General features: G+C 37.8%; 3 protein-coding genes and 4 pseudogenes across 3 annotated transcripts; 3 read left to right on the forward strand and 4 right to left on the reverse strand.

Moving 5' to 3' along the window:
- Window positions 1-12,132: 12,132 nt before the first annotated feature.
- Window positions 12,133-20,095, reverse strand: LOC118836830 (annotated as a pseudogene).
- Window positions 20,096-68,030: 47,935 nt separating this feature from the next.
- On the forward strand, window positions 68,031-70,323 carry LOC118833458 (transcription factor SOX-17-like). Its single transcript, XM_036740814.1, has 2 exons — window positions 68,031-68,358; window positions 69,067-70,323. The coding sequence occupies exons 1-2, from the start codon at window positions 68,031-68,033 to the stop codon at window positions 69,966-69,968; spliced, it is 1,230 nt and encodes a 409-aa protein (XP_036596709.1). The 3' UTR covers window positions 69,969-70,323.
- Window positions 70,324-80,145: 9,822 nt separating this feature from the next.
- Window positions 80,146-92,176, forward strand: LOC118834080 (transcription factor SOX-17-like). Its single transcript, XM_036741525.1, has 2 exons — window positions 80,146-80,476; window positions 91,269-92,176. The coding sequence occupies exons 1-2, from the start codon at window positions 80,146-80,148 to the stop codon at window positions 92,156-92,158; spliced, it is 1,221 nt and encodes a 406-aa protein (XP_036597420.1). The 3' UTR covers window positions 92,159-92,176.
- Window positions 92,177-125,677: 33,501 nt separating this feature from the next.
- On the reverse strand, window positions 125,678-126,302 carry LOC118836841 (annotated as a pseudogene).
- Window positions 126,303-190,845: 64,543 nt separating this feature from the next.
- LOC118836852 lies at window positions 190,846-222,009 on the reverse strand (annotated as a pseudogene).
- A 47,514-nt stretch (window positions 222,010-269,523) lies between these two features.
- RP1 (RP1 axonemal microtubule associated) lies at window positions 269,524-898,996 on the forward strand. The gene is given in 58 exon segments (XM_036741155.1): window positions 269,524-270,171; window positions 271,320-271,491; window positions 305,866-306,029; window positions 308,836-308,922; window positions 317,275-317,407; window positions 320,931-321,082; window positions 323,184-323,262; window positions 327,521-327,596; window positions 328,225-328,301; window positions 328,411-328,442; window positions 328,642-328,771; window positions 355,768-355,877; window positions 358,075-358,251; window positions 362,402-362,614; window positions 370,592-370,769; window positions 387,105-387,236; window positions 406,579-406,781; window positions 409,947-410,033; window positions 441,718-441,850; window positions 443,210-443,361; window positions 451,595-451,749; window positions 476,187-476,245; window positions 477,698-477,742; window positions 495,140-495,303; window positions 575,920-576,139; window positions 609,760-609,914; window positions 612,263-612,341; window positions 616,761-616,842; window positions 623,561-623,616; window positions 656,729-656,898; window positions 674,382-674,601; window positions 682,407-682,561; window positions 690,743-690,956; window positions 698,403-698,593; window positions 700,863-701,073; window positions 715,740-715,894; window positions 727,822-727,900; window positions 737,459-737,590; window positions 741,043-741,224; window positions 741,760-741,846; window positions 745,953-746,085; window positions 749,146-749,297; window positions 766,755-767,007; window positions 793,216-793,457; window positions 810,890-811,016; window positions 819,169-819,317; window positions 855,462-855,575; window positions 855,577-855,658; window positions 857,374-857,424; window positions 858,715-858,890; window positions 859,283-859,505; window positions 863,728-863,885; window positions 864,011-864,080; window positions 865,030-865,108; window positions 872,161-872,452; window positions 876,115-876,193; window positions 890,744-890,819; window positions 898,942-898,996. Coding segments are annotated over 58 exon segments (8,451 nt in total). The 5' UTR covers window positions 269,524-269,529.
- On the reverse strand, window positions 457,193-457,560 carry LOC118833760 (annotated as a pseudogene).
- Window positions 898,997-929,729: the final 30,733 nt, after the last annotated feature.

Genomic DNA, 929,729 nt, shown 5'->3' on the forward strand with positions numbered 1-929,729 from the left:
TCCCTTCAGGAAATCGACCTCTTTTATCTCTTTTTTTATTAAATATTTTTTTAATTTAGTTTTCAGCATTGATTTTCACAAGAGTTTGAATTACAAATTTTCTCCCCATTTCTACCCTCCCCCCCACTCCAAGATGGCATATATTCTGGTTGCCCTGTTCCCCAGTCAGCCCTCCCTTCTGTCACCCCACTCCCCTCCCATCCCCTTTTCCCTTCCTTTCTTGTAGGGCAAGATAAATTTCTACGCCCCATTGCTTGTGTATCTTATTTTCTAGTTGCATGCAAAAACTTTTTTTTTTGTTTTTGAACATCTGTTTTTAAAACTTTGAGTTCTAAATTCCCTCCCATCTTCCCTTCCCACCCACCCTCCTCAACCTCTTTATCTTTAAGGAAATCTTTAATCTAGAAGGAAAGAAGGAAGAATGAATAAATAAGGTTTTTCTTGAGAACCCCCATTAGCCTGTGAACTCCTAGTGGTACTCCTTGAGAAGTCCCATTAGTCTGTGAACTCATGGTGGTTCTCATTGAGAACTCCCATTAGACTATGAACTCCTTGAGAACCCTAGCCCTTAGCACAGTACCTGGTATATAGTAGGTGTTTAATAAATGCTTTATTGACTTGACTTGGCTCAGAATGGCTCAGAAATTTTTAAAAACTATTGATGAATTGTTGTGTACTTATAAGTTGGTTGTTGCAGAAAATATTTATCAAAGATGAATTCACATTAAAAATTGTTATATCTACCCTAAGAATGTGATGATAGGATAGACATTATTTCTGGATATGCTTTATGCTTAGCTATTTGACTCTAGGAAAAAAATAACCTTTCTTGTATTTTGAAAATCAAAAGGATATGCACAAAGCTATGACTATCTTGTAAAGAAAATAGTAATAATTCTTTACTTTGGATATTCCTAACTTGTGGTATGCAAACCCCAGGAAATATGAGAACATTAAGCATTAGTCAGTCATCAAACAAGGATTTATTAAGTGCTGGCTATATGCCAGGCATTGTGCTACGTGCTGGGGAAATAAATGCACACAAAAATGAGATATAGTGCTTGCCTTCAAGAAGCTTACATTCTAATAGGGAAAGACAACTCGTAAAAGAAAGGTGAAAGGTACCTACAAAGGGTTATGATGTTGAAGTCAAGAGAATCAGAAGAATAACTGGGAGAGGAAAAGGATACTGGGAATATTTGTTAAATATGTTATCCTGGATTGGCTAGGTGGCGCAGTAGATAGAGCACTGGTCCTGGGGTTTCAGAGGACCTGACCTCAGACACTTGGCATTTACTAGCTGTGTGACTCTGGACAAGTCACTTAACCCCAATTGCCTTGTAAAATAAATACACTATCCTACTGAAATAAATTAATTTGTATTTTATTTCTTATGTGCATATGTGTGATAAATCCTAAAATTTTCCCTTTCATATTGAATAGGGAGTACCGGGAGGCCTAATAAAAGCCAAGGTATACAAGGACTTGAAAAAGTTCGGACCCCCTGCTCCACATTTCTCCACATTATGCTTTCAAAGTGCTCTTCATGTGCGTTACCAAGGTCTAGAACAGTTTTTCCTGACTGCTGTTGTCTGAGGGCTGGCACCAGTCTTTGCAAAATTTTTACCACTCCACAAAGCATTTATTACCAAATATCCTTGCTTCTTAAACCCCATAAATTTAAAAAACAAACAAACCTGATTCTTCCTTCACCTGCTGCTTCTCTCTACAACTGGTTCCTCCTTCATAACTTCCCTTTTTACTAATTCCTAAGACCTGGCCCGGGAATCACTGAAAATCACTGAGCTGAGACTGCAGAGGTTGGCAAGAAAGAATTTAGACACTTTATTGGGCCATGGTATAATTGGGGAAACACTAGTAAAATACATTTCATTGCATCTTCTCACATTTCAGAATTTAAAAAAGAAGTGGGCCAGTCTTGTGAGAACAAGAGAAAATGGTTGTACAGTTGGATCATTACCCTGGTAATCATGAAATATTACAAGATCTAAAGGCACAGCATGTTGGGAAGAACATCTGCAGGGGATTTGAAGAAAGATACAGTCAAGAATTATACTAGATGAGAAGGCAGCATGGTTGAGGGGAAAGAGTGTTGAACTTGAAGTGCTAAAATTGTAATCATGGGACCAGAATTTAAATTCCAACTCACCTACTTACTAGTTGTGTGACCTTAGGCAAATAACTTAAACCTCTCTGGGGCTCAGTTTCCTTAATGAAGGGATTTTACTAAATGACTAAGTTCTCTTCCAGCTCTAAATCTCAGATCCTAGCTACAATCAGGCTGTGATTGATTGGTATTGGCTGGAGTGGAAAGAATTCCCACACAAATAAGAACATGGATCCATTGATGTATCTTCAGTAATTATCACTAACCATCTTCCTGTTTTTTTTCAATTATTGATCTCTTAATCCTGCTTAGAAAACATGAAATTTTGGAAAATCTCTTCATTCACAAATTATTCATCAGCTCTGCCCACAATTACCACTGACCTAGAGATAGTACATGTGGTGGCAATCAGAATACTACAGAAAACTATGAAGTGATGTAGAGGGAAGTAAACAGAATCAGGAAAAGGATATAAATAATGAATACAACAATATAAAAATAAATTAAAATGTTATCTAATTACAACAAGTCATTATAATTAATAATGCAGCGAGGTGGTGCATTAGATAGTATGCTAGGTAGGCCTGTAGTCAAAAGCACACAAGTTCAAATACAATCTCAGACAGTCCTGGTTATGTGACCCTTGGCAAGTCACTTAACCTATTTGCTTCGGTTTCCTTGCCTATAAAATGGGTATAATAATAGCATCTGCCTCCAAGGATTATTATGAAGACCAAATGAGATAATGATTTTAAAACATTTACCACAGTACCTATAATATTAGTATATGTTGTTTGGTCGTGTCCAGTTCTTTGTGACCCTGTGGACCAAAACATGCCAATACTGCCCGTGGGATTTTCTTGGCAAATATAATGAGTGGTTTGCCATTTTCTTCTCTAGTGGATTAAAGCAAACAGAGGTTCAGTGACTTGCCCGGAGTCACATAGCTGGTTAGTATCTGAGGCTGGATTTGAATTCAGATCCTCCTGACTCCAGGCCCATCATTCTATCCACTGAGTCACCTAGCTGCCATTATAGCATTTCATTGTTCATTGATTTCAATAGTGTCCAACTCTTTGTGACCCCATTTGGGGTTTTCTTGGCAAAGATGTTAGAGTGGTTTGCCATTTCCTCAGCTCATTTTTACAGATGAGGAAATTAAGGTAAACAGGGTCAAGTGAGTTGCCTAGGGTCACATAGCTAGTAAGTGTCTGAGGCCAGATTTGAACTCGTGAAGATGAGTCTTTCCGATTCTGGGCCCAGTAGTGTATCCACTGGGCCATTTAACTGCTCCTTCTATAACATTAGTAAGTGCTATATAAATGTTTTTATTATCACTATTATCATCATCATTATTATTGACGGTGTCTGGCTCTGAAGAAGAAAAAACTCACTTCTCTCTTTTCTTTTAGAGGTGGGAAATTATGGGTGCAGAACACTGAATATACTGTCAGACTCACTTGATACATTGGTTAGTTTTGCTGAACTACTTTTTTTTCCTCTTTCTCCCCATGCCCCCTTCCCTTGGTTACAAAGGATTCCTCTCTGGGTAGGGGAGAGTAGAAGAAATACATTCAGAAATGAAGGGGATGTAAAAATAAGAAACTTTTTTTTGAGAGAGCACCATTCCCCTGCTTTGGGTTTCAGTTACAATTCTTTCTTGTCCAAGTCCTTTAGGCTTTGTTTGCTTTCTTTTAGGCCTAGAGTTAATTGCTCTCAGAATCTAGACTTTTGGGTCTGGGCTACTTTGAATGACTGACCTCAGCGCTTTAGGAAGGAAAAGGATTTCCATATCCATTTATATATCAGGTCCATGTTAGAAATACAAATACAACACTCTTTAGGTTTGTGTGTAAAAGAGAGTTTGTGTGTTGGAGAGTGCAGTGTGAGGGAGTTGATAAGTTTTGCTGCATGGCTAATCAGTTATTAAATTATAAACAAAATACAAAGCATGTGAATAGTGTGCTTTTTTAATTTAGAAATTTTATTTCTATCTTTTGTTTTTGTATCTCTTTCATTTCTAATATGTCCCTCTGTCCTCCACCAACCAGTGAACATCTTTGAAGCAAAGAATAAAAAAGAGAGACTTGAATTCTACTCTGTCCTCTACTCTTGAAACCCTTGTGCCCTTGACCTACTGACATTCATATCTTGCAAAAACCCAACCCTCTATGACTCCCACCATCCACCTTTTCCATTCTTACCCATCTATTGCTGAGCTGAGCTGGAGGAAATCACTGGACCATGCCCAGTGGGTCCAGTACAAATTTACATCATTTAATCTGAACTAGGTTCTCACTATAGCAAAACAAACCTTTTATTCCTCCATAAATGATCCTGTATCCTACTCCCCAAAGAGGCTTTTCCAAACCTCGCATAACCCCTCCTAGGATCATTTCAGTTGAAGACCTTATCCTTCAGTGAGAAAGTAAAAAGCCCTTTGCTAGTAAGCTCCCTTCTCTCCTTTTCTCTACATCTCAAAATCCCCAGATGTCATCCTCTATTCTCTCCTTCTTTACTCCACTTTTTGATGAAGACGTATGCCTTTTCCTAATCAAGGCTGACCCTTCTACATGTAACCTTAATTACATCCCCCTACAGCACTCTCCAGCAGAGTCCCTTCAATAATTTCCCCTGCTTCAATCTTCATTTCTTATTTACTACATGTTCCTTTCTTGCTACCTACAAATTTGCCCACCTTAAAAAAAACTCACTAGACCTTACTATTCCTATAAGCGATCATCTCTCGACTTCCTCTTTTGCTCTCCAACCTCCTTCAACAATGAATGAGGAAGATCTGAGTTCAAAACTATATGATCCTTGGCAAGTCACTTAACCCCATTTGCCCCAATTTCCTCATCTGCAAAATGAGCTGGAGAAGGAAATGGCAAAACCACCCTAGTAATCTCCTTGAAGAAAGCCCAAAATGGGTCACGAGGAATCAGACAGGACTGAACAACAACAAGAGAGAGCAAAGAGGGGACACCTATACTTTCTTAAAAACCTATAGGAGCCATATACAGGGTATGGCCTAGCCTCAGTCTGGATTGTGCCATGTCCCCAGTGGGGGAGTCATTCTCCCCTCCTGCTACTCACTAGTTGAGACTAGTGAAGAGAAGCTGACCTTTCAATCTGGTTGAGCCTGGAAAAGTAAATTTTGTTTTCTTCCAGAAGGACCTTGAGCCTAGGGAGAAAAACAGTATGAAACCATTTGATGGTCACCCTTTTCTCCCCATCCCCCAAGACAATATTTCAGGTTTCTTAGACAGTTTGTCTGTTAACATTATTCACTTGAAACAAAACCCTGGGTGTGTGCTTTTTAGAGCCTCAAGTAAATCAACAAGGTTATACATAGAACAATCTGATTTACTTACCAGCTGAGAGCTCTCCACAGATAGCGGTTATATAGATCTTCCAAATGAAGAGAGGAAGCTCTGTGCTTCCTTATTTTTTTTTTCTTAAATGCTGAGCTTACTAGTCAATACGAACTCTCTCTACTGATGGATTTTTGAAGTAAATATTGAGAAAGTCAAACTGACTTCAGTGAATTGATTTATATTACAGAGATGTTAGTGAGACCATAGTTTTAGCATTTAGTCAGTTCTTTTCAGAAATATTTAATCTAGCATATATATTCATCAATGTTAAATTTCTTTATCAATTCAATCTTAATTTTAGATGAAGATTATTTAAACATTCTGATAACCCAGGGTATTCAAAAGTCTCCTGTTTCAAGAATGCAAAGTATATCAATACAGTTACATAAAATATAAAAGCTTTTGTATGAATGAAATTAAAGCAGCTAGGAAAAGAAGGGAAAGCGTCAACTCACAAGAAATATCTCAATCAAATGTCACTGATAAGAGTCTGATATCCAAGATATGTAAGGGAGTAACAGTAATTTAAGACCATGGGCCAGCGGATAAGTGGACTAAGGAGATGAACAAAATGTTTTCTAAATAATGATTTCAAACCACTAATGACAATATGAAAACATGCTCCAAATCACCAATAAGAATAACAGAATATTAAAATTATTATATTCATCATATATGATATAATTAGGATGTAATATATGTATTAGTATATATAAATACATTATATATAATACAATTAAGATCAGAAGAAGAAGAAGGCAAATTGAAACTGATCTGGAGTTTTACCACATACCTAGAAAGTAGGCAAAGATGGCAGTCAGTATTAGAAAGGTTGTGGAAAGAGAAGCACACAGCAGCCATAGAACTGATTGTTAAATTTTCAGGGTGAGCATTTATATCTGAAAACTCAGCAAATGTTACAAATCAGGGTTTGATTTATTGTTTTTCTGATTTTCCAGTCTTGAGAAAATGAAGGAGAAAATGTTGATAATGCAGATTAAACTTGAAGGTGTGGGTCTGGATTGTTAAAACATTTATCATCACACCGTGGCACACTCATACACCATGGGCAATATGAATATATGAACAGGCATGACTGCTCTGTAAAACAATTTGGAATTACATTTAAAAAGTCACTATTCAAACCTTATAACCCAGTGATGATGCTAATTGACCCCAAGGAAGTCAAAGAGAAAGAAAGGTCTCATATATGTTAAAATATTCATAAATTCCTCTTTTTTTGTGGTAGAACAAAGTGATTGTGTCCATTGACTAGAGAAATGGCTTAACAGACAGTAATTTGAATGTAATTGAATATTATTGTGCAGAAAAAAAATAAGAACATGAGGAATTCAGAGAAACATGGGAACATTTGTATAAACAGATGCAGGATGAACTAAGCTCATCCAGGAGAAAAAAGTATATAATGTCTATACTAGTGCAAACGAAAAGAACACAAAAAGAAAGCTGAACTCTAAGTAATTTTTATGACTAATGTTGGTATTAGAGAACAGATAATGAAAGATAACTGTCTAGGATGAGTGTAGGGGTGCTATACATACAGAATTTTTGCTTACATTGCCTGATATAGTCATTATATTAGTTTTTTTTTCTTAACTTTTTTTCTTTTCCTTTTTACAATGGAAAATTCAGTGCTATGAATGGAACTATATCTGGAAATGAGTTGATACAAAAAAGAGACATCAACAACATTTATCTTTAAAAAGGAATGCAAGGAATGGATGAAAAAAAAGCAGGAACCTCACTTTGAATCTCGAAAAGCTGGTCCCATTTAGCTTGCCATGCTAGACAAATAAAGCATTTGTGTAATGCTCATTCTCATATTTCCTTAGCATTATTAATATTGGAATATGGAATGGAAATACAGAGTCATCATTTCCCACCTACCTAACAAAAACATGTTGCTTCATGTTTTCTTCTTCCGTTCAGAAATCACATATTCCAAATACTGTCCACCATATTTTGGACCAGTTTTCTGCCTGGCTGGAGACTCTCGTTTTACATTGTAGAAGCCACTGCAGTAGAATTCAAGATGCTTCATAATTGCTGGAGGCTTAGTGTCTGCTTCTCTCAGAAACTGAGACTATGAAGACTGAGAAGAGGAACAAGAGAGGAGAGAATGTCAGAATTATAATATGTTTATATTATTTATGATTTATCATTTTCAACTGTTTTCAAAAAACCCAGTAGCTGCTTTTCCTGGTCTTTTCTATCACCCACAAATGTCCATGATTTGGATTCAACCTCTCTTTGAAAGAAAATCATAAAGAATAAAAAGGGATGTTCTTTTTTATTAGTAGTAGTACTAGAACAACAACAACAACAACTACTACTACTACTACTACTACATAACATTTATATAGTGCTTATTACATGTCAGGTACAGTGCTAAGCACTTTCCAGTCATTACCTCATTTGATCCTCACAACAACCCTGGGAAGTAGGTGCTATGATTATTTCAATTTTACAGATGAGGAAACTGAGGCAAACTGAGGTTAAATTACTTGCCTAGCTCACACAACTAGCAAGTGTGTCTAAGGCCATATTTTAATTCAGGTCTTCCTAACTTCAGGCCTGATGTCCTATCCACTGCCCTGCTTAGTATTCTCAGGCAGTCTGCTTGTCAGAGAGACTGGAGAACACCCACATGGATGGTAAGTGATGCTAATGGGAATGTTCCCAAGGGAATCAATTCCCACTCAGTATATGTGTCTTTAGTTAGAATAGAAGGTTCAAAAGGCAAAGAATGAGGAAGACCTTTGTTCTATTGCGAACTGTATACTCAATTCCAGTCATATGAACTACTTGGAAAATGGATAGTTACTACGTTGGTTTTAGCCTAAGAATATTTCAGGGTAAAAATAACACAGAAAACTACATATCTTTTTTAAGTGGTAAGAACATATTTTTAAATGGGATGGAAAACTAAAAATGACAGACTAGAATTATTCCCATAAAATTAATTATTTTCCTGGTTAATGTCAAGTAGAAACAAATGTAAAAGAATTTGAAAGCTTTTATTTTCTTGATTTTATTCTACTTAAGCAATGTGGCATAGTGGATAAAGAGTTGATCTTGAAGCCAGAAAGACTAGGGTTCAAGTCCTTCCTCTGACATTTACTGACTCTGTGACCTTGGGCAAGTTACTTAACTTCTCAGTTCTCTAGGCCAGATGTGCCAAACTCATGGGCCACATGCAGCCCAGAACAATCCCTCATGATGCCTGAACTAAATTAAAATATAATTGGGAAATATTTAACATGATAAATGAAAGTATACTAAAGCATACATTATATTACATTTTAAAACTGAGATAATATGCTGTCAGCAGAGATCCTCATGTATGGTTTAGTGCCCCATTTCTATTTGAGTTTGACAACACTGCTCTAGGCAACTCTTTAAGCGTCTTAAATATCAGTAAAAATCCTAAACTGCTTTGTTTGGGGGAGTTTTCTCATCTGTGAGTTTCCAAGTCTAGTGAAATCTCAGGTTTAGTCCTTAATCCTGTCCTGTAAACTCTTAGTGTTTCCCTCCCAATCAACACCCCCCAAGGATTGTGAGTAGGGATTTTGGAATTCCAGTGAGTCAGTTACTAGTTACTCCTTTTTTTTCATATGGAGATCAAGGTCTGGAGCAGTTTAGGAAATGAGTAGTTACAAATGTGGGTCATGGAGGAAAGCACTGGGTTTGGAATTAGAGGGCCTGAACAATCAGCTTAGTAATATTGTCAAAAAAGAAAATTATTCTGGCAAGACATTCTTGATGAAGTCATGATGGCTCTGTGCAATCATTCCTTCCTTTTCTAGATATTCACTAACCATCTCTGTAATAATGCATCCTAGAATTTCCCTCAGAATCAAAGTGAAGCTTGCTGGCCTATATAGTTTGTTGAATCCATTCTCTTTCTCATTTTTTGAAAATTGGGATAATATTTACCCTTCTTCAATCCTATAGTACTTCTCTTCTTCATGAGTTTTTAAATATCTTTGATGGTGGCTCAGGAATCACTTCTGTCAATTCTTTCCTTACCCAATGATATAGTTCATCCAGGTCATGTGACTTGATTCCATCAAGGATACTTAAGTGGTCAATTACTATTTTCTTACTTATTTTGGGCATCTGCCCCTTATTACTTATTTTGGTTTTATCTTTTCCAGTTCAGATGTTATTTTCCTTAGTAGAGAAACAAAATTAAGAGCTGAAATATTCTGTATTCTCTCCATTGTCAGTTATCATCACATCCATCTGGGAAATGGTCCTAGCTCTTCTTTGATTCTTGTATTTTTTTCCAATATTTTTTAAAATCCTTTTTTATTGTGCTTAGCTTCCTTTGCTGGCTTCTGCTCATTCTGAACCTTAACATTTCTGACACTTATGTTACTGTGCCATGATTCTGTATTCACCCTGCTATTTGTCCTTGCTTTCTTCTTTATAGATCATTAAAAGACCCAAATTCTCTGTGTCCATGTCAATCTCTTTAGGCAATTTCTGCTTTTCTTCTTCTTCAGAATTCTTTTTGTGTCTTAAGAATTTCATTCTTCAAAGTTTCCTATCCTTCCTCAATTGATTCATCCTGAAGAATTTTCATCCATTTAATTCTACCTCTCTTTCCTCTCATCGCTTTCAAATCTATTCTCTCCAAATCTCAGGTATGTATCAGACTGTGCCCAGGTTTCACCTCTTTCTCTATTGTATACTCTAGGAAGTCGTGGTCTCTACCTTCCATGGTTTTCATCAATTCTGCCCCTGAAACCAGTTCCGACCATTTTGTGAGAGTCAGATCCATAATAGAATTCCCCTTTTGGTTCCTCTATCTTTAAAGGATAAATCTTTTATTAAGGGAAGAAGATATTAGATGCTCTGTTTTTAACAGAAAGCTCCAGCTGATGTTTGGATAACAAAAGTTTTCCGTTATTACTGCAAAACCATCTTTAATAGTTTCTCTTACGTTTAGTAGTATTTAGTATAGGGGTGATTACTCATACTGTTTCTTTTTCCTTATTCATTCTTATCTCAAGATCTAAGGCAATAAAGGGGATATGTTCTGATATTTCCTCATGTATTTCTAAAATTGAAACATTTTTTCATATATTAACGAGGTCTGAGACCCCCCCCCTCCAGTCAACTGGAGAAACTTCCTTTTCTAAAAGCTTTCACTCATATTTCTTTATGTAGCAATTTATATAATCAAAATTATTCATTTTGTCTTCTATCATGTTCTCTCTTTTATTTGATCTTCCCCTCTACATAGCTATCAAAGGTAATTTCTTCCTTGATCTTCTAATTTCTTTATGATGACAACCTATATGTCTTTTCAAATCATCTTCAAGCCTACAAGAACTATGTGTGGAATGTAAAATTGTTTCAAAAACCAACTTAGCATCTTGAAAACAAACCCTTTATTATCTGTAGGAAAGGTGCTGATATTTGGAGAAAAAGATAGATTTTCTATTGAAGCTATAAGAATACGACTGTCATAAAATCAAAATAGTCAAACGAATACATATTTTACCTTTAGTGTTCTAGAATAGATACTATTATAAAAACTCACCTGTTTTAGTACTGGTTGACACTGAGCAATCAGTATATATAGATAATATATTCCTCTTTTCCTGGAACATACTTCAAAAAAAGAAATATTACTCAATGCTTTCCTTATCAATTTTTCCCTGAAAGCTTGTTACGCAGACTGTTCCTAAAAGTCTTAGTGCAGTTTTAAGCTTCAGTAGCTTAATAATAATATGAGTTAAGCTTTAATAGCTTAAAACTGCACTAAGACTTTTGGAACACTCTATCATCTCCAGTTGTTGGAATCCCTCCTGATCCAGTTTAAATGCTACCTTGTTGATGATGCCTTTCATGATCTCACAGTAAGAAATGATCTTTCTTTATGTAAAACTCTCATAACATTTTGCATTTGCCTCCCTTGTGAACTTACCATATTCTATTTTGTATTATAGTTCTTTGTGTATCTTTTTTTCTCTACTAGAGGGTAAACTCCTTGAAGGCAGGGACAGAATTTCATTTATCTTTGTAGTCCAAGATGTATCTCTACAAAAAGTCCATATTTAATGTTTGTTGAGTTGAGTTGACAAAGTACCCACAGGAGTTTGTATTATTTAAGTTACAAATCTTCCTGGAATTTGTCTTGGTAAATGGAAAATTCAACTTACAGACTTCTTCAATTTTTGTCATTTTGCCATTAATTTTTTATTTGGTAAGCTAAAGCATTTAAAATATTTTTATTCTATTCCTTTGAAATTTTAGAAATTTCACATTATTGTTTGTCTTATCTACTATTATTAAATATGCCCAATGATATTAGTGGTCTTTCTTTCTTTTTTCTTTTTTTTTAAGACCAAAACCTTTTATATCAGGACGAACCACATAGTGGGGTGGGAAGAAGAGTGAAGGACTTGTGGGAAATAAATAGAAGGGGGGCCCAAGGCAGGCAGAATCCAGACACCACCTTTTGAAGGTGAACTTATGGCTAAGGGCCAGGAGGATTGAGGCACAGTTTATGAATGTGTGGGCTAGCAGAGACCTTTCACATCTCCAATCTTGGGAGCCATGTCCTCCTGATCCTCAATGCACCCTTGGGGCTTCTCAATCACTAAGAAAGAGGTTCTTCTAAGCCTTGTTCAATTGCTCCAGGAAGATAAAGGTGAAGACAGTGTTGGGGCCAAGCCAGGCATAGTAAGCGGTGAATCCCTTCCAGAGGCTGAAGAATCCTCCCCATCGAATGACCTTCACTAGCCCATCTGTAGTAGGAGTGCCGAGTTTATAATCTCAAAGAGGATCATAAACATGTCTGAAAGGTTCGGAACCGCCGGATATAAGAAACTCTCAAAGTAGAAGGCAGAAGAATCAAAACATTTATTTAGGCTCCACAGTAACCAACCCATGAACCAGCAACCCCATTTTGATATATTGATCAAAAGCTTCCAGGCCCAATAAGTACGCCTTGAAAGAGTAACCAGGAGGTTACAGAGAAGCATGATTGCGTAAAGCAAAATCATGCTTCCCCCTCTATGGTAATAAGATTACCCACTGGCCTGAAGTCTTTGTTCAGCTTCCTCCCGTAGGTCAGCTCTGCTACTGGCAGCTCCTGCCTCAGCTGTGTCTGTGGCTGTAACTGTAACTGACGATGTAACTGTCGCTGTAACTGTCGCTGGCTCCAACCGGAAAAGGAAAGAGAAGATCTTCAAGCTGTCCTCTCCCCTCTTATAGAGTTTTTGACATCATCAAGCTCCGCCTGAACGACCAGGGCCGATTGGTTCTTGACTTGGCCCCTCCCCCTAGCGTAGCCGTTAACACCTCCCCTCAGCCAGCCCCATGACTCATCACACAGGAAGTTGTCTGGTCCTGCCCCGGAAGAGCAAGCCCCAGCGTCCAGGGAAGCTCAATGAGGTAAGCTGAGTCATTCAAAGAAAACAAAGGCCATTCTGGTTACACTCCACCCCTTGTTATAGGATACATAATCTAATCAGCCATGTATCCTAGAACATACATTGTGATCCAATTACAAAGGAAACTAAAACATATCATTCATTATAAAGCAAAACATATCATTTGGTGACATTCCTAAATATTGGTTTACGATTCAAATGTGATCCACCCCTAGGTCCCAGCAAGATAATCTCTTCAATCAATCATCCCCAAAATAATTATTAATAATTCAAATGTCCACCCCTAAATCCTTGTATCCATTACATAGGATCAATAATATCATAACAATAAAACAACACAGCAAGGATAACACAAAATAAGTAAACAGAACACTATCATCATTTCCACCCCCCTTGAACGATTGGGGCTCAAAATCTTGGGGTGAGGGGTGAAGGTCTCATTTTCCATAGCTTCTTCATGCTGAAATTGGATGTAGAGATGGCCCTGCCCCCAAAAAGTCCCATTCCAGAGGTCATTTCTTTAACGAGCTGGCAGGAATTCCAAGAATGCTACATGCTTAGGCAGTCACCGGAAAGTGCAGGGTGCTTAAGCCTGAAGGAAACAAAACTAGCAACAAGGTTAGCCAAAACAAAGGACAAAAAGAATAGTCTGTGAATCTATTATTATAACCTATTCACGGTAAAATATATGGTTCAGGGGTACGATTTGGTAATTATTTTCCCCTGAATAGACAACTGTTACAGTGTTGTCCTTCCCATGGGCTATAACTTCTGCAGCCTTTGGAATATCATCTGGCTTCCGTTTTACCCATACCTTAGCTCCTGACTTTATTCTATCAATGGAGCAAGACCCTTTTGCCCCTCTAGTAGTTATTTTGGGAGGAGGGTTAGTTTTCACAAAGGGTATTTTTTCACAGGGGATAATAATGACTTGAACCATCCTATCATTTCTACAAAATTGTACAGGTTTTTTACCCATATTCTGGAGTGTCACAACAATTTCTTTTTGATAATTAGAATCTATCACTCCAGCCAATACATGTATTCCTTGAGCCGCTAATCCTGGTTTAGGTAATATCCGTCCAAGATGATTCTTGGGGATTCTCATACATACTCCAGTAGGGGTTTTTCTTATCTCTTTCCTATTTAACCTAAAATTCTCTATACAATGTAAATCATATCCTGCTGAACCAGGTGTTCCTGGACTTGGTAGTGGGACATCTTCCCTCACAGTCCAAAATTCAATGTTTTGGATCTCACATGTTTGCTGTTCTCTGATCTGCAGATTTGGGGTCATCATTCTGGCTAGAGGTGTACTCCCCCCTAAGGGTCTATTATTCAAATTACGTAAGGCAATAGACAAATTATCCTTCCAATGTCGATATGAATTATTTGAGCTTAATTTTCTCAGCTGTTCTTTCAACAATCCATTCATTCTTTCAATTAGCCCAGATGCTTGTGGGTAATATGGAATATGATATATCCATTCTATATTATTCAACACACAATATCTTTTCACTTCTTTGCCCTTGAAATGTGACCCATTGTCACTTTGAATCTGCATTGGGGTTCCATAATATAAACTTACAATATCTAGAGTTTTACAGGTGTTTTTCTGAGTTGCGTCTTTATAAGGACAAGCCACTAGTACACCGGAATAGGTGTCAACACACGTACATACATATTTACATCCTTTATCCTGGGGTAGTGGGCCAATATAATCTATCTGCCAAATTTGGGCTGGAACTTTTCCCCTTGCTATTTCTCCAGTAACTATCCTAGGAAGAGTTCGTTCTTTTTCTAATTGGCATATACAACACTCCTCTGTTATTTGTTTTAACAACGCATGAGAAATACTGATACCTCGATCCTGTGCCCATCGATGGGTGGCCTGGACCCCTAAATGGCCAGCAGTCTGGTGGACCCATCTTGCTAAGGCTGGGTCATCAGTTGGAGTCGGAGTAGGGACAATACATTCAGTAGCAATCTTTGCTAGTCGATCCGCATGTGCATTGTACTCACGTTCTGGTGTGGTCAGGGTTGCATGAGCATCAACATGAAAAACTGACAGATCTGTAACCAAAGACATGTCCCATATATTTTCCCATAACTCTTTACCCCAAACTTGTTTGCCATGAATCTCCCAATTCTGATTCCTCCATATAGGCATCCACGTAGCTAATCCATTAGCTACCGCCCACGAGTCAGTAAATATATGACACTGTCCTCCTTTCTCTGCTCTGATGGCCTGATGCACTGCCATCAGTTCAGCATATTGGCTACTTCCACCTATCCCAGAACTTTCCAGAGTTCTCCTTGTACAGGGGTTATAGGCTACTGCTTTCCAATGTCTCTTCTGTCCTAAATATTTTGCTGTCCCATCAGTAAACCAAGCATGTTTCTTCTGTTCTTCATTTAGTCCGTCATATCCATTATTCCATTTCACTAAGGATGGTACCATCTGTTGCTTAGATTCAAGGGGCTTTTCATTGCTCTCAGTATCAATGTTCGCCACAGATTCATGTAGAGCAGAAACTCCATTTTTGCCTGCTCTGGACCTATTCTGAATATACCACTTCCATTTGATTATGCTTGCCTCTTGTGCATGTCCAATTCTGTGAGAAGCTGGGGTACTCATTACCCAAGTCATAATTGGAATTCCAGGCCTTAATACCACTTCATGACCCAGAGTTAGTTGCTCAGTTTCTACTAAAGCCCAATATGCAGCTAACAGCTGCTTCTCAAAAGGTGTATATTGCACTCCAGATGAGGGCAGTTTCCTTGACCAAAAGCCTAAAGGTACACTTCGGCTTTGTTGTTTTTGCCACAGACTCCAATTTGCATAGTCATCTTGTACAGTCACTTGTAACTCCACTGGCCCATTTTGCATAGGCCATAAGTCTAGAGCTAATTGAATAGCAGCCTTTGGTTCCTCAAAAGCTCTACTTTGTTCAAGTCCCCAGTCAAATTCATATTTCTTTCTGGTGACTTTATACAAGGGTTTTAAAATCTGTCCCAAATGTGGGATGTGGTGTCTCCAATAACCAAACAGCCCTATGAACTTTTGGGCCTCTTTCTTATTGGTAGGGGTGGGAAAATCCTGGATTTTTTGTCGAGCTTGTGGGAGAATTTCTCGCAGTCCTCTATTCCACTGTATCCCCAAGAATTTTACAGTTTGAGCTGGCCCTTGAACCTTTGCGGGGTTGATTTCCCATCCTTTGCTTTTCATATGGTCAATTAATAATACTAAACTCTCCTCCACCTCCTTTATATTCTTTCCCTGTATCATGATGTCATCTATGTAATGTGTAAGCTGTACACCAGGTAACTTTAATTCATCCAAATGTTCAGCTACAATCCTGTGGCAAATAGTTGGGCTATGAATATATCCTTGCGGCAGGCGTGTAAATGTATACTGTCGGCCTTGCCAAGTAAAAGCAAACTGATTCCATTGCTTGGGGTCTATTGGGATTGTAAAGAAGGCATTGGCCAAATCAATAACTGCATACCAAGTCCCTTCACGTTTTTGTATTCTCTCTATTAAAGTAACCGTGTCTGGGACAGCAGCATACAAGGGAGGAGTCACTTTGTTCAGCTGTCTATAATCTACTGTCATCCTCCATGTTCCATCTGACTTTCGGACTGGCCAGACAGGGTTGTTCCATTGAGTAGTTGTAGGGACTAACACTCCTGCCTCAACACATTCTCTTATAGTGTTGGCAATTTCATCTTGCCCACCTGGCACACGATATGGCCTCAAAGTAATTATTTTAGAAGGTTCGGGCAAAGTGATTGGATCCATCTTGATTTTCCCCACTAAGACTGCATTAATGCCCATTTTCCTCACAGCAAATTGGTATTTCCCTTCGGGTAAATTTAAGGTCATACCCTTCAATATGTCTATTCCAATGATGTATTCGGGAATAGGCACAATAACCACACTATATTCTTTCTTGGGCAACTGTCCAATTTTCATCATTAATTTAACTTGCCTGGCTGATATTTCAGTCCCTCCTAGTCCTGTAATGGTAATAGGAGTTCCATGGCTGAACTTGTCTGGATTTCCATAAATAAGGGTGGCCTCGGCCCCAGTATCTATTAATGCCTCAGTTACCGTACTTGACCCATTTTTCCAATATATGGTCAAGTTAATGTGAGGTCTGCAATCCAGCCTGTGTATTTCCTTAATTTGGACTGGGGCTCGGCCTGTTCCCTAGTATTCCCTTTCATATGATTCACTTGGGTTTGAAGGTTCAACATCTGTAGTATTTGCAGGAGCAGTTCTTATTTCCCTATCTCTCCTGTTATCAAGGCCTTTATCTCTGTACATTCTATATAATTCATTGGTTGGAATTCCATCTATCATTTCAAAACCTACTCCTGCTCTCAATAAAGCAGTAAACATTTCTTTCCTTGTTACTCTCCTTTGGCGCCAAGTTTGCTGGTTATTCACCCTTCTCTCTCGAGGAGATCTATCCCCTCCCCAGTCACCTAAGTCATGTAACTGTAAAATCTTATTTATCACTGTTGTAAGACGGCTCCCTACTTCTCCAAGTAATAAATTCAAAATTAGTTGTTTATAAGCAGGGGGAGCTGTCCTAATTATTAAATTCCTATGAGGCAGTTCCATTGAATCATTGTAATATTTGTCTGCAGTTCCTATCATAATGGCAGTCTTCATTACCTCCTCCTTTAGTCTCATGATACAATCTCTAAGTGAATACCAGGGTCTGTGCTCAGTGGGCCACATAGAATCAGTAGCATATCTCTTATTGCATCCCACAGCGGCTAATGCCAACAGAGTAGTCCTGCTATCACCATCTCCTTGCTGATGATGTTCCCTAAAAGCTTGTTGAACTAGAGGATCATGGCTGATACCTATGAATCTCATGCAGTCTGTCCCATCTACTGATATTCCACCGGCCCCTTGATCACTGAGTCTTACCATCCAAGATATCAATGGTTCTCCTATTCTTTGGCTGAATCTACTCAAAATATCTGTGACCTCTTGCGGTGAGAAATCTTCCTGAATTTCCCTTGTAACTGAATCTTCACCTCGGGTTTCTGTCTTCCTCCTTTGTATGGGTCGAGCCCTTGTCTGATCATTTAACCATCTCCTATTCTCTGTGTGAGGCACATCCTGAACCCCAGTAGTGTTTTGTGCCTCAGCCCCTAACATTGTCTCATTCTCTCCCCACTCACTTCCTCTGCCACCATGGCTAGGACGAAGCAGGCAGTCAGGCTCTTTCTGGGCTGGGTTGAAATGCACTCTGGGCTTTTTTGGTCTCCTGTTGCTCTTAGCCGCATTAATAGAAAAGTTCTCATTTGAGTCAGTTTGGTCTCCTGCTATCTGAGATTCCCCTTCTTCCTGTGGGGTAGGAGTGCCCCCATGTCTTTCACTTAATCTCAATCTTTCATATACTAGCCGGTAGGCTGATAACACTATCCAGCTTTGCCTAGATAGTGATGCCCCTGACTGAATCCCAACTTCTCGTAAACACTTTTCTAAATCCCTAGGATCTCCTCTCCGTAGCCTTGGTTCCCAGTTTTCACAGGGCCCAGCTTTTTTAGCCAATTCTTTTGCTAGGGAGGAATAAAATGGATCCTCCCATCCTGGGATATTCATCTCTTCCTCTGGAATTGTTCTGCTTCTAAATAGAGATCTTATACCTAGCGATCCCATCCACTTCGTCGCCAAATGTAGTAGGAGTGCCGAGTTTATAATCTCAAAGAGGATCATAAACATGTCTGAAAGGTTCGGAACCGCCGGATATAAGAAACTCTCAAAGTAGAAGGCAGAAGAATCAAAACATTTATTTAGGCTCCACAGTAACCAACCCATGAACCAGCAACCCCATTTTGATATATTGATCAAAAGCTTCCAGGCCCAATAAGTACGCCTTGAAAGAGTAACCAGGAGGTTACAGAGAAGCATGATTGCGTAAAGCAAAATCATGCTTCCCCCTCTATGGTAATAAGATTACCCACTGGCCTGAAGTCTTTGTTCAGCTTCCTCCCGTAGGTCAGCTCTGCTACTGGCAGCTCCTGCCTCAGCTGTGTCTGTGGCTGTAACTGTAACTGACGATGTAACTGTCGCTGTAACTGTCGCTGTAACTGTCGCTGGCTCCAACCGGAAAAGGAAAGAGAAGATCTTCAAGCTGTCCTCTCCCCTCTTATAGAGTTTTTGACATCATCAAGCTCCGCCTGAACGACCAGGGCCGATTGGTTCTTGACTTGGCCCCTCCCCCTAGCGTAGCCGTTAACACCTCCCCTCAGCCAGCCCCATGACTCATCACACAGGAAGTTGTCTGGTCCTGCCCCGGAAGAGCAAGCCCCAGCGTCCAGGGAAGCTCAATGAGGTAAGCTGAGTCATTCAAAGAAAACAAAGGCCATTCTGGTTACATGGTTCCATCCATTCTTATACTCTGGATTTCCCTGGATCATATGAATATTCTGGATCCTGGTTTTAACAACATATACAGACATGAGACTGCTGTGGAGACCAGCTCACTAATCATACTGGCACAGAAATGACAGATGGTGTCTGAGAAATAATCTGAAGCCATGAGAAACTGTTTAGTCTGTGTAACAGGTAGCAAGCTGGGCAGCATTGACAATAGCTCTAGCCCCTTAGGGATACAACAACCTCCCCGGAAATCCTAGAATGCATTAAAAACATTCTTGTAGTCTCTGCATTCCTTCATGGCAACTGACCATCAGCTGCCATACGAATCTGGGCAACTTCAGTAGGTTTCCCATGAAGGCTCCTATGGTACCTGCTGTCATGGCAATCAGGGCCTTCAGCGAGAAGTTAGGGGGTCTACCTTAATCAGGTGCTCAAAGAGAACTGTATAAACACCAAAACGAGTTGTTGTGTAGGTGGCCTGATGCATGAGCCCAGCCCCAGCAGAGAGCCCAGTGTGGGTGCCTTGAACCCCCTCAGCCTTCAGGATACTGAAGAAAGCGTGGGAGCTAGTCTTCTATACACAGTTCTTGGCCCCTTCCCCACTCAGCTGCATTCGGTTCTTCACCAAGTCTTCAGGCTGCACAGAAAGGGTGGCCGTCATGCCAGCCAGGCCCTTGAACAAGAACTTGACAGATTTGAGGGACATGCTGTGCTCGCAGTCCCCAGGACTCCCTGCCACTGCAGCCCGGGCCATCTCTAAGTAATGCCCCACAAAGTCCAGGCCTCAAAGGAGAGCACCCCTAGAGGTGCCCGAGGTTATATTGCATAGGTGCAGTTGCTCACGCAAGCACACCTTGCTTGAGGAATTGAGGAAGTACAACCTCGCCCACCACCAGCCCCTCCATCACCTCAACTGGAAGCTGGGTGACCAGGACTAGGACTAACTAGTTAATTTTTTTTTAAATCAACAAACAACAAATACAATTAGATTTTGTATTGAGTTATGTGATGATGAAGATATAATCTATTGTAGAAAAAAAAATCATTTCCAAGGGCTCAACTGTTCTCTTTTCATATTTTCAACATGGATTCTTTCAGTACACGTTGAGATTATTTACATAAAATTTTGCAAAGTAAAGATATGAGGCAGTATTTATCAGCCTTTTCTCAAATGCCTTTCATTCGTAATTATACCAGCCAGGAACCCTGCCCCTCCCCCATAATCATTTGGCATATTCCTCCTTCTTAGACATCTTTTCCATCAAACCCTGGACACTTTCAAAATCTTGCCACCTTCAGCATAAATTTCTTCTGTGTGTACTTCTTCTAGTCTGAATGATCTCCTCAACTTAATTTTCTTAAGTACTTTTCCTCACCTAAGACTATGGAGGATGAGGTATCAGAATCAGAATGTGGTGATTTGTCAGAAAAATACAGATGCCAGAAAATAATGTAACCAGCTGGTGGCAGAAATCTTTAATAAAATGGAAACATGCTAAAATTTAATGTTCAACTTAAAATGTTCACCTTCAGTGGTTATTTCTTAATTTTTATCTAGCTATTATAGACCAGAGTTTCTTAGAAAATAATTTTTGACAAAAAAAATAAAAAGAAAATAATTTTTGAGATCCAAAAACAAATGGGATTTTTCTGCTTCAAGTCCACCAAAATGATATTTTGGAGATAGGGACATATAAGCATGGTTTAGACAGCTAAATAGAAAGACTGAGGATTCTAAGGAAAGATATTAAGAGAACAAGATCCTACCTGAAAGATGGTAGAAACATAGTTGGAAAAAAAGAAGAGAAGAGATAATGCTTTATAAATCAGAAAGAAGAGAAGATGAATGAATTAAATAAATAGGTACTTTGAAAATAATTACTTTCATAGTTATTGAACCAATTAAAAATAGCAATTTCAGGAGGATTCTGGGAAGATAATGGATTAGGTCAGAAAATTTTTGGCTCTCCAAATTTCCACAATAAAAAAAGGCAGAACATTAACTCGAAGTGAATGCATACCAGCAGAAATAAATAGGAGCCAGGGTAATGAAATTGTCCTCTGAAGACAACTTGAGGAGACACAAGTAAAGACTCGACCTCCATGGATGGAGGTTCAGCTAGAGTGAAGTGCAAACACCTCCAGGCCCACCCTGTGGAATCAACAAACAATAAGCCCTGACGGCAGCTGAGTTGGGAGGCAGTCTCAGCCTCAGAAGCTTTCCCCTAACAGTGTGGAGATCCAGCCACTGAGTAGGAGAAGATTGAAGGACCTTCCGCTGTCTACAGAGACCACAGACAGCTCTGCTAACCTGATATGGTCCCAGGGTGCAACTGTGGGGGAGAAGGAGTTAGCACATACCTAGTTGAGTGGGGTAATAGAGAAGCAGGGATCGTGCTGGCTGTGGGCATTTGTGGGACTGCAGAGCCCCTGGCTTCAGTTATAGGGCAGAGAGGACAGCTGCAGTTTAAAAGCCATCTGAGGGACCACAGGCAGCAAGAATATTTGAGAGACAGCAAGGCTGGGGGGCCCTAGCTATGGCTTAGAGGTGGAGAGGAATGCCTAAGGTTGGACTCTGGGGCCAAGCTGAGGCTTGGGGCCTTATTCCCTACACCTTGAGACTAGAACTTGATTATGAGAATAGCTGCTAAAAACAAAATAAAAATAAAAATGAGTAAGCAAAGGAGAAAGAACCCAAACATAGATAGATACTATGGGGATAGAGAAGATCTGTGTTCTTATTCAGAGGAAGATAGTGGAGCTAAAAAAGCCACTCCTTTTTCAATGAGATATCAAATGGTCCCCAGCCCAGAAAGAGTTTTGGAAGAACTTTAAAAAGGATTTTAAAAAGCAAATAAATGAGATTGAGGAAAAATTAGGAGAAAAAAAGGGCAATCCAAGAAAATCAAGAAAACTATGAAAAGAAAGTCAATCAACTGGAAATAGAGAATCAAAAACTTAAAGAAGAAAACAATTCCTTGAAAACTATAATTGGGCAAGGTGAAGCTAATGACATTATAAGACACCAAGAAATAATAAAACAAAATCAAAAGAATGTAAAAATAGAAGAGAATGTGAAGCATCTCATCAGAAAAACAACTGATCTAGAGAACAGATCAAGGACAGACAATTTTAAGAATAGTCAGACTACTTGAAAGATACGATTAAAAAAAAAGAATCTTGATACAATATTACAAGAAATTATCAAGGAAAACTGCCCTGAAGTTCTAGAGCAAGAAGGCAAAGTAGAAATAGAAAAAATCCACCAATTACCACCTGAAAGAGATTCCAGGAGGAAAATTTACAGGAATATCATATCCAAGTTTCAAAGTCCCCAGGTGAAGGACAAAATATTGCAAGCAACAAGAAAATAAAATTTAAATATCATGGAGCTACAATCAGACATTGAAGGACCTTAGGGCTTAGAAAACTATTTCATAGAGCAAAAGAGCTGGGGTAAATTACCCAAGGGTAATTTATCCAGCAAAGTTAAGTACAATCCTGAATGGAAAAAAACCCCACAACATTTAATGAACTGAAAGACTTTGAATTATTTGTGACAAAAACAGCAGAACTTCATTCAGTAACACAAAGGACAAAGCCCATATAGATGTAGTATGTATAATGCCATTCTGTAACCACACCCTATTTACCTATCCTATTTCTTTTGAAAAACGTATAGACACACATATATGCACATATATATATGCATAAATGTATACCTATGCACACCCCTATGTGTGTACATATGTGTATACACTCATTTTTTGTTACATAAAAATCCCTCTACCTATACTACATGTGTTATTCTCAAGACTCAGAAACTAACTTACTAAATTCTTTTAATGAGACAAATATGGGAAGGACAACATAGAGAAAGAGAAATAGAGATCAATTTTATCAAGAAATATTGATCCCCAAATTTGTAAATAAAACCATGCCAAAAAAAGTAACCCACTATATACACTAAAATTTTACTGTGATCAAGTTGGATTTATTACAGGGATACAACAACAGTTCAACTTTAAGAATTATTAAATTTTAAAAATCACAAATATTAATAATCACTCTAATGCAAAAAAAGAGAGGAAAAAGATATAGTCATGTAAAGACACAGTCCAATCATGAGTATTTTTCTCTATGAGCCCAAATCTGGCTTCTTGTGTTGAAACCTCTGGTTTTGTCTAAACTTTGTGCATCTGTGTGTAGACATTTGGGGCCTAAGGGTTTACTATTGGTTTCTTTCTAGGATTTTGTTTCTTGTGAACTTCTGGGTATTTCTGCAGCTATTCTTCATCCTATATGACACCTTTTCTCCATGGGATCCAGCTTTAGTATGCCTATGTAATTCCCCCTGCCCTCCCAAGTTTAAAATTGAAATTCAAAAGTACTTCATAACTACTTTCAAATGGTTTGCACTGAGATTAATTTTAAGATAGAACTGTGCTAAAAATGACGAAAATTTCCCTTACTTTTCCTCTCAATAATTCCATTCTACAGATGGCTACAACACATATTTTAGCCTAACAATATTAGAAGGCAAGGAGAGCAAAGTTAGTTAGTTACCTTTTAAAGAAGAACAGATTTTTAAAACCGGGTGAAAAACAGAATAACATCCTAGAATTGTTGTTGTCGTAAAATTAACTTTTTTTTGTCCAATTAATGGCAAGAAGACAAAAATGCAGAGGAATTTGAAAGTTTCTATTTTTCTTTCCTCTTGGTTTTATTCATACTTGACATTCCTTTTTTCTTCAGTAAAGGGAGCAAGCAGTTAGCACCCCTGCAATGTGTTTGGGCCTTATTGATAGAGATGCTCCAAAATCAACAGATATTTTCTGATGTCGGAAGTCTTTCAGGATTCCTTTTGATGCATTCCAGGGCTGGATAAAGACATGTTTGCCTAAACTGGCTTATCTCTTAAATAGGACTTTCTGGCTGGAACTGGCCCATGGCCCCTGTTGCCAGGTGTTACTCAAACAAGCATCTATCTATAATCATTCATGAGCTCTTTGAATCCAAGTTCCATGAAGAGCTCAGCGGATTATATACACTGTATGTAATCTATATCATAGAGAAACTGCAAAAGGGTGAACATAGATATATTTTCAAAAAGGGAGAAAATTATAACACAAGCTTGAGTTTTTCTAAATTTGTTTAAAGACTTTCGTTGTGACACAGGGAAAGAGTGACACATTTAGATTGAAAAAATGTTTTGAAGTAAATAGTAGGAGCAAGATCTTTTTTAAGAGCAAGAAAAGCACATACTTAAAACACCTCATGTTGTGAATAACTTGTCCTGCCAAATAGGAGGTGGGATAGGGTGTCCTTAAATGTAAATACGTAATTACAGATCAAAGAAATATATGTGTGTGTATGTGTATGTGAGCATGTATGTGTGTATATATGTATATATTTACATAGTAATTAATTCACTGTACAAAGAACTGTCTTGGTAAGCAACCTGTTGTTCAATTCTAGTTTACTAGTCAATCAGATAGTAAACACAGCAATACTCGAAGTATGCCATAAAAAGTAAAGCAGAGAATGTCTACACTGTCAGACTAAATTGAAAAGCTGAACATTGTTCGTGTTCACAGTAGACACCAAGTCTGGCTAGGTTAAACCCCAAGTTCTTTTTCCCTGTTTTGGAAGCTTTTTGAGCCAAGTACCCAGATAATTACAAAAACAATCTGTTTTAAAATTTTGGCTGTGCAGACACATTCAGAGGATTACAGTCATTGCCAACATCATCAGCAAGGTATATTGATTAAGTTTGTTCCTTTATTTAATGAATCTTTATTGAGAACTTCCTACATCAAGGCACTGTGCCAGGTTCACATGCCTAATTGTGTTTGGCACTGGGGTTATACAAAAGAAACTCCATAGATCTGGTCCTTGCCTTTAGGTACTTCTCATTTTAAGACATTGATGTGGTCGCATATATGTATGTCAGAAAGGCAGCAGGTACACTAAACGTCATTAAGGTCTTTGTATTCTGCACAGATACTTTGAAAGTGTGCATAACTTGTGGGTGTGGAATATAGGCAGTGAGGGAAGAGGAACATAATTATCTGGATCATTCAGACAAAGTATTACACTTTACCTGACAATAGTCAATTGATTAATTAATAGTTTAATTCATATATAGTCAAAACAGTATACCTTTTCCTGAAGCGTCTACATTACCAACTCTGCAGATAATCTTATGCACCTCATGCTTGTTCTTGTCTCAGTCAAAAATAGGATTCCTTTTTAGGTCTCCAAACTTTCTCTAAAACGTATTCACCATCTGTGGGTCCTAGGTTTCCCACATTTACTAGTTTGTATTAAAATGAGCAGAGAGAAAACAGCTTTGTCCCAAGACCAGAGTTCAGCTGTTTAGTTCTAAAGTGCTGTTCTCAATTACTCTTCCTGTCTAAACTCTGGACTCTGTCTGCCTGCATGGATATACTTGCTTCTGCTTGTTTTAATTTAAATTTATTTATTTAACATTTATTTAACATATTTGGTTTTCAGCATTGATTTTCACAACAGTTTGAATTACAAATTTTCTCCCCATTTCTACCCCCCCCCACTCCAAGATGGCTTATATTCTGGTTGCCCTGTTCCCCAGTCAGCCCTCCCCTCTATCACCCCCCTCCCCTCTCATCCCCTTTTCCCTTCCTTTCTTGTAGGGCAAGATAAATTTCTTCTGCTTGTTTTAGCTGATTTACCTGGCTTTGCCTCCTAATCTTTGCGTTATTTAGGCTTCCTATATCTCCTAGACTCCTTCTTGCTCAGAAAGACTCTTGGACCTATCCCTACCCATCTAGGCAGTTGAGTCAGTCAGTCAGTTAGCGTTTAGCTATTTAGAAGTAGCCCTTCAAAGTAGCTCCCCTCCCCCATCCTTACCAGTCCTGATCCTTACCTGTCTACTTACACCTTATACCCCACTCAAAGTATCTGAGATCCAGTGACACTGACCTCCTTGCTATTTCTTGAACATGACACTCCATCTCTGAGCCCAGATATTTTCACTGGCTGTCCCCCATGCATGAATGCTCTCCTCATCTCCTGGCTTCCTTCAAGTCCTCGTTAGAATCCTACCTTCTATAGGAAGTTTTTCCTGATTCCCTCTTAATTCTACTGCCTTCTCTCTGTTGATTCTTTCCAAGTTATGTTGAATAAAAGCTTGTTTGTACACATCATATCTACATTTATATGTTGTTTCCCCCACTAGATTGTGAGTTCCTTGATAGTTTGTGTGGTTGCTCAGTTGTTCTAGTTGTATCCAACTCTTTGTGACCCCATTTGGTGTTTTCTTGGCAAAAATGTTGGAATGGTTTTTCATTTCCTTCTCTAGTTCATTTCACAGATGAGGAAATTGAGATAAACAGGGTTAAGTGACTTGCCCAAGGTCACACAGCTAATAAGTGTCTGAAGTCTTATTTGAACTCAGGAAGATAGGTCTTCCTGACTCCAGGTCCAGTACTCTATCTATGACGCCACCTAGCTACCCCACTCCTTGAGAGTAGGGACTGTTTTTATCCTTCTTTGTATCCCCAATACTTAGCACAATGCCTGGCACATAACAGGTGCTGAATAAATGTTGCCTGACTGATTGAAAGCCATGATTATAGAAAAATATCTCTTACCTGACCACTTCTGATCCAGCAATGTACACAGAGATATCTAGCATTGATTAGATTAGACTTCTATTACTGATCAATTGTAGGAAAAAAAACCCACAGTAGCAAAATGTTGCTATAGAAGCAGTGGGGTAGCAATGTGAGGAAACAGATAAGAGCAGTGGGTCTGGAACAGGAGAACCTGGGCTTGAAATCTAGCTTTGCCCCTCAATATCTTACCCTAGGTAAGTCAGTTAAACTGTTTGAGCCTATTTCCTGGTCTGTAAAATAAGAGGGTTGTAATATATGGCCTCAGCAGTCTCTTTTAGTTCTAAATTTGTGGTTCCATTATTCCTCCAGCTCTACATACTACAAGATAGTATTAGATGGGTCTCCCTTTTTCTGTATGCTTTGTAAAGTATGAGGCTTGGGTACTGGTAACTGAGCCTGTATCTAGAACAGGGGTGGGAGGGTGGGGTAATTCACTCCACTGTGTTACAGTGAGGGAACCTACTAAATGAACCTCAGAGTGAGAATGCAGTCCTTACACTGGCAATATGAAAAATTATGGTGACTGAGCTAATTCTGCTTAAATGTTGAGGGCTTCTCTACCTCAGCTTCTTTTCTAGTATCGCCTCACGTCAAACCAGCATTTCATTATTTTTAACTCACAAACATGTGGTCCCCAAAGGCATCGAGAGCTGTTGGTTTCCTTCCCGTGCTCCCTACAGTTATGGGAAAGGAGCGCCCCATTCCCTTTCCCCACCCTGCTCCCTGCACACAGCACAAGGCGATATTCTTATCTACTGGAGTTCAGACAATGTCAGGCAAAGAGAAAAAACAATTCCTGGTGTTGTCTGTCCATCCTTTGATGGCCTGGCAGGCACAGAGGTTACTTCGAAGGGCAGGGAATTTGTCACATAGGGTAGAGCTGTGGCATTTTTTTGGCTGTGTTCATTAAGAACATATATATATATATATATATATATATATATATATATATATATATATATATATATATATATATATATATATATATATATATATATATATATATATATATTTCTTTCTACTCCCCGAATATTATTATCAGCCTTGATACAACACAACTTCTGTCATCTATAGTCTTTCCAAAAATAAGGAAAGGCTGTGATGGGCACACTGCGCAACTCTGAGGACTGAATTTCCTTATCTATAATCTTAATCAATTAAAATATACCCTACCTTCCTGTCTATTTCTAGAGCATGCTCCCCACCTCCCCAACCATGGTTTAAAGAGTCTACAAACAGGTATTTTTTTCCCCTGGTGAAATTTCTTTCCCTCTAGATAATTTTGTTTTAATGGAATGATTTTTAAAAGACCTTATGTATATTATTTTTAAATATGGCCAAAATATTTTAGGAACTCTAAATGGTCGGATCAATGGCTGAACCTGTCAAGCTGTAGTGTTATTGACTTTAAGGAAATGAGAATGATAAATGCACCTCCAGGTAGCCTCTCACTGACATTTTAACCCAGGGTTCAAAGCTTCTATTAAGGTATAACTCTCCCAGAGGGCTTTGATGCAGAGCTTCTCATTCATTCCTTGTTTGCTGTTGTTTAAACTATTTGCCTATGAGTGCTGGGCTGTTTTCTGCAGGGGTACGGAAGAATACAGCACAATAATTGAGACCTGATTCAGCTGTTTGGTTTGAAATATTCAGATGAAGGGAATCACCTGAGCTCTGCCAGGGAGGTCTCTGTAAATTCCAGGGGTAGTACAAAGTGCTGTGTTGTCCTATTGACAACAGAATATAAGGCAGGTTTCTGAACTTATTATACACTGTCTCTGTTGAGAACAGAAACTGCTCTAAATGAGTCAGTTTTCTCCAGAAAAGGAGTTTGAGGTAGGAATGGGGTCAGGGAGGAAGGAGGCAGTTGAAGGAGGAGAGAAATTCAAAGGTAAACAAAACAACACAATAAAGCTGCACTAAAACAGGATTACAAGCAAAAGGTTACTAGGCCACGGCTGATTTATTTCTAAATGCTTTCCTCTTCGTGCTTGAAAGAAAACAAGTACTACTTCTCAGTAAACTACAGCAGGATACAGAAACACAGTAACACCAGAGACTGCATTGAGTTCATTGAATTGAAGAGGAATATTCCTTTCAGTTTATTGCTTGAAAGTAGCCCTTAAAACTGCTCAGCAGTTACAATGTACTCGCCTTTATATCTGGAAATGATGGTGCTGCATTGAGTTGAATCCACATGTACGTATTTATTAAGGAGTTACTAGGTAAGACACTTAATGGCACCTGGCCAGGGGCTGGGGCAGATGTAAAGAAATAGGAAACAACTCCCGACTTCAGGGAATTTACAGCTGACATGTGGGGCCCATTTTCAATTCCATAAACGCTTAGCAAGAGCCTACTATGTGTGAGGCACAGTACTTAGTAATGGGGATGTAGACAATAATAATAGTTAGCATTTATATAGTGCTTTACATATGTTATGTTATTAGATTGCTATAACACATAGACTTTGTTCTCAATAGTTTGCAGTCTAATGGGGGAAGGTTGGGGTAGGGTAATTTGAGAAGAGAAACATGCACAGGATAATTATGGTGCAAGGGAAATTAAGTACAAAAGAGGTCCTGGCAAAGTGCTTTAAGAAATTATAGGAGAAAACTGAGGATAACTTTCAGCTTTTTTTTTTTTGGTAAATTTTTATTCATTTTAAACTTTGATACAAAATGAGAAAAAAAAGGAAAATTTCCATGTACACAGCAGAACACGAGAGGCTTCAATATAAAACAATAAATTTCCATTTAGAGAAAACCTATATAATAACTGCTACATTGTTTTCAAAGCTATCCAGCTTTTCTTTGCTTCTTGTAGGTTTTCTTTTGTTCTCTGCTGTTCACTTTTTACTTTATTTTTCCCTCCCCCACCCCCCAAAGAAGGCTGCAATTAAATGTGGTTATATGTACATATACATAGATATCTATAAACGTGTGTACATATATCTGTATACATGTTTACACATAAATATGTATACGTATACACGCATACACATACATGTAAGACTATACTATACATATTTCCACTTGTCGTTTCTTTGTCTGGGGCTGGATGGTATTTTCCTTCGTAGGTGCAAGTTTTTCCATGTTTTCCTAAGTCAACAAGCTTATCATTTCCTAATTTTCAGTTTTTGTTGACACAAAAGGACACCTAACATCCAAGACTATTCTTTTTTGGAGCAGACCTTTGATTTTATTGGTATATTCAACTCCCAACAAGATAATAGATAAGTGCCAAACCAATGTTACAGAAAAGCAATTCATTCGATATTAAGTACTTAGTGTTTTGTTGAAATTAAGCGAGATACAAAGTTTAGATGAGATGTCCCTGTTTGCATGGACCTTAAGTTCTACTAGGGGATAAGTCAAGATGGCAAACATTTATTATCGTTATCATTATTACCACTTTGCTACATTTTTTGAATATTTTATTCTTTCCAATTACATGTAAAAACAATTTTTAACATTCATTCTTTAAAATTTTGAGTTCCAAATTCTCTTCCTCCCTCCCTCTCCTTTCCCCTCTCTGAGGCTGTATGCAATTTGGTATAGGTTAAACGTGTGCACTCATGCAAAACATATCTCCATATTAGGTATTTTGTGAAAGAAAACACAGACCAAAAAAAAAAAAACTCCACAAAAAAAGTGAAAAATGGTATGCTTCGATCTGTATTCAGACTTCCTCAGTTCTTTCGCTGGAAGTGGATAGTATTTTTCAGCATGAGTCCTGTGGAATTGTCTTGGATCCTTGTATTGCTGAGAATAGCCAAGTCACTCACAGTTCATCATCATTCAATATTGCTGTTGTTGTGTACAATGTTCTCCTAGTTCTCACTGCACACTACATTAGTTCATGCAAATTATTGCTAGGTTTTTCTGAAATCTTCCTGCTTATCATTTCTTACAGCATAATACTATTCTGTATCTATCCACAATCATATGCCACAACTTGTTCAGTCATATGTCTAATGATGGGTATCCCCTCAATTTCCAATTCTTTGCCAACACAAAAAGACTGTACAAATAAGTTCTTTTCTGTGTTTAAAACAATCTCTTTGGGATACAGACCAGTAGTGGCATATGTGCTGAGCACTGGGGATACAGAGAAAGGCAAAACCAGTCCCTCATCGTGGAGCTCAAAAGGCTCAAACTCAAACAGCGATAATCACAATATTACATGATAAATGTGTTAGATAGTTGTTACAAATACAAAGTATTCTAATGAGGTCTGTGGGAGAGAGGTATTACCAAAGTGTGTGTGTGGAGGGGGCAGGGTGAGTAACAAGATGAGTCAAGGCTTTCTAGAAGTGGAATTAAATTAAACTTTGAAGGATGAGTTGGAATTCACCAGTAAAAAAGGAGGAGATTTTTTAAAAGATATTTTGTCTATCTATATTTATTTATTTATATTATTTTAGATATAAGGAACAGTGGAGAAAGATATGGGTGTGAGAAATGTGTATTTCCAAAAACATTTTTTAAAATGAACAGTGAGAAATTATAGGGCATGGGGCCAGAAAGTAGTCTAGTTTGGTTAAAGCATAAAGCATTATGAAAAGGAGTAATATTAGGTGAAGGAAAGAGGATCGTTCAAGATCAGATAGGAGAGGGAGTTTGAAATGTATCTGTCAGGATATAGGAAATCACTGAAAATTTATGAACAGAGAGGGAGGACCTAAATCAGATCTTTGTTTTGAAAGGGATCTTAAAGTCATCTAGTCCCTACCTAATTCAGGATTTTCTTATATATTGTCCCAAAAGGTGGTTATCTAGCTTCTCTGTGAACACTTAAATGCTTAAAATGCAAAAATTTCATAGACCAAACAAGGGAGAGCTCATCATGGGATAAAGTGGTCAGGGTAGGTATTATGGAAGAGGCAAGATTTGTACTAGGCCCCGAAGAAAGTGAAGTTAAACCCAGAGGGGAGTTATTTTACATAGATAGATAGATAGATAGATAGATAGATAGATAGATAGATAGATAGATAGATAGTTAGATGGATAGATGGATGTTATAGATAGATGAAAGACACATAGAAAATAGATTCACAGATGACAGCAGGAAAGGAATATGCTTTTCTATAAGTCCTAAAGTAAGCAGGCATTATGCTAAGTGCTTTCCAAATATTGTCTTGATAGATCAATCGATCAATCATTTATTAGATACTTAACATGTGCCATGCACTGTGCTAAGCTTTACTTTGGGTTTTAGGCAAAGAGAACTGGTATGAGAAAAATCAAAGAGGTGGATTTCAGGATATAGTAAGCCAGTCAAACTAGTGTGAAAGGTACTTATAGGGGAATAGTGGTCATAAAGTTGTAAAGCTATCTTTGGGCCTAAGTATAGATGTCTTTAAAAGTTAGCCTAATGAGCTTTTCCTTTAGCCTATTGACAATATTGAATATTGAGAATATTGAAACAGAATGATATAGTTAGTGTGAAATGTACTAGTCTCTAAAACGCATAGTTGTTTGGGATCTAAGAGATTATTTCATCTAACTTCTTAATTTTAAAATAAGGTAACACAGGCATAACCTGATTTGCCTCAGGTCACACAAGTGGTAAGTGGAAAAGCTAGGATTTGAATCCAGATCTTCTAAGTCTAGACCCAGTGGGTTTTTTTTCACTGTATGAAACATTATGAAGATTTTAGGCTACTATGTATTAATGTCTGATTTTTTGGGTTACTTTCTTCTTATATTCTGTCAGGCTATTAGCTGTCATTGCTATTATTTTTTTTTCTACCTCTGAAACAGAGGTGTCAAATTCATTGCCCTCAAAACTCCCCCAATCAGATTAAAATGTAATTGGGAAATGTTTAACAAAACAAATAAAAATACAATGCAACATAGATAATGTTAATTTGTGATTTTTCTAAGTCAACATGCAGCCTGCAGAGATCTGTTTCTATTTGAGTTTGACACCACTGCTCTAAAAGCCCCTTTCTCACTTCTAATTTGCTAAACCTTAGCCACCTCTTCCCATTTCTAATTTGCTACTTCAAATCTACAGTGGAGTTGAGAAAGACAGCCAAACCTATTAGAAAAATATATAAAAAAAGAAAAAAAATAGGCTCTGAGTAAAGACCAAAGGAGTTCATATATTAATAAATTTCAGTAAATGAGCATTGTGACATAGATATAAGCTTCTAGGAGGTCTTTTTGCTTGCTTCTTCATTGGCTGAAGATTACTTTTTCATTGTGGGTTTGGTTTAGCAGAATTTCAAGATAGAGGTGTAGTGGACAGATTGCTATAGGTCAGAGCAAACCTGAGTTTGAATCCCATTTCAGACATTTGCTAGCTACATGACCTTAGGTCTATCATGTAACCTTTGTGAGCCTCAGTTTCCTCATCTATAAAATGAGGGAGTTGGGCTCAATAATCACCAAGGTCCCTTCCAGCTTGAAATGTAGAATCCTAGGACCCTAAGGTGACTTCACTTGAGCCTTGAAGAAATGTAGGGATTAGAGGAGAATAATAAAGATGTGGGTCTGAGAAGAGTAGCAGATCTATATTGGAGGACTAGTGAGAGATAAGGTTAGACTGGTAGGGTGAGGCCAACTGATAAAGGACCTAGGATTCCAGACTAAGGACTTTGGACTTGGTCCAATAAGCAATAGGAAGCCATTATGGTTTCTTGCTTCAAAGGCAAAAAGATTCTTCTCTGATTTTCCTTTCAAATATGAAGAAAAAAGAAGGAAAAAAAGGAAAGAAGGAAAGGAGCATTTGTTAATTTCCTGCTATGTGCTATTATCATTTTATAGTTGAGGAAACTGAGGCAGACACAGATTAAGTGACTTGCCCATGGTTATTGTCAAGTCCTGAAGTAAATCAAAGAATGAGTTGAGAAATAAATCGTCTTTAATTGAGATAACAGGGTAGCAAACCTGCCACCCTGGGGGATGTCCAGTGGATTTCCCAACCAAAGAGACCCATGAAAAAGTTTTTATAGTTTTAGGAGGAGAGGGAGAGGAGACAGTATGAGGTAGCAAGGCCCGGTCATGAGACCCAGTGGCCTTTGGCAATCCCGGCAAGGAAAGCCACTTCATACTGGCTGTTTTGCCCTTTATGCCATGAATCCTAATGGAAGGGGGCAAGGAAACTAGAAGCTGAGATCCAGCTTGAGCTAGGCTCCCCACAGAGCAACATCCTTGGGTGGCTGGGTGGAAGTGGAACCTAGAATGTGGTTCAGCTTAACCTAATCAAAAGTACATATCTTAAGAGTAGGAATGTAAAGATATTACTGAAATTCAGACATTATAAGGATCATTTAAGAGAGTGGCAGTCCATGTTATATTTGGTATTACAATTTCTGTCATTATATTAACAATTTTGTCATTATGTAGCTAGGAGGTGTCAGAGGCTGGATTGGAAGTTAGATCTTCCAGTTCCAAGCCCAGAGCTCTACCTAGCAGCAGTAAATAGAGAAGGTATATCAACTTATCAATTCTGGGAATATGTTAACTTAGGGCTCCACATTTCTAAAGCATAGTATTTTCTTGTATAGTATAGTGGAAAGAGAGTTGAGTTTGTAGTCAAACAACCTGGGTTCAAATCTTTACTTACCTGTGTGATCTTGGGTAAGTCATTTAATCTCTCTGGGACTCAGTTTACTTATCTATAAAATTAAGTAGATCACTTCTAAGGTCCCTTCCAATTCCATGACTGATCCCATGATAAAAGATGACTACTCATATAAGAACAGACTAGAATACTCAAAGCTCATAAGTAATATTACTAGGCATTGGATGTTTCTTATCAGTTTAACCTACCTACCTATATACTCTTCCCTATCAAGTTCCTCACTATGGTTTGTTATGTTATCAAGAAGAATTATGCAAAGGTAAGAGCAGTAGTCTTCATATCAAATATCAAATAATTTCAATACATTCTTTCTAGGGATAAGCTGACTTTATAAAAGAGGAGCAAAAGGGTGTTTTGGCAACAACAGTGGCCCTGAAAATAGGAGAGCTGGGTTGGAATCCCAACTGACAAAATCAGAAAATCTCAGCGTTGGAAGGCACATAGAATCCTGTTGACTATATATCCTGATATTAGTGCCCTTTGCCTCCCAAATTACTTTGTATATATATTTTTATTGAATTTTCTATGCATGTTATTTTCCTTAATACAATGCAAGCTCCTTCACAACAGAATCTGTTTCATTTTTTCTTAGTTATCTCCAGTGTTTAGAATGTGCCAGCTTCAGGTAGGTGTGCAGTAAAATATTTATTGGTTGAATGAATGACTGTGAGCAACTAAAAGTCATGGAATCTCTCGGTGTCTCAGTCTCCTCATTTGTGAAGTGAAGAAAATAATATTTTCCCTACTTACCTCACAAGACTGTCATAAGGAAAATGTTTTGTTAACCTTAAAGTATTTTTTCCCAGTAGCCTTCTTGCCCTGGAAGATAGCTCTGGACTTTTGACCCCTTCCTCTGACAGATCATTCCTTTCCAGAATCTCTAGTTTAAGGAAGTCCCCAGTTTAGTCGTGTTTGCTCCTTGATTCCTATCCAGCCTCTCCTTTTGATTCTCTAGACTTGTTTTTCCAATACTCCTCCACCAAAGTACCATTCAGTTTCTTTTCCTCTTCTTTTTATAGGTTGTTTTCCCCCATTAGAATGCAAGCTCCTTGAAGTCAGGAGTTGTCTTTCTTTTTGCTTATATTCTGATTCTAGGTGCTTAGGACATTGCCTGGCACGTAATAAGAGCTTAATAAATGCCTGGTGACTGTTGCCTTTTATTGTTACTATTAATTTGAAAAATTGAAATGTAGTTGCTATGAAAATTTCACTTGATAGAAATTAAAACTGTTTCACCTCTCAGGTTAGGGTTTTCAAATTCCTTTAATGCCAGTAAAATAAAAATTGGGAAGAAATCACATCTGTTACATTGTCTAATACTACACCAAAATGATTTATCAGATCCATGTATTCCTGGAAAAATGTATCAGTATATGCATTTCTACAGCAGAATATTGGGACTAATGCTACCACTGGGAAAATAGGAAGTGGTTTCATTTCGGAGTTACAATAACTTGGAATATTTTCAGGATACATACAAATTCAGGAACATTTTTTAGTATATGGTTAAAAAGAGAGAGATGCATTTTTCAGGTCAAGAAAAAATTTCTTGGGGATTTTAGAAGTTAAGGATATTGGGAGTCCCCTGAGCCCATTCCGTGGATCTTCTGTGTCCTAATGTAAATGCTTTTTGTTAACTTAATTATAACATTAAGTCTATCCCATGACATATTACATCTTACTCAGGGAGACAATTGTGCTGGTAAGAGACCCCATGCTTCCTAATTACCTTGTGCTCTATGCCCTATACTGCACTGCCACTCCGATAAGAAGTTTCATTTTAGTGCTTATAGCCAAAGCAAGAATTACCAGAATCCTGACTAAATGTCCAGCGCCACCTATTGGTGGGCAATAATACTGAAAGTGATCTACCAGGAGTAACATACATATTCCCACTGAAACATTAAAGATTGGGAGAAATCAATTCCATTCAATAAACATTTATTAAGAGCCTACTATGTGCCAGACACTGTGCTAAGAGACTATCTAAAGATTATTTTTTTCTCAAGTTTAAATGAAAAAGTTATTTATATGCTATTTGCAATAACAAGGTTTGGAATTTACACAAAGTCTCTGTCCCCTCTAAGCTACTCAAAGGCATTTGAACAAAATCCCTACAAAGTCAAGCATGTGTTTATAGGATACCTTTACTAAGAGGAATCAAGAAATTCCTCTAGAGAGGCAGCAAGAAGAGGCTATAATGGTAATTGTGAAATGAAGACCTATTTTTGTGGCTATAAGATAAATATAATTTAAAAACACACTAAGCAGTATACTTTGACATTAGCAAACAGGGTACAACTTCTTTTCTATCTTTTTAAAGCTGGGAAAAGCAAACTGAAGTTGAATGATTTCCTGCATTATTATATAAAATGAGGTAATATATTTGAAAATGCTTTATAAATTGTTATATAATAAATATCCTCATTATTTGTGATAATATGGACACAAGAAGGACAATCTCCATTTGCTCACTAAAGCTTTTTCAGTTTAGAGATGCAGGCTGCATTACAAGTCACTGACAAAAAAAAATAGTTACATGATGAACAAGATGGAAAACAAATAAGATGCTGAAAGTAAATAGAATTATAGGCTCCTTGAATAAGCAGGAAATCATGCAATCCCCTTTCTTCTCTCTCCCCCCACCCCCATCCCCACCCATATCCCTTTCCTCCAGGAGACTCTTCATATGATCCTGTAGTTTAGAACCAGAAAGGACATTAATAGTCAATAACTCAAGTAGTCAAAAGGTATCAGAAGAACTGCAAACTATGAACAACCATGGGAAAGAAAGTTTCCCACTAATCCTAAGAAAAATGTACATCTAAATTACTTCACAAACAATAATTTAGCAAAGATGGCAAAGAATGGAATTAGAAAATATGGGAAGGGTTATAGAAGGATGATCACTCTAATGCCATGTTGGAGGAGCTGCGAAGTTATCTAATTATTCTAGAAAGCAATTTGGAATTATATAAAGTAAATGATTAAAATGTCCACACCCTTTATCCCAGAGATTCCACTGCAAGGGTGGTCAGTAACAAAAAAGCATGGCCCCATATACATTAAAATATTTATACCAGTTCTTTTTGTAGTAGTGAAGAATGGAAAATAAAGTAGATACTGTTGACTGTGAAATGGCTAAATAAGTTGTGATACATGAATGTGTTGATTATTACTGTACTGTAAGAAACAGTGAATGTGAAGAATACAGAGAAGCATGGGAAGACACGAAACTGTTGAAAAATGAAGTAACAGCACTGGGAAAATAACATGCACAATGACTACTACAATGTAAATAACAAAGCTGAATACTGTGAAATTATAATGACCAAACTTGATCTCAAAGAAGAAATATGAAAGGGTACTTATAGCTTCTTGGAAGAGGTAGGAAGTGATTGGTGTGGAACTACCATACTTTAAAAAAATATGTTGGTTAGTTTTGCTGAATTTTTCTTCTCCCTCACTTTTAGTCTTTGTTAGAAGGGTTAGGTCTCTTGGAGAGAGAGAAAGGAAGAGCTCACTAGGAAATGTAGGTTATGTAAAAAACAAATATCAATACAATTTATTTTAAAATAAATGTTAGTGGGGAGGGAAGAAGGGAGAGAATTTGGAGCTCAAAGTTCTAAAAACAAATGTAAGAAACTGTTTTACATGCAACTGGGAAATAAGATTTACAGGCAATGGGGTAGAGAAATTTATCTTGCCCTACAAGAAAGTAAGGGGAAAGTGGATGGAGGGGAGGAGTGGGGTGATAGAAGGGAAGGCAGACTGGGGAAAGGGGCAATCAGAGTACATGCCATCTTGGGGTGGGGAGGGAGAAGAGAGATGGGGAGAAAATTTGTAACTCAAAATCTTATGGAAATGAATGTTGAAAACTAAAAATAAATAAATTAATCTTAAAAATGAAATGTTAGCCTTTTAAAAAATACGTATTATGTAGTTTTGCCCCTTCATTTTGTAATGGAGAAAAATGTGATCCTAGTTGGTGGTATATAAATAAATATTTTGTTTTATTTTTGTCTAGATTTACATATAATTTTGTTAGTGTTAGTTTTGTTATATATAGTATATATATATATATATATAGTATAGTTTTGTTAGTGTTATACTCCCTCTGTATTGCAGAAATGCAACTGTTCTGTAACCCAAAAGCTTTAAAAAGATTCCTGAGCTTTTAGAAGTTTTCATGATTTGCCCAGAGTCACACAACTGATATGTGCTAGAGGTGAGTTTTGATAGAATGATTGCTCAGGCAAGCTTTCTATCCATTATCCATTTTGTCAATTACTTGTTGCCTTTAACTTATTTTCTTCCTACATTAGAGCTACTGTAAGGACCATTACATCATTCAATTTTGGGTTAAAAAAATGCTATCTTCTGGACAGGTCAAGGAGCAAGGGGTTTGGAACATTCCTTCAGTCATGACCATAGTTTCCTAGGTTTTTAGTCCGGAGCAGAAGCAAGTGCAAAACCAGCACCTGTCTCTAATTATCTACAATGTTAGTAAGATGTTAATAAATCATCTAAGAGACATCTGAGTTCAACATGACATCAAGATGAAGTGATTTGGCTGCTTCTCCCACACGCAAAATTACTTTTAAGTATCCTCCTTTACAACTGGAACAATGGATTGAAAATTATTTGAGGTCATTCAGACTAAAGATTAAATGAAGTGAAGTTAAGTGAAAATTCAGATGGAGAGGACCTTCAAAATGAAAAGTAACCCACTACTGAAGATATAAACCTTTTAAAATATGAATCCCAGTAAACCAGAGCTTCGTGTTCTGTTGTGGACTTAAATCCTTGACATACTTAACAAATGTACCAAATGATAATAGCTCTATCAAAAGAAACAATAGGGCTGAAAGAGTTGTTTAGATAAAGGATTCTTATGGAGTGTAGAAATAAATTAAAACCTACTTGATTGTTTGTGCCATCTAGATCTACCTCTTCCTAGACATCTAACCAATCCTGTTACCTCCTCCCCCATTCCCAACTACCCAAACTTGGTGATTATGGATCTATTAGAGGTGAAAAATAGCTAAGTATATTGTTGATTGTATATATAAATTACCTCTCTCTCCCTCTCACTCTTTCTCTCTCTCTCTCTCTCTCTCTCTCTCTCCCCCTTCTCCCCCCCTTCCCCTCCCTCTCTCTTTCTCCCTCTCTCCCTCACCCCCTCTCTCTCCTTCCCTCCCTTTCTCCTTTTCTCTCTCTCCTTTCTCTCCCTCCCCTTTCTCTCCTTCCCCTCTTTGACTTTCTCCCTGTCTCTCAATTTGTCAGACTCTTTGTCTATGTCTGTGTTTCTTTATCTCTCTGTCTCTGCATCTCTCTTTATCTCTCTCTGTCTCTCTCTCTCTTTTTCCCCTTCTCTTTTAAGTCTGACTCTGGCCAAGTTACTTAACCTCTTAATCAGTGTTCCCTTCCCCCAGAGCAGGTAAAGATCTGCATTGGCAGAGGGAGTTTCCTCATCAGGTGCTCCTTGCACCTATGAAATTAGGAATCAATGGTCTAGGCCCCACCCCCACACACTACACTTCCCTCCCCCACCCTGCACCAAGATCTTCTGTATTACTGCCATCATTTTTTTTTTACTGCATACCCTTTTAGAATACATTTCTGGTTTCTTCTACATTCATTTTACAATTTTTATATTAAGAGCACTTCCATTTCCATTCAGACTTTTGCCAGTTGTTTCTATATTACTTATACACAACCTTCAACAAGCCATATCTTTCCATGTACAGCATGATGAGATTCAAAGTTTCTCAGTGTACCACCTCTGTGTGCAGATAATCTTTTTTTTCTTTTTCTCCCCCTTTCTGGAGAATGGCCAGCAAGATTATTTATGTCTGTTAGTCCCCATCACACCTTAATAACACACAGGAGCAGTTTCCTTTTGTTTCCAATTTCAACAGTACAGTGGTTAAAAATTGGCTTCCATAAGAACTCTTTCTCCACCTCACTGTGCAATACCGTATACATGATTAACTAGTACAATACGTACAGTGAAGAAACCAGGTGAGAGATTTATTGATTCTGGCTGAAGTAAATTAAAAAGTAACCTTGAACACTTTGTGAAGTTCATAATGAGATTCACAAATCACCATTGGGGCCAATTGTGCTTGTCTTGAGCTGAGGTGATATGTATGGGATTGATGTAACTCCATGAAGTCATTTAAGCTGAAGAAATGAAACATGGGGTCTAGAGACTAGACCTGTCATTTCCTTGGCATACAGTACTACTCCCAGGTGAGGAAACTTCCTCTTCCAATGCAGTTTGGTACCTTTACTGCAACTTAGACTCTTAAAGGTTGTCCAGATCATTAAGTGACTAGCCCAGGCTCACCCAACCAAGTATGTGTGAGAGGTGGTACTTGAACGGAAATATTCTTGTCTGTAAGACATTTCTCTAGTCACTATGCTATGCTGCCTTTGAACAAAAATAACTCTTTTTAAAATGTGAAGAATAAATTTGATACCCCCAATAGATCATTTCTTAACATTTACGTCTTCATTCTAAATATCAAGTAATATTTTCGAATTATCTAGAAGAATGAGGTTACAAATTCAGGTGAACATACCCACATTCATGGCAAGTTCAAGGCAAAACTCTAAAGTGGACTGACTCAGAGTGAGTTTGGCATCCTTGCACTCAGTTGAAATGATGAAAGGAGTTCAAATCATGAAGGCCTTTGAAAAAAATTCTCTTCCTTGACTGTATCACAAATGAGGTTTAGGAGCTATAAACCGGAACATAGCAGCAATGAAGATGAGTAGAAGACGGGACCCAAGATTGGCAGACAAGAGATTAGAAGGCAATACCTGCTCCATCTTTCTCTGTGGTTTAAAATTCCCACCAACAAAGAGAGAGACAAGTTAGTTCACTTCCAAGTCGCCTGTCAAATAGATCATCCAGGATCTTAGCCACCTGGTGGGCATTAATAAGATGCATCACATACGGAGAAAAGTGTTATAAGTCTTTGGACAAATTTAGCTATGTGAACCTCTTTTGCTTTCTTTTAGAGGAATGGGACCATCATAAGTATTAACATGCACTAGCAATAAATAGCAATGGAAATTCTGTAATCAAATGTGGAAAGCTTTCTGTTATGATGCACCCAATTCTGTATTTTTTTAGTCTTTGTACAGGGTTTCCTTAAAGTCTTAGTAAAAGCTTACAACTTCACTAAGACTTTTGGGACATGCTGTATATTTTTGTGTTCTTAAATAAGACCAGCATTTTGTACTCAGAATATAAGATGACATGCCAGAAAATCAAAACAAAACATTCCTTTTAGAGTCAGAGGGACCAGGTTCAAATTCTGCTTTGGCTAGCTACTACTTGCATGATTTTGGGCAAGTTCACTTTGGGGGCTCAGTTTCACTGTATATAAAATAAGGATACTGTCCCTAGAAGATCTCTAAGGTGCCTTTCAGCTCTAACATATCTTTGCTATACCATGTGACTAAACTAAACTCAAAGAAACTCTGTCCTTCATTCTCTCTAGATGCCACTTCCTTCTTCTCACCTGCCACATTGCCCCCCTGGGCAACTTCTTCCTTCAGGCAAGTGCCCAAGGTTTCTTCTTTATGTGTCCATCTCCAGGACCATGATTTTTGGAAGGATCCCAGCCATTTTTCACATTATTCTTACCATAGTTCTTTCCAGACACTATCTCCTTCTGCTCATCTGTCACATTGCCTCCTCTTCCTCAGTGGGCAGCCTTCCTCTCTTTCTACTACTCCTCTATACACGTTGTCTTCCCTCATTATAATGTAAGCTCGTTGGGGGTAGCTTAATGTCTTGCTTACTTATATTTGTATGCTCAGCACTTGTCACAATTGCTGGCATTTAGTAAATGCTTGACAAACATCTAGTAACCTATGTTAGAAATTTTAATTAATAGACCAGGGCTTTATTAATTTTTTGTGCCCCCCATTTCCAAATAAACCCCTTCCCCCCTACTCAGGGGATCCATTTCTTACAACAAGTTTAAAAAGAAAAAAAGTGAATTTCAGCAAAACCAACTAGCATATCAACTAGTCTAAGCAGTATTCCATGCCTCTGTGAAGAGGAGAGAGATATATGTTCTTAACTCTTCCCCCAGATCAAGTTTAATAGACTGTATCTATAGAAGCTAGGTTAAACATAAAGTTTAGCATATATAAGCAATTCAAATAACATAGACAGCAATTCAGGTCATCTCAAATTCTCTTTTTCTTCAACAGAAGGTCTTTTTTCTGGCCTGAATTTACCAATTTACCAGAAACTTTAATGAAGTGATATCTTTCTGTGTTTTTTTGGGGGCAGAGGGGTGAGAAGGGGGTGGATGGGCAATAGCCTAATGACAAAGTCCCAAATCTCAAACATAAATGTAGTATTTTTCAAAATTAGGGACTGTATTAAGACAACTGAGTCTTCTTTCAGATACTAATTTGTTAGTCAGAATGCTTCTTTTTATGGATCTGCCATTAATCTAGTAAACAAACCCCATGTGAAGAAGACAAGTAGGCAAGAGTTGATGGAAGCTTTTATTGGTTGGACCAGTGAATCATCTACTTCCACTTATCAAGAAATCTGGTTCTAGATAATACTGAAACTCACTGATCCTGTCCATTTAAAAAAAAAAGACCCATAAGTTCCCTAAACTATGTGAAGTAATAGAATAAAAAAAGGCATAGTGTCCATGATAGGAATAATCCAAAAGGTAGAATGTTGATGTTAAAAATCAGTCATTTTAATTGAATTTCTTATATGGCTATAACAGGCATACCTATGTTACAGGTATTTCAAGTTGGAAAGAATATATTGTAACAACCTAAACCTATCATTTTTAACACTTTTTTTTTGCATTAAATGTTTCTCGGGTGGCAGTTCCTCAGAATATTCCTTTGGTTTGAGACATAAAGGAAAGAAAAAATTTTTCAAGGACCAACTGGCCAAAAACAGACAAACAGAAAAACTGGTCCCAAACCCAAAATACCCAACTTGATTTTTTTTCTGTAAATTGTTGGTGTAGTTGGAATGCTGTAAACATTTTCATAAATATCTGTCCTGCTATTTGCAACTTTATGTTCACCTAATATGTGAATAGTTCTTATGATCATCATTGTTATACATATCAGATATGATATTATAGAATCTTATATTTAATTTGTGAAAACCTCTAATTAGATGAGAACTGAATTAGGCCATACATACATATTTCATATCATTGCATCAATAATATAGTATTGGATACTTTTAAGTGTACAATGGAAAACTTTTTTTATATTTTTCCAATCCCTAGGATTTGAAAAAAATATATTACGAAGTTTCACACTGTCTTCATATTATGAAGAAATGTACTCTCTGAAATTTAAATACTTTATTATTGATGAAAAGGTTTTGCCTTGAAATTCACGGCCGCCTCCCAACAACACTTCCAAAGTTTAAATGATTTAAAAAGACTTGCAATGCCTATTCGATACCCATGTTTCCTTTATATTACTGTTTATGGGGCCAAAAATACCACTGAATGTCTATTTTATAGTCTTCTAGACTGAACAGGAAAAAGATGGTCAGAGTAGACACACTAATAAACTCTAATCCAATTGAAATTAGGATAAAGGTGCAAATGTTAAGGGGATTTCCTTCTAACCCCCTGCCAGTGCCTACGTGCCATTTATAAACTTGATTAACTCAAGTTAAACTTTATCTTATCTTTCTAAAAAGTCCATCAGGGCCCCACACCAGCCAGATCTGTGTTACATAATCTTGCTAACTGTGAACAAGAAGGAAAGAGTGAAAGCTGAAGCTGTCCTCTGAACCATTTTACCCATGCTAATTTAAAATTGATCATAGGGATGGGGGTGGAAGGAGAGCACTAAGTCATTTTATTTAAGACTTTTAAATAATCTATGTAATACTGTGGGGGTAGAGACTGCTTCAGAGGTGTTTTAGAGTTCAGCCTGAAAATAAGATAGAGCCCAGCAGGTAAAATTGTAAGTCCTGTTTACACTTGAATTTTAAGCGTCTAATTTTACAGATGTTAATTATTTTAAAATTATCTTATGTATAATCATGGATCTCCTAGAAACCCTTAAATGTGACAGACACCCTGATCACATCATAGACTGATTATTAAATACTCTCCCAGAAGAAAATCTACTTACTACGGTAGTGGAATCGGATATTGGGGGGAAGGGGAGAGGGCTCAAAAAAGTTGTCTTGGTCTTTCACTGCATTTCCTGATACCTTAAGGTTTTAGTGTCTGTAAAAATGTATTTCTAGAACATCTTTCCTGGTTGCCCCAAAAGTCTAGTTTTCCTTGTTACTTGGTTATCTTTGGGTTTCTTAATAAAAACCATTTGTATTCTCACATCAAATTCATGGGAGGGGACGGATGGCAACTTTTTATGAAACCTTGTATCCCTGCATTTGGAGCTATGGAAGGAGAAATATGTTTGAAAACAACAGTATAGGGAAATTCAGTTTCAAATGTGTACTCAATATTGGCTAATCAGGTTTTGATTGTCCATCTAGTGCTTATCATGGTAGTGCTCTGTATAGCAATGCATAAGTGCCTCATGGTTCTTGAGGCAGAAATGAAGGAGGTCCGTGAGATTAAGAATATGTGGATTTCATGCTATCCGGAGAAATGAAAGAAATAAAACTCAAAGAAGCTTTCTTCTAAAGTAGGAATTGATCTTCTGGAGATATATTTATTTTGCAAATAATGAGAATGAAGAACTAAAGGAGCCACTTCTGAATTTTCAGCTTGTAAACTGAGAGTTGGAACTAGAACTGCAGCAGTAAAAATATTCCTGGTAGTTTCCATGTATATCTCCCAATAATTTTGCCAATATAATTTCACCTTTTCAGTGTGTAAATGAATTAGCTAATGTAGTCTGGTTTAAAAATTTTTTAAATTTCCAAAATATTATTGCACAGATTTTTAAAAATAGTGTTTTTTTTTCCAATTACATGTAAAGACCATTTTTAACATTCATTTTTGAAAGATTTTGAGTTTCAAATTTTTCACCCACCCTCCTTCCCTCCCTGCCTTCTCTCCTGCCCAAGAAGGCAAGCAATCTGATTTGGGTTATACATGTGCAATCATGTTAAATATATTTCCACATTAGTCACATTGTGAAAGAAGAAACCAAAGGGGGAAAAACACACCCCCCCCCAAAAAGTGAAAATAATATTCTTCGATCTGTATTCAGATTGCATTAGTTCTTTCTCTAGATGTGTATAGCATTTTCTAACATGAGTCTTTTGGAATTGTCTTAGATCATTGTCTTGTTGAGAAGAACTAAGCCAATCATAGTTGACCATTGCACAGTGTTACTGTTACAGTTTCTCCCGGTTTTGCTCACTTTATGCAGCATCAGTTCATGAAAGTCTTTCCAGGTTTTTTTTTTGGTAAATCTGCTCATCTTTTCTTGTATCATAATAATATTCTATTACATCCATATACTACAACTTGTTTAGCCATTCCACAATTGATGGGCATCCCCTCAATTTCTAATTCTTTGCCACTGCAAAAAGAGCTGCTATAAATATTTTTGTAGGTCCTTTTCTCTTTCTTATGATCCCTTTGGGATACAGACTTAGTAGTGGTATTGCTGGATCAAAGGGTATGCACAGTTTGAGTGCCCTTTTGGCATAGTTCTGAATTGCTCTCCAGAATGGTTGGATCAGTTTACAACTCCACCCACAATGTATTAGTGTTCTAATTTTCTCACATCTCCAACATTCACCATTTTCCTTTTCTGTCATATTAGCCTGATAGGCATGAGGTGGTACCTCAGAGTAGTTTTAATTTGCATTTCTCTAATCAATAGTGATTCAGAGCATTTTTACATATGACTATAGATAGCTTTGATTTCCTGCCTGTTCATATCCTTTGACCAGTTATACACAGATTTTTTTTAAAGCATATTACAGTAAGCTTTAGGTAGTATAGATAAAGTGTTTGACTTGGTGTCACAAAGATTCAAATACTCCTTCAGACATGAGCTGTTCGACCCTGGATAAGTCACTTAATCTCTTTGCCTCAGTTTCCTCATCTGTAAAATGGGGACAATAATAACACCTACCTTGCAGCATTGTTGTCAGGATCAAATGAGATAACATATGTAAAGTGTTTTACAGAACTTAAAGCAACTTGTAAAGGCTGACTATGAGAAGTTCTTCTAGGCAAGACTCAGATCAAGCAGTCACCAGAAATAACTGATTTCCCTCAGGGCTGTAGAGGGGAAAAAGTGAGTAGATGAAGACAATTCCCTCATTTTTAGCATTCAATTTATCCATAGCTTAGTAAGGAACAGAACACAGACTGGTTGGTTTGAAGGTCCTTGGTGGGCACAACAGAAAATGTGTTTTTGCTGTACATTAGAACCCAAACATTTTTCCTGAAAGGAAGATGTTGGTGAGAACCCACTAATGTCTTTGTTGCTCTAAATTACTCAGAGACAGATATGAACAAAATCTCACAATATAAAAGTTCCTCAGAGAGACCTAGTCAAGAAGGAAAAGAGCTAAAACTAAGAGTTAAGAAAAGAATTGAAAAGAGCTTCATAGATGCAGAAAGTGTTCAGAGTCAGAAATGACTGGACATTGACATTGAAAGTGAATGGAGGGAACAAAAATGAAAGGAAGAATGAGAGAAAAAGAAAACTCCCTAAGACAAGTTATATAAAAGTTATGAAAATGTTATTTTCATTTTGATTTCTGTTTACTATTCATTACACCAAAACCCAATTCTCAGTTGTCCAGTCAAATATGAACATTAGATATTCAATGTACCTCTACTTGAAATTATTTCTAACAGTTATCTTCACAAAAGCCTGGAATATTTTAAAGGGAATTCATGTTAAAGTGAAACCTATTTGAATGAGGAAGCAAATCAATAAGGAAATTTCTCCACATCCACAGCTCTACTTTCCTTTAAAAATAGTGTCATTAATTACCTCAGTTTTCTTAATGAAGAAACATGGACTTCATACTGGAGAGAAACCAACTGATGAAATTTAGCCAATATTAGTAAAGCTTTCTGCCTGAGCAGAGGGCTTACTCAACTTTAGGAAATTCATATTGGAGAGAAAAAATATAAATGTAATGGATGTAGGAACCCTTTTACTAGAGGATACATCTTGCTTGATATCAGAGAATTTGCACTGGAGAAGAACTTTATGAAGGCAATGATTGAAGGGAAGGCTTATTTCCAGGGGAAACACATGATTCAACACACTAAGTTGCTCTCAGTGCCTGGAAGGCTCTCCTTCCCCTCCTCTACCTCTTAGAACCTTAGTGTCCTTCAAAGACCAGCTCAAGTGCTACCTACTACATGAAGCCCTTCCTGAACCCCCCACATGCTAATGCCCCCAAATTAGTTTATATTTGTTTTATGTATGTGTACATATATACACGCACATATATGTATATATTTCATATGCTCAGCGGATAGAACACTAGGCCTGGAGTCAGGAAGACATGAATTCAAATCCAGCTTCAGACACTTACTAGCTGTGTGACCTTGGGCAAATCACTTGACCTCTGTTTGCCTCAGTTTCCTCAACTGTAAAATGGGGGGAAGTTAAAGCACCTACTATTGTTGTCATGAGGATCAAATGAGATAATATTTATATAGTCCCTATAACAGTGCCTGGCACATAGTAGGTGCTATGTAAATGCTCTTGTTTTTGTTATTATTATTATGTGTATATTATTTTCTCTGATAGAATAAAAGAGCAGAGACTGTTTCACTTGTCTGTGTGTCTGCAATGTCCAATAATGGTAAGTAATATACAATTAAGAGATGTTTGTTGACTGAATTGTTGGGAGAAAGGAACTTTATGAATATAATGAATATAGAAAGCCCTTCAACCAATGCGCAGAACTTAGGGAATCTAGGATAATTCATGTGGTGAGAAGTCTTATGAAGGTGAAACCCTGTGAATTATTTCCTGATAATTAGTTATCCAAAAGCAGAACAGGCTGTGTTAGAGGGTAATAGATTCCCTTTCACAAGAGAGTTTCAAGTAAAAATTGGAAGACCATTTTTCCAGTATATTGCAGTGAAGATTCTTTTCAAGTAGGAGTAGGATCCATGGGAGTCTGAATTACTTCCTGAGTTTAAGTGTTATTCTATGAAAGCAATATGGCAGGTTTTTTTTTTGAGGCAATCTAGATTAAACGATTTGTCTACCCAGCTAGTGTCTGGGGCTGGATTTGAACTCAGGTCCTCGTCATTCCAGGACTGGTGCTCTATCTATTGTGCTATGTAGCTGCCCCAAGCAATATGATATTTTAAAAGTATATAGATTTGTTGACTTCTCAGAAGTGTGAGAGGCTGCAAGTTTCTTGGTTTAGCCAACTGTAATTGCCTATTACATTCCCTTTAACACTTTTAGTGCTGTTTCATTGCTCAGCCAGTAATCCTCAGTCTCCCTGAGCTGCCCAAGGGTTGGAAACATTGAGCAAATTACCAAAAGACAGAGTGACCTGGAAATTTTCATAATAAATAGGCATCCCTATGTTACCAAATGGAGCCACTTTTCTGTCTTTTCACTTAGGCATATTCAGTGACAAAAACTGGACTTGAATATAATTTGTCCCCGGGTGATAGAATTACCCTCAGAGGAATGGAGAAGTCAAGGAAGGGTAGATGTCTTTTGGTCAAAGGTGGTATTGTTCTGAATTGTTTCAAAATTCACTTTAACTTAAAGTAAAATCTGTCTTGTCATCAAGTGTAAAACAGCATTAGTAATGTAATCAAAAACATTTGAAATATCTTTGAGTACATTGCTTATATAAGTTGATAAAATTTTGAATAATCTGAAAAAAAGATGATGGTTTTCTTCTCTGGTACGCTATGCTTCCAGCAGTTACTTGTGTGATGTTGCTTGGTTAGGTTCCAAACAATTGGATGTCACCATTTTAGATCAACATGCTGAAATTTCTTTCTTGAAAGGGATTGGAGTTTTTATTGTTTTCATTTTTGTTTTGTTTTACTTAATAACAAAGGCTTATCATAGTTCCTTATGATGCTGGGCTTAAGGGTTAGAAAAAGGAGGAGGAGAAGGAGGAGAAATAAAAGAGGAGAAGAAAGAAGAGGAGGAGGAAGAAGAGAAGGAAAAGGAAGAGAGGAGGAGGAAAAGGAGAAGGGAAAACAGGAGGAGAAGGACAGACAGTCCAACCACATCTATGTAGTTCCATGGGTAACAGGATTAAAAGGAACTGATCAAAACAATTGTAAAATGGAGACAAAATGTCTACAGCTCATGAGTCTATGGTCTTGGAGTTTAAGTACAGGTAAATGGTATACAGAATAAAACATATTTTAGGTCTCTAGCAAGTAAAATACAATTTTACATTAGTAATAGCTTTGAACCCCTCCTACGGAGCAAAGGCTTCATCATGGTAATATTTTATCAATGAGACAAAGAAGTTTTAGTGCCAGAATCAATACATTATCTACTTTACCATCCCACATAGGAAACACCATAAGGACGGCTGTGTAATTTGGGGAGGGGAATAGGTCTCCAAGGGGTTCTGAACAACCATGTGCTAACTGGCTTTTAGTTAGAAGGCTATAAAATATAGTTAGTAATTCTTTTCCTCACCTAATTCTGCCTTAATTATTTTTGCATTATTTTAACAATGGATAGTATATTAAGTTTCGAATCAGAAAAATCTGAACTTAACTCTTGCCTCTGGTTTCAAGCAAGTCACTTAACTTCTGTTAGAATCTAGAGAAAGAACCAATAAATAGAAGTTTATATAGAATGATTTTACATACACATACACACATAATTTTGTGTCTAATGGTAGCCATCTCTAGGATGGGGGGGGAGAGAAAAAAATTACACAATAACTTTATTATATATTTGAAAGCAATAGCAAATTGTACATAATAGATTTGCAGTTTTGTGTGCAATCATCTTTATTATTATTATTATTATTATACTGTCTTATGGAAATGCTTGTTTTATTCCATAAATTAAAAATAAAATTACTGAAAAAAGAATGTTACCTGTTAGAATATAAGCTTTTCGAAAGAAGAGATTGCTTCATTCTTTGCCTTTGTATCCCCAGTGCCTAGCACAGTCTGGCTAGTAGGTGCTTATTACATAGTAGGTGCTTATTACATGCTTGCTGATGGGTTAATTGATGAACCTCAGATTTCTCCTGTCAACAGGAAATCACAGCTTCACAAAACATATGTGAAAAACTGGGTTTATTACAAGAGAAACGAACATTTATGTGAAACCCTATACTCTCTAGGATTTAGACTAGACTAGATTAGTTATTTTTAAAGTGTTTTCCAGAGGTCCCTGGGGATTATCCAGACCATTGCTTAGCAGTCTGTGAGGTCCAAACTATTTTCAAAAGAATACAAAGGTGTTTTAATTTTTAATATGGTAAATGTCAATACATATAATCCATATATACAAAAGCTCTTTGGAGAGTCCTAAATAATTTTTTAAGATACCTAAAGTTCCCTGCTAGCTCTAAATCTATCATCCTATGATCTAATAAAGCTTGAGTTACAATGCATCCTTAGTGAAGGAATTTCCAACACCCAGGATTCTCTATGAATACAGGAGTTCCATGAATTCATGATTTGGATTATGAATTATGGGAGTACTTTGCTGTTGATTGCTCCGGCAATCTTCTGCCGGGTGCACTACTGAGTGGAAAGCAACCAGGATTTCAAGGAGAGCATTAAGGTTAATAGCATCTTAGTTCCAAGGTCCCACTTCATTCTCTTCTACCTTGAAGTTTGGACAGCAGAGGAAACAGAGAATATGTTGGTATGTGTTTGGTATTGAGATGGTGGCCTAGGAATTCCTGTGTGAAAAAGGTCCATTCGGTATGACTGTGCCAAAAGTACACCTGAAAGAGTGAAACTGATCTTCATAAAGTTGTTTAACAGACACAAAACTGTGTGTAATAGCTAATGCAGCTTGACAGGTTAGGCAAAAAACTAGAATTCTGAAGCTTTGGCTTCTGGTCTCTTCATGCTTGCTGATAAAGTCATTGTTCAACACTTGTCTTTGTTTCATTTTTTTCATCAGTGAGATGGCAAAAATAATAATTATTTACTATTGAGATTGTGATTAATAATAACTCATAATAATCACCAATACTCCTGGTGGCAAACACTTGGCAATATAATGAATTCACATCCCTGGGGTACAGAAGCATTTAAAAAAAGCAGCACATGAAAAAACTACCATGAGACCAGTTTTCTCTCACTAGATCTTGTATTTTCCACTTCTTTAATCCCATCAATGTAAAAATGAGATTGAACCAATTCTAGAAGAGAAACTCAGTCCTAACTTCATCTCTATTTGCTGAAGTCTGACAGACCCTGAGGTTCTATGATTAACTGCTTAATCACCCAGGAGTCATATCCTACCACAAAATATTCATTTTGCATTGGTGGATGTCCACTTCCATATGAGATAGCTCTAGATTTTGCCTTGACATCTGATTTTTCTATATTTTTATTTACAACCTTAACAATAGTAGTATCTACAACAGCAAAGGTAAAAGGCCACTCTGTCCCCGAGGGAACACATAAATAATTTAATCCTTATTCCAACTAGGCAGGTCATTTTCTCTGTGGAGATAGTAAACTGGGTGAAGATAGCTGGGGTGGGGAGGGTTTGCCTGCCTTCAGATCTTGCAGGTTGTTTGCACTGGGTGTAGAGATCTTTCTTAGCTGAACTGCAGGTGGGTTGGCTAAGATGCCTTCTTTCCAGCTCCTGACTCCAGGTGATAGCTATTGTCTCATCCCTTCAGCAAACACCTTCAAAGAACATGCTGCAGATATGAAGTGGGTAGGAAGATTGGCTTTCTCCAAACAGAGAGACTATGTAGGGGGAGTAGGTGAAAATCATATTCTTAATCACAAGTAAACACAATTAACTGGCAACTGGATTAAGATACCTAATCAGTCAAAATTATTTGGAAGGTTCTTATGACCATTGATTACTCTGTGAGATAATGACTGTTAATAAAGTACATTCTCTTGGTGGGGTACCTAATTTCAGTGATCATTCTTCAAGAGAAATATCTATTTGATTTCACTATGATCACAGGAACCTCTGAGGAAGAGTTACTTAAATGGAAAGGGCAGAAATTAATTGCAATAAATGAACTGATTCAGATCCAGAGATTGTTTTACACACACACACACACACACACACACACACACACACACACACCTCTAGACTTTTCATTTTATAGGTGCAAGTAAGTCCCAGTGTGGAAATTGTATTAAACTAGAGGGATCCACCAATACAGATCACAATTCACCTGTAATGTCTAATTTCAGAGAATTTCCTGAGGCTATTTAACAAATGAGAGGTTAAATAACTTGTTCATTGGTCTCACAGCTAGTGTGTGTCTAAGATAGGATTTGAACATGGGTATTTCTTATTCCAAAGTCTAAATAAACCATTGGGCCTAAATTGGTGTCTCTAATTTTAGGCACATATGAAGCAATGCTAAGCATATGGCTTGTCTTCCTCCCCTTGAAGAGAATAATGAAAATTGGACTTGACTTGGGAGAGGGAAAATGATCATCTTTATGTTTTATTAACCAATGGCATAAGAGGAGATTGACACAGCTAGGAGAATGGTGAGTTGGCACTGTTCTGTATTGGGATGATGGCAGGCTTAAAGAACTTGGAGAACTTCTCTGCAAATTTGTAGAATAGTGAATAATCAATAATCTTGGCAATCTCATTCTAAACTTGTTCTTTCTTCTTCCTTTTAGTTTTAAGTAGGAGAGAGATCTTATTAACTCTGACCCTTATGTCCAACATTGTTTTAATACATGATGGAAGCCAGATAGGAGTTCTGTTCTCAGTGTAAGATGGACTGGGCAGAAGTACAAGGCATAGTACGGAGCAAGGAGCTCTGGGTCTGGGGTCAGAGGACCTGGATCATAATCTGCTTCTGGTGCTTGCAACCTCTCTTGGTCAAAATTTCCGTATTTGTAGAAATGAGAGATTTAGACTAGAGCAGGAGTTCTTTTTCTGTTTGGGAAAAATGTTTTATAGACAGTTTATAAGATAAAGTTCTCATATTTAAAATAAAAGGACTTTTTCCAAATTTTTTAGGATGTGAGTCATTTCTTTTTTTCATTTTTTATTAAGATTTTTTCATTTTTAGTTTACAACACTCAGTTACGTATGATTTTGAGTTCCAGATTTTCTTCCCCTGCCCCAAGACGGCATGGAATCCAATATATCTTCTGCATATAACTTCACATTGAACTTATTTACACAATAGTCAAGTTGTAAAGAAGAATTATGACCAATAGAATGAATCATGAGAAGAAACAAAACCAAAAAAACAAAAACAAAAACAAAAGAGAGAAAAAACAAAGAAAAAAAAGGAGAGCAAACAGTTTGCCTCAATCTGCATTCAGTCTCCATAGTTCTTTCTCTGAATGTAGATAGCTCTCTCCATCATGAGTCCTTTGGAGTTGTCTTTGAACCTTGTATTGCTGAGAAGAGGTCTATCAAGATTAGTCATCACAGATCCATATATCTGTGATGGTGTATAATCTTCTCCTAGTTTTGTAGAACAGGAGTTCTTAACCTGGTCTCTGAGAATCTAAAAATATTTTGATAACAATTTCTATATAATTGGTTTTTTTTGTAATCTTACATATTTTACATCTTACATATTTTATTTATGCACTTAAAAATGTTATTATGAGAAGAGGACCATAGACTTAACCATAGACCAGACTGCCAAATGGGCCCTTGCCACAAAAAAGTTAAGACTTTCTGAATTAGAAGGTCTCTCAAAGGTTTGTTTGTTTTGTTTTTCCCTAGCTCTAAATGTGTGATTGCTAGTAGTTTTAAACTCACAGGTAAACCGAATTGTGGTTAATTCATTCCAGAAAGCTGTATATCAGTAGAAAATGAAAGCAGGATAAAAACTTGTGTCAGGGAAGTCTGTGTGATTGTATGTATGTTTGTTGTGCATTATATGAGAAATCTTCCAGAAATGGAAAGTCTTTCATGAGAGCAATTTATCTGACCATTGTTTGTGCAACTTTGCCAATGGAAGACTGGAGAACAAGGAAGTTGATGGTGTTATCCAGCCCCAGAATTCATAAGTACTATCCAGTTTTCAGGAAAAGTATCATTTAGTAAAGGAAAATGCCAAAATAGTACTTTTTGTTGTCCTTTCTTTGGGATGCCAGTTACAAGATACAGCTTAGAAAGGTAAAACAGAAGCATATTTCTTTGGTTTACTAAATAAAGGTGAATAGATGGATCTGAATTCTTGGTAATAAGTGATTTCAAGAAATCTGATCTTCATTGCTCTGGATCAGAGCTAGTATCTTGACTAAAAGAATAAGCTCCACATAATTAACCAGTGGCCAATATCAGGGTAACCCTCCTATTTTCATTTCCTCTCAATTCTACTAATTAATCTATACTACTTGCAGTCTTCCATGAACTCAGTCACATCTATATTACTTGACACTCTTAAATGACTAATTAATCAATTAATTCATCATGCCTGTGGGAGCTAGATTGCTGTTACATAGTTTATAGAAGGAGGAAACTAAGGGTTGGACATCTTAGCCAATTTGCCCAATATTCCACAGATTTCAGTGAAGAAGCTAGAATTAAAATTTGGAGCCTTTGGCCTGCATATCATCAACTGAACTGGTCCAGGTGGTTGGGTGGTTTTTCTTCTTGTTAAATCACATGCATATAAGGCACAGACCTAGAAATAGATACTTGATCATCAGCCATCAGAAAACGGATCAATGTTGACTCGGTGAGACAAAAGTCATGACATGGAGTTATCATGCCCAACTCTGATCTTAAAGAGAAAGTATAAAGCTAATCTCTATTGTTCCCTAATACAGAAACCAGCATTCCCCACAAGTTCTCTGGAGCATCCATCAGCTAATTGTTGGATTCACATTTCAGGGCAGTTATGTTTTGAGATGGAGGCTAGGCTATTTTAAGCTCAGACTTGGGCAAATCTGATGAACACACTGGATGGACCTGAGACCTGTTGGAATTTTTGGCCAGTCTCTGGACCTTACTGGGTCTCAAAGGTTTAACCACCTTTTTAAGGTGAGAGGGTTCGACTTCAGGTTCCCCATCCCTGGACTAGACGATCTTTAAAGTACTTCTAGCTCTGGAGCCTCAAATATAGTATTAGATAGTGTTGTCCACAAGATGAGAAGACAGGATTCACTGGAAAAAGACCCTGATGTTGGGAAGGATTGAAGACAAAAGGAAAAAGGGACAGCAGAGGATGAGATGGATAGATAATATCATGGAAACAATGAACATGAGCTTGAACAAACTTCAGGAGATAGTGGAGAATAGAAGGTCCTGGTGTGCCATGGGGTCATGAAGAGTGGGACATAACTCAATGACTGTACAACAACAATGTTCTCTATATACTGTAGTCAATTCTTTTTAATGGGATGTGGGGTGGAAGGAAGGAAATACTCTAATGTTTTCCATAAGAAATATTCTTACTTCATTCATGCACTGGATCCTGGTAACAAGCCCTGATCACTATCACCACTCATAATTCAAAAACTGGGATAAAGATATGGAAAGGGGGAACAAAGAGATTAGGTAAAAGCATCATCCTATATTGGTTTGAGTTGAGGTACATTTAAAAATGTTAGAATGGAAGATGGCGGCTGGAAAGCAGGGACTTGCATGAGCTCCCCACCGCGCCCCTCCAAAAACCTATAAAAAATGGCTCTGAACAAATTCCAGAACTGCAGAACCCACAAAATAGCAGAGGGAAGCAGGGATCCAGCCCAGGACAGCCTGGATGGTTGCTGGATGAGGTCTATTGTGCATGGAGTGGAGGGGAGTGGAGCTCAGTGTGGTCGGCAACAGGACCAATCAGACAGGGAGCCGGGCAGAACAGGCCCTAGTGCCCTGAATCAGTGAGCTGTGTCAGTTACCAGACTTCTCAACCCACAAACAGCAAAGACAACAGAGAAGGTTAGTGGGAAAAGTTGCGGGGGACAGAGTTTGCAGTTTGGACACTGCCCCAGGGGCAGCAGGGCACATGCAGCTACAGAACTACAGCTGCAGTTACTTCCGGCCCCAGGCCCATGTGGTGGGAGGAATTAAGTGGCGGATCAGAGCAGGAGTGCAGAGCCTGCTTAAGATTTGCATCAGGTCCGGGTTGGTGGTTCTTGAGGAAGGAGGAGTGCTAGTGTAGCAGAGCTGGCTGTATAGAAATAGCTCTGAAATCAATGGTGCATCCCCTCAAGCTTGGAACAAAGTACTCTTTGCCCTACAAGCAGTCATACCCTGATGAAAAACACAAGGGTCAAGTAAGTTGGCTGGGAACATGGCCAGGCAGCGAAAACTCACTCAGATTCAGTCTCAGACTTTGGAATCTTTCCTTGGTGACAAAGAAGACCAAAACATACAGCCTGAAGAAGTCAACAAAGTCAAAGAGCCTACACCAAAAGCCTCCTAGAAAAACCTGAACTGGTCTCAGGCCATGGAAGAGCTCAAAAAGGATTTGAAAAAGCAAGTTAGAGAAGTAGAGGAGAAATCGGGACGAGAAATGAGAATGATGCAAGAAAACCATGAAAAACAAGTCAATGACTTGCTAAAGGAGACCCAAAAAATACTGAAAAAAATATTGAAGAAAACAACACTTTAAAAAATAGACTAACTCAAATGGCAAAAGAGCTCCAAAAAGCCAATGAGGAGAAGAATGCCTTGAAAGGTAGAATTAGTCAAATGGAAAAGGAGGTCCAAAAGACCACTGAAGAAAATACTACCTTAAAAATGAGATTGGAGCAAGTGGAAGCTAGTGACTTTATGAGAAATCAAGATATTATAAAACAGAACCAAAGGAATGAAAAAGTAGAAGACAATGTGAAATATCTCATTGGAAAAACCACTGACCTAGAAAATAGATCCAGGAGAGATAATTTAAAAATTATTGGACTACCTGAAAGCCATGATCAGAAAAAGAGCCTAGATATCATCTTTCAAGAAATTATCAAGGAGAACTGCCCTGATATTCTAGAGCCAGAGGGTAAAATAGATATTGAAAGAATCCACAGATTGCTTCCTCAAATAGATCCCAAAAAGAAAACTCCTAGGAACATTGTCGCCAAATTCCAGAGCTCCCAGGTCAAGGAGAAAATACTGCAAGCAGCCAGAAAGAAACAATGTGAGTATTGTGGTAAAACAATCAGGATAACACAGGATCTGGCAGCTTCCACATTAAGGGACTGAAGGGCTTGGAATACGATATTCCAGAGGTCAATGGAGCTAGGATTAAAACCAAGAATCACCTACCCAGCAAAACTGAGTATCATGCTCCAAGGCAAAATATGGATTTTCAATAAAATAGAGGACTTTCAAGCTTTCTCAGTGAAAAGACCAGAGCTGAATAGAAAATTTGACTTTCAAACCTAAGAATCAAGAGAAGCATAAAAAGGTAAACAAGAAAGAGAAATCATAAGGGACTTACTAAAGTTGAACTGTTTTGTTTACATTCCTACATGGAAAGATGATGTGTATAATTCATGAGACCTCAATATCATAGTAGCTGAAAGGAATATGTATATATATATATGTGTGTGTGTGTGTGTGTATACATATATATACATATGTGTGTGTCTATGAATGTATATATGTAGGTGTGTGTGTATATATATATATGTGTATATATATATATGTGTATATATATATATATATACACAGAGGGCACAGGGTGAGTTGAATATGAAGGGATGATATCTAAAAAAATAAAATCAAATTAAGGGATAAGAGAGGAATATATTGAGAGAGGGAGAAAGGGAGAGATAGAATGGGGTAAATTATCTCACATAAAAGTGGCAAGAAAAAGCAGTTCTTTAGGAAGGGAAGAGGGGGCAGGTGAGGAGGAATGAGTAAATCTTGCTCTCATCGGATTTGACCTGAGGAGGGAATACCATACACACTCAATTGGGTATCTTACCCCACAGGGAAGAAGGAGGAAGAAGATAAAAAAGGGGGGATGATAGAAGGGAGGGCAGACAGGGGGAGGAGGTAATCAAAAACAAACACTTTTGAAAAGGGACAGGGTCAAGGGAGAAAATTCAATAAAGGGGGATAGGTTAGGAAGGAGCAAAACATAGTTAATCTTTCACAACATGAGTATTGTGGACGGGTTTTACATAATGATATGCACGTGGCCTATGTTGTATTGCTTGCCTTTTTGGGGAGGGTGGGCGGGGAGGGAAGAGGGGAGAGAATTTGGAACTCAAAGTTTTAAAAACAGATGTTCAAAAACAACAACAAAAAAAAGTTTTTGCATGCAACCAGGAAATAAGATACACAGGCAATGGGGCATAGAAATTTATCTTGCCCTACAAGAGAAGAAGGGAAAGGGGGATGGGAAGGGAGTGGGGTGACAGATGGGAGGGCTGACTGGGGAATGGGGCAACCAGAATATACACCATCCTGGAGTGGGTGGGAGGGTAGAAATGAGGAGAAAATTTGTAATTCAAACTCTTGTGAAAATCAATGCTGAAAACTAAATATATTAAATAAATTAAATTTTAAAAAATGTTAGAATGTACTTCTGCTTAGGACATATGGTGGGATGACCCAATTAAGTAAACATCTTGTTAGTTTTCCTTTCTCTTCCAATGGCAGGCCTTGAGTAATAAGAATCGAAGTGATTAATTTTTTTAATGAACTCATTTCTATGATTTTCACCCATGAATCTGGCAATCTAGTTAGATGCCTTGCACATGATAGATAAATACATGTTTATTAAAAGAATGAATGTTTTTCTTCCTCACTAAGCCCTGACTTGCTAGATGACATTAAGAAAATTATTGTTATATATATTCCTCTAAATGTGATCTATGGCAATGACAAGAAAAAGAAATCGAGAGAATAAGCATGGGCAAAAGAATTATTCCTTTTTGTAGATGATGTGATGATTTGCTTAAAGAATTCTAAATAGTCAACTAAAATTATTTGAAACAATAATGTAAAGCTAAGTTGCAGGGGATAAAATAAATCATCAGTATTTCTGTATATTACTGACAAAAATCCATCAGGAGAAAGTAGAAAAAGAAATTCCATTAAAAATGATTATAGTATATATTAAAATCTTGGGAATCTACCAAAGAAGATATACACAGGAACTATATGATTACAGTATTAAAAAACTCTTTACAGAAATAGAAGCCTAAATAATTTTAGAAATACTAATTAATCACAATTAGGTTGATCCAATAAAATAAAAATGATAATACTACCTAAAGTAATTTACATATTGCATGATATTGTGTTCATGTTTCATTTTCAAAGAGAACCAATGACATCATGGGGTGATGTCTTGACTTGTCCATGAATTGGATTTAGGTGAGGCAGAGTTAAGAAAAGTCATCATCCTCATTTTCTCTTCCAGGGTCATTGAAGGCCACTGGCAGGACAAAAGTCAAGATGACTGGTAATGGACCAGAGCTGACTTCGATGTCTTGAATGTCTGTCTGATGAAGCTCTAATGGATCCAAAGCTCCTGCTTCAGCTATCTTCATGGCTATTGGAGCAAATTGTTCTCATCCACCCATTCTTCCAGGGGAAGTCTTCACATGCTTGGGGTAGACATTCCCCTAACTCACAGGGCCTCAAACCTCAGTTATGCTTAACCTGGTTAGCCTATCTGCTGAGACCATTTTACCAGGGTGAGGGTACTGCATATGCTGTAAATTCTTGGAGCCACAGGTGAGAGTTCCATGATTTATGCCATGATACATCAACTCTATGATATACCAACTAAATTACCAAAGGATTATTTTATAGAGACAGAAAAAATAATAACAAAATTGATCTGGAGGAACAAAATGTCAAGAATCTCAATGGAAATAATGAAAAAAAATGAGATAGAAGGAGGCTGAGCAGTAAGAGATCTCAAAATATACTACAAAGCAGTAATCATCAAAAATAATTTTGTAAAAAACAAAGGTTGGTCAGCAGAACAGATTAGGTACACAACATATAGAAGCAAACGAAACCAGTAGCCTAGTGTTTGATGATTCCAAAGACTCCAGCTACTAGGAAAAACTCATAATTTAACAAGATGTTCTGGGAAAATTAGAAAGTAGTATGGCAGAAATTGGGTTTAGCACAACATCTCACATATATGCAGTTAAACTCCAAATGGACATATAATCTGGATATTAAAAGTCACGTCAAAAATAAATTAGAGGAGCAAAGAAGAAATTGCTTTTAGGATCTGTGGATAGCAAAGAGTACACGACCAAACAAGAGATTTATAAAGCAGATCACAGAAAATTAAATGGATAACTTTCATTTCACAAAATCAAAAAGTTTTGCACAAATGAAATTAATGGAACTAAGATTTGAAGGGAAATAGTTGGCCAAAAAGAATCTTTCTGGCTAATTTCTCCAATAAAGGTCTCGTTTCCAAGATAATAAGCAATCGATCCAAATTTATAAGAATAAGAGCCATTCCTCAATTGCCAAGCAGTTAAAGAATGTAAAGAAGTAATTCTCAAAGGAAGAAATCCAAGCTGTTAATAGCCATGTGAAGAATATTCCAAATCACTGATAATTAGAAAAATGCAAATGAAAGCAACTCTAAGTTCCCATCTCACAATCACCAGGTCAACAAAGATAAAAAAGAAAAAAGAAAAGAAAAATATTAGAGAGGCTATAGGGAAACAGACACATTACTGTAAGGGGAACTGTGAATTGGTCTAGCCATTTTGGAAAGGTATTTGGAATTATGTCCCCAAAGTTACTAAATTGTGCATATCCTTTTATCCATAAATAATACTACTAGGTCTATACCTTGAGGATATCAAAGAAAGAGATAGACCAAGAAGTACATAAATATTTATAGGATCTCTTTTCTGTAGCATCACAGAAGTAGAAATTAAAAGTGTGTCCATCAGTTGGGGAATGGCTGAAAAAGGTATGGTGTATAAATGTAATAGAATATTATTGTACAGTAAGAAATGATGAAAGGGACTGTTTCAGAAAAACCTGGGAAGGTTTGCATGAGCTCATGCTGAACAAAGTAAGATGAATCAGAACAATTTATACAATAACGACATTGTAGAAAACAAACTTTGAAAGATTTAATTTTAATCAATTCAACGACCAACTATCATTCCAGTAGACTGTTGATATAGAATGCTACCCATGTCTTGACAGATGGACTAAATATGTAGGGTGGTACATGAATTTTTGGTAATGGACAATGTGGAAATGTTTCTGAATTTGCATATTTATTGTAAGGATTTCATGTTTATTTTGGGAGGAGGGATAAAATTAATGCTTGTTTGTTGAAAAATAATTAAGAAAATCATAGAATTACTCTGAGCCTCAATTTCCCAACTTTGCAAAATGAGGTTGATAGCATTTACCATCTATTTTTCTTCAAAGAAAACTTAGAATGGAAAAAAAAATTGAGACTCTTGGATGGTATAAGAAGGGCATTGAAAGGGTCATCTAATCAGTTTGCCCACCTCAAGGCTCACTGATGATAGTAGATGATATTTTTATAATACTTTGAGGTTTATGTGATATTTTCCTCTCAACAACCCTTTGACACGGGAACAGGTGGTTATCCCCATTTTAAACAAACTGTGAATCGTAGAGGTAACTCTACATGCCCACACAACAGGCTTTAGGAAGCACTGAACTAGGGCCTGCAACCTCAATCTATGACTCTGAATCTATTGGGTTTTTTTTTTTTTTACCACACTCTTTCCATTAAAAACCATACTGTCCCTAAAAACTATAAAGGAGATCTTTAAAAGATTCTTAAGGCAACTTTAATGATTAAGGTAATTCCTTTTGTCTTGGGGGGTGGGGGGAGTCCATATATATATACTTTTATGGATTTTAACTTTTCTTATTTTAAGAACAATTAAAAATTTGTCTTTATAGCTCTTTTGTTAACAAAAAAATTCTGATAAACCACCCAGGATTTTAATTTAATTACTGAAATTTATTTGCATAAAATATTGCTTAAAAAGAATAAGAGAATAGTAATATAGATTGAGAACTGGAATATACCTCAGGGTTGGAATCCATACATTTTACAGAGAGAGCCGAAGCTCAGACAAGTTAAATCCGAGTCTCACCCAACTAGTTGTGTAAGACAGGATTCAAACCCAGGTCAGCTTGACTGCGATCAAGTCCTCCCTACCTGCTCCCTTCCTACCTCCCTACCACTTAGAGCCTTCCCCCTCTCCCCCCACCCCGCCCCCGACGTCATCTCGCCCCCTTTATATTTGATCTTAGGAAAGTTCGGAACTTCTAATTGCGAGTGTTTTCTTGGGACTGCCTACATTCATAATGTTAAAACATAACGTGGTCATGGACGTTGCCTTGGCATTTCTGAGCCTTAACTTCCCTATTGTTGCCTCTTCTACCTCCAACCACAGGGACTCCGAGCAGAGCGAGTGCCTGCAACTACCTGGCAGAGAAATGTAAGGCCAAACTGCTGGAGCCCACAGTTGGAAGCAACAGGGGAAGGTAGATGGTGTATGCATCACAGAAAGGCACACTCTCCACTCCCACTCCACCTTTCTCAACATCCCCTGTTCCCCCCCTCCAAGGGAGCGAAGACCAAATAGCATTCCAGGAACCACTTGGTATGTATGTCTGTTGAGTGTGGCACTGTGATGGTCAGAATCAGTCCCAAAGCTGAAAAGTTTCTGAGGGGGGAAGCTGGCGGGAATAACGCATTTCCTGCTTCGCTAGTACAAGCTCCCAACAGAGCCAAGGGGGAGAACAGATGCAGACCTGTAGTCTCCCTCTGCAACTTCGGGCCAAACAACGGTTGGCAGAGAGAAAAATGGGGAGGACAAAACAGGGAATCGAGCAAAAGGAAGAGAAGGGAAAAGCCTTTGAGGCCTCTAGGTACTCGGAAGCTTAAGTGAAAAACTGGTAGAAAACCTGGGTACAGGGGATGGGGTGGATAATTCGAGAGTCAGAGATCCCGAGGATGCCATACTATTCGCAATAAAGGATGTCTCTTTCTGAGGAGTTTTCCGTTCCCCCCTCTCCCCTCTGCTCCTTGCCTAACCCCTCTTCTCCCACTCGATGCCCCCAGTCTCCACTACGCTTTAGTCTGCGGAGGGTTGGGTCTTGCACTTGGGAGTGTGCGTGTGAGGGGAGAGTGGGGTGGTTAGTGAAGGAGGGGCCCAGAGCAGGGAGAGGCGGGGCGAAAGGGGGCTGACACCTAGGCGCCACCACAACCTTGCAGCTCAATATTGCCCTGCCCTGGGCTGCACGTAGGTGCTACTGGCTCCTACCTGGAAGGTGGAGGGAGACCATTACCAAGGCTTGGAACAGCCAAAAAGAGCACCCGAGCTCAGTAAGCGCTCTCCTTCTCCTGTCCCCAAGAGATTGATCGGGCTTTGCTGAGAAAAAAAAAAATTCCACAATTTATAAACGCAAAGAACTTATTGTTTTACTTTTCCAAGAGGGCTATTGTTTATTCCCGCGCCTGGGCTTTTTATTGTGAGGCTTCTACGCAGCCTCTCCTACTAATCTTGAGCCAACCCTGCTCCCTCTGTGTTGGTTAGAGGGACCGAGCTGCTTCGCTGTACCCCCAAAAGTACGGCTGCAAAAAACACAAAACGCACCCAGGGTTCGCCGTGCTCTTTTTTTTTTTTTCAGTCCTTGGGGAAGGGTAAATTCGTGTTGGGTTTGTCTCGATAATTTTTTTTAAACCTCTGTTTGACATTTCTGCAAGAAGTTCCTCGATATTTAGCCGGGTCAGGTGTGCACAGGTCTTTCCTCTCAGCAACACTGATCGTTAACAAGGGCTATTTGTTGAGGTTATACCTCCACACCTCCTTGTCTTACAAACTAGTTATTTCCCACACTCTGCTGCGGACGGCATATGCTCCTCCAGCAGTAGCGTCTTCTAGGGACTCTAGGGACTTAACTGAGCGACGCGCAAAGCAACCCGTGACGAGGCGGAGGGTGCAAATGGAAAATGTCCGCTTTTATTTGGGTATGGTGTACACTGTCCGTACTTATGAAACTCCCTTCCTCACCAGAGAAACAAAACAAAACAAAAAATCCTTCAGTGTTGAGAAAAGCGGGTTTTCAGGAAGCCCTCCGGATGTTTGCGGCTTTTCATGTGGCATTTGTGGCTGGCTGTGATAACACTTGACCACTTCCAACACTACGGTTAGCAATGGGACTGAAATAGAAATGGTTCCTCGCAACAAACGACAGGGTTTGATAAGGTCCAAAAGAAACTGCGGTACAGTTATCAGAAAAGAATTAATGCCAAAGAGAGCAGGTTTTGTGCGCCAGGTCTAAACAGGCACCGGGAATTCCTTCCCAAAGATTTAATTAAATCAGTGCTGGCCTCTGGAAGGATGACAGTGTTATAGGAAGGAGGTGAAAGCTGAAGATCCCGATAAAGCTTTGGTACAGTAATTCCATTTGATTTCTCACTGAGTTAATTGGGGCAAAGATTTTGTATTGGGAGGCTAGTTGCAAGATTCTAATAGGTTTTGCTGCTTGTCAAGCTTGCTCTGGCTCTCTTTAAAAATTTCCTTTCTAGTCGGTTTTTTTTTTTGTTTCTAGGCTTGTTGGTTGAAGTAGAGCACCAGAGTGAAGAAAATTTCCAAATGTAAGTCAATGGATATAAGAAGCTCTTCTCTCACCTCGGGAACATTTACTTTTGATGCCTAGTTTTTTTTTAAAGGGTCACCAAAAGAGATTATTAAGGGAGCTAACTAAATGTATTACTCCTTTCTTGAATGCAGGATGATTTCCCTTTTCCCATATGTGTAATATGGATAATTCTCTTGAGTTCACCTGTCTCTCCTAGGGAGATTTTCCCAAAGTTAACTATCATTACCCAGATTACCAATCACCTCCTTAAATTAGAAGCAATGGTATGTCTAAATTTCTCCAACCTAAACAATCAGCATATTACTTTAGAACTGATGTTTCTAAAAGCTATAGTTAGAAGCTAGTGGTCCTAGTAAATTTTGGATGCCCTGCCTTTTCTATACTATCTGTATAGTCCTGAGAATGTTTTTAGGATTTGTTTCTCAGTTAACTTGGAAGAAAATTTAAAATTTCATTACAAAACCAAGCAACAAAAGCACCATTGTGAAATTTGTTTAGGAGACCATCTCTTTTCTAATTCACCTGGTTGAAATAATACTTCTGCAATTCTTTAAGCTAATGCCTCTACTTTCCAAGTTGGGTGTCTTAACCTTTTTAGTATTACGTTCCCCTTTGGCAATCTGCTGAAACCTTTGGATCCCTTCAGAAAATGCTTTTAAATGCATAAAATGGAATGCAAAGGATTACAAAAGAAACAAATTATACTGAAATAGTTATCGAAATAAAAAAATTCCGGTATCCCAGTTTAAGAACCCACATATTAAACTCTTTGCTGGTTCTCTTTTTCTGTCGCTTAGAACTTCTAAAATCAGATCTGAACTCTCATCCTGAATTGGGGAGAGGAAGTGTGGAGAGAAGGCTTCTGGGGAATAATTCAAGTGAGAATTAATGCTCTGAAGTGACATCTTCGCTACTGTTATCCACGCAATGGGAAATTGAGTGAGAGAATTATTCCTTCTAGGACTCGAATCTCTAAAGAAGCATGTTCTTTATCGAACAGAGTTGACACTACTGGAGCAAAAGCCCTCTCCACGGTATTTTGAAATGCGGTAGACATTTGAGAACAGTGAGTTTCTGAAATGGTCCTCTCTTGAATTGTAACATCACAAAGAACGGGATGACTTCAGCTTTTGGGCTGAACAGCATTCAGTGCTTTTTTTCATTTTCAGATGGCTTTTCACAAGCAAGCAAGAAAAACCCACTTTTCTTGAGATTAGTATTAAAGTTGTCTGAGCAACTGAAGGAAAAGGTTGGGGTTTGTGAGATAGACTCACCGGATTTTTAATTCAAACTGAGTTTAGACACAGTATGAAAACACACGTTGGCTTATCAGTATTCAGGAGTAGTTCCTGAAGATAGAATAAGAAATGTATTTTTTTCCAATCTGAAATTTCAGGCCTCGGTATCCTGGCTCTTTTTTTTTTTTTCCGTTAAGCCATTTACTTTAACAAAGGCATTCATATTTAAATACCGCCAAAAAAACAAAGGGTAGCAGACGTTGGCTGCAAGTGTGACTACTGAAAGCCACCGTGAGTGCTAAAGTTAGTTTGTAATAACTGTAGTCCAAACAAAGCTGTCCTTACCCAAATAAGGCTCTCTGATCTCCTGTTTACACCTGGACATTTCCAGATAAGCAATGGATTTAATAGCAGCTGGGAGTAAAATTTGAAAATATTCAAGTTTTGGCCCATAAAATTCACGTCTGACTCACATTTCAGCTTCTAAAGGTAAGGTTTGCCTTGTTTATTGGCAACGCGGGAGAAATAGCTTGACAAAACACTTTTCAGGACACAAACGTTTTCTTTTTCTTCTGTCAAAAGGGCATACAGTTCTTTAACAATCTTATGCAAACTTTGTGCGTTTCCTCCCTCCTGATTCTGAATATCCTAGGTACTAAATAAATGTGCATCCAATTCAATTGGAAGAGAAAGGTTGAAGTCTACAAAATATTAATTATGTTTTATTCTTTAGTAAAATGACATGAATCAACGAGGAAAACGTCGTAGGGAAACAGCAAAAACTTAAGTGGGAGGAAGGACTTTTATTTTGATTTTTTTTTTTAAATCAGAGACGTCATTGACTTCTGACTAAGCCCCTCTGAGAGACCTAAGCTATTCCCCCCGCGGGAATGAAGACATCTTGAAGTCGGTCAAATAGATCATTTTGTACTTTACTTAAAAGGAAAATACAAGTGCTTCTGTATTTTCACTAAAGAAGAACTGAGAAGGTTTGGTCCAAGAGTGCTGGCATTAAAAAAAAAAAAAAGGTTTCCAAGTAGGAACCTTTGAAAATATTACAGCTTGTGCAATCAATCCGACAACTACGAAATCTGAGGTCCCGATTTTCCGGTGCCTGGAAGTCTGGTTTCTTCCAGTTCACACCTGCTCAGGTAGAGCCTAAGCAGCTGCAGCGCTAGTTCTCGGCCCGGGAGGTGGCCCAGGGCCTAGACCGGGGAGGGGCGTCTGACACCTCGTGGGAGCGGCCCCGCCCCTGGAGCCCTATTGGTCGCGTGGGTATAGAAAGGGGAGCTGCCGCAGTGAGAGCGCTCGCAGTGGGTACTTGTCGGTTGGGGGCGCTTGTTCCTCTAGTGATTTGGACACGGGATTCGAGGCAGGGAATCAGAACAATCCACTTAGACCAATCGATTCCCCCGGGTCACTGCGCTCTCCTCCCACCCTCGACCCTCCACTGGGGGAACCATCGGGTCCCGGCTGAGGGCGTGGGGGCGGGGCGGGGTGCAGGGCGTGAGGTCTGGGCAGGAGAGCCATGAGCAGTCCGGATGCGGGGTACGCCAGTGACGACCAGAACCAGGCCAGGTGCGCGCTGCCCATGATGATGGCCGGGATGGGCCCCTGCCCTTGGGCAGAGTCTTTGAGCCCCCTGGGGGAGATGAAGGTCAAGAGCGAGTCCAGTGCGGGTACAGGGAGCGGGAGCAGCGCGACTGCTGCAGCTGCGGGGGCTGCATGCCGTGGCAAAGGGGAGTCCCGCATCCGGCGGCCCATGAACGCGTTCATGGTGTGGGCCAAGGATGAGCGCAAGAGGCTGGCACAGCAGAACCCGGACCTGCACAATGCAGAGCTGAGCAAGATGCTGGGTGAGTTGGCATTCCAGGGGAGCAGCAGGGGTCAGGAGGGGAGCCGTGGGCTCTCTACTGCATGCTTCGGTTATGGTGACCTCACTTCCCAAGTGGGGATCTTAAAGCCCAGAAAACAAAATTCTGTGTTTTGCAAGACTATGCTTCTTCCTTGCTTTGCTTTTCCCATGCATTCTCCACCCCTACATCGCCCCCGCACTTTTCGCCTACCCACTCTAAACTGATCTTCCCGGTCTTGCCCCCCCTTTTTGTCCCCCTAGTCTCTGCTACCCTGGTTATAGGACTTTTTCGCGGGAGGCTACCTTCGGGGCTAATCTGGCTAGAGTTTTTGCCCATTCTCCTGGACTGGAAGGAGAAACGCCCAATTCTAGGCACCCGCAGGCAGCCAGATAGGAGAATTAGATGAGGAAAAGGGAAAAAAAGTATTGGAGTTCCTAACAGAAAGGCAAAAGAGTATTTGGGAAGGGTGCAAGAGAGTGGATTAAGGAGGTTCTCAGAGATTGGAAATTTAGTAGTATTTTTAGAATAAGGTTAGTGCCCCCTTGCCAGAAGAGTTTCCCTTAATCAGAGGTAGTTCCAAGATGCCGCCATTCCCTCTTCTGCCATTTCTAGTAAGTGTTCATTGTAAGGGCAGAAAAGAGTGGGCACTGCCAGCCGGTGGAGAATGACCAAGTCTGTTCCCCCTTCCTCTTCCCCTTGTCCTTTCAGGGAAGTCCTGGAAGGCGTTATCTCTGGCTGAGAAGAGGCCGTTCGTGGAGGAGGCCGAGAGGCTGCGCGTGCAGCACATGCAGGACCACCCCAATTACAAATACCGGCCTCGGAGGAGGAAGCAGGTGAAGAGGCTGAAACGGGCAGAGAGTGGCTTCCTCCACAGTCTCCCTGAGCAGCCGGGCTCTGGGCTGGGACCAGAGGGCAGAGTGTGTGTGGACGGCCTGGGACTGCCGTTCCATGAGCAGGCCTACCACCCGGGCCAGGGAGTGCTACCTCCTCAGATGGGACACTACCGGGAGTGCCAGAGCCTGGGTCCTGCCCCTCAGTTTGACAGCTACAACCTGCCTACCCCTGAGGCTTCTCCCATGGATGGCATGGAGCCAGATGCAGCTTTCTTCACCTCCTCTCTCCAAGGGGACTGCCAGCCAGGACCCTACAGCTATCCTGTAGCCTCTGAGTACTCTGTGCATCCTGACTCTCATCCGGGTCCTGTGCACCACAGACACACGCAGGAACCCTTGGCCCACTCGTTGCAGGGTCTGATGGGCCCCTCCAACCCTCTACATATGTACTATGGTCCCATGGGCTCCCCCCAGGCTGGGGGCAGTGTCCGTGGTTTCCAGATGCAGCATCAGCCAGGATCTAGTCAGCCCTCTCCTCCTCCAGAGGCCCTGTCCTGCAGGGATGGCCTGGACACCAGCCAACCTGCTGAGCTCCTTGCAGATGTGGACCGCACAGAATTTGAACAATATCTGCATTTTGTGTGCAAACCAGAGTTGGGGCTAAACTACCAGGGACATGAATCTGGCCTCTCTCTACCTGATAGTCACGGGGCCATTTCCTCTGTCGTGTCTGATGCCAGTTCTGCAGTATATTACTGCAACTATCCAGATGGGTGACACATCTACCACTCTCCTCCAGCCTGTAGGCCAGCAGCATAAACAGTGTTACAGTGTTACACACTTCCTGCAGGAGCTAAGGAAATCCTTTCCCTCCCCCTGCCCCCCTTGTTTCTGTGTGTTTTTTAAATTGAGAGTTGTCTTGGCACCTAATTTATGGTAATTTATTTGACTCTAATCTTAGCAATTTCCTAAAGAGAATGTGGGGTTTGTGGGTTCATTCTGTCAGGGATTTGCTCTTAGTCTTCTCCCTAATTGTTATTGTCAAAATTGCCATTTGTAAGTTGGACTTTACCTTTTCTGTGTAATGTGGCCCAAAATACCAACCACATTATGAAAGTTCATGTTTAGTGAATTGGGGGGGCATTTTTTTATATGAATACTTAATAAAGTTTGAACTTTTCCAGTGTTTGGGTTCCCTGAAATTTGTTAATCATATTGCTAATTTAAACAGAATTGAAGGATTTTGTGTGGTTAAAGTGACATTTATTAAGAATGAGTACATATATATATATAATATATGCTGACTTCAGTAAGGATCTGTAAAATCTGGGGCATATCATCAAATCAGATTGTAATTTCCTCCATGTCAGTTTGAGATGCCATGACTGAAAAATTCATCTCATGGTCTGCTCCTTTTGTGGAGAGATACTTTCCATATTGAATAACTCTTGCCCTAGTAAAATATGCATAGGTGGTACTGGGTTTGTTTCCACCTTCAGCCCCAAAACAAAACTTTTTAAAGGTGAGAGAAGGGTTTCATCCTTAGTGAAGTGAGTTATATTTTGAGTGTTATAGATTCAATTTTAAATGCATTAAAAGTAGCTTTTTATATTGAAATTTAATAACTGCATTATCAAGAAGTCAACAGACATTTATTAAGCCCCTATTATGTATCAGGAGCTGAGTTAAGACCTTTTACAGTTGACAAGTTTTTTGTTTATTCATCAAAGTGAAAATCCAAGCAATTCTGTGTTCTCTTAGTGTCTGAAAACACGATCCTCCTGCTGTTTTCTGGAACTAAGTACATTCGGCTAATTTAAACCGTAACATTTTTTTAATTACTAGAAATAATTTTATTGATCCCAGTTAACATTAGCCAAGCATTCTTTAATTTTCCTAGTTCCCTATTTGAAAAAAAAGTTACATCATAGAAACTTGAACCTTTTAGTCCAAGCTTTTTAAAAATGTGTTGATCTATAAAATTTCATTTAGTTTTTAACATTCTGTTTCTTGAAATAGCAACAAAAAACCATGGGAGGCACAGTACTAGAGTTGAACTAAGGATTTCTGTGCTGTTAAGATAGGGACAATAATGGAGAAGAGTGATCTGGGATTGGAAAAAGCAAGTCTTTTTTGGGAAGGGTCTTGCAAAACTGACTCCTGAATTCTACCATTCTGTGTTCTTGACGTTTCTATATAATTGGAGGCACCTCAAATTTGATTTAAATGTTGGGAAAAGGTAGAAGAGAGGGAGCAGAAAAGAATAAAGGGGGAGGGATGGGTTTGTAAGAAAAAGATGAACTTGACACATTTCATGCAAATTTCTTACGAGTACGGCTACCTGTAGACATTTAGAAGAGTTAGCATCATAGGAAATCTTAAAAAGTTTTCACTTCACTGGCCTAAATCCTCAGGGATTCTCACTCTGGGGTCTATGAATCGATTTTTAAGTATTTTGATATATTTCAATATAATTGGTTTCCTTTATAATCTGGCATGTTTTCTTTTTTGCATTTAGAAATATTCTGAGAAGGGATCCATAGGTCTCACCAAACTGCCAAAGGGGTCTAACAAAAAACAAACAAACAAACAAACAACAACAAATAAAAAACAGAAACTGTTAAGAACCTCCTTCATAGGGTATTTCACTACCTTTCCTAAAATTATAAAGGCATGCTTGTGAAGATCATGCCCCATCCTCTTCCGGAGAAAAAAAATTAAAAGCTTAATTCCTAGTGTCAAAGAGGCATATAATAAGCAAAGCAAGAAGTCATTCCTTCCCAACTCATTCCCTCAATCCTTCATGTAGCCTGAGTCCACACATTTTTTTCTATGCTTACATAGTCAGGAAATACAGTATTTACTTTTAGCCTTACGTCATTTTGAAGGTAAGGAAAGTTATAGAGCTGCCAATCCTAAACATAGTTATATTATTGCATTTTGTTTAGTTTTAAATGTAGTTGGAATAGGGACCTCATTTACAGAGAATTTACATTTTATCATTCACAGAATGAACTGTGGTTGTAAATTCAGAAGACTGGGTGGGAACTGTTAGGTACCAGTAGAAAAGAAAAATACTGAGTTACAATTATAAGTTAATGTAAAATCAAAGGTTAAACATAACTTTTGTGATTGTGTGAGATCATTAAATGATTTCACACCCCATCCAAAAACTGAAATTACTCTTTGCATGTTACTTTTTCAGTAACATCTCCATGTCTGAATTGAATAAATATTTTTGATTAAATTGATTTGTATCTCTCATAGACATTTTAAACACAACATATTCAAAACTGAAATCATTTTCTTTCCCCTTTCAAGCTTCCCTGATACTATAGCTAGCACTACCATATTCCCAGTCACCCGGGCTCACACCTAGTTCCTCACTCTCTCACCTCTCCATATCCAATATATTGCCAAGTACTGTAGATTTTACTTTGACAACGTCTCTTGAATATGCTCCCTTTTTCTCAGAAGCTGTCATCACACCGTGTGGGCCCCTATTGCCTCATGCCAGGATCTTTGCTATTGTCTGTTGGTTGGTTTCCTGGTCTCAAAGTCTCTCCTCATTCCATTCCACTCTTTTTTCAAAGTGATTTTCCTGAAGCACAAGTCTGACCAGTCACTTCTCTATTCAGTCAACTCCAGTGGCTCCCTATTACCTCCAGAATAAAATATGAAATTCTCTGTTCATCTTTTAAAGCTCTTCATAACTTACCCTTCCTATCTTTCCAGCCTTCTTACACCTTCCTTCCTTCCTTCCACACGCTCTGTGATTCAGTGATGCTAGCTTCCTTGCTGTCCTGCACACTGAACACTCTTACTCTTTACTGCAGGCATCTTTATCAGTTCCCTCCCATGCCTATAATTCTTTTCTTGCTCATTTCATCTCTTGCCTTCCCTGACTTTCAAACAAATCCCTCCTAAAATCTCACCTTCTATAAGAAGCCTTTCCAGATCTCTCTTAATTCATTAGCTTCCTTCTGTTGATTCTCTCGAATTAGTCCTGTGCTTACATATTATTTGTACATAATTGTTTGCATGTTGTGTCTACTCTACCAGACTATGAGCTCCTTCAGAGCAGGGACTTTCAAACTTTAACTTTTCTTTATATCCCCAGCACCTAGTATGTACTAGGTGCTTAATAAATGCTTGTCGAATTAACTTCTTTTGAATTCGTTTGTTCCAGAGTCATTAAACTTAACCTTGATTAAAAAAAAACATGCTATTTTCCATCAGGAGAAATGTCCTCACTAAAAATTTTAGGAATGTATAGGAGAGGTTCAAGGACAAGTGTCATTAGCAAAAACTGGTATGGAGTGGGGGAGGGGACGACTAAAGTAAAAATGCAAAAAGTTGGTGAAGGAATTGTTGCTAGAATTACGAGGATAACATTTATTTAATTTTTATTTGAATCTTGAAGTCCTCTATAACAATAATCAAAACTTAAGAATCAACCATTGAGGTTAAAGTGTGCAAAAAAATGGACTAATTTTCCATTGAAACAAGAGATTGATTTTAGGGAGGAGAATTAGAAGTAAAAATGGTCGGTGGCAATGACAGAGACAGAAATAATATTTTGAGGGAATTCAGTTTAGCTAATCAAAATGCTAACTTGATAAGCTCTAAATTCCAAGACTGAATTAATTTTAAAAACTTTTATTCTTAGCAGTGATTTGGAGAGTAATTTTAGCATCCATGCAATTGCATTTAAAAATTCCCATATCCTACTCCTATAGTACCCACATTTCAAACTATGTTCTTCATTCCACCTCTTCCCAACCATCTCCTAGCACATAAATCCAAGAAAATAGGGGGAGGGGGAAAGACAATTTTTTTTTTAGTAAAACCAGTCAACACATAGAAAAAGTCACCCCTTCCTCTTTTCAACCTGTTAAAAGAAGGGGGAAGGTGCTTTCCAAGCAAATTAATTTCAACGAAAATTTATTCCCCATTGATGAAAAAATACTTTCAGCTACTTCTCCCAGAGTCCAGATTATTGAATAAAATGGACAACACTTCTCCTTGCTACAATTTCCCCTGCTCAAGGCAGGAGTAATAAAGAGTTCCAAAGAGAAAAAAGAGTTGATTGTTCAAACTCTTGAATTTCTTTCTAACTGTTAAAATCAGTCTGAGGCTGCTAAGTTGTGACTTGGATGGAGCTTGGGGCATGCTGTTCTCAATTTAATTTTATTAAAATGATAATACCTGTACTGGTTCCACTGAGGTGTTTAGATCATCTCTAGGTAAAGAAGTACAGGGTCCAATGGAGTGAATGGAACTCTGTTTGGAATCAGGCGACCTAGGTTTGAATTCAGGCTCAGTCACTTAGCTAGTTGTGTGACCTTGGGAAAGTTTCCTGACTCTCAGTTTCCACAAGTGCAAAGAAAATAATAATACTTTTATTACCTAACCTGGGTTGGGAAAGAGTTGAATAAGATAGTGAATGTGGAAGACCTTAGATACACTAAAACATTATGTAAATGCAACTTCTTATCTTAAAAGTCCCATGTGCTCATGAACTACTTAAGTGTAAATAAAAATATACCCACCCCTTACAAATCTCATGTCATGCATATGTTTTATATATATATGTATATATGTGTGTTTAAACTACCAAACTTATATGCATAACTATTTCAGCTTTAGCAGATAATTATTTTTTACATTTAATTTTATTTTTTCCTCAATTACATGTAAACAAATAATTTTTAACATTCATTTAAACAACAGTTGAGTTCCATATTCTCTTCCTCCCTCCCCTCCCAAGAGTATTCTTAAAAGTAAGGTTTCTTAATGGCTACTGTATGGTCAGTAGAAGTAAAGATTGGAAAAGCTCAAATTTTGTCCTGATTTCAGAAGTTGTGTGATCTTGGGGAAAATCATGTCGCTATGGGTCTGTTTCTTCTTCTGTAAGATGAGAAAGTTGGACAAAATTATCTTTAAGGTTCCTGCCAGATTTAAAAAAAAAGGGATTCAAATATACCATCTGAACAAACTGGCAAAAACAAAAATGAAAATTCTGCATTTTGAAATTGAGTCTTTAACTTACACTCTTATTTTTTAAAATATATTTTGTTATTTTACGAATAGCATTTTGAGGTTTTAAAAAAAGCTGTCTTTGGTTATTTTACCTGGAATCCTGAATTTAAAATTTCTTTGAAATCTTTTTTGGTAGTCAGTTCCCCTATTTTTCTCACCCCATATCAATTCAAGTTTCTACTTCCCTATTAGAAATGCACTATCCCCCCCCCCTTTCTGTCTGCTCTGTTGGTCTCTCTCCCCACTTTTCTTTTTTCCTATAGCCTTTTCTCTACTCAATACTTGAGGGTTCCATGCTGAGCGTAATGAAGAGTCAAAGCTCAGTGATGATCTGTTCTTGACTTTTGCTGTGTCAAAGATTTTTTCCCTCTGAATTAAAGAACTTCTGCCCCACAGCGGTCATCTAGTTTATCGCTGAGTTCTTCACTACTCACTCCCTTCCCTCATATCCTTTGCACTTTGAAATCCAGGAAAACAGACCAGCAACTCCCATCTTTATATTACTATGCAGTTTACAAAGATTTCCACCCTTACTTGCGCTAACCACATTCTCCTTACCTCTGGTAGCCAAAGCCTTGGGCATCCAACCCTCATTTTCTAGATAAATCAGTTCTAGGCATTAAAGCAGACTTTCACTTCATTGATTTAGATCTTAGACTGAAGGAGCAGTCAAACCCCAAAACAAGAAAGTAGGTTGTTTGCCAGTATTAGGATGCTATTAGTGTTTTTCTCTTTTCCTAAGGGTTCCAGAAACATATGCCTGTCATCTTTCTCTTTAAAACTCATTTTTTGACAATTAAGGGACAATCTTTGGGGAAAATGAGGATGAGCTTCCTCTCTGGGACTAGGATGTACTGGTGTCCTTCCTTTTCTCTGATGTTGTGGGAGGGAATGTGTATGATGGAAAGAACAGTAGGGTTGGAGTTAAAGGACTTGAATTCAAATCCCACCTATGGCAGCACACCACCTGTGTGACTTTGGACAAGTCATCTACCTCAGGGTCTCATTTTCCTCATTTGTAGAATGAGATGGTTGGACTAGAATCTAATCACTAGATGGCCTCTGGGGTCCCTTCCATCTAGAAATTGATGATCTTATGAATCCAGAGACTGCAGTTTATTCTCAGATTTTAAAGGACAGGGTTGAACAATATTAACTGAACATTCAGTGCTTTAAAGTTACAAAGTGCTTTACATGTTATCTTATCTCATTCAAAAGACTCAGATCCAGCTGTCTGTGTAACCTGTTGTTATTGTCCTTGGTCGGGGGGAGGTGGGGGGGGGGAGAGGAGGAGAAAAGTGGAAAGGAGGAAAAGGAAGAGAAGGGGGAAGAGTTAGGAAAGAGGAGAGGGAGGATACAAAGAGGGAGGAGGAAAACAGATGAAAGAAAGTGGACAGAGAACAGGGACATAGTCAGGTATGCATGTATATATTCCTTCTCAGACCTGTCCTGTTCTTCCATACTTTTCAATTTTTGTTCTTGCTGGCCTTTTTGCCTGGCAAGGGAGGACAGTAATCACCCTCTCTTGAAATCCTTCCTATTCTTCAAGGCTCAGCTCAAGACTATAAAACCCCAACAGCCTATAGAAGATGAGCTTAATTACATTCCAATAATATTTTTTTAATTACAGAAAAAGTCAGCATTTATCTATCTGTACAATGGTCTGCCTTTCATGTTTCATTAAACATAAAAAACAATAGTAACGACTTATCCCAAAACTATTTTTGTCAATTCCATCAAATATGAGAATAAAATTTCTCTTATGACTGTCTCCAGTCTCTTTACAACATGAAACGGTGGGGAACTCAGCGTCTCTCAACCTGTAATAGCAGGTTACCTTATTTTTGTGCCAAGGACAGCAGAAATGCTTCGTATTGTAAATTCCCCCCCCCCTTAAAATGTGCTTTTAATGAGAGCAGTTAAATCGGAGCAGTCATGATAGAAACGCCACCCCTGCCAACACTCTTTTCCTGCTCAGACTTTCTTCCTGTCTCTGTCACCATTTCCCAGTCTCTCAGGCCCTGTATCACAGCCCCCCTAAAATTTCTAAATAAAGTAAACTGAATCTGACTGAACTCCTCTAATGAACAGAGAACGACACAAGATGAAAGGCAGGATGGAGGGACCAAGGAAGAGAAGTCCAGGTACTGAAAGCTCCAGGAAATTCTGAGAATGAGCATGAAACCTTAAAAACATACATCCAGCGGGGATAAGTATTTTCTTCCCAGGGCTAGACTAGACGAAAGGGAATTCTGCTTATTAGGAGGAAAAACAACCTTGAACAGCCCAAGAACAACCTAGGCGTAGAGTATTCCTTGAAATGTTAAGGAAAGAATATCCTTTCTCCGACCTTTTCTATCTTGCTGATAGACTTGTTTCATTGATATAATAGTGAATCTGCATGTCTGGGAAAAGCTAAAACGAGATTAGCGGCGATGAAGTGGGGGAAGGGAAGGACAATGCATTTGTAGAATCTTTTGAAGGGTTAGGAGTGGGGATCTGAGGTGAAGGGCGTTGCTCACTACCGAAATGATTCTATGCATAAAAATAAAGGACTGAGTAATTGGGGGAGGGAGGAGAAGTAGAAGTAGTGGGGGACTTGCGGCAGGCTTTCAGTTTCCGTTCGGCCGACCTATCCCCCCACCCCCATCCCCCGCCTCCAAAATGATTTCCAGGGCTTAAAAGTCCCTGTTGACACAAACAAGAGAGGGGAGCAGGGGTCCTGCGCGAAGAAAAATGAAATAAAACCTGTAAAAAAAAAAAAGCACATGACCACCAAAATCGAGCCACCCAATTGCTCTCTGGCTACGTTTGGCTCTGGACAAACTTCGGGACTATATTCCTTTGTTATTCCTTCAGACCAAAGTCCAGGGAGACGTAACAGAGCTAGGGTTAAGTGAAGGGACGAACCCACTGGAAGACAGTACTTCATCCAGTTAGCCAGGTCCTGGGAGCCCTGGGTTAAACACAAGGATTCGAAAATAAGAAAGGCTTTGACTGACTATAATTATCAGAAAGTTTAAGATCTCAGTGCGGTGTTTCTTTTTCATTTGTTCTGATTAAATGTATTAGTATTACTAAGGTAATCAGAAAGAGAGCTCTGCGAAACAAACGTAGGAGTGATAAACCTTTAAATCTTCGATTAAAAATAGCGCGTTTATACAGCTTTCTCAGCCATCGCAGGATTTAGAAGGGGGGACTTTAAAGATCCTCTGGTAGTCTAATCCAGCACCCACATATTATAGATGAGGAAACAAATGACTAGAGAGGTTATTGTCCAACGTGGAGCACGTATGGCAAGTGAGTAGAAGAGCCAGGATTCGAATCCAACTTCTTGACGTCGAAGTTCCTGCTCTTTTCTTTAGTCTTCTGTACTAGCAGTAATAATAATGTATTAAAAGACCTGGAGAGAGGGGCGGGGCTGAGTTTAAAAGAGGGGTTGCAGCAGCCTAGAATTAGTAGGGTATAGGCAAAAGAAATCGGTACCCAGTTCAAAGCAGAACAGAGAGCCTTGTGGAAATCTGTAACAACACAGCATACTGCACACGCTACTGGGAAGTCCCGGACCCTTGGAGGTTTCTTTCTAAATTCCTAAAGGGAGGAAGGTAGTGGGGCACCGTCCGAACAGAGATGAGAAATGAGAAAATAAGAGAGAGCAGTGTTTTGCTTAAGTTGCAGTTTTAAGATCCCTATTAAGTTTTACATATGGTCAATTTTACATTCATCTTACGGTCCTTGTCACAATTCCTAAGCTTTTCATGTATCTATCATCTATTTATTCAACTTGGTAAGTTAACTTGATGTGAGGAATAGTATTTAGTGACTTTCAGAATTTTGAAATAAACATCTAATTTGTCTTTTTTAATACTAGCATTTGCGTACCACTTGAAAGTATGCAAAGCACCTTGTAAATATTATCTCACGAAACTCCTAGGAAATAGATATTATTATTATTCCCTACTTTACAGACAAAGAAACGGAGATGGACAGAAGTTAACTGACTTGCCCAGTGACTAAGTGTTAAGTGTCTAATTTGAACTCAGGTCTTCCTTACTCTAGAGTCTAGGTCAAGCACTCTATTCATGGAGCCACCCATGTTCTTGGAATTAATCAGAGTCCAGGTCTTTTGGGAAAGGGACTGATTATGGTACTTACCCTAACTGGTTTCAGGGCTCAGACCGCCATACCGCCAAGATTTAGGTGAGGGGGAAATTGAGGCAGAACCTGCTTTCTATCAGGATATGAGCCTCCTCGTGGGGTGATCATTTTTGTGTCATGGATTCTTGGCAGTCTTGTGAAAATTACGGACCTTTTCTCAGAAGAATGTTTTTACAAGCATAACATAAAACACACAGGTCTACAAAGAAAACCAATTATATTCAATGCAGTTATCAAAGTATCAAACAGAAAATCCATGCTTCCCCAGATTGCGCACGTCTGTTTTAGGTCAGTGGAGAGCCAGGTATGCATCAGAGGTGACCAGGAGCGCAATATGTCCTAATTGTTCAGAGAGCAACCAGGTCCAGGGAGGTCCAGTTCTTGGACTCCAAGTTTCCTCCAGTTCTCACCTGCTCAGGTAAAACCAGAGCAGCATCTCAGAAAGCTCCTGCTGGCCAGGGAGGGGCGTGTGACACCTCATGGGAATCGCCCCACCCCCGGAGTCCCATTGGTCGCTTGGGTGTAGAAAGAAGAGCGGCTTCGGGAAGAGTGGGGCAGTGTCAGTTTTGGGCGCTTCTTGTTGAGGTGGCTTGACTGGGTTCCGGTAGTCAGAGCATCCAGATAGATCCTCGATTCCCGCGGGCCACTGCGCTCTGCTCCCACCTTCCACTCTACCCTGGGGGAACCGTCGGGTTCCGGCTGAGGGTGTGGGGGTGGGGCGGGGTGCTAGGCGCAAGGTCTGGGCAGGAGAGCCATGAGCAGTCCGGATGCGGGGTACGCCAGTGACGACCAGAGCCAGGCCAGGTGCGCTCTGCCCATGATGATGACCGGGATGGGCCCCTGCCCTTGGGCAGAGTCTTTGAGCCCCCTGGGGGAAAAGAAGTTTGTCAAGAGCGAGTCCGGTGCGGGTGCAGGGAGCGGGAGCAGCGCGACTGCTGCAGCTGTGGGGGCTGCATGCCGTGGCAAAGGGGAGTCCCGCATCCGGCGGCCCATGAACGCGTTCATGGTGTGGGCCAAGGACGAGCGCAAGCGGCTGGCACAGCAGAACCCGGACCTGCACAACGCTGAACTGAGCAAGATGCTGGGTGAGTGGGGGCTCTTGGGCGTTTACGGCGGGAACCAGGAGACCTGGGAAAGGACTGGGGAAAGAAGACGCAGCGTCTCCGCCAAGGATCAAAAAAAGTGGCGGTAACTCTGAGAGTGCTTTTGACTTTAGTTCAGTGGCTTGTCCACCAGTCCCCATCCTTTTTGTACTGACAGTATCCAGCAGCACAACGATGACCACGGTCGGGGGGTGGGAGGGGGCGGTAAGGAAAATCTATCCCGACTGGACCACAGTCTCCCTTATGGGGTCCTTTCAGTGGAAAATCGAGTACGCATTTACGTAAATTACACCTTTTATAATCTTGGTTTCCCTGCTGCAAAATGTTCCCTGGGGGTAACTTTAGGTTTGATGGTAGCGTGGCATAGTGGACTTGAGAGCTGGTCTCAGAACCAGGAAGTTCTGGGTTCAGTTCCCACTGGCTTTGTGACCCAAGTCAAGTCACTTAACCTTTAAGCGTAAAAGTCAACAACTCTGCAACAGGGTAAATTGCCGAAAAGGTGCTTGCAGAAGTTCGTAGAGGGAAGTTTTCTCTAGTTGACTTTCCCTATACGAATATGATCACGGATCCAGTCTCTATCTCCAGGTTAGGAATAAAGAGGTGTTGGGGACCTAGGTGATTCTGCTGCGTTGTTCCAGCGGGTTGGGGAGTTTGATAAGAATTGCTTGAAAGTCAAGTCCAACTATAACAAAAGTAGTAGCAGGAAGATAAATCCAATCTCCAAATTTTCTTAGTTGAGAAGTTGAGAGATAAGAATATGCGGTATTGGGGATTAAAAAGTATTGGTCAGTGGTGATGATAGTAACATTACAATTTTCCATCTTGTTTACGAATCCGAACTGTTAGAGGCTGTTGTGTAGATACCGCGCGCGCGCGCGTCTGTGTGTGTCTGTGTGTGTAAGCAACCATGCAACGAGTTTTCTTTCTGCAGATCCAATCCACAACCATTCGGTATGGAAGCAACTGTGTTTAAAAGTGCTGCCTTATAGTGTGACCTTTATTTTATGGCTAACTTTTCGCAATCAGAGAAGCATCGATATAATGGGTATTGCAATAGTGAATTCTCCTGGGAAACGGGAGACTTGAGTTCAAGTTATGCCCATCGTTCACACCGGCCAAGTGACCATGGGCAGGTTACTTTACTTCTCAAATAGCCCAGGCCACTAAAGTAATGAATAATGGAGAAGGTGCTCATCTACTTTGGTAGAGGGAGTCAGTCCCCTCTCAGAATTCCCTAACCCAATGCAAACACAGGTTCAGTAATTAGCACTTTATGCCAGGTTTTTTTGTATGTTTATTTTATTTTATTTTATTTTTTTGCTAGAGAGTTGGGGATAATTTCTAAAGACCAGTAAAAGTATGTACTACTTTCTCACATTTTTTTTGGTTACCAAATAGCTTTAAAACTTTGTTTCTTGTTTCTCAGTGATTCTGAAATGAGGAAGATGGAGACTAGTATGTTGTGACAGCAATATTTTGTGATGGAAAAGCACTGGGCCAGGACCAGAAATGTTTAGGTTCTAGTTCAACCATAGCTACTAACTTAGCTGGTTCACCTTTGGAAAGTCAGGTACACCTCAGTTTCTTCAACTGTCAAATAAGGGGCTTAGATATAAAATGATCTCTAAGGTCTCTCCCAGGTCTGAAATTCTATGAATGCAATGACCATGCATTAGTTTAGTTAAAAACAACCTGAAATCTTTATTGCCTCATTCCTACAACTGCCTGAAGAGATTTTTATTTTTAAAAATACTATGAAAGGAAAACTGTACTTTCTGGTAAGGAAGCTGAGTGCGATACTCTGGTGTCAAACTTAAACCAAAATGGATCCCTGCTGGCTCCACTTTAATTTAGTAGACCACAAAAAACATTATTTATGTTGCATTGTATTTTTATTTCTTTTGTTAAATATTAATTACAACTTAGTCTGGTGCTCAGGAGTTGCCCTTGGGCCAGTGAGTTTGACACCTCTGTATAGCAGCTAGTTGGCTGGCCATTAGTGTCAGAAAAATCGGGGTTTCAAGTCTTCCTGTGATAACCAACCGTATATACGAATTTTGACAAATCAGGCAGTATGCATGTATTAAGCACTTATTATATGCTAACCTCTGGTGATAGAAAGACCAACAAAAATAATTTTTGCTCTCAGGGAACTCCTGTTTTAAAGGAGAGAAAAACAAGAAAATAACCAGGTACTTACAGAGAAGATGAAAGGTGATCTTAGCAGTAGGAGGAGCTAGAGCAAACCAGAAAAGGCCTCCTATAGATGGCCTTTAAACTGAGTGCTGAAGGAAGCTGGAGAAACTGAGGCATTGGTAAAGAAGGGTTGGGGAGACTATTCCAGGTATACAGGATAGGCGGCAGTGCCAAGGCACAGAGTGTTGGGAGGAAGATGGAGATAACTCATCAATATAGCCATATATATAGCATAGATATAGTCAATGTGTCTACCATTTCATGTTCTGCTCTATTTTGCATAAATTCACATGGCTTTACCTATATTTCTGTATATTATTTGTATTTATTAATCTTTTTTGCTATAAAGCATTCTCCAGTGATGAGGCATTTAGTTTGTTATAGCATTTTGCTACTGGGTAAAATAAAGTTACAAACCTATTTTACAAAATAGAAAATTTCTTTGGAAAAGAACTAACTTTCTGTACAATAAGCACTTTATTCCTATTTTTCAGATAAGGAAAATAGCTAAAGATCCAAAGGGGAAGGGATCAAAAAATCATGCTATTGTGTTCTCTATGAAAAGGATCTGGAGATACCTTTGAATGGAAAGAAGGATGTGTGAGAGTTATCTTCAACTCTTTGAAGGGTTTATGTGACATTAAATGTTTGGGCTGAGTTGAGAGGACTGAAGTCTAGCAGTAGCTATGTGGGAGTTGCAGAGTCAGGTTTTCATTTGCTAGAAGGGAAAACTTTACCATCAACTGGAGTTGACCCTTTATGCAGAGAGGTCAGGTTGATCTCTTGCCAGGGACTGCTGAGCAGGTCCTGCTTAGGTCTGACTTGGTCTAGATGAACTTTGAGGTCCCTTCCATCTCTGAGATTCTAAAATTTTAGAAGAAAAATCTGAACTAATTATAGAAACTGTTCAGTGTAGTGGAAAGATGATTGGCCTTGGAGTTGGAGGTTTTGGGATTGAATCTTGCTAGTTACTACTAGTTGTCACCTTGGGTGAGTCACTTCTACTTCCCTGGGCCTCAAGGAACGGGCTTCATCTGCCCAGTGAAAGGGTGGGACTGGATGATCTTTTAGGTGTCTTCAGACAAAACCAATTTGATGATGGATCCGAAGAATCCAAACTGTGGGACTTTAGGTATTAGAATAATAAAAGGAAAGCTGGCTTAAGATCTTGCAGTGTGAATTGGTTGAAGGTTTAATACGCTAATATTTGTCTAAGTAGGTGTGTGTGTGGGGGGATGTTTTCTGACTGAGAGGTGCATACAAAGGAAAGGCCTCTTGCTTGGACTTGAAATGCAGTGGGTGATAATCGGCCCTGCCCTGGGGTCTGGTAGAGCTGAATTCAAATTGACACTAGCTGTGTGCCCCTAAGCAATTCACTTAACTTTTTATGCCTCTTTTTCTTACCGTGTAAAAAGAGGGATTGGACTAGAGGGTCCCTAAGGCCCTTTCCAGTTTGAGCTCCCATTGGAGTAATTATGCAAGGCAATATTTGATAATAATTATCAAATAAATTATGTGACAAAGTGAGCAAATATGCTTTGGGAGTTGAGAGAAAGAGCTCCCTGTTATATTTCCAACAAAAGAAGGCCCTAGCCAGTCACTGACAAAAATATGAAACAGGCAAAGTTTGCCTTTGGTTCCTTAACCACGTTTCCTGTTAGTACCCTTTTACTCTTCCTGGAGCTCTTTCCCAGATCTCTTCTCTAGGGTACCCATCCTATGTCCATGAAGGACGACTGGACTCAGGATGTAGCTAATCCCTGCTAAAGTGTGAACTGTTACTGGAATTGAGGTGTGACATTTTTAGAGGGGATTGGAAGAAGATTTGAAATTAGAGTTGTGGGATGACAAGTTATGAATTTAACATATAGCATAGGACACCTTGCTCCAGGTATTTTGTGCCTGGAATGGAAAAATGGTGGGGGGAGTGGAGTGGAGAGGCTCAGGTACATGCTTTAGGAAAACCACTTTGGTTGCTGAATGTAGGGTGGTTTTGAATGGGAAGAAATTTGAGGCAAGGAGATCAGTTTTAGGAGGCTTTTGTTCCAAGCCACACTAGCTGAGTTCAAGGATGCTTGTAATGGTTAGAACCTTATTGTCGAATGCTTTAAACTTGTGAGAAACAAGATAGGCTTTTTAAAAGGCCATATTTATGTAGCACTTAAAGGTTATAAGATCCTTTCCTCAAAAAAATTCTCAGATTGGTAGTATATAATAAGTCAAAAAGCTAGTCAGTGTGCATTTATGTGCCTATGATATGCTGAGGACTGGGGATTCAAAGAAAAGCAAAAGACAAATCTCTGTTCTAGTCTGATGCCCTTCCCCCACCCCAGACTCTTCATCCTGAAATATCACTTCAGCCTGGGAATTCATACTTAGGAAGCACCCTCAGCCTCACTCTGACTGGATGGTTTCTCCCTGAACTAGGAGGGCACCTTGATCTGCCACCTCTTTATTTCTCTGGGAAATCTTTGTTCATGCCCCCTAGCCAGACACCCCTCCCCATCCTCCAACAACTTCCTTTTATATATTATCTTCCACCATTAGAATGTAAATTCTTGAAGGCCCGAAACTTTCTTTGTTTTTTCTTGTTTTTATTCTCCTAGCACTTAGCTCACAATGCCTGGCACGTAGTAAACTCTTATAATAAGCTTGTTGGCAGCCTTTTTTTCAAATGAGGAAAACGATGCTCACAGAAGTGAATTGGCTTGTAAGTGGTAGAGTTAGGATCTTTTAAATTGTTTTTGGTTTTGTGTTTTAAAATTTATTTTGTTTTTAATTTATGGGATAAAACAAGCATTTCCACAATACAGTAGAATTAAAAAATGGTTGCACGTGAAACTGAATCTCTATGTATAACTTGCTGTTCCATTTACATATATAATAAATATATAATATATATATAATATATATAATAAATATATAATAAATATTCAATTTATATACAATAAATTTATATACAATAAATTCTTTTTTTCTTTTTTTGTTTTTCTTCCCCCTCCCAGAGATGACTACCATTAGACACAAATAGGTGTGCCTCTGTGTGTGTGTGTGTAATTATATATATATATTATATATGCAGACAATTCTATACAAACTTCTATTCATCAGTTCTTTGGATGCAAATAGCATTTTTATTCATATGTACTTTGTAATTAATTTGGTATTTATAATAGTTAAAATGGTTTATTCACTCAAAGTAGTTCTTAAAACTATTGCTATTACTGTATACAATGTTCTCTTGGTTCTGCTCATTTTGATCTTCGTTATTTTGTGCAAGCCTTTCCACTTTTTTCTAAGATCATTGAGCTCATTATTTCTTATAGCACAGTTGTATTCCATCACAATCATATGCCACAGCTTGTTCAGCCATTCCCCAAGTCTTTTTGAATAGGTGGAATTGGATTTGAATAATTGGAGAGCTATTGATTGTTCATGGGTAGGCAGGGCCAATATAATGGAAATGACAATGTTACCTAAGCTGATTTATACATTCAACACCATCCCAATTAAATTACCAAAAATTATTTTACTAAATTAGAAAAAATAATAACAAAATTCATTTGGAAAAGCAAAGAGTCAGGAATAGCAAAGGGACTAATGAGGAAAAATGTGGAGAAAGAAGATTTACTAATGTCAGATCTTGGACTATATTGTAAGGCAGTGATTATCCAGACAGTCTGGACAAATGTATGTCTACTCCATTTCATTGATCCACTTGTCCACTTCCCAGAATGAAAGAATCTCAGAACACCAACCCCACAAAAGTAGTTGTATCACTCTATGTCACTTACAGGGTGTGGTATATTGGGGAAAGTTTCCATTGCACTAAAAATTCAGAAAATATGAGTTAAAAGTAATCCATTATGCTGTACATACTCTCAAAGGGGCTAAATACAAAGCAGACATACAATTTCTAGTAGCAAATAAATATAATGACCTTGTATTTGACAAGTGTAAAGGCGTGGGATAAGAATTCGTTATTTGATGAAAATTGTTGGGAAAACTGGAAGGCATTGTGGCAGAGGCTGGGTATGGACCATTGCCTTACACTATTTACCAAGATGATGCGGTCAAGATGAATATATGACCTAGATATAAAGAGAGATACCGCAGGAAAATTAGAAGAACATGGAACATATTACTTGTTTTTGTTTTTTGACCTTATTTTCAGATTTATGTCTCATTGGTCACATGTCACCTAGATCACTGCAATAATCTGCTAATTGCTCTCCCTGTCCTCCCTTAAGTCTCTCCATGTCAGTCTACCCTATTTGCTACCCATGGCTGACAAAGTGATTTTCCTTAGTTGAAGATCTGTGTTGCTCCGTATTCAATAATCACTTAAGTGACTCCCCATTTCTTCTAGGATAAAATAAAAACTTTTGGTTGAGCTTTTAATAATAGATAGCATTTACATAATGCTTCAAAGTTTGCAAACACCTTAAAAATGTTACCTCAGTTGATCCTCATGACAACCATGGGAGGTAGAGGCGTTAGCTTCATTGTATAGATAAGGAAACTGAGGCAGAAAGAGACTTAGTGTCTTGCCCATGGATGCACAGGTAGATAGTAATTGACCAACACAGGATTTGAACTCAGATCTCCCTGACTGGTCTAGCATTATAACTACTGTACTGCTTAGCTGCCTTCACACACACACAAAAGTCCCTTGTGACCTTTCGCTGGAAATATTTTCCCTTAGCTTTGGCCTGATTCAGTTTTTTCAAAAATGATGCTCCATTTTCTGTGTTCATGTTTTTTATATTGGCCATCTTGAATGCCTGAAGTGTACTCCCTTCTCATGGCTGCTTGGTAGAGACCCTTTCTTTCTTCAAGATACCGTCACAACTTAGCATATTCTGCCTTTCTTCATCTCTCAACTTGCCAGTACCTGCCTTCTCAAGCTCCCTGGTATCTAATTACTTTGTATTTATTGCTGTGTCTGACACATAATGGGTTATTAAGAAATGCTCATTGATTGATTCTGTATTTCTAGTCCTTCACCTCTCTTGCAAGAAATGAGAAGCACAATTCATTATTAGTGTTTTGGAGCCATGACTGGTTATTTAACAGAGCAGAATTTTTAAGGCTTTCAGAATCATTTTCCTTTACATTATTGTTATCTGTATATGTTCTCCTTATTCTGCTCACTTCACTCTGCCTCAGTTCATATAAGTCTTTCGAGACTTCTCGGGATCTGTATTTTTTTCATTTTGTCTTATTGTGTAAGAATATTCCATTACATTAACGTATTACATTGTTTAGCTACTTACCTGATTATGGGCACTCACTTCTTTCAAATTCTTTGTTACAACAAAAAATTCTGCTTTAAATATTTTTGTAGGTATGTGTCATTGCCCTCTGTATTCAGCCCCTTTGGGAGTATGTACAGCAGAACAGATTACTTTTAACTCAACGTTTTCTGAATTTTTAATGCAATGGAACCTTTCCCCAATATACCATACACTGTAAGTGATACAGAGTGATACAACTACTTTTGTGGGGTTGGTGTTCTGAGATTCTTTCATTCTGGGAATCATTTGGGTTATTGTGAGTTGTTTACAATGGTGAGAGCTACCACCTGTGAAGAAAAAGTACGGGAGGAAGACCATGAACATTAGGGATATGGTTTTTGGAATAGGGGAATATAGTCTCATCAGTTGGCTGCATAAAGTTAGCCAGAAAAATGTCAGTTTGAACTCAAAACTTGGGAAAGTCTTCTGCATAGAGGTGGGAGGTGCTTACATAAGCATAACAGCTATGGGAATGACAGAATAGCTTTGGTTCTACTATTTATCCCTTCTCCCCCACCCCCCATTCTTTACTGCATCTGTTTTTATGACAATCCTAATTGTATGGACTATAGGGCAGCTAGTTGGTGCAGTGGGTAGAATGCCAGGCCTGAAGTCAGGAAGACTCATTTTCTAAGTTCAAATCTGGCCCCAGACACTTATCAGTTATGTGACCCTGGATAAGTCACTTAACTTTGCCTCAGTTCCTCATCCGTAAAATGAACTGGAGAAGGAAATGGTAAACCACTACAGTATCCTTGCCAAGAAAACCCCAAATGGGGTCATGAAGAATTGTCATGTTTGTCCTTCATTCTTGAAGAAAACCATGACATCAGGGAAATGTTACCACGACTTCAATTGACTTTGATTTGAGTGAGGGAGGGCTGTGCAAGGTCACCAGCCTCACTTTCTCCTCCAGAGCCATCTGGGTCCAGTAGCCTGATATTCACCAGGATGACTAGAGATGGAACAGGATGCATCGGGAGACCCTGGCCCTTTCAGGCCAAGGTCTTTTCAGGTGCTCACTGTGAGTGAGGTAATGCCCATTCAGTTAATCAAGGGATGGCCCTTTTAATCAAAAACTAAAAAAAAAAAGAAATCAAACTGGGAAGGGAAGACCCTCAGGGTTCCTGGACTTGAAGAGTTAGACATGACTGAAACACTGTAACAACAGCAGCAAAACTGTATGGGTTGCCCAAACCCCAAGGTTCTGTCTTAATCCCGATTGATCCTCTTTTCTCTCCATGTTTTCTCACATGGTCATTTCATCATCTCTTAGGGGTTCAATTATTACTTTTACTCATATAATTCCCAGATCTATGTATCCATCCCTAGTTTCCTGACTCAGCATTTCACAGCAGCAACTATTAGATACTTCTACCTTGAAGGACTTGTTAGGCATCTCAAACTGAACATATCCAAAACAGAACTTGTCATCTTTCCTCTTACTCTTAACTTTTCTCAACTTCCTTGCTATTATCTTTCTAGTCATCCAGATTTGCATTTTCTGTGTCACACTTTTGATGTCTCTTTTACTCCCCCCTCCAAATAATCTAATCAGTTACCAAGTTTTATAATTTCTTTCTCTACAGCGGCTCTCAAACACAGATGATACACACCCAGCCACCATCCTAGTTCAGAACCTTATCACTCACCTCTTTCCATGACTGTTTGAAATAGCCTGCTAATTGGTCTGTCTCCCTCAAGTCTCTCTCCACTTTAGTCTCATTTTGAGTTTCCTAATGAATAGGTCAGCTCTTGTCAGCCCTCTACTTAGTAAACTCCAGTGGCTCCAAGCCTATTTACCTCTATCATCAATTATTCTATCATAAATTCTTTTGATATTTAGAGGTTTTTATAACCTTGCCTTTTCCATATATTTAAGCATTTTATTTCTCTCCATGCATTCTATGGTTTGGCCATAGCAACCGGGCGTACTTGCTCATCCTCCCATTTCTAGCTCTGTGCTCTTTTCCAAGCCTGGAATGCTCTCCTTCCTAACATTGCCTTTTGGCTTCCCTGATTTTAAGTCTCAGCTCATGTGACCCTTCCTGCTGGAGAAGCTCTTTCCCTGTTTCGCAACTACTAGTGCCCTTCTCTAAGACTACCTTTTGTCTTGTATGTGCTAATTTGTTGTTGTTTTTGTCCTTTGTTTTCGAAGAGGACCCATGGCATCAGGGAAATGATGACATGGCTTGCAGTTGACTTTGATTTGAATGAGGGAGGGCTTGTGAGGTCACCAGCCTCACTTTCTCCTCCAGAGCCATCTGGATCCAGTGATCAGATATTCATCAGGACTAGAGATGACTCATGATGCAATGGGAGACCCTGGCTGATTTATGTATATGTTGTCTACACCATTTTCATGTAACCTCCTAGAGGGCAGGGAGAGGTTTTGTGTCTTGTGTGTTGCCCTGGCCCCACCCCTGCTCCATCCCCCCAGAGTTTAACACATAGTAAGAGCTTAGCAAATACTTGTAGATTGATGTATTGAAAGCAAGACCTACTTTTTAGAAGCCTTGACTTTAGGATCCTGAGATGTGTTGCTAAGGTTGCTTCATAGCCAGATGGAGTCCTACTTTGTTCTAATTCCAAGGGAAAGGGGAGAAGGAAAAAAATGACTTTTGATAAGAATCTGCTATAAAATCCCTTGGGGCCATAATTTTATGAACAAAATATGGAAAGGGGGGTGATTATGTGCTTTGTTGGCTTTTGTGGTAGCTTCCAGAGGTGGGCCACCATGATCATGTTGAAGGGCATCTAAAGAAGGACTTGAAAGCCCCTCCTATGGAAGAGGCCTTGGACTTGGTTGTCCTTAAGAAAGCAGAGGTGGCAACAACATTTCAACTCCACAAACAACAGCTTGTGGAGAAAGCTGCTCTAGATCTGATTTAAGAAAAATGTCTTCACAATTAGAAGTGGAATGAAGCTCCCTCACTGAGACCTTCCTATAAAGGGAGAGTGACCCTTCGTAAGATGCTGTAGTAAGGGAGATTATTATTCTTGTTCTGGTGTGGGTTGGACTCGATGGCCTCTGAAGTCCTAGGAGCATACTGTTAAAGAGTCTGTGGGACCATTAGAGGTCATCTACTTCCAAATCTTCATTTTCCAGAGGAAGAGACAGCATTAGAGAGTATAAGTAACTTTTCCAAAGTTAAACAGATAGTAAGTGGCCATGCTATGATTTGAACCTAGGCTCACTGATGTTAGAACTAATGCTCTTTCTGCTGCATATTAGCTATCTTCAATTCTGAGATTTGTGACTTTGTCCATTACTTTGGCAGGGAAGTCTTGGAAGGCATTACCTCTGGCTGAGAAGAGGCCGTTCGTGGAGGAGGCTGAGAGGCTGCGCGTGCAGCACATGCAGGACCACCCCAATTACAAATACCGGCCTCGGAGGAGGAAGCAGGTGAAGAGGCTGAAACGGGCAGAGAGTGGCTTCCTCCACAGCCTCCGTGAGCAGCCGGGCTCTGGGCTGGGACCAGAGGGCAGAGTGTGTGTGGACGGCCTGGGACTGCCGTTCCATGAGCAGGCCTACCACCCGGGCCAGGGAGTGCTACCTCCTCAGATGGGACACTACCGGGAGTGCCAGAGCCTGGGTCCTGCCCCTCAGTTTGACAGCTACAACCTGCCTACCCCTGAGGCTTCTCCCATGGATGGCATGGAGCCAGATGCAGCTTTCTTCACCTCCTCTCTCCAAGGGGACTGCCAGCCAGGACCCTACAGCTATCCTGTAGCCTCTGAGTACTCTGTGCATCCTGACTCTCATCCGGGTCCTGTGCACCACAGACACACACAGGAACCCTTGGCCCACTCGTTGCAGGGTCTGATGGGCCCCTCCAACCCTCTGCATATGTACTATGGTCCCATGGGCACCCCCCAGGCTGGGGGCAGTGTCCGTGGTTTCCAGATGGAGCATCAGCCAGGATCTAGTCAGCCCTCTCCTCCTCCAGAGGCCCTGTCCTGCAGGGATGGCCTAATTGCTGGCCAATCTGCTGAGGTCCAAGAGGCTGGAATCCACACAGAATTTGACCAGTATCTTCACCACTTATGTAAAGCCGAGTTGGGGCTTGTCTCTTCAAGCCATGATGGTGACCATAATCCTTCAACTATCTCCTCTGTCATGTCAGATGCCAGTTCTGCAGTCTATTACCATAACTATCAAAACATATGAAGCTCTGTGTTCCTCACAGATTGAATCCAACAATATAAATGCTGTTGCAATATCTTTCCCAGTGAAGGCAAACTAAAGATGTACTTTGCCCCAATTTTTTTCAGTTATATGGACATTATTTTAGTTTTATTTATGTTTAGAGTTCATATTTCCTATGGGCATTTGCTGAAGAAAATAATGATAAACTTGTATAATCATTTTTTCCTTGTAAAAATTTTCCATTTCCAACTTACACTGTTTAATACCTTTGTGAATCTGAAAATAAAGCAGAATACTTTTTTTAAAGGAAAAACATTGTTTTCTCAGGAAAGTTTAAGGGAATTTAACCTGTTTAGCTTCAAAGGCTTTAGTAAAAAGTGTTCTCTACCTCTAAAGAATATCCCCAAAGGAAAGATAATTACTAAACTTCATGAAGGATTGTGTTGATCATTGTTATACGGAGCTGAATAATAAAGCTTTCCTATGCATGTGAGCTAGGAATCATTAAATTATTTTTATCTTTGGCTTTTATATTACCTGCACTTTTAAAGAGATCTCCCCTTACATTACAATGTAAAAGAGAATTTGTCAACATAATCAACCAAGGCTGACATTTTACACGCACATGTTTCACACCCACAATCCCCCTGCAGGATCTGCCTTCTCATAACTTTCATAAGTTTAATTTTGGTTTTATGTTTTTGTTCTGCCACTGATTTTGTCATAGCCACTGTACATATTGTTTTCCTGGTTTTGTCAGTTATGTTTTACTTTGCATCAATTCATCGAAGTCTTCTCATACATCTGATCTGTATTCTTTGTAGTCATGATTTGTTACCACACAATAATGTTCCCTTGTATTCATGTACCACCATTCCCTAGCTCATGGACATGTACTATTGTTTTTAGTTCTTTTCTATTACAAAAGGGTTCTATTGAAAGTAAATATGGAGCTACTTTTATCACTAGACCTCCTTGGGATATGTGATTTTTGGGATAAATTCTATCATATCTTAGTGCCCATTATAGGGAAACTCCCTCCCTAGAAATAAGGTATTGAACTCAGCTCCTTAGTCTCAGAGTAGAATATCTAGGCTGAATGAATCTATGACATGTGTTATCACTACTTAGAATCTCTTCTTTGGTATGCCCTTGGTCCAATCTAGCAGAACAGTAAATTAATAGCTATAACTGAGGGGGCTCACTGTGGGAAAAGGGTCCACCTTCTGTGTCACCACCAACAGCAACTGCTGACCAACTGACACTAATGAGTAGGTCAGATCAAGAACCTTAGAAGTGGCAATCATCCTGCCCTACCCTGCCCCCTCCCCAATTACTCGGGTTAGCAAATCAGTCATCATTCCAAGAAAAAAATCTGTGAAGGTGTGGCCTAGCTATTGGAGAGTAAGCAAAAGAAAGTTAACACCATCACCAAAGTCTTTAACATTGTTAAATTGTCAAAACATCAGCAACTGAGATTTTGTCAGGGGAAACAGAATACATCACATCAACCCAAAGTATCAAAGGACCTTTTAAGCTAAGTGAACCTCTGAGAACAGGATTGTGTTTTCTATTGGTATATTTAGCACTTGGATAGTGTTTTGAACATATATGAAAATGCTTAATAAGAACCTTTTCATTTATTCATTCGTGCGGGGTGGGCCAAGGACCCACACAAGACATCCAGGGAACATACATATGTGGGATCATCAGAGAAATACAATGGGGTCATAGTACTACTAGTCCTTGGAGTCTTTACTGGCCTTTTACCTTCCACACACACTATGGTAAATGGTACCAAAGGACTGTCTTGAGTATACCAAGGTTCTTCTCCAACAATGACTCCACCTCCATAATTCTCCAGTGAGGTGATGGCTATCACTAACTTAATTCATTATAGATATGACTTCCTTGTTGGGTTCCTCTGCATCCTCTCCCTCTCATCCTTCCTAACACAATCCCGTGACAAATATTAAGCCCACTATGTAGAAGGCAGCTAAGTAGTACATTGGATAGAGTTTTGGGCCTGAAGTCGGAAAAGACTTGAGTTCAAAATCTGCCCTCAGGCACTTATTCGCTCTGTGACCCTGGACAGATTTCAATTTCAGTCTGCCTCAGTTTCCTCAACAGTAAAATGGGGATAATAATAGCACCTATTTCCAGGGTTGTGAGGGTCAAATGAGAATGATGTTTATAAGGCACTTAGCAGTCATTAGCACGTAGTTAAGAGCTTAATAAATGCTGGTTTCCTCTTCCCTTCCTCTCTCCACTTCAAGGTTGTGTGAATTGCTGTATCTTCCCTAAGAGAGACTTATTATTTGTTGCTAAGAGGCACATAAAGAAGGGAGTATGCAAAGATCACTGCTCTCACAGAATTTATAATGTAGCTGTGAAGAAAAAACCCCAGTAAAACACCAGATATAACATGTCATGGGACAGCATGTGATTAATTGTTATGTTCACAGAAATTTAAGTACTGCAGTTCAGAGGAGGCAAACACCTCTGAATCGAAGTTGTGGGAATCCTGCCATGATTGGATATTAGTATCTTCCTTAGAATCACATCTAGAGCTGGAAGGAATCTCAGACTTAAGTTGTTCAGTTGTGTCCAACCCTTCACGACCTCATTTGGGGTTTTCTTTGTAAAGGTAGTGGAGGGGTTTGCAGTTTTCCTTTGCAGCTCATTTTACAGCTGAGGAAACTGAGGCAAACAGGGTTTAGGTGACTTGCCCAGGGTCACACAGCTAGTAAGTAAGTGTGTGAGGCCACATTTGAACTCTGGTCCTCCTGACTCCACGGACGCTGCTCTAACCACAAGCTGTTCCCTAGCTGCTCCCTCAGAGACATACAATCTCCTAACTTTACTAATTAGGAAATGGTCCATTTTCATTCCTGGAATCCTCTCTCCCACCTCTGACTCCAGGTTTTCAAGTGTCAGCTAAAACTACCTGTTGCAAGAAGCCTTTCTTGGTCTCCCTTAATGCTATCACCTTCTGAGACGATCTCCATTTTTTTATCCTGTATGTATTGTTTGTATATAGCTGTCTGGATGTTGTATTCCCCCGTTAAGTGTAAGCTTCTTGAAGGCAAGGACTATTTTTACCTTTATTTGTGTCCCTTCCCAACCCCGCCCCGCCCCCCCCTCCCAATGCCACAGTACTTGGCACCTAATAGACCTCTAATAAATATTTATTGACTTGACCCAGAGAGGTTAAGTGTTTTATTCAAGGTTGCACAGATAGAATTTGAATCTAGGTCCAATGACTTCAGAACCAATGGCCTTTTCACTGTGCCAGGCTGCTTGGCAATTTATTTTATTTAATTCATTCAAAACAATTCAGGAGTTGTAAAAACAAGCTAGTTTTGACAAACGGCTTACTGAAACCTAGGGAATCATTTTGTTGGGCTCAAAATAGCTTAAATTAAAATGCTTCAGTACAATAGAGAACATGGTCTGTGTTTAATGTATAGTTCAGTTCAAATGTCTTTTTTGTTATGTTATTATTTGAATAGTAAAAGTTTGTGCGTGAGTTTTTGTGCCACTTGGGTCACCTATGAATCATTTATTCTGAAAAAAAAAACTATAGTAGCTCTCTGGACTTCTAAATTAAGTGGCTTTTGTAGGGCGAATAAAGCTATTTTTCATGCTTCGATAAAGAGAAAATAATTGAAAGATCAATTAGCTTTTTTTGGCTTATACCTCACACTTTTCATTCATAGTGATCTTGCAGTGCATAAAAAACCCAAGGTTTTAATTTTAAAAACAAACTTCTGTCTAACATCTTTTACATGTGAAAATAATTTCTTGTACTCCCAAATGGATAGAATTTACATTTTTCCCTATTGGAATTCCATTTTACTCAATTTAGTTCTTCATTCTGATCAGTTATTATCTCGTAAAATTTTGGCCCTGTCATCGATAATGTTAGCTATCCCCCCCCAGGTTTGAGCCATTTGCAAATCTTATAGGCACACATGCAATTTAGGCAATTCTCAATGTCATTGGCAAAAATATGAAGGACATACAATGACAAAGTTGACGTTGAGTCATCAAACACTTTCCTTTGGGTAGTTCCATATCCATCTAATTGTGTTATATTTTCTTTGTAGAGAGTTGTTTTAAGTATGTTTTTTATTATTAATAGAGAAAATTATCCAGCTCACAAGTATATTATTTACTTTTAATAGAGACAATTATCTAGTCCACATTTCTCCGTGTTTTCCACAAGAATAGTATGAGGTATTTTCTGTCATTATTACGCTTTGGCAACTAGGTGGCGCACAGGGCCAGAAGTCAGGAACATGAGTTCAAAAGTGGCCTGGAGCACTTAACTAGTTGTGTGACCCTGGGGTAGTTACTTGTCTGTCTACTTCCCACCTCTCCCCCTCCCCCCCATCTGCAAAATTGAGTTAATCTTAGTGCTACTTCCCAGGGTTCTTATAAGGAAATAAATGAGTTAATATTTGTAAAGCACTTTGAAAACCTTAAGGAACTATATAAATGCTAGCTATCATCATCGTCATCATTATTTTTAATTATTAATCAAGTATTTTCTAAAATCTCAGTAAAATATAACTACAACATTCCCCTGATCTAACAGCTTAGCTACTGGTTAGTCTGGCCTGATCTGTGATTAATCAAACCATGCTGTCTCTTTGTGGTGCCTTTCCTATTTTCCATGACCTTTAAAAAAGGTCATGGACTGGCTCACCAATTACACCAGTCATTTCTTTAAGTACGGGAGATCAGGCATTTAGGTGCTGTGGTACTGTCTCTTTATTTAGTTTAGGCATCAGTTCCCTGCTAACCATTTTTGTTCTTTCATTTCCAGATCATTATCCTTGGCAAACATAATGAATAAATAGCAAAGCCTTCTGTGGTTCAGTGAGCTTTGTTCCATCCACCTAAGGAGTGGTGCCATCTGACCTTAACTTTCCTCCCCAAATTCAGGTCATTCTGAGCTCTAGCACTCCTAACACTATTTTATAGTACGCTTCGTTTCCACAGTCTGTACAAATCTTTGCAAAATCTAATTTCATTGTGAATTGACTGTGTATTCATATCAATTTCTTTGGACAAATCACATTTCATTCTCAGGAGTTTACCATTTTTCCTCAGCCAGCTTGCTTCCCTAGTAGATGTCCCCTGTCCTAGACATCCAGAACCCATTCAGGGCTCAGCAGAGCAAGTAACAAGAGGCTCCCTCCCAAACTTTCCTGGTAAGGGCCCTCCCCCCTTTTTTCTTCCTTTATTTTAGCTCAACTTCTACCCCCTTCCTGCCAGAATTCCTGCCCCACTCAGACCCTCGGGCTCACTTCTGTCTCCCTGGTCTCACTATCACTCACCCTGTGTTTCCCCTTACCTCTTCCCTGTAGAGTAGACATGGCAAGTCACCAACTATGATCCTGGTAAGATGGAACACCAATAGACATTACCATTTTACTGCTACTACATCTTAAGGTCTTTTGAGTACTTACTACTTTCCTGGTTTCTATTCTTTCAAACCCTGGGCAGTGCCATTTAACCTGTGTCCAGCCTAAGGACCTTCTGGTCTTGCTATCTGATCTGCCCACAGCATCTTTAGGATTTTAACTAGTCAATAAACACTTACTAAGCTCCTGATATGTCCAGGTACCATACTAAGTGCTGGGGATACAAAGAAAGATCAAAGACAATCCCTACTCAAGTTTATAGTTGAGACTATAGTTTATAGTCTGATGGGAGAGATAACAATGCAAACATCAATGTACAAACAATCTATATATACAGGATAGATTGGAAGTAATCAGAGAGAAGGCACTAGAATTAAGGGGGATTGGGAAAAGCTTCCTGTAGAAGGTGGGATTTTAGAGGGGATTTGAAAGAAGACAGGAGAGGAAAATGAAGGAGAGCATTTTAAAGCATGCAGGGCAGCCAATGAAAATGCCTGAAGTAGTGATTCTTCAAGGAACAGCAAGGAAGTCAGTGTCACTGAATCTCAGATACTTGGGTGAATTGATGAGGAGAGGGTAGGGTTTAGGAAGAGTGGAAAGAAAGATAGGTAGGGGGAGCCATGATATGAAAGACTTTGAATAATAATTATATATTTGATCCTTGAGGGGGTAAGGAGCCACTGGAGTTTACTGAGTGGGAGGGTGCCAAGGGTACACATTCACTTTAGGAAGATCACTTTGATAGGTGAGCAGAAAATGGACTGAATTGGGGAGAGATGTAACAGGGAGACCAAATCAGGAGGATATTGAAATATTCAGAGTATCAGATCATGGTCTGCACCACAGTGGTGGCAGTTGTCAGAAGAGAGATGGGGGTGGCCTACTCAAGGGGGTTATGAAGATGAAATCTACAGGATTTGGCAACAGGTTGGATAAGGAATTAGAGAGGGTGAAGTGTTCAGGATGACAACAAGATTGTATGCCTGGGTAACAGGCAGTATGATGGTATCTTCTGCAGTAGGGGTGTTGAGTTTTCCAGTAAGTGGCCTACAAAACTTCCTAGTGTTGCTCAACTCAGATTAAAATGCAACTGGTAAATATTTAACAAAATAAATAAAAATAAAATACCATGTAGATAATTTTAGTTTGTGGTTTTCTAAGTTGATATGCAGCTTTAGGGATCTGTATCTCTTTGAATTTGACACCACTGCTCTACAGTAATAGGGAATTTGAAAGAAGAGAGGTTTTGGGAAGAAAGGTAAGGGATTTAGTTTTTGACATGGTGACTTAAAGATGTTTAAAGAATATCCAGTTCAAGATGTCTAATAGGCAGTTGGAGATGTTAGACTGGAGGTCAACTCAGCAGAGAGGTTAGGGCTACAAAACTAGATCAGCATGGAGTGATAATTGAATCCAAGGGAGCTGATGAGATCAAATGAAATAGTATGGGGTCAGAGAGGAGAAGAGGGCCTAAGACAAAGCTCTGAGGGACAGCTGTGGCTATCAAGGTGATCTGGATAGAGATCCGTTGAATGATTGTTTCAACAATCTTGCTAGCAGCTACCATGGCTGTGTAAAACCAACAACAACCAGTACACAGAATGCTGCAAGCCCAGGTTCTTTTAATCTGCTTTACTAAGGAAAGCAACTTTAAGTGGTTAACAATCTTACTTTAATACAACATACAAATATTGTTCGCTCAGCTCAGGGGGAAAAGCCAGCACCCTGAGCTTCAGAGCAAATACAAACAGAGCAAATAAACATGAAGCAACAGACAGATTTCCGTCTGACAAAATCACAATATACAGTTACCAGAGAAGCATCAACATCAAAGCTGGGGGGCTAATAACAATGGCTGGCCTAGAGTCATGCACCACTCCTGCTGTGTGCTCAGAGCTCCAAATGAGAAAGCCAACCTCTGTGCTTATATATCCTGTTCCGGGCCATGCTACTCACCCACGCGACCTAAAATTGTCACAAAAATGTGACTTAAACCCATGTGGTCCAAAAGCCTCTGATGTCACAAACATGTCACTCAAATCCATGTAAACTAGGCTTTCCCTTGAGGCAAGGAGGTCATCAAAGACCCCTAATTTAATCAAGGAAAGAAAGGTCAAACTCTTCAAGGGCACTTGATTGAATAAGTGCTAAGAGCCCATCTTGATTCCCAATACAATGATACTGAGAAGGATTGGTCAGATTGATGGGAGAACCAGAAGAAAGTATTGTTCTGAAAACCTAGAGAGAAGAGAACATCAGAGGAGAAGGTAACCAACAATGACAAAGGCTTCAGAGATCAAGAAAGATGGGAATTGAAAAAAACCTTTAGATTTGGCAAGTAAGAGATTGATTTCCAGATTCTTCTGTCTGCCCTACAGATGAACCCTCCTATATATTTTCTCCCCAATTAAATATGAGTTCCCCCAGATCTTTCTATTTGTGTCCCTAGTTCTTTGCATAGTGCTTGGACACAGTAGGTGCTAAATAAATGCTTATTTTCCATTCATTCATAGACTTTGCACTTTGTAGGATCTACTTCATCTATCCTTTCTTTGACCCTTTTGAATCCTGCTTGCCCAATATCCAGGGTGAATGTTAGAGCTTCCTATCCTTATCTATCACAAATTCCAGAAGGGATTGATCACTTTCGTTTGAATGTTCCCATCTTTTCCACACCAGCGACTATTACCTTCTTACTAGTGAGAATCAGATCCAGAATGGCCTTTCCTTTTGCTGATTCCCCTACATTTTGAATGGTAAAATTATCATTAAAGCAAGTCAAGAAGTCATTGGCTGTTCTTCATTGGGTAGAAAAGCTCCAGCAGATTTCTGGATAATTGTGTCCTCCCATCTCTTCCCAGTCCCCAGTGCTACTATACCATGTTTCTGTGCCAGGCTTGTGGTCTGTTTTCTGCACTATTGATTTGTGACTAAATAAATTCTATTTTTCCTTTCACTGATCTTCACTAAAGTGTTCTTCACTATTATTTTACCTTCTGATCTCTTTAATTCCTTACATGAATATACCCTCTTTTTAAAATTAGATTTTATTTTTAATTAACAAAAATCTGTTTAATTTTCCATCTCCCCACACTAGGGAAAAGAACCCTTGTAGAAAATATGCAGCATATTTCTGTCGTAAGGGTTCCATATCCAAGACATATAGGGATGTGGTTTAAATAGGAACAAGAGCCATTTCCCAACTGATAAATGATTGAAAGATTTGAACGGGCAGTTTTCAAAGGAAGAAATCAAAGCTATCATCAGCTGCATGGAAAAAAATAACTTAGACAACTAGTAATTAGAGAAAATTACTAGCAATTTTGTGGCTCTTCCTTATACCTCACAGACTGGCAAGATGGCAAAAGAGGAAAATGACAAATGTTGGAGGGATTGGAGGAAAACAGGTGCACTATGTGCTCTATTGATCGAACTATGAATTGGTTCAGCCATTCTGGAAAGCAGTTTGGAACTGTGCCCCCAAAAGTCATTAAACTGTAGATAACTTTTAATCTCTCATATACCACTATTGCCCTGAAGTGATTAAAAAGAGGAAAAAGATGTGTGCAGATTACATTGACAGCTGCTTGGAAGATGGACTGGAGTGGGGAAAGATTGTGGCAGGGAGATCAACCAGTAGGGCTATTGCAAATAGTCTAGAAGAGAAGTGATAAGAGCCAGCACCAGGGTGGTGGCAACGTCAGAGGAGAGAACGTGCCCCTTTCAGAGATGTGAGACTGGAGGTTAGGGCTAGATAAGTAGATTTGAGAATAATTGCAATAGAGATGATAATTGAATACATGGGGGCTGATGGGATCACCAAATTAAATATTTTAGAGAAGAGAAAGGGACCCAGGACAGAGCACTGTGGTACATGCATTTTTATCATCCTGTCCTGGAAGAAAATCTAGGAAGATACTGAGATGGAACAGTTAGATAGGTAGGAGTAGAAATAGGAGAGAGTAGTGTCCCAAAGAACCTCGAGAAAAGAGTGTTAAGAAGAGAGAGTACCAAAAAGACTATTCCTTAAACTTTTATATTTACATACACACACACACACAATATACACTATATACAATATATGTTATATATACATTACAATATATAATATATTGTCCATGTTATATATTATAATACATTCTATATATATAATATAAAATCTGTGAAAGTCATACATATATACATACATACACATATTATTTACTTCAATAGAATGCATGGTCTTTGAAGGCAGGTTCTGTTCATTTTTGTCTCTGTATCCTCAGCACCTAACACAATTCTAGGCACATGATACATGATGATTGATTGATTGATTTAAAAAAACACACACACACATACACACAAACACTACCTGGCAGAGGATGAGGACATCTAGGTGGAAAAAATTCATTAATCAGCAAGCATTTATTAAACTCCTACTATGTACTAGGCACTATGTTAAGCTCTGGGGATACAAAGACAAACTTAAACTAGTCCTTGACCTCTGGTAGCTTACATTCTAACTTGGAATGGCATATAACAAAGCATGAAGGCAAGAGCAAGATAATCATGTGTTGGGATAACAAATCTATTAGTTTGGTTAGAATCAAGGGAGAGACTAAAACTCAGCACTTGGGGAAAATATCTAAGTGAGGGACACCTTTTTTAAAAAAAACACCCAACTTGACTACAATGGTTTAAGAAAATAACAATTCAAAGAAATCTGAATATATTTCCACTCTTTTTCTTATCGGACTAAAAATGCATTTCAGAGGGCATTACTTGGAGTCACCAAGGGAATAAAGTTATTGTTCATTCGGAGGGTGGCAGCTCCATTTACCCAGGGAGAATCTATTTAGGAACCTGCAATCTTGGGTTCTTTCCAAGGCATTGTAGAATTACTCCATGGTGTCTGATTTACTTTAAAGCTTCTTGTTATTGCCACTCAGAAACAAAATTTATCCTGCACACATCCTGTTTAAGGCAGAATTTTCTCCACTGTTTGGCAGAGATAAAAAATACTAAAATATGCATTTTACCATGAAAAGTTGCTTCTTAGTATGGGCTGAAAAGGTGAACTGGTATTTGGTGTTTTCTCAAATTAGGCCCATTATTGAGGGTACAAATCAAACCTTTATGTGATCATGACTTAAATGAATTGTCATGTATGTCTATTTTGTATATGATATGATTGAGATTTTTAGGCACACAAATTGAAGGAAAATTTGATGTTTCAGAATTCAGGCAAAACTTTGAAGTATCATATATACATATATTTAATGATATCAAAAAAGTTGGTAGTCTAAGCATATGCAGAGAATGGAGGATAACAGTTGAACAATATGAGTGCCATATTGGAATCCATGAAGGCTTCAAAGAACACAGAGAATGTCTTCAATCTGTTGGATGGATTATCTTTGGAGGAATGATGGAAGGACATGGGCAAGTATTACATAGAATAAAAAGCAGTGAGAGAGTTTTAATCTGCATTGGCGGAAGAAGAAGCCAAACCAATGAGATGACAAGTTCATTGAGGCACTGAAAGCTCCTATTTTTAAGCCGTAAATCTTGACCTGGGAGCCAGTCAACCAAAAATGGGAGATTATACACATACTTATTACCACAATGTTGATGTAAGTACCTGTGAAATATTTTTCTTAACCTTTGTTATTAGATAAAGCTTTTCTGAATTTTAGTAACCTTCAAAAAGCTTTCCAGTTAGCTCATTTAAGGTGTATTTAAATATCATAGGGGATAGAGTGCTGGACTTGGAGTCATGAAGACATAATTTCAAATCCCACCTGTGATGCTAACTACTTATGTGATCATAGGAAAGTCACAATCTCTCTCAGCTATAAAATGAGGATAAGAGTACTTGTGTTGCCTACCTCACAGGGTTATTGTGAGGCTTAAATGAGATTATGTATGTTAAACACTTTGTAAACTTTATAATTCTATGTAAATGTTGCTTATCATCATGTCTTCCCATGAAGCATAGGCATTAAACAATAACTGACATTTATATAGTGCTATGAGACTTTCAAAACAACTTACATATATTAAATCCAATGATTTGTTCTTTAAAAAACTCTCTGAAGCAGGTAGCATAGATCTTATTGTACCCATTTAATGGTTAGAGAAAATGAGGTTCAGAGAGGTTACATAATTTGCCCATGGTCACACAATCAGTGTCAGAGGGAGGATTCCAATGTAGGTTTCTCTAAACTACAAAGAGTCTTTTCCACTATATTAGGGTGCCTCTCCAGGTATATTCTGAAACATTTATTGAAACATGTCTAAACTATATTCCAATATTTTGATCATACATATCATTCCCAATGCACTCAACTGAATATGTGTTCCAAGATGCTCATTGGGTTTGGCATGGCACGAGATGTGACAATGGATATCCATTCCTAGACTCTGGAAGAGGGACCTTTATTCAAAAGAAATAGGATAGATGGAAAGTGGAGACAGCTAACATTTATATTTCATATATGTATATTATATATAGGGGATATATTATAATATAATATATAAATATGTATGTAGATATATATTTATATTTCTAGAGGAAATCTAGGAACCAGAAGTAGGGAAATGTGGTTAAAAATATTTGGTGAAGATTAATGGAGACTGAAATAGAAACATTATTGTCATCAGAATATGATCTATGGTTCAGCTTGGAAGAAAGGGGAGATAGATGAGAAGTTCTGGAAATAGATCACATGTCTGACACAGAGGCATAACATAGTAGTGATAGGTGACTCAAATTATTTGGACATCTGCTGGAGCTCTCTTTTTCTACCCAGAGCAAATGAATGAATAATTTCTTGATCTAACTGAATGAAAATGTCAAAAATTAAATAATCTGACAAGGGGAACTTCTGTTCTCGGTTTCATATCATCAATAAGGAGAAATTGTTTTCTGAGGGTAGAAATAATGAAGCCTTTGGTAGGAGGAGGGATGTGGAGGAAATGCTCACTCTAGTTTAGTTTGTGATAGAGGACAGGAAAGGTTGGCAAGTTCTGATATTGTGACCTGGGAGACCAAATTTCAAAGGGTGCAGAAGAAGGATAGGTGAGATCCCAAGGATTAAAATTCCACAGGAGGAATCTGGCTCTTAACTCAAATGTTTTTAATTACTTTTGGTAGCTGGCTTTCATCTATATCTACCATCTATGGATGGAAAATTGTAGGATGAAATTTGGAAGACAAAGTTGATTCTGTTGATAGAAAACTAATATTGCAACAAATATTTGTGAAATTCTCACCATGTGCCAAACACTGTGCTAAGCTCCAGAAATATAAATATGAAGAAACAAACAAACAAAAAGATAGGCCTTGCCCTCAAATGCTTTAAATTCTAATGGGGGAAGACAAGATATAAAAAGGGGGAGGGAGCAAGTAGCTACTTAGGGGTACAGTGGCAGCATAGCAGTCAAAAGTACAGCTAGTAGAGAAATGAAGCATGTCCATTCTGACCCCCAAATGGAGACCGGGAAAGGAACTCACCAGTGGAAGGAGGGCACTGGGAGGATGGAGAAATTATACAGAAGAGGGCAAAAAGGTAGCTACTTTATATAATAATAAAATCTTAATCTTTATATGGCACTTTAAAAGCTTCAAAATGCTTTGAATATATTATCTCATTTGACTTTCCCAACAACCCTGTGAACTAGGCACTATAGGCAACATAATTCCCATATTACAAATGAGGAAAACTAGGCTTGGAGAATTTAAATGACTTCTTCATGATCATACTTCTAATAAATATCAGCGGTAGGATTTGAATTCAGTTTTTCCAGACATTGAATCCAGCATTTCATCCACTATACCAACCTGTCTAATGAAATAGAAAAATGGGAGTAGTTTAAAAAGATCAATGTGGATACGTAGGAAACCTGTTGAGATTGAAAAATAGATATATACAGAAGATGAAAGAAAGGCCAGTGATGGAGGATGAAAATCAAGAGCTGCATGTTGTTGTCATGTCAGTAAATCAATAGCATTAAAGATCAGAGAAGACGAGATTGGCAAAGAAAGCTAAATACAACAACAAAAAAGCATTTATTTTTAAAAGAAAAGAGGATCAGCAAAGTGATAGGCATGTGGTTTGAGGTGGATGGGCTATGATGACCAGTGACAGAAGACAGAACTGCTCATCTCTTTTATTGATTCTGTTTAATGTGCTAAGGAGAATAATCTTTGAATTAGAAAGGAGAGAGAAAAACTAAGGGACTTGATACCTAAGATAAATGGAGAGAGAATTAGAGAGCACCTAGCTGCTCTTGACAAGCTAAGTCACTAGTACTAGATGAACTACATCCTTGGGGACAGAAAGAGCTAGAATATGTGATTTCTGATATACTGTCATTGATTTTCACAGATTATTGAGAAAGGGAAAGGTATTGTGTTTGGAAAAGCACGAATAAGGTTCAGATTTTTTTTTCAAGAGAAGATAATGGAGTCTGAAAACTACAGGCCAGTGTACTTGATTTCAATTCTTGGGAAATTTTTAGAATTTATTAATAGAAGTATGACTGGTGAATCTCTAGAAAAGGAAGTGGTTATCAAAAGCATGGCTTCCTAAAGAACAACTTGTGCCAGACTGATTCCCCTTTATTATAAGGTTACTACTAGTCTGAGAGATCACAAGAATGCTATATAGTTCACTTAGATTTTGGCAAAGCATTTGATAAACTACATGCTGTTGCAGATTTTGGAGATGGAGGCATATAGGCTAGGACATGTAGGATATGTAGGTGGATTTGCAACTGGTAGTGAATGACTAGATCCTAGGATCTGGTTCAATGTTCACTTGAAAGTCATAGCTCTAGAGCTGGAAGGGACCCCAGGAGCCAATTGGTTCGCATCTCCTCACTTCACATTTGAGGGAATGGAAAGCCAGGAAGTTAAGTAACTTGCCCCAAGGTTACACAGTTAGATATGTCAGAGGTGAGGTTTGAACCCAAGACCTGACAGTTATGTTTACTTATTTGAATGACTATCCTAAAGAAAAGAGATTAGACTTGCTCTCTTTGACCCCAGAAGGCAAAACTTGGAGCAAATGGCAAACAGGCAAATGTCAGTTTGAGATCAGGAAAATCTTTCTAACAATTAGAGCTATATAAAAGAGAATTGGGCTGCCATGAGAGGTGGTGGGGTTCCTTTTGTTAGAAATCTTCAAATAGAAGATGGCTGATCGCTTTTGTTGAAGACATTCTTTCACATGTCTGGAAAAGAGATGGTCCCTGAGGTTGCTTCCAACTCTGGGATTCTTTCCTTTTGTGATTCAGTGTGCCATATTTGAATGAATTTGCACCTACTGGGTTAAATTGTGATATAGGATTGCCTATCCACATCAGCTCTGTAGTTCATACAGCCCAATATTCTTTTTACCTTGAGAGACACATGGTGAGAAGACAGTTGCTTTTCCTGAAGTCAGCCTAACAGGGTAGGTATACCTGAGTTTCTCTTAGCATCCATTTTTAGTTTTGTCATTCATAATTTTTTCTCCACTGTTTCATGCCATCACCAAGTATTGGGACAATGACTCCCAAACTTCTTACCTGTTGTGAGTCATAGTACTTCAAGGTCTGGTTTGGAATGAGGCAACCATCCTTTACGAAGATGACTGGAGAGTAGGATTCTTGAAACATGGCAGTAAGGAGTTAGTTTCCTCATTGAAACTGTAGAGCTACCAAGAATGTAGTAATCCATTGTGGACCTTTGACCTCATCAGTATTGACTCTGGTTAACTAGCTCCACTTTACACTGCCATCTGAGCTTGAATCACTTGTCCTTTTGTCCTCTTGCTGCTTATGTCTTGCCCAACCCCTAGCCTTGATTACCCTACCATCTGCTTCTTAATTGCTAAATCTAAATCTAATGGTCTTTTTTCTGTCTTCCTTTACCTTGATCATATTATAGTACTTTCGTTAGACATCTATACCCTCTCTGGGTTTTCATGACACTTGTTTTCTCTTTCATCTGCTCCTACCTGTTTGTGTAGTGTCCTGTCTCAGTGTCCTTTGTAGGTTCACCATCCATGTCCTGTGCCCCAACTGTAGATGTAAACCAAGGCTCTATCCTGAACCTTTCTCTCTTTTGTTTCTATACTCTGTCTCTTGATGACCTCATCACACAGCTGGTATGTGTCTTCCTTGGAGAAAAGATAAAGTGCTAGAATTCAGGGGCCAGGTAACAAATGTGCTTTTAGAGAAGAGGGATACCTCTTCCTCTTAGAATGATGAGAAGGGTAAAGGGGACAGTTACAAGTTGACTCATGCATTAGGGGTGGAAATGAGGTTTATGTCTGATGTCCTTAATCATTCATATGATGGAGGAGACCAAGTGAGACTGAAGATAAAGGGCAGAAAAGAAAATGAAGAAGGCAGGGGTTTAGAGAAGGTCTCCTGAGGGAGTCAATGATGGAAAAATTAATAGATTTATGAGTAGCTTGATTATCACCTGTTAGGTAAGTATTTTTTTTAAAGTAACTCTGGGGTTCCAAGTACCCTGACAATGATTGTCTCAAATGAGCTTAAAAGTGGAACCAAAATTTATTTTTTAATGACCCCCTCTATAGGCTTATGGAGGAAAGAATGTTTCACTTAGAGAATTTTCATAGATAACCTACATAGATAACCCTTTCTTTAGGGGTAGTGTTGTAACAGATATTGAAAAGAACTTTGGGAGACAGGGATTTGAAACTCTTCTATTTCCTTGTCTGCTCAGTCAGAGACTGAAATATATGATTTTTTACTAATTTTTCTTTAATCATTTGTGTCAATGTCAAGGTTTTCTCTACCTGATAAACAAATTTTGGATAAACGGTGTGTTTGACAGCCTTTCTCCACCTACCTGCATGAGAACTGATAAGCCTAGTTTATTTCTAATTTATTATTTATTTATTTTTAACATTCATTTCTTAAAAAATTGTGAACTTAACTTTGAATTTTCTCCCTCTTTCTAACCCCCTTCCATTGTGAAGGCACGAAATGTGATATCAATTATACCTGTAAAATCATGCATAACGTATTTCCATATTAGCCATGTTGCAAAAAGCAAGAAAAATAAAGAAAATGAAAAAAAATACTTCAATATGCATTCAGACTTCATCTGTTCTTTCTCTAGAGATGGATAGCATTTTTCGTCATAAATCTTGGATCATGGTATTGCTGAGAATAGCTAAATCATTGATGGCTGATCATCATATGATATTGCTGTTACTGTATGTAATGTTCTTTTGGTTCTTGAGCCCAATTTTTGAGGCTGGTTTCTTTTGCGTCCTAGCTGTGGGAGAGAGAGAGATTCCAATCCTTCCTAGGACCATTTCTCCTATGGAAACTATAACAACCTGTGCAGTAAGAAAAACTTCAGTACTCTTTTGGGTAGAAAGGTGACCTTTAAGAAACCCTGCCACCCCTATGCTTCAATCCTGTTGCATCAGCACACAGAACAATGGTGTGAGGAGAGCCTGGCCTTTGCCATTCTTTTGGTTCTTGGGTTTCCCTGCATGTAGATCTATTCCAGGACTCTGATTTTTATAAAAATTGGAGCATATAATCACTGATGATATAATTTAACTTACATCAAATTACATTTTTAGAAATGTCCTTGAAAATGATTAGCTGAAAATGGGAGAGGCAATCATAGGCAGGCTTTCACAGAATCAAAGGCTCTAGAGCTAGAAAGGGCTTTAGTCCACCTAGTTTAGCTCTGTCATTTTTTCACATAAAGAAACTGAGGCCTAGAGAGAGGAAAGGACTTGCACAAAGTTACACAAGTAAGCAACAGGGCCAAAATTTGAACCCTGTGCCTAAAAATTCAATTCCCTAATAGCCAGTTGCTAGTTATTATTCAGGGCAATCTGATTTGGGTTCTTGGATCATATAACCGGAAGAGACCTTAGATATTGTCTTGTCTAGCACTTTTATTTTGCAGATGATGAAACTGAAGCCAAAGGAGGTCAAATGAGTTTCCCAGGGTTGTACAGGCATGGTACAGAGGAGAGAACACTGGTTCCAAAATAAGATGAACCTAGGTTCAAATCCTACATTTGATAACTACCTGTGTGATCTTGGCAGGTCAAAATTTCCCTGCACCTATTTAGTTTTTAATATTTTATTTCTTTTAATCAGCCAAAATCTACCTTAGCATCTTTCCCCACTCAAATTGAGAGCATAAGAAAAACAAAATCTATTGCAAACATGTTTGTTGTTGTTCAGCCATTTTTAGTCATGTCTGACTCTTCATGATCCCATTTGGAGTTTTCTTGGCAAATATACTGGAGTGGTTTGCCATTTCCTTCTCCAGCTCATTTTATAGATGAGGAAACCGAAGCATACAGGGTTACGTGACTTGCCCAGGGTCACACAACTTATAAGTGTCTGAGGCTGAATTTGAACTCAGGAAGCTAAGCCTTCCTGACTCCAGTTCTGGCTTTCACTGCCCTATAAACATGTAGTGTCAATCAAAGCGAATTTCTACACTGGTCATATTTTTTTTTAAATTGTCTCATTCTGCCCTGAATCCTTTTCTTCTTTATCCAGAGGTAAGAAATATGTTTCCTCATTAGTCCTCTGGAATCATGGTTTGTCACTACACTGATAATAGTTCAAGATAATGGTATTCCATCATATTTATAAACTGTGATTTATTCATCCATTCCCCAATTTATGAACATCTCCTCAGATTCCCATTCTTTGTCACATAAAAAGAGCTATAAACATTTTTGTATATCCTTAAAATTTGTTTTGCTCTTTAATTTCTTCTCTCCCCTTTTCATTCTCCCTCCCCCTTTTCCTCATATTTTTCTGTTCAGTAAAATATATTTCTGTGCCCAACCATGAATGCGTGTATATTTTTCCTTCATTTGACCAATTCAGATAAAAATGAAGTTCAAATGTCAACTGCTCCCCCCACTGTTTCTTCCTTGTTTATATAGATGTCTACTTATGCACCTTGATTATGTCAGTTAATTTCCCCCAAACCTTCTTTTCCCTTCCTTCCTCCCAGTGTATTCTTCTTCCTCTCTCTTTCCATTCTTTTCTTAAGATCATCATGATATAACAAAATCACTCCTAGGCCTTCTGTCTAATTACAATCCCTCTATGACCCCTCATGATGATAAAGTTCAGAGGGGACATAGGCATCATCCACTCATATTTGAATATAAACAGTTTATCTTTGTTTAGTCCTTTATCATTGCCCATTCATGTTTACATATTTATGTTTCTCTTAACTATTGTGTTTGAACTTCAAAGTTTCTATGTAGCTCTGGTCTTTTTATCAGGAATGCTTGGAAGTCCTTTATTTCATTAAAGGTCCATTTTCCATCCTGTAGTATTTGCTGAGTAAGTTGTTCTTGGTGTAAGACTCTATTCCTTGCCTTCTAGAATATTGCATTATGGATTTTTCACTCCATGATAGTGGTAGCTGCCAAAAATATGTGACCCCCACTGTGGATTCTCAGTATTTGAATTCTTTTTGGTTGTTTGCAGTATTTTTCTTGGACCTAGAAACTCTGAATTTTGGCTATGATGTTCCTGGGTATTTTTCATTTTGAGATTTCTTTTAGGAGGCAATCAGTGAATTATTTTTATTTCTACTTTGCCCTTTGGTTTTAAGCAATCTGGACAGTTTTCTTCCAAAATTTCTTGAAATTTGATATCTAGGATCCTTTTTTTTTTGTATCACATTAGTCCAATGAGTTTTAAATTTTTCTCCTTGATCTGTTGTCCAGGTCAGTTGTTTTTGCTATGAGATGCTTCACATTTTCTTATATTTTTTTCTGTCTTTTGACTTTATTTTAATATTTCTTATTGCCTCATAAAATTATTGGGTTCTATTTGTTTAGCATAATTTTTAGAAAGTTTATGCTTAGACAAAGTTTTATAGCTAGTGTTTTCCTTTCCAGTTCTTTCTTCCATAACTCTCATTTCTTTTCCAATTTTTTTCACAAGTGCTCTCATTTCATTTATTAAAAACCTTGTAAACGCATTTAAAATTTCTTGTTTCATCTCTTCCAGGAGTTCTAGGAGAATTTGTGCTCAAGCTGTATTTTCTTTAAGGCTTTACTTATAGATGTTTTCGAGTAGTTTTCTTCATGGTGGGATTCTTTTCTTTTTCTTCTCCTCTTCTTCCTTCCTTCCTCCCTCCCCCCTCCCTCCCTCCCTCTTTTCCTTCCTTCCTTCCTTCCTTTCTTCCTTCCTTCCTTCCTTCCTTCCTTCCTTCCTTCCTTCCTTCCTTCCTTCCTTCCTTCCTTCTTCCAGACTACTTCCTGGCTTCAGACTTTATATTAGGGTGGAGCTCTGTGGCACTTCTGGAGAAAATTTCTATATTGGTCCTGTTGCTGTTTTCTTGGGATATTGAGTGTAGTGTTATTCTGGGATCTCAGGGACAGCTCACTCTGAGGACCTGTGAGCTTTCAGTATTCCCAAAGTAGTCTGATATAGGGTAAAGTTTGCTTGCTGCCTATCCCACCTCCCCTCCCAATCTGAGTTCTGCAAGTTCCTCACCTTGGTTTGTGTCTGATCAAGAGTAGACTTCTGGCTATCTAGGTGGCACAGTGGATAGAGTGCTGTGGCCTGAAGTCAAGAAGACTCATCTTCCTGAGTTCAAATCTGTCCTCAGATACTAGCTATGCGACCCTAGGCAAGTCACTTTACCCTGTTTGCCTCAGTTCCTCATCTGTGAAAATGAGCTGGAAAAGGAAATGATAAACCACTCCAGTATCTTTGCCAAGAAAACCCCAAATGGGGTCATGAAGAGTTAGACATGACTGAAATGACTGAACAAGAGTAGAGTGATGCTGGACTCAGTCATTCTCAGCCAGCTGAAAGCTCTTTTTGTTCAGTGGCAGAATTGTGGGCTCCTCTTTGGTCTGAGATTTCTGCCTTGGTTATTCCTCTGCAGGTTGGCCTAGATGTTAGAAGTGAGACTCTACTCTTCTCCTCAGGTCTAAGCCATACCACTACTGTTGCTGCTGGCTTCTGAACTTCTCCATGCACAGTTCAAGATGTCGCTACTTCAGAACATCATTCTCGTATACAGGTCTTCTTAGCTGCCCTGGATCTGTAGATCAGAACTGGGTATTGATAACGAAGCTACCAGTTCAAACCTTTTCCCATCACAGTCACCCAGTATAGGCCTGTTGGTGCCCTGGTATATGTCTTGGACCTCCTCTTGGCCTGGCACACAACTTCTCTCTGGGCACTGGAGTGCTTGTTCACAGCATGCTCCTGGTTGGACCCTGTCCCCACATCTGTTTGCAGATCTCCCTGTCTGTCACCCTCTGACTCATCTGGGCTGGACAAATGATTCACTGTGACTTTTTCTGGATTTCCCCATCAGGATTCAGATTGGTGCATTTTCTAGATCTATTTGGAGGAGTTTGTGGAGGGAAGCTGACTATATTGGCTCTTACCACTGTGCCATTTTGGCTCTGCCTGTTTTCTCATTTGTACAATGAGGGAGTTGAACTGATGGCCTTTGGGATCCTTTCCAGATCTATGGGCCTAAGTGTCAAAGGGAATTCAAATTCAGGTTCTGTGACTTGAAGTTCAGTACATTGGTCACTATAGCACAGTTTTAATTTAACCATCAAAGAGGTATAGAAGTAGTAAGAGACAAAAAATTACTAAGAAGGCAGAAAAAGTTTCCTTATTGGTGAGAGACAGACAAGGTTAATGCTCTCTTTATATACTATATATCTGCCCCCACCTTTTTTTCCCTTAGGAGAGTGAGGAATAGACAAAAAATCAGAATGCTGGATCTCTGGACATTAAAACAAAGGAAGAGATCTCAAAATATTTGGGCATCCCCTTTTCCCTGGCATAGGGCTTCTTGAATAAATTCTGAGAGCCCTTTAGAGAATGAGAAAAGGTATGATCACTTTTGGGTAATAATAACTGAGAGCACGAATGACTGGTGATGGAAAGATCCCATATGATGTATCAGAACTGCATCAGTTAGAGATCATTTGGAAATAACGTATCAGCCACTGTGTAGAAACAAATTTTGTTATGGCAGCTAAGGAAGGCAATGGTGAGAACTCTCCAGCTGATGGGGTACTGAAGGATGGGGCTTATGTGCACACAGCCAGACTTAAAACCTCATATGTATCCATTTAACAGAGAACATACACAATTTTAGTTTTCTTTCTATTGCTCAAAACCCTGTTGATTACTCAGTATTGGATGAGTGCAGTGCCTGCAGCATCCTAGATCCTTTAGACTTAGCTGTTGTCCATATTTTGACTTGGCTTCTACTTTAAACACCACAGCTACCCTGGGCCCTTTCAGTCCTATGATCTGTACCCCTGCTACAGACTTTGGCTCCTGATTCAGATGCTAGTACCACCATTGTCCCTATCCCTGATCACTGATGTCCGCTAATTTGTTTCCTATCCCCAACCCACTGGGCACAAGATTATGATGGCAGAAATCTTTCACTTGCTTCCAATGTGGGAAGGCTTCCATCAAAACTATGGAACCCTTTTAGACATAGCACCTGCTGAATCCTATCTCTGTTCATATTAGGGGAAGGGTGGAAAGAGTAGAAGTTGCAGAGGGGAAGGACTACACAGGATTTAGTGGCTCCTTACTTAAACTAGAAAAAATGTGAATTTGTCTATAATCTGGTGAGTAAATGCCCCATTTGCCTTGTTAGCATAGACCTGAAGTAACAACAGTGGCTTGGCAGAATATGTTTTGTTCAGCCCAACAAAGCACCTCCTACAGATGCTGCACTATATGTGGGAGATGCACCTGCCTTTGAAGAGCTTGTGTTCTGTTGGAAGAATGTAGCATGCATATAACTAAGTACAGTGCAAAGGAAATTGAGGAGGGGAGAGAGAAGGCATGGTGTTGAGAGATGGATGTATAAGTTCATGGAACTTACACTATTGTTGGAAGACAGAATTCACAGAAAGGAACAGTATGAAGTGAGATCGGAAAGGTAGGTGGGAAAAAGATTGTGGAAGGCCTTAAATGTCAGGCTAGGGAGCTTATTGACCCAAGGGTGCCACTAAAGGTTTCAGAGCAGGAAACACATCGTGGTGCCTTATGTGTATTATTTTGGCAGCACTAATAGATTAGGAAGGCAAGAAAGCCAGGAAATTAATGAAGAAATTATGTTAAAGACAGAGAGAGGTAATGAAAACCTGAATAAGAGCAGTGGCTGAATGGAGAGAAATGGATGAGTGACAAAGATGAGTAGGTTGAATTGACAAGATTTGGCAACTGCTTGGCAATGAGGAAGTGAGGAAGAGTGAAAATTTAAAGATGATTATAAGGTTGTGATTCTGAATGAATGAGAGAATTGTAGTGTCCTCAACTGAAGCGAAAAACTCACAGATCTAGAACTGGAAGGCAACCTCCAAGGCTGGCTAGTTCAACCCTCTCATTCTAAAGATGGGGAACTGAGGCTCAAGGTGGTAAAGTCATTTGCTTAAGTTCGCAAAAGTAGTGAAGGTAAGAGGAGGAATTAAAATTGAGACACTCTCATTTCAAAGTCACTGCTCTTTCCTTGCATCATGCTCCCTTCTTAGAGAAATAGGGACCTTTGGAGAAGGGACTGGTTTAGGAAGAGAGACAAGAAGTCCAATTTGGGACCTCCTGAATTTGAGCTGTCTACAGGACATCTGGGAGGAGTTGTTGGACAGGTAGCTGATGATGCAGTACTGGAGTGACCACAGTATTTAATTCACACATTTTAAGCTTCAGATATAGGATTTAGAGCTAGAAAAACATTAGAGATCAGTTAGTCCAATCCCTTCAGTTGATTGAGACCCAGAGAAGTTCAAATAGATGTAAATAAAATGCTGTGATGATTTTGCTTTGTTTAACCTTCCACTTTCCCTTCTCTTTCCTTCTTTTGCCTTACTGACACCCTCTTATTTTCTTTAAAAATGACACTATATTTAAAAATGACACTAAATTACTCAATTTTTGAAATTTTCTTAAAATCACCAAATAAAAGGAAATGACCATTTTAAAGGCTAATTTAAAAATGACAGATAGCCTGAGTCCTATACTAGTATCCATGGGATGAAGGAAGACCCAGAGGAAAGCCTATAGCCCATTGGGTAGATCCTCTGTGAAGTAGTTATGGAAGCCCCTGGACAAGAATTGCACAAGATGGAAAGACTGTGACCTAAATGGATGGAAGGAGTATCTTTTTCAATACATTCAAATACAATTCTTCAATGAAGGATAAGAAGTATCATGAATCATGAAAATCATGCACTGAAGAATAAGTATAAAGTTGGGTAGTTTTCCTATCCTATAGCCATAATAAAAGCTATTGTGTTCTCATCCTTTATTATCTTTATTTCCTTAATTATCCAAATTATAAAGAAGGAAATGCTAAGCTTTGCCTATACCTAGTTTGAGGTGGGGAAACTGAGGCATTCACCAATGTGTCCTTAGAGTTGGAAGGGTCCTCAAAGGTCCTCTAGTCCAATCTTTTATCCATTCTAGCTGTCCCTTCTCCAATACCCTTGATGGATGGTCACTCACATCATTTCTAGTTCTAAGACTCTCTGCCCTTTACTTCTATCAATATGGAAGAGGATATGAACTATAGGTAGAGAAGGAGGATCCGGGCTTGAATCCTGGTTTTGCCATGGAATTATCTCTGTGATCTTAGGCAACTACTTCTCTTGACCTTGCTTAGTATAAACTAGGGGGTGAGCATTTGGACTAGATAAGGGGTTCTTAACTTGAGATCTGTGGAACTTTAAAAAATTTTATATAACTATATTTTAATCTAATGGGTTTCCTTTAAACTCTATGTATTTTATACATTTATAAGCATCATTCTGATAAGGGGCTCACGGACTTCACCAGACTACCAAAAGGACCTATCACGTAAAACTTAAAACCCCTTGGCCTAAATGATAAGGACAAAGATCCCTTTTAGCTCTGAGCTTACATTCCTACTTTTCAGGACAACCCATCACATTTTCGGACATTTCCAGCAATCAGAAAATGCTTGCTTCTTTTTTTTAACATGTAAAGACAATTTTTGGCATTAATTTTTTATAAAATTTTGAGTTCCAAATTTTCTCCCTCATTACCTCTCTCCTTACCCTCACTCCTCCTTAAGATGGTAAGCAATTTGATATAGGTCATATATACATACATACATATATATATATATATGTGTGTGTGTGTGTGTGTGTGTGTGTGTAAAACCTGTCTCCATATTAGTCATGTTGTGAAAGAAAAAAGTTTGCAAAACAGTAACAGGATAAAGAGCTCACTGACCTGAAATCAGGCTCCCTGTAACTTCCACTGTCCTCATTCTGGTTTCTGGAACCACAAAGAATAAGTCTAGTCCTTTTTCCTCATGGCAGGCCTTCAAATTTTGAAGATATCTATTGTGTCCACATAGCATGTCTGTAATAGGACTGGACTGGAGTCCAGGCTTCCTGTCTCACGCCAATGTACCAGTCTCTCCAGATGAGGTAGTGTGATGGAGACACCTGCCAAGGGGAAAAGTGGCAATAAAACTGAAAGTTCTGTGGCTGATGGATGATAGGAAACTGTGTCAGGCCTGCTTCTGCACGCCAAGGAGGAAACAGGTGAAAAGACAGGCAAGCTCTATGCCATCCCTCTGTGTTCCTGGTGGGAGCTGGATTCCTTTTAGGCACGAGCGCTTTCAAAATTCATCTAGTGTTTAACAGCTTTACTTTAATCATACTATTTGATCTATCAAGCATAATATAATCAAACAATATGGCAGGATATTGCTTTTAAAATGAGAATGTGTAAACAGAGAAGATATTCCTAATTTTGCTATCCTTTGTCTTTAGCAAATTAAGGACAAACTTACAGAGAATTTCTGAAAACGTATGGGCCTTCTAAATGAATTGTTCATGGAATCCACATTTACTCCATGCCAACTTACCAATGCTATCTTTCTCCCCTCTTGAGGAGAAATGTGATATTAGGGAAAGGGTAGTAGACCATGATTTTGGATTTGTCACTGATTAGTTCTGTGATCTAGCTTATCCAGGCCTTGACTTCTTCATTTTTTTTGTTGAACTGGGTGATCTAAACTCCTTTCTTGATCTCTGATTCTGTGATTATAGAGGGGAAGGGGGCTTGGGTGAGAGGAATGATATTTTGGCTATGAGGGGGTCATGACAGTAGTTATGATATTGGAATAGCAATCAATCAACAACCATTTATTAAGCTCCTAAAGTGTGCCAGGTACCATGGTAGGCTATAGTGATACAAAGACAAAGATGAAACATTTCTTGTCTTCAAAGAACTTGCATTCTGTTGAAGAACAGAAAGAAATATCCCCTGATATCTACATATATAAATAAGTTTACACAAAAATACCTAAAATAAATACAAGTAAAATTTTTAAGAGGAAGGGCATTATCTATAGCAAGCAGTCTCTATACTTTCTGCCTGCCAGGGGCCTCTCCAAATAGGAACATGCCATTGTTAAATTAAGAAAAAGACTTCTCTGATTCTCTCAGTTGTGAGTCCTTCCATATTTCTCAGATTATGTATTTATAGCTTTCATTTACTTTTCTGTTTAGATGTTAGATTTTAAGATATTAGAATATAAGCTCCTTGAAGGAAATGAAGGGCTTATTTTTATTTTAGCACGTGCCATGGTGTATAGTTGCTTTCTCACAGAGGTTGCTGCTACTGTTCGTCCTTCCTTCTCCAAGAGGACCTCCAAGAGGGAGGTGATGCTGTGACATGCAAGTGAATAGTAGCTGTTTAATAATAAATGCTTGTTGAGTTTGATTTATTTAAATCACTTCTTTCCTGTCCAAAGGAAGGTTACTTCTCTCCATTATTCTTGGAATATGCATTCTGGGCTAAGAAGACCTAGATGTCTTTGTAGTAAAATATAGAGAAGGAATTCTTCCAAGCATGTATTTCTTAGAAAATCTAACCAATGTCTAACAGATCCCAGAGTGAAAACATAGGTCCTTTTTGCTTATGTCTGATGCTCTTTTTTTCTAATAGTCTGGGCCATTAGGGCCTGTACTAATTTGCATGGCTGTTAAAGAAAGGCCACCTAAAGTTGAGAACAATGATGCACTAAAGGTTCATTCTACATTTCCTTGAGACTCAAACTTCTATTAACCCCAGTGGGAATTCTGAGTCTGGGATGAGAGAGGAAACTTGGGCCCTTATAGAGTGCAGAATTTCCTGTAAGGCTACCTGCTGTGCTTGGCCCAAGGCCTGCCTCGGGAAACTGTGCCAAGACCGGAGATGGCTGTGAAATCATAAGGCCCCAGGGATGTTTTCCCCTCCAGAAAAGCAGGGTGGGGAGCATAGCTGCAATTTTATTGGAATACTTGGAATAGACCACCAAACATGGCATTTGTGCCATTATGACCTCTTGGTTATAATCTTCTATGGACTTTGTTGCAACAAGTATTATAAAGAGTTAAACATTTGGGGGATTAAAAAAATATTATTTAAATCAGGGATTCTTAACCTGAGGTCTACAAAATGTTTAAAAAATGTTTTAATAATCGTATTTCAATAAAATTAGTTTCCTTTGTAATCCTATGTATTTTATTTAAGCATTTAAAAATATTATTCTGAGAATGGGTTCGTAGGCTTCACCAGCCTGACAAAGAGGTCCATGACACATAAAAGGATAAGAATGACAAGAACTTTGGGTTAGATAGTTCATAATAGAAAAATCGTAAAGGAGAACTTGACTCTTTTTTGTGTTTTCTAAATGTCTCACTTAAAAATAAAATTTTTGGATCCAGTTGAATTTTCTAAATAAAAATAAACCTTAAAATTTGACACATTTTAGTATTTTAAGAAATTTATTATTATATTTAATAATTTCTTCTCCCCCAAGTGCAGCAACATGATTTCCAAAGTTGGTAACAAATGTTACTATCTTCATTTTGAAGCTGAGCAGTCCATGAGGCAACTGTTACAAAAACGATTTTTTGGATTTTTTTTAAGGCTCTAAAACTTTCCTTCCATCTGATGGGTTTATGTATTTTCTGGAAAGGTGCCGACTTTGTTTTTAGGCCAAGTAATGAATAGCAATATTATGGTATCTCATATAAACAAAATGCTCTGCTGTTGTTTGGCTCTTCATATTTCCTAATTTAGAATTACCACAATATCCAGGAATTCTCATTTTCTGGTGCAGAATCAGAAATCTTTATGAGTTCTCATGATTCAGTTGAAAGTAAAAGGAAATGAGCTTCAGACGTTTTCCTTGAACACTCTGCTTGTGGGCAGGAAGTCCAACAGTGTCAACTAAAAACATGGGCATCGTCAGATCTGGGAGAAAAAACCCCAGAAAATAAAACCTGGGAGTCTAAGAGATTCTCTGTCTTCTCCTGTATGTTCTCCTTTTCTCCTCCCCACCCCCACCCCCGACTTTGGCATTCCTTACTCAGAAGTCAAATTGATGAGAAGAAAGCCAAGAAACAGGTGAAAACACAGCTAAAATGATGGAATTATAGTACCTAATTTACACAGAAAGTAAACCTCTTCCACAGAGCTATAAGGATCCTTTATTCAAATATAATTAACAATTATTGCTTTACTACTTTAAGCAGGTGACAGGACGGTCAAAAAGTGTGCTGGCTTAACAAATCAAGAGACTTGGCTTCTGGGTACATGCGGTTCTATCTCTGACTTCTTGTGTGACCTAACACAAATAATATCTGAATTCTTATCTCTAAAAAGGAAATCATTTTGGTATTCTGTAAAGGCAAAGTAAAATAATATGCTTGAAAACTCTGAATGCTTGGATTGAAAATTTTATAAAACTTAGACAGTATTATATAAGAGTTTCAGTGAGGGTAAATTCCTAGTGGAAAACCTATCCTGAAATCAATCTTTCAGTCTTCCCGAGATGCAGGGTGATGTTTCACTATAGCTGTGATTGCTTTCCTCTTCCACTTCAGTTCTGCTCTTGTACATCAGATAGCCTAGTGGTAAGCCCTGTGTTTTCAAAGGCTATCCAAATCCAAGCTTGGGCAGGCCTTGCCAAACTGGAAGGGCTTTATCAATGGACTTCCCATCTGTCATTGAAAGGCCACTCTTGCCCAACTCAGAGAGGCTAATCATTAGAAGATGGGCCACTGACTAATATATATTTTTCTGGACAGAGAAACTCATGGAACCATACCTAAGAAGACAGAATGGGTGTGTTCTGCATTGGTGGATAAAACTACCAATATTATTTTGAAGCTTTGTTCTTCATTTTTGAAAATGTCTATTCATTCATGGGCTGATATTGCCTTTCAAAGATTGTGTTGTACTCTCAATGATCCCAAGCTGCTCCTGTGATGTTAAAACCCATCTCTTTAGCATCAGCATTTTTCCAGTGATGTTATATGGTTGCAGATCATGGAACAAACATAAATCCTGAAGAATTAAATTGTGAGTGACTCAAAGAGCAATGAAGAAATACCTGGCAGCCATGGTGGGCATAATGATGCTACAGCATATTACTAATGATGATGCTAATGATGATTTGCAGACAAAATATGCCATAAAAGATAGCATTCAGAAAATGTGCCATTGGGAAAAGAGATGGGCTTTTTAGTGAAAGTGAAAGATAGCAGATGAACAGAGGAAGGTCTCTACTACTGTTTGTAGGCAATATGGAGTAGTGGATTGAGGCCTGGCCTTTATGACAGGGAGAGAGCTAGGTTCAAATCCAACCTCTGACACACCCTTGTTGTGGGATCCCATGGAAATCAATCACTGTGCTCCAAGCAAGACTAGAAGCTTCAGAAAAGGTGCTGTTCGGCATTGGCAGAGGAAGAAAAAGTTCCTCCACAGGGGCTCCTTTCACCAATGAAATAATAGGTCTATAAAAAAAAGAAAGAAAAGGAAAAGGAAATCTACCTACTTCCTAGGGTTGTTGGGAGACTCAAATGAGATGTGTAAAGTGCTTTGTAAACTTTAAAGTGCTGAAAAGTCAGCTATTATTTTTATTACTGTCTAATGGGTTATGAGAAAGTATGGCTAACAATTGCACTGAAAAAGAAGACTTGATTAGATTGCAATCTGAGGAATTAGAGGAGATATTCATGTAGGTAAAACTACAGATCAGTAGAGGTATTGAAAAAATTTCGGTCCTTAACTCAGAACACATTTATGGTTATCTACTACAAAGAGGACTCAGACCTAAAGTGACTATAAAGTAGGGAAAGAAATGATCTCTGCCCTGAACAAATTTAAAATCTTTATGAGGGGCAGTGTGATATAGTGGAGAGAGGGCTGTGTGACAATTGGCAAATTGTAACCTCTCAGTATCCTAGGCAAATCTCTAAGATATTAAGTCCCAGGCAATTTGTCCATCAATATTACTGGAGTAAGTTTCTGCAAAGAGTGTTCCTTGTGTCAAAAAATAACAATAGATTTGAACAAAAAGGTATGAATATTATTTACATTTTATCATTCTCCAAAGGAGCAGTGAATGTTAAGGATTTGATGTTCTACTTTATCATGTGTGAGTGAAATTAATCATGGCTTCTTAGTCAATATACAATCCTGATTTTAATTGTAACAGATTCCTCTAGATGTCATGATGCATTCCTTAGAAAGGAAGTTTAAAAGGACCTTTTTCTACTAGATTGCTGACCTTGACCTCCCAGGGCAAAAATTCCTGTTTTCCTATGTTTTTAAAGGAAACACGTTTCAGAAAAGCTCTCAATCCCTGTTATGGTGGGGTTTCTTCAAATCTGTTTGGAGAGACAACAATGGAATTCTGGGAAAGATTTGACATAAACCATTTTCATCGAATCTCTCATCAGAGAGAAGTGTTTGTTTATTTTGCTCGAGGGACTATATTCTATGTATGTGCTATTATTAGATTCCTTTGAACTAGGAAAGTCCTATCTCGTGGAGCTTATCGTCTAGTAAAACTTTAAGATTGTTTTCCTGACGCATATGCAAGAACGCATAAAAAGGAGAAACATCTTTCTGTTGAAAATTGATTTTAAAGACTTGCAGAGCAAGTTTTTAAATACACTGCACAAATAATCCAATTTGTTTATCTTACTGCCTTTCAAGTGTCTTTAGACAAAGGGACTGCAAAAGGAAATTTGACTGTTTTTGACGTCCAAGTAATTTACATTGCTCCTGGATCAAAGCAATAAAGAAAAGACAATGGTTACTCAGCTCCACTGTCTTGCCCCATTCTTCCTCTCATCCATCTCTAGTTGAAGCTAAATGTGTGAGAAGAAAGGGAAGGATCAAGCCAACCTGGCACACAGCTGGGAATGCCTATTTCCTGAATTTGATTGCTACAGTGGAATCAAGTGGGGAACGAAAGAATAAAAGGAAAGATTTTAAAGATGCTACATAAGTGAAAAACTAGAAAAAACACAGATTCTATTCTATTCCAAACTTGCTTATTTTAATATCATCCTACAAAATAAAACATTTATTCATACAGAAAAGAAGCTTAGGTTATGGAGTTTCAGTGGAATTCTTTATTCTTTCAATAATTTTGGGGGGGACCAGATGTCATTTCATTGGTATAGGGAACTAGTTAGAAAACATTTTCTACCAATGTAGATCACAACTGTTCTGCCACTGAGAGTCTTATGGAGATCTGGAGCACTTACTCAAGGTCATACAGTCAGTATTTGGTACAGATCAGACTCAAACCCAGGTCTTCCTAACTTTGGGTCTGACTTGCTATCCACTTCATCATGCTGCTTTTCCAGTTAACAAAGAATGAGAGATAATAACTCACATTTCAATAGTACTTTATGGATGCTGAGAACTTTACTGTGAACATATTATTTAATTTTTTCCTCCTAATAATCCAACAAGGTAGTTAATACTAGGTGGCACAGTGAATAGGGTGTAGGACTTGAAGCCAGGAAGACCTGTGTTCAAATTGTCCCTCAGACACTTAATAGCTATATATCTATGGGCGACTTATTTAACTTATAACAGCCTCAGTTTTCTCATCTATAAAATGGGGATAACAATAGCCCCTACCTCCCAGGGTTGTTGTGAGGATCAAAGGAGAAAATTTTTGTAAAGCACTTTGCACACCTTAAGGCACTATATAAATGTTATCATCATCATTGTCATCTCCTCCCCTTTCTCTCCCTCCTCTTTCTCCTTCTCCTCCATCTCCATCTCCTCCATCTCCTCCTCCTCCTCCTCCTTCTCCTCCTTCTTCTCCATCTCCTTTTCCTTCTCCTTCTCCTCCTCTACCTCCTTCTCCTCCTCCTATTCCCCCCGCTCCTTCATGTTCTATAGATGAAGAAGCTGAGGTTTAATAAGAGGCTTAATTGACTTGCCCAAGGGGCCACAATTTCCTCGCTTATAAAACAGGAATAATAATACTTGCACTATCCACCTCATAGGATAAAGGTGCCCATATATCAAGTGCAGAGCCTTGTACTAGTTGCTGTGAGTGATACAAAGGGTGACCTTTAGGTGCTTAGTCAGACAATGCCTCCTCACTTACACTTCTTAATCCCTTGTCTCCTTCAAAATTTGCTTACCTTATGATTTTCTTTACACCCAATTTACCTTGAATTTCTTTTTCTATCCTTTTTAATGTACATGTTGGCTTTCCTTCTATAACATCCCCTCCTTTATAGCAGGGATTGTTATGCCTTTGTATGCCCAGCACTGTGCCTGTACATAGTAAGTGCTGAATGTATTTGTGATTGGGTGATTATGGAAACAGTATAAACACACATATTGATACCTTTACTTATACCCTACATCAATATTGACCTTGATAATGGTATCTCTATCTTTCTGTCTCTCTATATGTAACCTGAAGCTCAAAGCCCGTTACTAGTCTCTCCTCATTGGTAGAATTTGCTTCTCTTCAGAGAATCCTGAAAAGGATTTATTTTCTTTGTTGTATAGAGTGGCTTCCCTGAAAGGAGAGAAAGACTCTAGGAAGAACACATATGGTCTGGAACTGCATGTCTTCACTCTCTTGAAGCCAGCAGCCAGAAGACTAAGTTCTCTATTCTTTCAAATTCTACAATTCCTCTCCACATTGGAGGAACATTGAGTAATCAATCTCCACCAAGGTAAAGAGTCTAATACAAATGGGTTTTGAGCTTCAGGTTACACATACACAGGGTGTATTCTTCATCTATAGGACAGGAAAGAGGAGGAGAAGGAGAAGGAGGAGAAGGAAAAGGAGGAGAAGAAGAAACAGGAGGAGGAGAAGGAAAAGGAGGAGAAGGAGGAGAGGAAGAGAAGGAAGAAGGAAGGAGAAGGAAGAGGAGGAGTAGGAAACAACCTTTGGGATATCTTATATGTAAATGAATATATATATATATATATGCATACACATATGCCTGTATTATATGTACACATTTCTAGGTTTATACACACATGTGTTTATACGTACATAACAGAGCAACAAGAGATGCCACAAAACAAACTGTGGTTGATTATGTTTTGAATAGATGAATAATGAGTACTCTGAGTTCAGAGGAAAGGAGACATCTTTGTAGACTGTAATAGTAAGGGTAGGATTAATGGGAGAAGGTTGGATAGGATTTATAAAGGTGGAGAGAAGGGAGGCTAGTTCAAGTAAAAGTGGACCAGAGATATCATAAGGTCTTTTCCAATGCCAATACTGCTTCTGATTTTTTGAATGACTTTAGATAAATGATTTAACTCCTCTAAATGAGAAGTGGAAAGTACAGGAGATCGAATCAGGAAGAACTTAGGTTAAAATATCACTGATGACTGTGTTTAATTCCTCTGAGACTCAATTTCCTCATCTCTAAAATGGGAATAGTAACATTTAGACTACTTATCTCACAGGGTTGGGAAGTTGAAATGAGATAAGATAATAAAGCCACTTTGAAAACCTTAAAGCACTATGTATATGCCATTTGTTAATATACTGATGAGAATATTAATTATTAATATGAAAATGTTTTGAGTTCCTAAGGAAAGTGATAAAATTATATTAGAATTGGCCAAATATATTTAGGGGACTTGGAGCTTTGGCACATATGAAGACCAAATAGTTGAAACTACTGAATCTGACTTTAGAAAATAAAAACAGAGGGGCTGGGGGAACACAAATATGGAACATTACACATAGGTCTAGATTTTTTTTTACTTATAAATGTTTATTAAATATTTAAGTTTACAAATTAATGTGCACCAAATAGCGGTATTGATGTGGTTGGAGAGTATGGCACCTTCTCCAAACAGCATGACGAAACCCTCCAGTGGTATGGTGGAATTTGTGACCCCTTCCAAGAGTCCGGCTCTTTTGGCCAGCTGAGGTAAACCCTTGCCTCTCTCTGTGCTTGTGCACTGGCTTGGTGATCCATTAAGTGTCAGGGTTTCGTCTGATAGCTTTATGGAATGGGTCAATAAGAATAACCTCAAAGAATTTGGAGGTTGAATCTTCACCCACCCAGTACGAGTTCAAGACTCTTAGGGCCCCACAGTGGAGGCCAGCATGTTCTTCTGCTACAGACTGAAAGCTCCTGCCAAACTTCAGCTGATTGACACAATGATGCACATGTTTCCGCCCTCGGGAACTGGACTCTTTCGGCCACCACGCCGAACTCAAAGACAGTAGACGACATAACCTTGCTTGGCCTTGTAGCCCAGAATTTCGGGCTTTGTCGGTTCTGGTGGGTGGGGGCGCAGGGTTCAGCTCGGACAGCTGGCAGTACTGCCAGTAGTACAAGCTCAGCAGGAGCTGCATGACAACCGACTGTCTTCCTCCACAGCTCCTGGATGTACTTGTAAGCCCCCATCCTGGCTTACTCCTAGCCTGCCTGATAGCTGCTGCCGACTGGAAAAGCAAATTTTTTTCAACATATTGATTGTTTAAGCAGGTAGGTGGTACAGTGATAGAGGGCTGGACCTGAAGTCAAGAAAACTTGAGTTCAAATACAGTCTTAGAGACTTATAAGCTCTGTGACTTTGTCCTCAGTCTACCCCAGTTTCCCCATCTATAAGATGAGGATAAAAATAGTACCTACCTTTAGGTTTGTTATGGAGATCAAATGAGGTATTTGTAAAGTGTCTGTCCTATTGTGGGTGCTTAATAAATATTTGTTTCTTTCCTTTCTCATTTTTTATCTTTTTATTTTGAAATTATTCTTTGTTATATAGAGTGGCTCCCTGAGAGAGGTGAGGGGAAACTTAGGTGACATAAACATAAAAGATATCAATAAAATTTACTTTTTTGGGGGGAGAGGCAATTGGGATTAAATGTCTTGCCCAGGGTCATAGAGCTAATAAGAGTCTGAGGCTGGATTTGAACTCAGGTACCCTTGACTCCAGGGCCAGTGCTCTATCCACTGAACTCCTGAGCTGCCCCAATAAAATTTACTTTTCGAACTATGTCAATAGACCAGAAGGAAGATGATGACTGGTAGTAGTGAGAATGGGAGAAAAGAGATTAATTAAAAAAATTTGTTCCATAGACATATAAAGTAAGAATGTTGAAGTCTCAGTTCCTGCATAATACAAAGTTCTAATGGGAGCCTAACAAAATCAAAGCCCTGCAACCAATTACAGAAGTTCAAAGATTACATAGACCATCTTAGAGTAAATACGACAGGGATAGAAGAAAGATGCCCAAATGATGACAAAGATAGTGTCCCAAGGATCTATGCTTGGTACTTGTTTCAACATGTTTATAGTGACTTGGAAGGAAAGCTTATCAACAAATACTTGTTATATAGATAGAGGGCACAGGGTGAGTTGAATATGAAGGGATGATATCTAAAAAAAATCAAATTAAGGGATGAGAGAGGAATATATTGAGAGAGGGAGAAAGGGAGTATAGAATGGGGTAAATTATCTCACGAAAAAGTGGCAAGAAAAAGCAGTTCATTGGAAGGGAAGATGGGGCAGGTGAGGGGGAATAAGTGAATCTTGTTCTCACTGGATTTGACTTGAGGAGGGAATACCATACACACTCAAGTGGTTATCTTACCCCACAGGAAAGAAGGAGGAAGGTGATAAAAAAGGGGGGACTATGGAAGGGAGGGCAGATAGGGGGAGGAGGTAATCGAAAGCAAACACTTTCAAAAAGGGACAGGGTCAAGGGAGAAAGTTGAATAAAGGGGGACTGGATAGGAGGGAGCAAAATATAGTTAGTCTTTCACAACATGAGTAATGTGGAAGGGTTTTACATAATGATACATGTGTGGCCTATGTTAAATTGCTTGCCTTTGTAGGGGGGTGGGTGGGGAGGGAAGAGGGGAGAGAATTTGGAACTTGAAGTTTTAAAAGCAGATGTTCAAAAAAAAAGTTGGTTTTGCATGCAACTGGGAAATAAGATATACAGGCAATGGGGCATAGAAATCTATCTTGCCCTACAAGAAAGTAAGGGAAAAGGGGATGGGGGGAGTGGGGTGACAGAAGGGAGGGCTGACTGGGGAATGGGGCAATCAGAATATATGCCATCTTGGAGTGGGAGGGGAAGGTAGAAATGGGGAAAAAATTTGTAATTCAAACTCTTGTGGAAATCAATGCTGAAAACTAAAAATATTAAATAAAAAAAGAAAAAAACCAAATACTTGTTGATTTTTTTTTCAAAAAAGAAAATCAAAATTATGAAATTGCTTAATACTATCCCTTCTACTTATATGACCCATCCCAAAGGGTTGTTTTGAAGAAAGTGCTTTGTAAATCTTAGAGTGCTATAAAAAGGGAAGGTCTTACTATTTCTGTTCAAAATAGTTTCCAAAATGCAAATCAAATTAGGTCACTCTTTTAAGAGCTAAGATAACTTAGAAATTGGTGTTGGGGATAGGAATGGGGAATATTCCTAACTGTTGGTGCTTCTATAGAAAATATAATTTTTCTTTTCTTCCCCCTTAAGCTCTTTGGACTTCAGAAAATTCTCTAGAACAATAAATTATAGACTAGGTTGCTGTTTACATGGGTAGAGGGAGTTCTCAAACAAGACTTTTACACTGCTGAAATTTCAGGCCCATGACCTATCGACTTATTGATGTGTTCTTGCCTAGGGACTTGAAATCCCATCAAATATGAACAAAAATGGTTTGTTATGTGACTGAAAAAATATTGGTACTTGTTCTCCATAGCTTGAAACAAATGTGTATAGAGATAGAGTGCTTTCTATGTGGGTCTCAATACATCTGTTTGGCAATATGCTCTAATAATATAACTGGCATTTATATAGTATTTCAGACTTCTGTAGCACATTGCCCCATCTCATTTGAGCCTCTCAACTCTGAGGTAGGTTTTACAAATATTTTAACCCCATTTTACTGAGTAAACAGAGGCCCAAACATGGTATAATTCCCATGGTCAAACCACAAGTAATTTCTCAAAGTTAAGATTTGAACTCAGATCTTCCTGACTCCAAAGCAGAAGTCCTATAGTCAGGAAGATGTCCTATAATGAAGATCCTGATGAATATAATTTGTCTCTTCTACCCGTGGAGGCCATCCTGGCTCTGGAAAATCTACAGGAATCTAACCTGGTCCCTCTTGGGTTACTCCTTTACCCCAGGTTCCAAGAGCTTTCAAGAAGTTGGTTTGTGTTTGAGTCTATTAAGGAGTTAATCCAAAGGTCTAGTTCAGCATATGCCAAATAAGGCTACCTTGATAGAAACATGAAGATCTGCCCTAGAAAAGTCTTAACTGCTTTAGCTCCATCTCAGTTTGCGAGGACCTCAAATTAGTTCTATTTTGGGGGGGCCATTTTATAGCAGAATAGGCCCCCCAGGATCCTAGAGATTACCTGGATGGAGGAGACTCAGAGGTACACTTTTCCTTGGCTTACCCATGCTTTTTGTTTCATGTCACTCATTGCTTCCTGAGCAACATAGTGGTGGGTGATTTGTACACTCAGTGGTAAAGTGATATTACTCAGTATTTTTACTCAGTACTTTACTTTTCATTTCTGGGCTTGCTAAAAGTCTAATTTTTATAATTATTTATAAATTATAATTATTAATTATAGCTGACATATTGCCCAGTGGTTCTCAAAAGGTATGCTTGGGCTCATTTGTGTTTTTTCTGCAAGGTATGTTGGGAATTATATGGGACTTAATTTTGCAATTGCTTGTGAGTACCCAGATAATTCTCTGTTTTCTATCAACAGCCTTGCTTGGTTTCAACTCCATGGACCATTGGAACATTGTACTTCATCCAGGCAAAGCTGATCACTTGAGATCTCCTTCACCATGCAACACTGCAACTCCTCAATTGCCTCTTCTTTCTGATGGAAGGCTGGAAGGTAGAACAATAAACTCCTCCCTAATGCTTCCTTTAAAAAAGAGGGCTCAGATCAGAATTTTTCAGATACCTCTTCGTTTTCCATCAGCAGTTCTGCTTGATTTTGATTCCATAGAACTGCAGGGTATTTCCTAGTGTCTTTCCCATTATCCCCCACCCTCACCCCACCCCCCAGCTTCCTTTTATGTGTTGTTCTCCCCTATTAGATTATAAGCTCCTTGAGGGCAGGGCTTCTCTTTTCCTTTTTTTTTAATAATAAGTTTATTTATTTTTAGTTTTCAACATTCATTTCTATAAGTTTTAAATTTTCTTTCCCTTCCTCTCCTCTCCCCCTCCCAAGATGGCATGCAATCTGATATAGGCTCTACATATACATTCCTATTAAACATATTTCACATTAGTCATGTTGTATGGAAGAATTAGAATGAATGGGAAGAACCATGAGAAAGAAAAAAATGAAACAAGAAAAAAGAAAATAGTTTGGTTTGATCTGCATTCAGGCTCCATATTTCTTTCTTTGAATGTGGATGGTATTTTCCATCATGAGTCTTTTGGAATTGTTTTCAGTCCTTGCATTGCTGAGAAGAGCTAAGTCTATCAAAGTCAGTCATGCACAATGTGGCTGTTACCGTGTACAATGTTACCCTGGTTCTGCCCACTTCACTCAGCATCAGTTCATATAAGTCTTTCCAGGTTTTTCTGAAGTCCACCTGCTCATCGTTTCTTATAGCACAATAGTAACCCATTACATTCATGTACCACAAATTTGTTCAAGGGCCTGTCTTTTTCTTATTTGTTTCCCCAGCACTTAACATAGCACCTGGTACTACTAGGCACTTAATGAATATTTATTGAATTGAATTGTACTTATACTTGTAATCACATTCTGGAGTCTCCTGACTCTCCAGCCAAAGAATAGTATTGTGTTATGAATGGAAAAACATTTGAGAAACACTGGATAGTTACCTACTTAGAGTTACCTGGTGGCAGCGGATAGAGCGTTGGGCATGGAGTCAGAAAAACATTAGTCCAAATCTGGCCTCAGACACTTAGTAGCTATACGACCTTGAGCAAGTCAGGTAACCTTTCTTTGCCTCAGTTTCCTCAATGAGGATAATAATAGCACCTGTGTCCCAGGTAGCTGTTGAGAGGATCAAAAAGGTGCTTAGCACAGTGCCTGGCACATAGTAGGCTTTATATAAATGCTTATTCACTTCACTTACCTACATTTACTTATTTGAACCTTACAACAACCCCATGTGAGGTAGGTGCTGTTTTTACCATCCCCATTTTACAGAGGAGGAAAGTAAGGGCAATAGAGGCTATGTTGCTTGCCCAAGGTCATGCAGCTGGTAAGTATATGAGGCAGGATATGAATCCAGACTTTTCAGTCTGCAACTCTGTGCCAAGTCGGCTGCCTCTCAAACTCTTCCACTTAAATCAGATTTATGGAAATATGTCATCTTAGAAGATGGTGCTCAGTACAGGGTTGATGATCCATAAGTGTTTACCTAGAATACCAAAAAAATATGTTCAGCTTGTGAATATAAATAAAGAAACAACCTTGGAACAAAGCAGATACTTTAGAAGAATTAAAAAAAAAAAACCCCAGCAGCTTTCTATGCATTGCTGGGGGGCAGATTTTGCTAGTTTATCCAGGTAATTGGACTGCCGGGAAAATTGATCCTTAAAGTACACACACTGATGAGAAATCCTTGCACCTTGGGGCAAAGAAGATCCCCTATAATTGGTGAGAACCTGGAAAGAAATAATATTGGCTGGCCCCCAGACCTTATCATTGTGTTTTCACAACTAACAGCTCCAAAATTGTTGACTCTAACCTTTCCTCATCATTTAAGCCACAAGGCTGGGTTTTTAGCTGTCAGTTTCTATAAGTACTTTGCAGTGGTTGGCAAATCCTCACACCAAACAAAACAGCTGATTCCCAAAAGCACAATGTGGGGTGGCCGGGAGTGGAAGGGTGAGGGGTGGGAGATGCTCAGCCCACCCTAATTGAAGTCACTTTTTACAGGATGTTTCCTCATGGGATGTTTATTTATAACAGTGAGGCAACCTCTCTCTAGGAAAACCAGATAATTGAAACATTTTCCAGGATTACGAAGGCAGGAGCACATTTAGGACAGTTAGCAAAAGAGTTATGTACATCTACTGTAGGAAACAGTGAAAATAATCCATAAAAGGTAGGCTGGGAAGGCAGATCAATTAGGAACAAAGGCAAAGTTTTTCTTTAACGAAATGAGATAGAATATCTCCACCTGACTTAGTTTTTATGTTTTAAACCCTGAGAAAGGACTTTTCTTGTGGCCTGTGGACTCTTCTCACTTTCTACACTAGAGAATTGCTGTATAGCCAAGATTTTCAAGAGCCTCACAAGTCTGCTGATTTCTCTGAAGTGACAATGCTAGCTCGGCAGTTTCAAGTGCACATTTTCTAGTCATTCCAAATCATTTGAAGACTTGTAAATGTGATAGGAAATTGCAATTGGTTTTGTTTTTTGAGGACAGCTCAGTTTTTAAAGTCTCTCAGATTTCTTTCAGTGAAATGATAATTTTGGATGAAACAACTTCACATGCACTGGACTGAAAGCCCCTAAAACATAGCCTCCCACTCAAAGTCAATTCTTTTCCTTTGACTGTAGGCGTGGTGTGCTCTATGATAAGCGACTGTCATGCAATAGAAAGAGTCTGGCCACACACCATCCTTGTTTATCCTTACCTAGTACCTAGTAGGCATCTTTAGTCTCTAATCCTAAACAAATCTTTATTTAGCCAACCCAAACCTGCTGAGCCCCTCTCTGCACATATATAAACTGAGAGACTAGTGGAGCCTGTGAGAGCTCAGGTACTGGTGGGGTCCAGAGGTAAAATCCTCAGGGAGATTACTCTTAGATGGCTTTGCTAATTAACGCAGGACCAGCAATCCAGCCAGAGGACTGTCATCCTGCACAAACTGGGAGTAACAGTAAGGCAAACAATACAACACATCTACTTCCTTAATTAGGGTGACATAGGGAAAACCTAAAGTACAGCCAATATTATTGTGTAATCTTTTAAAATTACCCGTTCATTTCCCAGTGTTGCCTTGTTAGCTGCTATTTCATTTAGGAGGCATAAGCTACCTTCCCCGGCCCCCAGGTGTAGCTGCTTTTAACATTAAAAAAAATGTTTGGAAGGAACCTCAAGAGTGGTTTAATCAAATAAATGGATTATCAACCCACCAAATGTTTCCATTTTTCCCCTTAACTTGGTGCTTTTGGGATCCATGAACAAGGTATTTATTCTTATAAAAATTAATTTTTCACCATTTGGGGTCTAATCAGAGAAGGAACATCTTTAGGGAGATGGAGTTTGTCTCCACCCCTAAGGGTTCCTTAGTACATGTCAATATATTGACTAGCTTATAAGGCTGGAAGACAATTAGTTTATGTGAGAATAAAGGGGGATGTTGTTATAGTCTATGTGGTATAAAGCAGCTGAATATCAGCAAAAGAATTAGCAAGAACATCCCAATAATGGAGGATCATCAGATAGCAGGGCAGTAGATAAAATTGCCCATAGTACTGTAAAAGCCGCCTGTATCACACAATATCAACGCATCTGTGGCAGGAAGCCCAAGTGGTAACAGAGAGGAGTTCCAGCTAAGATCTTGTAATAGGAATGTAGGTTGCTCTGGCTACATGTGTTGCTTATGCATGTACTCTTCCCCACATGTGTGTCCTCTGTATCTGGGTTCTCTAGCCACGCATGCTTTCTACATATATGCCCTAACTCTCATCCACATCCCTGATCATGCTTACTCCCTCTCCTGTTGGGTGTATGGGAATCTAGGGACCATGTGCAGAGGGGATGAATTTTCTTTTGTAATTTTATTTGCTTTGTGTTTATTTAATTCATTTAGTTTCCTTCTACTTACCTAGGACTTGGGGCTGGTGAGCCATGAGTTTGAGTAGACAAAGCCTGACTTGAAATGTACATTGAACCTGGGGTAGTTCTTAAGGAAGAGAGTACTGATACACACACACATACATACACATATATAATATATAACATATATATGCATATGTGTCATATATGTGTACACATATACAAATATGTATGTATATGTGCACATACATACATACAATACATACATACAGTACATACAATACAATACATACATACATAGTGTTAGGCACATACTAAGGGGCAGTAAGGTGGCACAGTAGATAGAGTGAAGACTCATCTTCCTGAGTTCAAATCTGGCTGTATGACCCTGGGCAAGTCACTTCACTGTTTGCCTCATTTCCTCATCTGTAAAATGAGCTGGAGAAGGAAATGGCAAACGGCTCTAGTATCTTTGCCAAGAAAACCCCAAATGGGATCATGGAGAGTCAGACATGATTGAGATAACTCAACAATTACTCCTTATCACTACGCACTGGTCCTTTGATTGGAGGGTGGAGCCGTGAACTCCCAAATCTCTAAAAGTCTTAGCACAACTTTAATTGTTTAAAACTGCACTAAGACTTTTGGGTCACCCTGCCTAGTGGCTGGATTCTCTATGGTGGATTTATGGAAAAACTTGGACAAGAATTTCACAGAATAAGAAGATCTGGAGAAGTTGTAATCTATGGTAGTAGAAGTACTCATGTAGATGAAATCAACAATTGATTAATGGCTTGAAGGATCTGGAATAGTGGGTTGCAAGGACATGTTTGGCTTTCAGGTAAGATGGGCTGTTTATTAATGTGAAGATGTTAACTTTAGAGGGTTAAAAATTACAACTTGGCATTTGTATAAAAAATATTAACATCTTTTGTTTTTACATAGCCTTTGTTTCTGATTACATTTGATCTCCTAATCTAGTGAGTCAACAAAGACTGAAAAAGAAAGAAAAAAAACATAGTTCAACAAAACCATCTAACACAGCAATCATCTCTGACAGTATATGAAATGTTCCACACCCATAGTCCACCGCCTCTGCAAATAGAGGAGGGAAGATCTGCATGACTTTTTAAAAAATGACATTTTCTTTTGATTCTAAATTCATTCATTGACTCGTTCATCAAACATTTATCGAGCATGTGTCCTTTATAAGACAATTTAGCTTAGTATGGAATAAAAAAGAATTCATTCATTCATTTGTTTCCAAAATCAGACATGTATCTATCTAAAAATAAACAAACAAACAAAAATATTTGCCAGGTTCTAACCTTCTCACACAGACCACCTGTCCATGCTTCCTCACCCTTTGACCTTTGTCTGCCCTGTAAATGACAGATTAGTGGGGAACATCCTTTATAGAAGGAAATAGGGTTCTATGAAATTTGCACCAGACTTTCCAATTTAGTATCATCGAAGTCAGGACATCCTAAAATAAAATTCATCTCAAAAATAGACACGTGAAGGGAAGATGCTGGGTTGAAAACAAACAATTAATCCTTATATGTCACTTGATTCTGTGAGAAAAACCTGAACAACAAGAAAAAATGGTTCTTGTTCAGGTGCAGTGATTTTGCAGATAAAAAAAAGCATAACAAAAATAGTGCAGTCAATGAGTCAAGTGTGATAAAAGATACCCCAGAGCAAAACAGGAAGCTGTGTTGTTGTTGTTTAATGGAAAGGGCATTAATTGCCCTCTCAGCCTGAGTCTTGCCTCCAAAGGGTCTTAACAAGACAAAATTTTCTATGCATTTTTCATATGATCAGAATCAAAATTTAACCTCTCCAAACAGTTATCCTCTGTGGTCAGATCAATTGCATACACACCATTCCAAAGAATATCGAAACATCAACATAGATAAGTTATTTCATAGCAGGAGTTCTTCACCTTCTTTGTGTCCTGGACCCCTCTGGCAATCTGGTGAAGCCTAGGGGCTCCTTCATAGAACAATGTTTTTAAATGCATAAAATAAATACATAGATTTACAAATGAAACTAATTATATTGAAATATAGTTATTGACACATATATTTTTTAAAAAGCAAATTCACAAACCCCAGGTTAAGAACCCCTGCTTTAGAATGATGTTTTGCATGGCTAAAACTTGTCATTTTATTCTAAAATGAAGAAACAGGAAATGGAAATAAATTTCCTATCTTGCATTCTAATAAATTTACCTCAAAGTGTGGTGTGTGTGTGTGTGTGTGTGTGTGTGTGTGTGTGTGTGTGTGGGTGTGGGTGTGTGGGTGTGGGTGTGTAGGGAAGTGAGGAAGTAAGTTTATTTTAGATGGAATTTTACTGAATCCTAAGCCAAGCTACCACTTTGTTGCTGGCTCCCCCCAACTCTAAATCACAGCAAACATCAGTCTGCAGTATTTACTCCCCACTGCCCTCCCCCAGTCTACAGTTAATTTGGATTGCTTATTAAGGGGGAATAGCTTCAAAGAAACAAACCACACACACACACACACACACACACACACACACACACAGCCAACTAGGTTTTGCAATTGGACCTGTGTAGTTTATCTTACCTTGAAAACTACTCAAACACAATGTGGTTAGTATGTTTTCAGTGACATACATTTTCTAGGAGATGCCAATTCTGGAGTGCTGAAGAAACTAGTTTGATCATGTCAATGAAATCATTCACTAAACTAAGAAAAACAAGACTGGAGTATCCACCTTGGCTAACTGCTTCCTTCCATCAGTTATCCAAAAGATCTGTGGTGTCATCAGTATATATTTTGCCACCACTAATGCTGATTGCCACTCCTCTGATCCCTTAGAAAATAGATTCATGAATATGGCCAGAAAAATTACCATTCAGTTGTCTCCTAGTCATGAGATGGTCTGAACTTAGGCAAATTGGTCTTCATACAAGGTTTGTGGATGGTGCTTTCATTTGAATCTTCTCCAGTTTGGGTAGGAGCTGCTAAAACTTATGTTCTGCTGAGAATGGACGGGAATTGGTCAAGACATTCTCAATTTTGATTCTTATTTGATGAAAATATATAATAAAATTATCATGTAAATTTCTTTTTTTCTTCCCTCCCCACCACCCTAGAGGTGGCTACCATTATACACAAATATGTTTATATATGTAAGATCATTCTATGCATACTTCTATTTATCAGTGCTTTCTCTGCATGAAGATGTCATCTTCCTTCATATGTCCTTTGTAGTTAGTTTGTATATTTATAAAAGCCGAAATGTCTTATTTGCTCAAAGATGTTCTTCAAACAGTACTGCTGTTACTGTATAAAATGTTATCTTGGTTCTCATCATTTTGCTCCTCATTGTTTTGTGTAAATCTGTTGATGTTTTTCTGAGATCATTATGTTCGTCATTTCTTACAGCACAGTAGTATTCCACCACAATCATATACCACAACTTGTTCAGCCATTCCTCAATTGACCAGCATCCCTGCAGTTTCCAGTTTTTGCCACTACAGAGAACTGTTATAAATATTTTAGAACATATTGGTTCTTTTCCCTAATCATCTTTGGAAATAAACCTAGTAGTGGTATTTCTAGACCGAAGGGTATAGGTAGTTTAATATCTCTTTGGGCATAATTCCAGATTGTTCTCCAAAGTGGTTGGATCAGTTCACAGTTCCACCAACAATGAATTAATGTCCCAATTTTTGCACATTCCCTCCAACATTTGTCACTTTCTCCTTCAATCATTTTAGCCAATCTGGTACGTAAAAATGATATCTCAATATTGTTTTAATTTGCATTTCTCTAATCAATGATGATTTAGAATATTTTTATATGACTATAAATTGGTTTGATTTCTTCATTGGAAAATTGCCTGTTCATATTCTTTGACCATTTATCAATTGGAAAATGACTCGTATCGTTATAGATTTAACAAAGTACTTTATATATTTGAGAGTTGAGACCTTTATCTGAGAAACTATCTATAAATTCCCCCTTTCCCCCCAATTTTCTGCTTTCCTTTTGATCTTAGCTACATTTGTTTTATTTGTACAAAAACTAAAGAGATAGAGAGCAGAGTGATGTGTAAAATGGATAATTTTGATTACATTGAATTAAAAAGTTTTTTACGTACCAGATTATATATATGGTGGAACTGTGAACTGATCCAACCACTTTGGAGAACAATCAATCACATATATAAGTTCATTATTGGGAAAACCTCATTATCCTACAAGATACCATCAGCCTTGGTACTTCACCTTATCACTACCCTCTGTTCTTCTGATTGGAGGGTGGAGCCATGAACTCCCAAACTCCATTTTAGGAGGGAGCTTAGTTCACACATTTCATTTCTCACCTGGCTAGACTACTCTGACTTCTTTGACTATCCCTGATCCTCCTTGGGTATCTTCTCCTCCCACATTTTCAGGCTTTTGTAGATTGTCTTCTCCTATTACATTCTAAGCTGCTTGAGGGCAGGGACTTTCTTCTTATGTTTTTTTTTTTTTCATATACCTACCTTAGCACAAAATAGGTGCCTTGTGACTGTTTATTGACCATGACTATTGACAAAGATGAGTTTTCACTTTCTTAACCCTTTCTGTGGTGTGAAATTTTCCTTGATGGAATTTAAATTGCAACTAGTTATTGGCTGGACAAGGAGAGTCCACGCAGATGGGAAACTTTTATTTTTTTATTTTTTTTAAAGGCCACACTCATTATTACATAGGTTTCCAATTATAGTTTTAGTAAACCTTCTTGTACTTTCTAGTCAATATGAAGGGAAATAAATTCTAGAGTTTACCACGTATGTGTCCATAAGAAATAAAATAGGTTAATTGAAATAAAGAAAACAATGTGTTATATGAAAACCTCTTTCACTAATAGCTATTCGCCAAATATTTCCTGTATCCCCTAGATAAGTTTCTCATACCTCCTCGGTGTATGTGTGCCATAGAGTGGGAATACCTGTCCTGGAGGAGTCAGTAGATGCATTTCTAAGAAGTGAGACTTGATTGCAGAGAAGAGAATCAGCTATGGATTTAAGAGAGATTTAACACTAGCAACTGGGAATGCAGCAGGCCCAGGCACCCAACATGAGCAACTTGCCCAACAAAGAGCAGTGTGAGAACACCACAAGAAGAATAGACATTAGGACCTTTGCTGTATCAGAGGCATGAGTTACCTGGCTATTTGTGCATGTCCTATGCATGTCCTACCAGTGTATTCTAAGTGTGTGCCCCTCTTCCCAGCATGTATTGGTGAGAGTGTTCCCCACATTGGGTAGGGGAATGTTTTGTAGCTACTGTTTTTATAGTGTCTTTTTAGTAAATGCTTTTGCTTTCAGCTAATTGTGTTCACTGATCGCTAAAATTAAAGATGTACTGGGCAGCTAGGTGGCACAGTGAATGGAGCACTGGCCCTGGAGACAGGAGGACCTGAGTTCAAATATGGCCTCAGGCACTTTGGACACACTAGCTGTGTGACCTTGGGCAAGTCACTTAACCCCAATTGCTCTGCCTTCTCCCCAACAAAAAAAAGTATGTTTGTTGTTATTGTTAAATAGTATTTTATTTTTTTCAATTCATATAAAGGCAGTTTTCAACATTCATTTTTTGAAAGATTTTCAGTTCCAAATTTTTCTCCTGCTCTCCCTCCTCTCCCTCCTCCCCAAGACAGCAAACAATCTGATATAGGTTATACATTGCAATAACGTAAAACATATTTCTACTTTAGTCATGTTGTGAAGGAATAGAACAAAAGAAAAAAAACCCAAAGTGAAAATAATATGCTTTTTGAACTGCATTCAGACTCCATAGTTTTTTCTCTGGATGTAGATAGCATTTTCCATCACGAATATTTTGGAATTGTCTTGGATCAATATGTTTCTGAGAAGAGCTAAGTCAATCATAGTTGATCCTTGCACAGTGTTACTGTTACACAGAGTACATTTGAACCCAGGATATTAGTTACCTTGCAGGGACCTCATCATCAACCTGTGAGTATTGAGTTGAAGCTGGGTAGCCCCAGGTTTGCGCCATAAACATTGCCATAACCTTTAAGAACATGGGGGCTTCTCCCTGCCTTGATGAATCACCAAAGGAGGATATTTATTAGCTAATTGCTAATTTTTCCACTTTTTGTAAGTTAGGCTTGGCACTTTTGGCTAGAGTAGTTAGGTGTGATCCTTTGGTAGCATTTGTACTGACTTCTGGGCCATTTCTTTTAAGGAAAAGGAGGAGGAGGAAGAGGGAGAGAGAGAGGAGGGGAGGAGACAGAGAGAGAGAGAGAGAGAGAGAGAGAGAGAGAGAGAGAGAGAGAGAGAGAGAGAGAGAAATTATAGAATCAGGGTGGAGATTTAGACATATTTTTTGGACTTGGCCATTGTGGGAATTTGTTTTGCTTGACTGTAAGTTTTTGTTGGGCAGCTGGGTGATACAGTGGATAGAGCTCTGAGACTGGAGTCAGGAAGATCTGAGTCCAAATTCATGCTCACATGCTCACTGGCTATGTGACCCAGGGCAAATCACTAAACCCTGTTGGCCTCAGTTTCCTAATCTGTAAAATGAACAGGAGAATTAAATGGCAAACCATTAGATTATTTTTGTAAAAAAAAAAAACTCCAAATGGGGTCACAAAGAGTTGGACACAACTGACATGAGTGAACAACAAATATTTGTTACAAGGGTTTTGTTTCTCTTTCTTTTTCAAAGTGGGGGAGAAAGTGAAAGGGAGAAAAAGTAGATTTTCATTAATTAAAAAAAAAGAATTTCAACTATAAAATTCCATATCATGCAAAGGAATAGCTTCACAGATAATCTTTTTTTTTTTTTTTCTTTTTGGCAGGGCAATTGGGGTTAAGTGACTTGCCCAAGGTCACACAGCTAGTACATGTGTCAAGTGTCTGAGGCCAGATTTGAACCCAGGTCCTCCTGACTCCAGGGCCGGTGCTCTACTGACTGCGCCACCTAGCTGCCCCCAACAGATAATCTTTTTTGGGGGAGGGGGAGGTTGAAGGGGTGGGGAACAAATAGGACTTTGTGATCCTCTATGTCACATTACCTTGGGACAACTATAGATAAATGGAAGATTCTAACTAAGATTTATTCTTTGATTTGCAATTTAGTATCACGGTCTTTGTAAGAGAAGATGGATTTGAGAGGAAATGCTACAAAAAGCCTTTCCTGTCTCTTCAACTGTTAGTGTTTTACCCCTCCCCCCATTAAAGGTTACCTTGTATGTGCTTTGTGTAAATTTTGCATGTACTTGGATATGTGCTATATATGTGCATGTTAGCTCCCTCATTAGAATGTAAGCTCTTGAGGGCAGGGGTTGTTTTCATCATTCTATCATCCCTTTCACCAAGCACAGTAGTACACAGTAGTCATTTAATAAATGCTGCTGGCTTGATAATAACGTGTTGTCTCCTGAAGAAGTGTGTGTGCGTGTGTGCATACATGCATGCGTGTGTGTGTGTGTGTGTGTGTGTGTGTGTGTGTGTGTGTGTGTAGAAGACCATCTACAAAAAGCTGCAGAAGGTTTATGTTTTGCATCAGTTAGAACCTCCAGTATAAGGGGAAGACCCAGGCCAGCCATGTCTTCATTCCCCTCCAGGCTGCCCAGCTGACTATCTCCAGAGGACTTTGTCTGCTATGTCATAGAAACAAATCTCTTCATTCAAGAAACTCACTTAACCCCTCAACTACTTCATAATGGAAATACCCTCAGATCTTGAGGCTTCTCCTTTTGATTGGCTGGTTTCTTTCAGAATCTTTCATTTAAGGAGGGAGCCTAGACCAAAGACATCTTCATTCCTCTCCAGCATGTACTAATAACTCTTCTCTACAAGACTTTCCCATCAAGCTCCTTCTCCCCCAACTTTTTATCTCCTTTTTACATGTTATCTTACCCTCATTAGAATGGAAGCTCTTTGAGGGAATGCCTTTCTATTTGTATTTATATTGCCACTGCTTAGCCTGGTGCTTGGCTTATAGTAAACACTTAATAAATGCTTGTTGACCAATCGATTGTCAGAGAAGGGAATAACTACTTGAGGAAATCAGAGATCTCTAAAAAAAAAAAAAGAGTATAGGAATGAATAAATATACGAATATACGTATATGTATGTATCTGTGTGTATATACATACACACATACATATATGTATATAGATACATATATACATATGTGTATATATATATGTTTCCTTCCTAAATACACACAGAGAGATTTTGAGGAGAAAGAGATAAAGAGAAAAGTAGAAAGAGAAGGCACAGTGGATAGATGATCAGATAGAAGACCAACCTTAGAATCATGAGTTTATCTTGGCATTCAGTGTGACGTGGTAGTCTGTACCTAGTTTCTTTCAGTTTTCCCAAAAGGTTTTTGTTTTTAAATTATTAAATATCTAGTTCTTGCCCTGATAGCCAGGATCTTTGAGTTTATCAAGCACTTGGCCATTGTGCTAATTTGCTTCTACATATGGTATACCTATTCTGTTCCACTGATCAATGTCTATTTCTTAACCAGTACCAAATTGTTTCGATGATTTTTTTTTACTATATAACTTAATACTGTGGTTTGAGATTTGCTACAGCTAGGCTCCCTTCTTCCCCACTTTTTTCATCAATTCCCTTGATATTCTTGAACTTTTATTCCTACGGATGAATGTTATTATTTTTTCTGACTCTAAAAGGTAAACCTTTGGTAGTTTGATTGGAATGGTACGGAATAAGTAAATTAATTTAGGTAGTATTGTCATTTTTATTATATTGGCTTGGTCTATCCACAAAAACATTCTTTACTTATTTATATCTGTTTTTATTTGTGCGAAGAGAGTTTTCTAGTTGTGTTTATATATTTCCTGTATATATTATTGCAAGTAGACTCCTAAATATTTTATTTTTTCTGTAGATATTTTAATGGAATTATTTCTCTTTTAATCTCCTTCTCCTAGATTTTGTTGGTAATATAGAAAAACCCTGATAATTGTGTCAGTTTACCTTTGACGAATGTATTGTTTCAATTAATTTTTTTAGTTAACTCTAGGGTTTTCTAAGTAAACCATCTTATCTGCACATAGCAATACTTTTGTTTCTTCTTTGCCTGTGCTTATTCCCTACATTTCTTTTTCTTGTATTATTGTTGTAGCTAGCATTTCTAGTACTATATTGAATACCAATAGGGACAGTGGACATCCTTGCTTTACTCTTGATCTTATTGGAAAGGTCTCCAGTTTATCCTCTTTATAGATAGCATTAGCTTTTGGTTTTAGATAAATATTACTTATCATATTAAAGAAAGATCTATTTATTTCTATGCTTTTAATTTTTTTTAAATAGTGATGGGTGTTGCATCTTGTCAGAAGCCTTTCTTTACATTGATCAATATAATCATATGATCTTTGTTGTTCTTGTTAATAATGTTGTTTAATAATATGTTTAATGATAATTATATTTATAAGTTTTTCTAATATTGAAATAGTCCTGCATTCTTTTTTTCTTATTTTGCTTTTTGGCAGGCAATTGGGGTTAAGTGACTTGCCCAAGGTCACACAGCTAGTACATGTGTCAAGTGTCTGAGGCCAGATTTGAACTCAGGTCCTCCTGACTGCAGGGACAGTGCTCTACTCACTGTACCACCTAGCTGCCCCAGTCCTGCATTCTTGATATAAGTCCAACCTGATCATAGTGTATAATCTTTGTGATATGCAGCTATAATCTCCTTTCTAAAATTTTATTTGAAAATTCTTGTCAATTTTTAATAGGGAAATTGATCTATAGTTTGCTTTATTTTTACTCTCTCTGGCTGAGATATCAACACCATATTTATATCATAGAAGGAATTTGGTAGGTGCCCTTTTTTCCTATTGTTTTGAACAGTTTATGTAATACTGGAATTAAATTTTTTTCTCCAAGTTTGAATTCACTTTTATTTTTTAAAATATTTGTTTTAATCAGTCAAGACCTACCTTCTCATCCTCCTCCTCCCCCTCCCACCTTCCATTGAGAACACGAGAAAAAAACTCATCGCAAACATGGAGAGTTAATCAAATCTCCACAATGGCCATGTAAAAAAAAAATTTCATCTTGCATTCTGAGTTGTTTCCCTCTATATCAGGATGTGGGTTGCAGGTTTCATCATTAATCCTCTGGAATCATTGCTAATCATTACACTGATAAGAGATCAGCCCAATAGTATTTTATCACATTTATATATTATAACTTGTTCATCCATTTCCCAATTCCTGGGCACTCCCTCAGATTTCCATTCATTGACATCTCAAAAAGAGCTACGAATATTTTTTGTACACCTTTAGTTTGTTTTGCTTGGGACTAATACCTGTCTTAATAAACTCTCCCTCTATTTCTTCCTCCCCCTTCTTCCAATTCCCTTCTTTTTCCCTATTGAGTAAAATGTGTTTCTGTATCTAGCTTGTGTGTGTGTGTGTGTGTGTGTTCATGTATTCTTTTTTTCTTTTCTTTTTTTTATTCTTTTTTTCTTTCACCAGTTCAGATGAGAATAAGGTTTAAGTGTTATCTGCTCCCCCCACCCCTTCCTCCTTGTTTGTATAGATTTCCACTTGTGCATCTCAATTACATGAGATAATTTTCTCCATCCTTCCTCTTCTTTTCCTCTCCCTGGTGTATTCCTCTTCCTCTTTCTTTTTATTTTTCTTTTAAGATCATGAAAACATAACAGAACCACTCCCACACCCTCTGACTAATTAGACTATCTCTGTGACCTCTAATGGTGACAGAGTTCTGAGGGAATACATTTATCACGTCCCTGAAGGAGGATGTAAACAGTTTATACTTAGTTCCTTATGATTGCTCACTCATATTTACCTTTTTTTTTGTTTCTCTCGACTCCTATGTTTGTATTTTAGATAGCTGTTGTCTACTAACATCCAGGACACTCTCATTCTTTCCTCAGTAAATTCAGTGCCTGACTAAATCTTTCTGTCTTCAACTTTTGCCTCCTTTCTGGGGAACTTAAACATACATATGGATACTCCCTGAAATACCGTAACTCCCCACCCCCTTAATTTATTTTACATTTCCTATTCCTCCAGCTCATCTCAGCCGCACACAAAGATGCTCATACACTTGATTTTGCTGTCATCCACAAATGTACCACTTCCATGTTCATGAACTCTGAAATTCCTTTATCTAACTACAATATGTCATCATTCCACCTCTTTCTCTATCTTTAAACCACTACACTCCTTCTTCCTCTTGCCTATAACCTCCAATCCCTCCACTCCTCATTCTTTCCCAGGCCATCAAACTTGCATTACTTACACTCTTGTTGTACTGACCCCTTGTTGAACCAGTTTAACTCCACACTGTCTTTTCCTCTCAATTTTCTTGTCTCCTTATGTTATTGTGAATCTTTCCCTGCCAAACCTCAACCTTCTATCGCTTATGCTATCTGCTACCTTAGTTCCTATTCACATGCTGCTAAAGGAAGCTGAAGAAAATAGTGTAATTATATTGACTGGGTATACTATACATTTATTTTACATAATCTCAATTGTGCCCCCCTGAAGGCAAGATAATCCTTTTATATCTCCATAATTAACTCAACATCCCAAGCACCACTTTTCCAAACCTTTTAATACCTCTTCAAATCTCTCATGGCTCTCCTCCACACCATTTTAGCTAATATTCTTGTCTTGTATTTCCCTGAAAAAATTGAGGCTATCCTACAAGAGCTCCTTCTCATATTCATCCAGAAACCTTCTGGTAAAATCTCCTCTTTCTTTTCTTTTTTAAAAATTATGAGGCCTCTTTTTCAATCGGAAGAATTCTCCCTTCTTAATTTTCCTCCCAATCTTCTCCCCACCCCCAGAACAAAAGAAAAACAAAATTCCATCACACACATGTGTAGTCAATTAACAAATGTCCACATCAACCATTTTCAAAAAAAGTATTTGCCTCATTCCACACTTTGAGTCCTTTACTTCTCTATCAGAAATTGGGTAGTATATTTCATTATTAATCTTCTGGAATCCTGGTTGGTCTTCATGATCTTCTTTCAAAGTTGTCTGTCTTTACTATATTGTTGTTGTTATATAAATTGTGCTCCTGGTTCTGTTCATCTCACTCTGCATCAGTCCATACAAGTATTCCTAGGTTTGTCTGAAACCATCTTCTTCATCATTTCTTACTTTTTAAATTTTTTTCATCATTTCATATAGCATAATAGCATTTTATAATATATCTCATAGTTTATTCATCCATTCTCCAATTTATGGATAACCCCTGAGATTCTTTGCCACTTCAAAAGAGTTATAAATATTTTTTACATCCTTGGAGTTTGTTTTGTTTAGGGCTAATCCCTCCCTTTACCTCTCTTCTGTCTAATTCTGTCTCCCTCTTCTCTGTTTTCTTTCCTATTTCCATATCGAGTGAAATATATTTTTGTACCCATCTCCATGTATATTGGGTATTCTTCCTTCCTTTAACCAGTTCAAATGAGAGTGAGGTTGGAGTGTCAGCTGCTTCCTCCAACCCCTCCTCCTTGTTTGTATAGATGTCTACTTGCCTATCCTGATTTATGTGAGATAATTTTCCTGAACCTTCTTTTCCTTCCCCTTCAGTATATCCTCTCCTTCTCCTTCCATTCTTCTCTTATCACTATAAAGATATAAGAGAACCACTCTGAGGTGCTTTGTCTAATTAAATACCCTTTATAATCCCTCACAATAATAAGGTTCAGAGAGGACACAGATTATCTGCTCATAATTGAATGTAAGCAGTTAATCCTTATTTAGTTCTTTATCATTTTTCATTCATGTTTATTTGTTGGTGTTTCTCTTTACTCCTTTGAGCTTAAAAGTTTTTACACAGCTGTTTTACTTTTTATCAAGATTGCTTGGAAGTCCTCTATTTCATTAAAAAGCAATTTTTTTTCTTCTGTAGTTACTCAGTTTTTCTGGGTAAGTTATATACTTTGCTTTCTGGAATATCATATTCCACCTCTGAGCTTCTTGATAGTGGTGGCTGCTGAATCATGCATAATCCTGACTGTGGCTCCTTGGGTTTTGAATTCCTTCTTTCTGGCTGCTTGCAGAATTTTTTCTTCTACCTGGAAGGATTGGATTTTAGGTATGATTTTCTTGGGAGTTTTCATTTTGGAATTTCAGGAGGTGACCTGTGGATTCTTTCTATTTCCACTTTTCCTGCTGGTTCTAGAAGATCTAAGCAATTTTCTTCTAAAATTTCTTAAAATGCCTAGGTTATTTTTTAAAAAAAAAAAGATATGTATGTATATATGTTTTATCAGTCCAATGATTCTTTAGTTTTTTTTTTTCTTTTCAGGTCAATTGCTGTTGCATGAGGTATCTTACAATTTCTTCTATCTTTTCAGTATTTTGACTTTATTTTGATACTTTTCACTCTTTCATGGTGTCATTGACTTCTATTTAGTCCATTCTAATTTTCAGGGAGTTTGTTGCTTGGGAAAAGTTTTATACCTGTTGTACCAAGCTAGTAATTCCTTTTCCATTTTTGTTCTTTAGCTCTCATTTCTTTTCCATTTCTTTTGAAGCATACTTATTTCCCTTCCAGGAATTCTAGTTTTAACTTGTACCCAAGTCGTATTTTTCTCTGAGACTTTGCTTGGAAATATTTTGGAGTAATTTTCTTCTTCTGGGTTTGTGTCTTGAGTGCTACCACAATAGCTTGTCATAGGGGGTTCTTTTGTTTGTTTGTTTGCTCATTCTTCCAGTCTACTTCCTGACTTCAGACCTGATATTAGGGTTGAATCCTGCACAATTCAGGAGGGAATGTCTGGCTTGGTCTTATTTCTGCTTTCTTAGGGGGTATTGTTTTCTTATTCCAAGATCTCAGGGACAATTCAGTCTGGGGACTTACAAGATTTTAGTACTCCTTAAGTGATCTTATTTAGGGCAAAGTCTGATTGTTGACCTCAATTCATCCCAGGTCTGAACTCTGCAAGTTCCTTGCCAGGATTTGGGTATAAGCAATAGTAAACTGCTGTTGAACTCAGCTCTTGTCAATTAGGGAAAACTTTGCTGGTTCAGAGTGACAGAATAGCAGTCTTCCCTTTGGTCTGGAATTCCTGCCCTGGTTATTTCTCTTCAGGTTTCAGATTGGACTAGAAGCTAGAACTGAGGTCCCATTCTGCTCATGGGATCTGAGCCATACTACTCCTATTTGAGTCTAAATATGGTCCTTTTTAGTACATTGCCTTATTCCTTTTACTGCTCCCAACTCTGGAATGTCACATCTGGGCACAAGTCCTCTTGTCAATCTGACCTGGATCTGTAACCCTGAACTGAGTAGGTGACAAAGCTATGAGTTGACCATCTATCCCCATCTCAGAACCTCGGTATATAAGTATCTGAGGGGGTGGATTGGTAAGAACCTGAAATCTCCTCTTGCCCCATGGCACAACCTTTTCCTGAGCACCAGAGCACTCAGTGGGTAGCATACTCCTGGCCAAACACCATTTCCAGTGTCCATATCTCTGTCTCTCTGTCTCTCTCCCCTCCCCTTCCCTCCCCTCCCCTCCCCTCCTCTCCTCTCCTCTCCTCTCCTCTCTCTCTCTCTCTGTCTCTCTATCTCTCTTCCCCCCCTCCCCTCTTGATCTGACTTGGAAAAGTGATTCACTGTGATTTTTTTCCCCTTGGATTTCCACATCAGAGTTTAATTTGATGCATTTTCTTGGTTTCTTGAGGAGTTCTGGGGGAAGCTAACTAATGCTTGCTACTACTTTGTCATCTTGACTTTACCTCTATTCTTTTAGGATTCTTTAAAATATGTTACCCAGACCCTTCCTTCCTTCCTTCCTTCCTTCCTTCCTTCCTTCCTTCCTTCCTTCCTTCCTTCTTTCCTTCCTTCCTTCTTTCCTTCTTTCCTTCCTTCCTTCCTTCTTTCCTTCTTTCCTTCCTTCCTTCTTTCCTTCTTTCCTTCCTTCCTTCATTCCTTCCTTCCTTCCTTCCTTCCTTCCTTCCTTCCTTCCTTCCTTCCTTTTTTCCTTCCTTCTTTCATTTCTTTTTTTTTTTGGTCAAAGCTTTCAGGTAGTCCAATGAATCTGAAATTATCTCTACTTGACTATTGTCCAGGATGCTTTTTTTCCTTTGAAGGTGTCTTGTATTTTATACCATATTTTCATGAACTTTGTGGCTTGGGCAAGGTTTTGTATATCTTTTCCCAAACCATTAGTTCATTTTCTAATTCTTTCTTCCACAGCTCTCATTTCTTTTCCATTTTCCCTCTAGCACTCTGATTTCCTTTATAAGTTTTAAAACTCCTGCTTTGTCTCTTTCAGGAATTCTAGTTGAACCTATGTTGACTTTGGACTTTTGTGAGAGCCAAGTTCTGTATTCTTCTGGAGGGGAAGTCTAGGTTCATTTTTCCAATGAACTCAAATGAGATAATATTTTAAAAGTACTTGGCATAGTGCCTGAGACATAGTAGGTGTTTAATAAATATTTATTCTATTTATTCCTTCTTATTCCATCCTTCTCTGCTGCTTTCTTTGAGGTACTGAGTATTGTGTTTTTTCCAGGATCTCAGGGATAGTTGAGGCTGGAGACCTCCAAGTTTTCAGTTTTTTCAAAGTGGTCTGATTTAGGGCAAAGTCTAATCACTGTCCCAATAGTTTGAATTCTGCAAATTCTTGATTTGAGCTTTGAGTTCCTTTTGATCTGGGGTTCTTGCCCTGCTTACTCTGTTGTAGGCTTCAGAGTGGGCTGGAGTCTTTTTTCCACTCCTGAGGTCCAAGTTACACAGCTGATGCTTGCCTCTGAACTTGCTTGCTTTTGTCTTGATACACAGTCTAGGACCTGAGATATCCTCTTACTTTGGAACGTTACCCCTAGATACTGGTCCTCTCTTCAGTACACCCTGGACTAGTGAGAGACATAGTGAGAGACAGCGACCAGTTAGCACCTGCTCTATAAAAAGTCTGACTTCATTCTGTGGATCTGGTACTTCTTTTTGCCCTGATGCTGCTGTTGTTATTATTCAATCATTTTCACTAGGGTCCAACTCTTTATGACCCCATCTGAGGTTTTCTTGCAGAGACACTACAGATGAGGAAAGAGAGGCCAATAGGGTTAAGTGACTTGCCCAGGATCACACAGCTAAGAAGTATCTGAGGACAGATTTGAGCTCAGGAAGATGAATCTTCCTGATTCCAGACCCCACACTCCATCCACTATGCCACCTCATAGTCTTTCCCTACTCTGTAATGCTCCATGTGGAGCATCCCTGGCCAGATTTTCCCCCTAAAGTCTGCAAACCTCTCTGTTTTTCTCTCTATGCTGACCCAGGCTGGAAAAATGACTCTGGGATTTTTTTCTTGAATTTCCAGATCAGGATTCCTTCTGGTGCATTTTCTAGATCCAATTGAAGGAGTTAAATATTTGTGTGTATGCTTGTGTATATATATATATGTGTGTGTGTGTGTGTGTTTGTGTGTGTGTATTTGTATGTGTTTATGTGTTTGCATGTGTGCTTATGGATATATATGTATATGTATGTGTGGATATGTATATGCATGTGTGTAAGTGTAGTTATGTGTATGCATGTTTATATGCATGTGTATATGCTTTTGTGTATGTATGTTCATACTGTGTATATGTGTATTTGTGTATATATATGTAGGTTGTATGTATATATGTGCACATGTGTATTTGTTTGTATATTATATATGTGTGTTTATGTGCATATTGTGTGTGTATATGTGTATTGTATTTGTGTGTGTATGTTTGTGTATATGTGCGTGCGTGTGTGTGTGTGTGTGTGTGTGTGTTGCGGGGAGCTCACTGTATTTCTTCCTGCTCTTCAGCCTCTTAGATCTGCCCTTCCTCCCTGAACTATGGATTGCATGGAGGGGAGTTATGTGTTGAGGGAGGACTGGCACCTCTGGTGTGAAGGCTGCCGAGCCCCTTTCAGGGATGCTTTCCACCTTTGGTATCCACCTGTTCCATCCAACTCTCGCCTGTGGCTCCAAGAAGCTGTAACTTGAGCAGTGGGCACACCCTGGTAGTGTTTCAGCAGATGGGCTGAACCAGGTTGAGGTTAACCAAGGGGTCTCAAACCCATTAGTGAGTTAGGGCGGTGTCTAATCCAAGTAGGTGAAGACTTCCCCTGGTGGAATGGGCGGATGAGAAGTTGAGTAGAGGAGTGAACTGGTCAGACCTGCCCTTTAGGTAAATCACTTTGGCCACTGTGGAGGATGGATTGGAGTGAGAGGATATTTGAAATAAGGAGACCAATTAGAAGGTGGCCATAGTCCATGTGAGAAGTGATGAGGGCCGGAACTTGGGTTGTGATTATATGCGGAGAAAGAAAAGAATAGATGTGAGAGACCTTGTAGAAATGGAAAAGACAAAGTCTGCCAGTTGATTGTTGTGCTGGGCGAATGAGAGACAGGAGTCACTGGTTTTGTCTGGGTTGTGAACCTTCACGATTGGAATGATGGTGGTTTCCTCTACAGAAACTGGGAAGTTCAGAAGTGGATGGGTTTGGAGGAAATGATAACGAGTTCTGTTTTTGGATGTGTTGGATTTTAGTTGTCTACACAACATTTAGTTTAAAATGCCAGATGGGTTATTAGTGATGCGGGACTAGAGCTCAAGAGATAACCCGTGGCTGGATCTACAGATCCAGGAGTCATCAGCATAGGGATGATAATTAAACTCAGAGGTCACTGAGAGAGTGAACACAGAGAAGAGAGAGGAGAGGAATGACAGAACCTTGGGGTTCGCTCACCATGGTGGGGCAATGTAGGTGGTACTCTGGAGGACACTGAGAGAGAAGTCAGCCCAGTAGGAGGAGGAACGGGAAAGAGGGTTATCACAAAAATCCAGAGAAGAGAACAGATCTAGAAGGAGAGAATGGCCAACAGTGTCAGTTGCTGCAGAAATGTCAAGAAGGTTGAAATCCTTGGACAACACAATTTAGGTCTGACAATTAAGAAATCGCTGGTATCTTAGGCAAGAGCAGTTTCAGGGAAGCAATGAGATTAGATTGCAGACTGCTGGAAATATTTTTGTTGTCTTTTTGAAGCACTCTTCTTGTTTACTCAAATTGCCGAGGGGGAAGCTATGCCCTCACTTAACTACCCTCTCTGCCATCTTCTCAGGATATATATGTAATTGAAGAAAGCTCTGCAGAGTAATACTAAATTTGGTTACTTACGTTGCAAACTTTACTTTTGATTTGAGAGGTTAAGTAAGGTACCCCCTTAACGGCTTTGAAAATGGAAATGTTGCAGGAAATGATATGACTTTTTCATGATGATGCCTATTTACTTAAATATTTAATTTTTAAAAGAAATGGTCACAGGATTATAGGCCTTTGAGTTAAAAATTGTCTGAGATTAGGACTTTTGGGATATTTATTATTCATTGTTCACTAACTCCCTAATTTGAGACTTGAACATGATTGTTAATTTAATGGCCAACATGCAAATTTGAAAAATATCATATCCCTATGTATTGCTTGTTTTTCATGTGCATAGGGTAATGTAGGCATAGGATTTTGTTTCTTCTTTATATTAGGTCCTAGAAAAAGTACCATGTAATGGTCTTAACACTTCAATGAGACTGACTATTTCTACTTTTTAACACTACTACCTGTCCCTTAATGATGATCACACACAATTTAACATTATGTTTACATATGTTGATATATGTGCATCTACATATATGTACACATGTATATGCACATATATATGTTGGAGATGGTCAGCTTATCAAGTTGGCCAAGATTTGAAATTCTGAAACAATTTTAGACTCACAAGTGAATCTTCCTTGTCTCTCGCAAGGATTATTTGGCAAATACTTGATCAACAAGTCGGAGAAGACTTTCTGGAGCTCAGCCGATGGCCTGAGCTCCCCTCAATGAGCATCCTGGTCTTTTGGTTGTTTTAGTGATTGTTTCCTTTTCATTTTAGGCCTGGTTATCTGACCTGTCCTTGCCTTAGAAAGATTACCTGCCTGAGTAAAATCCCATCTACTGCTGATGTTTTGAAAAGTACTCAAATCTGTATTGTCATCTGTTCTTCCATTGCTTCTAAAAGTCTATGCCCATTTTGGTTGTAATTAGTGGTAATTTCAGTAAGAATAAACAAAGGAATCAAAAAGATGGCTATGCATTCGTGTCAAACTGGGTTTAAGTCATCTATACTGGAACAGCAAAGAAAGAAATAGATTTCACTAATCTTCAATAAACAAATACCATATGCCATGACCAAGGCTCAAGGAAGAAGAAGTGGCATTGGTTTTAGGTAAAGTGACTGGAAGAATGGATGGCCTTTTGAGGAGTTATTCTATATGTTATCTATATTTTAAGAACCTGGATTCCACTGAAGCCCTACTCTGATACCTCATTACTGTGGGCAGGTGACTCTATTGCTATGTCTGCAGAGGATAAGTGCTGGTGGGCCCTAACAGGTCGGAAAGGCTTCACGTAGGGGCCTGGACTGTACATGGATTTAGGGACTTTATATCTGGCACTTGACGTTCAGCCTTGCTACATTAAGAGAGGCTTTTCTCCTTGGTGTGTGCTGGGTAATTAGTGTTTCAGTCACAGAACCCTTCAAAGACCATCTAATAATTATAGAGGAGTTATGATCCACCTCATTAGAAAGATTGGCCACATTAACAGGGAACCCTTAAAGTGGTAATATATTAAATACTTCTGGGGAAAAACCAGAGAGGGACAGAGGGAGAGAGAGAAAGAGAGAAAGAGAGAGAGAGAGAGAGAGAGAGACAGAGACAGAGACAGAGACAGAGAGACAGAGAGACAGAGACGGAGACAGACAGATAGACAGACACAGAGAGACAGAGAGAGACAGAGACAGAGAGAGACAGACACAGAGAGACAGAGAGAGACAGAGACAGAGACACAGAGAGAGAGACAGAGAGAGAGATGAGAGAGACAGACAGTGACAGAGAGAGACAGAGAGAGAGACAGAGACAGAGAGAGATGAGAGAGCAGGGGTAAATGTGGATAGGAATTCTCACTGAGAGTCAAGCAGACATATATAGGTAGGGTAAATGGCCAAATGTATGTAGATATGAGATAAGGGAATAGGAAGAGTCAATGATGGCAGTGAGTTTTTGGAAATGGGAAGCTGAGTGACTGGGAGTACCACTGACAGAAATATTGACATTAGAAGGAGAAGCAAGTTTTAGGGAAAGATAATAAGCTGGATTTTGGACATGAGTTTGAAGTGCTGGTGGGACACTGAAGGGAAGGTGCTGCCCTGGGCTCGGAAGAAAGGTCAGGACTGGGAATATAGATTTGGGAGTTATTTGTGTAGAGGTGATAGTTAAAGCCATGAGGGTCAATGAGACTGCCATGCAAGTGAGCAGAGAGAGAGCAGAGGGTCACAAACAATGAGAAAGTGCTCTGTTTAAGCTGAGAATGAAGAAAATCTGCTTAAGATTTGAAGGCTGTTGGATGAGTACACAGAATCAGGGAAAGAAAAGTACCATGGGAATAAGTCTTCTCAGGTGGCTGGTGGGCTTGCCTTTGCTGGTCTGGGCTTCTTCTACCCTATCCAATGCTGAAGGTATACTTTCTTCCCTTCAAGCTCCTCTTTTCCTTTCTTAAAATAAATTTTTATGGTTTTTTTATAATATAAATTTCCCTTCTATCCTCTTTTCAATTTAATAATGTGTTTTCTTCATCCCCCTCTCCATCCCGCCCCCTTCCTGATTACTTTGAAACAGTGTGATACAGTGGAAAGAACACAGAACTTGGAGTCAAGAGAAAACTGGATTCATATCCCAGCTCTGACATTGACCGGCTGAGGGACTATCATAAGTCACGTGACCTATCTGTGTCTCAGCTTCCTTATCCATAAAATGGCAAGTATAATATTGGCAGAAATACTCCCACAGGACTATTAGAAGGATCAAATTAAATTTATATATATGTATATATATATACATATATATACACACACACACACACACACATGCACACAGACACATATATACACATCTATCTATCTAGATACCTATCTTTCTATATAGATGTGTGTGTATGTGTGTGTGTATGTGTATTTAAATAGAGAAACAGCTAGGTGAAGTTCATAGGATCACTGGTATAAAGCTTAAAGGGACTTTACAGGCCATGTAGTCTAATCTCCTTGTTTCACAGATGATGAAACTGAAGCCCAGAGAACTGGTCGAGAGCCTTTACTTCTAGGCAGTGGCTAGAGCACCGGATCTGGAGTGAGGAAGATCCAAGTTCAATATGGCCCCAGACAGTTTTGTGTGACTCTGGGCAAGTCCCTCACCCGTTGCTTCGGTTTCCTCATCAGTAAAGTAGAGATAATAAGAGCCCCTATCTCTCAGGTTCATTGTGAGGATTAAATGAGATTACACATGTACAATGTCTTGTAAACATCAAAACATTATGTAAACATTAGGGAAAAATATGTGGAACTCAGGCATTCTTCTTTCACTTGACTTTTCACGTGTGGATTGTCAGGTCAAAGGAATGTATGATGCCACATAAATATTAGCTATTATTACTGTTTTAACATGAGGTCCCCAATGTTTCTGGAAGATATTCTTTATTATTATTTATTTTATTAATTAATAAACAATAATTAATTAAAAATTTATTATTTTTTATTATTTAAATAGAAGCTTATAGTCACACGCAAACACGCCGCCCCCCCCCCCTCCCTGCCAAGAGCTTTGGTGTACATTATTTCGTTGACTCCTTAAAACCAAGTTGGGAGTTCCTCAGGGTAGGTATTCCTATTTTTCCAGTTAAACAAATTGAAACTCCAACGGGTTAGATGACACCTAACTTCTGCATCTTTCTCCAAAGATTCCTGATTTTCTCTGACAAATTATTAGGAAATCCTGTATATTTCCTCTTGTTGTAGTGAATTATTTTCTTGATAGGAGGTAGAGATTAGGGTTTGATGAAATATATGGGAAGCATGAAAACTTTAAGGAGAAGCAAGTCTAAGGAAGGTAGGGGACCAGAACCCTCTTTTTCCTCCTTTCTCCTTTCCTTTGGGGATATTTTAAAGTGTGGTACCACAAAAAAATCACTAGATTTTAGAGTGAGTGGACCTGGGTTCAAATCCTGCCTCTGTCATTCAATAGCTATCTAAGAATTAGGGCCTCAGTTTTATCATCTGTAAAATAAGGGCATTGGACAACGTGACCTCTAAGTGTCTTCCAGCTCTAACTCTATAATCCAATAAACTTCATAAAAGACCAATTTGTAACACTTGCAGATCTATGGAAATCTCCTTTTTTTTTTTTTTGGAGGGGTGTAGGTAGGGCAATTGGGGTTAAGTGACTTGCCCAAGGTCTCACAGCTAGTAAGTGTGTCAAGTGTCTGAGGCTGGATTTGAACTCAGGTCCTCCTGACTCCAGGGCTGCTGCTCTACTCACTGCACCACTGAAATCTTCTTTTAAATTAAAGGAACATGTATGTATGAGAGAGTGATATGAATTTATGTGTTTGTAGATATATGTTCATGTTTGGGGAGTATATAAGCATTTTATGTAAAAATAATAAACAAAGAACATCTAGAGATCACTAAGTCCTTGGTGTGATTAGAGCTAAGTGTGAATAGGAGAAAAAGTTTTGATCTCTTTGGAGAGATAAGAGATAAGTTTGGGCTGAATGGGGTGGGGCTGGATAGAGCCGATTTGAAGTTCTACATTCCAGAGAGATTTACTAATAGCACACTCCATGGCATGTATAAGTTAGCCCCCTAAATAGCAGAGCCAGTAAGAAGGGGTATTACAATCTCTCTCTCTCTCTCTCTCTCTCTCTCTCATACACACACACACACACACACACACACACACACACACACCCACACACACCCCCACAGATCTAAGGAAGATAAGCCTTTGAGGCAAAGGTGAGCTTTATCAGGTAGGACCAGTCTTCTGAGGAGAGTTTGTATTTTATAGGCTTGGTGCTTCCCCTCATACCTCTTACAGGTGTGTCACCTGTTCTTGGGCATCCACCTCCTTTATCTTCCTTACACACTTTGACCAAAAAAAGTGTGGGAAGATTTTAGTCTGTGATCAACCCTACCACTACCATGACCATCCCACCCTTCCCTCCCTGTGCTAAGGCTTCTGAAAATGGCCAGCATCCAAAGACAACTTGACTTTAGTAAATTACTTTTCTTTTGCCAATGGAATAGTAGTTTGCCAGGAATGTAGTTGCTTCCTTCCCTTGCCACTCCACTCCAGTGTGCCATTTCCCAATAACTAAACTGTTACCTACCACTTTCTCTGTTCTGATCATCAGTTTCTTTATCCACAAAATGAGGAATCAAACTTGAACTGTCTCCTGGTACATCCAGAGAAGAGTGAGTGACCCCTAACATCTCTTACATTTCTAAAAACAAGTATCTTTGTGATTCTAGGTTCAATTCTCACAGACAGTTTGGGGTGGAGATGCTTTGATGTGGGAGTTTATATAAATGATAGCTGCCAAGGGTGGACCTCATTTTATAACACTGATGTCATGGTCTATTGGCAGATAACATGACCTCAGGAGATACCTTCCTGTCTAGTCCCTGGGATCTAAGAATGAAATGATATCTTTCCATGGTTTCAGCCTTTGTTAGTGCTCATTAAAAGTTTAAAGCCATTTTGTAGTGAATTGATTTCACACTGGCATTCCTTCACTCTTGTTAGGATTGTCATATTAGTGGTGACTGCATGGGACATTTAGAAGAGGATTTAGCAGTTGCTGGTACATTCCAACAGGGAGACCAGCCTAGTTCTTCTTCCATTGTAGCCCTGGGAGTAAACAGTTTTCTCATTTGCCTTTCTCTCTTTTTTCTCCTTTGTCCAGCCTTCCTCAACTCTTTCTTCTTTTGTATAACAACAGTAGCTGAATTTTCTACAATACTGAAAAGAAAGTATATACATACACTTTTATATATATGTATATGTAAAAGTATATATACATGTAAATATATATAAGTATGTGCATATTCTTATACTATATATACTAATATATAATTACATATACTTATATATTATATATATTTATATGATATATATGTATATATAAAAGTATATATATTTGAAAAGTATACTTTTAATGGAATTTCACGAAAATAACATTCTGTGTCAGATCATTTGTCTCAATGTCAGTTTTTCACACAATACGAACCTTTCTGTCTGACCTTTAGAGGTCTGACACTTTCTTATCATTCAGTAGAGAGGAGGGGTGTATGGGGTGTTCAGAGAAGACTTGCACCTCTGGTGTGAGGGCTTGCTGAGCCCTTTTAAGCACCACTCATCCAACTTTGGTGTCCACCTTCATTCCATTCTCACCTGGGGTTTCAAGAAGCCGTAGCATGTACAGCAGTCACATCCCAGTAAAACCGTCTTGGCAGATAGACTAAACAAGGTTGAGGGTAACTGAAAGGCCTCAGACCCATTGGTGAGTTAGGGGGATGTCTACCCCAAGCACGTGAAGACTTCTCCCAAACAGTTTGCTCCAATGGCCGTGGTGCTGTGGGACACCTAGAGTTCGGTCAGACATCGAAGATGCCAAGGCCATCCACTGCATCTCAGGTCATCCTGACTTTGGTCTTGCCGCTGGCTTTTGATGGAAGAGAGAGTGAGGTTGAAGATTTTGCAACTCTGCCTCACTTAAATCAATTCACAGGCAAGTCAAGAAGTCACCCTACGATGTAATCAATCCTCTTGGAAAAGAAAGGACAACCAACAAGGTGAGAGGATGAATGAAAAAACACTTATTAAGTATGTATTATGGGCAAAGCATTGTGCTAAGTGCCAGGGATAGACAGAAGAGCAAGAGGGTCACTGTTTTCAATGAGTTCACACTCTAATGGGGGGAAACACATGGAAGAAGTTTCATCTGCAAGTTAGCCACCTGGTGCTGACATTTTCTGGGTGTCCACTTCTTCCTTGCACATAGTCCACTGGCCTGCCTTTCCCATGGCGTGTGGTCCTTGTCTCCCTTCCTGCCAACCAAGAAAAGTCTATGGTGTGACCACTCTCATTCAGTCAATCAATTAGCATTTAGTAAGCACCTACTATGTTCTATGACCTAGGTATTGAGTATACAAATAATCATTGCCAACATTTACATTGTGCTTTAAAGTTTTATATATGTTATCTCTTTTAATCCTCAAAAACTTTGTGAAGTGGATGCTGTTATTATGCCTATTAACAGATGAGGAAACTGAGGCTGAGAGGGGTTAAGTGACTCGACCAGGGTCACACACCTAGTAAGTAAATGATGCAGGATTCAAATGCTTCAAGAAGTCCAGCAGTCTCTCTATCCACTGTGCCAGTTAACTGCCTCTACAATTAAATGAAGCAAACTCTACTCACAAGGAGGCAAGGGGAGAGACAAGTACTCTTGTACATATGCATACTGCATGCACAATAATATACATATAATACTGTATGTAGAATTAATATAAAGAGATTGACAGAGTAGTTCAGCACATAGAAATTAAAGAGGCAGGGAGAACATTAGCAGTTGAGGGACATCAGGAAAGGCTTTGGGTACAAGATGGTGCCTGACCTGCATCTTGAAGGAAATGAGGGATTCTCTTCTGAGGATGAGGTGAGGAGGTAGAGCATTTCAGGCATGGAGCATGATATGCCATTGGATATGGGGGATGAGGAAGAGTGAGGGGTCGAGAATAACTCCCATGTTATAAAGCTGGGAGACTGGAAGACTGATGGTAAGAAGTTTAGAAGCAGAGTGTGTTGGAAGGAAAGTGAAGAAAATGAGATCTATTTTTATACATGTCTCCGGAACATCCATTTTAAAAAGTCCAACAGTCAACTGGTGACACTACTAATTGGTGATCTCAGTTGTGGGGCCCAGGCCACTACCCCTAAAGGTGCCATTGATATTTCCCTGTCCTGGAACTTATCTTCACCCATTGCCTTCCCAGTCCACCTCCACTTCCTCCCAAAGTGACTCCTTCTGACCAATGTCAATTTTCCATTGCAATTCCTTAACTCACTTGACTTTTCCTTGGGTGTCAGAATTTCTAGTTTCATTTCTCTCACAATCAACATTACATGCTGTGGTTTACTGATGCCCACTTCTGAACAATGGGAGAATGAGGAAGAAAGAAATTTCCTTTCAAAGGAAGATTCTTAACCTGAAGTATGTGAAATTATCTTTTAAAATATTTTGATAATTATTTCAGTATGATTCATATGCATTTAAAAACATTATTCTGAGAAGAGGTTCATAGGCTGGCTACACCAGACTGCCAAAGGATTTAAAAATCTTTTATCTGTAAAGATCTTAAAATTCTAAGGAATGAGGGGAACACCCCATTAAATAACGAAGTAGCTTACATTTGGCTAAAAAACTTATATAGAATTTAAACCTGAAAGAAACCTTCAACATTGTCTAGTTCAACCCCTTTATTTCGAGAAGGAAGAAACTAAATCCTAGAACGGTAATATGACTTCCTTGAAATCTCACCCAAAGGTAGGAAGTAGGAGAGTCTAGATTAGAACCCGGGTTCTTTTACTACATATCTCGTGTTCTCCTACTTTCTACTATACTGCTTCTCAGCAGATTCTATACCTGCTTTGAATGAAAAAGATACATATATTTATTTACATCGCAGTCAGAGAAAAGAATAACTGCTTTGATGTTAATTTGGGGGCTTGGGTGGGTGGGTGGTGGGAAGGGATGAAGAATCATTGTATCAAATGAAAATATTCCCTCTATAGCACTCTAAAAACCATGCTTTTGGCATATAGGTGCATTTTCCGCCAGCAGGTGGAGCCCTTGAGGCAGGTTATTTCTTAGTCTTCATCCAAAATTACTCTCCTTTTAAGCCTTTTGAGAGGGCTGGCTTCTATTTTTTGTGTCCAGCACTGCAAAAACATAGATATGGATGACATTTATGTGATTGCTTTTTCGCTATGGTCTGTGCTTAACTCCTGGTTGTTAAACATTTTAAAAAAATCAATGCTTTAGATTACATTAAAAAGCCATGCTCATTAGATTTACAGAGGACACAAAACAAAGAGGGATGTGCAAGTGCATCAGGTGACAGAATCAGGACTCAAAAGCACCCCCCAGCAGCCTGGGATGCCGGGCTGACACCAAGAAGGTAAAACTGCCAGGGCCAAATGTCACACTTGCACTTAGTTTATAAAATCAGCTGCTAGAGGAAAAGGGAGACTTGACTTGATAGCAATTCTTGTGATAGAAAGCTCCCATCAGTCAAGTGATGAACCAGTCCAGTGGTGGAGGATTCTGAGATTCCTCAAATTAGGATGACCTGAGTTCAAATCCAGCCTCAGAGACTTACTAGCTGTGTGACCCTGGGCAAGTCATTTGACTTTGGTTTGCCTCAGTTCTTTCATCTGTAAAATGGTGATAATAATAGCACATCCCTCCCAGGGTTGTTGTGAGGATCAAATGAAAGGACAATTGGAAAGTGCCTCACATGGCATTTTATAAATCTTTTTCTCAGAATAAAGCTTTTAAATTCATAAAAGAAAATACATAGAATCACAAAGGAAACCAATTGTATTGAAATTCAGTCACCAAAATATAAACAAACTAGTCTGTGGACCATAGGTTAAGCATTCCTGCTTTATACTATCTCACCTGGTAATCTCATAAGCTCTCATGAGTTCGATTATCATCTCTAAGCAAATAATTCTCAGGTCTATCTATCCCACTTAGTCTTACTCCTGAACTCCAGTCCTCTGGGCATTACCTTTTGGACATCTTGAATTGCATGTGTCCTGGGCATTTCAAACTCAACATGTTCAAAATAGGCCTCATCATTATTCTTCCCAAACCTTTCCTTCTTCCAAACTTCTTTATTACTCTTGAGGGTACCACCATCTAACCCAGTCACTCAGGCTTGTGACCTTGTTTTATCCTCAGTTCTTCACTCTCATTCACTCCACACAAAGACGATCTGTTAACAAATATTGTCCTTCCTACCTTTGCACTATTTCTCACGTATATCCCCTTCTCTCTACCCACACAACCATCATTTTGGTTCAGGCATGTATCACCTCTCACTTGGACAATTACAACATCTTTTTTCCTGGTCTTCTTGCCTCAAGTCTCTTCCCCATCTAATCCATTGCCTACTCAGCTGCCAAAGTAGTTTTCCTAAAGTGTGGGTATAGGAAACCTGTCCATGCGATTCCCCTACAATTTTTTATTACTTCCAGTATCAATCAGTCAGTAAACAAGCATTTGTCGTGTTAGGCACTCTGCTAAGTACATCAAATATAAAATCCTCTGGCATGTAAAGTCCTTCACAATCTGGCTCCTTTTTTCCTTTCTAGTCTTACTCACACTTTATTTCCCGCTGTATTTTATGATCCAACTACATTGGCTTCCTTGCACACAACTTTCCATTTCCCATATCCATGCATTTCTTCCACTGTCCCCTGTACCTGGAATGCTCTTCTTTATCACCTCTACTGCTTAGTCTCCCTGACTTCCTTGGGGACTCAGCTTAGATCTTACTTTCAGCAGGAGACCTTTACTGGTCCTTCCAGCTTCTTCCCCTCTGAGATAACCTTCCATCTACTCTGTATATCCTGTATGTACCTATTTATTTACATATTGTCTCCACTACTAGAAGTGGACTCCTTGGAGTCAAGAACTATATTTGCCTATCTTCATACTCCGGGGCTTAGCGCTGTGCCTGGAACATAGTTGGATCTTAAAAAAAAATGCTTATTGATTGAAAGAGATCAGTAACCACAATATTGTTTTAAGAATAACTTTGAGCAAATAAACTCTTTTGTCTATTATAAATACCCAAATTTGGGGTGGCTAGGTGGTACAGTGAGTAGAGCACCGGTCCTGGAGTCAGGAGGACCTGAGTTCAAATCCAGCCTCAGACACTTGACACACTTACTAGCTGTGTGACCTTGGGCAAGTCACTTAACCCCAATTGCCCTGCCTTCCCCCTTCCAAAAAAAAAGACAAATACCCAAACTGACTATAAGGGACATGTGAAGGAAGATGCTACCTGCATCCAGAGAAAGAACTGATAAATGGAAGTATGTATAGAACAATTTTACAAAAATATACCCATTTGGGTCTAATGGTAGCCATCTCTGGGGTGGGGTAGGGTAGAGGGAAGGAAACAAAATTTACATGATAATTTTGTTGTATATTTGAAAGGAACAGCAAGTTGTGCATAGTAGATTTGCAGTTTCATATACAATCATCTTTTTATTGTATTATGTTATGAAAGTGCTTCTTTTATTCCATAAATTAAAATAAAATAAATAAAAAAGAAAGATCTGGGTTTTAGCTGACAGCAAATTCAGTATGAGTCAACTATGTGACACATGGCTGTCAAAAAAAGCCCAAATAAAACAACAATCTGCAACTGATTTAATATTAGATAGCACGTATGGAAATACAAAGTCTAGAACACAAGCAGTAGTAGTATCAACTGAGTTTTCTGCCGATCTGATCATACCCAGAGTATTGAGCTCAGTTCTGACTATCACATTTGAAGATGGTTATAGTGACAAACTGAGGAGCTTCCAGAAAAAGGATAGATTTGGGGAAGGCAGTGTGCACTGGAAAGAACCTAGTGTTGGCTGAGCTTCTTATTACATATGTCAATCTGAATTCAGGAACTAACAGCCAGTATAGAAAAACTGATGTCTTTAATCAGGGTAAACAAGTTGTATCTTGGGATGCCACACAGCAAGTGCTGGGGTACCCAAGGAGGGGGCTGGGAACAGGGATTATATAGGGTAGTGAGGCAGGGGGAATGGCCAGGCTGCAGATGGAAGAGGTTAGCCCGGGCTCAGGGTTTCACAAGGTAAGTTGTTTTGCATAATTAGCAAAAGCCCATTGAGAAACCTTGGGAATCTCTGGAGGGGAGAGTTTGGGACATTTACAAAGTTAGTCAGAGGCTGGAAGTGATAATGTCTGGTCAGTCTCTGGGAATTCATAGGTCTGGGAATGGGGACAAGGATCAGATTTAGTCAGATGAATTTGCTTATGTAAGTTAATTCACCTCTTTTGGCCTGTCTTTTTTTTCATCTGAAAAATGTGGAGAAAGGAGGTTAGATATATGTCATAACTAAGAACCTTTCCAGGGCTAATGATCCTAGGTTAGTGAGGGATCTAGAAACCATATCATATGAGGAACTGGGGATATTTAATTTGGTAAAAATAAAAACCTACCACAACAGGCATCATTAAATATTTCAAGAGTTATCCTTACGTTCTCTACCAGGGCTCCTTGTTGTGGGATCTATGAAATTTTTCTTAAAGTATTTATAATGGCATTTCAATATAATTGGTTTCCTTTATAATCTTATATATTTTGTTTCATGCATTTAAAAATTCTTCTGAGAAGGGGGTTCCTTAACATTTTTTGTTTTTTTCCTTTGTTTATTTAGATGAGGATTTAGATTCACTGTGTGTAACTCTAGAGGGTGGAAGTTATGAAAGTAGATTCTGAAACTATATACTACTTTTCTAGTGGTGAAGTCTGTCCAACAATGGAAAGAACGGCTTAATTTGCCAGTGAGCTACTTGTTACTAAAAGTGTTTGAGTGGGAAGCCTGATAAACTCAGTGTCAGGGATGCCAGAGAAAGGATCCCTGAAATACATCTCTAAAATCTCTTTTAAGCCCAACATTCTGTGAAAGTGCAGGTCTAACCATGTTACCGGCTCTCCCATCCCTAATCTCCATTCACTCTATAAACTCCAGTGGCTCCCTACATCCTCCAGGATCCAACATAAAATCCTCTGTTCTGCATTGAAAGCCCTTTATAACCTAGCCCCACCCCTACCTTTATAGTCTTCATACACCTAATCCTCCCCCGACCCCCAAATACTGTTTGCTCCAGTAATACTGGTCTCCTTGCTGTTGCCAGAACAAGATACTCTATCTTCTAACTCCGGGCATTTTCTTTGGCTGTCCCTAATGCTTAGAATGCCCCCTCTCCTCATCTCTGCTTCCTAGCTTCCCTGGAATCCTTTAAATTCCAGCTAAAATCTCACCTTCTATAGAAAACTTTTCCCAATGCCCCTTAATTCTAATACCTTCTGCCTGTTAATTATTTCTTATTTATACTGTGCATAATTCGTATATTTTTGTTTGCATGTTGTCTCCCCTCTTAGATTGTGAACACCTTGAGGGCAAAGATTATTTTTTGCCTTTCTTTTTATTTCCAGCTCTTAGTATGTTGTCTGGCACCTAGTAGGTGCTTAATAAATCCTTATTGACTGACTGATTAGGAGTTTGAAGTAAAAATGAACCTGAAAAATTTAAGAAAGCATATCTCATAGAACTTTAAAAACAATTAGTAGTGTTTGATTTCTAGGTTTGAACACTTCTGTATCCTTCATTGGTAATACATTTCATTTTAAGAATGCCTTTGAACTTATTTTCAAATCTTTGGTTACTAAAAGACAAATCCTACATAAGAATTATTCTCCTTCAACCCATTCCCTCCCCTTTCAGGCTGAACTGGCCCATCATCTGAGGGAGAGGCCCTGGAGGAGGAAACAGCCTTTGTGGTGGATGGGCTCCTCCCAAGTTCAGTGGAAAGCCTCCCTGGCTTGGCATCTGCCAGATTTTCTCCCTGCTTCAAAGGGATAGGGGAAGGCAGTGACTCTACCCAGCCCATGACTTTGTACAGAGAACATAGTCCCCTTCTCTGCTAATAGCCTGACTGGCCTGACCTTGAGCCTGTGGGAAAACCCCCAGTTCTTGATATTCTGAGCTGGAAGGAAGTTCTTGCCTGGCTAGTTTTCCTCCCTCCCTGCCTTAGAGGGGACTCCTGGGGCACTGATGTCATCGTGGGTGATAACTCTATTCTCAATCTTAGTCAGACAGGGAGGGGAGAGAAAGAGAGCCAGAGGGCTGGCCGTATCCTTTCCTCCTCAGGCAAGACTGGAGAGAAAGGAGTGGATAGAAGAAGGTGTTGGCCTGGGCAGATAGGTGTCAGGGTTAGGGCATATAGGGCATACAGATGTTACATCTAAGGGGGTATAGATGAACAGTGATTGAGGGAATATTATGAAAGAATCAGCAGGACTTGTTGTCAGAATAGATATGGGAAGCAAAGGGGTCAGAAGAGGCAAAAATGATTCCAAGATTAAATGCCTGGATGTGTTAAGAGGGAGATGGTAGCATCAAAGTGATGAAGGAAATAAGGATTATGAGATCACACATTGGGAAGGGGCCTTGAAAGAAGGTCAACTAGTACAATTGCTTCATTTTACATCTGAGGAAACTGATACCCAGACAGGTTAAGTGACTTTCCTAAAGTCTCATCAATAGTAAGCAGCAGTGGCAGGATCAGAACACAGATTCTTTGATTCCAGATCCAGCAATTATTCTACTGGCCCTAAAGAGAATTTATCTAGATCTGAGTTCCTGACTTTTCATATGTCCTGGTCCTCATGGGCAGTCTGATGAATGGGCCTCTTTTGGGAATAATGTTCTTAAGTGTGTAAAATAAAACACACAGAATTACAAAGAAAGTTAATAATATCAAAATATAGTTATCAAAATATTTTTAAAAAAAACAAATTTATGCCCCACCTGCATGTATTCATGAGTCTGTGAACCCCAGGCTAAGAACCCCTGATCTAGAACTTCAAGGAATGTCCAATATCATCAGAGAGGGCTGGAAGTAATCTTAGATATCATCTTATCCCAATTCCTCATTTTGTAAACAAAGGCAACAGTCACTTGTGGAGGCACAGAGATGATGTGTCTTGCTAACAACCCTCAGCTTGTAACTAGCAGCTCAGAAATGTTTTGCTATGCAGGACCAGTGAAATCATTAGGACAGATGAGAATGTGCTGATGTTAGTATTAATCTTGCTGCTGATTACTGTGTGCCACTCAGTGTCAAGTTCAGAGATTGGTAGCTAAATTTATTTACATTTGAGAGTCATTCTGGTGGCTCTTAAAGATGCTAAAACCCTGCCTTATGGATCTACATAATTTATTCTTATCTTTTGGTGTTTCAGAGTGAGCTAAACCTCTCAAACATAATTAACATATTTATTTTAGGTGGTTTACTTTTGTGGAATTAGAGAAACAGAAGTAGACAGATTTTTTTTTACTTTAAAAATGGCTATTCACCCTACCAAACCATTAAAATTTTATTTTTAAGTTAGAAAATGAGTGTATTCGAACTTGCTTTACGCAGCTGTCCTGTACCTGGAATGCACAACTTGGTCCCTCCTTCTCTCTTCCCACTACATCTCTGCTTATTGGAATCCTTCTCTTTCTAAACCCAGCTCAGACACCACCTTCAACAAGGCTGTTGTTGTGTTAAGGGATCCATCAACCCTCCCAGATTCCTTTCCAAGCCTCCTCAACCAAAAGTTATTTCCTTCCTCAGATCTCTCTTAGCAGTATGTTTGTATCTCTCCCATGTACTTATTTTGTTCAGTCGTGTCTGACTCTTCATGACCCCATTTAGGGTTCTCTTGAAAAGATACTGGAGTGGTTTGCCATTTCCTTCTCTAGCTCATTTTATAGATAAGGAAGCTGAGGCAAACAGGGTGAAGTGACTTGCCCAGGGTCACACAGTTAGTAAGTGTCTGAGGCCAGATTTGGACTCACAAAGATGAGTTTTCCTGATTCCCAGGCCAGCTATTGGTTAGAGCCACGTAGCTGCCCCTCTATACACTCAACTATAATATATATTAGAAATGACTGTTGCCAAGTAATTTAAATTCTTTAATTTTCACTTTCCTTATCTAAAAATGAGCATAGTAATACTGTACTGCCTGTCTCACAGTGTAGTTGTGAGGAAAATACCTGATAAATCTTAAAGTGCTAGATAAATGCAAATAATTATTATTAATGACTAACATTTATGTACACATTTTATTTTCCCTCCTAGATTACAAATTTCATAAATGAAGACCCAAGTATTACTTACTTGCCTTCATTTCTCCTAAGAATTAGCATAGTATCATACACAAGTAGGTCCTTGATAAACTTCATTTTATAGCATTCAGAAAGGGAAAGAATGGTTAATATATATTCTGTAAATAAATAAAATGAACTGGAAACTTTTGTGCAAGGAGGCACATTTGACCTCCAAGCTATCATGGATATTTGAGGGGATGTGACTCATGATTGGAATGCCTCTAGGAGGGGATGTCATATTCAAAAAAAACAGGATAAGTAAAAGGGGTGAGGCAGCGAGTATTGTACTTTAAGAAGAATACTCATGTGAGGAAATCCCGGAACCAGAGGGGGAAACATGGTGAGAACATTTGGAGGATCAGTGGAGGTAGAAACAGAAGTGATTTTATTACTCAATTATATAATAGACTATCTAGACTGAAAGAAAATGGATAAGAGGCTCAGGAAATATATCATAAGCCTGGCTTAAAGGTATTACACAGTAGCACTGGGAGACTTCCTTTATTAGGACTTTTGCTGAAATTTTCTCTGCACAAACCAGACTATTTCTTCATAAGTAAATTTCTGCCTATTTTTCTTACACAAATGTTCTTTTTCTACACTATTTACATACAGAAGGAATGGTACCTTCCCCTTGACAATGATAATTTTATTTTTAAAAGATAGAAAAACAAATTAGGAAAAATTCTGCACCAGATTCTCATTCATGTGGAACAACTAGTTTCTGGGGGTGGGAATGATGGGAACTCTAGGTAAAAGTGAGCATTCCTTCATAGAATTTGTGACAGAGAAGAGGAAAGCTCAGTAAGAATCTAACATGTACCCTAAATTTGGGGGAGAAATAGATTTCAATGGGCTCAGGGAAAGTATAGCTATGATCCCCAGCATTAAAGTGCAATTAAGAAAGTCAGCTCAAGAAGGATGGAAAACTCTCTTAATTCTTATGGTGTTTACAATCCATTTCACAGAGTGAAATTCTGAGGATGCAAAAAAAGAAACATTTCTGACAAGGAGAGAAAAAGGGGAGTTGTTTAATGTGCCCAATGTGGATAACTAGGGAAGTCACCAACTAACTTAGAAAAAAAAGACATATATGAAGATAGAAGCAACAGTATGCATTAGAGGATGATGATAAAGGCCTGCCAGAGATGTGTAAAAATACTTTCAAGAGTGTTAAAGCTCCAAGAAAGAGCTAGACTTGCAAGGAAAACTAAGGTCAATAGAAATGAGATTTAAAAATGACATGGGGAATAAGAGGAGGGTCAAAGAAAGGATAGGACCAAGGCTCAGGGGGGATAGGAGGATAGCTGGTAATGAATAGGAAACAGAGATGTTCAATTCTAATTTGGCTTCTGTTTTCCCTGGTAATGAGAATGATTGGAAAGGACAGGACAAAAATAGCTAGTGGGGAGCTGAACCAGGATAGGTAAGAGAGAACTTAGTTGATTTTGATGAGTTTAAGTTCCTTGGCACCGATTAACTACATCCTTGGGAACTGAAACAACCAGGAGATGTGATTGCTGAGCCATTGTGATGTGTAATATTTGTGATATTCAGTGATATTTGAAAGATTGTAGAGAACAGGAAAGATGATATGAAATTGGAGAAGGGCAAATGCCCTCAATTTCAAAATAGGGAGAACAGCAGCATCTGAAAATTATAGGCTGATGGTTTTGATTTTGACTCTTTCAAAAATTCTAGGACATAATATTAGAGAGCTGGCTAATAGATAGAAAAGGAAGAGCCAGCATAATTTCATTAAAAACAGGTCATTTCAGCTTAATATTGTTTATATTTTGAGACCAAAGGAAAAATGTCAATATTGTTTAACTGGATATTAGCTATTTGACAAAAATTCATACTATTCTTATAGAAATGACTGAGAGATATAGGCTAGACGTGGTATGTTTGGTTAGGTGGATTTAAAACTCTTGAATGTATAGACCCAAAGATTAGTCATATGTTTCAATATCAAATTGGAAAGAGCTCTCAAGTAGAACGACCCAGGGATCTATGACTGATCCTGTGATGTTTAAGATTTTTAATGATGACTTAGCCAAAAGAATATTTGAAAAACTACAATTTTCAGATGATACAAAACTGAGAGGGATGCACTCGATGGCAGTCAGTATCCAAAAAGAACTTGACAGGCTAGAACGTTGGCCCAAATGGAATAAGATGAAATTCAATGCAGATAAACTTTTAACTTATGTTAAAATACAAACTTTATAAGTATGAGATAGAGGAGTCATGATTAATTTGTTTGAAAAAGAATGAGGAGTTTTAGTGGACTGTAAGCACCATATGAATTAATTTGATAAAGCAGCCCAGAAAGTTTATGTAGTCTTAGCCTACATTGAGAAGCATACATTTCCAGGAATATCTATCCTCTGCCCTGATCAGTTCATGTCTGTAGCATTGTGTTCAGTTTTAAGTGCTATACATTAGGAAGGATGCTGATAAGTTGGGGTGCCCAGAGGATGGAAATTAGTATGGTGAAGGTACTTAAAATTTTATGTCATATGGGGATCAGTTCAAGCTACTGGGAATGTGTGTCCTGAAGAAAAGAAGACTTGGGGCAGGAGTGTCCATGTTGTTCAGCAGTGGCTGGTGACTCAGGATGAGGTTTTCTGAGTTGGCTTGGGCAGCACTGTTAGCAACATGGTAGGTACAGTTTCTTGGGAACATAGTGAGTCTGAACATAAGTAGTTTTGAAGATGAACAACTACAGGTCCAGCTCATCAGGCCCTGATTGATAAGTATGATAAACTTTTTGAAGAAGATAAACATATTGCAATTTTAACCCATGAAGCACCAAATGGGAAATTTGGGAAGACTTTACAAACTGATACAGAGTGAGGCAAGCAGAACCAAGAGAATAATTTACAAAGTGACAAAAACACTGCAAAGAAAAATAACTTTGAAAGTCTTAAGACTTCTTATCAATACGATGACTGATCACAGCTCCACAGGATTCATGATCATACATACTACCCACCTCCTGACAGGGAGGTCATAGTTCTCAAAGTATAGAACGAGACATTGATTTTTAGATTTAGCCAATGTTTAAATTTGTTTTTCTGGATTATACATATTTGTTGTCAGGTTTTTATTTTTCCTTTGTTTTTTTCCACATTTGTGTGGGAAGTTGAAAGGGAGGCAGAAGTTGAGTAGCAATAGTATTGTTTAAAAATAAAGTGAAGACAAGAAAGTCAGTAAATGTGTAACTACCTGGAAGTGATTAGAACTTTTATGCAAAAAGAAATGCAAAGAAGCAGGATTATCTTTGAAAGTAGCATTGCTTGATCCTAGAGGGAAAAAGTAGGATGAAAGGGTGGAGGCTTGGAGGGGGACAGATTCAGGCTTAAAGTTAGGACAATAATGAGGAAAAGGCTTAAAAAAATGCCTTGGAATTGTCTGGGTTTCCTCTCACTTGGGGGTTCTTTAAGTAGGATGAATGGCTACTCAGATGTTGGTAGATGGGACTCCTTTTCAGGTTGTTCTTTTTGTTGTTTGTCCTTGTTTCTGGAAGAGGACCATGACACCAGAGAGGTAATGCCATGACATGCAAGTGAATTGGATTTAAGTGAGGGAGGGTTGTGCAAAGTCACCAGCCTCACTTTCTCCTCCAGAGCCATCTGGGTCCGGTGGGAAGATATAGATCAGGACAACTTGAGATGGCTCTGGATGCCATGGGAGACCTTGGCCTTTTTAAGCTAAGGTCTTTAACAACCTCCTTTTGACTGAGACAACCCTCATTCAGTGATTAAAACTAGGTAAGAAATAAGGCAGAGAATGGCTTCTTTTATCTAGTAAAAAAAATCAATCTGGGAGGGGAAGACCCTCAGGGTTTCTGGCCAAAATAGAAACAATTGCTATTTATAGTCACTCTGAGCCAATCAGTGCCCAAATAATGACCCAGTGGGTCTTGGCCTGGGACCTATTGTCAGCCTATCAATGAGAGCCAGAGTGATTTGGGTTTAAGGCATGGTCCTTAAGAAAAAAAAATCTAGCCCCCAAACCCCAGGATATCTTTCAGGTTTTCAGAGATCAAAATTTGTATTCCTTTGGAAAGAGCACCTGCAGGTAAGACTATGGACAGAGAGAAAGAAAGAAGAAAGAAAGAAAGAAGAAAGACAGGAAGGAAGGAAGGAAGGAAGGAAGGAAGGAAGGAAGGAAGGAAGGAAGGAAGGAGGAAAAGGGAATGAAGGAAAGAAGGAAGGAAAGAAGGAAGGAAGGAAGGAAGGAAGGAAGGAAGGAAGGAAGGAAAGAAGGAAGGAAGGAAGAAAGATCTGTGTTGCCCAAGTGCCAGTTCCAGTTGGGTCCCCAGTGGGGCAGCTCTTACTGGCAGTGGAAAGAGCACAGGGCCTGGAGTCATAAAAATATGAAGTCAAATCTAGCCTCAGACACTTACTTAGCTGTGTGAACCTGGGCAAGTCACTTAACCTCTGTTTGCCTCAGTTTCCTTATCTATAAATTGGGGAAAATAACATCACCTACCTTGCAGGGTTGTTGTTGGGATTCAATGTGACAATAATTGTAAAGTAATTAGCAAGGTGATGGGCACATAATACGCACTATATAAATGTTATCTAATATTATCATCACTATTATTATTATTGAAAGTGGGAGGGGAGGGAAGTGTGTTGGGACATAGTGGAGGAAGAAGTCTGGGAGAAGATTTTGGAGAGGAATATAATTTTTTTTCGTTTGGCAGATTCCAACACCAAATGTAAAATTTCTGAAGTGAAGGAGGTAATGAGCATAGCTGTGCTGGTGCTGATGGTATCCTTCTCTTATTTCCTTAAACATCCCACTCCTTTCTCCTTCCCCTTTCTTTCAGCTGAGGACTTCTCTGCTTTTTTGAGAAAATTGAGGCCAGTTGAGGTGAACTTCTTCTTTTCATTGACATTATCCTCCATGCTACTCCTTTCCTTTGCTCTTCAGTAATGTGGCACCTTCTCCTTGTGAAGGTAAACTCTCCATGTCCCCTTCAGCCCACCTCTTTCTGTCTTCTCCAGAAGATTGCCCCTACTATCATACCTTGCCTCTCCAATTTTTAATCTCTCCCTACACACTGGTTCTTTTGCTACTGCCTTAACATATGTCTAAGTGTCTCCCATCCTTTAAAAACTTTCTTTAGATCCTACCTACAATCATGCTATTATCTTGTATGTCTCTTTTTCTCAGCCAAATTTCTAGAAAAATCTATTCACATTTGTTGACTCCATTTCCATTTTCCTTACTCCCCAACTTTTTGTATTTGGCTTCTTCTAACCTCAAATGAAATTGTTCTTGTCAAATTTACCAATCATTTCTTAGTAGAAAAATCTGATGATCTCTTCTCAGGTCTCACTCTTGACTTCTGAGTGTGTCATTACTGAACATCCTCTCCTCCTGGATATGCATTCTTCCCTGGGTGTTTGTGACACTATTCTCTCCTGGGTGTCTTGCCCACACTGCTCAGTCTCTGGTGATGACTCATTATACATCTAATGGCCCCTAACTCTGCAAGTTCTTGGTCACCCTTCTTGATGACCTTATACATTCTCATGTTATTTAATTATCATCTTTACACAAATACTCTCAGATCAAATTGGGCGAGTCACTTTACCTCTCAGTTTTCTAAGCAACTCTTAAGCTTCAGAGAAGATGCAGACCTGCATTATTAGTAGAGGCAATTTCCTTGCCTGGAAGTTGCATATACCGATGAAATCACAAGTCTGATCCCTATCCTTAACCCTGTGCTCATAGATTCCTACATTCAGCCCCAGTCCCTCCCCTGACCTACTTATTAGACATTTCAAAAAGGGGCATTTCAAATTAAACGTATCAGAAAAGAACTCATTATCATTTCCCCCAAACCTACTCCTCTCCCAAACTTCCCTTTTTCTGTAGAAGGTACCCCAAGTTGTCCAATTTCTCAGATTCCTAACCTTGACATTTTCCTCCAATTCTCTGTTCCTTACTTTTAATCAATTGCCACATCTTTCTACCTCTACCATGTCACATCCAACTAACTCTCTTTCCTCACATGGCCACCACCTTAGTTCAGGCCATACTTACCTCTTGACTAGATTATTGCTGTGTTCACCTTGCCTTCTCCTTCCCCATGCTAGCTTAACCTGCATATTGCTGTCAAAGTAATTTTCCTTCAGTACAGATATGACTGTATTACTCTCCTACTGAATAAATTCCACTGGCGCCTTATTACTTCTAGGATAAAATACAAATTCCTTTGTTATATTTTAATACCCTGCACAATCTGGCCACAGCCTATCTTCCAGCCACATTAGACATTTTTCTTCCTTCCATACGCTGTGATTCAGTCAAATTATGCCATACACGTGGTATTCCATCTCTCCTTTCCGGACCATTTTACTGACCATTCTCCATGCTTGGAATGCACTCCCTCTTCACCTTTGCCACATAGAATACATGTCTTCCTTCAAGATGTGGCTCAAACACCATGTAAGTAAAGCCTTTCCTGATCCCTTCAGCCGCTAGTGCCTTCTCTCCCCAACTATCTAGTACTTAACCTGTATTTATTTTCTTTATATTTGCTCTTTGTATTTATATTATATTAATTTATATTTATTTGGTACATACTTACATACATGCTTGTTGTCTCCCCTATTAGAATGTAAGCTTGTGAGAAGTGGTTGTTTATTTATTGTATTTGCATTCCTAGCACTCCAAGAGCAACTGGCACTAAGTAGGCACTTAATAAATGCTCAGCGATTGATTGATTGCTTGGAGGTTAAACACCTTCAGCAAAGCCTTCTCTGACACAGTGTAGGGGTGTTGGCTGAAGGACAATGAAGACAGCTTAGTGAAGGGACTTGAAGATTGTGACCCCAAGAGTTCTAGGACTATAGCAGCTGCATATATCCTTCCTTGATTTGATTCGTGAGGAGGAAGATTGTGAATTCAACAGACGGTTGGGCTTGCTTCCAGTGTTTTGAAGATAAAAGTGCTTAACAAATGCTTTTACTTTATTTCAATAAGACATTTATAGAATCCTTTGAGGTTTACAAACCACTTTGCATATATTCTCATTTGTTCCTTAGAACAGCCTCGTGAGGTAGATACTAGTTCTTTTTATTCCTGTTTCACAGATAAAGAAACTAAGACTCAGAGATTTGCTGGTCTCACAGCTAGTCGGGTGTGAGTTTTCTCCTGCCTCTATGTTCGGTGCTTTTTCCACTGTACCAAGCTGGATTGAGGCTATACTAAATGATAAAACTAATAGATATTTATAAAGCCATTTAAGTGTCAAAATGTACCTTAAAATCCTTTCTACATAATTTCATTTGATTTTTACAACTCTGTAGGATAAGTACTTTTTGTATTATTGCTACTGTGTCTTAGATGAGGGCAAAGAGGCTCAGAAATATTAGGTAACTTCCTGACCATTATATAACTAGTGGTGTGTATGGGGTGTCCAGAGAGGACTAGCACCTCTGATATAAGGGTTTGCTTATCCATCTTTCATGTCTACCTGTCACCCAACTCTCACCTGTGACTCCAAGAAGCAGTAGCATGAGCAGTGGTCACAACTTAGTAAAACTGTCTTAGCAGATGGGCTAAGCCAGGTTGAGGGGGATTGACAGGCCTTAAACCTGTAGGTGAGTTAGGGGGATGTCTACCCCAGGCATGGAGACATCCCCCAGTGGAATGGACAGATAAGAATAATATTTTTTCAACAGCCATGAAGGCAGCTGTAGCAGGACCTTGGTCAGACATCAAAAATGCCGAAAGTCATCTACTGCATCCTGGGCCATTGCCAACCATCTTGACCTTTGTCTTGGTATTGGATTTCAGTGATTCTGGAAGAGAGAGTGAGGCTGATAACTTTGTGCAATTCTGCCTCACCTAAATCCAATTCTTGTGCAAGTGAAAGTATCACCTCACGATGTCATTGGTCTTCTTCAAAAATGAAGGACAAATAACAACAATTTATCCAGTGTTAGAAGAAAGATCCAAAATGTTGTCTGGCTGACCCTCAAAAATTTCTGTTGAGCTAGGCATGTGGCAAACAAGAATATGCCACTTTTAGACCATTCAAAGCCAATTAAAATGATTTGAAAATAGCAGACCTGAGATCAAAATTCTGATACTCAGTAACTATATGACCACGGTCAAGTTACCCAATCTCCCTGTCCTTTCTTTACCTCATGTCTAAAATGGGATACATTACTTCTCAGGGTTATGAATAAAATGCTTTGTATGATTATTTTTATGTCACATTGACTAGTAATTCGAAGAATTTATTCTTTTATTTATTTGATCGAGTCGCCTAAACTCCCTGTGTTGATAAGCAAAATGGCCTTTGTTTTCTTTGAGTGATTCAGTGAGCTTTACTAGGTGCTAAGCCCCAGGCCCAAACCCCATTAGGTGTTAACCTAATCTATGTGGATGTGAACCTCCCAGGGTCCTAAGGGGAGGGGCCAACTCAAGAACCAATCACCAGAGCCTGAGCTCTGGTGATTCAGATGATGTTTGATGTCTGAAGCCCTATAAGAAGGGAGGACAGAGCCGTTTGTGTGGGGCTCTGGAGATGGTGTTGATGAGCAGGCTCTGGGCAGCTGTAGCTAAGGAGACCTCCAGCTTGTAAACCCGGAAGCTGGGACTTTGTTGAACTCTGGTAACTATATGTTGAGATTTGAATCAGACAAGGTCTGTCTGTTGATGTTTGTAATTTGTTTGCATTTTGTTTTGAAATTCAGGGTTCTGGCTTTTTCCCCTGAACTAACTGAATGATATTTGAATGTTGAATTAAGCTTGAAGTAAGTAAGCTTGTCAACCCCTTCACCTTGCTTTCCTTAATTAAGCAGATCAGAAGAACCTGTGCTGTTGGCAGCTTTCTGGGTGCTGGCTGTGGGTGAATCTTATACCCCCACAGAAGCTGCTAGCCAGATTGTTAAAACACTCCCTAAACATGTCTCCTCATCTGTAAAGTGAGCAGGTTGGTCTAACACAAAGGTTCTTTACTGGGGGGTCTGTGAACTTTTATATACGTATATATATACAGGCACATGTATATATGCATATATATGCATATATGTTTGCATATATGTGCATATATATATACATAAACTGTATTTCAGTAATTGTTTTTCTTTGTGATCCCATGCATTTTCTTTTATAATTTAAAACATGATTCTGAGAAAGGGGTCCAAGGGCTTCATCAGATGGTTAAGACCATCTATGTCACCACAAAGGTTAAGAACCTTGGTATAGGGAATCTAATGTTATTCCCAGGTGGGCAATTCTATTATTCTATAACTTGAGTTTAGCCTACGAAACACAATCACAAAGCTGTTAGGAAGTACTGATGATATAGTTGAAGTGTGAGAATTTCTCTTTGACGACTTAGAAAGGCCTAAACAGGCCATTGAACTAATTTCCCTTTGGGCTGGGAAGTATTTTATTTCATCCCCTCTAGTAGGGTTGGTGGCCCTGTGATTCTGCAAAGCTGAGTAAATGAAAGGTTTCTGAATATGGATAATATTGTTGTCCCAAAGTCCTTTATTTTGTGGACACAGGGTTGTAATGCAAAAATGACAATAGCTATATAAAATTATTAGAGAATATGTCGTAGGCCTCTAGGTGGAGCTGCTTAAAAACAGTTTCCTCTTCTAATCTTCTGACTGGTCCTAAGAGCCTCTGGGGAGTGTAAATTGAACACAACCCTTAATAGAAGGGCTCTACAGTTTTTTTTAAAAACACGTATAGGTCTAGTTGCTGGGTGATATTCACTAGATACAGAAAAAACATGAGGCTCAAAAATTTCAGCAAACATTGGTTTCAGAGTTCCATGTTGTTTACCGTGAGTTTGTGGTTTGAACATATCCAGCAGTGGAGTCAATGGCATCCAATGTTTCTCCCTTTTTGTTTTCACTGTAGCCATGACTGAGAAATATGGCTTATGTAACATGATTTTTGAAACTAAATAGTTACAAAATTGAAATAGAGAGAAAGGAGGATGAAGAGAAAAGACAGAGAGGGAGGGAGATGGGGAGAGAGGGAAAAAAAGAGAGATGGAGAGAAAGGAAAGAGAGAGACAGAGAGACAGAGACACAGAGGGAGAAAGAGAGATAGAGAGACACAGAGAGACACAGAGACACAGAGGGAGAAAGAGAGATACACAGAGAGATACAGAGACAGAGAGAAAAGAAGACAGCGAAGTAAGAAAAATATCCCAACTCTACCCCATCAGTGTAATCTTTGGAAGCTGTAGAAAGAATGAAGTGCTTCGAGTTAGTTACACACACACACACACACACACACACACACACACACACGCACGCACACACATATTTTTTTTTCCTTCATTGTCAGTGGATCTGGAATCAAGTTCCATTTCCAATGGTTACTAATTGTGTGACATTTGGCAAGTCACTTTCTGGGCTTCTACTTCCTCATCTATAAAATGGGAATAACAGTACTTATATAGACATACCTTGTTTTATTGCACTTTGCAAATATTGCATTTTTGACAAATTGAAGGTTTGTAGCAACCTTGAATTGAGCAAGTCTATTGGCGGCAATGTTTTAATAGCATGTGCTCACACTGTTTCTGTGTGTCACATTTTGGTAATTCTCTCAATATTTCAAACTTTTTCATTATCATTGTATATATATTTTATATATTATATACACATATATACACACATATATATTTATATGTATATATTGTATATAAATGTGTATGCATATTGCATGTGCATATACATTGTATATATATATATGGTGATCCATGATCAGTGATTTTTGACATTACTATTGGGGTTGTTGGGTAGCACCATGGACTGTGCCTATATAAGACAGTGAATTCAATCAATGAGTGTTGTGTGTGTTCTGACTGCTCGATCACCCCTCTATTCCCTGGTTTCTCTCCCTTTCCTCAGGCTCCCTGTTCCCTGAGACATAGCAATATTGAAATTAGGCCAATTTAATAACTCTACAATGGCTTCTAAGTGTTCAAGTGAAAAGAAGAGTCACAGGTCTCTCACTTTAAATCAAATACTAGAAATGATTAAGCTTAGTGAGGAAGGCAGGTCAAAAGTGGGGACAGGCTGAAACCTAGGCCTCTTGCAGTAAACAGCCAAGTTGTGAATGAAAAGGCAAAGTTCTTAAAGGAAATTAAAAGTGTATTTTTTAGCAATAAAGTATTTTTTAATTAAGGTATATATATTTTATAGACATAATGCTATTACACACACAGTATAGTGCAAACATAACTTTTATATGCACTGGGAAAACAAGAACTTCACGTGACTTGCTTTACTACTATATTTGCTTTATTGAGATGTTCGGAACCGAATCTGCAACATCTCCAAAGTATGCCTGTACTATCTACCAAATACAGTTTGTAGGGATATGTGAGGAAAGTGGTTTGCAAGCTATAGACTCTATACTAATGTAAGCTCTTGTTACTGTTACTATTGCTGGGTATTTTTTCTTTCAGGATATTTCTTGAAAGGAATAAAAATTATCCTTGGTTCAAAAGCTAATCAAAACAAATGGCCATATTTAAGATTTATTTACTTCACTCTTTCAAAAATTGGGATCAGCCAATTGACAGGTATTTTTTTTTCTGACCAAAATACTTCACGCAAAATCTCAATCTTTTTTCATAAACTTGTTCCCCGCCCCCCCGAAAAAAAATCCCAAGGGGAAAAAATATCCCAACAACTATTATTCAAATCATCTGAGAGCTGGCAGGGAACTTTGAGGTGAGTTAATCCAAATTGTATTTTAAAAGATACCCTTTTTCCACTTGTAGCTTTCCAGTGAGGAAGAACTAATTACCTTCATAGGTAGCCTATTCTGCCTTAGGATAACCATGATGCTTAGGAAACTTTTCCTTTAGTCAAGTTTACTTGAGGGTATTCACACCCCTCTTCCCAGTTCTGCCCTTTGGCTCCAAGCAGATCAAATTGAGAACATTTTTCACTAGATTGTCCTTCAAATACTTGAGGACAATTATCCTGTCAATTGAGTTTAAGAATTATTTATTAAGAACCCACCAATAGTGTAAGACACTGGGTTAGGGGTTGGAGAATCCAAAGATAAAATGCAATAGAACCCTTCTCCTCAAGTAATTTATATGGCAGCCAGGTAGCAGAGTGGAGAGAGCACAGGTCCTGGAGTCAGAAAGACATCAGTTCAAATCCAGCCTCAGACACTTATTGCCTGTGTGACTTGGATGAGTGACTTCTGTCTGCTATGAAATAAGGATGATAATAGCACTTACCTCCCAATGTTGTTGTGGGGATCAACTGCGACAATACTGGTAAAGCATTTTATAAATCTCAAAGAGCTAAATAAATGCTAACTATTGTTATAAACACACTAAATGAGTTGCCATACCCCTTCATTGGAACTCTTCAAACAGAGGCTAGGTGACCACTTATCCTGTGAATTGTATTAATAAATGAATGAAAAAGCATTGGTTAAGTGCTTACTTATCCTCCTGTGTGTGTCATATTGTGCCAAGTACTGGGGATTCAATGAGAGAAGTGAGATGATCTCTGCTCTCAAGAAATTCACATTCTAATGAGGGCATAGCTCAGGACAGATGGCAAGGCATCGTCTAGTAGATGCACAGCAGGCCAGAAGGCAATGTCTGTCTGTAGGTCTCTGACCTTTCCACAAGTCTGGGGAGTTTAACTGCTGGCCAGTTGTTAAATTGTACCGGACTAGATGGGAAGTGATTCAATATGACTGGAACTCTAAAAATGTGGATTGGAGCCAGATTTCTTTTTTTGGGGGGGGGAGGGAAGAGAAGGAAACAAGCATTTATTAAGCACCTACTATGTGCCAGGAACAGTACTAAGTGCTTTACAAATATTATCTCATTTAATACTCACAACAACACTACGATGTAGGTGCTATTATTACCCTCATTTTACAGATGAGGAAACTGAGGCAGGCTGAGGTTAAGTGATTGCTCCGCACTGCACAGGTAAGTGTCTGAGGCTGTATTTGAACTCAGGTATTCCTGACTCCCGGCTCAGGGCCCTATCTATCCACTGCCATCTGGCTACCTGTTTTCATGGGTCTTCAGAGTAAGGCTGAGAAGCTTGTATTTTTTCCTCTGCTTATTAGTGAGCTACTGTTTTTGAAAGACACTTAATGTATTTGGAAAATGACTTTAGCAGCTCCAGAATCAACTGGAGAGGGTAGAGATCAGAAACTGAGAGACCGGTTCAGAGGCTGCATAATACTATATGTGAGTGGTGGTGAAAGTTTGAACTAAATTAATAGCAGTCTGCATGGAGAGGAGGAGAAAAAATGGAAAAGAGCCCTGTTGGACACCCAACGTAACACTATCTAGTTCATTGACATTTTATTCTTGCCCTTCATCCTTGCTGAGACCAAGATCCTTAATTCTTTGCCACTCTTGGGGCTCCCTTTTGTTGCTAATTGTTGTGGCAAACTGCTTACTTCTCAATCATCCTTATTCACTATTCTGTTTTGGCGCTGCAGGATCCTTAGCAGGGCTTTGGTTATGTCTTGATTTCTCCTACTTTTTAGGGGACTTGCCTGTTCTTGGAGATGTCTCAGGCTAGTTGCCCAAACACTCAGGTGTTTGATCTGTAGTTAACGATTTCTTGCCAAAGCTCTAATGCAAATAGAAGCTCCCCTCTGTTGTTCACATGAAATAATCCAAATTCCACCCACTCCTGCTTCCTCCTTTGTCTTCACCCTCAGTGTTTAGCAAATTCCAGTCACCAGTTCCTTCTGGCTTGACTCTTTGCTGGAAAAATGTTGGTCTAGGACTTGGTGTGACCGAATTGCTGTTTATACTCAATTAAAAAAATGATTTATTTTTCAACAATTTCAATGTAGTTCTTTCCCTTCTTTTGCTGTTTAAAAAAAGTATGGAGTAGTCAGACAGCAAGAGTGAAAAAGAACCAATGGACAGCCTGAATGATTTCCTGTTACCAATAGAATATTTAAAAACCTAGAGAGAGCCTCCAGTGTATTGAATAGACTCTTTAACAAGGATTCTTGGAAAGACATGAATAAAGATTATTTGGATGAAAAGTTGCGGATGGGTTGAGATCTTTACTATTCATAGGATCATAGATTTAGAATTGGAAAAGATCTTTTAGGTCACCTAGTCCAACCCTTTCATTGAACGGAAGAGGAAATGGGACCAGAGAGGTTGTGATTTGTCTTGGGTCACACAGCTGATGTCTGAAATAGGAATTGAACCAAGGTCTTCCTCACCGTATATTGGTACTCTGTCTACTAATCCATACCGGCTTCTATCCTGTGGAAACTACTCACAGATCCATGTACCCATTTAAGAGAGATAGAGATATTAAAAAAGACAGGGAGAACTGTTGTGCTATGTTAATGTTTCTATTTCCTTTGGCTTCCTTTTAGTGGTTTTCTTTGTTGCTTTATGCTGTTGGTCCCTAGGATGGGGTTCTGTCCAGAGTGGTTCTGAAGCACTCAAAACTCTCTTATACAAAGGCCTGCCTGTGCCTTTACAGGTTTATTACTATTCCACATAATAGGAACAGTGGCTATATAACAGAAATCAGCTACCCAACTCTGTGGTGAGGAGGACTTTTCTAAGAGATTTCTTTTTCTTTAGCGTTTCCTATTGCTTTGACTCACTGAATGCAGAAAGCAATCTCTGCTGACCCATACTATGTGCTGTAATCTTGAAGAGTGTGTGATGAGCTAGATTTTGGAGCTAGAATGTGGCTCTCCTATGCCGTTTTATACACTCAGTAGTTAGATTGGTTGCTGGCAGAGATGTTCTCCTTGTTGAAGGACTGCTGGGTTAGTTAATGCAACCTAGCAACCAGAAGAACAACACTAGTGGCTTTGTGACTTGATCCTGGGAAGGAATTCCTTTGTAACTACATGGTTCCTCATACTTTGGGGCATTGAAATAGAGACTTAGAGCACTGTGCTTAAACAGCATGTTCCATCAATCCCACATTACTGTGTTGTGACATATCAATGAGCATATGATTTGGTTGTTTGTTTGATCAGTGAGATTTTTAAAAGTCAGAAATTGCACATAATGTAATAGTGCTTTGAAATCTTTCTAGGGAAGTACCCTCTTGTGTTCATTTGGCTCTCAAACAGTGTTTTGTGGACTTGAAGGGTACACTGACAGTTCTCCAGGGGGTTGTTGAAAGAAGGGGTGATGTAGAGTGTGATGACAACAGGACCTATGCCTTTGCTACATGAGGGGTTGGGATCAAGTTAGTTTGAAGGTACCCCTCAAAAAATTAAAGAAGGGATACAAAGACATGTATTTCCACTACTTCACAATGGTTTAAAAATTGGGTTTATTCTTCTGATAACCATTAGACAGGGTTAAACTGTTTTATCCTTTTTGTGGGTGAGGGGAATTTTGGCAATGCAGAAAAAGTCTCTTGGGTGGAGGGCAAGAAGAAAATTAAGAGAAAACTAAGGAGGTCACTCATAATTCGCTGAGTCTTTGTTCTTCACTTACTTTGATGTTTTACTTATTTACTGTGTGCCATGAAAGGGGCTAGGTGCTTGCAGTTGACTTGCCTGGGGTCCTTCTGGACATAAGCCCCATAGGAGTCAGCTTGCTTGTATTTGGACACTACCAGCTACACTCAGCTCTCTGATTAGCTGGAAGTACTCCACCCCCAGGCTGAATGTCTATGGACAATGAGAACTGAGCTGAACTCATTTGTCAATGATTAATATGCTTGATGTACCCTCCCCATCTCAAGGATTCTGAATCCCTAGCTGTCATTATTTAAACCCCACCCTCCATCTCCCACTTCTGGAGCCTTTGTTTCCATTCCCCTTAAGCCAAAGTATACAACATCCTAATCTAAAGGCACCCACCCTTTCCACTGTGTTCTCCACAATGCCTTCTCCACAAGTAGCAGATTTGCTTTCATCTTAAATCTTTTCCTTTCCCACTCCTTCCAGAATTTTATACTCTCTAAGTCTTGAATTCCTTCTGAACACCCAGCCTCCCTAGCTAACCTTTCCATCACTGCTTATACCTCGACTCATACCTCAATTCACTGGTTGTGGTGGGGGGAGTTTTAATATTCCTTGCTTTCCATTGCCAATGTCTACTCTTCCATTACCACCATTACTCAATAACCTCTCTTCCTTTGAGGTTCACATCATCCATATTTACCATCCATTCAAAATTCTGGTGACTGTTTGCAACCAATCTTCAGGCCTGTAGGTCACTCTCTTTCTGATCTTAATGAATTCAGTGACTGGCTCTGAGTCTTTCTTTTTTTCCCAACCCTCAAGTTAAGTTATCTCCATATGAATATTGATATCCCTCAAACACCCTAACCACCCAGTGCCTCAACACACCCATTTCCCATGGCCTATTCCTCCACCCCACCTCAGCTACACACAGAGATGGTCCTATCCTTGTTCTTGCCACCATCTACAAATACACCATTTCCATGTTCATAAGCTCTGAAATTCCTATATCTGATCACAATCTGTTTTTCTTTTCCCCTCTCCCTCTGCCTAGCAGCCCCCAAAGTGGTTTTTTATCCTTCCACCCTTCCCCCCAGTTTGAATCTACAATGACTTCTGAGTCCCTTGCCCCCTTATCCTTTGGAAGATCTTGCCTTGCCAAGCCTCAGCCCCATCACTCCTAACACCTGCTGCCTTTGCTAAGTGAAGCTGAAGAAAGTCATGAAACCCTATTGATTAGGTCCTCTAGAAATTTATGTGACAATCTCAACTGAGCCCTTATTATTACAAGCCAATCCTTTTATACTTCTATACTTCCACTCACTATCCCAGTTGCCATAGCTACTTTTCATCCCTCCCAAACTTCCCAAGGCTCCTTTTCCTCCCCTCAGTTGAGAACCTTGCTTCTTACTTCACTGGAAAAATTGGTGTTATTTCAGTTGAGCTACCTCTTCTCCCCTCCTCTTCATCTCATATTACTAAGATGCTTTCTACCATTTTCTCCTCTTTCACACTTTTCTCACGTGAAGAGGTGACCCTTCTTCTTGCCAAGATTAATACCTCAACATGTACGAGGAATCCCATCCCATTCCATTCCATTCCATTCTCATGTCTTCACTTTCTTCCTATCTAGTGGCTGCTTCCCTACTGCCTAAAAACATGCCATGACTTCCCCATCCTCTAAAAACCTTACTTGGATGGTCCATTCATCTCTGTGAGCTATTGTCTTATATCTATTCTCCTTTCTCTGGGTAAATGCCTTCAGGAGGCCATCTGCAACCAAGGTCTCTACTACCTTTCCTTTCACTCCCATCTTAACTCTCTACAGTCTTGCTTTTGATGTCATCACTCAAATGAAATGGCTCTCTCCAAAGTTACCAGTGATCTCTTAGTCACTGAGTTCAATGGCTTTTCCTTGCTCCCCATCCCTCTTGACCTTTCTGAAGCCTTTGGCACTATCTGTAACCTTTTTGTTCTTAATACTTTCTTCTCTCCTGGTTCTAAGCATCTGACCATTTCTTCTTAGACTCCTTTGCTGGAGCTTCATCCATCTAGGTTTTACTTATTAATCATAGCTGTGTCCCCCAAAGCTTTGTCCTAGTTCTTCTTCTCTTTTCCATTTATGCTCTTTGACTTGGTGATCTCATTAGCTTCCAAGGTTTAAACTACCATCTCTACACAGATGATTCTCAGATTTATTTATCCAGCCCTAACCTCTGTCTTGACCTCTAATCTCTCACCTCCAACTGGCTTTCAGATATATTGAACTGTATCATCTTGTAAATATATTAAATTCAACATGTACAAAACTGAATTCATTATTTTTTCCTGCTCAATTTCTCCCATATTCCACACTTCTCTTTTATTGTGGAGGGTGCCACGATCCTTCTAGTCACCCAGTCTCCCAATTGGGATGTCATCCTCAATTCTGAACACTCTCTCTCACCTCCCTCCTATATCTAATCAGTTGCAGAATCCTATCATTTCTACCTTTACAAAATCGTTCTCATATACCTTCTCTATTCTGATGCAGCCACTACCCTGTTGTAGGGCCTTATGACCTCCTGTCTTAACTATTCCAGTGGTCTGCTGGTTGGTTTCCCTGCCTCAAATCTCTCTCCCCCCAACTTCAGTCTGTCTTCTTCTCAGTTGTCAAATTGATCTTCCCAAAATGCAGGTTTGACCAGATTGCCCCTTATTCAATCAGCTCCAGTGACTCCCTATTTTTTTCAGGATCGAATATAAAATCCTGATTGGCTTTTAAAGCCCTCCATAATCTAGCCCTTTCCTACCTTACCCTCCCCTTCACCCCTCCATGCACTCTGCCATAATGGGACATTAGCTTCTTTGCTGTTCCTCAAACTAGACACTCCATCTCCTGGAACTTTTGCTTGCTGTTCCCCATGCCTGGAATTCTGTCTCTCCTCATCTCATCCTATCTCCTCTGGCTTCCTGCATGTTTCAGCTAAAATTCCACCTTCTATAAGAAGGCTTTATTAATCCCTCTTAATTATCCTGTTTTCTGTCTTTTGAATATCTCCAGTTTATTTTGTATATATCTGGTTTGTACATTTTTGTTTGCCTGTTGTCAATCCTATTAGACTCTTTGCTCCTTGAGAGAAGGGACTGGTTTTTGTTTTTTGTTTGTTTTTGTCTTTCTTTGTATCCCTAGTGTTTAGCACAATCACATAGTATGCATTTGATAAATACTTGTTGACTGATCTGCTGACTGGTAGATGCCCTCCAGATTTAGATTGCCTAAAAACCAAGCTGCTGGCCTTTAGAAAATGGCAAAGGACACATTTTAAGCCATTTTTCTTGGTTTTGCTTGGGGCTATATACCCCCATGAGAGAGAGTAATTTACAGTCAATATACAATGAAATACAGGATGAAAAAAACAGGCCCACTCTTGTCCTCAGATAGTCTAATACTAATTTTTAAACAGAGGGTTTTGTGCCTGTAATATAGAAAAAATATATAGAAAAATATGAATGCATCAAATGACTTGTTGAAATGATTAGTTTATGGGGTAAGTTGTTGAAAAACTCCCATTTTTCAAGGGGAAATTAAATGATATGAAGAACAGAAGAATCAGTCAACGAACAAACATTTAGTAAAAGCCTATCTATCATGTGCTTGGTGCCATGCTAAGCACTTCAGATATAAGGAAAAAATAAAACTGGTCCTTGCTGTTAGGGAACTTACATTTTCTCAGGAGGTACAACAAATTGAAATGGTGGAAGGAGGCAATAGTAGCCAGGGGCATTTTAAGAGGCTGCATATAAAATATGGTGTTTGAGCTGATCTTTGACAATATTTAGGAATTTTAAAAGGTTGGGGTGAGAAAGGCATATGTTGCAGGCATGAAAGACAGTTTGTACAGAGGCATGAAGATGGGAGATAGGATGTTGTATATGAGAAATGGCAAAAAAAAAAAGCCAGTTTGACTGAAGTAACAGTGTTTGTGAAGGGGAATAAAATATAATAAACATAGATAAGTAGGTTTGAGTTAGATTGTGAAAGGCTTCACATGCTAAGTAGAGGAGTGAGCATTTGCTCCTAGAGGTAATAAGGAGCCCCTGCAGTTTATTAGGGGGTGAGGGAAGAAGAGAATAAGCATTTATAGAGCACCTACTATATGTCAGGTACTGCGCTAAGCATTTTTTACATATAACCTCTCATTTGATCATCACTATAACCCTGAAAGGCAGGTGCTACTCTCATCATGCCCAGTTTACAGTTGAAGAGCCTGAGGCAAACAGAGGTTAAGTGACTTGCCTAGTGTAATACAGCTAGTCAATGTTTAAGGCTGGATTTCAACTCAGGTTTTCTGATTCCAGGTTCAGTGCTCTATGCACTGTACCATTAGCTGCCTTATTGAACAGCCAAGTAGCATGGTCACCTGCTTGTTTTATGAATATCACTTTGGCAGCTGTGTGGAGGATGGATTCCTCCTGCCATCCTCTATTCTCCATAAGGATGCATAACAGTACTGAAATCGATGACTAAGTCCATCCATCCATGCAGTCTCTTCTGGAGGAGTGCCAATATCTTCTATGAGTACCAGAAGGTAGAAGGAACACAAGAAGAAGTGTGAGATGAAGAGAAGTTTATTAACAATAGAATGGGATTCCAGAGGGCATAGTGGAAGAGGAAAGCAGAATCAGATTGGGACATAGGAGAGATCTGTCCTGATGGATGTTTAACAACTGGCCAGCCATGTGGAGGATTGGAGGGAATAGAGATGTGAAAGAGGAAAGGCCTGAGGTAGGGGTACCGATGAGGCTATCGCAGTGAAGGAGAGTAAGGTATCAAGAAGGGGTTAAACAGAAAGTTTGATGATCTCTTTGACAAAAACAAGAAAGTTTGGACTAGGGCTGGGGAAAGATAATGAGCTCAGGTTTGGATATATTGAGTTTAAGATGACTGTGGGGCATCCAGTTGGAAAATGTCAAATATATAGTTGTTGATTTGGAAGTAGAGAGCATGACAAAAGACTAAGGCTAGTAATATACAGATTTGGAAGTTATTTGCATAGAGATAATAACTGAATCCAGGGGAGCTGATAAGGTCACTGATGGAGTGCAGAGAAAGAGAATTGGAGTGTCTGGTGTTGTCTTCAACAGAGACTAGTAAAAATGAGGAGAGAAGGGGATAATACTGAGAGGATTTGAGATATTTAGAGGAGAAAATGATCTCCTCATGGGTAAATTATCTCTACTATTTTCAGTAATATATGAACTGAGGTCCTTTACTGACAAAAAGGGATGAATGGACTTGAGGAGAGAAGATAAGGTATGATAGAAATCAAAGTAGGGAAGAGTAAGATTGCCTTACTTTGTTGAAGGACCAGTTGATCTTAGATAAGAGTCAATTTTTAGCAGATCCGGGAAGTAGAGCCTTGTGACCCCCTTTACTACCAGATTAGCACCAAATTAATAGAAAAGTCAGGTAGTGGGAATGATTCAAGATTAGGATTTATCAGGATGTGAGTAACCCACAGTCCAAGGGGCAAGGGATTAGAGAGTTGAGTAGAATGTAAAGTGAGGGTCAAGACTGGGAAGGGTGGAGAGTGAAGCCAGAATAGGAGTGATAGCCTGTATGGTAGGAGAAATACCTATTAGTTTCTCTCAACAGTGGGCTGAGCCAGTAAAAGGTACTTAAACTGGCCTTGATTGGTTCAGAGGACTAAGGCTCAGGTTGTTGACATGGCTTCCTGGTCACTTGAATACAAAAAGCCATGAGGAACTCTTAAGTGGGCCCTGAAGTTTAAACAAGGGCCTTCATGTGTAATAGGTAAGTAAACCTCCTTTAATTAACTGTAATATCTTATTTTATTTCAGTATCAAGCATGAGGTACTGTCTTATTAGAGGCTTGGCAAGATTTGGGATACTAAAGTTTAGCACAAGGAAACATGGACCACATACACAAAGGAAAACTTTGTTGAGGAAACTTATAATAACAAGGGGTAGTTAGGGGTGATGGTCCCTGGCCACCAGCACTAGAATGGAGTATCTTCTGGGTCCTGGATATAGAGGAGGCTGAGCCTAGGGACTGGTGCTGATTCATGATAGGAGGGTTTTGGAGAACACTCTTCAGGACCTGGAGGCTAGTTGATATCCAAACTCTCTGTCAATGGTAAAGGGGCTTTTGTCAGTTATTGCTGGTCTTATTTTGACAGGGTAATTCAGAGGATTTGAGCTTCCCCAGGACTTCCTCATTTAGGAGGGTGGGGAGATTTCTGAAGTCCTTAGATGTACCAGACTGATCTGGTCAGTTCTGGCCCATTATACCCTGGGAGAATAGAGTTATCCCTTCCACATCATGACTTTCCCCATCCTGTTTTTGATATATTGAGGCTCAGCATAAGAAATTATATAGAAATTTTGGGGGAGCTTTGTGGAAGTCCCAGATGACACAGAGCCTATGACCAAATACTTAGCCCAAATTTTCCAATAAGATACTGTGAATATCCCATAAAAGAAAAAATTCAGACTTCTCTGGTATGAAGGGAGGGCTAAAAAATTTTACTAGGATTCTCCAGATTGCATGTGCTGTGCCCCTAGTCCCTGCAATGTGAAAGGGATAACTGTACTGAGGGGGGTACGGAGTGGAGGCCACAATGAGAATAAAGAATAACTTTTGGAGGAGTGAGGCTTACTGAGATATGGAATGATCAGAAAAAAAGATTTTGGAATTTTTTTTTTCAAATTTTTCACATTTATTGACTAGAAAATTAATTCCGTGTTCAATAGAGTTTTTTTGTTCCTATTTGGAATTTCTATCTGATGCAGTTTGCAGGAGATAGTAGTAGAGTATGGCAAGGAGACATGATGCTTGTTGAGAGGACTTGAGGACAAGATGCTGTAATGGCAAGCAAAATGGGACTTTTTGCTGTTTTTTCTTTTAGAGTGCTTCTCAGCACTAAGGCAATCAAGTGCCTTTGAGTCTTGCCTTTGTTTGAATCAAAAGTCTTTGATTGAATCAAGAGTCTTTGATGCTCTTCTTAAGTCACAAGAAAGCCTAAGTTACATGAATTTGAGTCACATGGTTGTGATGCCCTCTGACCCTGAAGAAGTATATATATATATATATATACACACATATATATGTATATATATGTATATATACACATATATATGTGTATATATATGTATGTATGTATGTATATGTATATATTCTGAGGTTAGCATATTGCTTTGGGGCTCACTCATTGGAAGAATGTTCATGTGATTTGGCCAGAACGAGACTCTGGGTAGCCGTTAAGGAGCCCCCGGCTTTGAAAACACAGATGTTGGTGCTTCTCTCTCTGGTAACTATGTATGTATTGCTATGGACAGACAGTTGGAGGCCCTGTTTGCTGATTTGTGTTATTTATTTGCTCTGTTTATATGGTTTCTGCTTGTAATTTCTGTTTGGGTTTTCTCTGAAGTTCAGGGTGCAGACTTTTCCCCCTGAATGAAGTGAATGATATATGTATGTTTAATTAAAGTGAGATTGTAAACACCTTTAAGTTGCTTTCCTTGAGAAAAGCAGATCAAAGAACCGGTGCTAGCAGCTCTCCTGTGTGCTGGTGTTGTTGGTCTTACACCTTCACAGTAGCTGCTAGCATCATTGTTGTTAGAGATGCCTGCTATTTAGAAAGTGAGTGTCATGGGATGGGTGATATCCCATTAGGTGAGGCAAAGGGAGGTTTAATATCACAGTGATAATACCATGTCAATTGCTAGAGACATTAGGAGTGGCAAAGGGAATTGGAGAGAGGAAAATATAGTGAGGATTAGAGAAGGTTAGTGTACACACGGCTTCTGGTCTACTTGGAAAACACTGTGACCACATCATAGCCCTGGGCAGGGGTGGGGGTGGGGGTGGGGTCACTCACTCCTGGGCATGCTTTTCACAATAGATGCAGGCCTCCACAAAGGCCCTTCTGCTTCAGGTTGGTCCCACAGTCACTGCACACATAGCACTCTGGGTGCTGATGCTTATCTCAGAGCTTCACAAATATACCAACAATTCCAGTGCCACATTTGTCATACATGGGCAGCTTCTGGGCATTTCCAATCAATGCAGCAACTTTGGTAACAGGTGCCTTTTACACTTCAGAATCCTGAAGGTTTAATGGGGTCCCCTTTCTCCTCAGACTCTAGAATTTCTTGCAAAACCAGGAACAAAGTAGATTGTTTAGGTGGCTCATTTAGCTCCCACTTCTCTTGTAGCATCTTGCAAACTTCTGAATCTTTAGCTATGCCAATGTTACTTGAAGGCTGGCTGTGTTTTAAGATTCCATTATTTTGCTCTACATTAGCCACTGTCTTCAATTCTAAGGCGTTATTGAAGTTGGATGTGTTTTCTGAAGAGTAGAGGTTGGCTGGGTTTTTGTATTGGGCAGTGATGATGTAAGGGGGAGTACTGGATGCTGGGCTGGCAGAGAAAGGCATGGCACTTCAGTTGTAAGTTCTTCCTATGTTCAAGACTTCTTGGGGTTCAGAAGCTAAATTCATTTTGTGTGGTTGGCATTTCCCTTCCTCTGTCATGAGAGGAGACCAGATTTTATGTTCACTCCTGCCAACTGTGAAGGTTGTGTCATCTATGCAGCTCTTGATTTTATTCTGGGCTTCCAAGTGAGTCATGTTGCTGGTATTTTCTCCATCAATGGCTAAGATAACATCTCCAATATATACATTAACCAATGCTGCTTTGCTGCCTGGAGTAACCTGGGAAATTGCAAGGGGCTGCTCAAAGTCCTTTCCTCCCAAGAGGCAGAAACTCCAGGGTCTGGTCCCCTGGATGACATTCTTCTCGTGTTCATATTTTCCAGCCCAAGTGAGGTGGCCAACAGGGAAAGGGCTTAGCCTGCTCTTGGAGCTAGTGGTGAGCTGACAAGAGCAAGTGAACTAGAGAGCAGAGCAGCGCATTACCCAGGTCAGCTTTGATTTTGGAATTCTTGTTTATAGAAATGAAGATGATGAAATCCAAGTGTGTGACCACGGTTCCTGGGGGTAGCTAGAGTGGAGCTGAGGAGATTGAAGCACTGGAAAGCCAGAGTATTTGAGGGAAATCAGAGGGTGTATTTGTAGTCCCCTAGTAAAGGACCAAGGATGGACAGAAAGCAATACTAAACTCCTTGAGAAAGGAAGCAGAATGACCTAAGGGCAGGACTGTGATAGTGAATAGAGCAGTAGCCTTGGAATGAGGAAGGACTCACTTCAGATCTGACTTTAGCCACTTAGCTGAAAGATCCTGGGCAAGTCAAGGTTAACTCTGCTTGTCTCTTTTTCCTCATCTGTAAGATAGGGGTAATAATAGTGCCTCCCTCCCAGGGTTGTTGTGAGGATCAAATGATGTCCCATTTGTAAAGAGCTTTGTAATCTTTAAAGAGTCTTATGAATGTTAGCTAGTATTATTACTATTATTGTTAAATTGTCTCCAAGATGGGTGATACTACTGTGAACATGAAAGGAGGAGTGATTGGTACATAATAGTGGTGAGAGACAGATTTTGGAAGTGATAATGGGGAGTAAGAAGCATGCCAACTTCCCTCCAGGACCAGGAAGCATGTAGTGGAGTGAGGGGAGAATGTAACTCATACTGAAATGGGTGACTTGGGCATGCAGTATCTTCTGGGGAAAGCCAAGTCTCTGGGAGTACTAAGAAGTGCGAGGAACAAGGAAAAAAGAGGTCTAAGATGAAGGGAAGTTTGTTAACAGGAGAATGAAATGCCAGAGGGCACTGCAGAAGAAGCAGACAGAACTGGATTGGGACATGCGTGAAGTAGGGCTGCAGTTGTCCTGATGAATATTTAATAGCAGGCTCTCCAAATTTTTAAAAAAACATATTCATGACACATTTTAAGTTTAACTGCATCATTAACACCTTCTCTATCACTTTTTTAAGTCTAGAAATTACAAAACAATAAATCAAGCCCTGACTTGTGGCATTTACCAATTTCTCAAGTGTAAACGTTTATACTAAAATTTTAATAATTGACTCTCAGGAGAGAGCTGGTAGAAGCTCAGTCTAGCACATCCCTTGTGAGGCTGAGGTAGATGGGGAGAAGAGAAAGAGAAAGTGGTGGCAAGGGAAAGGATGGTTTATGCATAGGTGGCTGGGGATTCTGTATCCCTGGGACAGGAAGAGGAAAGAACAAGTGTGCTGATCCTACTGTTTGACTGGGGCTCATATCCCCAAGAAGGCCTATTCTCAGGTGCCTCTAGAATAGGATTGGGGAAGGGAGGGAGAAATTTATGTACTATTCAACAAGTATTGATTTAGTGCCTACTATGTGTCAGATACCACATGAGAACACGAATGCAAATGATAGTCCTGCCCTCAAGGAGCTTAGATTCAAGGGGCAGGATGGGAGAGATGACTTCAGTAAATATAAAATGTGTCCAATGCAATTCTAGGGCATGGGGTGGAGAGCAGCAGACCTCTCTTGGGTCAGAGTGAAGGGAATTTCAGGACCTTGAGGAAAGATACAATTTGGATTTTTATCTTCTCTTTTACATCTAACACGGTACTCCTAGCTTCTGGTAGGTTCTGAATTGATGCTTGTTGACATGAATTACACTGAAAGGCAACCAAGGCCACGGAATAAAGAATGACCACATTCTTATTCAGTCTGTGAATTGTACTAAATGTTTGCTGTTGCCACAGGAAATCAGATTGGAATACAAACATTAGCTGCTCTCTTTTAACTAATGAAAATAGGGGATGGGATAAAAACTAAACCCAGAGTAAGTGCTTCAGGCTTTTAGTAAACAAAGGACCTCGGTTTTGCAAGGTTGTTCCTAGTACCTACTCTATTTCACTTTGGAGGTAACTAAGGAAAATCTGGTTACATCGGTGCAGGATACAGGTAAATACTGATTGAGAATGTGTGTTTCTCTCTCCTCCCTTGCTAATCTTCCTTCTCTCAAATCAGTGTTTAATTTGGGTTCAAAAATGGAAAAAAATGCTCTTTACATACATTTAGTTATCAAGTGTGCTTTATTTGGTGTGGCCCACCTTGGGAGAGATGTGGGCAGTGCCAGATAACCTGAACTTGGTTTTGGATATTAGTATATTAATTATGTTACTAGAAAATTAATATTATGGTATTATTATAAGTCATATAATAAAATGATATAATATACATTATTATATTACATATAATGCTATATTATATATTATAATTATATTAATAGAAAAAAACCAGAACTCTTCTCCCTATGAGAATTTTGCATAGATGAATCTTTATTATTTGCTTTAGGCAGGAGGTCGCATTAGATAACCTTTAAGTTTCCCTGCAGTTTTGCATTTTCTATTAAAGAGAGATGATTTAAAGTCATGGGTTGTCCAGCTGGGTCTGTTGCATGCTATCTGTGTGATTTTGAGCAGGTCTCTTAACCACTCTGGGCCTTAATTCCTCATCTTGAAAATGAAAGGGTTGGACTGGATGACATATTGTGACTAGATGACACGACTGATGATATGTCTTCCAGCGTGGAGATTAATGTATGCAAAACACTTTGGAAATCTCAAAGTGGTATTTAATAATAATAACTAGCATTTATGTGGGCTTTAAGCTTGGCAAAGCATTTTACATATGCCATCTCATTTGATCCTCATAATCCTGTAAAGTATGTGCTATCACTACTGTCATTTTACAGATGAGGAAGCTGAGGCTGAGAGGTTAATCGACTTGCACGGTGCCTGGGACAGTAAATTAAGTGCCTGGCACTTCAATGTTTATTGACTGACTGACTGATTGTGCAGGGGCACACCGCTAAGCATCGGCTGAGGCAGGACTTGAATTCAGGTATTTCTGACTCCGGGTCTAGTGCTCTATTATAGCACCCTGCTATCTCAAATGATAGCTTATCTATGGTTGTATAAAGTTTTGCTAAGTTATTTACTTATATTACATTACATTAAATTGTATTATATTATATTATATTGTCTTTATAGTATACAACATTTCATATTTAAATGATAATGATGAGGATAATGTATTTCCTATGTGTGGGGTCCTCGAAGGAGTTCAGGAAACACTCCAAAAAGCTTACTGGGAGTTCTTGATCTCCGATTTAGAAAGCTTAAAGACTTATGAATTGCAGTTCATTTGGATAGAGAGTAGTAGGGCACTAGAGAAAAGAGATCAATTAATTTACTCAATTTCCATTATTTACATCTTTTTCTTCCAGAATCAATCCTTGTTGCTTTCTTTCCTTGGTTCTAAGTAAGGCATTTTATTCTTTCTGGGGTTATTAAGCCAATTGCTTAGCACCATAGCAACACTCATTTAGTTTTTGTTGACATTTATTTTTGTGCCTTCTATTCACTTTATAGCATCACAGTTATATATAAGGGGGTGGGGTGGGGCAGGCAATGCTCTTTCAGGGCCAATGGCAAGAGGAGGAAATGAAGTTTTCCACTTGTCTGTACCAGGGGTGAGGAACCTTCGGCCTTGAGGCCACATGTGGCCTTCTAGGTCCTTGGGTGCCACCTTTTGACTGAGTCCAAATTTTACAGAACAAATCCTTTTATTAAGGGGATTTGTTCTGTGAAGTTTGGATTCAATCAAAGGGCTGAACTTGAGGACCTAGAGGGCCACATGTGCCCTCGAGGCTGCAGGTTCCCCACCCCTGTGTTAGGTGAATTATTTTACTCCTTTGCCTTCAGTTGTCTAATAATAATCATTTAATGTTTTAAGGTTTGCAAAATGCTTGACATTTATCTTACCTGCTTTTGTAAGGCCGGCACTTTTTCTTGCTGTATAGATGGGGAAATTCATCAGAGAATTTAAGTGATTTCTCCCTGGCTATGTAGCTAGTTTTAGATAAAGGATTCAAATTCAAGTCTGTCCTGGACTCTGGGTCTAGCGCTCTTTTCATTACATAATGCTGCCTTGTCTGTAAAACGATGAGGCTGAAACATGGTTTTGTTATCACTCTAAATCATAAGCTCCTGCCAGGTTGCTGGTAGTGATGTCTAAGGGCTTATTACAGACTCTCAAAGGGGTTTCTCCTTAAAGGGAAGTACTTCCCAAGAAGAATATAAGCTCCTACAGGGCAGTGATTTTTCTTTTTTGTTTCTGTATTGCTAATGCATTTTCCCTTGTGGTAGATTTTGGCCTTACACTGCCTCTGAGAACTGCTGGTAGAAGTACCCCAAGGGCGATGGACCATATAAGAATTTATCCTGGTAACAGCAGGTTAAACAAGCTTGTAAAATAGAGGTTGGGGTGGTGGAGCGGGGCAGGAAGAGTCAGATAAGCAAGGCCGTTAAGTAGATGAAGAGGAAAAGCAGTCAAAATAACAGGGTTAAAAAAAAAGAGAGAGAAAGGGGTTTTTCTTTTTTTTCCTTCATTTAAAAAAATTCTTTGTTTTACTGGGCTCTCTGGGAAAGGGTATAGGGAAAGGGTATAGGGAAATCTATGCAATGTAAAAATGAAAGATAGTGGTAAAAATCTATTTAAAAAGGAAAAATAGAGGAAGGGGGAGTCAGATAAACAAGATTAAAAATAGAGGAAGGTCTTTTACTTTTAAAAAAAAATTCTTAGTTAAAAGGGATGGTTTTTTAAGTGGGGAAGAATTGTTGTCTTTTCTACTGGAAGAGGATCAAAATGACATCACAATATCGATGTCCAACACTATGTGCAGTGTCTGATTGTGGCTGATCAGACCAGTACGAGCTCAGAAGGCTCTGCCACAGGTTGGGCACAAATAGTCTTTAAGAACATTTGGAGTGGAGATGTCTCTAAATTTGTGCATCTCATGTGTCTTTTGAGCTACTGAAATTCTACTTTGCTCATAGAGCACAGCCGCTTCTTTGATGTGGGCATGCCAGCTGGGTGGTCCTGTGCCAGTGGCTCTCCTGTGTCTCAGAATCGATCCCAAAATTTTCCAGAGAGACTTTGAGAGTGTCCTTGTATCTCTTCTTCAGACCTCCCTGTGAGTACTTGCCTTGCGTGAGTTCTACAGTGTTTTAGGCAATATAAAGACAAATGATATTATTAAAAGTCTATACAAGGCATCCCAAAAGTCTATTTAAACTATTAAAGCTTAAAACGACACTAAGACTTTTGGGACACCCTGTCTTAAAAAACATAGAAGGGGGAAAGAGGAAAAAAGTAGAAAAATATAAACTAGATACGTCTCAAGTCACTGTAGACTCTTGTTTTGATAAAAATTTATCTCAAACTTATTCATCTCAAACTAGTTGTTGTGATAGGGAAATAGGGCTGATTGTAGCTATGGGAGACGGAGAGAGGCCCAGGGAGTTCTGCCTGCTGACTGTGAGAATATCTAGGCATAATTTTGCACCGGGTGTCCTTGCCCTGTTGTTTGACAACTGTGTCTTTATAAGTTAAGTAAATGTAGTCTTTTGTAACCACTTTGCTTGTGTTAGGTTGGTCATTTGCAATCATCTTGATACCTGATACCAGCAGCTGTCCACTACAGTCACTTAACCCATCTTTTCTGTTAAATTCCCTATGGCCTTTATTCTACGTTATGAAATTGAAATTGGTGGTATAATCTTTTAACATGACTATGCCAAAAAAACAAGGTTTTTTTTTTGGCACAGTCTTAACTATATCTTTTGGTTTCATAATGTGTATCTGAGTCAAGGAAGTGACTTTTTAAATGATTTGTCATCTATACCATTTAGCTTTTGTTGATATTAGCTTTTTGGTGGTTTAAGATTACTTTATAGCAATAAAACACATGACCAACAACACCCTTAGAAACTTGCAAACAAATCTATGAGGGTTTTTTTTAAAAGCAATTTAACTGTTATTTCAGCAAATGGAAACGCCACAGAGGCTATTGTGTACGGTTTGAATCACAGCAAGTATCAGCTTTAAAAAAAAAAAACCAACAAAAAAAAGTGTCAACCTGAGCTTCACTAATGATGGATTGGGGAACGTGCCTTTGTATTCTACTGAACTGTCTTAGTCACAGAAGTTCTAAGTAACCATCAAACAGAAAAGATGTCAAATTAGATGTTAACACTTCTGAGGTTTAGGAGTTTAGCCTGACTCCCCTTATCATCCAAGTCTCTTGGGATCTTTTATAATTGGCCAATAGGAGGTTGTATATAGATTTAAAAGACAGTAACCTGAGCAGTAATCACATGGACTTTGGAAATTTCCATTTTAATATAAACATGCAAGTCTCATTAAAACAGCTTCTAGTCAATCCCAGCCATATTTTTACAAAGATGCAATTAAATTAGAAATAATGATTCTCTTAGACTGTGTTTTTATTTTTTGTGAGATTATACCTTGAAGATACCCTCCTCCCCCCAACACAAGGATATATGGAGGGAAAGAACATTTATAGAGAGATTAAGTGGAATCAAGAAGAGCTGAGTTCAAATCTTGCCTTAGATACCATCTTTGTGATCTTGAGGAAATCATTTAATCCCACTATGACTTAGTTTCCTAGTCTGTAAAATGGAGAAAGTAAAATTACACCCACTCCACAGCATTGTTGTCCGGATCAAGTGAGACAAAATGTAAAAGTGTGCTTCATCTCAAAGTGTCTGATTCATGCTAGTTATTATTATTAAATATATAATGAGAGGCAGTATCATATAATGGAAAGAATACTGGGGTTGCCATAAGAACTGATTGTTAGTCTTGTGCAATTCACTTTTCTCCAGTCTTCCTTCTCCTCATCTGTAAAATGGGGATAAAAATATTTATTCTACCTATCTCATGGGATTGCTGTGAGGAGAACATTTTGTAAACCTTAAGTGCTGTAAACACTTTTGTAAACCTATAAGTGTAAACTGATTATTATTATTAGGAAAAGGAGGAGAAGGAAGAGAAGGAGGAGGACATAGGAGAGGAAAAGGAAAGGAAGTCCATAAACTAAACACCTGAATACCCTTATCCTGATAATCCCGTCACATGGATTCACACTAGTTGAGTGGTCACACTCAAAGAGTAATTGTTAGTGGTTCAATATCAATGTGGTGGGAGGTCTTCAGTGTAGTGCCCCGGGATCTCTGCTCGGTCTTGTACTATTTAATATTTTTTTATTAATGACATATATGGTATGCTCATCAAATGTGGGGATGACACCAAGCTGGAAGGGATAGCTAACACCCTACATAACAGAGTCTGTATCCTAAAGAATCTTGACAGGCTAATGCTCCAGGCTGAATCTAATAGGATGAAATTCAGTAGAGATAATATAAAGTCTTACACTTGGGTAACAAAGATCAACTTCATAATTATAAGATGGGAAAGGGTATGGTTAGTTCTGAAAAAATAAAGTCTGAGGCTTTTTAGTGGACTGGGAGCTCAATATGAAATTAGGAGAGTATTGTGGCTGCCAAAAGAGCTGATGGGATGCATTAAAGACATAGCTTCCAGGAACAAGGAGGTCATAGGTACACTGTACTCTGCCCTCATCAGACCTAATGGGCATTGTATTTAGAGGATTGTATTTAGGTTTTGGCACCATGGTTTATGAAGAACACTGATAAGTGGGAATATGTCCAAAGTAGGGTAACTGGGAGGGTGAAAGTTCTTGAATCTAGGACACATGAAATAGGTATGGTTATCCCAGAGAAGAGGTGGATTAAGAGGGACATGATCAACATTTTCAAGTATTTGAAAGGCTGTCATGTGGAGAAGGGATTAGCATTATTCTGTCTTGTCCCAGAGGAGAGAACCAGCAGTAGTGGGTGGAAGTTATAAAAAGGCAAATTTGGGCTTCATGTCAGGAAAAAAACTACTTGCCTCAGTTTCCTTATTTGTAAAATAAATATAATAAAAGTACCTCCCTCCCAAGGTTTTTGTAAAGATAAAATAACATTTATAAAATACTTTGCAAACCTTAATGCCCTATATAAATGCTAGATATTGTCATTTTTATTAGAAAAATTTCCTATAATTAGAGCTATCAGAAAGTAAGATGGGATGCCTTGAGAGCTGGTGATTCGTTCTCTTTGGAGATGTTCAAGCAGAGACTGGACAGTTGTCTGTATCCTGTTACTACTGTTGTATAGTAGGGATTCTATTGCTAAATGGGTCAGTCTAGAGAGCTGCTGGATTCCCTTCCAACTTTCAAATCTTGTGATTCTATAAACAATAAGAAGGTCAATTTGGAGAGAGAAGTTTCAGCTGAGTGATGAGGTGTGACTCAACTGCAGTGTTGAAGAGTGAGGTAAAGGAGAGGAAGTTGAGGCAAGAAATGTAGACAGGGCTATTTATTTGTTTGCTCATTTATTTGTTGGAGTTTGGCTGAAAAAAAGAGGAGAGCTTTAGGGTAATAACTTGAGGATGGTAGGTAGGGAGTAAGGAGGTTTTTCAAGGAATCAAGATAGCACATAAACTTCAGGGAAGGGGCCAGAGTCCTTGAAAGTACTGTCAGAAGTGACTGGTGTGATATACTCTCTATGATCTTTGAGGCCTCCTGGCAAACTGGAGTGATGCTGTGGGCTTAGAAGAGGGAAAACCTACTCCTAATTTCCAATAGAAGATACCTTCCTTATTTTTCACATTTTTCTAGTCTTTTGACTTTATTTTAATATTTCTAGCTGTCTCTTGGAATCATTGAGTTGTCTATTTGCTCCATTATATTTTTCAGAAAGTTAAGAGTTCTAATTTCATTTTTTTGTCTCTTGCTGTCCCTATCTCTTCATTTCTTCCAGACAATTTTGGAATCTTTGTAATCAAGCCATTCTTTTTTTCTGAGGCTTTACTTAGTAGTCTTAGGGAGTTACTGTCTTCTGGGTTTAACCTCTTGGGCTTCTCTTTTTACCATTATCTTCTGGATTTATATAACTTTCATTTCTAAATATATTTCTTTCTCTTCCCCTATACAGTGATCTATCTCTTATAACAGCAACAGAAATAAATAAAAAAGGGAAAGAGAAAAAAAAATCCAACAAAATCAACCATATCTGACAATATATGCAATATTCCATACTCATAGTTCCCTATTTCTACAAAAAAGAGAGAGAGGTTCTCTCAACTGAGATCTTATCAACTCTTCTATGGAATAAAGCTTGGTAATTATAATTATACAATGCTTAGCTTCATTTTTGTTGTTTATACACTTTCAATTTACTAAACACTGAGCTCTGGCTATGAAGGGAATTAAAATCATGTTTTTCATACATAATACATACATACACATATATATATATATGTATATATATATATATATATATGTATAGCACCTACTATGTGTTAGGCACTGTACTAAGTGCTGAGGATAAAAAAAAAAGATAGTTCCTGCCCTCAAGAGGCTTACAATCTAATGGGGTGGACAACATCCAAACAACTATGTATAAATTATATACAGGATAAGTAGGAAATAATTAAGAGAGGTAAGGCACTAGAATTGAGAGGGGTTTGGAAAAGCTTATTGTAAAAGATGGGATTTTAGTTGAGACTTAGAGGATTGTTTGAAAGAAGTGGGGGTATTTAGCACAGAGAAGAAAAACTTGAAGGGATGAAGAGGCATGACATTTAGTCTTCAAATATTTGAAAGACTGTCATGAGAGGGACAGTTTTTATTGTTGTTCAGTTGTTTTTCGGTCAAATCTGACTCTTCTTGACCCCATTTAGGGTTTTCTTGGCAAAGATACTGAAGTGGTTTGTGATTTCCTCCTCCAGTGCATTTTACAGATGAGGAAACTGAGGCAAACAGGTGTAAGTGACTTGGCCAGAGTTACACAGCTAGTAAGTGTCTGAGCTCAGATTTGAACTCAGGAAGATGAGTTTTCATAACTCCAGGCCCTGTATTCTATCCACTGTACCACCTAGCTGCCTCAAGAGAGAGATTAGACTTGTTCTGTTTGGCCTCTCCCCTTTCATTACTCTCCAGATTATGCTTCTGACTCTCTGGACCACGCCTCAGCTGCCTTCTCACCCTGGACCTTTTCCCCTAGCCTGGGCTCATCTCATCTTGGAACATCCTGTTGTATTTCTGACCTCTCTCCCAACCCTCCTCAGCTACCTTCTCTCTTCCTTTTCTGCTCTCTTTTCTGTCCTCTTCTCCTATTAGAATGTAAACTCCTAGTAGGCAGCAATTGTTTTTCCTTTTGCATGCCTCAGTATCCCCAGCAGTTAGCACAGTTCCTGTCTACCTGCCCTACAGGACAAAATTAAGATTGATGACATTATGGGAAGGCAGAGTTTGGACCAACATAAGGGGGAAAAAACCCCTAACCAAACTTCTAAACAATTAGTGTTGTCCAAAAATGAAATGGGTTGTCTTGAAGAGGTGAGTTGCACTTCACTGGAGGTCTTCCATCAAAGCTTGGATTACTGCTAACTTGTTTCTAGTGTTGCAACTCATGAGTTGGTTATAGTTTGAAATAGCCTTGATGTATCTTCCAACGTTAAGATTCTTTGTCTATGAAAAAAGTATCCTTAATGACATAATAAGATGGAAAATAATTTCATCTTTCTTTGATACTTTGGGATCTCAGAGCTTTGTCATCAATATCACAGACAATTGATCACTTGGCAGTACTATATAGTCACTTTATTATGTGACCCATGCTAGGTAATGGGGGAGATAAAAAGAAACAAGATACTCCCTGCTAAGACATGCAGACAAATCCCCTGCTAAGACATGTAGACAAATCATTTACTCATTGTAAATGAGAACTCAAAAAAGCACGGTGGAGAGTTACAGACTGCTTTGTGTGTTAGACTGGGGAAAGACAATATAGGTTCTGACATGAGCCATCAGAGAAAGCTCCTTGGGTCCTCTCAATGTAGAAGGTGCATCAGCAGGGGGTGGTGAAGTGGATAGGTGACATGATCACCTGGGAAGTTGTTTTTCCAACAAATATTAGCTTATTTTCATTTGTATTTTTCACAAAAGTAGAAAGTAAAAAGCAGAAAGATACTTGGCTACTTGTGCTTTCTAGGCAATCAAGAATTTCCTTTTATGCTTATAAAACTTGAGCATTAACAGGATTCTGTCAGATGAATGAAACAGTATGATTACCATAATTACTATTCAAAGAGATAAAAATTTGTGAAGTCCCTGCTATATCTATAGCACTGCACGAGGGTGGGGGAGAGGAGCTACAAAGATTAATTAATCAATAAACATTTATTAAATGCCAACTATGTGCTAGATGCTGGGGCACTGTGTATTGGTCTTTAGTGAAAAAAATGAAATAATACCTGCTCTCAAGGAGTGTACAGTTTATTGAGGGAGGCAATATATATATATATATATATATATATATATATATATATATATACACACACACACACACACACATATACACACATATACATATATACATACGTACACACATATATAAAATTTTGAGGAGGAGCTTGGGAAGCATGAAAGGCCTTATGTAGTTGGTGACACAAGCTGGGATTTGAAGGAAATTAGGGATTCTAAACTTGGCCAACTAGGTGTTACAATGGATAGAGCACTGGCCCTGGAGTCAGTAAGACCTAAGTTCAAATCTAGCCTCAGACACTTACTAGCTATGTGATTCCAAGCAAATCACTTAACCCTGTTTGCCTCAGTTTCCTTATCTGTAAAATAAACTGGAGAAGAAAATGGCAAACCACTCCACTATCTTTGCCAAGTAAACTCCAAATGGGGTCATGAAGAGTCAGACACTACTGAAATGATTGAACAACAAAGGATTCTAAGAGATAGTGTTTTAGGATGGAGTACGTGCCTGGCACGGAGGATGGGTACTGCAAACACGTGAAGGTGGGAAATACAACATCATATAAGATCACGAAGATGATGTAGGATAGGAAGTAATATATAATATGGCTGGAAACATAGATGAGAGAAGGTTGTTATGAGGAAATTGTGGGTGAGAAAGAATGTAAGTATGCAAAGCATGATGAGTCAGGCAATTTGTTACAGGCATGCGGGTGGGTAGCTCCCCAGCCTGAGAGTCCTATGGACCCACAAGTGTCGGCTCGAGCATGTTGTGGGATATGAGTGCCCTGGTCAGGAGAGAGCGCAGGTGGCTCTGTCCTTACATCTGACTGTTGCTGCTTCATAGATTTGTAGGAACTGATTGCCTCAGAGGCAGTGAATCCATGGATCATCTGGAGTTCTACCCCCTCACCCCTCACCAACCACGAGAGCATTATGTTTAGGAAAGTTTGTTATACCTAGATTATATGAAATTTGCCTGTATACTAGGGAGATTTCCAAGCTGATAGTCTGATAATATTGTATATATATATAAACCTAAATGTGCAGTCCAAACCAGTTACTAGATACATAGGAACTTCTAGGTACCTTGGTGAATCAATCAGTGGTCAAACATCGGGTCACTTCTATCATCTAAAGATTAGCAACAGATCTATCCTCGTGGATTTAAATACAAGAAGAGATTTATCTGATCTTAGAAGTAATAGGCAATAAGTAAATTACTAAGTGATAAAGACACAGCCCTTACTCTCATGTTACCTCTGAACTAATTAATTAATTATTCAATTTATTTTTAGTTTTCAACAGTCACTTCCACAAGATTTTGAGTTTCAAATTTTCTCCCCATTTCTCCCCTTCCCCCACCCCATGATGGTATGCATTCTGATTACCGCTTCCCCCAATCTGCCCTCTCTTCTATCACTGCCCCCTCACCCCTTCTCTTATCCCCTTCCCTTCTATTTTCCTGTAGGGCAAGATAGATTTCTATATGCCATTGCCTTTATATCTTATTTCTCAGTTGTTGAACCAGTTATTTAAAGAATATAAGATGGTTTTGTCAGATGTTGACTAATTAATGACAAGGCTGTAATAGGTGATATGTAGCAAAGAAAATTACAGCTCTTTTAGTAGGATACTGTCTGGTTATATGAACTAGGCATTTGGGGCAAGCTGAAGAACATTATGGCAGCTAGATGGCTCAGTGTATAGAGTACTGGTTCTGGAGTCAGGAGGATCTGAATTCAAATGTTATCTCAGACACTTACTAGCTTTGTGACAGAGCAAATCACTCAATCTCTATTTGCCTTGGAGGCAGCTAGGGGCTCAGTGGATAAAATGCTGGGCCTAGAGTCAGGAAGACCTAAGTTCAAATGTGGCCTCAGATGCTCACCAGCTCTGTGACCCTGGGGAATTCATTTAACCTCTGCCTTAATCCACTGGAGAAGGAAATGGCAAACCACTTCAGTATCTTTGCCAAAAAAACCCCATACGGGGTCATAAAAAGTTGGACGCCACAACTGAAGAACAAGAACATCATTAAAATGTTATAAGAGTACTTAGTGTCCTAGAGATGTACTTGAAGAGTTCATAAATCTTAAATCATAAATTTAAAAAAATCTTGCTTTTTCTTAAGTATTGTAGATAGTATAGCTTTGGGTGGATGGATAAGTAAAATGTTTGCAGCATTTAATATTAGTATTTTAGCTTTTAGATAATGATAATATATAATATAGTTCACTGAATTTTATTCATGTATTCTACATTTACAAGCACCCTTTAAAATACTGTATTGTTCTTTGATGCTGTCATCTATTTAGTACTTACTGTCAATGTAGCTATTGTTATAATTTGTGGTAATTATTATAAAATAATGCGACCCTGTTGTAAAATTATGCATATAGCAGTATACTAGTTATCCTCAGGTTTTAAAAAGAAATATAGCTTATTAGAGAGATGGACATTCTCTTGATTCCACCTCCAAAACATCCTCTTCATTAATCTTCTCCTCTCCACTTGTATGGCTACTGCCTTAATTCAGGCCCCTGTCACCACTCACTTCTAATATTATAGCTTTCTAACTGGTATCATCATCCAGTGTCTACCTTCTATAATCTATCCTCTCTACACAGCTGCCAAAAATTAATTCCCAGTTCTGGCCATGGCCTTCCCACAGGAAAAAAAAACCAACTATTAGTTTTTAGTTTGCTCTGGGATTACCTACAAACTTCTCAAGGGCTTTAAGAATATGGCTCCAACTTACCTTTCCAGCCTTATTTCAAATGATCCCCATTCACACACTCTTTCAGTTCCCAGTATGAGCTATTGGGTTCAAAACATTCCTATGGCCAAACAAATAGAGTATACTTTGGGTTGATTATATAAATCAACTCTCCTTATGCTATAGAGATACGAAGAGGTTAGGCAACTCAAGAGGACCTTGTGCGGTCAGCACTGCTCTATGTGATTCCTCTGAATCCAGGACCCTCATAAGATCATCAGATCTTAGCTCTAGAGCTGGAAGGAATCCTAGAGATTATCTAGTTCAACCCTCTCATTTTAAGCATCCATGAGAAACATGTATAATGCTTTACAAACATTAAAGGACTATATAAATGCTGCTTCTTTTTCTTTCTCCTTTCTCTCTTCTTTCTATTCCTTCCTTATGTTTTTTTCCTTCTTCCTTTTCTTTCTTCTCTCTTCTTTCTTCACCCTTCTCTTCTCATTCTTCTCTCTTCTTCTTTCTTCTCCCTTCTCTCTTCTTCTTCTTCCTCCTCTTCCTCCTTCTCCCCATTATTGTTGCATAAATTGAGGCCTAAAGAGGTAAAGTGAGATACTAAAGGTCATGCAGGGAGTAAGTGGTAGAGCCAGAATTTGGACTCTGGTTCTGATTCCAAATTCAGCACCTCAAGCTTAGCATTCTTTCTACTCTACCACACTATCTCCCATCCTGGGGAAGTGGTGGCTGATGCTAGAAGTTTGCTCTACTCTGCTGATACTTCTCTTAGATCTAAAGATCTCACCCTTTCAATGGGAATCTGTGACTAAATAGGCCTCTAGACCAGGATCATTTTGGAGTGGGCTTACCTTGAGTTCAGCCTGGTGCAAGAGTGAGGACCCTTGAGTGGGTAAATCAGTTACTTCACACAATCGATAAATAAGCATTTATTAAGGACCTACTATGTGCTAGGTATGATGCTAAACACTGACAAAAGGCAAAAGATACTTCCTGCCCCCGAAAGCTCACAATCTAAGGAAGGAGAAACAAGAAAATATGTATAATGAAGCTATATACAGGATCAATAGGAAATTAATAATAGAAGGAAGGTCTACATTTAAGAGTGATTGGGAAAGGTTTCTTGTAGAAGGTGAGATTTTAGATGGGATTTGAAAGGAGCCAGGGGATGACCAGAGAAAATGCTCTGAGCCTAGAGATGGAGTAACTTTATGTATGGAATAACCAAGATGCCAGTGTCACTGGTTCAAAGATCACATGGAGGGGCCAGGTGTAAGGTGTAAGAAAGGTTAGGCAGGGCCAGGTTATGATCTTTAAACATCATCAGTGGATTTTCTATTTCATTTTTGAGGTGATACAGAATCACTGGAGTTTATTGAGTGTGACAGTGACATGGTGAGACTGGTGCTTTAGGAAAATCACTTTGCTGTCTGAATGGAAGATGGACTGCAATGGAGAGAGACTTGAGGCACGCAGACCAATCAGCAAGCTATTACAATAGTCTGGCTATGAGGTGATGAAGGCCTGCAACATGATACTGGCTGTGTCAGAGGTGAGGAGGATTATTCAAGGGATGTTGTAAAGTTGAAATCAACAGGCCTTGGCAACAAATTGGATGTAGGTTACTAGAGATAGTGAGGAGTCAAGACTGGCACTTAGGTTATAAGCCTGGAGGACTGGTAGGATGTTGGTGCCCTTGACAGTAATAGGGAAGCTTGGAAGGGGAGAGAATGTTGGAGGAAAGATATTGAGTTCCATTTTGGACATTCTGAGTTTAAGATTCCTGAAAGGCAGCTGGAGATGTGAAACTAGAGATTAGCAGAGAGGTTAGGGCTCGATAAGTGGATGTTAGAATCATTAGCATTGACATGATAATAAAATTTATGGGAGCTGATGAGATCACTAAGTAATAGAGAGAGGGCTCAGTGGGATACCCAAAATTAGTGGATGTGAGAATCCTGTGCAGCAGACTTGAGGCACAGTTAAATGGGTTAGGAGAAGAACCAGGAGAGAGTTGTGTCCCAAGAACCTAGAGAAAAGGGAGTTTCAAGGAGAAGAGGATGATCCACAATGCCAAAAGCTATAGAGTGATCAAGAAGAATGAGGATTGAGAAAAGGCCATTGGATTTGACAGCGAGATCATTGGTAACTTTGGAGGGAACAATTTTGGTTGAATGATGAGGTTCGAAGCCAGATTGTAGGGAGTCAAGGAGAAAGTGAGGAGAGAGAATATAGAGGCACCTATTATAAATGGCCTTCTTAATAAGTTTAGTCACAAAGGTCAGAAGAGATATAGGACAATAGTTAGCAGGGGTGGTAGGATAAAAAATTAATGGGGATGGATCGATCAAAAGAAGGTTTTTAAAGGATAGGGCAACATGAATGTGCTTATAGGCAGAAGGGAAGGAAGTAGTAGAAAGGGAGAAATTGAAGATAAGTGAGAGAATGGGGATGGCAGAGGGGGAATCTGTTGGAGATGGGATATAATGGGATTGTGAAGAGAAAAGCGTTTGCCTTGGCAAGGAGTGGGGCTATTCCTTCATGTGAGACAGGTGAAGGAATAGGTAATGGCAAAAGGCATTTAAATGATATGAGATGAGCCAGAGGGGAAAAGAGGGAGCTCTTAGTGAGTGATTTCAATTTTTTCATTAAAATATGAGGTAAAGTTTTTAGGTAAGTGGATGGTGATGATGGAGGGGAAAGGGAGCCATAGAACACTGCTGTGGAGAATGTGATAGTGACTTGATAAGGGAGGTATAGAAGGATGCCCAGCAGCAGTGAGGGCCCAGTTAAGATTAGGTAACATAAATTTATAGTGGAACCAGCAGTCAGAATAGTTGCATGATTTTTTTCTACCTTCATTCAGCAGCACTTATGTAGAGTGAAGGCAGTGAACTGTGAAAGTGATCCAGGTCTATGAGTTGGCAGGGAACAACCAGCAATATGATAAGGGGGCCAGGGACTCAAGGGAAAAGGATAGCATAGAATTGAATTGGTTTACCAGATGGCTAAGTTGGAGAAAGGAAAGAGTGGCTAGTGCAAGGAGAGAAATGAAGGGTTCAAGAATTGGAGGTCATGATATAGGTATGGATGAAGAGCAAAGTTTGATATGATGAGGCAGAAAGTGAGGTGGAAAACCAATAGATCGTGATTAGATAGGGGAATTTAAGAGTTTTTGAACATGGGGGTGGTGCATTTGTGAGTGATGGCAAGATCAAGGCAAGGGTATGACCATTTTTGTGTGCTGCTGAGGTAGAGTGGAGGAGTGGGTTGTGAGGAGTGAGTAGACTGAGGAACTATCAGGGTCTTTGAGGGAAGGTCAGTATGATTAGAAGACAACCTTGTGAGCTTCAGGTTCTGCGAACTAGAAGTTCCTATCCTCCCATCTTCTCCTCTCTGTTCTCGGATGAGTTGATGACAATGTCTGGGCAGTGTCTAGAGAGTCAAAGACAGAATGAATTCAGATTCAAGGCTCTACAAAGAGTTCAGCAGAAAAATGACACCACACCTAAGGGGAGTATTGAGGACTCCAGCAAAAGAATTTCTAGCAACCATGTGCCACCCTATTTATCATATGTGCACTAAACTTGGCCCTACTTCAACAAGGGAGAATGTTTTACACCAACTGTTCTTACAATACCACCTTAGCAAATAACCCCTTTCTCAGCAATAATTAATTAAAATCTGACTGACTAACTGATAATCAAGAAACCCACTGATAGGGGCTCAGAGCTATGGCACTAGTAATGGTACCACCAACTCCTCCAGGCTATCCATTGAATCCTGGGGGTAGGTATAGTAGTCATACTCTGGAAACTGGACTTGTCAGCATAAGTGGGAGTTGAATAGTAACCCTGGAGCATCTTTGTGTGTTGCTGAGGTGTTATATCCTAAAGAGCTGTTTCTTTACCCTGGGTTCAAGTACTGGGCATGTTCCTGGGTTTCACTGATACATACATGCCAGTGGAAGCTGTATTGGCTCTTAACCTGGAGAGAGCTCCACAACAGTCTAACCCATGAATATTTCCATAACCTGTGGCCTTAGAACAGATCACAGTTGCGTGATCCAGTGATCTCAGGCTCAGATGCCTTTTCCATAACAGACTGCAAAGGCTAAGATGAGGGACCTTATATGTCTGTAGAAATAGCACATCCAGCTGAACAATAACACAGAAATAGAATGGATTCATGAATGAAAGAATGATAAAGCATTTATCAAACACTCAGCATGTACCAGTCTGTGCTGAGCATATAAATGCAAGAAAGCAAGATAGTCCCTGCCCTCAAAGAATTTATATTCTAATGGGCAAAAGGAACCCATAAAGGGAGCTGGAAGGGGGAGAGGGAGATACTGGTAGGAGGGGGAACAAGAGGTTGAAAATAATGGATGAAATACAGGCAATGTGGTTTGGAAATGGTGGCTAGACACTGAATAAAGTAGCAGATGTAACTGAATGCTTGGGTGTAGAATCTTCCCATCACTGTTAATCAAAATGGTAAGTATATCTTAGAAGTATGCATGTTCTACTATCTCTTTTTCTGGTTCAGTTGGGCTCGAAAACATACATAATTGCCAGTTAAATAGTTGTACAAAAGTTCATTAGAGTAATTGGGTATCTTCTTAAGAGCTAGAAGAACATACTATGAAGAAGAGAGAAGGAAATGCTCCTGTTTTGTGATGTGACCTTTTATATATAAATGGTATAACCATTTGGTTCTGTCCTACCAGATTGGGGTCTGGCCTATATCTAGGTCCTTTTAGTCCTGTTTGATACCAGGTAAGGATTTGCTATACTCATTAACTTGACACTTGCTAATTAGGTCTGTGGTCAACCACGTGCAGGCTCTACCCCTTTCAGGGAAGGAAAAACAGTGGGAGATAAGTTAGGAAAACCCTCTTACCACCTTACTGGGACTTCTTCTCTGTTCTTTCCCACTGATCCTATTTAGCTACCTGAGACTGAATAAATAATCAGATGTACCCCTGGTCCTACTTGTGTAAATACAGTGTTAACTTTCTCCTTTTGTTTGATAGGCAGCTGATTTGTCAGAGTGAACACAGAGTCAAAAATCACTTCTGATGCTTGTGCTATCTTCTAATTCAGTGAATCTGCTGCAATAGAAGCATCTAATCTAGGATCAAATGGGATCACAGGCAAATAGTCAAAGTAACCACAGTTCCCAATAGATTCCACACTACACAGTGACCCACAAAGCTCTGTCTCTTCAAAGCCACTAGCTCTTTTCTTCTCTTCCTAAAGTCCTAGTCTTACATTTCACTAATACACTAATTACGGTACAATCATTCTAACACATTTTGAACCAAATGGTGGCCGTAAGATGGCACAGTGGATAGAGCACCAGGCCTGGAATCAAGAAGACTCAGATACTTACTAGCTCTATAACCCTGGGCGAGTCACTTATCCTCAGCCTGCCTCAGTTTCATCATCTGTAGAATGAGGACAACAGTACCTACTTCCAAGGGTGGTTGGGAGGATCAAATGATATAGTAATAATGAAAGACTTTAGCACAGTGCCTGGCACAAAGTAAGCACTATTTAAATGTTAGCTATCATCATTATTATTAATGTCAGCAGGATGAATTAACCATAGCAAAATTGAAAAATGGACCAGGTATTATCTACTGTGCCAAGAGAACCCCACACAGGGTCACAAAGAGTCAAGCATTGCTGAAATGACTGAATGAGCCCCACAATGGATCATCGGCTGTGCATTCAAGTTAGACTCAGAATCCGGATATGCTTTCTCAAGGCTTCTTCTTCAATAGGAGGATTCCAGCTTATCTTTTCCCCAAATCTGTACTAGAAGGACAGCATTTGTGAATTAAGCTTGAAAATTATTAGCCACCTCTCCTGCTTTGGTCTCATTTTGTAGTCATTTTCTCGTGACTTTAGACCATCACATGCACTGAGCAAGGTCTACTTTGGCTTCTATAATGTCAGTGGTGCTGGGAGTTCCAGATCAGCACCTCTGTAATTTACTAGAGTTCTGAGAGATTAAGAGAATGGCCCAGAATCACAGAGTCTGCAAGCAGGACTTGAACCTGGCTTTTCCTGACGTGAGGTCATCTTTTGTTCTACTACGCTACACCCCTGCTCCTGATACTATGGTAGGCAACGCACTTCACATACATTATCTCATTCAGTCCTTCCAACTACTCTGTTAGCTAGGCCCTACAAACTATAGGTGAGGAAACCTAGGCCCAAAAGCCTAAGGGATTTGCCTAGGGTCACATGACTGACCAGCATCAGAGGCAAAGCCTGAACTCAGGCCTTTATCCCTAAGTCTATACTCCCTCACACTTATATCACACTACCTCCTTAATTTTTGGTTTAATTTTGCTAGTATTTGTTCCATCACTGAACATCAAAGACAATAAGATTCCAAAGTTATATTGTCCTACAATTGAGTTTTTCTGCCCTTTACTAAATTTTTATGGCTGAAACTGTCATCTTATAGGCTGGAATTCCTTAGCTTATTTTTCTGAGGTTTGACTTTGCGGTTTTTTTAGCTTGGGTAAAAATAGACAGACAAAAACACTTCAACATAATGCTAAGATTCCAAATTCTCCAAGCCTGTTGGTTATCACAGGAACTGTATTTTCAAATCTTAGGCCTGTTTCATTTAAATTTTCCTTCACATGTGGGGTACAATGGATTCAATCTCAGGACTCTTCACTTTCCAATTTCCAATTTATAATTTAAACATTTGAATTCTGCATTGACTCCAAGATTGGCCAGAACAATGAAACCTTAAAACTTCCAGAACAGTAAGAGCAACCAGAGAGAAAGAGAGATGACTTTCTGCTTATGTGTCCAAATCATTTGAACTCTCTGCTCAATTTAACAATCCATGGTAGGTACTTCCATAAAAATCTGCCACAGAGAAAAAGTAAAAGTTTTTTTTTTTAACTGAGTTTTTAAACTGAAAGTTATACCAAAGCCTTCTCTCTTGTTATAATTTGAAACCAGTTACTTAGATTCATGTTCCAAAGAGGTCTTACATAATTCCTTAATTCCCTGCATGTATAAAAATTATTATGATTTATGAATTCAGGCTTTCCTGTATTAAACACATTTCCTGTATTAAAATACATTGAATTTTGGGAATAAATGATCTCTTTTTATTGCTTCTTCTCTTAGTGGCTGGACCAGAGAAAAAGAAAAAAAAATCTTGCTCAAATCTGACTCCAATCCCAATCAAAATGTGTGGCAAATTTTCTCACTGAAATGCTTACTTTCATTTTGCTCAGACTCTTGGTTTATTAAGGGTTATTTCTTTTCTCACAGAAGTGTACAGCCAAAAAGCCCCAACAGCAACAAATCAACAAACCTATATTTCAGTACTCAGACTCAACCAACCAAATGCAAATGACCCAGTTCTTTCATACCCATAGCAATTCATATAACTTTTCAGGATTTCTTTCCTCATCTTTCCGGGATACAGGGAATGGGAGACACAGGAGGGAAGGAAGCTCTTATTTGTACATTTTTCTTTCCCATTCCTCATGACCTTTCACATTCTTAGCACTGCTTTAAGAATCATTTGTACTATTTTGTTCCTCAAATAGCTAACGCTCCATTATTATTGTTACAGATAAAAGTAGTAGCCTGAACTGTTGTTGTTTTAAATTTAGCCTCTACTTGCATTTTTTTCCGAAGCTCTGAGAAAAGATTCCTAATCTCTGGAAGGAAGGGGCACGAGGTGGGATGGTATTACGATAATCTCATAACATAGTTGGTGGAGTGGAGAGGACAATCTTGATGAATGATGGATTATTCAACTACAGAGGCTGGCAGCATTCTATCTGAACACCAAAGTAGTTCTCCATCTGTTCTCCTCCTCTTCTTCATGATTTCCTTCTCTGTTCACTGATGACTGGGTGTTACAGGGCACTTTGATGGACTCCATAGACTCAGTGTTTTGCTTCAAAGAATCCCTCATTCCGAAACACATCTCATGCATTGCCTACTACAGGAAACTTTTCTTCATCCTCTGGAATGCTACGGCTGGCTTCTCTCTCAAACTATGGGCCCTCCAGGCTTAGAGTGAATGTCAATGGTAACTTTCTCTTTGGAACAGCAACCCTGAGGGTCTTCCCCTCCCAGATAGATTTTTTTTTTTCCTTTTTCTAATTAAAGGGGCCATCCTTTGACTCACTTCTTAAAGAGGCCTATTCACTTTCATGGGCATTGCCTCACTCTAAGTGAATACATGAAAAGGCCTTAGCCTAAAAGGGCCAGGGTCTCCCACTGTATCCTGGGCCATCTCCAGTCTTTCTGATGAATATCAAGCCACTGGATCCAGATGTCTCTGGAGGAGAACATGAGTCTGGTGACCTTGCACAGCCCTCCCTCACTCAAATCAAAGTCAACTGCAAGTCATGTCATCATTTCCCTGAGGCCATGGTCCTCTTCGAAAATGAAGGACAAACACAATAACAACTTGGTATTTAACTATCTTGTATTTATTTTTATTTATAAACTTAATTTTATTCTGTGGTTTGACATTTTCTTCTCCAGCTCATTTGATAGGTGAGGAAATTGAGGCAAACAGGGGTAAGTGACTTCCTCAGGGTCACACAGCTAGTAAGCATCTGAGACTGAATTTGAACTGAGGTCTTCCTAACTCCAGGCCACCTAGCTGCCTTTTTCTCCATATATAACATATATACACATGAACATATATACACATATGTGTAAGTATTGTATGGGACAGAATCTTTAAATAATAGGAGAGGCATCTTTAAGAGAAACAAAGTAAATTTATTATACAAACCTTGCAAGACTTGGGCACACCTCCATAAGGGAGGAGGCAAGGTAAAAGAGAACCTGCCTTAATTTATACTCTTAATGAAGAAGATTCCCACCCACCTCTATCCCTTCTCACCATTGGCTGGGGTGGGTGGGCTTACAATCTAGGCCCGAAAACTACACAGAGGACTAAGATTGATCCGGTTTGTTCAGGTTTTTCCCTATCAGAACTCAACTGCCAGGGTGGCGTCTGAAAGTCTAGAAGGAGAAATGGGATGGGGGAAGGAGAGACCCTTCCTGGAGCAGAGAACAAATAGCTCACAGGAAGTTCATTATCTTCTAACATCTGAGAGAGAGAGGGAAGGGCATGCCTTCCCAAAATCACAAGGCCAAATCCCAAAACCTCTCCACTAGACGTACCCTGTGAAGTCTTCACAATTATCCACCCCGTACAGTATGCACGCACACATATATGTATACGGATGTGTACATATATATACATATACAAGGATTGTTTTATTGTTGTCTTCAGATTTCTGTTGCTTTATTGCCCAGCTCATTGCCTGGCTCATAACAGGTATTTATGCTGGTACATTGACTGATTGAATTGAATTTAGATGCTAACACTTTGTTGTGTTTAGCTATATATTTTAAAAAATTTTGGGGTAGTTCATGTAATTATTCCATTTTAATAAAAATCAGCCAGTGGCACACATTTTCTTTCCCCATGAAAACAACATGACTGGGTGCTGGTTTTACATGTGAACAGAACAAAGAATGAGAAATACAGAACTATGAAATAATTATATCTCAGGTATAGGAAGGATCTCAAGTGTAACTAGGAAGACTACTTTTAGAAATAATTTGAAAGTGTTTAAAACCTGTTTCAAAGCCATGCCTTCCTGACAGACTGTGACTAAGGCTCTGGAAATAAACAGAAATACCTCGTAGAAAATAGAGCTAAAATGACTTCCCCCTTAGAAAATTACAGGTACCATTTTTGTTCTGTGTTTTTTTTCCTGTGCTTTTGGGCAAAAACTGTAATGTTCCTCCTTCCTCAAATAATATCAAATCATAGAAAATTTAAAACTGATATAAAATGATGCCATTTTTGATAAGAAGATATTCATTGTCTCTTCTGTTCAGTTGTTTTCAGTTGTGTCTTATTCCATTACCCCATTTGAGGTTTTCTTGGAAAAGATACTGGAGTTTTGCCGTTTCCTTCTCCAGGTCATTTTACACATCAGGGAAACTGAGACAAATGGGGTTAAGTGCCAGGGTCACACAGCTAGTATAACTTGCTAAATTTAAACTAAATTATATACTAAATTTAACTTTGGAATCTTATTATCTTTGATGTCAGTGAGGGAACAAATACTAGCACAGCTAGCAAGGGTTTGAGGTCAGATTTGAACTCAGGAAGAGGAGTCTTCCTGACTTCAAGCCTTGTACTCTATCCACCGCATGACCTAGTTGCTCCTCCCTCCCTCCCCCTCCCCCCCATCATCTCTTAAGTGAGATTTTTAGCTAAGGTTCAGATTTTTGAACAGAGGGATGATATGACCAAATCTCTCCCTATGATAAGTCTGGCAATGGTGTGGAAAAGGAATAGAGTTATGTTTCAGTAGTACAGGTGAATGGGGACATGAGTTTAAACTAGGGTGGTCCCATTGAGATTATCAAGGAGGAAACAGATGTAAGAGAGATTGTAAGCCTAGAAATGACAGGACTTGGCAACAGACTGGGTATGAGAGGTAAAGGATAAGAAACAATTAAAGATAACCCTTAGGCTTCAAACAAAGGAAACAAGGGTGAATGGTGGGGTTTCTGACAGAAATAGTGAAGTCAAAACGATGAGCAAGTTTTTTGGGGAACATAAGTTCAGTACATGTATATGTTATACCCTTGACAGGAAGGCTATGGGACATAGTAGAAAAAGCACCCTCTCTGGGGCCAAAGGGCTTGGGTTCAAATTCTGACTGTGTACCTTACCAACTGTGTGATCTTGGACAACTCATTTAACATCTTGGGTCTCAGTTTCCTTACCTATTAAATGACAGGGTTTGGACTCAGTGGCCAATGAGGTCTCTTCTGCCTCTAGATTTATGATTCTGTCCTATGATATCATGATCGTTGTCATTCAGTGTGGGGCCAGAGGGAGAGTGCACCATAGTTCCATAGTTCCCTGGTTGGGGAGGGAGCAAAGGTCACAGCTGAGGGTTTTTTCCTCAAAGAAGGGACAGAAATATTAAATGGGTGATATGATAAACAGAGCCAGAACTTGGTAGGGCAATGAATTTAAAGGGCACTGATATCACATATTCCAGAAATTTGTGCTCCTGGGACAAAGACCACCTGCCTTCAGTTGAAGGGATTGGGGATGGGTAGAGCAGGGGAGAGGCTCAACACACTCTGCCATCTGGTTATTTTCTATTTTAATTGATTATTATTGCTAACTATGTGCCTGACATTGTAGTTTCTACACTGCTGAGTAACTTCTACGTGCTGTTGGAATCCTCTTTAGGCAAAGCCCTGATTGTCAGGACCTAATTATGACTCTGGAGGAAGAATGGAGATAGTTGGGTAGAACCTAGCGATTGGATGGTAAGAGTGGGTTTGGGAGCAGGCTGCCTCTGGGGAGAGAGGGCAGAGGTCATGACTAGTAGGACCTGGTTTCTGACCTGGCCTGGTCTGATTTGGAGTCAGAAGATGTTTATTTGAAACCCAATTTTGCCACTTACTACCTTAGGAAAGGTAGTGTGTGACCTTAGGAAAATCGCTTAACCTCTCTGGGTCTCATTTTATTCATCTGTAAAATGAAAATTTCGACTAGATGACCTTTGGGGTGAGTTGTGCGGTATGCAAATTACTTGGGACAAACAGTGATTTTGATATAGTTTCATTTTGTGGCAGTAATAGTCATGCAAATGACCCTGACCAGATGAAACCAGATATCTTTCATTGCTCTCTTTTGTTATAGTTTTTGCTTTTATGGTTTTAAGAATGGATATTACTTCAAGGAAATGTGTAAAAGTGGTAGTTCTTAAAGAGAGCAACAGGAACTGTTAGAGATACTGCAGTGGCTATTGGTGTGGGGAAGTCAAGTATTTCAAGGATCCTTCAAGCCCACAATGAACCAGTATTAGTCTCACAAAAAGCACAAAGTTAAGTGTGTCTGGGAAAAAAAATAACTATAAAAAGAATTGACAAAATATTCTTGTAGAATAGCCTTATTAATCCTCAGGAAATAAGAAAAGATTTTCAGAGAGACTCGGCAGCTGGAGTTGCTATTATCAATTATTCTGCAGTGGGGCATAGACTTTTTGAAATGGGAAAAATGAAAAGACTGGAAAAAAGAAACAAGAAAAATTATAACTGGCATGATAAGGAAACATGCTAGGTGATCATGATAATGCTAGATGAACTTTTAGTTTTCTGACACAAGATTTATGAAGAGGGCAGCAAGGTATACTGAGAAGTTGACTGGCCTTGGGTTCAAGGAAGGCCTGGATCGAAAATCATGTACTACTGTAGCTATGTAACTATGGGCAAGTCACTTATCATTGTGCCCCAGGTAAGACTCTAGGACTATAGAGCTGTTAAGCTGAATAGGTTGCAGTAGCTTCCATGTTTCTTATACCAAAGAAATCACAAGTCTGGACCATCCTCTATATTCCCTCCTTCCAAACCCTCCTTTTCCCCCAAATAATACAAGATATAATCCTAGATTTAAATACCACTAAGATTCAGTAAAAGTGTTATTTATTCTAGGATTTAGTGTTGATTCATAAAAGAAAAAAAATCAAAACTTGAACAATTTTCCTTATCTGAGAACAAATATAATCTTTACTAATTATTCAACTAATGAATTCAACATGTATTTATAAAATTCTTACTGTGTGACATGTACTGTACCAAATGTTGGAGGTACAAAGACGCAATTGAATTAATCCCTGTCCTCAAAGGCCTTATGTTTTATTGGCTGAAACAACACACAGAAAGTAATTTAATTTAATTTATTTAATATATTTAGTTTTCAGCATTGATTTTCACAAGACTTTGAATTATAAATTTTCTCCCCATTTCTACCCACCCCCCCACTCCAAGATGGCATATATTCTGATTGCCCCATTCCCCAGTCAGCCCTCCCTTCTGTCACTTCACTCCCCTCCTATCCCCTTTTCCCTTCCTTTCTTGTAGGGCAAGATAAATTTCTACGCCCCATTGCCTGTGTATCTTATTTTCTAGTTGCATGCAAAAACTCTTTTTTTGTTTTTGAACATCTGTTTTTAAAACTTTGAGTTCCAAATTCTCTCCCCTCTTCCCTTCCCACCCACTCTCCCTAAGAAGTCAAGCAATTCAACCTAGGCCACATGCATATCATTATGTATAACCCTTCCACAATACTCATGTTGTGAAAGACTAACTATATTTTGCTCCTTCCTAACCTATCCCCCTTTATCCAGTTTTCTCCCTTGACCCTGTCCCTTTTCGAAAGTGTTTGTTTTTGATTACCTCCTCCCCCATTTGCCCTCCCTTCTGTCATCCCTCTTTTTTTATCTTCTTCCTCCTTTCCTGTGGGGTAAGATACCCAATTGAGTGTATATGTTATTCCCTCCTCAGGTCAAATCTGATAAGAGCAAGATTCACTCATTCCCCCTCACCTGCCTCCTCTTCCCTTCCTAGAGAACTGCTTTTTCTTGCCACTTTTATGCGAGATAATTTACCCCATTCTATCTCTCCCTTTCTCACTCTCTCAATATATTCCTCTCTCATCCCTTAATTTTATTTTATTTTATTTTTTATATATCATCCCTTCATATTCAACTCACCCTGTGCCCTCTGTCTATGTATGTATCAGAAAGTAATTTATATGTATCTACACATACATATATATATGTATCACACACATATATGTATATATAGATGTATATACACACATAGATATATACACACATACATATAGATTATACACACACACACACACATAGCTCCACATACACACACAAAGTAGACATAAAGTTATTTCTGGGTTAGGGAAGATACTAGCAATTGAGAGGATCAGGATAAACCATGTGTAGGACATAGTACTTGAGTTCAGTTTTGAGGGTAGCTGGTGATGTGAAGAGCCAGATGTGAAGAGAGCCTGCCCTCTCTGATTGGGAGACAGCCTCTGCCAGGACGTGGAGATGGAAGGTGGAATATTGTGTATGGAGAATGGAATGCAGAATGGGCTAAGGGCACAATTAGACACCAAACCTGGAGGGGCAGGCTGGAGCTTGACTGTGAAGTGTTTTAAAAGCCACACAGAGGAATTTGTATTTTGTCATAGAGGCAAAAGAGAGTCTCTGGGATGTCTTGCGTAGGGGAATGACATAGAGCTGTGCTTTTAGACTATCAATTTGGTAGTTACATGGAGAATGGACTGGAAAGGAAAGAGACTTTTGAAGCCTCCACAAATTGAAGGGTTTTTTTTTTATAAAATTGAACATGTCATGTAGCAATAATATAGAAATGTTTCACATATTATTTAAATGTGTTTTAAACTTGTACCTGGGTCTCCCTAAAATTCTTTCATTTCAGAAGTACTCCATTGAGCCCATAGAAAGTAGTGTTTTTTTCTGCTGAAAATCTTGAAAATATTTCTTAATTTGCACTCAATTAATTTTATTAAATTTTTTTACTCTTTTACTAAATGAATGCTAAAACAATTTTAGTAACTAGTTAACTAATTTAAGTTCTAGTAATTAGTTAACTAATTTAAGTTTTAGTAATTAGTTAACTGTTAACTAGTTAACTAATTAGCCATTAGTCAGCTCTGTTGTTACTAATATCTACACTCAGGTCTGAGGCATACAGTCAAGGAAATACAAAGCATTTATCTGGGGAACTCTGACTGTAGGATGGATGAATCCTTTGTATCCTCTTAAGTACTTTTGAGTCCTGGAAATGGAAGGTCCCTTGTGTTTCCCAGCATGTCTCTGTTCCTTCTTTAGAATACATTCACTTTTTGAAAAAGAATACATTCACTTTAGAATATATTTAGAATATATGGCATTAGATATTACTGGATCTTTTACTTTTCTGTCCTGACTATTGGGAATCACAAATCACAGCTTTCACTGGCCGATTTCTGTCCAGGATTTTCCCTTTGCTAGTTTGTGAAATTTCATTCTCCTTTACATGGGTTCACATGCTTTAATCAACACATACTAAAAGACAGTTTGACTCTGAGTTTGGCTCTTTCCTGCTCCATCATAAGAATTTATCAGAGGTGTTACTCTTCATTGTGGTGTGCCTATCTTTTAATAAAATTTGAAAATACTTCTTAGTTGTGTCTTTTTTGATCAGAGAAGGCAGTATAGTAAGTTGTCATTCAGAGTTTTTGACGCTCAGTGATGAGTTGCTTTGATAAAGTAAGCTTGAGAGCTTTCACTCTGCTCCGCTAAAAGAGCCAGTTCACTATGTACATCTCTCATTCAGTTGTTTTCAATCATGTCTGACTTTTCTGACCTCTTTTGGTGTTTTCTTGGCAAAGATACTGGAGTGGTTTGACATTTCCTTCTCTAGCTCATTTTACAGATGAGGAAACTGAGGCAAACAGGGCTAAGTGACTTGCCCAGGGTCACACAGCTAGTGTTTGAGAGTATGCTTTTCCTGCTTTTCCCCCAGAGCCCTAGGGTTCCAGTCATTGGAAGTCTTTCAGAATTTCTTAGGTAAAAAGTTGATGGTTGCTGACATGGTTGATTTATGTTTTCTCCATCAGTTCCAGATACTAGTGCATGGAAAAAAAAAAACCATACAGAAAGCCTCAGAAAATGCTCCTTGACTAGAAGAAAGAATGCAGGAACTCTAAACTGTTTCTGACTCCCATGAGCCAAGCAATTTGACATGCTTTGTTCCTAGTGGACAGTGGGCTGACAGTATAGTCATTGGATCTGACTTCAAATTCCACTCCTGACCCTTACTACCTGTGTGACCTTGCATAAATCATTTAACTTCCCTGGTCCTCTGTTTTCTCCCCTTTGAAATGAGTGGATTAGCTAGATGTCCTTTGTGATAGTCTTTATCTGAGGTCCCTTCCAACTCTGGATCTATGAACTTCTGTGGCCTGCTGTAGACATTAGGAACAGCACCCTTCCCCTCTCACTTGATATTTTCAATTTAAAAATGTGAGGATTTATGTGAAAATATATAGGTAATAATGCAGACTTCGTGAAGGATGTGTCATTATGGTGGCTGCTAAGGCTTAGCATTGGTGCCATCAGATGGCCTGTAAGGATAGCACTTACCTGTTGCTGAGCTACCATGACCCCTGTGGATATGGATACCAATATGCTTGTTGGAACCTGTGGTTGAATTGCAAAAATGTGACCAACATGTTCCCATTCCATACTCAAGGTCATTGCATCAGCCTTGGGGGCTTCTCCTTGTTGTTGCTACCTTTCCTGAGACAGTGTTGGGATATTGGGCAAAGAGAGGGGTGACTCAGAGCATTGATACCCCTTCCTAATTCTCCCAATATGCCAGTGTACCCCACCTGCTTCTCTGCATCTCTTCACTACCTGGTATTCAATATAAATTTTTATTGATGTCTACACCTTCTGTATCAAGGCACAAATTATTCATCTTACTTGGATCCATGAATAGGTTTTTTCATTCCCATTTTTGTTTTTGTAAGGCACATAGCCATTGAATTTAAGCCATCTTATAAGCCCTGTTGACCAGTTCTAAAATTGGTGTTACTTTATTGTAATTTTTCAGTAACCAATTTAATTAGCTTTCAGTACTTTGTGTAACTTTCTTTTTGTGTAGTGTGGAGAAGAATGTTTATCCAGAATTTCCATCCTATTTTCAATAATTTTCCTTTTGTATGAATAGGAAAGTGTTGAAAAGGAAAACCAGCTTTACAGTCTAGACTAATTAATAGTCCCTGTCCAGTTTTTCTATTTTAGACCTGCTAGATTCCTTTTTTAGGTAGAGATCATAAAAATATCATTAGGTCCAGTGGACATCCAAATATAACTAAAGTTTGTGTCTAGCCCAATATGATGTGGGAATTTATTTCTGGATTCATCTGAGCAGTTGCTGCTCTTTTATAATAAACATCACCTACTTAGCACTTCACGGTTTATGTAATTGAAGCAGAGCCCTTCAGATGAATTGAAAACATAGAATGCCCTTGGCCCTGTTGGTGAGAATGCAGTGACCACTGGTGAAGTCAGGAATAGTGGAGGGAAACCATGCAGTGCAGGGGAAGGAACACTCTGAGTGTTTTTTCATTCCCCAGAGGGAAGAAATAGCAGCAATAGGTAGAAATGAAAAAGATGGAGGCAGACAAAGACAGTGACAGAAAGAGTAAAGTGATTGATCAGTAAATATTTATTAAGTTTTTACCTATTTTGTGCCAGGCAGTGAGAGAGGTATAAAGAGATGTTTGGGTTTGATGTAAGAAAAAACAAACCTCCCTGACAAGCAGTCTAACACAGCATACTTGTATTATCTATTTTACAGAGTTTTTGTAGCTCATGAGCAAATGTATGTAAAAGTCTTTGTAAAGTGCTATATAAGTGTAAGTTATTTGCAATGGGAAAGCATTGCTGCAATATATGAGCCTTTACTGTCCAAAAGACAGTGTAGGAAGTTTCTGACCACCATGTCTTAGCCACATTGCTGTGCTGCTCTTTTTTCTTGATGCCACTTGTTCTACTGGTTCTTCCATCTCCATTCTCCAACTTGCCCCCATGTCCATCTTACTATCCCCAAAGGAACTTAATGACAGAATTTTGGAGTTGGAAAAGATCTCAGAGGTCATTTCATCTACCACTACTCCTCCCCCCGCCCCAATCCCCAATGCCTGATCAAGAATCCCATTTATAACATTCCCAAGAAGTCATCATCCAAATGCCTCTCAAAGACTTCCAGTATGGAGGAGTACACCACCTTCTGAGGGAGTCCATTGCCCTTTGGTGCAGCTGTGTCAGGAAGTTTTCCTTACATAGAACCTAAGTTTGCCTTTCTGCACCTTTCACTCATCACTCCAAGTTCTGTCTTCTAAGCAGCATAAGTCTAATTTTTCTTCCATGTGACATACCTTCAAATACAAGCTAGGCTATAACATAATATTATAAGCTATACTGTAGCTTAGCCTGGTCTATTATAGGCTTTCCCAGGCAATGTATGTCCAGTTCCTTCACCGACTCCTGGTATGGAATTGTATACAGAACCAGTCCCCTCTCCTAGCATCATTGTAAATTTAGAGCTGGTAGGAACCTGGGAGTTCATCCAGTGCAGTGGTGTCAAACTCAAATAGAGTTGGGGGCCACTAAGACATAAAAAGGGTCCCTATGGCTGCTTATTGACTTAGAAAACCACAAATTAGTATTATGTTTTATTGTATCTTAATTTTTGTTAAGTATTTCCCAATTACATTTTTCATCTGATTCAGGGTTAGGTAGGCTGCATGTCTGACTCCTCTAATCTAGTGTGACTTCCTCTCTTTACTGATGAGGAAACCGAGGCACAGAAAAGTTAAGTGACTTGCCTAAGGTCACATAGTACTAAATGGCAGAGCTGAGACACAAACTGTGCTTCACTGACTTTAAATTCAACATTCCACTACCTGATATTATTTCCTTTCATTAATATCTTTCCTACACACAGCTACCAAAGGGATTTTCCTAAAGTATAGGTCTGCCCGTGTCTCTACTCATCTCGTTAAATTTTAGTGATTCCCAATTACACCTAAAAACATATATAAACTCTTCTATTTGGCATTTAAATCCCTTTAGAGCCTGGTCCCAGTCTACCTCACCAGCTTTATTATGCAATATCCTTCTGAATGCACTCTACGATCTAGTCAAATTGGTTTTCTTACCATTGCTAAAAACACTGTACTGCATTTTTTCCCTGTTTTTCTGCCTTGGCTGTCACCCATTCCTAGAATCCAGCCTTTCTCCTCTGCCATTTAAAAGTTTCCTTCAAGACTCATCTCCTGTGTCCCTTCCTCCATGGGATCTTTCCTGAGCTTTTTTTTCCTCAACCCCAACCTGTTAGTGTTCTCCCCACAAAGTCACCTTGTATCTTTTGTGTGTATATGTGTGTGTGTGTGTGTGTGTGTGTGTGTGTGTGTATACGTGTTGTCTTGCTCAATAGAATATAAGCTCTTTGAGGGCACGGACTTTTTTATTTCTGACTTTGTATTCCCATGAGCTAGTATACAGTACCTGGCATATAGTGGATGCATAATTAATGTTTTTTGATTAATTCATTGATTCCTAAAATGTAGAGGTCAGAATAATGTCAAGATGCTACTAGAATGAACCCTGGTCTCAGGGTTGAGACTGTCTAATCAGCTTGTGGGAAATTAAAGTTAGAAAGGACCTTAGCAATCATTTATTCCTACCCCAACAATAGTTCTGTCCATTACATGTGGAGATGATGCTGTTTTTTCCAATAGTGGTAACATATCTGTATGGAGACACCTGTTTTCTCTTGCAAGGAAGAGCTGTGTAACCTGTAAAAATCCATATAAATGTTAGCTCTTCTTTTTCTTAATAATGCTAATAATGCTAAAAGCCATAAAAGCCATAGGAAACCACAGTGTAAATTAGGAGTGAGCGTATCTTAGCATGAGACAAATAAGTCTGCGTGCTAAGCACCGGGAAGAGAGCTCTCAGTAGGTGGTGGCGTTGGCTGCCTTAAGTCAGATTTGCTTGTGAAAAGAATAAGAATTAGGTGTCCCCTTCTTTAGGAAAGGGATTTTGTCCATTCATCTGTTCATCTAGGCAAAAAAAACCAGTGACTTTCCAGCAAATTAAGTTGATTTAAATCACTGTATCTTTTGAAATCAGAAATAATTCACAATTCTTGTAGTATAAATGAAGGTCCACCAAAACGCTAGAAGTTTCCCTCCTCCCCCCTCCCACCCCTCTTTCTCATCTGTTCTTTCCCTTCTCTTTTGCATTCTGTTGCCTTTCTCTCTCCACACATAAAAGTACAGAGGTAGAAAATCAAGATGGTGACAGCCTCCAGTCTGTGCCATATGAGGATGGGTTGAAGGAATAGTAGCTCAGTGGAGAGTGCTACATTTCATGTCAGAAAGACCTGGCTTTAAACTGAGGCTCTGTCACTTATTACCAATGTGACCTTGGATCAATTACTTAACTACAGTATTCTGATTCTAGGTCAACAGTTATAAAATGAGGGCATTGGACTGAATGGTCTCTAAGTTCCCTACCAGCTCTCAATCGACAATCTTATGAAGTGGGAATGTTTAGCCTAGAGATGAGAGAGGATTCATAGGGTACATTGTGATAATTATAAAGTTTCAAAAAGCTTCTTATATGAAAGAGGGATTCAACTTGTTCTCTTTGGCTCCATAAGGTAGGACCAGAAGCATGGGGTGGAAGATTTAAGGGGACAGATTTAGGCTTGATGTTAAGGAAAACTTCCAAAGTGAGAGCTGTTCAAAAGTGGAATGGGACTGCCTCAGGAGGTCAGGTGTTTCCCCTATGAGGAGGTCTTCAAGCAGAGGCCATATGACCGCTTTCTGTGTATTATAGAAGGGATTCTTTCTTTTTCAGGCAATGTATCTGAAGGCCTTTCCAGTTCTGGAATCCTGTGATTCCATGATAGATATGGCTATGTTCACTAATGACTGAAATCTTCCATTCATGAGGAATATGATTCATTGGTTGTTAATTATTTTCTTCTTGACACAAACACATTTGATCACTATCTACAATTGTTCATACCTGTAACACTTTTAGTATATGTAAGGTATTGTCCCAAATATGTATCAATGTCATTTTCTAATCTTTATTTTATCTCATATTGATTCAGAACATAATTTGTTTTTTTTTTTAACAGACTTCCTCTTCATATGTGCAATTTTATGTTTGCAGTGTGGGAGGAATAATTAGAGGTGTGATTGATTGTTTGCACCCTTAAAATAAACTCCCCAAATAACTCACTTGTATAAATGTTAATTAATATATTTAAGCCCCAAACCAAAGCTGTAGTTACTTATTTTTATAATTGGTCCTCTGTCAGTTTTTATAAAAGGCCCACCCTTTATAAACTTGGCATAAAAATCCTACTAATAATAGGGTCTTGCCTATAAATAGTGAATTGTAGACATCATCTCCTCCTTCTATTGTAAGACCCACTACAATACTCCATGTATCTTCATCCTTTATTTTTATTCTGCCATAAAACTATGGCCCTTGATTGTAGGGAGGATACACAATAGGCCAGATGTCTTAACCATGTTCGGATAAATCAGTCATCACCTTTTTTTTTTTTCACTTTTTGAATTGCATTACACATAGCCATTTAAATGAGGCATACTTAGCTTTCCGCTTCATCCTTCCAAAGCTAACAGAGCCAGGATCTAAAAGTATACTAACTATGTTGTCTCAGCCGTTTGGGCATCTAGCAGTAAGGATGCGGCTGTGGTTATTGTCAAGCAAGATGGAGGTCAAGCTGTCAGCGTTTTGTCTGCACATTGTTTAATATGGAGACCAAAAATAACAACCAAGGGAGGGAATGAGAGATAACTGACTAATGAACTTTGTCCCAGTCTTACATTTCAGAGCCATGTAGACTGATGATAGGAAACTAAGGAAACATAAGTCCCTGATACTATAATTTTATCTCAAGTTTAACGAACCTTACAGTCACATTTATATAGTGTGTGATGTGAGAATTTTATAAAGATTTATGAATGTAGACTAAAAGAGCCTCATTACACTACCTCCTTCCTCTGTGGATGTTACTCAGTAGTTATACAGCCCCCCTGGGGCATAGCCAGGCAGAGAACAGTTGAATTCTAACTTTGATTCTCCATTCAGAGGACTATCAATTTGCCATCCTCTTTGAAAACTGATGTTGTACAGCTTTCCAGGAATGAGGATTAGTGATTCTGGGGGCACACTAAGGATACCCTGCTGCCTCAGCCTTCCCCTGCCACCACGCCCCTGTCCCTCTTCAGCTTGGAAATGGATTCCTATGTGAGTTGGGGGGAGCAGCACTATCGCAGGATAACCGGAATTAGGGTAGGGCAGCGAGATGGTTAAGGGCATGCTGGAGTGAAGAAGTACATTGGGACTGAGGATCTCTTGGTCAGGTGCCAGGTTCTCCCTTTGCCCAACACTCTTCTGCTCTTGGTCACCATATAAATCTCACCAATGATCCTGTTGGTTTGAATTGTGGAATCTGACTTTTGATTTCTTGGAAGGAAACATTCTCTGACTTTGCCAAATTGGAGACCCAGATGGGCAAACTTAAAATTCCTCCCACATGGTAGTTATTTATTTTGTTTTTAATTGTTCTGATTAGGCTCCTAACTGCTATGGCCTAAAAGTTTTTCTCATTTACACATTTAATTTATCTCCTATTTCAAATGTGTTGCTTGTAAAATTCAGATTAAAAGTTCTAGATAACGATGATGTTGATAGCTAGCCTTTATATAACACTTTAAGGCTTGCAAAGTGCTTTACAGATATTATATCATTTCTCCCCTCATAATAACCATTAGAAGTAGGAGCTATTTTTATACTCATTTTACAGATGAGGAAACTGAGGAAGGCAGCACTTAAGAGACTTGTCCACATAAGACGCCCTTGGTCTCAGGACATATCTGAACTGAAGTATTCCAAGCCCCAGCTCTAAAACTCTCTGTACTCTGCCATCTAGCTGCCTGAAGATTGATAATAGTCCGTTTTCCTCATATTGAATCTCCTTTATACTGGAGAAGCCAGGAAATTCCCTAAACTATAAATTGCAAAGAAGGTTCCAGTCTTCAGTGGTAAAGAGAGTCCCTCAAATAGAATTTGACCTTCTTTGCAAAACCAGGAAGTGAGATGTCAACTATCATCCTAAATACTTCCCAGTAGTGCTTAAAATTTTAGAATACCACTTTAGCGGCTCCCTCTCTTATTCAAACCTGACCCCATCCTTCTTAATTTGTTAGATATTTATTACCAAATTGAGACAATACTAGTGATTCTTCAAAATTTAGGATAGTTATATATTTATGTATTTTATAAAATGCAGTACTAATTTATGTCTCTCAAAAGATCTATAAATACAAGAAAATAACATATCGGCTGAGCAGCTTAAAAGAGTGTGCTAAAAAGTCCCAGAAGTATAAATAGCAATTCAATGGTCTCTAAATTTCCTTCCTGCTTCAAATGTATGATCCTATGATCTATGATTACTATTGATTTGGTGATTATTGAAGAAACCATCTGAAAGTGCCTTATCATTTATTCCACCTTCATTGATTATCTAAATTTTTTGCCTTAGTTCCATACCCATGGCTTGGTTTTGTACTAAAAAATCTATAAAATAAGTAGAAACATAATGAAACTGCTAGACTATTTGATATCTTCATGCAAAGATTTTATCTATATAAAAGATGTCACCAACATAATAACATGAAGAACAACAGTGGCCACTGGATTGGAAAAGACCAGTTTATGTCCCTATGCTAAAGAAGAACAATACCAAAAAAGTTCAGATTACTGAACAATTGTGCTCATTTCACATGCCAGCATGATTATGCTTAAGATTCTGCAAGCTAGGCTCTGCAAGTTAGGTTCTGCAAGCTAGATTCTATAAGCTAGATTCTGCTTTGGCAGTATGTGAACCGAGAATTACCAGAAGAGCAGGCTGGTTTTTGAAGAGACAGAGGAACTAGAGACCAAATTGCCAGCATTGCTGGATTATGGAGAAAACAAGAGAGTTCTAGAAAAACAGTTACTTCTGCTGTGTGGATCACAAGAAAATGTGGCAAGTCCTTAAAGAGATGGGAATATCAAATCATCTTACTTGTCCCTTGAGAAACCTGTATGTGGGCCAAAAAGCAAAGGTTAAGACTTAACATGGAACAATGGATTGGTATAAGATCGGAAAAGGAATACCACAAGAATGTATATTGTCACCTTATTTATTTAACTTATATGCAGAGTACATCATGTGAAATGTCAGGCTGGACAAATCAAAAGTTATAGTTAAGGTTGCTAGGAGAAATACCAACAATCTCAGATATGTAGATGATACCACTCTGATGACAGAAAGTAAAGAGGAATTAAGAAACTTCTTGATGAAAGTGAAAGAGGAGAGTGTAAAAGCTGGCTTGAAGGTTAACATAAAAACAAAACAAAACAAAACAAAACCCCTAAGATCTTGGCATTTGGCCTCATCACTTAGTGGCAAATAGAGGGAGAAGAAATGGAAATATTGTCTTTCTTGTGTAGTTCTTCTGTGTATTCTTGTCATCTCTTTCTAATCTCTTCTACTTCTGTTAAATCAATGTTTGTCTTTATCATCCATTTTTGCATGAAATATTCCCTTGATATCTCTAATTTTCATGAAGAGATCTCTTGTCTTTCCCATTCTATCATTTCCTTCTATTTCTTTGCATTGCTCATTAAAAAAACAAAAACAACCTTCTTGTTTCTTCTTGCTATTCTCTGGAATTCTGCATTCAGTTGGGTATATCTTTCCCTTTTTCTTTTCCTTTCCTTCTTTCCTCAGCTATTTGTAAAGCCTCATCAGACAGTCATTTTGCTTTCTTGCACTTCTTTTTATTTGGAATGTTTTTTGTTGCTGCCTCCTGTACAATATCAGAACCTCTGTTCATAATTCTTCAGGCACTCTATCTACCAGATCTAATCCCTTAGATCTATTTATCACTTCCACTCCATATTTGTAAGGGATGTTATTTCGGTCATATCTATGAATGTCAATGGTAACTGTTTCTCTTTAGAACAGCAACCCTGAGGGTCTTCCCCTCCCAGTTTGATTTTTTTTTTTCTAATTATGCGGCCATCCCTTGACTCACTTCTTAAAGAGGCCTGTTCTCTGAATGGGCATTACATGAAAAGGACTGAGCCTACAAGGGCCAGGATCTCCCATTGTGTCCTGAGTCATCTCCAGTCATCCTGATGAATATCAGGTCACTGGATCCAGATGGCTCTGGAGGAGAAAATGAGGCTGATGACTTTGCACAGCCTTCCCTCACTCAGATCAGAACCAACTGCAAGTCATGTCATCATTTCCCTGATGTCATGGTCCTCTTCAAAAACAAAGGACAAACACAATATGGTCTGATGATTTTCCCTGCTTTCTTCAGTTTGAGTCTGAATTTTGTAATAAGCAGCTCATGATCTGAGCCACAGTCAGCTCCAGGTCGGAGCTTCTCCATCTTTGGGTGCAAAGTATATATATCAAAGTACATAACCAATTTGATTTCAGTAGTGACCATCTGGTAATGTCTCTATGTAGAATCACTTTTTGTGTCGTTGAAAAAGTGTTTGATATAACCAATGAGGTATCTTGACAAAACTCTATTAGTCTCTGTCCTGCTTTGTTTTGTACCCCAAGGCCAAACTTGCCTGTTATTCCAATTATCTTTCAATTTCCTATTTTAGCATTCCAATCCTCTGTGATGAATGTGATAACCTTTTTGGTGTTACTTCTAGAAGATGTAGGTTTTCATAGAACTGATTAACTTTGGCCTCTTTGGTATCAGTGGTTGGAACATAGACTTGTATTACTGTAACGTTGAACAGTTTGCCTTGCATTCGAATAGATCTCTTTCTGAAATTTTAGATATTATAGCATGTACTGTTTTTCTCACCCTTTTATTGACTATCAGGGCTATGCCATTCCTTCTAAAGGTTTCTTATCTAGTATATGTAGTGATCACCTGAATTAAATTCACTTGTAGCTATTTGTAGTTGTTCTCTACTCTTCCCCACTAGAATGTTTGTGCACAAGACAAACAGCATGAAATGTACTTTCAAAGCAACTTTTTAAGATAAATTCAGTTATTGGAGGATGTTAGGACTCAAAACTCTGTATCGCTATGGGCAGAAACCCTATAGAACACTACCATAATTCTGCTTTGGTGTCAACTGGATGCTGGACTATGGTTCGGTGGGAGAATGATGAAGTTGCTTTAATCAGGAGGAGGGTAGTTTCCTATTTCACCTAATTATTAGACAGAGACGCAGTTGTTTCTGTACTTTTTGAAGAATTTAAATGCTTCAAAGCCCAGATTGGGAAATGTGAGGAAAAACCCAGATTGGGAAATATGGGGAAAAGCCCAGATTGCCTCACCCTTGTAAAAATTCTGAGGTTTTATGACTTCCCTTATCCTTACCTAGCCAGTGGAAGATTGAAGTTGTAATAGTGCTATCCCTCTGGAGAAAATAATGGAAATTGATCAATAAACCTTTATTAAGAACCTACTGTGTGGCCCTAGGCCTACAAATGCAAAAGTGAGGCAGCCCCTGGTCTCAAGGAGTTTATAGTCTACTAGGGGAAGATATGAGTGCAGCTGAAGTCCAAATCACATTGGGTCCAATTTGTAAGAGCTTGCTGATTCTTCTCTCTAGAAGCAAGGGTACTTAACTTTTTTTTTTAGTAGTATAGTGAACCCTATGGACCTCTTCTCAGATGAATGCTTGTAAATGCATAAAACAAAATATATAAGATCACAAAAGAGACCAATTTATTTGAAATATAGTTATCAAAATGTTTTAAAAATTAGTTCATAGACTATAAAGTGTTTTGATTTCTTCATTGGAAAACTACCCTGTTCATATCCTTTGACCATTTATTGAAATACTTGTTTTATTCCATTAATTGAAATAAAAAAAATAAATGTAAAAAAAATGAGTTTATAGACCCCAAGTTAAGAATCCTCGAGTGTAGTCAGAAAACTTTCTTATAGTAGGAATGGTTGAAGGAACTAGGGACATTTGGTCTGAAATAGAGAAATCTAAGGTAATGGCATGATATCTACCTTGAAATATCCAATAATGTGGATGATGGTCTAAACTTGTTCTGTTCTTTGTTTCTCTAGGTCAGGTCTGAAAGTAGTCAGTAAACATTTACTAAGCCCCTTCTACATGCCATGCATTATGCTCAGTGCAGGTTACACAAAGAAAGGCAAAAGACAGTCCTTGTTCTCAAGGATCTCATAATCCAATGCGCAAATGGGTGGAAATTAGGATACCCTAGTAGACTGTAATGTCTTTGTGATCTGGTGACCGTTGTCTTTATGGTTAGTGTGGTACTTTGTGCATAGTAGGGCTTAATAAATGAATTTTGAATTGAATTGGAATCAACATAAAAAAGAACTTTCTAAAAATTGAATAGTTGCAAGAACAGTGGACTGGGTTTTCTTGAAAGGTAGTGAACTTCCTGTCACTGGAGATATACAAACATATAGCAGGTATAATTAATGAAACTATTAATAGTAATATTTATATAGTTCATTAAGGTTTACGAAATTTTTTTATTTGATGGTCATCTGCCAGGAACTTCCTCCCAAATCACTTCATTGCCTGAGAGGTTGACTAGATGCTTCTCAAGGGCATTTCTAATATTTAACTGTGATTTTAAGAGCTGTACAGGTGAATGTCTTAGAAGCCAGACTTGCTAACAGAATTGCTTCCTGATATAATGAAACCTTAAGGTAAAGAAGAGAAAGGGGCAGCTGATCAAAGGAATGACAAATATATTGTACTTCATGACAAATAGCATAAATAACAGCCCTAAATACTGGCAGGTGCATGTGCTTAGATTTAAGACTGGTGCTGGAGGAATTTCTTTCACCCCAAGGAAATACCAAGGCTGGAGGTGATGGAGAAATGGAAGGCACCAAGTCTTCTAGCACCACTGTTGGTTTGTTGGCTTAGAAAGATCCTCTCTAGGCACTACTTGTTTGTCCTGAGAAGAAAGAGAATGCATAAATCTGCCAGTTTCTTGCTGCTGATTAATGCTTATGTGTCATCTGTCAACTAAACAGCTTCATTATTGATAGCAGCCATGGCATGAGTGAGCTCTCTCTCTGTCTCTCTGTCTCTGTCTCTATCTGTCTGTCTGTGTCTCTCTCTCTCTGTGTCTGTCTCTCCCTTCACCCCTCAATCTCTCTGTCTCCCACCCCTCCTCTGTCTCTCCGTCTCTTGGTCGGTTTCTGTCTTTCTCTGTCTCTCCCTCCCCCCTCTCAATCTCTCTCTCTCTCTCTCTCTCTCTCTCTCTCTCTCTCTCTCTCTCTCTCTCTCGCCCTTCCTCTGCCTCTCTCCCTCCCCACTCTGTCTAATTCTGTCTCTCTCCTTCCCCCTCTCAATCTCCCCCCATCTCTCTGTCTCTGTCTTTCTGTCTCTGTTTCTCTCTCTGTCCCTGTCTCTCTCTGTGTCTCTGTCTCTCTCCCTCCCTTCTTTCAATCTCTCTCTCTCTCTCTCTCTCTCTCTCTCTCTCTCTCTCTCTCTCTCTCTCTCCCTCTCTCTCCCTCCCTCCCTTCCTCCCTCCCTCTCTCCTTTCCTTATGTTACTTAATGACAATTTAATTTACATTGAATCACTTCTTATGTGTTCGAGACATTTGTCAAAGATCCATCGCCCTTCAGAATAGCCCCTGACAGTTAATGAAAAATGATGTCACTGGGGTCAAAATGAAGAGATTCTAACCTCCCTGTTACCATTTTAAGTTGGGATCACAGTACACTCAATTATCTTTGTTACAGACATTCTTTTACAAATCTAGTCACAGCCAAAGTCTTATGAAAAATGCTAGAGGTCTAGAAGTGGAAACACAGGGAAGTGATTTATCTCATCAAGACAGGAGCTAATCTTTTTCCAGTTTGGGTCCGGAAATTCATGGGTTTCATTTCCTAGATAAGTCTCTGGCAGCATAGAACAGCTGGAATGAGGGGATATAGGAGTTTTCCATGAAGCTCACATTAGCAAGAACTCAGAAATCAATCTGATTATTGGTTAAAAATACCTGGCTTGATGAAATTCAGTTGATTGGGATTCATTTTCTATTTGGTGACAATGATGCCTCCCTTTCCAAAATTCAAATTGAGCTAAATATGGAAATCAAACTTTTTTTTTTTTTAACCAAGAAACTGCCAAGTGGGTGGGGTATAATTGTCTGACACTGCCTGGTATGGAAAGAATGTTAACTATTTAGTTGCAACCTCTATTTAATTGGGCGGGGGAGGGGGGATGCATGCTTTACCTTTTGATTAGCTGAACCGGAAATGCCAACAAATACTTTAGTGCTGCTCCGAGTTATCTGGCTGTAGTTGTGTTTATACAATTTAGGGGAGTTTTGTAAAACACTCTGCTGCTTAAATAAATGAACGAAAACAAAAACACAGTCCCTTATTTAACACTCATATTTGATTTGGAAGTAATCGGATGGCTTATCAATAGTTAACCTACCTAGTGCTAATAACTGGATAACGTCTTGGCATGGTTTTGGTTTGATTGTTATAGAAAACTCCAGATGAAAGACTAATGTAGATTACCTGGTAGTGATGAGAGGGTTGGTGTGTATCTGTAGAAAGTCCATGGAGGGGAAGATAGTGGGAGAAACTGATATAGAGGACAACTGACTCACCCCAGAATGGGAGCTGTGAATCTGGGAACACAAGTGAAACCTCCTGGTTTTCAGTTTGAAGCTCAGTCATGAACAGCCTATACTAAAAACATATTTCCATTTTTTGAAATGGAGCATTCATCATCTGTAAGAGTCTGGCTAGCTCCTGAGGTCCTTACCAGATGAAAAAATCTCATGATTTTTATGATTTCAAAGGAAAATTATCTTTATTTTCTTGGGTGTTCACAGGAGAGTTTCATATACTTGGCAGTGGGAGTGGCAATGTTTGTTATTTGGGGGAAGATTTTTTTTAATAACTATTTGGGTTTTTTTTTTAAAGGATGCCAGTCTTTTGCCTTGATTTGTGAATCTGAATTGTTTTGCATATAAAATGGTTTAAAATCATTAAACCACTTTGTGGACAAGTAGCCCACAATTATATCCAGTGCAGCATAGGGCACATAAACAAGTTACAGAATATGGGCTCTTACTTGCTACTGTTCTCCACTCTGTAGGAGAGTAAATCTAATATTTCCAAAGATGAATAGAGTTTCTTTCCAAATTAGCCATTCAAATGCCATTATTTAAAATTTCTAATCCTAGCATCGAATATTTATTCAATACCAGCTCTGATCTAAGGTTTGTTTCCTGTTTTATAGAGATTAATTGGGACATGAGCTGAAGAGTAGGCCCATTCTTGCCAATATAAACTGTGTCTATTAGGCAGAATCACTGTCCTAAATTATCTCCGTTTCAGTTTTTACCTGGATAGACACACAGCTGCAGTTTGTAGCTTATATAGCAAAGATATCCCATAATGTATGCTCAGTTGCTCTTTCTGGTTCTGGTCAACCAAGGTGGATGGAACTTTGGGGTCTGCTTCAGTTGTGTATGACTCAGGGAGAATGATGAAGAGTCCCAGAAGAGCCAATGATTTAGTGGATGTACATAAGAGGGAATCACACCCCCCTTCCCTTACACTAATGGTTATAAGAGGCAACTAGGTGGTCCAGTGGATAAGAGTGCTTGATCTGAAGTCAGGAAGACCTGGAGTTTGAATCTGAATTCAGGTTCTTACTAGCTGTGTGACCTTGGGCAAGTCACATAACGTCTGTCTTCCTTGGTTTACTCCACTGTGACATGGAGATTATAGCACCTATCTACCAATGACGTAATATTTGCAAAGTTCTTTGCAAGGACTAGAGTGCTATAAAAATGCTGGCTCTTATTTTCACTTTTATTCATAGATCAGAATCACAGAGTCTTTGCAGGGGAAGGGGCCTTAGATAATCATCTAGTCGAACACTTTACCTGATTTGGCCTTTTGCAGCATCTGTGGCAAGTCTGATTGAATATGCCAGGTGACAGACCATTTTTAGGGCCACTCTGATTATTAGGAAGTTATTCCTAATAGTGAGCCCAAACTTGCCTTTCTATCTCATCTCTCCTCCACTGGACTTGGTTCTCCTCTCTGGGGCTACCTAGGATGAATCCAGTCCAATTCCTATTTTAGCTGAGAGCATTTCAAATATTTGAGTGGCGGTATGGGAATGTGGAAAGAACACTGACTGAGTAGTTGGAGGAGCTCATTCCCATTCTGGTTCTGCTGCCTATGAACCTGTGTGACCTGTAGTAAGCCACTTATCCTCTTTGTCTCTCTGTTTCCTCAACTGTAAAATGAACGTGTTTGGTGAGATGCTTTTTATGGCCCCTTCCAGCTCTGAGTCTTAGGATTACTATGGATCCCTTCCTACCTTCATCTGTTCTTGTCTTCCTTGAATCACACTATCTAAGATGTAGTTTCCCGGCTCTTTATTGCCGTGGTTACACTGCTCTGGCCCAGTACTCCTTATTGACTTCATGAACTTGCGACAGCTCTAAGTAGAAGGAGGCCCTACATTCTATTTCAGGCCTGAAATAGTGAGCTCTAAGATGTTCCCAAGGAACCATGAAGCTACCTATGAGTCCAGAGATTGGTGTGGACCTGTATGGTTAGCAGCTTATTGTGACTATTTAAAATATTTTTATTTAAAAAAAGTTTCAAATCTTTTTCCTCCCACCAATGGAAATAAAACCTGTTATAAATTCCCACATTAGGTATGTTCAAATACACACACGCACACACACACACACACACACATCCTAATGATGTCCTGTCACATAGAGCATTCAATCAGACTTTGCAGGGATACTTCAAAAGAGAAATCAAGTAAAAGGTTAGACTAAGTGATGTCTAAGGCCCCTTTTCATGCAAGGATTCTATTATTTTGATCTCCCATTAATAATAACAATAATTATGATAATAGCTAGCATTTTATAACACATTATTTAATATCACTTAATATTTAAAAAGAACTTCACAAATATTATTTCATTTTATCCTCAAAACAATACTGGGAGGCAGGCGATTTTATACACACACACATGCATGCATACACACATGTACGTGTTTGTATGTACATATGTGCACACACATAAATACACATGTAATATATGATATACATATATAAAACATATACATATATGTATACGTAGGTATATATGCACATATATGCAGTGCATATATACATATATACACATACATATATTAGGAGGTAGGTGCTATATATATCATATATATATGACATATCAATAAAATAATAAATAAACAAGATATGACATCTAATTCATAATATATATATATATATATATATATATATATATATATATATATATATATATATATATATATATATATATATATATATATGTAGTGCCTACCTCCCAATATGTGTATTTCAACTGGCACATTGAGTCCAATACCTCTCTCTCTAAAAAATTTTTGAACTTGTCTTTTATGTAGTAGTTTTCAAAATCTTCAAGTTAACATAATTACAGCTAAATAACAACACTACAGATGTTCAAGTATATATTGGAATGAATAAATGATTCCAGGGTGTCAGTGGCAACTGAAAGAGCAGTATGTAGTTATGTGGAAACATTTCACATACATCATTCCAAACTATCTTTTCAACACTTTGTCTTCCTAGTTACCATTCCTTTTTTTTTTTCCATTTCATTATTCTTTATTGAATTTCATGTTTACTTTAAACAAGTATTTTCAGGTAACAACTGAAGATCAGTTATTATGGCACAAAATATTCCCAACTCTACTGATTTTGGACTGTGCTTCCAATCATCTAAGCCCCCAAACTATGCTGTTTTCTTTGACTCATACCCTTTCCTGTCTTCATATCTGGTCACTTACCAAGTCCTCTCAAGTTCTTCCTTAAAAAGGTCTCACTTAACTATCCATATCCATTGCTCCCATTGGAGCTCAAGCCATCTTGTCTATACTGCTTTTCAACTGACCTTTTAAAAAAATTCAATTTTATTTTCAGTTCTGAATTCTCTCCCTCCCATCTCTTTCTTCCCCACCCACTGAGAGAGCAAGGCAAGCAAAAAACTGTTACAAATATGTATAGTCAAGCAAAACATATTCCCTCTTTAGAGAAGAAGGAAAAGGAGGAAGAGGAGAAAAAGGAGAAAAGGGGGAGGAGGAGGAGAAGTAGAAGAAGGAGAAAGAGAAGAAGGAGGAGGAAGAAAAGGAGGAAGAGGAGAAGGAGAAGAATAAGGAGGAGAAGAAGAAGAAGGAGAAGGAGGAGGAGAAGCAGAAGAAGTAGGAGAAGGAGGAGAAGAAGGAGGAGGAGGAGGAGGAGGAGGAGAAGAAGAAGCAGCAGCTACAATTTGAACTTTGAGTCCACCAACTCTCAATCTGGAGTGGGTAGCATGTTTTATCTTCTGGAACTGTGGTTAGTTCCATCAACATAAACACAACTGTGGAATATCTATTTGCCTTCTTCTATTATAGTCAGAGGCAGCAAAGCATAGTGGAGAAAGTGTCATGTTCAGAATTGAGAAGACCTGGGTTCAAATTCTGCCTTTGCTATTTATTAGCTGTGTGACCTCAGATAAGTCACTCAATTTCTCTGAATCTCAGGCAAAATCGAAATACTAGACACTAAAACCTAGTTGTAGCAAACTGAAGATTTAGCCTGGTTCCTTACAAAGGTGTTGCCTGTCCCCCCTTACACCTGCATCATCTTGGTCTCCTCCAAGCTATGGATAGCAAGCTTGGACTCAGAGAGCCCATCCTGATGCTGATAGGAAATGTAATTGAAAACAGTTATGGGTTTTTCAATTAACTGCGGGGCAATGAAAACCTTTTGGTAGCAACTTCAAAACAATTTTCTGGCATGGAAATCTACTGGCAGTCCTAGGCATTTGGTTATTACCAAGACAAAGGAAGTAAGGATAATTAACACCTGCACAAAGCTAATGTTCTTTAGATCTTCTGTCTTGCTGCCGAGCAGGCCTGATCTATCTTTGCTTAGTGGCTATGGCTATAAGCCTTCTGTGAGCACTGTATGAGGTAGCTGAAAATCCCAGGGAAATAAAGATCCCCCAAACTGGTGAAGAAGTATAACTCAAAGGATTTGGAAAATGATAAAGAAAATTTAGGGTGAAGAGCTGGAAATGTTGCCAAACACTGAGAGCCATAAATCTTTGGTCATCTAAAATTAGACTGGACATACACTTGAGAATGAGCTATAGAGGTGGGAGAATTCACAAGGTGACCTAATGACTCTGTCCACTTCTAATTTCTGAATCTGTGGAAAGGTCTCTTTATCACACTTTCTTTTTAGTGTATTTATCATAATATTTATAGATTTTACTTAGAAGGACTAAAATCACTACCAAAATGTCATTTCATGTACTATTAAGGTCAGTCTGTTTTAAATCCAGCAAGAGGGTCCTGTGAATTTCTCTTGATATAAAGCAAAGCTTTCCCATCATGTTGTCTTGTGCGTGTTACTATTTTTGCATTTACATTTACAGTAGACCTAATCCACTTTTTGATAAGGAATTCTATATTCATTGGTAGGCCAACTCATCATGACTTTATGCTGTGAATATAACTGTAAATTATGAACCATCATTCAATTTGAGTTCTTCTCTGGGATAGAAAACCAGCCTAAAAGCAGAAGGAAAACTCTTTGTGTTTAAGAATATAAGAGAAAAATCCACAGAGACAAAGCCTGGAAAATGAATAGCACTTTTAAGGTAGCATGGTGTACTAGGCTCTAGGCATGAGCATGCTGTCAGCACAGGGCTAGTATATAGCCAAGGCAAGGCTGGAGGGTTGGAGAAGGAACAGGTTAACCCTGGAAAAGGATGTAGAAGTTGGTGGTCCAGGACAAGTCAGAAGTGTGAAGAAGGGAGTGCAGCTAAGAAGGAGCAGTTAGAATCAGATGGTCAGTTAGAACCAGAAACCCCAAGACTGAAAGAATCAGAGTGGTGTCAGAGGTGAGAAGAGGCATTATATCTGGAATCTAGGAGAACTGACTGGGTAGTCAGAATCATGGGACTGTACAGGAATTACTGAGGTAAAAGGGATCTTAGAGGGAAAGTAATCTAATGTGTACCTGGTCAAGAAACCCCTCTACAAGGTGCCAGATAAGCAGTTACCCAAATTTTACTGAAAGCCCTAAGGAGGAACCTACTTCTCAAGGCAGCCTATTCTACCTTTGCTCAGTTTTTTTTTTCAGAGCTTTTATCTCACATAGAGCCTCAATCTGCCTTTCTGCAACGTTCAATAGTTGCTCCTCCTTATGCCTTCTGGGACCAAGCAGCATATATTTAATCCTTCTATCACATGGTGGCTCTTCAAATACTTCATACATTTCTTAATCCTTCTTCAGGTTAAAAACCCCCAATTCCTCCACTAGGCTTTGATTCACCTGCCACTTACATTCTCCACCCCTACTGGAGGTGCTGCTAAACACTGATGGTGAGGCACAGTACTGTTGGCTTGGTCTACTACAAATTTATGCTATCTAACCCTCATTGCTACATAGCAATCCTTTTATTCTTCGTTCTTTGATTTCAGTTCAAACACCCTAAAGTAGCTCTTTTAAATCTTCTCTGCTTAAGTTCCCTAGACAAACTGCCTCCCTTCCCCATCAGTGTGCCTTGACTGTTACTTCACTTAGATCTTACTGAAGTAGCTCTTTTTCCTACTTCCATGTATCAAAACCTCTTTAGAGCATCCTGCATTCTCCTTTGCTCCAGTCTCTGATGCAGAGGTGACCCTTCTCCTTAGGAAGGACAAACCCTTTTCTTACAACTTTGATCTCATTCCCTCTGGCCCCCTCTGGGAGCTTGCTCCTTCAATCATTCCTGTTTTCCTTTTCAATGTTAATTTCTCTTTACCTGCTAGCTCTTTCTTTGCTGCCCATGAATGTGTCCAGGTCTTCCCCATCCATAAAAACAACAAAAAAATAATAACTGACCAAACAAGCCTTCACATGTTCCTGTCATCCCCTCAAGCTGTTTTCCTACATCTTTTCTCTCTTTCACAGCCAAGCACATCCAAGCTCATGGCCTCCACTTCTGTATCACTGACTTCTCAACTCTTTGCAGTCTGACTTCGAACCCCACCACTCATCTGAAACCCCTTTCTTTACAGTTGTTAATGATTTAATAGTTGGTAAATCCATGGCCTTTTTCTAGTCCTCATCCTCCTTGTTGTCTCTCAAGCATTTATCATTAGAGTGCTCCACTTGAAACTCCCTTCCATGCTGGGATTCATCTGTTAATACTTATTCTTTGGGTCCAGTCATGGAACCAGTTCCAAATCTACCTAACCGTTCTATTGTCTATCCCACATCTCTCCATCTCCAGCATGAGGCTATGTCAAAAGCTGTCAAAATCCAAGTTAAACTTTATCTATGATTTCCTTTTGAACTGTTAGTTTCATAACCATTTTCCAAAAAGGAAATGAGGTTAATCTTGGATGACCTGCTCTTGATGAAGCCATGCTGGCAATTTTTAATCATCACTTCCTTTTCTAGGAATCAGAAACCCAAGTGCTGACACTGGGCAATAGGGGGCTGGGCTTAGCCAAAGAATTTTGGGTTAACAAAAGTGAGAAATTGCTTAATATTTAACCAACAATTTGACTTATTTAGGCAATTAAAAAAAATAAATTCCCTCTTAGAGCAACTGGCATTCCCCACAGTGGCTGGTCTATGGCTGTCAGGTGGAGGTGAGGGCTGGGGTAGTGAGTGTGTTGAGATGAGAGCAGCTATGGACAAGAAGCATTTTTTGACCCAGAGGACCTGTATAAATACTTAGAACAGGAATATACTTCCCTTCTTCCCCTCCCTGCAACTCTTTAGCAGAGGTCCACATGTGTGGAACATTGAATATGTTTCCAGATTTTTAAAACTGATCAGGTTTGCTTGTTTTTTTTTCTCTTTTTTCTTTTAAAAATATTCTTTGTTATATGATATGACTCCTTGGGAAGGGGAGGGATAAAGGGAGAGATGGAGAAAATTAGGAAATGCAAAAACAAAAGATATCAACAAAATTCATTTTAAAATAGATGCTTAAAACAAGCCTTTCTTAGAGGTTTCTGAGAATGCCTAATTCCTTTGCACCCATCATCATACCTTGAAAATCCATTGCTTTAAGAAAATGCCTTTTTACTACTGAGGTTATTGCATTTATGTATCATTCCTCTATGAAAACAAGAGTAATACCCTAAGGATGGCTTTTTTAACATATTAAAAATTAATCTTACTTCATTTCATCCTTAGCTAGGATTTAATAGTTACAATGAAAACCACACAGTCCTTTTTTTTTGAAGTGTTAACCAAAGATTTTCTCATTTTTTTTCTAGAAGTCATCCTGTTCTTATTAAGACAAAAACCAAAAACCAAAACAAACATATGCTATATCTTAATTACCCTGTGACACCTCCATTCTCCAATCTAAGGTCTACATGTATATAGCTCTCTCAGTCCCTGTACTATGTTGATTTTCCATTTATACCAGAAGTTAGCTCTCTTTTCTTCTTTTCTGGCTCTTCTTCTTCCTCTTTCTTTATCTTACTTCTCTCATTTCTCACTAATGGGGCATGTTTCTCTAAGCTCTGTCCCCTTGAGGAGCTCACCCACATACTTATGTTCATATGTTGGTGACTTGGTGACTGCCAAATCATCTCTTATCCTTTTCAGTGAGCTGCGAGAGAGCTCCATTTGGGTATCCCCAAACTTGTTTGTTGATGTACAGCAAAGAACTTTGAGGGTTCTGTACCTGGAGTCCATGAACTTAAAAAAAATTGATAACTATTTTTCAATATGATTGGTTTCCTGTTATCCTGTATTTATTTTATGAATTTAAAAACATTATTCTGAGAAGAGGTCCATAAATTTCACTAGACTGCTAAAGGAGTCCAATGACAAAGAAAGGTCAAGAACCTGAATATAAGGAAAAGCTATTAAACTTGGAATTGAAGACCTGAGTATGAGTTTCTGCCTTATCATTCACTAGCCATATGTTACTGAGGAAGTCATTCACCTCTCAGAGCCTCAGACTAGTCTAAGAATTGTCAGTACAAATAACACTGAAAGACAATTAGACTTTGATTAATTGTAGTGAGTGATCTTGGCAAGGAGAATAGATGATGAAACCTATCTTTGTCTTTGTAGAGGTGGGGGACTATGGTTGTGGAATGGTGGATCTCTTGTCGCATGTGATGTTATGTAGATTGGCTTTGCTTATGTCTTATTCTTCGTCACAAGGGAGGCATGTATATATAGCTAGATTCAGATTAGTGTGAATCCTTTGAAGGTATATGGAACAGTGACTGAATATAAAAACAACCTGGGGTGATGAAACATAAGAAAATTGAAAAGTACATTCAATTCAACAAATACCATGTTTACTGTGTATAAGGTCCTATAGGCTAGATATTGCAGTATGCTAAGACATTGTATGGAAAATTCAGGATTGGTCATACCTGAGCATTAGTAACCAAAAATCATGCATGACAACTCTTTGTGCCTTAAATGAGAAATTTCTTCACGAGAGATGGGAGGAAAGCACAATTGCTCTTTATATATCCAAACATTTATCTCTGTTAAGGGGTGTGTCAAAAAGCCAGTCTAAAAGGATACCAGATCATTTCTTTTTTCTTTTCCCCTAAAGACTACAATACACCTATGTTAGGAATAACAGATTTGTTTTGAACATAGTGCATTTGTGTAACCAGCGAATCTAATTCCCCAAGCAAAAGTGCATCCCAGATTGCCTTACCCTAACACGACAATCTAATCATACTGAGCCTGTGTGTGACTGGCTTTGAGCCGTTTGCCACTCTAGTTCTGCTTCTTTATAAATTGGCATCTTTCAACTCTAAGTATTTCCCTGTGGCTGCATGCTAAGAAAAATACAAGGGGAGATGTATCCAATATCATTCTTTCCACTAGCTACTTCCAGCGATTTATCTGGAATCCCAAGAACTGCTTATCAGTTAAGATAGAAAATTGCAAACCTAGTGTCTACCTGTTTTCTTTGAGCAGAGACTTAGCTCTATTGTTCTGTCACAGTCCTTTTGAAAGATTGTTGTAGATTGACCTCCCTGGTAAGTTTAGCTGGAATATGTCTTTTGAGGACAGCTGCATTTTATTTTACTAATAGTGGAAGTAATGGTGCCTATTCTTTGATAGATTAAGAGATACTCCTTCTTTGGCATTGAAAGCTTCTTTCTGGGAGGGGTAATTTACCTCTAAAGGCTGTGTGCATATTTCTTCGAAGCCCAGTTTATGTCATGGTAAAGTTAGATAAAATGATTAATTCTTAATTTCTAGCCCTCCATTAAGAAGCCAATATTAGGAATAATAAATCCTAATTCAGGAAGGCTCACAGAACTTCTTTGAATCTTATATAGGATCACAAGGTTGCAAAGGACCTGAAGAAATCATGCTGTCTATACCTTACCTTCATCAGATTCATTTCTGAATTTCTAATTTGCTGAGGCTGTTTGTAGTTTCATTAGATTTGGTCTCTCAGTGGTCTCTGAGTTCTACTGTCCAATCTGTTTTGTACCTGCCTATCATAGTTATACTATGATTTTACTTGCTCTTCCTTTCCCACCTCTCTTTACCACCGTGAAAATTCTGATCTTATTGGTCAATATACCCTCTGGAATTTCTGGCCTTGTGGACCTAGTGACTATGGATAGTCATTCTGGATCAAACCCTCTGACCATCCAAGTCCCAAAGGGTGGGCCAAAGGAGAGGTCATGCTTATTTTTCTCAATGTTGATTTTAGATGTTAGACATAAACCACTTTCTGCCCATTTTTGGCTCTGTCATTCATAAAACTGTCCAAATACCTTTAGAATCTGTTTATATCTTTCGCTCTTACTATGTATTGGAGGCCCATATGTTTATTACTTGTGAGAAATGGCAGTTATTTGTCCTGTGCTAGGGTAGAAGGAACATTATTAGACTAGCTGCCAAGGGATGCCTGCTGGAAACTAATCCCAGCTCTGGCATTAACTATCTGGGTGACCTTTGGCAAGTCAGAACCTCCCTTGGATGAATTTTCCTTGTCTATGCAATGAGAAAGTTGTTATAGATGCTCTAAAGAAGGAGTTCTTAACTTAGGATCTATGAATCAAAAAGTACACACACACATATACATATACTGCATGCATATATATATATCTATATAAAACTATTTCAATGTAATTGGTTTCCTTTGTAACCCTATGCATTTTACTTCACACATTTATTTAAATTTTTTAAAGATTTATTCTGAACTTAAGAAATAAAAGACGTACTTCCATAACATAGTAAAATAGAAAAAAAGGTGATTGTACCTGAAAATACAAATGTATGATGTACATAGGTTACTATTCCTTTTAAATATATAATAAAATTGAAAATAATAAAGTTATCGTGTAAATTTCCTTTTTTTCCTTTTCCTTTCCCTCCCCCCTCCCCTAGAGATTGCTGCCATTAGACACAAATGTGTATATATGTAAAATCATTTTATATATGCTTCTATTTATTGGTTCTTTCTCTGGATGCAGATAGCATTTTTCTTCATATGTCCTTTGTAGTTAATTTGGGTATTTATAAATAGTCAAAATGACTTAGTCACTTAAAGTTGTTCTTAAAACAATATTGCTGTTTAAAGACATTCAGAGAAGGAGTCTATAGGCTTCATCAGTCTGCCAAAGGGGTCCATGATGCAGAGAAGGTTAAGAACCCCTGATTCAGAACATCCTTCTAGTTTTACACTTTTCCTACAACCTATGCCCTTCTAGTTTACTTTGGTCAATTTCAATCTACAAGTAAACAATATTTAGGATTTAGAGGAAGTGTGGTATGATGGAAAGAGCCCTGGCACAGAAATCAGATGAAGTTGTCAAACTTACAAATCATATAATCTCTCTGGGCCTCAATTTCCTCATTTGTAGAAGTGAGGATTTGTGTCAGTTATTTTGAAGGACTCTTCCAGAGCTAAAATGTTATGATTCTATGATGATTTGATCTGGGCTCAGCTCAATTTTCTCTCTCTGCATCTTTAAGCATAGGAATTTATGCCTGATGTTCAGTTGAAGCTTGTTGGACCTAAACCACGTAGATTCTACATTGTCTTGATTTTCTTGTCTGTAGTAATCATCTAGATGAGAACCAATTCCTATTACATTGTATAGAACATCTTGTAAAATTCTGAGAATTACTTGCCTAACAGAATAATTAATGCCCAGAATCCTTGTTTTTAGTGTGTCTTAACTTGCTTGAAATAATTGGAAATATTTTAAAATGTCACTTCAACAGAGGTAGTAACATCATCACGACAATTGGTCATGAGTCAAAATGTTTTTCAGGGATAGAACTTTCTGGAGATCACAAAACTGCCATTTAATTCACTAGTAGACAGTTGCACAAACCTGGCTGAACCAATTTTGCACAATTTGTGCATTCTAAAATTACTGGTTGATGAGCTGGAAGGAAAAGAACTTGTATTTTAGTTCACTTGCAGATTGAGCTCACTGCTGCCAAAAGGTTGATTTAGCATCTTATCTATATGTTGGTTTTTATGTGATGGTACCCTTTGCAGGCCAAAGTTCATCTCCTGGTTAGTGCCATGCTTACAGAGAAAATCCTCGATGGCATTTAGAGAATTTCACATCTTTTTCCTTTTCAAATTTTGGATATGTTTCTTTTTATGTGGATGTAAAATGGGTAGAGATGAATTAAGACAACTCAGAATTATATCTATCTTACTTAGAAGGTAACTTGAATATTATTAGAAGGATATACTTTATTCACAAGGTACAGAATAGGAAAAAGGGGAGGATAAAGCAGGATTATGTCTTAAGGACATATACTCATATAAAGAAATATCATTGGTAGGTACATTTAGGTGAAGACCAATGGAAACAGAAATAGAAATGATATGGTCTTCAGAGTATACTACACAGACCGTCTGATAGACAGAGGGAATAGGTGAGTTTAGTAAAACATATCATAAATCTGAAACATAAATATGGGATAGTAGTGAAAGATGATGGTGGTTATTCTGGTATCTGCTGGAGCTCTCCATTCCCAAATCAGAACAGCTAATTTCTTCATTTGTCTTTATGGTAATTTCATCCTTAAAAAGGCAGAGGAACCAGCAAGGCTAAAATTCTGTTCTGGATATTATTCTCATCAGAGGAAGAAACTTGTTGCTAAGGTGAAATGATGGGAACCTTCAGGGAAATGATAATTCCATCTTAGAATTCATGATATAGAAAGAGAAGAAATCAGGGAATAAATATACTCATATGCACCAAGGTTCTTTGAAGAGCAGCATTCCAAAGCTTCAGAGGATCGGTAGAATCACATTTTACAAAGAAAGTAAATATAGTGGAAAACTCTTAAGAATAAAATTTTGAAAACTGGAAGAGAAAATATTTCATTGAGGAGGAAAAGAGGAAATTGTTTAAAGTGACTGAAGTGTATACCCAGGGAACTTATTAAACAACTTAGATTTTTAAAAAAATATATACAGAATATAGAAAGAAGCTGGGACAAGTAGTAGAGGAAGAAAAAAAGGATAACATGGTCCAGTAAGAAGAGGGTCAGCAGTGCTAAAACTCAAAATGAGCTGAGGCTGATGTGCCAAGCTAACAACGATAAAAAAGAGGAGTTTTAAAAGTTGTATTAGGGACAAGAGGAGGTTCTGCTCTTGAGAGCTAACAGCACCATAACCATCAACAGTCAAAGTTGCTTAGTTTTTATTTTGCTTCTCTTTCTGTCTCTGCTTTTGTCTCTCTCTATGCCTGTCTGTCTCTGTTTCTGTCTCTGTCTTTCTCTCTCAACTCTTGAGTGGTTCAAAGCTTGGGAGGTTTGTTGCCATTTACACTGATATAAGAAAGGCAGCGTCAAAGACAATTACTTTATTCCCCCAACTTAGGTTTTGTACTTTCTCAGATTTATTTGTATTACATTATTCAGCAGATATTGGGGGCTGAGAGAAAGAACCTTTAGGCTCAATATGCTCTTTAGGGTTTGTTGGAATGTAGTTCTTCCTCCTCTCATCCTGCAATGTGTAAGGTGAACATGCAGATTGACAATTAGTTTGACTTACTAGACAGATTGACTAGATCAGCCATCCAAGGATGATGGCACCTTGAGCAAAGAAAGCCCCACTACCCAAATGCTAGTTATAGCTGTGCAGTAAACACCTGGACTGTCATATTGTTGTTGATAAGAATTATGGGAGTTAGGAACCATCCTTTTCCTTTGTCAGTTTTTATTCTTTTAGGCTTTTTTTCTTTCTTTTCTTTTTTTTTTATTTTTCCATTTTTCATAGCCCCAACTATTACAAAACAAAAAAAGAGCTATATTTTAAAATCAAGTCTTAATATTCTATATAATTAAAAGTGTGTATAATTAAGACAGCCAGCTGAAGAAAGTAAAATGGAAATTATTTCTATCAAATATTTATGAAACCTTTTACATGTATTACACAGGTGTATTACCAATCATCCAAGTCTTTCTCTCTCCCTTTGCTAGAGCTTACTTAACCCAGATTGCACAGTTTGTCAGGTTCAGGTAGCCATGGCTTCTACCATGTGGCTCCTACTTATTACTCTCTTTCAGGTTTCTAGAGGGTATCTCTGGTATGGGAGGATATATTCTTAAGACTCACCACTATAGTCCATGAGCCCCATCATTGTGTTTTCCATTTATATAAAATTAATCACCATGACATCATTAACTCTTGAGCATAAAACATTTACTAAATGAAAAGGCAAAATCAATAACAATTGCAATATTTATTTAATAGAAGGCAGACATAGGAACATTCAAAATTTTCACTCAGTAGGAGTTAAAAGCAAAAATGACCAAAGCATCACAATTTACCCATAAACCTGCATTAGACTCTCACAAATACTGTTTCAGTAGGAAAGTGGGCACATACTTATTGAAACCTAGCAGGTTACAGAAACCTGACTTTTCTCTGAGTGAGGAAACCCATGTGCCCGGGGAAACTCAGAAGTCTGGACTTGTGTCCTATTTCCTTCAAGGACAATTTGTATCATGAAGCTGCTTCTTTGCTAGAACTTTTTCGGTTCTCATGGCCTTCCTACTAGGCAAAGTCACCACTTTTCTGTTCTTCATTCAATGAAGCAGCAGCAAGCTCTTTTAACTATCAGCTACCCTTAACAGGGTGCTAGGAAAAAAATGCTCTTTAGCAAAAAAAAGAAAAAAATCAACATTGTACTTGTTTGGTGACAAGCAACTCTCTCTCTCTCTCTCTCTGTCTCTCTGTCTCTCTGTCTCTGTCTCTCTTTCTCTCTCAAAATTCTCTTAAGGTGATGAATTGCAAAGCTCCTCAGGTTGGGTTCCTAGGCAATTCAGAAAAGTGCAGCCAGTTCTTCATTTGCCAGGATTCCGCTTTTTCCAATTAGCTTCTAGCAAAGTAAAGCCTCTTCTCTAGTAAGCATAGCTGTGATGTTAATTAGGGTGGGACTTTTTTGTCTTCTCTTTTAGAATGCTAAGGTAATCAAGTACCTTTGATGAGTCTTGCCTTTCAAAAGTGACCACAAGCAAAGTGGACTTTTTGTGGAATTTTGTTTCTTTGATTGAATCAAGTGTCTTTGACTTGATTCAGAAACAGGAAAGCCTCGTTCACATAGATTTGAGTCCCATGGTTGTGATGCCCTCTGACCCTGAGGAGGGTATATAAGATCTGAGATCGGTGTTTTATTTTGGGGCTCTCACTCACTGGAAGAGTGTCATGTAATTTGACCAGACCAGACTCTGGGTAGCCATTAAGAGCCCCCAGCTTTGAAAACCCAGCTGTTGGGTGCTTCTCTTTTTAGTAACTATGTGTATGATATTTTGATCAGACAAAGCCTGTCTGTTGATCTGTTTGTAATTTCTGTTTGTATTTGCTTAGGGTGCTGGCTTCCCCCCCCCCCCCCCCGGGCTAAGTGAATGATATATGTATGTTTAATTAAAGTGAGATTGTAAACCCCTTAAGGTTGCTTTCCTTAGAAAAGCAGATCAAAGAATCTGTGGTAGCAGCCCTCCTGTGTGCTCTTGTTGTTGGTCTTTCACCTCCACAGCAACATTGTTGTTACAACAGTTCACAACAAAACACATGTTTTTCACTTATTAAACCATAAACAGTAGTAGAGGGCAACCATACATTCTTAAAACAAAGTACCCCTTCAATCAGCATGAAAATGTGGGCTAGGGCTCCTTAAATTTTTTCCACTTACGGCCCAGTTTCAGGACCCCTTTTCTCCTTTTGGCGGCATTGTTGATGTTTAGCGGCCAGAGGGCATGTACAGTGCAAAGTGCCCATGCTTTGTGTTCAGAACAAAGGCTGCAGTGCAGTTGTGATGCAATTCAGGACCACTGCCAGAAACACCTTGGATTCATTACAGGTTTGATTTTAACTAATTTCTGGTCCTCGTGTGTTCAGAAACCATTTACTATTGCCAAATACTTTTTTTGACTCCATATAGGGTCATGACTCACAGTTTAAGGAGCACTGCTTTAGTCCATCAGCAGGGCAATGCCTCTCTTCCCTTCTGCACAGAAGTTGCTAAAGAATCAGCTATCTCAGATGGAAGTCTTCTGTGTTTTCTGCCCCCTGCTTCTTGTGTGCTCAGCTTAATCCCCTGCTTCTTGTGATCTCTTTTTCCACCTACAACATCTTCTCTGGCTTCTTACATATTCTGATGCCTCAAATCAGAGTCACCTGATTGTTAGCGACTCATCTTTACCTCATGAGGTAAAACTTAAGACATCTACTTGTCAGTTATGACCCCCAGAGTTCTTATATAATCTCACCATAGCCGCATAGCCCCTAAACATAATAATATGGTCAGTTACAACCTTTGCAACTGTAAAACAGTCACCTTCAAGGCTGCTGATGGACCATAGTGCACTGTATCCATTGTTCTCTTGGCTAGTGCTGTAGCTTCAGGTCCTCTCAGTACATTCATCTGAGAATCAGCTCTGGATTTGGGCCTCAGAGCAGTCTGTATCCCTCTTTGACATTTTATCTGAGACTGCATTTCTTCACAATTGGATTTTTAACAGTTTTCCTTATACAAGTCTTCTTTTTCTGTTCTTTTCAGCAGCCGAAATACTCATATTTACCTCAAACTTATGCTTCAGTACTTCCAAAGATCCAAGATTGCATTGATGTGGGAAGGGGAAGGGGAAAGAAAGCATTTATATAACATCCAGCATGTGCCAGGTGCTGTGCTTGGCACTTTTTACAAATATTATCTCGTATGATCCTCATAACAACCCTGGAACATAGGTGCTATTATTATTCCTATATTACAGTTGAAGAAACTGAGGCAAGTAGAGATTAAATAACTTGCCTAGAGTCATGCAGCTAGTAAGTGTCTGAACCTGGATTTGAACTCAGGTCTTCCTGATTCCAAGCTCTATCCACTGTACCACCAGCTGCCACTGATACAGATTGAAATTCCTCCATGCCTTCATGGATAGTTTCATTAATTTCTATGGCCAAGTGACATTAGCTTGGCCAATAGATAACTTTCTGGAGATGAGTTCCTCTGATTTTAGCTAGTCTAATCCGACAGTGTTAGTGGATAAGGAAACCTTTGTGTACCAACGTATGGGAAGATTTAACATTTTGTTGCTACATTTTTAAATTTAGAAATTTAGTTTAATAAATCTTTACTTTTGGAAAGAAAACCTCCTGAATTAAGCAAATAAACAGTTCTTTGAGTATTAGGAGCATGAAAACTTGGTAAAAGTGAAAAAGTAGTTGGATTTCTTTTGCCATGGACCAAGGGGGTATGAGATAATAACTTATATGGTTTTCATTTAGCATTTGCAAATTTTCTTCTTTAGTATTCTATGATTTGTTGGACTACTTTGTCTTTGTTCTTCTTTCCCTGAACTTCCTGTTTCCTATGATGATTCCTCTTTCCCTTTCCCCAAATATGGACAGATGCCAGGATTCTCTCTTAAATTCCCTCTTCCCTCTATACAACACATTAACCAAAATGGACTACTTACATTTCTCTGAAAATGTTTTATTCTTTCCTGACTTTTTGTTTTTGATTATGCCGTCCCTTCGCCTCAAATGCCCTTACTCTCTATTTTCTTTCTTTCTTTTTTTTTTTTTGTATTTTCTTCATTTCAAGGTTCAGTTCAAACATCAGATCCTCACAGAATCACAAATTTGAAAGAGGCCTCAATAGCCAGCCAATGCAACCCAAGCCCAAAAATGAATCCCTTCTGTACTATTCCTGATACATGGTGATCCAACCTTTACTATTAGACTTCCAGTGTTTTAGAAAAACCTGGAAAGACTTACATGAACTGATGCAAAGTGAAGTGAGCAGAACCAGGAGAACAGTTTACACAATAGCAACAATATTGTTGTTAAAGATAATATAAAGATAATCAACTGAGAAAGACTTAATAACTAATCAATACAATACAATCCACTAGAACTCCAAAGAACTCATGCTGAAAAATACTATCCACCTCCAGATACAGAACTGATGGACTCATTGCAGACTGAAGCATATTTTTCCACTTTATTTTCTTCTTCCTCCCTGCCAAAAAAATGGCTAATACAGAAATGAGTGTTGCATGATGTCATATGTATAATGAGCACAATATATCTTATTTTCTCAATGGGAGGGGGAGATGATTTGTAATTGAAATTAAATCAATAAAATTAAATTAAAAAGAAAAAAAGAAGACCTCCAGTGATGGGAGCTCTTTCCTGAAGCATCTCAGTCTTTTGGCTGCTTCCATTCATGGCTTATAGTTCTGTCTCCTGGGGATAAGCAGTGGTATCCCTTTGTGTGCATGAAGATAGCTTTCATGTTATCCACCTTCCCTTCTCCAGTTCTTCTCTTGTTCAGGCTAAACATCCCCAGCTCTTGCAGCTAGTCCCCATGCACATGACCTGGAGGCCCTTCACCATATTGGTCGCTTGGTTGCCTTCCTCAGGATACTCTGCAGCTTATCAATGTCCTTCCTAAAATGTGGCACCCAGAACAGGATACAGTACTCTAGATATGATCTGGCCAGGGCTGAGAACAGAGGGACTATCGCCTCCTTATTTCTGAAAGCTATGCCTCCATGAATCATTTTCTCTTTGACCTAGACAGAAGTCTTCTTTTCCTGCTCTCAACTCCCATGTCATGTTGTTGTACCACTCTATGGTACTTGAACATAATATAAGGCCTTTTATATACATTTCTTATCTTTCCTTCAAGAATAGATTATAAAGTTTCTTGAAGTTAGAGACCAAGCCCTCATTTATATTTGGACCCCCCCCGCCCCATGTTAAGTTCTTAATAAGTATTTGTTGAATAGATAAATGAATAAATACATATCTCTAACCATGCACTTTATTTTAGATGCCAACTCTAAAAACTTATCTTTGGATACAAAGTGTACTGAGAGAATCATCATCTATATTTTATTTTAACTCTGATTATCTAATATAGAAACTACTAATATTGCTACCTCTCCCTCTTCCTCTGGTTATTTTGGTTTCTGTCTCCTTTTTTCTACTCTAGTTGATGTTGGTTATCACATTTTTCTTTTCAGAATTTTATGAACAAATGCTGGGAGGGAATAGCTTGATAAGAGTTCACAGAGGTCAGTGAAATAGTACATTAGCTAAATGCTTCAAAAAAAATCTTATCAGCAGCAGCATATTAAAAAAGCATATTTTTGGAATACTTTTCTTGGACAGGATATAAACAGATTTGGAACAGTTAGAAAGTTTAACTAAGACCCAGGTTTATACTGTGATAATTTCCTTTGTGATTTGATGGTAGTTCTCCAGTTTTATACCTTAGGGAACACTTATAATTCCTTTAAAAATATTAAATTCAGCAAGCATTTATTAAGCGTGTAACAATTGCAAGGTACTGTATTGGTAGGTCCTTATGGGGTCTTGAATTTAATGATGTGTGTATATAGTTATTATCTATTAATAGCTTAAAACTGTACTAAGACATGTGGAACAAGTGAAACATTCTCTATATATCACCTACTAAGTGAAAAGCTATTTTCTAGGTGCTGGGTTTGATATGGACATAAATGAGGCAGACTCTTTCCCCCAAGGAGCTTTTGACCCATTAGAGGAGATAGATAAGTATATAAAGAGAGATATAAACAAAACCACAGAAGGTTTAGGAAGAATTTGAAATATCTTCAGTTGGAGGTGTCTTCATGAAGGATCATCAGTGATGGGTAAGATAGATGGAGAAGAATGGGGAGGGCCATTCAAGTGGGACAAATGATCTGAGCAAAGGCAGAAGGAGGAGACTTTGATCTGAGGACTATCAACAGAACAGTCTGTTTATAATGATGGCTTTTCTCCTTCTTTCTTCTTTTCTCTCTTTCTTTTGCTTCCTTCCTTCTTTCCTTCTCTCTTTCCTTTCTCCCTCCTTTCTCTCTTTTTTTGCTTCCTTCCCTCCCTTCTTCCTTTTCCTTTCTTCCTTCTTTCCTTCCTCTCTCCCTTTTGCTTCCTTCCTTCCCTCCTTCCTTCCTTCCCTCTCTCCCTCCTTCCTTCCTTCCTTCCTTCCTTCCCTCCTTCCTTCCTTCTTTCCTTCCCTCCTTCCTTCCCTTCCTCCCTACTCTCTCCCTCCCTCCTCTCTCCCTCCCTCCCTTCCTCCCTCCCTTCCTTCTCTCCCTCTGTCTTCCCTCCCTTCCTTCTCTCCCTCCCTCCTCCTCCTCCTCCTCCCTTCCTCCCTCCTTCCTTCCCTCCTTCCTTCCTTCTCTCCCTCCCTCCATCCTTCCTTCCTTCCTTCCTTCCATCCCTCCTTCTTTGATTCAATAGGCAGTGCTCATTGAGACAAGGATGAGGATTTAACCTGTGATTTCATTGTGATAGGGAATTACTAGATAGGGAAACTCTACCACTCCAAATTTGCATTTCTCTCCAACTTATAGTCTTAGAGAGCTGACTAGCATACTAAAAGGTTAAATGACTTGTTCAGATCTACATAGTCAGTATGTTGTCAGAGATGGGACTTGAGCCTACATCTTAGCTTTGGGGCCAGCTCTACTACAGAAAGGCTCCCAGAAGTCAATTAGTCCAATCTCCTTTTTTAAAGATGGGGAAATTGAGACCCAGGGACTTTAAATCACTTGCTCAAGATCATCCAGATAGTAATTGTTGGAGGCAGGGTTTGAACCCATGTCTTCTGACCCTAGACTCAATTATCTTTGCCATTGTATCATGAATGCTAAGCCACTGAAATTTGGAGGTAGTGGAATGACATCTATTTTTACCATTATCATAGATAACTATGGCAGCACCATATGACTGAAATGGCTGAACAACAAATTATATAAATTCAGTTGGTGATATGGTAGCCACAGAGCAATTTAAATGCTTATCAATTGGTGTACAGCTGGGTACCTGAAACTCCTTTTCAATAGCATGGAACTTGTGCAGGAAAAAGCACTAACCCTGAATGGACATGTTGTCTTAATATTATTAGAAAAGGGGCATTTTCTGCCTTTTTCAGAGAATATAGGAGTAGGTGGAGAATTTCATTCTTCTTTTTATTTCTGAGAAGTTCCATGTGACATAAGACATATGGGAAGTGAAGTATTTATGGCATGACTTGAAGGTTTTTGGAGTTGGGCTGATAAGGACCTTAGAGACCAATCACTTTACATGTGAGGAAACAGGCCCAGAAAGAAAAAGTGACTTTTCCCAGGTGTAATATTCAGCGGTTATGGTTCAAAGTCTGATTTTCTGATGATTCTAATTCTGCTTTTCTGAATTAAAATTCAGTGGTTCTTCCACTATACTAAAACATTGAGGAATGTGGCAACATTTACTGTCCTTCCTCACTAACCATAATCTACTTTAAACTTGTTATTTCTTGCTTTGTCCATTCAGGCTTTACTCCTTGACTACTTTGAAGTCAACATGTGTGTATCCATCTAAGCCTGGAGATATGGTAGGTATATTTTGCTGACTCAGCTATTCAGCATCTATTTCAACAGTCTGGCTAGCAGCTGCTGTGGGGGTGTAAAACCAACAACAACCAGCTCACAGAATGCTGCAAGCCCAAGTTCTTTTGATCTGCTTTACTAAGGAAAGCAGTGTTAAGGGGTTAACAATCTTACTTTAATACAGCATACTAAAATCATTCACTTAGTTCAGGGGAAAAAGCCAGCACCCTGAACTTCAGAGCAAATACAAACAAATTACAAACAGACCAAATACAATTCATAGTTACCAAGAAAATCATCAACATCTGAGTTCAGCTGGGCCTTAGAGCGGCTGCCCAGAGTCCCAAGCCTCCAGGAGTGAGAGCCTTAAGCAAAAAGCTCTGTCTTCTCTTTTTATACAGTTTCAGATGTCATCAACTGTCATCTGAGCGACCAGAACTTAGGCTCCTTCAATTGGCTCTGGTGTTAGCACCTCCCTTCATTGGCCCACCTGGAGCCCCACCTTAGTTACCATTTCATACCCACATAGGCTTAGTACCTAATAGATAGGGGTTTAGGCCTGGGGCTTAGCACCTAATAAGACTCAATCAAAGACACTGAATTAATCAAAGGAAACAAAGACCCAACTCTTCAAGGATCCCCAATATAGCATCATGTCATAAATCTTAAGCCCTGGTATTTTTCAACAGACTATAGTAGGAAATATGGACTTTTAAAAAATGAAATCTACATTATGATTATTTTAGCTCTAGCTAGGCATTTTCATAATAAGTTTAGCAAAATTAAACATTCTATTTCATAATAGACAGCTAAATTGCCTAACTTATAAGTCATTTGCATAATGGAATGAAGTGGCAAGTTTATAGGGTATATGATTATAGCCACTTCACTAAAAAAAAAATCAAATTTTTTAAGCCCTCATCTAACAAAGTTAAGTAGAAAAGAAAGCGTAAATATGTGTATGCATTCAGACAAAAAAATTTTCCTTGGTTTTTTTTGGGTGGTTGTTGTATGATTTTCCATTTAATTAATAGTTAAGCACTTATGATGAAAAGCAGTATGGAATAGTGAGAAGAACATTAAATTTGTCATTAGAGCTCTTGAATTCACATCCTGGCTCTTGGGCAAGCTGCTTAATCTGGCTGAATTTCACTTTAACTATCTATAAAGTGTAGGTGCTGAACTAATCAAAGTATTCAACCTGGGGCCCATGAACATAGTTTTAAAAATATCTTTATGACTTTATTTCTTTTTTTAATTAAATTTTATTTTTTTAAGGAACAAAAAATTGATTTTTCTTTTCTACCCACTCTTGTCCCATTGGAGAAAGAAAAAGGAAACAAAGTCCTTGTGGCAAATATAGATAGTCAAGCGAAGCAAACATCTTCCGTGATGGTGTCTAAAAATATGTCTTTTGTTCTTCACTTTTAGTCTATCACCTCTTTGTCAGGGTGTGAATAGAATGCTTCATTATTGGTCCTCTGGCATCATGGATGGTCATTGCATTATTTAGAGTTTTTATGACTTTAGAAGCTATTTATTTTTGGATTGTTGCTGGTTTTGTATAAATTATTCTCCTGGTTCTGTTAATTTTTTTTCTTATCAGTTCATGCAAGTATTAAAAAAATTGTTTGATTTTAAAATATTGATGTTATAGCATAAGATTGTTCTTTTGGTTCTATTCACTTCACTCTACATCAATTCATTAAATTCTTTCCATGTCTCTTTGAAATCTTTTCCCTCATTTCTTATAGCACAATAATATTCTGTCACATTGATATACCATAATGTGTTCAGCCATTCCACAAGTGATGAGCATTGCCTTAGTTTCCCATTTATTTGCCTCCAGCAGCTTCTGGTAGATAGAACACTGGGCCTAGAGTCCAGAAAACCTGAATTCAAATCTTGTCTCAGATACTTATTAGCTCTGTTACCCTGGGCAAATCATTTAACCGTTACCTGCCTTAGTTTCCTTAACCATAAAATGCACCTAAATAATAGCACCTACCTCCAAGGGTTGTTGTGAAGATCAAATGAGACAATATTTGTAAAAAGTACTTTATGCCATGCCTGACTCCTAGTATTCCTTCCTTTTACCATAAATATTTTTTATACATATAGGACCTTTTCTTCATTCTTTGATCTCTTTGGGGTAGAGGCCTAGCCGTAGTATAGCTGGGTCAAAGGATAGGTTTTCTTTGTATTTCAATATAGTGGTTTTCCTTTGTAATCTTATGCATATTATTTTAAGCATTTAAAAGCAGTATTTAAAGAATAGGTCCATAGGCTTCATCAGATTGCCAAAGGGGTCCACAAAACAAAGGTCAAAATCTATTTCAACCTTATGACCTGCTTACCTTCGAATGTTAATCTCTAGGCAGAGTGGGCTCCCCCTCCTCTCCTCACCCTGGGAGATTCACCTATAGGTTTATTCTATCTATATCCATCTTGAAAATAGCCTCAATAAATACTTATCAATCCCCTCGTATGTGTAGAACACTTGCTAGGTGCTGAGGGAGAGCTAGAGATGAAATACAACCCAAAGCCTCCCTTTAATGAGCTCATAAACTAGGTGGATATGGCATTTTTAGAATCAAGGACCTTTAAGAGGTAGGGAGACCTTAGAACTCAATTAGTCTAATTTGCATATTTCCTAAATGAGAAAATTGAGGCCCAAAGAACTAGGAAGTAACAGAATTGGGACTTTTGACTACAAATCCAGGATTCTTTCCACTATACTTGTATATGTGCCTGCAGATATAAATAAAATAAATACAAATCAGGGTGGTAGAAGAGATGATTAGTCATAATAGAGACTGGAAAATAAATTCTTACTTCCCTTTCCCTGATGAAACCCTATGATATAACAAATGCCAACAATCTTGTTTTTGTTCATTCATTTCAGTCATGTCTGACTGTTCATCACCCCATCTGGGGTTTTCTTGGCAAAAACATTGAAATAGTTTGCCTTTTCTTTCTCCAGCTCATTTTAGAGATGAAGAAACTGAGACAAATAGGGTTAAATGACTTGCCCAGCATCATGTAACTAGTAAGTGTCTGAGGACAGGTTTGAACTCAGGAAGATGAATCTTCCTAACTCCGGACCTGGCACTCTAATCATTGTACCACCTAGCTGCCAACCATGAAAGTCTTTGTTTCACTAAAATATTTCTGAGTCATGTTCAATGATCTGTGTGTTTTAATCCATGTCTTATGCAACAAAATTTTCTTAAAGTATGTTGTAATGGAAAGACGATTGACTTGAGAATCAGAAGGTTTGTATTTTAATCAGTATAAAAGATGGGCAGGTGTAGACTAAATAATTTATTAGATTCAGAATCCATTGAATGACTGGACTGCTAAATAAATTCCTCTTTGCATGCCAGCCAATGAAGATTAAATTGTTCCTTAAAGAAATGGAAAAAAGGCTTTGTGGTGAAGGCTAAAAAAGTATTTATTGTATTAAAGTGGCAGTAGCAAATTCTGACCTACATACAGAGTTTGGAGTGAGGAAGGAAAGAAGGACCACTGAACACTTGGAGCTAAAAAATCAATCTGAAGCCCTTTCTGAAGAATAGGCTGCCCTTAGATGCCCTTAGAAAAGAAGGGAATAAGCATTTATTAAACACCTCCTGTGTGCCAAGCACTATCCTAAGCATATTACAAATATCTCATATGATCCTCACAGCCACTCTGACATGTAGGTACTGTTACCATTCCTATTTTAAAATTGAGAAAACTGAAATAGATAGAAGTCCATGACTTGATTTGATTAGATTTGAGAATCCTCAGCATAGAGATGATAATTAAATCCGTAGAAGCTCATGATATCACCAGGTGAAATAATATAAAAGGGCAAGAGTGGGACACTTGGAGTTAGTAGGTGTAACCTAGATGAGATTCCAGCAAAAGAGACTGAGAAGGAGTAATCAGGAAGAGGACCAGGAGACAGCGGTGTTCTCAAAAATGGAGTGACTGCTGTGTAGCATGCTACAAAGTCATATTGCTGTATTTCATCTCCATTTGGAAATTTTTATAGTTACAGGATATTATTATTTCTCAGTATATTAATAGAGTTATTAGACTTCATTGTTTATTCGTAGGGACAAGATTTCCATTGGAAGTCAATGGAAATAAAATCTCTCCAATATTTTTTTGGGGCTCTTTCACAGTATGATGAAGATACTCAGATCTTACAAGCTCAAGTGACCATAATCTGGTCATTTTTTGTAGAGCTTTGAATTAAAAAGTGATTTTCATCAGTAAAATAACTTTCTCTGATCATCACTATACCAGTTTTTATATTATCTTGTCCATGACAAGCATTTTTTCTTCATAGAAACAGCTAGCAACTATTTTTTTAAACTGCTCGCCTCCCCCCCCCCCCACTCCCCCACTGTTTTTCAACATTAAGAAGTCTAGGTCACATTGTAGAGGAACAGATTTCCTGTGTGTCATATTTTCTGAGCATTTATTCGCATGTTTTGCAGCTATAGTTTGTTAGTTCTTGGCATTAACTTTCATTTTTGATTACACTTTCCTTTACGTTTTGGTGTGATTGATCCTGTTTTCATTGTGAGCTAGAATGAGCCTTTAAATGCTTGACTTGCCTTCACCATCAGCTGCTGCAATATCTCTAACAGTCATTGACGTGTGCTCTTTAAGATGGACAACTTTTGCATGTTTCCTTGGAGCAGTAACCATTCTTTAAAATGACAGCATTAAAAGCATAATAAATGATAACAATGAAAAAAGTATGTATGATTAAAAAGTCCAGCATGCAGCTGACAGAGAACTAAAGGTAGGGAAGATAGTTAGGTGGCACAGGGGATATAGTGCTGGGCCTGGAGTCAAGCAGCCCTGAGTTAAAATTTGGCCTCAGACAATAACTGTGTGAACCTGAGCAAGTCACTTAACTTTTGTCTGCCTCAGTTTCCTCAACTATAGAATGAAAATCATAACTGAGCCTACCCCACAGTGTTGTTGTGAGAATCAAATGAGATCCTATTCATGAAATGCTTTGTACAGTGCTTGGCACATAGTAGGTGCTAAAAAACTATTACTCCCTTTCCCCCTCCCTCAGTTTAATTTCATCTGGTCAAGTTTAGCTGTTCTGAGTCAGTTTAGTATCAATAGAATCCTACACACATGACTATTGCTGATATAAATTAAAACATTTCACAGTTATTACTTGTTCCAAGTAATTCACAAAAAATTATATATATATGTGTATGTATATATGTATACGTATGTATATGTAAACTTAAATATATGTGTGTATATTTCTATAAATATATAAATCTCTCTATAAGTCTGTCTGTCTGTCTCTGTCTCTCTGTCTCCTCATCCAAAAAAATGCTAAGTTTGGATTAGATGAACTATAAGATCTCTTCTAGTTCTAAATTCCACTCTTCCCTGAATCTGAATAGTCTCCTGGATTTCATGGTGTCACAATTGTTCTGCCTCCTTTGTAGTATTTTATTACTTGATTTTCATGAGCCTCTGTGTTTTTCAAGAATCATTCTAGAATGTGGGCAGATGCTAGCCAGAACCAGTCAGGTAAGGAGTTGGCACTGGGAAAGGTAGGCAGAAATCCAGGCTGGAGAAAGGCTGAAGTTTCCAGATCCCAGAATTTCAGGAGGTCAGAAAAATTAAATTCAGCAAACATTTATTAACCACCTCTTTTTGCCAAGTTCAGTGTTGGTTGTTGGAGGTTCAGTGGCAATAAAAAATGAAGACCATTTGTATACCAGCTTAAGTTTTGTGATGTGCTTGATATATATATCAGCTCAATGGATGCTCACAACAGCCTGATGGAGTTTGAAGTATAGCAAGTCAGTCAACAAACATTTATTAATCATTTTCTATGTGTCTGCCCTGTGTTAAGCACTGGAGATAGAAAGGCAAAAACCATTCTTGCTATCAGCTTGTATTGTAATGGGGAAGAAAACATGTAAATAACTATATATATACACAGTGTAAATGGAAGGTAACCTCAAAGGTGGCATGGTGGATATAGTGCTAGGCCTTCAGTCAAACGGACCTGAGTTCAAATATGGCCTCAGACACTTACTATGTGACTGTGAACAAATCACTTAACTCTGTTTGCCTGGGTTTCCTCATCTGTAAAATGAGTTGGAGAAAGAAATGACAAACCATTTTAGTATTTTTGACAAGAAAACTTCAAATAGGGTCACAAAGAGTCAGACACAACTGAAAATGATTGAACACCGTCACGGGGATTCTCAGAGGCAGATGTAGAAAAGATTAATTCCAGGAATGGGGGACAGCCAGGGAAAAGGCAGAGTCAGGAGACAGAACATTGTCTTTGAGGCAGAGCTCAAAGGTCAGTGTCACTGGGTCATAGAGGGGAGTAGAGAGTAACAAGACTGGCAAGGTAGGAGGGGGCCAGGTCGTGCAGGTCTTTAAATGCCACAGGGTCTTATATTTTATCATAGAGGTAAAACGGAGCCTCTGACATTTATTTCAGGAACAATCACGTGATCACCATGGCACTTTAGGAAAATCACTTTGCCAGCTGAGTTAGACGATGGATTCCTGTGGAGAGAGATGAGACAGGGAGCCTGGTAAGAAGGCTATTGTACTAGTCTAGGCATGAGGTGATGAGACCTTAGGGACTAGGACAATGGCTATTTGAGTGGAGAGAAAGGGAGATATGTGAGGCATCTGCAAAGGTAAAAATGGTGAGATTTGGCCACTGATTGCGTATATGGGACAAGCGTAGGTGAGGGGTTGAGGATGATGCTAAAGGTGTGGGCTTGTATTATTGGGAAGATGATTGTGCCATTGACAATAATAGAGAAGTTGGGAAAAAAGGATGTGAATCAGACAGTTCAAGATGTCCAGAAAGGCAATTGGTGATACAAGACTAGAACTCAAACAGGCATGGGGAATCCAAATTTTACAAAACAAGTCCCAAAGGACTGATTAAGGATTTAGAAGGCCACATGTGGCCTTAAGGCTGCAGGCTTCCCATGCCTGGCTCAAAAGAAAGATTAGGGCTGATACATAGATCTGAGAATCATTTGGATAGAAACAACAATTGAATCTCTGGTAGCTGATGTGATCATCAACTGAAATAGCATAAAGGGAGAAGAGAAGAGGGCCCAGGACAGAGTATTGGTGGGCAACCATGGTTAGCAGGCATGTTCTAGATGAAAATACAACAAAAGAGACTGAGGAGTGGTCAGACAGGTAGGAGGAGAGCCAAGTGTCACAGTGTCACAGAAATATAGAGAGGAGAGAGTATCAGGGAGAAGAGAGTGATTGACAGTGTCAGGGGTTGCATCTAGGTCAAAATAGATGAAGACTGAGAAAAGACAAATATAACTTATTTTTCCTATTTTACTAATGGTGAAATTGTGGTTATAAGAGGTGTAGTGACTTTTGAAATCGGTCATCTAGCAAGTGTCTGAAGTGTGATTCCAACTCAGTTCTTTTTGACTCCAACTCTAACAAAGATGAAAATTGACTCAGTCCAAGCCATCAAGGGAGCCAGAATTTGGGGAGTCTGAATACAGGCCAGGCTGTTTGGCATTGTCTGCCAAGGGCAAGGTGAAAGTGTCAGTCTATTATGCCGGTTTTTGATAGTAACAGTGGCAGGTCAGAAGAAGCCATGAGTACATACAGTGAATCCACAGCATAAAGATCAAGGAGCCAAAAATAGCCAAAAATCAAGGAGATCTGTACAAGTAGCAAGGCATGCCTGCTATCTGGTTAGCTAGAATCAGGAGGGAGCAGAGGGTAGCTAGTTTTGAGTAGGGAGCCCATGTCTATATTAAGAGATACACAAAAAAGTCCTGATGCTGGGCAGATTTCAGGGCTCAAGGTTCAGTATGGGCATGAAGGAAGACATATAGAGCTTGTTCCAAATGGACAGCACAATAGGGTCTCTGTCCTGTTTTCTGTCCTAAGGTTATGCACCCTGCTTGGCTGCAGGTGAGGGATGCCTGTCCAGGGACATCATTCATGTTCATCTTGTGCAACATTGAATAGCCAAACTATTTACCTTGCGGCCAGAACGAGGAAGGCTTCCATTGGTGCTGATGATTATCATTTCAAGGGAGCTAACCCCTAGTGAATTAGTGATCCAAGAGCAAGCAAGCCTCAGAAGTCAAGGCAAGTAGTGGGTTAGGAATCCAGAAGGTAGAGACAATGGCACCAGAAACAGAACCAACCAAGAGAGATCCTCTATAAACATGGACTCTGTAAACTGACATTTTCTTATTGTCACCAGAAATGTGTCTCTGGAGAAAGTTAAGTGGTTAACTACTGACAGAGGTCTCTGTTGAAGGAAAACAATAGGATTTGCCCAACTTTTATTAGTATTCTTAATTTTAACTGGTCGTTTGTCACAAAATATGCATCTGAAGCAAAAATGTGCAGTTATGATTTATTTTCTTTTGTGACTTGGAGGATAATAAGTCAGAAGAAAACAGATACAGATTGATTTTTTTAAAAGCAGCAGAATAGGCAGAAGTTGGCAAAATGTGTAAGTTAAAGGAATCAGCTGTCACTGGGATTCTCTTCTCTGTACCCTTGAGGTGCTGTGCAAAACAGAGATGGGAAGCTTGCTCAAGTCCTGATTAGGAAAAGCATCTTCAAATCAGATTAGGTCACCGGTAGTCATTAGAGGGAACAGTTGCCATCTGTGGAGATGCTGTTTTGTAAAATCCTGAAACATATTCCAATCCCACTACGGTTAAACAAAGCAATGCAATCAGACTGTGTCTTCAGAAACACACTCTCTTTTGTCTGTCTTGGGGTGCCACTTATTTTCATCTTGTGCAGTACTAAATAACCAACCTCTTTACCTTGATGACCATTTGTATTAGTCATTAAACAGTATGAATACTAAGGGAGAAAGAAGCTTAGGTCATTCTCTTCTTTTTGTAATGAATATTCTGAACAAATATTATCTTGGGATTATTTATTCAAGGGATGAAGTGCCAACCATCTTTTTAATTTTTTAACATAAAGAATTTTTCAGTTTATTTTTATTTTATTTTTTTAACATAAAGAAATGGGAGTTTGGGGTTGCCAGGTCTGAGCAATGAGTGAGAAATGCTTGTATATTAGAGATGTGCTTTCTTGTGAAAATGACACGAAAGCAGAAAAATTATAAAAAAGAAATTCTAATTAGAAAGATACCTGAACTTCTGAACCTGCAACTCAGCGGATTTGGTTATGATTGTCATCCAACCAAAATAAGCACTGGCTGGTGATTAGCATCAGCTCAGATTAAGTTAATTGGCTTTAGCCAATCCCTAGGCAGAAACTCATTTGGAATAAACCTGAACGTGTTTCTTTCATTGCACAAAGTGAAGTAGTTACATGACCAGGGAAATTTATGTAAATTAACAACAAATTGAAAATTTTTTTAAAGAAAACTTAAGGGAGACTTCAATTCCTGGTGAGTACAGAAACATCTTTCATTTTTCTGAAGTAAGATTTTTTTTTTTTTAGCTAGTTTCACAGAGTTTTTCTTTTCGGTTCAATTTTACTATTGCTGTATTTTTATTGGACATAAAACTATTATCATGCTATGAAATAGTAATAGATTGTGTCTGGTACATAGGCACTGTTAACAATATGGCATCATTGAAGATACAAGGAATAATTTAAATACTCTAGTAATCTTTGTTAGTGTGTAACTTAGAAAAAAAATTAGGTAAATCTAGTTTAATCAAATGTAAATAAAGTTGAGCTGAAATAAGGTGTATAACATATTATCATACATGAAATACTTTTTTCAGTTTCTTTTATATTAAATGTTTGAAGTGTAATTAGGGGTAACAAGCTAGACTTTGCTATCTTCTTTCCAGTTTTAGACTTCCTATTTATAAGTTACTTTAATTTATACTACATAATAAAAATAATGAAATTTTTTATCTTAAGAAGCCTGTCGTTTGTCTGATCAAGTGAGTCACAGGGAGACAGAAAGAGCTTTGTGGTAGAGATACATGTTTGGCTTGCTGTAAGGTGTTTTGTTGACTCAATATTACCATTTTAATTATCACAGTGAATCAATGGATTTAAAAAAAATGCTCCATATAGTATTTTTAAAACTCCGTGGTCTAACTTTAGACAATGAAAGGACTAAAAGACAACTACAGGCATGGGAAGGTGGAATTGATTGTCCCCAAATGACTTTTTCTTGTTGTTGTTGATTTAGACTAATAGGGTACACTAAACTGTGATTTGGATTGCTTCTTTCTCAAGTTAGTTCCAAATATACATGTATGGATATGTGTATATATGTGTGTATACATATATGTGTGTGGATAGATAGAAATGTTGAAAAGGTAAAATCTACAGGCCTTGGTTATAGGGGGTGAGAGAGAGTTAGGAATCTAGGGTGATTCCTGTTATGAGCATGGGGAACTGGGAGAATGGTGTTGCCCTCTACAATAAAAGGGAAGATGTGGGAGTGGGAAAGGTTTGGGGGAAAGATATATCCATATGTACATATATGTATATATACTTGTACATACATATGTATATATGCACAATACACATGTGTATACATGCATGTATCTATATATACATATATCTCCTTATATACACAGAAATAAAATGAAATTATGTAAATGCGGGTACATAATAAATACACATATGTATATATGATTAGGCTAAGCAAATATGTGTATATATAGATATAGATATTATATGTGTGGCACATATATGTATAGATAGATGGATATACATCTATACATATCTATATTTATCTCTAAATTTTGAATGGCAAAGAATTAACTTCATCACTTAAAATAGGTAGAAATACACATTAATAAACACTGTATATGTTGTTCTATTCTCCTTTGCACATTCTCTTTTTTATTTTTGTCATTATTATTTTTTGATACTGGGTCTTCCTATCTTACCCAGATTGGAAGTGCAGCAGCCACTCATGGGCATGAAAGCTTTGACCTCTTCCATTTCTGATCTGGGCTACTTTCCCAGCTTGGTGACCCTTTGCTCCCAGGTGCTCACCACATTGGTGCCAGATTTACTGTGGGCATTAGCCTTACTTTGGATCAAAAGTGCAAATTGTCCACCAGCCTTGGCATCCTCTAGTAGCAGGGATTGCAAGGTATGCCAGCACACCTGTCCACATTCTACCTTTTGCCTAAATTGGACTCTGAACTGCTCCCTGTCTTTATCTCTGTGTATCTATTCAGGTCAAACCTCATCCCTGGAGCACACTCCCTTTAAATCCTTCTATTTTTTTTCAAGGCCCAGCTAAGGTGTTTTCTCCATGATTTGTGTCAATGTCGATATACCCTTCCCCAATTAGATAGCAAACTCCTTAAGGGCAGGGAGGATGTTGGCACCTAGCACACTGCCCTGAATGCAATAAGCATGTCACATCTGTTGAATAGAATTAATGTATTTTCTATAATGCTATTCTATCAGTTTATAGGATGAAAAGCATGTTGTAACTAAGAAAAATGGATGAATACAAGATAGGAGCAAGAGATGATTGATTGGTGATGGCTCTCTTGTCAGAAAAGAAAGCTGTACAGCAGATTAGAGACGTGGCCAGGGCACCCAATAGAGTACAAAGCAGAACTGACATTAGAATGTAATATTCTTGCTTTTTGGGTAGTCTGTATTTCCTCTAAATTTATAGGAGAATGTGTGACTAAAGGAGGACACATGCTGACCCATTGCCTTTGGAAGCATTTAGCTTGCCCTACATTAGAGCATAATAGCTTAATGCATTATTCTTACAGAGTCCTATTTATCCCAAGTGATTTACCAATGTTAACTCCTTAATCTCCACCATAGCTCAGCACCATACGGATAATAAGTGTTGTATCTTTTAGTTAGATTTCACAAACCTTCTCTATTGGCTAAAGGGACAGACTACGCAGTTATGTATTTAAATGTAATTTTAAACAAGAAGAGAAAAATGGCCCCCAAGCCATACCAATGTAGAAAAAGAACCCTTCGACATGGACACAGTGTAGGCATCTATTCAGATTGGAATCATCAGTAAAGGATGATATGAATCTAGAAGTATGATCAAAATGTGAATGGTTTATTATATTTTTATTATGAAACAGATAAAAGACTTCTCATCATTTCTATTTTATAAATGGAGGAGTAAGTACTGAGAGATTATGCAACCTGCCCAAGGTCAAATAAGGGTTTCTCATGACAGGGATGAGAAAGGATTGCAACTTTGCTGACTCAGCTCCTCTGCTGGATCCTCCAGCTTCCCACTGCTTCTGCTTTGTGCAGTTCTGCCTTTATTTTCTCAAGTACCATAATTGCTTTCATCCATTGGAAGAAAACATCTAATTTCTATTCTGATCTTTGAATACATTTTCCTAAAGAATACGTAGATAAGATTTGCAAATTACACTGGAGATATATGAAGGAATCTTAGATAACAGCTTGGATCTATTTAAGTGGGTGATTGGGGCCAGATTTATAGCAAGTTTTAAATTACAAATATACTTTTTTTTTCATCTTCAGAATGCTGATTACATTTATTCAGTTGGTTTAGTTTTTCTTTAGAACTTACCCTTATTTCCAAGCTGCGGGGAATGCTTACTGTTTCTTAAGACACCGGTAATTAAGGTGATTTAATACAACCAAAAAATGCAATAAAATAGCACAAAACAAAAAAAAAATACAACCCAGAGCCAAACAAATCCCTCCATAACAGCTCACTTTCCAGTTCAGAGACTATGGTTTTATCAATAGTGGAAATTTTCTGAAGGCTTCCCCAGTTCTGTGAAACTTGGACTTGAGAACAATTGATAGGAGGACCCTGTATGACTTTTAACTGTCATAGGACAGTGTAAGACATAGAGTACTGGACTTAAGATAAAATCCTGCCTCATTATCCCGGGTAGGTTACTTAGCCTCTCTGTGCCTCAGTTTCCTCATCTGTAAAATAGGGATAACAATAGGATCTACCTTGTAGAATTGTTGTGAGGATCAAACAAGGTAACAAATGAGCACTTGTACAAATACTGGCTTAGGCTATTATTATTACTACTACAGGATTTATTATTATTTGTTTGAATTTTTCCTTTTCTCCCTTGTCTCTAGATTCCAGTCAAAATGAGCGAAACTCCTTCCACTAACTTTTCAATGATTCATGCAGCTTCTTCTGAAGGCCAAGCTTCTTATCCTCGACACTTCAATGTCACTCAGCCAGTTGTGGCCAAAAGAATTAGTTTTTATAAGAGTGGAGACCCTCAGTTCAGTGGGATCCAGATGGTTGTCAACCCTCGCTCTTTCAAGACTTTTGATGCCTTGCTTGACAACTTGTCTAGGAAGGTCCCATTGCCCTTTGGAGTCAGGAATATCAGCACCCCACGGGGTATCCACAGCATCACCAATCTGGAGGACCTAGAGGATGGCAGGTCATACATCTGTTCCCACAGGAAGAAAATAAAACCCATCGACCTGGAGAAGGCTCGCCAGAAGCCCCTGCCCTGGCAGAGCAGTAGACCCGTCAGTGCCCGTCGCCGAGCTGCGCAGCTGGCCAGGGCAAAGGAGTTTGGCCTGGCTCATCGAGAGCTTCCTGTGGTGGTTCAGACACCCAGAAAGCTCTTAGTTTTTAAAAATGGTGATCCAAGGACTAGGCACGTTATAATTCTAAGTAGGAAGATCACCCAGAATTTTGAGGCCTTTCTGGAACACCTGACTGAGCTCATGCAATACCCAGTTGTGAAGTTGTATACCACAGATGGAAGAAAGGTAAGAAGGAACATCTGAGAGAAAGCCACCCCTACTTACTGGTACTGTCACCAACCACTGGAATGACATTTACTCTTTTGGTTTCAGTAATGCTTGGTCAATAAATCATTTAATAAATTACCAGGCATTCATCAAGCTCTTACTATATGTTAAGTACTGTGCTTGGCCATAGGGATGCAAAAAAGAAAAATCATTCCTGCTCTCAAAGAGAACACATTTAATCAGAGGAACCATGGTGACAATAATAAAACTATAATGGCTGCTGTTTTAAGATTTGTCCTGTAAGCAGGCATAATGAATGGAACTAGAAGTTATATTTAATTTGGGTGCTTGAGGTGGGGAAGGGAGGGTATCTTTGGCTTTCTTATGCCTCCACAAGTAAAAAATATGTATAGATATCCTCTTTGCTGATTTTAGTGTATAATTAGAGAAGTACTTTATATTGTAGCCAATCCATTCTCTACCTCAGAGTAAGGTGTAAGACTGGCAACATCTTCAATACTTGTTGGAGTTTGGGGTTAAGGAAGGCAGAGGACAGATGTTTCATCTCATATGTTGTTGTATCTTCTATACCAAAGACTCTTCAGGGAGAGTGGATATGCCATTTATTTCTTTCATATTTGCATAATGAGAAATTGCATGTGTAGTCCATAGAGGACCGGCCTTGGTGTCAGGAAGACCTGGGGTTCAAGTTCTTTCTCTGGAACATACTAGCTATTCAACATGGACACATCACCTCATCCTGGCCCAGACAATTCTTCAAGCTTAAAGCTATAGAAAAACTGATGGGTAATAAGAATTTCCATCGTAGGAGTTCTGTGTGCAGGTGAAATCATAAGTCCAGAGCGGGGAAAATCTGTTGAAAGCACCTATAACTTTCACCTACCACCCTAGCAGTTCAGTGAATTCTTGTTTATTTCCTGTAAGCCTAGGAAATTTATCAAGCCAATCGAGGCAGTACTAATAATACCAATAATACTAGCATATTCCATTTATAGAGTTCTTTAAGTTTACAAACTCCTTTACATACATGATCTCATCTGAGATTTAGGTTAGAATTGAAAATGACTGTGTGGAAAGAATAAAACCTTTATTATGTGTGGCATATTGTTGTATGTTGCTGATGTGACCATTTCTATTTCTTTGAGGTGCCGAGCCTACAGGCAGTTATACTGAGCTCTGGAGCTGTGGTGGCTTCAGGCAGAGAACCATTTAAACCAGGAAATTATGACCTTCTTAAGTACCTGCTTCCTGATCAATTACCAAGGACCTCCAAACGCATTTACCCAAAAGGACAGGCTAAACCGGAAGGCAGAAGAAGTAAGTCACTTAGAAAATAGAGCTTCTATGTTTATTCATTACGTTTTTGACAGCAAGAGAAGACACATGTTGAAATCGAGCAATTTCCTCATTGTAGGAAAGAAAACAAAAAATAAACGAAAACTGAAAGGTGTTTTTCTTTCTAATCTGGATTTGGTTATCTCATATATTGAAATGTTTTTCATCTCATTTTTTTATTACGAGAAAAGGTACCTGCCTGAAACAATGTCATACCCCCTCTTTTCTACAACCTGTGCCAAGCAGAATCAACCAACAGGTTGGGTGATGTCTTGCTTCAAGGGGAAGGAAAATGTTGTGTTTTCCACCTGGTTGAATTCTGCAGTGATATTACAGCTTAGCACAAAAATCATCTAGTAACATTCAGTTTGGCTCAGCAAATGAGCAGAATTGCCATAATTTTTCAGATTCTTTATTCCATTCTTTCCAACTTTTTGCAGTCATTCCTGAACCAATCCAAGACTTTTCAAACCACCTTTTATTAATTTAGAGAAAAGATTCGAAGTATCTAGAGAATCAAAAACCTTGGACTGCTGATTCTGAAGAAAATACTGTAAGCTGAGATGAGTGCTCTTTACAAATAGACATACATACATACACACATACATACACACATACATATATGATGGAGCCAGCTTGAACTGGTTCATAAGAGCCAGTTATTAAAGTTTCAATGTGATTCTTTAAACTTTAGAAATCTTCAAATGCTACAAATCATTGTTTTGGTGTTTGTCTAGATTTAAGAAAATGGTGGGGAAATGTTAATAATGAAGATTAATCTTAAAAGTATGTCTTGTTTACATTTTTCTTCCTGGAGAAAGAGTTGTTAAGCATTTTCCATCATGGTAATGGTTCTAGGGCATTCAGTGTTATTGGAGAAAGCTTTGCCACTTTCACCTTTTTATTTTCAACCTCTTTGACCTTTTGAATACTCTATGTTTTGATAGTGGTAGATAGTGAGTGCCTCACTCATTCTTAAAGAATTAATCTTTGATTTGGCAGCTGCAAAACTCTACTGTAGCACATATGCCAATTTTTGTTTATGGTCAGAATAATACAATTTGACAGAAACGTGTTTCCCGTAGTTTTAGTAAGTGTATCTCAATATTTTTACCTAAGGTAGAGGAAAAAAAAATCTCTGATAAAGTCATCTTTGAAAAAAGGAAGACTACCTTTGTTGTAAAATGTTTTATGAAAATAATTTATTAATGATGTAAGGATTATGGGACTACAGACAGAACTAGGATGGAGAAGTAATTTTATCCAACTTCTTCATTTTATAATGAGGTGAGGCCCAAGGTGTTAAATGATTCACACTAGGTCATTTGGATAATAGTGATGGAGCAAGGACTCAGACTCAGGTGCTCAGACCCAATACTTAGGCACAGGGCCTCACACCTGATAGGTGCTTAATAAGTTGCCTGTTGACTTATCTCCAAATCCAGTATTCTTTCCCCTCCACAAGTCTGTTTCTATTAATGATAGGAAAATGAGGTCATACATATGAAGCAGTGTTGGAGATCTTTGGAAGAAATGAAGTCCTTAAATCTATAGTATTATGTATCTTCACCTGGTCCTATAAAAATGATTGAAGTAATGATTGAATTGAACAAATTTAATTTAAAAATTTGCATTTACAAATCTAACGGAGGTATGTGGATTCAAAGAGAGCATTGCAATGTTTCACTTTTTGCCATTGAAATGGGGTAGTTGTGGGATGCGTTATTCTATGCAGTCTCTTTTTTTAAAAAAAATACTTTCAAAAGAAAGGAAATAAATCCTGACTCTCTTTTTCTTTCCACAACGCCACAGTTTATAGTAATTTCTGCCTATGCTTGCAATAAAAAGGGCCCGAGGCTGAATTCCTTCAAACTGAGAGATTCTGCTCAAATTAAGCCCAGGATATGGCTACCAGTACACCACTGCAATAGCACCCAAAGCATCTACTGCTACCCTCTAATGACGATAAAAAGACCACTGGATATTTGGAGATGATGACAATTGAAGAGTTATTTGCCAATTAAAACAATGATAGAACAAAATAAATGTGCCCTGGATCCCGGTTTTGCTCCTGGCTTTGCTGGAGATGTTTGTATTAAGATTAGTCCAAGGGTGTGCCTTTTGGTAGGGGATCACTGTATTTAAAGGATTCTATGCCGTTTGTTTTAAGGGATGGAAGGAGTTACTCTTAGAGCTGTTATTGAAATGAATATAAAAGTGATTGTTGAAGCAGGTACAAAAATAAGAAAAAATGCCAGAGGAATCCAAATGAGGCTTATTTACCTGATGGTGGTATACAAAACTTAAAATTAAATTTTAAAAATTGAGTTGATTGACTCAAAGGGGACAGATGCTAAGATGATGATAGTGATGATAATAGGAATAGCAACTGGTCTTCATGGGTACAGGAAATTCCCAGATGAGGAAGCTTTCTTATCAATGCAATTCAACACCATCTCTGCAATTCACCATTTTAGAGGTTAAGTGGCTTGCCCAAGGTCACATAGTTTGTATACTCTAGATGTGGGACTTGAACCCTGGTGTTCCTGGATTTGTGGCCAGCTATATATTCACTATGCCACATCATCTCGTGTGATAATAAAAACTGCAATTTAGGTAGCACCTTGAGGTTTGCAAAACATTTTATAGACATATTCTCTCATTCGATCCTCACAACAACCCTGTGAAGTAAGTGCCGTAGGTATCATCACCTATATGATTCTTGGCATGTCATTTAAACTCTCAGTGTTCTAGGTAACTCTTTACCACTAATGAAGATGAAATTAAAGTAATTATAAGGAGTCATTCTGCCAGATTATATGCCAATAAATTTAACAATTTGAGGGAAATGGAAGAATATTTACAAAAATATAAGCTGCCTAGATTACATTTGGTTGTATTCTGAACATTCTGAAGTCATTCACATTATTTGCTGATTTTTATAGTTACATTTTACAGAAATTCAGATTATTTTTTCTTCCAAAATGATTGTTACTTTGTGATGCATAACTCACTGTTGCCATATTTTTGTTGTTGCCTTTATTCATGACAAGAATTCTCCATGTGAGAAATATGTCTTTTACACAGTCAACTTAATTTAAAAAAGTTGAAAAATGAAGGAGAGAGAGAGACAGAGAGACAGAGAGAACACATAAATGGCAGAGTAATTGCTAACCTGCATTGGTAGAGGGAGTTTCCTCATTGGGAATTTTCTGTACTAATAAAATCACAGGTTTGGTCCAAACACCAGTAGCAACAATAACAACATTGTGTATTTTATATGTGAGGACTCAGAGGGTCCAGTGGATAGTGACTTATGGGGGAACAATTTCCAAATGTGGAAGCAGCACAATATGGAAGCCTTATCCAGGGTATACAAGTATACATGTATACAGTGTATACAAATACACAAGTATACAAAATAAGAGCCTGTCCTGGCTCTTATGGTACCTGTCTAAAATGAGCTGTGTTGACATCATGGAGAGGATAATTGGAAATTTGTGTTTTATCATTATCTAATTTTATTTGATTTATTTTATTATATTCTCTTGTACTAATTGGCTTGCTTTTCTATTTTTTCTTATCTTTCTCCTTTGCTGCCTTTCTCCATTTGGATCCTTTGTCTTCTTCATCTCTGTGCTCTGTTGTGATTTTGGGTGATATTTGCTCTTGAAATCTTGAAAGTGATTATGTGCAAGCCTTCAAGCCCAAGGTCTCAGATTTACTCTCTTTCTTCTGACAAAATTTATAGTAACGATTACAATTCAGACTGCTCTCTTGCTCCTGACAATTACTTGGGCTTAGAAAAAAATGATTCTCGGACTTGTGAGGACATATCAATAGTACCTTCTGAAGATGACATTGAGAAATCAATTCTTGTAAATCAAGATGGCACTATGACAGTTGAGATGAAAGTTCGATTCAAGATAAAAGAGGAAGAGAGTATAAAATGGACAACCACTGTCAGTAGAGTTGGTCTTCCTAATGATGACAAAAAGAGTGAGACATGTAGTTTTCCGGTCAGGACAGAAGATCAGTCACCTGCTATAGAAAATTCCAGCTGTACCATATCTACAGATGTCCCAGCCTTGGAAAAATGCAAAAATGAAGAGGACAGCTTAGCAAAAGAAACAAACCCTCAAGTGACAGGCAGAGAATGTGACATTTATAATGGTGCTGTTTGGGAGAATACTCCTATAAACACAGATGTCAATGAGATGCCTCAGAATCAAGTCAAGCATCGTTTTCATCGGCCCCCAACACCTGGTCCAAGGAGGGTGCGTCCCCCAACACCTGGTCCGAGAAGAGTACGGCAAAAGAAGTCTCGAGTAGAGAGCATTACCTTGGTATCTGAAACAGAAGTTGAAGAGAAGATGATTGGGCAATTTTCCTATAGTGAAGAAAGAGAAGATGGAGAAAGCAAATCTGAGTATCACATGTTCACACATTCTAGCAGTAAAATGTCATCAGTGACTAACAAACCCAAGCTTGCTGAGTTCAGTAGTGAGAATCTGCCAAAGTCTTCTCTAGAAAGCAAAACTGAAGACAGGCTGCTTTTGTCTAGCCCCCAAAGTGGTGGCCTCATAGAAATTACAAGTCAAAAAACTTTGGAGGTGACCCAAAATGATAGTCTGTCACAGATTGTTCAGGATAAATCAGTTATGGAGGGAGGCATAGTTTGTATGAAGAACTTTATACCTTATGATACAATAAATGACAGGATTAGACCTTTTCCAGCAGACATTACCCACTTTTGTGTTAGTGGGTCTGGAACTGAATTGTCCCATGGTGAAACTACTTCTGAGGTCCTCACTTCAATGGGTCCCCCTACCATAACCACCAACATTGATAGACTAGTGAGTGAGTTTGCTCAGTGTGGGTTAACAAGCACCCCTACCAGTGAAAGGCTGATTTTACCTTCTGAACAGAGAAAGAAAAAGGGGAAAAAGTCTAAATTGAAAGCGGTAAATTCAGAACAGAGTCAACACAACAGGGAGAATGCAACTAAAAGAAGCCTTGATAAGAGTGAGAAGGTGGACTTCAATGGTGAAAAAATCCAGGAAGCCATGTCCCAAAGCTCACACTGTACTGAAAGAACCGTGGTACTTCAGGTCGGAAGCAAGAAAGCAGCCAACAGGACAGTCTATGCAAATGGTGTGTCTTCTAAAAGTAACCTAAACCTCACGATTTCTAAGACACTTCCATCAACTCAATTCCCTGCTGCTAGACGACTTAAGGATAATGGACTTTTTCTGGGCAAAGCAAAACATAAAGCCATTAAAAAAATGAGCTTTCCAGGATCTACAAAAAAGGCAAATAGTCTGGAGGAAAAAGATTTTCCCCAGAATGACATTAAATATTTCAAAAATACTTTTGGTATTGAAGATGCACGTCACGTACTTAAAGTCAAGAACCAAATTCCCAAGCCTCTCTATGTCCGGAAGTCTGTGGCAGCAGGGTACACGATAGGAACTGAAAAGAAAAATATTTTTTCAAAAGTGAATAATTTAAACACATCGCTAAAAAATCAGAAAAAGCAAAAATTGGGTAAATTGAAGTCAGACACTGTTGAAAATAAACTGAAAAAAGTTGATTTTCTGGGTGATCTTGCTCATCATTCTGTTCAGAATTATATACAGACCTGGTTGCAAAATGTATTTCCACCTCCTACTTTACCATCTGAGCAATTAACCCCACTAAGTAAAAAGGAAGGGGACATTGGAAATTATACCGATAATTGTTTTCCTAACCTTATCCAAGCTGTTTCTGGGAAGGAAAGTGAAGCTATTATAGGAAACAAGACAAAGACAATGACAAATCCTCCCCTGGATGAATATAATTTTGATGAAGTGGCAAGTAAATCTCCCACTAACCAGGATGCTGATGAAAAACTTTCCAAAGAGGCCTATGAAAGACAGATTGGATCTCTGACTGATGCTTCTTTGGAAGAACAGGGCACACCATCAATTTTCCTTGAGTATGATACCAAGATCCAAGCAGCTAAAGGAAAGACTCAAGATTCCTCCACAAGTTCTGAGTTAGGGATTGATTCCCAGGAAAAAAAGCCAGATTTTAGAAGACGAAGTGTGGAGGCGGCAGTTCAAGTTAGCGCCGGAGACAGTAGTGTGATTATGACCAACATACCAAAGGACCTTCTGTCTGGCCTGTTGCTTCATCAGATGCAAGCATTTATCCTAAGCCTTCAGAAAAGTCAAAATGGAACTGTTAAAATACCATGCTCACTTTCAGATTTTTCTTCTCTTTCTTCTCCCTTATGTAGTTCATCCACTAACCTCGTTTTAGCCTGGCTAATGTTACTAAACCTAAAGGGAAGTTTGGATACCATCTGCCAAGATGATAACTTCAACATGACCTCTAAATCTGCAGAGATATTTACCTTATTGGAGTTTTTGAAGCATATTGCCATCGTAGAAAAAGCTGATGATTTGAAAACTGCTGTTTCACACTTAAAGGAGTCAGCCACGACTTGCTTAGGACTCATTGGGAAAGAACAAATCACCATGGATGTCTCTGCAAATTCATCTACGGATGACATTCAAAATGTTGCAAAACACAGTGTAAATGAAAAGGCCAAGGAAGCCCATGCTTTGTATGAAGCCAACTCTGTCAAGAGCTATGGTACTGAAGAAGACCCTGTCTCCCATAAGACCTGTACTCTCAGGAATACCTTTTCTCCCACTGAGGATTTTGCTTTGGATCAGATATGCTCTTTGGATGAGCCCTGTTTTCTGGAAGACTTTTCCCATAATGAAAGGGAGGAAGAAAGTGAGACTTGCACTTTGGCATTACCTTGCCCACCTGAAGAAGCCCGTGTTACGAGTAAGATTTGTGTTCCAAATGACATTTTAAAATCTGAGGAAAAAACTGACAACTTGGAAGGGACTGAAGAATTAGAAAGGTCAGATAGGTTACAAGAGGACCTCATTATGTCAGAGGAGCTAAATGACTTGAGTATTCATGAATTAGAGCCATTGCAAAATGAGAATGTGGGGAATTTAAGTAATTGCAGCCCTTTCCCAAATGAAGCAATAATGGAGCTCAGTGAACAGCAAGAAGAGATTCCTCTGGCAGAATTTCAAAATGGTTTGCTAAATGAATCTCAGGATAAAAATACAGATATGTCATTTGATAAGGAAGACTCAAGGACTTCTGAGGAACCAGGCTCAACAACTAACAGCATGACTTCAGGGGAAAGAAATATTTCAGAACTAGAATCCTTTGAAGAGACAGAAAATCAGGACAAGACTAACTTTAATGTACAGGAAAATGTAGGAGGGCAAGCTAACCTGGGAACAAGAGAGAAGACAAAACCAAATGAAAATCCAGAATTAACTGCTTTGTCTGATGGAGGCATTGTGGAAGAAAAAAAAAGGAATGATGGATCTTGTGAGAAGAGAATGACTAAACCACCATCTTTAGTTTTTTGTTATGATTCCAAGCAAAGTCCAGAAAAGGACACCCATGAAAGAGAAGCTAATGTGCAAGTAAAAATGAAAATGAACAATAAAAATTATTCGAATCCTTCTCTTGGATCTAGAAAATGTTTAAAAAGTCCAGTAACTTCTGACTGGTCAGACTATAGGCCAGATACTGAGAGTGAGCCTACCTATAAAACGTCCAGTGACCTGACAAATGAAAGTGGGGATGAAATAGTTCAGGAGAGAGAATATAATACTGGGTTTGTAAAAAGAACCATTGAAAGGCTTTATGGTAAAGAAGCTATTAAGCCTTGTCTCCTTGTTGGGTCTACAAATGACTCTCAAGCATTTCAAGCCAGCTCTTTAGAATCTTTCCATAGAACCGAGAGAGCAAGTCCTTACAATAATCAATGTCAGACATTTAATTCTCCTCAGCAAGTGTCACACCATTCACCCACATTTCAAAGCTCTTGGGAGGAAGAAATGCATGACAGTATTACCTATGCTGAAGACACTTCTTTCACACCATCTATTAATGGAGTGAAAGTCAACCACCATGGACAGGATGGCATAGAACGTTGTGTGGAACAATATAATCGTTCCAGGGCTGTTAGGGGTACAGATGAAGGTGTCCTCGTTGACAAAGGCAAGTGGCTCCTAAAAGAAAACCATTTACTGAGGTTATCTTCCCTTGAGAACACTGGTATGTATGGCAATGTGGAGACCACATCAGCCGATACCCTACTTGATAACAATAGTGATGAGATTCCATATTCACATTTTGGAAATTTGGACCAGGGGCCAGCCCTGGCTGACATATCTTCTTCAGAACTTGAAGAATTGGCTCAACCTCTTGAACCTAGGTGTAACTATTTTAATATGCCTCATGGTAGTGATTCAGACCCTTTTCATGATGATTCATTAAGGATTCAGAATAAAACTGTCAACACTGATAGTATACCAAATCTTCATGAAGATGCAGTGAAGGATAATCAGCGACCAGGCAAGGTATGCACATCTCTTGCCTGTGTATATACCATGCCTGGGAACAAGGTACATCCTGTGGGGCATCCTGTAACTGAAGGACCTGTTAAAAGCCAGCCATCACCTGCCAATAATAGGAATAGTGCAATTCTCCAAGAAGGTGATTCTTTGGATAAACTCTATGCTGTTTGTGGTCAGCATTGTCCGATACTAACTGCTGTTATCCAACCAGTAAATGAAAATGACCGAGGATTTGTATACCGGAAAGCATCTGACATTGAGAATTTATGGGGTTTCCATTTATGGACTTCGACACTCTCCCATTTACTCTGGTCAGATAACAGGTCTTTCAGAGATGAGAACAATAATATGAACATGAAAAAGACCCTTATGGATAACACTGGTAGTGATACGTTTGCTAGATTTTATTTTAATTCTACACTCGATTTGATTAAAAGAAGGGATTTTGGAATACTTAACTCCTCAGCCACAGAGGATGAAAACTATCTAAAGGAATGTGAAACATATTCAAGAAAAAGGTTTTATGTTTGTTTCCTGCAGACACAGTTGTTTGTGATGGGTAAAATGAATTCAAATGAACAAGGCTGCAGCAATCAGGGAAATGAAATCTCAATAGCAGTTGATGAGAATAACAACTTATTAAATAACAGATGCCAAAGCTCAAGAGCACAAGAACCAAATGGTTAGGAAGAATACCCACCGAACTTCCTTTTTGAGATATTTGGGAGGAAGCTGCCAATTGGCTTTTGTCCAAGGTGGTGAGACATCTTTCAGTGTTATCAAAAGAAAGATTTCTGAAAATTGGTTGGATGAAAATGCTTTCATTAGGGAAGAAGAAAAGGTGCTAAATTTAACTAACCTTGAAAGTAACAGTAAAAAAACAATCCAAATAATTCCATTGTTACCATAGCTCTCTCTTAACCTGGAACACCCCATCCCTTCCTGGCCATTCCAAGTTCTTCACTTTCTTCTAAGTCTATCTGAATGAGAAAACTTTTCCTGGACAAGCCCTCAAGGAAGACTAGTCTTTAATTGTTAATTCCCCCAGGACTCATGGAATCCACTTGTTTGTTACTTTCATTTGCGAATGTTACTTTGTTTTGTTTTTATGTCATTTCAGTGGTGAATGTTATCACCCCACCCCCACCCCTGTACCCCAACACCCATGCCCCCACCCCCCAGGCTTATAAGCACCTACAGAGACTGAATCTTTGCTCCTCATCCCTGAAACCTAGTAGAGAACTCTGAAGCACCCAATAAAAGCATTTTGAACTGAACCTTGAATCTTGCTTTATTAGGATGGTAAAGTGAACTTCCTAATCTGTCCTCACATCTCAAAACCTTATCCATGGTTCCTTCTACCTGAGGATGAGTTGGTTTTTCATTTTGTCAATGCCTTTGATTAATGACTTTAAATTTGCATTTTATTATACCCTCTTCCAACTCTTATGGTACATAACATTCTAAAACGCTTTCAGCTTATATATATATATATATATATATATACACACACACACACACATATATACACATATATGTTCATATATATGTATATATACATATGTATATGTATATATATCTATATAAAATTTTTTCATTCAGCAAAAATGTATCTTTTTTTCTTCCCATCCAAATTCTGCCCCCCCCACCCCCATGGAAGAAAAACAAAACTCTTGTTACAAACATATATAGTCAGGCAAAACAAATTTCTACATTGGCCATGACCAAATACATATATGTCTTATTCTATGGTCTAGGTCCTTTGCCTTTCTATCAGGAGGTGAACAGCATGTTTCATCATCAATCCTCTGGAATCCTGATTGGTCATTATGCTTATCAGAGTTTCCACTTCTTTTAAAGTTGTTTGTCTTTACAATATTGTTGTTATTGTATTAATTGTTCTCTGCTTCTGTTCACTTCACTCTGCATCAGTTCGTATAGCTCTTTCCAGGTTTCTCTGAAACTATCTCCTTCATTTAAAGCACAATAATAAATGATCACATTTATAAACACTTGTTCACCTGTCCCCCGTATTATGTGCACTTTCTTTGATTCCATTTTCTTTGCCACCTCAAAAAAGAGCTATAAATATTTTTGTACATTTTTAGAGTTTGTTTGCTTAGAACTAATCCCTTCCTCAATCTACCTTTTTAATTCCCCTCTCCCCTTCTCTGATTTTCTTCCTATTTTCTTGTTGAGTGAAGTGTATTTCTGTACCCAACTCTGTGTGTGTCTATTTGAGTATTCTTCCTTCCTTTAAGTAGTTCATATGAGAATAAGGTTCAGGTGTGAGCGGCTTTCTACCTACATCCTCCTCCTTGTTTATATAGATGTCTACTTGTACACTCTGGTTATGTGAGATAATTTTCCATAATTCTATAATTTTCAAATGTATTCCTCTTCCCTTCTCTTTCCATTCTTCTTTCAAGACGACCAAGTCATGACAGAACCACTCCCAGGCCTTATCTAATTAGACTCTCTCTTCTCCTCACACTTGAAAAGGAGCACTTTTTGCTTGTTTAGTCCCATATGGGCAGCTAGGTGGTATAGTACTGGGCTTGGAAGCAGTAAGACTCCTCTTCCTGAGTTAAAATCTGGCCTCAGACTCTTGCTATCTATGTGACCTTGGGCAAGTCACTTAACCCTGTTTGCCTCAGAATTGGAGAAAGAAATGGCAAACCACTCCAGTATCTTTGCCACAAAAACCCCAAATAGGGTCACAAAGAATCAGACACAACTGAACAACAACAAAGTCCCATATGATTTTTCATTTATTATTGCCTTTTGTGTTTCTCTCAACTCAGTGACCTTCAAAGTTTTCACACCTCTCTGGTCTTTTGATCAAGAATGTTTGCATGTCTTCAGTTTCATTAAAGGCTAATTTCCCCCCATAGGATTATGCTCAGTTTTGCTGGCTAAACTATTTTTAGCTGTAAGTCCATATCATTTCCCTTTTAGACTATTATATTCCAAGTTCTCTCCTTTACAATGGACTCTAGTAAATCATGTGGGATGCTGACTGTAGCTCCTCAGAACTTTAATTATTTCTTTCTTGTTTGCAGTAATTTTTCTTTGACTCAAAAGTTCTTGATTCTGGCTAAGACATTCCTGGAAATTTTTATTTTGAAGTTTCAGGAGGTAGCCGGTAGATTCTTTCTATTTCTATTTTGCCCTCTGATTCTAAGAAACAGTTTTCTTTAAACATTGCATGAAATAGGATGTGTAGGCTGTTTTTTTTTTTTAGTTGGAGAAAAATGGGGGAGGGTTCATGACTTTCAGGTACTGTAATGATGCTAATGTTTTTTCTCCTTGACATATTTTTCCAGGTCTCCTCCTCCTCTTTTTAATCTCTCCTCCTTTTTTTCTTTTCTCCCTTTCCTCTTCCCTTTCCTTCTCTCCCTCCTCCTCCTTATTAATTTTCTTTCCAATTCTTTCTTCTATAGCTCTCATTTCTTTTCCAATTTTTCTTCAAGCACTCTCATTTCATTTATGATAACATCTTAAAACTTTTTTAAAGCTCTCACTTCATCTCTTCTACATAATGTAGTTGAATTGTGCCTAGGCCGTGCTTTTCTTTGAGACATTGCTTGTAGATGTTTGAGAGTTTTACCTTTATTCTGGGTTTGCGTCTTGAATATCCCTGCTACCATAATAGTTTTTTTATCTTCCAGCCTACCTTTTAATTTTGGCCTGGATGGTTGGATTGGGCTCTGTGAATTTCTGGAGAGAAGGTCAGTGTGGTCCTGTTGCTGCTTTCTTGGGTATTGAGTGTTGTGTTATTTTAGGATCTCAAGGACAACTCAGAATGGGACCTGTAATCTTTCAGTGCTCTGGCGTAAAGTCTGATTGCTGCTCTCCTGATCTGTACTCTTCAACTTTCTGATCTGGGTGTGGGTCTGAGCAACAGTTTACTGCTGCTTCACTCAACCCCTAATAGCCAGATACAAGGTCCTTAGAGTGACAGGGCTCCCTTGCCCTGGTTAATTCCTCTGGAAGCTTAAAACTGAGCTAGATACTGGAACTGAAACTACACTTTGCTTCTGGGATATCAGTCACATTTCTTCTCTTGCTTCTGAACTTCCTCTTCGTGTGTGTTTGTGTGTGTGTGTGTGTGTGTGTGTGTGTGTGTGTGTGTGTTCACAGCCCAGCGCTCCTTGCTCCAGAACGCCCCCCCCCCCCACTTGGTGCAGGTCCCTTCCTCAGTCCATCTGTGACTCAGAGTTGGATAGTGAATGACAAAGCTTCTACTTATCTCCTGCTCCCATCATAGTGCCCTGGTATTCCTCTTAGCCTGGTGCATAGCTTCTCCCTGCCTGACTGAGTGCTTAGCAGGGAGCTAAGTGGTGCAGTGGATACAGGGTCAGGGCCAGGCCTGGAGTCAGGGAAACTCATCTTCCTGAGTTCAAATTCGGCCTCAGACATTTACTGGCTGTGTGACCCTGGGCAAGTCACTTAACCCCATTTGCCTCAGTTTCCTCATCTGTAAAATGAGCTGGAGAAGGAAATGGCAAACACTTCAGTATCTTTGCCATGATAACCCCAAACAGGGTCATGAAGTTTCAGACACAACTGAAAAATGACTGAGAACCATAGGCAGCATGCTCTTACCCATCTTTTCCCCAGACCTATATCCCTATAACCTGGACTGGAAAATGACTCACTGTGACTTTAAAAAAAAAATTACCCATTGGGATTTGGTCTGCTTTTTCTAGATCCATTTGGAAGAGCTTTAGGGTATGGGGGTGGGGTAGTTTCCTGTACTTCTTCCTTCTTCTTGCCCATCTTGGCTCTACTTTCTCTCCTCATCTAAAGGCCGTCTCTGTGTCTCTTTTCCTCTCTTCCTTTTTTTTTTCTCCCTTGGTTTATTCCCCCGTGTTTGTATACAAATATGATCAGGTCTTCTCTATTGTAAAAATTCACTTGCATTCTGTATCACATATACATACATGAAAAAGTACACTTTGTCTTGACCTGGATAACCCTTTCACATTATTATTCTCTGTCTTTTCTTCCTTTTTCCACATGACTTCTAGATAATCATCTATATTCTCTCCATTTCCTCACCACTCACTCTCCCCTCAGGCCCTTTTATCTGGTTTCTATCCCCACCCATCCACGGCAACTGCTGTCCCCTAGGTTACCAATGATCCTTTATTTGTGAAACAGTATTTTTTTCCCTCAATCTTAAGTCTCTTGGACCTTGTAGCCTGGTATTTAAGGGCTTCCAAAATCTAGTTTCAGCTTATTTTTAAAGTCTTATTTCTCGCTGTGCCCCTTCATACCCTCAACATTTTAGTCATTTTTTTCCTCTTGTTTTCCAAGCTCATCTTACATTTTCCTGCTTCTAGTCATTGGTTCAGGCTGTCCTCCATGTGTGAATTTCAAATCTCTGCCTTTTGAAATTTGTTTTTTTCTTCAGGCCTTGTTTGGGTATAATCTCCCCCCATGAACCCTTCCCCGATTTTCTTACTTCTCAACTAAAAGAAGTCTATTTCAAATTTCTTACAGACTTTTTTTATTCCTCGTATTACTTTTTATACTGTATCATACTTATATCTGTACAAATGTTATTCCCATATTCAATTTTAAGTTTGTCGAGGGTTAAGAATGTTTCATTTTTCATTTTCATATTTAAAGCAGCAAGCATTTATTAAGCACCTATTATATGCCAGGCACTATACCCATCACCATATTCCTAGCATCTAACACAATGCCTTATACATAGCAGATACTTTATAAATATGGACTATGGGAGTATATAAAGTTGAATGGTGCCTACAATTAAAAAAATTAAAGCTCTTAAGAACACCATCCAAGAATATTATTTTAATTATTGATTTATTGAAAGGAATCATTGTAAAGGTTCTCCCACAACCTTCCACTTTCTCTTATTGAACATGGTTAGCCTGATTCTCTCAGAACATGAGACTCATATTCCTGGAGGTCATTGCAGAGAATGGTGAGCATTGTTTTCTTCCGAACACAAAGGCAGAAAAATTGAATCCACTAAATTATTTCTCTGTGACCCTGCTTTTGAACCCTAGTTATTTAAAATATTACCAAAATGTTGAGCAATAGAGTCCTGGGGAAAAAATAAAAAAAACAGTGGAATGGAAAACTAGCCCCATTGGAAAAAAAATTAAGGAGATGGGGTTATTTAGCTTGAAAATAGGAAGGCTACCTTAATAACTGTCTTCAGATATAAAGGGTCAAGAGTAGCATTTTGACCAGGTTCCCATTCTATTTAGGATTTATTGAGTATAAGTGCATCAAGAGGCTGTGTAGAACAAAATGGAATCACCATGTTAGCTCCATAGCATCCCAGAGTCTGAAAGATTTGTGTAGCTTACGTAGCCAAACCCCTACTGCAATTCAGGGGTCCTTTCTATAAAATCCCTGACTGTTAGTTATCAAGCTCCTCCTTGGATACTTTTTAGTGATGGAAAGCTCCCAACCTTCCAAGGCTCATTCCATTTTGGAGCTGCACTGAATAAATGCAATACCTCAGCTGTGTGAAAACCCCTCGAATACTGGAGATTTATGGACTTCTCCCTTTCCCAAAACATTGCCTCAAGTTTAACTCCGGTTAAAATATCACAGGTCAAAGAATCATAAAATCAATTAAATGGCACAGTCTTGAAAACTTTTGCCATTTTGATGCACACTATTTTTGTCTTAACGTGTGACTACAACACAATATTTGATCTTCACTGTTCTGGACACTATTCTCCTATTGTTATATTCTAAGATGACATACTTCTTTTTGGTACCTAGGCAATATCATTGGCTCATATTTTAGTTATCTAAAGTTGCCAAGTATTTTTTACTTCAGTTGCTCTTAGGCCAGGTTTTGACCATCCTATATCCACTTAATTTTTTGGAGCTCATTGCAGGACTCTGTGTATGTGAGCATGTGCATTTTCTACCTCTGTTTGCAAGAGTTCAAGGCACTGGGAGAGTTTGCTGTGTTTCTTCCTGCTGCTTGACCAGGCCTCCACTTCTCATCCTCAGGCATTCTTTCTATATAACTCTCTGCCTCTCTCCCTTTTTTCCTTCCTTGATTCCTTTCCTTTCTATCTACAAATATGCTCAGGACTTCTCTATTATAAAAATTCACATGTGCATTTTACATCACATTCACAAACCTTCTCTTGACCTTGATACCCTTTCAACCTATCATTCTTTATTTTCTCTACCTTTTGCCACCTAACTTCCGGAAAATCCTCTACCTAGGAGAAATTTAACAAAATGATGTATAATTATATAGATATACAAGCTACGTGTTTGGATGGATGTATACCTGTATACATATGTTACACATGTAATTTATATTGAATGTATACGTACAAATATATTGAATACACACACATATTAATTATATACATAAAGAGGTTAACCCCTCTACCTGTCCAAGCAATCCCATTCTAACCTGTCTCCCCCAACAGTTTGCCCCCTCTGTCATCCTCCATTCTATCACTTATTTTCAGTCTCTGACTCTTGGCTTACTCTCTACTGCCTATAAACATGTCCATGTGTCCCCTGTCCTGAAAAAAAATCTCACCTAATCATTCCATTTCTCCTGTCGTCCTATATCTCTTGTGCCCTTTGTGGCTTAATTCCTCAAAAAGACTGTCTACGATAGATGCCTCCCTTTTTTCTCCTCCTCTTTTCCCCTTACAATCTGGCCTCTGACCTTATCATTTCGCTGAAACTGTTCCTCTAAAGTTACTACTGCTCTCTTAGTTGCCAAATCCATTGGCCTCTTTTCAGTCTCATTGTCTTTTACTTCATTGTAGCCTTTGACACTGCTGATCACTCCTCCTTGATGTTCCCTTCTCTCTAGTCTTTCAGGATGCTTCTCTCTCTTGGTTCTCCTCCTCCCTATCTGACTTCTCCTTCTCCACCTCTTTTTCTGGATCCTGTTCCAGTTCATACCCTCTAAATGTAGGTGTCTGTCAGTGTTCTCTCCTGGTCCTTCTTCTCCCTCTATTCTGTTTCACTTGGTGATATCATCAGTTCCCATGGATTTAATTGGCATCTCTATGCTATTGATTCCCATATCTACCTATCCTGCTCCAAATTCTTTTCTAATCTCCAATGTCGTACCTCTTTCTGCCTTTCAGATATCTTAAATTGGATGTCAAGTAGACACCTTAAGCTCAGTATGTCCAAAACTGAGCTCATCTTTCCCTCTAAATGTCCCCCTCACCCTACAGCCTTCTAGAGAGGGCAAGGCCATCCTCCCAGTCCCTCTGGCTTGACACCTAGTAGTCATCCTGGATTCTTCACTATATTCCCCTCCCAGCCCCCACCCCATTCCAATCTTTTGCCAAGGCCTGCTGATTTCACCTTTGCAACATCTCTAGAATATACTCCTTTCTCTTTTCTGACACTGCTACCACTCTAGTGCATGATCTCACACTTGGATTATTGCAATAGGCTACTGGTGGGTCTGCCTGCCTCAAGTCTCTCCCCACTCCAATCCATCCTCCATTCAACCACTAAAGTGTTTTTTTTTTCTGAAGTGCAGTTCTGACCTTGTCACTCTCCCACTTGCTTCCCTGTCTTGCCCCACCTCCCACCCCCATCCCCAATAAAAACTGGTAGCTCCCTGTTGTCTCTAAAATCAAATACAAAATGTTCTACTTGGCCCTTTATAACACATTCCCCTCCTTCCTTTCCAGTCTTCTTAGACCTTATTCTCTTACAGGTACTCTGATCCAGCGACACTGACCTCTTGGCTATTCCACAAACAAGACACTCTTATCTCTTAGGTTGAGGGCCCATGGGTGTGACCTCTTGACTGAGTCCAAGTTTTACAGAACAAATCTTTTTATTAAGGGGATTTGTTCTGTGAAGTTTGGATTCAGTCAAAGGGCTGCACTTGAGGACCTAGAGGGCCATATGTGGCTTTGAGGCTTCAGGTTCCCCACCCCTGGAACTTTAGGCATTTTCTTTGACTGTCACCCATGCTTAGAATACTCTCCCTCCTCAACTCCACCTACTGACCTCCCTGCTGTCCTTTAAGTCCCCTCTAAAATATCATCTTTTACTAGAAGCTTTCCCCAACCCTTATAAATTCTAGTGCACCCCGCCCCATTAATTATTTTCCATTTATCTTGTATAAAACTTGCTTTGTCTTTATTTGTTTGCAGGATGTCTCTCCCCCTTTAGATTGTAAGGTCCTTGAGGGCAGGGTTCTTCTTACCCCTCTTTTTGTATCCAGAGTGCTTGGCACAGTGCTTGACCTGTGGTTGTTGTTGTTTGGTAGTTCCAAGCATGTCTAACACTTCATGAGCCCATTTGGAGTTTTGTTGGCAAAGATACTGGAGTGCTTTTCTTATTTCCTTTTCCAGTGGATTAAGGCAAACTGAGGTTAAGTGACTTGCCCAGGGTCACACATCTAGTAAACGTCTAAGGTCAGGTTTGAGCTCAGGTCTTCCTGACTTGGGGCCCAGCTTTCTAACCACTGAAGCAACTAGCTTCCTCCTAGGCAAACAAAGGTTAAATGACTTGCCCAAAGTCATATAGAAAGTGTCTGAGGTGGGATTTGAACTCAGGTCTTCCTGACTACAGGCCCAGCACTTTATCCCCTGAGCCATCTAGCAGCCTCTAGTTCACACAGTAAATACTTAATAAATGTTTATTGACTGACTCCTTATACAACTACATTGTTTCAGTAATAAGAATACATTTTAATAGTTCCCAAAATATTTCTTTTACTATAAACCCACAATGTACAATAGACAATAAAAGTATTTTTTATTTCTGCTTTATAGGAAGGAAAATTGAGAATCTTAGATGAAGCACACAAGGTTAATAAGTGACAGGGCCAGGCTAGACCCCATATTTTCTAAGTCCAAGACAAACGCTCTTCCACACACCAAACTGACTTTTTAATATGCTTTTTCCTTTTAGTTCCTTCCATAGGGATCACTTGTGACTATATTGCTAGAATTTAATTTTTGAAACTCTTCTATCCATTTTGCTGTTTTCCTTTTTTGTCCATAGCATCATATTCAGATTTTTTTAAAAAAATCTGCTTTTCTAAGATCTAGACTATATATGTGACTCTGCTTTATCTTCCCTTCTCCTCTTAGATGACACTGTCACTTAATTTCAAGGATTCTTTTGCCTCACAGAACAAGTTAGGAACCTACCTGATTAAAACTTCTTGTTCATTTCTTCCTTGGTCAATGTAATCAGTTCCAGAATAGCGTTCCCACTCATTATTTCTTCTATCTTTTGAGAAATGAAGTTGTTAGAAAGACAAGTCATAAATTTATTAGATGTTTTGCCTTTATTAAAATAAAACATCTAGCAAACCGGATAACTAGCAAATGTCCACGTTACCAACCACCCCCACCAAAACAAACATACAACAAACCCACCGCCACCAAAAAACCAAAGGACTAGATCTTGCTAGTTTTGTGATCCAGCTTAGATCAGTACTACTTATATCCTCCATTTGTCTGGAATGTTTGTAATATATGATCATAATATGACTTCTGATCCTCACCTTTTATTTTCACTACTATTCTTCTGTCTTCAGGCTTGTGCATTCCTAATTAGGTATAGATGTCTTGTATTTCTTTCCTTGATCCATGTGCTTTCTCTTGTCCCTTTTCTTAAATTTACTTCTTTTGGAAAAAGCTTTTTAACTATTCATTGTTGCATTTCAGTGATAAGTTCTATTCCACCAAATCAATAAGTCGGTCAATAAATATTTAGTAAGCACCTTGTACATACTAGGTACGGTGCTATGCATTGGAGAACACAAAGAAAGGCAAAATAAAAACCAACCCAAGACAAAACAAAAAACCAGTCCGTGCTCTCAAGGAACCCACAGTCTAATGGGAGAGACAACATGCAAACAACTATGTACAATCAAATTATACGTGGGATAAATTTGAAATAATCAACAGGAGAAGGGTGTTAGAATTAAGAGAAATCAAGAATGGCTTCTTGTGGAAGCTAGCATTTTAGCTAAGACTTGAAGGAAACCAGAGGAGGCAGGAGGCAGAGATGAGGGAGAGTATTCTGAAAATCTATTGTTCAAGGAAGAGCAAGGAGGCCAATGACCCAGGATGGAAGAGCATGTGTAAGGTGTAAGGTAGAAGAAAACTGAAAAGCTAGGTAGGGTGGGGGGGAGCAGGTTGTGAAATGCTTTTAATGCTAAACACAGGATTGATATTTGATCCTGGAGGTGATAGGGAGTCGATGGAGTTTGATAGGGGCGTCGGGGCCGGGTGACCTAGTTAGACCTGCACTATAGGATGGATGGACCTGTGGACTAGATGCACCTGTGGACTGGATGGACTGGAATGGGGAAAGACTTGTGGCAGCAAGGAGACCAAACAGGAGGCTCAGGTAATGTTCTAGACATAAGGTGATTGTACTAAGGTGGAAGCAGCATCAGAGGAGAGAAGGGGGCATATGTGAGAGATGTTATGAAGGCAAAATCTACAGTCCTTGGCAAGTGATTGGATATGGGTGGGGCACTGGGAGTGAGAGAGAGTGAAGAGTCAAGGAGGACTCTTGGGTTGCAAGCCTCTGTGACTGGGAGGGTGGTGGTCCTTATGATAGTAATAAGGAAGTTAGGAAGAGGAGAGGGTTTGTGGGAAAAATAATGAGTTCAGTCCTAAACTCATTGTTTACCAGGAAGATAATGAAACATGAATAGGTTATAGAGAAAGGTTTAGAAAAGTTTTAGAATCTTTATCCACAGACATATTTAAAAACAAGATAGACAGTTATCCGTCTTGGATGACTTAGAAATCTTAGGCCAGTCTAGGCCACAATTAAAGTCACTTCAAACTCTCTGATTTCATTTCTGTACAAAGAAGTCCTATAAAAAATTGGCATCTGTACGTTTTTGTGGGAACTGTTCTCAATCCGATTGATTAATGCCCTTTGAGATGTCACTTTGAATATCAGTAGTGGCACTAAAATAAGTCAAATTTTGGCAGTCGCACCAGAACCAGATATAATTATAGCAAGAGCAACTTTGCTTTCAATTAAGCATAAAACAGAAAGACATACAAAATGGCTTAATTAGTCAGGAGCCTGCCTGATTGAACTATTTGTTGTCATTTATGTCACTTACTTAGGGCTAATCCTCTAAATGACATTTTTTCCCTATGTAATATCGAATGATATGCTATACTAATAACATTTAGATGCTAAAGGAGGTTGTTACATCATAGAATAGAATAAGATTTTTTTAAAAGAAGGGTACAAAATTTGATATAGAAGGAATGGAAAGTCCTCTTAAAAATTATTTTTAGATGAAGAGTTGGAGACTTAAAAACAAAAATGTGCATTTCCGACCCTAAAATGGGCAGAAAGAAGAGCTTTCATCTTTTCAACTGGCAAGAGCAGAGCTATAATTAACTATGTTTTTAATGGAGAAGAGGAAGTTGAAGCCTTTCATAGCCTGGCCTCTTTGTATGTTTCTAGTCTTACACCTTACTCCCCACCACAAATTCTGTGATTCAGTGACACTGGCCTCCACCTCCCAACCTTGTGCCTTTTCATTGACTATTCTTGGGGCCTGGAATTCTCTGCCTCACCTCTGCCTTGTGGCTTCTCTGGCTTCAGTCAGTCTCAGCTAAAGTCCCACCTTCTTCAAAAAGCCTTTCCCAGTCTTTCTTAATGTGAATGCCTTCCCTCTGAGATTATCTCCAATGAATCTCGCATATATCTTGTGTATATATGGTTGTTTGCATATTGCTCCCCCATTCCTGCACCCCTTCCACATTTTTAGACTGTGAACTCCTTTGGAGCAGGGATTGTTTTTGCTTTGTATCACCAGCATTTGGCACAGTGCCTAGCACATAGTAGGTGCTTAATAAATATTGGTGACTTGACTTGAAAAAAGAGTAAGTCCTAAACCGGATCATAATTTTGATGAAGGGGAAGAAATGTAAATAGCACTTAGTGGCCTTTAAAAGAATGTGGCACACTGCTTTTTTTTTTTTGGACACCTAATTGCATGAAACAAAAACTTTGATGGCATAGAAACATTTTTAAGAAACTGGCTGGGCTGACAATAATGAATTAGCAAAAAGTCATTGTATGAGGTATCACTTGTGAAAAAAAAATCAACATGCTGCTATAACATTGTATTCTGAAATATTTGCCGTGTCAGCTCATTCCACTAATGGTGCTCTGCCTGTCAGGGAATTTTTCTGGATATCAAAGCCTAAATTTACCTCTTTACAACTTCTAACCATTGCTCCTAGTTTGACCTTTTTGGGGTCAAATAAAATGACACCTGAGTTTGAATCCTGGGGGGAGTCACTTAATTGAGGCTCAGTTTCCTCATTGGTAAAATGAGGTTAATAATCACACCTGTCTCATGGCATTGCTGTGAGGATTGAATGATATATTATGCAAAACACTTTCTAAACTTTAATGTGCTATATAAATGTTAGCTATCATTTATCTTCCACGTGACAGTCCTTCAAACTCTTAAAGTCAGCTAGCTTATCTTCCCACCTTCCAGTCTTCTCTCCTCCAGTTCTTTCAACTAATCCTCACGTAGCATGGACTCAAGACCCCCTGCCATCTTGATTGCCTTCCTATGGATGGGTGCTCTCCAGTTTATCAAAGTCTATCTCAAGTTGATACACCACAAGTGGAGCAATGCTTTAGATATGGTCTTATCAGAGTGACAATTAACTGCTTATTCCTGGAGGTTTTGTAGAGCTTCTCAAACTGGGTTGAGCCATCTTCTACAATTCCACAGGGCAGTCTAATTAATTCTGGAAAGGAAAAGGTGATCTTGGTTAACAAGCACACATAGCTAACCCATCCACTTTCTTGCTCTAGGATAGTCCTTACCCTGGCTGCCTTAGCTAGGGCTGGGTGTGTGGGCCATAGTGACTGGTGTGTGGGAACTCTTTATCTTGTGGTTCTGTTTTAATCAAAGCTGCTGCCAGGTACAAAGGATATTGCAGAGATTGACATGGAGTGGCAATTTCACAGTTAAATATACCATATAAAAATAGATATTGACCTCCATAGGAATTTGCTTCCTGAAGGAAAGGAGGGATTATACATTATATCATTTGATGCTAGAAAAGCTCATGGGTGGCTTCAGGCCATGACATGAGCCATGTCTTTCTCGAGCTATCACTTTTCTCAGACCCTGTTAACTTTGATATAGTTTCTCCCTCTCAGAAAACCCTTCCTTTGGATCCAAGCAATTCTTCCAGGTGTAGAAATTTGGTTGGAGGTGAAGGGCTGAATTGAGGAGAGCTGAAAAAACTGGCAAGGGTAATAGTGCCAGAGACTACTACTACCACCACTTACCCTTAGATCTGGAGCTTGAAGGGATGTCAGATGACATGTCGTTCAAACCCCCATTTCATAAATGAGGAAATTGAGGTCCACAGGCATAATTAGTCAACTAATAAACAGTTATTAAATGCCAACTATGTGCCAGGTACTGTATTAGGTTCTGGGGATATAAAAAGGGGCAAAGACAGTCCCTTCCTTCAAGGAATTTACAATCTAATGGGGAGACAACATGCAAACAAATATATACAAAGCAAGCTATCTACTGGATAAATAGGAAATAATTAACAGAGAGAAAACAATGGAATTAAGAGGGGTTGGGAAAGGGTTCTTGTAAAAAAATGCTATTTTAGTTGGGACTTAAAGGAAGGCAAGGAAGTCAGTAGGCAGAGTTGAGAAGGGAGAGTATTTTAAATAGGCACGGGAGATAGCCAGAGAAAATGCCCAGAGCAGAGATAGAATGTATTGTTTATGGGATAGCCAGGAAGCCAATGTCACTAGATTGAAGAGTATGTGAACATTCTCGAAGGCACAGCAGAAGGATTGGGTGGTGTTTGGTCTAAGCTTTGGAGTGGACAGGTTGTTGCCCAAGGCTTCACTAGTAGAGCTAGGATTTTAATCCAAATCCTCTGATCTGGTGCTCTTTCTGCCAAGAACTCAGGTCTGACCTGAATTACTCACTCAAGTTAAGGCAATAAGCATTCATTAAGGACTCTTATTAAGTGCATATGTGCCAGGCTGTGTGCTAAGTGCTAGGGACCCAAAGAAAGGCAAAAGACAGTCCCTGTTCTCAAGGACCTTGCAGCCTAAGGGGAAGACAGCATGCAAACAATTATGTATAAACAAGTTATAGATGGGATAAACTAGAGTTAATGTCAGAGGGAAGGCACTAAGATTAAGAGGAGGGTTAGGAAAGTTTTTTTTTTTTTTGGTAGAAGGTGGGACTTTAGCTGGGATTTTAAAGAAGTCAGGAAAGATCTGCCTCATTGGCTTCTCTGCCTTCTTCTTTTGAGTAGAGACTACATTTACTTGGTGTAGGGAACGAGTTTTGGGTAAATGTTGGAGGGGTGCGAGTTTAATGAAATTAATATTGAACTTCAGTTCAGGAAATTTAGGTCCAAGTTCTGGCTCTGCCATTTACTACCACCTGGGCAAACCTAGGCAAATTATTTAAATTCTTTGGACCCCATTTTCTTCATCTGTAAAATGAGAGGATTGGGCCAGATGACCTAAGGCTTTTTCCCATTTCAAGATCTTCTATCTTTTTGAGAGAGCCTGGTAGCACCCAAGGTGTTTGGTCTCAGTCTTTGTCCTCATTTCACCCCGGTGGTGTGTGGTGTACATTCAAAGAGATCTCTTCTGCTTCTGGATCCTGGCCCATGATGATCCTGCACTTACATACAACAAGAGTCAGAACTGAAGAAGCAAGCCATAGTCACTGCTGTGATCAGATTCAGTCTAGCACTTGTCCGAATTGTTCTAAAATCTTTGTTCCAGCATCCTTTCCAAGCTGAAACTCCTCAGTGGAGTATTGGGCCATGAAACACTAGGATCTTTTTTTTTAAGACTGTTTTACTGCTTAAGGCTTTCTGTCAAAATCAAAAGCATTTTTTGTAGACTTTTCCCCAAAGAAGCTGCTTATCTTTAGGACCTAAATTTCTTGTCTCACTTTCATTTTATGGTGGAGGATGCCTGACTCTTTGAAAAAGTGCCTCTTTATCACTAGGGCCAGACAGAGTAGCATTTTACATGGATAATAGGGTTAATTGCTTCAATTTTCAAGACAAAAATCCTAACTACAATGTAATAAAGTTTTATAACCTTTCACAGCCACTTAATATTTAGTGCTATTAATGGGGCTAGTAAAAAGAGGGGATATACTTGTTTTTGCCTTTGGTGACAATTATATGAGTAGTAGCAATACTTTCATCCAAGTAGAAACTGTTATTTCCTCTTTTAAGTCAAAACTTTCTTTTTTTCCGAACAGGGCAAAAATACATATATGAACTACATAGCAAATGGTGTGTGAGTTTGATAGATTCTATCCAAATTGCTCCATTTAGTTCCTCCCAAAAGCAGCAATGTTCAATTTAGTTTGGATGAATTTTTGAATATTTCTGCTATTGATTGTTTTAATTTTTTAGCCCAAATATTTAAAGAATTAGGTTTTAATTATGATATGTTTAAGTGGTTAACTATGTAAATATAAATTTCTCCATATATGTTTCAGTTCAGTTCAGCAAATATTTAAGCACCTATTTGGACAGGCCCTGAAATCCTAGCCTACAAAGAGCAAATGATCTAGTAGGGGAGATAAGATGTTGAATAATAACACAAATAACTCTTACTAAGAGACTTCTGTGCACAAGAGAGGAGCAAACCAAGGCCTCTTTGGAATAAGAGAAGCAGCTGGTATAGTCCAAAGTGAGCTGTACTAGGAGTTGAAAAATCTGAGATAAGGGCTATTCTCTCCTTGGTCCGGGAAGTTTCTCAATGCTTCTCAATTATATTAGTGTTCTTGCCTGACTTATGACAATGGTGACTCATATTGACCTTGTGGTCTATTTAAACTCCTGATCCTTTTCAGAAAAAAACCAATTTTAACTTGGCAACTTTTCCACTATCTTATAAAATGGATTAGAAGAAAACTATAGTGAAAAATCTTATATTTCTTCCTATTGAACTTCATCTTCTTTTTTTTAAATTAAGATTTTTGATTTTTATTTTATAACACTCAGTTCCTCATGTTTTTGAGTTCCAGATTTTCTTCCCCTCCCTTCCCTCCCCGCTGCCCTCCAAGACGGCATGGAATCCAATATATCTTCTATGTATACCTTTGTATTAAACTTATTTACACAATTGTCAAGTTGTAAAGAAGAACTATGACCAATGGAATGAAGGAGAAAGAAGAAACAAAACCAAAAGAAAAGAGAAAAAAAAGAGCAAATAGTTTGCCTCAATTTATCTGGATGTAGATAGCTCTTTCCATCATGAATCCTTTGGAGCTGTCTTTGAACCTTGTATCGCTGAGAAGAGCCAAGCCTATCAAAGTTAGTCATCACAGAATCAATATATCTGTGGTTGTGTTCAATGTTCTCTTGGTTCTGCTCTGCTCACTAAGTATCATATTATATAGATCTTTCCAGGTTATTACGAAGACCGTATCTTCTCCATTTCTTAAAGCACAATAGTATTCTGTTACATTCATATACCACAACTTGTTTTGCTCTTCCCTAATTGATGGGCATCCCTTTGATTTCCAATTCTTTGCTACCACAAAAAGAGCTGCTACAAATATTTTTGTACATACGGGTCCCTTTCCCACTTGTGTGATCTCTTTGGGATACAGACCTAGAAGTGGTATTGCTGGGTCAAAGTGTATGCACGTTTCTATAGCCCTTTGGGCGTAGTTCCAAATTGCTCTCCAGAATGGCTGGATCAGTTCATCTTCTTAAATTTGGCCAGTAGTTTAGGGAAGGGAATAAGCATGTGCCTGCTGTATGCCAGGTATTATGCTAGGCTTTTTTACAAATTTTATTTCATTTCATCCTCACAACAATTGTGGGAGGTAGGTGAAATTAGATCTCCATTTTATAATTAAGGAAGTTAAGTGACTTACCAGGGTCACATAGCTAGTACTTGTCTGAGGCTGGATTTGAACTTAGGTCTTCCTGACTCTGGGCTCATCTCTTCGTGTACTCTGCCACCTATCTGCCTCTGGTCTAGCCTGTCAAGACTCATCTGAATAGTGATTGTCATTCTGTAGGTAGCTCTCTTTCTCAGTTTTGAGTCATTTGCAAATTTTATAAATATGCCATGTCTACCTTGATCTAAGTCATTGGCAAATTTTTTTTTAAAGTAGCATTTTATTTTTTCCAATTACACGTGAAGTCAATTTTTAACATTCATTTAAAAAATTTTTAAAAATATTTTTAATTTATGGAACAAAACAAGCATTTCCATAGCATAGTATAATAAAAAAGGTGATCGCCCATGAAACTGCAAATATATTATGCACAACTTGCTATTTCTTTTAAATATATAATAAAGTTATCATGTATTAACATTCATTTTTTATAAAATTTTGAGTTCCAAGTTTTTTCCATCCCTCTCTTTCCTCTCATCTTGTTATGATGGTAAGCAATTTGATATAGGTTATATACGGGCAACCATACAAAACCTATTTCTATATTAGTCATGTTGTGAAAGAAGAAACAGTTTTTAAAAGAAAAAAAACACGTAAAAAATAAAGCGAAAATAGTACGCTTCAATCTGCATTCCAGTTCCATCAGTTTTTTCTCTGGAAGTGGGAAGCATTTTCCATCATGAATCCTTTGGAATAGTCTTGTATCATTGGATTGCTGGGAAGAGCTAAGTCACTGGTGAAAATCTTAAACAGAGAATGGTCAAACTCGTACTGCCTCTCAGTAGAGCATTATGAATCTACTCATTTGATCAATTACGAACCCATCTAATTGCACTGTTATCTAGCTCCCATTTCTACCATCTACCAATAATTTAAATGAATAAGCATCAATAAAGTACCTAATATGTGCCAAGCACTGTGCTAGATGTTAGGGATACAAATATAGAAATGAGATAATACCTGTCCTCAAGACACTTACATTCTAATAGACTGATACAATACATATACTATATTATGGCTGAGGAAAGGGAGTTTCAATTTGGGGCATGCTTTATTAACCTAGAGTTCACAAGTCCCAAGGGGTCTGTGGATAGATTTTAGGGTATCCATGGGCTTGATTGAGAAAATTACATTTTTATTTCAATATTTTTTTGTAAGTCTTTGTAATCGTACGAATTTTATCTTATGCATTTAAAAGCATTATTCTGAGAAGAGTGTCATAGGCTTAACCAGATTGTCAAAAGGGTCAATGACTCCCTCCCCCTCCACCAAAAAAAAAAGAGTTTAAGAACTCTGAGTCTGTAAAGTCACTGAATTATAGGAGGAACCAGAGGATAATAGATTGTTTTACCCTTTCCTGTAGCTAGGGTAGTATTTTTGTTCTCAGAATGAAATCAATAGGTATATGGAGGTGGTGGTGGTGCTGATGTTGCTCAGTGGTAGGGCAGATGGCAAGATGTCAGTCCTCGCCTGACTGGTGGTTTCCTGACTGGTTTCCTGGTGGATGGCAGGACAGGATATGAAACATAGTCTGAATCTGGCTAAACATAGTGGATTAGCTGTGTCTTTACTCATCCACCAATGGGGACAGCTCAACTTGGGATGAAGCAGGAGTCAGTGGGTAGGCACGAAGTGTGCCTGCCACCATTAGTGCATCCAGAAATACAGGGGACACGATACAATCCCCGAACTGCACAGTTGGTGTCCCCCAAATCTAGAATGTTTTTCTTCACTTTCTGAAACCACTACCTCCTTTCAAGGCCTAGGTCCTGGACCACTTCCTTCAAGTTTTTCTGGATCCCCCCAGTCACCAAAGCTTCCCCCAAAGTTGTTTATAACATATCCTATACTTATCTGTGAATGTCTATTCTCACATGCTCTCACCCTGCAGCTGTTTGAGGGCCAGAATTGTCTCACTTTTGTGCTTCCTAAGTGCTTGCTGATTGATTAGGGAGATAAAGCAATTGGGCAAAGGTCACTGAGCTAGTACATGTCAGAACTCGAACTTGGATCCTTTGAACTACAAGTTCAGTCCTTTTTCTACTACATAATGCTTGTGACCTGAGAATGAGTTAAGAAATCTATTTACGTAGATTTTGCTTATGAGTTTTATAGTATGAGTTACCCGGCATAGACTTCTTTTTTTAATATAATATTTATTTTTTCACCAATTACATGTTAAAACAATTTTTTTCTACCATAGACTTCTAAATTGGCTTTCCTTGGAGAGTTTCAAGGATATCATTTGTCACATTTTACAAAAGGGTCCTGAGCCTGCACTGACTTAAAAGTCAAGTTTTACTCTTATAGGAATCACATAATCATACATAAAGTGATACAATTTTTGGCTTGGTTATCATTTAATTCAATGGTATCATTTTGTATGTGACCTAGAGAAGTTAAATAACTTGCTTGATGTCACACATCTAGTGTTTTTACTCATTTCCATGATTCTTGTTCAGACTGCCTGAAATGTTCCCCCCTCTACCCAATTTCCCTTTTTTTCTTGGCCATATTGTACCTCATGTTTCAAAGTTTGTCACCCTTCAAGGCCTAATTCAAGTTTTATCTTCTCCTTAAAGCCTTTCCTGACCATTTTAGCCTAGCAGTCTGTTATGGTACAGGAGAAAGAGCACTGTCTTTAGAGCCAGGGGAATTGGGTTCAGATCTCACCCCTAATACTTAATTACTTGTGTGACCTGGAGCAAATAACTTAATGTTCAAAGACCTCCTTTTCCTTCTCAGTGGAATAAGAGGAATAGACTACACGGCCTTTGAGGTCCCTTCTAGAACTAGGATCTGATGATCTATGATCCTAGGAATACCAGTAGTCCATGCCACATAACAGCTCTTATTTTTATTCTAGATCATAGTTTTAGGCAGTGTTAAGCTTGTTTCATCAAGAGGACTATAGCACTTGAGGTCAGGGACCTTCTTCCCCCAAGCTGGGCATATTCTAGGTGAGGAGTTCATTGGTTGATCTCTTAATTGAAAAAAGTATTTTGGGCTCCATCTTCATCTTGGAATCCACCTGCTCCACTGATCTCTCTTCATCCAGTGGTGAGAGTTGGACAGATTCCAAGTACAGAAATCCATGTTCAAGAGACATTTTTCATTGTTTTCATTTTTCTTTCCACTCCCATGCCTTCCATTCTCCTTCATCTTAGTTGCTGGAAATTGCAATTCTTTCCTTATTGATTTGGTTCTTGAACATTTAGCAAGTATTGATTCTCCTGCCACCACCCCACCCCCGAAACTCTTTGGCTTTATGTCTAATAGAAGAGAAGCTAGAATAGACTTCTTTCATTTCATTCTCATGAGCGCTCACGTGCCATTTATGATGAGGAAATGAGTTGGTATTTCTCAACTCTCTGGCTTGTGTTTTTGGGTTAGCTTCAGTAAAGTTTTAAACTATTAATAGCCTTTGCAAATTTAACCAGGATTTGGACAAAAGTAGCAAGTTTGTTTGTTTTAGTAAACAAGACACAAGGGAAATATAAGAAGGTTTAAAGCCAGAAGTGGATGTCTTGTTGGAATGGTCAAGGTGAATTGCAGGCCATACTTTCAGTGAAAAGAATTTGTGTCCTAATGGGTATGTGTGAGGTAGCGAAAGAATAAAGTGTGAAGACTTCACAGGGAATATATATATATATATATATATACATATATATGTATGTATGTATATCTAAAATGTTTGAGAATCAATATTTAGAGAAAAGGGAAATGGGATAAATTTGAGTCTGTGGGAATCTGATTATTTAGCCTTTAGGAATGTCTTTCTCCCCCTTCTTCTTTAGATTTATAGATGTCACCTCAGCTGTGAATGGAATACAAGATTGTGAAAGCTTCCCTATGAATAACTCATGCAAGGCAATATTCAAATAGAGATAGTACAAATTTAGTTAGGATGTGAACCTCACCAGGCCTAAGTTTTGTTTTCCTGTAAATCATATGATTTCGGGGAAACCAGATGATATTCCCCTCTCCCCTTGCCCTAGCCTACTTACAAATGGCCATCTTAGCATTGAAGTTTCCCTATAAGGTAATTCTGTAGTTTCTGTGCTTGTATTGGGTAAAAACTTATTCCTGGTTAGATTGTGAGGCCACTCCTCTCTGCAAATGGGGACGGGGGTCCAGCCTCTGGGGTGGGATTTCTTAGAATTGTTTGTACAACAGCATATATCTCCCTGCTTGCCTCCCCCCGCCCTTTGCCTCTCTTCACTGCTATCTCTGCCCTGGTAGTGAGAGATGCTCAATTCTCGAGACTTGATCAAATAAAGCTTCTGTTTTTTTCTGCCTTGAGAAACCAAGACATCTCTGTTTTTTTTTTTTTTTAACTTGAGCCAGTGGTCTTTTGACCCACACAGGTAGAACTAATGAACTAATGAAAGTCCAGATTTCTGAGTTTTATTTCTCATGCTTTTATTTTACATATACCTTTAATATTTGTTATCTCAGTTTCCTGTGGTCAATCTCAAAGAAACATGGTGAGCATTAATGAGAGAGTTGTAAAGTACCCTATGTTTCTCAGCAGAGATGTTATACAGCTTTCAAAATGTTCTGTACTATCCTTTAGTTTATATAACTTACTATCACTGTGATAAATGCTTCCCCCACAAGTTCAAGAGAATTGAGCCAGTGATTAAAATATTCAGAACTTAACTTTTAAATTCAGAAATTGTAAAAAACATATGGAATATATACGTAATAAGATATGAGAGAATCTCCGAATCTTGTCATCAAGATGAAGACAGCTTGAGAGAGGATGGGGGTTATCCATTTGTGATAAGGATGCTGTAGAATTCTAGCTGATAGAAGGACATCATGATCACTAAGATTCTATCATTATTCTTAAATAGCTTTGACTTTATTAGATGAGATACACCATGTGAACCAATAACTGTAATACAAGGAAGAATGTGAGAAATGCATGAATATTTAGAGGTGGAAAGGATCAATTCTGGAGAGGAGAATCAGAGAAGACTTAGAGGGAAGAGTTAGCATTTGAACTGCACAGCTAGGTGGTACAGTGGATAAAGCACTAGGTTTGGAATCAGGAAGATTCATCTTCCTCAGTTCAAATCTTTCCTCAGACCCTTACTTGCTGTCTGACCATGGGCAAGTTGCTTAACCCTGTTTGCCTCCATTCCCACATCTATGAAATGAACTGGAGAAGGCAATGGCAAAACAGTCCGGTATCTTTGCCAAGAAAACCCCAAATGGGATCACAGAGTCAGACATGATTGAAATAACTGAACAGCACAAAAGCATTTGAGCTGGGCCTTGGCAGATAGATAAGTAGGGCAAAGTGATAGCAAAGGTCCGGAAAGGAAAAAAAAAGAATTTGGAACTGGTTAGCAGACCAGTTTATATGGTATGTAGGGCCTATGAAGAGGTGTAGTGTGAGATGCAATGGGAAAAGTAGATTGGGGAGAGACCACCTGACAAAGGAGTTTATTAAAGTACTAGATTTAGAATAAGGAAGATTTGTTGTTGGGTCATTTTTCAGTTGTGTCTGACTCTTTGTGACCCTATCTGGGGTTTTCTTGGCACAGATACTGAAGTGCTTTGCCATTTCCTTCTCCTGTCATTTTATAGTTGAAGAACTGAGACAAACAGGGTAAGATGATTTGCCCAGGGTCACACAGCTACTAAGTGTCTGAGGCTGGATTTGAACTCATGAAGATGAGTCTTCCTGACTCCAGGACTGGCCCTCTATCCACTGTGCCACCTAGCTGTCCCAAGGAAGATTTGGCTTCCACTTAACCTCTCTACAACTCTATTTCCTCATATGTAAAATGAGGTGACTTCTATCTCTACATCAATGGATTTAGAGTTACCAAATCATAATTCAGTGGCTTAATTTGGTAGTTGAATAGTTTCACAATTGTTTAGTACCTGAATATTTTGAGGGTGAGAGTGATGTTCATCAAGAAGATGAATTTACCAGTGATGTATATGGGGAACAGACTAGAGGTAGAGAGAAAAATTGGGAGACAATTTCAATATTTCGGGCAAGAAGAAATAAAAGTCTGTAGTAGGATGGTGGCAGTGGGATTGGCAAGAAGCAGATGCACAAGGGAGGTAGCACCAGAAGATCTGACAGGCCTTGGTGACTAATTTAATATCATGTATGAGGCAGCTAGGTGTTATAGTAGATAGAGGGCTGGACTTGGAGTCAGGAAGACCTGAGTTTGAATCTTGCCTCAGGTAGGGACCCTGTGTAAGTCATTCAGTCTCTCACCTTATAGGATTGTTGTGGCGATCGAGTGAGAAAACATACATAAAACACCTGGCAAAACTTAAAGCACTATATAAACGTTAGCGATGATGGAAAGTCAAAGGTGACTCTAAGATTTTTAGTTTGCATGATTGTCAAAATGTTGGTGTCATTGATTTTAATAGCAACCACACTGGCATACCCACGGTGGCTGCTGGTGTGGGTTCTTTTATCTGCTTTACTAGGGAAGACAGCAATTTCAGGGGTCAACAATCTTTAATTAAACAGGAAAAGTGCAGAAAAGAGAAATAAAGAGCAGCAGACAGGGCTCTTCTGCCTGAATTGAAGCTTTACATCCACCACTGAATCGAGAGAGCCTTTACCTCTGAGAAGTCGGAGAGCTCTGAACATGTGGCCATTCAGTGTCTCCACCGGGGAATCACAGCATCTTTCTCATAAGCAAGCCCCCAAAGCAAAAGCTCACCTCTCAGAATATATACTCTTTAGGCTCAGTTCCTAATTAGAAATTAAAAAAGGTGTGTAATCCTTCCTACAAGCAAGCAAGCTTCTCTTAATGGGCTCCACAATGAGGCCTATTGATGGGAGGGGAAGATCTTATTCCTCATTAACCTTACATTGATTGAAGTAGGGAAATTGAGAAGAAAAGTAGCTGCGGGGTTTAAGATGATGGTACATGTGAGTTGCAGGCTGAAAATCTGGGTTGAGATGCCAAGTAGGTAGTAGGAAATTTAGATTTGGGGTTCAGGAGATAGTGTGGATCTGAAGCAATTAACATCGACATCACTTACATTGTGGCTATAGTTGAAAACAGGAGAGTATATGTGCCTATGTTTCTATACTTCATTGTGGAAGAGCTTATAAAGAGAAAAGAGAAGGCTGAGGACAGGACGCCTGTAATGATGGGGTAGAAAGAGAGAGAGAAGCCTGTGGAAGGAGATACAAGTAGGAGACTGTTATATTATGGAAGCCAAGAGGGAAGAACATATCAAGGAAGTGATTATTTGTAAAGGTCTTCAAAGAAGGAAGTTCTAGTCTCCCTCAGCATCTTGCTCTAGTGAACATATACCCCTCATTGTCAATGAGTTTTTATATCTAATCAAAATCCTTCCTTCTAAAATTTAAGCCCACTTTCAGAAGATATTATAACTGGCATTTATATAGCTTTTTAAAGTGTCTTGTTTGAGTTTTCTAGCAAACCTATGAGGTAGGACCTGGAGATACTATTATCACTGTTTTACAGATGAAACAACAACAACTGAGGCTCAGAGATATCTCTTACATGTGTCAGGGGGCCCGGATTTGGACCCATGTCTTTCTGGCTCCAAGTTTTCTACCCAGACAGATAGATGGTGCAGTAGATAGAGCCATGGGGCCCAAAGTCAGGAAGATCTAAGTTCAAATCCAACCTCTTATGCTTGCTAACTTTGTGACCCTGGGCAAGTCATATGCCTCTGTTTGCCTCAGTTTCCTCATCTTTGAAAAATGGGGATAGTAATAGCACCTACCTTCCAGAGTTGTTGTGAGAACCAAAAGAGATCACAATGGTAAAGTGCTTAGCTGAGTGTCTGACACACAGTAAGCACTATATAAAATGTTAGCTATTGTCGTCATCATCATCATCATCATCGTCATTGTCATCATCTTCATCTGATATAACACACCAGATTCCATTTCTATTTCTAAGATGCTGACTGGCCATTTTTATCTGATTTATATTTCTGCAGAGGGTAATTGGAAGATTTCAATAATTACCAGTGAGCTGCCATGTGCAGGAACCAGCTCGCAGGTCTATATTGTATTATATGGACACCACAGAAGCTCAGCACCTGTCTATCTTTATGGAACAGGTGGGACCGCGTTTCAAGAAGGCCGAGAAGATATCTTCACTGTAAGTAATAAACCAGGGTAAAGCGTGTCTGTGTGGGTGACACAGTGAGCAGGGACAGTGGAATGAATGGGACTGATCTGGTGTATCTCCTCAGATTCTCGTCCCAATTGCCCTCTAGGTGCTCAATCAAAAACAATCCATGGTGATATTTTCTCAGATAGATTACAAAAAAAGGTAAAAAGGCACAGTCTGGTAAGAGTCTAGAGATGGAAAGCGTGCCTGGTTGCTCATATTTACACTTTCTTTATGAGGGGCTGCCATGAAGGGCTGGTTAATATCCTTTTCAATGAGCTGTTGTGACTAGGTTAATCATAGTCAAGGTTAGTCAACAAGCATTATTTAAGGGTCTGCTCTGTTCTAGGCACTGTACTAAGTACTGCCGATAGAAAGACAAAAATCATGATTCCTGCTCTTGAGGAGCTTGTATTCTAATGGAGAAGACAACATACAAACATCCGTGGACAAAACAATTATTTATAGCAGGGCTGTTCAACTTCAGGTTTTTGTTGAAACAATAGATAATATATTTTAATTTGCCATTTAAGTGAGAGCTCTACAGTAGCTCAGTTTTGTTTACTAAAGCATTTATGTAAATTTCTATGCTTATAGGCAGGCTGCATAAATCACACTGAGGGTGCACTTTGGACAGCCCTGATTTATAGGATAAATTGGAGAATATCCCCAGCAAACTTCCAAGCAAAGGGTCATGGATCATGCATACTTGGAGATTAGAATCTTTGGGGGGACAGAGAGGAAGTAAATATGGAAACCTTGATATTCAGTTGTTTCAGTCTTGTCCAATGCGTCATGGTCCCATTTGGGGTTTTCTTGGCAAAGATGCTGGAGTGGTTTGCCTCTTCCTTCTCCATCAGAGAAACCTTAGATGTAATCCTATTCAACAAGTGCTGACTTTGAGCAAGGCACCGTGTTTGGTGGCAAGAAAACAAAACCAGTACATTCTGCTGTGGGTGGGAGTAGGGGTGGAGAGAGATAACCTGTACATAAAGAATTATATTAATGATTATTTGAAGGATTAGAGTACTTAATAATTAAGGGGCTCAGTATCAGTACAAGCCTTCTTTTGATTGTGATATCTAAGCTGAACCTCGAAGGAAGCCAGAGATTCTGAGAACAAATTGAAGGGGGAGTGCATTCCAGCATGGGACGCAGCTTGTGCAAAGCCGTGGAGGTTGGAGATGTAATGCCAGGTTCAAGGTTGAGCAAACAGGCTGGTTTAACTGGAATGAGGCAGGCATGGAAAGGAATAAAGTGAAACAGGCCTATAAGAGTATGCTAGAGTCAGAGTGAAGGGCTTTAAATGCCATTTTAAATACCTAGCCAAGTCAATGGATCAGGGACAGGGGTTGAAGAGGAGCAATCACAGATCAGAACAGAGCAGAGCCAGAGAAATAGATCACTAACCGTTATCAGTACTGGAAAACTGCTTTTGCTGTCCCCAGGGTCATCATCCTTCAGTCTAGGCTGGGGAGCCCTTTGAGGCTAAGAGCCAGGGCAAGGCACAAAGTGGCTGATCATGTGGGAAGGGGATTTCCCAGTGGGCCAGGGAAGAAGTTTAAGTCTCCTGGGCCAGGGAAGGATAAGTCCTCGGTCCTAGCATAATGATAAGGAATAGGCAAAATCAACACCATTCGAAAACACCAAGGCAGGGGCAAGAGTAAGGATAGCAGCAGGAAAGACTCATGAGTCAGTGATTCTGAGGTTAAAGCTAGGATCATCATCCAATGACTTGGAAGTCACAGCCGGTAGTAGCTAGAGTTGGAGTTAGTGTCCAGAACCAGCATCAGGATATCCACAGTCCAGAGTCAGATCGTAATTATAGCAACAAAATGCTCAAATGAAGTCTGAGCAAACTCCAGCTCTTCCTGAAGCTGCTACAGGAGGCTGCTTATTGTGAATGATTGGGCTTTAAAGGATTCTTAAGAACAACTCTGAGTGATGAAGTCATTCTGACTATTAGAAATATACAAATTAAAAATAAAAGACATATGAAGAAAGATGCTATCTACATCCAGAGAAAGAACTGATAAATAGATGTATAGAATTTTACATACCTACATATACATAGGTATATATGTGTGTGTACATATACGTGCATATATATATATATGTGTACATGCACACACACATCTATTTGTGTCTGATGGTAGCCATCTCTAGAACAGGGTGGGGGGAGGGAAGAATAAAAGATAGCCATATGATTCTTTTTATATGTTTAAAAGGAATAGGAAGTTGTACATAATAGATTTTTCAGTTTCATGTACAATCATCATTTTTATTATACTGCATTATAGAAATGCTTGTTTTATTCCATAAATTAAAAATAAAATAAAAATTTTAAAAAAGGATGCTCTACTGAGGGAACTGTGTCAGTCCTGGCGTCAGGGAGGAGAGGGCTTAGAGACCTTGGATCTGGCCACATTGGACCATATCTTCTCCTGCACTGGATCCTACTTGTCAAATACAACTAACTTTTTTTGTATTCAGCCAACCTACTTCCTTATACAGTCCTGGCAGAGGAGGCAGAGTCATTACAGAAGCATTCTGATCATTCTTCTTGGTTGAACCTATTGGCTATGACCTTTCCATATGACATCAAAACTAGTGGAGCTTATCTCTTTTCTGTGGTTGATTGTGCCAGTGGAAATTACTGTGCAAAAGGAGTTATAATGATCCTGCTACTCTACATGTTAGACGCAGCCTTAGAAGGTAAGGTAGCCGTGTGAACTGTTTTCCAATGATTTCTATGAATTGACCATCAAGTCTATTCTCTGGGATCCTCTGACAGCTAAAGACTGGAGATATCGGAGAGCTTCACAAGATACGCATCGGCCACAGTAATTCCGGTCTCTCTCCTGCCTGGCATTGTAAAGAGGTGAGGACATGCAAACAGTTTTTCATCCTGTGGTCATCTTGCTATGAGATAGCAAATGGCTTTTCTTTTCTTTTAGTGACTGGGAGAATACGTTGTCTCCGATTAGCCTTTTCTGTCATTATATCCCCATGACCATGGATTTAGCTCATTTAAAAAATTGCCCTGAAGAAGCTGTGCTACACATCCGTGATCATAACTAGGATTTGTAATAATTGTTGCTGTTTAGTGCTTCAGTTGTGTCTGATTCTTTGTGACCCTGTGGACCATACTGCCCATGGGGTTTTCTGGGCAAAGATATTGGAGTGGTTTGCCATTTCCTTCTCCGCTGGATTAAGGCAAACAGAGGTTAAGTGACTTGCCCAAGTTGCACAGCTAGCAAATGTCTAAGGCCAGATCTGAACTCAATCTGAACTGAGTCCAGTGCTCTATCCACTGAGCCACCTAGCTACTTTTTTATAATAAAAGCTAGCATTACAAAGCACTTTAAAGTTTTCAAAGCACTTTACCTGTATTATTTCATCTGCTCCTCACAACAACCCAATGATGGAGGGGCTATCATTATGCTCATTTTACAAAAGAAGAGACTGAGTTTGACAGAAGTGAAGTGACTGGTCCAGCATTACAGCTAAGTGGTAATTTGAGGTGGGATTTGAACTGCTTGATGCCAAACCTAGTTTTTTTTATCTACTGTGCCATCTGGCTGCCTCATTGACATTCATGCTATCTTGGGGAAATGAGTATCTCAGCATAATGATCTTGGGTTTTTGTTTGTTTTTGGTCAAGACCTGTGTAAGAGCAAGCACCCTTGACAGGATGGCCTGCTAGCACAGGTTCCTTTGATCTGCCTTTAAAGGAAAGGTAGCTTTTAAAGGGGTTAACAATCTTACTTTAATTACATTCACTAGTTCAGGGAAAAGGTCAGCACCCTGAACATGGAGAAAATACAAGCAGAGAAATTAGCACAAAGACCAACAGACAAATCTCCAGCCATATGAAGAAGGTAATATAACAACCTGCATACACCACTGGATTGAGGGAGCACTATTAGGTGCTCTTAACAAACGACTACTCAGAGTCTCATCCAGAGAATCAAAAGATCCTTCTCATATGTGAACCCCCAAAGCCAAATCTGACCTCAGAATATATATATTCACTTTTGGCTAATAGGCTCAGAGCCAGAAGGCATCACAACCCCCAAGACTCAGTGACTAATTAACTTAGTACTGAAAGGTGTGAAAGCCTTCCTGAAAGCAAGTCTCCCCTATGCAAGCTTCCCCTTTTAGCAAGTTCCTCTTTAGGCAAGTTCCTCCCCCATTGAGCTCTATGTGACTCAAGATGTATCACAACTGTCATTCAACACATGTGTTCTCATAGGCCTATTAATGGATAGGGAAAATCTTCCTTTTCCATTAACATCACAACCTGTGGCTTCATCTACAGGCAAAACACCCAGTAGAGGGATGCCTTCCAATGATGTAAATGGTAATTTGGCTCTAACTTTTAATCTTAGAGTTACCTAGTAGCACTGAGATATCAGGTGCATTGTCCCAGGGTCACACAACTACCATGTGCCCAAAATGTCAGAGTGCAAGTTCTAGAAAGCTCTAGCACAGCTTCAACAATAGACTATGGTTCTAACAATAGCCCATGAGTGTTTTCTGAGGACCAGTGCTAATAAATGCAAAGACACCCATCACCAGTAGGGTGACCACTTAGTGATGAATTCTTTGGCCATGGTGACACATGAAAGGAAAATATAAAATGCATCCCATCCTGTGTTTTCCCATTCTTCTTCTGCAGGAATGGTAGCACAGTGGGAGAATAGGGGCAGAGGATACTAATAATTATATCTATAAATACTAATTTAACTATTCCTACTTTAAATGAAAAATTCTCATGCAGTGAGTAAGTAGAGGAATTGGATCGTATCAACCTTGACATTCTTGTTATAAATGAAGCCAGATGACAAAAAGACAATCTAGCTAAATGGAAAAGTGGCTCACAGGTTCTCCTCAGAACTACAAAGAAAAGAATTGGTAGCATTGATTTTACCACACATTCAAAGGCAGCATAAATATAATGTCATGGTGCCCTTGGTAATGTTATATTGTACTTCTCATTACCAGTCATTCACAAAAGATCTCTGTAGTGGAAGATTATACACCAATGTCTATCATAGAAAATGATCAAATAGAGAAATTCTACAAATAACTTGATAAGAAAGACACTACAGATTAAGTCAATATTTACTTTGATAATCAGTGACTTAAATGCAAAGGTGGGCAAAGGAGAAAATGGCAAAATTATTAGAAAATATGGCTCAGCCTTTCCCCAATTGACAAATAGTCAAAGGATATAAACAGGTCATTTTTAGAGGAAAAAAATTCAAGCTATAAATAGCCATATGAAAAATTCACCAAATCACCAATAATCAGAGAAATTGCAAATTATGATTACTTTGAGGTTCTACCTCATACCCAATAGCTTAGCAAAGCTGACAAAAAAAGAAAATGACAAATGCTGTAGGGGATATGGAAAACAGGTACATTAGTATACTATTAGGGAACTGTGAATTGGTTCAATCATTTTGGAAAGTAGTTTGGAACCATGCTCAAAAGAACTATTAAACTATGCGTTCCCTTTGACTCAGTGACACTAGTTTTATACCCAAAGAGACCATAGAAAGAGGAAAATGATTCATATGTAAAAAACTATAATAGCTCTTTTTATGGTGGCAAAGAATTGGAAACTGAAGGAGTATCAATCAATTGGGAAATGACTGAATAAGACATCATATGTGAATGTGACAGAATACCATTGTGTTGTAAGAAATGATGAAGAGGATAGTTTCAGAGAAACTTGGGAAGAATTTTATGAACTGAGGAAAAGTAAAGTGAGTAGAACCAGTAGAGCAATTTATATGATAATAATAATATTAAGACAAACAACTTCAAATACTTAGGAACTCTGATCAACATAATGATGAACCACAATTCTAAAGAACTTGTGAGGGAACATGCTACCCATCTTCTAACAGAGAAGTGGTTCAGACTGAAGATTGAGACTTTTTTTGAACATGTCCAATGTAGAATTTGTTTTGTTTGACCACACATGTTTGTTAAAGTGCTTTGTTTTTTATTGCTCTTTTAATGGGGGGATGAGATGGGAGTGACAGAATGTAGACCTTGAAATAAAATAAAATAAAATAAAATTGAATTTAAAAAACTTTCACCACTACCATCACCAAAAGGAAATATGACTCAAAATTAAAAAACGGTAGAGGTCAAAGACTTGTAGACTTCACAAATGTCTCATACCTATATATCATAAATGCTTTCTTCAAGAGAGCTTGTAGGCTCTGGACGTGACAAATACCAATAAATATCGCACAACACACACATACACACATACAATAAATTCACCATGTCTGAATAACAGGAAATGAATAATTATCAGAGTAAGAGCTGTTTTTTAACCAGATGTCTGTGTACAGATATCAACATGATAGAGCAAACATAAAAACCAATAACAAAAAAAAATCAATAAATTAAGAATACAATTTAAAAGAATATGACTTAACAATTAAAAATGACTCTAACTTGACCTATTTAGATAAACTATTGATTTTTTTGAAAAATGAAAAATGGGTAAAATAGACAGTCTAGAATATAAAGTTGTATGTAACAAAAATGGAGGATTTGAATATGGTTGGTATGATTGTAGGTGATCTCCTTACCAAATCTTGAGGTGTGTTGGAGGAGGAAAAACCCTAAAACAAACAAGTTTATGGAAAGCTTGCCAATAGGCCCGATTAAGCCATATCATGAAGTGAGCATTTAAGATTTGAACTGGAAGGAAGATAACAAAGAGATGGAATGTGGAAAGGCTCTACCAACACATTTTTAACAAACTCTTTTCTCCATCAGTGACAGGGCAACCACCATATGTGGACAATAGCATCATAGTCCCCATTGTGCTTCATGAAGAATTAGAAGTGATACTAAAGAAAACCAGAAGAGCAACTAGGCCAGACCAAGTATGCACAGAGAAAATCCATGTTTAGAGCAAACCATTTTTAAGGACATTGGGGACTGATTTTTAAAATAGGTAGACGTGAGAGATACCAAATAATCTGAAAAAAAAGTCGTGAATGTTATTATTACTGGAAATGTGTAGCTGAAAAAATGTCAGTAAAGAATAATATGCCTATTTTCCCATTTCTACAAAATCTTTATGAGAATAATCTGCATATATATCATAAACATTATTGATACAGGTATGTGAAGGGGACAAGCGGATTGCATGGCTGATAGTGACAGACCACATCTTGATGGGAAGTTGGGCATATGGATACAGTGATAGACTTAGTGACAGGAATACCTATGTTTAAATCCTGCTTCTAACACTTAGTTACTCTGGGACCATGAGAAAGAGTTCTTTAGTCTCTTTAGATTCAGTTGCCCAATCTGTAAAAATGGAGATGATAGTGTAGAGTTTTCGTGAGGGTCTAATAAGATTATGCTAAATATTTTGTAAGCATTAAACCACTGTATTTTATCAGCTATTATTATTATCATTATTATTATAGTCTCACAATTGACAGAATGGTGGAAAGGATACAACCACCCACTGTGCTTATTGCTTGTCGACATTCAAAAAGTATTTGGTTTGGAAGAGCAAAATGTTGCCTTAAAAACTTTGCTCCAACAAAGTATCTCTCATGCTTAGGTCAAAATTGTACGGAATTCCTTGAAGGATGTTACAACAGAGATAAGTTTGCTTGACAATCCACTGATTATTAATATTGTGAGGAATTAAAAGGGGAAATGTATGTTCATCAAAGGTGTTTGCAACTGTCCTGGCCGTTGTCCAGTGCAAAGTCCTAATAAAGAGAAAAATTCCCTGGGGACAGTAAGGTCCTACAGATATTCTTTTTTTTTTTTTTTGCAAATGGCGTTGTCCTGATTGCACCAAACTCTGGAACACTGCATGCAGTGCCTCCTAAGTGAAATCTATGATCATTTAAAGCATTTTGAATTAATTATACATGAGAAAAAAAAACTAATGGATGAAAAATGACTTATCTAGATCCTGATATGCCATTGGATGAACAGATAACTAGGTACTAGCTGAACAGGTAGCACAGTGGATAGAGCACTGGGCCTAGGATTCAGGAAGGCCTGAATTCAAATCTGTCCTCACACTAGCAGTGTGACCCTGGGCAAGTCAATTTAACCTTGGTCTCAATTTCTTAACTGTAAAATGGGGATAGTAATAGCACCTGCTTCCTAGGGCTATTGTGAAGGTACAATGTGATAATATTTAGAAAGTAGTTTCCAGCTTTAAAGTGATATGTAATTGATGGCTGTTTGTTCTTCTTATCATTCTGAAAACATATATTGCTGGAGTTTTCTCTCTTCGACTTCCTTTTTGAGTTTAAGATTTTTAAGGTTTTAGGAGCACATTACTTTACTTCTGGCCAAGTGTCCATTATTCTCACGTCTTAAGATGTGGTCCAGAAATCCAAATACCATTCTTAGACTTCCTAAATCTCTTTTTTTTCCCTGAAGTCCCCAATTGTCACCAACATTGAGCATAACTGCCTATGCTCCCGAGGAATCAGTTTTCTTTCCAAAGAGGTCATAATCTCTAGCAGAGCCTTCTAGATTCATTTTACCAGAATTGTTTGTTCCCATATGAATCACTAGGAGTAGCCAGTCAGCGGCCAGCCTAATAAGTTTCAGGGTGCTCTCTTCTTTGTTCTGTATTGATAAAGATGTTTAAAAAACTCCAGTCCCTAATTAAACAGTAAGCTTTGCCTTGTGGAGGAAGCAGGTAACCTCAGGAACTAAATCAGTTATTTTAAGCTTAAGGGCGTTTTGTCCTAACTATGCAAAATCTTGCTAATAACAAAATGTGAAATAGTTTGAAGAAGTAAAGACAGAACCATCTTCTGTACATCCTGTTCTTCAAAGATGTTCTTGGCCTTGCTTGCAACCTATAAATTGTCTTAATTGATGACATTGTGTTTCCTTTGCCTGTAAGGTATAAAACCCTCAGTATGAAACTTTGTTTTTCAAGAGAAAGGTTTCTATAAATGTTAGATTCGTTCTTTGTCTCTGTGTCTCTCTTGCTTTAATTTCTCTTTGTTTCTGTTTCTGTCTCTTCTCCTCCTTCCCCTCCATTTCGCCATGACTCCTGGTCCGTTTTCCTTCTCCTTTCTCCTTCTCCCTTCCTTTTTGAGCAAAGATAGTGGACTGGTTTCCCATTTCCTTCCTGAGCTTATTTTACAGATGAGGAAATTGAGGCAAACAGGGTGAAGTGACTTGCTCAGTATCACATAGCTAGTAAGTGTCTGGGGCCTGATTTGAACTCATGAAGATGAGTCTTTTTGACTCCAGGCCTGGCCTATCTACTGTACCACCTAGCTGCCTCCATAGGTATTTTAGCTCCAAGTATTTCAGGGGTCCTATTTCTTCCCTTTTTTTTCCTGAGTCACATATTTCTGACCTCTAGCTTCCTGACACAATTTGGCATTCCCCTTTGCCTCTTCGGATCCTTTTTATTATGAATCCTGGCAAAGAGAATTCTTTTCATTATTTCAGTGGAAGACATTGGACCCTTTGACTTTCAGACTGTTCACAATTTAAAACCTGACTTATTTTTGTGATTCTCAATAAATGAAGATCGCCAATGCCACAGATGCTGCTGCCTTTTGACCCTGTTTTTACCTTTTATGTTGGGTGTATTATTTTCACATTTTGGGAGATAAATTATGTTGTAGAGTGAAAAAGAAACCTAAAATGCAAAGTAACCTGCTATGCAAATTCTTGGTAATTTGCCTGGCAAATGTATTTTTTCTGTGTGGTGTCACAGTATGTGAGAAAATTAATAAAAAATTCATAGGAGACAAGAACAGATTGTTTATTCCATTAGCAGAAAGAATATATAGCAGTTAATAAAATCATCATCTTGGACTAAAGTCTGAAGAAGCCTGAAGCAGGATGAGAAGCTTATCTAACTTTATGAAGAGAGAGGATAAAGCTATTAGAGCTCAAAATGAAGAATTACTTCCTGGGTTTTCACATCACATTGATACTTTTTATACTGTGTAAGGTTTAGAAATGCGATGTCGATTTAATACGTGAATATCTATCGTAATAATAACTTGTCTTTCTGCTCTCACAGTAGGACAAAGCAATTTTTTCCCAAAGTTATAATTAGTCTTCTCGCTAGCCCCATGAGATTGATAGGGGGCAGCTATTACTATATCCATTATGAAGATGGGGTGCTGAGACAGAGAGGTTAAGCAATTTGCCCAAGGTTACATAGTGTTTCAGAGCAAGAATTTATAACATTTTTAACTGAATATTCATTTTGCCTTTCTTTATTTGCTATTTTAGCAATGACTCTCCAGTTCGGTTGTCCCTGGTTTATATCTTCTTGTCTCAGAATCAACATCATTGTCATTATCCTCAACAGATATTTATTAAGCTCCTTTTATGGCTAATGTCTTAGGGGCAATACAAACATTACAACAGATGATTCCCATTCTTGTAGAGTTCATGACCTAGAAGGTGGATGTTATAATAGCTCATCTTCCTTGCTTCTCTGTCCTCTGGAAACCCCAAACTTGCCATTTGTCTTGACACTACAACCTGAAGACTTGTGAGCCTAGTTACCCTGCAGCTGTACCTTGCTGTGTGTATTCGCTCTCCCTCTTAGAATGGAAGCTCCTCAAGGTCAGGGACTGACTTGCTTTTAGACTGGCACCCCTAGAATTTAGGAGATGAAGTGTTTTGTGTGAGGAGCAATGGATTGTGGAGTACTTGGAGAAGAGTAAGGAGATTGTAAAGGTAGAGTATGGTACAGTGGAAATAACATTGATTCTCGAGTAGAGAAACTTTGTCCAAATCCTCCTTCTGATGCTTACTACCTTACGACCTTGGACAAAGGATTTAGTGACTCTAGATCTCAGTTTCTTCAGTTGTAAAATGAAAGTTAAGACTAGATGGATTCTAATGTTCTTTCCAGCTTTAGATGTATGAGTCTGTAAGACAGAGGTGAAGAGAGTATCTTCCATGTATGCAGGACTAGACAACATGCAATGCTTTAAATGTAAATTGGCATATTTTATTTAAGAAAGAGCCTGTCTGAGGCTAAAGGGATTGCCATTGTAGTTGGTGTGGATGTGCAAAAAGGGGATCATCACTCACTTCTTCAAATGGAGAAATCCCTGATGCATTAAATGTAATTAAAGATTTCCATGCATTTGGGGGAGGGACAATTTATCAAATGCTGTCATTTTATCACATTACATCTCCTCCAGGCATCATATTGTTGCCATTCCAGATAAAATTGCAGAACCTTTTCTCAGGGGAAAAGTTTTACATCCCTGTTTGCCGCTGGTTGGCTCAAGATCGAGAAGATGGGGAAATCTGTCGGGAATTGCCTGTTTTTCAAAAAGGCCAGCCAATCCTTCCAGGTAAGGCAAGATAAAACTTTAAACAGAGCTGACAGCACTGGCTGCCAAAGCCAAGTGGCTTCTTACTTGCTGTTGTCTAACAATTGCTATGTCTTCCAGCCTTTACAAACACTGAATCAAATTCTGCAATGTTTGATTCCTAGGGGGCAGCATTGTGTGAGGAAGATGAAGGGGAGCTCAAAGGCTTTAGTTTTTAGAGGCTATTGAAGAAGTTACGTGTTAAGTGAAAGTTTCTCTGATCAATACCACATGTAATACCACCCCTCAGAAAGAGGAAGGGAGAGAGAGAAAGAACGGAAAGGGAAAAGAGAGAGATAGACGGAGACAGAGACTAGTGATAAAAACAGAGATAGAGACATTGGCAGAGAGAAAGAGAGGGAGAGAGAGAGAGATAGACAGACACAGATACAGAGAGACAGAGAAAGAGAGAAAGACAGAGACAGACAGAAAAGATAGAAACAGAGACTAAAGACAGAAACAGAGACAGACACATTGACAGAGAAGGGGGGAGAGAGAGACAGACAGAGGGACACAGAGAGACACAGAGGGGAAATGAAAGACGCAGAGATAGAGGAAGAGAAACAGAGGGAGAGACAGTGAGAGGGTGAGGAAGACAGAGAAGGGAGAGGGAGAGGAGATGGGAGGGAGGAGACAGAGAGAGAGAGAGAGAGAGAGAGAGAGAGAGAGAGAGAGAGAGAGAGAGAGATAAACAGAAACAGAGATGGATGAGAGGAGAGACAGAGAAATTTTAGCTCATGAGCAATAGTTTATAGTATAATCTTTAATATCAATAAAGAATTGAAGATTCCAGGAGACAATGGCTTTTTAATAATAACTGGCATTTGCAAAGTGTTTTAAAGATTGCAAAGCACTCTACATACCTTAATCTCTTTTGAGCCTAATAATAGCCTTTTGAGGTAGGTATGTGGCTATCATTACCCCCATTTTCCAGAGAGGGAAGCTAAAGATAAGAAAGGAGAAATAACTTCCCTCTAATCACAACTGCTAGGAAGTGTTAGATGCAGAATTAAAACCCAAATCTTCCTGATTCCAAAGCCAATGCTTCCTCTCCCATGCCCTCTCTCATTCAGAGATGTAATTTGCCCCTCTGCATTGCTGTATACTGCTAAAGCTATGCTTCATCAATAATACACACATGAATTTATCATCCTATAAACCTCTGACACCATCAGCTTCTTCCTATTGCTTTCCACTTTAGAAAGGGAGAAAAAAAAGAGGAAATTGTGAAAGCAGAGCTTTGGCAGATGATGGTGATCATGATGACAATACAGATCTATTTCCTCTCCCCCATTCCAAGCATTGTACTATTGAAAATTGAACTTTCCAATCTTCTAAAGAAATATATAAAAGAGAACTATGAGTAGGGGGCCAAAAGGAGTATCGTAATGTCACTTAGCTTTACTTCAGACAAAAATATGCCCCTAATTGCTTCCATTCACTTTATTACCAGTAAGTGGGAAAGATGGCCAGGCAAGAAATTTGTTATATGGAGTTAGGAATCTTTTCTTACCCCCACTTCACTATATGGTTATAAGGCCAATTCAGTCCTTTTTCTTGCCCTTAGACATTCCCTAAGCCGCTGAAATTAAGATTCAATCGAAGAGTTTTGAACAACCCTGTTTGCTAGATTACTCTTTTCAATGCTTAAAGGCCTCAGCTAGGCAGAAATTATACTTGATTCTGTTTCCTAGGTCATTCTGTTTGCAGTAGAGATAGTATCTGCATATTCCCTTACCTTCCTTTAGAGTGAAATATAGGCTTTAAGTGTATATATTAAAAATAAATTCCCAATTTCCATATTCTTAATTATAGAAACTGTTTAATCCTTATCCCCATTGGATAGGTTTATTGCTGAATAACCACACCCAGCCCCTGGTATTTCTATGTTGCTTGGTGTTTCAATTCTATCCCTAAGGTGCTTAGTCACCCTTACCAAACTTGGCACCATACGTGTGTGTGTGTGTGTGTGTGTACATACACACATATACATAAATACATACACACATATGTGTCTGTGTACATATACATACATGTGATGTGGGTATGTGTATATATGTATGTATGTGTGTATATACATACACATACACACACACATATATAGATATAAAATTTTTTGTCAACTAGGCCAGAAAATATTAAACTGCACCTAACCCATGTTAGGTTGTTGTCTAACCTTCTTCTAGGTCATTATAGATGTTACATCCATCTTCACTAGAAATATGTCAATGAAATGGTAGCTCTGGGTATTGTGTTTTCAGTTTTTGTTTTAGATCAGTGTAGAAAGAAAGAAAGGGAACAAACATATTAAGCACTTACTAAGTGCTAAGCACTTTAGAGATATCTTGTTAGGTCTTCACAACCACCCTGGGAGGGAGGCATTATTATTATTCCCATTTTAAAATTGAGGAAACTGAGGCAAAGAGGTGTTAAATGACTTGCCCTCAGTCACACAACTAATAAATGTCTGAGGCCAGATTTGAACTTGGGTCTTTCTGACTCTAGGCACAGTGCTCTATCCACTGTGCAACTTAATTGTCTTGATGTATAAACCACAAGGGCAGAATTAAGTGAGATAGCTTTATCTTCTCCTTTGTTATGTTGTTTTCCTTTGCGTACATGAAAGAGAAAGAATGAGACAGTCATTATCATGTAAGGCAAAAGAAAGAAATACGATATTTACCTGCTCTCCTGGTGTTTGAAATGTGTGTCTCAGGATGGTTTACAATGAGTATGATTAGAGAAAGCTGTGAGCAAAGACATATATGTTTCTGTCTTTCTCATGTAGAGTGCCATTTTAATGAAGTAACCATCATCTATTACAATTTACGGGGTACAAGTTTGAATATGTTAAGGAAAATTCTGAAGCTAGTTTATTTTTCTTACCTACTTACTTTCTAAATTCCCATCCTGAAAGTAAAAGAATTGTCACTCTGACGATAGTCATAAGAGTGATTCACAATTACTATTTATGGCACGTTCAAGCAACACCATCTATTTGGAAAAAGAGGAAATGAAATCTTTAAGACACTGAGCTCTGTGGCAGGTTGTTCGTACTTCAGGGCAGACTAAGCATATTGGCAAGTCTGAAAAATGAAAGTAATGCCTCTTCTAATGGTTAATTCATGCTAGGCACTCTGGTACCTCTATGTAGCGCATGCTAGGAAGTACCTGGGATCTTAGATTTACGTAGATTTTTTTAAAAGAAAAATATTTTGCCTTGTAATTACTCCAAATGGAGCTTTATTGCTAAACTGTGATTCATTTACAGTGGATTTCAATTTTCATTTCCCATTGTGAAAACCCAGAGAAAATATCCATGCAATCAAAACAAGGTTTTACCTCGTTGCATTTTATGCTAGAAAACATTTCTTATGAAAATGCAAATTCTGCACTAGCACCCATTATAATTGATGGATGTGGGTGATTTTTTCCCCTATGTCCATATGATTCTCTCAAGTCAGCAGTGTTTGGGATGTAAAGCATAGTTTCCTTTTCTCATCAGTGACAGTGTATGAGGTGCGTGTGACAACAGGAGAACGTTGGAATGCTGGGACAGAATCCAGAGTCTACATTTCTATCTATGGAGAAAAAGGAGATACAGGCTCCAGGCAACTGTTTAGATCAAAAACCCCCAAGAAATTTTTGAAAGGACAAGTGAGTGAGCAAAATCCATTTCTCTGAATCTTTAAAAAAATATCCTACCTTTACATCACATGACTGGGGAGTAATTATTCACTGAATATTTGTTTTAACATTTATTGCTCACTGTGAATATATAATAATTATTACTAGGTAATGAATGCATGATGTGGATTTAATGCTATGGTTAATTACATATTGTATTTGCATTCATTTTATTAAGCAAAAAAAGATCTGTCATGAAGCATTTTGCTTATAGACCTCCTGGGTATTCTTCTACTGAGGTCCTGCTTTTTTCCTTAGGGTTTGAAGGGTGCTGTGGGTTCTTTAAAGGTATGGCAGTGAAGCATAGGCTCTGGAATTTTCTTTCTATGTGGAAAGGGTTTGCACACATGCCTGGAGAGGGGTGACACAGCATCTGAAGCTTAAGACAGCTAAGTTTGGGGAGGTTCCCCACCACTGGCTTGGCTACGACATGACCCTTTTTTTTGTCCCCAATAACTCATTGAATTTTCTATTTTTCATGTGTGGAGAAGCTAAGAGTTACATTGGTATAAGCAGAGGTGAAATCATAGATCTCTGAAATATTGAAGAGGAATACTTCACCCCATACACCAAGATAAGGTCCACAGAGATATATGACCTAAATATAAAAGATCCCATTATAAACAATTTAGAGAAAGAATAAAGAAATTACCTTTTGGATTTATAGCTAGGGAAGAGTTCATAACTAAACAATTGATAGGTTACCACAAGATAAAATAGACAATTTTGATTATATAAAAATAGTTTCTACACAAACAAATCATATGTAGTTAATATTGGAAAGGAAACAGGTAACTGGAAAAAATCTTTTTGGTATGTTTCTCTGATAAAAGTCTTTTTATTCTTATATCCAAGATATATAAGAAACTGTTTCAAATTTATAAGAACAAGAATCATTCTCAACTGATAATGGTCAAAGGATATGAATAGATAATTTTCGGAGGGATAAATACAAGCTGACAATAACCCTATGAAAAAATAATCTAAATTATGATTAATTATAGAAATACAAATTAAAGCAACTTTTATGCTTTCTGCCTTACACTCATCAGATTGGCATAGTTGACAAAGGGAGGAAAATGACAAATGCTGGAGGGACTGTGAGAAAACAGGCAAATGTACTGTTGGCCAAGCTGTGAATTGGTTCAAACATTCTGCTAAGTTATTTGAAATATACCCCCAAAGCTATTAAAAAGTACATACCCTTTGTGCCATCAATACCACTACTAGGTATATACCCTAAAGAGAGAATCTTATAGGTGTTTTGTTTTCATCTTAGTTTTCTCATCATCCAGTAATAGGGACGTGTATCTTCCCAGGATCTAAGCCAGGACAAAATTGTTATATTGATTTTCATATAAAAGTATCTTGAGACTTTTCACTTTTTCCTGTATTGGACATGTATAAACCACAACAAGGTAGGTATGTCTTTTTTTTTACTGAAACAACAATTCAGGACATGAAAGAATTAGATCTCTGTCACCAAAGCTCTGCCTTCTTTTGTGGCCAGAGTTATAAATTTACTTTTATGTAAATTAAATTTTATTTTTTTTTTAATTAACAAGCATTTACTTTCTCTCCTTTCTACCCTCCCCCACTTGGAAAAAATCCAAAACTCTTTTGACAAATATGCATAGTTAAGCAAAACATAGTTAAACAAAGCGAGTCCCCTGAAATTACTTTGGATTGTGGTTTAGGCTGTTCCAACAGCAATGTTTCTAAGGTAAGAACTACAGTGCTGAAATAAATATAAACTTCTAACCATTTGAAAAAATTATTATCATTATTGCAGTACACTTATTTATGTAATTATAATTATATATAATTACCACCTATATATGCCATTGCCATTTATGTATAGATAAAATGAGGAAAAATAAATATTTGAAAACTTACGGTTATACTCATAAAACTGTGTTGCTCTTTTGTTCTTCTATTTCTCACCTTGTGAGAATCAGGTCAATGAGTTCAATTTCGCCTTACCTGTTTTAGTATTATCTTACTTTGCAGTGTTGTTAGAAAGCTGGACATATCACCTAGATTTAATTGTGCTTTTATTGATTGGTTGCAGACTGACATCTTCTCCCTTGAAGCTGTGCATCTTGGGTATTTGTACAAGGTTGTCATAGCACATGATGGACTTGGCTCAGGTGAGACATTTCTGTATAGGTATATCAAGTGACCAGTTTGTACTGTATTTATGAGAAACACCATGTGTATTTATAAAATATTGATGCCCAGTAATGTGACTGAGATATTTTGTGTTTATAAAGAAAGTAATTTAGCTTCTTATTACCTATATCTAAATAACCTCTCCAAATGTTCGTTAGATTTTAGATAGACATATTTTTTTAAAAAAATCTTTTAACAAAAGAAAGAAAAATAAAATAGATGTTTCACACATAGCCAGATCGCATAAACTCCTGTGAAGTTGGCCTCAGAATACTGTAGTACTTTCCTTTATGAGAATTTCATCTGATAATTTCATGACTCCTTAAAGTGGTGCTATGATTTTAGTAGGAGTCTAACCAAAAATCTCTGGTAATTTTTTCCCACATAGGACATGATATGCTTGATTCTTATACTTATTCTTATTCTTATACATTTAATACTTAAACTCCAAAGTGCCTAAAGTGGGATTTCAGGGGAAAAAATTTTAAAAGCCCCATCTACTGAATCTTAATTGCTATTTGTAAAAGTATCCCTCTTCTGATGAGAGGTCTGGTATTGACTGATGCCATCTATAACATATGGATTCTATGTATAATAAGGGGGGAACAGCTTTACCTGAGTTCTGAAGTGATGAACCTGATTGACATAAGAAACCCAAGATTAAATTGTGAAATTCATTACTTTGGGTGATAGGCCTGTGATATTTGTCACTCCAAATAGGTTAGGGCATGTAAGACTGATCTCACAGAAGCTGTCGTTTCCTCCTGTGTTTCTGAAGGCAGTGTGGGATCTATAAAGGAGGAAAGAGCTCTAGGCTTAGAATCTGGAGAGAGCTGGGTAATGATGATACTGATTGATAGGAATACCTCACTTGAAGTTTTGCAAGATATTTTTTATATATTATCTGATTTGAATCCCACAACAATCCTCTGAGTTAGACTCTATAGATATTACTATATTTATTTCACAGTTAGAGAAGCAGTCTCAGAGGGTAAAAATGGCTTGTCCATAGAGTCATGGCTAGGAGGTATCAGTAAATGGAGCATTGAACTTGGAGCCATGAAAACTTGAGGTCAAATCCTGCCTCAGACACTTACTAGGTGTTGTTTGTAGATATTTCACTTTGCCTCTTTTTTCCTTATCTGTAAAGTGGGAATACATGCCTCCCAAGGTTGCTGTGAGGATTAAGTGAGATATGTATGAACCACTTTTCAATCTTTAAAGCATTATATAAATGCCAAATTTAATTAATAGTATTACCATTATTCATATTGACTGACTACTTATGCATTCATTCGTAGCCTTTGACCTTATATGAAAATGTTTTTTAGGGACCATGTTTACCTTTCATCTTTAGTAATCATCTTTCATTTTTAGTAATCATCTTTCAGTGTATTTTAGAGGCAAAAATATTGAAACTGTTATTTACTTTAAAGCCATACTTTAATCTATTTTCACTGATATATTTTGTTTTTATATCACTTATTTTTATTCCTGTTTCTTCCTTCTCTCTCCTGCCAGAGAGATACTTTTATAAAATGATTTTTTAAAATAAAAAAGAGAAAACATAGTAAATCAAATAAATCAATCAACATACAAAAAAATCTGTTATATTCAATGTTTCATACCCATGGACCCCTACCTCTATAAAAGAGTAGGGGGAATGTATCTCCTAATATCTCTTCTTTAGGGCCAAGCCTTTTCTCTATAATTTTGCAACATCCCGTTTTGATTGTTTTGTTTCCATAGTGTTGTAGCCATGGTGTAAGGTTTTTTTTTTCCTGGCTTTGCTTAACTTTACTTTTCAACAGTTCATATAAATATTTTTTATGCTTCTCTTTATTTTGTTTATTATTTCTTACAGCATGGCACTATTATATTACATACTTTACTGCAGTTTGTTTAGCCATTTCCAAATTTATGGGCATCTATTTTGCTTCTAGGTCTTTGTTACCACAAAGAGTGCTGCCATAATTTTTTTGGTAGATATAGAGCCATTCTTTTTGTCATTGAACTCCTTGGGCTATATATACCTACTTAGCACTGGGTTTAGATTTTATTAGCATAATTATAAATAGCTTTCTGGAACAGGTGTACCAAATCACAGCTCAATGCATTATCTATCACTCAATCAACAAACATTTATTAAACACTTACTATGTGCCAGGCATCATGCTAAGTTCAGGGGATGCAAGTTCCAAAAAGAAAGACCTTTCTCGCCCCGGAGGGGCTTACAATCTAAGCAGGGAAGACAACACACAAAAGGGACCTGAAAAGGGAGTGTATGTGTGTCCTGGGGAAGGTACCTGATGTGGAGGAATGGTGGAAAAGTCAGAGAAGTCCCAAAGGAGTGTAGCCAGATGAGAAGTGTGCATCAGTATATCTGTCAACATAGCTTCCCAACATTGATCATTTGCACCTTTTCTCATCTTTACTAATTTGCTGGATGTAACATAAAACCTCAGAGTCGTTTTGCAACATTTACATTTCTGTTATTATTGGTAATTTGGAACTATTTTTCATCTACTTAGCCTTTCCTGATACCCCTTAATGCTAGTGCCTTCCTTTCTGTGGATTATCTCCAATTTATGCTGTATATACCTTGTTTGTACATATTTATTTTCATATTTTCTTTACCATTAGACTGTGAGGGCATTAGTCCTTGAGGGCAGGACTATCTTTTGGCCTTTTCTGTATCCCCAGCCCTTAGCATAGTGCCTGGCACATCATAGATACTTAGCATATGCCTATTTTTTTTTACTGATATAGTTGTTAAGAGTTTTCAATTCTTCTTTTGAGAATTCTTTGTTTGTATCCAATGACCACTTATCCTTTGGCAATTTTATTTTTATATTTTTTAAAGATCACATTGAAGTTTCATCTTTCATAACTTTTTATATATATGTTTGAAGCAAGAATATTAAAACTGCTATTTATTCAGCAAGGTCATGTTTTTATAGGAATTTAGGGCCAGGATGTTGAATGAATTTTATGTTAGTATTTACTAGCCACTTTAGAATGTTTTCGACAGTCTTCCTTGATCCTTTTAGCAAGATGCAATCTCTCTCTCCCCGTCACTCCTTTGTGCACTTTGCACCTCTCTGTTTAAAGGACCTGTGATTTCATTGGTGAGGATACTTTATCAGTGCAGATTGCAGTCCTTTTATACCTTGGTTAATGGCCTTCAAAAGTGTCTGTGGGTTAAAAAAAAAGCATCTTATGTTCCCATTGGTGATCAATTCCTTCAAGCATTATTAGCCTGATTCTCTGATGGCTTAGTCCCTCTCTGGTCCTGTAATATGTACTTGGTATCATGCTATGATTTATACTTTGCTTATTTGAATGCATTCCTCATCTCCCCAATTAGATTGTCATCAGCTCAAGAGTAGAGATAGTTTCTTATCATCTCTGCATCAATGAGCACCTAGCTTAATGCTTTGCTTTACTGTGGATGCTTAATAAGTGTTTTTTGATTTTAAACAAATTCAACAGTTTTAAAAGTCCTATTAAAACATACATCACAAAAGAATCAGGCTAGAGATGCAAGAATTAAAAGTTTGATATACCTTGTTCATGTGCTGCTAAAAGTTTCTTTCTCATAAGCCTGACCTTTTTTTAACTTTTAATTTATTTATTTCTGTTACATTTAAAATTCCAAACTGTCTCCCTCCCTCCATCCTCACTCCACGCTAGGGAAGGCCACCATTTGATATACACACATATATCTATCTACGTATCTATGTATCTATCTATGTATATATGTAAAATATATATAATATATAAATATTATATATTGTATAAAATAAATAATAAATACACACATACATATATATATATATATGTAAACCAATACTCTACATACTTTTACTTATCAGTTCTTTTTCTGGTGGTGGATAACATCTTCCTTTAAGGCTCCTTTATAGTCGATTTGAGTATTTATAATGCTCAGAATAACTTAGTCATTCACAGTTGTTCCTTGAACAATATTGCTATTACTGTATACAGTGTTCTGTTGCTTCTGCTCATTTCACTACTATTTCATGCAAATCTTTCCATATTTTTCTGAAATCAATCAGCTTATCATTTTATAACTTTTCAACCTGTTTAAAATTTATTTAATAAGAATTTTACATTCACCCTGTATCTAAAACCAGATTAATTCTTCCTGAATATCAACGTGATCCATTAATCATTCATATTATCATTATATTTTCCTTTCTTTCAATTTTTATTTAGGAAATGGTTGGTTTCTTGATGATATCGTGATCAAAGACCCTACCACAGATCTTGAATATGCCTTCTTGTGTCACAGGTATCAGAGTATGTATGTATGCAATTCAACTCAGCGTGTGCCTTTATGATACATTCTCTGTTCATAATTTTTGTATATTTGAAAACTAGACACTTTCTATTGTCCCTGGTCCCTGGTAATTTATACCTGGATAATTTATTATTGTTTTTTAGCTTCTTTTCATGTAGAAATACATTTTAAATATGCTATATTTCTAGCCTATTTTAATTTAAATTCTCTCCTTTCTTGTTCCTTATGTCATAGTGCATTTGTACTATCACTGATCAGAGCTAGGACTGTAGTTATTGTGGCCAAGTAACAGAGGAAAGCACTGTGGTGCACATGACACTGACTTTACGACCTTGACCTCATTAGGGACCGTTAATTCATTGAACTAATCTGACCTTAATTCTGATAGTACAGATTTATTCTCCTGGCTGCTTGTGGACTTCTATGACAGATTCAGGTACAGGATCAGTTATTCCCCTCTTGGTCTCTGAATTCCTTCTCCCAACTCTTCCTTGTAACCACTAGAAATGGATTACTCTCACCAATCTCTTCTATCCATTATTTTAGACTTGGTTGGCTAAGTGTCAAAGATAGGTCATTTTGAGTACTTAACGTAATTGAGTTCTTCTTCTCTTTGTAGATGGCTGGATCATGGAGAGGATGATGGGAAAATTATTAGAGAACTGTACCCTAGTGATAATAGCACCTTCTTTGGGAGTAAGTGCTAGGCACCCAAATGTCTGGGGGAATGTGCTTTTACTACTGTGACTAGAGAAGCCATGATATTGCTAAAGTTAACAGCCCTTTCTTTCTTTTATCTCCACAGGGCAGAAGTTAGAACTTCAAAGAAAAGAGGCTGTAAGGACTTTGTTTTGAGTCTTAAATTACTGTATGCAATTTTCAAATAGTTATTTAATAAGTGGTAAAACAAAACAGCACATGAATTTTGTATGAAGCGTTTGTTTCTATGTGAAATTTCCCCTTTGTGCCTTCTCATACTAGTTTTAACATTTTTGTTTTGGTTGTTGTTATGTGTCTTATTTTTTTTTTTAATCAGTGGGCTGCTGAAAGCTGGAAGTTGAAGAAAGGAAACACTCTTCAGTTCTACAACCGGCTTAGTGGAGGCTTTGTCCGTCTCCATCCAGATGGCACCGTTGATGCTCTTGGAGAAAAGACAGACAAAAATGGTAAGCGTTTGGCCAAAGCATGTGGTGTTACAGTGAATGTGGGAGGCAGGTTTTGAGACTCAATTTTGGATTTCAACTTTTAAGTTCCAGGTAGTTTTGGACAAGAATTAGACCCACTCCCTCCCTTTTTTTAAGCAGTTCTATTTATTAAACATTTACTAGATCCTGAATTCTATCTATCTAGATATAGCTATATATACATACATATATGTATGTGTATAAAATCTATTCATATAAACATAAATGTATCCATATATCTATGTATCTCTTTCCATTTCTCCTCTCTTTCCATTATATATATATATGTGTGTGTGTATGTGTGTGTGTATGTGTATGTGTGTATGTTACACACAGACACAGACACACACATGTACATACACATACACACAATATAGCCTCCTACCTATATAAAGTTTTTAGTCTAGTAGGAAGATGACATGAACACCAGTAACTGTAATATGCAAAATTATGTGACAAATGTATTAGGAAGTTCCAAAACAAAAGTTCTCTGTGAGGTCTGAAGGAGAAGGTCATTACTGATTTGGTGAGGGGGAAATTATGCGACATTTAATGAAGAACTAACACTTGTATCACATTTTTAACAATGGGTGGAAATTCAACAGGTTAAGGTATGATCATTCCAGGCACAGATCAAAACATAAGCAAAAATATGGTGGCAGAAGAGCACAGTTGCATCTTTGTTGGGTAGATAGTAGTCTTTTTGCCTGGAGCATGGAGTATGTCAAAGACAGTAATATATTAGAAAAGTAGGTCATATCACAGAGGACTTTGAGCCTCCAGCAGAGGACTTTATATTCTACTTATTTGATGATAGGGGGCCACTAAAGATTTTTGAGTAGAGGATTGATGTGATTATGTTTCTAGCTAAGTAAGTTAAGTAAGATTATTTTAGCACTGGTATGAAGGGCAGATTAGAGGAAGGAGATTGTCTCCATTAACACACATGACCATCAGGTGCAGTATTTAAAGCTGTACAAACAGTGCCACCATGTAATGGAACAAGATGTGTTGAAGAAATTGGAAACTTGGCATTCCTTAACAAAAAGATAAAATATGAGTTCTGGGCATTGATTGTTTATAGGAAACAAAAATATAACTCTTGTAGTACTCTTTAATTTCAAACAATTGTGACTTTACAGACAAAAAAAACTGGGTCCTTTATGGTGGCTAATTATAGAGAAGTGTCTCTAAGAAATGATGTGGAAGGATGAGAATTGAAGAAAGGATCTCTTGATATCATCCCCGCACCAAATCTACTTGGGATCCTTGCTGTTCCGCATTGTTGATAGTCTCTAACCTCCAGATACATCCTTTAATGTCTGTAATTCCCCAAATCGGACATAATCAATTCGTCTTAAAGCCATGGAAATGAATTCCTTCTTCTTGCCTCAAGAAATATTATTACAATCTGTGGTTACTTGTTAATACCCTTCATTGCCCCAAATTGACTTCTTTCTAATATAATATTTTACCTGTTGCTGGACATAGCACACTTTAGAACACCCAGTTCTTGGGTCAACTCTTTTTAAGAATGCTACATATTTCCTACAACCATCTGATGCCTAATCTTTTCTCTGACTAAAACATCCCCTTTTCTAAATATTGCACGTGGTGCTTCTCTCTAACACACTCTCTTTCCTTCCTTTCCGGTCCTCTTGAATTTCAGTGGATTAAAGCTAGTAATAAATAATAGCTCATGTAAGTCAATAAGGATCTATGGGCAGAGCTTGCTAACTGCCAAGATGGGGGGCAGGGGGGAGTCTTGTCCTGAAGAGCTATCAATCATCTTGAATGTGCTAGCACTATGCAAACCACAACGGGCAGTCCAAAGCAGGTAGGTACCTAGGGGCAGTGAATAGAATTCCATGGCTTAGCTGGCATTCCTCTGGTAACAGCGGGTCTTTTGATAATTGCATGCAGTGTGGTTTCCTGATGTTCAGTGGCCCATAAATCCCCACTGTGAGATGGTTTTTTACATCTCTGGAATGTGTTATAATGGACAGCACTGACCTATGGACAACTTGCCAATGAAGGCTCTGAAGAATGTCTTTGTGGCATTGGATTTTTCAGTCCGTAAAACAGGCAGCAAGACTTTGATTCCCCACTCACATATCAGTTCTTCCAGCTAGTTATCCAGCTGGATGTAAGTCCCACCACTTGCATGACTCAGAGGGCTGGATTGCTCATTTCTGTAAGAACTATTGGACCATTTTGTGGTACCATGGGGTCTAAGAGTGGTTGCACAGCACAGGAATGTCTAGGAAATCCCAAAGGGAGCTTCATTTTATGATTATCAGCTATGAGATACTAAAAAGAAATAATAATCAAAGCAAAACAAGGAGAAGGACAACAACAAAAATCTTCCTTCCACCAGTTACTTCTTTGCCCTGTTGTCCATCCCTTAGGCTCCACGTCCAGCCTGAAGCAATAAGTAAAGCTATTTGATTTTTAACACTAAATCCTTGATGGATAGATTTATGGCTGAGTCAGTTTCATAGGGTTCCTGCTGAGATTTTTAACAGCTTTGCTGGCAAAATCCAGCTTCCTGTGGCAGCCTGCATCCATTGCACTTGTCTCCTGTGTGTGAAGAGGCTCATTAAAAAGCTGTTCATCCTATGGATTCAGATGTGTCACCTATAAATCTGGGATGCCTGGCTTCCTAAAAGGGTTAATCAGGCTATTTAATGTGGGATGCATCACACCCTAGGCAGCCACCAGTGTGGTGCTGTTTTCTTCCAAAACATCTGATGAGGTTGTCTGGATATCCATATACGTATGTGTATGTCTATCCTGTTTATGATTCTAATAGTTAATGTTTATGTGTCACTAAATTTTGTGCTTCTCTCTAATACACTCTCTTTATAAAGCAAAGTGCTTTATTGTACACGGTCTCATTTGAACCTTCCAATAACCCTGTGAGGTAGGTGCTATAATCATTATGCCCATTTTGCAGATGCATAAATTGAGGCTGAAAGCTACTAAGTAACCTGTCCATGTTCATATAACTAGTAATGGTCTGATGCAGAATTTGAAATCTGGCCTTTCTGACTCCAAATTTAGCCCTCTTAAAACCTATGTCACCTAACTGCCTATGAGGATTTGTGCAAAGTTAGCATGTTATAATAATATGAGTACTGACTTTGGAGTAGAAAAACCTGGATTTGAGGCCTGACTCTTCTACCTGTGTGACAATGATGAAATGCTTTATAATCATTCTAAGCCTCCTTTGCAAAATGTGGATAAGAGTAACTCACATTATCTCTCTCATGGTATAATTTTAAACAGATTTGTAAACTATGTTACTCTGGGAAAAGAATTTTGGATTCAGATGAATGACTTAATCACTGTCATTTAAGAGCTTTGTGATCTTGGTTAAGTCACTTATCCTTTCTAGGCCTCAGATGGCTTATCTGAAAAACAGAGGGTGATTTGGATCAGATGACCTCTGAGTTCTCTGCTAGCTCAAAACCTATGATCCTATTAAACATCCTATTAAAGTTCTATAAGCATTAGAGTATAGAAAGTATTATACTTGTATATTTATAAAGTAGTATTTAGAAAATGTTTTAAGTACATATTTACAAGTACTAAAAAGCGCCTTTGCATTGATAACCAGGAAAACTAGTTTCTGGGGCTCTGCAACTAGTCCTTTATTAAGTGCCTACTGTATACCAGACACTTTACTAAGAACTGGGGTTACAAAGAAATGCAAACAAGCAAACAAAAGAACCTTGCTCAATTTTTATTGCCTTGGGAAAATGAATTAGCTTCTTTGAATCTTAGTTTCCTCATTGGTTAAGTGAGGGATTTAGATGAGACATACTCTTATTTTTATTATTTTTAAGTCACTTCAGAGAGTATTGTAAGGAGGTGGAGAGGATGCGTTTAGGAGATGCAGATGGTGATGTGAATGGGGTACACCAATGGGAAACCTTGATTAGCAATGCTGATTACGCTAACTCTCTCAAATTAGTTCCAGGAGGTGGAAGACTTCCTCCCCACCTCTTTGTCTTTTCATGTACAAGTCAACTTTTAACTCTATTTCTCTCCAGCTGTTTATTTAATGGTTTGCTGAGCTAAGGCAATACTTTCCTGACTGTCAATAGTTCACAGATTAAGAAAGAACGAAACTCAAGCAAGAGAAATATTATGAAAGTAGATATAGGAGATAGCATGCTATCATGGAAAGAACAGTGACCTGGGAGTCAGGAGAACTGACTTCACATCTGGGACTCAACGTGAATAACTGGGTGCATAGTACAGGTAAATTGCCTTAGCTCTCTAAGCCTCAGCTTGTTTGTCTGTAAAATGGGCATAGGATATTTACATGACTTCAAACACAATCTTGTTTATGAGGGAAAAAAAAACCAGACCTCTGTAACCCTTAAAATACTCTATAAAGATGAGTTAGTAAGGAATACTGGATTAAATCACAACTACTTCCAGGGGCTCTGTCTTTGCCTATTTGTATGACTGTGGTCTGGTTAATTGGCCTAGGCAAACTTTAGTTTCATAATTCATTTGGTTTGAACTGGATAACTTCTGAAGTTCTCTTCAGCTTGATAGCACTATGTTTCCTGCTATAATTCCAGGATTTCCATCAGGTCCCATTCTCTCAAGCAGTTAATAGCTGTTTGGTCTTGGGTGGTTTTTAATCTTCATGGGGTTCCTGAGTAGTTGGGATCTGACATTTCCTTCTCTCTGCACAGCATGGACAACATCAATTTCTATTGCTGCATCATCTCTAATTGCTTTGTTTTCTTTATGCAGTTGAGAATTTTTGATTAGCTCCTGGTTTCTAAGTTACTTTGCTAGTGGACTTTGTCACTGGTTAAAATAATACAGATAAGGGGATGTTTGGATTATATTTAATTTTATCACCATCACTAGGGAAAGAATTGTAGAAAACAAGGCTTAAGCTTGAGAAATGAAAGAGATTAAAGGCTTTTCTACCCTGGAGACACTTGTGCCCTGGGGCTAGCTCTTTTGATTGGTGACTGCCTATTCTGGACCAACTACCATTTCAGGAAAAGTCCCAACCCTGCCTCACTTTATTCCCAACTCTCCTACAAACTCCTCCAAAGACTCAATTTACTGCCTTGGAGACACTTTTGCTCCAGCGTTCTACCTGTGCCTTTTCTTTTTTTTTAAAAAATGTTTCTTTATTTTATTTTTAATTTATGGAATAAAATATGTACTTCCATAGCAGAGTATAATTTAAAAAAAAGATGATTGCACATGAAACTGCAAGTCTACTATGTACATCTTGCTATTCCTTTTAAATATATAATAAAGTTTTCATCTAAGTTTCTTTTTTTTCCTTTTTTTCTCTTCCCTCCCCTTACCCTAGAGATGGCTACCATTAGACACAAATACATAATACATATGTGACATCATTCTATAGGTACTTCTATTTATCAGTTCTTTCTCTGGATGCAGATAGCATCTTTCTTCATCTGTCGTTTGTAGTTAACTTGAATATTTGTAATAGTCAAAATGACTTATTAGCTCAAAGTTACTGTTAAAACAATATTGCTATTACTGTATACAGTGTTTTCTTGGTTCTGCTTATTTTGCTCTTTGTTATTTCATGCAAATTTATCCATGTTTTTCTAAGATCAAGGAGCTCAATTCTTATAGCACAGTAGTATTCCATCACAATTGTATGCCACAACTTGTTCAGCCATTCCCCAATTGATGGGCATCCCTGTAATTTCCAGTTCTTTGCCATCACAAAGAGAGATGCTATAAATATTTCAGAACCTTTTCTATTCTACCTTGATAACCTCCCCTCCTCCAAGCTCTAGAACCAGGAAGAAGGATCAGATTAACTCTACCATTGTTGGAAAGAGTGTGTCTATTTCCCTGTATGTCCCTTATCCCCCTTTATGGGTGTTCTTCCCTAATAGAATCTAAACTATAGCTAGCTAGAGCATTTATTAAACACTTATTATTTGCTAGGCATTATGCTAAGTGTTGAGGATACAAATATAAATAAATGACAGTGCCTGCCCTGTGGGGGCTTAGATGCTAATGGGGCAAAATAGTATATAAAAAAGGGGATGAAAAAGGGTATGGGGTGAGCACTGGCATGGAGATGGAGTGGAGTGAGGTGGAGGCCTGGATATGGGCACCTGGAAAGGCCACCAATTAGAGCTCAGGGTGGTTCTGGGAGCGGAGTCCAAGATTCTAGCAGAGAATAATTAGAGATGATGCCCCAAGTAGAGAAGGTTTTCCATAGAGATGACCAGAAAGGGCAGGGACTGTCTTTGCTTTCTGTATTTGTATCCCTTGGGGCAGCAAGGTGGCACGGTATATAGAGTGCTTAGCCTGGAGTCAGGAAGACTCGACTCCCTGAGTTCAAATTTGGACACAACTAGCTGTGTGACCCTGGGCCAGTCACTTAACCCTGTTTGCCTTAGCTTCCTCCTCTGTAAAATGAGCTGGAGAGGGAAATGGCAGACTATTCTAGTGTCTTTGCCAAGAAAAACCCCGAATGGGGTAACAAAGATTCAGACATGACAGAAACAACTAAATAACATCAGATTTGTATCTCTAACACTTAACTCTTGGTACAAAATAAGTACATAATAATTCTTTGTACATAATAAACATTTAATAAATGTAGATACATTGGGCCTGAAGTCAGGAAAATCCAAGCTAAAATCCAGCCCCAGATCTTTCCTATCTGTGTTCCCCTAGGCAAGTCATTTAATTTTTTTGCCTTAGTTTCATAAATATAAAATTAGGATGATAATAGTGCCTAACCACAGGGTTATTGTGAGGGTCAAATGAGATAACTTTTTTTATGAGATAATATTTGAAAATAATTAGCAAAGTGCCTGGCACATAGGAAGCACTGTATAAATGCTTATTCCTTTTCCTGTTCTCTTCCTTTCCCTTTATTCATGCAGCCATGCTTACTGGTTTTCATACCTATACACTATAAATATTTTTCTTCCAGAATAGAGTCAGAAAGCTGGACTCTGGCAGACAAGAAACAATTGTTTACTGATATTGGTATACCAGAACCAAGTATTTTTTTAATTTAACATTTTATTTTTCCCCAGTTACATGTAAAAACATTTAATATTTATTTTTAAAATTTTGAGTTTCAAATTCTCTCCCTTCCTCCCCTCCTCCTTCCCCTTGAGAAGACAAGCAATTCAATAAAGGTTATACATGTGTAGTCATGCAAAACACATCCATAATATTCATGTTGTGAAAGAAAACAGAGACAAAAGAAAACTCAAGAAAAATAAAGTTAAAAAATATGCCTCAATCTGTATTCAGACGCCATCAGTTCTTTTTCTGGAGATGGATAGCACTTTTCATCATAAGTCCTTCAGCATTGTCTTAGATTGTCTTATTGCTAAGAATAGCTAAGCCATTCACAGCTGATCATCTTACAATGTTGCTGTTACTTTGTTCATAATACACTTCATTTTGCATCATCTCGTGCAAGTCTTTCCAGGTTTCTCTGAGAGTATCCTGCTTATCATTTCTTATTGTTCAATAGTATTCCACCACAATCACATATCACAACTTGTTCAGCTGTTCCCCAATTAATGGGCAATCCCTCAATTTCTAATTCTTTGCCCCTAGAAAAGAGCTGCTATAAATATTTTTGTACAAGTATTTGTGTGCAGTAAGACCATAAACTAATTAGACAAGAGGTCAGAATCAATATTACATCAGAAGAACTGGTACAGATGAGAATACATTGTGAACAGCTGCTAGAACTTAAACCCGAACTATTCAAATAAGCAATGAGAAATAGAAAAAAGGCAAAATATTGACCTTGATCATCACTATTTCCTGTAAAAGCTTAATCCATGCAAAATAGCCACCACAAGATGGAGAACCAAAAGCCACAGATACGCTTGATCTCTTTGCTAATTGGAGAGAGGTGGCAGCCAAGGACAACACCAGTTTACAGACTAACATTTTAAAAGATTTTTTAAAAAATCTGAACTAAAATATCAATGAAAAAGCTTTCCCACACATACAACGGAATACAAAATAAAGATGCTATGAATCTTTATTTCATATTGCTTTGCTTTTTTCTAAAAAAAATATTTTTTCCAATTACATGTAAAAACAATTTTTAACATTCTATTTTGAGTTCCAAATTTTCTCCCTCCTTCCCTCTCCTTGAGAAAGCATGCAATTTGATATAATTTATACATGTTAAGTCATGCAAACCATATTTTCATATTAGTCATGTTGTGGGAAAAAAAACGGACAAAACCCCCCAAGAAAAATAGAGAAAGTTACCAAAAATATGCTTTGATATACATTCAGACTCTATCAATTCTTTCTCTGAAGGTAGATAGCAGTTTTTAATTGTAAATCCTTCAAAATTGTCTTGTATCATTGTATTGCTGAGATTGTACAATATTGTTGTTACTGTGTACAATGTTCTCTTGGTTCTTGTCATTTTACTTTGTTTCAATTCATGTAAGTCTTTTCAGGTTTTCCTAAAAGCATCTTGTTTGTCATTTCTTAAAGCATAATGGTATTCTATCACAATCATATACCACAACTTGTTCAGCTATTCCCCAAAGGATGGGCATCCCCTCAATTTCCAATTCTTTGTCACCACAAAAAGAGCTGCCATAAATATTTTTGTGCGTATAGGTCCTTTTCCTTTTTTTTTTTAATTGTTATACAGACCTAGTAGTGGTGTTGCTGGGTCAAAGGATATGCATAGTTTTATAACCCTTTGGGTCTAGTTTCAAATTGCTCTACAGAATGGTTGGATCAGTTCACAACTCTACCGACAGTATTCATGTTCCAATTTTCCCACATCCCCTTTAACATTTGTCAGTTCCCTTTTCTATCATATTAGCCAATCTTGTAGGTATTAGGTGGTACCTCAGAGTTGTTTTAATTTATATTTCTCTAATTAATAGTGATTTAGAGTATTTTTTCAAATGACTATAGGTAACTTTGATTTCTTCATCTAAAATCTTCCTGTTCATATTCTTTGACCATTTATCAATTGGGAAATGACTTGTATTCTTATAAATTTGACTCAGTTCACTATATATTTGAGAAATGAGGCCTTTATCAGAGAAACTTACTGTAAAAATTGTTTCACAAAGAGAATTACTAATAGTGCATTTCCCTCCATCCTATTTTTCTCCTGTATATTCTTCTCTCTTTTTCCTTTTACTCTGTTTCTCCTCAAAAGTGTTTTGCTCCTGACCACCACCTCCCCCAATCCTCTGTCCCTTCTGTCAGCCTCCCCCCTTTTCTTTTCCTTTTCCCCTCTTACTTCTCTGCAGGGTAAGATAGATTTCCATAAGCAACTGAGTAATATACAATTCCCTCTTACAACCAATTCCAAGGAGAATAAGGTCCAAGCATTGTCTGCCACCCCTCCCCCATCTTCCCCTCCACTGCAAAAGCTCTTTTGTACCTCTTTAATGTGAGACAGTTTACACTTTTCTACACCTCCCTTCCCTCTTCTCCCAGTGCATCCTTCTTTCTTACCCCTGGGTAACATTTCTTTAGATGCCATTCCATCATAGTTAACTCACACCTGTGCCCTTTGGCTATGTATACTCCTTTTAACCATCATAATAATGATAAAGTTCTTAAGAGTTACAAGTATGATCTTCTCATTTAGGAATACAAATAGCTTAACTTTATTGAATCTTTTATGATATATCTTTCCTGTATACCTTTTTATGCTTCCCCTGAGTCATATTTAAAAGTCAAATTTTCTATCCAGCTCTGGTCTTTTCAACAGAAATGCTTAAAAGTCCTCTATTTCATTTTAACCCCTGAAGGATTATATTCAGTTTTGCTGGGTAGATGATTCTTGGTTGTAATTCTAGCTCCTTTGCCTTTTGGAATATCATATTTTAAGTCCTCCAATCCTTTAATGTAGAAGCTACTAACTCTTCTGTTATATTGACTCTGGCTCCATTTGAATTTTTTTTTTCTGGATGCTGGCAATATTTTCTCCTTGAGCTGGGAGCCCTGGAACTTGACAATAACATTCCTGAGATTTTTCATTTTGTGATCTCTTTCAGGAGGTGATTATTGGCAGATTCTTTCAATTTCTATTTTAACCTACAGTTTTAGGATATCAGGGAAGTTTTCTTGATAATTTCTTGTAATATTGTGTCTAAGTTTTTTTTTTATCATGGCTTTCAAATAGCACAATAATTCTTAAATTATTTCACCTCGATCTATTTTCCAGGTCAATTGTTTCTTCAATGAAATATTTCACATTTTCTTCTATTTTTTATTCTTTTAATTTTGTTTTATTCTTTCTTGATTTCTCATAAAGTCATTATTTTCCACTTGCTCAATTCTAATTTTTAAGGAACTATTTTCTTAAATGGGCTTTTGTACATCCTTTTTCATTTGGCCAATTCTGCTTTTTAAGGAATTCTCTTCAGTGGATTTTTGTGCCTCTTTTACCATTTGACCTATTCTGTTATTAAGGTGTTATTTTCTTCAGTATTTTTTGTGTCTCCTTTACTAAGCTGTTGACCTTTTTTGTGATTTTTTTGCCTCACTCTCACTTATTTTCCCAATTTTTCCTTTCTCTCTCTTATTTAATGTTAAAAATCCTTTTGGAGCTCATCCAAGAATTCTTTTGGGGGACCATGGAGGCTAATTCACATTTTTCTTTGAGGCTTTGAATATAGCTGTTTTGACTTTGTTGTCTTCTTCTGAATTCGTGTTTTGATCTTCCCTGTCATCGTAGTAACTTTCTATGGTCAGGTTCTTTTTTTTTGTTGCTGTTTGCTTATTTTCCCAGCCTATTTCTTGACTTTTAACTTTATGTTAAAGTTGGGCTTTACACCCAGGATAGAAGGGGATACTGTCTTAAGCTTCAGGTTTTTCATTCTGTTGTTCTCAAAGCTAATTGTAGGGGTCTGCAAGTTTTTAGTACTTCCAAGGTGGTGTGATTGAAGGAGAGGTTTGGTCACTCCTCTCCTGGCCTGTGCTGTGGTATTTAAGTCACCACATGTACTCTTTTCCACCCTAGAACTGTGACCAGAATTCATGCTTCTCTGCTTCTGTATTCTCTAGTGAGTTAGTGCTCCTCTTCACCCCATGGCTTCAACTGGAAGTTGAATATTGACAATGCCACAGAGTCCTGTACCCTGTATCAGAAAAGGGTCCCTTGTAATCTCCTTCTGACTTGTTGCATAAGCCTTTTGCCATCTGTGGTCTGAGAGCTCCAGAAGGCACCACTGCTGATTAAGTTTCCTTCAAGGCCTACTGCTGGCTTGCTGGGGTGACCTGAGCTGGACTGTGTTCCACTTATCAAACATCTGAGTAGTCAGGGGGCTCTGAACAAATGGCTTTTCATAAGTGAACCCCCAAAGCAAAATACCAATGTCAGAACATATGTATGTACACACACTTCTCAGAGCCAGAAGGCATCACAGCCCTTGTGACTCAATGCCTAATTAGCTTAGTACCAAAGGTGTGAAAGCCTTCCTACAAGCAAACCTCCCAGTAAGCAAGCTCCTCCTTAGGCAAGTTCCTCTCCCAATGGGCTCCATGGGACTCAGGATGTATCACAGCTGTGATTGAACACATGTGGTCACATAGGCCTATTAATGGACATGGAAGATCTTCCTATTCCATTAACATTACACTTTCTAAAAAGCAATTTGTAAGAAATTATTTGTGTGCTTCTCAAAACTGTTTTGCTTTCTGTTCCCTTCAGAACTTCTTCTAGTCTTTTCTTGGCATTTTTTGGGGGGAGAGGCTGTGTTTCCCTGTCTTGCCTGAATTGGAATTGAAGCAGTCACTCACTGGACAGATCTAGATCCTAGTGCTGATTGGTATGGAAGCTTTAATCTGTTCCAGTTTTCTGACTTGGGCCAATTTATCACTCCTGATAGGCACCGTGATAGCCTGCTACTGGGAGAACAATTAGGAGGTCCACCATATTAATTTTGGACTTAGTATTGATATCCAACCATCTTTAGTTTCATTGCAGCTCAGAACTCCAGAATTTAAGTAATCCACCGCTCTCAGCCTTCCTTAGTAGCAGGGATTACAGGTATGCCCCATGTCTCTTCCGGGCATGAAAAAAGTTTCTCTCTCTCTCTCTCTCTCTCTCTCTCTCTCTTGTCTCTCTGTCTCTCTCTTTCTGTCTCTGTCTCTTTCTCTCTCTTTTTGTCTGTCTTTCTGTCTGTCTCTCTTTCTCTCTCTCTGTTTCCCTCCTTCTTCCCCTCTCTCCCTCTCTCATTATTGCTGATCCACTTTTCCTTGTTAAAAATGAGAGAGAAATTAAAAAAATGTGTATTTTCAGCAAAATGAATCCACGCAGTAGTTATTTACAAAATTGTATGTATCTCTATGGACAATGTATCGATGAACTCTTTTAGAAGCTGAATAATTTGCTTCATCATAGATCCTCTAGGGGGACATAGTCATTTCTTTGTTCAGAGTTCTTAAATCTTTCAAAGTTGTTTTTCTTTATGTTGTTCTTGCATAAATTTTTCTGGTTCTGTTCAACTTGCTCTTTGTTAGTTCATGTTACCTATGGTCCTCTCAAACCTTCTCTTTTCCCATTTCTTATGGTGCAGTAATATTTCACATCATTGATATTGGCAGCTTCATGGCACAGTGGATAGAGTGATGGGCCTGGAATCAGCCTCTTTCTGAATTAAAAATCTGGCTTCAGATGCTGATCGGCTATGTGACCCTGAACAAGTCACTTAACCCTGTTTGCCTCAGTTTCATCATCCATAAAATGAGCTAGAGAAGGAAATGGCAAATCATTCCATTATCTTTGCCAAGAAGATCCCAAATAGAATCATCAAGAGTTGGATGCAGCTGAAAACAATTGAATGACAACACATTTATATTCCCCAATTTGTTCAGCCATTCCACAATTGTCAAAAAGTCAGCATAAAGCATCTGTCCTCCTTAGATTCTTGTTCTTTAAAAACAGCAGTAGCAGCAAAACATCCCCTCTTCAGCATTAGGGAATTTGTTTTGCTTATGATTATTTTTTTGTGGATATTAACCTCTCTCTTAATCTCATTGCCACCCACCCCATCATTCTTGCTTATTTCCCTGTTGAATCTGATGTATATCTATGCCAAACTGTGTGTTCAATTCTCCTTTGTCCATTTCAGATAGGAATGAAGTTCATTTGTTGTCCACCTCTCACTCCTTCCTCCATGTCTGCATACTTTTCTTCTCACATTCGGTACAAGTTATGATTAATGTCAAGTTCTACCTGCCTTATTCTTCCTTTATTCTTTTCTTTATTCCCTTCTCTTTCTCTTCTTCAAAAATCTCAGAACAAAACAAATCCACCCTCAAGACCTCTGTTTTTCTTCTAAAATTCCATCAATACCCTTTGAAGACATTAAAGTACTACAGGGATATTTGTTTCTTCTCTCTCTATTAGAATTCTAGCACTATATCATCCTACACCTCTTTCTGTTGACTAGATGAATTTGCTTTTCTTGGTTTCTCCGGACTCATCCATTTCCAGGTTGCTACTCAGGTCTGGAATTTTCATCATGAATGTTTGCAAGTTCTCTATTCCATTAAAAAGTCCATTTTTTTCCTCTATAGGATTATATTCAGTTTGACAGGATAAGTTTTTCTTGGTTATAAGCCTAGATCTTTTGCCTTTGGGAATATTTTATTACAAGATCTCTCATTTATAGTAGAATCTGCCATGTCTAGTGTGATCTTGTGATCCTTCATATCTGAACTCCTTCTTTCAGGATGTTTATACTACCTTTTTTTTTCTTTGACACAGAACTTATTGTTTGGGTTATGATATCTCTGGGACTTTTCTTTTGTGGTTGCTTTCAGGATGTTATCAAGAAATTCTTTTCATCTTTACTTTGCCCTCTAGTTCTTATGGATCTGGGCAGTTGTCATTTAAAATATTATGGTTTTTAGGGAGTCCAGTGATTCTCAAGCTATCTCTCCTTGACCCAGTCAGTTTTTTTTGATACTGGATTTCTTAAATCTTCTATTTTTTCACTCTTTTGATTTTGTTCTAATATTTCTTGCTATTTCATAGTCACTGATTGCAGTTTAGTCTTTCTAGTTTTCAGAGAGTCTCAGTGCTTCAGGAATACGTCATTTTTTCCTCCAAGCTTTTTATTCTCCTTTCAACTCTTTCTTTGAAACTTTAATTTTTTTCTTCATTTCTTCTAAATACTCATGTAGTTTTTATGGAAAAATTAAATTTTTTCCCCTTTGAGTCTTGGATTGTAGGTATTACAGAGTTACTCATTCCTTTTTTGGTTTCTCTAGATTTTTAATAATTTTTTATATTACTTGGTGTTTGATTTATTTATATCTCCAGCTTTAGTTCATATTTGTGGCTTTCTGCCAGAACTATGCTCCACCACCTTTGGGGTCGGTTTTTGGTTGGAGTGGTAGATCCTGTTTACCCTTGCTCTGGATCTTCTGGATCCCCTTCTAACTTTTGAGGTTTGGCCCTCCTAGATCATTACATTTCAACATGTTGAATATTTAGGTTCCTTGTTGGCAATGCAGGCCAGAATTAGACTTTTCAGAGTCCCTGGGCCTAGGCCAGGGGTGGCGAACCTGTGGCCTTGAAGACACGTGTGGCCTTCTAGGTCCTTGGACATGACCTTTTGACTGAGTTCAAGTTTAATAGAACAAACCCTTTTATTAAGGGGATTTGTTCTGTCATGTTTGGATTCAGTTAAAGGGCCCCACTTGAGGACCTAGAGGGCCACATGTGGTCTTGAGGTCACAGGTGGTTCCCTATCCCTGGCCTAGGCTATCCTTGTCTCAGCCCTGTGGAAGCATGTTGTTTACTGTCCAGTTCCACTTCCCAAGTCTTCCAAGGTCTTCACCCTGGGACCTTCTTAATGGAGCCCTCTTCTACTTCTTCCTCTAGATGTAGAGTCTTATAGGATTATGTGTGTCCCTGACCTATTTCTGGTTGCACTGGGAAGCTACTCCATGCTAAAGATGGATTTGTTGGTATCCTTTTCTTGTTGCTTATGGGCTTCTGGATAGTTTTTTTTTTTTTTGTGAAATTCTGTGGTTCCTAGGATTTATTGGTCATGATTCTGTCTAATAAGAACTTCAGTTTTTTGCTAGAATAGGAATATGGCAGCTTAGTGGTCTACTTCCTGTTCATGAAGTCATCTTGGCTAGAAGTCTTTATAAATTCATTTGTAAAAGGAAGCGGGGGATAGAAAATTAAGAACCATATTATATTGTAGAACAGTAAAAAATAGAGCAAGTGAAAAAAAGGCTGCAGAAAACTGCATGATTTAACTCAGCAACATGGAAGGGACCCCGGAAATGTCCTAGTATAATTCTACCGTGAAAAGAATCAGCACCATAATACATTTGACAAGCGGTCAATCATTCTCTGCTTCAGTGCTTCCAACAAGGGGGAAAGCCACTCTCAGGGCTGCCAATTTAACTTTTGGATAGCTCTGTTTGTTGGGAAGCTTCTTCTAGGTTTTAAACCTCAGTTGGCCTCTTTGAAATGGTTCTGCCCTCTAGGACAAAACAAAACAAGTCAAATTTCTTCTCTTCTCCGGGTTATACCTGTTAACTTTCTTCAACCAATCTGTATATGATGTGGAATTCAGGTTCTTCACCATTTTTTCTTAAACCATGGCTACCAGAACAAAACCAAATATCTGTTAGGGAAAATCAGTGGAGAACTATCACCTGCATATGCCTGGAAATTTGACTTCTCTTAGTGCAGTAGAAGATTCCATTAGTTAATGCATACTGAGCTTGCCTTCCACTGAAACTTCTAGATCTTTTTCAGAACAACTATCTAACCATACTTCATCCACCTGGTACTTGTAAAGGTTTTGTTAATTTGTTTTACTACTGAGTCTCAGGCTTTACACTTAGCCCTATAAATTTTGTCTTATTAGATTTAGCCCATTGCCCTACCTTATAAAGGTCTTTTTGGATCCTGACTTTATTTTATTGTCCAGTATGTTAGCTGTCCCTCTAAACTCTGCATCATCTGCAAATTTGGTGAACATGCCACCTAGGCCTTTATCCACGCCACTGATTAAAAAATGTTAAACAACACAGGGTCAGACACAGATTCTTAAAATACACTGAAGACCTCCCACCTCATTGTCACTGAACCATTAACTCTTAGAATCTGGTCATGCAATCAGTCTTGATTTCATTTAATTATATTTTCCCTTTTTCATATCTAGCTGTCTTTTCCATGAGAATAGTTTGAGGAATGTTATCAAAAGTTTTGCTAAAATTTAGATAAACTCTATCCACAGCATTTCCCTATTTGTCTAATCTAGAGATCTTGTTAGAAGAAGAAATGAGGTTAGTCTGGCAGGACTTATTTTTGAAAAGGTCAGTCAGTCAGTCAATAAGCATAAGCCATGATCTTCATAATCACTGCTTACCTTTTAGGATGTTCACCAATCATCTCTTTATGGTCCATTTGGGAATTTTTCCAGGATTTGAATTCAAGCTCACTAGGCTATAATTTTCATATATTTTTACTCTTCCTTTTTTTTTTTTTTGGAAAATTGGGATTATTTGTTCTCCTTTAGTTTTGTGTAACTCTCCATTTCTCTTTGATCATCCAAGCATCACTTGACAGGGGCTCAGCAATCATATCTGTCAGTTCTTTTAGTACCAGAGAATGATGATAATACTGAGAGAAAGACAACATGTAGATGGATGGTGGAACAAATATGTCCATGTTTCTCTAATAAGCTTTTTTTCTTTACCCAGTGACAGAGAACCATTATTTTTGCAACAGCATGATGTAGTGGAAAGAGGTACTCTATGTATTTGGTATCAGAGGACCTTAGTTCAATTCTAGATTCTCACACTCTACGTGACCGTGGTCTAGGAACATCCTCTCTGGTCTGTTTTATCATCTGTCAAATGAAGGACTTGAAGTATGTGCTTTTTGAGATCTTTTTTTGTGGTTGTTTTTCTAGCTTCTCATCTAATACGATTTAGGCTATTCACTGAAAGCTCCATGTCTCCCCTCTTCCCCATCTCATATCACTCAGACATCTTCTACCATGCTCTACTCATGTGAAGGGGTGGGCCTTCTCCTTGCCAGGGCAAACCCTTCTACATACACCTTTGGTCTTTCCTGGCTCCTGGGCTTTGTTTTCTTTTTCCTCTATAATGTCTTGCTTGGTGATCTCTTCACCTTCCATCAATATATTATCATCTTTGTTCAAATGATTCCCACTTTCTATATATCTAGCCCTAGTCTCTTTCCCGAGCTCCAGCCTCTCATCATGACACTTTTTGTATATTTTTGAATATTTGTATACTTTTGTATGTATTTGTATATTTAACTGAATATTTCATAAATATTTCAAATTCCACATGTACAAACCTAGAAATCAGCATATTTCCCTCAAAACTTTCTTGTCTTCTAAACTTCACTATTACTGTTGAGGGTACCATCTTCTCCCCAGTCACTGAGGCCCACAACTTCAGTGTCATCCCTGAATCTTCTCTCATATTTATCCCATGTACCCAATCTGTTGTTGTCTTATCCTTTCTACCTTTAAGACTTCTCTTGTTTACACCCCTTTTTCTCCATTCCCAGTTACCACCTTGGTTCAAGCTCTCACCACTTCATGCCTAGACTGTTTCAGTAGTCTTCTGGTCCAGTGGGCTCCTTCTTTCCACTATAATCCTTTCTTCTCTTCAGCTGGCAAAGGGATTTTCCAGAAGTGCAGTTCTCACCATGTTATGCCACCTCCCCTATGCCTTCCACTCAATAAATTTCAGTGACTCTTGTTACTTCTAGGGTAAACTATAAAATACTCTGTTCAACATTTCAGACTGTTTGACTTTTCCATTCTTCATACAATTTTGTAAATACCAAATAGTAAGTGTTTCTATTTTGTCCAGGAAACCTGAGGGTCTTCCCCTCCCAACTGGATTTTTTTTTCGAGTTTTGATTAAAGGGGCCATCCCTTGGAGACCAATTCATTGAATGGGCTTTTTCTCACTCAGAGTGAGAACCTGAAAAGACCTTAGCCTGAAAGGGCCAGGGTCTCCCAATGCATCCTGAGACATCTCCAGTCATCCTGATGAATATCTGGCCACCGGACCCAGATGGCTCTGGAGGGGAAAGTGAGGCTGGTGATCTTGCACAGACCTCCCTCACTCAAATTTCCCTGATATCATGGTCCTCTTCAAAAACAAAGGACAAACACAACCAACAACAACCTATTCCCCTTCACATAATATATGACCCACTAACACTGGCTACCTTGCTTTTCCTCATACATGACATTCTGTCCCCTAACACTATGACTTTTTACTGGTATCTCCTCCTTTCCCCAAGTCCATGCCCAGAATGCTTTTTCTCCTAGTCTCTGCATCCTGGCTTCCTTCAAAATTCAGTTCCCAGCTAGAAGCCTTACTTTCTTCTCTGCCCCATCCCTTCCATGCCTCACTCCCTCCTTCAGTGCCTTCCCCTAGATTATCTCCTTTTACCAGGTATACTTCTCGTATCTACATAGTTGTTCTTATGTTGTCTCCCCCACCCCACCCCATTTTAACATGATCTCCTTGAGTTCAAAGAATGTGCTTTGTGCTTTTGTTGCAGCTCCTGTGCTTAGTACAGTACCTGGCACAGAGTAGGAATGTAGTAGATTCTTGTTGACTCACTTTTGACTGACTAATCTATGATCCTCTGAATCGAAATTGCCAGTGTGCTTCAAGGCAAACTTGAAATACCACTTAAGAAGTTAAAGTGAGAAATGGCAACTAGAATAGAACAAATGCCCACCAAAGACATCTGTTCTGGAGGCAATTCAATCTTGAAAGCATTGCAGGGAGCAGCCATTTTTACAAGGTATCTCTAGGTGGGGAAAAGAAGGGGAATCAGTCACAGGTGATCTCATTACTCCCAAAAAGGTGATTTAGAACACTAATTAAGTACTGGCCCATAGGCCCACTTTCCTACACAGCTAAGGAAATCCATGTAAAACCTTTATGAGTGTGATCCACAGGTAAATTCAGAGTCTATGAAATTTAGAGGGGAACCAGGTAAACTTTTTCAAATGATTCACTAGAGCAGATTTCATCTTCACGTTCACATAATTGATAGGTTTAGAGAAAATTAAATACTGGTTTTTTTTTAAATTGCAACAAAAGTGTTTAATTAAAGAGAATAAAATATAGTCTTAAGCAGTGATGTGCTGGAGATAACCTGTTCCATCTTGAATCAATTGTTAGATTTTCAATGTAAGTATTTATACCTTGGAAATCAGCAAATGCTACAAATCAGGCCTTAATTTGTTTTGTTGATTTCTAGATTTAAGAGTGTGATGGAGAAAGATTAAACTTAAAGTGTGTCATGCATAAAGAATGTATATGTTGTCGCTGTTGATTTGCTTCAGTTATGTCTGACTTTTCACGACCCTATTTGGGGTTTTCTTGGCAAAGAGACTAGAGTGGTTTATCATTTCCTTCTCCAGCCCATTTAACAGATGAAGAACTGAGGCTGATGGGGGCAAAGTGATTTGCTCAGGGTCACATAGCTATTAAGTGTCTGAGAATGGAATTGAACTCATGAAGATGAGTCTTCCTGATTCCAAGTCCAGTACTCTATCCACTATGCCAGTACATATCTATATCTTTCTAGATAAAATACATATAAATGTGATATATGTTTAAATATATTTCTATATATAAATATTGATATTTACATATATTTATATTTATAAATAGAAATATATTTAAATAGAATATATAAAATTGCATTTTACATAACATATTTAAAATACTGATATATATCATTGATAATAATATATATCATATATTTGAAAGAGAGAGAGAGAGCGCCAGTTATTAAACATTTCTTAGCATACCTCTTGTATTAAGTAAGGGCTCTTCTCCAACAAGGTTCATAGGATCATAGATTGAGAGTTAGAAGGGGCATCGTAGACCATCTTGTTCATAGCTCCCCATTATCCCTTTCACTTTTCCCTTCCCCTCCCTCATACCTCATTTTACAGATGAGGAAACTGATCCACAGGGAGGTTAAGTGACTTGTCCAATGTAACACAGACAGTGACGTAGAATATAAACCTAGGTTTTCTGCATCTAGAGCCGATGCTTTTCCCGCTGGGCTGCCTCTCTAGGAGTCTCTTGTGCCTTTGGAAAGATCATACAGAATAAAAAGGATAAATACAACTACAGAAAAACCAACCTTTTTGGTCAACAACTATCTTATTAAGGTCAAGCACCCAATAGAGAAATGTATGCTCTTCAGAGGTGTTTGTTCCTTTCTGCTGTCATGGGTGCCTTGTACATGGGCTGCAAAAAAGGATTCTGCAAAGATGCTGAGGGATGTTCCTGTTTGTGAACAATGTTGAGCTAATTACATCAAGGCCCAGGACATTACAGGACCTCCTTGGTGAGGTCCATGATTACTTTAAAAGATTTAAAATATTTCTTTGGCATGTACTTGGTCTGTTCTGGCTGCTTTTTTTCTGATTTTGTCTGACATTTCACTTCAACTTCCTTATATAGTACATTGGCGCATGAGATTCATAGGATCCTAGATTTATAGGTGAAGAAGACCCTCAGAATTTTATAGTTCATGACTCTCCAGAATGCCAAACAGCCCATAAAGAAAAATACAGTTTTTTTTAAATAAAAGCCAATTGTTAAGACATTTAGTTGATTGGCTAGTCCACTTAGCACTGATTTTAGACAGTGCAGGTAGACATTGAGTTAGTTCCAGTTGAATAGGAGTAAGAGAGTTGATTAGACTGAATTTCAGCAATTGAGCAATGTGTTTAAGGATTCTGACTTGCTCCTGGGTGAAAAAAACCCCATATCTTTAGCATGAGTTTTCTCCCAATGGTGCTATATGTTTGTAAATCTCGTGATGCCACAACCTCCAAAGAACCAATGTTGTAGAGTGATATGAAAGGCAATGAAAAGCTACATGGTTGGGGGGGGGGGGACACACATTGGCTGCAGAATATTTCCTCTACTCAAGAAGTATCATGATTGGAGTTTATGATAAGTAATATGATTAGAGTTTGCAAAAAGTCACATGAGAGTAGAGTTTGTAGTAAGTATCATGATTGGAATTTCTAGTAAGTAGCATGAATAGAGTTTGTAGTAATGCACATGATTAGAGTTAGCAGTAAGTATCATGACTGGAGTTTTTAGTAAGTAACATGATTAGAGTCTCTTCACATTGACTAAATAATTAGATATTGATTTCAGATATATCATATTCCTTCACATCACAATTCAGAAAGAACAGACTGAAAGGATATTCCCTAGTGTGTTATGACTCTCCCAACACATTTTATTTACATCTACAAGTAGTTATAATGAAAGAAATTTGGCTCAGAGTTTGATATTTTTGACAGCCTTAAATCAGAATGATGTGGATCATTTATTGACTTTTAAATGAAGTAAGTTAGTCAATAAACACTTACTATGCTCTTATTATGTGCCAGGCACTTTGTTAAGCACTGGGAACACAAAAGAAGGCAGAAGGCAATTCCTACTCTCAAAGATCTCATAGTTTAATAGAAGAGACAAAATGCGAACAAGTATATGTATACAAGCTACATACTGGATAGATGGGAAATAATCAACAGAGAGAAGGCACTATAATTAAGGAGGTTCTGGAAAGGCTTCTTGTAGAATGTGTGATTTTAGCTTGGACTTGAAAGAAACTGGGGAAGCAAAGAGGTGGAGATGAGGAGGAAGAGCATTCCAGGCATGGGCAGTAGTGGGGTTCAGCCAGTGAAAATGTCTGGAAAATGTCTGTATCCAAAAACTGGTACAATTGTATTTTTTACTTTTACTGATTCAGATCATGATATTTAAGGACATCATTTTTTATATTTATGTGAATTCATTAGATCAAAATAGAATACAATATAAAATATGATAATTATTCTTAGCACATTTTTAGTAACTCTTCTCTGTTTTTCAAATATATCTTCCATCATTAATTCATTAGTCCACACAATTAGCAAATCATTCAGAACAATAGTCTTCTGAGAATTCTTGCCCTGATTTCACGGATGAGGGCATGGGGAAAGTGACACTAAATGATTTGCCCAACAAAAGAGTTCATGTCAGGATCAGAATGAGAAATCAAAACACCTGCTTCTTAGATTTTTGCTCATTCTACTCTGTCCCCCCCTCCCCAGGAGTATCATCAATGTGGTTTCATTTTTTTTATTTTTTTATTTTATTTTTGTTTTTTTTTGTTTTTTTTGTTTTTTTTCTTTTTTTTTCTTTTTTTTATGTGGTTTCATTTTATGAAGATCTTTAATTCTTAGCCATTAAGAACCATTTTATTAGAAAGATAAAAATAAATTAAAGTTTAATTAAGCAGCACCCTTACAGTGAGAAGCAGTGTTTAGTCAAGTCTTTCACCTTTGGAGAAAAGGGCTCATTTAATATAAATTGATTTATATACAATCGGAAATTCTCACCAGTTTTGGACTACCATTTAAAATTGTTTGTCCTGATATTTAAGGTTGTGCATATTCTGGCCAAGTAATCCCACATGTGTTTACCTTTGACTTTGCATACATGTATGCAGTAGAAGTCTTAGGCAATTATATGTTTAATTTTAAATAAAAATAAATGTTTGGGTGGGGCTTAAATTTTCAGACAATTATAACAGCTTTCCAGTTTGCTTTATGTAAGCAGGTACTGGCAACCTATTTGAAAAGGACCTGAAGTAGACTATTTGGTAATTGAGGGAAAGAAATTATTGATTTCTGGAGACCCTTACTGCTGAAGTCATTTGTAGAATTTTGGAAGACTTTTATAGTTGGAGGGCTGGTAGGTCTAAAAAATTACATTTCGTTGAATTGCTTGTATTAAAAAAAAGAAATGGTAGTCATTGCTCTTTGTTGCTAAGAAAAATGAATCTTGCACCAATTTGTCAGTTCTGAATAATGGCCAAATCTAGTTGGAAGGGAGCATTGGTGTGTAAAATTGAAACCAGTTGTTAATCCCCAAGTTATTTCAATTTGTGTTTGGAATATAGCATGTGTTGTTTATTTTATTTGTTTATGTTTTATTCTTAGTAAAATTCATTTGCATGCCTTGATACTGTCAGAGAAGTGGCTCAGGAACATACTGAGTCACAGTGGAATGTAACTTTTGAATTAAAAATTTTCTATGGATAGTCTAGATAATTTGTAATCCAGACCTGATGGTTACTTCAGCTAATGAATGTTTAATCTGAGAATTCAACAGCAACTGATAGTGTGAAAAACAAACTTGCAATACATATTTTTGAAAGAAAAAAGTTTTCATGAAAGTGAACTATTTATTTTTATTTATTTTTTTCAGTCTTCTTTATTTTCATATTTTATTATTTAATATTTTAGTTTTCAACATTGATTTCCACAAGATTTTTAGTTACAAATTTTCTCCTCATTTCTACCCTCCCCCCACTCCAAGATGGCATATATTCTGACTGCTCTGTTCTCCAGTCAGCCCTCCCTTCTGTCACCTTGCTCCCCCCGCCCCATTCCCTTTCCCCTTACTTTCTTGTAGGGCAGGATAGATTTCTATGCCCCATTCCCTATATATCTGATTTCCCAGTTGCATGCAAAACAACTTTTTTTTGAGCATCTGTTTTTAAAACTTTGAGTTCCAAATTCTCACCCCTCTTCCCTTCCCACCCACCCTCCCTAAGAAGGCAAGCAATTCAACATAGACCACACATGTATCATTATGTAAAACACTTCCACAATACTCATGTTGTGAAAGACTATATTTTCCTCCATCCTATCCTGTCCCCCTTTATTCAATTTTCTCCCTTGACCTTGTGCTTCTCAAAAATGTTTGCTTTAGATTACCTCCTCCCCCAATCTGCCCTCCCTTCTATCATCCCCCCTTTTTTATCCCCTTCCCCCTACTTTCTTGTGGAGTAAGATACCCAATTAAGTGTGTATGTTATTCCCTCCTCAAGTCAAATCTGATGAAAGCAAGATTCACTCATTTCCCCTCAACTGTTCCCTCTTCCCTTCCGACACAACTGCTTTTTCTTGCCACTTTTATGTGAGATAATTCACCCTGTTCTATCTCTACCTTTCTCCCTCTCAATATATTCCTCTCTCATCCCTTAATTTGATTTTTTTTAGATATCCCTTCATATTCAACTCATCCTGTGCCCTCTGTCTGTACATATGTATATTCTCTTCAACTACCCTCATACTGAGAAAGGTCTCATGAATTACACACATCATCTTTCAATATAAGAATGTAAACAAAACAGTTCAACTTTAGTAAGTCCCTTATGATTTCTCTTTTTTGTTTACCTTTTCATGCTCCTTTTGTTTCTTATATTTGAAAGTCAAATTTTCTATTCAGCTCTGGTCTTTTCATTGGGAAATCTTGAAAGTCCTCTATTTTATTGAAAATCCTTATTTTGTCTTGGAGCATTATGCTCAGTTTTGCTGGGTAGGTGATTCTTTGTTTTAATCCTAGCTCCTTTGACCCCCAGAACGTCATATTCCAAGCCCTTCAATCCCGCAGCTGCTAGATCTTGTGTTGTCCTGATTGTGTTTCCACAATACTCAAATTGTTTCTTTCTTGCAGTATTTTTCTCCTTGACCTGGGAACTCTGGAATTTGGTGACAATATTCCCATGAGTTTTCTTTTTGGGGTCATTTTCAAGAGGTGATGGGTGGATTCTTTCAATTTCCGTTTTACCCTCTGGTTCTAGAATATCAGGGCAGTTTTCCTTGATACTTTCTTGAAAGATGATGTCTAGGCTCTTTTTCTGATCATGGCTTTCAGGTAGTCCAACAAATTTTAAATCATCTCCCCTGGATCTATTTTCCAGGTCAGTGGTTTTTCCAATGACATATTTCACGTCGTCTTCCATTTTTTCATTCCTTTGGTTCTGTTTTATATTATCTTGATTTCTCATAAAGTCACTAGCTTCCACTTGCTCCAATCTAATTTTTAAGGTAGTTTTTTCTTCATTGGTCTTTTGGACCTCCTTTTCCATTTGGCTAATTCTGCCTTTCAAGGCATTCTTCTCCTCATTGGCTTTTTGGAGCTCTTTTGCCATTTGAGTTAGTCTATTTTTTAAGGTCTTATTTTCTTCAGTATTTTTTTGGGTCTCCTTTAGCAAGTTGTTGACTTGTTTTTCATGGTTTTCTTGCATAACTCTCATTTCTCTTCCCAATTTTTCCTCTACTTCTCTTACTTGCTTTTCCAAATCCTTTTTGAGCTCTTGCATGGCCTGAGACCAATTCATATTTTTCTTGGAGACTTTTGATGTAGGCTTTTTGACTTTGTTGACTTCTTCTGTCTGTATGTTTTGATCATCTTTGTCACCAAAAAATGATTCTATAGTCTGAGTCTGAGTCTGAGTCTGAGTCCTTTTTTTCGCTGCCTGTTCATGTTCCTAGCCAACTACTTGACCTTTGAGATTTTTGCCAGGGTATGACTGCTTGAAGAATAGAGAGTACTTTGTCCTAAGCTTTAGAGGCTGTGCTGCTGTTTTCAGAGCTACTTTTACTCCACTGTCACTGCAAGCCCTGCCACAGCAGTGTTCCTCTTTCCCCAAGAACTGCCAACCAGGACCACAATGCAGATCCAAGCAGGGCACAGCAAGAGAACCTGCCTCTGTGCCAGCAATGTGCTCCTTGCATTCTTGTTCTGATCTACCACTTGATTCCTCTCACTGTGTGAGCCAGGGACTCTGGAAGCAGCTGATGCTGGAGCTCTGGAAGCAGCTGCAGGAGCTTCCTGCTGCTGCTGCCTCCACCTCTGCCACCCCCAGGGCTGAGGCCAAAACCACTCTCACCCCTATCCAGCAGTTTTCCCACTAACCTGCTCTATGGTCTTTGGCATTTGTGGGTTGAGAAGTCTAGTAACTGCCACAGCTCAATGATTCATGTCCCTTAGGCCTGCTTTGCCTGACTTCCAGTCTGGTTGGTCCTGACACAGCCCACGCTGGGCTGCGCTCCGCTTCTGGCACCATGCGATACACTCTTCCCAGCCACTATCCAGGCTGTCCTGGGCTGGAGACCTGCTTCCTTCTGCTATTTTATGGGTTCTGCAGCTCCAGAATTTCTTCAGAGACATTTTTTAACAGGTGTTTGGAGGGATTTGGGGGAAGGCTTAAGCAAGTCCCTGCTTTCCAGCCACCATTTTGGCTTGGCCCCCCAAACTGTTTATTTTTAGATATAGCAAATATATGATTTTTTTTGCATGCCTCTATTTATTTGTTACAAGGATTGTGTTTTTCTTTAATTTAGAGGGGGGATTTGGTGGAAATGAGGCAGTTAGTGAGAATTCCCTCCCCCAAAAGGAAAAGAGCAGAAAATATCGATATTGAGACTTTTCTTTAAATATGTGGAAGATAACTGAAGGAAGTTCAGAAGAAAACAGGTAGCCAGGACAGTTTTGAAAATAATGTGTTGATACACACAATGACTACAACAATGTAGATGGAAAGATCTGCTACTACAAAAAATAAAAAAGTGAATGTTGCAAAATTCTAAAGAATGACTCCAAAGAAGAGATGTGAGAAGACATCCCAGCCCACTACTTTGCAGGAGGGGAAAACGGGGAATGGTGTATGTGGGTGTGGAACACTAAATATATTTTCAGACTTTTTTCAATGTATTTATTGGATTTGCTGTTTTTTTTTTACCTATTTTTTTTTTGCTTAAACAGATTTTATTTGGTATATGGAAAGGTTTTGGGAACAGGGAGAATGGGGAAAATTTTGTCTATGTGAAAATGAAAGATATCAATAAAATGTATTTAAAATGAAAATGCTGTTTCTATATAATCTTTTTATTTTTAAAAAGTGAGCTTTACATAATACAGATTTAGGTTTTCACATGTGAAACCTCTTTTCTATTCTCTTTAATATATGGGAATATTCTTTATCTTCTTGTATGCCTTAAATTCAGCCTAAAAAAATTAAAAGCACTTTATAAAGAAAAAAATATCAATATCTAAAATGTTTTTTAAAGGTCTCTTGGATGTTATTGTCAACAGAGGAAACATATGCATTTTCCAAAGTCATCAGACAAGAAATCTTTCTCTTGGCCTTGATAATGTCTCTGGAATGGCCACTGGAATGGTATGGTTTTTTTTTTATTGCCACAGGATACTAATACTTCTTATCTTTTAAAAACAAAGTAGAAATGACTGTTTTCATTAAATAATTTTGTTAAGCTTTCTGATTTAATTTTTTTGTTCATCTGTGTATTTCTCCCCTTTACAATTGTCATTTCTTTCTGGCTAAGTCAAAAGGTTTTAAATGGAAAATGATCAATTTATTTAACAAGTGTGATTTAAGGACAATTAATTGAAATATATTAAGATTAAAATGGATATAGATGTGGAAGGAAGCTCAGAAGCCCTTCAGTTTTACCCTCTTCATTTTACAGATTAGGAAACTGAGGACCAGGAAATTTAAATGACTTGCCCACAGTTACACAGGGAGTATCAGGGACAAGATTTGAACTCATGTCTTTTGACTTCAGAGACAATATAGAGGCCAGGTCGCCTTGTGGTTCCTGCATTCATCAGCACAGTTTGTATGGTCAGACTTTTGGGTAGTAAATTCCTTTTGCACAGCTCCCAGCTAGGAGCCATTAAGAACTGAACTTGTAGGTTTTTGCTCTCAGTTCCTGGGGAATATGGACCAAAGCAGGTTATTATCTGGGAAGTATGCAGTGGGTATCTTGATATTAATATGTTTTGCTTTCCTTTACTATTTTGATTAAGTACTTCATAAAGCAATTACAATGATAATGGCATGAAAGAATGAATATGAAATGGCTCAATAGTTGGGGGACAGTATGAGTCATGTTCATTTACTTTTTTCAGATTTATGAAAAATAAATTTATTACATAACACCTTGTTTTTTTTAACAATGTTCAATTTTTTCCTCAGAATACTTGCATCATTCATGTAAAATAGTTTGATACAGTACCTTGTATGTTATAGGTTTTTTTTTTCCTCGTAAATTCTGAGGCTCTCCTACTCCTTTCTCCTTTGCTGAAGTAAGGGTACCCTAAGTAACGTGCAAACAAGTTTTAAGAAAGAAAATTAAATGAAGAAAATTTTAATTCCACTACAGCAAGTCAGCTCTGAAAATCAGGACAAAATATCTGAATGGATGCCGCACCTTTTTAAAGGAAGCTATCACCTCATGCTTTTTCATCTCAAAGCGTGCTCACAATTAGCAGCACCAACAGAAAAAATAAAACACTGTCTATGACAATCTTTTTAATTTGTTTGCTAAACCAAACAGGTTTGTATCTATGACAACACACTTATTTACTATAGAATAGCAGCTTTAATACCAGCCAAGTCATCGATTTAAAAAACCAAAAAACAAATTCATAAGTTGGAAATTAATCTTTGGGAGTTCTGAGATCTGCTGGAAAAATTGTGTGGCTTTATGTACTTTGTAAAAAGATGTACTAATTTTATTGGTTGAAAACACTGATTATGTGGAAAAATGAATCAACCCATTGAAAAGACTAAAAAGAAATTATACGCAAATAATCTCAATCTGAATCTTGATTATTTTGTTGGTTTTTGTTGTTGTTAACATGCTTCAAGTACCAGTTAAAGGATTTTGCATACTACTGGTTACATCAAGAGAATTTACCACATACAACAAGGAATGCCTGCCCCTAGCACATTTCACAGCTTCAGCTACTACAGACTGTCACTGAAAAAATGCATTGGTCATTCTGAACCATGTCAAGTAAACTATGGAATTAGCATATCCACAACACAAGCTGTGCTAGCACTTCCTTTTCAAGTCTAACTCCAGCACAGGTAACATTTGTGAGCCATTACTCCAATCTGTGAAAAGTGGTAGAACTTGGCTATTGGACATTTTGAAGGTGTGGTTGAATAGTACATTCACACAGCCCATACCAGGTTCCAGGCAGAGGGCTGCATGGTTAGTCCTGCAGCCTTAGCAACAGCGCATTGACATTATTCAGATGCAGCTCAGCTTCTGATGTGAGTGCTGTGGGGGCTGCCGGGAGGTAGTTGAATATCCCATGCTGTCCTGTGCCATGCTGTACTTGCCCTGCATGCACGCATCTCAGATGTGCGGAAGAATGGTATGTTTGAAGACGGTGCCATGTCATGGACAACACCAACAATTATATTACTATTGGACAACAAAAGTGTAAAAAAAACCAAACAAACCCTTTATGGGCTTAGATTCAGGTTGTATGCTACAGATCACCACATAGATTTTAGTCCATTAATTTATTTCATTTTACTAATTTAAGGTTTTCTATCCTAGGCCAGTGGTGGAGCTTCATGTGAGCTAAGAGTGATCTATCTGCCCAATCGTTGCACCATTCTGGAATCAGTCATGGTCCCTGGTCACACAGTTGCTTTCAATAGTCAAGGCAAAGTAGCTGATGAATCAACGGACAGCTATGCAGGGCTCTCCAAAGAATTTGTGATATATGCTAAGGTAAGATGGAGGAAAGTGATCTGAAGAAATGGTAACAATGGTTTACCTTCCTAAATTTAAAGAAAACCTTCATTAATTAAAATCATTTTGTAGAAGTCAGAAAGTTTCCCACTAGGTGGCGCTCATGTCTCCTGCCATAATATTTTGCATAAACTTCTAGGATTTAGGGATATGTGCTACCCAATGTATGTGTTCCCAGGAAATTCTGCTCTTTTTCATCCATTGGCTGAAGACAACAGAGCTAAGAGGTTAGCACATAATTGAATTGTGATCAGAGTAATGCCCCCTCTAATAGAAGCTAAAAATTAGAATTACGACTAAAGGAATTAAAACGGGATATTATGGGGAGATGGGAGAATCTAAATTTGAAAGCTTATCAGATTTGTAGGTTCCATGTTTTTCATCGAATCAGAATCTTTAAAGTTTTTCATGTTGTATAAACTTGGTGAGTAACAAATTTAAGGTTCATTCTAAGTCTTTTTGAACTTAAGTATAAAAATATCATAAAAAAAGTTTAAGACCTGTATATTTGTCAAGACAAAACTACCCTGAAAATTGACAAGTGTTTCAATATATGGCTATGAAATATTATTGCAGTGCATTAGAATGTTGTTTTAGGGGTGTGGATGTGGTGACTGTAGTGGAAAGGCTTGGATTTAGATTCAGGAAACTTCGATTCTAGTTCTACTACTAACTAGTTTCAGTAACTAATTATTTTCAGGAACATGGTTCAATGGCAAACGCGTAGAACTCTGGGACACAGGGTATGGATTTGAAGCCTGACTCTGTCATATATTGCCCATGTGACCTTGGGCAACTCACTTCATGTCTTTCAGCCTCAGTTTCTTTATTTGTAAAAATGAGGTTTCACTGAATGACCTATAAAGTTTCAGTTCTTAGCACAATGCTTCCAGCACTTAGTTCAGTTCTTGGCACATAATATGGGCTTGATAATTTCTAGTTGATTAACTGACTGAAATCCCTATAAGTCATTTAACCACCCTGAACCTTGTTTCTTTGTGCGTAGAATGAGAGGACTAAACTTAATGATCTCCAAGGTCTCATTCAACTCTAAAATTCCATGATTCTTTGGCTTGGTAGTGGATAAATCAGTACAAATAGTTATAGGCAGCAGAGCATTTGTTTTGGAACCAAATTTGCCTTCTTTCCCTCAAAAACCACTAAAAATCTCAAAAAAGTTTCTTTGCTTTGTGTGGTGGGAATTTTCTAGATTTCCAGTTGACTGTCAGGTAAGTATGATGTTTCTGGGAGTTTTCATTTTGGAATCTCTTTCAGGTTGTGATCAGTGTATTCTTTCAATTTCTATTTTGCCCTTTGGTTCTCTATCAGGGCAGTTTTCCTTGATAATTTCTTCTAAGATGCTGTCCAGGCATCTCTTTTTTTAAAATTGTGGCTTTCAGGTAGTTCAATAATTTTAAAATTATCTCTCTTGTATCTATTTTCCAGGTCAGTTGTTTTTCCAATGAGAAATTTCACATTTCCTTCTTTTTATATTTTTTTGGACCATGTTTTATTGTAACTTGATGTCTCATGAAGTCTTTAGCTTCCACTTGCCAAATTCTAATTTTTAAGGCATTATTTTCTTTAGTGAGCTTTTGTACCTCCTTTCCCATTTGACTAATTCTATTTTTTTAAGTTGTTTTCTTTGGTGAATTTTTGTATAACTTTTTTCATTTTTTTTCATTTTTGGGGTTTCTTTTACCTTTTTCATGATTCTTTTTAATTTCTTTTCCCAATTTTTCATCTACTTCTCTAATTTGCTTTTGAAAATCCTTTGTTTTAAGCTCTTCCAGGAGCTCTTTTTGGGCCTGAGACCAAATTATATTTTTCTTTGAGGCTTCACATATAGCCATTTTGATACTGTTGTCTTCTGTTTGTGCCTTTATCCACCCTGTCACCATATTAACTTTCTATGGTCAAGTTCTTTTTCTTTTCTTTTCTTTTCTTTTCTTTTCTTTTCTTTTCTTTTCTTTTCTTTTCTTTTCTTTTCTTTTCTTTTCTTTTCTTTTCTTTTCTTTTCTTTCTTCTTTTCTTTCTCTTTCTTTCTTTTGTTTTTTTTTTTTTTTGCTCATGTTTTCTGCCTATTTTGCAGCTTGGTGTTTTTAATCTCAGAGTTGGACTCTGCCCCTATACCGTCCCCCATTTCTTACACTGGGGCTCAGGGCCTTACTGCTGGCTTTCACTGGGCCTCAGGGCCTAGCTACTGACTTGCACTGGGGTGGGGAGGGCTCTCTGCTGGTTTGTACTGAAGGGGGGTGTGAAGCCTCCCTGTTGACCTCCCCAGTGTGTGGGGTTTTGCTGCCGGCCTTCCCCGGGGACAGGGTGTCACTGCTGGGTAGCTATGGAGGCAGGTCCTCTCTGCTGAATGGCCTTGGAGGAAGCTCTCACTGCTATCCAGCCCTGGGGGTGGGGTCTTGCTGCTGACTGACCCTGGGAGCAGGGCCTCCCTACTGGTCTGCAAGGGGAGTGAAGCTTTGCCTGTGCTGGGGGTGGGACCTCCATGGTGATTGCCCTGGGGCTCAGGACCTCTATGCAGGCCCCCTATTGTGCAGCCTGTCCTGCTGCTCTCCAACCTCAATCTCCTCCCACCACAGTGAGACAGATTTTTCTTTTCTTTTTTTTTTTTTTTTTTGGAGGGGGGAAGGCAGAGCAATTAGGGTTAAGTGACTTGCCCAAGGTCACACAGCTAGTAAGTATGTCAAGTATCTGAGGCCAAATTCAAACTCAGGTCCTCCTGACTCCAGGGCCAATAAGCTCCACTCACTCTGCCACCTAGCTGCCCCCAGATTTCTCTTACCGTGCTGGTAAGCTACTTCCCTGATTTTAAATCACCTTTGAGGCAGCTTTCAAGTTCTTTGGAGGGGAATTTGGCAGGGCTCCAGGGAGTTCCTTCCTCACTCTGCCATCTTGGCACCATATGTCTGCTGTAATTCCTCAATGAAGAGAACAACATATTGATTAAAGACAATTGATTTTGGAACTGAGAGCTGAAGCTCATTTTCCTAAAGTTCAAATGCTAGAAGCTTTCATCCTCTCCTCTGGCTCAATGACAGCATCATATGGCTGTTGCGTATCAGTTATTCTCATTCTGGGTAGGTATGCATGTTGGTAAAAGGAATCCTGTGAAGTTCTTGACTGGTGCTAAAATTTATTAGACATGGTTGAATAAAAAGGGCTACTCTTGCTCTGATTGGACATATACAGTTTGTGGTTTCAGAACAAATTTTTTTGCTCCTGTGTCCACCATTGTCTCCTGGTCAGATAATGAAATTGTAGATTTAGATCTGGGTAAGACCTTAGAGATCTAGTCTAGCACCCTCATTTTTCCCCCTAAAGATATTTTATTTTTGTAATAACCATTGATTAACTTATTTTCCTCCATTTTTTGGTTTCAGTGATGGATTTTTTATATTACTTCTTTCCAAATACAGCCTTTTCTCCTCCCCTACCATGAGCTTTTTTTTTTTTAGTACCAAAGATTCAAAAAGGAAAAAAAAAAACAATTTAGCAAAATGAAAATTCTCACCATGTCTGACAACATATGCAACATTCCACATCTATAATCTCCCAAGTCTGCCTAACCTTGGCCATTATAATTATGTGGCATCCAATTTTGTTTTGTTATTCTTTCTCTTTCTATTGTTGTAGTCTTTGTGTTGATTTTTTTTTCTCCTGGTTCTGCTTACTTTACTTTGCATCAGCTCGTATAAGTCTTCCCATGTTTTTCTGAATATTTCATAAGCTCCTCAGTTTACTCCTCATTTTAGAGGTGAAAACTGAGGTCCAGAGAGGTTAATGATTTGCACAAAGTCACACAGGAAGTTTGGGCAGCTAGGTGGCGCAGTGAGTAGAGCACTGGCCCTGGAGTCAGGAGGACCTGAGTTCAAATCTGGTCTCAGACACTCAGACTTACTAGCTGTGTGACCTTGGGCAAGTCACTTAACTCCAATTGCCCTGCCTTCCCCCCTCCAAAAAAAAAAGATTTAACCACTCTTGTTGGCTATATCATTCTACTCTTCCTAAGATGCTCAGATCAGGAATATTTGCCAGAGAATAGGTAATCCTAGACAATAAAAGGAAGAACGAGGCTGTTACTTAATACTTAAACCTTCTATCAATTTCTTTAAAGGGTGTGTTCCACAACAGTGCAGTAGTTCTGCTCACCACCAGCTTATGCCAGGCACTGACCCTCCGGTCGGATGGGAGCTGCACTGGTGCAGGAAATCAGTCTGAAGAATCCCACTGGAAAGTGCATAAAATCAGCTCTGGGGTTTGCATGTTTGAAAGTGTGAAAAATCCAAGAATGTTTCTCAGGATCAAGAATGGCCAATGTGATGGAAGAGTAAGCATCTGCTCTCATTTTTTTCTCAGCAAATGTTAAAGTAATTTGCCAATAATAGAAATGAAGATGGTGTTTTAGGGTCTTTTATTTCTTTCTTTCTAAAGTCATGAGTATTCTGGAGGATGGCATGCAAATTTTATATATAAATGATGTTTTCTGACTTAATAGCTATTTATAGGATTGTCAGTAATTATGATTGGCTTTAAAAATATGTATAGTAAGTAGCCATTTATTTGACAGCAGGGCCATGTTTGGTGACAAAGATATTGCCTTATTTGAAGGCTATCCTTGTCACCAAATAGGCCCCTGAATACATTTGAAATGCTACCATTAGATTTTTTCCCTTTGAGTTTCAATAACTTTTGTTTTGTTTTGTTTGCAAATGTCCACAAAAACACTACTCCTATGTCTTATTGTGGTGTGTGGTAACCCTCTTTTTGTTCTTGCAAAATATATCTCATGGGCAAAAACTTCTGTATTGTTCTGCCATGTTGGGAAAAAACTTTGAGTATGATACTGGTGATAGACTGTATTTGTTGAGGACCTCCTTAGCTAAAGAGAAAGATATATAACCTTTAGGTTGGGCACTAGGGGATGATTCAGTATTTCATGAGTTGCCGTGGAGAGCGAAAAATGCAAAATGATACTTTTTCCTACGTGGCCTTCTTCCATGTCCATAGTAAGAGCCCACTAATTAGTTAGTCTAGGGAAGAGGATAGTTTCATTCACACTTTTAAGATCCATATTGATAATTAATGTATTAAAATGTAAATGTCTCTGGGAGGAATGAACACTATAAACTTTCATTGTATTATGTTCTATAAAATTACATTTAATCTATGATCCCACTGAGGTAGGTATTTCCCCCAAGGTGCAGACTGTAACCCATCCATGCCTTCTCATTCTGTGTGACTCTTATCCATGTCCTCCAGTAAGTACTCCATGAGGAGGAGCTCCCAATATATTGGGTTTTTTTTTTCAAGATTCTTGGCATTTCATGAGTACAAGTAGAACACTTGGACTATCCATCAATTATCTCTTGTTCTCACTATGTGACTAGCCAACCTCCTTCTCTGGCCAGACGATATCTTTATGTTGCTTCTTCTGCATAATTCTTCATTGGCAACACATTAAATCTGCTCTCATCAAATATGTGCCTCTCCATTGCCCTTTGGGCTTTATCTATAACTTTAATTATTTGGATATTGTAGTATTTCATAACTCACACCTATCACTGGAAGAAAATTGATGTTATAAAGTAATGGGCATTTTGTTTCAGGGAGAAGCTCAACTTCATTAAAAATACTATGTAATTTCCCAAATACAATCCAGATCACTTTCCTTCTGTTCAGTCTTGGTCTAGTTCACTTTCCAAGTTGATGAATATCTGTCCAAGATATCACTCATTTGGTCTTTACAATAACCCTTTGAAGTCAGTTTAGGCAGCTAGTAAGTGATTGAGGTATATTTCAACCCTGGTCTCTACTGACTCCAAGTCTGGTGCTTTTTCCTGTATCATGCTATGTGTCTCTATCATCATATTCAAAGAGGATTATGAAAGGGTAGATGAGGCACAGTATAGTCACCGAGGCAGAATCAGTGGCCTGGCCAGGGAAAAAGGATACTGAAATGTGAAGTGGGAGAATACCAAAGACAAGTCCTATAGAAATTCCTGGAGGTCAATATATGCTAGAGTTTGAGAAAACAAGTAATTCTGAGTGTTATAAATACCCAAATTAACAACAAAGGACATATGAAGAAAGATCCTATCTGTATCCAGAGAAAGAACTGATAAATAGAAGCACATATAGAATAATGTTACCCACCCACCCACATACAGGCACATACACACATATATGCATACACATATCTATTTGTGTCTAATGGTAGCTATCTCTAGGGTGGATGGGAGAGGGATGAAGAAAAAAAGGAATATATATATATATATATATGATAACTTTATTATAAAAGAAATATCAAATTGTCATAATAGATTTGCAGTTTCATTTGCAATCTTGTTTAGACATTTTTAAAAATTATACTATGTTATAGAAATGCTTTTTTCATTCTATAAATTAAAAATAAAATAAATTTGAAAAAATTTTGGCTAGGGTTTATCCTGCCTATATATATCCTCTACCAGAATCCTAGCTGTATTCATAAAAGTGGGAAACAGCATCTCTCTAGTGATGAGCCTTGAATGTCATTATTATTATGTGGGACTAATACCACTACATACTAATTCCTGATTTACCACATCTGTTTAAACAAACTTACATCTTTTCTGTCCTGGACCATCGAGGCACATGCAACTTAGTGCTCGTGTAGGAGAGTGAACAGAAAACCACATTCCTGGCAGAGTAGGGACATTAGGTATGTTCCGCATCATGTCATTTTCCCTCTGCAATGCCCTTACCACATATAAGCACCTTAGAAGCTCCATATTTCAGGACTTAGTGGGTGGGCTTACAGCAGGGAGCATGATCATTTAACTCAGTGGTGTTCCGATGTATCCCAGGGATTCCAGAGCAACATACTTTTCTCATCAGTATTGTCTTAACCTATCACGAATAGAGTTTGCTTAGCCTAAAATGTGCAAATAAAACTAGGAAGAAACCAGTTTCAGCGTGGAGATGAGATGCCATTTTGCAGGAATGTAAAGATGTGAATCCTTAGAGAGAACGATCATTCTGGAGGGAGACACAATGGACAAGTTCTAGGACCTCCAACATTTTTTTCTTCAGGTTTCCTCCTAGTGATCAGTGTTTCCCAACCCATTGGTAAACCCTGTCTACTCCTTTTATGGACTTTCAGATTGTCACGAGATAAATAGTTTGAGGCCTGGGGGTGGCAAAGGATTAGCGATCTAGCATTTAAATAGCAATTGAAGGTTTTCAAAACACTTGACAAATATTATTTCTTTTCATTATCATAAAGACCTTAGGAGGTAGGTGCTATTATTATCCCCATTTTACAGATGAAGAAATTGATGCACAGAGAGGTTAGGGTTATGCGGCTAATAAATATCTAAAGCTAGATTTGAACTTAGGACTTTGATACTGCAAGTCCAATGCTCTATCGACTAGCTTCCCAGGAAACTTTAATTCAGTGAATCTAGCTCTGCCACAACTCTTTCCACAGGTCACGTGGCACGCTTCACCATAATCTGTAGTCAGAGGAATCATGTGGTTTCAGATGGTTATGGTTATGCAATGCTATGTCACTCCCTCAGCAACCATTAGGTTTAGGACCTTATCACAGTTCAGTCCAGCAAGCTTTAAAGTCTCTTTTAGGCCCTGTCTAATTCCAAAGTATCCATGTTAGACTTTTTTTGGCTATATTTCAGCCAGCTAGTGGTTATTGACACCCTTGTAATAATGTTGTTGTTATCATTATAGCTTTTTAAGCATCTAGATGGTATAGTAATCATCATCATCATAGTAGGAGCTATGTTCCAGGCACTGGGGATTCAGAAAGAGGCAAAAGATAGTCCTTGTCCTCAAGGAGCTTACAGTCTAATTGGAGAGACAACATGCAAACAAATACATGCAAAGCAAACTGTATGCAGAATAGATAGGAAATAACTAACAGAGGGAAGGCACTGCTATTAAGAGGAGTTGAGGAAGGCTTCCTGTAGGACATGGAAGCCAGGAATGGAGGAGGGGGAGCATTCCCAGGAGTGAGGGAGAGCCAGAGAGAATGGCCAGAGCCAAGAGATGGAGTGTCTTGTTTGTGAGACAGCCAGGAGGTCACTAGTATTGGAGTGAAGTGCGTGTGTCATGGAGTAAGGTTTAGGAAGGCTGGAAAGGTTTATGTTATTGTTGTTCAATTATATCTGACTCTTCATGGCTCTGTTGACCCCATTTGGGGTTTTCTTTGCAAACATACTGGTGAAGTTTGCCATCTCCTTCTCCAGCTCATTTTACAGATGAGGAAACTGAGGCAAACAGAGGTTAAGTGTGCCCAGGGTCACATAGCCAGTAAGTATCTGAAGCCAGATTTGAGTTTAGGAAGATGAGCCTTCTTGACTTCCAGCCTACCACTTATATTCACTCACTGCTCCAGTTAGGAGTAGTGGGTGGGGTGGAAATGTAGAAGGTGGCTAGGTTATAAAGGGCTTTGAATGCTAAACAGAGGACTTTGTATTTGCTCCTGGAGACAATAGGAAGTTGCTGAAATTTATTGAGTAGGAGGTCAGACCTGACTTGGTCAGACATGCATTTCAGGAAAATCTCTTTAGTGCCTGAATGGCGGATGGATTGGAAGGAGGAGGGCCAGCCCACTGGCAGGCTAATGCAGTAGAACAGGCATGAGGTTATGAGGGCCTGTGTCAGTGTCAGAAGAGAGCAGGGGGCATATTAGAGAGATTTTACAAAGGTGAAAGCCACACGTCTTGGCAATTAGAAAAGGTGGGGAGTGGGGTGGAGAAATAGTGAGGAAACAGTGTGCTAGACTTGGAGTCATAAAGAATTGAATTCAAAGCCTGTCTCAGACATTTACTTAGCTATGTGACTTTGGACAAATCACTTAACCTCTGACTGCCTCAGTTCCTCCAGATGTAAAATAGCATCTACCTCCCAGGGTTGTTATAAGGATCAAATGAATGTGAAGCATTTTGGAAACATGAAAGCACTATAGAAAGTGTAGCTATTATTATTAATTAGTTATCATTATTACTAATGATAACTTGAGAAACAATATGATATAGTAGACAAAGGGCCAGTCAAGGAGTCAGGAATACTTGGGTTCTGCCTCTGACACATACTGTCTGTGACTAAGCAGATCAGTTTACCTCAGTGCCCCAGCCAACTCTCTAGGACTGTAAGTTGCTGATGAGTTAGGAATTTTTGGTTTGTTTTGATATGGTTTGGTTTGGTTTAGTTTTGGTTAGGAATGTTTCCTTTGGTAAAGGTAGTTTCCATACAAGGAGTTTACCATACAGATGAAATCACAGGCTGCCATCCCGCATCCAGCAACAATAACAACAAACCCCCACAAACCTGACATTTAAATAATGCTTCACAGTTTACAAAATACTTTCTTTACAACAACCTTATAAAAATAGCTTCCTTCCCTGTTTGCCTCCCCTGTCCCCATATGCTTCTGTTGATATCCTACCCATCTCTTCTTTCCATATGAAGTCTTTCTGATTCTTTCCAAAGGAAGTAATCTTTCCCTCTTTTGAACTCTCATAACTAGTTGTTGGTACTTCTCTTTCCTATTTTATATTAGATTTACTTGAATCCGTGTTGCTTGTCCTTGAAGAGGTAGCCTTATTTATATTTTTGTCTCTCCCTGGGGCCATGCCTAGTGCCTTGAATATGGTAGATACTTAATAGATATTTGCTGAAAGAAAAATCTTATTTGTTCACAATCATTTTCTTGTATTCAGTTTTCACAGCAAGCATTGACTAAATACTCATCATATACGAGGTCACTGGGTTAGGTCTTATGAACTCAAAGACAAAAACGAAAGCAGGCCTGTCCTGAAGAAGCTTAGGTTTTATTGGGAGAAGAATTGTAGAAATATTCCTATTCTGGAAAAAAAAAACCAGCTTTAAGGGAGAGATATGTACCTGAGGTGTATGTAGGTAGCTTTTGCTGTTGAGTCATTTCAGTCATGTCTGACTCTTCATGACCCTATTTGGAGTTTTCTTGGCAAAGACATTGGAATGGTTTGTCATTTCCTTCTCCAGCTCATTTCACAGATGAGGAAACTGAGGCAAACACAGTTAAGTGACCTGCCTAGGGTTACACAGCTAGTGTATTTGTCTAGTTTAAGTGTTGGAGGTTGAACTCAGGTCTTCCTGACTCGAGGCCCAGCACTCTATCCATTGCACCACCTAGATGTTGGTAGCTAGGAATATAGCAAGTATCTGCCAGGAGCAACTTTAAAATTCTTATAAATACAATTTTTTTTCATCCAAGCTAAGTGATGGCAATCCTATAATTTCTATTTCTGTTACTATGAAATGCCTGTGATGTAGGCACTTAAATGTACTCTGATGGGTCAGAGTTCCGAATGAGGTCTATTTTCGAGAAAAGAGTCTCAAAGATATATTGTGGAGAGGAACTGGTTAAGCAATAGTACAAAAACAAGTAACATGTGAATCATCAATGTTGCATTTCCATATCAAAAAAAAAAAGAATAAAACACGATCCATGCAATAAACAAGAGGATAGATTTGTAGGAACCAGGAAATGATTCTCCCACTCTGCTCAGTGCTGGTCACACTCTTTTTCTGGCTCTGCCCACACGTGCAAAATGCAAATGTCTCTCTGTGCATGCAAAGAACTGAAAAAAAATTTCCGATAATGTCGACCAAAAATAACTTTGATGCAAAACATTCAGATAGGTTGGATTTCTATATAAGCCCAGAACTGGTTGAAAAGCAAAACATCCAGTGAAACAGATTACTTGGTCTCATCTGTTGATAACAAGCAATGTTTTACTGAGTTCAATTTTTAAAAATCCTGATTTTATTCAGGCCAGTGGTTTGTGCAAACAACCATGGTTAGGATAAAATTTCTTTTTCTTTTTGTCTTGAAATACTCACAAATAGCCTAAACTTTCTGACTTATTTTGTACTTACAGACTTTGCTTTTGGTCTTTACAACATAAGAGGTAAACAATTATTAATAAGCATAGGAATAGGTACTAGATGTCTGATTTCATGGCTACAGGGAAGTTCTGGGTGAGGAAACTCCCTTAATCCATGCAGGTCAGCACCTTCTCAGCAACTTTGAGTCTTAGCGAGTTTCCTAGAGTGTGGAAAAGTTACTTGTTCAGCATCACATGGCCAATAATGGATCATAGGTGGGACTTGAATCCAGGTCTTCTCAGTTTGACACCAGCTTTGTTGCCATCTTTTTTAAAGGGTTAGAAAGTAAAAGCTAATTAAGCAATCACTATTAGACATATATCTCAAGAAGGTCAAAGATATAAATTTACTTTACGTATTTGTGGATATGTATACTTTTATATGCATGTTTATATGTGTGTTTATGTGTATAAAGTATACACATGTATTCATAACAGCATTTTTTTGTGGTAGCCACAACTAGAATTATAAATGATGGTGGTAATGATGACTGAGGGAAAGGAAGCATAAGTATTATATGTATATATATAGTATGTGAAAGGGCTCAGGTGCAGCCCTTTTGACTGATTCCAAATTTTACGAAACACATCCTTTTATTTTTGTTCTATGAAGTTTGGATTCATTGTGTGGCTTTGAGGCAGAAGTGCCCCCACTCCTGGGCTAGAGTAATGCAAAAATATCAGAAGTTCTTCCACAAGGCAGTCCTCATTGATTGGTAGGCAGGACATCAAAGTCTTTCTTGACCCTCACAACTACACTCCCCTACTTTATTTTTCTTCTCATTGCTATACCAACTGGTCCCCATGCATATTGGGAATAATGAATATTGATTAAAAAGAATAGGAATAAAGTATTAAAGCCAACTTAAGGGGTCATAGTAAAGGAAACATTAAATACATTATAAGGAGTAGTGATGGTGCACAAGTTACATTTAACTGACTTGAAAATGTAAAAATACATTTATAGAAGGAATTGCTTTCCTATCTGCTTTTTTCAGTGTTCTGTTGGATTATTTGAAATGTTCATATTTTATCCATCTGGCTATTTATCCAAAGAAATAGGTAATTCTGAGATATGGTCTCATCCCAATTGAAACCCCACCTGAATTTATGCTCCTGTGTGACTTAAAGCTTTGAGGGATGATTCAGAGTCACTCTGAGTAACATGTAGTCTCCCTTGGCCACAGAATATTTGATTTCTTTGTCTTCTAAATGAAGAACGAGTAGGGTAAAACATAGAGTAGGAGATGTTTTGGTTTATAACAAGGAGTCGAGAAAATGACACACTTAAGAAAATGGCCAGTTAGATCTAAGCTAAATTCCTTTCTCTCCATTGTGAGGTTTACATGTATGAAACTGTATTATGTTGTCCTTAGGGCACAGGAGATCTTGACTGTCACTTTAAAATTCAGAAGAACTTGGAGAATGGATCCATAAGTCTGGAATCAGTGAAAAGCAAAGGCCTGTTCATTGGACTTCTGCCGGATGGTCAGACGAGGCCAGTTCTTTATACTAAAGACGCAAGTGTTTTCTTCTATCCACGGGTTATCCAAAGTATGTTGATGTTAAAAGAAAATTTAAACCTTTTAGTATTTACAACAAATTATGTTATGAAATACCAAAGAATTTAATTATATTTAGGATAGAATAAGTCTATTCTGCTGAGTTTTTTTTTCTTTTTGCAGCAAATCCACATTCAAGTCAATATAGTATATATTCCTAGCATGTTGTGTTTGGAATTATAGGGAATAAAATGCATAATGCACATTCCTTACCCTTAAGAAGAATATACTTTGGTCGGGGAGATGATGATAATAACTGCCAACATTTATATAGCACTTACAGGGTCAGGCACTGTGATAAGCACTTTACAATTATTATCTCATTTGAGTCTTACAGCTCCCCTGGGAGGTAGGTGCTATTATCATGCCCATCTTATAGTTGAGGAAGCTGAGGTTTAGTGACTTGCCCAGTCATATGGTTAGTAAGTGCCTGAGGTTTAGTGACTTACCCAGATTTGAACTCTAGACTTCTTGACTCTAGGCTTAGCACTCTCTCCACCACACCACTTCATTGCCCCAAACACACAGATAACTAAAGGGCAAGGTGGGGTGTCTACTATGATACCAGATATTGAGATATGATCAAAAAGTGAAGGGAAAGAACAAGAGATTACGTTTACTGGGCAGATGTGAAAGAAGAGGAAATGACATTTTATATGGGCCTTGAGTGATGGTTATAATTGGGGCTTGTAATTGAAGGAACTCCTGGGTTTTAACTAGCCACCAGGGATAATGACCTTTTAAAAATCAATCAGTGAACATTCATTAAGCACCTACTATGTGTCAGGCAGGGGAGGCTATCAAGCTTGTGCAGGAGGCCACTCTCAGATCTTCTTTGGATTGTAATTGACCTCTGTCTTGTTACCTGACCTTCATCTGCCTACCTTTGTCTCTCGCCTGTTTCTTTCTTTAAACTAATGCCCTCTTTCCCTACTGTTCTCTGGGCATGCTTCAGGTGATCGACCTAATATGAAGAAAGACTTCCTTAAGTTCTCTCACGTGGCACCTGGATGGGCTTTCCATTGCTTGTTTCACCATCTCCCTCAGCGAATCTGGCCCATCATTTTTTTCCCAGTCACAAATTTTTGTGATTCACACTCCCTAAATAATTCCTTTTTTGGCATCTTGCCCATTCCATTCCTCTTATTTTCCCCTCAAACCTCCACATGCCTCTCCATTTCTCTTTGAGTGATCTTCAACTTTAATTCTTTGAAGAATGTAGTATTCTATGACTTGAAGTTGACAATGCATTGTCCTCTACTCTTCTGTTCTTCACGACATCTGCTGCCTCAGCTCCTACACATGCTGCCAAACAATGCTAGACAAAGTCCTGAAACTATGATGATTAGGTCCACTATAGATATATGTTACGCAGTCTCAGCGGGGCCCTCACTGCAGTGAGCCTTTCATACCTCCCTACTTGTCTCACTTTCCCACTCAACACAGTGGCTTTATTTTTTTTTACTTATTTATGTTCATATTTTATAGAATTAATTAAGTCATATACAAGGAACTTTAAACAAAAACAGTCTGATACGTCAGAAAATTCTAGAATGTGGTGACACGAAATATTGGAAAGAAAAAAGAAAACCATTTTGAAAATAGAACCTTGTTTTTTTTGTTGGTTGTTTTGTTTTGTTTTTCTTTCTCATGGTTCCTCCCATTCATTCTAATTCTTCTTGTACAACATGACTAATGTGAAAATATGTTTAATAGGAGTGTATATGTAAAGCCTATATCAGATTGCATGCCATTTTGGGGAGGGGGGAGGAGAGGAAAGGGGAGAAAATTAAAAGCTTGTGTAAGTGAATGTTGAAAACTAAAAATAAATAAATGAACTTAAAAAAAAGAAAATATGACCTTGGTCAGTTAAGCAGCAGATATAAAGAATACAATTAAGGACAGGACTCTTTTGTGTGTGTGTATGTGTGTGTGTGTGTATTTGTGTGTGTGTGTGTTTATTTACGGTACCCAGTGCCCTTTACTTAGGAGACACTTATATTGAATTAAATCATTTCTATATCTTTGAAAGTCAGTGACGAACACAGTGACTTTTCTAAGCCTTTTCATTCTTCCTCAAACCTCTCTAACCACTCCCCCCTTCTCCACTTCAGCCTCTCAATTAAGAACCTTTCCTCATATTTCAGAGAAAATTATATCCATTCACTGAGGGTTTGGAGAGCTTCCTCTTCTCTCCTATTGCTCTCACAGGTGCTCCTTGTCACCCAGATGCCTGCTGCTACTATTTCCTCCTTCACTCCTCTCTCATAGGAGGAAGTGGCCTTTCTCCTTGCCAAGGCAAACCCCTCTGCACATACAAGATCCCATTCCCTTTTGTCGTCTCCCACATATTTCCTCCTCTATCATCCCCACTCTCTTGTTTACCTTCAATCTCTCCTTGTCAACAGCTTTTTCCCCACTGCCTTCAAATGTGCCTTTGTCTCTGAGTCCTCCAAAAAATCCTCATTTGATCTCTCTGTCCCTGTTAACTCTTATCCTATATCTCTCATTCCTTTTGCGGCTAAGCTCCTTGAGAAGGCTTCCTACAATAGATGCTTCTACTTCTCTTCTTACCCTTTTGTTAACTCTCTACAGTCTGGCTTCCTACTTCATCATTCAGCTGAAACTACTCTTTCCAAAGTTACCAATGATCCCTTAATTACCAAATCTAATGGCTTTTTCTTAGTCCTCATCTTTCTTGACCTCTCTGAAGGTTTTAACACTGTTGATCATCCTCTCTGATATTCTCTTCCCTTTGGGTTTTTGGGATACCACTTTCTCCTGGTTCTCCTCTTTTCAATTTGATCACTTCTCAGTCTCCTTTCCTGTACCCTCTTCTAGGTCATTCCCATTAATCTTGGGTGTCTCACAGGGCTCTATCTAGGCTTCTTTCTTCCATTCTCTCCTCCTGTTTACTTTGCTTCACTTCTCCCTCTATACTAGTTTGTGCCTACTTACTGTAGAATAGCATTGGTAGAAGAAGGAAGTAGAGGAGGAAGATATAAGATATTTTGTACCAAGTTCAAGGAAAAGAAGATGTGTCTGAATGGCCTGAAACATGAATTTTTCTTTGATTTTTTTTGATTTCTCTGTTTTAGCTTCATGATTAAAATATATAATGTATCACCAAATGTACATTGTGGTCAGATTTTCTGGCATGTACCAATTATTTGCTGGTATGCATCCTGAGAAAAAAAGCACTGAGTATTGACAAAAATCACATTAATTTTTTTCCCAACAATTCACCATTGGCATACACTGATCTCACAAATAAACTAAAATTCCTAAATCTTGTACATAGGGCTCACTGTTCAACCCCATCTCCCCTATTCTATAATTTGTAGTTGATTTTTTGAACCAAAGTATAAGACTTTACACTTATCCTTATGACATTTTATATTTTTAGATTAGGTCTTGAGCTCTCCAAATATTTTTGGATCTCAATTCTTTTATCTAACAGATTATACCTTTCCTCATGGGGAGAATTTTTCATGATGCAGAGGGAGACTTCCCTAATCCAGATCAGGTGCCACTAGAATGGATATTATTGTTTAACAAGGTTCTAAGTCTGGATTTAGTTAGGCAGTTTCAAGTATCGTTTATTGAAGATACAAAGTGGGGGAGAAGCCCTGAGGCAGGAAGCAAAATTTGGATAAGTTTTAGGATTATTGGCCTCTGTCTTGTGAACAGGGGAAGTAGGTGGCACGCTGGCTGGAAAACTGGGCTTGGAATCAGGAAGACTTATCTTGAAATCTGGCCTGAGACCCTAGTTGTGTGACCCTGGGCAAGTCACTTAATCCTGTTTGACTCAGTTTCCACATCTATAAAATGAACTGGAGAAGGAAATCACAAACCACTCCAGTACTTTGCCAAGGAAATCCCAAATGGAATTACAAAGAGTCAGACACAACAGTTTTCCACTATGGGCAAAGGTTTTACCTGCTGGAGAAATGGCCATCTCAAAGTGGTGGCAGATAACTATTACCTCTCCTTTCCAAACTTATCTCATATATATATATATATATATATATATATATATATATATATATATATATATATTTCCCCTTCATACCCTATTCAGCCAAACTGGGCTTGCCATTTTTCAAACATGGCACTTCTATCCCACACCCTTGCCTTGGCATTGGCTATGCCTGATGCCTTGAACTTCCTTTGTCCTCACCTCTACCTCTTAGAATCCTGGTTTTCTTCAAAGCTCAACTTAAGTTCTGCTTTTTACATCAGGTCTTTCTGGATGCTCTAGCTGCTAGTGCCTTCCTAAAAAAAAGATACATGTGATCTATTTCTGTGTCTTTGAATCTGAACATTTTATCTCCCTCAGTGGAATAGAATATATACTCCTCGAGAGCCGGCATTGTTTCCTTTTTTCCTTTGTATCTCCTATGCCTGGCTCAGTGCCTAGAATATAGTCGATGTTTAATAAATCCTTATTGATTGGTCAAATTATTGATAAGAATGTGGTCTAGAACATGGCTAACAACAGCCTTCTGGATACTCTTGTCTAGTTAGATACTGATCTACAAATCAGTACTCTGTGTACAATTCTTAGAACTGTTACAAATTTACCCAACTATGCCATCATCTAGACCATAATTTTTTTCATTCTTTCTATAACAATATAAGAGATTTTGTCAAAACTCTTGGTGACTTCCAGATATATCATTTCATTTTTATCAGGGAATTTCCCCTTCCCACTCTATTACGTTTTAAACCCCTCTTGATAAGGCCCAAAAGTCTTAGGGCAAACATAGTCTTTCCATTCTTCAATCTCTCAGAGAAAGACTCTGTTCCCAGACAAAGCATTTCATTTTGGTATCATATCATAGTCTAGAAAACCATGTCCTAGTTTTCAATACCATCTATTAGCTGTTTACTTCAATCAATTAACAAGCATTTATTAAGGACCCACTCTGTGTTATAGACTGGGCTAGGTCCTGAGTACTTACGTACAAAGAATGTTTCTGTTTAGTCATTTTCAGTCATGTCCAACTCTTCATGACCCCACTGAGGTTTTCTTGGAAAGATGTTGGAGTGGTTTGCTATTCCTTCTCCAGGTCATTTTACAGATGAGGAAACTGAGGAAAACAAGGTTAAGTGACTTGCCCAGAGCCACACAGCTATTAAGTGTCTGAGGCTGAATTTTAAGTCAGTTCTTCTTGACGCTAGGCCCAGCACTCTATCCTCTGTGCCACAATCCCTACTTGGAAGGAGTCCATCATTCTGGTATCTTAAGCCAGAAAACCAAATCTTGTTGTTCAACAGGATCGATATAGCTAGCTATTTACTTCAATCGATTAATCAACAAAGGATGAAGATCAACTCAATCCCTATTTTCAAGGATCTTACTTCCCAAGATCACCTTCTTCCTCTTCCAAAGTCCCAACCTTGAATCAGATGAATAGATGAAATTACTACTTGTTTCCCTAATTCCTTTAGTTTCTGAGCCTGAACTTCATTCTTTCTAGAGATATTTCCCAGGCATGGCTGGACTGTGTAAAATAGCACGGAGACTATAAGTACCTCAAGCACAGAGACTACTTTGTTTTGTCCTTGTATTCCCTAGCAAAGTGCCCAGCACTTGAACAGTTGTTTCTGTTTTAGCCAGAAACCCTGATGGTCTTCCCCTCCCAGATCCATTTTTTAAAAATTTTTAATTTTCTTTAAGAGGCCATTCTTTGCTTCACTTCTTATTAAGCCTTAATCACTGAATAGGCTTTGCCTCAGTCAAACTGAGACTTGTTAAGGACCTTATTATTATAATTTATTATATTATATAATATATTATTATATTGTATCGTATACATTATATAACATTGTATATGAAATAATATATGATGTGTAATATATTACAGACATAATATTATAATTCACCTGTAAAGGACTTTAGCTTGAAAAAGCCAAGGATCCCCACCACATCTTGAGACATCTCCAGCTGTCCTGTTCTATATCTGGCCACTGGACCCAGATGGCTCTGGAGGAGAAAGTGACGCTGGTGACTTTGCGCAGCCCTCCCTCACTTAAAGCCAATTCACTTTCACGTCACAGCATCACCTTCCTAATGTCACGGTCCTCTAGGAGAATGAAGGACAAACAGCAGCAGCAGCAGCAGCATCACATAATAGGCACTTAGTAAATACAGAACTTATTGAATTGAGTGTGCTTTAAATGTAGATCGGGAGGTAGAGAAAATCCGAGTCCTACATTTTTAGGAGGGTCATTAACCTGGCTGTTCATAGTATTATAAGATCCTTGATTTAGAGTTGGATGAGATACCATAGGGTATCTAGTCCAAATTTTTAATTTAATAGATGAAGAAGCTGAAGATTACAGAGATTAAGTGATTTGCCCAAGGATTACCCAGTAAGTGACAGAAGCAGGCTTTGAACCCAAGTGTTTCATCACGTAAACAGGTCTTTTAATTCGACTGTGCTGAAGTTTCAAGAAATGTTGGCAGGGGGTGGGATATCAGGAAAGATTCCCAATTTAAATTTTTGGTTTTTATATGTAAATGAATCAATTAACAAATGAGAAAATATTTATTTAGAACTTGCTTTGTGGAGGTAGCCACAGGACTTAATGGATAGAGTGCTGGCCTTGGAGTTAGGACCCCCTGAGTTCAAATCCAGTCTCAGATATTCACTACCTGTGTGACCCAGAGCAAGTAACTTAATCTCTGTTTGACTTAATTCACTGGAGAAGGAAATGGCAAACCACTCCAGCATCTTTGCCAAGAAAACCCTTTATGGAGTCACAAAGAATTGGACATGACAACAACTGAACAACATGTGCCAGACACTGTACTAAGTACTGGGGATAGAAGTATAAGCTTTATAGACTCTTTAGTTTGTGGAGCAATGGGTGGATAGATTTTCTTTTCATTATTTAAGGGATATTTTAAATATCCATTTGGAGGAATTGGGAGACAGTCACCATATATATGTAAAAGAAATTTAAGTTTTATATTTCAAAACAAATTTCTTCTGTAGACATCAAAAGATTGTTTTTTTACATATATTTCCCCTTGCCCTTTCAGGAATTCATTAAATAACAGAATATTTGGAAATGAAGGACATAAATATATTTTAAGTCAATATCCTGCCTTGGCAAGCAAAGAAATGTATACAATTCATTTCATCTCCTGCCTCTGGCCAAATAACGTAGTTTTGAGACATAGATACCATGGAGAAGGTTATAGTGAGGGGGAATTATAATCGATGCATACACATTTCATGCTCCCTCATCTTGGTTATATAACCTGGACTGTCCTTTCTATCTCATTTAACAAGTACACTTAAAAATTATTACTAAATTGTTTTGAGAAGAGAATTAGAGTCTCCTTAATGACTAACATCTTTAAAGCTGTATTTCCATCAGAACTGTGATTAACAATTCTATTCTGATTAATCTGAATAGTAGGAATTTATGATGTAGTCAGGTGATTTAATTTCCATGGAAATAAGAAAAAAATTGTTGCTTTGTTTTCACAAACATGGATCTGCTATAAGACAGATTGAACTTGTCACCAACTCAAATGCATCTTCCAATTTTAGAGCTGAAGGTTTGGAGTGTGGGTGAGCCTTTTAGCACTGAGATAGATGAGTCCAGCTTTCTAGCAAATGTTCTCCTCAGTTAATCCTTGTCATCTGGTTTCCTGGGAATAGGAATAGAAGGTGGAGGAAAAAAAACCCAACACCCCAAGCCTGAACTCATTCAGGAAGCTACAAGGGGGTGGGAAGAAACCAGAATGACTATTCCTGCTGTTGCCATCCAGATGAGAAAGGAACTTGATGTCTTAAAGTATTCACCTGATGTATGAACAAGTTGAATCTCTTGTAGTTCTGAGCTATGTGCTACTAGTTGGTTTCCTGAGGCTCAAGTGATCTTTTTTCCATGAGAGTCTCAAAGCCTATATTGAGAGTATTCTTGTTGTTCATCTCTAGTGACAAAAGTCCTCGTACCCTGGAATGGAATCTGCACAGATTAATAGAGTTATTGGTAGATACAAGAGAAAGATATCCTTTTGAGGTTCATATTTTGCAAGCCTGGATGGAATTGAGAGACTATTTGATGACTGACATCACGGAATTACAGAATTTGAGAGTTGAAGGTGGGCCACAGTGACCACATAGAGCAGGAGTTCTTAACCTTTTTTGTGCCATAGGCCCCTTTGGAAATCTGGTGAAGTCTATGGACTTCTCAGAATAATGTTTTTAAATACATAAAATAAAATGTATGGAATTACAAAGGAAACTAGTTATGTTGATATTTAGTTATCAAAATGTTAAAGAAAAAACCGCAAATATACTGATCACAGGTTAAGAACTAACCTAAGGGGCAGTTAGGTGGCTCAGTGGATAGAGCGCTGGCTCTGGAATCAGGAGGACCTGAATCCAGCCTCAGACACTTGACAGTTAGTAGCTGTGTGATGACCCTGGGCAAGCCACTTAACCCTAGTTGCCTCACCAAAAAAAAAAACCCAAAATAACCTTAGCCTAGTTAACCTGTTAACTAACCTACATTCACTAAATATAACATACCCAGCAAGTGTTTGTTCAGCTTCTACTCAAAGACCCTGAAGAAGTTGTGGTCAAGGCTAATACTATTGCCTTTTTTTAATCATTTTGGCAAATTGCTTAGCTTCTTTGTATCTCAGTTTCACTTTGGATCAGTGTGTTTAAACTGCTATATGTGTAGAAGGCATAATACGACTGTTTTTATTCAGTTTTAGTTGATGGGATCATAGATATAGTGTTGTAAAGGATCTTAGAAGTCATCTAGTCCAAACTCTCTCTCATTTTTACATATGAGCATTATGAGACCTAGGACTTTTCCCCTGATTATACATGTGATAAGTGTCAGAGCCAGGATTCAAACCAAGGTTCTCTGACCTCAATCCTTTCCAGTACATCACAATTTTTTAAGACCATTTTTTCCCCCTGGGAAAACTGGCTTACTTATTGAGATCTCTTTTAAGTCTTGTCAGATATCTGGATATAATAATTAGATATTTACCTAGGAAAAGGGCATGGAGATTTCTGTCTTCATCAACTTATATACCAAGATTAGGAAAAGTCCAGATGGACTATCTGGATTTTTTATAGGTCTAGTTTTACATATTCCATTTACAATGAATGCATTTATATTGTGTTAGGCTGTGAAGAGAGAACACTTGGCCAGTATAGTAAATGCTTTTAGCACCTACAGGATATCAGGTATTCTATTTAGGACTTTTATATGAATGATTGCATTTAAGTATTTCTGTATCTCACAAAATGTTAAAAAGAAGATTCTTTTCTTTTCCTGTAATTCAAGGAATCCTTTCATACAGAGCACAAAGCTCTGATGACCATAAACATGAGTAGGCAGAGACAATTAACATCTGTGCTTTGGCTCCTATTTTAAATTTGTATTAAAATAAAAAGATTTTTTTCAGGCTGTGGGCTTATGGGTATGTGCAAATTTGTGTTTTGGTGAATAATTTTCCCTCTCCTACTTCTCTGTATACCATTAGTTTACTAATCAGTTCCAATAGAACATTTTCATCCATAAATCATTTGTTATTAATTATGTGTATTATTTACATCAGTGTATCAATGATCTCATTGGTTCGGGTACTCTCTCCATTGATGTACATTCCAACCTATCCTTTCATTTTGTATGATTCAAATCACATTGTTCTATAAGTCCTCCAGAGGGATTTTACCCAATGCAGTGGAAGCCATTTTCTGACCCTTTCTAAATTTTGTAGATACCAATTCAACATGTGGGATTTCCATTTGTTTTTTAAATCTTGCTACTCTTGAACAGTCTGTTGCCTAATCTGGTCATACATGTCCTCGGTGATGTGTTTTCATCATCTTATTTGTAACCATCGACAGTAATAAGCCGCAGCCTGCATATACCCACTTATATACCTTTCCATTTCCCTTTGGGTGAGTTACAATTTTGGTTCCTCTGGTGTCATGTAATATCGTTCTTATTCAGGCAATATACTATGGTGTTTGAATTTTTTAAAATGTATATAGACAACAATTGTCTTTCAGGTATTAGTACTGTAGAAACTCTGAGTTTTTTTTAAAACAAGCTAATTGTTGCCTAAATACTTCAAAGATATGTAATTTCACTATCATGGGTACTCATTCCACCAATATAGGTCTCAATAATGTGTATATATTTATTTAATTTACTGCATATATAATATGTAGTATAACTTAGTATGTAGTCCTAGAGTTTCTGGGGCCAAAACCATTCAATCTTCTTTTACTCATGGGACTTTTCTTTTTACCAATGACAAGTCTTCAAACTTACCTAGGCAAGACAATGAGCAAGCATTTATTAAGCATGTCCTATGTGCCAGACAGGGTTCTAGGTTCTTGAGAAACAAGGTAAAAAAATAAAACATACCCTCTCAAGCATACTCTCAAGCAGCATCCACTCTCTCTGTGGATCACTCTACTTTGGTCCATTGCTGGGCTCATACACAAATCCTTTCCAGTTTGACAGGACCTGCCAGAGCTTGTCCTTTGTTAAGGTGGCCTTCAAGAACCGAGGGTCTCTTCTGCACCACAGAGTGACATAGAAGTGAAGACTGGTGGCTGACACTAAGTATAAAACAAAGGGCAGAATTAATTACTGCTGAAGTAGAGTTAATACTTTTTTTAATCTGTTGGGTTCTCCTTAGAAGTCTCATTGTAGTGCATCCTTTCATGTGTGGATTGAACTAGATGGCTGCTGAAGTCCCTTTCAGCTCTCAAATTCTGTCATTCTGTGAATCTGTTATTTTGGTCCCTGATACTATTGAATATGTCATAGAAGTATAAAACTTCAGAGTCGGAAGCATCTCAGAAGCCATCTATGATAACTCATAGCAAGTACTCTCCTCTATGACTTCCCTGAAAAACCTTAAGCTCATTAGCTCTAGAGCTGTCTCTTTCAGTTCTGGTCAGCTCTAACTGTTCAGAAGCTCTACAAAGCCAAAATATGCATCTCTACAATTGCCAGCCACTGATTTTGTTTTGTCCTCTGATCAGTCTTATCCCTCATATCCTTCAGATATATGAAAACAGTCATCTTATCTCCTCAACAAGGCTTTTCTTGCCTAGGTTGAATGTCTCAGTTCCTTTAACAATAACATATATAATGTGCTTTTGGAGCCTCTCAACATCCTAATTTCCAACCTTTGTGAAGCAAGGCAAACTTGAGAGGAGTTTTATAATCTGAAAATCGGAGAATATTAAAAACATCATTATTAAGACTTTAATCTTCCTTTTTTTGGGGGGGGATCATTTTGAAACTTTTCTGAGATATTGCCCCTGAAGAGCACAGGTGTTCAGTGCTCTGGGTCCTGGTTTGCTCTTATAACAAGTAAAGAAATCTTTATATTTTGAGGCATATACACTCTTTCAGCTGAAATATTAAGCCAACAGTTACTTTTACCCTTTGGATTCTAAGTTATTATTTGAACCCACCCCTTTACTTTGAAAGCCTTCTCAACCTTAAACAATTGCTGAAAGATAAAAGTCTATCTCATTTTTAAAGATCCCATGAGAAGGAAATTGCACTATTCTTTCAGCAATGTCATGGTTGGCTAGTTCTTCCATTCTAATACTGTCTATTCTCAAGTGAAAACAGAATCTCAGATTGCTCTGCCTGAGCAAAATGTCTGTTAACCAAGTTGTATCCCAGAATGCAACCTAAAATCAAGCTTATACATGGCCCAGCTGGGATCTTATCTTTCAATGGCTTCTTTTCCACCTGGATAATTGATTTTATAGTTCTCCCTCACCCCCTCCCCACCCCAAGTGGGTCAGAATCTTAGACACTGGCGAAAGGAACATGTACTTTTGGACATGTACCTGTCCTTGTACTTGTCCACCCTGCTTCCCTTGGGGGTCTCCAGTAGTCCAACAGCATCTCTGGACAGCCAGAAGGAATCAGATTTGGTCTGAGTCTGCTTGTTAAATAGGTGACAATCACTTATGAGGATTAATTTAAGACTAGGTTAATTAGATTGTTATTTTGAGGATGGATCTCAGACTTCCTGTGAGTGGAAGCAATGACATACATGATGTTGCAATCATATACATGATGACAATATTTGGCCATAGCTTTGTTCTCAGTTTCTACCATCAGGTTAATGGACAGGCATTGTTTCACTAACTTCTGCTGGGGATTGAACCATTTGCCTGGTTGCCCTGCCTCTGAAGTACTTAGAACTAATAATTATCAAGATTGCTTATGGAAAGGGGTATCCACTAACGTCTTAACAAGAATCATGGAATTTTAGATGTAGAATGGATCTCAGTGGCCATCTAGAACAACCTATAATCCTCAGGATTCTTTCCTACAACAAACCCTTCCAAGCTCTTCTTGAAAATCTTCAAGGAGGGGAAGTCCACCATATCCTCAAGGTAGCCTACTGGGCAGTTTTTCCTAAACCTAAATATTCCTCTTTGTAATGCCACCCATAGCTTCTAGTTCTGCCTTTTAAGGCCAAATAGAACAAACTTCACCCCTCTTTCACCGGATAAGACTTCAAATACTTGAAGAGAGCTATCACATTGCTCCTGAATCTTCTCTCTCTCCCTCCCTCTCTTTGAGTGAAGCAAATAATCACTTTGTTATAGCCCACTCCTTCACTATGTTGTTCCTTAGCTTGTATGCTGGCTTTGATTGCCCTCCAATAACGTCTTCCTCAGGTATCTCATCATGACATGGAGGTCATTCTTGAAGGTTTTGCCAAAGGAGCACAAGCTCCCACTAACTAGTGGGAAGGGCTTTGAATATTGGCTCAGTGATGAACTGTTATCTAAGGAGCAGCCTAGCAAAGGACAAAAGGAGTATTTTACCAAATTGGCCACAGCATAATGAACTTTTTGGCCATGGTAATTCTTGAAGACTCTACCAACTTGTAGGGGATTTATTTTGCATAGTTGAAGGGAGTCCCTATGTCAATTAACTTAGTGATCCTAGAGGTATTGAAGCATTTTTGGCCCTTTAACTCTTGACTTATAACTTTGAACTTGAAATATCATTTCCTATTTAGCCCTTAGATTTGTTACCTTTCTTCTTGCGACCTTGATTTTTTTTTTTGTAAGCCATTAGGTGGTGCAATGGCTAGAACACTGGACTTCAAGTCATGAAGACCTGAGTTCAATTCTAGTCTCTAACACTTATTAGCTACATGATTTTGGTCAAGTCACTTAACCTCTATCCACCTCAGTTTTTTTATCTGTATCTACTTCCTAGGGTGGTTGTGAGAATAAGAGACAATATCTGTAAAACCTAAAAGCATTATATAAATGCTAGCTATTTTGGTTATAACAATAATAACAACTATTCCTGTTATTATTACTGTGTGATATATGTCCTTCCAGATTCTAGAGGCCATGCGGGCCCTTGACTAAGACACCTTTCTACTGGTTTCTGATATATACCTAATCCCTTTGATCCTGGGCCTTCATTGGCTTTTTGTGAGATGACAATAATATTCTCTAGGGTTAAAGGCCATCTTCTCTTTCATTCTTCTCCCCAGCTCTTCTTTTAGGTCAGTCACTATTCTAAGCTATATGCCCAATAGAACATTTTATATTGATGTATGCTATTCAAATGGCAGAAATTCATGGGAAAAAAAGAAAAACAACAAAAGTCTTGACACACATTTCATGCAAAGTATGACTCCAGATTAATCACTGTCCCCTTTCTGAGACCTTTTATATTGGCAGAGCCTAAGAATAAGGATCTGTGAAACTACCCTGTGAATGACAATTTTCTACATAGTCAGAATGCAGATGTTAATTGCCTAATATAATACTTACACATTCAGGGTTCCAGGAGGCATAGAATATATAGCCTTTAACACAATTGCCATGGCTGTATGAATAGCCCAATGTTGCAACAGTGTCAAGATAATCAGTAGAGCCACAAGGTGGGTATAGACCTATAGAATCATGTTCACTCATAATAGTGGTTCCTGAATGGGACCAGCCTTGGTGATATTTGCTATCATATTTCAGTAGATCTCTGCTCTTATCAATATGGCTATTCCTTCTGATGATGTCGATCACATTGCATCCATGCTGTCTCATTCTGTGCAATTTCTTCTCTGTGTTCTTCTATGTGTGGATCCTCCATCCATCATATTCAGAACCTTCCTTGAGTCTCTCTGATATTGCAAGGATAACAATGGTGGCTGCCCATTGGCTATCCTTCACTCTCACTACATAATCAATCAGGTCATTTATCTCTCTGATAATATCTTTTACACTTTCTCTTGAGCAGTTATTTATTGGTGATGCTTTACAGACTACTTATGCCCCCTGCTTGCCCCTCTATGCCTTTTGGGTGAACCTCAACTTTTAATTCTGTGCTATTCCATGACCTCATGAGACATCGCCAGATGAATATTGTTGTTAAAAGTATGTTCCTTTGGTTAAAGAAAAAGCTTTAGGTTACTAAAAGCATTGCACAGGTTCCTAAAGATAATTCAGCCCACTCTCTTGCTCATTATCCATGAACACTGTCTATCCATGATAAATGTATTTCTTAAAGGGTGGTCTGTTGATCTCATATGCAGGTCATACTCTGGACAACAGACATTTTTTTATCTACTTGTTTTTTCTAGGATGGATATTTAGGCCATACAATTTTGAATGTTCATGAGTCTCATTTAGGAGGTTACATGGAACATACAGAAGTCCTCCCTTTTTATAGAGTAACCTTAATCCATTTGAACTCTACACTGTTTATCTTGTAAAATATTGGAAAATACATCTTAGTGAAAATATACTTCACTTGATATTAATAATGGGAAGTAGCTAGGCTCTGATATTTTTATAATTAATAATCAAAGGATTATTTAACAAATTTATTCTTAATTTCAAGGAATCATGTATGACTTTGACCTGTCTTTGTTGGAGAGACTTTCGGAAACCAATAGTTTACTCTACTCAATTCCAAGGTTCTATAATTAAAATTTCTTTTATCTATATTAGCCTCTACCAGTGATGGTACAGTGTATAGATTACTTGGCCTGGGGTAAGGAAAACATCTTAGTGAGTTCAAATCTGGCCTCAGATACTTACTAGCTGTGTGATCCTGGCCAAGTCACTTAACTTTGTTTGCCTCAGTTCCTCATCTATAAAATGTTCTGGAGGAGGGAATGGCAAGTCACTCCATTATCTATGCCAAGAAAACCCCAAATGGGGACACAGAGAGTATGACATGAAAAATGAGTGCACGATCTAGTCATGAGAGTATAAATGAATAGAAGCCCAAAGAAAAATGATTCTACATATCCTGGCAAATTAAAGCTCATTATAACTTACAATTGTATTTTTTGATCTTAGAAAGGATAATTTACATGATGTTCAGGGGGAGTTCTGAAAAAGTTAAAACTGTATGATCTATTGCATCAAAAAAAATGTGATTAGAAACCTTTAATTCCCATGAGGCATAAGATGGAAGTTATTCTGCTCTCTCATGTTGACACATACTTGATACCTAAATTATTGACTACATTCAGGCTATTAAAAAACTGCTTTTGTTATTTATTATTTATGTAGCACCAGACATGTATATGATATTTCACGGCTGTTGAGGTCTCCAAAGACCTGACAACCACAGAATGGTGATATATGTACTCTGACCACTTGAAAAATAAAAACAAAAAAACAAAACTCCCTGTTTTATCACAGAGAATGACTCCCCCCACCACAGAACCCCAGATACATGAAAATCCTGAACAATTGTACATATCATTAAAAGAAAAGAGTGATTTAAATTGATTAGAGATATTTGCTATCAGCATGAGGTGCCAAAACAATACAATTCTTAATAATAAAAAAAAGTAAAGCAGTGAGTGTTTTCTTTCAGATTGGAGAGATTTTCCCCTTGCTTTGCATTGCCATCTCTCTGAGAAGGCCACAAGCAGTTTTGTTTGAAAGACACTTTGCAGTCTATGTCCCCTTTTAGGAAAGGCAGAGCACCAGGGGGTTGGAGGAGGCAACATTTGAAGCCATAAGAAAATTACATTTTGAAAAAGTGATTTGATTCCTACAGCAGTGCCCTGTTCCTTGCATTCTCAAGGCAGCGAATGGATTTTATTGGAATACCATCCACGTGCAGCCTGCTGCTAAGAATAAAAAGGCACTTTCTGGTAACTATGCAATGTGGAGGGAAAAGATTTGGCAAGGCATTGAAATGGTGACAATAGCAGATCTTAGTGTGTGTAGTTGAACATATGGTGAGCTTCAGAGAAGAAACAAGTGACTTTGTGTGGATGACATCCTTAAAAAAATCTTTATTTCAGTTGGCAGGGAAAAACCAATGGGAACATCTGCAACAGCTAGCCAACAGGAAGAAAAAGCCAGAGATTCTGGGAACCAAGTAGAAGCAATGTCCCAGAGCTTGGCCCACAGCCCATCCCCCTCTCCAGCCTCAAGTAAGTTACGGTTAATACTGAGACTTAATAAGATGCCACCCTATTGGTTAGTTCTGTCCACCTGAATAGAGGCTTACCTGCTGGGAAATATAAGGAGATGGGACAAACACTTTTACATGTTAATTCTGGTTATTTTTTGCCTGCATTGAGTCTCCTTTGTGACAACCTAAAGGGAGGACATGAAATGGCTTTTCTGGGGGGATGATATCATACCACACAAATTCCTTTTAAAACATTGTCATCTCTTTCATGGAGTCCTTGTATTTTATAATGTATCTCTGTCTTTGGAATTCAATATTGATTTACTTACTATGATGTACTCTTTCAAGAGTACTATATATAATAATTGCTATGTAATGCCCTAAAACAGTTTACCTGTATTAAATGGTTTAGTTTGGAAAAAGAACTCAGCCACCCCCCAAAATAAAAACTGACATTTATGTCAGTTAGTCACTCAGCTAGCATATATTAAGCAGTATGTGCCAGGCAGAATGCTAAGAGATGGGGATACAAAGATAGGAAAAAGACAGTTCTAATCTCAAACAACCATAAACAGAAGTGGTTTCTACAAGATAAAGGGAGATTGTGGTTGTGGTTGTGGTTTGTCCTTCATTCTCTAAGAGGACCATGGCATCAGGAAGGTGATGCCATGACTTGCAAGGGAATTTGATTTAAGTGAGGGAGGGCTGTGCAAAGTTAGCAGCCTCACTTTCTCATTCAGAGCCATCTAGGTCCAGTGGCCAGATATAGATCAGGACAAGTGGAGATGGCCCAGGATGCAGTGAGAGACCTTAGCCTTTTTAAGCTAAGGTCTTTCTAAGTCCTCACTTTGACTGAGGCATAATGCCCATTCAGTGATTAAGCCTGTTTAAGAAGTAAGGAAATGTAAGTCATCTTTCAAAAAAAAACACTTGTCAATAGGCTTCTGAATAGTAATGGCCAGAAGCCCATGACAAGTGTTTTCTTGAAAGGTGACTTACATTTCCAAGAAGTGTTATACAGTTCAGATGAGCTTTACATTATCTCATGTATGCCTAAGAACTTTGTGAAACAGAAAGGGTACAAGTTTTGTCATGGGAGGCAATGTGGCATGGTGGATAAAGTGCTTGACCTGGAATCGAGATGGTCAAAGTTCAGATTCTGCCTCTGATATTACCAGCAGCATGACCATAAGGCACAGGATAAACGGGAGATGAACAGAGGAAAGGTGCCAGCATTAAGGTGGACTGGAAAAGGCTTCTTGCAGAGGTAGGGTTTTAGCTAAGGCTTGAAGGAAGCTAGGGCAGCCAGGGAGTAGAGATGAGGACAGAGAGAATACCAGATGTGGGAGGCAACTAATGCAAATGTTAAGTTGAGAGATGATGGTATTGTGTGTGAGGATCCACAAGAAAGCCAATGTCATTATATTGTAGAGTACGGAGTAAGCAAGTATGGTATAAGAATACTGGAAAGTTAGGAAGAGCCAGGTCATACAGGGCTTTATAACCTAACAAGTGATTTTACATTTTACCCCGGAGACAATAAGGAGCCACTGGAATTGTTTGAATTAGGGAGGCACCGTAGTCAGACTTGTACTGCAGGATGATCAGTTCGACAGCTGAATGTAGGATGGACTGGAGTGGAAAGAGACTTAAGGCAGGGAGAAGAACCAGCCAGCCACTGAAATAGTCCAGGCATGAGGTGATGAGGCCATCTTTCCATGCGTGTACAGGGACAGACAATATTGTGCCTCTCATGGGGAAGCTTGAACATCTTTGTGGTACCATCTCTTGCATCATCCTCAAGAGAAACCCGTTTTTTCTGTGTTAAGCAGTCTTCAGCCTACACTCTCAGGTTATATCAAGAGTCCACTGAAGCCTCTCAGAAAACAGAATGAGAATAAGCAGAGTATTTCTCATATGTTTTCTTAAAACTTTTCTCAGAAACCATAAAGTGCTAAAGTCCCAATCAGGTCGGGCAGCACAAAATAAATGTAGGATCTTACTGAGAACAGCAGGCTTGGTTGAAATCACTTAGGAATGGACACTTTTCATGAAAGGGAGGCTTTTCTGCTTTATGTAAGTTTGTCAGCTGTGACAAACACTGTTTCAAATATGTTTCTGTCCTGTCCTTTGTAGGGAATGGAGAAAGTAATGTTTTTGATGAGGTAGGCCAAGTCATTTCTGAAAACAATCAATTTAGGCCTCATGACGAATTTTAACCTGTTCAAATTAGTGCCCTTACAAAGAGCACAAATTCTAGAAGCTCAGGGGAGAGCATGAGTCATAGGTCCAATGGAAAATGACTCCTAGCAGGTCCTTTATGATTGCCTAATGGGTCTATGCTGGAAGGACACTGGGAATTGAAATCAAAGAGAAAAGAGAGTCGGGCTAAGTGTTCAATGTATGTAAATATGCTAATGGACATTATTTAAGGAAAATGCTTTTTAAGGCAAATTTGTTTTCCTTGAAATTTTTATTCCTTCAAAATCCACTTAAGGAAAATAACTTTTTTTCTATTAATGATCACTAATAAACATTTTGACATGGTATGGTGGCTAGAGAGAGGGCCTGAAGGTAGGAAGATGTGATTTCCAGTTCTGCCTTTGAGACACACTGACCATGTGACCTTGAGCAAGTCACTTACCTTCTCAGTGACCTAGGCAACTTTCTGACTCTTAAGTTGCAGAGCAGGTGTCTGTATTGGTAGAGGAAATTCTTTAGGAGGTGGGATGTGAGAGTGATGGAGGGTGTGCTTTAAAACAAAGATATCAAAGGTCCAATTAAAAAAAATCAAGCAATTCCTGAAGGCACAGAGGACTAAATTTAAAGGTGTATTTATTAAAGTTATTTTCTTTTTAAAATTTTCTTTATTTTTTGTTATATTTTGAGTTTTAAGTTGTCTTCCTCCTTCCCTCCCAACCTTGCATTAGAGAAGGCCAACATCTGACATATATATATATATATGTATATATATATATATACATATATATATATATATATGTATATGTGGAACCATACAATGCATACTTCAATATATCAGTTCTTTCTCTGGAGGTGGATAGCATTTTCCTTCCTAAGTCCTTCATAGTTGATTTGACTGTTCATCTTACTCAGAATAGCTTAGTCATTCACAATTAATCCTTGAATGATACTGCTGTTATTGTATACAATGTTCTCTTGGTTCTGCTTATTTCACTCCATAAAAGTTCTTTTCTTCAGGAGGATGCATGACATTTTTTTGGGATTTTGAAAGTAGTAATTGTAGATAAAATGAAATCATTCATAAAGGATGTTGAGGCAGTGAGGTATCATGAAAAATACTGGGCTGGAAGTCAGGTGGAGTGAGTTCTAGTCCAGTTCCTGCTTCTCTCTGGCTTTAGGTCAGTCACTTACCATGCTTTGCATTGTGTCTTGGAACAGAATAGGTGCTTAATTAATTAATTGTGTTAAATGAATGAGCAAGACCTCCTAGCCTCACTTTCTTCTTTGGTAAAATAGCAGGATTGGTTGATTGATCTCCATGTTTCTTTTCTGCTTGAAAATTTTCTGCTTCTGTTATTCCAAAAGTGTTTTGAAGAGCTGGGAGGAGCAGAAATGTTTGTCTTCAGTCATCCACATTAATTCATTCCAAAGGATGGGTGCACATGACAAGACTCTTTGAAACCTCTCCATATTGGGTTTTTGCCCAAACCATTAGTTTCTTGTGAATTTACATGTGGCAGATTAGAGAGGAAGTATCTAGTTTGCATGACTAACCTTTTTTTCTTGGTCAAAATAGTTTGCTTGCCCAGTGCTGCCTGGTGCTCTCACACTGAAAATAAATGATACCATCTTTGGTGCCCATCTCTCTGTTATTTTATCCATTTTCTGCCTCTAGTCTGGCTTCCCCTAGCCCACCTGTTCTTCCTTGCCGCTCATCCAATGCTCTTCTGAACCCCAGGAAACATTTTCAGTTTCCCCCCTCCTTCCTTTCTGATCTTTTAGATGCCTAATCATCAGATGAACAGGTAATATTTGACTGCATGAGAAAGTTGTTTGGGGGGGTGGGGCCATAGGATTTCAGAGCCTATGATCATAAATTTAGAACAGAAATGGACTTCAGAGGCCACCTAATCCAGTCACCTCATTTTTCAGAGGTTAAATTACATGGCTAAAATGACACAGATAATAATTCACACAGAGCTAGGATCTGAACCCAGGTGAGACTGGAAAAAGAGAATTGGGTTCTTGACACAGTTTTGTTCATCAAGATATAGGTTTATAGGTTAGTCATCCCATATATGGGATCATAGCATTGTAGGATTTGGACCTGGAAGAGACCTTAAAGCTCTGACTCTATTGTCTTATAGAGGAGAGTAATGAAACCTAGATAAATGATTTACCCAGAGTCACATAGTAAATAAGAGAGCTGGGATTTAAGGCCAGGTCCCCTGATTTCAAATTCAGTAATCTTTTCACTTCACAGAGAGTATGGAGCAAAAGGAGGAAATTTGGTAATAGTCAAATCTCTTGGCAAATAAATTATTTCATTGTTTTAACAGCAAATGTATCCTTGTGAAAGAACTTGGTGTTTCGATAGTGGAATTGAATTAAATGTTAGATACCGTGTGATTAGTTGAATACTCCAAAAAATCTATGTTGTCATCCCTGTGGATACTCCCTATATACACACAGATCATTATCTCTTTATACCTTAGTGCAGTGGTATGAAACTCATAGAAATGTGGCCATACCAAGTATCCCTGCAAGCCACATATTGACTTAGAAAACCACATATCAACATTATCTATGTTCAATTGTGTTTTTATTTACTTTGTTTAATATTTCCCAATTAACATTTTGATCTTTTCCATTCCACTCTGGAGTCTCTTTTTTTTTTTGACACTTTTGCCTTCGTAGACCATCTTTATAAGTTTCTGTCAGTTGAAAAAATCACCAGCTGGCCAATTCTTTTGTGATGAACTTCTTCAAGATTAGTTGGCTAGACCTCAGATTACAGATACAGAAAGTCCATTGATGGGCTTGTAGTTAAATAAAGCCCACTCATTTGTAGAGTCTGAAAGAACTTGTACCTCACTGGTACAGCCTTTGAGAAACTTCACCTCAGTTTGAGGAATCAGAGTCATACTTTAGTGAAGACATTTATAAAATATATAAAGCTGATAGCCTATTGGTTAGCTCTTTCTACTGACTTAGAAATAGTGCTGCTGAAAAAACTAATGTAGTGTTGGCTGCTTCATGAGATATATAGTCCTTAGACAATGGAAGTGATAATCCCACTTCTCTTCAAACTGGTTTATTCAACTCAACAATTATTTATCAATTGCTTACCATGTTCCATGTATTGCGCAAGGTATCAAAGAAAAACATGAAAATATAAGAGTCCCTTTCTCTTAAAGGGATTATATTCTAATGAAGGATAATAGTATTCATGAAAATGCTAAGTATATACTTCATTGCAGAGTATGGGAGGCATGAAGAGCTTGGGGAGTCAGGAAAGACTTCTCCTGGGAACTGGCACCTGGGCAATATTTTGACGAGAACTCAGAGTTCTGAAAGGTCAGAAGGGAGGGAAAGCATTCTAGGAATGGAGGACAGCCTGGGAATGGAGGCAGGAAGTGGAATGTCATGTAAGGAAATTGGCGAATAGATTAGTTTGTTTGGAATGTAGAGACTGGAAAAGAGTAATGTAGAATAAACCTAGAAAGACAGGTTGGAGTGGGATTATGAAGGGCTTTAAATGACAAACGAGGAGTTAGCATTTTATCCTGAAGGCAATGGGAATTACTCAATCTTCTTGAGCAAGGGAACCACATAGACATATCACAGTTAGAATAGTGTCTCCAATTGTGAATATGACAGCTGAAGAAGTACATTGACAATCTAGCGAGTATCTAGAGGACTGTGACCAGTAAGGTGAGGATCTGAAAATCATGCCGTATGAAAAAACGCTTTGTTTAGAAGAAGAGGGGGAAATATGGTAGCTGTCTTCAGATAGTTAAGATGTGATCATGTGGATGGGGGATTAGACTTAACTTTATCATTTCAGAGATCAGAATTAGGGCCAGTGGGTAGGAGCTGCAGGAAGCAGTTTTTCAATTAATATAAGGAATAACTTTTTAGTGGTAAGAACTATTGAACAAGAAAATAGATTATCTCTTCAGGTGCTAGATCTCTCACAATGCAAGACAGCCAATTGCCAAGGATTCTATAGAAAAAAATTCTTGCCTTAGAGAGGAAGATGAACCAGACAACTTCTAAGGTCCCTTTGCATACTTGGAATATAAGAAACATACTTTAGAAATCTATGCTTTCATTAATGTGGGTACACTAGCCACAAGAGATAATTATAACACTTCTGTAGAAGGCATTAAAAAGTTATTGGGACAGAAAAATTTATTACCTTTCTGCCAACTTTTAATGAGCCTATCTCAGGTTGGCTGGGATGGTCCCTAGACCATATGTCTATCATTGGACCTGGATTCGAAACCTTCTCACATTAGTAGGATTGTTCAGAGCTTATATTCAGCTGGTATAGCTGAACTAAATCTATTCCACGATTAGGCACCAGGATTGGACTTTAATCCTATACATGACATTAGCAAATCCATTCACATTAAGACTCAGTGGTAGTTCAATATGTCAACTATTTGTGGGAACCAAAAAATAATTTTTTGAAGATTTGGTATTTATTAAATTTGTATCTGGAAAAATAGTTTCTAATAAGGAATAGAATACTAGATGAGATTAAAAAGACATGGATAACTTTCCTGCATTGGCCATAGTTTTCTTTGATTAACATTTGGTTGGTGACTTCATTTTTTCAATAGCTCAGTCTGGTTACCTTGCAAAGTACATACGATGCAGTCTTCATCTCCTTCTCTACAAGAATGTGAGGATTTAGAACTCTTAGGGTACTTAGAAGAGGAATCTATACATATTATTCAGTCATTAATTCTACACCTATTTTTTGAAAGACCGCTTTGTGTAAAGAACTACACTAGGTGCTATAGGGGCTAGAGACACATGGATTTGCTCCCAAAGAGCTTCTGATCTGGTGGCAGGATTGTGCTCAGAGCAGGATAGTGCCATTGGAGGGATGCAAATCAAGTGTACTGAGTTTTCTTAGCAAGGAAATGTCACATCTGATTGAAGGGGATGGAGAAGAGGCTTTGTGAAGGAAGTGGCATTTGAAATGAACTCTGAAGGTGTGAAGCATTTAGAGAAGCGCTGGAGGGCAGGGGAGTGGGGGAGGGCCTTCCAGATGGGGAAACCTGAGTAGAGGAGGAAAGCAGAGAAGTAGAAAATTATAGGACTTATTCAAGAAATAACTGGTAGTCAGAATGTATGATGTTGGTTAGGGAAAAGTAGGAAATATGGCTGGAAAATCAGATTTAGTCCAGATCACGAGTGCCATTGAGTTTGGATTTACTCCATTAGGCAGTGGGATGGATGCCACTAAAGGCTTCTGGGGGGAACATTCACATAATCAGGGCTAAGCTTTACAAGATTAACTTGTCAGCATATGTCAGATGGAAGGAAAGAAGGGCGCGGAGACCTGTTAGGAGGTAATTGCAACACTCCAAGCAAGAGGTAATGAAGATTTGAGCTAAAGCAGTTAACGAAAGAAAGGAAATAAAGGAAGGTGCAAATATGAGAGACAAAATGCAGTTATGAGGCAGCTGGGAGGTTTAGTGGATAGAGTGCTGGAACCAGAGTCAGGAAGACCTGAGTTCAAATCCACTTCCGACCCTCACTGGCTGTGTCACCTTGGTCGAATCATTAAACTGTCTCAATTTTCTCATCTGTAAAATAGAACGTATCTTAAAAGGTTGTTGTAAAGCTCAACTGAGATCCTGTTTATAAAGCATATTATAAACCTAAAAATACTGTATAAATGTTAGCTATTATTAGTCACTGTTATTAATAGTCTTTTTTTTAAAAAGAAAAAACCTCACAATTTAGACCAGTATCTTATACCATATAGCACAGTAAACTCAAAATGGCTATGGGAAAAATAGTCTCAATAATATTTGTGGATTTTGTCACTACATTTGAACATATTTGGTGTCTCTTTTATTTGGAAAGCTTTTCTTTTTTCTAGTTTAAGAGGGAATGAATTGGTTTTGTATGACATTAAAACTTGAAGCTTCACAGTTAGGCAAATTGACTGAATCAACCAGCACTCTGTGTGTGTGTGTGTGTGTGTGTGTGTGTTTGGAACTCAGGGATTTTTAGAACTGAAAGAGACCTTAGGGATCATCTGCATTTTTATATATGAGGTGATTGTCATTTGAGGTGACTATCATTGAGATGTTATGCAGTGGATCATAGTGTCAACAATAAAACCTTGATTCCTAGTCCACTGTTTTTACTAGAATAAAATGCTGCCTCTCATGTGTATTAATAAGCACTTGACTGATATAACTCATCCTGAACACTGACTTGGTCCATTTTGGATAGTTTCACTGTGCTAAGTCAGTTTTCAACTTAATTCATTGCTTTCCAGGTCAATTGACATTTATCAAACACTTGTTATACAGTAAGGCCCTGAGATACAAAGACAAAAACAAATCAACCCCTGCTCTCAAAGAGTAGAAGAAGGGAAGGGAAGATCTAGATGATACAATAAGTTCAAAAGTAAGAAAAATCAAGGCATTTTCAAGAGGAAGAGAGTGAGAGAAGTGAAGAAAGGTTTTATATAGGAGGTGACATTTACCCTTACTCTTGGACAAAGCCATGGATGCTAAGAGCTTTTGGTAAGGAGAGGTAAGGAGGGAATGTGTACCAGATGTAGGTGACAGCTTGCACAGTAGCATGGGAATGGGAGATGAGTTTGGGGAACACTAAGGAGGTCAAATTGCTTCTAATGTAGAGTGAATAAAAGGGATTAATATGAAAGAAGTTTGGAAAGATGGAAGCCAAATTGTGGAGGGTTTCAAATGTTGACTTGAGGCTTTTGTATTTTGTCTTAGAGGCAATAGTGGAATACTAAATTTTTTTACCAGGGAGGTAACATAGTCAGACCTGCATTTTAGGAATATTAACCTGGAAACTGTGTGGAATATGGATTCAAAATACTAATACTAATACTAATACTACTACTACTACTAATAATAATAACAATAAACATTTATATAGGCTTACTACATGCCAGGCACCACACCATTTTAAAATTATTATGTCACTTGATCCTCACAACAACCCCAGGACGTAGGGGCTATTCTTACCCCCATTTTACAGATGAACAAACTGAGACAAATAGAGGCTAAATGACTTGCCCAGGGTCACATAGCTAGTAAGTGTCTGAGGCCAGATTTGGACTCAGGTTTTCCTGCCTGTAGGCCTGGTGCTCTATCCAGTGCACCACCTAGCTGCCTCTATTCTCTAATCTAGCTGCATTAGAAAGGAGGGAGACTAGAATCAAGGAGAACAAAAAGACTATTGCAAAAGTCTAGTTTGTTTGCATATAACTGTGCTGGTGAAATGGAATTATAATATATATTTTCTTTGAGCTGTTCAGATGATAAAGAAGACATCTGTAAGTATGGGGCTAGACTGGATGACTTCCAAGGGTTCCTCATGCACCAAAACTCTCATCTGATGACCACATAAAGTAAATAAATTTTAGCAAAGTGAATTTGACAATTTTTTTTCACCTAATTTTTTTAAGATAGTGGTTGGGATCTAGGTTTTGCTTTTGATGAAACTGTAATATAAAGGAATCACTACCTCCTTTGACCTGGAACCTCACTTTATTAATGTTGCCCAAGGCTGCATTAGCTTTTTCAGCAGTCATATCATATACTAGGATCATATTAAATTTCTTATTGATATTCCATCCATGATCCAAGGACTAGCTTACATACTACCTTCTCCATGAAGCATTTTATGAATCATAGATCATAGCAAATTAAGTCTAAACAAACATCTCACACCATATGCCACAGTAAGCTCTAATGGATATATGACTTATAGTAGAAATAAAAAAAATCGCATCATTAACACATTAGAGGAGAATGGAAGGAAATGCCTTTCTCAACTTTGGATCAGGGAAGACTTCTTGAGCCAAGAAAAGAGGATGGCAGGAGATAAAATGAACAGATTTAATTACATAAAGTTAAAATTCTTTTGGCCAAACCAAATGAATACGCCAAAATAAGAAGAAAAATAGTTAACTAAGATTTTATTTTTTCATTAAATCTCCCTGATAAAAGCTTACTTTCCAAGATATATAGGGAAATGATTCAAATATGCAAGAACAAGAGCCACTCCCCAACAGATAAATGCTCAAAAGATGTTCTTTAGTTCTCAGGGGAAGAAACCCATGCTATTAACAACCACATGAAAAGTCCATATTACTAATAAAAAAGTACTTGAAAATGACAAGACCTATGAAGTTCTGTCTCATACTCATTAAATTAGCAGATGATAAAAATAGAAAATGACAACTGTTAGAGAGGATGTAGGAGGATAGGTACACTAATGCCACAATTTGGTACAGTTATTCTGAAAAGGAATATGGAGCTATGTTAAAAAAAGTCACTTAACTGTGCATAGCTTTTGACCTAGAAATACCACTATTAGACATATATGCCAAAGAGATCATACGTACAAAAATATTCATAACAACACCTTTTGTTGTAGAGAAGAACTGGACACCATAATGTTGCCCACATATTGGGAATTGACTGAACAGATTGAATGAATGTAATAGAATATTATTGCACCATTAGAAATGATAAAAGAGACGGATTCATAGAAACCTAGGAAGACTTGAATGAACTGTTTCAGAGTGAAGTGAGCAGAACTAGTAGAACAATTTATATGTTGACTACAATACTGAAAAGGAAGACAACTTTCAAAGACTTTAGAACTCTGATCAATGTTCTTCCTTCTCACCTCAGCCCCTTACTTTCCTGAGCTTCCTTCAAGACTCAGCGCAAATCTTATCTTCTGCAGATGGACTTTCCTAGTTCTTCCAATAAGTAGTAGTTTCCTTTTTTGATATTATTGATTAATTTGTTTTATTTGATTTTGATATTATCTGCTCTTTATATATCATATGTCATTATATATATGTGTGTGTGTATGTGTATATATATATATATATATATATATATATATATATAGAGAGAGAGAGAGAGAGAGAGAGAGAGAGAGAGAGAGAGGGAGAGAGAGACTGTTATCCCATTAGAATGTGAACTCTTAGAAAATAGGGATTTATTTTATCTATCTCTTTATTCCCAAATTTTAGCATAGTGCTGATGCATGGTAAGTACTTAATGATTTTTTTTTAATTGACTGACACTGCAACTACCAACCATGATTCTAGAGGATTGTCAAAGAAGCATGCTTCCCCTGCCCTTTTTTGATAGGGAGATGATCGACTAGAGATATAGAACAATACATATACTTGTCTGTGTATATATATGTATATTTATGTATATATGATCAGACATGGCCAATATATGGATCTGTTTTGAGCGACTATGCTGATATGTTGCAAAGTAGGGCTTTTATTTCTGGAGGGGAAATGAGTACTCATGATAATGATGGAAAGGGGAAAGAAGGAAGGAAGGAAGGAAGGAAAGAAAGAAGGAAGGAAGGAAAAAAGAATAGACTGTCCATAAAACACTTTGAAAGTGCACAGAAGAGAACAGAAAGAGATTCAGAGGGAAATGCAGACAATCGGGACAGCTTTTGCAACTAATATACTGAATTTAGTACATACTTAAAACAAACAAACAAGCAAACTGAAACAACCCAAACTCAAACAAGTTATACTTAATCAAATTTATATTTTTATATGCGATACTATTTTTTCTTTATGTGGAAATGTTGATATTTGTTGATATCTGTCAAATTCAGAATGACAAAAATTTGAAAGTAAAAGACAACAGATCATTGAATGTTAACCCTGGAAAAAAATTTTAGAGATCAGTTAGTTCAACCCCATAATTTTTCAGGTGATTAAACTGAGTTCCAGGGAAGGGAACTGATTTGTCCAAGGGCACACTGGTCTAGGCACAGAGTCAGGATTTAAACCCAAATTTTCTGACACCAACAGGAGAACTTATTCCCTTACATCATATTGTCTTCCCTTTAGCTGAAAATGCTTTCTCCAGCATCTGATTTTATGTGGTTTTGTATTCCTGTTATGGACTTATATTCTAGTTTGTTTCACTTAGGCAGTTAACCATATAAATATTCTATCTCTCATTAGGTCATAAGATCCATTATGGGAGTGACTATAGCCTATCTATTTTTGTATTGTCCTCAACATTTGGCACATTTTATTGCACCTAATGGGTGTTTAATAATTGTCCGAGTCCTTAATCATAATTTGGCAGTAGTGAACATTTCAGTGAGTCATGATTTAGACTTGAAAGGAATATCAGAATGTGATCATCCAGTCTCTGTCTGAATACCTCTAGTGATAGAAAACTCACTACCTTCATAAGCAACTTGGTCATTATTTGGATAGTTCTAGTTACTATAAAATCCCTCCTTTTATTGCCCTGAAAACAAGCTCAAGTTTTACGCCTTTCTCTTAGTTTTTACTTCTAGGACAACATAAAACAAATATTTGAAAATAGTATCATGTCGCCTCTTATTCCTCCTTTCTCCAGGCTAAACAGCTCCAGTTCCTTGTGTGACATGTTTTCAAGTAGTTCATTTTCCTAGACACCCTTGCTGGAAGTGATCTAGTTTGCCCATTATTAAAATAGTATGTCCAGATGTGAACTTGATATTGCAGATGTGGTCTGACCAGCTCAGAGTTCAATGGGCTCACTACTTCCCATTGTAGAAAGTTTACTTCTATTAATGCAGGCTGATTGCATTTACTTTTATACTAGCCATATCAAGTTATTGCATTTAGGTCTATGATCAAATAAAACCATCAAATCTTTTCTTTTTAACATGAATTCTGGTTAAACCAAGCTAAGTCTTCAACACTGAATACATGTCCAATTCATATTTCCCTTCACTAGTAAGAGAAAATAAGTCTGTTCTCTCTTATACGTGACAGGCTGTCTAATATTTCAGGACAGCTGTAATATTTCCCCTTAGTTTTCTCTTGTCTGCTCTGTTCTTTCTATGATGTAGATCATAGAAGAATTTTATCACAGGGGTTTATTTTCATCCATGTTAAATTTCTTCTTGCTGTTCTCAGCGCAGCATTCCAGCCTGTCATGATGGTTTTGAAAACATTCCCATTCACTTCTTAGCTTTGTATATTGCAGATCTTCTCAGCAGATCTTTTATATTTTTCAGCACTTGACATAGTGCCTAGTATATAGTAGGCACTTTATAAGTGTTCCTGGATTCATCAGTTGATTGATCAATGCAAGTTGCTGAAGGCGGTGAATGGATTTGGCTTCCTGTTCATATTAGGTTTGGTGAAATTGGGATCTCAGCATTGTAAAATACAGAGGGAGAGCATTCCTTTACTATCTCCATGCCCTTCACCCCAATACCTTTGTATACATTTGAATTGGAGTCTCAAAAATTAATTTTATTTGCAAAATACAGTATAGATTGTTGCAAAACCCCAGGCTTCCAATGGCTGTTTTAGGTTACAGTAAAAATCAGCTCTTTTGAGCTTGGCCTTGTCACTTTGATGACGTCTCCTTATTGCTTAGGCTCCCCAGTGGTGATCTGTGCTTCAGGCTGACCCCAACCTTGACCGAACCTATGAATTGGTAGAATTAGTTAGTTCATTATATATTCCTGTGGCTCATCGCCAGAGACAATTGGGACCTCTCTTAGAACTAACGTGTTGAATTTAGTACATATTTTTAAAAAAACACAAAAACAAAACGCCAAATAAATTATACATAATCAGATTTATGATATACAATCCCTGTCCCAGAGTTACTATAGGGTGGCACAAAAGGATAATGAATCACTACCACCATGTAATTGGTGGTGAGCTGAAACATTCTGTCACCCCCACTGAGGATATTTCTGAGCCACTGGGATAGATGTTACTTAGAATGGATTTTAATCAGTGAGACCTCTGAAGGAGAGCACTGTCGATTAACCCAGATTTGCCATCAAATGCCTTCTCTATAGAAAATATTTTTAGCCTTTAGTCAACAAAAGCTTCCACTTTTATGGTCCCCAGAAGGAGAAATTTATGGCTTGAGACTAATGGATATCTGTTTGTTTCCAGAAGATCACATCATTCGATTATATTCATTTTTAATTGGGAATGATATAAATTATAATACATTGTTCTACTTTACACATCATACCATATTATGTTATCAATGACCATAATCCAAGTAGAAAGCGCCCTTGTGCTCTGACTCTCTGCTACACAGTTGAACAAATATTTGATTGCAATATGACCCTTTGGGTTTATGTGAAGTGGACCCCTAAAATTGGCTGTCTAGTTCAGATTACTACTCAACCTATCAAGTTCAAGGAAACTTGTAATTGGGTAATATCCTATCAGTGTCTTTGGACTGAGAGTAAATTAACCACCTTAGCAAATGTGTGACTCTTTTTGGCCACTAAGTTGATTTAGGATTAGTAAATTATTACTCCAATGTACTATGGAATAATTTTATATACATATAATATACATAAGTACATGCATTATACACACACACACACACATACACACACACACACACACACGCACACATGCGTATGTACGTTTCTATTTGTGTCTAATGTTAGCCACCTCCTAGGGTGGGGGAGAGGGAAGAAAAAAAGAAAAAAAGAAATTTACAAGGTAACTTTATTATGTATTTAAAAGGAATAGCAAGTTGTACATAATAGATTTGCAGTTTCATGTGCAATCATGTTTTTTTTTATTACACGGTGTTATGGAAATGCTTGTTTTATTCCATAAATTAAAAATAAAATAAATTAATAAAAGTGCATTGCTTATAATGCCTACTTGTTCATAAGAGTTAATGTTGCTCCCTTGGAATATTTGATTGCTGGGTGGTTTTCGTAATCACAGAACTTGTCTTGGAGGCAGGAAGAGGTAGATTCGCATCCCATCTCTGCTGAGTATTGGTTATGTGATGCTAGGAACGGCCCTTAACCACTCTAAGCAACTCCAGATATTGCCTTTAAGGACTGATAGTTACCTGAGGGAAGAGGGACTGAACCTGTGATTTCCCTGGTACAGGGAACACTCAAATGGCGAAACTTCCAATTTCAATACAGGTTGCCATCTACTTTGCAATATCTGGAGTAGGTAGGATTACCATATGACTTTTTTTTTTGAGATCCTTTATAGTTCCTTGACTCATAAAAGAGAGACACAAATGGTCAAATGGGTAAACACTTCACTCAGAGCCAGTCATCCTAGATTCTAATCCTAGCCATGTTCGTGAATTTGTGTTATTGAACGTTAAAATAATTTCATCAAGGTAAGTCAATATACATTTATTAGGCACCTATTGTATGCCATGCACCGGGGATACAAAAAAGGTGCAGACAGTCCTTCCCCTCATTAAGCTCCCATTCTAATGGGGGAGACAACACAGAAACAGCTATGTAGATGTGTGATATATACAGTATAACGGTAATCTCAGAGGAAAGGCACTAGAGAGAGTGGGGGTGGGGGGGACTGAGAAAAGGCCTCTTGTACAAGACTGGATTTTAGCTGAGACTTAAAGGAAGCCAGGAGCTGGCAATGTGGAAGGAGAACATTCTGGCAATGGTGGACAGCCTCAGTTCATTTAGTTCAGCAAATAGATTAAGAACCTACTGTGGGTGGAACACCCTTGGAAAGACTGAGGGTTAGATATGACATTGTTTTGACTGTCTTTGAACTTTTAGTTAAGGAGGGGGATATGAAAACATACACAATAGCTATAATACAAAATAATACATATAAGAGGAGCAAATAAAAGTATTATTTCAAGTCCGAGAGAGGGGAAGGCTATTACAAATTATTGCCCATTCTGCTGGGGAAGTCTTCACATGCTTGGGGGTAGAGACCCCCCTAACTCACCAAAGGGTTTGAAACCTCTTTGAAACCTACCCTCGACCTGGTTTAGTCTGTCTGCCAAAGTGGTTTACTGAAGGTGTGGCCATTGTGCATGCTCCACCTTCTTGCAGGCACAGGTGAAAGTTGGGTGAATGAGGTGGACACCGAAGGTAGAAAGCAGACCCCAAAATAGCTCGGCAGCCCTCACACCGGAGGTACTAGTCTTACCTGAGCATACTCTATACCCATAAAGAGATAATTAGGAAAATTATTTTTGTTAAATTGTTTCAGTCATGTACGACTCTCTGTGACTCCATTTGGGATTTTCTTGGCAAAGATACTAGAGTGGTTTGCCATTTCCTTCTCCAGCTTATTTTACAGATGAGGAACTGAGGCAAACAGGGATAAGTGACTTGTCCAGGGTCACATAGCTAGTAAGCATTTGAGGCTTGTTTTGAACTCAGGTCCTCCTGACTCCAGGTTCCACACTATCCACCGCACCAGCTAGCTGCCTGACAATGAATACAAATCTCAGTAGACCTGAAAAGATGAGCAGCTCTCATTGTGAGAGAACTCAGCATGTATCAAATCCAAATAACAGCTTTGAGCAAAACAAGGTTGGCAAATGAAGGCCAGCTTACTGAAGTCAGAGCTGGATGCATATTTTTCTGAACTGACCACCGTGAAGGGGATCATTGTAGAGCTGGCATAGATTTTGCAATCAAAACTAATCTAGTCAACAAGCTTGGATTCCTACCAAAAGGAATGAATAACAGGCTCATGATAATGACTACCATTTGCAAGAAAGCGCCACACCACCATCGTCAGTGTGTATGCTCCCACCATGACAAACCCTGACAAGGTCAAAGAAAAATTTTATGAAGGCTTGGAGACCCTCATCATCAATGTACCCAAAGAGGACAAACTTAAAATTCTGGGTGACTTTAATGCCAGAGTAGGCACAGATTACCAGACTTGGCCGGGAGGAATGGAGTTGGAAACAGCAACAGCAATGGTGGCTTACTACTGAAGACTTGTGCATCTCTTAACTTTCTCATCACCAAGAGTCTTCTGTTAACTAAATGCAATAAAATTTCATGGATGCACCCTTGCATCAAACACTGACATTTAGTAGACTATGTCATAGTAAGGAGAAGAGGCAGACAGGATGTGAGAGTGATGAAGGCAATGAGTGGCACAGAGTGCTGGATTGATCACAGACTTAATCTTCTTCAAGGTAAATATTCACATTCAATAAAAGCAGTGGCCCCAAGGTAAAATGTTTACCAGAAGACTCAATGTTAACAGATAGAGCACGTCTCCAAGCAGGGAGAGTTCATTGCTAAGGTACAAGGAAAGCTGAGCCAACACACAGTTGGCAACAGTGGAGTAGAGAAAGAGTGGGTAGCTTTCAGTGATTTGGTATACAACATCACATTTACTCATCTGGGCCAGAATATGTGCAAACATCAAGATTGGTTGGATGAAAATGATGGGAAAATACAGAAGCTGCTAAATGAAAAACAAGAACTCCACAGGGTTAATAAGAAGAATAGTTCATCAGTCTCTAAGAAAGCAGCATTTAACTCCATTAAAAGTAAAGTACAAGGAAAGTTTAGGAAGATGCAGGATTCTTGGCTCAGTAAGAAGGCAGATGAAATTCAGTTTTACTCTGATAGTTACAATCCAAAACACTTTTATGAGACCCTGAAGGACATTTATGGGCCGAAGACCTATGGTTCATGTAATTCCTCAGTGCTGATGGAGCCACATTGATTAGCGATAGGGACATGATCCTGGAGAGATAACTGAACACTTCCATAGTGTTTTCAACAGACCATCATCAATCAATGCTAAAACCAATGACTATTTACCTAAAGTTGAATTCATTCCCTCTCTACCTGAACTTCCAAATGAAGAAAAGGTTTTGAATGCCATCAGGCTCCTCTTGGGTGGTAAAGTGCCTGTGCTGGTTCTATTCCAGCTGATATTTACAAGGCAGGGGGTCCACTGCTCATACAAAAGCTGATGGAAATTTTGGGGGTTATATGGCAAGTGGAGGTCATTCCCTATGAATTCAAGGATGCTTATGTTGTCCATCTTTGTAAAGGTAAAGGCACTAGATTGTCCTATGACAATCACGGGGGCTTTCTTTCTCTTAGTCATTGCAGGAAAGATTTTTGCCAGGGTCCTCCTTAATAGGCTAAACCTTCACTGGGAAGTTGGTCATCTACCTGAGAGCCAGCATGGATTTAGAAACAGCTGACCAATAGTTGACATAGTATTTGTTGCCTGACAACTCCAAGAGAAATGCCAGGAGCAGAACAGACATCTGAACACAATGTTTATATATATATATATGCATATACATATATGTATACATACATACATACATACATACATACATACATATATATATGTGTATATATATATATATATATATATATATATATATATATATATATATATATATATATTTAAACTTTGTAAATCCTTAGCAGTATGGACCAAGTACATAGTAGGTACTAAATAAAATAAAAACATGAACTATTAAGGGGCAGACAACTGACAATGTTAGCTGACAGATGTTTACTTCATTCATCTTGTACATAGACTGATGTGTCTCAAGAAACTAGGAAATTTGTTATTCTGTTTGAGAGCTAGAACTATGAAAAATATTTGTTCTTTAGTGTCATATCCATTCAGTTTTATTTTTCAGCTTTCCCTCTGGTAGAAAGAATTGTTGCTGATACATCATGAGATTTTTAGAGCTAGCAAGGGCCTTTGAAATCATCTACTCCAAACACCTCATTTTATGGATAAGGAAATGAAGAGTTGGTCAGGTAAAGTGCCCCAAGGTCACCCAGCTAGCTGGTGGCAGAATTGGGACCCAAGTTTCCCAATTCTAATGCCTGTGCTCTTTCTATTCTAGCATGTTGCCTTTATTCTACTCTTATTTTCTGAATATATTTTTATATTTTTTTATATTTTTATACTCTACCTTGCTATTTTCCATTTCTCATCTAAATGTGTACCTACCTTTTCTATTTGTTGTATCTGGGATACATCTTAGTGCAGCTTAAGGAAGGATCAATGGGAAAAGAGTGGCAGAACATAATCTGTCCAACATTGCTATAATGTTGTGTATGGGGAGCAAAAGTTGACTAGACATGCCAGCTGTTTATTGTTCATCATCACCCCTACAGTCGTTTACCTTTACCAAACCGGAATCGTAGGACAGGAAAGAATTCACAATCAATCTCCAAGGGCCTTCCTGGAGTTGTAACAATACAGTCCCAATCCAATAGTTTTGATGTCCTTGGGCTCCCATGTGACAAAGGAAGCAACTAGCTTGATGGTGCATCTGCTCTGCTAATGTTCTCTTTTGTTACTGTTCCCACAGCAGAAATCCACAGCACCGCCACCGGTGACAGGATTCTTCTCTCAGATGATGCATGGCGGGTGCTGGTGCTGACAGGAAATACAGGGACTCAAGCCAATGTCACCCTCTGGGTATATGGAGACAAAGGAGTAACTGGACCACTACCTCTTGGCAAGGACAATAGGGAGCAGCTGTTCCTTCCACGAAAGGAGGATGAATTTCAGGTAGACAAGAAAGGCTGGCACTGGCATTTATCTGTGTGCCATCTTAAAATATACTTCTGTCATGAAGGAGGGGAATTTTTAATTTTTTTTTTCGTGTTTGTTATTTGCATAGCATAAACCTTCCATGTTCCAGGCTTCCCCTATAAATTACCATATGTCTATTGCAACCAGTTGAGGAAACACTACTCCCTCCTTGACTCCCAGCAGGCATGCACTTGTGTACACACACACACACACACACACACACACACACACACACACACACACACACCTTTTAGCCAATTCAGGGAAAATTTTGCTACAAACCTTTTTCCTTAAAGAAAGTAGTTTTAGAGTTGAAATTGGCCCCATAAACCATCAATTTGAGCAAAACCCAGCTGGACCTTTTTTGTGTCACAGGTCCCTTTGGCAGTTTGCTGAAGCCTATGGACACCTTAAAAATAACAATAATGATCTTTGAATGCATAAAATTAAATGCATGGGATTACAAGGAAATCAATTATGGAAATAGGTATTAAAATATATTTTCGGAGTAGTTCATAGATTTCAGGTTAAGAATCACTGTCTAGAGAATCTTCTGGTGACAAAAAAACTCTTCTTTTTGTACTATGTACAAAATATGATTGCCAACCAGAAGTTGTTTAGCTACTTCTTTCTCCGTAGGATTGTGACCTATACTTAGGAAGGGGTTAGGGGTTCAATACAATTTCCCTCATGTCTTGGCTTGATGATGGGTATCACCAGCCTGGTTCACCATTTGACTGTTGCTGGTACCTCTCCTAGTCCTTGGCTGTTTAGTTGGTCAGTCAGTAGTCAGTCAATAAACATTTATTAAGTGCTTACTAGGTGTCAGGCTAAGTACTGGGGATACAAAGACAGGCAAAAGACAGTCCCTGATCTCAAGTAGGGTGACTACATTTAATATCAGCCCTTATTAGCTCTCTGAAGTATTTTGGTGCATTGATAAAAAAGTAGATATCCCCCTTAAAATTGTTCTTTCCATTCAATTCAGCATACATTTAGGTAGTATCTGATATACTGTAACAGATCATTCAAAAGTGTTCTTATCTTAGAGTCCCAGCACCTTTGTTCTGATGTTATCTTTGTTACTTTCCCCCCGTATGACCTTGGCCAAATCATTTACCTTCTCTGGCCTTTGAATAAGAAAATTCAGATGACCTCCAAGTTCCCTTCCAGCTCGAAATAGATAATATTATGTTCCTATGCTCCTTCTAACTCTAGAACAATAATCTCATCATCCTGTACCCTGAACTCAGTGCCTGCTATGTGTGTAGAGCACTGTGATAGGTGTTGGAGAAGATAGAAAGATTAGAGGAGACCCAATCCCTGCCCCCATGGAGGTTATAGTCTGTTGGGGAGCAAGTACGCTCAATTAAACAACTATAATACAAACAAACCCCCGTCCCCACCATGATAAGTGCATGGGGTGGGGTGTTTGTGTAGAGGAATAAAGATTTCTCTGGTATCTCAAGATCTTCCTAGAGCATTCTAAAACTGGATAGAGAATAATTTAGATCCACAAGAATCTGCAAGAGGAAGATGAATTTTTGGGTCACAGTACCTGGCAGTCATTTTAGAACTATGCTGTTCATCCTACATTTTTTATCGTTCAGATATTTCAATCATGTCCCCATTCATTCTTCATGACCCCATTCGGTGTTTTCTTTGCAAAGATGTTGGAGTGGTTTGCTGTTTCCTTCTCCAGCTCATTTTATAGATGAGGAAACTGAGGCAAACAGGTTAAGTGACTAGCCCAGGGTCACATAGCTAATGTCTGAGGCTAAATTTGAACTCAACAAAGATGAGTCATCCTGCTTCCAGGCCCAGCACTCTATCCAATGTGCAACCTCGCTATCGCTATGCTACATTTTAGGTAAACATTTTTAGCCTAAATCTCAGAGAAGAGATTCTCCGAATCTCAGTAATAGCTGTCTGCAGTTGTAAAGGAACAGTTTATCCTAGCACAATCAATTTCTTGAGGGCAGGTATGGTGTATTTGCCTTCCTTTAAATGCCCAATGCTTAGCAGAGAGAGTGTCTTGTGCATAGTGATCATGAAATAAATGCTTTCTGGCTGATTGACTAGAAGCAAAGGTACCTAGAAAATAAACAGGACACTTGAATTCTAACATGAATTTCTCTGCTGACACTGATGTAACTTAGGGTTGCCCTTTTAGTTTTGGAATCTGACCTTTTACTTTATTAGAATGGGGAGAACAATTCTAGTGTATTTTGTATTTTAAAGAAGTAATCTGAAAATAATGATACTTTATGAGTATCTGCTTCATAAGGCAGAACGACAGGCTCACCAAAACCTTGAGGATCAGAAAAATCTTTGAAAGTTTAGGTGAATGGACAGTGAATAATAGCTACATTACTTCCATTGAGCAAGAGCAGAAATCAAAGTGCATATCTTTTATGGGTATATTGTTGCTCTTTGAGTTTTGTGCACATATCCCCTGGCTTGCAATTCTGGGAAATTCAAAAGGAAGAGGACCTTAGGGAGTTGTGCCAAGGTTTACTTCAAATCAGCAAAGATTTATTGATTACGTCCATGGCACTGTGTTTGGTTGAGGACATACAAAGACAAAAAAGAAACAGTTCATGCTATCAGGGAGCTTCCATTCCAGTGGAATCTAGACCCCACCCTCCCAGCCCCTTTCATCCCACCCCACTAGATGAATTAATACCAAAGATTTATTTTAGCTACTGCCCTCCTTGCAGAAAACACTTTGGTGAGCTTTTCTCTGATCAAAGATCCTCTCTGCTCTCCCTCTCATTCTCTCAAGAGCCTCTCTTTTTCTTACCAGATTTCAGTTTACCAAAAAGGAGGATTCTTAGAGAGAGGTGTGGTTTGCAGAAGACTCAGAACAATTCTTCTGAATCCTGTCCTTTCATCTGACTACTTCGGTCCTATTTTAGTTGAATCACGTAGTATTTCTGCCTTACATTCCCTATCTGTGAGGCTCCAGTGACATCCTCTTATGGAGGGGTTAATCCTCAGATGCTGATACCAGCTTAGAGAGCTCTTTAACTGCTGAGAATTGTAAAATGCTTTTAACAGGGAAAAACATGCTGCAACTTCCTCATGGGTATGATCTAAAATATGAGGATAATTTTTTTTTCAACTTTTAATTTCATTCAGGTTCAAATAAAGAACACTGGCAAAATATACAAGATCAGAATAGGACATGATGGGACTAGTCAACAGCCTGAATGGAGTTTACAAATGGTAACGAATTCTATTTTTTTCATTGATCTTTGACTAAAAGGAATAAACCTACTGTACTTTTAAAACAATGTGGACATTCTCTAACTTTCTAATTGTTGCAAAGAATTTTAGATATTAACACATAAAAATTTATTGCAGAAAACAAGATTGTTCTGTTTGTATTTTAAAGGCTTTAAACAAATAAATGTGGCAACCATAGTTTCTGAACCAATATAAAGGATACAATGAAAACATCTACCTAGCTGGCATGCTTCAATTATTGCCCAGTTAGCAACTGAAGTACAGTTTTAGAGCAAGAAGATATGGATCTTTAAGAGAAGGAACTGTAAAATTATTTTTAGAAACTGTACATATTATTATTTGGTGGAAGAAATATGCCCTGCCCACCTTCCGTGTTATTACTCTTTCAGAGATTTATATTCTGGACAAGTTGTTTTTCTCCCTCTGATATGTAGACATATGCCTCAACTCAAGTACACTCTACCATTTTGATAAATTATACCTGACTTGCTAAGACAGATTGTATTGCTGACTATTGAAACAGAAATTCACCTATGAATGAAAATGTAAACATATATGGCTTTGGGAACCACACACTGGATAATTCTCATTTCTTAATAGCTTCTGTTCTTCTGAAGGAATAATAATAAGGTAAGAATAAGAAATCAGCATTCTTTATTACACATTTGACATACATTTCAGTCTCAATTATTTAGCGTTTGATCACCCAGTTTGCATATTATTTAGACTTTTTGCTTTCTCTCTAAAGCTCAATTCAACTTTACTGCTTGTTAGCAAACCCACTGGAGAACAGGCAGAGGCAAAAAGAAATCCAAATGAAAAATTTGCTGCTTCTTTCTAGAAGAAATATTCCTTAGGAAACAAACAAATAAACAACCTAAACAAATTGAAATCTTGGTTTGCAATGTGTTGTTCGTTAATAGAATGCAACTTATCAATTAAGCATTTTTGGAGTGAAGTGGTATACAGGATGGTATGGAAGCTGTAGGAAAAGAAAAGACAACATCTGAATGTTATCTAGAGAACTATAGTAGGCTCCTAGAATGTTGGATCCATCTGTCAGCCAGTCTGTCAACGAGCATTTATTAAGCACTTACTATGTAACAGACATTATGTTAAGTGTCTAGGATACAAAACAATAGCATGTTCTCTGCCCTCAAGGAGTTTACATCATAATTCCTTGAAGGTGGTGGAGTTGGAAAATTGGAAAAGCATTTGGGTAGGAGTGACACAGGAGGAGAGGGCATGGATAGGTTGTGACAGTCATCAGTGGACAGAGCATCCACATTGGTGAGATTAGTGAGTCATAGAAGTAACAGGAATTCACTTAGGATTCATTGTTTTATTAATTATCATACATGATCTAAGGAACTGCATTCCTTTGATTTGCAACATTTAGGAAGTCTGTGTCCATTAAGTTCAGCTGTTAAGAGGAAAACCAAAAAATAAAAATATTAAAGGAATTAACTCAGCTTTGAAACTAGAAGTGTTAAGATGCTTCAAGATGTGTGAAAAACTTGGACAAATTGTTAATCTTTAAGAATTGTTACTTTTATGGTAGAAAGAATGTGTAAGATTGATGATTGTACTGCCACACTTTCCTGAGCTATACTGTTCCATATTTTAATTTTATCCCTTATTTTTAGAATAGCCAAGTGTGGCATTCTTGTTAACAGTTCAAAGTGTGTTTAAAATTATAATATTGCTCTATCAAAAAGATATAATTTTCCCTTTAAAATGTTTTCTCCATTCTTGTGATCTGCACCTTTAGTCAACCTATTTATAGATAGATAGGTATATAAATATAAATGTATAGATACATATACACATATATATGCATATATAATATAGATATGATTTCATGATAGAAGCCAATAGGAAATTCTATTTGTTTTTATAAATATCCAGTTTACAGCTGTAATTTTTGAAATACACATATTTCACTAAGCATTACTCACCTTTAAGTCTAGGAGAAGGTTTAGCAGGGGCAGATGTTTCAATCAAGCAACAAATATTTATTGAACCTCAGTAGATGAGCAGGTGCCCTCTTCTGCTCTAAGTATACTGGGAGATTTTAAAGCAGCCAGTCTGTGGCTATTTGAAAGTGGTTTTTTTATAATTCAAATGTGTTTTCAATTTTTTTGGAGGAAGAAAGATAATTGATGTTCCTTTAAACAGCAAGTAGTAAAACTGCTAGAAATTGCAGACAATAGGTAATGTGAGTATTGGAGTCACCTAGAATTGGATTCAAATCCCACCCATAGCAATGATTAGGTATACTAACTTTGCCAAGACATTTAGGCTATATAAGTTGCAGTTACCTCATCTCTAAAAAGAGTTCACTAATTACACAAATCCCACAGCATGGATAACAACTTAATAAATAAATGCAGTTCTAGGTTAAGAAAGTATGCAGAGGAATTTGGAAAAATCACATAGCAAACACCATTATGTCCATAGCCTTCCTCTCGTCTCTACTATTCATAAGTGAGAAGACATGACAGTGTAGTGGAAAGTGTGCTTGCCTTGGAATCAGTACACTTGGGTTCAAGATCTGGCTCTTCCACTTACTAGTTATGTGTACTTGGGTAAATCACTTTAACTGATGAGGGTCAGCTTTCTTCTTTGTAAAAATGAAAACACTGGGTTGGTGACTATCGCTATGGTTTTTACCGGTTGTTAACATTCTATAATTCTGTTTGCCATATATATCAGGCAAAAGTCATCTGGAGAGAGTGTAGACAGACAGGGAGGCAGAGAACTGAGGACTGTGTTCACAGGCCCTTAAAGCATTGTTTCTTTTCTCTCACTGGAACACTAACAAGCAGGGAGAAGTCAGCGAAAGAGAAGTCAAATTGAGAGAAGAACTAGGTTAATTAATGCCTTGTGAATACACTTACCATTCTGGCTACAAAGCCTCATCCAATAAAGAGGTTTGTCTTCATCACAGCAGACCAGAGCCAGTTACAGAATTTCTGTACATGTTCTCAAGTCTCGACAAGGATTTCCATTACACATTGTTATGGATCCCCTGCAAACAGGCTCTCCTGCCTCTTTTACGTGAGGAATTGTATCGGCGGCACTCTGTTGTATTGACAGGACTGGGCTTGGTAGCCAGCTTTCTGTTAAATATGTATATGTATATGTGTATGTGTATATGTATGTGTTTATATATATATGCATGCATATTATATATATACATATATACACATACATATACATCTATATATTTGTTGACTTCATATCCATGCTTATATATTTTATATGTTCTTATTATATACATAAGGTGGAGATTATGATTACTCATTCTGCAAGAAAAACTACAGAGGCAGAGCTCTGAGCCAGTGGCACTTTATTAAAGGGTACATGGTCCCCTCTAATGAAGTGGACCCCAAACCTTCTTCATGGCCTGATATGTCCCCTTATTCCAGAGCATTATTTTTATAAGGTTTGCTACCAGATTTGATATTTGAACACTCTAGAAGGGCTACATAAAATACAGAATCCCATTGGTTGATAGACCTTGCTTTGAGAGTCAAAAATGACGCATCAGCCTAAAAATGTTATATTAGCAGGGAGGTCTCGGTTTGAGTGAAGCATGGGGCACCTCCACTTCCACTGATTAAGTGATTATAAGATGGTCACCTGCTGATGTTGGACAAGAGGGAGTGGTATAGAGGTACGAAAATAAATTGGGGGACTTCCTATGTAATTAAGTCACATCTGTCATGCTGGGCTTGGTCACCATAAGAAGGGAAAATGGGTGGAGGGCTTCTTGTTAGCTTCCTATGATTAAGCAAGTGAACTTATAATCTGTAGTTCACAGCTCTGAAGCCTAATATACAGAACTTATAATCACTACCCCTATGGAGTCATGTTGAACTGATTAATTTGAATAAGGGTACTGATGAATCGTATCTCACACTCATTAGAATATAAATACTTGTGAGTAGATATTGTTTTACTCTTCATGCTTGTATCCCCAAAGTCTAGCACAGTACCCAGCACACAGTAGGTGTTTAATATATAGTTGTTGATCTGTTGATTGTAGTACCCCAACTTCTGTATTAAGATTTCTAGAATGTGTTCTAGAATCAAAACCATTGCTCTCTATCCCCAAATTGATCTGAATTTCCCAACAAACCAAAATCAAACATTTTGTTGTTCACTCATTTTTCAGTTGTGTCTGATTCTCTGTGACCCAATTTGGCATTTTCTGGGCAAAGATACTGGATTGTTTTGCCATTTCCTTCTCCAGGTCATTTTACAGAGGAGGAAACTGAGGCAAACGGGTTTAAGTGATTTGCCCAAGGTCACTGTATTTGTAAGTGTCTGAGTCTGGATTTGAACTCAGGCAGATGTCTTCCTGATTCCAGACCCAGAACTCTATCCACTGTACTACCTTGCTGCCCCTAGAATATGCTCTAGAATCAGAAACATTGCTTTCTATCCCCATGTCGATCCGAATTTTCCCAGCAAGTCAAAATTAAACATATGACATCATATTAAGGCAAAGGAACATTTTATTAAAATAGAATGCCAGGTAATTAACAATGTATTAAACTAAGCAGTAGTTACTCTATCATGTGACTCTACAAATCACCCCCTTCTATGACTCTTGTTCCCAGGAGCTGGGAAGCCTCTTTCTTCCATCCCCTATTCTGGCTCATTGACGTAGCAGTCAGGTTGTCAGGGCGCCAACTACAACAGCAGCACTGGAGGTAAAGAATCCATTGATATGAGAGCCAGACTGTCAATGAAACCTCTCTGAATGAAGTCCCATGGGCTCTCATCTTCATCATCTAGCTAGTATCATGTAAACCCATGACCAAAAAACACTGCTTCTTCTTATGAACTGAAGGCTCAGGATGCTAGGGTTAGGTACCCTTCCTCTTCCAGGGACTTTCTCCACTATTATGCCTCCCCATCTCTCCCTGGCTATCTCACATTTGGTATTTTTTTAATAACCCAGCTTGTACTCACTTGTCTTCTTGTGAATTTCTCCCCCAGTACTTCTAAACTTCCTGCATTGGGAGCATTCATCACCCACCATCTGGTGACATCTTGCCCTGTTAAAGCCTGCACATGGAGAGTTATTTTTAAAATATAACAATCACTTATAAGGCAACATGGGGGCAAATGATGAGTGTGAGTAGGTTGCAACACATCTCAAATAAGGAAGTATGAAGAAGAACCAGAGTACAGAATGCCATGAAAAAATAGAACATACTGGCCACTTAGTGAGAGGAAGGGATAGCCAATGGACAGTCTTTCTCTTCTATCCATGTCATTGTGATGTGAAGAGAATGCACAGAAGCCCCAAACATGTTATGTGGAACCCCTGGGCCAAATTTAAGGGAAACATTGTACCACCTCGCTGCCCCACCTTTACTGACCACCTACCTACCAGAACTGTTTTGAGAATAAAGAGACAATATTTATAAAGTGCTTTTCAAGTCTTAAAGCATTATGTAAATGCTAGCTATTAGTATTGTTACTAGTCCAGATAATTTTACCTGAAGGTACTAATGTTACCTAGAAGCAGCTCTCCAAATTTCTGGTATTATGTCTAGGAGTAAATAATCAACTTCTATGGCACTAGCCTTACAAATCCTTAAAGTGAGAGCAAATGTATCCGTGATAAAAAGGAAGGAAGGAAGGAAGGAAGGAAGGAAGGAAGGAAGGAAGGAAGGAAGGAAGGAAGGAAGGAAGGAAGGAAGGAAGACAAAGAGTGTCTTCAAGAAGTGTGCCATATCCTAGAGCCACTGGGGTGAAGAGGAAAGAACGTTCTATTTAAATTCTAGCCCTGGTATTGACTGGCTATGTGACCACCGGCCGAGTCACAATTTCTAAGCTCTGTTTTCTCTTCTATAAAATAGGATAATGTTGTGCTACATCTGTAAGGATACTTGCACTGTGTGGCTCACAAAGTTATTAGAAAAATGCTTTATAAATATGTGTGAGCAATATAAATATAGACTATTTTTGCTCTTATATGCATGTGGTTTTATTATTACCTAACAAATTGATCTGGGCAAAATGATACTTAACATGTGATTGAAATGGGGTATGGATATAACAATAGAAAGATGAGTTTTGACTTGCCAGATGTCTTCCTTGAAATGGATTAGGCCACACGTACAGAGGAAAATACAACCACAAGCTCAGATAGGCATTCTACTTTCTGGTGCATTTCAGAAAGGATTTTCCTATTACCTTTTCCTTTCTGAAAACAGGGATGGTCTTACCTCTTCTTTACCTATATTAATGCTCTTTTTTTCTCTTGTTATTATTATTCTTTGCTTTTCTAGAACTATATCAAATAATTAAGGAAAGGAGGCATCTTTGTTTTACCCCTTTTTTTATCAGGAAAGCTTCTTGTGTATAGTTATTGATTATAATATATTCTTTTCACTTTAGATAGATGTTTTAAAAATATATATGTTTAAAAGATCCCTTTATGCCTATACTTTGTGGGTTTTTAGCATAAATCAATATTGTATTCTCTTGAAGGCTTTTTTGCCCCTGTTAAAATTATCATGTAGTTTTCGATGACAACCTTCAGAAGCAGGGGAAAGGAGAGAGAGTGGGAAAATGAGACTTTATAGAGGTTACTGATTAGATTTAACCCCTCATCCTAGGATAAAAGCACAGATAGTCTAGTAATTTAAATCTCTAGATAGTGTCACAACAGATGAAGAGACCAAGATTCAGAGGGGTTAAGTTATTTGCCTATAGTAAGTATTGAAAATGGGAGCTGAACCCAGTTCCTCATGAGTCCAAGTTCAGCCATAATCCATTTATTCCACAAGTATTTACAAAGCAATATATTCAGCACCTTGTATTATAGACACTGACGAATATGGGAATGTAAGGAAAGACAACAAGACATAGTGAATAGGGCACTGGATTTGTCAGGTTGACTTGGGTTCAAATCATACTTCAGAAACTTAATAGTTATTTTTTACAAAAAGTTAAAGTCATGTAACCTCTCTGGGTCTCAGTTTCCTCATATGAACTTGATGGTCTATAAGGTCCCTTTCTGCCTCTAAATCTATGATCCTATTTTCCTAAGACATGATCCTTGATCTGAAGGAGCTTACAGTCTCATAAGGAATATTTACAAAGAATATTAATTAGAATATGATAAGTTCATAAAAGGAATACAAAGTACTATGAGATCAGATGAGGAAATATACCTACATCTAGTGGGGGGAAATCAATAATAGCTTTGTGTAGGGGAAGGCATTTAATCTGGGCCTGGAAGATTATATAGGATGTTAAAAACAGCAAGAGAAGTCATTCTAGGCATTGGGGAACAACATAGGTGAAGGTAAGGAGGTGGGAAAGCATAAAGTCTAATTGAGGGGTGACAGGTTTGGTTGGAGAATAGTATATGAAGAAGCTGGGTGAGTCAATGATGGAAGGTAGTTTGGGGTCAGATTGGGGGGAAGAGGAGGAGTCCTTGAATGTCATGCTAAGGAGTTTAATCTTTCTTCAGGAATCAGTGGGAAGCTGGAGGCTGTATCACCTTATGACCATAACCCAGGAATTGCACAGGTTTCCCAGGAGGCAAGAATAGGTTTTTGTGTTAATGTTTTCTTGCATAACAGCTAATATTTGCTATTGTATATCAGCAGGGGGAGCTCTGCAAATGAACTTTAAGTGCTTTTGAGGATATTCCTAAAACTACATCCAGTTCTTTTAGGAATTAAAACAATGATGAGATTTTATGTGATTAAAAAAAAATCCTGCTTTTCTTTTAAGTTTCTGGCTTTTCAGTAGATTAAGGTTCATTTTAATGGAAAAAGTCGTTTCAAAGAAATCGGCTTTTTCTATCTTCTCCCTTTATCTTTTCCAGCACAAATTGCGGTTTTAAAGTTGGAAACCACAGGTTAGTTTTTTATTTTTTGATGAGTCCTGTTAGATCTGTTTTACCATAAACTCTTGCAAATAAACTCTGGCTAAAGTCAGCACTTTGTCTTTTCTTAGTGCCATTGTTTACATGGAGAGTACTAAAAGAAAAACCTACCTGAATAAACAAAGGAAAAGCATGTTTTTAAAGAATAAATTACCATATTTTATAGTTTCCCTTCATTACTGCCTTACATAAACCCTAAATGTTGTCAATTATTAATGTTTATTTTTAGGCTCTCTTTGTCTCTGTCCCTCTGTCTCTGTCTTTTTCTCTCTGACTGTCTGGATGTGTCTGGCTCTCTTTCCCTCTAATTTTCTCATTTATTTTTCCTTTCTAAGTAGCTGCCCCACTGGGGACCCAACTGGCCAGTTCCATTTGGGCAGGCCTGCTTTTCTTCCTGCTATTCTTCCTTCCTTCTTTCCTGCTTTCCTTCTTTACTTTCCTGCTTTCCTCCCTCCTTCCCTTCATCCTTCCCTCCTTTCTTACCTTCTTCCATCCCCCCTCCCTCTCCTGTCCCTCTGTCCACATGGGTAATCATACCCTTACCTGTGGGTGCTTTGCCCAAAAGAATATTAATTTTGATTACTGAAACCTTGCAAGATATCTTGGGGTTTATGAGCTAGATTCTCTCTTACCTATTTATTTGTTCCATTGTCTAAAAAAAATGGGACAATCAACTCTTTTGCCCCTTTTATGAATTCTTGAAATACAGCACTGGAAAACCAGGTTTTGATAAAGTCTTTTGGTATTCAAAGGGAGCTACTTGACCATGCCTTAAACCCAAGTCACTCTGGCTTTCACCGATTGGCCAACAATTGTTGTGCTGTGTTTGTCCTTCATTTTTGAAGAGGACCATGACATCAGGGAAATGATGACATGACTTGCAGTTGACTTTGGTTTGAGTGAGGGAGGGCTGTGCAAGGTCACCAGCCTCACTTTCTCCTCCAGAGCCATCTGCATCCAGTGACCTGATATTCATCAGGATGATGGTCCAGGATGCATTGGGAGACCCTGGCCCTTTTAGGCTAAGGTCTTTTCAGGTTCTCACTTTGAGTGAGGTAATCCCCATTCAGTGAATAGGCCTCTTTAAGAAGTTCAGCCAGGGTTGGGCCTTAATCTTGGCCAACAATAGGTCCCAGCCTCACTTGATCATTGTTTTGGTTTTGATGGCTCAGAGTGAGTGTAAAATTGTTTCTGTTCTGGTCAGAAATCCTGAAGGTCTTCCCCTTCCAGATGGATTTTTTTAACTAGGTAAAAGAGGTCTTTTTGGGCCTCATTTCTTATCTAATTTAAATCAGGGCATGGGTGTTGCCTCATACAAACTGAGACCTGGGAAAGACCTTAGCTTAAAAAAGCCAAGGTCTCCTAGTGCATTTGGGGCCATCTCTAGTCCTCCTTTTCTGTCTTGCCACTGGACTCAGTTGACTCTGGAGGAGAGAGTAAGGCTGGTGACTTTGCACAGCACTGACTCACTTAAATCTGGTTCCCTTGCAAATCAAGACAACACCTTCCTGATGTCATTGGTCCTCTTGGAGAACAAAGGACAAACAACAAAAACAATAATTTCTCTTTGCCAAGGACAACCCTGCCATGTGCTACTCTTCATGGCATACCTCCCAGCTTCACCAGTAGGTTACCCTCATGATCATCTCCTCTTTCATTCTAGTCTTTATTCTCTTCCTATTTATTGATTTCTTCCCTGCAATTGCTAAACATATCCAAATCTCCCCAGTTTGAAATACCTACCATCTCCTCAAAATATTGTCTTCTATCTCCTCTTTCATAGCCAAATTCCCAGAAAAAGTTCCCTACACCTGTTGCCTTTACTTCCTTTCCCCTTAAGCACTTTTCGACCTTTTGTAATCTGCTTTCTTAAATTAGCACTGAAGTTACTCACCCAACATCACTATTGTTCTCTTAAAAGTCATATATGATGGTCTTTTTTTAATTAATCCTCATCCTTCTCTACCTCTCTGTGGCATTTGACACTGTTGCCTTTCTTTTCCTTTTGGATTTTCTCTTTAGATTTTCATTACTTTACACTTTTGATACTTCTCTTAACTGTCTGACTACTCCTCACTTCCTTTGGCTGATTTGTGATCAATTATTCCCCTTAACTTGTAAATGTAGCCCTAAGTCTGGGGCCCTTTCCTCTCTCTCTTAACAATTAGTGACTTTAGCTCCATGAGTTTAATAGTTATCTTTATGCGGAGTATTCCCAAACTTTTATATCAAGCTCTAGTCCAAGGGTGGGGAACTTGCAGCCTCAAGGCCACTTGTGGCCCTCTAGGTCCTCAAGTGTAACCCTTTGACGGAATTTGTTTTGTGAAGTTTAGATTCAAAGGGCTGCACTTGAGGAGCTAGAGGGCCACATGTGGCCTTAAGGCCTCAGGTTCCCCAACCCTGCCTTGTCTTTCCCCTGATATCCAGTTGTGCATCTCAGGCTAATTGGATATTTCAAATTCATCATGTCCAAAACTGAACTCATTATCTTTCCCTCAAAATTCATTCTTCTTCCAAAGTTCTATCTTTTGTTGAAGCCATCATAATCCTTCCAATCACTCACATTCCTGAACTCAGTATTAGCTTTGACTCCACTTACACTCACCTCTCATTTCTAATCAGTTGCTGATGACTGTTGTTTCTATCTTTACAAACTCTTTCTTGCTCACCTCTTTCCCCAGTCCAATCCACCTATCTATTTTGGAACTCCTAAAGCAATTTTCCTAAAGCACCCCTCTGACCACATATTTCCCCCATCCAATTAGCTCCAGTGTCTTCCTATTCTTAGGATCAAATGCACCTCCTCTGTTTGTCATGTAAAGCTCTTCACAAGCACACTGCTTCCAACTTTGCCAGTTTTCTCACATATTGCATTCCTCCACATACTCTACAATCCAGCTTGAGTAGCCTACACTCACTTGTAATGGTACATCTCCTATGCCTTTGCACTGGCTGTCCTCCATGTTAGGAATGATCTCCCTCTTCAAAATCACCTCTTCGTTCTTTTGTTCCTTTCCAAACCCTGCTCAATTTTCACCTTCTATGTAAAAGCTTTCCTTATCTCCCAACAAGTGGTGTCCTCTCCAACAAACATTTATCTTGTATTTATTTTGTATGTACTTGTATACACATATTTTTCCCCCCGATAGATTATAAGGTCCTTCCCTGGCACAAAATTGGCGCTTTATAAATGTTTGTTTCATATAAATACATATAAATGTTATGTTTCATAAGAGGCAGAGTATCATTGTCAATAGGAAGCTGTCCTCAAAGCCAGAAAGACCCAGGTGTAATTCCCAACTCTGATACATATTGGCTTTGTGACCTTGGGAAAGTCACTTCATCACTCTATGCCCCCAAAGATTATGAGCTGCAGAAAAGGTGATGATATGTATTGGTGACAATGTTTCCTCATTCTGAGAGTCCCTTATACCAATGAAATTACAAGTCTAGTTCCCGACACTCTATTTCATAGTTGTAGATCACCTCATGAGTTATGGAAACATCAATGATAGAATTTTAAGTTTTATATTCCCAGACTAAACATTCCGAGTAGTTCTCCCTGCCCTTTGCTAAATGACAAAAAGGAGGACATTATGTACATTACCTCATTTGAAACTCAAAATCCCTTGAGATAAGTATAAAGTTAATATAATCTTCATTTTATAAATGAAGAAACCAGGACTCCGAAAGTTGGGACACTCTTAACTTCCTACTACTAGTGAGTGTTTGAGCTGAAAATCAAACCCAACTCTTTTAACTCCATATCTAATTCTCACATATTATACTCCCATCTCCTGTCATCACTGTTACAAGCTGAGTCCAACAGAGCTATTGAGTTTTTTAGACTTTCTTGAACCCTAAGTTTCTTAGGGCTCCTTGAGCCATTGATATGAAAGCTTTAGTACTCCTGGAGGCAAGGTTATAACTAGGGTAGGCCCCTAGGTACCAACATCTTGGGAAACCAGTGTGGCAGTTCATTGCCTCCAGTCAGTGACCCAGCTGCTATTCCTCCCAGTGATTCTTTCCAGATATTCTCAGGAGCCCATTGACATATCTCTTTACCCCCAGGGCCAGCCTTCTTCCACTATCATGTGATAGTCTCCTGTCATTTCTCCCCTTCTTCCTTCTAGGAGCTCAAGGGATGGGGGCATTGGGAAGACTCTCTGGGAGAGCACCATCCCACTTCTTGATTTGACTATAATAACACTCAGACAGTCCACCACTGTAATATTTCCCCCCTTGCCAGTACCCCAGTTTAATTTGCCTTTTGGAGTAAAAATTTGTAGTTATAGCTCTGCTTTAAAGATAATGCTTTGATTCCCAGGAGAGAAACTGCCATAGCATCGCCAAAGGGAGATCAGCAGTCATTGGATATCAATTATTGTGACTACATTTTGCATTTACATTTTGCATCTACAGAGTGTTGGGAAAAAGAAAAAAAAACAACAAATGAAAAAACCACACCTTTTTTTATGATTTTAAGAGGTGCTTTTAAAGTCATAAAATTTCTTCCTGTTTATAGATAGAAAAACTGAATCTCACGGAGGTCTTGAAGGACTTTGCTGAGGTCATACAAATAGCTATAGCAGCAAAGTTGGGAGCAGAACACATCTCCCAGTTCCTAAATGTTGTTCTTTTTAATGAACTATGCCGCAATTTGGTTCATTTAAAACACACTCCTCAAAGTGCTTGGCTATACAGAATTTAAAGAAAGTTTAGGAAATGAGCATTGGTGCATTTAGGAAAAAAATACTTAGCTTTAAGCCCCAGGTTCTCTTAGGATTATCTAAGGCAACTCTACTATAAAGTTTTGAACTACTTGGTAAATGCCTCCCTGTTCCTTTTCATTTTCATTCACCTCTGAACTTCAGGCTCCAAGAGCAGAGAAGGTTAAGAGCTAATACTGTGAGAAAGATAGTTTGTTCTTGAGGATTTTCCAGTCTAACAAACAGGAGGAAATACCAGTGGTATGCTGAGAACAAAACCTCTTCTCAAAAAAATCTCCAGCAAAATGTTTAATCTCAAAAGACTCCAGCAGTTCAGAGAAAACATGCTGCAAGATTCTTTGTTTATTTGAACCAATTATAACACATTTTGAGTTTCTGATCAACAAATTCTTGTAAACACTGTAGTTGATTCTCACTGTTCAATCTAACTGTAACATGCTCAGGCAGTCAGTAAATACTTGTTAAATGCCTACTATGTTCCAGGTTCTGTACTAAGGGTACAAAGAAAGGCAAAAGAATGTCCCTGTTCTCAAGGAGCTCACGGTCCAATAGGGGAGAAAATGCGCAAACAACTATGTACAAACAAGGTATATACATGTTAAATTTGAAATAATCAACAGAGAGAAGGCAGTAAAATTAAGGGGGAGTCAGGAAAGACTTTCTTTAAAAGATGAAATTTCATGTGGGACTTGAATGAAGCCAAAGAAACCAGGAGGCAGAGATGAGAAAGGAACAGTTCAGGGCATGGGGATCAGTCAGTGAAAATGCCCAGAGCTGGGAGATACAGTGTCTTGCATGAGGAACAACAAGGAGGCCAGTGTCACTAGATTGCAGATTCTATACATGATCTGCATGGGGGGAAGGGGGCGGGTAAGAAGACTGGACAGGTGGAAAGGGATAAGCTATGAAGGGCATTGACTATCGGAGGATGTTATGTAGCTAGGTGGCGAACATGATAGAGTGCTGGGCCTGGAGTTAGGAAGAACTGGGCTTAAATCTGGCTTTAGGCACTTATTACCTGTGTGATCCTGGGAAGTCACTTAACCTCTGTCCATTTCAGTTTCCTCATCTGTAAAATGGGGCTAACCATATCATCTATCACCTAGGGTTATGAGGATCAAATGATGTAATAATCGCAAAGTGCTCAGCCCAGTGCCTGGTAAATAGCAAGCACTATATACATGTTAGTTATTATTATTGTTGTTGTGATGATGATGGTGATGATGTTTGATCCTGAAGGCAGTAGAGAACCTATGCTTCAGGAAGATCCCTTTGGCAGCTGAGTGGAGGATGGATTGGTGTGGAGGAAGATTTGTGTCAGGTAGAACAACCAGGAAGATCCTGCAGTAGTCCAGACATGATGTGATGAGGGCCTATACCAAAGTGGTAGAGGTATCAGAAAGGAGCATATGTGAGAAATGTTATGAAGGTAAAATCATCAGATCTTAGCAACTGACTGGATGTGGTGTTGGTGGTGGGGAGGTGAGATAGAGTAAGAGATGACAAGGATGACGCCTAGGTTGTGAGCCTGGGTGACTGCTAGAATGGTGGTGGTATCCCCAACTGTAACAGGGAACTTCAGAAAAGGGAAGGGTATAGGGGAAAAGATAATGAGTTTGGTTTTGGACATGTTGAGTTTGAGGTGTCTTATTGGCATCTGCTTCTAGTAATTCAATGGGAACTTGGGGATGAGAGTCCAGAAGTAAGCAGATAGGTTAGGACTAAATAAATAGATCTGAGAATCATCAGTGTAGCAATGATAATTGAATCCATGGGAGCCGATGAAATCACCAAGTAAAATAGTATAGGAGAAGAGAAGGTCTGGGACAGAAAACTGTGGGATATCCACAGCTAGCAGGTATAACCTGGATGAAGATCCAGCAAGGGAGACTGAGGAGAGGCCTGAGGCAGGATGAATACAAGGGTAGAGTATACTCCATTGGTATCCAGCAATGTCAAGAAACTGAGAGGAAATCTTTCAGCCTGTTGGATTTATAGGACCACATGGAGAAGAGTTGCACAGGATAAGAAAGTATGGATGAGCTGTGATCTGTATAACTGGAGGGAGTATCTACATCAACAAAGTCTTAAATCTGTGGAATATCACAGTATGGCCCAGGAGGTGGAAGTGGGTCACTCATTAGGTATCTCTCCATCGTTTGCTGCTGCTACCACTAATGAACAATTCAGGATTCTACAGTCTCAGTCTCGGATCTAAATTTACAACCATTTGTTTTGTGTTGAAGTTCCTCAATAACAGCTCTGGTGGTCCTACCCTACAGTTTTTGAAACCTATACTTTTTGCTTTGTTTTTCCTCATTCCTTCAAGAATTCTTCATTCTCACTCCTTATATCATGATGTAGAAAACAACAATTTTTTTCAGTATCATCCACGTAACCTGCTGTTCACTTCCTATAGCATTTTTTCCCCTTCTGATATACTTCCTTCCCTTTCAAAGCCCCTACCTTTATCTTGAAGAAGAGATGAAAGCATTGTACCTTGGTCTTCAGATCCTTTGGTTTTCCTATTCAAAACCTCAGAGTTTCTTTTCACATTGTCATTCATCCATTAATCAGCAAGGGAGGTTGGCAGTCATTGTGCTTGAGAAAAGATAAAGGCTTTCCATTGTATTTCTGTTAAGTTCTGAGGAAAACACTATACCTTCTAAAGGCCATGCTAGGACTATAAGCTGCCTTTGTACCCCACAGAAAAGAATCACCATTAACTGCTATCTATTTCTTTCAGCAGCTAGGGTCAGCTAGGTGGCACAGTGGATAGAATGCCAGGCCTGGAGTCAAAAAACCTGAGTTTAAATCTGTCCTCAGACACTTGCCATCTGAGTGACCCTGGGCAAGTCACTTAACTCTGCCTTTTTTCATCTGTAGAATGAGTTGGAGAAGGAAATGGCAAACCACTCCAGTACCTTTGCTAAGAAAACCCCAAATGTGGTCATAAAGAATCATGAAGAGTCAGATATGACTGACATGAATAAAGAATAGCAATCTCTTTTTCTTAGTGTTTCTAATAGGTTTCCTTGTACCAGCGGTCTAAAAATTACTTTTATTGTCCAGTGTAGCAAGGGATGTTGCTAATTTAGAACATCTAAAATTTGCCCTTAATGGAAAAAAGTCTAATATCCTCCATTAGGCTTCTATAAGTCTAATAAGTCTAACTTCCCGAGACTTCTTTAAGTCCCAAAGTCCAACTTCTATTTACTCCCTTTCTTCTCTGTGTCATTTAGAGCTCCTGATACCAGTTTTGGTTCCTTTCAATCTCTTCATCTTCTTTTTTCCCCTCCTCTGTCTTCTATAATGGATTATTTCTTCCATCTTGTGCTGGTGATGACATGATTCCTCCCATCCCCTAGCCTAGTTGATGCAATCACAGAAAAGGGCAGAAAATAGTGGTAAGGTATAAATTGTTCAACCATAAACATGTTTGACTTTTTATCCTATCACAAAGTGGGAAGAAATCTCCCTGGTAGAATTGGAAGGATAGTTTGCCATTGCCTGGCTTTCCACAAATAGCCTTTAAAACATTAAGCTTGTGAGCCCTGGATATAATTGATGCAGTCAAAGCTTTCCCCAGGTTTGTGGAGCATGGCTCCTGTACTTCTCCACAGGAATAGTGGGTATTCCTCTCCTTTCTTTCTACTCATGTTGTTTGGCAGCAGAGCTACTCACCCAGTGGGAGACATAACATCCAGCAGAGACAAAAAGATAGATAGATTGACAGATCAGGAAGTGGCTCCAAGGAGCATGACCCTTGGTAGCAGAGAAGAGAGTCAATCATAGATTCAAGGAAGAATTAGCCATGGCTGTTGAGAACTGAGCTTCAGAGGGGAACAGGTCCGGAGAGGTCAATTACAATATTTACCCCACACTGAATCTGCATGTGTTCAGCATGAGTACATTATGAGAGAAGGGACAATGGAACTTTGTGATGCCAGATGCATGAGTTGTCTTGGCTATATGTGTTCCCTACAAGTATATCTCATTTCTGTTGTATTTTAAGTTTGTATTCAATCTTCCAACTGATGCTCAATATATTTGTTGGAGAGTACACCCTAGTCTTATGGGAGAATATTGTTTCCTTGCTACGGAATCTTAGTAAATGCTTTATCCTTGAGCTAATTATGTCTAAGTAGATTCCCAGAAGAAGCTTTACGCACACACATACACACACACACACACGCGCACGCACACACACACACACAGGCGCGCGCGCACACACACACACACACACGCGCACGCACACACACACACACAAACTTTTTGTTGTCTGAAGTAAGCAGGAACACAAAATTTTCTACTGATCAAGCACTTTCTTTTCTTGTTCATTTGTCCTGTAATATTGGCATTCCTTTTCATTTTAGAAAAGTTTTCTTACTTTCTACAACTTCTATATTTCAATGCTATCATTTGTACAATTCCGTGACAACTTCCTCTGAAAAATGATATAGTAATTTACTTGTTTACTGAATTTCGGATCTTTGAGGAATGCCCCCTTCAAACTAGGTTTCTGCTTTCCTCTTGTTTCTGATAATCCACTCAGGTATTAGCATTTATCACTTGTTACACATTGTATTTGCCAGTGTGTTGTCATTTCATTGTAAAGGGCAGCTTTCTACATTCCCAAGTTTAATCATTGGCATCTTTCTGAAGTTTATCATCACTTATTGCTTAAGAACTGAAAGAGCATTTTTTTTCCAAAAAAGAAACTGAAGAGACAAGATTTTTGGATATTTCCTCACATCTTTAAAAAGAGCAAGTTGAATCATAATTCCTCGGTGTTCTATTTTGAGTTGTCATGATTTTAAAGTTAAATGGAGCTGATTCAGAAATGCTCTTTCCATAAAACTTTTACTGACATCAGTGGTATTTGGTCTGAAGTAGGGAGGTTCCTTAGAAAATTTGCTATTGATTTTTCTATAGAGTCCAAAAGGAAGAACAAGATGAGTTTTCAGACAGGGCTGTCTATGAAGGACACAATGCTTTATTGGAAAAGGTATTAGGATAGGAAGTAAGGTCTTGTCTTCTTCAAATGCTCACCCTCACTTTTGTGAATCCTGAATAAAATTTAAAATAAAATAAATTAAAAAAAATTAAAAAAACACCTCTTCTAGGAATCCATATAAGATCAAACTCCTCTTTCCTCAAGTACCAACTCTCTTACCACTCTCTGAGGATGACCTTTCTCTTACTTTACTGAGGAAATTGACACTGACATCAAATTCTTCAGCTCTTATCCTTTATTCCTCTTAACTTTTTTAAAGTCCTCTTCCTTTCCCTTGGTCTCAGAGATTGAGGCAGTCTTTCTTTCCAAAACTAATACTTCCTTCTATACTCTCGATCCCATTCAACTTCTTTCATCCATGGTCTTGCTCCAACAGTAACATACATACTTTTAAGTTTCTAGTTTCTCCAGTTGTGTTGGTAACCAAAAATGGGCTCCTTAGCACTTAGTTGAACAAGTACCCTTGAATAGTTTGGCTTTTGTTCCCTTTGAGTAATTCATTGAGCCTTACTAGGTGCTAAGCCCCAGGCCCAAACCCCTATTAGGTATAAAATCTTAGTGGGTATGGATTGGCAACTAAGGTGAGGCCCAAGGTGGGGCTAACTCCAGGGCTAAACTCTAGGCTAAACTCCTAGTTTACATGTCTGAGAGAGCAGAGGCTTTTAGACCACGTGGGTTTAAGTCCGCCTCTTTGTGACGATTCTAGGTCACGTGGGTGAGTCGCATGTGTGACTCACCCCTGACGCTGAAAAAGATATAAAAACCACAGGTTGGCCGTCTGTTCTTTGGAGCTCATTGCCACAGCAGTGGTGGCTCGTGACTCTGGGCCAGCCCTTGTTCTGAGCTCCCGGTCTGAACCTAGATGTTGGTAACTATGAATTGTATTGGGTCTGTCTGTTGATGTTTGTAATTTGTTTGTATTTTGTTCTGATGTTCAGGGTGCTGGTTTTTTCCCCTGAACTAAGTGAATGATATTTGTATGCTGAATTAAAGTAAGCTTGTCAACCCCTTTACCTTGCTTTCCTTAGTTAAGCAGATCAAAAGAACCTGTGCTGTTGTCAGCTTTCTGGGGGCTGGCTGTGGGTGGATCTTACACCCCCACAGAAGCTACTAGCCGGACTGTTGAAACACCAGTATGTCTCTTTATACTGGCTTCTCCCTGCCTACCTCTCACCCTTCCACCTACTAGCATGCCTAGGTCTCACCTATCTGAAACAAACAAAAACAAAAGAATCACCTTTCTATGAGTTAGCTATTCCTTCACCCTAAAATCTTAATCTCTCTCCTCTTCCTCACCAACAAACATTTAGAAAGAGTAGTCTACATTTATTGTTTCCGCCGCTTCACCATCCATACACTCCTTAGCCCTTGCAATCAAGTTTTTGTCCCAGCCACTAAAAGCTTTCTCCAGAACCAGCAATGACCACTTTATTGTTAAATCTATTGCCTTATTTTCTCATTCTATTTGTTATTTCTCTAGCATTTAGCCCTGTGAGCTATCATCTTCTTAAACTCCTCCCTTTCTTGGCCTCTGAGACACTGGACTTTTACAGTTCAGAGGCAGCTAGGTGGTCGAATGGATAGAACACCAGGTCTAGAGTCAAGATAACCTGTGCTCATATTTGGCCTCAGTCACATACTGGATATGTGACCCTGGGCAAGTCATTTACCCTTTGTCTGATTTCATTTCCTCAACTACAAAATGGGGATAATAAGAGCGCTTACCTCAAAAGGTTGTTGTGAAGATCAAATGAGATATTTGTAAAGTGCTTAGCACAGTGCCTGGCATCCAGGGGTGTATGGGGTATTCAAGGAGGACTAGCACCTCTGGTGTAACAAACCCTTTCCAAGGCTGCGCATCCACTTTTGGTGTCCACCTGCCACCCAACTCTCACCTGTGGCTCCAAGAAGCTGTAGAATTCATAGCAGCTATACCCTGGTAAAGCTGTCTTGGCAGACAGGCTAAACCAGGTTGAGAGTTTTTTTTATAAATGCTTTTTTAATTAAGATTTTTTTTTATTTTTAGTTTACAACACTCAGTTCCACACGTTTTTGAGTTCCAAATTTTCTTCTCCTCCCTCCCCCCCCAATCCAATATATGCTCTACATAGACCTTCACCTTAAACTTATTTACACAATAGTCAAGTTGTAAAGAAGAATTACGACCAATGGAATGAATCATGAGAAAGAGGAAACAGAACAAAAAAAAAAGAGAAAAAAAAAGAGAGCAAATAGTTTGCTTCAATCTTCATTCAGAATCCATAGTCCTTTCTCTGGATGTAGATAGCTCTTTCCATCATGAGTACTTTGGAGTTGTCCTTGAACCTTGTATTGCTGAGAAGAGCCAAGTCTGTTGAAGTTAGTCATCATAGAATCAATATATCTGTGGTTGTGTACAATGTTCTGCTCTGCTCACCCAGCATCACATCATGTAGGTCTTTCCAGGTTATCATGAAGTCTGTATCTTCCCCATTTCTTATAGGACAATAGTATTCCATTATATTCATATACCACAACTCGTTTAGCTATTCCCCAATTGATGGGCCTCTCCTTGATTTCCAATTTTTTGCTACCACAAAAACAGCTGCTATAAATATTTTTGTACATACAGGTCCCTTTCCCACTTGTATGATCTCTTCGGGATACAGCCCTAGAAGTAGTATTGCTGGATCGAAGGGTATGCACATTTTTATAGCCCTTTGGGCATAGTTCCAAATTGCTTTCTAGAATGGCTGGATCAGTTCACAACTCTACCAACAATGTAATAATGTTCCAATTTTCCCACATCCTCTCCAGCATTCATCATTTTCCTGTTTTGCCATGTTAGCCAATCTGACAGGAAAGATGTGGTGCCTAAGAGTTGTTTTGATTTGCATTTCTCTAATCAGTAGTAATTTAGAGCATTTTTTCACATGCCTATAGACATCTTTAATTTCTTCCTCTGAAAACTGCCTGTTCATATCCTTTGTCCATTTCTCAATTGAGGAATGATTTGTATTCCTATGAATTTGGCTCAGTTCCCTGTATATTTTAGAGATGAAGCCTTTATCAGAGGCATTGATTGTAAAGATTTTCTCCCAGTTTTCTGCTTCCCTCTTAATCTTTGTTGCATTGGCTTTTTTCATACAAAAACTTTTCAATTTAACATAATCAAAATTATCCATTTTGCATTTTGTAATGCTCTCTATCTCTTGTGGTGTCATGAATTCTTCCCTTTCCCATAAATATGATAGGTAAACTATTCCTTGCTCTCCCAAATTGCTTATAGTATCAGCCATTATTCCTAAATCATGAACCCATTTTGACTGTATTTCGGTATACAGTACAGGTGGAGGGTTTGACAGGTTTCAAACCTGTTGGTGAGTTAGGGGCATGTCTACTCCAAGCATGTGGAGACTTCTCCCAGTAGAATGGGCAGATGGGAACAATTTATTCCAATGGCAATTGAGAGAGCTGAAGCAGGTGCTGTGAAGGGCTTAGAGCTTTGTTAGATATTGAAGACACCAAGGTCACCCACTGCATCATTGGCCATCACCAGTCATCTTGACTTTTGTCCTGCCAGTGGACTTGGATGACTGGAAGAGAGAGTGAGGCTGATGACTTTGTGTAACTCTGCCTTACTTAAATCCAACTCTCTAGCAAGTCAAGACATCACCTGTGATGTCACTGGTCCTTTTTGAAAACAAAGGACAAACAACAACAGGCTGGAACCTAGCAGGTACTATAAATACTCCCTCTCCCATTCCCTAGTTTACTTACTTAATTTCTGAGTTTTTTCTCTGCCTCTTTTCCTTGATCTTTATATTTCTTTCATCTGTTAAAAACAAGGATCCTCCAACTGTCCTTGGCCCTCTTACTTTCTCTCTCTAGATCAATTCCATTGACTATTTCAAACACTTCCATGGTTATAATGATCACTTCTATGCCTATGATTCTCAAATATATAGCTTGTTCCTCCTACCCCCAATTTCTTCCCAGAACACCTGTGCTATATTTCCAATATTAACTTCTAGATATCTTTACCTGCATGCTCTACTGACAACTCATATTCATACTGAACTCATAATTTTCTCACTAAATCTCTCCTCTTCAACTTTTCGCATCCTTTGATTCTTCTTCCTCCTTTCCCCTTCTTATCTCACAAGTTGCCAAATCATATCAACTCCACTTTTGTAATGGCTTTGCCACCTGTCCCCTTCACTCAGGTCTCACTGAAAGTACACTTGTTTGGACACTAATCTCATTGCCTGTCCCACCTTGACTGGATCAGTCATTTTCCAAACTCTCTCTCTCTCTCTCTCTCTCTCTCTCTCTCTCTCTCTCTCTCTCTCTCTCTCCCCCTCTCTCTTTCTCACTCTACCTCTACCTCTCACTCTCTTTCTCTCTCTCTCCCCCTCTCTCCATCTCTCTGTCTCTTTTCCTCCTCCAAATGACTCTTAATTTTCTGTCTAAAGTATCTCTGTTCTTTCAAGCCTAACTCATATGCCAGCTCCTTCATGAAGATTTTCCTTACTTTTTACTTTCTCCTTCCTCAAACTTCTCATAGCACTTTGCTAGGATCTCTCCCATGTATTTTTTTCACTATTTATTGCAGTTATTTACATCTGTATATTTCCTCACTGTGTTTACCTTATACTGAATACCTCCCAGAAATATCTTTGGCAGCTGTAACTTAATCCTCAAAGAATTCTTCCAACCAATCTTCTCTCATGTATATGTTATGATCATACAAGATTTCTTGTAAGAGGCTATAGCAGAAATAACTACCCAGTGATTCTAATTATCATTATCAAATAGGACATAAAATAGGGAGAAAGGGGTTTATTAAAGGTGTTCCCTGCTGTCATGTAGGATGTCCTACGCAGAATTCAAATGAGAAAATGATTGCTTATAGACTTGGAGGTCCTCCTGATGACATGGTATCTATTGCATCAAACCCAAGGAATATTAAGGTACCTCTTTAAGGAATTCCACAGATAGTTCTAACAATTAACATGGGAAAATAAAGGGATGAGGAATGATTGCTACCCTTAGTATAATATGCTGCCCACTAAGTTACTGTATCAGTACTTAGATCTTGGAAAGTTAGGCACTGTAGCTGAATGATGAGTGGGTTCAGAATTGAATGGGTAAATAGAGCAAGCTGATTTAAATTTGGGAAATTGCACAATATTTTCAATGATCCTGAGCTGTTTCCTGACACAAAAACCTCTCTTTTCAATAACACTACAAGTCATAGAACATGACTATCTCTAAAGAATCAATATTATGACAGAAACAAAGGGCAATGGTGAATCATAGAATCTCTGAGTTGGAAGAAACTTCAAAGGCCATTTAATGCAACCCATACCAAAACAAGAATCCTTTCTATTACATATCCAACAAGATGACATAAAGACCTTCATTGATGGGAGCCCACAACCTCCCAAGGCACCAATTCCAATTTTAGATTACATTGTTAGGCAGTTTTTAAAGACTTCAGATCTAAATCTGCCTCTTTGAAACCTCCACTCATTGCTACTATTTCATCCTCTTGGGATTAAGTAGAAGGACAGCTCATCAGTGGTTGTAAATAGACTAATAACATATTACCAAGATGACTTACATGTGAGAATGATTAAATGAAAAAGTAGTTATTAGGCACTATGTGCTTCCCAAGCACTGTAGGAAGCACATGGGATGCAAATAAATACAAAAGTGAGATGGTCCCTTCCCTCAAGGGAAATGACAAATATTGGACAGTAGTGACCAAGAGTGTTTGGTCTGGGGTGTAGCAGGAATAATGAGTGGAACCATAAGGAAGTTGATTGATATGCCCTTTCCAGTATTAATTTGATTACCATTCTCAGAGAAAGAGTGGGAGATGGTAGCACATATGGTAAGAAGGTAGCTGAAAGAATGTTCTTGTGACTGGGGGCAATTTAGATAGATGAGGTTGTGAGTTTGCCTTCACTGACTCATCATCTGTATAGCTTCACTCCACAGTGGGGATTCCAGAACTGAATAGGTTGTGTCCCCCAGGCCATGGTTTCTGGGATGGTTAAATTGGCTGGCTGGATGTCAAGTAAGTGATATTGAATTCCATTAAACAAGCATTTATTAAATGCTTTACAAGTCATCCAGATACCTAATCCTGGTTCTAGATACTTACAGTCATCATCCATGGAGGTGGTTCCTGTGGGCAAAGGGCCAACCAATCAACTGATACTCACAGGGCAGGAAAGCCAGCTTATATAAAGCATCCTGTGAGAGATACAGGAGGCAACATGTGCTAGGCAAGTTGAGCTATCTTCACCTTGACAACCATCTCTCCTCAGACTCTGATGGAGAAGGTCCAGGACCCAGAACTTGAGAGCCCTGAGAGTAGCTGTGTCCTTCTAAATACCCGACTCTGTAACCATCATGAAGAAAGAAATTGCTGTAGAGAAGGAGCCCACTTCCTCATCACCACCAGCACTAATTTCTGACCAACTGTTACCAACAATTCAATTCAGTTCAATAAATATTAAGCACCACTGTGATAAGTGCTGGGAATATAAATAAGAAAAAGAAAGACAGTCCTGCCATCAAGGAGCTTATGATCTAATGAGAGAAGACAACATATAAAAGGAAGCTGGAAGGGCAGGGGTGGGGAAGAAGGATACCAGGGAGTACCTGGTATGGGAGCATCTTGTTCCATGAAGTTTAGACCAAGCAGAGCTACAGAGGGAAGGCAGAGTGAGTTGCAAAGCCCAGGTCCAGCCTAGCTCTAAAAAGGAAAGCTTTAGTTGGAGTTTAGTGTTCCAAACAGGTAAATAGACACAAGAATTCCGGGAGTAGCAGCACTCCTCACACTACAAGTCCTGCTCTCAACTTGGCCTTCACAGTCATCATTTGGAGAGGTGGTACTATTGGTCATCCTCACCAACTGCTAACCTGGCTAAAGCATCAAGGCACCCTAAGGGAGTGAAGGAAAGTAGCATATGGCTGTACAGTCAAACCACTATCACCACCACCTTGATAGCATCTACTCTCAGATGTTGACGAAGATAGCCCAAAGAACTTTTGGAATAACAATGCCTGTATCCCAGCATTCACAGCCTTTATCCCAGGAGGTAAGCCATGTGGAGATGTAGCCTGGCAACTGCTCCTGCAGGTGACATAGCACATCTATTGAAAGACTCAAAAAAAGTTCTTGCTACCAAAGTCCTTGGCACCTTCAAATGGTTCAACATTGGAAACTGCTATGGTTTTATTGGTGGAAATAATGTTAGGGAACATCTGTTTTGTCACTGTACCCTAAGGACCATTGGACCATTCCATGCAGCTAAAAACTTCCACATGTGTTTCCTCTCTGCTTAAAATATTAGCTCCTTAAGAGCAGGGACACAGTGTTTTGCACATAGTAATCATATAATAATACTTTCGTTCATTCAATCATTCATGCAGACAAAATGAAATGTACGAAGTGGAAAAGGAGGTGGGTCAGTCATGTAGGAAAAGTGAGGTATAGTCATACAGACAGTTCCTGACATTTGCACTGATATTCACAAAATACCTAAAGGAAGCTTGCACACTGGAGCAATGTTCTATGGAGGATATATGACAGGATGTAGACAGAAAGCACACTGGATAAGAAAGAACATGTGGGATATAGATTATTTACATTGACAAAGGCAATCTGAGGTAGCTAGGTTGCACAGTGGATAAAACTTTGGACCTGGAGTCAGGAAGATCTGAGTTTAAACCCAGAGTCAGACACTTACTAGCTATGTGACCCTAGCAAATCACTTAATCTGTTTGCTTCCTTGTGGAAGATACTAGCACCTACCTCCCAATGTGGTTGTGAGAACCAAATGAGATAATAATTGTAAAATGTTTAGTGCAGTTCCTGGCACATAGTAAGCTCTATATCACTCTTAGCCATTATTATAACTATATTTACATTGATGAAATAATAAGGATATTAACACTTAAGTATCATTCTTCCCTATTAGATTTTAAGCATCTTGAGATTGAGGTCTATGTCAAGTCTATTTTTGTATCTTCAGCAGCTAGCATGAAGCATTACTTAGAGCAAACTCTTAAATGAGTGTTCAATTGAAATGGAAACCCCCTACATTGATCATTACATTACATTAATTTGTATCTACTGTCATGCTGTTTCATAATTGGTCTTGTGTTGTGATCATGCTTGTTCCCTCTCCCCAAATAGATTGTAAATGCCTCGAGGGCAGCTAATTTGCCTTCTTTTTCTTACCAATCAACAAAGCCTTGTCTAGTGCTCTGAACATACAGAGTACTCCAAAAATGTGTTTGATTGGTTTACCTGAGACCTTTCTTTGCTGAACATTAGACTAGCTAGGTGACCCTGGACAAGTTTCTCTTGCTCAGGTTCCACATCTCTATAATATTGATAACAATAGAAGAGGTTGTTGTGATGAGACAGAATACTTGGAAACAACTTTCAGAGTAGAAATGCTAGAAAAATACCAGGCATTTTTGTTATTATTGTTAGTATAAAACTGTTTCAGCAAAGTTTAAATTAATGAAATCTTCAACTTCAGAACTTTTAGGGGAAATCCTTTTAATATTTTCTGGTATAACGCAAAATAATCAGACCTTGACTAAAAAAGGCATAGCATAGTTTTCCAACTTTACTTTGTCTTAATGGAATACTTTTTTTCCGAAGTTGATATTAAATAAATTTCTTGAAAGGAAATAACAATTTCCCCATTGTCTTTCATAATAATTACAGAGACATATTCCCAAATTTCCTGCTGGTGCTCTCTTGTCCTAATGACGTTGACAAGTCAGAAGAGCTAATGCGAGGAGATGCACCTTCCTTGGTTAACAGAGGGTTTCCCTAATCTTTTCCACTGAACTCTCACTCGTCCTTTTTTTTTCTTGATAATTTTATCTTATTGCAGCAATGCTGCACATGTTCCTAGAGAATAAAATTAAAACAAATCTCTTGAGTTCATACATCTCATTTGTTCCTTACTTTTCTAATGGCATTATGGTGAATTTCTGCATAATAGAATATACCTTTTTACATAGGATCACAGTACCTAGACTTAAGAGTCAAAAGAGACATCAGAAATTATCTAGCTCTAACTCCTTCATTTTCTGTAGAGCATGCTGAGGCCCAAAGAAATTAAGAGACCTTAGGGTCATACATGTATTATGTGGCCAACTTGGGATTTGAACCTAAGTCCTCTGACTCTTCAGAGTCAATACTTCTTGTTGCCTATTGCTGCGAGGATGTGCAATTTCCTCTCTCCACACAAGATCTCCCTCTACCAACAGGGGTCACAACTTTCTCTTCCCCCAGTCAGTAATTCCATGAGTTGATTTGTCCATAAACATTCATCATCTGGTGCCTACCTCTCTGGTAATCAGAGCCTATTTGGGCTGGTCCTCTGATAATAGATATTCAGTCAGCCATCAAGATAATATTCAAAACCTTCCCAGCTTGATAAGGCCTACCAAAGTTTGTACTCCAGCATAGACTTTGAGAACCTTTGGTTGTCTCTGGACCATGAGGAGGCACTGAACTAGATCTTCAAGGGAGGATCTACATCAAATGGCTATGATTTTCTATGTGTGTGCATACCATACATACACACATACAAACGTATATACATGCTAAGATATTATGTATACATACAAGGATAGGGACAAGATCTATGATTTTTTTCATTGATAAAAGAGGCTACTGGTGATAAACTCACTCTATCATAGCCAGCCAGAACTTCTTTTCTTCAATTTATAGTCTTAGAGCTGCTTTGAAACTCAGAAAGTTTTGGTAGCTTTCCTAGGGTCACACAGACAGTATGGACCAGAAGTGGGCTAAACTCTCTTTCTGGCTCTCATACCTCTCTATCCGCCATGCCAGACTGACATTCTTTTCATATGGCATATAATTATTTACCCAGTTCATGTAAAGACCTGTCATGGGCTAGTGAGAAGATATGGTAATATCTCTTATTTTACTACCTGCATGTCAGTCAGTCAGTAAATATTTATTAAGCACCTACCATGGACCAGATACTATACTGAGTGCTAGGGATGCAATAAGAGGAAACAGTTAAACCTGGTCCTCAAGGAACTCATAATCTAATGGGGTATCCAAAATAGGAGATGTTAAGTGACTTAGCACATTCTGGGAGACAGTTTTATGGCATATTGGATGGCAAAGTTTGGGTAGTATGTGGAGTGTCAGCCTAGGGAATGCCAATATTTAAAAGGCTCTGTGAATTTAAACCCTTTAGGAAGTATTTATGGCTAAGATACATCTGGTGGCACAGTGGGTAGAGAGATGAACTTAATCTGGCTGTGTGGCTATGGGCAAGTGGCTTACCCCTAGTCTGCCTCAATTTCATCTGTAAAATCTTTAAAATGAGGATAATAATAGCACCCAAGGTTGTTGTGAGAAAAAAATGTGACAATAGTTGTAATATATTTTAATATAATTGTAATATAATGTTATTGTACTGTAATATGATAATAATTGTAAAGCATGCTAAGGCATATTGCCTGGCACGTAGTCAGGACTATATAAATATTAGCAATGATGATGATGATGATGATGATGATGATGATGATGATGATGATGTCTGCCTGAACAGGAAGCATACCAATATTAAGCAAAACTCTGACATTTGCACTAGACTGAAGAATGGTCAAGAAATCTGATGAGAAACTAGAGTTAATGATTTCTTCCACACCAGAACTGTGCAATTAGCTTGTTAGCACAGCTTAGCCCCCTTGGTGACCAGAGATTTTCAGGGACAGATGTAGTTTACAAAACTCTGTGTCCAAAATTAGCAAGAATGAGGGGCCTAGGGGCAGCTAGGTGGCACAGTGAATAGAGCACCAGCACCGAAGTCGGGAGGACATGAGTTCAAATGTGACCTCAGATACTTGACACTAGCTGTGTGACCTTGGGCAAGTCATTTAACTCCAATTACCTTGTCTTCCCCCCTCCAAAAAACAAACAACGAAACAAACAAAGAGTGAAAGGCCTACTCCTCAAAGCCCCAGAGTGGTATGGAAGCTCCAAGGTGGGGATAGCGGAAGCCCTGGTAGCCTCATTGAGTAGTGGTAGCATAATGTAGCAATGGGACACTCCAGGCCTAGGACTTTCAAGAACCCTGATTTAGTTCTGAGAAACCTAAGAGGGCTCTGAAGAGCTATTCCTCTGAATCCCAAAGATCTAGGCAGGGGCGGGGCAAACCCCAGGAGATGAAGATCAGTGCAGGAACCAAGAGACCCAGGGTGAGATCACCCCCAACAATACCAGCAAAAAGAGCCTGGCCATGGTGCAAAGTTGCAGAGATGAGTAAATCAAAGAAAATATCTATCAACCAGCATCTAAAATCATACCAAACCTAAAGCTCTTCCAAACTAAATTAATAACTTAATAAGACAGCAAGAAGTATTAGAACAAAATCAAAAGATTGAAAAAATAATGAAGAAAATGTAAAATATCTGATATAAAAAAAACTCCCTTGGAAAACAGATTGAGGAGAGATGTATTAAGAATTATTGGGTTTTCTGAAAACCACAGTTAAAAAATTCCTAAGTATTGTATTTCAAGAAATCCTAAATGAAAGTTGGCTAGATCTAATTGAATCAGAGGGCAAAGCAAAGAAGGAAAGAATTCACCAATCACCTGAAAGAAGCACCAAAGGAAAAGTACCAAGAACATCAGCCAAAATCCGGAACTCCCATATCACAGGAAAAGAAATACTTCCAGAAAGAAGCAGTTCATGTATCAAGGGGTCACAGTCAGAATGATCATAGACCTGGCAGCTCATTGAGTAAATGAGAGGAGATCTTGGAATCCAATATCACAAAAGGCAAAAGAGATTGGCTCACTACCAAGAAAAAAAATAGCCTGAAAAGCTGAATGCAATCCAAAAATAGAAAAAAAAATAGCCCTTTTGGAGGACTTTCAAGCATCTGTAATGACCAGAACTGAGTAAGAGCTTTGAAATACAAACACAGGATTCCAAAGAAACCTAGAAAAATAAAATATGTAAATAAAAATAAATTTATTCGTGCAATTGGAAAGAACTGTTTGATGAAGTAGTTCTAATATTCTAATAGGGGAGAGGAACACAGTCCTTTCAGAACCCTTATTGTCTTCAAATTGTATTGAGGAAATTAAATAAGGAAAAAAACCTGGAAGTCTTGGGGTGTTTTAGTTCTCTTCTGAGGGCTTGAAGAGGGGAAAGGGAAAGGGATAAAGAGGAATACACTCATGTAGAAAGAAGAAGGTGTGAAACTTGGTATTTTACAGCAGTGAAGTCTGTAAGAAGACTATAAGCATGAAAGTAGGGATTCAGGAAATAAGAATTAGATTTGCAGAGGTATGTTAGTAAGTGGATTTCCATTAAAATGTATTCAAAACACATTTTAAAGTTTAATCTACAATGTTAACACACTCCCCACCACTTTCTTAATTCTAGACAATTAACAAAACATAAGTTAAGCCATGCTATGTAGGATTCACTGATTTCTAGGTTAAATGCTCACCTTGAAAATTGAACAATCATTTCTCTGAAACCATTGAAGAGCTGCCTCCAACATATCCCTGGAACCCTTTTCTTATCTCAGATGAAAGGAAGATTGATGGCAAGTCAAGTCAATAAGCATTTGTTAAGCTCTTACCATGTTCCAGACATTGTGCTAAATGCTGGGAATGTAAGTATAAGCAGAAAGACAGTTTCTGCTCTCAAGGATCTTACATTCTAATGGTGGAAGATGACAAAAAAAGAGGTTGAGAAGGAGGCAGGGAAGAGATGAAAGTTCCTTGAGAAGGGGTATTGTCAAGATGGTCCAAGAGATTCAGGAGTGCAGCCTGGAGAGATTAAACACACACACACACACACACACACACACACACACACACACACACAGAGAGAGAGAGAGAGGGAGAGAGAGAGAGAGAGAGAGAGAGAGAGAGAGAGAGAGAGAGAGAGAGTTTTGTGTAGAAATAAATCAAACTGCAAAACAGAATACCTTATCCTAAAGAGGGAAACTGAAAAAGAAAAAGAAAAAAAAAGCTAGAATCCAAGGTGCTGTCTCAGGTTGTCTGTTAGACAATTGGCAGACGAAATTGTGGTATGCGAATATAATACAATATACTAAGTCGTAAGGAATGACAAAGCCTAACTCCAGAGAACCCTGGGTTGTATGAACTGATGTAGAGTGAGGTGAGCAGAGCCAGGAGAACAATTTAAAGATAACAACAATATAAAGTAAAACAACTTTGATAGACAATACAACGGTTAACGATTTTCCTTTAGGACCCACAACGAAGAGTGTCATCCACTTTCTGACAGAGAGGTGTGTGGTACAGAAGGAGATGTATTTTTTTGGGCATGGCCAAAGTGTGGATACATTTTACTTGACTATGTTTATTTGTTTACAAGTATTTTTTAATTATTATTTTCAGTTAATAGAGGTTGAAGCTAACAAGAGTTGTGCCTAGAAAACAGGGCCGTTGAAACACTTTTTACAACGTACAGAAGAAAATAGAAGGAAGTTCAGAAGGAAGAACTGATAAGCAGGACATATTTTGAATTTATTATATACTTTATAATTATATATTACATATTTTAAAAACCTAAATGGTATGAAATAAGATTCACAGTTCCATCCACAGAACGTCTTTTTTTTTTTGGTGATAATGTGAAAATATTCTTGAGCAGTGGGGGTGAGGAGGAATGCAGGTGTTTTAAGTTTTGAATAATTCATATTCATACACATGTACAAAGGCCAACTGTCCTTTTTATGTCCTTGAGAGATTCCTTTCTCGGTTTCCTTGCTGTCTATGGGATCCTCCCCTGCTACCTGAAAGCTATCTTAAGTCATTACAGCGCAGCATCACACTTGAGCATTTACTGAGGAATGCACAGCTGTACAATGCTAGTGCTTAGTTCTAGAAGAAATCTTAAGAAACATACTCAACTTTTATTTGTTTCTTTGTTTTCCCTTTACTTTCAGGTGACAATGCAGCATTTAAAGAGCAGGAAGACCCTAAACTTCATGGCAAACAAGTGGTTATCCAGAATCCAAGGAGATGGAGACACTGTCTGTGAACTACCTGTGGAAGAAGATGGAAAAGCAATTTTCCCAAGTGTGTTCTTAAACTTGAGCAGTACTTGCTGCATTTCAATGTTTTAACAACTATTTTATTTATTTCTGAAATATTTAGTTAGATGGTATTAGTTATCCCAGTGAGAAAGGTAGTTATTTTTGTATCAAGTTGAGAGTTGTATATAGTGAGAGGTAAATGTTCCACAGATTGTGCCTTAATTACTGGCCAATCTAGGACCAGGGCTAATTAGAGTTCCTGAGTGTTGAACTTTTTCTTATCCATTGGCAGCAATGGAAAAGGTTGAAATTTCATGACATTACTTTTCATACCTCAAGTGGGTAACCATGCTCTTAGGTCATCCCTCACTTAAAATATCTCATTATAACTAAAATCACTGTAAACTTTAAATAGTTCACATAATAAAAAGGTTGCCCTCACTTTTAGAAGACTATAAAAGTAGCATGTAATCTATCATTCATTCATTTATTTATTAATTCTATTTTTAAGATGTCAACTCAGTGGATATTTTTCTTACAAAGTTCAATGTATGAATTAAGTTACTGAATCAAGACTTTCTTTCCCCTATATATTAATCAATTAATAAATGAGATATATGGAGTGTTCAAAGTAAACTAGCACCTCTGGTGTGAGGACTTGACAAGCAATTTTCAGAGCTGCCCATCCACTTTTGGTGTCCACCTGCCACCCAACTCTCACCTGTGGCTCCAAGAAACTGTAGCATGCACAGTGGCCACATTCTGGTAAAACTGTCTTGGCAGATGGGCTAAATCAGGTTGAGAGTACAGACAAGCTTCAAACCTGTTAATGAGTTAAGGGGATGTCTACCTCAAGCATATGAAGTCTTCTCACGGAGGAATGGGTAGATGAGAACGATTTGTTCCCATGGCCGGGAAGGCAGCTGAAGTAGGTACTGTGAAACATTTAGAGCTTGGTTAGACATCAAAGATGCCAAAGTCATCCAATATATACCAGGCCATCACTGGTCATCTTGACTTTTATCTTGCCACTGAACTTCAATGATTCTGCAAGAGAGAGGCTGATGACTGTGCAAATCTGCCTCATTTAAATCTAATTCATGCACAAATTAAGACATTGCCTGTGATGTCATTGGTCCTCTTAGAAAAAGGACAAACAACAACACATTAATCAATATATAGCAACTTGCTTATAAAGAAAATTTTTCTTACATATATTTTAAGTAAATTAATTTTAATTCGGGTAGATTATGAGGAATAGGGAACTCCAGAGGAGGAATCTGTATACACAATGCTTTCATTGAAGTTTGAGAATATAGAGTGGGCCTCTAACTAGTTCTCTTCAATTTTTATGAGTTACTAAGCAGATTGTTTTGGTCTTCTCTCCGTTTTGGATTAATAGTAGTAAGATACCACGTTTACGTCTACACGGGCCAATTGAAGGAAGCAGAAACCACATCTGCAGTTTACCTGTGCCTATATGGAGAAAGAGGTGACTCTGGTGTTAGGCTTCTCCACAAATCAGATATGCCAATAAAATTCCAACGAGGTCAGGTAAGTCTACATAATTATTTTCCCACCGCCTCAGTAATATTTCTAAAAGAGACCACTTTTCAAATGTCAGTACTCAATGGAGCAGTTTGCTTTGGTTTTTCAGCTAAGGCTTCTTTTCAATATAGGTTTTCCCTAACATGACTTTCTAACTTGCTCTATCTGAAAGGTTGTTCTTGAAAGAGCAATGAAATACACTAAACCATTAATGAATAATAGAACAAAGAAAAGAAAGGCATAAAAAATTAGTGCTAATGATGAGAAAGGAGGAAAAGAAGAGGAAAGGGCACTAGGGAATCATAGTATGAACGTGATCAGTCAAGACTGAAAGGCACAAAAATTGTTCCAAAACCTCTAGTCTCAGAAGGACCATTTACAGTATATTTCATTTAATAACAGTAGCCTTTTTTAAAAGAGCAATTTGAACAGAGGAAGTTATACTTTCAATGCTTAAAGCTACTTACCATTGCACTTTTTTTCCTTTTTATATGACCACAAGTCATTCCTAAGTAAATTTTCTGAGATATTACAGAGGAGTCAATGATAATCTAATAAGGAAGAATATTTACTTTCATTTGTCTTGGTATTGATTAAGAAAAAGCACTGTTCATTCATACATACAGAAATTGAGAACATGGATTAATCTTCCCAAAGGAATAATTTTTAAAGGGAAAGATGACCAATTCTAGGTTAGAACCCTGGTTCTCAATCTTGTGGGATCCATGAACTATTATTTAGTGGTGTTCAGAAAACTATCTACCTCTTTCACTTACATCACAAAATAAAACGATTCATTAAAATAAGAGGAAGATGACTGTTGCCTTGGATGAGACTCTAATGTCTATATTCTATACAATCTATATTTGAATCTGGTATCATTTATCATATTGCAAGTATAGAGCTACTCCACATCAGAACCAATAAATTACAGTAATGTAACATATACAATATATGAAGATTTACAAGATTCATATATCTACATCATGTATGCATGCATATACATATATGTGAATATATACATGTTTATTCCCTTCCCCCTTCCTTTTTATAATAATGCTATTAAGTACATATTGAGGAGGAGAGAAAAATAAGCATTTATTAAATACCTTCTATGAGCCATGCACTGTGATAAGCACTTTACAAATATTATCCCATTTGATCCTCACAACCACTGTAAGAGATAGGTGCTATTATTATTAATAATTATTATCCCCATTTTACAATTGAGGATAGTAAAGCAAGACAGAGGTTAAATAATTTGCCCAGGGTCATGGAACTAGTCAAGTGTCTAAGGCTAGAGTCGAACTCAGGTTTCTCTGACTCCGGGCCCAGTGCTCTGTTGTCCACAGTGCCACTTGTACAATCACACTCATTTTCCAGAAGGTAAAACAGAATTCAAGGAGGGACTTGCTCAGTATGACATGGCTAGTATTGGACCTAGGAGTCAAACCAAAGTCTCTTGACTCCAAGTCTAGTGCTCTTTTCAATGCTGCTGTTTTTATCTTTGCTCCAATAAAGCTGGGGCCACTGAATTTTCATCCTCCCTATTGCCCATTTACGATCTTATGGGATCCAATTTGTTATTTGGACAGGCCATCTGTTGTCTTTCATCCTTGGTATATGACCTGCCTGGTGCCTTTTTACATGATATACTACCTCGAATACATCTTTCATTCCTGACCTTCTGCAGGGCTCCTCATTTGTCAAGTGGTTGCTCAGAAAGGGACCAATATGCTCCCCTCCTGTCCCTTCCTCCAGCTCCTTTATCTATTTTCTTTCCATTGCATAGTAAGTGATGACAAGCTTCTGCTTTTAATTTATTATAGACTCATATTCTGATGCATATGTGATTATGGGCAGTACTGTGGTCATTGAACATTTTTGCCCATATCAGTGTGGATGCCTCCTTTACTGATCAACCTTATTCAGATATGTGTGAAACTAATTCAGGTGGCTTTACTTCTTCTGGTTCATTCTCCAGCAATACTATTGCGGTCGGTGAATAAGATACCTGTATTTAGTCAGTCATGAATGTTTATTAAGCACCTACTACGTGCCAGGCATTGTGCTAAGCACTGAGAATACAAGAAAGGCAAAAGTCAGTCCCTACCCGCAATGTGCTCACAATCTAATGGGGAAACCCCTGAGCAAACAAATATGTACAAACAAGCTATATACAAGGTACAAAACATTGATCATAATTCTTCTTTACAACTTGACTATTGTGTAAATAAGTTCAATGTGAAGTTATATGTTGAAGATATATCGGATTCCATGCCGTCTTGGGGAAGGAGGTGGGGAGGGGAGGAAGAAAATCTGGAACTCAAAACCATGCAGAACTGAGTGTTGTAAACTAAAAATAAAAAATCTTAATTAAAATTAAAAAAAACAATAAAAAAGAGAGAGAAGACACCAGAATGAAGAGGGATTTGGAAAGGCTTCCTGTAGGATTTTAGTTGGGACTTGAAGGAAGTCAGGGAAGCCAGTAGGCAGAGTTGGAGAAGGAGAGCATTTCAGGCAGGGTATAGGCAAGAGGACAGATAAAATACTTGGAGCTGAAAGATAGAATATTTTATGTGAGGAACAACCAGGAGGCCAGTCACTGGATTAAAGAGTACATAACTGGGGGTGGGGGAAGGTTGTAAGGTGTACTGGCTTTGAATGGCAAACAGAAGACCTTATATTCGACCCTAGGGTGATAGGGAGCCCCTGGAATTTATTCAGTATGGGGGCCAAAAGTTTGGACTTGTGCTTTAGGAAAATCACTTTGGTAGCTGAATGGAGGATGAATGGGAGTGACAAAAGACTTGTGGCTGGTAGATACACCAGCAGGCTGGACAGTCCATGCAGTTAGGTGATAAGGGCTGCACCAGAATGGGAAGAGGTAAAAGCAAAGGAAAAAGCAACAAGGCATTGGCAACAGATTGGACAGAGGGGTAGTGATAAGAGATATGAAAAGAGGATGACACCTAGGTCACAAGTCTGTGGGCCTGGGAGCACAGTGGTGCACATGACAGTGATAGGGAAGTTTATTCTCCTACTTATTTGTTGTCTGCAGGATGCTTAGTTTTCACTAGTTATCACAAGTCTCTTATTCATTCAGGCCAGGAACATGTGATATTATTAATGCTACTATGAAAGTCAGTTTGCCAGCATTTATTAAGTACCTACTATGCTCTAGGTCAAGAGTAGGGAACTTGTGGCCTTGAGTCCACATGTGGCCCTCAAGGTGGCCTTTTGACTGAGTCCAAGTCTTACAGATCAAATCCTTTTGTTAAGGGGATTTATTCAGTGAAGTTTGGATTCAGTCAAAAGCTATGCTAAGAATTGAAAGGATAGTTTTAGAACCGTCTAAAGACTCATATAGGGTATCGAATGTCCCCCATCCAGACTATCCTTTGAGAACCAGTTTTTTTAGAGATTCATTATGAAATTTAAGACATATGACTTTAATGAAAAGCTAACGATGAAGAAAATGAGAAGATGCTTTTTTCTTTAAGTAATTAATAATTAAAGGAAATTGGCTTTTGTGTTTAACCATAATATTGTTGTCAGTCTCATTGTTTACACATTTAAGTGTAGTGGCATAATCAATAGGTAACTAGCCTTGATGTTTTGCATATTTTTGAAAATAAGCATGCATATTGATTTTCATGATGGCATGGATGTGTAGCAACAATTTGGCTAGCAGCTGTTGTGGGGTGTAAGACTCAACAAGACCAGCAATAAGAGCTGCCAGCACAGGTTCTTTTGATCTGCTTTACTAAGGAAAGTAACGTTAAGGGATTAACAATCTTACTTTAATCCAACATACAAATGTCATTTACTTAGTTCAGGAGGAAAAGCCAGCACCCTGAACTTCAGAGCAAATACAAACAAATTACAAATATACACAATATAAACAGACCAAATCACAATTCATAGTTACCAGGAAAGCTGCTCTTAGAGTGCCTGCCCAGAGTCCCATGCCACTCTTCCAGTGGCTGAGACCCTCCAAGGGAAGATACCAACCTCTTGAGTTTATATATTCTGTTCAGGGTCAAAGGGGGTCACACATGTGACTCATCCAAGGGACCTAAAAGGTTACAAACCTGGGACTGAAAGGATTCATACCTAATCAGCTAAAGGGCGTGAGCCTGGGACTTTACACTCAGTTAGCAAAAGGGTGCCTGCTTGGAGCTTTGCATCTAGTAAGACTCAATCAGAGACACTTAATTAATTTAGCATTCTAAAACAGTAAAAAAAGTCTCACCTTAATTACCAATACAGGATGGTAGATAGTTATCTGAAATTCTGGCAAGACATGGGTTCAGGGCCCACTCCTAACGCATTCTGGCTTTGAGCAAGTCATTTAACATCTCAGTGTTCTAGGTAACTCTGACACTCTGACTTGCCCAGGAGGGGCCAAGTTGTATTAGAAGAAGTTGTTTTCTTACCTGGGAGTTTCCTATTCCAATCATATTACATTCCCAGTCCTCTGCCTTCTGTTTGACACACCCTTAGACCAGGGTCCTAAGAATGATTCTCCAGCTCTGATTGTTCCTCTCCAGCTTATTTTGCCAGATTCTGTTGTGTACCTTTTGGCAGCAATGTCTTTTTAGTTAGAGTCTTCCCTTTGTGTTTTTATGCAGCATTTTGTTCATTCATACCTTCTGTGATTGACCTATTTACCCTTATATAGTGAATAGAGACTGCCATAGTGTAAGGAGAAGTGAGGATATAGATTTGGTAAAAACTTTGGAGAGAGCTGGTGCTATAGAAAACAAATGGTGAATCCATGGGACTCAAGGGCAGATCTTTTGGGGTTTAGAATCAAAGAGAGGAAAAACTCCTTTGACATTTATGTATGCTTTTATTTGATTTATGTAATGCTGGCTTATGAGTCCTAAGATCATATGCTATCTTAAAGAAGGAAATCGAGAAAATTATTTTTGGGAAACAACAGGGCATCTCACTGGTCTTTTACCAGAAGGATGTTGGCCTAGATTGCATTGGATCAACTGCTTTTGAGTATCATTTATTTTGTGCTTCTGAAGTAGCAGTATGATTTTAGGCTACAAAATGTTCACTTGGATATCATCAATAGATCTGAGTTCTGGCAATGGGTAATTCAATTCAGCTCATCTGGGAAGTCCACCAGTACCTTTGGCCTACTATATCTAGTTGTATCTCTAAATTGTGTCTATAAATTAACAGTAGAGACAATAGTTACCTTTTTCAAGGAGAACAGAAGTATAAACATTTAGTGAGTCAGTTAGTGTTATCCTTTCTGATCTATTCATCCCCAACAGCTGAGTGAAACATAACAGGTTCTATCTAGTAGTTAAATCCCCAAGTGGCAAACACAAAATAAAATCAGTTGAATTCAGTCTTTAAAGTCAGGAACACTTAGAAGTCTGACTGCTGTTGTTCAGCTATGTTTTTGGAGCTCCAGCACACCTTTCAACTGCCCAGGCTCCATACATCCCCAGAAGCACTCAGCAATGCCCTCCTGGGGCTACCATTTGTGTTTTCAGGACCCTAGCTATGGTAATGAAGGAGAGCCAGAAGGGAGTATAGTTAGCCTGCTGGCATCATAAATGAACATTGTCATTAGTGAAATTGTGGGAGACAGGCTATCAACCTTGTCAACACTGACTCCTTCTCTTCGTAGTGTATTTTTCTTCATTCTGTACAGACATCTCTAGTTTTAGGCCACTGCTTCAAGTTCTATTTTTCTCTTTTCTGCCTAGCTGTTTGCTTTTATTATCCTCTTAACTCTGGGTCACAGCATCCAGTTTGCTCTCTGAATCCACATCCTAGACCCCAGGAGGATTCTTTCTCAGGGCTCTTTTAATACATCTCTAATTCCAAACCAAAGCAACCCATTCGACTTCCTTTTGTCCAGATATGGCCAAACTCTCTTTTGTCTGCAAGCCATCCAGGTAAAGGCCCTAGAGACCTCAATCCTGCTACAATTATAACCTACTCTCCAAAGAACTGTATACACTCTGAGGATTATTTGAGGCCTTGTAGGCAACAAATAAATGGTTCTGGAAGTGGGTGTCCCCTTGTATCCACCCCCTTCCCCACAGTCACTACCCTAGTTCAGACTCTCTTTTCCTCTCACGTGCACTACTGGATAATCCTAATAGCTTCAAATCTTCTCTTCAGTTCATCCTTCACATAGCTTCCAAAATTGTTTCCTAAGGCAGAGGAAATATCAACGTATTTGGAGCCAGGAGCACTGGTTCACATCCCTTCTCAGATGCTTACTGTGCGACCTTGGTCAAGTGGTTTCACCTTTTGCAGACTCAGTTTCTTCAGCTGCAAAATGAGGGACTTGTACAAGGTACCATTGAATATCTTTTCAAGTTTTAAGTCTATAGTTCTATGGTTCAACAAATCCTTGCGCACCTTCATTAATTCTGGATGGACAAGAGTAATGAGGCAACTGTATTTGCAAGCCAGTGTAAGTAAAGATAGGGGCTGAGGCAGATAGTTACTAAGATCATTGAACAGACCTTTTGCATTTGGCAGTCACCGAAAAGTAACCGGAATGGCCTCATTATGTTCAAAGTAGAGGATGTGGGAACCAAAGTTCACTGTGCTTCTCCAGAGTTGGTAGAGGCTTTCTTCAGTGGTGCTCTACTATGTCCCAGGGGTTTGAGTTCCAGAGGTGTTTTAGTCGGGGGAGACTGGTTTCTAAAATCCAGGTAACTCCTCAAGACATAAAAGTTTCATGAGGCAAACCATCATCTTAAGGGATCAAATATTGGTCTTAGGATCAAGATGATTTGAGTTTGCCTTAGACATTTGTTAGCTGTGTAACTCTGGGCAAATAACTCAACCTTTCTGTGTCTTTGTTTCCTCATATATAAAATGTGGAGGTTAGATTTAATGGCTTCCTTTCCAGCTCTAAGTGATTCCATGCTCTTGTGACCCTCACATTTCCTTTTTACTACTCTGCAGAAAAATTATGAAAAGGCAGCTTTGTTTTAAGCCAGTGAGTGACCCAAGTCCCTGACCCAAGCTTTGTGTATACAAGGAAGAGAATAGGGGGTATTAAAACCATGCTTAGGCCACTGGGTTGCTCTGATGATACAATGAGATAATTTAAATAATGCTTTTTGCAAATCTTAAAGCTCTAATGTTTATTAATGTGAGCTATTATTATACCTGACTCTAAGGCTGGCCCTCCATGCACCATGCTTTGTTGTCTCTCTTTAATGTTATAACCAGTGTATTATAGCTTCTCAGGAATCATTTGGTAGAAAAGAATTCTTGATAACATCCCTCACTCATCAGGCTTTAGGAGCTACAAAACTGGAGTGCGCACAGACACACACACGCACACATATAAAATTTACTGTTAATAGCTAAAATATTCACTGAGTGCCAATTGTAAGCTCTGAGGACTGTCCAGACAAGGATTTCCTGGACCTTTTCCTATGAGTAATTTTAGGGTAGTCATTTTTGTCAAAAGATTATAAGGAAGTAGCATATGAGAGAATTCCTTTCACTAAAAACTAGGATAACTTTTACTACAGACCCTCATAGTTCTATATGTGACCTCTGCAGAAATGTCCATGGATTTTTGATGTGTCATTGATCTTATTTAAGATTGAAGATGGAAGTGTCTTTTTTAATAGAAAGCTGAAGGATGTACTATAGGGTTATTTACAGAGAAAAGCATGAGGTTACTTTTTAAAAAAAAATGTTCCCACATGCTTTGACTTGTAGTAGTTTTCATGGAAATTGAATTGTGGACTTGCTCTTCATTAGGTCAGATTGTGGTCAGCCTAACAAATTCGAGTAAGTTGCTTGTCTCCATTAAAATGATTTTTGTCACTGGAGGCAGGAGTCCAAAAAAGGGAGAAGCCACACATGGTCTTCTTTATTTCAGCTCTTTCACACTGAATGGGAAAAGTGGAATTGGAAAAGGAAAAGCCTGGACAATTAAATAAATGAGCAAACAAATAAATTATATATAATGTATATATTTACATATATATGCATGTATGTATGTGTATATACACATATGTATATATATGTATGTACATATATGTAATATTTATATAGTTTGTATATGTGATGAAAATGTAATTTGCTTATTTTTCTTTTGTTATTGCCCCATTCTGATGTTAACCTTAGTGACATGAGCTTCTGGTGTTACTCGGGCTGTGTTATTGCTTGCATCTGTCATGTGCTTGACCTTTGTTGTTTCTGAGGGATTTTTTTTGCCCGTCTTACCCAGATTGATAAGTTTCAAGTGGAAGCCGTATCTCTCGGGAAACTGAAGAAGGCGCTGTTGCTTTGTGAGGCCACTGACCTATCGCAGTACTGGTACTGTGAAAAAGTCATCGTCAGAGAGCCGATGAAGGAATCAGAGTCCATATTCAACTGTGAAAGGTAAGGTTAGCCCTATAGTACTAGTTTTAATCTTTCTCTTCTGAGATATGTTTTTCACTTAGAATTACATTCACCTCGTAGCTGGCGAAAATATACAGAACTCTGTTTGATATTTTAAGGGGAAAGATATTTCTTACATTTCCCACATGATTTAATATTCCGCCACTGATAATTTAATTTAGTGATCTCCTGGTAATTATTAAAAAGAGAGTCCATATCCCTTCATATTTTTGATGGAACGGTGCAATGTACTTCAAATGCTATAGGAATAGGGTCACTTAAAGCCTGGACTCTACTAAGCAAGCAGTGAGGATATATCACAGGAATAAGTTTTAAAATTAAAACCCAATCCATTATCAGTAGGGTCAGTGGACTCCAATTTTAAAACAGGATTGTCTTATTGGTGTTTTTTCAAAAGAGGTAATCAGCAGGAAGGAAATGAGACCAAGACAGGCAGAACAGTTCACTTGGAAAAAGTCGGGAAGATAGATCCAGTAAACAAGGGCCTAAGCAGGAATTAGTACAAGGGGGAATGTATTAGATGGGGCAGTGCAACAGGGACTGAGGGAATTCCATTATAAAAGACCAAAGAGCAATGAGATTCCAAACCCAGGCAGCAGTAACAGCAATTCTGTTTACTCCTCGTAGGCACCAAATTGTATCTTTACTTTTTTCAGCATCTTCCCAAGTCTAGTTCTTCCTTTGTATTCTCGCTGCCACTACCCTCATTCAGATCCTTATTATTATTATTTTTATTATTATATAGATTGTTATATCATTGTTGTGATCATCATCATTGTAGTCATTTGTTGTATATTCTTCAGTATGGGCTCCTTGTCCCAAATTTCTTCCTTTTAATCCCTTACATGACTGCCAGATTACTCTTGATAAAGAATTGCTTTGAACTCCCTTGCTCAAGAATTTCTAGTGGTTCTTGCTATCTAAAGAAAAATATCTAAATTTTTCTATCTGGCATTCAAGGTGCTCCACAGTCTGACCCTATTCTTCCGTAACAGCCTTATAATATAGACAATTGTTGGATATGTAGGGTAATAGAAAATGAGCACTCCAGGATGCCTCTGAGGTTATGACCTTGGGTGATGGGAAGGATGGTAGTGCCTTTGACAAGAAGGGGTGGAAGAAGTGTGGGCTTTGCAGAGAAGATGATGCGTTCTGATTAAGATATGTTGAGTTTGAAATGCCTATAGGATATCTAGTTTTAAATGTTCAAGAGGGCAGGTGCTCAGGAGAGATATAGGTGCTGAATGGAGTGATCTGTGATGAGATGATAATTAAAAGTATGGCAGTCAACGAAACAAGTCATGTCATCATCTCCCTGATGTCATGGCCCTGTTTGAGAACAAATGACAAACACAACCTGTGAATAGTCCTCTCCTCCCCTCCCCTCCTCCCCTTCCCTACCTCCTCTCCCCCTCCCTTACCTGAGGGTGCTCTGCCCAAAGCAAGGTACATTTTGATGGCTGAAAGGTGCCTTGTTAACCTGGGGTTTACAGGCTAGATTTCTTTCTCAAAGACCAAGGCTTAAACCCAATTCATCCTGTAGCTCATAGATTGGACAACAATAGGTGTCTGCCCTTCTAGTTCAGTGAATGTAAACAGTGTTTCTCTTTTGGCCAGCAACCCTGAGGGTCTTCCCCTCCCAATTGGATTTTTTTTATTAAAAGGTCCATCCCGTGACTCACTTCTTAAGGAGGCCTGTTCACTGAATGGGCTTTACCTCACTCAAAGTGATAACCTGAAAAGACCTTAGCTTTAAAAGGGCCAGGGTCTCCCACTGCATCCTGGGTCATCTCCAGTCCTCCTGATGAATATCAAGCCACTGGACCCAGATGACTCTGGAGGAGAAAGTGAGGCTAGTGACCTTGCACAGCCCTCCCTCACTCAAATCAAAGTCAACTGCAAGTCATGTCATCATCTCCATCATCTGATGTCATGGTCCCCTTTGAGAATGAAGGGTAAACACAAGCCTGCATGAGAGGTAAACGTGGCTTGAGAGCTTGACATTTTGCCTTCCTGCTTAACAAGAGGATACATACTGTTTTTGCCTCAGTCCAGGAAGAAGCTTTTAGAGAAAGAGAAAAGATTTTTAAAAGTTGACAAGTGAGGGAAAGCAGTGTCCTTAACATGTCCCTGATTTCCAGCTTCCCTCCCTGGATACTTCAGGGAATTTCTCCTTGAGCAAAAATGGGATTTATCTCTTAGTTGAGCTTTGATATTTCATTCCCAGGGAAGAAGTCATTCATTTTGAATATTTTTGGTATGTTGTAATTTGCATAAGTTTTCTGAATTCTTTTTGCTGTCTGCTTGGATAAGTAGGTTTACTCACTATTCACTCTCTGTGATGGTCTTTTGGTAGTTAGTAGTTGGTGGGAATGGGGCAAGCCTTTGGATATAAGTTTCTCTTTAAGGGATACCAACCTGAAAAGCAGCTTACAATAAAAACATACCAACCCCCTATAATTCGTCTAGACTAGAAATATTTAAAGGGACAATAGATTGATATAATTCTAGTTCAGTACCATCTCTTAGAAGAAAACAAGGCCAATCTCATGGACCATTTTCCTGCTCTCCATATAGGAAGGAATCTAAGTCTCCTTGGAGTGGAATGGGCAGAAGTCCTAATATACCTACTAAGCAAGGCACACATAGATAACTCCATGTTGACATACCCATACTCTAAGTAGGTATCATACTAGCCCTACATATGTATTTGAAGAGGAGGGACTGAAAAGGCCAGAGATGAAAGATTCTTTTATTAAGATTTCTTGGCCCCAGATTTTGCCCAAAGGCTGTTGTTTCCTGTTGGCAGGAAGAGCTCCATGGGCTGATGCAGCATTTAGGGCACAATGGCACCACTGGGACATATAGAGGCATGGCCAAGCAATTAGTTACTCACAATTAATAAACTCATTCACTTTTAAGGACATTGAGCTCTAGGGTATCTGGATGACTTAGCACAAGGATGTTTGTGGTCTAGATAACTCAGGAGAAAATTCTTACCCTGGGTGATCAAATGAGATAATATTTGTAAAAAGTGGGCATCACAGTGCCTGGCACAGAGTAGGTACTGTAAAAATGCTTATTCCCTTCCCTTCCTTTCCCCTTGTCTGTAGAAGGCAAAAGTTCCAAATAGTTGTGAGGTCTTACCGCAGAATCACCTAGTGCTTCTGAAGGTCTCCGGGAATCCTTTTGTTTCTTTAAAGCCAATCCTTACCATGTGATGGTACTGGAGAATGAGTAACCATACATCATGAACTGCTGGTGGAAGGGTGGGGCAGGCAGGCTGCGTACTCTCTATATCAGCTCTGAGCCAGGTGCTGTCTCAACCTTAGTATCTCTATTGAACATCACTTCTACCCAGGAACATTACTACTACCCGAGGATGGGTTGATTTTGAAATTAGGTGATGAGAGACCATCAGTCTCTGGCATTGTCAGCAAGACTGACTATACTCGGATGACAGTGAGGGGATGAATTAGAGTTCATTTTTCTTAAGCCAAAATAAAAAGTTAAATGATTGGTATTCAGGAGAATCCTCTCAAGGCTGAACCACCTTCACCCTCATAGCAAGTGCTCCTGCTCCCTGAAAGGGAAATGTTGCTGCTAAAGCTTCCTCTCCTTACTAGAGCCACCACTGATGCCATGGGAATCTCCATTTTGAAGGTTGGGAAAGATGTGTGTACCTGCAATCCTGAACCGGAATACAGAATGCATTTTCCAAAAGAAAAAAAAAATCTGTAGCTGGATCGCTATAGTTGAAATTTCTGTGGTTACTTTGCTTAAGAGATCAAACATTTTAGAACTGGAAGGCACCCAATAGATAATAAATTTGTGGAATCAATGAAAGAGAAGCCGTCATGGTGTGACGGAAAGACCACTACTTTGGAGTCAGAGAACCTGGAATCCCATCTCTCATACCATCTATGTGAGCTTTTAACTCCCTGGGCCTCAGTTTCATCATCTGTAAAATGGAATTGGATTAGAAGGCCTCTGGGGTTCCTTCCAGCTGTAGACTCTACAATCCTCTTATCTTCTGAGTTCCAACCTCAGAGGCCATCTGATTCTATCCATACCTGCCTGGGAATCTGATCTATAGGATTCTCAGTAAGTGATTATGTCCAGCCTATGTTTGAGGAAGGGAAACCCACTGTCTCCCAAGGTGTCCTATTCCACTTTCGATAGCTCTAATTTTTAGGAATCTTTTCTTTTCTTCAAGCTTAATTCTGACTCTCTGGAGCCAAGTAGAACAAGTGTTATGCTTCTTCAGATACTTGAAGAGAACTATCTGTTCCTCCTCTCTTCCAGTTTTCTTTTTTCCCAAGTTGAATATCCCCAGTTCCTTCCATGGCCCTTCATGTATCATGACTGAGCTGCCTGAAAGGGGACCCAGCTAGTTGCGTAACTCAGCTTGTTCTCTCTCTCTCCATCTCCATTTTCCTCTCCCTCTCCTCTCCAAAGGAACGTAAATTTTGATGGCCAGAAGCTGCCCATTTAACTTGGGGTTTACTGGCTAGATTTCTCTTTCTTTCCTCTTCCCTCCCTCTCTCTCTCCCTTCTTCCCTTCCTCCATTCCTCCCTTTCTCCCTTCCTTCTTTCCTCAGTTTACTCTGAAGCTCATAGATTGGACCACAATAGGTCCCTGCCCAAGCTCCACTTACTGGTTGTATTTTGGGCTCTTCTGCCTTAGAGTGAATGTCTAACTGGTTAACTGTTTCTCTTTGGAACAGGAAACCCTGAGGGTCTTCCCCTCCCAGCTTGATTTTTTTAATCTTTTTTTTTTTTCAAATTAAAGGGGACATTCCTTGACCCACTTTCTTAAAGAGGCTTATTCACTGAATGGGCCTTACCTCACTCTAAGTGAGTACCTGAAAAGGCTGTAGCCTAAAAGGGCCAGGGTCCCTCATTGCAACCTGGGTCATCTCCAGTCATCCTGATGAATATCTGGTCACTGTACCCAGATGGCTCTGGAGGAGAAAGTGAGGCTGGTGGCCTTGCACAGCCCTCCCTCACTCAAATCAAAGTCAACTGCAAGTCATGTTCTTATTTTCCTGATGTCATGGTCCTCTTCGAAAATGAAGGAGAAACACAAAAATGTATCATGAATGACTCTTTAACGTTCAGTTCATATATCCATTTTGTGTTTATCATGGTATTTGATATAAGATGTTGGTCTAAATCTAATTTGTGCCAAACTACTGTCCAGATCTCCCCATAATTCGTATCAAATAGGGAGTTCCTCCCCAAGCTCTCCAGTTTATTAAATAATGTTTTATTGAATTAAATTGTTAATGATTTTTCTTTGTCTAAGTCTCTTACATTGATCTACTTTTCTGTTTTCTTTAAACTAGTTTTCAAAACTGGTTTTTTTTCCTTAGCCCAAGAGGTTTATTTTTGAACGTGTACACAAAAATGTTGAAACATTTCATGCATCTTTAGCAGCTGGAGCATCTCCACTCTTGATGTTCCTAGTATATATCACTTGTGCTCTGTGCTTGGAAACTAGCTTAATCAGACCTTTCCTAAGCAGTTGCAGGAAGGCTGCCTGGGCTAGGGAACCCCGGATCTTCAGTCTCTCTGAGACTACTTCACTGTGATAAGTTTATAGTTGGGGACCTCCCTGCAGAGTTTGTCATACGTCGCTTTGTCTAACAGCACCATATTGTTGAGCTTGTCTCACGCTTTTCCCTTAGACCACTTCTTCTTAGCTTTGCCCCCAGACTTGTTCACAGGGTCTTTGTACTTGGCTGAGTTGCTAACATCTTTCTTCTTATTATTATCCTTGGGCAGCATGGCAAGACTTCATGAACTCCTGCTGCTACCACGTCAAAGCTAAGATGTCAGAGCTATCAACCAGTTTTGATGATTACTCCTCTAGAGTATGAATTGTGGGCTAGAGATGCTATTTCCCTTTCATCTTTTGTGATTCTAGATATTTTGTTCCTCCAGAGCAATTTTGTTTTTTTCCTTCTTCTTCCATAAAGTACTTCTTTCATAGTTTTGATCATTATAGCACCCAATCTGTAAATTAATTTGGGTATTATCATCATTTTTCATTATGTTGGTATGGGTCAACCATTACAATTGAATATCTTTCCAGTTAAATAATTTGTTAAAAAGAAATTTCTGCAATTGTATCCTTACTTGAAAGTCTTGAGTGTGTCTCAAGATTGACTCCCAGGTGTTTTATGCATTTTATACTTATTTTAAATGGGATTTTTAAATGGGATTTTATGCCTTATTAATATACAATATGCTCTGTGCCACCTTGATTTTATCTATTCTGTTCCTTTTGCATAAAGTAGACCTTTCCTGAGCTAGATTCTTGATGGATCCTATCCCGCAAAGCCTGAGTGATACTTATGAAGCCAATTTTGCCTCCTTGTATTAGGGTCTTTTGTTCACCTTGCTCGTTACCTATACTTTGTGCTTTTGCATCTAGACAGCTGAGGATGTGGATTTTATTACTAGCTTCTTTCTTGATTTTTGACTCCTGTGAATTACAGATTTTCTTCTTCCTATATTCTAATTACTTTCTATGATATCTTGTTCAATATATATAAAAGCAAGCTTTCCCCCCTCCTTTCCTTTTCATTTGAAATATCTTTTGATCAGATTTATAAGATTCACAGTAGATGAGTATTAATTCTTATTAGTTGTGTTCTCCCCCTGGCCAAGAGCCCGTCATTATTGTTTTGTAAGCTGTGGTCCAGAAATCCAAATCTTGTTCTTAACCATGTGTCCACTTACCAAATATGTCTCTCTGGCCTAAGGTCCTTATCTTAAATTGTCAATAATGAAGAAAATGTCACCTATACCCTCTAAGATTTTCACTTTTTTGAATAGTACTTCACATTCATTAGCAATACTTCCTAGATTCCTTCTGTCAGCATTATTTGTCCCATGCCAGTCACCAGAAGTGGTTAATGGGCATCAGGTCTGACGGTTCTCAGAAAATTTTCTGTAAGGCTCTAAAAGGACATTATACCTCTCTTTTGTTAACATGAGTTGAACAAATAGCCATTTCGGTATCCCTCAGGGCATCACAAGTCAGCCAATTTCATCTCTTCTGGCTCTTCCTCTTACTGGATGATCCCTCGCTTGATGCCACCTATGGAAGATTTGTACTTGGTTGGTGTACAAACAACTATTTCTTTTTTGGAAGTTTTGGCTTTCTTCTTTACATTATGAACTTCATTGAAGATATCCCCTCTTGTAGAGATGGAAGCTTATGAGTATAAGCTGGGAACACTGAATATAATGTGAAATTTTTTGATATCTTAGCTAGTTTTGATCAACTGTTCCCCCGCCCAATTTTAAAATACTTTGTTGTGCAAGACCGTTCTTTGAAAAGGGAGTAGAAGAAGAACAGGAATTGGTGAAAAACCTGAGATATTCTGGGTGTTGTGGAGAATGTTTGTAGTCACCACTATTAGGAAAGCTAAGGCTAGGAAACTCTGAGCTGCAGTAGGCCAAGGCCTTTTGGGTCCATACTAAGTGCAGCACCAATGTGGTGAGCCTCCTGGAGTGCTTGGGCAGGGTAGGGGGAGATACACCTTTTTATGTTTTTGTCCTTTGTTTTTGAAGAAGACTATGACATCAGGGAGATGATGACATGACTTGCAGTTGACTTGGATTTGAGTGAGGGAGGGCTGTGCAAGGTCACCAGCCTCACTTTTTCATCCAGAGCCATATGGATCCAGTGACCAGATATTCATCAAGATGACTGGAGATGACCCAGGATGCAATGGGAGACCCTGGCCCTTTTTAGGCTAAGTCCTTTTCAGGTACTCACTTAGAGTGAGGTAACACCCATTCAGTGTACAGGCTTCTTTAAGAAGTGAGTCAAGGGATGGCCCCTTTAATTAGGGAAAAAAGAAAAAAAATTAAGCTGGGAGGGTAAGACCCTCAGGGTTGGTGTTCCAAAGAGAAACATTTACCATTGACATTCACTCTAGGTACCGGAGGGTCCAAAATACAGCCAGTAAGGGCAGGGGGAGGCGCAGCAGGCTGCTTGAGAAAGATTGAACTTACCCAGTCCAGGAATGGAACAGGTCAAAGCTTTTGTTCCCGATCAGCAATGGGGTTGACCTATGAGTAACACTTCTATCCTAGGTGAGACGGGGATATCCAATGTCAAAAACAAAAAATAAACCATGAAAACTACTTTAAAGCCTGGGATACATTAGGAATTGGAAATGTTGTAAAAGCAAAATTTGTTGTTGTTCAGTCATTTTAGTTGTATCTGACTCTTTGTGACCCCATTTAGGATTTCCTTGGCAAAGATACTGGAGTGGTTTGCTATTTCCTTCTCCAATTAATTTTTAGATGAAGAAACTGAGGCAAAGGGGTTAAGCGATTTGCCCAGGGTCACACAGCTAGTAAGTGTCTGAGGCCAGATTTGGACTCAGAAAGATGTCTTCCTGACTTCAGGCCTGGCACTCTATCACATTTTCTTCTCAGAGGGATGAAAATCTTCACTTTGAATAAGGAGAGCAGTGATTTGGGAGGAGTTGAAGCATTGACTCCATAGAGGTTACTGCAACGTTTTCTTGACCTCCATACTTGGTGAAATCACAAGCCTCTACTAATTCCCCTGTTGTTCTTGTTGGTACCTCTTCCATCCAACTATATTGACTACCTTCATTTCACAAATGAAGAAACTAGGATCAAAAGAGAAGAGACTGGCCCTAGGTTACACAGATTATAAGTGGCAGGGCCAGGATTCAAAACCCCATTCATTCAACTCTCGGTGATTTTTCTACTATACTGTATGCCTTAATTCATTAACATGATGAATTAAATAATACTGTTTGGGGTGATTTGGTAACCTTCTTCATATTTTATAGCATTTTTTCCTGTGTGCTAGTATATTTTGAGTTGTGAGTAATTATATTAGAAGGAAACTTTTGGACTTTCTTAACTTCTAAGCATAAAAATAATTTTTTTCTGTGTGCATATGTATATACATGTGTGTGCATGTGTGCGTGCTTGTGTGTGTGTGTGTGTGTGTGTGTGTGTGTGTATCAGCAATTAGAGTAATAGATGGAAATCATCTATCTAGCAACCTCAAATATATAGAACATATCTTGTTTGGAAGTTAGCCCAAAAGTTCTCTGAGTAACCAAAACAGACACTAACAGGGTATATGCCACCAGGGACACTGGGGAAGAACTCACTTCTGATCACTTAGGGGTGTGACTTTCCCTTTAGCTGCAGCCCATCTCACACCTGACTCCAAGAAAGGGAAGTATCTGTGCTTTACCCACTTGGAGGCTGAGGCTTATCATTATTTCAGGAGGAATCTGGATCTGTCTATTGTCTGTCTCCCTCTTAATTGCACCATAAATTCAGATATGTGGTTTTCAAATTCCTAGCTAGTCTGCACTAGAAAATCCAAATTGGTTTTTATAAAAACTTCAGTTACTTAAATCTGCTTTCCTTCCAGGTCTGTTCTTAACACTCATATTCAAGTAAGTAAAAGTAGCACGGATTTGAATAGCTACCTAGCTATTTTAAATATGTTGTCACACATGTACAGAAAAACTCTTGAAACAATACCAATTATAGAGATTTTTTAAAAATAGATTTTTTATCTATTGTTCTTAGATCACCTAGATTTTCAATTTAATTGCTCCCTTTACCCTTTTAAGAAGTCCATCCTTTATGATGAAATATATTTTTCAAAGAGAATTTTTTTTAGCAAAATTGATTAATAAAAAAACCCCAACTCTGACATTATTTGCAATACTTCATACCAATAGACTTTCTACCTCTTCAGAGGAACAGAGGGAGTTGTCTTTTTATAACTCTTATTTTGAGGCCAAGCTTGGTGTTTGTAATTTTGCAGGATTCATTTTTAATTTTTTGTGGCTATTCTTTTCTTTTACATTGCTGTAGTCAGGCAGCTAAGTGATTCAGTAGACAGAGTGATGGGCTGGAAGTCAGGAAGACCTAAGTTCAAATCTTTTCTCAGGTACTTAGTAGCTGTGTGACCCTGGGCACCTTTGCCTTGATCCACTGGAGAAAGAAATGGCAAACCATTCCAGCCTCTTTGCCGAGAAAACTCCATGGACAATTTGGTCCACAGAATCATGAAAGGTTGGATACAACTGAACAGCAGCAATGACAAGTCATGTATATTGCTTTCTGGGCTTTCCTTACTTCACTTAGCCTGAGTTCGTTAAATGTCTTCCATGCTTTTGTGTATTTACCATATCTGTCCTTTTTGAAAGCACAGCAACATTAGTTACTTTCATGTTCCACAGTTTATTTTGACATTCCCTTGAATGTGCACTAGTGCTCAACTACTACAGGAGTACCTTGATGGTCCTCAATCAAAGCTTATTTAAATGGCGATAAGATTTCCATTTCTTCGTTTTTATTTCCTACTTTCTGGGATCGCTGTGAAAAACAAGTGAGACCATACGTGTGAAAATGATTTTAGCAAAACCGCAATGATTACCCAAATGTCAGTTTTCATTATTACTATCAAGAACCAACAAAGTATACCAGCATGGTAGGAGTAGGGGAGTAACATTAAATGTTGGGGCAAATTGACCTAAACATCATAGTATTCTTTCAGGATACTGTTGTTGTTCAGTCGTTTCAGTCACGTCTGACCCCTTCACGATCTCATTTCTTGGTAAAGATACTGGAGTCGTTTGCCATTTCTTTCTCTAGTGGATCTGTTTTGTCAGGCATTGAGAGGTTAAGTGACTTGCCCAGGGTCACATAATGTTAACCAAATCAATATCACAAGTCCATGAGACATTGTTTCGCAACTAATTTATTACAAGAGAAATGAACATGCAAGTGAAACTCTAAGTAAGAGCATAGAGTTCACAGTCCAAGTTTGCACATTTATGACAGTACAACAAAGGAAAGAGGAGAAAACAGAAATCTCCTCCCAAAGGGGAGTGACCTGGGAGGGGGAAAGGTGCAGTAAAGATGAGAAAAGGACAAAACCTCTCTCAAAGAGGAGGAGCAAGGCAATGACAAAAGCTACATTCTTTCCCCTTGGGAACTACTAGACCATGAAGATATGATGGTTTCCTTAGCTACGAGGACCCAGCTGCACAGTTTCTTAGCCTACTGCAGACTGACTGGCTGCTGTCTTGACTCCCAGTGACACACAGGGAATCCAGCTTGGGCTGTAACCAAAAAATTATATCAGCTCTGAGTTGGGGGAACTTCGTCTGTGACACATTCAGGTCTTCCTGCATACTCCGGGTTTAATGTTTCTGAAAATATGGCAACTCTATAAGAAAAGTTCAAGGGACCCCTTGACATTCTTTAACAACAGCTAGGAAATGTCTGAGGCTGGATTTGAACTCAGGTTTTCCTGACTCCAGGCCCAGAGCTCTATCCACTGAGCCTCTACATTATTGCTATACTGTACATTAGTTGATTTCTACTTTCTGGGTTTCAGTGTCCTCATCTGTAAAGTGGGACCAGATGATGTTAAACGTCTCTTTCAGTTCTAAATTAAATGGTTTTATGTTTATTCTGATGAACTTCTGGTAAAATATCTCTTGCTATATTTGTGAAAAAGGTGGGTAAATATGTATTACACTAGTATGTAACTGGATCGATTCATAACTTTTAGGTAGTTCACTCACTGTTGACATGACAGGAAGTCTCTAATGGCATATTCCAGGGATCTGTGCTTATTTCTGTGCTGTTTTAACATTTTTTTTCATGCTTTTGATAAAGGCATAAATGATATGTGAAATTTGTAGATGACAAAAATCTGGGAGAGATATCTAACATCCTGGTAGATGGAGCCAGCATCCAAGACGATATTGACAGACACGAGCACTAGGTTGAATGTAATGATATGAAACTCCATCAGGATAAATGCAAAATCTTGCACTTGGGTATGAAAAGTCAACTACACAAGCATAATACAGTAGAGGCGTGGATAGACAGCAGTTCTGAGAAAAGATCAGAAAATTTTAGTGGACTAAAATCTAAATATGAGTCAGTAATATGATGTGGCAGTTAAAAATGCTGATGTGATCTTGAGTTTTATTATAAGAGGCAAAAATTCTAAAAATAGAGAGGTTATAGTCCTGCTGTACTCTGCCCTCATCCAACCTCATTTGAAGCACTATGTTCGGTTCTGAGCATCATGTTTTTAGAAGGGCATTAATATACTCAAGAGTGTTCCCAGGAAGGTAACCAGGATAGCGAAGGGATTTGCGTTCAGATGATATGTAATTTGAGTGAAAGCACTGAGTGTGTTGAGCTTAGAGAATAGAATACACAAAGGGTACCTGATTCTTGAGAGGTATTAGGTTTCCTTCATAGGACCCTATAAGCAGAGGCTGGAAGACCACTTGTCGGGGTTATTATAGCACTGGGCCTCTGAGATCTCCTCTGACTTTACAAATTCTACAGTTCTGTGACTGAGTCATCAAAAAAGGGCAAATTATACTCTTCATACCTTAGTTAAGAAGGAAGAGCAAAATGTAATATAGAAATATTTCCATCCTGAATGGAAACCAAATATATTTTGGAGCTTAAAGTATTAAACTCATGTAGATAGGAAATTGGTCCACATAGAATTATTCATTCCTTAGAGATTCTGAGTAGCTGAAATTTCATTGTACATGCCTCATCTCTAAATGTCTATTCTCCTAACAAGTTTTGTTAGTCTTTTTATCCCTGTATCTTGCACATACATATTCTTTGATGATACCAGTCATTTTAACTATAATAATTGTATATACCAAAGTCCCCTGAGATACTTTGATTGAATAGGGAGGTGATCAAGACAGATTGATTTTCTTTTTAAAAAGTCTGGTCCTTTTTGTTTTGATCCTTTTTCTTATGAGTGCATACAAATAAGTTCTCTCTGATAGAGAGTATATAAGTCTTTTTTAAAAATAATATTTTAAACTTTTTAAAAGACAAATTTAAACATTTATTTTAAAATTTTTTTGAGTTCCAAATTTTCTGTCTCTCTCCCTCCCTTGCCAACCCCTCCCTGAGACAGTAAACAACTTGATATAGGTTATACGTGTTCAATCATATAAAGCATATCACCATATTAGTCATGTAGCAAAAGAAGACACAGACCCAAAGGAAAAACAAAAGAAAAAAATACAGAAAGTGAAAAATAGTATGTCCCAATCTGCATTCAGACTCCATCAGTTCCTTCTCTGAAGGTGGATAGCATTTTTCATCATGAGTTCTTTGTGATTGTCTTGAATCATTGTATTTCTGAAAATAGCTAAGTCGTTCACAGTTGATCAACATACAATATTACTGTTGCTGTGTACAATGTTCTCCTCGTTCTGCTCGTTCTCCTCTGTTCACTTTGCATCAGTCCAAATATGTCTTTCCAGGTTTTTCTGAAATTATCTGGCTTGTCATTTCTTATGGCACAGTAGTATTCCATTACAATCATATACTATAACTCAGGACGCAGGTCTTTCAAAGGAATATGACATTGATTCACAAGGCATTCTCAGAAAAAATAGAAAAGATAATATCGACAAGTGTTTAATAGGTGCTTACTGTGTGCCAGGCACTATGCTAATCACTGGGGAGACAAAGAAAGGCCAAAGCTCCTTCTGCCTTCAAAGAGCTCACATTCACAGGAAGAAGAGAAGAAACGGAGATAACTAGGTATGAACACATACATAGAGGCAGTTAGGTGGCACAATGGATAGAGTACCAGACCTCAGGTCAGGAACACCTGAGTTTAATTCTGGCCTTAGACACTTGTTGACTGTGTGACCCTGGGGAAGTCACTTAGTGCTTAGCACAGTGCCTTCAGCTCTTGGCATACTACTTGGCACATAGTAGGTGCTTAATAAATGTTTATTGACTGACTGAGCAGACCTCTGTCTATCTCTGCTGCCTCATCTTTAAAACAGGGATTATAATAGCACCTACCTCTTAGGTACACTCTTAGGGTGATTGTGAAGATAAAATGAGATAATATTTGTAAAGTGCTTTGTAAACTTTAAAACACTATATAAAGGCCAGCTGTTATTATTATCATTATTATTAGTTATTATTATGTAAGTAACATTTATAGTTACACCATCTAGTAGGGTATTTACAGGTAAACGCAAGGTTATCTCAGAGGGAAGACATGAAGGTGGGATGGAATAGCATTTGGGGAACCAGGAAAGGCCTTCTGCAGAAGTGAAATTTGAGTTGTTTTGAATGAAACCAGAGAAGAGATAAGGAGGCTGGGAGAAGTAGGGAGAGCATTCCAAAAATGGGGACGGCCAGGGAAAAGCAACAGAGACTGGAGATGAAATGTCCCAGGTGAGGAGTAGTAATTAGGCTTGTGTGGCTGGCTCATAGAATGTGAGAGGGGAAAAAGACTGGAAAGATAGGAAGAGGCCAGGTTATGAAAATCTTAAAATGCCAAACAGATGAATTTATATTTGAATCCTGAAGGTATTAGGGAGCCCTTGGAATTTACTGAGTGTTGGGGGACAGCAGGGTTGAACTTGGGGTTTAGAAAAGACACTTTGGCAGCAGAGTAGAGTGGGAGAGAGACTGGTAGCTGCACATACATACTCATTTCCTTCTATCTTATGGAGGGAGATGAGGCAGGTTACTTCTCCAGGTCCTGAAGTTAAGCAGCAAGTCCATGTTGAAGCCGGGAATGGGACACAGGTGTAACTGGTTCCCGGCCAATAATACGGGCTCTGCTCCTGTCTCTAGTTACCTTTGCTCCGACACCAGAATTTTATCTGTGTGTGTGGAAGGCCACAAGCAGAGGACTGATGTGAATCCAGCAGGAGGCCCCATGGGGAAATGAGGGCAGCTGCCTTTGCCAGGAACCTAGAGGGAGCCGCTTATTGTTGCCTGCAACACCCCCCATCAGTCACATGGCCTAGCCAAGCAGTGCATGACAGGGCACTTTGTGGATAATTAGCACTGGGGTCTGGTCAGCAGAAAATGCTCAGCTGTTGAAATCACAAAGGTGAAAAAAGGAAAGAGAATTTCTGTCATTCTCTTTTCTCCTTAGGGGGAAAAAGAAATTCCACAGAGAAACAGAATTAGGACAAGGAGAAAGACCACCAAGCGATAGTTCCTTTTATGAGCCAAAAAAAGTACCGCTAAAATACAATGCTAAACTACGGGAAGAGAATGCTTTTTGTCCATCACAGATGCTTCATACATTTGTACATGGCCCATTTTTGCTTCAGTTGAACACCCACGTCCTTCTGGTTTTATTTTAATTCTATACCTGAAGATTTTTTTTATTTCCTGTTTTTATTATTTTTTCTGGTACCTATAATATTCATAGGTGTACACATTCTTTAGTGACTACTATTTGCCCTCATGATTTTTTTTTGCATTTTAAATTTGATTTAGAGAAACATGCAACCAGCCTTATGAATTTAAGCCAAGCCTTTTGTACAATATTTCTTTAGGGCCTGCATTGGGCCATGTTCATCTCAGATTGCTTTCCAACTGGAGATGTCTAGGACTATGTGTGTGTTCGCAAATTCATTGCATTTTCATACCTATTCTCTGTAACGGGGCTACTTGATTTAATTATACAATTAAAAAAATAAAAGAAATCGTTCCTATATACACTGATATATGATATGTGCTTTTACTATGGCTTAGGAGGGTGCAGATAAGCTGAGACTGAGCAGACTTTTAAAGTTAAACTTTCTAGCCTCAAGACAGGCAGTCCCTTCTGCCTTACTGTGTCAGCATCATTACTCCTGATTCAGGAAATGTCTTTGACATGAGCTTCACAGGGAGCAAGTTATTAGAGACAAAGGTCTTCCTTCAGGCAAGGCTGAAAAGAGGGACAAAAAATGGAGGAAATAGAAAATATAAATGCAAATAAATTATATTTTGCAACCAGCTGCCCTGTGACCAGTTTTACACTGTTAAACACCAAGCTATATGGGCCTGGTAGATAGAATGGTCATATGATTTAACAACCTAAGAAATGATGCCCAACTGCTGGCTGCTGTTTTGCTCCTTGCTGTTTATATTATATATTTTCATTTGCAAAGTGGCCCATTTCTGCTCCTGATTATTCACATGTCTTCCTATTAAGAGAAGGATATTCTAATGTCCCTTATTTTAGAGTCCAGGAAATATGACATAGGAAAGTTTGATACTTGAAAGGCAGGGCTAGCTATGGGAAAATCTTTGGAATCTTTCTGTGACTTACTATGGGTATGTGGCTTCCCCTTCTTCACTGGGACATTAGGCAGAAGTGCCAGAGCAAGAGAGGAAGGTTCCTGGCAAAGGCAGCTGGTCTCATTTCCCCATGGAGCTTCCTGCTGGATTCACTCAGTCCTCTGCTTGTGGCCTTCCACACACAGAGAAGGGCTGGAGAGAGGCCAAAGAGCTCACTTTCTTTGGAGACTCCATGTTAAGTGCTTCAACCTCCCCATTGCTCTATGTGGATCACAGCATAATGATCCTTTCTTTGGATTTATTGGAATAAGAGGTCATTTTTAATTGCGCTGGCCCTGAGCAATATAGTAAGGTAGATAAAATTGTCTTTTTAATCCTAAACTCCTCCATTCTATGCATGATTATGAAATTAAGTTATTATATATATTAAAGGCACAGTATAGGATACCAAGTCATACAAAACACAGTCCTGCCCTCAAGGAGCTAATAAGTTAGCAAGAGAGACACAAATAAGCATAAGGCAGAATAAGTTCTAAAAGAGCAATAAAAAAATGTGATGATAATGAACAGGAGGGATGTCTCTGTTTTGACAAACACTGCCACAATCACTCTGTTACCCTGCCCTCCCTCTGTCTTAACAGAACTTGTAATCTGACATTTGCCACTTATACCATTCCTTGGGATATTTACATTTTAAACACTATTCAGCCTGGGGTAAGAAAGGCTGAGGAAACTCTGTTAAAATTATTTTAGGTATCAAGTAGCTGATGAGAGGACTATTTTGGGAGACTGGGGAAACTTCTTGGTAAGTCAGAGTTTGGAAATTCTTTCATGTAAAGATACACAGATACATACAAAGATACATAGAAGAAAAGGACAAACATGGTTATAATTTTGTTATAAATCACTATGTTCAGAACCCAAACTCAGAGGCCTACTTTGGGGCTGCATGCTTTCAGTTAAAAAATGTACCTCTCACTCATCCAAAGGAGAGGGAAAAAAAGAAACTCAAGCAAGTTATAGGGCCAAAATTTCTTTTTAAGTGTCAAATAAATTTATACATATAAAGTCCAAAAGGAAGAGAGCAGATATTTCTGTTTGCACATGCCATCCTGCTGATTGCATTGGGCTAATTGCTGAGTCACATTTTGGCTGTGAATTTAGAATATTGGTATTTCTTTTTTTAAAAAATCAAAGTTACAGGTGATCCAAAGAACAATTGATTAGACGTATGGTAAATGTAATTGGGCCATTGGCATATTCCCAACTATGACTTGAATTCAAGATGTGGTATAAAAAGCATCATCAAGGACATGTATGGCCAGAAAGGAAAGTGAGATGGTCATGTAAGAGGGAGGGATAAAACATGGCTAAATCAAGTGCTACACTTATCTATGAAATACTTCAAAAATATTTTAAAAACCAAATGAAAGAGTCTACAAGTTTGAGTAGATCATCTATGGATATTTCACAGAAAATCTAGGTGACTATAAAACATTTATGTTGTAGAGATGATTTCTGAGTTGGAGTAGATGTCTAATGAAAAGAACATTGGATTTTGAAATAGAAGACATTGGTTAGAATCCTGATTTTGTCACTTACCATCTCTGGGTCCTTGGGAAATTACCTTACATCTTGGGTTTCCTTTTTCCAGATGTTGCCCAATTAAATTATCTCTAAGAACATTTTTAGGTCTAAATACTATAGTCCTCTGTGATCTTTGACATCTCATCCATTTTGGGGATTCTTTGACTTTGTTTCTGGGAATAAGTCTGGCCCTACCTATGCAAGAGCTGAAGAATCTAGGAAAATGGTGAAGATTGTAGGCTCACCTCCTAAGAGCATGCATGGTCTTAGGACCATGAGTAAATGATGAAGCCATAATGATGGTGCTCATTCTCTGGGATTCATATCCATGATGACCTCACTGAGTCTTGCTTGAATTGCATGAGTTTATACTAAATGACGTATTTACTAATGAATCTTGATGATTTGAATGCAACTTTTTTTTTTATCAGACCTAGCCCTCAGTAAGGGATTACCAACAAGAAGTCTGCCACAGCAATTTGTTATGACAAGTTGGTCACAATTTGTCCCCAAAGCTGGTCACAGAGAATTTTTTTAAAAAAAGAGAAATGAGGATTTCCCTTTCACTAAATTTAGAGGACAAGGGAGACTTTGCGGGAACCTGCATAAAACATGTGTGTTTGTGCTTTGGCTATGACCAAGGAGTAGTTACAAATGCATAGAGGAAAGGCTGGCCTTCAGCCTAGAGAATGTATAAGAGTTAGAAAAAGGAAGGCCTCTCCACTCTCTAGATTACTGTGATGATTAAAAAGGTTCAAGAGACATAGTTTCTGGGCAATTTAATCATTTTATTAATAAGACCAGAATGTTATTAATTAAAAGGGCCCTCATTTCGCTGTCTCTCTGAGACCAAAGACAACCAAGGCAGTGGACTCATACACTATTCAAAGAGTAGGTGTTCCTAAGGGGTGACAATCAACCCTGATTGGATAACACAATGGAAGCAGAACTTTATTAAAATGAAAGTCTGAGAATGACATCATATCACCCTTGGACAGAGGAACTGTCTCTAACCTCAGACCACTCCTAGCTTTGGGTTATCTTTTCAAAGAATGTATACTCCACCCAAGCCTGAGCAGAACATGGCAGCTTCCACCAGGATGGGGTCTTTAATAAAAAAGTTAGTCCAATCTCATCATCAGCAATGTCCTTCAAGAGACTGAACTTTTACAATCTGGATTTTGGAAGAAGGGGAGAGCTCTGCGTCTCCCCAAGATATTGGTTATTAATAATCATTTCTCCCATTACCAAGGTAAACCATTTCTTGGAAAGATGGAATAAGTGCTTCAAAGCAGAATGAAAAACCATGTGTTTATTGTCTTGGTATCTCCTTCAGGACTTGTCAGTCTATTCCTTTATGATTTTTGCATTTTAGGGTCAACGTACATAAGGGAGTCAGGAGCCACTGGTCTGTATTCAATTTTAGACAAATTAGTTATGCAACGTGCCCTCCACCTCTGCTTCTTTTTTTGTCATCTATGTGACAGTGGATAGTGTTGGACTTGCAATCAAGAGTTCAAATTCTGCTGTAGACACTTATTACCTGTATAACCTTGGGCAAGTCCTCATCTTTCAGCCTCAGTTTCCTCATACGTAGTATGAATACTAATGCACAGGTCTGACACATGGAAAATACTTTCTATGTGAATGCTATTATTATGACTATTATTTATCCATAAAATGGGGATATTAACCCTTGTTCTATCTCACAGGACTCTTGTGCAGAAATACAGCTTTACAAACTTTAAAGCATTAAATAAATGTGAGTTACTACTATTGCAGACACATAATAGGGTGTCTAATAAGTAGCTGTTAAGTGAATTAATCTTTCAATGCTGCAGTTTACCTCCCCTGCTCCTCCCACCCCACCTCACACTTATTTATAGTCAGGAATAATAGTACTTTTGCTCCCTATTCCAATGTTTCCTAATAGTTTTTTTGTGATGATAATTTAAAAACTAAATATATTAAAGTCCCCTAAACTTTGTCCTCCTCCTACTTCTCCCTTACGTAAATCCTACACTCCAGCTGATGTTGCCCTTCCCCAAACACAGTATGCATGTTGTTGGTTACCACACCTTTGCTCATGCTGTTCCTTCTACTTGAAACGTGCTCCTTCCATCTCTTCTAATTTGAAGGTGCAGCAAGGGCTGAGGGCCTCACTGAGGGAAATCATCTCAATGACATCTGGACGTCTTGGGTCTTGTAGCTAGCTGATCCCCCTCCCCTGAAATGAGATAAAATGAGGTCGAGAGCTATGAGTTTCCCCTGGAGGGGCCAGTGTAACCATCCATCACAGACAAACCGGAGGGCAGCACCCGGAGTTGAAGAAATATTTGAGTTGTAGTGGATTTTGTCCCTTCAGGGAAGAAATCAAGAAGTTGGGAGTGTGGCTCCTTTCTCTTTTCCTTTCATTCTTCCTGAGATTTATTTATGCTTATCTTTTGCGGTTGCTATGGTATTTCTTCTATAAGCTGAACTCACTTAAACAAAAAGACTTCCTTTTTCATTGATTGGCTGAGTACTGTCTTAAAAAATTTGATTGTGGTATGCACAGGAGGTAACTTTGAAGGGGTTACTTATTTCACAAACTAACTTTACTGGAGTCTACAATTTGGATTTAGGAGATTAGATGACATGGGGGAGGGATGGTTTTCCAGCCAAGTTTTTTTTTTTTTTTTTAATGAATGCTCCTATAACATCTCTCCAAAGCAGATTCCTAAAACCTGATTGTCGACTCACGTAGATTGCTACTAGCTGAATGAGTCAAAAAGAGCCAAGAACCTTTGAGGGTACTGGAGGACAAACCTCTCCCCTTTTATCTGAATGAAGTGAAGTGGTAGGAAGCTACGAGGGACTAGAGAGGAAAGTCATGCCACTTAGGCATTCGAAGAGAGCTCTCCACTGGTCCTCTTTCCGATTGGGAGGAAGAAGTGAGAACACTGATGTCTCATACTCCATAGTGCCAACCAGAGTTATAGCAGCAATCTTATCTATCCTTTGAAGCCTGCTCATATGACATCTCTTCCATAACATTTTCCCTGAACACCCAAATGTGAAATATTCTCTTACTTGAATGCCTGTAAAATTTTGTTTGCACCATTCTCATTCAAATTAGGAGTACTATTTTGCATACATATCGTATTTTCCTCAGGAAGGGAGATATGATATGTATGCTTCTCTAGGGGCAAGGACTACTTCTTTGTATTTTCCAAGGTACCTTGAATAGCGCCTTGCATCATATATACTCAGTAAACTTTTAATGAAAGGACAAAAGGAAAGAAAGAAGAGGAGGAAATTAAAAGGCATATTTGTATTCAGAGTAAGTCTCAGTCTCCACTTCCGGGAAATGGGTGATATATTTCAGGGTGTTGTAACGTATTTAAGAATATATTACATATGTTTAGGAACATATAAGAGAGACTTTAAGAGTTGAATAGAAGAGGGTAAAGAAGTGCAAAGTACAACTCCTTTAGTGGGAGAAGAGAATATTAATAAAAAATTATCATGAGACAGTGAGCTATAACTTAACTTTGCTGTGTTTTTTTTTCCAAAAGAGGCCACTATTAATAATTTCTTGCTATTCTGAGCATGTATTTGTGCTGCGGCAGAGCTCTGTACTTTGTGGGTTTATGCTATTCCTTGGTGTGAAATTGACAAGTAGTGATGGTGGGAATTGACAGAATGAGGCACAGGGAGGGGGCCGCTGCTCACAGTTGGCTCACTCATTGTCTGGGTGGGGGTGGGGAATTAGAGCATTCTTACTCATGTATTTAGCTTGACTTTAAGATATTCTCACAGTTATGAAATTGTTCTTTGCACTGAAAGTACCTTAGAGATGATCTCATCCGTTCTCTCCCCCCCCCCCCCCCCCCCCAACCTCCACTTCCTCCACCTGTGTGCTGCGGAATAAAAGAGCCAAGTCATTCAACTTCCTTGGACCTTGATTTCCTCATTGGTAAAATGAAGAGGTTAAACTAGATAATGTATAAAGTTTCTTCCAGTTCAAAATCCTATAATTTCCCCAGGGAGGCAGTGAGGCAGGGTCAGAGTCCCTGGATCCATACAAAACCTCTCATGCTTATTACTTGTGTGATCTGGAGGAAGGTACTTAAACGCCCTGGGCCTCAGTTCCCCTTCTGTAAAATGAAGACACTGGGGCTAGATGGCCCCAGAGGTGCCTTTTAAATTTTAATCTATAATCCTGTGATCCCAGAATCCACTCTCTCACTTCTGATCTGCCACCATTCTTCTAGCCTCATCCCAGCCCAGCTTTAAGGCAGTATTATGCTGAAAGCCAGAGCTATAACAAAGATGAGGCATGTGAAGTAAATCCTTCAGATGTGCAAAACTCAGAGCCACACAATATAAACCCACAGATACATACACACGTGTGTACATATATAATAAGCATGCATATACTTTATATAAATACATATACATACATATATATTTTATGTATAATACACACATGTGCCTACCATCCTAAGCATGCCATAACATTAGGACGGGAGAGCAATTTCATATTCTTGCCTCGGGCACAAAATTAGCTAGTTACCATGCTGCTAGAAACATTCTATAGTTGTCTAGCCTAGTCTTAAAACCCTCAGAGGGATATTTCCTAATCTTTTTCAGGCATTTATTTTGATATTTCCTATCTATACAGGTTAGGAAAAAAGTTCCTTAGGGGGCTTATGGATAAGGAAATATTCCTTTACAGGTAGGTAAAAGAATCTCAGGAGATGATCACCAAGCTCCAGCATACTTAGGCTTTCCTGCGCTGTTCTAGGGTCATTGTCAATCCTTAAAATTCAGGTTTATGAGGAATTTTGCTCAATTGCTTTGCTTCAGAAAAATTTTCCTGCTTTAATGCTTTATCCTTCTAGATGACCTTCAGATCTTACTGGACAATTTATCCCTCATTTCAAATCTAGTAAATCTGTTTTGGAAATAATGTCTAGCATATAGATAGGCATATGTGTGTTTTTATTTCTAGAGGCACAGATTTCTATGGGTTCATGTCCATGCATACATGCATATACTCATACATACATATATAAACAGTAAGGGTAATAGAAACCATGAGGGTCACTTGAAGAACTGTGGATGGCTAATTTGGAGAAAAGAAGCTTTGGGGGAATACGAAAGCAGGTGATGTAAGGAAAACACCCTAACAATTTGAGCTGTCCAAAACTGAAATGTGGTGCCTCAGGAGGTACTGAATGCTCCTTCAAAAAAGGTCTTAAAGTAGAGACTAGAGATCACTTTTCAGGGATATTATAGAGGGGATTTCTCTTTCTATATGGGTGGGACTGGATGATCTCTCAGATTCCTTCCAACTCGTGGGATTCTGTAAATTCTGTGAATAAACAAACACATACATGTATGAATATAATATATTTATGTTCTAATCCATTTTCTGATTCCTCTTTTATGGACCATTTCATTCCTTATCAGCAGCCTATATAAAACATATGTGTATACTCCAAAAATAGCCACTCAACCAGAATAAGTAAAAGATTTATTCTAGGATAGTGATAAGGAATGATGCCTAAAGGATGATCTGATAGACTATTTTAAAAAATCATTAAATTGTCAGCTCTGCAGAGACCTTAAAGATTTCTCTTGAATTATAAGTGAGCAAATCTGGCCCTCTGAAGTCTCCAAGGACATTGACCTAGAGAAAATCTAAGGGGAATGACTAGCTATAGAACTCTGGCTTCAAGAAGCCTTTGGTGCTTGGGATCCTCTTATGACTCTCCAGTCTGCTTTTTCATTAATTTCTGTCAATGGATAATCCAGGGTACTTGCTTTTTAAGAAGAGGAAATGAGAAAGAGGAGAAGGCGCTATTTTAAATTTTAATCAGCTGACAAATATTTGGCTAGTACTTGGTCAGGGAAGGCTTCAGCTGGATGTTAAAGGATAATTTGGATCCAGAGAATTTTAGTCTAAAGAAGATGGCATTACAGTCAGGAGGTAAGGGAATAAGTATTGATACAACACCTATTATGTGTGCCAGGCACTTTAAAATATCTCATTTGATCCTCACAACAACCCTGCAAAGTAGGTGCTATTTTATCCACATTTTACAGTTGAGGAAACTGAGGCAAATAGAGGTTACATGACTTGCTCAGTGTCGCACAGCTAGTAAGTACCTGAGGCCAGATTTGAACTCAGGTCTTCCTGACTCCAGGCGCAGCACTATGTCACCTAGCTGCCTATGAAGAATGGCTTTACCCAAAGGTTTGGAGGTCTTAATGAAAAAGAGATATTTGTGGGGAAATGTGAAGATCATTGTGCCTGAATTAGAGAGGTCCCTTGTTCTGGAAAGTGGAATGTAGAAGAATTAAAAGTTAGTGGTTGATTAGATTAGAGATCTAGATATTTTAAATATTAATCAGAAATAGGCAAAGCAATATTTACGTTTCATCTTTCAAGCCATTGTTGTGATACAAACTTCACTATTCACAATGAGCAACTGATTCATTTTGTTGGGTTTGATTTTTAAAGGCAGCTGTTTTTATAATGGCCATGAGCATGCAAAATGAATGTGAGGTCATTTCATGTAATAATACCATGAAAAGAAAATTAACATCTTCTCTTTCTTCTCCTCCTCTGCATTTGCCTTCTCTCCATTCTCCCTTTTTTCTCTCTTCTCCTTTTCCTCTTTCTTCTTTGGTTTCTATTTTCTCAGGTGGCTTCCTTTTATGTCCCAGGGCATAATTCACTCAAAAATAGAACTTTATCCTCAAGGTAAGTATGGTAATGGGAAGCATGAAATTGTGTTGTCATCATCAATGTCCTAAAAATATCACCCTATTCACCATTGGATTTCTGTTTGATAGAGTATAACATTTTTGGATAATTTTATTCAATTCAATGAGAATTTCTTAAGTTCCTATTAAGTTCCAGGTTACATACCAGCACAGGGGACATAAAGACATGAAGAGAATAGTTCTTACCTTTAAGAAGCTTAAATTTTGTTGGGGAAATATAACATATAAGCAGATAAGTGAATAAAATAATATATATATTATATATACACATATGTATATATATATACATATGTGATTTTTCCAGAAATTTTACACATGCACACATATATACACATAAATACATTTTTGTTGTTTAATAGTGTCCAACTCTTTGTGACTCCGTCTGGGTTTTCTTGGAAAAAGTGCTGGAGTGATTTGCCATTTCCTTCTCCAGCTCCTTTTACAGATGAGAAACTGAGGCAAATAGGGTTAAGTGACTTGCCCAGTGTTAAGTTTATGAGGGCAAATTTGAACTTAGGTTTTCCTGATGCTAGGCCTGGCACTCTATCCACTGTGCCCCCAGCTGCCCATACATACACACATGCTTGTGCATACACAAATCAGAGTATATGTGCACACATGCAATTTATGTATACATATATGGGCATAATCTATATGTGCAACACATGCATACACACAAGTATGCATACATATACACAATGATGCATATATATGTGTATGTATATATACATATGGATATATATGTGTGTATACGTATACACACATACATGTAAAATATTTGGAGAAAAATCACTTACAATGGGAGGACTAAGGAAAGGCCTCGTGTAGGAGGTAGCACTTGAGCTAGGGTTTCTTGTATGAGGTTACCCCGGGAGAGAAGTGAGTTTTCTATAAATCCAGGGTGAGGAGCATGGGATTCATAACAGTACATTTTTTTATACTTCACGTATCTTTTGGTCCATGCTCCCTCATTTCCCTCCCCCTAGATACCCTTAATTCTTCATAACTCCCAAGCTTTAAGCCAAGATTACAATGATATCATATAGTTAACTCTGCTGCTTAAAAAAAACAAAACAAAACAAAAACAAAAACCAAAAAAAACCCAAAAAACTCCTGGAGAGATTTTCTGATCTTCCACAGGCATATACCTTATTGCCTCCTATTTTCTGAGTTGGAAAAAATAATGCAGAGTTTTCTAAGGATTATGAAGTGGGGGTTATTAACCAGTTAACCCCCTTCTCCGGATGTTTAGAGGAATTATAGGAGATGGTGTCTGATAGTCACAAAGTTTCGTTTTCATGGGGTAAAGTAGCCATGTTTAAAACTCTGTAGCCATTAAGGAGTTAAACTCGTGTTCTTTCCCCCCTCCCCACTTATAATGTCATCAGACAGGTCTATTATTAACTGCACTTCACTTTTATGTTTGCAGAAATGCAAATAAACCATCAGCCTAAAACGCAAGAGGAAGCAAATGGTAAATGATGTTGCTGCCTTTCGTCTTCTAATCATCTGAAAGAGTCTATTTCTGTTCCAAGATTACCTGCCTTGCACATTTTTCTGGTCTATTCTTATTCACTTTAAAAATATTGATTGAAAATACTTAAAATGAATACAGCAATGAACATTAAACTGCACTTTGATGGAGAAAGAAAATCACATGAACATTTTGTTTTCCTACAGATGCTTTTTTCTTATTGCTCTTTTCCCAATTCTGTACTTTTAATTATCTTGGGAAATTATCATTTGCCTAATAATTAATTTCTGTGAATTTATCTTGATTTTACTTAATTTGGCTAAATGTGCATATTGACTTCAGAGCTTTCTGTTTCAGGGCATTGGTGACTATCTTTTTTTCTATGCTTTTCACTTTTCAAGCCAGTGTGCAATTGTTTTAAATCCATCTTTGCATTTTGATATTAATATTGACTTAAATGACATGCATAACTATCTTAGTTAACAAACTTCCTGCTGTCATAAATACTTTCAAGTTGAACAAGAATTTGGAAATCACTAGGAGAGAGTAACTAAATGTGTATTTGTAATTTTCTGTAGAATTCAGGATCTCCAATGAGACTCAGCCAGTTCATTTCAATTTCTATCCCCATGACAAATAGCTAATTATATCATTTGTATTTAATTATATTATTTTCAGCCAGCATTGTACTTTTGCATATTTTGTTTTGAACAACAGAAAAAGGGGAGGGGGATCCACTTCTTTAATTCCCTTTATTGGAAGATCAAGTCAGACCAGATTTAGATTTTTCATATAAACATAAATTATGCGAGTACTTTTATTCCAGGAAGCCTAAATATGCTTGTGCTTGAGTAAAGAGAGAGACACAAAAGTCTAGCTTCTGTACTATCCCGAAGATGACCTGCAGGTACATTAAATTCCATAAAATGCACTAAGGTTCTGGAATGATACTCTCAACAGGAAAAAATTTTTTAAATTATCAAACATGGGAAAAATATGTGATTAGTGTGGGACTTGCAAGTGGGCTTGATATTTACAGATTAAAAAAATCCTTGGAGAAAGATTTGAACCTAGGGTAACATTGCTGATGATAGGTTGTTTACCTAGGATTTTACTCACTGTACATCAAATGTAATTATTGCAACAAACAATTCCGCAATATATATTTTTAAACTAACAGGATCTAGAATTGTGCCAAATGGAACAAAAATAGGTGGACATTTCATCATTCTTTGAGATATAAATCCACCAAATTTGGCAAACCACAGAATGATTAGCTTTCATGTAATTCCATGAGTGAGCTATTCCAATGAAAGGGACACTCCATAGTGTTAGAATAATCTAGTTCCTTGCTCCTTACCTGCTCTAAGCTATTCACTGCTTTTTATTTCAATCCTGAGTAATAACAACTCTTCAGTTTTCAAAAAACCAAAGAGGAGGATTCCACAACCTTCCTTCCATGCTGATGGTGCACTCCAGAGTATCTTAATCCTTACAATTAGGACATCTTTAGAAGCTAGTTCAAATACCTCTTTCAGAAAACACTTTAAACATGTTCCTTTTGTCCTATTTTCTGTAGGCACAGAATAGCTGCTTCTGCTTCTGCTTCCTGTTATGTTTTGACTCATTAAATGCTTTTTCTATCATCTTTACCAGCAAAATAAACTGACTTCCTTTTGTCTTACACTCCCTGGACCATGTCCAACTTCTCTAGATCTTCCTGGAATTGGTCCCCAAGATGAGCACAGTACTATATAAGAAAGATCTAAGAAGAGAGAAAAGATTAGCTAATAGTATGCAAACATTCTGCTAGCCAGTGTGTATATTTAAGCTTATACTATTACCCAGGCACAATGGGTCAGTCATACTTTTAAACATCTACAATACACAAACTATTATAATAGGTTTGGCATTATGTATGTACATATTTAAAGTAATTGCTTTACATTTCACTTCTACTCTTGGTTCAGGAAATAAAAACCCTTGGTTTTCCATGTTTTAGCATAACCATTAAAATACAGTTTTTATAGATTATTTGGAATTATGTTTTACCCATAGATATCAGTCTGGATATATTGCAATGCAGCCATGACTTCTAGCATATTCTTGAGGATCTGGTAGGAATTTTGAGGTCAGAAATTTTAGAACACATACTCATATATAGCATATGTTCCAGATTTCCGTGTATATATTATCTCTTTGGTGGATGATACGAATACCTGAAGGGTTTATGATTTTGTCAATGTGGTGAACTCCCCGAACCAACATTGGTTACATTTCATTTATGAGTTAGTAGATAAGTCCTAAAGAATATTAAATGATTTGCCTAGATTCACACAATAAGTGAGTATTTGAAGTGGGCTTTGAGCCTAGGTCTTTCCAATTCCTTTCTCAGCTCTTTATACTTTGTGTCATGCTGCATGAGCATTGTATGTTGTTTATTTTTAACACTACCTCTGTCTATTTCCCCATATGTTCCTGGCATGCCTCCTCTATTCTGTAAAGTCAATGTGTGCTCAGAAATTAAAACAAAAATTACTCTTAGCTGAAGTTAAACATAATTTAGGAAGGTGAAATTTGCTTCATATTCCTATCATGCATGCAAGAGAAAATGCTTATTAATTTCAAGTCAACAAATATTTGACTACAAAAAAACATTTAATTTGGTAGAACAAAATTTAACCTTAAAGGCTTCCCTCCAAAGTGTTTACTATTTATATACAAAAATCATAAGATTTCTTGATAGAAACAATAATAGAGATGACTTTGTTCTGAGATTCTCTGATAATTAATGCTGTAAATAAGGTGTAGAACAGGGAGACATATGCTTGCCAAAGGTGTTTGCAGCTGCCATGGAGGGCATCATCCAGTGTTGACTTTATATATGACGATGAGGTCCCCCTCCAGAAACTCCTGTTTGCAGATGGCATTGTGCTAATTGCATCAAGCCCTGGAACAAAGAAGAGCATCTGAAATGAGATTAAAAATTAGTATAGGGTTCAGCTCACCAATCCATACAGGAAAAACTATGTGACTGAAGATTGCCTGTTGCCCAAACCATGATATACGGTTAGTCAACAAGTCAAGTCAACGAGCGTTTATTAAGAGTATACTGTGTACTATGGATTGTGCTAGGGCCAGAGATACCAAAAAGACAAAACCAGTTCATTTTTAAAGAGCTCATATTCTAATGGAGAAGACAAAGTGCAAAAAATGATGTACTCACAAGATATATACAGAGTAAGTTGGAGGGGATCTCAGAGGAAAAGGACTATTAGTATTGAGGGGAACCAGGAAAAGTTTCTTGCCGGAAGTGGGATATTGGTTGAGACTTGAGGGAACCCAGGAGGCAAATATGAAGACAAAGAGCATTCTAGGAATTATGGACATCTAGTGAAAAGTTATGGAGTTGGGAGATGGAATATCTATCACGTGTAAGAAACAGTGAGGAGGCCTGTGTCACTGAATCAAAGACTTCCTATAGGAGAGTAAGGTGTAAGAAGATTGTAAAGGCAGGAAGGGGGCCATGTTATGAAAAGCTTTATAAGCCAAAGAAAGGGTTTTATACTCAGTCCTGGGGACAATAGGGAGCCACTGGAGTTTATGAATTAGGGGGTGTAAGTGTGTGAAATGATCAGATCTGTGGTTTAGGAAGATCAGCTTTACTGCAGGGTGAGTGGATGATACACTGGCATGCGAGGAGACTTGAGGCAGGAAAATCAACCAGAAGGCTATTGCCATAGTTAGATGGATATTCCATTCACATAGTCCTGGTATCAGTACAAATATCTTGACAGACCCCGCAGATGGGTAGTGATCCAGACGGACCCAGAACTGAATAGGAGGAAGATAACAGGCTGGACTGTATTTGTGAATCTGCATAATACTTTCAAGGACCACAAGCTTCTCCCTGAAACAATCTTCCATCTTTTTAAAACCAATAGTCCTCTGATGATTCTATATGACTAAAATCATGATATTCCATAGTCTCCTCAGAATCAATCTTGTGGGTCTCTCAAAGGGAAGTGGAGAGAAGTACAATGGGTGTAAATAAACTGCAGCAATTTGCCAATGAAAAATTGAAGAAAAGGAGATGCATTAAACATTTAACAAAGGTGAAACATGGCAAGAAAGTGGACCCATACTATAGCACAAGTATAGGATGGACATCCCACATGTTTTAGTGTGCCAATGCAATGTTAGGAGACCAAGAGGAAAAGTTCTAGCTATTGGGCTGCTGCTCTGTGGAGGATTTATGGAAGCACTCATGAGGAGAAGTCATGGATAGGTTGCAATTTACACCCACTTCAATGAAAAGAACGAATGATTCATAGACCGATCAAGATCCTGTTTGGTTTAACATGCAAATGAATTTCAGACAGACCAAAAGGTAAGCTAAGGAGTCAATATCATTTGTGTTCTGCCCACCTAGCCTTCCTTTTCTTTATTGTATATATCAATCAGCAGCAAAGTCTGAAAGCTTTGGTACTTTATTTTGTCAAACAAGAAAAAAAAAGAAAAAAAACTCTCAGGTGCTTTGAATTCCTCCCTTTACTATCTGCCTCCCCACCCCAGTAAATAATTTGTAGTCCTGTCATATTATCTGGGGTACACATGAACACCTCTGAGCATGCATTCTAAGCAAACTAAATTGATAGATAACATCCAACTACATATTAAAATGCACATCCAGACTCTTGATATGCAGTGTTTACACTAGAACTACATGTATCTAGCATTAGTACATGTAATTAACATAATTCATATAGGACAAATTTTTAAAAATCTTTGTATCCCTAACATAGTGTTTTGCATATAGCTGATGAATGAATGATTGAATGAAAAAAAATCACTTAATAAGTGCTAATTAACTGTATGACTGCACTGTTCTAAGTGCTAAGGATAGTAAAACAGCCCATAGCCTCAAGGGATTTACATTCTATTAAGGCCAGAAACACCTCTCCCTTTTGAGTTGTCTTCTCATTAGAGTGGAAGTTACTTAAGGGAAGGGTCTTTCCTACTTTTCTATTTGTGTCCTTAGCACTTAGCAGGGTACCAGGCACAGACTAAGCACCTGATGAATAATCTTTCATTCATTAATTCACCTATTAATCTATTATTTAATGAATATATAACTGCTAGTTATGGATCTTTCTAAGTGATAATTCTTGCCTTGGTGATATTTAGGTCTGAAAGAACTGGGAGTCAGGTAGCAATTATATTGGACAGAAAAGGGACTAGGGATCCAGAAAGGTCTACAGGGTTGAAGAAAGTTCAGGAATTGATTATTCTAGGAATAAGTACATGAGTCTGAAGATAGGTCCAAAATCAGAGACTGCCCACAGGGAAAAGGGATAGGTAGAACATGTGTATATTTAGCAAAAATCCTAATTTAGTGCTAAATACAAGTGATATATTCAAGATAGCTCAGGGTAGGCAATTAGTGGAAGTCCCAGTAGTAGTTAATGTATTGTAGCATTTTGACAAACAATTGGCATCAAAGAGATGTGCTAGCAGGTGTCATTCAATCTCCCTGGCTTGACTGGGAGACTTGGGATTTAAGGCCCCATGCTGGCAAGCAGAACTCTGCTCCCCACTTCTCTGGTAAAACCATATTCTTTTTTTAATACTACTTTATTTTTTTCCCAATTACATGTCAAGAAAATTTTTAGCATTCATTTTTACAAGATTTTGAGTTCCAAATTTTTCTCCCTCCTTCCCTCCCCTCCCCTCTTCCTAAAATGGTAGGCAATCTGATAAAGGTTATACATGTGCTATCATGTAAAATATATTTCCATATTAGTCATAGTTGTGAAAGAAGAAATAGACCAAAAGGAAAAAACCCAAAAAAGAATAAAGTAAGTGAAAAATATGCTTCAATCTGCATTCAGAGTCCATCAGTTCTTTATCTGGACGTGGATAGCATTTTCCTTTGTGAGTCTTTTGTATTTGTCTTGGATCATTGTGTTGCTGAAAAAAGCCAAGTCACTCACAGTTGATCACACAATGCTGCTGATACTGCGTACAATGTTTTCTTGGTTCTGCTCATTTCATTTTGGATCAGTTTGTACAAGTCTTTCCAGGTCTTTCTGAAATCTGCCTGTTCATCATCTTATCACACAATAGTATTCTATTACATTCATATACCACAGCTTCTTTAGCCATTCCCCAATTGATGGGCATCCCCTCAATTTCCAATATTTTGCCGCCATGAAAAGGGCTGCTATGAATATTTTTGCACATGTAGGTCTTTCCCCCTTTTTATGATCACTTTGGGATATAGACCTAGTAGTGGTATTGCTGGATCAAAGGGTATCAGAGTTTTGTTGCCCTTTGGGCATAGTTCCAAATTGCTCTCCAGAATGGTAGGATCAGTTCACAACTCCACCAACAATGCATTAGTGTCCCTTTTTCCTTCATCCTCTCCAACATTTATCATTTTCCTTTTTTGTCATATTAGCCAATCAGATAGGTATGACGTGGTACCTCAGAGTTGTTTTAATTTGCATTTCTCTAATTAAAAGTGATTTAGAGTACTTCTTCATAGATAGCCTATAGATAGCTTTGATTTCTTCATCTGAAAACTTCCTGTTCATATCCTTTGACCATTTGTCAATTGGGGAATAGTTTGCATTCTTATAAATTTGATTCAGTTCTCTACATATTTGAGAAACAAGGTCTTTTTCAGAGATACTTGTTGTAAAGATAGTTTCTTAGCTTTCTTCTTTCTTTCTAATATTGGTTGCATTGTTTTTGTTCATGCAAAAGCTTTTTAATTCAATATATTCAAAATTATCTATTTTACATTTTGTAATGCTCTCTATCCCTTGTTTGGTCATGAACTTGTAACTCACTTCTCCTTTAAGAATTTGGATTCTGTGTCGCTTGGTGCATATATGTTTAATATTGATATTACTTTGTTGTTTATGTTACCTTCCTTATCTATTTTAATTAGGCTTATTTTTGCTTTTGATTTATCTGAGATTAGGATTGCTATCCCTGCTTTTTATTTTTGCTTCAGCTGAAGCATAATAGATTCTTTCCCAGCCCCTTGCCTTTACTCTGTGTTTATCTCTCTGCTTCAAGTATATTTCTTGCAAACAGCATATTGTAGGACTGGTTTTTGATCCACTCCACTATCCACTTCTGTTTTATAGGAGAGTTTGTCCCATTCACATTCACAGTTATGATTACTGTGTATTTCCCTCCATTCTATTTTTCCTCCTGTTTGTTCTCTCTCTCCCTTTACCCTTTCCCTCCTTGACAGTGTTTTACTTCTGTCTACCACCTCCCCCTGGTTTGTTCTCCCTTCTGTCAGTCCTCTCTATCCCACTTTACTTAATGTCCTCCTCTCCTACTTTCCTGTCAGGTAAGATAGATTTTTATATTGAACTTATTGTGTATATTATTCTCTCTTTGAGCCAATGATGATGAGAGTAAGGTTTAAGTGATGCCCATCGCCTAGCCCTCCAATATTTCCCTCCACTGTAATAGGAGTTTTGCACCTCTTCGAGTGAAATAATTTACCCCATTCTACCTCTCCCTTCCTTCTGCACCCAGTATTCTCCTCTTTCTCACCCCTTAATTATTTTTTTTGTCATTCCCTCAACTGCACCTTCTACCCATACCCTCTGTTTATGCATATTCCCACTAGCTGTACTATTAATGGCACAGTTTTTAAGAATTACAAGGACATCTTCTCATGTAGGGATACAAACAGTTCAGCTCCATTGAATCTCTTGTGTTTTCCTTTTTTACCTTTTTAGGCTTCTCTTGGATCTTGATATTGAAGATGAAATTTTTTTGTTCAGTTCTGGTTTTCTCCTTATTAAAGTCTGAAATCTTTCTGTTTCATTCATCTATATTAATTCAGATTTTTTCCTTGAAGTATTATGCTTAATTTTATCAGGTAGGTGATTCTTGGTTATAACCTAGATCCTTTGCTTTCTGGAATATCATGCTCCTTGCCCTCAATCCTTTAATGTTGTAGTTGCTAAGTCCTGTATAATCTTGATTGTGACTCCCTAATAATTTAATTGCTTCTTTCTGGCTACTTGCAGTATTTTTCCCTTGATCTGATAGTTATGAAATTTGATTATAATGTTCCTTGGAGTTTTTATTTTGGGATCTCTTTCCTGTTGTGATTGGTGGATTCTTTAAATGCCTATTTTGCCCTCTAGTTCCAGGATATCAGGACAGTTTTCCTTGATAATTTTTTGAAAGATGCTGTCCAGGTCCTCCTTTTGATTATAGCTTTCAGGTAGTCTGGTGATTCTGACATTGTCTTTCCTAGATTTTCCAGGTCAGATGTTTTTCCAATGAGATAGTTTACATTTTCTTTAATTTTTTGATTCTTTTGAATTTGATTGATTCTTGATGTCTCATAGAGTAATTAGCTTCCGAAACTTGCCTAATTCCAACTTTCAGGAGTTGTTTTTTTCCTCAGTGGATTTTTGTATCTCCTCTTCCATTTGGCCAATTCTACTTTTTAATAAGTTGTTTTTTTCAAGCTGTTGACTCTTTTTTTCATAATTCTCTTGCGTCACTCTCATTTCTTTCCCCAATTGTTTTTCTGCCCCTCTTACATGATTTTTAAGCTCCTTTTTTGGCTTTTTCATGAGTTCTTTCTGGACTTTAGACCACTTCCCATTTTTGTTTGGGTTTTTTTTTCATAGGTATTTTGACATTGTTATCTTCTTCTGAATTTGAGTCTTGATCCTTCCTGTCACTATAATAACTTTCTATGGTCAGATTACTTTAAAAAAATTTTTTTTTTCTGCCTTTTTCCTTCCTTATAAATTTGAACTCTGCTCCTGGGGTGGGGGTGGGGGCACTGCCTCAGACTTCTTTTGTCAGGGCTGCAGGTGCTGGCTATTTGCCTGATGCTGCACTGATGTTGCCCTGAGGCCCATAGGAGACTCCCAGACAGTGCTGGGCTGAGAGGGCGGGGTGGGGGATAGCTGGTGCTACTGGAGGACATAAGTGTCTGATCGCTTACCTGATGCTGAGCCAGGGTCCTAGTGCTGGTGTCTAGTGTGTGCTGAGGCCAGTGGAGTGTTTCTATGTTTCTCCAGATTACACTAAAGCACTTGGTGATCTGGCCATTGGAGACTCACTATTTACTAGGCACCCATAGGGTTGGTGTCTACCTATTTGCCCAGGGGCTGTGATGTGGAGGTCTGGCACTGGAGGTTGGCTGTTTTCCTGGGGTAATATTGAAGCACATGGCAGTTGTTATAACTGGGGTTTGCCAGTTCTCCTTGCTATGTTGAGGCATGTGGGGAATCTGTTTGACTGCTCCACTGCACTGGGGCTCAGAATCTCCTACTGCTTTGCTGAGATGGGGCTTGCTGGGATGCCTCCTCTCTTGAACTGTGTTCTCCTTTTGCCCAAGTGAGACAGACCTTTCCTGCCAATCCTCCAAGTTTCTTGGGCTAAATCTTTTTTCTGGTTCTGTTTTTCTAAGATTTGTTTTGGGGGTGCTATCTTATGGTTTTTGGGAGGTGAACATGGGGCAATTATGGTGATTTACTGCTTATTCCACCAACTTGGCTCCTGGAAGTGGTAAAATCATATTCTTATCTTCATTCCCTTCTCCTTCCTCCAAATATCCTCCCCTAGGATTTATACTCAGACTTCAGGTAACACCCACAGTATTCATAGCTGAAATTCATACAAAAATGTGATGCATTGGAAAGAACAGTGCACCAGTGCACCAATCAATTAGGAAGACAACCTGCTGCAGGAGAGGGAGAGACAGAGAGAGAGACAGGAGAGAGAGAGAGAGAGAGAGAGAGAGAGAGAGAGAGAGAGAGAGAGAGAGAGAGACTGAGAGAGGGAGAGAGAGAGAGAGAGAGATCTAGAGGACCAAAGTTTGAGACCTGACTCTATTGATTACTACTTAGTGACTTGGGCAAATCATTAAACCTTTCTGGGCCTCAGTTTTCTCATTGGTGAAATGAGGAGGTTGGACTGGATGATCTTTATGATCCCTTTCAGTGCTAAATCTATGATTTTATGCTTCAAAATTTAATTCATTACAGATAAACATGTGGTTGAATGAATATGGTAATTTATTCCATTTTCTAACCTGTAACAAACTTGCCCATCTTGTTTTCATATCCTGTTTACCTGTCCAGTCCTTGTTTGAATTAATTACATTATTCAATAAACATTGAGTGCCTACTAAGAGTAATGAACTTACTGAACCTCATGGGGGGAAGAAAAAGTTCTCAAGTTTAGCAATTTTGCATCCTGTTCTCTTACTCCCACTGTATTATACAAGTATGCAAGACGCATGCAGGTCTCATTCATTCACCCAACAAGTACATGTTAAGCAGTTACCATGTAAGACATTGTCCTAGGACTACAACTGCCACCTTCACTCCTCTAACAAAACCAAAAACTCTTGCCTGCCCTCAAGGGGCTTACATCCTACTTTTCTGTTGCATTCAGCACCAGCTCTTGCTTGAATATAATCAACATATAAACTCATAAAGGTCTTGCATGGGGCATCTTTAAGCAGAGGCCATGGCCTCCAGAAAATCTCCCTCACATCCTAAGACTATCTAGAATTCACTTCAGGCAAAAACTTGTCTTTTTCTTTGGCCCGCCATGATTCTATAATGAGAGTATAGAAAGTAGGAAGCTCCAGGTCCAGTCGGACTCAGTCCAACAAACATTTATTCCACAGGTACTATATGCAAGATACTCTGTGGTTTACTGAATCCTACTACTCCAGTGGCAGCCCATGCTGCCATGGGAGATAGAATAGGATGTACATTAGGACAATATCAAGCCAAATGTAACATATAGCAGATTCATTTTTAGAGGTGATTTCACTTAGTGCTTTCCACCATTTGAAAGTTGCTTGAGAAAACTGAAAATTGCCATAAGCCTAGGAGGTGAGGCTGTTTCTAATTTCATAACTTGAGAGCCATTTGCATACTAGTCAATTCACATAATTTTTCTGTGTTTCTTTGTGCATGGGAGAAACTAATGATATGTGTGTCTTGGGAGATAAAAATGTTTATAGAATGCTTTAAAAATATACCTCAAACGTCAGGATCAGTACTGTTGATGACTCAGTTGTCTTTTGAAGAGTTTCACCAGAAGACTTTGGTGGCTTGTCCTTGTATAACAAATAAAGTCCAAAGTCTTTTGTTTGACATTAGAAACATTTTATAACCTGCCAATTTCCTGTCTTTCCAAACTTATCTCATTGTATAGCTTTTTACATACATTATGCTTTACTATGATTGGGATCAACTTACTTCCCCCAAACATACAAAGTTTTATCAACTCTGTTCCTTAGTTTCCTATTCTGTTTGGAACAGCTTCCATCCCCTTCTGTTGCTGAATTCTTACCCATCCTTCTAAGACCAATCCAATGCCACCTTCTCCATGAAGCCTTCCTTAATGTCTTCTAGTTGGTGTTGACTTCTTGCCTACTGGAACCTCCCATAGAATATTGCCTGCACATCTGGGACATGCTTAAGTATTACTTTATATTTCAGTTATTGTGTACTTATCAACTCTTCCAAAAAGAATCTAGAAACACAGTGAGGACAAGGGTTTAGCTAACCATTGCATCTGTACCAATATCTAGCATACTGCTTCGCACACAGCAGGTACTTAATGAATGTATATTGAATTGAGTTGAAGGGCACATGGATTTGGGTACCAAATGCAATTTTGGACATACTTGCTATAAATGTGTATACATAGTAATGACTTACAGTTTTCATAATGTGTTTGGCAAATTCCTTCCAATTTCATGTGCATACCTTATAAAACCCAGGAGATTTGAACTCATCATTTTTCATTTTCTTTGGGCTTATAGTAGCAATGGGAATAATTGTGTATAGTCCTTTGGGAAAAAAAATGTATAAACTCAGATGATGGCCCTAGTGCCCCATTAATAGAACATGCTCTTCAAATTGTCTGAATGGCAGTGACAGATTTGAACTGAGTCACCTCCAGTAAATGTCTTATATTTCCTATCTACCCACATACACAAAGCCTCCTTCCAAGGGGTCCAAAGTATTTCGTAAACATTAGTACTTAATTCACATAGTGCATTGTTGGCTCCCTGTAGGAATATAAAACTAGAAAAACAAGAAAACTAAAGCTCAGAAAGGTTGTCATTTACACATAGTAAGTCAGCTATTTACTCCAGGTTCCCTTACATCATCTTGTTATGTCTTTCTATATTTTAGCCACAGTTCACTCATTTTCCCATTTGGTGTCTCTTTAGGGCAAGTGTGGATATACCCTGATTCCTCCCATATTTTGTAATGACTTAGGGCAGCTAAGCATGGCAAGACCCCATATTTTTTCTCAGTGTGCCTAACAAACAAGTGCATGGTGAGAGGTTAATTTGTATTCTATCTTTACTGAAGCTTGCTAAGTATTCAGCGGCTATTTGCCTGGGGCCTAAGAAACTAAATGTGTATCTAGACACAGATGTTTCTAAGTTTCGGGAAGTGTCATATTTCAGAGGCAGGGAGTAAAACACACACAGCATCTTCTATCAAAATATACTGAATCGTCCTCATGGAGTAGATTTATGTCTATTGGAACTGCTGGAAGGGCCCTCGAAGATCATCCACTCCAGCCGCTTCATTTGACAGAGTAGGAATCTGAGACCCAGAAGGTTGAGGTGTCTGCTACGTGCAAGGCACTGAAACAAATGCTGAGCATGTATATGTTCACATGCTTATTTATTGACTAATAATCATTTTATTGCATTGAGTTTTGCATTTTGGTTTGGTAGATAAGAGACAGTGTTTATAATATATTTAGGGCCTTTGTAGAAAGTAATAAACTGAAACATTCTGAACTTCAACTCCAATTAAAAGCACTGCATCTCTGTGAAACACAGAGATAATTATACATAATTATAAGGGCTCTTCTTTCTGCAGAATTTTCTTAGGAAAGAAGAAAAAAATATGAATAAGGAGACTTGCGTTCTAGTTCTAGCTCTGCCACTAACCAATTGTCTTTTATCTTTCTTCAGGGTGTAGGCCATTGTTGGTAACATGCTGCTTTTGATTTTTTGTTCACTATGTATCTTTTATTTGCTCTTTGGGTTCACTGAAAGTTTAGTTCTCTACTAGTGGGTTCCAGAATTTTCAAAAATATAGAATCACCTGGAGAGTAATGTTATTAATGAAATGAGCTTTTGTAACGTGACCAGTTAGGGGTCATTGACAGTGTCCCACTATGTCCCAAATGCAATGGTGTCTGATCTCATTCTACTGCAGTCTAGGCTTAGTTCATTATTTGTCTGATGTGGCTTTTCAAGACACATGGATGATGGACAAATTTGATGACATACCTGTCTAGTTCCATTTCATAATACACCGAGCATTTTATGTTCGTCAAATACTTTATTCAAGGTAGATGATTGTACAGACATCTTTTCCATTGTTATGGATTTCACCAAGGAAGTTTTTTCTGGGTTTGTTTGCAACTAGCTCAGTGTTATTTGAGAATGAGAGAATATTGGAGAACTCTATCAATAGGAAATCCTTGTTTTCTTTGGACCTCAAATAGGACATTTACCATGACACTGGAGTATACTTTTGGAGAACACACATCTTTAAAAAATACTTTAATGTCATTGACCTGAAGATACATACTATTTCCATAGCCTTGTCTATTATAGAGTCTTAATGATGATCTATATATTCCAGCAAAAGTATATATATATATATATATATATATATATATATATATATATAATATATATATATTATGTTGAATAAGTGAAGAGAAAGACAGAGACAAAATATTTCCTTTATGAAATTAGCACAAAGGGTTGCCATATTGGTGGTCAAGTGTATTTGTTGAACTAATTACTGAGCTTATATTGAAGTGGCAAGCTAAATTTCATTAATTGGCTAAAATCAATTGGATTGCCAATAATGATACCTAGAGAGTCCATAGAAAGGGTTAAAAAAATAACCTAGGGAAATGTACATATCAATCACTATATAACTGCACAGCGTGATAGGAGCAATATCCTTATCCTTGGGCAGGTTAGGTTAATTTTTCCTTAAAAGGTATTGAAACCTTTTCTCATGCTTGATTGCTCAGGGATTAAAAACTCAGGTTGTTTGTATTGCTTCTTGGTCCCCTGAGTTCAAAACAGCCACAAAGAGCTCCAGGAGGCCTCTGCTGCTTGGTTAGTAGATAATGATGGGCAACTCAAGTCAGGGAGTTTTACCTAGGAGAATTAACTGGAGGTGTCCTCAGGGCCTATCCTTGTGGAATAGCCTTCTTCTGTTATAGCTAAGTAAACCTCCTTTTGTTATAATTGTTGAATGACTTCCCAGTGTCTCATTTTATTACAGCATCAAACCTAAACTACCAAGAGATTGGCCTAGTCAACTCTGCTCAGAACCCACATTCAGGCTTTTTTTTTCCCCCATCAAGTAAAAGAAAGAAAAAGAACTTTTTAAAGTGTAGCATAAAGGAAACAATCCGAGTTTTCCACATGTCTCAAGGGGAGGCAACTTTTACTGTACTAAATCCAATTTAAAGATGAAAAATTGTGAATGGTGAAAAAGGAAGTGTTGGTGGCTTTGTTCTGCTTATGGTAGATTACCAAGTTTGTCTGGAAGGTTTCTCTCTCTCTCCCCCTCTCTCCCCCCTTCTCTTTCTCTCCCACCCTCCCTCTCTCTCCCCCCTCTCTCCTTCTCTCCCTTCTCTCTCTCTCTCCCCTTCTCTCTCTCTCCTCTCTCTCTCTCTCCCCCTTCTCTCTCAGTCTCTCTCTCTCTCTCTCTCTCTCTCCCCCTTCTCTCTCAGTCTCTCTCTCTCTCTCTCTCTCTCTCTCTCTCTCTCTCTCTCTCTCTTCTCCCTCCCTCCCTCTCTCTCTCTCTCTCACTCTCTCTCTCTTTCTCTCTTTCTCTCTCCCTCCCTCCCTCTTCCTCTCTTCCTCCCTCCCTTTTCTGAACACTAATACTTAATCATTTGACCTAGTCCACCCTTACAATTGTGCCTGACCTCGATTTCTTCTCCTACATTAAAAGACTTTAACCAACATGAGTTACTTTCTAAAAAGGGCGTGAAGGATGATAATAATGCCTTACCAGTAGCTGGGATTATATGGAGGGCAGTTACAAAAATAAAACTGGGAAACTTTCATGGCCATAAGATCTGGATTCATATTTTTTATTCTTTCTTAAGAAAGTTCTGCAGAAGGAAGAGCCCTTATAATTGTGACACATAAGTAAGGAGCACAAAAACTGTAAAAATATTTTTAGCCCAGTTAAAAATAAACTGTCTGTGTTTCACAGAGATGCGGTGCCTTTAATTGGAGTTGAAGTTCAGAATGTTTCAGTTTATTACTTTCTACACAGGTCCTTTACTATTTTGTATTTAGGTGCTGAGGCATCAATTCCTCTGGCAAATTAAGGAGATCTTCATATATTTGAATTCACAATATTAAAAAGAGGGAGGAAAGCAGTTTTTAATTATTTTTTATACAGTGTTAGGAAAGGATACTCAGGAAGATGTGAGAAGTGACAAATATGGTTTCAGAATTTCTCATTAGTTAATCCACCCTTAAGGCTTCATGTCATGGTGACATGATCGTGTTCTCAGTTTTAAGAATGATGGATCATGGGAGAGCAATATACAAGGCAGTGTTTCCTCTTTGTTCTTCTCTAGTCTAGCAAGGAAGAGATCAAGCCTGATATCCAAACTCATTTCTCCGCATGATGGCATGACATTAAGAATACAGCACAGACTCAAGATGTGGGGATGTATTCGGGGAGGGATGTTGGGGCATGGGAGGGCCTAACAGCAGGTTCCACGACTACTTGAACCGTTCAATAGCAGGGACAAAGCTTTCCATAAGAAATAAGATCATGGCATTGATCCCAAACAGGATTACAGCTTGTAATTGGATTGTTTCCTTTTTTAACAAATGAAATGAAATCCTCTCACAGAAACTTGTCACCTACACAGGGTAAGAATAATGGTGTGTGCATCATTTGAGTTCTTTCCTCTCCTTTCCTCTTTCCTCTCCTTTTATGTTCTCATGCAGGAACATAATTTCCGTTCTTAAGGGTCCAGAGTAAGATTTATAAGAGATTTGCTTAATGAAAGCTTTATTAATTTGATTAGAGATATTCAAATGCTGTATGTGTACTGAGCTACAGAAATGGACTTAATTAATTTACGAAAAAAAAGAAGAAGATAAGGGTGTAGTGGACCAGCCAGTAAGAACCTAGGTTTCAGGGACAAATTTGAGGAGTTTCACCAGACTTTGGCTATATAGAAAATCTTTCAAAGTCCTTGCATATATGTCACCTATAACCATGCCAATTTCTTTAGAGAGTCAAGCACCCCAGAGACCTAAGAGAAAATTGTGATGAATGGGAATCTTATGAGCTCCATAGCCTTGAAAGGACTTATTTTTCTTCCAGGAACCAGAAAGTTTAGCATAGGCTCAGGTCTCTTGAAAGGGCTTCACGGCTGTGTTCTTGATAGGTTAGCTTTTTAAGGAATAGTGGAGAATGATGATAAAATGAATACTGGTTCAATTTATCTTTTTCAGTGAAACCAATCAGAGGACAGCTCGTAGATCTTTACAAAAAATGTTTTCTGTTATGCTCTGCTTGTCTCAACCTTTCTATGGTCCCAGCATCATCTCTGCAGGAAGCCTGATTATTTATTCTGCTTCTATGATACATTATCTTTTTCTCTCAAAATTTTCTGCGCCTTCATCCTCCTCCCCCACTTCCTTTGAGTCTTGTCTTTTCACTTTCATCATTCAGTATTTTGTCCCTTCACTGGAGAGTGAGACCAGTCCCTTTGGAAACTACAGTATACTCTCTAGAACCTATCCAAGGTCTGCCATTTCCCCAAGATCCTCCACACCATCTATCAAATGGATTTAATAATCTTGGCTTTTCACAACTAAGGCTAGGCTGGCATCCTCATTTCTTAACCATGTGGCACTCAGTAGTGTATCTTCTCTCACAGCTTTTCGCCGCACGGTCTTAGCAATCATCCCAAGCTGATGATACAATCAATACTTCATGCTTCTAGTCAACTGCCTAGTACTGAATGTTCCCTATTCAGCCATTCAGTTCAAGATGTGAATTGTTCCTGTAAAGACCACTCCTTTCTTTTCCCTGCAGTCTTTAACTGCAGTATTTCTATGACTAACTACATGCTAGTTGCAGGACTCAAGCAGGCAGTACAGTCTTCTTTTTTTTTTTTTTTGACATTCTCTGACAATGACAAAGTCTAACCAGGGTTCTGGTCTGAAGCCCCAGATTGCCCCTGAATTGTGATTCCTTTCCCTTCCATTACTCATTTGATGCTCCAAACCCCATGATTATTTCCAAGCACAGTTTCACTGACTTCTTTCTTCCTTTGCAGAAGGAGACTGGAAGATAACTGTTGTCACAGGGGATTTTGAGAAGGCTGGTACAACTGCTACAGTGTCCCTTTATGCTTATGGAGAAAAGAGGTCTTCAGGTCCGATCATTTTGGGATCTGGGAAGCACCAGTTATTTAACCCCAACAGTGCAGACATATTTAAGGTAAAGTTGATAGGTGTCTTACAAAAATGTACTATATCACAAAATTCTGAAATGTGACTCGTGAATAAATAGGGAAGGGACAATGTGAATATGAAAAAGATTTAAGCTTTTGGTTGTCATTACAATGTAATTAAATATAACGACCCAAATTGAAATGAGCTAATTAGTTACATGGTGTGTCTTAGATACTTAGGCAGAGTGTGATATCCCCAAGAAAGACTTAAGTGGAGGACTACATTTCTAATCATGGCTTTCTACATCATTCTATAACTGAGGTAATTGACATTTTTATACCTACACTTGACTAGACTTATAACTTTATGTAGGGTTAGATGTAGAGACTAGACTTGTGATTTCATTCGTATGGGCTGCTTCTAGGTGAAGAAACACCCCCTGCCAGTCCATGTTAGCCTGTTCTCTTTAACTTACAGTCTTAGAGCACTGAACTTAAGAGACTTGCTCAGGATCTTATAGCTAACGTGTCAGAGGTATGGCTTGAACACAGGTTGTCCTGACTTCGACACTGGTCTTCTATCTACTTTATCACTATAACGCTACCTCTCAACTCTACATAGAAACATAATCTTAAAAGGGACTTTAGAAGTGATCCAGTTCAAATTCCTCATTTTATAGATGAAGAAACTGAGGCTCACAGAGGGAGGAAGTAACTTTTCTCAAGTCATATACTCGTTATTGGCAAAGTTAAGGCTGGAACCTAGGTCTTTTGATTCTTGGTCCAGTATTCCTTCTACTATTCTTTCAAGGACTCTCATTTCAACATGTAGTCTTTATGTAGAATTCTACTATAAACAATAGGAAAAGATATGTGGATATGAGAGATCAGTGATTGTTTCACCTGTAAAAAGCTCTCAGCATGGAAATTCCCTCCTCCAATGTAAAGTTGTAAGGGGACGTACCTCTTATGTGTAAACATTTGCATGATTGAAAGGGGGGAAAAAGGACTTTTGTTTATTAAAAATTTATCAGATGTAAATAAAGTCTTTAAAGACACACTTTGGAAGAAGACCACTTTGAGGGCTGATGCATTTTGGAGGTTGCAGAGCATTTAGGCCACCCCTGTCTAAGGCTTTAGAGTTTCAAATTCACAACATGACAAATCAACTAACTGCTACAAGGACATAAGGTGATTTTAAAAGGACTTTTGGTTTTACTAACAGAAAAGGGAAGTTTATGAGGTTTTGTTGTTGTTTTGCCTCTTAAGAGAAAGGTTAAGTCTCTAAGTTCTAGGAGATACTTATCTGAGCAGCTGAAGGTTGTGAAGAGGTGAATAATAAGGCTGAGTGATCAAAACTGAAGAGAATTAAATTCCATAGGGCATAGAAAAGCTAGGTTAGAGATGTGTATGGAAACCTGGAACAGGAGCAGGGAGAGGACCAGAAACTTTGGTTGCTAGTTCTTGATTGGATGAATTAAAGGATCAGATTCATTAGAAGAGTTTCAACTTCAGCTATTGCTCTTTAATGCTATCTACAATTTAAAAGAAGTGAAGCCTGAGATGTACCTGTTGGTCTGGGTTGCCCTCTCTGGTGTGAAAGGGAAAACCAGAAAAGGGAAAAAAACATTTTGGAGCTACTTGCTGTCTATTAGAAACACATGCTGAGATCTAATTGCATGGTGTATAATCCTGGTGAGCAAAGAGCTGGTCTCTCTCTTGTTGAGAGTCAGACTAATGAACCTTGCAGTTCTCTGGCTTAAAGGGAACTATAAAAGAGTAACACTTTAAAGGGCCCTTTTAAGGGTGATTGTTAGTTAAAAGAACTTGTCATTGCTTGATTGGTTAGAGATTAGAACAAAAGAGGACATGCCCCGCAGCAAAATGATGAGGACCAGAAAAAGGGAAATTAGCAGAGAAGCGGTTTCATGTTGTCCAGATGTTCCTGAGATAGACTAATGACACCAAGACCTCCAGTCCAAAATTGTGAGTTACAGCACATGGCTCTTCCTCACTCATGTGTCATCATGCCACATTTAGGCAAGAGTGTGCCCATTTTTCCACAGATCCTGAGTTCCTTGTTTATAAATTGTGACTCAGGTTTTTATAAGGACAATGATATATTGATTATTCTTCCATTGCTTATGTTGAGCTCCTGTTATGTGTTGGTTATTATTGTTCAGTAATTGGTTTTGTTTAAAATCTAATGGAGTCATCATTGTGAATGGCTGGTTTTGTGTATATAAAAGAACGCTGGTGATAGCTCAAGATCTATAATGGAAAACAGGGAGAACATATTCCCTACAGTAGGGTTAGTCCTAGGTCCTTGAGAGAGCATCATTTTGTGGCAGTAGTCCCCATGTAATCTTTATTGCATAAAAGAGAATCCCTTTCCTGACACCCTTTAAAACAATCATTTAGCAAACATTTATTAAACACCTACTATGTAGATAGCCCTGTGCTAGACACTAGGGAAAATGCAAAGCTTAGTTAAAATACAGTCTTGCTATTATGAATGTTAGAGTCTAGTAGACAGATAATGTAAAGATACCAAAAACTGTAATACAAAATTGTACATGATAAATGCTTTAGAAGATTGGGGAGAAAAAAAGAGAGTTATATGTGGACCAAGGTTGAGGGTGATTGCAAATTAGGTAGTTGGTACATAAATCAGGGTAGGATTCATAGTAGAGGTGGCATTTGAGTTAGATTTTAAGGCATGGGTAGAAGTTCAAGGGACATAGGGAACAGCTGGTGCAGAGGTTTAGAGGTGGGATTCAAAGGAAACAGAGTAATACAGCATGGAGACAGCATAGCGTACATGTTACAGAATAATATGTCTAAAACTGTAGGTCAGTTCCAGATTATAGAGATCAGAAGAGAGGGCAAGGATCAAGACAGAGACCAGGGAGAATCTGGAAGTAGGTTGTCATAGAAGTCATAGGGATAAACATAATTGCTCAGGGAGGAAGTGTAGAGAGAAAAGAGAAGGCTAAAGAACAAACCTTGAGGCACCTTATTGGGAAGAGAAAAAAAGAAGCAGGGAAAAAGAAAGACAATAAGTAGAATGAGGAGTTTGTCTCTTGCAAGAGGTGGCCCTGAAGAGTGTGGTATCAAACTAGGAGATAATATTCAGTAGGAAGCGTCATCAAGATTGTGAAATGCTGCTGAGAATTGGAAAAGGACTGGCAAAAAATGGATTTGGAAAGTAAGAGGTCAGTGGTGAACATAAGCAAAAGAGTTGGAACTGAATAGTTGGAACAGCAGTCCATTTATAGTGGGTAGTGAAATGAGTGATGAGGAAGTAAAAATAATAGATAACAGACTTTATTAGAAAGTGTAGCAGGAAAAGAGGAAAAAGACAGAATGGTGGCATGATGGGAAAAAAGGTCAAGAGAAAGTTTTTATTTTGATTTAAGATTGGTGGTACCTTGGTGGAGCTAGTGAAGAAGAGAGTGAAGATACACATATAAAAATGTTTTTTTGGAGCAAGATCCTGGAGGAGGTCAGAAGGAATGGAATCAGAGTTGAAAGTAGACAAATTATCCTTAGGGAGGAATAATGATACCTCTTCTTTTGGGACCAGATGAAAGGAGGAAATGATAATTAAGATGAAACCCAAATTTCTCTAATCATTAACCCTGGATACCAAATAAACTCTCTTCTCTTACCATACTATACCATAGTATCTGCTTCAATATTAAAAGCAAAAAGAAAACTCACCATCAATAGCTTCTTCCATTAAACATTCTATAATTAATTTCTTCTACATCATAAATTGGGATTTTGATAAAAATATCTTTTATTTGTATAGTGCTAATAAAGTAAAGACTTAAAATCACAAAGTCCTATGCATGGTTCAAGCCCTGGTTCCTTCATTTAATGGCAATTTCAGTTCACTTCACTTCTCTCTGAGCCTCTATTTCTTCATTGGCAAAATGAAGATAATGATATGTATTGTACCAACTTCACATTACGCTTAATAAACTTTAGGGTGCCATAGAAAGGGAGTTGTTGTTATCATTATTTGGTGCATTCCTTACAATGACCATGTCATGTAGGTTTTTTCAGGGAATGGACCTGTGCTTTTTTTTTTTTTTGGTGTAGGGAACTCCCATGTGAGGAAATTCTCTGTATCAATGCAGGTTTAAATTTCTCTGCAACTTATAGTCTTAGAATTGCTTATAGCACTGAAAGATTAAACGATTCGCCCAGCATAAAAGCCACTATGTGGAAGAGGCGATATGAGTCTAATAATGTTTTTAAATGCATAAGATAAAATCCATAGGATTATAAAGGAAACCAATTACATTGAAATAGAGTTATCATTACCATTATCATTAGGAATTAACTATATATAAACATAGGATGCTCTTACGGTATATTTGTAAAATCACATAGCCGAAGGATCAAATGTAAACACTGCCAAACGAGTAGTTTTCCTGGAACTATAATAGTATTTTAACAATCCATTTCAATTCAACAAACATTGTGTGCACTAGGTGCAAGGCACTGTGACAGGTGAATACGAAGAAGGGGAAGAGGTATGGGAACAAGCATTTATTAAACACCTACTATGTGCCAGGCATTATGCTAAGTGCTTTATAAATCTTATCTCATTTAATCCTCACAGCAATCATGTGAGCTAGATGCTGTTATTACCTCATTTTACAGTTGAAGGAACTGAGGTTAGAGACTTGCCCAGTGTCACACAGCTAAGTGAGTATCTGAGACCAGATTTGAACTCAGATCTTCCTAACTCCAGGCCCAGTGATCTATAACATAAAGACAAAACAAAGACACAAATGAAATAGTTTCTGACCTCAAGGAACTGAAAATTGACTAACAGAAGCAATGTCTATACAAATAGGTATATTATAAGGAAAACCGAGGCAGGGGAGTACAGTAAAACCACAAGAATTTTTTTAAAAGATTCACTGAGGAAGTGTAGTCCAAACAGAGCCTTAAAGGAAGACAAGAATTCAAAGAGGTAATATTGTCTCATCTATTAGAATACAAGACCTTTAAGAACCAGGATTTTTTTTGGTTTGTTTATTTGTTTTTGTATCCTTAGCACCTACCATGCAGCCTGGTATGTCATTAAGTATTTAATAAATATTTGTGAATTGATCAATTGAGGATGAACAAGTTCATTACAGTGTAGAGAGATAGGAGACAGAGTACTAAATTTTATTAAACAAAATTTCTTTTTATTTTTTTTTCCTAATGAGTCTACTGCTGTGGTTATCCTGGACATTTACCTTACAGTTCACTATATATTTATCAACTTCCTATTTCTAGCAATGGTTTCTCTTCTAAGTGCCAACCTCCATTTCCAATTGCCTGAGGGATATTGCCACCCAGATTGCTCTTCTGATATTCAACATGTCCAAAATTGAGTTTATTTTCTTTTCCCTTGAACCTACTATTCCTCTGGATTCATTATTTCTCTTTCTGATACTACCATTTAGCCATTCTCTTATGTTGGAAACTCTGGAGTTATTTTTTGCTTCTGGGGTATCTCTTGGTAGCACTTAGTAAATTGTCTCTTTCAAACTAAATTGAAACCTAGTACATTCAAAGATAGAATGCTTCTTGAGCCTAGAGAGTAGTTTTCTGATTCTGGCTCAATAGAGGATGAAATCAATTATTTTCATTGATAAATTGGTTTAATATTCATTGTGCATCCCTGGGGTTCTTGCAGCTGGTTAAACCTGTGTACAAACCCTGACTATCGAAGGTCTTTATTCTCGTATGAACATACACACTTGGGAGATAAATCTTATCTCTAGATTATATAATCTCCAAGGTCCTTTCCAACTCTAAATCTCTGAGTTCTTATTCAAGGAGATGGCTATTATTGTTCTCTTTCATAAATCGGGGTGCATTTCCTTGAGGGGGTGGGCACTGAGGTAATTTCTAAATGAATGAAGGCAGGAAAGCAGCTTGGCAGATGGTCAGTGGGTAGCTATTGCAGGCATGGGGGATTGTAGAGAAATAAGTGTGGGGGCTGGAGTAGGAGGAAGGAACAAAAGGAGCCAAGAATAGTTCCTGGCTAGAACAAAGATTCTGGGAGTAAGTAAATGATTAGGGGGATATATATCCTGGGACTTTCCAATTCTAAGATTAATGAAAATATCTCATATTTATTTAGGAGGTTATCTATAAGGTTGGCAAAGGGCACCTAGGTGGCACAGTGGATTGAACAACCAGGCCTGGAGTCAGGAAGACCTGAGTTCAAATCTGGCCTCAGACCCTTACTAGCTGTATGACCCTGGGCAACTAACTCCACCTTACTTTCCTCATTTGTAAAATGAGCTGGAGAAGGAAATACCAAGAAAACCCCAAATGGGCTCTAAAAGAGTTGACATGACTAAAATGACTAAACAACAAGATTTGCAAAATGCTTACCTCTAAACAACCCTGTGCAACAGGTAGGACAAGGCTTAGACTTCTTATTTTTCAGATGAAGAACCTCAGTGAGGTTAAATGACTTCCCAGGGACACACAGCTAAGACATGACCCGTTGAGCTAGCAACTGAACTCTGTTCCTATTTCCACTAACCCCACTGACTCCCGTATGTTCCAGTGGACAAAACATCTACATGTTCTTTTGGTTAAAAGCCTGGTTACAAATTTTGTTTGTTTGGTCTGGATCCCTGATTCTACTGGTGTAGGGAGCTCTAAAGTGAGGATCCTTAGTCAACTGTGTGGATCTGTCACAGCTTTGCAATTTATAATCTTATTGAAGCAGTAGGGAGGGTGAAGGGAATATCAAGCGACCTGGGCTCAAAGCTGATTTCTGACATATTGGCTGATTGGCCAATCTGCCTAACTTCTCGGTGTCCTAAACATCTCTCTGTTGGTGGTATAAACAGTTCATTTTGACTGTGGCAAGCCAGACAATCCTAATTAAACTTTCTTTGTGTTCCTCTTTCCTCTAATTAAGGGGAAAAAAGTATGACAAAGTCTAAGAATGTACGTATATGTACATGTACCTATGTATGTAGTGTTGAATTATGTCAAGTCCTTGACTTACCCAAGTGGCCTCTGAAATATACTACAATGGTAGGCAGATACTAAGAATATTGCTGTTCATATTTGGGTCATCGTTGCTTATTACAATTCAAACGTAGATTTGATGAATCCCATGCTAGACATACTAGGAGGCAGTGGTCTAGTGACAATAGCACTGGCTTTGGACTTGGGAGACAGAATTCAGATCTTCTTTCTTGCTACCAAATTTTCATTGACCATTTCTTGGTGAGATAAACCAGAGAATTCACGACCCTTAAATTATTCCCAATGAATAAATGGATTAAAAGGAGATTATTAGGCACTTTTCTTATGCCAGTTTAGCTCTATGCTAAGCTGTAGGCATATAAAAAACAAGCAAATTAGTCAGTTTCTTCCCTCAGGGAGCTCATAGTCTAATAAGGAAATATATAAAGGAAAGTTTGAGTTGGGAGGGTATATGTGGGCTTGGTAGCCTGGTTCTAGATAAGATGAGGTGAAAGTCCACCATCAGAGCTCAAGGTCCCAGGGGCTATCTAGTAAGAGGAAGGGGAAAGTGACAGTTCAGGCAGCATGGTTTAGAAATGTCTGGGACATGCCACCTAAATATGAACAAAGTTAAAGAGAGTCACCCCAAGGGATGTGCTAGAACCAGTTCTAGCCTTGTTAAATTTTCAGTGTGAGCATTTATACCACAGAAATTAGCAATTACTATGAATCAGTGCTTGATTTATTGTTTTGTTGATTGTCTAGACTTAAGAAAGTGTTAATAATACAGATTAAACTTAAAAGTACATGTATATAAATTTTTTCCCCATAGAGCTTGGTTGTTAAATATTTACCAGTATACTCCTGGTCTTTATCCACTGTGCAAAAAACAGTGGAATTTTCAATTACAAAAAGAAAATGTGAACCTCAGAGATCAAGCAGTACACATTTAGGGAGGTAGCATGGTATACTGAAAAGGTTAGTTTCAAATTTTGCTTTAGACAATTAGCAAGGTTCTATTAAGGACATGGTGCTGCATGTGAAGTCAGTTCAGATCCTGACTCAGACACTTAGTAGTGGTATAACCCTGGGCACATCACTTATCCTCTCTCAGTCTCAGATTCCTATCTGTACCATGGGAACCTACCTCCCAAGGTTCAGATACCTCCCTAGCTCCCTGCCTTCATTCATTTAGAAATTATCTCAGATCCTACCCCCTCGAGGAAATGTACTTTAATTTATGAAGGAGAACAATAATAGCCATCTCCTTGAATAAGAACTGATAGACCCATACAAAGCACTTTATAAATCTTCAAGTGCTATATAAATGTAGGCTACAATTATATTTAACTTTTGATGATGGACAAATCATATCACCTGTCAGAGGCTCACCTTTCTCATCTGTAAAATGGGGATTATAATATATAGCATACCTATTCGACGACACTGTAAAATGCTTTTTAAATTTTAAAGCATTATATAAATGTGAGCACTGTATTATTATTTAATTATTTATTAGACACAGACAATATGTATAGTACTGTACTAGGTATTGTGTATGTGGGGGTGCATTTAATTATTTTTTATCTGCTGTATAAAAAGCATTCAAACCACTCTGTATTCAAGGATATTTTAGTTTACAGTATGAGAATGACACATGAAACAATAGTAAATAATAGTCTGCTTCACCAATTCAAAGACCCATGATTTGGGGGCAGCTAGGTGGCACAGTGGATAGAGCACTGGCCTTGGAGTCAGGAGGATCTGAATTCAAATCTAGCCTCAGACAATTACTAGCTGTGTGACCCTGGGCAAATCACTTAACCCAGATGACGCCCTCCCCCCACCCCCCTGAAAAGACTCATGATTTCATTCATATAGGAACTCTCCCCTAACACAGGTCATATCATCTCTGTCCCTTGGTAGACAGTCTCTATGAGTTGTTATGATAGAAAAAAGTAGTCAACCTTCTGATGAGCCTGCCCAAACTAAGCAAGGTTGGTTACTGGACAACAGATAAATAGTTCCTCACTACTTCTGTATTCAAATCCTTTTGAGCTTGATGGAACTTTTCAAAGTATGTGTCCCACTGGATAGCCTTCCAGAGCCCAGGGTCACCTTTATAGCAACATGAGTAATTGGATATTGTAACTAATAAAATAAGACAAATAATTACATTTTAAATGGTATGGGACAGAATAAAAAGGCTGTGGGAATTGTGAGGAAATGGATATTAGTGAAGCCTAAAACAGTCTGAGAAGGTTTTAGAGAGGAGGCAGGGGACTTCAGCTAATCCTTGAAGGACAAGTAGGGTTTATATAACTATGGAGGAGAGGGGGTTATGGAAGAAGTCGTGGAAATAGAAATGAACAAAATGGATTTCTTGTGCAGTGAAGAGACCTGCTTTATGAGAAAGTTCCTACGAACAACTTTGAAAAAGTTAAGAACTGAGATCAATTCAATGGCCAACCATAATTCTAGAGAATTCGTGATGAAGCATGCTTCCTACCTCCTGACAGAAGGTGATGGACTCAGGGTGCAGAATGAGACATATTTTGGGGGCATTGTCAATGTGGAAAATTTTTTTTTTTGCTTCACTATATACATGCTCCTAAATTCTTTTCTCCCATGGGATGGATAAGTGGAAGGGAGAAAAAATAGCTATTTGTTAATTTAAAAATAAATATATTTTTTAAATAAGAAGGTTTATATTGGGAAGTATTGGGGAAGAAGGCTAGATAAATAAGGCAGGGTCAGATTTTGGAGAGCCTTGAAAGCCAACCAGAAAAATTTAAACTTGATATGGTAGCACACCCATGGCCATGAAAAAATTTCGAGAAGGGGTGAGGACATGATGAAAATGGCATTTTAGGAAGTTTAGCCTAGAAGTGTTGTGCAGGATACCTGGGTATATTCCTATCTCTTCCCTTTTCAAAAGAGAATTCTATTTCAAAAGATGCACTTGGTAGTTTGAATAAACAGTCCAGAAGGAAGACCAGATACAGAAATACAACTGAGGGGAGAGCTGGCTGACCTTACAAATTTCAAGATTCAATGGAAGATACTAATGTGAACAGAAGCTAAATAGAATTAGTTCGTCGTATACAACTATGGAATTGAAAGCAGAGCTGAAACCTGTTTTGTTGGTGCAAGACAGCAGTGTCCTGAAGGAATCTGTGTGTGTGTGTGTGTGTGTGTGTGTCTGTGTGTGTGTGTGTGTGTGTGTGTGATGGTAGGGGCCAGAGAATCTGTGTATGAAGTTTTCAAAGAAAAGTGGTATTCTGACCTGAAGGTGTGTTTTGAACTCTAATCATGGCAGCTACAGAATGATCTCTTCACAATGACCCAGAGGCTCCAGAGCTAGCCCTCTGGGAAACCAAAGCATGATGGATTTAGAGCTGCAAGCTCCCTTAGAGGTCATCTAGTTCAACTCTTTAATTTTAGAGCTGAGGAACTGAGTATCAGATAGGTTAGGTGAGTTAGGTGCTCAGTGGAAGAGCCAGGTTTCTAACTCATGTCTTCTCTGAATCTAAGTACCACCCTCCCACACACACAATGAAAATGATGAGTACCTAGCTAGTGGGTAGCAGAACTCTGGAAACCAACAAAGGAGCAGAGATTACCAGAGGCAGAGCTATATGTAGAGGATGCTGAGGGAAACCACTGAGGAGGAATCACTTCCAGGTAAGGAGTCTCTGAAGGCTGAGAATACTGGTCATGTCTAGTGAGAGCCATTGGAGAAAGAGTAACACTGCACAAAGGAGCCATGGAAGGGAACCACCAGTGTGGAAACAAATTTGACTCCTGCCTCCCAGCCTGTGCCCTTGCTGTAGTCACCCTCAAGGATGTGTGTCATAGAAATTATATGGGTCTCTGGTTGGAAGGCTGCTGACTTTGGGGCAGGGACCCTTGACTTCCTTGAGGCTGAGATCCAAGTCCTGTGTCCATTAACTTCAGCTTTGATTTAGTTCAATAAACATTTACTTCTTTCTATTTATTGACTACATTTATTGTTGACTACTATGGGTGCTGGGGATACAGAGATAAAGTGGAACAGTCCCTGTCCTAATAAAGCTTATGTTCCATTTAAAAAATACAACACAGAATTGTATTTCAGAGAGACAGATAGAGACAGAGAGAGAGACAAGGAGAGAGAAAAAAGTAATTTGGGAATTTCTGCAACTGGGTCTGCAGGAAGCCATGGAGCTTGTGAAACAAATAATAAATGATTAGTTTGAGGGATAGGGAAAGAATGATAGTGTTACAAAACCCAAGGGAAGGGAGATTTTTCAAAAATGTTAAATACCATGAAACTATAAAGAAAGAATGGGAGTTCATTGAATATGGCAATAAGGAGCTTATTGGTAATGTTCAAGAGAACCAACTTCAGTGATAGTAACAGAATCCAATTCAACTCAGTAATTCAGTGAATATTTAAGTACCTACTATATGCAAATTATGCTAAGTACTGGGCCAAGTATGATTTTCAGTAGCATATAGTCCTTGTTCTCTGGAGTTTAGTTTCCAATAAGTGCAAAGCTGTATATAGGGTGGGTCAGCTGGAGCTCAGTCCCTGGGCAAAAGTTTAGAGAGGCATTGAAAGGACTTGTAATCCTTCAGGAGCGTGGAAAAATTGAATTTAGCACCTGCTTAGCAAGAATGACTGGTTAGAATTGGAAGCTATCAGATTGAGGCCTACAGTTCCCACACCCTTAGTTGCTCTACCTCTTCCCAACTTAAATCAGCTTCCCTCTCTGCTCCTGCCCTATTAGAGGGCCTTCTTAAATACAGTCTCATGTGAAAGGTGTCTAATCCCTCCAAAACAGCATTGAGGTTACATCTGGTGCTGCCAGCCTCAAGAAAATAAAACATTCTAGTTATGGCCCTGTGTGGAGGGGTATGGCATAAAGATACTCAGCTATAACACACTATATTTTATCATTAGTGTGTTAGAGTTTTTCCTAAATAAAGTGCTATATCAGGTATAATCAGGAAAGTCATTAATAACAAAAGTGGTTACAGGGTTAAGGAAATCTTTATGGAGGAGGTAATATTTGAGTAAGCTTCAAAGCATAGTTTGGAATTGTGCTACTGAGTGGGTGTGGGAGAACAGTGTAGACATGGGGAACGTCATGATCAAAAGCATGGAGATGGAATAATAGAGGGCATATTTGGGGAACATAGGTCAGTCTAGTAGTGATAGAGTGTTGGATAAAGTCAGGGAGCAATATCATGTAAGACTGGGAATGTGGGGTAGTGCCAGGTCATGGAGGACCTTAAATTTCAGGCAAAGCATATGAACTTTACTGATTTGGCAGTAGAGAAACACTGAAGACTTTTGATCATAGGGGCTGTACGCATAAGGAAATTTGATTTGGCAGTGTTATGAAAGAGAAATTAGTGTGAGAAGACAGTGGAGGTAGAAACAACCCTTACGAGGATATTACAATAATCCATGTGAGTGAAAATTCAATTCTGATGAGTCATTTAAGGCACATACCATATGCAAGGCACTTTGGTCGGCACTTGTGATATAGAGACAGAATGAAGAGACAAAACAAAACAGTTCTTGCCCTCAAGGGTTTTCTACTCTACTGGTAGAGAAATGAGTGTGAGTAGACTATATAATTTGAAGAGGGTTAAGAAGTGATGCTTGAATTAAGACTTGGAAGATGCGAAGGACTCTAAGAATTAGATGCGAGAAGGGAATATATTTCAGATATAGGGGACAATTTTGCAAAATCACAGAGGTGGGAGCCTAAATGCTGAACTTGAGGAACAAACAGTTCAGTTTGAGGCCAGTTAGACCAACACAGAGTGTAGAGAAGGGGGGAAAGTGAAATAGGTAAGGAAAGATAGTCTGGTGCCAAGCTGTGAAATGCTTTAAATGCCAAACTGAGGGATTTACATTTTACTTTAGAGGCAATAATACAAACTAGATTTTGGAGAAAGGCTCATGTCGTCATAGCCTATCTGTGCTTTAGGAAGCTTATTGTTACAGTCATGTAGTGGATTGGTTGGAGAGGGGATGAACTAGAAGCAGGGTGACCAATATGCAGGATATTTCAATAACCTAGGTGATGTGTGATGAGTACTTGAAGTAGGGTGCTAGCTTTGTGAATGGAGAGGAGACAGATGAACCAGATGTGATGGAGATAGAACAAGCAAAACTTGGCTATGAGAGGTTAGGCAGAGAGGAGAATCAAATATAATTGCAAGGTTATATACATAGGAGACACAGTGACTTGTGATGCCATGGACAAACGATAGCCAGAAGTAGGATCCTGGTAAGGGAAAAACATATTTTAAGTTTGGTTTTGGGATATCCAGATAGATATGTCCTCTAAAGGTAGTTGGAAATGAAGATCTGAAATACAAAAGAGAGTTTTGGTCTAATGATGCAAATTTGAGAGTCATTGGCATAAATGTGTCAGGTAAAGTCATGACAGTGTATGGGGTTGCCAAGGGAAAGTGTAGAGAGGGGCAAGAAGAAGGTCAAGAGCAGAACCTTGGAAAATACCCATTTTAAGAGACTGAGAACAGGGTGGGGGGGTCATCACAGGAAAAAGAGAAGTATGAGGAATTAAAGGAGAATATAGTGTTTCCAAAGCCAAGGGAGGAGAGAGTTTCTCGTAGAAGAAGGTCATGATTAATGATCAAAAAATACAAAGTGATCAGAGAACTGAAAAGAGGTCAGTGGAGTGGGCAATTAGGTTATTGCTAATACTAAGAAGTGTAATATCAATTAAGTTGGGTGTCTTTGATTGAGTCTTACTAGGTGTTAAACCCCAGGCCCAAACCTCTATCTACTAGGTGCTAAGCCTATGTGGGCGTGAAACCCTCAAGGTCCTAAACGGAGTTGCTAAGACTAGAGCCAATAGTAGGAGCCTAGGTTCTCCTCTCTCAGATGACGTTTGATGACGGCTAAAGAGTGCGTAAAAAGCAACAACAGAACTATTTGCTCAAAGGCTCTCACTCCTGGAGGCGTGGGACTCTGGGCAGCCGTTTTAAGAGCCTCCCGGCTGAACTCAGATGTTGATGGTTCCTTGCTAACTATGAATTGTATTTGGTCTGTTTATAAATGTATGTTTGTAATTTGTATTTGCTCTGAAGTTCAGGGTACTGGCTTTTTCCCCTGAACTAAGTGAACGATGTTTGTATGTTGGATTGAACTGAGCTCGTTAACTTAACGTTACTTTCCTTAGTAAAGCAGATGAAAAGAACCTCTGCTTGCAGCATTCTTGTTGTTGGACTTGTGTTGGTTTTTCACCCCCCCCCCCCACAACAGCTGCTAGCTGGATTGTTGCAACAAGAAAGCAGTTTCAGTAGAGTGATGGGGATGGAAAACGGATCAAAAGGGGTTGAGGAGATGGTAGCTGATCAGGAAGCAGCAACAATAGATATAGACAACTACTGGAAGAAGTTTAGAAGTGAAGGGGATGATATTTACAGAGCATTAGTTTTATAAGGCACAACTGTGGAGGAAGACTTTTTCTGTTTTTTAGGATTCGGGAAACCTGAGCATGTTATGAGATGGGTAAAAAGGAACCATTGGGTAGGAAGAGATTGTTAATGTATTTGAGTGGAGCTGATGATTAAAGCAAAATCCGAGAGAAGGTAGGAGGGATGTGATCAAAAGCATAGGTGAAAAGTTTAGCCCTTGTAAGGAATGAACATACTTCCTATTCTGGGACCAGAGGAAAGGAGAAAAGTTGATGTTTATATAAAATTTGAGGAATGAATGAGGGGAGAGTAGATGAAGGAGCTAATTTCAGATAGCTTTAGTAGTGTCAGTGAAGTAGGTAGTGAATTCTTCTGTAGTAAATATGTGGTTAGAGGCAGGGCTACTGGGACCTGAGGAAAGAATAGTTTTGGAAGAGTTCTGTGGGTAAGTGAGAGTTAATCACAATAGAACCGAAGGGTTGTTGAGCAAAAGAGGCAAGTCATATTTACTGAGTCTTACTAAGCTCTTGGTATGTCGTTTTTGAGAGGATGAAAGATACCTCTTCCTCTGAGCCTGGGGGAAAGGATGAGGGAATATAAAGAAAGAGACCCATTGAGGCAGAAAATATTTCTTCTATCCTTTCAGTCAGCTGGAAGGCAACTGATGCCATTGGAAATAAGAAAAAGTGGTGAAGTTTTTGCAGGCATCAAGTAAAGCCTGAGGGAAGATAAAACTAAAACCTTCATGCTGCTTGAATCTTGTTGGTTCTTATATGAATCTGTTAACAGGCTGTAAAGGATATGGAAATTCACAAATCATACTGTGCAGTTTGGAGGGTTAATAAATTGCTCCTCTGGTTTCAAGAGATTTCCAGTGCTGAGATGATAGAACAAAAGGATTGCTATGCACACATGATTCATTGTAGGGAACTCAGAGTCTTTGTGGTCATCTTGGGCTGCAAGGATTTGAAGTAATTTGATCCCTTGATACTTTAACAAAATCTAAGTATTCCTCATCTTTTCTTTGGCTACCCCGTGTGATGGAATACACTAGTATTTAACTAAACTTGTGTGCTGTTTACGTCACAAGGTCATGTATTCTTTCTGTCTACCTTGATTCATAGTTGGCACCCTCACTAGCATTGATGTGCTTTTTTTAAAATTAAATTTCGTATATATCTTTTGCTGTGCATTTTTGATTTTGATATTAGACATACATGATTTTTTTTCCTAAATGTACTCAGGACTTTTCAATTCTAAAGTCTGACTCATTTTATGTAAATGTCTTACACATCCAATCCTAGTCTGAGCAGAATACTGTGCAGTGAATTTTTCCCACTGTCCTTGCTTCACTGTCCAGCAATAGTTAAGCTCTCTGTATTTCTAGATTTTGTCAGATGATGAAGAAGCTAAAAACAAAACCAAAAAATATATGTCTTAATCCTGGCAGTATTGTTTATGCCTACACAGAAAGAGAATACAAGGTTGATGTATATTTTTTTCTACTGCCATGTATCATTAATAATAACGACTTATTTTGATAATTAAAATATACATGCCAAACTTTTGCAGTATTGAGTAGGATAAAGCTAATTTATTCCACTGTGATTTTTCTTTATTTAATAACCTAATTGAGTAAATGAATTTAAAATATCATTTAAGTTTTAAGTTGGCACTAAACTGAAAAACATTAGCAAAAATAGTATTAAATTCAATTCAGATGAATTCATCCAAACTGTCAAGATATTAGGAGACACTCTGTTCTCTAGAACTAAGGCCCAGCAAGCTGGCTATGCCCTGAATTTGGCATAATAACAATTCTTTGCACTCACCCTCTCAGCCACAGCAAAATCCCAGAATTGTTTCTGGTCATGAAGCCCTACTATGAATCAAACTTGTCACATTATTACTGTTACCCTTCATTGTCAGGGCTACAGCTGACTGTGTAGCTATAAGTATTGAGATCTCTCCACCCTAAAACGGGCTCCTCCTCCCCCATAGGGGTGAGGCTTTGGCACATGTCTCCTCACTTCAAAATTAAACTTCTGTTTGATTCCTGACCCTTCTGTCTCTAGCCTGCTTTGTCTGGCTCCAGCCACCTGTAGGTTAGTGGCTGGTTCTGGTGCAGTTGACAAAACTTTATTTTATTTTCAAGATTTTTCTTAATATATTTCGTGTTTTTACTTCACCTTCAATTGTGTATTTATCCTACTCTTCTTCCCAGAGAACCATCTCTTGTAATAAAAAAAAATAAAAGGAAATCAAGAAGGGGGAAAAGACATGAGCCAGGCCTGACAGTTACATGCAAAGCCGTGCTCCCATAATGTTCTCTGAAGGAGAGCTTTGCAAAGGAGGGAGGGAGATTGTTTTCTGGTTTCTACCTTGTGGAGAAGCTCGCTTATCATAATCATGATGTTTATCATTAAGGGACAGGAATAGGGACTGGACTGGTGATTTCACTGGCATTAATAGCTTTTAGGTGGGGAAAGCCCCTCCGCCAATGCAGGGCAGCACATTCTCTTCTACTTAGACTCTTAGAGAATTTTCAACTTATCCAGGGTCACACAGGCAGTGTGCATCAGAGGCCTCACTTGAATTCAGGTCTTCCTGGTTCCAAAGCTAGCTCTCTATTCAAAACCAACCTGCATCAAATATTTATCAAATACATCCTATATACAGAACCCTGTGCTAGGTCCTGAGCTATTCAAAGACAAAAAGGACACGCTGCCTGTCCTCATGGACCTTGCAGCCTAGTAGGACAGAGGGCCAGGGATTGGGCTTGCATGTTAAAAAATGTTACTTTGGACTGCAATTCAACCTAATCTAATGGCATTCCCCTTTGGAAAAAATAGAACAGAGAAGAGTAATCAGAAAAACATTCTGCATAAAGGATGAACCCAGAGCCGAGTGAAACTAAAGGAGACGTAGAGGTGATAACATAATTTATTGGAAAGAGTCCAAAGACAGAGAGGAGAAAAAAAGTTAGAAGATAGAAGAGATTTATTTATGAGGAATGATTAATACTATTAAATATGAATAGCTTAACCTTGCTATTTTTAGAGAGGCAGCGTGTGGAGTGGAGTACTGGATTTGGGTACTGTGAGCCAGGCCCTGGTCTAGGTCCTAGGGATATAGATAAAAACTATGAAACAATCCTTTTTCCCAAGAGGCTTCCATGGTGGAGATAACATATATATGCAGAATAAATACAAAATAAATGCAATGTAGTTAAATTGCAGGGAATTTGCTCATAGTTTGGGGGAGAGAGATCAAGAAAGGTGTTGAAGAGAAGGTGATGAAGGAAGAAAGGGATTTTATGAGGTAGAGATGAGGAGGAAATAATAATTATAATAAGTATATATAATTTGTAATCAGTAATTATTTACATCTATTTGTAGTTACTTATATTAATATAACTTATAACCAGTATTAATTGATAATAAAATATAATTTATGATAAAATAATCATAACCAGCATCTATATAGTGCTATAAGTTTGTGAAGTACTTTATATGTGTTTTCTCATTTCATCCTCACAACAACCCAAGGAGTTGTTATTATTTCCATTTTATAGATGAAGAAACTGAGGCTGAGAGACGCTACATGTCTTACCTGGCATTACACAGTCTGGCCATATTCCAGGCACAATAGGTTTACCTTCTGGGACTATACAAAATGGGAATCAGGAGGGAATTCTGCATACCCTGCCTCTCCCCTCCAGTCCCTTTTAATTTGACTTCCATCTGAATCTGTATGTAAACTCTCTACTGAAGGATAAGAATTGAACTTGATGGAACTGGCTAATACCATGGGGTAAATGACAGTTTGGAAAAATAAGATAGGGTCTATCAACTTTTTAAATCTCTTTGCAAAGCTATAAGGAGCAGTAGGATGAAAAATGATAAAATTATGGAGAATGAATTTGAAGTTCCTGGAAATGGCACTTGGGACAACATTCCTGGCATTACAGTCTATCAGAGCAATGATTCTCATAAAGAAGAGGCCTTTCCTTTGAAAACTGACTCAATTTTATAAGGGGCAGCTAGTTGGCACTAGATAGAGTACCAGTGCTGGAATCAGGAAGACTCATCTTCATGAGTCCAAATCTGGCCTCGGACATTTACTGTGTCCCCCCGGGCAAGTCACTTAGCTCTGCTTGCCTCAGTTTCCTCATCTATAAAATGAGCTGGAGAAGGCAATGGCAAACTACTCCAGGAACTTTGGAGTCACAAAGAGTAGGACATGACTGAGCAAAAACAGCTTTTTAGAATGTCTTTCATTTGTTTTACATAAAAGTTTTCTATTGCTAAGCACAATAAAATTCCCACTCAGAGTCATTCTTTGCTGCCTTGTTGTGATGTGGAGGGAACCTCAGGTTTTATCCTAAGGATGTATTGGTAGAAGACAAGTGTGCACAGCTCTAGCTCTGACCACCGTGGACAGGCTTTCAGAACAGGTCTAGCAGTGCATTACATTTCTGTTTTGGAGGGAGCAATTTAGGTGAGGTCAAAGAGGCCCATCACTAGAACTCTGACCACTAGAGGCTGATTTTATTGTATCCATAGTGACTTGTGAGATCTATTTACCAAGGAGTCAAGAGTGTTGACTCTGTTGATATGTTGGTAGGGAGAGTACCCACACAATGAAATCATAAATCCTTGAAATTTTTAAGTAGTAGTCTATAGCCAAAGTCTAAAAGTAGAAAAAAATGAGAGCTGTGAGTCCTTAGAGTCCAAAATAAGATATTAAAAATTCCCACTTACTTTGGGCAAGACTTTTGTATTTTTCCTCCAGGGAATGTTCTCACTTTTAAAAAGTAAAGGTTTTTTTTTTTAATTAACAGAAATTCATTTTCTCTCCCTTTCCCTTCTCACCCAATTGGGGAAAAAAAAGAAAAAAGTAGTCTCTAGAAAAAATACACATAGTAAAAATAACCAAATTCTCTCACTGGTTGTGTTTTTAAAAAAAGTCTTATTCTGCATCCTGAATTCATCACCTCTCTGCCAGGTGAGAGATAGCATGTTTCACTACCAGTCCTCTGGAATCATGGGTGGCCATTGTGTTGATCATAAATTTGGAAGTTTTCAGGTTCTTTTGGTAGTACTTCTGTATCTTCTGTTACCAAATTAATAATAATAACAACTGTTAATAATTATTTGGTGCTTTAATGTCTGCAAAAACACTTTGCCTATATTATTGTATTTGATCTTCATAACAATACTGCAAGGTAGGTGCTATTATTATCCAAATTTTAAGAGTGTGGAAACTGAGACCAAGACATGTTCAATGACTTGCTCAGGGTCACATAGCTACCAGTGTCTAAGACAGATTTGAGCTTTTTTTTTTTTTTTTGAGGGAAGAAGGTTGGGCAGTTGGGGTTAAGTGACTTGCCCAAGGTCACACAGCTCGTGAATGTGTCAAGTGTCTGAGGGGCCTAGTTGCCCCTTGAGTTTATTTTCTTAATACTGTCTAGTGATCTGCTCATTACACTACCTAGATACCTCTGCTAATCTAATCACTTTGCAGTAAGTCAGAGGTAAATTCAAGAACACTCACAAAAATCAGTTAAGATGGAAGGAAAAGAAAACTACAGACAATCCGTTATAAACCCCAATCTGATTGGTTCACAGTAAACTATAACCTTAATGGTTTCTACATAAAGGATAATGTCAGGTGTCAGGTGACACAAACATTTAGATTAATTGAGTGACTCAGTTTCCCATTATATTCTTCCCTGTAATGCCGATGTGCAATTCTTTAGGCTCATCTTTGGTTTTACTTTTTTCCTACATGTGGCCTTTATGAAAGAAGACATTGTCTAGAGGTAAAATGCCTCTTTTTTCAACTAGAGAAATTCAAAAGTGGAATCATCTATTAATCTTTAAAAACATCCTATTAATGATTCTATCCTCTTAACTGGGAATTTTTTCCTCCTTTAATAAACCCAATCTATCTCTATGGGCGGGGGCAGTTACAGTACAAAATCACAAAAATATGTAAAGATGTTTGGGACAGGCAGGCTTAGTTAGGTTAGGAGGAAAGGGAAACACTTATTCCCATGCTCACAAACAGAATGATGCTAAAGGTCCAAGTTGCAAATCTCTCAAAGGGAACCTGGCCTGAGCTGAGATGTGTGTTGGCAGTCAAAATGGGCTCTTAGCACTTAGTTCAACCAAGTGCCCTTGAAGAGTTTAGTCTTGATTTCCTTGATTAAATTAGGAGTCCTTGCCTCAAGGGAAAGATTAGTTTACATGGGTTTGAGTGACATGTTTGTGACATCAGAGGCTTTTAGACCACGTGGGTTTAAATTGCCTCTTTGTGACGATTTTAGGTTACATGGTTGAGTTACATGTGTGATTCACCCTTGACCCTGAAAGAGATATAAAACCAGAGGTTGGCTTTCTCTTTTTTGGAGCTCTGACCCACAGTCATGGTGGTGCACGTGACTCTGGGCCAGCCCTTGTTATGAACTCCCGGGCTGAACTTAGATGTTGGTAACTATGAATTGTATTTGGTCTGTCTGTTGGTGTTTGTAATTTGTATTTGCTCTGAAGTTCAGGGTGCTGGCTTTTTCCCCTGAACTAAGTGAATGGTATTTGTATGCTGAATTAAAATAAGCTTGTCAACCCCTTAACGTTGCTTTCCTTAGTAAAGCAGATCAAAAGAACCTGGGCTTTTGCAGAGTTCTGTGAGCTGGTTGTTGTTGATTTTACACCCCCTCACAGCAGCTGCTAGCCAGATTGTTGAAACAAGATGTAACAAAATGATGGAGAAAAACATAAAACGAAAAAAGCATCTTGGTATTTGGAGACAGTTAAGTGGTATGGTGGTACGGAAAATAAGGAATTTGGAACTTTGGGAAACCCTGAATTCAAATCCTGTGCCACATACTAGCTGTGTGACTATGAGCAAGTCAGCTAAAGGCTCCCAATTTCAGTTTCGTTGCAAAATGGGGATAATATTAGCATTCACCTCACAGGGTTATTGAGAAGATCAAATGAAATAACCTATCTGAAACACTCTGCAGACTTTAAAGGGCTACAAAAATGCTAACTATCATTACTAATAGTAAGTTAAATTAGCTAATTAATGGTGAAAAAGGGGACTTTTCTTAATGCTGTAGGGGAGGGAGCTGGAGATTCTCTTTTTTAAAAAATATTTAATTTATTTAATATATTTAGTTTTCAGCATTGATTTTCACAAGAGTTTGAATTACCAATTTCCTTCCCATTTCTGCCCTCCCACCCACTCCAAGAAGGCGTATATTCTGCTTGCCCCATTCCCCAGTCAGCCCTCCTATCTGTCAGCCCACTCCCCTCCCATCCCCCTTTGCCTTCTTCTCTTGTAGGGCAAGATAAATTTCTACGCCCCATTGCCTGTGTATCTTATTTCCTAGTTGCATGCAAAACCTTTTTGTTGTTGTTGTTTTTGAATATCTGTTTTTAAAACGTCTAGTTCCAAATTCTCTACCCTCTTCCCTCCCCGCCCACCCTCCCTAAGAAGGCAAGCCATTCAACATAGAACACATGCGTATCATTATGTAAAATCCTTCCACAATACTCATGTTGTGAAAGATTATCTATGTTTTGCTCCTTCCTAACCTATCCCCTTTATTGAATTTTCTCCCTTGACCCTGTCCCTTTTCAAAAGTGTTTGTTTTTGATTACCTCCTTCCTCTTTCTGCCCTCCCTTCTATCGTCTCCCCTTTTTTATCTTCTTCCTCCTTCTTTCCTGTGGGGTAAGATACCCAATTGAGTGTATATGGTATTCCCTCCTCAGGTCAAATCCGATGAGAGCAAGATTTACTCATTCCTCTTCACCTGCCCCTTCTTCCCTTCCTACAGAACTGCTTTATTTTTTGCCACTTTTATGAGAGATAATTTACTCCATTCTGTCTCTCCCTTTCTCCCTTTGTCAATATATTACTCTCTTATCCCTTCATTTGATTTTTTTAGATATCATCCCGTCATATTCAACTCACCCTGTGCCCTCTGTCTATATATATATATATATATATATGTATACACACAAATAAATATGTATATATACATATACACACACATACACCTACATATATACATACATAGACACACACATATATATATATGCATACACACACACACATATATATATATATATGCATATTCTTTTCAGCTACTATGATACTGAGGTCTTATGAATCATACACATCATCTTTCCATGTAGGAATGTAAACAAAACAATTCAACTTGAGTAAGCCCTTTATGATTTCTCTTTCTTGTTTACCTTTTCATGCTTCTCTTGATTCTTGTGTTTGAAAGTCAAATTTTCTATTCAGCTCTGGTCTTTTCACTGAGAAAGCTTGAAAGTCCTCTTTTTTATTGGAAGTCCATATTTTGCCTTGGAGCATGATACTCAGTTTTGCTGGATAGGTGATTCTGGGTTTTAATCCTAGCTCCATTGACCTCCGGAATATCATATTCCATGCCCTTCGGTCCCTCAATGTGTAAGCTGCTAGATCCTGTGTTATCCTGGTTGTTTTTCCACAATACTCAAATTGTTTCTTTCTGGCTGCTTGCAGTATTTTCTCCTTGACTTGGGAGCTCTGGAATTTGGTGACAGTGTTCCTAGGCATTTTCTTTTTTGGGATCTTTTTGAGGAGGCGATCTGTGGATTCTTTCCATTTCTGTTTTACCCTCTGGCTCTAGAATATCTGGACAGTTCTCCTTGATATTTTCTTGAAAGATGATATCTAGGCTCTTTTTTTGATCATGGCTTTCAGGTAGTCCAATAATTTTTAAATTATCTCTTCTGGATCTATTTTCCAGGTCAGTGGTTTTTCCAATGAGATATTTCACATTGTCTTCCATTTTTTTCATTCCTTTGGTTCTGTTTTATAATATCTTGATTTCCTATAAAGTCACCAGCTTCTACTTGCTCCAATCTAATTTTTAAGGTAGTATTTTCTTGAGGGGTTTTTTGGGCCTCCTTTTCCATTTGGGTAATTCTGCCTTTAAGGCATTCTTCTCCTCATTGGCTTTTTGGAGCTCTTTTGCCATTTGAGTTAGTCTATTTTTTAAGGTGTTGTTTTCTTCAGTATATTTTTCAGTATTTTTTTTGGTCTCCTTTAGCAAGTCATTGACTTGTTTTTCATGCTTTTCTTGCATCCTTCTCATTTCTCTTCCCAATTTTTTCTCTACTTCTATAACTTGCTTTTCCAAATCCTTTTTGAGCTCTTCCATGGCCTGAGACCAGTTCATGTTTTTCTTGGAGGCGTTTGTTGTAGGCTCTTTGACTTTGTTGACTTCTTCAGGCTGTACGTTTTGGTCTTCTTTGTCACCAAAGAAAGATTCCAGAGTCTGAGACTGAATCTGGGTGCGTTTTCGCTTCCTGGCCGTGTTCCCAGCCAACCTACTTGACCCTTGAGTTTTTCAGCGAGGTATGACTGCTTGTAGAGCAAAGAGTACCTTGTTGCAAGCTTGAGGGGATGCACCCTTGATTTCAGAGCTATTTCTATGCAGCCAGCTCTTCCATATTAGCAGTCCTCCTTCCCCATGAACCGCCAACCTGGACCTGATGCAAATCTTCGGCAGGCTCTGCCCTCCTGCTCTGATCAGTCACTTAATTCCTCCCACCAGGTGGGCCTGGGGCCGGAAGTAACTGCAGCTGTAGTTCTGTAGCTGCACCACCCCCGCAGCCCCTGGGGTGGTGGCCGAACTGAGAGCTCTGTCCCCCACAGCTTTTCCCACTAACCTTCTCTGTTGTCTTTAGTGTTTGTGGGTTGAAAAGTCTGGCAACTGCCACAGCTCACTGATTCAGGGTGCTAGGGCTTGTTCCTCCTGGCTCCTGGTCTGGTTGGTCCTGCCGCCGCCCACGCTGGGCTCCACTTTCCTGTGCCCCCAGCTCTGTGCACGATAGACCTTATCCAGTGACCACCCAGTCTGTCCTGGGCTGGATCCCTGATTCCCTCTGGTATTTTGTGGGTTCTGCAGTTCTAGAATTTGTTCAGAGCCATTTTTACAGGTTTTTAGAGGGACCTGGCAGGGAGCTCACACAAGTCCCTGCTTTCTAGCCACCATCTTGGCTCCGCCCCCTGGAGATTCTCAATCAGTGTAACATCTATATCACTATATGTTCAGATAAAATTATTGGTTTCCTCTATTGCAGGAGATGTCATGGATCTCTTTGGCAGTATGGTTAAGCCTATGGATTTCTCAGAATTATGGTTTTAAGTGCACAAAATACAAAGGATTATAAAAGCAGCCAATTATATTGAAGTAGATTAAAATATTTAGACAAAACAAAAAAGAAAAAGTTCTTGGCCCCCCAGGTTCAGAACCCCTATTTTATTACAATAAATTAACCTCTGACAGCCCATCTTTTGTAAGTTACCAAGGATATTGATTTGTAGTCAGCCATAGTCTAGAATGTAGTGAAAGAATGAGAAAAGACGCTTATATCCTACAGTGTCTGGTTAACCTCCTCCATATCCCCCTCAACCCCTTCATATTAATTGTGGGATTGAGCAAGATATATGCCATTAAATCATATTGTTCATTTTATACAGTGTATATTATAGCTAGATGTCCTTTGTTAAAGGACAATAATAATACCTGTGACACCTACTTCACTCAGTGGTTGTGAAGCTAAAATAAGATAAGGCATGTAATTGTAAAGCTTAAAGTGAGATGTAAATGTAAGTGATCATTGTTATTTCATATCACATGCCTATTTCTATGTCCATTTTCAACTGAATTTAAATAAGACCATACTCCTTGAAGGATGATTCACTCTGGGACAGTAGTAGTATGCATGTCAGTAATGTGATATTCGTTAATACTGTCAGCTCTAATAATAGTAATTCACATTTATATGATACTTTATGGCTTATGAGCTTCTTTTATAATGTATGTAGAGTGTGTTAAAGGACCTAATGTGAAATAAGTCTGTAAAAGTATGTGGGAACCAGATTGTGGAGGGCTTTAAATGCCAAGCAGAGGGCTTTGTTTTTGATCCGAGAAGCAATAGTCTCTGGACATTTCTAAGTAGGAGACATGGTCAGATCTGTGTTTTAGGAATATTAATTTGGCAGCTTTGTGTAACGTGGGAAAATGTAAGTGATTTGGGGGCAGGAAAATTTTTGTTCATGTATCCTTAGTGCCTAACACAGTACCTGCATAGCGTATGCAGATAATAAAAGTTTGTTGAGTTAAATGGGAATTAGAGAAGGGAGAGAGTGGAAATTAGGTGGCTACTACGATAGTCTAGTTGAGATGTGATAAAGGACTGAGCAGGGTATTATCTGTGTGAATAGAGAGAAAAAATACATATGAGTGGTGTTGTAGAAAGAGAATTGGGAAGCTTTTTTTGCATGTAGGGAATAAGAAAGTATGGTATCCATGGTATCAATGGTATCCATTGACTCCAGGGCTGCAGAACTAGGTGACTGGAAGGATGATGGTACCATCAACATAAAAAGGAAATTTTGGAAGAGGGGTGCGTATGTGAGAAAATATAATAAGTGATGTTTAAACAATGTTAATAATAGGATTGATGTTTTCAGAGCACGTGGTGAACAGGTTAAAATTTATAGAAATAAAAAATTTGGAACAGAAACTTGCTGACAAACCGAGCTCGTTTCACAATACATTAGTAAAAGCAGGCAACAGATATATGCCACAGGATTTGTTGAATGAAGCCAAAAGCAGATTATCTCTGGAAGGAGCCTATGCAACAGCCAACATCCAAGAGTGAAATCAAAATGCTCTCCATGGGTGACATCTACATGAACCCAACCAACAATATGTTGACAGAGAAGCAGTGAGCAAATGACTGAATTATTTAGATTGTACATAGAAATCGGGAGGTTTATGATAGCTATTCAAGATGAGCTAGGTGGCATAGAGTGCTGGGTCTGGAGTCGGGTAGACTCATCTTCCTGACTTCAAATCCAGCTTGGACACTTACTAGCTGAGTGACCCTGGGCAAGTCACTTAAAGCTGTTTGCCTCAGTTTCATCATCTGTAAAATGAACTGGAGAAGTAAATGGCAAACCACTTCAGTCTCTTTGCCAGGAAAACCCCATATGGGGCCACAAAGAGTTGGACATGACTGAAATGTCTGAAAAACAACAAATCCTAAACCAAGTCATTCCACCAGAAATCAAAAATAGTTTAAGGAGGTTGGATATAAAGATAGATGCAGATTGCATGGTGGCATGGGAAAACTCTACATATCAACACAGGATAAAACGAAATAGCATCTACTAGCTACCTAGACAGACGCAAAATGATTTTCCTAAAGTGTAAGTCCCATAACATCACTTCACTACTCACTAAACTCCAGGGATTCCCATTGCCTCCAGGAAATACAAAGTGTTCTGTTGAATATTCAAAGCCCTTCATGAAATAGCCCACTCCTATCTTTTCTTATACCATATTCTCCAATTTATACTTGTCATTCCAGTGGCACTGGCCTCCTAACTGTTCCACAAACAAGACATTCCCTTTCTTGGTTGTGGGCATTCTCTTTGGTTGCCCTTCATGCTTGGAGTGCTTTCCCTCCTCCGTTCTGACTACATAACTCCTTGGCTTCCTTTAAGTCCCAGCTAAACTCCAGCCTTCTAAAGGAAGCCATCCCCAACCCCTCTTAATTCTGGCACCTTCCCTCTCTTAATTACTTCCTATTTATCTGGTATATAGCTTGCTTTGTATATATTGGTTTACGTATTATCTCCTCCATTAGACTGTAAGCTCCTTGGGAGCAGGGACTATCTTTTTTTTTTAATAAGTTCATTTATTTATTTTTAGTTTTCAACATTCACTTCCATAAGTTTTAAATTTTCTCCCTCTCCTTTCCTTCCCCCTCCCTAAGATGGCGTGGAATCTGATGTAGGCTCTGTATATACATTCCTATTAGACATATTTTCACATTAGTAATGTTGTATAGAAGAATTAGAATGAATAGGAGTAACCATGAGAAAGAAAAACATAAAACAAAACAAAAAAAGAAAATAGTCTAGCAGGGACTATGTTTTGCCTCTTTTTGTGCAGTGCTTTGCATATAACAGGTACTTAATGAATGTTTATTTATTGATTGATTGTCTGGAATTATTCAGCAGAAGCTCATTATGCTTTCTATGATAACATAAAATGAATCCGTTTATTGAAAATGCAAAACTCCAAATGTCCCTGATATTCCAATGAATAAATTGTACTGCTACCAGAGTATCACTACAGAAAGAATTGCTGGCCACTACTTCCTGAACATAACATTGACCCCCAAATACTTCAGAGCAAAACTTGTAATGGATATCAGTATTCTGAATATTCATAGTCTCCAAATGACATGGCATGAAAAGTAGAAGAAATTTAAACCATGTGTGAAGAAGATGAGGTATGTGTCACACCAGGGATCCTTAGGACAAAAGTTGTTATCCTAAGTAAGATTTATATTCCAATACCCTTACTCAATTATGAAAATCAGACATTTTATCCATCCACGTAGTAATCCACAGAACCTTAAATATTGAAGAATAATAGAAGGAAAGTGACTTGTCCTCAGATGACTTTTATCGAAACCCCATCAAAAAGGATGAGAAGAATGAGATGATGAGAACAGTAATAACTGCTTTAAAGCTTAATCCATCATCCATGTAATGAGTGTAATATAATGACAAAGGCAAGGAACTACAACAAGAATAATGTAATGTGCAGTAGGGAATCTCTATACCCTAAGACTTCTACAGAAACTGAGGAGGCAGGTTAGGAACTGTTAACTCCAGCCATTTGGTCTCTGGCGATGCCACTGATCTAATTGGAACGTTGGCTAATGTCATGTAGCTGCTTCTATGAATCTAAGAAATAGATGGAAGGGCACAGGGTTGGAGGCTGGCCCTAGTTGGAATTATCACAATGGTCAGTTTGACCCAGAGAGCAGCAGAGTGAGTGGTACTCTTTCATGTGCTGATACCAGAAGATAGCAAATCACAGATTACAAAAATTCACCTGCTGGAAATACTTTGACATAGATAACACAGACCACTAGGTGGGAAACCATGAATATGTATGAAATGTACTGAGGATACGAATTCTTTTGTTATATGAATGCGCTAATGTCATAACAAAATTAGAAAACAATTTTACCACTTGGAGTCAAGAAATTCATATTGCCTTTTGTCAGTGATATCCTGAGCTCCATGTTATGTAACTTAACTGTTGATCAGCATAGAAGAAGCATAAAAATTAACTTCATTCCTAAGCCATGATAAGGTGAAATAAGGGTAGAAATTGGTGAGTCACTTAAATCTGAAGAGAGAAAAGCTGATGAACCTGAAGGCTTCCAGAATTTGCACTTAATGCGAACTCTCAGAGTATCAACTAATAGTAAAAGAGGTGGCCAAAAAGAATGTTGATGTCTCTATTGAGTTTACAAAGGAAATGGGTGTCACAGGAATAGATTTTTAAAAACTATTTCAAACATTTTAGTAAGTTGTTTCCGAGGCATTTAAAACACCAGTTTGTGATAATAAACTCTGCCATGGAGTTGAGGAATTTTCTTGATTCAGGGCTGGATCTGAGACTCTACTGTGTTTTTTTTTTTTTTTATAAGCCTTATGCTGCTCTGTAATCTTATGTTTCATTTTTCTGTGTCCAAAATCTCTCCATCTTGCTGTCTAGGTTCATGCAACGTCTTCTTGAAATAAAGATCAATTAAGATTATTTGGAAGCTTTGCACCAACTTTGGTAGAGGTGGCAGTGACAAATTTCTGATGGATCCTTTTCAGAACAACGTGGTTGATGGTCTGAGATCCAGTCACCAGTAGTGAGCCACCAACCAGTTGCTTTAGGAAAACTACTCACTTGCTCCCCTCACCTCCCAGAGTCCAGTAAACATGATCATAGTTCTGCTAGGATCGGTGCTAGCTCAAAGTCTCCTTACCTGATAGCTTTTTTGCCATGACTTAATAGCTTTTTGGGCATATCCTTGGAACCTCCATTCTCATCACCACCAACTGACTTTGAGATAGATGGTAGCAAGCACCTTCTCTCCTTTTTCCTTTCAATCTAGATTTTTAAATGCAGCTTACTTCTGCTTGTACATTGCTTGATGGAAATACACCACTGATTGTATCAATCCCTTAGTCCAGGACAAAGTTCTAGCTGCCATGCTTTTGAGGCTTCTTTGCCACCTCTTCATTTTCATTTTTCTTTTATTTTCCTTTTGGTCCTTTTTGTCTTTTTTGTCCACCAACTTGGAGAAGGGAAGGAGCTAGGATGGAATTTAGAAAAACTCCTTTTTTACTTTGATGGTACAATTCAACTTATAGATCATCTTTGCCAAAAATAGAGAAATTTAAAAAGCTGGCAGCTGTGATAATCATTCTGAACAAATGCATTCTCCCACAATATTTGACAGGTTACATAAACAAGTTTTAGGAATTGTCCATAGCAGCATTTGCTATGATAGTTGCCATGGTAAAGAACATAGAAGAAAAGGTGGAGTTATCTTGGAATGTCACTAAGTACAGGCATCAAACACCACCATGGCATAAATAGTTTTGAAAAAAGTACCTGTAGAAGGACATTGGAATAATATCAATATCTAGCTGATACATGGAATTGAAATCTTGAACCCCCTATTGCCATAGTAAAGTAAGGGGAAAAAACAGCTGCTATTAAGTACCTGTGCATAGACCAATATCTTACACCATATACCAAAATAAAGTTAAAATGGGTTCATGATTTAGGAGTAAAAGCTGATACTATAAGTAATTTGGGAAAGCAAGGAATAGTTTACTTATCAGATTTATGGAAAAGTAAAGAATTCATGACCCAAATAGAGATAGAGAGCATTACAAAATGCAAAATGGATAATTTTGATTATGTCATTTTTTTTCTTTTTTTTTTAATAAACTTCTTTATTTATTTTTAGTTTACCACACACAGTTCTACATAGTTTTGAGTTCCAGTTTTTCTCCCCTCCCTCCCCCCTCCCTCCCCAAGACGGCATGGAGTCTCATATAACTGTCATGTATAACTTCACATTGAATTAATTTATGCACTAGTCAAGTCGTGGAGAAGAATTTTGACCAATGGAATGAATCATGAGAAAGAAGAAACAGAACCAAAAAAAAACAAACAAACCCAAAAACAAAAACAAAAGAGAAGCAAAAAAGGCAAGCATGTAGTGTGCCTCAGTCTGTATTCAAACTTCGCAGTTCTTTGTCTCGATGAAGATAGCATTCTCCATCGTGAGTCCCCTGGAGTTGTCCTTGCCCCTTAGGTTGCTGAGAAAAGCGCAGTATGTCAGGGTTGGTCCTCACGGAATCCATATATCTGTGGCTGTGCACAACGTTCTCCTGGCTCTGCTCCGCTCACTCAGCATTATGTCGTGTAGGTTTTTCCAGGTTGTTATGAAGTCTGCATCATCCTCATTTCTTATGGCACAATAGTATTCCATCACCTTCATATACCACAGCTTGTTCAGCCATTCCCCAATTGATGGGCATCCCTTTGATTTCCAATTCTTAGTTACCACAAAGAGAGCTGTTATAAATATTTTTGTACATATGGGTCATTTTCCCGCTTGTGTGATTTCTTTGGGATACAACCCTAGAAGTGGTATTGCTGGGTCAAAGGTATGAACATTTTTATAGCCCTTTGGGCATAGTTCCAAACTGCTCTCCAAAATGGCTGGATCAGCTCACAACTCCACCAGCAAAGCAACAATGTTCCAATTTCCCCACATCCTTTCCAGCATTTATCATTTTCCTGTTTTGTTATTTTAGCCAATCTGACAGGAGAGATGTGGTATCTAAGAGTTGTTTTGATTTGCATTTCTCTAATCAGTAGTGATCCAGAGCATTTTTCCATATGCCTGTAGATAGCTTTAATTTCTTCCTCTGAAAACTGCCTGTTCATATCCTTTGACCATTTCTCAATTGGGGAATGGCTATTCCTATATATTTGGCTCAGTTCCCTGTATATTTTAGAAATGAGGCCTTTATCAGAGATACTAGTTGCAAAGATTTTCTCCCAATTTTCTGCTTCCCTCCTAATTCTTGTTGCATTGGCTTTTTTTGTACAAAAACATTTCAATTTGACATATCTCATTTGATCCTCACAACAGTCCTGTGAGTTAGGTTCCATTATTATTCCTTTTTTACAGTTGAGGAAGAGGAGGCAGATAAAAGTTAAATGACTTGCCCAGGGTCACACAGGCAACAGGTGTCTAAGGCTAGATTTGAACTCAGATCTTCCTGATTTTAGGCCTAGCCCTCTATCAACACACCGCCTAGCTGCCTCTCAAAGGCAACAAGGAAAAAAATAGTATGTAAAAAGGTATCTGGAAACCACAAGTAAATTAGAATTTCTTGATACAATTATCAATAATTAAAAGTGAAAGTCAAAAGTTTAAGATGATAAAAGAAAAAGCAGTGCTAAAACAAAATAAATAATTCAATTTTCATCAAAAATGCTACCATGGAGGCTTGAGAAGCAAGTGTCTGGTCATTTATATGGTCATAAGGAATACACCACAATGAAAACTCACGTGACTGAATGTGAAATAGAAATTGTTCCATTACTATAATGAAAAACAGTACGGTTAACATCAAAGGAGGTGTTTGAAACTAGCTTTGTGGAGAAATTGGAGAGTAGTGGGTCTATTAAGATCCATCTCTATTAGTTTCAGTGCTTCACAGTGGTCCATAAATTATTAGCAAAGCACCTTTACCAGCTTCTTGTCTGATGCAGACTTGATCTCATCTTTCTTAACAGTAGTCATCACATATTTATTACCAAAAATAAGAACACTTCAAAATATAGGCCAATTTTGTGTTAATATGTATGTATTATGTAAAGCTTTCAATAAGAAATTCTAGAAGCAATTATATGATAATATATTGGCTCAAGAGGAAAAAAAGAGCATGCTCAAATATCCCAGGGATATAAAGAGCAACTCGTTATTTATCTGGCAATTATTGAGCAAGCCACCTGGAAATGCTGTATTGATTACACAAAATTTATACCACCTTTATTAATTATTACAATTATACTGTATTGAGTCAAAGCAAAGATTTTGACTTCTTTCTGTACTCAAGGATTAGTTATATGCTGAAAATATAGAAATTAGATACAGAGTGAGAACATTTGAGGATCAGATTTCTACAAGGAAAACATTTCTCTATTTAAAACACCCCACTTAGAAGATAATGTCAAGAAAAATTGATTAAACAAATATGGCATCTTCCAGGGAGACAGTTGAAGCCTGCTGTGGTACTGGCTTGCCTTAAATCCATTATAATCACTCCTGAATCAAACTGAGTATGATTTTCAAACCAAAGAGGCAGATGTACCAAAATATCACATCAATCACTTGATGTACATGTAAACTACTTGAGAAGGTCATATATAATAAATGTCTCCATTTCCATTCCTCTCACTCATTTTTTAACTCTATAGTCTGGCTTCTGATCTTGATATCCAGTCCAAACTGCTCTCTCTAAAGTTACCAATGCTCCTTAACTGCCCATTCTTTCCTCCTTCTCCCCAGTTCTCATTGTTCTTGACCTCTGTAGTCTTTAGCACTGTTGATCATCCTCCAATTACTGATACTCCCTTCTCTAGGTTCCTATAACACCACGGGTTTGGCCATCCATCTGATAACTCCTTCTCAGTCTTCTTTGCTGGATCTTCATTTAGGATTAGGTCATGCCCATTAAGTGAGAATATTCCCAAAGCTCTGCCCTGATCTCTCTTCTCTTTTTCCTCTTTATTATTTCATTTGGTGATCTCATCACCTCTCATGCTTTCACTTTTCATATCTCTCTATGCTGATGATTCTCAGATCTACTTATCCAACCCTAATCTCGCTCCCAATCTCCGGACTTACATCGCCACCTGCCTCTTAGACATCTCCAACTAAATGCCTATAGACACCTTAAACTCAATATGTCCAAAGCTAAACTTTAGTCCTCCCAAACCTTTTTTCCTCACTATTTTTCCCACTATTTTTCCTTGTCTCTTCTCTCTTAACTCTCATATCCAATTTGTTGCCAAGTCTTTTCCATTTTAACCTTTGTAACATATTTCTTTTACGCCCTTTTCTCTCCTCTGAGGCTGCCAATACCCTGATGCATACCCTCATCACTTTATGCATTGCTGGACTAGTGCAATAACCTGCTGGCTGGTCTCACTCTTTCAAGTCTCTCCATATTCTAGTCCATCTTCCACTCAGCTGTCAAATTAATTTTCCTAGAGTACAGATCTGATCATGTAACCTCTTATTTAATCAACTGCAGTGACTCCTTATGGCTTCCAGGACCAAATATAAAATCCTCTGTATTAAATCCCTTTACAATCTGCCTCCCTCCTACCTTTCTAGTCATTTTACACTTTATCCCCCACTTCCCCATCATGTAATCAACAATCCAGTGTTACTCGCCTCTTTTGCTGTTTTTTGAACAAAATATCTCATTTTAAGAATTCTGACATTATCAATGACTTCCCCATGCCTAGAATATTCTCACTCCTCATCTCCGCCCTCTGCCTTTTCATTGCTTCTTTCATGTCCCAGGTGAAATCCCATCTTCAATAAAAAACCTAAATGCAAATGCCTTCTATTGATTATATCAAATTTTTCCTGTATATAGTTTCTTTGTATATAATTGTTTTCTTGCTCTCTCTTCCATTAGAATCTAATCTCCTTGAGAGCAGGAACTGTCTGCCTTTCTCTTGTGAATGACACATAGTAGACACTTAATAAATGTTTATTGGCTGTTATACAAACATTTCTTTATTGTATGGCTCCACTGAAAAACAAATAAATACCGATTTCACCTCATGAAAACTTTCTCCAATAAAAAAAGGATGTCATTTGGACTCAATAGTTGTAAATTTATCATTGTGTACCTAGGAAGAACAAGTTTTGAGTTTGAACCCCAAAATTCAAATGAACCAAATAGATTAAGAAGATACGTACAAATTCTTTTGTCGTCTCTAGGTGAGACCCATTGAGCATACAAGTATCTAGAAGAAACAAAGTGGTACATGTTAAAAGACCGACTGTTATCTTGAAGATAAAGCTTAATGAAAAAAAAAACACATTGAAAATTTTCAGTATCTGAGAAATACTATTCTTGACATACTTTTTGGTGGGGAAAAATGGATGATGATAGATCTAAAAGCTGTCAAAACAAAAACTTGTGGAATTTTTGCCTTTTAAACATCAAAAAAGAGCATTTCCATACACACACAGAAAATAAGACATTAAATGTGAAACTGTGAACTTCATTTCCTGTTGGTTGCTTTAATATATATCAAATATGGATTATATATGTTACATAGCTGTCCTGCAATCCTGATGAAATCTGGCACTGTGATTCAGGACTTGAGCGCAAGGGGTGTGCATCTCAATCCTTCATTCTAGCAAATGGGGACTTTTGCTCCTTGAGAATTATCCTATAAGCAGAGGAACCAGGCAACACATGAAACATAGTCTAATAGATCTGAGAAGTTTCCATTTATGATTTCTAGTTCCTAGTCTCATTTTTTACATTTTTAATTAATTATTTAATGTCTGGTTTTCAACATTCACTTTTATAAGATTTTGAGTTCTAAAATTTCCCTCCCTCCCTCCATTCCCTCCTCCCCAAGATGATATGCCATCTAATACAGGCTATACATGTACGATCACATTAAACATATTTCTACATTAGTCATGTTGTAAAGAATCAAAACCAAAGGGAGAAACCATAAGAAAGAAAACACACACATACACACACACAAAACAAATAAAAGAGAAAATAGTCTGCTTTGATCTGCGGTCAGACCCCATAGTTCTTTCTCTGGATGTGGATAGCATTTTCATCACGAGTCTTTTGGAATTATCTTACATCATTGCATTGCACAGAAAAGTTAAGTCTAACAAGTTGGTCATTGCACAATGGTATTGTTATTACTGTGTAAAGTGTTCTCCTGGTTCTGCTCATTTCACTCAACATCAGTTCATACAAGTCTTTCCAGGTTTTCATGAAGTCCACTTGCCCACCATTTCTTATGAAACAATAGTATTCAATTGCATTCATATACCACAACATGTTCAGCCATTCCTCAGTTGATGGGCATCCCCTCAATATCCAATTCCTTGCCATCAAGGAATTTGTACATATGGGTCCTTTCCCCTTTTTATGATCTCTTTGGAATATAGACCTGGTAATGGTATTTCTGGATCATAGGGTATGCACAGTTTTATAGCCCTTTTGGCATAGTTGAAATTGTTCTCCAGAATGGTTGGATCAGTTCACAACTTCACCAACAATACATTTTTGGTATTTAATTGTGGATCTTTAATTTGTTCTTTTCCTGGCTTTTTTAGCTGCATGCCTAATTCATTCATAGTATTGTTATGAAAATCAAATGACATAACAAAAAATATAAAGCACTCTGAGAGCCCTAAAATATTAGTTTTAAAATAATAACAGCCATAATAACACTAATGATATTAAGTATTATTATTGTTACTGCCCCTTTCAGGTATCTCTGGAGAGTGTGATTGTTATACCTCATTGGTCAGGGCCTATTACAGTTCCCCAGGGCTTCCAAATTCTCCATTCTATGGCTTTCTAAAGGAAGTCCTCTGCTCTTACTGCCTCTGAACACAAATCCTTACAGACTACACACATCCCTGACCTCTAATCACCCTAGCACTGGTTTGCTTGAGGGATCTCTTTTTCTATTGCTTATGGGCTTCTGGATCTCTTCTTGTGCAGCTCTGGTGAGAAGTCCATAACTGGGGTTTGTTTGGTTTTTTTTTTTTTGCTATCTTGATCATCATTCTGGCAGGTGCAAACTTCAGGGTTTGGCTGGAGTGGGATTGTGGCAGCTGGCTGGCCCACCTCATATTTAGGCAGCCATGTAGGCAGGAAGTAACATCCTTACAATGTTAATTCAACAGAGGGCTCATCAGCCCAAAGTAACTAAGGCTCCTTTATCACTGGTTCATCAAAAATGGATTGATAGATGTTATCAAATCGCAAGCTAAATAAGTTAAAGTTTATAGAAATACTTTTCAGATAAAGAAACCTCATTTTCAAAAGCAATAGTAAAAGCTGACAACAGGTGTGCATCATTGAATTTTTTGAATGTGGCATAAAGTGATTTATCTCTGGAAGAAGCTGCTATGCAACAGCCAGCATCCAAGAGTGAAATCAAAAAGCTCTCCATGGGTGACATCCACATGAATTTAACCAACAATATATTGACAGAGAAGCAGTAAGTAAATGACCAAGTTATTTGTTTGCAGATTTGTATATAGAAACAGAGGGGTTTACAATAGTTATTCCAGACCAGGTAATCGCCACCAGAAATAACAGAAAAATTATCTTCAAGTAGCCAGCACTTAATGATTGCCGATTATGCAAGAAACGTGGAACCGTTCTAGTGCATCACCATAGTTTACAAAAATTTCATAAGTACCAAATAGCTAGAACAATATATCAGGTTTCTAGAATTATATACCAGAAGCTCACTGTCATTTATAAAATAACTGCTGACGAGTCCTGAGTGAAAAAGACAACCTACTTCTTCCTCTACCCACCCTCCCCTGCCCTGCCCAGCCCTGATACCATTTATAGATCAGTGAGCAGACAGCATTATTACTGATAGAATTACTGGTCACTATGACCTGGACATAAACATGGATACAGAAAGGTAGAAAGGAAGGAATGAAGGATGAATGGAAGGAGGGAAAGAAGGAGAGAGGGAAGGAAGGAATGACAGATGGGAGGAAGGAAGGAGGGAAAGAAGGAAAGAGGGAGAAAAGGAAGGTGGGAGAGAGGAAGGAGAGGGAATGAGAGAAAGAGGGAAGGAAGGAAAGAGGGAGGGAAGGAAAGAGAGAAGGAAGGAGGGAGGGAGGGAAAGGAGAGAGGGAGAAAACAGGTGGGAGGGAGAAAGGAGAGGGAAGAAGAGGAAAGGAAAGAGGGAGGAAAGAAAGAAGGGAGAAAAGGAAGGAGGGAGAGAAAAAATAAAGCGAAGGAAGGAAAGGGCACTTAATGTCTACTCTGTGTCTGCCACTGTGCTAAGTTTATTACAAATATTATCTCATTTGATTCTCACAACAACCCTGGGAAGTAAAGGCTATTATGACTCCCCTCCCCCCCCTTTACAGTTTAGGAAACAGGTAAACAGAAGTAAAGTGATTTACAAAGTATCTGAGGCCATATTTAATTCAAACCTTTCTCAATTCATGCCCAACACTTTATCCACTGATCCACTTAGTATAACAATTTTTGAACTGTTTTTTAAAGTTACTTCTATTTCTTTTCTTTTTAATATTTTCCTACATGTGCTTTATTTTTTAAAATGTATTTAGTATTTTATTTTTCCCAAGTTACATGTAAATACAATTTTAACATTCATTTTAAAAACTTTGAGTTCCAAATTCTCTCCTTTCCTCCCTCCCAACCACAGCCCCTACTGAGAAGGCAACTTGATATAGGTTATATGTATGTAGTCATGCAAAACACTTCTTTCTTTCAATATATTCCTCTCACCCTTAATTTTATTTCTTAGATATTATCCGTTCATATTCAATTCATACCTGTGTCCTCTGCTTATATACACTAATTCTAACTACCCGAATAATGAGAAAGATCTTATGAATTACAAATATCATCATCCCATGTTGGAATGTAAATAATTTAACTTTAATAAATCCCTTGTGATTTATCATTCCTGTTTATCTTTTGATACTTCTCTAGAGTCTTGTTTTTGAAAGTCAAATTTTCTATTATCTATTTCTGTTCTTTTTTTCAAGAATGCTTGAAATTGTCCTATCTCATTGAATGTCCATTTTTCTCCGGAATAATTATACTCAGTTTTGCTGGGCAGGTGATTCTTTGTTGTAATCCTAACTCCTTTGCCCTCTGGAATATCATTAGAATATTCCAAGACCTCTGATCCTTAAATGTAGAAGCTGCTAGATCCTATGTTATCCTGATGGTGGCTCCATGACACCCAAATTGTTTCTTTCTGGTTGCTTGCAATATTTTCTCCTTGGTGTGGGAACTCAGAAATTTGGCTATAATATTTCTGTGAGTTTTCATTTTGGGATCTCTTTTAGTAGGTGATCAGTGATCAGTGGATTCTTTCAATTTCTATTTTTCTCTGGTTCTATAATATCAGGAAAGTTTTCCTTGACAGTTTCTTGAAAGATGATATCTAAGCTCTTTTTTTCACCATGGCTTTCAGGTAATCCAATCATTTTTGAATTATCTCTTCTGGATCTATTTTCCAAGTCAGTTGTTTTTCTAATAAGATATTTCACATTGTCTTGTATTTTTCCTTTCTTTTGGTTTTGTTTTATTGTTTCTTGGTTTCTCGTAGTCATTAGCTTCCATTTGCTCAATTCCAATTTTTAAGGAATTACTTTCTTTTTAAAAAATACATAAGAAAAGAAAAAGAAACATTTTAAACTTATATATTAAAACAAATATAAAATAAGAAAAGAAAAAATGTCATGTGAACAGCGGAACATGAGAGTATTCAAAATATATAGCGTCCATCTTTGCTTTGCTTCCTTGTAGGTTTTCTTTTGTTTTCTGCTATATGCTTTTTACTTTGTTCTTTTCACCCCCTTCCTCCCAGGCTCCAATTAAGTGGGGATATATATATATATATATACACACACAAACACATATATACATATATATATACACATACATACATATATATAGTTTTATATATATATACTGTATAGAGTTATCAATATGTACATATACATATATACACATACATACATGTGTATATACATACATAAACATATGCTTCCCCTAATAGATTCTACTCCTAATCTTTGCTTTTATGTTTGTGCATATCTCTTATTTCCTATCCCTCCTGTTGCCTCTATTTTATTTTTACCCGCTACCTTGTTCTCCTATTACTTAACCTACCCCCTCCAAAGATCCTTCCCTTATCCTCCCATCCCCAGAAATGTAAACAGCCTTTTAGACACCCCTTTGATTTATTCCCTCACCCTTCCCTCTAAAGATCCTTTCCCTATCCTCTCCTCCCTCCTTATCCCTTTAGCATTTTAGTTCTTTCTAAATTTAGAAGTCTTTTATACTCTTCTAGATGTATATGTATTGTTCCCTCTTAAGCACATTCCTGATGAAAGTAGGTGTCCAGAAGTAAAAGCTCTCCTCCTTCATTTAATTCCTCTGTATTGGTTCTTTCTTATGCAAATAAGGTACAAGAGGAAGTTCCTGAATGGTTTTACTTTTTGAAGTCATATCCTGCTCAGGTCTACCTCAAGCTTTTTTATGAACTACCCAATTACTAATAACAATTTTACATACATAAAAGGTAAACATCCTGTCCTTATTGAGTCACTTGTGATTGGTTTTTGGCATGTACCTTATGTTTCTCTTGGCTCTTGTATGTCATCTTTTATTAAGTTCAGGTTTTATTTTTTTTTTAACAAAGTCCTTAAAGTCTGGCAATTCATTAAATATCCTTTTTTTCATTCAGGATTATGATTAGCTTTGCTGGGTATGATATTTTTGGCTGGAATTCCAGTTCTTTTGCTCTTCTATATAGCAGTCACAGCCAGAGGCATCCATGCCCCACTGTTTTTGCTCTCACCAGGCGTGTGCTGGTTCCTTCTCATCCTGGCCCACATCTCTATAGCATAACTTGGTCTGGCATACCTTGTCAGTAGAGGCTTCTTTGATATTCCCTGGCTCAGGCACCCATCTCCTCACATTGTCCCAGGGGTAAAAGTTCCTGGTGGTTGGGAATGAGGCAGCCTTCCAACCAAGCAAACCCCAGGGCTTGCTGCTTATTGTTTAAGTGGTCCATAGCCTGGAGATGTTTACTCTTCATAGGGGCCAAACCTCAGTCCTGGGATTTTTCTTCAGATCTTCTTAGTTTGTTCCAGGAGGACCCTTGTTCTACCCCTTCTCTAGTTTATTTTTACTGCTCTATGTTTTCCCTGTGGCTCTGTTTTATATCTTTTGTGGAGGAAAATCTTGAAAGCTTGGAATTTTCTGACCTACCTCATCATCTTCCCAGAATCCTCTCAAGGATTTATTTTCTTCTGTGAGCTTTTGTACCTCCTTTTCCATTTGGCCAAATCTGCTTTTTAAGGCATTCTTCTCCTCATTGGCTTTTTGGACCTCTTTTACCATTTGGCCTAGTCTGTTTTTTAAGGTGTTATTTTCTTCAATATTTTTGTGTGTCTCTTTTGCCAAGCTGTTGATTTGTCTTTCATGATTTTCTTGCATCACTCTCATTTCTCTTCCTAATTTTCCTCTACTTCTCTTACATGATTGAAAATCCCTTTTGAGTTCTTGCATGGTCTGGGAACAATTTTTATTTTTCTTGGAGGCTTGGACGTAGGAGCTTTGACTTTGCTGTCTTCTTCTACGTGTGTGTTTTTGATCTTCCTTGTCACCATAGCAACTTCCTATAATCAGAATATTTTTCCATTGTTTGCTCCTTTTTCTAGCCTATTACTTGACTTCTTAATTCTTTGTTGGGGCTCTGCTTCCAGGGTGGAAGGCCCACTGCCCCAATCTTTAGGGGTTTTGTGCTGCTGCTTTCAGAGATACTTCTAGGGACTTGTAAGTTTTCAGTTCTTCCAAGGTTGTATGATCTAAGGAAGAGGTATTTACTCCTCTCCTGGCCTGTGCTCTGGTCTGTGAGCTACCACAAGCACTCTTTTCTCCCTTGGAACTGTGAAGAGTGCCCCCTCGTTCCACTGTGGCCACAAACTCTGCTGTGCTGGTGCTCCTTTATGCCTGGAACTGCCACCCAGGACTGTGACCTGGATCTGAGTATGGGCAAAGCAACAAAGTCCTGTCCCAGTGCTAGCAAAAAGACCTCTGTAATCTCTCACTGACCAGGCACTTGATTCCCCTACCACCTGTGGGCCAAAAGCTCTGGAGGCAGCCACTGCTGATTCAGTCACTTCCACAGCCTGCTCCTGATTTGTTGGGGCCAGGGCTGTGCTGGCACTGCCCGTGATGGACTGTGCTACAATCTTCCCCAGGTGTGACAAAATTTTCCTGCTGACCTTCTAAGCTGTCTTTGAGATCTATGGGCTGAGAAGTCTGGAAACCACTACTGCTTCCAGTGATTGATTTGCCTTGAGGCCAGCTCTGGGTTTGCTGGGGCCTGGTCTGCGATGGGCTAGCATGGCCTGTGATGCACTGAGCTCCACTCTCACCCCAGTGCCACAAACCTTTCCTGCCTACCTTCCAAGTTGTTTGTCTTTCTAGGGGTTCTGCTGTTGTAGAATTTGTTTAGAGTAATTGTTAAAGGTATTTGGAGGGGTTTAGGCTGAAAGATGTTGATATATCAAATAATTACAACAGCCAAGCTGGAAAATGAAAAGTTTTAAACTATTGACTACTAGTCCAGCCATTCTGGGAAACAATTTTGAAGCTATGTTCTATAAATTATTAAATTGTTCATAACCTTTGATCCAAAAATATCACTCTTTACCCCAAAGAGCTAAAAAACAAACAAAAAACCAAAAAACAGGAGAACCTGTCTATACAAAAATACTTATGACAACTCTTTTTTGTAGTAAAAAGGACTGGTCCTTAAGGGAGTACCCATCAATTAAGGAATGGCTGAAAGAATCTTGCTCTATGAATGTAATGATATTTAATTGTGCCTCAAGAAATGATTTTGATGGTATTTTCTCTTTGAGTCAATAACATCACTTGCTAAACTTTCAGTTGTGCCAAATAGAATTTTGCCAAAAAAAAAGTTTGGGACAACAATGGAGGAAATGATTGGAAACAGTTCAAGTACACCTTTCCCAAATTTGAGATTGTTTACTCATATTGTATAACTCTGTGCTCCCTTACATAATGCCAAATAAGTTTAACCTCATTCTGAATGTTTTCCTTCCTTATAGATGAACAGTCTTGTTATTCATTAAGGTTTTTTTTTTGAAATTGTATATGTTAATTTTATTTCAGTTTTGCCTCGTAGCTAATGTGAATGGAAATGATCTTTAATGAAAGAAAAAAAAGCTTATGATACATTTTGTCCTTCAAGAGCCTGTCTTTATTTTGGTATAGTTACTCCTTTTATATACTCATAGAGGAAGCACCATGTATAATGGAAAGACTGTTGGAAATGGAATTAGAAGACCTGAATTAGAGTCCTAAAACTGGTACTTAGTTACTGTGTGACCTTGGGCAAGTTGATAAACATCTCGAAGCTTCTGTTTTTTCATATATTAAATGCAGATACTAATACTTCCAATGTCTATTTCACAGGATTATTGGGAGAAGAGCACTTCATAAACCAAAAAGTGCTACACAGGCATGAAGCATAACGATGCTGACTGGAACATATTAAATATTAGTAGACAGTAATTAAATATCCCTGGGGCTAAACAGAATTATTACCTAATGGTCAGCGTCTTGACATTGAGACTTTCTAAAGCTAGTTAGCTGGTTGGGAGATTACACACACCACACATGGATAGGTCTTCACTCGGAAGTTTTCTGGTTCATTAGGATCTGCCAGAGCTGGTTGTCCTATAGCATGGGCTTTGAGGACCTGGGATAGACCTTTTGTTGAAGGTGCTTTCAGTTTCACCTTTCATACTACCTTTGTGGGTAGAGAGAGGTGGGCTAAATGATAATATGTTTAGTTGAACTCAGCAATGTTAAGTGGCTGGATTCAAAAAATAGTCACCAATGCCTTGAAGACAACTTAGAGTGAGTTCATAACCCTGTGCTAGTGAACATTTTTTATCAGTGACTTAGATGAAGAAATTTGCTGATGATTTAAAGCCAGAAAGGAGAGCAAACACATTAGATCACAATCTCAGGCTCAAAAAAGACTTTGATAGCCTAGAACACTGGGACACATCTAATAAGATGAAATGTATTAAAGATAAATACAAAATACTACACTTGGGTTCAAAAAATCAATATCTCAAGTATAGGGTAGAGTAGAGATAGCTAAATAGATTTTTTTTCTTAATCTGGAACATATAAATCTGAGGGTTTTAGTGAACTGCGAGCTTATTATAAGTCAACAGTCTGTGGGTATGGTAGCCAAAAAGTTAGTAGAATCTTGGATTATTCATCTAGTGTATTGTAATCACTTCTGGGTGTTGCATTTTAGGATATATATATATATATATATATATATATATATATATATATTGATCCACTGAGGAATCTAGAGGAAGATGGCCAGGACAGTGAAGAATCTTGGGACCATGTGCTAAGAGGATCAATTGACAGAAGTGAAGATATTTAGCCTGTAAAAGAGAATTCTTAGGTGAGAACATGATAACTGTTTTTGAGTATTAGATGGGATTCAAGTACTCAAAGAAGGATTAGATTTATTTTGTCTGACTTTTGGGGAAGGAATAATGGTTAAGAAGTTTTAAAGGGACTGTTTTGTTGTTGTTTGTCCTTCATTCTTGAAGAGGACCATGACATCAGGAAAATGATACCATGACTTGCAAGTGAGTTGGATTTAAGTGATAGAGGACTGTACAAGGTCCCCAGCCTCACTTTTTCCTCTGGAGCTATCTGAATCCAGTGGCAAGGTATAGATCTGGATGACTGGAGATGCTGCCCCCCCCCCAACCCATAAAGAGGCAGATTTAGTCTAGAGGAAATAAACAACTTTTAAAGGATTAGAGTTTTTCTTAAGTTAAATAGGTTGCCTCAGTTAGTTAGAGGGATCTCCTTCACTAGAAGGTTTCAAGTAAAAGCTCGATGTTTACCAGTTAGGGGTGGCATTAAGTGGGTTATTGTTTAACTGTAGGTTGGATTAGATCCAAGGTTCTTAACCTTGTTTGTTTTATGGCCCCCTTGGGCAGCCTGGTGAAGACAATGGATCCCTTCTCAGAATAATGGTTTTAAATAATTGAAGGACATGTTAAATGCTAGGTAGAGGGTAGTCAAAATAAAGATGTATTTTTTATTTCCTCATCCACAGACCCACTGAAATCTATCCACAGGCCACTGGACTCCAGCTTAAGAACCCTTGGAGTAGTAGATGAATTTTGAGGGCCCTTTCAACTCCCTAATTTGGTGATTTCAAAGCACACTGCCTGCAAGCCACTGGGCTGTATACCTTCTTTGGGGAAAATTTATGCTACCAAAAGATCAAATCTACATTATCAGCTTAGGGGTAGTGTGGTAGAAAGTAGTCAGACAAAGAAACAAACAAAATTGGTCTTGAAACCACAACCTCTGGATTCAAGTCCCAGCTATAATATTTTACTAGGGAAATTATTTAAACTTCATGAGCCTGACTTCCCTCATCCATGAAATGGGGCATTTAATACTTCCATTATGGACCCCGGAAGAATTCTGTGAGAAAAAACACTTTGTGAAACTTACTGCACGATATCAGTGTGAGCTAACATTACTGATAGAAAATACCTTTAGGGTATCTGTTATAGGATGAAAAACATTGGCCTGTATTATGCTCATGATTTGAATTCCCCTATTCTGGATGTGTATATGTATGGCTTATTAATATCCTAGATGTGCTTTGTAGCTGTGCCAAGTTAATTGGCCTTCATTCAAAAAACTGACTGAGTTTAAACACCTGGAAAATACAGGCAAACTGGTAGGACCCCGGGTGCTTTGTCGGAACATTGGTTATAGCATTCCTGGCCTCAGTGCCAGCTGCCTGGTCATGTAGTGGAAATGTTTTTCATTTCCCTAGATTTCTTCATTGTCTGCAGGTGCCACAGAAGGCAAATGAGGGCAGCTGATGATTTCTGGACTGCTGGGGAATCCAGCCATTTTTTAAGCTTTCTCAGAGTTGTTGTGGATGATGGGGCCTTATGGAAAATTCATCAAGTGTGTATTTTCCATCAACCTCCAGGAATTGTATTAGGCATTGAAGCCAAGTGTTGATTCATCTGAGTGGTGCCCCTATGAACCTTTTACAGAATGCCTCTGTCTAATGCAGAAGGAGTACCAAATACTTTCTGAATGAAAGGAATGTAATGATTCAGTTTTCTTCTCCCCTCCATCTTATCAGAGAACTAGCTAGAAAGATTAAAGATGGCTCTCCTCTCACAGTAAAGTTCTATATGTATTCTTCGACCTTTATTTCTGATGACTACATGTTTCACTGTGAAGAATAATCTAACTGAAATAAAATTTATATTTTTTTATAATACTAAGCAACATAGTTATAGTGGATTTGTTTATTTTTAAAAGTCCTGTAGTATTAGAAAAAGACTACCAAAGCTTAGCATAGAAATACAACCATTTCTCCAATATAATGGAATAAAGAATGGCATTTCAAATGGTGTTGCCCTTCATTATTTCTCCATGCATTGTTTTTATGTGTTCAAAGCCCTTAGGATCATAGGATCACAGACTTAGAGCTGGAAGGAGACTTACAAGTCACTTAGTCCAACCTTTTCATTTTACAGAAATTTTAGAGAAAGCTGAGAAATAGAGTTTATAGAGTTTATATGTCACACAAGTAGTGAGTGGAAGAGAGAATTTGAACCTAGGTCCTCTGCATACAAATTTCAGAGGGTTTTTCCACACTTTATTGCTTAAAACCATGTTACTTGCTAGTACAGATTTATGCAAAAATTTATGTGCATTTAATCACATACCTCATTGGGAAGGCAACCGTTGAAAAGCCATTGGTTGATGGTGGCCATCATATAAACATAAAGAAAAAATATTTATTTCATTTCTCATTTTTGTTCCTGTGATTTAGATCCTGGCATTGTTACTCCTTGCAATTAGCAGGGGATTCATGGGTTTAGGTTGAAGCTCATTATGCTTTCCTCAGAAGCATTATCTGATTTTTTGCAGACTAGTCTAATGGATGGTCCAGGATGGTGCTGCTATGGCATGAAAAATAACTAATCTATTTACAGTTGCTAATGCCTCTCCCCTACCCTGAACGCCATTACTAGTCATCTCATATATTTTGTATGTATTCATATATATGTGCATGTTGTCTTCCCAAGCTAGACTCTAAGCTCCCCTGGGGCATGAATTGTTTTCCCTTTTGTCTTTGTGTAGAAATACAAAGAGATCTCCAAAACATGGCCTGGAACATATCAAGTGCTTAATGAATTTTTCTTGATTTATTTACTTATTTATTGAGGTATTCTGAGGAATGTGAGGAGACTAAGAACAAGCTGCATATTTACAGTAAGTGAAAGACTGAGGAGTTGTCAGGCTACTTGGTCAAGGAATTGAAATGAAAACCTGGTACAAGTTTGACTGTTTTTATCTAGTTATACCTGTGATGATGATGATGATGATGATGATGATATGAAAATCACTGTCCTTACAATAGAGATGGTTTCAAATCTTGCCTCTGACACGTCCTAGTTGTATAGCAAAGTTGCTTTACCACTCTGAGCCCTTTTCCTTATATGAAAAATGGGGTAATTATTCTTGCAGTATTAATCACATTCCTACTATGTGTCAGGCACTGTGTTAGGTGCTGTTTTACTTAAGTACTAAAATTTATCTGAAATTTCTTCATTTTGGATGTTCTGTACAATAATGCAGAATACAACCTATCCATGCTTTACCATCGTGTGCAACTCTTGTCTATTTCTTCCCACGAATCCACCACAGGAAGTCCACCCAATATTCTAGGGCATTCTAAGATTTCTCTTTCTACTGTGAGGATACCAGTGGAGTCCTTGGACTGGGCCACCTCTTATCTCTAGCTCTTACCCAATGATGTCTTTTCTGCTTACACATTTGCCTTTGATGCAGCTCTTCTTCAAAGTTCCTTATTTGTTATATGCTAAAGCCTGCTAACAGCTATTATGTACTTAAGCATTGCATTCGATGTGTTACTCATTTTTAATTATTTGGAGATGGTAACATTCAATGGTTCACAGTCATACAACAACATTGATACTGGCATTTAAAAGATTAGTCTTTGTTTCTGGAAGAAATTTGAGTTCCTTAACAGAGCTTTCCAGTTTCCTAAAGACAATGCATTCTCTTTTCTTTTCCCACTTAATTCTGAATCCAACTCATTGTTCACTGTCCATTTTTACTCTCTGTCCTCTCTGTCTGTCTCTGTCTCTGTCTCTCTTTCTCCCTCTCCCTCTTCCTCTCCCTCTCCCTCCCTCCCTCCTTTAGATACAGAATATATCTAGACATAAATTGAAATATGTTGTTCAGTTGTATACAACTCTTTATGACCCCATTCGGGGTTTTCTTGGCAACGATACTGGAAAGGTTTGCCATTTCCCTTTCCAGTTCATTTTACAGATAAGAAAACTGAGACAAACAGCATTAAGTGACTGCCCAGGATCACAAGCTACTAAGTATCTGAGGCTTGGTTTGAACTCAGTTCTTCCTGACTCCAGACCTGCCACTCCATTGTCCCACTTAGCTGCCATAAACTAGAGATAGAGATAGAGATTATCTGTCTATCTGTCTTTCTATCTATTTATCTGTCTATCTAATCCATCTTATTTATCAATGTATCTATCTGTCTGTCTACTGATGTGTATACACAAACACACTACAGGTTGTTCATCTGAATGTATACCATTTTAGGCAATAGCCATTATTTTAGCCACTTACTTTTCCCTATTTGGATGATTAGATCAAACTCTTTTGAGCAGTAAAGAACGCAGAGGCTTTGCAATGATCTGGAATTTGATACAACCAGTAGAATGTCACCCACAAGCAGGGGTACCCAAAAGGCTTCACCATTTATATGGAATCCTTCTTCAACTTAGACTCTGCTGTCTCTCCTCCACCACTACAGTGAATGCTTTTTTGAGCATCTGTCTTTCTATTTTATGCTTCATTTGATATTTATGTTTAGAAGATCATCAAAAAGGGCTGACTGTTACTATTTCTTTAAAGTAATCTAAGAACTGTGGTATATGAACAGAAGATACCTTGTTGACATAGGCATTTAAAGCAAGGTATTGCTCTACTAAGTCATGTACTTTTAAAAAATAACCAATGAGCAGCATATTACAGTCTCGCATTCTAAACACCTTTCAGTCAATTGTGTGATGGTAAAGATGTGCTCTGGTGTGGAATATCATTGGAAAAAGACTCACTGTTCCCATCTAAGATCCTTATTGAAGATTCTATCAATGTGTATGGGGATGGTTTTCAAAAGTTTTCGAGATGTTGATCTTTTCTCACTTGCCTTTTTTGTTCATTATGTACTGACTAGGTCTAAGACTTTTTTTTTTTCTCCCATGCCTTTAGTGTCTCATTCTTCTTTACACACCTTGTGAATAGATCTCTCTTTGCTCTCCGGATTGTGCTGTCATAACCATGGATCTCCTCTGTGCATACTTGTTCTAATCAAGCTGCTCTTTTCCTCTTTGCTTCCTGTAATGGTATTGCTATCTCATCTGTCAGCTCATATGATGTTAAAGTTCAAGTGTGGTGGTTTTACTGTCCTTGACAGAGAAAAAAATTTGCTATAAAAATCTTTGCAAGGATTTTTTTGCTGTTTTCTATTTACTGTTTTCCTTCTATCATCCTTAAGTGCCATTAAGTTAGTGTTTTCCAGTTGTATGTCTTGCCAAACTCTCATTAAACTGGTTTTCCTTCACTGCTTCTCTTTTTAATGATGCAGTAATTCTCATCATCTTCAATCATTTTGGTAAGATTTTGCAAACAAATTTATATAAGCACTGGAGATTCAAAGATGTATGAAACAGACCTTGCTCTCATGGAACTTTTGTTCTTAACTCATTGACTTGGTTAGTAAACCACGTATGAATCTACTCATCTGTGTAACATTCATCCTATGTCTACTAGTCTTGTCCACCAGGGTACTATGGAAGACTTTTATCAAATAACTTGACAAAATCCAATTATAGAAACTTCATGATATTCCCTGGATTTATCAGAATAACTGTATCATTTCTTCCATTGTTTTACCTGGAAAACTCCCAGGAATTTCTGTGGTAATTACAGATAAGCTTTCAAAAGAGAGCAGATTGCTAATTCCACTTCAAAATAACCTAGTAAAATAGTGTCAGTTTTGTAGTTCACTGACAGTCACCACCTACTACTTTCATTTGAAGTATTTGAAAATCACTTGAAGGTTGCCACTAAGCTCAAGTACTATCAGAAACTCTGTTTACTTTGCTAATATTCCTGAATTCAAACATATTCTTTGTATTTATTGCAATGTATGCCAGAAAGTTAAACTATAGCTAATGAGGGTTTTTTCTTTAACAGCTAGCATTTATATAATGCTTTAAGTTTCATGAAGCACCTTACATATGCTATCTTGTTTCATAGCTATGACCCATCAAAGGAAATAAGATATTTGGGGCATTGGTGTGGCTGATACATGAAGATAACCTTTATTAGAGTGACTTGTATGATCTCCTTCAACACTGGAAGCTTCTCTGCATAACATTCTCTTTGGTTATATTGATGTAGAAAATTAAATGGCAACTTCCATCTACATTACTTTAGCAAGGAATAGGAGACTAGTTTGTGTTAGAGTGGGCAAGTGAGGCCATTTTCATCTGCCTTGTAATGCTTGAGACAAAGCTACCATATGGTTGAGAGTATGCCAGTTGGCAAGCTGTGGCATTTTAGTAAGTTAAAACTGCTGAGAGACCAACATGAGATCTTATCCAGTAGTGAAATAAATCAGTGAAAACTCAGACCACAGAAATGAAAGAAATTAAATAGCTAAAAATACTCTGTGTGTGCCTCATACTACTGCCTCAGACATACCTGTTAAAGTGCTACAAAACCCATCATTATTTCCAGCTAAGAATAAACTTAAACATTGAATGCTTTAAAAAAATTGATAATAATTCAGTTTCATAAAAATTTATTAGGCCCCTACTGGTTGCCACTGGGTAAGATGTGAAGTTCAGAGAAACATTTTCTGTGTGATCATAGGCATTTACTTATCTCTGAGCCTCAGTTTCCTCATCTCTAAAACTGAGATAATCATTTTTGCATCATTAATAAAGCTCTTACTGTATACATTATGCTATATTTTGTGTATGCTCATAGAATAAAATGTATCTGTATTCCCCTCAGTTTGGATGGCCCCTATAATAATGTAGACCATAACCCATCCATGCCTGGTCACTGTGTGCAAAGCTTGTCCACATTTTCCTACAAATTTACCACAGGAGATCTATTAAAAACAAACAAACCAAAAAACAAAACAAACAAATAAAAAAGCTAGAGACTTCTATTATTTCTCCCTGTGGACCTCTTGGGTTGTCCATCTGTTATAACTCACTCTTACAACTACCTCCTGAGACACCCATTTTACTAATTGTAAGGATTTTTTTTTGCTGGTAATTAATCCAAATTTATTTCTGCACCTTCTACCAATCACTTCTAGTTCTCTTTGTGGACCAGCATAACACATTTAGTTTGTCCTTCACATGACAGTCCTTCAGATTCTTAGAGACAACTATTATGTCTCCCTCAAGTCTTTTCTGGGGTAAGCATTTCCTGGACCTTCATTCCGTTCTTGTATGGCATGGTCGCCAAGTCTTTCACCTTCCTGGTTGTTGTTATCTCTATGCATTTTACTTTATCTCTATTTTTCCTGAAACATGGTACCCTAGTGCTAAACCCAATCTTTCAGATGTCAGAATATAGTAGATGATTAAACTTCTTTATTCTGGATGCCACACCTATCCTAATGTCATCTAGGACACCATTAGATCTTTTGACTACCCAATTACACTGTCTGTTTAGCGGCCCTCTAAAAGCCCTGTTTTTTTTTTTCTCAGAAAACTATTGTCTGGCCATACATCTCATATCTTGAGTTTGTAAATCTAATTTTTTAACCCAAGAGAAAAATAAAGTCTTACATTTTTGGAGCTTACAGCCTAGTTGAAGGGTGGAGGTGGATGGGGAATATAATAATGTAGTGATAACATATGATGACAATATTATGATAATATACAATGAATGGTGCATGGCAAATGTAATAGAGACGTATGAGACAACGTGCTATGTGATTGTGTAGAAGCAAATGATGTTCTGTTAGGATGTTGCTCCTGATGAAGCTTTAAGCAAGAGAAAATGATTATTAATGTGATTACATTGACTAAAATATATTTGTTGAGAGGAACATTGTCGATAGGAGGGCAGCCTTGATATCAGAAAGACCTGGGTTGAAGTTCAGCTTATGATTTGTTCTCCTTGTGTGACCACTTAATACCTTAGTACTAAGGCAATTTCTTAATGCTGTGACTTAGAATTGAATTGCCTGCTTGCATAATTGGAAGGAATTTCCACAAAAGGAGTTGCCTACACTGATGAAATCATAGGTCTAGAGAGAAAAAATGTAACATTACAGTCAATGCTTCATGATTCTCAGAATTGTCATTTTTTTTTATTTTATGGTCTTAGCCTGTACTGAATTTTGACCTTCAAATGATTATATTCACTGAATACTGCCAGAAGAACTCTCTTAAAGAAGTCTAAGATCTAAAAAGCCAAATATGAAAGGAACAAGTGTTTCCACATTTATAGAAGGTCATTGCTCATTCAAGTGAAATCCAGGGAGGTCTGCCCCTTGGTGAACATAAGAGTGTACCAAACAGAGTGAAAGGTGCTCACTTCATAATAGTAGATTTTATGTCACCATCACATAAATACCAATGAAGAAATGAGCCCAGTCACACATCATTAATAGATTTTTAGAGATAAGAATAACCCTAGAAGTCAATTAGCTCAACTTCATGTAATAGAGATCCAACTTCCAAGATCTTGTCTTATTTTTGCTTTCTAAAGAAACATTACAGCACAGTATGAGACTGCTCCCTTTTTTATATGAGACCCTTGAAATATTTAACAGAACATTAGAGTTGGCAGTGATTTTCAATTTTATCTCATCCAACATTCTGTTTTTTTTTTCACAAATTAGGAAACTAAGTCCCAGAGAAGCTAAGTGTCTTGGTCAAAGGCCCACAATTATCTTGTTTCTCTTTAATGTTTTGTCCACCTAGTAGGACTAAAAATGTACTTTATCTCCCATTCACACACATTTAAAGAGGGCAAATAAGGTGGCAAAATGATGTTAATAATTGAAATGTTTTTATGCCAGGGTTAGACACCCATAGAATCACAGAATCTCAGAAATGAAAGGGACCTAAAAGGCCATAAAGTACAACCTGTATTTGAACTGCTATCCTCTCTACAACATCTGCAAGAAGTAGGCAAACTACCTTGATTTAAAAATGTTTAGTGAATTCTGCTTTCAAAGGCAGCCCATTCTATCTTGGGCAGCTCTAATTGTTAGGAAATTTTTCCTTCTATTGGGACTAATCTACCTCTTTGCAACTTCACCCATCATTCCTCATTCTGCCTGAGGAGGCCAATGGGAACAAATTTAATTCTCCTTCCACATGACAGCTCTTCAAATACTGGAAAATATCTAACAGGTTGTTTTCTCTTCTCCAGGGTGTGTATTCCTGGTTCCCCTAGTTGATCCTCATATGGCATGATATGGAGGTCCTTCACTTTCCTGGCCACTGTTTTCTGGATGCCCTTTTGCAGATTATAGTGGGACTATCAACTTCCTTTTAATGTACACAGCGTCTCTCTTAATAGAACCTAGGATAACTTTCCATATAACGCTGTTGTCTCCGGCTATGTTTGCAGTCCCTTGAAACACCTCAGATCTTTCTGAGATACTGCTGCCTAATTGTGCCTCTATTATTTGATTTATACATGTGTGCAACAGATTAAGGGGCAGCTAGGTGTTGCAGTGACTTGTAGTCAGGAAGACCTGAGTTCAAATCTGGACTCAGACACTCAGTAGCCCTGTGACTCTGGGCAAGTCCCTTAATCCTGTTTGCCTCATTTTCCTCATCTGTAAGATAAGCTGGAGAAGAAAATGGCAAACCATTCCGGTTTAATTTTTTGCCAAGAAAATCCCAAAAGGGGTCATGAAGAATCAGGATTGAAAATGATTAAACAACAACAAAAACCAGATCAAAGAGGGAAAGGGTCAGCTAGTGGTGATTTTCTAGTTACCATGAAAAGACACAGATATAACTAGATGAATAGAGATCCAGTATTAAGAATCTGAGAGCGAGAAAGGATTGTAGAGATCGTCTAGAATAGATAAACCTTCACATTTTACAGAGGAGTATTCTGAAGCTTGCATTACTAAAGTGTCAAAACAGGTACCAGAGCATAGGTTTTCTAATTCCAAACCCAATATTCCAACACAATAGCCCTATGTTTTATTAAAGCTGAGCATCAGGGTAACAAGGTTGGTCAGAGTAGTGGCTGCGACATAGAAGAGGACAAGAGCTTGACTCTTGTGGGAACATTCTAAACTCTTCTTCCCTAGTTCCAGGGCATTTTCACTTGGATATTTCATCTTTACTTCAACCTCAATCAATAAACACTTATTAAGTGTCAACTATGTGCCAAGCACATTGGAAACAGAAAAAGAGGCAAAGATAGTCTCTGCCCTCAAGGAGCTTATAATCTAATGGAGCAGACAACATGCAAACAAATATATACGAAGCAAGCTATATACCAAATACAAAGAAAATAATTAATAGAGGAAAAATACTAGACTTAAGAGGGGTTAGGGAAAGCTTCATATAGAAGATAGGACTTTAGTTAGGACTCAATAGAACCCAGGGAGGTCAGTAGTTGGAGTGAAGAAGGGAGAGAATTCCAGGCCTGGGGGACAGCCAGAGAAAATGCCCAGGGCCAAGAGACAAAGTGTCTTGTTTGTTGAACAGCCAGGAAGCCAGTGTCACTGGATCAAAATGTATGTATGGAAGGGTAAGGAGTAAGAAGACTGGAAAGGTGGAAGGAGGCCCAGGTCATGAAGGGCTTTGAATGCCAATCAGAGCATTTCGTATTTGGGCTATATCAATCAATATTTGTCAGTGTTACAATTTAAAACAGATACATTTTAAAAATATTTATCATTTAATTTTAAAATAATAACAAATCATCAAAGTAATATAAACAACATTTTATGAAAAACATTAAATTTTCCAAAATAAACAGTGAAAAGTGTGGCATTGTTTGACATGTTTTTGCAAATCTCATTAATGTCTGATTTAATTGACAAGTGGATTCTTGTATCTGCTTCTGGATTCAATTGTGTTGTGATATGTTATTTAAACTGAAGTATATGAATCTCATCTGGCTTCATGAAGATATGTAGTTGGATAAGGGAAGATATTTTTATAGACGCGTCAGTATTATTAACAAAAATAGTTTTGACCTTAAGGACCCCCTGATAGGATGTCAGGGACCCCCTAAAGGTGATTGAGTAACGCCTTGAGAACTGCTGATGAATTCTGTTGCCTAATTAATCTTTCTGAAATGCTATCTTTCATCATGGCATCATTTTTACCACTTATTATTTTAATATTAATGTATAACATGAGTTGATCAGGAGTACTCCATAAAAGGAAGAAATAACACTTTAAAATATTGAAATCTCATGCAATTCTTTATCGGTAGATTTTAAGAATTTCAAAGGTTCACTTTGTATTGTGGGGGAGGAGTAGAATTGGAAGAGATTCAGTATCTAAGGTTACTGGAGTCTGGGACATATTGAACTTTATGGATTGATCTTGGCATCCTGAATTGCACTGAGGATGGAGCAGGTAGCCAATGCAAGCCGAGTAGCTCAGGTATAATGTTTTTCATTCACTTCGTGTTATTCATTATGTCTCTCCATCCTGTTAGGTGCTGTGTAGTTGATCTTCACCCAAACATATGCCTTTCGTGTTAGTTCAGGTAATTGCTTCTTAATAAATATAGTGCAGTGAACTAGTTACTTCTGTGCTATGCTCTAAGACCTTTCACATAGCCTCTTTGTAGCAAGCTTACAAATTATCAAATGAACAAAAACACAATATACCAAAGCCAAGTCTTTTATTTACAGATGATATAGGTACAATGAGAAAATCAGTGCCTCTGCCAAAATTTGTTAACTTGCAAATTTTCATATTCTCCTCTCATGGAACTGGCTGCGGTGACACAAAAGCACACAGCTTCATAGTCACTCATCCCACCCTCGTACACAGTTCCAAAAATGGCCAGCCTTAGACAGAAAAAAAATGATTATTTCCCTTAAAAAGAAAATTGGTTCCTTACATCCCAGGCCCGTTTGCTTCTGCCACATGGAGACATTCCAATTTACCTACCAAAGACCCCATCTGGTTTCAGGCATCAGGGCAGATGCTAATTTACGTGACAGGATGCACATTAATATTTGTGTGCACAAATAAACTGCTCAGTGGGAGTAAGAAGGGGAAGAAAAGCATAATATGACTTGAAGAATAGATTGAAGGGAATTGAATAGTTTCAAAAGAGGACTCTGAGATGGTTCCTGTAAGTCACTACATCCATCCTTTCACTTTCTTTAATGGCTGTGCCAATGCTTGATTCGGAGTCAGGAGGTATGAGTTGAAATCCAACTCCAAGGCATTCACCAGCTATTTGACTAAGGGCTCTAATCTAATCACTTCGGCTCTCAAGGCCTCAGTTTCTCCATCTATAAAATGTGGATAACAATACTTGATAGGTAGTGCAGTGGCATAGATAGTGTGGGACTTGAAGTCAAAGACCTGACTTTAGATCTCATTTTGAATCTTTAGAGAAGACACTAGTTGGAACCTCCCTTTCTTTATCTATAACATAATGATCATAATACCCTGAGCACCTATATCACAGAGTTGTTGGGGGACTCAAATGAAATAATGCATGAAAATAACATATAAGAATTTTTAGTTTTATTACCTGTACTAGCTTCCAAACAGGGCTGTTGTGAAGAAAACATCTTATAAGGCTTAAAATGCTATACAAACATGAAAATTTATTATTATTATTAACTTTGCCTTACCTTTCCATAGGAGAAACAGATTTCTCATGGTAGCAAAACTTTTATGACAGAAGTCAAACTTGAATAGACAATGCTCTCGTCTTCTTGGAAAACCTTATTGTGGATAATGCTGAGGAGCTGGTGAAAAAGGCCTGGTCCAACTTTCCTAGCTTGGGGCAGATAGAGGTGAATAAGAATCTAAGCATGAAAGTAAAGCCTTAGGAATTTGAACTCCAATTATAACTGGCTTGTCTCAAGAAATTTCTCTTTTCCAGTGATACTAGGCAATCAAATATCTTCATAGATCTTGTGGAAATATTTCTCTTATTAGTTCTCTGGGCTCAGTCTGCATCCCCCTGTTATAACAGGAAGAGAAAGCCAGATTTCTTACCACATTGTCTGGACAACTGGGTGCACATCGATAGCTGCCCAAAACCCTATTGAATATGCATTTGCTTAGTTCTTAACATTGCCTTTTTGTTTGGGGGCTTTTACAGCCTTTAGCATGGCTTCGATAAGCTTCATCTCTGGGTCCAGATAAAGTGGCTCTTATTTCACTCCAGTAGTTTGTTCTTTCAGTCATCACCACTGTTTAAACGTTTGACAATGTGCTATCAGCATTTACAGAAATAGTTAACCCTTGCCCCAAATGCAAATAGCAGGAAGATGCCACGATAAAACTAGGCCATCCAGAGGACATAGAGAACAGGGAAACTGGAATGGACCCTGCCAACGTCTTTAAACCCTAAGACAAAAACTTCTTTCAGTAATTCTAGAAGATGTTCATTGAGTTTCTTTCCTTCCTCCCTCTCTCCCTCCATTTCTTCCTACTTCTGTTCCTTACTTCCTTGCTTCTTTCCTTGCTTCCTTGCTTCCTTCCTTCTTTCCTTCCTTCCTTCCTTCCTTCCTTCCTTCCTTCCTTCCTTCCTTCCTTCCAGTATTGATGGTAATTTTATCTGGCTAAAGAAATATTATATAGCACCCTAGCAATTATTGTATTTACAGATGTGTTCTATGCATTCTTACACATAGGCATATTTTTATAATACATAAATGCCTTTGTGAAGTGCTACAGATATTTAATAAATATTTATTGTTGATTAGGGGAAGTGGAAAGAGTACTGGATTTGGAGTCAGAGGACTTAGGTTCAAATCCCAGACATAGTACATATTAACTGTGTCACATATGGCTGTGTGACTTTGGGCAAGTCAATTCAACTTTTTGAGCTTCATTTACCTGATCTACAAAATGAAGAGGTTAGATTAGGTTCCTTTCAATTCTAAATACCTATGATCCTAGGTCTAAGGATTCACTAGCAAGTCTCAGTGTCTCAATTACTCTGTGATTCTGCCCTTTGTAGGATGTGATAGTTTAATTTACTACTTTAAATTAATATAATTTAAGATAGTTAAATATAGCCCAGTCCATTGTTACCCTATGTAATGACTGTGTGCACATATGCAAAATGAGGCAGTGTTATAATAATTCTTTGGGGGAAGAGAACTCATTTAGGCAAGCCTTCACCTTGGATTTTCCAGCTAACTGACTAGAAGTTTCCCTTTGATTTGACTGTTCTGTCAGGTCGGTCCCTCCTACTCCCTATGAATTGGGTATGTGTTGATGAGTAGGAAGTCTATAGGATGATTTAGAAAGTTAACAAACTTGAACATTCCCAAGAGTCTCTAATTGTGGCAATGGGAGGTGGGACAAGGTTTAATAAGTCCTTTTTATGATAGGATTACCTATAATACATCCAAAAAAACCCATTTTTTTATCTCTAGAGAAGGATGTTCATATAGCTTCATTGATTTAGAGCTGTAAGAGTCTTTCAAGATAACTTTTTTTTCCTATCCCTATTGCTCTGTATAAGAGGAAAACTAAATTCCTTAGGGATCAAATGAATAGTCTATAGTCACATAGGAAATAAAGTCATGATTTAAACTAAATTTGTTTGAACATTTACCACCACACCACACTGAATCCTAGTGCTAGCCCATCTCTCTTTGTAGTATATAGTGTATGTGTGTGTGTGTGTGTGTGTGTGTGTGTGTGTGTGTATGTCTGTATGTCTGTATGTATATGTTTGGGTATGGGGTGGGACATGGCTATTAAGTATTTTAGAAAATAATTAGCAGAACAAAAGCCTCATTCTCTTCTATGGAAGAATTTCCCATAGAAACAAACAAACAAGAAGGAATGAAAATTGTTAATGAATTGACTTTTCAATAGAGAACTACATTTTGGTGGGAAAGTCTGAACATGGGACTGAGTCATTCAATTTGCACTGTGAAGTTTGTACTTAAGGACCCTAGTTATTAAGTCTTTTTAAAGGTCTGCTCCTGGTTGTGCGGAACCAGTGTTTGCCTAAGGCACTTTGTTTCTCAAGTCCTTTTGATTTCCGTTAAGCCGGCATTTGGTGCTGCCAAATTGCTTCAGCAATTTCATGCTTCTCTTTGGAAGAGGTTGGCTGCTGATCACACAATGATAGTCTCCTTGAAGGTACTGGAAACTTTGCCTGGACAAAAAGAGCTCCAGAATACAGCGAAGCATTCCTGTCCTAGCCTGGATAAATTAGCAGAATTCAGTTTTTCAGAAAGCCATTTCCTTTGATGATTGGCTAGGCAGAAATTTGGCTCATGGTTGAACTCCTGTCTTTAAAACTGTTTCATGACCTACTTGTTGAACTGTTCATTAGGTTGAAAAAGTTGTCATTGGCTATTCCTATTAATTCATCTCGAGTCAGCATCTCTCCTGGCTAACACTGCAGGTCATGCTTTCAGTACTGATAAAATTGGATGCCTTTTATGTGAACAGGCAGAAAAATTCAAAACATAAAGTTCCTTTATTCTTCTTTACCTTTTCATTAAAGCAATAACATGTTAAATTCTACTTAGTATTTTATCTCAAAGCAAAGAAAGCTCGTAGTTTTGATATTTTACCCCAGGAAAATAAGCAACCTTCTTTTACACATTCAGAGAATGAGACTCTCAGTAGCAATCTTTTTTACAGACAAGTTGTTAATACTAAAATGGATTGCTAAGAGGGCTGTGCAACTGTCCTGCCTGTCTGTCTTATGGCATGCAATGAAATAGATGGCATTTCTGGCTCCTTTCCAACCCCATGATTGTTTGAACACTTCTAAAGTAACGAGAAAGGTCAAAAGTATTTCTGTTTTTGTTTTTTTAATCTTAGAAAATAGATGACCGGACTTGGCATTATTTGCTAAAATTAATATTTTTAGAAAAGATTTTTGCATACTATGTAGCTGTGGTAACTCTTTGTAATGGTTATGACTTTATGGCTTAAAATGCTTTTTTTCTTTGCTTCTGGTATTTTTGTCACTTTAGCAAATCAATTACTGCATGTATATGATTCTATAAAAAGCTGATCACTTCTAATGCAACTATAATTCTGTCAAAAGTATGAACTCTCTTTGTTTACCAGCCTTAGTATATTAAACTAACATATCCTGTAGAGGGTCAGGGTCACAGAGTAATGGAGACAATGAGGCTTGATAGTGCATTCTCAGAAGCTTTATTGCCCACATCAGCCAAGTAAAGCTAAGGAAAGTAGGTTGTACAATGCTGATTTGGTCTACTCCCTGAAAATGATGTTTGGTAAGAGTGTCTATGACCCCATGTCTATCCCTCTGCCAGGACAGAGTTTTCAGCTCTGTGTCTTACATCTTCACTATCACAAGGAAACACTAGTCTTTTCTAAGTTTTGTCAAATTTTTTGTGTGCCTGAAGCCTATCCTGCAGCTTCTTCAAGGGAGGGTCACCTGGAACAGTCTAGAGTGTGTCTGTCTACCTGCTTCCTCGGCAGCATAAAGGCATTCGATGTCTACACGTTGTAAACCTCCTTAGACAAGTGTTGAAATTGTCTTGTGGTTGAGGCTGATCATCTCCCATTGAACAATGAACTTATTGACACTGGATTTTGGCACAAAAACACATGCGTTAGATGAATTACACAATTTTTCAATGCAATTTTTTCCTAATATGCTTAACTGTTAGAGTAGCACTTCCTCTGTCCTTCTTAAGCTTCACTATTTCCGGTGATTGTAAGCTCCTTGAAGGTGGAGACAATTTAAATCCTTTTTTTTTTTTGCTTTTGTTTCCCCTATCATAGTGCTCTGCACATATTAGTCACTTCCCCCAAATCCAATTGAATCTAATGCAGAGCAAATCCTCTTAAGTCTTAAAGCCCCTAATGCTAACCCCATTAGGTCTAACAAGGACCTGATATGCAATTATTTCAAAGAATATAATATTGAAGAGGCATTACACTTGTTCTGCTTAATGCAGAGGGCAGAATTTGGAGCAGTATGTGGACTTAATATTAGGGCAGATTTAGGTCCAACGTGAAGAAAAACTTTCTGCCAACTAGAACTGTTCTGGCTGCTTCAAAGGGCAGAAGATTTCTTCCCTTCCCCTTTTTCTTTCAACTCTCCTCTTTCTTTTTTCTTCTTCTTCTTTTCCTCCTCTCTCCTCTTCTCTTTCAAAAGTTTTATTTATTTGTTTGCTTTCACATTATAGATATTTTCAGATTACCCTCCATCCATGAGAGCTCTCTTACGACAAAGTAAAACAATCAAAATAACAATACAGTGACCTCATACAAAAGGGTATGCAGCATTCCACATTTGTAGCACCCTTTCTACTTTTAAATTTTTACTTTAAAAAAATTAACAGAAATAATTTTCTCCTCCACTAATCTGCCCTAACCACCCCCACCCCCCGGGAAAGCAAGAGAGAAGAAAAACAAATGCCTTATAACAAATATCCATAATCAAGCAAACTAAACTCCCTCATTGTATGGGTATAAATTTCTGAAATCTTGGCTGATCATTGTGTTGATCTTAGTTCTTGTATCTTTCAAAGATTTTTCTATTTTACAGAATTGATATTGTGTAAATTTTTCTCCGGTTCTTATCATTTCAATCTTTAAATTTGTTCTGTTTTTGATATTGATGTTATAATATAATTACTTTTCTGGTTCTGTTTATTTTACTCTGTATCAGTTCATGTCTTTCCACATTTTTAAAAATGTTTATTTCTTCATTTCTCACATCACAATAATATTCCACCACCTTAATATACCACCTTGTAAGGGCACACAAAGTGGGACTTTTTACTGTCTTTTCTTTTGGAGTGCTTCTCTGCACCAAGGCAGTCAAGTGCCTTTGATCCAGTCTTGCCTGTGTTTGTAGGAAGGCCCACACTCTTTTGCTAATTAGGTCACGAAAGGTGTGAAGCCCTCTGACCCTGAAGAAGTGTATATACACTCAGAGGTTAGCATTTTGTTTTAGGCTCACTCACTGGAAGAGTGTTGTGTGATTTGACTAGATGAGGCTCTGGGTAGCTGTTAAGAAGCCCCCCGGCTTTGAAAAACCCAGATGCTGGTACTTCTTTCTCTGGTAACCATGTATGTAATGTCTTGGACAGACAGCTAGAAGCCTGTCTGCTGGTTTGTATTATTTTGCTCTGCTTATATAATTTCTGCTTGTAATTTCTGTTTGTGTTTTCTCTGAAGTTCAGGGTGCTGACTTTTCCCCCTGAACTAAGTGAATGATATATGTATGTTTAATTAAAGTGAGATTGTAAACCCTTTAAAATTGCTTTCCTTAGAAAAGCAGATCAAAGAATCTGTGCTAGCAGTCCTCCTGTGTGCTGGTGTTGCTGGTCTTACACAGCCACAGTAGCTGCAAGCAACATTGTTGCTACATACTTAAATTAGTTTACTTCTTCAATACCATGCCAATCAAATTACCAAATAATTACATTATGGAACTAGAAAAATAATAATGAAATTTCTAGAGAGGCAAAAAAAGTCAAGAGAAATAGTGAAAAAAGTGGGAATGAAGCAGGCCTAGATCTCAAACTTCTACAAAGCAGTAATTCTCAAAACAATTTGATTCTCATTAAAAATAGAGTGAACAATCAGTGGAATAGGTTAGATATAGATTCACTCACAAGCATATCTAGTTGCTTACTTTTCAATAAACACAAAGACCCCAGTTACTGAAATTAGGACTCAGTATTTTATAAAATCTACTGGGAAAATTGGATAGAAATGTGGAAGAAAATTCTGTAGATCAGGACCACTACCTTACACCAAGATAAGCTCAAAATGGATGTATAACCTCATCTCTTACCCCCATGGTCAATCTGTTTCCCAGGCCTGTTGATTTTACCTTTGGACCTCTTCAATATACCCCTCCTCTGACATTGCCACACTGTCACCACTCTAGGGCAAGCCTTCATCACTTTGTGCCTGGATTATTATAACAGCTTGCTGGTAGGTGTGCCTGCCTCAGATCTCTCCCTTGACTCCAATCATCCTCCATTCAACCAATAAAGTGATTTTCCTAAAGCACAGGTCTGATTATGTCACTCTGCTGCTCAATAAACTCCTGTGGTTCCTATTGCCTCTAGGCTCAAACACAAAATCCTTTGTTTGGCATTCAAAGCCCTCTATAACCTCACCCTCTTCTATAACCTCATCCCACCTTGCTCAGAAGCTGCTCCTCAGCTTTGCTGAACAAAGCCTTACTCTATATGGCTGCAATGGCCTCTGGATGTAGCTGCCTCATTGACTGACAGGCAAACTTGGAGATGACAGCAGGGTTTACCAGTGCTCCTGGACCTCTGGAAGGGTGAAACATCAGTTAAACTTCACACCCAGGTGGACTGATGTCAGGTCATTGGTCTGTAACACAGCATTGATGAGCAAGAGATGGTCTGCTGACTTCCAGTGGCCCAGGTCCTTGTTTATTTGTAGTGGCTGCTTGCTTTTCTTCATGTGATTAGTGAGCCCAGCAGCAGGGGTTGAGGGGTACTGGTGTGCTCGATGCCTTAGATACCTTCTTTTCACTGGAAGAAGGCTCACTCCCTGAGCAATGCTCGTGTTCCACTCCTGTGGCACCGTTGGCTTGAGTGGATGATTTTGCCAAGCTGCTCTCCACCAACTCATCATCAAACTTCTTCCTTTTGAGGAACCTGGAAGAACTTCTCCACTTAGAAATAGCCCCCAAAGCCTAGGAAGAGCCTTGCTTCTGCCTGGCCAAACTGAAGGTTTGACCTCATTGTCGTATTCCTGCAAAACCTGGGAAGTATACCAATGCCATGCCAGGAAAACAAATCACTTCTATTTGAATTGTCTTAGGAAGATTCTGAAGATCACCTGGCAAGATAAGGTACCATACAGTAAGGTCCTTTCTTGAGCTAAATTGCCAAACGTTCAGTCCCTATTGCAAAGAACACACTCCAATGGGCTGTACGTGTTATTTGAATCTCAAAGTTACCAAATGGGTCTAAAAGACTATTATGGAGAATTCACACAAGGCAAACACTCACATGGAGAGACTCTCACCGTCTCTCTGAAGTACTTTAAAATTAATTGCGTGACATGGGAGATACTGGTAAAGGACTGCCCAGCATGACATGCCTTCCTCAAATAAGTCACTGTACTCTATGAGTTAAACAGAATTGCATTAGCTCAAAAAAAATGTGAAATGTACAAATTTAGAGACATCTCCACTCCAAATGTTCAAGTGAACTATTTGTGCCTGACCTGTGGTAGAGCCTTTTAAGCTCTTATTGGTCTGATCAGCCATGGTCAGACACACCATTCCTTGACCCCAACATAGTGATGCTATTTTGGTCCTCTCTGAGCAACATTCCCTATGAGATTTCAAACTTATTTGTGTATTCCTTGCCTTTTTTTCTCTTTGCCAGGACCTAGGAAAGAGCTTTGCAATAGCAAATGCTTGATAGATATTCATTGTATTGAATTGAAAGTTATTGTATAGGTTACTATAGATACCAATAAAACAAAAGTATCATTAAACCAAAGATATATTAGCTAACAGCCCATAAAAGTGCAATCCATTTTAAGTATCAATGTTCTCAAAAGAGTTTCCTTTGTAGGTAAGCGGTAGTGCTTTTTCTTTTTCACATGCCAACAAAAGCAAAACATCTACAGATATATAATTCAACCATATATATTTGGAAGATAATGACCCTTCGTGTAGAACAAACATAGTTTTCCTTAATACTACTAGCTACCAGAGAAAAGCTAGTCGAAATTATACTTCCTGTAGCCATAAAACACTAATGCATTTATTCTCTTCACATAAAATATCATACTGACTAATGAATTGGATCTATGCCCATTGCTAGACTTAAGCTCCATAAAAGCAGGACCATTTCTTATCTAAATTTTGTATGCTCTTCAAAGATGTTGAGAGTGTGGTGCACTGCATATAATTGGTGTTTAATGAATGTTTCTTGAATAAATGAATCTCCTTTCCTTTGTTTCATGGTGTTGCTTCAAAGTATAATATTTTTATTTTATTTATGGCAACCATGGTAAAAGAGAGTGAGCTAAATATAAACATATTATCTCAACACTTCAGGATCTTTATTCTCATAGTGGATTATGTAGCCACAATCCATTATCCTATACCCTTGATACAAAGTCAGTCTACTTCCTCTCCCACTTTTATGTCACCTGATTGAGAACTTTCATTACCTTATATGTATCATCCAATGTAAATAAGACACAGCCTACTTCTGTACATTAAATATCTCTCTCCTGCCCTTTGGGTCAATGGCAGTTTTAATTCTTTGAAGATTAAGGAGTCATGGCCTGGTCTTCCATTTCAAACAGGCTACCAGGTTTTAAGTTTATTCAGTATAGTGCAGGAACACCTAGGGGATTTCACCATTAATAGGTAATCTTGAGCTGAACATTGGACATCTGCTATGACAGTAACCAATATTTTTTGGGGGTAAATATCTCCCTGTTTTGTATTTGACTTGATATTGATATTACGAGGATTATTGAGCAAAGTTGTTTCAGTTTTTGCATCTACAATTGGTGTATTTAGGGGACCTCCCTCCCCTGATTTGGTATGACTAAAGTATATTCCATGGAGCATGCCTGGAGCTGGGTCTTTTCCATATAATACATTTGTCCTGCTACTTTTTGTTGGATCATGTATGCTAGCTCAATTCTAAGAGACCTGGAACTTTGGAATGGCACAGGACACTGTGGGTGATCCTTTGGTCTCCTATCCTATGATGGAAAGACATGGAGAGCTGTGTCAAAGCTGCATCAGGGAAAATAGATCACTGATTCAAGAAGAGCTGCTAATTCCCTAGACTTTAAAAGAAGTGAATCTGTTCTTTGGAACTCTCCCTTCCTGTCTATGGAATGTGTGGCAAGTAATTAACTACCTCCATTATCTCCTATGAAAGGTAGGAGACCTTGAACACCATTTTCTACCCTGGTAGATATGGCTGTGTGGCATTGGCAGTTATGTGTTCTGTGAAGGTGAGACTGGTCTTTGGAATGTCCCTATTGTTTTGTATTTCTTTGCCTGAGCCCAGATAATTGAACAGTAATCTTAAGGTGGATATTTCTAGCCTTGGAAGAAGCCTTATGAGTTTGGTCAGTTGAGAGCTCCTGTTTTGGTCAGAGTTGATTGGTAGCAAACAGAGTTTTACACCTCTACTCTACTCAGAGAAGATGAATAGCATCCCTTTCCAATATACACACACACATATATGTATATATATACACATATGTATATGTGTGTGTATGTAAATATATATATGTATGTATATGTGAATGTATGAATGTGTGTATATACATATCAGTTAACACATATATATTTTTTTCCTTTTCCCTTTAGTTTAAATGTTGTTAATTCATATACATTTTCCCATGCTTCTCTGAATTCATAATGTTCATAATTTTTATACTATAGTCATATTATATTATATTCATGCACCTCAATTTGCTTAGCCATTCTTCACTTAATAGGCCTTTACTTGTTTCCAGTTCTTGCTGTTAAAAAACAATACTCCTTTAAATACTTTGGTATATAGCATATATATACATGTATAGGTATATATGTGTATATATATATAAAATTTTAGATATCCTCTTATCATAGTCATCCTTCTTTCCCACCCCCTCCTGTTTATCTTTTTATGTTTTTCTTAAATCTTTTATATGAATGTTAAATTTTCTATTCAGCTTTGCTCTTTTCATCAAGAATGTTTGAAAGTCCTCTATTTCATTAAATTTCCAATTTCCCTTGGAAGGATTGTACTCAGTTTTGCTGGCTAGGTGATACTTGGTTGTAATCCTAGCTCCTTTGCTTTTCAGAATATCATATTCCAAGCCTTTCAGTCTTTTAGTGTTGAAGCTGCCAAATCTTGTGTTCTCCTGACTGTGGCTCCATGATATCTGAATTGAGTATCTTCTGGAATTTAGGTATAATATTTCGGGGAGTTTTCATTTTAGGATCTCTTTCATTGTGTCATTGGTGGATTCTTTCAGTTTCTATTTTACCCCATGGTTCTAGGATATTAGGGCAGTTTTCCTTGATAATTTATTGAAATATGATGTCTAAACTCCTTATTTGATCATGGCTTTTAGGTAGTCCAATAATTCTTAAATTATTTTTCCTCAATCTGTTTTCCAGGTCAGTTATTTTTCCAATGAGATATTTTACATTTTCTTCTATTTTTTCATTTTGATTTTGCTTTATTGTTTCTTCATGTCTAATGGAGTCATTAGTTTTCACTTGCCCAATTCTGCTTTTTAAGTTCTTTTCTTCAGTGAATTTTTGTATATCTTTTTCCATTTGGCCAATTCTGCTTTTTAAGGAGTTCCTTTTGTTACTGATTTTCACGTTTCTTTTACCATTTGACCTATTCTATTTTTAAGGTGTTATTTTCTTCAATGGTTTTGTGTGTGTGTGCCTCCTTTATGAAACTATTGGATCTTTTTACATGATTTTCTTGTATCACTCATTTCTTTTCCCAATTTTCCTCTGCCTCTCTTACTAGATTTTAAAGATCTTTTTTGAGTTATTCTAGGAATTTGCTTTGGGCCTGAGATCAATTCACATTTTTTCTTTGAAGTTTTGGATGCAGTGATTTTGATTTTGTTGTCTTCTGAATTTGTGTTTTGATCTTTCCTGTCACCATAGTAACTTCCTATGGTCAGGTTTTTTTTATGTGTGTGTGTTGTTGTTTGCTCAGTGTCCCAGATTATTTCTTGACTTCTAACTTTTTATTTATTTATTTTTTAAATTTATTTAACATATTTAGTTTTCAGCATTGATTTTCACAAGAGTTTGAATTACAAATTTTCTCCCCATTTTTACCCTCCCTCCACTCCAAGATGGCATATATTCTGGTTGCCCTGTTCCCCAGTCAGCGCTCCCCTCTGTCACCCCACTCCCCTCCCATCCCTTTTCCCCTTCCTTTCTTGTAGGGCAAGATAAATTTCTACTCCCCATTGTCTGTGTATCTTATTTTCTAGTTGCATGCAAAAACATTTTTGTTTGTTTTTGAACATCTGTTTTTAAAATTTTTGAGTTCCAAATTCTCTCCCCTCTTCCCTTCCCACCCACCCTCCCTAAGAAGTCAAGCAATTCAACATAGGCCACATGTGTATCATTATGTATAACCCTTCCACAATACTCATGTTGTGAAAGACTAACTATATTTTGCTCCTTCCCAACCCATCCCCCTTTATTGAATTTTCTCCCTTGACCCTGTCCCCTTTCGAAAGTGTTTGTTTTTGACTACCTCCACCCCCATCAGCCCTCCCTTCCATCATCCCCCCCCCCCATTTTTTTATCTTCTTCCCTCTTCTTTCCTGTGGGATAAGATTCCCAATTGGGTGTGTATGGTATTCCCTCCTTAGGCCAAATCTGATGAGAGCAATGTTCACTCATTCCCCCCTCATCCGCCCTCTCCCCTCCTCCTACAGAACTGCTTCCTCTTGCCACCTTTAGGCGAGATAATCCACCCCATTCTATCTCTCCTTATCTCCCTCTCTCAGTATGTTCCTCTCTCATCCCTAATTTGATTTTATTTCTTTTAGATATCTTCCCTTCATCTTCAACTCACCCTATGTCCACTCTCTCTCCCCCCCCCCTCTCTCTCTATATATACATACACACATAGATATATACATACATACACATTCACCCACATATATACATAAACATATATGTATGCATATTCCCTTCAGCTACCCTAATACTGAGGTCTCATGAATCATACACATCATCTTTTCATGTAGGAATGTCAACAAAACAGTTCACCTTTAGTAAGTCCCTTGCAATTTCTTTTTCTTGTTCTTTTTCTTGATTACCTTTTCATGCTTCTCTTGATTCTTGTGTTTGAAAGTCAAATTTTCTATTCAGTTCTGGTCTTTTCACTGAGAAAGCTTGAAAGTCCTCTATTTTATTGAAAGTCCATATTTTGCCTTGGAGTATGATACTCAGTTTTGCTGGGTAGGTGATTCTAGGTTTTAATCTTAGCTCCACTGACCTCCGGAATATCGTATTCCAAGCCCTTCGATCTCTTAATGTAGAGGCTGCCAGATCTTGGATTATTCTGATTGGGTTTCCACAATGCTCAAATTGTTTCTTTCTGGCTGCTTGCAGTATTTTCTCCTTGATCTGGGAGCTCTGGAATTTGGTGACAATATTCCTGGGAGATTTCTTTTTGGGATCTATTTGAGGAGGCGATCGATGGATTCTTTCAATTTCTATTTTGCCCTGTGGCTCTAGAATATCAGGGCAGTTCTCCTTGATAATTTCTTGAAAGATGATATCTAGGCTCTTAGTTGGCTGGGTATATGGCCAGGCAGTGAAAACGCACTGAGATTCAGTCTCAGACTTTGCATTCTTTCTTTGGTGACAAAGAAGACCAAAACATACAGCCTAAAGAAGTCAATATAGTGCAAGAGCCTACAACAAAAGCCTCCAAGAAAAACATGAACTGGTCCCAGGCCATGGAAGAGCTCAAAAAGGATTTGGAAAAGCAAGTTAGAGAAGTAGAGGAAAAATTGGGAAGAGAAATGAGAAGGATGCGAGAAAACCATGAAAAACAAGTCAATGACTTGCTAAAGGAGACCCAAAAAAATACTGAAAAATACATGGAAGAAAACAACACCTTAAAAAACAGACTAACTCAAATGGCAAAAGAGCTCCAAAAAGCCAATGAGGAGAAGAATGCCTTGAAAGGCAGAATTAGCCAAATGGAAAAGGAGGTCCAAAAGACCACTGAAGAAAATAGTACTTTAAAAATTAGATTGGAGCAAGCGGAAGCTAGTGACTTTATGAGAAATCAAGATATTATAAAACGGAACCAACGGAATGAAAAAATGGAAGACAATGTGAAATATCTCATTGGAAAAACCACTGACCTGGAAAATAGATCCAGGAGAGATAATTTAAAAATTATGGGACTTCTTGACTTCTAATTTGATGTTAAAGTTGGGCTCTGCTCCTGGGGTACAGAGGACACTGTGCCTAGCTTCAGGCCTTTTTTTCCTACTGTTTTCAGAGCTAGTCCTGGAGGTCTATAAATTTTTCATTCTTCCAGAGTGATGTGATCTAGGGAGAGGTATGGTTACTGCTCTCCTAGCCGGTGAGCAACAACTCTTTTCAACCCTAGAACCATGACTAGGGTCCCTGCTCTTTGACTGCTGCATGCTCTGGTGTGCTAGTGCTCCTCCTTGCCCTGGTACTCTGACCTGGAACCAGATATGGGTGATGCAACAGAGTCCTTCACCCAGTGCCAGCAAAAGGTCCCCTGTAATCTCCTTCTGACCATTTGTATGACCCCTTTGCTCTCTGTGGGCTGAGAGCTCTGGAAGCTGCTGTTGCCCATTCAGTCACCCCCAAGGCCTGGTGTTGGCTTGCCCAGGTATAGCTTTTGCCCTGCTCTACTCTCACTCTTTGAGAAGTTGTCTTGGGCTGGAAATTATTTCACCCCATCCTTTTATTGATTCTGGTGCTCCAGAATTCATTTTGACATGTTATTTTAAAGTTGTTTGGAGGGGAATTTGGGAGAGTTCAGACAAGTCTCTGTTTTTAACCTTGCCATCTTGGCTCTGACTTGGCGTATTTTTTTTTTTCTTTTACATCTGTCCCGTTCAGGCATATGCCAAACAGTGGGATCTCTGGGTCAAAGAATATACATATTTTAATCATTTGCTTAGCACAATTCCAGATTGTTTTTCCATAGTGTTGGATTATTTCGTAGTTCTACCAATAGTACATTAGTTAGCATGCCTCTCTTTCTAAAACACTCCAACAATTACTCTTCTATCATCATTGCCAATCTTTAGGGTGTAAGGAAGCTGTAGAATATTTTGATTTTCTTTTCATTTAGTTTTAGTTATTTGCAACAGCATTTCACATGTTAATTTTTTTGCAATTCTTCTTTTAAGTATCATTCATATTCATTGACTACCAATGCTTTGGGAAAATGGCTCAGAGTATAACCCCTGATTTGTTCCATTTCATTTGAATAATATAATCCTAATTTATCAAGTCTCACTAATCCTAACAAGGTCAAATTATGTTCACCTTGATTGTCTACTGAATTTTGTGAATTACTGTATAGATATCTGAGCCTATAGTTACTATACTATTTATATTATATATAATATATAACATATATTATATTATATTATTTAATATATTTTGTCTTCTATGAACTATTGGTCATCTTTATGGCTATATTTCTTTTTATGTCATAGTTATTGTTTATATCTAGGTATGAAGATACATATGCAGCTTGGTCCTGATTAGTATGAAGAATGAATTCCCTAAAAGGGTCACCATATGTATTCAAAGTCACACTATTCAAAGTTATAATTATGTAAAATATGATAATTGCTTCCAGCCCAAATGAACATATGCAGTACAGATTTGAATAATGTGACCACCTCAAGGGGTTCATTACTAGTACTAACCCAGTACCTAGCTATAGGCATTTCTCTCATTGCCCTCCTATTTCACATTAAAGTTGTTTTAGATTAAATTGGCAAGACTCCCTGCAAATACATTCTTACTTGTCTTCAATATATCCTCTTTGTCACTTGCTAAGTCATATTTTTTTTTTTATTTTAAGACCTGGTTAAAAAATCCAATATCATTCGTAAACACAGTCTTCTTAACCAATTAATTGCCCTAATTTCCATTTTTCTTCTGAAATCCTTTTCTTAAATAGCTAGCAATGATCCAAAACCTCTATGATTTGCTTTGGACCAAGCACCATCATCTTCATCTTGGTTATTTTTATACTATTGCTGTTGCTATTCTATCCCCCAAACCAGAACACCATGAATTCCCTGAGAGGGACTAAGCCTCTTATATTAAGCTCCCTGGGACATTTTGTCTTCATCTTCCTCCCCAAACTTTTCTTTTGTTCTATTGCTGTTGTTTCACCAAATGGCTAGGACTATTTTTGTCTTTTTTTGGCATCAACCTTCACGTAGGTTGGTCTATTTAACATCTTCCAAGAATTTATTACAATCTTGTTGACTTGACCTCCCACCTCTTCTTATGAAAACTATAATCAAATCAACACTACCATTGCCTCTGAAAAGGGAGAATCAATGAATTGTATATTTTTTCCAAATATAAATCCTGACTTCCTGTGCCAAAACATCATTCCCAGGCCATCATTTCCCTTTATGTGTTATCTTTCTCTATTAGAACATAAGCTCCTTGAAAGGAGTCACCTTCTGTATTTGTCTTCCCACTCCTTAGCACATTGCTTGGCACATAGAACATGTTTAATAAATACTTTGTCAATCATTTATTCATTTATGCTTGCCTCTAAGATTTTATTTTTTGCCCAGAACTTCACCATCCTTAGCACCTGTCTAGCTTCTTTCCGATGAAAAGAAACTGCAGCTTCTTAGCCATGGTAGAAGACAAACATCTAATAGTCTATTCAGGTCACTACAAATTTCTCCTTGCTCCTTATTTGTGTTGTAAGTCAGATCCCCAGTTCTCATTTATTCCTATTAGTAGCTCTTGCGTCCAGTCCCTGTGACAAACTATGTCCAGCTATCATTTTGCCATACTAGTCAGCCTCAAATGAGGTTCAGTCAAAGGGGGTCCTGAGTAAGGCTCTACATATTCATATCCATCTTCCTACCCTTTTCTTGTAAGGCGATAATACTTTTACCAACTGCCTTTGTTTGCTCTACTCAATCAATTATAAAGTCCTATTGATTCTATCTTCACAACACATCTTTAATCTATGCCCTCCTTGTGCGCACTTTAAACAGTTCTTTTAGGAACTATTATAGAAGCCTGCTAACTGATTTCTCTACCTCTAGTCACTTCTTTTCTGGTCCATCATTTATAGAGCCACTGAAATAATCTTCCTAATGCACAAGGCCATGTGACCACTTATTCAAAAACTTTCAGGCTTTTTCTATTGTCTGTAGAATGATCTTGGGATTTAAAACCATTCATAATATGGTTCTGATCTACTTTTCCAAATTTATTTCACATTACTTCTCTTCATTTACTCTAGGTCTTAACCAATCACAACTTCCACTTGTTCCCTGATTTTATTTTGTCATCCATCTTCCACTTCTGTGCATTTAAGAAGGCATTCTCTCTTGTTTGAAATGCACTCCCTTCTTACATTCCCTTGTTGAAATACTTCTCTTACTCTATCTGCCTCATGAAGCCGTCAGTTTCCTTATCTGTACAACTGGGATAATAGCACCTACTTCCCAAGGTTGTTGTCAGGATCAAATGAGATGCTTGTAAAGAGTTTTGCAAACCTTAGAGAGTTTACTTGCTTGCTACATTGTTCCTATTTCCCCAGCACCCTCTCACCACCTTCACTTTGAAAAACAAAACAAAACCTTGATAAATATTTGTGATCTAGCAAAATCCATTTCTATATTGTCTGTGTCCAAAAGTGTATGCCTTGTTTTGCATCCTGCGTCCACCAGGAGGTGGATAAAATGTTTCATCATGAGTCCACTCGAATCATGATTGGTCATTGTTCTTACAATGTCCAAGCTGTTTATGTCTTTACAGTATTGTTATATAATGTGTTATCCTGGTATTGCTCACCTCACTCTGCATCTTTTCATACAGATCTTCCCAGATTTTTCCGAAATGGTCTGTTTTGTCATTTCTTACAGTACAATAGTATTTTATAACCTTCATGTGCCATAGTTTGTCCCTTTATTTTCTAGTTTATTGCTGCTACACAAAATGCTGCTATAATTTTTTTTGTATGCATGGATCCTTTTCCTATTTCTTTGATCTCCTTGGGATATAGGTGAAGTGGCATTACTGCTGGGTCAAAAGAGGCCTTTTTTGGCATCAATCCAAATTGCTTTCTAGAATGGCCGGATCAGTTCACAGCTCCTCCAAACAATGTTAGGGAAAAGGGAGCTGGGAAGGAAATAAGCTTTATATAACACTTTCTATATGCCATGCATGTTAGGTATGTGTATGTATATATATATATATATGTATATATATAGATATATAGATATATATAGATATATATATATATTTTAAACAAATATCTTATTTGATCCTTAAAACAATCCTGTGAGGTAGCACTTTACATTTGAGGAAACTAAGGCAAACAGGGATTAAGCGACTTGCCCAGGGTCACACAGTAATGTTTTAGGCCAGATTTCTGACTCTTAGCCCAGCACCCTATCCACTGTGTCACCAACTGCCTCTGGCATTCATATGCCTATTGTCCTGATAGCCCCTCCAGTATTTGTTATTATCCTTATTTGTAATCTTCGCCTGTGTGATGATGGAGCATTTATTTAATCTATACTCTCTAATTATTAGTGATTTGCAGTATTTTTATATGGCTAATTGCTTGTATTTCCTTGATAACTATCTGTTCATATCATTTAAGCATCTATCAATTAGGTATTGCCTCTTGTTCTTTTAAATCTAAATCAGTTTCATATATATTTTGGATATGGGACCTTTATCAGAAACTGTCTGCAAAACATTTTCTCTAGTTCCTTTCTTTTTTCGGCCAGTTAACAAGCATTTATTAAGCACTTATATGTCAGGCACTCCAAATTCTCTCCTTTCCTTTGTCCCTACCCTCCCCCCTCATTGAGAAGGCAAGAAATTCATTATAGGTTATACATGTGTAGTTACGCAAAACATATTTCCATATCAGTTATGTTGTGAAAGAAAACAGACAAAAAACTCAAGAAAAACAAAGAAGGTTAAAAAAAAGTATGCTTCAATCTTTATTCAAACACTATCAGTTCTTTCTCTGGGGATGGATAGCATTTTTCATCAGAAGTCCTTCAGACTTGTTTTGGATCATTGTATTGCTGAAAATAGCTAAGTCATTCATAGCTGATCATCTACAATATTGCTGTTACTTTGTACACAGTACATTTCCCTTTGCTTCAGCTTCTGTGTGTTTGAGAGCATCTTGTTCATCATTTCTTACAGCAAGATAACATTACATCACAACTACATACCACCATTTGTTCAGCCATTCCCTAATTGTTGGGCATCCCCTCAATTTCTAATTCTTTGCCCCCATAAAAAAGATGCTATAAATATTTTTGTATATATAGATCCTTTTTCTTTTTAAAATCTCTTTTGGGATACAGAATTTTTATATGGGTATAGATTGCTTTGATTACTTCATTTGAAAACTGATCATATCTTTTGATCATTTATCAATTGGGGAATAGCTCTTATTTTTTTTATAAATTTGATTCATTTCTCTATGTGTTTGAGAAGTGAGGCCTTTATCACAGAAATTTACTTTAAAATTTTTTTCACAGTTACTATTGTTAACTGTATTTCCTTCCATCCTATATCCTCCTTGTTTATTCTCCCTCTCCTTTCACCCTATCCCTCCTCAAAAGTGTTTTACTTCTGACTACCCCCTCCCCAATCGCCCTTCCTTTTATCACCCACTCCTCCCCCTTCTCTTATTCCCTTACCCTCCTACTTTCCTGTAGGGTTAGATCGATTTCTATACCCAATTGAGTGTGTATGTTGTTCTCTCTTTGAGCCAATTCTGATGAGAGTTAGGTTCACTCCCTCCCTCTCATCTTCCTCACCTTCCCTTCCACTGGAAAAAGCTTTTTCTTGCTTTTATTATGTGAGATAATTTGCCCCATTCTACCTTTCCCTTTCTTCCAGTGCATTCCTCTCTCACCCCATTTATTTTTTTTAGATATCATTCCTTCATATTCAACTCACACCTGTGCCCTCTATGTACACTCCTTATAACTGCCCTAATAATGAGAAAGTTCTTATGAATTATAAATATCATTTTCCCATATAGGAATATAAACAGTTTAACCTCATTAAGTTTCTTATGATTTTTCTTTCCTGTTTACCTAAAATTTTCTTTTGAGTCTTGTATTTGAAAGTCAAATTTTCTATTCAGCTCTGGTCTTTTCATCAAGAATGCTTGAAAATGGTGCAGCTAGGTGGCACAGTGAGTAGAGCACTGGCCCTGGAGTCAGGAGGACCTGAGTTCAAATACGGCCTCAGACACTTGTCACACTTACCAGCTGTGTGACCTTGGGCAAGTCACTTAACCCCAATTGCCCTCCTTCCCCCCCTCCAAAGAAACAAAACAAAACAAAAACAAAAAAAGTGCTTGAAAGTCCTCTGTTTTCTTGAATATCCACTTTTCCCCCAGAAGGATTATCATATTTAGTTTTCCTGGGTAGGTGACTCTTGGTTGTAATCCTAGCTCCTTTGCTCTCTGGAATATCATATTCCAAGCCCTCCAATCTTTTAACGTAAGAGCTACTAAATCTTGGGTTATCCTGACTGTGGCTCCTTGATACTTGAATTGTTTCTTTCTTGTTGCTTGCAATATTTTCTCCTTGACCTGGGAGCTATGAAATTTGTCTATAATATTTCTGTGAGTTTTCATTTTGGGATCTCTTTCAGGAGGTTATTGGTAAATGCTTTCAATTTTTATTTTACCCTCTGGTTCTAGAACATCAGGACAGTTTCCTTGATAATTTCTTAAAAAGTGATGTCTAGGCTCTTTTTTTTGATCATAGTTTTCAGGTAGCCCAATAATTTTAAAATTATATCTCCCAGATCTATTTTCCAGGTCAGTTATTTTTCCAATGAGATATTTCACAGTGTCTTTAATTTTTTCATTCTTTTGGTTGTGTTTTATTGTTTCTTATTTTCTCATAAAGTCATTAGCTTCCATTTGCTCAATTCCAATTTTTAAGGAATTATTTTCTTTACTGAGCTTTTGTACCTCCTTACCCATTTGGCCAATTCTACTTTTTAAGGAATTTTCTTCTTCGGTGAATTTTTGTGCCTCTTTTTCCATTTGGTCAATTCTGCTTTTCAATATATTCTTCTCCTCATTTGTTTTTTGTACCTCTTTTACCATTTGGCCTAGTCTATTTTTAAGGTGTTGTTTTCTTCAGTAATTTTTTTGTCTCCTTTACCAAGCTGTTGACTCTCTATTCATTATTTTCTTGCATTACTCTCATTTCTCTTTTCAATTTTTCCCCTACTTCTCTTACTTGCTTTTCAAAATTCTTTTTAAGCCCTTCTGTTGCCTGAGACCAAGTCATACTTTTGTTGGAGGCTTTGGATGTAGGAGCTTTGACTTTGCTATGTTCTCCTGAGTGTGTGTTTTGATCTTCCTTGTTGCCATAGTAACTTTCTATAATTAGATTTTTTCCTGTTGTTTGTTCATTTTTTCAGCCTATCACTTGACTTTTTAACTCTTTGTTAAAGTGGGCCTCTGCTTTCAGGATAGAGAGTACATTGCCCCAAGCTTCGGGGTGGGGGTGTATAGCTGTTTTCAAAGATAGTTCTAGACACCTGTAAGTTTTCAGTTCTTCTAAGATGAGATGATCTAAGGAGAGGTGGTTACTACTCTCCTGGCCTGTGCTCTGGTCAATGAGTGACCACAAACACTCTTTTCTGCCTTGGAACTGTGATAAGGATCCCTGCTCCACTGTGGCCCACAAGCTTTGGTGTGCTGGTGCTCCTCCTTGCCCTGAGACTGCCACTCAGGACTATGACCCAGATCTGAGTAAGGGCAAAGCAACAGAGTGCATCCTGCCCCCAGTGCCAGAAAAAAGATCCATGTAATCTCCTTCTGATCAGTTGTTCAACCCCCTTACCATCTGTGGCCAAAGAGCTCCAGAAGCAACCACTGCCAATGCATATTCCATGGTTCCTAAGGCCTGCTCCTGGTTTGCTGGGGCTTGGTCTCTGTTAGTGCAACCTGGGCTGGACAGTACTCCACTCTCACCTAGGTGTGACAGACCTTTCCTGTCGACCTTGTAAGTTATCTTTGTCTGTCCATCTGTCTGTCTGTCTATCTATCTATCTATCTATCTATATTTCAACCCTTCCTTTTTGTAGGTTCTGCTGCTCCAGAACTATTTTATGGCATTATTTAAAGGTGTGTAGATGAGTTTTGGGGAGAGCTCTGGTAAGTTGTTGCCTTTTCTCTGTCATCTTGTCTATGCCTGCCCTTCTAATTTTAAATTTGTGGGTTTTGTTTTAAAAAAATAACTTTTCAATTTTATATAACTAAAATTATTCATTCTATCTTTTGTGATTTTCTGTCTTTTATTTGGTCTTCCCCTCTGCATAAATAGCAAGGGTAATTTCTTCCTTGATCTTCTAATTTCTTTAGAATGACACCCTATATATGTATTCAAATAATTTTCAAACCTACAAGAGAGATGTGTGGAATGCAAAATTGTTTCAAAAATCCACTTAGCATCTTGAAAAGAAAGCCTTTACTGTTTGTAAGAAAGGTGCTGAAATTTTAGAGAAAAAGATATTTTCTTTTTAAGGTATAAGAATATGACTGTCATAAAATCAGAATAGTCAAATGAATACATATTTACCTTTAGTTTTCTAGAACAGACATTATTAACAAAACTAATCTGTTTCAGTGCTGGGTGGCACTGAACAATCAGGACATATAGATAATATATTTATACCTTTTCCCGGAGTGTACTTCAAATACAGAAATATTACTCTATGCTTTCCTTATCAATTTCTCCCTGAAAAATTGTTCTGTAAATAAACAATAGAACACAGGTTATTCCAAAACATACAATAGAATACAGATTGTTCCAAAAGTCTTAGTGCAGTTTTAAAACTGCACTAAGACTTTTGGAACACCCTGTCTATACTAATTCTATCATCTCCAACCATTGGGAACCCTCCTCTACCCCTATCCAGTTTAAATGCCATGTTGTCTATGATGACTTTCACCATCCCACAGAAAGAAAAAATATATTTCTTTATGTAAAACTCTCATAACATTTTGTATTTGCCTCCCTTGTGAACTTACCATATTCTATTTCGTGTTATAGTTATTTGTGTATTTTTTCTCTACTAGAGGGTAAACTCCTTGAAAGCAGGTACAGAATCTCATTTTTCTTTGAATTCTAACATGTATTCCTGCAAAGAGTCAATACTTAATGTCTGTTGAGTTGAGTTGACAAAGAAGTACCTATAGGGCTTGATATTGTTGAAGTTACAAATGTTCCCAGTATTTGTATTGGTAAATAGAAAAGTCAGCTTAGAGAATTCTTCAATTTTTGTCATTTTACCAATTTTTACCAATTTTTTACTTGAGTGGTAAGCTAAAACATTTAAAATATTTTATTGTTTCTTTGGAATATAGAAAAGTCAGATTATTATTACTATTATCACATATGCCTGATGAGTCTTTTTAGATTAAAGTTCTTTACATCAGCAGAAACTACATAGTAAGGGTGGGAGGAAGAGTGAAGGAGCTGGTGGGAATAAACCGAAGGGATTAGAGAGCGGGCAGAATCCCTTTTGAAAGTGAGCTTATGATAAGAGCTGGGAGGATTGAGGTACAGCTCCTAAGGGTACATGGTGCTAGGGACCCCTCATGTCACCATTCTTGGAAGCCATGTCCTCCTGGTCCTGAGGACCCCTTGGGGCTCCTCAACCACTGAGAAAGAACTTCTTGTAGGCCTTATTCAACTGCTCCAGGAAGACAAAGGTGAGGACAGTGTGGGGGCCAAGCTGGACACAACAGGGGGTGAATCCTTTCCATATGCTGAAGAATCCTTCATATCAAATAACCTTCAACAGCATATCCCTTCCATTCTTATACTCTGGCTTCCCATTAACTACCCACATATTCTGGATCCTGGTTTTTACAATGTCTGCAGGCATAGAGGCTATTGTGGAGACCCACTAATCATTCTGGACCAAAAATAACAGAAGATACTGTCACAGCAGTAACCAGAAGACAAGAGAAACTGGTTAGCCTGTGAATAGGTAGCAAGCTGGGTACTATTGACAACAACACCTCTTGTAATGGTAGGGATACGACCCCACCATAGAGGACTCAATTTCACCAAAATGATATTTTGGAGATGGGGACATATGAGTATCATTCTAGTTAGCTAAATAGAGAGATTGAATACTCTAAAGAAAGATATTATTAAAAGAACAAGATCCTAGTGAAAGATGTTAGAAATGTAGTTGGCAAAAGAAAGGAAGATACGGTTCTTTTTAGATTGAAAAGAAGAGAGGATGAATGAATTAAATAGATATTTTGACAATAACTTCTTTTATTGATATGGAACCAATTAAAAATAGCAATTTCCTCAGAGAAGCCAAGAACAGAACACGGGAGAATTATGGACTATAGAGAAGATACGTGACCATCTATTCTAAACTCCAGCATCCCTGAGAAAGATTATCAAAACAAAACACTTAAAAAAAGCAAAAATATTCCTCTTTAATGTAAAAAATTAATATACATTAGTAATTTTAATAAATAGCTGTTTATAATAGTGTATTTTTCCTAAGAATTTAATTTTTTTCAGGTTCATTGCCTAGGATTTAGAAAGGTGATAGATATGACAAGGACATTTTCTAATTATATCTTTCTCTGAATGTCCAGCAAATTGAATCCAGTGTAGTTTAGACTTAGAATTTCCCTAGTAAATTGGAATCTACACAGATGCTTCTGAACCATTTTATATACCATGGCTGGGAGTGAGAGTCAGTTGTCAATCCTTAAATCAGCAAAAAAGTTGAAGTAGGAAGTATCAGCCAGCCATACTCATAGCCTACCGGAACCAGGCAGCACAAAGAGCCAGAAATCACCTTGTTGCAATAAATCCACTCAGTGTTTCAGTTGCAAAATCACTTGTTTTACTTTGATAAGCTTAATAAATTTTGTCCAAATAATAATAATAACACATTTATTTTGTAAAATAATATTGGACATGGTCCAAAATGCAATCCAAACAATAGCTGGAGATACATCTATCACATTTGCCTATGGTCAAACTGTGTTTGAGGGCCAAGTTTCTTTGAGGCTAAGATTCTAAGTACCATATTTTATCATATATAGCATAATACTCCAGGTCTTAAACTCCATGTGCGAAACTGTTGCTGAAGTAGTGTATGTGTTGGTGTTTGAAATTGATAACGAATTTCTGGACTTAAAAAACAATAACAGAGAGGGAATTTTATTTGCAGGTCAAGAAGAAATAATTGGTGTGAGTATAACTTTTTAAAATGCTTTTTTTAGATTAATCTTAAAGATGTCGGTGAGTTATACAAAATACGCATTGGACATGACAATAGTGGAAAGGATCCCAGCTGGTATTTGGAAGAAATTAAACTTGAAGAAATAGCCACTGGTGAGGTATTTTCCCTCACAGTTGATTGTTGGATAACTGAGACTGAAGAGGATGGAGATACCTGCAAAGAAATATCTATTAACAGACCTAACAAGAAGCCCTTGCCATGTATGTATTTGTGAGCTCTTTTTATAATTTTTAAGTAAAAAGGTTTCAATATGCTGAGATTTTAGAAAACCCAGGTTTAAGAGCAACTCTTTTAAACATTCATTTGTGTGTGTCTTGTGTTTAGGTATTATAAGTATTATTCATATCTTGAGCTTTAGTATTCCTACTATTTTAGTATTCTTGGCCATATTTGATTTGTGTATTTTTATTTATTTTTAAAATTAAATTTTATTTTATTTTCAAACAATGATAAGTCTTTTTACCCTTTATTTCCCACCACCCCCATTGAGAAAGCAATAAAACCAAACCCCCAGTCAAGAGCATGTATAATCAAGTTTTCAATATTTCTCATTGACCATGTTAAAAAAAATTGTCTTAATTTGCATTCTGAGTCTAACAACTCACTGTCAGGAGGTCTGCATCGTTTCATCATGAATCTTCAGGAATTGTGATTGGTCATTGTGTAGATCAGAGTTCCAAAGTGTTTCTCCCTCTTCATCTCCCTCTCCTCTCTCCCCTCTCCCTAGTGTGTTTTATTATTAGTCCTCTGGAATTCCTGTTGAGTGAAATATATTTCTGTACTCAACTCTGAATCTTTGTGTGTTCCTCCTTCTAACCAGTTTAGATGAGAGTTAGGTTCATGTGTCAGCCACTCCTCTTCAACCACCTCTTCCTTGTTTATACACGTATAGCCTCTTTATGCGAGAGACTTTTTCATAACCTTCTATTCCTTCCCCTTCCCCCGGGGTATTCTTTCCCTCCCTTTCTTTCATTTTTTTTCCTCAAAATTATAAAGACATAGCAGAACTACTCTTTTCTAATTGGATTCCCTCTATGAACCCTGATGATGATATGGATCAAAGGGGACATCTGTGTCATCTATCCATATTTAATGTAAGCAGTTTAGTCCTTTATCATTGTTCATTCATGATTATCTTTTTATTTTTCTCTTTGCTCCTCTATACTTCAAAGTTTCTCTGCAGTTCTGGATTTTTCGTCAAGAAAATTTGTAAGTCCTCTCTATAGAGATCTCCACTACCCCTCCCCCGCATAGCATTATACTCTGTTTTTCTGTGTAAGTTATACTTGCTATAACCCATATTCTTTGCCTTGTGGAATGTCATATTTAAAATTTTCCATTCCTTTGTAGTGATGGCTGCTAAATTGTATGTGATCCTGACTGGCTTGAATTCTTTATGGCTATTTGAAAATTTTTTCTTTGAACTGGTAGCTCAAGACTTTGACTCTAATGGTCCTGGGTATTTTCATTTTGGGGTTTCTTCCAGGGGTCAACCTCTGGATTCTTTCTATTTCTACTTTGTTCTATGATTCTAAGGGATCTGGGCAGTTTTCTTTTAAGATTTCTTGAAATATGATATTTAGGCTCTTTTTTTTTTAAAAAAAGCTTTAATTTGGTATTTTATTTTCCCCAGTTACATGTAAAAACAATTTTTAATATTGATTTTCAAAACTTTGAGTTCTATATTCTCTCCTTCTTCCCTTCCCTTACCCTGTCATTGATAAGACAAGCAATTCAATATAGGTTATATATATGTAGTACTGCAAAACATATTCATAATAGTCATGTTGTGAAAGAAAACATAGACAAGAAAAAAAACCTCAAGAAAAATGAAGAAAATTTTAAAAGTATGCTTCAATCTGTATTCAGATACCATCAGTTCTTTGTCTGAAGATGGATAGCATTTTTCATCTTTAGTCCTTCAGAGTTGTCTTGGATCATTGTATTACTGAGAATAGCTAAGTCATTCACAGCTGATTATATTACAGTATTGCTGTTACTTTGTACACAGTACATTTCACTTTGCATCAGCCCATGCAAGTCTTTCCAGGTTTTTCTGAGAGCATCCTGCTCATCATTTCTTGTACTGCAAGAGTATTCCATTATGATCATATACCACAATTTGTTCAGTCATTCCCCAATGGTTGGGCATCCCCTCAACTTCTAATTCTTTACCCCCAGAAAAGAGCTGCTATAAATATTTTTTTAACATATTGGTTCTTTTCCTTTTTGTTTTTTTTTTTAATCTCTCTTGGGATACAGACCCAGTAGTGGTATTGCTAGTTCAAAAGTTATGCATGGTTTTATAGCCCTTTGGACATAGTTCCAAATTGCTGTACAGAATGGTTGAATCAGGTCACAACTCAACCAACAGTCCATTAATGTCTCATTTTTCCCTCACCCCCCTCCAACATTTATTATTTGCCTTTTCTGTTCTATTAGCCAATCTAATAGGTATGAGCTAGTACCTTAGGATTGTTTTAATTTTCATTTCTCTAATAAATAGTGAGTTAGAGTATTTTATCATATGGCTATAGATAGCTTTGATTAATTCATCTGATCATATCTTTTGATCATTTATCAATTGGGCAGGCTCTTATTTTTTATAAATTTGACTCAGTTCTCTATAACTTTGAGAATTGAGGCCTTTATCAGAGAAATTTGCTTCAAAATTTTTTTCACAGTTACTGTTGCTAACTGTATTTCCCTCTGTTCTATTCCCCATTTATTCTATCCTCTCTCTCTCTGTCTCTCTCTCTGTCTCTCTCTCTCTCTCTCCTTTCACCCAGTCCCTTCTCAACTACCTGAGTATCTCCTGACTACCTCTCCCCTGATGTGGTCTCCCTTCTATCAGCCACCACTTCTCTTATCTCCTTCCCTTCCTTCTACTTTCCTGCAGAGTAAGATAGATTTCTATACCCAACTGAGTGTGTATGTTATTCCCTCTCTGATGGGTGCTTTGTTTTTAAATCATGGTATTTAGATAGCCCAAAGAGTCTAAATATTTTTCTCCTTGATTTGTTGTTTTTGCTATGAAATACCTTACATTTTCTTTTTTCTCCTCAGCCATTTCACTTTGTTTTAATATTTCTTGTGGCCTCATGGAGTCATTGGCTTCTATTGGTCCATTCTAATTTTCAAGTAATTTGTTTTTTATATCCATTGTGACAATCTATTAATTCTCTTTCTAACTCTTTCTCAAATATCTTTCATTTCTTTTTCATTTTTTCCCTTCAAGCACTCATATTTTATCTATATAAGTATTTTAAAATTCTCTTTTAAACTTTCACTTCATTTCTTCCAATAGTTTAAGTTGAGTTCATGCCTAGGCTTTGCTTGCGAACGTTTTAGTCATTTTCTTCTGTATTGGTGCCTTGAACCTACAAGCCATCATGGTAACTCATTATGGTGAGGTTCTTTTTTCTGTTTGTTTGCATATTCTTCTAGTTAACTTCTTGACCTCAGAATCAATGTTAGGGTTGTACTATACGGCACCTGTAGAGGGAAGGTCTGGGTTGGTACTATTACCTCTTGTTGATACTATTATTCTTGGGGGTATCGAATGTTACATTATCCCAGATTCTTGGGAACAGGCTGGGGACCTGCAAACTTTCAGTGTTCCCAAGGTAGTCTGATCCAGCACAAAATCTGATTGCTGCCCCCACTCTGAACTTTGTAAATTCCTCTGGAAGTTTTGGTCTGAGCAAGGGTACCCTGCTTTTGGACTGTGCTACTATTAGCAAAGTGGAAAGCTCTATTGGTTCAGAGAAACAGAATTGTAGGCCCCCTTTTGGCCTGAGATTCCTGCCCAGGCCATTCATCTGTGTGCTGAGCTAGGTGTTGGAAGCAAGACCCTGATTTGTAACTGATGTCTGAACTACACCACTTCCGGTGTTGCCTTCCAAACTTCTTTCTTGGCACACTACCCAGGAACTCCATTGTGGTGTGTAGGTGCCATTCTCACTCTACCCTTTATCTGTGACCCAGGACTAGGTACTTAGCCACAAAGCTGCCACTTGTCACCTGTCCCTGTCACAGTTCCCCATTGTGAGTCTTGATTTGCTTCATATTGGGTTTGAGACCCTCCTTGCCCTGATGCACAACCTCTCCCTGGGCATTGGAGCATTCCTCTTAGTGTTGCTGGCCCAAACCATTCTGCAGTATTTGTAGATCTCCCTACTTATCTCCCTAGGTCATCCTGGACTGGAAAAACAACTCACTGTGACTTTTTCAGAATTTCCCTGTCAAGATTTGGTCTGCTGCATTTTTGAGAAATATTAGGAAAAGTTTGTGGTGAGGAATTCACTACACTACTTCCTATCACTCCACCATCTTCCATCTTTGACTCTGAAACCAGTTGAAAACTCATTCTACTGGGCCACAATGCACATGCTCTTTAGGTCTTAGGATTTAGAGCTGGAGGAGACCCTAGATATTACATAGTTAAAAGAAATCTTTTTTACATACGAAAACATCAGTTACACATTAGTGAGATTTAGAGCTGGGATTCAAGGTCAGATCTTCTGAGTATAAAACCAGTGTTCTTTTAGTCGTATAATGTTCATATTATCTATTCCCATGGCTTCAGCTCTCACCCCTGTGAGGATATTTCCCAAATCCATGTTTCTCCTTCTGTCCTCTCCTGAGTTACAGTCCCTTGTAGAAATTTCCAACTTATGCCCCACTGTCACCTTAAATTTAGTATATTGAAAACAAAATTCATTGTTTTACAGTTTTTTCATAGGAATCATAGAATTATCGATTATCTTGGATTTTAATTCCCTTTGAACCATTTTTGTCTTTCTTCCAGTTGGAAGATCTTTCTCCTTAATGAGGAACCAAAAATAAATAGGAACTGTGTAATAGGTTGGGCTTGACTCAGTCCAGTTCCCCATCAGTTTAGGTCTGAAATGAGATACATGTAACTCATATTAACAGTTAACATGTTTAGAATTAGAAAGTATCTCCGAGACTGGACCCCAGAATTACTATTTCGTCTACTTAAACTATGAATCATACTTCATCAAATAATCTGACACAAGTAATCATTCAGCCTTCTGCTAAAGATAACTAGTAACAAATAGTTCAGTACTTCTAGGGGCAGCTTATTGCATTTTGGGATAGCCATAATTGTCAAGAAGTTTTTCTTTATGTTGAGATAAAATCTTCCTCTTTTTAACTTCCATCAATTGGTCCTAGTTTTGCTTTCTGAAGCCAAGGAGAACAAGTCTAAACTTCTTTGACATATAAACTCTTAAAATATTTCAAGACTGCTATCCTATTCCCTTCCTACCAAAGTTTTTTTTTCTTTTCCATGTTCTATTTATCTAATTTTTTTCAACCAGTTATCTCATGGAACATTTTTGAATTCACTAACACTATCCTGATGATCTTTCCCTGGAAGAATTCCAGTTTATCAATGTCATTTTATACTGTTGCAACTAACTACAATATAATGTAGTCCACATCTTTATATCTTATCCATACAGATATTAGGAGACATAATTCCTCTGCCGAGCATGGTACAGGAATGCTTATTTGTTTCTTGGTGGCCCCTCTCTTTCCAAAGTTGACTCCTTTTGTTGCACCAAATTGTCCCTGCTGCTGCTACATCTACAACTTATTACTCTGGTTTATACTGTAGCTCTTGGCTCACTAGCCTCCCAGGATCCTGAAATTCACTAAGGTATCTGGACCCATCCATCTTAAAATTACTCTACTATTAGCTAATTATGAAAAAAGACAAGAAAAGAGAAGCTTCTTGTCACAGGAACAGATTTGCCTAGCTGTGAAACATGCCCCAGCTGCCTGGGGCCCCATAGGGTATAAGGCTTTTGCCATTCACCTAGCAGACTCTCCAGACTCATTCTGAATGGTCCTCATGCTTTGAAGCCAGAGAGGAATAGGACTCTGATGTGCAGGTTGATTCTTTAGTATATTCACAGAGTACTGGCTCAGCAACCAATCAAGGGAATGAGTCATACATATTCAGAAGCAATTAGAGGATATCTGTGCATTCTTAAGTTTCCATGGTTTCACCAAGAATGGTGTGGTCACCTGGAATGGTGACAGGACAAGTTTCAAAATGGGCTGAGGAAGGCATTTGCTATGTGTCCATTCTTCCTCCTGTGCCATCTCTTATAATAAAGCATAAAGAAAGGAAAAAAGGCAGTTCAGGAAAACCAACTAACCATATTTCTTACAGTACATTTATTATTCTGTGCCCTGAATCCTCCACCTCTGCAGAGGGCATTCATTTTCATAAGGGCCAAACTTGGCTTACACAAATAGTTCATTTCAATTACAGTTCAGTTTATATTTTTTGGTCTTCTGTTTTGTTTCCTTTCCACTTAAATTGTTTTAGTCATATATATTGTTCTCTCTGAACCGGTTCATATATCTTTTATTCCTTTTCCAAATCAATCATATTCATAATATTTTATGGAGTAGTAATATTCCATTTATATATCTACCAAAATTTGTTTGGTCATCCCCTCAATCCATAGGTTTCTGTCTTGTTTCCAATTCTTTGCTGTTATAAAAATCATCTGGTATGAATATATTGGTACTGTAATGTGAGACTTTTCTTTCTATCTTTGAACTTTTGTTGGGTATGTATACACACACACACACACACACACACACACACAGTATATATAGCCTAGCATTCTTAATGATCCCAGGACAGCTTATAATGATCATCTCTTCTTGTTGCTCATAAGGAATTTGTTTGGCAATCCATTCTATAATTTTAGCTTTCATTGACTCCAAGCTCATTGGTCTATTGTTTCCAGTTTTCTTGCTCTCCTTTAAAAAAAGAGAGAAGAATTTGCCTGCCTGAAATCCCATAGCTTGTCTCCTTTTCACCACATTTCATTAAAGATCACAGACAGTAGTTCACCACCATATTTACTGCCTCTTTCGATGCCCTGACATGTAGTCCACCTACTTATAGAGAGCAGCTAGTGTTCACCTTCCATCTCCTCAGTTATCTCAGATTTTAATTCTCTTTGAACTCTTTTTATTGTCTTCCTTCCCATCTGAAGATCATTCTCCTTAATACAGAAACAAAACAATTAAGAACTCTGTAATTGTCTGAGATTGACTCAGTCCAGTTCCCCAGTAGTTCAGGTCTGAAATGAGACCTATCACTGTAAGTCAAATCAACAGTTAACAAAAGCAGGTTTGCTTAGACATAGCAGGGGAAAGGAATAATTCAGAGTAGGGAAAGGGTGTTCATCTAGGTTAAAGCATGAACTCAAATGAGGATAGTTTCCTTGTGTTGTTCATTATACTGGTCAATGGGTCTGAAGCTTCAGGGAAGGGTTATAGCTTTTGGTATCCTGGGTGTTCAATACCCAGTGACAAAGAAACTTTGCCAATGGCTGGAGCCTTGCTGGCCCCTTGCACCAATGAAATCTGGATGGTTCCAATACTTTTTAAGGTAAACTAGCCTAATTTTACAGGGAAATGTGGCTTAAGATATTGCTTCCACTACAAGGTAAATATTTCTCCTTTTTTTCTATCAGTTATTTTCCCAACTACCCTAAGTAGTTGAGTTACCCCTTTCTATATTTTCCTCTTATTCCCAATTTACTTAATTTTTTGTTGTCTTTTGCATTTACCATAAGCTTTAGCATATAGTGGGCTTTGATGCCAGTATTGTTATTCTTTTAAGGCCTTTCTGTTCTTTATTTGATTTTGCTTCTTTGTGTTATACTTGCCATACTGTCCTACTCTCTCATTTAACAAATGAGGATCCATATTCTGGCCCAGAGAGCTAAGTTACTTGCCCAACATCCCCCAAATTCCTAGCAGTGAGTCTCCTGACATTAAGACCAATATATTTTCCAATGTATTGTGCTACCTCCTTGGGGATCTCCTTCATTATTTTTGTGCCAAATCATTACTTCTATGTTTATAACACCCAAATCAGTTTTTCTAGGCTTGTTGTCTCAGACCTCATGGTTGCCTGTCTGCTAATTATTTTCACTTGGATATATCACCGTCAACTTAAACTCAGCATGTACCCAAAGGAATTTACCATTACAGTCTCTTCCCACAAAACCACTGACCCTCCAAAATTCCTCACTTGTCAGTGACATTATCAAAATGAATCAGGCTAAAAGGAAAAAAAAAAACAAACAAACTTGGAGTTTTGACTCATAACTTACATGTGTTCCCTAATTCAGTCAATAGCTTTTTCAGCTTTTCTTGTGAAATGACTCTCCCAGGTATCACTCTGTAGCCATTCACATTGATACTACCCTAATTCTTGTCCATATTACTAGATGACTGCAAAAGTTTTTCCCCCCAAGCACCCTTCAATTTGTCCTACATGTAATCTATCTTAAGTTTAACCACCAAACTTGTCTTCCTTGCATACTATTTTTGTTCCATCATACTCCTGCTTAAAAATAATTCAAAGCATCCTGTTTCACTGTACATCAGATACAAATGCCTTTTCCTGGCCTTCAATGCCTCCCATCACCCCTTTATATCCTATTTATTTTGTTGCCCACTATTTCCTAACATACATTTTCTATTGCAATGAGGTCAGTCTCACTACTATTTCAGAAATATATCAACATTCATTCAATCTTCTCTGCCTTCACTAATATCATTCCCTAATCTTAGAATATGCTATCTTCCTTTTTCTGCCTATTAAGATCTATAACTCATGTTTTCAAGGACTAGCTCAATTCTTACTTTTTAGTTTAAAGAAGTCATCCCTGACAGATTTAACTCTCACTAATTTTCTTATCTGAATTTCTGCAATACTTCTAGATTTTACTGTGTAATTAATATTCATCTATATATCCACTTGTGTTGATCTCTCATTGTCTCATGTTTCAATACTTAATAATATCTATGTTTACCATATGTTTGGATACTTCCACTGATGCAGTTTGCAGTGTGCCTATGCCTCAGTAGACAATATTCATGAGTTGCTATGTTTGAAAAAAATCTATTGCTCGGTTGCTATCATGGTTAACTTCTCACACTTTGGTTTAGTTATTGATAGCATGACATATATCTCATTTTCAGGTCTTTCTAGATTGGTAAGACCAACTAGATTTTATGTTTCCTTGGCACAGCTATTAAAATTTCCAAATTACTTCCACATGATAATGAGGCACTGAGAAAACTTTAATGGAAGAACTATTTTATACTTATTACTTGTATTTCTCTGGCAGGATTATAAACACCTTGAGGACAAGAATCACACAAACACACACACACACACACACACACACACAGAGAAACATGCATGCATTCATCTTCTGAAGCCTCCACTGCACCTTTTAGTGTGCCGAGCACATAGCACATGCTCAGTAACAGTAAACATTTACTGATTAATTAATTCAAAGTTGTGGGGAAAGGACAGGAAGGTAGTGCGAGGAATGAAGGAGGAAGCATGTACAGGGAACCTTAGCTAGGTGGCACAGTGGATAGAGCACTGGACCTGTAGTCAGGAAGACGTAAATTCAAATCTAGCCACAGAAATTCCTTAGTTGCATAAACTTGGACAAATCGTTAAACTTCTGCCTACCTCAGTTTCCTAATCTGTAAAATGGGGAAAATAATAGCACCTACCTACCAAGATTGCTGTGAGGATAAAATGAGTTGATATTTTAAAATCACTTTTCAAACCTTAAAAGCTTTACATAAATGTTAGTGGTTAGCCTTGCTGTTATTATCATTTACATTAAAGGTTAGACATGGATTGAATCAATCAACAAGCATTTTTTAATACCTTGTATTTGTCAAACTCTATGCTAGATACTGAGAATACAAAGATAAAATAGTAACAATCCCTGCCCTCATGGAACTTATTTTCTTTTGAAGAGTAAGCAGCCCCAGAGAAATCTCTTGAGATCTTGGCTTGTCAGTCTATACCCAAGTGCTTTAAAGAATTATTTTTATGTCAGGAAACTTTGTCATTAATGTGACTAGTAGACCCCATAAGAAATATCTTGTAGCCCACAATACATATTGCAAATTGTATTTAGTAAATACTAGATTCTTTTTAAAAAGAACTTTACTTAAATCCCATTGCGATAAATATTCAGTGTTTTTGTTGGCCTCCTGTTTGAAGAACAAACTCTTTAATACATGCAAAAAAATGAATAAGATGGTTCTGTGGGTTTCAGAAATTTCTAAGGCATCTGAGAAACTCTATTGTACTTCAGATGAACTATTGATTCTTGGTTCATTTAACATGAACAGCAATAAAGGCTCAGCGTGCCTCCCCAGCAAGTTTCTATTCATTTTTCCCCCAAACTAGCAAATAAAACTTTTTCCATTTGCATTTCCCATTTCAAAGGGTAATTTCTTAGCTGTAGCACACCAACCATATCTTAAGGCATTTTCTCCAACAAAAACACTTAAATGTAATACATGATAGTTATTGATAATCTGATATAGTTTGATCATTTGTCTTGAGGACTAGCAAATCAATCCAGCTGTACCTTTCCCAGACTATATATTTGCTCATTTGGGAGGAATAAATGTAGAAAAGACTAAATGCAATGAAAAATAATTATTCTTCAATAGCCATGAATAAATTCTGAGCCTAAGCTGACTAGTGAGTGGGGAATAGGTTAGTAAATTGGGCTGCAATATGTATGGATCATCCACTATTAACTTTTGGAAATGCCATTAGCAGTTTAGAGCCCCTGAGAGCACAGGTATTGTTTCTGAGCCTGGAAAGGCAGTCCTCACAGAGTTTGAGGCCCATAGAATTAGCGATGGCAATGGGAGGTTGGGGAACACAAAGAAATCTGTTTCTAGTAGAAGTTTCTATGTTGATGGTGGGAGGAAGGAGAATGTTCTAGGACCTATCTTGGGATCTATCAGTAACAGGAATACCTCAAAACCTCTCTGTTTATTTCCTGTCAGAGATTTAGAAGGGCCGTATAATTCAACCCCTCATTTTTACAGAAACTGAGACTCATGGAGGTTTACTGACTTGCCCTAGGTCAGACCCATAGTAAGCACCGGAGTCAGGATTTGAACCCATGTTCCAGAACCAGGGCGATTTTCCCTATATCACACTGACTCCAACAATCTGCACCCACTCTACCACAGACACGAGCTAGACCTCACTGGGCAGATCCTTAAACTGTTCTTCCCCTTGCTCTTCCTTTTTGTGGCCCAGTTTTTATTTATAATAGCTTTAGAGCTTCTAAAAGTTTTTTTTTCCTGGAATTTAGGATACAGCCTGGGGTCTTTCCATTTGGGTGAAACTTAGTGAAAAGTTTTATAGGTTGGCATGTGAAAAAGAATTCCAGTGGAGTGGCAAACACAATAGAAAGCCAGGGATCTTCTGGAAGGGAGAGTTCTTGACTGTTCCTCGTCACTTAGTAAATGACTATTTAGTTTCCATAAGGGATCAGAGAACAAATGCAATTCCAGAAGAAAGTAGTTTATTGCCTGCTCACTGGTAGAATCAGGTTGCAGATTAAAACATTTTAGGATTGCATTATATATTTTCCATTATTGCACTAAGGACTTTCACATATGTATGAATTAGGCTAGAGGGGCAATTTCACATCTATCAATCCCTAAACATTTATTAAGTCCCGACTATGTTACAGGCACCGTTAAGTGCTGGGGATACAAAAAGAGGCAAAAGACAGTCCCTGCCCTCAAGATACTTACAACTATTTAACATTATTTTTGATACTTCTAATTCAAAGAGTAAGCAAATAGTCAGTGCTCTCAACATAGGTCATTGAAACCAGCGCTGTTTGTCATACTTTCTGATGGATGAATGAAAAATCATTTTTAAACATTTAGTATGTGCTAAGCACTGTTTAGTTCACAAAAAAGAAAAAAAAATGAGATGCTTCATGCTTTCAAAGTACCCATACTCTTAATTGTGGGAGATAGTGTACACATACACACCAGCTACAGGGAAGAGGGAAAGACTTGGAAGTCCTAAGGGTATAGATAAGGCATAGATGGCCATGTTTAGGTGTCTTTAGGTTATATAAATAGTTCAGATGATAATTTCTGGTACTTCAAGGGATGGAGGCAGGGTAGGTGGTGAGGTCTGGATGACCTTAGGATGTGGTGGAAGGGCACATAGTAAGGCCTCGTGGCCCTCCCAGTCACTGGAGGGAATTGATGACTCCCATTTTATTCAACATATTTGAGAAGTCAAGGAAAAAGAAGGGATGGAATTTGTGATGGGGGAGAGGCGGGGAGAGAAAAGGGGGAAGCATTCTCCTAGGGTCATGAGATCATGACTGGTTACAATAGTAGGTAGTACTTGTGTGAGCTGTGTAATTCAGCAAATGAAGTCTGACTTTATGTTAATTTGCACATTCTGTACAACTTAATATACTATTTTTTTGTACTAGGCTTGTGATTTCATTGGCACAGGGATCTCTTAGTGAGGAACTTTTCTTTGCAATGAATATTAGCAAATTCTTTATAGTCCTAAAGAATTGCCAGGAGGCACAGAGAGATGAAAGGTCCTGTCCAGGGTCACATAGTCAGTATGTATCCAAGAGAGGACTTGAACCCTGCTCTTACTGACTCAACAGTTAGTTCTCTGTCTGTTATGCTACACTGCTGCTCAAAGTGACTGATATACTGGCTGAATTGTATTAGAACGTTATTCGTTTTTTATTAGGAAATTAGGTGCACTTGAGATATAGAAAAACCCTTTCTAGGTAACAAAAAAACCCACACCCTAAACCCAATAGTGTATATTGGAGGGGAAAGGAGAAACTCTCTAAGGGAGTGAGCAGAGCCATGACAAGGGCAAGGTAACTAGAACTTTGGTCTAGCACACTGACAGGGAAGGGGTGCTGTTTTTATCTGTTGGCAGCCCTCCACTCCTCTTATGGCTTTTTCTGTTATGCCAGTCCTGGACTGCCAACTACAGGGTCCCATCATTACAGGCCTACTCTCTCAGGGTTTTCCTTCCTGTCTCTTTTTCCCACTGCCCTGTCATAATTTCCCCTCCCCCTCTAAAGGAATTTGAAAGTTGGGGGCCATTTAGCGTAGGAGACTTTCTTAGAGTACAATAGTGTCCGAGATGAACTGTGCTTTGCACATAGCTCTTCTCCCCCACCCCAACTGCCTCATGGAATTGCCTCAGGTACACACATTTCTAGGCATAGCTCCTTGAGTTGGTGGTTGCAATTCTACCTGTCCTTCAAAACTAGTTTCAAGTTAAAATTCCACCTGCTCCATGAAACTGGCCTTAATAACACTGGCCTATATTGAGTTTTTCTGCTGCTGACTCAGCACTTATTTCATGGACTACATATTCTGGTCATTGATTATATTCCATTCATCCCTTGTTTATTCCTTTATTTTTCTCATGTCTATAATTTTTATCTCAACAAGTTTATCATTTTCTCAAGGGCAAGGACCATCTCATGTATTTCTCTTCTTTCCCCACCTCTTCACATTGACTAGGTACATGAATAGGTACTAAATACTTGTTGGGTTTAATTCATTTGACCACCACTACCAAGTCAGTTCTGGTCTACAAACACCAGGGGCCAATTATTATAGGGGCATTCTTTCAGGGTTTAACTTCCCATAAGCTCCAGTCCCCCACTGCCTTGCCACAAACTGCCCCTCCCCTCAAAGGTAATAAAGGATGATGACCATTGGCCACAGAAGGCTTTCTCTAAAGGCAATTGAATTGGGGTGAACAGTCCACTGCACCCCTGCCTTCTAACCATCTTCAGGAGCTGTTTTTATCTCTGGCCCAAAACTTCAGGCACAAGGAGTATGGCCTCCAAAAGAGTAGTGGAGCCCTCTTATGAAAAAAAGATATGAGATACTGAAGGGAATGATTGGATAGATAAAGTGAAAACATGAGTAACTTTGGACTTCCCATCAAGGAAAGGACACAGAATGACACAAAACTATTCCTCTTCAAATAACTGCACCCATTGAGGATCGATGTTGTTGTTCAGTCATTTAGTCATGTTCAAGTCTTTGTGACCCCATACAGGGGTCACAAAGATACTGGAGGGTTTGCCATTTCCTCCTCTAGTCGATTAAAACAAATAGAAGTGAAGTGACTTGCCCAAGGTCGCACAGTTAGTAAGTGTCTGAGGACAGATTTGAACTCATGTCTTCTTGACTCCAGGTCCAGTGCTCTATTCACTGAGTCATTTAGCTGTCTCTCTTACATTAATGATTACTGACTTAAAAAAAATAGCAAAACACATTAGAGATTCCAATAAGCCGACTTAGGAGAAGAAAAAAATAATGGCTCTGCATTTAAGACTTAAACTTTGTATTAACTCAATTATAGTAGTCAATTACTTTGATTCTTGTGCCTTTTCTTGCTCAGATCATTGTCATCTTTTGAATGGATAAAGTTCTTTGAGAAACAATTAGCTTGTCAATCACCATTATTTAGGGGCATAAATAGATTGCTAGTGGGTTCAGAGAGAAATTTCCTTCAATAGAATAATACTGCCAAATTAGGCTTGTTAACACAGTTTTCCTACTTGCCTCTGATTATTCACCATCTGCCAGGTTGGCAGGACAAGACTAAGTAGGCTTCTGATCTCTCTCCATTTGTTGTCCTAAGGAATGTTTAGATAGCTGACCATTGAACTGTTAAGGATACCTATTTGGCCTACTGTGGCATCGCCAAAAGAGCCCTTTTTGAGGAGAAATGGAAATTGCAATGGGGAAGTGCGAATTAGGCCCCTGGGTGTGATGCCAACCCAAGGCACTCTGCCACACATTGGGCAAAAGAAACCATCATTATAATAGAAATTTATTTGCTTTAAAATGTTTACTTCTACTAGTTTCCTAGTAATGAAAGGATAACTACCATTTTGGAATAATTGCTTATAACCTGCAACCACTTTCAGGTGAAATAGCATCTCTATAAGCTCACAGCCATTGCCTGATCTGAAAATAAGAACTCGATCTCTGAAGTTTTCTCTTTTAGCACATTTCGTAGCTCCTTAGCATTTAACTTGAAGACCTGAATGGAAGGCTTGGGGGGAGAAGAAAGTTATCAGACTGAGTAGGGGACTGGGCAGAGACTAGTGGTTAGTTCTGATTATTTTTGCAAACCCACGCATTTCATTAATTTTATCAAAGAGGTACATTGAATTCCAAGCCCTGAGCCCCCCTGAGCTAGGCTGATTCAGCGTCTTGGCCCACAAACCCTAAGTGAAGTCTGAAACTGAAATTTCTCCACATGTTTAATGCTGTATCTCATTTACCATCTGTTTCTGAGTTCTAAATTCTTTGGGCAGTTTATATCAACTTGATTACACAGCAGTAAGTGCTTAAAAGACTTAACTCTTAGAGAACTGTCAGAAAGCAGACTACAAGTGTACTAATTTTAAAAAATGACATTTATATAACACTTTGAGAGTTAAAATGTGCTTTTCCCACAACGAACCCTTGAGTCATATTAATATAGGTTGTATTACTGATGATGATAATGGTGAAACTCCCTGTTAAACCCCCATCTCATAGAATCCTTAAATCCTTTGGAACTCAAATTGAGTACCACCTTCTACATGATTCCTCTCACAACTAGTGACCTCCCTCCCCAACCACCTTGTATTTATTCTGTATATACTTAACTATGCGTATGTAAGTATGTATATAAGAGAAACAGTGGGATAGAGTGGGGAGAGAGCCAGCCTTGAAGCAAAGAACACCTGGTTTCAAGACCCACCTCCGAAACTTCCTGGCTGTGTCACTTTGGAAAAGTTTTTAATTTCTTAATACTCTAAGACTATAGGTTGCAGAATGATGACCTACACTGGTAGAGACAGCTATGTGGTGAGTATATAGGGTGCAGGGCAAGAAGTTAAGAAGACCTGAATTTAAACCTAGTCAAGATGTTCACTAACTGTGTGACCCTTGGAAAGCCAGTCTGCCTCTGTCTGTCTTTTCTCATCTATAAAAAGGCAATAACAATACCATTTACTTTCTTGGATTGTTATGAGAATAAAATTAAATATTTCTAAAGATGTTTGCAAATCTTAAAGTGCTATGTAAATGCTAATTGTAATTTTTATGTTTAAATGTATTTTTTCATTAAATATTTCCCAACTACATTCAAAATTTTTTAATATTAATTTTTTAAAATTTGAGTTTTAAATTTTCTCCCTCCTACCCTCCCCAACCCTTTGAGAAGACAAGTAATATGATATTAATTACACATGTGAAATCACACAAAACATATTTCCATATTAGCCATGTTGCAAAAGAAAAAAAAACATGTAGAAAATAAGAAAAATAAAGAAAGTGAAAAAGTATGCTTCAGTCTTCACTGAGGGTTTATCAGTTCTCACCCTGGAGATGGATAGCATTTTTCATCATGGATCCATTCGAATGGTTTTGGATTATTGTCTTCCTCAGAGTATCTAAGTCTTTCACAGTTAATCATTCGAACAATATTGCTGTTACTGTATGTAATATTGTCCTTGTTCTGCTCACTTCACTTTGCATCAAGTCATATACTTCTCAGGTTTTTCTGAAGCCATAAGAATTTTGTAAGAATCATATGCTACAACTTGTTCAGCCATTCCCCAGTTGATGGGCATCCCCTACATTTCTACTTTTTTGTGACCACAATAAGAGCTACTATAAATATTTTTTGGTGAAAAAAAATGTCCTTTCTTCTTTTCTTTGATCTCTTTGGGATATATACCTAGTAGTGGTATTGCTGGGTCAAAGGGTATGCACAGTTTGATAGCCATTTAGGGATATTACAATCTATTCTCCAGAATGATTGGACCCATTCACAACTCCACCAAGACAGCATGAATGTCCCACTTCTTCCACATCACCTCCAGGATTTGTCATTTTCTATTCTGTCATGCCAGTTAATCTGAGAGGTCTGAGGTGGTATCTCAAAGATATTTAATTTGCATTTCTGTAATCAATAGTGATTTAGAGAATTTTTTTCATATGACTATTGATAGCTTTGATTTCACCTTCTGAAAACTGCCTGTTCAAATCCTTTGATTATTTATCAATTGGGGAATTGCTCTTATTTTTACTTTAGTGGAGAAACTCACTGTAAAAAAAAATTTCCCCATTTTCCTGCTTCCCTTCTAATTTTGGCTGTATTACTTTGTGTAAAACCTTTTTTAATTTAATCTAATCAAAAGTATCTGTTTTACCTCCTGTGATCCTTTGTATCTCTTGTTTAGTCTTAATTCATCCCTTCTCCATAGATTTGACAGGTACATTTCCCCATGCTTCTGTAATTTATGTATGTTGTCACCCTTTATTGTCTAAATAGTTTATCCATTTTGATTTTATCTTGGTATAGCATGTGAGATATTGGTCTATGCTTAGTTTCTTCCAAACTCCTATCCAGTTTTCCCAGCAAGTTTTTATCATATGGTGAGTTCTTACCCCAAAAGCTTGGTTCTTTGGGTTTATCAAACACTAAATTACTATGGTCACTTACTACTGTGTATTGTGTACCTAATCTTTTTCACTGATGCACTACTCTATTTTTTAGCCACCAGATTATTATGATGATTACTGCTTTGTAAGTTTGAGATCTGGTATTGCTAAACCTCCTTCCTTCATACTTTTTTATTGATTCCCTTGGTATTCTTGACTTTCTGTTCTTCCAGATGAATTTTGTTATTATGTTTTTCTAGGTCTATAAAATAATTCTTTGGTTGTTTGATTGGTAGGTAGAATTGTCATCTTTAGTATACTTGCTTGGCCTATGAGCAATTAATATTTCTCCAGTAGTTCAGATCTGTCTTTATTATGTGAAAAGTGTTTTGCCTTTGTATTCATAGTTTCTGAGTTTGTCTTGGCACGTAGACTCCCAAGTATTTCATATTGCTTGCAGCTATGAATTTTTTTTTCTATCTCTTCCTTTGGGACCTTGTTGATATTATGTAGAAATGCTGATGGTTTATATGGGTTTATTTTTTATGCTGAAAGTTTGCTAAAGTTGTTAATTATTTCCGTAAATTTTTAGTTGATTCTCTCCTCTAAGTATATCATCACATCATCTGCAAAGGTGATCATTTTATTTCCTCAATTTCTATTTTTATTCCTTCAATTTCTTTTTCTTGTCTTTTTGCTATGGTTAGCATTTCTAATATAATCTTGAATAATAGTAGTGATAATGGACAGTTTTGCTTCACCCCTGATCTTATTGGGAAGGCTTCTAGTTAGTCTCCTTTACAGATAATGTTTGCCTTTGGTTTTAAATAGATACTACTTATTTTTAAGAAAGCCTTCATCGATTCCTATGTTTTCTGGTGTTTTTAATAGGAGTGAGTATTGTATTTTGTGAAAAGCTTTTTCTGCATCTATTGATATAATCATATGATATTTATTATTTTTATTGTTAATATGGTTGGTTATGCTTATTTTTTCTAATATCAAACCAGCTTTGAATTACAGTTCTTTTATTAGAGGAAATATCCTTACCTGGAACCTCTCTAGATCAGTGAAAACACTGGTCTATGTCTCCTATTTGTCTATGTACATGTTGCCTGGCACATAGTAGACACTTAACAAATGTTTGTTGATTGATTGACATTTTACAGATGAAGAAATTAAATCTCAGAGAGGTTGAGACATGCCCGAGCTTGGGAATTACTAATTATTTTTACAAAAAAAATCTGAATACAGGTCTCCTGGCTTTAAGCCCACTGCTATTTTTTTACATTGTATGATATTAATATAAAGGCAAAGGTCATGAAAGGGGAACACATTGTAAAATATTTTCATTTCAACAGTAATCATAAAGGGGAACTACTGGTGGTAGCTATAAACACACCTAGCAGTAACATCAGTTTTTACCTTTTCTGGGATGAGTGTCAAAAGAAAGGAAGATCTATAGAATATTCAACTCCAACTTAGAAATGCTTAGCAAGGTGGATATATTCAATACTTTCATGCCTATTTTTAATATTGTGGTTTAGGAAAATATATTTGTGAAAAAGGGTAGTGAGAGAGAACAGAGGGAAGAAGTTACCTGACATACACTGGTAGAATTCCAACAGAGCAAATGAGGCATTCCCTCAGTCATGTCATTCTGTGCCCATTGTAATAGTCACCTTTTTTTTTAGCTTTACACATTAACAATAATCTGCCTCACTTATGTAGAGACAAACATTAATAATTAAGCTATCACTTTCTGAATGGTTCTAATTACTGCTGTTTCTTAGAAAGAATGAAATCTGCCTTCCTGGACATTATCAGCTAATGAGAATTCATTCAAGGTGCAGTACTAAATGACTGCTATATTTTTCCAAGCATATTTGATAGCCCTAGGCAGGTGTGATGGGTATGGCTTTTATTGAGTACAGTATTTACTACCTGACAAGTAAGTACAAGCATGTGTCATAGTGTTATTAACCATGTTCTACTTACATCTTAATTTTATCTAACCTGTCAATAATCTCAGTTATACATTATCCACAAAATTGATAATCCATCCATGAATGCCTCCTTCTCTGTCACTGATAAAAATATTAATCAAAACACACCAAAGGAAAGAATACATTAGCACATCACTAGGCAACTTTCTACGTTGACAACTGATCTAGAAATTAAACACCTTTTTATCATATAATTGGCTCTTGATCCATATACCTGAAATATCAGCTAGCCCCCATTTATCCATCTTGTTTACAGAAGAATTATAAGAGATTTGTCTAATGCCTTTTTGAAATAGGAATATTTTATAACTACATCATCACTGGTATAAATTATAGCTCATATGACCACCTAGAGAATATAGATGATGCTTTATTGATACTGTAGCCATAATGGCTTTTGTTTTCTTTGAATGGCTCAGCTTGCCTCATTGAGCCTCTGGACACTGTGGCTTGCTCTTCCGGGGCAGGAGGCCCGGGGAGCATGCCGGGAAGCAGACAGCTTCCTGTGTGAGGAGTCATGGGGCTGGCTGAGGGGAGGTGTTGGCGGCTATGCTAGGGGGAGGGGCCAACTCAAGAACCAATCGGCCCTGGTCATTTGGGCGGAGCTTGATGATGTCAGAGACCCTATAAGAGGGGAGAGGACAGCTCGAAGAGCTCTCTCTCTTCCTTTTCCGGTTGGAGCCAGTGACAGTTACAACGACCGTTACAGAGGCAGTTACGACAGTTACATCGTCAGTTTCAGTTGCAGCTTCAGTTACAGACACAGACACAGCTGAGGCAGGAGCTGCCAGCAGCAGAGCTGACCTACGGGAGGAAGCTGAACAAAGACTTCAGGCCAGTGGGTAATCTTATTACCATCAAGGGGGAAACATGATTTTGCTTTACGCAATCATGTTTCTCTGTAGCCTCCTGGTTACTCTTTCAAGGCGTACTTATTGGGCCTGGAAGATTATGATCAACATATCAAAATGGGGTTGCTGGTTCATGGGTTGGTTACTGTGGAGCCTAAATAAATGTTTTGATTCTTCTGCCTTCTACTTTGAGAGTTTCTTCTATCCGGCGATTCCGAACCTTTCAGACATGTTTATGATCCTCTTTGAGATTATAAACTCTGCCCTCCTGATACATTTGGCGTCACGAACAGGATCGCTAGGTATAAGATCTCTATTTAGAAGCAGAACAATTCCAGAGGAAGAGATGAATATCCCAGGATGGGAGGATCCATTTTATTCCTCCCTAGCAAAAGAATTGGCTAAAAAAGCTGGACCCTGTGAAAACTGGGAACCAAGGCTACGGAAAGGAGATCCTAGGGATTTGGAAAAGTGTTTACGAGAAGTTGGGATTCAGTCAGGGGCATCACTATCTAGGCAAAGCTGGATAGTGTTATCAGCCTACCGTCTAGTATACGAAAGATTGAGATTAAGTGAAAGACATGGGGGCACTCCTACCCCACAGGAAGAAGGGGAATCTCAGATAGCAGAAGACCAAACTGACTCAAATGAGAACTTTTCTATTAATGTGGCTAAGAGCAACAGGAGACCAAAAAAGCCCAGAGTGCATTTCAACCCAGCCCAGAAAGAGCCTGACTGCCTGCCTCGTCCTAGCCATGGTGGCAGAGGAAGTGAGTGGGGAGAGAATGAGACAATGTTAGGGGCTGAGGCACAAAACACTACTGGGGTTCAGGATGTGCCTCACACAGAGAATAGGAGATGGTTAAATGATCAGACAAGGGCTCGACCCATACAAAGGAGGAAGACAGAAACCCGAGGTGAAGATTCAGTTACAAGGGAAATTCAGGAAGATTTCTCACCGCAAGAGGTCACAGATATTTTGAGTAGATTCAGCCAAAGAATAGGAGAACCATTGATATCTTGGATGGTAAGACTCAGTGATCAAGGGGCCGGTGGAATATCAGTAGATGGGACAGACTGCATGAGATTCATAGGTATCAGCCATGATCCTCTAGTTCAACAAGCTTTTAGGGAACATCATCAGCAAGGAGATGGTGATAGCAGGACTACTCTGTTGGCATTAGCCGCTGTGGGATGCAATAAGAGATATGCTACTGATTCTATGTGGCCCACTGAGCACAGACCCTGGTATTCACTTAGAGATTGTATCATGAGACTAAAGGAGGAGGTAATGAAGACTGCCATTATGACAGGAACTGCAGACAAATATTACAATGATTCAATGGAACTGCCTCATAGGAATTTAATAATTAGGACAGCTCCCCCTGCTTATAAACAACTAATTTTGAATTTATTACTTGGAGAAGTAGGGAGCCGTCTTACAACAGTGATAAATAAGATTTTACAGTTACATGACTTAGGTGACTGGGGAGGGGATAGATCTCCTCGAGAGAGAAGGGTGAATAACCAGCAAACTTGGCGCCAAAGGAGAGTAACAAGGAAAGAAATGTTTACTGCTTTATTGAGAGCAGGAGTAGGTTTTGAAATGATAGATGGAATTCCAACCAATGAATTATACAGAATGTATAGAGGACTTGATAACACGAGAAATAGGGAAATAAGAACTGCTCCTGCAAGCCTACAAGCCACTCAGACTGAAGGTGACCTTGTGTGATCAACGGATGAAAACTTGTACATTTGGGGAAAGGCTGGGAGGACAATCTTAGTCTATATCTAGGGTGGGATCCTCTTGGCTTCCTCATTATGTTCCTTTTGAAAAGAAACATTTCCCACCTGAGTTTGGCTCTGATGTTGGATCTTTGCATAACTGAAATCTCAACCAAACTTGAGATGATTTTATTTGAAGAATTATAGTCCATACTTGTCTATTCTTTTTGTCCTTTGTTTTGGCTAACCTTGTTGCTAGTTTTGTTTCCTTCAGGCTTAAGCACCCTGCACTTTCCGGTGACTGCCTAAGCATGTAGTATTCTTGGAATTCCTGCCAGCTCGTTAAAGAAATGACCTCTGGAATGGGACTTTTTGGGGGCAGGGCCATCTCTACATCCAATTTCAGCATGAAGAAGCTATGGAAAATGAGACCTTCACCCCTCACCCCAAGATTTTGAGCCCCAATCGTTCAAGGGGGGTGGAAATGATGATAGTGTTCTGTTTACTTATTTTGTGTTATCCTTGCTGTGTTGTTTTATTGTTATGATATTATTGATCCTATGTAATGGATACAAGGATTTAGGGGTGGACATTTGAATTATTAATAATTATTTTGGGGATGATTGATTGAAAAGATTATTTTGCTGGGATCTAGGGGTGGATCGCATTTGAATCGTTAACCAATGTTTGGGAATGTCACTGAATGATATGTTTTGCTTTATAATGAATGATATGTTTTAGTTTCCTTTGTAATTGGATCACAATGTATGTTCTAGGATACATGGCTGATTAGATTATGTATCCTATAACAAGGGGTGGAGTGTAGCCATAATGGCTTTTGTTTTCTTTGAATGGCTCAGCTTGCCTCATTGAGCCTCTGGACACTGTGGCTTGCTCTTCCGGGGCAGGAGGCCCGGGGAGCATGCCGGGAAGCAGACAGCTTCCTGTGTGAGGAGTCATGGGGCTGGCTGAGGGGAGGTGTTGGCGGCTATGCTAGGGGGAGGGGCCAACTCAAGAACCAATCGGCCCTGGTCATTTGGGCGGAGCTTGATGATGTCAGAGACCCTATAAGAGGGGAGAGGACAGCTCGAAGAGCTCTCTCTCTTCCTTTTCCGGTTGGAGCCAGTGACAGTTACAACGACCGTTACAGAGGCAGTTACGACAGTTACATCGTCAGTTTCAGTTGCAGCTTCAGTTACAGACACAGACACAGCTGAGGCAGGAGCTGCCAGCAGCAGAGCTGACCTACGGGAGGAAGCTGAACAAAGACTTCAGGCCAGTGGGTAATCTTATTACCATCAAGGGGGAAACATGATTTTGCTTTACGCAATCATGTTTCTCTGTAGCCTCCTGGTTACTCTTTCAAGGCGTACTTATTGGGCCTGGAAGATTATGATCAACATATCAAAATGGGGTTGCTGGTTCATGGGTTGGTTACTGTGGAGCCTAAATAAATGTTTTGATTCTTCTGCCTTCTACTTTGAGAGTTTCTTCTATCCGGCGATTCCGAACCTTTCAGACATGTTTATGATCCTCTTTGAGATTATAAACTCTGCCCTCCTGATACAGATACTTATCCTAAAACTTACACAGAAGCAAGACGTGGTGGTGTTGGAGAAATTCAGCTTGGCTGACATTTGCTGGGACATTCATTCTCCTAAAACCAAACCATTTAATAAATTATTGTATGTAAGCTTTCATTACTTAAATATTACAGTGAGCCATGATTTCATCATAGTCATGACTTCCTTTGTTGTCCCAAATTTACATACACTTTACATTTTCAGGGAAACAAATGAGTTTTATAATTTGTAATGGTAAAAAATAAAATAAAAGATATCAAATGGTTATTATGCTTATCCTCTCTAAAATTAAGCAGTCTGGTTTTGAGATAAATACTCAGCTACAAACACCATATAATCCATGAAATTCCTGTTCTAAAAGTTGCAAGTAACTAACTTAAATAATGAAGAAAAGTCATTGATGTGATCAAAAGGGGAACTAAATAGAACAAAGAAGATTGCAGAATGGCCAAAATGAAGGTGAATTTATATTAAAAGAAGGTTGCAGGGGTACATCAGAAAAAAAAACAACTAAAAGATAATTTGGAGCTAAAATACATGGATTTCAACACCAGCTCTTCCACTTTTGGTCTGTATGACACTGGACAAATTATTTAAACTCTCTGTGCTTCAGTTTCTTCAAGTATAAAATGAGGAAGAATATGATGGCTGGAAAGTAGGGACTTGCTTAAGCTCTTCCCCAGGTCCTTCCAAACACCTACAAGAAATGGCTCTGAACAAACTCTAGACCTGCGGAACCCAAGAAATAGCAGAGGGAAGCAGGGCTCCAGCCCAGGACAGACTGGATGGTTGCTGGGAAGGGTCTATCGCACAGAGCTGGGAGCAGAGTAGAGCCCAGCATGGGCTGTGCCAGGACCAACCAGAGTAGGAGCCAGGTGGAACAGGCTGTAGGGCCCTGAATCAGTGAGCTGTGGCAGTTACCAGACTTCTCAACCCACAAACACCAAAGACAACAGACAAGGTTAGTGGGGAAAACTTCTGGGAGAGAGTGAAAGGAGTTCGCAGTCAGCTACCACCCTGGGAGTGGTGGAGGTAGTGCAGCTCTGAGGCAGCTTCCAGAGCTACAGCTGCAGTGGCTTCCAGCCCCAGGCCCACCTGGTGGGAGGAATTAAGTTGTGGATTAGAGCAGGAGTGCAAAGCCTCCTTTGCCCTGCCTGGATCTGGGCCATAATCCTGGTTGGCAGTTCTTGGGGGAGAAGGAGCACTGGTATGGCAGAGCTTGTTGTGCAGAAGTAGCTCTGAAAACAGCAGCACAGCCCCTCAAGCTTCTGACAAAGTACTCTCTACTCTACAAGCAGTCATACCCTGGCAAAAAGCTCAAGGGTCAAGTAGTTGGCTGGGAGCATGAACAGGCAGTGAAAATGGATTCAGATTCAGACTTTGGAATCTTTTTTGGTGACAAAGAAGACCAAAACATATAGCCAGAAGAAGTCAACAAAGTCAAAAAGTCTCCAAGAAAAATATGAATTGGTCTCAGGTCATGGAAGAGCTCAAAAAGGATTTGGAAAAGCAAGTAAGAGTAGAGGAAAAATTGGGAAGAGAAATGAGAGTGACATGAGAAAACCATGAAAAACAAGTCAATGACTTGCTAAAGGACACCCAAAAATACTGAAGAAAATAATACTTTAAAAAATAGACTAACTCCAATGGCAAAAGAGTTCCAAAAGCCAATGAGGAGAATGCCTTGAAAGGCACAATTAGCCAAGTGGAAAAGGTTGTCCAAAGACCACTGAAGAAAATACTACCTTAAGAATTAGATTGGAGCAAGTGGAAGCTAGTGACTTTATGAGAAATCAAGATATTATAAAACAGAACCAAAGGAATGAAAAAGTGGAAGACAATGTGAAATCTCGTTGGAAAAACCACTGACCTGGAAAATAGATCCAGGAGAGATAATTTAAAAATTATTGTACTACCTGAAAGCCATGATCAAAAAAAGAGCCTAGATATCATCTTTTAAGCAATTATCGAGGAAAACTGCCCTGATATTCTAGAGCCAGAGGGTAAAATAGAAATTGAAAGAATCCACTGAAAAAGATCCCAAATAGAAAACTCCTAGGAATATTGTCACCAAATCCAGAGTTCCCAGATCAAGGTGAAAATACTGCAAGCAGCCAGAAAGAAACAATTTGAGTATTGTGGAAACATAATCAGGATAACACAAGATCTAGCAGCTTCTACATTAAGGGATCGAAGGGCTTAGAGTATAATATTCCGGAGGTCCATGGAGCTAGGATTAAAACCAAGAATCACTTAACCAGCAAAACTGAGTATCATTCTCCAAGGCAAAATATGGATTTTCAATAAAATAGAGGACTTTCAAGCTTTCTCAGTGAAAAGACCGCAGCTGAATAGAAAATTTAACTTTCAAACACAAGAAACAAGAGAAGCATGAAAAGGTAAACAATAAAGATAAATCATAAGGGACTTAATAAAGTTGAACTGTTCTGTTTACATTCCTACATGGAAAGATGATGTGTGTAATTCACGAGACCTTCCTCAGTATTAGGGTAGCTGAAGGGAATATATAGATATAGATATAGATATAGATATAGATATAGATATAGATATAGATATAGATATAGATATAGATATAGATATATATTGACAGAGGGCACAGGGTGAGTTGAATATGAATGGATGATATCTAAAAATAATCAAATTAAGGGATGAGTGAGGAATATATTGAGAGAGGGAGAAAGGGAAAGATAGAATGGGGTAAATTATCTTACATAAAAGTGGCAAGAAAAAGCAGTTCATTGGAAGGAAAGAGGGGGCAGGTGAGGGAGAATGAGTGAATCTTGTTCTCATCTGATTTGACTTGAGGAGGGAATAACATATACACTCAATTGGGTATCTTATCCTACAGGAAAGAAGGGGGAAGGGCATAAAAGGGGGAATGATAGAAGGGAGGGCAGATGGAGGAGGAGGTAATCAAAAGCAAACACTTTCAAAAAGGGACAGGGTCAAGGGAGAAAACTGAATAAAGGGCAACAGTATAGGAGGGAGCAAAATATAGTTAGTCTTTCACAATATGTGTATTGTGGAAGCATTTTGCATAATGATACATGTGTGGCCTATGTCAGATTGCTTGCCTTCTTAGGGAGGGTGGGCGGGGAGGGAAGAGGGGAGAGAATTTGGAACTCAAAATTTTAAAAGCATATACTGAAAAAAAAAGTTGTTTTTGCATGCAACTGGGAAATAAGATATACAGGCAATGGGGCATAGAAATCTATCTTGCCCTACAAGAAAATAAGGGAAAAGGGGATGGGGAGGAGTGGGGTGACAGAAGGGAGGGCTGACTGGGGAATGAGGCAATCAGAATATATGCCATCTTGGAGTGGGGGGGAGGGTAGAAATGGGGAGAAAATTTGTAACTCAAAATCTTGTGGAAATCAATTCTGAAAACCAAAAATATTAAATAAATAATAAAATTTTTTTTTTTAAAATGAGGAAGGAGTGGAATGCATAATCTCTAAGGTTTCTTCCAGCTCTAACTCTATGATCCCACAGTCTTTTAAGGGGATGTATTTAAAAAAAAAACCTGCTATGTTAAACTATGTATAAGGTTTAAATGGGCAAGAAAGCCCTAAAGCACCGACTTTTTGGTTTGGGCTAGATTCCTTATGATTATAGGGAGAGAGTGTGTGAGGAAAGTTAATTAATATGCTTCCAATCATAGGAAATAATATATGCACAAGTAAAACTGTCTGCTATACTGTGGGTGAGGGAAGGACAGAGAGAGGAAGGAAAGGAAGAAAGGAAGGAAGGAGAAAGAGAGAAAAGGAGAGAAAGAGAGAGAGAGAGAGAGAGAGAGAGAGAGAGAGAGGGAGAGAGATGGAGAGACAGAGAGAAAGACAAAGAGACAGAGACACACACGCACATACACAGAATCCTACTGTAGAAATAACTTTTAATATTCCCTTTTAGAAATTATTATGATATTTTGAACAGGATGATAATATAAATTTTATTCAAAAAAGTCATATTAGCCACAAGAACTCAAAATTACTTTAAAGTAGTTGTGGTAACATCAAATTCTGAGACATTTAATTGAAGAGGCAGAAGGGAATTCTGTAACAGGAGGTTGGCAGATTGAAGAATGTAGCAGGAAGAATGGGAGGGAAAGAATAAAGATCATCACACAGCTATGATGCTGTTCTTAGAGAGAATGGACCTGGATACTATGAAGAGAAAGAAGCCTTAAGCAATGATGATGAATGGTATAAACACATGCCTTTCAGAGAGACCATCCCCATTGGCCAGAAGAAGAAAAAGAGACCATTAATGGAGGTTGCTGTTGCTTGCTAAGGGACACTGAAGTGGACATAGGTTGGCCTGACATAAACAGTACATGATGCTGGCAATACAACTGCTTTATAGATGAGAAGCAAGGTCTGGTAATCGAAGATAGATACAGAAGAGTAGCAGAGTTCTCCAAGAGTACATTAACACTACCACAGATCAGAATGAATTGAATGGATTTTGGTTGGTGGTGGATCAGAAGAACCAACCAAAACAATAAAAATTATTATTAATTAATTAGTCAATTAATTTCTTGCCAAGAAAAGCAAAGAAGAGGTTTCTGCTGTTTGGATTATTTAGGTTGATAGTGGACAAGAGAAAGAAACCAAAACTCTTCAACTTTTATTTCTGTCACTACACAGTAGTAGTAAAAATGCTACACCATAGCCAGTGATCTTAAAAAGATCTTGAAAAATTGGATGGAATACAAGTAAATACTGTCCTTGGTTTGAGAAAAAGAAATGTAGGAGCAGCTAGATGGTGTAATGAGTAGAGCACCGGTCCTGGAGTCAGGAGGACCTGAGTTCAAATCTGGCCTCAGACACTTGACACGCGTACTAGCTGTGTGACCTTGGGCAAGTCACTTAATCCTAATTGCCCTGCCAAAAATAAAACAAAACAAAAAAAAAGGTAAGAAGAAATGTAAAGGGGCTAGAAAAATTAAAGAAGAATGAGGAGGAGGAGCAAGGATGAAAGGATTTTGGTGAAAAGGGATTAGGAGAGGTGGAGGAGGAACAAGGAAGTAATAAAAAAGTGGTGCACACAGTGAGGTGCATCATTTTTATGATTAAAACATTAGAGGATTGTGGGAAGGTGGTGGAATAGTGTATTAGGAGGGCAGAGTTTATAATTTCAAAGAGGACCATATATATGTCTGAAAGGTTCGGAACCGCCGGATATAAGAAATTCTCAAGACAAGAGGCAGAAGAATCAAAGCATATATTTAGGCTCCAGAGTAACAGATCCACAAACCAGCATCCCCATTTTGATATATTGATCAAAAGCTTCCAGGCCCAATAAGTACGCCTCACAAGAGTAACCAGGAGGCCACAGAGAAGCACGATGGTGCAAAGCAAAATCATATACATGCTTCCCCTCTATGGTAAAAAGATTACCCACTGGCCTCAAGTCCTTGTTCAGCTTCCTCCCGTAGGTCAGCTCTGCTACTGGCAGCTCCTGCTTCAGCTTTGGCTGTGGCTGTAGCAGCCTCTGGCTCCAACAGAAGCTGTCTTTAACCATCCGGCTTCTGCGGGGGTGTAAGGTACGCCAGGGAAAGCACAGGTTCTTTCAATCAGCTTAAGCAAGGGAAGCAACATGAAGGGGCTGACAAGCTTACTCCAATCCAACATACAGTATAACAGCATTCAGTTCAGGGGAAAAAAAGCCAAACTATTCAAGGGCACTTGTTGACTAAGTGCTAAGGAGCCCATTTTTGGTTACCAACAGAAATAGGTCAGAAAATTCCAAGCTCTCCAGATTTCCCCCATCAACAAGATAACATAGCACCTCAGGATGAATATAGAATGGTAAAAATAAAGAAAAGTTGGGGCAGAACAGTGATCTTCCTGGGGCAATTGGAGAAGATCTGAAGACAAATCCCAGGACTGAGGTTTGGTCCCTGTGAAGAATAAACACCTCCAGGCTAGTTTCACTGAAACAGCAAGTAGTGAACCCTGGGGCTAACTGGGTTGGGAGGTAGCATTGGCCCCGGCCACAGGAATTTTCACCTTCCCAACAGTGGGTATCTGAGAAGAAGATTGAGGGAGCCCCTGCTGATAATGAATGCCAGACCCAGCTATGCTGCCAAGATGTGACCCTGTGTAAAAAGGAAGCAGCATGCACCTGCTGGTTGAGTGCAGAAGCAGTGGGGCAGGGATGCAGCTGGCTGTGGGCATTTACAGCAGGACAGAATTCTTGGTTTCAGTTCCAGGCCATAGGGGAGAACTGAAGGAGGATCTGAGGCCAGAAGCACCATCCCCCATACCCCAGAACTAGGGGTGATTACAAAAAATAAGCAGCTAACAAAAAGAAAAGAAAAGAAAGCAGGCAAAGGAGAAAGAATGCAACCATATAAAGTTACCATGGGAATAGAGAAGACTGAGGTTTATCTTCAGAAGAGGATATTGAAGCAAAAAAAGCTCCTTGTTCTTCAAAGAGTAATGTCAGGAGGTAGCTTGCCCAAAAATAATTCATCGAAAAATTTTAAAAAGACTTTAAAAATCAAATGAGAGAGATTGAGGAAAAAAGTTAAAAAAATAACAACAATCCAAGAAAATTATGAAAAGAAAGTCAACCAATTAGAAAAGGAGACCCAGAATCTTAAGGAAGAAAATGACTCTTTGAAAATTAGAATTGGGCAAGGGTAAGCCAGCAAAGTTATAAAAGATCAAGGAATAATAAAATAGAAAGAATGAACAAAATTAGAAGAGAAGGTGAAAGAAATATCTCATAAGAAAAACAATTGATCTGGAGAACAGATCTAGAAAAGAAAACATAAAAATAATCAGACTACCTGAAAGCTATGATCATAAAAAGATTCTTGATGCAATAACACAAGAATAATTAAAGAAAATTGTCCTGAAGTGTCAGAGCAAGAGAAGAAAGTAAAAATAGAAAAAAATCTGCTTGTCACCACCTGAAAGAGCTCCTGCAAGGAAAACCTACAGAAATATCATAGTCAAATTCTGAAACCCCAACTCAAGGTGAAAAATATTAAGAGGCAACAAGAAAAAATAATAAATATGGGGGTGCCACAATTAGAATCACGCAGGACCTAGCAGTGGTGATACTGAAAGACTGCAGGTCTTGGAATATCATATGTCGAAGAGCAAAAATGTCATACCCAGGAAAATTAAACATAATCTTGAATGAATAAATTGCTAGACTTTCAGGATTTTGTTTAAAAAAACTGAACTTAATAGATTTGACACATAAGATCCAAGAGGCATATAAAGTACATATCAAAGACTAATTACAAGGGACTCAATAAGGATAGACTGTTTACATTTTATATGAGGGAATGCCAAAAGTATTTGTAAGATTGTTATTAGTAATTGGGTAATTCAATAGAAAGATTGGGGTAGAATTGAATATATGATTCTAAAAAGTAAAACTTTCAGAAAAGGTGAAAGAGTAATTGTCTTAAATGAGGTGCAAGAGGAAGAACTGACAGGAATTAGGTGGGGGAGCAGGGCTGTTAGTTCTGGAAACCTACTTTCTGTAGGAATTGGTTTAAGAGAGAACAATGCATATATGTACGTTTGTGTGTGTGTGTCTGTGTGTTTGTGTGTGTCTAGAAGGGTATAAAAATCTTCTAAATTCAGAAAGAAATAAAAAGCTAAGAACATAGGGAGGGGTGAGGGGATAAGAAGGGAGGTATTTTTAGAGGGGTAGGTGAGGGAATAGAATAATAGAAGGATGTTTAGATTAACAGGAATGGGAGAATAAGGGAGGGAACTTTGAAGGTGGGGTTGGTTAACAGGAGGGAAAAGTAGTGGGTAGAAGTGAGGTAAAAGTTAGGAAGGATAGGAAATAAGAGATGCATATGAATATAAAACAAAGATCAAGAGAAGAATTTATTGGATAAAAAAGCAGGGGTAGTAATGATGACTTCAGACAAAGTTGAAGCTAAAACAGATTTAATCAGAAGAGAAAAACAGGGAAACTATACTATATGTCAGCCATATTAATCAATGTTGTTTTAAACTATTTAAAATAACTAGACAACATATGGTTGAAATGTTGCTGTGGTGTAGGAAATGATGATTTGGTGGACTTAGAAAAATATGGAAAGACTCAGGCTTATGAAAGAAGATGCTATCCACCCCGAGAGAAACAGAGATCAAATAAGTATAGTACAGCCTTACATAGATGCACATGAATGTATATGTCTAGATATGAGTATGATTATAGATATCTAAGTATATGTATGTGTATGTAAGTATGTATATATCCTTGTGTGTATATATGTATGTTTGTATGTGCATGTATGTGTACACATACCTGCACGTATGTGTATATACATATAAACATATACATACATGTACATACACACATATATAACTATATAACTATCTATATGTCTATGTCTATATATATATATCCGTGCTTAATTGTAGCCTTCCTGGGGGAGAGGGGAGAGGAAGGGGAAAAAAAGAACAAAGTAAGAAGTGCACAGCAGAGAACAAAAGAAAACTTAACAAAGAAGCCAAAAAAAGATGGATAGCACTGAACACAATGCATAGTATTTATTATACAGGCTTTCTCTAAATGGAAATTCATTGTATATTTTGAAACCTCTTTTATGTTCTGCTAAGCACATGGCAAAGCTTTTTTTTTCTTTTCTTATTTTGTATTTGTTTTAACATTTAAGTTTATACTGTTTCTTTTTCTTATGTGTATTTATCTTATGTGTATTTGTTTAAAATAAATTAATTAAAAAGAGATAAAAAACAAACTGTGTGCAGGTATTTCATCGTTGTATTTGATAGATACATTCTTTCTCATAGTAGTGATAGTCTTCGATGCTCTTTAATATAAAAGATTCCTTATTGATAACTATTAATGAAACCTAGCTTTGATTTGGCTCTGTTTCATTTTGAGATTTGCCATTTGCCAAATTTGGTAACTACGGTAACTTAAAAAGATTTTTTGGCTATTAACAAATTTGTTGATTGTTTGTTTGTTGCTTTGTCCTTGTTTTGCTATTTAGTAGCAAATGTCTCTTGATGGTTTAGAACAAATCTCAATTACATTTTACTCTGGAGTATATTAGGATGTGGATTAATTCATATCTGCCTATCTCTCATTTCTTATCATGGTGTGAAGAGGATGGTGTTCTCTCAAAATCCATGCCAGTGAAGTAGAAGCCCAGCAGGGTTCTACCAAACTAGAAGGGCTTCACATAAATTTCTAGTATACTGACATGTCTGTTTTTCTGAGGATTGGTTAAGTTCCATTAGGAGACATTAATAATGAGGTTAGCCATAGGGTGATGATAGCAACTCTGAAAGACATTTTTAACAAACTATAGAAGGTCATGATCTCTAGTGGAGGGAGAACCCAAATCACTAAAACTCACAGATTCTGAAAGCATTGAAATAATACTATAAGATAAAACCTGTTTGGTTCTGTTTTGTAACATTTCCTGACATAAGCAGATTTGTCTTTTTAAAGGCTGTGCCTGATGGGAAACACAGGCAATGTTCTTCACTTACATTGTTTTCCTACTTCTTGCATTTTTATTTCTTTGTACTTTGGAAAATGTTAATGGGAATTTCTGTGAATGCATTTGCACGGTGATAAGTAGTCTGAGTTCTAAAGAGTTCAGAAGCCTTTGTAGTAAAAGATATTCTCTATGTCCAAGATATTATTCATTTTTAGCAGTATTAGTAAGAATAACCTCATTCCTAATTAATGCCTTTTTATTAACATCTTGGAAATTGCCCTAAACCTAAGGTCAAATTTACTGAGTTATAATCTGCTAGTTCCCCTCTAGACTCCTTTTTAAAGATTGTATTTAAATTTGCATCTCTTTAGGATCTCTGTATTTTTCCTCTCTCTCGAGGGCTATTAAAAATCTCCATTATTGGAATAGTAATCTCTGTGAAGTAGCAGCATGAGTGACCAGCTGTGATTAGAACAGCCAAACTTCAGGGGGAAAAATTGCCACTTTCATCTAATTAAGAGAGAGAATTTTTTAATATAACTCCCTCTAATAACTGAAAGAGTGTAGTGGTTATTGAGAGAGCATAATTGCTAGCAATAATTATTTTGAAGCAGGAGTTCCAGGAATAACTGGGAGACTCTGAATTGGGTTCAAACTAAAAAAAATGAAGATTTGGGACCTTGCACCATGGAACAGACAGAAAAGTGAAAGCATTTCCTGATTCCTTTTCAAGTATGCTAGGTAAATTTAAAAGGAAGGAAGAAGTAGAAATGAATGAAATAATAGTGTGTACTTCTGACATTTTAGTGGTGGCTTATGAGATTCATGTCTACACTGGATCAAAGCTAGGTGCTGAAACAGACTCTAATGTGTTAATCAACCTTATCGGAACCAGAGGAGATTCTGGAAAACGAAGGCTTCATCAGTCTAAGAATAACCAGGTCAAGTTCCAACAAGGACAGGTAAAGAAATAATGCTTTCCTACCACAATCTTGACAGTTCTACCCGCTCCCATATGCCAAATTTTCACATACAGTACCAGATAGATACAGTTTACCCCACCTCGCCAATGTTCAACTCAATATGTCACTTATTGTCCAGAGAGTTCAGTGAAGAATTCTCACCTTTGTCTTGTATCATAATTAGTTTTTCATATTATTTACTTCTGGATTAAGAGTCGAAAGAAATCAGTTTTAGACCTAGTTTCACCTCTGGGAAACTATGTGGCAATGAGACCCATGAATCTGTGGTTCCATTGTCAAAAAAATCTTTGCTGAGTGACTTCCATGTGCTTGTGTCACATTCCTGGAATGTATAGCCTTTACATCTCTGCCATATAAATCCATTACTTCCTTAGTTCAAGCATCATTATCTACAGCCTTTCTTGATACCTCCAACCACTAGTGCCCACCCTCCCTAACTGCCTTGTATTTATATGCATCCAATCTGCAAGAAAAAAAAAAACAAAACAATGAGGCAGAGCTCCAAGCCAATGGCACTTTATTAAAGGGCCCATGGTCTCTAATGAAGTGGACTTCAGATCTTCCTCACAATCTGAGATGCCTCCAGGTCCCCAGGACCTTACTTCTATCGGGCTTGATATCCAGACACTCAGAACAGGCAAAGTAAAATGCAATCTCATTGGTTTTGGTAGACTTTGTTTTTGACCCTCCAGGAGGGCCAGGATGGGTGGTCACAAGATGGGCAAGGCAAGGTTCATCTCCAGTGACTAAAGTGGTCATAAGATGGTCACCTGCTCATGTTCGGCAAGAGAGGGTCTGGAAGTACAAAAATAAGTTGGAAAACTTAACATATTATGTCAAGACATCCCACCTGTGATGTGCTTGGTCATGAACTCATCACTCAAAAGGGAGGTCCTCTAGTCAATATTCTTGTCGTGAACTTCGTAACAGTTTAGTGAATAGTGAACTTATAGCTTTTAGTTAAAATTTTGGGGGCCTATTATAAGAAAGAATCTATCAACCTTATCAAATTATTCCTATATCTAAGATATGTAAAATGTCTATTAATGTATATAATTTCTATACTCGTGTTAGTTGACTAGACTTACTAAATTGATATTACTAGATAATTATATCACTAATAAATGCTAACAATCATTACCCTTATGGAATAATTTTAATGAATTGATTAATACTGATTGGAAAAAAATAAGGGTCTAATTAAAATTGTCTTTGTCTCATTTGTACACACATACATAATACATATCACATACACATACATATTATATGTACAATATCCACCCAAACAATGGTTATTGAAGAGGGAGGTCACATGGGCAGAACACCATTTTAGTAAAATCACTTTGGCAGCTGAGGAGAGAATGAACTGGAATGAGAAGTGATGATGGAGGAAGGCCAGTTAGAAGGTTACAACAATAGTCCAGCCAAGAGTTGGTGAGGCCTGAACTTGGGTGGTAGGTATGTGAGTGGAGAGATGGGACATATACAGGAGACATTGTGATAGTAGAAGCAAAAAGGCTTGGGAACAGATTGGAATATGCTGTAAGTGAGTGTGAGTACTTGAGTATGAAGGCAAAATTGAGAACATGGAGGCTATTGATGCCCTCAATAGTAATAAGAACATTTGGAAGAGAAGAGGGTTTTGTTAGAAAGATAACAAGTTCTGTTTTGAATATGCTCAGTTTGAAATGTCTATTGGACATAAAATTCAAGGAGACCAAAAGGCAATTGTTGCTGTAGGACTGGACCTCAAGAGAGATATTAGGGCTGGATATATAGACCTGATGATTATCTATAGAGAAATAATGAACCCAAGGGGATAAGGACACCATGTGAGAGAGAATAAAGGAAAAGGAGAAGCTGCCCTAGAACGGAGCTGTGGGGATTCATACTCAGGTTTAGAGGTATATGACCTGGATGAAGATCCAGCACAGGAGACTGAGAAGGAAATGTTAGATGTACAGAAGCACCAGAGAGAAAGAGCAGCGCCAAAGAAAAAAACCCTAGAAAGGAGAGAAAATAGAAAAATGAGCTTCAAAGAAGTTAAGTGACTGACCCAAAGGTAGAGACATCGGTGGAAGAGGCAACATCAGGACCCAGAGACAGGAAAGCATATTCACTAATGCAAAAACATCCTTATCACCAGTTTGACTGTAGGCTATCTAGATGTTAACCCTTTCCAGATAATTTATTTGAATATTGATTCTATTTACATTAATGTTTGTTCAGAGAAAGTGATGAGTTAACAAACACATCCATAGCAATTTAAGATTTGCAAAGCACTGCACACACATAACATACCTTCATCTTTTTCTTTCATTGTGTAGATGGACATCTTTGTCATTAGGGCTGTGTCTCTTGGAGATCTGAAGAAAGTTCTGATTAGTCACGATGGGACTGGTCCAGGTAAGAGGTAGCTTTCTAATAAGAATTTTTTTTTTGGAAACTCTTCAGCAGAAAAGTTAGGTTATAGTGACAATAAAGGTAAAATAGCAGGGCCCACATGAGCAGTGATAGGGAAGTCCCTTTTCTGTCTATTCCATATATGGATATAATAAGTAAAGCTAATGATAAAATAAAATTCAACATCAAACATTTTGAAATTGGTTGATTTCTTGAGAGGCCTGGCTGGGAATCAGAAAACTTGGACTGGAGTGACTCTGGGCAAGTCCCTCAACCTCAGTTTACCTTTACCTCAGTTTTCTCATGTGTAAACTGGGGGGCAACGATACTTCTACTAAATATTTTGCACAATTCTGTGAGAATCAAATTGGAGAATGGGATTATAGAATTATATATTTAGAGGTAGAAGGGGATCCAAGAGGCAATGTATCTAATCCAATCCCTTTATTTATGGGTAAGGAAACAGGCCAAGAGAGGTTAAGTTAACTTGCCTAACATCACAATGTACAGTAAGTGCTTTGTGACCGCAAAACACTACATAAATATGAGTTATTATGACCTGATGATTGCTATGTACTATTGCCAAGGATTTAAGAAAAATTGTCAACAAATTATTTCCAGGCATAATAACACTTTACTATCACCATTAATACTACTGCTTCTATTACTAATTATAGCTTGCATTTGGTTTACAAGGTACATTATGGTTTACAAGGCACTTTAAGTGTATTAGCTCACTTGAGCCTTGCAAGAGTTGTTACAAATATTATTATCCTCATTTTATCAATGAGGGAACTGAAGCTCAGGGATATTACCTGATTTTGCTGAGAGTCATGAAGCCAGGAAGTCACAGAGCTGAACTCGGACCCAAATCTTTTAATTCTAAATTCAATGTCTTCTTTATTATATCGCATGGGCTTTATAAGAATAAAATAGCTTTGGGTAAAAAGAAAAGTAAACTATTGAAATTAGATGAAGTAACATTAAAATGTCATTTAAGAGAAAGTAGGTGTTTTTTTTCAAAACAATTAAGATGAAAATGGAAAAAAGAGAAATAAGCAGGGTAAGGAGAAAATAAGTATCTTATAAAAAGAATCAAGTGGTAACTATTGGAGAGAGACAAAAATATGAGTGTGAACCAAAGGAAGCAAGAACAACTATGCCATTCTTTGTGAAAGGTGGCAATTCTGACTCGGTATTAGCAGGATTGTATGTTTTGAGTTGTTTTCGGTAGTGTGGCCAGGTCAGCACCAATCTCTTGATGCCCTGTCACTCAGTCACCTGTGCAAACCAATGGCACATGGAGCTAAAAGATCTGGGTTAGAGTTAGGCAAAGAATTGGCAGCCATGAAACACTGTGAAGTTAAGTGGGCCATAAAAGGAGAATGTTCACGGAGTAGTTATTAATCCCTGACCCATCCTGGCACTTTGTTTGATCATTCTGACATTTTCTCTCCAAGGATGTCAACAAGGCATTTTAGAAGGCCTAAATATAGAAAGAGCACTAACTGAACCATACTTTAGAAAAAAGCCCCAGTGAACAACTTCTTGAATGTAAAGACAAGGTAGAAGTTTTTGCATCTGTGTCTGTATATACCTGAAGGCAAAAGTATTTAAATTCATAGAGAAGAATTGAAAGATTCAACAAAATATTACTCTTTATCTTCCCATTGATCTGTTTGTAAAAGGCCCAACTTTAAATGCTACACTCTAAATAGTAATACATTTGAAAGGTTTTCTGAGGAAAAGTTTTACTGTTCTAGAAGAGCCCTTTCTGTTAATGTTTAATAAGTTCTTTCAATGAGAAGAAAATGAAAGCTCAATCTGTACTTAAACTTAACCATTGTATTTTAAAATTAATTTTTAATCAGAATCTAAAAAGGTTGGGATTATATAACTGGAAGATAACCTTAGACTATGTTTAAAATGAGGACATTGTATGTATAGACAAGTAAATCATACCGTCTAAGTGCTCTTGCCAAGTAGGGCTCAAAATTCCACTGTTACTATGCAGCTTAGGATGATAGTTCCCAGAGACCCAGAAGCCCAGGGCAGAAGTTGGTATATTGAGAGAAGCTCTAGGTGTAGAGTCAGAATCCTGGGGTACAAGTCCCAGCTTTGACTGTTACTAGCTGTGCAACCTAAGCAAGTCATTTACCTTCTCAGAGACTCAGATTACTCAGATGACTAAAATGAAGACATTAAGCTTTAGTAACTTTCCAAGATCACTGCTGTTCAGCAGTTTTGGTCATCTCTGATTCTTCATGACCCCATTTAGGGTTTTCTTTGCAAAGATACTGGAGTTATTTGACATTTCCCTCTCCAGCTAATTTTACAGATGAAGAAGCTAAGGCAAACAGGATTAAGTGACTCAACCAGGGTCACACAGCTAATGTCTGAGTCTGGTTTTGAACTCAGGTCTTCCTGACTCTAGGTCTGGCACTCTATCCACTTCACCACCTAGCAAGACCACCCACCTAGTCAGTTTTAGAACTGGGATTCAAAGCCAGGCCTCCATATGATAAGTCCAGTGATTTCTGTTCCACTATGCCAAGATTGCTTTCTTCATTATAACAAAGACTTTTTAAACTGAGGGTATGGAAGTTTATGCTGTGGGAAAAAGAAGGTAATTTTTGAGCATGGCCCATTTTGGAGGAAAATAGATTCAGTTGTGAACTATGGGAACTTGGGATGGGCAATATGATGGCCCTATGGACCAAGAGCATGCTCAAAGGTAGAATGGAGGTGTGGGAAAGGAGGGAGATGGGACAGACATACCTACTATTCATTATTGTCAAGAGCCCTTGCTCATTAATTATTTTATTATTTCTTCTTTCTTTTTTAAAATATAGACAACTCTTACCAAGTTTTTACATGTGTTGAATTGAGTAGTCCCCATGACAATTACTTATTTTGCAAATGAGACACCTATGGAACATCATTAACTTTTTTAGTCCACAAAAGAATTGTAGATGAAATACAGTGATTATAAGAAACAATATATGAATGCAGTGTGTTCCTTAACAAAGTTAGGTGTGTTCCAGGACATAGCCCTTAGAACCAGTTCTCCATTTACCCCGCTCTAGTGGGTTCACTATATAGTAGTAATCGTATTCACCATTTAGTAGTAATAGTATTTGAACTAATTCTGATGAATTCTTAACAGCTGAAAATCCTTGCCTTTAACAGCCTTTATTTGAAACAAAACCCGCCAACCAAAGAAAAATCTCGATCATGTGCTGCTTGATAGGGAAAGAACAAATGATGTGTAAATATAAGATATTTATATTTCTTTTCCCTGAAAATAAGTTGTGGTTCAGTTCTTCCCATGCCTTTCCACCTCAAGCTTCCCAACCATCTGACAAAACCCTCCTTAGTCTACCAATCCCCGGAGATCCAAAGAACAATATTCCCTTTTCAAATTCCCATGAAAATTCATTATAGAGAGGCTATGCCTCTATTTTATCTTCAGGTCATTTCAAATTGGAAATATGTCTCCCAGCAATAATTTCATTTTAAAGAAGTTCCATTTGAAAAGTGAAATAAATTTGCAGAACATGAATTTCTTCAAAAAAGTTTTTTTTATTCTGTATTTAGTCTCAATTATTACTTTCGTGTGCTAAATAGTACTTCTTTGCAGGCCTGTTGTCCAAGCAAAGTGAATACAACTTCTACGGGAGAAGCTAAGAGACAGAGGAAACCCGGCTCAAGATTCTGACAATATTTATTAAAAATTATCAGCCTTTGCTTAAACAGAATGGAGTGTAATATTGTAGGAAAGGTTTTGACATTAAGATCAAAGGACCTGGATTTAAATCACAACTCTGCTACATTCTGCTTCCATGACCTTAGGCAAATCACTTATTTAGACTCCTCTTCTATAAAATCCTAAGGTTGACCAGTCCTGAATTCTGTGACAAAGGAAAGAGTGGAATAATGGATAAAATGAGGGACTTGGAGCGTGGAGAACAGAGTTCAAATTCTGCTCACATGCCTAACAGGCATATCTGATGATGCGGAAATCACTTAGTCATTCAGAGCCCCAGTTCCCTCAACTGTAAAATAAGCCAGGCACTTGCACTACCTACCTTACAGGGTTATGGTGAGGGAAGCCTTCTGAAAACTTTAAGGGACTACCTAAGTAATTTCTAAGATCCCCTACTTTTGGGGGGAGGAAGAGAGAGGACCAGGCCTTGTACTTGTTCATGCTCTAATTTTGGTGTTGGTATGATCTGAAATGTGTATATTACCTAACCTATTGAACATCTTGGCATATTTCATTAATTATGTTAATTGATTTTTAATGGATATTTTACAATGAAAAATGCAAATTTTATAGAGGAAATTGCAATGTAGAGGTTGGTGTACCTCTTGGCAAAGACTTCAAAAGTGAAATTATTCTCCTTTGTCAATTTAACCTAGGCAATGGATGGTTTCTTGACAAGATTATTATTAAATTTAAAGAGGAAGAAGAGGATCAAGAGATTCTGTTTCCATGTGACAGGTATGTAATTTCTTGATAAAATTCTCTTACACACACACAAAAAATTCTTTTACACAACTTTCACTATTCCTGGGTATTGCCATTATTTCAAAATCTTGTCTCTGATCCCTGATTTCAGGATAATTTTTTTCTATATCTTTGTCTTTCCTTTCTACATGTTTTCATTTACTAAATCTGGCTAATTCATCTACCATAACTCTTGAATTTCTTGACTCCCTCCTACTTTTCTCTTCTCTCAAGTTTCTAGTCTGCCAAATCTATTTTCCAGAACTTCATTAGCTTATGTGAATTACTTTCACCTTTCTTGCTGGTCTCTCTCCATTCCAAACTGTACTGCAAGCCATATGGTTCCAAGTAACATTAACCTCATTTTATAGATAAGGAAACCAAAACTGGGAGAGTCTGTGTAACTTGCCCAAGGCCAAACAGTCAGTGGAACACAGATCTAGGATCAAACTTAGGCCTTCTGAATCAAATGCTGGATATCCAGTTCACAAAACCAGGTTGCCTCATACTGCTAATGTAATCATGCCACACTGCCCCTCACCCTTAGAGAGCAGTTCCCTTTATTCCTGCAGATAAATATTCAAGGTCCTACAAAAGCTGCCCCTAACTTTCCTGTCTAGGTTTAATTGACACCCACATTCCAGGCAGTACAGTAGATATAGCCCTGGGCTTGGAGTTAGGAAGACCAGAATTCAAATCCAGCCTCTGACACTTGCTAGTTGTGTAACTTAGCCTCTGTCTGCCTCAGTTTCCTTAACTGTAAAATGGAGATAATACTAGTGCCTACTTCAAAGGGTTGGTGTGAGGATCGAAGCAGGTGATATTTGGAAAGCACTCAACACAGTTCCTGGCACTAAATAAATGCTTGTTCCCTCCCATGAACCTCCCCCTACATTTCCCTTGACCATAGCCTTTCCTTGTTCCTTTGTCCAATTTATACCAAATGTATGGGAAAGCTTTCCACTCCCCATCAGCCAGACTGTAGCTCTCTTTTCCTTAAAATAACAGTTTTAACTCTAGCTCCTCCAGGGATCTTTTCTAATGAAGAGTTCTTCACTGGATAACACACCATCAAATGCATCCCCTAAGAGGCCAACTTTTGTAGAGGCAAGAACAATGCACTTTAAGTTAGGAGAGCAGGGTTCTATTTGCTATTTTGTCATTCAGAACTTGAGTTAATCAATTAACCACACTGTAACTCATTTTCCCCAGAAGATAATCATACTTGTCCTTCCTATATGTCTATCTCTCATCATCTAATTTCTCTCTCTCTCTCTCTCTCCTTCCTTCTTTCCTTCCCTCTCTCCGCTTCTTTCCCCAGAATATGTGAGAATCTGGTGAGTAAACACCTTAGGAAGGTACAGCTTTTCTTTCCTACCAGGAGTCGCTTTTTATTCACTAGTAGCACTATGGCATAGTGGAAAGAATACTGAATTTGGAGTCAGAAGACTTGAGTTTCTGTCTTTGCTATTTACTCCTTGTACAACTCTGGACATAGAATGAGGGTTTTTGACTAGAGAACTCTAAAGTTCCTTTCTGCCGTAAATTCTACAATCCTAAATAACCTCTGCAATTCCGTGTGGGAACTGTGTCTATTTCTAACTTAATTCCCCCAAATTCATGGCACAATGTTGTACATTGTGTCACTTAATAAATACTTGCTATTGTGCATGCCCTTTGATCCAGCAATGCCACTGCTGGGTATATACCCCAAGGACATAAAAAAGGGAAAAAGTACCTATTTGTACAAAAAATATTTATAGCAGCTATTTTTGAGGTGGCTGAGAATTGGAAATTGAATCAATGCCCATCAATTGGGGAATGACTAAACAAGCTGTGGTATATGATTGTAATATTATTGTCCTATAAGAAAGGATAAGCAGGATGATTTCAGAAAAAACCTGGAAAGACTTACATTAACTGATGCAAAGTGAAGTGAACAGAACCAAAAAAATTATACACAGTAACAGCAATATCGTTAGATGAAGAATTGTGAATGACTTAGCTGTTCTCAATCATACACTAATCCAAGACAATCCCAAAGGACTAATGATGAAGCATACTATCTACCTCCAGAGAAAGAACTGATATTGTTTGAATACGGACTAAAGCATGCTATTTTTCACTTTCTTTAATTTGTTCTTTTTCTTTTATTTGAATCTTCTTGTACAAAATGACTCATATGGGAATGTGTTATATGGTTACACAAGTCTAACCTATATCTGATTGCTTACTATCTCAAGGAGGGGGGGGAGGGGAAGGAGGGATAAAATTTGGACCTCAAAATTTAAAAAAAACCCGAATGTTAAAAATTATTTCATGAAAAGACTTACATGAACCGATTCTGAGTGAAGTGAGCAAAACTAGGAGAGCATTGTACACAGTGACAGCCACTCTGTGTGAGGACTGATTTTGATAGACATTCTTAGCAATTCAAGGGCCTAAAACTTTTCCAAAGGACTCATGATGGAAAATGCCATCCACATCCAGAGAAAGAACTATGGAGTCAGAGTGCAGAGTGAAGCAGACTCTTTTCTCTTTTGTTTTGTTTTCTTTCTCATGATTCCTTCCATTTGTTATAATTCTTCTATGAAACATGACTAGTATGAAAATGTGTTTAATAAGAATGTATGTCTAGAGCATATATCAGATTGCATGCCACCTTGGGGAGAAGGGGAAAGGGAAGTGGAAAAAATTTAAAACCCGTGGAAATGAATGTTGAAAACTGAAAATAAATAAATTAAATATTAAAAATATTTTAACATGTAATTGATGGAAATTATATATACATATATGCATATACATACATGTGTATATAATTATATATCTGTGTATATATGTGTGTATATCTATACATATATGAAATATTGGTTGATAAGCAGTTATGTTTTGTGTCACCATGGTTTCATGAAAAAATCCTTTCCTTTGAAAATTTGGCCTGAGTAATGGGTTGAGCTCTTTGTTTGCCTGTTCTTCATCCCCACCCCCAATATTCTTTTGAAATTGTACCAGATTTGGTAACATTACTCAATACCTTGAGCCTGTACTGTGTGGAGAGTACTTGGGCTTTTGTTTATTTGTTTAAGAGTATCTGTGCCTTTGGGGTGTATAGGGTGCTTAAGGAGGACTAGCACCTCTGGATGTGAGGACTTGCCAAGCCTTTTTCAGGGCTGCTCATTCACCTTTGGTGTCTACGTCTAACCCAGCTCTCACCTGTGGCTCCAAGAAACTGTAGAATGGGCAGCAGTCACACACCAGTAAAACCATCTCAGCAGATGGGCTAAACTAGCTTGAGTTTAACTGATAGGCCTTGAATCCAAGCGTGTGAAGACTCCCTCCAATAAAATGGGCAGCTGAGAACAATTTGTTCCAGTGATCAAGAAGGTAGATGAAGCAAATGCTGTAGAATGTTTAGAGCTTGGTTAGACATTGAAGATATCAAGGTCATCCACTTCATCCCAGGCCATTGCCAGTCTTCTTGACTTCTGTCTTGCCACTGTACTTTGATGATTCTGGAAGGAAGAGTGAGGCTGATGACTTGGTGCAACTCTGCCTCACTTATGTCCAATTCCCTCAGGAATCAAGACACCACTCTGTGATGTCATGAGTCCTCTTCAGAATGAAGGACAAACAATAACAACTTGTGACTTTATTTGTTTAAAATATTTTAAAATCTCTAAGATATATAAATATTACAATATATTCTCATAGAAGAAAATTTTAGGTTTTAGAGATTTGTATAAACAATGCCATATTCCCAGTTGAGTTAAAGAATTTCCCTTGAATACTGAGATATTTGCTACCAAACAGAGAGATATTTAGAAATATCCAGGTAATTGATATTTTTTAGTTTTAAAAATATTTTTTGTTTTTCAATTATATGTAAAAAAATTTTTAACATATGTTTTTAAAAATTTTGAATTCCAAGTTCTCTCCCTCCTTTGTTTCCTCCTTAAGAAGGCAAGCAATTTGATACAGGATATAAATGTACAGTCATGCAAAGCATATTTCAATACTAGTCATTTTGTGAAAGAAAACACAGACAAAACACAAGAAAAATAAAATTAAAAAAAGATATGCTTTGATGTGTATTTACACTCCTTCATTTCTTTGTCTGGAGGTAGATAGCACTTTTCATCATAAGGCCTATCTTAGATCATTGTGTTGTTTAGACTAGCTAAGTTATTCAGGGTTCGACATTGCACAATATCACTGTTACAATGTTCTTTTGGTTCTGTTCACTTCACTTCCCATCAATTTTTGTATTGACCAATATTTAAAAATGTTCTTTCATAGCTATTAACTATCTTCTGAACCCAGGCTTGGTACAGTCTAAATTACGCAAAGCTAATTCGGTATTTTGTTCTGTCTTAGCAAATGTTTTAAAACATATAAAATAATGGGGAAGTACAAAAGAGCCTTTTTAAAAATGCTAGTCTTAATTTTCAAAAATTACTAAAAGTTCAAATAATATTTATTTATCATATATTTGTTCTATATTAATTTTGATTACCAAATTATAGTAAATCCAATCCTGCTGTCAGTTTTAGAAGAAATTCTTAGATGGCAATGATCCAGTGACAAACTTGGGAAAATGTCATTCATCAAGGGAAAAGGTGCTGCATAATTTGATATTTCAGCTTTTTCCTATGAATACCTTGCTCACATGCAGTCCTAAATTTTTTAATAGAATTAGATAAGCTATGTTGTCATTGCTAAGTCATTTCAGTTATGTGTGACTTTTTGTGACCTCTTTTGGAGTTTTCTTATCAAAGATACTTGAGTAGCTTGCCATTTCCTTCACCAGATCATTTTACAGATGAGGAAACTGAGGCAAACAAGGTTAAGTGACTTGCCCAGGGTCACACAGCTAATAAGTGCCTGAGGCCAGATTTGAATTTAGGAAGATGAGTCTTCCTGACTACAGGCCCAGCACTCTATCTACTGTGCTGCCTAGCTGCCTTTTATATAATCTATGCTAATCTCAATACAGTTTTACTTGTAAATTAGCCAACACAGTGCTTTATCATTCAATTTTAGGTCATGTAGCTAGGGAAGAAGAGAAGTTTATAACATTTCCTTTATTCAAATTGATCTTTCCTTTTTCCTATCCCTGTTAAAGCTATGGGTCTAAAGAAGTTTGTTTTTTTTTTTTGAGGCAGACATTAACTGGAATAAGTAGCATCTTACTTGTATGAAAATTGCTTTAACAGACAATGAAGATCTTTAAAATTTGAGAAGGTCTCCCGTGATTTTGAAAGTACTTTAATGAAATCTTTTTGAAAAAAAATCCTACCAAGCATCTTTTTATTTCATCCAAAAATTAAGCATGATGTTGGTTGATTCCCCCAGTTGCTAATGTCCTCCTCCTCAGAAATTACTTTGTACATGTTTTGTATTTAATTTTCAATGTACATGTTATTTTCTACCAATAAAATGTAAACTCCCTGAGGACAAGAACTATTTTGTTTGTGTCTGTATATTCCCACAGCCAAATATGTCTGGAACATAGCAAGTGCTTAAAAAAATTGTTGAGTGAATGAAAGATTTGATTGATTTGATTTGATATTGGTTGTTTTCATTAATATTACTTGATTTTATAAAATCTTTCTGAGAATGGAATCTTTAAATAAGACAGTGGATTCTCCAAAGAATTGACTTGACAACTGGGCATTGTTAAATACAAAAAGAAGCTTTTCTTTTCTAGCAGTAAGTAGATTTTACATGGAGGAGAGTGATTTTTGAAATCTGCTCCATTTAACAGTTTCTCTGTTTTTTGACATAAAGGTTTCTTTTAATTGAAATAAATGGACTTTCTGAAGACCTTGAAAAAGTTCATAATTGAGTCACCCTTTTTATTATAATAATCTGTCAACACACTGGTGGTTTGCATGCCTGATTTCTTAATTCTAAACATGATAATGACTCTCCATAGCAATTTTTTTTTTAAAAATCTCCTAATGTCCCCTCTGTACTTAGCTAAGCTGGTCATCAGATAGCAGATACAGTTTATCACCCAGGCTACATTCAAAACTGGTTCATCTTAGGAGAGCCTGAGGAGGACTAGAAAAGTCTTTAAAAACACAGGCTCATCTCCAACCCCCAGTGAGGCACCAAGCTTATATTGTAAATCTGCAGCAATTTATGGTTTACAAAGCATTTACTCACAACTCTATGAGGTAGGTAATGGGAGTGCTATTGTTCTGTTTTATAGATAGTAAAGGAGACTCACAGAGGTTAATCAACTTGTACATGATCTAGTAGCTGGAAAGTGGTAGAGACAAAAGTAAAAACTCAGTTTTTCTCTTTCTTTCTACATTTCCTCTTTTGAGAGAGCACAGCCTGGTGACAGAAGCAAAGTTGCTCTTATAGATAGATAACTCAAGAGAGGAAATACCAATTGCTGTGAGTTTCTTTATGTTTTTAATCATGCTTCAGGGCATTCTTAGCAAAACCCATAATTTGGACTATCCAGTCTAAGACTCTAATATGCTTTTACTAGAGAGTCCTCCATAATCTTTCGGATGAAGTTTGAGTTAAAAGACTGAAGTCTTAATGGTTGGCATGGCTTTAATTAAGAGTTTTTATTTTAAAAAATCCAGTCTACAATAGTAGTTTAAGATATATTTTCCTTATTTCATTTTCCTTTCATAGAAATACATTTCATTTCAACCATTTTATCCCATTAACCAATTTACTCCTGTCCACACAGATGGCTGGATGAGTACCAAGATGATGGGAAGACTGAGAGGGAACTGCTTGCCAAAAGTAAGTAGTGGGAATGGAAGTTAGCTGATGGATAACTTCTTTGAAAGGTTGATTGGTTCTGCAGCTACAATCTTAATTTTCAAAGGCTATCATTCTTACGTCAGCGTTGTGATACTCAAGGAAAGATCTTGGACCAAGGGTCAGTTTGTTCTGGACAAATTAATTTCCTTCAAGAATTTCAGTTATTGGAGAGGCTTTATTATTAGTTTATCTGACCACAAATTCATCTACTAATTCATAAAATACATTTTTTTCAACATCTAGATCAGGACTTAGATCAGGGCTGTCCAACCTTAGGTTTTTATTGAAACAATAGACAATATATTTTGATTTGCCATTTTAGTGAGAGCTCTGTGGTAGCTTGGCTACTTTTACTAAAGCATTTATGTAAATTTCTGTGCTGGTAGGCAGCCACATAAATTGCACAGGGTCACATGAGGCCTGCAGGCTGCATTTTGGATAGCCCTGGATTAGATAAATAACTTGAATAGGAACTGGCTGGTCAATAAACACAACCATCATTAGCCAGTTGTCTTAAGAGGTAGCCCGGTCTAGTGAATAGAGGGCAAGCATGAAAGCCAAGAAGATCTGGATTCGAGTCTTGCCTCTGACACACATTAAATGTCTTACCCAAATCACTTAGTCAAGTCATCTCTTAGTGCCCTCAGGCAATTCTCAAAGATTAAAAATTAATAAAGTTATATTCTAACGCTTGTTAGAATATAATCTCTATTCAAGTAGGCATTCATTTTACTAATATTCCCAGAACCTGGCACAGTGCCTGGCAATAGGAAGTGCTTAATAAATATATGCTGATTGTCAAATTTCTGATCTACACTGATGAAGGAAATTTCCATACTGGGAAATTCTCTCCAGTGAGAAAACGGTGGGCCCTGACACCCTCCTCATTGCCCCCCAGAAGAAGGTTTTTGTTCTTCCTCTACTCAAGAATCATTGGTCACTCCCTATTGCTCTCTGTGCTAGGTTTAAACTCCTTTGCCTGGTATTCAAGGCTACAATCTACTGTTATCCTAGCTCTCTAGCCTTATTTAACATCATTATCTTCTACAAATGCTACATTCCAGCCAAGCTGGCTTAATGTCTGTTCTCATAGACATTTCCCACCTCTGGAAAATACCTCAATTTTTCCTGCCTCAACATCTTGTTTATGCTGATCCCTATACCTCAATCAATTGGTCATTGAACAAATATTTATGAAGCATCCACCATATGCCAGGAACTATAGTAGGCATTAAGGATGCAAAGAAAAAAGGAAAAAATGTCCTTTCTCAGGAAGCTTACATTCTGCTGGGTGAGACAATGTGCACAAAATAGAGGCAAAATGTCAGGCACTTTACCTGTGAAAGGCTCCATGTTTGGGGCTGGAGAGAAGTACAAAGGAGAGATCTAGAGAAAGCGCTCTGGGAAATTGTGAAGAGGGAAAAATCCTTTTCAGCTGGGACATTTTTGTGGAGGAAATGATAGCTAAACTAAATCTTGAATAGAAGTATTTCAACAGGCAGAGGTAAGGAAGAAACACATTCCAAGAAGATATGCCTCTAACTAGAAGAAGGTTGGATAAGCATAGGAATGGCTAGATCACAGTTCAGGCTGGCTGGACCATACGGTGTTTTTAAGGGGGTTGATGACAAATAAAGCTGGAAAAATAAGTTGGAGCCAGATTGTAGACATCCTTGAGGCCCAGGATAGTCAGAAAATGTCATTTAAAACCTATGTGTCTTTGGTCATCCTGCCCCTAAGAAAATTAATTCAGTCAGTAAGAACTGGAAATTTCATTTCTGGAGGTAAAATCTCAATTATGAATAGTATAACTCAAAACAGAAAAGGACAAATCCATTAAATATGTCTTCTGTTGACCAGAGAAAGGAAAGGAAAAAAATAGAAACTCTAGTTCACACAGAACATAAGGGTTTTCAAAGTAGAAAGCAGGAAAGAAGGGAAATGTATGTGTTTTTTTCCCCCACATTTATAGAGTATAAACTGGATTCAGAAGAATTAATATTGAAAAAATTACCAGGATGCAATTCTTTGGAAATTCTGGCAAGATGGTAAATACGTGACAGTAAAGATACTATTAAGTGCTTTTTTATTTTCAGTGTGGTTTCCATTTCTTCAAAAATCATCTCTGTGCTTTTACCTTTTATATCTGAAATAGTGAGTAGAGTAGAATTAGCAAGGCATTTAACTTATTTAGGGTATCAGTTACTTGAATTAGTCAACCATGATACTAGTGTGGTGATAACATTAATGCCTAGCATTTATATGGTACTTTAAGGTTTTCAAAGCACTTTTACAAACATTAATCCATTCTCTCAATAATCCTGGAAAATAGGTGCTGTTATTGCTCTCATTTTCCAAATGAAGAAACTGAGGCAGGAAGAAGTTAAATAACTTGCTCAGGGTGTTACACAGCTACTAAGTGTCTGTGCCACTTAGTTGCCTAATAAGTAGTCAAATTTACCGCAGAATCTTGAATATAGGCCATCCCCCCAAAATTTGACTTACACAATACCTGAGAAGACCAATAATGGTTCTCTTATTATGTGAAATGATAATAAAGAGAAAAAAAATGAGAACAGAAATGTTAAAAATAAATATTTTATTTCAATTGAATGAAATGTTAAATGAAAACTTTGCACAGAAATATATATATTTACATACATATGCATTATATATATGTACACTCTGTATAATTATTTTTAATATGCATCTATATGTGTCCATGCATATTTCTTTTCCAATAGTACTTAATGTAGCATGGCATCATATATTAGAGATTGGCTTATATTCTGTTTAACAATAGCTATATTAAAATTCAACACATTTAACTACTAAATAGCACGTGTCAGGCACTAGAGATACAAAGACAAAATGAAACAATCCTTTCTGTCAAGGAATTTACCTTCTTCTGGAGGGATACAACATGTACACAACTAAGCCAACACAAATATGAAGGCACCTGAGAGTCACCATGGTGAATTGGATAGAAAGTTGATTTTGGAGACTGAAAAAACATTAGTTCAAGGTCCACCCACCGCTGCCACATACTGGCCACATGACCCTAGGAAAATCGTTTAACCTCTTAGCACATCAGGTAAAACTCTAAGGCTGTATATTGGAGGACATATACCAAATGCATCAAGAGAAGGGGTTCCTTAGTCGAAGCTACTGATTTAGAAAAAAATCAAAGGCCTTATCTTAAAAAAAAGAATTTCAAAAGGAGGAGAGTGCTAACAATTGGGGTGCTCAGGAAAGCACTTCTTACGGAAGGTGGCACTTGACTTAAGATGCTGGATGGTAAGGATTCCAAGAGGCAGGGGTGAGAAGGGAATATATTCTATGCACGTGTGACAGCCTTTGCAAAGTCACAGACATGACAGATGACAAATCATGTTTGGACATCAGCTAGTAATCCAGTTTGGCTGGAATACAGAGTATATTAAGGGAAATAATATGAAAATATGCCTGGAGAGGTGGGTGAGGGCCAGATTCTAGGAAACTCTAAATGCCAAACATTAAATGCCAGAAGAGAACTTTATATTTTATTCTAGAGGAAGCAAGATTAAGATCTTTTGAGTGGAGGAGTGACATGGTCCGATATGTGTCTTAGAAATATTAATTTGGCAGGAGTGTGAAGGATGGATTGGACAGGTCATACTCTTGCATGGCCAGAAGTAGGGAGATCAATTAGGAACCTCTTACAATAATATAAAATGAAGAGTTACAAGGGCCTGAATGAATGCTAGTGATTTTACGGAGGATGAATAAAATAGACCACTTTGTAGTTTTACTTCATACTTTACGGCACATAGTAGGTCAATAATTATTGCTTGTTGACTGATTTTATGAAGGGTTTTAACATGTATTATCTCATTTATCCTCAATTAAAAAAATACACGTGGCAGATGTGAGGGTGTCTTATTCCCACATTATAGCCGTGAAACAAAGAATTTGGGAAATTTGCCAGGACATGTTTGAGGAAATGTCCCTAAAGAACTATTTGCCTGGATAATCTCTTAATATCCACCAATACATTGTATAGGTAAAAACAGGGCATTGTTAAAGAGTGACATTTTAATTAACCCGAAGGATATGCAACTTTCTTGTGACTTCATGGAGCATCTTTCTTTGCTGAGCTGATTCAGTGCTTTTATTGGCAAAAAGTGACAGTTCTCAGCAAATATTATCTACCACAGTTAAGGAGACATCTGCAGTTTTCTGTGCTGATAATCCCCTTGAACAGTTAAATTTTAATTCACTTCCAGTAACAAAGAAACCTCCACAGGTGGTCCTTCTTTTCAAATTGATGTTCGTGAAAGAAGGAGACTCATTATGATTCTGAGAGGCAGTGAGAGTCAGTGTGCTGAGCATTGGACCAGAAGTTCAGAAGATGTGAATATTAATCTTGATTCTGGAAGTAGCTTAACCAGTGACATTGCACATAATAACAGCATCCTCAGACCTCTATTTCCTCATCTGCAAAATAAGGATGAACACAATCAACCAATTTGCACATGCCTTTTATATGAAATAAGTAACAACAGCATTGATCACTGAATCTTAATAATGTTCCATCTAATTATAAATTTAATACATATATAGGAGCTGGGGAAAGGATCACAAATCCATCAATTATTATTTGTAAGTCTTGTCTGAAACTCTCCTTGTCTCGAGAAATGGTGTATAATTGGGTGTTTTGGGAACTCCTCAGGATACTTAAAAAACTCATTTTTTGGTTTCTTTCCAATCGCTTTCATGAATCTGTTCTTACCCTAGTGAGATATTCTTTACGAAAAAAAAGAGAGACTTGAGAGATGTTTTGTTTAGGCTAATGTCACTTTAGATAGATAGGAAAAGCTTCTGCAGGAAACCACATTTAGGTGAAAATAGATTTTAAAGAGACAGCAGTAGGAACTTTATGTCAGAGTGTATCTAGGCTTCCTTGGGGTACTCTGAAATTATAAAATTAATTTTGGAAGCTAAGTATAATCTTTTTCTTAATTCAATCAAATTAGAAGTGATAAAAGTGCAAATATCATCCATTCAATGTAATTGAATTCAACAAGCATGTATTGATATGCCTACTATGTACCAAGCACTATACTAAGGTATTACAGATAAAAAGAAGACTGAGAAAACACCCCCCCCCCCAGCCACATATAGTGTCTGTCTTTTTCAAAATTCTGTTGAGGGAATACAGTAAGGAATTAGATAAGTATATCTGTTATTTTAATTTGAGCAAAGAGTTAATTTGAGTAGTGAGAAAACTACAAGGAATGGATAGGCTTCCCATAGGATGTTGTCTGTGGCATTGACCCAATAATCTATAGTCATTCAATGAGAGGAGACTGGCTCAGCCTTATTGCCGGATACCCTAGGGGATCTGAAGTACTTCTCCACTTCTAGGTGGTCATCTAAGATACGAGGACTGCAGCAGGCAAGAAGGGGAATGACTGTCCCGGATGAGGATGACCAGCCTTCTTTTTTTTTTCTTTTAAATTAATTTATTTTTAATTTACAGCATTCAGTTACACAAGCTTTTGAGTTCCAAATTTTCTCCCCCTCCCTCTCCTTCCTCCTCCCTGCCTCCCCAAGGCAGCATGCAATCTCATATAGGCTCTACATATACATTCACATTAAACATATTTTCACATTAGTCATTGCAAAGAAGAACTATAACCAATGGAATGAACCACGAGAAAGAAGAAACAAAACAAAAAAGAGAGAGTAAATAGTTTGCTTCAGTCTGCATTCAGACTCCATAATTCTTTCTCTGGATGTGGATAGCATTTTCCATCATGTGTCTTTTGGAGTTATCTTAGAACCTTGCATTGCTAAGAAGAGCCAAGTCTATCAAAGTTAGTCATCGCACAATGTGGCTGTAACTGTGTACAATGTTCTCCTGGTTCTACTCCCCTCACTCAGCATCAGTTCATGTAAATCTTTTGAGGTTATAGTGAAGTCTGTCTGTTACTCATTTCTTATAGCACAATAGTATTCCATTACAATCTTATATCACAGTTTGTTTAGCCATTCCCCAATTAATGGGCATCCCCTTGATGTCCAATTCTTTGCCACCACAAAAAGAGCTGCTATAAATATTTTTGTACATACTGGTCCATTTCCCACTTGTGTGATCTCCTTGGGATACAGACCTAGAAGTGGTATTGCTGGGCCAAAGGGTATGCACATTTTTATAGGCCTTTGGGCATAGTTCCAAATTGCTCTCCAGAATGGCTGGATCAGTTCACAACTCCACCAACAATGTAATAATGTTCCAATTTTCCCACATCCTCTCAGCAATTATTTTCCTTTTTCGTTGTGTTAGCCAGTCTGACAGGAGAGATGTGATACCTAAGAGTTGTTTTGATTTTCATTTCTCTAATCAATAGTGATTTAGAGCAGTTTTTCATATGACTATAGATATCTTCAATTTCTTCCTCTGAAAACTGCCTGTTCATATCCTTTAACCATTTATCAATTAAGGAATGAGTTATATTCTCATAAATTTGACTCAGTCCTCTATATAGTTTAGAAATGAGGCCTTTATCAGAGACACCAGGACAACCAGCCTTCTTGCTAGATAGATATGAACAAATTAGCAGTGTTATATAGATTCAGCTATTTAGGGGGAATATTTTGAGGTCAGTTTTTTTACAATAATTGTGTTTGTATACTTTGATGTACAAAAAATTTATTCAAATGTGCTTTTTATAAAACAACTCCCAACAAAGTTTTGTTGCAAAATTGATAGTGGTTACATTTTTTTTTTCATTTGAAAGCAAACATTTGGGAAAAAGGCACTGTTTGGTCTTACAGATTCTTTTACCCTCTTAATGTGAATGTAAAGTTTAAAAAGCTTCTTTGAGTTCCTTAATTCCTTTTATAGATTTCAGGAGTGTTATTTAAGGGCAGTGATAACCAAACTGCTTCCACCAAGGACTCCTTCGGGCCTTCTAATTAAATTCTATGGACTCTTTACCTTTTTTATTTTTATACCTAGGTTTCCCTTACTGTTCTGCCTCATGGTTTTAACTTCATGCTAACACAATACCACTATTTTCTCTCTCTAACATATTTCCAGTTAGCTGTTATCAAAATACAGGCTCAAAATACAGAAGCTGGAAGGGAGCTAAGACATCATGAAGTTCAACTCTCTCCCTTTACCAATGAGGAAACTGAAGTCCAAAGATGTTAAATGATTCATTCAAGGTTACAAAAAGTATCTTGTGATGGGGTTAAGATTTGAACCAAGGTCCTCCAGCACCAAACCTGGTGGTCTTTTCACTGCACTACATTGCTTTCTTTGATATGCTCGTCATTGTAGGAGTTTCTTTGTTACATAATGGGAACTTCTAAGACAATGAAAACAGATGTTTCATTTGTGCTGTTCAGCGATTAGCACTTCTATGCTGGGTTGTGCCAAGTTATGGATTTAAAGATTTTATACAAGTGCATCCTCTTTCACAATCTCAAAGACATGTACTATCTGATAGCAATAATAATTACTTCCATTTCCTAGGAATAGGAAATGAAATGCTGAGACATTAAACAACTTGCTCAAAGTCACCTGCTAAAGTTTAGGCCTTCTTATTTCTAACCACAGCTGCATCCTTTTAAATAAATGAGTATGAACATTTAGCTATCTCTTCATATTCAGCAAATGCGGGCTGTCAGGGCCCCCATATGAATATATCTTTAGTAGTATTTTTTAGTCATGCCTTCTATGTCTGATTACTTTAAAAACAATGCCTACAGAAGTGGCAGAAGGAGGGTTTTCTTCCTTTTGGTTCTATTGCACCAGAAATTCCAGGCTCAAAAAACAGTCGATGATCACATTCCACACTACCTTTGCCCCATGCTCTTTTATAAGTGTTGCTTGACTAATGGATAACATTTATGTTCTCCCATGGTGGAAGATATAGATTCAATAGCATACAAACACATGTCTATATATACATACACATGTACATATACACACATGTACATACACACATACAGATACATATATCTATATCACCTATGACCTGCTCTCCTCTTACTGTAAGATACATAAGTTAATAATAGTATTTATAACCCATATATACATATGGCTTTAAACTTTACAAAGCACTTCCTTTACATACCTGTCATGTCTGACTCTTAGTGACCCCATCTGGGGTCACTTGGCAGAGATACTAGAGTGGTTTGCCATTTCCTTCTCCAGCTCATTTTATAGATGAGGAAACTGAGACAAACACAGTTAACTGACTTGCCCAGGGTCACATAGTTAGTAAGTGTTTGAGGTCAGATTTGAACTCAGGAAGATGAGTCTCCATAACTCCAAGGCCAGCACTCTCTCTACTGAACCCCCTAAATGCCTTGTATTAGATACATAATATATGGTCTAACCCATTCATTTTATAGATGAAGAAACTGAGCTGAGACTAGTTGTTACCTGGCCAAGTTCTTAAGCCTAGAAAGAGGAATTTTCAGAAGAAAGAACAAATGAATTGTCATCACAGGAGGTTCTAGTACAGAGTCAAAGTGTTTCATGGTACGAAAATGGGTAATGCTAATTTCATGAAGGGAATAATCAGACCTATATATCCCTCTATTAAGACTATAGGGTTTCAACCTTTTCTTCTAAATTTTAAGAGTTTTTCTATCTGTCGATTTATTAAGCACTTACTATATATGCCAAGCACTGTGCTAAGTGCTGGGGATGAAAAGAAAAACAGTCTTTGGCCTCAAAGATTATATATGCTAATGGGGAAGACAACATGTATAGAAAGAGGCACATAAAGGACATATTCAGAGTGCATGGAAGGTGACCTTGGAGGAGGTGGTACTAGCCGGTGGGGGTGAGGGAATCTGGGAAGATCCTCCTGCAGAAGGTGACCCTGGAGCTCAGTCATGAGGAAAGTCAAGAATTCTCAAAGGCAGAGGTGGGGAGGTGTAGTATTCCAGGCATGGGGATAGCCAGGGCAAAAGCCACAGAGAGGGTATGGAATATGGTATGTGAGAAGCATCACACTAATATGGCTGGACCACCGAGTGGGTGAAGCGTAAAGTCCAAGAAAATTGGAAAGGTAGAAAGAGCCCAGGTTGTGATTATATGTGGAAGGGGGGAGAAGTGAGTTTTTGGTCCTAGAGGGTAATAAGGAAGTCCTAGAGTTTATAAAGTCATGGAGTGACATGTTTAGATCTGCAGTTCACTAAAATTACTTTGGCAGTTGATTGAATAGAGAATACCTTATAGCAGGTAGGGACTTGTGACAGGGAGACCAATTAGAAGGCTGTTTCAGTAGCTTAAGCAAGAGATAACAAGGTCTGAACTAGATAGAAACTGCATATGTGAGAATTACCTAACATGTCATACAGCAAACCTACCTTTTTGGGCCAACCAAGTGGCACAGTGGATAGAGCACCTGGTCTGAAGTCAGGAAGACTCATCTTCCTCAGTCCAAATTTGGCCTCAGACACTCACTAACTGGGTGACCCTGAGCAAATCACTTAACCCTGTTTGCCTCAGTTTCCTCATCAAAAAAAATGAGCTGGAGAAGGATATGGAAAACCATGCCCCCAGCTTTGACGAGAAAACCCAAATTGGGATCATGAAGAGTTGGACACAATTGAAAAATGACTCAACCACAACAAACTTATCTTTTCAGAGTTGCTCTTAAGTGAGTGCAAAATAGAATTGTTTCTAGTGTGGTGTCAGACGTTTGAGACAAAGCAAACATACCATGGAGGACTCTCTGGCTCAGGGCCCTACAAAAGAAGTTTACTCAACTAGAGGAAAATGTTGAGACCAGGCTTTACTCATAGAAATGGCCATTGTTTGGTAATAGATAATCATTGTCATCATAAAATAATATCAACTGTATTTAAATAGTTTGAGATGAACCATGTTGCTTATCCCTTTTAATTTTTATTATTTTATTAATTTTTATTTTTTAATTATTATTATTATTTTATTAATCACTCGCTATGTTCTAAGCGCTTACTATGTTCCAAGAACTGCATTAAATGCTGGGATGCAAAGAAAAGCAAAAACACGAAAACAGTTCCTGACCTCAAAGAACTTATGTTCTTTTGGGAAAGACAATATGTAAATGAATAAATATAAGATAACTTTATTTCTCTGTCTCTACATTTCGGAGAAAAACAAATGAAAGACCACCATTATAGCTTTCGTTGATATTGTCCATCTGTCTACAATTCTACATGGTAGGTTTTTAACATCTGCTTCAGATTGCCTTGTTCTCCCCTTAGTACTGAAGATGCTGCCAGGATCATCCAGAATTTCTGACTTTCCCGAACTCGAATCCTTTCAATAGATAGGACCTCATTGCTATGGCCACAATGCTATTTTTGCTCAGTCAGCCATCTAGATCCCATCTTCAAAGCAGTTCCCTGACAACTTCTCTTTTATGACTATGTTCTCGTTGCCCCTGTTTTGATCAGAACAAATAAACAAGCAGAGATCCAACAAGCTGAAGTAATAATGATTTTCAAAATTATCTCCTTTCACCTAAAAAATTGGAGATAGCGTATCATTTAAGCATACTGCAAAGAGCAATGAACTTGGAGTTTGAGGCCTGGGGTCAGGTCCTGGTTCTATCACTTAGCTCTTTGACCTTAGGCAATTTAATTAGCCTCTCTAAGCCATGATTTCTCTGGGAATTGTTCTTCTGGGAATAATAATGCTTCTACTACCTACTTTGTTTTATTGTTGTGAGAAGAGCATTTTACAAATGGCATATCAGAGATATAAAAGTGATTAATTCTTCTTTTCATTGGAAGGTCTCTGTTACAAATAACCTAGTCCTAGTATAAATCTTGCCTTCCTTATATTGTGACACACATGCACACATGCATACATATTTTAACAAATCATACCAGAAGATTGTCTCTGCCCTATCATGCCCCACAGAAGGCTTCACCACACATTCTTTAACTTTGATGATGTTGTTGGACAGTTTGTAGACATAGCTATCTTTTTTTCCTGAGGTTGAGCTCTCTTGTTGCATGATTGGCTGTTGGACTCACCTCAATTTACTATTCAACCAGCGAGTGATTTGGAGGTGGCATCGTCTCCAAGATTCCAGGTTGGATTTGCTCCGCACTGGTTCTTAGAGAGAGAGGATGCAGAGAGGTGGGATAGTAGATAGAGCACTGAGCCTGGAGTCAGGAAGAACTGAGTTCAAATCCAGCTTTAGACACTTACTGTGTAACCCTAGAAAAATCTCTCAGTTTCCTCAACTGTAAAATGGGGATAAGAATAGCACCTGTCTCCCATTGTTGTTGTGAGGATAAAATGAGATAATATTTGTAAAATACTTAACACAGTACCTGGCACTGTAGTAAGTGGTATGTAAATGATGGTTATTATTATTATTAATTAGTAGTAGTAGTATTAGTAGTAGACATCTCAAGTCCACTGATGTTAAGGGAGCAAGTTGTTTCAGCATCAAAGGCTATCCATCTTCCTTCTGAGCACTTAACAAAATGCCTGGCACAGAATAGGTATTGAATAAATGCTTGTTGATGCCTTGCTACTATAACCCATCTGGTTCCTGAGAGTGAGCCAGGGTATTTGGCCACTCATCTCACTCCTTTCCCTCAACTCCCATAAATCTTCTGGTTGCTGAGCATTTGCCCGAGCTTTCCCTATCTCTTCTTTCTCTGTTCTCTTGCATATGAGAACTCTCAATTTCTGTTGTTTAGTGTCTGGGTTTTTGACTTATTGCTGTTCAGACACATATCAGATAAGCTTTTTAGAGGAGGCATATTGGTAGAGCAGATAGAGCACTGATTTTGGAATCAGAGGACCTCATTTCCATTAGCTTCCATCCCAACCTCTGATGCTTATTTTGTGCCTGTGACCTTGATCAAGTCATTTGACCTCCCTTTGCTTTAGCTTTCTAATCTGTAATCTGAGAGGATCATTCTAGATGATCTGTGAGGTCCTTCCCAGCCTCAGATCTATGATTCTGTAATCTATCCTCAGTGGTTCTTCTACCTCTTATTGGTGAAAACCATCTCCTGTCCTACTCCCCAATTTAGTAATAAATAAAATAAATTAAGCTAAATGAAAATTCCTATCAGCAGAGAGCCACCAATGCTCCAGTGAGTAGCTCAAATTAATTTGGGAGTTTGCTTTAATGTTAGGCGTGATCCAGACGATAAAACACCAATTTTCCTCAGTTTGGACACAAAAACATTCCCAGTCTTGCTTCCCTGGCTGGTGTTTGGTTTTTTGAGCTAGGAACTAGGTCCCTTTAGTGCAATTTCTCTCTAATATCCCATTCTAGTTATTCAAACCATGCTTTGAGTATGATCTTTAGGAGTTAGTCCCGGAGGGTCATCTTCAAGTTGCTCCTATCCTTTATTTTAATATATTCCCTATCCTACCATATCCACTCATTTGGCATATCCACCACTTCCCCTTGTCATGATGGTTTAATAATTTATTTAGTCAGTAAGTATTTGTTATATACCAGACACTGTCCTAAGTGCCAGGATTACAAACACAAGGAGAAATAAAGACAGTCCCTGTCTTCAGAAAACTTACATTCTAATGGGAGGGGGAAGGAACAGGAACAAACCTGTATTAAGTGCCTGCTATGTACCAGGCACTGTGCTAAGTGTTTTTGCTTTTCTTTCTACAAATGTTGTCTCATTTGATCCTCACAACAATAGTGCAGGGGAGGTCCTATTGTTACATCCATTTATAGTTGAGGAAAGGAAGCTAGGTGGTGCAGTAGATGGAGTGTCATGTCTAAAGTCAGGAAGACTCATTTTCCTGAGTTCAAATGTGACCTCAGATCCTTAGTAGCTGTGTGACCGTAGGCAAGTCACTTAACCCTGTTTGCTTCAGTTTCTTCATCTATAAAATGAATTGGAGAACAAAATAGCAAACCCCTCTAGTATCTTTGCCAAGAAAAACCCAAATGGGGTCACAAAGAGTTGCATATCATTGAAACAACTGAAGAACAGCCACATTTAGTTGAGGAAACTTAAAGAACTAATGGATAAAGCCAACATGGGAAAGCTATAAAAGGAGGAGACAAAGGCACTGTGCTTGGGGTCTTTGCAGAGGAGGTCTGGAGAGGAAAGAGACATGGCTGGCCTGGGAGCATGCCTTCAATAGAGATTGGGACATCTAAAAAGTTCAAGAGACATAGTTTCTGGATAATTAATCGTTTTATTAATAATGCTAGCATTTTATTAATAAAAGGGGTCAGTGGCATTCTCAGATGCCAAAGACAGTCATAGTTGTGGGCTCACAGCTTATATGCCCTTGGAAAAGTGGGTATTCCAGAGGGTGGCAATCAACTCTGATTGGTTAATAATTAATAAGAGAATGAATATTACAATGAGAAGTAGGCTCACTACAAAGAGGGCCTGAGAGAGTGACGCTATGTCACTCTTGGACAAAGAGACTACCTGTATGCCCAGACCACCCTCAGCCTTGGGCAATCTAGTTCAAAGGATCTACCTCCACCAAAACTTTGGTTGGAACACAATGGGCAGGAATTCACTTTAGATTAGAGATTCCCTGTAAAGTTGGGTAGGGTTTGATCATAATTCAGGAGAAAGTTCAACCTTCAGAGACAGCTTTTGAAATGAAGACTTTAGAAAAAGGGGGAACTCTGGATCTCCCTGAATAATTGTTATTAATAACTCCTCTCAGATTCTAGGAAGAGCCATGTAATTAGAGGGAGAGGCTTCAGGGGTGGAGAATACTTCCAATATGTGAATTCCAGGGCTGGAATGAGACTTTAGGATTAAAAGCTGGGGCCTGGTAGACAAAGTCCTGACTGCATCCTGGAGAGAAAGGAGGTTTACCCAGAATATCTTTTGGGGACTTGACAATTAAAGTTTCGGTCAATCTGAAGTAGCATGATATGTGGAAATTTCACTGGGCTGGGAGATCTGGGTTTCAAATCAGTTTCTGTCACTAGCTAACAGTGGCCTGTATAAGCCTTAGCTCCTCCTTTGCAAAATAAGGATAATATTGTAATAATTGTTGTAAATGACCTTACGAAGTCAGAATGTAGGGAGCTCAAATTAAAGTTGGAGAAATGATTCAGAATTGACCAGAATGCTTGAGTACCATTTTCTCCTTCACTCACCTTAAGATCCAAGGACTGTGTATTTCAGTGAGTTCAACAGAATTCTAGTTGCAAGTGTATATACATTATTCACATGAAATAGCTACTCTATGCCTGTGTCCCCCAGTTTTACAGTCCATATTAGTTTCATCCTGAAAACAATGATAATGACATCAAATTCAATTTTATGTAGGTGTGACTTGGGTCCTCCACTAGGCACAGTCCATCCCACATACCAAACAATAGTTTCGTCTCTAAATGATGAAATAGGTTCAGTTAGAATGAGAAAAAGTTCAATTTCATGACATTTTCGATCTAGCACATTTACATTTAACAGAACTATGCCCATGAAAAGTGCTATGTAATAACTGAAAGGGGCAGCTTGTTGCCAATAAAGGAACCAAGAAGAAAAGTTTGCTAGAGCTGTAATTTCCTGTGGGCCTTATAGAATAATATCAGCAATAGAAAATGTTTAAAAACATTCTAAGGTCTACAAAATGCCTTATGTACATAATCTCATTTGTTTCTCACAACAGTCCTGCGAGGTAGGTACTCTTATAAACCCCATTGTACAGATGAGGAAACAACTTCTTCAGGGTCTCCCAGCTAGCATATATATGATGCAGGATTCAAACGTCTTTCTGACTCCAAGTCTAGCACTCTATCTAAGGCTGGCTGCCAAAGTGGGTCACAGTTTTCAACCAATGAGGAAGGGGAGATAGTTCATCATAGTTATGAGGAACAGCTTGAGGAGAGACACAAAGGCAGAACCACAGAAACTTTCAGTCATACTTTGCCAAAGGCAGGGTCCCAAGTCCCTTAGAAAAATGTAAATAGACATGGTACACCAACATAATGAATTTAGCCAGCTTATGTGAATCTGAATCAGCACTGATCTCTCAGAACCTGAAAAATAGAACACACAAAGGCATATCCTCTTTCCCTCTGGGATGGTCACTACTTTGGAAGATTTTTCTTCTTGCCAGGTAGTCCCATGAACCCTTTTGCTTAATGGCATCAGTAATAAAAACAAAATAAAACCAAAGATCAAAACCAAAAAACCACATCCCCCCCCCATCACCAACCCCCGCCCCTCCTCCAAAAAACAAAAACAAAACCCTTGCAATCTGGGCATATTGAATGCTGGGGTTATTGCTGAAAGGAAGAGAAAAAAAACATGGAGTACATACCTCTAATGTGTCAGACACTTTGCAAATATTGTCTTATTTAATAGCCACAACAACCCTGGGGGGTAGGTACCATTATTGTCTCAATTTTATATCTGAGGAAATGACAGCAGATAGTGCAGAGATTAGATAACTTGTCCAGGGTCAAGCAGCTAGTGTTTAAGGTAGGATTTGAACTCCAGTCTCCCTTACTGAGCACTCTATCCATTGTCCCACCTAGCTGAGGATAATTCATGTCCCAGACAGACCATCCCATCCATTCCTTTCTTGATTCTTCTCCTACATGACTTGACTTCTTCCCACCATATAAATTCACGGCTTCTGGGCTTGGACCTAGTGACCCAACCTCCCTCTCTTCTGAGTGAAATACCTCACATTTGCAGTACTTTGATGAGCAGTATCTATGGCCTTGTACCTATAGCAACCCTGAACTCCTGATTTCTTTTTTTTTTTTGCTTCTCCAAGACCTTTGTAAGCCTGTACTTAACTATGTCTTCTCAGTTCCAATCCATTTCCTCAGTTCCTTATTCTTAATTCCCATAGCCTTGTAATGTCTGTTTCTCAGAAGGAATTTCTTATCTTCTCTGCCTATTTTTTCAGAAGCCATCAGAGGATACTTTCAAGGATATTACTGTAGCAAAAAATTCACCAACCTGTGTATTCAAGGACCTATGCAAGGCAAACTTCCTAAAGTTTTTTCTGGATTTCCTTAGTTGTCTCCATCCTTTCCTCTGCTCAGCCAGGCTCTACAAAGGCATTGAGTCAGCAATATGCTTTATTACCTGTTCTTTCTTCATCATAGCTAATAATACATATAATTTGGGTCAGGTACATGACACATCAGCTTGCTGAGACAGTATCTCTATGTGGCAGATGCTAGTCCTAGGAGAATTGTGAATATTTGGGAGGGATATGCCTTAGAGACTAGAGTATGTATGAATTTATTCCAGATGGTTCCAGATGGACTGCCATGTGGTTGAGAAGAGACTTTTCTTCACTGGCTGCCTAGCCAGAACTGTTAGTGTCTTCAAAATGGCCTGAGTCTTTGTTGCATTCATGTCTGGGGGGAGCATGGAAAGTATGCCCTGGCCATCCCTCTCAAGGTTGGTTGGGCTACATATCCCCTCAGGACTGCAGGGTGACTTAAGGGGTTTAGGGTGACATTGTTCTCCACTGTTGTTACCTCTAGCTTCTGCTCAGAGGGTTCTTCCCCATTGTTAAAGGGTCATTGACTAGAACTCTCATTACTTTTAATAACTTGACAGTGAGTGGCTTTTAGAAAGAGATATGTACTTCAAGGTTATAACAATAGATATATAAATATTTTCCCCGGTACCTTAAGGGTATAGTTTCACCCATACCACCTTGGTCCCTGGGGGTAAAGAAGCAGGTAGAGTTCACAATTTAGCTTCATTCTGATGCAGAATTGGTCCCACCAAGCTCCCTTCCAAAGGTTCTGAGTAAGTCCTTCTGTAGAGCTGAGTTTCACTCCCTGTCCCTCCTTGCTCCTGGGTGTTCAGGGCCAACAACACTATTTTTGCTACAAAACTCAGCCTGGATTCTGACTCCCAGATTCTCTTTGATCCTTCTCTTTTGATCACACTATTCTGAGAATGGGTCCATAGGCTTCTCTAGTTCCGTGGGTGCTATAATAAAAAGTACACAAAGACTGGATTGTCATTTCCAGTTCTGCCCATTGCTGGATGGTTATATGATCTCAGGCAACTCCACCACTTTAGGTCTCATAGACCAGATTGAGAATTCTTAACTTGGGATTCTTCGACCACGGGATCTCTGGATAGATTTCAGGAAATCCATGAATTTGGATGATGATATACATACATATTACAATATACATATATACATAAGTGTATATATGTATAGACACACACATATTTACATATACATATGCACATGAATGTATACATAGATAGATACACATATATCTTTATTTTCAATAATCTCTTACAATAGAAACAGCTTGTCCTTGAAACATTTGAAAATAAGGTAACACATTTTAGTTGAAGGTATTTTAGAACCCTTTGTCTCACTTTCTAATAGATATGTTAGTTTGGGGCAGACATTCTGAAATGGAAAAGTATCTTCACAGCATGAGTTTAGCAGAGATATCACTCATTGACCGAGTTCATAGAAGGTTCATATTACAAGAAAACTAAGGTATCATTGAGACTGACTGTCTACTTGACACACAGATTCCCTCCACAATAATCCCAAGTAGAAACCTGGCTTTTGCTTGAATATTTCCAGGAATGAGGAACTTAGGCAGCCTGTTCCATTTTCTTAGAACTTCTTAAAATTTTCTTAGAATCTTGAGTTGGTCTTTCTAACATAACTCTATCAAGTCTTACTGGCAAATTAATTTACTTAGTAAATCTTAGTCATAGCTGCCTGTTGATTTCAAGAGGTTTCTAGTAGATAATCAGGCAGGAGTTGTGACACATCAAGTGTCTACTAGGTCCAGTTACACCAAGGAAGTATATTTTTCAGAGTATATGTTATACTTTGTAGGATTAAAGCGAAGGGAGAGAAAGCAGAATGGTTCACTTAGAACAGGCCTTGACAACTGTTATGAAACTCTCCTTGTAATTTTATACTTAACAATACCTTAGGATGAGTTTGTTCCCCTCCTTGAGACTTACTGTAAATCAAGAAGATGTTATAAATGGGAGAGCACAGGAGGCATGTTTTCTAAAGGTATCATTATAATGATAAGCAAAGACCTTATAGTTTACTTTACTACAACCTTCTAAGAGAGAACAAAGTGATTTTAGGGCTTTAGAAAGAACAGAATTCTATGTGATTTCCAAGAAATCATTTATTCATGTTCTGATATGCCCCCTATTTTACAAAATGGAGAAAAATAAAAGAAACCCCTTTTCAGAAAAAAAGAATCCCACATAACAAAAATAATAGTTCCTCTTTGTGTGATGCTTTGAGGTTTACAAAGAACTGCCCTCATTATGACCCTGTGAGCTGGGCCATGAAAGATCATAGTTGAAGAAACCATGTGATAAGGAATTGCTATTTGGAATACTCATGATTCGTTATCTCATTTTGAGTCAAAATGGATTTTGTCTGCATTTCAGTCAGTTATTAAATGACACCTTTTATTTTTTTACTACTGATTTAATGTATATTCCAAAAGATAACAAAAAGGAAAGATGTCTTAATACCAAAATTACTTGTCATATAAAAAATCAGATGGTGAATTTTCTCTGTCCCTTCCTCTCCCTCTCTTGTCCCATGCTAATAACAAGTTAACTACCAGAATCTTACTGTTACCACCAGCCTTCAGAGCAGCTAACTAATGTAATTTGATTTGGGAGTACAAGGGAATGAGTAAGCAAAACAGACCACAGAAAGGAAAAACAAGTACTTGTAATACATCTCACATCCAAGAAAGGACATCTAATTTTTTAACAAAAAGAAAATGAAAAGGAAAAAAACCACAGAAATCATGATAGAATGCCAACCTCAGAATTTTTAAATCTTACAGACCATTTGGAATAGTTCTTGAGAATAAAATAGTTTTAAATAGTTCCTGAGAACAAAATAATTTACCTTGTGCAGCATTATAAAATAACTGCCCTATCAAAAGATACTGCATCCTTGTCTTGTAACTACCAAATTCTTTCATGTCCCTGAGATGAAGATGTTAGTCAACTTGGGCTAAAGTTCCTGAGACTTACCCCATCTACAGTCAGTTGTTCTAGAATTGAAGATAGTTTTTGAATTATAGGACTTCAACCAAGAAAGCACCTCAGAGACCATGTAGTACAATCTCTTCATGTTGCAGCTGAAGAAATTGGGAGTTACATAGGTCAAGTGACTAGCCTAAGGGCCCAGACTAAATTAAAGAGCCTTAGATTGGAATCCCCCATCGTTCTTAACTGTGAAGTAGGTAGTGCAAACAAAAAGTTAATGAAACCAATTCTCTTTTTATTATTCTGTGTGCTCTTTCTAATAATGTGACATTTACCGATTTAGGTGGTGAAAAAAGCAGAATGTCATAAAAGGATCAAGCTTGAGCTGGATGCCACCTCAGAGGTCCTCTTGACATACAGAGGAGCATCAAGCTAGAGCCAGAAAGCACCTTATGGGCCACTTATTCCAATTTGCCATTTTACAGTGGAGTAAACCGGGGCCCTTAGAAATGAAATGACTTGTCCAATGGCACACAGGTCTTTGAACTGTTGTCCCGTAAAGGTGAGATTAGATTTGCTCTGCTTATTCTATAAGGGCCAAAAGGACAATATTAGGAGTGATGAGAGGAAATAGTAAAGTAGATTAGGCTTGTTGTAAAAACTTTCCTCCTAAATTATTTTTTAAAAATTAACAAATATTATTTTATTTGCAATGAGTGTGCATATTAAAAAGAGCTGATCTCAGAGTAAGAACCATATCCAAGTTCAGCATCTGACACATGTAGGTTCTATGATCCTTGGTAGAGGAAAGTCTTCACCCAAAAGCTCTCTACAATGATAAAACTCACAAAGTCAGTTAAAAACACAATGGCAATTCCTTAACAATTTGAGTGACCCCAAAGTGGAATGGACCTCCTTCAGAAATAGTGGATTCCGCCTCTTTACATATCTTCTTGCAGAGGTCATTTGGTCGCTTGTTAGGGAAGTTAGAGAATGAATTCTTGGTCAAGTTAGACTTTAACTAGTTGGCCACCAAGATCACTTCTAGCTCTTAAATTCCAATATTTATATATCTCTATTTGTCTATCTATCTGTCTGTCAGTTGGTCGGTTGGTCAGTTGGTTTGTTGGTGGGTCAGTCTGTCTGTCTATCTGCCTGCCTTCCTGCCTGCCTGTCTCTCACTTCTTAGAGTATGAGTTTCTCTGAATCTCTAAGTCTATGACTGAGGAGGGGGAGTTGGTACCATTTTTGTAGTGGTCAGTAGGGGTGGATTCGATTATGTGCAAACCTTTTAGGATCTCATTATGAGGTGAATTTGGGAAGAGTGTAGAAATCTTGAGTGACTTACTAGAACCATTATACTAAAAAAAATAGTAAGCATTAATTTTAAAATGACAAAGCTAGGAGTAAATGGTAAAGCAGGAGTATATTCTTATCACTAGGCCTGAGATGGAAACATGGAAGATGGGACCACATTCCCTGAAAGCCAATACATGGGACTTAAGAGTGTTCATTTAATAAACATCACAACTATCAACATTTAAATGATAAGAGAAAGGGATGTGTTATAGGTTGATTAGTCTGGTAAGCTTTAAGGGTGGCTCACCATCCATTTCATTAATTTAAAGGGATGAACTTTTCATTTATTTAGTTGTTTATTTGGGGAGGAGAGTGAAATTTTTGAGAGGAGAAAAGTATGAATGGGGTAAGGAGCTGCATAGATAATAAAAGTGGCATTACCTAGAGCAAGAAAGGCTTTTGAGCACAATAGTGACAGATACAATCTAACTAAAATATAACTGTCTGGTCAATAAGGGCCTAGTACTTTGAGCAGCAAGTCTTAATCTATTTTGAGTGATGAAATTTTTTTTGGCAGTCCAGGGAAACCTATGGGCTTCTTCTAAGAAGAGTGTTTTTGTTGATATTTATAAAAGGAAATGATAAGTTTCAGTTAGAGGTTAGTGATAATAAATATGTATTTTTTTACTCATCCAAGTTCACTAGTCCCTTGAAATCTACATAGGGACTTGGATTAAGAACACCTTTACTTGTCCAGGTTCTTCATTTTGTAGATAAAGACCTTTAGGCCTAGAAAAGTCCAATAGCTTGGCCAACATCACACAACCAGACAGTGGTCCAATAGAGATGATAGTCCAGTCTCTCGATGGTATATTTTCTACTATCACAGCCTTGGGATGGAAAGGGGTTGTGAGGATGAGGGCTGGCATCAGTTCTTATAGGTAATGACAAACACCTATGATTGGCTACGTATCCCTGAAAGAAATTACCCATTTTGTTGTACTGCACTGAACCTTGGCAACCTAATGATACCTGCCATTTCCTTGTTACCTGACAAAAGCCCCAGCTCTTATGGTCACCCCAAATCTGACTGCCTATTAATCATTTTTCCTTTTAAAAGCATTTAAAATAGCCAGGAGTATTTTTTCAAATGAAAATAAGCATATTAATCTTAATACCTTTCTTACTTTCCTGGACTCTCTCTGACCTGCTCTGTTTCAGTTATCCAAAAAATATATCAAGAAATTGCTTTACCGGGGGCAGAGCCAAGATGGCTGCATGAAAACAGTGTCTTACTGGAGCTCTCTCATAAGGTCTGTCAGATTCCTATAAAAAAGTGAATTTGAGCAGATTTGAGAGAGTTAGAAATCGCGAGCAGTCTGAGTGGGGCAAATTTCCAAGCCAGGAGAGTCTGAAAGGCTGAAGGCACGAATCTGTAGGCTCAGAGAGTGCTCGGCGTGTGAGCTGCTCCAGACCAAAGCAGAAGCGGTGGGCTGGGAAACCCACGTGGGAGACAGGCTGGGAGAAAGCTGGGCACCCAAAACCTGTGGAGATTCCCAGGCCTCCCAACACAGGACGGCAGTCCGTGGAAGCAACGAGAGAGCCACCAGCCGTGAAACACCGACTCCTGAGGCTTGCAGCCCGAAGGAATGAAACCCGGTTTCTTGAACTTCCAGGAGACATAATGGCCAGGTAAATGGCTCTAATCCCTCCCCCCCCCACCCCACCCAGAGAATTCCTCGGGAAAAAAAAAGAATGCTGGAACAGAGGAGAAAGAAGTGGGGCTTCACTGGTCAAATAGTAGAAGTTCATTAGTCCCAGAGGGGCAGAGATGGCAGGGGTCAACACAAGGAGCACAGACGTAATCTTGCTCCCCCAGGGGAAGTGCCAGACATCAGCTCAAACAACAAACAGCTGAGACCATTGCTAAAGAGCAATAGTGCTGGAGAGCACCCCTAGGGAGTGAGACATCAGGGAGCCAGACCCCTCCCCCACACCTCAGGAAACTGAAGGCTATAATTCTAGACTCACAATCCCCAGAATAAGAAAGCTGGGACAGAAAGCCCTGAGCCCCAAAGGCAGAAATTTGTTGTAAAGCCAGGAAAAGGCAAACCAACTTGAAGAAGAACACAAAAAAAGCTGAGGACCATAGATTCTTTTTATGGAGACAGGCATGATCAAAATACCAATTTGAAAGAGGACAGTAATGACACTATGGATACATCTGATACCTCAAAAGATAATGTGAACTGGTCTCCAGCCCAAAAAGCATTGCTAGAAGAGCTAAAGAAGGATTTTAAAAACCAAATTAGGGAGGTAAAAGAAAAAATGGAAAAAAAAAATGGAAAAGTCCCTAAAGAATAAGATTGGCGAAATGGCCACGGAGATTCAGAATCTAAATAGAGAAAATGACACCCTGAGAGGTAAAATCAACCAATTGGAAAAGAAGACTCAAAAGCAAAATGAAAACACTAACTCATTAAAAATTAAACTTGAGCAAGTGGAAGCTAATGAACCTCTGAGGCATCAAGAAGTAGTAAAACCAAATGTAAAGAATGAAAAAAATAGAAATAAATGTGAAATATCTGATTGGGAAAACAACTGACCTGCAAAATAGATCCAGGAGAGACAATTTAAGAGTTATTGGTCTACTGGAAATCCACAATGAAAAAAAGAGCCTTGACAGTATCTTCGAAGAAATTATCAAAGACAACTGCCCAGAGGTCCTAGAAACAGGGCAAAATAGTCATTGAAAGAATTCACCAATCACCCCCTGAAAGAGATCCCAAACTGAAAACACCAAGAAATATTATAGCCAAATTTCAGAACTACAAACTCAAGGAGAAAATACTGCAAGCAGCCAAAAAGAAGCAATTCAAATATCATGGAACTACAGTCAGGATCACGCAGGATCTCTCAGCTTCCGCATTAAAAGACAAGAGAAATTGGAATATGATATTTCTAAGGGCAAAGGAGCTGGGACTACAACCAAGGATCAACTACCCAGCAAAACTAAGCATAATTTTTCAGGCAAGGAGATGGACATTCAATGAAATAAGGGAATTCCAGACCTTCCTGATGAAAAGGCCAGAACTAAATGGAAAATTTGATCTCCAAATACAAAACTCAAGAGAGACATAAAAAGGTAACCAGGGGGAAAAACCCCCACAAACCTTATTAACCAATAAGGGCAGGTTGTTTGCATCTTTATGTGGGATTATATCATCTTATATATGTTTTATACATATGCATATATATGTCAGTCTTGAGAATGGTACAGCTATTATGACAACTGAAAGGGATACACATAGATTGTGAATGCCTGTATAAATTAACTGATGTAAGGATAAAAAACATAAGTAAGAGATATAAAGGGAGGGCTATGAGAGAAGAGGTAAGGAGGTAGTAGAAAAGGGTAAATTACACCAAATGAAGAGGCACAAAAACATATTATAGTAGAGGGAAAGAAGGGAGGGAGAAGAGCAGTATTTGAGCTTTACTGTCATCTGATCTGGTTCAAGAAGGGAATAACATACCCTGATAAGTTTAGAAATCTAACTTGTCCTACAGGAAGTAGGAGGGGAAGGGGGGAAAAAGGGAGGGAGGTGGTCAGAAGGGAAGGGAGAAGTAGCAAGTGGGAAATGGTAAGATTAAGGGAGGGGAATAAAGAGGGAGGGTAAACTGAGGAAGGTGGTGGTCAAAAGCAAAACTTGAGGAGGAGAAGGGGAAAGGGAGAAATAAAAGCATAAACAGGGGGAAATAGGATGGAGAAAAAGACACAGATAGAATTCATAACTGTGAATGTGAATGGGATGAACTCTCCCATAAAACAGAAGCGGATAGCAGAATGGATTAAAAACCATAATCCTACAATATGCTGTTTACAACAAACACACTTGAAACAGGGGGATACACACAGGGTAAAGGTAAAAGGCTGGAGTAAAATATATTGCGCCTCAGCTAAAGTAAAAAAAGCAGGTGTAGCAATCCTAATCTCAGACAAAGCAAAAGTAAAGATAGATTTAATTAAAAGAGATAAGGAAGGACATTATATCCTGCTAAAAGGCACCATAAACAATGAAGCAATATCATTGTTTAACATATATGCACCAAGTGGTATGGCATACAAATTCATAGAGGAGAGGTTAAGGGAGTTACAGGAAGAAATAGACAGCAAAACTATAATATTGGGAGACCTCAGCCTCCCCCTTTCTGAACTTGATAAATCTAACCTCAAAATAAATAAGAAAGAAGTTAAGGAGGTAAACAGAATTTTAGAAAAGGCACATATGATAGACCTCTGGAGAAAACTGAATGGGGATAAAAAGAAATATACTTTCTTCTCAGCGGTACATGGCACATACTCAAAAATTGACCATGTACTAGGGCATAAAAACCTTACAATCCAGTGCAGAAAGGCAGAAGTAGTCAAAGCACACTTTTCAGATCATGATGCAATAAGAATTATTTGTAACAAAGAACCATGGAAAAATAAGCTAAAAATTAATTGGAAACTAAATAATCTAATTCTAAAGAATGAGTGGGCCAAAGAACAAATCAGAGAAACAATTAATAACTTCATTCAAGAGAATGACAATAATGAAACAACATATCAAAACCTATGGGATGCAGCAAAAGCAGTTCTTAGGGGAAGTTTCATATCCCTAAATGCTTACATGTATAAAATAGGGAAAAAGGAGATCAATGATCTGGGCATACAGCTGAAAAAGCTAGAAAAAGAGCAAATTGAAAATCCCCAGTTAAATACCAAATTAGAAATACTGAAAATCAAAGGAGAGATTAATAAAATTGAAACCAAGAAAACTATTGAATTAACAAATAAAACAAAGAGCTGGTTTTATGAAAAAACCAATAAAATTGATAAACCTTTGGTCAATTTGATTAAAAAAAAGAAAGAAGAAAATCAAATTACCAGTATCAAAAATGAAAAGGGTGAATTCACCTTTAATGAAGAGGAAATCAAAACAATAATTAGGAATTATTTTGTCCAATTGTATGCCCATAAATTTGACAACCTGAGAGATATGGATGAATATCTACAAAAACATAAACTGCCCAGGCTAACAAAAAAGGAAGTGAAATTTCTTAATAACCCCATCTCAGAAAAAGAAATTGAGCATGCCATCAATGAACTCCCTAGGAAAAAATCTCCAGGGCCAGATGGTTTTACATGTGAATTCTATCAAACATTTAAAGAACAACTAATTCCAATACTTTGTAGACTATTTGGGAAAATAGGCGAAGAAGGAGTCTTACCAAATTCTTTTTATGACACAAATATGGTACTAATACCCAAACCAGGTAGAGTCAAAACAGAGAAAGAAAATCATAGACCAATTTCTCTAATGAATATCAATGCAAAAATTTTAAATAAAATATTAGCAAAAAGATTGCAGCAACTCATCACGAGAATAATACACTATGACCAGGTAGGATTTATTCCAGGAATGCAAGGCTGGTTCAATATTAGGAAAACTATTAGCGTAATTGACCATATCAACAACAAAACTAGCAGAAACCATATGATCATCTCAATAGATGCAGAAAAAGCCTTTGACAAAATACAATACCCATTCCTATTAAAAACACTAGAAAGCATAGGAATAAATGGAACCTTCCTTAAAAATATAAATAGCATCTACCTAAAACCATCAACAAGCATTATTTGTAATGGGGATAAGCTAGATGCATTCTTAATAGGATCAGGGGTGAAACAAGGGTGTCCATTATCACCCCTACTATTCAATTTGGTACTAGAAACATTAGCTGTAGCAATAAGAGAAGAAAAAGAAATTGAAGAAATTAGAATAGGAAAAGAAGAAACTAAATTGTCACTTTTTGCGATGATATGATGATTTATTTAGGGTATCCTAGAGAATCAAGTAAAAAACTACTTGAAATAATAAACAACTTTAGCAAAGTTGCAGGATATAAAATAAACTCACATAAATCCTCAGCATTCCTATACATTACTGACAAAGCACAACAGCAAGAGATAGAAAGAGAAATTCCATTCAAAGTTACTGTAGACACTATAAAATATTTGGGAGTCTATCTGCCAAGACAAACCCAGGGCCTATAAGAACATAATTATGAAACACTTTTCATGCGAATAAAGTCAGATCTAAATAAATGGAAAAATATCAGTTGCTCATGGTTATGCCAAGCTAATATAATAAAAATGACAATTTTACCTAAATTAATCTATCTATGCAGTGCCATACCAATTGAACTACCAAAAAATTATTTTACTGAGCTGGACAAAATAATAACAAAATTCATCTGGAAAAACGAGAGGTCTAGAATATCTAGGGTATTAATGAAAAGAAATGCTAGAGAAGGTGGCCTAGCCATACCAGATATTAAACTGTACTATAGAGCAACAGTCATCAAAACTACCTGGTACTGGCTAAGAAACAGAGGTGTTGATCAGTGGAATAGGATAGGAATACAAGATGGAGAAGTCAACAACTGTAGCAATCTACTCTTTGATAAACCCCGCCAGCTTCTGGGCTAATAATTCACTATTTCACAAAAACTGTTGGGAAAATTGGAAAATGGTAGGGCAGAAACTGGGCATAGACCAATATCTTACACCATATACCAAAATAAAGTCAAAATGGGTTCATGATTTAGGAGTAAAGGCTGATACTATAAGTAATTTGGGAGAGCAAGGAATAGTTTACTTATCAGATTTATGGAAAAGAAAAGAATTCATGACCCAACAAGAGATAGAGAGCATTACAAAATGCAAAATGGATAATTTTGATTATGTTAAATTGAAATGTTTTTGTACAAAAAAAAAGCCAATGCAACAAAAATTAGGAGGGAAGCAGAAAATTGGGAGAAAATCTTTACAACTAGTATCTCTGATAAAGGCCTCATTTCTAAAATATACAGGGAACTGAGCCAAATATATATAGGAATACAAGCCATTCCCCAATTGAGAAATGGTCAAAGGGTACGAAAAGGCAGTTTTCAGAGGAAGAAATTATAGCTATCTATAGGCATATGAAAAAATCTTCTAACTCACTACTGATTAGAGAAATGCAAATCAAAAGAACTCTTAAATACCACATCTCTCCTGACAGATTGGCTAAAATAACAAAACAGGAAAATGATAAATGCTGGAGAGGATGTGGGAAAATTGGAACATTGTTACATTGCTGGTGGAGTTGTGAGATGATCCAGCCATTTTGGAGAGTAATTTGGAACTACGCCTAAAGGGCCATAAAAAATGTTCATACTCTTTGACCCAGCAATACCACTTCTAGGGTTGTATCCCAAAGAAATCACACGAGCGGGAAAAGGACCAATATGTACAAAAATATTTATAGCAGCTCTTTCTGTGGTAGCTAAGAATTGGAAATCAAAAGAATGCCCATCAATTGGGGAATGGCTGAACAAGCTGTGGTATATGAAGGTAATGGAATACTATTGTGCCATAAGAAATGGGGATGATACGGACTTCATAACAACCTGGAAAAACCTACACGACATAATGCTGAGTGAGCGGAGCAAAGACAGGAGAACATTACACACAACCACAGATATATGGATTCCATGAGGACCAACCCTGACAGACTTCACTCTTCTCAGCAACACAAAGTACAAAGACAACTCCAAAGGACTCACGATGGAGAATCTACATGCAGAGAAAGAACTATGAAGTTTGAATGCAGATTGAGGTACACTTCATGCTCGCCTTTTTCCCCCTTTTTTTCTTCTCTTTTGTTTTTGTTTTTGGGGGTTTTTTTGGTTCTGTTTCTTCTTTCTCATGATTCATTCCATTGGTAATAATTCTTCTCTACAACTTGATTAGTGTATAAATCAATTCAATGCGAAGTTATATGTGGTAGTTATATGAGATTCAATGCCGTCTTGGGGAGGGAGAGGGGAGGGAGGGGAGAAAATCTGGAACTCAAAATTATGTAGAACCATGTGTTGTAAACTAAAAATAAAAATAAAAAAAGAAAAAAAAAAGAAATTGCTTTACCCCATGCATATAGAAATAACAATGAAGACAGTGATCCTTTAATATTTGCATGCTGTTGGCCCATTTGTGAAAAGAACTCCCACAGTTGCCTCAAAGGAAAGAGTCCCTGTGTATACTTTATTTCCTTTCAGAACTGAGCTTGGTTTCTCAGTACAGCACATGCTGAATGGCTAGGCTGTGGAATTGTCTGTTCCTTCTCTCCTTTGCAGACAGATCCAAATCACATCCAGGTGCCAAGTACTTTCCCTTATTAAAAATAGTTTGTTGAGAATGGGATATTTGTGATTTTGCAGTGCCTTCAATATTAAAAACATGAGGTAATGTCTTCTGGCTCTATCTTCTCAACTTTGTTCCTTTTCGAATCTTTTGACCACCATGCAAAGTCCCTCACTCTGTGTATCCTCAGAAAGCGAAATCCAATGAGGAGAGCTTCCAAGATACAAATGCTTAGGGCAGATTCAGCAAACCACACAGACTAAAGGCCACATTGCTCCAGTCTGTTGCATATTTACAAAGGAACTCCTAAACACCAAGAAGGGAGAAAATCTATGAAAAATAAGAACTGAAAAAAGAAAACATTAAAGTACTAAAATTGCCATTGAAGGAGTAAAGAGAAATAACAACAAAAAGAAGGGAGTGGGTACATAGTTACTTAAATATCATTTCAAAAATTTTCACTTTGCATAACATCAACTCAGTGTCTTGTGCATACCAGGAAAATTAATTTTGTCTTCTGAAGAAGCTGAAATATGAACTATCCCTTCACCTCAGGAAATCTTCCTTGCTAAAATAAATGATCATTGACTTCTTTTCATACCAATTATGATGCTTTCTCATCCTATTACTGTAAGAGTTAGTGTGGACTGCATGATGAGATTCCTGCATGTTTTAATCAACATGAAACATTCTAAATGTCCTTTGGAAAGCTTGGTTGTCAAGAGAGGGTTCTGGGAAGATGGTGGAGTAGGTCATAAAATTCTAAGCTCTCAAGATTTCCTCCATAAAAGAGATAAAATAGCACCTCAGAGTGACACCTAGGGTGGTAAAAATAAATAAGAGTAGGGGCAGAACGGTGATCCTCCTGGGGCAATTGGAAAAGATTTGAACAAAAATCCCAAGACTGAGGTTTGGTCCATGTGAAGAGTAAAGACCTCCAGGCTAGGGACCACTTAAACAACAAGTAGCAAGCCCTGGAGTTAGATGGGTTGGGAGCCTGCCTTGGCCTCAGCCACAGGAACTTTTACCCCTAGAGCTGGGGAAGATTGAGGGAACCTCTGCTGACAATGCAGACCCATCTGTGCTGCAGATGGGAGCAGGGGAGGTAAAGGTGGTGAGAAGGAACCAGCACACACCAGAATGCAGAAGCAATGGAGCAGGCATTTACAGGAGGTTGGAGGTATTGGTTTGAGTTCTGTGTCAGTGGGGAGAATTGAAGGAGGATCTGAGGCTAGAGGCACCATCCCCCATATCCCAGGACTGGAGGTGATTACAAAAACCAAACTATTACCCCACCCCCCCAAAATGCACAGGTAAAAGAGAAAGAATCCAACCATAGAGAGTTACTATGGGAATAGAGAAGATCAGGGTTCATCTTCAGAGGAGGATAGTGAAGCAAAGAAACCCTTTTATTTTTTCAAATGATCTTAATACCCTTCTTACTTTCCCAAAGAGTAATGTCAAATGGTCACCTGCCCAAAAGGAATTCACAGAAGAACTTAAAATGCTTTAAAAATCAAATAATCAAATGAGAGAGACTAAGGAAAAACTAAAAAAATCCAAGAGAAACAAAAAAAGATTATGAAAAGAAGGTCAACTAATTAGAAAAGGAGATCCAGAATCTTAAGGAAGAAAATGACTCCTTGAAAATCAGAAGTGGCCAAGGGGAAGCCAGCAAAGTCATAAGAGATCAAGAAATAATAAAACAAAATATAAAAATGAAAAAATAGAAGATAATTTGAAACATCTCAGAAGAAAAACAATGGATCTAGAGACAGATCAAGAAGAGAAGATATAAGAGTAATCAAACTACCTGAAAGCTATGATCAAAAAAAGACTCTTGATGCAATAATACAAGAAATAATTAAAGAAAATTGTTCTGAAGCATTAGATCAAGAGGGGAAAGTATAAGTAAAAAATATACCAATCATCACCTGAAAGAGATCCTATGAGGAAAATCTACAGGAATATTATAGTCAAATTCCAAAACACCCAGCTCAAGGATAAAATATTACGAGCAACAACAACTATAACAACAATTTACATATGGTAGTACCACAATTAGAATCACACAAGACCTAGCAGCAGTGATACTAAAAGACTACAGATCTTGGAACACTATATATCGAAGAGTCAAAGAACTAGGGTTCCAGCTGAAAATATCATGCCCAGCAAAGCTAAGCATAATACTGAATGAAAAAAAAGATATTTAATCAATTGTCAGACCTTCAGGATTTTGTTTTAAAAAAGGAAAACCTGAACTTAATAGAAGATTTGACATGCAACAGCCAAGACAAGCATAAGGTACATACCAAAGACCAATTACAAGGAAATCAATAAGGACAGACTACTTACATGTTATGTATGTAAACTGTATGCCAAAGATTGTTATTAGTAATTGGGTAGTTTATAAGAAAGATTGGGATAGACCTAAGACCTAAAAGATATGGCTTCAGAAAGTAAAACTTTCAGGAACAGCTAAAAAGAGTAATTATCTTACACAATTGAGATTTGAGAGGAAGAACCAATACAGAGGAATTAGATGGGGGGAGGAAGGTTGTTAGTTCTGGAAACCTACTTTCATCTGGCATGGTTTCAAGAGGGAACAATACATATACATCTAGAAGAGTACAAAAGTCTTCTAAATTTAGGAATAAATAAATGCTAAGGGGATAGGGACAGGAGAGAGGGCAAAGGAGGGATCTTTATATGGGAGGGTGAGGGAAAAGGGGTGTACAAAAAGGTATTTAGATTTATAGGAATGTGAGGCTAAGGGAGGGATATTGGGGGGGGTTAAGTAAAATGAGGACAAGGAATCAAGTAGAAGTAAAGTAGAGGAGTCAGGAGGGATAGGAAATAAGAGATATGCACAAATAATAAAAACAAGGATTAGTAGTAGAACCTGTTAGGAGGCGAATATGAATCTATATCTATATATCTATATACGTACACACACACATATATATACACATACATGCATATACACACATATATGTATGTATATTTGTACATATGTGTTTATGTATATATATAACTGTATATACATAAATATATATATACATACACAGGGGAAAATATGTTTATATGTATGTATATGAATATATACACATATATGTGAATGTATGTGTGTGTATATATATATGTGTGTGTGTATGTATGTATATATCTATATCTAAATACATCCATGCTTAATTGTAGCCTTTCATAAGGGAAAAGAGGAAGAGGGAGAAATGGGAAAAAAAGGAAAGAGTGTACAGCAGAGAACAAAAGAAAACTTACAAGGAGGCAAAGAAAAGATGGATAACTCTCAAAACAATGTGTTGTATTTATTATAAGGGCTTTCTTGAAATGGAATTTTATTTCTATTTATTTTTGAATCCCCTCTTTCATTCTGCTATGCACATGACATTTTTTTTTCTTTTCTTATTTTCTACAATAAAAGAAAAGGAAGGTTGGTTTTCCTTCTCCCACTCCCCTGCCATTCCTTTACCTTTTGTCACAAAGATCCAGTATTCTTTTTGAGGGAACTACATTTTTGCTCATATCTCTGCAGGCCATAGTTCGTTTTGGTCTAGGGGGAAAAATGATTTTTTTCTGCCTTACTGTTATGTGAAGGATCTCTGTGAACTTTGGCCCCATAAGAATTGGGATTGGGTTAAAAAGAGAACCAGAAGGAAAACCTATATGGTCTTGTGCAGTCAGCATACCTTTCTCCACAGGTGTTTCCCTTCTCTGAAATTTCCCTTCTCTGAACCTGCTTGACCAGTGCCTATTTTTTACTTAGCCTTTTACTTAGCCATGGACTTCTTTCACAATGCTACCATGTCCTTCTTTGTACAATTTATGCAGCAGCTGAAAACATGTAATACTGAGGATAATAGAACCAAACATCTTTTTAACACATTGGACAAAGTACCGTATTAGCTACAACATCACTGAAACATTCTTTCACTGGCCAGAACTCCCCGTGTGTGTTGTCTCTTGTTACAGTGTTAAAATTTTTGAGGGCAGGGACTCTGTTTACTTCTTTATTTTTATCTTCAATGTTTATCATGTGCGTGGCACATAGGAAGTGCTTAACAATGTGATATCATTAGATTGTAAGGTCTTACAGGCAGTGTTCATCATTACTTAGCCTGGCATGCTAAGCTTGCCATCAACAAATATATTTTCTTCTACTCTTTTCCTCCTTCTCCCTCTCCTCTACTTCTTCCTCTTCTCCCCCTCCTCTTCCCCTTCCTCCTATCCTTCCTTCTCTCCCCTTTGCTTTCCTCATCCCTCTCCCCTTTCTCTTCCTTCCTCTCCTCTTCCTTTTTTTTTTCCTTTCTTTAGGAAGAATTGCCTCAATTGCCCAGTTTTCAAAGATCATTACATTTTCAATTCTTCAATCTGAATCTTAAGAAAATTTTTAGTATAGCCCAATGTCTTTTTCTATTCAGTAGCTTTGTATGCCCATCTTGAATGCTAAACCTTGAAGGATATAAAGGGTTATTGATTTATTCTCTTTCAAGTTTGTGTATTTGTTTTCAGTTTTGAAAGAATGATGAATTGTGGGTAGGGCCCTAATTTTTGTCTATTATTCCATGACATTTTTGGTGCATTTAGGTGGCCAGTGGATCATACAAGTGAAAACAGCTGAAGATTCTCCAGAAGCTGGAGAATGTAAGAGGACATTGGTGATTTATGGGTCAAAGGGGAAAAGCAGGGAACTCCTCCTCTCACCAGGAAATCCAGGACAAGTGTATTTTCTTCCTGGAGCTACAGATGAATTCCTTGTAAGTTACAAGAATATTATTTTTCCTTTATACCATAATGATCTATCTCAAAGAGATAATTTAGCTGTGATTACCAAGATGTGTATACTCCACAAAGAGGTCTGTAATTCAAATTTCTTTCAGGCATTTTTATAAATGTTACATTCTCCCACTTGCTAATTTTTGTTTTAACCCTGCAACATTTTCCTATTTAAAAGAATGGTGGTATCTGGTGTTCTCTCTCATTTAATTCCTACGATTAAAAAAAATAAATGACATTTCCATGGATTCTTTTTGCAGTTTGCAAATTGTTTACCTTAAACCTGTGAGGGAGACAATAAAATGTCACCCCTATTTCACAGATGAGGAAATAAAGATGAAATATAAAGTGATTATTTTAAGCTCCTAAGGGGTGATAACAGCGAACCTAAGTCTTCTGACTTCCAGTCTAATGCTTTTTCCATCCATCCATTTATTCGTTCAACATGTACCTTGGCTGTTTCCACTTATTATACTACTTCTTTAATATATCTGGCCACCATTATCCATAGTATTTATTTAGTTCATGTTAGTGGTGTGTTTTCCTATGCTAGATGAGAAACTAATTAGTTTCTTAATTAGCCCTTGCTTACATTTCACAAATAGAATTTATATATTAAGCAAAGAACTGAAGAGCTTTTGACAATAAATATATATCTTTATTTAAGACTTGCAAACCATTTTCCTCATAACCACCTTGTAAGGCATTGTAGGAAGTGTAGAGAATTATTAGGGAGTGTGAGAATTATTATCACCATTTTACAAATGAGGATACTGAAGCTTAGGAAGGTTAAGTGACTACCCAAGGTCACACAGTAAACTTCAGAACCATCATCTAAACCTAGATCACCCTGATCACAAGGTCAGAGTGTTTTCTATACCACAGCCACCTGTTAGACCACATGGAATCTACTGCCTCCTGGAGAGACAAGTGTAAGAAAATAGACTCCTTGTGAGTCACATTGGGACATTCACCTTGTCAGGTCTAACAGCATATGCCTTTGTGTTACTGCTGTTGTAGTCAGCCAAGTCATCCTCAGAAATAAAGTCAATGAAAGCAAAGTTATCTGCTTTTTCTACCTTCAGAACTTGTGCTACTTTTGTATCTTTGAATGGACCTTTCCTTAGTATCAACACGTGTAACAGTGTAAGAGAAAGGACTCCGGCTCCATGTATATTCAGAAGGGCTCAGTCTTCAAAAGAGTCAATGGCAGTTGTCAAAGAACATCCTCAAGTAGTATATAAAGCCCTGTGAATCATTTACTGGAGTATGATTTCAAGTTTGCTCAGTCACATAACCCATTATATTGCCTATAATGGTATGGAACCTGAAAGTAGAAGAATGACATTTTTGGATAAAGTCAGCCTAACACCAGTGAGTAAGAGATTTTGATTAGAGTATAACACCACTGAATCTTAGTTTGGGAGGTGACAGTGTAACAAAATGACTACATGTGTCTTGCCTTTAATTGTGCTGTGCCGTGAGTATGTTACATTTGAACGTAATGAGGCGTCCCACTGGCTGCTTACTCAACGAGTCTCCATAATTCTGATCTATGTCTAGGAAGATGTAAAACATTTTCCCCTTGGTACCTCGTGACCTTGTTTCCATTCTTGTAGTCAAAGCCCTAATATTCCTTGTTTGTTTTCTTCTCTGAGGTTATTCTTTCTTCCCACCCTACTTGTGATATTTTATGTTTGTTAGAAAAAGTAAATCAAAACAGAAGCATTGAATATGAAAGAGGAAGTAGTCTTTTTAGAGGAAGCTTTGGAACACACTCTAGTAAGAAATAGTCCAATCAGTATGTTGTATTTTCCATCATCTTTCCCTCCTCCTCATTTGTTAATTAATATTTAGACTTTCAATTTTCAATTCTAAAAAAATATGGGGGAAACTTAGAATATCACTTTTAAAATTGGGGGGCAATGATGCTGTCATAATGAGTAGAGGCTAATTGACTCAGATGGGAAGTAAACGATTGGCACTAATATAATCTTCAGAGATCAATAATGTATTTGGCAAAGTTAAATTGTCTCTCAAAGCCTACCTCTGAATGTGTGAAACTTTTTTAATGATAAATAATTGGATAGTTTTGAATAAGCTGGTAATCAAATAAGAAAGAATTGTAGCACAAAATAATATATTGAATGAAGCCATCTGTAATTTATTTGAGTTTACCTCAAAATAAAAATTATGTGTGTTGTTAATTAATTGGCTACCATTAATATCAGGACCTTATTTTTTTGGAATATCAGGTAATCTTTGACATTAATTCTATTAGATTACATGCTACCTTCACTCTATTTTTCCCCTGAAAAAGAATAGAACCAAGGAATGGAGAGATTAATTTACAAGGAAATCAGTGCTTGACACAAGCCTTCCTTATATAGATTGCTCTGATATTAAACATGTGAAGTAAGAGAAGAGGTAACATGTAAGGATGTAAGCTTGGCACGAAGTGCAAAAGAATGGAAGGAACCATAATTGGTTATAGGATACTTTGATGGATCTACTCTCTTCTTGGTATGGGCATTCTTCCAACAATACAAATTGCAATCCAACCCTACTTCATCCTGTGTGACTCGTTCATTTCCTTCTGTAAATCCTACATAGGGGACCCAACCGAAGATCTGGAGGCTTTCTCTTGGCACTACCTGGAAATCAATGGATCACATGGACTGTCTATCAGTTATAGAGAGAAAACAAAGTTAAGACTACAGAGCTAAAAATATAAAATTAAGACCACCATCTCCCGAGACACCCAAGTGATACTTTACTCTTGGCTCTACTCCAAACTCTCAGTACTTCTCCACTCTCTTGCCATCACTCTTCCCACCCTTTAGATGACCCCACCCTGACTCTTGATTTCTGAAGTTCTAGTTCCACTCTTTATTGCTTGACTTTTGGACAATAGCCTTACCCCTATGTGGGAGATATTTTCTCCTTTGTCCCTTTCCAGCTTTACTTTAAGTGTTGCCTTTTCCCTGTTTTGTTTGCTTATATTTACATTTAGCATAATACTTGCCATACAGTAAATACTTAATAAATGCTCTATCTACATATCTATCACCTGCAGTCAAATCGCCATTTATTAAATCCCCATTTTCCAGGGGGTACATAAACATATCCTACTTGGAACATCACTTTGCAGCATCCTCTTTAATTTTATAAACACACACACACACACACGCATACAATACACACATATATTAGGTCTCATCTTCTTTAACTTCGGAGGTGCTTAGATCCCATGACATTAGGCTTTGTTTAGTTTCCTTCTATTGTCAAGTGGCTCCTTCTCATTCTTCTTTATCAAGTTCTCTTCCCAATCCCACCCTCAATCACAGATGGCCCTCAAAGCTGATGAACCCAATGTGGACCAAGAAGCTGTGATTTCTTCATGTGTTCCAGTTTCATATTTAGCAAGAATGTCAATAGAGATGTAATTGAGTTTCACCAGAAGTATGTCAGCTTGCTGGTCACTGAAACAAATGACTCACGTGGAGTACTAACAGTTAAATTAATGTTTGTAGGTGGTCTAAAGAATCGTGTGATTCTTATCACAGCCTGTGTCCTTTTTTACTACTCCATCACTATCACCATGGAAACAACAGGGGACTCTGAGGGATTGAGGGCCATTTATGTATTTCTGTCTTTTCTCTGCATTGCTTCAGCCTAGAAAAATAATTCCCAACTACAGACCATCCTCTTGGTGATGAACTTCTTTGAATTTAACTATATTATTTCTCAAATAGCAGAAATAGAATCCATTTTTGGACCTATAATTGAAGTCATTCCACCTTTGTGGAACCTGTCAGAGAACCTACACATTGTGATGAGTCATTGGAATAGGTCTTATTGAAGGACTTCAGGAAAGAAGGGAATTGAAAAAGCAGTTGGTTGTTAAACATTTGTGAGGACAAGTATAAAATAAAGGGTTGATGAAGGTACCATTTATGAGTGAAGAGCCAGGGAAGGAGTCACATAGGATGAATGAACTTGTGCGTGTGTGTGAGTGTGTGGGTGTGTGGGTGTGGGTGTATAGCTAGGTAGCATAGTGGATGGAGTGCTGGGCTTGGAGTCAGGAGGACCTGAGTTCAAATTTTGACTTTAGACATTTACTAGCTGTGTGACCTTGAGCAAGTCAATTATTATGTTTGCCTCAGTTTTCTCACCTGTGAAATGGAGAAAATAACAGCACCTACCTTACAGAGTTGTTGTGAAGTTCAAATGAGTTATTTCTAAAGTGCTTAGCACAGTTCCTCGCATGTAGGATGTGTCATATAAATACTTATTCTCTTCCCCTTCTCTGTGTGTATCTATAATATACAAATGTATATGTTCACATATGTGGATCTATATCCATATATATCATACATAAGCCTCAAAAATGTTTTATCTATCTATCTATCTATCTATCTCTCATCTCTCATCTATCTGTCACCTGAGTTCAGTTGGCCATTTACTAAGTTGTCATTTTTCAGTGGTGTTGTGCAAATATACCCTACTCACATCATTCCTTTGTAGTGTCCCTTTTAATAAAAAAAAATCAATTATCCATATATCCATATACTATGTGTATATGTACACATAATGCATTATATAGTAATAATATTTACCCATAATATATGGATGAATAAGACACACCATATATGTACACAACACAATATACATATGCACATGTGTGTATTTGTATTATGCATGCATGTATGTATATTTGTATGTGTTATATACACATATGACATATGTTGTTCATCTATATATAATGGATGAATATTATTTATATATAACATGTTATATGCATTATATGTATATGTTGTGCATATTTATGGATGACAAATAATAATTTTTTAATTAAAAGGGTTTGTTGTTGTCCTTTGTTCTCTAAGAGGACCAAAATAACATCACTATGTTGGAGTCAAGGTAAAATGTGTCTGACTATGGCTGATCAGACCAATATAAGCTCAGAATGCTCTACCACAGGCTAGGCACAAATAAACCATATGAACATTGGGAGTGTGGATGTCTCTAAGTTTGTACATCTCATGTTTCTTTTGGGTTATTGAAATTCTGCTTTGTGCATAGAGCGCAACACCTTCTTTCATGCAGGCATGCCATGATGTTTGGTCCTTTGCCAGTGTCTCCCGTGTCATGCAATTGATTCCAATGTTGTTCGGAGAAACCTTGAAAGTGTCCTTGTATCATTTCTTCTTACCACCATGTGAGTGCCTCCCTTGTGTGAGTTGTTTTAACTGAGTCTTTTAGGCAAACATACATTTGGCATTTGAAAAACATGGCCAGCCCATCGGAGTTGTGCTCTCTGCAGTAAATTAAAATTGAAAGTAATGATCTGAGTAGGATATATTTGTGGAGCACCACTGAAAAATAGGGACGGGCAGAGAGTGCAGTTTATGGTTGCTAATGGCCACCGTCATTGTAGTTAGAGCTGAATAGGCTGACTTAACTGTGAGTTTGTTTTGAGGAAGTCCCCAGAAGGGGGTTAGAGAGCTTTTGGGATGGTGAGGCTCCAGGTTGTGATATTGCGTTTTAAGTTCTTTGCTGTTATGATAAAGTGGGATGACTGGCTGTGGGAGCTGAACATTTGGTTATGGAATATGTTTCTCTGGTGTCTGAATAAATGTTATACTTCTTTATAGAGAGTCTCTCATACTTTGCGATGCAGAACTACATAGGCATATTCAAGATTATTGTTGATGTTGTGTTTATTGCCTTCCTGATACATGTGGTCACAGTGTGTAATCATAGATAATGAGATATTAATGGGTTAATGATGTGTTAACATCAGGTGATCCCTGTACCGAGTATGAACATGAAGTATGACAATGCCATTCCCTGAGTTCAAACTTGGCCATGCCCCTGGAGGCTTCCCCTCCCTCTCCCTCTGTCTGCATTTCCTGTGACATAATTTCCTTTTCCTGTCAGGAAGCTCCTCCCACCACATGTGACTTAGGCTTCCTGTGCTGTAAGCAGGTCACATGCCCTATTAATGGGTGGGAAAGATCTTTAAACTAAATTGCTACTATACCATATCAGTTGAGGGGACCAGGGAGAACCAAGCCTTCTTTCTCTTATACTATGATTCTATGACCAGGCACCCCATTATAATGTTGGTTTCACATGGGCACGTAATAATAATAGCTAATTTGTGTATATATAACAGCTATTTGTATAACACTTACTATGTTCCAGGGACTGTGCTAAGCACTTTATTATAAATTTTTTTTATCTTCATAACAACTCTTAGAGTATGTGTTGTTATTGTCCCTGCTCTACAGATAGGAATTGAGGCAAGCAGAAGTAAAGTGACTTGCCCAGGATCACACAGCTAGTAAGTATCTGAGGCTGGATTTGAATTTGAGTTTTCCTGATTCCAGGCTCAGGGTTCTATACTTTACACTGTACCACCCAGCCATTTGAGTGACACAGTCGGGAGGAAGTGCAGTTAGCAAGGGCAGGACATGAAGAACATGCTGTTGCCTTTGAGAACTGTATTAACTACTGTCTCCCTGATGGCTGCTGTGATATTTTAAAAGCATCTTTGCCCTGACATATGCTGTAATGACCACCCAGACTTTGGAATCTCTGCTGCAGACACTGCTCCTTGCCTTCCACATTTGTCCCTCCTGAATTGGTACTTTAGACTCAAAATGACAAAATCTCCAACCTCAGAGGTCATCTGGATCATTTCATACCTGAGCAAAAATATCCTCTCTTACATTCTGAGAAATAATCATCAAGCCTTTACTTGAAAAGCTCCAGTCTGCAGAAACCCACTATTTCTTGAGGCAGCCCATTTTATCTTTGCACAATTATAACACTTAGGAAGCTTTTTCTTACATTCAAGACAAACATACCAGGAAATAAAGCCAACCAACAAATACACTTTCAGTGTCCATAGATTTTCTGATCAATCTCAATTTATACTGGATTTTAGCACTCCAGAGAATATCCTAATTAGGAACACACCACATTTATGTATTCCTCCTCCATTATCTTGGATTGTTTCCATCTTCTATTCCTGTCTTTTAATAATCTAAGTTGATGAATTCCTTGTGCATCTACATTGGCCTCATTAAATAATTCTTTTTTCCCTCCCTCACCAAAACTTTTTGACATTAGTATATTTATATAAACACATATATATGCATATATACATAATTATCTATCTATCTATCTATCTATCTATCTATCTATCTATCTATCTTCAGACATATTCTTTGATAGCTTTCCATCCCTCCAGAACCAATTTCTACTATAGAATTTTAGGCTCTGAGATACTATTATCCTAGAGACTGCTAGATGGTACAGCAGGTAGAGTGTTAGACTTGGAGTCAGGAAGACCTGAGTTCAGATCCATGCTCAGACATTTACTAGCTGTAAAACTTCAGGCAAGTACTTTAACCACTTCTAACCTCAGTTTCCTCATCTGTAAAACAGGGATAATAATAGCACCTACCTCATAGAATTTTTGCGATGATTAAATGCGATAATATGTAAAACATTTTGCAAACCTTAAAGTACTATATAAGTGATCATTATTATTTTGGAACCCATCAAAATGCATTTGCCCTAAATCTAGTGTCCAAGTTTAACTATACCTTCTTTTCCTTTTACTCTACAAAATATTCTGAGTTGAAGTGGTTTCTACTCCTACAATTATATCTAGTTCACCAACCAGCCACTACTTCTTCCTGTTGGTGAGAACTTGATCTAGAATTTCCTCTTGCTCCTTGTCCTTTTGAAAGATGGAATTGTAATTAAGGGAAAATCAAGAAATTATTAGGTGATCTGCTTTTAAGAGAAAGAGCATTCTACAGATGTCTGAAAAAATTTAAGTAATCCATCATTACTATCTCATATTTCTGTGCCAGGATTGTAATCTTTTCCCCAAATCCTCATTACCTGCCAATCCTCTTTCTGCCTAGATGGTCTGTAATACATCCCAGTGATGATACCATTTATGTTTTTGCTTTCATTGCCTTTTAATCAAATGCTTCCCATCACGCATTCCTTTGCTGGTTACTGGATTTTGCCTCTTGAGAATATCTTTTTAATATGCGATGCTACTCTGCCCTCTTTTTTCCCCATCCTGTTTCTTTTGAATAAAGTCCTTCCAGAGACATATTCCAATAACAAGTCTCATCCCACGAAGTATAAGTTTGCCTGCTTTGTGTACTTGCATATAGATTTCTCGCACCAGTTTTTTTTATTGATTCTTTTCTTAGATCTGTCTCCTGTGTATTTCTGGGTAACACTTCTATTTTTGTTACTACATCGCAGATACATTTTATAGTATCCAGCTTGTGGATATTCATAGGCATTTTTGCCCTTTTCCCCTTCTTTTCTTTTTAAATCTTCTCAAAGTAGATGGGCAAAATGCACTGTAATTAGACCTTACTAGGTGCTAATGCCAGGATATGAGCCTAAAAATCCAAGTCCTATTCTCATGCACTATTTTATCTCCTTCTCAAATCATTCTTTTTTTCTCTCTCAAACCTTTGTCTTCTACAGGCTGCATTCTTGATAACAGTCTTTTGTAAACTTGGGTTTTAAGTTTCTTTCCTAAGACTTTGTGATTTTTAATAATACTTTCTAGTCACCTCCCCCAGAAGTATTATTTATGCTTGTATGAATCACCAGAAATGGGTGGTAGTCATCTGCTTTGACAAATCTTGGGAGTTTCTCTCTTAGATCATCAATGCAGACCTCAAGAAGTCAGCAGAGCTCTGTTATCAAGTCAGTAAACATCTGTCTCAGTGGTACCACCTCCATCCCACCAAACTTCCCTGTAAAGCAGGGAGTTATTAACTATCACTTACTGCTTTTCCTTCTGTTTGGTTGGATTTTTACCTGAGACCTTTGGATCCACGCCATCATTCTTGGAAGGGCAATCAGCTGCTTCCTTCTCAGTACTAGGCTTCCTCTTCTTCAGTAATAGCCTCCTATTTGTGCCTTAACTCTACATATATATTGATCCTTCTTCCCTTTCTTCTCTCTGTGATGTTCTTCTACCCTTTAACCACCTGACCTAGATCAGAATAAGAATTTCTCTGCCTCTTCAGATACTTTTTTATTTCTGCTTTTTTTTCACATTGGGGGAGAAAAGTATGTTAAAGTGGAAAAAGAAATGGCCTTGGAGTCACAAGATCTGAGTTCACACCCTAGCTTTGCCACTGCATGACTTTGGGAGAGTTACTTTACTACAATTTATGTTACACAACCTCAACTGGGCATTCACTAGTGCTAGGCAATCATACCATACCTCCCTGATCAACTTACTACCCCACTCTCCGTAATGGCTTTTATAAACCTTTTCATCTGTCCTCAAACCTCTCATGCTTCTCCCTCCCTCCACCCTATTAGCTGAGAAACTTGCTTCATATTTTATAGAAAAAAAATTGAGGCCATTTGCTGTGAACTCCCTCGCTCTTCTCCCCTTTTCCTCATCTCATCTCACTCATATTTCTTTTGCCACTATCTCCTCACTCACCTCTGTTTCACATGAAGAGGTGGCCTTACTCCCTACCTAGCATGACCCTCTGTCTACACAAGTGGTCTCATTCCATACTGTCCCTTCAATAGATTTCTTCCTCTGGCTAAACTGAAAAGGCCATCTACCTAAAGTAGGTGCCCTGACTTTCTCTCCTTTCATTTTCTTTTTGACCCCTTATAGTCCAGTTTCTGACCCTATCATTCCACCAAAATGAATCTCTCCCAAAAGATAATGTCTTAATTGCCAAATTCAATGGCTTTTTCTCAATTCTCATTCTTCCTGTGACACTGTTGATCACCCTCTTCTCCTTGGTGCTCTCCCCTTCCCTAGGTTTTTGGCACCCTGTTTCCTGATTTTCCTTCTACGTATCTGACCACTTCTTCTGATTCTCCTTTGCCAGATCCTCATCCAGTTCATACACTTTAATCATAGATGTTCCACAAGGGTTTGTCCTGGGCCCTCCTCTCTTCTCTCTCTACACTACTTCCCTTGGTGATTTCATCAGTTCCCATAGACTTAATTACCATCTCCATACTAATGATTCCTATCTTGCCAAAACCACCCTACTGATCTCCAGATTCCCAACTCGAACTGTCTGTGAGACATCTCAAACTAGATGTCCAATAGATATCTTAAACTCAATGTGTCTGAAACTGAACTCGTTATCTTTTCCCCCCAAAATCCCCCACCCAGCTCCCTGAAGAGCAAGACCATCATCTCAGACTTCCAGTCTCCTACCCCAGGTATTATCCTTTGCTATTGTATCAGTAAGGCAATAAACACAACATCAATGATATTCGTGAATATGCCTATGTAGTTCTGTATTGCAAAGTATGAGAGACTCTCCATGAAAAAGGTAGAAGTATAACATTTATTCAGACACCAGACAACCATATCCCATAACCAAATGTTCAGCTCCCACAGTCAGTTAGCCCACTTTATCATAAGAGAAAGGAACTTAAAACACAATATCACAACAAGGAGCCTCACCATCCCAAAAGCTCTCTGACCCCCTGCTGGGGTCTTCCCCAAAACAAACTCACAGTACAGCTAAGTCAGCCTGTTCAGTTCTAACTAAGACAATGATGGCCATCAGCAGCCATAACTGCTTGCTCACTTGCTCTCTCATGTACTTTCTCTCTCTCTCTCTGCATTTTCTGTGACATAACTTCTTTTATCCTGTCAGGAAGCTCCTCCCACCACATGTGACTTAGGCTTCCTGTGACATAAGCAGGTCACATGGCCTATTAATGGGTGGGAAAGATCTTCAAATCTAAATTGCTACTACAACTACTCACTATCTCTAGCCACTCTCCCTTCTCTGATCCTTCCACCTTTCTAGTGCAGGCCCTCGTCACCTCATACCTATTCTACTACAATAGCCTACTGGTGGGTCTGCCTGCTCAAGCTCTTCCCACTCCAATCCTTCCTTCATTCAGCTACTAAATGATTTTCTTAAAGTGAGGTCTGATCATGTTGTCCCTTACTCAGTAAACTACAGTGGCTCTCTATTGCTTCCATGATCCTCTATTTGGCATTCAAACCCCTGCCCCCTGCTTCCTTTTCAGTCTTCTTACACTTTACTCCCCGAATGTGCTACTCTTCAAATTAGTGACACTGGTGTCCTGACTTTTTCAAGAATAAGACCCTCCATCTCTTGGCTCTGGGCACTTACTGTGGCCGTCCCCCATGCCTGTCATACTTTCCCTCCTCATCTCTGCCTGCTGGCTTTCCTGATTTTTTTTAAAGTCCCAATTAGAAACCCATCATCCACATCCTTTCCCAACCCCTCTTAATTCTAGTAGCCTCACTCTATTTATTCTCTTTATAGCTTGCTTGTCCATATGTGTTTGCTTGTTGTCACCTGCAGTAAACTGTGAACTCCTTGAAGGCAGGGATTGTCTTTTGCTTCTTTTTGCATCCCCCAGTTCTTGGCACAAAGTAGGTGCTTAATAAATGTTTATTGACTGACTTACTTAACCTTTCTAGGACAATTATTCTTCATTTTTAAAACAAAGGAGTTGAACTATATGATCTCTAAGGACTCTTCCAGCTTTAAATCTTTGGTACTAAATTCTAAATAAAGTTCTCACCAATGGAGTCCTTTTTTTAACTGTTAAACAGAAATGGATAAGATGATCAGTAGAAATGACATTAGAGGATGTGCATTACTATCTGCTTTTCCACTATACCCTTAGTACTATGGGACCTTTCCATCTGACTTGCATCAGAAGCCTTCAAGTATTGTTCTCTTTCCTCCTCCCCTAACGCATTAAAATGTGAACTCATTGAAAGCAAGGAACTATCTTTTCTATTTCTATCCCTACTGCTTAGCATATTTGCATACAACAAGTGTTTCAAAATGCTTTTTCTTTCCTTCCTTTCCTCCTTCCTTCCTTCTTTCCTTCCTTCCTTCCTTCCTTCCTTCCTTCCTTCCTTCCTTCTTTCCTTCCTTCCTTCTTTCATTCTTTTATTAAAGGAATACTTCATTATTCTTTCTAATTTTATGACTGCCTGGAGAGATGTCCCTGATGCTCCTTTACTTTCTAGTCTATTGGGGAGACCAGCTTATATTTTAAACATAGGAAGTGGTCCTTTGGTTTCAGAAGAAATAAAACCATTCTGCATTTGAGCCAGCTCATTGCAAAGTTCTTGTTCTCCATATTTGCTACAAGTGAAATTCTCAGTCCTTGTTCTTACTAGTACTTTTCCTTGAAAATGATACTGTTGGATTAACCATCCCTCTTTCATTTCAATTTGCCTCTTGTATTATAATTCAGGGTTTTTTTTTTATTACTTCCTCCCTTCTCCCTCCAATCTTTCCTCAGTTTCTGGTGGTATAGAGCTTAGACTATTATGTGGTTTTTTTTCTGCCATTTAGTAGGTGCATCATGAATGCTTATTGTTTAATTGTCCAATCAGCTTTTCTTAGGCTCATCTTCTGGGATGGAGAGAGGGAGGAGCCAGATAACTTTTATATTTAACCCAAGTGAAATAGTTTGATATTTATACCTTTTGAAAGGGGTTTCTCCTCCCTGTTCCCCTGTCAGTCCTCTCCACCATTTTCATAAGCTGAGAGTCAAGCCAAAGTCATTTTTAAAACCAAACAATATTAGAATGTATCTTCTCTTAGGGACTTTTCAGTAAGAAGTCAGCTTAGTAACAGTGACCATGAAGTGACTTAAAACCATGAGTATGGGAAACTAAATGAAAACCAATTTTTTGACCACAGTCACAGTTCTTGGCTGCAATGAGATTAAAGAAAAGTGACTTCTATTTATTTACCCGTTGCTTATGTTTACTACATATAACCAAATATTTTTCATCAGAGAGTAAAATATATTCTTGAAAGTACCATTGAAAAATCATATTTTTATTAGAGAGACGCCTCTATGATAGGGGGTGATAATGAGGCATGCTATGATGAAATGAGTAAACTAATGTGTAAGAACCATTTCAAAACTATGCTGAATCTTAAATTTATTGTTCCTAAAGTGTGTGTGTGTGTGTGTGTGTGAGAGAGAGAGAGAGAGAGAGCGAGAGACAGAGAGAGAGAGAGAGAGAGAGAGAGAGAGAGAGAGAGAGAGAGGGAGAGAAAGAGAGAGAGAGAGAGAGAGAGAGGATTTATCAGGACACCCTGATCAATTGATTTTCCCCCAGCCTTGTTAATATTCTCAGAGAAAGTAAGGGTCATATAACAAAATAAAATGTCAATGTGTTAAAGAAAGTAGAAAGACATGTTTATAGCCAATTACTCTTTTACAATGTGAAGAAGTTTTTCCTCGTAAAATTGGAGGGGCAGCTTGCCATTGACTGGCCAAAGATTGTCCAGGTCATTGATGGGACATAAAAAGCAAGCTTGGCAGCTTTGGCATAGTTAAGGCAATAAAGAGCTTTTAGGAGTGTGACCCTTGGCATTCTAGATGAGAGCCACTTATGTAGGAAGAATTCAGCTCTTGAGAGGAATTTTCTTTGCTTCCTGAGCTGGAGGAGATTTCTCTCTCCATGTTGGCCATGATGTAACAAATCTACTTACCAAGTAAGAGACACTATACTCAGGGTGGTGGGGGAGGGAGGAGGGGAAGGAGGGAGACAGAGACAGAAAGAGAAGAGGAGGGAGAGAGGAGGAAAGGGGAGGTGGGGGATGGGAGGTGAGAGAGAAAGAGAGAGAGAGAGAGAGAGAGAGAGAGAGAGAGAGAGAGAGAGAGAAGGAGGAAGAGGAGAAGGAGGAGGAGGAGGAAGAAAAAGAGGAAGAGGAGGAGGAGAAAGGAGAGGAGAGGAAAGGAGGAGTGGGAGTGGGAGAGGGGGAAGGAAGGGGGAGACAGGAGAGAGAGGGAAGAGGGAAAGAGAGGGGGGAGGGAAAGAAGGGGAAAAAAGAGATGAAAGGGGAGGGAAGGAGAAAAGATAGATAGAAAGAGAGACATAGAGGGAGACAAAATCAGTGGAGGCATCTCCAAGGAGTATAACCTCTGTCAGTAGAGAGCCAGTGATGGAAGAAAAAAGAGAGTTAGCCCTGGCTAATAAGAGTTGCTCTCTGGGGAGGAGCAGGTCCAGGGATTCCAGCTGAGCAATCTGTCCAGCAGAGACCCTGTGGCCAGAGAGGAGCAGCATGAGAATATTACAAGAAGATAAAGGGTATCTGAGCTCTCTAGTACTGGAGGAGTGAATTGTCTGGGGTAGATGTTTTCTCTCTGTTTGTGCCTCACAACCTGTGTGCACTAGGTTTGTACATACTCTTCCCACTGATGCTATACGAAGTTGTGGATGGCTGTGCTCCAAATTTATGGAGGGAGTAATTTGTAACTACTGTTCTTACTTTGCTCTGAGTTAATTATGTCTATTGGCTGACTATTAAAGGCATACACGCTACTGAAGCTCATAAGCTATAGTTTTAGGAGTGCATATTCAGAAAATTCCTTTAACCTTGGGGTAGTAGCTACCCCTGGGGAGCCAATGTATGAATATCAAATTGCAGAAGTAGTCCAGAAGGGGCACAGCATTCTGCTCAACTAAGAATAATAGGCTCAAGAACATAAGCCAAATTGTGAAGTCTAACACTGCTATAAAAGAAATGAACTTTAGCATTGCTGTCAAAAACATATTTAAACAACACAGAGATATGATATGCTCCCCTTGATGCCATATGCTTGCCTGTGAATATGAATTACATTTTTTGGTCCCAAAGGGCAAAAAAGAGCATCTACTCTTAAAAATCTTCCTAGCTCTGAATTATAATCTTTGGAGCTTGTGCATGATTTTATCAGTCATTTTCCTATTTTCAATTGATATTATAAAAGCTACATTTTAATTCTGGTAATTTTTCCCTAAATTTCCCAAATACTTTCATGACAGTTTGGTGGCAGGATTCCTATCTGCAACACATTATCTCTGATCATAAGCAAATGATGTGCCTTGAGGGGGAAGTACTGTAGGGCTATGCAGGAAATTCTGAGTGTAGTCACAGTTCCTTGGCTTCTTCACTGTGTGAGCTCCAGATACTTATCTAGTCTCTTTCAGTTTATTCCCTCATCTGTTAAATTTGCTTTGATTCTGACCTACCATCCAGGGACAATGTAGTTATAAGGTAATTGGTGTTCTTAAGGAGGAACAGAGGCTACTGACCTCCTTATGCTTATTTTCTTTATCTGCACAAGATGATTTGCAGAACAAAGCAGGGTAAATGTTCTATTGAGTAACTGAGGTAGTAGCTTCAGAGATGGAGCCATAGAAGTCACACTGTTTCTGCCCAGAAAGCAATAGAAGCAGCCTAATACAAGAATACTCAATGTAGTGTAGTGGAAAGAGCACAGCCTAGGCCAGATGTCCTGGGTTTAAATCCTACCTCTGCTATAAATACGCACTCCATAGAAATATGGCATTTTAAAAGTTTGAAAGATATCATTTCTGAGTATTTAGTAGTTTTATTAATAATGCTAACATTTTAATAAAAAGAGGTCACTGGCCCTATTGAATGCCAAATACAATCATGATGGTGGGCTCACTCTTGGAAAAGGTGTGTTCCTGGGGGTGGCAATCAACTCTGATTGGTCTATAAGAAATGAAAGAATGAATATAACATTGAGGGGCTGGGCCTATTCTAATGAACTTTGATTATGTAGTTTGCTTCCAAGTTACTCCAGCCTTGGGCAATCTAAACAAAGAATTTATCCCCACCTAAACCTGAGTAGAGCACAAGGGTTTCCTCACCTGGGTAAGGTCTGAACAAGACTGTTAAGAAAGTTAATACAATTCCATTATCAGTAATGTCCTTCAAGAGATTGAACTTTGAAATGATGCTATAGAGAAAGGGGGAACTCTGAATCTCCCCAAATCATTAGTTATTAATAATAATTTCTCTCAGGCAAATCATGAACCCCACCCTCTCTGGGCTTCATTTTCCTCAGCAGTAAAATGTAGGAATTGGACTAGACAATGTCCAAGGTTTCTTTCAACTTGACATTTTGTGATCCTTAGTCTGGGTTTTCACAGGTGGGATTTATGGGAACAGAGTTTCCAGAAATAACAATAATAAATATTACCATTTTTATAGCATCTACTATGTGTCAGCCCCTTACAAATATTTCATTTGATCCTTACAGCAATCTCGGCAGTGATATTATTAAATCCATTTTGCAGATGAGAAAACCAAGGCAGGATTTTATAGCTAGTGAGTTTTTGAGATAGGATTTTAACTCAGATTTTCCTGACTCTAGGTCCAGTATGCTGTCCACTGAACCAGTTAGCTCCCCAATTAATGCCCATCCATGAAAGGTTAGGATTAAGGGTAAGATAGAAGGGAAGCTCTATTATTTCTCACATATAACCAAAAAAGAAAGAAAGAAAGAAAGAAAGAAAGAAAGAAAGAAAGAAAGAAAGAAAGAAAAATAAAGAAAGAAAGAAGGAAGGAAGAAAGAAGGAGGAAAGAAAGAAAGAAGCAGGGATGAAAGAAAGAAAAAGAAAGAAAGAAAGAAAGAGAGGAAGGAAGGAAGGAAAGAAGGAAGAAAAAAACCATATTCTCTGTTCCTTCCCTCAACCACTTAGAAAAGTATAAAATTATCCTTCTGGGTAGTCCAATCTTGATGAATCATAATGTTTCATTTCTTCCTCTACTAAAATGCTAAAGCATTAACTCCTATTCCATGTACTTTCATAACATGTTACAATGACAATTCAGTAATTATTTTATGTTGATTGCATTTCATGCCAACTGATTCCTGGCACCTTTTAAGGATCTTAATTAATGAGCACAGTGTTGTGTTATTGGAGGGAGCAGCAGAGTACTAGATGGGAAATCAGCAGACCTGGGTTCAAATCCAAAATCTGCTATTTACCTGTGTGACTTGAGGACTTGTCTCTAGGTCAGCAGTTCCTTCTAACTCTAAGTCCTAGAACCAATCCCTGAGTGATATGTGGAAGGACAGAATGGTATAGTGGAAAAAGCATCATCCTAGGAGACATGGGTTCTAATGCTGGCTCTGCTCCCAGCTGGCTCTAGGAGCTCAGGCAAGTCAGTTTACTTTTCTGGGATTCAGTTTACTCATTTGTGAGATGAAAGTGTTGGACTGGCCAATCCATTAGGTCTGTTCCAAATCAAAGCTATCATAAGAACTGTTCTTTAGTATCAGAAAGCAGATTTTATGAAGATGAATGAATGAACATGCCTTAGTTAATGCAAAGTCCTGGGAATACTTAACTAGCATTAGCAAGCTTAACATTTCCTTATAGTTGTCACAAAAAGGCAATATTTGCTTACAACAAGAAATTAATCAAATGAGAGATTTTTTTTAAAGGGGGTAGATTATCAAGATATTATCGGCCATAATTAGGACCACAAAACACAGTCTATAAAATTAATCAGATTTTAATTGATATGTAGATATATTCTCTATAACATCGGGCAGTTTATATGACTGGTAATTTGTTAATTTTCCTCAATGCTCCACATTGTAGATTGAAGTTGGAGATGTTGGAGATGTGTACAAGATTCGGGTCAGCTGTGATGATTCGCCAGGCTTTGAGGGTTGGCATTTGAAATCTTTTCACATAGAGGAGCTACAGACCAAACAAGAAATGAACTTTGACTGTAACTGCTGGTTCTCTCTTAACAAAGAAGATGGGGAACTGGTGAAAGAATTCCCTGCAGAGACTAAGGACCAAAACCCTTTACCAGGTAAAATAAAATAATAGCAATAATGGATAGGAATACAGGAACAACATGAACAAGGCTTTGACAGCAATTCAATGCAGAAAGTATTTCATTTTAAGATTTTTCTCTGCCCCTCAAATCTCTGAAGTCATGATGTTCTCTCAGGCTGTGGAGAAATGTGACTCTACACAATTTTAATGACAAATAGAATTTAATGTTTGTTTAGTACTGTATATAATTCTAAGTGTACAAAATTCCAATCCATAATTATGTGATTAAAAGATAAGGCTCATCATTCAAAACCGCAGAAAACATTTTTGTTTTGTTAGTGTTTAGCTTATCATAGCCTGAATTATTGAGACTGATATGGAAAGTAATTGTTGTCATACAATGATGTTATTTTATTCCAAAAGATATTTACACAGTGACTTAACTATTCTTGTCATTATTAAAATATAGCAGAACACAGTGTTCAGTTAGAAAGTGGGAATAGCTAAATTGATGCTAAGTGTTGGAATACAGTTAAGAAGAGAGTCTGTCAGTTCTCTTGCACTGCTTAAATAAAGTTCTGTAAGATAAATTAACATAATTATTTGCAGATCTGAAATCTTGAGTTAGACTTTCCTAATGCCAAGCCTCTTCTCTCTGGTAAGTTCTATTGCATAAGAGATAATGCAAAGGATCCATGCTTTGACTATTAAATGGCTTTCTATTTGAAATAAGTAGCCTAGTTGACATCTGAGATCATTTACTCATCTTTCTCCATCATTATTTCCCTAGCTGGTACCACTTCTCCTCTAAGATTACCTTCTGTTTACAATGTATATATGTCATATGTGCATAGTTATTTCCATGTTGTTCCTCCATTAGAATGGGAGCTTCCTGAGGGCAGGTACTTTTGATTATCTTTGTACCTCCCCGACTTAGCAGGTATGTGCTTAGCAACTAGTAAGTGCTTAATAAATATTTGCTGATTGACTAACTTGTGCACTGTATGTTTACTATATATCCACCACCTAGCTTTGCTTTCTACCAGTCATAAATTGCTGTAGATCAGAATCAAAGTGTCACAGAACCTCAGAATTAGAAGTTCACTGAGGCCAACTGATTGAATTTAATAAGGGCAATTAGGTATTCTTTTATTATTTCCCTATTGATCTTGGGTATCAACTCCCTTTTAGCAATTATATTTTGTTATTTCATTTGTTATATATTTAGAAAAGATCACTCTATTTGGCATAGAAAACAGAAGCAAAGTAAGAGGTGGTGTAACAACAATGTGGCTTGCTGCTACTGTGGCTGTGTAAGACCAATAACACTAGCCCACAGAAGAGCTGCCAGCACAGGTTCTTTGATCTGCTTTTCTAAGGAAAGCAACTTTAAAGGGTTAACAATTTCACTTCCATCAAACATACATATATCATTCACTTAGTTCAGGGGAAAAGCCAGCACCCTGAACTTCAGAGCAAATCTAAACAGTAAGCACAGAGAAAATATAAGCAGAACAAATAACACAATTCAACAGACAGGCTTTGTCTGATCAAGACATCATATACATAGTTACCAAAATGAGAAGCACCAACATCTGGGTTTTCCAAAGCCAGGGGCTCTTTAACCACTACCCTGAGTCTCCACACCAACACTCTTCCAGTGAGTGAGAGCCCCAAACAAAATGCTAACCTCTGAGTTTATAAACTGTTCTTAGGGTCCAAAGGTTTCATAACTAAGCAGCACAAGGGTGTGGCCCTGAGGCTTTTCATCTTGTAAGACCTAATCAAAGGCACTTGATTACTTTAGCATTCTAAAATAGAAAACAGTAAAAAAAAACAAAAGTCTCACCTTAATTACCAATACAGATGGACAGTTCTGCATTCTCTCTATCAGTTATTATACTGATCCCTTCTGTCCCAAACAATAGTTGTATTTTTTCTTTCATCTTCAAATAAACCAAAAACAAAGGCAAAAAACAAGAACAAAAAAAGCCCAACCCTTTTTGTGTTGTCCTTAGTTTTTCCTCCCTGGATTTAGATCTTTTTGAGTTTTAGCATTCCTGACTTCACTATAGAGGACCATGTTACATTTTTGTATTTCCTCTCCATTGCCCGTCCTTGCTTTCATCATCTGTACATCTTTAAAAATTCTCATTTAGTTGATGAATCCTCTTTGCATTTACAACTTCCCCTTTTCCCACTCATTGGAATTGCTTCTCTTTGTTTCTTCAGAAGTTCATTTTGGCTATCATTGTGGCAAGACAATCCTTTTTACACTTGCCTCAATAACTGTCCCACTCTTGACAGCCACTTTTCCAACCATTTTCATCCTTCCTCAAACCTCCCATCACATTCCTTGTTCCTACCTTCTCAGCTGAGAACCTTGCCTCATATTTTGCTGAAAAAAATTGAGTCCAGATACCAAGTTCCTTCTTTTTCCCTCCTCTTTATCTTATACCATTCAGAAGTCTTCTACCACTGTCTCCTTCACTTCTGTCTCATATGAAGAGGTGGCCTTTGTCCTTTGCAAGGCAAAATCCCCTATTTTCACAAGTGATCCCATTCCATTTCTTCTCCAACATTTTTCCATCTTTAACAATACTTCTCCCCACTAAGTTTCAATCTTCCCCTGTTTACTGGTTGCTCCCCTACGGTCTACAAATACACCCATGTGTCTCCCATCATCAAAAAATCCTCACTAGATTTGTCCATCCTTGCTCACTATTATCCTGTATCTTTTTACACCTTCTTGGCTAAACCCCTTTGAAAAGGTCTTTTTATAAGTTGTATCTCTACCTTATTTCCCTTCACTCTCTTCTTAATTCTGGCTTTTGACATCATAATTCAAACTGTTCTCTCTATATTACCAATGATCTCTTAATTGCTAAGTCTAATTCTTAATTCTCATCCTTCTTCATCTCTCTATAGCCTTTGGCACTGTTGATCACCCTCTTCTCATTACTCTCTTGCCTCTATATTTTTTGTGACACTGTTATCTCCTGGTTCTTCTTCAGTCTGTGTGACCATACCTTCCCTTCATTTGGGCTATGCCCACTAACCATGGGTGACTGCCAAAACTCTTTCCTAGGTGGTCTTCTCTTTACTCTCTATATTATTTTGCTTGGTGATATCATCAGCTCCCACTAGGCCTCCCCTCTGATTAACTTCCCTATTACTGTCAAAGATACCACCATCTTCACAGTCACCCACACCCTCAACCTTTTTGCAACCTTTATTCCTCACTCTTTCTCTCTCTTTCCCTCCGCACCCTCAATCCAATCTGTTGATTCTACCTTTTCAGCATCTCTCATATATACCCTTTTCTTTCCTCTGACACTGCCACCATCCTGCACAGGCCCTCATCACTTCATGCCTGTGCTACTGCAATACTTTTCTTGTTGGTCTCCCTGCATCAAGTCTCTCCCCACTCCAAGACATCTTCCACTCTGCTATCAAAATGATCTTTCTAAAGCACAGGTTTGGCCATATCGCCCCCCCCCCATTCAATTTACTCTGGTGGTTCAATATTGCCTCCAGGGTTAAATATAAATCCTATGTTAAACTTTTAAAGTCCTTCATAATTGGTCCCTTCCTACCTTTCTAGTCTTCACATACTTTGCTCCCTTCCTCTGTGATCCATCACTCTGGCCTCCTTGCTGTTCCTTGCACAAGACACTTTATCTCTAGTCTCTACGCAAATTCACTGACTATCTCCCATGCCTGTAATTCTCTTTCCTCATTTCTATTCCTGGATTCTTTTAAAATCCCACATTCTCCCTGAAGCCTTTCCCTGTCCTTTTTAATGTTAGTGCCTTCACTCTGAGATTATTTCCATTTTATCCTGTACAGATCTTGTTTGTACATAGTTGCTTACATATTGTCTTAGAGTATATGGGGTATTCAGGGAGGACTAGCAGCTCTGATGTGAGGGCTTGTTGAAACCATTTTCAGGGCTGTTCATCCACCTTTGGTGTCCACCTGTTACTCAACTCTCATCTGTGGCTCCAAAAAGCTATAGAGTGCACAGTGGCCACACCCTGGTAAAATTGTATCGGTCTGCCTAAACCAGGGCTAAACCAGGTTGAGGGTAACTGATGGGCCTCAAAGCCATCTGTGATTTAAGGGGATGTCTACTCCAAGCATGTGAAGACTTCCCCTGATGGGATGGGCAGATGAGAACAATTTGTTCCAATGGCCATGAAGGGGGCTGAAGCAGGTTCTGTGGAGTAGTTATTTGGTCAGACTTTGAAGATGCCAAAATCATCAGCTGCATCCTGGCCCATCACCAGTCATCTTTAACTTTGTCTTGCCACTGGACTCTGATGACTCTGGAAGAGAGAGTGAGGCTGATGACTCTGTTCAACTTCACCTCACTTAAATCCAATTCACATGCAAGTCAAGACATTGCCCATGATGTCCTTGGTCCTCCTTGAAGATGAAGACTAAATAACCTCCTCATTAGAGTTTCAACTCCTTGAGAACAAGAACTATTTTTTTCTTTTATATCTACAACACTTAGCACAGTGTCTGACACATAGTAGACACTCACACTCAATAAATACTTGTTGACTTTACTTGGTGACTTAGCTTTCCATTCCTCTTACGCTGATGTCCCTGCAGAATCTTAGGCCATAGGATCTTCCCTATTCTTTCTTTTAACTCTTTGGAATCTTCTTTCCCCAAATTTGATTTATTTGGACTAACTTCTCTCCTCAAAGCTAGGAGACATGCATATATATATATATATGATTTTCTTCTCCTCTGTCCCCAATTTGTAACTTAGAGGGGTAACTTCCTACCAAATTTTCTATTATTTCAATCCACCCACTATTTCTTTCCTTTTGGTAAGAATAAGATTAAAAATATAATTTTCTCTCATTGGTTCCTGGATCTCTTGAAGAGTGAATTATCATCAGTGCAAATCAGCAAAGTACTAGCTGCTCTGTTTTTTGATGGAAAGAGTTCATCATGTATATGAATATTGGATTCTCCCACCACTATTCTGTGATGCCACTATATTAGGTTTGCAATGTCTTTTCTACACTCTTACAATGCCTGACACATAGTAGGTGCTCAATGAATGTTCATTGATTGATTTATTATTTTTTCTAAGTGGTCTATAGCATACCATGGTAATGAAATTGTTTCTTTTTGTGCTTTCATTGAGCTTCAGTCTCATACTCCCCATCATGCTTCCCCATTTTGCTTGCTAGATTTCTTTATATGAATACAACTATTAAAAACCCAGTGCCCATTGTCCTTTTCCTTCCCCCTCTTGGCTATTATATGCCAAATATTTTAATTTCTTTTTTTTACAATGTATTTTCCACTTAGCCCCTTTTTCTCATTTTCAGTGATAAATCTCATTTGGGCCCTCATCACCTTATTAGGTAGTCCTGTTCACTTTTTGGAAGCCTGAATTTTCTATGAATTTTAATTACTTTAAATTTTAATTAAAAGTTTACATTAGATTTACAATGTTAATAAATTTTAATTTAATTTAAATTTCTCGACATCAAACCTAAATTCGACTCCATAACTGCAACTCGTTTTTACTGGTTCTGCAATCTAGAATCAAACAAAAGAAGTCTAATCCTAGAATTTTCCCAAGAATTGAAGCCATGCTCAGTGTAAAAATCTATGCAACAACTGCCCTTCTACAATATTGTGGTTCCTCTCCTGTTTTCTTTCACAAAGAGCTGCGTGTGGCTCAGAAACTGCATCTGTCAGTTCTTCTAGTAGCTGAAGATGTAGTTCACCTGGGCCATGAAGGGCCATAGGTTCTCTCTTACCATCTCCTTGCTTGTCTTGGTATGAGGTCTGCTAGCCATTTTTGTTCACTTATTCCCAGTATAAAGATCATTCCTTTGGCAGAGAAAACAGAAACAAAATAGGCATTGAGCAGCTCTGCTTTCTCTCTTCTGTCAGTTATCATACTGCCATATGTTCCAAGAAAATCTCCTTATCCTCCTTTTTCTTCTAGTATTGCTAAAAAATCCCCCAAAGCAAAATTTGTTGTTGTTATTCTTACCTTCCCTCCCCAGCTTCAAATTATGCTGAAATTTAGTTAAAGCTATGACCCCATCTTCTCTTCATCTTCTGTTACCTGGTCTTACTTCATAGGAATATGTTTCTTTAAAATAATCCAAAGTTTGCTGTGCATGCACATTGGCCTCATAGTTAATGCTTAATAAATATTTGTCTGACAAATCTCCTTTTTCCTTGTTATTACAATGTTACCCTTTGTGTTTTAGAATTTCATCCTTGAGTATCTCCTGTCTCTTCTGACCTCACTTCTCCTGTATCATCTTCATCCATGGAATCTGGCATATTTTTCCTCTGGGCCCTTTGAAATATGTGTATATAAATATATGTAAACATGTATATCTGCATATATATAAATGTACATGCACATGCATGTTATTCACACATACATGAACATACACATAAAATGAACATGTGTATATATGCACATACATGCATATACGAAGTACAAAAGTATATGTGGATGTGTATATATATGTATATATACATGTGAAAATATATACACATGTATATATATTATACATATACAGAGAGAGAGAGAGAGAAAGAGAGAGAGTTAAAATTACACCTAGATTTTCTCTATTGTATTTTCTAGGAGGAATTGTCACTTCCTTCTTTAAGTTCTCATTACATTTGCTCCAGCAGATGGTCTTTTTTCCCCCATTAATAAAAATCAGATCTAGAATGTGATTTCCTCCTATTGTTCCTTCTTCTTTTCTTAAAAATGAAGTTATTACTAAAGCAAGCCAAGAAATTATTAGGTTTTCTGCTTGTGAGAAATAGTACCTCTAAATCACTGAAATCCTCCACCACTATGATATTATGTCTTTGTGCCATACTTGTGATCTGTCTCAAATTCCTCATCCATTTCCTTTTTCTTTTCAGGTTGTCTGTGGAATATTTCCATGACAAAATTTTATCTGTTTCTCCCTCCATAGATCATCAAACTACTCTCTATGATACTTTCTCCATATGGCTCCCAGATATCTGCACATAAGCAAATATTTTTCATATAAAATGCCATCCCACCAACTCTCTTTTTACCTATCCTATTTCTTTTGAATAAAGCATATCCATCAAGAGCCATGGCCCAATCATGGGCTTCATCCCCCTATGTGTTAGTGGGATAAGGCTAAATTCATCTTCTTGTGCTAGGCCCTCTAGTTATTTTTGTTTTAGACTTTATACTTTGGGTATTTGTATATAGACATTTGAAGCCATGAGCTTTACTTTTGACTTTTCTTGGGTTTTGTCTCCTGTGAACTTCTGGGTCCCTTTCTTCTTTGTAGCTATTCTCTATGGTATCCAGCTTGGTACATAGTCATAGGGAATCTTTGCAATCCTCCAACCTTTTTAGTTCAATGCCCATTTGATTAGATTAACAAAATCAGTAACAAATATATTCTTACCAGCCTTTGTTAGGTGTCTTCCACTGGCCAAGAGGCTTTCATCTCTTTATTTTAAGCCATTGTTGAGAAATCCAAATTCCATTCTCATGTAGCATCTTAGCCAGCTGTTAACTGTCCAAATTAATTTTTCTCTTCTATATCCCTTGCTTTCAATGGACAAAAGATAGAAAATTACAACCAGTGCCCTTATTGCCATTGATTTCTCCTCTGAGACTTCAAAATGATCAACAATAACATGGTTTTTTTTAAGTGTTATTACTTTCTCCAAGGAACATTTAATGATCCTTCCTTTACTTGTGTCCCTAATTGTCTCAGTATGTACTCACAGAATACAGCCTAAATTTATTCTATTAAATTAATAATAATTTTGTTTCTCTTCTTCCAGTTGTTAAATATTTTGTTGCTGTACACACTGGAGACCAATGGGGAGCTGAAACTTTTGCCAATGTTTATATTACTCTCTATGGACAAAGAGGGGACTCAGGTGCTAGGAAGTTATATCGATCTTTGAAAAAAGGAGAATTATTTCAAAGAAACAAGGTAAAAAAAGTTGTCTTATGTGTATGTAGTGACCTCTCTTGCTGTTTTTAAATAAGTTAGGAAAGTTGTTTTTGCTATGCAATCACATGGAAACATTGTGACTCAAACAGGTTTTTTGAATTCGTCCTCTAAATCCCAGAGTTGGTGTTTTGAATTCTCAGGTTGTGTATCAGACTCTTATAATGGACATTGTCAAATATTGAAGGAAACACCCTACATATGGATGAGCAAAAGAAGTTTATTGTAAACATTTGGGGTGGTGAGAGGAGGGTAGGAGGAAAGAGAATACAATAAAGAAGTACAGGCAAAAGATATATCCAATGGCATGATGCTGAATGTGAAATGTGATAAAGAGAAAGTAGAATTACTCCATTCATAGGTTGTTTCTGTTTTCTCTTCCAAGAAAAAATAATCTTTGCACTGAAAATGATAGGAAAAATGGTTTATCAGTAGTTAAAAGCCAGTATAAAGCAGGGAGAAAAATAAGCAAGCATCTCTTTGCTCCCTAGGGGATATGTTCAGTCACATGCCCAAAGAAGTCCAGACAACCCCTTTCCTCTCTACAGTCTTCTAAGTCACGACACTTGTTTCTTGATACTTCTTCCTGTAAAAGATGTGAATTTCCTTTTCTTGGATCCTTCTTGACCTACAGATGTGATCTTTGTTCTAGGGGAGAATTAACTGGTTTGACACCATGTTAATTATAGAATTCACACACTTAAGCTAGTTCCTTACATTAGCTTTTAATCCTGGGGTTCTTAGCCTGGTGTCCATGATTTTTTTTTAAAAAAATATTTTAATAATTATAATATAATGATTTTCTTTTTTAATCCTATTTTTTAACTTTATGCATTTAAGAATATTACTCTACAAAGGGGTCCATGTGCTTCACCAGACTAAGGTGATTAAGGAGACCATGACATACACAAAAGATTAAGAACTCCTAACTTAAAAGTAGAAGAGGATATTGGATAGAGTGCTGGGTCTGGGTTCAGGAACACCTGAGTACAAATATGGCCACAGACACTTACTAGCTGTGTGAGCCCAGGCAAAGCACTTAACTGTCATCTACCTCAGTTTCCTCAACTGAAAAATTGGGATAATAATATCATTTACCTCCCAGAATTGCTGGAGATCAAATGAGATATTTGTAAAGCACTTAGCACAGTGCTTGATGTGTACTAAGTGCTTAATAAGTCCTTTCTTCTCCCTCCCTTCCTCCCTTCCTTCCTCCCTTCCTTCCTTCCTCCTTTTGATCCTTTCATCTCACCTTCCTTCCTCTTCCTTTCTTCTCTTCTTCCCTGTCTCCTGTCCTTTTCTCCTTCTTTCTTTCCCTTCTTCCCTTCCTCCTTCCTTTTCTTCCTTCTTTTCTCATAAGAGGTAAATCCAAGCTATAAGTAGGAGATCCAGGGTATGAATGACCCCAGGTTCACTTTTCTTCCCACAACAACGTTGTGCCTCAAATTCAGACAAGATGCCTTTTGCAAAGTGCTTAGCCCTTCTGCCTCCGCACAAGAAAAAAAATGAAACCTTATGTAATGTCTAATATGAAGAATCATACTGGCATATGTCTTCCATTAATTCCAGAAGCTTTTTAATTTTGGCAATTTCCATCATTTAAAACATATTTTGCCCGAAGGAATATTATTTAGGAATTTCAGAAATCTGAGAAGAAACTGTCAGTCTCTTTTTGCTAACAATTATATTTTTATAATATTTGGTTTTTTAAATACTAAATAGCCATAGGGTGGGTTCTATAATTGATTTTAAATTTATTATTTTAAAAAATTCTTAGAAAGAAAAAAATTAAATTATAATAATATAATTATTAACAACAGCATCAATATCCAAAGACTTTTCTTCATTGTCTGCTCTCCCTTTCTTTAACCAGATCTGTCATTTCATTAGTATATGGAGCTACTGGTTATTGTCATCAATATATATTGATGACTTCTCTTCAATGAACAGTCATAAAGGATTACCTGGGGCACTAAGAAATTGAGTGATTTACCCAGAGGCACAAAGAAAGCAATATCAGAGGGGGACCTCATACTAACATCTTCCTGGCTTCAAAGCCAGCTGTATGTCCACTGTGCCATTGGTATCAAACTCAGATAGAAACAGATCCTTGTGGGCTGAATATTGACTTAGAAAACCACAAATTAATGTTATTAAAATTGTATTTTTTATTTTAGTAAATGTTTACCAGTTACATTTTAATCTGGTTTGGGCAGAACTCATGTGTTCTGCTGGTCCCAAATTTGATATTTCTTTATTATGGCAGGCTGCCTCTCACTTACTTTGCTTACTTTTAAGAAATTTTGTTAATGAATTACTACTCTGTAACTGTGACAATTTTGTCAGAACCTCCCTTGAAAGAAAATTACATCTTTAAGTGTTGGGATTACTCAAAATTAAATATTCAATAAACATTTATTTAGTTCCTACCAAATTCTGAACCCCATGTCAGGCCCTGGAGAGATATGAATTTAGATAAGACAGAATCCCTACCTTTATTGAATTTAATATAGGAGTACACAGATATGGACAACCGCAATATATGATTACATAAGAAATTCAATAGAAAGTGCAAAAACAAAGTGCTTGAGACGATCCAAGGGGGAATCTTCCAGAAAAATAGGCAAGTTGCATTGTCCAGTGGAAAGAAGACTATATTTGGTGTCATAACAAATTGACCTCACCACTGCAATGGAATTGCTCTTTCCAAGGATGAGAATGATCTATTTTAATTTTTATTTGTCATCTTCATTTCTGAACCTATTTTTTCATTTTCTCCTCTCCATTGAGGCATTAGTTGTAACAAAGATTAAAAAAGTAAAACAATTCAGCAAAACCAATCAACATATTAATCATGTATAATAATATATGCAATACTCTATGCCAATAATAGCTCACCTTTACATATTTTAACTTACTTGGTATTGGCAACAAACTTGTAAGGCAGAAAATGTATCACTGTCATTTTACAGATGAGGAAACTGAGGCAGAGAGGTTAAGTGATTTACCTACCATGGGTCACAAAGATAGGAAATATCTGAAACATGGTTGGAACCATGAACTTCCTGATTCTAAGCTCTGCAAAAAGAAGAAAAGGAGATACATGTTCTCAGCTCGTCTTTGGCATCAAGCTTAGCAATTATAATTGCGCAGCATTCCTATCCCTTTTCCTGTTCTATTTACATTGCTCAAGTCATTGTGCATGTTGCTTCCTCATTTTGCTTACTTAACACTGCATCAGTTCATATATCTTCCCATGTTTCTCTGGAGAAGTTCTCTGTCATTTGCTTTAAATGCTCCATTTTCTCATTTATATTTTTGATCTTTTGTCTCTCTGAGAGCTCTAATTATAGTCCTAATTTCTACCACTAATTCTCCTTTTAATTATCTTATTCTTCTGAACCATCTTAGAAGTTGTTTCATTTTTGCTGATATAACTTTTAGAGTAGGTAGAGAGGTCTTAACATAGTTATAGAAGTGCTACCCTTTATCTAAAATTTTCAAGTCAATTTCTTTCAGTCCATACTATTTATCCATGGAATATTTGAACCTTTTCACTGTTTATTTTCATTTTCTTTTCTAAAGAAATCTCTCTACTGGTTTCACTATGATGCTTTTGCTTTGATGAGTTCTTCCCTGCTTTATCTTTATTTTTTTCTTATTTCCTTCTTGATTTGTGGATTTTTTAAATTTTGAGATGATAGAAAGCTAAGATTAGACATAATGTCTCATTCAGTCACTCTTCTGGAACTCAGCCAATTTCCCATTTTTCTATTTGATGTTGGATTAGGAACAATAACACAATTGTCCATCCTTTTCAGATGCATCTTTTTTTTTCTTATCCAGATCATTAGAGTTGGGTAAATTTATGAACCTCTGTCTACTGAGGAATGGAGAAGTGTAGTTGAATTGTTCCTAAGGGGGAGACTCTGAAATGCAATATCAGACATGGATGCAGGGTTTGAGCTAGGAGTTTGAAGACAGAAGTTGGCAATGCAACTTTGAATAATTTCCTTAAACTATATGAGCCTTGGTTTCTTTTGCTGTAAAATGCGGAAGTTGGACTAAATTGTCCCTAAAGCCCTTTCTAGGTTGGGATCTATGATCCCAAGATCCTCTGATGTTATTTTTTCTTGAAGCAATTTCCTCAAGGGAAATTCCTATATTAGAAAAAGTAGCAAGATATAAAATAATTCCACAAAACCATTAACATTTTTGATATTATCAATAAAATCTAGGAAGAAGAGATAGATAAATTATATTTGAAATAATTTTAAAATGCATTAAATATCTAGAAATTAACCTGTAAATCCAAGATTTCATGGTTCATGGTTTGACCAAGCTAATATAATAAAAATGATGATACTACCTAAATTAATTTACAGATTGTCTTGCCAATGAGGCACTTTTCTGAAGCTAATGTCTCATTTTAATTTTTTAAAAAAATTGAATCCCTGGAGTAGTCTAAATAAGTTACAATATCTTCTGCAAGTATAGATCATTTTTGCTTCTGTTTGTTTACGGCTAGTCCCAAAATCTGTTTCTGTTGAGCTTGTATGACTAGAAACCAAGAGATTTCTTTGTAGACCTAAACAGGAAGATTAAAACAATCAAGAGAAACAATGGCAAAAATGACAGAATGAAGGCCTAGCATTTGAAGCTATTTTATAAATCATTAGTAATCATAATTTTTGTATTAATTATAAAATACAAAAGTTGGTAGGCAAGATAAACAAGACCTGGACTTAATGAAAGAACGCATGAAAAAGCATTTAATAAGTGCATTCCATGCGTCAGTCACTGACCTAAGTAATGGAATTCTAAATGCTAAAGTGAAACAAACTGTCTTCAAGCAACTTACCTTCTACTAATGGTAAATTACACACACACACACACACACACACACACACACACACACACACACATCCTCTCTCTCTCTCTCTCTCTCTCTCTCTCTCTAATGGTGTTTTAGTTTGAAAAGTCATAGGGATAGTGAATGGATAGAGAAATGAAGCATTCAATTGACATATTCTTTCCAGATACAGTAATAGTATTGATTTTTATTAATATGTCCAGATTAGGAGATGGTAAGTAGAGAGCAGGGTACATGTATAGCAGCAGGGCCTACAGCAAGAAGGCCCAAGTGGATGGTTGGATAGAATGTGAAGCACATGTGGTCTGGAGCTGGCTAGGTATAGTGAGGTGAGCTTGGTTAATATGCGGCCACTCACCAATCAAGGCAACTCAGGCCCTAGGTGGATTTCCACCTGAGAGGATTAACTGCTTGGTTTCTGGAGGTCTGGTCTAGAAGCAAACAAGTTTATTTATGCCTTTTTGTTCAATAAACTCAAGAACATAAACTATTGGAAGAAATATTCCCTTTTCAATAAGAACTAGGGTAAAATGGAAAATAGCCTTCTTAAAAACAGAAATAGCTCAGTATCTTACAATATATTTCATGATGAATTCCAAACAGATGTGATCTATTTTAAAGTTACAGTATTTCTTAAAAATGGAAAACTGAAGTAAGTACCATGCAGTTCTATGGATTAGAGAAGAACTTAAAACAAAGCAAAGGGTAAAAGAGATTACAAAAGACACTATACACAATTTGTACTATATAAAATTTAATGCTTTTTTCATGAACAAAATAAATGCAAATAGAATAAAAAAGAGAAATTGACAAATTAAAAAATCTTTTCAATAAGTATCTCTCGTAAAAGTCTGATTTCAAAAACAAAATGAAGAATTGTCTACATGTATAAGACTTCGATCTATTCCCTGAAAGGCAAATCATCAAAGTTAGTGAATTTTTCAAAAGATGAAATATGAACTATCAACCATCATGTGATAAAATGTTCCAAGTCACTAATAGATAAGAAAAATACAAATTAAACAACTTGGAAGTTTCATTTCATACCCATTAAAAGTATGAACAACTCCCTTATTGCATATGTTGAAGTAGAAATCTCTGAAATTCATAGTCAAAACAGATTTCATTATCTTTTCCTCCAAACCCACCCCTCTTGTGAGCTTTCCACATTCATCCTCTACATCCTCTACTCCTCATCCCAATCAGATGACAAATTTTATCAATTTTGCCTACACAACATTTCTTGCATTTGTCTTTTTATTTCCACTCATGCTATTACCACCCTGTATCACATTCCTATCATCTCTTGCTTTCTTTCTAGTCTCCTTGTTTCATACCTTTCCTCTTTCCTAATCAATCTTACTCTCAATTGCCAAAGTGATATTCCAAAAACACAGGTATGATCATGTTACTCCCTGATCAAAAAACTCCTCTAGCCCCCTATCACTTTATTACTTCTAGGATCAAATTCATATACCTTTATTTTACATTTCTAGCCTTTCAAAATCTGACTCTATTCTACATTTTCAAGTTTATTTTATATTATATCTCTTAATGCATGCTACTATCCAGATAAATATTTTTTCCATTGTTCTTTACCCAGGGTATTCTTTCTTCTGTCTCTCTCCCTTTGCAAGACTATGACCATGCCTGAATTGTGCTCCCTTCTCATATCTACATTATCATGTCCCTAGCTTCTTTCAAAGTACAGCTCAAACATCACCTCCTCTATGAGACCTTTCCCTTGAAATTGCCTTCTTTTTCTTTGTATCTGTTTTGTATTTACTTATATGTATGCATGTTTTTCTTCAGTAGACTGTAAGCTGCTTAAGGACAGGAACCATTTTATTTTTTGTCTTTGTATCCTCAGTATCTGAATAAATGCCTGCAGTAGGTAAATTGAAATGCCTAATGTTGAATAGCACCATAAGATGCTTTTGGTAGAGTTATGAACTGGTTCAACTATTCAGGGAAACAATTTGAAATTATGCCAAAAAAATCACTAAAATGTTTATATCCTTTTGTTATCACTATGCCACTACTGGGCATAAAGCTAAAAGAGTTCAATAAGAAAGTTCCCATATAAACCGACATACTCATAGCAACATTTTTGTAGCAGCAAAATACTAAAAATAAAGTGGGTTCCTGTGGTAGCAATTTAAATTTGAAGATCACTGATACAGTGCCCAATGATAGAGAAATTGCTGAATGCAGTGGCATGTAATGCAATATAATTGCCCTTTAAAGAATGATTTATATAAGGAATTCAAGAAAACATGGGAAGATTGTAAGAATTGATAGAAAATGAAGAATGCAGGGCCAGGAGACCTATGTACACAATGATTATAACTTTGTAAACTCTAAAAGGCAGCTGAATTCATATTAAAGGCAGTGGCCAATATTGATTCTAACACATAAATGATAAAACAAATCTCTTTGTAGAGAGCTGGGAAATTATGGTATCAAATCTCTTCTAAGACTTAGTCACTTTGTTTTGCTTAAGTATTTGTGTGGTTGGGTACAATGTTGGGGCAAGAGAATAATATACATGATGGGACAATAGTATAAAAACTAGAAGACAGAAATAAAATGGAAAATGGTAGAAATTTAGACTTTTACATTTTGAGTTTAGCACATATCCTCTACTGTTTCTCCTGAAGTCTGGTTATGGAAATATATATCCAAAGAAATGAAGAAAATTGGAGTCAGAAAGCTATTAGCATGTATTCCTCAATCACAATTATTTTTAGTGAATAAAATGATGATTTCAGGAGTTTGGTCCAAGTTGTTAGAGTTTCTTATAAAAGCTCAAAATAAATCAGAATTTTTGCTAAAAAGATTTGTATGGATCCAAGTTGATATCATCATCATATTTTATATTTTTAAAAGTTTTAAAGCTTACAAAATACTTTTATCTATATAATCTCAGGAAATGTATGTAGTTATCTAGCTTAATAAAATAAATTGAATTGGCCTTTAATGTTTAACAGCAACAACAACTTTCTAGTTTGGGCAGTAAGTGGATAGGGGCTAGAGTTGGAGTTTGAAAGATCTAAGTTCAGTACTTGCCTTAGACATTTAGCTATATGGCCCTGAGCAAGTCATTTTACTTTAGTCTGCCTCAGTTTTCTAATTTATAAAATGAGGATAATAATAGCACCTACTGGTGAGGGTTGTTGTGAGGATCAAATAGGATAATATATTTAAAGTGCTTTGCAAACCCTAAAACTCTATATAAATGCTAGCTATCATTATATCCATTGATCCTTTTAAATATTTGATTTTGACAGCTGGATTTATTCATAGTGGAAGCTGTTTCCCTGAGTCACTTGGAGAAAGTGGTTCTTGCACATGATGGAGAAGGTTATGGAGCTGGCCTTTATTTAAAGATGATAACTATTCAGGAGTCCAAAGACTCAGATATCGAATGGGTATTCCCATGTTGGAATTGGCTGGATTCCCATTTGGGAGCCTATGCAACTGTTTCAGAACTGAAGACTATAGGTAGGTCACTCTGGAATAAAACCTGAACAAAGCAAAATGCTTGTAGATTATTTGAGAACTAATAAATCAATTCTAACGTTTCATTTCTAAAGTTGATTATTGTTTCTATGGCTTAATGAAAATGTCTGTACTTTATTATACTTGATTCAATTTTTTTCAGCCATCTCATTCATGAATTCATCCAACATTTATGAAATGCCTATTGTGTACTAGGTACTAGGAGAAGGATAAAATTTAGATAAGAAACTATTTCTCTCTTGAGGTGATTGCCATGCAGTAGGGGGCTGAGACACAAACAGAAATTATATGATAAATGCCTTAGAGGTTTTGATGCAGTGGAAAGAACATTAGAAGGTCCTAGGTTCAAGTACTGGCTCTGCTACTTAATACCTGTTTGACATGGAGGAGTGATACATTTAAGCTGTCTGGACTGCAATTTCTTCACCTGCAGAATGAGTAGGGGATGGGAGAACAGAGTAGAAGTTCTCTTCTAGCTCTAAATCCATATCCTTATTAAAATAAAGGTCTATGTGAGGTTTAAGGGACAGCTAATTTCTAATAAATCAGATCTTTAGAAACTTAATTAAGGTTGATTGTCAAAAATGTCAACTATGTTACTTAGCACTGACTTTCACAGGAACATTATCAGGATAAATAACTGTTTTTTGATTAAAAAATATAGATCTTCAGTAAAAATTAAAACAGAAACAATGCCACAATTCACCCTAACTTCATTGATACCTTTTGGTTTTCTTGTGAAGAAGGAACAGTAAAAGAATCAGCACAGCTTTTTTTCATATTATAATACTCTGGCCTAGAATTGTAGCAAAATCAAAAGACACACTGAGCATTCGGAACATGTGTAAATTTTGAGCACAATTTGAGGATTTAGTATTAGTGTTTGATATAGCTAATAATAACCCTTATACCTACTAGTGCTCTGCATTCCCTTAGTCTTTAACTATTTGCTGAGCCAGAATGGTATTATAGATAGAGTATTGGACTGCTAATTAGGAATCCCAGGGCTCCAGTTCTATTTATGACACTTTTTAGTTATATTTAAGTGAGAAGGTAATTTCCTTTCTATGAGATTTTATTTTTTATCAGAAAAAAATATTCCTGACAACAATACCTGCAATACAAGCCTTATAGCATTATTATTAATTAAGGTTTAAATGAGATAACACATGTAAAGCCCTTTGCATATGTTAAAGAACTTTATAAATGACCCCTTTTAATTACAAGGAACTCATAGAAATAGAACTTGACTGGGTAGAGATTGCTGATCTATGATTTTTAAGCCATCATGGTAATAATAAAAAATAATGGTGGTGGTGGTGGTGATAATCCCCTCAAATCCCCACACATTTTCCAAATCATGAGGTGGAGGAGGGATGGCTAAGTAAAGGAATGCCAGCCAGGAAGTATATACAGTGAGGAGTCTGTTTGACCTGAGTCCACTATTAGAATTGTAAATGTTCAACAGGTGTCTTAAAATGCTGACTAATTGATCATCTGGTGGCATAATTGATTTGTTAGCCTCATGGCTAGTGTGTTAGCTGGCTCCAGAGTGATGATTTCATGCTGCTTTTTGTCAATAATATCCTCATTTCCAAGTTATGAAACAACAGGCAGACCATTAGTGCTCATGAAATAGAATCAAAATATCAATAATTTTAGTATATGCTATTATGACACCATAAAAATTAGAAGTCAAATGTCTCCAGTTATAGAAAAAAAAGTCATACTGGTTTTGGTCAATAACATCCTTAGCTTCTGGTTATACAGCCACATAGTGTAGGTCAATGCAGGGTAATCATAAGAAATCACATCATTCCTAAACCCAGATAAGCTGAGAAAAGAGAAAGAATTGAGGAGTAATTTAATTCTAAAAAAAAGAAAAGTTGAAGAGCTTAAATGCATTGAAGAATTTGCATAAGACAAAACTTCAGATATGCTATTCAATAATGAAATAGGTGGAAGAAATAATGGTATTGTCTTAAATGATTTTCCAAAGGAGATGGGGATACTTAGAATGGAACTTTGAAAAGCCTTTTTTTTTAATTTGATGGCACAAATCCAATTAATTGACCTGCTATAATAAAATAATGGTTCAAAATCCATGAGATTTGTCAGTGGACATAACATTGCAGACCTGCATTTAACAGTATACTCTATAATTGTTGCCATAGTAAGGCCCATAGGAGGAAAAGATGTATCCAAGAATGTTTTTAAGGACAAGATTCATATGCTACCATGGCAGACGCAGATCAGGAAAACTAATGAAAACCTATACAAATGCCAAAAGATTAATCAATATCTAGCACTAGAAAACTTGAATACAAAATTGCCCAATTAAAATCTTTGAAAAAGAAACAAATGTATCCATAAAAGTAAACAAAAGTTTATCAGAATTATTTACTTGTCAATTGAAAATATAAGCCAAAATGTTAAGGTGATTCAAGAAGTAAAAGGAATGTAAAAAAATTAAAATCAAAATTCAATGCTAATAAAAAAAATTATATAGAACAGGTATTCTTAACCTGAGGTCTATAAATTTTATTTCCGTGTTCTGATAACTATTTCAATATAATTGTTTTTCTTTGTGATTTTATGTATTTTATTTTATGCATTTAAAAACTATTCTGAAAATGGGTCTATAAGGCTTTATCATGCTACCAAAGAGGTCTGTAAGAAGAGACTCCATTATAGAAGCCTGAGAAGCAAAGAACAAAGCGTATCCTTAAAGAAGAAAGATATGGAAAATTTCTGGCAATCTAAATGGTAGAATAAAATAAGATGGGTCAAAAGGTGGGATTCTCCCTCCCCTTTCCTCTTCTCCTGCGACATACATCTTCTTCTCTTCCTTGGCCCAGGCTGCTAAGAAACCATTCAGACTGCTCACATAGATTGGATGAGATCAAGTCACCAATTCTATTCCATTGGGTTCGATAGAAAAACAATTTGTTCACTCATTACCCAATCATTAGTAGGAAATCTAAGGTAACTTCCTTAGAATCTAGTTATTTTCTGTTGTTTTACCCCCTTTTTATCTCCCCTTCAGGGTCAAGAAGTTTATTTTGTTTATTACTATCGCCTTTCTGGTGCTATCTTTGCACTTAACTCACCTGTCACATCCATACATGTTTCCATGTTGAATTGAATGCTTTTCTATGCCAAAGTGATTGTGTGCATATTGTGTGCATGTGTGTGTACTTCTCTGTCTTTTTCAGATGAGCGTGAAGTTCATGACATCCAAACCTTTCTCCAATTTTGTCTAGCATGAGTATTCACCCCCCTCTTTGTCCTTCTATACAAATGTGTTCCTCCTGATGTCCTCCTTTTTCCCTTTTAAATCCTAATTATGGAACCAATTCCCCCTTCCTATTCCCCCACAGATATATAAATATATGTATATGTGTATATACATGTATGCGTGTACATATATACTTACGTGTATATATATATATATATGTGTATATATACACATACATATACACACATATGTATATAGATATATATGTCTATACACACACACACACACATATACTTCAACCAGGCTCTCTATTTCTTTTTTTTTTCTTAACACCATAAATATGCTTTGAAGATATTAAGGCTTGGAAAAGATATTTGTTTCTTTTCCCCTGTTTACAATATCAGGGCTACATAATCATACAGCTTCTTCCAATTGTTCAAATAAATTTGCTTTCATAAATTTCTCTGGACTATTATGTTTATATGTCAAATTTCTTACCTACTTTTGATCATCACAAATGCTTAGAAGACCTCTATTTCATTAAATATCACTTTTTTCATGCATAGTAATTGTATTTCAGCTTTCAGAGTAAGTTATTCTTAGTTGCAAAGCTATCTCTTTTGCCTTTTGTGATTTATGACTCATTTATAGTAGAAGCTATCAGGACTTGTGTTATCCTATTGTATTTTGGTACTTGGACCATTTCTTTGTGATTACTTGAATTTTTTCTTGGATGTGAGAGCTTGTATTTTGGCAAACATTCCTGTCATTTTCCCTTTTGAGGTTCCTTTTGGTAGTTATCATGCACATAGAGCCTGAAGGTTTATGGAGTGCTTTATAGATGCTATCTCATTTGATCTTCACAACAACCTGAGAGGTAGATGCTATCATAACTCCATTTTATAGGTGAGAAAACTGAGACTGAGGGATTTTAAAATGATTTCCCCAGGTGGTATAGCTACTCAGTGTTTGAGGCAAGATTTGAATTCAGGTTTTCCTTACTCCAAGTCCAGAGCTCTATCTAGTATACTATTTTGTTGTCTTCAATCTAACTTAATTTTAGGAAGTGATTAGTAGATTATTTTCATTTTTACTTTATCCTCTGGTACATTTTTATTTATGATTTATGAATACATGACGCTCAAAATAATAGTTTTGTGTAGTCTTGTGTTCCTTAAATTATTTCTCCCTTGCCTGTTTTCCAGGTCAGTTTTTTTATATCAGCTCATATTTTCTTTCATTTTTCCCCCAGCCTTTTCATTTTGTTCTAATATCTATTGCTATCTCATGGAATCATTGATTTCTGTTTTGTCTATTCTAGTTTTCAGGGAGTCTGTTACTTAGGTCAAATTTACTACTTTCTCTGCTAAACTCTTTATTCTCTTTCCAATTCTGTTCTCAAGAGATTTCTTTCATTCAAAACAAAACAAAACAAAAAACAACTCTTGCTTCATTTTCACCCTAGGTACTATTAAAATTCCATTTTTCCTTGACTGTCTGCTTGCAGATGTTATGGAGTTAGATTAGCCATAATTTTTCGTACTGATTGGTATTATTTATTCCTCATCTCTTCAGTTTTTGTCCCTGAACTGGGGCTTTGTTTCAGGCCCTCTGCTGTGTTCTTGGTACAAGTGGTAGGCCCTGCCTGGTCTCAGCCTGGGTCACTTGTTCTGCACTGACCCCTAAGTCCTGGAGTTTGTCCTTTAGAGGCCAAATTGAGATTCAAACTGTCTTGTGTGGTTTCTCAGTACAGAAACCTGATCAGAGACGTGGCAACATGTTGGTTTGGTCAGTTCTGTACTGGACACTTCCATCTACCACTCTATTGGTCTCCCAAGATCCCACCTCAGTCCTTTATTTGTTGCTACTTCTGGACACAGAGCATTGCCAGCTACTGTGTCCCTGGCCATCTCTGTTTACATGGTACAACTATTCTGGGTTGGTCCTGGCATGTCTGGCCTGGGACTAACAAACTTTTATAGAGGTACAGAGGAAGAAATTACTTTCTGTAGTTTTTCACTGGATTGCTTGATTATTTAGTATTATGTGAATAAGATGGTTTTGCTAGAGTATGAGTATGAGTATGGGAACTGGATAGCCTGCCACCTGCCAGCTGAGATAGTGGCCTCTACAAGTGTCAAGCTACCCAGCTCCTATACTCAGACTCAATACAATTCACATTTTACTCACATGTGCTTTAGTTGATGTAACTTTAAATATGAAAGAATAATAGCAAGATAGTTATTTGTTCTTGGGTCATTTCTATTTGAACCTCTTTAAAAAGTATCAAATAGTGATGATACTATCAACAATTCTGACAATAAAGTTGATAAAATAAATTTCTATAGTACTTTAACATTTTTAAAGGAGTCTCACATATGTTATATCATAATATTCTCACAACCAACCCTATGGACTAGGCAGTGGTGTTATTTTCATATTAGATGAAGAAACTAAGTCTAAGAGAGGTTAAACAATTTCCCCAGTGTTGTATTTAAGTGTGCTAATGCACTTTCTAAGCCAACTCATTGAATATCCTGAAATTGATACTAGTGGCAATTCTATGGAGCCCTCCTAAGTAGATAGACCTGAATCAAATACCCAGCACTGGCAGGGGATCTGGTAACCTAGAGTTCCAGATTTCTCTGTTGTGTTTCCAATTAATGTACTCATTTTGCTAAACGAGGCATAGTTTACTTTTATGCTCATAAATCGAGCAATGGTATTTGTTCCTTGTATTGCTACCATATTAATTTTCCATATAGTGCTCTGTGTGCATGATTATTGAATATGGAATAGTCAGAACTAACTGAACTTTTTAACTCTGGGGAAAAAAGAATGATAAATCTTGAAGACTGTAGGATCTGAACAGGATGCCAAGTAGCTTGGATTTCTTCCTGAATCATTTTTGCCTTTGTAGTAGTTGTTGGAATGCAGTCTGCATCACTATAAGGTGATACTCGGGGCTGTGCAATCTTTATAAGGCTAACCTTGAACATTAGAAAGGCTCTCTTTGGCAGTAGTTGTTCTCCCTTAGAGGAAGAAGTCAAGAAAAGAACAGAAAGATGTAGAACTTCAAAACTGAGCCCCAACTCCTCATTCATCTCTAGCAAAATTCTCAGTCACCAGAGGCCTTTATAGTTAAGCTCCCTTATTTAGAGTTGTCATGGCCAATTAATGCCAGTAACAAATTACAGACCACTTCCATGCATATCAACCAATTCAGTTGTGTTAATTGACTAGAACAATCAATTCCAAGGACCCTTTCTTGTGGTCTCTAAATACTGTGAATAATAGTTTAGTGAGCAGTCAGTTGCTAGTTTGGATGAATTAGCTAGACATTCCATACTCACTGAACTGAGTACAGTAGTCATTTTAGAGTGTATGTGTGTGCGTGTGTGTGTGTGTGTGTGTGTGTATGTATGTTTGCAATTTCTCATTTGCAATTCATTTGCTTTGCTATTTTGAAGGGAGGGAGACCATGGAAGAGCTTGGCATTAATTCTTTCTCCTTTGATGAGTTGTTATTTGAAGGCAGGGTTTCTTAATCTGGGGTCCATGAACTCATTTAATTTTTTTCATAACTGTATCTCAATATAATTTCATTTTTAAAGCTATGTGTTTTGCTTGATTTATCTAAAAATGTTTTTCTGAGGAGTCTACAGGCTTCTCCAGACTGATAAGGGGGTTCATGACTCAGAAAAAGTTAAATACCCTTGGACTAGGGCCTACTCTAGGTTACTTGTAGAGTTTTAAAAAAGTAACTGGATACCAAGGTAACAAATGCTATAAAAGTTAATAAAATAAATACTAATTCTGCTTAAGTAGACAGGGTTTCTAAGTGATACGGTAAGTTTCTCTCATATTGATTGTTTTCTAAGACTAATTTTAAGGAAGGTTCATGCCCTCCCATAAATAATTCTCCAAAAGAAAAGTAAAAACAACTTGGCAACAAGGAAAAAAAATGCCTGAAAGCTAAAGTTTAAAACACATAAGAACACTCAAATGTTACATCCCTTCAGAAATAAAAGCAATACTGCACTGCTCTCTTCTGAGTAACTGTTGCCATAGAGACAGCATAACCTGCAAATAGAGTTTCGTTTATACTCTATAGTGTACAGTCTCTGGTTCAACTATATTATGATTTTCCCTTGTGTTTTCTCTTCCTATTTCATCATCTTTTTTTTTAAGGGAGAAGACTGATTTGTAGCCCCGAGCAGCTCTTGATCAAGAGGCATTCCCCTGGTTCATGGATAGTGGACATCACTGGATCCGGGTTGAACACTAAAGAAGAGATGATAGAACTTTCCCTGGTCTTTTATGGACATCTGAGTCAGAAAAAGTTGGCACTTCACGTGACAGAAAATGGAGCACAAATTAAAGTATTTCACCCTTTTCTTATTAACAAAATACTTTGTGAGAGTGAGAATCCCACTAACTCTTGGAGAAATCATTTTCTTACAATTAGATTAAGGCTCTGGTGACCACACTTAGGGATGTTCTGTGTCCACGCTTAATCTTCTCCTCCTAGTTCTCCTCCTTTCCCTGCCAGGTGTGTCCTTGTCTCCTACCTTTGCCTTAAATCCCCTTTGCTGCCACAGAGAGACTGTCTCCATGACGCCAGACAACTGGTTTGATTAATATTTTGACTGAATTGACAGGTTATTTTAGCATCATAGAAGATAGCCACAGGAGAGCCTTCCCTAGTGAACAGAGCTAGGAGCCCCCAAAGCCACTTATTTTGAACAAAAATGGTTTTAATAATGAGATATTTCAGTTTAGTTTCACATTATATAGAAAGACACTGGAGAACAGGACGCCTTCCACGTGTGCTTCTTCAGTAACAGAACATACAAACCTGATTGCTTGTCAATTTTGGGAGGGGTTGAGAGGAACAAAAAGGTTATCTAGTTTATAAGTTCATCTTCTCTTTTTCCTTCTATTGTTGAATACTCAGAATTCTTCAGAGATCATTGCCTTACTTTGAAATAAACATGTTCCTGTGAATTTGGGACTCTTAATACCAAAATCTTATTTCCAGAATTTTATTTACTAGAATTTTATTACCAAGTAATAGGTATTCAGAATTATCTGTGTAGATTATAAAACCTTATATTATCAATCAGAAAACTCTAAGTGATTTCTAAGAAGGAGTACTTGAGATATCTAGGATTGAAAAAAAATAAGGTATTACTCTGTGAAGTTTTGAGGGAGCAAGCAAGAAACTAAGTGGATTATACAAAGGAGAATTTTCAAATTATTTAAACATAAAAATTTCTAATCAACCAGCCTATGCACCCCTTTGAATTAATTAACGTTCAGTCCCTGCCTTTGCAATATATCTCTCTGTTTAAAGACTCTACCATTTGGCAATTCTGGAACAGCAATAATTATAAATTAGCTAGCATTCAAATTGAAGGGCTTTACTTATTTTTGTAAATATTTTTCAATGTAGTTGGAATGGGATGATGGAAAGAATACTGGTTTAAGAGTTAGGAAGAACCTGAGTTTGAATTCTGGTTCTGACACTTACCTACATACATATTAGCTATGTGACCAGGCAAGTTGCTTAACTAACTTGTCTAAGACTGTTTTCTCATCTGTAAAATGAAGACAGTAATACTTGTACTATCTAGCTTACAAATTTGTTGCAAAGATATTGCTTTGTAAAGTTTAAAACCTAATTAAGATGTAACTGTTTGTTTTTGAAGAAAAAGAAAAATTGTGATATTACTACGTCAGTGACTCTCACGAATATTGTGGAGCCCTAGGATTTCATTACCACGGTCGCTCTCCCTCCACTAAGACAATTCATAACCAGACTATCACGTAATATACACGTTCTAGACATCTGACAGTTAATTTCCTTGTCCAATATCACACAGCTAGTAAATGCTAGAAGTAGGATTCGAACCTAGATTTCTCTGACTATGCTCATGAGTCTTTCCGCTATACCACACTATGTCTATATGATTTTATAATATTTTCTTATCTGGGTCAACATTAGGCCCTGAAACCCATTCTTGGTAGCTCTGAAGACATCTCTCTCTATTCACTATATCATGTTTATCTCTCAAATTAAGTATAAGGTAGTTTCAGCAGGTGGGCAGCTAGGTGGCACAGTGGATAGAGTGTCAAGCCTAGAGTCAGGAAGACTCATCTTTCTGAGTTCAAATCTGGCCTCAGACACTTACTAGCTGTGTGATCCTGGGCGAGTTGCTTAAGCCTGTTTGCCACAGTCTCCTCATCTGTAAAATGAGCCAGAGAAGGAAATGGCAAACCACTCCAGTATCTTTGCAAAAAACACAATCAAAACAATCCTAAAATGGGCTCACAAAGAAACAACTGCTGAATAATAACAAAATATATTATATATATATATATATGTATATATATGCATATATATGCATACATGTGTGTGTGTACAGATAGGTATTCATGCAATTACTTCTACATAGATAGATGTGCATATATACACATGATATATACACACATGCATATATCACACGTGAGTGTGTATATATAACATACACACACGTGTGTGCGTCTGTGCGGATCTTGATTCTAATAAATGTCGAATTCCAAATGCAGCTCAAAATTGATGAGCAGAGTTTGGGAATGAAAAAACATTTGACACATTTTTTCTCCCAGGATGAACTCGAGGGCATTGGATCACTTTATAAGCTTCAAGTGTCAGGAACATCCATCCAGCTGAACAGATCTTGGCATTTAGACACAGTAAACCTGAAACATACAGGCACTACCCTGGAAATGTGGTTGATTTTTGACTGCTGGTTTAGACCAAATGAAGAGGACTGTGTGGAACTTCCTACTTTGGTTTCAGGGCAAGACCCTCTACCAGGTAATTTTTTGACCCATTTCTTGAAGAAATAAAAATTAGAATAAAAAATAAAACTAATTTACTTTAAGAAAAGAAACCAAGATTTTTTTTTACAAATGACCTCAAAATAAATTCATCTTAATCTCATAAGATTTGTGACTCTAGCTCTTTTTGTGTCTGATCCTTGATTAACCCTTTGTCTTGAAATATTCGTTCATCAGTACAGACTACAACGTGTCGTAGTGTATTAGATAAAGAAGTATATGCCTTAATAAATTCTGGAGAACCGTTTTTCATTCTGTAGCTGATAACTGGGTTCCAGTATGTAACCAAGGAACACACCTACATCTTGTTTTGGGAAACAAGATGGGAAAAAGCACTGAGCCGGAAACAATTTATTAAATCTTACTGCCAAGTTCAGCAAATGACTTTTGTGGCTAGTGAGAATAAGGGGTGTTTAGGAATTGAAACTGTATTTGTTTGTACTATATTGATATTCATCTGAGATTTATTACAAAAAAATAAGCATGTCATTATGTTAACTCACCAGGGAGGAAAAAAAATCAGGTCAATTGAACTTTCTGATTTCCCTAAGACTGGGATGAAAGCTTTAGGGAATAGAAACAACTACTTTTTCTACTTCCCTGTCAATCTATGATTGATAATAGGAGGAAAGTAAGTAGCCAGAGGATATTTGGCTATGGAAAGTCTATTGATACACTCCCAAATTCACCTTGGACTCCTTGGAATTTTACTAATTTTTTTTGTAACCAATCAAGGAACAAACTTTTATTAAGTGCCTACCATGTGTCAGGCTTGGACTCCTTGGAATTTTACTAATTTTTTTTGTAACCAATCAAGGAACAAACTTTTATTAAGTGCCTACCATGTGTCAGGCATCATCCCAGGCAATGGTTATACAAACACAAATGGGAAACTGTTTTGGGTCACAAAGGATTTTATGTACATATATTTGTTGTTGGTGGTGGTGTTCAGTCATGTCCAACTCTTCTTGACTCTATTTGCGATTTTCTTTTTTTTTAATTTAATTTATTTAATATATTTAGTTTTCAGCATTGATTTTCACAAGAGTTTGAACTACGAATTTTCTCCCCATTTTTACCCTCCCGCCCACTCCAAGATGGCATATATTCTGGTTGCCCCATTCCCCAGTCAACCCTCCCTTCTGTTACCCCACTCCCCTCCCATCCCCCTTTCCCTTCTTCTCTTGTAGGGCAAGATAAATTTCTATGCCACACTGCCTGTGTATCTTATTTCCTGGTTGCATGCAAAAACCTTCTTTTTGTTTGTTTTTAAAAATTTGAGTTCCAAATTCTCTCCCCTCTTCCCTCCCCACCTACCCTCCCTAAGAAGACAAGCAATTCAATATAGGCCACATGTGTGTCATTATGTAAAACCCTTCTACTATATTCATGTTGTGAAAGACTAACTATGTTTTGCTCCTTCCTAACCTATCCCCCTTTATTGAATTTTCTCCCTTGACCCTGTCCCTTTTCAAAAGTGTTTGGTTTTGATTACCTCCTCCCCCTATCTGCCCTCCCTTCTATTGTCATCCCTTTCTTATCTTCTTCCTCCTTCTTTCCTGTGGGGTAAGATACCCAATTGAGTGTGTATGATATTCCTTCCTCAAGTCAAATCCAATGAGAGCAAGATTTACTCATTCCTCCTCACCTGCCCCCTCTTCCCTTCCTACAGAACCACTTTTTTTTGCCACTTTTATGTGAGATAATTTACCCCATTCTATCTCTCCCTTTCTCCCTCTCTCAATATATTCCTCTCTTATCCCTTAATTTGATTTTATTTTTTTAGATATCATCCCTTCATATTCAACTCACCCTGTGCCCTCTGCCTATATATATATATACACATACCTACATATATATATATATGTATATATATATATGCACATACATACATACACATATATGCATATTCCTTTCAGCTACTATGATACTGAGGTCTCATGAATCATACATATCATCTTTCCATGTAGGAATGTAAACAAAACAGTTCAACTTTAGTAAGTCCCTTATGATTTCTCTTTCTTGTTTACCTTTTCATGCTTTTCTTGATTCTTGTGTTTGAAAGTCAGATTTTCTATTCAGCTCTGGTCTTTTCATTGAGAAAACTGGAAAGTCCTCTATTTTATTGAAAATCCATATTTTGCCTTGGAGCATGATACTCAGTTTTGCTGGATAGGTGATTCTTGGTTTTAATCCTAGCTCCATTGACCTCCAGAATATCGTATTCCAAGCCCTTCAATCCCTTAATGTAGAAACTGCTAGGCCCTGTGTTATCCTGATTGTTTTTCCACAATACTCAAATTGTTTCTTTCTTGCTGCTTGCAGTAATTTCTCCTTGATCTGGGAGCTCTGGAATTTGGCGACAATATGCATAGGAGTTTTCTTTTCTGGATCTTTTTGAGGAGGTGATCTGTGAATTCTTTCGATTTCTATTTTACCCTCTGGCTCTAGAATATCAGGGCAGTTCTCCTTGATAATTTCTTGAAAGATGATATCTAGGTTCTTTTTTTGATCATGGCTTTCAGGTAGTCCAGTAATTTTTAAATTCTCTCTCCTGGATCTATTTTCCAGGTCAGTGGTTTTTCCAGTGAGATAGTTCACATTGTCTTCTACTTTTTCATTCCTTTTGTTATGTTTTATAATATCTTGATTTCTCATAAACTCATTAGCTTCCACTTGCTCCAATCTCATTTTTAAGGTAGTATTTTCTTCAGTGGTCTTTTGGACCTCCTTTTCCATTTGGGTAATTCTGCCTTTCAAGGCATTCTTCTCCTCATTGGCTTTTTAGAGCTCTTTTGTAATTTGAGTTAATCTATTTTTTAAGGTGTTGTTTTCTTCAATATTTTTTTTCAGTATTTTTCTGGGTCTCCTTTAGCAAGTCATTGACTTGTTTTTCATGGTTTTCTCGCATCATTCTCATTTCTCTTCCCAATTTTTCCTCTACTTCTCTAACTTGCTTTTCCAAATCCTTTTTGAGCTCTTCCATGGCCTGAGAGCAGTTCATGTTTTTCTTGGGGGCTTTTGATGTAGGCTCTTTGACTTTTTTGACTTCTTCTGGCTGTATGTTTTGGTCTTCTTTGTCACCAGAGAAAGATTCCAAAGTCTGAGTCTGAATCTGAGAGCGTTTTCGCTGCCTGGCCACGTTCCCAGCCAACTTACTCGACCCTTGAGTTTTTCATCAGGGTATGACTGCTTGCAGAGTAAAGAGTACTTTGTTCCAAGCTTGAGGGGATGTGCTGTTGTTTTCAGAGCTATTTCTATACAGCCAGCTCTAATACACCAGCACTCCTCCTTCCCCAAGAACCTCCAGCCAGGACCTGACTGGGATCTTAAGCAGGCTGTGCACTTCTGCTCTGATCTGCCACTTAATTCCTCCCACTAAGTAGGCCTGGGGCTGGAAGCAACTGCAGCTGTAGTTCAGTAGCTGCACCACCCCCACTGTCCCTGGAATGGTGGCCGAACCTTGAACTCCTTCCACTCTGTCACCCTCAGCTTTTCCCACTAACCTTCTCTGTTGTCTTTGGTGTTTGTGGGTTGAGAAGTCTGGTAACTGCCACAGCTCACTGATTCAGGGCACTAGGGACCGTGCCGCCCAGCTCCTGGTCTGGTTGGTCCTGCTGCCACCCATGCTGGGCTCTGCTCTCCTCCATCCCCAGCTCCTTGCACGATAGACCTCATGCAGGCTGACCTGGGCTGGATCCCTGCTTCCTTCTGCTATTTAGTGGGTTCTGCAGTTCTAGAATTTGGTCAGAGCCGTTTTTTATAGGTTTTTGGATGGACCTGGCGGGGAGCTAACGCAAGTCCCTGCTTTCCAGCCACCATCTTGGCTCTGCCCCTCTATTTGAGATTTTCTTGGCAAAGATACCAGAGTGGTTTGCCATTTCCTTCTCCAGTTCATTGTACAGATGAGGAAACTGAGGCACACTGGGTTAAGTGACTTGCCCGGGCTAGTAAGTGTTTGAGGCCAGGAAGATGAGTCTTTCTGACTTCAGGCTCAGTACTGTATTCACTGTGCCACTTAGCCATCCCATACATGTATAGATATATACAAGATTGTTATAAATCAAAGCTAATCTTAGAGGGGGAAGGCATTTTCAGTTATACAGGACCACGAAAGACCTCGTTGTTGTTCGATCTATGCAGAAAGTGGTGCTTGAGTCTAGAAGGAAGCCAGGAATTCCAAGAGGCAAAGGTTGGCAGGGAGAGTACGCTAGGAATTGGTGATAATTCCTGTAAAGACACTATTGAAAATCAATGCCTACAAAAGTCCTTTTCTGGCATTTTAGGAAAGACTTCATCCTCACATGTTTTCCATTAGGGTCACAATGTTCCATATGGCATGTAAAATTCTTAATATTATCTGTTTCAAGCACTGACCAGGCGGAAAATTCCCCAACCATTTACGTGCCTCCTGGGGATTACTAAGGTAACATCACTGCCATTAACTACAGGAAGTTTGTGGCCAGAGACTCCAGTAGGGAAGAAGTGAGACTGGTTTAATATATATGATGAAAAGATTGAGACACTTCTTTACCATAAAGAGGACCCTAAAAGCACCCTTTCATTTTTAAAACTATCTCATGGGGAGATTTAGTAAGTCGTATCTTATTTACAACTGCAGGAGCAATTTAACTAAGTGAACATAATGTCGTAGAGCAAAATTTATAAGACAGTTCCTTTAAAACCTCATGAACAGGTGGGACAATTCATCAAAACTCTCACTATAAATTTCTTTTGAATAAGTGGAGTTTACTTTTCAGTTTTTAAAGTTTTTATTTTTAATTTTAAACCATATTTTTTAAAAAATATAGAACTGTTTAGAATCTATAACATAAATTACATTTCTATAGTTTTTATTGTTTTCAAAGGATTTTCTCCATTTTAACCGGAGAGTAAACTGAAGCTCAGAGAGTTAGGTGCATTTCCTATAAGTACACAGCTATTTAATGGCAGAGTCAGGATCAGAATCCCAGCAACCTGATTCCTAAAACACTGGCTTATCCCCGTAGTTATCAGACCTACAGGACATTTTACAAAGGACAAATAAAATACTTTTGACTTTTAGGACAGAGATGATTTTATCAGTTGAACTAATGAACCATTTTAATTAAATATTAGAATCATATGCTCTGCCTGGAAAACAGCAATATTTTTTTATTCATTCATTCATTCATTTATTCATTCATGTTTATGCAGTCCTAAGATAGTATATTAGCAGAAATATCTGCATGAGCTACATACTATCCTTTAGGGACCTGAAAGAAAGGCATGTCAGCCAGGGAAGTATATTGAACATGATTTTTAGCAGTGAAATTGCTACTCCCGGGGGGACAAATTAAGCAGCTTGGGAAGCCACATTAACTTTTTTTAGGTCATTGACACATCACGTGTAGCAACTGTATATAATGTGTGCATGTGTCTGTATATGTCAAGTAAACAAGAAAGAACCTACACATTTGGCATTTCTATTTGGAATTTTTAAGTTGGGACAGGAGTGTTATGTTGATCAACTCATGCCAAATGTCACAGCCCTGTTCTGATGTTCCAAGTGAAAATTCAAGTTAATTTCAGTTGTTATTTCACATAACTGCCACTTAGCCCTTTCAGATTTGCATAACACTTTACATACATTATCTAATTTGATCCTCACAACATTCCTGAGAATAAGGTACCATTATTGTCATTCCAATTTTACGGATGAGGAAATTGGGGCTGAGGGTGGTTAAAAATTTGCCACAGGGTCACACAACTAGCAAAAATCTGAGGTGGGATCCTAATACAATTCCTCCTGTTTCCATAACCATTGTTCCATCAGTTACATCACACTGCCCCTCCAGTGTTGGCCAGATGATAGACAATACTTAAAAAGACAGAATGAGAATATGTATTTCAAAATTTAAATAGGCCAATAGGGTACCTCTTATGAGGGGTGACAAACCTAACCAGGTCTATTCACAGGGGAACCATTAACAGACATCTAAGTGTATACATCCTTGTATTTCTCCTGGTAAACACCCCAGTTTGGGCAGTCCTTCAGCAAGGCAGGGGAGTATTTTATATTTCCCACAGGGGGAAAAAGCTTTTGAAAAAAGCATATAAGGGTGTCAAAAGACCTAAAATCCAATTACCACCATACCTGCCCTCACTGTCAGGCTGTCTGAATCACTATTTTCCTAGCTGTATTCCCTATGCACACTAAAAATAGATATTTAATCTAATTAAGAAGTACTTGATAAAAAAAAATTAAAGTAATAGATCTGAAAACAGATTGGCAAAGAGGAGATTTAGCTTAATTTTAATGATACAGTATTAATAAAAGGCATGATTGAGATGCATAGCATAAACTTTCCACTGTGAAATATTCTATAGTTCCCATGGGAATGTCTCTTAGCTACTTAAATCAGCTCTGTTTAAGTACCACTAATTAGAGACCATCTACTCCCTTGGAATAAAGAGTTATATTAGTGCTTTTTAATAACACCAGATTTCATGTTTTCACCCAATCTAGAAAAAAGTGAGCAAAGTATAATCTGCTACTTTCATAGGCTGAGCATCTTTTTTACTGATTCATTGGGTTCTTGTTTTCTTCCTTTTCGGGCACTTCATGAAAATTATAAAAAAGTTATTTCTGACTAGTATAATATTATTACATAGAGGCCTCCTCTTCATCAGAAGAATGAATAGGACAAAGGGCCCCTTCCCCTATTTCTTATAAATATCTTTCTGTGTTTAATTTTGTCCCTGATCTGTGCAATTGGCCTTTCCAATGTTCCTTTAGCATGTGATCTTTTGGTATTTCAGAAGCATTTAAGAAATGATGATATAAAATGTCACAATATTTGAAACTGAACCCTTTCATCCTATTTCTCAAAAGGAACACACACTTGTGAAAGAGAGGCAGAGAAATTTTAAAATACAAACATGTTAGAGTGCATTTTATTTTATTTTGCCATCACCTGTGTACCAGAATACTCGACAACTTTCAGTGTTTGTTCTTGGCTTCCCACAGTTTATTTTGACACATTTTCTCAAATCAACCATAATTCTTTCACAGGTAGGACTGTTTGAGAGTGTCTGCTTTTGAACTGGTAGTGTTTTCATTCGGTTGATTGAAAATTGTTTTATTGTGCGCTTTTGTTCTGTGTCCTGGCCTTTAAACATTTAATCCCCTTCCCAGACTCTGACTCAGTGTTGCTGGATTCCTTCAAATCACAGCTCAGATGCCACTTCCTACAAAAGGCCTTTCTTGACAACTGCTTTCCTCATTCTCCCCATCTCCCTCTGATATTACTTAATAGTATTTTGTATAGGCAGAGATGGTGGAAAAAGGAAGATAATTTCCACTAGAGAGAATATTGTGAACACAGAGCTGCTACTCCGTGCCAGGATCATGCTAAGTGCTCTACCAATATTATTTTATTTGATCCTCACAACAGCCATAGGAGGTGTTATTTTGATCCCCATTTTATGGTTAAGAAACATGAGGTACTCTTAAGTGACTTGCCCAGAGTCACATTTGAACTCAGGTCTTCCTGACTCCAAGCCCAGTGCTCCATCTGCTGTGCCATTTAACTGCCTCTACCATGCACTTTATAGGATGAAATAAATGTGCATTTGAGGGACAGAGAGTAAACCAAAGGGGCTAATGTAGAACACCTGAGTAACAGAGTGGAGAGAAAGAAGTCCTGAAAGGTAAGGTGACAGAGATTGTAAATGATCTTGAATGTCAGCCTGATGAGTTTGGATATCAGGTTGTTGGCAATAAGGGGTCATTGAATACTTTTGATTAGGGTGTGATAAAAGTGGTGCTTTCAGGAAATGAACATAACAGTAGTAGGCAGGCAGGGTGTATTGGAGGACAAAGGGATTGGCTGTGAGCCTGGTTAGGAAACAAGTCTTCTTCCTCTTCTTAGAGTTATATAGGAAAGTGCATCATGTGTAAATTGTCAGCTCCCACTCTGGATTTATATTCAGGACAGAACAGGAAGGGTGCTTAGAGGAGGTTTTTCTTCACTTAGCTCTCAACTTCACTCCCAGGTTTCTCATTGTGGGTGAATCAGACCATCAGTGTTTTATCAGAATAACTGCACTCAGCACTGATTAATGCCATTTAGAAATTTAGTAGCTGGAAGGTAGGATGCTTTTGGCAAGGTTGGGAGAGAAGCCTTTCTAGACTGCTATATGGAGAATATTAGAGGATTCACAGATGAAGAGCAAAAATTAAAAATGTCCTATAGAATTAGTTTTTCAAAGGTTATTTCTGTTACTGCAGTCAGAAAGGTAGGAGTGAAAAAGCTAGCAGGGGTTGCCACAGACTCTGAGTAGGTGACATTCTCTCCCACTTTGAGATCACCTGTTTTCATCTTATAATGGCAGAGTTAGTCCAGGGTTTTGCAACAGCATTTTTAAAGTGATCCGCATACTATAGAATGAATCTCTGTATAAGATGTTCAGTTATGTCTGATTCTTCATGACCTCATTTTGGGTTTTCTTGGTAAAGATACTGGAGTGATTTGGCATTTCCTTCTCCATCTCATTGTACAGATGAGGAAACAGACAAACAAGTTTAAGGGACTCACCCAGGGTCACGCAACTAGTAAGTATCTGGTTAGATTTGAACTCAAGATGAGTCTTCCTGACTCCAGGCCTGATGCTCTGTATACTGCACCACCTAGCTGCCCATATGTAGTGCCTGCATGTATGCCCATAAACAGGTAAAATAAGTAGAAATAGCTGAGAGAGATAGACACAGAGAAAAAGAGATAGTGACAGAGAAGAGAGAGATGCAGAGAGGCCATCCTAGCAGTTTTGGAATCTGTATGAATTGATGGAGTTGAGAGAATGTTACATGCAGGGAGCAGATTGACTAGAACATGGGGTTCATAAATAGAAGTAATGTGAAACTACACTAGAGAGAAAAGAGGAAATCTGTCAATGCTTGGCTATGGGTGCTTTTTTACCTAGAAGCAATGGGAAGCCTTTGAAGACTATTGTGCAGGGGTGGGATGTGGGATGGTCAGATATGTGCCTTAAGAATATTATTTTTGTAGCTAGGTAAAGAATGAATTGGATAGGGTAGCAGATGGGCGATGAAGACCTTAAGTAGGGTGATGAACATATTGGTTGGAGAGAAGAGAACAGATCTAAAATATATTGGAGAGAGAGAATCAATTGGGCTTGGGAAATTATTGGATATTGGATGTGAAAGAGAGAAGAATTAAGGATTACTCTACAGTCATATACGGAAGTGACTCAAGTGTTAGCAGCGTCCACAAAAATGGTAAAAAAAAAAAGTTTGGAAGGCTTTCAGAGAGTTATTTGAAGTATATTGAAGACCCAAATATGAAGAGTAGGACTGTGGTAGAGTAGACAGCTGTGGTACAGATCATATAGGCACTAAATTACTTGACAAATGAGGGACAGTGACTTAGAGGTAATTGGTTGAAGTAGCATGAATGTGAACTGGGTGGTATAGACAGATAGGGGAAAAATTACAGAGATGATGGCATATTAACGGTGTGGGAAAGGCTGAGGAGATCCAGGAGTGTTCCAATAGCTATTTATATTTCAAAGTGTGGCATAGATAAGAAGAGGCATATCTAGCATTGGAGAGGATGGCCAGGAATAACAAAAGTGCCTTCTGCATCACACAAGCCTTTAGACCCAGGCAAGGTTTTCAAGCTTGATGCCAAAAGGAAAGAAGTAGGCAGTTTTATTTGCAAACTGAGAAAAGGCAGAGAAGGCCAAAGAGATGGGAGGATTCTGAAATGGAGATATCTAGGGAAAAGGTAGTTTGTTAATAATAGAGCCAGGGTTCTAGAAAGAACAATGGAAGAGAACAGTCAAGAGACAATGGAGGAGGGAGGATGAACTAGATGGGGATTAGAGAGTGCAGAATAGTAATAGGGATAAGAGTTTTGCCTCCACAGGTGCAGACACAGGATTAAAAGAATAAGATGTAGATATATGATAGTCATTAGATATGGGAAGTGTGAGTAGTTGAGGCCCTTGTTTATTCACTGCTAGGCCTAGTGTTTCTTACTTTAGGTTATTGACGAGAGAAACCTGATGGGAACTTACTTCGCGCCTTCCATTTTTATTTCTTCACATAACTTGGAGGATTTAAAGATGAGTCCAATTCTTATTCTCTGCAAATTGTACATTATATAAGTCCTCTTTTCCTTCTAATTTGTTTCCTTTTGGCCTACCAATTCTGTTCTTCATATACATTCTCTGTACCTTCCTAAAGCAACGCCACTGTAGTAACCCCTTTTATAAAGACAATGAATGTGTATAAATAAGTCTACTTTAATATGCATCTTATACAGACATACATAAATATGTATGCCTGCAGGTATGTATGTATGTATACATGCATGCATGTCTGTCTTAACCAGCAGGTCCAAACTTCAGTTCCCATTCCCATGATGCAGGATCAAGGTATTCTACTTAGACTTAGACCCTTGGTTCCACTTAAGATTGAAAAGAAGAAAACTAAAACCATGCAAGTGTCTCAAACTAAGCTCAAATAATAGCACCATCCTCTTTCTAAGTGATGAAACTGTCCTTCCTGTTACACTAGGTTCCAGAAAAGCAGTGAAGCCACAGGGATGCTCTTCTTTGCTCAGATAAATATTTAAGCAAATGAAGTAAGAGCCTTCTGGGAATGTGAAGTCATTTTGGAGTCATTTAATTGAGAGGTCTGAGATCAGATACTGGACTGAATCTTGGCAAGGAAGTGGCAAGTAGTAAAATGGCCAAGACCAAAAGGAATGACTAATTGACATTACTAGACCACTATCTTGAGGGAATTCAATTGGATAAAGTGGGCACATTTTAAAAAGAGGTCCATAGAGTAGGCATTAACAACCATTACACCATTATTCAATCACCGAGTAGAATTATTATGTGTAAAATATGGGGTTTTACTGATTGGAGATAAAGAATAAATGAATATTAATAACAGAGAATGGCAAAATTATGCTTTATTTCTGATCTGCCTAATCTTATGACAAGAAAACATAAGAAATGTGGTCAAAACTGGATTATTAGGTAGCTTTCAAAAACCAAACATACTAGAACTGCTTATTATATGTATGTGTGTCTCTATCTGCGAATATATGCATAAATTCTGCCTTACTCTTTCACACATAGGGCTGTAAATTTCTCCTCTTTCTTTTCCTATTCTTTCTCCCCCTCCCCCTCCTTGCCCTCTTTCTCTTTCCTTTCTCCCTTCTCGCATTTTAACCATAAAATTACACTGTCTTAGCTATCAAAATAAATATCCCAAATTGTATACTAATAAACTATTCAAATCATCTCCAATGAAAACAAAACTATTTTTTTGTATTTAAGAAGTATAAAGATGACTAAAGTAATGATCGTCCTTTAAAGTTATTTATTATAAACATAATAACCACCAACAAACAAAAACTTTTAAAAATTTAAATGGAAATTTTAAAAATGAACATGGCACCATAATTTTTTTGTCATTTACAGTTTTCAGTGCATCTATTAACTTTAAGAAAATAGCAATCAAATAGCACTGCCTACTTCCAGATTCCTTTCTGGACTATTTTTTCCTCTATATTTTTCTATATTTTGTTGCTATCATTTTATCTATTTATCAGGATGTATATTGTAATTTTTCTTCATTCTTTAGAATTTCATATAAGTTCCTATGTTTTCTTATATTCTTCATATTCATACAGGCTTATGATGCTGTGAAACAATAATATATTCTTATGCTATAATTTTTCATCTATTTTTCAAACTTTAGGCACATGTATTATTTCCAATTGTTTTGCTATCATAATCAGTTGTGCTAATCATCATCATCTTTCATTTAATCTTTTTTTGTAGCTTTCAATGGAATTCACATAAACATAATCTTGGGGCATCATTATTGAGCTTACATTTAATGCTCTGTGAGCTATTGCACAATGGGGTAAAATGCATGGTTTCTTTTTGCAACAGAATACAAATACTGACATGAAACTTGTAGAGTCCTTGGAACCATTCTGACGACAGCTCCAGTAGCAGAGAGGATGAAGGTGATTTCATTTTGTTCCCACAGGGTTTTGATATCTTAAACTAGAACTCTATATTTTAAAAGCTTTTCATTATATGTAGTTTGGAGATTCTGAGTATTCAGTATGGCGGCATCTATTTAAAATGTTCTTAGGAAGATTCTGGAATGATAGTGTAAATCAGAAAATTCTAAGCTCTCAAGATTTTTTTTTCCACAAATGAGATAAAATAATGTTTCAGGGCAAGCAGAGAGAGGTAAAAACAAATAAGAGTAGGGGCAGAACAGGGACAATTGGAGATCTGAAGAAAAATCCCAGGACTGGGATTGGGGCCTGTGAAGAGTAAACACCTTTAGGCTAGAGACCTCTTTTTTTTGGCTTTTATTTTTTTTATTTTTAGTTTACAACACTCAGTTCCACAAGTTTTTGAGTTCCAAATTTTCTTTTTTATTGTGCATTTAAGTTTTAATATTCAAGTCAAAATTTTTTTTAAAATGTTCTCAAATGCTCATGGGTACATTTCATGTATAGGTGATTATAGGCAATAGTTTTTTGTTTTAGTTCTTTCCTTATGATAGTGCTCTATTTCCAACACAATTTATTGGTTTAATTGTTAATATCTGTTTGTAGTATGAAGATTTTACATTCATTAGTTTATGAAGAATAGTGTATTATTAGCTGAAATTTATATGTTATTTTTGGTTTGCAAAGTACTTTATGTAATTTATTTCATTTGATTCTCACAACAGTCCCCTGAAATAAGTTATTTTCTCCTCTTAGCAGAGACTTGTGTTGTGAATAATCATTTTTGTACTGATAGGCCTTTTCCTGTTCCCCCATGTCAGTAATATCCTTAAGCTATTGTCCTAGTAGTAGCATCATTGGGTCAATTATATGAATGATTCTATGACTCTTACTGTGTGACACCTTATTGCTTTTCAAAAGGATTGTCCCAATTTACAGCTTTGCCAGCAGTGTAATAATAAGTCTATTTCTCTATGGTCCTTCCAGTATTGAATGTTATCTTGTTTAATTTTGCCAATTTGCTGAGTGTAAAGTAGTATCTTGGAGTTGTGTTAATTCACATTTATGTAACTACTAGAGTTTGAACACTTTTAAGGTAACTATTAGTAATCTATGTTATTTATTTTGTGGTGTGCCTCTTCATAGCTTCTGACCTCAGTTTCCCTAAAGGTAAAATGTAATCATTAAAAAAAGTGTTTACTTTTCTCAAATCATGAACATAGGGGTCAGATTTTTTCAGACCATTCCCATGTGAGCTCTGGATATACATGCCACACTTATATATCTCAAATGATCAAGATCTTGCAAATTTACTTCCATAATCAAATCAACAACCAAGTATTAAGCACCTACTGTGTGCTAGGCACTATGTTAAGTAGTAGGGATACAAAGAAAGGCAAAATATAGTCCCTGATCTCAAGGAGCTCATTTGTTTCTAACTGAAAAAACAACATGAGAAAAACTCTGTCCAAACAAGATATACATATATATATATATATATATATATATATATATATATATATATATATATATATATATATATATATATATATATATATATACACGGTAATTAACAGAGGGAAGACATTATCATTAACAGGGTTCTGTAAGGGTTTCTTGTTGAAGATGGGATTTTAGTTGGGATATGAAGGAAATCAGGGAAGCTAGGCATTGGAGATGGAGTGGGGAGGGGGGAGGAGAGAGATAGATAGAGAGAGAGAGAGAGAGAGAGAGAGAGAGTTCAAGACATGGAGGGCAGCTAGTGAAAATAAATGGAGTCTCATGGCCTAATTGATAACATCTAAAATATAAAACTGAAATATGTAGGTTTACAAAGACTTCAAAAATATGTTGAGATTGACTGCTAATCATATTCTCTTTTATTGTCCTTTTGATAGAAGATATGCTATTTTTCTCTGAAAGGAATAGATAATTATCCCTAACTCTTACAATGGCCTTACAAGGTTAAGGAAGGATGTGGTCTTATCAGAAAAAAAAAACACTTCTTTTGGAATGTACTTGTACTTTTAATATGAAATTCCTTATAATTATTTATTGGTTTAAATTTGAGCATTTTCCGAGTTGGTAAAATGAATTTTATTTCCTCTTCAAAATAACCAAGCTTATAGTCTTCACTACAGCGTAGCAAAATGACATTTTCTGCTTGTGTAAATGTTAAGCATCACATATTTTACATAAGCAGAAAATACTATTTTTACTCCTCGATGATGGAAACTGTGGCCTTGGTCATTTTCAAGTAGAAACAAAATGTTAGGCACTTTTAACTAGGTGGTGGCTTTTTAAGACTTATGTAGTGATTACAGTTTGCATCTACTTTACCAGTTGAGAAATTGATTGATGGAAAAGAAAAAGTATTTATCTGCTATGCAGTAAATCCAGAATGAATTGACTGACTTACTCTCCATTGCTTTCTATCCTATATCTAATAACTTTCTTTTTTTTTTTTTACTCCTAGCCATATTTATTCATAGGGCTAATGAGACAAGAACATCCATAGAATACAGAACAAAATGACACATTTAAAAATTTTCTCTGGTGACTTTTTTCCTTTTTTTTTTTTTCTTCGCAGTTGTGGATTATTCTGTCTGGATACACACTGGAGATATGAAGAATGCGGATGCCACTGGCCAGGTTTATATTTACATAAAAGGAGAAAGAGGTGATTCTGGGAAAAGATGGCTTACCAATTCAAGAAGTAACCCAATCACTTTTGCCAGAGGACAGGTAAAACAAAAATGTTACTTATTGAATAAATGCTTTGATTTGCTATTTCTCATTTACATGGAGTCTAAATTATGTTCATTCAACACTCAGCAAGTAGTTTGGAATGTACACCCACCACTGTGCTAGATGTTGGAGGTGATGACAAAATTTAAGTAAAACACAGGTCACTGCCCTCATGGAGCTCAAGGTCTAGTAGAAAGGTTAGACAACAACACAGAGAGCTATATAACCCAATATTAAATGGTAAGCAACTTAGATGGGAACAGAACAAAGAGGGCTCAGTGGGGATTGCTTGAGATGAGATCAGGAAGGGGAGGAGATAGCTGTATCTATAGATGTAGAATAAGAAAAATTAGAATTCTGTTAGTGTATTACTTTAAAGTTTTCATTGTTCATAATATGAGGACAAGAACATCCAGAAGGATATAGTGCTTTAGTGTCTTGCTGTTTTTCTTCCTTTAAGTACTAGCGAGGCATGGTGGGAAAGAAAATCACCCACAATTGTTCCTGAGATCCTAAAGTCTCTTATGTTTCCCTGAAGAGTTTTATTGGTATGATAACCAAGGCCTATTCTCTTTATCCTGGGATGTATGACAACATAGGGCTATTGATAAAGGAGGTATAGAATCAATTACTCAGTTTCTTTCACTACTTCCAAATAGTCATTCATGGTATGAAAGAGGAACACGGTACTTATTTCTCCAATAATTGCTTTCATCAGTTGGTAGGAAAAGATATATGCTTTTTGAAAACACTCTGGGAATACCTAAAACAATCCCTTTGTAAAGGCTTCTGGAATACTTTTTCTCATCTAAAATATTTGGAAGACCACAGAACAGGTTTCAAATCAGGCAGAAACTTTAAAGATCTTGGATTTAGAGGCTTTCTTTTTAGACTTTGGATTTACAAAATTGAACATTAAAGCTTGGCTAATAGAGAGGGAAGGGGGTGTACCTTTTATCCCATCTAAGTCCTATTGAAAAGGAACTGTCTTGTGCTTTTAAATGATTACCTGGTGCCCATGCTAGAACCGGCAGATGCCAAAGTGTGCAGCTACCTAGGATATGGCATACAGGATGAGTGTGACAAGGAATAATTTTAACATTACATTTACAAATTCACAATCTAATGCTACACATTACTTGTTCTTCTTGGTACAAAAGCGAATATCTTTCGACGTCAGCGATGCTGATATGAATTGTTTAAGTGCAGGGTTGAAAACACAGGTTTCACTCTTTTTCCTGGGCATATAAGCGCCATTTTTTCGTTCTGCCTGATGATTAAAAATATTAATTTATTACTGGTTGCAATTTAACAGCTCAACTAAGAAGGCCAAGGCATTTCCAAAAGAATCAAAGCTTGTCCCTATTTCATCGCCTGAAATAGAGAGCAAGAGAGGTGGCTAATGATACTGTGCCAGCAATTCAATTTAAATTCACCAAAAAATTCCACTCAGTAGCTTACTTTTATGTAGAACTTTAAGGTTTAGAAAGCACTTTACATGGGTAGTCTCATGCAATCCTTGCATCAACCCTATGAGGAGGTACTAAAGACAAAGAAACTGAAGTGAAAATTAAATGTCTTGTCCAATGTTACTAGCAAATGTTTGAGGCAAGATTCAAATTCAGGTCTTCCTAACTTCTAGTCTGCTACCATATCCACCATATCACCTAGATACTGCAATGCATTGTTGTTGTTGTTTGTTCTGTTCTCAAAGAGGACCAAGACATCTCGGAGGTGACGCTGTGACACGCAAGTAAATTGGATTTAAATGAGGGAGGATTGTGCAAAGTCCCTAGTCTTGATGGGGTATAGGCCCTGGGAGCCCCCTTGAACTCTCCTTGAATCTTCCCACTTGATGAGGTGTTTGCCTGAGGCCATAAGCCTTTCATTATTGCTAGGCCCTAATCTCTGGCATCTGGCCTTTTCCTCCATGCTTCAGAATGTGGGCCCAGGTCCATGGCCCCTAACGTAACCACTGGACTAGTAACCACTTGAGAGCATCAGGCTGAATATGAGACAACCTCCTAGCTGACCTACTGGGACCTGCGAGGTCAGGCCTGAAAAACACCTCCAAGGTACTTGGAGAGTGATCCCAACTGTAGCGCCAGAAGGGGATAGGGAGAGGGGGAGGTTTACATACCTTTCAGTCCTGGCTGGAGAAGAACTTGAGATTAGCAGTTTTTCCTAGTCAGGGAACCATATGATGAGATCAGGGAACCATATCTTTTTAGGGATACTCGAGACCCCAAAATACCAACACACCGGGTCCTTCTTGAATGAATTGGACTCAAGCCTTCTCACTGCCAAAGACAAACAAAGTTTATTACAGATTCTCCATATTGGGCTGTCTTAAGAAATTTCACCATTTGTGATGCTCATTTTCAGAAGCAGGTCAGATTCAATCTGAAGTACATTGAATCTGAGCCCCTTCATGGAGGCAAGATGAAATTTATATACAGAAAGATTGTGGGAGGGATCTAGAGTGATCCTGGGATGATGGGAGGAGGGGTTTAGGGAGAGTCTTGAGGAGGAGTCTAAGGAGGAGCTTGATGGAACTGGGGTGAGGTCAAGAGAATGGGATTAAGGGTGGGAAAGTAGCTGAAGGTTACCTGGAGATAACAGACAATGTAGGGCTAGGCTAGTTTAAGGGTAACATATTTGGGCATATACACTTTGATAGGATCAAGGCTGGGAAGCAGCCATGATGGAGGGCTAGGCTAGGTTAAGAGTAACCTAGAGATTTGGGCTTGGCCATAATGGAAGGCTTACAGCCTCAGGCAAAAGGCTCTTCTTGTTGGAAGATTCAAGGGGGTTCCCGAAGTCTAAACCCCATCAGAAGGAAGGAAGGAAGGAGGGAAGAAAAAAAGAAAGAAAGAAGCTATATTGCTCAACTGGCCAGTTCCAGGTGGGTCCCCAGTGAGGCAGCTCCTACTACTCACAGGGTTTTTGTTTGTCCTTTGTTCGGGAAGAGGACCATGACACATCATAGAAGTGAAGTTTATTAGCTAATTACCTAGGGGTTCAAAGCACTGTGCTTTTCATTATGGAAACAACAAAATAAAGCTGACCTTGACCTCTGGAAGCTTAAGAGGGACACAACATGTACCTAGATTCATAAATACAGCATAGTTTGAGGAGAAAAGGAGAAACCATTCTATTGAAGAAGTGGCAAATGAGCTGAACCTTAAAGGAAATTAAGTATTTTGGCAGGAAGAGATGAAGAAAAAGCATATTCTAGGAATGTGGGTCCATTGTGTGAATGCATGGAAGTAGTGGGTGGTAATATAGTTCATCTTATGGTCCAATTTGTCTAGAATAGTGATTCAGGAAGAAGAATGTTGTAAAATATATTTGGAAATGTAGGTTGGAACTAAGGCAGATAGTGGCTCAGTGGACATAGCACTAGACCTAGAGTTAGGAAGACCTAAGTTCAAATTCAGCCTCAGATACTTCCTAGCTCTGTGCCCCTGGGCAAGTCACTTAACCTCTGATTGCCTGACAAAATGAATCCACTGGCAAAGGAGATGGCAAACCATTTCTGATATTTTTGCCAAGAAAACCCCAAATGGGGTCACGAAGGTTTGATCACAACTGAAATGGCTGAACAGCCAAAAAAAAAAAAGTTGGAATCAGATTGAAGAGGGCTTTGAATAACAGGCTTGTGAATTGTATTTTATTCTAGAGTTAATTGGGAGCTACTGAACAAGTCTGAGCAAAAGAGGAATGAGCTCTGCCTTCTGTTTTAGAAAGAGTATTTTGGTAGCTGTGTGGAGGATCACAACTTAGGTGTCATCCTGGACTCTTCACTTTTAACCCCTACCCCATAACCAATTTGTTGGGAAGTACTTTTGTTTTTACCTTTGTAATATATCTTATATATGCCTTCTTTATTTTTGCTTTCCAACACTGCCAACACCCTACTCCAAGCCATTATGACCTCATGCCTGGACTATTGAATAGCCTTATGTTTAGCCTGCCTGCCTCAAATGTCTGTCCATTCCAGTCTATCCTCCACTAAGCTGTCAAATTGTCAGACTATGCTATCACCCTTATTCAGTGGCTCTCTATTACCTCCAGGATCAGCTGTAAAATCTTCTGTTCGCATTTTAAAAGAAAACCTGGTCCCTTTCTACCTTTCCCATGTGTAACCAATCCAGTGACACTGAACTCCTTGCTGTTGTTTCTCACTTCAGACATTCTATCTCTCAACTTCATGTCTTCTCACTGGTTTCCACCCATGCCTGGAGCTCTTTAATTTCTGTTTTATGATTTCCTTGGATTCCTTCAGGTCTCAGCTAAACCCCAGCCTTCTACAAGAAGCCTTTCCTAGCCCTCCTTCTTAGTTGCTCTGTGAATTTCCCTAATCTATCTTCTATATGACTTGTTTGTATATAGTAGTTTGCCTTCTATTTCTCCCATTAGACTGTGAATCAGTAAGAAAAGGAACTGATTTTTGCCTATCTTTATATCTCTAGCACTTAGAACAGTATCTCACATGTAGTATGCACTTAATACATGCTTGTTAACTTGATTTGACTTGGCTTGTTAGAAGAGGAAGACTAGAAATGTAAACAAGTGAAGAGACTGTTGAAATTACCCACTATAGGAGGTGGCCACATAAGTAGAGAAAAGAAGATAGATGTACAAAATCTTGTAAGGAAAAGATCAATGAGAATTTGCAAATGATTAGGTATGGGGAGTGAAGGTCAGGGAAGTGTGAGAGATAACTATGTGCTTATGAATTTGGGTAAATAGGGGATACTCAAGTCCTCAGCAGAGATGAGGATCTTTGAGGGAGGGTGCAGTTTAGGAGATGTATTCACCTTTTGAGGCTTACTTGTTTCCATTATGCCCACTCACGTTCTTCTACCTAAAAGTTTCAGAAGACAGCTGTCAGAAATGTTAACTCAATCATTGCCTTTACTCCCTACCCCATAGCAATTAGTCTTGCTTTATCTAGCTTCAATTTCCAATTCTTTTCTTTAGTTTTCCTATTGTGTTTCCAATTGATTTTTTCCTATAGTTTCCAATTGCAGTTCCAATTTTTAAATTTGTTTGGAGAAACAATAGCATCAACTGTGACTTAAAGCTTCTTGTGTCATCTCAATATCTTTGTTATCTAGTTGTAATTTTGAAGGCTTTTAAGCCTAAGGAAAACATCTATTTTTCATTCAGTTGTATTCCTACTTTGATAACTCTCTTATTTACCCATTCTTCTACACCACTTCTTGGCAAAGAACTAAAACAGGCATATGAATGATTGCATGCTGAATAATTCTTCATTTATATGTGTATAGATTAAGCCTTAGATTAAACCTTATGCAAAATCAAGATATTTACGTTTCTTTTGAGGTGCAAACCTCTTGCCCACGTTAATTTGCCTTAGTAGGAGTCTTTTATGATGTAATAATGACTACGGAGTTGTTATTGTAGCCTGGGTTACAATGAGACATCAATATGGTGTCTTTAAAGCTAAATCCAAATTCAAGGTACTCTTCAGGTCCTCTGTCTTGAGACCCCATCTAGTGTACTCTCTTCTAGATGTATGAAATTATGAATAAACAGCATCTAATAAGACAGAAAAATAGCAAGGTAAGTAGGAATACCGGGGACATATTAAGCATTAATAAGCATTTGTTGAAATGAATTGAGCAAGGAAACATACTCCTCACTTCAAAAAAGAATACATAGAGTCACTTTTCCACAGCCAGATGTCAAGAAATAGTCAATAAACATTTATTAAGTGCCTATTGGGTGTGAGGGACTGTGCTAAGCTGGGAGATGCACATATAAAAAAGACAGTCCCTCCCCTCAAGGGACTTAAAATCTTATAGGAGGAAACAGTACACAAAACTGAAATGTAGAAGAAGCCTTTCTCATGATTCATTCCATTGGTTATAATTCTTCATTACAACTGGATTATTATGTAAATAGGTTCAAGGTGAAGGTATATGTAGAACCTACATTGGATTACATGCTGTCTTGGGGGGTTGGGGGGAGGAGTAGGAGGAAGAGAAAATTTGGAACCCCAAAACTTGTGGAACTGAGTGTTGTAAAATAAAAATAAAAAATAAATTTAAGAAAAAGAAAGAAATGTAGGAGAAGGAGAAGGAGAAAGAGAAAGAAGAAGATGCCCAACTGGGAGAGGGAGGACCCACAGTGGAGAAACCAAAGAATTCCAAAGTAAATACAACCATGTGGGAAATGAGGAGACAGGAGACCTCTGAGGAAGGTGTGAGATTACTTATAGTCAACTACAGGCAGTCCATGCTCCTAGGGAGAGCCTCATTGCCACCAAATCTTCCAAGAATTGTCTATGACTTTGTCTTCTAGGCTGCTTCCTCCATCAAGCTGCTGCTGACATCCGCTGCTTCTCTAACGAATTACAGTTGCTAGGTGTTTTTGTTTTTGTTTTTCTTTCTCCTTACAGGAGTAGTTGGCAGTACAACAAGGTTACCTCAGGCCAAATTTGTCTTTTTTTTGTTTTCGGTTTTTTTTTTTTTGGTCTTCAGTTTTCTCCTTAATGGAAACTCTCCTAGGCCAGCTTTCTTTTGGGATTGGGATAAAGTAAAGTTTTTTCAACTTCTACCCTGCCCGTGACAGCTAGCCCCAGACATGCAGGTTATGCTGGAATATTATTTAACAATTAACAATAGTTCAGAGGCAGGGTAAAGTTTGCATTCTTTGTCCTGTATCAGTTCTCAAGTAACTGCTGTACTCATTTTAGGTTTCAAGGGCAGTCACTTGGTCCAGGATATGTACAAATCTTTGCAAAAATGAGTTGTTATCATGGAGTCCATTTGTATTTCATTACAGTGTTATGTCACTGAAAAATGAAGTTTCTGGGGGAGGTAACATAATTATGAGCACGCATTTTAATCTAAAGAAGTGTATTTCACTAGCCTTGTTTCCATGTAAAAATCCAGTATAGTTTTAGTGAGAATTCTGTGCTAGATGGGAAATATCATTAGTTTCTTCCCTCCACCCCCAAAGAAAATGCATTTGTGAAACACACTTTCACATACATTCTAATGAGTGAGATTGCCTGACATAAACAAGTACTGAGAACAGTGAGAAAGATTTATGTGTCAAGTTATGTACTCCTTTTAAGATCCAATCAATGTACACTGGAGGAGAGGACCATAATACTGTATTGCAAAGACAAGTCCAGGCCTCCACCCTGCATTCTGTATTCTTCCTACAATTCCGCTATGTGTTATTACTCAATAAACATCTATTGGTCTTTGACTGACTGCTCACTGATTTCTGCTATCATGAGGAATAGCAAAAGCACTTATATGTACTCTTGTTTTGATCATGAAAATTCTGTAAAACTTTTATGTACTAACATACCCATAATTTTCAGGCTTGACACAATTTCTGTGGATAGGCTAAATATATAATACTCAACATTTTGGGGAAATTCCTAGTCCTGAAGGATGTGTGTTTCATCATGGGATAGAACTCCTATTGACTCCACTGCCTGTCTCCCAAACTGAGAATGCTTGTCCTCCTCGCCTCTATCTCTTGTCTAGCTCTAGCCTCATTCAAGGCTCCGCCTAAACCTCACCTTCTGCAAGAGACTTCCCTCACCCAGACCCCCCAGCTACAAGTGCCTTCCCTCTGAGATCATCTTCTATGTGCACTGTATATACCTTGTACATACATAATTATTTTCATGTGTCTCCCTCATTAAGATGAGATCTTCTTTAAGTCAGGGACCATGTTTTTGCCTTTTCTACTTGCTAAACTTGTAGGAAGTGCTTAATAAATCCTTGTTGACTGATTGATTTTAGTTATGCAGACCCCCTGTCCATCTATGATTTAGCCTTATACAGTTGCCTGAGACAGACACATAGAGATCACGTGATGACACTCCTAGGAGGAATCAGAGGCAGGATTTTAAGGTCTTCCAGGACCCAACTGTAGCATTCTGTCCTTTATTCCCTGAGAAAATAACCTTCTAGGGAAGATATGCCAACCTGAGATTTGAGGCTGTTACCATCAGCCTCTTGTTTGCTCTGTGACCTTTGCATCCACAGACACAGTAATTAAAACATCTTTACTTGTCATTTTATCTGCAACTTTCAATGATTCCTCCTAGCATATTTCGCAGACTTGTCATTGTCTCAATTAAGAATGAATGCTTACAAAGCAACCCTCTCTAAATAATTTCATAGCACCTCCCAATGCATAGCTCCATTTGACCTCAAAACTATCCTGTAAGGTTATTGGAGACAAATGTCTGGGAATAAGTTTGGAAAAAAAATTATGAGTAATTAGTTCTATGCTCATCGTTGGCAAGCTATGGGAAGCATTGAGTATAATGTTGTGTTAGGAGCCAGAAGACCTAGGTTCAAATCCTGCCTCTTAAATCTGCTAGTTCTGTGATGATGGGTAAGCTATGTAACTTCTTAGAGCTCTAGCTTCCTCCTCAGTAAAACAGAAATGATCACAATGGCATTGCAGACCTCCCACATGCTTGTCATGATGCAAGCACTTTCAAATTTAAAATGCCTTAGTGATTTGAATTTTTCAAGAGTGGGTTTTACATTATGTGTATTTAGATTAATCAACTATAGAGTCAAAATGATATATACTTGATTCAGGCTTTCTCTCCTCAACTTCTGCCCTCATATTACATTACTTCAACATAAATACATAAATTCACACATTCCCCTTAACTGGAAAGTAACGAAAGGTATTTGAAGGAGTATTTTATGTATGTGTGTATGTATGTATACACACACACACACATATATGTACACACACATATATCCATCCATATATATACATATATACATTGTTGTTGTTGTGTTTGTCCTAAGTTCTCGAAGATGACCATGACATCAGGGTAGTGATGACATGACTTGCAGTTGACTTTAATTTGACTGAGTGAGGGCTGTGCAAGGTCAACAGCCTCACTTTTTCCTCCTGAGCCATCTGGGTCCAGTGGCCTTATATTCACCATGATGACTGGAGAGGGCCCAGGATCATTGGGAGACCCTGGCCCTTGCCTCCTTATTGTATCACAGATCTTGCCCTACCAAGCCTAAGCTTTGGGTTACCCCCATCAACCACTGCCTTTGTTCCTATTTACGTACTACTGAATGAACCCAGAGAATTTTTTAAAACATGGTAACTGGGACTGCTACAAATTTATGATACATAATCTCAACTGGGCACTCACTATGACAAGGCAATCTTTTCACATCTCCCTAGCTAATTCATTTCCTTAGTCAGCTTTTCCAAACTTTTTCTTCCTGTCTCAAGCCTCTCATAGCTCCCCTTCTCTTCACTCTCTCAGCTGAGAGCCTTGTGGAATATTTCACTGGAACAAATTGAGGCCATTCATGAGGACCCCCTGCCCCGCCCCACCTTCTTCACTCCTCTTCACCTCACATCACTCAGTTGTCTTCTGTCACTATCTTCTCCTTCACTTCTGTCTCACATGAAGAAGCATGCCAAAACAAACCCCTTATATGCATATATGATACCATTCCATCACATCTTCTCCAGTAGGTTTCCCCTTCAATCATGTCTGCTCTGTCACTAATCTTTAGTCTATTCCTAACTACTGGTTCCTTGCTACCAACAAACACACCAATGTCTCTTCTGTCTCCTCCCTACCAAACCTCACTGGATCCCTCCATCAAAGCCAACTATTGTCCCATATCTGTCCTGCCTTTTGAGGCTAAGCTCCTTGAGAAGGCCTTCTATGATCATTGTCTCCATTACTTTCCTTTCATTCTTTTCATAATCCTATTTGGTCTAGCTTCTGACATCATTATTCAACTGAAAATGCTTTCTGTAAAGTTGCTAATGACTTTTTAACTACTAAACCTGAGCGCCTTTTCTCAGCCCTCATCCTTCCTGACCTCTTTACAGCTTTAGATACTGTTGCTCAACTTGTTCACCAACTTGTTCTCCTTGTACTCTCTTCTTTCTAGAATTTCATTATGTCCTCCTCTCTTGATTCTATTCCCACCTTTCTAACCTCTCCTTCTAAGTTCATCATATGTTCAATGTCCACTAACCATTGTTGTCCTTAAGAATCTGACCTAGGTATTTTTCTCTCTATACTATTTCACTTGTTGATCTCAGCTCCAATGGATTAAATTTTCATCTCTATGCAAATCATTCTCAGATCTATTTGTCTAGCCCTAATATCAGTCCTGACCTCCAGTTTTATATATCCAGCTACTTCTTGGACATCTCAAACTATTCAGAACAGCTCACTATCTTTTGCCCCAAACCCTTCCTTCTTCCTCACTTCTCTCTTATTGTTGACGACACTACCATCTTCTCAGTTACCAAGGCTCACAACCTAGGTGTCATCCACAACTCCTTATTCTTATTCTCCTTATTCACAGTTCTCTTATCCAAATCTATTGCCAAATCCTGTTTTTCTTTTTCTAATGTCTCTTGCAAATGACCCCTTCTCTCCTCTGACACTGCCAGCACCCTGATGCAAGTCCTCATCGCTGCGTGCCTTGTAGGACTAGTGAAACAGCCTCCTGTTGGTCTTTCTGCTTCAAGTCTCTCCTCTCTATTCCATACTTAGGAATCAAATTGATTTTGCACTGCCCCATGCAATAAACTCCAGTGGCTCCCTATCACCCCCCAAATCAAATATAAAATGCTCTGATTGGCTTTCAAAGCCCTTCATAACCTAGCCCCCTCCTACCTTTCCCATCTTCTTACACCTTACTTTTTCTTCCACCTGCTCAACATATTATGCAATCCAGTGCCACCAGCCTCCTTGCTATTCCTTACATGAGGCACCCATTTCCCAACTCCATTGCATTTGCATTGGCTGGATTCTCTGGGTTCCCTTGAGTCCTAGCTAATTTCCCACCTTTTATAAGAAGCTTTTTTCCAATTCTCCTTAACGTTAGTATCTTTCCTCTTTTGATTATCTGTAATACATGTTGCATATCTCTTGTTTGCACATAGTTGTTTTTGTTACTTACCACATTATATTTTGAGTTTCTTGGGACCATTTTTTAAATCTTTATTTCGCATCCCCAGTATTTAGCATGGTACTTGACACATAGTAGGTGCTTAATAAAATTTTGTTGAATAATTGAGATAAATAGCTGTTTATCCTGTTTTAGAAAAGTTCATTTAAAAAAGAAAAAAAAGGAAAAATCTTCTTCAGTTAACTAAGTATTGGTTGAGATTCAAAAGCTATCACCTTGAGATTACTTGTCTTTTTGCATTTTCCTTTCATTCTTTGGCAAATCCTAGCATCTCTATTTGATTTTCAGTCACACTTCAGTTTGTTATTTCTGACAAAAGAAATCTTCAAGAATGTCATGATGTTTTGCTCATCCTGACTCATTTATTTCTCTTTTGGAAAAATTAAATTATTACCCAAACTCAGGTTTCCCTCTGTACCTTCTTCATGTTCTTCCAAATCAAATCTGATTTGTCCTTCAAGTCCCTATTCATGTTCTCTGAATGCTAAGCATTCATAATCTGCAACAATGAGTGGTGCTCCTAGTACTTTTTCCAGACATATAACCTATTCTCAGCTAGGTTTTGTATCCGTGTGCCCCACGGGCTAAATAAAAGCAATGATGTCTTTAATGGGACTTTAAATAGGCAACAGAAATTTTGGGAAAGACTGTCATTAGCCGCACATTGCCATTTGTGTCTAGTGATGGGGAGTAATTGAATGAGCATGGGAATCAGGAACTAGGACATTGAAGTTCTAGATAAGGCTCTGCCAGGAATTAACTGGGTAACCTTGCTCAAGTTCCTGGACTTCCCTAGGGCTTAGTGACCTCATCTTCCCTTTTGAGAATCTCGCTAACTCTAAAATGACCCAAGTTTATAGAATATAACTTAAAAGGGCAAACGACTGAGCTCTTTTTCCATAGATTCATCACTCCCCAGTTTAATTCTTTCTTCAATTGCAGGTGGAGGTTTTCACAGTTAAAGCAGTGCACCTTGGTAAATTACATCAGATTATTCTTGGATTCCAGAGTTTGAAAAAAGGTACAGTGACTTTAGAATACAAAATAATTGCCTGCACATTGACTGTACAGCTTGTAATACACTAAATATATTGGGAATGTAATGAGGGGTTGTAACTTTAATTCACCACACTATTTTGATAGCTTAATTTGGTATTGTTCCTATGTAAGGACATGCAGGAGATTTTTTTACAAAGCCTACATCAAATCTGTCTATCAGTAAGGCACTGAAATAAATATAATGGGGTGTTAAGGGAAGCACATTCATTCTATACTGATCTGAAAGCCTTATAAATCTCATTATGAAATCTGGTTTGTTTCATTCCCCCCTTCAATCTTTTTGACAAAACAGAATAGTATCAGATTGTAGTAGAGTAGCCTACTAAGATGGTTTTGTTTGATGAAAGGTGCTAGTTGGTTTTTATAAAGCCTGTTTGTGACTCTTTCAAAAAAAAATAACCCATATTTCTCAAAGGAAGGATATGCTTCAAAGAATTGAGGATTTATGTAGGTCTCAGAGGCTGCTGACTCTGTGCACAACACATATACAGAGCTGTGTAACTCTGGATTCTAGACTGGCAACTTCAGGGCTCCTTAATGATGTGCTTTTAACAGTTATAAGAATTATCAACAGAGAATAATGGGTATTCTTTGTGTTATTCACTGGAAGAATAGAGAAGGGAAAATTGTAAAAATGTCAAGTTACTTGAAATTGCTGATTACCCTTTCTAGGCCCTACCACTTAAACCTGCTACTGTTTTCTATTCATAGTTATGAGAGAATGGGGGCACTTAGGCGGCACAGTGGATAAAGGGTCAGCCCTGGAGTCAGGAAACCTTATTTTCCTGAGTTCAAATCTGCCCTCAGACATATACTAGCTGTGCAACCCTGGGCAAGTCACTTAACCCTGTTTGCCTCAGTTCCCTTTCTGTAAAATGAGCTGGAGAAAAAAATGGCAAACCACTCCAGTATCTTTGCCAAGAAAACCCCAAATGGGGTCATGAAGAGTCAGACGTGACTGAAAATGACTGAGACACAAATATGAGAGAATAGATCCTAGAATGAAAAAAAATCGTTCTAACAAATTCACTCTCTTTCATCTTCCCATATCCAATACGTTGTCAAGACCTATTGATTTTCCCTATGTAACATCTCTCACCTAAAGCCTCTTCTATCCTCTGATTATCCCCAATATTTTATTCAGTTCTTGTCAAATAGTAGGTGCTTACTAAATGTTTAACGACTGACTGAATAGTAAACTCACTGTACTTTGCTTTATCAGAATTGGCATTTAGCATACACAGGTTATATTTACAGTTCTGCCATTTAAATTCTGTGACTTCAACTCAGCCATTTTTAACTTTGCCCTCTGTTCAGATATACAAACTTGTAAAGGGGGAATGAATATAATCACAAAGACTGGACTTATTGGCCAGTCCCTCATTATATGTGTATGTATATGTGTATGCATATGCATATGTGTATATGTGTCTAAACACATATATGTATTCATGAGAGATGGGATGACAGCTGACATTGGCACTTGATGAGAGGATACTTCCTTCCCAAAATTTGTTCACATACATGTACTCATGTATATGCCTATACACAAATGTATATACATGCATCTAAACAAATACATGTATACATAATGCATAGCATATATATACAATGTATGTTACTCACATGTACACATGCATGTGTATTTACAACATACACACATGTATGTGTGTATACACATATACACACATGTGTGTATACATACATACATACATGTATATGTATATACACACACATACAGAGGGAGAGAGAGAGAGTCCAAAGTCACAGGGGTAGTAAAAAGCAGAGCTGATAATATAATCTATTCATTCTAAATTAAAATTCTGACAAAGCAAGATGCCTTTAGATTAATATAAAATAATCCATTAAAAATTACATCTGTTACTAGATACCAGTTCTTGTATAACTATGAATATTAAACACTAACAGGTTTAAGTGGTAGGACTTGGTAATCAAGAATCTTGACATTTTTATCCTTTTTTCATTTAAAAAAAATGTCAGGTAAGGATAAAAAAGAAACCCCATTTTTCTCTTTAGGGTGAATGCATACATAATATACATATGTGTGTGTATACACACACACACACACATATATACATATATATATATATATATATACACATTATATATTATCAGCATAGATAAACTACTGTGCTTTCTTTGTGTTCGTTACTGGAATAACAAATATATGGAAGGAAAATGTAATGTATAGGTAAGAGCAGTGGTTTGGACCCATGATACTATGATTTTACCGATGTGGAAAGTGTCTAATGTAGAAACTTACTCCACGAAAGAAGATCTACAATTTGTCTGTAACTGACAATCTCGGTTGTCTGTGACACTGAATTTAGGTAACTTGCTTAGTCATATGCCTCTGTGGATACAGACCTTGGACTCTCATCTTCCTGACCTCAAGGCTGACTCTCCCTGCACTAGCTTTCCCTGCACTGACATGTTATCTCCCTTAGATATCCAATGATTTGTTAAAAAATAATTCTACTCCACCTGTTTGAACAATAATTGTTAAAATTACACATCTGCTACTTCAACTAGGTTCCTCCCTAACAAAAGATGGTCACATCTCTTTAGTGGCCCATAGAAACAGCAGTGCTGATAAAGTTGCAATAAATTTGTCCTAAGTTACTATATTATGTCAAAATTCCACTGCAAACATTTCCCTCCCCCCCTTTAAAGTTCCTAATTGTGTGTTCTGTTTTTACTTGCTAATGTACTATGCTCTTTGCAATGTCTTCAAGGAGCGAAAGAGAGAAAAGCTGAAATACATCTCATTTATTCTTGACTTATATTTCAACTCCTATTATCTTTTGCCACCTTACACATCCTGAGCTTGGTACAATGCCCATAAAAGCAAAACTAGTCCAGTGGACCACAGACTTGGAGGTGTGTGTCTTAGTTTCTCCCCTATTGCTGTCAGAATGTGTCTTTTTAAATTTTCCTTTTACTAATTCACTTCTGAAAAGCTGAAAGGCTAGGCATCACTTCTCTGAGATAAGGAATGTGATTTTTAGCAAAGTATTCATTATCAAAAAAAAATTAAGCTACAATAAAAAATTATGAATGTATGGGTTGCTGTGGTACAAAGGGCTTTGATTTCTTCTGAAAGAGGTGATATGCTGTGCAAATATATAAAAGGTCTTAAAAATATAGATTGCTAAGTCATGATTTTTGACTTTTTATTTCAAGCATTGTCTATGACCTGTTGAATTTACTGAATGATGAAGTCATTGTCCTAGAAAGTCACAATATGACAAATATACACTCCAATGATATATCATTGATGCCTTTTTGAAAAGAAAATTATTAATTTGGGCACTTGTTGCTTTTGCTTCTGGATGGTTGTTTCCCAGCACATTTTACTGACTTCTTTAATTCTTGGCATTTGCTTTCATGGTTTTGGCAGATTATACTATTTATCTGTCAAAAAGGAGATATTCCCTCTTTTTTAGGGAAAATTAAAGCCTTAATCATTTGTCATTTAACATGTAGAAGCTTTCCCAGGTTAGGATTTACCCGGACATGTTGAGAAGTGTGACCTCCAATTGGGTGTCATCTAGTATGATGGAAATCACAGTGTCATTTTCAGCAAGACTATCTGATGTCTGGTTTCTTAGACGTTTCTATCCCTAAAAATTAATTTTCTTTTTCTTTTGCCTGTCTCCTCTCAAATTTTTCACACCCTGTAATTTTATGATATTATTCAATTTTTTAAGAGCCACCCTTTTAAAATTTTTCTATTCTTTTTAGCTTATTCAGTTCAGCTCAGTAAACGTCTGTTACATACAAACCACGTGCTGTAAAAATGCTAGCTAGGCACTTTGGTATACAAAGATGAAAAAAACATAGTATTTACTCAAGAGAAGCATAAGAACCTGAGAGTTGTACACATCGTAATAAGAGTAAATACAAAAATCAGATCAGCCAGCATAGTGTAATGGTTAGGGTACTGGGTTTGGAGTTAGAAGGTGGAAGACCTTAATTCAAATCCTGGTCCCTTGACACTATCAACAAGTCCCTAAATTTCCTGGACCTCAAATCTTCACCTGTAAAATTAGGAAATAGGGCTGTGGCTACATGTTGCTTCCATCTCTTAAATTTTCATAAATCAAAGTTGACTAAGAAATTCAATAAGGGAAAGAGTAGGCCTTATTATCTACAACGAGACTGTAAGATTATTCTGCAAATTTAAAAAAAAAAACAACAACCAGTTTTTAAAAGTGAAAAGTTTTTACTTTGAAAAATGAAACATTCCATCATGCAGGTTATTCTATTAACTTGAGGATTAATAATGAATAAATGTTTGTTCCTTGACTGTTAGAGCTATGAGGTATCTTAAAGATCATTGAATTTAGCCATTTCATTTCTTGGATGAGGAATCTCAGGATAGCAGAGTTGTAGTGATATGTGCAAGGTCATTTTCCTAGTTAACAGCACAGCTAGGAAGGAGATCTGACTAACCTATGACTACCTATGACCAAAATTACCAATGATTAACCAAATTCAAGTTTTAAAACATAGAATAAAATTATTAAATGAATTTATATTTAGAAATACAGACTTAGTTAGAAGCTGTCTTTAATATATGTTTCTTGGGAAAGTGTTGGGGGTCCCTGGCCAGCAAGGACCCCAACCTCAGTATGCAATGATGAGGCAGGAGTCAGGGAAGATACAACTCCGATTTATTGAGAGACATTATCCAGTTTTATAGGGTTTTGCACTACATGAGCAGAAGCAGGTGTTCAAGGGGTAAGGGGATGACAGCATGGGAAGATTGATATCGGGTGGGAAGAATCTGGATTGTAGCAAACTATGATTCCTACAGGCATATGGGAAAATTAGGGCTGTTGCAAGATAGTTTCTATGGGAGTATGGGACCAAAGGGGGGTGCTGTCCTACAGTATCTATGGAGGCATGGGAAGTCTTGGGCATGTAGCCAGTTGATATCAGAGCTGTATGAGCTATGCGAGGCACGGGGCAGGATGCCCTTGTAAAGTATCAAAGATGTCCCAGTAAGTAAAGCATCAAAGCATTGTTGTGTTAGGCACTGGTTCAAGAGCATTAGGTAGTGGCCAGCTGGGTTCCTCCTTCTGGGCTTGTGAGTCCCTAGTGGATGGACTCTGCCTGCATGAGAAGGAAGACTATGAGAGGAGGGAAGCGGGGCTGTTAAGGACGGAGGCCCTTCCTCCGGAGGCCTTGCCATTCCAACTCCTACTTAGCCTGTCTGGTTTTACCCAGGAAACAGGCCAAGCGATAGGGTCCTAGCAGCTCCGGGATCGGCACCAACCCCTTACAGGAAAGCATCTTGGTAGCATTACGAGGGAGTGAACAAATCTTCTGTTTATTTTTAAAAATTTAATAGTTATTTATTTTTAACATTCTTTTCTTTTTAAATTTGGAATTCCAAATTCTCTCCCTCTTTCTGACCCCTTCCCACACCCCCTGAGAAGGCAAACAATATGAGATCAATAAAACATGCAAAATCATGCAAAACATATTTCCATATTAGTCATATTTTAAAAAGCAAGAAAAATACAGTGAGAAAATTATGCTTCAATCTCCAGAATTCATCAGTTCTCTCTCTGGAGGTTGATAACATTTTTCATTAGCAGTCTTTTGGAATAGTCTTGAATCCTTGTACTGATCAGAGTAACTAAGTCTTTCACAGTTGATCATCATTACAACATTGCTGCTACAGTGCGCAGTGATCTCCTGGGACATTTCACTTTGCATTGTACTCATATGGGTCTTCCCATGTTTTTTCTGAAACTACCCTCATCATTTTTTTATAGCACAATAGTATTCCATCACAATCGTATGCCACAATTTGTTCAGCAATTCTCGATTGATGAGCATCCCTTAGATTTCCAATTATTAGCCACTACAAAAAGAGCTGCTATAAATATTTTTATACTTGTACACCCTTTCCCCTTTTTTATTATCTCTTTGGGATACAGACCTAGTAGTGATACTGGGTCAAAGGGTATTACACATAATTTTATAGCCCTGTGGGCATAGTTTCAAATTGTTCTCCAGGATGGTTGGATCACTTCACATCTCTACCAACAGTGCATTAGTGTCAAAATTTTTCTACATTCCTCCAACATGTCATGTACCTTTTCTGTCATATTAGCCAATCTCATTGGTGTGAGGTGGTACCTCTGAGTTATTTTAATTTGCATTTCTCTAATCAATAATGATTTAGAGACTTTTTTATATGGCTATAGATAGCTTTGATTTCTTCTTCTGAAAACTGCCTCTTCATATCCTTTGACATTATATCAATTGGGGAATGGCCCTTATTCTTATAGATTTGACCCAATGAGCCAAGATGGTGGAGTAAAGGCAGAGACTCTCCTGAGCTCTTCCCCAAATCCCTCCAAATGCTTTTAAAAATGACTCTAAACAAATTGTAGAGCAACCAAACCCATAAAAAGGTGGAGTGAAAGATATTTCCAGCCAAAGACAACTTAGAAGGTGAGCAATAAAGTCTGTTGCACAGCAGTGAGAGAGCAGCTCAGTCCAGCACAGTCAGGCCATGCCAGTGCAGACAGGGCTCCAGCAAATTCAGATCAGGCCTCTGGGTGACTGAATCACTGCCAGCAGTGCCGTTTTCCAGACTTCTTAGCCCACAAAGACAACTTAGAAGGTCAATAAGAAAGGGCTTTTCACACCTAGGTGAGACTGGAGCCTAGTCCAGCTTAGGTCAAGCCAGCACAGCCCCTCCATAGTAAACTAGGAGCAGGCCTTGGGAGTGAATAGGTCAGTAGCAGCAGCTGCTTCCCGAACTCTCAGTCCACAGATGGTAAGGTGGCTGAACAAGTGGTTAGAAGGAGATTACAGGGTCCTCTTTGCTAGCACTAGGACAGGACTCTCACTTGGCCCATACTCCTACCTGGCTCATAGTCCTGGGTGGCAGCCCCAGAGTGAGAAGGAGCACTAGCATGGCACAGCTTGTGGCCATGAGATAGGAGAGACCCTCCTCACAGTTCCAGAGCAGAAAAAAGTGCTTGTGGTCACTCATAGATCAGAGCACAGGCCAAGAGAGAAGTAAACACCTCTCCTTAGATCATATCACTGTGGAAGAACTGAAGACTTACAGGTTCCTAGAAATAGCTCTGAAAACAGCTGCATAAAACCACTGAAGCTTGGAACAGTATGCCCTCCACCCTGCAAGCAGAGTTCTACTTTAAGAAACAGTTAAAATTGAAGTAACAGGCTGGGAAAATGAGCAAACAATAGAAAAAAATCTTGACTATATAAAGTTATTATGGTGACAAGGAAGATCAAAAGACACACTCAGAAGATAGCAAAGTCAAAGCTCCTACATCCAAAGTCTCCAAGAAAAATATGAATTAGTCTCAGGCCATGAAAGGATTTTGAAAATCAAGTAAGAGAGGTAGAGGAAAAATTGGGAAGACAAATGAGAGTGTTGCCAGAAAATCATGAGAGAAAATTCAACAGCTTGGTAAAGGAGACACAAAAATCTGAAGAAAATAATACTTTAAAATATAGACTAACTCAAATGCCAAAAGAGGTCCAAAAAACCTATGAGGAGAAGAATTAAAAAGCAGAATTTGAAAGAGACATCATAAGGGACTTACTAAATTTGAACTGTTTACATTCCTATATGTAAAGATGGTGGTAATTCATGAGACCTTTCCCATTGTTAGGGCAGTTGGAGGGAGTAAAGATAGACAGAGGGCACAGTGTGAGTTCAATATGAAGGGAAGATATCTAAAAAATAAAATAAAGGGGTGAGAGAGGAATGTACTAGGAGAAAGAGAAAAGTAGAGGTAATATGGGGTAAATTTTCTCACATAAAAGAGGCAAGAAAAAGTTTTTACTGTGGAAGGGAAGAGGGGGGAGTTGAGTGAACTTTACTCTCATCAGAATTGACTCAAAGAAGGAATAAGATACACATACAATTAGGTATAGAAATCTATCTTACCCTGAAGGAAAATAGGAGGGGAAGGGGATTAGGAAGGGGAGCTGTGATAGAAGGAAGGGCAGATTGGGAGAGGGGGCAGTCAGAAGCAAAATACTTTTGAGGAGGGACAGGGTGAAAGGAGAGAAAGGATAAAATAAACGGGGGAGTGGATAGAATGGAGTGAAATTCAGTTAGCAATAGTAATTGTAAAAAATTTTTTGAAGCAAGTTTCTCTGATAAAGGCCTCATTTCTCAAACATATAGAGAACCCAATCAAATTTATAAAAATAAGAGCCATTCCCCAATTGATAAATGATCAAAAGATGTGATTAATTTTCAGCTGAAGTAATCAAAACTATCTACAGCCATATGAAAAAATGCTCTACCTCACTATTGATTAGAGCTATACAAATTAAAACAATTCTGAGATTCTACCTTATACCTATTAGATTGACTAATAGGACAGGAAAGGTAAATGACAAATGAAAGGGATATGGGGAAAATGAAACATTAATGCAGTGTCAATGGTGTTGGGAACTGATTCAACCATTCTGTAGAGCAATTTGGATCTATGCTGAAAGGGCTATAAAATGATGTATACCTTTTGAACTAGCAATACCACTACTAGGTCTATACCCCCAAAAAGATAAAAAACAGAAAATAAAGGGACCTATATGTACAAAAATATTTATAGCAGCCCTTTTCTGGGAATAAAAACTAGGAAATTGAGAGGATGCCCATCAGTTGGGGAACAGCTGAACAAGTTGTGGGATGTGATTATGATGGAATGCTATTGTACTATAAGAAATGATGAGGAGGATGCTCTCAGAAAAACCTGGAAAGACTTACATGGGCTGATGCAAGGTGAAAAGTGCTGTGTGCAAAGTAATAGCAATATTATGAGATGATCAGCTGTGAATGACTTAGCTATTCTCAGCAATAGAATGATCCAAGACAACTCTGAAGAACTTATGATGAAAAATGCTACCTATCCCCAGAGAAAGAACTGATGGTATCTCAATACAAAATGAAGCATACTTTTGTTTTTAACTTTATTTTTCTTGAGTTTTTTTTTGTCTATGTTTTCTTTCACAACATGACTGTTATGGATATGTTTTGCATGACTACACATATATGACCTATGTCAAATTGCTTGCCTTCTCAGTGGGGGAGGGGATGGAGGAAGAGAGGGAATTTGGAGCTCAAAGTTTTAAAAACAAATGTTGGAAGTTCTTTTTACATGTAACTGGGGAAAAATAAAATACTAAATAAAAAAATAAAACCAAAATAAATCAATTTGACTCAGTTCTATACCCAGTATATATTGGAGAAATGAGGATTTTATCAGAGAAACTTGCTGCAATTTTTTTATATTACTTCATTGTCTATGGTACCTTTTAGCAAAATGTAGTTTCTCTGATGATGTCTTTTAATTAGGTCTATTTTTACTTGCGCTATGTCTAAGATCATGATTGCTGCCTCCGCCTTTCTTACTTCAACTGAAGCATATTAGATTCTGCTCCAGCCCTTTATTTTAACTCTGTTTGTATCTTTCTCTTCCATTTTTTTAACCAGATAATTGGTTTTTGGATGAAGTTGTTATAAAGGAAGGACAAACATCTGTCCTCACTCATATCTTTGCTCATCAAAACTGGATCAGCCAGAATTCAGAAAAAGAATTTAGTGAAGTTATAATTCCACTGAAAGGTAATACTATTTTTTTTGCATGGATGCCACTATGACATTGCTCAATCTAGAAAATAATATAATCGTTTCCATTAGGCCAATAGTTCAACAACATTCCTCATTGCGGCTAAATAGTACTTCAAATTTCTGTATGAAAAGAATTCATGAACAAGGATTCAAAGGTTAATGCACTAAACAATAAATAAAAATGAGTAAAGTTAGAGGATTATCGCCTTGAACTTTGTGTTTTATGAGCTTGCCATACCGTAGAAATAAATATATTGAGAAAGAAGTAAAATGGTGCCTGTAGGTTTGGGTGTTGGCCTGAAAATATTTCATCAGTTTTTGTAATATTCAAGGGAGGTTCCTGAATATGATTATGTGCCAGTGAACTGTATCTAAATTAAAAATAAAGAGAATTTGAACACCAAAATAGTAGATTCTATCCGTTCACTCTCCACTAAAATAATAGCACCTCAGAATATTAGTCCTGAAGGGTACCTTGGAGGTGATATTGTCTCTCCCCTTTGATTTATAGTTGGGCCTGAGGTTGAAAAAGATCACAGAGTGGAAGGCAGATGACTGAAAATAAGACAGGTATATACCTACATATCTGGTCTACAGACTGAGATCCCATAACTTAATCAGCTTAAATTCCACTTTGACAAAGTCCATGAACATTTTTGTCCTATTTTGGACTACATTTTGGTGTGAAAATTAATGAAATAAGCACATTACATTCACTAAAAGTTTAGAGGTACAGTAAAAAGTAACATCTATTCCAAACCTATTTTCTTACAGATGAGGTCACTGAGATCTTGAAAAGTTAAAAAGGTTTTCTTAAGGTCCCATAGCTAATTTGTGAAGGACATGGGTATTAGAACTCAGACCTTCTGACACTTGATGTCAAGAGTAAGCTGGCAGTCTAGGTATTCAACATAACCAAGTCCTTGTACGTGGGTCCCTGTCAGTGACTAATTTTCACATCTACTTTCTATAACTTTTTATGAGGAAAAATTTGTACAATAATGTTCCTTACAATTTCATATATTCTAGAACACAAAAGCTATTATGTGTATTGTCGTTTTAACAATAATTTGATATTTTTGCTTATGTGCAATTATAAATTCATTTATACATAATAACATGTTATGTAATGTAATTAGATATTGTGTACAATACATGATACTAGTGGAAAGCAAAACTAGCTCCAAACATACAATTCATCTTCAAATTATACTTTCATACTATTCTTCTCATTAAGATAACTGACAACTCTCTATTGTTCATTAAAAATCTACTTCAAAGCCTAGTAGCCTATGAGTAAAATGATATAATCTAGGGAAAGGATTTTAAATTAGTCAACCCATTATTGTTCAAAAGATTCATGAACAATACAATATAGCTTTTTAAATAATGCAAGTGGGGACACATTGCTAATATCATAAATATTGTTTAAAATTCTCAAATTCTTAAATGGAAGCAAGATGAACATTCAAAAATGGAAAATTCTCCACCTCCCCTGGCTTACAATTGGGAATACTGTTGAATTAGCCCTATATATTTCTATTGTATGAAAACATCCAAAGTGCCTGTTTTTATTAATGGGGAATTTTCAGAAGAATTAGGTACTATCCAAAGCACTGCTTCCTAAAACCCTTATTTCTTCATCATCATAACTCTAAGAGCTTTCATGTATTGTCTCACTTGCTTTTTGCAAAAATCCTGTGGAGTAGATAGTGAAAGTATAATCATTTCTATTTTCCCAATGAGACATTAAATAACTGTCTCCAAATCATACAATTAATTAATCATAAAGCCTATGTCTTGAGACCAAATTCAGAGTTTCTTTTTATTAGCCCACACTAGCTCACTCACTTACTCAGATGGCTCTCCTGTCTCCTCAGACTGGCTGTCAAGGACTACTATGGCCCAGGTAGACCCTGCCCAACCAGCTTTATCTATTTCTTCCCTCTGTGAACCCTTTTGCTTCAGCCAGGTCATTTGTGAGACTGTTTGCCTCAAAACAACAACAGAAACAATAAACCCACATGTAGTCTCCGCTTCAAGGCTAAAGCCTTATCCTATTTTGGTCCTGTCTGTTGATCCAGATTCTTGCCATTCATTCATGGTCTATCTCGAGACCTGTCTATTTTAGAAAGTATTTTTCAAACACCATAGTCCCCATTGGTTTCTCCCTTCTCCGAACTTCCAGAGTACGATTTATCTAGAAGGTGAATTTTGTCCCTTAATAATGTAATAACTTGCGTGATTATTGTTTGATGTGTATTTTACCTTGCTACACATATAGTAGGTACTCCATAATGAATGATGAAGCTTTTATTTAGTATATACTATGTACCAGGTGCTGTGCTAAGGACTGGGGATGCAAATATAAGCCATTGAGTTAGTCTTTACTCTTAAGGAGCTTACATTCTAAGGGGGGAAGATAAAACATAAAGAGGAGAGACAAGTGAGGGAAATAAACACACAAAGGAGCAGTTTGAAAATGGTGTAGAAGTGATATGGAGGTCTGGTTCAGTGGAAGATAAGGTGAAAGCACATAATGCAGAAACCAGGGTCCTGAAGGTTCTGGTAAGAGGAGTATGAGAAAGATACATTTTTAATGAGTGGGTGTGATTTTGGATTAAGTAGTTTCAATTGGAAATGCTTCACTTAAATAGGATTTATGCATCTGTCTAATAATGATTAGAGTACTTTGAGTTTTTCAAAGCTTCTTTTCATTTGCTCCTCACAACAGCACTATGCATTAGCTGCAATAAGTATTATTTTTCTCATTGTATAAATGAACGAATTTGAGAGGATAAGTTATTTGTCATACTGTTATGTTTCAGAGGCGAAATTTCAATCCACGTCTCAACTGACTCTGAGTCTAGTGCTCTTTCCACCTTGTGATGCTGGCTATTGCATCTAATTTTTTTTTCCTTCTTTCTCTTTCCTTCTCTTTTTTCTTTCCTTTTTCTTTCTTTGTTTCTTTCTTCTTTCTTCCTTCCTTCTTTCCTTCCTTCCCTCCTTCCTTCCTTCCTGTCTTTCTTTCTTTCTTTCATCCTCCCTTACTTCTTTGCTTCCTCCCTTCTTTCCCTCCTTCCTTCCTTTCTTCTTCCCTCCTTCCTCCTCCCTCCCTATTTCCTTTCTTCCTTCTTTCTTTCTTTTTCTTTCTTTCTCTCTTTCTTTATTTCTCTCTCTCTTTCTTTCTTTTCTTTCTTTTTCCTCTATCTTTCTTTGTTTCTCTCTCTTTCTTTCTTGTATCTTCCTCCCTTCCTTCCTTTCTTCTTTCCTTCCCTCCCTCCCTCCTTCCATTTTTCCCTCCTTCCTTCCTTCCTTCCCTCCTTTCTTTCTTTCCTTCCTTCCTTCTTTCTTTCTTTCTTTCTTTCTTTCTTTCTTTCTTTCTTTCTTTCTTTCTTTCTTTCTTTCTTTCTTTCTTTCTTTCTCTTGTTTTTTTTTAATTACAGAGGTAAATGCAAACCCTGCAGTGATAAAAGACTCCCATGTTACCAGCAGAGGTCAGTGGCAAATGTGGCTCTCTGCATCTCCCCTACCAGAAAACATTCCAGATATTCAATTGATTGTATTTGGAATGAGAGGAAAATCTCCTGCACAGAAAATTAAGAACTTAAAAAATGATCCATTTTTGGTAAGTTTACATTAATATTACCTTTTGTTTAAGTCTTGCTGGTCTTTCAAATAGTATTTAATTGGTTGACTGAAAAACAATGATAACCATGGCGTTTGGACTGTTTCCCAACTCTTGTAATTTGCTGAGTCAGTCTCACTTGGTAAATTTAAAGTCACTGAAAAACATGAAGAAATACTATAGAGAGATGTGGTCAGAAAAACTTCCAGAATGCCTTTTCAGACATTAAAGGGTGCAGAAAATGCAAAATGCCTAAAAATTGTTTTGAATCATTCTGCCAAATCTCAGACACTACCATATCTTGGCTGCCTTCTTGATAATTCAGTCTAGCTGCTTGAAATCCCCCCCACCCCGCCCGCCCCAAAGGATGGAGCTTTCTAATGCTTTAGCAAGAGTGTTATAAGGAAATAGCACTGCTCATATGCCATCCTTTTTTAGAGATTTCCAGAGACATAAAAAGCATTTAATTATGTTATGGAAAGATCAATGTTCATAAAGTCTTTCTGTTAATTCTAGTTTTTTTTTTATTTCACAGTTGCACATTGATGACATTGGTGACATCACAAAAGTTTCTTTTATATTGCCTGACTCATGTTTGAAGAAAGGAATTAAACTACACAAGGTACTATTCTATAAATCATATTTAAATTATTGCAAGAAACATATTCTTTGAACCAAACCTTTTTGGAATATTAAATTCTGCATAGCTTAGAAATAAATCATTTTCCCAGTAAATAAACACTATTCTTCCTCCCCTTGAGAAATAGTGAGTAAGATGTTATAAATCTATTGAGGGAAAGAAAGAACCTTAGAGGGCTGCATCATTACCTGTCAAGGAGAATGCCTTGGACTAAAATTCACACTGAGGGAGTCAGAATGACTAGAAGCCTCTGAGCTGCCTTCCAGTTCTGTGTCTGTGAACTGTGATCCTATGATATACAACCCCAAAAGGAGGTGAGGTCTAGACATGGAGTGTAATGAGAGGGAACATAGAGGTTACACTGAAGCCAGGACTGCTCCCTCCCAGGAGCTTTTGCTAAGAGGAGAAAGGTTTTCCTAGACTACCTCTGAGTACAAGAATTTTCTGATGGAGAAAAGATCAAGGACCCCAGGGGCCTGGTTAAGGCACTATTCCTAGTTTGATGCTGGCACCTTCCCTTTTTTCTCCCTGTTCATGATGCTGTTTGTAGAAGAATATAGAGTTTGAAGAAGCTACTTTGCCCTCCGCACATAAGAAAATGTGTTATTAACACCTACCAGGTTATGAATTGGAGAACTGAGGGAAATGCTAGACGTTATTTGAAGTGGAATTTTTACCTGGATATCATCATCTTTCTGGCTTTCCATCAATCCCATTTCCAGATAAATGTTCTGTTTTCCTATCCATTCTGTCTTCTTCTCTCTCTGTTTTACCTCTTGTGAATTGTATACCATTAACATTTATAGAGTGATCACTGTGTATAGGACTTTGTGCTACAGTTGCCTATTCATTTGGGACTCAATTTTTGTTCTAATCTTTATTCTATGGATTGCTCCACTCTAACATGGGAATGACTAGTCTTCCTAACTAGATTATAAATGTGCCATACTCCATGGCATTACTCAGATAATGCAAAATGATGTTATGCAAATAATAGGCACTAAACAAATATGATGAATAAATGAGATATTTAACTAATAAAGACCTCATTGCCTTTTCTCTCACTGTTCCCCATTGCATTATTCCTTTTTCATCTCTCATTTTTTTGAGCATGAGTGTCCTTTTTAGTATCATAAAAATCCTGCCACACTTAATTTTTGGATAGAAGATGAATGTGAAATGTTTGGCCTTATGAAATGAAAATTACTGACCTAGAAGGAAGGGGTGATTACTTTTGTTCTTATACTGGTCTTCATTAGGGATCTGTTTTTGGTTTATTCTTGTTCATGAGAAGAAAAATTAGAATAGGAATAATGAAAAGCTTACACTGAAGGAAAACATCCTACAAAGTTGAGAATAACCCAACAGAGTTCTTTTTTTATTCAAGAAAATCTATGGTATCTAAGCAGTTCTTTTGAGAAAACCATATTTTCCCAAAGATTTTGAACTACAAATGCATGGACCAAAATGTACTTAAGACAAGTCAACAGGGACTACCATAGGGCCCAATAATGTGCTACATTCGGAAAAGACTGCTATTTCTTTGGAGTTCAACCTAGTTTTAGAGTCTCTGAGTGAAAAAAAAGACAAATTCTGACTCTGGATCTTTGAAAAAGAAAAGAAAAAAGTTTACAGAGCAGAAAGGTGAGGCATCAGACCAGGAATAGATTAGTTCTCGTAATTGGGGTATCACAGGTGAGGCTATTTATATTAGAGAAATGGGAGTGAGAACACATCAATCCTCACCCTTGATGATATAGTAATAAAATCAAAACAAAGTAGGGATTTGCCCCTTAGGGCAGTGCGAGGAATTGGCTGTGAACTAAACAGTGAGGTTGAAAAGGAGTCCACATTAAGCCAAAAAAAAAGAACTGAGGCTGATACATTTCTTTTAAAAAGGGTTTGGGGGAACTTAGAGATTTGGGTCTATGTTGGGAAGGAAGGATGAGATCATGTTTTTCTAAGTAATACAAACTAATGTAGTTTGTATTACTTACATAATTCTATAGAAAAAAGAATGAAGAGAGGAAGAATATATAACATAATGATGGGGTAATAGGAAGACTAGACCCTCATTGGTCAGTCCTCCCTTTATACTGAAAAACACACTTAGCAAGAATACTGTGAATATTAGTTACCCAGAAAACATTGAATTCAAACAGCAGAAGTGGTAAATATGATCTCAGTTAAGGAAAAAGTAAAAGTAGATATGGTCAAGAAGTATGCAGGAGAATTATATATATCATATATATATATATATATATATATATATATATAGAGAGAGAGAGAGAGAGAGAGAGAGAGAGAGAGAGAGAGAGAGAGAGGCATATATGTGTAATACACATAGCATCTAAATGCATAAGGGAAAGTCTAACTGAAACCAATTAGGAAAGAATGGGGAGTCTGACACTACTGTATTTCAAAGTACAATATTAAGCAGTTATTATCAAAATTATCTTGTACTGGATTTTGAAAAAAAAATGTTGATTAGTACAATAAGCTACATAAACAATACCTAGAAACAAATTCAGACAAAAGTCCAGTGTTTGCAAAAGTCAAGAACACAAACTCCTGGAGAAAGAACTATATTTGACAAACATTGCTGGAAAAGAGTCTGGCAACAAATAGAATTTGCTTAGCATCTCCTTCTTTATAACATATAAATTAAAAGTAGATGAATATTCTCAATATAAAATATCATACTATAAACAAATTAAAGTAGAACACAAAGTTACATATTGCACAATTATGGATGGCGGATTTTTTAAATAATAAGGCAAGTAATAGAAGAAATCATCAAAGACAAAGGAGCCAGTTTTGGTTTTATTTTTTTAAAATTGGAAAAGTTTTTGCATGAGTGCATTCTATATAAGCAGACTAAGAAATGGGTTATAATTTGGGAAAACCTGGCATTAAATATCTCTAATAGAATCCTGCTCTTTAAAAGATAATTGAAATAAATATATAAGAATAAACACCATTCTCCAGCAAAGTGGTTAAAGGATGTAAAAAAAATGCTTAAAAAGAAATTCAGTTAATAACTATCTGAAAAAATGCTCAGAATCAATACTGATCAATGACATAAAATTTAATTCCATAAGCACTTATTAATTACCTAAATAGAAGACACCATGCTAGGTGCTGGTAATACAAAGATTATTTTTTGTTGTTGTTGTTTAAAGAGAATAGTAATGAATCTTAGTAACCTTAAAATATTACTTCATCAACATTAAAATAACAAAGAAGCTAAAAGATAAGAAAACTCATTGTTGGAGAGGATAAGGTAGAAGTTATAAAACCTTTTGGTCTCAAGACCCTTTTATACTCTTAAAAATTATTGAAGAGCCCAAAGGGCTATTATTTAAGTGGATTATAACTATCCATTTAGAAATTAAAATGTAAAATTTGATAATATTGTTAATTAATTTAAAATAACAATAATAAAACTATTACATGTTGACATAAATAGCATGTTTTTATGAAAAATAATGAAATATTGGAATGATTTTTCAAAGCAAAAAATAGTGAGAGCTATGGCATTACATTGTTTTACATATTTTTCAAAGCTCCTTAATGCTTGACTTATAGAAGACAGTACAACTCTCATATCTGCTTCTGCACTCACTCTGTTGAAATACTTTGTTTTAATTGCATATGAAGAAAATCCAGCCTCATACAGATATATTGTTAGAAAAGAGAAGTATTTTAATATGGAAATAGCATGTTAGTATTATTATGAAAAATTATTTAACCTCTAAGACATAACCCCTCCCCCCCAAAGGGTCTCAGAGACCTCTAGAATTCCACATGCTATACCATGAGAACTGCTGGACTATGGAACTAAAACTACACTAAATCAGTGATCATGGATGGGTGAACTGATACAATCATTCTGGAAAAAAAATTGGCATTATATAAGCAGATAAATTCAAGCGGTTGCTGTATCAATGTTTCTTAAGTTTTTGGTTACTTTGTGTTGAAAACAGTAATAGTTTCAATACTGTAGATATTTGAATGACCAAAATCTCTGTCCACTGAATAGAAATGAATTAATTAATAAGACCTGAATTCTTTTCTGTTGCCGGCAGCTCCGGCTCAAAGACATGGATACGAAGGAAGAGCTGGCCTTTTATGTGGCAGACCGGTGGCTCTTTGATGAAGATGGATCAGAAAGCGTGACGGAGCTAGCGGCAGTCAGGCCAGAAAAGGAACCCCTAAGAGGTATCACTGCTAAAATAAGAAATAACCCTCCAAATGTTTTTTTTTTCCTGAAGTATTTCATTAGATTGCTCATTTCACATTAAAGGGGATCTAATCTTGGAGAAATCTCTTATTAGTCACAAGGACTTCCAATGTGCCTTAATCTTACTCCTACATATAAGATTAGGACTAAAAATTGTAACATCAAAGATTGAGAGTTGTAAGGGGCTTTCAGGGCCATCTTGCCCAACTCCCTCATTTCAGAGATGACAAAATTTACTGATTTGCTCAAAGTGATCTGGGTAGTAATGGGCAGAGCTGGGATTTGAACACAGGGCCTTCAATTCCAAATCTAGCACACTTTCCACTGTGCCTAGTAACATGCATATCAGTTTACTAACTTAGACAACTTTATTTATTCATTTTAAATGTGAGGGGGAGTATGTGTTTGGTTTTTAATGCTCCATTGTGCTATAATTTTTTTAACATAGTAAGATTTTTTAAAGGATCACTATGTTTTGTTATTTAAACTTAAATGAAAATGGAAGAAGAGTCTAAATCTGGCAAAATGTTGATGCATATAATAGCTAGTATCCATATAGTGTTTTAAGGTTTGCAAAGTACTTTATAAATATTTCATTTGATCCTTACAAGATCCCTGGGATGTAGGTGCAATTTTATTCCTGTCTTACAAATAAGGAGACTGAGGCAGGTAGAGGTTAAGTGACTTGGTCAGGGTTATACATCTAAGAAGTGTCTGTGGTCAAATTTGAACTTGGGTCTTCCTGACTCCAGGTCCAGCAGTCTAGCAACTTGTTTACCTAGCTGCACCTCAAAATCTTCCATTTATATGTGTTTCTCTCTGGATGTGATATAGAAATGGAGAAGTTGGTTTTTATGCCAATTCTGACTAATTCCGTAGTATATGGATATATATACACCCATATGTACATATATGCGTGTATGTGTGTGTGTGTATACACACACACACACACGCACACACACACAGAGACACAGACACACACTGCAATCTTTATCACCAAGTTATATAGAAATGGTTGGGCAAAGACTTGAGGTATCTTTTCTGTTTCAGACCCAGAAGGCTGGTTAAGTTTGTGAAAGTTTTCATAACTCTTTTTTTCTACAGTTAACACTGCCTTTGCTAAAATATTTTTGTCATGCTGCCTAAAGGAGCATGTACTACCTAACAATATGCTGTCATCTAGACATCATGGTAGATGATAATTATTGCTATCAGTGGGAAATGTTAATGCATATTGAAAGGGAGAGTTGAGCCACTTCCCCAGACCACATTAATTGGTAGTGGCAGCAATTATCTCACTGAGAGCCTAATACCCAGTGCTGCTGATTTGAAACAGACATAGGAACCTCCCTTTGTGGTTCTTTCTCTCCTTGTTCATAAAATTCCACAGCAGACAAGGAAGCACTAACTCAATTTAAAAGCTATAATTAATACGAAGAGAACTTACTTAAATAGCAGCCTTTTTCTCGCTCTGAATGGAAATTAGAGTAGGAGAATGGATCTAAAGTATGGAATTTGGTTAACATCTGAAAATGGAAACTCATCACCAAAAAACTCTGAGGCTTGGTGTTTCACCCTACTATTCCTTTGAGCATTCCTCAAAAAAGGAAGACATGATGGCACCTTACATCATATTTGAGTAAAAGATGTTAGGTCTTGACCTTGAGAAAAATATAAAGACTGTTTATTTTCACTTCAGGCACAATACCATAAACACAGTTGATACTTAGTAAATCTAGTTCAACCCCTTCACTTTACAGTAAGGGGAAATGAGACCGGAGAAGTGGTGACTTGTCCAACGTCATGAAGAGTAAAACTTAAGTAGTAGAACTACTTAAGTAGTAGAACCACCATTCAAACATAGTCCTTTTGATTCCAAATGCAGTACTTTTCAAACTGCACCACACTAATCAAGGCCTATGGTTGATATTTCTAACACAGTTATTTATATTAAACATTGAATGGATGAATAAAGCTTTTATTTAGCACCTTCTTCACACAAAACACAAAGCATTGGGTATACAAATAGAAAAGTAAGACAATCCCTGATCTCAAGCAGCTTACATTCTTAGGAAGGAAGCAATGCATATGGAAGCTTTCAGTTGGAAGTGTGATGGAAAGGTCCCATGGCCTTAGAGTACAGTCACAAAACAAATGGTAATACTTGAATGTCTTTTTGGATTATCATTTCCTCTGAGAAAATCTTATCAGTTTTTGATGTTGAACCATTTGACATTATCAAAGTCTTTGATAATAATGATTTTCTTTCCTGGAATGGATGTGGTCATGGCACCTGCAGGAGCTGTTGCCAGGCTGCATAGGCACAGGATTCCTTCCCAGGATGACTGAGGGCACTAGGTTGGAAATATTGCTATTCCAAAGTCTCTCGGGTTCAGGGTTCTTAGCTTTCTCCACCAGGATCTGAGGGTAGATGGTGTTCAAGGAGGTGATGGTGGCAATTCAACTCCTCTGGCACATGCTACCTTCTGCTTCCCCCTCAGAGGACCCCTCAGGGAAGGGAAGCCTAGGCTTCCTTGACCACTTTGTGAGTGACACTTGTTTGGCAATTGGTGGTGATGGCCATCCTGAAGTTTTCTCTACTGATGATAGCTGTGATGACTGGGCTAGAAGCAAAACTGGTGGTCTGGGCAGTGCTGCTGCCTGCAGGGGTCTTGTGTTTATCCACCCCATTGGTGGTAGTTGAAAAACAGGTGTTACTGGTGGTGATGAGGAAGATCCCTTCTCCACAAATTTTCCTTTTAGTTATGGCTATGAGATGAGGCTGGAAATAGATCTGGTGGCCTGGGGAACACTGCTATCCTCAACATTTATGGCTATCTTCACCAGGGTCAAAATGGAAGATGACAGTCAAGGGTAAAGGAGTAGGGATTTGACTCACCAAAGACATGCTGCCTCCTATTTTTCCCACAGGCTACATTGTTAATTCAGCTAGACCAGCTCACTTGTACTGTGGGTATATATTATTGGTCCCTGAATGTGCTTTTTCATTAAATTTTCCTTCTTTGCTTTGTTCACAGATGTGATTTACTTAGTTAGTATCCACACAGGGATACAGCCAGCATCGGGAACCGATGTGGATATCTTTATCACAATATTTGGGGAAAATGGAGACTCTTGTCAAAGAAAACTCAGGCATTCAGGATTAAATTCCAGTTTTGAAAGAGGACAGGTATAGTATGAGCTAAAGGAAACAACTTTGTGTATGTATGTACATATTTGTGTATGAGAGAGTATGTGTATGTGCCATAGGAAACCTGCTTGCCTTTTAGAAAAGTCTTTTTTAAAAAAAAACTGTAATTGACAGAAGTGATTAATCTTAAAGCACAGTTTTCAACATGTAGTAGGTGAACAACAGATATTCATTGATGATGTCAAAATTATTATGGGTTTTTGTCACCATCACTGTGACTATTAAGTACAATAAAAATAGCCATTGAAAAATGGTGGCCTGGCCAAGATGGCAGTTGGAAAGCAAGGACTAGTGTGAGCTCCCCACCGAGCCACTCCAAAAACCTATAAAAATGGCTCTGAACCAATTCTAGAACTGCAGAACCCAGAAAATAGCAGAGGGAAGCAGGGCTCCAGAGCAGAACAGCCTGGATATTCTCTGGGTGAGGTCTATCCCACACAGAGCTGGGAGTGGAGCAGACTGGAGCAGAGCACAGCGTGGGCGGCGCGGACCAACCAGACCAGGAGCTGGGCGGAGTGGGCCCTAGCGCCCTGAATCAGTGATCTGCAGCAGTTACCAGACTTCTCAACGAACAAACACCAAAGACAACAGAGAAGGTTAGTGGGAAAAGCTGCTGGGGACAGAGTTTAAAAATGAGTTCCTTTGGCCACCACGCCAGAGGCAGAGGAGATGGGGCAGCTACAGAACTACAGCTGCAGTTGCTTCTGGCCCCAGGAGGAATTAAGTGGTGGATCAGAGCAGGAGCGAAGAGCCTGCTGAAGATCTAAGTCCAGTCCGGTTTGGGGGTTCTTGGGGAAGGAGGAGTGCCAGTGTGGCAGAGCTGGCACATCCCCCCAGGCTTGGAACATAGTTCTCTTAACTCTACAAGCAGTCATACCCCGCTGAAAAACTCAAGGGTCAAGTTAGTTGGCTGGGAATATGGCCAGGCAGTGAAAATGCACCCAGATTCAGTCTCAGACTCTGGAATCTTTCTTTGGTGACAAAGACGACCAAAACATACAGCCAGAAGAAGTCAACAAAGTCAAAGAGCCTACAACAAAAGCCTACAAGAAAAACATGGACTGGTCTCAGGCCATGGAAGAGCTCAAAAAGGATTTGGAAAACCAAGTTAGAGAAGTAGAGGAAAAATTGGGAAGAGAAATGAGAAGGATGCAAGAAACCCATGAAAAACAAGTCAATGACTTGCTAAAGGAGACCCAAAAAAATACTGAAAAATATACTGAAGAAAACAACACCTTAAAAAATAGACTAACTCAAATGGCAAAAGAGCTCCAAAAAGCCAATGAGGAAAAGAATGCTTTGAAAGGCACAATTAGCCAAATGGAAAAGGAGGTCCAAAAGACCACTGAAGAAAATATTACCTTAAAAATTAGACTGGAGCAAGTGGAAGCTCATGACTTTATGAGAAATCAAGATATTATAAAACAGAACCAAAGGAATGAAAAAATGGAAGACTGTGAAATATCTCATTGGAAAAACCACTGACCTGGAAAATAGATCCAGGAGAGATAATTTAAAAATTATTGAACTACCTGGAAGCCATGATCAAAAAAAGAGCCTAGATATCATCTTTCAAGAAATTATCAAAGAGAACTGCCCTGATATTCTAGAGCCACAGGGCAAAATAGAAATTGAAAGAATCCATCGACCACCTCCTCAAAATAGATCCCAAAAAGAAATCTCCTATGCATATTGTCGCCAAATTCCAGAGCTCCCAGATCAAGGAGAAAATATTGCAAGCAGCAAGAAAGAAACAATTTGAGTATTGTGGAAACATAATCAGAATAATCCAAGATCTAGCAGCTTCTACATTAAGAGATCGAAGGGCTTGGAATACAATATTCCGGAGGTCAATGGAGCTAGGATTAAAACCAAGAATCACCTACCCAGCAAAACTGAGTATCATGCTCCAAGGCAAAATATGGATTTTTAATAAAATAGAGGACTTTCAAGCTTTCTCAGTGAAAAGACCAGAGCTGAATAGAAAATTTGACTTTCAAACACAAGAATCAAGAGAAGCATGAAAAGGTAATCAAGAAAAAGAACAAGAAAAAGAAATTGCAAGGGACTTACTAAAGTTGAACTGTTTTGTTTACATTCCTACATGGAAAGATGATGTGTATGATTCATGAGACCTCAGTATTAGGGTAGCTGAAGGGAATATGCATATATATATATGTATGTGTATATATATATATATCTTTATGTATATATATATGAGTGTGTATGTATGTATATATATGTGTATATATATATGCATATATATGTGTATATATATATATATATATATATATAGAGAGAGAGAGAGAGAGAGAGAGAGAGAGAGAGAGAGAGAGGGCACAGGGTGAGTTAAAGATGAAGGGAAGATATCAAAAGAAATAAAATCAAATTAAGGGATGAGAGAGGAATATATTGAGAGAGGGAGATAGGGATAGATAGAACGGGGTAAATTATCTCCCATAAAAGTGGCAAGAAAAAGCAGTTCTGTAGGAAGAGAAGAGAAGGCAGGTGAGGGGGAATGAGTGAATCTTGCTCTCATCAAATTTCACCTGAGGAGGGAATACTATACATACTCATTTGGGTATCTCACCCCACAGGAAAAAAGGAGGAAGATAAAAAAGGGGGGATGATAGAAGGGAGGGCAGATGGGGGTGGAGATAATCAAAAACAAACACTTTCAAAAGGGGACAGGGCCAAGGGAGAAAATACAATAAAGGGGGATAGGTTAGGAAGGAGCAAAATATAGTCTTTCACAACATGAGGATTGTAGAAGGGTTACACATAATGATACGCATGTGGCCTATGTTGAATTGCTTGACTTCTTAGGGAGGGTAGGTGGGAAGGGAAGAGGGGAGAGAATTTGGAACTCAAAGTTTTAAAAACAGATGTTTAAAAACAACAAAAAAATGTTTTTGCATGCAACTAGAAAATAAGATACACAGGCAATGGGGCATAGAAATTTATCTTGCCCCACAAGAAAGGAAGGGAAAAGGGGATGGGAGGAGAGTGGGGTGACAGAAGGGAGGGCTGACTGGGGAACAGGGCAACTAGAATATACACCATCTTGGATTGGGGGGAGGGTAGAAATCGGAGAAAATTTGTAATTTAAACTCTTGTGAAAATCAATGCTGAAAACCAAATAAATAAAAAAAAGAAAAGAAAAACACTGGCCTAACAATGATTCAGATATGATTAGAAAAATAATGAATGATATGAACTCCTATGATAATTTGTGAGTCCATATGAATAGTCCATTGTGAATATGCTTTATTTTTCTTCCGCTTTCTTTTTTAAAAAAATCATTTTATTTTGCATTCATTTCCAGCCATACCTTCCTGCTTAACTTTCTGCTTGCCAGCCTGCTTATCTTTCTGTGTGAAAAAGGCTTTTTGAAAAATTTAGCAAAAACATCCAACATGTCAGCTGTGTCAGACAGCATATGCGATACTCCACACTAATAGTCACATACTTCTTCAATGAAAGGGGGGAAATGCATTTCTCTTCTCTGAAGCCCCCCAAGTTAGGTCACTATAATTACACAACACATCATTTCATTATATTTGTCTTCCAGATACATTGTTACATTATCAGGTATATTGTTTTCCAATTTCTGTTCACTTTACTTCATATCATTCATATATCTTTCCTAGTTTCTCTGTACACTTTATATTCATCATTTCTTATGGAGCAATAATACTCCACTATATTAATGTGACACTTTGTACAGCCATCCTCTCATTAGCAGTCACCGGTTTTATTCAATTTTTTTTAAAAAAATAAAATTTTGTTGATATATTGTTTTTATATCACATTTTCCAATGAAGCTCTCCTCCTCTCACCTTCCTATATCCCTTGTTTATGACACATAAACAAGAGATTAAAAGTTCCACATAACTAACCACATATCAACCAAGTTTAATATTATATATGGTATCTTGTTGCCATAGCTCCCACCTCTGCAAAAAAAGGAGGAAGTAGAAGTTTTTGTATGTCTTCCTTAGGGCCAAGTTTGGTTCATAATTTTGTAGCATCCAAATTTGTTGTCATTATTCTTTTCATTTACATTTTTGCAGCTACTGTTTTTCTGGTTCCATTGACTTTCCATTCTATCAGTCTGTATAAATCATTGCATACTTCTCTGTATTCATCATTTCATATAGCACAGGAATATTTCATTACATTCATGTACTACACCTTGTTTAGTCATTTTCCAAAAAAACGGACATTGCAGTCCTTCACAAAAAGTTTTGTTATGAATATATTGGTGTTTATAGAACTTTTCTTTTTATCATTGATAAACTTGGGCCACACGTCTAACAGTGTAATCTCTGAGACTAAGTGAATGACTATTTAAATAATGTTCTTTTGCAAATTCCAAATGTGTTCCAGAATGATAATATCAATTTTCAGGTTCAGCAGTAATGTTTCAGTGTACCTGTCTTTCCACAAACCCTCCAGCATTGACAATTACCATCTTTGTCACCTTTGCAAACTTTTTTGGTTTTCAGGTAAAACTGAAGAGGATTTTTGATGCGAATTTTTCTTATTTTTGGAAATTTGGAGCCGTCCAAAATTCTTCTTTTAAGAATTGGTTGTTTTTATCCTTTAACCTTTTACTTATGAGAGAATGGCTTTTATATTTCAGTATGTTGCCTTTATAAATTGTATATGATGCCTCTGTCAGAGACGTTTGATAGAAATGTTTTCCCACTAGACCACTTCCCTTCTTATCCTAGTTGCTCTAATTTTGTTCGTACAAAACCATTCAATTTCATGTAAGCTAATTTTTTCCATTTTACCTTTATTCATTATTAAGAATTTTCTCTCCTCAGCCCCCCAGGTATATCTGTGAAAGTTACCTAATCTAGTTCTTTTGCAAGCCTTTTATACTGTGACTTTTAATATTTAGGTTACATTTCCACTTGGGTTTATTATATTACAGGATATAAGATATGTTGCTCTGAACCCAATTTCAGCCAGTCTGCTTTCTAGTTTCCCTAGCAATTGTTATCAAATAGGGAGTTTTTCTCTAGGTAATCCCATTTATTTTCCATGACAAAAAGTTTTTCTAGGAAGATTTTGGTAAACATCTTGCCCTTGCCCTCCCTGGGGGGGTATATGCCCTTAATTCAAGATCTGTGGGTAAAAGTGCATGGACATTTTAGTTCCTTTTATTTCATATAATTCAAAACTGTTTTCCAGAATTGTTTTGCCTCAGTTTTCTAAAATAAGAAAGGTGAAATGGATCTGTAGGAAAACCAAACCACGTGAACATGTCGCACTAAGATGTCTTTACGTTCAACTCAGTACAAGATGTTGATGATGATGATATCATTTATGTAGTTTCTAAAGGTTTGAAAAATGTTTTGTGCATGTCAACTCATTTAATCCTCACAATAATCCTGTGAGATAGGGGATTTCATTATCTCCATTGGTAGAGGAAATTTCCTCATCAAGGAGTTCCCTATATTGAAAAAAAAAATAACAGGCCCATTTCCTATTCCTATGAGTGTTTGAGAAAGACAATGGGAGAGACAGAGCTAGAAATAGGAGAACCAAAATGGACGAAAGAAAAATAAATGATGGTAAGATGCTGATGGATATTTCAGGTAACATTGAGTGAATCCAGTATAGGGCTAATACAAATCCATGACATTTTTTTTTCTTTCTTTTCGTCTTGTAGGCAGTGAGGTGGCACAGTGGACAGGAAACAGGGGCTTGGAGTCAAGAAGGCATAGGTTCAAATCTTATCTCTGACACTTACTAACTATTATGACCTTGGTCAAGTCATTTAACCTGCCTGCATTTTAATTTGTTCATCTGTAAAATGGTGTAATCATGTAAAACATTTCCATATGTCATTTTGTACAAGATGACTAGAATACAAAAACCAAATGAAAGAAAATGAAAAAAATAGCATGCTTCAGTCTGTATTCAGATAGTATCAGTTTTTTTCTCTGGAAGTGGATAGTTTGCTTTATCATTAGTTTTTTGTGATTCTCTTGAATCACTGTATTGCTGAGAATAGCTAAGTCATTCACAGTTCTTTATCGAACAATATTGCTGTTACTGTGTACAACATTCTTCTGGTTCCGCTCACTTCACTTTGTATCAGTTTATAGAAATCTTTTCAGGTTTTTCTTAAATCATCCTGTTTGTCACTTTTTATGACACTTTAATATTCTGTTACATTCATATACCATAGCTTCTTTAGCCATTCCCTTATCGATTATTGTTCCTTTTTTTCCCTTAAATTGTTAATGCCTCTTCTATTATCTGTGGACTTATTTAAAGGAAAAATATGATTGCTGAAGAAATATGTGGAATAAAGTTTGCTTCCTAGTACTTTAGCTCTATTTGATTATAAATTGGCCAATAATTATTAAAGTGTTCCAGGTAACATTTAACAGATTGCCCACATATGGCCATGGACAAATGTACTATATAGTACTGTAGTACTATAGCCACAGCTTTCTCAAGTTGCTCTCCAGAGCATGTAGTGCTATGATTTGGGGATTTTTGTGCTTTATTAGGCAGGGCTACAGTACTCTAATACTGAAAGATCGGTCCATAAAATCCTAGAATTGAAGGGATATATGTCGTTTAGTCCAACTCATACCAATCATGAAATCTATCAACCACAAGGTTAATATGACATTCACCTTCAGCTTGAAGACCTCTATTCACTGGGAATTCACTACTTTAGGATTAGCTCAATCCATTTTTTTAGACCTTTAATTTCAAAATATCTAATTTGTCCTTACAGTTAGTTAAAATGTCTCCTTATAATTTCTACAAAAATGGTCTTAGTTCTGCCCCTGGGTCAAGTAAAATAAATGTAATTCTTCTCCATTAGACTGCTTCAAATATTTGAAAACAACTACTGTCTCCACCCAAATGTTCTATTATTTGGGCTAGAAAACCATGTGACCAATCCTTGTATGGCCTGGATCTTTAATGCCCTTACCATTCTGGTTGCCTTCTTCCATCTTTTTTGTCAGCGTATTTCCTAAAATTTGGTGCTGAGAAGTAGACACACTATTCCAAATATGGCCTTACCAGAACTGAACATTGCTTATTTTAGACACTAAAGTTGTGTTAATGCATTAGCTTTTTTTTTAAACACAAGTGACTAATATTTAGAGTTTAAGTGTTTTTCCTTTCAAAATGTCTTTGTAACCCTAATTTTTCCTATATTGTGTTTGTTTTATTGATTTTTAAGGCAAAGACCCCATATTGTGTTTGTGTTTTTGATTTTTAGTTAAAGGAATGACTTTATATTTCTCCCAATTAAATTATTTCAACTGATCAACTTTAGTTTGACATTCTATCCTATTGAGGTGTTTTTTTTTTCCTTTGAGGGTAGGAAGGTGGGGTATCCTGATTCATTTTATTAGCTATCCTTCCCAGCTTCAAGTCTCCAGTCTATCTGATATGTTTGCCATATGTAGGTCATCCAAGTCATTCTAAAAAATGTTAAACAAAATGGGGACAAATATAGAGCCCTGAGGCAATTCACTAGAGGTTTCCTGCCAGGTTGACAGTGATCCATCAATAAGTAATGCATTTCAGGTCTGGTCATATCATTGTTTCTAAATCTGCCTAACTGTTGTCCCCAGCCCACTTATTTCTAGTTGAAGTGAAAATTGGGCTAGAAAACCTTTTAATTATCTTATTACAGTAATAGTTGAGTAGAAGTAGAGAAAAACTATGGCCTTGATTCAGATTCACCTACCCTTCCACTTTTGTAGCTGACCAGTAATTCTCTATTCTTGGATCACATAGGACAACAGGTGACATGAAATATGGCCAAGCATAAAAAAGAATACTTTCTTAAAAGATGTGAGAGAAACACACATGAATTCATGTAATATTTATGAAAATAGGGCTGTAAATTATTTTTGAATTTCATAGTTCATTTTTCAATTTTTGTATATAATACTTGAATAAATTAATGAAGAACACTTATTAGATGCTTACTGTAGGCAAGCATTGACCTTTTATTTTTCTTGCTCTAAAATAGAATAATAAAACCCTTTTTCTTTTTAAAATATTTTTGGTCTTGTCATGATAGGGCAAACACTTGTAATTTCATTACTATAGGAAACTCCCTATGTGGAAACTTCTCCCACCTATGTACATGAGGAACTCCTGTGTAATTTAAAATTTTAGAAAGTTGCCTGTGACGATGAGAGTTTAAGTGACTTGTTACATACATTAAGTGACTTGTACATAGCTAATATATGTGGGAGGCAAAAATCAAATCCATCCTTTCCTAACCCCAAGCTCAGCCTTCTATGTAGTCTTCTTTTGCTTCTATATACCATTTAAACCAGTGCAGTTGTCATATCAGATCAAACGCTGCCAAAAGAGTCAAAGTACCTGCAATCCTGCCTCTGATGTCTGTTGCCTATATGATACTCAGCACATAGCTTAACCTCCCTACTTTACTTCCCTGGAAAGTCACTTTCCTTATTTGGGATATGAAGGGGTTGGACTGGATAGTTTCTGAGGTTCCCATACAGATCAAAATCTGTGAACCATTAGACTAGATGTGAAATGCAGAACAGTTTTTCCTCCTCCAAAAATGTTGAACTGAATTGTTGTCATTGGCACAGATAAATAATTCATTCTAATTGTTATAAATTATTTCAAAAACCATGCAACTTTGTCAGTTAAAAATTGAATTAATGCAACATAAAGAGCTGGCCTTGGCACCAGGAAGACCCAGAATCAAGTCCTGCCTGATACGTGTTGCCTCTACATTTTTGGGAAGTCATTTGGCCTGGCCTGGCAGTTTTCTAGGAAAATCCTTAAGTTTATAAGCTATAGAGATGGTGCCAGCCTGCATTGGTAGAGGGAGTTTCCATACCAGAGATTTCTCTAAGCCATTGAAATGATGAACAGGTCAAATAACTATTTTTAAGTTTAGACATGTTTTTATTTACATGATCACAGAACAGAAAGCAGAAATAGGCTGGATGGACTTCAGGAAATTGTAAAACTCCTTTAATGGCCCCAAGTTTCTTCAAAAAATGAAGGCTCATCATTTTAATATAAGTACTCAATGGTTCTTGTTGTTTGGTTGAAAGGCATGCAACACAACAATCTCAAATGAAAAATTAATACAGTGAGGGCAATAGATAGGGACATGTAGGTTTGAGCAGGCTGCCACATATGACCCATGTAGAACTTGGAAGAAGAATAGGAATACAAAATATCATCAGGGAAATGGATGACAGGAAGATAAGATGGGCTAACCATGTGTCCAACAAAAGTGAAGAATGACCAATGGACTGCTCAGATGCTTCATTGCTATCATTAGGATATCAGGAAAAAGTCATAGAAATGTCTAGCATGTTCCATCTACCCCCTTTGATACACTTATGGGAGGATATGAACAGGAAATCCACAAGATGGACTGTGGTAGATAGTTTGTGAACTGCATTACGAGAAGACATATCCAAATCATTGAAATCTGAGGTCCACTTGAGGGTCTGACTAAATTGCTCTTTTTGCTCACTTTTCTAAGTTTAATGTGAATGAGAAATTTGGTCATACCTGAGAAAGTTCAATTTAAATTTGGGTAGTAACTTTGAAACATGCTATTCTTGAAACCCAGTATCAATAACCATAGCTACTACAATATTGGATAGCTTACTGATGAGTAAAAAAATCCTGAGAAAAAAGTACAATGATCTGAAGCAAAAGTACAATATTACTAATAGGCTAGAATAGATAATATGCTGAATTTGATGAGAATTAATTGAAAACAATAAGTGATTTTGTCCACTATCGTCTAATGTCATGAATTGTGGTGACAAAAAATGGTGTTAATGATAAGCCTCAATGAACTTTACAGCACTGAAAAAAGGGAGAAAGAATTCTCATAGGAGAGTTTTTCAAAGTTTAGGGTCATACTGACAAGAAAGTTAGAACATTTTTTCTTTAAACTGTCTAGAATACAACTGGAAAAAATGAGACCTGTAAAAAATAACTACTGAGTTATTTACATCATTTTCTCCACCATCTCCTTCTTTAGGTCTCATGTGGGGAAATCAAAGCAGATATGGCAAAGATTGAACTGTGGTTAAAAATAATTCCTCTCTACCATTTTCCTTTCCCTCCTGTGTGCTTTGTATGAAGCAAACTTAACACTGGACAGCCGTTCGGGGGTGGGTAAAAAGAATTTGGACTAAATGACTAAATGAGTCTTTCCCCTCCCCTCTATTTTTTTTTCATTTCTGGTCTTTTAGTCCTTCCTGGATGGTTGAGTGGTTGGCAACTAGTGAGATTTAATCTGCTTCTTCCATCCATCTGGTCTCTTTTATGTCACCCACACGTACACCCATATATCCACCTACACATAGGCTGTGTCTTACAAAAACACAGTGAAGTAGAGAATTGAGGTAATTATCTGAATAATCCAGGCCAAGAATTACTTTCATCCAAACTATCTAGACAATTAGGATAAAAATATTTTTGATATAAGTCATCTGGGTTATTGCTTTAATCCTCATTCAAAATTTGAAAATGTATACGAGAACCAGAGAAGATTGAAAGTCTGATTCTCTGTGCAATTGTATGAACAGGTCTGTGATTCCTGATATATGTTGGTAGATCAGTGTCCATTTTTAACAAATTTAGAATTATACCAGATAATGCAATAGATTATCTTTCCCTGACAGTGCCACCAACTTTTCATTTTAAGAGGGCTCTACAAACAGTGAGACAACATTTTAGTAGTCCCATAGTGGAATAGAGAAATGTAGGAAATGAGACTGCGCTAATCTCACGATCTTGTTTACATATCATCCATACTTACACAAATACTCTGCCTCCATGGCTTTTACTTTTCTTGCAGTCATTGAAAAATACTTATTGCTGAGTTCCCCAAACATATCAAAAGATAGACCATATGGTATTATGAAAATAACACTAGAGTCAAGTCAGATGTGTGCTGGTTTTCAATCATGTCTGTCTGTTCATGACCCCTTTTGGGGTTTTCTTAGCAAAGATACTGGAAGGGTTTGCCATTTCCTTCTCCAGCTCATTTTGCAGATGAGGAACAGAGGCAAAAAGGGTTAAGGGACTTGCCCAGGGTCCCCCAAATAGTAAGTGTCTGAGGCCAAATTTGAACTCAGGAAGATGAATCTTCCTGACTCCAGGCCCAGAATTCTGTCCACTCCTCCACCTATATTCAAATCCTGGCACCTGGGAGGATAGGGACCTGGATCGCAGTCTCTGCTCTGCAACTCACCATTACTGTGACCCTGAGAAAGTTATTTAACCTCTATGAGCATCTGTTTCCTCACCTATATCATGACCATGAACATTATTGATACTCTCTAAGCTTCCTCCCAATTCTAAGTCCTGTGATGTTAAGAGGGCACTTATAAGTTTAAGAGAAGTTGACATTCTGAATTGGAAGAGGAAATTTCCTGATACAGAGTTCCATATACCAATGACTTCTCAGTTCTAATCCCTTAAGTAAATATATCCCCCTATAATATCTCTTCCACTATTACTAAGCTTGAAATATGACCTACAGTCCAGAAATAGACTTATTTTGTTGTACTATGCATGTTGCTTACTATATCTCACCTCCTTTGTAATACATGTGCTTAAATGTAGGGATATGTGTATACAGCATGTGTGTGTGTTTGTGCATGCATGTGTGCATGTATGTGTGTGTGTGTGTGTGTGTGTGTGTGTGCGCAAATCAGTACAAGAGCTTATTGTTCCCTCAGTTCTGGTTAGTCTCTCTGACTATGCTTTATTCTCTTTACCCTCATACACCCTGTTTACAATTTTGATTCCCTAATTTCTCTCCTAGAGCTCATCTTTTTTTCATCAGCTTTTGCCTTTCTACTTCTCTCCATTTGCCAGTGCTTGAGATCATAGAATCTGGTACCCACCTCTTCAAGAGGCAGGAGGTTCATTAACTGCAAAGCTGCCTCTATCAACAAAGAGGATGCCAGTGATTTTAATTCTGCAGCTCTTATGCACTAGTGTCAGGAGCTGGAAATGGGCAAAAACTAGTGCCTTCTGAGAGTTTTTCATTTTCAAAATGGTTGGCACTAGTGTGTGAGGCGTGGGAATATGAGTAGTTTGGCACTAAATCTCCACTGTTGGCAGTGGCCTAATACAGTAAAGTGATTGGTTTAGAGTTTGTGGTTCTATTCAATGGCACAAATCTGTAGCTCCTGACTCTTCTCTTCCTTTTCAGGTCAGAACCAAGCTGTATATTGATGAAAGGGTGCCTATTATTTCTCAATGAAATGTCTGTGGGGATGGGGTTAAAGTGTATTTATAACTTTGTGCATATTGTAATGTCTGTTCATTCTGTAATACTCAAGTGAATGTGAGGACCATGAGTGTAACTTCAGGTCAAATAAACAGATGAATTCAAGAATATGTCATATCATATAGGAGATAAACACAGAAATTAAGGGAAGTGTTTTGAGAAGGGCCCGGGGTACAGGTAGAAAAAAGAATAGGTTTTTTTTTTCCAGGTTAGAGAAGGAAAGATATTTTCCAGCTTTCTCACAAGGAGACCCTGTGACTTCATTTATGTAAGGAACTTCCAGGTGAAGAAATTCCCTTTACCAACTCAGGTCAACACTTTTGTCTATAACATATCGTCTTAGAGCACTGTCTAGGCAGATAAGTGATTTTCCCAGTGTCACATAGTGAGTACCTTGAACTCAGTTCCTTCTGCTGTCTATCTATGACACTAAATTACCTCTATACCTCCCATAGTATAAATATTGAAATCATTGACCTATGCCTAGAGAGCTTCTTGGAGTCAGGAAATTCTAGAATAGCATATCTTGCTATACACCTGGATCCTTCTTCCCTTTACCTATCCCTTTCATGCAGGCTAAATCATAGATCATACGTTTAGATGTAGATGACCAAATACCAGATCCAAATACCCACCAACCTATCCCCCACCATTTTAAGGAGGAGAAAAATGAGGGCCAGAGAACTTAGATGACTCACCTAATATCAAATAGGTTGTATGTAGCAGAAGTAAGATTTGAACCTGGGTCCTCTGAGCATAGTCTTTTGAACCAAGGGCCATGGCTCTTTCCATTCTATCATATTGAAATTCCTGTCTGCTAATAACTTGCTCACCCTATACAAGTTGGTGAAAATTTGTAATGAGGACATTTAGATGGCATGCCTATGAACAGTGAACTTCTCAGATATGTGGGATTTGAGGTAGTCTAATTCATTGGGCTATTGTGAGTATTAAATAAGATAAAGTGTAAAGAGGTTTGCAAACTTTAGAGGACTAGATAACTGCTAGCTATTATTACAGATTGAAGATAGGTCAATATGAGGAAATATAAGATCTAGAGAGAGAGCATGGTGAAAATTATCTGAGTAAGAATTAATGGGAGGAGAAACAATAACAAAATTGAAATAGGTGAATAAGATGGATCATGAAATTAAAAGGAGGAAATGGATAAGGAATTAACGAAGTGGATCAGTAACACAGAATAAAGGATTATAGCATGGATGGTGGATTTCTACTCCCTGGAGGTATGATGAACTTCTCTCTAATAAAATAAAGTAGTCAATAAATAGACTTTCCTTAATGAAAATTTCATCCTTCAAAAGGCATTAAAAAGTAACAAGAAAAACTGTTTTCTGTATGAAGCTGTAGCCAGTAAGTAGAAACTGGTTGCCAAATTGGGAATGATGGGAGCTGTGGGAAAAAGTGACCATTCCATCTGAGAGATTGCAATAGAAGAGAAAGTGACTCATAGTATGGTGTGCACCTGAGATCTGGGGGAGAGCAACCAGATTTCAGAGAAAAGTTAGAATCATATGGCCTACTAAAATTCTGTAGGGTAAGCTGGTCCAAGAGGAATGGGATACTCTTAACAATTAAATTCTGAAAACAAGGAGAAATAATTCTAAGCAAGAAAAAGATGCTCTAAAAAGACTACTATGGCTACACAGAGAACTCATCAACTAACTTGTTTTTTATACACATGTATATGTGTGTGTGTGTGTGTGTGTGTGTGTGTATACATGAATTGAGGAGTGCCTACAGAAGGTGTTATACCTGAGTATAATGGAATGTTACTATGTTGTAAGAAATAGTGAATTTAGTAAATACAGAGAAAAATTGGAAGTTACATGAACTGATGGAAAGTGAATTAAGCCGAACTAGAAATATAATACAACACCTATAACAGTACAACTGGGAAAACACACTCACGCACATACACACACACAATAGAAATTGAATGCTGTAAAATTATAATGGCTGAGCTTGGTCTCAAGGAAGAGATATAACAAGACACCACTCTCTCTTCTTTGCAGAGGTAGGAGACTATGTATGTATGGGACACTGCATATAATATCAGCCATGGTTGATGTATGGGTTAATTTTGCTGAACTATCTTTTACCTTTTTATTATTTGAAATAATAGATAGATCTCTGGAAAGGGGAAAGGAGGTATATATTGAAGGAAAGGAAGGTATATATTGGGAGATGTGGGTGATGTAAAAACAAGAGACATTAATAAAAAATAAAAGATCTGTTTAGAAGATGGAACAAAAGGAAAATAAGGATTAATTCAAAATAGTATTATGGTCTTATAAGCCTATCTGCAGAACTTAAACTTATAATGAACCAAAGCTGTCAATGAATAATAAATATAACTTTTTAGCTGGTGTTGGAAGAAAGAAGAGAATCAAGGATAGAGTGGAAAGGAATGCTACTTGATGTGAATACGGGATGAGAGTGAGAAGGCAAAACTACTTACCTTTTAGTTTGCTGGTTTTCTAACCAAGAAGAACAATCAAATCTAGGAAGGGTTAAAAAGAGTTGAAATTCAAGATAAGCAAGGAGATATTAAGAGAGTACTTAGCTACCCTTCTGTGAGTTTATTATTTGGACAGATGCACCACATATCAGGGTACTGAAAGAAACAATGCGTGTAATTACTGAAATGCTATCAGTAATCTTTGAAAAGGTCTTGACAAAAAAAGGTTATAACAAATGGAAAAGGTTTTGAGAACTAGTTATAGGCTGGTTTTCAAAAAAAGATTAATTCTTCAAATTACATGCCAGTTAATACTGACTCTAATTCTTGTCAAAATTCTAGGACACATTACTAAATATGTATTTTGTGTGGATTTAGAAAGGAAGTGATCACTAGGACCTGCTTGACTTCTTCTTCCTCTTTTTTCCTCATAATTGGTAGATCAGCAAATAATATAAATATAGCAAGACATTCTAAAGTTTCTCATAATAATTAAGGTGAAGTCCTATGGACTGGATTATATAATGGAGTTATATGATAAATGCATTTAGGGGCATAAGAATAGGAACTGGACCTGTAATTTCACTGATATAGATTACTCCCAGATGTGGAAACTCCCTCTACCAGTATAGGTTTATACTTTCTCTTCAACTTGTCTTAGATATCTACTAGTATAGGGCACTGAAATATTAGTGCTTCATTCAGGGTCTAACAACCAGTACATACCAAAAGTAAAACTTAAACCTAAGTCTTCCTGGCTTTGAGGCTAGCTCCCTATCCACTACATGAGATGCTCCCTCATAAACGTATTTAGCTTATGTAAAATACAGTGCTAGAGAGAGAGAGAGAGAGAGAGAGAGAGAGAGAGAGAGAGAGAGAGAGATACACAGAGAAAGAGAGAGACACAGAGAGAGAGAGACAGAGAGACAGAAAAAGAGCGGAGACAGAACAATGTATCAAATTATATGCTGACTGTAGAACCTAATCCCCATATAAAGTGCTAATCCAATTAGGTAGCTTTGGAACATGATTGAATGATCAGATTCAAAGATCGTCAATTGACTAAGTGATGTCAATTTGGAGGGATGTTTCTACTAGAGCATCTGTCTCTGGCCCGATGCTGTGAAATAATTTTAAAAAATCAATTTGGATGAAAGCCTCATTGATTTGGATGGTATGCTTATCAAATTTGCTGGCAAGAGGCATACCTAACCAACTGAAAAAAGGATTTGAAAGCCTTTTCACAGGCTAATGCTATTTTTTAAAAGCATTTTAAAATATTGATGTTAAATTCTAGTGCTTTGCAAACATCTCATTTTATCCTTTCAACAACCTTGGGGGCAAACCATATTAACTCCATTTTACCGATGAGAAAATTGAGGTTGAGAGAGATTAAGTGACTTGCCAAGCATCACATAGCAAGTATCTGAGGCTGGATTTGAACTCAGATTTTCCTGATTTCAGATTCAATGCTCTTTACAAAGCTTTCTCTTATTGCCTTCTGACAAAAATGACCTCTTGCTTCTCTAAATCTCAAAGTTATTCTTGATTCTTCCTTCATCACTATTCACTTTAAATATCTTAGTCTCCTGTCAGTTTTCCTGCCTCTACTCCAAACCATCTTTTGTGCTGCTCCCAAATGACTCTTTCTCCTGTTCAGTTCTGATTGTTACGGTTCTTTGCAACATGTTTTGATGGCTTCCTATCACTTTTCAAATTATATTCGAACTTCATATTTTAGTTTTCAAAGCCCTGTACCATCTCTAGTCTATATTTTAAGCCTTATCCCTGGTTGTCCCGTTTTATGCATTCTCAATTCCAGTCAAACAGTAATACTCGATAATACTTTGGTGTAACATCTCCTTGATATTGTTCTTTTGGTTTCCTAACTCTGGCATGCCATGCAATCCCCTCTGTCTTCTCATCCTGCCCATTAAGGTACAGGTCCAATGAGATTTCCTCAATGGAGTCTTCCCTGATGGCCGTTCTGCCTCTCATCCAATGCATTCTTTCCTCCTCTGATCTGACTAACATAGAACTCCAGTTAGCCCTGTCTTATGTATCATTCCACTACAAATCACAAGAATTTAAGTGCATGCTTTTTGCTCCTCATTGTTGCAAGAACTGAAGAGAAAATGAAAGACAGACAATAAATTTATCAACATATAGTTAACAAGTTAACAAGCATTTCTTAAGCGCTTACTATGTGACAGACACTATGCTAATTTCTCTCAAAGAGCTTACATTGTAAATGGGGGAGATGGCATAAAATAAATACACAGAATTATACAAAATGTATACAGAGTATGTATGAGAGGTAACCTAGATTAGGAAGATAATAGCAGCCAGAAGGGTGAGGCAGCCTGGGAAAGGTCTTCATTGAATGTGGCATTAGAGCTGAATCTTGATGGAAGCCAGTTATTTACACACGTGTGAGCTCTGAGAGAGGAGGCACTATTTCATACTTAAGCTTTTTGATTCCCTTAAGGTCTAGTTAAATTCTCTTTTGTTGTCAATACTTAGATGTCCTTTTGTTGATTGTTGAACATTTCAACATGCTACAGGCCAAGATCCATTGAAATACTGAAACAAAGTTGAACCTTTCCATTGGATCACTTACAAGGGTTTTCTATTATTTACCTTTCATCAGGTGAACACCTTCAACCTGAGAGCAGTGGACCTGGGCATGGTCAGAAAAGTGCTTATAGAGCACAGTGGCACTGGCTATGGTGCTGGATGCTATCTAGACCGAATCACCATTCAGGAATCTGGGAGAAGAGACAAAGAATATGCCTTTTCTTGCCAACAGTGGTTAGACAGTGAAGTTGGTGACAGACAGATGGAAAGGAAATTGAAGCTCCTTGGATATATCCGAAAAGAGCGACTGCCGGATGATATTCAGGGTGAGGAATCATCACCAAATTGTAGACATAGATCTTTTCTCAAAGGGATTACAATTTTGGTATTTTTGTGTGTTTATATATATGTATGTTTATATACATATATATATATATTTCTTTTTCTTTTGGCAAAGTTTATATTTTATGTATTTGAAAAATTATTTGGTATTTATATTTAGCAATTAATGATAACACTATTACATAAACATTCTATTCATTATTTAGTCATTTTCAGTCATGTCCTACTCTTCATAATGCTATTTGGGTTATTTTTTTTTTTGCAAAGATACTGGAGTGGTTTACCTTTTCTCTCTCCTGCTCATTTAACAGATGAGGAAACTGAGACAAACAGGGTTAGGTGACTTGCACAGGGTCACATACTAAGTGCCTGAGGCTGTATTTGAACTCAGAAAGATGAGTATTCTTAACTCTAGACCCAACACTTTATTTACTATGCCACCTAGCTGCCCTGTTCTGTCTGTAGTTGGAACTAAAGAGAAAGATGGTGGTGAGGGGGTAGAGAAGCAGGTGGTAAATGGAAGGGATAGGAAAAGGGATTAACTTCAATACTGAGAAAATAGCAAAATATTTCATTCTTTTGAGTCTGCAACTAATAATTTTTCATGGGATCATAGATTTCATAGATTTTAAGGTGAAAGGAACTTCAGAGACTAGTCCATTACCCTCAGTTATGGGTAGGAAAAGTAAGGCTTGGAGATGTTACCTGATTTGTCCATGGTCACACAGCTAGTAAGGTTCACTGGCAGAATTTGAACCTGGGTGTTCTTGACCCCAGGTCCATCACTGTTCATTACAATGCACTTCCTCTCATAAACAGAAATCTGAAAAAAATACAAAACTTTGGCCCCTTTTGCTTCACAACTGGGACCCATCTTTCTTTCACCATTCATAGGTATCACCAGCTCTATGCCAGTTTTCTTAGTTGTGATGTGACACAATTTCACAGATGACTGTTAGCTAATGCATTTCAATCTATGATATTTTAGCACAGCCACACATATTATTCAGCATGTGATCACAAGTTAAAGTGTTAAAAAGAATCAGATCAAGGAGCTTAAAAGAAACCAGGTCCTAAAGAAACTATAATAAATCCACGATCCTGGATCTTAAAGACTGAGACTCTTGTCAGTTCCATTAGTAATTAATAATGGGGGAGTCTATAGATAGCACCCTAGGAAATTGGAGAGTTCCCCATTAAGGTAGCAGGGATATTTTCAACCCACCCCCCCCCCACACACACAAACACACACAAAATGCATGCTGTCACTTTTTTTTTTTAAATGCAATTTATTTCTTTAACATATTTGGTTTTCAGCATTGATTTTCACAACAGTTTGAATTACAAATTGTCTCCCCATTTCTGCCCTCCCCCCCCACTCCAAGATGGCGTATATTCTGGTTGCCCTGTTCCCCAGTCAGCCCTCCCCTCTATCACCCCCCTCCCCTCTCATCCCCTTTTCCCTTCCTTTCTTGTAGGGCAAGATAAATTTCTATGCCCCATTGCCTGTGTATCTTATTTTTTAGTTGCATACAAAAAGTTTTTTTGTTTTTGAACATCTGATTTTAAAACTTTGAGTTCCAAATTCCCTTCCCTCTTCCCTTCCCACCCACCCTCCCTAAGAAGTTGAGCAATTCAACCTAGGCCACACATGTATTATTATGTATAACCCTTCCACAATACTCATGTTGTGAAAGGCTAACTACATTTTGCTCCTTCCCAACCCATCCCGCTTTATTGAATTTTCTTCCTTGACCCTGTCCCCTTTCCAAAGTGTTTGTTTTGATTACCTCCACCCCCATCTGTCCTCCACTCCATCATCCCCCCACCTTTTATTTTTTTTTTATCTTCCTCCCTCTTCTTTCCTGTGGGGTAAGATACCCAACTGAGTATGTATGGTATTCCCCCTCAGGCCAAATCTGATGAGAGCAAGGTTCACTCATTCCCCCCTCACCTGCCCTCTCCCCTCCTCCCAAAGAACTGCTTCCTCTTGCCACCTTTATGCGAGATAATCCACCCCATTCTATCTCTCCCTATCTCCCTCTCTCAGTATGTTACTCTCTCATCCCTTAATTTCATTTTATTTCTTTTAGATATCTTCCCTTCATCCTCAACTCCCCCTGTGTCTGCTCTCTCTCTTTTACATATCTATATATACACATACATACACATACATACATATACACATAGATACATACATACATACACATTCACTTATATATATACTTAAACATATATATATATGCATATATATATATATGCATATTCCCTTCAACTACCCTAATACTGAGGTCTCATGAATCATACTCCTCATCTTTCCATGTAGGAATGTAAACAAAACAGTTCAACTTTAGTAAGTCCCTTGCAATTTCCGTTTCTTGATTACCTTTTCATGCTTCTCTTGATTCTTGTGTTTGAAAGTCAAATTTTCTATTCAGTTCTGGTCTTTTCACTGAGAAAGCTTGAAAGTCCTCTATTTTATTGAAAGTCCATATTTTGCCTTGTAACATGATACTCAGTTTTGCTGGGTAGGTGATTCTAGGTTTTAATCCTAGCTCCATTGACCTCCGGAATATCGCATTCCAAGCCCTTCGATCTCTTAATGTAGAAGCTGCCAGATCTTGGGTTATTCTGATTGGGTTTCCACAATACTCAAATTGTTTCTTTCTGGCTGCTTGCAGTATTTTCTCCTTGATCTGGGAGCTCTGGAATTTGGTGACAATATTCCTAGGAGATTTCTTTTTGGGATCTATTTGCAGAGGCGATCGATGGATTCTTTCAATTTCTATTTTGCCCTGTGGCTCTAGAATATCAGGGCAGTTCTCCTTGATAATTTCCTGTAAGATGGTATCTAGGCTCTTTTTTTGATCATGGCTTTCAGGTAGTCCAATAATTTTTAAATTATCTCTCCTGGATCTATTTTCCAGGTCAGTGGTTTTTCCAAGGAGATAGTTCACATTGTCTTCCATTTTTTCATTCCTCTGGTTCTGTTTTATAATATCCTGATTTCTCATAAATTCACTAGCTTCCACTTGCTCCAATCTAATTTTTAAAGTAGTATTTTCTTCAGTGGTCTTTTGGACCTCCTTTTCCATTTGTCTAATTCTGCCTTTCAGGGAATTCTTCTCCTCGTTGGCTTTTTGGAGCTCTTTTGCCATTTGAGTTAGTCTATTTTTTAAGGTGTTGTTTTCTTCAGTGTATTTTTCAGTATTTTTTTGGGTCTCCTTTAGCAAGTCATTGACTTGTTTTTCATGGTTTTCTCGCATCCTTCTTATTTCTCTTCCCAATTTTTCCTCTACTTCTCTAACTTGCTTTTCCAAATCCTTTTTGAGTTCTTCTATGGTCTGGGGCCAGTTCATGTTTTTCTTGGAGGCTTTGGTTGTAGGCTCTATGACTTTGTTGTCTTCTTTAGGCTGTATGTTTTGGTCTTCTTTGTCACCAAAGAAAGAATCCAAAGTCTGAGACTGAATCTGGGCGCGTTTTCGCTGCCTGGCCATATTCCCAACTAACTAACTTGACCCTTGAGTTTTTCAGTGGGGTATGACTGCTTGTAGATTACAGAGTTCTATGTTCTACGTTTGGGGGGGAGGTGCCAGCTCTCTCAGAGCCGCACTCCTCCTTCCCCAAGGACCCCCAGTCCAGACTGGGCTCAGATCTTCGGCAGGCTGTGCACCCCTGCTGCGATCCGCCACTTAATTCCTCCCACCAGGTGGGCCTGGAGCCGGAAGTAACAACAGCTGTAGCTGCCCCACCTCCGCTGCCCCCAGGGCTGGAAGCCGAACCGCGAACTCCTTCCACTCCCGCAGCTTTTCCCACTAACCTTCTCCGCAGTCTTTGGTGTTTGTGGGTCGAGGGGTCTGGTAACTGCCGCAGCTCACATATTCAGGGCGCTAGGGCCCCCTCCGCCTGGCTTCCGGTCTGGATCGTCCACGCCGCTCAGGCTGGGCTCTGCTCCACTCCGTTCCCAGCTCCCAGCTCCCAGCTCCCAGCTCCCAGCTCCGTGTGGAATAGAGCTCACCCAGAGACCATCCGGGCTGTCCTGGGCTGGAGCCCTGCTTCCCTCTGCTGTTCTGTGGGTTCTGCCGTTCTAGAATTGGTTCAGAGCCATTTTTATAGGTTTTTGGAGGGACTTGGGTACGGAGCTCACTCTAGTCCATGCTTACCAGCCGCCATCTTGGCTCCGCCCCCCCTGCTGTCACTTTTTTAATGATCTAAATAACACATACTCAAAACACATAGAATGACCCATTGTTTGTTCCATCTATATATATGACACTGCTTTCGTACCTTCACAATCTGTATAACTCATCCCAATTGTGTTAGAAATCCTCAATAAGGATCTAACTAATGCATTGAAGGTCTCCCAATTAAACCACTTGGGTTTTCTGTCTGTCATGTCTCATTATCACCACAGGAGCAACCACCTATTTTTTCCAGTCATATATTTCCTCAATTATGTCCTTTATTTAATTTCACACCTAAAACCTAGACTTAATCACTGAATGGGTGTTGCCTCAGTCAAACTGAGACCAGGGACAGACATTAACTTAAAATGGCCAAGGTCTCCCACTGCATCCAGGGCCATCTTCTGCCATCTTGATCTATATCTTGTCACTGGACCCAAATGGCTCTGGAAGAGAAAGGGAGACTGGTGAATTTGCACATCCCTCCCTCACCTAAATCCAATTCACTTGCAAGTCATGGCATCACCTTCATGATATCATGGTCCTCTTCAAGAATGAAGGACAAACAACAACCTGTGAGTAGGAGTAACTGCCCCAAAGGGGACCCAACTGGCCAAGTCTAGTTGAGCAATACAGCTTCATTCCTTCCTTCCTTGCTTGCTTCCTTCCTTCCTTCTTTCCTTGCTTCCTTCCTTCCTTCTTTCCTTCCTTCCTTTCTTCCTTCCTTCCTACCTTCCTTCCTCTCCCTCCCTTCTCTCCCTCTGTCCACATAGGGTATTATACCCTTACCTGTGGGTACTCTGCCCAGAGGCTTATAAATTTTGATCACTGAAACCTCACAGGGTATCTTAGGGTTTGTGGTCTAGATTTCTTTCTTAAGGACAATGCCTTAAACCCAAATCACTCTGTCTTTCATTGACTCACCAACAGTAGGTCCCAGCCCAGGTCTCATTTGGTCCCTGGGCCCTGATGGCTCAGAGTCAATATAAATAGCAGTTGTTTCTGTTTTGGCTAGAAACCCTGAGGGTCTTCCCTCCAAGACTGATTTTTTAATTAGGTAAAAGAGGACATGTGTTGCCTCATTTCTTACCTATCCTAAATCACTGAATGGGTGTTGCTTCAGTCAAACAGACCTGAGACAGACCTTAACTTAAAAAGGCTGAGTTCTCCCACTGCTTCTGAGGCCATCTCTAGTCATCCTGATCTATATCTTGCCACTGTCTTGCCCAGATGGCTCCAGAGGAGAGAGTGAGGCTGGTGATTTTGCACAGTCCTCCCTCACTTAAATCCAATTCACTTGCAAGTCAAGACATCACCTTGCTGATGTCATGGTGCTCTTCAAGACTGAAGGGCAAATAACAACAAAAACATCAACAGCTAAAACCTATTACAGACAATATGTTGCAGACTATTGCTGCCTACCATTTATTTCCATTGCCTTTCAAGTTGTTTATAATTTTAATTCTTCAATAATCATTATATTCTTGAATTCATAGCTAAATAATATCACTAAGGGAATGTTGTTGTTAAAAAAAGATTGATCTATTTACCTGTGAACTGTTCGGGATCATTAAATGTACTGTGTGATTCCCTAAACTTGACACAATCTGATTCCCTTCTTCTACTCCATGGTCAGAGCCTAGCTCATTATATTTCTAACAATAGTTGTGTAAGAAGTATGTGTTGATGAATTAGTGTAATAGGCTTTCTATCTGTCTAATTGAAATCCAAAAGATGGACAATGCGCATTTTATTTGCTTTATTGTTAAAATGTGCATGGTTGGGTCAATGTTATTCTCATTACTACATTTTTCTAAGGAGAATTTGCAGTGTTCCAAGGCATAATGCAATTAAAATCACTGTCAAAAAGAAACAGTTGGAGAATCCTGTCAGCAATAGGAAAACTTTCTCTCATTTTACCTTAAGACACTGACTTTTGGCAAATATGTATTTGTTGAACATCTATTTATATTACGTATATTTAAATCTAATGTAGACCACCCTGGCCCTCGTTAACTGAAGGCAGGCATGTTATACATCACCCTTCCCCAGGGTTCCCTGGTACTCTTAAGGCAAATTGGGAGTTTCTCTTCCAATGCCTCCAGCCTCTACCAGTGGTACTCTGCCAATTGTAGGGGGTGATCCCATGTACCTCAGTTTCATTTATCCACTTAATAGTCAGATTAGCTTTTGTGAAGAAATATTTACTTCAAAAGTATAATAACAAATATTCAATTTGCTTAGCTAAGTTTTTAAAAAGCACAGTTCCAAGTGCAACCACCTCTTTGGGCTCTAGTCCCAAGCACCTGGCTTCTCAGACCTTTCCTTACAGACTAGCTACATGCATCATCTTGAGTGGAATCCTCTCTCCAAGGTTGCCATGACTCCAGTTCCTGGGTCTGGTGGGGATTAATGCCTGTACCTTGAAAATGAGAAGGACAAATGAAACATAAGAAGATAAATACCATTGGCCCATTTCATGGAGACATAGGGTAGAAAGAAGAGAGGGACAGAAGGCAACCCCCTTCCACTTTGCCAATTCAGAAAAGAGAAATAAATTATCCTAGTCTATCAGTTTTAAAAACATAGCCTGTTTCAGCTACCTAGCCAGCGGAAGGAAGCTATTCCTGTCCACACTATAGGGGAATGGAGTATATCTTCTCCAGAAAACAGAATGACTCTGTGTTAGAAGATATAGTCATGCTCCAAGCATGCCCCCTTTATCTATATCTCCCTGCTTAATACCTCACTCATTTGTTAATACTCCGTGGGTCATTAAACACAGTAATCTCTTTAGCTGCTTTTTTCTAAAAAATTCTTATGTAATTTCAACATGTGAGGTATCTCCCTGCATATGGGTTGTCTTTAAGGTGGCATTTTTTCCATGCTATCAGATATGATCTGGAAGTCAATAATCAGTGTGTGTGAGAGGAGGTGGATTTATGTTCCCTGAATTTTATCACCTATGTGACTATAAATATATGGTCTCTGTGTAAGAAATCTGTTTCCTTATTGTGTTTTCATCAAGGATGCTGTAGGAGCATTGATCATTTCCATATTTTACAGATGTGAGGAATCACAGTGGTTGGTTGCTATTGTAGCTTCCTAGTAGCCCTTTTGTCATTAGTTCTGATAAAAAGCATCCCTTACAATAATTTCCATCCCTTTTGATTCTTTACATCTTTGAAATAGCTTCAGAACTACTCCCTGAGTCATTGGGAAGTATTCCACTTCCAGTACAGACATGTTTCTTGATGCCTTTAATCAGGTCTACCTGCTATTCCCAACTTCTTTAGAGCCACTGCCACTGTTCTCCCCTGATTACAGCCAGCTGTTGCCATGGAGAACACAGTGCGAATAGCGGCAACAGGAGACATCTAGCTGCTCCAACACTCCCTATATGAGTGTCCCTCACAACTTCATCCTGAACTCTCTTTTTTCTCTGTCTATAATATTTCCCTTGTTGATCTCATCCACTTCCATGGTCTGTGGACCTAATCATGCTCTTTCTTTTTTTTTTTTTAGTTTAAATCATTATTTATTTACTTAATATTTTTAGTTTTCAGCATTAATTTTCACAAGTTTGAATTACAAATTTTCTACTCATTCCTACCCTTCCCCCCACTCCAAGATGGCATATATTCTGATTGCCCCATTCCCCAATCAGTCCTCCCTTCTGTCACCCCACTCCCCCCTTTGCCTTTTCCCTTTCTTATAGGGCAAGATAGATGTTTATGCCCCATTGCCTGTATATCTTATTTCCTAGTTGCATGCAGAAACTTTTTTTTTGAACATTTTCTTTTAAAACTTTGAGTTTCAAATTCTCTCCCCTTTTCCCTCCCCACTGACCCTCCTTAGGAAGGCAGGCAATTCAACAAAGACCACATGTGTATCATTGTACAAAACCATTCCACAATACTCATGTTGTGAAAGACTAACTATATTTTGCTCCTTCCTATCCTATCCCCCTTTATCCACTTTTTTCCTTTGACCATTTCCCTTTTCAAAAGTGTTTGCTTTTGGTTACCTTCTCCCCCTATCAGCCCTCCCTTCTATTGTTCCCCCTTTTTATCTCCTTCCTCCTTCTTTCCTGTGGGGTAAGATACCCAATTGAGTGTGTATGTTATTCCCTCCTAAGGTCAAATCTGATGAGACCAAGATTCACTCATTTCCCCTCACCTGCCCCCTCTTCCCTCCCAACAGAACTGCTATTTCTTGCCACTTTTATGTGAGATTATTTACCCATTGTATCTCTCCCTTTCTCACTCTCTCAATATATTCCTCTCTCATCCCTTAATTTGATTTTATTTTTTTAGATATCATCTCTTCATATTCAACTCACCCTGTGTGCTCTCTCTCTGTGTGTATATATATATATATATATATGTGTGTGTGTGTGTGTATACACACACACACACACACATATATATATACATATACACACATATATACATATATATGTATATTCCCTTCAGCTACCCTAATACTGAGGTCTCATGAATCATTCATGTCATATTTCCATGTAGGAATGTAAACAAAACAGTTCAACTTTAGTAAGTCCTTTGTGATTTCTCTTTCTTGTTTACCTTTTCATGCTTCTCTTGATTCTTGTGTTTGAAAGTTAAATTTTCTATTCAGCTGCGGTCTTTTCACTGAGAAAGCTTGAAAGTCCTCTATTTTATTGAAAATCCATATTTTGCCTTGGAGCATGATACTCAGTTTTGCTGGGTAGGTGATTCTTGGTTTTAATCCTAGCTCCATTGACCTCCAGAATATCATATTCCAAGCCCTTCAATCTCTTAATGTAGATGCTGCCAGATCTTGGGTTATTCTGATTGGGTTTCCACAATACTGAAATTGTTTCTTTCTGGCTGCTTGCAGTATTTTCTCCTTGATCTGGGAGCTCTGGAATTTGGCAACAATATTCCTAGGAGTTTTCTTTTTGGGTTCATTTTCAGGAGGTAGTTGGTGGATTCTTTCAATTTCTGTTTTACCCTCTGACTCTAGAATATCAGGGCAGTTCTCCTTGATAATTTCTTGAAAAATGATATCTAGGCTCTTTTTTGATCATGGATTTCAAGTAGTCCAATAATTTTTAAATTATCTCTCCTGGATGTATTTTCCAGGTCAGTAGTTCTTCCAATGAGATAGTTCACATTGTCTTCCATTTTTTTCATTCCTTTGGTTCTGTTTTACAATATCTTGATTTCTCATAATGTCACTAGCTTCTACTTGCTCCAATCTAATTTTTAAGGTAGTATTTTCTTCAGTGGTCTTTTGGACCTCCTTTTCCATTTGGCTAATTCTGCCTTTCAAGGAATTCTTCTCCTTATTGGCTTTTTGGAGTTCTTTTGCCATTTGAGTTAGTCTATTTTTTAAGATGTTGTTTTCTTCAGTATTTTTTTTGGGTCTCCTTTAGCAAGTCATTGACTTGTTTTTCATGGTTTTCTTGCATCCTTCTCATTTCTCTTCCCAATTTTTCCTCTACTTATCTAACTTGGTTTTCCAAATCCTTTTTGAGCTCTTCCATGGCCTGAGACCACTTCATGTTTTTCTTGGAGGCTTTTGATATAGGCTCTTTGACTTTGTTGACTTCTTCTGGCTGTATGTTTTAGTCTTCTTTGTCACCAAAGAAGGATTCTGAAGTCTGAGTCTGAATCTGAGTCCATTTTCTCTGCCTGGCCATGTTCCCAGACAACTACTTGACCCTTGAGTTTTTTGTTGGGTATGACTGCTTGTAGAGTAGAGAGTACTTTGTTCCAAGCTTAAGCAGATGCACTGTTGTTTTCAGAGCTATTTCTCACAGCAAGCTCTGCCACAGAAGCGCTCCTCCTCCCCCAAGAACCTCCAACCCCAACCTGACTCAGATCTTAAGCAGACTCTGCACTCCTGCTCTGATCCACCACTTAATTCCTCCCACCAGGTAGGCCTGGGGCTGTAAGTAACTGCAGCTGTTTTTCTGTAGTTGTACCACCTCCGCTGCTCCTGGGCCGGTGGCCTAACCATGAACTCTTTTCACTCTGTCCCCCACAGCTTTTCCCACTAACCTTCTCTGTTGTCTTTGGTGTTTTCGGGTTGAGAATTCTGGTAACTGCCACAGCTCACTGATTCTGGGCACTAGGGCCTGTTCTGCCTGGCTCTTGGTCTGGTTGGTCTAGATGCAACCCATACTGGGCTCTGCTCCTTTGTGCTTCCAGCTCCGTGACCTTACCCAGCCACCATCCAGGCTGTCCTGTGCTGGAGCCCTGCTTCCCTCTGCTACTTTGTGGGTTCTGCAGTTCTAGAATTTTTTCAGAGCCATTTTGTTATCGGTGTTTGGAGGCTCCTGGGGGAGAGCCCTAGGCAAGTCCCTGCTTTCCAGCCTCCATCTTGGCTGGACCTAATCATACTCTTTCACTGATCACCTCTGTTCAGATAACTTTTACATCTGTGTTGAAAAATTGATTTTCAGAGACTTTCATGGGCCACTTAATCACATCATTTTAAAGTGATCATGATGACTGTAAGTGAACATATCATCTGAAGATTACAGTCCAACATCTGTTACAGGGAATTAAGCAGAAGGAAAATTCTGTGAAGAACTTGATGAGATTCTCCAAATTAAATGCAGTTTGATGCTTGGTCACTTGAATATGAAATATAGCACAGAGGAAGATGAAGAAAAGGTTGTTGGAAAATATATTTCAGACAAAAGAAATGAAAGAAGCCAAATGCTTATTGGCTATTCAGAATCCCCAAGTCTTTTCTTGAGGAAAACAGAAAGGGCTGAAAATGATTGATGACCTCAAAATGACACAATAGAACATCTAATTCAATTTAAGTAATGTTTTTTACATAATTCTTAATAGATAAATCACTCCTTCATATATATGTCAACCAATCAACCAACAAACATTTATAAAATCAAGTACTATTTGTACCAGGCATTGTTAATGACATAAGTCTTATTTTCAAGGGGTTTACTTGCTACTAGAAGCATGAAGCATGTTCACAGAAAAATAATTATGGGATATAGTCAGAATAAGTACAAGGTGATTTGCAGGAGGTAGGGGAGATGGGACCAGAAACCAGAGAAAATCAGGAAAGGCCTTTTGAAGCTCAGCCTTGATGACAACTTGGGATTCAAAGTGGTAAAAAGGGAGAACATTTCAGACATGGCAGAAAGACTATACAAAGGCCTATCTCTGCTTATGCCAAAGAGTCCTATATTGTTAACCTGGATGTTTGGGGAAATGGCATTACTCTCCAGTACTTGTTAAACTGTGGGTTGTGAACCCATATGGGGTCATGAAAAATTTAGCAACAGTAAAAAAAAAAATTAATTAAAAGTCAAGTGTATGATGAATCTGAGGTGTTTCTGGCAGCGCTTGCCCAGGTTGCATTGTACAACTTCACTGCAGCCTTGGTTCTGAACACAAAACATGTGCACCTTGCACTGTGCATGCCCTTAGGCCGTGCAATGCAAATTAATTTAATTAAATAGTTGCTGTAATATCTCTAACAGTCATTTAACTGTGTTCTTTATGAACTACATCTGTTGTACATTTCTTTATAGCAATATACTATCTTAAAAACAAAACAAAACAAAACAAAAAAACACAGTATTTGAACAAATTACTGGAGAAACTAAAAGACCTATGGCATCACCTAAATGGGATTGCAAAAGAATATCCATATTTCTTAATACCATGTGAAACTTTTACAAAAATTGACCATGTATCAGGGCAAAATAGAAGTAGTGTAAACAAATGTAAAAAAGGCAGAAATAGTTAATACAAAAAATAAAAAAAAATTAAAATGAAGCCATGTTGAATTTATTACTTGTCCTAAACAATTTAAACACCACTGTACATCTAATGACTAATCCACAGTTCTTTCCAATATACCAATTTGATTCTTTTCTGGCACATGTGGTCTCCAGAATCTATAAGTATAAACCTTTTTCTTAAGTGAATTAAACTCTTCATTGAAAAATTAACAACTTATTTACCTTATTCTTAATATATACCAGAAACATTTCAAACACGGCTATACTTACCTACTCTTCAATAGCAAATAATAACTACTTTTCAAAAGCAACAACAACTTTCTTAACAAATAAACTTTGGGATTAGTTTCTGAGATGTTATACTCCATGGTCAGCCTTAGCCAATGTGGAGTCTTGGGCAAATATTTTTTGAGAGGCTCCTGTCTATATAAATGAATTGATTGAACATGTATTGCAAAATTCATAGGCCCATTTGAGGCATACTGATTTATTGATGAAGATTTAGAATAATTAGTTTATAACAGTAACCTTTTCATAAGAAGTATTGAGATTTAAAACACTGAATTTTACAGACCTAAAATGGCTATCTAAATCATTTACTATGGTAGTCCATATTCTACGTATATGTGTGACCACAGAAGGTTAAACAGAATCACCCCACATATCCTCCTGGCTATTCGCAACACTCATTCTCATATATTCCAAAAATACAGTTTAGATCATGAGAGCTCACCTTACTACTTTAGCTAAGGGACTGTCCCCTCAATATGCTACAAATAGCTATAGCTTAATTTTCAGCAAGTATTTTCAACACCATTTGATAGATGATAATCACACGTTAAAATATGTTAAACAGTCTGCTACAACTCCCCAATAGTCCACATTGCAAGAAAAACAGAAAATGTTGCCCTTCTTGCAAAAACAGAGTGCATAAACATTTTATTACAGAGCAAAAGTTTGTTTCAGTGCATTTTGCGTGAAAAGGGTCCTGAAAATGATGTTTTCCCCCATGAAATAGACAATTTAAAAGATATTTTTGTCACACCTTATACTGAAGTTTAAATTGTTATTTTTAATATTATCTTTTATGTTGGCAATACCAATTAACTGGAGAATGGTATATCAATACTCTCTTTACATTTTATAAGGCCCTGTTTTTGAAACCTCAGATATAAGAACTACCTCTTTTGAAATTAAAATCATAATTATTTTGTGTCAAATATACAAAATGCATAAAAGTATAATTTAAAAAATAAAATCAAGTGTTACATTTCTATCACTGACATTAACTTACATAAATATCTTCAAACTAAAAAATGCACTATACCTTTTATTTCTCCTGTCATTTCTGACAGCTTAAACGCATATGAAAATGAAAAGTACCAAATTAAAACATTCCAATCTATACACAAACTATCCAGCCTCTAACATAACATTATGTAAGAGAAAATGCCATCCTATACAATATGAGTTAGTGTATGTGCATATTTTTGATGACAACTGCCAATCTATCCCTTCTTCAGACTAGAGAATTTTTAAATTTAAGTTTGTCATAGCAATAGTCATAGTATTAATGATTATGGCAATTAAAAATGAATTTAAAGAATAGTAGATTATTTCATGAATTATTAAGTATTTAGGTAAAGCATAAAGAATTTTTAAACATCCAATATGGGGCATATTAGAAATTTTAAGGAGCAAAAACAAGACATCCAAGGCAATTAATTTTTTAGAATATGGAGGATGTACTACTAATATTAAGAGCTAAAGATTAACATTCTCAAAATGCAGTGTAATATATTTACATCTTAAACTGGAAACATACATGAGATGTCAAGAGAAAATCCTTAAATTCAGTGAGAATGTTTTGTTATTTACTTCAGATAAAAAAAACTGGAATATTACCATCAACGTTGTCTCTACTACAAGTTTGCAATTGCTAGCATAGCATCAACAATCACATTACATTTTTCTTATAAAGTAGTATCTTTTAACAATGAATAAGGTTCTTGCCCACACTTCATTGTGTGTGCATTTATGTTATTATTGGATTTATCATCAGCAACAATGTATTCAGTCAATAGTATATGTTGTACTTTCAAGTGACTCATGACAGTTAACAATGAACAATAAATCTATGAGCACTTAAATGAATTGATGAAAATGTGGGGGAAGTGGAATACATCAGATGAATATAGAACATTTTCCATTATTCTTCTCCATATGGGGATTTGGGTCTATCAGAATCGAAACTATCCCGTCTAATGCAGGACAATTGCCTGGTTTAATTTAGGTGTATTCAGATATTCCCATAAACCATGCAATAAATCCCATACAAATAAGGTAACATAAACTTGGCTATGCAGATCTTCCATAATTATTTGATTTTATTCTGTTTTTTCATTTTTTCTTAATAATCTTTATGCCTATAATGAGCAGAGCCCTCCAAAGTGGGCACCCCCTAAGGAATACAGGATACAGGATGAGGAATACACCCCCTAGGAATATATATCCTAAAGTTATTACTTTTGGTCAGATCAGAAGTCTGTGAGAAATTTATCCTCTAAATAGTCTGTTCTATTCTGTTAGAGCTAGGTGGTACAGTAGATAGACCACTGTGCCTGGAGTCAAGAGGATCTGGGTTCAAATCCAGCCTCAAACACTTATTAGTTGTGTGACCCTGGGCAAGTCACTTAATCCTGTTTCCATCAGTTCCTTATCTGTAGAATGTCAAGAGGAGGAAATGGCAAACCACTCTAGTATCTTTGCTAAAATAAACCCAAATAGGATCATGAAGAGTTGGACACAACTGAAATGACTGAATTAGAACCAGTTTTCAAGCTGATTGGATACAAAAAAAATTACACATTTTATTTCATTAACTAATTAGAAATTTAAATGTGACAGTCCTGTCTGATATAGATGCTTCTATAGGACTTAAAACTCTGCTGCCAATATACTCAACTTGAGTCCAAGGAGGCAGAGCAGTGTAATCAACTAACAGGCTTTTATTAAATGACTTCTGTGTGCCAGGCACTGTTCTAGGGCCTATGAATACAAAGACACAAATAAAATAGTCCTGCCTTCATTGATCTTGCATTCTATAGGGAGAAATAGCCCATGATATATAAGCAACATAACTACTCTGTGTGTGTTTATGTGCTATTCTCTTCATTGCTTTCTATAAACTATTTTTGGAATAATGGACCAGATCTATAATTTCATTGCTAAAGGAACTTCCAGTGAGGAAACTCCCTTTAGTGGTGCAGATGAGTACCTGCCCTTCAATTTATAGTCTTACAGAATTGCCTTGGGGCACCAAGAGATTAAGCAACTCCCAGAACTGCTCACCAAATATGCACTAGAGATAGGTGTGTTGAACCCAGGTCAACACATCACCAACAATTCCTCAACCACCACTTCCCCTCTCAGGTTAAGAGAGTCTAAGACTCTGCTCCCAATGCCTCATGAATGGCAAACCTCCCAGGCTGTTGAAAAGAATCAGATCGAGGTGCTTAAAAGAAACCCCCCCAGACTGCCACTTCTGTTTCCAGCCTGACCTCCTGACATCCATCACCAAAGGCAACCATGTTTGTGGAAAAGGGACTCAATTGACATCCTTATCACCACCAATCCTAACCACCACTAATGGGCAGGTAAACCAAGAACTTGGAATAGCAGTACTCCTCCTGCCATAACTCACCCACTTTCTTCTAGCCTGTCCTCAAAGTCACTGTCCAGGAAAGCAACCATGATGGTGGTGCAATCTGGTAACTGTCTCTGTAGGCAACACTTCTGCCTCCTCAGTTGCTACTCAAGTCCCCAAAAGAAAGTTACCAACTCCAAAGTCCTTGTCACTGTCAAATGGATTGGTGTAAAAAACAAAAACAAAAAACAACAACAAAAAACCCACCAGTGTAGTTTTATCAATGAAAATGACACTGAAGAAGATACATTGCCAACATCTTTGCCAAATGCAATTCAAGAACTACTGGGCCTTTCCATATGAATTGCAGCTGAAATCTAGTATATGTATTATCTTACATTTGAGAATGTGAGCTCCTTGAGAACAGAGATTATCAAACATTCTTATTTGTGTCTTTGGAGATTAGCATAGTGCTTTGCACAAAGCAAGTGCTTAATAAATGTCTTTTCATTCATTTACTCATTCATTCTTTGCTGACTTAGAGCCCAACTCTCTATCCACTGCGCTGTGCTACCTCTCTCATACAAAATATATGTAAAATAAGCAAGACTTGGCCACCTTCCAAGGAAGCCTACATCAATAAAGAGACTGGGAGTTGTATTTCTTTCTAGCATGGTAAGAGAGGAAGTTAATATAAAATTAGGACTAGAGAACAGAGTGTTCCCCAGTAGCAGGAATTTTGAAGGATTTCTCAAGAGAGAAAGAGAGGTGGTGGAGAGGCTTTTCTTCCTGACATGGATCATCAGAAGGACAAGGCAGATGGTAGTCCAACATCTGCAGTTTCCATTAAGTCTCCAAGGGGGAATCCAATATTATTTCTGATAAACAATGGTGGTGGATTCTTTCCTTTGCATTTTCTTGTATCCCTTGTGTCATGAAACCATGGAATAACTTTGAAATCAGCACAGGAAAGAGTGACTTGACTTAGCACAGGACTATCATCCCAACCTGGGGGTTAAAAATGAGTTAAAGAGTTTTTGTTTTTTAACTCAAGATTTATCACAAGCTATTCCTGTTTCATGATTACACTTTCAAGGGCAGAATTACTATGAATTTGGGGACCTTTATGTCTGCCTTTTCAGATCACACCCCTAAAATAGCAACCCCTAGTTTACAAGTCCAGGTATTTGGGGAGTGGAGGATGTACTAGCAACTCATGGAAACAGGAAAGATCTTGTGTAAGTGGACATGTTTTAGGTGAGTTTTGATGGAAACTAGGGATTTTCAGTGGCTGAAGTAAGGAAGGAATGCATTCTAGATATGGGAATTAGTCTATGCAAACACTGCAAGGTGGTAGATCACAATGGAGAAACAGTGCTGAAAAATGGAAAGAAAATTGACTCTGGAGTTAGAAAGCCTGGATTCAAATACTGTCTCTAATGCCATATGTAACCTTTGGGAAATCACTTAATCTCCTCAGTTTCCTAATGTATAAAGTGAGAGACTTGAATTAGATGACCTCTGAGGTCTTTTCCAGCTCTAGATCTATGATCCTATGTTGTATGTGAATAAAACAAGCATTACAAGATTGTTTGAAGAGGAGTAATGAATAACAAACCTGGAAAGGTAGGTTGGAGCTAGGTTTTGAAGGAATTAAAATGCTTGTATTTGATCCTAGAGGTAATAGGAAGCCACTAGAATTTGTTGAAAATTTCTTGTCAACTTTTAGCAAAGGTACTTTGGTAGCTATGTGGAAGATGGATTTGATTGGGGAGAGGCTTTAAGGTATGGAGATGAATTTTGATGATATTGCAATAATCCAGGAAGTTGTGAGGCCCTGAGTTAGGGTGCTAATTATGTGAGTGGAGAGAAGGGGATGGCTGAGACATGTTATGGAGGCAGACTCTGTAAGGAATGACAAATTATTGGTTGTGGGAGAGGGTGAGGAAAAAGAGGGACTGAGTTGTGAAACTGTTAGGACTTGCCCAGCAGTAATGCCCTCAACAGAAATTGGTAAAATCAGAAGATGTCCTGGTTTTGTAGGAAAAGATAATGAGTTCAGTTTGAGATGTGTTTTGTTTGATATGCCTAAAGGATATCTAGTGGGAAATGTCTAATAGGTGGTTGATGACTGAGACTGGAGTCTAGGAAACAGCATAAGGATGGATTATAGAGATCTGGGAGTCACCTATATAGAGATGATAATTGATATCATTAGAGATGAAAGGTCATTGAGAGGGTTTATAGAGAAAGAAAAGATAGCATAGAGCTTTAGCATGTACACCAACAACTACAGAGTAGGATATGAATGGTGCTTTGACAAAAGAGACTTAGACATGTATAAACGAAGAAGAAGGTGGAGGTGGTGGAGTTCATGGAGGAGGAGGAGAAGGAGGAGGAGGAGGAAGTGCTATCGCATGTATTAAGTATCCAGGGGAGAGTGTCAAATGCTGCAAAGAGGTCAACAAGGATGATTGCTGAGAAAAGACCATCAGATTTGGTGAATAAGAGATTATTGCTAACTTTGGAAAGAACCAATTGATGAGGTTGGAAGTAAGGATTTGAGAAGTGTGTAAGAGGAGAGGAAATGCAAGTAATCAGTGTAGAAAGCTTTTTTTTTTCTAGGAATTCAACAATAATAGGGAAGAGAGATATGAAGTAAAAATTTGAGAGGATGGAAGGGTGGAAGAATTTTTGAAAGGATAAGAATGAATTGGAAATGTTTATATACAGAAACAAATGAGGCAATAGACTGGGAGAGACTAAAAATTAGAGAGAAAAGTGATAATTATAGGACTAATCTGCTCCTGAAGAAAGTGAGACAAAGGACTTGAGTTTTGAATCTTAGTCCTACTACTTATTATTTGTGTGTCCTTGGGCAAATGACTTTGCCTCTTTTGCCTCAGTTTCCTCTTCTATAAAAAGCAACTTGGACTAACTGAACTCTAAAGTACCTGTCAGCTCTAAATTTCTGATGATTCAACTTCCCAGCCCTGACATTTTCCTAATTCCTGTGATTTTTCTTATTCAATCCAAGGTAATTTAGGTTAGTAATTAGATATAGGAACTGTCTCCTAGCCAGGTGCTGATACCTACAGCAATGACCCATCCCTTTGATTTAATGATTTTTTTTTTTTTGCTGTAGTGGGTAAGTTAATCTTTAACTTCTGTTCTTGCTGAAGTTAGCCACAGTTTGAGGTCTGAAAAGTTAAGGAATATTTATAGATAGAAATCATTTGGATGAAAAGACAAAGCATAGGAGTAGTACTTAGGTCAATATTTCAAGGACCTGTACTTTCACCAATGTGAAGATTCACTTCACAAACAAAAAAAGACCTCAACTCATCAACAACTCAGTAGATTGTCTTTGAGACTTGCTGGGGCTGAAAAATCCACTAATCTGTAGCCAAACTGATGACAGACATTTTCAAATTTAGCCAGATATCTGTTTAGTCAAGAAGACTTTTCAGCTTCATAGGACCTAACAAAGCTTATGCTCCATTGGCAATCTTAGAGAACTCAGGCTCACTTCTATGCCAGGAAGAGGCATTGGAGTAGAATTTTGGTGGAAAGGTACACATACAAATTCATTTTTAACATATGAGTAGCCCAGCTTTCTTTTTCCACAATGACCAAAAATATGTTATTTTATTCCTGCTTATTATTGTTCTATGATTCTCTTCACATTTTTGTGGTCCACAAAGTTAGTTTGGGATTTAAAAAATTTACATTGACCCATTGTCTGATTTCAAATATTTTAGAATAGTACACAAAGTATGTCTTCAATGAAGTTGCATTGATTTTTGATTTATCAAGCTTCCCCATTATTGAGAAGTTGGAGATTGGAAGAATCAGTAGTTGTCAACTAGTCAATCAAGAAGTACTTATCAAGTGCCTACTTAAGGCATTGTCTGAAGTACTCAGGTTAGAAGGATGAGGACCGAAACAGTCCCTACTGGTGAGAAACTTACAATACAATGTAAGGAGACTCTTTCTCCCTCTCTCTCTCTCTCTCTCTCTCTCTCCCTCTCTCTCTCTCTCTCCCCCCCCCAGGGAGGCAATAAATACATATTTAAATATATGTACATATGTAGTGGGGGAAACAATATACATATAAATATATACAGCGTAAATATAAAGTTAAATGAATATATATACAAATTAATTAAAAATAAGGTAGCAGTTGGGAGGATAATAAAACAATATAGCTATATTCTTTTATTTTTTTCTTAATCACTTCATAATTTTTAACATGCAAAAGCAAGGAATACAGCAAAAGGAAAATGAGGCAGTAGAGAAAATAAAATATGAAGAGATAGCAATTTCACAAATACCTTTTATACAAGTTTTATTTCTTTAAAATATTCAGAGAGCAGAAAGAGTCTTTTCAAATTAGCAATTTCCTAAATTAATTTTTATTCACAGAATGCCTGGCAGATAGTAGGTGCTTAATAAATGCTTATTGATTATTTGATCGATCGATTGCCCAAAAAATAGGATTTTAGAATCAAGAGAAGAAGAAAAAACTTAAACTCATAACAGTAGCAGTAAATGTAACAATTGAAATGTGTTATTAAATTGACTTGTCGAGCTCTCTGACTACTCTGTTTTTGAAGCACCAAAATAAATTAAATATCTACCACACTTTGAAACAAATTACATCCAGAAATTCTTGGCCCTTTTGCAGTTAGCAAAATGATGTAGTTTCAGCTGATTACAAAAGCCAACTATAAAAGTACTGTAACAGAATGACATATTATGTCCCCCCAATTTATGATGGCAGATCTAAAGTATAGAGCTTGAGTGGGCCCCTTTCATACTCATCTTTCTAGATCTAGAAATGCCAAGGCTCTCAGAACAAGCTCTTCTATGGATATGTGTAACCTACTACTAATCTGTACTCTCTATCTACCTTTCTTTTACTGGCTCCTATGACCTATGTTTTGACACCTTTCACATATCAGTCTCTTTTGTAATGTATAATGCTGTTAATGGCCATTATTTCTAGGGAAAGTTTTCTTTCCAGAAGAAAGCAAGCTCCTTGAGAGCAGGGATTATTTTCATTTTTGTCATTGGATCTCTAACCCTAAGCACAGTACCCAAAAAATACAAAGCATTTACTAAATACTTGTTCAATTGAATTGAAATTTAGTTAATTTTTTAAATCACTTAGAGAATTGGCGTGTAGACTAGATATACATCATAGAATGTGTTTATAGAGGACTCTAACAAAACACTTTGAATATTAGTAATATCTTGGTCAACTCATCTTTTTGGTAGAATTCAGATAGAAACAGTCCTGTGCTGCCAGTGGCAAAGTTGTTAGAATGCTCACTCTGGAGTCTGAAAATTGTTTGTTGTTGTTGTTGTTGAGTCATTTTAGCCACATCCAACTCTCCATGACCCCATTTGAGGTTTTCTTGGCAAAAATACTGGAGCGGTTTGCCCATTTCCTTCAACAGATCATTTTACAGATGAGGAACTAAGGCAAAACTGAGGCAAAAAAAGGTGAACAAGTCACTTCACCTCTATAAAAAGTGGATAATAATAGCACCACCTCCCTAGGGTTATTGTGAGGATCAAATGAAATAATAATTGTAAAGTGCTTTGCAAACCTTAAATTACTGTATAAATGCAAGCTATTAATTAGTGCCCTGTGAACTAATGTTAAAAATAATAACATTGGATTATATGATCATCTTTTGTAGGGTCCCTGAAAGTATTTTTTGGGCAACCACAATAGCAGGAACAACGTTTCAGATGATATGGGCCTAAGCCTGTTTTCACATGGTTTTGATTTCTTCCACTAGGATGCTAAATTAAAAAATATCTTTTCCATTCCTCATATTTTGGAGATTAAAATGTTATTTTTATCATAGGTTCATGTTATATCTGTATGACTGTGAGCAATAGCTTTAAGTGTAATAATGTTTTAGTTCTAGTGGAACCAGTCTTGGTAGAGTTTATTTCTGAAATTCTCCAGAATACTTTTGTTTTTGTCATTGTAGTCCTCCATCTATTAGGTAAAAAAAAAAAAAAAAAACCAAATACTTGCAGGAGCAACATTTGGTTTTGTGAGTGGATTTTTTTATACAGTGAATGTAGTTAAATCTGAGCTCCCAGTTCCCAAGATTATTAGTAGAGTATGGCGAAGTTCCATAGGATAGGAGCCTGAGAATGCTTAAACATTTATGTAGTCCTCACACAGTGGTAAGTCTTATAAAACTGCCATTTATGAACAAAACTAGTACCTCTCTTCTTGGCTAACAGTTTAATGAGGCAAAATGTAGTCATTATATTTCAGGGCACAAAATTTCATCCATGACATTTCTAGTTCTGTGTAAAACTAAGATATTTTGTAACTAAGTTCTATTCTTCTTTATTTAAATAGCTGTCACTTCCATTTACAAAGGTCTTCCACTGCAGGAGGGAATATTTGCATGTCTAGAGTTTATATTTCTACCTGGACCCCTGACAGATATCTCCACCTACTAGCCAATAAAGCTATCTAAATGGGGAGTATTAGTCAAACCTGTAACAAATCTTTCATCTTCAGTGAATTGAATTTTTCGGTTGAATATTTTATGTGTTTTAAAGACCAAATATGTTGGTTTTACTTTTTCGTGTTTAGTTTTGGACTGTGAATACATGTAAATACAGTTATTGTTGCTATCCTCTAAAAATATACATTTTAAAATAGTAGAATACACATGTCACAGATTCTGTATGGGAATCAAGCAGTGGTGTGTGAATTATTTGAGAAAGGGAATAATTTTGATATTGATACATTTTGTGATGCCAATAGTCACAAGCATGCACTTCCACTCATGCTAGGCTGATATTGAATATATGATTTTGACCAGATGAAGCTAGATTTAGTTGGTGTTCTCTCCTTCTCCGCGCCAGACACTTTATCAGTTGAGTGCTGGCAAAATGAGCCACTCCAACACCTGTCAGGGTGGGAGTCCAGAAGATATGGCCACTTTCTTCCCACTGAAGATAGATTTCCAGTGATAATCTGGGTCACTGTAGTGTCTTCTGTGAAAGGTAGTGGCCCTACAATAGTGTCACCTCTTGCTCCAAAGACCAGCTTCCAAAGCAACCAAGGACCAATGGAGCACCTACCTTGAGGCAGGAGGCCATGTGCTTTCAGGCATTATAATTCCTGCCCTCATGGGGAGGGTCAACCACCTCCACTTACTTTCTAAAGACTACTTTCTTAAGGCAATCAATGTATTCTAGCACTTGCTCTGAGAGAGGAGATTACAAGATCATGGACCGTAATAGTGCCTCCTCCTCTAAGGCAGAATGGCAACCAATATAGTGCCATGCCAGTGTCTGTCCCAAGATGAGACGCTGTATAATGGGTCTAGACCACTACAATGCCTAAAATGGGAGGTTAAAGTATCTGCCACATTCTCCTCCCTTAATATGCCAGATACTCTAGCACCTGTCCTAAATAGGGAAGCCAATGACTCCAGGTAATGCCAGTATATACTTCCTGAGTCAGGAAGTAATGCAGCTGCAGGGCACTTAAGCTCTTTGTCTGAGGCAGGAGGCTAAGGATACCTTTACTTCCTTACCCACCTCAAAGACTAGATTCAGGATGAAACCCAGTCTATTCAAGTGCCTACATTTATTTGGTCCCTACTAGAGGTAGGAGGTGATGCACCTCCAGACCATGGCAGACCCTGAAGGCCTTGAAAGTTTGGAATACTCTAGTACCTGTCCCAGGGTGGAACGCTCTGGGACCCTCAAGGTAGGAGGCTCCAACAGTGTCACCTCTCATTGGAAGACCACCTTCCCTTGGGCCGCTAGTCAACCAAAGTACCAGCTAAGGCAGGTGGCTCAGATGTGAATACCTATTGCCTTTTGAAGAGAAGTTTCTGGCCTTCCTATCCAATTCCAGCTCTATGTCCTCTCATTGCTACTTCTAGCTTCTTCCCTGGGCTTGTGGACTCTCAGGAAACTTGGGACATACCTCCTTTTGCTCTTGTCCTTCTGAATGTGGCCTCTGATGGTCTTACAGCAGGGCCATCCAACCTTAGATTTTTATTGAAACGATAGACTATATATTTTGATTTGCCATTTTAGTGAGAGCTCTGGTAGCTCTGCTTCATTTACTAAAGCGTTTATGTAAATTTCTGTGCTTGTAGGCAGCCACATAAATTGAACTTCGGGGCCACATGGGGCCTGTGGGTGGCATTTTGGACAGCCCTGTCTTATAGGATGAAGCAGTGACCTAAAAGTCTTTGCTGCAGTGGGTCTTTTCTACTTTCCCCAACAGCCAGAGCATTCCTGTTGAAGCTAGGTGTCTGTCTACTCTGTAATTAATATAATTATTTTCATATGGTTTCCTCTACTAGAATGTAAGCTTCTTGGGAACTATAGACTAATTTTACACAGTACAGTACTTGCCACACAATGTTTAATAAATGTTTGTTTATTATTGACCTGCCATACATGTACTTCATTTTTCTCTTTTATTGTGTTTTAATTCTGTTATTTTTAAGAATGAGAATTATTCTAAGGACACATAAAAAAGATAAAGCCTATAAAGGGCACACTTCAATGACTGTTAGAGAGATTGTAGCAACTGTAGGTGCAGAAAAGTCAAGTGCATCAAGTGCTATTCAAAAATGCAATGAAACAATCATTCACACTAAAGTGAAGAGTAAAATGTAGTCATGAATGTTGCTGTGGAATGGCCCAATTTTGTTCTCAGAAAATAAAGACGTTCAGAGGGGCTCAGAAGCTGGATGTATGGTTGTTAATTCCTCTTCAGTGTGGCATATGCTTTTTTAAGTTGGAGTATGAGGAGACTTTTTTAAAAAATAGCAACTTACCACTACTAGTAAGGAAAGGAAAACACTTTTCATGGGCAAAGCAATACAAAGACTGGTATACTAAACCTTGCAAATGGCACAGTAGATAGAAGGGTAGCCCCAGAGTCAGGAAGACCTGAGTTCAAATATGGCCTCAGATATTTACTAGCTGTGTGACACTGGGTAAGTTACTTAACTTCTATTTGTCTTAGTTTCTTCAGCTGTAAAATGGGGTTAATAAAAACAATTACCTCCCAGGGTTGTTGTGAATATCAAATGAAATGTTTGTAAAGTCATTAGCACAGTGCCTGACACAAAGTAGTCACTTAATAAATGCTTTATCCTTCCTTTTTCATTCAAGGCACTACCAAGTCCAATAGTTGAAGTAATATCTGTGTGCTTGTAATATTTGGCCATCTTTATCTGACAGCATACATACATATACATTTATATACACATAAACATATATGGATGGATGCATGGATGGATGGATGCATGCATGCATGCATGCATGTATATATCTCCAATAAAATGTTAGGGAGAGTTATATTTCCCATCCCTAAAACCAGCTTCTCTGGACCCACAAACATCTTGAGTCTCCCATAGTTCTTGAAATCTTGTACCCATTGAGGGAATGATAAACTCCTATTGTATACACACACAGAGAGAAATAGATATCTATATCTACATATACACATACATCTAGATCTAGATTTGCTGAGAAGAATTATTCCAGGGTTACAGAAATCCCTAAATGGAGATGAAATACTGAAAAATATCCTCACCCCATAAGAGATATCACACCAACAGATGGAAATAAACAAGTTTAAATGGTCTTGGAACATTCCTGACTAAAATTACTTTGAAAATCTATGGATTTAATCAAATACATCTTTGAAAAATACACGTTTTCCCAAAGGCACACTTAATATCTGATGCACTAAAAGTGTGGTACCATGATAAATTAAGGAATATGTAATTACTCAGTACCAAATTGTATTTCTAAAAGTACAGCCAAAGGAGGACATATTACAGATTGAACACTTTGAACAGGAAAAACTTTAAAAGGTTTATTTTATGTCAATAAATTTAATTATTTTACTTTCTGCCAATTACTTTGCATACTACTGTAAGTATAAATAATATACCATAAATATTAAATATGTTATGTGTTTCTTAACTTCTTGTGTTTTTTAACCTTTATTTGTCATTCTATTTCATTTTCCATTTCCCTCTTTCTTTGAGAGAATGTGGATATATGGGGTCTGATTGGTGAATATATTATCTACTCAATCGCATAAGGCTTCCTGAAGAGGAAAATACAGTGTTTTTTTTTAAGTAGAAGATAGAAACACGTTGAAAAACAGAGAATAGATTATTTATGTTGTTATAGGACTCCCTAACATTATAACTAATTTTTCCTTTCCTTTATCTTGAGAGGAGAGATTATATTCTTCACTTAGGAAAAAAATGCAATGTAAGTAGTATATGCTGTGCTTGTTTTATAATACATTAGAGCATAAATAAACTGTAAAAATTAATCTGAAAAAGAAGTCCAAGTTTGTAATGGTTGCATAGTGAAGCATAGCTAGTGTCATCTCATTTTCTGTCATATATTTTTATAAAGGATAACTTCTCATATAAAAGTGGAGGTCATACTTGTTTTTATAAGTCTTCATTCAGCATGGAGTAATGAAAATTCAGAATTATATCGGTTTCCACAATTATTTTAGTTATTTTTTTGTTTGTTTTCATTTTTCTATAATTAGGAACTTGGGATATCACTGTAAAGACAAGTAATGTTTTGTCCAGTGGCATAAACCCTAAAATGGCCTTTGTCGTCTGCTGTGAGCGAGGTACTTGTGCACCAGTCATATTTCCAAAAGGCTCACTTCGAAGGGCTCAGATCTATAGGACCACTATGGAAATGGACAGAAATTATGGAGCCATAAAGAAAGTACGTTTGCAAGTAGAAGATGCTGAGGATGGGGAAGTCTGGCATTGCCATGAGGTAAAAATTATTAAAGCATACACACACAAACACACACACACACATACACACACACACACAGAGTCAGATTTTTGTTTTCATTAGAGTGCAAGTTCCTAGTGGGTCAAGACCACTCATTATATATTAGAGATGGATATTAAACCTGTACATGTGTGTATATATATACACATATATATATAAATGCATATATGTACATGATATACATACATATTTACATTAAAGATTTTTCAGTGATGGTGCATATGATCTTAATATTTTTAAAATAAAGTCCATTTGCATTCATTATTACTGTGTAACTTTTTTTAATTTTAAAAATTAGTGTGAGCTGCCAAGAGTCTTGTCACCATGATTTCAAGGTCAATATGAAACCGTTACCTTTTTAGATGGCATTCAGAGAGTAAGAGTCTTGTTAACTAGAAGATATCCAATGGGTAGCTACATTAGTTTTCATATTTCAAAGTTTTAGTTTGTTTTTGTTTGTTTTTCCCTATTTCAATCCTGTTATGGTTCTGTAAGGCTGAGGGGGTGGCTGTTATTTCCATAATTCCAAATGGGCTTTTACATATTCTGGATCTATAATCCAAAACAGGTAACAAACTGAGAGACTGAAAAGGCCCACAGTGCACCCTCCCCGCCCCCCCCCAAATCTGTCATTTAGATATGCTAAAGAAGAAATGAGTAACAAAAATGACACTTTTCTCTGAAGTCTAAGATAGTAAAATGAAAGCCTTAGATCACATCAAAACTTCTCTGGAAATGGAGCAACAGTAGAGCCTATTCCATTTGTATTTGTAATGAAAAAAAGTCTTAATAAAGAAGCCTTTCATTTTAAGTTTTCAGTATGCTTTTATCCAAGAGCATCTCATGCCCTTTTTGTTGTCACAAAAGAAGAAAACTACCCGCCCCAACAATTTCAAATGATTGTAGCAGTTATGTGATTAAACAAACAGTAGCCATTAGTTGACAAGTCCACTTTTCATTTTTGCCTTCTCTCCATTGAAACATCTGTGTTTGGTGGATTGATCAACTTTACACTAAATATCCCAGGCCAAGGGAGCTCAGTAGCAGTTATGTATTGAGAACTAAAACTTGCTAATGAATACCCCTGAGAATAGAGGTCTCTGTGAAAACTGGTATTGTGAACCCAAAGCAAGTTAAAAGAAAAGAACCCCTGAAGTCATCAGAATGATGATAATTCATTCTCAGAGTTGTTCACAGAAGGCAGCTCATGTGGCATTGCTCTTCTCTGGAATTGTTAAACATGGTAAGTTTTCTCAGGACAATGTATGATGCCTCCTGCTGTCTCTTTTGTCATATTTGAAGAGTTGAACAATAATCATACTTATCATCTCTTCTTGCAACCCTTCCGGGAAGCATTAGCTAATTGTCTGTAGAACTCTTTGAAATGAATACATTCACCCAACTTAAAGGGAAGTTGGGAATATTCCATACAGTCTTCACAGTAGCCAGCATTTAGGGTAGAAAAATGCTTAGTGGGTTTGTACACAGGAGCATCCCTTCACCCCAATACCCACATACATACACACATATAAATTTAGTAAGATTTTTACTCATCATACACTTGACACCAAAAATAATTCCCTTAGTGATTATTCTTAAGTTTTTTCTTCTCATTTTGTCTACTTTTTAAAAAAGTTTTTTATTTTACCAGAACACAAATACAAAATAGAAAAAAGAAACAAAAACATATCATAAACTTAAATATTGAAACTTAAATGTAAAGTAAGAAAGAAAAAAAATCATGTCACGTGCTTAGCAGAACATAGGAGAGAATTCAAAATATGTAACAACAAATCTTCATTTCAAGAAAGCCTGTATGATAAATAATACACCTTGTGTTGAGAATTGTCAATCTTTTCTTTGCTTCCTTGTGTTTTCTTTTGTTCTCTGCTCCACTTTTTTAACTTTGTTCTTTTTCCCCTCCCTCCACCCCCCAGAAGGCTACAATATAATTTAGATATTTTTTGATATATACATAGACATACAGATACATACATGCACTTATACATATATACATGCATATATAGACATATACTTTACCAAACGTAATTTACTCCTGATCTTTGTTTTTTATGTTTGTACATATCTTTCATTTCCTATTCTTCCTGCCTCCTCTACTTTACTTCTACCCACTACCTTACCTTCCTATTACTTGCCTTCCCCCCTCTAAGGATTCCTCTCCTATCCCCCCATTCTCATTAATCTAAACTCCCTTTACCCTCATTCTCCCCTGTAGAAGTCCCTCCCTTGTCCTTTCCCCCCCTCACTATAACCCTACCATTCTAAATTTAGAAGACTTATATACTCTTCTAAATATATATATATGTATTGTTCCCTCTTAAACCCATTCCCGATGAAAGTAGGTTACCAGAACTACCAGCCCTCCTCCCCATCTAAATCCTCTGTATCCTTTCTTCTTCTTGCACCTCTTTTCTATAAAATGGTTACTGTTTTTAGTTGTTTGTAAATGGTTTTATTTTTAAAATTCATATCATAGGTTTATCCTCCTCTTTCTTATGAGCTTGACAATTATTAATAAGAATGTTAGACATGTATTTACATTTTATGTTACATAAAAGGTAAGCAATCTGTTCTTATGAATCCCTTATAGTCAGTCATTGGTGTGTACCTTGTCTTTCTCTTGATTCTTATATGTTGAATCTTCTATTAAGTTGAAGATTTTTTTTAACAAAGTCTTGAAAATCAGAAGGTTTGTCAAATGTCCATTTTTTTCATTCAATATAATACTGAAATTTGAAGGGTATGATATTTTTGGCCAGAGCCCCAGGTCTTTTGCTTTTCAATATACTGTGTTCCAAGACCTGCAGTCCTTTAATGTCTCTGCTGCTAGGTCTTGTGTAATTCTAATTGCAGCACCATCATATTTGAATTGTTTGAATCTTGGTGCTTTTAATATTTTATCCTTGAGCTGGGGGTTCTGGAATTTGACTATGATATTTCTATGAGTCTTTCTCATAGGATCTCTTTTAAGTGGTGTGTGGTGGATTTTTTCTATTTCTACTTCCCTGCCTTGTTCTAATGCTTCAGGACAATTTTCTGTAATTATTTCTTGTATCATTGTATCAAGATTCTTTTTTTGATCATGAATTTGAATTACTCCAATTATTTTTATATTTTCTCTTCTTGATCTGTTCTCCAAATCTGTTGTTTTTCTTATGTTTCACTTTCTCTTCTATTTTTTTTTCATTATTCGTGTTTTGCTTAATTATCTCTTGATCTCTTATAATTTCAGTGGCTTCACTTTGCCCAATTTTAATTTTCAAGGTGTCATTTTCTTCCTTGAGATTCTGGATCTCCTTTTCTAATTGGTTGATTTTCCTTTCATAACCTTCTTGTTTTTCTTGGATTATTTATAGTTTTATTTAGTTTTTCCTCCATCTCTGTCATTTGATTTTTAAAGTCTTTTTAAAGATCTTCTATAAATTCTTTTTCGGCAAGTGACCATTTAACGTTGATCTTCAATTCCTCCTCTGAGGATGAGCCCCGGTCATCTCTATTCCCGTAATAGTTTTCTATAGTTGGATTCTTTCTCCTTTGCCTGTGCATTTTTCTTTGTAGTAATAACTTGATTTATGTAATCACCTCTAGCCCTGGGGTATGGGAACTGGTGCCTCTTGCCCCAGATCTTTAGTTCTCTCCTCTAGCCTGGAACCAAAGCCAAAACACCAGCCTTCTGTAAAGTGCCCACAGCCAGGGGCTTTCTGCCCCGCTGCTTCTGCACTCACCCGGCGTGTGCGGGTTCCTTCTCGCCCCCACTGCTCTTCGGAGCACAGCTGAGTCTGGCTTTCCTCGTCAGGAGAGGTTCCCTAAGTCTTCCTGGGCTCAAACACATAACTCCTCTCACCATCCTGGGGTGAAAAGTTCCAGTGGCTGGGGCCAAGGCAACCTTTCAGACCAACTAACCCCAGGGCTTGCCGCTAGTTGTTTAACCAGATCCCCGGCTTGTTGTTAAAACGGAGCTAGCCTGGAGGTGTTTACTCCTTGTGGGGATCAAACCTAGTCCTGGGGTTTCTCTTCAGATCTTCTCGAACTGTCTGAGGAAAACCCGGATTATGCCCCTATTTTTCTTTGTCTCCACCCACACTCTGTTTGCCCTAAGGTGCTATTTTAACTCTTTTGTGGGGGAAAATCTTGAGAGTTTGGAATTTTCTGACCTACTCCACCATCTTCCCAGAATCCATTTCGTCTACTTTTAATGAAATGAATCACATAAAGTGCCATTAAACTAGATAATGTTTTGCTCAGTCTTATGTGGTATCTCAGTAATATTTGTTGACTGAATCAGTGTTACCTTGGCTTTAAAAAGTATCAATCAGATTCATTGGACTTATTTTGTTTTTTAAATTCATTTTATCGCCATCTTTTGTTTTCAAATTCTCCCTTTATCCCTTTATGCCTCACTCTACCACATCCCATAAAGCCATCCATTTTGAGAAGTTGGCTTTATTTTCTTTAAAGACAGAGTCCAGTCTGTCATTGAAAATAGTTGCACAAACATTGTATTAGTCAAAATGTAGGTCTTCTTGATTTTTGCCACTCTCCCCCCAGCTTTTTTTCTGTATAGAACCTGAATTTCACCTGTAATTAATGTTATTTCTGACTATATAGCTATGATTTCTCTTTCTTTTAAAAATAGTTCGTTTGAGGGTATGGTCTCAAGGGTATGGGGAATGATCATATTCAAACCATTATGAGTTTCCTTGGAAATCCATTGTAACGAATTAGAGAGAGTCATAAGATTTAGAGCTAGATGAGGATTTAGAGATCATCTATTCCAACCCCAGTCATTTTATCTTTGGAGAAACTGAGACTCATAGAGGTTAAGTGAACTTACACAAAAGATAGAGCTGGGATTCATATCTAGCCTCATAACTCTGAGACCAGAAGCTCTTTGCATCACATATACTATTTCACGTGGGAAATGAATATGAAGAAAGATTGTTAAATATCCCTATGCCCACCAAAAGGGCTCTGTGCAAGCCAACCAGAAAGTGCTATTGGCATTTTCATTCAATAAGTATTGATTATTACTCTGTGCTAGGTATTATGGCTAGGTCCTGTGGATTCAGTGACATAGATGAAAAAATTCCTATCCTAAAGGAAATTCTATTACATTAAGGGGGAAACCTTTATACAGGAAAGTAAATGCAAAATAAAAATAAAATAAAGTGCTTAGGTATGGAAGGAACTAACGAAAGGGAGGATCAGGAAAGACCTCTTGAAAGAAGTAGCATTTGAGCTGCTTCTTGAAGGTAGCTCAATATTCCAAAAAGAGAAGATGAGGAGGGGCAACATTTCAGGTATGGGGGATATCCTGTAAAAAAGTGAGTGAGATGGGAGATAGAATTTGGGAAGATAAGGAATAGTAAATAAGCTTATTCTCCCTCAGCCCACAGCCAATCAATTATCGACAAATCTTGTAGTTTCCTTTTTGACAACATTTCTCATCTACATCCTTTTCTCTCCATTCACAGAGCCACTCAGGATCTCATCATCTCTCACCTAGGCTGCTGCAAAAACTATTCTAATGGGATTCCCTGCCTCAACTTGTTCCTTACTACAAACTATCCTCTAACCACTACTCTTCTGGCTCCCAGTCCAGTTCTCAATCTACTATACCATATGTTGAATTGCATTTGACAGGCTGAACAAAAAACAAAATTGTAAGCACAATAAAATTGACCATATCTTTATAACAGGTTCATCATAGGAAGAATAGCAAGGTCCAGTCACAGTGGATCCCAGAGTACAGCAGTGGTTAGTAAGATCTAATAAGACTGGAAAGGCAGGAAGGGTCTAGAGGTGATGAGGAGTAGTTGCAGTTCCCACCCTCCATTCTCACTGTAGGGTCTGAGCCCCTCTGCTAATAATAATAGCTGACATTTACATAGAGCTTTCAGATTTATGAAAGCACTTTATACATATTTCATTTGAACCTCTGAAGAACTCTGAGATTTAGATGCTATTGTTATCCACATTTTTACAGATGAGAAAGCTGAAGTCCACAGAGATTGAGTGCTTTGCCTAAGGTCACAGAACTATTAAGTATCTGAAGCAGTATTTATAACCAGCTCTGAAGTCCAGTATTCTACCCCCAATGCCACCTAGTTTTATCTCAATAAATTTTCCTCTCCTTAAGGTGAGAAGATGCATATAGAGTAGTGGTTAGACAGCAAGCTTCATTGTCTTTTTTTAACATTCTTTTTATTTCTTGAGGGGGGAAGGCAGGGCAATTGGGGTTAAGTGACTTGCCCAAGGTCACACAGCTGGTACATGTGTCAAGGATCTGAGGCCAGATTTGAACTCAGGTCTTCCTGACTCCAGGGCTGGTGCTCTACTCACCGTACCACCTAGCTGCCCCAGCAAGCCTCATTATCAGAATGTTCTGTGTTCAATTCCTGCTGCTGATACATGACTATGTGATCCTCAATAAATCATTTAACCTCATATTGTCCTGGGCAATTCTTTCAGCCATCTTTTGCCAGGAGTGAATCTGTATTGGGTATTGACTGTGGTTTGTATTTTGAGACCACTGTGACTCAAACTTGAAAGATGCTGGTGAGTGGAGGGAAACCTCAATAAGTTTCCATGTGGAAAATCAAAAGCCCCATGCCACTAAGTACAGATGTTTTGGCCACAGAAGAACCTCTTGGGGCACTTGTTGTCTGTCACCTCTAACAATCTTCTTGATGTGTGCATGTGAAGTGAACAGGATCAAGAAAGTGATTTTCAAATTAGGAATACACAGTATTAATGAGGTCAAAATGATAAATAATGTAAGGGTACTAGAAGGATCATACCTAAATTCACACATGTTTAATCATAGTTGCAAAAGTAGGGCCAATATTCTGACTTTCAGTCTGCCTTTATATCCATTAACTAGGGTTTCCACAACCTCTATCTCTGAGAGTCAGATGTGACTAATGAAACTATTTAATAATCCTCCCAGAGGTTCCTACAGGAGCTCGGGTTAAGTAGTTCCTATTCTCCTGGGAGCTAGCAGATGATTTGAAAGAGCTCTCCTCTGAGCTTCCTATTTCCTCTCCATAATTCTCACCAAGTTTTTTTTTTGATCACATGATTTATAATGGGTAGTGTTAGAGAATGGGAAAAAGAGGAGAAATTGAAATAACCATTAGAAGTTGGCATTGTGGAAGCCACAGTGAAAGTATAGATTTATAGGTATGTCTTTATACCATTAGACAGATGATTATGGTTATATAATCAATGGCACATCGTTTCAGCATGATCTGCTTATACTTCATTAATGTTGTTGTTTTTGCTTTTGTTCAGTTGTTTGTCAGTCATGTCTGACTCTTTATGACCCCATTTCTGGTTCTTTTGGCAAGGATACTGAATTGACTTGCCATTTCCTTCTGCAGCTCATTTTACAGATAAGAAAACTGAGCCAGTGTTAAGTGACTTGCCCAGGGTTATATGGCTTAGTAAGTGTCTTGAGGCTAGACTTGAACTCAGGAAGACTACTCTTTCTGACTTCCTGCCTCTTGCTCTATCCACTGTACCACTTAGCTGCCAGCCATAATACTTAACAGAATAGTATCATTTAATTCTCAATGGATGCCCTGGATTCCTTAGCCAGTTTAATGTGCTTGCTTGCTGATCCCTTTTCCCTATCACGGCTTCCATCCTCATGGTCTTTTTTCCTTCACCAATCACTTTTGTTTTTTAATATATTCTCAAATCTTTGAAAATATTTTAAGTTATTATACATCTCAATCTTCTATAGTTTCAACTATATTTGAAGTTCTATGTGATCAGAGGCCATCAGTTTCATTATATCCACTTTCTGTCTTTCTCTTACTCCCTCTCTCCAAAATTATGTAACCATGGAGAAACCCTGGGAGCTCTGCAAATATTGATGACTTCCTTGACTAATTACATTTCTATCAACCCAGTCTACCCTTTAACCTCATCAACCTCTTCCCATTCTTTCTCCTTTCTATTTAAAAATGTCATCTAAACCCATGATTTCATTGGTATAGGAAACTTTTAAGGAGAAACTTTCCCTACCAAAGTAGATCAGAACCTTTTGGCAACTTCTAGTCTTAGAGAGTTGCCTAATGCACTAAGAGATTAGGTGCCTTGCTCAGAGTCATACAGTCATTATGTGTCAGAGGTACAAGCTGGACCTGGATCTTCTTGGCCCCCAGTCAAGCTCTCAGTCCACTATACCATATGTTGAATTGCATTTGACAGGCTGAACACAGAACAAAATTGTAAACACAATAAAATTGACCATATCGTTAAAAACATAAATAGTTACTAATCAAATCATAAATGATTACTAATGTAGGAGTCATTTTAATCAATTGTATATATTCATTCATATTATTGTTTTATTGCTACAAAGATTAAAATCAATGCCAACTTAGAAGAAATGGAAAAGATGAAAAATAAAGCATGCAATTAAACACTTCTAAACTGACCTATTCAAATAACCTATTGGTAACAAAAATTTAAGAAGTGGATAACATAAATTACATTGGTAGAGACTATCCCTATTGGTGGTAGAAATCTAACCAATATAAAAAATTCAATCAATCAATTAATCACTTGTTAAGTGGCTACTATAGTCTAGGTACTATGCTAGGCAATTTATTATGAACTGAACTGCTTTAAAAACAGCAAGAAGTAATGAAAGTATAAAATGTATTTGCAGAACGTTTGTCTTGACATTTGATTAAGTCATATCACCCCCAAAGCAATATAGGGATAAAACTACGAGGACAATATACAGACAAAAAAATTTTTAAAAATCCCATCAACCATTCTGCAAAAAAACTGTTTTTTTCATGAGTCACACTGCAATTATTCCACTGAAATTCTGTTATCTCAGTCCAAAATGTGTAGCGTTATGAAATAACAAAAGAACTAATGACGATCAAAATAGGAAGAATAATTGAACCAAACTAATATATACAGTAGATGTCTGTATGCATTATTAATGGAATAGGAAGATCTTCCCTGTCCATTAATAGACCTATGTCACTACATGTGTTCAATCACAGCTGTGATACATCCTGAGTCACATAGAGCCCAGGAGGAACTTACCTAAGGAGGAGCTTGCTTAGAGGTAGGCTTGCTTACTGGGAAGCTTGCTTGTAGAAAGGCTTGTACACCCTTTGGTACTAAGCTAATTAGGCACTGAGCCACATTCTTACTCTGAGCCTATTAGCCAAAAGTGTGTATATATTCTAAGGTTGGTATTTTGTTTTGGGGGCTTGCTCGTGAGAAGGACCTTTTGATTTCCTGAATGGGACTCTGAGTAACTGTTTTGTTATGAGCCCTGCCCCCCAACTACTCAAATATAAATGCTCCCCCAATATAGTGGTGTATGTAGGTGGTTGTATAACTTTGTTCAGGCAGTTAAAGCACTGCCTGTTGATCTTTGTGCTAAATTCTCTGCTTGTATTTTCTCTCTGCTTATATTTTCTCCATGTTCAGGGTGCTGACTTTTCTCCTGAACTAGTGAATGATACATACATTTAATTAAAGTAAGATTGTTGACCCCTTAAAGTTGCCTTTATTTTAGGAAAGCAGATCAAAGAACCTGTACTAGCAGGCCATCCTGGATGTGCCAGGGTGCTTGCTGCTATACTGTACTGGAGGCAACACAGTTTTCAGGGTGCTGAAGCTGTTATTCCACATACATACTATATATAAATATGTGTGTGTGTAAAATTATTCTATATGTACTTCTATTTATCTGTCTTTCTCTGGATGCAGATAGCATCTTTCTTCATATGTCCTTTATAGTTCATTTGGGTATTTATATGTAGACAAAATGACTTATTCACTCAAAGTCTTTCTTAAAACAGTACTGCTATTATTGTATACAATGTTCTCTTGGTTTTGCTTATTTTGTTCTTCATTATTTCATGCAAATCTTTTCATGTTTTTCTAAACTCATTGAACTCATCATTTCTTATAGCACAGTAGTATTCCATCCCAGTTCAGCCATTCCCCAATTGATGAGCACTGCTGCAATTTCCAGTTCTTTCCCACCACAAAGAAAAGTTGGGACTGAGTTGCGTATGATGATGTGATTCTAAAAATTGGGTAGGAAAAAGTGAAAAGGAGAAATTATCTCACAAAAATGGAGAGTGAAAAGAGGAACTAATACAGAGGAAGCAGTCCAGAGTGGAAGGCTGGTAATACTGGAACCTTACTCTCATCTGGGTTGAAGAGGAAACAATGTATATATCTGAAGAGGTTTAGAAGTCTTTTAAGCTTCTAGAGAGTTGAGAATATTGGGGAGGGAGGGACTCTTTGAAGGGGGTATTGATTAAGATTAGGAGGGTGGGGTAAATAGATAAGGGAGAGACTTTTATGGGGAAGATAAAGTAATAAGGGGATAAAGGGAGAAGATAAGGTAACTGGGATAGGGTGAAAAGAGAGGATGAGAAGGAAAATAGTGAGTAAAAGTAAGGGAAATTCACAAATAGCAGTTATAACTTTGAATGTGAATGGGATGAACTCACCCATGAAATGCAAATGGAAAGCAGAATGGATTAAAAATCAGAATCCAACAATTTGTTGTTTACAAGAAAAACATTTAAAAATGGGAGATACATACAGAGTTAAAATGGAGGGCTGGGGTAAAATTTATTATTCTTCAGCTGATGCAAAAAATAAGACAAGGGTAGCAATTATGATCTCAGACAAAGTTATAGCTAAAATATACATAATTAAAAGAGATAAACAGGGTAACTACATTTTGATAAAAGGTACTATAGACGATAAAGTGATATCAACACTGAACCTGCAGGTACCAAATACTATAGCATCTAAATCTTTAAAAGAAAAGTTAAATGAATTCTAGATGGAGATAGTAGTACTATAATGGTAGGTGACTTTAATACCACCACTTTTTCTATTTCCAGAGATGATTAGGGAAAAAGGAAAATAATCTCTATATTCTAGAATATTTATAAAACCCAGGTTCTCTTGACTCCAGGGCTGCCCCTCTATCCACAGCACCACAACCTAGGGTGTTTCTGTTACTTTGTGGGCAGAAATAGTGGGTCTTCTGTGGCTCCAGCTCTTAAGCTACTACTTTGGTTATCCGACACACAAAAGGAAGCTTGAAATGTTAGGACGGGGGTGAAACTAGGGTGTACCCAATATGAGGGCATCTTGTTCAACTACATATGGAAAGTGGACAGTGAGCTGGAAAGTTCAGGTTCTGCCCTCTATAAAGGAAAGTTGCGGGAGGAGTTTAGTTCTCCACCCTCCAACCCTCTAATCAGAAGAGAAAAGACTGAGGGTACTGGGGAAGTGTTGAGTATCCAAGGCAGAGTTATCAGCCTAGCAGGAGACCTGGACCTGCATCTGGGACCATTTCTAGTCATCCTGATCTATATCTTGCCACTGTACCCAGATGACTCTGGAGGAGACAATGAGGCTGGTGACTTTGTACAGCCCTCCCTCACTTAAAGTCATGGCATCTTCTTCCTGATGTCTTCCTCTTCAAGTACAAAGGATGAATAATGACGAGCATGGTGATTTGATTTAAAGTGATCAACTTATCTTGGGATAGGCATCTTGTTCCTGTGGAGTTGAAACCAAGGAGAGCTTCAGATCAAAAGTTCTAATCCTAGAATCCCTCAACTTGGTTTTAAAGTATTTTTATAATTATATTTCAGTATAATTAATTTGTTTTGTTATACTACGTGTTTATTTTGTACATTTAAAAACATTCTTATAAGGGGCCCATAGTCTTCAGACTTCCAAAGGATATGAAGATAAAAAAGGGTTAAGAATCCCTCGTAAAGAAAGAGAAGATGACTCAAAATAGATCTTTGGGAGACAGCCACAGTTAGGGAATATGACTGGGATGAAGTTGCAGGAAAAAAAGACTAAGAAGAAGCAGTCAGAGAAGCAGGAGGAGAAACAGGAGAGAACAGTGTCATGAAAACCTAGAGAGGAAAAATAGCCAGTAGAAGAGGACAATCAGCAGTGTCAAAAGCTGTAGTGAGGTCAAGAAGGATAGTACTTGGGAAAAACCTATTAGATTGGGCAATTACACAATCACTGGAAACTTTAAAAGGAGCAGTTGCAATTGAACAGTGAAGTCTGAAGCCTGATTGAAGATGCTCTAGATTCAAGTAAGAGCACACAAAATGAAGGCAGTGAGTTGGCTGTCTCAAGCAGTATAACTATAAGGGGAGGACATGGAATGATAGCTAGTGGGTATGATTGTATCAAGTGAGGGTTTCTATTAAGGATTCAAGAGACATGGGAATATATGTCGGGAAGGAGGGAAGGATCCAGTAGAGAGGGAGAGTTTAAGGATCAGAAGAAAGTGAGTAGGATTATAGGAGCAGTCCACTGGAAAAAGATGGGATCAAGGGTTCAGGTAAAATGTTTTGCTTTGGCAAGGAGCAAGGTCATCTCTTCAAGACAGTAGTGAAGAAGGGGATTGTTGGGGAAGACATCTGGGTGATATGAGATGGGGAGAAAGGGAAAAGAGAGCCTTTTGGGGAATGGCCTCAATTTTTTTAGTGAATTATAAGATGAGGTCCTAAGCTGAAAGGGTGGGGGGAAAGAGTACTGTGGAAGGCTTGAGAAGGAATGAAAATGACATATGTTTTGAAAGCGTCTTCCCTGAAAGTGTGAAATGGGAACTCAGGTTTTCACAGTGTTTTACAATAGATCACATTCTTATATTAGCACAAATGTGCAGTGAATACAAGATCCCACTGTGTTTATTGTTTGTAGCCTTTCAAAAAAAGTATTGATTTTTTTAAGATCAATGCAGACTTAGTGCCTCAACTCCAACAAAATGTCACCCATGTATATATTAAAATCATACAAAAGTCTTTGATAGATGCAACAACAGACAACTTTGTTTAATGACCTTCCAATTATATTAAGCAGGAATAAATATGGAGACATGATTACCAAAAGCATTTGCCTATCATGGAAGATGTTTAATAGAGACTCCAAGTGGAAGATGAGTTTTCTATATATGGTGAAGTCTTGCAGATGTTCCTTTTGACGGACGGAATTCTGTTGATTGCACCAAGCCCTACAGATTACTACAGGCTTTCACAAATAAGATTCACATCCAGTAAAAGAGCTTGGCCGAACAATGAACCAAGGAGGAAAAAAGTAGATTAGGCAATCAGTTAAAAACATTTATTAAGTGCCTACTTTGTGCCAGGTACTGTATTGGAAGTACAAAAAGAAGGAAATTATAGTTTCTGTTCTCAAGGGGCTCACAATCTTCAGTCTAATGGTAGAGACAAAATGCAAACAATAATGTGCAAACAAGTTAGATATAGGGTAAATTGGAGATAATCAACAGAGGGAAGGCACTAGCATTAAGGAAGATTGCTGAGATTTTAACTGGAATTTGAAGGAAACAAGAAAGTGGGGGTGTGGAGGGAAAGCATTTCAGGAATGGGGGACAGTCAGTGAAAGTGCTCAGGTTCAGGAGATGGAGTGTCTTGTGAGAGGAAGAGAGGCCAATGTCACCAGATCTCAGTGTATTTGGAGGAGCATAACGTATAAGAAAACTGGAAAGGTTGTGGTAGAGAGTGATGATGTTAAAAATCCTACAAAAAAATTTCCCAAAATATTGAATAGTGGATTTATAGAGTACCATGAAAAAATAGGCAATAGGTAATGAAGATATAGATGGTGCTATCTGCACCTTTGGAAGGGATTCCTCCATTAATGAAGTCACAAATGATTTATGTATTAATGTACACAAGGTCCTTATTATACAAAAAGTGTTGGTATCAGAAAAGGCAATTTAAAGTCAATTATATTAAGAAATAGGTACTAGAAATTCATAGTTAATAGCTTTTTAAAAAGTATAATTGTAATTCCCTCTTGAAAAGAAGTTATAAAAAATAAGCTTACTTTATCTTGTATTAAAACATTTAAGTTATATTATATTTTATTTTTTTTAATTTATTTAACATATTTAGTTTTCAGCATTGATTTTCACAAGAGTTTGGATTACAAATTTTCTCCCCATTTCTACCCTCCCCCCCACTCCAAGATGGCATATATTCTGGTTGCCCTGTTCCCCAGTCAGCGCTCCCCTCTGTCACCCCACTCCCCTCCCATCCCCTTTTCCCTTCCTTTTGTGTAGGGCAAGATAAATTTTACCGCCCCATTGCCTGTGTATCTTATTTTCTTGTTGCATGCAAAAACATTTTTGTTTGTTTTTGAACATCTGTTTTTAAAACTTTGAGTTCCACATTCTCTCCCCTCTTCCCTTCCCACCCACCCTCCCTAAGAAGTCAAGCAATTCAACATAGGCCACATGTGTATCATTATGTATAACCCTTCCACAATACTCATGTTGTGAAAGACTAACTATATTTTGCTCCTTCCCAAACCATCCCCCTCTATTGAATTTTCTCCCTTGACCCTGTCCGCTTTCGAAAGTGTTCGTTTTTGACTACCTCCACCCCCATCTGCCCTCCCCTCCATCATCCCCCCCATTTTTTTTTGTCTTCTTCCCTCTTCTCTCCTATGAGGTAAGATTCCCAATTGGGTATGTATGGTATTCCCTCCTTAGGCCAAATCTGATGAGAGCAATGTTCACTCATTCCCCCCTCATCCGCCCTCTCCCCTCCTCCCACAGAACTGCTTCCTCTTGCCACCTTTATGGGAGATAATCCATCCCATTCTATCTCTCCTTATCTCCCTCTCTCAGTATGTTCCTCTCTCATCCCTAATTTGATTTTATTTCTTTTAGATATCTTCCCTTCATCTTCAACTCACCCTATGTCCGCTCCCCCCCCCTCTCCCTCTCTCTCTCTCTCTCTCTCTCTCTCTCTCTCTCTAGATATATATATATATATATATATATATATATATATATACATACACACATAGATATATACATACATACACATTCACCCACATATATACATAAACATATATGTATGCATATTCCCTTCAGCTACCCTAATACTGAGGTCTCATGAATCATACACATCATCTTTTCATGTAGGAATGTCAACAAAACAGTTCACCTTTAGTAAGTCCCTTGCAATTTCTTTTTCTTGTTCTTTTTCTTGATTACCTTTTCATGCTTCTCTTGATTCTTGTATTTGAAAGTCAAATTTTCTATTCAGTTCTGGTCTTTTCACTGAGAAAGCTTGAAAGTCCTCTATTTTATTGAAAATCCATATTTTGCCTTGCAGCATGATACTCAGTTTTGCTGGGTAGGTGATTCTTGGTTTTAATCCTAGCTCCATTGATCTCCGGAAAATCGTATTCCAAGCCCTTCGATCTCTTAATGTAGAGGCTGCCAGATCTTGGGTTATTCTGATTGGGTTTCCACAATACTCAAATTGTTTCTTTCTGGCTGCTTGCATTATTTTCTCCTTGATCTGGGAGCTCTGGAATTTGGTGACAATATTCCTGGGAGATTTCTTTTTGGGATCTATTTGATGAGGCGATCGATGGATTCTTTCAATTTCTATTTTGCCCTGTGGCTCTAGAATATCAGGGCAGTTCTCCTTGATAATTTCTTGAAAGATGATATCTAGGTTCTTTTTTTGATCATGGTTTTCAGGTAGTTCAATAATTTTTAAATTGTCTCTCCTGGATCTATTTTCCAGGTCAGTGGTTTTTCCAATGAGATATTTCACATTATCTTCCATTTTTTCATTCCTTTGGTTCTGTTTTATAATATCTTGATTTCTCATAAAATCACTAGCTTCCACTTGCTCCAATCTAATTTTTAAAGTAGTATTTTCTTCAGTGGTCTTTTGGACCTGCTTTTCCATTTGGCTAATTCTGCCTTTCAAGGCATTCTTCTCCTCATTGGCTTTTTGGAGCTCTTTTGCCATTTGAGTTAGTCTGTTTTTTAAGGTGTTGTTTTCTTCAGTGTATTTTTCAGTATTTTTTGGGGTCTCCTTTAGCAAGTCATTGACTTGTTTTTCATGGTTTTCTCACATCCTTCTCATTTCTCTTCCCAATTTTTCCTCTACTTCTCTAACTTGCTTTTCCAAATCCTTTTTGAGCTCTTCAATGGCCTGAGACCAGTTCATGCTTTTCTTGGAGGCTTTTGGTGTAGGCTCTTGCACTTTATTGATTTCTTTAGGCTGTATGTTTTGGTCTTCTTTGTCAGCAAAGAAAGAATGCAAAGTCTGAGGCTGAATCTCAGTGCGTTTTCGCTGCCTGGCCATATTCCCAACCAACTAACTTGACCTTTGAGTTTTTCAGTGGGGTATGACTGCTTGTAGACTAGAGAGTTCTATGTTCCACGTTTGGGGGGGAGGTGCCAGCTCTGCCATACCAGCACTGCTCCTTCCCCAACCCCCAACCCAGACTAGGCTTAGATCTTCAGCAGGCTGTTGCACTCCTGCTCTGATCCGCCACTTAATTCCTCCCACCAGGTGGGCCTGGAGCTGGAAGTAACAACAGCTGTAACTGCCCCACCTCTGCTGCCCCCGAGGCTGGAAGCCGAACCAGGAACTCCTTCTACTCCCTCAGCTTTTCCCAATAACCTTCTCGACAGTCTTTTGTGTTTGTGGGTTAAGGAGTCTGGTAACTGCCACAGCTCACTGATTCAGGGCGCTAGGGCCCCCTCCGCCCGGCTTCTGGTCTGGATGGTCCATGATGTTCAGGCTGTGTTCTGCTCCACTCCGTTCCCAGCTCCCAGCTCCCAGCTCCGTGTGGGATAGACCTCACCCAGAGACCATCCAGGCTGTCCTGGGCTGGAGCCCTGCTTCCCTCTGCTGTTTTGTGGGTTCTGCCGTTCTAGAATTGGTTCAGAGCCATTTTTATAGGTTTTTGGAGGGACTCGTTACGGAGCTCACACTAGTTCCTGCTTACCAGCCACCATCTTGGCTCCGCCCCCCATTTACTATCAAAACATTTAAGTTATAATTACAACCGTGTGCTAATTTTTAGAATGAAGAAAAAACTGTGTGTTGATTTATTCTGGTATAGTTTTTATAACCAAATTGCATAATAGTACTATATACCACCCTTCACTTCACATTTATGTTTTCCATCCCAATCATAAATAGGGTCATTGCTGCAAAAATACCTGATTATTCATCAGTTTTCCTATGAGTGTCTCATAACTTGTTGATAGTCAAATAATTCTCTTCTTTCTTGAAATGGCTACTTATTAGGACCTTGACACAATGAATTTTGAGTCCAGGGCTCTCTGCACATATCCTACATCTTCCCTAACAGCACTCTGCTAAAGAATAATGCTCTCTCTTTGGGGTTTTGGAATCTCTCACTATGGTTGGAAGGGCCAGTGGATGTTGCAAAATTCTAGATGCCATTTTTTATTTCGAGTTTAAGCCAAATCTTAAGAACTTAAGTAACATATACAAGTGTAATGACTAATGAATAATTTGATGTTTTCCTTTTGGTCTGTTTAGATAAAACTTCAGCATAAGAAAACTAAAGAGAGCATAGAATTCCCTTTTCTGCAACACTTCACCAATGTGGAAGGATGTACTGTGGCTGAACTTCCAGTCCTCACAGCCAGTTGTGCTTTCTCAACAGGTTTGTAATTAATTTCAATTCCACAAATATGAATTAAGGCATATTGCACACACATGCTTTGTGGGAGATATAAGAGCAGTCACAAAGGGGCTTGTGCACTCGCAAAGCTTAATCTATAGCAGACAGTTATGACAAATATGCTTACTACTTTAATGCATAATAATACATTGTATTTTGAATGCCTGTCAAAAATAAAATGCTATCTAACTACAGCAATGGCCAAGAGTCATTTTTTTCTTTGTGTGTATATCTATGTGTTTTTGTGTGAGCAATTGTGTGTGTTTCATCTATGAATATTTACAACCTTGAGTCATACATGACTATAGAAATGAGCTTTGACAACTGAAATAAGTCATAGCTTGATGACTAGTACCTATCTTTAAATTAATCACAATTTCAAAGGATTTTAAATACAGTGTTCTTTTTTGTAGGCAGCAAAAAGGCCCAATGAATGAACCTTCACCAAAAATGAGAATATTATGGTTATCTCAGAGGCTTAGAGTTGCCTGGGACCTCAGAAGTCACCTAGTCCAAAAAATACCTTAAAAAGTACTTCAAATAATAAAAATGCATTAACTAAAAGGTATTTGTGTAACACTACAACATGTCATAAAAGTTGGGAGCAGCTCTAGCTCAAAGTGCTCTAGGAAAGACAAATCCACTATGATCTCAAACAACATAGTCCACTTCTGGAAAACTCTAATTATTAGGGAAAAAATCCTTACATTAAAATTAAATTGGCTTCTTTGCAACTTCTACCCATTGCTTCTAATTCTGACCTCTGCAGCCAAACACAACAAGTCCAATAACTTTTCCACATGACAGTCCTTCAACCAGTTGGTCAGCAGGTCAAAAAGAATTTTTAAGCAATTATTATTTGCAACATACCATGCTAAACACTAGGGATACAAAAATTGGTCAATACAGTCAGTGTCCTCAAGGACCTTATATTTTAATGGGGAAGACAACATCTAATAACTAGGTACATACACAATATTTAACAAGTAAAAGTAAGCTCAGAGGAGATGGCACTAGTAGTTTCAAATATGTGAATTTAGCTATCATGTCCCTCCTACGGCTTTTTCTCCATCCAGGCTAAATATTCCCATTTCCTTCACCTGATCTTCACATGGCACAATCTCCTGGCATGTCATCATCCTAGGTGCTTCCTCTGGATGGTCTCCAATTTTCATTTCTATTCCTTTCCACTGGTTGGCCACCATGCTTGGGAGGCACCCCATCCTTCTCTCTGTCTCATTACCCCCAATTTTCTGCAAGGCCTAGCTAAAGTGTGACCTTCAATATGAGGCCTTTTCTAATACTCTCAGTTGCTGGAGCTTTCCCTGCAAAATCACTTTGTACCCATTTCATATATAATTATAGATGTGCGTATTGTCTCCCCCAGCTAGACTGTAAGACTCCTGAGGGCAGTGACTATTTTCGTTTTTGTCTTTATATTTATCCCCAGTGCCTAGTATACTCCTTAGCAGATAATATGGACTTAATAAATGCTGGTTGATTGATGCTTATCCCACATCTCTTCAATAGCTGTTATTTCATGTACACATTAGTAATACTTAGGCTGTATCTTGATAGAATAGAATTGAATTGAAGAGAATCACGCGCACACACACACACACACACACACACACACACGGAAAAGAAAGAAGAGGATCACTGAGGAATATTTTTTTAAATGGAGAGAAAAGAAAATAAAGTTCAGATAAGCAGATCTTTGAAAGCTACAGGCTGTTAAACCTGTGATGTTTCTTTAACCCTTTCGCCACCTTCAGGATGGGAGAGCAGCCTGCAGTTGGTCTACACACCCAGTTGTTAATGCTTTATGGAAGAAACACCTTCCAAACTTGCTGAAATACAGAGCCTTCATTTTGTGTGTCTTTCTACACTCTAACTCTGACAGAACTACCTCTTTGCCCAAACCTGTTCTTAATGCCAGGAGCATTGTCACCAGAGGCTGAGAAAGATGGCATTTTAATAGCAGGCTTTCCTGCCTTTTTACCTTTTTTCAACATGATTGTTGACTCAGAGTTACAGTTCTTGTGACTATTTTGTCATCATGTTTACAGATGCTGACTGACTTTACCTTTTGACAAGTTTCTCCATCAAACCTAATTCCCTGAGTAAGGAACTCGAGGGGAAAAAGTGGCCATAAAGGAGCTCCAGAAGAGAAAGGAGAGCAATTGAAAGCAACAGAATACAATGATTAAATCTACCTTGAGGAAGTTATCTTTTGATATTTTGTTTTTGCCCTGTCTGGCTTAAATTTTTAGTAAAAAATTATTCGATATTTGCTAGTTTGTTTTATAGAAGTTTTCTTGCTATTTGGAGTAAATGTGAAAGGATAGAAATGGTTTTTATTCTCAAGGAATTTACATTCTGATAGAAGAAATGGAAGAGAATAAATTGCAGTCTGACTGGGCATGGATCAATCAATCTATCATTCCACATTTCCCTCTGTTTTACAACCCCTAATTCTGTTCTTTACCCTGATCATTAACCCTATGCTAGCTGAATTCTTCTCCCTCAGCTTTACTCCTAACCATGTCCATTATCCTTATTATGCCATCCAATCTCACTATTCCTCAGTTCTTCCCCAATTCATCAACTCTGCACTGGTTGTTCTCTTCTCCCTTTATTAACTTTACTCCTTGGTGAATCAGTTCAACCCAACAGTATCTATAAATGCCATTCCCTTTCCTGCTTGTCCTAGTGCCAACTATGTCTTGCTAAATCCCCATCTTAGATTACTCCTACCCTTTCACTCCTATGCATGTGCTGATGTAGTAGATGTAGAAAAAGTCACAAAACCATGCTGAATGGGTCTATTATAAATTTATGTTACATGTTGCCAACTTGACCCTCACTGAAGCAAAGCAAATCTTTTACACCCATGTAATCAATTCACTCTACCACTCATAAAGATTCCACTCTCCATCTTTTCATCTCTCTTCAAGCTCATTATGGTGCCTCTCCCACCACTCTCTGCACTGATGATCCAATTAAATACTTCACTAAAAAAAATCGAGAACATTCATCAAGACCTTCCTTTTCTCCCCTTTCTCCTCTCATATCACTGAGATACCTCTCCCAACTATCCTTTCTTGCCTACCTTTTTTATATGAAAAAGTGTCCCTTCTCCTTCCCGAGGCAAAGCTAATTCCATAAATTCTTGATTCCATGACCTCTTTCTTCTCCAACAGATTTCCCCCACTGTCATCTCCACTCCCACTAATCTTCACTATATATTGGCTTTTCCCCTGCTGCTCATACACCAATGATTCTTCCATCCTTAAAAAATTAAAGAAACAAAAAACCTCACTTGATCCTGCCATCCCTGCTATCATTTTAAATCTCTCATCTCCTTCACGGTTAAACCCCTTGAAAAACTATGTAGACTCAGGGGTACTGGTGGCACAGTGGATAGAGCACAAGTTCTGGAGTCAGGAGGACCTGAGTTCAAATCTGGTCTCAGACACTTGACACTTATTAGCTGTTTGACCCTAAGCAAGTCACTTAATCCTGATTGCCTTACACAAAAAAGAAAGGAAAAAACCTATCTAGATATGATGTTCCTACTTCCTCTCTTCTAAATCTATTTTAAACCATTTATAGTCTGCCTTCCATTCAACTGAAACAGCCCTCTTCAAACTTACCAGTAATCTCTTTTTTTTTCATTATTTCACATTAGTAATGTTGTGAAAAAATATATTATAGTTTAAAAAATAGTAAGCTTTGATCTGCATTCAGACTCCAGTTCTGGTTAGCATTTTTCATTATAAGTCTTTTGGAGCTTTCTTAAATCTTTATATTACTGAGAATAGCTAAGTCATTCATGGTTGACCATTGTACAATACTGCGATTACTGTGTACAATGTTCTCCTGGTTCTGCTCACTTCACTTTGCATCAGTTCATGTAAGTTCCAGATTTTTTCCTGAAAGCATCCTGCTCATCATCTCTTAAGCAAAATAGTATCTCATCATATACCACAACTTGTCCAGCCATTCCCTAATTGATAGGCATCTCCTCAATTTCTACTTCTCTGTCTGCCACAAAAGAGCTGCTATAAATATTTTTGTACATGTAGGTCCTTTTCTGTTTTAAAAAATCTCTTTGGGATACAGACCTAGTAGTGGTATTGTTGGATCAAAGGGTATGTACATTTTTATAGCCCTTTGAGCATAGTTTCATATTCCTCTCCAGAATGATTGGATCATTTCACAATTCCATCAATAGTGCATGAGTGTCTCAGTTTTTCCATATCTCCTCCAGCATTTGTCATTTCTCTTTTGTGTCATATTAGCCAATCTGATAGTTGTTATGCCAATCTCATGGCAAATGAAATCAATAAAGAAATAATTATTAATCACTAACCAATAGACACCATGCTAGGGGCAGAAAGGAATATGGGCAAAGTGGAAACAAACTGCTATGAAAATTAATACTTGCCATCAAGGATTTTATACTCTAGCTGGAAAGAAGGCATGTGCCAGATGTGATCGAAACATAATAGGATTGTGGTTTTGTGTGACTTGTATTTTGTTCCTTTTTGGTGACATTTCACTTGGCAGAGTGCAATGGAAAAAGGCCTGGCTCCGGAGTTAGATGATGTGGGTTCAAATTGTACTTCTTACTTCTACTAGCTATGAAATCTTGAGTAAATCCCTTAACCTCTCTGGGCCTCAGTTTTCATATCTTTAAAATTTGGAGATTAGAATAGATGACTAGTAAGGCCTTTTTTAGTTCTAGTTCTATTATCTGATTCTATAATACTATGATATACATGAAAAAAATGATGCAGGTCGGTATAGCATTGGGGCATGTAATCCTGATTTCTGTCTATCATTATTAAGTAAGAATTTAATATTTCATCATAGGATACATCATCAGGCTATATAGCCTAAGATAAAAAAAGAGATGGGGTTATTAATTTTTATTCCATTCTATGAATTCCTTGAGGCACAGTTAGATTGATTCTAGGTCTTGAGTATATGCAAAAGAGCAGTTAGGTTATTTGAAGTGACACTTGACTTAACAAACATTTAGATTCTACTATGTATATTTCATGGTGTTAGATACTGGGGAGTTGCAAATAAGGTAGGTTCCCTATGCTCAAGGAATTTGCAATTTGGTGAGTCTAAAATATACCCATTTACAAATATAATAGAAATTATAAGACAACATGTGCTAAAGATGAATACAAAGTGCTATGAGATCAGGTAGGGATAGATCATTTCTTGTTAGGGAGAATTAATATAGACATAAGCCTCAAAAAGTATGTGAATGTTAGAAAGATCTTTTTATTTTAAAAATATTGTATTTTAAAATAATAGTATTTCAAGAAAATTATAGAAATGTGATTAAATTCTATCAGCTATACAGAGGATTCTCACTTTAAAAAGTGTTGATTTGCTTAGTCTAGTCCTCTTTATTGATTTGTTTGCTGACTTTTAGGCAGTTAACATGATCAAAATGCACTAGACTAAGACTTAGAAAATATGGGTTCTCGTCTGAGCCTTGCTTTTAATCACCTATGGGACCTTGGACAAGTCTCTTAAATTCTTTGGGAATCAGTTTTCTTGCCTATAAAGTGAGGCAGTTAGATTGATATCCCTTGAAGGTCTAAAATTTGTGATTATCTAGTAATATACAACATAGTTTACCAATGGTGAACATAAAAGTTATTTATACTTTGATTAAATGAATTGTGTAGTATAACTGGATGATACCTTGCTTTCCCTGCCATATTTTTATTTATGCCATTGGCTATAATAAATTTCACAATGAAAAGATCTATAATTTTAAAAACATAATAATAATTAGCAAACTGATCTGGCACTTTCTTAAAGCTAGTTTTTTGTTAATCTTTATTCCAATTTCTTCATATTCAAAAACCAGAGTCAGAACTTCACATGTTTGTATGGTTGGGGAAATTTCAGCATCCTTAATTTGTGCCCATGTAATAGTTATATATGCCATTTTTTTTCATTTCCCTTCCAAAATATTTCAGCGACTAAAGAGACTTACAAGCTCAGTAGGAACAGCTGATGACTTTGACAAAACAGAAAAAAAACTCACCTAGGCAACAAAGTAAATACAAAGAGATGAGTGACAGTATTACACTTAATAGAATTAACAGCATAAATACAATCCCTTGGTCTGAATTTGGTACTACTGATGTGAGCAGGCTGAAATATAGTGTAGCATCATAGGATCATAGACTTAGAAATGGAAGGGACTTTAGAAGCTATTTTATTCCCATCCTCTTTATACTGCAAATGAGAAAAAGAGACCCAAAGAGATTAGGTGACTCACCCAAGGTCAAAAAGATGGTGACAATTGAGATTTGACCTGAGGGAAACAAACAAGCTGCACGTAACAGAAGTTCAGTTTCTTATGAAAGCCTAATCTTTGTTCTTTATCATATATTGAAATGCCTGTGTTTGCTAATGATTAAGTCCATTATTGAATTAAAAAAGAAAAAGAAAAAAACTAGTCATGATTTCTATCAGTATTACCCATTATACTTATAAGTAACACCTAAGAAGGCATCAAATAGGGATGCTTATGAAGAGTGTTTGCTGCTATTATGAAGGATATCATATACCATCCAAATGGACAAGGGCTTTGCAACTAATGGTATGGTCTTATACATGCATTTGTGGATGATACTGTGCTGGTTTTATCATGTCCCTACACATTGCAAGACTTCCTCCCTAAGATACCTGTTCTCAAAAGAAGCTTGCCTAACAATCCATGAAGAAATAACTGATGGATAAAAACGCCTGTTGATCATTGCACGAAATGTTGTGTATTCGGTAACCCTCTGGTTTAGTTCATTGATACACATATCTGTGACAGATCATGTAGCTAAATAGTGAATTGATTCCAGAACTGACCAAGAAGAAGAGAGCAGGGAACAGCTAGGTGTTTCAACAATCCGGCTAGCAGCTGTTGTGGGGGTGTAAGACCAACCCATGCCCAACAACAAGAATGCTACCAGCACACTGCAAAAGCACAGGTTCTTTTGATCTGCTTAACTAAGGAAAGCTATGTTAAGGGGTTGACAAGCTTACTTTAATTCAGCACACAAACACCATTCACTTAGTTAAGGGGGAAAAAGCCAGTACCCTGGACTTCAGAACAAAATACAAACAAAGTACAAACATCAACAGACAGACCTTGTCTGATTCAAATCCCAATACATAGTTACCAGAGTTTAACAAAGTCCCAACATCCAGGTTTTACGACCTGGAGGGCTTCTTAGCTACAGCTGCCCAGAAGTCTCCAAATGCCACCAAGAGTGAGAGCCCTGTGCAAATGGCTCTGTCTTCTCCTCTTGTAGGGTTTCAGACGTCATCAAACGTCATCTGAATGACCAGAACTTAGGCTGCTATGATTGGCTCTTGAATTAGCACCACCCCTTGGTACACTGGGAGCTTCACACCCGCATAGGCTTAGCACCTAATAAGGGTTTGGGCCTGGGGCTTAGCACCTAGTAAGACTCAAGACCGGCATGGCTCTGGAGTTAGCACCTCCCCTTAGCCCCACCTTGGGCCCCCCCTTAGTTACCAATTCACACCCACATAGGTTTTACACCTAATAGGGGTTTGGGCCTGGAGCTTAGCAACTAGTAAGGCTCAATGAAATACACCGAATTACTCAAAGGAAACAAAAGCCAACTAAGTGCTAAGAGCCCATTTTGCTTACCAACACACTAGGTGGCACAGAGCACAGGGCCTGGAGTCAGGAATATCTGAGTTCAAATCTGACCTCAGACACTTAGTAGCTGTGTGATCCTATGCAAGTCACTTAACCCTGTTTACCTCAGTTTCCTCATCTATAAAATGAGCTGGAGAAGGAAATGGCAAATCTTTCCAGTATGTTCACCAAGAACGCCTCAAATGGGGTTACAAAGAGTCAGACACTACTGAACAACAAACAAACAAACAATAATAACGACAGAGCAGGCCAGTAAAATTTCAACTTCTTCCAGTGATCCTTAGTGATAATATGTAATTCTTGTGTAATTCAACTGAAGATAAAGTAGATTGAACTTACACTATGGTACAATGAAGATTGTGTTAATTTCAGGACTTATTCATTTTAAATCAAATATTGTGTTGTTTTCAGTGAAAGAATATACTCTTTCCATTACCACTGGCAAAGCATCAACTTTGAATACCAACATGGATGTGTATGTCACTTTGTGGGGATCCTTAGGAGACACAGGAAGAAGAAAGCTAACCAGAAAAGGAGAGAAACTTTTCACCAAAGGAAAGGTATGGTGATAGCTTTATGAATCTTTATATTCTGGGCTGTATTCTACAGCTCTGTATTGCAGTCAAATTTTTTATGGCTACTAGATTATACGACTGCTTCAGATAACAGTAAGCCATTTGGAGTAATTTTTCTCTTATTTTATTTTCATTATATATTTAAAAGTGGTGTAAACCCTCAGATGCTGTGACAAAAATAAAGTAAATAGACTTCTTAAATTAAGGAGGACAGTTCTAGAATTCATATTTCTCAATTGTTTTATTTTTTACCAAGACTTGTGACCTTTCTTTTCTTTTCCACATCTTCCCTTGTCTCTGCTGTTTTGTCTCTCCTCTTTCTTTTCCTTCTTTTTCCCTGCTTTTACTATTTTATCTCCTCTCTCTTTCTCTCCCCCTCCCTCCCTCTCATTAGGTGCCTACTATGTACATGGCATTATGCTAGACATTGGGGATACAAAATGAAAAATATGCTCCCTGCCCTTAAGTATTATTCAGTTTAATGCTGGGGGCTGGGAAGCTGGGTGTTATGTTGTATGCACAGATGAGTACATAATGAATAAAATGGAAGAGAAGCAAAGAATATGATGTAATGTGATGTGTTATATAGCAATACACATTTATTAAGCACTGTATATGCCAGTGTACTGGCAATTAAGTTGGAACTTTCTTACTGTTTTAGAATGATTAATTAAGTATCTTTGATTGAGCCTTACTAGGTACAAAACCCCAGGCCCAAACCCCTATCTACTAGGTTCTAAGCATGTGGGTGTGAAGTCCTCAGGGTTCTAAGGGGAGTTGCTAAGACCAGAGCAAATAGTAGGAGCCTGAGTTCACATGTCATTTGATGATGGCTAAAGAGTGTATAAAAAGACTGAACAGAGCTATTTGCTTGGGGGCTATCACTCTTGGAGGTGTGTTGATGTGAAGAGTCTGGGTAGCTGTAGTTAAGAGCTCTCCAGCTTGTAAACCTGGATGTTGGGACTTTGTTAAACCTTTGTAACTATGCATTGAGATTTGAATCAGACAAGGCCTGTCTGTTGATGTTTGTAATTTGTTTGTATTTGCTCTGAAGTTCAGGGTGCTGGCTTTTTCCCCTGAGCTAAGTGAATGATATTTGTATATTCGATTAAGCTGAGATTATTACTTTCCTTAGTAAAGCAGATCAAAGAATCTGTGTTGGCAGCTTTCTGTGTGCTGGTTGTCGATGGGTCTTATACCCCTAGTATATTGTTGCTGCTAGTAAATTGTTGCAACAACCAGGCACTATGCTAAACTCTGGTGTTACAAATAAGAAAAAAAGATAGTCCTTGCCCAAGGCGCTTACACTCTAACAGGGTAAGACAACACACAAAAGGAAGCTGAAGGAGTAAGAGGGACCACCAGAAGATATGATGTTCTATTAGGTCAAAACCAAAGAGAGCTATTAATGGAAAATGGAGAGTTGGAGCCAGGTAAAATGCTATGAATAATTTGAGGAGGAAAAAAATTTCTTTTATTTTAGGTGATTGTCAGGGAAGGCTTCAAAACATCTGATTTGTACCTTAAAGAAAGGGGAGGTACTTCAAAATAGTTGGAGATAATGGAGCAGGGAGGGAGCTGGGGCATGTTAAGCAATGGTACTGAGATTTAAAAAAAAACAGCATGAAATGAGGGATGGAGAATAGTCCAGTTTGGCTGTAACCTACCTATAGAATACATGTAGGGGAGAAGGATGAGACAGGGCTGGAAATAGAAGTTGGGGTAAGGTTGTGGTGAGCCTTAAATGTCTTAATCAGTAGGCCATGGGAAACCACTGGAGGTTATTGAGCAGAGGAGTAATTTGACCTATATGCACCTTGGGAAAACAAATTATTCCAGGATCTGATATTATTAAATATTTTTAGAGAACCTTGAGATTTTTGGAAGAACTTTGGAATTCCAAAATAAGACTTCCCAGAAGGAAGATTTGGAAATAAGACATGCTGGAAGGTGGGAGATAGTTACCCTAATCTGGAAAAGAAAATGTGAGGCCCTGGACTAGGATAGTTGGAATGGAAGTTAAGAGGAGTGACCAGAAGTATTTCAGAAGAAAAATAGCAGATTTTGCCAGCTGATAGGTTGTGTGGGATGAGAAAGCACGAGTTGTCGATTTTTCTCCTAGATTATAAACCTAGATGACTGGAAGCATGGTGGTACCATTAACAGAGACAGAGAAATGAAGGGAAGAGACAGGTTGGGGAGAAGATAAATTCAGTTTTAGACATATAGAGGTTGAAGTAGTAGAGACCAGTCAGCTGGAAATATGCAAAAGACAATTAGGAATATGGAATTTACCTTGAAGGACAGGTTGGAGGTGGAGATAGAGATGTGAAATTCATATTCCTTCTCTTACTCATTCTCCTCAATCTCTTCTTACTTATCTCTTTCCTCCGCCTGCTCCTCAAATATTTTGGTCTCTCTCTGCTCGGCAGCTCGTATTTACTCACAAAACCACAATCCTTATATGCCTAGGCAGGCATCTGTTTTCTAGGGAAATTGAACATAATCCCATTCAACTCTCCTGGACCCCACCCCAACTAGCTTTGCTTAAATCCTCTCTAGCAACATTGTGCCTAGCCACCCTGTACTGTGAAATATTTTTGAGCAGGCACCATACAAGGTGAGCAAGGAAAACCAAAAGTGAGATCATGATAGTACTGTCACTTACACTTTTTGCCTAGAGTTGCCCCTGATCATACCTATTTTAGAGATTACAAGATTTAAGTTACAGATTTAGTTCTGTAACTCGTGTTAAGCAAACTGGGTCTTCTATCTCCGTGGTTATTCAGCTTACCATTCTGATATTGATTATATCCCCAGAGCCTTGAAAAGTTCCTTTTCTGTAGGACGGAATCAATGAAATGTTTGTTAAATGGATCAGTCAGTTACGCCTGGTTTCCAGTAACACTTTGGACATGGACTTTATTTTTCCTCAGTCTCTTCATTTCTAAAATACATGTAATAATAATTGCTGTCTACATTAGGAATTGCTGGGAGTACGGATATTACAACAACTCACCTTTTTCTCACCTTTTGGAGGTGAATGCCTTCTTTAAAGTCAGTGGCATATTATTTAGGAAATGAGTGCACTGGTCCATTGATCTCAATGGAACCCTGGAGGCCTAAATGAGCTTATTCACCTCTAAAAGGAGAGTGGCTTCATGCCTGTTCCCTAGCAGAATATTTTTAAAACACTTGGAAGCACTTTAAAATTCCAAAATAAGACTTTCCAGAAATTCAAGTAGCCTCCTTGGCCTGAGGGATGCCCAGGTCTCCCTTGGCACTTCTAAATTGGGAAAGTTTTCTTTTTCTAGGAGACATCTGTCAGAACAGTGCATTAAATAAATGTATTTGGAACATCTAAACAGAGCTTGGCAGCATCAGGGACAGCTATTGACCCTATAGTGCGCAACTGACAGGCTTACTTTTGCTAAGTCTTGGATAAAAATAATTGTACAATAATTACATGTACAACAAATGTACAATAATAGGTGACATTTTTGTAGCAATTTCAAGCTTGCAAAGCACTTTACATTTATTATCTCATTTGGGCAGTATGGTACAGTGGAAAGAATACTGATTCTTAAATGAAGGGACCTGGGTTCAAATTCTAGTTCTGAGTTTACTATCTGTATGACTTTGGATAAATCTCTTAACTACCCCAATATCTGCCTCAGTTTTCTCATCTGTAAAATGAGGGGATTGAACTGGATGGCTTCTGAAGTCCCTTCCAACTATATAGGATTCTAGGATTCCCATAAGGTAGATGTTACTACACCTATATTATAGATGAAGAAATTGAGGCTTGTAGAAATTGAATGACTTGCCCAAAATCACACACTTGTTAAATTCCAAAGGTAGAATCCAAACACTGGTCTCACTCCACATGCAGCATTTTTGGGGGTAGGGTGGGGATCATATCATACTGACTCTCCAAAAGAAAAGTGTTTTCTCCCTCTTTTTCCTTTCCTGATAGCCCCCATTATTAAGAGAGATCAAATTTATTCCTGGACATGGCTTTCAGCCTGAAAACACAGGTGGAGATAATGAGTGAAAAGCAGTTACACATTTCATGAGGTAAATTGAGGTGATGGCTATAAGACCCATAGGACCCCTCTCAGATTAGAGAGGGATCTCCAGCTCAGAGGGTTGTGACAAGGGCTTTTTGTTTGTTTATTGGACTTTGAAATTCCCTAGGATCAATTTACAACAGTATGACATGGCTTCATGCCTGTGGAGATGTCTTTTGGATCTCAAGTGGACAGATAATAGTGACTTCTGGATGCATCTCCAAATCTGCAGTCGTACATATCAACCTGCTTGGTAGTATCTGATGCAAGAAATGGCTGGAATTTACAGACTAATTTTACTTCAAAAACCTATTGTGCTTCCTAAGAATAATTTATCTCACAAAAAATGTTGTTCTAGCTGTCTAAGTTGAGTTTTTACAATACTAATTTATATTGTAATGATGATGATGATATTAATAGCTAATATTTATAAAGTGTTTACTATGTGTCAGGCACTGTGTATTTACTATGTGTCAGGCACTTTACAATTATTATTTCATTTGCTTTTCACAAAAGCCCCAGGAAATAGGTGTTATTATAATCCCCATTGTAGAGATGAGGAAACTAAGATAAACAGGTTAAGTGACTTGCCCAGGATCACACAGCTACTAAGTGTCTGAGGTTGGATTTCAACTCAGGTCTTCCTGACTCCAGGACCAGAACTATCCATTGCATCACTCAGTTTTCTCTTTGCTATGTGGTGAAAAACTCATCTTTTTATTTCTCTTGCCTTCAGAGCTTTCTACTGGGGTAAAAATCAAGTGAAATTGGTGACCTAGGGGAGCGGGGTGATAGAGGGGAGGGCTGACTGGGGAACAGGGCAACCAGAATATATGCCATCTGGGAGTGGGGGGGAGGGGAGAAATGGGGAGAAAATTTGTAATTCAAACTGTTGTGAAAATCAATGCTGAAAACCAAATATGTTAAATAAATAAATTTAAAAGATGGATAGATGAAAAAAAAACAAACGGAGATTGAGTTACAAAAAGATAAAATAGTAGCATTAATAATAAAATAATAATTTAATAATAAAATAATAATTTCCTTAATAATAATCAAATCAAAATAAGATTTTATTGTCTGAAAATAAAACTAAATAAATTTTAAATGAATTGGGGGGGGAATCCTACTGCAGATGGATTTAAACTTTGAAAAGAAGAAGGGATCACAATAAATTTATTTTTTCTAAAAAACAAAAAAAAAGAAATTGGTGACCTAATCTGTTTTTAATCATGTGAAAATATGGGAAATCCCCATGTCAAATCCTACAGATAGCGTTCCCCTCACCCTTTTTTAAACTTTAGTGGTAAGGTTCAATTGAAAAGTTTGTCTTAGGAGAACAAAGCATTTGGGATATTTACTGGATTGCCATCCAATCCATTTCCTGGTTCATGATGCACATAGAGAAAATGAGGGTCATTTTTAAACCTTTTGGTTTAAAATTGCTTTCATTGCAGCCTCCAGTTCATGATTGTAAGGAAGGCTCACAGTTCAAACATGTGGTGGTCTAATGTAAACATCACATAAGGTTGCTGAGATACCTACTAGTCACCAGCAAGGAACCCCCATTGAACCACTAGCTTGAACGTGTTATCACTCCTTTTCTTGGAGACTCATATACTCTCTAAGTTAAAGCCTTCAGGAATCTGGTTCAACATACCAACAACCACCAACACCACAACAACAACAACAAAACTAACGGAAACAAAGGCAGCATTTATATAGCACTTTAAGGCTTTTAAATTTCCATATATATGTCATCTCATTTGATCTTCACAACAGCTCTATCAGGTAGTCCTAATATACCCAATTTACATATGTAGAAACTAAGACTGAGAGAAGCTAAATAACTTACCCACTGTCCCATGATTACTAACTTACTAGCCTCTTAGTAGGGATTTGAACTCAGACATTTTTTTTTAAATTTAACATTAATAAAAAAAAAAAACTTATTTCCAAATTCTCTCCCTCCCTCCTGCACCTCCTCTGCCCATTGAGAAGGCAAGCAATATATCATTTATAAATGTAGTCATGGAAAACATAATTCCATATTAGCCATGTTGCAAAACAAAATAAAAAACAAGAAATATAAAGAATGCTTCAATCTGCATTCAGAATCCATCAGTTCTCTTTCTGGAAGTAGATAGTATTTTTCATCATGGATTCTTTAGAATTGTCTTGGATCATTGTCTTGGTCAGAGTAGCTAAATATTTCACATTTGATCTTTGTTACAATATCGAGGTTGTTGTGCACAGTGTTCACCTGGTTCCTAGGTTCTTAGGTTCACCTGCTCACTTCACTTTGCAGCAATTTTGTCTTCCCAATTTTTTTCTGAAAATATCCTGTCCATCATTTTTTTAGCACAATGGTTTATATCACAACCACATACTACAATTTGTTCAATCATTCTTCAATTAATTGACATCGCCTTAATTTTCAATTGTTTGCTACCACAAAAAGAGCTGCTATAAATATTTTTGTACATGGGCATGTCCTCTTCCCCTTTTTGTATCTTTGGGATACAGATTTAGTAGCAGTATCTCTGGATCAAAGAGTATGCACAGTTTTATAGCCCTTTGGGCATGGTTCCAAAATTGTTTTCCTGAATGTTTGGACCAATTCACAACTCCACCAACAGTGGATTAGTGTCCCAATTTTTCCACATCCCCTCATATATTTATCTTTCTCCTTTTCAGTGATGTAAGTAAATCTGATTGATTGAAAGGGTATCTCAAAGTTGTTTTAATTTGCATTCCTCTAATGAATAGTGATTCAGAACATTTTTTTAATGTGGCTATTGATAGCTTTGATTTCTTCTTCTGAAAACTGCCTATTCATTATCTTTTGATCATTTGTCAATTGGGCAATGACTCCTATTTTATAAATTTGGCTATGTTCCCTGTAAACCTGAGAAATGAGTCCTTTATCAGAGAAAATTTCTGTAATTTTTTTTTACCCAGTTTCCTGCTTTCCTTTTAATTTTGCCTGGATTGGTTTTGTTTGTACAAAATCTTTTAATTTTATATGATCAAAGTTATGCATTTTAATTCTAGCAATCCTCTCTCTTTTTTTGGTCACAACATCTTCTCATATCCTTAGATTTTCCATGCTCCCCTAATTTCCTTATAATACAACGATGTATTTCTAAATATTATCTTGGTATACAGTGTGAGACATCATTCTATGCCTAGTTTCAGCCAAACTGCTTTTTGGTTTTCCCAGGATTTTTTGTCAAGTGGTGAGTTCTTGTCCCCAAAGCTTGAATTTTTGGGTTTATCAAACACTAGATTACTATGGCCATTTTGTACTGTGTATTGTGTACCTGATCTATTCCATTAATCAACCATTCTATTTCTCAGCCAGTACCAAATTGTTTTGATGATTACCACTTTGTAATGTAATTTGAAACTTTGTACTGCTAGGCTACCTTCCTTTACATTTTTTTCACTGATTTCCTTAATATTCTTGATCTTTTGCTCTTTCAGATGAATTTTGTTATTTTTCTAGCTCTATAAAACAATATTTTGGTAATTTTATTAATAATTCACTGAATAAGTGAATTAATTTAGGTAGCATTTGTCATTTTTAGTATATTGGCTCAGTCTACCCATGAGCAATTAAATTTCTCCATTTCTTTAGATCTGTCTTTATTTGTATGGAATGTTCTGCAGTTTTGTTCATGTAGTCCCTGGGTATGTCTCGGCAGGTAGACTCCCAAGTATTTTATAATGTCTGTAGTTATTTTAAATGGACTTTCTCTTTCTGTCTCTTCCTGATGGAATTTGTTGGCAATATATATAGAAATTCTGATGATTTGGTTCAGTTTATTTTATATCCTGCAACTTTGCTAAAATTATTAGTTGTTTCAACTATTTTTATTTTAGTTGATTCTTTAAGATTCTCCAAAATATACCATCATCTCATCTATAAAGAGTGATAGTGTTGTTTCCTCATTGCCTATTGCAATTTCTTCAAATTCTTTTCTTCTCCTTTTGTTATAGCTAGCATTTCTGGCACAATACTGAATAATAATGGTGATAATGGACATCCTTGCTTCACCCATGATCTTGTTGGGAAAGTCTGTAGCTTATCCACATTACAGATAATGCTCGCGCTCTTGGTTTGAGATAGACATTACTTGTCACTTTGAGTATACTTCCATTTATTCCTTTGCTTTTTTTTTAAATTTATTTTTAATTTATGGAATGAAACAGGTATTTCTATAACATAGTACAATAAAAGTAGATGACTGCACATGAAACTGCAAATCTACTATGCACAACTTGCTATTCCTTTCAAATACACAACAAAATATAAATTTCTTTTTTTTCCCTTCTGTTTTTTTTCTTCCATTCCCGCCACCCCTGCCTGAGAGATGGCTACCATTAGATACAAATATGAATGTGTGTTTTAGTGTGTACACACCCACCCTTATTTGTCTATATGTAGGTATATATTCATGTATATGTATATATACATACATTATATATGCAAAATTACTCTATACATATATTCATCAGTTCTTTCTCTGGATACAGATTGTGTCTTCTTTTATATGTCCTTTATAATTAATTTGGGTATTTATTATAGACAAAATAACATTTACTCTGTCATTCTTAAAACAATATTGTTACTACTGTACACAATGTTCACTTGGTTCTGCTCATTTTGCTCATCACTATTTTGTGTGAGTCTTTCCATGTTTTTCTAAGCTTATTGAACTCAACATTTCTTGTAGCACAGTATTCCATCATATACTGCAACTTGTTTAGCCATTACTCAGTTGATGGGCATCCTTGCAATTTCAAGTTCTTTGCCGCCACGAGGAAAGCTGTTATAAACATTTTAGAACATATAGGTTCTTTTCCTTTTTTCTTAATCATCTTTGTCAATAAACCAAATAGTGGTATTGGTGGGTCAAAAGGCATATAGATAGTTTAATAACTCATTGGGCATAATTCCAGATTGCTCTCTAAAATTGTTGGATCAGGTCACAATTCTACCAATTAGTGAATTATTCTTTTGCTTTCTTGTGTTTGTAATAGGAATAGTTATTATATTTTCTCAAAACCTTTGTCTGCATCTATTAATATAATCATACGATTTTTGTTTTTTAATTGATATAGTCAATTATGCTTATAGTTTTCCTAATATTGTATCAGTACTGCATTCATGGTATAAATCCCACATGATTATTGTGATCTTTGTGATATATTGCTGTATTCTTCTTGCTAGTAATTTATTTATTTTTTGTGTCAATATTCATTAGGAAAATTGTCCTATAATTTTCCTTCTCTGTTCTTTCTCTCCATAGTGTGTCATACAGGGTACTTGGCAGGACTCTTTCTTTACTTATTTTTTTCAAATAGTTTAAATAGTTTTAGGATTAATTGTTCTTTAAGTGTTTTATAAAATTCACTTGTAAATCTATATGGTCTGGGGGACTTTTTTTCTTAGGAAGCTCCTTTATGGCTTATTCAATTTCTTTTTCTAAAATAGGGTTATTTATGTATTCTATGTCCTATTCTGTTAATTTGGGAAATTTATTTTTTTGGTAAATACGCATCCACTTCACTTAGATCGTCAGTTTTATTGTTATATAATTGGTCATAATAACTCCTAATAATTGCTTTAATTTCATATTAAGTAGTGGTGCATTCAACCTTTTCATTTTGGATAGTGGCATTTTGGTTTTCTTTTTTCCATCAAATTAACCAATGGCTTATCTATTTTATCATTTTCCCTCATATAACCAACTCCTAGTTTTATTTATTAATTCAATTTTTTCACTTTCAATTTTGTTCATCTCTCCTTTCATTATCAGGATTTTCATTTTGGTCTTTAATTGGGGATTTGAAATTTTTTCTTTTTTCTAGTTTTTTTTAGTTGCTTGCTAATTCATTGTTCTGCTCTTTCTCTCTTTTGTTGACATGCATTTTGAGACAAATTTTTCACCTCAGTACTGCTTTGGCTGCATCCCAATGATTTTGATATGCTGTTTCATTTAATGAAATTATTGTTTCTGTTGACCTACCCATTGTTTCTTTGACCCATTTATTCTTTAGGACTAGATTACTTAGTTTCTAATTAATTTTTAATCTGTGTTTCTATGATCCTTTATTGAATGTAATTTTTATTGAATAATAGTCTAAAAGGAAGCATTTTATATTTCTGCTTTTCTGGATTTGGTTGTTTTATGCCCTAATGCATGGTCAAATTTTGTGAAGGTGCCATGTACAGCTGAGAATATAATACATACTCCTTTCAATTCCCATTCAATTTTCTTTAGAAGTCTATCAAATTGGCCAGTTAGGTGGCACAGTGAGTAGAGCACTAGCCCTGGAGTCAGGAGGACATTAATTCAAATCCATCCTCAGATGCGCGACATGCTTAATAGCTGTGTGACCTTGGGCAAGTCACTTAACCCCAATTGCCCTGCCTTCCCCCCTCCAAAAAAAGAAGTTTTATCATATATAGTTTTTTTTTCTAAAATTATATTCATCTTCTAAACTTCTTGCTTATTTAGTTTGTGGTTAGATTTGACCAGCTTTGAGAGCAGAAAGTTGAAATCCCCTACTAGTATAGTTTTACTGTATTTCCTCCTGTAGCTCATTTAACTTTTGCTTTAAGAATCTGGATCTATACTTTTCAGTGCATAGTTAATATTGCTATTACTTCATTGTCTATGGTACCTTTTGGCAAGATATAGCTTCCCTGCTTATTTCTTTTAATTTAGGTCTATTTTTTGCTTTGTCTGAAATTATGATTGCTACCCCTATCTTTTTAAACTTATTCTGAAGCTTCATAATGCTGCTCCAGGCCCTTATTTTAACACTGTGTGTCTCTCTGTTTCACATATATTTCTTGGGGATGAATTCATCCCCTTCACATTCAAAGGTATGATTACTAATTGCATTTCTCTCTATCTTATTTTCTTCTATTTTATCCTTCTCTCTCTACCATCCTCAAAAGTATATTTTGCTTTTGACATCTGCCTCACATAATCTGCTCCCCCTTTTACCACCACCCCTTTTCTCTTACACCTTTCCTCTCCTATTTCCCTTTTGGATAACATAAATTTCTATACTCAACTGAATGTATACATATATTCTTCCTTCTTTGGACCAGTTCATACAAGAGTGTGGTTCAAGTAAAACTGTAAAGGCTCTTACTTGAATACCTCTTTTATGTGAGATAATTTCCCCCATTCCTCTCCCTTCCCCCTATGCATCCCTTTTGTCACCCATCTACTTTTCAAAAGACCATTTTATTGTAGTTGACTCACTCCGGTACCCTCTGTCTATGTAGAGTCTTTTTAACTGCCCTAATAATGCTAAAGTTCTTAGGAATTGCATCTATCATTTTCTATCAAAGAGTGTAAACAATTTAACATTGTTGAGTCCCTTATAATATTTACCTTTTTATTATCAAGTCTTGCATTTGAAAGTCAAATTTTCTATTCATCTATCTTTTTATCAAGAATGCTTGAAAATCCTCCATTTCATTAAATATTCATTTTTCTCCCTGAAGGATTAGGTTCAGTTTTCCTGGGTGGGTTATTTTTGGTTGTAGTCCTAGATCCTTTGCCTTCTGCAATATCATATTCCAAGCTTACCTCTCCTTTAATATCGTAAGTGGTAAATCTTGTGTGAACCTGGCTGGCTCCACAGTATTTGAATGTGTTTTTTTTTTCCTGGCTGCTTGAATTATTTTCTCTTTGACCTTCTGACCTGAGGGCTCTGGAATTTGGCTATAATGGTACTGGGAGTTTTCATTTGGGGATTTCTTTCAGGAGGTAATTGGTAGATTCTTAACATTTGTATTTTGTACACTAGTTCTAGGATATGGGGGCAGTTTTCCATTATAAATTCCTAAAATATGATATCTAGACTCTCATTGATCATGGCTATCAGGTAGTCCAATGATTCTTTCATGATCTGTCTTTGATCTGTTTTTCCTGGTCAGCTGTTTTTTTCTGAGATATTTCACAATTTCTTCTATTTTTTCATTCCTTTAACTTTGTTTAATTGTTTCTTGATATCTCATGGAGTCATTAACCCTCACTTCTCCAGCTCTAAATTGTAAGGAATGATTTTCTTCAGTGAACTTTGGTACTCCCCCAAATTGGCCAATTCTGCTTTTAGGGTATTATTTTAAGGTGTTATTTTAATTTGTGAAATTTTGTACTTCTTTTTCCATTTGGACAATGATATTTTTAGGGTGTTATATTCTTCAATACTTTTGTGCCTCTTTTACCAAACTATTCATTATTTGTTTAAGTTATAGGGTGTTCAGGGAAAAGTATTACCTCTGTTGTGATGGCTACCTAGCTCTTTTCAAGGTTGCTTTTTCACCTTTGGTGTTCACCTGATTCATCCAACCCTCACCTGTGGCTCCAAGATGCTGTAGGATGCACAGCACCCACACTGCAATATACCATTTTGGCAGATAGGTTAAGCCAGATTGAGTGTAACTGAGGGCTCTCAGACTCATTGGTAAGTTAGGAGGATGTCTACCCCAAGCATGTGAAGACTTCATCTGGCAGAATGTGCACATGAGAACTATTTGTTCCAATGGCCATGAATGTGGCTGAAATAGGTACTATGGAGTGGTCATCCACTGCACTATGAACTATTACCAGTCACCTTAATTTTTGCCTTGCCACTGGACTCCAATGACTCTGGAAGAGATATTGAGGCTGACAACTTCACAAACATCTGCCTCACTTATGTTCAATTTATGCATGCCAAAAGGCGTAACCCATACCATTTTACCATTTTTTCCTACCTCAAATTCCTATGGTGATGGGCAAGTGATAAAGCAGCAGGTGTAGATATACTGGAAGATGTAGTCACAAGTCTGAATACAGGTGGCTTAGTCCATAGGATGGTCTTTTCACTGGATTAAAGCAGCAGTGGGATTTGGCAGCCCTCCTGGGTGTTTGAAAAGATTTTGTAAGGACAATACTCATCTCCTGGCATGAGGAAAGGGCTAGACAATGTGCCCTAAAATTTGTCTGCTTCACTCAACCCTGGCCTCTTTGTTGTGACAGGTAGGGATCCCACCCTGCAGTTGAAAAAAGAAACAAAAAATGTACAAAACATTTTGTGAAGGTGATTCCACAAACCTATTGAACATAGTATTCATGAACAAAGTGTTCTTGCTTGTGAACAACATGAAATCTAATATACTTGAAAGACAAATAGCTCTAGTTGCAATAGAACTCAACAGGTATCACTTCCAAATTGCAACGTTTAATGAAATATGGTGGACAAATGAAGACCAGCTTATTGAAGTCAGAGCTGGATACACATTTTTCTGAGGTGCTGTAGTGATGAGGCATGCCATGAAACTGTCATAGATTTTGCAATCAGAATTAACCTAATCAAAAAGCTTGTATGCTTTACCAAAAATAGCGAATGACAGACTCATAACAATGTGATTGCCCCTTGTAGGAAAGCATTACATGACCATCATGAGTGCATTTACTCCCACCATGATGAACCCGGATGCGGTTAAAAAAATTTATGAACACCTAGAGACCCTCACCATTAATGTGCCAAAGGAAAGCAACCTTATAATTTTGGGTGCCTTTAATGCCAGAGTGAACACAGACTAACAGACATGGCAGGGAATTCTTGGGAGGAATGGAGTCAGAAATAGCTATGGCAACAGCAACAATCAATTACTACTGAAGACTTCTGTGTCTTATGACCTTCTCATCACCAATATTATCTTCCATTTACCTAAATGCAATAAAACTTTGTGGACACACCTTCACAGCAAACACTGGCATTTAATAGACTACGCCACTATGAGGAGAAGAGGTGGACAGGATGAAGAAGTGACAAAGGCAATGTGTGGTGTAGAGTGCTGGACCAATCATAGACTTATCTTCTCAAAGCTAACATTTGCATTCAACAAAAGTGGTGACTGCAAGGCAAGATGACTAGCAGAAGACTTAATGTCAACAGATTAGGGTGCTTCTCCAAGTGGAAACAAATCAGTACTAACTTGGAGGGAAAGCTAAACCAATGTGTGATTGGCAACAGTGGAGCAAAAAGGGAGTGGGCAGCTTTCAGAGATTTGGTGCACAGCATTGCATTTATTCACCTGGGCCAGAACAGTCACAAACATCAAGATTTATTTGAAAAAAAAAAAGATGGAGAAATTCAGAAACTTATAAATAAAAAACAAGAGCTCCACAAGTTTTACCAGTAGGATAGGCCATTTATCTCTTAGAAGGCAGTATTTAAGTCCATCAAAAGTAAAGTGCAAGTGAAGCTCAGAGAGATTCAAGATTCTTGGCTCAGTAAAAAGGCAGATAAAATTCAGTTTTACACTGATAGTAACAATCCAAAGTGCTTTTATGATGTCCTGAAAGTTATTTATGGGCCAAAGACCTAGGGTGCATTTCAACTACTGTGCTGATGGAGAAACATTGATCAGTGATAAGGATATGATCCTAGAGAGATGAGCTGAACAGGTCCATAGTGTACTCAAAAGACCATGATCAATCAATGTTGAAGCCATTGACAGTATACATCAGATTGAAATTAATCTCTAGCCAAACTTCCAACTAAAGAAAATGGTTTGCATGTCATTAGGCTCATTTCATGTGGCAAAGCACCTGGTGCTGATTCCCTTCCAGCTGAGATTTGTAAGGGGTAAAAAGGCAGGGATTCCATTACTCATACAAAGCTGACAGAAAATTTCCAGGTTATATGCAAGAGGAGATTATCTCCCAGTAGTTCAAGGATGTCTCCAATGTCCATCTCTGTAAAGGAAAAGGGAAATAGGAGGTCTCTCTCTTAGTCACTGCTGATGAAATCCTTACCAGAGTCCTCCTTAATAAGCTTATCTTTCACCTGGAAGATGGCCATCTACCCAAGAGCTAGTGTGACTTCAGAAAGGGCTGAGGAATGGTCAATATGGTTTTTGCTGCTCAACAATTGCAGGAGAAATACCAGGAACAGAACAGAGTTCTGTACACAGCATTCATCCATCTAATGAAGGCCTTTGATACTTTCAGTCATGAGAGCTTGTGGAAAATTTTGGCAAATTTTGGTTGCCTACAAAAGTTCATTAGTATTGTTCTTCAGTTCTATGACAACATGCTTGCATGGGTTCTGGATAATGGATAAGGCTCTTGTGCTTTCCCAGTCACCAATGGAGTGCAGCAGGGCTCTGTGCTTATTTCCATTCTTTTTAGCATGATGTTTTCAGCAAAGTTGTCAGACTCCTTTAATGAAGACAAAAATGACATCAAGGTCAGCTACTGCACTTATGAAAAAATTATTTAATTTGAAAAGGCTTCAAGCCAAGACTAAAGTGGAGGGAGAGTTGATGCATGACTTCTTGTTCACAGATGATTTTGAACTTAACGCAGCCTCTGAGGCTGAAATGCAATAGACTATGGATTGATACTATGTTGCTTGTGCTAATTTTGACCTATTAACAACAAGAAAACAAAGGTTCTCCACCTGCAAGCACTACACCATCTGTATGTAGAACCATTTGATACTGCAAAGGGAGAAATTTTGAATGTTGTGGATAAGTTTACTTACCTTGGCAATATACTTTCCAGGGATGATTATGAGTTTGACACACACATTGCAAGAGCTATCTAATATTTGGGAGGCTTAGAATGACAGTGTGGGAGAGGAGTATTAGACTGTCTTCCAAACTGAAAGTCATCAGAGCCATTGTGCTGACCTCATTGTTTTATGCCTATGAAACCTAAACAGTATACAGTACTGAAATTGAATAGCTTCTATTTGAATTGTCTTAGGAAGATTCTGAAGATTACCCAGAAAGATAAGGTACTAGACACTGAGATCCTTTCTTGAGCTGAGCTGCCAACTCCACTGGGCTGGCCACATTATTCAAATGTCAAATGTATATTTGCCTGAAAGACTATTTTTCAGAGGACTCACACAAGGCAAGGGCTCACATGGAAGTCAGAAAAAGCAATGTAAGGACACTCTTAAGGTCCCTTTGAAGAACTTTGGAATAGATTGTGAGATACTGGCATAGGACTCTGCAGCATGGCATGCCTACATCAAAGAAGGCACTGTACTATATAAGCAAAACAGAATTGCAGTAGCTTAAAAGAAATGTGAATTGGGCAAATGTAGATAGCTCTACTCAAAATGTTCATATGAACTATTTGGCCCCAATTTATGATAGAGCCTTCCAAACTCATACTGGTATTATACAGTCAGACACACTGTACCTTCACCCCACCATAGTAGTGTCACTTTGGTCCTCTTCAAGAAGAAAGAACAACAATCATTTGTCTATTTCTAATTTTCTTGTATCACTCATTTCTTTTCCCAATCTTTCCTCTACCACTCATATTTGATTTTTAATTTTTTTTATCTTTTTGATGAATTCTTGTTAGGCTTATGTCAATTCACACTTTTGTTTGAGGCTTTGCTTTTAGCTTTTTTTCCACATTGCTTTCTTTTTCTGATTGTGTGTCTTGATCATCCCTGTTATCTTAGTAAATTTTTGTAGTGGGATTCTTTTGTTGTTATTGTTTGCTCATGTTTCCAGCCTATTTCTTGACTTTGAAGTTTCTGTTAAAGATGGGCTCTGTTCTTGGGGACAGGGTAAGGGGCAGAAGTACTACCCCAAGCTTCAGGCTTTTTTAGACTACATTTTTAGAACTAGTTCTACAGATTTGGTCCAAAGTAGTGTGATCTGGGGAGAGGTGTGGTCATTGTGCCCTTGCAACTAGAAATGATACTGCTCCTCAGGGCACCTTCTCCCCTAAGACAGCAAGTATTCTGCTCTCCCCTGGAATTGTGACCCAGAAGACAGTATAAGGCCTATAATATAGGCACTGGAGTTTTCAAACAGCACCCTGTCATATGCAGGTGTCTCCTGTAGTTTTTCTTTTTTTCTGACATGTTGCACAATCCTCTCGTTGTCTCTGGTTTTAGAGCTCCCAAAGCTGCTGCTGCTGCTGTGTTTGCCACCTCCAAGACCAATCACTGGTGTTACCACATGAACTGCAGGCCAGCTCCTGCATCAGTTTCTCACACTCCTTCCAACCTCCTAAGTTGTCTTAGGCTGGTAAAATGTCTCACCCTAACCTTTTATTGGTTCTAGCACTCTAGAATTTGATTTGAGGAGTTACTTTAATATTGTTTGGAGAAGAATGTTGGGACAGCTCAGCTGCTTCTTCAACTTCACCATCTTGACTCTGCCCCTGGAATTCTGAAATCAGACCTTTCTGAATCTAGGTCCAGAACTTTTACATACTACACCACTGATATACCTAATTGAATTTTCATTCAACATGAAAATGAATGAGGACACTAATCCTTAACATCATGTAGCTGTTTAATATTTGCAGGCTGGTAAAGAAGTCCATTCAACTTTGAGATAGCACCAATTTCTAAATATTTTCTCTTAAATCAGGGGTTCTTAACCTTTTCTGTGTATCATGGTTTCCTAAGAGAGTCTACTGAAACCTATAGTTCCTTCCCAGAATAATTTTTAAATGAATGAAATAAAGTAGAGAACATTACAAAGGATATCCACTATTTTGAAATATATTTATCAAAAATATGATTATATACACACATATGTAATATATATATATATATAGTGTGTGTGGGGGGCAAACATATATATATATATATATATATATATATATATATATATATATGTATGTATGTATATACAACTTGATAGACCCCAGGTAAAGAACTCCCACCTTAAATGGAACCTTAATTTAAGTTTAAGTAACATCTGTCATTTAGTCCTACTTCTGTACTCTGAAACAAATAAACATGAATCTAACACCTTTTCCACATAACAGCCTTTCAAATATTTAAAAATGATTGTTTCTACATTGTCTTTTTCTCTTATGACTTAAAATTCCAATTTTCTTCACCTAATCCTTATGTGACATGCTTTATCATCCCCTTATGACAGTGCTATGTATACATTTCAGCTTGTTAGTCATCTTCCTAAAATGATTTCTAAATTTCCTAAATTTTCCAAAAATGTGTTCTGAACAGGGCAGAATATGGCAGGAATATCATCTCTATCATTCTGGACTCTATGCATACTAAAATCAAACTAGCTCTTTGGCCTTTCAATTCAATTCAGTGCTTCAATCAATAAATAGATAGAGGAAGATATTGTGGTAGGAACTGGAGATACAAAGACAAAAAACAGCCCCCAACAACAAGGAGCTTATATTATACTAGAATATTTAAAATATTAAAAAACATAAATAAATGCCAGGTAATTTGAGAGGATAAAATGTACTACCAACTCATCAAAAAAAACCTTATTGTGGAAAGTGGTACTTCAACTGAGTCTTAGAGGAAGGCCAAAGTTCTAAAAAGCCAAGATAAAGACAGAATTCACTACAGGCATGGAGGATGGCGTATGCAGAGACCTAGAGATGGGAGAAGGAATGGCAAGTGTGGCAAATGACAATTTGTCTCATTGCAATAGTAAAGAACTTAAAAGAGATTTAACTAGAATAGATGTCAAGTGAGTGGGAAGTAGGGATAGATAGGAAAGATGTAGAAGAGAATATATTAGACTGGTAAATTTGAGCTTGTAATTTAGTTTAGAATCTGATATCTTTTTCATGTGAAATATATAGCCACAGCTTGGCCATTTTTTATTTGCAATGTTTTTAACTCAAATACAGGATCTTACATTTATCATTTAAATTTCAGCTTAACTCTATTTGTCATGAAGAAAACTATGTATCCCATTTTTTCACATAAAATACTAGCAATCTCTATCAATTTTATGTCATTCACAAATTTGATAAATGTGTTATAAATACCTTTATCAAAGTTATTGATAAAAATGTTGAACAGAAAAGAAACAAGGGCTTTCTGGGGTTTCATCAGTCTACAAATATGTACTTTGAAACAAGTTTTGCAAATCATTCTTAATCTACTCAAATTTTCTATTATCCAAGATATTTTGTTATATGTATTGGTGAAATATCAGTATATAGGGGCAGCTAGGTGGTGCAGTGAGTAGAGCACTGGCCCTGGAGTAAAGAGGACCTGACTTCAAATCCAGCCTCAGACACTTGACACACTTACTAGCTGTGTGACCTTGGGCAAGTCACTTAACCCCAATTGTCCTGCCTCGCCCCCCCCAAAAAAAAACAAAGCAAAAAAGAATCAGTATATACAATTAATGCAGCATTCTCCTATATTACTATGTCCTGATGTCTCAAGATATTAATCTCGCCAAAGCAGAAACAAAGCTCAGTCTTCCTTGACACATTCTGAAGGAAACTATTCTGGCTCATAGTGATCACACCTTTCCTTTTTAAGTGCTCTCTCAAATCATCTATTTAATGATATTTTCTGGATCTTCATGGAGGATTAAAACTCAATTCACCAGGATAATTTATTCCTACAATACACTGCAAGTGAAATACACATGTAAAGGACTCATATGTCCAAGGCAATTACTTTTATGACTCTGACACAAAAAGGCCCTGATACACTTTATTTTTCTTGTGGTATTCTCATGGCTCTTGTCCCTAGACTCAGCAGGATGCTCTGAGCCTCCTCTTATCCTCAGGTCAACTTTGGACTTCCAGGATTTTTTCTCCCTTGAATTCATAGTTGGCTTTCCTCTGTTGTCAAAGGTCATCCTCTGTGGAGTCTTCTCTATTGATTGACTTCGTGACCACTGAGGCTTGTTCCTGGCTGCTGCTATTTCTCTTCCTGGTCAAATAGCTCTGCTGCAAATGACATGGACAGGGAGGGAGCAGTGAGGAAATAGATCTCTTTCCCTTACTTTCTCCCTTCTGATAGAGAAATAAGTCAAAAGACAAAGAGTAATTTCATCTCAAGAGTTGGGTTCTTTCTCCTTATCTGGCTCTTTTCTCTACTGCCAAGTACACCCTCGACAAAGGTTTCCTGTCCCAAATGTCCAGAGCTGACAAGCTGCTCTTTTAAAAGCCACTGGGGCATGACCAGTCTTTTGCCAACAAATGACAATCTACCTTCCAATTTCATCAGGAAAAGCTTCACACTTCATAAAAGGGTAACAAGGAATAGGCACGTTTTTGCACTTCATTTAACACATGAAAATCTCATTATTTCTATCACCTACTACTATAATTTCATCAGCTGGGCTAGGGAAATATCAATTGATTATGTGTTCTCTCCTAGACCCTCCTACTTATTTGAATGAATTTAGTATTTTTCCATTAGATTATAAACTCTTTCAGATGAAATCCGGATAAATATTTTTCTCTTTTTTTCTTGGTCTTATGATAATAAACTTCAAAAATTGTTATTTACCTTTTATTATTTCTTTATGTCTTGTGGAAGTGAAGAGTGGGAACTTAATGCTAGCATATATTTGTAAAACCTTTTTGAAAGCTAGAAATGAAATTATTCGATGGCTATCTAAAATTTAAGTCTATCCTTGAATAATAAATAACAGCAAAATAAACTATCATACAAAAAGTTTTGTGAAATCATTAGATAAAAGAACCTAACAAACAGACATGACTCCACTCTATCATTTGGCACAGGGCATTTTAGTACAGTTGCCCAGGTCCTAGTCTTCATGCATGTAGTAGTTCCAATTAGATTTGCAGTGACGAAGTTTAGACTACCATTCCTAGACATCTGATGCTGAATATCTCTGGAGCTAGAAGTTCTAGAAATTTGTATCTGCAACAGCCATGGTCTTGTAAGTTTTGGAGAATCACAGAATGTGAGGGCTCGAAGGCATATTTAGTCTAACACTCATTTTACTGGAAACTAAGGAAGAGATAGCTTTTGTCAGGGTTATCCAAAATACAACCCATAGGATGCATGGCCCACTGTGTGATTTTATGTCCCCCACCATGAGCAAAAAAATAAAATAATAATTTGCATGGAATACGTATTAGATTTTTTAATTCCATCACTAATAAATAATCTGGTTGATATTGATTTTCTTTGGTGTTTTTAAGAAGTATTATGGAAGGAACATACCACATGGAATTTTCAATAGATCTGTGGGATGTGTTCCGTCTGTATGATACAGACTAGTCAGTATGCACCTACCTTTATACTGTTGTGTTGTCACTTTGTTGTTTTGTGTTTGCTTTCGTATTTTGCACTTTCACCTGTCGTATTGATGACACGCATTCCCCTACTTTTTATTAATGTATTGTATTTTTAATTCTGGATTCAGTCCTTGAATAATTATTTTATTTCAATGCAGCCCTAAGATAACCTAAGGTTGGACAGTCCTGGCTTATGTGATTCTTTATAAGATCACAAAGCTAGCAATGGAATTAAAAGCAAAATCCAGAACTCCTGTCTCCTAATCCCATGTTCCTTCCAAAGCACACTTCTACATTTAAAAAGTGTGCTGATATGTTAATAATGTGTTTTGAGTGGGTGGTTTGGTTTCTTTTCTAGCCATTTTAGAGTAATAGTGCTATTAACCACTAATAAACAGAAATCACTTTTCTATGAAAAAAAATTCAAAGTATGCAATTAGTTGTCTAACAGTACATTTCTAGTGAACATAATATCAGGAATGTTACACCTATGAAATTAGCATAATAAAGAGGAGAATGGAAAATGTAAGCATTCAAATGGATTTTCAGTGGACCACAGGCTCAACGAGAAAGTGATAGCTTCCCTCTACTCACGGGATGAACACCAGCTGCAAGCTAAATGAAAATTAAGATTTGTATTCAGGTTTTTAATTAAAAAAAGAAAGTTTAGGTATGAGAATGAGGGTTTTTTTTATATTTACAAATCAAATAAACAGAAGATCAGGTGGCAGAGAAATTCACTTACATGAACTGTATGTCCCTACCCCTTTATGATTCTTCACAAATAATCTTTAGGCATGGATATTTAATGAATAAAGAGAGAAGGACTTGAGTGGCTACATAAAATTCATGAGAAATTCTATCATGTAATTTAGCCAGTCTCAGAGCTCTTTAGCCAAGATGAACCTGAGCAGAACATGTGAAAAATATAGTAAATGCTTTATACATTTTCTCCATCTGATCAAAGAGAGAGTGGAGTTGATTTTTTTTTCTTTTGTAGAACTAAAATTTTGAATTTGATTTCTATAGCCATCGATAAAAATATCTCTGGGAAAATAATATTAGTTTGAAATTATGGAGATACTGGTTAAAATCCAAATTTGATAATTATAGCTGCCTTCATAAATTTCTTATATTGCTTCAGCTGGAAACAGTTTTTTAATAGAATCTTAGAAGAGACTCAGAGTTCATCTAGTCTAATCCTGTAAACTGTGATATATGACTGTGAATCATTTTATGAGGGAAATTAACATCTATTTGTACCATATTCCATATAGATTATCATCTATCTTAATTCACAATTCTAGAATCTGTCCACCAAAGAACAATTTGCAATGAATCCAATTCATTTTTTTCTCATCAATTTTTTTCCTGAGTTAAATAACTCAGTTGGAATATTCACTGCTTTCTATGTCTGTTTTATCTGTTTGAGACATAAAAGGCATTTCATGGAAGAAATAGACTATCTAGCCTTTGCTGAAAACAATAAGCTTTTATGTAGCCTTTTTAAGGTAAGGCTACATGGCTTAACTGAATATATAAACATGGTATTCCCTCAAGTAGTGAATGCACAGTGAGGAAAGGACATTAGAGAAATGTTCACCCGCCACCAAAATGGAGTACCAGACGATGCCTTCAAAACAAAGTTGAAGGACCCTTACAAGATAGAACTAAGTATGTCACCTGAGCCTTGTATGTGAATGCCCTACATTCATAAAAAAGAAGAGGGATTCTATGGTACTACAAGAGATATCCCTTTGGATTTGGTGTATGCTTACACCAGGCTTTTGTCACTTTTCTTTGCTGTTATGGAGGAGACTCGTGAGTTCATTGTCACTCCATGCAACAGAATTACCCAGAGACACTGAAGAGAGATGGGCATTTTAGAGGGAGGCATAGAGTCGTGGCTAGATACATTTGATTGGTTTCCTTCAGATGTTATAGATGACATGACATCCAAGACTTAGGCTTCCAGGAAAACACTTGGCACAGTCCCTGGAACATAGTAGGTGATTTCTAAATGTTGATTGATTGATAAAAAGGGAAGGTATACCAGGCAGGATAAAGGGATATACCTAAGGCTAGTACAGCCTGACATGAAAAAGGCTGGAACAACAGTACAAAAAAGGGAGAAAAAAAACAGAAAGACCAAGAGGTATTTTTGTATTACCACAACATTAAACATTTTGCTGGGGTTTTAAGGATACAAAAATAATTTATTACTTGGTTCTTGGCTCAAAGGAACTTATAGTTCTGCCATGAAAATATGCTATACCAATGGGAAAATAAGAGAACAATAGAAGACAAATTGTGTGAAGTGAAATTATTGAGGAAAGCTTTATAAAGTAGTTCAGTCATTAAAATCAGGTAAAATTTTCACAGTCAGGGAATAATAAAGGGAATGTATTTAACATGGAAAGAATAGAGTTGTATATTGTCCTTGGGATGACTCAGAATATATATCCTTTGGGATATGTTGAAAGTAGTGGGGAATAGTAAATTCACAGTATTCACTGTTGGAAAGGGCCTTAGAAAACATCTATTCCAAGGCAAGACTTGAGATTTGAACCCAGGTCCTCTGACTCCAAACCCAGCATTCTTTCTGCCAAATTAAGGGGAAGAACATTATCAGAATCCTTTAGAGGAAAGAAGATGGTAGACAACAGTGTCAAAAAGTCACAGAAAATTCAAAGAAGATGATGACTGAGAAATAACCTGGAGATTCACTAGTTCAGATATCACTGGTAACCTATTAATTGGGTGGAGTTCAGCCTACCATAGTATCCTGTTGACTACTTGACTTGTAAGATCCTGAGAGTTACTGAATGGAACAAGAGGAATCAATTACAACTATAAACCACTTCCTGAAGCTGTGTTAACAGATGATGAGTAGTGGTCACAGTGGAAATGGAAAAGAAAAAACAAATCTAAGAAACGTGTTAGAGAAAAACTATGAAGAGTATATAAAGTGATGGGAACAAGTAATTTCAAAGACAGACAAGACCAGTTGACACCCTAGTTTGATTGATAAATAAACAAAAATCCTTTCTACAACTTCACTAAACTTCTATTGTCTCCTCCATTAGAAATAAATGCTTTAAGTGTAGGGGCGATGTTTTTGCCTTTCTTTGTATTCCCAGTACTTAACACAGTACATCACATATAGTATTTAATATTTGTTAACCAATAGATAAATGGTCATCCAGTTTCTGTTTCAATGCCTTCAAAGAGCAAAAATCCACTGCCTCCCAAGGTAGCCCATTGTACATTTAGACAGGTCAAAGTGTTATGAAACTACATCTCTGGAATTACTACTATTATTCCTGCCCTCTGAGGCCAAACCAAAAAATCTAATCCTTCTTCCACATGATAATGCTTCAAATACTTCATGAGGGCCTTCATCCCCTCTCCCTCAAGTCTTCTTTCTCAAGATAAAGCATCCTATTTGTTGCCATCAAACCTTATTTGCCCTGGTTCCCATCCTCCCACAATTATGGTCACTCTCTTCTGGAAACAGTCTATATGTTAGCCATATTATTATTCATGTTCTTTCTAAAATATGACACCCAGAAAAAATATATCAAATGCAATCTGATCATAGAAGAGAAAAGGACTATAATTTACATTATTTTAGACACTATGGCTCCTAATGCAACACAGGAGAGGATTAACTATTTTGGCTGGATGTTTTTGACAAAATATAGACTAATTAAAATTTTTCAGTTCAATAAAATCTCTAGAATGTTTTTTCATGGGAACAATTATCTAGCCATGGCCACCCCATCGTGTACTTAAGAAGTTGATTGTTTGGACATAAGTATAGAACTTAGTATTTATCCTCACTACATTTCACATTAATACATTTGGTCACCATTATAGCTTGTCAATATCATTTCACATAATGATTTTGCTCTCAAATGTGTTAGCTATTTCTCTAAACAAAATATTATATGTAAATTTTATAACAAAAATATTGAATAGAAGAGAGTTAATGATAGATTTCTGGCCCATTCCATTAGAAATTTCTCTCCAAGTCAGTGCTGACCCATAACAACTCTTTGTGTCTACCCATTCAATCACTTCTAAATTCAACCAAAGACATTATCTTCTAGACAACACCTCTGCACCTTACGCACAGGGATAGCATTAGAAACTGAAAAACGTACTTTTTATATGATTCATATCAAGATTTGCTAAAACCTAGGCATACTATTTCTATAGCATAACATTGATATGCTAATCTATTTATTCTCTCCAAAGAGGAAAATAAAATTATTCTGACATAAACTGTTCTTGATAATAGTAATGATGATATGGTAAGGCTTCCAAAGAGCTCTACAAATATTCTCTCATTTTATTTTCACAACAATGCTGAGATGCTAGTTCTATTATTTTTTTCCATTTTACAGATAAAGAAATGAAGGAAGGCTGAGGATGTGTGACTTGCCTATAGTAACATAGCTAGTAAAGAGTCTGAGGTTGTATTTGAACTCATTTCTTACTGACTGCAGATCCAGTACTCTAGTCTCTTTGCCATCCATCGGACATGTTTTATCTCAGTGATTTCTATTTTATAACACTCAAAAATAATTTATTCAATGGTATCTTTCTAGAATTTTGCCCCAATAAATTTCAAACACTACTCATATTTGGGATAAAAATAAAAGCAACATATATGCAGTTTGAGAGAAGGTACACCTAGGCAACAATTTGTGTGGAGAAAAAAAACAACACTGGACATGTTCATAGACTGTAGGCTCAATTTTCATCTACAATCTAACAATAAATAAACATCAAGTTGTAGGTTGGAGATGGGGGGAATGTTTACCTGGGACTACTAAGTTCATTAAGAACATAGATATAAAAATATAACAAAATTCATCTAGAAGAACAAAAGGTCCAGAATGTCAAAGGAATTAATTAAAAGAAAATCAAGGGAAGGTGGCCTAGCTGTACAAAATCTAAAACTGTATTATAAAGCAGCAATCATCAAAACTACTTGGTACTTACTAAGAAATAGAGTGGTAGATCACTGGAATAGGTTAGGTACATGAGACACAGTAGTCAATGAATATGGTAATCTACTTTTTGATGAACTCAAAGACTCTACCTTCTGGGATAAGAACTAACTATTTGACAAAAACTGCTGGGCCAACTGGAAAACAGTATGGCAGAAACAAGGCATAAACCAACATCTTACACCATAAACTAAGATAAGGTGAAAATGGGTACACAATTTAGACATAGTGATACTATAAGCAAATTAGGAAAGCAAGGAATAGTTTACTTTTCAGATCTATGGAGAATGGAAGAATATGTAACCAAACAAGGGATAGAGAACATTATGAAATGCAAAATGGATAATTTTGATTATATTAAATTAAAAAGTTTTGTGCAAGCAAAGACAATGTAACCTAGATTTGAAGGGAAGCAGAAAACTAGGAAATAATTTTTACAGTCAGTGTCTCTGACAAGGCCCTCATCTCTAAAATATATAGAGAACTAAGTCAAATTTATTAGAATATAAGTCATTCCTCAATTGATAAATGGTCAAAGGATATGAACAGGCAGTTTTCAGATGAAGAAATCAAAACCATCTCTAATCATACAAAAATGCTCTAAATCACTATTGATTAAAGAAATGCAAATTAAAACAACTCTGAGGTACCACATCAGACCTATCAGATTGGCTAACATGACAAGACAGGAAAATGATAAATGTTGGAAAAGATGTGGGAAAATTGGAACACTAATGCATTGTTGGTCGAGTTATAAACTGATCTAACCATTATGGAGAGCAATTTGGAAATATGCTCAAAGGGCTACAAAACTGCATACCCTTTCATCCAGCAATATACTACTAGGTCTTTATCCCAAAGAAATCATAAAGAAGGGGAAAGAACCCACATGTACAAAAATATTTATAGCAGCTCTTTTTGTGGTGGTCAAGAATTATAAATTGAGGGGATGCCCATCAATTGGGGAATGGCAGAATAAGTCATGGTATATAAAAGTAATGGAATACAATTGTTCCATAAGAAATGGTGAGCAGGCACATTTCAGAAAAACCTGGAGAGACTTGCATGAATGGATGCTGAGTGAAGTGAGCAGAACCAGGAAAACATTGTACACAATAGCAACAACATTGACTGACTTTGATAAACTTAACTCTTCTCAGCAATGCAATGATCTAAGATAATTCCAAAGGCCTCATGATGAGAAATGCTATCCATATCCAGAGAAAGAACTATGGAATCTGAATGCAGGAGGGAGGAGGGAAAAGTTTAGAACTAAAAATCTTAAGGAAGTTAATATTGAAAACTAGAAATAAATAAATAAATTATTTTAAAAAAGAACAGACATAAAACAAACAAATAAATAAGCAAACTGGGAATATTTACAATACATACCTGAAATTTTCCCAGTACAAACAGGGATAAATCAAGAACAGATCTTCTCACTATTATTTGATATGCATCTTGAAATGCTAACTATAACAATAGGCAAAAGATCAAAATAAAAGGAATTGGCAAAGAGAAGTCAAAATTATTCCTATTTGCAGATGGCATGATGATGTCCTTATAACACCTCCCCTAAGAAATGGCATTTAAAATACTTAAAAATAATTAATAGCTTCAGTAAAGTAGTGGGATACATAAGAAATCTGCAAAATCATTATATACAACAATTACATACAGCACTAAAAACAGGAAAAAGCTACTATAACAAAAATAATGATTTAAATTAATTTGGATAGTATTATACCAATCAAATAACCAAGGCAATGTTTCATGTTACTAGACAAAACAATTAAGAATGTATTTGGAGGAATATATCATCTAGAGTTTTGGGTACAACAAGGTAAAATATACAAATGAAGAAGTATATCATAAATTAGTAGTCACCAAAATAATTTGGTATTGCTTTAAAAATATAAAAGCAGAATAAAAGAACAGACTGGATAATTAAGGAATGAGATACAATGGAAAACAGAAGCCTAGTGTTTGATACAATAAAGAACATCTATTACTGGGGAAATAACTCCCTTTTTAACAAGAAAAGCTTGAAATACTGGAAAAAATTTGAAATATACTGAGTTTTTACTGACATTTAATACCATCTACCGCAATGAGTGAAGCTAAAAAGTCACACAATTTTTAAAAAAATACAGAATGTGTGGAAATATCTTTTTAAGTTATGTTTAGGAATAATTCTTAATTAAACAAGGAATGGGGCAGATTAAAAAAATAATTTTGATTACATTAATTACCTGAATATTTTTTGACATTTTAGATAAACAAAATCAATGAAGATAGAATGATAACAGAAACAGAATTATTTGAGTCACAGTCTACTTGATTTTTAAAAAAAACACCTACTGTGTCCCAGGCACTGGGTTAAATACTAAGGATACAAAGAAATTATACACACACACACTCACACAAACAGAGGAACTTGCAGTCTAATGGGGGCAACATGAAAACAGTTATGTAAAAGCAAAACATACAAAGGATAATGCATTGAGAATGAGGTGACCTGGGAAAGATATAGATCTAGGGCTGGAAGCCCTATCAGAAGCCATCTATTCAAAGCCCCTCATTTTGAAATATATGAAATACAGTCTCATTTGAGTGGTATTCACAATTTGAATGTTTAATATAATATCAAAGGTTTCTGATTAGTTTTTGTTGTTGTTGTTTGTTTTCTTTGTTACAAGAGAAAAGTTCAATATGGAGGGTATAGGAGTTTTATTTTTTAGAAATGTCTATAATGTAAAGACAAAAGTAATAATTAACATATGTATATTTATATATGCATATGTATACATACATTAAAATATAAAGGAATTAAGGTTTTTTAAAGTTAATGGCTCTCTTACTTATATGATGAAATGAATACTTAAGCCCTCTTAGCTTCTCTAGATTCTACAATAGATTCAGCCTCAGATGATCTAGACTTCTATATTGAATGTGTTATAGAAGGGTGTATTTCTGATACATTCACTTACACTGGAAAATATTCCCATTAACCAAGAAAACATTTTTACAGCAAATTTCTTTAATAAAGGTCTCATTTCTCAAATATATAGGGAACTGAGTCAAATTTATAAAAATGAAAGCCACTCCTCAGTTGATAAACTAAGGATATTAACAGCAGTTTTCAGAAGGAGAAATCAAAGCTGTATGTAGTCACAAGAAAAAAAAATCCTCTAAATTTCTATGGATTAGAAAAATGCAAATTAAAATAACTCTGAAATACCACTTTATACCTATAATATTGGCTAACATGACAGCAAAGGAAAGCAACAAATGTTGGAGAGCATATGAAAAAATTGAGACACTAATTCATTGCTGGTGGAGTTGTGAACTAGCCCAATCATTCTGGAGAACTATTTGGAACCATAGCCTTTTACCCAGTAATACCACTACTATGTCTCTATCTCAAAGAGATCAAAGAAAAGGGAAAAAAAGGAACTATATGTACAAAAATATTTCAGCAGCTCTTTTTGTTGTGACAAAGAATTGGAAATGTAGGGGATGCCCATTAATGGGGGAGTGGCTGAACAAGCTTTAGTATATGATTGTGATTGAAGACAATTGTGCTATAAGAAATGACAAACAGGATGAGTTCAGAAAAACCTGGGAAGACTTGTATGAATTGATACAAAGTGGAATGACCAGAACCAGAAGAAAATTGAACACAGTAACAATAATATTGTGACAAAGATCAAATGTGAAAGACTTAGCTACTCTGAGCAAGACAATTCCAAAAGACCCATGATGAAAATTCTAGCAATCTCCATAGGGAGAACTAATGAACTCTGAATGCAGATTGAAGCACACTTTTTTATACTTTCTCTTTTTTTGTTTTATTTTGCAACATGGCTAATATGGAAATATGTTTTGTTTGACTTCATGTGTAGAATAGATATCAGAGTGGTTTCCTTCTGAAGGAGAGGGGGGGGAGCAGGAAGGAGGGAGAAAATTTGGAACTCAGAATTTAAAAAAAATGTTAAAAATGTTTTACATGTAATGTAAAACAAGAAGATACTGATTGACAGTAATATCAAAACACCTAAGAAGTGTTCTTTGAGTTGACAAAGGCATTTGAATCAGTAGCTTCCTATAGACACATAGTAAAGAGATTACTTCCTGGGATTACTTACTCATATAATGTAAAGTTAGTTGGGTTTTTTTTGATACATTAGTGAAATGCCTGATTCTTAAGAAAAAAGTTCATCTATATAGCACACAGATAAGCAGTTTATCTTTTCAGAGTAAATGTGTTTCCATAGTTTTATAGCTAAAATATACTTCATAAATGTGTACTTATTAATTAAAATATAGTACAAAAATTTCTCCATCTTGAACTGCCTCTTTGTGCTCCTCTTGCTTAGTGGAACAATACCATTTTATTATTGTTTTTTTCTAAAATTAAGACTGTCCCTTTAGTGGTACTAAAAAGAGAGAACAAGCACCTAAAGGATACAGGAAAATAATTCAAAATGGCCTTTGGAGAAAATCCATTTTCTTATAGTCAGTCATCAGCAGATTCATTTTTTTCCTGTAATTTTCCATTGCTATTAAGCAGTACAGAACTTTTCCTTCCATGGACAATTATGTTGGATCAAGGAAAAATTTATTTTTATCTAATGGATCTTTTTTATCATTTTTACTTTTACTGTTTTCAGTTGCCCATTTGTATTATTTTGTTGTACGTTTGTTGCTTCTCCTTTCAGGTTAGAAAGAAGTTTATTATGAAATCTCATTCTCTGCATTATTTGCCCCCAATTTAGCTTGTAACTTTAAAAAAATTTAGTGTAGCCTCAAGATAATAATTTTAATCAATAACTCAGAAGCATTTACCAAGTGCTTACTATGTTCCAGACACTGAGCTAAGCCTTGGAGATACAAAGAAAATGTAAAAAAAATAATTTCTGCCCTCAAGGAACTTTTATTCTAATGGGGAAGGCAACATGTGCATAAATAGCTACAAATAAGATACATACAGGATAGATACAGCATAACTCTGGAGGGAAAGACATTAGTAGTTGAAGAGATTAGAAGAGACCTTCTGCAGAAGCTGGCATTTTAGTTGAGTCTTGAAAGGAAGCCAGTGATTCTAAGAAATGGAATTGAGAAGAGAGAGAATTCCATACATGGAGGTCAGCCAGAGCAAAGGCACTGAAAAGAGAGATGAAGTGCCATGTACAAGGACCACATAGACCAGTGTGGCTGGACCATAGAATATGTGAAGAGGAATAATATATGCCACAAAACAAGTGTCCACAAAAACATTTTGCTATAAAATCAGCTTTATCATTAACCTTGAAAAGACATGGATTTAAAATATTCCCATTCTCCAAAACAGTGTTACAGGGACATTCATTCCATTTCTTTTGCTTTTCAAAATGTCCCTTTAGTATTTGGAAAGAGATACTATACTTTATCACTATATTTAGACATCAACCAGGCAGGTTGGTACCATGGTAACTGCTGCATGAGGAAATGTTAGCAAGAGCTGATCGCTTGTGTTCTGTAGAATTACTTGTTTAGAGCCAATCGAGCAAGATTAAAGATACTGTACAGGCCAAGGTGACATGTGTGCTGCCCACACACTTAGGCCAGCCTGCTCCCAAGGAAGATAGGCAGGATGAACAAGAATAAAAACTTAAGATCAACCCTAGTGTTCTCTGTACCTGCAATTGTATAACTTCTGTAGCAATGGAGAATTGATGTAAATCTGTATCATTAGTGCTGTCACTCTGATTTACGATGTAGAATCTTCCCTGATACCAACAGAAAATATAGTGTAGAGTTATTTTGTTCTCCTGTAATCTTTTTGAATAAAATTATTGATTTAAAAAGTGCCTTGATATAATGGTTCATTTAGTCAACCAACCTGTGTTAAGCACCTACTACGTACGGAGCCTTGTGTTAGGTGGGAATTGCAAAATTTAGCTAAGACACAGTCCCGGCTCTGGTATCATGGAGCTTATAGTATAGAAGGTAGATAAGAAAGGAATATAATAAGGGGAGTACAAAGAACACTTGCCCTGGTGTCAGAGGCCCTGGATTAAAATCTCATCTCTGACACTTACTACCTACATGACATTAGGCAAGTTACTTAGCCTCCCCAGGGCCCATGTGTAAAATGAGGTGGCTGGATTGCATAGTCTGTGAGGTCCTTTACCGCTTTGGGTCTATGATCCTGTGATAAGTGGGATCAGATCTGATACCAAGAGGTAGATGAAGGCCAGGGGTAGAGGAGTTTATTATTACGGATGTAGAAGAAGTTCTGAAACTTTCATTTTGATCCAAGATGACCAAGGATTTTGGTGACCTTTTTCCTCACTACTTTGCTTCTCTTCTCTAGGTACTCTAACTCTGGGATGTCCCAATAGACCTGTACCTGAGCTCAGGTCCACCAGTCTTACCAATCTCCCTCTAAGTATGGTTTCCCCAGGGTGCTTTTCTCTGTTCTTGCTGAGATTAAATTAATCTTAATCAAAGAACTGAATCCTAACCATGTTTACAGCCTTCTCTTTCAAATAGGACCTAGGACTGACTAAGAACACCCAGAAGGGAAAGAAAAGAAAAAAATGCCTAAAAAGAAAAATCTTCCTATATTTGAAATATGACTCAAATCCCTCACTTTGACCAACATTCAATTAGGAAGGATGCATATACTAGCATGTATTAACTACAGATCACTAAAATAGTTTCCTTAACTTTTGGAAAGAAAAGAATCATGCATGATTTCTGTAGTTTATGATACTTTTGGTGTGTGTACTCTCTTGACTAATGTACCTCTACCAGCTGTGATTTAGTTCACAAATCTAAGGAACTGACCAAAGGTTAAGCAACTTGTTCAGGGTCATATATCTAGTAAATACAGAGGCAGCATTTGAACCCAGGCCTTTCTGACCCCAAAAAGAGAACTTAAGCCATTCTATGGTTACATAATATAGAAGGTAAAGTCTTTGATTAGGAGTCAGAAAAATCTCTGGTCAAATACTAGTTCAGTCATTTAGTAGCTCTGTGATGGGAGATGAACTAGATTGTCTCTGAGATCCTTTTCAATATTAAAGCTACGAATCTATGACCACATTGACTGTTTTCCTCAAATTAATGGAGATGAAATAAATATCTCCTCTCCTAAGAGGAGACAGGGATTTCCTATTGTGTTTGCCAGTATCATAACAGGAGGATCAGAGTAATAATTGAATTTTATGATTTAGTAAGGACAGTCAACAACACCCTCTTTGGATCTCAGTATCTTTGTGAAATATCTTTTTAAGACATGATAGCATTAGAATCAAATATCAAAATAAAATGAATTTTTGGCCAGAACTTCATGTTGCTCTATGATAACATGTTAAACCAAGATTTAAGAAAAAAAACCATTTTCAATCACATCATTCTAACTAAAATATTACTAATGAATAGTTTGAATACAATTAGTAAACATTTATCAATTGTTAAGATTGTATTTATTTCATTTTTATCAAATCATTTCAAATTCTATTTTACATGTTTTATAATTAACTTACATAAGTATGGTTATGATATACATAAGTATATCATAAAACTATGAATAATTACAAAATATATATATATATGTATATAGGTTTTGTGCTGATAATTGTTGAAATTTGGCTACTGAATTCCTATCTTCACTGACATCAATGAGGCGCTCTTGCAAGATCATTGTAAAGTATTACATTTTTATATTTTAACGAATTGGTTCCAAACACACTTGAATTCTTATTGGAAGATTTCTCAAGGCAAAATACGAACTAAGGATAAGTTTCATAATTAATCAGAACCAATAAAAAAACTTGATAAATTTGAGTTTAAAAAAAAAAAGTTTGTCAGATAGGAAACAATTGTCATCTTCTCCTTGTGTTGTGTCTGGCAAAGTACTTCTACCAGGAAAAGAAATGTCAGCTTTGACATTTTCTTGCTCACTCAGTTGTTTAGTATTACCTTCAATGCAAGGTTTCTTTGCAAGAATGTTTTTAGTTCCTTGTCCATTTGTGAAAGTTTATTTAGTTAAAAGTAGATACCATAAACCACAAATCCACTTAAGCAGGACACATGTAAATTGTTAATACATAACAGTATGTAGAAAGTGAATAAATTAAGTAGAAGAAACAAGTTGACGCAGTACATAGAGTGTTGGGCCTGAAGTCAGAAAGTCCTGAGTTCTACTCCATCCTCAGTTATTTACTAGCTGTGTGACCTTAGGAAAGTCATTTAACCTATGTTTCCTCCTCAGTAAAATGAGGTTAATAATAACAACTACCTCCCCGGGTTGTTGTAAGAATCAAATGAGATAATATTTGCAGTGTTTAACACAGTGCTGGGCAGATAATAGACATTATATAAATGTTAGCTATTATCATCATTAGGCAACTAGGTGGCACAGTAGATACAGTGCTGGGGCCTAGAGTTAAGAAGGCTCATCTTTCTGATTTCAAATCTAGTTTCAGACCCTTACTAGCTGTGTGACCCTAGGCGTCACTTAATGCTGTTTGCTTTAGTTTCCTCTTCTGTAAAAGGAGCTGGTGAAGGAAATGGCAAACCAATCCAGTACCTTTGCCGAGAAAACCACACATGGGATTGGGAAGAGTTGGACATGACTGAAAAACAACTGAATAGCAAAGTTATTATGATTATCATTATGGCACCACTGACAACACATTCCTCTGTGTAATTCCTGCTGTTCGCTAAGGTTATCTCCAATACTATGTGTGACAGGGAAACATTAACATAGACAGATGGAGGGAGGGCATTGGGGTCAATTCATATATTTAATGCAAGTAAATCTTATTTCTTATTTTTGAAACAAATAATTTTAGCAGAAATTATAATATTTTCATCCCACCTTCCCAATGTATAATTTTTTATCTACCCCTGGAGAGATTTAATGCCACATTAGAGACCGCTGCTTCAGAGAAATCTTTTGTTTTCATCAGATAAAATATCACAATAGTCAATTCAACGTGTCAACAAGGATTTTATTTTCTAAGTGCTTCCTGTATGCCGGGCACTGGCACTAGTATATGGGGGATGAGTAAGAGTGAAGAATGAAGGTTGATATCTGGTTTGGGAGCCTGGTCAGCTGGAGATATACTTAATAGTATACTTAAGGGATGGTGGCATACTCAACAGTAAATAAGGAAATTTGGAAGAGGGGAGGGCTTAGGGAAGAAAGAAAATTGGTTCATTTTTGGACATGTCTAAAAGAAATCAAGATCTCTACAGGATATTCATTTTGAAATATATGAAAGGGAGTTGGGGATATAATAGTGGAGGTCAGCAAAGAAGTTAGGGCTGGATAAATACATCCAAGAAGCATCTATTTAGAGATGAAATTGAATCTATGGGAGTTTATGAGATCACCAAACATGATAGCATAGAGGGAGAAGAAAGGAGGTAGAAGGAAAGAGCATTAGGGGATAACCATGTTTGTCAGGAATGACATAATTGGAGATCCTAAAAAGGAGAACGAGAAGGAGAAATGAGGACAGGAAGAAAACCTGGAGAAAGCAACATTAGGAAAATCTATAGAGAAGAGAGAAACAAGAAGATATTGATTGACAGGTAATATCAAAAAGCTGCAAAGAGGTCAAGAAGGAGGAGGTTGAGAAAAGCCTATACATATAAACTTCTATGACATTTTAATAACCAGTAAGTGCCAACATGTTTGGACAAGAATACTGTTCCCTTCTTAGTGGCCAGTTTCACTTGAGGAAAGCCCTGGCCCGATGAAAACCTATGGAGGCAAGCTGCACACATGCACCGATATTTATGTTTATTAACTGAAACCCCTAATGTGGGGCAGCTCCAACCAGGAGATTACTCTCTATGACTCAACCTCACTTGGAAAACTTTCACTTTAGCTGAACTTAAAACACTTGCCTCACCTCTCTCAGGCTCCAATAGCTTATTTCATCCTCACTGACATGTTTTTATAACCTCTTGCAGGTGGATATGTTCAGAGTTGATGCAGTAGATATTGGTCTTTTGCATGCATTGGATGTGGAAAAAGGGAAAGGCCCTGACTGGCAGCTGGAGAAGATTACCGTGAGAGAGGCATCAAGTGCAAGGAAAAGATATAGTGTTTCTAGCTCATAAATGGCTCAAAAGCGGAAAAAACTCAGCAATTACATTGAATGTTACAGGTGACTTCAAAATAATCTCCTGCAGAAAATAATTCTTGTGACTGAACACTAATAGTTTTGTTGAATTTGTTTTGGAAAGGAAATGATATAGGCCAATATTTTTGTTTATGTTAAAGAACATTCAAACAGTTTCCATTTTATGGAAGATGTAAGTGTGCTGTTTCGACTCAGCACAATGAATGTGAGTGGAGTCGGCAAAGTTGGCTTTTATTTCCAGTTCTGGAGTTTATTTACTAGATGAGCATGAAATTAAATAATCCCCCAAACAACACTTAAAATCTTTCAGCCTTAACATCCTTATCTAAGCAATAGGAAATCTATATAAGACTTGCCCTCACTCCAACCTCAGGAGATGGCTTATGGAGCTTAATTGGATGATATATGGAAAGAATTTTGAATTTTTCAAGGAAACTCACATTTTAAAATATGTGCAGGACACATATATCATTTCTGTTTTTCATCATATTTACTTAGCAGCTGCAGTGAGGAATGAAGACATGTCTGGGTATTTATTAGATATATTTAGTAATTCAATAGCTATTACCTTAGTTTTCTTCTCAAATCATTGCCATGCCATTAAATCTCTGTCTCTCTCTCTCTCTCTCTCTCTCTCTGTCTCTCTGTCTCTGTCTCTCTCTCTGTCTCTGTCTCTCTCTCTGTCTCTCTGTCTCTGTCTCTGTCTCTCTGTCTCTCTCTCTCTCTCTGTCTCTCTGTCTCTGTCTCTGTCTCTCTGTCTCTCTCTCTCTCTCTGTCTCTCTGTCTCTCTCACACACACACACACACATATATATATATATATGTATATATATATACACACATATATATACATATGTGAGATCATATTGATAGTATCACATTCTTTATTTAAGTGTACACCCAACTGGGGACAAGATTTAGGTCATTAAATGTCTCTCCCTCAATACTATAGTCATAGTTTTATAGATAGTACCAAAAAGTACCTTAGAGAAAAAATCCAACTCCCTCATTTTACACATCACCAACTCTGCTTTTTTTCTACTTCTTTACTCGTCCTGAGAATGATAGTTTGAGCTGATAGGATTTCAAAGACATTTGTATTATTTCCTTATTTCTGGTGGGTCTATCCTTAATTTTATTGGCATATTTTAAAAGATTAAATAACAGTGTCATTTATTTCTAGAGCACTAAATTCTGATTTTTGTACCATTAAAAAAATTACTTTTGAAAGTAGCTTAAGAAATAATTCTGATATGAAAGTTATTATGTACCCCTGGAAAAAAATTACATTTTGTGAAATTCTGGAACACAAAGAGTTTTAATTGACTTTAGCATGAAATCACAGAGGAAAGACTTATATTTTATTTTATACAATTATATCTTGTTATGACTTAAGTAATTAGTTTGGCATTAAAAATATCTGATTAATTCAGACACATCCAAACCAGCGATCATAGTAATTATGTAAATGAAGCATAAATAATTAAAAATGAAAAATAGTTGAGTGTCTAGATTCAAAGCTTTTCAAAATACTGTGTGTGTTCTAGACCCAGTTCATTATGTGAACAGTGTCTAGGAGGGTAAGCTTAAGTAGAAAAATCACATTGTAGATTTCGTGATTTAATCTTAATCTAAATGATGCTCCATTGCTTAACCACAAATGAATACAGATGCTCATTATCATTTAGACACTGTTTTGTGAAAACATTAATTTGTATTTCAATCTCCTTTTCAATTAGAAATTGAGGAAATCAATGCCTTGCCACCAGGAAGCCAACAAATGAAGTCAGGTAATCCTCATGCCACTGTAGTCAATCTAACTACAACCCTATGGGAGATACTTTATATCAAACTGCTTAATTTCCTTTGTTAGTACTGTATGCATGCAGTTAGATTTCAGCTAGTTGATCATCTTACAGTAAGATCTAGAGCTGGAAAAAAATCATGGAGATCATCTTGCCTATCCTCTTTGTTTTTATGCCTGAGGAGACTGAGGTCCAGAGAAATCAAAGGGACTTATTCAGACCTCACCCACACAGGTAGCACAGGAAGGATTCTTTCAGTTTCTACATCTCCAAATCCAGTCTTTTTTACTCTACCATAGCAGTTCTTAAAGAGAGGACCTGACCACCATGGTATCCCTGACATACTTTCAGGGATACGGGGAGGATCAAAATTATTTTCATAATATCACTAAAACATTATTTGCCTCTTAAAATACCCCATACCTTTTCTAACTATATATCTCTGAGAGGCCAAATTTGCTTCATATGCTTCAACCAAAACAACATATCATAACAAACTGAATACAGAAGCAGGTATAAGAATCCAGCTGTCTTCTATTAAACCAGACATTAAAGATTTTCAAAAATAACTATAAAACTTATTACTCTTCTCACATTTTTTGAAAAATATACATATTTCTCATAAAATGTTATATTTGTGTTAACATATAATGGGTTTTTGTTATTTGCAAGTAGTTAAATGTTTGAAAATTATCTTTTTTTAACTTCTATAATTGTAAGTATTGGTAGATATAAGCAGGCATGTGATGGTAAATGTTAAACTGGCTCCCCAGAAAAAAATATACATGCAAATATTGTTTAAGTTTATTTGGTATCACTAACATTTACTCCATCACTTTCTTAAGTTTGGACACTAAGCAAAACAATAAATCAAATGCTTGTTTGTGATGTTGGCCAATTTCCAAGATGTACATGCTCATGCTGAAAATGTAATAATTGGTTCTCATGAGCCAGATCAAGCTGGCTCCAGCAAACTCCTGAATCCACATAAGCAAAGGCTTTTATAAATGGTGCTGAGATAAAAAAAAATTGGCAATTGCTGCTCTACAGTATTGCTCAGAAACTGAGATATGCTTTCAATGAATATTAGGTAATCTGAGAACATTGTCTAAATAATTTGATCCTATGATCCTATAATTAATGAAGGGCGAGGGAGTGAAATAAAGTAAAAATTCAGTTACCTTTTATGAATTTTGCCTGGGCTATCAGTTTTATGTGAAAATCACATTCTACTATAAAATTTACTCTTATTTTATTCATATTTAATTTGTTCAGAAGGCACATGGAAAATTTCTCTGAAGCTTCGAGAAAAATCAGGCCAAGAATATGAACATATTGGGCCAAATATTCCTCATTTGGTTATGATTCTGTATGGGACTTATGGAAAGTCAAGCCCAATGACTCTAGAAAACAGGCTGGAACAACATGCTGAGGATACAGTAGCATTTGAGGTAAAATGGAATGTAAACTTTGCCTTTCACCATTCTTTTTAATTTTTAGATTGCTTAGTTTAGACACTGACCTGTAGCATATTAAATTAATCATTATAATTTTAACTAAGTAGGAATCATGCAGTATCTGGTATTTATACTTGTTATTTTGTAAGTGGTGTATCAGGAATGATTTTTTTTAATCAATGTGATAAAACTATGAATAGACTCTTGCAAGTGTAATTAATTCAAAGAAATATAGCTTGTTCCAACATTACTAATTATAGTTTATTATATATTTTTGATAGCATTTAAGTGTATTTCATGTGCCTCAGCATACAAAAGACCCTTGAAAATATATTTCACAGAAATCAGTGTCCTATTTGGTATTAACTTGTTCCATTGCCTCCTAGGTATTCATGCCCTCTGATTTAGGAACTCTTTATAAAGTACGGTTGGGTTTGGAGAAATTGCATTCCAGCACATCTCAGCTGTCTGTTCATCATTTTAAAATGCAGAATAAAGCAACCTTGGATACCTTTAGTTGTTCTATAAATAAAACACTTCCTCTTTCTTTTAATGGAGATAGATGCATTGAGTTCCCTGTCGAGTGGCCATTAAAGGAAGCACTGTCTGGTAGGTATATATCTATCTGTACTGAAGATGATGAATGATCCTGCAGGCTAATGGTTCCTAATATCACAATCAGGTTTTTTTTAAATAGTACATTTTACTAGCTTTTAAAAAGTGACTTAATGAAACACTACATTTATAAAAACTAGACTTGGCTCCAAAGAAGAGAAGAGAAAATGTGCCTTCTTCCCTTTTATCTTTGTAGAAGTAAGGTTGGGGTAGTCTATGGGTATGGAATATTGCATAGGGAGTCAGATCTGGTTATGGATTGGTTAGCTTTACTGAACTGTTTGGTTTTTCCTCCCCCTTTTACAGAAATAAAGTTGATAGAAAAACAAAGATATATATTAAAAGTTTTAAAAATTCTCTTTAGAATAATTTAAATCAGACTAAGAATTCCAGATAGATTTACAGCATACCAGTATTCATTTTCTTTCTGCTCTGGAGATTATGATTCTTTGTGAATGCAAGTTTTATGTTCTCCATCCTCTAGTGATCCCTTATACTACAGTTGTTACATTCTATCAGATGACATAAGTGACTTTTATATCTTTGGGCCCAAGATCTAACCCTTTGGATGCCCCTTCTTATAGTCAGGTATTGTAGAAATTGTTATACAATCTTTAAGAAAGTAGTTTGACATTAGAATAGAGGAAGCCTGAAACCACAAATGCCTGTGAGAATTTCATTCTGTGTCCAAGAATTCTCACAGCAAGTGGTACAGGCAGAGTTCAAAGCGAGCTTCTTCAATGTTCTGTTGAGCAGACGCTAAAGTGTGAAAGAGTCCTGTTTCTCTGTCAGGGTTGGTTCCTTCCTCCACTCCCCTACAAGCCCCTGATCCAAATTGATTTTGTGCTTCCTGTTTTTCTTCACTTGACAAAAAAAGTGCGAGTAACATGTTGTCTGTGGAAGGCTGCCAAAAAAGCAGTGTCCTTCAAGAAAAAAAAAATCACCCACTTGAAATTTCCAAATATAGTTCAAAGATGTTTCACAAGCTTTTATCGCATTATGTTAGTAATATACTAGGTCATTAAGGTCCGTTTGTTTGTCTATTGATTATTTAAAGAGGGTGTTCCCGGGTGCTAGGATTATTGACTGGTCTTCAGTGTGTACTTAAGTAGGAAGCTGAGATATATACCTCGATATGTGTTACTGTGTTTTATCACTTATCTATTGCACTGGGATTATGTGGTATGGAGGTACTTTTAGAATATCACTTTTCTGGGAGAGTAGAAAAAAAACAGAACTCCTTTTTCAATGTATCCTCCACGGGTCTTACGTAGTGTTAGCCATCTATGTCTGTATTGGGAAAGGTAAGAGAAGGTAAAGAAGCATTTGTAAAGTGCCTACTATGTGTCAGGTACTATGCTAAGACTTTTTTACAAATGTGACATCATTTGATCCTCACAACAATCCTGGGAGGTTGGTGCTATTATTATTCCTTTTTACAATTTATGAAACTGAGGCAAACAGAAGTGGAGTGACTTGCTCAAGGTCACACAACTAGTAAGTGTCTGAGGCTGTATTTGAACTCAGCACTTCCTGATCCCAAAACCAGCACAATACTATCAACTATGCCACAAGCTGACTCTACAGATCTATATTGTTATGTATATCTGTAGCTATGTGTGTATCATCTATATCTAAAAAACATATATAATACATGCACATTTATATCTATATCTTTCTACATGTTTGTTGAATAATTGACTCAGAATTTCACCATTATCTCTATATTAGATCTACTGGACAGCAAAAGTAGCTGAAATATTCTGTTCATCTTTTCCCTTTTAATTTATCCTCTCTCTAGTTCTGCAGCAAGATGGACAAGGAATAATAGTAATGGAACTATCAGAATAGTTCCTCCATCTGTTGACTAAGCACTGCAGATAGAACTTAAAGGCACAACTATCACCATGAACAGTGTGCTTAACACACAGTAGGTGCTCCTTACATATTGGCAAACTATTACAACCCCCACAGAAAACATGGAAATCAATCCAGGATTATCTCTCTCCTTGCCTCCCCTCCAATCAACTTCATAGTAAAGTAACTTCAGGAAGTTATTTTCAGGAACTACCAGAAAAACTTATCTCTTAAATATTCAGGCCTCGTGATTGTATTGATTTAGAAAGTACATTCCTTGACTAACACTCTTTCTAGCTATAGAGCTACTTCTAAATGTTGCTTTTTCAGTAGAATAGTTCACATCATAGCTTTCTACTAATTCTCCATTCAGTACATTTTTATGGATTAACTTTCTTTCACATAAGAGAAAGGGATATTATAGTTCCTTATGTAGTTATTAACAGCATTTGTCTAGCAACTGTGGCTAATATTTTTTCTGCTGTCATTTTTTAATGCTGCACCCTGAGTTTCAATAGATCTGTCTTTGGTCCCTTATTTTTCCTTCTCTAAGACATTTTTTCCTCTCCATATCTCTTCCCATATTTTCTTTCCTTCTCTATTAACAGCTCTCTAGTCCTTTAAATGCTGTTCTACATTATCTAAAATTTCCTAAAAATATTTTTCTAAGAAGGGACTTGGGAACAAGACTGTCCCTGTTTTCTGAAGATCATTCAGGACCTTTTTTCATCAAGTGGCTAGTATAGTCCTAGGCTAATGGAAGCAGATTAATAACATGGAAATGATCTTTCAAGTAGAGGCATCAAAATAGCAGAGAGTAGAAAAGGAGAGAAATATTTAATGAGGACTAGCAAGCATGTTGAATCAGAAGAATTTCTAACTTAATATACAAATCCATCAAAACTGATTCCACAAATTGAGGCTATAACCCTAAAGATACATAGAAATGTGAACATGTGAAAATGGAATTCAAGGATCTCTGTTGGTGTTAGTTGTGGCTCTGCCTACCAGAAAACAAATTCAGGCCTCCTGAAGAAAGGATGGGACAATGAGGTCAGGGAGGAACAGAGGAGACAGGGAGGATGAGGAGCAAATCTCATCTGACATCCTCTGGCCACCAGGGAAGTGAGAGATGAGATAAAGGAGAGAGAATGTCCTATGGACATCTTTCTTGTATTCTTCCCAATCCTTATTTAGTCAAACAATATATAATTCCTTTCTTCTTTGTTAAATTCCCTGTAGCCTTGTCCTCAGCTTTTCTGTCTAAGAAATGGAGGCAAAATCAACCTTTCTTTGCTTGAATTTTTATTTTTATTTTTTGCCAAATGTGATGGTCACTGGGGATTTGGAGTGCTTTCCTTCTCATAAAGGTTGTCTGCCCTTTGTGCTTTGGAAATCTGTCTCCTCAATACAGTCACTTGGGCTATTTTTCTCCCTTTTTTAAGACTTCTTTTTATTGGCTTAAGTAGATAGACAGGGAAGGAAGACATTATCCTTCCCTAAACACAACCCTTCCAAATACCTATAAGAGAAAGAGGTACTGATTCATGATATGCTAGGAGCCCCTTAGCATGTTGTGCATATCTTTATTTCTATTCAAAATGCACCTCTTTTCTATTACATATTTTTTTCCTATTAAGCCACTGAGTATCACATCTGTATCTTTAGGACTTCTTTTTTTTTTTCATCTCCTTTCCTCAAAATCACCCTTGCCTCTAAAATACTTAAGGCACTGAGATTTTGAAACTTCTAGAATCTTTTCACATTGCTTATTTTCAGCTACTGGTCTGCTCAGAGTATGATATAATAAAACAGTATGAAATATCAGCCTGAACATTCCAAGAGATCACTGAATTTTATGACTACAGTTAAAATCCATAAAATTCCCAGAAGTTGTGAGCTTACATACCAGTTACTGTAGAATTAAGATTTGTATGACCTAAAGTTAGTCTCTTCTCAGAAGGAAGAAAAAAGATTCCCCAAACCCTCAAGAATCGAAACATGTTTTATTTAATGCAAAACAATTATATAACATTTATTGTGAAATCTGTTATGCTTCAAACACTGGTTGGAAAGTATGAACGTTGTTACATTATAGACCTTTAAAATAAAAATATATTTTTGTGGATTGTTGCATTCGTATCATTGCTAAGCATTTCATAGGCACTGAGGAATTAAAATTGCAGCAAAGCCTGGGAACATCAACTGAGTTCATTTCACTGTCATGGCTGGATGTGTTCACCCATTTGTTATGGTGTACCTTGTCTCGAAAAAAATCTACCATCATATTTTAACAGCAGGTTTGTAAAAGGTGTGTTTATAGCAATAACTACACTGTATTCTTCTTGTCACCTGGCAGTGGTTAGATATCAGGTGACAGTATTCTCAAGCAATTTTTTCCACTTGAAGAGTTTGGTTCAAGTCAGTATCTGCATCTTCGGAAACAATGGAGACACGGGAGATCGGGCTCTGCTTCTCCCTATTGAGGATTCACATCAGCAGAAAGATGACAAAGAGGTAGTTTACATTTTATGTTCACTAAAAAGTATTCTTGAAGAGTTCGTTTCTTTTCTCATTTGAAAAAATTTCCCAATTTTAACTTATATTAGTTGATCACTTATGATTTTTGTGTATGTGTCTAGTCTTTTGCCCTGGAGGCTGTTGATCTGGGAGAAATACAGTATGCCAACCTTTCCATCAGCAGCTTAACAAGTAAGTTTTGTTTTTGCCTTTCTCATAGGGGCCATCAAAGTAGGACACTAGAAATGCAAATATGTTTTTGAATGCTTTATGTGGAATGAAAGAAAACCCCATTCAGACCTACTTTCCAGGGCACAGGGAGAGTTTTTTTCTTAGAGGAAGCAATTGTTCAGTACACATGCAATGTTTCTAGCATGGAGTTCCTATGATTACTTGACCCCAAAGATGTACACTCAGCCCAAACAATGGTTAGCCAAGGGAGGGTGTCTTTCCACCAAGTGGCCCTAACTCTATGGTGGAAAAAAAGTGTATTAAAGTTAAGATGGCTATGTCTTCCAACTATTTGGCAATTACAAAACAAGAGCAGAGGCCTCCATTGTATGCTGGTTGTTCTTCCTTATCATTTGAAAGTGGTCTGTGTAGAGGGGAGAATTTACAAGAGTAGTTGGATCTATAAGATCCCATTTCTCCTTCAGAACTAAAGAGTACATACTAGCAACTTTCTGACCATGATGAGTCTGATTTTGGAATGCCTGGAGAAGGCCAGCTACTGGCTAACTATAGCGAATGTAACCCTGTCCCCCTCCTCCTAGAAGAAAATAATGAAAATGAAAGCCAGGTGACTAGGTACTTCTCATTTTAGTAACGATTCTGGTTAGTATATAGAATTAAGCTGTTAACTAGGTTGAAATCAAAGTTATGAGGTCTTAAATGTGTCCATTTGAACTAGACGTGGGTATCATGACATTATTATAATTTTTAATTAAAATTATACATTGAGACTTATGGGGGAAAAGTCTACTTTGTGTTGAGGGAGCCATAAGGTTGTCAAGATTACTGACAACCAGATCCTTGTGTTGCGTTTTGATTGCCTGAGAATATTACATGACAACTACTTACTGATCAAATTCAGACAAGGATCTAGGAAATGTTAAGTATTTTGTCTTCTTTCTCCTTGCAGGCTGCGAGTTAGATGTGAAAACATTGCATCTGATGGAGGCATTAAAAAGAGAGCCCATCTTTGTATTTGAAGTGAATCAGTAAGTTTGACCCTTAAAATGGCAACATGATGATATACAGTCTATCTGTTGTTTTGGTATTGGGAAGAAAGACATTTAGCAAATTCGTAAATTTCTTATTTTTTTCCTCTACATGCCAATGAAACAAACTGATATAAGCAAGGTCAGGCTGTCTCCATAAAGCAAGCCAGACTAATTCCCATGCTGCAAGGCCATGAGGAAGAATTAATGTAGGGGTGGGGCAGTGATAGACCACTGCTACTATATCTCAACCTTCTGGAAAAGGGCAGAAAATTCAAGTTCTTGTAAAATCAATAAGACAAATGGCTAATTGCTCTCAGGGGAACTCTGATTTTTGTCTTAGAGGCACAAGAGATATAAATTGCAGGTGTTTTAGAAAGGAAAAAAAAATCCCCCTTCCCCAGCCCATGGCAGAAGTATTCAGGTTTTGACTTTATGATTCTGTTTGTTTTTCTGGTTTTGTCTTTACAGCCCCAATGCTTAGCACAGTGCCTGCACATGGTAAAAGCTTAATAAATGACCACTGGTTGAGTGAGTGATGAATGCTATGGCCTTAGTATAGAGCCTTGACTAAAACAGCTAAGGACCTGCAGCAAAAAACAGAACAAATGAATGAATGAATGAAGCTACAAACGGGTTTTTGTAGCACCAGAGGAGGGCACACTGGTATTGTTTGTGGCAAGAGGAACTACATAGTTTTGCTATGCAGCCCAAACGAAGGGAAGGGGTTTGGGTTTTTTTGGTTTATTCTTTCAGTTCTGTCTCTCTCATCTGTCTGTGAGCTTCTTGAAAGCAGGGACTCTTTTTGCTTCTTTTTGTAACCCCAGAACTTAGCACAGTGCCCAGCACAAAGTAAGCCCTTAGTAAGTGCTTATTGACTTAACTGGCAGCCCTTCTCTAAGTCTAGGTATGAACTTGACAGACTGAGGAATCAACCTATGATTATTTCCATGTTGAGCAGGTAGAGTTCTGGCTATATTGGATTGATATTGTGGAGAAGGGTTAGGAAAATCAATTTCCACCCTTAGCTGACAATCAGCATCTTCCTGTGAACTAAAGGCAAATAAAAACCAAAGGAATAGAAAATACTGTCCTTCAGCTTGTTTTGTGACTTTATATGTGAGTGGGAACTTTTGACGTATCACTTCCCAGCCTATCATTCCTCTCTTCTGGGAAGACAAGGCTCCCAATCCTTTTTTCATTCTTCTAGTTAGTTCCCTTAGGTTGGACTTTTTCCACCCCATCATCAAGGAGAGCATCAGTTCCCCGGGATAGTGTCTCAGTAAGGCAAGATTCACAGTACTGATGGTGACCATGAATATGCCTGAATAGTTCGGAATCACAAAATATAAGAGACTCTCTATATAGAAGGCAGAAGAAGTAAAACATTTATTCAGACACCAGAGGATCAAATTCTAAAACCAATAATTCCAATTAGACACAGTAACAATTGTATCCCCAAACCAGTAAGTCCACTTCAATGTAATAGCAAGGAAATTAAAACACAATATTGAAGCAAGGAGCCAAGCCATCCTGTAACCTTCCCCTCTGCTGGGGCCTTCCCGTAAACATTCACTCACAAACCCTAACTGTCGGCTTGCCTGAGTCCTCCCCTCCCTAAGTTCTGAGAGCCTCTTTCTCCATCTCTCAGTCTCTCTCAGTCTTTCTCTCAGCCCTTCTAGTTCTCTCTGAGCTTAATGGCTACCCTCGGAGTGTATATACCCTTCTTTAGGGCCCAAGGGCCTAATCAGCAAAAGGGTGTGGGCCTGGGCCTTAATACCTAGTTAGCAAAAGTTACAAACAAGCCTCCCCTAATCAAGCTTCCCTTAACTAGCTCTACCTGAGGCCTATTAATGGGATGAATGGGCAGAGAAGATCTGTAATCACATTAACACCACAGAAAGTTATTTAATCAGCTACCAACAGAGGAGGAATTTTGTTACTCTTTGGAAATGACTAAAAAAATCAATTCTATGGCACTGCCATAGAATATTTAAGAAAGCTGCCATTTCTGCATAGTGACTGTCAGAGTTACCAATAAACAGATTAGGGGTTTTCCATGTGGCACTGTAGAAAAAAGACAAGAGCAGCCACACTAGAATGAGGGTAAGCAAAGGAGATCTAGGCTAGAGCCCACAAGAGAGCACTAAGGGAGCAGATCTTAAAATGCCTGAAAGGAAGAAGGATAACAAACACATGGAAAATTCAAAATTATTTTCACTTATAAAAAAGTTATCAATTCAAAAAATTAAGAATCACCAACCTTTATACCTACCTTCCACTCCCCCAAACATCATCATGAGAACAAATTACACACATATCAATCAACAATTAAAAAATAAATGCCCTAAAAACCACAACATTTTACAGTCACACAAATGATTGGAGGTTGCTGTATTCTTTGTTTCATAACTATACAGCATCAGTAGAAGAATATTGGAGTTAAGAAGAACCTTTGTTTCAAGAGAAGCTTGGGGTCATATAAAGCACTGCAAAATTTCCCAAATGCAATCTAGACTACTCTCATGTTTGTTCATAGTCAATTGTGGGCACAACTCATGGCCCATCTGTAGCTATATATGTGTGTGTGTGTGTGTGTGTGTGTGTGTATACACATACACATATATACATATATACACATATACATGTGTATACATATACACATATGTTTGTATGTATGCCTATATGTTCATGTGTCCACACATGTATACATACAGAAACACATATGCATGGGTATGTAAATATATGTACATGTTTGATTGGCTAGCCATTAAAGTTCATATCATATTCTGAGCAATAAGCATTCTTTACCCACTTGTTATTTTCACCCTATCTGATATTAGATCAAACTCTTGAATGATTATAAATGTCATTTCTGAGGTCTTGTGATTGTTCTAAGACTTGATACAATCAAGACAATGTCATCTGCAAACAAGAACATCTATGATACCATTTATAGGGGATCCCTTTATGAAAAAAAATTCAGCAGCCTCCAAAAATTAAAATTTCAGGTCCCCTAAAGAGCAAATCAGGAATAAACATGGGCATGAGTACAATTTAGCAAGTTGTCAACAACAACAAAAAAAACAACTTTAGTGGAGAAATGGTCCAAGTGGCATTATCAAAGAAATATATGCCTAAAGAAGAAGTGATTCAGTCATATAGCAAGAGTGAAGAAATAGTAATGGAGAGACCATGCTCTCCATTGTTGTCTATGCAATGTTAAGAGATATAGAAGACAGACTCAGAATAGATACTGATGGAATTTCAGTAGGTTACTTAAAGAAGGATATGGAAAAAAGCAACATAGGATAGGAATGTATGGCTGGGTCACAATCTGAACCACTGAAAGCAAGACCAACATCGCTTAGATCACAACTCTAAGCCTCAATTATTGTTGAGTTTTTTTTTCAGTCATGCCCAGCTCTTTGTTATCCCATTTGGGTTTTCTTGACAAGACACTAGTGTGGTTTTTCATTTCCTTCTCCAGTGCATTTTATAGATGAGGAAACTGAGGCAAACAGGGTTAAGTGACTTGCTGAGGTTAATTGATTTGCCTTGGAACTTATAGCTAGTACGCAGTCGGAGGCCAGATTTAAATTCATTCTTCCTGACTCCAGGCCTGACACGCTACCCACTGTGCAACCCAGCTGACCTAATTGAATCAGCACAAAGCTAGGTATCACAAGATAAATGCAAAAACAATGCATAATCCTATAGTAACGATGATGATTGGTGACAGCTAGCATCAATTTAAGGTTTTTGAGAACTTTACAAATATTATCTTAATTCATCCTCACCACAGCCTTGGAAGGTCGGTGCTATTATTATCCCTATTTAACAAGGAAACTGAGGCAGAGCAAGCTAGTAGGTGCCTGAGGCTTGGTTTGAATTTCATTCTTCCTTCCAGGTCTGGTGCTCTGTGCACAGCACCACCTGGCTGCCTATAAGAAAAATATCAAGAGTGATAAAACTCAAAATTAGCAACTTGGAGGTAAAGGCTAAATATAACAAAACAGGATGGGGACGGGGGTATTAGCAAGTAATGGGCAAATGAAGAGGTACAACAGTACAATTGCTTCAGGATGAGGGAGTACATAGGATAATAAATAATGGATGACAGAGGAAGAGCTGCTCAAATCATCCTTTGCTTTTGTTTTGAGACTTGAAAAGACAGTACAAAAATGGCTCATTGAAAATTAACACCAAAGATTGGAAAGGCAACACCTATTCACCCTTAAAGAAGTTTGTCACAGATAGATTAGATTTAGGTTCCTGAAAGAACTTGCTGATGTTATTGCTGATCTCTGAAAGGCTATGGAGTACAGGAGAGATGATACAGTACTAAAGAAGTACAAATGTGACAGTTTACAAAAATATGAAGAATGGACTCAAAAAGCAATAAGCAATTAAACTTAACTTCAATTCCTGGCAAAATTTTAGGATGTTAATCGAGTAATGTTTTTGAAGATTGAGAAAAGGAGTGGTCAAAAAAGCCAGCATGTTTTCATGAAAAACAGGAAATGCCAGACTAAACTTATTTCAATTATTGACATAGTCACAAGAAAAATAGATGAGAAGGATGCTGCAGATGTCATAAACATAGGTACAAACATTCAACGAAATTCTCCGCGCCATTTTGGTGGGCAATATAGGGATAATATAGATTAGAACACAAGATGACTAAGATTCAGAACTGGCTGATGGATGAGAATAAAAGAATAGTCACAAAAATTAAACGCCAGTTTGGAATGAGATCACTCTAGAGATTTGTCCTTGTCTGTCCCTGTACATTTTCTCATTTTTATCAATGATTTGGAAAAATGCAGAGATGGTGAAAAGCTAGGCAAGATAACTAATACAATAAATATTTATTAATCACCTGCTGTGTGTTAGGCACTATGCTAAATTCTGGGGTTACAAATAAGAAAGATACAGATAACCACTGCCCTTAAGGAATTTACAATCTAATTTACAATAAATAAAAGAAAGCTGAAAAGGGAAAAGTGGAAAGTGAGGGAAAATGATAGATGGTACTTGGGGTGGGGGCATGAATGAAGAAAATGATGGAGTTGAAACTAGCCAGCTCCATTAGTTGGTAGAAATGAAAAGGTAACTGAGATATGGAGCCCTCGATAAAGAGAAGTCATTGGCGGAGCTTTTTTTACTCTCCCCTTCAATTCAAAACAAAAATATAAAAAATAACTGAGAGTATTGATGAGTTGTGAGAAGCAAAGCTGAAACAATTCCCATGATGATGAGTTTTCCTGGAGACATGTTTATCCTGGGTGGAGCATAACGAAGATGATGATGGAGTTGAAACTAAGTAGAACAGCTGGTGGCAAATGAAGAGCTGGCTTGTTGAACAATAGAGACATGGTCTAAAAATATCCCAAGGGAAAACAAATAAACATTTATATGTTACCTATTATGTGTCAGGCATTGTGCTAAGCTCTTTACAAATATTAATTCATTTGAACCTCACAACAACCCTGTAAGGTAAGTACTGTTATTATTCCCTTTTTTATAGTTAACGAAACTGAGGGATATGGAGGTTAAGTGACTTGTTCAGGGTCACACAGCTAATATGTGTCTAAGGCTGGATTTGTACTCAGGTCTTCCTAACTGTATGGCCGGTGCTCTATCCACTGTGCCACCTAGTTGTTTCAACAAGATAGAATGTTGGACTGAATCCAATAAATTGAAACTTTATTGGGGTAAGTGTAAAATTTTAGGTTAAAAGATCAGCTTTTAAAGTATAAGATGGGAGAGGCACGGCTACACAGCAATCATCTGAAAAAGATTTGGGGATTAATGGACCACAAAGTCAATGAGAGTATGCCTCAAGAGATGCTTACTGTAAAAGGGCCAAATTTATTTATTTATTTATTCATTCTTTCATTTACTCACTTGTCTGTAGGCAATCAGGGTTAAGTGACTTGCCTATGGTCATATAGCTAGTCAGTGTCTGAGGCAGAATTTGAACTCAGGAACTTGGGTCCTCCTGACTCCAGGACAGGTGCTCTATCCACAATGCCACCAATTTATAAGATTATAATCCTGCTATTCAGAATGAATCTGGAACATTTTGTTCACTTTTTACTTTTACATTTTAAGATGTCCATGGAAGCACAATTAGAATGGTGGAGGGCTTGGCTATAATGCTATATAATATGGCATAGTACTATCTAAGAGGATCAAATGAAGGAACTCAGGATCTCAGGAGAGATGACTTAGTAGCTAGGAATGAAGGGAAGAATGGAAAGGGGAACTCAGGCCACCATGTCATGTGAAAACCAGAATAAACTTTTTCTTTTTGCTTTGCTTCTGGGTGGTACTCACAGCAATGAGGAGAAGCCACAAAGGGGAAGATTTTGGCTACATGTAAGGAAAAACTCCCTAATAGTTAGAGTCATCATAAAGTGGAATGGGTTTTCCATTTGGGGGATTGGTCATTGTGTCTCCTTTTGTTAGGAATACTTCAAGCAAAGAAAGGACTGCATTATTACTCTTTGGGCAAATTTTAGAATGGAATATTGTTGAAATAAAGGTTAGGCTAGAAGGTCTGCAAGTTCCCTTAGTCATGACCACAAGAGAACCTCTTCAGAATGGTAGGATGGGAGATGTTTCACTGAAAGGAAAAAAGGAGGGGCACAGAAAGAGCAGGTGGTAAGTGGAGAAGGTGAACTATTCCTATTCCCCAGTTTGTTTTTTTCCAGGGCTGGTTCTGAGTACTGTTTCCACCCAGTGAGAAACCCATTGAACTTTCCATGTTTCTTCTAAGTAAAAATTAAATAGGCTTTGTACCTCAGTTCTCTCTTGGAGAGTGAGATGGTGATTCTAACATAATAGAAAGTTGTGCTGTTCAGCCCTTCTGCAACATTGCAAGTGAATTCATTTCTCAAAATCCTGAACACTATCTGGTCAAGTAAACCTCAGAAAGCAAAGTTCTAGACTTTTCTTTTTGGTTAATCTATTTTATCCAGAGCTTTCAATCCTTCTCAGTTAAAGTACTCTACATAACTTGTAGCTATATTTAATTTATTTGGCAGAAAGTTTGTCATGAATGCTGATAAGCCTGAAATTCAGAAAAAAATCTCAGTCTCTTACATTATGGGCAAAAGAGGAATTGAAACAACTGCTGAAATGACTCATAATTCACGTGAAGAAAAAGGCTCCAAAGCTGATATGAATGTATATCAAATTAAAGTGTATACAGGTGATGTTAAAGGAGCAGGGACTAATGGCAAGGTGCACATCACCCTCTTCGGAAATCAAAGCACCTCTGAATCTTTTCTTCTCACTGAGTCATTGGAGCACTCAAATCCTTTTGAAATGGGAAAGGTGAGTTTTGAAAAGTTTATGTTTTGTGAAATAAGTCAGCCACACTGTTATGTAGTATCATTTTCTAGTGGAAAAGCCCTCTATAAAGTGAACATTTTATCCTGCTTCTTTTTTAACTTTTTCTCTTAGTAGAATATAAACTTCTTATGGAAACTTCCTTCTTTTCTCATTGTGTCCTCATTACCCAGAACAGTGCATCACAAATGGCAATTTTCTAAATTGATCTGTATTTAATTCAAAACATTTTCTAAATGTTGACCTCATAACTTTATGTATTCTTTTTAACTAGAACACTGTGGAAATTTGGGTCTGCCCACAACTTTCCCCGAGCTTGTCTAATACAGCCTTTAACATCTTTGAATATGTAGATTGAATCCTTATGAAACTATTTCTTTTTTTCCTAAGTCACTGACATACCTGCATAAATACTCTTCCCATTTCTTACTTTTGATTTCCTGCTATCTTTTAAAGGGCCATTTATGCACCTCAATTGACATTCTGATTCAGGGCCTTATCATGTTATTGAGATGATTCCAGTTTCCTTAAAAGCCATCTACTAAGTCATAGAGAGTCTGAAAGATGTGTCAATCAAGAAGCATCCACACCTACTAAGGAAGGAACCACAGAATCATAGATACTCCAAGTGCTGATGGATTTATATCTTCTAGTACCTAGATATAGGGTAAATTTGTGTTACCTCACATTAGGCCAGCAGTTTGTATCTTTATTCATCTTTTACAAATTCTCCTCTTTCATATAATAAACTTTTGAAGAGCGTGGATTATATATAACAGCCAGCACAGGATAACATTTGTCAAATGAAATAATGTGTGTAGAGTACTTTGCAAATTTTAAAGCATTATATAAATGCTAGCTGTCATCATCACCGTCATCATCATCATCATCATCATCATCATCATCTAAATGATATGGTGGCTTGGAGGTACAAAGACCTGAGTTCAATTCTAGCCTCATACACTTAGTAGCTGCATGACCTTGAGAAAGTCACTTAAGATCTGTCTGCCTCAGTTCTCCCAAATGTTAAATGGAGATAAAAATGGCACCTATATCCCAGGGTTGTCATGAGGACCAAATGAGATAATACTTACAAAGTGCTTAAAGCAGTACATGGCACATAGTAGGTGCTATATAAGAGGTATCTATCATAATCATTATCAAGTATATTATTGTCTTTGGTGCATATTTCGATTCTTACACAATGCTACCTTTATCTCTAGCCCTCTTAGAATGCAGTAGATGTTGCTACTGCTCCTCTCTGCTTTTCCCCAGCCCTATTACTCTACATTGTCAATCAGGAGCATCACTCTTCAGGTCCTCTCTCACCCAAAGTACTTCATTTTATTTATTTTTTAAACATTTTTTTTTTCAATTACACGTAAAACAATTTTATATATTTTTTTAAATTTGAATTCCAAATTCTCTCCTTCCCTTTCTTTCCTCCATATTCCTGAGATGGCAAGCAATTTGATTTAGGTTATACATGTGCAGTCATGCAAAGCATATCTCCATATTAATCGTATTGTGAAAAAAGCAAAAAAACAAGATGAAAAGTAAAGAAAATTTTTAAAAAATATACTTCAATCTTTATTCAGACTCCTGTTCTTTCTCTGGAGGTGGATAGCATTTTTCATCTTAAGTCCTTCAGAATTGTCTTGGATCATTGTATTGATAAGAATAGCTAAGTCATTCGCAGTTATTCATTGTATAATATAGCTGTTAATGTATACGATGTTCTCCAGGTTCTGCTCACTTCACTTAGCATCTGTTCATGTAAGTCAAACTACTTCAGCTTAAAGGAAAATACACATAAAAAGGTAATAGTCGCCATTGGTATTTAGGTCTTGCCCTGGTCACGTAGACCCCTAGATGTCTAAATCTATATCTAAACTAGACCCTCTAAATATAGATGAAGGTATATATGCTATATGTAGTGTGGTCTAAGGAAAAGAGCTTTTGACTAAGAGTAAGAGGACATAGGTTCAAACCTTGATTCTACCTTTTTCTACCGGTACAACCTTAAGCAAGTTGCTTAAACTCTGCCCTTTTCTTTGTAGTTGGTGAGATGAAATATTGGTTACTTTTCACGTAATCACCTATATTGTAGTGAAACTTGAACCTGGTGGCGTTGCACCATAACTTTTTCTATTCAAGTCAGTGATTGTCATCTGGGAGCCACATCCAATAAGAAATGAGACAGCCAGGATGGAAACAATAAAATCCTAGAAAACAGCCATCAAAGAAGCATCAAAGCAGTGTTGACTCTGATTTCTCTGTTAGGATGGGATTGCGTATGCATGTTTATAAAATGAAGAGGCTAGATATCTAGCAATAGAGCACATAGAGTTCAAGACCTGAAGTCAGGAAGCTCTGAGGTTGAATCCTGCCTGCCTCAGAGCTGGGCAAGTCATTTAATCTCTCTCAGCATTAGTTTCCTCATCTGTAAAATGGAGATGATAATAGTGCCTACCTCCAAAGGTTGTATGAATCAGATGATATTTTACACACACACACACACACACACACACACACACACACACACACACACACACACCACTTTGCAAACCTGGAGTTATGTAAATGCTAGCTATTGGTAGTAGTAGGTAGAGGTGGGGGGAGAGAAGGAAGAGCATCAAAAATCCATTCTAGCTCTCAGTTTATCAACCAACACAAACCTGCAACATAAGTTATCTGTTAATCTATAAGTGGTGACCCTAGTTACTTTGGATTCTTGGCTAAATAGCGAGCCCTAATCAACCACGACTTGAGTTGGACTCCATCCCAAAGAACTCGTTTCACTAGGCCAGCAGGTTTATAGTTGACCTGCTTAGATGTCTGCACTCTTGAAAGTATAATGACAATCCAAATCCTGGGAAGCATTTGGGGAAACAAATTGAGAAATAGTGCACAAAAGAATGAAAATCCTTTTCTAACACCCCTAAGAAAGGAAAAGGTATGTTCAGAGTTTGTCACTAATGGTACATGATAAAAACAGTCAGACAGTGAGAGGGAAGGAGGATGAGGCTAGGAACATGAGGTAACATTAAGGTGACAAGAAGAAAATAGTAAGTAGGCTGACTAGGGCTTCCCTTCGAATCATAGCCTCCTATTTGTCTTTCTGTATGGTTACAGATGTTTGGCAGAAATGTTATTAAGGGAAACTATGTTTTCTTCTCATATTTCAAAAGAATATCCTATGTTTTAGACCCCAGACATAGAAAAAAAGTTTCAAGCAGTAGGACAAAAGAATAAAAAAAATCACTATTCTATTTTTATCATATTTCTGTTTTTAGTCAGTCTGTGTATAGTAGATAACAATAATAAAAAGTGCATTTCTTTGTATGCCTGACACCTTCCATTGTATAGAGCCACCATATCTCTTATGTCCCCTATGCAAGGTTAAAAAGCATCAAGAAAAGACTGAAAAAGTACACTTTTTCCTATTTAAAGGAAGGCATATTATCAGCCTAGAACATATATTAAAGGCATTCATTAGTAACAATAATTCATCCTGTTATCCACCTGGTATTTTTCTGTTGAATGTATTTGCTGTAGACTCAAACCTGAGCAAGCCAAACATTCTTGTTTTCATGCTTTGATGTATTACATTTTAATCATCTCACCTCTTTTTCTTTTTAAAAAAGGCTGATACATTCCAAATTAAAACAAAGAACTTAGGACGCCTGGACCGAATTGAAATTACACATGTTGGAAAAGGGCTCAGTAAGTACTTGTGTTTCATTATTTTAACCATTTTGGAATCACTGCCCTACAGGTCTATGGGTGGTCTTTTTATTTGAAGATGCTCCCACTGACTGCATTGCTCTCTGAACACATGAGGATGGCTGAAAAGACCAATGTGTAGCCCAGGCCTTTCCCAGTGTGTGTGAAAGAAGACTGCCCTTTAGCTAACAGCTGTAGGTTCTCTTTGCCAAGCTCGTTGCTATTTTTGATTCTGAATCTTCCACAAAGACAAGGGGGAAAAAAGATCTCATCACTGAATGCTAGGTATAAGGCTGGTCTGTGTGTATTTCTGTTGCCCCAAATTCCACAGATATTCCACATTACATAGCATTAGCTATTAATGCAAGCTTCTACCACTTATGTTGTTTTTTTTTTTTTAGTTTATAGTATATTATCCCCCCCCAATTACATCAAGACAATGTTTAGCACTCATTTTACAAGATTTTTAGTTCTAAATTTTTTCTTCCTCCCTCCCCTCACCCTTCCTAAAATGGAAGGTAATTGATATAGGTTATACATGGGCTATCATGTAAAACATATTTCCATATTAGTCACAGTTATGAAAGAAGAAACATCAAAAAGAAAAAAAAAAACCTGACAAAAACAATGAAGTAAGTGAAGAAGGTATGCTTTGATCTGCATTCAGAGTCCATCAGTTCTTTATTTGTATGTGGATAGCATTTTCCTTCATGAGTCCTTTGTATTTGTCTTGGATCTTTGTGTTGCTGTGAAGAGCTGAATAATTCATAGTTGATCGTCACACTGTTGGTGATACTGTGCACTGGTCTCCTGGTTCTGCTCATTTCACTTTGATTCAATTTGTACACGTCTTTACAGGGTTTTTCTAAAATCTGCCTGTCCCTCATTTCTTACTGCACGATAGTATTCCATTACATTCACATGCCACAACTTGTTCAGCCATTCCCCAACTGATGGGTATCTCCTCAATTTCCAGTGTTTTGCCACACCCGAAAAAGGGCTGCTAAAATATTTTTGTACATGTAGGTCCTTTTAATTCATTTTATGATCTCTTTGGGATACAGACATAGTCGTGGAATTGCTAGATCAAAGGGTATGCACAGTTTGGTTGCCCTTTGGGTATAGTTCCAAATTGCTCTCCAGAATGCTTGGATCAGTTCACAACTGTACCAATGGTGCATGTGTCCCAATTTTCCCACATCCCCTCCAACATTTGTCATTTTCCTTTTTTGTTATATTAGCCAATCTGATGGGTGTGAGGTGGTACCTCAGAGCTGTTTTAATTTGCATGTCTCTAATCAGAAGTGATTTAGAACAATTCTTCATATGCCCATAATTAGCTTTGATTTCTTCATCTGAAAACTGCCTATTCATATCCTTTGACCATTTATCAATTGGGTAATGGCTTGTTTCCTTATAAATTTCACTTAGTTCTTTCTATGTTTTAGAAATAAGGCCTTTATCAGAGACACTGGCTGTAAAAATTGTTTCCCAGATTTCTACTTCCCTTCTAATCTTGGTTACATTGGTTTTGTTTGTGCAAAGACTTTTTAATTTAATATAATCAAAACTATCTATTTTACATTTCATAATGTTCTCTATCTTTGTTTGGTCATGAATTCTTCCCTTTTTCATAGATCTGACAGATAGACTATTCCTTGCTTTCTATTTGCTTATAGTGTCACCCTTTATGTCTAAGTCATGTACCCATTTTGACCTTATCTTGGTATATCGTGTGAAATGTTGGTCTATACCTAGTTTGTGACCTATTGTTTTCTCGTTTTCCGCAGCAGTTTTTGTCAAATAATGAATTCTTATCCCAAAGGCTGGGGTCATTGAGTTTATCAGTACTAGGTTACTCTGGTCATTTATTATTGTGTCTTATGTACCTAATCTAGCACACTGTTGCACCACTCTATTTCTTAGCTGGTACCAGATAGTTTTGATGATTACTGCTTTATAATATAGTTTGAGATCTGGCATTTTTTTCATTAATTGCCTTGATATCCTTAACCTTTTATTCTGCCAGATAAACTTCATCATTTTTTCTAGCTGTATAAAATAATTTTTGGTAGTTTGCTATGGCACTGAATAAATAAATTAACTTAGGTAGAATTGTCGTTTTTATGTTGGCTTTGCCTATCCATGAGCAACTGATATTTTTCCAGTTGTTTAGATCTGACTTGATTTGTGTGAAAAGTGATTTCAATGGTGTTCATATATTTCCTGGGTTTGTCTTGGCAAGTAAACTGCTAAGTATTTTATATCGTTTATAGTTATTTTAAATGGAATTTCTCTTTCTATCTCCTGGTGCTGGGCTTTCTTGTTTCATATAAAGAAATGCTAATGATTTATGTGGATTTATCTTATATCCTGCAACGTTGCTAAATTTGTTAATTATTTTAAGTAGTTTTTTTAGTTGATTCTCTAGGGTTCTCTAAGTGTAGTATCATGTCATTTGGAAAGAGGAATAGTTTTGTTTCCTCATTGCCTATTCTAATTCCTTTGATTTCTTTTATTGCTAAAGCTAACATCTCTAGTACTATATTGAATAATTATGTTGATAATGGGCATCCTTGCTTCCTGGTCTTACTGGGAAGACCTCTAGCTTATAACCCATTACAGACAATGGTTGCTGATGGTTTTAGATGGATACACCTTATCATTTTAAGGAATGCTCACTTTATTCCTATGTTCTCTAGTGTTTTTTTAATAGGAATGGGTGCCATATTTTGTCAAAAGCTTTTTCAGCATTTATTGAGATAATCATATGATTTCTGTTGGTTTTGTTATTGATATGGTCAATTATGTTGAAGGTTTTGCTAATATTGTATCAACCCTTCATTCCTGGTATAAATCCCACCTAGTTATAGTGTATCATCCTTGTGATATATTGCTATAATTACCTTGCTAGTATTTTGTTCAAAATTTTTGTATTAATATTCATTAGGGAAATTGGTCTATCATTTTCTTTCTATGTTTCAGTTCTTCCTGGTTTAGGTATCAACACCATATTTGTGTCATGAAAGAAGTGTGATAGGACTCTTTCTTCACCTATTTTTCCAAATACTTTATAGTATTAGAATTAATTATTCTTTAAATGTTTGGTATAATTCACTCGTGAACCCATCAGGCCCTGGGGATTTTTTCCTTAGGGCATTCATTAATGGCTTACTGAATTTCTTTTTCTAAGATGGGCTTATTTAGGCATTCTATTTCCTGATCTGTTAACCTAGGTAATTTTTATTTTCATAAGTATTCATCAATTTCACTCAGATTGTCAAATTTGTTGGCATATAGTTGGACAAAATGCTTCCTAATGATTATTTTACTTTCTTCTTCATTAGTGGTGATTTTGCCCTTTTCATTTTTGATACTGAATAATGAATATTTGTTCATTTTCATTTTGATATTTGGTTTTCTTCTTCCTTTTTTAATCAAATTAATGAATGGCTTATCTAACTTTTTTTCATAAAACCAGTTCCTAGTTTTATTAGCTGAATAGTTTTTTTTTTACTTTCAATTTTATTTATTTCACCTTTGATTTTCAGAATTTCCAATTTGGTGCTCAATTGGGGGTTTTTAATTTGTTCTTTTTCTAGTTTTTTTTTAAGTTACAAGTCCAATTAAGTGATCTGTTCTTTCTCTATTTTGTTGATGTAAGAATTTAGAGAAATAAACTTTCTCCTAAGTACTGCTTTTGCTGCATCCCATAAGTTTTGTATGTTGTCTCATTGTTATCATTCTTTCAAAGGAAATTATTTGTTATTTCTATGATTTGGTCTTTGATTCACTTATTCTTTAGGATCAAATTATTTAGTTTCCAATTAATTTTTAATCTATTTCTCCATTGCCTTTTGTCAAATGTAATTTTTATCACCTTATGATCTGAAAAGAATAAATTTAATATTTTGGCCTTTCTACAGTTGATTTTGAGGTTTTTATACCCTAATACATGGTTAATTTTTGTGTGGCATCATGTGCTGCTGAGGAAAAAAAAGTATATTCCTTTCTGTCCCTATTCAGTGTCTCCAAAGGTCTGTCATATTCTAACTTTTCTAATATTCTATTCCCCTCCTTAGTTTCTTTTATTTATTTTTTAGTTAGACTTTTTAAGTTCTGAGAGGGGGATAGCTAAGGTCCCCCACTAGTATAGTTTTGTTGTCTATTTCTTCCTGTAACTCACTTAACTTCTCCTTTAAGAATTTGGAGGCCATACCACTTGGTGCATATATGTTTAGTATAGCTATTACTTCATTGTCTGTGGTACCTTTTAGCAAGATGTAGTTTCCTTCCTTTCTCTTTTAATCAGGTTTATTTTTGCTTTTGTTTGTCAGAGATCAGGATTGCTACCTCTGCTTTTTTTTTTTTACTTCAGCTGAAGCATAATAGATTCTGCTCCAGCCCCTTATCTTTACTCTGCATGTGTCTCTCTGATTCAAGTGTATTTCTCGTAAACAACACATAAGATTCTGGTTTTGATCCACTCTGCTATTCACTTCTGTTTTACAGGAGAGGTCATCCCATTCATATTCACAGTTAGAATTAGTAGCTGTGCATTTCCCTCCAACCTATTTTTCCTCCTGTTTGTCCTCTCTCTCCTTTCACCCTTTCCCTCTTTGAATGTGTTTTGCTTCTGTCTAACACCTCTCCTCTCTTCTGTGTGCCCTCTCTTCTGTCAGTCTCCATGAACCTTTACTCAATCTCCTCCCTCCCTACTTATCAGTTGTATAAGAGATTTTTTTTATATTCAACTGATTGTTTATATTATTCCCTCTTTGAACCAATACTGATGAAAATAAGGTTCAAGTGACTCCCATTGATCAACCTCCCATCTTTCCCTCTACAGGTTTTTCACACCTCTCCATGTGAAGTAATTTACCCCATTCTACCTCTCCCTTCTTTATGCACCCATTATACTCCTCTTTCTCACTCTTTACCCATGTCCTCTATGTATATTCCTTTGAGCTATACTATTAGTGGCACAATTCTTAAGAATTACAAATATCATCTTCCCGTGTAAGGATGTAAATAGTTCAGCTCTATTGACTCTCTTATGTTTTCTTTGCCCTTTTTACCTTTTTAGGCTTCTCTTGGGTCTTGATATTGAAGATCATTTTTTTTGCCTAATTCTGGTCTTTTCCTTTTAAAAGCTTGAAATCCTCTATTTCATTGAATTACCATTTTATCCCTTGAAGTGTTATGTTTAATTTCATGAGGTAGGTGATTCGTGATTATAGTCCTAGCTCTTTGCCTTCTAGAATATCATGTTCCATGACCTCTGATCCTATAATGTTGTAGCTGCTAAATCCTGTGTAATCCTGATTGTGGCTCCCCAATATTGGAATTGTTTCTTTCTGGCCACTTGTAGCATTTTTTTCCTTGACCTTGTAGTTCTGAAATTTGGCTATAATGTTCCTTGGAGTTTTTATTTTGAGATCTCTTTCCTGAGGTGATCAGTGAATTTTTTCAATGCCTGTTTTGTCCTCTGGTTTGAGAGGCAATTTTCCTTGGTAATTTCTTGAAAGATGCTATCCGGGTCCTCCATTTAATTTGGCTTTCAGGTAGTCTGATGATTCTGACATTGTCTCTCCTGGATCTATTTCCAGGTCAATTGTTTTTTTCCAATGAGGTATTTTATATTTCTTCTATTCTTTCATTCTTTTGAATTTGTTTGATTGATTCTTCATGTCTCATTGAATCATTAGCTTTCACTTGCCCAATTCTAACTTTTAAGGAGTTGTTTTCCTCAGTTAGCTTTTGTACTTCCTTTTCACAATTTGGTGAATTATACTTTTTAAGGAGTTATCTTATTTTTCCAAGCTGTTGACTCTTTTTAATAATTCTCTTGCATCACTCTATTTTCCCAATTATTTTTCTACCTCTCATATGATTTTTAAGCTCCTTTTCAAGCTCTTCCATGAGTTCTTTCTGGGATTGATACCATTTCCTATTTTTGTTTGGGGTTTTCCTCATAGATGTTTTGACATTGTTATCCTCTTCTGAGTTTGTGTCTTGGTCTTCCCTGTCATCATAACTTTTTATGGTCAGATTCTTTTTTGTAGTTCTTGCTCATATTTTTTGGCCTTTTCCTTTCTTTGAAATTTGAGCTCTACCCCAGTGTTCAATGGGCACTGTTTCAGGCTTCTTGTGCCAGGGCTGCAGGCCCTGGCTGTTTATCTGGTGTTGTACCGATGTTACCCTAAGGCCCATAGGGGATCCCAGTGTTTGTTGCTGTGCTGAGAGGGTGTGGTGGGAGGTGGTTGGTGCTGCTGGAGGCCATAAGTGTCTGGCAGCTTGCTTGGTGGTGAGCCAGGGCACTAATGCTGGTGTCTGGCATGTGCTGGGGCAGGTGAGATGTTTCCTGCATTTCCCAGGGGCTACACTGAAAAATGTAGTAGTCTGGCAGCTGAAGGTTTCCTGTTTGTCCAGGGCTATACTAAAGCATGTGTGATTCTGGGAGCTGGAGTCTGCCAGTTCCCCTGGCTATACTAAGGCATATGGGGAGAGTCCTGGTGTTGGCGTTTGGCTGCTCTGCCACACTGGGGACAGGATCTCCTGCTGGTTTTCTGGGATGGACTTTGCTGCTGGCTTTCTGGGATACTTCCTGTCCTGTGCTCTTCTTTTACACTAGTGAGACAGACCTTTCCTGCCTATCTTTCAAGTTTCTTGGACTCAAAGATTGTTTCACCCCACCTTTTTGCTAGTCCTGCTATTTCAGGATTTGTTTTGGGGTGCTACTCTATGATTGTTTGGAGGTGAATGTGAGAGAGTTACGACAATTTACTGATTATTCCACCATCTTGACTCATGGACTCTACCATTTATTTTGATTGAATTTTTTTATATTACCTTAATTTCAATCCTTTTCCCCAACGACTGCTACATAGAGATTTATTGCCACAAATTAGTTGTGCCACCCATCTTGTAGAGAAGGTAGAGCAAGCAATGTTTTCTTGCTCAAACACTGGCTGCACTACTGGACTTTGTTGTTTTTCTTCCTGTCTTACCACTTCTCATTGGCTATGGCTCAAAAATAATAATAAGGAACCTGCATAGAAAGGTTTTGGTGCTATTTGTGGCACAATTCCAGTCATAGACAGGGCCATCTCCAGTCATCTTAATCTATGTCTTGCCACTAGACCTAGATGGCTCTGGAGTTGAGACTGGTAACTTTAGACAGCCCTACCTCGCTTAAATCCAATTTGCTTGTAAGTCAAGACATTACTTTCCTGACATCATTGGTCCTCTTTGACGACAAAGCAGAACAACAGTCTAGGAGTAGTAGTAGCTACCCTACTGGGGACCCAAGTGGCCAATTCCAGTTGGTGGGCAATGCCACTTCCTTCTTTCCTTCCTCCTTTCCTTCCTTCATCCTTCCTTTTTTCCTCCCTCCCTTCTTTTCTCCCTCCACATGGGGAATCACACACTTGTATGTAGGAGTGCATTCCAAAGGAATACAACTTTCTGGAAATAGAGTTATGGAAACCAGGCATTGATAAAGCCATTCACATTAATATGGGGTGGCTTGACCATGCCTTAAACCCAAATCACTCTGTCTCTTACTGATTGGCCAATAATAGGTCATAGCCCAAGCCTCTGTTAGTCATTGTTTGGGTATCAATAGCTCAGAGTGAGTGTAAATAGCAATTATTTCTGTTCTGGCCAGAAACACTGAGATTCTTCCTCTCCCAAATTGCATTTTTTTGAATAGGCAAATAAGGCCATCTTTTGCTTCATTTCTTACCCAACCTTAAATCACTGAATAGGTGTTGCTTCAGACAAACTGAGACCTGGGAAAGACCTTATAAAGAACATAACTTTCTGGAAATAGAGCTCTGGAAACCAGATATTGATAAAGTCATTCACATTCAGTTACTTGACTATGCCTTAAACCCAAATCACTCTGAATCTCACTGATTCACCAGTAATGGACCAAGCCTCTGTTGGTCATTGTATGGATTTTGTTGGCTCAGAGTGAGTGTACATAGCAACTGTTTCTGTTCTGGCCAGAAACCCTGAGGGTCTTCCCCTCCTGGATTGATTTTTAATTAGGTAAAAGAAGCCATTTGTTGCTTCATTTCTTAACTATCATTAATCACTGAATGAGTGCTACCTCAGACAAACTGAGACATGGGAAGCCCTTAGCTTAAAAAGGCCAAGGTCTCCCATTGCATTTGGGGCTATCTCTAGTCATCCTGATCTATGTCTTGCCCCTGGACCCACATTGCTCTGGAGGAGAGAATGAGGCTTGTGACTTTGCACAGCCCTGCCTCACTTAAATCCAATTCACTTGAAAGTTGAGACATCACCTTCCTGATGTCATTGGTCCTCTTTGAGAATGAAGGACAAACAGCAATACAGTCATGGAGGTGGTTGAATCAAAAGTGATCAACACCTTCATCTCACTGCCAGCCAACCAAAGGGTAGGATCATTATCTTGATGGAAGCCATGTGCTTTACAATCTATTCATTATCCAGCCTACTGCCAGGTAGCAGAATTCAAGGAGTGCTTTTGAGTCTATGCCAGCAAACACGTTTGGCTTTATGTGGATTGGGTGAGATACCAGAAATACTCCAACTTGTTCTTAGACATGAGGGTGTACTAATAAAATATTAAGGAAAAACCTGTACAGTAGAAGGGAAGTATAATTTTGCTGGAGAGGATATTGCCTTCATCAATACAAATCCAAACCAGTACATCTTATCACGTGCTATGTTTGCCCATGTTTCTCCATATATACTTCATAGAGGATCCAAGCCACACACAAAGACCACCCAGTGACATCTGGATCAATACCAGTTCTTCACTGTCACTCATTAATACTGGTCAACAGGTGATAATTTTATTTTTGTTTTGCTATAACCCATGAAACTAGAAAAGAATAATAAAGAAAAATATGGAAACAATGTTCCTAGAGTAAAATGGAATCATGTAACCCACAATTATAAGGGTGATTACTATTTGAAAGCCACTACATAAGCTTACAGTGTAAGATTAGTTTAGGAAAAAGTCCCATAATAATTGGCCTTTCCTCCATGCAATGCCACTACCAGACTTTTCATATAAGTACTGCAGACTACTCTATTTCTCTTCTGAGTATTTGGAAAAGATGGTTATTTGTTCCCCTACACATCTCATTCCATTCATCTACCTAGGTTTTTTGTTTTGTTTTGTTTTTTCCTTTCTCTGCATCTACTATTCTCCCTAATATGTACCCTCTGCCCACCACTGATGTTAGGAAATTCAGAATTGTTAATGCAAATATTGTTTGTAGAGTCTGAGTTCCTACTCCATTTCTTTAAGCTACTGAGAGATAAAATCCTACAGTTTTCAGAATGACCTTTGGAATTCTTTAGTATTTTCACTGAAGTTCATAAGTCAAGGAAAAGGTCTTGGAAATTATTTAGTAAGTCTTTCCAGTGATTGAAAATATCAGAGGCAGACAGACTGTCTACTGTGAGGGACTCATTTCTGAGTAAATCATCATTTTGACTTGAACTTTATCATTTTGACTTGAGCCGTCCTGGCTACTTCTTCATAGAAGGCTTTAACATGTTTGCAATGCAGCGCCAGGTAAAACATAGAAGTGCTTATATGGGGAGATGAAGGTAAGCTGGAAAATAAGAAACCAAGTAAGATCTAGTATAATAACCACGGTAACAATGATGACAAACACCAGCAACATCTAGCAAAACATGAACTGGTGGCTACAATGAAATAGTAGACAATATTATTTTTCATAAGCTGACAGATGAGAAATCCCCATACTCTAAATACAGACCTCAAAGTATTCTGCAGAATTCAATGAAAATATACTGGGACAAGATCATTGTGGCAGATTGAACCGTTGCTTATGATCACCCAGATATAACTTAGATCCATAAGAACTTAGGGATAACATTTTAGTAGCTGTCACTTTACAAAATATGTATAAACTCTAAACTACATGGGAACATGTTTTTAAAATATAGAGACCTAGCAGAGAAGATCAGAATTATTTGGGAACATGAGTGAAGTGCATGCCATTCCTGTTGTCCTTTCTGCTACTAGAATTTTACCAAGGATGTTTTTGGTGAGGCTATAGAAAATGACATTACATGCTAATAATTTTATTGAGTTATAAAAAGTGATTACATACTTCTGAAACAGTCCAGGAAGCATAAATATAAAACAATTGTTGCTGGATAACGGCTTGTCTCTTAACTCTTTCTATCAGAATTCAAATATCAAATATCAAAAAGATAAAGAACAACAATAGTGATGATGATGATAATGTCACTGATTGGCTTAGCATCCCAAGTCAGTCAATAAATATTAACTTAGCATCTACTGTGTGCCAAGAGTGTACAGGTGCTGGGAATGTGCGAAAAAGGGGGAAAAAAAGGTAAATTTTTGTCCCAGTCCTCAAAGAGCTCAAAGTTTAATTGGGGAGGGGGTGTGTATGTGTGTGTGTGTGTGTGCCTGTAATGGTTAGACCAACACTTAAGATCATTGGCAGAAGAGTAGAGGTTGAATTGGGATCCAGAGAGACTTGAAGCAGGCAGATCAGCCAGAAGCAAGCTATTGCAATAGTCCAGCAGTAAGGAGATGAGGGCCTGCACCAGCATAGTGGCAGTATCAGAAGAAAGCAGGAGGCATATGTGAGAGCTATTGCAAAGGTGAAATTGACAGTGTGATGAAACTACTTATAAGATAAAAGGAAATAAATGGGAAGACAGAAAGCTTCAAGCTTGCCTTACTCTAAATACTCAATGATGATCAATCTCGCACAAAATATAGCAAAGCAAGTGACACTCCTTCCTTTTTTCTTTCTTTCTTTTTTTTGGATGCCACAAGAAAGCAAGATACCCCAGAACAAATCATAAATACCAATACTCTACTGGCCCTGAAATACTTCAAAGAAGATGGCACTAACCACTAAAGTGGGAAAACCTTTAGGCTCACAAATGGCCCAAAGAAATGGTTTTTTATTATTGTCCAGTATTTTTCATAACAAAATTAGAAATAGATAACAAAGAGATCTTTCCAATTTTAGGCAAACATGAGGTGCTGTCAGCTTCAAGTCATGCAATAAGGTGTTGCCAACCAATGCAACTAATGCAATTAAGAGACAGAAGGCACTAACATTAAGGGCAATGGGGAAAGGTTTTCACTTTTTTTCTGGGACATGAAGGAAGCTAGTAGAAACCATAAAAAATAATTTCATACCTGAGAAGACTGAAAGAAATGAGATAAATTGAGGGACTACTAAAACCCAAAGAAGGAAAAGTTGGAAATTTTGAAGCATTAAAAATATTCATGTAATACAAATTTTAGAAATTATACATAATAATAAAACAGGTTACATAAAGCACTAATGTCTCAAATGATTTTAAAAAAGAGATTGGCATACTTAGAATGAAATTCCAAAAATTCTTTTATCTATTTTGACAGCATGAATCCAACTAATGGGCCAATTAAATGAAAACGTAGTAAGTCAAAAAAAACTAGTAAATTCTGGCAGGTACACTTATCTTTTGGGGGGTCAAAGACCCCTCTGCCAGTCTGGCAGAGTCTGGCCAGTCTGTGCACCTTTCTCAGAATAGATCATCAAAGCATAAAGTATTTTAAAGCATAAAGTAAAAAATACATAGGATTATGATGGAAATCAATTAGATTAAAATACAGTTATCATTTTTTTTAAAGTTCACAGGTCTCAAGTTAAGAACTCTTGTGTATAATTATTGTAGATGAATATTTTCCCACCTGGTATTTAACAAAAAATATAAAAACAATTCAAGGACTATTGACAACAGTCTTTGGTTATTTCCATGGTAATTACCACAGGGGGAAAGTAGACTTTTCATAGTCACTCTGAAGACACATGTTCTTCCATCTTAGCAAAAGTTATTTGAGAGAACTATTGAAGTAATATTAAACTACATTGCCTGCACTTTTGGTATTTTCAATGAGTCTACAATGGATAAGTTCACATCCTATTTTTTTAGAACTACAAAAAGCAATTATTATACTCAACTGTGCAATAGCCCATAGAACAACAACAACAAGGATAGTAACAGGATATCACCTACTCTCAGGACAATTTTTTAAAACTTTTTTAAATTAAAAAAAATATTTATTTCAACATATATAAATTTATCCCTCCCAATGAAAATAAATTAAAAACTCTTAATCATATAATATATATACATATATATATGTATATATATATATATGTGTATATATATATATATATATATATATATATATATATATATATATATATATATACACACACCCCAAAAAAACAAATTCCTACATTGGCCATACCTTTTAACATCTCCTTTTTGGCAAAAGGTGAATGGTCTATTTCACCTTTAGTCCTCTGGACTTATTGTTTGCCATTTCTTTGATTTGAGATTGAAATCTTTCAAAGTTGTTTTTTTCTACAATATTGTTGTATTTCTATGCATCATACTCAAAGTTCTACTCACTTCATTCTGCATTGGTTCATAAAGGTCTTCATAGTTTCCTCTGAACACTGTCCCTCTCATTACTCATTTTGAAACAGTAAATCCCATTACATTCACAAACCATAATTTATTTAGTCATATCTCAATAGGAAGACAGCCCCTTAGTTTCAAGTTTTTGCATAATATGAAAGTAGCTGCTATACATATTTTTATATACATAGGTCCTTATGTCTTAAACAAGCAAATTTCTTTAGAGTATAGCCTAGCAGCAGCAGTGGCAGTGGTGGTGGTGGTGGTGGTGGTGGTGGTAGTAGTAGTAGTAGCAGCAGCAGCAGCAGCAGTAGTAGTAGTAATAGTAGTATTAGTAGTAGTAGTACTAGTAGTAGTAAAGTGGGGTCAAAGAATACACACAATAATTTTCTAGGCATAGTTCCAAAATTATTTTCTGGAACTGATGGGCCAGTTTACAATTCCATCAACAGTGCCTGCACAGTCTCCCTGTTTTCTTACAGTCTTTCCAATATTTGTCATTTTCCTCTTTTGTCATCTTTGCCAATCTGATAGGCTCAAGGTGGAACCTCCAAGTCACTTTAATTTTAATTTTTCTAATTATTAGTGATTTAAATTCTTGTTCATGTGGTTGTTGAAGCTTATATTTCCTTCTTTGAAAACTTTATCTATCCAATCCCCATTGAAAAGGATGCAAAGCACAAGATGGTCAAACAATAAGCATTTACTAAGTACCTCTTGTATGTCAGGTACTGTGCTAGGTACTAGGGATATAAAACAATTACAAGAAAAATCAATTGTAAAAATTGAAGTGCTCCTACTGATAATAACAATAGAAATGGAACTGAGTATGACATAAACATGAAGAGAACTAACTAGAGACTGCACTGAAATACATGTGAAAGTTCACTGGATATACCTTTATGCATTTGGATTCTTAATCTGGGATATAAGTAAATACAAATTACATGTTGGTATGTCTTTGCATGATGATAAAAAATTATTTTCCCTTAAATTTCATGAATTTGTATTCATTAATACAAATTGAATTTCTCTTTTGTCAAGTAGACTCTCACTACAATTTATCACATAGTCTAAAGGGAAAAATACATATTTATTGAAACATGAAAATATGTTTAAAATTGCTTTTATATAAAAGAGAGAATTTCATCTCCTTTTCTTATGAAAAGTTTTAAGAATTTAACATATAAAATGTTAAAACTCAAAAGGATTCTTAAAATTAACTAGTCCCTCACTTTATAGATGAAGAAAGCAAGGCTTAGAGAAAACAAATTTTTATGTAAGCTTCTACAGCATATCAACGATGTAACCAAACCTTGAGTACAAGTGCTCAGGCCCAATGCTGTACAGTATTTCTGCAATATTATCTAAGTTTGAAATAGAGCTTTCAAGTCAACAATTCAATAAAGTTTAAATTTCCAAAATCTGAATTTGAAACAAATACCTTTTTTAATTAAAAAAGATATATAATTTTTCATGGGTTTTAAGAAACATTCTGGGTTTATAGAAATTTCTAATAAAATAGATGAATAAATGTAATATACAATCTTTGGAGTCTGATCTTTTCTTTTAGAGTGTTCTACTTAAAACTTGCTGTTGCTCTGAGAAAAACATTCTTCATTGTGGATTCTTCCGGCTTTCTTGCTTTGGTGCAGAATAAAGACCAACACACATTAGCGGCAAACTACATTCTTAAATAGAATTTCACCTTGGTAAAAAGAAACAATATCACATTTTCAGAATTTGCCCTGTATTGCTTCATATTCTGCATTTAATGTAACTCACTCTATAGAGGGTGTTTAAAATGATTTAAAATTGAATACAAACTCACCTTTTTACATTAGTTTTAAGAATTGACCCCATGATAAGAAAAATAGTTTTGAAAAGGATCTGATACTCTTTGCTTCAGGGTTACTGTGTTTGATATTGCGAATATTGACAATAGTAAATCATGAATTGTACTCTTCAGTGTCAAAGAAAACAACAGTTAAGGGGGGGCATTGTATCCATATATGTGTAATATATTAAGCTAACTTATTCATTTGGAATTTTTTTTCCCCGTAGCAAATGGTTGGTTTCTAGAAAAAGTGAAAGTCATAGATATGTCTACAAAGGAAAAGCATTGCTTCCGATGCAATCGGTATGTAAGTCCATTTGTTTGTATATGTGTTCAAGAATATCAGTTCTTATTATATATGTATTTATATCATGTATATGACATATGTAATACATATGTGTTTATGTATATTTGTATATAGCACATAGTCCTTGAGGTAGAATCCTCAAGGATTTTGTTCGTGAAGTTTATCCTTCTAAATTCAGTCAGCATTTACTATCCCCCTATATCATCAATAGCCACTTAATATCCACCAGCCTTTACAAAGTGATATTTACTGAGAAAGCACAACCACCTCAGAGAATTGGAGCCCACTATATTCCACTATTTTTAGCCTCTGGGGAGAATGGACATACTTCAAGTAATGATTGCCACTCATTTGCCCACCTAGTTCACTTCTGGGTGTGACTTGTATAGTTGAGTTGTTCCCTTTCTTGCAGGGCTCTTGTCTTGGCTATCAGGCCAGTTTGCTGCTAGGTGAGGTCAAGTATTTCTCTCCTAAAGGCTGGCTCTTCACTAGGCTTCACTTCTGAGGTTACTGGAAGACTCTTGTTTGGACTCCAGCGGCTGGAATTCTGGTGTCCTCTAACCTTCTGAAGCTCACAGAATTGCATAATCTGTTCTGTTTCTGTCTTGGATACTCATTCACCTAGGATCAAGAAAGACTATGCAGAACAGAGATTGAAACAGAGGGAGCACCCTGCATTCACGGGCTCGTGACAACTGAATAGAGTAGGAAGCTATCTCCAGCATGCCTGATGCAGCCAGAGCTACCACTCTAACCCCACCTGGAGGCTTAAAGCATTTCTTCTTCCTCACTTGATAGCAGCCTGGGAAGAAAAAGAGCTTTACACTACTTAAGCTTTTTCTTACATACTCATTTTTGCCCCAGAAGCCAGTTAAAAAGGCTTTTGTCACTGCTTAGCCAAGAAAATCAGGATTCCTGAACATGCTTTGAATCAGGGAAAGGAAGTCTCTCTACATTTCAGACTTCCTGAGGCAAACTCACTATACCTCCACATGGCCATAGGGCATTGTGGAGCACATTGCCTATATTCTTAACAACTTGGCCTTCATTAGCCAGACCCATTCATAAACACACTCACATATACATACACATATATACGTATGTATATGCACATATACAGAGATGACATACATACAGATATGTGATATAGATTATATAGACACCCATTTGCATACATGCATGCATGCATATATGGATACATTTACATATGAGTACACATGTGCCTATGGCCGAGCATGCATGGCTTGCGGTCTATATTAACACAATGGCCTCTCTATAGCCTGAGCTTTCCCAGCCCTTATCATAGCCTCAGCTACTTGAGCTTTTTATTTTAAGGTATGAATAGTCAAATGAGCAGAATCATATTATTTTAACAGGCAAAAGAGGCAGCTGTCCTGGGCCCCTGAAGAACCTACTCACTTTTTCCCCCTTTCTCCTCATTGTTGGTGCCCCTCAGAGAATGTCTTTCCTACCTTTCCCACTCAGTTGTCTCTGTTACCGCTACCAAGAGTGGATATGGTTCGACCTATTATCAAAAAGAGAGCACTGTGCCACTGAATGAGGGAGAAGGAACTTTGACTGAGGGCCTTTGTCATGTCCTCTGCTGCACAACAAGAGAAGGGTGGTACTTCTGAGAAAGGACTGCTCATTAACGGACATAAGAACTCATATAGAGTCATCTCAGGCAACCCTTTGCTCGGAGTAAAGCAGGGCCTCCGTAATCCTGGAGCATAATGGCTAATAAGCAGCGACCTCAGGGAGTCTTGAGAGTTCTCGTTAGTCCACCAAGATTTTAATGTCTTTGCCAATGATTGCCTAAGGAGGTGATAAGTGCTAACAAGCAATAACCTATTTCCTAGAAAATGGAGATGAGTAGAAAGAAACGAAAGGAAAACAAAGGAGAAAAATGTGAGTGAGGTGGAGTGAAGGTGAGAAAATGAGTGAAAATTCAAACGCTCAAGAATTTGAAGAAATGCATTTTATTTTACTTAGTTTTACTGCATTAAAATATATGATATAGTATGTAAATCACATATTGTATGTGATATAATATATATTTCAAACAGTACAGCACAGAGTAGCCTTTTACACAGTTCAGCTCAATTCAACTCTGAGCAGCATGCTAGATCCTGGGATATAAAGATACAAAGAAGCCACGCAGGGGCCACCTTCAAGGGCTTTACAGTCACTCAGTCTTCCCAAGATCCCTGTGAAAAAGGACGTTGCCCTGTTTTACACGTAGTCAATTTGAGTAAATTGACTATATTGGATGCTTTTTTATTTACACGTGAACATATTACATTTTAATAATTTGTGAAACGAATCTCTTCCCTGGGCAAGTTTAATTTAAAGACCTAGGCAGTTTAATTTAGATGCTTTTATTCATAGATAGAGCAGCAGCATGGCCTAGTGGATTGAGGGCCATCTTTAGAGTAAAGAAGACTGGGTTCAAATCCTCCACTGATACATACAGACTGCATGACCCAGGGCAAGTCATTTGACTCCTGCGTGGGCCAGGCAATTTCCTAAGGCCATAAGGTGCATAAAAGGTCTGATCTACTTTGAGAGAGGGAATTTTCTCATTGAGAATTCCAAACGAAATAATCCTCACCATCCCTCATCCCCACGCCACCCCCTGAAAAATATAAAATCTGCCATCAGAGGACACATTTAGTTAAGCATAGGGAAATTTATCACCAAAAGTTAGATAATGAATTCTTTGGCCACAGTGAGTTATGAAAAAGAAAAAAAACAGCAAATAGTTTTCAGTCCTATGTGGCCACTTACTATTCTGTAGTGGTAGAAGCAGAATCATGGGAGAAAGAGGCAGATAATTATCACACAATTTATCTTTAACAGTCAACAAGCATGTGTTAAGAGTCTGCTATGTGCCAAGAATTATGCAAAGGCAAAAATGAAACCTTGCATTGTGGTCTGGGGGGGGAGACAGTCCATACATGTCTATACAAAATATAAGCCGACAAATACAAGGTGATAGAGGAGGGAGGACCCATGCAGCCATACTGGCAGCCCAGAGGAATAAGGGCCTTATGTTGAATATGGCATTTGTGTTTTGAAGGAAAAAGGGGGCTTGAAACATAGATCAGGAGAAAGTACTGCAGAACTAGGAGACAGCAGTGCAAAACCACAGAGATAGGAAGTAGAGTGCTGAGTTTGAGGAAAAAGAAATTTATTCTGGCTGGATTGCAGTGTACGGTCAGGAGAGTAATAAATAGCAAGGTTGAAAAGGATAGGTTATGAACGGGTTTTAAACATTGACAAAGCAGTTTATATTTGATTTCCAAAGCAATAGGGAGCCATGGGAGTTTTTTGAGTAGGGGAGTATTGTGGTTGAAATTGTGCTTTAATGAAATCTCTTTAGAGCTGTTTTTTCTTGTTTTGTTTTTGGGCAGGGCAATTGGGGTTAAGTGACTTGCCCAAGGTCATACAGCTAGTATATGTGTCAAGTGTTTGAGGTCGGATTTAAACTCAGGTCCTCCTGACTCCAGGACTGGTGTTCTACTCACTGCCTAGCTGCCCCTCTTTAGAGCTATTTAAAGGTGCATTGGAGAAGAAGTGAGATGAGACAAATTGCAAGGTTATTTCAATAGTTCCAAGCACAAAGTAATAATTGTCTGACTTGGAGTAGTAGCTGTGTAAGTAGGAAGTAAGGAATTGAAGTGAGAGATATTGTGGATGTAAAAAAGACAGCAATTAGCAAACACAGAGAGTGAGGAGTGAAAGATAATCCTGCCATTGTGACTGGAAAACTAGTAATACAGTGGAAAATAGAGAAAGTTGACTTTGGAAGAAAAGTTTTTAAAGTTCTATTTTGGGTATAGTGGATTTAAAATACCTACAGCACATCTAGTATGAAATTTCTAATGAGCAGTTGAAGAGGAAATGTTGGAGATTTAGGAAATAGGTTAGGGCACGCTATAGAGAATATAATGAAATCCAAAGAAGCTAATCATATCACCAGGAGTGTATAGATAGAGAAAAGGTTCTGTGATTTAGCACTATGTTGAAGTAGACAGGTAGAAGAACTCAGAAAGGTGTCATGAAAACCTATGGGGAAGAGAGTATTCAGGAGGAGATAATGGTCCACAGATTCAAACACTGCAGAGATTGAGGGTGGGTGTTTGAAATGTGATTTTTATCCAACGACCAATAAGCTGAGAGAACTGAACTATATCTGTATCAATCAATAAGAATTTATTAGCCACCACTGCTATGCATTAGGAAAGACAAAAGTGGTCCCTGCCCTCAAGGAGCTTAAATTCTACCAGGGGAGATAACATAGAATTTACAAGTATATATGAAATTGCTAAAAAGATAACTTTTTGAGGGTTACTTCAGGTACTACCTCTAAGACCTTGCACAGATTGTTTCAGTTCCATAAGCCTCACTTTCCTCATCTGTACCAAGGGGCAGTTGGACTAAATGAACTCTAATGCAGTTTCCAGGTTCAGATCTATAATCCTATATATACCTTGATATTGAATAACTTCATTTCAGGAGACAACAGAAAAAATCACCTTGAAAAATATAGGAAATAAAAAGGACCAAAAAATTTCATATTATTGATAATCCTCATAATATGTCATCAATATTTTTTTACAAGAGAAGAGTCCAAAGGCACCATGCATGGCGAAACTGACAAATATCATAAGGGATAAAAAAAGAAACCAATTAAGTCTTAGTAGATCAGATTTTTTTAATGCAGTGGTCATTGTGAGAATTAGCTATGTACTGTCATATCATTTATTGTATAAAACAAATATTTATTCAACACTAAATGAGATAAAAGATGAGACTTTACCTCCAATAACATTTCTTTATGCAGGAATGAAATAGATCAGATTTCTTATTAATAAGAAGGCCTAAAATGCTTCCATCAATTAAAAATAGTTGATAAGGTTCTTAGAGCAACTTCTAGAAAGAAATTTTAGTATTTCAAGGTATTCTGCTTTTTCCTCTGGTGAAGGCCACAGTCATTAGTGATGCCTTATTAGGGTTTTCACACCCGTTAGATTCTAGGTATCAAAAACTGAAATACTGATATGCTTAAAAATAGCTTATATTTATGTTTATATTTTTATAAATGTATTTAAACATGTAAATATAATTATATTTACATATAGCTTTATATTATGCTATAAAATACAAATTAATCAGTTTATCTTTATACTCTTTGACAATTAAATATATCATATCATTTAAGTGGTGATTGTGGTTGTGTCAGGTCCAAAACTGTCTGGTCTGCAAAGAAAAAATAACAGAGGGAGAGCTCCAAGCTCTTCATGGCCCCTTCTGATAAAGTGGATCTCAGATCTTCCTCATGATCTGAGATGCTTCTGTTCCCCAGGACCTTGTTTTTATAGGTACTGATACCTAAATATGCAAAGGAGGAATGGTAAAATACAGAATCTCACTGGTTGATAGACTTTGCTCTTGAGGGGCAAAAATTAAGATGGACAAGGCAAAAGTCATCTTCAGTGACCAAGTAGTCATAAGATGGTCACCTGCTCATGTTAGGCAAGACATGATAGTCCACAGATACAAAAATAAGTTGGGGGATTTTCCAAAGAATCAAGGCATCCCACCCATGCTGGACTTGGACATGAAATTTGAATAAAACAGGATGGTGATATCTTTGTCAACACTCTTGTGGTTGTGAAGTGAGCTTCATAACTAGTAAACAAGTAGTGAACATTGCATTAAAGTTTGAAGCCTACTAAAGGCCTACTGTAAGAATCTATCTTGTCTAATTATCTCTATATGATTTATGTAAAATATCAAGCTGATTAATGCTGATTGGAATAGAGTAGGGGCCATGATCATATCTTACAAGTGCTGCCGTACAGTAAAGATATTGAAGAGCTAGAGCAGATCTGGGAGAAGGTGGCCACCATGCTACATTAACATTCATTGAAGGAAAGCATACTGCTTGACCTGGAGAAAAAATCAAAACCTTAAGTAGGAAAGAGGATGTCTCTTTTCAAGCATTTGAAGGATTATTGGGTGGAAGGGCTGTCATACTTGTTTTGCTTAGCCCCAGAGCACAGAACTAAAAGATTTGGGTAGAAGTTGCAGTCTTGATGCCAGACAAAAGCTTCCTGTGAAGCACAACTATCCCAAATTGGAAAGGCTGCCTTGGGTTAGCTACACCTCCCTCACTGAAGGTCTTCAAGAGAAAACAGAAAGACTACTTGCTGTATATGTCAAAGAGGGTATTTCTATTCAGATATAGGTTGGTCTAGCTAGCCTCTGAAGTCTCTTCAAACTTTGAGATTCACTGATTCTGAGAAAGCAATGAACAAGAAACTCTTGGGTACTTCTTTTGAACTATTTCCATTATGCTGCAATGCATTCCTGGAAACAACATTTTTAGGTGTTGTATCAGTAAGGCAAGATTCATGACCTCGAGGATGACCATGAACATGCCTGAATGATTTGGAATCGGAAAGTATGAAAAACTCTCTAGGTAGAAGGCAGAGGAAGAATAATTTTTATTTAGACTCCAAAAGATAAAATCCCAAGATCAATAACCTCAGTTCAATATAGCAGTAATTATATTCCCAAACCAGTTAAGCCTATCTCAACGTAGCGACAAGGAAATTATAACACAGCATTATAACAAGGAGCCAAATCATCCTGCAACCGCTCCCGCCCCCCACCAGTGCCTTCCTTTAAACAGTCATCCCTAACTCTTGCTCAGCACTTTCTTGTGTCAGCTCTGGCTTTCTCAATGTCTGCTCATCTTGATGTCCCTGTTGATGTCCACTTCTCAATTCCACTTCCCTTCAATTCTGCTTCTCTTCAGTTCTGTCCCTTTTCAATTCTGGTTCTCTCACACTCTGGGTTCTCCTTATATACAGTCCTAGCCAGTGTCTGATTTGGCTAGAACTCATGTCTCTTATTGGCTGAATTCATGATTGACTAGAACTCAGTGTACATGCCATTGGCTCTGGTCTTAGCAGCTCCCCTTAGGGCTCTGAGGGTTTCATGCCCAAATTGGCTTAGTACCTGGTAAGTAGAGGTTTTAGGCCTACTTACAAACAAAGATATAATCAAGCTTTCCCACCTAGCCCCACCTGAGGCTTATTGAATGGGTGAGGAAGATCTTTGATCTCATTAATACTACAAGTGTGTCATCCAGAAAATGGAGGGTTGCATCAATCACTTTGGAGATGTTTGTTACCAATAGCAGAAACTACTTAATAAGCAGATAAAGATGGAGATAAATAAAGTATAGGTGCTTCATTGAGCAGCTGAATAGGCTGAGTAGGGAGAGATATGTGAAGCCAAGAAAACTCAAGACTGCTTGTACCTTGTCACCAACTCAGCTCACAACATCTCCTCCTCTCAACATGGATTTTTATCTTCTCAACCAACAAGTGGCCCTGGGTTATTTTTACTTCTTCTGGCTGGCCCCCTTGGTTTAGACTTATTCACAGATGCTAAAGTACAGGTGTTAAATGCCTCATTAACACTTTTCTTTTACTCACTCTGGGTACTATATTATGTCCCTAACCACCTATATTATGTCCCCCAATTTTTCCTCAGTTCTTTCCTGTCATGTGCTCTAAGCCTTGATATCTTCTGTCCCAAGTTTATCTGGTACCTCTAAATCATTTACAGGAGAGACATGAAGTAACAGTTTGTCTCCACTGTGTAAGGGTGGCTACCTCACCTAGTGTAGTTTGGGAGGAGGTAGTGAGGCAACTTGTCTCTTACAGGTCTTACTTCTTCTATAGAATCTGAAGCAAGCAAACTGACAAGAAGATGGGTTTAGCAACATAAACAGGTTACTTCACAAAAGCCAAAAATTCTTTCCTTGTGTCCCTTACTGCTTACTAAGGATATAACTATTTGTTGTTATTGTTAAAAAAAAAATACTGCTGCTGCAGTTACTACTACTACTGCGATGTACCAGAGGAACTTGAGTTATAACAATTAAAATCCTCCTATTGGTGATCTTGGACTATTGAGGATTATGGATAAAGTGGGAATTGATCTCTAAAGGCATTTATGTGCTTACTGCTAACTCCATTTGAGGTAGGCATTACCTGTTCTGTCAATCTCATTTTTCTCTTTCTTTTTCTCAAAATATAGGTGGCTTACTGAAGATGAGCGTGATGGGCTCACTGTTATTAAACTCTACCCATAAAGCTGTTTTTTTTCTGCATTTATCTTCAATACATTTCTTTTTTTCAAATTCCTATGGATCTGAATTCTCATATTTCTTTACGTAAAATTGTAAAGGGTCTATAATTATTATTATAGATGAATGTAAAAATAACAACTAGCATTTAATATCACAAATAGCATTCAATGTTTTTGGATGTGTAATTCCTTCTATGGGAAATATGAAATAGTTGGACTGGAATAATCTGTAAATAAATAGACTTAAAACCTAATAGTGACTCTGTCCATGAATGACAAATACACTTAAGCAGATCAATCAACCTAGTCCCCAAGACATTGGTTTTTTTTATTAAGTATTGATTGTCCTTATAGCCTTTAGTAAAATAAAGTGAGGAAACAAACATGCTGTTACCACAAATGTGTGACACATCTATCTTTCTTTCCAAAGAGTTCTCTCTAAATCCATTCATTGCAAAGCAGAGATAGCAACAATAACACTTACTAAATATAAAGCGCTTTAAGTTCTTCAAAGTTTCTTGCATATACTATCTCATTTTATCCTCACAATAACCCTGAGAGATAAATATTCTTATTATCTCCACTTTACGGATGACAAAACTGAGGTGACCTCCCTAGGTTCTCATAGCTAGTAAATGTCTGAGGCTAAATTTGAACTCAGGTCTTTCTGACTCCAGATCTAGTACTCTCTCCACTGTGTTACAAATACATAGGAGAAATGTATTAAATTCCAGATTGTAAATGCATTTAAGCTATGGTTTGGCCAGTTACCTAGTGCTCCTACCTTCTCCAGGCTACTCTCCTTCATGTCTGGTGCTCTGAAGTATTGCTTAGAAGTATGAATCTTTAGATCTGGAAAGAACCATTAGAGGTCATCTAGTCTTCACCAGTAATATTATAGGTAGGGAAATTGGGTGTCCACAGAAGTTAAAAGACTAACCTATGATGATAGAGTAAATAAATGAACTGGCTTAGACCTTAGGTTTTCTGACTCTTAATCCAGTATTTTTCCCCTGTACCATGTTGCTTACTAATATAAATTACTATAACAAAGAACCCTAATTATGTTAATTTCTCCTAAGCCTTGTTCATCATAATATTTTCCTCTCCCTAACTTCCTAGTCACCTAGGCTTATGACCTGCTGATAATCAGTGACTCTCATTTCTCTGTTAAGAGAAAATAAATTTTAATATGGTACCTATGATGTACCAGGCACCACGCTAAGTGCTTTTAAAAAATAGTATCTCATTTGATCATTACAACAACCCTGTGAAAAAGTTATTATTATCCACATTTTATAATTGAGGAAACTGAGCCAAACAGCTAAGCAACTTGGTCACACAGCTAGTAAGTATCTGAGGCTAGATTTGAACTCAAGTCTTCCTGACTCCATGCCCAGTGCTCTATCCCCTTTGTCACTAGCTGCCTCCTATTAACTGCCATACATAATCAATAGACAAGTCCAATTTTACCTTGAAAATATCTCTCATGTATTTCTTCTCTTTTGATTTTGACTATACCTATCCTAGTTCAGGACCTCTCTTGATACTGTGATAATACAATAATAATTTCCTGGTCTGCCTGAATTTCAGTCTCTTCCTTTTCCAATTCATCCTTCAGACTGAGTGAACCTTTCACATATGTCCCTGATCACTAATAATCAATCACTTTCCCTGGCTTATGACTGCTTAATAACTAAAATGCATAATTCTTGTCATGTCCATCAGGGCTATTGACAGTCTGGTTCCAATCATCCTCTTAATCTGGTGTAACAACAATGTTGCTTGCAGCTGCTGTGGAGGTGTAAGACCAATAACACCAGTACACAGGAGGACTGCTAGCACAGGTTCTTTGATCTGCTTTTCTAAGGAGAGCAACTTTAAAGGGTTAACAATCTTACCTTAATTAAACATACATATGCCATTCACTTAGTTCAGGGGAAAAAGCCAGCACCCTGAACTTCAGAGAGTATACAAACACAAATTACAAGCATATGTTACATAAACAAAGCAAATAAGTACAAACCAATAGACAGACTTCTAACCATTTAACTATAGTAATACAGACAGTTACCAGAGAGAGAAGCATCCACATCTGGGTTTTCAAAGCCAGGGGACTCTGTGACAGCTACTCAGAGTCTCATCTGGTCAGATCACATGACACTTTTCCAGTGAGTGGGAGCCCCAAAACAAAATGCCAACCTCAGATCACATATACCCTTCTCGGGGTCAGAGGGCTTCACAACCATGCGAATCAAATGCATGTGACCTAGGCTTTCTTGTTTCTTTTTTTTGGAGGGGGGAAGGCGGGACAATTGGGGTTAAGTGACTTGCCCAAGGTCACACAGCTAGTAAATGTGTCAAGTGTCTGAGGCTGTATTTGAACTCAGGTCTGGCCCTCTACTCACTGTACTACCTAGCTGCCCTGGCTTTATTGTTTCTTAATCAGGTCATCGAAATCTCTCGACTGAATCAAAGAAACAAAGGCAAGATGCATCAAAGGCACTTGATTACCTCAGTGCTGAGAAACACTCAAAACAAAAAACAGCAAAAAGTGCCACTTTGCTTGCCATTACATTTGAAAGGTAAGACTCAAAGGTACTTGATTATCTTAGCATTCCAAAAGAGAAAACAGTAAAAAAAAAAAAAGTCCCACCTAGCTTCTGTGATTTTTTTTAATTTTCCCTTATATTATTAGTATATTACTTATTTTGTGAACATGTGACTCCCTTCTTCCCCCATTAGATCACAAACACCCTGAGAAGACAATTCTGAAGAACTCATGATGCAAAAGGATGTCTACCTCCAGAGAAAGAACTGATGGAGTCTGAATACATATCAAAACATACTGTTTTAACTTTCTTTATTTTTCTTGTTGATTTTTTGGGGGGAGAATCTGTTTTCTTTCAGTACATGACTAATATGGAAATATGTTTTGCATGACTGCAGGTGTATAACCTGTATCAAATTGTCTCCTTGATGAAGAGTAAAGGGAGAAAGGGAGGGAGACAACTTGGAACACAATTTTTTAAAAAAATGAATGTTAAATATTGTTTTTACATGTAATTTGAAAAAATAAAATATTTTAAAAAATAAGCACCTTGAGGGCAAGACTATGTCATACTTAGCTTGATATTCTCAATACTTTGTACATAATAGGTGTTTAATTAGTACTTGTTAAATTATCCTAACTAGTTTGAACTCAAAAAAAGCTAACAAAGGTTGACTTTCCAGCAAAATTCCCAGCACTTCCTATTCTCAATCAAACTAGAAATACCCTGAGAACATCCTTTCTTATCGGAGGCTATCAAATTAGCTTTTCACTAAGATTGGAAATAACAAGTGGTGTGAATGAAAAAATAAACAGCCCCAAAAGTACCAGAACATTCTCCACATCCTGAAGATTTGTTCCTCCATTCTACTCTAATAAGTTGTTTTGACAAGGAAAACTCATAATCCCATCTTTCCTCTACCCCTACCCCCAACCTCCATGAATATGTTTTGAATAGTGTAGGGCCTATACTTGCAAGCCAAGATGCCAAAATAAAGAGCATTCTAGTTGAATATTACCAGCATTCCTCTTAAAAGAACTTTAAAATAACACATCAAATTAAATTCTAAAATGGCATAGCCAACAAAAGGTCAGGGTAAACTTTTTTTTCAGACCAGAGCAACTGAAGAGGTGGGGAGAGAAGTCTGTGGCACTGAGGTGCAGCCTGGGCAGAAGTGCACCGTGACAGTGACACTAGTTATGGGCCTCAAAGGTGGTTTCAGGGATAGCAGCAACAGGAAGAGTACCAGGGCTGTCACTGCTCAGAGATGGTAAGGAGATTAGACACCTGGTCAGAAAGAAAATACAATCCCCCTTCGTCAACCCCCATGCTACCACTAGGCACAGGACCAGTTGCCATTTGGCAATTCCATTTTCCATTACACAGTTTCAGATTGAAGTTCCAGCGAAGAGTAGAGTTGTGGTGTCAAGAAAGGAGTGACCCTATCTGGGTAAGGACAAGAGTACAGACCAGGAGAGCAGTGATTACACCTCTCTACAGATCATACCACCTTGGAAGCACCAAAAACTTACAGACACCCAAAGCTAGTTTTGAAATAAAGCAGAGTAAAGAGCCCAAAGCTTGGGGCAATGACTCCCTGCCAGAAGTGAACAGAGCCTAAATTTAACATCAAGTTCAAAGTTAAGAAATGAACTGGAAAAATGAGCAAGCAACAAAAAATGACTTAACCATAAAAATTTATGATGGTGACGGGGAAGCTTAAGACATACACCTCAGAAGAAGACAACCACCTGAAAACATCTACAAGTAAAGCTTCAAAGAAAAAAATGTAGATTGAACACAAGCCCAAAAAGAATTCCTAGAAGATCTAAAGAAAGTTTTTCTAAAGGAGCAAAAAAAGTTGTTTAAAAATCAAGTAAAAGTGGTAGAGGAAAAAAATGGAAAATAAATAAGAGTAACAAGAAAATTATGAAAAGAGAATCAATGGCTTGGAAAAAGAGGCACAATAATGCTGAAGAAAATAATTCTTTTAAAAACTGAATTGGCGAAGTAATAAAAGAGTTAGCAAACCTCATTGAAGAAAATAAATCCTTAAAAAGCAAAGCTGGCCAAAGAGGTACAAAAAGAGGTACAAAACTTCATGAAAGAAAATGATTCCTTAAAGATTAGAATGGGTCAAGTGAAAGCTAATGACTCCATAAGAAATCAATAAACAATAAAAATCAAAAGAATGAATAAATAGAAGAAAACATGAAATATATCACCAGAAAAAAAAACTATCCTGTAAAATAGATTAAGGAGAGATAATTTAATAACTATTGAAATCCATAACAAAAAATGAGCCTACATATCACATTTCAGAAAAAAAATACTATTAAATGAGAGGAATTCATTATTTGGTGAAATTTTGGGGAAAACTGGAAAGCAGTCTGGCAGAAATTGAGTATAAACCAATATTTTACACCATTTACCGAGATAAGGTCAAAATGGATGCATAACCTAGATATAAATGGAGATATCATAAGGAAATCAGAAAAAAAATTGAACCTACTACCTACCAGACATGACTAGAAAAATAATTTATGAATAAACAAGAGACAGAAAGCATTGAAAGGTGTAAAATGAATAATTTTGAGTACATTAAATTTTAAAAACTTTTTGTGCAAATAAAACGAATGGAGCAAAGATTAAAAAAATAGGAAACTGGGAGAAATTTTTATAGATGGTTTCTTGCACAAAGGGCTCATATCTCAAATATATAGAGAACTTTGTCAAATTTGTAAGAATATGGGTCATATCCCTCAATTGATAAATGATTAAAGACTATGAATTGGTAATTTGTCAATGAAGAAATCAAAGCTATATATACATATATGTAGTTATAGTTATATGGAAAAATACTCTAAATAATTATTGATTAGAGCAATGTAAATTAAAGCATCTTTGAGATATCTCACACTTATCAGAGGGCTAAAATGATAGAAAAGGAAAACAGCAAATGTTGGAGGGGGTGTGGAAAAATTGGGACTCTAATACACTGTTAGTGGAACTGTCAGCTGGTTGAATCATTCTGGACAGCAATTTGGAATTATGCCCAATATATGATAACAGCAAAATTGTTATTCTTCAAACAATTTTGCTGTTACCATATATAATGTTCTCTTGGCTCTGCTTATTCATTCTTTATGATTTTAGGCAAGACTTTCCATGTTTTTTTAAAATCAACTTGCTCATCATTTATTACAGCACAGTGGTATTCCATCACAATAATATTCCACAACTTGTTTAGCCTTTCCCCAATTGATGGGGTATCACCTCAGACCTATTAGACTATTATGACAGAAAAAGGAAAATTATAAAAGAGGGAGGGGATATGAAAAAATAGGGATAGTAATTAATTGTTGGGAACTAGTCCAACTATTCTGGAAGTGAATTTGATACTGTATTGAAAAAGCTCATTTTATACTAGATTTGTTCATTTGACACTATATTCATTTTACAGATGAGGAAACTGAGGCAAACAATATTAAATGCATATTAAAAGGTACAGACCCTTTGACCCAGAAATACTGATATTAGGTCTATATCCCAATGAGATTTTTTTTGAAAAAGGAAAATGATCTATATGTTTAAAAGTATTTCTATCGGCTATTTTTTGTGGTGGCAAAGAACTGGAAATTGAGAGGATGCCCTTTAATTGGGAAATAACTGAACAAGTTGTGGCATATGATTGTGATGGAATACTATTGTGCTGTAAGAAATGACAAAGGGTATGACAGACTTCGCTCCTCTCAGTAACACAAGGTGCAGGCACAACTCCAAAGGACTCACTATGGAGAATGCTATCTACATCCAGAGAAAGAACTATGAAGTTTGAATGCAGATTGAGGCACACTTCATGCTCGCCTTTTTCTCTTCTCTTTTGTTTTTGTTTTTGGATTGTTTTTTTTTTGGTTCTGTTTCTTCTTTCTCATTATTCATTCCATTGGTCGTAATTCTTCTCCGCAACTTGACTAGTGTATAAATTAATTCAAAGCTAAGTCATTCGTGGTAGTTATATGAGATTCCATGCCATCTTGGGGAGGGAGGGGGAAGGGAGGCGAGAAAATCTGGAAATCAAAATTATGCAGAACCGTCTGTTGTAAACTAAAAATAAAAATAAATAATAAAAAAATACAAAAAGAAAAAGAAACTTCCTAAGACATATGAACTGATGCGAAGTGAAGAGAGCAGAACAGGATAATTTCATACATAATAACCGCAATATTTTAACAATGATCAACTGTGACAGACTTAGCTACTCTAATCGATACAAGCATACAAGACAATTGCAAAGGACCTGTCATGAAAAATGTTCATGAAAAAACCTGCAGAGAGCGAACTGATGAACTGAGTGCAGATTGAAGCATAATTTTTCACTTTAATCTTCCTTCCTTCCTTTCTTCCTCTTTCTTTCTTCCTTTCTTTCTTCCTTCCTGCCTCCCTCTTTCTTTCTTTCTTCCTTTCTTCCTTTCTTCCTCCCTCCCTCCCTTTCTTTCTTTCTTTCTTTCTTTCTTTCTTTCTTCCTCCCTCCCTCCCTACCTTCTTCCCTTCCTCCCTTCCTTTCTTTCTCTCATTCTCTTTCTTTCTTTCATTCATTCTTTCTTTCTTTCTTTCTTTCTTTCTTCCTTCCTTCCTTCCTTTCTTCCTCCCTCTCTCCCTCCCTTTCTTTCTTTCTTTCTTCCTCCCTCCCTTTCTTTCTTTCTTTCTTCCTCCCTCCCTCCCTTTCTTTCTTTCTTTCTTTCTTTCTTCCTTCCTTCCTTCCTTCCTTTCTTTCTTTCTTTTTTCCTTCCTTCCTTTCTCTTTCTTTCTTTCTTTCTTCCTTCCTTTCTTTCTCTTTCTTCCTTTTGTTCTCTTTCTTTCTTTCTTTCTTTCTTTCTTTCTTTCTTTCTTTCTTTCTTTCTTTCTTTCTCTCTTTCTTTTTTGCAACATGACTAACACCCAAATATATTTTGCATGATTACACATATATTACAGGCATCATATTGCTTTCTTGATGAGTTGAGGAGGGACAGGAAGGAGGGACAATCAGGAACTCAAACTTTAAAAAATAATGCTAAAATAATAGAAACTACAAAAGTAAAAGAGTGCAGGGCCAAAGAGCTGGGAATGAAAACCTAAGAGATTTCTACCCCTATTCTGTCAGGCTTGTGCATCAACTACTCCAGTTATAACATGGTATAATGTTGGAAAAAATAACAGGATATGAGGAATTAGATCTGAGTTTAAGCCTTCTAGCTTTCCCACTTAGTCACTACTGTGTGACCATGAGTAAATCACTTTTTGATTGGAAATTCAACAAGCATTCATTAAATACCAACTATGTGCCAGGCAGACCCTGTGTTAGGCAGCAGGGATACAAAGATAAAAATGACAATAGTACCTGCCCTCAAGGCACTAACGTTGTCTTGGAGTGAAGTAACATGTATGCCAGTGGTTTTTTTGGTGTGTCTGACTCTTTGTCACCCCATTTGAGATTTTCTTGGCAAAGATACTAGAGTGGTTTGCCATTTCTTTTTCCACCTCATTTTACAGATGAGGAAACTGAGGTAAAGAGAGTTAGGTGACTTGCCCAGAGTCACACAACTACTTCATGTCTGAGGCTATTTTTCAATTCACAAAGTTGAGTCTTTCTCACTTTAGGCCTGGCAGTCTATCCACAGTGACACCTAGGTGCCTCATATATGGCAACAGATAAGTAAAAAATGTATATACAGTACTGGGGAAGGTGAGTAGTTAACAGAGGAATTGGGAAAAGATTCCTGTAGGAGGTGACACTGGAGCTGAACCTTTAATCAGAAGATCCCAAGAGGTTGGTGTGTCAGTGATAAGGTAGGGAATAATAATATCTGCAGAGCTAAGATTGTAGCGCTACCTTAAAAATCAATCGAATGTAACTTTTTCTAATGACATCTGTCTTCTCTTATGCCTGTCCTATTTCCTTCATTTCTGTGCCTCTATTTCATCTTCCATGGTCTATACGATCATCATCATTGGTCTCACCTTTGTAGATGCAATCTGCTGGTGGAGATTTGCAATCTGGCCTTACGGTGTAAAATTGAGAAACCTTCCATAGAGACTCCATTCAAGGAAGAATGATTGCTAAGCATGTTTAAATTGTGTCATCTTTGACTGCCAAAAATCATGATGAAACATGAATTCTCATGGAAGTTGATTTTTGGATATTCCAATGATTAATTTGAATAAGTGGTTATCCTCACGAATACTGATTTGATCAGAATAAAGAAAACAATGATGTAACAGTAGTTCCTAGGATAATAGAATTTCCTTTTAAATTGTTAGAGTATAGCTTGCAATGATTTTAAATTCTACCCCCAGAGACTATGGCCTGCTTGCTTTTCATCAGTATTCATTATAGTAAGGCACTTTGTTGTGACCAGTTATGGGCTTTGTTCCATTAGTAAGTCTTTCATTAATGGTTTGTAATATTAAATCTCTTTAATATTGTGTGGAATTACCATGTATAAATAAGGCCACTGCAGTCTATTGTATATTACTGATAGTAAATACTTTCTTTTAGTGTCTGCCTTTTTTTTTCTTTTTTTAAAAAATAGCCCTGGGAGGGGAGGAGCTAAGATGCTAGAGTAAAAGCAGAAACTTGTTGAGCTCTCCCCCAAACCCTTCCAAATACCTGTAAAAAATGACTCTAAACAAATTCTAGAGCTACAGAACCCACAAAATTACAGAGTGAAACAAATCTCCAGCCCAAAACAACCTGGAAGGCTGACAGGAAATGTCTATCATACCAGACTGGGAGAAGAGCGCAGTCTACCGTGGACCATGCCCACACAGACAGGGCTGGAGCAGGCCTCAGAGCACTGAATCACTGGCAGCTGTGGCAGTTTCCAGATTTTTTAACCTACAATTGCCAAAGACAAAGTAGAAGGTCGGGGGGAACCTCTGTCAGACCTGGGTGAGAGAAGAGCTTGGTCAGGTCCCAGCACCAGGGTGGCAGAGGTGGTGGCAGCTGTCGTGGTGGCAGCAGCAGCAGCAGCAGCAGTGGCTGTTCTGGAGCTCCAGGCCCACAGATGGTGGGGAGATCAAGTGGCTGATCAAAGGGGGATGGCAGGGATCTCTTTGCTGGCACTGAAGCAGGATTCTCTTGCTTTGCCCTGCCTGGATCTGGGTTGCAGTCCTGGGTGGTGCTCCCAGGAAGAGGAGGAGCACTGCCATAGCACAGCTTGTGGTGGCTGTGGAGAGGGTATCCTCTTCACAGTTTTCAGGCAGGAAATAGTGCTTGTGGTTACTCACAGAACAGAGCACAGGCCAGGAGAGGAGTAAGCAAGTCTCCTTTTATCACACCACCTTAGAAGAACTGAAAATTTACAGGTGCCTAGAAGTATCTCTGATGACAGCTGGACAAAATCCCTGAAGCTTGAGACAGAGCACTCTCCACTCTGAAGCAGAGTCCTACCCTGACAAAGAGCTCGGAAAATGAGCCAACAGCATAAAAATCAGACTATAGAATCTTACTATGGTGACAAAGAAGATCAAAACATACGACCCGAAGAAAGCAACAAAGTCAAAGCTCCTACATCCAAAGCCTCCAAGAAAATATAAATTGGTCACAGGCCATGGAAAAGCTCAAAAAGGAGTCTGAAAATCAAATAAGAGAAGTAGAGGAAACTTTGGGAAGGGAAAAATTGCCTTTGTATGACCTGTCCTGGGGGCAGCTAGGTGGCACAGTGGACAGAGTGTCAGGCCTGGAGCCAGGAAAATTCATCTTCCTGAGTTCAAATCACCTCATATACTTACTAGCTGTGTGACCCTGGGCAAACCTCCTAACCCTGTTGGCCTCAGCTTCCTAATCTATAAAATGAGCTGGAGAAGGAAATGACAAACCACTCCTGTATCTTTGTCAAGGAATTTGCAAATGGAGTCATGAAGAATCAGACATGACTGAAATTACTGAACAACAAATATGTTATGGTAGCAATTTTGATTTGAGATCTTTCCCATCCACTAATAGGCCATGTGACCTGCTTATGTCACAGGAAGCCTAAGTTACACAGTGGGAGGAGCTTCCTGACAGGAAAAGGAAGTTATATCACAGAAAATGCTGAGAGAGAGAGAGGCAGAGAGAGAGAGAGAGAGAGAGAGAGAGAGAGAGGGAAAAAGAGATGTTATGGCTTCTGGTGGCTGCTAAGGGCTGCCCTCATGATTGTTAGAACTTAACAGGCTGACTTAGCTGTACTGTGAGTTTGTTTTGGGGAAGGCCCCAGCAGGGGGTCGGAGAGGTTTTGGGATGGTGAGTTTCCAGGTTGTGATGTTGTGTGTGGAATGTTTTACTACTGTGGTAGACTGGATAAATGGCTTGTGGGATATGGTTCTCTGATGTTTGAATAAACGGTTTACTTCTTCTACCTTCTACATGGAGTCTCATATACTTTGTGATACAGAACTACATAGGCTTTGACAATTATCATCTACATTGTTATTATTGCCTTGGGTTTCATGGGTTCATCTAAAATTCAATAGAAAGAAGGAAATGCCCTCTCCAATCCCTAAGATTGCCTCAGAATGTGCACTCACTAAGGCAAAATAGTATTTGCCTTCTTAAACATAATATCCAGAGTTTGGGGGGTTATTTTTTTTACAAATAGAGGCAGAAACACAAAGAGATACACTGAAAAAGGGAGACAGAAAATTGGTTAATTTGATTTAAAGTAAGAAGATAGTAGATCAAAGGTTCATTTATCAAAAGAGAGAAATAATAACAAAGAAAATGCATTTTGTAAGGACATACATTTCTAAATTGTACTATGATTGCACTATGTTTCTATTCACCTTTCATGGCCATTGTAAGTCTAATAGAATATTCTTGCCATTGTTATCCACAACATTAAGATGACAATCAGCAAGATTTCAGGTATCAAATAGCTGAGAACTGAGGCAAAAATGTTTTTAGCAGGGTCTTTTCCATTTACACAACACTGAATGCATGTCCTCTAGTGAGAGTACTATTGTAACTGATCTAATTAAAAAACTAAAGTCATATGCATATGCATTTATTAATTGTCATAGCTGGGCCAGTAATTAGGTCTATGGTGTCATCCAGTTCAATTTGGTCTTACTACACTCTACTCTATATATACTAAACTGATTGTATCTAGGTTGTTTTTTTTTATTTGTAGACCCCCCCCAAATAATAATGCATTTTATTCATTAACTTTTCTTGAATGATTTCAATCACAACCATAGCCAAGGACCCCCAGAAAGCCATAGCAAATTAATAAAAAAAAAATGAAGCTCAGTTCTGAGTGCTAAACCAAGTCCCTTTGTTTTTCAACCAAGAAGATAGGAGGATAAGAAATATAAGGAAAATTGTGGAGGTAGCTTATGAAAAAGTTATAGAGGGTTCAATTAATAATGAAGAGTAAATTGGGTTCATTGACAGGTGGTGTGATGTAACAGATGAAGTGTTGGAATTGAAATTGAAAAGACAAGGACTGAATTCTTTAGATACCTACTAGCTATATGACCTGGAAAAATTTATTTCACCTCTGTGATCCTCAGCTTCATATTCTTTAAAATGTGGATACTATTAACACCTACCTTGTAGATTGTTGTTAGTATAAAATTAGATAAGGTATGTAAAATCCTTTGCAAACTGTAGAGTGTTTATGTAGATGTGAATTTATATTAGTTTTTATCCCATAAAATGGTAGCTGAAGTACATATATGTGGGTGTGGGTACAGGAGTAATTCAGGCTGCTTCTCTTACATGTTTCCAACATGAATTGAATTCCTAGTCACAAATCTTCCTTCAGAGAGCTATTTCACAAGAAACCATTTCAATGGATCTGTTTTGCTTCTGTTCTCTTGGGACATTGTCAATGAGAGCATGCCCTTGAAATATTCCAAGCCATATAATAGACTGGGTTTTGGATCCAGTGTTATCAGACTCAAAAAGAAACAGGTATTTGCAAGCTACATATTGACTTAGAAAACCATAAGTTAACGTTATGTTGTATTGAATTTTTATTTATTTTATTAAATATTTCCCAATTACATTTTAATCTGGTTTGGCTCTCATTAGGGAAGCTTGTGGGCTGTGAGTTTGACACCTCTGGTGTTCACTATGTAAATTAATTTTCCCTATAACTGTCTGTGTATTTTGAATTGTCATATAATTCTATAATATACCTCCAGTGACCAAAATAATGCCTACAAATTCTGATCGATGTTACCTAGTAATTGTTTCATATAGCAGTTTTACACGATTAAATTAAAAAGATCATAGAATTAAAGCTGGAGGGAACCTTAGGCATTCCTCTGCTTTCTTATGTTTTCAGTTTTATTGACAACTGGGCATAATAATTCTGATAGTTATTATTTTTATTTTTTTCTGGCTTTATTGTTTTCACCATGTTCATTTGCTATTTTGCAGATTTGGTCTGTTGCTCTGTTCTTTTTTATTCAGATTGACTAAAGATTTATAAATTTTGTTAGTCCTTTCAAAGAACTAGCTTTTAAATTTATTTATCATTTTTACAGATTTTTTTTCAGGTTATCGATTTCTCTACTTTTCTTTTTTATTAATTTCTTTTCAACTTTTGCACAATAAGAAAAGAAAAAGCAACATATCATAAACTTAAATGTTAAAACTTAAGTACAAAATAAGAAAAGGAAAACAAAGCCTTACTATGTGCACAGCAGAATGTACGAGGATTCAAAATATACAACAATAAATTTCCATTTCAAAAAAGCCTAGGTAATAAATACTACCCATTGTGTTCAGAGCTGTCCATCTTTTCTTTGCTTCTTAAGTTTTCTTTTTACTTTGTTCCTTTATTCCCCTTCCCATCCCCCAAGAAGGCTACAATTAAGTGCAGATACACACACACATATGTACCTATACCCATACATACACATATGCACACATACATACATATATACATATATAATACACTCATATACACATAATATATATATATATATATCTATAATCATACTCATATATAGACATATACATTCATATGTATCTATGTAAGACTGTATTATATTTGTTTGTCTTCTGTGTCTCTGAGGGTGGATAACATCTTCCTTCATAAGTCCAAGTCCTTCCATATTTTTCTAAGTCCACCAACTCATCATTTCCTACACTGCAGCAATATTTTAACCTTATACTGTCTAGTTATTTTAAATAGTCTAAAACAATATTGATTAATACACCTGACATATAGTGTAGTTTCCCTATTTTTGTCTTTTGATTAAATCTATTTTAGCTTTATCTTTATCTGAAATCATGATTACTACCCCTGTTTTTTCATCTTAATAAATTCTACTCCTGACCTTTTTTGGTTTGTGTGTATATCTTATTTGCTATCCCTCATGACTCCTCTGCTTTATTTCTTCCCACTGCCTTGCCCTCCTATTGCTTAGCCTACAAAACTTTCAGGGATCCTTTTCTTATCTTCCCATTCCCATTAATCTAAACACCCTTCTATACTCCCATTATCCTATCCCCTTACCTTATTTCTTTATAAATTTAGAAGACTTTTATTCCCATCTAAATGTATACATTGTTCTTTCTTTAACCCAGGTCTGATGTAAGTAGGGTTCTCTCTAAAAATCCCTTCCTTATCTCTACCTCTTACCTCTCTACCCTTAGCCTTTTATTTCTTTCTGAATTTAGAAGACTTTTATATATGTGTGTGGATGTATGTATTGTTCCCTCTTTAACTCATTCCTGATGAGAGTAGGGTTCCAGAACTACTAGCCCTCCTCCCCCATATATTTCCTCTGTGTCAGTTATTCCTCTTGCAACTAATTTGTATAATTACTCTTGTTTTTCCTTTTCCTAAACAGTTACTTTGTAAAATCTTTTGAACTACCCAATTACTAATAACAATCTTAAACATACTTCTGATATTTCCTCATATAAAAAGTAAACAGTCCATCCTTATTGATTCCCTTGTAATTAGTCTGTGATGTGTACCTTATATGTCTCTTGGATCTTGTGTGTCAAATTTCCATTGAGTTTAGGTTTTTTTGCAACAAAATCCCAAAAGTCTGGCAATTCATTGAATATCTACCTATTTTTTTTCAGGATTATGCTTAACTTTGCTGGACACAACCCCAGTTCTTTTGCTTTTATATATGTGTGTATATGTGTGTGTGTGTGTGTGTGTGTGTGTGTGTGTGTGTCCCCACTGCAGGGTCTTGTGTGATTATAATTGTGATTCCACCATATTTGAATTATTTTCTTCTTCTTCATATTTTCTCCTTGAGCTGGGGGATTCAGTAGTTGGCTATGATATTCCTATAGGTTTTCCTTATAGGATCTCTTTCAGATTGTGATTGGTAGATTTTTTCTATTTCTACTTTCCCCTTTTCTAATGTTAAAGGACAATTTTCTCTAATTATTTCTTGTATTATTGTATCAAAACTCTTTTTTGATCATAGCTTTCAGGTAGTCTGATTATTCTTATGTTTTTTCTTCTTGATCTGTCCTCCAGATTAGTTGTTCTTCTTGTGATGTGTTTCACATTCTCTTCTGTTTTTTTTTTCCATTTTTATACTTTGTTTTATTAGCTCTTGGTCTCATAACTTCACTGGCTTCCTTTGCCCAATTCTAATTTTCAAGGAGTCATTTTCTTCCTTAAGATTCTGGATCTCTTTTTTTCCAGTTGGTTGACTTTATTTTCATAATCTTGTTTTTCTTGGATTGTTCTTATTTGTTTAAATTTTCCCTCAATCTCTTTCATTTGATTTTTGAAATCTTTTTTTAAGTTCTTCTATGAATTCTTTTTGGGTAGGTTACCATGTGACATAACTTTTTGGAGTAAGAGAAGCTATTCCCATGGTAGCTTTCTATAGTTGGGTTCTTTCTCCTTTGCAAGCTCATTTTTTTATTATTTGTAGCAGCTTATTATCTGAATTACCTCTATTCCTGGGGTATGGGTGATGTTGCCTCTGGCCTTAGCTCCTCCTTCAGTTCTCCCCTCTGGCCTGGAACCAAAACCAAGAACTCCATCCTTCTGTTAATGTACACAGCCAGCAGCTTCCTCACCCCACTGTTTTTGCACTCTCATAGCATGTGCTGGTTCTTTCTCACCCAGGGCAATGTCTCAGCAGCACAGCTGGACCTAACATTCCTTATTAGCAGAGGTTCCCTCAATCTTCTCCTGCTCAGTCACATGACTCCCCACACTCTCAGGGAGTTAGAAATTCCTGTGGCTGGAGAGAAGGCTACCTCTTAACCCAGCTAGTCCCAGAGCTCACTGCTTGCTGTTTCAGCTGTTTCAGTCCTGGGATTTTTTTTTTCAGATCTTCTTCTCATTGTCCCAGGAGGACCACTCTTCTGCCCCTACTCTTGTTTATTTTTGCCACTTTACCCTTGCTGTCAGGCACAATTTTGTTTTGTTTGGGGGAGGAAGAAATTTGGAGAGCTTGGAATTATCTGATCTACTCTGCCATCTTTCCAGAATCCTCTCTTCTTCTCCAATTTTAGTATGAACTTTTCTGTGTTTATTTTAGGTTTATTTATTAGCTTTCACATTTTTAAAAATGTATATTCAGTTTTATTAATCCTCTTTTTCCATTTTATTAAATAAGTTTGTAAGGAAATAATTTCCCCCTAATTAATGTTTTAGCTGCTTCTCAGAATTTTTTTTGTACTGCTTTGTTGTTGTTATTTTCTTTCACATAATTATTGCTTTTTTCTATGATTTGCTCTTTGACCCACTTACTATTTAGAATTTCATTGTTATGTTTCCATTTGGGTATGTGTCTTTTTCTTTGTGTGTACACTCCCTGAATTGATTTTATAGTGTTATAATTTATAAAGGATATACTATTTCTACTTTTTTACATTTGTTTTCCATATCTCTGTGCACTAATACATGATCAGTTTTTAGAAAGTTTCATGGGCTGTTAAGAAATACACATATTCTTTAGCAGTACCATTTAGAAGATGTCATAATTCCTTTAGCTCTGATTTCTCCAGCAATTTGTTTAATTACTTTACCTTTTGTTTATTTTTTTTTAATCTGAGAGAAGAGCATTGAAATCTCTTGCCACTATTGCAGTGTCTATTTTCTGTTCTTCAATTTTTTTGTCTTTTATGAATTTGGATACTAGGGCATTTGGAGTATAAGTTTAATAGTGATTTTGTTTTCTTTTCTCTGTTTACTTTCAGCATAATGTAATTTCCCGGTTAGTTCCTTTTTATGTTTTAACTTTTTTTTACTTTGATAGAATAATTGCAAGTCCTGGTTTTTTGATTCATCTGATGCATAATAATTTTTCCCAGCCCCTCATTTTAATTCTGTGTATTTCTTAGTTTACAGAATGTCTTTCTTGTAAGTAACAGATTGTGGGATTTTCTTTTCTTATTCAATCTGTCACTTTTTTTGTTTTATTGGCTTGTTTATTCACATTTAAAGTTGAGTTAGGTTTGTATTTTTCTTCTTCAGTCTCTGATAGTTTTTTAATGATGATTTTTCCCTCTTTCTCTGTAAACATATTACTATATATCTTCAGTTATTTTAGCTTAGTTGTCCCATATTTGTTTACCTTTCTTGTATTTTGTTGTCTAAGTTTCTTGAATAAAGCAAATAATTTCTTCAGGTCTGCTTTTATTTTTAGAGATGTTTGGAATTCCTCTTTTATCATTAATTTTTAGGATCAATTGTGGGGTAGGTCACTTTTGGGGCATCTTCTGCTCCTTTGCTCATTGGAACACAACATTCCATTTCCTCTTGTAGTTTCTGTTGTTTTCAGAATAGTTTTGCATTATTCAAATTTCCTTCCCTTTATATTTGAAGATCTTTCTTATGATCACTTGCAGGACTTGTTGTTTGTCAGTGAAATTGTTAATGCTTTTTTTTCTCTTCTCCCAAATTTCCCTTCATTTCCATGCATTTGCCTTTCCATTCAGTTCTGTCTTTTGTTTCTTTGACAAGACTTAGTACTATGCACTCAAGTTTTTCTATTCTGCCAATTATTTCTGTTATGCAGGTCATAAATTCTGAATTTACTATTCTTGATTCTCTTTTAAACTATTCAGGAACAGTAGGCTGTTCCAATGTTCTCTTGATAATCCACAGGTTTATGTGCCACATAAGGTTTTGATTCATTTTGCTTTTTATCACAATATTTATTCATAGATTTCGAGACTTGCTTAGCTGATCTGGAGGCCATATCACCATCTGTTATTAGTATCTTTCCTGTTTATTTATCTGCTTGTGCTCTCAAGGTTGTTAAAAGTTTTCTTCCTCCTGATAACTTCGTTAGTTTCAGGCTCTCCCACCCCCCATATCTTACTATTGCCCATTTTCTTACTCCTTCCCCTTTGAAATTGATTTTCCTAGAGGTTGGATTACGAAGTCATCTCAACATCCTCCTATGCTAGGCAATTCACTTTTCACCAACCTCAGTCTTTTCCCCAAATGACTCCTGGGTTTATAGACCAGGCCCCAGCTAAATTCTGTGTTCTCTTCTTCCAACTTAGTGGAATACTGTACAGCTACACACAACTGTCCTGCCCCTGTTCTTTCTGTTCCTCAGTTCTCCACTGGGGCAAAGAGACATGCTCTGCTGCTGTCTGAGCTTAAGAAAGCTTTTGCTTTTTGTCTTTCTGTGGTACTGGGAGAAGTGGCAGTGGTTGGGGGTAGAGGCTAATAGACAAGAGTTGAGTTCTCTTGCATGTACGCCTGTGGGCTAGTTTTTAGAGCCCTGGTGTCAGAGCATGGTGGATGGTGAAGGAAGGGATGCTGAGTGAGCAAATTAGGAGAAATCGGCCTGCTCTAGTTTATTTAATTTTCATCTCATTTAAATTATTGGTGTCCTAGATGTTTGAGACAATAGAACCTGACTTCTCTATCATGTAATTCCGTTTTGGAGAGGTGTGAGAAGTTGTGAAGATCAAAGAAAATGTCTGACCTTCTATCTTGTTGGTCATGTGGTCTGAGGTTTAGAAGAAACCTCAGAGGTAATCTGGGAAAACTATCATTTGATAGGTGAAAGGGCTGAGGTTAAATACATAAGACTACATAGGTATTTAGTTGCACAGCTAATAATTGAACCCCTGACTGGCCTCTTATGATCCAGCTCTCTTCCTATTTTACTATATTGCTCTGCAGAGATTTTTTAAATAAGAGCTTTTATACATTTTATTCTTCCAGACAAACAGTTTAGTATATTTTAGCACTTATCTGTAACTTGCTAAAGCATTTTGCAGGCAGTAGAAATATATAAATACCTGTTGTCATTTAGACTTGCTTTGGTAAATGCAGTCTAATGTTTAATACGGAAGTAATAAGAAAAAAATTATAATTTTATGGTCGTTACTGACTTTTAAATTGGTAATACTTTTTCTTAGCAAAAATCTATAATTTCATTGATATAAGGACCTGTCAATTAGGAAAGTCCTCTCCATTAGAAGTAGTATGGTATGTCAGGTGGAGAGATTAGATTGAGTTAATAACTCCTGAGGCAGAAAGCCCTGGGTACAAGTCCTGTTTCTAACACATAATGGATGTAGGACACTGGGCAAGTTACTTGATCTCTTACTTATGCATCTCTGAGTATATGTGAAGAACAGATTTTAATTTGCATTTTATTAGTATATTTGTATTAAACAAATTTCAATTTATATGTCATTTGCACAGAAAGATTGTTAAAAAGTAAAGTCATCATGTTCTTCAGGTACTTTAATTTTTATTGAGTGAATGACATTTCTTTTGTGGTGCTTATACCTTCATATATTCTGAGGAACACATGAATCACCTTAGCTCCCTTTAATGCTCTTTCCCAAAGAACTCAGAAACTTAATTAGGGAAAAGCAGTTCATCGGGCTCTGGAATGTGGCCCAGTTCTCTTTCAGACTTCAAAGAGAGTTCTAGCCACTAAAGAGATAAGGAGGAAGAGATGGGAGATGGTGAGGTCCCCTGGGCATTCCAGGATATCTTTTCTCTGCTGTTTTTGAATAATGGAAGCTCAGCCAGCTGAGGCAATATCTGCAAGTATTAAAGGGAGTCCAGATCAAGTACCTTTTGTGTGATTTTTCCTTCAGGTCAAATATGTTTTTTTAAAATGTTGGGTAGAGGGTATATAGAGAAACAGTTTATATATTTCTTACTTCCCTATTTTCTAAATGCTTGAATGGAAATAATATATAATCATGAAATTTAGCAAATATGAATTGCTTGAAAACACTGCCTACTCAAGGTTCTGGCCATCCTCATCACCCTATGGTCAATTTATGGTTTACACTGTAAGGTACTATATCTAGAAATGTCAGTTACTGGAATAGAGGAATTTTGCATTGTCTCTAGCACCTAGGAAGATGTCCATAGAATCTGATGTAATGACTTGCTTTGAGTGTCTGCTTAGTGAACATTAAATGATTTTGTTTAGTGCCATTTCAGAACATGAAATGTACCTACAAGAAATGAAAGAAAACTTTAGGGGCATTGATATAAGTGAATTTATAGTCCATTGATTCACATTATGCTTATTTCCAAGATCTGACTTGAATTCAGTCTGGTAGATGGCTTAAAAATTAAAAATGATCCATCATGAAAGCTGTTGCTACTTCTTTCACATACTTATTTATGTTTTTTTCTAGGTAAAGATGCTTTTTCTTCCTTTTCATTTTATAATAAAAATAACATTAATTTTATAATTCTTAATTTTCTATTAAAATAACTGTGATGAACAATGAATTACTCCTATGCTTATCATTTATATTACTTGGAGTTTAGGGTAACAAAGAGAATAATATAAAATATTCATTTTTCCTCTCAGCTAGATAAACATAAACTCTCCTGTACTTATTTAGATGAACAAAGAGAAAATAAAGCAAAGAAAGTGTAGAGAAGAAAAAGCAGATGAGAGAAGAGAAAACAAAAGGGAAAAGTCTTTTCATGGATTCATTAGTGTATTATAAGGAAGACTTCAAACAATTCATTAATTGGGGTCAACAAAGTATGTAATCTATATGATTTTTAACATAAAGAGATTTGTGTTAAGGAAATAGTTCTTGACCTAACTGTAAACAGAAAACAAAATTTATTTGCTTCACATGAAAACAGATGAGTTAGAACATTATTTTTTAGCCAAGATAGGGATCTAAGAAAAAATGAATTGAAAAGATTGGATATTGAAATAAATGAAATAAAACAGTGTGCTGACAGTTTGCTTACCCTCCTGAATTTTTATCTACTAGGATTCAATCAGTAGTCCTAAAGAGTGAATTTATTCCGGTTGCTAGTATATAGCTTGACTTTAGAGATGGATGAATGTTTCTATCCTATGTACTCACACACATACACAAATACACATTTTTTAACATTGTTCTTTGTGCTATCTTTTTTTAACCTCCACTTGGTTCTTTCCTCTCTCAACCTGTGAAATAAATTTGATCCAAAACATCTTAATGAAAGAACTGCATGCCTTTAATTAAGTATGAAAAATTATGTAACTCTAATAATATCAGTTTCAGTCTTACCAATAAAACAGAGGAAGCAATTTGAATTGTAGCTAGGGTGGCATAACAGAAAGCACCCTAGCATACCCATGATGGCACAGGTTCTTTGATCTGCTTTTAAATGAAAGCAACTTTAAAGGGGTCAACAATCTTACTTTAATTACATTCACTAGTTCAGGGGAAAGGTCAGCACCCTGAAAATGCAGAGAAAATACAAGCAGAGAAATAAGCACAAAGACCAACAGACAGGGCTCTGTCTGAATCAAAGTAATATTGCTATACAGTTTACATATCACTAGATTGAGAGAGCCTTCACATCTGAGTAGTTGGGGAACTCTGAACATACGGGTACTCAGAGTCTCGACAAGGAAATCACAAGACCCTCCTCATAAGCAAGCCCCCAAAGCAAAAATCTCTCCTCAGAGTGTGTTGGCTAATAGCCTCAGAGCCTGAAGGCATCGCAACGCTCATGACTTAGTGCCTAATTAGCTTAGTACTAAAAGATATAAAAGCCTTCCTACAAGCAAGCCTCCCCTTAACAAGCTCCTCCCCCTGTGGGCTCCTGTGAGGTCTATTAAAACAATTAAACACTTTTCTTCACTTTACCTTACCAAGCACCTCGCCATTGATAACACCTGACAAAAGGACAGAGACCCCATCTGACTTGATGCCTCTTCCCCCTCTCTTCTTTTTTTCTTCTTCCTTAGGGAGACTGTGCACTTATTTTGTTCCATTCTTTGACCCTATCTTAAACTTTGAATCATGATCTCAAATTTGGGAAGTACTAAAAGGGGACATACACTCCAAGAACCCACATAGGAACAATAATCCTTCCTAGACCCTGCTAACTTATCAGTCAATTTCCTTGAAAATCTCCATAAAGATGGAATTCACTACCTAACTTCTATGGGAGCCCATTCTATTTTTGGATAAAATCTTCCTCTCTACAACTTCCACCACCTAGCTCTACCCTCCGAGGCCAGGCAGAACAATTCTAATCCCTCTCACAATGAGAATTCTGTAAATAGTTGAAGACCTGAGCTACTTTGAACAAGTAACATAGCCCTTCTCAGCCCCATTTCCTTCATCTGAAGAAGATAGGTCTGCATTAAATGGCCCTTGAGATCTCATGCAGCTCTAAATCATTGAAGACGGTGATGATGGTGGTGGTGGTGGTGGTGGTGGTGGTGGTGATGATGATTTTGATAATGAACTCTCATAAATCTACTCTTCTCCAGGACAATTATGCCCACTGCTATAAGCCACCTTTATATGGTACAGTATATAGGTTCATAATTCTTATATCCCTCTTTTGGACATATTACACCTCATCAAATTCCCATCTGTGATGGGACGATAAACACATTATTCTAAAATGTAATCTGACTAATACAGAGCAAAGCAAGATTCTCACCTCCCTTATTGTGGAACTCCTTCAATGCAGTTTATTTCATTTTAATCTATTTCTTTTAGGATGTACACACATCCTCTTTATCATTCTGCTTCCTCCCCCTCTATCTTGCAAATTCTATTCAGTTACCTCAGGAAAATTCTCTTTCCCTCATTTTTTTTTTCCATTTGTGAGCCAAAAGAAACCCTTAAATGCTACTGATAAGGGTAAGAGCAGTGAGTAGTGCATTTGTATCAAGTAAAAAGAAAGACAGGGATTTTGAAGATGAACTAAACATTGTAAATAATGAGTTATAAATCCCTCAAAAATCTCTTTCAGAATAGCTACTAACATTTCCAACTACCCTACTAAATTGCCTTTCTTTCAGCACAAGGACTCAAAGTAAATAAAATTCATTTATTTAATTTTGCTTTTTCTCTATTTTGAAATTATAATTTCTCTTTGATTACAAATGCATATTACTACTAAACTGTGAGATTCTTGAAGGCAGAGGTAATGTTTTATGTAAACATACCTTAGTCATTGCATAGACTAGCACTATGTACACACTAGGTATGGCACAAATGTTCATTTGTTCTTATAATAATTCAGCTACATCAGAAGTTTGATGGATTGCTGTTTGTTGACCTAAGAATCTAACCACTATGAAGAACACTATCTCTATGGGGGGAAAATGAGCTCTAAGTTCCAAATATCTAGTTTATAAATATTATTGTAGAACATAAGACATCTGTAAGCTGGATGTTAACAGTAGTGGAGTGTGAAAAGAAGCCCACTGACTTAATATGTCTCACTTCATCAAACGTAGACTGTTTTGCCTGGGTTTTGAGGTAATCTATATTCTCCCCTGACTTACTTGTCCAATATTATTTGCCAAAACTTAATTTTGAAATGGCTCAGGATATCAGCTATGCAAGCTTCTCTTCATGATAAGGTAGAAGCCCTATGGACCTATGAGATATGCCATACAGGGTTACCCAAAATAGGTCATAGTGGAGAGTTCTGACAAAAGGTGACCCACTGAAGAAGGAAATGGCAACCACTTCAGTATCTTTGCCAAGAAAACCCCACTGACAGTATTAAAATGATAAAAGATCTGACACCAGAAGATGAGCCCTTCATGTTGGAAGGTGTCCAACATACTACTAATGAAGAAACAAATACAAATAGCTCCAGAAAGAATGAAGCAGCTGAGCCTAAGCCAAAAGGAAGCTCAGCTGTGGATGTGTCAAAAGGAAAATCTGATGCTATAAAGATCGATACTCCATAGGCACCTAGAATGTAAGATCTATGAACCAAGGTAAGCTGAATGTGATCAAACAGGAGATGGAAAGTTTCAACATTGACATCTTAGGTGTCACTGAACTTAAATGGATGGGAATGGGTGAATTTAATTCAGGCGATCATTACATATGCAAGAATGCCTTAGAAGAAATGGAGTAGCCCTCATAGTCAATAAAATGGTGGGAAAAACAGTACTGGGGTAAAATCTCCAAAATGACAGAATGATATATGTCCAAGGCAAACTGTTCAAGATCACAGTAATACCTGTGAAATTGGCTAAAATTTTAAAAAGTTTATGCTCCACCAATGATGCCAAACTTGATCAGTTCTTTGAATACTTACAACACCTTCTAGAAATAGCACCAAAAGACAAAAAAGACATTATCATAGGAAATCAAAATGCTAAAGTAAGAAATCAAAAGATGATTGAAATAACAGGCAGCTTTGACTTTGGAGTACAAAATGAAGCAGAGACTAATAAAGTTTTGTCAAGATAACTCAATGGTCGTAGCAAAGACTCTTTTTCAACAATCCAAAAGGTGACTCTACACATGGACATCATCCGATGGTCAATATCAAAATCAGATTGGTTATATAATTTGCAGCCAAACATGGAAAAGTTCTATACAGTCAGTTAAAAAAACCTAGAGCTGACTGTGGCTCAGATCATGAGCCTCTTATTGCAAAATTCAGACAAAAATTAAAGGAAGCAGGGAAAACACCAGACCATATAGTTAGACCTAAATAACCACCCTTATGAATATGAGGTGGAAGTGATGAATAGATTTAAGGGTTTAGGTCTGGTAGATAGAGTGCCTGAAGAACTGTGGATAGAAGTTTGCAATATTATACAGGAGGCAGCAACAAAAACATCCCAAAGAAAAAAAAAGTTCAAGAAAGCAAAATGTCTATCTGATAGTCTTTACAAATAGCTGAGGAAAGAAGGAAAATGAAAAGTAAAGAAAAAAGGAAAGATATACTCAACTGAATGCAGAATTTCAGAAAATAACAAGGAGAGATAAGAAGGTTTTCTTAAATGAGCAATGCAAAGAAATAGACAAAATAATGGAATGGGAAAGACAGACCTCTTCATGAAAAATAGAGATATCAAGAGAATGTTTCATGCAAACATGATAAAAGACGAAATTGGTAGGGATTTAGAAGGGGAAGAGATTAAGAAGAGTTGTCAAGAATATACAGAACTACACAGGAATGATCTTAACATCACAAATAACCACATGATGGGATGGTTGCTGATCTAGAGTTAGACATTCTGGAGAATAAAGTCAGGTGGGCCTTAGGAAACATTGCTAACAATATGGCTAGTTGATGTGATGAAATTCCAAGCAAGCTATTTAAAATCCTAAAAGATGATGCTGTTAAAGTGCTGCACTCAGTATGCCAGCCAATTTGAGAAATACTGTCTATAATTTGATGTCTTTGAATGAAAAGCTGTAGTAGGAGCAATATCTTAAACCCTGCCCCTATGCAAGTTAGGTTGGTTTTTCCTTAAAAGATATTAAGACTATCTTCAAGAATTAGTTTACCCAACTTATAAGAATACAAGACATACCCCAATGACAAATGGTCAAAGAATATGAAGTCAGTTTTCAGAAGAAAAAATAAAAGTTATCAATGGTCACAAGAAAAAATACTCTAAATCACTATTGATTAGAGAAGAGCAACTTAAAACAACTCTGATATACTGCCTCACACCTGTGAGATTGGCTAAAATTACAGAAAAGGAGAAAGATAAATGCATGAGGGGATGTGGGAAAATTGAGACACTAGAGCACAGTTGGTGGATTTGTGAACTGATCAAGCCATTGTAGATATCAATTTGAAACTATGCTCAAAAGGCTATAAATCATGTATATCCTTTTACCCAGCAATTCCACTACCAGATCTGTATCTCAAAAAGATCGAACAAAGGAAAAGAACCCATTTGTGCAAAAAATATTTATAGCAGTTCTTCTGTGGTGGCAAAGAATTGGAAACGGAGGGGATGCCCATCAATTAGGGGATGGCTAAACAAGATGTGGTATATGCATATAATGGAATACTATTGTGCTATAAGAAATGATGAGCAGGCAGACTTCAGAAAAACCTGGAAAGATTTATATGAACTGATGCTGAGTGAAGTGAGCAGAACCAGGAGAACACTGTACACAGTAACAGCAAGATGGTGCAGTGACCAACTTTTATATACTTAGCTCTTCTCAGCAACGTATGGATCTAAGAGAACTCCAAAAGACTCATGATGGAAAATGCTATCCACATTTAGAGAAAGAATTTTTGAGTCTGAATGCACATAGAAGCATACTATTTGCTTTCTTTTTTATTGTTTTGTTTTTCTTTCTCGTGGTTCCTCCCATTGGTTCTAATTCTTCATTACAGCATGACTAATGTGAAAATATGTATAATATAAATGTATATGTAGAGCTCATATCAGATTGCATGCCATCTTGGGGAGGGGTAAACAGAGGGAAAGGGAAAAATTTAAAGCTCAAAATCTTTTGGAAGTAAATGTCAAAAACTAAAAATAAGTAAATTAGTTAATAAAAACTTTGAAAAAGAAATGACAAGAAGGATGGTTTCATAAAAATGTAGGAATCCTTATATGAACTCACAAAAAGTGAAGTGAGCAGCACCATAAGAACACTGTACATAGTAACAGCAACATTTTAATGATGATCAACTATGAAATACTTAGCTACTCTGATCAATACAGTGATTCAAGACAATTCCAAAGGATCCATGATGAAAAATGCTGTCTACCTCCAGAGAACCAAACAAGTCTGATTGAAGCATACTTTTTAAACTTTATTTGTTTTTCTTTTTTGTGTGAGTCAGGATAGGGAGGAGAGAGTGGCTAGTTCAGGGGAGATGCCCTGGGTGAGAATTGAGGGGTCAAGGGGCTGGACGTTAAGATGGGATAAAATAACTTCAGAATTTTTGAAATAAGAGAGGGTGGGTGATTTGGTGAGTGATGGCAAGATCAAAGGTATGGCTATTTTGTGTATAGCTGAGACCTGGTGGAGGTGGCAGGTATATAGTTTGAGGAACTGAGTGGTTAGGATATTTGTAGAAGAATCAATATGTGTGCTGAAGTTCCCTAGTGTAGAAGCAGGAGTCAGGTAGGAGAGAAAAATTATTAACAAGTCTATAGACAACAGCTACCAGGATTTTGATTGGGTGATAGATATGAATGGCATGAACCTCATAGAAAGGAAGCCTACTGAGCAATGGAGGAAAGGGGAGAATGAAGTTCAATGGGTAGCAAGGAGATGCCATGGATGCTCAGGTTTTAGTAACAGCAGGTAGATGGATAAGGGACAAAGGAAGAGATTTAAGATGAAGGAATTTTATGGCTTATGGAACAAGTGATCCAGAGGACACAGTGGAAGGTCTGGGGAAGTTAAGATGAAACTTTGGGTTGGAAAGATTGAGAGGGATTGGAATGATCAATCAAATAGTAGGTAGTAAGGAATGGAGGTTGATGAGTATTTGAAGGATTTCAAAGTCATTGTGATACAAAGGGCATGAGCAGATGTGAGAACATCGATCGTTGAGTAGATAGTACCATTCCTATACCCTCAAAAGACAGGTGCAGCAGAATATAGGTGGCCTGAAGTCAAAGAGAGGTTACTCTTCTTTGCATTGAAGGTTCTCCACATCCCAGAGAGAAATAGGGCTGGCAGAAGACCACGGTAGATGTATTGTACTGTTTCAGATGGAAATGGCTGTTTTGGTTAAGCGGAAGATTCTTGGCCTGGCTCCTAGAAGTCTTTTCGAAGGGAAGGTGCTGAACCCAACAGGAGATGAAAAGGCTCAAAGCACTGATACACATGGAGTCTGAGGTCTTCTCACCCAAGGAGGCTAGTTATGAGACCATAGCCAAAATTGGGAGACTCTCTGCCTAGATGGAAGACACCTGAGCTTCCCCCTAGCTGTCTTTCCTCAAAGGACGCACTGTGCCCAGCAGGAGAGGGAAGGTTCAGGGTGCTTGTGAATGAATCATGGTTCAACTATTGCATGTACTTGGACTAGACTCACCATCTTTCAAGGTCCAGTTTCCTAATCTATAAAGTGAGCATTTTGGACTTGAAGGCCAATCCAGGGTAAGTAGATCACAGCCACCTTTTAATATAACAATCATAAGTAGGTCAGATAAGGATAAATACAAAGGTTGGCAGGATATCTTTGGTGTCAAGAGCTATACTTAAAGCTCTCATCAGTCATTCTAATTCTGTCTACTTGTCCCCCTTTTCACTCTGAGGGGGAGAGGCCAAATCTAACCAAATAGCAGTTGCTCTTTTTATTACAAGAGTTGTTCATATTCATGTTAACACACACCCTCCCCCCCCACCATTAGGTCATAAACTGTTTGAGGGCAGATACCACAAGTGATTTTTATACATCTCTGTATGTCCTCACAGTGCCTGGAGGAATTTCTCATACATAGTAGGCATTTGATACATAAGTCTTGATTGAAGGACTAAATGAATGGATTCAATTTTTTAAAAAACTGATTTTTATAATGTACCATGAATGTTGGGGCAACTTCTTGTTCCTACTTGTGATTTGCTCCCTAGTTCACTCTTCCTGTTCACATCCTACCCATTCTTCAAAACCCAGCTCCTATTTTTTCCACCCGCAATGATCTCTGAGGCAGATAGGTGGCACAGCATGTTAGGCTTAGAATCAAGAAAACCTGGATTCAAATCCTGCCTCATACTCTTGGTAAATGGGTGACTTTGCACAAGTCACTTAACCTCTCTTAGCCTCAGTTTCCTCATCTGTAAAATAGGGGTTAATGAAAGCATCTACCTCAGTGGATTATTGTGAGAATTAAAATGAGATAACATATGTGAATCACACTGAAGGATTATGTAGTGTGAGCTCTCTCTCACTCACTCTCTCTCTCTCACACACACTCGCTCTCTCTTTCTCTCACTGTCTCACTCTCTTTCTCACTCTCTCACTTTCTCTCTCTCTCATTCTTTCTCACTCTCTCTCATTCATTCTCTTTCTTTTACACTCTCACTCTCTTACTCTATCTCGCTCTCTCTCACTTTTTCTCTCTCACTCTCTCTCTCTCACTCTCTCTCACTGTGTGTGTGTGTGTTAGCTGGCACAACGAATAAAGCTCTGGACCTGGAGTCGGAAAGACAGAATTCAAATCTGGTCTCAGACACTTCCTAGCTATGTGACCCTGAGCAAGTCACTTAACCTTTTTGTCTGCCTCAGTTTTCTCATCTCTAAAATGGAGATAAGAGTACCTACCTCCTAAGGTTGTTTGAGGATAAAATGCGATAATTTTTGTAAAGCACTTCACAAACCTCAAGCTGCTACATAAATTCTAGCTTTCCTTGGTGATGGTAGATGTTTTTCTTTCCCCTGAACTCCTATTGTACTTAGAGCATGTACTTGGTGTGTATTCTATACACACATGCACACACATATCAGGAGACTGGACAGTGACAGTCCAGACCTTATGGAGTGTGAGATATGCTCTACCATGGGAAATTTCTGTTCTTGGTTCTAGAAATACCTGATGGTATGTTATGCTGCTCCTTGATCCAGAGCATGTGCAGGCATTTTATGACAATTTCTTGTTGGCTTACTTTGTGGCAATGACAAAATTTTTTGACATTGTGAGCTTCAAAAACTTGGAAAGGTCAGCGGGGATTCAGCAACTGGAGTCCATAGTGGAATCACTGGCAGTCACAGAAGCTGAACTTGGTGAAAATCCAGACCTGAGGATCAACCTGCTTGACTTAGCCTAATAGTGAATCAACCTGGAAGTTACAAGTCTTGCCAGAAAGGAAATGGTTCATCCATCATCTATGCCATACTCAAAAGTGAACTTGGGTGGGAAAGGAATGTTCATAGTAACCTCTTTAAATTTTATTTCACTTTCTACAAGTAGAGGAGCATGGACTCCCAGATTTATAACTGTTGTTCTACATTTTCTAAGTAAATATCCCTTTCAAAGGCTAATTGATGTTGATAGGTTAAATTAAATTGAGGAGTCATGAATTAGTGAAAATGATACTGGAGCAATAATTATTGGTATTTGATATCAGAGGGAACCCATGAGATGGGAGCTTGAGAGCAACAATATTAGAGAAGACACCCTATAATTCCTCAGTACCTCTAGAACTCTGAAGAAAGAAATGACCAAGCTCTGGAGACCCAAAATTCCGTTGCAAGTTAGATTTGGGAGCCTGAGCCCAGAATGTCTATGCTCTACATATGGGATGAATATTGGGCTCTTTCTGTCTTTTGAGACTCACTGGAGAGATTTTTTTTTCCTTTGGGACTCAGTTGGATTACCTACATTTCAGAATCCATTGGAAATGAAGTTTTTTCTCTTTTCATTTTTAAAGATGTTACTGTATAGTTTCTGGTGTTTTTCCTTAGAAAGACCAGTTTCTTTGTGATAACCTCTGTTTTTTTAATGCTTATATTATTTGTTATGTTACTGTCTCCAGTATTAGTATTATAGCTAATAAAAGAAGTATGGGTTTGTCTTCATAAAATATCTGTATATAGCTTATAAATGCTCATTTTCTAATTGTTTTGACATTTTAAACCAAATTAGATAGCTTGTCTTACTGTGATATCCTTAGGGATTACATGATGATAGGAAAGTTTGTCTGCTGTCCTAGAAACCTTGAGTCATCAATCCCAACTTCTTAATCCTTATTAAGGAGCCTCACACATTTTCTGAGCTTACTTGGTTCTGTTTTCTTTTCTCCTGAACCTAGTCTATTTGTACTATTGTTGAGTGAGTTTTCTATTTTTTAATGCATGTTTGTAGATATGATTATCCCTTCCCTTCCCCTCACCTGCCCTTCCCCCCCCCACTATAGCTATAACCTAGAAATTTTGGTATTTTGTTTTTCATCATTATTGTTTTCTTTCATATAATTATCAGCTATTGCTATGATTTGTTCTCTGACTCATTTATTATTTAGGATTCCATTGTTAAGTCTCCATTTGTGTCTGTTTCTTTTGTTTGTGTTTT

This window comes from Trichosurus vulpecula, chromosome 1 (assembly GCF_011100635.1).
Source record: "Trichosurus vulpecula isolate mTriVul1 chromosome 1, mTriVul1.pri, whole genome shotgun sequence".
Lineage (NCBI taxonomy): Eukaryota > Metazoa > Chordata > Mammalia > Diprotodontia > Phalangeridae > Trichosurus > Trichosurus vulpecula.

Excerpts from the sequence above, each read along its gene's own strand:
- LOC118833458 (XM_036740814.1), top strand. The coding sequence starts at position 68,031 with ATGAGCAGTCCGGATGCGGGGTACGCCAGTGACGACCAGAACCAGGCC. Across the intron at positions 68,359-69,066 it reads AGAGCTGAGCAAGATGCTGG|GGAAGTCCTGGAAGGCGTTA; the intron begins GTGAGTTGGCAT and ends TTGTCCTTTCAG.
- LOC118834080 (XM_036741525.1), top strand. The coding sequence starts at position 80,146 with ATGAGCAGTCCGGATGCGGGGTACGCCAGTGACGACCAGAGCCAGGCC. Across the intron at positions 80,477-91,268 it reads TGAACTGAGCAAGATGCTGG|GGAAGTCTTGGAAGGCATTA; the intron begins GTGAGTGGGGGC and ends TTACTTTGGCAG.